The sequence below is a fragment of the Myotis yumanensis genome, unplaced genomic scaffold, assembly GCF_028538775.1.
Source record: "Myotis yumanensis isolate MYYU_CA2020_CCGP unplaced genomic scaffold, mMyoYum1.0.hap1 SCAF_1, whole genome shotgun sequence".
In the NCBI taxonomy this organism is placed as follows: domain Eukaryota; kingdom Metazoa; phylum Chordata; class Mammalia; order Chiroptera; family Vespertilionidae; genus Myotis; species Myotis yumanensis.
This window is the reverse complement of record NW_027223752.1, coordinates 91,217,529-92,333,990: the sequence shown is the minus strand read 5'-3', so window position 1 is coordinate 92,333,990 and position 1,116,462 is coordinate 91,217,529. Positions and strand designations below refer to the sequence as shown.

The 1,116,462-nt window shown below is 40.5% G+C and overlaps 3 protein-coding genes, 3 non-coding genes and 1 pseudogene across 18 annotated transcripts in view; 3 read left to right on the top strand and 4 right to left on the bottom strand.

Annotated features, from left to right (window-relative positions):
* NPAS3 (neuronal PAS domain protein 3) overlaps positions 1–117,081 on the bottom strand; it is a 901,514-nt gene extending 784,433 nt beyond the window's left edge. For 4 of the 7 annotated variants that reach the window (XM_070427774.1, XM_070427793.1, XM_070427783.1 and 1 more), the window contains exon 1: positions 116,924–117,070. In XM_070427774.1, coding sequence (XP_070283875.1) covers positions 116,924–116,994 — 71 coding nt within the window. In that variant the 5' untranslated portion in view covers positions 116,995–117,070. Of the gene's footprint in view, positions 1–112,608; positions 112,757–116,923 lie in introns of those variants that run through there. The other 3 variants (XM_070427757.1, XM_070427766.1, XM_070427801.1) reach the window with 2 other exon arrangements.
* Positions 117,082–137,066: 19,985 nt separating this feature from the next.
* LOC139009178 (large ribosomal subunit protein eL8 pseudogene) lies at positions 137,067–137,775 on the top strand (annotated as a pseudogene).
* A 67,689-nt stretch (positions 137,776–205,464) lies between these two features.
* On the bottom strand, positions 205,465–693,382 carry AKAP6 (A-kinase anchoring protein 6). Of its 3 annotated transcripts, none has more exons than XM_070427710.1 (14): positions 693,287–693,382; positions 579,769–580,126; positions 499,171–499,422; positions 484,594–486,354; positions 453,469–453,591; positions 432,129–432,225; positions 430,835–431,001; positions 350,489–350,637; positions 330,983–331,103; positions 296,320–296,466; positions 293,064–293,288; positions 260,163–260,378; positions 213,465–216,883; positions 205,465–208,719 (listed from the first exon to the last, which is right to left on the bottom strand). In XM_070427710.1, exons 2-13 carry the CDS (start codon positions 580,090–580,092, stop codon positions 213,506–213,508), a joined length of 6,960 nt encoding a protein of 2,319 aa, XP_070283811.1. In that variant the 5' UTR covers positions 580,093–580,126; positions 693,287–693,382; the 3' UTR covers positions 205,465–208,719; positions 213,465–213,505. The 3 variants fall into 3 exon arrangements, with proteins under 3 accessions (XP_070283811.1, XP_070283832.1, XP_070283822.1); XM_070427731.1 differs by having other exon boundaries at positions 430,835–430,998; XM_070427721.1 differs by lacking the exon at positions 693,287–693,382 and adding an exon at positions 585,483–585,558.
* Positions 693,383–790,545: 97,163 nt separating this feature from the next.
* On the top strand, positions 790,546–790,652 carry LOC138999692 (U6 spliceosomal RNA). The gene has a single exon (XR_011469428.1). It is a non-coding gene; the product is annotated as a U6 spliceosomal RNA (small nuclear RNA).
* Positions 790,653–799,523: 8,871 nt separating this feature from the next.
* Positions 799,524–799,630, top strand: LOC138999688 (U6 spliceosomal RNA). Its single transcript, XR_011469427.1, has one exon. It is a non-coding gene; the product is annotated as a U6 spliceosomal RNA (small nuclear RNA).
* Positions 799,631–800,566: 936 nt separating this feature from the next.
* Positions 800,567–800,673, bottom strand: LOC138999681 (U6 spliceosomal RNA). The gene has a single exon (XR_011469426.1). It is a non-coding gene; the product is annotated as a U6 spliceosomal RNA (small nuclear RNA).
* Positions 800,674–817,887: 17,214 nt separating this feature from the next.
* ARHGAP5 (Rho GTPase activating protein 5) lies at positions 817,888–919,907 on the bottom strand. 5 transcript variants are annotated; one of them, XM_070427669.1, is made up of 7 exons: positions 919,840–919,907; positions 903,090–906,971; positions 871,444–871,591; positions 840,467–840,544; positions 828,467–828,598; positions 826,719–826,824; positions 817,888–821,423 (listed from the first exon to the last, which is right to left on the bottom strand). In XM_070427669.1, the coding sequence occupies exons 2-7, from the start codon at positions 906,798–906,800 to the stop codon at positions 821,096–821,098; spliced, it is 4,503 nt and encodes a 1,500-aa protein (XP_070283770.1). In that variant the 5' UTR covers positions 906,801–906,971; positions 919,840–919,907; the 3' UTR covers positions 817,888–821,095. The 5 variants fall into 5 exon arrangements, with proteins under 5 accessions (XP_070283770.1, XP_070283779.1, XP_070283761.1 ...); XM_070427678.1 differs by lacking the exon at positions 919,840–919,907 and adding an exon at positions 919,462–919,689 and having other exon boundaries at positions 871,444–871,588; XM_070427660.1 differs by lacking the exon at positions 919,840–919,907 and adding an exon at positions 919,462–919,688.
* Positions 919,908–1,116,462: the final 196,555 nt, after the last annotated feature.

Below are 1,116,462 nucleotides of genomic sequence, written 5' to 3'. Positions count from 1 at the left end.
GAGAAGAGTATGTCAGCAGAGTGGTGTTTTTTGGCTTTTTATGCCCTTTCTTTCTACATTAATTTGGGGTTCTAATACATAGTTCTGAACCATAATGGCTGAGAAAATTATGCCAGTACCATACCTGGACTAGACAAAGAAACAAAAGACATTAAAATGCATGTTGTACAGGGCTTGAGGCACTGTCTTATTGATGGTGGTGAAAGGGTAGGTAGAGATTAGCAGGCAATTAGGGATTGGAATGGTGGGGGGAGGTGTCCTCCCAAGGTTAAGGCAGCTCCAAAGGCTGCTTTAATGGTTGGAGGGGGGAAAGCTATGCCTGAAGACATGGCCTGACTTCAGGGATCTAAAGAGAAGGAAAGAGCAATTTGTAATGATGCATGCCTGCCATTTGTCCTTAAGGGCTGTGTCATGGTGTGGTCTTGTAGTGCTGGGCCCGCTAGGAGTCCACTTCCAGTAACCAGTCTCCAACGGCAAAAGAATTATGTATGTATTAGGTTAGAATGACCAGGTTTTTTTGAGCAAGAATAACTTTACCATTTATATACAGTTGACCCTTGAACAGCACAGGGGTTAGGGGTGCCCACCTCACACACAGCTGAAAATCCACATATAACTTTTGACTCACCCAAAACTTAGTTGTCTCTTGGTATCCACAGGGGACTGGTTCCAGGACTCCCATGAATACCAATATATGTGGATGCTCAAGTCCCCTGTATAAAATGATTATCTCTAAATGGTCTATTCAGATTTCATAACCTTTATCTTTTTCATTAAAGAAGCATACTCTATACAATGAATCCCAGATGGACAGCTTCCAGAGCTAGAAGAAACAGTTAGCAGATACCTTCCTTTCCAGTGAGGGAACTGAGGCTCAGAAAGGTCAAGAGATATGCCAGGTTGTGCCCAGAGCAGTAATAACAGAGTTGGATAATGACTCAGATACTGAATGATTTCCAAGGCAAAATTTCTTACATTTGATGACACTGCCAAACAGCCTCCAAGGACAACAAAACACTTTTCTGAGTTTAAAAATTTCAGCATTCTTGCCGAAACCGGTTTGGGTCAGTGGATAGAGCGTCGGCCTGCGGACTGAAAGGTCCCAGGTTCCATTCCGGTCAAGGGCATGTACCTGGGTTGCGAGCACATCCCCAGTAGGAGATGTGCAGGAGGCAGCTGGTCGATGTTTCTCTCTCATCAATGTTTCTGACTCTCTATCTCTCTCCCTTCCTCTCTGTAAAAAATCAATAAAATATATTTAAAAAAAAAAAATTTCAGCATTCAGCCCTAGCTGGTTTGGCTCAGTGGATAGAGCGTTGGCCTGCGGACTGAAGGGTCCCGGGTTCGATTCCGGTCAAGGGCATGTACCTTGGTTGTGGACACATACCCAGTAGGGGGTGTGCAGGAGGCAACTGATCGATGTTTCTCTCTCATCGATGTTTCTAACTCTCTATCCCTCTTCCTTCCTCTCTGTAAAAAATCAATAAAATATATTAAAAGAAAAACTTCAGCATTCATGTAGGGAGGTTTTCCCAGTCACCCTTAATGGGGCCTATTTGCATTCTTCAGAATCTGTTTCGAAATGGTTGGAAACTTACATTACTTCCTATCAATGCTTTATTTTATGCTTTTCATCTTATTTTGAAAACAGTCATGTGTCTAAGGCTCATTAGAAACACAGAGTGGGGCAAAAGTAGGTTTACAGCTGTTTGTAAGGAAAATAATACAATTAATAAATAATAATACAAGAATAAACTCTGTGTTTTGTGTACTCACAACTGTAAACCTACTTTTGTCCCACCCTATAGGTATAAATCACTAAACAGTTCCAAATGCATAAGCTAAGATTCACCCAAATTCTATTCCCTGATATTAGGGCCTCTGGCTTCCATCTGATTTCTTATAGCTCTTGTTCTGGGTAGAAGGCCAACAACATGCCCAAGGGGGATATGAGTTTTAGGGGGGTGATTGTCACATTTCAAGTGTTTTACTGATTACCAAGCAATTTACCGTTACTGATTAACCTTGCACATTCAAGAAAAAGTTTAGACAACAGCAGTTTTTGACTTATTAGAATTATTAAAGTATTAGTAGAAAGATAATACATTGTAAGAGTGACAGGAATTATTTTAACTAATAACCACTTTACCATTTCTCAGGCTAATTTTATTCTACATTTAACTTCAACTTTCACCTACATGCTAATGACTCCCAAATCTCTATCCTCGGCTTTCATCTCAATCTCAAACCTAAGGTCTGTATATCTACTGGACATTTCTACTTGGAGCTTCTACTTGATCTTTTAAAAATATAAGCCATTACCTTTCCTCACTAACTGGCTCTTAGATTCCCTTCTGGACTCACCTCAGATCTCAGCCCCACACCTTATCCCAGGTCCACCTCCAGAACCGGTCCTTTATTCTTCCCTTCTCCATCCTCCTTTTGCAAACAAATAGTCAAAAGGCCCCTTTGCATTGGTCTCCTGTACATTGGTGCAAAGTCACTTCTTTCACTGTGCCCTATTTTTAGTTTAGGTAGGTTACCTCATATGAATCATTGCAATCTCCTCTTCCAAGTTCTCCTGGCTTAGACTCACCGTCCTTCACTCCATCAATCACACTGTCAGAAATGGGCTTTCTAAATGCAAGTGTGATTACTAGTAGCTCACTCGCTGTCCTGAAAAGTTTCTCCAGCATCACAGCTTGGCATACAAAGTGTATCTGCATCTGGCCCTGCCTACCACTGCAGCTTTACCCACAGCCATTCTCCCATATCAATCCTTTGCTTATCACTGCCTACACCACTTGTGGCTTCCACACTCTACATGTGCCTAAATGCCTTCTCATGGGCTGTTTTCTCTCTTCCAATGGCCTTGCTTCTTCCCTGGCTGACTTGTGTGTATTTTTCCAGACTTACCTAGTTCTTGACTTTCACTTGACCAGCATCGAAAACAGAGCACATCTTGTATCTACTATAAAATTTCTTCTAGTAAAGCTTTTGTTCTTGATTTTTTTATTGTTGAATTGTGACCTCTAATTAAGAATATGTTTTACATTTTAGAATTCTAATTCTAAAAACTGTTGTAAAGCCAAAAGCCAATGAGTATGGACAGGGCAGTGGTTCTGTGTTAGTATCCTGATTTTCAGGTCCTCTCTATCTATACCTCAGGAAAGACTCATAAGAGGATTAAAACCAACCATAGCTATAGGCTGTGAATATCCATACCAAACAAATGTTCCTGCTCATGGTAGGATATATACCATATCTGCAGGTTTTGTTGACATCTAGTATACATGAGGCTGGTTCAACCAACTCAGCCCAGTTTCCCTATTGCATAGTCTAAAGGCTCTAGAAATAAATGTTTCTTCTTTAAAAGGCACTTACTCTTTTTTCTACTCAGCCTGAAGATCTAACTGGAGACTCTTTGTTAAGCCTTACCCCAAACTATTTTTAGCTGAAAGAATCCATCAGTTCCCATAAGAACTGGCCATTGGACCCTGCTTTATAGCCTTCTTGCCCAACCGAACTAAGCTTAACAACTTTCTTCACTAGAACAAAAAACCTGAGGCTAGCGTGAACCAGCCTCATCTATATTAGATGTCAACAAAACCTCGGTTATGGTATATATCCTACCATTAGCAGGAATACTTGTTTGGTATCTGGCATGGTTAAAAGGCACATGGTATCTAGACTCTTTTGGTCACTTGCCCAATGAACTGAATCAACTTGTGATAGTGACCAAAAATAAACTCACAAATGTAAAGTCCTCTATGATTAACGTAAAAGAAGATACCTCACAGCAGAGCACAACTTAGAGTTTAAAATTTAGAAGGTGGAGAGAGGCTGCAAAATACTAAGATTTCTCCAGCAAATGTAAATAGTAAATATTCACATGGAAAAAGGTAACTTACAAAGTTCTTTTCTTAGTTTAGGCTGACATATGGGGCCCTTGGTGGTCTGGCCTCTATCTACTAATGACCATAGTAACATAGTTATAACTAGATACCCAGCCTCCCTTGCAGCTTGGTATGGTCATATGACTATATTCTCACCAAAGAAATGGGAGAGGAGGGAGTGAGGACCACTTCCAAGCCTGGGCCCTAAGATAGTGGGCATGTGCTTTTCCATACCCTTTCCTTCCCTCAAGCTGGACTGAGGTAACTACAATACAACTTTGACCATGCAGACAAGAATAATGCTGATGGTAGAGCAATAAAAGAGAAGGGCCTACACCATGGAAGAGCCTGTGGAGCAGAGCTACCTCTTCAACTGGGCCACTCACTTGGGCTAGTAAATGAAAGAGATTAATCTTCAGCATTCTTCTATTACTGTATTTTATAGTCTCTTTGTTACAATCGCTTAGCTTTTATTTAACCAATAATAATACCTATTCACTTTTTTCCACTTCTCCTCATCCTTCAAAAACGAGCTCTTCTGTGGAGTCTCTCTGCCATCCATTGCATATCTACCTTTCTCCTGAGTCACCAAAGTCCTCTGTCCTTGTTTCTATTACAGTTCCCATCACAGTTCATTTCAATGGTTTGTTTACCCTATTGCCTCCCCTAAACTACTCAGAATTCTAAAGGCAAGAATTCATTATATGCTCTGTTTTGCACAATGCTGGGCACAAGTTTGTGGCTTAAAAACCCTACATGAATAAATCAAGCTGGGAACAACACAGACTTTCCTAGATTGACTGAAAGTAAAGATCAGTTGTTAATACACACATTTGTCTGTTCACGCTCAACAGTAATAATGCTGCTAAGCGTTACAAGAAATATTTAAATCTTCCAAGGCAAATGGCCATTCTCTCTAATAGAAATATGAGTAAAAATATATTGGTTGCCTTATCTAGAAACCATGGTTCAAATATTTATGAGTAATGAAGATAATAAAATAACTATAATTAAATGGAGGAAAGAAATAGCAAAAAATAACCTTTGATAAGTTCATCTACATTAGCAACAGTTATTTAAGATTGATAATTTTTATTTTAAATTAATATGATTATCCATGGTAAAAAGTTAGAGTAGCTTTGGCCTCCTTCCCAATCAATTACCTTTTCAGTTTTTTTAAATAAGTGGCAAAAAGAAGTAATATGAACTTTACCTCTGTCTGACTTCTGGCATGAATGCCACTGATACCAATATTGGTTTGATCCAAGTACCACACTGGATTTCATTATCTATAAAAAATACTGCACAAAAGTCAAATATAAGAAAAATATGTTTCAGACATTACAGAAAGAGAGGAAACTGAAGATGAAGCAATATGACTAAATACTATGAAGTCAAGAATTAGAAGACATTTCTTTGCATATATAAATATTTTTATCTGATTATTTTGAACCCTGTAGATAAATACTGGTGGAGTTCTTTTTTTCCATCCATCTGTTTTATTGTGATATAACAATAGATTTTTAAAATTTGAACTGTTCTGAAATTAAATAGAATTGGACCTTTAAAATTAGCTTGTGTTTCATTATCATGTGTTGTGCTCAGTGCATTTATTATTTTTTTACACTCCAATAAGAGTTAACAGTCTTTGTCATGTTGCTAGTTTTGTCTTAGGAAGAGAAGTAAACAGGTAAAATCGCAAGTAATCTTGACACATGTATTCTATTCATTATAACAATTAAATTTACCGAGTTAGAGAAATGCTCTGGAGAATCTGCTTCCTCAAGTTTGATTTGGGTTGAAGCCAAAACATTTCAGCTTTAGTACTCAGGAGTATTATTTAGAAGATAAATTGCCTGATATCAGATTTTGGAAAAGGTAGAATTACCATCAAGTCTTGTTACACAACAATTCATTGGAGGGAACATACCCTGTATTGTTCGGTTTTGCTTATCATAAAAAAGGATTAGTACTAGGAGAATTTAATTGGAATAAAATATCACTGAATTATAGTTTAGTGTAGCATTTCAATAATAAATAGACCACCTTCTTTTCCTGGAAAAAAAAGGAAAAGGTTTTATTTTGAGGTTTTACTGTACCACTGGTATGTAATATATATTTAGAAATATGTTCTTACCATAAATCTTCTAACAGTAACATAGACTGTATGAATAGTAGAGTTTCAGTATTGATCTTCTACTTCTTTTGAATGACAAAAATGGTTTCAACTTTCAGTGTGGCAACTTCTCAAATATAAATTTGAGTGGAAGAGATTACATTAAACTAAAACTACATTAGGAAGCAGCAGCAGCAAGGTAATATAAAGTACTTTTCTTGGGTATATTTGAGATCTGTACATATTTTTCAGTTTCTTTCAAGGTCTTGATTCAACAAGATTTATTAGCACTGTCTTCTTTAAAGGAAAAAAATGGCTCTGTATAAAAGTTTGTGTCTTTCTGTCTCTAGAACCCTATTTCTGTGCTCAAAATAACCACTGTGAATAAAAGCCTTTTCTTAACATGGTTAAACTGAATTACCACAGAATTCTGGCCAACATTTGCTCTTTTCATGGAAAAACTCTTAATAGAAATAGCAGGCTTTCCAATCAGAACTTTAAAAATGAAATGCTAAAGTGTGATCAAGGATAATATTAATGCTGAGATGTGGTTCACAATGGTTGAGTGAAGTGGCATGTTGAAAAGTAAAGAAAATAATGCATATCATTAAATAGGATGGGGGAGAACAAAAATTTATCTCAGTTCTATTAATATTTTGGCAAATGGTGGTTTTATTTTGGCAGGGATTTTCCACATCACTTTGAATAGTTTTATGTTAGTAAGATTTTTACAAATGACCTGGAAATATATAAGGGTATGAATGGTGGATGTGCAAGTCCTTGTTGAACACATTTGTCTTTCTCGTGATGTAATATATCCATGTATGCATAGGTGCTTTGAAATAGAGAATTCTACATCCAGGATACAAGCATCCATTTTAGCACTACTCTCTTCTCCTCACTATGTGTGATTTCTAATTACTTAGGCAATCCACGTAGTAGGAATGTCCCCACAGGTGCCATGTACAGCCCTAGAATAAGAGTAATTGTCCTGCATGGAGGAATAGTGGTATACTACCATAGTCAAAAGTGGCCCAGGACACAGGACCCAAAATTTTCCTTTTGAAGATGTGGAAATATGATAGGACCTTTCCTATGATTGGTATTTCTTTCTCTTTGGCTGATATATAGACTCAGTACCCTGCCATTTTTACTTACTCTTTTAAAGAGCAGGGTTTTTATGTATCCACAAGAAGAAAATGTGACATGTTTGGAAAGAAAACATGAGAAGTTGTTGATGACTTTCAATTTGCTAATTTCAATGATCCAAGTTATATTCCGTGTGAAGAAGTAATCATCATCACAAAATCATGGGGTCTTAGAAGATTCGTACCCATGTTTTGATTGTACATCACTATGTTCATAAATATCTCTCTGAATAGGGAGAGCTTGGCAGCGTAGGTAAAAGGGGTACTCACATCCTCCCACTACCACATCAAAATTACAACTAAACTACAGAACAATCATCATTCAAAATCACCTAAAACCTAGCTGAACAACAGTCCTACAACTAAGGATATAAAGACAAAGCCACATCGAGACTGGTAAGAAGGGCAGAGATGCAGAACGTGCTAGTCCCACGCCTGCATGTGGCAGAGAAGTGGAGGTTCCTCCTGAGGAATCAGGGATCCCATCCCACACCAAGACCCCCTGCCCAGCGTTCTAGTAACGGGAAGAGAAGTCCCCATAACTTTTAGATATAAAAACCAGTGGGAATTGTGGCTAAGTGAGAAGGAGGGCTGCTGGAGTCCCAGGTGTTCCTCTCAAAGGGCCTGCGCATAGATTTACTCAGACACACTCCTTCTGAGCTCCAGTACTGGGGCAGCAGCTCTAAAGGTACCAGGGACATAAAGGGAGGCACTGCATTGTGAGGCATCAGGGTGAGAGCTGAGGGGCGGCTTTCTTCCACATAGAAGTGCTGGAAGGGCCACTGCTACTTTTCTGAGCCCTCTCCCCACAGAGCCAGCAGGTGGGCACCATATCTGAGTCTCCATCAACCTGGCTATCACTGTTTGACCCACCCTGGTCATTCCCTGAGATAAACACCGCCCCCCTCCCCCAATTTGCAACCCCGCCCAAGCTGCTTCCAGTGTCTTTTCCATACTAATGCCCTGTCTTGGTTTAAGCTTCATATTTTCCTAAATTCTCTCAAACAAGCAGCATCTAGCCTCTGCATACCCCATACTACTGGCCTCTCCCAGGCATCTCCAAGCCCAGCACAAGTAGAAGCCATCTGCAGATCGCTTCATTGCTTATGCTGGGTGGCCCTGGGCAGAATACAGGTGGCAGCTAACTTGAACCTATACCTCCCAGAAAGCCTCAGATCCAGCACACCCAGTGGACAGCTTCAGGCCACATCAAAGCATGAACCAACCACTTCTACAAGTGACACTCTCAATGGGTGGCTAGTAGACAGCAGAGCTCCACTGAAGTAAGTCCTGATTTGTGGGTTGGGCCCCTGCACAGCTGATCCTCCACAGTAGTTGCAATCACTCTTTGCAGCTGATCAGCCTGGGGGTAAATCCCTCCCACTGAGGTGTCAACAGCAATCAAGGCTCAACTACAAGGGGAGGGTGTACACAGCCCATAGGGGTTCAGTGGCCACCCTTAGTGCCCGACTTGGATGAATGGAGAGGCTGTGCCACTATACCCTTCAGAACACCCACTACATTAGCCATTCTACCAAGCCTGGGAGATGTAGCAGCTCTATCTGATACATAGAAACAAACACAGGGAGGCTGCCAAAATGTGGAGACAAAGAAATATGCCCAAGGGAAAGAATAGAACAAAACTCCAGAAAAAGAACTAAACAAAATGGAGTCAAGCAATCTTCTACATGCAGGGTTCAAAACACTGGTTACAAGGATGCTCAATAAATGTAGAAGAAAAGTAGATAAACTTAGAGAGACCTTCAACAGCATTAAAAAAAGACATGGAAAAGAGAACCAGTTAGAAATGAAGGAAACACTAATTGAAATGAAGAATAATTTACAAGGAATCAACAGTAGAGTAGATGAAGCCCAGAATCAAATCAGTGATTTAGAATAACATGAAGCAAAAAGCAACCAATTAAACAGTCTAAAAAAAATAATCCCCCCAAATGAGGATAGTGTAAGGAGCCTCTAGGACAACTTCAAACGTACCAACATTCATATCATGGGGGTGCCTGAAATGAGAGGAGAGAGAGCAAGAAATTGGAAATCTAACTGAAAAAACGACAAAAAATTTCCCTCACCTGGTGAAGGAAATAGACACACAAGTTGAGGATGTGCAGAGGGTCCCAAACAAGGTGAAATCAAAAGGTTAAAATACAAAAGGTTAAGGACAAAGAGAGAATCTTAAAAGCAGCAAGAGAAAATCAGTTACCTGCAAGGGAGCTTCCTTAAGACTGTCAGCAGATTTCTCAATAGGAACTGTGCAGGACAGATGGATTGAGAAGAAATATGCAAAGTGATTAAAAGCAAGGACCTACAAAACCAAAATTACTCTACCCAGCAAATCTGTCATTTAGAATCAAAGGACAGATAAAGAGCTTCCCAGACAAGAAAAAGTCAAAGGAGTTTATCACCACTAAACCAGTATTACATGAAATGTTAAAGGGTCTTCTTTAAAAAGAAGGAAAAAAAAATATGAACAAAATAGCAATAAATACATATCTATCAACAATTGAATGTAAAAAACAAAATAAATAAACACGCAGAACAGAAACAGGCTCATAAATACAGATAATATTTTGATGGCTACCAGATGGGAAGGATAGTTGGAGGAATGGGTGAAAAAGGTGAAGGGATTAAGGAGTACAAACTGGGCATGAACTACAGCATGGGAAATATCTATTCTAATAAAAGAGAAAGACGCAAATTGACCATACCTCTGTGTTGCCAGCAGTCAATCAGGAGTGACTATGCAAATTAACCTGACAAATATGGCGGTGGCCCCACCACCCAGCCGCTCTGGGCCTCTGGGCAGCATGCATGCAGGCGCAGAGTGGCCAGGCGGGGCGGGACGCCTGCTATGAGAGGGAGGGCGGGGTGCAGAGGGAGCTACAGGAGCAGTGCTCCGGCTGGAGCGAAGACTGAAGGCTCCATCCACAGCGAAGGCTCTGGCCACAGCAAAGACTCTGGCCGGAGCGAAGATGGAAGGCGGTGGCCAGAGCGAAGGCCTGGTTCCAAGGTGCCGGCAGAAAACCAGTGCTGGCAGCCAGGTTAAGGAAGGCCTATTGCACAAATCTTTGTGCCATGGGCCTGTAGTAGTTCATAATATTCTAATAACTATGTATGGTGTCAAGTGGGTATTAAATTTATCAGGATGGTCACTTAGTAAGTTATGTAATATCTAATCACTGGGGTGCACACCTGAAACTAATATAATATGGTATGTCAATTATAACTATAATTGAAAAATAAAAATGATTTAACATTTAAAAATAAATAAATATCTTCCTGTGTTCAGTACTGGTGCATTTAAGTACATATGTTCCTGCATAAATAATCTATAATAATAAAAGTGTAATATGCTAGTTAGACTGCACGACCTTCCCGACGAAGCCAAGGCTGCAAGGGCCAAGGCAAGCTGCTGCAGCTGTGAGGGTCAAGCCCCTTGTGGGAATTTCATGCATAGGGCCTCTAGTTAGTCTTATAAATAACAAACATGGAGCTGTCCCAGACAGCACACTATTATCATGAGATATTCAGTTAAAGCAGTGAACAAATCACTAGAGATTGCCTTGTTAATAAGTATTAAATTTCAAAGAAATTACTTCACTTGAACAATTTAAAAATATGGAGTATCAGTGATAGCAAGACTCTACCTTTCAAGTTCTGATATTAATAAAAGATACCCCTTCTCCTACTCCAAGAAGCCCTTGACTAGCATTCATCTGATGATTCCAATTTTATTTCTGCCACTTACTACCAGTGCAGCCTTGGCAAACTCAAACTATTTTGTGTCTTGGTTTCTAGTCCGAGAAACTGGGAACAGTAACAAGCCCTGGCTGTCTGACAGGATGCTTGAGAAGCTCAAAAGCATGGGGGGAAATCACTGGAAAACAAAAGTTCTATGCAAAGCTGAAGGGTTATTATAACTGTTATAATTACCTAAGTTTGCTAGTGGAAAGGGTGTTAAAGATAACCTCATTCACTAACCACTTTGGCAGGTGAGGAAACCAAAATGACAAGAGGTTAGAAGACTTAGGTAAAGCAGCTTTGTTTAGAACACCACCTTAGAATTCTAATGTTCTTTCCATGGTTCCACTCAACTCATGGGATAAAGTAACAAACAAAATCATGTATACATAGGGGTGTGTGTGTGTGTGCGTGCGCGCGCGCGCTCGTGCATGCGTATTGTTACAGTATCATTGAAAATGCAATTGACATTATACTCTACAATATTCGGTGGAGAGTATATGGACATTCATTATTAAACAAAAATCATTTCAATAGCACTAACCATATACACATAAGAATGACTAGTTTTATATATAACTGTTTCAGAAGAATCACCCAAATCTCTTATTTCATACTATGATTTTTGGAAAAACTCCACTCCCACCCAGAGCTTCGCTCATCCACTGAATTTCTAGTTTGGCAAAACCAAGCAAAGCAATTCCATTAATTACACATTCATTTTCCTAGTACACATGACAATTTTTGTTATTTCCTTGATACAATAAATTCCTCCATTCAAGAGCCTCCTGAAAATGGCTAAAACGCCAACATAAGATACTTCTCCTTCCTCCAATACAATTATAAAATAATCAAAAGAATAAATTTTCCTGCAAGTTACTGCTACTCTTTCCTGTCTGTTGGAATCCTAACTGTTTAACTCTGAAATTTCATTAATAAAATCCACTTTATTAAAAAGCAAATATTTTTCAACTAGTAATTTCTTGTGCAATATCTTATATCTGTATTCAAAAATCTTTTTTTTTAAGTAAAGCCTCATATAGAAAAAAAAATTAATGTGTCACCAGAGTTCTACCAAGAAAATGACCAAAATGTGTAAATATACTTTGTTTCTCTCCTCCCTTCTCTATAAATCCAAACTTAGCCACCGAAATGTAAAGGCTTGCCGCCCAGGCCCCAGCGCCCTGCATGTAGCCTGCACATGTACTGTGCCTACCATTGAAAGTGTTTAATAGAGGAGCTTGCACTTTCATGTAATTCATAATTAGAAGACGACTACAAGTGCATTATTTAAAATCAAGCCTTTGTTATCAGCACCAGTTTTAGACAGAAGCTGAGAATCATTTGTGAGCTGTGGCAGACCCAGACTGTTCAAAGCAATTGCTGTTCAGCATGAAAGCTGCAATGGAGGTCACAGAACAGGTCAGGAGGAAAGATAGTGTATCGATTTCACACCAGGAATAGAGGCAAAGGAGGGCCCACTGTTGCTGCATGTGATGTATTTCACTTCAGTTTAAGGCACATTTCATTCCAGTCCGAGAGGGGGTGGGGAGCAAAGGGCAGTGGATTTCACACTGAATCATGATGAATTCTGGACTCATGGATTCCAGTAAATACCTTCTTCCTGGCATAAAGTAGTTCTGTAGTAGAGTGAATATAATAGCAATTAGACTCCCATTGGTAGCAAAAATGTACCTTAATAAAGGTAACCTTGTTGTGGGAAGTACATTTCCTCCACTTATTTAAAAGGCAATAAAAGCAAACATGAATATATACGTATAAAAGGTATGCAAATGACACGCTCTGAAAAATGACCTCACAATGAGCATCATTTATGTAATCAAAATGATGCTACCGATCACCCAATGAAGAAAGTCGATTTATAGAAATAAACCTCTCAGAAAGAATTTTCGGTCATGGCCTCGTGGGTAAATCTTTGAAATTACAGATGGGATATTGACGAAATCCAAAAATGTCATTTTGTTTTCCCATAGTGCACATGCACCCTTCTTCCTCATGTCTGAAAAGCCATTCATACTCAGTAAAACCAGGAATCAGTTTATACCAAACTTCATTCTGCCTCAAGTTGTCCTTGGATAACTAGTTAACTCCCATGTTTGTTTCCAATAAATGCCATTAGTTTACAACAACCTCATATACTGCCTTGGCTATGACTGTCAGCATTTTTCTAACTTCATATTTCGATCAGTTGGGTAAGCTTAGGTAAATGAAATAGCCGCTGGGAATGTTTATGACTCAAAACAATTGGGAACAAGGCAGGCTTGTTACCTGTCTTCTTTTGGAGAAAACTGATTTATCCCATGCGAATTCAACATATAGTACAACTAACCCCAAACACGACCCAGCTAGTGTGGAAAATAATTTGCTTGTAATGATAATATCAGTATCCCTTATAAAACATACTAATTCCACTCCACACAGTGTGTGGTGTGTGTGTGTGTGTGTGTGTGTGTGTGTGTGTGTGTGTGTGTAAACATCATTTAGGAAACATTTGTTTTTTTCTGTTTAGAAACATAAGTATTTTTTCTTTTCATGGAACCAAGATTATATTAGGAAGAGCACAAGGACACCCTCAATGTACTTATATCTTTTCTCCAGTTAATCATCATTCTGTTAAGTTGATCCCAGACATCCATGTAGGCCTTCCTATTGTCCTTCCTGCATGCCTCTTGTTTGTTATTTTATAATTGAGGAGAAATATGCTATCTGCCACAGAAATAAAGATATGACAATTAAGGCATACATCTTGATAGATTTTTTTGTTTAAACATTTCATTCCTTCCCAAGCCTCCTTCCCTAAGGAGTTTAAAAACTAAGAGGGAATTGGCACATTTTCTCTTCATCCTACAAAGGAAAACTAAAAAGCTCAGATCTGGAGAAATACTAAAATAGATACAAGGAACAAATGAATAGTTGAGGGGTTTTTTCCACACAAGTGAAGCTAATAAACAAGAAACTGCACAGTGTAGAGGAATGTTTGATAGAAGTCAAGTGGCATGATGCTCCTCTAGACCTAACTGCCTCTAATCTGAATCCAAAGTATCAAAGAAGTCTAAACATCCACAGGAATCAATAAGGATAATCAATCTAAGAGTCATCCTGGACAATCAGTTTAACAGAGTAAAATAATTGAAGTAAAGAGTTACATAGAAACTTCCTGTTAGACTGTTTCTGCAATTATGTTTGGCTGGCATGTCACCATTCCTTTGAATGGTTTCAAGGCATCAAACCAACTTCTCTAGGCATTTCACAAAAACTTTTGTTGTTAGAAATATGTCTTTTGAGGATTTTAAATATGTACATTTCTTCAACAAATACTTTGGTAATTTTCAAAAGTTTGGCAAAGTCCCAACCACCTATCTTAATATGCAATATGAATTTAGAAAGGATTAATGGTACTCCAGTATACATTCAAACTCACAAAGACAGTAAGTTCCCTCTTAATGTCATTGATAGAATCTGTAACTTTAAGCAAAGCAACATATAACAAAACCAATTTTACCACAGGCTAATTGATATAAACAAGTTAAGTTTCTATGGCACCTCATCAATGTTATAAACAAAATGATGTTGTATATAACAATGTTATTTGAGGACCTGCTGTATTTGATAACATTTTTGAACCTAATTAAGGCACCTAGTTCTCATATTCATTCCTGAATAATCATTCTTGGGTTCTGTCTTGACAGTCTCCCCACTCTATGCACACTCTCAATCAAGAGGCATGGTATGGAAGGGCAATCTAAGCAAAAGCACAGCCGTTCAATCTCCACACAAGAACCTCCAAAGCTAAAAAGATGGTGCTTAGTCAGAAGTACAGCATTAAGTTGCATCTCCCATTCATAAGATATCTAAGGCTTTTCTGCTACCTAATCAGAATGATGCCTTGAGTAAGACGCCTAGATGTGTGTGCAGGTAATCAAGCCCTTGATGGGTCTGAAACAGAGCCAGTTAATAGCATATTCCCACGTAATTTGTTCAAGTCAGTTACCCGAAAACATCCATTCTTTCTACATCCTTCTGAGAGTCTCTTCTGGTTTCTCAGTAAAGGCTTGTTTGTTTGTGCTTTTAATCTGGGAGTAGACAAAATGATTTCATTCCATGACAATTAATCCTCGGAGTGTATTTGCTATACAGAAAGCTTTATTTCACTTTACAAATCTTCAGGTTACCTTTAAGAAAACTATCTACTTCAGGTATTATGTACCACAGTACTAAATGCTATGCCACCACATTGTCACATGCTTTATTCTAGCCTGGGAAAATTACAGAGTCCAGGGATTTGGCTTCCTGTACTACCCTGTTGGCTTTCCTCCTTATGTCCCCTTTAGGCATCCAGTACCCCGTTTTTGGCCAAAGGTCTTTATAGTATCAACCCTGCATTGGCCCAAGCAGGAATACTGCCCTTCCCCTTCTGGGGGGACCTCCTCCATCACCGTGATCACTGCTCCCCGTGAGCGCCTCGTTCTTACCGAGCTGTCACCAGTCATTAAATGCTTTAATAATGTAACACCCCGCCTCTTCAGAGAACTGGCCCAGAGCTCGTGGCCCATGGGCTCCCTATCATCACTGAAGCCATGGCTAGAAACTCAAATAAGGATTATAGCCCTCTGCCCTTCCCACCCTCACACTCACTCCCAAATTCTCGGAGTTCTGCTTTCCAGAGCGGTTGCCTTAGAAGCAGACTTGAGAAAAGAAGAAGAAGAAGAAGGATGTGGCACAGCATCCTTTCCTTTCCAACCCAAGGGCTATAGGTTGTGCATAAGCTCCACAGATTAAAAAGGAAGTGGCTCCCAGGGCAGTTTCAAAATTAATTAGGAAAGCACAGGGTGCTTTTGCTTTTGTTATCCTTTGCCTCCCTTCTTCCTTCACACAATGAAATTAGCCTCCCATCTGGCAATTGTATGAAAACCACGTATCTACTAGGAAATAATCAAAGATCCCTGGGGGACTTCCATAGAGGTAAAAGTGTCCCCCTTTACCTGAAGCCCAGGAGTGTAGGGGTGCTAAGAAGGGTTAAAACACAACTGGTGCAAAGAGAAGAGCTCATGTCAATGAAAAGTCTGTTTATTCACAAAGCCATTGTGGTAGCCCAGACAATTCTAAGACGTCCCTTGGCGTCTCTTTTGCAAAGTAGTTGGAAAATGCTGCACCAACTGATAAAAAGCATTTCAAGATTCTGCCTAATATCTGTTATATATTTTCAAACCCCTGATTGACAACAAAGATTAAAACTAGCTCTAAAATAAACAACAGATATTTATTGAGTAGCAACTCTGAGGCACTCTGCTGCGACTTCAGGGGATTTGAAGATGTATAAGACTGAGCTTACAATTTAGTTGGGAAGATCAGACATGTGCACAGTAGAGGTTAAGCTCTAACACAACATGAAAATACTTGAAATGTCAAAAAATACCAGCAAGTGTTTCCATGTCAGGGTGTGAGACTGTTATTCTCCTTCAGCAAGTCCTAGCTAGCTCCACCAAAAAAAAAAATCTGCCTTCCAGTAATAATAACGCAGATGGAAATAAGTCAAAGAGATCACTGCCAGTTTAGAAAATGTCCTCTAAAAAACCCTTGATTTTTGCTTGGCCATTTAGCAAATGTTATGTATGTATGAAATAGTTTGCTGGCTTAATTTATATGTAAAATTCACTAAATACATTCAGAAAATAAGACTAACTTTTTAAATGATGCTCTTTCATTAGGTGTCTGCAAACCATCAAAATAACTGATCAGTTCAGTCATTAAGTAAAAGAAATCACCCCGCTCAATGTGATTGGCATTGATTACCAAAGCAGCCTGCCTGACTGATTTTTTTTCACTTTTCTATAAAATTGGCTTCTTATAAACTGACAGATGATCTTGAGAAAAGTAACTATGTCTAAACAACACTTTCCCCAGGAATCAGAAGGGCTGTACTAGGGTTAGAAGACAGTGAGCAAAGTGTCCCAAGGTGTAGTCTGTCACCAGTCCTGTGACTCTTTAGTCAAACCATGGTCCTCATTCATGAAATGAGATCACTGAGCAAGAGGTCTTCTGAGGGCCCAATATTCTGCAATTGCTCCAGGAAAGAAATATCTGGAATTATCAAATTATATATAATTACTTTTTATAATTTTCTAGCTGAATATATACACCAAGTATACCAGCACTTATAGATGAAGTTAATCACATTTTAACAGAATGAGCATAAAAGACTCAAGGTTTTATTTATAATATTACATAACTTTTTTGCAATGTTTTAAGATAAAATGTTTTTGAAATTCAAACTATTAATCCTACTTTAGAAACACTATCATAATTTGGCTCCTGATTTCATGTAATAATGCATATTTTCATAGCTAAATTCTATAATGATATACTTCAAGTAAAAAAAGTAAATAAAAAATAAGCCTGAACACTTTCATTCAAATTAGAAGGAAAACTTCCCTTTACCTAGCACAAAAAAATGCAGCAATTAAAAAACATATTTTTTTATCCTGAGTAGCTGATTATCCAATTTGCATAATCATCATTACTTCAATTTATAATAAATTATTTGTGCTATTTTGCTTTTTATATAAGGTCCCTAAATATCATTAAATAAATGTAGTTGTACAGTATGCATAAGGTTCAAAGGTTAAGGGCCAGTGAATAATTGTTCCTACAATGGTAATTTGGTTTTAATTTAACAGTTTACTACATATTCTTAACACATGAATGGAATGTCAATATACCAACTATGGAGACAAAGGAGTAAATATAAGCAAGGCTTGACATTTGCCCTGTACTAGAATGTGATTAGAGGTAACTGGTATAGCTCTGGACTGCAAATATGGAAGGTATCATTACTATATGATATATGATAGCTCTTAATGGGAAAGAGTGGTCATCAGTTAAGCAAATGAACCATTGGGCAGAGAATAGATGTGATACCATGGGCATGATCTACTAATTTTCTAATAGGCTATGGATATTAACTGGTTCACAGATTTTAATGAGGACATATACAATATGGAGTACATATAGCTCTATATATTTATTTGAATGAAATGAAGGTATTAATATACCACAATTGAAGGCTTAATTTTATTTCTACTTTCCATTAAAATGTTTTCAAATCTACATTTGTGTGGCTCCACAAAGAGATTGGATTAAGTCACTGCTTACAGATCCTTTTAATCTGATAACCTGACTTAGGTATCAAGAGATTACAGATACACTGAAACTATTTTGGGATCATGAATGAAACAAATTATAATTTCTAGTAGGAATCAAAGTTCAAATTTAATGCCACTGAAAGTTTCTAGCTCAGAATATATACATACTCATAAGATAAAATGGGGACTTAGGTTTATATTTGTTTAGGATCCCCAGAAGCAGACCATGAGGTAGAGATTTGAATGTGAAAAATTTGGTTGAAGGGAAAGGACATATTAGAAGGGTTAAAGAGAAGTCACAGAGAAAAAGGAAAGCAGTCAAGAAGGACAAAGACCAGCATGGGCCACTGGATCTTGACTGCACATAGAAACTCTGAGAGCCATGTAAACTTTACCTCAGAATTATACCATTTGAGGGACAGAGAAGCTGATTATACTCATACTAGGGTCCCAGTGCACAAATTCATGCACCTTGAAAGAAACTGTGGGCCACGGGGCTGTGGTGGGCACAGGGCTGGGGGGAGGGGGTCTCGGCCCATCCTCCAACCCCTGCCTGGCCCCTCCTGCCCTGGCCCCTAGGCCCGTGTCTGCAAGCAGCCCCTCTCATTCCGCCACCGCTCCCACCCCATGCATTGATGGCACTGGCCCCACTCGCACCTGCTAAAGATGCAGAGTGATTGGGGCCAGAGCCAGCAGTGGGTGCGAGCAGCGGCTGCTGCCCCGATTGCCCCTGAGGAGCAGGGAGAGGTGGAGATGCTCTCAGGGGTGATTGGGGCCGGCAGCCGCCACTCGCACCACTGATGGTGCCAAGCGATCGGGAACCGTGCCAGGTGCCGGCAGTGGGTGTGAGCAGGGCTGGCACCGGCAGTGGGTGCGAGTGGAGGCTCCAGCACCAGCAGCAGGTGCCAGTGGGGCCATCGCCAGCAGTGGGTGCGAGTGGTGGCTGCCAGCCCTGATCGCCCCTCTGGAGCAGGGGGAAGTGGAGAAGCCCTGAGGGGTGATCGGGGCTGGCAGCCGCTGCTTGCACCCGCTGATGGCACCAAGAAATCGGGGCCGGTGCCCGGTGCCGGCAGTGGGTGTGAGCGGGGCCAGCGCCAGCAGCAGGTGCGATAGCCGGGCGGGACTGTGGGGCGCGAGAGCAAAGAATTTTCAGTAACCATCAGAGGCTCACCCTGATGACAGCGACTGGCACTCCACCTTGTTCTGGCACCCCTGCTCACCTGCTCCACCATCCCGCCGTGGCTGATACCTGCCATGTTACGCATGCGTCCCCTGGTGGTCAGCGCACATTATAGCGCCCAGTTGTTGGGTTGTTCCGCCATTCAGTCTATTTGCATATTAGGGTTTTATATCTATAGATGCCATCTCCACCAGGGGACAAGGATACTGGCAGTTGAAGCCAAGTCCTGGGCACTGGTCTCGTGTGCCATGGTGTTCTAATGCACTCAGAAGCTCCACATAGAAGGCCACAGATGCGCTGCCACCCTAGTGGAGGCCTTCATTTTCTTCTCCCTGGAATATGGTAAGCATCTTCTAACTGGTCTTCTGTCTCCATTTCAATCTCTCCAGCACCACTGCCAAGTAAGTTCCTAAAGCATGGTTCCAATCTGTCGTGGCATTGCTGAGAACCTCCGAAGGTTCCCCTTTTTCTCCAGAATTAAGTCTGTCTTTTTCCAGTCATATTATGCACTATTCTCCTGCACTTATCTTGTATTCTGGTCACTGTGAGCAGTCTCTAATCATCTGAATATACTTTTGTCCTTGCTCTCATCTTACTCTTTACCTGGGAAAATCTAGATTTTATTGGCCTATTTCAAGAGGTGCCTACAGTCATCTGAGGAGATGAATGTCCTTCCTGTGCACTTTCCTTACACATGTTCCCTTCTGTGCTTTCACGACATCTGATTTCCTTCTCGACTCTGGCATTTATTGGGCTTGAATTATGGCTATTTGCATACAATATAAATTGCCTTTACTCTTCTTCTATAGTCTCAGCTCCATGAGGTCAAAATCTTTATTTTACTCACTTGTATCACCTACCATATCTAGAACAATGCTTGGCTTGCAACAGATGCTTACAAAATATGTGTTGAGTTGAAACTATGAATGTAGGAAGATGCCACTGCATCATAAAAAGGGAACTGAACGTGCAGTCTGACATCTAAGCTGCAGTCATAACGAGGCATGTGACATTCATTTAATCATTCTGCATCTCAGTTGCTTCACCCATAAAACTGGGAAATCAAAAGCCTCTGCTATACATTACACACAACTAACTCAAGAATTAAATAAACTAATGTCAATGAAGTTGCTTTGAATTTTATAGTAACAGAACATCACAAGTTATTGGTGTTATCATACTGAGGTACGAGGGAGATGAACTCAGTCTATTGCTGTGATGCTGTGGGTAGTTTTACCAATAATTACGTTTGTCTCTACTTCAGCTATCCTTAAAACCAGTGCCTATAAATGAGTTGACTAGCTCAGGAGAGGGATGAGCATTTGAATTTAGTTCGGAACAGGGTTAACCAGCCTCACATGAAGACTGATTGAAAGTCTCTGACCTCAAGCTTAACCAACAGAGGCAAAGAGGCATTTCTGTGTGTGTGTGTGTGTGTGTGCGCGCGCGTGTGTGTGTGTGTGTGCACGTGCTTAAGTATTTTTGTAGGTACTCAATAAACAAAAGGTCTATTAAAAGAAAGAAGAAATGTTTAAGGCTCCTTTGCTTGTCTATATAGTACATACATAGATGATTCTCATAGGATATGCTTGAATAAGTGTGCAGATAAAATACATGCATGTCCTCATCCTCCTCTTTTCTAAATGGCACATCCCAACTTTATAGCACACACTCATACACTGGCATTGACACACCTTCTAAATATTACTAAAAGGCTGTCTTTCCACAGTGTATTAAGCAGCTGCTTGCATATGAGTATCTTGTTGTCCAGAGTGACAGCTGTATTTTCGCCTGTTTTGACATTGAGTCTGATCTGGGTGAATAGCTCATATCCATTAAAGTGCTATTACAACACTGAATGACTGCCAGAATACTTCCTGATCAATTTTAAAAGCCAGCTAGCTGTCATCATCTAATCGCAACAGCAAAAAACAAATCTTTGGGGAATAAAATGAGATTTTAAACATTTCTAAGGCAGTGTATTAAATAGAATCCCTAAAAACTGTTTGAATAAGGATAATAAGCCACAGAAATGGGGAGGTGGAAATAATATTTTCTGCACTCTGAAACCCCTTGTACTTGAATATTGGCAGGCAATCTCAAATAATCCTTAAATTTACCATTTCGACAATCACTGAATTTGAACTCCTGCCATTACATAACTTAATAAAGCAGCACTGAAAACAATCACCACAGAGTGCGACTGTGCTCACCATTAAATTTAGTTCTATAAAATTTAAGACTAAATTCAATCATCTTTCTGTCTTTGCTTCAATGGTTGAAATCCAAGCATTCAGGTTTACTTTCTCCTTTTCTCAACAGCTAGAAAATATGCATATTTTTAAAGCTACCATGCGGCATTTTAGATTTGCATTTATTAAGCATTGCCAAAGGGAGGCAGAACTCACTGATACAGTTAAGACCACTTGAATCATCAGTTTAATTGGGTAAGTCTGATTCAAAGTTGTAATTTCACCACCATTATACTGACAATATCAACAAATACATAATGTATAAATTGGCATAATCCATTTGGAGGGCAAATATTTAAAGAATATCATTTTTGTTCAGCACAATTAATCATCTGGGCAGCACTCGGTTCTCCTTTGGGTTTTGGCACCAGTATTTCCATGCCATGATTATCCCCAGTTACACTCCCTCACAATTTGGAGTGGGCTTTCCCAGCTGCAGAAATGAACGGACCCAGTTCCATTCCAGCAAGACGTTCAGTTGTCCTCAATTCCTCCCCAGGCCACAGTGTCAGAGGGTCTGGACAAAAAGCCAGAAATGCTGCCCTTTCAACTCATATTTTACGTAGTGTGATAAATAGTGAATAATGTGTCATATTTTTAACTCCTTCCCAATACGAGTCCCCTTGATAAAAAGAAAACCATTAATGCAAATACTGAGCTGACAAAAATCGTTTTTTGGACATTCAAGAGTTCTCCTAAGAAACTGGACCTATGTAACAAATAGTTTTCTCCAGAATATTAGATGAGCTCCTTCAGTTTAATTAAGGTCTCCCTTCATTTTTACTTCAAGACTCTCCTTATCTTTCAATTCCTTTTTAAATATTAAAATCAATGTTACTCTAAGAAACTGTCTCCTTCATAATATGTTCCCCATTGCTTATCAAAGAAAGTCCCACTCACTTCACCTGGCATACCAGCATCTCAAGTTCTGCTTTGCGAAACTCATGTCTGCCCCTCAGTCCTAAGCAATTCTAGCCCCACCAAGCGATCCCTATTCTTCCAACACTAAGACCCTTCCCCAGTTTGATCTTTCCACAGGGGGTGTGCTCCCTGGCTAGATGATTTTCTAATCACTTCCACCTAGTCAAGCTCTTATTTCTTCAAAGTATCTCCCCCATCACCTCGTCTGTGATGTCTTCTGTGATTTTCCCATCTAAATGTATTTATTCTTTCCCTGGTGTTCCCACAGGATCTGCATACAACTCTAAGCCAAAATAAATGACTATTTTAGTTATTTCTTTATCTGCCTATATTCACTATCATAGATACTAGGTTCTGATGGGGGGAAATACAGTTCCAGACGCCAGATATATCCTAAATGACAAAAGTTATCTTACACTAAGACCCTAGCATGAAAAGAAGAAAGCAGAAGAATGGTGTTTCTAGTATTAAGTTTACTCACTTGTTCCTTTTTATTGTATCATCCCCACCACTGTGAAAGCTTTCCTCTTGTAAAGTAGAATTATCAAAATCCCTCCATCCCAGTTTAAAAATAGGCAATAGCTGGAGTTTAGTCACAAAACACATCCCATAAATGACAAAGTAAAAATGTCAATGCATTTGAGGTAAACTTCAGAAAATATCACAATTTTTTTCAAAACTGTATGTTCTCCTCACATTTGTGAGATATAAATGGATTTTGCCCTTGGAGGTAAAGACTAACTGTTCACAGAACATCACAACTAAGATTCACTGTAGAGACTGCTGTGTGACCTACACGATGGCCAGAGGCATGAGCCAATGACCTTCACCCCCAATAAACGTCTTAAATTTGTAAAAGAACAAGTGCATTTTATTAGCAACTACGCATTGAGTGAAAGTGGCCTAGTTATACTAAACTGAAAACTCACTAACATATATGTGATCTTTTCTATTTTATAGGTTTGACTATAGTTTGGACATAGTACCAGGTGGCATAAAAGAGAAGGTTCAGAAAAAGGTTATAACTGAGGTCAGCTATTTGCGACGATCCCCATTTCCTTCATATCCAGTCCATTACTCTCAGTACAAGTTAGTTCAGCCTCCCTACATACTGTTAAAAATATGTATATTGCTTCTGGGAGATCTACTGCCCCTTGTAAATCCACATATTAAAGGGTAGCATAGAAGGGAAAGGAATCTGTAATAGAGTCATTTATAGCTAAGCACTAAATCATAGAATACAGAAAACAAATGTAGATGGCTTGGAGGGTGGGGGCATATATTTTACCTCTCCTCAATGAACATGCATAAAATAAAATGGGATCTCCAAGCTGCCAAAATTAAGTGGAAGCTGGGCTATATAATATTAAAGACAAAGAAATAAAAAAAATAGAGAATGAGATAGAGAAAAACCAACTCAACCTAATCTGAATAAGTAGTTAACCATGTGTTAAGCATTTGCAAGTTTAAAAGTAAAATTCTTTTTAACAATCCTGAAATTCATTGCACCAATATATATCTCCAGGAAGAGAAAGAAGCTTAAGTGGGGAGGGAGGGCGGCTGGAAAATCAGGGGGAAAATGAATAGACGACAGCTTTTCCAACGATTCCTATTCCTTCTGACTCAGTGCCCAAACACGTCTTTCCCTAAAATGCCTTGCCATTTTGCCAAAAGAGAAAACTTATTTTCCATCTATGTAAACTCCTAGAAGAGGAGGGAGGAGGAAGACTACTCAATTCAGCCCAAGAAAAACAGAGCCTTGTGCGTATCTCCAAGTGTCTGGCTGTGACCCAACCCCCAACCCCCTCTGCCAACGTTGGTGGTCCAGGCTGGAGGCTATGATCTGACCTAGGAATTAGAAGCGTTTTCGTAACCTTCCTTCCCTGGGTCACACGGAGAAAATGATACACTTAACAGGCATGAAGTACATCGCATTTAACACCTCCCCCTTCCCTGAGCTGGCAGGTCCTGGGGAGTCCCTGGAATTCAGCCTTGCTAGACTCTATGATGAGAGGAGCAGCTTCAGTGGTACAGAGGGGAAAGAGGAAGAGAGGCAGAGGGGAGGGGTAAGGAACTCTGAGGTTTGGAATCAAGAAGCCAAATCTATTTTCATTTACATGGAGTATGAACAAAATCAATCAAAATGATATGAGAGAGACTAAAAATATATTTGAACTAGCTGTCTGATGAACTGGTACACTACAGCTAAGAAGATTGCAAAGTAGAAGTGAGTGAACTGGAAGTGGGAGTATAAAAATAGTGAACCCACGATAAGGAAGAACTAAGATGGGGACAGATTAAGGTTATAGATTAGAGTCCTACCAGCTCTTCAGAAAAAATGTGGCGGGGGGGGGGGGGGGGGGGGGGCGGGGACAACAGCAAGAAGAGCACAGCGAGCAGAAAGGAAGCAACAAGAAGGAAAACATTTAAACCATTGCTGGTATGTAGGCTGTATTAAGATACAAGTGAATTGTGCCCAAACAAAGCACATAAAAAGATGTTAACTGGCCCTGGATGGTGCAGCTCAATTGGTTGAGCATTGTCCCAGGCACCAGGAGATGGCCGGTTCCATTCCAGGTTAGGGCACGGGCCACAGTTGTGGGCTCATTCCCCAGCAGGAGGTGTGCAGAAGGCAGCTGATTGATGGTTCTCTCATGGGTGTTTCTCTCTCTCTCTCTACTTCTCCCTTCCCCTCTGTCTCTAAAAATCAATAAAAACATATTTTTTAAAAAATTTGTTAACAGAATAGCTACTAGGAGTTAAAACTGTGTTAAAGAATGCAGATACAATAAGGACCCACACAGAGTCCTTGCCCTCTGAAAGCTTACGTGCTAGTGGGGGAGGGAGATTAACATATACTGACAACTAAGCAAGATAAGGGGAACACGGAAGGGTCACAGTCAAATTTGAGGTACCCGAGAAGCTGTACTGGAAAGTATCATCTTCTAGACTGAGATCTGGCAATTGAATAGGAACCAGCCAGATGATAAGTAAGGGGGAAGTGCTCTGTGTTTCCTTAAAATAAGAGTCATCTGATATAAATGAACTTATTTCTATTTGACAAATACATCTTCTTATCTAAAGTCAAGACTTGATCTGGAATGTTGTTACTTCTGGAGTGGACAAGAGTCTAGTCTGATATTAGCAGATAAAGCCTACAATGAGGACAGGATTAAGGGTTGAAATTTTTTTTTCTAGTATTTTGTCACTTCCCAGTGGAACCCACTTGAAAACTCAGAGAGTTTGAAAGGGTTCATTCGTGCCTTCTCACCCGGCAGACTTGAACTTACCAATTTTTCTTGCAGGGATACCATTCAGTCAATGCCTGGACTGGATCTATGGTTGGGGTGGAGGAGGTTAGACAGAACAACTAACATCTATTGATCACCCGCTGTATGTGTCATTCCTGGTGTGTTACAGTTATTATATGTTGAAATCTGGCAACAACCCAACAAGGTACATCTTGATATCCTCCTTTTTCAGATGAGAAAACAAGACGCAGAAACTTAAAGTGCGTCACTCAAGGTCTCATAGGCAAACCTGGCAAAGCCAAAATCCAAAACCAGGTTTGTCTGATCCCCAAAAGTCTATGCACAAAACCAATTAAGCTAGCTGCCCTCTACTTTCCAAAATCTCAGTGATCACTGCAGAGGCAGCAGCCTCCTCTATGGAGACATGCGTTTTTGTTAGTGGGCATGAAGGCCCATTTCAAGTGTGCCTTAGCAAATTCAGAAGTGCACCAATAAGTTAAGAATAAAATGGTGTTGTGAGCATAGCTATAGGGTATATATATATATATATATATATATTTATTTATCTTTAAATTTTATTTTTCAATTACAGTTTACATTCAATATTATTTTGTATTGGTCTCAGGTGTACAGCTTAATAGTTAGACAATCATATGCTTAAAATGTGTTTCCCCCCCAATATTTTCATACCCACCAGGCATAGTATAGTTATCACAGTATTGCCGACTATATTCACTATGCTGTACTTTACATCCCCATGACTATGTTGTAACTACCAATTTGTAGTTCTTAATCCCATCACATCGTTCACCCAGTCCCCTAAACCATCCTCCCTCTGGCAAACACCACATAAGGTGTATTTCAAGGGTAAAATTATATCTGATTTACAATTTAGATTTGAAAAAGTTTTTATAAGGGTATTGTGTTCTATAAAATTGAATTAATTTTCTCAATGTTGGGTGTTTGCTGCTTATAAAAGTAATATATGCTTATTGTGAAGAGTTTGAGAACTACAGATAAATATAAACAAAGATCAATCTCAACATTCAGAATTAGTCCATTTTGATATATTTCCATATTCCTATGTATGTGTATCAATATATGTGTATGTATTTTTTAACTAAAACCAGAATTGTGAATAATATTTTATAACTGCCTTTTTTTAAATTTGACACTATATGGTATTTTCCATAGTATCCAATAACAAGACTTCCAATGAATGAAAGGTATTTTTATCCTATTGATTTGTGCTGTCCAATAGGTAACTACTTAAAATATAAGAACTAGAATGTGTGTTACTATATTGTCCTGTCCAAAAGATGTTCCAGGCTACTCTCCTCCAAAAGTATGTTAAAATATCGTGTTTTCCCTGAAACTTATTCACATTGTGAACATCTAAGAGCAAAACCAGTGTCTTATTCATCTTTTCACCCCTGCTAAATGCTTGCTGATCTGAACTGAATGCATGTCTGTCTGAGACGTACTCCATAAATATACTTATAATAAATGAACAAATCTAACCTCCCAACTTTCAGATAAGTACTATAAATAAATAAAAATAGTAGACAAGACAAAAGCTGATATTTGCCAACATTTTATATCACGACCAGGAAAGGATGTTTCCCTACAACCTCAAACCTACCAAAGGATTTAAATGTCTAATGTAGAAAGGACATGTTCTGAATACTCTTCCATCCCCTTTCCCAGTGCCACATTCGGGCTATTATACAACTACAGAATCAATCCACCCTCATAATGCATTTTTAGAATGTATTAGGAATGAGAATAATTGTTAACAGCATAGAGATCTATTTCCAGCGGCAGAAAGCATCAACACATGTATGAAAAAGGTGATTCTGACTCAAAGTCAAATTAGGAAATAAGATACATAGAAGAAATATGGAGATTAGGTCACACCTTCCAATGAAAAGATATATTCATTCCAAAAGTGATGTCATGGGTCAGCTTTGAATCCAAGTGTAAGGTTAACATTTTGCCTCACTGGAAAAAAATGAATTTGACCTTGTAATATTTATATCACACACAAACTACCACAGACGGATTTCTTTCTGAAAGCCTTCAGATTGCATCTTGTCAAACCATCTGTGTCAGAGATGTGAAATGGGCAGCCATACTGGATGGTGCCAACCAGAAGACAGAGCTGGGGAGGCTTTGCAGTGTGGCCTCTTTTTTTAAACTTGCGTTTGCCACTAATTTTGTTATGTCTGCCTGGGAGAGTATACATGTCACTGACGGCCCTCCTCAGATAGAGTTGTTTCTTTTCACAAAACTGTTAACAGTCTTGGATTAAAAATGTAAAGGCAATGGATTCTGTCAGCACTGAGAAAGGCAAAGTCACATACCCCAACTTTTGATCGAAACATGGTTAACTCGCTGCAAAGCACGCACAGAACAAACGATGCTGAACACAACAATGACAAATAAAATAAGCGATCATATGTCTTTGATGAATATTAATGATAGTAAAATTTATTCTTTACATCTTTAAAAATTTGTAATTAACTAGGGATAGGAAATCACTGCAAATCTTGTAGATATGAGTAGGTTTTCTTATACAAACCAATATTTTTAAATCTCTGAAAATGTGTACTTTCTAACACCTTTAGTGGCAATGTGTAATCCTTATAGATGATATTTAAGTGGCTTGTAGTAGTATACAATTTTGTTTCACCCTCAAAACATATGCTCCAATGTATCAAGTTATTTTGGATTGATTCATAATCTCTATCTTCAACATTTTTATAGACATTTCAAAGTTTATACCTTGTATATTGTAATGTAAATATACCTATTTAAAGGCCAAACATGTGATTCCTCTGACTAAAAATTTAGTAAGGGATCAGGAGGCTATTAAAAAAAAAAAAAGAGGGATTCTGGTAGGTAAGATAGAAAAAAAATATGGGGTTCGTGTCTGACAGACCCCCTCGTTTGCACGTTAGTCCAGCCTTTTGTAGCGTTGGGCACATTACCTGCCTCTGTGAGTAATCGTGCTGTCCGCACCGGTCCACGGGGGATGATGATACCTCCCTTGGCACGTGGTTTCGTGGACAGCCTTTGTATGTGGAAAATATGTGTACTCACTAAGTAGTAACAAATTTGTGCACTACCACTCCTACTCTAATTAGAATATCAACCCTCACTATAAGAACTAGTGGATAAAGCATGTGACACAGTCTTTATCACAAAATATTACATATTGTATGTTTACATAATTTAATGTTAAATTGTATGTAAAGACTAAGTACTGAAGGAGCTCAGAGAAGAAAATATAACACTAGGATGCAAATAATTAGGATGACTTCAGTGAAAAAGGTCTTGACTTTTAAAAAAAATAGGTAGAATTTGGGAAGATTAGAAGGGTGAGAAGGTGGGAACACGTGTGGAGGGATTTTTAAATGACATTTTTATTTTTATGTTCCTAAAACCCTGTATCTATGTCTGGAGGCTGGTTTTACCCCTTGGGGTATAATTTGTCACTCTTGAAATGTATATATTTGGAGAAAACTAGAGACTTTTCAGACACTTAATTGAAGGTAATAGTAGAAATAACCACCACTTTCTGAGCAACTACTATGTGCCAATTACCCGCTATGTCTTGATTTCCTCTTCTGTAAAATGGGGATAACAGTTCTCAATTCAGGAAAGCACAGAGAATATTGCCTCTGACTAGTAAAAACCCAAACATTGGCTTTGGTTTAAATGATGATGAGCCCTGGCTAGTGTGGCTAAGTGGATAGAGCCTTGGGCCACGGTTCAATTCCCAGTCGAGGGCACATGCCTGGGTTGCAGGTTCAATTCCCAGCCCTAGTCGGGACACATACAGGAGGCAACCAATCCACCATGTGTCTCTTTCAAATCAATGTTTCTGTCTCCCTCCCTCTTTCCTTCCTTCCCTCCCTCCCTCTCTCCCTTCCATTCTCTCTAAATAATCAATGGAAAAAATATCCTAGGGTAAGGATGAACAAAAAATAAAATAAATAAGTGATGAAGACGATGATGCTGTACAGGCCCTGGTGATGTGGTTTTCTTTCAGGACATCATCTACTCCTCACAATAGTCCTGCAAACTACAGGGCAACACATTGAAAATGGTGGGTAGGATAGTGATGAATTAAAAAATGTTGGACTTGTTATAGTAAAAGTAACCATGCTGAACAGTTTCAGGCAGGGAAGCAAAATGGGCACTGAGATGAGATTCTCCTTTTCTAGGCAGTGAGAGGCTAGAGACACTTTCAAGGTGGTAGAAACGGAGTAAAAGAAAGGATTGCTGATCCCACTCCCCAAAATGGGCATGATTATCGTCAGTTACTTAGAGTGTGCCAAGTAATGTGTTGTGTTTTTCATATCTAATTATTTCTTTTTATGTATTTATTTGTTTGTTTATTCATTTATTTTTTGTTAATCCTCACCCGAGGATATTTTTCCATTGATATTTTTATTTTTTTTAGAGACAGTGGAAGAGAGAGGGGAAAGACAGAGAGAAACATCGATGTGAAAGAAACACATCAACTGGTTGCCTCCTGCACACGCCCCATCCAGGGTCTGGGCCAGGAAGGAGCCTGCAACCAAGGTACATGCTTTTGATCAGAATTGAAACCGGGACCCTTTGGTCCGCAGGTCGACGCTCTATCCACTGAGCAAAACTGGCTAGGGCTCATATCTCATTATTTCATTTAATTTTCCCAGCATTACTCTGGGGGAGTAACAAGCATCATTTGCATTTTGAAGAAGAGTAAGCCCAGGCTGAAGTTTACACCACTTGCTCAAGGTCAACAGTGGGGTCGGGATTTTCACTCAGATGTTTCTGACCCCTGAACCAGCACTCATGGCCTCTAGACTATGCCAGCTCTCACATAACGTGCTATCTGAGTGTAAGAATTAATTGATATTGATTTCTTTATTCTCCAAAATGCATCTCCTTGGTATCTGAAGTTTTACTCTGTACTAGATATCATCAGGCATATCCATTTTTAACCAAGAATGCAAATCCAATTGCCAATCATCAATACTTTGAAAGGGATAACACTAACAAAAGGAGATTTCATAAACCTGTCAAGGTATATAAAACATCTTTGCTGTTAATCATGAAAATCAACTTATTTATTAAAATAATTACTCCTTCTTCCCATGGGGTCCAGGTTTGTAATCAGATAGAAGACAGACTCATATAAAGGAAAAGTAAAGAAGCTTCTATACAGCAACATCAAAAAGTTAATTTCATGAAACCAGCTGTTTTAAACAGGGTTGTTTTGCAGACATTGTTCTTATCTATTCAAATAGACCCCAGCCCAACCATAATCTGTCACTCCGAACTGATCCTTTACAAAGCCTTAGACCACTGCTTACAAAAGCAATGCAGTTTATTACAGTTGTTGCACTCCAAATGAATATTGATTTCAATCTCAGAAGGCTATGAAAGGACTTGCATCAATTACACAGTACATCAGAGTCATAATGCAAGTTACCTAGTCCCAATGATGCACACAGCAAATCAATCATTCACTTTCACACACCTTTGAAGAGACACCAGCCACCATGAGCTTCCTTTATCTAAACCTTAAAGTAATCCATGCAGTACAAAGTGGTGATAGAAAAGGAAACCATCTCCAGTTTTTAAAAGGATAGGCTACAAATTACTGCTTTTCAAGTGGGCTGTGTGTTAATACAAATACAAATGAGAGGGTGAAAAAAATGAAGCGTTAATGACAGCATTATGAGGGGAGGTTTCTCCTTTACATTATTTATTTATTCAATGGTAAATTATTTGGCAATTATGATAAAGCAACTAGATGACAATGACTTTCCTTTGAGTCACTAATTAAAATGCTGATTGCCTGTGGAGTGAGATGTGCAGCTATGGTCAAACAAGAACTTTCATTGTGCTGAACAGCTTGGCTGGCCCGACACCTGGGTGGGAGGGAAGGCGGTTAACCAAGCACAGTTTGCCACTGAAGTCAGACTCATTTTTATCAGCAAAATTCTAGCATAATGTTATGAATCTGGGCAAGATAATACCATAGCCAGTCATCTTGAGAGATTTTTTTTAAAGAAAGGAAGAAAATATAGGTTCCAAAATGAATAACCTTATTAAGTATATCTGATACATATCAAATGGCTTTTCATGTGGAAGTTATATTTTATGAGTTTGCACTTCTTATGTTCTTAAATTTTTCTACAAGCTACCCTTATGTACACACAGCATCAAAGAAATGTCATCTTTTAACTCAACATAAATGTTCTTTAAACACAAATGATTTCTCTTCAATGATGGAAGAAAGGTCTTACAAGTAATCATGATGAGGAAATTGTCTTTCTGGTAATGTAATGAATTCAGTGGTTTGAATTTTACTAACTGAAATTATGGTTTTCTCAATAACAGTGAAGTAGTCATCATTTTCCAAAATGAAACATATATTTCTTACATTTGCAACTTGTTTATGATCTAAAAAAATCAATTAAATCCATAAAGTTAAAGAATAGGTGCCTTAAACCAGTAGCATTCATCATTAGAAAATGCATTATTTCAATAGATTCAGTTTCTTACAAAATGATAAATTCTTAACTTTAAAAGAAAATTGAAAAGTCATCTTCCTCCATCCAATATGGCAATTCCCTCCACAGCATCTCAGAGAAGGCTGCCCGTGCCGCAACTTAAAGAAGATGATGTTTACCGAACTGAAAGGCAGACAGACCATCCCACTTCTGGATAGTTCTGAAGGTCAGCAAAATCTAACGGTCAAGTTGGCCTCCCCATAACTTCTGCCCCTGAAACCCATTCTGGAGTATCGCAGAATAAACCAATCCTTCTTCCAAATGATTTCTTCCAAATATTTTAAGACAGCCATCATGCTTCCTTCAAAGTTCCCGCTTTTCAAACTTATTAACTCTGGGTCTTGCAGCTGGTCCCCGCGTGCCTTGTGTTCATCCTCCAAAATCTGTTCCTTTTAGCAAATGCTTAGGTGGAAAAAAACATATTCCAGATGTGGTCAAATTACCCACGTGTAGTAGGACCATTTTTTTTTTCTGTTTCTAAAGCCATAACAATGGATCGTATCTATAGCCAACTAAAACCTCTAGATCAATTTTATCTAAATTATTTTAACAAAAGTAAAAATGTTATGAACTTTACAGTTATTGCTCTTGGATTTCATTTCTTAATCTATTATTAACCTTGAGGAAATTTATTCCTGTCCATTTGATGCTATTTAATTTCTCTAAGCCTTAGTTTCCTTGTGTATAAAATGCTTTAGCACAATACATTCTAAGCAGGCACTAGCCACCATTTATGAAATATTTGTCAAGTGCCAGGCATAGTGCTAAGGGCCCTGTGTGCAACCCATACAAGTAAGTACTATTATATCCATTTCACAGATGAAAAAACTAAGGCACAATCAGCTGGTGACAGGGCCAGGGTTTGAGTTCAGGCCACCCTTAACCACCACACTATCAATGATGGTTCTTAATTTTCTAACTTGCAGAACATTAATAAATGGGCCTATGATGAAAATTGTTGAACAGAACCCAATTAAAACAGTGTCTCTTAAAAGATTAGCCTCTGGTTTAATTATCTTTTGGGGACCATTTACTAAATCCCATGACTTCCTCACCACACAATGTGTATATCCACAAAAAGCCCACAACTATAACATGTTACTTTCTCAAATACTTGCATAAATTAATGTACACTATGTCTTGAGAATTTCTCTAACCTACAGACTCTGTAGTCCTATTTTTTGAAAAGGAAATGAGGCTAACTTGGCACCCTGGCTGTTACCTAATGACTATTATCTTCCAAAGTGCTGCCAATTCATTGATCCATTTAATAGTTCCCATCCCAGGGCAGGTCTAAGTTCAGGCATCCACTGTACTCAGGATATAAGCACTTCTCTCCTTTTCCTAGCTTTTCCAAAGATTTCCAAAAGTGGTTCCATAATTCCAACTGAAAATTCTTTTAGTGCAATGTCTAAATCTGTACCAATTTAAAGTGACTATGAGCTAATACAGGGTTTCTACACCTACTTGTGGTTTTCAGGTTCTTTTAGCTATGGTTGTGTTGCCCTTTACAATTTGAAAAATCATTATCCTTTATAGAGAATTTAGCATTGTTTCTACTCTTTAGTCATCTTTTAACATTATACCATCTGTTCCAAACAATGCTAATCAGTAAATATTTATGAAACAGCTAGAATGTGCAAGTATGTTTTTTAATCCCAAGGCTATTTTTTATCATCACAAGGCTATTTTTTCTTTCTTTATTGATTAAGGTATTACATATGTGTCCTTACCCCCCTTTGCCCCCCAAAGAGCCGCATGTGGCTCGCGAGCCGCGGTTTGCCAACCACGGATCTAAGTAATAGAAGTTTACTGTTGAAACATTTGAAAATATAGAAAACCAGAAAAACAAAACAATTATTCAATCTTACTACCCAGAGGAAATTTCTGTAATATTTTGGTGTATTTCTTTCCTGAATAGATGTCTCTGTATGCATATAAATCATGTGTGTGTGTGTGTGTGTGCACTGTATGTATATGCCCATGTAATATACAGGAGTTCTATCTGTATGTTTTTAAATCTGTTTCTTGGAGAAAGCCCTTTCATTGCAGCTGTTCCATTGTTAGTCCTAGGGTTAAGATTTGCTTAGATCCCTTACATCATAATTAAATCTTCTCCTTAAAATCTATACTTTATACCTGTCAGACAGATATCTGGCCATATTGAACCCCTCCCCATTATTATGCCTTGCTATGGCTTCTAGAGTATTTCCAGGGTCTTCAATCACTCTTCCTCATTAGTCAAATATTAATTCTATGTTTTGCCTATTTTTTTTTATTTCCTTCTTTCCTTTACCAGCCCCAAATTTGAATGTAAAACTCTCCTGGCTCTACTAATGAGACCCTTATCAAACCCAGTCTTTCCAGTCCTGAAAACTGGAAAAATACATGAAGACATAACCTGTATTTCAGGCCTTATAAGTTTCCATCTAGACCTTTAGAGATACCCTCTCAGGCCCTTCTAGCCATCTTCCCTCTATATCAGTGGTTCTCAACCTTGGCTGCACATTAGAATCACCTGGGAATATTTTTAAAATCCTGATTCCTGGGCCTCATCCTCCGGAAATTCTGTTTCTTTGTTATGAGGTGGGGCTACAACATTAGTAACAAAGAAACAGAATTTCCGGAGGATGAGGCCCAGAAATCAGGATTTTAAAAAGATTCCCAGGTGATTCTAATGTGCAGCCAAGGTTGAGAACCACTGCTCTATATGCACTGAACAGCCACTGGGTTTAATGAGATTCAACACACCAGCCATCAATTCTAAGAGAGAAATATTGACCAGTTGCCTCCTATATGCACCCCAACCAGAGAGCAAACCCACAAGCTAGGTATGACTGGGAATCAAACCTGAAACCTTTTTGGTTTACAGGATGACACTCAACCAACTTGAGCCTCCTGGCCAGGGCTAACTTTGTCTTTATATGTCTGTACATTGTATCACATTCAATAAGCACGTTTTAGATTTATACTAACAAAAGGAATACAATAAAACTACCCAGAATATAAATTTTACTTATAAACTCATTAATTTAAATCTAAACTAGTTAAATGAGCCAAAACACATGATTCTGAATTCCATTTCAGGCATTTTTTCTATAAGAATGTCAAGTCTGGCTAACATTAAAACATTTGTTGGTAACCTACAGTAAATATTTAATATCTAGAGAAATATGCAAGACAATCTTGAGGAATAAAGTATTTATATTCTAACAGTAAACAATTTCATTAGTTGTAGGAAGAAATCAACTAATCTAATATCCATGTATTCTTTAGATATGCAGAATTTGACTGAAGAATATGATGGTTTTTCTGACTTCTTTTCCTCATTTAATCAGTGTATCTTATCAGTAAGGGAACAGAAATCCAATGAGGTAGACTGTTAGAATTTGCTACCTCTCAAGGGTATTGAATGAACATTTTCGTCATAGCCCATTCATCCCCACTGCTTTCTCAGTCTCCAGAACACTAAGATGGATACTATCACTTATGATACTAATCAACAAATTCAGACTCTGAGTTATGTCATGATTTGCCACTGTCTTTATATAAACATGTTGATGAAAAGATATGGCTTTAACTCTAACATACATTTTTTCCTGATAGAGTTTGAAGGTTCTCATAGGGTCTGAATCTGAAAAGTGAAACTATCACTTAAAAGACAGATTTTATGATCTTCTAAGACAGTGATGGCGAACCTATGACACGCGTGTCAGAGGTGACACACAAACTCATTTTTTGGTTGATTTTTCTTTGTTAAATGGCATTTAAATATATAAAATAAATATCAAAAATATAAATCTTTGTTTCACTATGGTTGCAAATATCAAAAAATTTCTATATGTGACATGGCACCAGAGTTAAGTTAGGTTTTTCAAAATGCTGACACGCCGAGCTCAAAAGGTTCGCCATCACTGTTCTAAGAAGCATGATTCATTATATTTAGTGAGTTATTACTTCTCATTAAACTTCAGTTACCTTCTAGGAATAGAACATGCCAGTCAGTACTGAAGTAGTGATGCAATATTAGAAATTAAATATTTAGAGTGGATAGCAATTAAAGATTTGTTTTGTGTAAGAATATATCTCAATTCTCTTCCATTCTCTACCCCTACTGAAGTTACTACTGAGAAGATAAAAATATTAAGCCCTATAGCAGGTCTTAAAATGCACAGTGCCCCTGTATCATCAATGAAAGTGTAAGGGACAGGACAGTGTTCATATAACTGTCCTGTGTAGAAACTTTGATGGTAGATGGAGGACCAAGGGATGGAGAGGAAAAGGTAGGGAAATGCAGGCATGGCCTCAGGCCCCACTCAACCTTAGCAGGGCCACTCCTGTCTGATGTACATAGTGGGGTCCCAAATAAAAGTTAATTTGGAGAAATCAGACTACTGCTTACAGGGAAAAGGAGAGAGGGAAAAATGAAAAAAATGTTGAATATTTGAAGCGGGGGGAAGCACATGACCCCAGGCCTTTCTAATTTAGAAACCTGTATTCTTGATTCATCCCTGCCACAAACCAGGAATGCACTCTGGGCAGGCTGCCTCACTGTCACAGCCTACAGTAAAACTAACATTAAACTGAAGAAAAGATACCAAAAACAAAAAGAGGAAGCAAAGAAGAGCACAACCGGTTTACAATTTAATGATTTCCCATGCATAAGTAAGATACAAAGGTTAAAAGCTACTGGAAGAAGTAGGAAAAGCAGAAGTCTGGTTTGTTGTCATTTATAAACTTACACCTTCTTACATAAATTGGCTTGTTCACGTCAGGCTCCTGAAAATCCACAGATGTTTTTACTTTTAGAAAACCACTTCCACTTAGCCAAATACAATATATGCAACTAGATTTCAATAAATTTAATAGGATCTCTCACAAGCTCTCTCCCTGGTTATAACCCACAACTTCAGGGCAGTTCTCCCTCTTAATGTAAATACGGAGAGAGAAGTTCATGCTAACCCTGCTACATCTCTCTCATCCACAGGTTAGGACATATCCAGTAGAACAAATGATGAAGCAATTATCTTGACTAACTGTTGACGATTAGAGGATGATAACAATGTTTATTTATTGGACTCTAACTTTTTATTGAGTGTCTGCTATTTGCCTGACACTGTGCCATGTATTCTCTCATTGTCTTATCTAACCTGCACACTGCAATTATTAGCCCCATTTTCTGATGAGGTAAGTAACCACAGGGTGAGCATTATAAGTCATAGAGATTGTGCTATCCGGTGCCTTTATTTTGTGCTGGGGGAAATGAGTATGGGGTCACCTGGTGTGAGAGCCAACAGTAGAGTATGGTTATCTTCTGGGTCAGTTTGGCCTTGGGCGGTTCAGGGCTTGGGAGTCAGGCAGCCAGTATTTACATATTGACTTTGGCTCTCACAGCTAAATATTCTTGGGGAAGTTGCATTCTCTCTCTAACCCTCAACTCTTTGCCTGTGTGATGGGGGGAAAGAGTTGTACTATGGGGCTTAGTGAGGAATTGAAAAAGTGAAACACTTATGACCTTATCTAGCATAAAACTCTTGGTCAAAATATAACCTCGTATTATTACTGCTATTGATGCTCCTACTGACACTGCCATGACACTGATGCCGCCATTATCATCATTACACCTCATAAGTCTTTTCAGAAGAGATGCCACAAGTTGCTCTCTGACTCAGTCATTTCTCACAAGCTTCCTCCTTAGAATCTGCCTTTCCATTTCCTCTATCTATCCAAACTTTACATTGAGGCCTAAAGCAAGACACAATTCTCTTAAACTGACCCTCAACTCTTTCAGCCCACATTGATCCCCTGATCTTCTATAGGTGTTCCTGGAGTCTCAAGTTAGCATTTAAGATGTGATGTCTTTTGATATTACCTAATTTCTTCTTATTCCCCAACAAGAAATAGGCCATCATTCACATTTTTTTTAATACCACCTACTTTTCCAATACAGTGAAGAGTTCATAGTAGGTCTACAACACTTGCCAGAGTGAAAATACAGCCTCTTCTCAACAATAAATAAGCATCCTTTTGCTTTATATCATCCATCCTAAGTCTGGACTCACATACAATATTAGTTGGTAACAGCCACATTTTAGAGCAATGTGACTGTACTAAAGTGAGGTACATTGTCATCAAAACCGCACAGATTTCACTTGAGAAGGTAGCATGCTGCAAAATAAGACTCCCTACCCAAGTGTGGCACCAGCACGGGTGTAAATTCCTAAGGCCAGACTGACCATAACATTGACACACAGCTCATAAACTGCTGACCACTTTTGCAAAGTTATTGAGTTTCTCAAATTTCATAATGTTCAAAGATCTTCTGTAATCCAAGGCCAAATGTAATAAATGATATGGCCATTCTACTGGAAGTAAAAGTCTTACCTAACATTCATTTCCCATAGAGCCCTCAAAATTATAAAGACTATCAATGTCATGCCTATAATTATAAACTTAAAAATTACAGCCCTCATTCTTTATACTGTTTCAAAACAAAAGCACCTGTCCAGCATTTTTTGCATTTCATTATTTAATGTCTTTTGTGGTTTCGCATTCTCCTTTATCTCTAACACCCCTAAACCCAGTTCTCCCTGTGTTATCCCCACTGTCACCAGATTAGAGCCTTTTTTTCTATAAATTCATGAACATGCATCTGTATCCACAGAGAATATGCAGCATTCTTTGTGACTTGTTTGTTTAGCATAAATGGTGTCATATTGTATATATCATTCTATAGCTTGCTTTTTTTGATCTCAAGATAATGGTGTTAGGGAGAAATTTCCTTGTCAGTAAAAATACTTGTAGCTCAATCTTTTTAACTGTGCAAATTTCTGTTGAACCAGTTCTTTACACGTGAACATTTAGGTTGTTTCTTTTTTTTTGCTATTACAAATAATGTTGCGGTAATAATCTCTGCCAGTGCTTCTCTTTTGCTCTACATGACATTTATGAGAAATTATTTCAATTAAGCAGTCATCCTAATCATATGTAATTCTTCAATAAATGGTAAGATACATGGTTTCTTCTTTACTATGTAACTCGAATAAATTTACAATATAGTTTTCATCTCTGTTAATATTAAGTTTAGGGACCTATCATCACAAAATAAAAGGAGTCGGCAAGCTATGGCCCACAGAACATTCCCATTCACGGCCTGTTTTTGTAAATTCAGTTTGAATGGAGCACGGCCTGCTCACTCTTTTACACACTGTCTATAATGGCTCATGCTCTATGACAACTGGGTAGTCATAGAGACCACATGGCCCCAAAAGCCAGAAATATCTACTATCTGTCCTTTCACCAAAAAAGTTTGTTGACCTCCACTCTGGAATATCAAATATCCTTCCTCTGGGAAGCTTTTTGTATTTCTAAAAAGTGAAAGTGAAAGGGTCAGTATCATTATGTTTTAAGTATAAGACATTTCTAGTGGTACCTGCTACGAAAAAACAAAGAAAAGGGCCATGTCTGCTGAATAAAACAACCTCTTGAATTCCACAACTGAAAATATGCTATATAAAACCATATCTAGCCCTAGCCAGTTTGAGTCAGTGGATAGAGCATTGGCCTGGGGACTGAAGGGTCCTGGGTTCGATTCTGATCAAGGGCACATGCCTGGGTTGCAGGCTTGAACCCCAGTAGGGGTCATGCAGAAGGCAGCCGATCAATGATTCTCTCTCGTCATTGATGTTTCTCTCTCTCTCTCCCTCTCCCTTCCTCTCTGAAATCAATAAAAATATTTAAAAAAACATATCTACTTCAGGTCCTTCATTACTTTTGAAGATATTAAGTGAATAAATTCAATTAGAGATTCCACTAAAAAAAAAAAAAAAGCAGGTTGTTCCTAAGCATGACTACTAAATTTTGAGATAAGGACAAGATTATAGAATGAGGCAAGTAGGGATTCAAGCTACATGACACAGGCTTCTGGACTCCCTGCACCCTCTGGCACTAGTTACTGTCTAAGATCCTTCCCAGTTTTCACATTCTGAGGCATCTATAGCAGGCACTCTTAAAAGGAGGTACTCATACTAGGAACTCCATTTATTTAAATTAGTATATACTTAAAATTACTACAACATTCACTGACACACACTATTATTTTATGTTGTTGCTGACTGTGAATATTGGAAAATAGGTCTTAATAGATAACAAAAAAGTCATAATTTGAGTTTAGTTTATTTACTCTATGCTCACGCACAATGAACTGGTGTTTACAGAGTTCATTGCTAATAGACTCTATCATTTATTTAAACAATATGGGGAGTCTCATAGAATGCACAGATGAATCTGCTCTTATTAGAAATATAAATGTTTTCATTAATTTCCCCTCAACTTTCCAGGTTATGTCACAGTTGTGGAGAGAGGGAACTGTGCTTCCAACCACTGTCCTATATTGGTAAATGTTAAAGGTTTTTTCAGCATTTCTCATTATGAAACTTTATAGAAGCTATAAAGAGGGGCAACAATTGTACAAATGACTGAATTCCCATGCTGTTCTCCCCTACTAAGAGAAAAAGATGAAGAAAGAAGTCTACTGGTTTCATTTAATCAGAAATAATCTCTATATATAAAAAGCTAATATGCAAAGTGTCCCCATGGGTGTCCGACCTGGGAGACCTATTGCTCACTATGATGTGTGCTGACCACCAGGGGGCGGTGCAGAATGAAGGAAGGCCCCGGCCAGCCGGCAGCTGGAAGGAAGGCCCTGGCCGGCAGCCAGGAGGCCCTGATTGGCCCTGATCGCTGGCCAGGCTTAGGGACCCTATCCGTGCATGAATTTTGTGCACCAGGCCTCTAACAGTAATAATAATTGCGTCATGATTTGCTGATTGACCATTGGCAGACATTTGAGAGACCTGGAGACTTCGCTGCTTAGCCTCTAAGATGACCAGGTTGTAGTAAGTCACAGTTGATCCTCCCCCAGCAATTACTTTAGGCTTTAATTTGTTGGTGGTACTATTATGGGGGAAAAACAAGGAAAAGGGATAGTGAAATAATTGCTTTTCCCTCAGCGTTAGGCCCAAGGTAGACCCTGAACCCAGTTTTTCAGGACATCCAGGTTTATATCAGATCTCTCTAGTGTAATTATTAGTAGCCCTACTTTTTCCTCAAAATGTCCCAGGTTGAAACATAAATTATGTGGTTGCCCTCTTTAGACCCAGGCTTTCTCTCTCATCCTTTCCTGTCTTTTTTGAGTTCTGATTAGGAAAGTTCCGAAGGAAGAAAGAGGAAGCACAGGAAACAGCAATGGGAAGAGTTGCAGACAAGCAGGGCTCCTGAAAGCCAGAGGGAAAGAGGAGATGTGGAAAGTGGTCAACGACACAGAGTCAAGGGAGAAGTCTGAGGTCAAGGTCCGTGGCTCCCTGCCTTCAGGTCAGCCAGCCAGGTCAAGGGGAAGGAATTGCATGTTTCCAAGGTTAGGGCAGGGTAGGGTTTCTGTTGGAAGACTACTGTTAGGGATATAGCTCAGAACCATGAGGCAGATTACAGGAATAAATTGAAAGGGCTTTTTCAAATGACTGACTTGACTATAAAAAAATGGTGCAAAACTCTCTGAATCCTAAAAATCCAAAATCCAATAGCCAATCCAAGGAGCAGTTGCTTTACCAATTTTGAGAAGATTCCCAATGTCTTAAAAGCTAAAACAATTAATCCCCCCCTTCAACTCTAGTCTGCTGTTCCTCCCATCTAGATTAGAGGTTCTAGTTTCTGACAGAGATTATTTCAGAGTGAGTTTCCTCTTAGGAGTGCCTTCCCCAGGAGGGAAACATTGTCTGGTAGGGGTTCCAACTCTTTCAGGGACTGGTGACCGAACTCTCAAACCTACCTCTCATACAGGGTGGGGCAAAGCAGGTTTACAGTTGTTCATAAGAAAAATAACACAATCCTATATAATAAAAGCCTAATATGCTAAGTGTCCGGTCGTCCATTCAACCAATCAAAGCGTATATGCTAAGGCCGCTATGACGTGCACTGACCACTAGGGGGCAAACAGTCGACATGTCAACCAGTCGCTATGATGTGCACTAACTACCAGGGGGCAGACGCTCTGACCAGTAGGTTAGCTTGCTGCTGGGATCCAGATGATCAGGACTGAGCAAGAAGGGCCGAACACGCCCTGGAGCCCTCCTGCAGTCCCTCCCTGGCCCCATGCACCGGTGGGGTCCTTCGGCCTGTCCTGCACCCTCTCACAATCTGGGACCCCTCAGGGGATACTGGAGAGCAGGTTTCCACCCAATATCGCAGGCCAGGCCAAGGGACCCCACTGGTGCACAAATTTGTGCACCAGTACTCTAGTAAATAATCCTATATAATAAAGATGTAATATGCAAATGGTCGTTACATAACAACCAACCGCATAATGACCAGATCACGGATCAGCAGGAGGGTGGGGCAGCGAGCTACAAGTGGGCAGTGGAGAGCTACAGGAGTGGGCAGGGCAGCAAGCTATAAGGGGTGGTATGGGGGGAAGGAGGGCAAGGGGAACTACAGGAGGGCAGGGCAGAGGGCGGAGAGCTAAAGGAGGGCAGCAATGAGCTACTGGCGCATGGATTTGTGTGCAGGGCTACTAGTAAATAATAATATAAGAATAAACTCTGTGTTTTGTGTACTCACAACTGTAAATCAACTTTTGCCCCACCTTCTATTGACCATCATGGGCTGAGTCCTGGGCAGCTGAAGGACTGGGACGCTGCATGACTCCTGCTCCCGAGAAACTGCAATATATTTTCGGAGTGATCACTGAAGAATAATACCCAAAAGTATTATTACAGTCATTGATGTTAGATAGGTGGCACTTACTGAGTGCTATGAGTCAAGAACTATCCTAAGTGCTTCATATTGATTAATTCATTTAATCTTCAAACAACCCAAAACTGATTATATTATTCCCATTTTAAAAATTAAAAAAGTGAGGTGGACTAATTTGCCCTGATTCATATGTTAATAGGTGGTGTACCTGGGATTCAAACCAAGGTAATCGGGCTCTAGATCCAAACTACCCAACCACTTTACTACAGTAACTTTCTTACACCAAAATGTTCTGAAATTCTGGGGCCAGTGGGATCGTCAATGTTAAGAGACCACAAAATCAAATTGCCATACCCAAAGTAATTCCAAAAAAATACATACACTATTCTTGAATTTTCTTCTTGAAATTTAAATTAAAATCTAAGGAAAAAAGTGCTTTGTATTTCCCATATTCCTATGAAGCAAATCATAATCTAAAATTTTTCAACTGTTACAAAGCTTACCCTGTGTAAATCTTACTTGAATTCCTTCTAAACCAAAATAGCTCACCAACATATTCAGGAAAGAGAGTTCATGATGGTGTTATATTCCTCTCTGAAAGCTTCATTTAGATACCTACCAGAGATCCCTTCATGGACACAGAAAAATCTTAAACTGTCTCTATTTGATTGTGCTTGCCTAAGGCATTAAGTCCAATCCACCATGTCGCACCTCAGTAACTTGACACAGACTAGAAAATTCTTACAGTCAGCTTCCCTGAGGGATTTGTTAAGTTTCACATGCATTTAGTTGTGCAGTTGGCCTGCTCAAATTGATAAACTTGTAGCTAAATTCTTTCTGCAGCTATAGGCTATTGGGCTTATATATATATATTTTATCACCAAGAGAATAAATATTGCAAAAGAAGCTGTTACTATGTGTTAGTGTTACCCATTAGTTTTTAACATAATGGAGCTTACATTCCAATTTCTCAGTAACTGATAAGTATTTATTCTGTGGATGTGGTTAAAAGGTGAAAGGGATTAAAAGGGGCTAATACTGAAATATATTTATAGCAAAAACAGGAAGGAAATTTTTAGGTATTAAATTGAGCAAAGAAATAATACAAAATTTATGAGTAAAGTTAATATTTTAATTAGAATCCCCATGTTGCTATGATACAGGCCTGTACAGGAGAACTCTTGCATCTATGCTCAATAAAGTCAATAACTGAATGCAAAGGGCTTCTCTTAAAAAAAAACACGCTAAGTAAGACTACTTGGGACTCAAATTGTCAATTACTGACTTAGAAAAATAAGGTTTGGGGGCTCTCCCTCTCTGGTGCCTTTCCCTTCCCCCTCGTCTTCCCTCCAGGCCTATTCCCTTTACCTTTCTCTCTGCTAAGCTCCAAGGGCCCTTCTTTGGCCTCTATAACTTGTTTCCTGGCTCACTTCTACTACCTCTGTGACTTTCTAAATAAACTTTCTCTTATAATTTGAAAAAAAAAAAAGAAAATGAAAATATACTGTAGAATCTCAAAGGAAAGGTGGGGGTTGGGGGAGGGGAGGGAAGAGATCAACCAAAGAACTTATATGCATATATGCATAACCCATGGACACAGAAAATAGGGTGGTAAAGGGGGTGGGGGCAGGCTAGAAGGGGTCAATGGGGGAAAAGTGGGACATATGTAATACTTTCAACAATAAAGATTTTAAAATAAGTACATAAATACATAAATAATAAAACATAATATGTCCAATTACAAAAAAAAAGAAACTACGTGTTTGTTTTTTTCTCCCAAATGCTAACCCTCCTCTTACTGTGTTTCTCAACTTCTACACTTGAGCATCAGCTCACTTCATATCAGCTCTCACCAGCATGTGACTTTCCATCTCACTTGAAGAAGGCTTGCCCATACCACCTTCTTCTTCACAGATGAACACAAATGGGTAAAAACCAAAAGTGGAAGTAAAGGACCCAGGTATCCATTAGGGGGAATGGTGGCTTGGCACAGGGTAATAGAGAAGGTGATGAGAAATAAACAGTTTGGGAATATATTTTGAAAGTAGAGCTGAAGAGATGAACTAAATGCAGAGTATCAAATAGATGATTGAAGAATGAAGCTGATGAACTAGATGTGGGATATAAGACAATGTTCAAAGATAACTGTAAGGATTTAGATGTAAGCACTTCTGTAACCCTACATTTCATTACTACTATGCTTTCTCTTCTTGACCAGAATTATATATAATAATGATGAATAGGAGGAGGAAGAAACAAAATGATGAATGGATAAAGAAGTAGCCAGGTAGACAGATATATAATAAAGTAAGCATAGTAACATGTTCAAGTGATGGGTGTCTGAGTGTTTACTATAAAAGTCATTCAAATATTCTGTATATTTGAAGTGCTTATTTAAAATGTTGAAAAATATACAGCATTTCTAAAAGTTATTGATTATGAAATTCTTTTGTAAGGATCTACCCCATGAAAATGCTCTCACCTAACCCACTAGTAATATTACAAAAAGTCTGAATGATTGCACAAGGTCACAAACCTCAATGACAACAAAGCTAGGACTAGATCATTGGTCTCCTACCTCTGCAATCAAAGCTCTTTCAAACATCTGGTGCTGCTAATGTCTGTAGAATATCTGTATCTGAGAGTCTCGCTGTAACCTGAAACCAACCTTGCATCAAATCAACACATCACATTCATTCACATCAACACTCATTCCCAAGTTGTTATCCTCAAGATTGCATTGCTATTGGGTTCCTGGGAGCCATCTCTCTCCTTTGCTCTTGGTGTCAGTAAGTCCTATCATTTACTTTTATGTCTTGTGTTTCACAATTAGAAAGCTTACCAGGAATCCACTCTTGCTTCAGATTTCCCCTTTTCCAGGGCTCCTACATTGCTTGCATGAACAAAGCAGACACTTTGCTCTAATTCCATCTCTAACATTTTGTACTTGTCTATTTTCAACTTGACAGGACCTTACATACAACTATAAGAATCCTCTTCCATGAGTAATTTTTGATTCCTGTTCTCAGAAGCCTTCAATGGCTCCCAACTGCCTCTTGAATCACATAAAAAGTCCTATCCAAATGATTATCTTCACACCTAAGTGCCTTCATCTCCATTCAACTCCTTCATTCAGCAAGCAGTTGTTGAGTAATCACTTTGTGTCTAGTTGTAAGGTAGGCTCTGTGGGAAATTGTAAGATACTAGTGGCCTGGTGCACAAAATTCGTGCACATTAAAAGAGAATTAATGAGAAAAAATATTTTAATATTGCTATTTGCCCATTCTCTATAATAGAAGTGTCAGAGATGAAAGAAAATTAGTAAAATGTATATAAAATCTCCTTCCTGTCAGAGTCTGGGGCGCACTGCAGGACCTAGAGTTAAGTCCCCACCCACCCTCAAGGGCTTCGAAAAAACGCAGGAGACCCAGACCCGGCTGGCCCCACCCCCATTGGGTGAGACCTAGACCCAGCCATCCCCACCCCCATCAAGCCCCTCTGGGCGGGGGGCACAGCCTCAGGTCCCCCGGCCCAGTGCTGGGGCGGGGGTTGCAGCCTGAAGTCTCCTGTCAAGCCCTGCCAGGCAGGGGCTATGGCCTGAGGTCCCCCATCAAGCCCCACTGGGCAGGTGGCACAGCCTGAGGTCCCCCAGCCCGGCGCTGGGGCAGGGGGGCGCTCAGTCTGAGGTCTCCTGGCCTGGCACCAAGGTGGGGGGCATGGTCTGAGGTCTCCCGGCCCGGAGCTGGGGCAGGGGGCGCAGTCTGAGGTCTCCAGGCCGGGAGTCAGGGTGGGGGTCCCCCATCAAGCCCTGCTGAGCGAGGGGCATGGCCTAAGGTCTCCAGTCAAGACCCGCTGGGCGGAGGGTGTGACCTGAGGTCCCCCATCAAGTCGTGCCGGTGGGGGGCACAGCCTGAGATCCCCCGTCAAGCCCAGCCAGCCCCTCCAGCATCATACCAGTGCTGAAGGGAAGCACGCAGGCAGCATTACGTTAGCGCTGGGGGCAGAAGTCCCCGCCCCTGGCCCTGTCCACAGACTGGTTGTGACTGGGACATCGTAATGGACAAATTAGCAATTACCTCTTTATTATATAGATAGGACATAATCCCTACCCTTATGGATCTTACCAATCAATGTAGAGAGGCAAAACATGCACACATAAAGCATTTTTATAACAAAACGATGCTGTCCATAACTAAGTCCCCACAAGAGTGAGTGGAACATGCAACACAAAGATTACCAGGAGGCAGTGTGTTTGTGTGGGACACATGACATGCACTGGGGCTTGCTCCAAAGAGGTGTGGAGAGCACCTTCTCCAGGGGAATCCCATGTCTGCAGCGTGGGGATCAGCACCCTGCAATACAGAGAAGTGACCAGCCTGCCTGGCGCAGAAGTGGGGCCTTCAGCCCTCAGTAGGCGGAAAGGAAGCTGGATGCGGGTGGAGGCAGGATAACAGTGATTAGTGTAACTGAGGAATTTGGAATTCATAGTCAGAGTAAAAGCATCACTGACTGAGATGTAGCAAGATGAAAGGATTTTTCTAGTAGCAATATCCAGGTGTGATTCTAGGTGGGAAATTGTGATACCAGCCAATCCTTGGGAGATGAGGCCACTGACAAGTGTCCAGAAGTGGACAAAAAAAAAGAAAAAAGAACATGCCGAAACCGGTTTGGCTCAGTGGATTGAGCGTCGGCCTGCGGACTGAAGGGTCCCGGGTTCGATTCCGGTGAAGGGCATGTGCCTGGGTTGCGGGCACATCCCCAGTAGGAGATGTGCAGGAGGCAGCTGATTGATGTTTCTCTCTCATCGATGTTTCTGACTCTCTATCTCTCTCTCCCTTCCTCTCTGTAAAAAAATCAATAAAATATATAAAAAAAAAAAAAGAAAAAAGAACAGACTGAATAGGCATTCTGAAGGAACATTGTTAAATATATGAAGCAAAGGAGAGGAAGAGGTTAACAGTGACTCTGAAGTATGCTAAGGCGAGAAAAGAATGAAGAAATTGTTGATAAAAAGTAATGAAGCTAGGAAAGGAGGGGTGGTGAGTTTGAGGCAGCTAAACTCACTAGGCAAATTGGACAGAACAAACTACTAGTAAATTTCAGGTGAAAAATAAGGATGTGATCTAGATTCAGGAGATACTAGCATAAAGGTGATAGCAAGGGGCTACTATGTGTTTCCCAAAACTCATGCCATTTTCCTCCTGGGCACTTTCCCAGCCTCGTGCACAGAGGTGCTCTGAGTTCTGTTCAGTGGAATGCATGCAGGGTTACTTCAAGCTGGGCCCTCATAGCCTTCCCTTTGACTAGCCTTTGACTAGCATTTTCTGTCCCTTCCACCAGCTGAATAAAAGGCTCTTAGAACCTAGAGGTTAGCTGGAGGGAGCCTGGAACCCTGAAGAACTACACAGAACAGAGACCCCCACTAATACAGATTCCCATTGGTCTGATAGAAAATGTAGCCTCTGGCCCCAGTAGCATGGCTCAGTGGTTGAGCTTCAACCTATGAACCAGGAGGTCATGGTTCTATTCCCGGTTGGGGCACATGCCCAGGTTGCAGGCTCAATCCCCTGTGTGAGGCATGCAGGAGGCAGCCGATCAATGATTCTCTCTTATCATTGATGTTTCTATCTCTCTCTCTCTCTCCCTTCCTCTCTGAAATCAATAAAAAATATTTTTAAATAAAATAAAATGTAGCCTCTGATTGTATTAAATCACTGATATTCTGAACTGTTTTTTATATAGCAGTGAGCCTACTCTAAGGTTTTCCAAAATAAATCCATGTGCTACAAAACCTCAGCTGTTCAAACAAACCTTACCACCATCTACAAATAGCCCACGAACTCTCTGTGTTTTCATCCATTTTATTCATTTTCATTTGTACTTCCTAGGATATTTTCCCCCACACTAATTCTTGTCCTTCCTGTCCTTAAGATATGTGCCTAAGTTTCACATCCTGTATTAAAACAATTCCTGACTCCTCTAGCTGACAACAGTCACTGCACAACAGTCATTTATCCAACCCCACAGCACTGTGCAAATATCTCTATCCATCTGTAACTGGTTATGACTATGTTTTTATGTTTATTTTATCTGTTATCATGTATCTCCATTTATATTTGTTCCATTAGATTATAAACTCAATATGAACAAAGATTGTGCTTCCTATTTCCTTTGTAATTTCCTACATGCCTCATATATTGCCCTACACTGTCAGTGCTTCATAAACTCAACTAATTGAAGTTCGAACTTCTACTCACATACTTGCACCAGATGTGAAACAACTCACAAAATCTGCATGTATGACATAAATGCGCGCGCACACACACACACACACACACACACACACACACCACCCTGCAGTGGCACCCTGGTTTATCGGGCATCATCAGGGAATGAGCTGGCCCACAGAGTTAATCCTGGCAACCAATTATCATGCAGCACGGAGGAACATAGAGGCAAAACAGCATAGCACATTTGCTGGCATCTGAGCCGAAAGGCTCCCTAGTAAATCGCATTTTGGCAACAGTCATTAAGATAGGTCTAACTATACCTTGGTAGCAAATAAGTTCAAATTGATCAAAATTGGTTTACACATGTCTGACCTGGGCAACAACTGGTAAGTATAGTTTAAGTCAGGCTGTTGACACTCTCCAGACACATCTGTCCCGGTTGCCACCAGCTCCTGACCCTGCACCTGTGCCGCCTCCTCTGTTCCCCGCAGCAGAAGGCGGGGCTCCCTCCTTAGAGATGCCAGGTCTTTTAGTATAAATGCCAATGACAGCATTCATCACACTGGGTGTTGACTGTGGGCTTTCCTGTCTGTTTCACCCCAACCCACTGCAAACACTTGGGATAAAGGACTGAATCTTACTCCTGGTCAAAGTCTCCAGAGTCCAGATAGCACTTGTAGCAAACTAAGTGACCTTATTCAGGATATTTTTACAAGCAAAAAAGCCCACGGATCTAAACAAGTTTAAAGAAAAAATAGAAAAGAAACCAAGTAACAGTAGGATAACTGGGCTTAGAAAAATATATCAGTAACAGAATTTTTCCCCAAGTATTGGGGGGAGTGGGGGAAGATCTTTACCAAAGGTAAGAAACATGTTAAAATTGTTTCTTCTCTAAAATAGAAAGGAAAAATTTTAATGTACCTATAATTAATGGAAATGAAATAAAAATACTTCAGGATGGCCCTGGACAGTGTAGTTCGGTTGGTTGGGCATCATCCATGCACCAAAAGGTTGCTGGTTCTATTCCTGCTCAGGGCACATGCCTGGGTTGCAGGCTTGATCCCAGGTAGGAGGCGTGCAGGAGGAAGCCGATAGATGTGTCCCTCTCATATCAATGTTTCTCTCTCTCCCTCTCCCTTCCTCTCTCTTTAAAATATATACATATATATATTCTTATTGATTTCAGAGAGGAAGGGAAAGGGAGAGATAGAAACATGAATGATGAGAGAGAATCATTGATCATCTGCCTCCTGCATGCCCCCACTGACGGCTGAGCCTGCAATCTGGGCATGTGCCCTGACTGGGGATGAAACTGTGACCTCCTGGTTCATAAGTTGACACTCAACATTGAGCAACACCAGCTAGGATCCCTTCCTCTCTCTTAAAAAAAATCAATAAAAATTGTTTAAAAATATTTCAGGATGGAAATATACACTGGATAATCATTCACAAAATGCAACTGTGTTTAACAAGTAATATAACATTTGTAATGATCCCCATCTAATTCCTGACAGTATTACTATTATAAATCAAGAGGGGGGGACTTCAACTGGAATTTTCTACCACAGTCAACAACTAAAGTCAAAGAAGCAAAAATTACTCTTTAATAATAAAACTTAAAAGCCAACTTTGAGTACTCACTGTGTCCCTCTCACTATACTGGGAAGGGGGAATACAGACTTGAATCTTATGTAGTGCCAGCCCAATGATGGACCGACGTCTAGTGATGGAAAGAGGCAGGAACACTGCAAACCTCAATCCAGCATGGTGCAGGGTGTGAGAGGGTCCTATGAGAACAGGAACCGGGAGGAAGAATTACTATCACCTGAATAGGCGGCAAGAGTAGGGAGTATTAGAGAGAGGACTTTCTGATATTTCTGTTCTTCCTCAAAGTATGCAGTTGGGCTTTACCAAGAAAGGAGACAGGGAGAACAGCATAAGCCAAGGTAGAACATGACAAAAGAATACAAAGTATTTAGGGAACAGCATCTGTTCCCTGATGGGTGGGAATGCGAGCTTCATTCTGGACACAAGGGGGCGCCAGTGGAAGTTTGTGGGGGTTTTCTAAATTGAGGGGAAATGCACATAATAGATATTTAATCATTCGATGGCATTTACTGAATGAGACTTGCAACCAGCAGCTCTGTCTAGCTCCAAATTATTTTTCTCACCCATTACATAGTTGCTCCCCATTCCCTAATTCCCCTTTGCCCTGGAAACTATCAATCTGTGTTCTGTCTTTATGAATTTACCTCTTCATATAAATGAAGTCATACAATATGTGACCTTTTGTGTCTGGCTTCTTTCACTTAGCCCAACATTTATGAGATTTATCCACATTTATACATATATCACCACCTCATTCCTTTTAATGGCTGAATAATATTCCATTGTGTGTGTGTATACCACAATTTCCTTATCCATTCACCTGTTGATGGGCATTGGGGCTGTTTCCATCTTTTGACGATTGTGAATAGTGCTGCTATGAACATGACCATAACTGTAATTGTTTGAGGACTCATTGTGAAATATTTCAGGTAGGCACCTAGGAATGGAACTGCTGGGTAACTTTGTGATGAAAAACCAACCTGTTTTCCACAGAGGCTGATACATCAGTGAGAGTTTTAGATAGGTCACGACATGGAAAGAATGAAGGCAGTTAAGAGGCTATTCCAGTTGTCCGGCTGAAAAATGGCAGTGCCTGAGCAGTGATGGGAAACAGAAGAATCTGGGAGAATGAACTGCAAAGGGGAGGTAGAAATACCACGGAAGGAAGGCACAGCTGTGACTCAGAGGTTTCTAAGTTGAGTAACTGGAGGGATAGTACAAATATTAACTAAATTACAGGACAAGAAGAAGAAAGCACTTAGCAAAGGGAAAGAACTAGGAGGGCTGATTTAGAAGAGTTGAACATCAACCAAATATGTATAATTGTCATCAGGAATTCTGGTCAAGGAATGCAGTTGAGTTTCATTGTGATTAAGACACAGAGGATAGTTGAAGGAGACACACAGGACAAAGGAGCTCAAGGAGAAATTTAGAACAAGAAGAGAAGAGTGCCAAGGAAAGCAGTTTGGAAAAATGCTCACATTTGAATGCAAGGTGAGCCAAGACCATGGGAGTGTAAAGAAAGCAGACACAAGAAAAAAAAAAAAAAAAAAGAAGAAGTTCCTCATTGGTATCTCTTCCAGAAAGCTTGGTCCTAATTCCATGAGCAAAAATGCTCAGCATGGCTCCTCATATGCAGAATCATCATATACTCAATGCCTCCCATGTCTGGCATATTTATGTATATCATTTTGTTTTTCTAAAGAAGCCCTGTATGGCTATTATTTTAAGTTTGCAAATAATAACCTAAAGCTTGGATGAGTGAAATTATTTATCCAAAACCACAAAGCTAGTGTCAGAATCAGGATTTGAAACTGTATTCCTTCTACTGTGCTGAGCTGCCCCTGCTTCAGTTTCATAGTAAAATAGTTTTCTTTATTTTCTGTCTTCTTTATAATTTTCCCAAGGATTATTTGCTTCTTTAGTGAGTGATAATCGTGCCAAGTAGATAATCTTGATTCAAGAAACTCAAAGTTCTTAAATATCCAAAACATAAATACTAGAATGGCTATCCAAAATTTTTTAAATATAAGGCCCTAATAGCAAATAATTATCTTACAAACTTCATCAAAGATTATCTTCTCTTTTTATGAAATCATTGTTATACATTTAAGTTAATATTCTTCAAGGAGAAAATATTATGTGCTGTACTCTACAATTTGCAGTTTTAATGCATTATTTTTTGTATTTGCTGAAAGAGAGGTATGGGCAGTATTAGCCTCTCTTTACTCTTGGATAATCAGGTATTAATTTAATATCCAAAGAGTCAGTTTGCAAGTATCTTTTCTAACAAGTAGAAGAATGAGGTATCATGGAATCCCAAAAGTCTTTAAATTTTTCCTCAGAAGTTTATATTTAAGTACAAATATAAGTACTTGCAAATTTATGGTATTCATGGAACTTATAATATCATGTTTCAAATAAAATAATATGAGCTACCTTAGTCCATCATCCATACCTCTTCTCTCTCTCCCCCATGGAGCACCTATCCTTTCTATCTCCTCTTTAACTTGGAAAATTCAAAGGATGATATCTCTGCAAACTTGCTGGTTCTCTTTCCCCAGGGCAGAATGTAATTAATTTGACTTAAAAATCCTCCTCTTCAAACTCCATCTGGGCTACGATAAGCTGAGATCCTGTTTATATAAACAAAAGTGCTTAATTAAACAGAGTATCTGATAATATCAAAACTAGAAAGATTCTCATACCACCATTTTAATAATCAAAATTTGACTAGCCCTAGCCAGTTTGGCTCAGCGGTTAGAGAGTAGGCCCAGGGACTGAGGGGTCACAGGTTTGATTCCTGTCAAGGGCACATACCTAGGTTGCAGGCTCGATCCCTGGCTCCTGTTGGGGCATGTACAGGAGGCAACCAATTGATATGACTCTTTCACATCTATGTTTCTTTCTCTGTGTCTCTCCCCCTCTACTCTCTCTAAAAATCAGTGAGTGAAAAAAAGTATCCTCAGGTGAGGATTAACTAAAATTTTTTTTTAATTTGACTATGTCTATGAAACTATGAAGATATATCAGTCCTTAAAAAGATAAAAATATTCTTATTTTCTAATGCTTTTATTTCTTTTTTACTAACTTCATCTCCATTCAAAATTTAAATCAAGTTAATTGAAAATTAATTAGAGAGAATGATTAATTTGCAGTGGGAAATAAAGGCCACAATCTGTCAGTGAATTCCAGCACTTCTGCCTGGCAAATAGAAAATAACCTATAGTTGAACTAATAAAAAAATACAAAATGGGTAATAAGTAGATCTTTTGTTACATATGACATTGTTATCAAATTCAGTGGCCCTTTCTAGGTCTAAAATCTTCTTTCTCCTTTGTGCATGTGCTTATAATTTCCTCCTAATTCATCACCTCCTAGATCCCACCAAGCAGAGAGTTTGATTACATTCAATTGCATTTCCCTCTAGAATTTCTCAAGTCCTTGTTCTACTCTTGAGCAACCTTCTTGAAAGTTGTTTTTTTTTCCCCCTTTGGAGTGTCTTTGTTCTTCCTACTCTCAAACCTCCAAAACTGTCCCTCACAAACCTACATCTGTATCTCTATCCTCTCACGCAAGCCTTTTTTAAGGGCCAAGGGGTATTTTTAGTTTAATACAGCAACATCAATTCATACACAGCATAGGACCACCAGAATTATTTCTTTGCCAAACCACTCCATAGCTCAATCTTCCTCTCTTGATTATTATCATCATTCTTTTCTAGTCATGCAAAATTTCAAAGTCATCTTTGATTCCATTCCTTCCTTCTCCCTGCAATCATGATATTATGTATATTTCATATAATTCAATAATAAAAGTTCATTAATGTTTAGTGCCTTCATATGAAAGCATAAAATGGCCCATGTGCCTTGATATTGGGCCAGAAAAATGTGGTCACTTCACTCCCTGGCTCCATATTTTCTGCTCTACCTCTAAAACCTCAGTAACTACAGAACTTACTTTCTAGGCAGCTTCCTGGCAGGCTCTATGATAGGTGTGGTTCTAAGACCAGGCCCAGGGAGGGAGGCAGCCCAGCTGGTCATCTCCCACTACCTCCGTTCTAGACACTGCCTGTGCCTGGGAGCTGAATGGTAACAGCCTCCCAACACCTGGAAGCGAAACTGACCTGTGAAATTTCCACTATAACGATAACTAATAAATAAGAAAAAGCAATGTCATCATAAAGAGAAAGAATAATTTTGTGCAACATCAAGATTTAATTACTACCTGATGACCTAAAGAAAGAATATGACACTCAGAATGGGATTCCTTAACCACAAAGAGAAATGCTGGATGTGCCCTTCTACGCACTGTACACAGAGGTGCAACCTCGGTTAACAGACTTTGTGAAGTCCTGTCCCACTGAGTCCACAGTCCACCTGCACATGGCGGCACCGAGCTCTAAGCCCGATCCTCCTCCTCCTCCATTCTGATTCCATGCTCACAGGCCCCATCTGAGTGTGATCTACTCTCCATGTCAGAAAAGAGCGTTGTCTTGCTAAGACTAGCATTCCATCGGTGTGACTATTTCTCAGTGCAAATAAATAATTTGGCAATCTGGTTTTATTAGCTTCATGAATGTGGTTAATGTGAGTCCATCTGAGATGGATGTGCCCTCTGAGTGCTGACAACATCAGACTCCAAGTTGACGAAGCTGAGTGACAGGCTCGCCCCAGACACAGTCAAATAAACAAGGCACAGAAGGCCTGACTGTGAAGTCCAAAGAGGGATGCAATAGTATTTTTTAACTAACCCTGAAGGATATCTTGTAATGTTGAATATAGGGGATAGCATTTACAATTCACGTAAATTGCTTTGAACTAACTAGTCATGCGTTAGGAGCTGCATGATGCAATATAAGGTAAGTAAATATCATTGAAATTTTTGTCGTCTAGTCATTAAATAAATGATGTGTGTTATTTTAATAGCGTTTAAGGGCCAGAGGAAAGAATTCTACCTGCAATCAGTCCCCACTGCCCTTTCAAGGATATAAGCCAGCACCTTGTACCGCTCCAAAGGAAGATGCTATTAAGATTGTTGGGAAACTATGGCAGATGGACAGAAAGCTAGGAACCAAGTCTATGTTTTGCCAAAAGCCAGGTATCCCTCAACCTGCTTGTCTTCATTCTGCCAGAGGGAAGAACGCCCCAGAAGTCTAGAAGGGGATATTGCCCCTCCTGTTGAGATGACATCTTATATGGGATTTGATTCTCCTGGAATTATAGCCCCATTAACAAGGTTGGCTTTCCAAAGGGAACATGAAGAATATCAATCCTTATCACAAAATAATCACAAATCAATAGGGCCATTTATAGCCATCCTGAACCTATCTCATTGATTCTGACAAGCTCCTGTAATAAATCTCACCAAGAATCCAAATGGATTAATCTTCCACTAACTTTTTAAAAATAATACTCACTCCTAGTTGTTGAGTTTTTTATAGGTCACTTCTTTTGAAGTTTATTCCTCTTCTTACTGAATTTGCCTACTAGTAGCCTTCCATTGCTATTTTAAAAAATTCCAAAAATGGGCAATCAGTGAAAGGGAAAATGGTAGTGCTCAGAGTAACCAACTTCAGGTTACAGACAGCCATTTTATCCTCTTTGGAAATTTTTACACAGCGCAAAGATTTGTTTCTGCTACTTATTCTTTTGCTTTTATAATTATTAGAGTGCTTCCCATTGTGCTCGGTGGTTTTAAAATAATTACAGCAAGTCAATAACAGTCATTTAAAATGTAATGGATAGATGGCTAATCTACACATCTATTCAGTCATTCCACAAGCATTTACTTAACGCATACATTCAATTATTTTCATACTTTGAATTAGTCTACACATTTTGAGTTTCTGCCATTTCACTTTCTAATGGAAGTCCTCAGTCTCAAATATCCAATAGGAGCCTCCTCATCTTCTGGCAAAATATGCTCCTTCTCCTATTTCCTGTTCTGAGAATAAAAACACAGTCCACTGAGCCAGAAACCTTTGCTTATCATGACTCTCCTTCCCCCTCACAGCCATTCCGTTACTAATTCTGTAAACTTTGCCTCTTATCACTTATCTAGCCCTGCTTTATTCCACTGCTTTGGATCAGAGTGCCATCTCTTGCTGAGAGTACCGTACAGCCTCACATTGGCATCTCCTTCCTCTGAGCTCCCTCCCACCTCTCTCCACATCACCACCAGAGTTTGCCAGCTCACTCCCAAACTGAGCCTTTGCAGCTCTTTCAGGCACTGTGAAAGGAAGTATAAAATAAAGTTCAAAATCCATTGCACAAATTACAAGTTTTAATGATTTCCCAAATCATAGCTTTCCAGTCTGTTTCCTGGCGTATAACTACATGTGCTCAATAACAGCAGCCTATATGGATTTCCTGGTGGCTTTTCTGCCTCTGTGCCTAGAATGTCCTTCCCCACTTCATTAACCTGCCCAGTTCTTTCTCATAGTCCAAGATTTAAAGGGTTCCAGTGCTCTTAACATTCACTCCTGAGCCCCCACAATGAGTCTGGTGTCGCAACTCTATGGCACCAGACCATTCTGCATTTGCCTCTTCCACAGCATACGTCACCCTAGTTGCAACCGTTGCTCTGCACATATGTCTGGCTCCACTCCTGCTCCTCTCCACATGCAGACTAGGATCCTAGAAGGTAGGTACCAACAGTACTATCATCTGTGTTCTCTAGTGCTCAGGAGCAATTACATAGTAGATGCTCGATAGATAAGGGCTGAGTGACCAGATGGGACAATTTTCTATTGTTGTGCCATGGATTCCACAATTAGAAATATAAAAAAAAATAATCTAGAAGAAAATATGAACTGAAAGGTTTTCTTAAAGGGTACTAATTAGATATTTGATAAGTTAAAAGAACCCTAGAGAAGTGTGAGAATACAAGCCAAGTAACATCACTGGTCCAACAATGAAGATAACAAAAGGGACATGTGTCCAATCCACTTAATTGTTGGCGGTGCTGTTGTACTTGGTGAGATCCCCAAAGAGGATACACCTCACTAGTGACATAAAACCAAATTCAGCCTCCAGAGTTCTCACATGAATGATTTTATATAAATACAAGATTTTATCATTCTTCACATACAATAATAGATCACTTAAAAGCTTGAAACCTGAACATGTTTATGGAGTATTCAGGTTGTTAGTCATCATATCTTAATGAATCATGGTTAACATAGGGGATGTGTGTGTTTCTATACCACTGACACAAACAATAAGGAATTACCTTTTATAAATGAAAATAAAATATTAAAGAAAACTCTATTTTCTTTGACAAAAGTTTACTATGAGCATGCAGAAAAGTCAGTCTTATAGAATAAAATCTTGGGTGGGTTTTTTTTCTCTTCAATTAAATGGTCACCAAATTAACTATAACAAATGCTCAACTGAAAAATTTTTCTGTTGTTCCCAAAGTATCCTGAATGCTATAAATGGCTATGAAATCCCCAAATGCTTTATAATGTACCTATAAAAATTACATGTACATATGTATTATAGGGAAATTACCAGAAAAACATATTAGAAGAAGGAAAGTCAAAGATGCAGCAACTATTAAGGAGTAAATGTGTTCAATCCATAGTTTAATTGGAAAAAATATCCAGAAAAATTTGCTTTATCTACTATGTGTATAAACTTCCCCCACTTTGTTTTAATATGAAGGTAGCTATGTTCTTACCCCAGGAAAAAGCCATATTGAGGATGTGGCCAAGAAGTGGAGCACTAAGTGAAAGGTCTGTCTGGCGCCATCATTTTCTTGTCATTTCTAATGGCTCAACTTCTAAGAAAGCACATATAAAAAGTAGACAGAAGTTGCCTTTTGTCAGCCTCAGTCCACTCTAAGACCTCAAGGCCTAGTTAAGTGAACAAACTCTCCCTTCCCACAAACCCCTGTTTTCCACTCAAGAGGCACACACATCTGAACTGCCATTGGATAGTCCAGGCACTCACCGGCCTGGCTGGCCATGGTAAGCCTACAGGACCCAGTCATCTCCCTCCTCAGTTTTCCCTTTCCCTAATGTTTGTTTTATTCCTTTCTATGAAATAGAAATCATTTGATCCCTGAATACTTTTCTTGTGTAAACAGCTTTAGCATCTTTTACGTAATGATTGTTAAAGGAATTAAGCAAGGAGACCATTAGCCTGGGGTGGCTCTAATGCCTTGGTAGCTACTTAAGCAAACCTAAACTAAGCCAGAGTCAATGCACTTGAATCCCAGGAAATGAAACTTCAGGACAACCAATTATAAACAGGCTTTCCCAAATAAGGCAACTGGTTAAGCTACAGCCAATCAAATAATGTCCTTGTTTCAGTGTCTTTTCTATAATAGCCTAGTCCCTAGCTCCTTACAGGGAAGGACCCTGTCCACCTTCAGTGGCACTGACCAATTAGAATCAATGTGTGTCCAAATAAATTCTTGAAAATTTGAATGTGATTCACTTTACCTTTTAACATGATTAATAATTTAAGCCATAATTCCAATACTTAGAGATTATAATTCTTGAATATACAGGCAATAAATCACCAAACTAATAACTTCTTCAATCTGATTTGAATATTTTACATATTGACATTTTGATATATTTTTTTGAAATAGTACTTGTTGAAAATTTTTCCAGAACTTTCATTTCTTCTACTGATGTAGATGGAACCAAGAGTGGAAATTAATAACAATAATTTCCTTTTTCTATAAGGATATTGATAATTTCAAAAAAATGAAACATTTCTTTTGTATGTTAAACCATGACAAAATGTTTAGCTTTTACTTCAATTAATATGCACTTTACCCAACTATAGAAAATTTCATGAAATTCCAAATTAAGTCATGGTAACACCTAAGAAGAACAAGAAGAAATTAAAATTACCTGTAATATAATCATTTAATTATTAGTCTTATAAATTCATAAAACTAAAAAAGTAATGATTCGGTACTTAAAATTTACAATTTTAAATTTGACATTTTTACAAAATGTAAAACATGCCCTGTCCTATTATTATTGTTATTACTTGTTTTATAAAGACTATGGGGCATCTTCTGTTTGAGGAAAAACACTATTTTACAAATGTTCAAAATCTAAGTCTAATTTTACTATGTCTCTGATCACTGGAAATAATAATGCCTGTAAAAGTCTACACTTTAGTCTCCTCTCTCATGGATCATCATAATGTTTAATCCGTCCTGAAAAATGTAACATCTTTTCAAGCAGCTGATGCTTTTAAACATGCTGGACCCGGCGAAGCATTCCTTCGTCCTGGTGTCATGCACCAGCATTTGTCTCAGAAGACATCTTTTGTACTGGTAACCAAAAGGCAAAAGAAATCAGAGCTGTGAACAGGGAGAGGAGGGGGAGAGAAGGAAAACTGCTTAGACAAATTCACTAAAAAAAATTCTGACACAAACCTGTAATTTCTTCAGTCACTCACATGCATGCGTACCTTAAAATAAGGCCCTCTGACTTTTATGAGTTATTGTGCTAATTTTCACACTATTGGTTTTAAAAATACTCTCTGCTTTATGGGAATGCGTCTCAGGGAAGTTAGCTATAGTTTCATGAAAGGCGTTTTCATCCCTGACTGGCATCTCCTCAATAGCTGGGGCCCAGGCACACGCTCTCTTCCCGGCAAGGCCCTGCGCGCTGAAACAGTGCGGCATTCATAACTTATTCTCAGCTCCGCGGGGCAGCGCCACAGAAAAGCTTCTCCAACCGAACGCGTTACATCACTGAAAAGTCTTCCATTTGGCGTAGGTGAAAAACATGAATGCATGCCTCATTCATTTCTCCACCTCAAAAAAAAATAATAACGTAAAACCATACCCACCCTCTGCCAAAGACCTGTGTGCCCACAGCCCGCTCAATCAAAGCTGCTCTGACTGGATCTTACGCACTGGTAACTGCTAACTTTTTAAACTACCACCTTCAAAATAATTTTTACAGCTAGTGCCACTATTCAAAATGCCCCAAAAGATACGAAAAAGGTAACTTTAAATTTTAATGATCAAGTCTTTGATGCATGCTAGCATTGCCTTTCTTTAGGTTTAGGTCACATTTTAAAAATATACTTTGACATATAGTAATAAAACCAAAAACCTCACCCTTCCCACTGACATCAACACACATAAACTGATGCACACAGTTTTCCCTTTCTCCACACTTTCCCTGATGGTCACAGGAAATCAGCTGCATCCAAATCTTTTCAGAGTGTGTCAAATATCCATGAATCCTTGGAAGGTAGGCTGGTAGTCTATCCAAAACGTTTTATGTTGAAGAGAGTACACTTTCCTGTCTCCTCTTTAGAATATGCCTTTTAAGGCTTAACCATAGGAATTGCATGAGAACATTTCCCTCTTATTCTCAAAACCCAGGTATATGTTCGCACTTGGGGGAAGAAAACCATTGCTCATATGCTCCTCTCTAAGTCCCGCAAATGAGCCCCGTGATGTAAAGCTGGTGCTCCAGCCACGCCTTTTCAAATGATGCAAGGCATTCCCAAACCACAGCTGCACACAGACTGTCCCAGAGGCAGGCAGCGCGCCCTTGCACAGAGTGCAGTCCTGGCCGCGGCGTCCGCACGGGCTCTCAGGGCTGCTGTGACAACAGCACATCCCCATGATGTCTGTCTGATGACAGGGGAAAGCCATGTCAGTTATGAAGAATCCTGGACCTTATGACTAACGACTCACTCAAAGCCATTTATATCCTTGATCTTGTAAATCCATCCTCGCTCACCAACCCATGACATGCTAGAACTTTATAGCTTCTTCCAGCCTATGCCTGTGCACTATGGAGAAGCCAGCTGTTACCATCCATGTTCAGAATCTGAATTCTAAACATCCTTGTGGAATGCTCACAGAAATCAACTATGCATACTACGATAAGCCTGGGATCTTTTTTCTGCCTTCTATTCCATTCCATGATGTGTCCTTTCTCACGAGTCTGTGTTTTGTTCTGTTTGTTTTTCCAACAATCCCTAATTGACATACATGGGGGGAAAAAGACATCTTCCCCATAAAGTGTACACTGAGAATTCTAAAAGATATTCAATTCCCTTATTAAATATAAAAGATATTTAGGGATTTGGACAACTCTTTATTAAAAAGTATAGCCTGCCCAGTGTGGCTCAGTGTCTGAGGGTCATCCCATGCTCCAGGGGTCACTGGTTTGATTCCAATTAGGGCACCTCATGCTGTACTTCCTTCCATTTGGAAGATCTGTTGGACCATTAAGGTTATATTAAAATAATCATATGTGTGCTTTAAAAAGTATAAATATTAATTCTTGAAACACTAAAAGTCCAAATTTATAAAGGAACAGCCTAACATCAGCAAGGTAGATTCTTCTAATAAGCAAATACTCCTCACTGTGTTATTTGTGTACTCTAGATTCTTTTCTTTTCAAAAAATTTCAGTGGCCTCTAGACTGCATAGATCAGTGATGGTGAACCTTTTGAGCTCGGCGTGTCAGCATTTTGAAAAACCCTAACTTAACTCTGGTGCCGTGTCACATATAGAAATTTTTTGATATTTGCAACCATAGTGAAACAAAGATTTATATTTTTGATATTTATTTTATATATTTAAATTCCATTTAACAAAGAAAAATCAACCAAAAAATGAGTTCACGTGTCACCTCTGACACGCGTGTCATAGGTTCGCCATCACTGGCCTAGATGTTCCTCTCTCCGCCAAGACATCTCACTGAAGGCCTTCCTACACTAAGTAAAAATTGGACACTGGCATATATAAAAACCACATTATCGGGCCCATCTACAGGATTTATTTCCCATTTTCTTTATCAATATATATTCTTTGCTTGTTAGTCTAAGTCTGACTATAAGCATAGCTTGCTGAGACAGTGTTCTGGCATGTCATGCCCAGATGGCCCTCATTAACTATCAAGTAATAATCATTACCATCATTTAAGAAACTCCCTTTATGAGAGAATAGATATCATTTGGCCCTCAAATTCTTTTACATCTTTGTGCACATTGCACCAGGACTTAACTGGTTGACAAGGACACATCAGTGTAATCAGACGCTGTGCTTTTAGAAGACCGAGATGACTAAATTGGACCTGAAGACTTGGTGGCCATTCCTCCAGAAACTGGTTGAGAAGATAGGGCAAAAATTCACAAAATATTCACATGACTAAGGATAATTAACGTCAGCCATTTCCACTCTACAAAAGAAAACAGAGCTTCTGTTAAGAATGAACAATAAAGACATTATTTTGATTCCACCATGTGTGTGTTTTTTAAGCAGTTTCCATCTCTAAAAAATACATGCAAGCACAACAGTACTCCAGCTACCTCAGTGCTATCCAGTTTGGCTGATAATGTCTTTGGAGGAAATTCTGTAAATACGAGAAGAGCATTTAAAACTGCTTTAAATATTACTTACGTGCAAAATGCAGCACAAGGCGGGCTTATAGAGGACTGAAACGTAAGTATTTAGGTAGTTACTGAACGTATATGGTCACATCTCTAATGGATGAAAACCAAATACTGATAAAAGAACACCAGATCTCTGTTATTATTCATCTCTTTTCTTTTTTGCATCTACTTAACTCTGAGCATTTTTGCCTTATATAAGCACTAAAAAAGTGGCAGTATTATATAAAGACCTTATTCCAGTTTAAGTGGAAGGTCTCTGAAGAGCAGTATGATAAAGATCCTCCTTCTGCTTCAAACTCCATACAAAATTCTAAGATAGAGGAGGGATTAAAAACAAACCCAACTAAGCCATTAAAACCCAGGTCAGGGTTATATATAAACAACAAGCAACTCACTCTCAGCACATGGGACAACATACAATGTGTTACATCTACTGAATCTGGTCAGTTAGGCTTCATTTTAAACCATATTATATTAAACAATTTTTCTTTGGAATGAGATTTTGCTGGATAATACTTAATTCTATTTAGTTCAATAAGCTTTGCTAAATTACATAAATATAGCACAACATAACTAATTTATAGCCATTACTGGCAAAGAAGGAAACCCAAGATATATAGTTTCAACCAAAGATTTAAATTTATAGTGTTTGGCAAAGATTTTTGGAATGATTACTGGTGTATGTTATTTTTTCATTTATAATGGGAAATTTTGTATTTAAGATTATTGTTGGAAGAATAAAGTTAAGTGAAAACTTACAATGCCAGATGAAAATGTTCATCTCAAAAATGAATGATTCAATATAAATGAATGTCCGACCCCTTGAATACTGGAAATATAAACATATAATTTATTCTAATTAATCATTCCATCAACATGAAGCATTCACACACACAACACATACACACATACAACACATCCACACAATATTAGTGAAATAGGAAGTGAGAGAATTTCCATTGTCTAAAGAAAAATACAAAATTTCACAAGCAAAAGATTTTTATATATGTTCACCATTCAAAATATTCTTAAAACGACAGAACTTGAGGAATTTCTTTGTTCTTGATGGAAAATAAATTCACTATAATTACTAGTTAAGGACAACAAAAGTGCTATCCAATACCTTCGTAATAACATTATGCTATTCAAGCATCTACCATTCTGTATGTTGAAATTTGTTGTTCTTCTTTAATTACACCTTTAAAGAAGTGTCCTTTCATATTTACTTAAAATAACTTATAATTACATACCATGCTACAAACTATTACAAATAGCCAAACTAGACATACATTATTTCTAGTAGAGTCTCAAAATGTTAAATTGTTCCTGTCACTACAGAAAAATAAATGAAAGCTGCAAGTTACCCACAAGCTTTATCTTAGCCAATAGTTTTAACTCTGCCTCCACCATCTGTTTGATATTAGTGGGTGGGAAACTGATTGATTTTGGTTTCACTTTTTTTTTTAACCCTTCAGTTAGAAATAAAATGCCCAATGACTGGATCATACAATGGAGTGGACAGATGTAAGGGACCATGCAAAAGGAAAGTGTACAGGATTTAGGAACTAATTGGATTTGTCTTAAAAACTTCCAAGTCTTGAACATATATAAGAGTAAAGGCATGAGGTGAAAGGTTAACTACTCAAGGAGTACATACAGAGAGAGCCAAGGCATTATTTTAAGGGATATCCTACTTTGGTATTTGAGGTGCTGGGTTGATTCCTTGAGAGAGGAGAAAGTTGGGAAAATGAAGCAGAAACTGAGGCAAGGCATAGGAAGCAGAGATAAAATGCAACGGGCCATGAGCACAGAGCTGCTATGTGATAGCCTGGAGAATGGATGAGATCACAGGGAGAAAATATGAACAGAAGATAAACTGGCCTGGGATTATTTGCATCTGTGCAATTAAGAGTCGAGTGTGCTTTGGTTGTGCCCATCGAGACAGTATATGGATGGAGCTCTTACTACTTCCCCAAGCAAGATGGTGCAATAAGACACATGCTACTGCCCTAGCTGGTTTGGATCAATGGATAGAGCATCGGCCTGCTGACTGAAGGGTCCTGGATTCAATTCTGGTCAAGGGCACATGCCTGGGTTGTGGGTTTGATCCCCAGTAGGGGGTGAGCAGGAGGCAGCCGATCAATGATTCTCATCATTGATTTTTCTCTCCCTTCCTCTCTGAAATCAATAAAAATATATATTTTTTAAAAAGACACGTGCTACTGTAAGAAAACCTGAGAAACATTTGTTGATACCTTAAGGGATTCATTTATGGCTTGGAAAAAATATCTCAACAGAAATTTACGTTTAAATAGTCAACTTCTGAGTATTTTCCTAATCAAAAGAACATGTTATTTTTTAGTAAAAATAAAAATAGTTTGAAATTTTTAATGTGACAAATAATTTATATAGTTTCTCAACAAAACACTTACTGCACAGAGACATAACAGTGCTTAGTATGTACCCTGTTAAAGGTAATTAAATGGCTGCCATATTTCACTTCAGAGGCGGATTCATTTCCATACTGGACTCAAAAGATCACTTTCTATAAAGTAGTCTCAAGATGCATGTTCCGTTTACAAAAGCTCTTCAGATGAAAGATGTTTTTGCAAATGCAAAATATGAATTATTGTCATCATCATCATTTTTATTGTGCTAGGCATGTGAATGGATTTTGCATCTGGTGACTCTACGGTTTTACCACAGCAGGGTGGCTGGGTTAAAATCTAAATTCCTAAAGCAATACTGTAACACTTTGAACCACAGTGACATCCAAGAGGGATAATGACTTTCTGATGAAGTGAGCAGCTCCTCTGTGGTAAGAGGAGAAACACCAAACCTGGAACCTGGTGCCAACTCACTGCTAACTCCCGGCTGAAAGTGGATAATAAATGGCTGCAGGCATTTCTTGGTTCTCCTGTGTGAGCCTCGAACAGCAAGAGCCACTACAGGCCACAATGCTGAGGAGCCCAACACTCTGAAAGATGTGTGTGTGTGTGTGTATGCGTGTGCGTGTTGCTAAAAAATTAAATTGAAATACTTTTTTTTTCTAAATACCTTCCACAACCTAAGTGGCCTGTATCTTCTTTCAAGACAGAGTATCAGTTTATTTCAAATTTAGAGATACTGGCCTCGATTCAAATTCATGGCAGTTATAGAAACCAATGTTCCGTGCCTTGATTCAGGTGGCAAGCATTAAATCTTTTTCTGGCTGTCATGCAACAACAACTTTAATACAAATTAGCACTGCCAAACTCAGTTTCCTGAGCTCAGAGGTCCTTGATGCTACTCCGTGAATTTTATTCAGACTTTCGCATGAACTGTGCTCTTTGGAAATGGTAGCATCCAGAGAGGAAAACCGAAACAAAAATGCAATTTAATTATTTCCAATTCAGTATTCTCATTTACAACTCACCACTAGGAAATTCAATATCCCCCTTTTGGTTATTTTGACTAATGTGAAACTTAATCATTATGTCATACAGGAGAATGTTGTTAAATGCAAATTCCATTTCCGTAGCAGCAGCTCTCCCTTCAAGCTGTTTACATTGAATAGAGTCCTGTCAATCAATACTAAGTCAAATACAGTGCTTCTGTTGGTATCTCCTGGTTTCTGAGTCAAGCCTTCCCAAATCTTTTTCATAACTATGGGGACAACAGACAGAAATAAAAGAACTACTTCTTCTCACTAAGTAGGAAAACTCAATTAACTCCAAACCTGACACTCCAAACAATTTTGGAATGACTTCCAGCAAGGAAAGATCGGTCAGAGAAACAATATTTCAAGCTAGGAATGGATTTTTTTCTTGTTTCTCAAACTAACTTTTACTTAATGCACCCAGAGAAAAACATAGAGATAAAGTAGTTACTTTTAGCTTCTAGGTCTCTGGATATGTGATAAGTTCAAAATCATGATCCTCCAGCAAAATTTTAACACTTATAACTGACACAATATTATGTCATTTCTTTACTTTAGAAAGTTTCTGGCAAGTCAATGGGCACAATTCTAAAACTAAACTGACCTCCTAGGCTAACAAGCTGTTTTTACTTAATAACCACTTCAAAACACACAAAAAGACCTCATTCCAAATTTGGTTATCTAGCTTTACTCTTTATTAACCTGAGAAATCCAGGAGCCTGTATTTTTAGACTGAAAAAAAAAAGTCTAAAAATTTTAAAATCAAAGAGAAATCTGGAAAAAAGGCAAATTCCTCAACTGTTCGTTCCACCATGATGCCTTTGGTAAATATCTCAACAGAGCAAATTATGGGAGGGTGCCTTGCTCTATTACAGCGCTTAGGCCCACCAAGAGAGATGTCACAAATAATGCTCCACAAATGGCTATGACCCTTTTAAATGACCCTAAGGATTGTTAACCACAGGATAGTGGCATCAGACAGACACTGGCTACTTACAACTTATGTGACCTTCCACTGAAACCTGTACTCTCTGAACGCCAGTCCTGGATTGCAAAATGAAAACAATGGTGCCTGCCTCCAGAGACTTTTGCAAGGATTAAACAAGAACATGTATCTAATTCAGGGATGCAGATAACATGCACTAAATAACTGTTAGTTCTGGGTCTTATTTAACCTTCACAACAATCAGTGAAATGGGCATTAGGATCCCCATTTTGCAGAATGAGAAACTGGGACTCAGCTCAACTAGTTTGTTCCCAGGCACACGGGTTTTATGTGGCAGAGCCAGGGGTGATGTTTTAGAGATGAGCAGCAATAAGCAGAACAATAATGATGGTAACAATAAACATTTGTTGTGTGCCTGCCTGTCATGTGGCAGGGACTACCAAACTCTTGAAGATGTTATCCAATGTAATAATTTTCTTAAGCACCTTATGTGATTCACACTATTGTCCCTACTTTATAGATAAGGAAAACTGAGGCTCACAATAGTTGAGACATTTTAACTCACTCAGCAATTATTTGTTGAGTTCTTGTGATGAGCCGGGTATGAAGAATAAAAGCACAACAGGACAGACAAGAATCCTGACCTCTCAACTTTACAAAAATCACACCTAAACAATCTTGAAAGGCTGTCACCTTAGAGACCGAGGAGAATAACAATCTAAACCTAAACATAGTCATTACCTGACACTTTGTGTTTGAGGGACAAAATACCACCAACCACTTGAAGATCTTTTCTCACCAATCCATCCAACATTTCCCCAATATGCAAACAATTATCATTTCCATTTCACAGAGGAGGCAACTGAAATACAGAAATATCAAGTCTTCAATCTGTGGATTAAAAACCGATTTGAAAAGTGAAAACAGAACGTATCTGAGAGATTGGAACCTAGACACCCTGTGAGCCCCTTCAATACTAGAAGCCCAGTCTTCTCCTCGGAGCCTGGGAGGCCCTCCTTCCCCCAGCATCCTACACACACTGTTCAGGTTTATATACACACAAACTCCATCACCCGCTCCCAACTTCCTGGGCCTGAGACAGAGCTCCTGCACAACTTTAGGGGGCACCATTCATTCAAATACAAGGGAAATCGTGTCTGTGAGTTGTGCAAGGCTGTGTATTTGGGATTTTCCTTTGGGGCAGAGTAGGATGTTTGTTTTCCCCAAAGCCGTCTGTTCCTATCCTAACTCCCAATTCTCAATCTTCCAAAAGAGTAAAGCAGAATATACACACCCTGTTAAAGAACAGAGCCTTGCAGCCCTGACTGGTTTGGCTCAGTGGATAGAGTGCCGGCCTGTGGACTGAAAGGTCCCAGGTTTGATTCCGGTCAAGGGCATGTACCTTGGTTGCGGGCACATCCCCAGTAGGGAATGTGCAGGAGGTAGCTGATCAATGTTTCTCTCTCATTGATGTTTCTAACTCTTTTTCACTCTCCCTTTCTCTCTTTAAAAAATTCAATAAAATATATATTTTTTAAAAAAGAACAGAGCCTTGCACATCTGGAATCCAGCCTCACTTTCAACTGACTCCTGGCAATTTTTATCACCTCCCCAAATCTCCATCTCCTCATCTGTAAATGAAATAATAACAATAGTGCCCAAATCATGTGTTATTGTAAAGATTAAATGAGATCATAAAGTATCTAGCATAGTGTCTGGCACATGTGGGCTCAATAAATACCATTAGTGGTGAGTTATATTTATTATCATTTTTAACTCTAATTTTGCCATTCCTCTCCAATTTACCCAGACCCATCCAATAATAATTCTGAGAAATATCAGGGAAAAATAGCCACAAAAGAAGAAACAATTTTTTAAATGAGACTCCAAAGCAGATTTCTAATCTTCAGACACTGCCTGTTCTGTGTGACTATTAAAAGAATGACAATATTGACAAACTGCTCAAATTTTTCAAGCCAGGAATTTTGTGTTTTTTGTCCCCTATTGACAATTGAATTGAATAAATATATTAGGTCAGTGTGTATGGAGAGAGAGAGAGAGAGAGAGAGAGAGAGAGAGAGAGAGAGAAAGAGAGAGAAACTTATAAGAAAGTAATAATGATCTTATGTCTAGAAATACCCACTAGAGCAGTGGTTCTCAACCTTCTGGCCCTTTAAATACAGTTCCTCATGTTGTGACCCAACCATAAAATTATTTTCATTGCTACGTCATAACTGTAATGTTGCTACTGTTATGAATCATAATGTAAATATTTGATATGCAGGATGGTCTTAGGCGGCCCCTGTGAAAGGGTCGTTCACTCACCAAAGGGGTCGCGACCCACAGGTTGAGAACCGCTGCACTAGAGGACCTGGGATAGGAAATCATGGCATCTTGGGATCCACAGTCTGTTTAAAGCATAGAAATTATGAGGAGGCAAAATCTTGATGCCAGTTCCAGATAAGGGAAATGAAAAGTTTGCCTAATGTACTATATTCATAATAATGGTGACAATAGGTAGGTTTAATGTTTTAATCTAAAAATATATTTAAAATATAATTTTATGCAGTGTAACAGTGCCTTTTATTCAACCTCGAAGAGACATACTTGATAGGAAAGAGTCCTCTGAGAACAGAAGAGAAGGGGCTAACTCAAAGTTAAAGATAAAGAATGAATTAAGTCTGTAAAAAATCCAAATTAACATTTACCCTCTTCTTGGTCTCTGAGTGTCTATGAAGAGCCAGCAAGTCTGCAAATGGGGGAAGCGATGGCCATAACATGATGGACTAAGGTTACCTTGGATCTTCTGATTCCTCAGTAGAGGTCTGCTTAAATAAAGGTGTCAGGTCAGATGATTAACCTTAGTGCACAGATATTTCTACCTGACACAAAGTGCAAAGTCCTTTCCTCCTCTCAATCTTCAGCTACACTCTCTGTATCTATAATAATAAAAGCTTAACATGCTAATTAGACCAGGTGTCCTTCTGGACAAAGCCGGGTCGTGGGTGCCGGAGGGAAGCCGGTGCTGGCAGCTGGGGGAAGGAAGGCCTACTCTTGCACAAATTTCGTGCATCGGGCCTCTAGTATATATATACTAATTAAAGAACCACTGACTAATGTTGATATTTAAATAAAAAACAATTAAGAAATCTTGCAAAAAGCAGAAAAGATGTGCGCATTTTGGTCTTGTAAATCTTTTAAGCAGCAATCTCTCAACTTCTTTGGTTATGCACCTCTATCAGTAAAACATTTTCTAGAATAGGTCTTTAAAACTCATCTACCTATCTATTTCTAAATTATAAATATGCACAACTCTACTAATATAGCATGTATATTACAAAACAAGAAAAAAAATTTAAAAGGCAAAGTTAAAAAACGAATCTAGCCCAGCCAGTGTGGCTCAGTGGTTAAATGCTGACCCATACACCAGGAGGTACCAGTTTGATTCTTGGTCAGGGTACATGCCCTGGTTTCCCACTCGATTCCCAGCAGGAAGCATGCAGGAGGCAGCCAATCTATGTTGATGTTTCTCTCTCATCGAGTTTCTATCTCTCTCTCCCTCTCCTTTCCTCTTTCTCTAAAATCAATAAAAAATATTTTTTTTAAAATGAATATAAATGGGAGTTTCCTTATTTATTTCCTGAATCAAAACAAGTCCTGCACACCACCTGGAGTTCACACACCACCACCAACACCACAACCTCAACTACAGCAACAAAAATCTTCCAGAAAAGAAAATCACTTTTAAGTGGTGTAGATGCTGCTAAAAATGAGGCCCGGGTGTTGTTTTGTTCTATTAACTAGAGGAGCTGTCATCCTCCATAAGCTGTTGCAATGTTAGCCTTCCTTCCCTACAAAGGACTTCACATTCCTCTACTAAAAAATGTATTCAAAAATTAAAAAAGCAGAAGCTAATATATCAGTATAATAAGAAATGGTGAACACCTTTTGCTTCATCACCTGGTTCCAGTGTTTTAAAGACAGCAAAGATGCTTCCTTATAATCCTCTTCTGTCAATAACATCAGCAAAGGTGGCCATTTGAAATAATTAATGAAAACAAGTCCCTTCTAGAAACAAAAGGAAAAAAAAAAATATTTTCTCAAAGGCAAGGAATCACCCAACTGTTAATACAAGTTCTCTAAGCTGCTGGTATTAAGAGGGAGTCTGATGGCAAAAGGTTCTTTATTCAAATACACTAAATCTTCACATCATTGAGGTTCTTGAAAACGGCCACTTTAAGTTAAATAATGAAACCAACTTTACTATAGGCTAATTGATATAAACTGATATAAACAAGAGTTAAGTTCTTGTGGTATAGCTGTGGTCACAAAACATAAAACTTCTCAATAAAATCCAAATACTTCTAATATTTAACATTGAAATAAATGTGAGCTAGATATACACTTAGGAAAGATGAATAAAAATAAGTTAATTCTTTTCCAAACTGCTTATTCCAGTTCAGGGTCACGGGTGGCTGGAGCCTGTCCCAGCAGCTGCAGGGTGCTGGGCGGGCACCCACCCAGGCACCCACCCTGCACCAGACACCCTCCCATCACAGGGCCACTCACTCACACACCCACACTCACTCAGACTTGGACAATCTAGACACACCAATTCACCTGTTGTGCACATTTTGGGATGTGGGAGGACACAGACAGTGACCCTGGCCAGAATAAAATATCTTTCCTCATCAACAATAGTATGAAAGAATGTTGAACAAAACAACATTATTCCATCTATTCAAAGTCTTTAATTATTCAAATGCTTATTGCAGAACAGTATGTCAAGTTTTTGCTACTACGATACAACAGAAAACTATTCTACCAATATCATCCTCTAACCATAAAAGAATCCTGAGATCATGATTGATTAAGTACTAAATTCTGACAGATTACCTTCCTCATCAGGCATCTTTCTATATTTATTCTCATTAGAAACATTGAATAAGGTTCTTCTGTGTTCACCTTCTTTGTTTTGGTTTGTTTTTGACCTTTTTAAATAGTGTTCTGGTACAGTCTGGATGAGTCCATGATAATTAAGGGTGGCCATGTAGTAGTGACCTAACCAATCAGATGGAAGCAGAAGTCAGCGTGGGATTCTGGAAACACTTGTGCTGTTCTGACAGAGAATGGAAGTGGCCGTACCTGCACCTGCCCCACCCTCCTGCCTGAAGAGCAGACAGGAGAGTTGGAGCAGCTGCGTTCTCACCATGCAGCGGAAGCCAGGAGGCCAAGGGAGGCACCAGCCCTGTCTTTACTTGTTACGCCCACCGTGGCAATGGCCACTGCCTCTGTACTTCTCATTACTGTTTTAAGTGAATCTTTGTTCACGCCACTATTCATCAATTTTTCTGCTGTCAGCAATGGAAAACATCTCTGATATTTACCTTCTTCCTCTTCATCACACCTCCAAATTTGAATTCAAATTTCACCAAACATCTGAATTCTTCTTACTCTCCCAAGCCTCTCCCACACGTTCTCTGTGTTTTAGTTGAGGCTCTCGTCATGTTTCCATGTGTTGTTATTATGATTATTTCCCCACTGGAAAGTAAACTCCTTGAGGGCAGAGGTCCTGTTTCATTCATCTTGGCTTCCCAGAATGCACTTAGCACAGTGACTAGCAACCCTAAGTGTTCAGTTTAATGCTTACTGAATAAATTCATTGGTAATAAAGGATAACCTCCCGTGTCACTTAGACGACAATAATCAAACTCACAAATCTCCTCATGTGAATGGCTCCTGTGTACATTTTAGTTACACGTTTTGTCTCTATATAACCATTCACTCATTCATTCTTCAACATTAATCTATGTACAAAGCAATATACTATGTGCCAAAGCAGCAGAAATCCATTTGGTAAAGTTCTAGACTTCAAATAAAGTAATTTATTGTAGAAACTAAAAATATGCTCACCTATGTCCTATAGTCTATTTCAGATGATAGTACGTCAAAGGGTTACTTAATCTAGGTAGCCCTACTATAGAAATGACATTCAAAATTCAAATATACTTGCAGGGCTATAAACATATTTTCATTTACAAGCAATTACAAACTTATGAACAAATTAAATTCTAAAGTCGTACTTATAGGAAACTAAGAACATTGTTTTATCAAACAACAAGTAACTTTTTAGATTGCGGTTAGCTGTCTGATCAGCCCCAGATGTCTCCTTAACCTTAAGGTGGCAAAATTATGGACCAAATATTCCCAGCATAAACAATAAGTTAGTGAAAAGGAAATTTTAAATTTTAGAAAGAGACATCAACCCCACTCTACTCCACTTCTTGCTTGGGTTTGGAGTTAGCTCAAGGCAAAAACTTCAAAACAGATGGATGTGCTCTTAGCATCTTTTATTTCTTCACTTTTTCCTAGATACTAGGCTGAAAATGCCTTGATTCAAATCTTAACAACCACTCTCATTCCTATAGCACAGAAGGGTCCCCTCCCCACCACCGAAACCATTTCTCTTCCCACCCGAATACCCCAAGCAAAATGCTTTTTACTTCAGATATAAGACAGAAGGGAATGTGGTCAGAGTAATTTTCAAGGGTGCCTTCTGGGACCATCTACCTAATAAAGAGACCGTGTGCTAACCTAATGTATCTAACTGTGGAGCTCCAGTCCCACCAACGTGGAGTGAGTATTTCCAGGTAAGGAGAATCCCAGTTTTCTATTTTATTGAGGAGGCTCTCTTGTGAGCAAACAGGTTTGAAATAAGTCGATTTGGGGGATAAACTACCCTATCCTAATCCTTCTATCACTTTAACATTACCCATCCCTAAAATCACAAGTCTCACAGATTCTTCTAAAAATGCATTCTGCTCAACCAAAAAAAATATGAAGGATATACTATGTGGCAAAGCATTGTTTTTTATCCCTTTTCCTACAGTTGGCACAGCAGAGATTTTAATAAAGGAGAGAGCAATGGGTGAACAGGGGCAACCTGCTGGATTTATTATGGGTCATTTGAAATTTGGCAACCATCTGTGCTTACGGGTTTGAAGACTTTAATTAAAACAAAAAAATGTGATTACAAGGGATTTAATTGAACTGTTCCTTCATGCTGCAGACTTCAGCAAAGGCTATGCATTCATGCAGGCGTGTGCACACGTGTATATGCACACGCACTTCACTGAAACTTTGATCTTTAGGAGTCTTCCGAGGTAATGATGACCATAAACTACTTTCAACATTTTTAAAAAAGCTAAGAAAAGTCTCACATTTGTTCCTAAATAAGGCTTAATAAGATAACTAAAACATTAAGTTCCTTTGGTTTGAACTACTGGTATACTGGTACTTTTTTACTAAATGGGATATCTCAGGCAGACCAAGTGTCCCACTGGGAGAAGTATCACTAACCAAGACCTGAATATATCTTCATAAGTGCTGTTCACAAGATTAAAATATTTCAAAGTTGGTTTAGAAAGAACATAACTTGAGTTTTTTACTAATGAAAAGTTTGGAAACCATGATCATGAATTTCATTATAATATGAACAAATTGGGGAAGTAAAAGATGATCAAGAAAAGCTTACATAGATATCAGTCATCAACTAAGGAGGCAGTCTGTATTTAAAAAAAGAAAAAGTGATCTGAAATGGAACGCATAGAATATTACCTTTATTTTGTCCACTAAAAGTTGTAAGTATTATCTCTAGGTTATTCACTTTTACCCTTCCAGATGGCATTTTTAACAATCATGGCCCCCAGAGAATTGATGTTATTAAACATGGTATATAATTGCATCAGGGTTGGCCCTAATCCAGTATGACCAGTATACTTATGAAAAGGAAAAAAACTGGGAGAAGAGCCTATGAAGATGAAGGCAGAGACTTGGGTGATCCATTAACAAGCCAAGGAATGCCCACGATTTCCAGCAAATGAGCAGAAGCCAGGAGAGAGGAGGAACAGATTCTCCCTCACAGCAGAAGGAACCAACCTTGTGGACACCTTATCTTAGACTTCCATCCTCTGAAATGGTGAGACAATAAAACTCTGTTGTTTAAGCCATTCAGTTTGTGATACTTCGTTACACAGCCCTAAAACCTAGGAAATGATTACAGTGGGTAATTATTTTTTATAATTATTTTTAAACTGCATGTATATGTTGTGTGGACTTTCTGAATATGTGTTCTAATTAACAATAAAAAGTAAAAGAAAACCCATTCCTTTTGCAGAGGTAAGAAAAAACCATGAACCTCTGCACAAGAATCAAAATGGACATATTAAGGTAAGTCTCTAGGTTGGAAAATCAATGAAGTCACAGAGCTTGAGGGTAATAGAAGCAACTGGATATAGCAACCACAAAACTGTGACACCCAGCACTTCACTTTTCCTCAAAATCTGAGAATTTTTAGATGTCAATTTAGCCTATTTCTAACTTAGGATAAATTAATAGAAAAAAAATCAAGTTCAGTTTCTTTACCATTTATGACTTTTGATTTTATCCCATGTTTAGAAACCTTCTCCCTGGGTTTATAAAATCATTTTTATTAATGGCCAGGTATCTGAATGTGTTTTAAATTTTTAGCCTCCACTATTGAAAATAAGTTTTAAATTCTTCTCTTTCAGCCTACATGCTGAATAAGCCTCATTATATTATTAGTAACATGGGTTTCTTTTTACTTATCTATATATATAAAAGCCTAAGCAACTGTTACGACTGGTCGACTGAACAACAGGTCGACTGGTCGCTATGACACACACTGAACACCAGGGGGCAGATGGTCAATGCAGGGACTGCCCCCTGGTGGTCAGTGTGCTCCCACAGTCAACCTCCCATGGCCGGCCAACCTCCCGCGGTCTCTCTCCCCTGCTGGCTGGCCCTTATTGGCCCCCATCGGGACTGGGTGAGATGGCCCCGATTGCCCCCGATTGCGGGCCAGGCCAAGGGAACCCACCCGTGTATGAATTCGTGCACCAGGACTCTAGTCTATATACACTGAGTGGCCAGATTATTATGACCACCTGACGTTTGTAGGCAAATTAGCTATAATTTTGCACTAAAGTTGCTAGAAGGCCAGACCATTATAAATAGGGAAGCAGGTTGTTTACCACGAGAGTAGAAGTGATTTTTTTTCTGAAGATATGGGTAAACAATGTGATTTAACAGCCTTTGAATGTGGGATAATTGTTGGCGCTCGGAGCCATGGAGCGAGTATCAGCAAAACAGCAGAAGGCCTGTTCGAACACCTTTACTGTCTGCAGTTACCAAGATAAAATGTCTCCAATTCACACAGAAACACAAGGATTGGACAGTCGAGCATTGGAAAAAAGTTATGTGGTCCAATGAATCACGTTTCCAGTTGCATCATGCAGATGACAGAGTGAGAATTTGGCGGAAACAGCATGAAAGCATGCACCCCACATGCATGAGTACAACCCTTCAAGCTGGTGGGGGCAGTGTTATGGTTTGGGGCATGTTTTCCTAACATGATTTGAGCCCTTTAATTTGTGTGGAACAACGTCTGAATAGCACAACAAACCTAGGTATCATTGCTGATCAAGTTCATCCTATCATGTTGATGGTATATCCCATGGAGATGGCTTCTTCCAACAAGACAATGCACCATGCCATGGTGCTCATATTGTGCAGGAGTGGTTTCAAAAACATGAGGGAGACTTTACCTTGCTTAGGTGGCCCCCACAATCACCAGATCTCAATCCAATTGAGCATTTGTGGGACGAAGTTAAAAGAGCCATCAGGCAGCTGGTTCCACAACCATCAAATCTCACAGAACTGGACAGTGCTATTCATCAGACATGGTGTCAGATTCCTCGCATCACCTTTCAACATCTCGTGGAGTCAATGCCAAAAAGAATCGCCACAGTATTAAAGGCAAAAGGTGGCCCAAGGAAGTACTGATGGGGTGGTCATAATAATCTGGCCACTCAGTGTATATAAAAGCTTAAGCGACTGTTACAACAGAATGACCTGAACAACCAGAATGACCAGAATGACTGGTCCGGTCGCTATGATGAGCACTGACCACCAGGGGGCATACACTCAACGCAGGAGCTGCCCCCAGCCCACAGGCCCAATGGGCCTGCTGGCCAACCTCCCGGTCCCTCCCACTGGCCAGCAGGCCCTGGTCGCCCAACTGGGGCTGGGCCCCCGGGCTGGGACAGGAAACCAGGGGTGGGTGGCAGCAGATGTGGCTCCTTTCCCAGGGGGGCCGAGGGTCGGCTCCCTCCTTGGGGCCATTGGCCAACCTCTTGGGTCCCTCCCCCTTGTCCCTCCCCATGGCCGGCAGGCCCTGATCAGTCTATGGCCCACCCACCGCAGTGGCCCTTGGCTTCTCCCCCCTGCTGGCAGGCCCCAATCGCCTGATCAGGGCCTGCTGGCCAACTTCCCAGTCCCTCCTTTGGCCAGCAGGTCCCGATCCGGGGTCAGGCCCTGAGTTGGGACAGGGAACCAGGGGTGGGTGGTGGCGGATGCAGGCAGCAAGGGAAGGGGGAGGGGGAGGCAGGGAGGTGGAGATGGTAAGAACCACGTGGGCAGCAAGGGAAGGAGGAGGCGGGGAGGTGGGGAGGCAGGGAATTTGCCTAGGGACCCCACCTGCGCATGAATTTCATTCACTGGGCCTCTAGTTTCATTATAAGAGGCAATCCCACCTGTCATTCTTTTCTAAATTATGGCATAGCACTAAAAATTAAATAATGTTTAATGTATCTTTTCTTTAAAGATATTTCTGAATATTAACATGTTTTGTCTACTCATCTACTAATTCTACTACCTACCATTTATTTTTCAACACCTGATTAGAGTTATTACAAGTAGAATCTGCAGGTCTACAGGCTAAAATTAATCTTACTTTACAGATAAGAAAGCTGAGCTTTTGCCTTTCCGTGCTACCCAGAGACGTGTCCCTGTGGTGTTGTTCCCCATTTCCATGTAACTTAAAGGGAAACTTCCACAATGTCCGGAGCCCTTGATGTTCTGCAAATGAAGGAGGTGGATGTCCTCAGATTCCTTGTGGGAGGAACCCACTAAGTGGCACCAACCTTGACTTCCAAATGGAACAGTCCATCTACCAAAGGAAGAGTGTTGGCATCTACATCATCAATCTGAAGAGAATCTGGCAGCTTGTGCCACTGTTGCCACTGAAAACCCTGCTGAGGTCAGTGCCATATTGTCCAGGAATACCGGCCAGTGAGCTGCGCTGAAGTTTGCTGCTGCCACTGGAGCCACTGCTATAGCCGCTTCACTCCTGGAACCTTCACTACCCAGATCCAGGCAGCCTTCTGGGAGCTGGGACTTCTGTGGTTACTGACCCCAGAGCTGACAACTACACATATGAGACACCAAACTGGATCACCTTGAAATTTTCAATACTAATGGTTCAAACTAAAATATTTTATGTAGTATATGGCACATACATTAAGAACTTTGTTAATATCTGCTTTTTTAGACTTTCACAACTTCCATTTCTTTATGCTTCTCTAGTTTCACCTCTTAGAATATGCAATCTGACAGAATAAATAGGCTACCTGATTTATAATAGATGCTTCCATTAAATCTTCAGAATTTCTTCTGCTCATATGGAATTGTAAATGTCTTAAGAAACTTCTTCGGAGAAGCAAGATGGCGGCGATATAGGCAGACGCGTCCCAGGTCTTGTCCCGGAGCAAACGGAGTAAGCAGCTGAAACTAATAACACCCACCCCGAATTGGCAAATTTACTCAGCTGGTGAGACGGCTTGCAGCCTGGAAGGGCAGACCTCCCCTGGAAAGGTTAAAAACCAGGGATCTGGGCAGGAAAGTTTGCCAGACCTGAGCCCAGAGGGTCGGAGGGAGACCGCATGGCAGACAGCCGCGTCTCTTGGGACAGACACAGACCCTGACCAGGGTAAGGAGTTCCGCGGGTTTGCTGGCGCCAGGAGATTTGAGATTTGGATTTTGTGATTGCGGAGAACTGAGACTAAAGGGGGCATCCTGAGGAACTGATCAGACCGTGCAGTGCCCATAAGAGAGGAGCGTTTCCCAGACCATGCAGTGCTGGTAAGAGGAGCGTTTCCCAGACCGGTAAGAGGAGCGTTTCCGCGGCCGGCTGGCGTTTGTTTGTTTCTTTGTTTTCACTGAACCCTGCTCATAGGACAGTTCGGATACAGACACTCACCTGTGCTGAAGAGAGGGTGAAGGTGCAGACGAGGGGAATCTGGGGAGAGGCTGAGGAAAGAGGGGGAGCCGGAGGAGGTGGCAGCGAATTGAGTGCTGAGACCCCCCTGGGCCCAGGACTGGGGCAGCCATTCCTCCAGAGGGTGGAATTCCTCCCCCCAGCCCCCCAGGCAAGGAGCACAGCCACACCCAGATTCCACCCTGTATGAGATAAAGGACTAAAACAAGCTGATTAGTCCCTGGGAGTTACCAGGGTCTGGCCTATAGAGGGATTTTCAGTCCCACCAACAACACAGAGCAGGGTAAGGATTAAAAAAAGGATAGAGAAGCTGTATAGCCTCAGAGGCCAACCCAAAAACACTGCCACCCAGAGGTTGAGCCACAAACTGACTCTTAGGGGAATACAAATTAAGGCAGACTGGATCACAAATACGGCCTGCTTTAAAATCAGGACTGTGATTTACAACACGGAGGAACAGTGTAATGCAGGCAACACTCTCCTAAATACCTGGCAGGACCAAGGCGAACCAGGCTGAAGAGTAGAAGAACCGAAAGACCATCACTACTGCAAATTTTTTCTTTTTCTTTTTCTTTTTAATTTTTTCACCTTTTTACTAAGAAACCAATTTTTTTTTCTCTTTTTCTTCTTTTTCCATCACCTGATTTTACCCTTTCAATTACCACATTTTTATTTTTAACCAGTATTATTACTCCTACCATTTTACCATTTTTTAAAGTGCCATTTTATTTTCTCTTTATTTTCTTTTGGGATTAGTGTTCTCCATTCTATTTTCATCGTTCCTTTAGCATTAATTTTCCCTATCTCAATTCCACCTCTTTGCTAAAACCCTCTTCCTTACTTTTCCCCTTTTGGTGTCCTGTTTCTCTTACCCTATTCCTGCTCCAGACTTTCCCAATTCCCTCTTTTTACCCCCTGTCTAATTCCACCCTACTTATATATCCTATTTCCAATCTACTGCTCTAAATCCTTATACACCTATTCTTTATCCTTCTTCACTTTCCAACCATGTTTTTTTCTCTCTTATCTTTCTATTGTTTTCTTGATTGTTGAATATATTGGGCTTTTTTTTTTTTTTTTTTTTTTTAATTTGTTTGTTTGTTTTGCTTTGTGTTTTTTCTTCTTTTTTAGGACTGGTTGTGAGGTTGTTTTTCTTTTTCTTTTTCTTTTTCTTTTTTTTTTCTGCTGGTTTTTCCCTTCCCTCCCCCACCCCACCCCAGCTATTTTTGTGCTTCTGTTTTCCCTTACCCCTCTGGATATTATTGGTGGTTTGTAGTTTGCATTCATCTCCAGGGATCTGTTGCTGGAATTTGTTGAGATTAGTGGCAGTTCTATTGGAGTTTGCTCCTCATACGGGGAGTCTCTTCCCCACTTCTACTTCATTCTCTTTTTTCGCTCTCTTTTTTTCCCCCCTCTTTTTTCCCAATTCTATTTTTGCACTCCTTTTTTGTTTGTTTTTTTCTTATTTTTCTTTTCTGTTCTCTCTTTTATCTTCTTCTCTTCTTTCTCCCTTATCCCCTAATTCTCTTAATTCGGGTGGTCACCTTTATTTGGAGTTATTAATATTGTGAATATACTTGTGTTCAGTGCCTGGTACGTTGTGCCTTGCTCTGTTGTATTTTGTGCCTTTAAATCAACGCAGCAGATCCAAGCAACAGCAGCCCCCTGACCACCGCAGCCTCCTGATCACCACAGCCCCCTGATCACCACACCCTCTGTCTGTGGAACAGCAACTGTACGTGAAGCCTCCCCCCACCAGCCAGAAGAGCCAACACAGCTGTGAACAACACCCACCAGAGGAGCTGCTGCCAACTGGAAAGCAGCTGCTACCGCAACCGTCTGAGCAGCAACCACAACCCAAGGAGCCCCTGCCACCCAGGGAGCAGCCACTGAACACCTCAACACCTACATATGTCAGCGAGATCAAACATGGGTAGGCAAAGAAACCCCCAAAGGAAAGAAAAGGAGGACTCGCCAGAAAAGCAGCTAAGTGAGACAGAGATATGCAACATGACGGAAAAAGAATTCAGAATAAGGTTCCTAGAGTACATGCACCACATGTTCAAGAAGCAAGAAGAAACAGATGAAAAACTCAACTACTTATGCAAGAAGCTAGAAGAAACAGATGAAAAAATCAACAACTTAAGTAAGTCCCAAGAAGAAATGAAGAGTGACATAGCTTCAATAAAAAACTCCATTGAAAGTATCAACAGTAGACTGGGAGAAGCGGAGGACCGAATTAGTGAATTAGAAGACAAGGAAGCAAAACACACTCAAACTGTACGGCAAATGGAGAAAAAAATTAAAAGACAGGAGGAGAGCCTAAGGGAGCTTTGGGACAACATGAAACGAAACAACATACGAATAATAGGGGTGCCAGAACAACAGAAAGATGAACATGGATTAGAAAACCTATTCGAAGAAATAATATCAGAAAACTTCCCTGAGGTGGGGAAGAAAAAAGTCACACAAGCCCAGAGAGTCCCAAACAAGGTGAACCCGAAAAGACCCACACCAAGACACATCATAATTACCATGGCAAATGTTCAGGATAAAGAGAGAATCTTACAGGCTGCAAGAGAGAGACGGAAAGTAACATACAAGGGATCTCCCATTAGATTATCAAATGATTTCTCAACAGAAACACATCAGGCCAGAAAAGAATGGACGGAAATCTACAAAGTGATGCAAAGCAAAGGACTGAATCCAAGAATACTCTATCCAGCAAGGCTATCATTCAAAATTGAAGGGGAAATAAGAAGCTTCACAGACAAAAAAGGGCTAAGGGAGTTTATCACCACCAAGCCAGCCATGCAAGAAATGCTAAAGGGACTGGTGTAAAAAGAAGAAATATCAAGCTCAGAAAGAAAACAGCCACACACACACACACAAAAAGAAATGGCTACAAACAAATACCTTTCAATAATAACTTTAAATGTAAATGGACTAAATGCTCCAACCAAAAGACATCGAGTGGCTGAATGGATAAAAAAACATGACCCATACATCTGCTGTCTACAAGAGACCCACCTCTTAGAAGGGACTCACACAGACTGAAAGTGAAGGGATGGAAAAATATCTTTCACGCAAATGGAAAGGAAAAGAAAGCTGGGGTAGCAATACTTATATCTGACAAAGTACATCTCAAAGTGAAGGCCATAACCAGAGATAAGGAAGGCCACTTCATAATACTAAAGGGATCAATACAACAAGAAGATATAACCCTGGTAAACATATATGCACCCAATGCAGGAGCACCCACATACATAAGAAAACTTCTGGAAGATATCAGGGGAGAGATCGACAACAATACAATCATAGTAGGGGACTTTAATACACCACTGACATCACTGGATAAATCCGCTAGACAAAAACTCAGCAAAGAAACAGCAATCCTAAATGACTCACTAGATCAGATGGACTTAATTGACATCTTCAGAACACTTCACCCCACAGCTGCGGAATATACATTCCTCTCAGGTGCTCATGGGACATATTCAAAAATAGACCACATATTGGGTCACAAGCAAAGTCTCCACAAATTCAAGAAGATTGAAATCATAAAAAGCTTCTTCACAGACCACGATGGCATAATGTTAGAAATAAACTACAATAAAAACAACCCAAAATACTCAAACACTTGGAAGCTGAATAGCATGTTATTAAATATTGATTGGGTTACCGATGACATCAAAGAAGAAATTAAAAACATCCTGGACACTAATGACAATGAAAACACAACAATCCAAAACCTCTGGGACACAATGAAAGCAGTCCTGAGAGGGAAGTTTATAGCTCTACAGGCCTATCTCAAAAAACAAGAAAAAATGGTAGTCAATCATCTAACTCTACAACTCAAAGAATTAGAAAGAGAGCAACAAGAACACCCCAGAGTGAGCAGAAGGAAGGAGATAATAAAGATTAGAGCAGAAATCAATGAAATAGAGACCAAAAAAACAATACAGAAAATCAATGAAACCAAGAGCTGGTTCTTTGAAAGGATAAACAAGATTGACAAACCCCTAGCCAGGCTCACCAAGAAGCAAAGAGAGAGGTCCCAAATAAACCAAATCAGAAATGATAGAGGCGAAATAACAACAGACCCCACAGAAATACAAATGATTGTTAAACAATACTACGAGCAACTCTACTCCAACAAACTGGACAACCTGGAGGAAATGGACAAATTCCTAGAAAAATACAACATTCCAAAACTCAATCAGGAAGAATCTAAAAACCTCAATAGGCCAATAACTATGGAAGAAATTGAAGCAGTCATCAGAAAGCTTCCAGCAAACAAAAGCCCAGGGCCAGACGGCTTCACAGGGGAGTTCTACCAAACATTCAAGGAAGAACTAAAACCTACCCTCCTCAGACTACTACAAAAAATTCAAGAGGAAGGAACGCTTCCAAGCTCATTCTATGAAGCCAGCATCACCCTAATACCAAAACCAGGTAAAGACATCACAATGAAAGAGAATTACAGGCCAATATCCCTCATGAACATAGATGCCAAAATCCTCAACAAAATCTTAGCAAATCGGATCCAGCAGTACATCAGAAGGATCATACACCATGACCAAGTAGGATTCATCCCAGAGATGCAAGGATGGTACAACATCCGTAAATCAATAAATGTGATACATCACATAAACAAATTGAAAGAAAAAAACCACATGGTCATATCAATTGATGCAGAAAAAGCATTCGACAAAATCCAACACCCATTTTTGATAAAAACTCTCAGAAAGGTGGGAATAGAAGGATCATACCTCAACATAATAAAAGCCATATATGACAGGCCCACTGCCAACATCATACTCAATGGACAAAAACTAACACCATTTGCCCTAAGAACAGGAACAAGACAGGGATGCCCACTCTCACCACTCCTGTTCAACATAGTACTGGAAGTATTAGCCATTGCAATTAGGCAAGAAGAAGAAATAAAAGGCATCCAAATTGGAAAAGAGGAAGTAAAACTGTCCTTATTTGCAGATGACATGATATTATACATACAAAACCCTAGAGACTCCATCAAAAAGCTACTAGACTTAATACATGAATTTGGCAATGTAGCAGGATACAAAATTAACCCCAAGAAATCTGAGGCATTTCTATACACCAACAGTGAACTTTCAGAAAGGGAGATCAGAAAAACAATCCCATTTACCATCGCACCAAAAAAATTAAGATACCTAGGAATAAACTTAACTAAAGAGGTTAAAGACCTCTACTCAGAAAACTACAGGACGTTGAAAAAAGAGATAGAGGAAGACATAAACAGATGGAAGAACATACCATGTTCTTGGATTGGTAGAATCAACATCATTAAAATGTCCATACTACCCAAAGCAATCTATACATTCAACGCACTTCCCATTAAAATACCAATGGCCTTCTTCAAAGATCTAGAACGAACTCTCCAAAAATTCATCTGGAATAAAAAAAGACCCCGAATAGCTGCAACGATCCTGAGAAAGAACAAAGTAGGTGGGATCTCAATGCCAGATATCAAGCTGTATTACAAAGCCACTGTTCTCAAAACTGCCTGGTACTGGCACAAGAACAGACATATAGATCAGTGGAATAGAATAGAGAGTCCAGAAATTAGCCCGAACCAATATGCTCAATTAATTTTTGACAAAGGAGGCATGAACATACAATGGAGCCAAGATAGTCTCTTCAATAAATGGTGTTGGGAAAATTGGACAGACATATGCAAGAAAATGAAACTAGACCACCAACTTACACCATACACAAGAATAAACTCAAAATGGATAAAGGACTTAAATGTACGACAGGAAACCATAAAAATTCTAGAAGAATACAAAGGCAACAAAATCTCAGACATATGCCAAAACAATTTCTTCACTGATACAGCTCCTAGGGCAGTTGAAACTAAAGAGAAACTGAACAAATGGGACTACATCAAAATAAAAAGCTTCTGCACAGCAAAAGAAACCATCAACAAAACAACAAGAAAACCCACCTCGTGGGAAAACATATTTGCCAACGTCATATCGGATAAGGGCTTAATCTCCAAAATTTATAGGGAACTCTTACAACTTAACAAAAAGAAGATAAACAATCCAATCAAAAAATGGGCAAAGGATCTAAATAGACACCTTTCAAAAGAGGACATTCAGAAAGCCAAGAGACATATGAAAACATGCTCAAAGTCACTAATCATCCGAGAGATGCAAATCAAAACAACAATGAGGTACCATCTCACACCTGTCAGAATGGCCATCATCAACAAATCAACAAACGACAAGTGCTGGAGAGGATGTGGAGAAAAAGGAACACTTGTGCACTGCTGGTGGGAATGCAGACTGGTGCAGCCACTATGGAAGGCAGTATGGAGGTTCCTCAAAAAATTGGAAATGGAACTCCCATTTGACCCTGTGATCCCACTACTAGGAATATATCCCAAGAAACCAGAAACACCTATCAGAAAGGATATATGCACCCAGATGTTCATAGCAGCACAATTCACCATAGCTAAGATCTGGAAACAGCCTAAGTGCCCATCAGTAGATGAATGGATTAGAAAACTGTGGTACATCTACACGATGGAATACTATGCTGCTGTTAAAAAGAAGGAACTCCTACCATTTGCAACATCATGGATGGAACTGGAGAGCATTATGCTAAGTGAAACAAGCCAGTCAATGAAGGAAAAATACCACATGATCTCACTCATTCATGGATAATAAAGACCATTACAAACTTTTGAACAATAATAGATACAGAGGCAGAGCTGCCTCAAACTGATTGTCAAACTGCAGTGGGAAGGCCAGAGAGAGTTGGGGGGCAGGAGGGAGGGGAGTAAGAGATCAACCGAAGGACTTGTATGCATGCATATAAGCATAACTAATGGACATAAGACACTGGGGGGTAAGGGAGGGTAGTGGTTTGTCAAGGGCGGGGGGGGGAAAAAGGATACTTATGTAATACCCTTTGTAATACTTTAAGAGGAAAATAAAAAAAAAAAAAAAAAAAAGAAACTTCTTCACCTCCTCTTTTTTTTTTTTTTATATTTTATTGATTTTTTTACAGAGAGGAAGGGAGAGGGATAGAGAGTTAGAAACATCGATGAGAGAGAAACACCGATCAGCTGCCTCCTGCACACCTTCCACTAGGGATGTGCCCGCAACCAAGGTACATGCCCTTGACCGGAATCGAACCTGGGACCTTTCAGTCCGCAGGCTGACGCTCTATCCACTGAGCCAAACCAGTGAGGGCACCTCCTCTTTATAGTATACTGCATGTACATATGTAACAATAAGATTTTTTTAAAAAACTTAAGAAATGGTCAAAACAAGGAAGGGATTACAGCACATTTGCTGAATATGCGGTATTTCAAGTAGGAATCTGGGATCTAAAGTCCAGGAGACCTGAGCTGGAACCCTGGCTATGAAATTTACTAGCTACGTGACCTCAGGCAATTTACTTAACCTCTCTGTCCTGCTGCATCCTCATTTACAAAATAGCAACAATCACACCTATCCCATAGGGTTGAATGGAAAATGACTAATACATGAAACATTCTTAGCACAGAGTTTAGCATACAGCAAGCCCTAAATCAATGAATGTTTTTCGCTTTTTAGTGTAATAAAAAATAAAACAAAGAGCTGCAGAATACTCCCCAGTTGCGGACAATATTGTTTTGGATAGTATCAGTCATTCTGTCCATATTTGATCATTATTTTTATTAAGTGTGATTACTTTGGAACTTACATTTTAGTGAAGGTAGAATGATTATTCTTTGACTACAGTTTTCAGGTATATCAGGGAAGAACAAACCATGAACAACTGAATCTTTCATTAATTAATGGCATCTCTGACCTCCCAAACTATAGCTTCTCCCCGGTCTATTTTTCTTTTTTTGCCACAATAACAAAAGTCCTAAATACTGAACATCCGCTTTATTTATGCCATGCAATTGTCATATTACTTAGTATTTATAGAGAACTTCAGAATCAATAAGGCATTTTCCCATGCATTATCTCACTGAATCATCCACTAGTTCTAGTTGGATACTGAATATTAATTCCAAATGTGAAATTAATGTAAACATTAAAATGGGAAGCCTAACTCTAATGTTAAAGTTAATCATAGCACTAACAACCGCTTCTGTCTCTTGAATGATTCTTCCAGGGGAAGAAGGAGAGGGGTGGGCTGGAAGCTGCAGGCCACTAGATCAGTAAGAGTGTGTAAAGACTCAGCCCACCCTCCTCAGTGGTAACTGTGCAAGCCAGACCCACGCGCCCCCTCCCCTTGCAGCCAGCACTTCACTGAGGTAAGAGGAGAGCATTCTTTGAAAAAGCTGGAGGACCCAGTTTCAAAGTTTCTTCTCTCCCTGCCCCCTACAAGTTGCTTTGGAACAGCCTGATCCATTATCTTTTTTAGCAGCTCATTATTTCAATTTAATGTTCTTATCTGCTGTTTTCTTTCCACTTGGCAAATCTCCTCTTATCAAATGTTACTCTGTATTTAAATTGTGAAAGATAGCTAATTTAGGACTTATTGCCACAAAACACAGAAAAAACCTCTATCGCCACTACTTATTTGCATTCAGAACTGCTTGCATTTTTAAAGTAACTTCTTTAGCCCCAGAAAGTATAATTTCTATCACTCAAGTTTATCTAGACTTTCTTCCGGAACATCACCTATCTCCACTAACAATGAAAAAAGCCACTCAATAGTACCCATTTAAACAATAAATCTCTTTCAGAGGGGAAGGAGATGAATGGATCTGGAATAAGAAGGAAATATATACTTTAAAATTGTGACATAATTCCTCAATTTAGTACACTCTTAGATTTCATATAATATTAGTAATCTATCTTGTTAATGTTTTCACTTAAAACAGTTCCATTTAGTAGCAAAAACTCTTATACTAAGATAACATTTTTCACTATTTATTAATGATTTATTGAATGCTTTATCTAGTTTGACCTTTATGCTGATGCTATTACTTGCAGTTTGAAATAAATCAGTAGTGCTTAATAGTTTCAAATTTCATTTTTAATAACTTAAAGATTAAAACTCCAGTCTCTATATTTTTCGATTCAAATGAATATGAATCAACCAATTCATTTTTGGTTGGTCTCCTCCTCCACAGGTAGAAGGCTCTTCAAAGCATCTGAGCAGCATCATGCCCTGGCTTCCTTTAACACACTGAGCCCTACATCCACAGGAGACACAGTTTCTCACTGACATCAAGAAGCAACACACCCTGTACAAATTTGTGTTTAAAAGCATCCTTTTTTTCCCTAATTGCTTCTTTTGACTCTGTAACTTTGAATGAAAATTGTTTGAGGGATTTTATATTTGTGTTTGGTTACTAACCTCAGAGGATTTTAACTTATGTCACACTTAGGTAACTGTCAAATGCTATTCTGCATGTGAACATCTAAGCCACTTCCTTTACTCTTTGACTTTTTATTTACCCCTGAAAAATAGCTTTCTCAAAGAATTTAAATAAGACCACACTGATTAACAGAGGAGACTTAGTTCCTCACCCATAAAATGGGCATATAAGCTCTTCCTCATAGGGTTTCTGTTGGAATTAGATGCAATAATGTGTGTAAAGCTTTTAGCACACTGCCTGAGACACAGAGAGAGTTCAACCCCTGTTGCCTTCATCATGAGGGTGATGATGAAGATGGAGCCTGTGGCCATATAGGATATCAGACAATACTCACCCTATGAATAACCAAGAGGCATCCTCAGTTTGAGAGAGGGAGTAATTTATCACAACATGGTATTCAGATTAAGTGTGAAAGAGAGCAGAACCAATATAAGACGGCAGCACTACAATCAGATATGAATTCGTATTTTTCAGAGAAATGTTATTAGGTTTCAAATTACTAGTAAAATATTACTTTGAGTTTTAAATATTTGCTTCTGTAATGGAAATAGTCACAAAGTATTTTCAAGTTTAAAAATGTTTATTTCAAGAACTGCCATGAAATTGCCATTTATGTGGGGAATTAAGCAGCACAAACATTTCTCTAAATACTTCCAGCAGTTGGGAGGCACACTGCAGCACACAAGCTGGGGAAACACAACAAACTGAAACATAAGACACTGCTGTTTGGGGTCTCGTGACTCAATGGAACTGTCTTACTGAAGCTTTTCATCTCCTACTGTTTGTTAAATGATCACTAAGTTTTATATGTGTTCTTTGCCTTTTCTAATTCCACATTAAACACATAAGTTTACATATGGTATGAATAAAACTCATAGATAAGAAAAGATTTTATGATTGAGAGGGAGGAGTCTGGAGGTGGAATAGAGTATGGGAGAATAAATGGTGATGGGGGAAATAAAATATAAAACTATATGTATATATAATATATAATAAATAAATAAAATATATAAAAAATAAACAATTTTTAAAATATATATAATAAATATATAAAATATATTAAAAAATAAAATATATAAAATAAATAAACAATTCAAAAGTTTGTTAAAAGTAAAAAATAAGTATGACTACATTTGACTGACAGAGTAATGAGGAAAGTCCATTTTTATTATGTATGACTGAATATATTATAATTTAAGGTATAATATAACTCCTCCTAATAAGGCATGGCTTCTATAATAAATATTATCTTTCCTGGGTCTCTTACAAACTCCTGTAATGAATTTGGTAATGACTGTAAAGATATTTAAGTCAATGAGAAAAAACTATATAAATTAAAAGAAAACATAAAAGTAGGCAACCCTCTTGGATAATCTCCCTTTTAAAGTTTTTACATGTGTTTGATTACTTCCGTATAACCAATATATCCCCTTTCATGCCAAAGTTCCCTGATACATATTTGGAAGGACAGAAAGAGCTACAGAGTCTGCCTAATTCAACAATTAATCATCATTCACACACACACACACAAAAACCTAAATGGAAACTTCACATGACACATTAAGACATGATGTGCCTCATATGTAATGTTCCTAAAATGTTCTGATAGTTTACAGAAGATATCTGACTCAGTCAGTATATCCCCTTTGTGGAGTATACTTGAGCTGAGAAAAACTCAGCTTATAGCACTAAATTCATACTCACAACTTGACAATTTCAGAAAATAGGGTTTTCTCCTCAGTAAACCTGAAAATACCCAGGATTTTGATACACCATGGTGTTGCTGTGTGTCCAACGCTTCTAAAACCAGCATTACGTGCATATTCATGGGCTCTCACTGGACGGGTTCACTTCTTCACTATCATAGTCATAATTAAGGCTGTGTCTACCAGAAACCTGGACACATTCATGCAAATTGCAGATTCCATGAAAGAAAAGAAGTCTGAAATGACAACAGAATCAAAGTACATGAAGCATTTACTCATGTAAAAGTAACCATGGCTTTCTGAAGGGTTAGCTTATTTCAGCTGTCCACCTTAACTTTGCTAGACTCAAGGTCATTACTCATCCTTGGAGTCTTTATTTTAACTACAGTTAAAGCATGTGTACACACACACACACACACACACACACACACACGCATACACCCCCTACTAAATACGAGGCATCACCTGTCAAAAAGCAGGCCATGTCTGGGAATAAAGGATTTGTGGTTTATGGGGAATAAGAAGCAAAGTAAACTTTAGGAACAAAAGAATTAAGGCACAAGTACAGAAGTTCAAGAATCAGTCAAAATAAGTAATGCATCTGGAAACCAAGAAGTCAAAAGAGAGATAAGAAAGACAGGACAGATTTCCAAGGTCAAGGCAGAAAAGAGTATACTAGTATGTATACTCTTTTGGCAGAGAAATAACTATTACCATCAACAGGTTGGTGTGAACCTGCACTGAGGCTACATTTCATGCCCAGTTATTTACTTATTTACCACTCACGCATTTGACATACAATATACTAAGCATATTTTATGTGCCAAGCACTATACAGAAGTTTTGGGTCCTTTTGAGTTGAGGTGCCCAAGGGATATCTGTCTGGCTGTGGCCAATACACAACTGTCTACACAGATTTGGAAATAGGAGAGATCTCTAAATGGATAACTGTGGTATTGTCAGCATCTTTACTATTTCCTTTTATAAAGCCATGGGGATGGAATAGCAGATTCCTGTAGGGAGTCGAGAAGGAAAGAGTAGAAAACCAGTCTAGAATGCTGATCAATGAACAGAGAGCTGGGAGGAATACCAGAAAGGCGTGGCACCCCAGAAGTCAAGGGAACAGAGTGTCTTTAAAACAAGGAGTGATCAATAGTGTCAAATGCCGCCAAAAGAATATGCAGATAAAAAATGAAAGTGTCTCTTGGTAGCAGCAGGTCACCTCAGTTTGGAGGTAGACAAGGAAGCTGAATATAGTTGGTGAAGGAAAGCTGAAGATACTGCTGGATTCACAGGGTGAGGTAGAGGGCATTAACACTTCTGGAAGCTTTGTGTTACTTCAGGGAAAGAGAACTGTTTTTAAAGAATGTATAAGACAATAAAAAATAAAAATAAAAGTAGAAAATAAGGGTCACAGATTGTTTTCAAAAAAAGAAACCTTTAGTTTGCACTTCAAAATGGAAATCCCCAACTTTAAGGGAACTGATGAAGTATATGTATTTAAGGAAATCTGAGATAAAGGAACGTAGCAAAGAAGAGTGGCCAGAACTGAGGTGAAATCTAAACTGAAGGGTTCCTGTACTGAGTTGGGCTGGGGAGCAGCAAATGTAACTACAGTGACCCAAAAGCTATAGTTTCTACATTTAGGCTACAAAATGCTCTGACTAATAAAACTCAGATAAAACCAGAACTCCCTAAGCCTATAATGCTTACCCTGCACTTAGCACTGTATTTGGGATTAAGAAGTGCACATTTCCCAAACTGGGAGACTGATATCAGCACAAACAATAAGTGAGTGACTCAGTTAAACAAGCCTAAAATTTTTGCACCTTTTAAAATTTCTAAGAAAAGAGAGAAAGGAATAAGTATATTTGAACTATTGACCTATTCTTTCCCTAGAGTTATCAATTATTTTGTTTCTTTATATATATTTAGTTCAAGCAAGTGTATCAAGTTTTATCCTGCTTCTGGTTTGTCTGAAAATAACAATTTTCACCACTTTTAATCACTTGTTAAAAAAGAGCTAAATTAACCATGGTTAATCTCATGGTTACATGAGATTTTCTGTGCAAAGATGTGTACACAAGGCCATGTGATGGTTGACCCATGCTACCAGAGGGGAGATCCCTAGAAAAATGTCAGCCCTCTTTGTAACCTGTTCTATTTTACATAATTTTTTTAAATTTTGGTCTAGTCAACTTAAATGATATGGGTACAATTTTGTGAAATACAAAATTAGTAAAATTCAAATTTTATGTAACTACAGTTGAGTACAACATGAGTTAAATATAATTCTAATTGGAAATGTCCCATTGTTCCAGTTAATCTATTTGGTGGTATCATTTCAAGGTAACGAAACTATCAATGGTATATTTGGTTCTAATTGGTTCCTTGCTTAATAGAGAATTGTGACACATCTTGAACCTAAAACTATTCTCTATAGAATTACAGGAGTATAATCTCCAGAGAATCCAGGACAGACAATGTAAATAATTACGCTTTGAAACCCGGGATACACTAGAAATTTCTAAGCATTGGTAAAAATATAGGGTGTCCCAAAAAATGTATAGACACTTTGAATAATTATTAATTCCAATATGTTAAGTGTGAAAAGAAAGAAACATCAATTGAGCTACCAGTTTTTAAGTGTGTATACATTTTTTGGGTCACCCTATATTTTCAATTAGAAAATGCCTTTTCCCCCTATTAATTTATGTTGTAGATCAGAGTCCTGAGATATGCAAAACGTGGTTGTAAGTTTTGAATAGATGTAGGGAATCATGGGATGAAACATAAATATGTAATAGGCATAATTAGGACTAGAATTCATGCATTTCTTGATTCAACAACTCTGTTCCAGAATGTGTTTCACCACTGAGCATGCAAAGTGAAGGAAACTGATTTCTTCCCTTTCAAAGATGTCACATCTATCTAGAAAGACAAGTACGAAAAAACTATAAATTATTTCTTCATCATCCATCACATTGGTTAGGTTCTTTCATACTGTTATAAATATTTAGAATTTTAACAATAGATTCTGATGATGAACTATGATCTGCTTTTCAACAGAAAGATTTCTACAAGCCACCATTACCTCCTTAAGAGCATCTTCTAATTTGATATTTTAGCATGACCTCCAGATATTTGATTGACATTTACATAAATATTACCATTACATAGAATAATTATAAAATATATCCAATAGGGGAGAAACCAAGATGGCGGCATAGGTAAACACCGGAGTTTGCTGCCTCGAACAACCACTTCAAAAATACAACTAAAAGACGGAACGGACATCACCCAGAACCACAGGAAGGCTGGCTGAGGAGAGACTCTTCAACTAGAAGGAAAAACAACAGCATTACGAGGCTTAGAGGAGGCGCAGTGTGGAAAATTTAAAGGTACGGTGGTGCGGCGGTGCGCGCGCAAAGCGGGCTGGTGGCTGAGGGCGCGGTTGTCCTTTTCAATCAGGAGTGAGTCTCAGACTCTGGGCTACAGATCCAGGCGAGTCTCTAGGGACCCTGACTCAAACGGGAGAAGCGGGACTGTCTGGCTACGGTCCCTCCGAGGTTTGCAGCGGTCGCGGGGACAGAGAGGCAGAGCCCCTGGAGACTGACTGAGAGCAGCCATAGCTGCTCCCTCCCCCCGCCCTGTTGAGCCCGCCCCGCCCAGGCCCTGCGCAGAGCCATTTGCCGATCGCCTCAGGCAAAGGCTGGACTAGCGCCTCCCCAGAGGACTGAAGTTTTCCACACAGCTGATTCCTACAGCCAGTCGGCCTGGTGGTCAAATCCCTCTAGTGTTAACTACAACAATTAAGGCTTGGCTAGAACAAGACTGCGCACAAAGACCACAAGGGGGTGCACCAAGAAAGCATAAAAGATGCGGAGACAAAAAAACATGACAGAAATGGAGGATATGGAGCTAAAAATCGCAATTTTGAGGGCTTGCTATAAACTTGAGCAGAGCCTCACGAAAACTAATGAGACCCTCGATGCTACGATAAAGAAATTAGAAAGTAAGCATACACGGACTGAAATAAAGAATATTATACCCAATAGCAGACCAGAGGAGCACAAGAATCAAACCGAAGAAGCAAAAAACACCCAACCGGAAAAGCAAAATGAAAAAAGAATCCGAAAATACGAAGATAGTGTAAGGAGCCTCTGGGACAGTTTCAAACGTACCAACATCAGAATTATAGGGGTACCAGAAGATGTGAGACAGCAAGATATTGAAAACCTATTTGAAGAAATAATGGCAAAGAACTTCCCCCACCTGGTGAAAGAAATGGACTTACAGGTCCAAGAAGCGCAGAGAACCCCAAACAAAAGGAATCCAAAGAGGACCACACCAAGACATATCATAATTAAAATGCCAAGAGCAAAAGACAAAGAGAGAATCTTAAAAGCAGCAAGAGAAAGAGACTCAATTACCTACAAGGGAATACCCATACGACTGTCAGCTGATTTCTCAACAGAAACTTTGCAGGCCAGAAGGGAATGGCAAGAAATATTCAAAGTGCTGAATACCAAGAACCTACAACCAAGACTACTTTATCCAGCAAAGCTATCATTCAGAATTGAAGGTCAGATAAAGAGCTTCACAGACAAGGAAAAGCTAAAGGAGTTCATCACCACTAAACCAGTATTATACGAAATACTGAAAGGTATCCTTTAAGAAGAGGAAGAAGAAAAAGGTAAAGATACAAATTGTGAACAACAAACATGCATCTATCAACAAGTGAATCTAAGAATCAAGTGAATAAATAATCTGATGTACAGAATGAACTGGTGATTATAATGAATCAGGGACATAGAAAGGGAATGGACTGACTATTCTTGGGGGGGAAAGGGGAGTGGGAGATGCAGGAAGAGACTGGACAAAAATCGTGCACCTATGGATGAGGACAGTGGGTGGGGAGTGAGGGCGGAGGGTGGGGCGGGAACTGGAAGGAGGGGAGTTATGAGGGGGGGGAAGAGGAACAAATGTAATCTGAACAATAAAAATTTAATAAAAAAAAATATATCCAATAAAGAATATTTGGTTCTGAGTGGTCTTATTTGTTATTAAATGATGTTTTGATAATTAATTTGTATTAAATTATATCAATATGGTATTCTTAAATCTTACTGGAATAAAAATTGGGCTAAAAGACTGGAAAAGGAGAAAGCAAAGTACCAAATCATTAGTCACTGATTGGAGGTAAATGCCTAATCACAGTAGGATCTGAATGGACCATGGGTTATTTTAACCAAGCCTTTTAAATGAGCTACATCAAACAAATTATAGTATATACAAAAATGAAATGCCATGCAAAAGGCAGGAATATATTATGACCCATGTCACCATAACTGACAAAATGTAAATCTATTCACAGTTAAATGTTATAAAAACTAGGTAGGAAGTAGAACTACAGTGTATGACTCTCTAAACAAAATCATCCTACATAATAAAAGGGTAATATGCAAATTGACCCTAACAGCAGAAAGACTGGGAATGACTGGTCACTGTGACACACACTGACCACCACGGGGCAGACAATTGATGCAGGAACTGCCTCCTGGTGGTCAGTGCGCTCCCACAGGGGGAGCTCTGCTCAGCCACAAGCCAGACTACCAGCTGCCAGCACAGCGGTGGTGGCAGGAGCCTCTCCCGCCTCCTCAGCAGCGCTAAGGATGTCCGACTGCAGCTTAGGCCTGCTCCCCACTGGCAAGTAGACATCCCCCGAGGGCTCCCAGGCTGCCAGAGGGATGTCTGACTGCCAGCTTAGGCCCGATCCCCCAGGAAGTGGGCCTACGCCAGCAGGTGGACATCCCCAGAGGGGTCCCAGACTGTGAGAGGGCACAGGCCAGGTTGAGAAACTCCCCCCAAGGGCACAAATTTTTGTGCACCGGACCTCTAGTAAGGTAATATATATGAAAGAACCTATAGCATCAGCTAGGCCCATATGGGGTGAGGAGCAGAGAATGGGAAAAGGAAAACATTATGATGTAGGAAGGTGATGTGGGAAAATGGAGAAGCCCCAAAAGAATGAAATATAAAATAAATCTATAGCCTCTGAGACAACTTCAAGAGTACCAACATTTGCATCATGGGGGTGGTGGAAGGAGAAGAGAGTGAGCAAGAAATTGAGAACTTATTTGAAAAAACTAGTGACAGAAATTTAATGAAGGAAATATACACACAAGTCCAGGAAGCACAGAGAGTTCTAAACAAGACAGACCCAAAGAGACCCACACCAAAACTAAAATGCAAAAGATTAAAGACAAAGAGAGACTCAAAAGTTCAAGAGAAAAGCAGTCAGTTACCTACAGGGGAGCTCCCACAAAATTATCAGTTGTTTTCTCAACTGAAACTTTGCAGGCCAGAAGGGATTGGCAAGAAATATTCAAAGTGATGAAAAGTGGGGACCTACATCCAAGATTACTCTACCCAGAAAAGCTATCATTTATAATCAAAGGACAGATAAAGAACTTCCCAGACCCTGAAAAAGCTAAAGGGTCTTTTTAAGAAGAAAAAAAAATCAACAATATGAACAATAAAATGGCAATAAATACATATCTACCAACAACTGAATCCAAAAACCAAAATAAGCAAACAAGCAGAACAGAAAAAGACTCAGATTCAGAGAATATTTTGTTGTTTGCCAGCTAGGAGAGGGAGTTGGAGGGACAGGTGAAAAGGGTGAAGGGATTAAGAAGTACAAATTGGTATTTACAGAATAGTCCTGGGGATATAAAGTTCAGCATAGGGAACATAGTCAATAGTATACTAAGAATTATGTATGGTGTCAGATGGGTGCAAGGTTTATCAGGATAATCACTTAGTAAGTTATGTAATATCTAATCACTGGGTTGTTCACCTGAAATTAATATACTGTAACTGTAACTGACAAGTAAAAATATAATTTAAAATAAAAGTTATACAATTAAAAGAAAAAAATAAAATCTACAAGAGTCAGAAGGAAGCTAATATCCTCTTTCCTATGATAAGTCAAAACAGATCAAGGCTTGAGCCCAATTTCAAATCCTTAATAACTGTGCCTTTATCTATACTAGTAAAGTGGGGATATTGACAGAACTATCCTACTGAGTTATGGAGAAACTTAAATGATCTAATGCAAAGACACAAAGTGAACTCTCAACAATACAAAATTTATGGATAAAAAGAGCAAACCAGAAAGAGAATGCACTTACAAAATAGGAAAAACATCTACTCTGATAAAACATAAATCATGAGAATATGAATATATTAATATCATAAGGACTCACCCACTACTGAGTCAGCTAAAACTACGTATCACATACAATTTTGGAAAAATTACATATTCAAAACCTCTGTTATTTTCTGTTTTAATAGTTGATTTCATGTTGCAAAAAGCTCAATAAAGTTCTAAACTACAGGACGATTTCACCACTAGCTCCTCTCATCCCTTTTATAATAATCTCCACAACAGTGGTTCAGACTATTGAGAGACAAGTCTGTATGAGTCTTGCAATTCTGCACATCTTGCATGTAAGGCAATAACTGCCCTTTGTTCTGGACTATATATCCCAGTTTATCTGTAAAGAGAACAGCCTTGGAAGGACAGAGCTAGTGTTTCTCCTTCCAGCAGAAAGGAAAGACATATTTACTACCCATTCTAAAAGATTCAGGTTCCCTAAGCTCAGAATCCTCTGTACACAGCCAACTGCATGTGGAGGTGCCATCTGGCCCTCTTTGCATCACCTGTAGGAACTGGGGCTCAGAGAATTGCCTTAAATACTGCTACTCTGGCTACTGCTAATGCCATATTAAACTTTTCTTTACCTCTGACCCAAGGGTTTTGCATCCTCTACCAGCATCCAATAAACTGCTACAGGCTAATTCACTAGCTTGCAAGTAAGGTAAAATGTAGGCTCTTCACAACGCTTGACACAGATTTTGGGGGAATACATATCCCCTTGAGTAATTGATAAAAAAAAAGTATGAATATGTCATGTCAGGATATTCTCAGATCCCCTAAAGCCTATTCACCAACTGCTATAACAATTATAGATCCTGGGTTAAAAATCCCTGTTTAAGTCAAAAGAGGCCACACTCAATCAGGACCTATCAAAAGGCTCTGTGGCCGGTATGGAGCCAGTACAACTGACAAATAACAGCAAAATGTAGCTAGATGGCAGAGCCTGCCCCTGGAACAAGACCTGGTAAGTAAACCCGACTGCGGAAGTGGGAGAGGGGCCAGACTGAAGCCTACTGTGGTTTGGTCCAACCCAAGTCTAAACATCTGCCTGATCCCTTTCTACAGAGAACGCTACAGCCACCTATAAATTCCACGTTTAAATTCCATTTCAGCACTGAGTAAACACAGCCACCTTGGTGTCACAACATACCACCCAATTATAAATTTCCTCATTGATGGTAGCTCTTTACCACAGAGAGAGACTTTTAACTAGATAGAAAAGAAAAACAAACATGCTCACCAATGAAAATATGTACAACACATGGATTTAACCAAACTGATGCTATGTCCCCATTTTATACAATAATGTGCGAAAGTTAGCATATTTCTAAAACAATGTCACTGTGAGATGTTGAATTTTCAGCAGAGCTATGTCAAAGCCCTGACTAGCATGTCTCTGGGGAGGGGATACACATGTGCCGTGAAGAGACAGGCAAGGGCACACTGAGGGTCCTCCATGTTCTAGTAACTGAAATTTGGTTTGTTATCATTGGCTCCTTTTATAAAATTAAAATAAGCTTCTCTCCTAACTATAACATGTTCTAATGAGATTATCTTCTAACACCCACCCAAAATTAGCTTTGAGAAAACAGGGTTTTGATGAGTGAAGAGGGAAAGAAAGGAGCTACAGAAATCCACTATACCGTGCTTTTAAATTTTTTCCTGAGTGTTTTCATAGTAGAAAAATGGAAAATTACCTTTCTGAGGAACAGAGTTTATTAGGGAAAAATATGTTTATTAGTGGTATTAAACTGTCACTGATAATTAAGCATAAAATACAGATATAGGGGATAAAATATTCTTAATCTACAGGAAATATATGGAATATAGGTATAAATAATCTACATATATAGAAATTAAGCAAAAAATTAATTATCTCATAGTAATACACTTGCATTAGCTGTTAATATCATTAATTGTAAATATTCTAAAACAATAAAAAGTGACTAAATTATAACAATAACTGACTAAATGATACATCTATTTTAAAAGTTATTAAATTTTTAGAAGCAAGAAATCTTACCCAATCATAAATATGTATATCTGTCTATACTACAAACACTGAATCAGTTCACCTTTACAAGTAAGGGAGAGAAAGTAGAAGAAAGCTCCTTTAAAAATCAAAGTTAAAAAAAAATAAGCACTGTAGTTTGGGCAAATGTCTCACTGTAGAAATTTATTATGTTATAAATGTTTTAGAAACACACAAATTTTTCAGAGATTAGTTATTCCCCTAAGCTCTCGCCTGTCCATCAAATATTACATTGTTAACTTCCTCCTTTATGGTATATCATCTAATTTTCAAATATTTCCAGAGTTGTTCTACTGTCTCAATTGAATTTAACCAACAAATGTATTTATCACTAAACACTTTTAGTGTTGTTCTTTAGTGTTACATTGAATCATGTGCATAATATGTCACTTTAAAAAAATAACTTAATCCAGTCTATTGCTTCCACTGCAATGTCCCTCTGGGCATTCTTGCAATAAGAAGTTTCCTTCCAAAGATGTTTTCATAGGAGAAAAATATTTTAATATCCTATATTTTATTGATTGAGATTTGCATGGCAAGCATCACATTTGGTCTAAAAACTTAGTTTATTTAGTCGTTTTCTAATAAAGAATGTTTGTAAATGCCAATACCATTACATTAAAAAATCCATCATATATTTTAATTCATTATTTCATATCATATAACCACATCACCATGTAGTCATAAATTTTTGTAGCTGGAAAAAATGTTAGCAATTCAATACTATACAAATGAAGAAACGGGCTCTAAACGGTTTAAAGACCTGTGTAGAGTACACCTTCCTATAAAGATAATGGACAACTCACACAGGTGACCAGGATTCATGCCATTACCTACTGTTCTACAAGGAATCAAAGAGCAAGTCCCCGGTGGTAATTCATAATGTACTGCCCTGATAATCTCCATACCCGAGGACCACTATCTAAAGGACACATCTATTACTGAGTAATGGACACTTCTTGCTTCTTGCTTGCCCTTTGTTGTACACAAAAATTGACACCCTTTGGTACAGCTTGACTTTTAGGGCTCTCTACTGACTAACACCCTAGTGTATTTTAGTAGCACTTTAAACATCCCCTGATCCAGGGACATTACAACATTTCTATTACAATTATCTTTTACAATATGCAAAACCGCATTAGAGGATGGTGCTACTGTCATAAAAAGGGCACGCCCCAATCATTTGTTCAAAATGCTATGCCGCCACATAATACTGCATGGAAACAGGCCTTTGGAAATTCTTGACTTTCTAAAGACTAATACAAAGACGTGGAACAGTTCTTTCTTTTTGCTAAGAATGTTCTATCTTGTTAGTAGTTATTTGTATCAAAGCTAAAATGACTGCTAAGAGGCATAGCTAACTTTTTATAGCTATAAGCTTCCCCACATTAATGGAAGGAAACCCATTGTATTTTTTAAATGATCTTGATTTTCTTATCCTAAATACAAAAAATAATCTATGTGATTAAACTTGATGGATGAAACCACATGCAAGAACGATACAGGTTATGGAAAAATGTGCCCTCATAATGTCTTCTGCTAGCTGCATTACTATCTATAACTCTTGCATATATAATTCCATTATACTTTTATAATTCAGGATTTTGAAAATGCTTTTTAACCATTAATATATTTTCCTGGTTAAAATTCTTTGAGATGTTCTTAACAAGAATCTTAGATAATGAATTTGGGCAAACTCTGGAACAGTCTTTACAGTATTATCATTCTCATTAATTTTCAGAACTACCCACTGTGTTGAGATGATTGTCATGGGCCTAAGACTTCAATTTGACTAAATATTTTTGCATATATTTCAACGTATAAGTAGCTAACAAATGTTTAAATGTTAAGTTCATATGGAAGAAATGGTTAAATGTGTTTACTCTGATCTCAAGATTTCTTTGCAACACTAAATCTTATTTATTTATTATTCTTATTATTTATTTATGTATTTCACAATTTCGTCTATGCTTTGGTCTATAGTGGACCAACGATTCCAAAATCTATTCAAAGATAACAAAACAATCCTTTCAAGCATTCTGGAATTTAAGCCATCTGTGCATTTATAATTATTTAACATAGGTAGCATCCATAGTCTTAAAAGAGAAACACTTAAATAGTAAGTCAAACATTACTTTATAAAATATACAGAGTTCCTATAAAGCATAGGGCTGCACTTTTTTATAGATTTTTTTTTTTTTACAGAAGGAGAGTTTTCCATTTATATTCTTATTTGGCTGTAGCAAGCTGATATATGATACTGCCCTAACCTGCCAGAAAAAAGATGGGTAGGAGGCTAAAAACAATATTACTTTTAAGAGAGTTAATGCAATACACAGTTCCATACTTTCATCCAGTTTATTATTTTTTCTTTACCTTTTTTGTTATCTCTTACGACTGCTTCTGTTTCCATTGTTTCATCCGTTAGCACTCACATATCAGAGCAATAAGTATTTCATTACTGGTTTATCTGTCCAGAGGCTTGAGAAGCGGTAACAATTAACCCTCCCTTCACAGTGATTGATACAGGCTTTGCTTTCAATTTGTTCCACTACACAGATCATGAAATTCTGAATGCAATCATCCTCATTGACCTACACTTTCAAACACACGGCTACAATGAGACCAAAGTAATTATTAAAAGGATCACAGGACTACTGAGATCTGCACCAAAGTCTTTTAAAAATCTGTTAGGTGACCTCCTGGTAAAATTGGCAAATTCGGATGTTAAGGAAAACGATAGCTTCATGTCCCTATCTGGAAATATTCAATGTAAACTGATCAATGTATATTATGGTGGTTGCACGGACTACAGTATGTACTTGAAAAATACAGAGAGCCATTTTAGAACTGTTATGAACAAGAGTTCAACTGTTAACATTGTAGCTTAGCCTGTCTAAAAGGAAACGACGTTACCTGATCTGTGTATAAAGAACAAACCTTGACCATAGCAACGAATGCAGGTGGGAAATGTCGTAGCTTTTCTCTGTGAGAAGAGTTGCACACCTGAGTCCCTCATTGTTCCTCTCCCCTTCCTTTAGATGAAGAGTCACAGGAAGAAATGAATACATTTTTCACAAAGTCTGAAAAATAGCTTCAAATAAATATTAATCTAGTGCAATCGATATATATGAGGATGGAGGGGGCTAGCGGGGGAGTGGTGACTACAGAACTATATTAAAACAAGGACTGCAGTTAAAGGAAATCAGGGCGGAAAGCGAGGCAGCAGGCCTGAGGCGCTAATCACAGTACAGAGTGATGGAGATGGACCAATACTGCATGGATTAGCAATGAATTATTTTGAACCGTAATCATATGCCTGCACAGAAGAGAGGCAAAAACTAGCCATTACTCATAAACTGATCTGCTGATTGAGGGAGAGAGCGAGAAGAGAGAGAGAGTGAGAGAGAGAGAGAAGAGAGAGGAAATGAGAATAAATTTATATGCTAAACTAATTCAGAATAACGAAAACCTAAAGATGTGGTTATACTTCAACTAACATTCTATTTTTAATATATGCCAGATAACATAATACAGGGTGTTTAGAGTATAAACTGTAAAGTGCTTGGATTCAAGTAGGATTAAACCAACCATTTCTTCTAAGATTAGGATGTGATCATTCCTCCACCCTCCAGTCTTCCTTGTCCAAAAGAACACATTTCTGAATAACTGTAACACCCCCAAATACAAAAATTTTAAGTATTTAGTTATAAAGAAGAAACAGCATTCAAGGAATTAACTTCGTTGGATAATCTGAAAAATTCATACCAGATGAAGATTCAATTGTTAGCACTAATTCTGTTAGGAAGAAAAAAAAATCAAAACTGCTGGTAGCCAAAGATTCCTGAGATTCTTATGAACAGACTGTTTAAATGAAGAGCACTTTAATCAGTAGAGGAATCCTCACGTTTCTAATGTCTTGCTGTGCATTCTGCAGGTTATAGTAGCAGCTGGAAGAGGTCGTATATCTTTTGTGAGCATCCCAAAAAGGCTCACTGCCAGACTGTTAAATTATGAATAAGCAATGAACAAAAGAATGCAGATACGGTGGTGACAAGATAATCCAAGCAAATTTATCTATGACAAATTTCACAGGATTAACAAATTACATTTACACAGAACAATAAAAATGTGCAAAAAAAATGATGAGCCTACTTTTCTTTACAGCATTAGGAAAACAAAAAAGTCACCAATCCACAGCCTATATTTAAATTTAACTTGCTCTAAAATAAGACATTTATAACATGTTCAAGACATTTTTGTAATATTTTCCCATTTTAGGTAGATATGCACAAACATGGTATATCTGGTTTATACAAATACACACACACACACACACACACACATATATATATATATATATATATGTATATATATTGTATATATAAACCATGTATATCATATATAGAAATTGTGTGCAGTAAATAAAACCATCCCATTCATATATATGAATAGAAGGTATGTTTTTCAGTAATAGATCCTGAGGAATAAATTGTTTTTGTAGGAAAAAATGTTCCTTCATAAGTGCAATACATATTAATTACTAAAATATCTCTTTTCACTGATATCTCCATTTTCTAGAACAAGAGACAGAGATAGGCTTTACAAAGTTTCAATATTTTCATTTGCCCCTACCATAATACTACAATCTTTCTAAGTAAAGTTCTTCTGAATGAAGTTTAGAGCTAATATCATTTTCTGCAGTGTTACAATAGCAGAAAGGAAAATTCACAGATTGGGGGAGGGTGTTAATTTTAGTTATATTCTCATAAAAATGGCCCTCAATCCAATATTAATTTTTTCATAATAAAATATTTTTATAAATCTTACAAATAAAATGGCCCCAGTCTACCAGCATGAGATATTACTGAAATGACCTATGATTCCATAAAGTAGTTTTAAAATGCTACACTGCAATACTTTCCAAAAGATGTGATAAAGATTTGATAAGTTACAACCTAGACACCCAAGTCAGAGACCTTTAATTCTGCATTAGCATAGTATATAAAATACTATAATCAACTGTGATTTCTTTTAAGATTTTCTGAATTCTGTTATAAATTTTGCAGCCCATTTTTTACTTATACTTTCTACTGACTGCTGCTTTTTATCTTCAATATCTTAGCAGACCAACCCTCTAAATGAGCCATTCCCAACATTTTATATAGCAACCTATTCTTTATGTAAACAAAAAATTTATGAATATAAAAGTGAGTAATTAAGATACACAGCAAAATGCTCAGCTCATCCAACCACAAATATTCAAGCACTGCTTATCTCGTCCTTTCAAACTCTGAAATGTCTACTATGCACATTTTTAAATAAGCTATTTGGTTAACAGTATTACATCCAAAAACGTTAAGCTAAATATGGCATGCTTGTCTGCTACATCAAATCTAGTGTACATGCTACAATGAGCAGAGATGGAGTCAAATGCTACAAAGTTTCCTAAAGTATAGTTTTGTCAAGAAATTGCTATACCAAACCAACCCCTTTCATTCCTGGCATTAAAGAAATAAAAATATTACCAAAGACTTTCTGTTCTTCAAAATGCAGGAGGTGGGAAGGAGGGGCACTAAATAATAACATAATTTATGTATTTATTGTGATCCATTTTTAACATGTTATGTTTTTAATTAAATAAGGCCTATACTATATACAAAACCCTTAGAAAAGTACCTGGCACCTAGTGCTATACAAATGCTTGCTGCCATTATTAATATGCCAGATAAGTTGGCAAGAAGCCAACTTGTACAAGTCCTTATCCTGTAATAGCCCAATATCCAGAAATACAGTTAGACACTAAAGTGTGTTACTCAGAAAGCTCTATGAGGCTGTTTCTAACCATTTCGTGGCAAAACTATCACAAAATTAAAATTCCTTAACTGTAAACTTCAGACAAACTGAGGCATAGACTCAGGATCAGAGGAGGTCCTGGTGTACTTGCAAGGCTATGACCAAATAGGCTTATGTACGTGGCAAAATGATTCTTCTCTAACCATTCAGTAAAAAGCTCTGCCCTGAAACATATGTAAGTCATGGATATTGCTCACAAAACTACTCAAATGTTAAACAATAGAGTGAAAATAATTTGAACATTGATTCTTCCTCTAACTTCATAAACGCTATATTTCTGAAATTCTCCAAACATCTGATGAAGGACCAAGAAGCTGAGGTCTTGATTACTGTCCATAATGTGCTTGGTCTTTCTGTTGTCGGAACTCTCTCCAGCATCTCTTCAGAAATCCCTGACTTCAAAAATTGCAGGCCCTTCCACACTTCTGCCCAAACCTGAATTCAATCTCTAACTCTACCACCCTTGAGAACAGAGAAGCCTCTACTTGCTCATCCATTAATGGGATATTAGCACTTCCCTCATATGGCAATGGGGAAACTAATGAGAAAATTACTGTGAAGTAACAGGACTTGAAACATAGTAGTGTCCAGTAATGTTCATCCTCATATGTGATCTCTCTTTTTTTTATTTATTTATTTATTTATTTATTTATTTATTTATTTAAATATATTTTTATTGATTTCAAAGAGGAAGTAGGAGGGGGAGAGAGAAACATAAATGATGAGAGAGAATCATCGATCAGCTGCCTCCTGCACACCCCCCACTGGGGATCAAGCCCACAACTCAGGCATGTGCCCTTGACCAGAATCTAACCGGGACCCTTCAGTCCACAAGCTGGTGCTCTATCCCCTGAGCCAAATCAGCCAGGGCCTTTTTTTGTTTTTACATACCATCAGACATCTTCTTTAAAATTTCCAATAATATATTATTTGTATAGCATCTTTTTTTCTTGTTTACCTAGAACTAATCATTTCATAATCGTTAATTCCAATATTTTACAAGCTGAATGTCTGTCCCCCAGAATACTAAGCTAACAGAAGTCAAAAGCAATAGAGAGCCTTATGTATACTTCCATGAATTCTGCACCTCTTCCTCTTTCAGAAAAGGTGTTTTCTGGATCTCTGTAATATTTTGCATGTCCAAAACAGGGATAAATCTATGACCAGAGCAACAGCTCCTACAGGATATATTATTCACTACTAACCCATGGTCCATAGGAGAGGTTCAATAAACAAAGCTGAGTGTGCGAACCAGTCAATAATGACCGGCAAGGGCCACAAGCACTTTGGGCCATACTAATATGGGATTTTCAGTTTGCATCTCATGATGTTGTGCAAAAGGCCACAACTATTCCAATTAATTCACCAAAACATTACGCTTTAGAAATATATACAGACAATAACTTCAAGTGTTGTTTAATTTTGTCACTACACTAGTCATTTCAGATATAGTAGCGATCACTTCCCTCTTACCAAGCCATATCCTACTTGTACCCTGTAGTATTATTAATATTACTACAAATTATTCTAACTATGTAAGGTTCTATCAAACTTAATAGTGCAAACATCCTACCTATTCACACTAAAGTGGCCCAGCACAGGAAAAATAACATTTGGTTACAGTTGGTTTATTACAATGCCCAATAAGGGAGGGGGCGGGGGGGCACTATTTACTGTGAAAATACTAACATCATTTCATGCAAAGCAAACATAAATATATTTTCCCATAAATTTTAGTAGGTCTTACTTAATCATAATACAGATTTAAATAAAGTTTTACACATTCTGTTATGTGCAACTTTCATAGCATTTAAATTTTAAAATCAGTATTTTAATCAATTAAAATTTTCAACACACAAACTCTTCCACTAGGTTTCAGCATTACCCATTGTAAACAATTAAGGAATGTCTATAAAACGCCTGAAGTTAGATTCTAAGCCAATGGCAATGCAAATGTTTTTAAAAATTATTTCAAGTATGAAATGCTACAATGTAGAATAAGTGGCCAAGTATCCACCAAGGGAGAGGCTACTTCCTCCCTCCTGTGTGCTGAATTTTCTTTAAATTTAGAGATGGCATTATCCATAGGAAAAAGGGTCACAAGAACTGCAGGAAAAATAAGAAAACATAAATAGACTAAGGTTTACATTGGGGTCATTGTTACTAATCTTCATGACATATGTTCCATAAATATCCCACCAAATATAAAGCTCTACAGCTTAAAAAAGAACTAAATAAAAGCTGCACTGCCTACACACACACAAAGTGCTGCTTTACAAAAGCTTGTATATACATATATGCATACACACACACACACACACACACACACACACACACACACACTGTTGTAGAAAACTTCACCATAGAGCAGGGGATTCTGAACTTCAGGTCCTGTTTTAAACATATACAATCTGAACAAGCCAGTGGATTGCAAACTAAGATCTGGGACAGAGCAAAAGGGGCGAGGGGTTCATGAAAATTCTGGCATTCCTATAAAATAGCTCTATGGTAGAGCAACCATCATGTAGAAGAATTTCAGGGGAAATAAAAACTTCATATAACTAATAACATCAAGCTGTTCCAATCTGTAGATCCTATATAAGCTGCAATGTAATTCTTATCAATTCGTTGCTGAGAGATTTTTTTCACCTACCTTTAAGTAAATATAAAAGTTATATTTTCAAGAATGTGAAGACAGGGGGACCAAAATGTTACTCATGACACCACTAGGTGCTGAAAATACCTTACGTAACTTCCCCGCGCCCCCCCCCCCCCCCAAAAGCATCAAATAATGTTACAGTCAAGTTTGCTCATTGTAACAAATCAAACCTAGTAATTGGTATGTTACAGATTTGGAGTAGCTATACATCTCTGCATTCAGAAATTAGAAACTGGGAATATGGAAGGATGTTGTAATGTGGGAGGGTGCTACATAATAAAGGTCATTATAACTCCTGGCTCTGGAGTTATACGATCTAATATCCTCTCAGTGGTTCTATGATATGCCCATGCATTACAGTTCTTGTTGACAGTCTGTTGCCTTGGAAATATTTCATTATTTCAGTTTTTCCATTTGTAGACCCTTGGCCTTGTGATATGAAGGCCATCCTATTTCATATTTTCGATTATCATTTAAGCAATCTTGTGGAGCTATTTATATATAAGCAAGTGCTAGACAACGCATATCATCATTTATCACTCTGTGTTTAAGCTTACACTGTAGCAAGAAATACCTCCCCAAAAGTCACTACCACCACCTTTACTTTTTGAACCAAAAGCCCTAGACTACAGGAATGTGCTTTGCAAACGAGCATGAGCAGATCACATGCTTGACACTTCTGTCAGTCTAATTTTCCTGGTTATACATCCACATAGTGGAAAAACTCTGCGGTCATGCTACATAATTTGCAGCCTACTGGAGTTTAAAGAAAAATCAAACACGTTTAAATATATAAGGTTTTCAGCTTGTATTTTTAAGGCTCTAAAGAGGCATTTTCTCTGTGTATGATTCAGAGAAATTTAAAGAATACTAAGTAGCAATGAAAGACATTATCAAGAAAGACCTTATTTTTCCAAAATTTACTCTGTAAACAAAATTAGAAGGAAATGAATGTTTACTTTACTATTATATGCAGGTCAGATATTTCATAAATATTTGGAGTCATCCACAAATATCCCACCAAATATAAATATACTTTTTCTATATGTTTTTGATTACTGATGTATTTGAAAAGCAGTAAAGAATAGTGTCCATAAATGTCTTTATGATATTAATTATTTGAAATTAATTGAAAAGATATCACTTAAAGCAGCAATTTTCAACAGGTGTGCCATGGCACACTGGTTTGCCACAAGAATTTTTAAAACATGCAATACCTGACTATTTAGTCAGGGGCACTGACCTCTTTTCCCTTAGATTGTCAAATAAAAAAAATGACAACAGTCAACACAACAATAGCTGTCTGGTGTGAATGAATCAAAATCATACCTATTTTATTGTTAGAGCAGCAAAAAATATTTATTTTTAACATGTCTCAGAATTTTAATAATTAGTTAATGTGTGCCATGAGAGAAAGAAGCCTGAAAGTCACGATCTTAAAGCATGTCCACAGAAAGTTACCTTTTATAAACCTACTTGTGTTCAACCATTACTAAGAAATGATACTACTAACCAACAAGTTCCAGGCACAGAGTGAACATCAAGGTGAAATGACTCTACTTAGCAAGTAACTATGAAAACCCCCTCCTGAACCAACCACCCTACTTCCCATTTCCCATTACAAAACCAAAACAACTGGCATGTGTAATGTTTACACTTAAAGTGTTAAGAGCATTTAAAACCCTATAAACAAAGTTAACCCTCAGTGTGTAAAACAACCGTTTGGATACCAGAGACAAGTTTGTAGTTATTATTGTTTGAAACATTTGGTTTATAACTCCTCCATCCCTTCCTCTACATCGCTCCTCCGGCCCCTGCCTCCTTATTACTCCTCCCTCTCCCTACAGGTTAAACCTTCTCAGATCCAACCTTTAAAATGACAGCATCCGAGCTGAACAAGAAGATGCTATTAAAGGGCATTAAATTAAATACAGTATATCCTCCTACAACTTCAATCAGAATTTCAGACCAAGTGTTATTTAGTTCAGCTCTCAAGTGGAGCAGAATAACAAATCGCGCACTTTGATTTACCTTCTCCGAATGCCAAATGGAGACAGGTGATAAAGAAAGCGCTCATGCACAGGCTATGAAGTTTCCTCCACAAATTAATTCTATCTTCAAGATTCCTATCTCAGAGAAATTCCCAAAATGGCACACAAATAGGCCTCTGCTAGAGAGATTACTGGGGCCATCCCAGTAAATACATTTACTACCCCATAGAACCTGGGAAAAGGGGGGAAGAAGGAAGGGAGGAAGGAAATTATAATCTTCTGATTTCAAAAGTGTTCATCACCATGTTGATACAATTTTTCTATCTAAAAAAGTAAAATAGTTAATATGTGAATTCTTCATAAAACGCTAATACTAAATATTCATTTTAGCTATATGAGTTACCAGATAGTAAATTCTATACACATTTAACATCTCTAAGAACTGGTTTACTCTCAGGAATGTGACTTATATAGAAACTACCTAGAGTTTAGAATTAGTATGTATCTACTTAACAAAATTAATCCTGAAGTCCTTATTGTATGAAGGAGACAAGCAACAATGCAACTGAAGCTTTTTAAATGAATATCTTGTCTAAATACCTCTCTGCTTTCTCTAGCTATAAGCTATAGGTTAAATGTTATGTTGTATCAAAAATTAAACCGCCCATGTAATAATAATTAAATTTTGTAGCTAAGGACTCCCCTCATCTTCAAGATCAATTAAACATTTGAAGAAAGTAAACATCTCTGCTGGGGACGGGGTGGGGGGGGGGGCGGGGTGCCTACATCTCACTCCCATTTGTTTTCCTCAGGAATCAATGGGTAACATTTCATACTTCCTATGGAGCATTTCCTCTTCAGAGACAGAAAGAGATATTCACTTTGCTCAAACAAATATGCTATATGCAATCAATGTCATTGACACTGCCAATTAATAGCAAAAAAAGATTCCAAACAAAGTAGGCTGTGTGGACAGCAGGAGGGAAAACCACTGGGGGGTGTGGAGGGGGCGGGGAAGGGGGGGTAGTTACTCTGAAACCTAACAATGCCATTCACGTAGGAAGGACGGTGAAGGATATTTGAATACAAATTCCCTTTCCCTTTGGCTTTAGTTTAACTAACTTCAAACAGACATGCTCCGCTGAGCCCCTGCCTGGATATGCAATTCTCACCAGGAACTTTTTATAACACAGGTCCCGGAACAGTAACTAACGGGGCATAGATGCTCCAACTGTTGGCACATTTCACATCTCGCTGTTTGGTGGCTTCTTTGAAATGTGGGGTTTCCCCGTTTATCTTTTTTCTCTTTCTGCGGAGGTTGGGGGGTGGAGAGGAGGGAAAGGGAGAGCGGAGGGCAAAGCAAGAGACCCACAAGTTGCCGTGGTCGAGGGCACAGCCCGGGCGGGAGGCGGCGGCCGCGCGCCCGCTGGGCTCCGCTCCTCGCCCGGCCTAGCAGCTCCTCGGACACGGCGGCTCCGACTCAGCCCGGCCCGGCGCGAGCTCGCTCCCCGCCCCCGGCCGCCTCCTCCGCCTCCTCCTCCTCCTCCTCCTCCTCCCGCCGCCCCCCTCCCCAGCCTCATTCCTTCCTAGAGAGCAGCTGCCAGGGGACCTGCGGCGCCCCGGGGAGGCCGGCCCCACCTCCCGCTGCTCCCCTCCCGCAGCAGCCCCTTCTCTTTTGTGTTTGTTTTTCTTTTTTCTTTTTTTTTTTCTTTTTCTTTTCCTTTTTTTTCTTTCCTTTTTTTTTTTTTTTTTTTTTTCCTCTGGCAGCGAGTCACTCTATTCGCCGAGCCCAGCTGGTGCGACTGCTCGGGAAGCCCGGCGCGGCCGCCGCGGGAGCCCGCTCGCCGCAGCCGCGGGGGGACAATGCGCGGGGAGCGGCGGGCGCGCCGCCCGCACCGGCAGCCGGGGTCCCGCGGGCTCGCGGCCCAGGAGGCGGGCTGGGAGCCGGCCCAGCGCCTCGGCGGCGGCGGCGGCGTTGGAGCAACCGCCCTGGCGGCAGGTTCAATAAACAGAAAAGTGTTACCGTTCTCGCCTGGAAGGATCCTGCTGAAAGCTGGGCTTGGTGGGCGCCATCTTCCTGCTATTTTTTTTCCTCTCTTACTTTTTGCCTCTCTCCCCCCCTCCCCGGGTGGGGGTGTGGGAGGGCGGGGGGGTGTGCGTGTGCGCGGGGTGGCGGGAGTGAGTGCGGGCGTGCGCGGCGCTCGGCGGGGCCCGGCGGGCAGCGGCCGTGGCCGTGGCCGTGGCCGTGGCCGTGCTGGCGGCGGCGGCCGCGCTGCCGAGGCGGGGAGGCTACGGAAAAGTAGTGGCGCTGGAGCCTCGCCGGCGGCCGGCCGGCCCCTCGCGCCGCCGGTGCCTCTCGCTGCAGGTCGCCGCCTCCTCCGCCGCCTGCGCCTTCTCCTCCCCCTGCTCGCCGGGCGCCGCCGCCGTCCATGCGCCGCAGAGCCCCCGCGGCCCGGGCCGCTCCGGCTCCCGAGACATGCCCAGCGGAGACAGGCGACCGGCGGCGGGGAGGAGGGGGAGGCGGCGACGGCGGGGGGGAGGCTGCCGCACGGCCCGCGGGCAGCCGGGCACAGGGCCCCGCCGCCTCCGGGTTCTCACCGCGCGCGCCGCCACACCCCCTCCGCCGCCCCCCGGAGCCGCGGGTGGCAGGTGGGCGCACACCCTCCCCGCGGGGGGCGGTCGGGGCCGAGGCCCCGAGGGGCGGGGGAGGAGGACTCCCGGGGGCTTCCCCGCTTGACCGCTGTGAAAGTATTTCTGGGCATTTTCCAGCTACTTTGCTCCAAAGCGCTCCCTCGCAGGCAAACACACACCCCCCTGCACCCCTTCTCCCCTCCACCCCCCACCCCCATCCCTCTCTCCCTCTCTCCCTCTCTTTCCTAGGGGACTGGGATGCTCGGCTGCTGGCGCAACAACGCCACTCAGTTGCAGTTTTGAACACTTCCCTTCTCTGGAGAATCACAGCCAGGGGGGAAGGAACCGGGGAACCGGGAGGCCCCGGGAGCCGGCTCAGGCAGGACACCGTCCCGCGCGCCTTCGGGGGCAGAGGAAATACGCGGGTGGGGAGGGCGCCGGCCAAGCCAGCGGCCCAGAGCCCTGTGGGCGGGCCCGGCAGCTGCACCGGCACCTCGTGGTCCTGGTGCTCTCAGCCCTGTTCCCCCAGCTGCAGCGTCTGCATTACTCGCACACATACATTTCTGCAGACCCCAGGTTCACAGGCGAACCCCCAGGACTTCAAACGCAGTTATGCACAAACGCCGCTCACGGCTGGGCTCCCGGTACCTGGGACAGGACCGGACCAAACTACGGGCCTCTGGTTCTGTCTAGCCTAGCTGCCTCCCCATCTTGCAGCCCAACGAGGCCTAAGGAAAGCTCCACTCGGTGCAGGGCCAGTGCTGGAATCCTGTTACCTGGGTAGACCCTGCTCAGAGTGTTCTCTCCACTAAAGCACTCTGCTGGGTGTGGGCAGCTTTGGGGGCAGACACTTGGGTCAGTCATGTGTCAACCGAGAAAGTGGAAGGGGCTCCCAAAGCACTTGAATAAACGAAAAAGCCAGGAGGAAAACGGTCCTATGTGAAGCTTTGCACTGTACTTTAAATTTAAGAAAAAATAGACCTGCAAAGGGGTCCCATTCAGTCCTACAATTCTATTCCAGTAAAGTGAGGTTGAGAGTTGGAAACTGAAAACATATGTTTTTCATCGCAGAGGTGTTTAATCTGCATGATGGTGTTCGAATTCTCTTTGGAGTACACTCGACAGGTAGGAGAAGATGAGAGTGATTGAAAAATGAACTTAAGAGTGTTGAGTCCAAGATATATGGGCTGGGAGAGAGGAGGGAAAGTTGCCAGTTGGACAACTCCAGGGCAGCCAGAGGAGGGTGTTTCTGCCCAAAGATGACAAATGAGAAAAGCTTGTGTTCTCCCAACAGGCCACTCTGCATGAACCCCTCCACACCCACATCACCACCACCCAAGTCACTCCCTCATCAGACTTGCCAAAAGATTTTAATAAAAAACTTTTTTCTTTTTTTTTTTTGCTTTAGAGATCATATCCAGGTCTTGAGGTGGAAACTAAGTCTGCCCCTCATAGCCCCTAAAGCCTAACATGTTGGTGGCCTACATTCCTGATGAAGTGCCAGAGGACAGGGGATTTAACTGCTGACTCAGACCCTCCCTTAAACACCTGCCAATAATCTTGCCCCACATGACTCACTCTCCTGTCTCCAAATTCACTGAAACTCAAAGGAGTAACAGGTGTCATCAAATCGGAGTAAAGAAACCAAAGGCGGCTACATTTTTCATAGCTAACACCTTCTCTTCTGTCAATGTGACAGGACGTAAAAAGAGAGGAAGGGAATAATACCTCCCAAAGGCTAAATTTTAGAGTTGATTGTTTTCAGAGCTTTAGTCTTTAGAACAAGTGGTGGGATTATGTGACTTGATGAAGTGGCCTGATTGCAAAGGTGACTGTGGAAGGCATCATTGAGCTGTCAGTGTTGGAGTGGGGGACCATGGAGAGCAACCCCAGGATGCTCCTGACTTACAGGAAAATTGGACATGGGAATCTCTTCATGGTAAAAGACACCAACACTCTGAGAACAAATCTACAGACTGAATCCACCACCTCCCTTTACGCCCAATTTATATTTTATGGGCTAGTTGAAGTTGCCCAGAATTCCCTGAAATGGTCCAAAAGCTATCTGACATCTCTGACCCTTGATCCCTACTTCACAGACCATACTATTGTGACAATTGCTTCCACTTCCTGGTTAAAGTGACCGCCTGAGTCTATTGTCATTTAAATGTTTTATAAGTGACAAAAAACCATACCTGAACCATGAAAAAAAATCTAATTCTTTTATAAATCGAATTCTTTTCTAAGTCCTTTATGTTTGAAAGATTCCCAGATCTTTTGTATTAAAGGTTCTTGTAATCACTGAAGTAAAACAAGACTAGAATAACTTAAACAACAACAACAAAAAAATCTCTGTGACAAGGAACAGCCTCTTTTTGAGTTATTTTCAAGACTTTTTTGAAAACTTCCAACAGTACTCAAAGCATATAATGAAGTCTTCCACAGAATATTTGCAGCATTGGGCATCAACTTGGAAAACAGTGTGTTATGCAAAATCTGCTCTGGCCGCTGAGCCATTGGTTAGAAGGCACAAAATATGGCAGTGATAGATTATCTTAACCTTTTCAGTTTAAACACTGTTGGTTCAAATCAAAGGTTCTCAAATCAATGAAGTTTGAAATACAAGGTAAAAATAGGAACTGTTGTTTGAATTATGCATTGTGTATATTTTAAGTTAAATGCCATTGGCAAATCTCTCAGATGTTTAATCGTGTGCAATCTGGGAAACACAAATATTTAATTTCACATTTTCATGTGTTCTTGTTTTCTCTCCATCTTCTAAAAGAACTGAGCCCCACAAATGGGGGGGGGCTTACCTTTCATACTACATTGTTAGTTTTCCTCAGCACATTTTTGTGGATTACATTTTCCATACAATCTTGGGACATCACAAGTTGTCCCTAAGGAAAAACTTTAGGGTTCTAGGGCATTGGTGGTGGTAATTTTTTTTTCCTTTCTTTCCTTACTGATTCAAAGAACGTTTACTATTTCAACGTCACAGTCATATTTTTTAAATTTTTAAATATCTGGGAGAAAATGCAAACAAGTCATACTTTAAAACTTGCTTCTTTCTCACCACCTAGACTAACTTTGTAAAATTTGCTTCCTAACTCGCATCTCTGAATCTTAGGCATTTGCATTATAATGCGTTTAAGATGAATACTTAACAGCGCCTAGGAGACTCGGATTTCATGCTGTATTTCCCTGTAGTAACAGGTGACACGATAACACTATTATGTAGAATTGCAAGTCTACAGCTACACGTGAAAATCGTTCCTATTCTGTTTGGAAACAAATGATCAATCAGCCTCGGGTGATCAATTGCCGCCCTGGCTGCCCGTCAGCGAGAGTCGGCACCCGGCGGAGGCACTGAGAGAGCACCGCTGAAGGGGACGGGATCCAAACTTTGCCAAAGCACCTTGTGCGGTGTCTCAGACTTCTCTGCAACTCTTTGGCTAGCGGGACTGAGGCTCTGGCTTCGGGGCCAGGCAGAGAGCAAAGGACGATTTCACTTTGTCAGCACATCGGAGTGCCTTTCGATCCGAATTGTGAATTATTCTTTTCTTTCTCCTCCGTGGAACGAGGGGCGAGCAAAGTGCGCTCTAGCGATGTGCATGTGTCGTAACACAGAAAACAGGAGGTAAAGTGCGTCCCACCCCGGCACCCCGGGACGGGGGCACGCTCCCAGCCCGGGCGGGACTACTCACCGCTGCTGATAGGAGGTGATGCCCTGGACGTTCTGCGGGGTGCCGTTGGCCGCGGCGCTGGCCCTCCCCATGCCGGCGCCCGCCGGCACCCCCGCGGCCGCCCCGCCAGCCGCCGCGGCCGTCACCTGCACGCTGAAATCCGGAAAGATTCGGATCATCGCCGCGGCTTCGGCCCCCGGGTGCGGCGGCTCTGGGCTCCGGCTGGCGGGGGCTCGGGCTGGGGCTCCGGCGGCGGCGGCAGCAGCAGCAGCGCGAGCAGCGGCGGCGGCAGCAGCGGAGCCAGGCACCAGCCTGCAATCCCATTAGTGAGCCGCGGCCACTGTGCGCGGCGGAGAGGAGCTTTGATGTGCGCGCAGCGGGCTGGGGGGGCCGCGAGCGCGAGGAGGAGGTGCGGGGGTGGCGGGGTGCGAGGGACTTGCAAACAGCAAAACGTGTCAGGGTGGGGCCTTTTTTCCCTTTTGGGGGGTGGTGATGCTCCCCCCCTCTTTCCAGGATGTTGCTCTCACTGGCTGCTCCGGCTGCGCCGCGCGAGCCCAGCTGAGGGAAGAAGGGGAGGGGGTGGCGGAGGAAGGATGCACCGGGAGGCTTGGCGAGGACTTGGCCGGTGCAAGGGAATGACGGGCAGGGAGGGTGCTTTTCTTTCCCGCCCCTACACACACACACACACACACACACACACACACACACAGCGCACTTCCGACCCAAAGTGCAGGACAAGCGCGCTCTATTCCCTCTTTTCTCTAGAGAAACACCCTCCACAGTCCAGGCAGGCTCGAGCCTCCCGTGGCTTCCAGCAACCTGGATTCCAGCCTGCGTGTGCAGGAACGGGGGCCCCCGCAGAGCTTCCCCTCACCGCCCGGACCCCTCTCGGTCCGTCTTCTGCACACCAGGCAGCGCTAAGGCTGCCAACTTGGAGTTGGACTGCTGGAGAACTTGATGCTTGTCGGGGAGCGGTAGTGTGCAAAGGAGGAGGGGAGGGAAACCCGCTTTTGTGCAATGGAGAGTTTGTTCCCTTTAGGAGAAGGGACTCTCCTCGCTCCTCGTGGGAGGGCGGGTTGGTCTTGGACAAACTTGCGAGGTGGGGACTATAGGTCTAGAGGGATCGGGTGTGCCCCCCCCCCCGCAAACCCCACCCCATCCATCTCTAAAGCCCCTTTCGAACGATGGAACCAATAACTTAGTAGCCACAACTGAAGAGAACTCTGCAAATTCCAACCACCAGGGAAACAAAAAGAGAGAACACGTGCGTTTATTTCCTCGGGTCTCCCAGTTAGTGCTCCAGATCGTCACATCGCTGTTTCCTTAGGGGGCGATGAGCGATGCTTGGCGTGGGCGCGCCTTTTAAGTGATAACTTGCACTTCTCGGCTGGCTGACTGGGTGGGGGCGCTGGGAATGGTTCCTCCACCCCTGCCCGGACCCCATGTCATCCCACCTCCTGCTTCTATCCTAGGCTCTCCGGCCGGACCGGCGGTACAGTCACAGGGCGCAGTCTCGGCGCGAAGCGGGGCTCGGGCTCCCCTCCTCTAGCGCTCCCGCACCCCGGACCCACTTTGCTGGTGCCGCTGCTGGTTTCTCCACCTCGTTCATCCCTCGTCTCCCGCGCTCCGAGGCGCTGGACCGGCAGCCGGGGGACAAGTGGCCGCCGCGCCCGCCGCGCGAGCCCAAGTTGGGCTGGTGGAGCGAGGTGGCCACAGGTCCCGCAGCCCCCGACCTCCGGCAACAGCGCCTAGCCGGGCGGGGCACCTGCTCAACCCCTTGAACCTGGGCGGTGCCGGCAGGACCCATTGGCCAGAAGTTGCCAAGGCCAAGAGCGGCAGGGACCGACCAGCCCAGCAGCCCCGCGCAGGGCCCAGGGGCCAGACGCCTGCGCTAGCCACAGACCTGGGAGTCCCCTTCCATCCTCGTGGCTCTCGGAAAACGGCCAACCCGCACAAAGGCCCGTCTGCGGCCCGGCCCGCGGCCCGCTCTGGCCCGGGCCACATCTGCGCTCCCCTGACTGGGGTTCAGTTCCGGAGGAGCCTCCGCCCCGCAGCGGCGGGAGACAGAGGGAGGGAGCCCCAGCTCTGGCTGGCGGGGCCCACGGCGCAGCTGCGTTTCCATTCTCCTCTCAATGAAAATGCTGTGGACGGCAGATAATATCAGAAGATATGACACTACTTCGTCCCCCACGTGTTGCACGTAAAGAGAATCCTAATGAGCATCTGTGGCCTGCGCTGGGGTCCCCACTAGTTAGACCTAACCGAGGTTTGACTCCCTTCTTCCTGGGATGGGGTTATTTTCTAACTTAAGGCATTTCATTGGCCTAGCACAAGGCCTTTGAATGAGGGAGGGGTGAAAGGGCTGGAGGGCCTGGATAGGTGGAAGGCCACCCTGTGAGGTTCGGGTCACAGATGTGGGTCCTCTTCCCACTCGGTGGACAGAGGCCAGAGGATGCAGGTTAACTTACCTCTCTGCACTCTTCCCCTCACCCACAGGGCCGGAATGGAAGAAGAAATCTCAAATATCCCTCCGCTCTGCGCAGGCTTTCCTGTTGAAAGTTCATGCCAATTCTAGAGAGATCAGGACTATTTTAGGGGTGGGGAAAAGTTCTCCTCTGACTGCACAGGTCAAGGATGGCATACTGTAGGCCAAAGGAAGCCTAGTAAACTGACTAAAGATGAACACAGACGCAGGCAGTGGCTTTCCATAGAATAGCATTTGTCAGAACTATTGGTCCATTGTGGAGTGCTACTGTGCCTGCCAGCTGGTATCTTGGCCAACCAGTTGATGGAGGCTTGGAGCAAGTGGCTCCTGCTTCCAGGTGCCCTTGGACTCCAGTGCACTACACATCCCAAGCTCCATCCTGTTGACCCTGAGGCAGCCCTCATGTGCCGACTGATGCCAAGGGGTGGGAAACCCTCTTTGGCCAAAAGAGCAGATTTTTTTTTGTAAATTACTTTCCCTGGTAAAGGCCTTCTGTACCATCAACAATGATGGTACATCATTTGTGGATAATATCACCATTATTTGTTCATTGTCTCAATACTGATTCTATGGATAAAAATGATGATATTTTATTAACTACTTATTTTATTGAATAGTTGGTATAGAAATATGTGGTCCTGCTTCCCTTCCCTTTTGGCGGGCAATATTTTCTTGGAAGCCCAAAGAGCAGAATTGTCCCAGTTGAAAGAATAGTGAGATCTGTTGCTAGATATTTAAAAGTAGATATGCTGAAGCTACTTCAATTATACTATATAACATTAAAATACAGTTTAATGAGCACATTCAACTTCAAAGTCCCAAGCTTTCAACTACCCATATTTGAGAATTACTGTCTCCTGCCCTCCAGAAACTTTCTTCTCTATAATAAAAATACACAGAATACTCAAAGAAGACTTGCACAGTAGGCTACCTTAGAATGCATGTAAGTCTGTTTCAGAATTTTGCCCTTACATGGATAATTTGGGAATTTTGGTCTGCGTGTATGAGACAAATTCTTTATTGGATCTGCTTAGCTCCATGTCATTACAGACCTTAAGCAAAATATGAGTTTATTCGCTCATTAGTAATTCAGATTTCATTATTCTGCTCCTTCAGTTAAAATCTTTACATGCTGGCAGCTGTTTTGAAATATTTTGAAAGTTGCTTTGGCACTCATCCAACCAAAAGGGCTGCAGTTAGCATTTAACTTTCTCATTTTGTGTTGTCCCCACCTCTTAAATCTATGTATCAGTGTACTAGTATGTAGAGATGTAGATATTTTATGATGTTTTAACCCTGATTACATATATCTGATATATAAACAGCTATCACAATCACATATTTACATCTTCATCCTTGTGTCAGTGTACAACTGTGTCTTTTGTTTATATGACAAAATTACCTATTCTGTAAAAATATATTTCCATCTACTTAAGAGTTAAATGGCTTGACTTTGAATTTTCACAATTGGCTGTCAGAAGCTGCCAATACAGGTAGGAGAGAGGAGCTAAAATATGATTATACTAATTTTTGCTTTGCTTTGGTCAGATATTTAAAGAAAAATAAAATAGTATGTGGAGATCAAGATAAGTTAAAGCAAAACAAAATGAATAGAATGAAAATGCTATCTATCTATCTATATCTATATATCTATATCTATATCTATTATATATATATATATATATATATATATAAAATAAGGTAAGAAATGCTTTACACTGAAATGTTATTGAAGTGATCATGCTACAATAAGAGATTTTTTTAGTAGAAATTATTCCATGTGATAATTTACAACAATGAGAGATGAGTCTTTATTGTAAAAAGAGCCATGAGCTAAGATTAAGGTCTCTCCATATCCTGGGACGGAGATTTTTCCCTTGTGTAGAGGGGTTAAATATTTGATTTAAACAATTTTCATCTTTGTTCCTAAATCCAAATTGAATTCAAGCTCTTACTGCTAAATTTGCCATGCTATTAATATGTCCTCTAGTCCATTCAAAAGCAAAACAATATCAGAAGAGAAAAAAATAACATAAACTTAGCATTATAATCTTTCTTGATATTCAAGAAGAGAAACTAAGAAATTAAGAGAGACTATGTAATAAATAACTATTTATAATATTTATGCCCATAATGCATAAGGAGACTACTGAGGATTTTTTCATATTAATACTACCTATATCAAAGACTGACCATCTCAAGCTATTATGCTAAACTAATTCTCAGATAACTTTATAAATATATCTAGAAAGAGAAGAGGTTTAGTTCAAAGAGAGGAGAATCCTTAGCTATTTTTTAAGTCAGCAGTAGGCAGTAGAAGAGGAGAAATTATTTTGTAAAAAAAAAAAAAAAAAATGGTGAGTGGGAAAGGGGCTGAAATCCATGGTTTTATTTTTAGTTAAAATATTCACACATCACAACACATAATTATTCCAAAATATGTGCAAATCAATAGAATCTAACTAAAGCTCATCTTAGACTTGAATGCAAAATAACTAATACTCTCAACATATTCAAAACACTGGTTTGTCTTTAAACATCAATCTTAAAATTGCTTTTGCTTATTTTTTTTTTCATGATAGTGGATTTAATTTTGGAGTTGAAATATTTCTTATTTTTAGGAGACAATTTTAAATCTACCTGTGATTATGAAGGAGTCCCAGATGTTGGCTCTAGTTCGCTTCTTCTGTTACTGTCCGCATACTCAGAGCTCCCACAGAGTCACTGACATGTGAGTAGGCACTTGCCTGCACCTCAGGTCCAGCAGCCATACTACTTATTGTTTCAATGAAAATTATACCCGGTGCTAAGTGGAAGTTTTATTCGTTTGACTTGGTTCCTCCAGGTAGGCATACTTATGTGGCCAATGGACTCTTTTCTTCACTGAATTTTCTTACCAATTGTAAATTATCAATTCAGGGCCTGGTTGATTGAAGGAGTGAACAATTACTTTGAACTGATTTTTCCCCCAAAATGAAATCAACCATATTAGATGAGTTTTTACTTGAATTTTTCATTTTCAGTAGGATGTGATAATCACACAGCAAGTCAAACAAATGGTTTTATTACCCTACATGCTGAGTCAACCATTCTGTTTTTATTGAACTATTATGTCTCTTCAGCTAGAGAAGGGATTTTCAAACTTTAGTGTACATTCGAATCATAAAAAGGGCTAATTAAAACACAGATTTCTGGGCCTTACCTTTACAGGATTCCATTCTGAACAAATTCCTGGTTAATACTAACCCAGTTGGCCCAGGCACCATATTTGAGAACCACAGTGTTCATGATAAAGGGTTCAGATGGGAGCTCTAGATTCAGATCCTGACTTGGCAGCACACTGACTGAGTGGTCAAGGGCAAGTGATTTAATTGTGGGTATTCTTTTTCACTATTACATCAACATTCAACAAGAAGTAATTTCTTAAAAGTTGGCTATAATGTGGACTCAGGGTAGTTCAGCTTACAACTTCAATAATGGCACAATTTTTTGGTGTGCTTTTTTAAAGATAGTTATAGCTAAGTAACAAAAGTGATGTATATGTATTTCTCATGTTATCAGAAAGAAAATTTAAATGATATGTGGTCCAGATTTAATAATGTTAATAATGTTTACGGTTTCATTAAGGACATTCTGAAATGAAACTGGCAGCTTTTTAACCTGAATGTGGCAGGGGCAAACACAATGACTTCTAGTACAGTTTGGTGCCACTGCCTTGATCCACCCTAATGCCCGAGCAGTTTCACTCACCATTGCTTTTACACAATCAGTTTCAACCATCAACAATGAAAAAGTAAAATAATCTTATTATAAAATAGTTTTGACCTTATGAACACTCTGAAAATGTTGTCAGCCCACACTTTGAGAACCCTTGTCTTAATAGTGTGTGGCTATCAATTGTCAGTATGACCAATCAGGAAAAGGAAAAGTTTAAACCTTCCTTTTGCTGCATTATTTTGAAAACTAAAGAAGTACTTTTCAATTTTGTGTTGCTTACTATTAAATTATTAATTATTATTAATGGTGTACTTAGGATTTTGATTTAATGAGAACACAGAAATAGGTACTGTGTTTTCTTATACTGCCATCCAAGAAATGTGTATAATTTTGAGCAAAAACATGTAAATACTTAATGTTGAAGGCCTGGGCCCAGGAACTCAATTTTCCTTCTGTACTCCAAAGAAAGTGATGAGAATATAAAAATCAGAGTGATACTCCAGAAGGATGGAACAATCAGACACATAGGGAGCTAGATTGAGTTCAGTAGCAGAAAGAAGAACCTGAAGAAAGAACCCCTAAAGGTGCTGAGCCTCCCTTGCTTGAGACATAATTTAACAGAGCAAGATGACCACCTTCTAGGAATTCACATGAATAAAGTTTTCAGTAGGGTTCTGTTGGAGTCAATATCCTTCAAGTTCATAATTTATATAGACATAATTTCAATCATATTATTCCATCAGCAAAACATCATAACACTGTTTTCAAAGTGTTGTACAACCTTTCTGACATGGCTTACCACAGATATTTTCTTTATTATCATTCTTCTCATGCTGGAGGATTTCAAAGTCTTATTCAAAAAAATACAAACTGAGTTATTGTGCAAAGCATCTTCACTTTCCCCAAACCCAGAATCCAAAAGTAAAAGGGAATATAAGTATATTGAGTAATTAATTTTATTTAAGTACCTTGGACAGCTGCTCAAGATATGGACCAAATAGGAGGAGTAACTCAACCTTTTGCAGTTTAATAATTGTTTTTAGTGATTCACAATCAGAGGCATATCTCAGAGAGATTAAAAACTACTGAAGAATTAATCCTGTAAAATAAAACTTAAAATAATCTTTTCCAACTGTCAGGCACATTTTGATGAAATTTCTAGAAGCAGCAGCTTCTTAGCTGACTTATTTATAGGGACAATCTTGCAGTGTTTGTATCTCAGGGGAATAAAGAAAGTATGTACATCTGATAAATGTTATCTGTGTATCAATTAACAATGCTGACACCAACATGACTTTTGCTTTTATTTATTTTGACTGAGAAATGATTTCTCCTAAAAAAAAATGATCTGTGTGGTCACAGTCAAAGCAAGCTATAAATGTGAGGAAGAATGATAACTTATCATATACAAGGGAAAACATTTAAATCAATTGTTCAAATGTCAACGTTTTGTCAATCTTATTTTGTGGAATGATACAAAATATTTTCACTTGGAAATTTCCTTGTTGCCAAAGATCTTGGCTTATGATGACTTCCTCATTTTTAACTTTTCTAAACAGAAGTATTGAACATTATAGAAGTAAAATGCACTGTATATGAAGTCACTTAAGCTTTGTTTAACAAAAACAAATTAGTAATTGTTTTTATAATATAGAAGTTCATTTATCTCTCATGTAAATGTTTCAAAGTAGATGGTCTAAGGCAGATGTACTCTATATTATCATGCATAGACCTGGACTCCTTCTACCGTGATGCTCCACCATGCCAAGGGTGTCGAACTAATATAGTCAGAGATGATAAGCTACCACATTTGTACTATAGGCAGCAAGATAAAGTACCAGGAGTGAGAGAGGAGGGCATGGTCGTCCCCTTAAGAATATGTTTGGGAAGTAGCACATACTACCCTCACATCTCAGTTAGCAAAACTTAGTTACTTAGCCATGAATGGCTGCAAGATAATCTGGCTAATGAAGTCCACATTTCAAAGAGTCATGTGGCCAGATAAAAATCAGGAGTTCTATTATTATAGAAGGAGGGGACAGTTCAATTCAAAATCCACTTGAAATTAAGAGACAAAAATTAATCCACTTAATCTGAAACTAAAATATTAGTAGTAACTCTCCTCATTGAAGTTAATGAGGATTAGCATCCAACAGTATATATTTGAAATATAATAACCATATTCTGAAGTATGCACCATTGAATTTGGTAAAGATGCCTTTCTGATTGCCATCAAAGGCAAAAGGAAAGGGATATAGGAGTAAAATGTGATGACATTTTCCCTTTTGTTAAAAGGAAGATGACATTTTTTTAAGAATTTCAGTATAAGAATTTTTGTATTGAGAAGTATAAAATTCATTTGACTAATGACAGAAAAATTAAACCCAGGCAAAGATGCAGATATTATTTATTAATAGTAATGTGGTCAACTATTGTTCCTTTGGCCAATATTCAGAATATGAGGGAGGGGATTAAGGTGATCCCATCACTATGTTTATACTTTGTGGGATATAGAATGAACATGGACTCTAGGAAGCCTCAACACACCTTTCACTGAGGGAATGACTGCAGGTATTCAACAGTTTGAGAATGAAGAGAACCTCCTATTGGTGATCTCAGTTGTCTTACCATTTACCACCTGATTCTGCACAAAGACAAGATATACCCATAAAATAACCTGCTCCCTCCAACCATTTTCTACCAAAGACCCTCAACCTTCCATTTGAACTTATTTTAAACTTCTATCTGAACTCCAGGTTTCTTTCCAGCACATTTCAATGCCATATACCACTGTTACCATTTGGAAGTTAGAGAGAAACTCAGATATTCTAATAATAGTTTCGAAAGGCCTGTTTCTGCAGAGCATGTTAGGGGTCAGGAGAGGGAAAACGAGTCAGTGCCCCTAGATTTCAACCTGGACAGGACTCAAGGCAAAGTACTTAACCTTTCAGGGAAGAATTCATTTCATTTATTTCCTTTCATTGGTGCATGAATTTGTTTCAAAAAATACTCCTTGAGCAACTACTTTATGCCAAATGTTGTTTTTGTAAGCCATGGGGCTACAGCAGGATAGAAACAAAGATGCTGCTCACGTGGAGTTTTCGTCACAGATAAGAGGAAACAGCATCAAACAAATGTCTGTAAAAATCAGAAAAGACAACTTCACAGGGTCGTTATAGGAATGAAATAAGGTAAGCAACGAAGTGTTCATCCTAGTGCCTGACATGCAAACGCACCTCCAGGTAGAATCTATTACTGATGCTATTACATGGATCTGGGAATAGTATGAATACAAAAATTTGAGTTGACAATAATAGTCTAAAATAGCATGCCTAGTCTGCATTGAAGGTATTATTTCTACTTTTTAATAATTTTTATAAAATTTTCTTTATTGTTGAAAGTATTCTTATTTTGTAAAAAAAAAATCCCCATTTCCATAATATCTAATGAAAAATAATCACATATTAAAATAATTTGTACCTCCCTCCCTCTCTTGTTTCTCGTATTTCTCAGCATGCAATTTATATTTCCCAAAAAATGTATACACACTTTAACAGCTGATAGCTCAATTTTGATAATGAAATATATTTTAATAAACATTACCTTTACAATTATTCAACGTTTGTGAATACATTTTTTGAACACCCTATTATTTAAAAATACCCACAAAGAATTAATGGCATTAACATGGGTAAAGAAATGAAAATAAAAAATTAGTATTTCTGATAATCTGCTACTAGTCAGGCAGTATGTTAGGTGTTCTGTACATACTTTTTTAACCCTCATAACAACCCTATAAAGTACGTTATTAGCCACATTTTTACAGATGGAAAAACTTTATAAATTACACAGTCTCGAGTACATATTTGAGACAACTAAAGAAAAATGAAGACAACTAAAACAGCCTATATTTGTAGTTGCCAGTTACTGTTTTTTAAATAGATGGCTGTGTGTATTTTTCCTGTAAGAAACAAAAGAATGTATTGCCACCAATCAGCTTGAGAAGATAAATGACAGTTCTCATATCTTAATTATTTGTCCTAAAATACATCAGGCTTTTTTATTTTCCCTATTAAATTAATTAAGTTATTATATAAATGTTCATGACACTCTACTTCAATTAGGAATGCTCATAGAAATTTTAGATTTTTTTAAAAAAAATTCCATTGGGTATTGATAGTAACAGTATCGCTCAATGGTTCTCAGAGCATATTAGCCCCCAGACCAGCACCATCACCAACGTGGAAACCTGTTAGAAATGCAGAGTCCTCACCCCACCACTGAATAAATAACAGAGTGCAGCCGGGAAAGCTGAGTTTCAACATGCTCTTCAGGGGATTATGAGGGACCCTAAAGTGGGAGGGGCACTGGTAACCAACAATGTTATAGATCATTATAATTCTATCTTTTTTTCTGAGACAAGAGTCTCTCCTGATTAGTCTAAAAAAGTTATGTTATTGATTTCTCCCTATGAAAAGAAAAAACAAGATATTTTTTAAAGACTCAAAATTTCAAAGCATTTTGATATATTACCAATGTGGGTGCTGTGCAGATGGTAAAGCCAAATCAAATATTTCAAAGGCAACCAAAGTTTGATTCCCTTTCTAAATTCTTCTTCTAAAAAGAGTAGAGACTACCTTACAAAGACTCAAGATCCCGGAAGTACAGAAGAGAAACCGAAAGCAAGCGAGCACACACACGTGCTTCAGAGGCTCTTTCCCGGCTGCAGGGCCAGAGGCAGGTCCAGTTCAAGGCGGAGGCGGCCAGAGCAGTGGGTTGTTAAAGCTGTCACTGAGATTAGAGCTTCCTGAAGCTCCTGTCCTAACATCAAGTCAATTTCTTACTAAACTCTTTCTCATTTTAAATGGGAAAAGATTAGACTGTTGAGTGCTTGGGGGAAAATAGAAAACTGGCTGGTAGGCAAGCTTTCTTTTTTAAAAGAAAAATTCTCTCAGCCTTCTGAACTCACAGATGGCTTAATAAAAGTTAAGGAAAAGACTAGAACTAGTAGAAAAATAAAGAGGGAGGGAAGAAAAAGGAAACCAAATCCCTCTCTTAAAATCAGGGTTTCTTCAATATCAGTGAGAACAAATCTTCGAAGTTCTAACAGAGGTACTGTTGAGACAGAGGAAGAGACTAACATATTATTTGAAATAATATTTGGAAACTTTAACTTCAGAATAACACGGGGAACACATGATCTGAGGATGCAAATCTATGCTTAGCATTCAGTGTAGCCATACTCCTCAGGTGCACACCCTTCTGTGCTACGGATGCCCTCTTCACCACTCATTCAGAAACTCCTTTGACAGAGACCAGTTTTGATAAAACAGGAAGGGAGCAGGGACACCAAGCTTTATTTTCACACAGAGCTATGGCTCTCACACTATAGTTTCGAGAAATGAGGCTAAACTGAGAGTCACTGCAGCAAACTTCTAGTGTTACTGAAAGGGGCCACTGGTGAGCCATTTCCCTACATCAAGCTGGAGGAAAGTTCAAGGGCTCTGGAAGCAGGTGGGCCATGTGGACGTTAACCAAAACCAGAGGTGATTTATGAGAGAGAGAGAGAGAGAGAGAGAAACATTGATTTGTTGTTCAACTTATTTATGCATTCATTGTGCCCTGACCAAGGAGATCAACCCCATAACCTTGGTGTACTGGGACTATGCTCTAACTAACAGAACTACCCAGCCAGGGCTCAAATCAGAATTTGTATCAAGTTACTTGGTTATTATGACTTGGAATTACATGCTAAGATGAAGATGGGAGTGAAAAGGGTTTGGGGCGGTGTGGGATGGGGAGAGATGGTCATGCCTGGGAAAGATAAAGAGAGGAAGCAGGATTGGGCAAGGAAAGGCTTTAGACCAGGATATAAATCTGGGATTTGTGAATGGAGAGTGAAGGGAAGCCAAATTAAACAGGGAGAGGATTCAGACTGTGAAACACAGGGGTTGGGGGTTGGCGGGGTGTTAGATTTGTGTGCCAGAGGGATCCACACTGGGCAGAAGTGTTCAGTCCTGGCGGCCGCACCATGCTTCGTTGTTTTTTGAGGACCACCAGGGAAGGGTGTGGCCTTGGTTCAAACCTGTGACACACTCTGAAGGCACTGCCACTGCAGGCTCTCAGCTTTCCACGTTCCTCGCAGCTGATGGGCGACTGAGCAGACCTCCAGGACACCAGTGGGTCTTTCTTCCTAAAACGAAAAATAGTCTTCCTTGCAGCTGGTATTTATCGTTCCCTTCTCTACTCTCCACTCCACATTCCCCTGGCCCCCAGTCCTCACCTCCACTGGTCTTGACGGTTCATCAAAGTGTATGTTTCTCTGCTGCAGATGGCTTGGACTTCTTTCAGAACCCCAGGGGCCTGCACTGAGATTTTCCAACTGGGGTTTGCATAAGCTCCACTATATCTTGTCCACCACTGACATCTTCAAAATCATAGAGCCTGCCTGATCATATGGTCCGAGCAGCAGGGCTGCTTGCAAATGCAGTCTGGACTGCAGAGCCCTATCCTGGTATTTGGGCCAAAGCAGCATTTCTAGGTATGAATGTGTTGCCTCCAGAATCCATAGAAGCTTACCAGGCTTTGCGTTTCTTTCTTTGTTGTAGAGTGTACAGGATGCAGCGATTTGCTTTTGTGTTACTTTGGAGGGGATGTCACAGTGGGTCTCTGACTGTTGGGTCCCTAAAACTTTACTTATGTGACAGGCTCCTGAATCTTCATATGGTTTGTTTCCCATCCTCTGGTGCATGTGTCTTAACAAGGCTGGCAGTATGCTAGTCACTTCTTACTCAACATGCCTGAGCCACATAGTGTTCAATGAAATGAATAAATGTGGTATCTGGAGGATTCTGGATGGTCCAGATCTCTTAGGGCTATATTATGATAGAATTTACATAGCCCTGGGGCAAAACTGTGAATGTATATTTTGCCAAATCAAAGGCTGCATGTAACCTTGCCAAGGTGAAATCCTATATTCCAAGAGCATGTCCCAAGTCAACAAATCTTCTTCAAGTCTTATGTTCTGGCCCCCTTTAAGCACCCTGAAAATCTAATCCCAAAGGTACTCCTCCAGCTTCTGTTGGATATGCTGGGTACTTTTTGTAACAAAATTAGGATGTGATTGCTTTCTCTATTATCAAACTCAGTACATGCCTAGTTGGGCTATGCTGAGACTTGATCCTAGTTATGAACATGGCATCCAGATGTGGTAGAAGCAGTGTCTTCCCACCTGGAGAGAGTTCTAGCTCTTAATGGGGATGAGCACCCCCCTACACAGGCTCTGAAGATTCGAAGAAGTATGGAGAGCCACATCTTTGGGGATATCTATTCTATGCCCCATCCCTTCTATCCGGACCTTCCTAACTAGCACCTGATCATTGGACCTGCCTCTGCTGAGCACTCAGTGATTTCAAGTCCGGAGTTTGGTTTGGGGCTTTTTCTGCTTTCCCACTGCAGAAGATGAAGACTGCCTTTTTAAGCTGCCCAAGAGGTCCTGTGGACTTCTCAGGTTTCAGTTTGTTAATTGCCCTTGGTCTTTCATTATTCTTCTCTAATGTTACAGTGCAATCTAATTACAACAAATATATAAATGCATTATCCTTGTGCCCATCTCCCACTCAGCACTTTTCGAAGTCCTGAATGACTTCTTGAAGACCTGAATGACCGGCCATCAGGGTGTTCCCCTCCACTGCAACACCGTCCTAGGTAAGGGGAAGGAAGCAGAACTGGACTTGGACGGGGAAAGCTTTCAGACAAGATGCAGACCTGGAAGTATGAAGGGAAGGTGGGAGGAAGCAAATTGGGAGAGCCTTAGACTTCATGCACATCTAATAGAGTGTTGGCCAACCCAAGGGGAAGCTTCCAATCAAAAGCCGCCCCTTAGGGGAGGACAGTGTTGGGCAGAAAGAGCCAGGCCCTAAAGCCCTGCTGTACGCAGTCATTGGCAAAGGGCAGCCAGGGAAGAGCCTGGCCTGGGCTCAAATGTCGTGGTGGATCCTGCAGTCCCTGCAGCTGACAGCTGGCTGCAATATCTACTCTGCCTCACCTCAAACAGTGATAGCTCTGAGTGGGAACACAGCATGAATAAACACAGTTCTTGCTATCGGAGGGGCTGGCAGTGTGCAAAGGCAAAAAGACATAAAGAAGCCACCCAAATTGCATAGTGGCAGGGGACATTGGTTGATATTTGTCTGCTCAGCATCCATTTCCCTTGTTATGCAAACTCTAACTCCAACTTGGGGAACCACCTCTCTGTACTCAGGTGGAAATGCCCCACCTCACTCACGCGCTTCAGCCCCAGGGGAGGCTCAGGATTTGGGTTGGAAATATGCTTCCCCCCTCTCCCCCCACTGGTGTTGCTTGTAAAGGGGACAAGTCTGGAACCACCAGAGAATACCACTGCCTCAGAGTGAAGCCAGGTCCAAGTGCTGAGAAAAACACCGTCAGAAACTGGATTTCGATGACACATTAGGGGCACTTGGACCCCCCAGACTTTGACACCTAGATACACTCCTAGACTTTTCAGGTTTGTGACCAATAAAGTATCTATTGGGTTTCAGGCTGTTTGAGATACATTCAGTCACTGTCAACTAGAAGAATCTTAATGCAAAAATGGTAGAGAAAGGACTAAGTCTGCAACAGCACCATGCTATAAGGCAGGGGTCCTCAAACTACGGCCCGAGGGCCACATGCGGCTCGCCGAAAACATTTATCCAGCCTGCCAGGTGTTTTTCCCGCCGCTGTGTGCATAGGAATTTGTTCATAGTTTTTTTTAAAACTATAGTCCGGCTCTCCAACGGTCTGAGGGACAGTGAACTGGCCCCCTGTTTAAAAAGTTTGAGGACCCCTACATAATCCTCGTTCATAGGGGCCCAAGAAATCAACTACTGTTAGAATTAGAAAAGACCTCACACATCACCTAGTTCCATCTCCTTTAAGGAGGGTCAGCAGAAGTTGAGTGACTCACCGAAGGTCATAGCCACTTCCTGGCAAATCACATTTTTTTCCTAAGTCTTCAGTTTCTAGGGCACAGTTAATTTCACTGTAACACCCAACCCCCATCCCGCAGGAGAAGGGAGATTACACAATTTAATCCATGGAACTCACAGGAACAGAAAAAAATTAATTTATAAACAATAACAGTCAGCTAATGCTAATTTAGAATTTAATGCCAATAATCCTGGATAATGTGGCTATGGAAAGTAGTTACCAATGTGGGCTTCATACAATAATTTAGCATGACTTAAGTGAGGACTTTTGGACACAGTGTAAAAAATGTTTAATCCTTGTTAATTTTTCCTTTTTTGGTGTGCCCCAAAATGTTCCTTTTCTTTGTTCTGTACATGACTATTCTTTAGAACTGATTTGTAAAATCTGGAATATTGGAAGAGGAAAACCATTTTGGAAAATTTCAATGAACTTTTTCTAGTGCATTGTTGTTTACCTGATTATTGTAAAGATTTTCAAGATTCTTTTTACTTGCCCTGGCCGGGTGGCTCAGTTGGTTGGAGTATCATCCCATACACCAAAAGCTTGTGCCTTCAATTCCTGGTCAGGGCCCAGGCCTAGGTTTTGGGTTCAGTCCCTGGTGGAGGCACATACAGAAGGCAACTGATTGATGTCTGTCTGTCTGTCTGTCACTCTCTCTCTTTCTCTCTCTCTCCTCTATTTCTAAAAATCAATGAAAACTTATCCTTTGGTGAGGATTTGAAAAAAAAAAAGACTCATCTCTCTTGAGAGTGCCACCACCTAGTTTTTATAATGTATTTGTATAGCACCGTATTTAAAAATCAGCATTCTCAAGTTTTAAAGGTTACATTAAAAGCTAATTTTTTACATGATGACTGTGTCCACATAAAATACTTTAAGGAAAGGGTGAAGCATGTATACATTTGTGACTAATTGATTTTTTTATAATTTTTTTCATTTTCTAGAAAAATGGTTAACAACCATCGGGGGCTTTATATTTCAGAGAAGGTTTACTTGTGGGTTTTGGTTTGTTTTGCCTAGGCATATATTATTTCTAATTTTAACATGTATTTGGTTTCCTATGCAAGATTTGGGGGTATTTTCCAGATTTTTCTAAAAGCAACAGTATGATCAGTCACGTGCTCATCATTACACAATTAGTTGAGTGGATCAGTTTACACACTGCAAAATGGAAAGAGGTGCAGACCATGATTGAAGAGGGCAATGAGGAGAGTACACTATCCTGGGTTATAGACACTACCCTGGCTACTCTCTGGGCCTTTGTTTTTTTAAGATAAATTAGATTTCAGGATATTCATCTATAATAGCCAATTTAAAGTTTTAAGGAGTTTCACACAAACTTCAGATTTTTTATATCATAATTGCAAATAGATAACACAAAGTGTATACAAAAATGCCATTATCGCAAACACCTAGTTAAGAAATATTGATGACAAGAAAGCAAAGAAACAAAACAAGCATATTAATAACAAAGGAGGAAGGTAGCATCTCGGTATTTCACTAGTAAAAAAGCCTTTTTTTTACCTCTTCAAATTTAATAAATTCATGTATACATTTAAGAAATAGTCGCTGAGTATCTGTGTTCATTCAACACAGGAGACAGGGCGGTGGATGGATCCAGCCCTGATGCTTGAGGAGCTTGAAGCAGAGAAGACAGATGCACAAACAGGTGACTAGGGTCCCACCTGAGAAATGCTGCAGTAGAACTGTGTGGGGATTGATGTGAAAGCAGAGATGAGATGACGAAGAAGACCTGGGCCAATGGAAGGAAGGATAAGAGAAGGCTTTCATGGATGAGGAAATCAGTAGGAATTTAACAGGTGTAGATGGAAAGGGTTTTCTGGATCTGCAGTTTCTGAGGTGAATGGGAGCATGTATGTTTAATGCAGGGAATGGAGCATGGTTAGGGAGCAGACAGGGTCTGTAGGGGACAGGGAGGGGAAGCAGCAAAGCAAAATGATCATCAGGAAATTAAACTCAGATTCTAAAGACCTTGAATGCCAAGCCCTGGAATTTGGATTTCATCTCAGTATCCATAGACCAGGGGTCCTCAAACTACGGCCCGTGGGCCACATGCAAATACAAATATTGTATTTGTTCCCGTTTTGTTTTTTTACTTCAAAATAAGATATGTGCAGTGTGCATAGGAATTCGTTCATAGTTTTTTGTTTTGTTTTTAAACTATACTCCAACCGTCTGAGGGACAGTGAACTGGCCCCCTGTTTAAAAAGTTTGAGGACCCCTGCCATAGACAGTCATCAAATATGTCCTTTTCTATGTCTAAGAGAAATATGTCTAATCTTTTAGCAAGATTATGGCATGATCATATCAGAATACAGAAAGATAAAGACTTCAAGATAGCCGAGGATAGATTAGTGGGGAAAGAGACTGGAGCATGGACCCTGTTAGAAAAAACTTCCAGTAGAAGGTGGCATGGTGATGATTAATGATGCAATGATGTATAGAGTAATGCGTGGAGTAAAGAAGACATAAATGCAGAGGATATTAACTAAGGTTAGGAAAGGAAGAGAAACAGGTTTATAAGTAGGACTGGGCTCAAGAGTTGGTGAGGTGGAGAGACGTGGGTTTGGGTCATGTAGAGTTGAGGTGCTATGGGTTTCCAGGTGGAGCTATCTACCCGGTAGATCAATGAATTATGAGTCATAAAATGAGAACAGCGTCCAGCTGCTGAGCCTCGCTAGAGACCAGCCTTCCTGGCACAGAAGGAGGACAGGCAGTTGGAGACCACTCAAGTCTGTGTCAGCTATAAGCCACAGAAAGTTGCACTTTTTATCATAATTGTCTTCTGGGTGGTTACAAACACATAAGAAAATATTTTTAGTAGATAATAGCTGTCATTAAAGAATAGATGCCCAGAGAAAGCAGGTGACTTGATTCAACCACACAGCTGGTAGGTGGTAGAACCCAGAATTGAATCCAGATGTTTAGGCCAGTGTATTCCACCAGACAAAACCAAAAGAAATGTGACCTAGTGCCTGCTGTGATTAACACAGCCAATTCTCTGGGTCTCAGCTTCATCTGTGAGAAGCTTTTGGATGGCATGATCTCAAAACTACTCTCTGACTCTAAAATTCTATTATTATGTGCCCCATTAATGAGAAAAACCTATCATTTCTAATGCTGGTTTACCACGTCCAATCTGAGTGAATGTGAGTAAATTGCAAATCCACTAAAGCCCAGTGTCCTCATTGATATAAATTATTATGAGGATCTGACGATTGTGGCAGTGCTTTCACATTCATCACAGTGGTCATCAGGAAAATGCAAATTAAAACAATGAGAAGCTACTATATATTCTCTGGAATGGCTAAAATGCAAAGGACAGAAAGGACCAAGTGCCCGCAGCTTTGTGGACCAGCTCTCAGTTCGGCCAGTGAATGAAGACTGGTCCAGCCATGCTAAAAACTGGCACCGTCCAGTAAATCCTAACAAGTGTGCCTTTGAGCCAACATCTCCTCCTTCAGGAAGGAGCCAATAGAAACACGTACATATATTAACCTAAAAACATGCACAAGAATGTTCACACATCACTATTGTATGAATCCCAAACTAAAAGTTTCCCCAAACAACAGAATGCATACATAAATCAAGGCATATTAAAGATCAAATGACAATGAAAGAACTACAACTAACTACAACGGGCTAAATCTCACCAACGAAATGGTAAGTGACAAAAAATGGTACACACAGAATGTTTCGATTTATGTAAAGTTCCGAAACAGGCAGAGCTATGCAATGCTGTTAGACCATAGAAAGGGGACTTATCCTCAAGGTGGAAGAAGTAGCTTTAGGAGTGCTGATAAGATTCTGTTTTCTTGATCTGGCACTGATTATATAAGTAGTTTTAAAAAATTCATGGAGTTCTACACCTACAATTTTTGCATGTATATTATACTTCAATAAAACTTCCCAGTATCTAACAATTACTAGCATTCTCTACATGTAAATATTTGTTTCTAGATAGACCTATGTGTTTACCTTGTAAATATCCACCCACCTCTCTATAGGAGTGTATCTTCCTGATTAGATCAGTCCTTTCTGCGCAAGAAATGGTTGTTACCATGTGGAAAGGCATCCAGGCTTCCCCCACTGGCTGTGACTGGCAGTGTTTCCTAGTGGGCATCTGCCGAACTCCATACTCCATTTCCAGGGAACTATTCAAACACACTTGGCTCAGGGTCTTGCATGTGGAACTTGCTTAATAAAGACCAGCTAAGAGAACATCACAACATAAAAACCATATCAATAGGTTCTTGAATGAATTGGCAAGTAAATCATTTTTTAAGTGTTGATTTTAAGGCACTATATAAAAGCATCCCATGCTTTGATCTCCTTGTATATACTCTATTCCATTTTTATCATGATTTATTACATTATAAAAAATTAATGTTGATTCTACTATAAAAGATGCTTTATAATTATTGTAACCTGGTAGAAGTATGCCCTGTTGATTAGATTACCATGCTAAAAATAGCACATCTTATCTAATAAAGAGTGAATATGCTAATTGACCCTCACACCATCGCAAAGATGGAGGCGCTCACAGCCAATAAGGAGGGAATATGCTAATTGACTGCCCTACCCTCAAAGATGGTGGTGCCCACAGCCACAAGATGGCAATACCCAGTCCCCTCAGTCCCCCGGCCAGCCCGAGGTGCAGGCAAGCCTCGGATGGCAGCTGCCCAGCCTCCCAGGGCCGCTCGAGGCTCAGGTAACCAGGACCGGCAGAGGCTTGCACTGCCAGCAGTGGCAGCAGCAGAGGTGTGATGGAGTGTCTCCTTCCCCTGACTGCCAGGTTGCCTCCCACTTCTGAGGGCTCCCGGATTGTGAGAGGGAGCAGGCCGGGCTGAGGGACCGCCCCCTCCAGTGCATGAATTTTCATGCACCAGGCCTCTAGCAGTTTTATAAATTAAAACACTGAGGCAGGGTTCTCTCCTCCCCCCACCCAAGATGCCGAAGGGAAGACAGGCTCAGGGGAAGAAGGTGGCCCCGGCACCTGCTGTCGTGAAGAAGCAGGTGGCCAAGGAGGTGGTCAACCCCCTGTTTGAGAAAAGGCCCAAGAATTTTGGACAGGACTTCCAGCCCAAGAGGGACCTCACCCACGTTGCCAAAAGGCCCTGCTACTTTTGGCTGCAGCGGCAAAGGGCTGTTCTCGACAAGCATCTGAAAGTGCCTCGTGCATTAACCAGTTTTCCCAGGCCTTGGACCCCAAAGGGCTATGCAACTGCTATAGCTGCCCCACAAGGACAGCCCCGAGGCAAAGCAAGAGAAGCAGAGGTGGTTGGGCTGGGCTGCGAAAACAGCTGCCGGCCAAGGGAATGTCCCCACCCAGAGCCTCCCTGTCCTTGGAGCAGGGATCTCAGGATCAGCACCCTGGTAGAGAACACATGGCCAGCTGGTGGTGATAGCACACAGCATGAACCCCATCGGGCTGGGGCTCTTCCTGCTTGCCCTGTACCAGAAAATGGGGTCCCCTACCGCATTAGCAGGGGAAGGCCAGGCTGGGGCGGCTCGTCCACAGAAAGACCCGCACCACCGTGGCCTTCACACAGGTTATCTGGGAAGAGGGAGCTCTGGCTAAGCTGGTGGAGGCATCGGGACCAATTACAAGGACAAATGCAATGAGATCCAATGCCACTGGGGAGGCAGCGGACCCTAAGCTGGGCTAAGTGCGCACTGTTGAGTTTTCTGTACATAAAAGTAATAAAAATTACCCTTCAGCCAGTGTCTTGGGTATTTGGGGTTGAAGGTGATTTATTGCCAGTAAAAAACCAACAAAAACCAAACCAAACAAACAAACAAGAACATTGAGGCACGAAAACCAATATGTAGAATGAGATAATTTTTAAATGTTAACACTGTCAGAGGTTTAAAGGCATGGAAACTAGGAGAATAAAAGTTGAGACAATTGTGTTTCAAATACTGGATATCTGCAATAGCATTTAAAAATCCAGGTTTTTAACTGAAAATTTCAGAGATATTTGACTTTTTTTTTCAACTGTTGTTTGTGTAAAATTAGAGAATTCAGATTAGAACTATAATAGGTCAAGCTTGACCGAATGCTTAGAAAGTGTTCAATGAAACAAGATTTGTAGATTGGATATAATAGCACCTAAATCTAACTCCTGCCTAGCCCATTTTTTTTTTGTCCAAATTAAAGTAAATAAGGATTTAGATTTGAAATTCCATATGACTTATTTCCTTACATTGCTTTATATTTATAAACCATCTCTAGGTGAGGGGAAACTTCCTCAGAAGTATTTTTTAAGGTTCTTGCTAAAGATAAACAGTTTAGCTACAATACATATTTTAAAAGCAGACAATTGATGGTGACAAAGCTCCACAGTTAGCCTTTCCCTTCTCCAAATGTCTATTGTACCTACAGTCTGTAGTATATGTGGTTATACACTAATTTTATCACTTTTAATTATTTCTACTGTTTAGAACTTGTCTTTAATGAGGGACTATGCTCCCAAGGACTTGATCTTATACATCTTTTGTCGGACAATGGTGGCCACTCATTAAGCACTTCGTACAAATACCCGTTGACTTCATTTATGAGTCAGAGCTTTCCATTTGAAAGAAGAACCTACATGTATGTACCTGAATCTCAAATAGTATATACCAGCTCTTCAAAATTCATAATTGGAATGAATTGGCACAATTAGGATCATATCGTTGTTTTCCTTTAAATGTTGGTTGTGAATGACTTAGTTTCATGGGAATCTTGGACCAAGGGAATCATCCCTAAATTTAGAGTTCCAACTAAGCACAGTGCTAAGTGTTGATCCAAAACTATGTAGCTGATGAGATATAAATATAGCCTGTGTCTTCACATCATAAACACTCAAAATATGACAATATAAAAACAAAGATTTGATTCTTTTTTACAATTTTTTATGGAGATGTTGGCAGCAACAAGTTTAGGATTTAATTTTATAATATCTTTGGAATTTATACAAATCAGAGGTAAAACATAAGACTTTAACTAGTAAGCATGATTTTCATGGATGTTTAAGAGCCATTAGAATAAAAATAAGTTAAGCAAACAGCACTGCAATCTCTTAAAAAAAAAAAAAAAAGAAAGAAATTTATAAACATCAACCTACCCTCACTTCCAGTGCCATGCAAGAACCTTCTCTGGAACAGTCATGCTTCAGCCGTGCTGCCTTCCTTGATAGGAAGGAAGCTCAACATTTCTTAAGGCACACCTCCTACTTTTGGAGATGGAGTCCATTTTTTCAGAATTTCTTCATCACTTTCTTTTACAGGAATCACACAGATTGAGATAGCAAGGGCCAGGTACCTACATACAGTGAATACAGCAGGCTAGGTGTGACACAATAGGGGGTGGTGGGGACGGTGGGGACTGCATGAAGCCAGAAGATCCTGTGATTCAAGAGAAGCTGATAATCCAGATATTTATGTTAAATCTTGTGTCTTTTCAATGCTCGCAACTAATCCAAAAGGTTAGATAAAGCACACTGGAAGAGGGTGGTAAGTAAAACAAACAAACCTGGCTTGAGACAATTTATTTGTTTTAACTTCTGAGTTAAATCCTGCCTTACATTTTTTAAGAATATTTTTTTATTGATTTCAGAGAGGAAGGGAAAGGAAGAGAGAGATAGAAACATCAGTGATGAGAGGGAATCATTGATTGGCTTCCTCCTGCATGCTCCCTACTGAGGACTGAGCTCATAACCCAGGCATGTGCCCTTGACCGGAATCCAACCTGTGACCCTTGAGTCCTCAGGCCGATGTTCTATACACTGAGCCAAACCGGCTAGGGCCTGCCTTGCATTTTTACCTCTGGAAAAGAGAGTATTAAACCTACACTCTTCTACTTTAAAAAAGAAAAAATAAGTAGGTTATTTAAGAATAACTACTGTTCTCCATACTTATCCCAGTCTTTTTGAAATTCCTTCAGTCTTTCTCACCCAAAATACATTCTGTTCAAGAATCAATTACGAGTATCAATATTAAGAGAGTCATGAGGGTTCCTTAATGCAAAAGACTGATTTCTATTATGATTGTTTTGCTTAGTTTTGGTCTGTTGTTAAAATTTTTTATTTGGAAACTATGCCAAAAATCCTCTAGGCCTTCCAACTTTATGTCATAAGCAAATTTGATAAGCATAGCATCCATGTTCTCATTTTGATCATAAATTAAAATTAGGTTGAGCTTTTCTGGACTAAGATAACTGCCTCATGGTAAGCCGCTAGTCCTACTGCCCTGGGCCCCCAACCCACTGGCAGCAATCAGTCTACCATGTGTAATCCTTGGAAAAAATACTCAACCTTTTAAAACTCTGTTAACCATCTAAACTATATTTCTCTTTCTTCACAAGAAAGTACCAGGGGGAAGTTTGTCAAATAGTCTGTCAAAATAAAAATACATTGTGTAAGTTATTTTTCTTATTTACCAACTTAAATTCCACTTACAAAGGAACTTGAGTGAGGACCATCATGCTGCAAAATGCAGGGGGCTTCATTCCTATTGTCTTTTGCTCAAAAGGCAACTCCACAGCCTAACTCATACTCATAGAACCCAACGTGGCTGGTGTCCCCCAAAGTTGTGCATCTACCCAGCCCTGAATGAGGTTAGTTTGGCAATAACATACTTGAGGCATCTGTGTATAGGTGCTTGGTCCTGGTGATCATCCTCTTAGGCCAGGCTTAAAAACAAAAGCAAAAAATCCCGATTAACAATTTGCTGGCATCAAATATCAGATATACCTCATTGATATATATTTTAGTAACATTTCAATTTATATAAGAAATTATAATTTGGTTATATAATAACATTTTAATCTTAGTAAATGCTATATAACCCCAGGGAAAATCTAAATATCTCTGACACTCCACATATATTATTCACTTACACTTTGCTAAACATATCTATTGTAGTCAAGATTATCTGTTAGAACAGAGATTTCCAAATACTTTTGTAAAGGACTAGATAGTAAATATTTTTAGGATTTGTAGGCCATATATGGTCTTACTCACATATTCTTTTTTTTTTAATTTTTATTGTTGATAGTATTTCAGATGTCCCACTTTTCCCCCCATTGCTCCCCTCCACCCTGTTCCCGCCTCATCCCAGGCTTTCACCACCCTATTGTCTGTGTCCATAGGTAATGCATATATGCATATAAGCTCTTTGTTTAATCTCTTCCTGCCCCATTTCTCTCTCTGAGATTCATCAGTCTGTTCCATATTTCTGTGTCTCTGGTTCTATTTTATTTATTAGTTTATTTTGTTCATTAGATTCCTTGTTCATTTATTTTGGTTTTTAGATTTACTTATTGATAGCTATTTATTTATTGTCATTTTATTATTCATATTTTTTATCTTTCCTCCTTCTCCTTCTTCCTTTTCTTAAAGAATACCCTTCAACATTTCATGTAATACTGGCCTGGTGATGATGAACTCCTTTAGCTTTTTCTTGTCTGTGAAGCTCTTTATCTGACCTTCAATTCTAAATGATAGCTGTGCTGGGTAGAGTAATCTTGGTTGTTGGTTCTTGCTCCTCATCACTTTGGAGATTTCTTGCCTCTCCTTTTGGGCCTGCAAAGTTTCTGTTGAGAAACCAGCTGACAGTCATATGGGCACTCCCTTATAGGTAACTAACTGCTTTTGTCTTGCTGACTTTAAGATTCTCTCTTTGTCTTCAGTCCTTGGCATTTTAATCATGATGTGTCTTGGTGTAGGCCTCTTTGGGTTCCTCTTGCTTGGCATTCTCTGTGATTCCTAGGCTTATAAGTCTATTTCTTTCACCATATAGGGGAAGTTTTATGTCATTATTTCTTCAAATAGGTTTTCAATATCTTGCTCTCTCTCTTCTCCTTCTGGCACCCCCATAATGCAAATGTTGGTACCCTTGAAATTGTCCCAGAACCAAGATGGCAGCATAAGTAAATCCATCTTGCCACCCCCCACAACAACATCAAAATTACAGCTAAAATACAGAATAACCATCATTCAGAACCACCTGAATTATGGCTGAATGGAAGTCCTACAACTAGAGAAGTAAAAAGAAAGTACATTGAGGCTGGTTGGAGGGGCGAAGGTAGGAAACAGTCTGGTCAGGCACCCAAGGTGTGTTTGTTTGTTTGTTTGTTTTTAATCAGGAGGGATATCTTGGCTGCAGAGACTCCTTTGAAGAGAAGGGGTCCCAGTCCCACATAGACCCCCAAGCCCAGTGTTCCAGAGCTGGGAAGAGAAGTCCCTATAACTTTAGGCTGTAAAAACCAGCAGGGATTCTGGCTGAGTGACATAGAGGTTGCTGGAGGCCCAGGCAGTTTCTCTTAAAGGGCCAGCATATAGACTTACTCAGACTCGATTCCTCTGAGCTCCAGTGCTGGGGCAATGGTGAAGGGAGAATCCAGGGACATACGCGAGGACTTGGATTGTCTGGCATCAGAGTAAGTAGTTGGGGATGGCTTTCTCCCAGACAGGGGTGCTCACAGGGGTCATTGTTCTTGTGCTGAGACCTCCCCATCGTAGAGCTGACTGGTAGTTTTCATCAACCTGGCTCACACTGTTTGCTCCACTCAGGTTTACTTAACCCCGAGACCCAACCCCATCCAATTTGCAGCCCCACCCAAGCTGTTTGCAGCTGCTTTTTCATATGAATGGCCTGTCCTGGCTCAGGCTTTAGATTTTGCTAAAATTTCTCAAACAAGCAGCAGCTGGTATCAGTATACCCCATACCTATCAGTAAAAGGCCCAAGACCCAGCACTAGCACCAGCCTGCCTTGCTTCACAGCTGGTCCTTGCCTGGGAATTTCCAAGCCCAATACAAGTAACACCTATTGCAGATTGTTCTGTAGCTCCTGCCAGTAGCCCCAGGCAGTGGCTGACTTTGCAACTTCTGGGAAGCCACAGAGCCAGTGCACCCAGTAGACAGCTTCAGACCATACCAGGTTACAACTCTACACATCCAAAAGTGACACACTCAAGGGCAGACTCAGTGAGCACCAAAGCCCCACTGAGGCAGCTCTTCCACTGTAGTTGCAGCTGGTCCTCACAGCCAATTGGCCTAGAGATAAATTTCTCCCAGTGACACCAAGAGCATTCAAGGCTCAACTATTAACAAGACTGTGCCCACAGCCTACACAGGGCGCACCTAGAGTGCCCAGTTCAGGTAACTGAGGAGGCTGAACCCCTGGGCCCTATAGGACACCTACTACACAAGGCCACTCTACCAATTCCAGGAGACATAGCAGCTCTACCTAATATGTAGCAACAAACACAAGGAAACAGGACCAAAAAAAATCTCACAATGAAAGAACAGAAGAAATCTCCAGGAAAAAAAAACAAAACACTAAATGAAATGGAAGAAAGCAAACTACTTGATACAGAGTTTTAAACAATAGTTATAGGTTGCTCAAGGACCTTAATAAGAGTTTCAAGGGACTTAGTGAGACTTTCAAGGATCTTAGTGAGAATTTCAACAACCTCAGTCAGAACATCAAAGACATGAAAAAGGACCAGTCAGAAATTAAGCATACACTAATTGAAATAAAGAATAATTTTCCAGGATTCAACAGTAGAGGATTCCAAGAATCAAATCAATGATTTGGAATATGAGGAAGCAAAAAACAACCAATCAGAAGAGCAAAAAGAAAAAATAATCTCACATATTCTTTTAATTGTTTTTCTAGCAGTTATAAATGTTTTAATTGCTGGTGACTTAATAAATGGTAAGTGTTGCCTCACTGCCTTATTTTTTTCTCTTTATTTTTGGTACCATGTTCGTACACTCTCCTAAGTAGTTTTTAGGAAGCATTTATTAGATCCTCACAATAAGCTGGGGAGTAGGTTGTGTTATTGTCTTTGGATGTTTAGATTGGGAAACTGAAGCACAGTGAGGGTTAAGCAACTTGCCTAAATTTTTGCAACAATTTTGCTCTTACAAAGAATTCCTTGAAATTGTATCTTACTTACATTCAAGGTTGAAAATAAGTGCAAAATGGATACAGGGAATTGATCTTTATTTTTATATAAGGTAAAGTGGCCTCAGCCCTTTCATTTTTTTTTCTTTTTACCACAGGGTGCAGCTGCAGATGTGTATGTTTTCACTATATTTTGAGAGATAAACTGATATGAAAATATTTTAAATAGCATGCCAAAACTGTCTTCACTGTGCACAAAATGGACAAAGTCCAAATGTTAGTTTAAATTTCACATTATCTACCAATCTTCCCAGAAGAATCCGAAAGATGTTATTGCTTAAGTCACGTAGCTCTTCTGAATCATCTTTTCTGTGTAAACAGTTGGAATTCCAAACTCTAGATTTTTCCATTTAATGTTCAAAGGAAACTCATTTTTAAGATCATTTTTAATCAGCAGATCTGTCACCTCTTTTTTTAACCTTTTTTTTGCCATTACTTTCTGGTACTGGTGGGTATTTGACTTGCAACTTTAAACTGCTATTCATTTTCTTGAGTTACACTGTAATTTCCTATTCACCAAGATTTGCATCCCCCCACCCTGCCCCTGTGTTTTTTCTAAACTAAAATATTAGTGCTCGTTTTTATAAAAGTTGTAATTTTTACATTAACCTTGTTTCTTCTTTTAATTGATTTCTTTCTTGTCAGACAATTGTAGGGGGCTGGTCATGGGCGTTACCTATTTTGAGAACCCTGCTTCAGTGGAGCTGTTGTGAAATAAATTCTTGGTATGAACATGCTCCTGAAGGCCTCTGACTGGTGGGAATAAAAAGGCTGGAGAAGGGACAGAGGAAGACAAATGGGAGGAGCAGAAATACCACTGGAATGTCCTCATCAAGTCAGAAATTAGAGACCAGTTAGAAGCAGGCCACTGAAGATTTTCTTCAAAGTTAAATATAAATCCATGTCCGGGTCCCCATAAATCCAAATTGCTAAAAATACACCCCTCTCCCCCACCCACTGGTCACTAAATAACAGAATGTTTCCTTTAAAATATGTATGATACACATTTAAGGGAAAAGTCTACAGCTATGAGAAAGTGACCTAGAAAACCCTTTTTAGGCCAACAAGTAAGTATTCACATCTTTTATCTTTTGTTGGAGAATGAATAGAACGTGAATAGTACAAAGAAGGGGAAAAGATCTCCTACATTAGGGAGAAGCATGAAGCATGTGTGGGCATGTGAGAAGTGGATCATAGAGGCCCTGAACACCACTTCAGGCTGGAACCTAATGCTCCCATTAGTAATCAATGAAAACATCCCAAAGCCGGGCCAGGAAACTAGTGCTCTGATCCAGGTGCGGGGTGGAGAGGACTCCTCCAGGAGGCAACTGTAGGAAAATGGTTGGTTTCAAAAGATGATTGCATTGCAGTTGGCTGTGGATTGGCATAGCAGAATGGTGACAAATCAAAGAGAAATGCCATTTAAAATTCGGAGGGCTTCTAGCACACTCATGGAAATAAGAGAAATTGTGGGGGTTTGAGTTGTAATGTCCCTTTTAAACATTTTCAGTGAAGTAGGAAGCAAGGACACCTACTGAGAGTAAGTACATAAGATTAGGAGTGGAAGCATGGGTGATGTGGAAAAGGCATGTAAGGAATGCACTAGTCTAGGGGTTCAAAATACATAAATAAAACAAGATTACTATTTAAGCAGAGATGAAATAGTGTGGATTTGTAGCTGTACTGGTATCATGGCTTTTGGAATTTTCTCCAGTAAACTTTGGTAAGAACGAAGGATATAGATTAAGAAAGTAGACAGTAGGCAAAAGGTGCTATCTCACATATTATTGACATTATTCATTTCAAGAAATCCAGTCTAAGTAAGGAAGCACATACTCCAGAATTGCTTGGATATGGGTTGGGAAGCAGGGACGCATTAGAAGGCACACAGGGAACAAAGAGGAGAGCAGAAAGGATGAGGAAGCCAATTGGTTGTGTATTGGGGGGAAATTCCTGTATTCAGGATGTACGGGTGTGGAAGGCCTGGGTGACCGTGCAGCCACAGGTGAGGCTGTGCTGGGGTAAGTGAGGTTGAGTGATACCTGAAGATGAGTTTCGAGGCCAGGGAGTTAAAGCGCCATCACCATGTTTACTGACACCATGGAAATGGAGACAGACACAGGCCGTAGAGGAAGATGGAGGTTCCAGTGCCACCATCACTGAGGAGACTGGAAGAGCATCTTCGGGCTGGAAGTTGAAGTGAGGGAGATGCCGTGGATTCCAGAAGCCAGGCTGAAGTCAGGAAACAATGGACTAGATGCAGCAGAGATGAGGAACTAGCTACCCCTTGTATGGAACACGCCATGTACCTCTCATCATTCCCTGGGCCACGGCTCACTTCAGGAACTGCTGCCCCAATCAGCTTCCCACAGATGTAACCTGACAGCATCTCAGCTCAGCTCCGCCTCTCAGCTCTTGCTTTCTGCCCTGTGGCCTTTTTTACACTAAAATGTGGTGATCACTTGTGTGCGATCTGAAAATGGAGGGAGTTAATATTCATTAGGACAAAACTTCACCAACACTTAGCTGGTAGTACATGCTCCCCTCTTCTATCTCCTGGTACTCAGAGTGCCATGGATGGATTGATCTCCCATTGTCACAGGCAGTGATTAATTTGAAACATATCTTTAAACTGGCTTTTCCTGCTTCCTGGATTTACTCTTCTACTTCCCCCCACCCTGTTCCCTATGATTGCTTTTAAAAATACTAACTGGCCCTGGCTGGTGTGGCTCAGTTGGTAGGAGTGTCATCCCATACACCAAAAGGTGGCAGATTGATTCCCGGTTAGGTTGTAGGTTTGATCCCCAGTCTGGAGCCAACCAATCTCTCTCTCTCTCTCTCTCTCTCTCTCTCTCTCTCTCTCTTTCCTTCCTCTATAGCAGTGGTCAGCAAACTCATTAGTCAACAGAGCCAAATATCAACAGTACAACGATTGAAATTTCTTTTGAGAGCCAAGTTTTTTAAACTTAAACTATATAGGTAGGTACATTGTTATTAACTTAATTAGGGTACTCCTAAGGCTTAGGAAGAGCCACACTCAAGGGGCCGAAGAGCCGCATGTGGCTCGCGAGCCGCAGTTTGCCAACCACTGTTCTATAGAATCCATTTTTAAAATGTACTAACTGAATGCAAGTCCTTGTTGCAGACCTACTATTAGAGAAAACTGAGGCCTTTATCTGTAAGTAGAGCTGTTAAGTGAGCAATAGGAAGGTTTTATGGTCAAGTGAAAGTCCCTTTTCAGTTAGCCTGAGGAGGAAGGAGTCCTGAAAGACAAAGGGGGAGATTATTACAGAACACAGGTTTCAAAGGAATCTTCTTGGAGTGGGTGGCAGGTCAGAGCTACAGCACGGCTGATAGAGACGAAGGCATGGGAGGAAAAAAGAGGGAGGTGAAATGTGAATTGTATATGTTAAATAATATCCTCTACACTAGAAAATAAATATACTAATAACTATGAAGGGCACATTTTCGACAGTTGTATTTATTGCTATAGCTTTGCATTTGCCTTCATCTTCATTTGTTCCACCCTGAACAGAACATCAGACAGTCTAGCCTCACTGTGTATCTCGATTTCTTGCCAACATGCTGATGTCATCCTATATCCAGCCCTTAAAGTCACTTCAATTTACATTCATGTCTTTTGTCTTTTTCTTGGTATCTAATTTACTATAGTTTCATTGAACTTCCTTTACCCTAAGTAGGATACATGGCCAATTCATCTAAGAGAAAATGTCAAGGAATAAGCCACATATATACATAATATCATGCAGTGTCCATTGGGGAAAGTTTTAAAAGTATACATGTATATAGTTACATATTTAAAGTACACAATTCTGACAGATTACTAGATCCTGAAGAAATTTTTGAAATTACTACCAAACTTTGCCACATCACTTGGACTTTTGAAATTTGAAACAGTAAATCATAAAATGTTTTGAATTTATTCTGAGCTGAATCTTAGTCATTTTTAAAAATTTGGCTTCTAATTTTAGATATATAGACATTTTTAGGCCATTTGGTTTAAAATTTTAGATTATAAGAAGTATTGGTCATGAGTTTTAACAGAGAGAAGACATCTGTTGCTACTCCTGAACCTGCTGAGTCATAAGCCATTAAGACTCCCCAGACCCAAGTCAGATAGCCTGGGACAGGGGCCGACATGTTTGACATTCAACTGAAGCTCAAATTGTTATTGCTTAGAAAAAATTCACAAAATTCACAAAGGAGACACATTTGTTTTGGAATCATAGAAAACTGAGATCAAAAGAGATCTTTCAGGTCATGGGCTCCCTAATTCCTACTGGGTTTTTTTTTTTTGCCACTGTGTTGTTTTATTTTCCCTTTCGTGTACTGCTCACCCTAGTCTTAGATTTGTTCACAATCCTACATGAAATTCTTTCACAGTATAATATTACTGATAAAACTCTGTACATTTGTTGGTCTCTGTCCATATCAATTCTGGGTCTGGTCTTTCTGAACACAGAGCAATCTCCTCTCCTGTGCCCGCCCACATTTGTGCCCATCAGAATCATTCCCTCTCAGAATCACGGCTTAGTTTGTACTCACAGTTTTTAGAATTCATCATCTTCATCCAGGCTCATTCAATTATTTCTGCTATTTGTTTTTTAATTCCTCCAGTTTACCTCTCACCTCTCAATGATGAGGTAGTTTTAGCAGACATTTTTTTCTTAAACACACTTCCTTACCCCATCATCATAGTTAGTGATGGCAGTTTAAGTTATGGATTTCAATGTACAATTAAAAAATAATACAAATCATCCAAAATATTCAAATCTACTGAAACTGTCTACTTAGTCATAGCAATGCTAATGATCAAGATTAAAATATAGTTATTAAGCATGTATTGACAGGCACTTATTAAGTTAGTGTTAGTACTTTGTCATTAGGAGTTTGAAATATAAGATTATCTATTTGTACAGATAGTCAGAGGAAAATATAATATTTTACTAGCATCTATTTATGTGAGGGTGTAATGTCGTAGACTCGAGCTGCTTCCATCACTAACATGTTATTTTGTTGTTATTGATGGGGAAGGAGAAAATCATCCCTGCCCCCATAATCAACTCATAGGGTTTAATTGGAGCTGATCCCTGCCCTCCATTTTTCAACATACATGAACTTCTGTTTATACCCACTCACACACACACTTACTCACTCACTCTGGAGGGGTAAGTGGGCACCCAAATCTGGCCTGGTCACTCAGCACATTCCCAATGTTTTGGGGATGGGAATGTGATAAAACTCAGTACAACGAGACTCAATCATGAGACTTTTGTCTTTCTAATGAAGTTGTTGAGAAGATGGCATAAAAATTTAGAACTACTATTGGTGGCCATCTTGCCAACTCTTAAAAAGAGTTTTCCTGAAGAAATCAACATAAAGGAAAACAAATCCAAAAGATGGAGAGAGAAATCAAGTCATGTTGACATCCCCTGAAAGCCAGAGAGGGTCACATCTCTACTAAAGCCAGTTCTACTCCCATGCCTTCCTATTATATGAGTATATATATATATACCTGTTTTGTGTAAACCAGCCTGGTTTGTGTTCCTGTCACAACTGAGAGTCTCTACTAATGTACGTAGTTTGCTGAACAACCAGTTTGACCAGCCTTTGGTATCTGATCTGTTGCATTCCTGCGCTTGTCAAAATGAGATCTACATACCACTTGCTTTAGAGTCAGATGGAATGCTTAAAAAAAAATTCAGATTCTTAGACTGTACCCCAAACTTCTCCATCAGAACTATAAAAGCAAGACTTAGGAACCTCTTGCTTGTCAAGCTACCTCTGGTGATTTTATGCACATTAGTCATAACTTTAGATATCAACTCAGATCAACCAGTTTTTATCAGATTAACTGGGGAGTTCAGTAAATAGCAATTATTTTAAAATAATTGGTCATCGAATTTTAAAATGCCAGTATTGATGTTGGTAGTAAAAGGTAACTACGTAAGGGTACTTGTGAAGGAACTGTCATGGGACTTACATGTTTAAATAACTTCAGAAACTCCTTATCACATTTTACCTGTAATCTAAGTGGCCATTAAAAGAAACAAAAAGGTCGGAGGTAAAGGCTGACATTAAGTCACGTTGCCTTGAAGAAGTGCAGGAATCAAGGCAGACCACAGCAGGAACATGACTATTCAGTGTCTTTGTTCTTTTAGATGTTGAGATACTAGTAACTTTATACTTCTCCAATGGGGCACTAATTTCCTACACTTGAACAATTCCTCATTTCCCAGAGAGCATTGGTACAATGAAATACTCTTCATTTGTGAGGACCCTATTGGTCCCTCTGCATTTCTGGATCTTTTCTATTACATTCAAATGTACATGTGTTTCATTAGTGTTCGTTTTTAGGGCAGACACCTTGAAACTCAAGGAATTCACTTTCAAATCAGTGTCAGAGGAGACTGAAGATGTGGGAGCAAAATCAATATGAATCTGTCAATTAGTCAATAAACATATTGTGGTATATTCTTAGCAAAATTAAAAAATGGAAAGAAATATTAACACACATAACTATACTGATTAGTCTAAAAAAAACATTAGGCTAAGTGGAATAGTTCAAGTAGATTGCATATATAGATTGCATATTGTATGATTGCTTTATGAAATTCTAGGAAAGACAGCTACAATGAGAGAATGTAGACCAGTGATTCGCTAGGGCTGGAACCGGAAGGCATCTGCCACAAAGAGGCACACGAGAACCTCCTTAGGGTGATGGAATTGTCCTATATCTTGCTTGTGCCAGAGGCTACATGATGTATATAATTGCCAAGTTCTATTTAAAAGTGAACTTGCTGTGGGTAGGAACAGGTTTTATCAGAGCCGAGGTGGTAGGGGCCAAAGAACAGTTCAGGGTGTATGGTCTGGAGAGGCAGGCATGTTCCGCAGAGGGGCGGGGGCTTGGTGGTCTGATGGCTAGAGAGGGAACCTCTTATTTCCCAGTGGCAGCTTCCTCATGTGCCCTTGTTTATGTTGCTAGTTGGCTTCAATGCCGCCCGTCCTCAGAAACACAGGAGACTCAAAGCTCTACCTAAGGGTGACTTTAGGAGGAAGGAGACCTTTGAATGAGCTGACTGAGAGGAACGTAGCCACAGTGGCGGCCTGGACAGGAAGGGCTGTGGTGGGCGAGAGCAGCACACAGAGTCCAGTGTGGCACCTGTGGTGGGCAGCTGCGTGAAGGGAAGGACGGGGACACCTCCCACGCTAGTTTGTCCAGAGACCAACGACCTTGTGTTGCAGGCCAGTCTTCTGAAAAACGATTTTAAAGATGTCACCAGGTTATTTGCCCTAGAAACAAGTTCTAAACCACTCACATGTGAAAAACTAAAGGACACTAGTAAATAGCCATTGAGTTAAAAAGCTCTCCTCTGGGAGAAAATGTGTGTGAAAAATTGAGGGCATTTAGCAAGCAAGCTGGATTATGGCAGCTTTACCCCAGAGCTTCCCAATGGGAGTGAAAGGTTTTGCTTTTTTTTTTTTTTTTTTCCAGAGTGCTTTTCCATAAATATCCTGTCTGCATGCTGAAAGAACAGAAGAGAACAATTGAATTCTGTCCATTTCATGAACCCCTTAAAAATAATAGGGTGCCCTCATCAGGAGTGTTTTATGAGCCAAAGGATGGGTTTGGGCTGCCAAGTAGGATAACTGTTTATTTAAACCGTAATTTTCTCTTCCATTCGTTTGCTGTCATAAAGCAAATGAAATTTGGCTTTTAAAAAAAGTGGGAACTCATGTAAAGAAACAATTAGAGGGATTATTAAAAATCCATAAATTACATGAATATTATAAAAAGCTCTTAGTGCCAATAAATAAGTCATGTCCTTATCTAGACACATTCAAACTGGGCATCCATAAAAAAGCACAAGGAAATGAAAAGTTCAAATGGAAGAAGAATCACTAGATGAATTACTTCATCCTAAATGTTGCAATTGGCTTCTCTTACAGGAACATTTTTTTTCCCAGAGGTGATAAACGCAGAACCTCATCAATCTAGCTCTTTACCCTTGGCGGATACTTGTCTTTCTATATGCATATTTTTTTCTTTTTGGCTCCAGACACAAAACAGAGTATCTTTGTGATCCAGGATTTGTTTGAAGAGATTTCATCTGGAAAGAAGTCAAGCAGGGCACTAGCAGGGGAGCTTTTACAGATTATGACCTGTAATCTGGTTAATACTCTGAAACACAAAGATCCGAATGTTGGGATAAGACCGCTTCATATGTGGCCATGTGCCCTACCTCCCCCGCCCCCTGGGAGTCATCCCAGAAACAGAACCCAGCTCGCACATGCCGGCGGGCTAAGAGGGACGACAACGTAGATATACTGGCATATATTCCAAATCTGGCACGGCGTAGTTATCTATGAATAAGATTTACTTATTCTGCTATTATTGCCATTGGAATTAATTTCCTTTTTAGTTTAGAACATCATATCCATGGTCTTTTATAAAGATAGGGTGTTGGGGTATATGTAAGGCTTTATTTTCACGCACATATTTGAGCTAATCCTCCAAGTTCATTTATTTTTACCAAAAGATTACATGAAACCAATGTTTTCCTTTACATTTGGAGACCATTAAATTTTAATTTGTCCTCTTTTAGGAACCATCTGCTAAAAGTAAATCTTCTTAGCATGTAGGTTATACAAAGAAGTTTCTAGAAGATGCCAAGTGATATACTTTTTCTATTCAAAATGAAAGATTACAGTTCATTTCCCAACTCAAATCTGGTGCTTTTTAGGTTGCATAGCTTACATATTTTTAATGGTCATTTTCAAGTCCAAAGACATTATTTTTGTTTTGAAAACAACAATTGTTCCTTTGGCATTAAATCTCTAGAACCCTGGCTTTGGGCAGATTAGTCTTCCAATGCATTCATTCACTTGCTAACCCTGCCCTGAGAGTGTGGGGCTAAGGCATCCCAACAGTGAGCTCCCAAGTAATGAACGCTTGGCTAAAGAACAATGTACATGCAGGAGAAGTTATTGGAGGAAGCAAACCCTAAACCCTTTGTTCCCCAGTCACTTATAGGGAGTATGTTAGAGAAATACTGTGTCTAACAAACCGTAGGAGATAAGTCACTGGACCTGGAAAATACCCATCCGCCTGCTCTTGGAAGGAGCCATTGTCCCCTGAATCTTTTCCCTCCCAGGCTGATGCGCCAGGGCAGAGAGGTGTGTGAGGAGCCAGAGTGCTAGTTGCTGCTTGAATCGCATTAGACCCTGATTGTCTGTGGGGAAGGGTTTTGCAGACTGCTTGAGGAATCAAATTGCATTTCTAAAATTACTGCCAGGGAAAAAGTAAATTTCAAATTTCAGACAATTGGCTTATATACTAACCCATTCATACATTGAGAGCTTCTAGGATTATTCTCCCAAGGTCAGTTATTTGCCTTATTGGCTGAGAAACTGACATTAGGCTAAGCAACTTCCTGAAAAGGTTCAGAGACCGAAATAACTAGAAATTCCAAGACACATCTACCGATTTCCATCTCATTCACCCTGTACATTGTTATTTTGCTCAGACATAAACCCACTTGTCAGAAAATGAAGCAGAGCATTGTTCCAAGTGAAATTTTTACTGTGAATATTTTTTTTTAAATCCTTGTGGGTAGGAAAGACAATAGATTTCACTCTCAATTCTCCCGTGACTCAATGGCAATGATCAGTTCACCATCACAGTGTTTGTATGAACCTCATTAAAGGCCTATAGTTTACACATTTTACACGTGTGGAGTACAGAAGGAGAAAATGGAAAAAGGAAGCTTTCAACTTGAAGATGTACGGCTGATGTAGGCACTTAGGAAGTTTCTCTGCCCCATTTTCTCTATTTATTAACCCTGCTTCTAATTGCATCTTTACAATGAGATTTTTAAAAGCAGATTTATTTCAATCGGGAAACAGAACAAAATTAAGGTAAAGTTAATACAATTCTGGGCTGGCGCAAAGTGTTAATGCAAAGTGAGTCTCATTAGAGAACATGCGCCCTTTCCCCAGATGAGCTTCCCACACAAACCCCTCCTTCTCATGGAGGCTGAGACAATCCAGGCCGTCAAAACTGGGAAGCTTTTGGCTCCAAGTAAAAACGAGGCCTGGGCAAGTGCATACTTTTTTATGCCATTGTGTTCGTTTGTAAAAGACAACACCTTCTTATTCTACAACACTTTGAAAACTAAAAAAAAAAAATAAAAAATTAAAGTTTCCATTGTGTAGAGATACGCTCTAAAACAGTAGTTCTCAACCTTCTGGCCCTTTAAATACAGTTCCTCATGTTGTGACCCAACCATAAAATTATTTTCGTTGCTACTTCATAACTGTAATGTTGCTACTGTTATGAATCGTAATGTAAATATCTGATATGCAGGATGGTCTTAGGTGACTCCTGTGAAAGGGTCGTTCGACCGCCAAAGAGGTCGCGACCCACAGGTTGAGAACTGCTGCTCTAAAACATCTCTCTTTAAATTAAAAGATCACGGGCCCTTGGTGACTTAAATGCCTGAGCAGGTGAGTGCTAGCGCTTTTGCAGAGCCAAGCCTTTTCCCCCTTCCTTTCAAGCAACTCGCTTTTTAAGTTTGAGTATTTATTGTGCGACCCAAGTTTAGGACACCCTTCCACAAACATCATTTCGTCTGCTCCTCGCAGCAGCGCTGGGGGACAGATGTGATGCTTCCGGTGAGCAGCCTAGAGGACGGAGAAGCGAGTGTCTTGCCTGAACCCCTCGGCCTGGAAGCAGAGCGTTCAGCCTGGGCCTGGGCCTGCGGGTCAGGCTGCCATGCAGTCCTGCAGGTGCCAGGGGGACCAAGCCGGGTCCTCATCAGGGAGGAGAAGGCCCTGCTTTTCCTTCTCCCTTCTTGTTCTCAGAGCTCCTGTAAAACCCACCAGAATAATGGGGTGAGTCCGGAGGAAGCCATATGTATACACAGCACACGGAATGCAGACTTTCTATGCTCCCCAGAGTTTTATAGAACTCAGCTAAGCATTGCTCATCATTCGTGCTTTTCCTTATTTGTTCCAAATATTTTTTCTTACAATCAAATGGGGGATGGGAGTAGAAGGGAACGAGCAAGAAAGAAACGCCAGTAATCACAGTGAGTAACAGTCTGAGGGGTAAAGTGACAGCTCAAGGCTTTACTGTTGTCATAAAAGTGGTGCCGTTTTAGAGCTTTAAGATGAGCAAATCTCTGGGGTCTCTGTCCGCCGTGGTTCTAATAGCATTAGAAAGGGTGAGTTGGTATAAACAATAACAAGATTTATGTTGGCACAAACTGCTGACTATTGACTTTGATTTTGAAGAGAGAAAAGAGAAAGAGAAACTAGACGGACTCCTGTTGTTATGTCCCTATTTATGGGAAAGTGAGAAACTTGTCCCATCCTAGTGGCCATTACCAGTGGGAAGGCAAGCGACTGATTCTGATGTCTTAAGATTATAGTCAATAGAAATAAAACGGGGAGAAGACAATTAAAAAAGAGCTGCAGCATGGCTGTTTCGCACTGAAGTTTTCTAACCACGGAAAGGGACTGGCGGAGTTAGCTGGAGGACAATTGTATACACATGGGAACAAAGACTTAGAAATCCTACTTTTTGTAGAACATAGTATCTAACCTAAAGTGGCTACCAGTAGAAAAGAAAACATTCTTTCACCCATGACTTGTCTTTCAGTGGGTAAAATTTATCTGAAGGAAAAAACCAGGATCTAGGTTTTTTCTACTTGGACCTAACTTTTATGCCATATTGATGAATGGATGCGGGATCCCACTCCCTACCATCTTCCCCTCTTTGTCAATAAAAGACTGAAGCAGACTCTTCTCGTTTCCGATTATTATCAGGTAGAAGAGGCACTTTTCTGCACTGTGGAAACTTCCTGTTAGCTTTATGATTTTTTTTTTTTTGAGCTATCACCAATCTTTGGGCCTCATCAGTTTATATTAACAATCTCATTAACTCAGCCAGATCTCTTCAGCAACAAAAGAATGCTCCTTAGTATAGTCTCATAGACAGGAAGTTCAACTTCTTAAAACCACATGATTATAAAAACAAATATGTAGGAAAGGAGTCTTTGGCCACAAGAGAGAACGTAACCAAAGTACCATTGGCAGATCTTGATAAAAGAAAAAAAAATCAAGCTTCAAATAGAGAATTGAAAACTTGAGCACAAGATCTGCTCCTATAATCTGGGAATTTTATGGCCTCCCTAAAGAAAAGAGTATGTAGTCTGTTAAATCTTATCATAAAGTATCTCCTTGAGACCTTAAAATGTAATGTGTCAGATGTTCAATCCATTTGGTGTGGCCCAATTGTATAGCTGAGATGACAGCCCACCAATTTCAAGACGGCCCTTCTGAGGTTACTGCCATAGTCTATAGCCCTCCGAAAAAAGATAGGAACTATAAAACTGAGGACATATTACAAATATTAGGATAGAAATACACTGCCATAATATATTTATTAAATGTATTTGAACATCATATCTATACATCCACTTTTCTATGAAAGACATGGAATTACACAAATTAAACTCTTAAGTGGTTATCTATGGAGACTGAGTTTGGTAAGAAGCAGCTTTCTTCTTCTTTTTTTAATCCTCAACGAGGATATTTTTCCATTGATTTTTAGAGAGAGAGTGGAAGGGAGAGGGAAAATCAGAGAGAAATAGCCATGCGAGAGAAACACATGGATTGGTTGCTTCCTGCACAAACCCTAACAAGGGCCCAAGCTGGGGAGGAGCCTGCAACCGAGGTACGTGCCCTGGACCAGAATCGAACTTGGGACCCTCTGATCCTCAGGCTGATGCTCTATCCACTGAGCCTAACTGGCTAAGGGAGAAGCAGCTTTTACTTTTCATGTTGTACATTATGGTACTTGGTTTTTCTTTACAATGAGAATTTGTTAATTTAGCAACTAAAAATAAAGTCAATACAGTTTTTCCTAAAGTATGTATGAAGTGATAGGAGACATTGAGAACAATATCTGGCAGTCTCGGGCAAGTTCAGTGCACAGTTAAAACCAAATATTTTAGAGTGATCTTGTGGCTAAAACAGAAATCAGGATGTTGGGAGGATTATGTTTATATTTACTAGAGTGGCTCTGTAAATTCACTAATTCATCCTAATTTTTTATTGCCCCTGAGAAGCACTTAGAATCAAATATTCAGCAATTATTTCTGCCTCAGGAGAATGGATGATTACCTGAGGTAAGCCACTGATCCATTACTAAGAGTTCATTCCAGCAAAAAAATATTGTAGAGTACCGACTTAGGGGCCCATGTCATAAAAGGACATACTCCGATGGTGTGGAATTGAGAGCTCCTGCGCAAGCAGTGGACTATCCGCCAGATGTTAGCGGTTGAGCAGGGTCGCTGGCAAGCCTATGCTGCTCAAAACGTTGAAATGCTCAGGGCACAGGCCGCTCTGTGCCTTGCCATGTGCTGTCTCAAGCTGCACAGAGCACGTGTTTAAACAGACATGCTTCCTGTGAGGACGGAGGCTAGTAACCAGGCTGTCGTTAGATGCATTTGTCTGCAAATATTTTCAAAATGTGTAGTAGAAACAAAGGGCCTCATGCTGGGTGCTCAGGCGGGGAAGGCGACAGTGGTGAGTAGAGGTCTGGGGGTTGGGACCTTAGAGTTGTTCCAACCAATTTTAAAAGTCAAGTCACTTGTGATAGAGTCAGAAGTATAAGACCAAGTTCACAAGAGCCCAGAAATTGTGCATTTGCAGAAGAGATGTCCTCTCTACAGCAATTGAACAAGGAGAAAAGGGCAAGAAAGAGATGCTTCATAGAGCCAGGCCTAAACTAATGCTTTTTGCCCTACACCTTCACATTTACACTTAACCTAAAAAGATTAGAATATCATAATAATTCTGAGATTTCTGGCTCTCAAGATTTCCATTATGACACATCAATAAAGCAAGGCAAGGTGACTGAGAAAGGCCGGCCAGCTTTCATTTCCTGCTCATCTGAAGGTCACTTTGGGAGATAAAGATTATATTTTTGCAGAACCAGAGGATGCATGAACATTTCTAGAAACTTGTAACATCAGATGTTCTGAACGAGCGAAGGAAAATGAATGATCCTATTAAGATACTTCTGACCATAAATCAGAGGTGTTAAGCTCTGACTGGCTAACTTCAGCTTCCCATTTGACTAATTTGAAAGTGGAACTGATGTGAATGTAGATTGAGGAAAGATGCTCAGTACCATTACAGGTGGCTCATAAGCTACTACTCGCAGGCCTTAGATTGAAATACAGTGTGCCTAGTGCCCGGGAGACAAATATTTGCATCATTTTGCTGTTAAGTGACTCCATACAAGTACCAGAAGAATGGGTGTCATGCTTGTAATACAAAAGAACTGCTTGTGTTAACACTCACAGGCTCCCAGGGAAACGTGCTGAGCAATTTGCCAATGTGGAACACTGGGGCAGGGCGAGCTCCCTTTCAAGCTCACCCCTGCCGTTCGCAAAAGCCTCTATTTCTCCCCTCCCGCCGCTGCTGCGACCTCCCTCCCTCTAATATTCTCAGTGATATTTCGCTTTGATCTTCTAAAGAACAATCTTTCAGCAAGAGAGACATGGACCCATCTCCTACCATTTCTTCTGAGTTCTTAGTTTCCAGAGACTTTTTTTTTCCCAGACAGCAGGGTGACATTCTGCCACTCGCTCCTGGGCAAGTGATTCAGCCTTCTGAGCCTCAGTTTTCCCATCTGCAAAATGAGACTCAAATAACTTATCCCAGAGGGACATGAGGCATAGAATTGGAGTTGTTAATGTGCATGAAACCCCTGGCACTTAAAAGGTGACCAACCAATGTCATCAGCTGCCTCCTACTAAAAAGGTTCACGTAGGTAAAGAGCAACTCCTTGGACACAAATAATCCAACAAGTAAGTGATGCAAATAACTTTTCTGAAAATATCGAATGCATTTACCTTTGTTTTTCCAGGGCTCCACCCGGTGTCTCTCTCACACAATAGACCCTCAATGGTATTTGCTTCGTAAGTATCGCTTAAAATGCCCTCTAAAAATGCAAGTTTCAAAGATCAACTGAGGGGAGAAAAAGCCACCGGAATTGTTGAAGCAATGTTATCAGTGAGCTTCCTTGACTGAAGCAAGTGTTCCTGAGCCCAGAGAGAGCCTGGCTGCCTCCCTCCAAACAGGGTGTGACTGCCCGGCCACGTGCCACTCATCAGCACAATCCACAGAGCAGAACATTAGCGGCAGCTGTCTAAGGGCTTTGTAAATATCACTTATCCTTAAATGTGAAACAGCGACATGGAACTGGTATCTGCAACGCAGAGAGCAGAGATACCCAGACATGATCTTTAAAAGAAACAAAATTAGTATCTTATATATTCTAATCTACCATAGGCATTCCAGTTAGAGAAGTCACATATGAAGGCAATTATATGGCTAATTATTTTTTTAAAGCACCCCAAGAACTAACTACTCATCCTATAAATTGTAATTTCATCATCTAGGCTTTAAAAAAAAAAACAATTACAAAACAAAAATTGAGTTGTTGAGAAATAGAGCTAAGTATTTTTTCATACTTAGAGTTTAAATGATAAACTGTAGTCCTTTAATAATACGATTTTTAAAGAAGAAAAAATATTGTAGTAAAAACTTCATAATTTTTTCAGTAAAGAAATTTTTTTGGACAAGTCTATAAATTTCTAAAAGAAATACAGTGCTTCAAATTAACCAGACTTCACTGAAAATCCACAGTGCATCTGAGCTTTTTTTTTTTTTTTAATAAATAAATGATCAAACGCTGTCAGATAGAACCCAGAATCTGCTTCTATCTCCTATAGAATTCCTGGAAAGGATATTCTACTTTTGTTTTGACACGCATTTGGTGCTTGTAGGATGACTTTTGCACCTTGGTACAAATATTGTAGTTTGTAAAACTTTCAAAGTTGTTTGTTCATTCAGTGATATGCCAAGACTCAGTTTTCTTTATTCAACTTGGAAAATTAAATTCTCAAATATTTCTCAGAAACTCTAACACTATTTACTAATGCTGTTGGATGTAGATTTAGAATCACAAACAATTTTAAAACTAGGCTGTTAACATACCATCTATGAAAGATTTTCAAGGTCTTTCCAAACTTCATTAAACAAAAAGAGTATCGCCTGGCTGGTGTGGCTCAGTGGTTGATCATCATCCCATGTACCAGGAGGTCGCTGGTTTGATTCCTGGTCAGGGCACATGCTCAGCTGCGGGCTCCATCCCCAGTAGGGGTTGTGCAGGAGGCAGATGATTTATGTTTCTCTGTCATTGATGTTTCTCTCTCTCTCTGTCTCCCTCTCCCTTCCTCTCTCTGAAATCAATAAAAAAGAGTATCATTTCTTATCTTTATCATATATTATATATTCCCAGTATAATGTTCACAGGCTACCACATGTATGCATTCATTCATTCAAGTATTCATTCCACAAATTATTGTTATTTTCCTTTAATAATGTAAGCTCTGAATATAATTATGAACAATTTCCACAATATTCCCTGTCCTCATGGGCCTTACAATCTAATATGGGAGACATACAGTTTTTAAAAAGTAACACAAGAGAACAATTACAAACTATGACAGGTGCTCTAAAGAGCATGTATTGAGTGCCATGAAGCATAGAAGATGTGCCCTGACCAGGTTTGGTGGCTCAGGGAAGACTTCCCTAAGGAGAATAGCTGGATTGAAAGATGAAGATTACAGGCCAGTCATTCATTATGTAAACAGCTAGAAGTGAAAGCCAGTCTGATGACCTAGTTTAAAATATTGAGAAAAATCATTCTACTTTTCAGTCTGTAGAAAAACGACCAGTGTAGCTGGAGATTTTGAAGAAATGCCAGAGACTCAGACTCATTTTGGGATGCGATCTGTATGGTATTTAAAGTTACCCAGCAGATTTTAATGCATAGCCCAAATCCAGAAATACTGTCCCGAGTTAGAGAGCATGTGGCTGGAGAAAAAGCCTGGGCTTAGATCACCAAGGGCCACAATAATGGCACATTATTAGCTTCAGTCACCTGAATACATTCATTCATTTAGTCGTTTTTCTCCCCCTGTGGAAAAAACTCATTTTTGAGATGTCTATTAAGATGTGTGCTTTTTCCTCCTACATTTCTTTCTCCATTAGGTTCCTCCCTAGCCTTGGGGAAGAATGTGAGGTAAAGCTCTTACAGTCTTTTGCAAAGTTTCTCATCATTGAAGAAATCATTTGAGGTGACTTAGAGTAGAAGGGAAAAGATGGCAGTGACTGCCAAGACCAGCATTGGATGGGGCCAGCGGAAGTAGAAGACTTTGTGCGAGTGGATTGGGGTCACAAGTGGTGATTTGGGGACCCAGGCTGAGGGTTTGGGGGGATGGTGAGGAGTTGGTGAGCACACCCTCCCCTACTCCAACTGTCAGTGTGGATTAACATTGTGTTTCCCACCATCACACAGGGTTTGGGCTTTAGGCTGAGTGTAACTTGATTTAAAGAAAATGAAGATATGTGACATATCTAAGATACTAATGTTACCGTTGTAGATTCACAATCTTTATATTACACTAGAGGCCTGGTGCACCAAAATTTGTGCACTCGAGGGGCGGGGGGAGAGGGGTCCCCCAGCCCGGCCTGTGCCCTCTCACAGTCTGGGACCCCTCGGGAGATAACGACCTGCTGGCTTAGGCCTGCTCCCAGGTGGCAGAGGGCAAGCCCAATCCCTAGGTGCAGCCCCTGGTCAGGCTCAGAGCAGGGCCGATTGGGGAGTTGGGGCGCCGCCCCCTGTCATGCACAGAGCAGGGCGGATCTGGAGGTTGCGATGCCACCCTCAGTCACGCTCAGGGTAGGGCCGATTGGGGGGTTGGGGCACCGCCCCCTGTCACACTCAAGGCAGGGTTGATGGGGAGGTTGCGGCGCCACCCCCTGTCACGCACAGAGCAGGGCCGATCAGGGGGTTGGGGCGCTGCCCCCTGTCACTCACAGAGCAGGGCCCATCAGGGGTGTTGGGGCTCCGTACCCTGTCACGCACAGAGCAGGGCCAATCAGGGGGTTGAGGAGCTCCCCCCGTCACTCACATAGTAGGGCCAATAGGGGAGTTGGGGCACCACCCCCTGTCACACACAGAGCAGGGCGGATCAGGGGGTTGGGGCACTGCACCCTGTCACACTCAGGGCAGGGCCAATGGGGAGGTTATGGCTCTACCCTGTCACACACATAGCAAGGCCCGTGGAGGGGGGTTGGGGCGCCACCCTCTATCACCCACAGAGCAGGGCCGATCAGGGGGTTGGGGCGCCACCACTGTCACACTCGGGGCAGGGCCGATGGAGAGGTTATGGCTCTACCCTGTCACACACAGAGCAGGGCCCATGGGGGGGGGGGGCGTGAGTTGGGGCGCCGCACCCTGTCACACACAGAGCAGGGCCGATCAGGGGGTTGAGGAGCTCCCCCCTGTCAAACACAGAGCCACAGGACAATCAGGGGATTGGGGAGCTCCCCCCTATCAGGCACAGAGCAGGGCTGATCAGGGGGTTGGGGTGCCTTCCCCTGTCACACACAGAGCCGCAGGGTGATCATGGGGTTTGGGCGCTGCCCTCTGTCATGCTGATCCCGGTGCCGGGAGCCTTGCTGCTCCACTGATCCCGGTGCTGGGAGGCATATTATCCTTTTACTTTATAGAATAGAGGCCTGGTGCATGGGTAGAGGCTGGCTGGTTTGCCCTGAAGGGTGTCCTGGATCAGGGTGGGGGTCCCCACTGGGGTGCCTGGCCAGTCTGGGTGAGGGGCTGAGGGCTGTTTTCCGGAAGCAAGTGACTGATGCTTCCAACAGCTCCTTGTTTTCTTCTTTTTTTTTTTTATTCTGGGCCAGCTTTAGCTCTGAGGCCTCGCTGCTGAAAACATGGATACAATGTTTCGGTCCGGCTGGGTTTCAGTCCGGCTGGTTTCTGGGCTTTTGTTTAGCTTCTTATTTGCAACATAGTACATAGTTGCTTAGAGTTACAGCTGAGAGGCCAGCAAGTGAGGCGGGGAACGTTGGAGTCCGCAGCAAGCAAGCCTCATGCTTGCTTCAGTGCCTGGCTGCAGGCCGCCATCTTGCCTGACAGTTAATTTGCATATACTCACTGATTAGCCAATGAAAAGGGTAGCGGTCGTATGCTAATTACCATGTTTCTCTTTTATCACTTGGATTGCGGGAAACGAGTTAAGTCGGCTCGCGTGAATTGCGCGTACTCCGCGGGAGCCGTCTTAACTCGGTTCATATAGATTTGCGGTGGAGTGCGGGAAACGTGTAAACTCGGGCCGATTGTAACTGCGTATTACCAAATATTTGTTTGTTTGCCGTTCACAAAGATACCTACCTGCGTATGCAAACCGTTTCATACCCATTGGGGTAATAGGTATCATAAAAATCCCTTGTAAGTAGAGAACACCATGCAGGCTATCGATGGACATGAGAAAGCATACGTTACAGGCAATTGTCGGAAGTGGAAAAAAGAAAAACATTTTGAGAAGGTGTCGCGTATGTTCCGTTCATAAATTGCGCAGTGAGACACGCTACATGTGCAAATTTTGCAATATACCTCTACATAAAGGGGCGTGTTTTGAAAAATATCATACGCTAAAAAACTATTAATTTCTATTTGTTTTGATTTATTATGAAAATTTTATTTTAAACTTTAAAAATATGTGTATATTTTTAGGTAATAAGTATTTTTTGGGTTTTTCGTATTTAGTTTATATATATCGAATTATTTATGTACTGAATAGATAAAAAAATGTCTGTGATTGAATAAATTTTCATTTTTTACACAAGAAACCGAAAATTTCATTTCAATCGAACCCATACTTCAAAAGATATAGGCATTTTAAACTAACTCTGATTTTGCGCGGGAAACCTAAATAATTGCCCGCGCCATCTTATATTTTGGCGGGAAATTCACCCGACACCGTAGTGTTATTAGTGTAGACTAGAGGCTCGATGCACAAATTCATGCACAGGTGGGGTTCCTCGGGGTGGCCTGTGGGAATTGAGCCCCCGCTCGTGCCCCCAGCCTCACAGACCCAGCTCGTACCCACAGCCTCTCAGCCCCGCAGCCCTGCCTGGCACCCTGCCTTGGCTTGGTGCTACCCCCACACCTGCTCCACCATCCTGCCTCCAGGGTGATTGATTGGGACTGGGCCCTCCCACCCCCTGCCTGGCTCCCTCAGTGCCTAGGAGCCAGGAGGCAGCCCCACCCCACCCTGCCGCCACTGCTGGTTGCCGTCTGTGGAGCGATTGGCAGGGCGATCGGGCCCCCACTTGCACCTGCCTTAGCCTGGTACTGCCCGCTCACCTGCTCCACCACCCCACCATGGTCCCACTCTCATTGGGGCCCATGGGGACTGGCAGTGCCTCCACTGCCGCCCACTGCCAGCACCGCATCATGGACACCCACCATGTTCTGTACCACCCCCTGGTGGTCAGCGCACATCATAGTGAGTGGTCGAACTCCCAGTGGAACAACTGTCCAAGGAGACAATTTACATAATAGGCTTTTATTATATAGGATTGGACCATATAAGTGAGTACAGTATATGACAGTCATTGTCTTAGAGCAGTGGTTCTCAACCTGTGGGTCGCGACCCCTTTGGCGGTCGAACAACCCTTTCACAGGGGTCGCCTAAGACCATCCGGCATATCAGATATTTAAATTACGATTCATAACGGTAGCAATATTATAGTTATGAAGTAGCAACGAAAATAATTCTATGGTTGGGTCACAACATGAGGAACTGTATTTAAAGGGCCAGAAGGTTGAGAACCACTGTCTTAGAGGCTAGGAATACTTCAGTGTCCCTGGCTAGCGCTCAAAGCACAGTGAGGAAGACAAAGAGACATAAAATTAAAGTCATTCTGGAAAGAGACACACTAAAAAGACATTTGCAGGGACGATGAAAGTGTGAGGACATTACTGATATCGAGTGATCGGAGATGGCTGCACTAAGATAGCATTTCCACTGAAAGCTGAGGAGCCAGAAGTGTCCAGGAGAGAGGGGGACTGAGGAAGCTGAGTTGGAAAACTATGGCCAGCAACGAGGAGAACAACATAAGGTGTGGCTTTGGCAGTTAGAGTCAGATCATGCAGGGCCTGAGGTGGGGAATCTGAATTTTATTAAGTGTACCAGGATGGCACTGAATAGTTTTAAGCAAAGGAATAACATGATCTAGTTTTAAAATTAATCGTAAAATATTTCTAAAATACATAAAGGTAGAGAGAATAAGATAATTTCATCTTATTTACCACTTCTATTTAGCAAATGTTATAAGTGTCTTTTTCAAGACCTAAACTTCTTGCTTTTGAATCACCCATTCTTCTTATTTTCCCAGAGGAAACCAGTATTCTGAAGTTTTTTGGACTTTAAGAGGCAGCATTACCCTGACATCAAACCGAGATAAAGATATCGTAAGATAAGAAAACTGTAGACCAGTATATTTTATATATGTACAAAAATCCTCAACAAAATACTATCAAACCGCTGAAACCGGTTTGGCTCAGTGGATAGAGCGTCAGCCTGCGGACTGAAGGGTCCCAGGTTCGATTCCGGTCAAGGGCATGTACCTGGGTTGCGGGCACATCCCCAGTGGGAGATGTGCAGGAGGCAGCTGATTGATGTTTCTAACTCTCTATCTCTCTCCCTTCCTCTCTGTAAAAAATCAATAAAATATATTTTTTTTAAAAAAATACTATCAAACTGAACCCAGCAGCATATAAAAAGGATTATAAACCATGATCAAGTAGATTTATCTTAGAAGTGCAAGATTGGTTTAATGTATAAAAACCAATCGATATAATAAACTATATTAATAGAATCAAAGGCAAAAATTATATGATCATCTCAATAAACTCAGAATAGGCATTTGACAAAATCCAGCTCCTTTTCCTGATAAAAACATTCAACAAACTGGGAATAAAAAAGAGAACTTCCTCAGCCTGACAAACGACATCTATGAAAAAAATCCACAGATAACATCTTACTTAATGGTGAAAGACTATTTTCCCAAGATCAGAAGCAAGGCAAGGATATCTACCCTTTCCAACTTCTATTCAATATTATACTGGAGGTTCCAGCCAGGACAATTAGTCAAGGAAGAAAGAAAGAAAGAAAGAAAGAAAGAGAGAAAGAGAGAGAGAGAGAGAGAGAGAGAGAAGGAGAGAGAGCGAAGGAGAGAAAGCGAGAGAAGGAGAGAGGTGGGAGGAGGAAGAAAGGGAGGGAGGAAGATCATCTATATTGAAAAAGGAAGAGGTAACAATCTCTATTCAGAGATGACATCATAATATATAGATAATCCTAAAGAATACACACAAACACACACACAACCATTGGAACTAATAAAAGAGCTCAACAATGTTGCAGAATACAAGATCATTATATAAAAATCAATATTTATATGTATTGGCAATGAAAATTTTTTAAATTAAATAAGAAAATAATTCAATTTACAATAGCACCAAAAAGGTTAAAATACTTAGGAATAAATTTAATAGAAGAAGTGCAAGATGTATTCATTGAAAACTATGAGATATTTTAGCAATATTCCCAGAATTCATTTACAGATTCAGTGTAATTTCTATCTAAATTCAGCTGCCTTTATTATTTTTGAGAAACTGCCAATGATATTAACATTCACATAAAAATGCAAGGGACTACTAGCCCAAAACAATTTTTTTGGGGGAAAAACAAAAGTAAAAGACTCACACTGATTTAAACCTTACTACCAAACTACCATAATCAGAACAGAATAGCACTGGCATAAAGATAGATATATAGCTCACTGGGATGGGATTGAGAGTCCAGAAATGAACTCTTATGTTTATGATCAATTGATTTTTTTTTAAAAATATATCTTTATTGATCTCAGAGAGGAAGGGAGAAGGAGAGAGATAGAAATATCAATGATGAGAGAGAATCATCGACAGGCTGCCTCCTGTACAACCCCTACCAGGGATGGAGCCTGCAACCCACATGCGCCCTTGACCGGAATTGAACCCCAAACTCTTTAGTCTGCAGGCCGGCACTCTATCCACTGAGCCAAACAGGCTAGGGTTAGTCAATTGATTTTTGACAGCATATCCAGACAATTTAATGGGGAAACAATAGTCTTTTCCACAAATATTGGAATAGTGTTACACCGTCTTGCTGCTGCAAAGCAGGCCCAACAGCCTCTTTAACCTTTGTTTTGATTGGATGCAGGCACCCCCGGAAGGGAGTGGCCTTGGACATCAGGCCTTTCCTGAGGGACAGCACCACCCAGGGCCACCAGAAGAATCATTCAGAGGCTCTTCCACAGGACTCTTACCAGTCAATTCTCAACCCCACGAGGGCCTGCTTTAGGTATTAATCAGCTTGAATTCGTTTTGTTAATCTTAACTGCCCACAAACAGTCAGTCTATGACTAACTTTTAATTTTCTTAACTATCTTTGGAAGAGTAAAGGTTTTTAATTTTGATGAAATTCATTTTATCAATTTTTTCTTTTATAGTTCCTGCACTTTATGTATTTTTTTATTTAAAAAATCTTTGCATAAGCAAAAGTCAATAATATTTTCTTCTAGATGTTTTATAGTTAGCACTTACATTTGGTTCTGTGGTTCATTTCAAGTTAAGATTCTTTTCTTTTTTTGAAGCAGTTATAAGCCCACTCATGTTTGAGTGGAGATGACATAGACACCCCCCATCTTAAAATGGGGAATAGTATTTACCAATGTGTATATATAACTATGTGGCATATTTGTGTACCAAGTAGTTAAATGGAAATATGCATTGATGCTTAAACATTTTAGGTTGCTGATTGCACTTTATATTACAAGTTTAAAATAATATAATTTGAAATTTTCTTGGAAAACAGGTTAGGATATCCAAATTTGCACACACACAAAAATTTCCCATAGAAGTGTATAAATAAACTTTTATAAAATTCCAAAATAAGCGTTTTATCTTGAACAGAGGGAACTTCATAAAGTATATGAAGCGCAGTTGGAGAGTATGAAGTCTGTCTATTTTCCATCAGTTATTGAGCACATGCCGTGTGCTGGGCTGAGTTGAGTGTGAGTACTCAAAGGCCAGGCTGACAGTTCCTGCCCCCAGTGACCTTACAGTCTAGTAGGGAAGATCATCACGCACAAGTAACACCCCGAGCATCACTGCTCTAATGGAGACATGTGCTGAGTGGTGTGCAATGTAAGACTTCCTACACAGTACTTAGGGGTGACATCTAGTCTGATAGGATGAGCAGCAGCTTACCACAGAAACAGCAGGGCTCTGTGCTCTAGGCCAGTTGTCGGCAAACTGCGGCTTGGCAAACCATGGCTCGCGAGCCCCTTCAGTGTGGCTCTTCCACAAAATACCGACTTCTGCACATGGGCCATGAAGTTTCTATCGCACTGTATGTGCGCACCCGCACGTGGTATTTTGTGGAAGAGCCACACTGCAGGGGCCAAAGAGCCACATGTGGCTCGAAAGCCGTGGTTTGCTGACCACGGCTCTAGGCAAAGGAAGAGTTACCCATGCAAAAGAGAAGATTAGAAAGTTGTGAGACAGCATGGCACGTTTGGAGAAGTACAGGGGTTCTTTCTGTGTAAAGTCTGGTTTAGGCACCTTTTCCCGCCCACAGAGGTAAGAAGAAAATTGCTTCTGGCAGGTTCTGCTGTCCTTTGTTTTGGCACTTTATCCTGAGGACATTAAGGAAACTCCTCCCACCCTCTTGTCCTAATTGCCAAGGACCAGAAGGAATCAGACACCTTGCAATGTGGAATTATTTCAGAAAATGTGGAATTTTTTAAACCAATTTACAGAATATTGGTGGCTAAATGTTAGGGTTTTTTAAAAAAAGCTTTCAAAGGAGAGTATTAAATCTGCATTTACTGCTATTTACCCTGCCATTTTCCAAATGTATTTCTAGAGAAATTACAGAAATTATGCAAAGTAACAGTTAAATATTGCTATAGTATAGTTAGTCCAGGGCATATGTCTTAATCTTCAATTTGAGGAGGAATCTAATATCTTAAAGTTTGGCTTTCTTTACTATCTGCTAAGTACATTTTAGAGAGCATACAAATATAAATTTATATATACTTATGTATGAACAATGCTAGGAAATTTTGAAGAAATATGGGTTTGAGTTATATTCATTTAGAAATGGCCAGAAAAGTAAATCGTGCTGGAGGTAAGCAGAAAAGAAAAAGCCTGGAGCCTTTAGAAAACATCATTCCTATCTGTGGAGGGAAGGCTGTGATGAAGACATTCTGCTCAACAAAAACCCAAATTCAAAAGGGAAACTTAAGTATTTTCATTCAGTACTTTCCTTGAAGAAGCAACACCTTTAATTTGATGAATATTTTTCTTCTTGTCAGAAAAAAAGGAAAGAAAGAAAAAAGAGAAAAGGAAAGAAAAAAGACACTGAGTTTCCCGTTAGGCAGCTTCCATTTCTGAGGCTCTGAGAGAAGCGCCCCTTCCCACACTGTGCATTCATCACTGTCACGTCGCCTGGTCATCACTCACAGTTTCAAATATCCTCTTTTTTTCCTACTCAAGCAATGTAAATAGCACTTGTAGTATTATCTGCTGTGAACATGGCAATGATAATAATGTGTCCCCAATAAATGTCAGAATGGCTCTCGAGAGATGCCACCCAAAGACAGTCAAGTCAAAGTCCATGTTCAGAAAGGAGCAGCAAGGCCAGCTTCCCAGCTTCAGTGGCCTGTGCAGTGGCTGCCCCTGACAGGTGTGCTGATATAGTGGTTCCTCCCTCTGTCCAGTCTCTGTTTGCCAAGCATTACTTTTTCACAGAATTACACTTTCATAGTTTCATTTTACTGAATTCTGGGGGATACTATACTGCTAAGGTAAGGTAGAGTAATTGGTAAAAGGAAGATAAAAATTCTTCCTGCTTCATTCAAGTATCTTGGCACTGCTGGTTTTATAGCACCCCTCCCAGATATGAGTCAAGCTGTAAGAGTATTTCAGGATAAAAAAATTGTTTCAAAGCATCCAAAATTTCAAAAAGTTCAGATTATCCTATATAATAAAAGGCTAATATACAAATTGACCAAATGGTGAAATGACCAGTCTCTGTGATGTGCACTGACCACCAGGGGGCAGACGCTCAATGCAGGAGCTGCCCCCTGGTGGTCAGTACGCTCCCACAGGGGGAGCACCGCTCAGCCAGAAGCTGAGCTCATGGCTGGCCAGTGCAGTAGCGGTGGTGGGAGCCTCTCCCGCTTCTTTGGCAGTGCTAAGGATGTCCGACGGACAGCTTAGGCCCACTTGGAGCGGGCCTAAGCCATCAATCAGACATCCACTGAGGGCTCCCAGACTGCAAGAGGGTGCAGGACAGGCTAAGGGACGCTCCCCCCCCCCCCCCGAGTGCACCAATTTCATGCACCGGGCCTCTAGTCAGCTATAAATTAGTATTTTGAGATGTATAAAGTTTTTTTTTCAGACTGTGTTTGAGTTTGCTTGCGACTAGATATATTCTATGTGGTACTAAATTCAGAGTTACTGCCAGTGGGCACCCTGACAATGTTGGATCTTTCCTATTCCTAGCTAATCATTCTATATGCAAGAGGAATAACAAACACAATACACAGCAATAGCCATGTTGTTAATGAGTCTAGCACAGGGGTGGGCAAACTTTTTGACTCGAGGGCCACAATGGGTTCTTAAACTGGACAAGAGGGTCGGAACAAAAGCATGGATGGAGTGTTTGTGTGAACTAATATAAATTCAAAGTAAACATCATTACATAAAAGGGTACGGTCTTTTTTTTTTTTTTTAGTTTTATTCATTTCAAACGGGCCGGATCCAGGGCCGTAGTTTGCCCACAGCTGTTCTAGCACCTGATCTCAGCCAGGGTAAGCCAGGCTCCTTTTCTTCTTAGAAACTCCAGATAATTTATAATAAAAACTCCAGGGAGAAAACAGGAAGATGAGGCCTGATATCTATTTCATTTATTTCTTATTTTAACTTTTTAATAGGCATGGGGACTGCAAGAAGAGAGCATGCCAGGAGTTACAAATATGAGGCTTTCAGATTAAAATCTAAGTGTGTTCTTGAGCAGGTGGTCAGGGACAGGTGGGGGGAGTGGTGATGGAGTGAGCTCATTGCATAGTGAGAATGAGAACTTAAAACAGAGAGCAGGGAGGGCTTTCCTGGTGCTCACTTCAAAGATTGTTCGGTGATTTGTTTCAGATGTCGATTCATGCTCAGGAAAGGTGGACATACAAGCTCTGAATCAGATTGGCTTAGTCTGAGTTCAGTGTGTACAGCTAATTTATACAGTTCACTAATGAGGTGCTAATTAATAGATAGAACAGTTAATTGTGGATTAGTTCAGGTTGACCTTTGAAATCTTTGGTTGCCAGCCTCTAAGATGCCCCTGTGATGTTTGCCTCCTAGTGTTCAGGCCTCTATGTTGCATCCTCCCACACTCCATAGCAGCTGGCCTGTGAGACCAATACAGCACGGCAGAGGTGATTTCCAGACCAGGTCATAAAGGGCGGTGATGTTTCCCCCTTGTTCTCTCAGGCCACTCCTTCTGGAAGAAGCCTGTGACAATGTCATGAAGACACACTCAAGGGGCCAAGGTAGGGCCCTCCCACCAATAGCCAGCACCAACTTCTCAGCCGTGTGAGTGGGCCAGCTTCGAAGTGAATCCTCCAACCTCAGTCAAGCCTTCAGAGGACCCGGAGCAGAACTGCTCAGCCAAGGTGCCCCAGAATTCCCGATCCTCAGAAACAAAAAACCAATTTTACTGTTGTTTCAAGTCATTAAGTTTTGTAGTAATTTGTTTCAGAACAATAGATACTAATACTGAACTTCACCTTCCATTCTTTCCATCTGATTCCTCCAGGTTACTCACGTTGCCTCAAAAATACCTAACCTTGGGAACCAAGCCCCGCTCAGGCCTTGTCTCCTTGTGGATTGCTCATTGTTTACCAAAACCTATTCCTCCCACTCTCTGAGCACACAGCTAGATGACATTGTCCAGCCTCTGGGGAGGGGAGGGGGCCATGTGATCAGTTCTGGCCAATGGAGTGTGGTGTAACTTAAAACCTGGCCCATACAGTCTCCCAAATGTTTCCTTTCTGCCTGACTGGGATGCAACCCTGTGGGTGGCATTTGTTGAACATGGCATTGCCGCTGTCAGCCCAGGTCCCTGGAGACTGTGTGGAGCAATGGGGACAGTTTTGTGAGCAAGAAATGACCTTTGTTCTGATGCCGCTAAGCTTGGGGGTAGGGGTCTGTTACACCAACCTCGTCTATTCTAACCTACTCAGTGCCTGCCCATTTCCAGACCCTTTCTGGAATCTATCAAATCTTTTTCCCAGAACATTTTCCTTTCCTATGTACTATTTCCTCATAAACTGGCAAACAAATCTATTCTAGTACCTCGACAAGTGGGTCTGGATTACAGTTTGATAACATATTACAATTTAACAATGTGTGCTGGCTGATATAGCGTAAACTGAAGAAACAACTCCAAAGAATTTTAAGTTAGCAAGCCAAGGAACTAGATTTTGGAGGACAGACAGATTTTGAGCAACTCTAGTCACAACACGCAGGAAGCTTCCAACATTTGTAGGACGTGGGTGCTGAATTACAATCCATTCTCTGAGTTTTCCTCTGGCCTGACTAGGGGAAGACGAAGGTTTATCTATAAACTAGGCGTGACACCACACCATTAGATTGGTTGCTTCATAAACAGGCATTTGCGCTCATTTCTTGTATATGGAGGTGGCTGAGCATTTTTATTTTTATTTTTTATTTAAATTCTTTATTGTTTAAAGTATTACATGAGTCTCCTTTCCCCTCATTGACTTCCCCTGGCCTCTTCCACCCCACAGCACATGGCCTCACCCCCCTACTGTCTGTGTCCATTGGCTGTACTCATACGCATGCATACAAGTCTTTTGGTTGATCTCTTACCCCCTGATCCCCTGCCTACTCTCACAGGTTGGACAGTCTGCTCAATGCTTCTATGTCTCTGGTTCTATTTTTGTTCATTAGTTTATATTGTTCATTATATTCCATAAATGAGTAAGATCATGTGATATTTATCTTTCTCTGACTGGCTTATTTCACTTAGCATAATGCTCTCCAGGTCCATCCATGCTGTTGCAAATGGTAAGAATTCCTTCTTTTTTACAGCAGCATAGTATTCCATTGTGTAGATGTACCACAGTTTTCTAATCCATTCATCTACTGATGGGCACTTAGGCTGTTTCCAAATCTTAGCTATTGTAAATTGTGCTGCTATGAACATAGGGGTGCATATATCCTTTCTGATTGGTGATTCTGGTTTCTTGGGATATATTCCTAGAAGTGGGATTACTGGGTCAAATGGGAGTTCCATTTTTAGTTTTTGGGGAAACTCCATACTGTTCTCCACAGTGGCTGCACCAGTCTGCATTCCCACCAGCAGTGCACGAGGATTTCTTGTTCTCTGCATCCTCGCCAGCACTTGTTGTTTGTTGACTTGTTGATGATAGCCATTCTGACAGGTGTGAGATGGTACCTCATGGTCGTTTTGATTTGCATCTCTCGGATGATTTCATGGCTGAGCATTTTTAATCCTTGAATATTTTCCATGTCCTTTAGGCATCTGCAAGAGAGAAGGCCAAATATGGCTATCTGAGGACTTGTGATGTCCAGGGACATTGAGGAAGATCCCGCTGTGTCTGATGAAAGCATGTTAGTTTTAGCTTAGTTTTTGTTTGTTTTATGAGAAGGGGATAAGAAAGGAGAAAGAAAGAAAAAACAATATCCCCCCCCACATAGTGCTGGCCACACCTGGAAGGTTATGCCAGCTAAGACATACCAGCGACAGATCTTACTTCCCTTCGTGCTATCTTCCACTTATTTCCCATCCCTTCTCCATGCAACCAGAAAGGGGTGACTAAAGAGTGTGCCACATTCTAGCTTATTAACATCTACAAGAGGTCAAAGAGCAGTTTAAGAATGTTTTTATGTGGGTAATAATATGAAAACATTTTCTTTCTCATAGTGTCTTAGCCTGGGTCCCCCAGAGCAGAGCCCCAGGCAGAAAGCCTCCGTGAAATTCCTTTATTAAGAAATGTAGTCGTGCTTGGCGAGCGTGGCTCAGTGGTTGAGCATTGGACCATGAACCAGGGGGTCATGGTTCGATTCCAGGTCAGGGCACATGCCCGGGTTGTGGGCTGGATCTTTGGTGGGGGTGCGCAGGAGGCAGCCAATCCATGTTTCTCTCTCCTCATTGATGTTTCTATCTCTCCATCTCTCTACTTGATCATAGCCGGGGTAAGCCAGGCTCCTTAGGTGTCAGTTTTCTTCTTAGAAACTCCAGATAATTTGTAATAAATACTCCAGGGAGAAAACAGGAAGATGAGGCCTAGTATCTATTTCCTTTATTTCCTCTCTTATCTTTTTAATAGGCATGGGGATTGCAAGAAGAGAGAATGTAGGGAGTTACATTTGAGGATTAAAAATGCTCAGTATATGAGAAATGAGCACAAATGCCAGTTTACGAAGCAACCAATCTATAGATAAACCTTCACCTTCTCTCCCTTCATCTCTCTCTAAAAAAAAAAAAAAAAAAAAAAAAAAAGGAATGCAGTCCTGCAGTCCTGGGAGCGGAGGTGAGGGATGAGTGGAATGATGCTGCTGAAGGAGGTACATTTATCCAGTGTTCCATCGCCTGCTGGCCAAAGTCCCTCCCCACAGGTGTTAACTCCCTTGAATGTTCAGGTTGTGCTTGGGGAGAGACACATCACCATAGGTTAATTTGCATTTTCTATCATTTATGTAAATGAAATCAAAGCATGTGTTCTCCTTTGTCTATACTTTTTTGCACAATGACCTTGGGATTCATCTATGTTGTAGCAATAGTCATGGTGGACACACCCTAACGTGACCTCCTCTGCTGAGCCACAGCATTTTAAATCCCCTTCCTCGGAGTGTGGACTCGCTCCTAACCAACAGAACCTGGCACAGGTAATGGGATGCCATGGCCCTGTTCATGTCACTTTTGCTCCATTGTTAAATTTAGATCTTTAATTAACCTAAAACTTATTTTGAAATATGATGTAAAATAAGATTCTAAATTTTAAAATTGCTTGTAGTTAGTCCCCACATAATTTATTGATTTCTGTTTCCCATCATTTTTTGGTACCAGTGGTATCATATGCAACATTCTTATTATAGAGCAGATTTTGGATAAGGAAGGACTTTACAAAACTGCAAACCCCTGAGGGGAAACCACAAAGGGAATATAAAGAGAAAAATTAATAAGGTAAAAAGCTATCATAGGGTAATAACTTGGCAATGAAAAATGGAGAAAAATAGTTTGTCTCTTGATTATAAAGTTCATAAAATTTTGTATGTAAAGGAATTTATAAAAGAATAAATATCTTTCTGATAAACACAGTCATAAAAGTTGGCATGTAGTGAACAGTGAATGTCCAATCACCAGACTAATTGCTTTCCCTGGGTCTCAATCCTCACTTCAGCCCTATGAAGCAATAGAGTCTGAATATATTTTAATTTCAGAAAAATACCAAGATATTATTCATTTTTACTTAGTAAATAGCAAAATTTATTGAAATGATGTTGGTAAGAAAACTTATTGGAGAAGACACAAAAAGTGTGCATCATAAAAGAAAAATTTTATAAATTAAACTTCATCAAATTTGAAACTTTTGATGTTCAAAATATACTATTAAGAAATGAAAAGACAAATTAAAGATTAGAAGAAAATATTTGCATTAAATATATCTGTTAAAATGACTTTTATCCAGGGTATATAAAGAAGTTTCAAAACACATTAAGAAGAATACAAACAATTTATTTAAAAAATGAATTTTTTAAAACAAACAGGCTAAAGGTTGGAAGAGTCTGTTCACTGAAGGAGAAATACAGATGGCAAATGAGCATATGAAAAAACTCAACATCATGAGCCACTAAGGAAATGCAAATCCAAAACCAGAGTGAGATGCTACTACATATAGCAGTAGCCATGCCAAGTGTTGGTAAGGATTTGAAGCAAATGAAACTCTGATACCAGGTTGGTAAGAACACTCACTGGGATACCAGTTAGGAAAACCAGTTTGGTGCTTTCTTTAAAAGTTAAGCATTTACATACCATATAACCCAGAAATCCCCCTCCTGAGCAGTACTTGCCCAACAGAAATGAAAGCATCTTCCCAGGAACACTTGTACACAAATGTTCATAGCAGTTTTCTCCAAAGTAGCCCAAACTAAAGCAACCACAATACCTCAATGGGAGAAAGAATAAATAAACTATAATACATCCATACACTTCACTACTCCTCAGCAATAAAACACCATGAATTTCTGTCACACATAACAACATGGATGAATATCAAAAACATTATGCTGAGTGAAAAAAACCAGATCAAAAAGCATGCATCCTGTGGAGCCTATTCATGTGGAAGTCTAGAACAGGCACAACGTATCTAGAATGACAGGTCAATGGCTGCCTTGGCCATGAGAGCGGGAGGCAAACGCCCTCTGATTAAATATTCTATATCTTAACTGTAACAATGGTTGCATGGATATATATGTTTTCAAAACTCCTTGAAATATAAACTTAAAATGGGTGTATTTCATTGTAAGTCAATTGCACCTTAATAAAGCTGATTATGAAAAAGATTTTCATCCCAGTGGGATATTTTTACATTATAAAAACTGAAAAAATCTTGAAAAAAAGTTTTGCTACACAAAAGGAAGCTTTGTTAAAGAAATAATGACATAGCCTCATGTTGAAGAATTATACAGTTATTATACAAAATGTGAAGACTATTTAATGGCATATAAAAATGATCAGAATAGACTTTTAAGAGAAAAGAGTCACATAACTGTATATGAATTGCACCTCTCTAAAATTTTCAAATCAGCCCTTACAGCGTGAAATTTAATTTCCTTTGTGTTTGCATGCTCCGTTATTTTTTTTAAGACTTGGCAAAATGCTTATTTAACTGCAAATTATTGTGTTGCCCAAGGATACATTTTTTTTTTGTCCCAGACTTTATATTCATAATTGAGAAGAAAGAAGAGCATAAGTACATAATCAGTTTCCTCACAACCTGGAATTCTACGCAGCCACATGGAGAAATGCATTTTGGAGGGTTTTTGTTTGTTTGTTTAACAGGATTGAACCAAACCAGGCACACTGAAAATATTTCATATTAAAAATGTGGTATAAATAATGATGTGTATAAAAACACATTTAGGAGGGGCTTATGGTGATTGTGCTATTTTCTTTCCTGAAAATTAAAGTTCATGAATTTTTGCACAGTGCATGATTTTATGTCTAAATATAATTATATACATTCAGAAGAAATTATATTTTCCTTTATTTCACATTTAGTCTAAGATTTTATCATGTTAATCGTCCTTGTGGGTATTTGTGTGTCAGAGGAGCATTTCGCATTTTAGAGCTAACCAGTTCTCTCTAATTGAGGGAATGGGATCGGAAATGGAGTCCTCAGGCAAGCTGTCTGGGAGGGAAATTGACTATCAGCTCCATTTAAGTTTCACAGAGTTAAAATTACAAATGATCTATTATAATTCCTGGAATGAATACTCTACCAATAAAATATTTTAAGAATCATTTTACTTTTCTCAAAGCATCTTTACTGCCTCCCAGAGGTCAACTAAATAAAGGATTGGAGCCCTGACTGGGTGGCTCAGTTGGTCTGAGCATCATCCCTTACACCAAAAGCTTGTGGATTCAATTTTCAATCAGGGCACATACCCAGGTTGTGGTTCAGGGTGGGTACGGGAGGTAACCGTTTGATGTTTCTCTCTCACATTGCTGCTTCTCTCTCTCTCTATAAAAGCAATAAAAACATATCCTCAGGTGAGCATTAGAAAGAAAGGAAGGAAAGGAGGCAGTGGAGGAGACAGGGAGGGAGTAAAGGAGAGGGAGGGAGAGAGGAAGGGAGCCAGGGATGAAGGAAGGAAGGAAGGAAGGAAGAAAGGAAGGAAGGAAGGAAGGGAGGGAGGGAGGGAGGGAGGGAGGGAGGGAGGGAGGGAGGGAGGAAGGAAGGAAGGAAGGGAAGGAAGTCTTCATTCTGAGTATGGAATTCAAGTCCTTCCCCTGATTCTACCACTTATCAAGTACAACTTTGGGCAAGGTACTTCTTCTGTCTAAGCTTCTGGTTTCTTTTTTTTAAAAAAAATATTTTATTGATTTTTTACAGAGAGGAAGGGAGAGGGATAGACAGAAACATCAATGAGAGAGAAACATCAATCAGCTGCCTCCTGCACACCTCTCACTGGGGATGTGCCCGCAACCAAGGTACATGCCCTTGACCGGAATAGAACCTGGGACCTTTCAGTCTGCAGGCCGATGCTTTATCCACTGAGCCAAACCAGTTAGGGCAAACCTTCCAGTTTCTTTGTTGTTTAAGAAATACACTGGGAGAGTAATGTCTTGCCTATAGATGTGTTATGGGCAATAAATGAAATAAACCATTGAGCACACTGTATGGCATATAGTGAATAGTTAGTAGTGAAAGCTATTCATTTTATGTGTTACTATTATATGATTTATTTGTTTATTCCCCTATTGGGTTTTAACTTAAAGGGTTACTGTTGTTTTTATTTTTCTATTTCCTATTCAATGGATATTTATTGAAGGCCCACCATTGCCAGGCATCTTGCTGGGTGTTGAGGCTATTAATGGTAAAGAAAATGAATTTGGCAGCAGCCTTCAGGTTAGCTGTCAGTCTGATGGGGAAGACAGTTAATAAACAAGAAAAGAACAAATCAACAAATGACAAGTGCTGTAAGGATGCAGAGAAAAAGGAACCCTCGTGCACTGCTGGTGGGAATGCAGACTGGTGCAGCCACTGTGGAGAACAGTATGGAGTTCCCTCAAAAAATTAAAAATGGAACTCCCATTTGACCCAGTGATCCCACTTCTAGGAATATACCCCAAGAAATCAGAAACACCAATCAGAAAGGATATATGCACCCCTATGTTCATAGCAGCACAATTCACCATAGCTAAGATTTGGAAACAGCCCAAGTGCCCATCAGCAGATGAGTGGATTAAAAAACTGTAGTACATCTACACAATGGAATACTAAGCTGCTGTAAAAAAGAAGGAATTCTTACAGCATGGATGGAACTGGAGAGCATTATGCTAAGTGAAATAAGCCAGTTGGAGAAAGATAAATATCACATGATCTCACTCATCTGTGGAATATAATGAACAACACAAACTAATGAATAAAAATAGAACCAGGGACATAGAAGCATCGAACAGATTGTCCAACCTATGAGGGAAGGTAGGGAGTAAGGGGATAAGAGATCAACCAAAGGACTTGATTGCATGCATATGAGCATAGCCAATGGACACAGACAGTAGGGGGGTGAGGGCATATGCTGGGGGGTAGGAGTGGTTGGGGAGAGGTCAATGGGAAGAAAAGGAGACTCATGTAACACTTCAAACAATAAGGCACTTAAATTAAAAAACAACAACAAAACAAAACAAAAACAGAAATCTTAAAAGTAAAAAGAAATTCAAGGGGGAAAATAGCTGATGAGGGATATTAGCATGGGGTAGGGGGAGGGAGATTCCATTTTGGTAATTACTAGAGAAGGCCCTAAATGGTGAGGTTGAACCCGGAGAAAGGAGTTGGGCATCATGCAAAGGGCTGAAGGGAAGGGGCCCTAGCAGAGGGAACAGCATGGGTAACAGTCCAGATGAGCAGAGCTTGTGTGTGAGTGAGCAGAGAAGAGGCTGGACATTAGTCAGTGGAGGGGAGAGAGTCCTGAAGGGGAGACAGTCCAGGGAAGTTGGGGTAGGGGGCAGGCCTCTGCATCATGGCAAGGAGTTTGGGTGGCATTCTGTGCTAAGGAAACCATGGAAGGATGTTAAGCAGGGGAGTGATAACATGAAATTTCACTGTAAAGAGACCATTGTGCAGGGTGCGGAGGGTGGAATGAAGGGGCCAGGGAGGCGGGATGGTAGAGGAAGGGCACGAGAATGGGCGAGGAGGCCTAGCACCTGGCTCCCCCTGTCTCTCAGTCCTCATCTGAGACCCTTTCCCTCTCACCTCCTGTGCTGCAGCCACATCTGTCTCCCTTTCCAATGTGGTCCACTGGCTGCTTCCTGGGGGCCTCTGCACTGTCTCCCCGTGTGCTGGATGCTCCTCCCCAGACCACTGCCTGAGAAGCCCATTCTTTATTTCAGGTCTCAGCTTGAAGCCACCTTCTCAGAGAGGCCTCTCTTGCTTCCTGCTAGGTGCATCCCTAATGCCTTCTCTGGATCAGTGCTGAATTGTTAAATTTAATATTTAGTTCATTATAAAAAGAACATCTGCATTAAAAAAGTAAATCTAATGTTTGAATAAATCAGTTTAATTATTTCTACTGTTTTGTCGTGGAAAATTTTAGTAGTTGCTTTGGGAAGTTTGAAACCACAGTAAAGAAACAATTTTGCAGCCCTGTTGGCCACTAGACAGTCCCGCTGTGACGGCAAGGCTACTTCCTTCAGCACAGGAGCGAGATGGGCCGGCTCTCCTGCTTTTTCTCCCGTAGCCTCTCCTTGTCTTCATGCTCTTTGTAGGCTGTGGTATGATCGGACCAAAGGTGGCTTATCATGGGTGTTATTAATCATGCCTTTTGAAGTTTTGCCTCATTAGAAATTTTCAAGGTATGAAATTTGGCTTTCTCCTTTCAATTCATCTTGAAACGATACAAACAATTCAAAAAGAGAATATTTTCTCAAAATTATAACCTCAATGGGGTTTAACTAAAATTTAAATACACATTCTAAAGGCTTCTTTTGTTTGTTTACCTGCCAGTCCTTATTTATTTAAATGGTTGAGAGTTCTTCACAGTGGCATTTATACATAATAAGATGAACAGCTTTCATAATGATCAGATACTGTAGCAGTTATTCTTGTGATGATATATATTTTTATTTTAACTGACTGTAGAATTTAAAGCATAAAGTAGATTTTCATGCCAAATTACATCTAGAATCCTTAGCTATAGTTCAGTGGTTCTCAACCTTCTGGCCCTTTAAATACAGTTCCTCATGTTGTGACCCAACCATAAAATTATTTTCATTGCTACTTCATAACTGTAATGTTGCTACTGTTATGAATCGTAATGTAAATATCTGATATGCAGGATGGTCTTAGACGACCCCTGTGAAAGGATTGTTCGACTGCCAAAGGGGTCATGACCCACAGGTTGAGAACCGCTGCTATAGTTGAAAATGAATACTTAGATATTAACAGTAAATTTCAATAATATATTTTGTTGTATCACTAATGTTACTTTGACTAGGAATGCTGGAAACCTACATGATTACCCAATCATTAATTATTAGCAAGTTTAGGGATGAAAAAAATGACCTTGAAGTAGGCATTTAACTATTTTGCCTTCTGAAGTCTGACAGTAGAGGTATACTAATTACTAGCGGATTTTCCTGATTTTTAAAATTATCTATATTCTTTCTTTAGAATGCTACTCCATAGGGACCCTATCTTATTTATATCCTTTATTTAAATATTTATATTCATTTTAACATCAACCAGTTTGTTGAACACTACTATTTTGGAACATATGGTGTTAGCATTAGAAGAACAAAATACAGATCACTAGGAATTTGGAATCTAATAGCTGATGCCGCTGTAGGCAAAGTATTTCAAACAAGCAATTTAATAAACACTTTTCACAACTTAGATCTAAAGTATTATGGTTTATTTTTTTTATTGATTGATTTTAGAGAAAGGAAGAGAGAGAACATTGATTTGTTGTTCCACTTATTTGTGCATTCATTGGTTGCTTCTTGTATGTGCCCTGACCAGACGTCGAACCTGCAACCTTGTTGTATCTGTACGACACTCTAACCAACTGAGCTGCTGATGTACCAGTTAGTAATGCGGATTTTTTTCAATAGATGGAGTTACACATATGTTGATATATACGCAATTTGATATGTATGCTATTTTGTTGTATTGACAGCAAGCTTCAAACCTTCATATGTCAAATTTTCTGAAGGTATTAACATCATAGATATTTTTACACTTAAAAATGTCGAATTTCGTGCCAAAAAAGAACATTTGCGGGAAGCTTTAACTCATTACTTTATTTTGAAGAAAAAGTTATTGTATACTTCAGGAAGCTTATGGTGAACATCCACCATCTCAAGATACTTGTGAACACTGGTTTAAAAACTTTAAAAGTGACGATTTCGATGTGAAAGACAAAGAATGTCCAGGTCAACCGAAAAAGTTTGAAGACCAACAATTACAAGCATTATTGGATGAAGATGCATGTCAAGCTCAAAAACAACTTGCAGACAGATTAAACTTTGTTCAGCAAACAATTTCCAATCATTTACAAGCAATGGGAAGGATTTTAAAGGAAGGAAAATGGGTGCCACATCAACTGAACAAAAAGACAAATGAAAAACCGAAGTCATCAGTAAAATGTTGCTTCAATGGCACGAAAGGAAGTCTTTTTTGAATTGAATTGTGACTGGCGATGAAAAGTGGATTTATTTTGAGCATCCCAAACCCACAAAATCATGGGTTGATCCAGGTCAACCATCAACATCAACTGCAAGGCCAAATTGCTTCGGAAAGAAGACAATGCTCTGCATTTGGTGGGATCAGGAAGGTGTGGTGTATTATGAGCTTCTAAAACCAGGTGAAACCATTAATACTGATCGCTACCGACAACAAAGAATCAATTTGAACCATGCTTTGATCATGAAACGACCAGAATGTGCCAGAAGACACGGCAAAGTGATTTTGCTTCATGATGACACACCATCACACACTTCAAAACCAGTTAAAGACACGTTAAAAGATCTTGCCTGGGAAGTATTAACCCATCCGCCATATTCACCAGACCTTGCTCCTTCAGATTACCACTTGTACCGATCCATGGCACACGCACTTTCTGAGCAACTCTTCAAAACGTACGAAGAAGTGGAAAATTGGGTTTCTGAACGGTTTGCCTCAAAACAAGAAAAGTTCTATTGGGACGGTATCCACAAATTACCTGAAAGATGAGGAAATGTGTAGCTAGTGATGGACATTACTTTAAATAAAGCACTTTTGATGTTTCTCTTGAAATTATCCTGTTTTTTTTTATTGCAAAATCTGCATTATTAACCTGTACACCTGGTAGTTTATCATTTCCATCCCGAGAGGGCATGTAAGATTGGAGGGATCATCGAGAAAAAGCTGTATGTCCTTCACTTATGTAAGTTTACATCTTCCTAGACATACAAAATAAACAATTATCTGCTCAGTTACATCTAGAAATAAAGGCCCCATTTTCACATGAGACTTAGTTTTTATGTTGTCTCTTAATCTCTAACCTGGTTGGGTCATAAGGAGGTTTTGTCATCACGAATATTCTGGAAAGAGATAAAGCCCGTGCTGGCATCGCTGGGGAGTTCTGAGACAGAGCATGGATAACTGGAACCTGCGAGTAACAGATCAAATCTCATGTTCGTCAAAAGTTTAAAAAGTTTCCTCTGCTGAACTTTTAGCCAGAGCTCCTGACAAGTAGCAAAGTGGATGTAGAAGGCTAGTAAGTACAAGCCACAGGCTGTGAACACAACTGCTGGGGCCACGTGAGTGTGGGAAAGTGAGGGAGGATCCAATGCTGAGCCGCCCACAGGGAAGCCAGGCCTTGGCCAGGAGCGGTGGGGGTGCCTGGTCACAAGCAGGACTGCAGGGCAGAGCGGGAGCAGGGCTGACTGCAGGGCCTGGAAACTCAGGCCCGGAAAATCCCTGCCTGCGCTGTGAGGGTTACGACCCCACCCAGTCTTCCAAATGCTCAGAATGTTACATGGAAAATTCCCAGAAAGGGTTATTCATTTCAGAATAATTCAGTGCTTACGATGTACAAAAGTGCTATGCATGCAGCTGTAATCTGGTGTTTTACATGACCTTGATTCTGCTTTTATTCTCTGCAAGAGAGTCCACCAGCAAAACCTTGTTGTAAGCGAGAGAAAAGTGCTCTATTTGTCATTTCTGAATTCAAATGCTTCCATCATTATTCCAGGCTCCGGGAGTGCTTCTTTTAATGCCAACTGTGATTTGCACATTCATAGAAGGTTTGAAGTTTCAGAAATTAAATGTCGGGGTGTAAAATTTTCTTGAAGGAAGAAAGTATGATTGCATCGAACTTTCCAAGTAAAATCAAAGTCTAAAGGAAATATAATTATTATTGTCAGTTTATCACCTCAAACATGTTGTTGTAAATGTCATTATATCAGATGAGTTTGGTAACAGGTTTTCCATTTTGCACTTTATTTGACAAGGTGATTCATTGTTTAGTGCAGTTTAAGATGTCAGTCCTTCTGGAAGGAAGTGAGCTGAGCTGATGTGCATAAGAACATTCTCCCATCAGAATATATGATTAAAGAAGGGTTAGAGATATTGTTTCCGAGCTTGCTTTAAATAAGAGCAATTTTTGTTGCGATATAATTAATCGCAGTCTGCTACATCTGGAAAGGTGCACAGACTATACATGCTCCTACGACACCTTGCACAGCTCCATGATCCCAGTTTGGATAAGTTTTCTGCATCCTGGAAGCGCAGGTAGTACCTGAAGTTGCGTGTCTTGTTTTTGTTTCAAATAAAACACCTCACACTGAACCAGGGCGTTATAGCCAACATGTGACCTGACATTATTGCATGTAGTGTGTCGGGTTAGTACGTTTGGTCACCCAACATGAGGCTCCATCTTCTGAGCACAGAATGGGCGCCAGAGCCTTCTTTTGAAGATGCCAAAAATATGTCCTTTTTCTCTTTAACTTCCCACCACAACATTGTAAATAGGAACATGGACCTTCATAATAAAAAAATAGCATTTTAATATATGTACTTACAAAGAGCCAGGCTAATTGCTTTGCTATATCTCATATTTAAAGCAACCTTGCCAATTATTTGCCTCTCCATTATCCAACGGAGGGACCTGAGGCTCTGAAGGGATAAGTAATACAGATCACAGGCGGCAGAGCTGGGATTTGAACCGAGGCCCTGTGCCTCGGATGCCCAGAGCTCTTCCTCGACTGTGGTGGGCGTGTGTCCAAAACACACCAAGTACCCCTTCTTAGCAGTGTTGCCTGTGCTTCCCCAGGCATACCTGCATTCACATGTAGTACCTTTAAATTACACTTGGCATCTGCCTGGAGTGCCTTGTTTTAGGTGCTTTCAGAAGCTGAAAGAAGGAACACTCCTTTTCTTTCCCCAAATTGAGATATATTCTGATTTCAGCAAAGGTCAAAATGTCCCGGGCCTCTTTTAGGGAAATTAGATAGGAAGGAACTTCCAAATATCTTTCAAATTACATTATTGAAAGTTAATCAGGTAGAGGGTGTCTGTCATGGATAATATTCTTTGTTTAAATTGAACTGAACAGTCTTTTCATGAGAGATGCCATGACCAACAGTTGAGAATGTAAAGTAATGGTGATGTGTTTACGCAGTTGCCATAAAAAATGACAGATATGTCGTGGCTGAATAATATCCCCTCCAGTGATGAAGGCAGAGGCAGATGATGTGTTACTACGAGTGGCTTGGTGCACGAAATTCATGCACAGTGTGTGGAGAAGTGTCCCTCAGCCTGGCCTGCACCCTCTCCAATCTGGGACCCCTCTCACAACCCGGGACTGCTGGCTCCTAACCACTCACCTGCCTGCCTGCCTGATTTCCCCTAACCACTCTGCCTGCTGGCCTGCTTGCCCCCAACTGCCCCCCCCCCCAACCGACCTGATCACCCACAACTGCCATCCCATCCTGGCCTGATCACCCACAACTGCCCTCCCCCCTTGGCCCTTAACCGCCTGTACCTCAGCCCCGCCACCATGGCTTTGTCCAGAAGAACATCTGGAAGGTCTCCCAGTCTAATTAGCATATTAACCTTTTATTAGTATAGATAGAAGCCTGGTGCACGGGTGGGGGGCTGGCTGGTTTGCCCTGAAGGGTGTCCTGAATCAGGGTGGGGGTCCTGCTGGGGTGCCTGGCCAGCCTGGGTGAGGGGCGGAGGGCCATTTTCAGGTGACCCAAGCTTCCCACTTGCTCTGGCTGGCTCCGTGGCTGCTGCCATCTTTGTCCTGCTAATTTGCATACTCACTCCTGATTGGCTGGTGGACTTCACAAAGGTACGGTCAATTTGCATCTTTCTCTTTTATTAGTGTAGATGAATAAGCCATCTCTGGGTTAGAGGGTGTGTTTTCATTTCCATTTAAATTTTTAAAAGGTGTATCAAGGCATATGTCTACCTACACACACCTACACACACCTGCCAACAAACACACACATTACAGTTTTAAATTCAGTAACAGAGTTAAAATAGTCACCCTACATTTTATAAATAACACATTGCTTAGCAAGCAAAGGAGGACTGTAGAGTGGTTAAGGGATTGGTCTCAGGTTCAAGTCTCAGTCCTACTTCCATACTATTTCTGGGACTTTGGGCAATTATTTAACTTATTTGACCTCAGTTTCTCCACATTTTGAAAGTAGTGCTTACTTTAGAGGCTTATATATGTTATATTTTAAAAGCACCTAGATGAGTATTTGGACACATAGTAAGTGTTATGTAAACATTTGTTTAATAAATAAGATTTGTCCTAGAAGTAAGATGTCCATATATTACCTCATATCTGCTAGAATGGCTATTATGAAAAAGACAAGATATACCAGTAAATATTGGTGAGGATCTAGAGAAAAGAGAATGCTCATGCACTGTGAGGGTAATTGGTGGGAATGCAAATTGGTGCAGCCACTATGGGATACAGAATGGAGATTCCTCAACAACAAAAAAAGGAAAAGTAGAGCTATATATGATTCAGCAATTCTACATCTATGTATTTATCTGAGGAAAATGAAAACACTAACTCAAAAGATATCTGCACCCCATGCTCATGGCATCACTATTTACAATAGTGTGCGGAAGCAACCTAAGTGTCCATCAGTGGATAAATGGATAAAGAAGTAGTGGCACATATTTACAATAAAACATTATTCAGCCAGTAAAAAAATGAAATATTGCTATTTGTGACAACATAGATGGACTTTGAGGGCATTATGTTAAGTGAAATAGGCAGAGAAAGACAAATACATACTGTGTAATCTCATTTAGATGTGGAATTTAAAAAAAACACCCTCAAAATAAAAAAAGGGTTAAAGACAGAAAGAGAATCTTAAAAGCAGCAAGACAAAAGCAGTTTGTTACCTACAAGGGAGCGCCCATATGACTGTCTGATTTCTCAACAGAAACTTTGCAGGTTAGAAGGAAGTGGCAAGAAATATTCAAAACGATGTGGAGCAAGGACCTACAACCAAGATTACTCTACCCAGCAAAGCTCTCATTTAGAATTGAGGATCAGATAAAGAGCTTCACCAATAAGAAAAAGTTAAAGGAGTTTATCACCACCAAACCAGTATTACATGAAATGTTGAAGGGTATTCTTTAAGAAGAGGAAGAAGATGAAGAAGAAGGAGGAGGAGGAGAAAGAAGAGGAGGAGGAGGAGGAGGAGGAGGAGGAGGAGGAGGAAAAATAAAAAATATGAATAATAAAATGGCAATAAATACATATCCATCAACAACTGAATCTAAGAACAAAAATAAATGAACAAGTAATCTAATGAGCAAAATAAACTGATAAATAAAATAGAACCAGAGGCATGGAAACATGAAACAGACTGATGAAACTCAGAAGGAAGGAGGTAGGAGGGGGCGAGGAGAGATAAACCAAATAACTTATATGCATATATGCATTAGCTCTGGTCACAGACAATAGAAGGTTGAAGGCCTGGGATGGAGCAGGAGCTGGGTGGAGGGAGGCAATAAGGGAGGGGGGCATCTACAGCATGGTAGCTATCTACACTAATAAAAGAGAAACATGGTAATTAGCGTACGACCGCTACCCTTTACATTGGCTAATCAGTGAGCATATGCAAATTAACTGTCAGCCAAGATGGCGGCCGGCAGCCAGGCAGCTGGAAGCGAACATGAGGCTTGCTTGCTGCAGTGAAGGAGGACTCCAACGTTCCCTGCCTGCACTGCCGGCCTCTGAGCTGGCAGTTTGAAACTTTGTAACAAATATAGAAGCTAAACAAAACCACAGGGATCTCAGAGCTGGAGTTATACATTGTTTCGATTATAGAACGCAAACAAACCAGCAGCGGAAGCCTCAGAGCTAGAGCCAGAGCTAAAGCTGGCCCAGAATAAAAAAAAAAAAAAAAGAAAAGGAGCGGTTGGGAGCTTCAGTCAGCCTTAAGGCAGCTCTCAGCCCCTCACCCAGACTGGCCAGGCACCCCAGTGGGGACCCCCACCCTGAAGGGTGTGTGACCAGCTACAAACAGCCATCATCCCCTCATCCAGGCTGGCCAGGCACCCCAGTGGGGACCCCAACCCTGATCCAGGACACCCTTCAGGGCAAACCAGCCAGCCCCTATCCATGCACCAGGCCTCTATTCTATATAGTAATAGGGTAATATGCCTCCCAGCACCGGGATCAGTGGAGCAGCGAGGCCTCCAGGCACCGGATCAGCGTGACAGGGGGCAGCGCCCAAACCCACTGATCGCCCTGCGGCTCTGTGTGTGACAGGGTGCGGCGCCCCAAGCCCCTGATCGGCCCTGCTCTGTGTGTGACAGGGGGCGGTGCCCCAACTCCCCTATCGGCCCTACTCTGTGAGTGACAGGGGGGAGCTCCTCAACCCCCTGATGGGCCCTGCTCTGTGAGTGACAGGGGGGAGCTCCCCAACCCCCTGATGGGCCCTGCTCTGTGCATGACAGGGGGTGGCGCCGCAACCTCCCCATCGACCCTGCCTTGAGTGTGACAGGGGGCAGTGCCCCAACCCCCAATCAGCCCCACCCTGAGCATGACTGAGGTGGCATCGCAACCTCCCAATCCGCCCTGCTCTGTGCATGACAGGGGGTGGTGCCCCAACTCCCCAATTGGCCCTGCTCTGAGCCTGACCAGGGGCTGCACCTAGGGATTGGGTCTGCCCTCTGCCACCCGGGAGCAGGCCTAAGCCAGCATGTCGTTATCTCCCGAGGGGTCCCAGACTGCGAGAGGGCACAGGTCGGGCTGAGGGACCCCCTCCTTCACCCCCGAGTGCACAAATTTTTGTGCACCAGGCCTCTAGTAGTTAATAATACTGTATTACATATTTGAAACCTGCGAAGAGAGAAAATATTAAAAGTTCTCATCACAGGAAAGGAAATCGTAACTTTGTATGGTGATACATATTAACAGGGCTTATTATGGTGATCATTTTGCAATATATACAAATTAGAGATCCAGTATATGAAAGTCATGCAAGAGGCTTAGCCCCCGCCGCTGCAGTGGCCCTCTGCCTTGGCGCGGTGGCCAGGGGCCTCTGCCTGGGGCCCCGCCACCGCGGCTTCGTCCAGAAGGTCATCCAGAAGGATGTCTGGTCTAATTAGCATCTTACATTTTTATTATTATAGATATTGAGCCATTATGTTGTACACTTGAAACCAAAATAATGTTATATGTCAAGTATAACTCAATTAAAAATGACTGTAATTGATTAGGAAAAATATGTTTAGAAGCATATTTTGAGGAGCATTAACTCTTTTGGAGTTGTACTGGTCCTCTTAAGGAGGTACTGGTCCTCTTAAGGAGGTAATGGACAAAATTTGAGGTAGACATCACCTTTTAAGATGATTTTGCTTCTACATCAGGGTAAGTAGTAAAAGAACCAGAATAATATACAGTGCAAATTGGTCTGGCCATTATTCTGAACTACTATTCTAGGAGAGAGTAAGGGATAGTGGTCAGAGAACGAATCTGCTTAAATCCAAGACCAGCCCTGTACAGGTAACCTAATGCCCTTGGGTCAGTTTCCTCATCTATAAAGTGGGAATACTAATAATATGTATCTACCTGTTAGGTGTTGTGAGGATCAAATGAGAAAATGTGTCAAGCCCAATTAAATGCAATGTTTTATTCAATGACAGCTATGATTGTTATTAATATTTATAGTTTTATTATTTGAGTTCCTCATTCACATTTTCTCATCCATTAAGAATAAGTGTAAATGATATCAATCAACTACATTTACAATGGAATAACACTTGTGAATGTTCGTAGATGACAGTAAGAGGTAAGTAAGCCCATATGAACATATAATGTGATGGCTAGATTTCTATAGAATAATTTGTGAAGTTTTGATTTCTGCATTTTAAAGAATATGTGGAGGAATTACAGTAAAGTACCCAAAATAAAATAGAGTAAGATAAAATAAAATATTGATGAAATAAGAAACCAGCCCTGAGAAAAATGGTAGAAAGGATTGGCCTTATTTACATGAAAATAGACTGAGAAGTGACTTACTCAAAGTTTCAAGGATAGCTTTTATAAGAACTTGATTTTTACTTAAGAGAAGATAAAGGAGCTGACTATAAACAGTGGAGAGCAAGGTGGATGACAAAGGATTTCTGGACACAGTGTTTCTTCCACAGGACATAGGTTAAACAACCACTGTTTTGGATGTTTAGAGTAATTAAATCTAATTCCTGGGAATGAAAAACTGGACCTGATAACTACTTTTCTAGTTCAAAATTTTATTGTGTAAAATAAAAGCTTTAAAGCCTAGAGCTTCCCCAACTTCTTTCTGTCAGATCCCAGAATGCAGTGTTACCATTGTGCTGAGGTTGGACCGCTTTCAGCCCCCACGGTGGCTCATATAGCCCATAAACATAAATAGCTTTCTCCATTTTTTTTCAGAGTATGATATCATCACTCTGTATGTATGCCATGAGGTAGAAAATATTGACTTGGCTGTGTAATGTACTGAAAGAGAGCTGGCATCTAAATATAATACATTATTAGTTAACTGAAAACCTTTTGAAGCTAAATACAACGCCTAGATACATACATTGGAACCAGGACAGAAATGAGAAAATTAAGGAATTCATGGCCTTTAGTATTCATGGTCTAGGTGTTCTTTGGCTATTCTGCAAGAAGAGAACATTAGAGGAACCCAACTGAAATATTACAATGGCTTGGCCAAGGTGACAAAGTCAGAAACTTTATGACAAGTGCTGATGAAGCCCATTCATTTTTAAAAATATGCACCTAGAAAATCTGGAGTGATTATGGTTCTAACTTTTCTTTACAAAAATCCAAAACATCCTCTTAAGCTAAAGGGCACAGATCACACTCATCATGTTCTTTCACCTTTAGTTTTTTTTTATTTTTATTTCTATGTCTCTAAACTGAATGGTTAGAAACTATATTTGATCATAACCAAAGTAGAAAATACTTAATCCATTTATCCATTTACCCACCATTCATTAACAATTTTATTTAGCAAATCTTTAGAACATTCACATATTTATAGAATGTAAGATTTGGTTGATCCAATAAAGCAGAAAGCTACTTTAGGCTATAAGACATATGTTAAAATAACTATAAGATAATATAGAAAAAGAGAAATGAGAGTAGATTGGGAAAATGGGTTTGGACAAGTAAAAGAGAGATGAGAAATCAGTATGCAGCATATATTTCTGGAGATGAACTGCATCTTTCAATCACTTAGGAGTGTTTTTAGACTTTTCATGAAACTTATTGATTTATCATTGGTCATTGAATCCATAAAGAGTCCTAAGTGTATGACCTCAACATAGATTCAAGGCTTATAATTCTCTCTCAGAGCCATTACTGCTAGACAATATGGCACAAATTAACGTGGATAAGAAAGGCCTTCTTTTTGACAGATGAAATATCTATTTTAAATGGCATGAAACAAGGCTATATCCCAAGTGATCTCCTTTTAATTTTATAACTGAACAAACTGGTTGTCTTGAGATGACCTAGCCACAGCAAGACAAGCACCTCTCATGTGTTGATGACATGCCTTCTATATGGTCATATAAGTGGCTTTGACAAGCAATTCAACCTATTGATCAATTTATGTCAAGAAAAGCTACTAAATATTAATTCTCCTAAAACCAAAATGATCAATTTTGGCAGGCACACTTTGACATCTAAATGTATAACATTAAACTAGTCTGCTTAACTGATTGCCATATTTAGTTCCTTAGGGTCACAATTTGTGATTTACCTAATTAACCCTTAATAGGCAGATGATCTCAAAATTGAACTTTACAGGGATCATGACAAGGATCTTCTGTGGTTGACAGACACCTTTGGTACCTCTTATCCTCATAACCTTTGATAATAGGTATGCCCTTTTTGCCTTATGGAACTGAGTTCTGGCATTTCCATCAATTTGTGCCAACACTGAATTGCTTTCTGAGAATTGCTCTTGATATGTTTATTAAAACTGCTCACTTAGTTCACTGTTGTACACAGGTGAAGTGACTCTTCGTTAAGGTAAAAATATTAGAAAAGTCCTCTTATTTTACAATGAAACATCTTTGTCATCTACACAGCAGATCTTTTCTTCAGTAAAAAAAATGTGGAATATCTGTGAGTGGAACTGGATAGAAAGCTCAATTTTGAATAGTCTAGTGTTCATCTCCTGCTAAAAGCCTGGCCAAGACTATTGATACAAGAAGGGTATATTGAAGGGATCCTCCAATCACTCATTTTTAAAATTTTCCAAAATGCCTCGTTTTCATCTAAGCTTATTGTAAGAAGTAACTCTATGCAAAGTTCTTTTTTTAAGAACTTAAATTAGATAATTTTTTTCAAAACCTTTATTAACATTTGAACAGCTTTAGGTATTATTGAAACTATTATTACTTTTTATTTGAAGATGTTATGGCTGAAAACCTGCATAATTTGAGGAAGAAAACAGTAATCCAGATCCAGGAAGCCCAGGGAGATCCAAGTAAGAGGAACCCAAAGAGAGCCACAACAAATCACATTATAATTAAATTTTCAAAAGTCAAAGACAAGGAGAGAATATGAAAAGCAACAGGGGAAAAAAAAAACTGGTCACATAAAAGGGAACTCCATAAGACAATCAGTAGATTTTTCAGCAGAAAGTTTATAGGTCTGAAGGGAGTAGCAAAATACATTCAATGTGGTGAAAAAAAAACAACTTCCAACCAAGAATATTGTACCAGGTAAAATTATTCAGCTGTCAAAGGGAGATGTAGAGATTTCCAGAAAAGCAAAAGCTAAAGAAGGTCATCACCACTAATTTGGTCTTACAAAAAATGTTAAAGGGACTTCTGTAAGCTGAACAGAAAGAGGGCACTAAGTAAGCGGAACACATAAAATAACAAATCTCACTGAAAAGGTAAAGACATAGTAAAGGTAGTTGCTTAATCATTTATAAAGTTCATATAAGGTTAAAAGGCAAAAGTAGTAAAAATAACAGTGGTTACAATAATTAAGAGATACACAAGATAAAAATATGTAAATTATGACATCAAAAATATAAAACATGGGGAGAGAGGAATAATACTGAGTTTGATAATGAGATCAAACTTAAGTTGTTATCAACTTAAAATAGATTGTTATAAATATATTATATGTAAGTCTCCTAGAAATCACAAAGCAAAAGCCTACAGTAAATACATAAAGAGAAAGGAATACAAGCATACTACTAGAGAAAGTCATCAAATCACAAAGAAAGAGAGCAATAGAAAAAGAAAGAAACAGAGACGAACTATGAAAACAGCCATAAAGCAATTAACAAAATAGCAACATCCCTATCAATAATTACTTTAAATTTAAATGAACTAAATTCTCCAATCAAAAGGCATAGAGTCATTGAATGGATTAAAATTTTTTAAAAAACAACCAAACCAATCTATATGCAAATGGAACTCAGATTAAAGCTGGAGTAGCTATGTCAGACAAAATAGATTCTAAAACAAAGACTTTAATAAGGGACAAAGAAGGGAGTTATATAATAAAGGAGTCAATCCAACAAGAAGATGTAACATTTATAATATTTATGCACCAAACACAGGAGCACCAAAATATAAAAAGCAAATATGAACAGATCTAAAGGTAGAAATAAAAGTGTTATAATAATAGTATGGGATTTAGTACCCCACTTACATCAATGAATAGATCATCCAGAAAGAAAATCAATAAGGACATACTGACCTTTAATGACACTTCAGCCCAGATGGACTTAACAGATATTTATAAAACATTTCATCCAAAAGCAAAAGAAAACACATTCTTCTCAAGTGCACATGAAATATTTTCTAAATTAGATTATATATTAGTACACAAAACAAGTCTTAATAAATTTAAGAAGATTGAAATCATATCAAGCATCTTTTCTTACAATGATATAAAACTAAAAATTAATTACATGAAGAAAACTGGAAATTTCGAAAATATGTGGAGATTAAACAATATGCCATTGAACAACCAATTAATCATAGAAGACATAAAAAGAAAATGAAAAATACCAGGAGACAAATGAAAATGAAAATGTGACATACCAAAATATATGGAATGCAGCAAAAGCAGTTCTAAAAGGGAAACTCATAGCAATAAATGCCTACCTTAAGAAACAAGAAAAGTCTCAAATAAACAGCCTCACTTTACACTTCAAGTAACTAGAAAAAGAAAAAGAAAATGAAGCCCAAATTTAGTAGAAGGAAAGCAATAGAAAAGATTAGAACAGAAATAAATAAAATAGAGCCCAAAAAGACAGTAGAAAAGATCAATAAAAGTAAGAGCTGCTTCTTTGAAAAGATAAACAAAATGGACATTTTTTTTTTACTAAGAAAAAAGAGAGAGAACACAAATAAATAAGAAATGAAAAAGATATTACAATTGATACCACAGAAATACCAAAGTATATATGAAACTACTATGATCAATTATTCCTAAACTAGAGGCCCAATGCATGACAATTTGTGCAAGAGTAGGCCTTCCTTCCCCTGGCTGCTGGCACTGGCTTTCCTCTGGCACCTGGGACCCAAACTTCCCTCCTCCGGCCAGCCACAGGCACCCGAGATCCAGGTGGCTTTGCCCAGGCCCTGACTTCCTCAGGAAGGACGTCCGGAATGACATCCAGACGATGTATGGTCTATCTGGTCAAATTAGCATATTATCCTATTATTAGTATAGATAGCATCATCAATAGTTTCTGTAACTTTAAGCAAATCAATGAATAATGAAACCAATTTTACCATAGGCAAATTTATATAAACATAAGTTAAATTCCTAAGGCATCTCATTAACATTATAATAAAACAATGTTGAATGAAATAACATTATTTGAAGACGTGCTGTATATGCCAACAAATTGAACAATATAAAAAATTGATGTTACTTCCTAGAAATATACAACATTTGAGACTGAATCATGGCAAAATAGAAAATCTTAGCAAACTGAATGCTAATAAGGAGATTGATTCAGTAATCAAAAACCTCCAACCAACAAAAGTCCAGGAACAGATGCCTCAACTGGTGAATTCAACTAAACATTCAAAGAATTAATACCAATCCTTCTCAAACTCTTCCCCAAAACAGAAAAGGAGGGAATCTTCCAAACATTTTATGAGGCCAGTATTACCCTAATACCAAAACCAAACAAAGATATTGCAAGAAAAGATAATCTCAGGTCAATATCTCTGATGAATATAGATGCAAACATCTCAACAAAACATTAGCAAATCAAATTTAACAATACATTAATCCAGGGATGCAAGGATGGTTTAAAGTCTGAATTCAGTCAATGTGATACACAATATTAACAAAATGAAGAATAAAAATCACATGATCGTCTCAACAGATGCAGGGAAACACTTAACAAACTTCAACATCCATTTATGATAAAAAGTCTCAGCAAAGTGGATATAGAGGGAACATCCCTCAACATAATGAAGGCCATATATGACAAGCCCAGAGCTCACATCACAGTCAGTGATGAAAAGGTAAAAGCTTTTTCTCCAAGATCAGAAACAAGACAAGAATGCCCACTCTGGACACTTCTATTCAACATAGTATAGAAAGTATCAGCCAAGCAATTAATCAATAAAATAAATAAAAGGCATCCATATTGGAAAGGAAAAAATAAAATTGTCAGTATTTACAAATGACATGATATTTTACATAGAAAACCTTAAAGTCTATTAAAAAACTGTTAGAGTAAATGAATTCAGAATAATTATAGGATACAAAATTAATACAAAAATGTTACATTTATATACACTAATAATGAGGTATCAAAGAGAAATTAATAAAATAATTTCAGTTACAATAGCATAAAAATAATAAAATGCCTAGGAATAAATGTAACCAAGAAGGGAAACACCTGTATATTAAAAACTATAAGACAATGAAGAAAGAAATGAAAGAAGATATAAATAAAAGGAAAGATACCCTGTGCAATGAATTGTAAGAATTAATACTGTTTAAATGTTCCTATTACCCAACGCAATCACCAGATTCAAATGCAATCCCTACCAAAATTCCAATGGCAATTTTCAAAGAAATAGAACAAACAATCTTAACATTTATATGGAACCACAAAAGACCCCAAATAGCCAAAGCAATCTTGAGAAAGAAAAACAAATTTAAAGGCATCACACTTTCTGATTTGAAACTATATTACAACTCTACAGTAGAAAAACAATATGGTGTTGGCATAAAAACAGACACATAGGACAATGGAACAGAATAGAGAGTCCAGACACAAACTCTCACATATTTGGTCAATTAATTTATGACAAAGGAGCCAAAAATACACAATGAAGAAAAGACAGTCTCTTCAATAAGTGGTATTGAGAAAATTGGATAACCAAATGCAAAAGAATTATACTGGACCACTATCTTAAACCATATACAAAAATTACTCAAAATGGATTAAATATTTGAACCTAAGACCTGAAACAATAAAACTTCTAGAAGAAAACATAGTAAGTTCCTTGACATAGGTCTTGGCAATGATTTTTTAAATCTAACTCTAAAAGCAAAAGAAGCAACCAAAGCAAAAATAAACAAGTAGGACTACATCATACTAAAAAGTTTCTGCACAGCAAAGGAAACCATCAACAAAATGAAAGGAAACCTACTGAATGGAAATATTTGCAAATAATATTATCTGATAAGGGGCTGATCAGATAATCCAAAATAAATTAAAAACTCATATAACCCAATAGCAATAAAAAAATCCATCCAATTAAAAATGGAAAAAAAACATTTTTTCAAAGAAGACATACAGATAACCTAGAATTACATGACACAATGCTCACTGTTACTAATCATCAGGGAAATACAAATCAAAACCACAATGAGATATCACCTCACACCTATTAGGATGGCTATTATAAAAAAAGACTAGAAATAGTAAGTGTTGGTGAGGATGTGGAGAAAATGGAACCCATGTCCACTTTGGTGGGAATGTAAATTGCTACAGCCATTATGGAAAATATTATGGCGTTTCATTTAAAAAAATTAAAAATAGAACTACCATATGAACTAGCAATTCCATTTCTGGGTATATATGCAAAACACACACACACACACACACACACACACACACACACAAAACCCCCACTAATTTAAAAAGATACATGCACTTGGTGTAGAATGGAGAGGTATTATGGTAACATGGTAGGAATGAAGGACTGAGGAAGGGCTGCTTCTATACTCTAAGTGCCTGTTTGAAAATTAGGAAAATATGACCCTTGCTCTGGGTAGACATATTTCCATTCGTATAATGCCATGACTTGGCCAGTAAAATATTAGATGGATTTCGTCCTGACTGGCCCCTCTAGTTGGGAGTCTCTGTACAGTGTACTGAGGCAACACTCTTGAGAGAAAGGTTTTTTTGTTTATCTGTTTTTTATGACAGCTGATATTTAAGCAAGATTTTAGATCCAGAAGTTTCCAGTTGTTGGTAGGGGTGAGGGTGGCATGGAGTGTAATGCAGAGACAGGTGAACAGGGATAATTGCCACAGGAAAATCAAAAAGGGAGGGAAGGAGGTAGGGAGGGGAGAGGAGGAGAAGGAGCCAATAGCTTAGTACGAAAGTAACTTAGAACTTTGAAAGAGTATTTGATCACACACCCACAATCTTGAGCAGGGTGGAGTGTATGGGAAGGGGAATCAATTCTGAAACAATTTTAAATGTATTATTCAGCAAATGAATAATTGTATTGATGTTGTTGGTATCCAGGGTTCTTATGGTGGAAGGAGGGAAATACAAATATGGAATCATAGAAGTCAAAAAAGAATCTTGTGGGTTGGGTTAAATTGGAGGAAACTGTGTGAACTCTTGATTTCTAAAACAAGTGCATGTTTATGTGTACATACGTGCATATTCACACACATGTATGTATGAATATGTCTTTCTGCATATATAATTGTATGTATATATACATGTATGTATGGACATATTCATGTATTTTCTAGCTTTGTTGGCTGAAAAGATTGGGTCAAGAAGCAAAGATACCCCACTTGCTACAAGCACACCTAGCACTCAGATCTTGATCTTTCATGCCAATCCCTACTAAAAAGAGCCAAAACTCTCCAGAGAAATGGCTGAGTCAAGGGTCAGGGCAGATAGGCAAAAAATAAGTCTGAAACTCCTTGTCATACCACAAAGTAAGGGATAGCTTGAAAGATGTCATAAGAATACAAGAGCCAGGTTGAAGAGACTCTCACTAGACAAATCTGGGACAATGTAAGCACTAAAATAATTAAAGTACAGTAATGAATTTTAAATAATTTGGGGAAAGGAATTTATACTTATGACAAACAGACTAATAAGAAAGTGCGAAGGGAGAGATCTTACTTGAAGCAGAATAGCAAGGAGCAACTGGGAAATGTGGAGAGAGTGGTAGAGTTGAAAAACCCTGCATGATATACAACAATAATAATCTGCTTCATGTTGATATTTACTGCTGTGTTGCTGACAATTACCTGAAAGAGATGTTGGGGTGCTTCACTGGGCTGGAAAAAGTTTAGCTAAATCAGAAAGTAATTACGCAAGTTTATTCTATATATATACAAAGGCTAAGTTGACTCACGCATGTGCAATACATATAAAGCTCTTGCTGGTGCCAATTATACACATGTGTTTCGATCTGTCATTGTCGATCGTGAATTTGGTTGACACTTCTAATATAGAGAAAGGGTGAATAGTGATATTAAAATATTTCTTCTAATTAATTTCCTTTCAATGTGCACAAATCCATGCACCAGGTCACTAGTACAAAACAATATTAAATGTAAACTTTAATTGAAAAAGAAATTAAATGAATATATCATAGAAAGTATTGTTTTGCGAAAAAAGAATAATAATATGCATGTGCAAGTGTTAGAGACTATATAGTATGCATGTGTACTATTTTATATTTTGTTACTAATATTGGGTTTTACTTTTTCTTATAATTTCCCATATTAGGCATTTTTAAAAACTCTACATAGTTCTTTCAAACAAGTATGGAAAAGTGCTATCAAAAACAAAATTTTAAAATACAAAAAAAACAAAAACAACCAAGTATGTTTCTATTAGGGCATTAATCTTGTCCTTCATAATTAACTATTGCATTTTTCTTTCATCAGACTCTGACCTTTAAGGTGTTCCTGCTGTGTGTATTTTTAATGCCTAACTTCTCTGGAAAATGTGCAGAGGTCATAATGAGGCATAATTATATAGAGTATACAATTTTCTTTGGCCTTTTTCAAGTGCTAATTTAGCTATCATTTTTTCCTATAGAATTACTATGAGAAATGCTTTTAAAAATTAAAGTCCTTTCTTCAGTTTTGGCATGATTTAAATGTTCAGGTAGGGAATTTAGCAACATATGTGAACAGTAAAATAATCCTTATTTATCTAGATAGAAAATGAGTTTCTGAAACAGCTTTTATTCCGCCACACTCTGCTTGTATGAAAAGGAAGCAATTAATAACCAGCTACCTCTCTAGCCCATTGGTAAAATGGGTATCACCAATTATAGAGTATTGAATCATGATTCATTTTATTATTTATATGGATTTTAAAAATAATATCCAAAGTGTGTTTACTGATTTAGCCTGATTTTCTATAACTTACTTATTTATCATACAATAATTGATAATTACTATAGTGAGGCCACATCATCAAAGATTCAATTTTGTTTAAAAATGTTTGAGTTGCCATTAAGTCACAGGTGACTTAAATAATGAGATTCTTAGGGGAACAAGAATATTCTGGTATTCAATCATTCTGAATCAATGAGAGTTTGTTCTTTTCATTTAAAAAACAATTACTCATTAAATATTATCTCATTCCTATAAAAATAACTCTTCACCTGTAAATAATCAGTAATTTTACTTTCTAAAAAATTATTTTTATATATAGTTTGCATGGAAAGACATCATTGGTAAGAGAATAAGCCTGAACTTAAAACACTAATAAAAAATATTTAGGAGAGAGGCAAATCTGTCCATGTACAAAAATTGCTTCCTGAACAGTTAAGGAATTTTCATTTTACAAAACCTTGTTGTAAGCATCATCAGTCATTTGAGATCAGCAGGGATAAGAGCACCAATATGAAGACTGATTTGATTTTCACACTATTTTAATGACAAGATAAATTTCAGCAAGTTGGATTTTTTATATAAAAAGACACTTTAAAATAAATGAAACATATTTGTAAGTGAGCAAACATGCAGACACAGAGGGACTTATTTGTTTTGAATTAAAGTGTAAGTAACTTGATCAACTAATAGAACCAGACTAATTCTATAAATCTTAGAGAATTTTTTATAAACCAGTGATTAGAAAATATTGGGGTTTAAAGAGGATTGTTTGCATTTTTATATTCCTTCAATCATTTTAGTCCTTGAATAAAATTTGCCGAATAATACTGAATTTATGCCTGTAAAGGCCCACTTGTTTATAGGGAGTTGGTGGGTTTTTTTAATGGTAGGTTAAGTGTGAGGACAAAGAAATGTTTTAATAATTTTAGTGTCATTTCTTATCAAATTGTATATTTATTAATTTTTAAAAAATTAAATATAAAAATTAAGAAAGAAACATATTATTATATCTTGATGGTGTGAAAAAAAATACCAAATTTCACATCTGTTAACCCTAGTCCAAATTCCCCATAAATAAATGAAGAAGGGGGAAAGAGCAGTGCCACAGTACCTGGTAGAGAGACGCAAGAAGGCTCTGCATCCATTTGGGAAAACCTGATGTTCCATATATTATGCCTCTTTGGTCAGCAGGGGGTGAAGTCACCTGGGCCAGATCATCAAAATCAGCCTTTCCTCCACTGTTAATGTGAGGCCAAGTTCGGCTGAATTTTACATTCGCTTCCCTTGAGTTTACTATTTTTTCTGAAGAATGTACTCACCAGAAAGATGGAGCTCTTCCTGGTTGTGGAACGTCTGGGCTGTCCCTCCGTGCCCGCGGTGTTGGTTCTCCTGTTCTCTGGAAGAGCTTTCCAGGTTCGGGGCGCTTCAATTCACTACAAGCCTCAATGTCGGTGCCGTAAAACCTCGACATAACAGACTAATTCAGGCGAGGGTGTGTGTTAAAGCTGAAAGTCCATTATATTATAAAGTAGGTTTTCTGAATGTGTACTTTAAATTAGTTAATTTACCTGTTTGTACTTATGTAGACATGTTTGTGTAATTTAAAATATGTATAAAAAATTTAATTTCTACATGTATTACTGTAATTTTAAATTTATACTGAATTTATACTGAATAGGCTTAGTAAATGCATACACTCACCAGTCATGGTGAGCAGACAAATGCACACGGCTGGGGCGGGGTTAGCACGTGTCCTGGGAAAATTGCTGGCACAGGTTAAAACTACTGCAGAAAGCCATGCCTTGTGACAACAGAACTAATTACCTTGCACTGGGATGTGATCACGTGCTAATCATGTGCCGAACATTGTTTACGAGTGGTGATTCTTTGATTTAAATATGTAGACTCTAGTTGTCAATATTTGTTAATGTCGGGGAAATTACTATAATATTTTTTCCAACATATGGCCTATTTGCTAAAATTTGTTAAAAATAGCAGTGAGTTAATAACAAAACAGAAAATAATCTGTTACTTTAACTATTAGAAAATCTTGGTTTAAAGCATTTTAAAGTTAACAGGGTGTTAATTTTCACATATGGCATATGACCCGGAAATCTTGTCCATTAAATCCAAAGTCCGTTAAATCAAGGTCTGCAAAATCGAGGGTTTATTGTGGTTCTAAAATATGATGTCACAAGTGATGTGTAACCAATAATAAAGTGCCAGTATTCAGGAAAGATTTTTTGTTTAAGTATGAATTAGATTGGCATCAAAGTTACCCATGGAGTAATGCCACTCCATCCGGTGCATTAAGATCCCCTCCATGAGTCTTCCCTCACTGGAAATTGTTATTGATGTCTGGCAAAGCTTGGAAATGTCTCACACATGTGAACATCTTCCAAGTTGCTTGTGTTGAAACAGAAAAGAGACAGAAAGGTTGCTTTATGCAGGCCCAGGTTTACTGTAAGACACAGGTAGGAACACTCTGCATATTGTGTCCCTTGGTGAGGGCCCATTAATCAAGGGCACTGGCAGAAGGATCTCAAGACGCTGGCAAAATGCCTTTCCCACCGAAACCTCAGTATTGTGGGGATGACTTGCACACATCATTTTGTTATTTTACTCTGAAAGCGCAAACACATGAAAAGTCTCATATTAATAGGCATTGTTATATGGAAGGTGTGTTGTTGCTCTTTAAGGAGGTGGAAGTGGCTAAATGCCTTCTTGGAGTGTCCCCTCTCTAGGCATGTGGCCGGGGGCGTGCTAGTGCTGTCCAAGATAAACTCTGGAAAAAGGTAGAAGCCTGTTACCTTCTGAACATCTGCTCAGTAAGAGGGCCCACCCGTGGCCACGGCAGGGTCTGTGAGAATTACTGATTTCCTTGGCAAATTCAGATTATTTGTGACAAAGACTTACAAAATGAAAGTGTATCTTAAACAATCTTTGATCAAGGTTTTTGCCTTTGTTTGGGTTGAAAAATACATTTGAAAAACTGGCTTTGAAATGGCCTGAATTTAAATTTCATTGGACTGCTTGAGAAAAACATTTAGAGAAAGGATTCCAGTTTATTGGTGAATTGAAGTGAAGTTAGGTTGTGTCAATTTTCCTGATGGTTTTGATTGAACAAATGACTTAGTCTGTAATTGACTAACCCTCAAAATCAATCAAAGCCATGCTGTACTAAGTAAACTAAATTTAGATCCTTAAACCAATTGTGGTTGGGGAACAATCTTTAAGTTTATCAAACAAAGCACACTTTATTTTACTAAGGTAACATGAAACAGAAATTGCCAACTCATATATAGAAAGCAAAATATAGTCATTACAAGTGCTAATATGTTACATTGATTTTGCAAATAGAAACCTATCTACCTCTAAGAAAACGGTGTCAGAATTTAGAATACCATAAACCAGATATGGGAAAACTCTTTTTGTCACGGGCAAAATAGAAATATTTTAGGCTTTGCAGGCTATATGGTCTCTGTCACAATTATTTAACTCTGCAGTTACAGTGCAAAGCAGCCATAGACAATATGTAAACAAATAGGTGTGGCTATGTTCCAATAAAACTTTATTAATGACACTGAAATTTGAATATTACATAATTTTTATGTTATGAAATATTCCTTTGATTTTTTCAATGATTTAAAAATGTAGCCGAAACCGGTTTGGCTCAGTGGGTAGAGCGTCGGCCTGCGGACTGAAAGGTCCCAGGTTCGATTCCGGTCAAGGGCATGTACCTGAGTTGCGGGCACATCCCCGGTGGGGGATGTGCAGAAGGCGGCTGATCGATGTTTCTCTCTCATCGATTTTTCTGACTCTCTATCTCTCTCCTTTCCTCTCTGTAAAAAATCAATAAAATATATTTAAATAAATAAATAAATAAATAAATAAAAATGTAAAAACCATTCTTAGCTCAGAGCCCAAACAAAAATAAGCAGTAGGCTAGATTTGAATGACAAACTGTAGTTTGCTGACCCTGCCTTCGATTGATGAAGCATGAGCTATAAGAGTAAGTTGTGAACCTCAAGACACATCAAGAGTGTCAATGAGTCATTCACTCTTCATTAAAGTGTAGCCATTGAACACAATATCACTTATGTGCTATACTTGACAAAAAAGTTTATACCCTGAGTTGAATAATGAGAAAACAACTAGACATAGCCTGATTGTGGCTCATTCTATAAACCTGGCCTGGACGCTTCAGAAATGTCAGTTATGAAGGACCAAAAAAAAAAAAAATTAAAGTGCAGAGAAACTGTTCAGGAATAAGAAGACAAAACCTAAAAGCAATGTGTGGTCTTTGCTTGAATCATAGATTAAAACAAAACAACTTTAAAAGGGTATTATTAAGGTATCTGAATAAGAATTATCAGATGTTATTGTATCAAAGTTACATTTCTTGGCCATGAGGATGGTACTGTGGACTTAACAATAATGTTCTTAGATGATATATGCTGAAGTATTTACAGATGAAGTGTTCTGATTTGCGATATAATTTCAAATAGTTCAATCACATAAAAAAGTGTGTATGTGAGAGTGTGTGTGTATAGAGATGAAGCAAACGTGGTAAAATAGTAGCAATAAATGACTGATGAGTATGCAAATATCATTTTACTACTCATTCAACCTTTATATAGGTCTAAAATTATTCAAAATAAAAAATGGAAAAGTATATATGGGAAAAAAGACACAGTTGTAAATTTAGTTGGTTTAAGTTAAAATAAATTTGAAATATAAAATTATAGACTATTCAGTAAAATTCTAAATACCAATTCCTTTGGAAATGAAAATAATTTGACTTATAAAAAATAGCCAAATCATTTCAGTCTGTTTTCTAATTTTGTTAATTTATTTCCTGGAATTATAGCATGGGTAAAACTTCTAAGCTAGACAAACCAAACACAACAAAATCATCAAACTTAACGTCTCAAAAGCACTGAATTTAGATTGTTCTGTTGTTGCATAAGACATATTTATTAAGTGACCAGAAACCTGAAATATTTTTCTGTTATTCAAACTTTCAAATACAAAAGCACTAATTCTAGCAGTCAGAGCCACATAATTCTGCATACCGTTTTGCTCACTAGAGTTCTTAAAATGTAGAGAAACTAGATAGGAAACAAAATTAATGGGCCATCATTTAATTTGGAGAAATCACTCTATTCGAGGACATGAAAGGCACTTTCACAAGAAAAACTGTAAACCTCTGTAGGCAGCGACCGCGTTTCAGGAGCCTTTGTCTCTCTAATGCCAAACACAGTGCCTCACACAAGTAGCCACTCAATGAATGTTTGTTGAATGACTGACTGAATGAATGAATAAATGGAAAGGAGACCCTGCTTTATAAGGAAACAGGTTAGGTTTGGATTTGATGTAAGGTAAGCATTCAAGATAACTCTGGCACTTGACTGGGCCACTGAAGGAAGTAATGGATTCTTATTTATTTGCTTATTTATTTATTTATTTTACAATAATAGAATAGACATATCTTAATATATTTTTCGAGAAAACTTACCACTTAAAATGTTCAGATACTTTTCTACATGTATGATGATGAAGACAGTTCCTCAGTTTCAAGGATTCTGTCTGTTAACATTAGGTTGAAATAGATGAAAATCGTGGCATATGAAGGGCTGTTGAGGGAATTATAGAACAGAAATCATAGCAGCTGGGAGAGGGTGAGTAACTGGTCTCAATTATCTCCAGGTTTACCATGAAAAATAAAGGGTAGAAATTCTAGGGCAGCTTAGCAGGAAAGAATTAAGACCAGTGAACAAAATTAAAGGTGGGTAGGGGGTCACTATGCAGATTTTAGCAACCCAAGAAATAGCTTCTTAATAGAGACACACGCTTGCCTTAGCAGATGATAAACCACTGGAAGTGCGTAGGCAGAGTTGGTGTGACCATTCAAGGGTAACTAAGAAGGTAGCACCTAAATAGAGCAAGAAATTGAGGCTATTCCGTCCTTTCCAACCTGAAAAAGCATTGTACCATAAACCTGAAAGTCATGCTACATATCCAGTGTTAACCCTAAACAGGTTATTAATAAACAAATATTTTCAATACCTCAATGTCTTCAATGAGCATATCACAGGTAAGTAAAACATCATGGCCTGTTTGTTCTTTGAATGTTTTACTAAGAGATGCAGACTTGGCAATAGTTAGTACCCAAGGAAAATTTAGGTTGTCTCAGTATGTAAAATTATAGCACACCTCAAGGGAAATCCAGAATGCTCTTAGGGATTTTGGACACTAGGACTTTTTTCTCTACATCCCAGGCCACTCTCCCTGTGATCTTCTGTTATCCTCTCAAGACTAGCTTATTTTCTACAGCTACCTCCTAATGAGAGACTTATCTCTAATATCTTCCCCTGTAATCACCTTGAACTCTGCAACTAAATGTCTGCCTAAAACCCCTTGTGAATGAATGACTATCCATTCAAAAGGCTAGAATGATTCATCACTTTAGAAATATGCATGGAAAAGATTAGAAGGGGCATAAAAATACAAGTAGTTATTAAAGTGTTAGAATTATAGGTTACTATTTTTAAATGTTCTTGGTGTGCTACTAATAGTTTTAATGATAAGCAATATCAGGTGCAAAGCAAAGACAATGAAATTTCCTTACTGCCTAGCATAGCACATACAAAGGTCCATCATAACTTTTTAAAAGTCTCCCAACTTACCTTTTCTCCTACTACCCTGCAATAAGCTTCACTAATTTTCTACTATCTAACGTTCTGCTCTCTTCTAGACCTTTTCTTCCTCCTTGTCCATTGCTGCTTCCGTCTTTGTACCTCTTCATCACTTTGCTCTTTTCCTCACCTGCAGGACCACTACTGAATCTAGTTTGTGTGCTCACTTCATCCATGTGTAGGTAAGCCTCCCAAGGGCAGAGCCTTTGTTCAGTTAGCATTGCACCCCCTGCATCTAGAATAGTGCCTTGCAGATAAACAGTGTTAACGAACTATCAATTGAATGAATGATTGTCATTTCTTTGACTATATGAATCCATACATTATTTCTTTTTGAAATTTGATGTAAATTAATCATATATTACATGTGATTTTGTAACTGCATTAGATTTTTTTCTAGTTTACATGTCTTAGTGTACCTCTCTCAAAATGAAAAGATAAATGTCATCATATTACCTAATTCAATATTTCAATTCAACAAATTTTTATTGAATACCTACTGTGTCAGGCACTTGAGTAGGTGTTAGAATAAAACTAGAAACTGCCTTTCACAAGAGCAGTAAAGACCAAACAATATTTTTAGCTAATTTCTTTTACACAAAATAAATACACTTGAAATCTATAATTTAAATAAAAAGACTAGTCAAATTTTCTATACTTTTCTACTATCTTTCTATCAAACCCACTCAAAAAATTATATAAAATAAATATAAGATGTACTAAGTATTCTGAAATCCAACATTAAAACCATTAATGATAAGTAGAAATAAAAAAAATCTAGGATATATTTTTACTGGTTTAGGGGAACTGGAAGTAAATCATTAGTGTTCCAAGATCTTTATAGTAATCAGAAGAATCTTGAAAATTGTGATGGCTTCATTGTGTAGTTTCTAGTTTAAGTAATTTTAAGCCTCTTATGCAATATAAATATTTTGGAAGCTGCTATATGTAATATTTGTTCCAGAACCAGATGCAATAATTTGGTAAAGAACACAGGTAGAAGAGATCACTAATTTTTCCTTTTTCCCTAATAATCTATGTTTATTATGCCAATTTTAATTACCATGCAATCTAATAGATTTAAGGCTTATATTTTCCACATCACTAGACATCACAAACATGAAAGTATTTTATACTGTCATTATACATCAATGTTTGTACTTGGTTATACATATGTACAGAAATTATTCACACATCTTAACCTTGCTATTTCCTCCTTTTAAAACAACCTAATTTTACCGTGAAAGCAGCTCTCTAATAAATGGTATAAGAAATACAGCAAGGCACACTTTTTTAAAAAACTTTTTTTTCTCATTACCACCTCAAGAAGCATTAAGAAAAGCAAAAATGTTGTACATAATTTAATAGAATGTCACCAGTCTATAATATACAACACTATTTAGTTGTTTCTTGAAGTGCTGCATAGATTATTATTTTTAAAATAAAATAAATAAAATGGAGCTTTTAACAATTGCTTAATTTTGAAAGAAAAGCCAGCGTTTCTTCTCTATGCTGCAGTCAAATCAAATGTTGCCCCTTTAGGTAAAATTCTTTCAATAAACATAGGCATCGTACCATTACAAAGAAATTTCCTATTGAAACATGAACTTGGTCAAGTACTGGCAGGGGCTCATTCCAGACAGGTGAATTTAATGGACCATCAAATTGGTGAGCTGCAGAGCTTTAAAGAGCAGATGGGGAGGGGACAAGGCAAACCAAAGTCTTGCTGGAGAGGGGGGTGGTAGAGGTAGCTTGGGACAGGAATCCATGGGAGAACAAGCAGCTCGCTGAGCTTCAGAGAGTCACCTAAAGAGAGCCAGCGCACGCGTCAGGGTCACAAGGCCATGTGGACAAACCGCACTCGGAAGGAAGCGTCGTTGTGGGAGAGGTCAGTGTAACAGACAGCAGTGATGGGATGGAACGGAGACCCGTCGGGGTGGGAGTGTGAGGCCACCCCTGAGTTGCAGCCGGGCTTATCTACAAGAAACAAAAACAGGTTTCAGAAATGTCTGCTTCATCTGTAAAACCCAGACCTTCGAGGAATCATTGAAGGCTGCCATTTTGGGACTGTTAATGCTCTGAAATAAAAGGATACATAAATTAGAGTGATTTTAATAGTCCCCGTTTCACATGACTGATAAAAATGTTTCGGAATCAATGTGAAAAATACATTGATTTTTTAAAGACATGGTTTTAAAGAAAAATCAAGTTTGACTTTTCTGCTGGATCTCATCTACTCTTTTGCTTGTGATCTTGGTTTCAAACACTCCGGGAAGCCTCAACTCTCCAAGAAAATCTGAGGCTGCCAATGCCAAGTGAACCAGCAAAGTATCGACAGCCATTCATCCTTCCTCCAGTGAGACTGTATGTGTGACAATGGATTTGAACAATTCCACTATTATGTAGTGGTGAAATATTCATAACATTGTGATAATTCCAAATGTTTCAGCCCCTTCCTATGAGGAAAGGATATAAGTGGGGCTTCTGGTTCAAATACGAATGCATTTCATTTAAGGTGCAGACAGCACTGTACAAATGAGAATGACTCGATTATTTCTGTGCATCTCATGGCTCTGATACACTTTCAAACTCAATTGGTTCTGCCTATTTTTAAGTGGCTCAAAGCAACCTATCGAATGTGAGGAACAAATAAATTCCAGGTTTAGGCAATGCAGGATGCAATTACTTAAGGTCGTCGGATCAAATAAAGCAGGCTTTTGCTTGTCTGGGTTTGAATTCTGAATTCTGATGTCAGGTTGCTTTATTGTTCTTTTAGAACTACACATTCTCTTTCTTTGTCTTGCTCTTTCTCGAAAACCTTACAACCTGTTTATGAGCCAGAAAAGCTCTAGCTAATATAGTTTGACTGGAGCCACAGGAAATCTGGAAGAGTAGGCAAGTTTAAGAACAGGGAGAGACAGACAAGAACAGATGGGATGAAATTTGGTAGAGTAAAATAATGCAGTAACTCAAGAAAGAGCATAGTGCATTGTTCAAATGCTGAGGACATGAGTCATTTGAAATCTGGTCACTGAGTAGTGAATCCATAGGTGAGGCAAATCTGATCATACTACCATAAGTGCTGGTATTTAAATTCTCTCTGGATAATCAATTCTTTTAACTTGGCCCGCTTAGAAAGGGACAGGCCAAATTGGCTGAGACACAGATCTGGTGTGTGTGTGTGTGTGTGTGTGTGTGTGTGTGTGTGAGTGATGGGTGATGCCCAATAAAATCTTCATTATTTATCGTGACAAACCTAATTATTCAGAAGTGCTGGATAATTTTTATCTTTTTTATTATTTAAAGCATTACAAATAGTAGTACATATGTCTCCTTTTTTGGATAATTTTAAAAAATACTTCACATATACCAGAACCTTGATTTATTGAAGTGATTTCTAAGGTAAATTTGATAAGATTACACCTGTACTGTTTAGTGAAAAATGAATGTACTGTCACCAAGAGTAGTCTCTTAAACCTGCTTGGCCAGCTTCGGATCACATTAAACACTTATGTCAATCCGATTAATAGAATGAAAATGTGTGGTGCATACATGAGAAAAGTTTGCTCTTACAGCTTCCTCAGTTTGTAAAAACTGAGCAGCAGCACTTTTTACTGCACATGTTCACACTTGAGCAAACTGACTGCATGTGATGGTTTAAAATTTTATACCACAGGATTTATCCTGCATAAAGTTTAGGCTTAAATCACTCACCAAATATCAGAGGCTTATAATGAGGATTATGAAGAAATAACTGTCAGAATGCAGCAAAAAGATTAGTGCAAAGTACAACCCTCAGGCAGGTCCTGGGAGCACGCCACACATACAGTATTTCTTTCTCCAAATTAGGCAGGAATATCTGGATCTATTCAGTTACCTTTCTTTTGATTTGATGTAACTTATCTATTTTTATAGAAACATGACATATAAATGAAAATAGTGAAAAGCACAGCAGTGTGCCTGAAAATTGGTGCAAATGCCTACTGTGTTAGATCATGTTAAAACTTCTCCCATAGTTTCAGTGGGTTTTAATTAGAACACAGCAAATGAGAAAACTCTTCAAAAAATTTTGGAAAGAAATGTTACAGTTGCAAATTGTATTGCTATTATTCTTAGTTATAGCTCTTCCAGATGCCATAATAATTTCAGCATCTGAGAACTTATTTCTAAAAAAAACAAACACAAAAAACCGCAAGTTAAATTTGGTAAATTTTAGTATCCTGATAGTGTCCAACTGATAGTGTTCAAATGGCTTAAAAAGTAGAGCTTTTTCTTTTGCTCTTTTGAATCTTGTAGGAAGAACAATGACAACAGTTAAGCCTTTATAGGCATGAAACCCCATGTTTACCAAATAATTTTACTATTCATTCCTGACATTGAACACTGAAATCATGTCAAGATTTTGAGATTAACTTGTCCTGATTGGTAGTATTCTAACAATAAGTAAATCTTTATACCCAGGTACACATGCTAATGACTAGTGAAAAATGTAAGTATCCAGATGTTCTGTGTACATGCTTCTGAAAAAACTGCATAGGACTTGTAAATATGGCCATTTGAATGGGCCTAGGCTGATAACGAGTCACTTGGGGGGCGATGTGAGTTCTGGAGAGTAAAATCTGGCTGCTTCCGCATTTCTTGGGACAGGGCCAGGCAGTGCGTCGCCGGGGCTCAACAAAATATTGTTGACTGGCAGGCGGGCTGGCTGATTGTTTTGCACGGTCCCAGCCTGTAGAATATGACGGTCACACAGACCCATCAGCACATTCACTTCCCCGGGTCTAAAGATGGAGCTGCTTATCATTCACATTTCATGTCAATTCTGTGTCCAGGTCAGGGAGAGAAGCAAGGCCCAGGGTGTCAAAAGGGAGGATGCATCCTGGAGTTTCTCCAGTGCCAGAGCTCCTCCCGCTCTGGATCAGCATGACTGGGGACTTGAGGGTCACAGTCACATGATGTCAGACTCAAAGGGGTGTTGCTTCCCAGCCTTTATGCCCTCTCGGAGAATAAAAGTCAGCCAGGCTCTACCAGCCCTTCTGCGGAGGTTGGCTGAGCCAGCAGCACAACTAATTCTCACAGAACTTGTTTGGAAGTAGCTGATGGCATAGCGGTTACTCTCCTGCAGTGTCAGTTGTGCTGCACACTGATGGAGAATGTGATCATAGGGTGAACCTCTTTCACAGAAATACATTTATTTCTCTCGCTCCCACTTTTGTTCTCATTTGCAACCAATTGTAAAGAGTCTGAAACATGGAAAATTAGTTGAGCTATATTAGTAAGTAGGATGCCTTTTTCCAATTTTGCATACCGAGTTTATTTTTAGGGTGTATATATGGTATAGATTCCCCCTCGCACTCCTCATTTCTAGCAGCTCTCCACAGAATCACACATTTTAATGAGCCTAGGGCACAGGTGTTGCAGGAAAAAAAATAATGATGTTTGCCATTCATCTTTCAAATTAAATAATGTGTTTTTAAATAGTAACTTTTTTCATAATACATTATGGGAACAACATTTATCTGTCACATTTTAAAAGATGTATTTGTAATAAATGTAAATTACTTTTTGAAAATCAGTAATTAGGCTCATCAAAAAATAAACAATCTGCCACAAAAAAGATAATCTTTAGCATAGTTAAGTATAATAACTGTTATTTGAATAAGTTAACAAATTAGGGTAGATTGCTTCTGTAATTCATTTCCTATAGCACAAGTTTAGGTTACGACATTAAGCTGCAGGAGTGGGGGTAGCGATGGCACTTGGCACCTCACATTGGTAAAACACAACTCTCATATTCAAAAGCTCAAATTTTCTTGAAACTTGACTGAGATAGTATATTCATCATTGGGGCTTAAAAATGGGAAACGACAGTGTTTTTGTGTTACTTTTAGAACTGTATCACCATCTCAGAATTATCAATCAATAGCTGTCTTATTAAACATAAAGAGTGAATGACTTTCTTTAAAAATTTGATGGAAATTAGTCTGTCACCTTCAGGCAAAATTCAAAAATTCTGTTTTTTATCCAAACACCATTAACTTGTCGCTTATTCTTTCTGCATTTGCTTTCTGGGCCTGTTCTCAGTCTGTGTGGATAAATAAAAGCCACTTCTTTCACATCAACCTTCCCCTCCTGTGTGAGTCCTCAGACCTGACTGTGAGTAGGAGCTGTGACAGCACAGCCTTCCCCGGGGGAAGCAAATGTGATGACAGTTACTTTAGACAGAAGCATAAAAGGGAGGCCCAGATCAGGAGACACAGCCTTTAGCCTAATCATGGCTCATCTTCAGGCCCTGAAGGAAGCTGGCAGCTCTGGTGCAGGAACCTGAGAGAGGGCGTGGTCACTGGGCATGGGTTTGGGTCAGAGGGTATAATTGCAATTTGGAGAACCATTTTTCCTCACCTCAATGGAAGAATTCAAGGCCCCAAATTATTCAGCTACTTCCTCAAATTTTGTCTTCTTCTTGCCAGAATGATGTAACAAGTTAATGTCCCTAAAAATGTCATTTGTGACTGTTTGCCCCTCTTTGGCTTCACAGTTGCTTGCATTGTGGGGAGTATTTCTTCCACCTAAATGTCCTCTTCAGATAAATATCTGCCATGACCATTCTAACTTGTATTTTCTCCTATCATGGACTTGATGACTCAAACTCATTATATATATATGTATATATATGCTAAAATATATTAAATATGCATTAAAAACATGAGAACTATACATACCTTTCAATGAGATGATTTTCATGCTTGGAGAAGGTTACATTCTACCTATGCATATTTCTATGTCGTTCTTCATCAAGGTTTAGGAGATCTTCACAGGTTAAAGTTTTGGGGTTGGGAAGCAATGCAGCCTTGTCTTTGGACTGCTGTGCCTTTGAGGAGAGCCCTGGGACTCTCGAGTCGGCCGAGGCAGCCTGATGTTCTTCTGGCATCCCAGACTCGCCTGGGTTTTCTGAACATTCTTTTTCACCGCCCAGCCTTGGAGGAGTAGCTGACTGTGAGCTTTCTCCGCAGACATTGGAAGCTTGGGGTAAAATATCCACTTCCTTCCCAATGTCAGATCCTTTCTGAGGGGGAGGACATGCAAGAGCCACCATGTCTGCATCGTGGGCTGAGAGAGAAATGTCACTGCACCTAGGAGAGCCCGCTGCTGCTTGTGATGGCCCTGCAGCCTCCCTGTGACCTGCAGGCTCATCTGGAGGAGGGCCGGAGGCACAGGGCTCGTCTCCATCAGGGTCATCCTCAGCACAGGCCTCAAAGAAGCACTCAATGTCATCCCTGTCTTCCAGGCCAGAGTCAGTCATGTCCAGAGGCAAAGGAGTGTTGCTCTTCTCTTCTATGTAATTGGTGACCTCCCCACAGTCACTGTCATGCGATGAGAGAGATAAGTAGGAATAAAAGTCCCCTTTTCTCAGCTGGATGGGCCGGTGAGAATGTTCTAACACCTTCTCCTTGATCTGAGTTAATGAAGTAGGAGCGGCTGCCTCAGTTTCGGGTTGAGATTTACTTTTCAGGGCAGTGGAAGCCATGCCAATGATTTCCTTAACAAAGTCATGTACTGAACCATCCTCGGCATCTTTCGGATGGAAAACACCTGACTCACAGCCACAACAGGAAACGTGGTCACCAACAGAGGCATTTCCCTCTGTTTCATTTTGTTCGAGTTCTAGGCAGCAACCAGCAGATTTTCCAGCCAGACTTAGTGCACCATCACATGAGGATTGCAGTACCTCAGAGTCCTGTCTATTGGTGACTCTGCTTTCTGGAGGCAGTTCTGGGCAAGACTTCTCAGTGGGAGTAGAAGCAGCTGTTTGATTTTCAAAATGGTGGTGGTTTTGACATTTCTTTGGAAGATGTCTAACCGCCTGGGAGACAGATTCTCTTCCAGCAATGTTTGAATCGTCTGAGCTATCCATAGCTGCTTCGCACTTACCATGCTCACTCTCTGAAATCCTCTTCCTGGCTGAACCAAGATTCTCCGGTTCCTGTGAAATCTCATCAAGTTTGTCCTGCTGTCTCTCTGGAGTACTTTCGACATTGCCATTTTCCACGTCAGCCACATATGGATCTTTAGTGACTTTGAAAATATTTTTCTTATTTTCACCCTGTGTTCCTAACTCATGGGTGTGGGGTAAATTCTTACTGTTTCCATTATTTTCAGAGAGATGTTTTATGGAGCCGTTTAGAAGGGCCTTAATGCTGAGAGTGTCAGAGGAATTGGTCATCTCAGTACTACTTATATCCTTACCGCCCCTTATTTCGTCACTGGGATGACACCTTCTCTTATCTCTAGTCAAGGAAAGCTTTGGCCTAATCCAGGTGTGCAGCTCATTCTTTATATAGTCCAGCCCTGACATCAAGTTGCACTCTTCATAGATCTCATCGTCTGTTGCAATACTGGAGTCATCATCCTCATCTTTGAGGCACAGCTCTTCTTCTGTCAAGGTGAGGGTAGAGCTGGAGAGGAGGTCACTGTCATCTTCATCATCAGTGCAAGCAGAGGTGCAAGAGACGTTAACGATCATGCTGACATTGACGTCGCTTTCATCAGCCACTGAATGAGTCAGGCGCTTCCTGAATGATGCATTTGATTCTGGGATCTTGTTCTTGTGTAACACAATATCCTCTGAGCAAAGAGAGAGCTCATCACTGCTGCTAAGTTCTGTAAGAGATGCTGGCGAGTCTTCATTGATGGAAGATGCTATGTCCAGTGACAGCTGGCCAGTAAAAGACATCTTTTGGGAACTGCTTTGAAGAGTGATATCGGAAACACTCCGCTTTATCTTTTGCTCTGAGGGACTCTGGATATTCTCCAAACGATTCAGAAGATCTAATGTCCTTTTACTCAATTCTCCAACTGAGCCACTGCTCACGCTTATGTCCCCAGAGCTGTGACAGCTGAAAAGATCTTCATTGCTTTTATAGGATGTCAACCAACTTTCTAGAGAAGTGCTTCGCTGGAGGCTGTCACTGCCATTTTTAAAGATACCCAGTCCAAATAAATCACCCACTGGAGAAAGGGACTCAACAGATGAACTATGAGATAGAAGGGAGAGCTGTTTGGCATTCTGCATGCCAGTGAGTGTCTTCTCCATATCACCAGTTTTATATGAATTGTGATCCATTTCATGGGATGCACTTGCCAAAATCCTTTCATGGGGAGGTGTATCCGGTTGTAATTCTGTAGCTTGATGTTTAGATTTGCAGGACTTTTTATCAAAATAAAAGCCATGAAGCAGGGGATCCTCTACATATGCCTTTTCACTTTGTGACTGTTTCATTATCATTGGTAATTTGAGTTTTGAGCCTTGGAGGTATGAGTAATCATAAAATGTAAACACATCATGCTTTCCTTGTAATTCTTCTCCCAAACAATCAGGGGTATGTTTGGTAACACTGTTTAAATCTCCAGCTTTTCCATTTACACAACCCACTGGTGAAATGGATGACTGAGAGCCATTTGGAAGCTTAATGGCTTCCTCCTCATCTTTAAATTTTTGCTTTAACATGTTAATGGCATCTCCCATTTGTGGTTCCAGATGTTCAGGTTCAGGGTTACTAGGGGACCCATCTACCATATTGAACAAACACATTTCAGAGTTGGTAGTGGTGTCAGTGTCTCCTTCACTGACTATTCCACTCTCACTGCCTGAATTCTGGCTCATGTCTCCTCCGTGGCACGGGCAGGGCTTCACCAAATTGGAACCCCCTAGTAGATCTGGCAAAGATTTGGTGGATGAGAATGAGGAGTCTTTACTAAGACTCTTAGTCAAAACACTAGGCTGTGTCATGCTGGTGAGCATTGGATTGTTTTTCAGGAATGGCATGTGGTTGTCATCATAGAGTTCCACGTTGTGGAGGCTGTATACTTGGTAAATGTGGGGACTAGAAGGGGCAGTAATACTTGAGGCATACTGAGATCCCCCACGGTCACCTGCCTCTTCTTCATAGCCAGGGTCCTCACTACCTGTCTCTTCAGGTTTTGAGGCAGGCATGACAGGTTGGGGTTCTTGATTGAGGTCATTTGAGTCTTCATTCAAACTAATTAACTTGTTACTTATATCAGTTTCATCCCATTCCAGGGCATCCTCGCTGGTCCCAGTTAGGTCCATCAAGCCAGGATCAATCACATTCAGAGTCTCCTGTGTAGGGAGAGGAAGGGAAGAAGAATTAGGAAACATAAACATGAACATTTTATCCATTCAAAATCTCTTAGAAGAGTCACGAAAGAAATTTGCTCCAAGCATAGATTTGAAAGATAGCATAATTATCAGCTCTATTTCTCTCTGGAATAACATCCAAAATTATTGAAATAGGCTGTTCTATCAATAGTAATTTGTCACTGGAGGCAATAACATAGATTAAAATGTAAGATTATTATAGTCAAGTTGTAGTTTATGGAATTAACCATTCCCTATCGATTCTTCTTCATTTTTAACCTTGGATTGTGTGAGGATAAAACTGTTGGGTAAAAGAAGGTTAAAATGAGTAGAGCCTCTGATATGGCCTCAGAAGGCGTGCTCGCTCTGATGCTGTCTCAGTTCTGCAGCCACACAGGGTGCAGCCCTCTGGCCTCTGCTCCTGGGTTCTCCACTGGAAGCAGGTTTTGCCTGGGAAATAGAATCAAGTCGTAGCCACCTGTGGAGCCATTCATGTTCCAGAGGCTCTGGCGTGTCTTCCTCCCCGCCAACCTTCCCTTTCGGGGCAACACCTCCTTAGAATTTGGCCCTGCTCCCAATCAGACCTAAGATGAGCAACACTGGGCTGGTTTCCTCACCCCCATCTTCCTGGATCCTGAGTCTCGGGCACCAGGAATCCAGGGCAGTGCCTTAATCACAGTTCTCTCAGTCCTCTCTTCCCTGCCTCTCTCTCTGGCAGAGATTCTGCTTTGGTCCTTGTTGACTTGTTTCCCTATGTTCAGTCCCGTTCCTATTTCTTACAGACAGGAACCTCCCCCTCCAGCCCTCCTCCAGCCCTAGAATAACAACCACCTGGAGACTTTCCTGATTCCCAAGGATGCAGTTGCCCAGATTCTCTTATGCTGCTCTCTGCCTGCACAGCTGGACCCTGCATCTTGGCTTGGACTTCCTGGTTTTAACCCTGTTTAGGTAGAACCTGACACATTCTGGGACACAGTAGTCCCTGAACTGGCTCTTAGACTCTGTCCTGAAGCCATCACCATCCTCACTTTCTGTCCAGCTGTCTGGATTCATGCCAGAGCCAAGGGAGGTGAGACAGGTGCTTCAGGCCCTGACAGGTTCAATGACAGACAGAAACTCAAACAGAACTTGGCAGTTCAGCTTGTGCTTGCGCAGGTAGCCAGGCAGGTGAGCGTGGCTCTGGCACTGTGCGGAGAGGCCGAGGTGCTGATTTTGTTGCAGATCTGCATGGCCATGGGCAGGTTGCTAACCTATTATCTGAGCACCAGTCTCCACACATCACTTTTTAAAGGGGGCTGGCACCTTCTTTCAAGATATAGTTCTGAGCACCAAATGAGCTACTGCATGTGAAGGGCTGAGGGGGAGTCAGTACAGGTAGTTATAATTCTCAGTGCGCACACACTTGCTCTGGAGTGGCCTTGAGTCAATTCATAAAGGGTACTCCCTGCCTACCTCCTTCTCTCCTCCTCATGCTCCTTTCCATTTGCTCTTAAAACCACAGGGGATTCATGACAGGGTAGGTCAGTGGTCGGCAAACCACGGCTCACGAGCCACATGCGGCTCTTTGGCCCCTTGAGTGTGGCTCTTCCACAAAATACCACATGTGGGCGCGCACGTACAGTGCGATTGAAACTTCGTGGCCCATGCGCAGAAGTCGGTTTTCGGCCTGGGCGAGTCTATTTTGAAGAAGTGGCGTTAGAAGAAGTGGGGGGTGTAGGTCCGTCTGGCCGTCTGGCTGGTGACAGGAGACGCGGGATGGGGGGGGGGGAGGCCACGGGATAAGCAGCGCGGGGGGGACACACCAAATATCAATAGTACTTAAACTATGTAGGTAGGTTAATAACAGTGTACCTACCTATATAGTTTAAGTTTAAAAAATTTGGCTCTCAAAAGAAATGTCAATCGCTGTACTATTGATATTTGGCTCTGTTGACTAATGAGTTATCCGACCACTGGGGTAGGTAAAGGGAGGTGTCAGGCAGTATAACAGGTCAGCATATTTGCATTACAATTCAGATTTACTCTACCAACCTGGTTGAAAAAAATGGGCCGAATGCTCTGCTCCTCAGAGTGGGAAAAGGCCTCACAGCAAAACATTAGCAGATCTTTCCTAAGTCCTCAATCCTCTTGAAACTAATAGTTAGGGGATACCACACAGACACATGAAGTATAAAACACCCATTAGCACTTTATTATACTGGATATGTAAGAGATTATCTGTATAGCCTACTTAAGTTTAAAAGAGTCCAGTTACAAAGTAAACATTAATTAAGGGATATTTTTAAATTTTATTACAGAAATCTTTCCCGCTGCCAATGCTACAGCAGTTAATCTAGCCCACCGCACTCATCACACTCACTTAGGTATGGAGTCCATTCGCTGTGATGAATTTTTATTAGAATTTCTGTTTATTCTTCGCTTGCTGATAACGGCAATACTAATGACTGGCTAGGATGGCTAATGAATGTTAAAATCTTCAGCTGCAGGAACAATCAATCAGTCTAATCAAATAGTATATTAATTTCAAATACTATCTTGGCTGACACTATACTCTGAGAGTGCTAATAAATAACTGAACTAGTCTTTCAAAGGAGCTCTCCTTGTAAGTCTCTGGTTGACTCGAAGGAACATTTAGCAGCACAGATTTTCCATGCGAGTCCCACACCCAGGGGGCTCACACGGCTGCAGGAATTGTGCCACCTGGACGCGTGCCAGGAGCTCAGCCCAAGTGGTGCTGGAGACTCGGACTCATCTTCCATGACACAGTCATTTTCTGACAAATGCTGCCTTATTGGCTTTACAAATGCAAACCTAAGAAAGTATAAAACTTACAGCAGTGCCTAAAAGAACAAGTCCTTTGTTCAATAAAGTGATTGGAGTGGAAAATTTTCACAGAAAATAATTAAACTTTTGGATATAATATTTTCTTTTCCCGTTCTTAATTTTCTTCTATAAATCTCATAAATTTACTATAATTTCTGAATTTTTTTTGTATGTCAATTCCAGTGATATCTGACAAGCTCTGTTCATAAATCGTTCACTTTAGACTTTAAACTTTCCATATTAAAAAAGCACTACTCACTCTGCTCTCATTCATTCTTTTCTCTTGTGGATTAAATTATGTCAACATTTTCAATAAAGATCTCCATTTCCTCAAGATTTAATCCTCAAACATAAAACATACCCTGGGGGCAAAACCATGGGGAATGTTTCCAAGAGGAAAGACATTAGAATATTTATATAACTAAAAAGTTGTATTTGAAAAAGGGACATATGAATCGAGTACTATAACTGGTAGGAAAATTATTTAGTTAAATGTTCTCTTTGAAGCTAGCCCAAACACAGTCAATAATGTTCAAGTTAATTAAGCATTTGTGTTATTTTTCTAGAGGAATTGTCTGATACTTAAACACACATACATACACACACACACACACACACACACACACACACACGTGTGTTCCTATCTTGGTAAAGTGATAAATCAAAATTGGATGAGCTGGGGAGCTGTGCAGTCAGGCTGCCTGGGTTCCCAAGGAATGGGGGGTGGAGTGAGGGTAACTCACCTCCCTTTTCTTATCCCCACATAGAAAAAAAAATGGATGTAGACAAAATCTGAGAATATCTGACTGAATCCAAAAGACTGGTAAGGTAAGTAGTACATGCAGTTTCAATATAGAGTCTGCAATTCCAGAGGTAATTCTGAATTAAATTAATTTGTGCAAGGGTCTTTCATTCATAACCTTGTTTCACTGGTGCAGAATTTTGGCCTAGCCCAAGGGCTTTATATAAGTAATTACACACACACACACACACACACACACTCACAGATCTGCTCAAGAAATGACTAGAATTATTCTTGGAAGCAGGTTATTTATATTAGCACAATATATACTAAAGAAAGTAACTAAAAGTGGCTGGAGAAATGATGATGACGAAGAAGAAGAAGAAGAGGAGGAGGACAAGGAGGAAAGAATCAAGATTCCAACTGCAGCAAGTAATACATATCCAAATTAACTTCCTTCTGTACTTGTATGTTTTTAATTGAGTTAGGTCTCCCAGGATTGCATTTCTAGTATTTTCTTAAAATTTTAGGTTAAAAGGTGAACTTTTATAAGAGACTAGAGGCCCAGTGCACAAAAATTTGTGCACTCAGGGGGAGGGGGGGGGGGGTCCTCAGCCCGGCCTGTGCCCTCTCGCAGTCTGGGACCCCTCGGGAGATAACGACCTGCTGGCTTAGGCCCGCTCCCGGGTGGTAGAGGGCAGCCCCTGGTCGGGCTCAGAGCAGGGCCGATTGGGGAGTTGGGGCGCGGCCCCCTGTCATGCACAGAGCAGGGCGGATTGGGAGGTTGCGATGCCACCCTCAGTCACGCTCAGGGTAGGGCCGATTGGGGGATTGGGGCACTGCCCCCTGTCACACTCAAGGCAGGGTCGATGGGGAGGTTGCAGCACCACCCCCTGTCACACACAGAGCAGGGCCCATCAGGGGTGTTGGGGTTCCGTACCCTGTCACACACAGAGCAGGGCCGATCAGGGGGTTGAGGAGCTCCCCCCTGTCACTCACAGAGTAGGGCCGATAGGGGAGTTGGGGCACCGCCCCCTGCCACACACAGAGCAGGGCGGATCAGGGGGTTGGGGCGCCGCACCCTGTCACACTCAGGGTAGGGCCGATGGGGAGATTATGGCTCTACCCTGTCACACACAGAGCAGGGCCCATGGGGGGGGGGGGCACCGCACCCTGTCACACACAGAGCAGGGCCGATCAGGGGGTTGGGGAGCTCCCCCCTATCAGGCACAGAGCAGGGCTGATCAGGGGGTTGGGGTGCCTTCCCCTATCACGAACAGAGCAGGGCAGATAGGGAGGTTGTGGCCCTGCCCCCTGTCACACACAGAGCCGCAGGGTGATCAGGGGGTTTGGGCGCTGCCCCCTGTCACGCTGATCCCAGTGCTGGGAGGCATATTACCCTTTTACTATATAGGATAGAGGCCTGGTGCACGGGTGGGGGCAGGGTTGGTTTGCCCTGAAGGGTGTGCTGGATCAGGGTGGGGGTCCCCACTGGGGTGCCTGGCCAGCCTGGATGAGGGGATGATGGCTGTTTGCAGCTGGTCACACCCCCTTCAGGGTGGGGGTCCCCACTGGGGTGCCTGGCCAGTCTGGGTGAGGGGCTGGGGGCTGTTTTCAGGCTGGCGGGTGACTGAAGCTCCCAACCTGTCCTTTTTTTCTTTTTTTTTTTTATTCTGGGCCAGCTTTACCTCTGAGGCTTGGCTCCAACTCTTAGGCCTCGGCTGCTGAAAGCAGGTATCTGGTTTGTTTGGGTTCTATAATTGAAACACTGTTTCAACTCCAGCTCTGAGATCCCAGCTGGCTGAAAGCAGGTTTCTGGGGTTTTGTTTAGCTTCTATATTTGTAACAATGTTTCAAACTGCAAGCTCAGAGGCCGGCAGCGGCAGGCGGGGAATGTTGGAGTCCTCCTTCACTGAAGCAAGCAAGCCTCATGTTCGCTTCAAGCTGCCTGGCTGCCGGCCGCCATCTTGGCTGGCAGTTAATTTGCATATCGCCCTGATTAGCCAATGGGAAGGGTAGTGGTGTGACACCAATTTGCATGTTTCTCTTTTATTAGTGTAGATAAAACATACATTGGCAGCTAAACAGTGGAGATGAAGGAAGCTGGCATTCTATAAAACAACTCAACTGAGATTTGATACAACTACATCCAGATTCCTTTAATTTTCTTTAAAAAGTTGCATCTTTTGAAAATCTAAAGAATCACAAAATGAGCAGGATGTTCTTTTTGTGACTCCACTCAAATGTTTGGTGCTCAGAATGAAAGAACCATAGGAGGACTTGCAATTTGCATTCCTGTTTATTCTAAATCCAGGAGTTTATTGAGTAATATCACTTGCAAAGCTCTGGGAGAAGAGATTTATCTGTAGAAAAGCAGAATACAACAAAAACACATAATAATAATAAAAACATAAACAGTTTGAATGTAACTGAATAAAGATATGTATAGTTACCCTAAGGAATAAAGCAGACCCACAGTTAGAGGGGGCGAAGAGCAGGAGGGAGAAAATCATGTATATATCAAAGTCAGGAAATCAATGGGAATGAGGGGAGATTCCAACCTTCGTATATTCACTCTAATTTTTTGATGCAATATTTTCCCTAGCACCCACCTCCAAACCTAAAACCAAAGTGCCTGAATATTAGATGCATACTTACTTTCCTAAATTAGACTTACGTAGAAATTTAAAAAACCAAACAACCCATCAACAACCATAACAACCAGCTGGTTTTCAGAAAATGGAAATATAACTTTTATGAAAATTTTGAGTTTATATTACTCTGCCTCTTGTTGAGCAAAGAATTGACTCAGATTTAGCAAGAAAAAAATATATAGGTTAAAAAATAAATAGGGTAAAGAGCAATGATCACTACCAACTATTTGGGAATTTGGGCCCAAAACGCAAACAGATCTGGGTTTGAATCCTGGATCCCCCCTCTCACATGCTAGCTCTGTGATCCTGGACAAGTTATTTACCATCTACTAGTATATGTTTCAGTTCCATCTAATCACAGGACATTGTGTCTACCAGAGACCGTTGGGAGCTTTAAATTAGAAAATGTTTGTAAAGTCCTGTGAGGAGGGCCTGGCACCCAGCAGGGGTATGATGGCTGGCAGCTATCAGCATATATTTCCTGTGCTGAAGTGAGAGGACGATGGTACAATAGTATGGCTAACAGTTAGATAACCGTAACAATGTTTGCATTACAACTGTTGGTTGGTTGACTAATCTCTTTCATACCCTTACTTTCTCCCATTGTACTACAAGTGGGGTGTAGGTTTGTCTTTGCCTGTTTTGACTCGGCTTATCCCTCAGGAATAACCAGATGAGAAAGGACACCTGCCCAGTCCTCAGGAAGGCCCATGGCACAAGGCCTTTCTATTTCCTGAAAATAATCTTTTTTTTTTAAAGGCAAGTCTATTACCTGTGAAATTCTATCACAACGGACTCATTACAGAAAATACTGCTCACTACCTATCAGATTGATAATAATGTTAAAATTACTTGTATCCACCCAGAAAACCCTTTAAAAGTCTATCTCACATCAATGATCAAAAATTCTTCCAATGAACGCTCTTTTTCAATAATGAAGCTGATCAGAAACTCAAAACAGACTAAATCCCAAGTTATCTCACAAATATCACTAAAATGATTACCAATGAGGACATATTTCCTAGTCTTGATTACACAGATATTTCTGAAATAGTCAAAAATAAAAAATCCATGAGATGTTATGTGAAGGCAGCTTGAAACCACATACCCCCAAACCTGCATTCTGACGCATATGCCTGCTAGCCCCAACCCCCTTTCAGCTTGTGTCCTAGCTAGCCTTGCAAAACCTGTTTCCCTGAATGCTTATCTTAACAGGAGCTGTAAACCATACACAGCCCCACAACTGGGTCTGACTGCCAGCGCCAGATAGGGTCTTGGTCGCTGTCTCACTTCCCCTCTTACTACCATTACAAGGGCTGCAAAAGCTTGTGAAAAGTCCAGAATCCTGGTCCATATTTGGAAGACAAAGAAACTAAGGGGATAAAAGGGAAACTCCCTCCACCCCCCCACTACCCCCCCCGCGCCCCCCCTTCCTCCCCGCCCTGCATTCAGTGCTCAGATTTGGGAAACTGATTCCCCTGAGTCATAGCACTGGTGCCCCTGCAATTAAAGTGCATTTCCTGATCTTCCCAGTGCCTGGCTTTTTTATTTTTTTATTTTTTGTATTCCTGCCATCTGGTAACTTCTATAACAATTTTAAAGGTAAGTCTTACAATAGCAAAAATTGCCTTAATTCTCAACAGGGACCAGAGACAAAAGAGAGTCATATTGGGAAGTAGGGGTTTTCCTCCCAGATCTATACTCCACGGGGCCCTTTCTGTCCTATCTCCAATAGAGCTCAGCACCTAAAATAGTGTCTGGCAGAAAGAATGTTCTCAACAAATCTGAACTGGGTAAATTGAAGGAATACAGAGCGTTCATGGTCTTGTGAGCTGTTGGAGAAATCTGGGGAAGGCCTGGAGGTTAAACTCTGCCATAGCAAAGCCACCCAGAGAATTTCTGACTTTCTAGCTGGTGCTACCTCTCAATTATAACAGATAGTAGCCTCAGAAACATCACTCAGTGAAAGAAGCCAGACACACAAAAAAAATCATATACAGTTGACTTTTGAACAGCCAAAAATCATATGACATTTTACTCCCCCCAAACTTTACTAATAACCTACTATTGATAGGAGGCCTTAATAATAACATATAGAGTGAATTAACACTATATATATATATATATATATATATATATATATCTGTATTCTTAAAATAAAGTAAGCTAGAGAAAAGAAAACATTATTAAGAAATTATAAGAAAGGAAAAATACATTTATAGTATTTACTGAAAAAAATCCATGTATAGGTAGACCCATGCAGTTCAAATATGTGTATTTAAGAGTCAACCTTATTGTATGGTTCCATTTATATAAAATATCCAGACTAGATAAATTCACAGAGACAGAATGAAAATTGGTGGTCACAGGGGCTTGGGGAAGGGAGAGTAGGAAAAAAATTGCTTAATAGGTGTGGAGTTTCCTTTTGGAGTGATAAAATTGTTTTCACACTACATAGAAGTGATAGTTTTACAACATTGTAAATGTACTAAATGCCACTAAATTGCTCACTTTAAAATGATTAATTTTATGTTATGTTAATTTCATATCAATTAAAAAAGAATACACCAGGTTAACAGGAGTCCTCAGTCCTGCTGAGTTTCAGAGCTTGTAACACCATCAAACATCTATTGGAAACCTTGCTTAATAAAAATATTACAACAGATAACATTTCTAAATTTATTTATATTATTTTGCATATATTATCAATAAAGATAATTTTTTTATTACAGGCTTCTTTGTTTGGTCTGAATGCATGCTCACATTCTCAGAAATGCTAAAGAAAAGCATATTTCTTCTCTTAGTTCAACTTCATTCATTTTGATGCAATGGTCTCTTCTAAGGAGAAACAAGGAGTGTGATTAATAGAACCCTTTTTGCTGAACCCTCTGATAGGATCACCAGTGTGACTTTCTGATAGCCCAATCCAATTGAGTCTATTTTGGGTTTTTGAGTTGTTAATCCTCACCTGAGGATATTTTTTCCCTTGACGTTTTAGAGAAAGTATAAGGAAGATGTAGAGACACAGAGAGAAACATCGATGTGAGTGAGACATATCGATTGGTTGCCTCCCATAAAAGCTGGACAAGGGCTAGGAACTAAGCCTGCAACCAAGGTATGTGCCCTTGACAAGACTCAAACCCAGGACCCTTCAGTCTGTGGGCCGACACTCTATCCATTGAGCTAAACCAACTAGTTCTACTTTGGTCTTATTTTACTTGACTCATCTGTAGCATTTAAGTCCATTTTTCTTGACATTTTCTCTGACTTTGATTACCTTGATTCCAAGCCTCCTTATGGGATCCATTTCAGCTGACTGTTCAGTGACAGGATGTCCCACAGTTTTGCTTTGCCTCTCCTCATCCTACAGACTTTCCTGCCCTGAGTTTAGCCACATGAGGTCTAATTGTCTATTATTTTGAAGGGTATGTAGGCAACACAGAGGGAAGAAAGAAATTCAGAGAAAGTGTTCAGGAAGGGGAACATTGCAAGAAGAGGGAACAGTAAAAAGAAATGGTCAATGGGATAGAGCCTTGTGGGTGCCTTCCAAGGAGGGCTGAGCAACCGGCAAAGGTAAGAGGAAAACCCAGGTAGAACTACTGGTATAATATTCTGGAAGCTGAGAGAAGGAAACCTTTAAGTGGTGGGTGGTTCAGAGTGTTGTAGTCAGAGAAGATAAGAAGAATGAGAGGTGAGGGAAAGCCACTAAATTAGCAAGAATCATCATTTGTAACCATAGAGAGGGCAGTCCTAGAGAGGCTGGCGGGTAAGGAAACCAGCACAGGACATGCTAGAGAGTAGCCTGAAGAAATCAGGTTCCACAGTAAAGAGGCTGTTGACATTGGGTGCCTGTTCCTCTCAGGTGCTTTTCACCACCTTCCTTATCCTCTAGCGCCAGTTTTGGAAGGAGAACAGGAGTGGAGGAACTGTGGGAGCCACAGAATCTATAGGAAACTCTTCAATTGTTCTAACACCTCTGCCCTCAACTCCAGACACTGCAGTCCATTCTGACTCTGTATCTATTTAAAACCAAAATAAAATAAAACAATTTTTAGTACTTTTAAATTTGATTTTGTGTGTATGCCAACAACTTTAAGGCTCTATAAAGAGGGTGATTGTGAAGCTGTAAGAAGGAATTCTGTAGAAGAAAGGATACATAAAATATAAGCCCTTCTTTCTCCCCTCACTATAATTTCAGTTTCACTAGAAGTTCTGACCCAAAGAAGTCAGATATTTTGATTAAGAGCTAATATGTTTGGGACAATAAATTAAATACATTTAGATCCTGTCATAGTTTCTAAATAACTCTTAGGTGTATTCACCTCCTTGTTTGCCATATTAAAGCTAGGTGGCAACAGATGAATGCCTCCTGTCAAGCTATGTTTTCCTTAAACAAGTTAATTATTGTACACATCATTATTTGTCTTTCTTAAGCATCCACCATGGGAAAAGTTACTTTCTCACCCAACTCTGAATGTTTTACTAGAAGTAACTAGAAAAATACTCTACTTCCATTGGTGAACAAATTATTTTATCTTGACCACTGCTTTATATGCAAACATATTGAAATTTATATTATACTCAGAATAGACCGAATAGGAAAATTGGTTTATTTTTCTCATCTTAGTCACTATTCTGTTTCCCTGAAATTTTCCCTCATAGATTCGAAATACATAACCTTAGTATTATTTAGAATGAATTGTTTAAAAAAAAAACTTTGGAAGAGATTTTAAACAAACGTAATTTCTTTATCTGACCTCTTCATTATTTTGTAGAACTGAAACAAAAAAAAAGTACAAAAAATAACCTCAATAAAGATGTAAAAGCCCAATGGAAATAAAATGGTGGCATTTTCTGCATTCTACCACATGGTAAACCTATTTAGATGACATGAACAGACCCATATGCCGAGTTACATAAATAATTTTCCCCCTAATGATAACAGCTGGCCCCATTTTTCTGGCATTATTCTAGCTGTTTGGTGTTTGCCTTTTGACTGTCAGGAGTTGACATAACATTTAAATTTTGTGCCTCAGGATGTAATTTTTGCCTCATCTTTGCCAGGGGGGAAAGTACACTACTGTCCCTGCTTTATGATAAGACTCTTCCATTAATAAAAACCTATCATTTTAAAACCTACACACTATAGAGGAGGTGAACAGTCCCATAAACAAGTGAAGTTTACTAACACATAGGCTACTCTGTGACATAGACATGGGTTCCCAATTTTCAGACAGAATTTTATGAACACAAGATTTGTGGCATGATCCTGAGGTAGCCTCATGCCCAGGGGGAGCTTTGCCAGCAAGCTGAGGTCTGCCTGCCAAGCCCAGCATCCTGTAACAGACTTCACCATATTCCGGATCCATGCCCTTCACACAGTACTTGTTATTTGGGAGAATTGTGCATCTTTTCACTTTCAACAAGGTACACATTAAAAGCCAACATTATGTTCTTATGTTTGGTCCTCTCAGATAATGGGGATTTTGGTTTTTAATTCTAAGAATCTGATTATAACTCACCATTCCAACAAAAAAATAAATAAATAGATATTGGCCAACTTGGATAAGCAAATTAAGAATCACCCAAAATGGCAGGTATCACTTCAATCTCTTTTCCATCTTATCTATGCCACTCAAACAAACTTGTCTCACTTTTCTCAGTTTATCGTCTGATTGACACAAGGTTTAAGATGATTAGCAGGGAGATCAGCTATGATTTGTTTTCTTAAGATGACTTAGCCCTTGTTTCTACATCTGATTTTATTTAGTTTGATTTGCATTTTTGTCTTAATAACCTTCTTTAAATGATAACTACTTTTAGACTTAGGGAGGACTGGTAAGTCTCAAAATTTTGATCACATCTCCCTTGAGCTGTCACTGCTGTCTCCATAAAAATAACTGGCAAATATACTTGCTGGTAAGTTACTTGAAATTTCAGGATTATTTCCTAGAAGGCAATAAATGTCTTTGAAGTAAGTTTCCAAGAGATTTTATACTTCTGATTCCTAGAGTCCTTAGACGTGTTAAAAATGTAGAATCCCTGGGGGGGAGGTTCTTTATGAGATCTCAAGGGAAAACACGAAGGATCCTGAGATCCCATTAGATTTAGCACCTCAGTCTTGACTGGAATAGAAGCTCTGTGGTCCTGGGCTCTCATGAAGGGGCCTCTTAATTGTTTTAAATGTCAGGACCTTAAAACAATCTAAGGTTCCCAAATCAAAGAAATATAAAGTACATTCTAGAAGATTTCGAGCTCAAAATGTGAATTCGTTTTAAATTTTAAAAAGCAATATTAGAACCTGAGAATCACCTAATCCTTTAAAATCCTTTTGCAAAGTAAACTAACCAAAAATAACTAGGAACACCAAACTATTTAGATATGGGTCCGTGTGCCGGCAACCAAGAGAATATGCTGTTTATAGTCCAGGGAAGCAGGACATTGCCTGGCCAGCAGAGCTAGTAACTTGGGCCAAACCTGCTGAATTTCCTACGCCAGGCACTAGACACTGGCAGCGTGTGACTCACCTCGGCTTTTCTTACAGTCAGTGCAGAGTGTAGCATAGTGTGATTACATACAGCTCGGCTGCTTCTTTTTCTTAACGAACAGCAATAATCCGGGAAATAAAATGCCAAGTGACCTCACCTCCTACCAATCAACAGGATTTTTCAAGCCCACTCCTTGTGCAACATTCTCCATCCCCGCTGCTGTTCGGGAGCGTGAGGAATACTTGGGTAAATAGAGATCCCTTATGCTTGTCTGCAGATAGGTTCCAAACCCAGGCAACAAAGCCTTCATTTTTTTTTCTTCAAAATTAAAGTCCCCCCTCCCACCAGATTAATCATTTTTCCTCATTATTCAGTAAAATCACTAGATGAGCTGTGACTCCATAAACTTTAGGAACTCATTTATTATGTTGACTGATCAGACTTGTGTTTATTTACACAGGGCACCCATAAAACTCAGCTTTCATTAGTGCTGGGGAGGAAGGGTCCCTCCCCTCGCTGGGAAGGTGAGGCTGGAGAAGATAATTAACCATGAAACAATAAGGAGGCTTGCTGGGTAAGCAGCAGTGTGAAAACAGTTACTCCTCACAAAAGAGGGGAAATTAGCTTGCTGGATAAAAAAGGAAGTGTCAGATTGAAGACTGAAAGGCCTGCCAACAGAAGTAGATAGCTCTATGCATCATTAATGAAATTTTTTAACACTTAAACGCCACAGCTGTCCACATTTAAATACATGTAAATGCCATGTGTTTCCAGAGATGAATATGCATGTTAAAATATTTCTTTTCCTCTTAAACTTCTAGATTGTGTCTTTCATTTCACCTACTTTCTTTGCAAGGGAAAAAAAAAACAACGCACCAGCTTTCTCAGGATTGTGTCCTCATTTCCAACACCCTGGTACACCCAGCATCCTGGAGATGGGCAGCCTGCTCATTATATTTTAACAAACACAGTATTTTGCATTCATAATACCGATATTTTAGTAAACAGAAAGTTTGTTTTGATTTTGCTGCTTCACAGAGTGAAGACTTACGATGTGCACTTCCTTTCAAAACTTCCTCCTGGAGCAGGAGTGCTCCCTGAAGCAGCCCCATTTTGGCAGAAATTCAGTTCTGTGCAGTGCCAAAGGAAACAGAATAAACAAACACTGCTCCATGCAGCTGGCGGGGTGATTTACATATTACTGCGCACCAAACATGAAGACCTGAATATGGATTAGAGCTACGGTGATGACACAAATGTCATATAGACAAAGAGAAACAAAATCCAACACATCGTTGTTTATTTTACCACTGCTACCGTACGAGTGCCACTCAGAAAGGAAAAAGAAGGGAGGAATTGCTTTTTTGAAAATTGGAATTGCTTATTTGAAGTGCGTTCTTTCAGAATGTAAAACAAGAAAAAAAGAGAGCAAACTGGCACAGGCTATTTTTGGGTCCCCTAATATTCTGTGCTGTTGTCTAGTGAATTAAACTAATTTTAATGTGCATCAACTTGGATGAGGTGAGTTAGTGACCTCACAGAAATAACTAATATACAAGACACCTGAATTCCTAACTAGCCCTTTCTAACTCATTGATAATTTCAGCTGAGAATTTACCATGAATGGGACCCTTATAAGGGAGGTCCAGCAGGCCATCTGACCCCATGAAAGCTCCATTAGGAAACATCTCCCAGTGGCAGAGCTTGCCTAGAGTCCTTAGCTAACTTATCCTCTTTCCTTATTCCTGCACATGCTAATTGCCAAAAATCGATTGACCTTTCTTGTCCAAAGGTAGATGCAATGGTATCTTGGGGAGGATCGGACATATTTCTGAGTATTTATTGCTGTAACTCCTTTTCTAGTCTTTGGGGATGACAAGAGCTATATGAAAAGCTAAGAAAGTAACACTTAGCAAATGATGATGGTGATAGGAGAGACTGCAAGATATTTTATCTTCCACCAAATCAAAAATTATTTATTCTGCCTTGGACAAGTTTGGCTTTTCTTTACATGCAAAAATAAGTACTGTTGATTGGTACGAAGCAATGGTTAATGGGATAGAGCAATGTGGGTGCCTTCAAAGGAGGGCTGAGCAACCAGCAAAGGTAACAGAGGAAAACCCAGGTAGAACTACTGGTATAATATTCTGGAAGCTGAGAGAAGGAAACTTTTAAGTGGTGGATGGTTAAGAGTGTCATAGTCAGAGAAGATAAGAAGAATGAGAGGTGAGGGAAAGCCACTGAGTTAGCAAGAAGAATCATTTGTAACCACAGAGCGGGCAAGTCCTAAAGAAGCTGGTGGGTAAGGAAACCAGCACAGGACATGCTAGGGAGTAGCTTGAAGAAACCAAGTTCCACAGTAAAGTGGCTGTTGACATTGGGTGCCTGTTCCTCTCAGGTGCTATTCACCACCTTCCTTATCCTCTAGCACCAGTTTTGGAAGGAGAACAGGAGTGGAGGAACTGTGGGGGCCACAGAATCTATAGGAAACTCTTCAATTGTTCTAACACCTCTGCCCTCAACTCCAGACACTGTAGCCCATCCTGACTATCTATTTAAAACCAAAATAAAATAATTTTAGTACTTTTAAATTTGATTTTGTGTATGTGCCAACAACTTTAAGGTTCTATAAATGGAATTATCTTGGGAGCTTCTAGCACTTAATTTTTATAATTGTCATTATGCCTACTCTTGCATAAGTATAAAAACAAAGGAAGAAATCAAGGCCATATGGGAGAATCTAGTTAGTTCGATATCATTAAAGTTTAATAGTCAAGGCATGTTCCTTACAATGAAGAAACAAACTATTTGCAAAAGATCAAGGGAGTTGGAGTTATTTTACCAGGTGAGGAGAAGTCTATATAGGGACTTATTTTCTATAGCATTTGTAAAGTTATGATGACTGGGATAATGAAAGAGTTCTCTGTTTCCACAACTTCAAACTCAAAAAAATGAAATTACAGTGCAGCAAGACAAGTAGATGAGATACACTAGAAATCTTTATTATTAAAAGGGCAACTAAACATTCTCATAGACCCCCATGAAAGTTTATAAAAAAATCTATCCCTAGACTTTTTTAAAAACAGAGGGGACAGTGGGTTCAGGATAATCCTACACACCACTATTAAACCAAGTTTCCTAAAATAAATCCTTTCATTGTATTATTCCTCTCATTAAACAAAACAAACAATAAAAGCAACTTTCAGTGGCTATTTTCTCTTCTATATTATTCTGACTTTTAAGGCATTCTATAATCTAGTAACATAAAAATGACAGAAATTTAATTGAATGCTCCCCCAAAGCTGACCTTCACTATAGTAACTGCTTCATGAATATTCCCTGCTCACTTAGGTCACCATGCCTCTGTTCACAGTAGGAAATATATATATATGCATATATATGTGTGTATATATAATATATATGATTTTTTATTTTTAGGAAGCTGGGGAGAGAGAGAGAGAGAGAAGAAAAACAGAGAGAGAGAGAGAGAGAGAGAGAGAGAGAGAGAGAGAGAGAAACCTTGATTGGCTTCATCCTGCATGCTCCCTGCCAGGGATCAAGCCTATACCTGGGGATATGCCCTGACTGGGAATTGAACCAGCAACCTTTGGGTATATAGGATTATGTCAAACCAATTGAGCCAACTGGCCAAGGCTCAATAAATATTTTTTGAATGAATAAATGCATTTGGTGTCTATTGACTTCACCAAAAGTCTCAAAATTCTATCTTAAATTCCTCTATAAATATTTCTCTGAATAATTAGCCCTCAGTGATTTCCCTCTCATTTGATTATTACAATAGCGATGGAACTACACAATGTAGTATTTACGTTTGTTGATTGATTAGTTCATTAATTCATTCATTCCTTATTTACTACATCATTCTGCCCAGGACTTGGTCAGACATAAAGGTAAATTGAGCGCAGACTCACCTCTCAACTCTCTTGCAGCTTTTTATTTAGTTTTGTCATTGGTGCTGTCATTTTCAGCCCACACCTCGTTTGGAGTAATTATTGTCTCATCTATGTCAATATTCTCTTATTCTCACTCCATACAGTTTGCAAATTCTTTGAGAGTGAAGATCATGTTCTGCACTACCTCTGTGTAGACAAACCTCAGAACAATGCTGTCCATATAGCAGGTGTTCAAGGGTGCTCAGTTCCTTCCAATTCCATGACCCGTTGAAATCAGACAACACACTGTCTTTGCAAATAGGTTAACTATTCAGAACCCAATACTTCTACAATTAACAGTAATACACAGATAGTATTATGGCTATGGGAAGCATATTTAAGCTAAGTTAAAATAGATTTAACCCTAGTTGGTTTGGGTCAGTGGATAGAGCATCAGCCTGCAGACTGAAGGGTCTCAGGTACATTTCTGGTCAAAGGCACGTATACCTCAGTTGCAGGCTCGCCCAGGTCCCTGCGGAGCAGGAGGCAACCAATCGATGTGTGTCTTTCACATCAATGTTTCTCTCTCTTTGTCTCTTCCCCTTCCTTCCACTCTCTCTCTGAAAATCAATGGAAAAATATCCTTGGGTGAGCATTAACAAACAAACAAAAAAATACATTTACTTTATGACACTTTAGACCTATACTCCTTCATGTAAAAAAATTAGCTTTTACAATATTGGTATTTCAATTTTAACCCCTTGTATGACTAAACATAGAATATTTTCTTTGACATTCAGCAAACTTAGTCACTTATATGTTTTAAAAAATCACAAATACAATCCAAGTTAAAAAAAATAGACCTAAAATATTAGACCTGAATGAAAAAGAAAATTAGAGTTAATGTCATCTTCCTAAAAGATAAGAAAATTATTTGACCTCATTGGCATTTCTACTTAAATATTTTCCCTTCAATCAAAATTTAAATGTAACTATTGTTTCATGATCAGAGGTTTAATATTACTGTTATTTCTAGACCAGTGTTTCCCAAACATTTTCAAGTGACATATAGAAAATGCTAATATAGACTTGCATACTGGGAAGGAAGGAGGAGGTTACTCACTTCAGAGGCAAAGGCCTGGACTCCTCACAGGCCCTGCCCTGCATTCCCCTTCCTCCCCTCCCACCACAGACTCCACAAGGGATAAGGGTTTTTAATATCTCAATTCACCTCTAACTGATTCAGAGTTCCTGGCTGGTCAGCTATACACAACATGAATGTAACTAGAGGTTTCTGTGGTTGTGAAAACCATGAACATATGAAAAGATAGAAAAGTGGGTCAATGAAGATTGCATTCATGGCAGTCTGATATAAAAAGAAATATAAATGAGCAGACAAAAAGCAAGTAGCTATAAGCTTTTTAGACAACCTCATTAATTAATTAATTAATTAATTATGTATTCAGCAAATTTATTCAACACATATTTACTGAATGAGACAGACAACATTTAGTTTTAGAACCTGGCAGGTTAGATTACTACCTATATAATCCTATATAATAAAAGGGTAATATGCAAATTGACCCTAACAGTGGAACAACAGGGAATGACCAGTCGCTATGACACGCACTGACCACAAGGGGACAAATGCTCAATGCAGGAGCTGCCCCCTGGTGGTCAGTGCGCTTCCACAGGGGTAGCGCCGCTCAGCCAGAAGCCGGCTCATGGCTGGCCAGTGCAACGGCAGCGGTGGGAGCCTCTCTGGCCTCTGTGGCAGCACTAAGGATGTTCAACTAACGGAGTGGGCCTAAGCCAGCAGGTGGACATCCTTCAAGGGCTCCTGGGCTGCCAGAGGGATGTCTGACTGTCAGCTTAGGCCCAATCCCCTCGGGAGCAGGCCTAAGCCATCAGTCGGACATCCCCGAGGGGTCCTGCTCTGCGAGAGGGCACCAGCCAGGCTAAGGGACCTCCTAGAGTGCACAAATTTTCATGCACGGGGCCTCTAGTAAGATATAAGAGATAAACTTGATCTACTCCAGAAGGTCAAGAAAAGCTTGTCTGAGGAAGTAGCTCTTGAGCTGATTTCTGAAGGATTAGAATTTGGGGGCAGGAACTCAAGGTATGGGCGAGTAGGGAAGGCAGAAGGAACAGGTCCTTAGGCAGGATGGAGTGTGCTGCAGGTGAGGGCCTGGCAGCAGGCAGTGGGTCTGGCCTGCAGAAGGAGGACATGTGATGGAAATAAGGCTGGAGAAGCAGGCAAGATCACATAATCAGATTAGTGATTTTAAAAGATTACTCAGGCTACAGGGTAGAGAATGGACTGGGAAGGGAGCAAAAGTTGATGTGGGAAGGCAATGTTAGAGGCTACTGCAGCAGATAAGAATAAGAATAATAACAGCAAATATTTATTAAAGACTTTCTTTGTGCTGGGTAATATCCTAAACACTTTATGAAAGATGCTGGTAGGTTAGATTTGGTGGTGTACAGTTATGGAAAACTGAATGAACTTTAGAGTTATTTAGAAAGTAAAACCAATAGGACCTGAAAAACATGATTTTTTTAAATTGTCTAAAGTTTTACATCTGTCTCCTTTTTCCCCGATTGACCTCCCCCCAAAAAATATGGTTTTTATAATGATTTTAAATGTTTCATCATTTTATTTAAATGTTTACTTAAACTAAATGTTATTAGAAATTCCTACTGTTTCCAATTATATTTGGTTTTATAACTAAAACATGACCAACATCTTCATATAAATAGCTGAGATTATTTTCTGAGAGTAAATTGGAGGATAACTACTAGGCCAGAGGATATGAACACTTTTTAAGTTATTGAGAAATAGCTAAAAGTTATGACAGTTTGCAACATAGTCTCACCTTTCTAACACTGGGATTTGTTGCTAATTTTCTCTCTTATTGATAGGTAAAAAAAAAATAGCAACTGACAAACTGTTACTTTACATTTCTTTCATTACTAGCTAGATTGGACATTTATTCATAAGTTTCGTAACCGTTTGGATATATTACTTTATAAATCACTTGATTACATCCTTTGCCTATTTTATGGATATTTAGAACTGGATAAACAACTATTGAGGCAAAAGGTTTAGGTAGTGTGAAAGAATTTCAATCAAAAATAAAACTGAAAAAGATATGAAATTGAGAATCATGCTCCCTCAGTAGAGAGCTTAAGAACTGAAACACTGATTTCTTATAAATGCCTGATTTACAGAAGACCAGGACTTATCTCCTGACCAATGAACATTTGCTAAGAACCTCTCCCCATCCTCAAGAAAATGAACTTACTGCTTGGACTCTGAGTGGACTTCTCCCTCTTTGCAATCCTTGCTCATAAATATAGTCCATTCCAAACCCTCAACAAACTCACTTGTAGCTTGTTAGAGCATGCATTTCCAAATTGCAATTCCTCTGCTATTCCAAAATAAACTCAATTTCTGGTCATTTGAGCTTGCCTCAGTTTACCTCCTTATTTAGGTTGACAGTAGTCATATGGAGCCAGCCTATGGAGGCTTGGAGAGTTATTAGCTTTGATTTATAAGCAAAAGGGAGCTACAATATATCCTTGTTCAGTGGGATAATATCATTAAAACAATATTTCAGTCATTGAAGCCCAACAGGGAGTGGCATGCTGGGTAGACTGGAGGGGATACTTGGAAATAAGCCCACTAGCAAGAAGTCTACTCTAGCTATCAGTCTGTGGCAATTGGAGTAGACTAGAATTAGGATAGTGAGAACAGAAAGAGGAGAGTGTGACTTTTCATCAATTTTTCACACAAAAATTACTTGTACCATTAACACTTCCATTTCTTCAAATTCTCTATTTAAAAGGACTTAACTTTTTCAGGAATCAGTCGGGTCCAGCCCTTCTGGTTCAGTCTGGGTTTCAAACTATTGCCCAGGCCTTTTGGATTGATGCTTCCTAAAAATTGGTTTCTTAGCCCTGCTTGACCCTGGTCCTACATCTTTGATTTTTCCTGGATTTATATCCTACAGTCTTGGATGAGGTATGCCGTCTTCTGCACCTAGTACTAAGTGCTGGAGCCCTAGCTCGGGTTATAGTCCTTCATTTCAACCAGTGCTGAGAACTTGTGATTTTAGCTCTGACAGGTAAAGCACTTTGGAAGTTGCTGCTCCTGTTTTGAAAAGAAGAAAAAGCTAACCAAACTGAGTATCTATGACTTTTCTTGGACACATGGGAGAACTAAGCTGCAGGGCAAACTGAAATCTGTAGTCATAAGTCAGTACAGATAATCGCAGATGAGATCTACTTACCTGAAGCAGAAGCCACTGGAGCCATAAACCGGTAGCAACTCTTAAATAATAAATTTAATAAATTGCTGAAGGCTGTGTGTGGACAGTTTGAGAGTGAAAAACTTCTAGGGACCATAGTCTTAGGGAGATCCCACATTTTCCTGGATTTTACTACCCAGGATACCAGCAGGTTCTTACAGTAAAATACTAAGAAAAATTCCCTATGATTCTGATAGTGGAAAGGAAAGTGTAACCACTGTGAAATATACACAGACAGTTTCCATAACAAAAACCTACTTTTTAGGGAAAAAAATTTCTTGAGAGCCTACCCCACCTGGGAGAAGGGTATTTCTCTGACTTCACACCCTCTAGACTTCTTATCTCATCTAATGGGCTGGAATAACTAAGAAACATTTCTGAAGGTCACAGCCCAAGGGCAAAGGCCCACTAAAACTGAGAGTCAATCTTAAAATATCAGATATTTATCCTCCCTTACTTATTACCACTATACTAATAGGGTTCCAGTATAATAACAGTGTATTTAAGCTAAAAGATAACTTGCAGGTATCTGAGGAAGAATTCTTAGGAAATCGCAAAGGTAATGGAAGAGACAAAAACAAGGACACTAAAGGAATTTGAAGTTCTGCATAAAAGAATTACAGTAATGGCAAACATTAAATACAATTCAACTCCTAGATAGATTAACATAAAAATTTCACACTAATGTCCTATTTATCTCAATTCTGATTACCTGAAACATCATGTCCAGCTTTCAACAACGACAAAAAAATACAAGGCATGCTAAAATGCAAGAGAAACACAGTCTGAAGAGACAAAACAAGCAAGAATCAGACTCAGATATGACACAAATTTGGGGATTAAAAGACAGAAATTTTAAGTAACTATAATTAATATATTAGGGGCTCTAGTGAAAAAAGTAAACAACATGTAAGAATAGATGGGTAATGTAAGCAGAGAGATGATGACTCTAAGAATGATTCAAAACGAAATGTTAGAAAATGTTAAAATCTATAAAATAAGTGAAGAATGCCTTTGCTGTATTTAGCAATAGACTGGAAATGGCCAAGGAAATAGTTGATCAACTTAAAGATAGGTCAATAAAAATTTTCAAACTAAAATGCAGATAGAAAAAAGGTGGTGATAAACAAGAAGGAAACATCCAGGAACATTGAGATAATATCAAAAGGTACAATATATGTGTAATTGGAATACCAGAAAGGAAAGAGAGAATTGAGGACAAGAAATATTTAAAGTGGAATGGCTGAGAATATTCTAAAATTAATGACAGACACAAAGTCTCTGAGCCAGGAAGCAGGATAAACACCAACAAATTCTACATCTGCATATGCCCTATCAATGATTCTCTCTCAACATTGATGTTCCTACCTCCCTCTCCCTCTCCCCTTCTCTTTGAAATTAATAAAAATATGTTTTATTTTGCTTTTAAAAAGCATGAGGATAATTTAGGTCAGCGGTCACCAACCTTTTGAACCTCACAGACTACCAGTGGTCCACGGACCACGGGTTGGCTACTGCTGGTTTAGGGAACATTGGGCCAATATGTAACAACATCCACATCATAGGGATACTAAAAGGAGAAGAAAGTGAGCAAAGGATAGAGAACTTATTTGAGGAAACAATGACAGAAAAATTCCCTAACCTGGTGTAGGAAAAAGTCACACAAGTTCAGGAAGCACAGAGAGTCCCAATCAAGATAAACCCAAAGTGGCCCACACCAAACCAGATCATAATTAAAATGGCAAATGTTAACGTCAAAGAGAGAATCTTTAAGGCAGCAAGAGAGAGACAGTCAATTATCTAAATGAGTTTCCATATGGCTGTCAGCTGATTTCACAACAGAAACCATATAGGCCAGAAAGAAATGGCATGAAGTTTTCAAATTAATGAAAAGTATTACCACCAAACCAGCATTGCAAGAAATGTTAAAGTAACTGCTGAATGAAGATGAAATATATAGAGAGAGGAACATAAAGAATAAAAATGGTGATAAATAATTATCTATCAATATCCTCATATGTAAATGGATTCAATGCTCCAATCAAAAGATATAGGGTAGCTGAATGGATAAGAAAACATAACCCATATATATGCTATCTGACTCACACAGGGTGAAAGTGAAGGGATGGAAAAGAATTTTCCATGCAAATGAAAACAAACAAACAAACAAAAAGCTGGGGTAGCAATACTCATATCTGACAAAATAGACTTCAAAGCAAAGGCTATAACAAGAGACAAAGAAAGTTACTATATAATAATAAAGAGATCAATCCAACAAGAGGATATAGCCTTGATAAACATAATGCACCCAATATAAAAGCATCTAAATGTATTTTTTTTAAAGTCTTGGAGGAGAGGTTGACAGCAATACAGTGATAGTAGGAGACTTTAACACCCCACTGACCATTGGATAGATTGTCTAACCTCCCCCCCCCCGCCACCGCACCCAAAAAAATCAACAAGGAAACAGTGACCTTAAACAATACAATAGATCAGATGGATTTAATTGATATTTACAGAACATTTCATCTCAAAGCTTTAGAATATACATTCTTCTCAAGTGCACATGGAACATTCTCAAAGATACACAACATGTTGGAACACAAAATAACTCTTAAGAAATTCAATAAAATTGAAATCATAGCAAGCATCTTCTTGGATCACAATGGCATGAAACTAGAAATCGACTACAATACAAACACTCAAAAACATTCAAACACATAGAGGCTAAATCATATGTTATTAAACAATCAATAGGATACCAATGAGATGAAGGGAAAAAATCAAATTCGTCCTGAAAACAAATGTAAATGAACACAAAACAACCAAAAATCAATGGGACACAGGAAAAACAGTCCTGAGGGGGAAGTTCATAGCATTATGGGCCTAACTCAAGAAACAAGGAAAGGCTCAAATAACAACCTAACCCTACAACTAAAAGAATTAGAAAGAGAACAACAAGAAAAGCCCAGAGTAAGGAGAAAGAAGGAAATGATAAAGATAAGAATAGAAATAAATGACATATAGATTAAAAAAAAAACAAAAAAACAACTAACAAAGATCAATGAAACAAAGATTGGTTCTTTGAAAAGAAAAACAAGATTGATAAACTTTTAACAAGACTCACCAGGAAACAAAGAGAGAGGACCCAAATTAATAAAATCAGAAGTGAAAAAGGGCAAGTACAAATTGATATCACAGAAATACAAAGGATTGTAAGAAAATACTATGAACAACTACATGGTGACAATCTGGACAACCTGGGAAAAATTGAAAAATTCCTAGAAATACAGCCAAATAAACCATCAACAAAATGAAAGGGGAATTCACTGAATGGGAGAACATATTCACCAATAATACATATGATGAAAGGTTAATTTCCAAAATATATAAAGAACTTATATAACTTAACACTAGGAAGACAAACAATCCAATTTAAAAAATGGACAAAGGACCTGAATAGACATTTCTCTAAAGAGTACATAAAAATGGCCAATAGACATATGAAAAAATGCTCAAAGTTACTAATTATCAGTAAATTAAAACTATAATGAGGTATCACCTGACAGTTGTCAGAATGGCTACCACCAATAAATCAACAAACAACAACTGCTGGTGAGGATGTAGAGGAAAGGGAACCCTCATACACTGTTGGTGAGAATGCAGAATGGTGTAGAAAACAGTATGGAGTTTCCTCAAAAAATTAAATATGGAACTTCCTTTTGAACCAAAGAACCCACTTCTGGGAATATATCCTAAGAATCCCAAAACACCAATCAGAAAAAATATATCCCTATGTTTATAGCAGTGTTGTTAACAATAACCAAGATCTGGAAACAGCCCAAGTACCCATCAGTAGATGAGTTGATAAAAAAGCTGTGGAATTTACACAATGGAATATTACCCAGCTGTAAAAAAGCAGAAACTATTACTTTTTAGGATAGCATGTATGTGCCTAGAGATTATTAAGCTAAGCAAAATAAGTCAGACAGAGACAGACAAATACCATATGATCTCACTTATATGTGAAATCTAATGAAGAAAATATACTGCTGAACAAAATAGATCCAGAGTCATGGATACATGGAACAGACTGACAGATCTCAGGGGGCGGGGGCGAGGGGGGAGAAACTGGAAGAAATTAAACAAAGAAAATACATACATATTAGAGGCCTGGTACACGAATTCATGCACCGGTGGGGTCCCTTGGCTTGGCCTGCAGGATTGGGCCAAAACTGGCTCCCTGACATCCCGCAAGGGGTCCCAGATTGCAAGAGGGCACAGGCCAGGCCTAGGGACCCCACCGGTGCACGATCGGGGCCAGGGAGGGATGTGGGAGGTTGACCAGCTGGGGAGGGACCACAGGAGAGCTCCAGGGCATGTCTGGCCTGTCTTGCTCAATCCCGATTGGCTGGATCTCAGGAGCAAGCTAACCTACCAGTTGGAGCGTCTGCCCCCTGGTGGTCAGTGCACATCATAGCAACTGGTCTACCAGTTAACTGTCTGCCCCCTGGTGGTCAGTGAACATCATAGGGAGCGGTTGAGTGGCCTTAGCATATCATTAGCATATTATGCTTTGATTGGTTGAATGTCTGACCAGACAACTGGACACTTAGCATATTAGGCTTTTATTATATAGTATACTAGAGGCCCAGTGCACGAAGAGATTCGTGCAATAGGCCTTCCTTCCCCTGGCTGCCAGCACCAGTTTTCCTCTGGCACCCGGGACCCAGGCCTTTGCTCCGGCCTCAGCAGAGAAGCGAAGCCTCTTCAGCCTTCAGTCTTCTCTGCTCCGGCCGGAGCCTTCAGTCTTTGCTCCATGCCTGCATATGCAAATTAGCCACCATCTTTGTTGGGTTAATTTGCATACTCTCCTGATTGGCTGGTGAGCATAGTGGAGGGATGGCCAATTTACATGTTTGTCTATTATTAGGTAAGATACTAGAGGCCCAGTGCACGAATTCATGCATTGGTGGGGTCTGGCTGGCCCGTCCCCAATCAGGGCGGATCAGGGTTGGGCCTGTCAGGAGGAGGAGATGGCAGGAGGTTGGCCTTCTGGCCCAGCCCGATTGGGGCTGATCAGGGCTGGGCTGGCTGGGGGAAGGGGCCATGGGCAATTGCCTGGTGGGCTTCACCCCCAATTGGGGTTGGGGGGGCGATTTGGGGCAGGGCTGGCCATAGGGAGGGCTGTGGGCAGTGGGCCAGCAGGCCCCACCCCTGAATGGGGTGGGGGGTTCCGATCGGGGGCCAGCGGCCTGAGGGAGGGACCATGGGTTGTTGGCCAGCTGGCCCTGCCCCTGATGGAGTGGGGGAGCCAATCTGGGGTGGAGCCAGGCAGGGGGAGGGGCTGCAGGAGGTTGGTGGGCAGGCCCCACCCCCTATTGGGGTGGAGGGGTGCGATCTGTGGCGGGCTGGCCTATAGTGGTGGCACGGGCTGATTGGGGGCATTTGGCCGGTGGCCAGCTCTTAATCGGGGTGGGAGAGTCTGATCGGGGGCAGGCCGGCAGGGAAGAGGGGCCATGAGGTTGGCTGGCCGGGCCCAACCCCTGATCGGACTGGTTCGCTGGCCACAGTGGTCATCATAGTGACCGGGTCATTATGGTTTTTATGGCTGTTATGGTCGCTGGCTTTTTATATATATAGTTGCATAGCCCATGGACACAAACAATAATGTGGTGAAGGCTTGGGGTGGGATGGATACGGGCTGGGTGGCAGTGGGCCAAAGGGTTGGGGGATCGGGCACATCTGTAATACTGTCAACAATTTAAAAATAAATAAAGTGATTGTTAATAGGTAAAAATAAATGCAATAAATAGAAAATAGTCACAAACATAACAGATACTATTCCAACTATATTAGTAATCACTTTAAATGTGGATGGTTGGTGTAATTACTGCAGTTAAGAGTAGATATTTCCAGAATAGAAAGTAGAGCAAGAACCAACTACATGTTGTCAGAACCCCACTTTAAATACAAAGACTCAGGTTAAAGAAAGTGGGAGTAGCTGTGTAAATTTCAGACAAAGCAGACTCAAAAACAAGGAAAATTATCAGGAATAAAGAGGGGCATTAATAAAATGGGATCAAATCTCCAAGGAGACTTAACAATCCCAAATGTGTATTGATCTAACAAGTGGGCATCAAAATAGTGAAGCAAAAATGAATAGAATTGCAAGAAGGAATACAAAAATCAATTATTATAGCTGGATTTCAACCTTTGCTGAGGACTTCTGGTTTTAGCTCTATTCTGTCAGTAATTGATATATCAATCATACAGAAACCTACTAAGAATAAGTTGACCTGAACAGCACTGTCAATCAGCTGGATCTAATTGACATTTATAAAATATTTCATTCAACAACAGCAGAATACATATTCTTCTCAAACTCATATGGAACATTCACCAAGATAAGACCACCTTTGCCCAGCCAGAGTAGCTCAGTGGTTGAGCTTTTACCTATGAACCAGGAGGTCATGGTTCAATTCCCAATCAGATTCCCTGGTCACATGCCCAGGATGTGGGCTCAATCCCTGGTGGGGTGTGTGCAGGAGTCAGCCAATCAATGATTCTTTCTCATCATTGATATTTCTATCTCCCTCTCCCTTCCTCTCTGAAATCAATAAAAATATGTATTTTTTAAAAAGATAAGACCACCTTCTGAGCCACAAAACACACCTTAGAATATTTAAAATAATAGAAATTATATAATGTATGCTCTCAGACCACTATGGAATTATATTAGAAACCATTCACACAAAGATAGCTGAAAAATACCAAAATATTTGGAGATAAAATAGCATATTTCTAAGTAATACGTAGGTTAAAGAAAAAAACCAACAGAAAATATAAAATATTTGAAACTAATTAAAAATGAAAATACAATTCATTGAGATTTATTTTATGCAGCAAAAGTAGTGCTTAGGGAAACTTACAGCACAAAATGTGTATATTAGAAACAAAGAGAGATCTACAAAATCCTAAACTCCTACATTAGGAAACTGAGAAAAAAAGTAGCAATTTAAGCCTAAAATAAGCAGAAGAAAACAAATAATAAAAATAGAATCAAAATCAATAAAATTAAAATACTAGTAGAAGATGAATAAAATCAACCCGTACTGAGAGGGTTGTTTCTAGAGTTCATTTAGTTGATTCAGTTTTCACCAATTCCGGTTGGAAAGGAAGATGTAAAGATGCATAGTTATGTCCACCATGGAACCTATCACTTAGGACAGGATTTCCTCAATGATTAACTTCTCTATCATTTGTTCATGAGTTTATTAAGTAAAAATATATTAATTGCTTAGTATGCCAGGCAATGCATTAATTTCTAGATAATTACAAAACAAATAAGACTTGGTCCCTGCAATAACATAAATAATAGCAGTTAAGGTTTACTCATTCTGTAGCAGCAGCTGTTCAAAGAACTTTTCATTTAAGCCTCACATAACCTGAGGTAGGTATTATTGTTATCTCCATCTTACAGATGAAGAAACCGAGGCATAGAAGAATTAAATAGGAGGAGAAACCAAGATGGCGGCATAGTTAAACACCAAAAATTGCTGCCTCCGACAACAACTTCAAAAATACAACTAAAAGACAGAACGGTCATCATCCAGAACCACAGGAAGGCTGTGGAAATTCTACAACTAGAAGGAAAGAGAAGAGCACACAGACTCAGAGGAGCTACGAAAGTAAAGTGCAGCGGTACGGAGGCTCTGGCGCGCGGGGAAAGGGGCAGGTACCTGAGGATGCGGCTGTCTTTTTGAATCGGGAGGGAGTCACAAGCTCCCGACTGCTCTGAACTCCGGTTCTGGGAAGTCTCTGGGGTCCCAGGGCTCATACAGGGAGAAAGTGGACGGTCTGGCAGCGGGCAGAACTCAGAACTTGAGGACTGCTTTCCCTCAGAGGTGCTGGCAGCAATTACCGGTACATATGAATGCCTGGGTCCTTTGCAACCTGAAAATTACCTAACAAATTGCAGCTGGGCCAGACAGACCCAGAACATCCAAGAGAAGGCCCAAGGCCCCACAGCAGCTTGCATTGCTTCACAGCTGGGCCTCATCTGGTCACCCCCAAACCCCCAAAAAAGGAAGGGAAATCTGCATATCTCTTCGTAGCTCCTGCTGGGTAACCTCAGGAAGAGGCTTAATTAGCACCTCCTTAGATCCAAGAGCCAGTGTACCCAGTGGTCAGAGTGGGACCATACAGATTACAACTCCTCAGATGCATAAGGAACACACTCAGGGGGCAGACTCAGTGAACACCAAAGCCCCACTGAAGCAAGTCTTGCCCCAGAAGGGTGTCTTCAGCACAGAAGTTCTCCCACTGCAGACACAGCTGATTCTCACTGCCAATTGGCCTGGAGGTCAATTCCTCCCAGTGACACCTACAACAATTAAGGCTTAACTACAACAAGACTGCGCACAAAGACCACAAGGGGGTGCACCAAGAAAGCATAAAAAATGCGGAGACAAAAAAACATGACAGAAATGAAGGATATAGAGCTAAAAAACGCACTTTTGAGGGCTTTCAATAATTTGCTAGAAACTGCCGATAAACTTGATGAGAGCCTCAAGAAATCTAATGAGACCCTCGATGTTGTGATAAAGAACCAACTAGAAATTAAGCATTCACTGACTGAAATAAAGAATATCATACAGACACCCAACAGCAGACCAGAGGAGTGCAAGAATCAAGTCAAATATTTGAAATGCGAAGAACCGAGAAACACCCAACCGGAAAAGCAAAATGAAAAAAAAAATACAAAGATAATGTAAGGAGCCTCTGGGACAGTTTCAAATGCACCAACATCAGAATTATAGGGGTACCAGAAGATGAGAGACAGCAAGATATTGAAAACCTATTTGAAGAAATAATGGCAGAAAACTTCCCCCACCTCGTGAAAGAAATGGACTTACAGGTCCAAGAAGCGCAGAGAACCCCAAACAAAAGGAATCCAAAGAGGACCACACCAAGACACATCATAATTAAAATGCCAAGAGCAAAAGACAAAGAGAGAATCTTAAAAGCAGCAAGAGAAAGAGACTCAATTACCTACAAGGGAATACCCATACGACTGTCAGCTGATTTCTCAACAGAAACTTTGCAGGCCAGAAGGGAATGGCAAGAAATATTCAAAGTGATGAATACCAAGAACCTACAACCAAGATTACTTTATCCAGCAAAGCTATCATTCAGAATTGAAGGTCAGATAAAGAGCTTCACAGATAAGGAAAAGCTAAAGGAGTTCATCACCACTAAACCAGTATTATACGAAATGCTGAAAGGTATCCTTTAAGAAGAGGAAGGTAAAGATACAAATTGTGAACAACAAACATGCATCTATCAACAAGTGAATCTAAGAATCAAGTGAATAAATAATCTGATGTACAGAATGAACTGGTGATTATAATAGAATCAGGGACATAGAAAGGGAATGGACTGACTATTCTTGGGGGGGGGAAAGGGGAGTGGGAGATGCAGGAAGAGACGGGACAAAAATCGTGCACCTATGGATGAGGACAGTAGGTGGGGAGCGAGGGCGGAGGGTGGGGCGGGAACTGGGAGGAGGGGAGTTATGGGGGAAAAAAAAGAGGAACAAATGTAATCTGAACAATATGAACAATAAAGATTTAATTAAAAAAAAAGGATTAAATAATTTGCCACAATCACATGGCTACTAAGTAGCGCAGTCTGGCCCAAACTCTTAGTCACCACATTCTATTCTAACACTCAAGGAAAGGATATTCCTCACCTTCCCTTGAAAATCTACTCTGTCTCCTGGAAATCTTCACATTAAGGACACATGTCATATTTGAAATCAAGCCCTTCGCCCTAGCCAGTTTGGTTTGTTGGCCGGCTGACCAAAGGGTCCTGGATTCTGGTTCTGGTACAGGGCACATACCTCAGTTGCAGGCTCCTCCTTGGCCCAGGCCCGCAGGGCATGTGCAGGAGGCAACCAATCCATGTGTTTCTCTCACATCGCTATTTCTCTCTGTCTTTCCCTCTCTCTTCCACTCTCTCTAAAAATCAATGGAAAATATCCTCAGATGAGGATTGAAAAAATAACAATGATAAAATAACATAAAGCCCTTCCACTGTAATTTAAAATCATTTCTTTCTTTTCTTCTCCCTCCCTTCCTGCCTTCCTCCTTCCCTTCCTTCTTTCCTTCTTTTCTTCTTTGGAAACAGTAGCTAAGGCATGAAGACCTGTGTATAATGCACTTTCATATATTTGAAGAAAAATAGTAACAGATTTACAAAAGAAAAATAAATTTATCAGAAATTACTTTTAAAAGAGCTTTTTTTTTTTTTCTATTTGAAGCTTGGCTAGAAATACTCTAAAAAGAAATCTGTTCTTGACACGTATAAAGATTTTTTAACAACCATCTCTCTTGTAAGTAATTAAGTACAAGTAATTACATAATTACTTGATTATGTAGCAGCAGTAAAATTTTACAGGAGGTTTTTCACTTAAACTCGAACCTTATAAAAATAATTGCCACAAGTCAAAATTATTTTCTAAATGCAGTAATTCTTTCTGCTTTTAATTTTTTTAGGGGGGTGGAATCTAGGTCTATTTTTGTTTAGCAACCAGAGGCAGAGTAATAAGTAATTTAATAATGTGTCACTGCGCTCAGACACTGACTGAAAACTTAGAATGAATCCCCGAGTTATGATGGTGAGAAACACTTAGCTGGGAAATGAAATTATAAGCCAAGGCTACGATCTAGAAAATTTTTTAGTCATAAATTTCTAAAGTCATCAGTCCTATCAGGATGAGAATGCTATTGCTCTTGTAACAAACCAGCATTTTAAATATACTTGTTTTCTCAAAATGCACCACCAGATAATAAGATTGAGAGGTAGAAAAATAAAGACTCACAAAACATATTTTATGTAACCTCTGGTTGTGAGAAACAAGGTTGGGTAATGTAATGTGTGGGGTTTTTTCACCCTTTTCTTTCATTCTTTCTACCTTTCTTTTCTTTTTTTCTTTTAAAAAGTGAGCTGTCTCATCACTGCAAATTTTCTCAAGTTCTTAGAACTCTAATTAAAATGTGGTAATTGGTTATGTTACCTCAATTACCATGATGCATGGACATTGATGCAAAGTGACACCAATTGAATCCCTTGGGTGTTTTACCCTGGGGCCATCCCATTTATCGTGGCCTTATTATTTTCAATTATGTGGCTAGATGTGTTGCATACTTTCAAGGCCAATAAATGTTCAGGGATTTTCTGAACACAAGGATCTTTTTTCAATGCTATAGCTCCAAAGTGGCTAAAGGAAAAATGTATATTCTTGTGAAGAATAGAAACTTAGAATTCTAAATCTGCTAAGGATTCAAAGGCACACTTGCTGAAATAAAGGCATTTCAAAAGAATCCAGATCATTCATGTTTAAAACATTTGTTTGAAAAGCAAGTACCGTTCAGTGTGACAAGTTAGACAGGGGAGGAAACTGAGATGGGAAAGACAAAAGTTGTCTTCCCCTTTAGGTAAAGATTTGGGTTTGGAAAGGGGCTAAGCTAAGCTGCACCAAGTATTTCACCAACTGTATTTATGAGCATAATAGTTTTTCTAGAGATCTGTCCCCAGCATCAGTGTGAAGATAGGAACAAAATGGGTACAGCATACAGTGTTTCCCGATGGGGACATAACGGGTGTTTGTGGGAAACAAGCCATAGATTGTTCTCTGCACTTCTGTCATCTCCCCACACCTGTCTGTTCAATGTTAGTGGTGTCCTCAGTCATTATGAATGACTTCTGGACATTTCTCCACACACACAAAAAATCTAGGAGTGAAGTAGGACATTATTTGGGGACATCATGAATAAGTATAAGACACTTTGTCAAACCAGTTTCATTTTCTGAGTATGACCCCTGTGGCTTCACCAGGTTTTCTTTCTTTTTTTAAAAAATCACATTTGCCCTGATCGGTTTGGCTCAGTGGATAGACTCTAGAGCGTTGGCCTGCGGACTGAAGGGACCTCGGTCCGATTGCAGTCAAGGGCATGTACCTTGGTTGCGGGCACATCCCCTTGTGCAGGAGGCAGCTGATCGATGTTTCTCTCTCATTGATGTTTCTAACTCTCTGTCCCTCTCCCTTCCTCTCTGTAAAAAATCAATAAAATGTATTTTTTTTAAAAATCACATTTGCAGATTTCAGAAAACTATAAAAAATTTTCTGTCCTTTTACTTATGTGTTTATATCCTGATTTAGTTTGGGTATTTCCAAATAGGCACAGCATTCGTTCATGTGCTGCAGATGCCAGACGAAACTGAATTGGGAAAGTTGTGAAAGAAAGGAGAAGTTGTAATGTACAAAGATATTTTTAAGGCTAGCAGAGCAGGGATATTTGTAGTAGAATCCTAGACTTTAGGTCGAAATCAACACCCAAAGAACCTTATATTTGCAACCCTTTGAAAGTACCTTTCCATCTAAGCTTCACAGATACATTAACTGCCAGGTCATTTTTTTCCTTTATTTTTTGTCAAACAAGTTTTATATAGAACTCATCACTTTAGAAATACTTTTGAAGTAAAAACTATTGAGTTATGATATATGATGATCTTATCCAAATCATTTCATTCATTCATAAGAATACATGCTAAAATCTAAACTTTCATTTATTATTCAAACTTTTCAATTTCTCAAAAGAAACTTTTTATTCTCTCAAGTTTTGTTTTGTTTTTATTCAGTGATTGCTCATTGTTTGGTGTGTTTACTTTTTCCAAATAAGTCCAATACTTCATTCCATCCATGTATTTATCCCAATGATTCCAACTCTTTATTCACATAAGAGCCAACAGATGAGAGTGGAGGGAAGCATTGGGGTTAGTTCCAGATGGAATTCTCTAACTAAATCCAAATTAGCTTGAGTCTTTAATCCTAACATGCAAACCTTCTTAGGACTGACCAACTTATAGAAAATAGTGTATTAGCAGAAATCACTGTGTTGTCAGCTGTTTTTATGATACTTCTCCCATTCAATTCAAATAGGAATTTCAGGCAATTTCCAATAAAAAGGAAGAACAAGAGTATAAATCATTAATACAGAATGATAACCAATCAAAGTAGTCTTGGAGGGGGAAAAGGTAAGGAATTACATCAATAAACCCTTTAATCACTGAAAGAGCTTAAAGTCCTGGAGTCAGACATGCATGGATCCAGATCTTCTTCCTCTACTTACTAGCTCTATGATCTTGGATAATTCACTTAATCTTAAAAAAATTTAATTTCTTGATCTATAGTTGTTGTGAAGATTAACTGAGATGATGCATGAAAAATTGTAACTCCGTGGCTTAAGAAATAGTACATGTTCAAAACTGCTAGCAAGTAACCCAACTGCCCCATCTTCTTATGATTCACACTTATACCACTTGGCTCTTTATAGGGATCTTTGCCAGACAGTCAAACAAACAAAATTAACACTAGAAAATAAAATAAACTGAAATACATTTTCTCACAATGTATGACAAATGTTGTGTTAGCATCTTCGTGGATTCACTTGAGGGAACTGGTCTTAATTAGCCTGAACCTGTCCAGTAAAGAGGTTTTTTTGAGATGGCATTTGAAAAATTCTAATTTGTGATATACACAAATCACTACTGGAAAACTTGTCTTCTTAGTACAAATTCCATTAAAGTCAGGGGTTTCTGTGAAGCATGTGTAATTTTAGTAAGAAGCCCCAAGTACTTACAGAAAATCCTTACCTGTCAATAAGCTATCAGTGGTCAACCAATTCCCATGGCAGCCCCACTTCTCTCTTCTCTACTTTTTCTAATGCTTTAAAGGGGAAAATGCTTGCTTACCCCTCTTTTTTACAAAATTACTGCTTTTCCTAGCCCACTTAGGTATGGCTAATTTGGGGTAATTAATATGTCACCTGTGATAACAAAATATTTAATCCATATTTTTCTAAAATATACTGGAAAATGAGATTACCTATTTTCAATATCTAACAGGCTTAATTTGCATTTACAAAAGTCCTGTTAATCTACCAAATTTTTAAAAAAGTGGTTGCAGATGCACCATTATTATCATTAAAGAAGGCTTCATCTTGGACAACTTAGGATATTGATTCAGGACACTGACTCTGGAGACGACTTGCTTAGGTGTGAATGGCAGATCAGTTACAAACTAACTGGGTAACTTTGGACTAGTCGTTGAAACTTTCCTTTGCTTCATTTTTTTTCTTCTTAAAATTGAGAGGAGAATACTACATATACCATGTGGTTGTTAGAAATCTTGCATGACTTAACATGCAAATCACTTAGGACAGTGCCTGATACATGTTAGTGTTATGTGTTAGCTATTACTACTAGTAGTAGTGGTAGTAGTATTTCCTTCACAAAGGAAAGCCCATTTTTATCCCAAGGCAAGGTTACTCACTGCCAGGTTTCAGGATAATCTATCAACCCATTCAAAATTAAGTAAAATTCTGTATATGTTCATGTCTTTTTAAAACAGTTTTACTGATATATAATTGGCATAAAATAAACTTCACAACTTAAAATGTACAATTTTAGGTACATTGACATATGAATACACTCACAAAAACATCACTATAATCAAGATAATGAATCTATAATAATAAAAGCATAGTATGCTAATTAGACCAGACAGCCAAACGTCCCTCTGGACATCCTTTGCGACAAAACCACGGTGGCTGCTAGGGCCGAGGGCAGGCAGCCGTAGCGACTGGTAGCACCAGCGCGGTGGGGTGATAGGAGCAGTGCCTTCCCCTGATTGGCCCGGTCAACTCCCACAGAGGGAGGACAGACTACAGGGAGCGGGATACACATATACACATATACATATATATACACTAATAAACGACAAACATGCAAATTGACCGTACCTTCATTATGCCTTAAGCCACACCCACCAGCCATTCTGAGCAACTGTATGCAAATTAACCCAACCAAGATGGCGGCCGGCGGCCACACAGCTGGAGCAACCAGGAGGTTTGGTTGCCCCAATGATGGAGGAAGCCAAGCTTCCCGCCTGCCATGGCCTGGGTCTGAGCTCCACTCAAAGCAACAAAGTTTCAATTATAGAAGGTAAATAAACCCCAGATACCTGCTTTCAGCTGGCTGTGGCCATGGAGCTGGAGCAAGTAGGAGGCTGGGTTGCCCCTGGCCATGGAGGAAGCCAAGCTTCCCTCCCACCTGCCCTGGCCAGCTCTGAGCTCCTCTCAAGGCTACAAAGTTTCAATTATAGAAGGTAAATAAATCCCAGAATAAAAAATAAAAGAAAAAATGGTGAGGCTGGGAGCTTCCATCGATGGGGGGGCTTGACCAGCCTGAAAACAGCCCTCAGCCCCTCACCCAGACTGGCCAGGCAACCCAGTGGGGACCCCCACCCTGAAGGGGGTGTGACCAGCCTTCAAACACCCATCAGCCCCTCACCAAGGCTGGCCTGGCACCCCAGCGGGACCCCCCACCCTGATATGGGACACCCTTCAGGGCAAACCAGCTGGCCCCCACCCATGCACCAGGCCTCTATCCTATATAATAAAATGGTAATATGCAAATTGACCCTAACAGCAGAACGACTGGGAATGACTGGTCACTATCACACACACTGACCACCAGGGGGAAGACGCTCAATGCAGGAGATGCCCCCTGGTGGTCAGTGCACTCCCACAGGGGGAGCTCTGCTTAGCCACAAGCCAGGCTGACGGCTGCCAGTACAGCGGTGGTGGTGGGAGCCTCTCCCGCCTCCTCAGCAACACTAAGGATGTCCCACTGCAGCTTAGGCCTGCTCCCTGCTGACAAGTGGACATCCCCCAGGGCTCCCGAGCTGCCAGAGGGATGTCTGTCTGCCAGCTTAGGCCCAATCCCCTGGGGAGTGGGCCTAAGCCAGCAGGTGGTCATCCCCCGAGGGGTCCCAGACTGCGAGAGGTCACAGGACAGGCTGAGGGACCCCCACTCCCCAGTGCACAAATTTTTGTGCACCAGGCCTCTAGTATATATATATATATATATATATATATATATATATATATCCCCAAAAATCTTCCTCCTTACCCTTTATAATCCCTCTGATGGTCACAAAGATTTCACCCTATAAATCTTTTCTAAATGGTTTTTACATTTTACATTTAGGTCTATGATCCATTTTGACTCCTTTTTGTATATCCTGCAATATATACCTCAATTTCATATTTGTGCATATGGATATTCATTTGTTCTAGGATCATTTGTTGAAAGATTATCCTTGGTATTGCCTTTGCACTTTTATCAAAATCAATGGGCCATTTATGTGCAGCTCTATTTCTGAAATAGCTATCTTATTCTATTGATATATTTTTGGCCTTCATACTAATGTCATACTCTCTTGATATCTATACCTTCATTATAAGTCTTGAAATCAGTAGCTGTAAGTCCTCCAACTTTATTCATCTTTTAAAAATTATTTTGGCTATTCTAGCTCCTTTGCATTTCCATATGAATTTTATTTAAAATCAGCTTATAAATTTGTACTAAAAACATTACTGAGATTTTCATTTGGATTACATTAACTCTATAGATAAATCTGGGAAGAATTGATATCTTAACAATACTGTGTCTTCTGATCTATGAACACAATATAGTTCATCACTCATTTAATTATTTAGTTTCTCTCAGCAATATTTTGTAGTTTTCAGAGCATATGTCATACATATTTTTATTAAATATATCCCTAAGCATTTCATGTTTTTGCCACTATTATAAATGATTTTAATTTTTATTTCAATTTCTGATTGTTCATTGATAGTACATAAAAACACAATTGGTGTCTGTATATTGATCTTGTATCCTATAGCCTTGTTAAATTCCCTTTTTTAGTTATAGGATCCTCTTTGAAGATTATATAGCATTTTCTACATATATGATCATGGAGTCTATGAGTAAAGATAATTTTTTCCCTTAACTTCCAAGTGGCATGTCTTTAATTCCTTTTTCTTGCTTTATTGCACTGGTTAAAACTTCCAGTGCAATGTTAATAGAAATGGCAAAGAGACATCTTTGCCTTCTTTCTGATATTAGGAGAAAAGCAATGTCTTTAACAATATGTGTAATGTTAGCTGTGGATTATTTGTATGTGCCCTTTATTAAGTTGAGGAAGTTCTTATTTTATTCCTAGGTTTCTGAGTTTTTATCAGGAAAGGTGTTGGATTTTGACAAATGCGTTTTCTAAACCCACTGGGATAATCATATAGTTTTCCTTTCCTGTAAACATGATTAATTAATTACACTGACCTTTTGTTACAAATGTTAAACTAACTTTGCATTTTTTGGAAAACCTCATATGCTATAATATATATCTATCTAATAAAAGAATAATATGCAAATTAACCATCACTTCATGATAAAGATGGTGGCGCTCACAGCCAATTGGAGGGAATATGCAAATTGATGTGACAAGGCAAGCGGGGGAAGGCGGCTCTGGCCAGAGGGAGGGCGGAGAGGCAGCTCCGGGCCGGAGCGAAGGTGGTGCCAGCAGCCAGGGGAAGGAAGGCCTATTCTTGCACGAATCTTCATGCATCGGGCCTCTAGTATATATATATAATATGTTGCTAATATAATTTGATAAAATTTGTTAAGAATATTTTTATCTATATTCATGAGGGATACTGGTCTGTAGTTTTCTGAACAGTCTTGCTATAGGTATATCAATTTCATTGATCTTCTAAAAAAACAGCTTTTGTTTAATTGATTTTTCTGTTTTCAATTTCAATAATTTCTGTTCTGATCTTTATTATTCATAATATTTCCTTTTAATATTCACAGAATCTCTAGGGATGTCTGTCTCTTGTTTGTGTAACTGATCATTTGTTTCAGAGAAAGAAATCAAAGGAACAAAGTTCAAGCTTATTTGCTCACAAAGAAATAAGGAAGGAGACTAGAAATTAAAACAATCAAACAAACAAACATGAGTCAAATTAAAATTAGAATTAAAGCTTAAAAAGTATAGACAGAGATCAGTTCTAAACAAAATAAAAGTAAATCTGAGCAAAGAGATCGAGTGTTGGAAGAACAAAGCATAGTGTCAATTATGCTGTTTCAAATCTTGATGATAAAGGAGAAAGATGCTTTTGGGCTTTGTCTGTTTTGATCTCCAGAATTTAATACAAGACCTCTTGCTTTCTTGCAATTTTTAGAGACAAGATAAATATATTCATTATTTACCCAGTTAGGAGTAATAAAGAAGGTTGTAATGAAAAGAATCCTATAACATAGTGAGAACCAGAGCCTCTACTTCTAACCTAACCCACATTTTTAGAACCACCTTATCCAATACCTCATACAGAATTTCCTTCAGAAATTACGTTTGAAGAACAGAGAGTATACCATGGGATACTTTACACCATATTTTAGAACTTGGAACAGTGTCACTATCAGAAAAGAAAGGTTAAAAGGCATCTTCATGGTGGTCTCATGAAAGTAAAATAGTCTTATAGAAACATAACACTGAAAGCCATTTTGTGAGAATATAAACATTGAGAATTAATGTAGATATAGTAACTCAAATCAAATACCAGTTTGAAACAAAATATATTAAATGAAAGCAAGTATTCATTCATTTAGCAAGTATCTATCAAATATCCATTACACGTAAGTACGTCCCTCGCCCTAGAAATATAGCAGTGCAAATCCCTGTGCACAAAAGGGGATGACATAGAGGTGGGACATATGATGAACAAACGAAAGACCACTTAGAAACATCTGTTTTTCTGGAAAGGCAGCCTCCCATATTGGTGAAATATGTGTCTGCCCATCAAAGCAACTTAGACTCATTAGACAACCAACAGAGATCAGAAGCAAGCAAGAAATATTTCCAAATTAATGAGGTACACTATGCTCATTGTATTATTGCATTAGTGCCACTCTCTACTCTTCTATTTCTTTCTCGACAGTGATTCCTTTTTCAACACTGTTTACAGTGGACCTCATTTGCTATCTTCATCTTTCCAAACAATCTACACATTCAGCAGCCAACGCAAAGAACGGGGAGACTTTTATCTATCTGCAATTTACATCTACTCCTATGTAGTAGCTTGAACCTCTAAGACAGGGGTCCTCAAACTATGGCCCGTGGGCCACACACAAATACAAATATTGTATTTGTTCCCATTTTGTTTTTTTACTTCAAAATAAGATATGTGCAGTGTGCATAGGAATTTGTTCATAGTTTTTTTTTAAACTATAGTCTGGCCCTCCAACTGTCTGAGGGACAGTGAACTGGCCCCCTGTTTAAAAAGTTTGAGGACCCCTACTCTAGGAAGCAGCCAGGGTTTCAAAGCAAAAGAAGTAGGATGAAAATCTCTACATCTAGTCTGAAGAGATCTAGTCCAGCATCCCTGATCATCTGATTTCAAGTAAATCCCCAAAGAAACCCACTTTTTGTTCTCCTCAAAGCAGTTGTAATGCTCCCAAAATGTCAGTTTCTCAAGGTGCAGTAGGTTTTTGTGTAAGTTTTATTATGGCCACTACCATGCTTAGAGACTTCAAACTATAGCATAAAAAATAACCTCTTCTGCCCTTCCAAACACATAAAGAAGATTCCAGGTAAATAGCTTCACAACAAACAGGTCATTTAAAAATAAAAGGCATCCAATTATATGGATTCTAATTACTGGTAATAACTTGGAAGTCTTAAGAAATTTAACAACTTCAGCTTAAAACAATTAAACTGAACTGTTGATAAAATCATCCCCTAGACTCAACATAGCTATAAATGCAAAAAGAGTGAGAAGGCTCGCCCAGCCAGCATGGCTCAGTGGTTGAGTGTTGACCTACGAACCAGGAAGTCACAGTTCGATTCCTGGTGGGGGGCATGCAGGAGGTGGCCAATCAATGATTCTCTGTCATCATTGATGTTTCTATCTCCCTGCCCCTCTCCCTTCTTTTCTGAAATATCCTATCTAAAAAAAAAAAAGAAAAAAGGAGTAATATGCAAATTAACCATCACTCCCTCACTCCGTCACTCCATCACAAAGATGGTGACGGCCAAGGAGCTGGAGTGAGCAGGAGGCGTGAGTTGCCCCGGCGATGGAGGAAGCCAAGCTTCCTGCCTTCTCTGGCCTACCTGAGCTCTGCTCAAGGCTACAAAGTTTCAATTATAGAAGATAAATAAATCCCAGATACCTGCTTCCAGCTCACAGGCGTGGCCAGCCTGAAAACAGCCATCAGCTACTCACCAAGGCTGGCCAGGCACCCCAGTAGGGACTCCCACCCTGAAGGGGGTGATCAGCCTGCAAACAGCCCTCAGCCCCTCACCGAGGCTGGCCACACCCCCATGGGGTGAGGGTCCCCAATGGGGGGCTTGACCAGCCTGAAAATGGCCCTCAGCCCCTCACCCAGGCTGGCCAGGAACCACAGTGGGACCCCCACACTGATCCAGGACACCCTTCAGGGCAAACCAGCCAGCCCCCACCCATGTACCAGGCCTCTATCCTATATAATAAAATGGTAATTTTCAAATTGACCCTAACAGCAGAACAACTGGGAATGACTGATCACTATGACACACACTGACCACCAGGGGGTAGACGCTCAATGCAGGAGATGCCCCCTGGTGGTCAGTGTGCTCCCACAGGGGGAACTCTGCTCAGCCACAAGCCAGGCCGACAGCTGCCAGCACAGCGGTGGTGGCGGGAGCCTCTCCCACCTCTTCAGCAGTGCTAAGGATGTCCAACTGAAGCTTAGGCCTGCTCCCCACTGGCAAGTGAACATCCCCCAAGGGCTCCCGGGCTGCCAGAGGGATGTCTGTCTGCCAGCTTAGGCCCAATCCCCTGGGAAGCAGGCCTAAGCCAGCAGGTAGACATCCCCCGAGGGGTCCTGGACTGCGAGAGGGCACAGGCCGGGCTGAGGGACCTCCCCTGAGTGCACAAACTTTTGTGCACTGGGCCTCTAGTACTTTATAAATATATTTTTTTTAAAAAAAGAGCGAGAAGGCTTACTGATTCATTGTCTCTTCTGTTCCCAGTCCCCAATGCCAGAGACATCAGACTATAAATTAAGACTTTGTTGAAATTATAATTCATAGGAGAGGCATTTTTCAGAAAAGATTATTACATTTGATTTTCAATTTTGAATACTGAACTTTCCAAACACATAGAACTGATGATATACACATTCAAGAAACACCTTCCATTCTATCATTCTATGTATGCATGTATATTTGTATTTCATGTACATAGGCCAAACATAACAATTGGGTCTTCAAGTAATAGATATTGACTTCAAGGTCATTTGGGGAATGCAATCTTTTTATCACAAAACCCTTTACCTTAAGGATATAAAGGTTTTCTGGACAAGTACATATTCTATATTGTAATAAAACAATTCTAGTTATATATATTTTCTTCATCTAGCAACAGCTTGAATCATAGCAAATTTGGAAAATTCTTAAAATTTTCCTTACCATAAGCACTGCATGAAAACTCTTAAGAGGAAACATGCTACTTCTCAGCAACACAACTCTATTGGGAGAAGCTCCAAGCAGGAACAATGGAGATTGTTGTACAAATATTAACATATCACATAAAAAAAAGGTAGACAGTACATGTTATTACATGGCCTTATCTGCAGAACATACACATTGCTCCATATGCTCTGAGAATGGTAAGCCACCTTTTAGGAAAATTTTCACGTGTATTTTATGACCCTATATAATAAAAGCCTAATATGTTAAGTGTTCAGTTGTCCAGTCATCTGTTCAACCAATCAAAGTATAATATGCTAATGATATGCTAAGGTCACTCAACCACTCACTATGATGTGCACTGACCACCAGGGGGCAGACTCTCCAACTGGTAGATTAGCTTGCTACTAGGGTCCGGCCTATTCGGACTGAGAGAGATGGGTGGAACACGCCCTGGAGCCCTCCATTGATCCCTCCCTGGCCCCGATTGTGCACCGGTGGGTCCCTCGGCCTGGCCTGCCCCTCAGAGACCCCTCTCACAATCAGGGACCCCTCAGAGGATGTTGGAGAGCTGGTTTCGGCCTGATCCCACAGGCCAGGCTGAGAGAACCCACTGGTGCACAAATTCGTGCACCGGGCCTCTAGTTAAGTAATATTGTTGGTGAAGAAATGATGAAAAGATTTGATGGCTTTGTTTGGTAAGGTTAAGCAAAACATCCATGTGATTTTAAAAAAAATACCACAAGATACACTAAAATGCATCTTATTAGTAGGTGAATAAATCTGTGTTATGATAAATGGAGTTTACTTTAGTGGTTGGAGATAGCTATCCCTTTAATTAGCAAAATGAACACATATTCTAAGCCCTGAAAGAATATTTTCTGAGAAAAATGAGAGATCATTATATTTAAAAAAAAAAAATTCACTCACCGACTCCGTTCCCATCTTCTTTTGTAGCCGTGTTTGCCACTGGACGGCTTGCATAACGATGGCTTCCCACCTTCTCTCGAGATTCACGATGATCAGCTGCATGGGCTGGTGGTCCGCGCTCAGGTTGCAGGTCTCCCCACCATCCAGAAGGTGCTGGCATAACCGCAGGATGGAGGCCACTCCACGCCGCCGCTGCTTGATTTCACCACAGAGCGACTGCAACACAGAGGGGGCCGAGCCATGAGTGCTCACAGGGCAGAGTCTTCTAAGACATGAAACCCACTCTTACACCATCATTGTAGTGATATGCTTAGCTATGAACAAGTGAACAAGAAGGACTCTGGAGTCGCTTTTAGATGGAGGTCTCTTATAGACAGTCAACTAATGCCAAGCAATTTAGCTGCATCGAAATCCCCTTCCCTTTTTTACTGATTTCTTCATCTAAAATGTTGGGTCCCACCTTAACAGCTAGGTGATTTATAATTTAATAAAATAAATCATTGGGTTAGATGATTGCCAAACAGATTAAATGTTTTGATTCAAAGTCCCAGGAAACACAAAATCAGAAGTTCTCCAAATAGAAAATTTTTTCCAAATTTACTCTCAGATATTTTTGGGGCCAAAAGTTTAGTTTCCTGCTGGCTGGGTATAAGTTAAATAAGATTTTAAAGAATTTTATATATATAACATCTATTATTTGACAAAAGAAGATAAGCAACATTGCTCTTCAGAAGCTTGACTAACAAAGCAGTAATGTTCTGAAAACAGAAATTAGAATACTGGATTATTACTGCACTATTTGTTGGCTCTGTTTCCTTTTAATAAATATTCACACTATTTAAGAAGGATATGCATGCATCAAAATAGCATTTTGCCCCCAGAAGCATTTGTATTGCTGTAGTGACCCTAAGCTGAACGATTCAAGCAAAATAGTGCATACATATGTCTAAAAATATTATATCTTTTTGTTGCCTACGGATAGTATATAAGTGATATTCTAATTCAAAGCCTTTAGGAGAAATGATGATTATATCAAACATTGCTGCATTACTAATCTCCTGCTACTGCCACAATCGGACTGTTCTAATAGTTAACAGATTGCTTATTAATCAACAAGGGTAAACAAGACAATGCAATTTCATTTAGTGTGAGACTTTTAATGCCTGAAAGTATTTGTGCTTAAAATGTTAATCTAGATAAGGCTTCATTAGAAGTCCTAAAATGATTCAGTGCGGCTCACTGAAATGTGCATAGAGTGGTAGTAGATCAGCAGGTGGACATTTCATACAGATGTTCCACTTATTGGTATAGTACATGCTATAGCCATTTAAATGACCCTAACTCAGTAATAGCTGGAATTCTATTATTTCTATAATGAGAGAACCCTGTACCCTTAATATTTCTGAATTTTAAATGAGGTGAGTGACAATTTCTCAAACCTCTATTTATGGCAAAATATGACTAGGAATTTTATTATTCAATTTATACCAATGTGGCATTTTTAGTTATGTTTCCTGAACTTACCCTTATTTCTTTTCCTAGGGTTCATTACTATTTTCCTATATAACTCCTGACAGTAACCACAGGGTCTGACAAAATTCTTTACTGATGCTATTCATTAGCTCAATGCTGAATGAGGAGAAACCTCCAGACATTCAACATAAACCTAAGGTCTACTAAAGCAACAGGCATTGCTTCCATAGCTCCAATCCTGCTAATTGTCCCACCCCCACACATATTCTCTCTCTCTCTTTCTCTATCTCTCTCTCAACTGTTTTAAAAATTGTTCATATTCAATATTTGATTTTTGGGTCTTCACAATTGTAAATTTTTTTCTTTAAATATCCGAAGAACGCCAAAACCGGTTTGGCTCAGTGGATAGAGCGTCGGCCTGCGGACTGAAGGGTCCCGGGTTCGATTCTGGTCAAGGGCATGTGCCTGGGTTGCGGGCACATCCGCCGTGGGAGATGTGCAGGAGGCAGCTGGTAGATGTTTCTCTCCCATTGATGTTTCTAACTATCTATCTCTCTCCCTTCCTCTCTGTAAAAAATCAATAAAATATATTTAAAAAAAAAATATCCGAAGAACTTAGTCTATATTCTAAATAAAAAATTTATCTTATATGCACACTTGAGGAGTCATAGTACTATAAAAAGGAGGGTTAAATTGGGAATTTTACTTGACCAATGTATTTTTCAGTACTTTTTATATCTAGGAGATATAATTGATAAAATACATTCTTTTACATAAATGGGTTACCGTGACAACCATTAAAATATACGTATTTATTTATAATCACAAACACATACTAAATGAAATCAGTGCATTCTCTAGCAGTGTTTCTTAGACTCTGTAGTATATATTCTTTCCATGATAAACTATGCATAGAGAAATGTGAAATATAACTACATAGGAACAAATGATTATAACCCTTTTTGTCTTCCATTTTCAGGGAAATGTACTTTTAAACAGAAACCCAAACTAAGCAATCTAGTTAAGGCACAGAAATAAGACAAATGTACTAGTATTCCTGTCTCCCAGACCTCCTCAAATGTATATTGCACCTTCCATCAGCTAGGCACTGTTTCAGGCACACAGGCTTCAAAAAGAAGCAGGTTACTGCTCCTTCTCTCCAGGAGCTGAGAGTCTACTAGAGGTGGACTATACAAATAAGAACAATAGCTGGAAGCTTTTTTATGACTGCTTCAATTTCTTCCATAGTTATCGGCCTATTGAGATTTTTAGAATCTTCCTGATTGAGTTTGGAAGGTTGTATTTTTCTAGAAATATGTCCATTTCCTCCAGGTTGTCTAGTTTGTTGGAATAGAGTTGTTCATAGTATATTTTTTAACTTTTTAAACAATCCTTTGTATTTCTGTGGGGTCTGGTGTTATTTCACCTCTTTCATTTCTGACTTTGTTTATTTGGGTCCTCTCTCTTTGCTTCTTGGTGAGTGAGCCTGGCTAGAGGTTCATCAATCTTGTTTATCCTTTCAAAGAACCAGCTCTTGGTTTCATTGATATTTTTTATTAGTTTTTTTTTTTTTTTGTCTCTATGTCATTCATTTCTGCTCTGATCTTTATTATCTCCTTTCTTCTGATCACTCTGGGCTTTTCTTGTTGCTCTCTTTCTAATTCTTTGAGTTGTAGAGTTAGATGATTTATTGCCATTTTTTCTTTTTTCTTTTTTTTTTTTATTTTGAGGTAGGCCTGTAGAGCTATAAACTTCCCTCTTAGGACTGCTTTCATTGTGTCTCATAGATTTTGGATTGTTGTGTTTTTATTGTCATTCATTTCCAGGATATTTTAAATTTCTTCTTTGATCTCTTTTAGTAACCCAATCATTGTTTAATAGCATGCTATTCAGCTTCCAAGTGTTTGAATTTTTTGGATTGTTTTTATTGTAGTTTATTTCTAATATTATGCCATTGTTGTCTGAGAAAATTCTTGATATGATTTAAATCTTGAATTTGGGGAGACTTTGCTTGTGACCCATTATGTGGTCTATTTTTGAAAATGTCCCATGTGCACTTGATAAGAACGTATATTCCATGGTTTTGGGGTGAAATGCTCTGAAGATGTCAATTAAATCCATCTGATCTAGTGAGTCATTTAGGATTGCTGTTTCTTTGCTGATTTTTTGTCTAGAGGATTTATCCAGTGATGTCAATGGTATAGTAAGTCCCCTACTATGATTGTAAAACCTATCCTCCTCATACAATTCCAAAAAAATTCAAGAGGAAGGACCACTTCCAAGCTCATTCTATGAAGCCAGCATCACCCTAATACCAAAACCAGATAAAGACAATACAATGAAAGGGAATTACAGGTCAATATCCCTCATGAACATAGATGCCAAAATCCTCAACAAAATCCAACAAAATCCCAGCAGTACATCAGAAAGATCATACACCATGACTAAGTGGGATTTATCCCAGGGATGCAAGGATGGTACAATGTCCACAAATCAATAAACGTGATATATCACATAAACAAATTGAGAGATAAAAAATCACATAGTCATATCAATTGATGCAGAAAAAGTATTTGACAAAATCCAACACCCTTTCTTGATAAAAACTCTCAGCAAGGTAGGAATAGAAGGATCATACCTCAACATAATAAAAGCCATATATGACAAACCCACAGCCAACATCATACTCAATGGACTAAAACTAAAATCATTTCCCCTAAGAACAGGAACAAGACAGGGATGTCCACTTTCACCACTCCTGTTTGACATAATACTGGAAGTATTAGCCATTGCAATTAGACAAGAAGAAGAAATAAAAGGCATCCAAATTGGAAAAGAAGAAGTAAAACTGTCCTTATTTGCAGATGACATGATATTATACTTAAAAAACCCTAAAGACTCCATCAAAAAACTATTAGATTTAGTAAATGAATTTGGCAATGTAGCAGGATACAAAATTAATGCCAAGAAATCTATGGCATTTCTATACACCAAAAATGAACTTACAGAAAGAGAGACTAAAAAAGCAATCCCATTTACCATCGCACCAAAAAAATTAAGATACCTAGGAATAAACTTAACTAAGGAGGTAAAAGACCTATATGTGGAAAACTACAGGACACTGAAAAAAGAGATAGAGGAAGACATATACAGATGGAAGAACATACTGTGTTCATGGATTGATAGAATCAACATCATCAAAATGTCCATACTACCCAAAGCAATCTATCGATTCAATGCAATCCCCATTAAAATACCAACGGCATATTTCACAGACCTAGAATGAACTTGCCAAAAATTCATCTGGAATAAAAAGAAACCCCGAATAGCTGCAGCAATCCTGAGAAAGAAGAACAAAGTAGGTGGGATCTCAATACCAGATATCAAGCTGCATTACAAAGCCACTGTTCTCAAAACTGCCTGGTACTGGCACAAGAACAGATATATAGATCAACGGAATACAATGGAGAACCCAGGAATTTACCCAAACCACTATGCTCAATTAATATTAGACAAAGGAGGCATGAACATACAATGGAGTCAAGACAGTCTCTTCAATAAATGGTGCTGGGAAAATTGAACAAATACATGCAAAGAAAATGAAACTAGACCACCAACTTACACCATACACAAAAATAAACTCAAAATGGAAAAAAGACTTAAACCTAAGATGGGAAACCATAAAAATACTAGAGGAATCCACAGGCAGCAAAATCTCAGAGAGATGCCGAAGCAATTTCTTCACTGATACTGCTCCTAGAGGAATGGAAACTAAAGAGAAAATAAACAAATTGGACTACATCAAAATAAAAAGCTTTTGCACAGCAAAAGAAACCATCAACAAAACAACAAGAAAGCCCACTGCATGAGAGAACATATTTGCCAATGTTATCACTGATAAAGGTTTAATCTCCAACATTTACAGGGAACTCATACAACTTAACAAAAGGAAGATAAACAATCCAATAAAAAAAATGGGCAATGGACCTAAATAGATATTTTTCTAAAGAAGACAGAAGGAAGGCCAAGAGACATATGAAAATATGCTCAGTCACTAATCATCCGAGAGATGCAAATCAAAACAACAATGAGGTACCATCTCACACCTGTCAGAATGGCTATCATCAACAAATCAACAAACGACAAGTGCTAGTGAGGATGTGGAGAAAAAGGAACCCTTGTGCACTGCTGGTGGAAATGCAGACTGGTCCAACCACTGTGGAGAACAGTGTGAAGTTTCCTCAAAAAACTCAAAATGGAACTGCCATTTGACCCAGTGATCCCACTTCTAGGAATATACCCCAAGAAACTAGAAACACCACTTAGAAAGGATATATGCACCCCTATGTTCATAGCAGCACAATTCACCATAGCTAAGATTTGTAAACAGCCTAAGTGCCCATCAGCAGATGAGTGGATTAAAAAACTGTGGTACATCTACACAATGGAATACTATGCTACAGTAAAAAAGAAGTTCTTGCCATTTGCAACAGCATGGATGGAACTGGAGAGCATCATGCTAAGTGAAATAAGCCAGTCAGAGAAAGATAAATATCACATGATCTCACTCATTTATGGAATATAATGAGCAACATAAACTGATGTACAAAAACAGATCCAGAGACAGAGAATCATCGATCAGAACATCAAACCTCAGAGGGAAGGTAGGGGAGGGTGGGAGTAAGGGGGAGAGATCAACCAAAGGACTTGTATTCAAGCATATAAGCCTAACTAATGGACACAGACAACAGGGAGGTGAGTGCATGAGTGGCGGGGGGTAATGGGAGGATAAGGACACATATGTAATACCTTAATCAATAAAGAAATTTTAAAAATTAAAAAAGAATAAGAGAATAATGCAGAAAGGGAAGTGCTGACAGGAGTTTATGCAAGTTGCTGTTTGAAGAGTTGGTGAAATTGTCAAGGAAACAGTGTGGTCCAAGTTGGATGGTGGTGGTTATAAGGATAGAAGGTCTGAGGGTAGTGAACACCTGGGGGTTGGGTAGGTACTAAGGGGAGGGGGGAAAGGGGGGGGAATGGAAGATATCTGTAACACTATCAATAATAAAAAATACATTTAAAAAGAAAAAAATGTATAAGAAAAATAAATAAATAAATAATAGACGGACTAGAAGCAAGTGGCCTGGGGCAGTGAGAGTACCAAGTGTGTTGGGGGCCAGGGCTAACTGGAAAAGGAAGTAAGGAACATAAAATGTTGGAATGCTGTTCATTGCCAATTTTGAAGCATTTTCCTTGACATCTAATTAAATTATGTTGGTTCCCAAACACAGTTTTATTGCCTTCCCAGAAAAGTTCAAAGACAAAAGAGGGCAAGAAAATTTAAAAAGAAAAACAATAATTATTAATATGCATAAGAAAGAGATTCCAGGTGCTTTTGTATTTTGTTATTCTTATTATTCGGTAATATTTAGGCAATTTTCTCTTACAAGGCTTTCTCAGTTAGTATGAAGGTAACTGGCTTAGTGTCATCTCAGAATCCAATTGTTGGACTATAGGTTGGTGTGCTACTTTTAAATTTCTGACAACCTACTTTATTCACTTATTTTTACATTTCCAGTTAGTTTCCTCATGTTACTAAACAGGCAGATTTGCTGTAAAAAAATGAGAAGTATAAAAAAGTAAAAATAAGAATTTATAAATTGCTTTTTCCTTTACAATGATCATATCTCCAACCCTCAAGCATGTCAAACCCACCAGCCGCGAGTTTGACATGCTTGCACCACACATCTTTTGGGACATGTTAACAAGAGAGTTACCAACAGGCCGAAGGTTTTTGTTTTACACTTACAGACTGTCAATTTGATTTTCAATTCACCAATGATGGTGCAAAGGGATGTTTTTGGTTAATTGTTTTTTTCCCTCTCTGGTCTTCCTCTGTCAACTTTTTTGACTATTTAAATCATTCATATTATCAAGCCAAAGGTAAGACACCGAATATCAGTATTTTATTTTCATTATATATTAAATATGTGTAGAAGGTACACATATTGCATAGAATGAGTATATTTGCTTGTGTAGTCATATAAATGACATTAAACAATAGTGTCATCTCTTACAAAAGCTTTTAAGTAAGCTTAAAATAAAAAAATAAAACTATAATTAGACTGAGGACCAAAATGTGCAATAAGTTAAATGTAAGAACCAAATAGGGAAATGAGATATGAGAAGGAAAATAATACTTTAAAAAATACCCAAACCAAGTACATGTTAAAAACAGAGAGAAAAATAAATAAATCTAGCTGAGAAACTACAAAGCAATTTGTCTCCATATCTCTTACATAATTTTATTCAGCAGGTTATTGTAACATCATTAGGTAATAAAGTGGTGAGACTCTGGCTGATCTGTCAAATAGAAAAAAAAACTATTTATGAAGCAATTCCATTTATAAAGTCAAACATGACTTTACCCTCTAGATTGATCAATTGTTTAATGATATTTACTGAGTATGCCTTCTGTGTGGCAAAAACAACAAAGAAGATTAGATCATCACATATGACACATGCTGCCTTCGATCTGGTTGGAGTGTGGAAATATGCGGAGAGAGAAAGGAAAAGTGAAAAAGGACAAGTGAGGTCTTCTAGTTCACAGAGTGTCAGGTGGTTAGCCCTATCTCCCTGCTGCAAGGGTAACTTACACTCTTTCTTCTTTTTTTCTTTTTTGCATTTTCTGTATTTTACCATTTTAATTTCATGAGGTGGATAACTGTCTTCTCTTGATCTGCTAGGTTTTCCAGAGCAAAGTTCTTAGAGTGTGTTCCCCAGGTCACGCAGCATTAGTAACACCTGGGAACTTGTTGGAAATGCAAATACTCTGGTGGGACTCCACATCTGAACCAGCAACTCTGAGGCAGGCCCCAGTGAAACATAGTTTAATGAACCCTACAGGTGATAACCATGCATGTACACTTTTTTTATGTTGGATGTTGTCATTTTTTTTTTAATTTGAAAATCTAAGGGGAAAGAGGTCAGTGTTCCCGACTAAATAGACTGGTATTGCATGTTTTAAAAAATTCTTGCAGTACATTGGTTGAAAACCAAGGCCTTAGCATAATGTTAATCCTTACTGTAGCATGTATCTATACTATGCATGCTACATTTTGAGACCACTGGTCTAAAGAAAACAGAGGGACTTAGCTTTTCAGATAGGAGAATTAATCTAGTTAGACCAGATTTTTAAAAGAAGTTACAAGTTATAATTTCATAATCAAATGACTGAAAAAATGGAATCCACAATCAATGAATAGATCTTTTTGACTAGTGATACCTTTACATTAGTAGTATTGACATGGTAATCTCCAGAATTTTCAATATAATTATTAAGAATGCTGATATGTTGACCTAACTGGTTTGGCTCAGTGGATAGAGCGTCGGCCTGTGGACTGAAGGGTCCCAGGTTCGATTCCGGTCAAGGGCGTGTACCTTGGTTGTGGGCACATCCCCAGTGGGGGTGTGCAGGAGGCAGCTGATCGATGTTTCTCTCGCATTGATGTTTCTAACTCTATCCCTCTCCCTTCCTCTCTGTAAAAAATCAATAAAATATATTTTTAAAAAAAGAATGCTGATATGTTAGGTTGTTTGAATACCATATTTTGGGATATTTGTCTTTTAGTCATGTTGTCAAATAAATCATTTAGCAATGAACAACTCTAACACATATGGCATTGTGCTAAATTACATAGAAGCTTTGCTCTCAGAAAGCTTACATAGTAAAACAAAGCCACAAGGATTGTTTGAAAGGTATAAGGCATCAGATATGGATAATGTTAATACCTACAGCCACTGTGTAATAAAAATGTACAGTAGGTTGGAAATACAAGAGGCTATATTGGTACCTCTATAATTTTTCAGAAGATGCCTTTGGTTGGTCTGGGATTATTATTTTGGGACAAGGTTAACAAAGATCACATTAAGAATATTTCTTACAGCAATAAATATTTATTGGTATAAATTATGTGCCAAACACCATACTTTTCATTATAGGATTGTCATTGATGGTTAAGAGGCATATAATAAGATGTGGTACCTGTTCCTAAGTGCTTATAATTTGGCTATGAAGTGAAGACACTGGCTCCTCAAAGTGAGAGAAATCAAAGCAGAGCAAAGGTTTTTGATATGACCTAACCCATCAGGTTGTTGTAGGCTTTGAATGAGGCAAGGGAGGTGGATGTGCTTGGTGAATACTGAAGATGTGACCCGAATGTACTGTGGAATGGACATACATGCTGAGTGATGGGCATTGACTTGGGGGATGAGGAAGAGCATTCCTAGCTGGAGGAGAAAGACTGATATTCATGGATTAGAAGTAGGCTGTGAAAGTTGCTGAAAATCAAAAAGGTGAATGAGGAGAAGGGAGGACAGGCATTACATTTGCAGGATTCACATAAGGAAAGGTCCAGAAACCACAACCTTTGTAACATTTTAAAACAGAATGGAAGTTCAAGTGAAATATCATGAAAGTCATAATTCCATTATCCATCAATCCACCTAAATGTACTTATTGAGTGCTTCCTGGGTGCCAGGCACTATTCTCAGTGGTGGGGATATAACAGTGAGCAACAAGATTTCTGCTTGCATAGAACTTACATTCAAATTTGTGGTGGTTAGGAAGATGTGGTGAGAAGTTGGAAATAAAACAAATAAATATACAAGAAAATATCAGATAGTGATAGCAGCTATAAAATAAAATAGGGTGATATGATAGAAAGTGGTGGTGGTTGGGGGAGTACTTTAGATTGACATCACATAATATCAAGTTCAGATGTACAAACAAAATATAACATGTAATAATTTAGACAAGGTAATGTTTATTAAAGCAAGGCTAATTTATGCTATAAAGGCTTGTTTATGCTAAGTATAGAGTATTAATTATTAAATATTGAATGCTTACTAAAAAATAAATGGAATTTAATAAGCTCTTGGTACATTTAAGTCAGGAAAAAATAGTCTTTTCAACAAATGGTGCTGGGACAATTGGATATCCACATGTAAAAGAATGAATTGGACTCCTACCTCACACCATATGCAAAAGTAACTCAAAGTGGATCTTGGACCTAAATATAAGAGCTACAGCTAAAACAATCTTAAAAGAAAACATAGGTGTAAATCCTCATGACATTGGGCTAGGCAATGTTTTTTTAGATAACACACCAAAAGTGCAAGTGACTTTTGGACAAATTAATTTTGATTAAAATTAATTTGTCCAAAAGTAAACACTTTTGGTCTTTAAATGACACCATAAAAAAGTAAAAAAAGCCCTAACCAGTTTGACTCAGTGGATAGAATGTCGACCTACAGACCAGAGGACCCTAGGTTTGATTTCCGTCAAGGGCCCTGGTTGGGACTCGTACAGGAGGCAACCAGGGCCCAATCGTTATTTCTCTCTGTCTTTCCCTCTCTCTTCCACTCTCTCTAAAAATCAATGGAAAATATCCTCAGGTGAGGATTAAAAAAAAAAAAAGAAAGTAAAAAGATAAGCTACAGAATGGGAGAAAATATCTGAAAATTATGTGTTTGATAAAGGACTTGAATCCAGAATATATAAAGAACTCTTAAAACTCAACAATATAAAGACAAGTAACTCAACTTTTAAGATGGGCAGAATATTTGAATGAACATTTCTACAAAGAAGACATACAAGTGGCCAATAAATATATGAAAAGACATTCAGCATTATTAGTCATCAAGGAAATGTGAATCTAAATCACAATATTAGATACTACTTCACCCCTACTAGGATGCCCTCACCAGAAAAAACACACACAAACTAACCCAGAAATAATGTTGGTGGGGATGTAGAGAAACCCATATTATATTTCCTTAAATAGTTAAACATAGGATTACCATATGATCCAACAATTTCTCTCCTAAGTATATGCCTCCAAAATTGAAAACATGAAAAACACACAAAAACCTGTAGACAACTATGCATAACTGCATTATTCATAATAGCCAAAAAGTGGAAAAACACAAATACTCATCAATGGATGAATGGATAATAAATGTACATCCATACAACAAAATATTATTTGGCAATAAAAATGAATGAAGTCCTAATACATACCAATACATACTACAACATGGATGAACCTTGAAAAATTATGCTAAGTGAAAGAAACTAGTCACAAAAGACCACATATTGTACGATTCTATTTTATATAAAATGCCCAGAATAGGCAAACGTACAGAAACAGAAAGTATATTAGTGGTTACCAGGAACTGCAGTCCTGGGGGAATAGGGAGTGCTAATGCATAGGGGATTTCTTTTGGGGGTGATGAAAACATTCTGAAATTAGATGTTATGGTATGTGAATTAAATTTCAGTAAAGATGTTATTTTTAAAAATCACTTGGTAAGTCCAGGTATATATTATCAATCACATAACTGATTATATAACCAGAGAATTTACCATTCTTTTAGAATGTGTCATAACAACAGACCCTATAATATTATTAATACCATACAGCCATCATGGTTTTGCAACCCTGGATCAATACACAGACTAACACATCCACAAAAGCAAACTTAGAGCTTTAATTTTTTTTTAAAAAGTAATGACTATATAGTTTCCTGGAATAGAGTCATAACCACAAACCTATAAATCTCAGATAAGACATTCTTCTATATAATAAAAAATAATGCAGTACCTTTTTAAAATATAGCTATCATACTTCTAGAAATAGCATAAAACCTAAACAGAAAAGTAGACCATGGATCTGGAAAAGAAGCTGAAGAAAATGTGAAAGTTAAAAATGTTAGTTATGTCTAAGTATTTCAGTGATGAGTTTCATATATAGTCATATACATCTTATGAAATTTTAATCTATTGTGTTGTTGGTGCCAATACAAAGTATATGAGAGATCTGACATATCAAATATACTTCATATACTTTACCAAAGATCATTCTGAGTTGACTACATATACCTGAAACAGTACAAAATAAAAATGTTGTTTTCTTTAAATTTTTAATCAAGATTTACTTCAATGCAAAGTAATAACCAACAATCATTGTCTTATTAATTGCGAAAGCACTGTTTTTAGCTATTTTATTAGCTATTTTCACTAATCTCCTAATGACAAACATTTTTGTATTTCTGTATGCTATGAATTTTTAAGTATATTATATGTATTGACTCATTTAATCCTCACAACAGTACTATGAAATATATATTGCTGTCATCTCCTATTTTATAAGTGAAGAAATGGAGACACAGAGAGATTAAGTATCTGACCAGAGATAACACAGCTAACAATGCCAAAAGCAGAATTGTAAACCATGCAACCAGAATTCAGAGCCAATTCGCAAAAACACTTTGCTACACTGCCTTTCATAAGAGAGCTGAAAAACTTATAAGATTTCCACATTATCAGACTATCTCTGCCCCTGACTCCTAAGCAGAAGTGGCAACAGCCATAAATAAAATTATTGTTATTAAGAGCGCCAACAACTTTTGTACACCATTCAGGTTCTATCTTCTACCCATTCATCATCCTGCAAATATGTTAATAATTAGTAATCTATGCAACTCTTAAGGGTAGCTATGATAGCAGAAATGTAAAAAATACTAATCCGTTCATTAAACAAATATTTATTAAACATCGACTATAACGGGCACTCTTCTGAGTGTTTGAGATACATCAGTGAACAAAATAGACAAAACTTTCTGCCCTCAAGAACCTCATATTATAGCAGACAGTGGGAGATAATCTCTTTTCTGAGAAAGCTATAATTTATATAAAAAATAAAGAAGAGACTGAACAAAAGTAGGAAACATTCATTAGACAAATGATTATCAAAGTTTCCAACAAGGGGTCAGCAGATCTTTTGGTCCTTATAGCTTCATTCTTGAACCAATTATGTGCTTAACTTAATACCTAGTAAGTTGCAAATAAAAATTTCCATCCTGAAATTGTAAAGGAGTAATCCTTCAAGACAGCCAAAAATTAAAATACCTAAGTGAAGTATGAATGATGTCTTGCATATTTTAAAGAAAATGTGGGCAAATGACATCTATGTGTTTTAACTGATTCCAAACTTAAAAGAAAATGTCAGGCAATACAGGAACTCAGCTCCATTGCAAACCCTGGGACTTAATCTATATTGAAACTAAATATTCTATAAGCATGCAGTGAAGTGCAAAAAATAGCAATTGAAAAATGACATGATTAAATGGCACGACATGCAATCATTTGCTCTCAATTATATCAATGTATCTTCTTCATTTCTAGAAGTCAGGCAGAAATATTGTTTTTTAAATGCCTCTATTAAATTGGTCACCAATAATAAAATAGATGAGAGTCCTAATAAGCTCATTTACATAACATATATCATACACTACAAAACTATTCTCTCCAAACAGTTTTGCTCATAGATTTGTCTCCTGGTTGTCATGAGTCTTTGCTACGTTAGCAGATTTTAAAAGCGTAGTACTGCCATCAGGACCATTTGCAGAAAAATGTTTATGAAACTTTTCTAGTTAACCCTTGTCAGGATCCTTATTGCTAATTATGGAAAAGGTATTGATATAATATCTTGGCTGTCACATTTTATTATGATGATGATAGAAGCAGAATCTAGGTCTGACATTTTGGAAATACCATCTAATTGCAAGTCAGAAACAGAGAATGACAGTTTTAAGTAGATTATAACTTCTATCAAAATAACAAACTGCCTTATTTAATGTAAAAACTAGATTTTAAAAATAGTATTAAAGCTCCTGAATTGGATTGCCAAGCACATCTCTATTGGCTCCTTGAAGAGGATCTAGGATTTGTGCCAAAATAATTTTAAAATTGTACATGATAATACAGGTCTAGATTCCAACACTAAATGATTTCTTATAACCATTTAAAATAAAATATTTTCAGTGAATACTTTCATATGTAAGAAAAATCATCTCCCCTCTGTTCATCTAGGTAGCAGTGAGGTCCAAAGGTCAGTCACCTTTACCTCTGTGGCCTAATTAGCCTGACCTTTGACCTAGAAAAAAATCTTACTTTTTCTTGCAATATAGTGTCCTCACCAATTAAGTTGAATCATTAAGTACCAGGACTATTCATTAATACTGAATGGTGTCATCAAGAAAAAAAAGGTCATTATTCGTCTATAAATACTCTTTTTTGGTTTTGGTTTTGTTTGTACCTTTATGTATTGAAAAAATATTAATTATATTTGGAAAGGAGTATTTCTAGTCCCCTCAGCTATTTTTTTTTTTTTTTTAGCTGTGAACCAAAATATAATAACCATTCTAAAAATGCAGACCCTCATGTGGTATTCCATGGAAGCTGATGATATCCCTGTGTGGCATTCTTTAATTTCTCTGTGACTTTCCCTATACTAGGTTAAGTACTTTTAAATATGTTTGTTTTTAAGAATCAAGCTCAGTGGTCCTGTGCTTAGTTCATATTCACATGCAATTAGTAATATGTTATATATTTCCTTTTCTAAATTAAAAACACTATTAAAATTCCAGACATACAAAACAATATGAAGATTAAGTTACTCCGAAGAAAACTGTAATAGCTTACAGATTGCTTGTATCATTACTAAAATGCTGGTATCTATTACAGAGTCTCCCTGGAATAAGGAATGCACTTTTGGCAATAATCTTTTAAAAACATGCCCATTATTGTAAAGATGCTAAACCAGTTTGCAATTATAGAAAGGTACTTTTAGCAATAAAGGGGAAAGGCTGCTGGGTATAAATGCAACTTAGCCATTCGACCACAAAATACCTTTACTTAAAATCCTACCATCACTCCTTTCCTGAGCAGATAAGGCATTAATTGCCATTTATTTTTCATTATTATATTTTGAAATCTATTTACACTATTGTACTTTTTATCTCGTATTGATTCCATGGGAACCATTTCAAAGTAATTCTGGGGACCGGATGAAGGTGATTTTCTTCTCCAGGTAACCTGTCCATCCCGGTACCTAAACTCATCTGTGCTTAATGGGTTTTGCGTGTTTACTGGCCAGGCCAAAGGAAGAGCCAGTGCAGTCCTGAGGAGAGGGGGAAAAGAATTCTTTATGACAAGGTGTAGCGCCATACACCCTGGAGGCTCAATACGAGAAAAGGATCAGAATAAAGACCACACCTGGAGAATGAAAGACTATTAGGAAGGAAAGCAAGAGAACACAGGAGCAAGGATGACCCATGAGGAATTCCCAGGGATAACGTGAAACACCCAGGAGAGGACAGAGTCTTAGCATAATTAGTTTCATGACTCACTTGACTCTAATGCATGGTATTTCTCTAGCTCTCTCGTCCATACACAGTTAGCTACTCTTCACCCTTCTCTTCTAAACAAACAAACAAACCCTATTTTTTCCAGACCTATCTCTGGCGAAATTGCTTCTTATTTCCTATGAAGCCATTCCTGGAACTCATCACAAAGTTCAGAGTGTTACTTCAAGGATAACAGCTAGGAATTGGTATTGTGGGGAAGTATTCCTGTAATTCCACAATCCTACAGATGGAAAATAAATGAATTCAAGAATGCTAGGGACACAGTTAGAATGCAGGAAGAGAGTTAGGGCTGTGGGTATAGCACCACTTAAAAAGGCAGAAAATGGTACTAGGGGCAAAAAGTCAGTATTAGAAAGACCCTTCTGTTCATTCATATACTCCTCCCTAACCTAGAAGAAGCTGAGGTACAGGCAGCTCTATAAACTTCATTTTTCTGATTTTATTTTCATAGCATATAAAAGAAATAGGATATTTTCCTATGAGCTTGGACCACTGGGAATTTGCATCTTAGCTTTTCCCTTTGTGTTTGTTGTGGAAGCCCAGGGAAACCCAACTCTTTCCTACCAGTTGTCAGTATTCCCAGATGTGCAGTAATACTAACCACACTCTAGGATCATTTAGAAGTTTAACTAATATATAAAGGCCAAACACTTTCCAACTCTTATATTAGGTAGCAGAGAGATGCTAAATATTAGCTAACTGGCAAATTGCTATAATGATTATTTAGCTCAAAGCAATATTCTGGACCCTTGTGAAAAGGAAATGTAATAAGAACTTCTTTCTTTAAACACCCCCATAGCTAAATCAAAACAGAGGTCCAGGAGAATTTTTTGAGAACATTTTCTTGAATAGTGCTAATTTTCCTTTTAGAGGGATATATATATTTTTTTCTTCTGAGAAGAGACACCATATCTTTCTCCTGCCTGCTCCCCCAAAGAATAATGAACACGTGGCATGGGGGGGGGGGGCGGGGGGTGGTAGTCCTCTCATTCGTTCCATCTAATATTTTGGCAACAAGACAGAAGAGAAGTCATCTGAGCACAAAGGTGTTTTAGTTGAACATTTGAGAAGCAATTTAGATTGAGTGAAAAATCATAGTTTAGTCTTCCGCTAGTTTGAGTAACTAGTTGTGTGATCTCAAGTAAATTATGTAACTCTTATATGTCCTCCAAACCCTTTCTCTGAAAAACAATACTCCTTTGGCCTTTACCATCTCCTGGTGTCAGATTATTACATAACCTAATTCTATTATGAGACAGGAAAAATATCATATGGTGGTCTGAGATAGACTTTTCAAAAAATAGTAAAACACAACCTTGAACATCTCTCAGTTGTAAGTGGACTCTCATCTCCTCTGATGAACTTCCAGGGATGATGGAATATTAATTTTATTTTGTCTTTATCATTTTATTTGTTTTCCTAACCAGAATTGTAGGCAACTGCTTTAATTGGACAAGTGTGTTGTTGCTATTATTTGCAAGAATTAATCTTACTTGGTCTCAGATTCTGCTCATGTCTTGGTCATATTCTAACATCTTGAAAATCTAATTCCAAATATTTTTATAGTGAGAACCACATGCCTAACCCATATAGATGAGGTTGAAATTTTAACTTCCATTGTTGTTTTCATAAAACTTAGGAGTCTGTTGCACCAGTGTTTTATTGAAAATTAGGATAGAATGATTGAATGAATAGCCATTGGTTCTCTTGCTGGTTGGTCTTGACTAACAGATAAAGGAATGAATGAGTCTTGAAACATCCCTTTAATTCTAAAAGTCATTTCTCCTGTAATGACTGAAGGGCAATAAAGAACATTTTGATAAAAGGAGGAGAGCATGAGAGGAACCGGTTACTCTCTATCCTATGTTTCTCAAAGAAGCTTCTAACATCAGACCTGTCAATCTATTTTTACACTTATCCTGATGACATTAAATTCAAAAAGAAAGAAAAATATCCTTGGGGAAGAGCATTTGATATTCTAAATGTACAGGGTATAAATTAGGATTTAATCAACAGTTTAGAGCATCAGTGAAATTAAGAGAAATGAGTTAGGCTATTTTTTTTCCAGATGGGAATAATGATTTATGCTTCTGCCCTGTCTTAGAGAGGTTTTGGGAGGATTAAGAAGCTAATGTCTGTAAAGCTCTTTAAGCTCCTCATATGGAGGTGCAACATAAATACAAGGTGAAAAATGATAGCAAACTCTATACTGAGTTGAACTCCTGAGAGTAAAATCCTTGGAAATGAGTTGTTGCAGACAAGTCTCTGAGTTTCAAGGCCACAGGAACCTTGCCTTATTGTTATATGTGTTTTTAATACTGTTTATAACAGTACTCAAAGTATTAATAAGCATTTCTACATTTCTAATTAATCAAAAAATCCCTTATGATAATCATTTTTTATTTCTACTCATCTGATGAGATAGCTATTATCTCTTTTTATACAAGAAAAAAAAGAGATGTGAAAATTGCAAAGACATCAGTGATGACTCACATAAAATCACTGGTTCAGAGTTACTGGACTGAGCCTGGATTAGGATTCAGTGGATGCGGGCTGCCATCTGGCTCAGGCTCTGGTTCTGTCCTGGGTGGGTCATTTAATTTATCGGAGATGTTGTTTTCTTTCCTTTAGAATAGGAGGTTGAGCCGGCTGAATGATCTCAGGTCTCACCTCATGATGACATTTTACAACCTGCTAAGTACTTCACGAGTATAATGACTCGAAGGCATTGTCTACCATTCAATGAAGAGCATGCAAAACAAATGCAACTTCAAGATAGCTCCTACTTTAAAATGTTTTATACTCTTAAAACAACAATGAAATACCACCACATACCTATTAGAATGGCCAGAATTTGGAACACTGACAATACCAAATGCTAGCAAGGATGTGGAAAAACAGAACCTCTCATTCATTGCTAGTGGGAATGCAAAATGGTACTGGCACTTTGGAAGCTTGTTAGTTTCTTATAAAATAAACATACTCTATGGTAAGATCCAGCAAACGTGATCCCCGGTACTTCCCCAAGGAGGCTAAACACTTATGTTCACACAAGAATCTGCACATGAATGTTTATAGCAGCTTCATTCATAACTCCCAAAACTTGGAAGCAACCAAGTTGTCCTTTAGTAGGTGAATGGTTCAATAAGCTATGGTACATCTAGAAAATGGAATATTATTTAGTGCTAAAAAGAAATAAGCTATCAAGTCATAAAAAGACATGGAGGAACCTTAAATGCATATTACTAAGTGAAAGAAATCAATCTGAAAAAGCTAAATATTGAATGGTCCCAACCAGACAACAGTTTAGAAAAGGCAAAACTATGGAGAGTAAAAAGATTAGTTGCGGATGTCAGGGGTTGGTGCAGGGGTGTAGGAGGAGAAATGAATAAGTGGAACATAGAGGATTTTGGGGGCAGTGAAAATACTCGGTATGATGCCATAATGGTGGATACATGTCGTTATACATTTGTCTAGACTCATAGAATGTACAACACCAAGAATGAACCAAAGTATAAACTATGGACTTTGTGCCATTATAGTGTGTCAGTGAAGGTTCAGCAATTGTAACAAATGTACCACTCTAGGGAGGATGTTGATAATGGGGGGCAGACAATATGTATGTGTGGGAGCAGGGAGTGTGTGAGAAATCTTCCCCTCAATTGTGCTGTTTAGAACCTAAAACTGCTCTAAAAAATTAAAAATTTTTTTAAAAAGTTTACATGATAGCTTGTTAACAAGAGACATGGATTCATACACATTCACATTTAAACAAAATTTAAATAAGCACGTAAAACAACACAGAAATTTCTTTGATCACTTATTCCCAGGCTTCCCCCTCCTTCATTTCAGATCTGAATTTAGAATCACTCACTCTAGGAGCGTCCTTGCCTCTGCGCACAAGACCCTGCCCTCCCAGGAAGGCCCCATGTCCTTCCACAGCTCACTATCAAAGCACACTCCACCTTCTATTTCACTTGCCTGTTGACTTGTCTATATCTCCCTTTAGACTGCGTGTTCCTTGGAAGAGCACAATGGATGACTCACCACAGGATCTCCAGTGCCCAGCACAGCACTTGACATACATATTTGCTTAAGAGAATACTGTTGAATGAATTAAAAATACCTCTTTAGTTTACATTATCCTAAGAGCGGTATCGGTGAAGAAATTGCTTCGGCATATGTCTGATCAGTAAAGATTGTACAAAGATGAACTTTTGTTGAATTAAAAATGGCAATGAAGACAATAAACTGCAAACTTAGGTCCCGCAGAAAAATCAAGCCACCTTGGGAATTCTACCAGAAGTCCGTAGATAGAGACATGAAAATAAGAATTGATTTCTTTAAGTGAAAGAAACATCCAGGGGACTCAACGTACACAGAATAGGACCTCCAAAAGGAGGGAACTAAACATATGAGAACTCGCAATAGTCAAAAGGTAGGTAAAACTTTCTAATCTAAAGCAGGATTTAAATTTCCAAAATCAGGTAGGACACACTAAGTTACCAGCAAAAGAAATGAAAAGAGGCCAACACCCAGTCACATGAAAGTGAAAAACGAAGTTACTGTGGGAACAAAAATCAGACTTCTCCTTTATGACTATGAATGCCAAAAGCTGTTTTGGTGGCAAAAGATTATACTCCCCTGAGCAAAAATTTATATTCGGCCTAGCTACTGTTCATATGTAAAGTCAAGGAAAACACATTTCAGCCATGCAAGGGTTTGTGAAATATACAAGGAATATATTTTTCCTATAAGAACTATTAGAAGACAGTCCAGTAGTCAATACAAGGATAATTATTTTTTAAAAAGAGAAAAACCACAGTACATTAAAAATACCGATTTTGAGCAACTAAATGAGTATTATAAAGAATTCTGAATCATTTTTCATATTCTTTTAAAATATAATGCAAATGTCAGAAGACATTATTGAAAGTATGAGGAAAATATAATTATGTTAGTAAAATAATAATATTAACTAATAATTAAATTCAGATATCAACAAAAATGCAGAAATTGGGTGGAGAATGCAGAAAAAAATAAGTCAATTTTCATTTTAAAAGTGGCATCAATGAGAGGCTGATTTATACTTGTTATTAAAAGTAAAGAAAAGTTTGTTAAAAAAAACTTTCCAACTTACTAGAATAAAAATGAACAAAATAACATGCCTTATAGCAAAATACTTAAAGAAGACCACAGTATAAGCTTTATGCATTGCTAACACCCGGACCAGTGCCTGCCACATGGTAGTTCTCCAATAATATTTATTGAATGACTAAGTGAATGAATGTGATAAGATTAAAGTTCAGCAATCTTAATCAAGAAGATAAATGTAGCTGAAACCGGTTTGGCTCAGTGGATAGAGCGTCGACCTGCGGACTCAAGGGTCCTAGGTTCGATTCCGGTCAAGGGCATGTACCTGGGTTGCGGGCACATCCCCAGTAGGAGATGTGCAGGAGGCAGCTGATCGATGTTTCACTCTCATCAATGTTTCTGACTATCTCTCTCCCTTCCTCTCTGTAAAAAATCAATAATATATATATATATAAAAAAGAAGATAAATGTATGGCCCCTCATTCACTGCTGGTGGGAATGTAAACTGGTACAGCCACTAGGAAAACAGTAAATAAAGGTTCCTCAAAAAAGTAAGAATAGAGTCACTATATGACCCAGCAGCCTCTTGTCTGGGTATCTACCCAAAAAATTTGAAAACATTTATTTGTAAATACATATGCACTCCTATGTTCATTGCAGCATCATTCCCAGTGGCTAAGACAGGGAAAAAACTGAAGTGTGGAAACAAGATGTGGTACATATATACAATGGAATATTACTCAGCTATAAGAAAAGATGAAATACTGCCATTTGTGACAACATGGATGGATCTTGAGAATATCATGCTAAGCAAAATAAATCAGACAGAAAAAGGCATGAACCATATGCTTTCATTCACATCTGAGATATAAAACTGAAAGCAATAAATGAACAAACAAGAAAAACAAATAAAAACTCACTGACACAAACAATAGTACTGTGATTACCAGAGGGAAGTAGGGTGGAGGGTGGTAAAGGGGGTCAAATATACGGTGATGGAAAAAATTTGACTTTGGGTGGTGGGCACACAATGCAATATACAAATGATGTATCATAGAATTGTACACTTGAAACCTATATAATCTTATTAAACAATGTCACCCCAATAAATTTAATTTAAAAAATATATAAAGAAAATAAATGTGAATTGGCTTAATGTTCTTATTAAAAGATAGACTTTCTGATTAGATTAGAATGCAATTCATAAATCACTTAAAATAATTGCTAAAAATTGATAACAAAAGGACAGGCGAGGTTATGGTAAGCCTTTAGATACAGTGTGAAGGACTTCAAGGTACCTTCACACTGAGATGAGAAAGGAATAAGTTTAGGCCTCTGATTGCAGGGTTTCTATTTAGTTATGCTTGATTCAAATCCTCCACCTTTTCAACTTGGTTTGGTTATGAAATTCTACCCAAAGTTTTCCATCTTTCATTTCTTATAAACCTGTATATTTGATTGTCATTACTGCACCAGGATCTTATTGGTATATATTTTTTTCTACTTTTAAATCAACCAAGTCTTGATGATTTATAAAATCAAAATATATATAATTTATGTTACTTTTGCCATCATTCTCACTGAAATTCATAACTAGAAAAGATATTTTCTTTTCCATTTTAGATCAGCATCTCTATTAAAATTATAAAGATACAGGTAGAAAGAGATAGTTGGCTACCATGGTGCCAAAGGCCATAGCATTGCAACTTTGGTTCCAAGAATTCCTTTGTCCTTCTCAAGCATCCTTTTCAACGATGAAACGTGAATCCTGGTACACAGAGAGTTGGCTACATAACCAGGAGTTCTGTGCCAAATTGAAAATGGTATTTAGAGGATTTAAATGGCACCTATAATTGAATAGATTTACCAATGGAAAAAGATGGCTATTACAGAATCACAAAATGCTAAAGTTGAAGGGAATCCTTACAATCCAAACCCAAAAACCTAAATTTACAAATAAAAAATATCAGGCAAAGATAAATTATTTATAGAGTTTACACAATTGAAAATTGTAGATCATAATGTTGCCAACTAACAACCTACCAAGGGTACTCAATAAATATGATCAATTAGTAAATTATAAAAGAATGATGTGGTAGTAAAGCTACAGAAGATGACTGACAATTCAATATGAACACTAAAAAAATCAATTTTGTATATCTCCTTACATGAAGGTCTAATTGTGTGTGGTGTGTGTATGCTCGCACTAATCCGGGATAAATGTGATGAAGATACAGAAGTAGTGTTTACAAAAAAAGTCAGGAAAACAGAATGTAAGAAAATGGACTCTGCCATCTTGCTCAAACCTGCAAAGTAGCCTAATGTGGAGACCTTTCCTTTGATAATCTGGGACCTGGTTTTCTGTAACTCCCTTTCTACAAGTGAGAGGGCAAATGTGGGAAGTGTATGACTAACTTATTTTATTCTAGTCTTGAGAGGAAAACAATTGTCTTGTTGTTGCTGGGGCACTGTTGGCCCCAAATCTAGTTTACTGCACACTTGCATTTGCGTTCCACACCCTGTATGACAGCAACTTTGCAGAGTGCCCTCTCATACTCCAGGACCCCTGGGGGGATGTTGGAGAGCTGATTTCGGCCCGATCCTCACAGGCCAGGCTGAGGGACCCCATCTGCTGGAGGGACCCCGCACACTCTGCAGATGCCGGGGAGGGACCACGGGAGGTTGGCTCCAGGATGTGTCTGGCTAGTTTCTCCCAGTCCTGCCCTGCCGGCCACCTTCTAGTTAATTTCCTTTCAATGTGTATGAATCTGTGCACCGGGTCACCGGTCTGTATACATAAAAGCCTAAGCGACCATTTGACTGTTCAACCATTTGACCGTTTGACTGGTAGCTATGATGTGCACTGGCCACCAGGGGGCAGACACTCAACGCACAGGCATGGAAACATGGAACAGACTGATGAATCTCAGAGGGAAGGGGGGAAGGGGCAGGGCGGGAAGAGATTAACCAAAGACCATATATGCTTACTAGAGGCCTGGTGCACAGATTTGTGCACTGATGGGGTCCCTCGGCCTGGCCTGTGGGGATCGGGCCGAAACTGGCAGTCTGACATCCCCCAAGAGGTCCCAGATTGCAAGATGGCATGGGCCAGGCCAAGGAACCCCATCGGTGCACGAATCTGTGCACCGGACCTCTTAGTAGGCAGGCTCTATTTTAAGTAGCTTTTGTATACATTATCTCATTTAACACTCATAGCCACTCTCTGAGGTAAGTGCCATTATTATCTCCATTTTTAAGATGAGAAACCTGAAGCATTAAGGAAACCATGGATTACATATAGGTAGAGCCAGGATAAACCCAAGCATCTTGAAGCCACAAGCTTATGCCCCTACACTGTGGTGGATCATATTCACTGCTTTAACCCTACATTTACCTAAATGGAAAACATGGAAACTCCTTTGCAATTCTGTTCTCCCGTTCCTTCCTAACTTGAGTTTATTAACAGTGAAAACATTTAAGTAATGTTAACAAATCAGCTAAGAATAGAAACACTTGTCACAGTGGTTTCAGAGTGTAATGCAGTTCTGTCTGGTTTTCCAGGCAGGATGGGTGAGATCTTCTCTAGACCAGCACTGCACTCTCTACCTTCCATGAGTCTGTTTTACCCGATAGCAGTAAAACAAACATCACATGTGAAAGGAGCACATGGCTATATCTTTGCATCCTCAACTCAGGGGCAGAACCCCTCATTTGACAGGAATCATTCAGCGTCTTATTCTAGTAAAAGGTGTACTCAGGAAGAATTATGGCTTTGTTGTTCAATTTTCTTTACTTTAGAAGTCTGCACTGGGACTGCCTATAAACATTTCTTGTGGGTCTCCCCCACCCCCAGATGGTAGTGTGAATAACATTTATTTAAATCTATCTTTGAATTTCAACCTTAACCCAGCCAATTATTTTTACAAGGCAGTTCTGGATTGTGTCCAATTCCTTAAATTACTTCCAAAGAAGTGTTAGATGATGGGTTTTTTTATATATGGTAGGGAAAAATATGTGATAAAAGCTGAATTTGGTATGTTCTTTTGATGAACATGTATGATTAATATAATAGTGTTTTTAAAAATGTATCTAAGACATATAGAAAGGATTACATCCTGCGTGACATCTGATGATTTTGAAAGCATTTTGCATGCTTTTGTTACAGGCAGATTGAATTACTGTAATTCTTTGTTTGCAGCTTTGCCCATAGCATCATTGTGAACCTTGTAATGGCTCCAGGATGCGGCCGCAGGGATGGTCTCAGACCTGTAGAAACCATGGCCTCCTTTCTCGGATCTCAAAACTTCCAAAATGTTTCCTCCTGTCTTCCATCCTAATCTCCTTAAAATGTGGGTTTTGGGAGATACAGAAAATGTGATTATGTATAATGCCATTTGAGATTGGTTATAGTGGACATGGGGAATTCCCTCAAAATGTTTTGACTAGATTGGTCCTATTTTTGTTCCTGGAAATGACACATTTGGAAAATATTTATTAGAGCACATGCACTGTGTTTAGCTCTTTCATTTATGTCTTTATTTTGTAAAAGTTCGTTAGTGATGTTCCTTTTCAGAGTAATTAGCAATGTTCCAGGTTTCATAGTTAATTTGAAATCCTTTTAAAGACCCTACTCTAAAATTTTTAATTGCCAAAACTTAAAACAGTGACTTGCCGATTTCTTCCAGCTGTAAAATTTTAGAAATGGGATGAGAAACAACCGAGTAAGCTACCAGTTACAGTAGCCCCCCCTTATCTGCAGAGGGATATGTTCCAAGTCCCCCAGTGGATGTCTCAACCCCTATATACTCTATGGTTTCCTATACATACATACCTTTGATAAAGCTTAATTTCTAAAACAGGCACAGAAAGAGATTAACAACAATAACTAATAATAAAATAGAACAATTATAACAATATACTGTAATAAAAGTTACGTGAATGTGGTCTCTCTCAAAATATCTTATTGAACTGTATTCACCTTTTTACTTAAAGTGCTTGCCTTTGGCATATCTGAATTGCCAGCACCACCACTCCTGCACTTTGAGGCTTTTATTACGTAAAATAAGGGTTACAAGCACTGTGATACCCCGACCAGGGATCCGATAACCCGGAGAGCTGTTTAGTGACTAACGGGCTGGTAACTTACCCGGTGTGGATACACTGGACAAAGGGATGACTCCCGTCCCAGTCCCAGGCAGGACAGAGAGGATGGCAGGAGATCTCATCCGATACTCAAAACAGTGCGTAGTTTAAAATGTATGAATTGTTTAAAACTTATAAAGTTCTCATTTAATGTTTTTGGTGGGTAACCAAAAGTGCAGAAAGCAAAACAGTGGATAAGGGAGGACTATGGTAATGTGCTTTTCCCTTTGGAGAAAGAGAGCTTTGACCTGAGGACGTTGAGTCTACAAAGTAGTGGCAGATTAAGGAACAGACTTTCTAGGCCTGACTATTGGCTCAATCACTAACTGTGGCCTTGAGTAACTTACTTCAATTTTCCCCTGCCTCCGTTTCTCATTTTACGGCGGGGATAACAAACCCCTGTTTCAGGATGATGATGAGGATGAAAGAAGCAAGTGCCAGTAAAACCTTTAGAAACGGTGACTCGGGTGCTGTGAACGGTGTATAACTATCGGTTGTCATTGCTAAAATTATGAAAAGAACACTTTGCAATTCTAGTATAGCCTCCTTTCCTTAAGGAAGTGCGTGTTTAGGGTAATCTTTGTAATCCGGAGTAGGGTCAGGAAACTAAGGCCCATGGACCTAATCCTGCCCACTGCCCGCTTCTGTAAAGAGTTTCGTAAGTTAGTTTTATTAAACACACTGCATTTATTCATTTACATATTGTCTGTGGCTGCTTTTACACCACAGCAGCAGAGTTGAGTGTTGCAACAGAAGACTGTATTATCTGGCCTTTTACAGAATATGTCTGCCAATACTTGATTTAGAGTAAAACGAGTGTGTGTTTTTTTTGGAGGTCAGTGAATGGTGGGATGGGAGAATATTAGAACTTGAACCCAGCGGCTGTTGCTTTTGCTCTGTCTCTGCTGCTGGTTTCTGTGGGCTTCAAACAAGTTGCATTAACTTTCCACACCCCAAGTTCTCTATCATAAAAATAAGTAAAAATACACATAAGGAGGGTGCACAATTTTCAACTTATATAATTAGTGTAAGGTTTAAGTATAGTGATATGCATAAAAGTTCTTGGTCAAATTTAAATTGCTTAGCAAATTTGGGGTATTAATCATTGACGAGGTTACCAAACCTTTCCTCTTATTCACCTCCTGATGAGAAGGTTTCTTAGATCTAACCTGCCCTTCCCAGGGGGTTCTGGGTCCAGGTCAGTGTGGCAACTCCTGTAGCTGGTAATGGACCATGTCTCCTGATTTGAGTTTTTAAAATAATGAATTTGGTTATGGGATACAAAGAATATATAACTAAGTAATTATTTATTCCCTTTTCTCTCTGACGGGTCACTGGTAAAAAGTTGTGCTTTCCAACCAATGGCACCGAAGCTGCACACACACAGCTCTCAGGGCCTTGCCAGCCGCCTCGGTCACCCTCCCATGTGCTCTCTGCACTTTGCTGTCAGGGGGCGCTCACTCCCTGACAATTTTGCATTTTTGTCCCAGGGCTCTTGGGGTTCCGTCTTCATGTCTCTCCCGGTGCTGGGCTGTGATGTTCCCAGTCCTGGGTAGACTTTTGCCTTGTGACTAATTCCACATTTATCACACTTACTGCCTTCAAGAAAAATACACTCCACAATTGTTTTTTCTCTTTGTCTGAAAACTCAAGATCCAGATCCTTTCTCTCATCCCAAACCAAGCTCTGAGATGGAAACTGTGTCTACAGGGCGAAGGGTCTTCCTGTTTATATGCAGCACCCTCCCCCGGCTCTCCTGGGCAGTGCACTGTGGCTTATCTATCATTACTCTGGGTGATATATAAAGGAATTGATTCTGTTAAAAGTCTGAGATTTTAGAGAATGGAGAATCATAAAGCTGAACCCGGTAGATAAAGCCTGTCTTCTGTGTGACCTATAATGGCAGGAACACTTAGGAACTCTCAAGAATAGGCAGAACATGGCAAACATTTCCCCACACATAAACATCCTTAAAGACTCTCCTACCTGAGTGGCTTTGTCACTTAGAAAGGCAGAGGGTATCTGTTCTTTGAATTTGTAGTAAGTAAAAAGTTTTTATTCTACATAAGCTTGCCAATTACAATTTTGAGAGTTTATAAACATTACATTATTATTGTGTTACAAACATTTGGTTTCATTCTTCCAATGAAAGTGGTAATATACGGAACACTTGATTAATCACACTAAGTGCTAAAGGGTAAACAGCTCAGAAATATTTAAAATGCTGGGTCAGAAAGACATTTATTCCAACAGACGTGCATAAAGCTTTCTTTAAAAGAAGTGTTATCATGTTAGATCCACTTAGCTTATCTGATCAAATGTTTCAAGGTCAACATGTTAGAAGGGACTAGAGTTTCTGGCCACAAAGAAAATTCGTCAGAGCTCTAATCTCAAAGAAAGATTGCAAAGTTTCAATTTTTAAAAGTGACATATGACAAGAAAATTTACACTGACCTAGTACAAAAATGTAAAACAAAACACAAATCTTTTCAACTCCCCGAATCGTCAGTAGCTAAAGCTATTTACAAGTCTGGCTAAATTGCTGAAGACTATGACTGATAAACCTCCCAGAAAGAAACAATGACATTTAATTGTGTCCTGTTCTTCTTTTTGAGTCACCGTGCAGGGAAGGGCATTCCGTAAATATCAGTAAATATCAGTTTTGCATAGTAGTTCAGAGACTGAGCTGTAGAGTCAGACGGCCCTGGATTTAAAACCTAATTCTGTCACTCACTATAAGTGACCTTGGACACACGAAACTTAACGTCCATCCATGTGCCTCTTTCCATATCTGCAAAATCAGGATCCTCATACCGACTTGAGAGGTTGCTATGAGCCTTAGGTGAGATGCATGTATTTACACAATGGAATATTATACAATTGTCAAATTAAGTGAATGATAGCCATACTTGGGGACATAAATAAATATTGGCATTACAATATTAAATTTAAAAGGAAATCCTAAAAGTAACACAGCATGATATCTTTTAATAAAGTTAAAAACAACTAAAATTAAAATATCATTCCCTGTCAAAGGAAAGCAAGTGAAATCAAGACTCTGGGTCCAGGAACATGATTACCTTAGGTGAGAAGAGCAGAGGATGGACTTGGGTTGGGAAACCATATGGTGAGGCGTCCCTTACAGCTATAGGCAGTTAGACAGACATGAGCAGAGCAAGGACCATGGGCCAGGTTCAGGTCAGCAGGGCAGAAAGCCCTGTGTGCCTAGTAAGGGGCAAAACTGGGAAAACAAGAACCTTGTCCCTAGTGCAGTGATGGCGAACCTTTTGAGCTCGGCATGTCAGCATTTTGAAAAACCCTAACTTAACTCTGGTGCCGTGTCACATATAGAAATTTTTTGATATTTGCAACCATAATAAAACAAAGATTTATATTTTTGATATTTATTTTATATATTTAAATGCCATTTAACACAGAAAAATCAACCAAAACAATGAGTTCGCGTGTCACCTCTGACACGCATGTCATAGGTTCGCCATCACTGCCCTAGTGGGACCTTTCCTATCCTAGCATATCGCTGGTCATGAGGTGTAGACACCCTGACCTTTTCCTCCCTAGAGATAACATCGAGGCCTCATTTGTATTTCAGCTCCAGGCCCAGAAAAGCAGCAAAACCAGACAAGTGACACCTTGGCTGCCTCAGGAACAGCTGTATTAACTAATGACTTCCTGCTCTAGAGCCGACCAACCAGTAGAGGCCATGGCCCTGAAAGAGCACACCTGGAAAGCTGATGACTATTCCATTGAGACCTCCCTAAGATTCTCACCTGCAAGAGAGAGATAAATACCCTCAACACCAAGGACCCAGCTCGATTTCTCTCCCAGGGGAGCACACTCCTTCCCCTTCTTCTTCCCCCACAGACACTATATCCCCTAAACTCTAAGGGACCCCAGGAGACTTGCAACCAGGGGAGCAGTGGGCAGTGGCAGCTCCTCCTGAGCTAACCCCCTGGACCTGTCTCCAAGGCCCCTGTTCTCTGACTTCCCAGTGAGCTAAAGCAGCCCCACCTCGGCTCTCCTGTTGCTTTTTCTAAACGCTTGCTTGTTTCACTGTCCTGAGTGTGGTTTTGTTGCAGCCAATAAATTCTTGCTTCCTTTGCTGCCCTTTGCCTCTTGACTGAAATCTTTCCTTCAAGGAGATAAGTACCCAGGACTTAGCATCTTGCCAGTAACCTTACCCTCATGGTCTTACCTTTTGTTTGGGGTAGGAAAGAATCTGAATTTATTATATTATTTTTTAAATAGCTAAATAAATAAGAGTGGGGTATAAGAGCAGTTAGTTTAATAAATAGTGACACTAGCAACATAAAAATGCTCTAAGGAAAAATATCTTTGAAGAAAAGAAGTAAAATAGCAAAAAGCATGTGATAGTCTCTGGTACTTTTGAAATTAAAATTCTATGATTATTTTCAGGCCCTAAGAAGCACATGGTAAATAATGAATTAAGTGTAGTGAATATTCCCCTTATGGTTAGAAAGTGTTAGCAAATCATTAGGACTCCTAGGAGCTATCTAATGATCTAGAAGTCTAGCATGGCTTCCCTCTGTCTCTCTTTCCATCTTTTAAACTCTTTCACATTTCTTACTAGGACCTAGCTGAGAATGATGTCGATGACACTATACAAAGCTAAAACATAAATCTAATGTCCTTTGGAAGCATTAGCTAAATTAATGCAGAACTGCTTATGTTTTCATCTATATATATAAAAGACCAGTGACCAAAAAGTGGAATAACTGGAATGACTGGTTGACCAGTTGCTATGATGCACACTGACCCCCAGGGGGCAGATGCTCAAAGCAGGAGCTTCCCCCTGGTGGTCAGTGTGCCCCCCACAGTGGGAGCGCTGCTTGGCTGACCAGGATAAGCAGCTGCTCAGAGGGTGGGTCCACAGCCTCTTGGTTGACCATCCATGCCTCCCACCAGTGCACGAATCCATGCACTGGGCCTCTAGTTTATAATAATAGCAAATGTAAAAAAAAAAAAGTTGATTTCAAATATCTATGTATGAGATATGTGGGTAGAAAGGTAGATATAGAAATATCTATAATAACAAATGTCCTGTTACTGTTTCTAATTATTATGTGACATTTTTGAGCTTATGTTAAGATATTTTGACCCCTTGCAAATGCACCATTACAAAAGTAGAAATGATAGTTTACATATGTAAACTCGTTATCCTGTGAGATAAATACTAGCAGCATCCTATTTTATAGATGAAGAAACTGATGCACCAAGCGATCATACAAGAAACATGGCCAAGATTACACAACTGGCTGGGGCCATTAACCAGTTCACTAAAGCTACAATATAGATACCATACAGAAAATACAGTGGGGCCTTGACTTACGAGTTTAATTCGTTCCGTGACGGAGCTCGTAACTTAAAGTGAACGAGTGAGACACGTGATGCTGGGCTGATGTTGTGGCGTTCACTGTGACATTCGCTGCGCCAACTAGCAGTGGGGTATCTGAAGCTGGCTCATAACCCGAAAAAAATCGACCGAGAGACGGCTCATATCTCGAAAAACTCGTTAGTTGGGACACTCGTAAGTCAAGGCCCCACTGTAATGTTATTTCACAACATCCTGCCTACTAATAACCAGGATGCTTTATAAGGTACATGTTAAGTTCAATCAACACAGAGGGAAATATCTGAAGATTCCACCTCCCTGTAACAGGAGTTAGTTAGGGTAAGACAAGTAGAGATGAAATAACAAATCATCTGGATATTGGATTTTAGACAGTAAAACCCATCTGCCTTGACAAGAGGCTATCTTTTAACTGCCAGTTTGGTCTTGCCAATTCAATGGCAGAAGAGGAGGTTTTCAACCAAAATAAGCTGTAGGTATCAGTTTCGTGGGAAGCACTGTGGTCTCACCTTTGAGGGTGGTTTCTCTTGGACTCTGCTGGTGAGCAAGGTGGCCCTGCCTGTCTGGCAGAGGGAAGGTGAGCCAATGTGACTATTTCTAAATTCCCTAATAGATTGCTGGAAGACTGCAGGGCACAGGGTGTGAAATGAATAAAACCTGGTCCTGGAAGGCCTTGTGAAGAAACAGTTGCTTGGTCCCAAGAGATTCTTTCTTCCTTAGTTTTCCCCTTTCTCCTCTTTAAGAACTTCCATGTCACAAGGTTTCTTGCTACCAAACTCATATTCTACAATCCCAAAGCTTCAGGCTGACACCACCAAGAGCCCAGACAATGACTGCCTTACGAGAGGGTTCAAGCAGTCCAGGCCAGCCTGGGCAGCAAGGGAAAACATCTGAATTTTAAACTGTTTTTGAAAAATTATTGTGTAGACCACGGAAACAAACAGGGGGACATGCTCTTCTTCATGAACATCCATACAGTGAACACACACACAGCTGCATTACTAGGGTTGGCATTTGTCTACGATGGAATATGCCTATCATGTAGGAACCTCTTTCACTTGATTTCTTCCCTCCATGAGTAGTTGATGCTTTCATATGTAAAAAGTAGGTTTCCTTTTGTTAGCATTAATGGTCATCAGTTAAATCATGTGCTTTTATCGTATCAATGTACAGAAGTAATTTTAGCCACATTATTTATAGAACATTTAGGTCTGCCTTTCAAAATTATCATGTTTAGTGTTTTCTGGTCTGCTTTTAATTTATCAAAGCCGCCCCTCCACAAGCACTGCACAAAACACACCAGCAGCAGCAGAGCTCCCCCCATCCAATGAGTATTTGATACGCTTAACGTTCATCTTTATACACACAGGCGCTGGCACATAAGAAATGTGGAGGGTGTCTATAAATTCAAGGAAACATTTAAGTGCACAGTGATACATAGATACATGGGTATAATACTTTATGTACTTGATAAATATTTCATCCCTACCATAAAGAAAGCTTTTTATCAACTCTGATTGTTTTTTTATTACCTGAAAGTATTGCAGTTGTTTCTCAGCACTCATTGTTCCTTCCTTTTCTTGTCTCAGACAGGAATTGAAGATGAAAAGCTCTGTATCTCTCAGCCACCCTTTCAGCTCTTTGATCCTGACCTCCAGCTGCCTTACCAGGCTTCCGCTTTCAGGAGAGAGCAGGTCACGTGGCCCCGACCCACGGGGCCCTGCCATTGTGTCCTGGATCTTCTCTCCCAGCGTTTTCTAATGCATCAAATTATAAACAAATACAAAAATAAAAAACACCAACAAAAGTAAAAACACAGATTAGCTTGGGCACCAAAACCGTATCACAGTTTGGCTGGTGACACAAACCCCTGGAGGGTGTCCAGCCACACCTGTCATCTCACCACTAACATTCATTCAGATTAGTTCCCTGTTCCATTTAGGATTTGAATTCTTGCGCAGTGTGTGTTGTTCTGACTACCACTAGTGGCTTAAGAAGACCTCAGTCACTTAGAGTTTCCTTTAACAGAAAGGAGATTTGACCCAAAAGTTCACCATGGTCACTGATAAAAATTCATTTGAATTCTCATAATGCAAGTTTGTAGTAAAAAATTCTCTGCATAAAATTTTCAGGAGATAGAAGTCTGAGTTTAATCAATGTACTAAAGAGGCCAAGAGAGGATTGTGCATGAAGAATTAAATTTCTTTTTTTGGTTTTGTTTAGTACAATTCACCAAACCATATGATGGAGGGCTGTTAGGAAGGGGTAGGCTCCTTGGTGCTGTTGTTCATTTTAGCTGACGTGGAAATTGGACAGGCCCACAATTTTCCCCACTTTGCATTTGTGGGTGCTAGACTTTCCAATATATGTATTAAAATCAGTCCCAATCCACGATGCTAGTGCCTTCTTCGATTAACTACTCTGTCATGAAGGTGGAGTCAGGGAGGGCTTTTTTGTGTTGTTTTTGTGGAAAACACTCCCTTTGGAGAATCAGCAGGAGTTAATCTATATTGACGAATTAAACCTAAAAAATAACCTTTAAAACACAAATAAAATTAAGTCAACAAACATTCAACTGCTGTGTAGTGTTCTGTAAATACCATCTTTAGGAGATCATAACAGAAAAATAACCTTTCTTGCCAACACACTTATATTTTCATGGTGCAAATATTGATAATTTGAAGACCCTCAGTAGAATCCAGATTTAGCTATTGTTTTTATGCTGTAACAAAAGTAGCAGCAGGAGGTGAAATCAATGCCCTTGGAGGGTAGGGTCACAAAAAAGAATTTATTGCCACTTTTTTGTTCTGGAACAGTTTGCAATCATAAATTCTTCATAAACAGAATACTTCAGAGAATGGTCCGTCTTCATAAATATACGACAGAGGACATCAATTTCATTTAATTCACAATTTGTGTCAGCACAGCAGATGCCAATGCCTGCCTTGATAGGGTTGTTTAATATGCAATTGAGACAGAGTAATATGCAGCACAGGGGACAAAATTTCACAGATTAAACTGTACGCACCACTGACATTTCATTCTAATGTATTTCCATTCCACACTGTTCACCTTAGATGAAAGTAATATTAAAAACCATATCCCTCTATTTTACTATTGTTAGAAGTTAAAATCCTTGTCTTTAAATTTTTTTTCATGCCAATTAAAATGTAATCATGCCAATTAGAGTGGCAGGCCTGGTGGTGTTAGTGTGGCACAGGTTTTATTCAAACCTTCCCTCCATCCTTCTCGCTCCCTAAATCATTACACAACTCTGCATATTGTATTCAAATGGTGTTATTGTCAAAATGGCAACCATTTTTAAGGTCTCTGACTCATAAAGAATAACTAAATATTCTGTATTTAATGTTATGTTGATTTAAATTTTTGTCGAGAAAGCAATATACATGACATGCTTTAAACAATTTTCAAAGAAAGATTATTGCTAGTTATTGATCAAATTAGAAAAAGATGTAGTTCTATTTCTATATAACCAAACTATTTCTTTATCAGGCACCTAAAGTTGCTGTCCTTATTTAGGAAACAATGTTTTAAAATGTCCCATATTTCCTCTGTAGGAGATCAAGGAATTCTGTAGAATTTAGAAGGTTCTGATTTAAATCACCATATGACAATGTGAAAGCCATTAATTACTATTAAAAAGTAATGTAACAATAGGTCAGAGTAAAAACTTTTAACATTTTAAGTTACTTTGCACACTCGCAGAGTGTAGTGAATTTAGATGAGAAAGCGGGGATTAAACTCTCAGCTTTTTAATCACCTAGATTAAGCTCAGCAGAAACTGAGCACTGGCACTCCTCCAAGTCATCAAGGTACACGGAGAGCTTTTAATTCAAAATATTTTTGGAGCATTATTTCTTTAAAAATTAAAAAAAAAGACAGGAAATGGAAGGCATGCAAAATTAGGCTCCATAACTGACACCACCCATACTTAGCTATTATAATTAATCATTTAAGTAATTGACAAATTTAGCTTACCCTTGATTTGAAGTGAAGGCAATTTAGGAGAGAAGTTGATGAAAAAATACTGTTTAACCTCTCTCTCTCAGCTGTCTTCCACAAAAGGACAGCACTGCCTCCTGCACAGCCATCCTGGCCTCTGGCTAACGGAGCCTCTATATTGCCTTTTTGCCAGATTCTTGCATCTCAGTCTTTGGCTGAGACCCAGCCCATCATTGCGTGAAATGAATTACATGAAACTTTTTTTTTTGGCTTTTGTTAAAAGGGAGCTGGAAATTGAGGCACAAAACAGAGACCAATTTAATTCTGCAATTCAGATCTGGGTCAAATTTGCATCTTTGTTTTAGTGGCTTTCGGGCGACTTGAAGGTTGTAGTGACAACTGCACTTTCCACCGGAAGGGTCCAGGAAAGAGTTAAACAGTGATGTCTCTAACATGTACCTTCAGAATAAATTCTATTAACGTGCATTCAAGCATGACAGGCAGTGTATATCAGATATACTGTATTATCGTTGACTTGGTGCATACCCATAATACATGGCATATTTTACTTACTTTTTTATGTATTAAAGAACCAAAATTATTAAAATCTGAGAGGAGACAAGCTGAGAGTAAAAAAAAAAAAATCAACAGAAGAGGAAAAGCAGTGTTTTTCAGCCATAATAGCATGATAGCTTGTTTGAAATGTAGGTAGTGAATTGAAAGAGAGAGATATTTGTGCCTCAAATTAGAAATCAGACAGATAGAGTACTTTACTACACAAAAAATGTACACATAACCTACAAACAGTAATAAAAATGCAAATACCCCAAGCAGTTCCCATTTTTCATTAATTGAATCCACTTTTTCAAGGAGATCATTTGGTAGTAAAACGCCACCTTTCTTCAAAGATTCCACCTTACTCAGCAGCTCTGTCTTTTTCAGGCCCCGGATGGACATTTCCACGCTGTATCGCTACAACAAGAAGAGAGAGGGTCTTAGATAGTCTTTGAGCACAGCACTAGTGATGCTCATGGGGGTTAAAAGTTTTTGTTTCCAAGAATATTTGTGAGGAGACTAAACTTAAATAACTTGAGTAGTGGAGGAACATTGCTGAAGATAGTTACAAATATATATATTACTCACACATACACGAACATCCAAGTTATTCATTCCATGTAGTTGACTAAGATTTATGTATTTTTAAACTAAAGTTCACACACACATTTGATCTCCAATTTAAAATATTCTGAATAGGAAAATACATGGTCTAAGTAAGGGGAGCTAATTTTCAGCTAATTTTGGTCAACATTTGGCTCCAGAGTGCTGCCCATCTGCCATCTCTGCCTCCAAAGGTACAAATAAAATCATCCCTCAAGATTGTGTGACTTCCTCCTTATCCTATAAGTTCTCTGAATTCGCAGTTAAGATTTTGTTTTCATTTTTCTTTTACTTAAAAACTCTGTGTCGGCTTGGAGATGGGGTACATCTAGAGAGGAAAAAGAAAACCAGTGATTTAAGAATGGTTACAAATCTATGCTTCCTTATTGAATACTGTAAAATGTTCTCAAACATCCCAATTGACTACAGAACCCTCTCCCCCAACATACCTTGTATTCCACCACACTGCCAAGTGAGTCTCTCCTAAAAGATGTTTGCTACAGATAACGTAGGTGCTACTTAATATGACAGTTACCATGGTGATTCTCTTCAAATAACTACTTGGATAACTTCATAGTGAGAAAGTCCTATATGATGAACAGCTATAGATGACTATGGCTGTAGTTGTTAAATATATACATAAAGACATCTCTAAGAAGAAAAACTAAATTCTGGTTAAAATATTAAACAAATTCCACAATTTTGGCACATTTCAAAAATATAATGATAATCCCAAAATTTATTTCATTGAGGCATAAAGTCAGGCCACTGACAGTGTTACTCCATTGCCCTGACTGAGCTGAGATGAGGCTTTATCAGATCTAATAAGAAAAGCATTTGTCTGAGCAAAGTAGCAAATCAGCAAGTTCAAAACTTGCCCAAGCAGTTGGTTGATTTTATTTACCTTGAAAACATGATATTGTGTCAGATCCCAAATTAAATACAATTGGAAACAGCTTAAAGAAAAAGAAGGTGTGAAATCCTTGTTTCGGTTAATAGATCCTCAGCATTTGCATGCAAATGTTTGCATATTTTCTGGTTCATATTTTAATCTTTCATTTGCACTAAGCATGCACATTATTTGTATTATGTAAACTTCTCCAAATGTTAGTCATTTGTGGCGCACAGAACAAAATATTTTAAATAATGTGATTGGAAGCATTTCATGGTATTAACGAATGTTGATCAGGGTGTCAGAGTATCCAAAATTACATGAATATGCATGATGAAAAAAATTAAGGTTTGCTTTAGAGCGCTTTCATCATTTGGCCTGTGATACCTGGGACATTCTGATTGTGCTTTCTAACAGCAGACAATTACCAGGAGCACGTTACTTCAACACAGAAAAACCAATGTCCACTCGAGCATGCTGGACCCAACATTGAACAAGTATTCTAGAAAGCTACATAGTGTTTTATTTGTTAGAGCAACGATTGGAGGAGAGGGCAATCTGCTTTCTGTAGTCAGATACCCATCCAAAGATGATGCTGCTAACAAAGATTTACATGATAATATGGGGAACCAGCATTCCAGGCAGGCAGAAGAATCCTAGTCAGATCTTTAGCTTATGCCACGCGCACTAACTGGCAGAGGGAGTGCTCCAGCTGTGTCTCCCGGGAGCGGCCTGGACTAGTTATCACATTCACCTATGACAAGCTCACCCCCAGCTTTACCCCAACTTGGAACAGCTCCTACACAGCAGATCAATCAAGAAAGAAAACAGTTTAGATGTGTCCCATAAACATGACAGTCTTGTAATAATAAAACTACAAAAAGCAATTAATTTCATTTTAGACATAAAATAATTTTCTCTGTGAAATGTAGTAAAAGTAGTCACTGCAACAGCTATTATAGAAGGTTATTACATTTAAAAAATAAACAAGTGTCTTATGTATGCTCTCTGTTTTGTCACCATGTAACCTACTGTATAAACAGCCTGATGAAAGATGTGATTGATGGACAAAGCCTTCAAACTATAAAAGCTAGGAGAATCCAGCTAATTGTTAGATGTATGGGTAAATGGGCATGAAAGGTACTAGAATGTCCTGTAATTTAAGGTGAAAATGCTTACTATCTGAAGCGCTCTGAAAGCTGAATCAGATATGATTTAGGGCCTTAAGCTGTATATGTAATGATGCCAGAAGGGTTACATTTGTGTTGATGTTGGTATGGCTTTGCTCTTCTCTCTCCATCTCCTCAGAAGCATTAGACAGGGGGAATCAACCACCAGCTCTCTCAGTTCTTGATCATCCTATCAAGTAGGGCTACTTTCTCCTGTGGTGAGAAGATCATTTAATCTTCATATTAATTTCACCCACAGCAGTAAGTGAGTGAAGGCTGCCCCACTGTGTCCTGTAGTCTGTGGATGTTGTGATCTAGACTACTCTTCAATAGCCAAAAATGAGCAGCAAAGCTAAAGTTAGATGGCTTTTCTTGAGTGCTAAGGTAAATAAGCATCCAGTATTTAATTTCCCCACAGCACCTGTGCTGGGCTTCTCTGTCTAGTCAAAAATAAAATATACTCTATTGAAAGGGCATATTTACATTATTAAGTGTATTTGCTTGGCCAATTTAATTTTGACTGCCGAAGCCTCCTAATAGATATGTGAATGATCTAAATTAAAGACACAGGCCACTCCCATTCCAAATGCCACTTCTGTGTGTATACAGGATATATAAAGAAAACTTTAAAAAACAGTTCAAAATAACCACAAACACTAGATTGCTGTTTTAACTAAGTACTAAAGAAGTTTTTAGAAAATTTGTACTCCGTACTTACTTTTTAAAAGCACAAATGCCAAAATTAAATTATAAAACAAAGCCAGCAAAAATGGGGATTTCTGAAGTAAATATAATTAGCAATGCACGAAGACTTGATTGAGATAACTTTTTTGACAGTTCTGCTAAAGGCTTTTTTCCCTCTTAAAACCCTTTTTTTTTGTTGTTGTTAAAAATCACATCGCAAATTCTGCCCAAATGGAGACTGGAACAATGCCTTGAAACAGTGTTAATTGTCACCATGGAAACCAGAAGAATAAGCCATTTTGAAACTGGTATAGAAGGCACACATTGAGCAACTCAAGCATTTTCCTGCCTCCCTCAATGTTAAAGAACAAGATGCCTTGTCACTGTGAGGTCAGAGAAAGAAAGCATCATGAAAGGGTTATAGATGCTCACTGTCTAGTAAATAAAAAAATAAAAAATAAACTGCATCCAGCTAATGCTGTAAGATGCTACCCAGTGAATCTTTTTGAAATAGAAAGATCATCAAAAGATGGCCAAGATTGGGGGATAGATTCCACCTAAGCAAAACTTCAGGGCTATATTATGTGAACCTTGCCCCCAAAGCTCCCTGGGAATTCTACTGTTGTAATAAAACTTCAGAAGAGGAAAGAAAAAAGGCAGCATGATGGAATTCAAAATAATGCTCTAAAAGCACACAGAGAGATTAAGACATCCATTGTAAGACTTTTGTATGGTGCTTCTGTTGGTTATGCTGAAAAGAGACCAGACATTGCTGAGTGGAGAGTGAAGTTTTGGCTACAAGAAACACAAGAATTAAACCAAAGAATTTTCTCCATTATTAGAACAGGGCTCTCAGATTCTGTGTCTTCCGGATTTGAGTATTTACATCGTATAGTATATTTTAACTGGGCTTTATGTGACTTTATATCAGGAAGCGTTAAAGCAAAGAAAATGATCTAGTTATTACAGTGACAGATATAATAAAAAAGATACTTGAATATCTTTCCCAGTACAAAATAATACCACAAACACCTATATATTCAACGTAATCCCATAAGCACACAATGGATAGATAGATAGGCAGACAGACAGAGAAAATACACTGAGAAAACAAAATGTATTTTGGTCTATCAACTAGAAAGCATATGCTAGGAACACACCAAAACACCAAACTACTGGCAAAATTATGCGTCAAAAAATATGCATTTTTGCACAAAATGCAGGGATGTCTCTGTCTATGACTCTGATATTGTGTTTTCTGGCTAGTGTTTGCCCTCCTCATGTGAGGCTTCATGGTGGCCCCTCAGCAAGTCCATGCCTAATGCCATTCAGTGGTGAACAAAGAGTCTTTTTATATGAAAGTCCAGACCCACAGCTCAGCTGTAATGCCGAGTGCGGGATCTGCTTTGCAGCAGCTCCTGTGCTGCCCCCTTTTTCAGAACACAGTCCTGCGCTTCCCTTGCAAGTGCTGCTTCGCGGGAGCTCACCTCCCCAACACTTCGGGAAGGTGTTCAAGCCTGAAGAAGAGGGTTCAAGCTCAAGACAAATAATAGTCCTTATTTCTTGCAAACTCCTTGTGTTTTACCATTAGCGATTTAGGGCGAATAATTGCAGAGAGAAATTATAGAGACTCCTACAATTGTCCTTGTAAATTAATAATAGGCTTTCTTGATTGGGATAAATTTGCTGCTGAGCCTTTGGAAAAATTAAAAAGTGCAATGTCATTTAAAATTGCCAGAACTCGCACAGCAAATTACATCTGAGGTTAAGAATTGAGTTTTCCCCCCTCTTCTAGCTTATTCCATTTGCATGATCTGGAAATCACATTACATTGGCCATGTATTGTTAATTGGACATAGATTGCATTATCTTTAATATAAATCAAACTACAAATATTAAAATGAATTGCAAATTCCCTAATAGAAGATCATAAAACAATCTTTCTAAAAGTATCTCCCATTAATAATTTAATTCCAATTATATCACTCAGAAAACTTAAGTAGGAAACCTGGCAACTTATTTCTCCAATCATTTATTTCACATAACAAATACCCAACCCTTTTAAAATAAATACCCAGCACAGAATTCATTGTTATAGAACAAAAATAAAAACACCAATAACTGCAATCTTCTCATGCTGACTTTGTGCAAAATACTGCATAAAACACCAAAGCTTTCCTGTCTTGTCCCTTCTCTACCCAAGTCAAGAGCAAGAAAAAAGTGTCCTAAACAGGGGATTTACTAAGTTTAAGAACTATTGTAATTATACTCTTTAAAATTATAAAATTGATTATTATTCTTCTATTTAAGTTTTAAAAGGTTCTCTGGTTCCTTTGATTTTTTTTCTATAAATTTGAGATATTTCTGAAGCCTTTGCATGGCCTTTAATGAGTTTATATTAAATATTTAATACTGTTTAGAGCATACCTACTACTACCAAAAACAGTTATATTCCCAGCAGTCCCACTGTTTCAGGCAGAGGACTTGATTGATCCTCCTAGCCTGAATTGAGGAGAATGAAAAGAAGCAGTTGGAAAATAGCTGCAATCATTTAATGCAGATGACCTCTGACAGCCTCACAGCTCTTCTATCTGAACAGAAATTTGCATGGGGTCTCTGTGCAGAGGAACAATGTAACCTAAATGGTAGACAATCTTTATTCTAATGAAGTGGGTGTCAAGGTCAATGTAAAACTGCAATGATAAATGGTGCACCACTAGGCAAGAGAAGTTGCATAGGCATTGTAGTGCTTTCACATTAATTGAAGACTGAAATGCACTGCGTGAAAAGCACAAGCCCCTCTTTTCACCATAATGTGCTAATACGCCAATGCAGAGATGATTTCTTCAAGATGCTTGCTGTTGACACATGTCTTATTGCAAAAATAACGCAAATACGAAATTATGGTACAAAATGGGCATTTTTAGAATTTAGCTTTTTCCTGGAATAGAATTACAAAAATCTAAATAAAACTTCCCCAAACAACATCCTGACACCTAATGTAATTCCTTTGATCCCCTCTTCTTTTCTTTTTAGACCTGTCTTTAATTAGTTTCAACCAAGCAACCTTTTAGAGAACTCTTTGCTGGATACTCACATACTGAACTGAGGAAAGAAAAATCATCCACATATTATTTCCTCCCTCACTTCTAAGTTTTCTGTTTAGTCTGTAGTTAAGATCTTCAAGTATTGTAATGAAAAGCTTATGTTTGTTAAAGAAAATAACTATTTTCTAGTGCAAGAACTAAAAACTATAGTTCGCCATTGCCAAAATAATGGCACAGCAATAATTACATCATTACTTCAGTTGTTCTAGCAATTGGTGGCAGACGATATTTTTCATTATATAAAAATAAGGATAGTAAGCTGCTTAAAAAATCCTGATCTACTTATGCCTTATAAAGGGGACATTGTTTGCTAATCTACTCATTAGCAACCAACCATTTTCACTTCATCAATTAAACAGGAAATGGAGTTGCACCATTAGTTTCACAATTTGCTAAAACACTGATAAGAGCATATTACTAACCATTTGAGAAACATTTCCAGGCTCAGGGTATTATATATGATAAACTTGATGCGTTTTTATGATGACTTATAAAATTTATTCCGGTAAACTCTGTGATGTAGCTACCTTTTCAAATATAAGCTTTCTGCTACAAATAGACTTTAATAACAGAATTACAGTTATACTAGTCAGGAATGGTAGTTATCTTGGTCTGTAATCCTGGTGACTGACTATATGCTATTGGTATGATTTACTATAAAATAGATGATATTTCTAGTTTGCAACTCTGATGTAAAAACAAACTGTCTCAAATAGAAACCAACATTCCTGAAATGGTAATTCAGAGGAAAAAAAATCTCAACTCGAAGGGAGATAGTGAAAAAGAAAAAAAAAGTTACTGATGAAACTGTTTAAAAAACTGTACAGCTTCATCTGTGTGTGATTTGTCAGGTCTGAAGCTTTGACGTGCCCAAGGGGCAGACCCCAGCGGGGAGTAGGCTGCCGAGCTAAATAGCTGTGAAAGAAGTCTTAATGTAGGATGGAATTCAAACTAACCTTGACATGACCTCAGGAAAAATATGCAAAAAGTAAAATGAATGCACTCTGCAAGATACATCCTAATTTTGTGGTGGAGCTGGTTAGTTTTACAAACATAACTGAGACCTTAAAAGAAAAACAGAAAGCTAGTAAAGGGGGAAAACTTTGAATTCAGGCAAAAATGTAAGCAGGCATGATGTGTTACTGTGAAGGCATGTGAACCATTTGGAAAGAATCCAAATAAAAACCCACACCGAACAATATTATTGTCAGCCTGTCTATTCAAGAAAATTGTTGGGTTTTTTTTAGGTTGAATATAAATGACACAAAGCCAAGATTACATCATTGCATTACAAAGTCTGTGTGGCTTTTAGCTGAACAAGTCCCATGGATCTGTTGGTTTAGGACAGTAATTCAGTAAGGAGGTTTTAATGTGTTATTTTTCCTCCAGGGTCAATAAAAAATAGAGGAATTTAAGCAGGAAATATCAAGGGTGCTCTCTAGTCTAGTTCTTGCTTTTGATCTGTATTTGCTAAGCCAAACTCAAATTTCAGTTGATGCACTGAGTCTTGATTTGACTTCATTATAAATTTTGCATGTTTTGAAGTGATCAACTTAGGAAGCAGGCATTCATTGTAACTCCCTGGCCAAGAACTGGCTAACTCATTGGATATATGGAAATTTTAATTGAGTGTCAACTTGTGTAAAAATTCAATCCTATTACCTTCTCAATGCAATTTTGTAGCAATACCAGTTATTTACTACACTACTAACCAGATTTTAAACATAATTAAATTGCTTAGAACATACACCCAAAATCTAATGACTTAAATCCCTACAGCAAAGATGTGAATTTCTGGACCCGGTATATGTGCTTCTATTAGATTTTCATAAGCCTAAAGTGAGTAGAAATACTCAATCATTTAGAAGCACAGAAGCACACGGAGTTCTGCTGAGAACCTGTTGAACAAATATCAAGATCACTGCTTAATGGCTATGTTATGCTAAGGGCTTCTCTCTGGTCTACTCTTAATATTTTTATTAGTGACATACATAAGTAAAATACGAATACAGCATGTTGATCAGAATGCCAGATTACACTAAAGTCACTGATCAATAAAAAATAATATTTTAGCTCAGAGATCATAAACTCAAATATCTACTGGTAGTAGTATACCAGTAAACTGGCTGGGGGGTGGGAGGAGCCCTGATTTGTAGTGTTTGCTGATTTCCCAGGTGGAAATACTCCCACCATGGCACGTTCCAAGTTACCAAGATTCCAAGCTACCAATAGTTGCTACTACTGGCAAAATTCTTGAATATTTAGTAATCAGCTCTCAAAAGCAAGTATTAGCCAGCTCCAGCACCCCACTACCTAGATCAGGGGTCCTAAAACTACAGCCCGCGGGCCACATGCAAATACAAATATTGTATTTGTTCCTGTTTTGATTTTTTACTTCAAAATAAGATATGTGCAGTGTGCATAGGAATTTGTTCATAGTTTTTTTTTAAACTATAGTCCGGCCCTCCAATGGTCTGAGGGACAGTGAACTGGCCCCCTGTTTAAAAAGTTTGAGGACCCCTGACTTAGATGCTAATGTAAAGTAGTTGAACAGAGCATAGATATACTGTCTTTAATTTTTCATCTTCGAACTATTGCTAGTGTCATCGAAAAAGACAACTATTTTTTCTACTAAAAAAATAAATAAATGTGATGATTACCAACATTTGATCCCAGTGAAGGGGAAATAAGCAGAAGAAGTATGGACTGTTGAGGATAAGAAAACTCAATTTTCATCTAAATGGGGCAACCACTAGCTCTGCTGACTAGAACTGGAAACAGTTATTTACAGAGTCAATGACTGTTCCCTCCTCACCCTCCCACCGCCCCCACCCCCCAAAAAATATACAAAAACTGCATAAAGAATGGATTCAATTATCTTTAGGTTCAATGAACAGACAGTGAAAGGTAAATGTAAAAAAAAGAAAAGAAATATGATTGGGAGCTTGAATGAGAAAAACATAATAGGGTCAAGAATAAGAACGGTAACAGGTAGATCAGCTTGATTATGGTTTACTAGACCCAAACCTGCAGTCCTGGTTCTGATTGGGTTCCATTTTTCAAGAGGGAGCTAGACCATGGATCAAATGTACAAAGGAGAGCACTCAAGGGAGGGAGAAGATTCAACACTTCCCCGAGGAGCAAGATGTGAAAGAAGCTGAGGTATTCAGCAACGGGGTAAATAGGAGTTGAAGATGAGAGAAGAAAAGAAAGGCTATGTTAGCAGACTTTAAATGTTTAGAGGACTTTTACACAGAAAATATTAACCTGTTTTGTCTGACCTCAGAGGTCAGGCATAGGATCAACAACTGAATAGAGGAATGTAGCTTGGGCAACAATGAATTCCCATTCACCAGCAGTATTTAGGCAGAGACCAGAAGTCAACCTGATTGGGTATTTTATGGGTTAATGAGGCATTGAATTAGGATTGGCCTAGAACCCTGGTCGGCAAACTGCGGCTCGCGAGCCACATGCAGCTCTTTGGCCCCTTGAGTGTGGCTCTTCCACAAAATACCACATGCGGGCGCGCATGTACAGTGCGATTGAAACTTCGTGGCCCATGTGCAGAAGTCGGTATTTTGTGGAAGAGCCACACTCAAGGGGCCAAAGAGCCGCATGTGGCTCGTGAGCCACAGTTTGCCGACCACTAGGATAGGATCTAAAGTTCTCTGCTTCAGAGAGTTGAGCTTCTTTGTGCCCACATTCACCATAACAAACACATTATTATGTGTGAAATAAATGCCAAGACCAAAAAACACAAAGTTAAGGAGAAGCTGTCTCTTGCTGGAAGAACAGACTCAGATATAAGATTCTCATGCAGAGAAACCTAAGAGAACAACAATGGAGCAAAGACACAACCATGTAAAATGTAAGCTATATAATCTAATCTCAAGATAGGACACAGAATGAAAAGAAAAGCCAAGGTTAACTGAAACTCTTCAAATCATCTTTAATCTGTCCTACTTTAGATAAATATTTCATTGAATTTGGGGGTATTAAATGAAACCTTTTGGATTCTTTTTTTGATAAATACTTTATAGGAAACTTCCAATTTAGAATTCATGTAGTTCAGTCTATATTTCAACATGATACTTCATGTAGATTTTTTTTTAAGATGTAAGCTTCACAAATGCTACTCTCAAAATTTTTCTGCTATCAACATAGAACTTTTGCTCACAGATATCTAAGAAATGTGTTATAACCCTTCCTGCCAGCAGTGTGGGCATAATGGCAATTTCTTCTTCATGCTATGAGACTCCATGGTTGTGCTGTATTATGTCAAAATCTGCACATCTCAATGGTTTTTCTGTGCATTCCAATGCACTTCAGTGACGATGTGCATCATTGCCATAATATATCATGACTGTTCTAATTACGATTTCATTATGATGCACCATATCTGAGCTGTTGTAATGTCATGTCAGCACATAGTAAGAATAGTTATGCAATTATATGATATCTGTTAGAGTATGCAATGTAGAATGGAAAAAAAGACATGAGAAGCAGCAATTAATGTAACGAAACTGTTTTCTCCTTTAAGAAGTTTCCTGTTTAAAAGTACTATCACTTCTCTTGTTTTCCATCTCCCAAGATAAACAAATGCCTCCAAAAACATTTATTTTTGTTTACTTGGATATTACTATATAATTTAATGGATTTTTGAAAATAAAGAAAAATGAGAAAAAAAGGGAAATCTCTGACTTCAGCTGTTCTCCATGCCACAAAAGAAGGAGATTCACCTAATACAGTGGTTCTCAACCTGTGGGTCGCCACCCCTTTGGGGGTCAAACGAGCCTTTCACAGGGGTCGCCTAAGACCATCGGAAACCACATATATAATTACATATTGTTTTTGTGATTAATCACTATGCTTTAATTATGTTCAATTTGTAACAATGAAATTGGGGGTCACCACAACATGAGGAACTGTATTAAAGGGTCGAGGCATTAGGGAGGTTGAGAACCACTGACCTAATATATGCTACAAGAAATCCAGTAAAAATTTAAGTGTAGTAAATTAAACTCCACTGTAAACTTATGTAAACTTCAAATACAATGTCACATTCTTCTATTTTCTTTGATCTCTGTATAACCATAGAACTTCTTGCCTCACCCCCTAAAACTCTATTGATCAAGCTGTATCTTAAATAAACAAACTATGATAATGAGATAAAGCAGTGATTTTCAACTGGTGTGCCAGGAGAATTTTTAGAACATGACTATTTAGTCAGGGGCACTGACCTCTTTTCCCCTAGATTTTCAAATAAAGTAATAACAACAGCCAACACAATAGCTACCTGGTGAGAATGAATCAAAATTATACCTTTATTTTTGTCATATCGGCAAAAAATATATTTTTTGGTGTGCCGCACAATTTTAGCAATTAGTTTATGCATGCAGTGAGATGAAAAGGGTTGAAAGTCACTGAGATAAAGCATAATACCATATTCACTTCCCTAAATTATGACCATAAATATTCACTTGCCTTTAGTCTATCTGCCAAAATATAGCCAAATATCTATAAAAATATAAATCTTATTATTTGTCATAAATTTGAAGAAAGGCTTTCAAAGGATGAGGGCTATGCCTTTTTTTTGGTCACCATGGAGTAGGTTGAATATTTGAGGTCTTCATAAAACACTAAGTCAATGAATAGCTTCTCAAACTAAGTGATACAGGGATTGCTATTTGTTGTTTTAATATACAATCATAGGAGAATTTATACATAAAAGCTTACCCATATCTCTATAGCTGAATTACAGAACTGTTCAATGCAAGTATTTATAATAGAAATGCTGATGAAGCCTAAACTATGGATGTATATGATTGTGCAGCAGCAGCCATCTCAAATACAGATATATTTTTAGCATTAGGAGGCACCAAGTTTGTTTAAATCTAGACTTTTTTTTACAATTGCAAGTAATGTTAATAGCACACTGTAAATGTTAAGGCTAAGTGTGCAATGTCAAAATAGATTGAATCTCTCTGAAAATTGAAAATTCAGGCTTTTCAAACGTAATCCAGATGTTTGGCTTTTATTCAGATTTCAAGAAAGAAGGAACTAATATGATATAAAATTCATACATGCATATTTCATTAGTGCCTTTTGTATCGCTGAATTAAACATTCTGAAACGTGCTTTTCCCAAATCACATAGAGTTTTAAATCAAAGCAGTTGCCAAGATGTTGCGCACCTCAAAAATAATGCCAAATTAATTTCGTAAGGAAGAGACTATATATTTCTTAAGTTAATTCTGTTGGTACTGTTTCTTCAAAGAGAATATTTTGCTTTCTCTTTGAGGATGACAAGAAAAATGAGAGGTAGAGCACTGTAGCCATTGCAGTTTATCAAAAAGATATTGCTGCAGAACATGGTCACTGTGGAAACCTATGAGAATCAGTGGATTCAATGACAGCTGAAAGCACTAGCCCCCCTATTGTCATCATCAAAAACCACCTTTTCAAGTTTTGTGCAAATGGTCATTCCTTGGGGACTGTGGACTTCAGCACTGAGAAGGATATCAGAACTCAACATGTGATCGTAGGTGTTAAGACAGAGCCAATCAAAGCATACCCACGGTTGTCTGCTCCCAAAACACAATGGAAATGCCATCATACATTTATGCATTTGTAGGGTGTTTTTAAATTTTCAAAAGGTTTTCACATCTACAACCTTAATAGATTCATTATGCCATGAGTTTTTCTTGGTGACTACCCAAATCCCCGTGTAGTAAAGTGCTTGATACCGTAGGCCATTTTTTGAGGGTATTCTGGTGTCTTCACATCAGATGAGGATGAATGTGGTTTCAGAATTAGATTAATGGTATGCTCCTACAACGGAGTGCTTAAGGTCAGGGGCCATGTGCTGTTCACCCTTCATCCACTTTAACATAGCATTATGGCTTAGACTTAGAAGGTAGTTGGGAAATATTTATTCATTTGAATTCTTCCAAAAGAAAGACCAGAGGAGTGTGTATCAGCTATAGAACTATATGCTGGGAATAGTTTTAATACACAGAAATGAGTAGTATGTGACTGTCTTCCTTATCTTTGAATTTTATTCTCAGTTGATGAAAATATCAATACAGAAATATTACTCTCAATTTTTACATAGAAAGAATGAACAAAGTTAATTGTTTGCCATGGCCAGAAATGGTTAACATAAGAAAAGCTTCTATAAAATGTATCAAAGAAAAGAGGAAGGTGACAGCAGCTCTTTAAATATTTCAGGACACCTTTTATGAGTTCAGTGTTTTCTCACAGTAATAACATTGGATCAGAATGCAAGAAGCTGGGTCCAATTTCCAACTCCAACACCAGTCTGCTATGGACTTTAAAACCTTTCTGTTCCAGCCTCCCTTTTTTTTCCCCTTTGGGGTACATGTTCATATTTACCAGAGAAAGACTTTAAGAAAATAAATTTTAGAGGTTTCAGGCTTTAAGCACTGTTTGTTGCTCCAACCTCAGAAAGCCTGTCATTTCAATGGATTGTTCTCTTTTTTGTTCTCCTACGGCAAGCCCATAGGGAAAGTTAGTATTATCATTTCTGTCTTGCAGATTAAAAATTGATACATAGAAACTAAGTGACTTGCCCAAGGTCAGTAAGATAGTACTAAAACCCAGAAATGAACTTTTCAGGAGGAATTTCAGTTTAGTTTGCTAGGCCATGCTGCTGTTCTAAAAAAAAAAAAAAAACCTTTAGATATCAGTACAGAAGTCTGAGGAAATCGGTGGCCTCTGGGAGTATAATAAATAAGATCAAGAGTGCCATTCAAAATGACTCTGGAGTGGTCAAAACACACTTAAAAAACAACACTCTGTGGCTTCAGCGGTGTATACTCATCCTGCAAACCTCAGGAGATTTTTAATAGCTTGAGGTTGAGGCTAAAAGAGCTGATAGAAGAGTTCTCACTCATAGTGATACCTGTCATCCAGAAGAACAATAGCCCACAGTTTAAAGAAGCTTTAGGGTTAAGGTGAAAATATATTAGTATTAACTAAGACTATAAAGAGCAAGTCTGAGTCATGATAACTGCTTTTGAGCACACTTTTCAAGCGATGTAAAGGAGTTTGCTATAATCATTCAAGAAAGTGTATGAGAAGAGCTTCATTAAAGAGGAACGTGTGTGTGTGTGTGTGTGTGTTTGTGTGTGTTTCCAAAATAAGGAAGAGGAAGAAGTGAAAATGTAGATAACAAAATGAAGGAATGCATAGAGTGATGGAGAGAAAGTAATCCTATATAATAAAAGGGTAATATGCAAATTGACCCAAACAGCAAAATGACTGGGAATGACTAGTCACTATGACATACACTGACCACCAGGGGGCAGACGCTCAATGCAGGACCTGCCCCCTGGTGGTCAGTGCATGCCCAAAGGGGGAGCCCTGCTCAGCCACAATCCAGGCTGACGGCTGCAAGCACAGGGGTGGTGGCCGGAGCCTCTCTGCCTCCTCAGCAGCACTAAGGATGTCCCACTGCAGCTTAGGCCTGCTCCCCGCTGGCAAGTAGACACCCCCCGAGGGCTCCCGGGCTGCCAGAGGGATGTCTGACTGCCAGCTTAGGTCTGATCCCCCGGGGAGCAGGCCTCATCCAGCAGGTGGACATTCTCCGAGGGGTCCCAGACTGCGAGAGGGCACAGGCCAGGCTGAGCCCCCACCCCCCGGGTGCACAAATTTTTGTGCACCAGGCCTCTAGTAAGTAAAAAAAGAAAATTGCAAGGGTTTAACCAGATATGGGAAACCATATCTAGTCTACAGAAAATAAATCACAAAAATTATGTAAAAATAAAGAATATTGAAGAAGAGGAAGGAAATCACACCTATAGAGGTCTTCAGTTAATGACATTCCTGAAACAATGAAATGAGAGAATATCATAATGATGACTTAAAAATTTGTGTCAGGTCTGCAAAAATTTACTAGGAGGAATGAAAAGAGGCAGAAGAACCAGGATGTGGCCATTTAGCATAGCTTACAGCAAAAACAACAAAAATAGGTACTAATATTTTGACTTCCTAGATTTTCCCTGAGCATCACTGATAGGGAGCCCTTCACTGTACACCATCTTCCCTTTGACCGCTACCTCTGCCTCTCCTCTGTGGGTGGCTTGCTCAAGATCTAAGAGAAGTCATTTCATATTTCTGTGGTCATCTGATCCATAACATAGTGACAATGATATACTCACCACTTATCCACCACAGAACTATATATATAAAACCCTAATACGTAAATAGACTGAACAGTGAAACAAACGAACAACCAAACAACCAGTTGCTATGACATGCACTGACTACCAGGGGTGCACATGGAACATGGCGGGCGTCTGCAGCAAGTGGCAGAGCACAGAACATGGAAGGCATTAGCTGTGGTGGTATGGTGGAGCAGGGGGGGGCCACACCAAGGCAGGGTGTTGGTCACTGTCATTGGAGCGAGCCTCTGGTGGTTACTGAAAATTCTTTGCTCCCCTGCGCCGTGGTCCCGCCGGGCACTCGCACCTGCTGCTGGCGCCGACCATGCTTGCACCTGTTGCCGGCACCAGAGCTGCTGCTCACACCTGCTGCCTGCGCCTGGCACTGGTCCCAATTGCCCCTGAGGGCTTCTCCTCCTCCCCTTGCTCCTGAGGGGCAATCGGGGCAGCAGCTGCTGCTCACACCCGCTGACTGTGCTGGCCCCGCTTGCACCCACTGCTGGCACCAGCCCCAATTGCTCCATACCATCAGCAAGTGGGGGTGGTGGCAGTGGGAGCGGGGCTGCTGGCAGACTGGGGGTCACAGCAGGAGGGGCCAGTCAGGGGTGCGGAGGCTGGGCCAATCCCACCCATGTGCCCACAGTAGCCTTGCAGCCCATAGTTCCTGTCAAGGTGCACAAATTCGTGCACTGGCCCCTAGTATTTTAATAAGTAATTAGATTATGTATGTACAAGGTTTCTGATCTCTATATAAATGCACCATTTTTTTTAAAAAAGCCTTCAATTTTAAAACACTTGACTTTCATAATAAAATATTTTGGTCTTTTATTCATTTGCAAGTAAACCTGGAAATGTCTCCTTTGTTTTTATTATCTATCTTAGAAATAAGGTATTGTAACAGAGTAAAATAAATCACATCTGAGTGGAGCCACTAGAAAGGTAAGCAGTATATGTATAGCCATGGACACAGACAATAGTGTGGTGGAGGCCTAGGAGAGGCAGGTAGGTGTGGGTGAAGGGGGTCAATGGAAAAAACAAAAACAAAGGGGACGTCTGTAATTCTTTCAACAATAAAGATGAATGTAAAAAAATAAAGTTCTCCAGAGAAGAAAACAGTAGACATACATATAATACATATTATATACAGGTATATTTTTCCATCTTTTAGAAAATTTATCAAGTAGGTGTTATTTTCTCCACCCTTAACAAAGGGAGAAAGGAATATATTGGTATTACCTGGTAATACTAATAACTATATCTCAAAACTTATATACACATAACCATTTAATCACTAAGTTTTATAAACATGATGACAGAAAAGGATTCATGCTAAACATTGTAATCTGTGAACCAATGAGATTGGCAAAATAACTAACAAACTAAATAAATAAATAAATAAAAATTTAAAAAATGAAATGGAAAATACATGCCCGGAATCAGCTTGCCCATTTTAAAACTTTGCTTGCATTGTTTACTTAGCTGCACAATTCTCTGTGCCTTAATTGCTCATCTGGGGATCACAGTAAGACTTCTTTCACTGAACACCTGGATGAAAGCCATTAGGATTTGCCATTGCTTTTCTACTCTTCCCCCAGTGCGTCTTCCTTGGTAAACTCCTAGGAGCATGTCGAACTAATTCCCAGATCTGAGGGTTTTCCCCCATATTGCATTCTTCTGCAATTCTATTTCCATTCTACTTATTTATATTCTATGTAGCAAGACCCAATTAAAATCTCATTTCTTCTATGAAGATGTTCTAAGAAGACCAGCAGTTATTTTCTTGTACTACACAATGTGATCTTTGCTATCATTTCATGTTTTGTTTTTTTCTAAATGAATTACGTTACTTAAGGAAAAAGATAACCTTCCTTTTATTTTGTTCTCTAAAACTCATAGTAATACCTAACAAATACTCATTGTCTCATCTTCATAGTCACTAATGCCAGACATAATCATTCCTTACTCTTTCTTACTTCTGAAGCAAAGATTGAATCATTAGGCCATTAACCCTTTGTACGCCATAAGCATCTATAGACACAAGCGAGATGAAAGCATCTTTGGACACGTGGCAGTTAACTGGTTAATTCCTAATATATGTGTCAGGGCAGATGGACACACATAATTTTAAAAAATAGGTGAGAAAAGAGAACTAAGGTAGGGAATGTCCCTGTGTTTAGGCACACAGGAAGTGATGCGAATTTTATAAATTGTTAGTTGGGTTTGACCGTAATTAGTGCAGTTTGTGAAGTGGAAAAAGCTTGCAGTCAATTTCCCCAGACATATATGAATTTGCCTTTAACCAGATAGCTCCCAGAGAAGCAGCCCCAGAGGGAACTGGGAATCAGTGTGATTGCCTGTCATCAGTCTCCCAGGATAGACTTTGAATTCAAAGGTAAGCCTGTTCCTCACCAAAATACCCGAGAGACCTTTATGGTCTTTTCCTCCTAGACGGCTAAAGGCCTTTAGCCGTATTTGCCATGACATCCAATGTGACAATTCAAATAGAAGCCAGTCAGGTACACATACTGCAACACAAGCAGAAGGTAAGCACAGGTTGTCCATATGATATGAAATGACTGCTTTTTGATGGAAGTGTAAGTGACTATATCTGTTCGATGCTGTAAAGAAATGTGAAGAGCATTTGGCAATTCTGCCTAAAGAAAAAAAGGCAGGAAAATTAAAATCTGTGGGAAATAAGACGTTGCAGAGAAAGCTGAACTCCCCTGACAGATTCAGCAAAAGACACTGTTGAGAATTCAAATGAATAGTCATCTACCACTGAATCAAAGTAAAACGGAAAAGAAAGGGTCTAAAAGGGCTCATCAAATACATATTTAGAACTACGACCTAAAATGAACCAAAAACAACGTGGCATTTAGAAATTACCTACTTTTCATGGCAGTTTTCCATATATATATATATATATATATATATATTTACTCATAAGTTTGTTTCTTTAGGCTTTGAAATTGAATTCCTAAAATTCTGATTTTGCCAGATTGCAAACTCAATTACTAATAAGAACAATCTTTTCTTTTTCACCAAAGAGAGAACCCTGAAGTGGAATGGGCCTGAGCCACTCGGTGCATCCCCCTCACTCTACAGATGCAGAAAGTGACCCTGCCCAGAAGGATGGCAGCCTCATCCAGTGCTTTGTCACAAGGATTCCCATCTCTTTCCTAACTCAGGTCTGTAGGAAGCTTAAAAATAAAAGAAAACTCAAAAGTGGATCTAGAGAATAAAATAACATAAAGACGCTGGGGCCCTGAGGTGAAGTCCATCCGTGCTTTTCAAGGGAAATTAACATGTGGAGATGTGAGTGGCAGTGGCCTTTGTCTTTTCCCGAGGAAGCTTCCGGGTCAGTTAATCCTGCTGGTACACCTGTGAGAGTGGGACTGAGTCATGGTAAAGCTCTAAGAGTGATAGTCAAGCTTCTTTTTTAAAATAAATCTACTTTGATATGTAAGTGTATGCATTTAAATATTTTAATTTTGTTTTTACTGCTTTAACTGCTTTTCTGATTTTGCAATTTATTTTCTAAGAGGGTTACTGTGAATTCATGCTTCAAAGCCAAACACAAAATGCAGGGTTCATAGCCTGATTTCAGAGCAGACAAGCCAGCAGAGCAGTGCTCAGAGCAGAATAACAGCCAAAGTGGAAAGAAGTGAATTAGATCCATTTTCTGCTTCCCTTTGGGTCCCACAAGCACAATAGAGGATAGGAGGCCACCTGGTGGTGAGATGAACCTATTAAGCATTTATGCTGCACTGGAAAGCAAGCAAGCAGGCCAACTTTGGGTTATTACAACAAACAAACAAACAAACAAAACAACAACAAAAAACCCGGAGAGCCTTGGGCAAAAGAATGATAGTCAACGGGTATTATGATAATACAACAGACATAAAACTGAATTGGAAAATCACTCAAATCTGTAGAATACTACATATTCCTAAAGTGTTGCCATAATAGTAATTATTAATACCAGGGACTAGCAAACATTTTCTCTGAAGAACCAGCTAGTAAATAGTTTAGGCATGTAGCTCATATGGCCACTATTGAAAGCACTAACCTCTGCTATCCTATATAATAAAAGGCTAATATGCAAATCAACCAAACGGCGGAACAACTGGTCTCTCTGACATGCACTGACCACCAGAGGGCAGATGCTCAATGCAGGAACTGCCCCCTGATGGTCAGTGCGCTCCCAAATGGGAGTGCCACTCAGCCAGAAGCCGGATTCACGGCTGGCGAGCGCAGAGGCGGCGGGAGCCTTTCCCACCTCCACGGCAGTGCTAAGGATGTCCGACTGACGGCTTAGGCCCACTAGGGAGCAGGCCTAAGCCGTCAGTTCAACATCCACCTAGGGCTCCCGGACTGTAAAAGGGCACAGGCTGGGCTGAGAGACACCTCCTCCAGTGCACGAATTTTTGTGCACCAAGCCTCTAGTTGTAGTATAAAACAACCATAGTCAATACACAAATGAATGCTGCTGGCTGTGTTCCAATAAAACTTTATTTAAAAAAAAACAGGCTATCATTTGTCAACCTCTGGTTCTGTATTATATATTTAGCTCATACTCTTTACCAAACATGGGACTGAACCCCTTACATACAGCACCTCACTGAATTCCAGCAACCTTTGGAGGTGGATGTTGTCCTCATTCCACAAGTTTGAAAACTCCAGCTTAAAAAGTTTAAATATTTGGTGGACAATGTGCTAAGCTCCTTCTAACGTAGAAATGCTTTATGCAGCCGTAGGGGTTTTCCCTCTGTGACTGCAGACCCTTTGCCTGCAGAGGCTGCTTTTGGTTTCCTTCCACAGAGACTTTGCTCCTGTTTCTCCACCTCACGTTCCTCTGAAATACTGTCCCTTACCATCACTTTCTCCATCACTTCTTTTGTGTTTAAAAACTTTATGTCAGTTTTCATAACAACAGATGGAAGCAAGCATGAAAAAGGACAAAAGCAATGTATTAAAAATAGATAGCCACATATACAACAATAAGCCAAGGAAGCTGTCATACTGTATATGTTCCAAGTGGAATGTGAGCCAAAAGCATACTGCTCATTCTTACATAAATAATATATTATGCATCCAAAGGGAGAAAAAGCAGTTCAGCGCCTAAATGGGAAGAAGATTTTTTGGTTCATTTTTATGTCATTTCCTTTTTCTTTTTAAACTTTGTTTTCCCTAGGTATACAGTGTAAGTCATACCATTTCAGACAGGCCACATTCCTCTACTAAACCATCCATGAACTATGTTATTAACTTTTAATAAAAGAGAGTTGAAAAACCTGATGGGGAAATCTATGTGCTTGTGAAAGCCCTTCAAATATATAGATTTACCAGCAATCTTTCAATATTAGCATATTTTCTCCTACAAAAGAAGATGGACGTGGTTTCAGTTAGATGGAGTGTAGACAAAACTGAAATAAAGGATTTTAAAAAGATTTTTAACTTGAAAAGAAAACTGCAAAAGCTTGAGAAATAAGACTATATAGAAAACAGAAGAGGTCTAATTATTACAGAGCATGGATTTTGGTGGATCTGGCAGGGATTTACACCAGATATAAGAAGACTTTCAGGGCAGTGGGAGTTGCTAAACGTTTTAATGGGTGGTTGTGAATACCCTCTGGAAAGTTCTTCAATGGAGGACAAAGTCTCTCCTCTCCAGAATGTACAAAAAACAATCCTTGAAAGAGAGTAAATGAAATAAAGTTTCTTTCTAGGTGACCTGCAGTCCTGAAACTCCAGGTAAAATTCTCACTTCCCGTGGAAATTAATAACTGTACAAAATCTCTAAGAGACTTACTTTTTATGATTCAAGAGAAAACACTCATTAAACAAGTAATTCAATTCACAAATTATTTATTGAGTGCTAAATATTACCAGCCCTGGAAAGATGTCCACCCCAGTGGGGCATGGGTCTGAGCAGTAGTCTGGACAATGGGTAGGGAACACAATTATTTATTTAAGTTAATTTAAAAAAAAATCTTTGAGCTCCAATCAGCTTCCTGGAACTATTTCCTGAAATTGGTGAGCTAAAAAATGACACAAGAACTGGCTGTCACGTGAGATTTCTGGCATTACTCATGGTATCCCTGGAAATTTTTGCAAATAAAAAGACTTCGGGCAGTGTTTTCATACTTTATTTCTTTTTCTAACCCAAATTTGGACGGGCAGAGCCTCTTAAACTATCATCAAAACATGGATTACAAAATTCTAGCCAAATTTGAGTTCTTTTGCTATACTCGCATGGTGCCGAAAAAGAATTCCATGAGCTCAACTCTAGAGATTCATTTATACTTAAGTTTTAATGAACATGAGGATTTTTGTTCGAGGCTTATAAGAAAATCATGGATTCACAGAATCAGGCCTTAGCATCACCAGGCAGAAGAGAGTGAGGAAAAGAAGAGAAAAAATTATCCAGAGAGGATAGTTCTTTATGCATATTTTCAAATCTCAGCATGCCCAGTGAAGGAATGCTGAGGAGGAAGGATAAAGTTCAATGGGAAGGCATAAACCCAAAGTATATCAAATTGGGGCAAGAAGTGAATTCATCACAAATCTTTATCAAATTCTAATTTTAAATGGTACATCTTTTAACCTTTTCTTAATTGCTTAAAATCATTAACAATTACTATTAATCTCTAAGTTTAAATAATCACATATGAGCATTATTTTTTAAGTTATAAAGAGTAAAGTTTTGTTTAATGAAAGTGGGAGAAAGCTTCAAAATGTTAACCTTCCCTTGATATTATAGATGTGAAATTTAATATTTACATTTTTATATTCTGAACTAGGTAACTATAGCTTTGGAAAAATTAGTCAGTCTTTTAGAGTCTCCCCCTTCATTATTGCATCTTTAGATGTACACATTTATCTGAACTCAAACCTAATTCCCTACAACAAATGTGTCAATAAACTGTCCTGTTAACTATGATACAAGAACAAATTATGCTGATATACTTACCCTTCCTAATGATTGTTGGTATTTACCTACAGCTATTTTCTGTTTTTAGGTATCACACTTGAATGGCACATGTTATCCTCGGATGTATAAATAATTATATTGGGATTGTCTACAAAGTCAAGAATATACCAGTGAATACCATGGTTTGAGACTAGTTGTAAATTTTGGTGATTATTGACTCAATAACCACAGCATGAAAATAGGACTATTTTCTTGAAAAAGTAATGAATTGATAGCACAGTCCTGATTAATAGAATTTAATTAATAGATCATTGAATAAGCCTTATTGGAAAAATGTTTCTCAACATATACTGAGTTTCTATTCTGTGGCAGGTACTGTGCTTGGCACTGGAGATATATAATAAACAAGACAGATATGACCCCTTCCCTCCTGGAGTGTGAAGTCTAACAAAAACTACACTCATTCATTCTCAGATTTGGTCCACAAAGTCCAAACCTTTCATCATTAAAATATGCATTTAATTAATAAGAAAGAACTCACGGCTAAATTACTCTCCAGGAGGGCCCTCTCAGGGAGGCACCTGTGAGTATCAAAAGGGATAGTGCTGTTGTAATGAAGGCAACAAAATCCAATATGCTGAGATTTATAACATAGAAATGAGCTCCAGACTGAAACTTGGCATATCGAAGGGAGTTTATATAGCTATTTATATATGCATGATTTAAATGTCTTGGGACTACAAGTGTATCTGGTCCAAGGAATCTTTCATTCAAATTCAATCCTGATGATAGATTTTTAAAAAAATTAAACAAGTCAATACTTTGCATACATGTGTGTATATGTGTAAACACGTAAGTGTGTGTGCATGACTATGTTTAAGTGTACCTCTTCCACAAACTTCCTAGTTTTCATGGCTAAAATGAGATGGCAGGGGGAATATCACAAATCACCAATTTTCTTTATGCAAATGTCTATGAGCATATGGAATCAACTACTTAGGAAAGCAGCTGAAATAGTACGTGCAGATGACTTTCCGGGATGTATAGATATCCTTCTGGAGAAAGGCTGTAGCTCTCTGGTCAGAGAAAATTTGAAAGAAAAATTAAAATCAGCCATAAAAGTAATAAGGGTATGAATCTGGTTGACTCTTCTTTAGCTTTAGAAAAGTGTGTGTGTGTGTGTGTGTGTGTGTGTGTGTGTGTGTGTCTTATGTAAATGAATCAGGGTTCAGCAGGAAGACCACTACTTCCCTCTTAGCTTACCCCAGTGTGCCTCATTAGGGACACAGTGTAGCAGAGGTGCCTAGTTTAAGAATATATAAGTTCACAAATGTCCACATTATTCAGAATGTGCTTGGGGATGCCCTTAATTCTGAGAACTGTATTTGCTTCCTTGAGAGGACTGAAAAGTGGTTTTTCTGCAAATGATATTCCTCTAGAGCAGTGGTCCTCAACCTTGGCTGCACATTAGAATCACCTGGGAATCTTTAAAAATCCTGATTTCTGGGCCTCATCCTCCGGAAATTCTGTTTCTTTGTTATGGGGTGAGGCCACAACATTAGTAACAAAGAAAAAGAATTTCCGGAGGATGAGGCCCAGAAATCAGGATTTTTAAAGATTCCCAGGTGATTCTAATGTGCAGCCAAGGTTGAGAACCACTGCTCTGGAGCATCTCTCCATGGGACCTTTCTTCAGTAAACTCCCTTTGACAATAGCAGGTCCATGAGGTTGAATTCTCCCAGGGCAATGCTGCCTTTAGTGCATCTCCCCCCAAAACAAAAATATTTTCACTCTTAGCATCCCTGAATCTGAAAGTATATAGGAGGGTCCTGTGAGGCTCAAGATGGCAACCTTCCCCAAGGTGCTGAAGTGCTTAAGACAGTCTGGGGGCTTTTACAGAATAGCCTGATGATTAGCTAAAGAGCTAACCCAAGTTCATCATGGTTTCTCTGCAGATGTACTGTCTAAAAGTAAGATCTTTTTTTCTACCTTAGCATCAAAAGCTCACGTAGAGGAGGGAAATCATCTTCTTGCAAGAATTTTGCCTATTGTAGGCAAAGGATATGAGGTAACAGTGAGTAGGCAGCAACATGTAAAAGAATGACTTGGTATGAGAGCCAAACAGATTGGGTTCAAAGCCTGATTTATTTACTCAATTTTTGTGGTAGTTACTGGCAGAGCTCAAGAAATATCTCTAGTTTTCTTCCTTTCAGACATATAGTGGGGGTGCCTTTCCCCATCCAGCCTGGGGTAGAGTGGAGCCATGTGATCAGTTCTGGCCAAGGATCTTGAGAGACAGTGACATGTATATCTTTCAGGTAGGTAGTGTAATGGCCAGAGGGAGACCCTCCAGAAGTCTCTTTTATTTTTGCCACATTGAAGAGGGTGGCTGGTCCAGTAGTCTGAGTTCTGGAGAAAGAACATGCCAATCCGTATGTATGATAAGTAAACATTTGTAGCTTTAAACCTTTGAGATTTGGGGTGGTTATATCAGTAAAACCTAGCCTAACTTGACTGAGAAGCTAGTTTTTTGTCTTTTAGGCTAGTCATCTGAGTGTTTCCGGCTTAGAGTCTGGTGAAATGGGGAAAATAATGCTTGATTATTGTGAACATTAAATAAGATAATATGCATGGGGCATGGACAGAGTCAAATAGTCAGATATGGCCAATGTTCATTTTTCCCCTCTATCCTATTTCTATCTCATAACACACACACACTCACACACTCACACACGTGCGCGTGCGCACACACACACACACACACACAAACATACATGCACACACTTCTCTTTTTATAAAACGATGCAGTAGATAACATCTGTTCTTGGTTCCTTATCTGGATTTGTTCCCTCTATTCACTCCATCTTCCCTTCCCAGTGCCCTTCTATTTAAATTAGATGTTAAAATTGGCATTTACTCCTACCCCCTATAGAATATCTGCATCTGGTATAGTGTATTGTATTCTTTTTTTACCCCCAAAGAAATAAATCCTAAGGATAGGGTTTAAGACAGTATGAACATTTACCAATAAGGATAGTTGAGTTGGGGAATTCCTAATACTCCAAAAATGATGTCCCTTGGACAAAAACAAATCTACCTCCCTCTAAAGTTAGACACGTGGTAGTGAAATAAGGACAAGAAGGAAGGAGGTTAGAGTTTATCTGTGAAAGCACCATAGTTGAGCTCCACTCTCCAACCCCTACCCCAGGGCTCAACAGCCTACTCTGAACAGGCGCCAGGACTTCTTTTGAAATTACTAAAACATTTTCTAGGTACCCTTCTAGCCCTACCTTTCTGCTTTAGAAATATATGCATGAAGTGCTAATAAAACTGGAATGATTAATAAAGACAAAATATTTGGATTCAGTTGCATATGTATCTTATACACTTCCTCGTGGTTACCGCTATAATAACCAATGCCTTCCTGATGTAATTGCATGGAACATTAAACCTAGCATTTATCCTTTTTACATTAAGACCTTTTTGTCGGTGATAATACTTGGATTTCACCTTTAAGTTTTGCTGCTTCAAAACAACAACAACAAAACAAATAAACCTTGGTTTATATCATGGTTGTCTGTAAAGTTTAATCACATATCATATAATTTTTTTTTTAGTTTCATACCAGATTATTCCAAATACGAAAATAACCACTAAACATAAGTAATTTAAAACTAGGAAATGCTAAGAAGTAGGTGAGGGACATTTCCATTAACTCACTGACCTGAAACACATACATAGTTTGAGCAGTTCAGGAGCCAAAGGTGGTAGTGAACCAAGCACCCTTTCTTACAAGGAATTTAAATGTTCCTCTAATTTAATTTATAAAACCAGAAAGAAATTTACAATAATGTGGGGTTAAAGCCAAATCTCTTAGCTCAACACAGGAGGAAACACTGCATATTCACATCTAATTAAGTAAAAGTCATTTTTTAAAAGTTAAAGGTTGAAATTTTTGCAATTTAATCCAAAATTTTATTAGCAAACTCTAATGATTATCCTGATTGCAATTAATAAAAGCTCCCAAACAGGTCAGCTCATTGCAGTGCTATCTGTAATCATTTGGATTTTAACATGATGGTTATTACTTATTACCCTGAAACCAAGCAGCCCAATGAGATATTGATTACTTTTAACCTTTAGATCCAAGGATTCAAGAAAGGTCAGAGGAGGGGAGCGCTCTTCCTTGGCTGGTAAACATATAGCCTTCAGGAGAATTCAAATGATGCCCATTGGTCAGATAGATCCAAGATTAGTTTATTCTCTTGGCTGACAAGAAATGATGATGCTTTTAAAAATAACACCCAGCACGCATTAGGTGAAGTGTTATATTTATGTAACCGATGGCCTCAAGATGTGCTCACATCTCAGCAAGTCTCAGGCTCTTAACTCTTTACCAAGTTTTGTCTGTGAAAGCATCTTATTTGGGATGAGATATTAAATGTAGTAGCTTTCATTGGAATAAACTCATCCCGTTAAAGTAAGTTCTTTTGTAGATTCCAAAAGGCTGAATGCAATCATTGGTTCACAGTTGGCCACTAGCATTTCTTTTGGTTTTCTTTTTCCATGACAACATTGAGAAATATTTTCGCATTTGTGCCACTGAAAAGCAGTGAGTTCTAGGTCGGGTCCAGCAGAATTACGGGCAAGGGAAACATAACTATTATGTGTTAGATTAATTTGCAGAACACTTGGCATCATTATTGCCAAGTCGTCAAATTGTTCCAAGTTGTTCCGGAAGGTTGTTATTAATAGTATGTTTTCTGAGGAAAGTTCTGTCTACTTTTGGAACTGCATTTCTGTTGCCAAGGAAACTCCTCTAAGCACAGTTTTCTAGGAGCACACTGCCGCTTTTGTTTGCCAGTGTCCTATTCATATCATCTAAGTAAGCGGTTTACATGCTCCAGAGTCCCAAATGTTGAAGTTTTAGCCTATTTAAAGTTGCTTTTTCAAACACAGTTAATGCTTGCTACGCTTTCCCTCTGCCTTTCTCTCACCCTCCCATCCAAAGCCCCGCTCTCTTGCCTTCTTCCTTCTCCCAACTCTTACTGTTCAAGGTTTTTATTTTTTTAAACAGTTGCATTGGGGGCGATAGATAGTTTTCACAAGTTTTTGATAAATTAACTTCAATTTGAATAATAATTCCATAGGTTGTAGCATTAGTCCTTCAAGTGTTAATTATCTTTTCACTCTGAAATGAATGTAGTCATTTCCCCCTGACTCCTCTACCCCGTTCAGTGCTGTCATTGAGTCCAGCCGGCCTGTTGTGAGGAAATGTGGTCACATGGCCCATCGCTGCCAAAAGGAGGGCCCTGAGAAAAGGTGACAAAGACAGTGATTTCCTGTCAGCGAAGAGTACGACAGGGCTGTCTAGAAGTGATGCAAATGAGGGGAACTTTCCCCACGGCTTGTTTGATCCACTCTAGGCCAGAGCTGCCTGCCAGGGAGAGGGAGAAGCAAGGAGAATACAGCAGAGGCTGCCCCAAGAGCCAACGCACCTTCCGGACAGTAGCTTGCCCGTCAGGGACAAAAACTGTTGGCGGGGCTTCCCTTCCTTGCCCCTCTGCACACACAGCCAACTATTACTGGGTGTACTATTCTCTTCACATCACACCCTCCCCCACCTCCGATTTTTTAAGTGATTCAAATAGAAATTATAAGCTCCAGCATGAGCAATGTCTCATATATTGTTCAGAAGCCATATCCATATACTTTTTCTTCTCCTAAACATTTTCAAGGTAAGTGTTACCCTCTCTCTCAAAAAAAAAAAAAAGAAAAGAAAAGAAAAAAATATATATTCAAATATTCATAGCAAACACTGATTCATCAAAGCTCAGATTAATATGACGGCTGATCTAAGGACTTTTTGAACTTTAATAAAAACGGAACAACAAATTTACTTCTAGATAGCAGTGGAGACAGCCTAGGTTTTTCCATTCTGATCCCTTTAAAAATGACTAGATAATGTTATTTGAAATACAATGATTTTAAGCATATTCTTCTTATCTTAATGGAGTTTTAATCTAACATACAATTAGGCTCTACAATTAATCTACTGGGAAAGAGGTAAAAAATTATCATTAGGTTCTTGTGCCTGATATATCTGTAATATTTTTACCTTGACTGCTTCCATAGCTAGTACTTTGTTTCATTTTGAACAATTAAGGTAGGAAATTTTGGTACTGAAACATAAGGCCTAATTAACAGAATTTAATTTTTTGATGTATACTACTTCTACTCTAGATACCAACATGTGAAATTATTTTTTTAAGTTAGTGGATTTCCTTCTGTTTCAAGCCTAGCCACTGTAACCTGGACTATGAGCGAGCCTAGCTTTACACTTTTAGGAGTGCAAGTTCAATCATAAAGGTATCAAGCCACATCTGAAACTACTTAGAACTGTCCCGAACAAAATGCAAGGAACTATTCTAGAAGGTTGAAATTTGCAAATTTATAAAATATAGGGATAGCACGATTAATCTGTTTTCTATGATTGGTTCATAACTGTGACAACATTATTTTGGCATCAATAGTTATAAAATAACAAGTCGACTAGATCACATTTTTCTTCTCTTACGCTACATTTCTTATTCCCCAGAATTTCTAATCCTATTCCATGCATATGTTTCTTTTAAAAGTCATAATGCTTGTCTTTAAATACACACCCAAATTCTCCAAAGTACCATTTTCTCCTTTAACACTTATCCCTTGCTCTTGTTTATTTTTCTGAAACAATTCTTTCATTGTTTACTTTCTTTTTATTTGTTTGTGTTTTAGTGTTTTCTTATCTATTCATTCATCTACCTATCCATGATTTTCACTTACTCCTTTACCCTTCTTTTGTTTGGTTAACTTTGTATTAACTAATTTCAACAGCTTTCCATTCTCTTTGATGCTTGTAATTCTCTCTCACTTTCCTAATATCCTCGTATATCCCAATATGTAATACTGGTATCCTCTCTTATTATCCCCCCTGGCCAAGCTATCATCAAGAGGAGCCACCCTTGGGTGAGAGCTGTGCTCCAAGTCTTTAAACATACCTGGCAACACAGTCAGAGAAAAATAACTATTCATTTGTTAGAAACATTATATTTAAAATTTACTTGTACTAAAGCGAGCTCTTTCTCAAAATAAAAAGAAAGAAAGAAATACTGTGGTTAGACATTTCTCTACCATACCATCCTAACCCCTTATTAAAAAATCCTAAAAGAAAATGTTTTTGTATCTAAGTATCAAAATAAACTTAATTTCTTCAGAGGCGTGTGAATTTTCTTTGTGGAAAACGAAAATTTTGCAATTAAGCACATTTCCCTCTTTGTTTTTACTACTGGAAAAGCCAGAATAAAATGCTGAGGTTATCTTTAGTAACTATGTAGAACCTTACAGTGTATGTGCCTACATATTAACTCTTCTCACAGAAACAGACTCTAACCTCTGTGTATTTTCCCCGGTTTTAATTTATATTTACACTTTAAAGTATTTGTGTTATTTTCCTGTGAATTCTCATAAACAACCTCAAATTCACAGCAGCGTAAATATGTAAGTAATCTATAGAGAGCACTGTATTATGCGAAATGAGTAGTTCTTTTCCTTTTATACACAGGACACATTTGTATAATACTGATATCAATGGAGAAAGATAAAGGATATTTGCATTTTCCCCATGAAAACAGAATTATATGAATAACTAACTCTCAAAATTAAATATAAAATCCTCAGTGCAAGTTCCTTGAAAGTATACAGGTATTATTAGTTAAGGTGGCTACTAATTTTATATTACTTTTAAGCTGAAAGAGTTCTTTTTAACCCCTTAAAAAATCCTATAACCCAATATTTCATTCACGAGGAAGAGCTAAGCCATTCACTCAAGAAACAAATCCATGAATATGCTACGTCAGTGAACTTCGCACTGTCTGAAAACAGCTCTTGTTCATTTAGAACAATAACCAGCAGACTGCAACTTCTAAATTTGGCCCTTGAAATTAATTCTTGGACTCTGGAACCCCACACCCACCCAGATGGCTAGGGGCATTGTCATCTATGCTGGTAGGTGACAGAGACGGGCAGTGCTTTGTGGCAGGTGCGGAGCCCTGACGGGGCAGCCTTCCCAGCCGCCAGAGTCTGCATGTCAGCCAGGAGGGCAGTGTGGCAGCAGCAGCCTAAGGAAATGCTTCCAGGCCCCTCCGCCTATGACATGTACAGGATGGGGAGGAAGCGTCTTGAGCTTCCCTGAGCCCAAGAATAATGCCACCTTTGATCTGTAGAAATGAAAAAAAAAAAAAAAACCACACGGAGCTTTTCTTTTGCAAGTGGGTTTTAAATATTGCTCCATTAATAGTTAATGCACATAAAGACCAGTAGAGTGACAGCTCCCTGTGATTATGAATTCTGGCTTCGTAACTCTAGTACAAATAGGAGCTGAACTTTCAAAATCACGGTGGTTACTTTTGACAAATTAAATTGTCCTACTTAAAAAGGTAGGAGGAATGAAGAGAAGGAAAGCGAGGGAGCGGGAGCAAATTCTCCTTGGAGATGATTTTCATATCAAGGAAGGAAAAAAAAGGAGAAAAAACTACACTTGTGTTTCCCAGGCTGGCAATACTGCCAATGTTTATTAAAAATAGGTCCAGAAGGTCCCAATTCAGAGGTTGGACAAGATAGAAAAGGGGAAGGAAAGATACTGGGAGTATGGCTCACTGTCTCTAAAAAGGAAAGTATATTTAAGAGACTGACTAGTTTTTAATAAAAACCAGGTTGCTCTTAGGACCCTGCAGTTTAAAATTAATTAGAAAGAAAATGGTCCTAAATTTCTCACAATCTGAAACTAAGAAAAATGGTTTAAACAAAAAGTCCACTTTAGCCGAAACCGGTTTGGCTCAGTGGATAGAGCGTCGGCCTGCGGACTGAAAGGTCCCAGGTTCGATTCCGGTCAAGGGCATGTACCTGGGTTGCGGGCACATCCCCAGTAGGAGATGTGCAGGAGGCAGCTGATCGATGTTTCTCTCTCATTGATGTTTCTAACTATCTCTCTCCCTTCCTCTCTGTGGAAAATCAATAAAAATATATTAAAAAAAAAAAAAGTCCACTTTAGAGCCCATTGTGATATTAAGGTTCTAAATTATGTCAGGTTGTATGAATGTGATCTTTGCTGGTTAAATCTAATTCTTTTCCTGCATGAATTCCTTGGATAGTTTGCTTGTTTAGGGTAACCAAGATATCATAGCAGGTGCCCTACTCAGGAGGTCTGCTGAATGAATAGTCAGGGTACTTATTTGACGTTCCATGTCTAGGAGTTATGGTCAGATGGTTTTCCAGCAGAGACCAGAACATAAAACAAGTAGGTCAAGCCAGAACGTTAGTACCTAAAGTTAAGAAGGTAGTGCCTAACAATCTTCACTTTCACTGAGCACCATCTTATGATATTTTCTCAAACCCAACATTTCTAAATGTGGACTTTGGGGATCAACCTGGATGGTACAATGCATAAATTGTGTTTGGGCATGACTATCTTTGCTAGGTAAGGAGTTGAGTGATGAAATATGAAAACCCCTTAGAGAGAGGAAAACAAAGGTTTCAAATTCTATGATAAAAGGAATAATGATTCTGCCTAATCTTAGTTCCTGGATTCTACCAACACTCAGCTGAAGGTCTCCCTCATTCTTTGCCATAATATAATATCCGGAGTCATAAACTTCATTCCCATCCTTAATTTATTAACTCAATACTGTTAGCTCAATAACTGTATAAGGTGCTTTACTTAACAACATAGAGAATACAAATGCAAGGCATTGTTCTTGGTATTATACCATTGTTTTAAGAAATAAAGATGATGTAGATAGGTTTGAGATGGATTGGAAATGCTGTGAAATGGGTTGAGTGTCCTGTTGAGTTGCCATAATGATGGGGAAAATAAAGAGTAAATGTCCAGTAGCAAAAGAGATAATCTCACAAACTAACAAAAACTTGTTTTGTCCCAAATGCCAATAGTTCCCTTGATGAGAAATAATAATAAAAGACTGGCATCTTTCAGGGCCAATAAATCCAAAGATTAAAATGACTAAGGTAGTCTCAACAGTACTGAAAGCCTCGAAAGCCCAGGGGAAAAATTGAAAGCTTTGCGCTTTCAGGAGTCTCTCTGAGCAACAGGCTCCATCTCCCTCCCCTGAGGCTTCAGTTCAGTTGATTCCTGAAAAAGCAGATAGAACAGGGGGATGGGACATTGAAATGGGAATTCTTGGCAAAGACCTGAAATTAATTGTCCTTCATCAGTTTTTCTCATGCAGAAGCCACCCCAAGTTCTAAATTAGTCCTTAGTCAATATCCTCAGGATTGCTTTGCAAGTTTCCAAACCTTTGGAATCTATACAGAGAAACTCCACAAACCTGTATCATTTGCCCTTGGTTTCCAATTCAACCTTTAATATTGCTTATAAGCCAAATGCAAAATTAGTGCTAGCCTCATAAACTTAGATATGTTGAACACCTAAAATGCAAAAAAAAAAAAAAAAAAAAAAAAAAATATGACAAGACATGAGTCACAAATAAAGAACTCCAGTAGGAAAATGTTTGGAAAAATACTACAACCCAGAAGTACTGAGTGGGTGGAACAATGGCCTTCAATATGCCAAAATGAGAATTCTCAGGCAGAACACTTAGAAGGAAACCACAAGAAAAAGAAGACTGCACTTTTTGTTCAGTGATTTCCTATTAATTGTGATGTAAATTATATGGATGTGATTTTGACAAAGAATAGCACTGTTTCTGAAATAAATAGTGGTTTATATGCAAAATACGAAATGCATCAGGAAGAAAAAAAATGTTATTTGGCAGCATGAGTATAATAAAATATGAGATAACAGCTTACGATTAGGTAACTTTTATATTATCTTTTCCTGTTTGACTCGATTTTTAATCTTAAGCCTTAGGAATAAAACAAATATTTTTGCATCACAAATTAACATAGGTTTATAGGCATTTTTCATATGTAATTCTTGATCTTGACATAAAATATAAAATCATCTAGCTTTGGCTTACTAGGTCAAGATTGTTATTTTAATAATATGTTATGCCAGAAGATATATTGGGTAGTTTTGTTGTTAATGTGGACAGCTATCCATACAGGAAATAGCTGATAGTCTACAAACTCTATTAATGTTGGACAGAATTCTTCAGGGAGTAAAATATCATCATTTGCTTAGTCCCTGAAAAGCTATATCTTCTCTTAACCAAGATGATTCCCAGGGGACGTTAATTAAAGTGGGCCAGGCCCTCAAAAAATACAAATAAATACTTATCTTTAGAAGAGAAAAAAGTTAAAATAATACATTAAATAAAGGTAATTTCAAATGATAAAGATTGAAGAAGAAAGAAGACAACTTTTATTTGACCTTGAATGTACTTCTTATTCTATAAGAAATTTTAAAAAGCTAGAGGGTAGTTGTTTCTTGTCATTATACTGTTGCTGATTCTGTGGTTAGTTATTAATTTTATTTTTTATGATTCACAATCTGCTCTTTGAAATATGCCATATGCTCAAAGCAATTCAAGGATGACAACTGTCAGAATTACTCCAATAAAAATTGCCTAAATGAGGAAGATTTACTACAGTCTGATATTTCCGTGGAAAGTCCCTCTACCCTCCCCAACAGCTTTTCAGACACCGTGAATCTTGCAACCATTTCTTCAGTCAAAATCACAGGGTTGTTTTGTAAGAACGTCTAAGACCATTTAAGTGGAATTGGTAAAACACACTAGGCTAAGGGTGAATTAGCAGACATGGAAAACAATATAGATAGTTATTAGATGGATTGCCGCAATCAATATGTGAGTTCCAAGCCAGTTTTCTTAAATCACACGCAAATGTATTGACTTAATATGACAACGTCTGCTCTATGTATCACTAACAAACATTAAATTGGACATGCCCTGCACCCTGAAAGCAGCAAGCCAAACTAAAGGCACATTTTTTCCCCTCTGGGAAGATCTGAGGGGTGGATAGAATCTACCTGAGTGCTCCAATCAAAACACATTTTGTTAAATGTGAGCAGTCCATTTACCCTTCATTTTGTTTCAGTCTATTTATTAATGCAGTTTCATTTATTGTTATTCATCCTGAAGATAAATCTTTGTCCTTCTATAGAATTACACCAAATAGAATGTGATAAAGGGAACTTTCCTGCAATTATGATGTCGGTGCAGCCTGTCAGCACACAAGGGATGGAAATGAGTTTGGGGACAGGGAAGAGAATTCTAATAGACACCATGATACATACAATGAACGCAAAGATATCCTGAGAGAGAGAGACTTGTCAGGCTAATCAGATCTTCCCCAGCAAGGTAAAAGCAAGAAGAGAGCGCTAACCTTGTAAAGGTGCTGCTGCTGCTCCTCTGACATCATCAGGTCGTGGCTGTCCATCACGAGGGACTCCATGTCAATCAGCCAATCCCAGAGCTCCTGATATTCTGAATCAAAGTCCAGAAGCCTGAAGATAAGACACAACATGTATTATGCATAAATACAGAGTAGTTGTTAAAATCTTGTATTAGAATAATATATTCTTGAAAATCCATGATGTTCCTGGGTGATACCTATAAAAAGAGCAGGAAAGAATTCTCTCTATGGTTACACAGTGGGTAAAAGAGGAACTCAAGCTTGTGACATAGCCACTTCTTAGATTTTGAAACATGTAATTTCGATGTTCATACCTGAGACATATTATCATGGCGATTTCCATTTGCTCACCCTTCCTGAAGATTTGCAGCACTTGAACGAAATGACTACTACCTTGAAAAAGAGCACCAGCATATTTAACAGGCTCAGGAATGGTGGGTCAGTGCCATTTGAAGGTTACATGGTCCAGAATTTTGGTTAAGAGCAGTACCCTCAAAATTCAAACCCCTTTCTCATCTACTAGATTTTCCATGGATACTACAACCCAATAGATTTATGATTAAGAACACTAATTTAATGAATTTATAATAATAATTCACTATCATATCCAAAATATAACGTTCACTGGGAAGTGGCTCAATCATTTATCTGTCCCTCTGCTGTCTATCTGCCCATCTCTGCAAACATATATCCTACATTTAGTGTCATGGATGAGTAGCCAGCATTTCAGCTTAACACTCAGAGTTAGGCTTGAGTGACTCTGGTAAGCCAGTGAGAACCAGGGGCAGATCCAGTATTAGACAGGTGTTCCCCACAGACATGTAGGAAACCAAGGTAAGGACAGGAAGTCAAAACAATGAATCTTTGAATAGGCAGCAATCATTAAAATTCAAAGGAGGATCACTATGGTTTTCAACAAAATAAATCATTAGAATAAGGAGCTTAAAAGGATTAATGTGATTCTCTATTGAAAGCCTGGTGAATAAGTAAAGCCCAGATTCTTCTAAAACACTGTGATCAGAAAATGAAAGTGCAGATGAAAAACTATCACTTTGTCTTTCCGCAAAATATCATCACCCTGAAAGAAATCCTAAGGTCTTGTCAAACTGTAACTGAACAAAACCTTATCTGGGCTTCTGGTCAAGATGGTGGCGTAGGTAAATGTGGTACTCACGTCCTCCCATAGCCACATCAAAATTACGATTAAACTACAGGACAACCAACATTCAGAACTGCCTGAAATCCTCCTGAACAGAAGTCCTACAACTAAGGATATAAAGAAGAAGCCACATTGAAACTGGGATGAGGGGCAGAGGCGTGGAATAGACTGGTCCCACACCCACATGTGGTGGATAAAAATTGGGAAGGATATCTCAGCTGCAGAGGTCCCTGCTGAGGAGCCAGGGGTGTCAGCCTCACATCAGGCCCTCCAGCTCAAGGTTCTAGTGCCAGGAAGAGAGGTCCTCATAACTTCTGGCTATAAAAACCAGTGGCAATTATGGATGGGTGAAACAGAGGCTGCTGGAATCCCAGGAGTTCCTCTTTAAGGGCCTGTGCACAGACTTACTCAAACTCATTTTTCTGAGATTCAGCTCTGGGGCAGCAGCTCAAAAAGCACCAGAGCCATATGGGGAAGGATTGAATTGCTAGGCACCAGGGCAAGAGATGAAGGGGCAGCTTTCTTCCAGACAGAAGTGCTGACAGAGGCCATTGTTCCTCTTCAGAGCTCTTCCTCCACAGAGCCAGCAGGCGGTGCCATATCTGAGTCCCCATCCACCTGGCTCACACTGTTTTGCCCTACCCTGGTGATTCCTTGAGACTCAAATCCACCAACTTGTGGGCCCACCTAAACTGTTTCCAGTGGCTTTTCCATATTAATGGCCTGTCATGGCTCATGCCTCAGACTTTCCTAAAATCTCTCAAACAAGCAGCATCTGGCCTCTATGTGCCCCATACCTCTCTCTAAGATGCCCCCGGCCAGGAACTAGTGGCAGCTGGCCTTGCTTCACAGCTTGGCCTCTTCTGGGCATCTCCAAGCACAGCACAAGTAGCAACCATCTGCAGATCATTTTGTAGATCATGCTTGGTGGCCTGGGGTAGAACACAGGCAGCTGCTGACCTTTGCCTATAACTCCCTTAGGCCCCAGAGCTAGTGCACCCACTGAACAGCTTCAGACCATGTTGAAGCACCATGCAACCACTTCCACAAATGACACACGCAAGGGCACCAGAGCCCCACTGAAGTAAATCCTGCTCCATGGGGTCAGCCTCTGCACAGCTGATCTTTCATGGAGGTACAGCCAGCCCTTGCTGCCATTTGGCCTGGGGATAAAGCCCTCCTATTGACATACCAACAGCAATAGAGGCTCAACAACAAAAGGAGGGTGTATAGAGCCCCCAAGAGGCTGTGCTTTGATTTTCCAGCTTGTGGGGCGGGGGGGGGGGGGGGAGGCTGTGCCATTGGGCCCTACAGGACACCTAATACATAAGGCCACTCTACCAAGCCTGGGAGACATAGCAGCTCCACCTAATATATAGGAACAAACCCAGGCAGGCCACCAAAATAAGAAGACAAAGAAACATGTCCCAAATGAAAGAAGAGAACAAAACTCTAGAAAAAGAACTAAACAAAATAGAGACAAGCAATCTACTAAATACAGAGTTTAAAACACTGGTTGTAAGGATGCTTAGTGAACTTAGGGGATGAACTAAGGGGATGAAAGGTAGATGAATTTAGTGAGAACTTCAACAAAGAAATAGGAAGCATAAAAATGGACTTAGGAAACATAAAAAAGAATGAGTCAGATATGAATAATGTATTACAGGGAATCAACAGTAGAGTACATAAAGCAGTGGATCAAATCAGAGATTTGGAAGATAAGGAAGCAGAAAACACCTGATCAGAATAGCAAATAGAAACAATAATTTTTTTAAAAATGAAGAAAAATAAAAAACCTCTGGGACAACTTCAAGTGTACCAGCATTCTCATCATGGGAATGTCTGAAGGAGAAGAGAGAGAAAAATGAATTTAAAACTTATTTGAATAAATAATGACAGAAAACTTTCTTAACCTGCTGAAAGAAGTAGATATACAAGTCCAGGAAGCACAGATACTCCAAACAAGAGGAACCCAAAGAGGCCCACACCCAAGACACATCATAATTAAAATGCCAAAGGATAAAGACAAAGAGAATCTTAAAAGCAGCAAGAAAAAAGCAGTTAGTTACCTATAAGGGAACTTCCATAAGACTGCCAGCTGATTTCTCAGCAGAAATTTTGCAGGCCAGAGGGATTGGCAAGAAATGTTCAAAGTGATGTAAAACAAGAACCCTACAACCAAGATTACTTTACCCAGCAAACCTATTATTTAGAATTAAAGGACATATAAAGAGCTTCCCAGACCAAAAAAAACGTGCTAAAGGGTTTCATCATCACCAAACCAGGTATTACATGAAATGTTAAAATGTCTTCTTTTTGAGGAAGAAAACAGATAAAAAATATGAATGATAAGATGGTAATAAATATGTATCTATGAACAACTGAATCTAAAAAACAAAATAAATGAACTGAACAGAAATAGACTCATAGATACAGAAAAAAAATTGATGGTTGCCACATGGGAGGAGGTATTTGGGGACTAGGTGAAAAAGGTGAAGGGATTAAGAAGTACAAATTGGCAGTTAAGAATAATCATGGGGATGTAAAATACAGCATAGGAAATATAATCAATAATATTATAATACTATGTATAGTGTCAGATGGGTATGAGAGTTATCCAGATGATCACTTAGTAAGTTATATAATGTCTCATCACTGGGTTGAACACCTGAAACAAATATGCTCTGATATGTCACCTGCAATTAAAAAGTAGAAGAAAATAATAATAAAATAATTAATTGAAAAGAAAAAAAAACACACCTATCTTTACTAGTGAAGTAGCAGCTTCAGGTATGAATCTGCATTTATCTAGTGAGTATCTTATTACTACCTTGTTCCTGTCTCTATATATTAAACGACTCCTTTCCAAGAAAATAAACATCCACTTTTCATAACTTACAACTTAATCTTAAGAGGTCTGCCAAAAATTAAGGTGTGTTTGATGATGGAGGAGTAGACTTAGAGTTGCCTATTTTATTTGAATTACTTTACCGTAATTATATAGATCCTTGATTAGGACTATAAGTACCCAAGGGCAGGAATCATCTGTTATTAGCTAACACGCAGAACTGACTAATAAATGTTTACTTAATGCTGATGATGGGTACAGCTGATATAGCCAAAATCTTCAGTAAGGCTAAGGTGTCCTAGAGCAGTGCTTCTCAAATTTTAATGTGCATATGGCATAGCTGAAGAGCTTGTTGAAATGCTGGTACTGATACAGTTCCAGGGTGGGGCCTGAGAGTCTGCATTTCTAACAAATGTTGACAACTGGCAACACTGCTGGTCATAGACCTCACTTTGAATAGCAAGGACTTGCAGCATAAATGTGAAATCTGCAAATATACATTTCAAAATACCAAAAAAACCATCAGGCTTTCTTCCTTAGCTTTGTGAGTGACTAATAATGAATGGCTAATAAGCATTTGTTCATATGACAGGTACAATAATTTAGAAATTCCTCCTGAACTATGGTCATCATTTCTTTCTCCTTGTACCCTCCCATATTTTAACCATAAAAACAAGGGAAAGATGGAATGCCACCCCCCACCCTCCAAAATTGGGAGATTATGATTCATGGTCAGGGGAATATTAAAAGGAAAGGGGAAAGGAAGGCTAAAGCTCAACCCTTCCATCTCAGTGGGCTTTGGGAATAAGAAGGAAATAAAGGCAAGAAAAGTATGTGTCTCCCCACATCCCTTGGACTAAGACCTATCGAAAAGGCCTATGAGACAGGTTGAAGGGAAAGCCAAAAGTGCAAGGATGTCAGCACCATTTCCACTAGGAAGTCTGGGAAGAGATCACCTTAATCAGTGTCCTCACAATAGCCTGGGGTGGGAATGTTGCAGTCAGAGAGAGATCTTTAGTCAGGACTCCCTTTGCTACGGGGTTCTCTCATCCCTCTCTGCCCCATCCCCACCCCCCACCATGAGATTTCTGGAACTTCAGCTGGTGAACTTGGCAGAGGCATTACACAATGACCTTCAAGGAGGGAGAGGGGCGAGGAATTCTGGAGCCAGACCTTGAGTTGGCAGAACCAGTGAGGGTTGAGATGAGGCTTTAGTCAGGAAATACCTCCTGACCAAGCCAAGAGATAATGCAGCATTATGTGGGATGCAACCTCATAATGTCCAGGGCAAGACCCATTTCCATAAGTCCAGCCAGCCTGCACTCATGGATCACATTAAGACAGGGGTCCTTATTTGCATCCCAGAATCACAAGGTCATATAAGCCCCCTATATGTTTGTTTGTTTTTTATAATATGATAGGAAATCTGAAAAACAGCATTTATCCCAAGAGTTTTTCTTTAAAGAGAATGTTAATTTATGAGGGGAGAATATAACAAGCACTGGGTTTAAGAGCCTGAACACTGATCTTAAAGCAAGCTTTTTTTTTTCTTTTCTTGCTTTACCAGAAAAGCATGTGTCTTATAAAAATGATCAGTCAGTAAGAGAAAAGGACCTGGAGATTATTACGCTAAGTGAAATAAGCCAGTTAGAGAAAGACAAATATCACATGGTCTCACTTATATGTGGAATCTAATGAACAAAATAAACTGACAAACAAAATAGGTCCAGAGGTATGGATGCATGGAACAGATCTCAGTGTGTGTGTGTATGGGGCGGGGGGTTGGGGGTGAAGGGGGACAGGAAGAGATTTAACCAAAGAACATATATGCATATATGCATTGTTCATGGACACAGACAATTAGTATGGGGAAGGCCTGGGGTGGGGTGGGGGTTGGGTGGAGGGGGACATAAAGGGAGAAAATGAGAGACATCTGTAATACCGTCAACAATTTTTTAAAAAGCCTGGTTCATTTTTCACACATGGATGATAAAAAAGAAACTTTGATTATGACCAAACAATTCAGGGGCAAAGGATGAATTTATTTTTTCCATCCCCAGTGCTTACCATAGTACCTGGAGAAAAATGATGACTGAACATAGATAATAAAACCAAAATCCTTTAGTAGGGCAAGAATGATTTCAGAGGAGCCAGTATATGAAAGAGATGGTAGTATCTCATTCCCAAATGCCAATACCACAGCAACAAGTGCACCATTGACAGACTCCTTCACTCATTCTGAAGGTGAGATTTCACCTTCAGTATATGATAACGGCACATTTGCTTACTTAGAATGGTTAGATGCAATAGATTCTCAGTCTGAGTTGCCTTCCCATTCCTTTCACATCCTCCTCTTTTCTCTAGTGAAAATTAAAGATTTAAAAATAGATTTTAAATGAAATAGATTTTAAACAAAATAGATTTTAAATGAAAAATATACACATGATGATAAAATGTTCAGAACAATAGAGAATTGTTCACTGTCTCTTTTCCATGTCTTTATATTCATTTAGCTGTTCCCTCCTATTACTCTCCTTACAGAACAAAAGCCATTTCTTCCAATTAAATGCACTTCAGGCTCCTTCTCAGATAGTCTACACTGGAGACCTGCAAATGGGGAATAAGCGAAACACATATCCTGTCCTCATTCTTTTCCACTTGAGTCTATCTTCATCCTAGCTGAGAATATGTAGGCTTGAGTTTGTTGGATACAGTAAATGCTTTGGTTCCATGATTTTGTTTCACCAGAGTAGAATCAGCACCGGTGTTTTCCAAACAACAAATTCTCATAAGGTCCAAATACAAAAGACAAGAACATTTTTTAAAGCATTTGTGCCTGATTTCAGATTCTTGGCCATACATTCATTCACAGCTTAGAAAAGACCTGAAAGTTTTTCAAATGTAGTGAAATAAAATATATAACTTTATAGCAAATCAGCAATTAATTCCTAGAATTTCTTTGTTGGTTCTTTTGAAACCTTCTGAAATGACTACAACTTCATGTGCTAATTATATCAGGAAAATTCTTACATAAGAGTGATTTGCTTTCTTATATTTACATTACCTGCAAAGGTATGCTAAGTGTTTCTCAAGTGACTTTATAAAAGACAATGTCTTCCAGGAAAAGTGACAGCTACTATAAAAAGCAGCAAAAAAGATCATAGATGAGTGAATGTATCAAGGGTATCATGAAACTAGTTAACAGTTCTGCTGTATATCCCTTTGAAGAATATGTCGATTCTACCAGCTGAATTCCAACTAGGTTCTTTTCTTGAATTTCTGGTGATTCTAGGATCTCTTTTAAGAAGGGAGAAAGAGGAGATTGAAATTGTGGCAATAGCTCAGAACTTTATAAGGGATATGACAATGGGAACTAGTCTTTTGGAGGGATTTTCCTCATAAAATTTCTTTGTAATTGTGCTTGGGTTTATGTCAACTCTTTCACTCAAATATATAATCTCCTTCATGTTAAAATGTCTCAAAACATACCTTTCAGTACTCTATGAATATGTTATGTTCTCTACGAAATTGTACAAAGCAAACTCATCTTGACTCTATGAAAGTGTTATAAAGCAGACACATAACAAAAAAAAAATGTATTCTTTTGCATACTTTTCCTTTAAATTGCCATGTACCTGAAGGGCTCACAATAAAAGAGTTGGACATTCTCTTGTGGGTATAATATTCCCATTTTAGAAGGTTTAAAAGCTTAATCGTGTTATGAGGAAAAAATACTTTAACTCAAAGTCAGTTTTTGTTAGACAAACATAAAATTATAATGTATTTATCCCATCGTCTGAGAATCTAATAGAGACCAGGACAAGGCTATGGAAAAATCAGTGTGTAAATTTTCTCGTGTTCATTTCTAAGGATGGGTCAACTATTATGGGTAATTGCCAAAAGTATTTCCCAACATCTTGTCTACAGTTTTCTCTACCTTTTCAAGGTTAAAAAAAATTCTAGGTCCTTTCACCACAGAAATAAAATATTAACAAGCTTATTTAGTATCATTTTTCTGCATATTGGATAGCAATATATTATTTGTGAGGCTGGTATAGTTTAAGAAATAATCCTTTATCTAAACCCCAATGGGAGCTATGTGTGACTAGCTAAGTATTTGAATACATAAATGCATTCAGCCTTTGGTATTTAAAGTGAGCATCATTAACTGAACATTTCAACTTAAACTTTGCTTAAAAGATAAAGTTTCACCCAAGTGAAATCAATGGGAGATGTGTGTGAATATATGAGGTTTCAGCTTGGCCCACTAAGGAATTTTCACTAAAGCAGACAATCAAATGAAGAAATAATCAAAATAGAGCAATTATTGGTTAAAGAAGGGATAATACTAAAAAGTCCTGGCAGGTATTTTTTTTTAACCTAAATCCCAGTAATACATATTTTGGAACATTTAAGGATGTGTCTTTTGTATGCTTACTGGTTCATTTCACACCAACACATCCAAAAACACAAGACCGGTTCCTGAAATACCAGCTTGTCTATACTGGGACTTCTATCAAATGATCCAATTTTCCTAGCTTCTTTAGCATATTGATTCTTTCCTCAAATATTCACTAAGTAGTCACTGTTCACAGTATTTGCTCAAGGAAGTTTGCCTCTGGTTTTCAAAAATGACACTAAAGGAAGTGGTAACAAAATCTTGTAAAAATATAGTTTAATAATTTTACTGAAGTGAAATACTAATAATAGATTAGAATTTCCCGTCATTCTCTATTCCATGTGGCATGAAAGCACAGAAGGGAGATACAATAGTGGCACCTTGCTCAATCATCATATCATTAAAGAATAAAATTTAGCTTTCCAGACGTGGACTCGGATATGCACAGTTGCATGTAAAATCCCTTTCCACTCTAAACATATTAAAGTGTGGACACTAATTTATTATTTTGAATGAAAATTCATGAGCAACTTCCTCATGAGAAAAACAGGCTGCCTTTGCCATTAATAAATAAAAAGGAATATGGAGTTCTTTCTAGCAGTAATTTTGTCAGTTCTCATATATACCCACATACATGTGAAAATGTCTAAGAAAAATCAAATCAACCCTACAAATGTGTTAATGACTGGCCCCACTTTCTAATGAACCCGTGGACCATCTGTTCATAAACATTTGTTATTGAAATAAAAGTCATGAATCAAAAAAATTCTAACCTCCAAGACTAGCCATAAAATTAGAAATAACAATGTTGATTCCTGAATGTATTTAGAGGATTCTGTTAGGCTGTCAGGGAGTCAAACCCTCGTCTAAATGTTCAGCTAATAAGCTGGATTCAGTTCTAGCCAAAGAGCTAGAAACCTTCTGAAGAATTGAAAATAGGTAGTGATTCTAACACAAATGGAGAAACTGTACTTCAGAAGACAAACGAGAGCTACGTTTGAAAACAAAACAAAACGTAAACCCTCCTATGTCATTGTAGGTGTTCAAGGTGACTGGGTCCAGACTTGCTCTCGATGCACTAGTGCGGGTTGGGCAGCTCACCCTTTGTAAAAGGACTACCCACCTGAGTCCCACTGGTTTTCAAGGATTTCATAGGCAATAGAGAATCCTTACCCTCAGGGTTAGGACAGAAGGTAAATAACCTGGAAATAATTCCTGCTGCCCAACCCCTAACAAAATCCTGGTAACAGAATTAATATGGAGACCTCTCCCCCAAGATGCCTTTGTCTGTTTCATCCATCAATGCTGACCCTGCCCAGAGAGCACTATGCTCAAACTCTAAGGTTTTATTACTTGTAGAAATGCTCTTACTGAATTATGTTTTAACATCCCTTCTGCAGCCTACATAAAATAATGCCTTGGGAATTGGGTTTGTCTTGTAGAGATATGCTATCACAAATGCCGGTCTTCTCTTTAAAGAACTACAAGAGAAATTCCTCTCAGGACTCAATGGCATTAGAAGCTGACCTCCCACCAATATGTATGACTTTAATCTTGGGTGTGGAAAGTTTAGAGCCAAAGATAGTGTTCTTGAGGATATGCATAGAATATGGGTTGCTTTCTTACATATATTTTACTCTTGCCTAACTTCAGTCATAATTTATTCCATTTTATCATAAACATTTTTATAATTTGATTCAAATCATTTGCAAATGAGATGGGGAAATTAATAAATAGATTTTAAAGAAAAGTAAGCTCTGTTCATTAAAATGAGGTAGATTAGATTTGTCTTGGGTACCGTTCCTGATTTTAAGCTGTATTACAAAGTTATAGTAATTAAAACAGTATGGCATAAATACAGAAACATAAGTCAATGGAATAGAATAGAGAGACCAGAAATAAACCCATGCATATATGGTCAATTACTTTATGACAAAGGAGCCAAGAATATACAGTGGGAAAGGATAGTCTCTTCAATAACTGGTGTTGGAAAATTGGACAGACACATGTGAAACAATAAAACTTGATGACTCTCTTACACCATAAAAAGATCAACTCAAAATTGATTAAAGAATTGAACAGAAGACTTGAAACTGTAAAATTCTAGACGAAAACATAGGCAGTAAGCTCCTCGACATAGGCTTGGTGATGATTTTTTGAAACTAACACCAAAAACAAAAGCAGCAAAAGTAATTAAGTGGGACTTCATTATACTAAATGCTTCTGCATAGCAAAGGAAACCATCAAGAAAATGAAAAAAAACCTACTAGATGAAAGAAAATATGTGCAAATCATATATCTGATAAGGAGCTAATATCCAAAATATCTAAAGAATTTATATAGCAGAAAAACAAATGTTTTCACTTAAAAATGTGCAGAAGATCTAAATAGAGACTTTTCCAAAGAAGACATACATATAGCCAATAGGTACATGAAAAGATGCTCAATGTCACAGATCATCAGGGAGATTCAAATCAAAACCACAATGAAATATCACTTCACACCTGTTAGAATAATTATTATCAAAAGGACTAGAAACAACAAGTGTTGGTGAGGATGTAGAGAAAAGGAAACCATGTCCAATGTTGGTGGGGATATAAATTCATGCAGCAACTATAGAAAACAGTATAGAGGTTCCTCAAAAAATTTAAAAAAGAACTGCCATTTGATCCAGCAATTTCACATTGGGGTATTTATCTGAAGGAAACAAAAACACTAACTTGAAATGATATATGCACCCCCATGTTCATCTACACTAATAAAAGACAAACATGCAAATTGACTGTATCTTCGCTATGCCTTAAGCCATGCCCACCAGCCAATCAGAGAGACTATATGCAAATTAACCCAACCAAGCTATTCCCATTTTATAGACTGAAACATTGTACATTGGGGAGATGAATTGTTCCAATTACACAGCTAACAAGTAGCAGAGTGCCAACTTCATTTCCAGTCTTTAATTTTTAATCTCTCTCTTCCTTTAAGAAGTTAGACTACAGTGAGTGCATGACTATCCCTAAAGACAAATGTTATTTTTGTAGTTAGAAGCAATCTGGGCAGACCTAATATCGTTTATTAGGGATCAGAAGCTTTTACCTACAGCTACAAGATAGCAAATAATAGTCAACGGTAGTCCTTAAGTCCTGCCAGTCAAGATACCACCTGAGATTCTCAATGATGCAGTGTTTTATTTTGGAAGACTTATGTAATACTGCAGGAAAGATTCTAAATGAAATAAAAAAGTTCTGATTAGCCAGACTTTTAAAAACAAACTAACATTCTTTACTTCTTTATTTTTAAACATTTTTATTCAAAATTTATATGCCTCTTTTACATCAACTGCACTTTCTTCTTTTTACCTTCACCCATTTCTTCATCCCTCCAACCCCCACCTCTGGCAATCATCAATCTGTTTCTCTGTATTTATCAGTTTACTTTTTGTTGATAGTGATTTCATTGAAACTATAGATTTCTTTGGATAATATGAACATTTTAACAATATTAATCCTTCTAATCCATGAGCATGGAATGCTTTCCATTTATTTGTGATTTCTTCAATTTATTTCATTAATGCCTTGTAGTTTTCAATATACAGGTCTTTCACCTCTTTGGGTAAATTTATTCCTAGTTATCTTATTCTTTATGATGCAATTGTTAATGAGATTATTTTCTTTATTTTTTCTGATAGCTCACTAATAGTGTTTAAAAACACAACATTTTTGTTTATTTATTTTGTATTTTGCAACATCAGTGAATTTGCTTATTCTAAACGTTTTTTTAATGACGTCTTTAGGGTTTTCGATATACATTATCATGTCGTCTGAAAATAGTGCCAGTTTTATTTTTTCTTTTCCAATTTAGATGCCTTTTATTTCCTTTTCTTCACCAACTGCTTGGCTAGAACTTTCTATACTGTATTGAATAGAAGTGGCAAGAGTGAGCATCTTGTCTTATTCCTGATGTTGGAGAGAAAGCTTTTAGCCTTTCACCATTGAGTGTGATGTTAGCTATGGGCTTATTATATGGCCATTATTATGTTGAGGGATGTTCCCTCTGCAACCACTTGTTGAAACTTTTTATCATAAATGGATTTTGAAGTTTATCAAATGCTTTTTCTGCATCTATTGATATGATCATATAATTTCTATCCTTCATTTTGTTAATATCGTGCATCAAATTGACTGATTTATGAATGTTGAACCATCCTTACATCCCTGAAATAAATTCCACTTGATCATGGTATATGAATCTTTTAATATACTAGAGGCCCGATGCATGAAATTTATGCAAGGGGCTTGGCCCTCGCAGCTGCAGTGGCTTGCCTTGGTTCTCGCAGCCCTGGCTTCATCCAGAAGGTTGTCCAGTCCAATTAGCATATTATGCTTTTATTATTATAGATTATGGAATTTTATTTGCTAACTAGAGGCCCGGTGCACGAATTCATACATCGGTGGGGACCCTCAGCCTGGCCTGCACTCTCTTGCAATCCGAGACCCCTTGGGAAATGTTGGACTGCCATTTTCAGCCCGATCCCATTAGGCCAGGCTGAGGGACCCCACCGGTGCATGAATCCATGCACCAGGACTCTACTATGCATATAAGTTCTTTGGTTAATCTCTCCCTGTCCTCCCCTTCCCCTTTTCCCTCTGAGATTAATCAGTCTGTCCCATGTTTTTATGCCTGTGCACTGAGCATCTACCCCCTGGTGGTCAATGTGCATCATAGCTACTGGTCGAATGGTAGAAGGTCACTTAGGCTTTTATATATAGATAGATACTAGAGGCCTGGTGCACAAAATTCATGCACTGGAGGGGGGCCCTCAGCCCAGCCTGCACCCTCTTGCAGTCTGGGACCCCTCGGGGGATGTCTAGGCCCACTCTCCTAAGCCGGCAGGTGGACATCCCTCTCACAATCCGGGAGCCCTCACTCCTTACCACCTGCCTGCTTACTGCTCCTTACCGCTCAGCTTGCTGTTCCTTAGCGCTGCCGCGCTCGCCAGCCATGAGCCCGGCTTCTGGCTGAGCAGCGCTCCCCCTGTGGGAGTGGACTGGCCACCAGGGGGCAGCTCCTGCATTGAGCGTCTGCCCCCTGGTGGTCACTGCATGTCATAGCAACTGGTCGTTCTGCTGGTTGTTCTGCCGTTCAGTTGATTTGCATATTAGGCTTTTATTATATAGGATTTTGTTGAAGATTTTGCATGTATGTTCATTAGGGATATTAGCCTGTACTTTTCTCTTCTTTTAGCATCCTTGTCTGGTTTTGGTGTCAGGGTAATGCTGGCTTCATAAAATAAGTTTGAAAGAATTCCCTCCTGTCCTATTTTTTGGAAGAGCTTGAGAAGGGTTGGTATTAATTCTTCACTGGTAAAATTCACTAGTGAAGCCATCTGGTCCTAGGCTTATTTGTTGGAAGATTTTTGATTACTGATTCAATATCCTTACTAGTAATCAATCTGTTCAGATTTTCTACTTTTCTTTAAACATTCTTAAAGATAATTTTATGTCCACTTGAGAGGGGTGAAGAGACTACCAAAACGTAAGCTCCTACCTCTCTGAGCCTCTGCTACCCATAGTCACCATACTGCCCTTGTTGCTGGTTGAGAAGCCCCAAACACTGGAGATCTGCTTCCTGGGTGTTTCCACTCAGATGTTCCACAGACCATTAAAAGAACTACAAGTAGCTTCTTTCCCCCTTCAGCTCCTCGCCTGAATTCCTCATCTCAGTGAGTGACAAGTCCATCTGCCAGAGTGTATGAGCCTGAAACATTCTTAAATACTGGTGACCAAGTCTTATCAGTTCAACTTCCTTCTTCCCATTTCCATTGCTGCTATCTTAGCTCGGGTCCTATTTCTCACTTGGATGACTAGAATAGCCTATTAAAGAAGCACTGTGTAGTCTTGTCCTTGCCAAGCTATTCTCCACACTGATGCCAGAATATTGTTTAAAAACTGCCAATCTAGTCATGCTGGGTATCCTTTAGTGGTTCCAGCTGTTTGTACACCCTGCCTCCTCTGTGAGAAACATTCTTATTGTCACTTCTGACCCTGAGCCAGTCTCACTGAGACTTTTCCTGGAAGGCTCTCCTGATTTACATACATCTGTCACCCTCTGTCTCCCACTGTCTCTACATCACAATGCCTACTTCAGCCAGCACTTAATAGTAGAAATCAATAAATATTAGATGTTGAATGACACCAAAGTCAGTTGAATCCAAAGCCTCCTCTATTCTTTCTCCTCCATGAACCAGAAAATGTAGTATCATTCCCCTCATCCAATGTTTATGGATTTTTTTTCAGGCTTTAGTTTCTAATTCAGTCTCCCCATTCTCCATTAATTTATTTTAAAAATTTTCTTACTTTTCAACTACAGTTGACATATAATTATTAGTTTCAGGTATATAACCCAGTGGTTGGACATTATATAACGTATTAATTAATTACCTCGATAAATCTAACACCATACATAATTGTTACAATATTATTGACTATATTCCCTATGCTATACTTTATATCCCCTCTATGACTATCTGTATCCTTCTCCATTCATTTCCAACCTAAAGTCTTTAAGACGAAAGCAGTGTTTCTCAAACTGCATCTGAATCACCTGAATGACTTGTTAAATGACGTTGGACTCCATACATTCCCATTTAGCAGATCTGGAGTGGGGCCCAGAATTGGCACTTCTAACAAATTCACAGGAGATATTGATGCTGCTGGTCCAGAAACTATATTTTGAAAACCACTAGAGCAATGGCTCACAGCTGGAAGTAAGCATTAGGACATAATCATATCTTGGCCCACTCTACCTACTGAATCCGAATTTTCATTGGGTGGGGGTAGACAGGCTTTTTTTTTTCAGCTTAAAAGCTCCACACGTGACCCTGATGCACTATCCTGGCTAAGAACCATGAATTCAATGATTAACTCCAGGAACTGGGCTTCCCCTTCTCCCCAAGCCTTATTTTTCACACCCCCTCCAACTTTCAACCCTGCTCTCCAGTCATATGGAAAAGCAGGCAATCTGATGATTCCAGACCTCCGCTCTCTCTCTCTGAGCCCGGGATTAGTTTTAGTTATTCATTCATGCATCTATTCATTCACTGAGCTCTAGCATTTGCCAGGCACTGCACCAGATTCAGAGCAGTGTGGTAAACACAAAAGACGTAGCTCTATCTCATGGAGCCCACCCCATTGCTCTGAGTTCCCCATCTCTCTCATTGCTTTCTCTTCTCTCTTATTGCACAGACAAATACTGGCTTAACATGCACTGCACTGTCTTGCTAGACTGTAAATTTCATGAAAGCAGAGGCTGTGGTCTGTCTTTGTAGATGCTCAATAAACGTTTATTCATATTAAGCTGAAAAGCTCTGCCCCTGACCTTGCCCTCTTTCAAAATTCATCTCCAGAGTCCTCTGACTGTGATGTCTTTCCTGACCTGCTCTGACTCACTCCCACCAGTCAGAACAGCTCTGCCTTCCATGAACCCCACCCTTAACCTCATGCAGATTTTAACTCAGCATTTGTCATCTTTTATTCCATATTGTTTACAGATCTGGCTCCTCCTACCAAACTCTGGGCCTCTCAAAGTCAGGGACCATTTTATTTTGCCTTTTAATTTCTGTACTTCATATAGCAGGTACATATAATACTATTTGCCAAATCAATGATGAAGTCAATTTTGTTTTCACTGAAGCCTACTTTGCTAAGTTTTGCCCAAACTTCCTTGTGGCTTTAATAAATATTCTTAAGATTCTTTGCAGTTCTCCATAGTAGAAGAGACCATAATTTAAATTTCATAAAGTATGGAATATGCACAACATGGAATTTAAGGGGAAAATGTTTATCAATGGTCCGAATAAAATCCTTCAGAGAGAGAGCAAAGCATGACTTACGGATTGCCCACTGCATTCTGACCCAGGTTTCTGAGTTGAGGTCTTAGCTCCATCTTACACCATCATCCTGGACAAGCCAGTCTCCCAGCCTTTTTGCTTACCAGTTCCATCATTTATAAGCTGAATAAAAGACATGGTTTGTAATCTAAGTCTTGCCAGCAGGTAGGATGCCAATTAACGAATTCAACAGAATCTTTGAAATTCATGTAAAAAATGAATTTTTTGCAGTAGAAAGAAGTGTTGGGAAAAAAGAGGGTTATACTTTACAAAATCTATAAAACGTAGGTGTTCTTAACAAACTCTGCTCAGGGCATCATGCCATGAACATAGTAGGTCTTCAATGAATATTTATGGAATGAAAGGAAACAACCCATCTATAAATGCTTTCATTTAAATTGGCGGGAATCAAAAAGCACCAACCTGCTCTCAGAGGAAAACTTGTTGGGTGACTCAGACATTGCATATCCCCCAGGAAGCCACAGTTTCCCACTTCGCAATGCTGGAACCAGTGCCAAATGTCCCCCACAGGCAAACACACTCTATGACTAAAGCTTACATAGCCTCACAAGCATTCGGGGACATCTTCCAGCCAAACCTATTCATGGCTGCTAAACACACGTTCATAGTTGTGCACCTTGGTACACACCTGTCTGTCAAGCCAGAGTGGTAATTTCATTTCTAAATGATATTTTGGTTGTGTAAAATTCTTAGAAATGTAATATCATTATTCGATCTAGAATCTGAGTCCTCCGTTGGGTAGTCTAGTGCATTTTTTCAACTACATGCTCTTTTTAGCATGGGTGTAGACATGGGAAGGAAATAAAAAAAATATATGAATTGTACCACCAACTTAATTTTCTCTTCAGTAGATTGGAGATCTGCATATGGAATGAAGACCCTAGAAAGCCCACACTATTCCCACAATTGCTTATCAGAAACAATGATCAGTCTATGCAACAAAAGAAAAAGTTAATGAAGTTTGTGTGTCATGGAGCAGATAATTTTACAAGGCAATGTTCTTAAGGTTTCAGAATTAAGGATTTGACTGTGGGAGCAAAGAGTCTTGGGGGCAGAACAACCCAGATAACCTCACCCACATGCATTTCTCACACAATGCTTTTCTGTGTGTAAACAGAAAGTAGAAAATAGTATATGGTTTTTGTCCTTAGTATTAAATAGCTGCTTTTTCTTCAGCACACTCTTAAATTTCTGCACAATGCACAGCCTTCAGTACCCCAAGGAGCATAAACAAAAGATATCAGGCAAGTTCACCTACTCCCACGTCCCTGAACAATGCTTGTTGTTAACTAAGCAATTCCCAGGGCAGATTTATGATTTGTGGAGCCCAGAGTAAGTACTCAGGTTGGGTCCTTGGAATCTGAGGTCAGAAGCACGTGGTGCCCGTTCAGTCTCCAGGGCTTTAGAAAACATGAAAATGTGACCTAAAGTTTGTGCTTGCGTGTACACCAGAGATCACTTAGGCATTTAGGGAAATTAAAGCACATTGAGGCTTCAAAACAGCTTATTGTTTATGCTCCAAGTTTTAACCTTTTCTTTCTTATTTGCTTCTATGCTTTTCTTCTTGTGAATAAATGTCTACTGAATTAAATGCGTAATCAAATATATATGTAAAACGTCTATGGATAAAAGAAATCCTGACAGAGCAACAAAATATATAGAAAAGTAAATTTAAAAATGTATTTCTCAATTCTTAAACAGAATTATGACTTTGATCCTTTTTCTGTATTCTTAGATCCTGGATCATAGCACAAGACAGAATCTGTAGTCAGCATACTTAATTTATCCCAAAAATTTATATGGGGATGTAAAGTCCAATAAAAACTCTAAGTACTTAAAAGATAACTGCAAACAAGTACCTAAAAAGATTTCTTTTCCACCTGCCTTTCAGGAAATATTTTAGCTAGCGTTACACCTCATAGGGTAATAAGATGCTCTTAATATGTAACAGACTTGGGGGAACAGTGCCTCTCCTTAGTTGTCTGGCTCAAGTATAAAAGTAAAATAGGTTACTGCTTCCATTTTTATGAGTATAATTACTATCAAGTCATTAAAACTATGAAATAATTAAACTTCATTACTACTCTTTTACTGTTTAATTTTTACCTACTAAATATTAGCATTAAGCTAGAAGAGACAAAAAAGAAAAAAAATATATATATATATATACAATGTTTGCATAACTTTAGAGCCATTGGAAATATCTGAATGCATGGTAATTATTTAGAAGATGGGTAGTTAATATAATGTAAATACGGCCATATGTCTCAGGCCAAATAAAACTGCCCATGGGTTACTGATGTTGCTGGGTCCTTTCACTCACCCTAGACCCGTGATTGGCAAACTGCGGCTCACGAGCCACATGCGGCTCTTTGGCCCCTTGAGTGTGGCTCTTCCTAACCTTAGGAGTACCCTAACTAAGTTAATAACAATGTACCTACCTATATAGTTTAAGTTTAAAAAATTTGGCTCTCAAAAGAAATTTCAATCGTTGTACTGTTGATATTTGGCTCTGTTGACTAATGAGTTTGCCGGCCACTGCCCTAGACAATTCAGATGCTAGTCTATTCTTCCAGTTGACTTTACAATGAAGCAAACCGGCCAGCCATGGTCTCTAAACAGTTATTAAATATCTACATTTTTCAGGAAAATTATGTTCTACAAAGGTTCTGGTGTTTAAAAGATCCATAGACAAGCTTTAAAAGAATGGTTACGCCTAAAAAGGGGGAAATACACTGAAAAATAAATTTATAAAGAAAAACCACCAATACTATAGGCACAATATAGTCACACAAAGACTGGTAAAATCACAAGGCTGTTTTTCAATAAATCATAACAAAGTGAGGAAGTTCTGGGTTAGGTGACAGAGGCTGGTAAAATCCACAGTCTTCAATTCTATGGATGTTGACTTAATGCAGACTCATCACTATTATGAAAAAATAATTGGAGTTTATCTCTTTTAGATCCCAAGCCATTTCTATATAGAAAGGGAAACATCTCTCAAGGCACGAATGAAAAAGAACATAAATGCCTACCTACTCTAGTGAGCTGCTTCTTATCTGTTACCGAGGGAGGAAATGCCTGCCTCACGCCTACCAGTGCAAAATCACCGAAAAAGTGGAGATTATGAGGATAAAACAACACAAAGAGTAGTTCCCTACCCTGTGCCTCCCACTGCATGAACTTTTGACATATCAGCAAACTCTTCCTTTCTCTTGCTGCCGCTGGTGTACTGCTCGCTGTACAGCTTGAGGGACATCTGCTCAACAGCATCTCTTTGTGCTTCCAGGTAGCATAGCTGAACCTCGGCCTAGAGAGAGAAACAAAGAGGAATTGCTGTTTTAATCCAGAAGGAATGCATTTCAAGTGAGGTGTAACAACTCAAAGAATGCGAATTGTTCGTATCATTATACTGCTCCTTTTCAGGTTGGATTTAATGGGATCAGCTGGGCATATTCCAGAATTATATTTTAGCTCTGAATCTTATAAGTTCCTCCTTAAAGTAGAGCCTGAATAAATGAACTCTCAGAAGACTTGGTAAATATCACAAAATATCCCTGAGATCATAATACTGTATGATAAGACTTTACATAAAAATTCTGTGAAATTCCTTAAGAATATTCTTCTTCATATTTGCCACATATGTAACATTTATTTTTTAAAGACCCCCCTCTAACCCATACATTTGCATGGACACATATTCTGAATGCTTCTCATTATCTTTCCTGAGGAGAATAAAAAAGCCTAGTACTAATTCTAATACCTTTTCAATAATGATAACAGACTTCCTTTATTACATTTTTTTGTTCTCTGTATTATTGTCTTAATAATTTTAAAATAGAGGGAATGGTGGTTTTGCCTATGTGCAGGTTTGAACTGTTAAATCTTTCATAGTTATGTGGGCTCACTGCAGTAAGGAGAGGTAGTAAGTTCACCATGCTGTTTTCTATCAAACTGAGGACAAAAGAATGCTGAATAATATTTGGCATGGAAATGTATTAAATAGATGCTTTATATATTACAGCTGTTGTGATCTCTGTGGCTGCAGGGTTCCCTAGTACACCAGATGAGACCAGGAATGAAGTGTTCTCGGTGGCATGCTTGCCCCTGCATGCATGCATAGCAAAAGGGGGAGGCAATGCTGAGTTCATGTGCTCTACAGACCAGTGGAACTCTTATTTTCTTTTGACACACTTTACTAAATCCAAGAACATCCACTGACATTTCTTATAAGCCTTAAAACTGCTACTTCTTTATATTTTAAACCACCAATACTATAGGCACGATATAGTCACACAAAGACTGGTAAAATAACAATTCATGCATGGGTGGGGTCTCCCAGTCTGGCCAGCGATCAGGACCAATCGGGATCATCTTGCCCAGTCCCTGTTGGGACGATCAGGGCCAGCCAGCCGGGGGGAAGGACCATGGGAGATTGGCTGGCGGGGGGGAGTGACTAGGAGAGGTTGGCCAGCTGGGCGGAGTGGTCATGGAGGTTGGCTGTGGGAGTGCACTGACCACCAGGGGGCAGCTCCTGTGTTGAGCATCTGCCCCCTGGTGGTCAGTGGATGTCATAGTGACTGGTCGACCAGTCATTGGATCATTGGGTCGTTTGGTCACTGAGGCTTTTATATATATAGATTACATATTCTCCTAGAAAAGTAGTTCTGGGTAGTTGCCAGAATTCTATAATATGTAAGGAAGGTCAAATCAGACACAACCTTCTACAATTTGTATCCAGAGCCAACTGTGGCCTTTTGCCTAGTCTCTAGTTTTATAGACTCAACCTGGGAGTAGAGGGGAGTGTTATTATAAAGTGTCAGCTTCTTAAAAGTGCAACTCAGGACTCAGTAAAGGAAATGGGGAGCATATGAAATCTAAGATATCAGTCCATTCTAGAGTTCCTACGTTGTTGCTGTCACAAGCAGCTAATCATTACTGCTCTGCACTGCCAAGGAAGAGCTTTTGAAAAATACTAAAACTACTTTATTCACATAATTGAAGTTTCAGAAATCAGTTAAAAAGGTCATGTGAACTTGCCCAAACTAATTGGCTTGAGTAAGAATGGACTCAACTGGATTAAGAATTATGTCAAACACTAGAAACAAAAGATAATGTTTTATGGAGCATATTCAGTTTGGGGGAGAAGGGTGTGGCTGGTGAGAAGACACAAAGGAATTTAGCACCTTTATTAAGGATGACAAATAGGAGGAATGGAGCATGTTAATGGCATTACAAGACAAGTCTCAACCAAGAGACATGCAGATATCATAGAACTTGGAGGAATAATACCTAGAGACCTAAGAATGGTTTTTAAAGGGGGGAAGGTATAAAATTGAATATAGGAAGTCAATAATTAGAAAAAAACAATAAAACATAGTTCTCAAAAGAGCACACACCATATTATGTGATTAAATCAATGTGAGATAACTGAGCGATGTTGAACAATAGCCAAAGAGCTTAAAAACAATAATTTTCCCAAATGCCATCCCCACTCCACTCCTCCCCTCATCAAAGCTATAGGGATAATGAGGAGGTCATCCCACACCAAGAATTCTATTGGGAACCCCATGAGAATAATGCTTCTGCACCATAAGGTGCCAAGGGGCATGTTTGATTCTGAGAGGTTCTTGTTCGTTTTTAACCATCCTCTGGTAACAAGCTTGTTCTGGGTAATGATCTCACAAATGTGTGTTACTGGTCACAAAAAGGATCATAAGGAGGGATGTTGACTTAATGCAGACTCATCACTATTATGAAAAAATAATTGGAGTTTAGCCCTTTTAGGTCCCAGGCCATTTCTGTATAGAAAGGGAAACATCTCTCATATAACAGGGATACATGAAAAGGACTTCAGAGAACAATGCTGAAAGCAACTTGAAAGATAATTAGTCGCCCAACAAAAATGATTGAAATGTTGCAATCTAAGGCTTTTATTGCACAATATCTCACTGGCATTTGACATAAAAAAAAAACCTTCCCGGCACAACAAGGAGATGAATTAGATGGCCCAAGACTTTCCTATCCATCTCTATTTCTATCTCTGTTTTCAGTGATTCATTCCTAAACGTGATGATAAAGATAGAACCAAAGTAGCTGCTTCTGCTAAGGTTGAATAGCTTTGCAGTCTAAATATCTCTGTAAGCTGGCTTCACTTTTCTTCATACTATATCTTAGTCCAAAGGTAAATCTTTAGGTGGAAGATTTGAAGAAAATGCAGTTCTTACAAAAATAACATTGCATCTTTGATTAAAAGAATTTTATTTATTAGCATTTATGATAACAGTGGATACTTTTTAAAGTTAATATATTTTACAAATGAAAACTTAGCCTGATTAAATAATATTACTGATGTGTAACCAACAAGATTTGGCAACTTACTCATTAAGGAAAATAAGAAGAAACAAGGGGGAAGACCCACCTCACATTTCCTGGGAGTAGGAGTATCAAAAGAGCAATGCTATGGTAGATGGAGCAAATAAGCTGGATTTGACCAAGTATTTTGTTTGAGGTACTGAGGGAAACCCAAAATGAGATATTTAGCAAGCAAGTAAAAATGTTAAGACTGAAATATAAACCTAGAGGTAACAGTCGGCATTGGGAGATGAAATCAGAGTGCCCTGGAAGAGAAGAGATGATAGGACGAAAAAAAGGATCAGTTCTCATTTACTCTGGTCTAAGCCTGTGTTACAGCTTGGCTGACCTAATGAGATGGATTCTCAATCGCTCTTCCTCCATCCTTCTTCGCCATCCCCATACCCACGTTATAGATGGTTCATTAACTAAATTTTTGCATCACATCTGGGATTACTGCTTGTTGAATGGCTTAATTCTGGACATCTTTTCTTTATTATACTCTCTTCTGTGGCTTCCAATGCCATCAACATAGTAATGGCTTCCAAGCCTCTCCTCTGAGCTCCACACTATGTACCTAACCAACCACCTGACATCGCTACTTGGATTTACTTTAGGTATAACTGTTCAAAACAGAACTCTCAATTCTCATCCTCCCCTCTTTCCCCAAGACATTCCCTACTTAGGCCTTTCCTTTTAGAGAATTGGCCCATCTGTTGCCCAGGTCAGGAACCTAAAAGTAACCTTGGACTCCTCCTTGCCTTCATTTACCACAGCCAGGTACTCCCTCAAATCGGTTGAATCCTCTTCCAAAATGTCTCTCCAGTCTGTTTTCCAGTCTGCAATGCTGCCAGCCTGATCCAAGCCTGCGTACAGCAATTATCTCCTAACATGTATTTCCCCTCACCCATTGCTGCCTGGTCTCTTCCCTTACAGTGGCTAGAGGTTTCATACTGCAATTAGGCCTAAAAAACACACTTCTCCCATGACCCATAAGTTTTGATTCCTGTCTACCTCAGACCTCATGTCTCCCTCTCAGAACTACTTACCTCACTCTTGATCACCATGCCCCTGTCATCCTTGCCTTCTTTCTGCTCTTTCCTGTCTCAGGGCCTTTGCGCATACTGTTGCCCTTCTCTAGAACATTCTTTTGCTAATGTCTTCTCATCCTTCAGCTCTCAGCTGACATGTTACTTCTCAGAAAGGCCTTCCCTGACCACCCTATCAAAAGCAGATCCACTTTATCTTTATTTTGGAACCGTGGTAATTTCCTTAACAGCACATATCACAGCTTAAATGTTTGTGTTTGTCTCAACTTTTTCTGTCTCTGTCTCAAGACTCCACGCTCTACAAAGGAACTTTGTTCTCCATGTCTCCTTTGTCGTTTTATAGTCCCAGTTATTTGCAGAGCCCCTGTATGTTCCAACTATTGCCAAACCTTTAACATAATGTATGGATTCAACTGTGGCCCCTCCCCTACCCCTTTGTATGTTCAAGCCATAAACCCCAAGTGACTGTATTTGGAGATTGGGTCGTTAAGGAGGTAATTAAGGTTAAATGAAGTAACAAGGGTTGGGCCCTAATCTAATAGGAATGGTGTCCTATGAAGATGAAGAGTAGGACACATAAAGAAAGGGTCCTCTAAGACAGAGTAAGAAGGTGGTCACTCACAAGCTAGAAACCAAACCTGACAACATCTATATCTTGGCCTTCCAGCTTCCAGAACTGTGAGAAACCAATTTCTGTTCTTTAAGTCGCCCATCTATAGTATTTTGTTATTGCCACTCTAGCAGGCTAATCCATATAGTAAAGTTAGGAACACTGCCGTTTCATCTGATGTTTAATACAATTGCTTTGCTGCTTATCATTAGTAGCATGTCTTCCCCTTTATTTTGTATGCACCTGGAGCCCAAATCACTAGAGATATACCTCTTCAAATTTAGATTACAAATTAATAATTTAGTCAGAACACAAGACACAGTGTTCTAAAATATTTTATTTAAATTTGGGTTGGTGTGCGGTGATCCAAATTCAATGATCTTTGGAGCCTGAATAATTATTCAACTGTCTACTTCCCTCTAATATTGTGTCTAATAACAAAGTAGCTAGCCCATGATAAATTTTGGGGAGTAAGTTTTAGTCATTCTAATAATCTTTAAGGATTAAACACATAATCACTTTTATAAGCACATACAGATATATGCCTTACCTTTACCCTAAAAAGCACTAATTTAGTAAGAAATATCAATTATCTATAATAATAAAAGTGGAATATGCTAATTAGACCAGACATCCTTCCGGATGACCTTCTGGATGAAGCCGGGGCTGCAAGGTGCCTGCCGGCGGCTGAAGGGAAGCCTGGGTCCCGGGTCCCAGAGGGAAGCTGGTGCCGGCAGATGGGGGAAGGAAGGCCTACTCTTGCACGAATTTCATACATTGGGCCTCTAGTTTCATTATAACTGCACATCCCAGCATCCTTTGTTAAGTGTCCCAATAATGTTAGAGTTAATTTTACTTTCTTAACTCATGCCTCTGTAGGTGTGCCTGGTCACTTATACACAGACTATACTTCATAGCTTCCAAACACATCTTCCCTCCTGCTTGCATCTGGGCCCATGTTCTCAGCCTCCCCTCCTGTTTCAGTGGAAATCGTCCAGGCTTCTAAGACCAGTCCCCTGCATATGTGCACCAGACCCCCTCTAAACTGCACAAAGATGATCCCTCCCACAGCAAATTGCTCCTCTCTCCTAAATCATTTTCTGCTCTACTGTATTAGTCACATTAGTACATTAGCCCCACCCCTCCCACCTCCCTACAAAATGTTTTTCCCATGTAAGAAAAAAAAGAAAAACTAATCTCTAGATGGCAATTGACGTCAACCTTCCTCTGGCTTTATCTATACTCAATATGTCTAATTCTTCTCCTATTTTTTCTTGAACACACTCCAATCAAGCTTTCGTCCACATCCCCCATGCTAGCATTCAGTCCACATCTCCTATGCGAGCAGTCAGCCCCAGCAGGGCTGGTAGACACTTTCTAGGGGCATTTGGTCTTGTTTGCAGACAGCTCAGTCCCTCACCTCTCTCAGGTCTTTGCTGAAATGTCATCTTCACATTCAGATCTTCTACTTAAGACTTTAACTCACCCCTACCTGAAGCGACCCCTATCCTCCTTCATACTTACTCACCACATCTAGCTTTAGCCAAAATTTACTTTGCATTGTCCATCTTCCCCAACCCCCATGGACTGGAAGCCCCATGAGGGCAGCAACTTGTATCTATGTGTTCATTGCTATATCTCCAGCACTGAGCACAGCACATGGTATGTGACAGCCACTCAACAAATTGTCTGAATAAATTTTACCGAGTTAAAAAATCTGAAGTGGTTTAAAATGTACAAAGAAATAAAACAGAGTTGGAGTCTGTAGCCTCAGCTTGCTTTTTAAAATCATTGGCTTCATTCTCCCTCAGAAAGAAGATTATTTTTGACACAAATAAAAATTATTTAAAAGATATATATTTTTTCTAGGGTATATATTAAAATATATACTTTCCTCTAGGAAAAAAAAGAAGGAAGAAAAGAAAAGCTTCTTTAATTGAAGAATCATTTGGTAATGTGTTGTTCTGCTAACAAAGTGATCTTACCTACTGAACATTATATTAGAAACTAACCATGGTGATCACATACATACAGAATGAAACTTCAGCTATTGTCCTGTGTGGCAACCTTCACAATCCATTTCAAAACACAGTTTTAAGTCTTCAGGGCAGGGGCTTGTTTTAGTTTCATAAAATCTGATTTTCCGTTTAAAAAAAATAGTCATTTGAACTTTTGGAAAAGACATTAACAATGCCACAGGTTGTGTGTGTGTGTGTGTGTGTGTGTGTGTGTGTGTGTTGTTTAACCCCTAGAGTGCCGGGAGCACTATCGCGCTCCTCCTGCGGTGTCACTATTACATGCTAGTAGTTCACTCTTTATGTGGGAAAACAAATTTAAAAACCTTAGCTCAAAATGCCTTGGCAGTTTTAGCACAGTTCCTAGGATATTGGTTGGCACTCAAAGGGTTAATTAGGAAATTGAACCCAGAAAGAAGGATTTATTTAAAAAGTTAAAGATATTTATACTTTAGGAAATATTTTAATATAAGTTATTTGAAACAGTCCACACTAACTCAGGACAATCACAGGATCCTTCAATATAATAGGTGAGAACTGTACTTTTTCTGGCAATGATTTGTCATTGGGGAATGATTTCCTACTTTTACTACACAGTTTTGTTTTTTTTAACCTTTGATGTAGTATCTCTAAGCACATGCCTTTTTCTCTTCTTGTACAAATATGTAATACTAGAGGCCCAGTGCACAAAATTCATGCATGGGTAGGGTCCCTAGGCCTGGCTGGCGATCAGGGCTGATCAATCGGGGGGCCCCTGCTGGCACCCACCTTGGCTGGCCTCGTGCCACCTGCTCACCAGCCCCCCCCCCCCCAATCCCCCCCCAACCCCCGCTGCTGCTGCTGGTCCAGGCCTGCTGGTTGGGGGCAGCTCCTGCATTGAGCATCTGCCCCCTGGTGGTCAGTGCACATCATAGCGACCAGTTGGTCCACCAGTTGTTCCGCTGTTTGGTAGATTTGCATATTAGACTTTATTATATAGATACTTTCTCTCTTTCCTCCCCAAAGTATCCCTCTTGCAACTGGCCCAGATTGCTTCCTTCTGGAAACACCTTTAGGCCTCAAGGCCTTGACAAGCTCTTTCAGGTTTGATTAGAATCTTCACTTGGAAATCTCCATTCTTTTACTTATCAGTTTCCCATACTCATTCTAGGATTTAGAGTTGTCACCTTTATGGTGTTGGTGTAAGAATGAAATCATAATATGCAAATTGACCAAATGGCCAAACAGCAGAATGACCGTCCCGACGACCTTCCGGAGGAAGCCGGGGCTGCGAGGGCCGAGGCAGCTGGGGCTGCGGGGCCTACCCTTTCAGGAATTTCATGCATCAGGCCTCTAGTTTTGTATATTTTTGCCTTTGTCATCATTGCTGGTGATTCATAATTTCCTGAAATAACTCATCTTAGGGATTGAATTCAAAGTGGATTTCTTTTGTCCAGAAATGAACCCTGTAAGACATTTTTTTCACATACTTATGATCAGCTACATTCTGGTTAAATACAAATAACATTTGGTATTACAACGGATGAGAATTTCATGTTGTTCTTTAGTCCCTCGTGCATGACTGAGTGGGATACTGTGCTTTAGCCCTGTATTTCTTCGGAGTAAAGTTGATTAAGAGCCTCCATTTATTCATTTAACAAGTTTGTCCCAAGAATCTCTTACGTGTCAAATGTTCAGTAAGATACACATCTGGGCCAGACATGGTGCCTGCCCTCAGGGAACATATAACTTAGAATTATAGAAAAATTATACTGAATAATAGGAGCTAAAATATGAATTCAATATTATACTTCAAAAATGTTGCCAAAGAAACAATTCGTTTGTTGGAATGTTCTTTTTACCATTGGATAAGAGAGTCATAAAAGTATTTAAAAACATAAATATTTTCCCATTGTTAAAAATTAAATATATATAAAAATTTTAACAAGAATCTCAAAGCTATTTCAATATTACACTCAACAAAGACTACTGTAGATACTAATCTCTGTACATTAGGATACAAAATTTCTACAAACATATTGGCAGCCCCAGAAGAACTAACTTAGGTTCTCAAGGTTTTTTTTATATTTATATTCATGGATAACTAACTCAGGACAAATGCAAAAGATAACTGATTTAAGTAAAAAATATTGTATTTATATCTTTAAAAAGTAATCTTTATTTCTATTGACTTGATGCTACTTACAAACCATTAAGAACATTCACTATAATGTTTAGAAAATTCAATTTTAAAAGTATGTCCTTCAATATATTTGTTAAATAGTAAGTAAGCATCTTTACACAAATCAGAAAAATTAACATCAACGTTATTTTCATTATTTCTTCTGCATTGATTTGTGTTAAAGAAAAATGTCCTCTTCCATTTTAATGATAGAGGAGATATTTATTAACAGCAATACATCCACCTAACTAATATAAAGAACAAATACATCACACAAGTGCATCTGTGGAAAGCCTGATCCACCACTGTCCTCCTCGTCTTTGTAATGCAAGTAGTTAGAGTCATTAAAAATTCAGCATTTTATGTCATGAGCCAGGGTGGGAAGAGAGGATGATTACACTGTGCCGACTGGAGGGGATGATTAGAATTCCAATGTTTCTCCATTACTGTTTCCTTAGCAGATTTCTGTACAATGACACAGGCATCAAGTCTGTGTTTGTGTTCTATGACTGTGTTCTTATTCCCATCTTCCAAATTTCACTATAGCAAATCCTTACTTACTTTCTGGCAGAAACAAAAAAATTAAAGATGTATAATGTGAAGATATAATCTTAGCTTCTCTTGCCCTGCAGGACTGGCGGTTCCTTCCCACATACAATTATGCTGGCAAACACAGCTATTAACTCTATCTGACTATAGCATGCACTCCAGCTCCTTTGAAATTCTATAGAATACTGGTCCTTAGATGGTGATAGAAAGGAAGGAATGAAATAGGAACAACAAGAATTATTTTACATACTAATAATAACAATTTAGTTATCAAAACAGAACTGAACAAGTGTGTCTTTATACTGTTCTTTTAAGAACTTAGCCTCCTAGGGTTCTAATAATCACGGCCCCTGGTTCAGGAATGCACAGCAGCACTCAGCCCAGTGCTATATCCTCATTTCAAAGAGAATCATTCAAACCGACATCCATCCTGTCAAGAATCTCGACTTTGAGCTGCTAATGTAGAATAAAAATCAATATAAATTTTGATCATTTGATGAATATTTACTTCTTGCTTTAGTGTTTGGGGATTTAGAATTGAAAAGTGCTGAATCAAGTCATTTTATTTTTTTGTGTTTGTGCCAACACCAATTTACTACCCTCCAGAAAGTTCCGGAACAAGATGTCTCAGGTGGCATAAACGTGGGTTTTTCCTGTCAATCATAATGGTGTGTCAGTAGGGAACCCTAATCATTTCCCTTTCATACTCTCAGTGTTCCAAAAAGGAATATTTTGATTACTTCCCAGGAAAAAGTAAACTTCCTCATTTAGACACACTACTGTAAGCCTGGGTGCCTGTTGTTTTTGGCATTCGGCTGAGCCTAAAGTGATATGATCTATTAAAAGTTAAACACTTTATCTTTGGCTCTAAGGGTAGTGCACAAAAATAAATAAATAAATAAATAAGAGTTTCCATATGGAGTCCTCTATAAGCAGCAGTGAGTGTCACCCCCAAGGCAAAGAGCTTTTATAAAAGTGCCATCTTTCTTCATGCAGTTTTTGTTAAAAAAAAACAAACAAACAAAAAAAAAACAAGAAAATATCAACTAACTGCTCTAATCAACAGAACAACTTCATAATAAAAAAGACTTTAGATTTTTTATTATAAATTAAAAGAAAATGCACTATAGACAAGTAACTCTAAAAGAACTTGGAAATTGAAATGTGATTCCTGTGTAAGGCCAGTTACATGAGTAAAGCAGCATGCCATCATCTCTATTATGATACTTTGATATCTATCTGTCTATCTATCTATCTATCTATCTATCATCTATCTATCGAGAAAGAGAGAGAGAACAGAACAAGAGTATTATTCTTACAAAATGCTTCCATTGTGATTTTTTAGAGAATGGTCTTTCCCAATTTGAAAAAAAAACTAAACTAATTGCAAGCACCAAAGAGGTAAGCTATCCTCATTTAAAAAATACAATAAAATCTCACATAAGACAGAGTGGCAGAAGATTCAATATGAAGGAGAAATTTTTGTTGTTTCCTTATAAATTAAATAAAAATAGCAGCTGCCTTTCCCAAAGATGATATAGCCCTGGACAATCACTAAATATTATGTAGACAGATGTTTTAAATAAAATAAGTATTTAGATCACTAGATACCTTGCTAGATATGAAGGCAATTATAGGATGTCTTTGTTAAATTACATTTTTCATTTTTGTGAGGGAAAAAAGAATTGTCCTGGAAACAGCACCGACAGGAAATGATCCTATATCTAAAACAGCTGGAGACTGTAACTAATATAAATTTACTTGAAAATAAAAATGCTGTGTGCCTCTGGAGACATGCAGTAACATGCCATAAAAACAGATGGGAATATAAAAGTATTTAAAAGGAGGGAAATATATTTTATCTAGATATTATACTGAGAGGTGATTCACGGATAAATAAGAAATATTTAAAGATGAAAACAGAAAGAAAATCAAAAGTCGTTTTAAAACTTAGATATTTTATTTAAAATTATATTTGTAGGAAATATCAAAATACTTTTTTTAGGAAAAACCCTTTGCTTTTCAACATACTGGTTATTATCAATTTACTAAAGTCAATGAAAATGTAAAGGTGAGAATTATGTTTAATTGGGAAATTCTAATGTTAGTGGAGGATACTTACTATGAGTAAGGGAAGGACCCCTGATGTTAGGTAAGAATATTCCAGTAAATCTCAATGCCATATGTAACAGCCTCCGCATAAAGCTCCCACTACCTTTGTGCATCCTCGCTCAGCTCTACTCTTGCTAACTGTTGAAATAGAAAGATATACTGATAAAGTATATACCTGATATACTAATCCATACCAAATATTCACAGGCATTGACACGTTAACATGATGCCCATCTTCAAGTCCATGAATTTCATTATTCTTCACTGAAATATTGAAATGCACGAATCTGCAATATTAAGTTTACGAAAGGTTATGGGTGAAAATCTATTTTCACAGCAGGGGTGAGAAGAGCCTGGAAAAGACCCCAAGTCTTGGGTGTTCACCTCCCTCATCTATTCCTAAAACCCATCATGGCCTAGTTCCTAGGAATCTAAGGCAGGAGGAGACTGTGCGAGGCTGGGATTTCCTGTGGGGCCCTAATCTGCACAGCCAGGGAAGACACAAAGCTTCAGAAGTTAGTTTACACATGTCAGTGGGAAAGGAGACCCAACAAGGAGGAGAGAGAAATGAGGATACAGGCAGAGGGAAGAGCAAGGAGAAGAGGCTAGTGTATATTATAAGTGTGAAGAGCATTTATCGCAATAGTGCCCACAGAACCCAAACTGAAATATTCTTAAATGAAATTTTGACTTAAACAGAATTCTTTTGTAGGTTGAAGGTGCAATATCTTCAAAAATAAAGCTCTAAACCAGCCGTGGGCAAACTACGGCCCGCGGGCCAGATCCGGCCTGTTTGAAATGAATAAAACTAAAAAAAAAAAAAGACCGTACCCTTTTATGTAATGATGTTTACTTTGAATTTATATTAGTTCACACAAACACTCCATCCATGCTTTTGTTCCGGCCCTCCGGTCCAGTTTAAGAACCCATTGTGGCCCTCAAGTAAAAAAGTTTGCCCACCCCTGCTCTAAACCCAAATTAAAACTCATAAATTTGCTATAGGTTAAATGTTTGTGTCCCCCCAAAAATTTGTATGTTGAAACCTAACCCCCAATGTGATGGTTTTAGGAGGTAAGGTCTTTGGTTAATGGTTAGATCAGAAAGGTGGAGCCCACTTACATGGGATTAGTGCCCTTACAAGAGGCCCCTTTAGAGCTCTCTCCCCCTTCTGCCATGTGAGGACACAATGAAGCAGGAAGCAGGCTCTCACCACACAGGGGACCTGCCAGCATCTTGATCTTGGAATTCTCAGCCTTCAGAACTGTGAGAAATAAATTTCTGTTGCTTATAAGTCACCCAGTCTATGGTATCCTGTTATAAAAGCCCAAACAGACTAAGATAATATCCAATAACACTCACCTCCTTTTAAAAGTTCACCATATAGCCCTAACCGGTTTGGCTCAGTGGATTGAGTGTCGGCCTGTGGACTGAAAGGTCCCAGGTTCGATTCCGGTCAAGGGCATGTACCTTGATTGCGGGCACATCCCTAGTGGGGGGTGTGCAGGAGGCAGCTGATCTATGTTTCTCTCTCATCGATGTTTCTAACTCTCTATCCCTCTCGATCAGTTGCCTCATGCCTGTACCCCGACTGGAGCTGGATCAAACCTGCAAGCCAGGTACATGCTCTTGACCAGGAATCAAATCTGGGACTCTTTGGTGGGAGTGCTGACACTCTAACAACTGAGCTACACTGGCCAGGGCTGCTTAGAGTTTATAAAGTTTGGCTTATGGCTTAGTTTGTTCCTGAAAACGCTTAGTAGCTCACTGCTATTATATCTGGAGAAGACTTCAAAAAAATACAAATACACATTCGTTTTCCTCTTTGATGGCTTCATTCCTACCCATCAGGCATACTGCTATTCTAAGTAAGTGATAGGTTAAACACAATTATATCCTCCTGCTTCCTCCTCACTTCTGTTTACCTCAATTATATATTTTCCTATTCTTTATTTTAGTAGCAGAATGAAAAAGTGAACTAGTTGTATCTCCTAAGTCAAAAGATTAATTATAAAAGAATCCCTAAACATCACTGTCCAAAGCAAACAAATTTTAACAGATTGCTCCATTATTATTCTATATTTCCAGTATTCTATAGGCTCCCTTCTTGACAACACAATGGAAGGTATTGGATACTATGCTCACAATCTCCTTAAAGGAAATATCAGACCTCAGCCACAACCAGTATATTGTAACATATCTCCCCTTGGGCACCAGAGTCTTACGGGGCCTGCCTTCTCTGGCCTTCATTGTCCATCACTACTCCTGAGTTGCTCTCACCCTTCCACACACATTCTAACTATGCTAGGCTTTCTCAATTCCTTGAATGACCCAGCTCCTTCCCATCATGGAAATGCTGTCCTGTCTGCTTGGTATATTCCTCCTTTCTTCTTCACATGGTTATCAATTTCATAGCCTTTAGGTCTCATACCCAAAAAATTTGAAAACATTTATTCACAAAAATATATGAACCCCTGTGTTCATTGTATCATTATTCATAGTGCCCAAAGCATGGGAACAACTGAAGTGTCATTCAATAGATGATAGGATAAAGAAGATGTGGTACATATATACAATGGAATACTATTCAGTCATAAGGAAAGATGAAATACTGCCATTTGTGACAACATGGATAGATCATGAAAATATCATGCTAAGCGAAATAAGTCAGAAAGAAAAAGTCAAGCACCATATGCTTTCACTCATATGTGAGATATAAAACTGAAAGCAACAAATGAACAAACAAGAAAAACAAACAAAAACTCATTGACACAGACAACAGTATGGTGGTTACCAGAGAGAAGTAGGGTGGGGGTTGGCAAAGGAGGTCAGATATATGGTGATGGAAGAAGATCTGATTTGGGGTGGTGGGCACACAATTCAATGTACAAATAATGTACCATAGGATTGTATACTTGAAACCTATATAATTTCATTAACCAATGTTACCTCAATCTATTTAATATAAATTAATTAATTAATTAATTAATTAAATTTACCTTACTTGGTCATCTTACCTAAGATATGTATCTCCTATTATTCTCTCTCTCAGGTCTTATTTATTTTCTTTCTAATATTTACTATATCTTACAATTATATTTGCTTGATTGAATGATTCTTTTGCTTATTTACATGTTTATTTGAATGTGTGTATGTTTTGCTTATTTGCTTTTTCTGATCCACATCCCACTAAAATGTAAATTCCACAGGAACCATCATGAAGAGGCTCCCTTTTGGCAAATTTGGGACAATCTAAGCAGCAAAAAGAATTATTGTAGTTGATTGTAGCATTTTGAATAAATAGTAACCAACCAATCTGTAGTATACTTAAAAGAGAGAAAGAAAAAAACATCACTATGGAAGGTGGCTAACTCCTTACCCCAAACATTGGGAAGTAAAGAGGAAAACCTAGGTATTTCACTTGTGGTTTTAAAAAGGAACTGTAGTTCATATGAACTGGACAGCAGGAAGCTTTATAGAAAAAAATATATATGCCAGTTAAAAAATGTGAAAGAAAAAATAGAATTAGAAAACTACCACTTTACAGCCCCTCCAAAAATAAACGATTCCAGCAAAAATCATCAATGGAGTCTAAAACCATTAAGCAAAACTTTAACGGAGAACTAAATATTAACATGTCAAAGAATTGCCCCACAGATGTCCTGCTAATTACAAGGGAAATCTTATCTCTATGGAGAATGCATCTGGCTGTCACCACTTTAGCATCCCAAACAGCAGACAACCTGACACGATAAGATACCTCATGAAACACACACGCCAACAATGTTTAGCCTGTAGGCAAGCAGGCCTCTAGACCAAATTTCCAGTTTATAGGAAATAGGGGATAGAGGGAAAAGTTACAGAACACCACGAAGAAACAGACAAATCTGGAATGTAAGACCAAGATGTCTTGGATCCTGGGTCGACTCTCAACCACTAAGCCACACCAGTTGGGCAAAATAACTGTATTTTTAAAATATGATAAACAACTTGCTTTTTAGTCAGAATCTATGCTCAAAATGAAACTCCCTATCATTTAATTGGACATTTAAAAAGAACTATAAGATTTCATATTTTACATAATTAGATGTATATATTTTATAGTTCCATCCCAAATAATCTATTCTCCTATGAAACAAGTATTGATTTAGTCCTGTTACTTGAATCAGTTTGCAAATTAACAGGTTAATTGGATGTGATAATCCTAGTTTCCCTATCTCTCACCTAAATCAGCTCACTATTCAGTGGGTACCTGGATAAATGCCTACATCATCATTGAGAATAACATTCTGCTTGATCAGGAATCACTTGGTTATAGGATATTGATAATTTGATAATAAATTACATTTATACTTTTATGGCTTGTGTGATTTCACATACATTTTCTCATTTGATCATTAGAACAACCTTGAATTGTGCTCAGGCAGATGAGGTATTATTATTCCCTCTGAACAGATGCAAAAGCCAGAGATCAAATAAATTAGTTTATCCAAAGTCACATAGCTAATGAGAGGAAGAGCCAGGTCCAGTGCTTCTACTAACCATCCCAGGTACCTCTCTGGCCAGCAGTCCAGCAGCCATGACGTCCAGTCCCTAGCCAGTCACTGACTAAGGCAACTGCAAGAGTTGGGGTGTGGCACGAAGTCTCTGTGGAAGGTACCCACATCAGTCACTTTCTGCAAGGCTCAATGTTCCTTGTCCTGTTTTTCTTGGACTCAATCAAAACTCTCTACTATGTTTAAATATCACTCATGATTTAGTGATGAACCAAACATGTTCCTAAAGTGGGTTCCAGGTTCACGTAAACCTCACAGACACCTTTTAAAAGTTTATTCTTATTTAGCACTTGGGGAAAAGCAATTTAACTTTGTATAATTTTTTTCCCTATAATATTTCCCAAGCTTCAAAGCCTCTTATTTTCAGAATTCCCTCAAATGCCTCAGCTAGAATGTAGTGCTCCATCGACTCCTTCCTCCAAGCACCAAAACATCAAAGTTTCTTTCCAGGCTTTTTGAGCGATTCCCCCACAATTAGAAAAGGCCCAGAACACCCATTAGGTTGTCACTTCCTAGCAGATGTTTTCCAGCTGTTCCCAATGTCTTTCTGTTAATGCTCTGCCATCTGCCGTCTTAATGGTGCCACAGTGGGGAACGGATGCTTTGGTGACTTTGCTCTCGAGTTGTAAAACCTGGACCATTGTCTCATCCGGGGAAAGTCCAATCTGCATATCTGTCACATTTCTACAACTAGTTGTTGCACTTATTCCACCTACTAACTAATCAGCATTGAGCCAATTGTGTCATAAAGAATGTAAGCTCTCACTATCACATCTAAGCCTGCATGGCCCTTGGTTAATGGACACACTCACATCTCATTTCCACAATCATACCTCCTGTTATCGATGTCAGCTGACATCTTCTTGCTCAATCAATACTATCCCTTTTTACCTTAACTTTTTAAAACCAGTATGCCAGTACCACATCAGCACAGTAAGCAAGTATGTGCCTTTTGTGTCACCTTGATGATCACACCTTGACCATGGAAATGTCATGTTCATTTGATACTCTTTACAGCTGAATGAAGACAAAGCTGGTCCTCCGAGATGGACAGTCAATGGAGTCGAAGTCTGGCAAGGAAAAGCAGTAACTGGTGCTGATTTCCAGGGGCTGTAAGTCAGTCTGTGACCTAGCTGTGTATGCTTATCGAGGAGATTACCTCTCCCTTCAATTGTGTAGAGTAATGGAACTATTTTTCTGAAACCGTGATTTTATTAGATGTCAAAAAGGTTAGCGCCATTAGCTCCTAATCCTTCCCAAAGACCCAAAGGGAAAAGTTGTTATTGGGACTTCAGCAAATATGACAGTGAATTCAGGAGAGTGGTTATGCATACTAATGGCAATACATGTCTTCAGACATGTATTGATATCTCTAATTCATTATATTAAGATTCTAGCCCACCATATGATAACCCCATGTGCTATCTTCCAAGATAAAGCAAGCTTTCTATGGCTCTCTTCAGTGAGTAGCTGATTTAAAGTATGTGTACTTATGGTCACAAGCCGGATCTGCGTGCAGAATGGTAAACTTATAAACCTGGGACTGAAATAGGATATTAACATCATCCCTGCCAGCATAAACACGTCCTCTGCTCTCATAACACTGACTGTTTTATCTTGAACAAGCAGCCTCTTGCCCATCCCAGCTCATTTTTAACTGAAATTAACAAAAATATCTATCTTTTATTGGACAAAGCTATAAGATCCCAAGCAGTAACTTCACGCTTTACGTGGAGCAGTCATAAAGGTAGCGACAGTGCAACTGTCATGCACTGAAAGGGTAAAGTTCATTCATCTCCACTTTAGTCAGTAAATGTATTTAGTTGTTTTGCAAACACTTAAAGAGTGTTTTCAGCTACAAAACATGCTAGAATTTGATCAGGTGTGCTGATCCTTGTAAGGGATGAAGCCAAGGCCTTTCAGGAGCTTCTATTTAGCAAGGGACACAGAAGTAACAAGGAGTTATAATATAAGGCAGAGTAGTGTAAGAGAAGCAACAAACAGACGCTGATAGTCCCTTGGGAACTGGAAAATACTTCACAGAAGAGGGGTCTTGATGGGTGAACAGAATTTTGACCAGTAGACAAGAAATAAATACAGTTAGGCTGAAAAAAGTGTCTCTAAATGAACCTACCAAACTCTACCATACTTCATATAATCACTGATATTTTGCACCCTTGAGAGTGTTATTTAAGTTTTCAATGCAGTTAATTGAAACCCTACTAGATGCAAATCAAAAGTTTCAGCCTTAATTGAGATATTTTGAAAATTGAACCCATTGCTTCAGGCAGGTGCTACATGAGATTCCATTAATATAGGTAATTAACATTAGCCTCTGCTTTAATTAACATGCACACTTTAATTAGCAAAGCATTAACCAACATTAAAAAATCTGATCTTCATGCATCACAAAAAACTGCAAAGTTATGACTACTATGTTATTTTTCTCCAAGGTTGTAAATCACAAAACAGCCATCACTTTTGAAGTACACACCATATGTAAAATATTAAACAGGGAGATATATACAATATGAGTGAAAACCCCATCAAAATAAAAAAGAATATTCTTTAGAAAGTACAGAGCTAACTGTCTTCAGATATTAAACATTATAATCTTTCAATAATCTTTTGGAGAGCAAATAACTTTGGTAAAAATCACCATAGACTATCACCTTCCTAATACATAATAAACAAATGACTATAATTGAGTTAGCATTATCAGTATGACTACTCACCTCCCAACCTCATCTTATCCTTCCCACGGGACCAAAGAAAGCATCAGTCGCAATGCCATTTAATACCTGAGGTCTCAAACTAGCAGAAACTTAGTTTTAAAAATGGTCTATGTTGTCTTGTTTTATCTTAAGGATTTAAATGTGTTAAAATAGTTCTCTATTGTCAACCTACCATGTGGCTGGTCTACCAACAATTAATTACTAAGGACTCATTTTTGTTAAAAACAAAATTGACTTTCATGTTTTTTCCTTACTATGATCAATTTGATGTGCCAATTTTCAAGTGTCATTAATATTCTGTAAATTGCCTATTTTTAATCATTTTAATGAAAACAGTTTTATTATTATGTGGAATAAATGGTACCCATGTAGCATACCTTTGAATTCTTTTTTCCCAAGACATGCTAAAATTATAGTAAACAATATTGCAAGCCTTTTAAAACACACATTTACAGAAAAAGTGATCATATCCTGATTAAGCATTAAAAACATTCATAGCCCTGGCTGGTGTGGCTCAGTTGGTTGGGCATTGTCCCGTGCACTGAAATGTGGTGAGGTTCAATGCCGGGTTGGGGCACATGCCTGGCCTGGGTTGTGGGCTCGATCCCCAGTAGGAGTGTGCAGGAGGCAACCGATCAATGCTTCTCTCTCATCGATGTTTGTATCTCTTCCTCTCTCTTCCTCTTTCTTTAAAATCAATAAAAATATATTTATTGAAAGCATTGATAATATTTCACAAAATTAAAACAACTAAGTCCCTACTGATCCCCTACTATATGTAAGGCAGTATTTTAGACAGAGAAGCCCACGTGACCATGACAAAAAGTGTTCCTCAAATCTGAAACTGAAAATCACAGAAATCGCAGCCATTGTGGTAAATATTGGTGCAATACGAGAAAAAGAGCCAGCGGGCTGCACTCAGATTTGTAGGCTCATTTGCTGTTTTAAGCAGTTACCAACATTGAAGCTGCTTGTTCCCAGTGACTTCAAAGAGAGCTGGCTTCTCTCCGGTTCTCACCACCCACTGGCCACTTCACTACAGCCTATCCACGGTCAGCATGAGTCAGTAACTTTACTCTTCACTGTCTGAAAAATTAGGCTGAAAAATTGGGACATGAGTGTTCCTTGGCTTTGCAAAACCATTCTCCAAGCCGTTGCAGTGAACTCCTTGGCCCTTTCTCCCATGGCTAATCAGGGCCTGGCCTCCCAGGAAACCAGGTGGGTGCCAGGCATTCTTCCTGGATCAGGGCTGAGGTCAATGCCCTGAAACAGGTGCAAGGGCATGTCTCAATTCTGTTTAAGTGAATTTGAGGAGCATTTATCAAATTTATCTCTATCCTAGACTCCATATTATGACTAAATTCCTTATATAGGGTTGCCATATCTCAGTATTACCCATGCTCTGTCCATTAAATTCACTTGGGTTTTCATTCAGGAAAGGTATAAGCAAGAGGGATAGAGAGAAGCACAGAACCTCAATGTAGAAATGTGGCACCTACCCTCACAGACATCCTTCCAGGTTTTAAGTCCCAAGGCTCTTCCTTAGAGAAGTCTTTCAAGGACGCAAAAGTAGACCCACAACACCAAGTACTGAGCCATTTGCTTAACTGCATATAAATATTTAAGATAAATGCCTTAGAGTGAGAGTTTGTTCTCTACTAACCTGATTTATTTCCCTTCATGCTACAGTAATATTTCTCGGACCACCTGCTTCAAAATCAGCCTGGGTCAGGGGTACTAAAATTCATATACCAAGGCCCAGCTATAACCAAATGAATCCTAGTTTCTGGAGGTCGGTCAGTTTTGACCAGCAATTTCAGATGATGCTCACTCAGAGTAATTCTGGAGAACCTCTGAGGGAAAGAAACCACGACCCCCTATTTATATTACAAGAAATAGTCATAAAAATAAGCAAAATATTCCACACCTAACCTCCTAACTTCCATATAGAGTAATATTGGAGAAAAAAACAGTTTGGGGAGGGAGAAAGATTTATTAAAATAGAGTCTCTTTTGATAATTAAAATTTGATGGGCAGATAAAACTCACATGAAAATAGAAAGATTTATGTGTACTTTGAATATATTTTTATAGTTATCCCTGCTATAAATATTGCTTCAAAATGCATTTTAAGCTTGGAGTTTTCAAACACATTTATTTTTTTTAATTCTATTTTAGAGGAAGAGAGAGAGAGAGAGAGAGAGAGAGAGAGGAAATTGATCTGTTGCTCTACTTTTTTATGTATTCACTAGAGGCCTGGTGCACGAAATTCGTGCACTTGGGCAGGGAGCTCCCTCAGCCCAGATTGCAAGAGGGCACAGGGCAGGCCGAGGAACCCCACCAGTGCATGATCAGGGCCAGGGAGGGATGCAGGAGGTTGGCCACCTGGGGAGGGATGCGGGAGGGCTCCAGGGCATGTCCTGCTTGTCTCACTCAGTCCTCAGCAGCAAGCTAACCTACCAGTGCCCCCTGGTGATTGGTGCACGTCATAGTAACTGGTCGACCAGTCAACTCTCTGCTCCCTGGTTGTCAGTGCACATCATAGTGAGTGGTTGAGCAGCCTTAGCATATCATTAGCATATTATGCTTTGATTGGTTGAATGGCCGACCTGACAACTGGACACTTATCATATTAGGCTTTTATTATATTGCTCTAACCAACTAAGCTACCCTGCCAGAGCCTCAAACACATTTCCTTTTTTAAAAAAGTTAGCTCCGCTGATAGATTGCTCTACTATCATTACTTGTTTTCACCAATAGATAGCGGAATCTTTATTATGTTTCACATCAACCAACTCCTTGTGATTTTTAACTGAAATAACTACGAGAGAGAAACTTACCTTCAGAGAAACAGATTTATCTTAGGGGAGACAGATGTAACATACATAGACTTTCTTTACATTTGTGATTATATTCCATATGACATGATCACTAGCAATCTGAAAAAAATATGGTTCAACTCACTTACCTAGATAAAAAGGTTAGACTGGCAAAAGGTTTCCCCAGTCTGACCAAATCCCCCTTTTCAATCTTGTCTTCCTTTACACCACCTTCTTCCCAGGCTGTTTGTCTTACTCCTTGCTGGCTCCTAAATAGAAGCAATTCCTACCCCTGAGTCTTTGCAAGCAACATTTATCCTGCATAAAACACTTTCTCTAACCTGTTCTCTAATTTAGATAAAACCAAAAAGCCCGCTAGGGGCCAAGACAAACACCTCTTTCATCTCCCCAATTCCAACACTTACACCTCTATTCTTCCACTGCGTGTCATTGACCACCGTGCACTGGTAGAGATCTATCTGCTCAGGTATTTAAGACTTATCTTTCTAACTAAATCATGAACTCCTTATAGTAGAGGAATCTCCCAAAGTATTTAGAACCTTGCCTCACACATTGGAGTTACTTGAAAACTAACTGCCATTTTATAGATTTTACTGCAGGTACAGAGAGGGTTGTGAGGGGATTGAGTGGAGGTGCTCAAAAGGTACAAATTCCAATTATAAGATAAATAAGTCCTGGTAAGGTAATGTACAGCATGATGACTATAGTTAACAATATTGTACTATATATTTGAAAGTTGCTAAAGAAGTAGTCTTAAAAGGTGATGCAATGTTAAGTAATCTTACTGTGGCAATCATTTTTCAATACATACATATATCAAATCATTATGTTGTATTCCTTAAGCTTAGACAATGATATGTCAATTATGTCTCAATAAAACTGAAAAAAGAAATAATAGCTTTAAAAATCAAACAGATAAATTTACTTAATGATTCAATAATAAATTATTCAAATATACTATAGGCTTTAGTCCTTAGCTTGAGTTACAGTTAACATCTTTCACCTATAATCCAGCCTGAGAATCAGATATAGGTTCATATATTTCACAGATGTCAAGAAGGCAGAAGGTGAATGGAGTGTTAGTGACTAGGTAAGTATTGAAGGTAAAAGGAGTTCAATTAGCAGAATTATAAACCGGCACAGTTAGAGTTGACTTCAATTTTTAATTAATATTCAATTTCTGAAAAGAAATTTGGATAATAGTCACTATTAAGGAAAACTGCACAAAAATTTAAAAGCACTTTACTATCTACCCCTAACTCTAAGTAGTAATGAAACTTTTGTTGTGTTGAGGAGGAAAATTTTTCCCTTCTTCTAGGTTCTTTGGCTGGTCTAATAATTAAATTAACATACAATAATACAAAGGCCAAAAGAATACTAACTGGATTTGTTTCACTTACAAGAACAAGAGAGAAAAAATACCCCAAACAATACTCGATTTCAATACACCAAGCCAAACAGCTAATAGACTGCCCATAAAGAATGAAAGAACCAAATGAATAAATTGACATAAAACAGATTAACAAAAAAAAACCCACAAATTAATTACATACATACAAGAGCACCACAAAGACATGAGTCTCAAAAGCAATTGGTTAATTGAGGCTTATATACCACCCTGAGCTAAGGAGAAGGGGTTAAGGAAGTGGGGCTTCAAAGGGGAAGAAGGCAATTCACAGGAAAGTGAGAAGAGTAAATGTTTGGTACACAAATGTTCTCCATGCCATGAAGAGAGGTCTCTGGTAATAGCTCTCTCTCTCTGGTACAGGCTTCTATCTAAATTCTTTTTTAAAGTTAATGGAGAGGCCAGCCACTTTTCCTAAAGATCTGCTGGGTCTTAATTGCCTTCTGCTCAAAATAATCCACATGCCAAAGAAACACATTTTGGGGTGGCATACACTGCTCCCCCTCAGTTGCAATCTGCAGTACCTTATTGGGTAAAATGGTGTACACATGTACAATGTATACAGTCCTCAAAGTGTCAACTCTATTTACCACCCCTCAAAAGTAACCAAGAAATGCCAATATACTCTAAACTAGAAATAACTTAAAGACAAACAGGAAAGGGTACAAATAAAAAATGTGATTATTTCACACATATACACATCCAGGTGGCATAAAGTAATGTAGCTGAAGCACCCTGGATTTTAAAACTATGTATTACCTTGTTTTGATCTCCCACACATTTCAGAATGATTGATTTTTACTTTTTTTTGGTTAATCCTCACCAGAGGATATTTCTCCTTTTATTTCTAAAGAGAGTGGAAGGGGTGGGGGGGAGAGAGAGAAACACTGATGTGAGAGAGACACATCGAACATGCCCTGACAGGGGCCTGGGATCGAACCTGCAGCCCAACTGCACAGGCCAAAGCTCTAAACATGGAGCCACAGCCACACTGGCCAGGGCAACAAGTTTTACTTTTATTGCCTGTTTTTCTGTGTTTCCTTCTCTTCTATCTTTTCTCTTTCCTCTAAAAGAAATTAATGAATAAGTGATACCTGTTTAATTGACTAGTATGATCCTATTAATAAAAGGCTAATATGCAAATCAACTGAACGGCGGAACAACCAGTAGCTATGACACACACTGACCACCAAGAGCAGATGCTCAATGCAGGAGATGCCCCCTGGTGGTCAGTGCACTCCCACAGGGGGAGTGCCACTCAGCCAGAAGCTGGGGTCACAGCTGACAAGCACAGCGTCAGTGGCAGTGGTGGCAGCGCTAAGGGTGTCCGACTGCCAGCTTAGGCTCCCCACAGGGAGCGGGCCTAAGCTGTCAGTCAGACATCTTTTGAGGGCTCCCGGGCTAAGGGACCTCCCGGAATGCATGAATTTCATGCACCAGGCCTCTAGTCCTATATAATAAAAGCTTAATATGCTAAGTGTCCAGTTGTCCAGTTGTCTGTTTACCAATCAAAGTGTAATATTCTAATGATATGCTAAGGCTGCTCAACTGCTTGTTATGATGTGCACAGACCACCAGGGGGCAGACAGTTGACCTGTCAACCAGTCACTATGATGTGCACTGACCACCAGGGGGCAGATACTCTGACCAGTAAGTTAGCTTGCTGCTGGGGTCCAGTTGATCAGAACTGAGCGAGATGGGCCGGACATGCCCTTGAGCACTCCTGTGGTCCCTCCCTGGCTGGCCAACTTCCTGCGTCCCTCCCCAGCCCCAATCGTGCACCGGTGGGGTCCCTTGGCCTGGCCTGTGCCCTCTCACAATCCGGGACCCCTCAGGGGATGTTGGAGAGCCAGTTTTGGCCCAATCACACAGGCCAGGCCAAGGGACCCCACTGGTGCATGAATTGATTCACCGGACCTCTAGTCCATATATAAAAGCCTAAACAACCGTTAGACTGGTCGACCATCCGACCGGTAGCTATGATGCACACTGACCACCAGGGGGCAGATGCTCAATGCAGGAGCTGCTGAGCTGCGGTGATTTGGCAGCTGTGGTTCTTGGGTGACACAACTGGAACCAGAGAGGAGGAAGCTTGATTCCAGGGTGTGTCATCCAATAATCAGCCTCTTGCAATCTGGGACCCCTCAGGGGATGTCAGAGAGACAGTTTCGGCCAGATCTCTGCAGGCCAGGCAGCAGGACCCACCAGTGCACGAATCCGTGCTTCTAGTCATCATATAAAGTAATTAATAGGAAAATAAAGGATGATAATAAAATATTTCCCCCAATTACAACCATTCACATGCTCTCACACATGCTCTCTCACTCCCTTTCTCCCCCATCTCCCTCTCTCCTACTATCTTCCCTAAGATACTGAATCTAACATTACTCAAATAGAGTATGTGATCCTGTGGCAAAACATGGCAGAATCAGTAGGATACTTTGTTCCTTCAAAGAATTTGTAGGAATCTTCTAAAAATTAAGAAGAACCACAGGTGAGTGTTTTATAATGGATGAAATAAACTGAAACTTGAACTCTGTTCTTAATAGAACATTAAATAGTAAGGTTTATGGTAAAACATAGTGATTTCTGTTTACCAATTCATGAACTATTTTTTTTTTTTTACAAAAGAGCACTTATATCTTAATTCAAACTAATTTTTCAAATAAAACTCATTTTTCTGGTGAGATAGTAATCTTTGACAGTCAACTGTTTTTTAATCTGCTGCATATTCATGCTTTTCTTGAGAGTTATATCTATTTCAATAATCAATTCTACCCATTGCTACAGTATTTCTATTGATAATTTTTTAAATTCAACTCCTCAGTTTGTATATTCCTCAACAAAGTAATTTATAACCAAAAGTTAAGTACTAAACAAGATTGAGTTTGCAAATTCTACAAACTCAGCAGATGCGAGCACCCGGTGGGACTGTATTGCACGGGAGCAAAGAATTTTCAGTAACCACCAGAGGCTCGTGGGGTTTTTTTTTGCCCTTTAACATATTTTAATGGCTCCCACTGTAGATGCCAGTGCCCAGGGACCCCCCTACCCGAGTGCACAAATTTTGTGCACCAGGCCTCTAGTGAATGCAATATGAATTCATTATTTTATGAATTTATAAAGTCAGAACATAATTATTTTGTATCCTTTATATATTTTGTAAAAATACCCACTTAAAAAAATTTCTAATTGTATATAATGTATCTCCCTAAAAGATTATCAATGTGGTATATCTCACTTTTAACTAATAAGCACACAGAATTGTGTGTTTTGTTTTCGTTTAATTCGTTAGTTGCATTTGCGATTGGGTTCTTCTCAATCCACTTTCTCACAGAAAAGAAAATTATCATTTTAATCAATGCCATTTTATTCAATGACAGAACATCCCCTAGGGGATCCCTCAGGCTATGAAAAATATGCTATGGACTGTGTTAGGAAAACAGACCCAGAATGTCAGTGGTGCAGACCTCAGAGTCTACCTCATGAAACCACAGTTTGCAATGGCCTCAAAAAGTCCCCTAGCCACTTGTAAATAACATACCAGTATTAAATTGAGCATGGCCTTTTTTGAAAGAGGAAATTACATAGCAGATATATAGTTGCTAAAATTATGGGCATTTTATAGGGCAAGTTCTGATTTTTTAATAATGATCTGAAATAATGACTTTAAGTTATAGCAATTAGTAAGAGTTTAAGGTACAATGGTTTCAAATTAGACTTGTGCACATGGCAGAAGAACCCAAATGGCCCAAGAAACCTAAAAACTACCACCCATGCAATTTTCATGAATGGGAATGATAGAAATAAATTATTGTATTTTTCTGTTGAACATATCAATTCATGACCATAGACAAAAATGAGGCAATCTTTTGTTTGCTCTAGTTTTATTATGACAGAGACAAGAGTAGGCAAATGAACAACTACAAACTTGTTACTTACTTTCTTTAACAAGTTCAGTAAGTTCTTCAAAATAAATAATATCATCCACATTTTATAGATAAGGAAATATACACAATCCTTACTTGTAGATTAATAAAAGAAAAAGAGGAGGAAATTGTAACTTTCAGTGGTAGAATATCTAAATTGAGACCAAACATGTACCAATAAATAGAGTGACTCTTTTGCACTTTAAATGTTAGGACACCTAAAGTTGTTTGGGAATAAATCAGGAATGGATTTAAAAGTTTGAGAGGTATGTATGCAGTGAGAGGAATGAGGAGAACATATCAACTAAGGAGAAAGGTGAACCAGCTCAGAGGAGAGCAGTAGAGTTGTACCTTGAATGGAGAGCAGTTTCCTTCAAGTCAAATGAAAAATTAATTTGGTGTAATGGCTGGAAGTATCTTTAAAGAAAAGGCAAATACCTTGGATCTGATCCAACAGAGAATGATTATAATGCATGGAATTTCCTCTTAGGGAAAAAAATGTTTTATAAGAATAAGAAGGCAAAAGAATACTTAAAATTAATCCAGCTCCATGATGTTCTGGGTTTCTATGAGAAGAAAAGACAATTGGGTAAGGGGCTCATGGAGTAATCTAGACATAAACAGATTTAGGCTCAGGCTACCAGGGAAATAGAAAAGCATGATTCCAAGAGGCCTTGTCAAGGAAGACTGAGCAGGACATGTTGGCTGGTGGTTCCCATTGGGAAATAGAGGAGATAACAGTGAAAACAACTTCTGATGTCTGCTGCTGAGGAGCCTGGCAAGTACTGGCAGGGTAACGACAGGAAAGTGATTTATTTAGTTATTATGGAAAGTTGTCGATGTCAACCACATATTGAAGATGAAACAGGATGCAAAGTAGGCAAAGACTGAAGTGAAGATGTAGGTCTGAGCACCACTGCTTATGGTAGTGGTTAAATCATACTAAATGATAACATTTCTAAGAAAATATTTATATAGAGAAAAGATCTAGAATGAACTTTGAATACAGTCAAAGGGTGAGGGGAAAAAGAGTAATCAATAAGAAAAAATCTAAGATGTAAGTGAACCAAAAGGAAATTACAGTGATTTGTTGTTAATCTCTACAGGAAGATCTGCCACATGTGGTTCACAGAACTACAATTGATCCCACGGAGCACTGACGACCCTATCTGCAACAGTTAGACCATACCACCACCATGATGACAAGGAGCCATTCTGACAATTAAAGGTGTGATGAATCTCTTAAGCCCAAGATCCTTGGCTGCTATAATGCACACGATGAACATGGACAGGTTGCCTAAAGCCGTGGTTGGCAAACCGCAGCTTGCGAGCCACATGTGGCTCTTTGGCCCCTTGAGTGTGGCTCTTCCACAAAATACCACGTGCAGGCGCGCATGTACAATGCAATTGAAACTTCGTGGCCCATGCACAGAAGTCAGTATTTTGTGGAAGAGCCAGTATTTTGTGGAAGAGCCACACTCAAGGGGCCAAAGAGCCGCATGTGGCTCGCGAGCCTCAGTTTGCCGAGCCACAGTTTGCCGACCACTGGCCTAAAGAATAGAAAGTGGTTGGTAACATGGAAGAATGGACAAGGCAGACACTATCTATATATATAAAAGCATAAGCAACCAGAACAACCGAATGACCAGTTGACCAGTTGCTATGATGTGCACTGAACACCAGGGGCAGACACTCAAGGCAGGAGCTGCTCCCTGGTGGTCAGTGTGCTCCCACAGGGGGAGCACTGCTCAGCCAGAAGCTGGGCTTATGGCTGGCGAGTGCAGCTGTGGCAGCGGGAGCCTCTCCTGACTCCACAGCAGCACTACTGAGTGGTGGCAGCAGGCGCAGCAGGCTGGGATGAGCACAAGCAGCACCATGCCCAGCCCTAGTTCTGGCTCCTCCCTGGCTGTCTGCCGGTTGGTGCATTGCTTCATCCCTCGGTGGATGTCTGACTGCCAGTTTAGGCCCGATCCCCACAGGGGATTGGAGATTCCAGCAGTCGGAGATTCCCCAAGGGGTCCCAGATTGTGAGAGGGCATAGGCTGGGCTGAAGAACACCCCCTCCCCCAGTGCATGAATTATGTGCACCAGGCCTCTAGTCTACATATCTAAAACCCTAATATGCAAATAGACCGAACAGTGGAACAACCGAACAATCGGTCACTATGGCATGCGCTAACCACCAGGAGGCGCTCGTGGAACATGGTGGGTGTCGGCAGCAGGTGGCAGAGCATGGAACATGGCAGGCATTGGCTGCAGCAGGATGGTGGAGCAGGTGAGAGTGGGTGCCAGACCAAGGTGGGGCACCGGTCTCTGTCATTGGGGCGAGCCTCTGGTCGTTACTGAAAATTCTTTGCTCCCGTGCACTACAGTCCTGCTGGGTGCTCGCACCTGTTGCCAGCACCGGCCCCACTCGCACCGCTGCCGGCACCTGAGCCACTGCTTGCATCTGCTGCCAGCGCCATCAGCAGGTACGAGCAGCAGCTGCGGGCCCCGATCACCCCTCAGGGCTTCTCCACCTCCCCCTGTTCCTGAGGGGTGATTGGGGCCAGCAGATACCCTTTGCACCCACTTCCAGCGCAGGCCCCACTTGCACTCACTGCCGGCGCTGGCCCCGCTCGCACCTGCAGCTGGCACTGAAGCTGCTGCTCACACCCACTGCCAACACTGGCCCCAATAGCTCCGCGCTGTCAGCGGGTGTGAGCCGGGCCAGTGCTGGCAGCATGTGGGAGCAGCAGCGGCAGGAGCAGGGCTGCCAGCAGACAAGGGACCGGGGACTGCAGCGGGAGGTGCCAGGCAGGTGCGTAGAGAATGGGCTGAGACCCACCCCTGTGCCCACGGTAGCCTCTTGGCCCACAGTTCCTTTCAAGGTGCACAAATTAGTGCACTGGGCCCCTAGTATAGTTTATAAATATGGGCACTGGGCATCTATAGTGGGAGCCATTAAAATATGTTAAAGAGCAAAGAGAGGTTACTGGGCCAATTTCAATGACTAGTCAATATGAACAGCATAAAAAATACAAGTGTCAAGGCCCTCTGTGTCCTCATAGGTATCATAAATAATATTTTTCTTTATACGCCTCACCTTATAGCTTAGAACAAGCAAATTTTACAATCCTCTTTGGCAAGTCACAAGGATTACATTTTAAGAAATATAAAACAGAGACAGAGAGCTCTTGGAACTATTCAACCTAAACCAGTCTTCCTAATAGTTTTATTTTCTCAAAGTATTAAAAAGCCACGCACACTCTAGATGAATGCTAAGCAGAGCATAATAATGCTGCTTTCACTTTTTAAAAATCTTCATGGGGAACCTCAGTGTGATTAAAATACATTTGCGCAAATAACTGTTTTAGTTTTATTTTGGGGGTGATATGGGTTTTTCTAAATTAATTATACTTAGTATTTAGAAGTTAGAATGGATCACCAGTATGTCTTTCAAAGGCAAACTACTACAAGGTACTTGGGTTTCTTACACTGGACACAGCTAAGATGCCTCAGGATGAAATACCACAGAGGAACTTTATATATAGTTGGCCCTCTACCATCTGTGGGTTCCACATCCACAAGTTCCACCAACCATCAGATCAAAAATATTCAGAAAAAAATTGTTACATTGTTGTTGTCATGTACTACAAGTAAAACATACAATGATGTGTCTGTACTGAACACGTACAAACTTTTTTCCTTGTCATTATTCCCTAAACAGTACAGTATACAACTATTTACATAGCATTTGCACTACTATAAGTCATCTCAAGATGATTTAAAGTACACAGGAGGATGTGGGTAGGTTATATGAAAACCATTTTATGTAAGGGACTTGAACATCTGCAGATTTTGCTATCTATGGGGTCCTGGACCAGCTCCTGCAATTTCAACACATTTCTGGACTTGTTTGTATTGTGTAGGACTTAACATTTAGGAAGTTTCATTCTAGAAAAACCGAGTGAGACCCCAATAGCAAGTTACCTTTTTTAACTTTGAAATTTATGACCATAAGGCAAACTCAAATCTACAAAATTAAAAAATCCCAAACCCTGGATAATTAATCATAACATCAATGCTAAAGAAAGAAAAAAAAGGAGCTCTTCTTAGGCTCTATTTTAAAAAGTGATCTAGATAAAATGTGAACAGTGTGCTGCATAGAGAAATCCTAACAAATACCGAGTATACTTTCCAAATGTGTTGGATTTCATAGTGTTTCCATCGAAGACAAGGAACTTGTCACTACCACACACTTCCTGCCTTCTCTCCATTTGTTAAACTTACTTAAAGCCATTTATCAAACCAATTTGCAAAGCTAGCTTAGTAACCAACCAGCTCTTAATTTTTTATATTATTCTTATAAAATACAGGTCACTTCAAAGGAGTTTATATAAAATTAACCATAAATTATTTTAAATGAGTTATTTACTATTACGTATTTGTTCTGTATTTGCATCTTAAATTTTCAGATTGCTAAAACTTATATTTAATTAATTCAGGTTTGTTTAAAAAAAAATAAGGCATTTGACTTTCAGTAAGAAAAAAAACAAAATGTCTCCCTCACTTTATAAGATGCAAGTGCTAGATAAAAAGGAAAATACGCTGGACTCTCTTGTAGCCTCTCAGTTCATGCCTTAGAAATAAGATGATAGTTGTAGAAATTTAATGAAAAGTTTGCAGCACAATTAAATGTAAAATAAGTTTTAAGATGCATTTCTTCTACCGGTTGGCATACATAATAGAAAAATGGTAGAGAACAGGTTAAACAGTCTAAGAGGATTTTAACCTTAAATTTGACAGAAGTTAAATGGCTGTGACATTGGGTTCTTCTGCTTTATTCCAGCTAGTAATCCACCCTCAAAGTTCCTGTCAGGTAAATGACCTTGTATTTCATTAACTGATAATTAAATGGATTTATTCCACTAACGGTTTTAATTAAAATGCTAGAAATATTGATTACCCCTCTCATCCTTATTCCCCCAGATGAAAAAAAGGTTTTAGGAATGTTTATTTAGAGAAGACAGAGAATTAAATTAGATTGAATCTCTATGAGACCCAAAGACTGGTTCTTTCATTTCTGCTGCTCAAGCAGAAAAAGGTTTCAATTTTTTGATGTTTGATTAATTATTTTGAAATCCATTTATGCTTACCTTGGTGTTTAATTAAAAATGTCATTTTTAGCATAATTAAATTGGCTATCTGTGGAAGACTAACTTCAAACTTATATTTTAAAAATGCAATGCTATATTTTTGGTAAAAAAAAAAAAAACACACACACACACAACACAAACAAAACTTTTTCCTTATTTGCTTTTTCAGTAGAGCTACTGCCTCATGAATGAAAAACTAAGGAGAGCTGGAGCTTAATTGAATTTCCTACATTTGAATATTAGGCCACATATGCTTATGACTAGTCTAGGTTTACTTGCTGTGCTCCTTAATCCATTAGTGATTCATTTATCCTAACAAATACAGAGTATACTTTCCAAATGTGTTGGATTTCATAGTGTTTACACTGACAGAATGTACCTCATAAAAGCTGTCTCCAGCATGCCTGGGTGCTTTTCCACAGCCCTGATTCAAGGAAGTGAAGATACAGTTTCTTCCCTCAGCTCTGTCACCGCACATCCAGGCAACGGGAGGCCGCTTTGCTAAACATCGGACCTGATCATGACAGCGTGGCATGTGGAATAAACAGGAAGACCCAATCCTTCTTGCTTAAGGCACTTGACCAAAAAGGAATGCACATATACGCTTCTCAAAAATGCAATTCTAAATGATTGCCAGTGTTATTTATGAAACAGTGTTAAAAAACTAATTTCTGCACAGGCGAACAATGGTTCATAAGAAAATCACAACCTGAGAGGTGATTAATGCAAACCAAATCTTATTCAAGAATGAGACATTTTATTGTAGGCTTTAGCCCAAATCACCTCAAATCAACATATTTCCTAAAATGTCTGCTTTTTAAACAACTCCCTAAATTCTCCTCCAGCAAAGTTTGAGACTTAGTGCATAGTTGAATTACTGGAGTCACAGAAACGGGAACGGATGCAATTCCAAGTCTAAGACTACTGAGGCTGCAGGAACTGATGGTGGCCATTTACATTATTTTATTTCTTTATTATTTTTCTATTGAACTTATTGGGGTGACATTGGCTCACAAAACCATACAGGTTCAAGTGTATAACTCAATAAAACATCATCTGCACACCGCATTGCGCATCCATTGCACCAAGAAAACTCTCTTCCCATCTCCACTTCCTCCCCTTTTGCCCACCTCCATCTATCCCCACCTGCTTTTCTCACTGGCTAGCACCACATCTTGTCTATGTGTTATTTTATGATTTTTTTGCTTAATCCCTTCACCTTCTTTCATCCAGTTTCCCAAACCCCCTCCCCAGTTTTCAGTCTGTTCCATGTATCCATGCCTCTTGCTATTTTGTTCACTAGATTCCACATATCTTGAGTCACATATTTGTTTTCTCTGACTGGCTTATTTCACTTAGCATCATAATCTCCAGGTCTATCCGTGCTGTCACAAAAGGTACAATATCCTTTTGTTGTTTTTTGTTTGTTTGTTTGTTTATGGCCGAGGAGTATTCCATTGTTTAAATGTACCACAGTTTTTTTATCCACTCATCTACTGATGGGCACTTGAGCTGCTTCCAGATCTTTGCTATTGTAAATAGCGCTGCTATGAACATAAGGGTGTATAAACTCTTTTGAATTAGTGTTTCGTGTTTCTTTGGATATATTCCCAGAAGTAGGATTGTTGGGTTTAATTTTTTGAGGAAACTCCATACCGTTTCCCACAGTTGCTGCAACAGTCTACATTCCTACCAACAGTGCACAAGGGTTCCTTTTTCTCCACATCTTCACCAGCACTCGTTTGTTATTTATTGATGATAGCCATTCTGATAGGTGTGAGGTGATATCTCATTGTAGTTTTAATTTTGCATTTATCTGATGTTTAGTGACATTGAGGATATTTTCATATGTTTATTGGCTATCTGTAGGTCCTCTTTGGAGAAGTGTCTATTCAGGTCCTCTGTCCACTTTTAATTGGGTTGCTTGTCTTGCGTTATTTTTAAATGGAAAGATAATAACAACAGAAGTACTGATCTAAAGACTCTACATAAATTCCTATGTTGGTGCACTTCCATATATCACAATTTGGGTGTTTTATTTATTTACTTAATTTTATAGCTTAAAGGTATACCTTTTCCAGGAACACTTACATACATACTTACTCTATGGATAAAGAAAGGCAACTAAAAAGTCATGCATATAATATAATTCTTTGAATTCTTCAATTAATTCCAGAAGAGCTTTTGAATATGTTTGTGCTCTTAATAAAAGGCGTTATTTCATAGAGCTAAGCAGTGAATTCATGGTGGCCCAATGCTCCATAGACATGCAGTTCTGAGCTTCAATTGCTAAAAAGAATAATAAGTCTTAGCACTCATATTCCTCAATTACATTACTTGTGCCAACATCCATTGGCTAGATTTTAGCAGTCTAATTTCAACTGAGTGGATTTTCCCGAAGATTGCTATCAATCATTGATACATCTTTATCTTGTCTTATTATCAGAAGAAAATCTTGGCTGAAGGTTTTACTAGACAACTTCATTCAAAAAGTGAAAATACCACTTAAAGACTATCCAGGCGCCCTAAGCAAAAGGTAAGGAAAACAGGCTATACATTTTTATTGGCAAAAAAATAATAATAATAATAAAGGACCAGAAAAAGTGAAAGTGAGCAGAATTTCAAGAGCCGATTTATTTATTTATTTTTACCAATACAAGGAAACATATTTGGTCATATACCTCAGTTTTCTCATATAGCAAATGGGAATAATGCCTATGGAGAAGGATCATTCCTTTCTGAGAGTACTGACAACTCTGGATGTAAAGACTGATAAACACCATTTGCAAAATGATATTTGCATCAGTGGTTCAAATTTGCATAGAACAAAGACACAGAGATAGGGGAAGTTGGCCTGAACTACTGTACTTGAAAAATGTCACATTTCATTTTCATAATAATAGACGCAGGGTTTTTCATAACACCTACCATTTCTGGTATTTAAACAACAACCACTTGTCAAGATTATTGATAGTCCTACTTTCTTGCCTATTGTTTGGGAAACAGTGAATTAGTGTACCTTTAGAGACATATGGAAATATTTTCAAGTTACCAATATAGTTTTAGTGCCTTTCCCATGAACTTTAAGAAACTAGCCACGATGAATAACTTTATTTTTATCACTGATACATGACATATTTTAACCTGTCTACATACAAAAGTAGTGCTGTTAACAATTGCAACTTTCTTCAAGTATGCTATGAATCACTGTATTCCTTTTCCCTTTTTTTCATGCACCATTGCCACTATCTTACCTTCAGCGGTTTTGCTAGATTTCAATGAAGATGGAACTAGAGGGCACACATTACAATTTTATATCAGTTCAAGAAGGGGAGAGAAGAAAGACATATGAAGCCAGAATGACATTCGCTGAAGGTTCCCTAGGGAAGATAACACATGTTTTTGTCTCTCACCTGCTAGGCATGCTAAATCAGTGCAATGATAAGCTAATTTATAAAATATATTTCATAGAAACCTGGACATCTTTATTGTTGCTAGTTCAGCCATTAGAATTTCAGAAATAACGGCAGCCTAATTTTTAAAACATAGAAGACTTGGATTTTTGTGACAGGTCCTGAATGCAGCTTCAGATTTTTAAAATAATTTTTATCGTGCAGGTGCTTAGCCTCAACTCAGAATCTCTATCTATGTGTCTCTAAATTTGTCACACTAGTGTTGAGTGCCATTATTTTTCATTCCAATGTCAAAGTGATTGAGTTTTGGGAAATCCAAATATATGTAAATATATCTATTATCTACTACTATGTGTTCTTAGAGGTACAACTGCCACTTAGCTATTCCAATAAATCTTTACAGCACTTTAAAACTCTAATATCTAAACTTGTCTTTTCCCCTGTTTTTTTAAGACCCAATCTTGACCCATTTTTCTTCAGCACTATGACTTTAATAAGGCTTTTAGGCAATCACAACCAGAAGAATGGTCTAGAAGTGATGGAGCTGATTCCAGGGGTGTGTGCTCCCTGGTTTCCAGGTGGGCACTGCTAAAATATGATGCCACCACAGCAGTTCCCTGAAACCAGTCCTGTGCTGCTAGCAATGGAGCAGATAGTTTTTCATATAATCAATGCCTTCTCCAAGGAATGGCAAATTAAATGTGGATCAAATTAAAAGCATCTAAGCATAAAATTGGAGTCAAAACAAGAATTTCCTATTAAAAAGTGCTGTTCAGCCCTGTGTATAATTTTGAAGACTCCTTCTCTCTGCTGTGCTCTGATCCTCCTCCAGGTTCCCAAGAATCATGTTTTAAACAGCGTCTGCCTCCCCTACCACCCGCCTGCTCCTCTTCCAGATGCCCCTGAATACAGCACAGCACTGCCTGGGCACAGGAGGGGCTCAAGGACAAGGAGAGAGCACCTCTGCCACCCACGCCACACAGTCCCATCAAGAAGCGCACAGGCAGGAGGAGGCCAGTTATAACAGAGATTGTTGTTTTCCCATAAACATACTGGCAATCAGCAATGGTGGTAAAGGACGTGCAGCAAATATTACTGAAAGCTTAATGGCATTTAAATAAAATATTCAAGGTTGAAAATTTCCTCAGTGCTACCTCGCTCATTGTGCACCCTGTATGATGAAATAGCTTGCCTTTATTCTGTGTATACAAATAAATAATTGGGGTTTTATTTAACGACCTAATTTTCCTGTGCACAGAGTTAGTATTTAAGTAGTGTATAACCTTTCAAGATTAGGTCACGGTCAAAAGTAAATATTCTTGTTCTTTAGCTGAATAACAGCACCATTCTAAGCAATATCCCAGGTACTGATGAATGTTTTACAGTGAAGATGGTAACAAAAGATTTAGGTTTGTTACAGAAGTGAATCCATAACTGAGAGGTGATTGGCTTGTACCTTCTATGCTTGAATGATCCATTAATTACAGTAAACACACCTGTTAATCTGTCAAATACCAGAAGCTTCATAGCATGGCAGCTTTTTAGAAAAAACGAGGCCTCTCTTGGGTAATCATATGAAGAACTTTTGAGCTCTTTGTGTAAGAAATCAGGGAAATTAGGTAAGAAGAATAAAAAATTATTTAAATAGTTAGGTAAATATGAATGTTTCAGGGAGAGTTGGTGAGTAGAAAGAACGGAGAAAAGAAAACAGAGACAGAGAGAAACAAAGCTACAAGATTAAAAAAAAAATCTTGGTCCCCAGCATACAACAGCTAACTAAAGCAATCTATGGCCTTGTTACATAGACTCTGTGCCATTTTAAAGCAAACTAGAAGAGAAATTTCAAGTACTTAAAACCCTCTTTACTTCCTAGGCCAGTGGAACGCTCAGCAACATCCTGGAAACAAAACCCCTTGGGCAGTATTTACAGAGAGATCAAATGAATGTCTCACAACCAGCACTCTGTTAGAGTTTCTTTGCTGTGAGGTCACCAGATAAAACCCAGCAGGTTAGAAATTACTGACAGCTTTCCTCTCTATGCTGGCCTGGAAACACTGACAGGAGGGAGAAGTGACCTTCATAGGAAGAACCACTTCCCTGGACATTATGTAACAGCCTTTGGAAGGTAGCAATGTCCCATCCCTACCACCTCTTCAGATTCCTAAAGTGAAATCCCAACTCACACTAGAGTGAGACCCATGTGGATGTTGGCTTACAATGCCTCTGTATCATTCTGTGGCAAATAGAAGATCACCGGATGAAATCACACCACTTAACATCCAATGACCTGTTGGAAATGGTCTACTTCAATTCATGTTTCATACTCTGGGGTCTGCAACTGAGTGGCTTTCGTAAGTCAGTATTATGCATCTCTCTCTCTCTCTCTCTCTCTCCATAGATAATCATCTACTAATGTAGGATTTATTAATATTTAAGTATGTCAGGTGAATAAATCTATGAGAAATAGGGGAAAGAGATAAATAACCAAAGTCAGCATTATGAGTATATGTAAGCCTACAGATGGAATTCTAACTAAAAAAGAAGAACCATACATTTTTCATTTCTATTTCAGATTGCTTTGATCTGGGAAGAGAATCAAGACTACGTATCAAGTTCATTATAGCTCAAAAGTCCATTTATGTAAAGACAGGTCCCTTGTCCCTCTGCTCCCCTTGATGATGCCTAGTTGGCAGAAGGCAACACTGTAAACCTTTTCAACAGCACGAATGTTTTTAAAATACATGCCCATGAATCAGGAGGAAGAAAAGGGAGGGAGAAAGGAGAAAAGCAGGAGATAGGAAGAGAATGTATAAAGAAAATGCAAAAGGAAAGACAAAGAAAAGAAGATAGAGAGGCAAACAGGAACACCCTTTTCAATATAATGTCCTTCCTTGAAGATGTGTTTTACCACTGACTCCTACTTTCTACTTTCAGGGCCAGAAGATTTCAAACGCTTGTTAGGACAACACAATGGTTAGAGAGTTCCTTTCAAGAGATCCACAGCATTAATCTTCCATATTATATTTGCTTCACAAGAGCTATACTAAAATGTACACATTTGTTCTAGCTGTACTAGTAAGTCTCGATTTATCCTCTTACATTGTCATGAAAACTTCTTTTATCCTAATTTAAAAAACTCTAATACTAGGTGAACTTTAATTGTATTGCCAATTTTTTCATCATATTGTATTCCCACGGCACAGTATTAACACTGATATACTTTAACTGTGCTTCATGTATAAATTTATACACACAGAAGCATATGCATTTTTTAATGGGATTACCTGAGTAAAGCTAATAGGCAGCCGCACATGGAATCCTTGTGCATCACAATGAAAATATACCTCTACATATTCTCAAATAAGGTTTCCTGAGGGTTCATTTAATGTTTGTGGGGGATTCATTTATACTTGTTACCAATTCTAATTATCTGAAGGTCACAGCGTTTGGAGTGTTTTTTAAATGCTCCTTTCTGTAGTGAAAGAATGGAATAGACTGTTGAAATTTGTTGCTTTCCCCAAAGCCCTTTTAAAAACAAGATGCCTAATTTTAAAGACATTTCCATCATTTTTAAAAAATGAAATCAACTTTGTAAAAGAAAAAAGTATGCAGCTGCCAAGTATATATAAGTTCAAAAGTTTTCCAATTGTCTGAAATAGAGATGCAAGAAATTACATTAAATTTTTAAACAGAAACAGAAGTTTTCAGTCGATGCAGATAAAAATCTATTAGAGATAAAATTGTTTTGACCAAAACTGTGTAAATACAATGCCACTGGCTGCAAGCCTATTATTGAATGCAAGCGGAAAATAAGAATAGCACTCCTGAAGGGGCATTGCTAAAGTGACACAACATAAACACAACCATTTCAGTATAATTTTTCACATTAATTATGTTCTCTTATCATAGATGTATAACTAGCCAAGTATAACAACAATAACAAGATAGCACTGAAGCTATTTTGCAAACAGGAAAAAGCAAATAAAATAATACTGATATGCTAGTTATTAGATTACTAGCCTTTTATCTTGTGGAATAGCTTCCCTGAACAAAAAGATTATATTAATCATTTCTGTTCCTCCAAGTAAATGATATTGCATTTCTGGAAAAATAATGTTAACAGCCTTTTTCTTTAAAGATACCTTCATTTATTTGCTGATTTGCCATTTCCAAGTCTCCAACTATTAAGAACATTTTCAAAAACAACCTCTAGCATAAAAAGGTTGGCTTTTTTCTCTCTCACTCTCTCTCACCAGGTTAAAATATAATAGCCTAAAAACAAAATGTTCCCCACTTTCTTTAATGGAATCCGTGAGCCCACTTATTTACAATTTTATCAAGGATGTACCTATAGATTGCACCATTTTTAGTCTCATAAAAGAAGTCCCATTTATTCAATTTTTCATTGTAGCTCTCTGTTATTTCTCACGGAGTGGAAGTTGGGGATCATACTGAATTCAGCTGATCTCCATCAGTAATCTTTAAAAGTTGTCCTCTAGAGGCCATTGTTTTTGCCCATTAATCTTAGAAATAACCCCAAAGTTCAAGTCCAATAGGTTTAGTTAACATAATTCCTTCAGTTTTTCACCTGGAAGACAGAAATAAGTTCTCTTTCTCTTTGCCTGAAAGGTCCTGACTTTTAATTTTCTTTATTGTACTGCATATTATTGTATTTTCCACTTCTTCCATTTATATAATTTGTATTCTTCTCCTGTGTCCAGATCAGTCCTTCTGTACACTGAGCATGCCAGGTTTAATCAAGTGCACACCTGATTACTCATTACCATCACGGAGAGGAGAAGGGCATATTTTTCTTTATTAGTCCCAAACAGTTTTTTACATTTTATACATGTGCAGTTTATTTTTTTAATTTTCTATTACAGTTTACATACAATATTATTTTGTATTAGTTTCAGGTGTACGGCATAGTTGATAGAAAATCAGATACTTTACGAAGTGTTTCCCCTGATATTTCCAGTACCCACCTGGCACTATACATAGTTATTACAATATTATTGACTACATTTCCTATGCTCTACTTTATATCCTCATGACTATTTTGTCACTGCCAATCTGTATTTCTAAGTTTCCTTACCTTTTTCATCCTGTCCCTCAACCCTCCTCCCCTCTCCAAAACATTATTTTTAGTGAAGGAAAAATTCAAAGAACCTCTCAGAGAGTAGAAGAGCAGTCATCTATTGCTCCTGCATCCCCACTGAAAATGGCATCCACAATGGGACTTGGAGGAAATCCGGGGATTTTCCAGGTGCTCCATCCAGTGGCAGTAGTGTATGAAAACACGCCAGCAAAAGGTCTTCAAAGACAATGGCAGCAGCGATTGGTTCCTTACAGTTTCACATCTTTGGATGTTTGTTTGCACATCCTGTTTGTATATTTCAGTAAAAAAAGTACCATGCCATTACTACATAGATTCTCTGAGGTAGTATTTCTGTGTTGTTTCTAAATCACATTCTTTGAAACTCAGCATTCCTAAGGTCTAAAACTTTTATTTCTTTGGGGGTAATAGGATGTTAAAATATACCACGACATGTGCCTAAGATTTTTTTTTTATTCTTCGAGGATATGTTTATTAATTTTTAGAGAGAGGGAGAGAGAGAAAACAAAACATTGGTTCCCTCCCGTATGCACACAACTGGGGATCGAACCCACGACCTAGGTATGTGCCCTAACTAGGAATCAAACCTGCAACCTTCTGGTGCACAGAACAAAACTCCAACCAACGGAACCACTTGGCCAGGGCTGTGCCTAAGATTCTTAATCAGGGGTCCTCAAACTTTTTAAACAGGGGGCCAGTTCACTGTCCCTCAGACCGTTGGAGGGCCGGACTATAGTTTTAAAAAAAAAAACTATGAACAAATTCCTATGCACACTGAGCATATCTTATTTTGAAGTAAAAAAAACAAAACAGGAACAAATACAATATTTGTATTTGCATGTGGCCCGCGGGCCGTAGTTTGAGGACCCCTGTTCTTAATCAATTGAGGGTTACCTGTCAGGGCTAATGTGAGCACAGGTAAGGAAAGAGTTGTCTTGATTCACAGTGTGAAGCATATTGAATAACTGACTTATTTTAAGGATGATTAAAACAGATGTTTGTGTTTGCATTTTATTTATGTAGATATTTATAAACTGTTACAAAAGAAAAATTATTTTTCATCTGCCTAGATGAGATAGGAGGAAAATAGGGAAGAAATGTTGAGGAGAAACTGGGAGGTCATGGACCCCAAAAAGAAATGGAAAGGCTCACTCCTCTCTAAAGCCTAAGTCAGAGCTCTGGAGTGATTTTAAAATGTTTTTAAAATGTTTTTAAAAAAATGATTTAATATAGTGAGTTGAGATACATTACATTAGATATAATTAGACCTAGACAGGAAAGGTGGTTCTGAGAAGCTAATGAAATATCATTAAGGTTGAATATAAGATTGTTGATTAGGATAAAGCTAATCCTGATTAGGATAAACAAGAGAGGAGCTAGAGATCTTATTTTTCCTCTTATTTATATATTTATTTTGTGGGTTGAAGAAGAGGTTTGCTATCTTGCCGTTACTGGAAAGAAAAATGAAGAATGTTACCATTTTTACATTTCATTAAGATATTCTATCATGACAATAATGTCTTCTCCACTTTATTCTTGGAGAAGACATTTGCCTTGAGATGTATCTATATTAGAGTAAAAGATATGAATAAAAATTGAATTTACCTGCTATATATTTTGCCTTCACAGCAAAGAAGAATGATAAGGCCCCAAGCAGTCTGGCTACTGCTTCCTCCCAAATCTTGCCCCACACCATGGCCCTCTTTGTACTCTCTGCTCCCACCACCAGGAGCATAATCACCAACACCCGCTCAGCTAGAAAAGATTCTCAGTGCCTCACTCCCCCGCCCCTGTGCCTATGTGACACCTCGTCATTAGAGCTCCACTCCATTTTACCTCCTTAGTGAACATCTGCCCAACCTCCCTGACTAGATTAAATCAACTATTAAGTTCTCCTAACACCCTGGATTTCTACCTTGTGGTATTTTTCACAGGTGTAATTTTACTTCCATCTATGCAAAAATTTTATTAGATTCCATCTTCCTCAATCTCCTGAGGGAACAAAGCCTATCTGGTTTTGCTCACTGTTATTTCCCCAAAGTTGAGGGCGGATCCTAGCACATAGAGGGCACTCGGTGAACGTTTGACAACTGAAAGGATGAATGAACAAATGAATGATTTTCATTTTTATTGAAATGACTGGTGTTGTATAGATAGTTAATTTAGTTCTAATTTTGAGATATATGAAGATAGCTGCCTCATTTTCTCTGTAAAAATTTTATATAAGCTTAACTTAAACATTTTCTCCAAGAGTAAATATCTCTATTCACTGAGTACATCAATGATTAGCCACAAACCATTAGTCCATGTACACTCATGCAAAAACACCTTAGATATTTCTGGGCCATCTATAGTTGCTTTAAGCTTCTTCCGGTCTTATTCATAAGTGTCAGTGGATCATAAACTTCATATACTTTGAACTGTTCAACAGTAATAGCATTTAAACGTTATGTATTGTATGTATGTCAGTTATCCATGCTGATGGTAGAGAGTCAAAATAAATCCTACATATATGAAGCCATCTAGATTTTGAAATTTAAAAAGTGTTATTGGCATATCAGGACCAAAATTTCCACTGAGGCATATAAATTCATAAAGCATTTCTTATTCTTTAGTTGCTCCTTCCTCTTTACTTTCATACAGTATCACTTATTCCCTGGTTTTAGTCCATGGGTTGTTTTTTCTGTTTTTTTTTTGTTTTGTTTTGTTTTTTTGCTGGTTTTACAGTTATAACTATGTATTCTGTCATTTACTTATGACCTTAAGAGTAGGGACCTAGTGACCTCCAACACGTTATCTCACCAACAGCGAAGCACAGTACTTTGGTAGTTAAAAAACACTACACATATATACAGTTTAAGTAGAAAGGAGGAGAAAAAAATAAAGAGAGGGAAGGAAGAAGAAAGAAAAAAGAAGATAGATACAAAACGTGGTCTTGCAAATGATGATACCATTTTGCTTGGATCAGACCATGAGATAACATCAACTATTTTCAGAAATTATTTCACAAAAAATCAACAATTTTTAAGATTGTATCATATTATGCAATCATCTACTGGTTAGATTCTCATTTCTGCTATCTCTCTCCCTCAATTATCTGGCCAAAATGCTAATAGTGAAATAGTCAAAATGTTAGATCCAAAAGAGAAAAATAAACTAAGCAGAGGCATATAATGCACAGAGTAGAATATATTGTCTATTAGGCCACGGGCTGCTGCCCCCCTTGAAGGCCTCCGCCTCCATCAGAATGGAAGTTGGGAACCAGTGGACCCTAGCATGCTTCTCATCTTTGCCATTCTTTACCACTCCTCCAAAGACAGGCCCCTTTTCTGCCCTTTCACTTACTCTCCTACCAATTCTGCCCCAGCTCATCTCCCTCTTGTCATCCCCACCAGCTCTTTCCACAGGAGTAGGGAAGGGCTCATTTTGCCCCTCTTTGCTGACCATAATGTATGCAAGAGAGACAGCCTTTTCTAAACCATTGCTCCTTTACCCTAATTTAAAAATGTGTCCTTGAAATTCATTCTGAACCTCTCTGTGTGGCTCATTACTACTGGATTCCCCCCATTTATTTGTTAAGAATGATGGCACCTGCTTCGAGATCTTTGTCTCCACCCCACCCCCAGCTTCTTTGGACAATTCCAATGGGTTACTCTTCTCATAGTTCCTTGACTTCTGCAATTCTAATAAAGTAACCATTCTGTAACCCATCCTATAACCATATTCTTGCCATATCTAGGATGTGAACATAAATTCCAATGCTCCACTCTCTGACCACAACCTCTCTGAGTCTCCCAGCACTTTTTCTCTTCCCTTCCGTTTCCTTCCTTCCCCTTCCCTTCCCTCCTCTTCCTCTCTCTCTCCCCTCCTTACCCATCCCCTCCTTTCTTCTTACCACCCGCTCCTTTCCTTACCACCACCCCCCTCTCATTGTTAATACATTTACTCTTTCCAGAGGCAACTTGACTAATTCTAATCCCTGCACATATATCAGCTCTCTTCTGTCTTCTCTTTTTTTCTTCAACCTGATCTCAGGGTTCATTATACCAATTATTCCCTTGCCACTATTTCCTGACTCTCAACTCAATTAAGCTATGCTACAAACAACCCAAAATAAAGACCAAAACAAAAAACAAACAAGCAAAAAAAAAAACCTTTAACTATCACCTCTCTTCTGCTATGATTTTGTTTTTCTCCTTTCATTCACAGTCAAATATCTTGTTAAAGTGGTGAATCATTTCTATAATTCACCCTTTGTGTTCTTAAACCAACTGCAATCCGGCTACCGTCCTCTAGAATGGGCCCCTCTTCCATGAGTAACTGTCTCGGAATATACTGCGGTTCACCTCTTGTATCATTGAAAGCCAGGAGTTGCTTACATTCCCCCTAACTTCCCATCAGCTACCAAGTTATGCTGATATATTGAGGCAGGCTAGTAAGAAGCCAAGAAAATTCCTTGGCAAGTGGAATGGGAAAACTGAGACAGCTGATTCAAACTGGCCTCATCCAGCACCCTGACTCACCTGCCTCCTTCTCCCTTGCAGGACCACTCCCTTAAGCATGAAGCCCTCAGGACAGTGAGGTTCTGATCAGCATCAAACAATCTTAGAAACAAAGCCTCTGGTCTCTTGATCACAGAGACAGAGTGTGGTCTAACGAGAGATGATATCTACACTTCAGTTGTGTTTCAGCTCCAGATGCAGAAAAGCAACAAAATCAGATGAAGTGACACCATGGCTGACATCAGGACAAGAAACAATGACCTGTGACCCCCTACCTTACACCAACCAGTCAGTAGACATCACAATCCTGACCCTGTATGCTCATTTTGATGAACGAGCATATTAAAGGACATACCTGGAGAGCTGATGAATATTCTACTGAGATCCTCCCCTGAGACCTCCCCTAAAATTCCTGCCTTTAGAAAACATACAAAACCCTTAAGACAATGGTCCCAGTGTGTGTGTACTCTCTCTCTAATGCAGCGGTTCTCAACCTGTGGGTCGCGACCCCTTTGGGGGTCGAATGACCCTTTCACAGGGGTCGCCTAAGACCATTGGAAAACACGTATATAATTACATATTGTTTTTGTGATTAATCACTATGCTTTAATTATGTTCAATTTGTAACAATGAAATTGGGGGTCACCACAACATGAGGACCTGTATTAAAGGGTCGTGGCATTAGGAAGTTGAGATCCACTGCTCTAGAGCATGTCTGTGCCTTCTTTCTTCAGATGTGTATCTTTGTTTTCATTCTCTTAAGCTCTAAGGGTCCCCAGAGACTTGCAACCAGTGGAGCAGCTGGTAGTGGCAGCTCGTCCCAGGCTAACCCCCTGAACCTGTCTCCAGAGGCCCTTGTTTTGCTTCTGTAACTCGTTTCCTGAGTCCACGCAGTCCAGCTGGCTCACTTCTGCTTCTGTGATTTTCTTTCTAAAAGGCCAAGGCAGCTCTCTGAGCAGCCCACTCAAATCTACTCTTTGAGTATATGTTTGCTTTACATGCTAAATAAACTTTCTCTTGTACTAGAGTTGTTGGCTCTGAATTCTTTGCCAAACTCAATAAAGGAGAGCCAACATCGCAGGTAACTGTATCATAAGCTCACATTCACTGAACTTCTGCTGTGTCAGGCCCTGTGCTAAGTGCTTTTTGTTTAATCCTCTCAACAATCCTCTGGAGTATACTAGTCTAGTATTAGTATCATTCTCATTTTATAGACATGGAAAGTAAAACTGGAGATCCTACTGCCTCCTTAATATCTCTTGGAGCCATCCTCTCCTCTTTTCCTGTACCAGCTTGTGCCTCCTCTCCTGCCTGTACCAGCTCATCAAGAGGTTCTCTTCCTCACTGCTTTCCCTGGATCCATTTTATGTATCCCATTCATGCTCTCCATTGCTGTTAAGGACCCTCTAAATTTCACAGCTGATCATGTCACCCTCTTGCTAAAACACTTGCACAGGTTCCTCTCAACTATCAGACTAAAGCTTAGTGGTCATACTTATAGCACAAATCTGTTCACAGTCTGCCCCTTGCCTGCCTCCCTGGCCTCAACTCATGCTACTTTTTCTGTGACCAAGGCCTGAAATATACTTTCATACAACTAATTTTTATTCATTCTTTAAAAATCAGTTCCCACCATAACTGGGTGGCTCAGTTGGGGCTGGAGCATCATCCTGTACACCAAAAGGTTGTGGGTTTAATTCCCAGTCAGGGCACATACCTAGGTTTCAGGTTTGATCCCCAGTCGGGTGCCTACAGGAGGCAACCAACCGATGTTTCTCTCTCACATGGATGTTTCTCTTTCTCTCGTATCAATAAAGATATCCTTGGGTGAGGATTAAAAATAATAATAATCAGTTCCAGTATAGTTCACCCAAAACACCTTGTGATGGCTGGTGTAGGTGCCCTTCTCTAACCACTGTGATTACTGCATTGTACTCACAGGACAAAGCTAAGTGCCACTCTCACACTCTAGCATGATCTCCTGTAGGACTAGTAGTACTGTGGTTCTCTCAGCTTTGAAACCCAGTTCTACTCATAGTGCCTGTCAATATAGAACTCAGATGTTTACTTCTCAATCTCTTCTTTCTAATTTAGCTGTACTGATTTGAACTCACTCATCAAAAGTATGTTTTTCAAAATCTCTCATACACCTAGGGAAATTTTATTATGATTTTCCTAGAGCAACAATGATGTTTTGATAAGTTAACACTCCTAATGAAGATAGCACCCATGAATTTAAAGTAAACAGACACCATTTGCTTGTTTTGATGGGCGTCATTTGATTGCCAGCAATTATGTTATATGTGTACCACTTACTGCATTTCAAAGTCTGTTATTTTTAAAGGTATATAGATTTGGAGTTTAAAATGTCTGACAGATACTGGGACACTTTTATTTTAAACAATTTTTTTAAGTGAGTGCACAACATTTTTGGACAAAATATTAAGCCCTTACAAATACCAGTCTATATTTGTAAGTTCTTACAAATACTGAGCAACACTATTATTTGCATGTCAATCAGTAAGCTTAATGGTGGATTTCTGGGTCTTGAGAACTTTCTAACATATAACAAGGAATAAATTCAATAGTGCCACATTGTTATCACAAAGCTAATAAGCATAGCTGTATAACACCCTGTCCTTTGAAGTAATCTCCTCATCTACCATTGTTTCGCTTAATATACATATACCTACAATTTTCACATATGTATTCATACTTTTTAAAAATTAGGTAATCACTCATTTTCAACATTCTTTATGTGTTTAGTAAACCATGTTCAGTGAAACACAATCATTTTCCCATAAAAATATTTGAAATTCTTTTCCCCTCCTATAATTATCAATACCTTGAATGTAACCATTGTATATTTCTACCAATGTTCTTCAATCAGATTTTGTTTTAATTCATTTATCTAACCTAAGCTGTAACACTAGGTCCCAGCTCCAAGCCAGCATCTTCGCCACAGCTAAATTAATAAAAAAGTTCTCTATTGAGGGTAGTACCTTCTAAAATTACTTTCAATTTAATAATCACAGATAGATCTGTGATGTGTTTGCTTCATGTGATTCTTTCTTTAGTGAATGATACAAACTAAAATGGACAATAAAACATTAAAACATAGAGCCCCAGTTACTTGTTTTGTACATAACTTACGTACGTGTTAAGCCTCAAGGCAAAGATTTTTACTCTTACCAATGACTCACACATCTAGCTTTCCACAGTCCCTTGCTTTTCACAGTTGTTTAGAACTGGCAAGCTGCTTTTTCCATGCCCCCATTTCCTCACTAAAATAAACTAACTCCCAGAGTTTCCTAGAAAGGCTGTAACTTTATTTTCCAATTTGAAAATAACTGATGAAGTACTTAGCAGTGAGTCCCAAACAACATAAGACAACTTGACCTTTGCAGAACATTCACTTTATTGAGATAGGGATGACCTTCCCTTTCAAAATCCCCCAAGAAACTGAGTAACACTGAGGTCACTCTGGAACTCTACACTGAACACCAACCCTAGTGTCTGGGCCTCACTTGCTTTAGCTTTGAATTCTTAACTTGTTTTCATTTTAACACAAACTCCATTATTATGGCTACACGGTTCTTCCAAGTTTCAGGTGCATTTAGGAAGAAAGGGCGATGACATGCCAGATGTCAATCCTGTTCAGAGTGGCTGGAAGTAGTAGTCTGCTAAAGCGGTAGCCATTGCTGCACTGATTCTATCTCTCTCTCCCCACAAAATAACTAGCTCTCAAAATTAATAACTTCAACAAGAAAATTACAATCAATTAGGCTGGATAACCATGATATCCTCAACCTATAGAAGGATACAGAGTAGCTTTAAGTCATCACTGTTTTCAAAAAGCTTAAAGCGAGGAGGAAACCATAAAGAGCAAGTAAAGGCAGTACTCAAAAATTGTAAGGGAAGACTTCACAGAAAAAGTGGGTTTTAGACTCAAACCTGAAGTTTGGTTAGAATGGATATAAATGAGAAGGAAGAGAAGCATTCCAGGTGAAGGCAACAACATAATGCTAGTTAATGCTTATTGAGTATTTACTATGTGGCAGGTCCACACTGAACTTAACATTAGCTAGTATTACAGCTCTGTGAGTTGGGAACTTTTATTACCTCCACTTTGCAGATAAGGAAACTGAAGCTGATATGGCCTGAGGAACTTGTTCAAGGTCACCCAACTAGTTGGTGATGGGAGCGAGGTTCACTCCTGGGCTGTCTGAATGCAGAAACCACACTTGACCACTATACTCTAATGACCGAACCATATGTGTGGAGCTTGGAGGACAATGAGGAAACAGGGCCAATTAGTGACAGAGACTGTGTGGAGTAAAAACTAAGAATAAGTTTGACATGAGAATTAAACTGTAGGCTGCCTTAGAAATAGAAAAGGTTTGAATTTGCAATAAGGAACCATGGAAGGTTTGTGAGCAAGAAAGTAGTACTGGAGGGAGACAGAATTGAGGAGATATGCGGAGTGTAGACTGGTTTGATGAGGATGGGAAAAATACCTGGTCAGGGCTTTGGTAATGGTATTGGGTAAGCTTTGCTGCAGTTACAACCCCCAAATGTTAGAGGCTTAAAAAATGAATGTTTGCTTCTCACTTACATTACAGTCTGCTAAGGATGGCTGTGAGTGAGCTGGGAGTTTTCTCCATCTGTCTTCTTCATTCCTGGATCCAAGCTTAAGGCGCAGCCCCTATTTGGACATGCTATTCTTGTGGCAGAGGCAAGAGCCAGAGAGCTGACAGAGACACGCAATGGCTCTTAAAACATCTGCTCATTTACCATTGTCAACAGCAAGTTACACAGCCAAGATCTAGCTCAACGCTGATGGGGCAGCGGTACATCCTCCTCCACAGGAGGCCTGCAAGTCACATGGTGGTAGGCAGGGGTGTGTAATCCTTTTACAGGAAAGGGGAGTGAATTGTGGGAACAATAATGCAATCTACCAGAGAAAGCCATGCTTTTTGCAGATGCTGTCACTATATATGAAAGCAACAGACTGAAATGAGTGAACTTCATAGGAGGGGTACAATCTCTTGTTCTCCCTGATAAAGGGTTCTGTCCTAAGGAGAATAACTGCTGTTCTACTTTCGTATTTTCTGCTGTAAAGACCTATGCTGTCTGATTTTATTGTCCTGTGCCTAAAATCTGTCTAAAAAGTGAGTCAAAGACAGTTTTATGAATTGATGGGGTAAATATAAATTTTTATACTCTGTTTCATTACAATTAAAATAAAATAAAATTATAAAAGTAAACAGAGAAAGGACCCAGTTAACATGTGTTCATACTTTGTTTATTTTCTATTCTAGATGTAATTATAATTAAAGTGATTTTGTTGAATCTTTGTCGCCACCAACCTAATAAAATATTCCAGTCACATACAATATATATGTGAAACAATAACTGATAGTTAAGAATAAACGAGTCTAAATACATTTGGTGCTAAACAAGTCACCCCCAAATATGCACATCATTACATCAAATAAAAGTGATATAATGGTTTTCTTAGAATGAGTCACTTGCAAGCCTGTAATTAGAATGGTTAAACCTATAAAGCTAAAGTCTGAACCTTATTTTGCACCGTCTTGTTCTTGCTCAAGTCTCTTGTTCTTACTGGTCATTGAGAGCTCCCATGGTCTTTCCAAAAGGTCATTGTTTCTCTGGTTCAAAGCCTGGTTCTTTGATCCCCTTCCCAACTCCCCATCCAGCTCTCTCGTTTGGATTCTTAGACATACTGTAGATGCATATCTCTGCACATTTACCACTTCATAAGAGCACAGTTTGCTGATACTAGAACATTCCCATTAAAGATAAATTCTGCCTGACATTCAATTAAAAAATGGTCTGTCTCTCTTTCTTGCAATCCTACCATATCTTCTAGGGGAAGCCTAAGTTTCCCCAGAACACAAAACTGCAGAGTCTGGGGAAGAAAACATATTGGAATGTGTGGTAGATATTAAGTACTTAATAAATATTTGGAGAATATTTATTAAGTACTTAATAAATGAACTGACTGATCATTCTAGTAATTAAGTCCCTTCTATAAAACAAAAGCTCCTAAGCATTTACTTAAAGGTGTTTAAAAAGAATTCAATATATTTTCTACATAAGATGCTCAAGAAATATTTCTTTTCGTTTACCTGAGCAAGGAGGAAAAAGTATGGTTAATGGTTTACAGCAAAATAGACGTCCAGTCATATCACTTCCCACCTCAAAGCATCTTCCATTTAAAACAACAACAACAAAAAAAAACAAAACAAATGTTTTTAAGCCCTGGGGAAAAGGAATAAATATAATGCTGAAAATTCTAACATTAGGAGGAGAAAGTTATCTCACTCCCCATCCTCTACAATGCCATTTCCATAAATATTACAGAATGCTATTAGTATGCCATTAGGGTCTAAGAAGGCTTCTTTTGTATTATAATGATCTACTCATGTAACTATGCTTATAAAGGAACACTGACAACTCACAGCATAACCATATCTAGACAATATTGTATTTGCTTTCTAAAAACCTTTATCTAAATTGACAATCAAAATGCTGCTGTAAATTTTTAAAATAATCTTAAACATCTCACTTAGGTGGCAACTTTAGCAGCTTATTCTAAGACTATTTTCAATAGAGCAGCTCAAATAGTCTTATGAGCTCTATCTTATTGGGGATGCTGGAGTGCTGGGTTCAATCACAGCAACGACGCTGAAGCAGTGAAAGAATGTGAACAGAATCCCATCTCTTCATGCTGCAATTACTGCTCTCATGAGATCAATAAATGTATTTCTCCTAGTTTTGTACAACTGCACAACTGTAATATATAGTGTTTACCAACTCTGTTTTGCTACATTTGTAAAACCTATTTAAAATCTAACCAATCTCAATCTTAAAAAATCATAAACTATTCAATCATGAAATCCAATCATGAAATCATAAACTATCCAAGAAGGCATTCTGAAAAGTGGAAAATTGGTAAATATAAAACCTGTCATTATAACATCATGAGTTTATTTGCATAAGCACAGAAGTGGTGCTAATCTTAATCTTATACACAAACATAGGGTGCTCAAAGAATAATTTTCTAAAAATAACATGGTAAACAATAAATGGGGTATTTAAAATACAATGTAAGATTTTAGTAGAATAAATATGAGAACAAAACTCCCAAACAAAATGAAATCCTACTTGTGGAAAATGAGGCATGGAAAGCATATTTCTTAATAAAAAATATAAAGTATAAAGTATCTTGATCTAATTTAAATCTCTATAATCTGTGGATTTTTTAATTCACAAAAATTATTGGCAGTAGAAAAGAGACTAGAAAGAAATATCATACATAAGAATGTTAGCCATTCTTACCACTCAGTGGTGATATACTAGTAGTTGTGATTTTATTATTTTTATCATTTTCTGTAATTTCCAGGTTATTTTCAATAAACATCTATTACTATTAATATTAGAAGGAATAATGAATCATTTAAATTATGAAAGAACTAACCCCTTTGTATCTGAAAAGGGTTACACTAGTAAGCAAATTTCATGTCTTCTATGTAAAAGGTCTTACATTTTACCTCAAATTTAAAAGAACATTGGCAGCTCACATTATCAGGTTATAATTTCACTCCTGCTGGGGTTATTGCTTGCATCTACATCCTAGCAAGTGACATTAGCTTTGAAAGAAATATTTTCCCTCTGGTCCTAAGCATCTCTTGCCTTTTCCCCTGAACAATTATAAAAACTATTACAAAAATGTCTTGGAGCCCTAGCCAGTGTGTCTCAGTTGGTTGAGTGTAGTCCAGTGCACCAAAAGGTTGCAAGTTCAAGTCCTGGTCAGGGCATATAACCTGGTTGCAAGCTCAATCCCCAGTCCGGATGCGTAAGGGAGGAAAACAATGGATGTTTCTCTCTCCCATTGATGTTTCTCGCTCCCTCTACCTTCCTCTCTCTCTACAATCATTAAAAATATGTATTTCTTAAATGTCTTGGAAAATAAAATCAATGCTGATACCCAACTCCATTGCACTAACAGGTTTTTCATTAAAGTCTGCAAGTAATGCATTATATTGCTTTGCTTTTCCATAATTGCAACATGAGGCAATTTCAATTATACTCTTTTTATACTTGGAAAAAATCCTTCATTTACTAAATGTTGAACTGGCTGCTCGCTTATAGTGTCATCTTGGACCTTATTTCTAATTGCAATTTAAAAATGGTTTGAAGTAAATTAAACCAGCCTATAAAACAAGATCTTCTCAAAATCCAAGTTTAAAATGAGATCCTCAATTAAAAAATTTACATGTTAAATTGTTTAATGGGGACAGGAAGAGGCACTTGAGCACTGCAGTCTCGGTTTGCACACAGAAGAGAATTCTACATAATGGAATGAAAATTTCCGGTTATCACACAGAACTGGTCATGTTCTCCTAGCTTTTGGAAATCAGTTTTCTTTTTATCTCACATCAACATTATTCCAAACTAATATTTTGCTTAGCCAATATAATATAGCAGAGTATTATAATTCTTACAAAATATATGTCAAATCTCTGAAAGAACTTTAAGTTGTGTTTAAAAATCTGGAATCTAGGTCTTCCAGTTTCTTGATAAAGGAATGTTCACATGCAACTAGCTGCACTGGAACATGTCATCACCAAGTATGTATGTTCTCTGACTAGAAAGGAAGCTTGAGGTTGATTTCTCCCATTTACAGAAGCTCATACTGGGCATCCAGAGACGTGGGCTAGTTCTACTAGTTCTTGGGGGAGAAGAGGGAGGGAATATGCTGAATGGCTTTTACATTGAAAAAAAAAAAAAAGCCCACCTTTCTTCATTTTTTTCCTCTCCCCTTTTTTTCAAGAAACTAGTCTTCAGCAAGTCACACAGTTATGCTGTGTTTTGATGCATAATGTTTTCATAGTAACGTTGACATGTCTAAATGACAAAATGCTGGCTATCTACCAAAAATGTAAAGTAGGTTGAATCCTTTTCCAAAGGAAAATAGGCCATTAGCAATTCCTTCAGCAAATTTCTTCTCTGTAAAATGGCAGCCAACCAACTTAACACCAAACCTTCACTAAGTTTATGCTTTCGAGAAACAAAGGGTTTTAGGTGTGGAATGATCTTGCTTATGAAATTGTTCACTCCCCACAGCTCTTTCCTTCTTGGCTCAAAGAGGTGAAATTACGAACCTTGAAATTGCCTCATCTCTCTTTTGTTCCCCGAGAAGGAGGAACAGGAGATCCCCTCCCAAGGCAGAGATCTGAACTGCACATGGTTGCAGGCTTCTATTTAGAAAACAGCTTATTCATAAATCATGGCTGGCGAGGTTGTGGCATTGACTCACTAAACTTAAATATTTTAATGAAGTGTTTAGTTTAGTCTTCTTCTCATAGGTTCTACGCTCCTGATCGAATCGGTGACACACAGTTGTGTGGAATTATTCAGAGGATGAGCTTCCTTAAAACTTAGAAAGAAAAAAAAAAACACCCTCTTTTGGGGGGATGTTTTTTGATTCCCCTTTAATTGGAGATAAAAAAGGAACAAAGAAGGAAGGAAAGAATGGAAACGTATATTGTGTTTTAAAGGCCTGGCAAATGGATCAAAAACTGGCCATATAAATGGACCTTTTCACCTTAAAAAGCAAAAAGGCAAAAAGGAAATAAAAACTTTGTTTTTATTATTCCCTCCTTTTTTATCTTTTTCAGGTTGAAATCATTTCCTGAATCATCCACCCAGCTGTAATTCAAATAGAGACTTCAGGGCACTTCGTGCCTAATGACAGCTCTGTGGAGGCCCTGAAATTCTAATAAAGACCCATCAACCTATCAGAAGAACATGTAATTTTACGTTCATTACTTCTTGGTGCCCAGCTATAGAATGTGGATGGTTGCACCTCAATTAAAAGTTGAACTGAAGTTAATATCATTTAAATAAAAACTTCAATAGAAAGTTAAATTTCTATTCTTAATAATATTAATACCCTCTAATGACCGCTATGGTCATTACCACCAGATAACTGACCTCCTTGATCCTTTCCTGACTGAGAAACCTTCTTGTAACACAGTCAATTACTTAACAGTAATGAGCACTCTATGGTAGACTATTTTGTGACCAAGCATCTTGACTTACTATTTTCTGTTATCTCCACCTTTTAACAAATATTGCATTTTTCCATTAGAGGCTTTTCTATTTTAAAAGAGAAAGCTCTCAAACTCCATACCAACTTCCCTCCATTGCCCCTACTCCCCCACCATCTCCTCTTGCCTTGCAGAAAGACGTTGACCATATAATTGGTAAAAAATAAAATAAAAAAATTCAAGTATAATTAAAATGGTGTAAATTTGAGGAGATCTATTCGTAAGCAGTAACTGCTGCCTGTTAAAAACCTTAATCCCCACCATTTCAGACCACTCTAAGAAGAAATATAAATAAGTAAAGGCTTAAAAGCGAGTTAAATGTGGCTTTCTAAGTATATTTCCAACTGGGCTTTGCATATTGCTATTAAACTGGGAAGTGTGGGAGCTAAAAAGAAGAAAAGTCCAAAGAGATGTTTTGAAGAGGAGAGACTTCCACAAATCCTTTAAGAACTTCATTTCCTGTTTTCCTTTCTTGGAGACCACCATCAACCTGGAGTAGCACCAGAGAAGAAAGAGAAGGCACACTACCCGATTTCTGTTAAACTAACATCCTAGTAGGCTCAGCTCCGAGAGACTGGGAAATTCACATTCCATAGTATGTTACTTAAGGGGCATCATTTAAGGAAAAAAGAATAAAGCCCTTATAATGCTCTGACATTTTATGTCTTAATTAATAATGGATCAAGTTGGTAGAAAACAAATTTCAATATTAGTGGCAACTCAAACTCACAATCTGGAAAAACAAAAGAATACCAAATACTGGTAATAAATAGCTAATTTTCTCACAAGTCAAATAGGGCTGTAAACTAAGGTTAAGCAGTGCTGACAAATGCAGTACTCCTACCTCAAAATCCATTTATTTTGTTTCTCTAATTTTCACATTGAGGTTTTACTTCTGTAGGAGATTATTCCAAGAATGAAGGCCAGATCATCTTTGATTCCTCAGAGGACAGGTACAAAAGGGACTGAGCATTTGATGGTACTTTCAGATGTAAGCAAAAAAAATTATTAACAATGTTATTTTCCACTAACAACATGTTGCTCTGAGGAGATGTATAACCTCCTTTCCTATAAGTCTGTCAGATGTGCTTTAGGTCTCTATTCCTATACAGAAAACCTGAACAAAAGCAGGGAGATTGGATAAAACTCTGTTGATGTCAGCCTAATAGTGAGTGATTCCCAAGTATTTCAAGGTTTAAGAAAGGAAAAATAAATATTGTTCATTCAATCATCAATAAAGCAGTACCTATTACATACTGTGCAAGGCATTGGTAAGAAAACAAACATGAAAGAGGTATAGTTCCTGCCCTCAAGGAGCTTATTGTCGTGAACAAGACAAAATGAAACACATAAGAAACCACACAGAAGCAAGTTTTGTAGAAATGTAGCAGTCTTAAATGGGACGGAAAGAGACTTAACTGGGGCAATGGGCACGCAGTGTGCAGGGGATGTTTTGTTGAGTTGTACACTTGAAACCTGTATTTGAACACCTTATTCAGGAACTCGGGTTTAGTTGTGGCAAAGCTTTTGCGCTAGAGTTTGATGTGATTCAACATGTATTTTAGGAAGATTACAATAGACGTAGTGTGATTGGTATACAGAGGTAAAATGGAAGTTAAGACTCAATTACTCGGCCCTGGCACTTTATAGAGAAAGAGTTGGAGTGGAGTGGGCACTGCCAACATTAACTATTGGATTATAGGCAGACAAGTCAAGATACCCTTAGAACTGCAACTGTGAAATACAAATTATTTGCAACTTACAGATTCTATCCATGAGAAATTAGATTTCAAGATTAGTCTACAACACGCTCTGGTTAGAACAGCGAGGTCCAGACCAAGCTCAGTGACTGTGTATAGAAAGGAGAGGAGCTATAACAGAAAAGCATGCCCACAGCTTAGAAAATCATAGTTGCCACTGATTTGTAAATAAAATCATCTTTGACCCAAGGTGGGAAAACAAACTAGTTAGCAACATGTTTGTAATAACAATGGACTTCTCATTGGGTCCCTGTTGGTCTCTGTCCACATTAGACCAAAGCCAGGCCCAAGTGGAGTCAACTAAATAGCATCTGGAATGACCCCGAATGGCTGGTAAAAAATCATCCTTTTGGTTAAAAGGGTGCTTAACTCATGTCTTTCCAGCAGATGTCAGGAATGGGAAGAGCAATGTTCTGCATGCAGCTGGTGCTCAGGTATGACCACAGGTGACACTTCCATAGACCAAAAAGAAAAACTGTCAAGCCAACGCTTTTACTACAATGAAATAAAATGGAGCAAGATTTTTTTTATTTGTATAAAATATATTGTTCTTTCAGGCTGCAGTGAAATAGTTTCTATTTAATTGCACAGAAATCCTAAGAAGGTTATAGCAGTGAAACATTAAAATTCTAAGGGCAACTAATAACATTAAAACTTTATAGCCCCAGATAGAATAATTTAGACAAAAACAACATGAACATATGTTTTGTGTAATAATAACAAACATTTATAGCTGTCAAGAGAGAAAAACACAGGTTTATGCACACCTTAATGGTGTGCATGGGTGAGCATGAGTATATTTAAAACATAATATATTACAGAAATGACAGCAGGCATGGCTCTTCTGGGTACTATGTTAAATCAATGAATAAATTACCAAAAGTGAGCTGTGGCTGTTTGGATGTGTAATTGAGCTTAACGTATGTAGTGTTATTTCAAAAGAAATTGTTCAAGGAGTTTTGAGCCCAATCCACTCTGCATCTATCCCAGGCAGTTTACAAATAGCAATAAATGAAACCGTTTCACAGTAGGAAGGAAGTTTAGTCATACACATTACTTAAATGGAGGAAAAGTTAATTTTAATATGCTTTGCAGGAATTGAAAACAAACTTATAATAATTTGCTTATGTTCACCAAACTGGAAATTGAAATGTTAATATTTGAATTTAAATTTATTTTAATTATTTACTGTTCGACTTACAAAATCACTAGAAGTTATTTGTTCAACTTAAAACAAATATATTCACAACCCTTCATAAATATATGTTTATTATTCTACTTGTTTTAATTACGCCACTTGAATGCCACGCTTTTTCAAAAAAATTATTAGGACGAGAGAATTTGAAATAAATTTTAAGCTTGTTTGTGCCAACAAGTTAATGGCAATTGGTAATAACTGTGCGGCAGACAAAGCCATTAATGTGATTTTTAGAATAAAAATAACTTCTCATAATTTTCTTTCTAATTATAAAGTTGTTTGTCTTACTTAGTACTCACAGTTTTATGAAACAGGGAAAGAGGTATGTTTTCTTATTTCTCCCTGCCTATTTTTTTCTGGCCTTAATCATTTCAGAGTTTTCTGTACTATATAAAATGCCATGACCCTTTTACAAAGGAAAAGTGAAGCAAAATTCCTTAAGAATGAAATCCTGAATTACGGATCTTGCCAAGTAGCCAAAAGGGCCACTCAACAACTGTAACATCTTTTTAGGAGACTGCAACTTTAAGCAATTTAAAATGTTATGACAGGCTTAGGTAACAACTGTGCTGACTCCTTATTTTTCATTTCTTTTCTGTTAATAGGGTCATTATATCATGGCAGATGCAGGATGCAGGAATTTCATGTGTTTTATTAAAAGGAGACTATTTTTCTTGAACAGCATTTTTCATCTGTCCTATTAGTCCAGCATGCTGTCGTAATTTACGGCCACCTAACACAACTATCTTCCCATACTCTCCCAACTGTGTGGAGCCCTGGCTTCATAAACCCAAAAACTTGCTTTTCATTTGCACTAGATGAATAGCTTCTTACTGCCAAACTGAAAATAACTAAAATAAGCTTGTAGGGGACAAAGATCTCTTTGATTGTTCAAAATCACAGCACAATTAGATAGGAAAGGCTGTCCCTCTGCCTTTTCACCACCACTTTTACTCATGTTGCCAGTGTCAGCTCACTTTACCACTCTCCTCTCTTCCCCCAAACTTTTGCACAAACCAACCACTTTACTGACTCCGTTATACACTAATCCCCAGGGTTTCTAGCCCTCCATGAGCCTACGATGATTAACACGGAGCAGTCAGATGCAACAGACAGCGGAGCCCACTTAGTGCTCAATGCTTGTTAGGAGACCAAGATATGGAAATTATCATGGGAAATACTGCTTTATGGGCTGGGAGTTGCAAGACCAGGCCATATGTGCTGAAAAGCTATTTAGAAAAAGTTTCCTATTTTTTCATCGTTTGAGTCTTCTCTGTTGGCAACTGTGGCACAGATCTCTTATCTCTAGGCATCATTGGTAGTTAAGGAGCAAGCGTCAAATTCTTTGAGAAAGGAATTTACTAAGACTCCTATGGGTAAGGCCGTCAGAGGCAGAGCCTTTCCTTGACCATGCTCATGTTAAGCAACCCATTTTCCTTTCCTAACTTAAACTGAGTCCTACAAAATTAATGGGCAAGGAGAGGGGAAATGTGGGAAGTAAAAAGGAATCAGCAGCTTAGTGTTCAATCACCAGCCAATTGACAAATTTTAAATGTTACCCCATGAATACCAGACCTACCAAGAGTAAATAATGAATGCACAGTCATAGAAGCAATTTACTGTACATCTCTAGATAAATGTGAATAAAATCTTAACATACAAGGCCCTTGAAAAGGTATCATAATAACTATTTCCAATAGCAATTACAAGCATTAAAATCGTAATTTAAGCTGAAGCCATTTTGGCTCAGTGGATAGAGCGTCGGCCTGTGGACTGAAAGGTCCCAGGTTCGATTCCAGTCAAGGGCATGTACCTTGGTTGCGGGCACATCCCCAGTAGGAGATGTGCAGGAGGTGGCTGATCGATGTTTCTCTCTCATCGATGTTTCTAACTCTCTATCTCTATCCCTTCCTCTCTGTAAAATATCAATGAAATATATTTTTAAAAAAAGTTTAACTCTAAAAAAAAAAATCATAATTTAAGAATTCAGATCCTATATCTGTTAAATATCTGGATCTAATCACCTAGGGGAGAATGCTAGAGCTCAAAACATATGAAGATGTCATACCCTGAATCTATGGGGTGCATAGGGCCAGTATTTTTGCACGGAAGAGGAACCCGGGGACTCACAGGTGGTGTGTAGAAGGCATGGCCTAAGCTGGGACTGATTCTATTTTTTCCGGCACCTTAACAGCTCCAACCACCACCATCTCAGTATCACCCAAGGTCCCTATTGTGAAGCATCTGGCTCTATGTATTGGTGCTTCAAAGTGGATCTTTTCAGGTTCGACTTCCTGTTTTCCTTTTCACACCCATTCCCTCTGCCTCCAGTTGTAGACTCAGTCCCTGCTTCAGACTGTGTCTTGCTTCTCATGCCCTCCTTCTCCTTGGATGCAGTGATTCTCCTTCATTCCATGTCCCACTCAAAGGTCCTCATTGTAGACCAGACCATGGCCCCAGCCCCCCCAACCACTCTTACATGGGAACAGGGAGTCAAATTCCTACTCTGGCAGCAACTACAGGAGTTTAGGAATGTATGAACTATCCATCTCTGGTCTTCTTGGTAACCACATATGAATTTGTAACTATCCAACTCTGAGAATACTTCCATGTACATCATCTACTTTCTTCAACAACCCTGTGAGGGAGGGAGGTAGCATTATCATTCCTCCTTTGCAGGTGACCAGACAGGTGTAAGGAAGGAATCCTAAGACTTACTGATCCCTAGGGACAGTATCTAATGTTTGCCCATGGCTATGGATATGTGGACTTATTTTAAGCTCAGTTATCTAATTCTGGAATATATCTTATTTGTCTGTATCATTATTACTATCTCAAAGTCAGTTCCTCTCCAGTTATGAAAACAATTGATAACATTTAGTCTTGGAAAAAACTTACTAAACTTATTTGTATGTTTTTTCCTTTCAAATCATGTCAAGCACTATACTATCACTACTATATCATATGATATATTCTTATTACCATTTATTTGAAATATTAACCTTACCAAATCAATATACTTTTTCTTTACCATCAAAACTATTTAAATATATTAATAAAATGAAGCACTAAGCAACTAAAATGAAATAGTAGAAACTAAATAGTACAGTGGTACATCCTTTCCTTCACCAACTTTTATAACTTTTATTAAACTTAGTAGAATTTTCAAACACATTCTATTAGGAATTATAACGTTATAGCAATTATAGGAAATGGGAAAACAAATACAAAAATTATGTATTTTCTTGAAATTACACATTTGATTGTCCTGTTTGGGAACTCAATAACAACTGCTGTTAAATGTTTAAAAATCTTAGTATTAACCCAGCTGTTAATCACACTTATTAATTCACAACTGGCATATCTATGATGTCAGTGAGCTAACTAACTCATAAATAACCTTGTTTAAAATGTCAAGAAAGCCAAATTTCCAAATAAGAACAATAATACGTTGCTTTGTTTTTCTTTTTTTTTTTAATTATAAAGCACTTTGCATTAAAATACTTTATCTTAGTTTTACTGGCCTAGATTCTATCATATCAATTAAATTTACTTAATTAAGTCAATTTAATCTCCATAACCTCAGAGAGTATAGATCAATTTAAAAACTGACATAACCCTAGCCAGTTTGGCTCAGTGGATAGAGCATTGGCCTGTGGACTCAAGGGTCCCATGTTCGATTCTGGACAAGGGCACATGCCCAGGTTTCAGGCTTGATCCCCACTAGGGGGCGTGCAGGAGGCAGCCAATCAATGATTCTCATCATTGATGTTTCTATCTTTCTCTCCCTTCCTCTCTGACATCAATAAAAATATATTTTAAAAAATAAGTAATAATGATAAATAAAAACTGACACAAATATTTAAAAACTAATATAAATAACCTAAAGAATACCTATATAATTTAAGAATTTTTATTTCTGTTGTAAATTTGTTGTTCATTAACAAGTATTATTTAACAGTAGTATTTGAGGAATATATGCTGAGCACTGCTGGGTACAGAACAACTAACAAGAAATAGTTCCCCACCTTCAGAGAGCATGCAACCTGAAGAATATCTTTAATACAAAATTCAAAGAGAGAATGTGATATGTGCTATAATTAAGGTACAAATATTATAGGAACATTGAGAAAATTGAGAGTAATTTGATGGGTACTGGGTGGGAACTGAAAGGCTTGAACAGGTGAAGATGGGCAAAGAAATAAAAAGCAAAATGAGAAGAGCATACAAAAAAAGGACAAATTGGTCAGTTTTGGAGAATAGAAGTAGCCCCATGTGGCTGTAGCAAAGGAAGACAAAAGAGACTCAAAGGAACAAAGCTCAAAAGAAAGGAACTTTATTGGTAGGTGATGGAAAATGACTAAAGCATTCTGGGTAGTTACAGTGCAAATGAAAAAGAGGCAGGAGAGGCACTGACAAGAATGTCAAAGTAGGAGGCTAGTTTTTTAACTATGTCCTGTGGAACCTGCAAACTCTGCACAGGCTGGGGACGGGGAGTGCTATCGAAGGCCCAGGTGGCAGTATGCAGGGCACAAAGCCTCCAGGTTCTGAGTCAACCAAGAAATTCTACTTTGGTTTGTTTGACATATCAGGGCTACATGTAACATTTTGTATGAAAACAATTATTGTTAAATAATTTTAATAATTTTTAAATTAAAACCACCAATAAGGATCAAATGTTTTATTTATAGATTAAGGATGTGAGGCTCAGAGACTGTTTGATTTGGTAACCAAGAAGTCATGAGTAAACACTGATGAGAATAATTTCAATAGAGTGACTGTGGCCAAAGGTACCATGTAGCAATAAATTGAAAAGCAAGAGGAAAAAAATGACAGTTCAGCATTGGGGGTGGGGGGAGTAAAAGAAGGTGTTTGAGATAATACCTAGCAGTCTATAATAATTCACTAAAACAGTGAATTTGTTGCATAGATGCTTGTGTCCCCTATAACAAAAAATCCAACTTCACTAATAGAATAAGGCTAAACAAAGAGGGAAATTATTTCAAATGCTGAAGGATTAGTTAACTCAACTGCTCAATAATATAAAGAATGTATCTTTGCCTTCTATCATCTTTGGCATAGAAGCTTTTTCTTCAACCTAGCTCTATTCACAGTGATGAAACAGCTATAGCAGTTTAGCTTCAGCTCCTTGTGAAAGTACCCAGGATTTGAAAGGGAACCTTCCCTCATGTTTATCTCTCTATATAAGAAAGGAAACCTTATCCAAAGCCCTGCAAGAGACTTCTTTCATATCTCACTGGTCAGAAGTGCATCAATCGGCTGTGCCTAAACCAATCATTAACATAGTAGGGGGAGGGGGCAGGTGGTTGTGATCACTGCATGGGCTGGGGAATCAGATCCATCTCACCTGAACTACATGGTATGAAAGCTGGTAGTTATGTGGACAAAATAGGTTATTATGTTAGAAAAAAGAAAAAGGAGGAGGAAAATGGCTATTGGTTAGGCAGACCACAAGCCTGCACTAAGCTTAATAACAACTGTTTGCTGCTGCTGTTGATGATTATATCATTAGTGCAACATCTCTAATCCATTTCTCTTTTATGAGGAAAAGTGTGCCTATACTTTCTAATATCCAATTTTACCATTTATGGAAAGAAATGAAACTATTGATTGCCTAGGAAAAGTACACACGACGGGAGTTTCTATTTTGAGGTATTCATTGAAAGAGGCTATTGTGAAACAACATCTGCTTAAAATGCAGGATTTCCAAAGATTCTATCTTCAAACTCTTTTACCAATTTCCTTTTTGGGTATTAGTCAATGAAGAACATTCATTAAGCTTTTTGTGTACAACTGAGACTGCAAGAATCTGCAGATAGTGATAGAAAATGCTATTTGTTAAAGGCCGGAAGCAGAAATACAACTCAAAACTACAATACAATTGGAAAAAAATACAAAAGTAATTACAAAGGAAGAAAAACACTCCAAACACCAACTTTACCTTTATCCAGTGATATCTTTGTTCACATCACTCTTGCTTTTGTCCTATAATATACAGTTAATAATTCTTAGATTTTAACCAAAAGTAAAGGGGGAGGAATTTTCAATTACTGGTTAATAGTAATAGCATCATAGTTTTCACTTATTAGGAAATGAGATAATTTCACTTCATCTAAAATGCAATGAAAATAAATAGCACAATTTAATAATAACTCTGAAAAAAATACATTCTGTGTTCTGTTGAGTCATATTAGTCTAATTTATTTGAGAGAGAAAAAAAACATCGTGACACAGAACTTCATTAATAAGCATGGCAGTGGGGCCCAGAAAGATGCCATTTTATAAATATGTAATTCTTAGAAGAGTTTGTGAAGAGGAGAAACAATGTGTGATCAAAAAAGGAGGCCGGTGTAAAGCAGCCCAGGCTCTGGACCCTCCTAAGCCTTGAGTAGTGGGAAAAGTGCCAACACACTAAGCTGGTCGGCACCATCCTACAATAGTCAAGATCACTGATACTACTGAGTCTGCTTAGCATCAGCATCATGAGTTTATATCATGCAGCTATTTGTTTACTTTCCACTAGGAAAGAAATAAAAGCTTTGGCCATGAGGGGCTGAAAAGTAGAAAAGAGGTGAGACAAAAAGTTTTTCAAAATTCCTCATAATTCAAAATGCACAGCCCTCAGATTATGAAAAACCTATAAAAGGTTCAGATAAGTACTGAAGTCTAAATATGTTGATGAAAATTTACTAATTTATTTCTGGCATCACAATTAGGCCAGAATTCCTAACAAAAATTATTGGTTTTTCTGGTGTTAGACAAATGAAACTATCCAGTGAAATTCATTTATCGAATTTGACCAAGCTGGTTTGGAAAAACACATGAGTGTGTGTTTTATGGAGACAGACTCTGTTCCAGAGAAGTGATGCTCTGGGTCATTTGACAGAGCAGAACTATATTTCTTACAAAGTTCTAGTATTGTAAACTATATTATATTAACTAAACCGCATCCATCATTTACTAGAAGGATGTGCGCTTGTACACAGATTATAGTGCACCAAATATAATATGTCAGAGATTAGGCTTTGTTAGAGATTCAAATAGCGGTGTGATTCAGTTCTGCCCAATGGGTTTATGTCAATTTAGAGACCTTTACTTTCTCGGGTTCAATCTCGCCTAATCTTGTTAGAGAGCTTTGGAGCAAAGACTCGGAATCTCATCAACCAGTGTGCTAGTCAGCTGCTCAGTCATAGTAGATGCTTCCACTCTTTTCCAAAGGAGCAACTCAGTATATTATTTTAGTAAATCCATTTAAATAAAGACTTAAAAAATTTACAACCTATTAAAATAATTGACCAACTGACCTGACTCAAGGAAGTACAAAAATAATAATAAAATCACATTTTTTCCTTTTTATAGTAAACTGCTAGCTATTTGGGGGAAAATAGTTGAAATGGCTCTTTGAAAGATTGTGCGGCAAAGGAGAGAGAATGGTAGAAAGAAAGAGCAGATGGTAAGAAGATTATGCCATTATTTACACAGCTACGATAAAGTGTCATGAAAGATGAGAAGATAAAGTGAAGCTCTGTCTTTAGCTTTAATAATAATATAAATCAACCATCAATATTATATGTCAATTTAATTATAAAATTAAATAAAACCTATTTTTCAGCTCAATGTGTAAAATCCATGAAACAAAAATGTTTAGGATGCAGTTGCTGCTCTGGGCCATGGATTGTAATCACCTTCAATGTTAACTATAGAAGATATAAATGGAAGTCCAAGATAACAATGGAAGTGGTATCACAAGGCTGTGTGTGAGTAATCACCAAATGTGTGGTACAAATAATAAATGCAGTGTAGTTTAGACGGACTAGCAGTCACTTAGTACTGGGAATTGTAGGAAACTTTTATTGAGAGGGTGGGATTTGAATCCTACTTTTTTTTTTTTTTAATTTATTTTTTTTTCAATCATCACTAACTTGAATCCTACTTTTGTTCTCTAGTCCCTCCTCACCCTCAACCCTCCTCTTAGTCCCGTGGTCGGCAAACTGCGGCTCGTGAGCCACATGCGGCTTTTTGGCCCCTTGAGTGTGGCTCTTCCTAAGCCTTAGGAGTACCCTAATTAAGTTAATAACAATGTACCTACCTATATAGTTTAAGTTTAAAAAATTTGGCTCTCAAAAGAAATTTCAATCGTTGTACTGTTGATATTTGGCTCTGTTGACTAATGAGTTTGCCGACCACTGTAGTCAAATAATTGCCCCACAGACTAATTCCAGTGAATTTCCCTTCATTCTAAATCCTTTGGCTTTCCTCCCTCTTTACTATTGCTTACCTCCCAATATTCGTTCTTTTTCTTTGTCTCACAAGATACATCCTCCCTTCCTGAAACTCAGAGCTCCACCTGACTCACTCCCTGTCCCTCTTCTTCATCATTGTGCTAATTCATCTTTTTTTCTCATCCTTCTTGAAACTATCTTCTTCAATGGTCCCTTTTTAAGTATCTTTATCCTATGAACATGCTCAGGTTAGCCCTATGCCATGAAAAGTTCCTTTGACCCACATTCCTACTATCTGCTGGCTGCCAGCATCCTGGGAGGCAGGGGCTGGGAGCTTCACTGTTGAGTGTGGATTCTCACTTAATGCCCAGTTTTAATGTGGCATTCTTGCTCTTAGTTACTCTAGACTTTCCTCAAGGTTCTATCAAACCTCTTCTTTGTTCTCACACAACAGTTCTTTCTTGAGAATATCAGCTTCCAAGGCTATTATTTCTATGTGGACTGACAAACCTATATCCTTAGCACTGATCCCCACTGCAAGAAGCTTCAGGCCTGCATTTGCATCTGAGTATTGCACATAAATACATAGATGATTTTCAGGCTTTTTCTATTCCTAAATCATCATTTTCAAATTTGCCTACACTATAGAATCACCTGCAGAAGTTGCAGAAATATCTATGCCCAGGTTACCCATTAAGATATCATCATTAATTGGAATCAAGGTCACTGTACTCCACTTTCAAAACTGCTCTTTATCAAAATGTGTCCAACCTCAATCAATGGTAACACCATTCACCTAACTGCTCATGTTCAATTCTTTTGAGTTGGCATTAACTCTTCTCTCATCCCTCCATTCCCTAGATACCAAATCCCAATATATCCTCTTCCATAATATAATTAATATAATATAATATAATATAATCTACACTAATAAAAGAGAAACATGGTAATTGGCGTACGACCGCTACCCTTCCCATTGGCTAATCAGCGTATCCTTATGCAAATTAACTGTCAGCCAAGATGGCGGCCAGCAGCCATGCACTGAAGCAAGCAGGGAGACTTGCTTCCTCCAGGAACTGCAGACTCCAACGTTCCCCGCCTCACTTGCCAGACTCTGAACTGCAACTCTAAGCAACTATTACTATGTTGCAAATAAGAAGCTAAACAAAACCGGCTTTCAGTCAGCCCCGGACCGCAACATTGTATCCATGTTTTCAGCAGCGAGACCTCAGAGCTAAAGCTGGCCCAGAATAAAAAAAAAGAAAGAAAACAAGGAGTGGTTGGGAGCTTTTAGTCAACTGCCAGTGGGAAAACAGCCCTCAGCCCCTCACCCAGACTGGCCAGGCACCCCAGTGGGGACCCCCACCCTGATCCAGGACACCCTTCAGGGCAAACCAGCCGGCCCCCACCCATGCACCAGGCCTCTATCCTATATAGTAAAAGGGTAATATGCCTCCCAGCACCGGGATCAGCGGAGCAGCAAGGCTCCCGGCACCGGGATCAGCATGACAGGGGGCAGCGCCCAAACGTCCTGATCAGCCCTGCTCTGTGCCTGATGGGGGGGAGCTCCCCAATCCCCTAATTGCCCTGCGGCTCTGTGACAGGGTGCAGCGCACCAACCCCCTGATCGGCCCTGCTCTGTGTGTGACAGGGTAGAACCGTAACCTCTCCATCGGCCCTGCCCTGAGTGTGACAGTGGTGGCGCCCCAACCCCCTGATCAGCCCTGTTCTGTGGGTAATAGAGGGTGGCGCCCCAATCCCCCTCCACGGGCCTTGCTCTGTGTGTGACAGGGTAGAGCCATAGCCTCCCCATTGGCCCTGCCCTGAGTGTGACAGGGTGCAGCGCCCCAACCCCTTGATCCGCCCTGCTCTGTGTGTGACAGGGGGCAGTGTCCCAGCTCCCCTATCGACCCTGCTCTGTGAGTGACAGCGGGGAGCTCCTCAACCCCGATGGGCCCTGCTCTGTGAGTGACAGGGGGCAGAGCCTCAACCCCCTGATCGGCCCTGCTCTGTGCATGACAGGGGGTGGCGCCGCAACCTCCCCATTGACCCTGCCTTGAGTGTAACAGGGGGCAGTGCCCCAATCCCCCAATCAGTCTATCCTGAGCGTGACTAATGGTGGCATTGCAACCTCCCAATCCTCCCTGCTCTGTGTATGACGGGGCGGCGCCCCAACTCCCCAATCGGCCCTGCTCTGAGCCTGACCAGGGGCTGCACCTAGGGATTGGGCCTGCCCTCTGCCACCCGGAAGCAGGACTAAACCAGCAGGTTGTTATCTCCCGAGGGGTCCCAGACTGCGAGAGGGCACAGGCCGGGCTGGGTGACCCCCCCCCCCCGCCCCCCGAGTGCACAAATTTTTGTGCACCGGGCCTCTAGTATAATATAATATAATATAATCTACACTAATAAAAGAGAAACATGGTAATTAGCATATGACCCCTACCCTTTTTATTGGCTAATCAGTGAGTATATGCAAATTAACTGTCAGCCAAGATGGCGGACGGCAGCCATGCACTGAAGTGAGGAGGGAGGCTTGCTTGCTTCAGTGACTGTGGACTCCAACGTTCCCCGCCTCACTTGCCGGCCTCTCAGCTGAAACTCTAAGCAACTATGTACTATGTTGCAAATAAGAAGCTAAACAAAACCCCAGAAACCGGCTTTCATTCAGCCGGGCTTTAGCAACATTGAATCAATGTTTTCAGCAGCCGAGGCCTCAGAGCTAAAGCTGGCCCAGAATAAAAAAAAAAAAAAAAAAAAAGAAAACAAGGAGCGGTTGGAAGCTTCAGTCACTCGCTTCCGGAAAACAGCCCTCAGCCCCTCACCCAGACTGGCCAGGCATCCCAGTGGGGACCCCCACCCTGATCCAGGACACCCTTCAGGGCAAACCAGCCAGCCCCCACCCATGCACCAGGCCTCTATCCTATATAGTAAAAGGGTAATATGCCTCCCGGCACCGGGATCAGCGGAGCAGCGGGGCTCCCGGCACCAGGATCAGCGTGACAGGGGACAGCGCCCAAACCCCGATTGCCCTGCGACTCTGTGTGTGACAGGGGGCGGGGCCACAACCTCCCTATCTGCTCTGCTCTGTGCCTGATAGCGGGGAGCTCCCCAATCCCCTGATTGCCCTGCGGCTCTGTGTTTGACAGGGTGCAGCAAACCAACCCCCTGATCGGCCCTGCTCTGTGTGTGACAGGGGGCGGCACCCCAACCCCTCCCCCCCACGGGCCCTGCTCTGTGTGTGACAGGGTAGAGCCATAACCTCTCCATCGGCCCTGCCCCGAGTGTGACAGTGGCGGCGCCCCAACCCCCTGATCGGCCCTGCTCTGTGGGTGATAGAAGGTGGCGCCCCAACCCCCCTCCACGGGCCTTGCTCTGTGTGTGACAGAGTAGAGCCATAACCTCCCCATCGACCCTGCCTTGAGTGTGATAGGGGGCGGTGCCCCAACCCCCCAATCGGCCCTACCCTGAGGGTGACTGAGGGTGGCATCGCAACCTCCCAATCCGCCCTGCTCTGTGCATGATGGGGCGGTGCCCCAACTCCCCAATTGGCCCTGCTCTGAGCCTGACCAGGGGCTGCACTTAGGAATTGGGCCTGCCCTCTGCCACCCGGGAGCAGGCTTAAGCCAGCAGGTCGTTATCTCCCGAGGGGTCCCAGACTGCGAGAGGGCACAGGCCGGGCTGGGGGACCCCCCCCCCCCGCCCCCCCTGCACCGAGTGCACAAATTTTTGTGCAGCGGGCCTCTAGTATAATATAATATAACATAATATAATATAATATATGTGTGTGTGTGTGTGTGTATATATATATATATATATATATATATATATATATATATATATATATATAATCACAGCCACTGCTTTACTTTAGTTGCCTTTAGTTACTGTACTAGTTTCCCAATTCATTGTCAGTTCTTCCTCTCTCATCCCACTTTTCCATCTGCTTTCTATGGCTAAATCCAATAGTTAAAAACACTCACGGCACACTAGTAAAACATAAACGCTTCAGCTGATATTCAAAGCTCTCCAGTATATAGCTCAAAGCTTTTCGGGCTTTGTTTTTCAGTAGGTCCTCACCTTTCCCACAAACTCATGAACACTCCATGATCAAAAGACACCAAGTATTCACTGTTCACCATTTTCTAGATGTGTCTCCTAGTTTCCCTTTTCCATATTTCTAACCATGTTATTCCTCTGCCTGGAATGCTCTTCCTCTCATATCTTCCTACAATCGATCAGAACATTAGAGACCTCCACAAAATCCATCTACTCTGGGGCAGGGGGGCGGAGCCTTCCCAGACTCCATCAGATTGAAAGAAAGTCCCCTCCCTCAAGATCCCTGTCTCTGATGTACGTTATTATAGTATTTATCACACAGTCTACCTTAATTTAGGATTAAGTATGTATATCTGTGTCCCTCCTGGGCAATGAGCAAGGAGAGGTACAGTATTCTCTCCAGAGCTATGAAATCAGTGTACTTACATATTCAATATTTATTGATTTTAAGATAGATGAGACCAGTATGGATAAATAGAATGGAAAAATCCAGAGCAACAGCAAAGAGAAAAGAAAGGGGAAAATGCATTTGGAAGATGATGAATTAATTGGAACATTTATGAAAGGAAACAGTGACATGAATCTTGACTAAGCAGGTGGAGTCATATGATAGAGTAAGGAGTTCAGCATTTACCCTGTTAAGTAAGGTTTTTAAAAAGACTCTGAATAAGCCTGAGTATCTAACATGTGTTTGAAGCCCAAGTTTTGCAATCAGTGAAGTGAAAATAATAACAGGAGCTATGACTGCTAGTAAGATCAACTGGCTCTTGAACAACTCAGGGGCATGGACACCGCTCCACCCCTGCACAGTGAAAAACCCACGTATAACTGTCTCCTACTTAACTAATAATAGTCTACTTGGACCAGAAGCCTTACTGATAACATAAACAGTCAATTAGCATACTATATTTTGTATGTTATATGTATTACATACTGTATTCTTATAATAAAGTAAGCTAGAGGAAAGAATATGGTAATAAGAAAACCATCAGGAAGCCCTGGCCAGTGTGGTTCAGTTGGTTGGGCATTGTCTGGTGCACCAGGAGGTTGCCGGTTTGATTCTGGTCAAGGGCACATGCCTTGGTTGTGGGCTCAATCCCAGGTGCGGGGGGGGGGGGGGGGGGGGGTGTGCAGGACGCAGCCGATTGGAGTTGAGCTCTCATCTCTCTCTCTCTCTCTCTCTCTCTCTCTCCCCCTCTCTTTCTCCCTCACTTTCTCCCTCTCCTCTCTCTCTCTCAAAAAACAACAAACTATTCTTTAAAAAAGAAAGAAAACCATAAGGAAGAGAAAATACATTTATAGCAGTGTACTATTTATTGAAAAAATCTGCATGTATGTGAACCTACACAGTTCAAACCCATGTTGTTCAAGGGTCAGTTGTATAACAGTGAGAAGCCAACACCCCAACCCAATGCAAAATGGCCTGCAAGGTGCAGTGAGGCACGTCCTGTCCCTGGGCTCTGTCCCAGCGGGACCTCCAATCTGATGTTTCCTGAGAGGCATTAGCCTCACTGAGGCACAGTACAAGGCAATACTGACAATGTTCTGTGATCCTGGTGGCCAAGAGCACTACAGTTCATTAAAAAAATAACTCCATCTCTGTTAGCATCAGAACCACATAAATGGCTATATGCCAATTTAAAAGGAAAAAGCAGAATGTGGACATCTCAATGCTTTTTTACCTCACTGGAGGGAGAGATACTAAGGGTATGAGAACAGTTAAACAAGCATTGGGAGTATTCAGGGTGCTGAGTGCAGGTGTGTGGACATTTGAAAGCTGCTGCTTTATGAGAAGTCCTAGGTGACTCAATAAACACGAGAGCCAGAGCAAAGTAATCCCTTTAGCAGGGCTGTCCCTAGCTTGGCCCATTCTCCTGCCAGAAACAACACATTCCAGGGAAAAATGTGTAAATCACACACTGAGGTAATTGTTTCACACTTTCAAAAATTTTACTTATTAAATTCAAAGTGTTTTTAAGAAGCAGTTTTGTAACTTGCCTTCTGTTTTGTACTTAAACACTTACAGACTTTTTTTTAATGTTGACTTCCACTACATATCAAAAAGTCCCTCTGATGTGTTAACGATATATCATCTTTAAAATAGGTGTGAGTTTAAAATGTGAATTCTAATGAAAGAGAATGTACCTTTGTATCCAAAACAGTGCATCTTCGCAACTCTAGGCATTATAGATTCAGAGGTCAGGCACTCTTTGACTAAATAAGGAAAATAAATAGGCTACATACCTATTAAGGTCAATGCCATTTCTGTGTTGATTAGAGACACCAAAGAGTTTCACTCCCAGATTCTTGCTGAGCCAAATATTTCTACCTACCCTCAAGGCCACCAGCAATGGAAGAACAGTGTGAAAACTCAAGATAAGCTCTGATCTTATACATCATATAAACCACGAAAGGGCTAACCATTAAGTGTCCTTTGACCTAATAATATTTTTATCATCTCAATCACTTTTTCAGTCACTTCATTAGAGTGTCAGACTATTAAAATGATTCCTCATCTTGGATTCACCCATATATCTGATAATATGCAAATTTAAGTGCCTCAAGGAGAGTAGAGAAACTATTTTTTATTCCATTCTATCATGAATTTCGTAACCACAACTGATCTTCAGAGAAATAACTCACTTTTGTTTCTTCTTTCAAAAACACTTTTGAAGAAAAGTTGCCCTTCTGATAAAAAAAAAAGAATCCACAGTTGAAGAAAGGGCTCTCCCTAGGTACTGAATCTCAGGACTATTTTTATATAGTTCAACAGGAACGGAACTGGGTCGAATACTGCCTTTCCGTTAGAATTCTGCACAGAAGAGGTGGAATTGGTAATGCATTTACTACTCATTTGCTTGCATCAAGAACCCCATTCCATTTCAATCTGCCAACATCCTAATTAAGATGATCAGAATCTTACGTGATCTATTATTCCAGATCTAAGATAGCCCAATCTACATTAGACAAGATGTTACACTGTGTGCTTACACCGAGATGATAAGACCACTGAGCAGAAAAGCATGTCTTCCCTCATGTCTGACCCAGCGCTAGGCTGAGCTCTCTGTCAGCACTCGATAAATAATGGCCAGGCCGTTGCCTGTTGTCTTTCTTTCTATGACTTTAGGCATGATTTAATCTTACTATATCATTTCTGGTTCCTTTGACAACATATACCTGTGGTCTTTTCTTTTTTACATGAGAAAGAGAGTAAAGTAAAATATTTCTTTATACATATATGGGTCTATGTATGTGAGACTAAGAACACATAGGTATGATTCCTATTCACCTTAATGCTGTTTCTGAAGATCCTATATTAAAGAATATGCTAACTATATTAGCTTTTGAACCAGTAAAGAAAAGAATGCTGAGACAGTGCCTTGTCTCACCAGAGTTTTGGAAGAATCAGAATCAAATTCTATTGCAGGATAATAATATCCAGCTGTACTATTATCCAAGAGGTACTATATAAAACAGATAAAATACCTTACAAAGCTGCTCCCCAAATTGGCTTCTTTCTCTCCCTTCAGTTAAAGAAAGCTACCTGTAATTCTTTATATATATATATATATATATATATATATATATATATATATATACACACACACACACACTAAAGGCCCAGTGCACGAATTCCTGCATGGTTGGGGTCCCTCAGCCTGGTCAGTGATCGGGGCCAATTGGAGAGAGGGACCAAGGGAGGTTGGCTGGCAGCAGGAGGTCGGCTGTGGGAGCGCACCGACCACCAGGGGGCAGCTCCTGCATTGAGTGTCTGCCCCCTGGTAGTCAGTGCATGTCATAGCTACAGGCTGGTCATCCGGTTGTCTGGTCATAAGGGTCGCTTAGGCTTTTATATATATATATATATAGATAGATAGATAGATAGATAGATAGATAGATATAGATAGATATAGATATATAGATATGTAATTTTATTGATTTCAGAGAAAAAGGGAGAGGGAGAGAGAGATATCAATGATGGGAGAGAATCATTAATTGGCTACCTCCTACACACCCCACATTGGGGATTGAGCCCGCAACCCAGGCATATGCCGTACCAGGAATCAAGCCATGACCTCCTGGTTCATAAGTCGATGCTCTACCACTGAGCCATTCTGGCCGGGCTACTTGTAATTCTTTAGCATAAAAACTAGTAACCCATGGCTTGGCTGTCTGCTTAATAAAAATGTTCCTTAAGCCCTAACCGGTTTGGCTCAGTGGATAGAGCATCGGCCTGCGGACTCAAGGGTCCCAGGTCAAGGGCATGTACCTTGGTTGCAGGCACATCACCAGTAGGGGGCGTGCAGGAGGCAGCTGATCAATGTTTCTAACTCTCTATCCCTTTCCCTTCCTCTCTGTAAAAAATCAATAAAATATATATATTTTTTAAATGTACCTTAACATTAGACTGGCCCTGTCCTGACATCTCAACAGAGGCCAGGTGGTCAGCAACATACCCAAGTTGGAGGACATGCATGCATCCCTTGGTAGGGCTGAGCAAACACGTTTAAGAAATGTCCTTAAACTTGCTCTTGTTCTATTGTTGAACAGATAACGCTGATGACCTTCAGAGTCTGATGTCCATTTCCAAAGGGGTGAGAACTTCAGTCTAAGAATCTCAAAGAAGGCAGATAAAATAAACACAACTCTAGAGTTCAAACCAGCTAACCCTCTGTCTCCTTTCACTGAAGATGTTGATTGGAACCTAGGCTATGTTACCCTCTAGTAACTGTAAAGTTCTCTGAATTTACAATAAAATTTAAAAATAGCCTTTGCTTTGGAAATGCATCTGTTCCTTTAAAGAGGACAAAGGTACCACTGCCCTGGGCTTCCAGTGACGTCATGTGGGGAAATCCCGGCCTCGATTCTAAGGTATCTGTAATGAGGTGTGCTGCACAGGTGAAAAGTAAAGATAGAAAGGAAAGAGCAATATAAAGAACCAATGTGCAAAATCTAAGAAAGCTTCTTGCTTTCAGGATTTTTGTTTTTTTCCTTGGAAGGTCACAAAGAGCATGTAGGCTTTGCTAGGAGTTATTCGCTGAGTTTTAAAATCCCTTTGTCTATATGTATTTCAAATCTAACATACTGAAAACCTAGTTTAAGGTGATAAACTTTCATCAATATAAAGTAAAATGTACAATTACAAGCACATTTTCAATTCTTGGATAGAGTGCTAAAGCTCTATTTCTAGAATTGGTGAGTTCTGTTCTCTATTTCCATGTATAAAAGATCTCACAGTCTTGGGGAAACACTTTTTTAAAAAAATGAAATACAACAAATAAGGTATGCTGCCGATTCCTGGGGGAGAAGTTTCCCAGAGTCTTTGAATTTCCTCCTATCTTCCTTCTTTACAAGATTTCTAAGACCAAGTCCTTTACTACAGTCTCTCAAACAAGGTAAAAAAGAAAAATACCCCCTAGATATATTCCTTAGATTTTCTATTATGCTTCTCAAGTTCCCAGTAGCTTCTGAAGTAAACCTAAGATGAATCTGGAGTTATTTTTTATTATGTTTTAATTTTAGTTCCTCTTTAAGGTCTAAGATGAAATAGAGGATCATAACTGCTATGCTTGAGGATGCATTTCATGGCACAATTCATACATGACCTGTGCAAGGTCAGTCATGGAAAAAGGACTGACATGATAGATGACAAGTGGAATCCAGCTTTCAGCCTGGGAGGACTTTAGGGAAACCTATTTAAGCTTGCTCTACTAGTATTTAGTGCAAAATGGCAAAAACATTTCTGTTTAAGCAGTACCTATTTGATGTATTTTGTACAGGGATCTCACTCTGGCTTGGCTAGTGTCATTTAGAGATATAGGAGAAATTATTGCTCAAATCACTGATCATTAAGGGTCATTTTTTGTCACATTGTGAGCCTTGGTGATTGTTGAAAGACAGCCTAAACATCGCCCACAGGATCCCGGGTTCTAGCCACATCACGTTTTTTTACACCTCGAATCCTTTCATTTCACTCTGGCCCCTCGCACCTCCCTGCTGCCACCATTTAAAACATAACTCTCCTGCAAATCCTTGATACCCCCAAGTCAGGTTGGTTATTTCCTTCTCTGTGTACTCATAGAGCTTTGTACCTACCTCTACTAGAGCACTGATCAGATTATATTATAATTATTTGTCTGTTGTCTCCACAACTAAATATGAAGGCTTGTACATTTACCCCGGACTGGCTGTGTGCTGGGCACTGTTCTAAGCACTTCAGATACGTCAGCTCTTTCATGTACATCACAACCCTTTGAGGTAGACATTAGCATTACCTCCACTTTACAAATGAGGAAACTGAGGCACCAGGAAGGAAGTCATTTTCCCACAGACACATAACTAGTGAGCGTGGGAGGTTGAACTCAGGCAGCCTGGCTTCAGAGTCTGAGCTTCTTCTATTATTCCTTGTGTTTGCCTAAGGGACTAAGGGAGGTGGTTCATAAACATTAAACAAATAAAAAGAATGATCATTCTGATTTCTCCATAGTTTCCTAAGCTTAAATTTAGAAACACATTTTCTTTGTCCTAAAATTGCTTTCACCTTCTCCCTGGACTGTGGATGAGTTCACTTGTCCAGAGAAAACTCGCGCAGACTGGGGACGAAAAAACAGTTGGGAGGGAGCAGGCCTGGGGTTTGCTGGCTCTGCCGTGTCCATGTCTTAAGTCCTCAGCACCTCCCTCAGGTCCTGCATCCGTGACACCTACAACAGCCGCTCCCCATAGCTGCTTTGAGATGTACTGTGTACACCGAGTGACATGAGATGCTTCGGAATAGAAATACCATTAACAAGAAAAACACGAGTCATTCTTTATAAACTGACCTGACTTGAGGAAGACACTTTCACTCTGGGGACATTTCAGATAGAGAAGGTTTTCATTGTTGTTGTTTGTTTAGTACCCAAATCATTAGAAACTGGATGCGTTTATTTTTCCTCTTAATGTTTAAATTGCTACCTCTTTCGTGTTGTGTGAAAATCCGGGTTGTGGGAGAATCAGGCACTCCTGCAGGAACAGTGGTTCCCAGGAGCTGTGGAAGGCGATTCTGGGGCCCCACCCAGGAGGTGCTGGCCCACCTGAGGCAGGGCCCGGGCAGGCGGTCCTCTTTCTGAGAAATGCTGGTATTGTCTCGCTGTTGATAATACATACTTTCTCCTCATTGGGTTATCGTCTTTATTCCATCTCAGTACTCCCCTCCAAAAGGAGCTAATTTTAAAGTGTCAGATTCAAATTGGCCCTGGTGGACAGAGCTAATCATTTCAACCCGGGTCCTTTACAAATTTAGGTGCTTGCATCACCTCCGCAGTTCCACTTCAGCGCCCCCTCGCTGCACTCTACACCACAGCCAAGAACGCGTTTTCTTATGCTGGAAATCAGTGATGTCATTCCCCCCAAAAGCCCTTGCCCTCTGCAGACCCTGCACCTCCTCCCTCTCCTAATCACACTGGCCTGCTCACACTGGGCTGTCTCTGACAGAAGCCTTCCCTGGCGTCCTCATCAAAATCACTGCTCCCAGCCCAAGGTCTGGGTGCTCCCTTTTCCCTCACAGCACATCACAGTCTCATAAGGCAGGATTATTGGATTTAAGTCTGTATCACCACTTCACCCTAAGCCCCACGAGACCAGCACTGAGGCTGCCCATCACCATGCCCTGCCCTGTGCAAGGCCCGCGAGAGGCAGTGCTCCAGGAGGCGATGGAAACGGACTCTGTAGCCAAAGCCTTCCGATCCAAATCCCAGCCCTGCTACTTAGCACCTGTGTGACCTTAGGCAGGTTACTCAACTTCTCTGGGCCTCTGTTTTCTCCATAAAAGGTCTACCTTAGAGGCTTGTGTGAGAATTAAACAAGAGAATGCACAGAAGTGCTATAGAACAGTGTTTGGCATGCAGAAGGATTTTAAAAAGTAAGCACTCAGTATATTTTTGTTAAATAAGTAAAACATAATAGAGTTTTGCCCTAGCTGGTTTGGCTCAGTGGGATAGAGCTTTGGCCTGTGGAAGGGTGCCGGTTCTATTCCAGTCAAGGGCACATGCCCGGGTTGTGGGCTTGATCCCCAGGAGGGGGCGTGCAGGAGACAGCCAATCAATGATTCTCTCTCATCATTGATGTTTCTATCTCTCTCGCCCTGTCCCTTCCTCTCTGAAATCAATAAAAATATATTAAAAACATAATGGAGTTTTTCGTTGTGCCCTCTCTCCTCACCACTGCCCAGTGGAAGCATCCGTCCAGTCGAGTTCTCCCTGCAGTCTGTGCCCTGAAGGAGCTCCTCCCCTTCTGCCCGAGGAGTCCGAAGACTCCACTCTCCCGGCCGCATGATTAGCTCCAGCTTTGATGCTTTCATCACATCACTTCCTAGAAATGTGTGCTCATGAACCACACCACCCCTCTTCCTTCCTTCAAGTATTTCCTGAAATGTGACCTCCTCCGTGGAACCTTCTTCAAGAGGAACTGAGCTCATCATTCTATCTGTTTCCAACAAATAAGTTAAAGGTTGTTGTTTGAGGTTCCAAAGCTATAAATTGTCTGAACTTTCCACTGGACAAATGGTCTCACCGTCTCGGGGCAGGCTGGGCTTCTCCTCTGCCTGCACTTAAGAATGAGAGTCTAAGAGGGCAAAGGGTTTGTTTAACCCGCCCGGTACGCATTTAGCACAGTGCCAACCGGCATGGATGCTGAGTAAATGATTGGATGACGATTTAATTAATGACTTTGTCCATGCCAGGAATAAAACCCTGAACCCTTAAATCTGTTTCCCCTGTGTTACAATATGTTCTGATGCTGAGTCTGTTATGAAACTGGTTTTCTGCATTTACTTTCACAAAAGAACAAATACAAAAGAAGAGAGAAATTACATGAAAATGTCAAATTAATAAAATTACTTTCTACATCGAGTCAAAAATATCTTTAGAACATGGTATTAAAAGGTGCCTCATAAAAATAAAACAAAACAAAATAAAGTTTAATTGCATATGCTTGAAGAGTTATTTTGTAATTCTGAAATGGATAACCAAAACATGTCAATACTCGATTTTAAAGTACTTGTTGTATTCGGTGCATGTGCCATTATGGAGAACTTACACTCAGAGCAGAAAGATTTGTAGCAAAGCATATGACCTTCTTCCCACTACAATGACCATCCCCTAATTAGGCAATGCATCTGATAGTCATTAACAGGAATGAGATAATGAATCACTTTCTCTCTTCTTTGTTAATTTGCTGTAACCAAGCGGCTAATGGATGTCAGAGCTGAGTGATTGCACTGATTATAGTGATTTATAGTTGCAACAAAACAATTTAAAACCGTTCTGATTATTCATGTTTAAGATGCTTTATGTTTTGTTTACTAAATGTTTTATGTCCCCCTTCCTCCTACCCCGAAAGTGCTGTCTCCCTCCTACCCTGGCACTTTCCACAAAAAGACCTGCTCCTAGAAAACCTGGAAGTTGGGGGCTTTTTTTTTTTTACTGTTTAAAGCCATTTCATTTTGTTTACATACATCGCTCTCTATATATAGATATATAAAGTGTACACAATAGGAAAGAAAAGCCTTAGGGCTGGAGAGAAAACTTCAGTGGTGCCTCGTTCAAAAGAAGACAGAAATAAGAGGAAATAAGGCAGACTTCAAGCTACTTACCTTGGGGCTTCCAGTCCCTTCCGCACCCTCCACAGACACATCAGTGGCCAGAATCTCGGCTTTGATGGTATCCAGAGCCCTGAGAATCCAGCTGTGCTGCCGTTTGATTTGCCTCTGCAGCTCCTTCCACTGACTCGCAATCATCCGCAGCATGTCCTTTAGTCCTTCTCCAAAGGAAGGGGAGAGCACAAGTCACGGACTTGACTGCACTTGTACCCTATTCTTCTTTATTTAGTAAATTAGGTGGTTTAACAATAAACGTCATTTTTAATGACCATTACCCTCACCTGCCATATTAGCATTTGTCACTCAGAATAGAGACTGGGAATTTTTGACTTGACATAAGGCATAAGGACACAAAAACTGTAATACCATATTGATTCATGGTTTGGGATTGACTGGGATTCAGTACATTGACTAAAAAATTGCATGTGGAAGAAAAATCACAATATATAACAATTATTAACTATAGCTTCACATTCCTAATAAAAGGTCCTGAGTGTATCTGTGTGGAGATGTAATAATGATCAGAAAGATATATGGAAATAGGTAAAGTTAATTCGATGAGAAATACAGTAAATGGGCCAGAATTAAGAAAGCAGTCTTTAGCATTAGCACATCCGATTAATGCTGCTCTTTTCTTATTTAGCTGTGGTAAGCTCAAAGCCAGAGCCAAATTGTAATTCATCCTGTCTTATGGTCTTTTACTACCAGGATAAGTACAACCAAATGACAAAACTATTTTTTATTTATAATCTGTTCCTCATGAATACATTAAAACCGGGGTAAGAATTGGTATAAGGCCAAAACTCTGCTAATACAATGACCAACAAGGAACATGCAAGACGTTCCTGTGTGTGAATTGGCAGGGAAATAATCAGATATCTCTAGCCTGCCAGCTTTGTATCTGTAATGATATCTATGAGTATCTCAGTGCATATGCATCATAACTAAATGCACAATTCTCATTCATTATCTTAAAGTTATTTCCAGAGCACCTACATCAAAAAGCATGTGAATGTGAAGTTTTCAGGAATGTGATTTCAACTGAAACTCAGGCGAACAGCGAGCCCAAAATACAATGAACAGACCATTTGGAGGCAGTATTTCATCTTGTAAGTATCACCGCATTGTGTGCAGTATATGAAACATTTATAAATCCTGAAGGTCAATCTGATAATGTAAATATTAATAATACATAAGGAGGTGAATATATGCAGTAATTTACAGCAATGCTTCTTCATTCTTAATAGTCCGGAGACATAAAGACTTGCCATATTTCAGGAGGATTTACCTGCTTTGTGAGATGCAATGAGCTCGAGAAGCTGGTGTCCTTCCTCCTCCACAGCTTCCTTGAGAGCACAATGACTGTCTACATTCAACTTAAAACTCTGTAAGGACAGAGATGAGCATCAGATCTTGGCAGGGCAGTTTACATGAAACATCCCTACATAATGACTTGCTGCTTTTTATCAGCAACTACAGAGTCCAAGTTACTCAATAGACAAACTAATTTGCAATACTAAAAGCTATTGATATTTGGGACCTGGGCTCAGACTGTTTCCATTAGATTAGCAGAGTGCATCTGTTTGGAAACAGCTGACAAATCTAGAAGTTCATTGGGTCTTTACGAAAAGTCACATCCCATAGGCTATATCAAGGGTGGCAGTATTCTACAAAATACACTGAATTCCTACTAGCACATATGAATTCCTTTTTTCACTTATTACAAATGTTAGTAATAGCACTACTTATGAAACCATAAAAATTTGGCAGCATAAATTTATTAGCCTTCTGTGCACATATATAACTCCATTAATATAGTAGATATTCAGCTCTGTTTCTCAGATATCATGCAAACCATAGAGTATGGGGGTGGGTTTGGGTGCTACAGTGAGGAGTAGAACGCTTTTCATATCTTTGATTTTTAAATGTTTATTTCTTACAATGTGATACTGCTTTATAAATGAATAAATCAGGTATATCAGGGGCATGATAGTCATCCAAACAAGAAAACCTGATGTCATGGCTGAATTCCAACTCAGAGCCACTTCGTTCAGGAAGCCTTCCCTAACCCTTACACGGAGATAATTACCCCCTCTCTCTGTTACCTCTGCTCTTTATACCTGCTTCTATTGTAGACTTTATCAGACTGCATTCTGTTTTATTTCTGTACTTGGCTACCAAATTATAAGCAATTTGAAATACTTGCCAGTTTCACATTTATCTCCAACTCATGTCACATATGAAATGTTTGATAAATGTTTGAGGGAATAATGGGTATCTGTTGACCTGGGTGAGTAGCACTCTGTGAAGGTGAAAGTTTCCATTGCAATATTTCGAGAAACACAGATGGTTTTCCAAATATTTTTCCATCTCTGGAACGTTATAAGAGGTTCCAACCACAGGAGGTCCAATAGAGAGTAATTATAGTAACCAATCTGTTCAACCAATGGTTAGTCTTCAGGATAAAAATGTACTCCTTCACTTGACTAATTGGAATGAGCGGGGATTCTGAAATATTGCATGCCAAATTTTGGCTTCTCTGTGATAGGGCTCCAAATTATACAACATATTTTGCTCCCACTAAACACTGAGCCATAGCTGTGTGCATTGCACCGAACTTAGTATTAAGAATATTTGCAGAAGTTCAAGATGGTACAGTCCCAGTTGGAATAAAATTTGGACAAAAGAGGTTAAACAACCATAAATTGTGAAATTGGGTATTCATTCATTTATAAACTATGTATTGCTCCTATTCTTTATACCGTGGCGGCGAGTAATAGCAATTGAGCAGATATAAAACATGGCCTCTGGCATCAAAGGGCACCTGCCGTGTTACAGGAGAAGGATGTGTAGTGGTGAATCTGGGCTCTCCTGTTTTTAGTGGGAAAAGAGGGTCTTTTCAAAGCTCAGAAGAAAAAGAGCATCAAAAATCAACCCTAACCGGTTTGGCTCAGTGGATAGAGCGTCATCCTGCGGACTGAAGGGTCCCAGATTCTATTCTGGTCAAGGGCATGTACCTTGGTTGCGGGCACATCCCCAGTGGGGGGATGTGCAAGAGGCAGCTGATCAATGTTTCTCTCTCATGAATTTTTCTAACTCTTTATCCCTCTCCCTTCCTCTCTGTAAAATCAATAAAATATATTTTTTTAAAAAATCAAAAGAAATTGCACATGAAGGAGATAGGGCCAGGTAGATCAGGCCTTGAAGTATAAAAATAAAAATTTTGGCTAAAATAAAACTGACTCAAAAATTCATCTGACTAGAGGCATCAGAAATAGCAAAGTTTCAGACAAATATGACAGAAAGAGACAATTTTGGGTTTCCCCAAGGGTTGTTCACTATTTCTTGTATTTTCCTCTTTCAGTTACAGGTACTTGGTTGAAGAAAATAAAGTATGGCAATGTATGGGGAGCCTTATGCTTCTGGTCAATCCATAGCATATAATACCTATGAAAAATGAAGTATCTATTGTTTTATCACTAAAGCATGGCTGCATTTACTTTTTGTCCCTGCAGTGGAAAGACCCAACTCTGAAGAAAGGCCATGCAGAATGAGGTGCACGTGCATCTCAGGGAGAAGGGACAGGAAAAAGAAAAACCCTGGAGACCCACTCCATAGTGCCAAAATCTAGGAAGAAACCTATTCTACATATTTCCTCATGACTGTAAAGTTAGCTCGTGCTGGTGATCATGAGCTTGGGAAGGGGTGTGTCAGGCCCTTGTCTCAGAGGAGAACAGAACATAAGGACCTGTGAGATGGTTGGATAATTTTACATAATCCAGGCCAAGAGTATAGACTATTTGCAGCTGGATCTGATTCTGCCTCAAGATCATATGGAAGTGCTTGATTAAGAAATTGGAAAAGATGAGGTATTCATTATTAGAAAAAGATAAGCTGATAAGCTTGATGCTGTAGAAAAGAACCATTTAATATAACTATTACCCAAATGGTACAATATTGCTTGATTTTCAGGTGCACCCATTAACTATTAATGTTATCAGCTAAGGAATTCACAATGGGCCTCTGAGAAGGCAGCCTAGCAGGCACATTAACAAAATTGTCAATGAAATTTCTGGCAGCTAAAGGATTCTATGATAAGCTCTCCCTATTCTACCCCCACCTCTTCCCTAGGGAAGGAAGCTTAGACAAAAGGGTTTTCTTTTTATTTGCCTTGAACTTGACACTTGGACATATTTCCATTCTTGTGCTTCTAACACATTTCCTCATCGATGCCTCATGGCATATAGTCCCTCTGAAACACCCGTAGCACTCCCCGAGAATGCAGGCCATCTTCTGGAGATTTAATTTACAGCAACAACATTGCCGTAGACAGAAACCACAGACCTATGTCACTGATGATGTGAAATTCCATAAATATGAGTAAACTGGGTCCTGTGGGACACCACATCTTTTTTGGTATCTTTACAGCAGCATGTAAGTGAATGTCTAGAAGAGAATGATAAGGAGATGGAAAATACAGTGACTGAGACAAAGGACTAGATTATCAACAAGATGGCCCATCTGTGGTTGACCAATGGATATTTCCATGACTGCAGCCTAGCCTCGCTAGCTTGTCCAGATCTGGCTACTTACTCCTTGGCAGGATCCAAATTGTGGTAGGCATACTGATGGTACTTGGATCATGATCAAACCTTACAAAGCAGATAAATCCTATTCCATTCAAATCTCTGCAGAGCCCAGTTTATGGAAGGGTGGAGGTCATGTGGAGATGAAATGAAACCAAGGACATGCATGTCTTGATGGACAAAACTATGACAAATGTGAAGAATAATTCTCATGAGGGATCATAACAGATACGGATATCCTGGCACAGGAAGTAGTGGGGCTGAGCATAATCACATTCAGAGGCTTAAAGATTCAAAGTGGTCCAGTCTTAGCAGCGTCATATCACAAACACAGACTTTCAGCCATCCTCATGGAACACTGCTAGTATCTGCTGGCTCCATTGAGGTCCCTGTGCTTTATAATGTTTGTGAACAGAAAGGCTAAAAAGAGTTATTGAGGCTTCTTAAGCTTTTTATTTAAAAAAAGCATGGATTAATACCATAGCTATTTTGTGAGCAGTCTCTGCCAGGCCTATAGATACAAAGTTAATACAAAACCTTGGTACATGCAGCCTGTAGTCTGTTGGGTAAAATAAGAGAGCAAGTAGCCTCATAGGACCCAGCAAAGAGTAAATGTGTCCTTAGAGTTTGGTGTATAATAGAGAGCGGTGGGGCCTTAAGCAAACTGAACAATGATATGCCCTGCCTAATGAGATTTAATTTTTTTTTTTAAATTAAAGCATGATGCTGGCCAAGTAAAAACAGGACTGTGGGCTACATGTGAGTGTGGTAAGTGCTGGGCAGGTGCTGTGGGAGCCCATTGGCATGCAGGCCCGGAGGCGGCCTTCGGTGTAGCAGGAGTCAGGGGCCACCAGCAGCTCAGTGCGACTGGGACAGGTGCAAGCAGGGCAGGTGGAGCTGCGGCTACTCAACTCAAAGAGCCATGAAGGAAGCAGTATGGGTGAGTGACTGATGCAGGTCTGTATTCTAGAAAAATCTCTCCGTGTAGAGTTAGAGTTGATTTTTAAAGGCAGACTGGAGACAAGGAGGCCGGTTAGGAGAGTGCTATGGTAATATAGGCCAGATGTTTCTGCACGCTCATATTTTTTTTTAATTAAAAAAAGATATGCTTTCTCTTCTAAATGAATGGAAGAAGGAAAAATGGAGACAATCTTTTGTCTTTTTAAGCTTTCTTCAGTGCATGAGAGCAGCATGTGCCAGATCTTAGCTCTTTGGCTGTTCTGATGATAAATACCAGAGGTTATTAGTCAGGAGTCTCCAAAAGTGAAAGACATATTGAACTGATGAACTTTTACTCCCACTGTCATTTTACAGAGACAGTATATATGCTGATGAATAAGGCACTTGATGACACTTCTTCTTCGCACAAAAGATTTTTACTACCCCAGGAAAATGAAAACTTGCTTTTTTACATGGGGGGGGGAGGAAGAATGTATGTTTGATCAGAAAAGCACAGGATTGAAGTCACCTGCTACCTGTCTCAGGCCACCTCCGCGGAGACTCCCCTCTGAGCTGCGCCCTGCACCCTCCTGCATTCCCAGGGGCTCCGGATGGGAAAGGAAGTCATGAACCCAGGTCCCCATGCCACACCTGGCAGTCTCTCCCTCCTCTCCCCAATGCCATCTGTAGAGGATGGTCAGAGGGTACTCAAAATATGAAATGCCACCTTACAAATGCCATATGTGCCAGGAATTGAAAGATTTTTTATTAGTAAAGATTTCTTTGTTTACTAAAACTTGATAAGACATATAGCCATTAAAATGCAGACTATAAAAGCACATGAGAAATACATAGAATATATTAAAAGCCAAAAAAATGAAGTCTCAGTTGTATCTCTGATAAAATTATAGCTATGCAAATGAATGGTCCCAGTGTGTTAAAAAAAAAAAAAAAGAAAACTGTAGGGAAATACAACAAAATGTTAACTTTAATTGTGCATGGTAGGCTTGGAGTTAACAAAGTCTGGTCTGATGGAGTGAGTTCTCAGTGCTTTAACTTTCTGAAACATAAAATGAAAAGAATACTGTCTACCTCCCAGGTTGTTGTAAGAATTAGAGACAATGATTGTAAAGCATTAAGCAGTGCCTGGCAATGAGTTGGCCTAAACAAAAATCATTACGAACTTTTCAATTCATTTTCTCCATTTTCCAAATGTTCTATGTAGCATATGGGACTACATGGCATTTTTAGGTGACAAGTAACACTTATGGTGGAGGCTCCCTGAACTCCCCAATGCGGATACAAGGTCCTCTTTGGCTCTGTGGCACTGCCCAGCTCCGGGGCCTGCCCACAGGAGGCGCCCAAACATGGAAGCTATTATCGGAGATTTAGGGGAGAGGCAGCACGGACTGAGATGCTGATGATCGGGGTCTTCCTTTTGCTTTAAGTGTGTGCCCTGGACGCATCCTCTAGCCTTTCTAGGCTTCTGTTTCCTCACCTACAACCCAGGCATTTGGACTCAATCTTTAGCAGTCCTTGGATGCTTTGATTTTCTCTTAAGCCAGGCAATTAAGGATAGGTGGCTTGGGAAAATTTTTATTTATTCTGAACCAGAAAATTTTCAAAGGAAGAATAATCCCAAAGGCCATCTCACCATTCATCTACCCCAGGGCAGCTCTGTCTCTCAACAATCCCAGGCAGATGTGTTCATTCTATTTTTAACTATCTCCACATAAGTGTTTTCTGACTTCTCATCCTAAATCCACAACATTTCTCCCCAGGAATGTAAGAGCTCTGTGAAGAGCAGTATGAGCTTCCCTCTGCTTCTGATTCTTTTGCCAAGTCATCTCTCCAGCGTAGGAGTTGGAAGTCAGAAGCAGTGTAAGACTATACCAACAAAATCCACACATCTGATCAATCAATCACCAAGCCCTGCCAATGTATCTCTCCATTCTCGCCCCTCCATACTGACTAACATTGCCACAGATTTAGAACCTCATCCCTTGCCAGGTTGACTTTGGCAGCCTCAAGTCATGACCCCTCAAACTACATTTACTCCTTATTTGTGACAAGCCTATGACAGTACAGATATTGTCCTTGGTTGGCAGAATGTAGCATGAACATGATAAATACAGTCCCTGGCCTCACAGGACTCACAGGCCAATGGGTAGGTGAGGGGTGTTCATTTTATAAACAGGGAGTTCCAGTGGACTGTGTCAAGGGGCTACGGCATGGTGCAGGGCGATGGTGACAAGCATGGGCTCTGGAGATGGAGAGCCTGGATTCAAATCCTGGCTCCTCCATCACCCATTGTGCAACTTTGAGAAACTGCTGAATATTCAGTTTTTTCCTCTATAGAAGGGGGAAATGCTAGTATCAGCTTCATAGGGCTGCTGTGAGGATGAATGCCTTGATATTTGTAGAACAGTCTGTCATATCGTAATAGCCCAATAAAGACAGTTAGTACACAGAATGGTCTGGCTATAGAACAACTCTGAAAAGTATGCTCCTCTTCTTAAAGTCTCCCGGGGCTTCCCAAGGATGAAGAATAAGGTCCAGCCTCTAGCATGACCTATAGGGCCCTCTACAACCCCAGCCAAGTCTGCTCCTCAGGCCCCATGTCTGCCTTGAAGTGTGTCTGAACTGCTTCGAGCTTCTGGCTCACACCAGCCGTCCTGCTCCTCCAAGATTCTGTTCCACCAGCACCTCTGCCTGCAAAGCCCTTCTCCCCTACCCGTGGCTCAGCCCTACTTTTTCTCTTTCTTTCTTTTTTTATCCTCACCTGAGGGTATGTTTTTCTTGATTTTTAGAGAAAGAGAGAGAGAGAGAGAGAGAAACATAGATGTGAGAAACATCAATTACTTGTCTCTCATATGCACCCCAATTAGGGATCAAACCTGCAAAGTAAGTATGTGCCCTGGCAGGGAATCGAACCTGCCACTTTTTGGTGTATGGGACGAAGCTCCAACCAACTGAGCAACCCAGCCAGGGCAACCCTGCTTCGTTCTTTAAAATTCATCTCAGGTGTCAGCCACTCTAGCAGGTTTTCCCTGACCGTCTTCTATCACCCAAGTTTCCCCTCCTCAGCATCCACAATACCTGCATAGAGCTCACACCTCTACCTTCGACACTGTTGTGTCACTATTGATGATGTGTCTGCATGCCACCCATGGGTTCCTTGAGAGTAGAACTATTCACTCATTATTGTATTCTTAGTGCCTTGGACAGTCCCTGGTGCACAGAACACACCTAACAAACATTTAGGGAACAAATGAACAGAGATTCATTCCCAAAACCTTCCATGGGGCTTTCAAACTGCCCATGGTGCAATCACTGTTCACTTGGAGGCAGCTGATAAATGTCCCCAAATTTTACTCAGTGAACACCATGTAAATGAGCTGTCATGTTCCTTCACTTACAAAATTACTTGCCAATTACACTTAGATGATCCTGGTGTAATTGCCATATAAACTGTACCCTGGCTGAGATAGCCCAAATCATCAATTTAACTTTACTCTCTCATATGGTACTTACCACATAATTAAATAAATGGTCAGCCACCATCACAATTTTGTATCTCCCCAACAAGATGAAGTGGCTACATTTGTCATTGATTTATTAATTATGACAATACACAATACACCTCTGGGTACAATATCAGAAGCTTTAAAAAATTAAAAGTACTATGTACTCTTGAGAAAGAAGTTCCAAGTTTATTATAAAAACATAAGCACTAGCCCTGGCCAGTGCAGCTTAGTTGGTTGAGCATTATTCCATGCACAAAAAGGTCACAAGTTCAATTCCTGGCCAGGACACATACCAGGTTGTGGGTTTCATCCCTGGTCAGGATGGGTACAGGGGGCAACTGACCAATGTTTCTCTCTCTCTCTCCTCTGTTCTTCTCTCTATAAAATCAATAAAAACATTCTTTTTTAAAAAAAAAAAAGATAAGCATTAAGAGAACCAAGATGGCTGTGTAGGCAAATGACTGTACTCATTGCCTCCCACAATCACATCAAAATTACAACTGAAATACAGAAGAACCATCATCCAGAATCAGTGGAAGTCCTATAACTAGAGAAGTAAAGAAGAAAGCACACTGAGACTGGTAGGAGGTGCAGAGGCGCAGAACAGGCTGGTCTGGCACCCACATGTGCCGCTTTTTTAATCAAGAGGGAGATTGCCTCTGCAGGGGCCGCCTGGAGGAGTGAAGGGTCCCAGCCCCACACCAGACCCCCAGCCCAGGGTTCCAGAGCTGGGGAAAGAAGTCCCTATGGGCAATAAGAACTACGGGCTGTAAAAACCAGTGCAGATTGGGGCTGAGTGACACACAGGCTGCTGGAGACCCAGCTGCTCCTCTTAAAAGGCCGGCACCACGAACTGAACTTACAAGCTCCCGCTTCCTCTAAGCTTCAGTGCCGGGCAAGGCTCTGGGGGGACCCAGACACATACAAGGAGAAACTGAACTGTCTGGCATCTGGGTAGGAACTCAGGGGCGGCTTTCTTCCAGATGGAGGTGCTCACAGTGGTCATTGTTCCCGTGCTGGGACCACCCCATTGCAGGGCTGACTGGCAGCCATTTCTGTCTGCTCCACCCTGGTGATTTCCTGAGACCTTGCCCTACCCAATATACAACCCCACCCGAATTGTATACAGTGGCTTTTGCATATGAATGGCCTATCCTTCCTCAGGCTAAAAACCTGTCAAACAAGCTGCAGCTGGGTCAGGGAGCCCCAAACTTATCAATAAAAGCCCCAAGACCCAGCACCAGCACCAGCACCAGCACCAGCCTGGAATCCAAAGAGGACCACACCAAGACACATCACAATTAAAATGCCAAGAGCAAAAGACAAAGAGAGAATCTTAAAAGCAGCAAGAGAAAAGCAGTTAGTTACCTACAAGGGAGTGCCCATACAACTGTCAGCTGATTTTTCAACAGAAGCTATGTAGGCCAAAGGGAGTGGCAAGAAATATTCAAAGTGATGAATAACAAGAACCTACAACCAAGATTACTCTACTCAGCAAAGCTATCATTTAGAATTGAAAGTTAGATAAAGAGCTTCACAGACAAGAAAAAACTAAAGGAGTTCATCACCACCAAACCAGTATTATATAAAATGCTGAAGGGCATTCTTTAAGAAGAGGAAGATGAAGAGAAAGGTAAAGATTAAAAATATGAACAACAAAGTGGCAACAAATACATATCTGTCAACAATTGAATCTAAAATTCAAACGAATACAAAATCTGATGAACAGAATAAACTGGTGTATGGAATAGAATCAGGGGCATGGAAATGGAACAGTCTGAGGATTCTCAGAGGGAAGGGGCTGTGGGGGGTGTGGGAAGAGATTAGACAAAGATCTTATATGCATGTATGCATTACCTATGGACACGGACAATAGGGTGGTGAGAGCCTGGGGCGGGGTGGGAACTGGGTGGAGGGGACCTATGGGGGCGGACATCTGTAATAATCTCAACAATAAAATTTAATAAAAAAGGAAAAGAAAAGATAAGCATTATAAAAACTTTGTTTTCTTGGGGGGAAAAAGGTATTAAGATAAAAAGACAAAAATCTCCATTCTTCTGAGTAGACTTTCTTTCTGAAACCTAAAATAATAGAAACATTTCCAAGTATTTGAAAGTTAATTTAAATCTTTCAACAAACCATAATTTCTTTCAAACAAATGAGCTTTATCATAAGGAAGGTAAATGTATGCTACTAAACTTGACTTTGCTAATATTTTATGAAATAATTAGATAGAGGGGAGAGATGCTGAATGTTGACGGTGCCCCTTAGTGAGCAAATTTTCATTTGTATTTCTGAATGCTGCCCCCACACCTGGCACAGGTAATCACACTGACTTCCCAGCATGGCCACATCGGGCCCAATGGATTCTCAGAGGTTTTGTCTAAAGGGACCATTCGACTTCCAGAACACACTGCCCTGAGGCCTGATTGAAAGGAGGTCAGTGCTGGCCAGAATCTCTCTGGACCCCCTGTGGTGGGATAATTGATGTGCAACAGCCCCTACAGAGGTGGAGTCACCAAGGTGATGGATGAATACAAGCATATTATTCACACGTACATCTGCTAATCTAAAGGTCCCAGTGCATAAACCAGCACTTAAGAATATTATGTGGATTTAGGACAATCCCAGAAGGACTCCAATTCCATTAAAAATTTGTTTGGCAGCCTGGGGCAGATCTATTCCAACTCACATACTTCATGCATTTGAAAGGAGGAACCAAACTGCTTTTAAAGTAAATTTAATAAATTTTCTAATATCAAGTCATTAACATCCTGTCTAATCATATAGTCTTCATATTTGAAATGGTAATGTTAACCTGTGGAATTTTTTTAACCTTTCTAATATCTGAGTTAGCATTTTTATTTTCCCTGTGTTTTGGCCATAGGAGATGAATTACTTCCTGCCAACAGAAGAAAGCATTTCTTTCTGTCCCTTCTATAGGTGTTTTTCTTGTTACAAACATACCATACAAGACCCAGAAAGCTCTGTGAACCAGAGTCCAGTTTGGTTTGAAATAGGAGAGGAAATAATTTTTTAAAATATGTTTTCTTGATTTTTAGAGAGAGAAAAATGGAAAGGGATAGAGAGATAGAAATATCGATGAGAGAGGAACATCAATCATCTGCCTTCCACATGCACCCCTACTGGGGATGGAGCCTGCAACCCGGGCATGTGCCCTGACCAGGAATTGGTTCCTGGGTCGATGCTCAACCGGGCCACACTGGCCAGGCTAGAGGAAATAATTTAATTTTCAGACATTCTCAGTTACTGTTTAATGAGTTATAATATAATTTTCTGTCTGTAATGGTTGTAACACTGCTTTTACAAATGCATTTGTTCATTTAGCAGATATCTTTAGTAACTATTGTCATGAACAAGGCTGAGTATCATAGGAGACACCCAAGAGACACAAGCTGTCCCTCAAGTAGGTGACAGTCACAGGTAAATTGTTCAGTGAAAGGTGGATGGGGAGAAATTCAACATCTCTAGAACCACCTGAGCTTCTTATACCACATGTTCTCAGGTCTCAAAGGAAGATGTGTATGACTCCCCACAAATGAACAAACCATCCTCACATATAATGTGTTTCTTTGATCTTCACAACAAGCTTCAGTAGATATGACAGGCATCTTTCTGGCTAATGTAAAGATCTGTTTCAGGCCTAACTCTTTTACCTTAATATCATTTATATCAGATAAATTGTTTCAAGATTCCAAAATTCCATGTAACACTATGGATAAGTAGGATCTGCACTGGGGTTCACACAGGGAGAGAGTTGGTAGGTGACAGCCCCTGGCTCATGTGAGTGCACTTTAGCCTGAGCATGAACCCTCAGAGTGCAAAGCCAGTCTGCAAACTCTGTCAGTGCTTAGCATAGCACCGCCCTTAATGGGAAGTATTTAATAAATACAATGTTTCCCTGGCATTCTAATTTAAAACATTCATTACATCCTAAAAAGAATACTAAATAAAGTGTGATAAGTTAGTCCAAATTAATAAATTAGCACCAACAATTTGCAAAATTATCAGAATTGCTGAATATTATGGCCTAGGAGTCCATAAACTGAATCAGGCATAAAGCATATTCCCCGGTGCTTTGAATAGTATAGGGATCCTTTTTTTTTTTTTTTTTTTCGCTAAAAGTATTACAAAGGGTATTACATAAGTGTCCTTTTTAATAGGGATCCTTTTTAAATGAAAAGGGAAGACTACACTAAGCGCCTCCTAGAGACACAGAAGTAGAGCTATATGCGTAAGAAATCTGGTCCGGGACTTCTCACATGTCCAAAACAAGCCTCCTGTCCCCACACATCCACCTCTCAAAATGCCTGCCTGCTTTAGATTCCCAACAGATCTTTCATTCCCAAGCCACCAAAGCGGGTTAGGCAAGGCTAGGAGCTGAGTATTTCTAAACCCCCAAAGAGAAGTAATGCTTCCTACTGAACTCTCAGCTACTTTCCTTAAACTAATGGGAACTAAGAGGGCCAAGCAAAGGGAACCTCACGGCTCCGAGGTCCCGCCCTGCTTACTGAGGCTGGGGAGGCCGCAGCCAGACTCACACAGCTCAGGGGTTTTTTTTAATTTAAATTCTTTATTGTTTAAAGTATTACATGAGTCTCCTTTTTTCCCCCATTGACCTCTCCCCAGCCGCCCCCACCCCCCAGCACGTGCCCTCACCACCACTATCTCCCCTCCCCCCGTCAGTGTCCATTGGTTATGCTCATATGCATGCATACAAGTCCTTTGGCTGATCTCTTACCCCTCACCTACGCCTTCCCTCATAGGTTGGAAAGTCTGCTCGATGCTTCTATGACTCTGGTTCTATTTTGGTTCCTTAGTTTATGTTGTTCATTATATTCCACAAATGAGTGAGATCATGTGATATTTATCTTTCTCTGACTGGCTTATTTCGCTTAGCATAATACTCTGGTTTCTCTTCAGACCTTATAAATCTTTCGCCTTTTACAGCTCAGGCTTTTGAAGTCTGACAAGGGCCTCCCTTTCACAGAGTGGTACAGCCTCATGGCAGCTGCTGGTCTTGTGAGACAACCTGTTTGGGCCAAACTTGCCTATCATCTCAGTCGAGAAAGAGAAGCAGGAAGAGGTGGGTAGCAGGACGTAGGAGAAAGGAAAACCTGTTTTAACTCCAAGGAATGAAAAATGGAGCAGAGTTGGAGATAGGAGGGCAAGCAAAATAAAAACAGATGAATGTATTTGAGGAACCTTACTTGTATGGCTAAATACTGTGAGAAGTACAGTGTTTTTCTTTTAATACAAATGAAAGCTATTTAATAAAAAATATGATATAACATGAAGATCTAAATGCATGAAAATATCTGTCCTGAGATTTTGTTAACTAGGCACATTGTCAGTTTAATCCAATCTGCTTTTGTAATGAAAATAGGGGGAAATTTTCAAGCCCTTCAAGGGTACCAAACCCTTCAAGGGTACCAAGCACTGACTGCAGGATTTTGGTGCTTTCTGGCCCCTTGTGCTACCCACCTCAAATTGCAGGTGCCAATCCTAAAATGAACAACAAAATTTTGGAAGATGGTCTTAAAAGTTGCCCCGATAAACACAAACTCAAACCTCTGTACACACACATACATGGACCTTACATCGCTTTTTAGGACAGCAAAAGCTGTCCCTGAAGTATGACAGACTCTCATTACATGCAAGCTTTAAGTAGCTGCTGTAGATAAGACACAATTGGGCCCAAGAAAAGACTTTCACTCAGCTAGTGTTAAAATAACCTGGATGCTCATTGCAGTATTATTTACAAAAGCGTAAATAAGGAGACAGCTTAAATGGCCATCATCATGGGAATGATTAAATAAACTGTGGCACATCCACCCAATAAAATATTAAGAAGATTCTAAAATGTGCAGATCATCGTTTACTAACAGAAGGATATCTGAGATATGTTTAGATACGAAGACAAGTCATTGAAAAGTATATATAATATGAATTAAAAATCCTTAAATTTATGCACTTTTACATAAAAAGATCCAAAAGGATATAGAACAACTGGTTTATGTTGGTTACACAAGGGAGGGTACGCTTTTCACTTTGAATTTTATGCTCTTTTATACAGTTTGAATTTTTTCCAGTGAAAAAATTTTGTTTTTCTTTAACTAAGTCCCATAATTACAGAAGCAGTGTGTAAAGTTTGCTCTACCTTCAGCACAAGCCCCCATGGTCACTAAGCTCTTGTAACATCTGCTGCGTCTTTTTTATGTAAATACTGCTTGCATGGTTCCCATTCCCTGGTTTCACACACCCCTAGAAGGGCCCTGGAGCATCAGTCCCACTCCACACACAGGCAGAGAAGCTTCCAGCCCATTTCTACACCCTCAGATACATTCAAGTCTTGGTCAGATCTGCCAGCTATGGGACAGCAGGTCTTCCTGTGCTGTTCTCAAGGACATTAGCAGCCTCGGTGGAAGCCAGGGAAGGTGAAACAGAAGTTGGTAGTGCATCAAAAAGAGAACTAGCCCTAACTGGATTGGCCTGTGGACTGAAGGGCCCCAGGTTCAATTCCAGTCAAGGGCATGTACCTTGGTTGTGGGCACATCCCCAGTAGGAGGTGTGCAGGAGGCGGCTGATTGATGTTTCTCTCTCATTGATGTTTCTAGCTCTCTATCCCTCTCCCTTCTTCTCTGTAAAAAATTAATAAAATATATTTTTTTAAAAAGAGAACTAACCAAAGAACTTGTATGCATATATGCATAGCCCATGGACAAAAACAACAGTCTGGTGAAAACCTGGGGAGCGGGGAAGGGAGTCAATGGGGAAAAAAGGGGGATATCTGTAATACTTTCAACAATAAAGATAAATTTAAAAAGGGAAACTTGTTGCTAAGTCTCTCCAATCTATGCCTCTCTATCTCATCTATTTCCTCTACTCTGTTCTTATCTACCGCCCACCTACCTGTGACACACACCCTCTCCATTTCTTACACTGCTCAGAGATCAAATCCACTCATTCAACAGTAGCTTCCCCAATCTTAGGCTTGTGGCACCCCTGACTAAGTAAGCAAACTCCCGAGAACATCCTGGTCTTTGCAGTACTGAAATCCAGGATGCTTTTGCCAGGGGCAGAGACCTGTTACATGCTAATCAGGCTGGCCTTCAGGTCTGCCTAACCTTAGATTCCTCAAAGCACTAAGATATCCATGTTCTTTTGGAACCAAATCCCCAAAATAGTTTCTCTTAAAAGCATTTTTTATTCACACCATAGACAAGGAAGTCATTTCCTTAATATATAAAAAGAAGCTCCGATAAATCCTGAAGTAAAATGCCAACAACCCAACAGAAAAATAGGCTAAGAATATGAGCAGGTGGTTCTCAGAAAATACAAATGACTCCTAAAAATATGAAGAGGTGTTCAACTCCCCTTAAAACACACGAAATACAAACTAAACTACAATGAGATGCCATTTGTAACTATCACGAGAACAAATTTCAATCAGTGTGATAACAATCTCCAATGGCAAGGATGTACAGTAATTCACGTTCTCGTGCATGCTGAGTATAAACTGGTACAATCTCTCTTAAGGACAATTTGGCAATACATGGAAATGTTAAATGTGTATAATCTTTCACCCAGAATCTTCATATGTAAGGTATTTATTCTAAGGATATAATTCTACTATGCAAGATGGTGAATATCCAAGGATATTCACTGGAACACTGTTTGTAATTGAAAAAGATGCAAACAACCTAAGTTTTTCTCAATAGAGGACTGGTTAAATAAGTTATGGCATATCCATAAACAGAACACTCTGCAGCCACTCAAAAGAATGATGCAGTTCAGAATTACTGAATACACTGGTTCAGAATTACTGATAGTGTAAATAGAGGAAACAAAGTTAAGTACAATATGCATTTGTTTTTAAATACTCAAAATAGCTCTGAAAGGATATAAAGAAACAAGGAACTGTGGTTGCCTGCGGAGAGGAGAATTTGTAACTGAGGGGATAAAGGTGGAAGGCTTACTTTTGACTTTCTACATTTTTATACTCTCCTTATTTACCTTTATAATTTTGTATTATAGTTAGTAAATAATAGTAAAAAAAAATACATTTAAAGAAACTCATATCCTTCCAATGCCATACTGAGACCATTTTCCATTGTGTCCATAGTTATTCTCTCATGGACTTCACCTAGTTAATCTATGCTGAGTTGACCCTAACCTCATGGAATTGGTGACTGATTCATGTCACTCTCCTGTTTTAAAATCAAATCAAACCTTCAGTGAGTTTCCATTGCCCCCAGGGAACAGTTCAGTTCATTACAAAAACAATCTCCTTTACCACCCAGTCCCAACCTGCCAAACTCCGACTCAGTCTCAGCCACACCAGATGGCTCTCCACACCCCCTCACTTGCTCATACAATTTCCTTCCATCTCCTCTCCTTCCCTGTCTATCCAACACATCATATATGGCCTGTGAGGTGTACATCAAATTACCTCTATGAGCCTTCCCTACCCTCCAAGAAGAACCAGTAAAACTTTTTCTCTATGCTCTGAACAGTACTTTGCTTATCCTACAAGAAGTTTACTGCTCAGAATTGCATTACATTAATCATTTATGTGTCTATAGATAAATACATTTAATTTATGGTCATCTTTCCTAGATCGGAAATCCTTGGAAGATAGAAACCCAACTCATTCATCATGTATTCCTGGCACCGAAATAACTCATGGGTGCTTAATATACATGAACTCATTGTCACCATTTCCCCCACATTTTCTCATTTATCAAATTGAATTAAGAATGTTGTTTTACCAAGGCTATTTCTGTGTGTTCGGTGAATGGTTGCCCAACATGACCTATGCAGATTTATCTCCCACATTTAAGCCCAGCACTGTGGTTGGTTCCTGTTCCTAATCCTTGCATAGCTCTCTGGTGTCCATTTGGCTTTGGTTTCTCCTACCGGATACTTTCATTAGCTATAGATTTAAGAAAACCCTTTTGGTTTGATTTCCTACAATTGATTGCATATGATGTGGTGCCCATTTGGTGGGTTGAACATATGTAAGAACTATTTGGAAAATCAGAGTTATCTTCTCAGGAGCAAAGGGACATGAACTGAAATCTCAACTGGGAGAAGTTGCTGTCCTGCTCTGCTGGGATGTGAGGGTGATCTGGATGTGACATCACCCCATTGATCACCAGGGTTGATTCAGCTGATCTGGCTGGGTAGGCAGGTGTCCCCCTCCTCCCTCACCGATCCATGTGCCATGTGCACCCCTCCCAAAGCTGTGCCCTGATTGAAGAAGACAACCTTCCCCGCAGAAGAGAAGACTGGTCTTTGGTCAAGGGTATATGAGTAGCTACACTCCCCTGCTAGAACCTCCAAACAAGCTCTTAAGTCCTCTAACTCTGAAGACTATAAATCCTCTTAAAGGGAAATAATATCTAAATAGTCTGCCAAGAACTACTTACGATGTTTCTACTCAAATTCAGTTCTTGCTGACTTTTGCCTCTTTAGTCAATAAAAACAGGTGTGAGGGAAACTTTTAAAATTTCTATCAACAGGTAAGTGTATAAACATATTGTGGTATATCTATGCAATGGAATATTACTCGGCAATAAAAATGAATGAATTAAAATATGAAATAAGTGTGCTGGGTTAAAGAAACCAGACTCCCCCCACACCCCCCTGCTAAAAATAGAGAGTACATATTGTTTGGGTCCATTTGTGTAAAGTCCTAGAAAGTACAAACGAATATAATAGTAACAGAAAGCAGATCTGATTGCTCAGGGATGGGAGAAAGGCCAGCAGGAAGGGAGGGAAGAATTTCAAAGGATCATGGGAAGTTTTTGGAGGTGATGGACATGTTCATGGTCTTGATTGTGGTGATGGTTTTGTGGGGCTATACATTTGTCAGTTTGTGGGAATATGTAAAATGGTATACTTTAAATTATACCTTAATATGGCTATTTTTAAAAGGTGGACAGAGGTGAGGAAGAAGGGAGTCCATAAGAACATATATACACAATGCTATTTGAAAAGTGGTTTTCAAAGGAGAGGAATGTTCAATAAGTTCAATACTCACAAAATACCTTTCTAGAATGACATTTTCCTGAAAATGTCATTTTCTAGGAAGATAGGAATTGTATCTTTGAAAGGAGCAGCCAGGTTGCAGGCAGATGATTAATTATCATGGAAAATCATTGGTGTATCATCACAATTTCACAGTACTTCTTACAGTTAAAATAAAGCTCCTTCACATCTCTCATACAGGTATTGTGAAGCTTTAATTGATTTGTATTGGTAAAAACCCTTGGTTACTGTCATGGAAAATAACTGAATTAAGTATCAAAATATAAATGTACAACTTTGGTATTGTTTTTATTTTTTATTTTTCTTTATAATGAACATTGCAGGGTGTCAACTATTCTAACACATTACTAAGCCGAAGAAAATGCTGAACTCAGGGGCTGGTACATGTTTTGGTTTAATGTAAATTATAGAATCTATAGAGATGTTGAAATAAACTCAGGTAGCTATCTGTGAATGCTGAATACTCTTGCAAATACCCCTTGCCCACTCATTAAGGAGCAGTAATGACTTAAGCAGGGTGAAGTAAGAAATATAAATACGTAGGCTTAGTTCTATACATACTTTCTTTATGGTAATGTAGGTACTCTTTTTGTCTTCCTTTGAGAAGGATAACTTAATATTAACTCAGCAACATAGTAAGGAAATACAATAAAAAATATAAATGACAATATTAATCAGAAGACAATGTAGGGACACAGAGTAACTCGGAGTCTAAAGATGTTTAAACCACAGGTTGTATCTCGAGTAACGGACACAGCATGCAGCATAGCAATGACTCAGTCATTGTTCTTAAGTATTGCTCAGTGGCAATCCACGCCCACTAGGTCTTCAGTACTGTTAGCACCATTCATAACTTCAGAAGTGAAATTCGAGACTATGGCCAACCTTGGTGCACAGACCTGGACACCGTCCTCCCTCACAGTGGAGATAGAGCAGCTGTTTCTATGTTGTCTATAGTCAAACCAGTACAATCAGACATGACCATGGAGAAAACTGGTTCAAGAAAGTGTTGATCTTAAGGCAGAAACTAGTTTATTCTTTAAGAGACAGATAGTTTAAGAAGGACTCTTTGCTGTGAATCTAATGGAGAGATCCAGAGCACAGAAGATAATGGTTTCCATATTTTGGATGAGAATATCACTATGAGGCCAGGAAGAATGTCTGCAAGCCATTATGGGCAGCTGTAAAGAGTGCTGCTATTTATAGGACTAGAATACGGTAGTTACAAGCCACGTGTAGAAATTTAAATGTAAGTTAATTAGAATTAAAAATTCATTTCCCCAGTTGCTGTAGCCACATTTCATGTGCTCAGGAGATAAATGTGGGTAGTGGCTCCCATATTGAACGATGCAATATAAAATATCCATCACTGCAGAAAGTTCTAGGGGATAGTGTTGGGCTAGAATGAGACAGAGGCCAACACAGGGATGCCAAGAAGGAATAGAAATTTGTAATACAGACTTGAGAACAGAACATTGGTTATAAAGAGGCCATGTCACTCAATTCCCAAAGAGAAGGGAGAGCTTGGTTCCCGCACTCTTAACCTGGCTTTCAATGAAAAGAGTTGAGGCACTCTTTATGTCCCCATGCCCTCTGGGACCTCAAAAACTAAACCTGTGTTTCCCATAAAATATTAAGTCAAGAGAAATTAAGACAGCACACTTAATGTGAAATAAAGTTCATATACTCCTGTTTAAACACAGATTAGAATTTCTGTCAGAACAATGCCAGTGAAAAGTTGACATTCTAATTAATATAATTTACATTATAAAGCACTGAATATCTTTATCTTGCTATTATGAAATGCCCTCTTTAAAAAAAAATCAATGCTCAACTCAACAGGGAATTGAGTACTAAGGGCAGTATTTTAAAATCCATGTACAAGAGGGGTATTTAAGGTTACTGGCATTTTTTTTCTTTTCTTTTTTTTCTTTTTTGCTCAATCCCTCCACACACCTCAACATCCCCTCCCCCGCCAGTGCTGTCTGCCTGCTCTCTATCTATGAGTCTGTCTCTATTTAGCTTGTTAGTTCAGTTTGTTCATTAAATTCCACATGAGTGAAATCATATGGTACTTGTCTTTCTCTCACTGGCTTATTTCACTGAGCATAATAATCTCCAGGTCCGTCCATGCTGTCGCAAAGGGTAAAAGTTTCTTCCTTTTTATGGACAAGTAGCATTTCATTGTATAAATGTACCATGGCTGTGTTAGCCACTCATCTACTGATGGACAGGTTACTGGCATTTTTACATGCCATCAACCCAGGTCTCTAAAAAGGGAAACAATACACTCAACCTCTGTCACACAGTCTTGTCTTTCTTTATCATCCACAATACTGTTTGCATGCAGCAATAGGATTTTGAGACTGTTTTTTCTTGGAATGATATAAAACACTACAAAATGCAAGCACCAAAAACCTAAAGCATTCTCTCTCTCTCTCTCTCTCTCTCTCTCTCTCTCTCTCTCTATATATATATATATATATATATATATATATATATATGTATGTATCACCGTCTTCTTCTCCCTCTTTCTCATTCTCTCACTAACACAGGGAGCAGTCCTGAAACCCTGCGACCTGTCACACATATAGGACTCTCACACAATGCCTATTCAATCCATATTCTGAGTGTGTAAGAGGGGCAGAAAATCTACCCCACAGTTGGGTACCCAAGGATTTGTGTTCATTGCCTTTGTCAATTTTATGCTATCAGTGAAAGGAATAAAGATGAGATCCTTAAAGCTTGAATTTTCATTTCCTATGACAACGTGCTTTTTCTTCATGCTTTATCACACTCCACTACTTGGTATCCACCCCTTCATAATTGATATCGGCCATTTGAAGCATTCAGTAAAAACCTCATGAGGTTCATCAAATGTCCCCCAGTCTATAATTCTTGCTCCTAACATATTCAGAAGCATATTCATCCAAGTGTTTCCCACTTCCCCTCCATGCTTTTCCCTCTGCACAGGGACGAGTGTAATGACAGTTGTATTAATTATATGCTGAAAACCCACATAGCAGCAAAAATGATGGAGATCATCGTTTTAAATATTTTATTAAAATAACCCAGTGTAGAACAGATAAAGTAGACCCTCTTGATAATGAGAGGTTCATTAATTTTAAAAGAATTCTAGAAAGCTTAGAATGGTCATCAAAATTATCTCTTTCATTTATGTTTTTTTAAGAAGGGGAAAACCTTCAATCATTGTTTTAAAGAGTGAGGGCCTATTAAAATTTTCTAAGGTATTTTTAAAGTAATTACTTATCTTTCTGGAAAATGTTTTTTTAAAATAGCTTGAAATATGGAGGGTTTAGATTTTATAGGTTTATTTGAAATGCCTATAAATTTTCAGTTGCTGCAGTTTACCCCATTAAAACTTGGTTTCATTAGCATATAATGACTTCTGATAAATAAAACTGATATCCTCCATAAACAAACAAGCAGTGCCTCAAAATCCTTTGATTACTAGCAGCAAAAGCAACACAATCTTGCCTACCAGGTGTGTCTCCAGGTACAGTTTAAGGCCATCCGTCTCTGCTTTAGGGGGTGTCCAATTCTCAGTGGTTTCCATGGCTTCATTTAACCACTGAATGAATTCATCCAGCTTGTCTACAAACCCCTTGTGACAAAAGAGAAAAAAAGAAAGAAAGAAAGGAAAGAACAAGAAAAGCGTTAGTTCGTTATATTTTAAAGCCAATCTTAAATATTCCAAACCTTACTGATGGTAAAATTGGTAGCACTGCATTCCCATCCTAGTTCCACACTGTAGAACAGATTTTTCAGTATTCCTAGCACTAAAATCTACCAAAATGGAAAGAAGGTGTCCCTTGCTCCCTCTCAGTTTTTTCCTAGGAAAACTTTTCTGAGAAATTTGGATTGGTCTCCAGGATGTCATTGTAAAGATGAGCTAAAATTATCAAAACATTTCTGGTGTCCGACAAGCTCCCCTCATCAAAAAATAAGCCATGTCTGCTAGGAACACTCATGGGCTTTGGGGGATAAAAACATTTCTGTGAAGATGGTATTCTTTACTCAGAAGCCTATAGAGTTGAGTTACCTTAACTAAATTAGAAATCTATTTTTAAGTCACATAGGTGTTTTAAGGGGCTTTGGATGAGTTCTAATGACAGCCCGAATGTCTGTGACTGAGTCTGAGTTCTAAGAAACAAGGAAGAGTAGAAAAGGAGGGACCAATGAACAAATGTAAACATCTGCTCTGGGTGTGTCCCAGACAGCACAAATCACAATAATCTTGCAATTTTTAAAAGAGTGGTTATAAAAATTTATTGACCATTTAAAAGAACACATCTGTAGAAATGGAAATTATTTTGAAAGCCCAGCCATGAACCTAAGGCAAGGAAATGAGGTTGGGTGCTTGCTTCCCATGTCTAAGTAAACAGCACCACCTGGAGGTGTAAAAGAGCAAAGACAGGTTTTGACATTTGTGCTCATGGAAATGATTTGGGATGCTTACTTCCCTATTAAACTTAACCTGCTTTTCTGTGTTTTTCTGTGGTGTTTTTTTGTGTGGGGTTTTTTTTTTCAGAATTGCCTTTTGATTAATTTTGAATAATATTTTTAATGCTTAACAGGATATCCTGATACTGAACTAATAGTTGAAGATTCATTTTTTTATCACAGTTCTCAGAAGCCACATTTTGTTATTAAGGTTTCTTCTAGATATAGTTTAAGGTTCATAATCCTTTAATTAAAACAATTGATTGGCCTCAAAGTAATTGTTAGAAAAGAGCAAATAGCATTGAGAAGAGTAGTAAAGATAAAGGTAGACTAATAACACTCAGAAACACATCCCTGTCTGTCAAAGGGGGACACAGCAGAGATGTGGACATGGTGGCCCAGGGAGTCAGATCTGACTGTCCAGCCACTCTCTGGTGTGGTGTGTTGTCAGCCTGTTAGGTCCATCATTCCATGTGATAGTGTACCATGTGTTTTCCCATGATCCTAAATGCTATCCAAAGTTTTCCAAGTGTCACAGGACAATCACACCCATCCTTTTAATAAATCTCTAATTTTCTCATATTGCAGCTTGTTCTAAGTGTTAGGAATCCATGCCAAGTAATTAGTTTTGCCCTTTCTCATATACTTAGTTTGTTAAAAATTAAGTTCTAATTATTGATACTCTCGTAATTAAATTCTGATAAAAAATAAGATTGCCTTTGCTGGCCAAATGGACTTATAGCAATATCATCTGCAAGATTTTCCTAAAATCTCTCAAGCAAGCAGCATCTGGTCTCAGTGTGCCCCATACCTCTCTCTGAGTGGACCCAGGCCTGGCACTAGCAACAGCCAGCCTTGGTTCACAGCTTAGCATCTCCTGGCACCTCCAAGTCCAGCACAAGTAGCAGCCATCTACAGATTGCTTTGTAGCTCATGCCAGGTGGTCTCGGGGAGAAACAGGTCATGATTCACCTTGTCCTGTACCTCACAGGAGAACCCAGAGACAGCACACCCAGTGGACAGCTTCAGATCACATCAAATCATCTCCATAAGTGACACACTCAAGGGGTGGACTCAGGCACCAGAGCTACGCTGAAGTAAGTCCTGCTCTGTGGGGTGGGACCCTGCACAGCTGATCCTCCACGGTGGTTGGAGGTCTGAGGTTGGTGGTCACAGATGATCTGCCTGAGGGTAAATCCCTATCATTGATGTGCCAACAGCAATCAAGGTTCAACTACAAAAGGAGGGTATACATGTGGGGTGCGCCTTGAGTGCCCAGCTTGGGTGATCGGGGAGACTATGCTACTAGATGCTACAGAACACCTACTACATTAGGCCACTCTACCAACCCTGTGAGACATAGCACCCTACCCAAAGGAAATGAACATAAGGAGGCTGCCAAAATGAGAAGACAAAGAAACATGTTCCAAATGAAAGAACAGAACAAAACTCCAGACAGAGAATTAAAGAAAATGGAGTTCAGCAATCTACTACATGCAAAGTTCAAGGTGCTGGTTATAAGGATACCCAATGAGCTTAGTGAGAACCTCAACACTATAAAAACACAGTCAGAAGTAAAGGCTACAATAATGGAAATAATGACTATTGTACAGATGGTGGGGGTAAGTGGGTGGGTGGGAAGAGATCAACCAAAGAACTTGTATGTCTATATGCATAACTCATGGACACAGACAATAGGGTGATGAAGGCCTGGGACAGTGGGTGGGGCAGGCTACAAGAGGTCAATGGGGGAGGAGGAGGGGGATATATGTAATAGTTTCAACAATAAATATTTCAAAAATGATAATTTACAGAGAATCAACAGTAGATGGATGAAACCAAGAATCAAATCAGTGATTTGGAATATAAGGAGACAAAATATACCCAACCAGAAAGAAAAAAGAATTTTTTAAAAACGAGTATAGTATAAAGAGCCTCTGGGACAACTTCAAGCATTTGCATCATGTACGTGTGGAAGGAGAAGACAGAGAGCAAGAAATTGAAAACCTATTTGAAATAATGACAGAAAACTTCCCTAACCTGATGAAGAAAATAGACATATAAGTCCAGGAAGTACAGAGAGTCCCAAATAAGGTGAACCCAAAGAGGCTCACACCAAGACACATCATAATAAAAATGACAAAGGTTAAAGACAAAGAGAATCTTAAAAGCACCAAGAGAAAAACAGTTAGCTACCTACAAAAAAGCTCTCATAAGACTGTCAGTTGATTTCTCAACAGAAACTTTGCAGGACAGAAGGGATTAACAAGAAATATTCAAAGTGATAAAAAAGCAAAGACTTACAACGAAGTTTACTCTACCCACCAAAGCTATCATTTAGAACCAAAGGACAGATAAAGAGTTTCCCAGAGAAGAAAAAGCTAAAGGAGTTCATCCCCCCCAAACCAGTATTACATGAAATATGAAAGGGTCTTCTGGAAGAAGAAAGGAGAAGGAGAAGGAGAAGGAGAAGGAGAAGGAGAAGGAGGAGGAGGAGGAGGAGGAGGAGAACAACAACAACAACAACAGCAGCAGCAACAAATATGAATAATAACATGGCTATAAATACATATCTATCAACAACTGAATCCAAAAAAACCCAAATAAACAAATAGGCAAGACAATAACAGACTCATAGATACAGAGAACATTTTGAAGGTTGCCAGATGGGAGGGGCATTGCAGGGATGGGTGAAAAAGTTGAAGGGATTAAGAAGCACAAATTGGTTATTACAGAATAGTCAAGGGATGGAAAGTATGCATAGGGAATATAGTTAATAATAATTATGTATGTTGTCAGATAGGTATGAGATTTATCACTTAGTAAGTTAGATAATGTCTAATCACTGAGATATACATCTGAAACTAATATAATAATGTATGTCAACTGTAATTTAAAAATAAAAATATTTAAAAGTGAAAAAAAGAAATATCATCTATCATCTGCAGAATCTCATCAGAATATCAGAGTCTAGATGGTTGATAATTGTGAGTTGAAATAGTTTTTTATAGTATTAAACTAGAGGCCCGGTGCACAAAAATTTGTGCACTCGGGGGTGGGGGGTCCCCCAGCCTGGCCTGTGCCCTCTCACAGTCTGGGACCCCTCGGGAGATAATGACCTGCTGGCTTAGGCCTGCTCCCGGGTGGCAGAGGGCAAGCCCAATCCCTAAGTGCAACCCCTGGTCAGGCTCAGAGCAGGGCCGATTGGGGAGTTGGGGCGCCGCCCCGTCATGCACAGAGCAGGGCGGATCGGGAGGTTGCAATGCCACCCTCAGTCACACTCAGGGTAGACTGATTGGGGGGTTGGGGCACCACCCCCTGTTACACTCAAGGCAGGGTAAATGGGGAGGTTGCGGCGCCACCCTCTGTCACGCACAGAGCAGGGCCGATCAGGGGGTTGGGGCGCTGCTCCCTGTCACTCACAGAGCAGGGTCGATCAGGGGGTTGGGGCGCTGCCCCCTGTCACTAACAGAGCAGAGTCCATCAGGGGGTTGGGGCGCTGCCCCCTGTCACTCACAGAGCAGGGCCCATCAGGGGGTTGAGGAGCTCCCCGCTGTCACTCACAGAGTAGGGCCGATAGGGGAGCTGGGGCACCGCCCCCTGTCACACACAGAGCAGGGCGGATCAAGGGGTTGGGGCGCTGCACCCTGTTACACTCAGGGCAGGGCCAATGGGGAGGTTATGGCTCTACCCTGTCACACACAGAGCAGGGCCCATGGGAGGGCGGGGGGTTGGGGCGCCGCACCCTGTCACACACAGAGCAGGGCCGATCAGGGGGTTGGTGCGCTGCACCCTGTCACACACAGAGCCGCAGGGCAATCGGGGGATTGGGGAGCTCCCCCCTATCAGGCATAGAGCAGGGCTGATCAGGGGGTTTGGGCGCTGCCCCCTGTCAGGCTGATCCTGGTGCCGGGAGCCTCACTGCTCTGCTGATCCCGGTGCCGGGAGGCATATTACCCTTTTACTATATAGAATAGAGGCCTGGTGCACGGGTAGGGGCCGGCTGGTTTGCCCTGAAGGGTGTCCTGGATCAGGGTTGGGGTCCCCACTGGGTTGCCTGGCCAGGCTGGCTGAGGGGCTGAGGGCTGTTTTCCCGCTGGCAGTTGACTAAAAGCTCCCAACCGCTCCTTGTTTTCTTTTTTTTTTTATTCTGGGCCAGCTTTAGCTCTGAGGCCTCGCTGCTGAAAACATGGATACAATGTTGCGGTCCAGGGCTGACTGAAAGCTGGTTTTGTTTAGCTTCTTATTTGCAACATAGTAATAGTTGCTTAGAGTTGCAGTTGAGAGGCCGGCAAGTGAGGAGGGGAACGTTGGAGTCTGCAGTTCCTGGAGGAAGCAAGCCTCCCTGCTCGCTTCAGTGCATGGCTGCCGGCCGCCATCTTGGCTGACAGTTAATTTGCATAAGGATACGCTGATTAGCCAATGGGAAGGGTAGCGGTCATACGCCAATTACCATGTTTCTCTTTTATTAGTGTAGATAGCATTTACTATTGAATTTAGCCTTGAGTTGTTATATCTGTATATATAAATTGGTTTGGGGGAAAATTAAGTCAGGAAGTAAATTATTTTGGAAACAACTGGTTAAATTCAAAAAAGACAAATAGTCAAAGATGTTATTTGAAATATAACTATTCACAGCTTCTCTTCCTCAAAAAAACAACAACAAGGAAACAAAATAATGTGTGTGTACGTGATTACATGGGTACCTCATCAAAAGTTAGTCTTAGCCAAAGAGTATTAAACAATGGGTTTCAGATTTCCTAACAGAATTATGATTAAATAGCTAGCTGAAATCTGTGAGATGTAGATTAGGCAAAAGCCATGGGACCCAGGCGAACCTTTCTGGATGATCTCTCTGCATAGCCTGGTCAGACCACAAAACCAAGGCTGTCTGGTCGAGAGAAACAGAGGCTCTTTGAAGGCCTCACTCTGCGTTTCCTCTGAATTATATCCCATCCTCACCAGTTCATTTGTTGCACATTTTCTCAACTCTGTTCTTGCCAGTGCTAAAGAGTTTCATCAATCACAATAAAACTGAGAAATCCCTGTTCTTAACTTGCAATGAGAAGCTACACACTCCTCCTCTTAAGGAGATCTTAGCTTTCCACTTCCTCTCCTGCTTATATGTGTGACCACAAGACTATAAGCAGAAATCATGAAAGCAAAGGAAATTGGAGTCCATCTGATTCTGGATACCTTTGCCACTGCTATTTCTCCACCCCTCCTAGACCCTGAATGTGTGTACCATCACTCATGCTCTGTGTAGTGAACAGTGCACTGTCTACTATCCTCATGTCATGAGATGCTCTTCATAGAAAGACCAAGTAAGTGACACTCAGTACATGCGATGTGCAGGAGAATTCACACTTGGGCACATACAGAGAATAGATGATGCTCATTTTCAGAAGCTCTGCTAGTCTTTGTGGTGTGAATGAAAGAAAATGAGGCTGGTGTACGTAACCACATAGGAAAACGGGGGAAAGTACTAAGTTTCATTCTGTAATACAGAGCAAATCCTAGTACAACAAACAGTGGTTACTCATTCATTCTTTTAAGTGCCTACTCTGTCTAAAGCACTGCTGCACAAAACTGGGAATAAAAAAATAAATACCACTGCAGCAAAAAAAAAAATCTCCGCAGAACATAAAGCATATCTAAGTACTCCCCTACTGAATTCAAGTGATTTTAATCATTTTGAGAAAATTTTTACAATAAATAAAGAGTTGGGACACTCTAGATTTTCTTATGAAATGTATTCTGTCTGTATCAGAATTCTATCTGTACCCAATTTTGTTTCTATTCTTAGTATTTGACCTATCTGTGTTTGTTTCTCCAATGTTCTGGGTTACCTGGAGAGTCAAAGATGATTACAAAATTAATGTCCTTCATGACACAATCCAATGTTGCCATCACACTACACAAAAAGCACATTTTATGCACATTCAACTCATTGCTGTGGGCTGAATCGCACACCTTTGAAAGGCCGTATTTTAGCCTTCATTGTTCAAACCCCTGCTGATGCATCCTCTTCCCTCTGGCTCTCCCCTGACATTTCCTACCACCAGCTTGCTTATGTGCCCTTTCTACGCCTCTTCCATTGACATTGTCTGTCTCCGTGCCAGGCCCTCCAGGGGTACACTGAGGGTGACCCAGTCCACAGGCCCCAATCCTTGCAGGCCACCCCCTTAATTGTTTCCTTCTCATGGGTCCCTTGCCATATTCATATTTGATACATATTCCAAGAGTCTGTAAACTCTTGATTGGAGCCAAAACAGGATTTGACCCCTAAAGACACCCTGGTTATCCGACGTGGGAGAAAATGGAACAGCTTTTAGCTCTGCTACCACCATTTGGCAGTACACTTCCCACTTGCAAATCATTTGCATGTTGAAAGTTCCCTATTGAGGTGCTTTAAAAAGATCTTACTTTTACACTTCTTAAAGCATCAATCTACTTAAAGACCAAGCAACACAGTCACAGTGCATGCACATGTACACTTGGAGGTTTGCGAAAAATAATTTGCTAGAGCCCTCAGCTGGTTAACATACATTTGAGGATTAGATTATATTAAATTTACATGTGAGTCTTGGAAATAGCCACACTCTCATGGCAGGTTAAGAATACCCATTATTTTATCCTGGCCAGTATGGCTCAGTGGTAGAGTGCCTGTCTGTGTACTGGAAGGTTGCAGTTTAAATTCCCAGCCAGAGGCAGGTACCTGGGTTGCGGGCCCTGTTTGTGGGAGGCAACCAATTGATGTTTCTCTCTCTCTTTTTCCCCCTCCCTCTATTCTACTCTTTCTAAAAATCAATGGAAAAAATATCCTGGGTGAGGATTAATAAAACAAAACAAAACAAGAATACCCATTATTTCACTTATTTTCCTACCTAGTTCTCTCCTACAACAAAGCTCACGTGAATAAATATAGATCGTGGGGAGATTCTTATTCTTAACCTGCCATGAGAGTGTGGCTATTTCCAAGACTCAGATGTAAATTTAATATAATCTAATCCTCAAATGTATGTTAACCAGCTGAGGGCTGGCAAGGCGGTCATGTGTAGCAGGAATAAAAGAAGAGCCTTCTTGCACCAGATAGAAGACCAGGTAACAACGATATAGTACAAAAGGAGATCTGATCTCTGACTTATAGAGTTGAAAGCCTAGGCATAGTTTTTTATAGAATTACATAATTTTCAGGCCAAACTGAAATTAAATACTATTTCTCTAACAGGGGAATGGGGACACATACAACAGGAAGTAGACACTGTGTTGCCACCACAAGTCTGTGAAGTGGTACTGATTATGGTCCTTTTACAGAGTAGGCCTTCCTTTCCCCGGCTGCCGGCACCGGCTTCCCTCTGGCACCCGGGACCTGGACTTCCCTCCGGCCCCAGCTTTGTCTGGAATGACATCTGAAAAGATGTCTGGTCTAATTAGCATTTTACCCTTTCATTATTATAGATATACCAACATATATTTAATCTCCCATTTTTGCTTAATTCTTAGGCACAGAGTTCCTATACAGAATGATCCATCTGGAGTTTTACACAATAGCTCCTTAGGGCACTCTACATTTCCTGACCACATATCTATGTGCTTCATGTGCCACCAAGACCCAGGGCCTCTACCACCTCACACATTTACTGACATTCCTACAGACAAAATCCAATCCAATACAACTAACAGAAGAAAGGATATGGACATGTGTGAGGTGGTAAGAAATTTTGAATAAAGACTGAAGAGAAAATGAAATGTTTTAAAACAGTTTTAATTCTGATTCCACAAAAAAACTCAAAAAAGACTGAAATGTTTTCTGAAATACTTAGCTCTTTTCTAAAGGTTGAGTGGGATGTCTTTAGAATATAAAAATATATAAGGTGACAGGAGAAGATTTGACTTTGGGTGGTGGGCACACTGTGCAATATACAGAACTTGTAACATAGGAACACACACCAGAAACCTATATGTTCATGTTAACCAATGTCACACCAATCAATTTAATAATTAATAAATAAATAATTGTTCCAGAATAAAGGCTGTCAGTTGGAAAGAGAAAGCAAAAAGGGCAGAGGATGGTATTATCTAAAGCTGACCAGGAGGGAAATTCTTTTCTGAACTCAGTGTCATATAGAATGGATAAATTGAGCTGAGTCTCCTACAACCTTATTGGGGATAACAATCACTTTTAATAAACATTTCCCAACCTGCCCATAACACTGACTCCTTAACACTGAAGGGCAGAGCTGAAATGTTGTTAGAGTCTTGTGTTTAGATTACATCTAAATACTTTCCTGTTTAGTAAGACCTCCTTGTAAATCAAATACCTAAAACAAGAATGCATGTGGTTAGATGGGATTTGTAGAATGCTAAGGTTATTAAAAAGGTTATCTGGGATTGCTGAGTTGTTTACCTAAACATTCTAAATTATTTCTAGGGACCATATAGTTTCTTAGTTATACCAAGTTAATATTTTTAGAAAAAATTGGAATTCCATGTAGAGAGTTTATCATGCTGAATGAGCAATAAAATAGCCAGCTTTCTACCAGAGTACTTCAGGGCAAAGTCAGTAAAGGCCAAGAACAACACAGCTGCTGTCCTATCATTAGAGCCAAGAAGACAGGAAATAGTATTGAAATACATCTGCCTGTGAAAGAGAAAAGAAGAAGAGTTCCCATGCAGATTAGAAGGCCCTTAGAGCCTATCTCCTTCAATGCCCGCCCCCCCATTTTACAGATAAGGAAACTGAGGCTCAGAAAGACTACTTCACAGATAAAACAAAACCAATAGGCAGCTGAGCCAAAAGATCTCAGGTGTTTTGTCCTCAAGTATAGAGCTCTAAATGTTCACTTTAAAGTACTCTTGGGCATCCTTTGGACAAAATTTCTATAATTCAAAAAGATATAGTTTTTAAGAGCAATATAAAATTTAAGAGTACTATTAGTTTAGTTAATTATATATACTACCTAGGTTGGATAGCATTAGGCTAGCTGAAGTAAAGATGAAATTGTCTTTTTTGTTCAAACTCCATGGGTGTATACATATGCACACATGTATATTAGGTCCTTTATTCATAAATTATTTATTGAGAGCTTGCTTCATATCAGATAGTGTATTATGGCCTGGAACTCAGATATAAATGACCTAAATTCTTCATTTACAGAGTTCAGAGCATGGTGATATCATCAAACTGTGACATGTTATTATGTTCTCAAAATGTGTGTTAAGATTCCTATAGACTATTAAGAATTATTAAGGGCCCCACAGAATTTTTGTTTCTATGAATTATAACTATGAATACTCATTTTAGCAATTTAAAAAATATTTGTTAAGTTATTTATATATAACAGTAATAATCTATTAAATCTTAACATATCACACACTATTATAAAAATAACTATTTTTTTAAAAAATAGTGAAAAACCTGGCATTCTTTCAGCTGCAGCAAATCAACTGTATACTTCCCTCCCAACAGATCACCCAACCCACAATGTGCTGCCTTTCTAACCCACTTTTTAAATGTTTCCATCTTTAGCAGTCAGGGGTTTAAAGGACAATTCTAAACTTATAGGAGACCCTTCCTTTTACTTCCCAGAATACTTAGAAATGACCTTCACTCTGGTTAAAGAGTGCTGTGGGATTATTATTTATAAGTACACTAGAGGCCCGGTGCACAAAATTCGTACACTTGGATGGGGGGGTGTCCCTCAGCCCAGCCTGCACCCTCTCGCAGTCTGGGAGCCCTCAGGGGATGTCCGAGTGCAGAGGTGGGAGAGGCTCCCACCACCACTGCTGCACTTGCCAGCCATGAGCCAGCTCAGGGCTTCTGGCTGAGCTGTGCTCCCCCTGTGGGAGTGCACTGACCACCAAGGGGCAGCTCCTGTGTTGAGCATCTGCCCCCTGGTGGTCAGTGTGCATCATAGCGACCTGTCATTCCGCCATTCATTTGCATATTAGCCTTTTATTATATAGGATAATTATAAATATAATAATAAAAGTAAATACAAATTATAAATAAGTACATATTATTTATAAGGTTGTTGTATGACAATATTATAAACTTGAAGGTTGCTTGTAATTTTTTTTTGAACAGACATTTGTAGCCTAAATTCCCTTATATAAATACTTTCTAAATGTCAAAAAAGTGCCTTAACTAAACTATTGGGCCGATTAGAGAATTATCTCTAAACCAACATTAGAATCATCAGTCAGGGCAGGAGGCCCAGAGTCTCACAGAGAAGAGGATGCAGGGATGTAGGGCAACCACCACAGGGCCCATGAAATGGGAAAGGTGATCTTAACTATTGTGGGTCATGGAGGAGGCTGAGGCTTCATACTGACCAAGGTGGCTGTAGGTGGGAGGAGAAAACAGGGTGATGGCATTTGATTCCAAAATGCCAGAGACATGTATACAGATATAAGGAGCTGCTATGGCCCAGCCCCTCTGCTCCCAGGTTAGTAATAATGCCAACAATGATAACTGGAGCTAAAGGTTTGGTACCTTGAACAAACCTTTACTAAATGCTTACCACATGCCAGGTACTATTCTAAGCACTTTACATGTTTTAACACATTTAATCATCACAACAACTCTATGTGGAAGATACGCTTTTAACCCTATTTTGCAGGGGAGGAAACTGGGGCACACAGAGGTTGAGTCACTTGCTCAGGATAACATATGATAATTGGTGAAGGGCACTAGGGCTTAGGCAATATGGCTTGGAAAGCTGCATGCTCCACCACCATTCAGCTCCATAAAAGCCCCTCACCCATTAATACATTTGTCTCCAAAAATCTGTTCCTGTCACTTGTACCTTCTCCTTTGTGGTAGAGTTCCATCCACTACTTTTCTGAATATTCCTATTTTTGGTACCTTGAACAAAGCTAGTCTTAGAGTTCTTTCTGGCCGTATTTCCCTTATAGAAAAGTGTGTCTGGAGACAAGAGGGGGCACAATATGACTTTTCATGGACCCTGTATCCCATTAAGGAGACCAGTTAATACAGTTGACCTTTGAGCAATGTGAGGGTTAGGGGTGCTGACCTCCATGCAGTCAAAAATCCACATCCGCATCCACAGATTTCCAACCACAGATCAAAAATACTGTTGAAAACAGTATTTTCCACAGTTTGTTGAATCTTAAGATACAAAGCCTGGGGTACAGAGGGCTGACTGTATGTTTGTAGAAAAAATATCTGGCCATGGCCATGTGCTCAGTGGTTAGAGCATCAGCTGGCACACCAAAGGGTTGCAGGTTTGATTCCCACCTGGGAGGCAGGCAACCAGTCAATGTGTCTCTCTCACATCAATGCCTCTCTCTCTCTCTCTCTCTCTCTCTCTCTCTCTCTCTCTCTCTTCCCCCCTCCTACTCTCCCTCTCTCCCTTCCACCCTCTCTGAAAAGCAATGGAAAAAAACTCCTTTGGTGAGGATTAACAACAACAAATCTGCATGTAAGTGTGCCCATGTATTTCAAACCTGTATTGTTCAGGGGTCAACTGTAGTCTCTTAAACACAATGGCATGCATCAAGCAACAGAACCAGAGATGCAATAAGGATAGGATAAGGAAAAAGTATGTAAAGAAACTTTATTTTGGAAGGTACAAATAGTCTTCTCTACGCTATAAAAAATAAAACAAAAATATTTTTATTAATGCAAGTTATCAGATTTATTTGTATAAGGTAATGGGCTCAGGTAGCACAAAATAAGAAGAGTACTAGACTGCCAATTGTGACTACACCTTTCTCTCCTCCTGCTGTCTCTCTCTCTCTCTTTCTCTCTCTCTCTCTCTCTCTCTCTCTCTCACCTTTCTCAAGTGAGTAGTACTGAATAGTCTATAGACAAATCCAGAAATATCAGAGCACCACCTACAAGTGACACCTTTCCAGTTTGATTATCTTAAAAGCATTAAAAAAGAAAATAGCTTCCTTTATTCCTAGATAACTAAGGAAGACAAATGATAGAGCCATTAGCTTCCTAAAAAGTAAGGCTTGAAGCCTCATCTATCTGAAAGATGGAAAGCACTGGGCCTCAGATCACAGGCAGCACCTTTCCTGGTGAAGTTGCTTATTCACCAGGCAGACTCCAGGCCAACGATCGTTCTATGGTAAGATCCACAGCCTCAGGCATGGTCTGACATCATGAGTGACCTTGATGCAGAACCTACTCTCTTGGAATGATTTTTGCCCTGCTATCTGAACAGAGCACAAACAGCAGTGCTGACAGGTAATTTCAAGACATCACAATGGCAAATCTGCCAACAAGAATGCTTCGGATCTGCTTCATTTAGCAGGCCATATTTGCTATAAATCCAGGCTAAACCATATATAATTCTTACTTGGCTACTCATTTGTTTACTGTCACCATTATCTTTGGTCTCCTGGCATCTTACAAACACCAGCCAGGCTACACATTCCTCTAGGATGCCTGGTTCTCCTCATGTTACAGTGCTACAATGCAGCATGAATAGTTTCATACCTGCAGGCTCACTGATGTCACAGCTTCACACTCACCATTAGGATCTTCTAAGAGGAATTCACCCAGAATTCCATAGGACAGAAAGCCAACCACATTGAAGTGATATATTCCAGTGAATATTTTATAGAAAAAAAAATGGTTCTTTTCTTAGCTATGCCACAAAGTCTCTTACAAAACTTCAGAACTGAAAAGTGTCTTAGAGGTCATCCAATTCAGTTTCTTCATTAATTTTTCTTTTTAAAAGCATAGGTTTGGGAAGTTAAGTTTCCAAGGTCACAATGCTACCTAGAGGCAGATTTAACGTTCTTATTCTAGTTATTTCTACTATTGTTGACACTAAGACCCTGGATTCATAGAAAAAGTCACCAAAAAACTAGTACTTACATAGTCTTTTGTTCTTTGTAATTTCATACAACAATCTCTGCATTGGCATAACAAACATAATTAATATTCCATTTAAAGACTGGGAGATTTAAACAGTAACCTTTGAGGGACTTATTCAAGTTTTCACAACTAAAAAATGGGGGATTGTGAACTGAGCCCAAAGTTCCTGTCTTCAAGACCTGTACTCTTGAATAAATTACTAACTGCCTTATGAATCTTTGTCCTCAATGGTAAAATGGGGATAAAATAAGAGGGTCTGAATCAAAGAGGAATTTTTTTCTTGATAATGTGTTAAGTAAAGAAACCTCTTAGCATCTTGCTTATTGACATATACTTAAAAGCGAGCAATAAATGTCAAAGTTTTGTTTTTTTAATTGTTATCTTTTCAAAATATCCTACCACTAATGCAAAGTCATTACTTTAGACTTAAGTATAAAGGAGAATTCACTAATGATCTAAACATTATTTTTTAATTAAATTTGAAAATGCAACACTGAGTTGAGTCCTCTTTTGGTTTTCATTACAGAAATATTTGCTGTCATATGTGGTTAGGCACAGTCATCATCCTGATGCAACAAAACATTATTTAATTGTATAGCCCTTCCATCCCAATAAAATAACATAACAAACAACTATTTTCATCTTAATGTTTAAACCTGCCAACTAAAGAATGCAGCTTCCCTATATATTTCAGAAGCCAAAAACTGGATGCAGTAACAGGATGCAGCCTCAAGGTGGTGGTAAATCATCATTGATAAAGTCTCAAGACCCAGCTGAGACTACAGACCAATCTGATGCAGGACAGACATTCCTAGTGTGTTAACCAGGAAGGAATTTGCTTTGGATTCCTATGGTTCTTCTCCCTCAACCCTGAGCAATGACCTTGTCACACTGTATAAACAAATCTATTAGTAATGTTAATTCACAGGTTTTTTCCTGGCTTGCAACAAATAAAATATACACAAAAGATTATCCTTTTAAAATAATTGTGTAGCCTTATTTTTTTTTTTTTAATGTTATGTGGCTTTAAAATTCTCAACTTGGATATGGCCACAGCATTTGCATATAAGATAACATTTATTTTTCCCCTGTTCATCATCATATTAAATTCCTTACATTTCCCAGCCCCCAAATCTCAGCTTGAAATCTCAACTCTTTTGACACCCTTCTTCCACTCTGATTTTTAAAAAGCCGCAACTTTTCATCAATTTGTCTTTAAAAAGTCTTTCACCTCTGTCTCTTTCTTTGCTCGGTCCGCTTCTAAAACCACAGTTGAGACCCTTTTACCACATGTGCAGGCATTGCAATAACCTTCAAAATTAGCCTCAGAGCATTAGCTCCCAACCTTGACAGCACATCACAATTGCCTGAGCAGCTTTATAAAATGCCCGCCTGTCTAGAGCCTGACTGAACTGGTCTGCAGTGGAGCCCGAGGTGAGGATTTTTCAAATCCTCCCCGTGATTGTAATGTGCAGCCACCATCCAGAACCACTTGGCTGGGGGTGTATCCAGCACCGCATGGCCAGATTAACCTCCTTTCAACGACCAGCTCTCTGGGCCAAGATCTGAAGTAGTTTCTCATGTTCACTAAGATTGCAACTTAGTGACTTGGAGGCCAAATCTACCTTATAGCTGTGTTTTATTTGGCCGGTTTTTCAAAATTATTCAGACCAAACATTAAAGATTTGGGAAATGTCACATAAAACCAAGATTTCCTACTTCTTTTTAAAAACTGCAAGATCTTGCCACACAGGGCCCACATTCTGTGCAGCAGTCACCTGGCGCTGAATAGTGGCTATTAGACATGGCGCTTACTCTCCAGTTGTTCAGCCCCTCCCACTCCCCACTTACACCTGGCTGTACCATGTGACATTTATATTACCTGTCGGACCCTCTTAGAGTCATTTTAGTTTGTAACTCTTAGTCTAGGGCAGTGGTCGGCAAACTCATTAGTCAAGAGAGCCAAATATCAACAGTACAACGATTGAAATTTCTTTTGAGAGCCAAATTTTTTAAATTTAAACTATATAGGTAGGTACATTGTTATTAACTTAATTAGGGTACTCCTAAGGCTTAGGAAGAGCCACATTCAAGGGGCCAAAGAGCCACATGTGGCTCGCGAGCCACTGTTTGCCAACCACGGCCCTAGACCCACAAAATACCACGTGCGGGCATGCACGTACAGTGCGACTGAAACTTCGTGGTCCATGCACAGAAGTCGGTATTTTGTGGAAGAGCCGGTATTTTGTGGAAGGGCCACAGAGCCGCATGTGGCTCGCGAGCCGCGGTTTGCCGAGCTGCAGTTTGCCGACCACTGGTCTAGGGGATAAAGTTCAAACTGGATGATAACATTTCACTCACTCATTTATTCATGCATTCATTAGATAGGTATTTATTCTGTGTTTGTGTTGTGCAAATACTTGAAATTCAAAAGCCATCATATTTTGGCCCTATTCTTTCTTTCTAAGTTTATATGCCCCTTCCCTTCAACAAACTCCATTCTAACTACCAGGTGGCTTAAGAGACATCTCCCTCCCAATGTTCATGCCTAGGAGTTCATTTCCCAAACTCCTTTTACCATGAGGTGATGCCATATGACAAAGCCTGGGCCAATGGGATACAAGCAGGAGTGCTGTGGACAATGTCCAAGCCCTATCTTTAAGGAGAAAGCTGGGTACTCCCTCTTCCCTCTCTGAGTGAGCTGGAACAAAGACGAGTATTGGTGAGCCACACTGTAAGAGTAACAGGCAGAAGGTACCTGGATCCCTAGATGGCCTCCACCTTCCCCAGGCTGTCTGCCTAGCCCTTGTTATGTGAGAGAGAAAAAGTCTTCTATCTTATGGTATTTTAAGTTTTTTTTTGTTTATACAGGTTAAGCCTATATGCCAAATGCCCAGCATCTCTTTACTATTTCCCAAATATACCTTGAATATTCTTGCCCTCAACCTTAGCTCATGCTAAAGCTTCTGTTGTTAACATTCTACCTCCTCATTTCTGCTATCTAAATTCTCCTTAAAGGCTCAGTTCAAATAGTCCCTCCTCTGGGATTCTTGGTCTAGCTACATTTGCTATTCTCTTCCTTCCTCTGTTCTCCCACTGTATGACTTTCCACTGGGCACTTACAGAATATTATTTAGTAAGCACAGAGCCTAGAATTGTGTTGTTATCTCTTTCATAATCTCTACATTGTACATAGCATAAATAAAGAAAGTATTCTGAGTTCCTACAGCATTCTGCTATTATATCTCTTCTTGAATAATCATCTGCACTATCAACTCATGCTCAATGTGTGATCCTTTAGGACTGGATCTTTGACTTTTAATTACAAAGTTAAGCTTGCCCAATTCTTTAAGAATCTGCTTTTTCTATATATTTAAACTAAATTCTTGTTTTTTTTTATTCTTACTTCTAAACAATTCCTCAACTCTCTGAATACATATTTCTAAGTCTAAGAAATCCACCAAAAGATCAATAGTTCAAGTTTGAATGGAGATGGAGAGCCAACTTATGGCGTTCTCATATCTGGAATCTGCGATCCTCTAGGACAACATTAGAGGGAGAAAGTGGAAGATACTCTTGGGGAAGGGTGTTTTAAAAAGAAAATAGAGTGAAAACTATATCATCCAGAAGAAAAGTAAAGGAGAATGAATGGGAGAGAAAATGTAAAGAAGAGAAGTCAGAGATAAGAGGAAGTTACAGCTGTGAAAGAAAAGGTAAGCATAAGGCAAAAGCATGTACGAAATGAAATGCCAGTGAGAACAGTGGTATCTAATAACCTTAAAATGCTTCCTATCTGACTGGATGCTCTTAAGAGATCATTATCAACGCCGAGATGCAGACCACCACTCCACCAACACTAGAAAGATTGGCACATGGTTGGTAGAAAAGAAATATCAAAGGCAAGTGAGAACTGAATTAATAGCAGACCTTGATTGTAAGTTAGTTTGGGGTGAATAAAAAAAAGATACAGCTGTGTTTCAATGGGACTTATTCAAATCACAAATCAAGTAAAGAATTGCCAAGTGTTTTCTGTTTGTTTGTTTGTTTGTTTGTTTTAAGAGACAAATTCTATAAAGCTGTATCCTATCCTACAAAAAGCCTGGAGGGAGATCTTTAACACATAAAAGGTAATCACCCTGAGATAAAATAAAATGTAATTTACAGACCTAAAACTATAAAACTCCTAGAAGAAAACACAGAGGAAACGCTCCATGACTTTGGACATGACACCAATCACAGGAAACAAAAGCAAAAATAGGCAAGTGGTACTAGATCATGCTTTAAAATTTTTGTGCATCAAAAGACACAATAAGCAGAATGAAAAGGTAACCTGTGGGATGGGAGAAAATATTTGCAAATCATATATATATATATATATATATATATATATATATATATATATATTTAATATACAGATATAAAAACAACTCCTACAACTCAACAATAAAAACTCAAATAACCCAATTTTAAAATAACTTGAATAGTCATTTATCCAAAGATTATATCAAATGGCCAATAAGCATATAAAAAGATGCTCCACATCACTAATCACGATTATCAGTGAAATTCAAATGGAAACCACAATGAGATATCTATCACTCATTAGGATGGCTACTATCAAAAAGAAAGAAAGAAACCCAAACAGAAAATAACAAATGTTGGTAAGGATGTGGAGAAATGGGAATGTTTATACACTCTTGATGGAATTGTAAAATGGAAGAACCACTATGGAAAACAGTATGGAGATTCCTCAAACAATTAAAAAGAAAACTACCATAGGATCCAGCAATCCCATTTCTGAGTATTTAACCAAAATAATTTAAAACAGGGTCTTGAAGAGATATTTGCACATCCATGTTCAGAGTAGCAGTATTTACAATAGCCAAGAGGGAAGCAAGCCAAATATTCATCCACAGATGAATGGATAAACAAAATGTGGTATATACATACAGTGGAATATTATTCAGCCTTAAAGAGAAAGGCAATCTTGTCATATGCTAAAACATGGATAAGCATGAAGACATTATGCTAAGTAAAATAAGCCAGTCACAAAAAGACAAATACTACATGATTCCACCTATTTGAGGCATGTGAAGCAGTCAAACAGAAAGTAGAATGGTTTCCAGGGGTGGGGCAGAGGAGGGGAGAGCAGTTGTGTTTAATGGGTATAGAGTTTCAGATTTGCAAGATGAAAATGTTCTAGAGAACAGTTTCACAGTGATGTGACTATAGTTAACATTACTAAACTGTATGCTTTAAAATGGTTAAAATGGCAAATTTCATGTTATATGTTTGTTTGTTTGTTACCACAATGAAAAAATGAAAAGAAAAGAGAACTCAGGACAACATGGTATTTCTTTAATGACTGCCACCATCAATGTGGTATTATCGACGTGTCAACATGAGGGCAAAAGATAGGATGGGTCCTGTCTGGAAAAGAAGTACAGAAATCAGTGCTAAATTAATCCCAGACCACACCTCTGCTGCATGCATGTTGCCCTAGTGTTACAACCACTTCCCAGCTCCACCGCGAGGTAGCAGCGATGGTGGCTGCCCTGGGGCTGTCACCACAGATTTGAATGGAATTTTATATAGCCTACTTACAAAGAACAAGCAATTAGCTAAGCATTTGCTGCACTGAATCTGAAATAACTTATGTGACAGGACATCCTTAGCTGGCTCCAAAGAAGTTTTTAAAATTGGGTTATAGATGTCTCTGAGATAAAATTCTAACAACAGCTGAGTCATTGAACTATAAATTGAAATGCCGTAATCTGGCATTTAAAGAGATTTATATCACTGGGGAGAAAAGGGATCAGCTGTGTCATGCATCCATCAACTGGGTACCAATGAGTCCAGCCTGAGGGAGTCATGTCTTACAGGATGAATTTTCAGAACTTAGTGTCAGCAGGAAGCCCATGTTATGAGAAATAAACCTTGCACTATATCTCAAAGGACAGATCTCTTGAAATGCTTCACTGAGGTGGCACTGTACTGCACTGCACTCTGCCGGCCCCCTTTAGGAATCATACAGCTGTCAACTTGTCAAAAATAATTACCCACCTCAGACAAGTGGCTACTTTCCAGGCAGCTCATGTCTGTGTCAGGTCATGAGGAAGCAGTTGACTGTTCATCTACTAATCTAGCAGTGGTTTCTGGGTTTTCTAAATAGACTTTGTCTACATATGGGATTGTTATCTAAATTCCCTGGCATTTGGCTATATCTCTAGGAGACAACCAAGTCAGCTCTGATATCCCAGGTGGAATTCCAGCTCTCATGTTTAACCCAGAGTGACCCTGTGCAAGTCATTAGCATTGGAGCCTTAGATTCAACTTCTGTAAAACAGGACCAGTAGTAGCTCTTCCATAGGGTTGTCATATAAATTGGATGCAAGAACCTACTTCAGAACTTGGTACATAGTATATGCTGAGCAGAAATTATTTCCCTTCCTTCCTCCTCACCCTAGAGCGAGATCAGCAAATTTGTTCTATAGAGGACCAGACAGTAAATATATTGGGCTTTGCAAGTCATTGGTCTCTGTCACAACCACTCAGCTTCGTCATTGCAGCACAAAAGCAGCCATAGGTGATGAGCACAGCTGTGTTCCAATAAAACACTATTTAAGAAATTAGACATCTGGGCCAGATTTGGCCCTAATCTATAGTTTGCCAACCCATTACATATATCACATGTATCCAGATATCACCCTAACTGAATTTTTCATCATTCTCTTTAATTCCATCTGATCCAAATGTCTTTCCCTTTCTTTTCATTGCTTTTATTTTATTTTTTATGATTTATTTTATTTTTCCATTACAGTTGACATACAATATTATGTTAGTTTCAGGATACAACATAATGATTAGACATTTATATAACTTATGAAGTGATCACCCTGACACATCTAGCGCCCATCTGACACCATACTACATAGTTATTACAATATTATTGACTATACTAGAGGCCCAGTGCATAAAATTTGTGCACTCAGGGGGTGGGAGTGTCCCTCAGCCTGGATTGTGAGAGGGCACAGGCCAGGCTGAGGGACCCCACTGGTACATGATCAGGGCTGGGGAGGGAAGTGGGAGGTTGGCCAGCCAGGCAGGGATCGAGGGAGGGCTCTAAGGTGTGTCCGGCCCATCTCACTCAGTCCCGATTGGCCAGACCCCAGCAGCAAGCTAACCTACCGTTTGGAGCGTCTGCCCCCTGGTAGTCAGTGCACATCATAGCGAGTGGTCTACTGTCTGCCCCCTGGTGGTAAGTGCATGTCATAGCGAGCAGTTGAGCAGCCTTAGCATATCATTAGCATATTACACTTTGATTGGTTGAACAGACGACCAGATACTTAGCATATTAGGCTTTTATTATATTCCCAACTCAGAGGTTGGTTGAACTGAGAGTTTTTTGGCCCCAATTTTATAGGTGAGGAAACTGAGGCTTGGAGATGTGAAGTGACTTACCCATGATGCTACAGGGAATTCATGATAGAGGGAGACCTGTGATGGAATAAGACCTGGAGTCCAAGATTCTCTTCCAAGACAGCTAAGCATTCCATTTTAAAGGCGGTCATGGGTTTCTGACAAGGTTTGGTCCTGACTGGTAAAATATTTATTGTGGTTGAAATCATTTAAGATTTCCCATCTTCTGGGAAACAGACCTCTGGCCAGGGTCCTCTGCTTTCTTCTGACTATGCTGACTAGCTTGGTGACTTTCACAAATGTTTAAATGAAATTGTGTCTCAGATATGCTGTTTCTTCACTCTTTCCCCAGCTGCTCTAGAAGCTAGTGTTTCCAGGTTTTGGAAGAAAGAGGGAAGGGCTGAGGAGGGGTGTTTGACGGGTAACCACCACTGCACTTCTGCTGTCCTCATTAATGCAAATGTATTTTTCTCGGCACCATTCGCTCAACCTGTGTGTGTGTGTGTGTGTGTGTGTGTGTGTGTGTGTGTGTGTGTATTTCTGCCATTATTAAACTGGCCTGATTCTCATCAGCATGGTATGGAGCCTTGCCTAGCTGAGGAACTGGAATACATGGGTTCTAGGCCAAGGTTTGTGCTTTCTAAAAAAGGATATTTGCTACAAGTAATTACTGTGAAAGGGGAGCTTTCCTAGTTTCAAAGATTTTTAATCATAAAGTGGTATTTGACAATGTAATTATTTCCACAGGCTGGAAAACAAACTTGTCACCGAACTATACTAGTAACTGGATTCGACCAGTTACATGGATTCTAGGCCAAGGTTTTACATACAGGAGGATGTCATAGAGCAGGGTTGTTATAGAGGATGGGTGTCATAGAGGATGGGTGTCATAGAGGAGGGTGTCATAGAGGAGGGTGTCATAGAGGAGGGTGTCAGTGCCCATATTACTGTCCATCTCTGCACCTCAGATCCTTATCCCTAAGCTGACGAAGTTAAACTAGAAACCCTCTAAGGCAGTGGTTCTCAACCTTCTGGCCCTTTAAATACAGTTCCTCATGTTGTGACCCAACCATAAAATTATTTTTGTTGCTACTTCATAACTGTAATGTTGCTACTGTTATGAATTGTAATATAAATATCTGATATGCAGGATGGTCTTAGGCGACCCCTGTGAAAGGGTCGTTCGACCGCCAAAGGGGTCGCGACCCACAGGTTGAAAAGCGCTGCTCTAAGGAATTTTTCTGTGATTCATTTTCCTCCCTGGGTAGAATTACTGTTCACCATCATTGACTACTTTTGGCTCAAAATTACTGTGGTTTAGTAGTAGAAGAGGAACTTATTGCAAATTTATCTTTAAAATGTTTTGAGATCATTAAGAGAAAATTGAGCTCATCATTGCCTCCAGAACATTTGGGGTGACCAGCCTTGTAAGCAGAAGGAGGCTTGAGTAAAGTGGAATTTGGACTCAGAAGTGCACCAAGATCCAAGACTTCTTCCCCCACCTTCTGTGAAGGGGAGACCACAGCCCGGGCCCAAGGTCACCCACCTCTGAGAACAAAAGTGAGCATAAAATTGTGTCTCCTACGTTATGTTTCAGTGCCTCTCATAGAATGGCACATCATTATTAATATATACGTTGGTGTTATTCCAATAAAATTAGTGACCACGAGTATCAGCAATGCATACCATTTTCTTTGTGGTCGAATCCAGTTACTAGTATAGTTCGGTGACAAGTCTGTTTTCCAGCCTGTGGAAATAATTACATTGTCCAATACCACTTCATGATTAAAAACCTTTGAAACCAGGAAAGCTCCCCTTTCACAGTAATTACTTGTGGCAAATATCCTTTTTTAGAAAGCACATGCTCAATAAATTGAAGTCAGATCATTGTTTCCTTTCCTGCTTCATCTCAAAATATTTCTTTTTCTCAGAGTGCGAGCTCTGAGGTGGTATCTATCTTCTTTTAAAATCAACTTTCTTTAATTCTCCCTTCTTGGGCGATATTAGCCCCTCAATTTTACACATTTTCTTTAGAAGCTATAGTTAGTGTCCCCCTCTTTCCTAATTTGGGGTTCCAATTCCAGTTGTGTGACTTTGGAAAAGTTAAATCCCCTGAGGTCCAGTTAAAAAATGGGCAATAAGGAGCTTACTCCACAGGGCAGTTGTTGTGGGGATTGTATGTGAAAGTTACATTTTAGGATAGTCCCTGGTACATAATTAGCTCCTAATAAGTGTTCATTTTTCCCAACTATTTATTGTTTTTCCATTTTGGCCTAGGGCATGCAGGTGTGACTCACATCTTACAGAAACCTTCATTGGAACCAGCCGTCTGTCTCCCTGATGCCCAGTTTCTTTTCTGATTTTGTTTTTATCCCCCACCCCCCCCCCACCCCCCCCCCCCCCCCCCCCCCCCCCGCCACCTCCACTCTTTCCTGTATCTTTGTAAACATTTTAGGAATCGTTTTTGAAAGTCTGTGTCAGATTGGCCTCTTATCTGATGTTTTGGGTGTGGACTCCTTTGGTGTGAGTGCTGGCACTGGCTAAAGGTGAGGCATTTCTCCCACGCTTTGCAATTTTGGAGTGCGAGTTAGTTTAGCAGGAGTTCTTTCATTGGAGAGACCCACTTGCCCTGGGTTCAAGAGTACTTAGGGGAAAATTGTGAATTTGCCTTTTCGGGATCCTACAGATTTCCCCAGTGTTTGACCACGTTTTATGTTAACATTTCAGTTTTTTAAGACACCACCAATTGAGTAGCTCCTCACCAGTTCGTAAAGCTTCCAGCTTTATGCTGAGAAAACCCCTCAGGTCCAGCTCCCTTTCAGCTGGGGACGGGATGGCTGTAGTCTCAATTGTAGACTGTATTAAAATTGCATTCAGATCTCACCCCAGCAGGATTTATTAGGGACTGGTACCTCTTTAAGAAATTCAGCGTTATGCCAACACAACATTCTGACTTTACATTTCCTCTTTATGATGCCTCAGGATTTCCTTTTCTTGTTCTGAATTTGGCTATGTGTGTGTGTGTGTGTGTGTGTGTGTGTGTGTGTACATGTATTTTATCCAGTTTATCTATGTGTTTGGAGCAGGAGATGAATTTTTCTATCAGTTCAGCTTCCTGTAATTAGACGAGAAATTCTGTTGCTTTCTTTTGGCACCGAAATGAGTGGCTTTTGTTAAGACATGCAGACTAGTTTTTAGCCTCCCTACTCTATGGAATCTGCTTTCTCAAAGATCCGTAGTAATGTCTTTGTTGCTAAATACAGTTGCCTTTTCCGAGTCTCAGTATACATAGATTTTTTTTTGGAGTATTTTAATAGCTGTAAACACAAATTATCAACCAGATCATGAGGTCCCAAGCAACATGGTCTAGGGCAAGTTTTGTTTGACTTATGTTTGCAGTCTTCCTAAAGCCCAGCACAGAATCTTGGATGTAGATATCTGTCTCATTCTAAGAGGGAAAAACTGTTAATGCTTATATTAAGATCATGTTAAATATATACAATTCAAGAACACAGTATGCCTTTTCATTTGCTCAGGTTTTCTTTGGAAACATTTTAAAGAGTTTTATAAGTGACTTTCACATTTCTTAAATTGATTAGTGTTTATTTTATTATTTTTATTGCTATTGTAAATGGGATATGTTTTTCCATTATATCTTCAAATTATATCTTCAATCTGGCTATTGTTTGTAAATTTGAGTTACTGAAGTCTGTATAATTTTTCTACTTTATCTTCTAAATTCATTATTTCAGTAGTTTTTAGTTATTTTTCCTTTTGAGTATGTACCATATCATCTACAAGTATTTTTAGTCCTAGTTTCTTTTTCTAATCTAATTATATAGGCTACTACTTCTAGTGCAAAGTTAAATAAGAGTTAAATCTTTGTATCTTTGTCTTGTTCTTGACAACTGAAGATGCTACTTGTACTTATTTCTCTCTTCAGCATAATGCAAACTCTTGGAAAGGGTAGGTCAACTGTTATATGTGAAGGAAGTATTCTTATATCACTGAATTTTTAAAAATATATTCTTATTGATTTCAGAGAGGAAGGGAGAGGGATAGAGAGATAGAAATATCAATGATGAGAGAGAATCATTGATCGGCTGCCTCCTGCACACCCCCTACTGGGGATTGAACCTGCAACCCTGGCATGTGCCCTTGACTGGAATCAAACCCCGGACCCTTCAATCCATAGTTCGATGCTCTATCCATTGAGCCAAACCAGCGAGAGCTATCACTGAATTTTTTTTATCAAGAATGGATGTTGTGTTATGATTTCTCTTCTTAAATTTATTAATATGGTAAATTATATTCATGTGTCTCCGCATGTTGAACTGTCTCTATTCCTAGCATAAACTCCACGTGATTGGGATGCATTGTTTTTTGATGTCTTGGGTTCTGTGTATGTTATGAATTCATGAAATTAACTTTTGTTCAGTGGAGCACAGATGCTAGATGATGAGCCACAGTTCAACAAGAGACCACAAGAGGAAGTGAAATAGAGATGTTTGTTATTCAGAGGTCCTGGAGGAAGGACACAACATACCTCGAGGAGCCACATGTGGAGTTGAAGGCAGAGTACAGACCGTGAGAGGCAGAACCTGGGCATATGCCTTCTTTAGGGTCCATGGGTGGAGTGCTTTCTGGTTCCCAAGCTGTGGCCTGATTGATCAATTCAAACCAAAGAGTAGGGTTTTACCAATGGGGTTTTACCTAAAGCATAAGGCACACAGGTGCTGGGAGGCAGAAGAGACTGCTAATCACAAGGGCTGTTGGGGGCCTTATATCAGAAAATTCCCTTTGCATGTGACCTTGAGGCTATCTTGCTACCTAGGGCATGAGCTTCCATGAAGAGGCTAGTGTCCATTTAAAATCGCTGAAGGCCACTAGGCCAAACAAAGGGATGCCAAGACAAATATACCATGGAATAGTTTAGCTAAACTCTCAACAGTCTATTAGTATTTAATTTAGGATTTTTACTTCAATGTTCATAAGTGATGGTTTGTGACTTTAGTTTTGAAGCCTTGGTTGTATTTGTTATTGCGCACATCAGAAAGCTTGGAAGATTTCATTCTATTTTGACATTCTGGCATAGCTTACATTACATTGGGATTTTCTGTTCTTTGAAATTTGGTGGAAACCCTATATGGAAAACCAGTGGGACCTGGTACTTTTTAGGAGATGAGGCTCTTTGTCAACTTTCCTCATTTTTCTCCTATAGAACATTTCTCTTTTGCTGGGGTCTTGGTATATTTATTTTAAATTATATATAATTTAGGTATACTTTCCTCAAAAAATTGTCCATTCATTTACGTTTTCAAATGCATTTGTTTGAGTTTAGCAAAGTAGTCTTTTATGGTTCTTTTAGTTTGCTTATATTTGGTAGTTTTTTACTTATAATATTTCTTACTTGTATTTTTACAATTTCCTCCCTTTTTCTAGATTAAGTTAGTTAGCAATTAATTCTTTTTCCACAAAAAAAGCATTTAGTTCTTTTTATTCTATTATTTTCTAACTCAATATATCCATTCTATTTTCATTAATTTCTTCCCTCTGCTTCTCTTTGGTTTATAATTTTCTTTTCCAACATAACAGTCAAGTCTGCTGTGATTTCATATTTACAGTGATATGCATTCAGAGCACCCACCAGGTCCTTTGCAATGGCCGCCCCAACATGGTGTGGTAGCCTGACTTTTTCAGGAAATTCCCACCACCTCATGGGAACAATATTTCCTAGATCTTTGATATTAAAAATTACTGTTCTATGAGAAAGTGATCAAGCATAATGTACCAAATAATATAAGGAAAGAAGATATTTTGAGGTGGGGTATGATAGAGGAGTGGTACAAAGAGGAGTGTCATAGAGGAGTAGTGTCATAGAGCATGGGTGTCAAGAGGCCGTCATAGAGGAGGGTGTTATAGAGGAGGGGTATCATAGAGGAGGGTGTCATAGAGGACGGTTGTCATAGAGAATATTTGTTATAGAGGAAGGCTGTCATGGAGGAGGGTTTCAGAGGAGGGCATCATAGAGGAGGGTGTCATAGAGGACGGTTGTCATAGAGAGTATTTGTTATAGAGGAAGGCTGTCATAGAGGAGGGTTTCAGAGGAGGGCATCATAGAGGAGGGTGTCATAGAGGAAAAGTGTCATAGAGGAGGGTTTCATAGAGGAGGATGTCATAGAGAAGGGTTGTGATAGAGGAGGGTGTCATAGAAGAGTGTCATAGAGGACAGTGTCATAGAGGAGGGAGTGATAGAGGAGGGGTGTCATAGAGGAGGATGTCATAGAGCAAGGTTGTTATAGAGGAAGGGTTTCATAGAGGAAGGTGTCAGAGGTGGGTGTCATAGAGCAGGATGGTTATAGAGTTATGGTGTCATACAGGAGGAGTGTCATAGAGGAGAGTGTCATAGAGAAGGGTGTCATAGAGGAGGGTGTCATAGACGAGGGTGTCATAGAGGAGGGTGTCTTAGAGGAGGGCGTCATATAGGAGGGTGTCATATAGCAGGGTTGTTATACAGGAAGGGTTTCATAGAGGAGGGTGTCATAGAGGAATTTGTCATAGAGGAAGGGGGTCATAGAGGAGGAGTCTCAAAAAGGATGGTGTCATAGAGCACAGTGTCACAGAGGAGGGTGTGATAGAGTTGGGTGTGATAGAGGAGGAGTGTCATAGAGGTGGGTTGTCATAGGGGAGGGTTGTTATAGAGGAGGTTGTCATAGAGGAGGAGTGTCATAGAGGAGGGTGTCATAAAGTAGGGTGTCATAGAGGAGGTCGTCATAGAGGAGGGTGTCGTAGAGCAGGGTTGTTATAGAGGAAGGGTGTCCTAGAGGAGGGTGTCATAGAGGAAGGGTGTCATAGAGGAAGGGGTTCATAGAGGAGGGTGTCATAGAGGTGGGTGTCATAGAGCAGGATTGTTATAGTGGAATGATGTCATAGAGGAGGAGTGTCATAGAGGAAGGTGTCATAGAGGAGGGTGTCATAGTGGAATGTGTCATAGAGAAGGTTGTCATAGAGGAGGGTGTCAGAGAGTTGGGTGTCATACAGCAGGGTTGTTATAGAGGAATGGTGTCATAAAGGAGGAGTGTCATAGAGGAGGGTGTCATAGAGGAAGGTTTCATAGAGGAGGATGTCATAGAGCAGCGTTGTTATAGAGGAATGGTGTCATAGAGGAGAAGTGTCATAGCCAATCAGACAGGCTATGGCAGGCCATGGCCTACGCTGCTTGAAGTATGCTGGCTCTGGGTTCAAATCCAGGCTCTGCACTTACTAGCTGTGAGGCCATCAGCAGGTTTCCTATGTTCTGCCTAAGCTTCTTTGTCTGAAAAATGCCTACTTCCCAGGACTTAAGTAGCATATCTATATATATAAAAGCCTAAGTGACCATTATGACTGGATGACCAGACGGTAGCTATGATGCGTACTGACCACCAGGGGGCAGACGCTCAATGCAGGAGCTACCCCCTGGTGGTCAGTGTGCTCCCATAGCCGACCAACCTCCTGTGGTCCCTCCCCCTGGCGATCAGCCCCAATCAGGACTGGGAGAGATAGCCCCGATCAGCCCCTGATAGCCGGCCAGGCTGAGGGACCCTACCCGTGCATGAATTCATGCACCGGGCTTCTAGTGACATATAAAGCTCTTAGCACAGATTCAAGCACAAAATAAGAGTCCAAGAAGCATTAGTTATTTGTGGGTTATATTACTACTCTCAGTGCCTTTCAAAGAAGTTGCCCTGGATGCCCACCCACTGAACAAATTCTAATTGCCTTAGTTTGGCCACCGGGGCCTTGCAGCAACTGGATCTATCAAATGTATGGAAACTTCCATTGCTTTCTGATCACAGCCTTCCAGTCAGAACAGCTTGCTATGTTCCCCCATATCATGCTCATTCCCAATTCTTACCTCTGTGTTTCAGTTTATACTCTCCCTACCTGAAATACCCACCTTCCTTCTCTCTAACTTCCCAGCTCCACTGATATTATTTCTTCTCTACAATATTGTAGTATATATATGCAGCACGTATTGATCACTTCCTTAAGGAGGGCATGGGAGCATTTAATTATACCATGGGTTCCAGAGCAGACTGCCTGATCTCTCATCCATAAAATGGTGTTAATATTAGGGTTGTTGTGAGGATTTGACAAATAAATACTTTGTAAAAACAATTATTAATATGCTATTATTATATATTGCTATTAACTTCCCCTCTTTTTTAAATGTACCTTCATTTTCTTTCTACAGGTTTTTCTGTCCATATGTACTACAGCAGTCCCCCCTTACCCACGATTTTACTCTCCATGGTTTCAGTTATCCACAGTCAAATGTAGTCCCAAAATATTAAATGGAAAATTCCAGAAATAAACAATTCATAAGCTTTAGATTGCACACTGTTCTGAGTAGCATAATGAAATCTCACTCCATCATGCCCAGGATGTGAATCATCCCTTTGTCCAGTGTATCTACCTTGTAATGCGCTACTCGTCCATTAGTCACATAGTAGCTGTCTAGGTCATCAAATTGACTGTCATGGTATCACAGTGCCCCTATTTTACTTAATAATGGCCCCAAAGCACAAGAGTAGTGATGCTGGCAATCCAGATATGCCAAAGAGAAACCCTAAACTTCTTTCTTTAGGTAAAAAGGTAAAAGTTCTCTACTTAATAATAAAGGTAGAAAAATCATATGCTGGGTTACTGAAATTTATAGTAAGAACACATCTTCTATCCATGAGATTGGGGAGAAGGAAAAAGAAACCCATGCTTGTTTTGCTGTTGCACCTTCAACTGCAAAAGTTATGGCTCCAGTGTGTGATAAGTGCTTAGTTAATATGGAAAAAAATATGAAATTTGTGGGTAGGAGATATGAACAAAAAGCATTTTCCAATTGACAGCAATGTGTTGCAGTAGAAAACGTTGAGCCTATACCAACACGCCAGCAAGAGGCCCCCTAATATGAGTGACACTAAGCCATTTACTGCAAGTAAGAGATAGTTATAATAAGATAGTTTAAGAGAAAAAGTCCACATTCATATAGCTTTTAGAACAGTATACTGTTATAATTTTTCTATTTTATTGTTAGTTATTATTTACTGTGCCTAAGTTATAAATTAAACTTTATCATAGGTATGTATGTATGTATGTAGAGAAAAAATGTAGTATATAGATAGGTTCAATACTGTCTCTGGTTTCATGTATCCACTAGGTGTCTTGGAATGGATCCTCTGTGGATAAGGGGAATTACTCTATACTTTTATCCAGTCTTAAATCACATCCTATAGTATAAAGCTCAGTCCTGAGGATTTTGATGTACCTATTTACCGAAAATATCAAGTCCCCGTCTCAGAGCCCATGGGTGGTACAGAGTATAGGTAGCATGGTTATTAGCCAAGGGCCTCAAAGAGGAGAAAGACTGAAGCAAAACAAAGTTTCCAAAAAATATCTGGTCTATTTCTACAGGAAGTTAACAATGGAGTTGTGGAAGCTATTCTGGAGTTAGAACAAACAAGTGAAAAAGCACTGAGGGCAACTGGAATATTCTATTCACATATTCCTGAGACATGGGTGTTTGCACAGCTACTGCTCTACTTTATTCTGTATTCCATCCACAGGGTCCCACCATTCATCAGGAGCTGTGTTAGGCTTGGGCACTACAAACAAGAATTCTATACCAGGTAGGGGTACATCAAGCTAATACATTGACAAGGGCTGTTCTCAATGACACATACTCTGTCACAGTGCAGTGATCATGTGCTTTTTCTGTCTTTGGGGAATCAGTTATGTTTACCAAAAATAGCAACACATTTTATATGAGTGGAGAGAGTTGAACTTTTTCCAGCATTACTTTCAAAAATCAGGTAAGGTAAGAAATCACTCAGATTAATTAGACTAACTTACCTCTATTTTTTCCCATATGGCTTCATAGTTGTCTTGGTGTTGAATATCTTGCATAAGTTTCTGAATTAAAGCAGATTTTTTGGCAGAATGGCTGTCATTTTTCTCAGAAGATGAAGCTCTCTCTGACTTCTCATCCATGTATTTTTTCATGCCAGAGAGAGGCATACACAGCTCCTCGTCAGAAAGAATGTCACTCAGGGGCCCAGACTCAATGCTCTCCCCCAGCGAAGAGGCTATGTCACTGGATGAACTGGGAGACACCCTGCCTAGCCTTGTACGCTTCTTCTTGACATGGTACGTTGGATAGATCTCAGAATCTGAATTCATTTCAGACAGTTCCCAGTCATCGATATTCTGAATGGTTTCCCCTCTGGGTTTTGGAGGCAGAAGCTTCGTTAAGTTTTCCAACTTCAAAGCTAATACTTCTGTCTGCTTAAGGTGAGAGGGCAGTGCCAGGTACTCGTCAGAGCCATACCAGGCCTCCACAACCTGACCATTCCTTGAGACGTGACTTGGGGAGGAGGAGTAACTTTTTTTGCTTTTGTGTTTTAAAAGAAGGGGTACCGGAGACATGACACTGTCCGAGCCAACAGGAGATCCGCTGCTTTGAGTAAACGGTGGGGAACTGGATGTTTCTGACTGCGCTGGTAATTTGGCATTCCAACTGCTCTGAGGACACGGCTCAAGGGAGGATGTAGAAGCAGAATCGGTTTCTGGCCCCTCCACGGCCTTGGAAGTACAAGAGGGAATTCCGTTCGGCACTCTGGAGCTCCTGGTGATTTCGGTTTGCTTGCCCGAACCAGTTCCCGCTTTAGGGGTTTGGCACGGAGGCACCTCTTCTGGGCTCTTATGTGGCTTTTTAAGTCGAGGTTTCTCTTTGTGGCAGTTGTTGAGCCTTCCCAGGCTGGAGGAGATTTCTTTAATGTGACTTTTGACTGTGTTTTCAAGATTCCCACCCCCCATCTTGTGCAGACACTCGTAGGACTGGCTGGCGGCCGAAGGGCTGCTGGGGTAGGACGCCTGCAACACCAGGCAGAGCTTGGATCTGTCAGGAGGATCCACCAGGGAAGGGGTGCTTCTGCTCATCTCGGGCTTGAGATCAACCATCGGCCTCTTTCCGTCAGCACCTCTCAGGTTATTCTTAAAAGCGTCCTCTTTAAGGAAAAGCCCTCTTTTTGGCAATGTGGGCTGTGTTGGGGAGTCCTCGTTATAATTAAAGCAATCTCTGATGGATCGCTTGGGAGTTGTGTTCTCACAGGGAAGAGGCTGTTGGTTCTTTGCTCCAGGTTGGGAGGGAGAATTGGATTCTTGCTTCGAGGTCTTAGAAAAGGACTGGGCAGTATTTGTCAGAGCTTCCACTGGAGATGACATGCCCTGCTTTGAGCCTGGTTGCTCCTCGACTGCGGGAGCCTTGTTTTCTTCACACCCACCTTTGTCATCTGCTGAGAGAGAACCTTGAGATGCCCCCTCACTCACTGCTTCGCTGCAGTTGGAAGCGATGGGGTCAGTGGCCACCGTCAGTAACCCCACACTTCGGATAAGCTCAGGGAACTCCTTCTCCATCTCACCGTAGCTCCAAGAGTCAAAGGGTTTGCTTTTGACCTGGCTCACGTCACCCAGGCCACCGAGCAAATCCTCACTTGGACTATAGTCAGACAGTTCAAATGCAGTAATTCCACAATCCAGAGACAAGTAATTTTGAGAGCATTTGATAGTTAGCTGTCCTGAGTCATCCACTTCCGTTAGAGAATCGAGCCGGCCCTGAAACAGACAACGGCAGTGGTTTCAGTAAATGGAACATCAATTACACTCAGCTGCTGTTCAAATGAAATCTCAGCAGAGGCTGCTAAGGTCAAAATGCATCAGTCTCCGTTACTTCTGGTTTGGCATACAGAATGGCATATTAATCAATTATCGCATTACTTTATATAATATCCTGTTCTTAAATATTCAAAGATCTTTCTTTAATCTAGAGAATAAAGCTTTGATAGAAATGGTCAAGGTCAACCCCAAAATATCCATTCTTGCCTTAATGTTCTATCTTAAAATATTGTATTATTCAGTTAATAAACATTTTTTAAATGATGTAATAAAATTCCTGGGAACAAATCAATGTAGGAATAACGTCTCCATGAATGTCTCTTTTGCTTATTGCTATCACTCCATCACCTACCACAACTGGCTAACTCATAGTAGATGCTCAATAAGTATTTCTAAAGTGTACTAAGTCTGTCATGTTAAATATATATTCACAAATCCCAGGAAGGTGAAACATGAATTTGCATATAACAAAAGCAGTTCAAGACTAGCTTCTATTTCTCCCCACCCTTTCTCAGGTAAACACACAAACTCCTGGAGAAAATTATTCAGTATCAAAACTTTATCATCTTAGTTCCCATCACTCTGCATGCATTTCTCCCCTCACCTCCTCACCTCCACCCCTGCTACCCTTTGTTTATATTAGATACAACCTCCACTGTTATTTATAATTTGGAGTAGGCCAGTTTGAAACTTCTCTATGCTAAAAAATAGTAGTACAAGCAAGTATTTTAAATTTTTTAATCTTTAATTATGCAATTAAGGTTTTGTCTCATTACTAATGCAGTTTCTAGCATCATACAGCCAACAATTTTTCACTGATGATTTGTTCAGGATGAAAGGAATCCCATTATGTGAAGCAGGCTGAAGGACAGCCTGGTCTAATCTAGTCCCTTAGGAGACGAAGGATGGATGGAAACGAAACTGTTACATCCACAGACCTCCGTTCTCCTGAAGGAGAAACCAGGTGAGCAAACTGAAGCTGGACCTCATGTAGCTGCTGCACCCTGTGTCCCTTCAACCAAGTTACCCCGAGTTCTGACCTCTCTATAGGTTTTTCTGTTCATTTGCTTGCTGTGTTTTGGCAATGTTCTCTTCCTTCAGACCTTCAACTTACCTTTATCTCCTACTCCCCTCACTCTCACCCTGTATCATCCAGATAAATAATAATGATGAAAGGCCTCATTTCACCTTTGTAAACCTCAGTTTCCTCCTCTCTAAATGGGGATGGTTTATTACTACTATTTCTTTTTCATTTAAATCTCCCAACAACTTTCTTCCGGTGTTGGGTCTATATTATTGTTCTATATAACCAGAGCCTGAGCCAAAAGAAGGTGCATAACTAGCAAATGTCCATACTCTGACCTTGGTACCATAATTTTCTGTGGTTCATTAGATATTATTTTAAACGGACATACCCCCTACTCCAGTTTGTTCTCCACATTCCTACCAGAGTAAGCTTTACAAATCTGTTACTGTTAATTCTCTGTTTAAAGTTCTTTATTAGTGTCCTGCTAAGTAAACCCAAACCCTTCCAAGAACAAACATGGCTTCACTGAACCACAGTGTCTGCCTGCCTCGGGCCTTTGCACATGCTATTTCCTCTGTCAGGAAAGTTTCCCACCTATAATACCCTGTAACATATGGATTCTTACCCCCTCAGACCTCAGATTAAGTTATATTTCTTCAAAAGTCCAAACCCTCACCTAAGTCAGAATCTTTCCTTAGAGACTCTTGTAAAACTATGTTGTTTTTCCTTTAAGAATTTGTCTCAATCTTTCAATAAATACTCTGTGGTTATTTCATTACCTTGTTTCTCCCACTAGTGTGTATGCACCACAACAGTATAAATCACATAGAAAATAGCTGACTCACCAGGATACCCGCAACACTTAGCATAGCGATCTGCATCGAACAAGCACTCAAGACATATCTGTTGAATAAAATTTCAGGGTGGGGGACCTTTTCTCTGCCAAGGGCCATTTGGATATTTATAACATCATTCAAGGGCCATATCAAATTATCAACTTAAAAATTAGCCTGCTATATTTAGCCAAATATTTAATTAACTCACTGCTAACGCCTTGGCAGGGCCAAACCAAATGATTTCGCGGGACTTCTAAGGCCTGGAGGCCGGATGTTCCCCACCCCTGCAATACATGAATGAATGATGGCATGTTGGAACGTATCTCTACGCCTTCATGTAACTTCTTCCTCTGATTATGTAGTTTCAGTTGACTCCAGTGATGAAAAGCCCAAGCTTCAGAATCAAATTCTGCCTCTAGCACTAGTTAGTCATGTGACCATGATCCAGCAACTTGATGTTGCTAAGCCTCGTTTCCTTCATCTGTAAAAAGGGGATAATGATAAGCCATGTCATAGCGCTGTTGTGAGAGTCAAAAGAGGTAATATATGTAAAACACAAGCCTGACACATGGATAGGTATTTAATGAATGTTCACTCATATTATTATTTTACTATTCAAGTATATTTAGGAAGAAACTTTTATCAAAATGAGAAAGATCCTTATGGCAATTATACTGCACAAAGTGAGAAAACAGTATTAACTGCCAAAATGATCTAAATGGAATTGTGTGGCTTTAATGCTGCATACCTGGACCAGGATCTTTAAAAAACAAAGTCAGAAGCCAAAAATCACCAAGGAATGAGACAGCCAAATAAAGTCACACTTTATACAATTTTTAAAGAAAGTACCATATTTTTCCGTGTATAAGACGCCCCCCCACTTTTCCAACCCCAAATTAAGAAATCAATATTTTAAACATTTTGCTGGTTTTCCTCTTAAGGTCTTCTTCTTTTTTGGCATCTTAAGGAGTTGTTCTTCCTGTTTTCTCCACTGTTTGATCATACACTCAGTGGGAGGAGGTCCAAATTGTCTCTCTGCAGCTCTATTTCCATGCTTTCTTGCATAGCTGGTTACATTCAGTTTGAATTTTGCAGAGTAAGACAATCGCTTACCAGTATTTATCTTTTTATTTTTTGACATCTTTATGGGCTCAGAATGCTCTGGTCCCTGCTGCATCTGTGCACTCTCCACCTCCACCTCCAATTACGGCATCAGCTGACATCAGTAACAATAAGGCTCATGATTGGAGGAAGCCTGTTTGACAAGATAAGGGCAGCTACGCACCCACCAGGCTCCCTCCTCGTCTGACTTCTGTGTATAAGACGCCCCTCGATTTTCAGTCTAATGATTTTAGAAAAAAATAACGTCTTGTACATGAAAAAATAAGGTAATGTTGGGGATTCCAATTTAAAGGCAGGTTGTGTTTTTATTTTTTTAATTTAGTGGCTTAGTATTCAGAAATTACTCCTTTTTGAAAATGTATTATAGCCAAGATGGACGGCATGGCTCAGTGGTTGAGCATCGACCCATGAACCAGGAGGTCATGGTTTGATTCCCGGTCAGGGCACATGCCTGAGTTTTGAGCTCGATCCCCAGTGTGGGGCATGCAGGAGGCAGCTGATCAATGATCCTCTCTCATCATTGATGTTTCTGTCTCTCTCCCTCTCCCCTCCTCTCTGAAATCAACAAAAATATATTTTTAAAAGTGTATTATAAGTGATGGGTAAGTTCCAAGCTATCCCATTAGTTGATACTTAAATTACTAACTAGTTGAAATTTGCATTATTTTCTACCCGATTTCTCATAAAGGCGCAGCACTGTGGCTACTTGAGTGAGGTTAGAGAAGCATTAAGAAAAAGTGTTTCTATGATGGGTAGAGAAATAGGAATTTGAGAGTTCGAGTAAAACTTAGACACTGAAAGTGTCAGCCACCTGTTTCTGGACAGGCTTGGGACACAGTAGCCCTGGGAAAGCTTTGGTCCCCATTTTCATGGTCATAGAACTTAAAGATCAGGCATACTGTCTAGCTAGAAAATAAGGGGTACTCATGAGACTACATATCAGAATAGGACATGGCTCCCTTTTCCTAGGTCTTCCCCTGAAGACCCCTTCCCTACCCAGTCCTTTGTTTGGAAAACAAAATACTGCACTCAAAAAACACTTAATGCTCCAAGGTAAACCCTCTCCCACCCTGTTCCCGCCCAGGCCAACTATTTCTGTGCATGGTGGATTGGCACTCATGGGTAACTATTTTTAATTCAGACTGCATTTTTAATGTGAAAAAAATCCCTCGCTGAAAAACAAAACAAACAAAAAAACAGCACATGGCATATCTATTTCATATCCTAAAGACCAAGTGACAACCATCTACCTATATTTTTTTAACCCAGTTGGTTATTAAAGAGCATTTTTCAAAAGTGTTGTTATAGATTTCATCATGCAGAAGCAACTTTTTTAAAAAAACAAAGTCCTCAGAAGTTTCTGAGAGCAGATCAATAATTAATAAGTTTCATTTCTTAAAATATTGCTTAGTTATACCAATGTATGTAGTCCTATTGCTTTCTTCTGGACCACATTCCTAGATAGTTTTCTAAAGCATGTAAGTAATGAAGTTTCAGGTGGATATGGAGGTAGGGTAACAGTGCCCGTTGTTTTTACTATTCTTTTTTATTTCAGAAACATCACATATAATTGTGTAGTGTCATTAGCTTTCCATGGCTGCCTAGCAATGTCTAAATTCAAATATACCTCCATTTAATATGTCATGAAGCAGTTTCTCAGATAAAGGTTATGTTTTATGCAGACAGTAACTTATTCACTTTATTGATGGGTAATTTATTCACTTTATTGTTGTTAATAATTAGCACTACCTGTGTGACTTTATCTCTCTCAATCTCAGTCCTCTCATCTGTAAGATGGATGCAATAATATCACCTACTAAATAAGAATAACAGCACCTGTCATCCCATGAATCTCATGAAATTTTGAATGTGATTCCTAACATGTGTTATTCTTCTTTGAATGATTAGTGCCTTATATGTAATAGAAAATTGATAAATATTTAGGGAAAATAGAAAGGAAAGCAGGAAGAAAAGAAGGGAGGGAAGACAGGATAGAGGGGGAGAAGAATTATTATTACAACAGAGAACAGTTAAAAGCTGGTTTTGTTTGTTTTATTTAATTATTCCTAAATTTATATCCTATTTCCCTACAAAGCATTCACTTAACCTCTGTTAAACTCAGCTTTTCCATCTACAAACTGCAACTATTTTTCATATCCCTTACCCTTAATAAATTTTAAAAAATGCTTATCACAGTAACTAAAATACAGAACATTTCAGTATAACACATTATTACACAACTAGAGGCCCGATGCACGAAATTCATGCAAGAGTAGGCCTTCCTTCCCTTGGCTGCCGGCACCAGCTTCCCCTGGCACCTGGGACCCTGGCTTCCCTCGCAGCCCAGGCATCATCCAGAAGGTCGTCTGGAAGGACATCCATAAGGATGCCCAGTCTAATTAGTATATTGTGCTTTTATTGTTATAGACTAGAGGCCCGATGCACGAAATTCATGCAAGGGGCTCGGCCCTCGCAGCCACAGCTTCATCCTGAAGGCTGTCGGATGGTTGGTCAGCTCTTCGGTCTAATTAGCTTACTAGAGGCCCGGTGCATGAAATTCATGCATGGGTAGGGTCCTTAGGCCTGGCCAGCGATCAAGGCCAATCTGTGGGGTGACTGGTGGGGCTATCGGAGGGCTGGCCTGGAGCTGCCCACTCGCTGGCCCTGCTTGGGCTGGGGGCAGCTCCTGCATTGAGCGTCTGTCCCCTGGTGGTCAGTCACATCATAGAGACCGGTTGTTTCACCGGTTGTTCCACTGTTTGGTCAATTTGCAAATTAGTCTTTTATTATCTAGGATTACCTCTTTATTATATAGGAAGGTGATTTTTACCCTAAAGTGTTTTTCATTTGTTTGGCTGGTTTTGTTTTAGTAAGGTGTTTGCCAATTTGCTTACAAGATATGGTCTGCTCTATATTTAAGTTAAAAAATCATATATTTTGTTTTAGCCAGGACAGGAAGAGAGAGAACTTGCCACTTTCTTCTCGACTTTCAAATTTACTCTTTAATGTAGTTTGAAACTCAACCAATTTCCAAGAAGGGCAAATGCATTTGCCTTTATTGGAAGGACATCTACTATTCTAGTTTATCAGCATGTTTTATGCTATTTCCCTCTTCATTCTATAAATCCTTCACAGCTGAATTTATTCTGATAAATTCAAGAATTTTATTCTAATTCCCTTCCAGTTTCCCACAATTCCGGTATGCTGACAGAAACAAATAAAACTAAACAGTCTTTGAAATGTTCTCATGGAGTCACACTAAAAACACAAACAAATAGGATCAGGAATCCACAGCTTCGGGAAAGATGACAATGGAGACAGTGTTTTAATTCATAGAAAAATATCCACAAAGCAGATGGCTAAGAATTCACTGCTCCTTTATCCATCATATAGCATGTTGTTACAAGACTAAACACTGACTTTAAACATCCAAATGTATGAAATTGCTTCCAATTAAATCTGTAAAAAATTGCAGAGCTCACATTGTGAAAACCTTAATACTACTTACTTGCAACATAACTGTGAAAATAGCAGCCTGTACCTGTACCTCAATAGCTTTTCATCATTCTTGGAATACTACTTCACTAATGATATGCATTCAAATATATGCATGGTAAATGTATTCCACAAAACTAACAACAATATAACAATATATCCACAGCTCCACAGCAAGGGTTGGCAATCAGTAAATAGTTATTAAATGAGTAAACAAATATGTAACATAAACTCGTTTGACTCAGTGATTTCTAATGTCCCTCTAGTAGTAGCAAGTGGGCAGATCTGATGACTGTTCAATGGATGCTGGGCAGAGCCAGCAGAACACATGGGGAAGAACAAAAAAAGAATGCATAGGTCAGGGATGCCAGGTAGATATCTAAGGAAAGATCTCTTCAGCATTTAGACAAACCTTTCCCTCATTATCTTCACCTCATTATCATTCATCTCATAGGTACCAGATTTAGGGCAGAGTGGGCCAGTAGGAATTCTTCATAGTCTCCCATAAGCACAAGAGTACCTACTTCAGAGGGATGGCATCTGGGAACTGACACCCCATCTACACTAATAAAAGAGAAACATGGTAATTAGCATATGACCGCTACCCTTCCCATTGGCTAATCAGCATATCCTTATGCAAATTAACTGTCAGCCAAGATGGCGGCCGGCAGCCATGCACTGAAGCGAGCAGGGAGGCTTGCTTACTCCAGTGACGGCGGACTCCAACGTTCCCCACCTCACTTGCCGGCCTCTCAGCTGCAACTCTAAGCAACTATGTACTATGTTGCAAATATAGAAGCTAAACAAAACCCCAGAAACCGGCTTTCATTCAGCCGGGCTTCAGCCAGCCAGACTGCAACATTGTATCGATGTTTTCAGCAGCGAGGCCTCAGAGCTAAAGCTGGCCCAGAATAGGAAAAAAAAAAAGAAAAAAAGGAGCAGTTGGGAGCTTCAGTCACCCGCTTCCGGAAAACAGCCCTCAGCCCCTCACCCAGACTGGCCAGGCACCCCAGTGGGGACCCCCACCCTGATCCAGGACACCCTTCAGGGCAAACCAGCCAGCCCCTACCCATGCACCAGGCCTCTATCCTATATAGTAAAAGGGTAATATGCCTCCCAGCACCAGGATCAGCGGAGCAGCGAGGCTCCCGGCACCAGGATCAGCGTGACAAGGGGTAGTGCCCAAACCTCCGGATCGCCCTGCGGCTCTGTGTGTGACAGGGGGCGGGCCACAACCTCCCTATCCACCCTGCTCTGTGCCTGATAGGGGGGAGCTCCCCAATCCCCTGATTGCCCTGAGGCTCTGTGTGTGACAGAGTGCGGCGCCCCAACCCCTCGCCCCTCACGGGCCCTGCTCTGTGTGTGACAGGGTAGAGCCATAACCTCTCCATCAGCCCTGCCCTGAGTGTGACAGTGGCGGTGCCCCAACCCCCTGATCGGCCCTGCTCTGTGGGTGATAGAGGGTGGCGCCCCAACCCCCCTCCATGGGCCTTGCTCTGTGTGTGACAGGGTAGAGCCATAACCTCCCCATTGGCCCTGCCCTGAGTGTGACAGGGTGCAGTGCCCCAACCCCCTGATCCACCCTGCTCTGTGTGTGACAGGGGGCGGTGCCCCAACTCCCCTATCGGCCCTACTCTGTGAGTAACGGGGGGAGCTCCTCAAGCCCCTGATCGGCCCTGCTCTGTGCATGACAGGGGGTGGCGCCGCAACCTCCCCATCAACCCTGCCTTGAGTGTGACAGGGGGCGGTGCCCCAACCCCCCAATCGGCCCTACCCTGAGCATGACTGAGCGTCCTGTTCTGTGCATGACAGGGGGCAGTGCCCCAACTCCCCAATCGGCCCTGCTCTGAGCCTGACCAGGGGCTGCACCTAGGGATTGGGCGTGCCCTCTGCCACCCGGGAGCAGGCCTAAGCCAGCAGGTTGTTATCTCCCGAGGGGTCCCAGACTGCGAGAGGGCACAGGCCGGGCTGGGAGACCCCCCTCCCCCCCCTCCGAGTGCACAAATTTTTGTGCACCAGGCCTCTAGTCTACACTAATAAAAGAGAAACATGGTAATTAGCGTACGACCGCTACCCTTCCCATTGGCTAATCAGCATATCCTTATGCAAATTAACTGTCAGCCAAGATGGCGGCCGGCAGCCATGCACTGAAGCGAAACAGGGAGGCTTGCTTGCTCCAGTGACTGCAGACTCCAACGTTCCCCGCCTAACCTGCCGGCCTCTCAGCTGCAACTCTAAGCAACTATGTAACAAATATAGAAGCTAAACAAAACCCCAGAAACCCGCTTTCAGTCAGCGGAGCTTCAGCCAGCTGGACCGAAACATTGTATCAAATACAGAAGGTAAAGGCCAGAAACCTGCTTTCAGCAGCGAGGCCTCAGAGCTAAAGCTGGCCCAGAATAGGAAAAAAAGAAAAGAAAAAAAGGAGCAGTTGGGAGCTTCGGCCACCCGCCAATCTGAAAACGGCCCTCAGCCCCTCAGCCAGGCTGGCCAGGCACCCCAGTGGGGACCCCCACCCTGATCCAGGACACCCTTCAGGGCAAACCAGCCGGCCCCCACCCGTGCACCAGGCCTCTATTCTATATAGTAAAAGGGTAATATGCCTCCCGGCACTGGAATCAGCGTGACAGGGGGCAGCGCCCAAACCCCCGGTCGCCCTGCAGCTCTGTGTGTGACAGGGGGGAGCTCCCCAATCCCCTGATCGCCCTCTGGCTCTGTGTGTGACAGGGTGCAGCGCCCTAACCCCCTGATCAGCCCTGCTCTGTGTGTGACAGTGTGCAGCGCCCCAACCCCCTGATCGGCCCTGCTCTGTGAGTGACAGGGGGCAGCACCCCAACCCCTATTGGCCCTGCTCTGTGCGTGACAGGGGGTGGCGCCGCAACCGCCCCATCGACCCTGCCTTGAGTGTGACAGGAAGCGGTGCCCCAACCCACCAATTGGCCCTACCCTGAGCGTGACTGAGGGTGGCATCGCAACCTCCCGATCTGCCCTGCTCTGTGCATGACAGGGGGCGGCGCCCCAACTCCCCAATCGGCCCTGCTCTGTGCATGACGGGGCAGTGCCCCAACTCCCCAGTCGGCCCTGCTCTGAGCCTGACCAGGGGCTGCACCTAGGGATTGGGCGTGCCCTCTGCCACCTGGGAGCAGGCCTAAGCCAGCAGGTTGTTATCTCCCGAGGGGTCCCAGACTGCGAGAGGGAACAGGCCAGGCTGGGGGACCCCCCTCCCCCCCCCCCCAAGTGCACAAATTTTTGTGCACTGGGCTCTAGTCTATATATATAAAAAGCCAGCAACCAGAACGTCGTAACGACCAGAACGACCAGCCACCATGATGTCCATTGTGGCCAGCGAACCTTCCAAGACCCTCCTCCCAGTTGGCCCCGCCCCTGATCAGCCTCTCCCACCCCAATTGAGGGTGGGGCCACCGGCCAACCCCCCCACCTGGCCCCACCCCAGATCAGCCCCCCACCCAAATCAGGGGCAGGGCCGGCTGGCCAACTGCCTGCAGCCCCTCCCCATGGCCGGCCCCACCCCTGATCAGCCCCCACCACCCTGATCAGCCCACAGCCCCTCCCCCAGCCAGCTCTGCCCCCAATCACCCCCCCTCACCAATGGGGGGTGGGGCTGGCTGGCCAACTTCCCATGGCCCCTCCCCCAGCCACTGACCCCTGATCACCCCCCCACCCCATTCGGGGGCAGGGCTTGCTGGCGCACCGCCCAAAGCCCCTCTCCATGGCTGGCCCCACCCTTAATTGGCTCCCCACCCCAATTGGGGGAGAAGCCCACCTGCCAATCACCTGTGGCCCCTCCCCCCAGCCAGCCTGGCCCTGGCCAGCCAATCTCCCTCCATCTCCTCCTCCCAACAGGCCCAGCCCCAATCCGCCATTGGGGCCAGGCTGGCCAGACCACCCATGCACAAATTCATGCACTGGGCCTGTAGTATGAATATGAATACACAAGCACTCTGCCAAAATCAGTATTACCTCAGTCACTGTCACAATAAAAGGGAAAGCTAAATGAAAATGAAGGTCATGACTTAATGCTAGAAGTGAGCCTAATAGATTTTGATTCCCATTAACTTCCAGGATCTTTGCCACAGAAAGATCATCACTGTTATGAAAATAACTAGGGGCACAGTGTGCAAATTCATGCACCTTGAAAGGAACTGTGGGCCTCAAGGCTGCAGTGGGCACAGGGGTGGATCTCAGGCCATCCACTGTGCTCTGGCCCAGCCTTTCCTGTCATAGCCCCCAGTCCCCTGTCTGCCAGCAGCCCCACTCCACGCTGATGGCGCCTGCCCCACTTGCACCCGCTGACGGCTCGGAGAGATTGGGGCTGGCGCCAGCAGCATGTGCGAGTGGTGGCTGCTACCCCAATCACTTCTCAGGAGCAGGGGGAGGTGGAGAAGCCCTCAGGGGTGACCAGGGCTAGCAGCCACCACTTGCATCCGTTGATGGCACCAAGTGATTGGGACTGGCAGTGGGTGCTGGCAGCGGGTGCAAGTGGCAGCTCCGGGCGCCGGCTGCGGGTGTGAGCAGTGCCTGCACCGGCAGTGGGTGCAAGAGGTGGCTGCTTGCCCTAATTGCCCCTCAGGAGCAGGGGGAGGCGGAAAAGCCCTGAGGCACAATTGGGGCCAGCAACCGCTGCTCGCACCTGCTAATGGTGCTGAGTGATCAGGGCCAGTGCCGGGTGCAAGCAGCGACTCTGGTACTGGCAGCAGGTGCGAGTTGGGCCAGCGTAAAGAAGCAAAGAATTTTCAGTAACCACCAGAGGCTCACCTAGATGACAGTGACCAGCACCCCGCCTTGGTCTGGTGCCCCCGCTCACCTGCTCCACCATCCCACCACGGCCAACACCCGCCATGTTCTGCACACATCATAGCAACCAGTTGTTTGGTTGTTTTGGCATTTGGTCTATTTGCATATTAGGGTTTTATACATATAGATAATCAACAAGTATAAATTATTTATGAGGCTAGACACAGATCTGTTTTGCTTATTGGTAATGTTGGAGCCAGTAAAACATTAATAAATTAATGAACTATGCAACGCTCTTTATAAGGCCTTTTAAACTTATATATTCATATAAGTTCCTAATAAACTTGTATAATACATATCTTCCACAAAACCAACAGTGGAGCTCTCAACTGGGTGTTGAGAGACAAGGGACTATATACATACATACACACTCTATGTATCTATATATGGTATATATGTGTGTATGTATCTATCTATCTACCTACGTACTTATTTATCTCCCTACACACACAGCCCCTGCTTAATTAGCTAGCACAATGCTTTGCTCTGTAATATGTGTCTATTTTATTGGGGAATAATAGAATTTGTTTAGGTTCAAATTTACAGTATTCATTCTTAAGCCATGCATCAAGAATAACAACAACAAATTCGTTAAAGTGCACTTAATATGACTACAAAAAATTTAAATATGTTGATTGTATAAAATTCTAAAGTTCATTGATTCACTACATCCATAATGATTTTTCTAAAGCATGAATTTAATCATGTCTATTCCCTGAACAAACTGTCTTAAAACTAAAGTCCAGTTCTCTCAATATGGCTTTTTAATATGGCTTTTTAACTTCACGATCTGACCTTCCCTTACCTATTAGTTTAAAGCCTGTTTCCTGGTCCCTTGAACTTTTTGCTCCATTTTTAGCTCCTTGAGCCTGTCATTCTCTGTCTTACATCTGCACCTTTGAACATGACATTCTCTCTGTCTAGACATTTTCCACCTCAGTTCACCAGTTTGATCCCAATGCTCCTGTAGGTCTCAGATTAGACTCACTCCTGGGAAGGCTTCCTGTCTGAATTAGGTGCTCCTTCTCTGTCCTCCAGTGCATCAGATAGACCTATCACCATATGGCCTTAATGTCTGTTCATGTGCCTACATCCCCCGCTAGGCTCTAAACTGCTCGAAAGCAAAGACTATGTTTTGTTCACTATTATATTCTTAGCACCTAATGCTTGGCCCATAGTAAGTGCTCAATAAGTATAAATTAAATAGGGAACAAGGAGCCAAATTAATACAAGTATGGGTGGTTTCTGGGCAAACTATTAGGTAGGTGTGAGTTAATTCTGATCTAAAGCTTCATTCACATTAAAAGTGCCCGAGCTTCTGTCACTATACCTCGGTTCAAAGCCCAGCTCAGGACCTGCTTATCTACCTACAAAGAATTCCTACCCCACAGCTCTGTGATTAAAACATTCTCAAAAGGTCACACTTGACAACACATGGTATGGCTTCAAAAAAATACCCACCTCAGCTGTCTCCTCGGAGAAAGCTTGCAGAATGTCCGTCTGCCTGGTGTAGTTGCCATTGGCGTCCTGCAGACCTTGCAGGATGCGCTCCCGCAGAACCAGCACCGAGACCCGGAGCTGGTGCCAGAGGAGCTGCACCGCGTGGATGTCCACAATCACATTGACAGAGTAGGACAGCAGCTTCAGGGAGAACTCAGTCTCAAGGAGGGCATGGATTTGCTCAACATGATCAGAAATATCTTCACAAATGTCCTGCAGTGGGGAAAAAAAAAAAAAAAGCAAAGATAGGATGACTTCTTTGCCAAAAGGTCACTTCTTCACCTGACACCAATCATCAGGGCCAACAGGTCAGGTGAGCACATGTTAGAGAGTGGGCCTTTGTTAGCTGCAGGCCATGTTCCTGGGCACCGGGCCTTTTGCGCATACAGGTAAGTTGATCTTTTCCTAACCCACAAAAATTCTTATTCTTTCAGATACCAAAATCCTTTCAGGTGCCAAGCTGAGAGGTCACCTCACAAATCCACTCTCTGTTCTCTTTATTTACAGTTTGTGATTCTGGCAAGTGAGCCAACAGCTATTCTTTTTGCTGGTGGCGAGCTCCATGGAACACACAATGTTTCAGGATGAGGCTTCATCCAGACACCAAGCATGAAGAAAGATGGGCTAGAATCTGTGTTCCATAGGAATTACCACCTATTGTCAATGAACCGCGGGGTCTTCAATGTAAAGAACAATTGTCACATTCCCGCAGGGAATGTTAATCCCTAAATTCATGATGGATATCTAAATTTCATCCCACACTTTGCAAGTAGAATCACTCTAAAGAAGGAAAGCCAGAGAAACCCCAAGGATGAAGAAAGACAAAATAGTTTGTTCTGTAAGACAGAGACAATATAAATAGAAACATTACTAACTCAAGGTTTCAATCTCTCCCACACATACTATTAGGCGTGCAGATTTGGTGTCTGATATGGCACTTACCCTTACAAGTTGCCAAACTCCACTGTGCCATCAGAGGCAGCTACATGGAAAGAGCAGCATCAATATTTACGTGAGCATTTGAAACAATTAAGCATTAAAATGATACTGATGTCAGATGAACCTGCTCAGTCACCCATTTTTAGTGATGATCAGTGTTTGTTTGTTTTTTAAGTGGATGATTTTTGGTGAGGCTAACATTTTAAGATAGCATTTGAGTTCTGAAGCCCTATCATGAGTGTTAAAACAGTCATTCTATGCTGGAAACATAGCCTGCTGATTCCACATAATTCAATTACTTGTTTTTAAAGAAAAACTAAAATGTAACCTTATTTAAATATGTGTAAAAATAGGCCCCAAAAAATCTATTGAAGAATGATAGAGAGTTGTTCTGAATTTTGAATATTAAGTACTGTGCAACTCCAATAAATGCTCCAATATTAGTTCTTGAAACCCAAGAACCAGTGGATGACAGTGATACAAACTGGTGACAACAACAACTTGAAAGAGATGAAAAGTTTAAACTAAATAGACTTTGGAGTCCTAATTAAGTGAAGTTCTTACAAATGTGGCCCATGAGCACATGCAGTCCGAAAGAGCTTCAGGGCAAATACTCCATGACCCTATTAACCAGCACTTGGGAACCAATCATATGCATATTAGTTATCTCTGCTGCTTTCAGCCTCTAACTGCTATCATCAGATATTCCATACTGCCTGGGGTCTCAGCTAATGCTTGCTTTGAGCATCTACTCCATTTATCCCTCACACTTCCTATTCCTGATATTCAACCACCTCAAAGCACAGGTCCTGCTTCCTTTGCCCTCTTAGGATACTCAGTATTGTGTTGCCTTGGAAAACTCCCTTCCACCCACTGCTGACCACTTCCAAATTCTCTGTACTTTTCTGGCTAATAACCCCATCCCATGGTAAAAACACTCCTTTACCTCTTCACAGAAGAATTATGTGAATACTTGTATTATCTACCTCCTGGTCATACCAAACCCTGACTCTGTCCAAGGACCTTGCTTCCCTGTTGTCCTCCCAAGGGATGCTACCTATTAGCCCAGGCCTCACCTGAGAGATGGAGGGGTAGGGTTGATGGGGAAGGACAGGCCTCAGAGCTTCTTTGCCACTTTCTGATCATTACTCTTTTGCCCTCATTCGAGCTCCCTTCTTCTCTAGTAGGTACCTACAGTCTACTAAAGCTTTAACTACTTAAAATTTCCCATAATTCTACATGGATGTCATTCATTGTCTTATAGTTTTTCTTCTGAGAAAAAAATGTTCCCCAGCAAGCTCATTCAGATGACTAAATCAAGAGATGTCTCAAAGACTAAGAAACCTATAATTACAAACTGAAGATAATTTTTAAATGCCCTCCAGCAATAACATTTTTATAGATACTCAAATTGTCCTTAGCCTATCCCATAATTATAAAGCATAGAAGGATAATTGTTTCTGTTGTGTTTTTTTTTTTTGTTTTTTTTTTTGCAGCAAATGCCTTAAGTACCTGCTATGTACTAACCCATGTGCTGGGGCACACAAAGGTTATAGTTCCAGAGCCGGCTCCCTAGAGTTCCCTGATTGGTAGGAGGTGGGGATGGAAATAAAAATTACAACCAGGAAGGTAAGTGTTCACAGAGGGCACACAGGGAAGGAAATAATTGTGCCCAGGGGGGGCAAAGAGGAAGGGGGAAGAACTCTCTTCTAAGGAAGTAATGTTTGGGTCTTGAAGGAGACAACCAAGGGGATGAGAAGAGCATTCTGGGGAGTAGCCAGTATCAGAGAGGTCTCCATAACTACAGACCTAGGATTTGGTACCAACTTCCTACATACAGTATATTACACAGAATCCATAAAAGAAAAACATTTGACTTCATCAACATTTAAAACTCTTGCTGTGCAAAAGTTATTTTTCAAGAAAAGGAAAATATAAGCTACAGACCAGGAAAACCTATTTTCAGATCATATATCTACCAACGGATTTATATCTAGAATATATAAAGAACTCTCAAAACAACAATAAGAAAACAACCAACCCAATTATCAAATAGGCAAAAGACTTGAACAAAAATTTTAAGTGGATATAATGATGGCAAATAAGCACATAAAAAAATGTTCATCCTCACTAACCATTAGAGAAATGCAAATTAAAACCACAATGAGATACCACTGTGGTCCAATAGGTGCAAGCCTAGTGGAATGACTAGAACAAACAATTACCAAGTGCTGAGGAGTTCCGGAGCAGCTGGAACTTTGCTGCACTGCTGGTGGGAATGCAAAATGACAGTCACTGTGGAAAACAGTTTAGCAGTTTCTTATGAAGTTGGAGATGCACTTACAATATGACCCAGTAATTTCATGCCTGGGGGTTTATACTAAAGAAATGAAAGCTTAGGTATACACAAAAATGAAAGGAAGGTCTACTCATAAACACCAAAACCAAAATGACCTGCAGTGGGAAAATGGATCAACAAACTATGGAACATCTATACACTACACAGTCTCAAAAGGTGACACAGTGTATATTTCCACTTATATGACATTCTCAAGAGACAAACGGTGTTGATGAAGAATAGCTGAGTGGCTGCCAGGGGTGGAGGTGGGGGGAGCATGAATACAGGTTGACAGCTTGAGGGAGTTTTTGAGGTGATGGCACTGTTCTGCATACTGAGTGTGGAGATAGTTACACAAATCTACACATGAGTTAAATTTGTAGGCATGTACACCAAAGAAGAAAGTTAATCTGTCTGTTTCATAAATTGTTAAATAACAACAGAAAAGAAAACCAATTTATAGTCTCTTATTAAATGCATATAAACATTTGTTTTGGGTCCCACACTCCCTTCAGGTTGTTGGAAATTATAAGGAGCACAGCTCTGAAGGTCATGGCACTACAGTCATCAGCCCGAATTCCATAGCTTCCACAGGATTTTCAGACAAATATAAAAGGAAACAAGGTTAAACTGGAGTCCATCTCAAACCATCTGCCTTCAAAGTTGAGTAAGATTTTTTCCCATAGATATTACTGTAATGTGGGTAAGTTAGACTCTCCATTTTCTTGATTAATTCTCATACTCCACAGTAGCTCCGATAGCAGCGGTTCTCAACCTGTGGTTCTTGACCCCTTTCACAGGGGTCACCTAAGACCATCGGAAAACACATATATAATTACATATTGTTTTGTGATTAATCACTATGCTTTAATTGTATTCAATTTGTAACAATGAAATTGGAGGTCACCACAACATGAGGAACTGTATTAAAGGGTCGTGGCATTAGGAAGGTTGAGAACCACTGTCCTATAGCCTTCAGAATTACTCACACCATAAATTCATGAAGACATTATGTTGCCAACTGCCCGCTTCACTCAAACTTCTAGATATGTTGTGGTCTCAACTGCAGCTGCTGCTGCCTGTCACTGAAATGGAATCTTCGGTGGTTTCTGAAGTAGTCGACACAACACTGACTTGACCTGAGACTGTTTACAAATAAACTCCAGTCGGATGAGTCAGTATTTTTCTTTACAGTTCGGTATTTATGTGGGAGAGGTGCCTTTTTTTAGTAAGATTGTTGTATATTTTGTAGTTGTATTGTTTCTTTCAGAAAGATAGGGCGGTTAAGATAACTGTTATGTATTTAACCAGAATGTCCAGTTGTCACTTACACAGGAGAGAAATGAGGATGCCCTTCCTGTGATTTCTCTAATCGCTTAGGGTACTAATGCTAACTGTGACCTCCTCGGCTCTGTTAATTGTCCCTGGGAGGAGATCTGGTTGCTGCCTCATCATGAGGCCGCCGTGCCTATTTCCAACAATTTATTTTTCAAAACATCTTGAAGATTTCCTCGTGAAATTCTGTGTCTGTGGCTTGACATTCTGTAAAACTACCCATCTCTAAGGCTCCTTGTGCATTTGGAAGGAAACCTACCCTTCCAGCAACTTTCTCACCAGGTACTGAAGCAAAGCGTGGCATCCCAGTTTCATGAACTCCCACAAATGCAGCCCCAACCACTTTTCTCCTCTTCTTCCTTCCCAACATGCATCCCCAAATGAGAAAACATAGCAAATCCCCCCAACCCCTACAACCTGACTCTCCACAGGCACAAACAGTAATTGCTTGGCATTTCTTCATTTATCTACAGCCCTTTTTTCTATCTCTACCCATAAAAATAGGTACACTGTCTCAAAACACTCTTGCCTTAACATTTGTCTTACTGCAGGACACATTCAGATGGTATTCCAAAACACACACACACACACACACACACACACAAAGTAAGGCCTACTTTTAAAAGATAGGTCTCCTCGCTCCTTTTTTTCACTTCCATCTTTTTCCTGTCATAGTTTCAGAAATCTTGAACCCCTGTCTATCCAAAGCATACCACTACATTGAGAATGAAAAGTTTTCATGCTCTAAAGATAGTAAGCAAAAGAGAAGTAAATATAAGATTTATTTCGCGTACATATTTAAGTCTCACTGAAAAATGCCATGTCATCATGACTGCTCATTTTGTTTACTGGCAATTATAGAAATGAATAAAGAAAAGTGTCTTTGCCTGTCCATATGCTCACCATATGTGTGTGTATTCATTAGAAAAAGCTGAGAGGAGAGTCTTACCTAATACATGTACTTTATAATTTAAAATACAGATCAAGGGAACACCAGTCACTTGTTAAAAACAAAACACCTAATAAATGAACCTTTTGAACTGAAACTTGCAACTTTATACAAAAGCATCCTATTGCAGACTATTAATGTCATCTTCAGTTGGTTATCAAAACTGTACTTTCTCCGAAAGACAGACTGATGGATGTTCCTATGACAAAGTATTTTTATTTTCCCAAAAGTAGACTGCCCCCTTTCTTTCCCTTCCTCTAACACAGTGATTTTCAATGTTTTCCATCTCATGGCACACATAAACTACTTACTAAAATTCGATGGCACACCAAAAAATATGATATATTTTTTGCAGATCTGACAAAAACTAGCTATAATTTTTATTCATTCATACCAGACAGCTAATGTTGTGTGGGCTGTTGTCCTTTTTTTTTCAACTTAAGGGAAAAGAGGTCAGTGCCCCTGACTAAATAGTCTGGTATTGCATGTTTTAAAAAATTCTTGTGGCATGCCAGTTGAAAGTCGCTGCTCTAGCAAATACTAGTACACTTTCTAATGGTCCTAGTTTCTTGTTTGTCATACTGAGAATGACAGGACGAAGGGTGGTGGGAGGGAGGCTGAGACTTTTTAAGATCATGACATTACTTCTCTTCAAAGTTTCAAGAATTCTATGGTTGTAAACAGTGGTTATCCTTTTAAATTGCTAAAACTCTGAAAGTGTGAGATGAGAGCTGAAATGACATTATTTACGTGGAAATGACTTTGCTGAAACCATTAGCTATTACCTGCCCATCTCCCTGATGAAAGAGTAGCTTTCTGGAAGCAGGAAATCATGTCACTCGCTGGGACACTACCATGCATGTGGGCCGTGTCCAGATGATGTTTTTGGAATTAGAGTCAACAGATAAAATATTATATTTCACAAGTCAAAGTGAAATGCCTAAAACGCAAGTCCTAGTTTAGTTTCCCAAGTGTATCCTCGTTAATCAGCACTCAATCAGCAAAAGTCACTGAAATCGTATCATCTGTTTTGATTAGGATTGGTGCCGAAAAGCATGTGGATTTGGGAGAGTGACGATGGTAGAAAGAGGAGGATGAAAATGCTGACTACAGACGTGGCAGGCCTCACACATCTGCTTTCACACTCTGAAAGAAAGGAACGAGTCCAAATTCGGTCTGGCCATGCCTGGCCACATCCAAATCTGGATTGTTCTGTTTTCCATGATTTGAATTTGTTAGTATAGAATTGTCATTTTAAAAGCTTCAGATGATTCACTGACTGAGATATCACTTTGAATTCCTAATCCCAGGTTTTGCCGTGGGAGGGGAAGAACCCTGAGCAAAAAGATGAGAGAAAGTCTGACAATTGCTATTGTGCACTGGAGAAAATGTTTTTCTAATTGAGCTGTTGCCTAGTCACAGTCACGTTTAGTGTCCTACCTGACAACAAGGCAAGAGTTCATTCACTAATGAAAATCACACCGATGGCACCAACTCTCTGAAATTCCTCTGAGCTGTAATTCCCCTCAGATATCGTCATAAAACTGACTTTGTGTAGAAACAGGTAGAGAAGTCATGATGCCTCTCACTCCACAGTGTGCTTGCCAGCCATGCAGGTTCCAGGGCTGCTCCTTTTGAAGAGAGGGGACCAAGGAACTTGAATTTTTGAAAACTGCATCACCATGAGGCTGGTGTTCTAGACACCACACGCTGAGCCAGAAATGGGCCATCTAGTCTGACTCTACCTGAAACGAAGCCTCCACGCAAGCCTGCTGCTACACAACTGTAAGAACAAAGCCGCCCGGCAACCTGAAAGGGAGCCCACTGCTAACAGTATACAGATGTCTTTGCAGGAGGATTTACTAGTACATTCTTTGTACCCAGAACACAATTTCCCACAACTTCATTTACCCACCGCACCGCTGACAGTGCTGTGATCAGCTCTAGGCAGCATCAGCTTTGTGAGTTTCTCTAATGGGCTTTCTTCTTTCCTGTGTGGTTTTGTTTTGTTTTTTTACACTTTTATTATAGAATGAAACAGATACAAAATATCACACAAAAACCCATAGCTTAGTAAATTATAGATAAGGTAAGCAGCCTTGCAGCAGCTACCCATGTCAAAAACTAGAACTTGGCCAGCCACCCCCGCAGTGCCTCCATGTGCCCCTCCCCTTCACAGACCCTCCATCCCTCCGAAAGTGACCACCATCTTGACCTGCAGAGCAATCACTTTCTTGTATCTCTTTTGTTTCATCACCCAAGTAAGCATGCCTGGATACTATAATTTACCTTTGGCCAGTTTTTCACTCAATATGTCTTTTAAGTCTTTTTTAATCTACAGATTCCTTCTCTATTCCTTTCTTTTTAGTATAATTTATCCATTAAAGATCCTGGGGCATTAGACCTGCAGAGTTTCCCACAATTTGGATGTGTTCATTGCAGCTGCATGGAGCAGTCAGTGTGCTGGTTCCTCGGATCTCTTTACTTTCTTCAAATTGGCAGCCAGATCCTGAGGCCTGATTCGTCTCAGGTTCAATTTCTTTGACAAAACTGTAAGTAGCATTGTGTTGTTGTTTTTTGATTTTTATATCTTATTTTTAAATATGTCTTTATTTATTTTAGAGAGAGGAAGGGAGAGGGAGAGAGAAATAGAAACATTGGTCATACCCCCTACCGGGGATCGAGCCTCCAACCCGAATGGGTGATCTCATAGTGCATGTGCTGATGTTCAGCCACTGAGCCACACCGACCGGGCAGTAGTATGTTCTTTTGTCAAGAGGCATTTAGCTTTGGTTTTTGCTCCTTCTTGAAAGCTGCTATTAACTATTGCGGTAGTTGCTGCTCTGTGCCTAAAACTGTTAATAAATATATGGGGGTTACAAAGTGATGATACACTCATTCCATCATTTTGCTTTCATTCATTAGCTGGAATAACTTTATCAGAAGAGGCTTTGCTTTATCAACTATTTGTTACAGTGATATAATTCATAAAGGAAAATCACGACAAATTCTTTTCTTTACACAGTGTTCAAGATAATGACTTGGTTCTCTGTCACATTCAGAAGGTAACCAGCCAGCTGGTTTACTTAATATCAATGTGTACTCATAGATTTAAACATACTTGATGGGTTTTGATCCACTGCAATTCTTAACCTTATTGAAGTTCAAACTGTCCATCTTTGGTCACTGGGATGGCCTTCAGTCTGAGTAGGCTGGCTAGCCTAGTAGCCTTTGAAAGCTTCTTTGCCATCTTACACATTGTCAAGCCTGAAATCAGCCACTTTTCTAAGAAGTTTGGTTTCCTTTAATGGAAAAAAATTTCCAAACTACCATCTGGGAAGTAGGGATGCTCATTACTACTGGGTTAGTAATTATTTCTATGATTTTATAATTAACAGAGCTAGGAAGTATGCATATTTAAAAATGAAACAACTTATGAATTCATAACTGATATTTCCAACTCAAATTCATGACTATAAGGTTTTCACCTAACGTCCTTCTATACAATATCTGTAGCCCCTTTCTTCTGTGCCAGAATCCTGGTTCCCAAGAACACAGGGGGTGATAGAATTAGAAGACCCCATAGCGACTCATTTGTTTTATCTCACATTATACATATGATGCTTTCATCATAATAATACTAATACTACCCTAAAACTACTACTAATACTATCTCTGAAGCAAATGACTAGGAACAGGCCTTTACAAGATACCTGCTCGAGGTGCCTTTTGTTATCACAGAAGAGAGCAAGGTTACCTTTGGTTTGTCTTTAAGTGGTTTTTGAGAGAATAGAATACCATAGTCTCCCGTTTACTAGTTCATATGACAATTTAAACACTTGGGGGTGTTGTAAGTTCATTTATCATCTGCAAAGTCCTTGGAGAAGGAAATCAAACAGAAGCCTTAAGAAAAATAGGACTGTGAACCACATGACCACTCGTTTTCTTCCAGGGAGGGAAAGAAGGCTTCCTGCCTCAGCAGACCCTCCTAGTCTTTGCAGACCTCACAGAATATGCAGAAGAACAAATCCCAATGAAGGTGCTACCAACAATATACCAAGGAAACTGCACCTTGCACGTGAGACTGAGTGTGCCAGGTAAAGCACTCGTTTTCTTTCCAATACAGCAACTAAGGGGATAAGATGACTCCTACTACCTATTAGCTAAGGGCTGTCCCATGATGAACATGGATTTCCTCTTTTAAAGAAATGGAAAGTGATGATCTCTTCATTTGCCATCTCATATGGAAAAGTTATACAATTACATATTTGCTGTGTTTGTTCAGTGGCCTACCTGTCATTTCTGCCTACTTCTCTGAGGTCTGTCTGCCTTAGGAAATTCCTGTCTGGCAAGCACTGCATTTTTAGATGTTGCTTCATAGAGTATTAATACATGCTGAGTTTGCTGAGACTGAATTCACAAATCATGAAAATAGAAGTTTGAGGATGATCATGAGAAAGAATAAATGAATCACAAGATGTATCTAGATTAATCTGCACCAGGCTGAGTGTCAGAAAGTCTGAGTTCTTGGCCCTGGTGGGCACTGGTTATCACTCCCAATAGATCACCAAACCTGTTTCCTCATCTACAAAGACAGTGCTGGATGAATGATCTCTATCCTCAAGTGCTAAGATTTTTTGGTGTCCTTTCCTCTTTTATTTTGTATACCCTTCATATAAAGCATACCCAGAGCTTCAGTTACCCAGAAGCTTTTGTGTGTCTCTGAAAATCCTTGTAATATGACTGTTATTTCCAACCTGTAGTAGAATGAGTACTAGATTGTGAATCAGGAGACCTGAGACCAGTCCTGGGGATATTGAAAGTATTTCTCTGGCTCCTGCAAGTGACCCTGCCAAAAGATCTAAAATAACAGCACAGATCCACATCAACAGACTGAGAAGGGAAGATCATTGCAAATGAGGGCCAAGACCCCATCCTCCCACCCCAGGATTAATGCCTGAGGAGCCCCTTTGGTGGTGTTTTCCTTAGTAACCATGGTAGAGTCAACCCATTACTCTTCCACCTCTTATTTCCTAGCTGCTGGCAATCTCTCTCTCTTTCTCTCTCTCTCTCTCTCTCTCTCTCTCTCTCTCTCTCTCTCTCTCTCTTTCTCTTTCTCTTTCTCCTATGAGGCTCATTTTCATCTGCCTATACCACTCACTACTCTCTCTTCATTTCAGTTATTTAAGATTTTATTTTCTAAAATATTATAAAATACCTTTTAGCAATTTAGATTTATTTCTGGGAGAGGAAAATTTTCCAGTAACTCTCTTGAAATTTTTTGGAGCATTTCAAATTATAAATAATCTTATGACTCATTTACAAATGTTTTCTCTTGACCTATTCATAAATATGTATTATATTGGGGGAAAAAACTTTTAAAAATGAAAGCTCTATTTTGGATTTCATTGCTGACTCATGGTGTGACCTTGGAAAGGTCAACCTCTTTCTTAGATGTACTCTTCATATATTTAGATCACTAAGATCATGACATAGCTTCTAAGGATATGTTTCTATGTCTTCCTCCCCCACATAAATACCAACAGTAGCTTGGCTGTTGATTTGTATTTAAACACCTACAACATGCTTGTGGGAAGCTTACATTATAGACACAAGCTTTTAGTCTCACATCCAGGAGTCCAGAAGAGGAAATGGGACCTCAAAGGATCAAGGCCTGTGAAGAACTAATTTCAGAGGCTATGGTTAAGACACTGTAAATGAGATCATAACAAATTCAGATTCTGAAGCCAGTGCTCCCCTTTCACGTAAGGCAGATGGGGATGCATGTCATCAGTTAACCTTCTAGAAAGCTCCTGTTGCCTTTCAGTGACCCAATAATTTCACTCCTAATAATATCTAATGAGGCAATAATGGATTTACCTATTGAAATGCTATCACAGAGTTGTATATAATGATGAAAGTTTTTAATAACGAAAAGATCAAAAAAGAGGAGATTGGTTTAACAAGATGTGGTAATCCATATAATGAAAATTACACAGATGCTAAAAATGATGTTGCAAAATATAATGAATGGCATTGGATATTCAAGACATGTTGTTAATTGAGAAAAAGTAAGTTAAAGAGTTACTAGTATATTAAAAATTACAGAAAGAACTAAAAAATATGTGAAAGCTGTTCATAGTATTTTCTCTAGATCGCAGATTACAGTGACTTTTTTAAAAAATTAAATCCTCACCCAAGGATATTTTCCATATTTTCCACTGATTTTTAGAGCGTGGAAGGGAGGAGGAGAGACAGAAAGAATAGAAACATCAGTGTGAGAGGGTCACATAATTGTTAGCCTCCTGCACACGCCACAACCAGGGCTGGAGATGGAGCCTGCAACCAAGGTATGTGCCTTTGACCGGAATCAACCCCAGGACCCTTCAGTCTGCAAGCGATGTTCTATCAACTGAGTCAAACCGGCTAGGGCACAGTGATTTTTAATGTACTGTTTGCATTGTTTTAAATTTTTTCACTAGAAATTTTCTTTTGTGAAAAATGTAAAAGTTAAACAATAACAAAAAAATAAAGTTATTTCCCATGGTGAAACGACAGTCAAGGAATGTAGGTCAAACTGTGCACAGTACAATATCGAGGTGATTGATTATCACTGTCAAAGCAACAGGATCCTCAGACTCCCAGCATTCTTTCTGTGTAGGGAGAGACTGGTCACTTCATTCACAGCCATACTATCATCATTCTCTTACGGCTCTGTCAGGTGGCCAGGTGCTATTAGCCAGGTACCAACAGATGAATAATGTATCATTATCAGCTGGGTATTAAGACATTTAACTCTGCTTTGCTTTCATTTTTTAAGTTTATCACACTTGAAATAAAGACATAGGTAAGGGAAAGATATTAAACAACTGAAATGAATAGAAATGTAAATATCACTCGTCTTCTCTCCTTTTTAATGTGATTGATTGATTTGTCCAAGAGTATGACTGACTAGATCATCAATATCCTTCTACATTTTCACACAAACCCAAAAGGGAGGGGGTGTTTCTCAGGGCAGATTCAATGTCTTGAAAAAATAAGACATTGTTTATCTCTGGGAGTGACCTCAATACCCTAGGATTTAGAATCTTCCACTTTCAAGCTGCTATGGCCTGTATGTAATTACCAGAGAAGTGAAGACATCTAAAAAGAACTCAGCCCAGCCAGTATGCCTTAATTGGTTGAGTGTCATCCCATATACCAGGAGGTCGCCTTCGATTCCCAGTCAAGGCACATGCCCAGGTTGCAGGTTTAATCTCTAGTATGGGGTGTGCAGGAGGCAGCCAATCGATGTTTCTCTCTCACTGATGTTCCTATCTCTCTCTCCATCTCCCTTCCTCTCTGAAATCAATAAAAATATATTAAAAATAAAATTAAAAATAAAGAGGACTCAGTGTTCCCTTGGGGATATACCTTACACAACTAAAATTTCAGTCCTTCACAACCGCTTAGGAATTACTGAAACATATAACTTTTGCTAATTGACTTATATGAACTTTTTTGTTTGCTTCCATCAACCAAATACTTTATACTGGTGAATTTGTTTTATTTTTGTGCTCATCCCTTCATCTTCAGAATCAAAAAGAGCACAATGCATACATCTAACATGTTAATGCTGAGCAACAGGGCCTAAATTAAAACATAGAATTCAGCTTATATCTTAGTTATAAAAATCCATTTTGGTATTTTGCCTCCTCCATGCTTGACTGACTCTCCATATTAGAACTACTCTTTAGCAAGCACGACGCATACAGAGCACGACGAAAGTTATTGAATTCCAATAATGTGGTTTTAAATCTACCCTCATTGCCCTTTTCCAGAGGCCCCTTTGGGAAATAAAAATAGATCAAAGTAATGTATCTGACTACCAAGTGCAGCAACCATCCATTATTAATGCCCCAATGACACACCACAATGGAGGATGAAGGATCCATTCAAACAGTTTCTGTAACACTGATTCGGCTCTTATAAAGAACATGGTACTTTACTTTTGAAATCAGCAACCAGCAAAGAAAGAAATTCAATTTCAATGCACTTTTCAAACCTCCAGATTAATTTTACCTATAAAATCATTTTTAACCTTATTGCTTACTTAGATTGACTATAAACTTAGCAAGGAAGAACTTTTTTCCTCTGATTACACACACAGAATTCCATTCATCTCAAATAATGAGAAGGGTTTCAGAAAGATCACAAAAGGAAAAGCAGAACCAATAAATGAGCTCTGAGCAAGTCCAAATATCAACTGAGCCTCAGGTCATTCCTTTCAATATTTAATCTGTGACTAATAAGCTCCATCTGACAGTATCCTAAGTCTTATGCCTCTGTACCGAATTTAACCTCAGACAGAAAATACCTTGTAAATTTCTAGTGAAAATTCAGACATGTACAAGTAAGTTGATAATGACTAATAAAATTAAAGAAACAGTGAAAGGGGTGAATGAGCTGGAGATGCAGAAAATAAGAGTAAGAAAATACTACAAGAGAAATTTACAAGGATAACACAGCATATTATATCTCTACTAGAGAGTCCTGTGCATGGGGGGTGGGCTGGGATGGGGGTGGTGTCCCTCAGCCTGGCCTGCACTCTCTCACAATCCGGGACCCCTCTGGGGATGTCCAACATCCCTCTGGCAACCGGACATGCCTCTCACAATCTGGGACCCCTCGCTCTTAACCTCTCGCCTGCTCACTCCTTACTTCTTGGCTCACTGCTTCTTAGCACCAAGAGGCTCCCGCCACCGCACTTGCCAGCCATGAGACCTGCTTCTGGCTGAGCAGCGCTCCCGCTGTGAGAATGCACTGACCACCAGGGAGCAGCTCCTACATTGAGCGTCTGCCCCCAGGTGGTCAGTGTGCGTCATAGCGACTGGTTGTTCTGATTGTCTGGTCGTTCCACCTAACAGTCTTTTATATATATCTCTATATATAGACTAGAGGCCCGGTGCACAAAAATTTGTGCACTGGGGGGGAGGGGGCGGTCCCTCAGCCCGGCCTGTACCCTCTCGCAGTCTAGGACCCCTCGGGGGATGACCACCTGCTAGCTTAGGCCCGCTCCTCGGGGAATTGGGCCTAAGCTGGCAGTCAGACATCCCTCTGGCAGCCCAGGAGCCCTCGGGGGATGTCCACTTGCCAGCGGGGAGCAGGTCTAAGCTGCAGTCGGACATCCTTAGCGCTGCTGAGGAGGTGGGAGAGGCTCCCACCACCACCACTGTGCTGGCAGCCAACAGCCTGGCTTGTGGCTGAGCAGAGCTCCCCCTGTGGGAGCGCACTGACCACCAGAGGGGCAGCTACTGTATTGAGCGTCTGCTCCCTGGTGGTCAGTGTGTGTTATAGTGACCAGTCATTCCCAGTCGTTCTGCTGTTAGGGTCAATTTGCATGGGGGCCGGCTGGTTTGCCCTGAAGGGTGTCTCAGATCAGGGTGGGGGTCTCACTGGGGTGCCTGGCCAGCCTGGCTGAGGGGCTGAGGGCCATTTTCAGACTGGCCACACACCCTTCAGGGTGGGGGTCCCTGCTGGAATGCCTGGCCAGCTGGGTGAGGGGCTGATGGCTGTTTGCAGGATGGCCAAGCCCCCCAGTGGGGACCCTCACCCCATGAGGGTGTGGCCAGCCTGGGTGAGTGGCTGATGGCTGTTTGCAGGCTGGCCAAGCCCCCGCAGCAGGGACCCTCACTCCATGAGGGTGTGGCCATCCTGGGTGAGGGGCTGATGGCTGTTCGCAGGCTGGCCATGGCCCCACCCACCCAAGCTCCCAGTGGAGGCCGGCTGGAAGCAGGTATCTGGGATTTATTTGTCTTCTATAATTGAAACTTTGTTGCCTTTAGCAGAACACACAGCCGCTGGCGGGAAGCTTGGCTTCCTCCATCGCCCGGGCAACCAAGCCTCCTGCTTGCTCCAGCTCCGTGGCTGCTGCCTGCCATCTTGGTTGGGTTAATTTGCATATAGTCGCTCTGATTGGCTGGTGGACGTGGCTTGGGGTGTAGCAAAGGTATGGTCAATTAGCATCTTTGTCTTTTATTAGTGTAGATAATTTACACCTTACCTACTTTCCAAAAGGGGTGAGGGGGTAGGGTTTTAAGGTGGCTTTTAAATAGTATACTATTAAGAGTTTTTTAAAAAAATGACAGAAGGAAAAATGATGAATAAGAGACTTAAAATGAGATAGTTGCTGCACTCAAGCACTCACTTTACCACTGTAGAAGGAGAAAATATGTGGCCAGAAATAAATGGTTAAAGGAAAAGACCTGTTTTAGGAAATTAGAGACACAGGGAATTATCAATAGTTAATACAAGAGGATAGCAGTAGATGATTTCTGAGTAGAACAAACTAAAACCCTGGTACATGCAAACAGGAAGATCTTGTTTCTTTAGAATTGCATAACATCTTTGTAAAAATAATTCAGACTCTGAGTGGAAGGCAAAAGCAAGGTTCAGCTGAAAGAAACAGATACAGAGAGGCCTACTTTGGAAAGAGCTAAATTCAATTTAAAAAAAAAAAAAAAGGTAGACAACAGGGAAATTCCTAAAGAAAATGTATCTCTGGAACCAGCAAAAAGTGAAGTCTATAATTAAACTTTGTCCAGGTTGCTTGTCCATTTATACTATATGGAGGATTTGTGTTCCAGGATGGGTCACACAAAGGTCTAGAAGATTCTCACACTCCAAGCAGAGAGTAGAAGGTATGTGCAGGATGATATGGTCCAGAGGGACTGCTTTCCTCCCTTCTCCTTTAGGTTGGTGGAAAGGTCAAGACCATCAGTGACCCTGAGGAGCCCTCTGTATTAAAAAGGCCCTTAAGGTTTCATCAAAGAGCAACAAAGGATGAGGATTTGATTGGCTAGCTTGACTCCAGTGATTTCCCTCAGCTGGAGTGGACATGAAAGAATAAGTGGGTGCTGCTTTGAAATAACATTCTGTCATTAATGTTCACAGCCAAGAGACCATTCTTGATATTGGAAAAAGCAGCTCAGCACCTAATTATAACAGCATTTGTTCATTATAGAAAGAATAGGCCTATCTTAGAGGAAACTATTGATACAGACACAGCTTAAGATCTATGATTAGGCTACCAGTGGTAGAACACAAGCTGAAAACAACTGTGTGAGTAGAAAGTAAAGCACATAAATAAAATACACCAAAACATTTCTGAAGAATGGGATTGTAGGTCATTTTTTCCTCATGTATGTTTCTGTATGTTTATTTGCATATTATAATTTATTCTAAGAAATATGAAATACTTTTTCAAAAAATAATTTGTTGGGTTTTGCTTGCTTATTTGTTCTTCAGCACATACACAAAGCTCCTGCCTTTTTTAAAAAATATATTTTATTGATTTCTTTTTCTTTTTTTTAACTTTTTTTAAAGTATTTTTTTTATTGATTTTTTACAGAGAGGAAGGGAGAGGGATAGAGAGTCCGAAACATCAATGAGAGAGAAACATCCATCAGCTGCCTCCTGCACACTCCCCACTGGGTATGTGCCTACAACCAAGGTACATGCCCCCGACCAGAATCGAACCTGGGACCCTTGAGTCTGCAGGCTGACACTCTATCCATTGAGCCAAACCGGTCAGGGCAAAGCTCCTGCCTTTTAAAAATTGGAGGCAATGCTGAAGCAAAAAGGCTTGGTCAGTAGTAGTCATAGAAGAGCTGGGCAGAGAGAGGGAAAAAAAACACAAAGGCTTTTGTGTAAGGGCCCTGGAATCTAGGTGGTCACCAGCGCCAGATCCCTCTGTAGGTGCTCTGCCCACAAAGGTATCACAGCCAAGTCCTTACCCACAAACTCACCCCAAACTTCCTTTAAATGCAGCCAGAATACATTTTGTTTTCCAAACTGTGGGAGGTCAGCTGCTCTGCAGGGCAGTTGCCAGGGTTTATGGAATGACAGAGATTTCCGGGAGAGGCAACTTCAATAAAGGAGTGTCAAGTAACATACAGCCAAGGCTGGAATAACCAACCCTCAGAAGGACTATAAAAAGCCAGCAGAGTCGCATGTCTAATCAGCGGAACTCTATTTGCCTTGGGGCCAGAGGAGTCTGGGAGTTCTGACTATTCTGACTGCCAAAGAGTAGGCAGTGCCCTGACCCACCCCAAGCAGGAAGCTGGTGTCCTGGAGCCACCTCCTCTCTTGCATAAGCACCAGGACTAGACAGGCCAGGACAGCGTCATTATAACAGTGCATTCTCTCCTTCACTTGTACAAGAGTCATAAAACATACTTACACACCTTGTAAAACATACTTAGTCACCATGCCAGTGGGAGGATTTTTTAAAAAGTTGGGTTTTTTAAAAATATTTTTTGCCCGGCCAATATGGCTCAGTGGTTGAGCGTCGACCTATGAACCAGGAGGTCACAGTTTGATTCCCTGTCAGGGCACAGGCCCAGGTGGTGGGCTCAATCCCCACTAGGGGGCATGCAGGAGGCAGCCAATCAATGATTCACATTGGAGTTTCTATTTCTCCCTCTCCCTTCTTTCTGAAATCAATAAAAATATATTTTTAAAATTATTTTTCACAGAAAGTAGTGAGTTCATTACAAAAATAATTAGAAAACATAAGACAAAAAATTAATCAGGGACCATGTCTTCCTTATTTACCACTTATCCTTGGAGTCCAAAACAATGCCTGGCACATAGTAAGCACTCAATAAATAATCACTGAATGATGAGTCATTAAGTAAATCACCAATAATCCTACTCTTCATACAAAGTGGTGCATAATTTTTTATTTTTTATTGTTTTTCATTCACTTAAATATCATGAATATCCTTTTATGCCAATAAATATGTCTCATAATTCTTTATGGCCACATAGTATTCCATTTTTTAAAAGTACAATATTTTTTAACAAGACTTTGTAGCTGGATGTTTGGCCTTGGAGTGTCATTCTCTTAAAGACACAAATACCCTGTTGGTTAATCAACAAATTCTGCTAGTTTTTCCTTTTGTTAGAATTTAAGTTCTATGAGAATAGAGACATTTTCTGTCTTATTACTGGGTCCCCAGACCTTATTGCAGTTTCTTATGATCAATAAAAATTGAATAAACAACCAGTCTTGTCTGTTTCCTTCTTTTGATTTCTATTTCAACCACACTGCTTCTGCTTCTTCTGAACTCCTGGCATAGCCTCTACGTTAGTTTTCTTCCTCAATATGTCAATCACCTTCACTGAATTTAATACCCATAAATGCCTCTTTACTTATGTGACGAATCCCCCTTTCCTTAAGTTATTCCCTTGCTCAGAACCTAAAGGCTCCACAATGTTAAGAGAAATTCAAGTCTTTATTCTAATGCATCAAAGACCACAATAAAAGAATCACAGAATCCCTTAAAATAGGAAGCTACTTTAGAGATTTTCAGTCTGAAACCATCATTTCACATCTGAGTAATTGAAGCTTAGAAGATTCAATGACTTGCCAAGGACACCTGAATGGCTAGTGGCAGAACCCAGGTCTGGCCTGCAGGCCAAGGCTTGTTCCTTCAGGTCATACCGGCTGCCTCCCAGTCTACCTTACCAGCTTCATCTCCTATCCAGACTCAGAGACAGTTCCCAGACCGTCCCTGAAATAAGTCTGACTCATAGGACTCTTGACATTTGCTCACAGCTTTAGTGCTGCCTACACTGTCCTTCTGTACTCAATCAATTCCTTTTCAAGGTCCTCTTTAAGCCCTTCCTCCTCTTCAATGCCTTTCCCAAACCCAACTGAATGCTTTGTCCGCTGATCTCTGGCAGCACTCGCCTGCCATATCATTCCCGCACTTAATTATATGTTGCCTTGCAATGGTAAATATTTCACAGCTGAGTGCAGTAGCTTGCTGCATGTCTAAGAAGGAAAAAAAAGGGGGGTGGAAATGGGGAAAGACACACACACACACACACACACACACACACACACACCACTACATGTGCTAAGCCAGCTAAATACATTCTGATACTGGAACACAGCACTTAATAAGCACAGATCCCCAGCATTGTGTCTTAATGTTCCATTTTTACCCTCCCTTATTTTTAACATACTAGTAGAACTCAATTTGAGGCCAAAGTTTCTGGTTTGCTAATCATAAAGACTTACACCTAAAAAGCAAGACTATCTTTTACACGCTGAGACACTGGTTATAAGGCCTCTCAGAGGAAGGATTGTGCCTTATTTATTTTAGTATTCACAAGACTACAAATTTTGGAACAAGTCTGATTACTTTTCTATAAGCAATTCTACAAATGCCCAAATTGAGAGTTTGCTGTGCTATGATTTCATAACAACTGACAATAAATATACTTTGTTGTTGTAGGTCACAAATATCTAGGAATTGTTTGTTGAAAAAAAAAAAAAAACAAACAAACAGTGAAAGCAAACCAAACCAGAGGAGTGACTATTGGGAAAGAGAAGGTAAGCCTACAATTCAAAGATGATATGACTGTGTACGTGGAAAACTCTAACAAAGAAAAAAAATTAATCAGATAGTGAAGTAAAAATTTATTATCAATAGTTATCATGAGTACAAATAATAAGCTCTTGGGAACTATAATTGAAGATTTTGTTAATGATATAGCATCAACAAAGATAAAATACCTTATAATAAACTTAAAAGAAATGTGGAAGAAAAAATTAAAACACTACCGAGAATTTTTTTTAAATAATAATAAAAAAATGGAATAACAGCCCTAACTGGTTTGGCTCAGTGGGTAGAGCATCAGCCTGCAGACTGGAAGGTCCCAGGTTCGATTCCAGTCAAGGGCATGTACCTTGGTTGCGGACACATCCCCAATAGGAGGTGTGCAGGAAACAGCTAATCAATGCTTCTCTCCCATTGATGTTTCTAACTCTCTATCCCTCTCCCTTCCTCTCTGTAAAAACTCAATAAAATATATTTTTTAAATGGATTAACAAAAGATTTTCTTGGATAGAAAGAGTACACATCATTAAAAGAGCAGCCCTCCCTAAGTTATTTTGTAAATGTAATGTGATTCCTAATACAAATAACAACAGGTTTTTATTGGGGTTAGTGGTTGAAGGATGGGGACAAGAATAGTCTCATTCTAACATATAAATGGACAAACAAGACTAGTCTGGCAAATATTAAAATATAAAGTCTCAGTCATTAAAACTGTGCAATACTGAAACATAAATGCAGACAGACAATTGAAAATAATAAGTCCAGAAGTATATTTAAAGACACATGGGTATTTGAGCATGTGATAAATGATGCACCTCATTTATCACATATAATATCTAGATAATAACTAGATAAATATCTGGAAAAAAATAAGTTGAATCCACAATGTACCTGGATAAATCCCAAATGGCTCAAAGACTTAAATGCAAAAAAAGAAAATATAAAATTTACTATAAAAATAGGTACATTTTTTATTTAAACCCCATAGTGGGAATGCATTCTGGATTCTAAATCCAGAGCCATAAACACACACACACACACACACACACACACACACACACACACAAAACCTTGACTATAATAGAAAAAAAATGGAAAGAAAAGAAAACTGTGTAGTGAAGAAAAATATACACCTTAAGCAAAGTCAAAAGACAACTGACCACCCAGGAAAAAAGTATATATATTGCAGTTGATTCCTGGGGCTAACCTCCTAATCAACACAAAGCTCCTACAAATCAATATAGAAAAGACGAACAACACAATAGAAAAAAATAAGCAAAGGAAATTAATACAGTTCACAGAAAAATAATACAAATGGTCCTTAAACAAGTTAAAAGCTGCTCAACCTTGCTCATAGTAAGATAAATATAAATTTAAATTATACAAAAATATCATCTTGAAGTTATAAATTCAAAAATTTGATAACACAAACTATTGGCAAAAGTGTAGTAAAAAGGCACATTTACGAATTTCTAGTCAGAGGGTAAATTAGTACAACCCCTGGGAGAGCAACTTGGCCATTTCTATCAAATTCCAAATGCACATACACATTGATTGCAATCCTACTTCTGAGAATTTATATCGCCAATATATTTACAGTTTTTGTGACATTACTTATGTCCAAGCCTATTTGTTGCAATTTGTAATATCCAAAGATTGGAAACAGACTTGCTGTCCATCAATGAGGGACTAGTTAAGTAAATTATGGCACACTCACTCAGAATACTTCATGGTTATAAAAACAAATGATGATCATTAAAAATGCTCTCTACATTCTGACATAGTAAGATCCTCACTAAGTTTAAAAAGCAAAGTGTGGAACCATGTATATAGAATAGCATGGGAGGAAAAATGAGTAAATTCATATTTACTTATAAATATGAATGCAAACTCGAGAAAGATGGTCAAGAAACAAGTAAGATTAAGTACCTACCTAGTTGGGGTAAGGAAGGAAGAAGCCGAGCAGAAGGGTTAACCCTCTGCACCGGAGGATGGAAGGGGCACCTTGCACTGTTCTTTAATATTTTTACATTTTTGAACTCTGTGAATCTATTTCATATTCAAAAATTTTAAATAACAAAACCCCAGACCAGTCTGCTGTGGGTAATACAAAGCTATAGGGCTGTGTGTCAATTATATTGTCTTCAATGAAACCTGCCCTTACAGACCCTTGTGTTATAATCAGTGGTTCATGGAGAGCCATCATTCTTTACCACTAGTCTGCTTTGAAGAATATTATCTTATTTCTCCATATAAAATATCCCTTTCCGTCTACGAAATAAAGCAGCTTATCCAAGCACTTCAACTCAATAATTTCACCATTAAGAGTACTTCTGTCACTATTCTTCTAAGCACTTTTAAAAAGCTGAAAACTTCAATTGAACAGACTGCTCATTATAAGATAAAATGCAATTTATACATTGATTGAAATGGCTTGATGAGGACCTTAATAATCCTTTGCTTTGAAAGAGGAGCTTCAGTGTGTTTGGAAGGAAAAAGCCCACTCAATGATAATGCAATGCTCAGATTAGTACTATTAGTTGAACCATTCAGTAATAAGGCATATTTGCTTCATTATATTGGGCTGCCTGTCAATCCAGAACAGCAGTAAAAGGATTCTGTCATTAGTCATAGAGCATCCTAGAAGAGCTGATGAGATAAAATATTGAAGACAACAGGTTTTTTGCAACTATTGTATTTACATGGACAGAATTAAAGGGGAGGTTGAGGGACAAATAAAGAGGAAGAGACAGGACAGTCTAAGGGAAGAAACATCACCCTCGAGAGTGAAGACCTGAAGTCTACTTACATTTTCCCATTAATTAGCCCATCATTTAATTGGCTTGGCCATCAGTTTCCTGATTTATAAAATGTGGATAATAATACCTTACCTGCTATGGTACAGACTCTGCTATGTACTCACCAAATCCATTTCCTTTTCTTCCTTGGCAGAGGGCTAAACTACATTTCCCAGGTATACCAGGAAGTTAGGTGGGGTGATCTGACTGCATATTGGCCAATGAAATGTGGATGGAAGTGATACCTCACTGCCAGGACCCCTAAAGCCTACTTTGGGATCCTCTATTCACTCTCTCCTTCCTTGTCTGCTGCTGGATTTAGAAGATTCAGTGGAAGAATCTGAGGTTTTGGAAAGGTGGCTCTGCTGTGTTCAATATGGTAGCACCTGAAATGTGGCTAGTTTATATTGAGCTATGCTGTAAGTGGAAAATGCACACCAGATTTCAAAGACTTAGGATGAAGAAAATATTTTTTAAAGTGTATTAATGTTTGTATTACTTGCATGTTAAAATGGAAAATAATGGGTTAAATGGAATATATTATTAAAATTTATTTGACCTGTTTACCTTTTTTAATGTGGCTACTAAAACTTACGTGATTCACACCCATGGCTCATATTAGGTTTTATTGGACAGAGCTACTGGAGGTGGGAGAAGGCTTGATGCCTTAGTGGCTGCAGAGGGCAGAACTGTCCTGCTGCAATGCCATGCTGTCCCGATTCCAGAGCACACTGGCCAGGGGAAACTGCAGAGCTCAACCCTGTTCCTTCAGGCGGCCATTCTACATCCCCCACGTGTGCACCTAGGTGAGATCAAGAAAAAGAGATCTGTGCACACCGAGGGTAAAGGAGATAAGGGAAAAGTATATTATAACATGATCTTGGCTATGACCATCATCACTTTAGACTCCAGAAACATTTGGCAAAACTGACAGAGAACAGGATAAAGTTAGAGGATATACTGGTAAAGACTTCTCACCACAGGTAGTCATTAGCATTTAAGTATGGAATTGCTCAGTTCTATCTGCCCACCCAAAGCTTCACTATCATAACTAGTACTAGCACCACACTCACAACATCATACAACTCTGAATAGATACTCTAATCAAAACAATTTAAACAGCAGGCACCTGTGCATCCTGAATGGTGAGAGTGCCCTGCATCCAAACAGAGACTTGGGAGAAGTATTTTTAGAGTCACAGAGTATGTTAATTGTCACAAGTTTAGGAAAAGGCAATTGGTTGGATAGTATGTTTTCCTTCTTTCTTTGTAATAAGAATCCTTCAGGCACATTGCAATATTCATTTTCATACAATATCAATAAGTAATCTTATCACAATATTCATTTGTGTATAAACCTGCCAAATGATCAGGTCATAGGATGCATGTGGGTACCTACTTCTCCACAAAGCTCACTCAAGTCCTCTGTAAGCGCCGAAACCGGTTTGGCTCAGTGGATAGAGCATCGGCCTGCAGACTGAAAGGTCCCAGGTTCGATTCTGGTCAAGGGCATGTACTTGGGTTGCGGGCACATCCCCGGTGGGAGATGTGCAGGAGGCGGCTGATCAATGTTTCTCTCTCATCGATGTTTCTGGCTCTCTGTCTCTCTCCCTTCCTCTCTGTAAAAAATCAATAAAGTATATTTAAAAAAAAGAAAAGTCCTCTGTAAGCAAGATCATTGCTAAGAATAATCTGTTCATATTTCCTGTTGATAATTCCATGGATCAAGCTAATAAAACATGTTAAGAAGTTTTCCTTCCCTCTTTCTCACCTCTTTTTTCTTGAAAGTAAAGATCTTGTCTAAGAGTGTTGATCACAAAGGTACTAAAGAAAAGAAGCAAAGTCTGAGCCTTAGGTATTTCTTGGACATATTGATTACAGTTAAACTTCTATAGATAAGAGCAAAATATACTGTTTTGGTTCACACAAATGCAAATTCTTACTGAAAAACATTGAATTTTTATCAGGTACATATGTACTTATGCCATAAGCTCTACTTTTAATAATAGATATATATTATAAATTAGAATTAATCAACTGTAATTGTGATATTTTTTAAGTTAAGAAACTTGTAACAAATGAATATTGTGTCTAGTCTCTCTGTTTCACTTCCTTTTTAAGTGATTAATGCTTGAAAACAATTAAAATGTGAAATATGCAATACTCATCATTTTTTGTTTGATAATAACTATGTAATAATATCCAATATACAATAATGATATATTGATATTATACAAAATCTCAGACATCATCTACACTAATAAAAGAGAAACATGGTAATTGGCGTACGACCGCTACCCTTTTCATTGGCTAATCAGTGAGTATATGCAAATTAACTCTCAGCCAAGATGGCGGCCGGCAGCCAGGCAGCTGGAAGCGAACATGAGGCTTGCTTGCTGCAGACTCCAACGTTCCCCGCCTCACTAGCCGCCTCTGAGCTACAACTCTAAGCAACTATGTACTATGTTGCAAATAAGAAGATAAACAAAACACCAGAAACCGGCTTTCATTCAGCCGGGCTTTAGCAACATTGTATCGATGTTTTCAGCAGCAAGGCCTCAGAGCTAAAGCTGGCCCAGAATAAAAAAAAAAAAAAAAAGAAAACAAGGAGCGGTTGGAAGCTTCAGTCACTCGCTTCGGGAAAACAGCCCTCAGCCCCTCACCCAGACTGGCCAGGCACCCCAGTGGGGACCCCCACCCTGATCCAGGACACCCTTCAGGGCAAACCAGCCAGCCCCCACCTGTGCACCAGGCCTCTATTCTATATAGTAAAAGGGTAATATGCCTCCTGGCACCGGGATCAGCGGAGCAGTGAGGCTCCCAGCACCAGGATCAGCGTGACAGGGGGCAGCACCCAAACCCCCTGATCGCCCTGCGGCTCTGTGTGTGACAGGGGGCGGGGCCACAACCTCCTATCTGCCCTGCTCTGTTCGTGACAGGGGAAGGCGCCCCAACCTCCTGATCAGCCCTGCTCTGTGCCTGATAGGGGGGAGCTCCACAATCCCCTGATCGCCCTGCGACTCTGTGTTTGACAGGGTGCGGCGCCCCAACCCCCCCTCCCCAACGGGCCCTGCTCTGTGTGTGACAGGGTAGAGCCATAACCTCTCCATCGGCCCTGCCCCGAGTGTGACAGTGGTGGCGCCCGAACCCCCTGATCGGCCCTGATCTGTGGGTGATAGAGAGTGGCGCCCCAATCCCCCTCCACGGGCCTTGCTCTGTGTGTGACAGGGTAGAGCCATAACCTCCCCACTGGCCCTGCCCTGAGTGTGACAGGGTGCAGCGCCCCAACCCCCTGATCCGCCCTGCTCTGTGTGTGACAGATGGTGGTGCCCCAACTCCCCTATCGGCCCTACTCTGTGAGTGACAGGGGGGAACTCCTCAACCCCCTGATCGACCCTGCTCTGTGTGTGACAGGGTACGGAGCCCCAACCCCCGTGATGGGCCCTGCTCTGTGTGTGACAGGGGGCAGTGCCCCAACCCCCGTGATGGACCCTGCTCTGTGTGTGACGGGGGCAGCGCCCCAACCCCCTGATCGGCTCTGCTCTGTGGGTGATAGAGGGTGGCGCCCCAATCCCCCTCCACGGGCCTTGCTCTGTGTGTGACAGGGTAGAGCCATAACCTCCCTATTGGCCCTGCCCTGAGTGTGACAGGGTGCAGTGCCCCAACCCCCTGATCCACCCTGCTCTGTGTGTGACAGATGGTGGTGCCCCAACTCCCCTATCGGCCCTACTCTGTGAGTGACAGGGGAGAGCTCCTCAACCCCCTGATCGACCCTGCTCTGTGTGTGACAGGGTACGGAGCCCCAACCCCCCTGATGGGCCCTGCTCTGTGAGTGACAGGGGAAAGCACACCAACCCCCTGATCGGCCCTGCTCTGTGCGTGACAGGGGGTGGCGCCGCAACCTCCCCATCGACCCTGCCTTGAGTGTGACAGGGGGCGGTGTCCCAACCCCCCAATCAGCCCTACCCTGAGCGTGACTGAGGGTGGCATCGCAACCTCCCTATCCACCCTGCTCTGTGCACGACGGGGCGGCGCCCCAACTCCCCAATTGGCCCTGCTCTGAGCCTGACCAGGGGCTGCACTTAGGGATTGGGCCTGCCCTCTGCCCCCCGGAAGCAGGCCTAAGCCAGCAGGTCGTTATCTCCTGAGGCGTCCCAGACTGCGAGAGGGCACAGGCCGGGCTGGGGGACCCCCCGCCCCCTGCCCCCCAAGTGCACAAATTTTTGTGCACCGGGCCTCTAGTCCTATATAATAAAAGGGTAATATGCAAATTGACCCTAACAGCAGAAAGACTGGGAATGACTGGTCACTATGACACACACTGACCACCAGGGGGCAGACGCTCAATGCAGGAGCTGCCCCCTGGTGGTCAGTGCGCTCCCACAGAGGGAGCTCTGCTCAGCCACAAGCCAGGCTGACAGCTGCCAGTACAGCAGTGGAGGCAGGAGCCTCTCCCGTCTCCTCAGCAGCACTGAGGATGTCTGACTGCAGCTTAGGTCTGCTCAACGCTGACAAATGGACATCCCCCGAGGGCTCCTGGGCTGCCAGAGGGATGTCTGACTGCCAGCTTAGGCCCAATCCCCCAGGTAGCGGGCCTAAGCCAGCAGGTGGACATCCCCAAGGGGTCCCAGACTGCAAGAGGGCACAGGCCAGGCTGAGGGACACCCCCCACCCCCCGAGTGCACAAATTTTTGTGCACCGGGCCTCTAGTATATTAATAATGATACTGGTTGTGCCCTGACCAGTTTGGCTCAGTGTATAGAGTGTCGGCCTGCGGACTCAAGGGTCCCGGGTTCGATTCTGGTCAGGGGCATGTACCTTGGTTGCGGGCACATCCCCAATGGGGGGCGTGCAGGAGGCAGCTGATCGATGTTTCTCTCTCATCAATGTTTCTAACTCTCTATCCCTCTCACTTCCTCTCTGCAAAAAATCAATAAAATATATTTTTTAAAATAATGATACTGGTTTAAATTACTATTATTGTGTCAAATATATATGTATATTCTATACATATGAAAATAGAATTTCTTATTCTTCTCCTTGAGTCATGAGGTCAGGGACTTTGTTCTATTCACCACTGAATCTACAGCACCTGTAACAGTGCTTTATATGCATCAGAAACTCAATAAATATTTGTTAAATAAAAATAGGACAGCCTTAAACAAGTGAATAAAAATGAAAATCAATCTCTCTCTCTCTCTCTCTCTCCCCCCCACTACTTTTATTTTTCTCATGTGTTTTAAACTTTTGTGTTGTAAAATAAGGTTTGCATAGATAAAAGTTTATACATCATAAATTTACATCTTAAGTAATCATAAAGTGTATGAGTGTAACCACCACAGTGTTGAAGAATTGAACATTGCTGATAGCCAAGATACTTCCATTTGCCCTTTTGCCTAGAATGATCAAGCCTATTGCTTTATGCTTCTCTTTTTTATCATTTTACTTCCTTAGTATGCATCTCATTTTGTTTTCCCTGTTTCTGAACTTCATATAAATGGATTCAGACAGTATATATTCTCTTTTTAAAAACACTTTAAAAGTATACTAGTATATTCTTTTGTCTTGCCTCTTTAAACTAACAAATGACTGAATAACAATATTTAACAATGTTTAACCTAACAATATTCTCTCTTATCCTGTGTGTTTTCTATCATAAGAAATGTTCTAAGATACAGAATGTTTAATTTGTGTGTAAAGTAGTATAAAGCATAATAATAAAGTAAACACTCATGTAACCCATCATCCAGCTCTAGACGCTTCCCTCACTTCTAATCTGGGTTTCCAAACTGTTCCTAACAGTTTCCAAACTATTTTAAAATGGGGAAAGATGCATAGAACTAGTTAACTAACAACTAGTTAACTTGGTAGTTCAGATCCTCTAAACATCTTTGCCACTGTGCAGCCAAACCAGCCTGATCTCCTAACCCCACTCCCTTGGAGCTTCCCTGGTCTAGACGGTGACTGACTCGAATTTATTCCCATGGCCAAGCCACTGAGATTACACTGCATCAAAGGAACAGAGGCATGTAACTCCCACCTGGGCCTGAAGTGCTATAAGCTGTTTCTCTCTGCACTCTGTTCTCAGCATGCAGATGGCTCTCCACACACACTTATTTTGTTGCTCTGATTTAGTTTCTATAGCACATTATGACAGCTCATTCCTAATCCCTGAAGATGCCTTCCCAGAGTGCTGACACAGAGTATTTTCTGGCAATAGTCACCTCCTTTGGGTATTATCCAGCTCATAACAGGGCTGAACAAAAGCTGCAATTTCTGGCATAGAGGCAAATATTTATTCATTCATTCAATAAATATTTGTTGAGCTTCAAGAGTGGAAGGCACCCCATGAGGTAATATATGCTCCATGGAGCTTGGGTAAGCAGAGTGAGAGGTCTAGTAAAACCCCAGACATGGACAAAAGTAAATGGTAAGAATCTCTCGAAGAATGAAACAGGATTTATATTATAAAACTAGAGGCCCAGTGCATGAAATTCGTGCACAGGTAGGGTCCCTAGGCATGGCCGGTGATCAGGGATGATCAGGTTCCCTGCCTCTCCGCTTCCCCACTTTCTCCTTCCCTTGCCACCAGCGTGCTGCCACCTGCAGTTCCCCCCATTTCCCTGCCTCCCTGTCTCTCCGCCTCCTCCTTCCCTCGCTCCCTCAGAGCCTGCCATGTTCTGTACCTCTGGTCGCCACTGGTCACCCCCCATGTTCTGTGCCTCCCTCTGGTGGTCAGCACACATCATAGCGAGTGAGTGAACTCCCATTCTCCCAGTTGAACTCCCAAAGGGACACTTTGCAATATTAGCCCTTTATATAGATAGATAGATAGAGAGATGATAGATAGATAGATAGATAGATAGATAGATAGATAGATAGTTGCTGCCTTTTTGAAATAGAATAATTAAGTCAGTGGTTCTCAACCTTCTGGCCCTTTAAATATAGTTACTCATGTTGTGACCCAACCAAAAAATTATTTTTGTTGCTACTTTATAACTGTAATGTTGCTACTGTTATGAATCGTAATGCAAATATCTTATATGCAGGATGGTCTTAGGCGACCACTGTGAAAGGGTCATTTGACCTCCAAAGGGGTCGTGACCCACAGGTTGAGAACCGCTGAATTAAGTTATTTGGGACTCTTACATCCTGAAAGATTCTGTAAGGCCAGAGATACCCTCTTTAACTCCACTGCTAACACACCCTATACCTCATCCATGTGCTAGAACCACAATAGGCCTCTCTTCCTGACTACAGTAGCTTCCTAAGAGCGAGACCAGGTGGTGTCATTCATCTTTGAATTTCCAATGACTGACATTTGCTAGTATAAACAAATCACTAGTAAATTAATGAACAAACGTTTGCTACCTGAAATTTCAACCAAAATCTAAGATTAAAAGGTTAAAAATAAGTGTCCTGTGGAATTTTCCCATAATATAAAGAAGCCACGCCTTAATATCTTGATATACATGTTAATTTGATTATTGAAGCGCTCTAGGGATTCTAAGAAGATACATCCGTTAAAAAAAAATAAAAAGTGCGCTGGCTGGACGGCACAATTGGTGGAAGTGTTGTCCTGTACACCAAAAGGTTGCGGGTTTGATACCTGGTCCTGTCACATAGCTGGGTTTCAAGTTCGGTTCCGATTGGAGCGTGTATAGGAGGCAATAAATTGGCCTCTCTCTCTCTCTCTCTCTCCCTTTCTCTCTTCCTCTCTCTCTAAAATCAATTTTTTAATAAAAAACAACAACAAAATAAAACATATCCTTGTGTGAAGATTGAATAAATAAATAGTATCTACAGAAGGTGGAGCATTGTAGGCATAACTGAAAAAATGCTTCCTGCGCCTAACTAGGAGTCATCCGTTGTTACATGCAGGACAGATATTCAGCTAGCAGGCCACAGGGAGGCCACCCCTGATATTTATAGCTGGCATCCATTCTAACTGGCCAGTGCTTACTTCATGCTAAGTGTTAAATAAAAGAGTATCATGCATTATGCAGAAAGAAGAATACTTACTATAAAATGACAATCACATAACAATAGAGGAATTTTTTACTGTTAAAATTGAATTATGGAAAGAAATCTGAAAACAATCAGTGAATTCTATTTACACCTTAACTATACAGTTTATTTTTGTATAAACACTTTAGATAGAAACTCCCTAAAAAAGAAAGCCTTTATAAGAAAGCTGGAGTGGTGACTATATTAATATCAGAAAAAGTAAATTTCAAAGCAAAAAAAAATATTACCTGGAATAAATAGAATCAATTCATAATGATAAGAGGAAAAGTTTATCAAGGGGACATAAGAATCCTAAATGCATCTAATGAGAGAGCTTCAAAATACATAAAGCAAAAACCAATAGAACTGCAAGGAGAAATAAACAAATTCAGTTATAACTGGCTATTTAAATACCCCTCTCTCAATAATCGATAGAACGAATAGACATACAATCAATAAAAATGAATAAAGAGAGAAAATTTGAACACTAGTAATGAATATGGCCTAAGAATTCTCTCTCAAACAACAGAATATTCATTATTTTCTAGTGCCCATGGAACATCTACCATGATATGTCATAATTATAAAGCAAGTCTCAAAAACTTTTAAAAAATTCAAGTCATGCCGAAACTGGTTTGGCTCAGTGGATAGAGCGTCAGCCTGCGGACTGAGAGGTCCCGGGTTCGATTCCGGTCAAGGGCATGTACCTGGGTTGCGGGCACATCCCCGGTGGGGGATGTGCAAGAGGCAGCTGATCGATGTTTCTCTTTCATCGATGTTTCTAACTCTCTCTATCTCTCTCCCTTCCTCTCTGTGAAAAAATCAATAAAATATATTTAAAAAAAAAAAAATTCAAGTCATAAAAAATACGCTATTTGGCTACAATGAAATTAAATTAGAATAAAAAAAAACAATAACAAAAAGACCTCTGAAAAGTTCCCAAATATTTGAAAAATAAATAATACACTTCTAAATAATTCAAAGAGAAATAAAAAGGTAAATTAGAAAACATTTTAAATGAATAAATATACAAGACAAAAAAAAATTGCCTCTGCTAAAGTAGTACTTTAGGAGAAAATTTATAGCATCAAACCCTTCTATTAAAAATGAAAAAAAAGTCTCAAATCAATGACATCTGATTCCACTGTAGGAAACAGAAAAAGAATAGCACTGAGATAGGCTACACAGAGAAACCCTAAAAGCATAATATACATTTGGTCATTAGTAAGTGATCCAGGGATGAACCTTCTCAAAGACCCTGCTAAGTAGCAATCTTAACCACTGAGGATGAATGCCTGGTCACCAGATACACTGTAGGAAGCACTTGGCAGAAACAGTAAGTTCTCCCTAAAAGGCCACAGAAGTTAAGAATTGAAAGAAGGACACATTCAAACTGTATTTATTCACAGGAAGTAACCCTTGATGATCATATGTTTAATGAGTTATCTCATACTTTATGAGGATATTTAACTCTTGCTACTTTTGTTGGGGGTAAAAGGCTAAACTTTTATTAAAATGAGTTAATATTTAGTAAACAATTATAAGGAGTCATACAAAATTGTCATTCTTATAGGTCCCAAATTATCAAATATTGGCAATTTCGTACTGTTCAAGGTAATGATTCCTGGTACTGCAATAGATATAAATGTTAGAGGAGCAATAATTTGGAAGCTTTTCAGGTTTATTAAATTGACATAATACACAAAGAATAGGACAATATTCTTTTTAACTTTTATTTTTTAATTTTTTAAGTCTCAGATCATGACTTTTCCCCCAGAAAATTTTTTCTCACCAAAGGCACAATTTAATATCCAATTGGCCACCCCCAACTCCTCCACACAGACATCCTTCTAGGGACACCCAAAAGGCTTCATGTGATCACATACATATACATGTATGTTGCTTTTAATTAAATTTCTCCTGAGAAATTTATCCAAGGTTATGCAACATTGATGTGTTTCTATTTAAGAAACTGATATGCAAAGAAGAACCATCAAAGCATAATTTAAGTCATGACTTCCCATTCCTTTTACACATAGGTTCCTTAAAAGTGGTCAACTTTCAAAATAACTTTTAAATAATCTCAATTACAAAACCCAGTTTGCATGCATGTTTCAGAAATGTGCTTGTAATATGATATGAAGTATATGTATAAATTTGAATAAATGCTGGATTAAATAACACACTCAGGCGGAAATTCCAAAGGCCCATTTATAGCATTTACATACTTTCATTATGTGCCAGATACTTAGAAACCAAAACTAAATTTGATACTTTATAATGTAGGTCAACACAGGAATAAGAAAAACAATAACACTGCAGCATTTTATGTTAATTACACTGATATGGGGCATAAAGATAAGGTTAAGTGAGGTTATTTGGAAAAAGTATGTTGATTTCCATTTTAGCCTAAAGATAAAGCCCAGACCCTATTACATGATTTTAAAATATATGAATACTACACTATGAGGTTTAGTATCTTCCCTATTGTTTCCCACAAGTACGAAAGTCTGCCTTTTGGAGCTAGAATAAGGGAAATAAAACAGAAAAGAGGAAGGTCCATTTTAAAGAGGCATTTCACCACATGCAGATAAATCCCACTCCGTGTCAACTCCATCGTCCCCCTGATGCCCTAGAATTTTAGTGCACTTGAGCAAGAGCATGAAGACTTCATTTAGCCTAATGTCAAGGGGAAGGGGGCGGAGAGATAGTGCCCACCGATACAGGCATGCTGTGTGCAGGAGAGACCCTTGAGACTCTCATGTCCAACCCTCGAATTGAACAGTTTTATGATCTTTGCCCATCTTATAAAGGATTTCATGTAAACAACATCCTACCTGAAGTGTGAAGCAAGAAGAAGTCCAAAGTACTGTGGGGTCCTACACAGGCTGCCGACGTTTCATGTCCCTCAGCCAAGTCATCCGCTTCTGTCTGTTACTCTACTATCGACCAACAGGTTAAAGCAGGGCACGGACAGCCCAGCTCTTGTGACCCAAGTCCATTTGTTTTTACCAGCTGTCACTGGTTAGCCAGCTTTACAAATAGAGGGTATAAAACACAACATGCAACTTTCTTCCCATACCTAAACACTTACGGCTTCGGGTCTAACTGCCTAGCAGCTTGTTAAGAACTGTAACTATAGTAAGGTTTCAGATCCTCACTCCCTGGCTCCCCAGACTGCTAACTGGAATTTCAGTCCACATGTGCCCCTCACAATTAGCAGGGTTATTTTAGGGCCTGACCTAAGTTCTCAGAGAATGTAAGCTGATGGCAAAGAGGTGTCTAATGTGTCAGTTGCTTGGTTACAATAGAAAGCTCATTCGAGAAGCTTGTAACCTGTGTACAGCATTTCCTTACCCACTACATTTTACTTTAGCTGAGGAGAAACATTGACATTATACACCTATCTTTTAATAATCACAGAGAGCTTAGACCCCATCGTGAATAATAATTCAACAGAAGCATGCAAGGGACTTGGACAGCTGTTTTATAAAATAATTGTAAGTTCTGACTGGCAGTACTCAATGTATACTAGTGTATTGCTCCCCTAGTAAAAACAAAGGAATTTCCCAGGTTCTTGTCAAGATGATTCATTCCCTTCCAGGTTCTTATAAAGAAAGCTATAAATACAAAAATACTCTAAATGCTTTTCATAGTTATGAATGTTAGTTCCCCTCTATAAACTGCTACAAGTCTACTGAGGCCTGCTGTTTCTACTGGAGCACTCCACCTACTGGCTAATATGGCTGCTTTGTAGACATGCCGTCATGTCATGAGAGAAATAACCTAAAAAGAAACCGCAGACAGAGATTGTTGTGCCTCCTTACCTGTGAGCACCTCCACGCAGCACTGAACATTCTGACTCCCGGAGGCAACAGAGGATAAACCCACAAACCTTTCAACTTCCTCATCAACACCCTTTCTCATGGTTTCTAGAAAAGTCAGAACTCAGGGAGAAATCATGCATTCCCAGGAGGGGGTGGGAATAAATTAGATATAAGGAAGAATTTCCTGGGTTGGGGATTTGTCGAGAACCTACTTGTGGAAAGAATTAGTCAAACTTCGTTCTGAGAGAAGTTTAAATAAAAGTGTTGATGAATCTGTTAGGAATGGTTAGCCATGATCTCCTTAAAAAGAAAGCACCAAAGTGGGTGAAGTCTGAGAGTCTCTTCTCTTTCCTTGGCTGCTGTTCACAAGCTTCCTGACAGTCAGCTCCTGGCTCCCAGCTCTGCCCACTGCCTGATGTCTTTCTTAATGGTTGTTACCTCCTCCCTCACTCCCCACATGGGGACTCTCACAGCAGTTGCTGTGTCAGGTTCATCTTTGCAGAGCTGGTTTAAAACAGCACTGGGCCCTTAGCACATGTCAACAAATGTTTGCTGAATAAATTAAGTCTGGGATGTTATAGAATCACCAGAGCACACGTGGTCTGCTCCTGGGTTCAAGCTCCTCCCACCCTATTCCCACTCCTGAGACACTTAGTGCAGGGTGACCAGCAGCTCTGAGGTAGCACTATGGGTGGCATGTACAAAATTCATTATCAAACATGACTATCTGTTGAAAGCACAAACAAATGAGTACCTCATGTGCACTCTTTAGTAAGAGGATACTTAGAGCCCGTTGCCAGCTTAAATCTTCAGCCAGGCCTGCTCCAGTCAGTCGGTCCAATGATAAATTTGAATCTGCCTTCCCAAAGCCAAAAGGCTTTCACACAGATCCCTCTCCAGCATGCAATTTCCCCATGTCTCTAGCACACCAGCTCCCACTTCCCACAAGCTGGGGTTCTTCCATTTGTGATGAAAATACCGACAGGAAAGACATATGCAGCAGTCACAGCCAACTCACTACACAGATGAATCACAGACTATAGTGGCTACAAGCTAGTGGAATTTTAACCTTCAAATTCTTTGAATATCTTTCAACATTAAGAAAAAAACATATTTTCTATGAGCAGAGGTAAAAGTATTTGGACTACTGGAATATCTCATTAGAGTTATTTTTTCATCACTGGTTTTTATCTAAAATTTGATAGCATACTCTCATCACTGATGTTTCTCTCTCTCCCTCTCCCTTCCTCTCTGAAAAATTAATAGCATAGCCTCTGACATCTTTCTAAAGAGAGAGAGCTATAACCCCAGTTCTGTGGTCAGTTATATCCTGGCAGGAAAAAAAAAGGAACATGTACTTCACTGACTCCTATTTTTAATTCTCATTTAAATAGCTGTCAGCTCTTGCCAGCACAAAAGAAGAAAGGTGACCAGAGCCAAGTATTAACATCAATCTCAGAAGCTATGCTTATTTGAGAATTTACATATTCCTCCGAAAATTTAAGAAGCATCCAAATATAATTTTCCATAAGTCAACGGCACACCAAAAGTTTATTGTGTGTGTGTGTGTGTGTGTGTGTGTGTGTGTATCATCCAAATAAAGGTATCTGACAGAGTTAGCTGCAAGAGAGATCCTTCTAATATTCCTATGAGGGAAATGCATTTAATGGCTCTCATTGTAAAATAATTTATTCATTTAAATATAAATTATTTATCCATTATCCATTATATAGTAAGCTCTGTGCTCAGCTCTCAGAATTTTAAAAATGAAAAGAACATGACCCCATTCTCAAGAACCTTTGGCACTAAAAGGATAGACAGGTAAGTAAATAATTATGATGCAGTTGGAGAAGCACAGTGATAGTATCTACAGCAGGAATGATGAGAATAGGAAGGAGGGGGACACCTAACTCAGGATAAGACAGAGAAGTCAATTACAGGACATGAGATGAAGCCAAGTTCTAAAAGACAAGTAAGAGCGCCAGACTTGTATTTGGGGGAAAGCACTGAGAAAGAAAAAAAATCCTGCAATATGTTAATTGATGCCTTTCACAGTGTATATGTGTATCAAGTCATCACATTGTAGCTTACATAGTATGAGAAGAGCCCAGCATGCAAGGGTGGGAGTGAGCAGAGGGTCAAGAAATGGAACCAGAGAATAAAATAATTCCTCACACCTCAGGCCAGCCCAGAGGAGGGCATGTCTAGGACCACAGCTTATAGTACACCTCGATCCTATGGGACTACTGCGGGCCTCTAGTGGGGGAGCACTTCCATTAAAACAATTCGATTAAGATTTCGTTTCTCATTTGACTCATGAATCAGCACAGATAAAATCAATGGTTGATATGTTAAAAATTATATGTTGATGTTTAATATTACTCTCTATACAGAACTTACAACCTAGATATGGGTTTAACTATAAACATAAGCTTCATTTTTAAAGGCAATGATTCAGAATCACAAAGTCATCAGAGTAGGAAATCTTCTAATTCAATTTCCTCTTATTGTGGAGGAGAAAACCAGGGCCCAAAGAGGTTGTCATTTGCTCCAGTCACATGCCAGGAAGGGGCAGCCCCTACAAGGACAGAGTATCTGTATATGTTACAACACACAGTGCCTGCCTTCAATATTTGCAGGGGGACAGAGGTAATCTATAATAATAAAAGCATAATATGCAAATTGACCAAAAGGCCGAATAGTGGAATGACCCTCCAGACGTCCTTCTGGACAACCTTCCGGACAACCTTCCGGACAACCTTCCAGATGAAGCCAGGGCTGTGAGGGCCAAGGCAGCCAGGGCTGCGAAGGCATACTCTTGCACAAATTTCGTGCATAGGACCTCTAGTATAAAATATATATAATTTTATCCTATGATTTATAAAGGCTCATGTTGGATTTTAAGTACAATAGTGAAAGCTTGGGTGAGATTTATTTTTATAAGGATCATTCCTTGTTTTGAGAGGAAATGAGTATTGGGGTCTTTTCAATAACTCAACAAAGGATGATCTTTGGACCTAAGCAGAGGCTGTGGGGATGGAAAAGAAAAGAGTGAACAAACTTTAGAAACAATGGGGAGCTATAATAAGCATGAGTTGGTAACTAGTTGGACATGGTGGGTGAGGAAACAGAGAAGCTGAGCATGGTCAACTCATTTCCTGGGATGGGTAACTGAGTAATAGTGAGTATCTGTAGTGAGCCATAGATGATTTTTATTTTTCTCCTCATTTTTATAAGAATACTAGAGGTCCAGCGCACAAAATCTGTGTGTGGGTACAGTCCCTATGCCTGGCCTGCGATCAGGGCCATCTTCCCCGGCTGCCAGCAGCTGGCTCTTTCCCCCACCACCACCCACCCCCGGTTCCCCGTTCACCCATCAGGCGATGGGAGCCTGCTGACCAGGGGAAAGAGACCAAGAGGCGGTCAGTGCACCTCATAGTGACTGGTTGAGTGGTCATTCTGCCATTAGGGTCAATTTGCATATTACCCTTTTATTATATAGGATGTATTATACATACAATTAGGGGGAAATAATAGAAGTGATTTTTAAAAGCAATTTTATGCAATGCTAAAAATTGATCAAAGAAGTAGATATTATCTTAATATAAGCCACATGCTCCTAAGTCTAACCCAGTGGAATACTTTTTTTTAATAAATTTTATTGATTTTTTAGAGAGGAAGGTAGAGGACTAGAGAGTTAGAAACATCGATGAGAGAGAAACATCAATCAGCTGCCTCCTGCACACCCCCTACTTAGGATGTGCCCGCAACCAAGATACATGCCCTTGACCAGAATTGAACCTGGGACCTTTCAGTCTGAAGGCCGACGCTCCATCCACTGAGCCAAACAGGTTAGGGCATGGAATACTTTTTCAGAAAGCATTCTTCCCAAATCCCTGGGGGTCCTTTAACATGTCAAATTTTCATAGAAAAAGGACTGGACAAATCTATCCTCTCCTCTCCTCCCAATATATTTTTTCTCAAAGCCCTCTAACTTGAGACTAGCTCAGGGGTGGGCAAACTTTTTGACTCGAGGGCCACAATGGGTTCTTAAACTGGACCAGAGGGCCGGAACAAAAGCATGGATGGAGTGTTTGTGTGAACTAATATAAATTCAAAGTAAACATCATTACATAAAAGGGTACGGTCTTTTTTTTTTTTAGTTTTATTCATTTCAAATGGGCCGGATCCGGCCCGCGGGCCATAGTTTGCCCACAGCTGGACTAGCTCCTTCCCCTGGATACTAATTGTATTCTGAGCCAAAACAGACAATGTAGTGGAAATCAGGAATTGTCATGGTGAATGAAATTCCATTATACCAAGGAGCCTATTTATGCATATCTTCCAGACCCTATATTAATCCAACCATTCTCTCTCCCTCTCCATGCAGCCAGGCTCTATACATCCTCATCTCCTGCCTAAAAGAGCCATACTCATCTTTCTTCATAGACAGTCATCACAATGTAGTTTGTGTGTTCTGGGAGCTCCCCATAAAGTCTTCCCTGGTATTCACCTTCTTTCCCTGACCTGTGCCTTGAACCGCAAAAAATGTATACACACAATGTCTATGGAGTCTATTACATTTTGAAAATAAAATGTATTTTAATACAAGTAAACACTGCCTTTATAATTATCTAAGTGTGTATACGTTTTTTGGAACACCCTATATTTCAGGCCAAATCAAGTTTCTCCACATACTAGTTATCTCTTTCTGACACCAAGTCACACTTTTGTGTTTTCTGATGGTGAGGTTTCCTCTGATGTGCCTTCAACCTCATTTGGCTTCCCCCCTGAGGCCATGCAGTCCACCTGTAACCTTGTCACCCGGGCTGCTGGCTCAGCTGCTGCTGCTTCACATCTTGACTCCAGTGGGAGCAGAATTTTCCTCCTCACTGTTCACTTACTTAATCACTTGGTCATCTGTTTAGCAGAAGGACCCTTAGGTCCCTGACATCTATCCCTTGGTTTCATAGATCTGAGCATGGTGTCTTCCCGACACATTTGATGGCAATCACACAGGGACTTGGCCTGCGGGCATGTATGTGTGCGTGTGCATGTGCATGTGTGTGTGCCTGCTTGAGTGCATGATGCTTCTGGGCAATCACATTCACTGATATTGGCTCTTAATCGCTGCATATGAAAACTCAGAACTCCACACGTGGCCATGCTCAGCACTGGCCTTTGCTCTGAGTCGTAGAGTTTGCCTTTGGCATTTAGGGTGATGCCCACCAGGCCTATCAAGCTATGTGAAAGATTCATTGTGGATGATAAAGCCCAGCCAGGCAGTACCCATTGACAGGAGAATCTAAGACTCTCCTCATACTAGCTACATTTACTAGACCAGGAGTCCTCAAACTACGGCCCGTGGGCCACACGCAAATACAAATATTGTATTTGTTCCCGTTTTGTTTTTTTACTTCAAAATAAGATATGTGCAGTGTGCATAGGAATTTGTTCATAGTTTTTTTTAAAACTATAGTCCGGCCCTCCAATGGTCTGAGGGACAGTGAACTGGCCCTCTGTTTAAAAAGTTTGAGGACCCCTGTACTAGGGTATATAGTGCTCCGTATGGCCAGGCATCATTCTGAGCATTTCACAGACACCACTTAATGTAATGCTCATGACAATCTTACGAGGTAGAGGCTATTATTACAACCATCATTTTACAGAGAAGGAAAACGAGGCCCAGTGAGCTGCCTTGTGTAGCCATATAAGAGGCGGGGCTGAAATTTGAAGCCAGATAGTTGGGCTCTAAGAATTAACTCCCTTAACTCCCTTATTGCCTCTCATTTGTAGCAAAATCTCTAGAAATAAAAATTCTTCATCAGTAAGAAAATCTGGCTAAAATGATTTTGGGAACCAAAGTAGCAAATATACCGCAAGGCATTTCCTAAAGTCTGTGACACACACTGGTCTTGACATTATGGCACTAAATTAGTTTGTCCAGACAGACACTCACACACATATGGAAGCCAAGTGCCTCAGAGCCGAGTCTCCACCAGCCAGTCTCAGCCACTCCTTAGGGGAACTATGAACCTTATCCTCAGCTTCCCTCTTCAGCTGCTTCTACTTACCGAACTCTTCTATTATTTTTAACTCCGTGATCCAGAGAGATCCTCAACTTGGGGCCCGATGTCTGAGGGTTTTCATCTTTATCTGACACAATTAGAACATGGCAACATAAAATTCTATGTGTTGAAAATAAAACTAAAATACAGTAGGAGACTTAGCTATATAAATATCTTAATTCAATGCATATTTAATGTAATTCACACGAGGAAAGCTCAAATTACAAGTAAACCTCCACCAACGCCATTTTGCTATTTGCTCTTGTCTGAGTGGATTCCGAGCTGGCTTGGGGGCTCCTGAATTAAGAAGGCACCATGCATTTTCCCTCAGGCCTCTTAATCCTATCCAGAAGTTGCTTTTAAGAGATCCACTCTTCCTTTCTGGCTTTCTGTTGGCAACTCTTTTAAAAATTAATCACTCTGAGAATGAGAAGTGCTTGAGGTCAGAATTTTTGTCAGTTTTGTTCATTGCTATGTTAAGAAGAATGTCTGACATGTGGTGGGCTCTCAATAAAGATTTGTTGAAATTATAAATATAAGATACTAGAAAACAAGCAGATAAATATGTTAAGGAACAATATATTGAATTTTTGTTTCAGCATGAAAATAGTAAAATTTTAAGACACTAGGTAGATAATAATTACAATATTGTATAATTAAAAGTGGGCTTAAGACATTTTTATAGGTAATTAGAGCTGAAAATGATTTTTGGCTGCAGCCTGGGCTCAGATTAAGAGGTAAGGGTTCAGGTATGTGGATTGTTTGTATGCTAGTGCTGCAAAGAGAAGCTGGTCTGCTTGAATCTCCACGCTGAGAAAATTCATCAAGACGCCTCTTTTGAAGCTTTGCTCTTCATAGAACAGTCAATATACACTTACCATCAGTCCTTCAAGACACCTTGCCCAAATGTCACCTTCAAAATAACTAAGATCATCACTAAAAATAATGAATTGGGGGATGTCTGAATTAGCTGCAGTCAGCATGAAGGCAAAATGTCACAGTGAATGGAGAGAGCAGGCCTGGCAGGAGCCTGCATGTCAGTCTTAGCACTGCACCTTGCAACTCGGATTCCTTGGGAGAGAAACTTAACCTTTGTGCTCTCTTGCTAAGTGAGTTAGGACCAGACCCACGTCATAGGATAAGAATTAAATGTGATAGTATGTGCATAGTATGTGATAGTACCTGACATATCGTAAGTGTTGAATTCACGTTCACTATGATTATTATATATCCATAAACCATTCCATTCCACTGTACAATGTTCATCAGACTGTAACTCTGGATTCATTTTCAGAGAGTAAGTTTAAGCAAATATACTTCCTGTGTCTCAAATTAAAGTATAAAATTGAGAACAAATGTTCTAGAGCTATGGAAGTGAACAAATGCACTTTTCTTTCCCAAATGAGTGGAAAGGTAGTTTTCATCTAAAAAGAGTTTATACACTTTCTATCTTTCAAAAGCAAAGAAAACATCAACAAATTTATACAAATGTAATACAGAGTTCTGGAATCAGAACAAATGTTGGAAAATGAATGAAGTGCAAATATCAAAAAGAATTTGCAAGATAAATGCAAGACCAAGTGAACTGGAAACATGTCCCATAAAGGGAACTTAAATCCTCATCTCCTTAGGGAGAAATGCTAGTTTCCTGCAAGATGCAATTTTTTTTCTGTCTGTGAACTATAAGCCAGCCATCTGGAATTTAGTTTGGTTACAAATAAGTTTGTCAGTCTGTTTACTTGAAGTATTTTTTCCTATCCTTAGAGAATTCTAAAGATTGTCCCCTTTGTCACTCAATTTTATTTTGTTTTTATCAGAGAACTTGTTTGTATATGTAGAAGTTGAACCATGTGAAATTACCTTATATTTAACTGCCATGAAAGCAATTTCATATGGTTCTGCTTCATTTGTTGAAAATTGGATGGATGTGGTCTTATGGGAGTTGGGAGGTAAGGAAGTGGATGGATAAGAAGAATTACAGTTCTCAATCAATTTTTCCTTCACCACTTCAGTGTGTCATAAAAGCATTTGTTGAGGAATTGGAAGGTTTGGCATTCTCTTAGCATTGATGGAAAAAGGAAGGGATGCTCATGTTGACAGTAGTAGTAGACCCATGAGCCAACAGTATGAGAAGTGGCAAGAAGTGAACCACTAACCAAGCAAAGAAAACAATGGCCCACTGTGCTGGGACGAAGGCTGCATGTATGGTGGATGAAAAGTTATTCTGAGAAACAAGACCGGGCAGTCACCTACCACGTAAAACTCTAGATTTTTAGCCCCCTCCCCTGTAATCCATATCCCTTCAAATGAACTTTGTCTAGGCACGTTTACTACACAATTGCAAAATGCTTAGATTATGAGTCTACAGGAATGCAAGCAGCAAGCAGCCTGCCCCACTAATTAAACATTTAAAGCTCTTCTTCCCCATTCCCTCTTTCTTGCCTTCTCTCTTCCTGCTTTGGAATTTTCATTAGAGTATGACATTTGATTCATTCTGAAAGCAAACACTCTGTTTTCTGGATTTTCTCATTTGCAAACCAGATGGCCTCTTCACTGGTTCCAGGGAAGAGGGAAAACAACTTGTTATCAACAATTCCACTTGGCTTTTCCTTTTCTAGTTTCCAACATGCAATTCCATTATTACCAGTTGTACGTGCACCCAGGGGACAGTGTGGGCAGCCTAGGAAGCAGGCTTCCAGCTTATCACTGTCTCTGAGGACGACCCCTCATTTTCTCCAATCTTCAACTCTGGTCCCCTTCCCTATCGCACACCCAAAGCAAAATAAACCATATGCTAAACTTTCACCTATGTTATATGAGAATTATTGTTTCAAAACTGTGGTAAGAAAGCAGTAGGTCAATCTTAGAGAAAATAAATGCAGAATACAGAAATTATTTTTCACTGCAGTTCAACCATTCCACAGGAATTTGTATTTAGGCAAATGTATGTGTTTGGGAGTGCTTCTGGATTCAACTTTAATCATTCTGAGAGAGGAAGAGTCCACCCAGTTTAAATCAGATTTTTACTCTTTGTAACCCATGTAGCATTCTACACATTTCTAAGCATTAGAGTTACATCATTTTCTCTTTGATTTTTCTTTAACACAAACAGCTATTCTATTCTATTTTCACAACGTTTAAATTCCCAATATCAAATTACCCAGCTGTTGTTTCAATCTTTCTCAGTTGCTAAGAGATGGAAGTGGTGGCAGACCAGACCAATCTTCTTCCACATAGAATTCCAAGTTGACATAAGAGGGAACTAAATTCAGCCAAAGCACAGTGAGCCCAACAGTTGGCTGCCAGGCTGTGTGTCTTTTCACAGCTGCAGGAGACAGTTGGTTGGAGAGCCTCATTGCCATCTCCCTGCCAACATCACTGCCATGTCTTCATGCATTCTCTGCAATGCCTCTCAGCAAAGGGAGGCATTTTCATTTGCATTAAGGGGATCAGTCTGCTGTTACATCGCCTCTCCTACATTAAGTCCCATGGCTAAAGGCCATGATCTTCTCTGTGCCAAGAGAGAAAACACTAGTGAATGCTATGGGAAGCATTTATACTCCCTACGACTTCTGATTGACACACTTATGTCCTTACCACCACCACCCACCCCCACCCACCCCTCAGCCCCCAAGCTGGCAGGAGTATTGGCAACTTTCTCATCGGAGACCCTCTCTGGGAATTGCCCTCAGCTGCCTCACCCAAGGTCACAGCCTTCCCTGGGGGCTTTCCATATCCAATGCCCGCTCAATTGCAGGGGGCGGGGCGAGGGGGGGGCGGGCGGGGGGAGGAGCACAACTCCATGGAGCTCCCTGTAGGAATGACTGAGACCTCTATGGCAGCTGCACTGGAATTCAATTCCTCCTCCTACTTGGTTTGACATCACTCACTTCTCACAGGTGTGTTCCCAATGGCTCATCCCAATAAGCCTCCAGCATGCAAATCTCAGAACCTCAGCATCTGCTGCCTAGGAACCCAATCTATGACAAGTGCACCCTCAAACTTCTGGTTTCTTTTAAATAACAAGCCACTCGGCTTCCATGTATTGAAGTCTGCAAGAAGTCTCATAGAGACTATTGTTCTTGATTTACTCACAATGCCAGCACAAAAGTCATAACCCACAATGCTTTACACACTGCAATATCTGTGCTTACTGGAGCGGGGTGGGGGGGCGGTCTGGTAACACCATGCACAGTTTCATTCATAGCCAAACTCCGAGTAAAAGGCAGTGTCAATGGAATGACAATAAAATGGAGGCAGATGAAACAGGTAATAAACTACAAAGACCGTTTATATTCTGGATGGGGCTATAGGTTTCCATTAATGCTAATTAAGATGCAGCCCTGGTGGAGGGTACAGAATTCCATCTACCCAAATTGAGGGAGAGAACATTAAGAGAGTTTCCAATTAAAACAGAATAAATGTAGAATACACCCCGGGGACAAGAGAGGCATTGGGTTGTGTAGCTAAGTCCCACATGAAAGCCATGGACTGGGACTGCCCATTGGCAGGGAAGACTTAAAAACATATATAAGAAGGTTCAGCCTGGTAATCATTTTTGGAAATAAGGCCCAGGTCTGGCACTCTGGTCCACAGTACCTTTTACTATACACCTGTCCCCCAAGGGATTGAAACACTGGTCATGGATCAAATAACTTCTGCTTCCTTTAGTTGTATATGAGACTATGAAACACTAGGCAAACGCAGAAATAAGTAAAAAACTGTAACCTAAGCCATGGTACGTTGTTCTAAATTTAGCAGTCAGTTTTGTAATTGTGCAGATAATCTGTGTTAATTACTTAACTTTTGAGATGTTTTAAAGAATCTGAAATATAATAGTGCCTTCAAGTTTTAATTTGAAGTGCATAATTGATATAAGCTATGGTTTTTTAAATAAAAGAACTGTATTACTTTTAATGTTAAAACATCTAGTTTATCATACTTATGAGTTTGGTTTATTACATTTTCTAATTTATCTAAGTGCATAGAAAGAGCACCTTTTACGTTTATCCTATTATTCATCTAAGATGTTTGAGGTCATTATATAGGTTAAAATGTTTTAGGAAATGTAACTAAATTTGTGAATGATATTAATTTGTTAAAACTTAGGAGCCAATGTAGATTAACCAAAAAACAAAAGGCAGTAACTGCTCTTATTCTTATATTAAACTTACTAGATGTATACATAGAAGAAGGAGATAAAATTAAGGCTTTAAAAAATTCAATCTTTAAAATTTCCAACTATAATAATAATACAGTTTCTAAGTGTTCCTTCCTATCTCAATTGTCAGGAATTAGGTAGGCCTCAATTTCTACACCCTGTTCAAACTGAGTTTATCACAGCAAACCTAAATATTTTGTTAGCGTCTGCATGCTCTAAAATTTCAGAGTTGGCCATTCTCCTCTGGGCGTCTTTAATTGGCTCTCTGACTATGTCTCCCAAGAGATGAAGCTGACAGACCCAGTAGAAAAGGACTGTGACTTCTTTGTTTGCTGATATAAGTCCCAACAGCAGCAGCGATACAATTTATATAAAATAAGTCAGGAGTTAGACAAAATTTATGTAACTTTTTCCAAGAATAAAATGAAAATCCAAAATTATAATGAGTCTAGTCTTGGTTTGATTGATGTTCAATCTTTGGTAGGGGAGGGGTGAGAATAAGTCCTAAAACAGTGCTTCTCAAATTTTAATGGGCATTTCAGTCACCTGGGGATCTTACTAAAGTTCGGGCTCTGATTCAGTAGATGTGGGGGAGGGGCAGAGATTCTGCATTCCTAATAGGTTTCCAGGTGTTGCCTAAGCTTCCAGTCCTTGGGCCATACTTTAGATCAGTGATGGCGAACCTATGACACGCGTGTCAGAGGTGACACCCGAACTCATTCTTTTGGTTGATTTTTCTTTGTTAAATGGCATTTAAATATATAAAATAAATATCAAAAATATAAGTCTTTGTTTTACTATGGTTGCAAATATCAAAAAATTTCTATATGTGACACGGCACCAGAGTTAAGTTAGGGTTTTTCAAAATGCTGGCACGCCGAGCTCAAAAGGTTTGCCATCACTGCTTAGATAGTGAACTTCTAAAAGTCAATACCCCAGCTGATGTTCTCTGTCAGGAGTGGCAGGAAGGGAGTTGGAGCAAAAGTAATAACCATGGACCTAATATGGTAACAGCAGAGGAATTGATGTTTCACCATTTAAAGATTTATTTGTTGAAAGAGCAACTAAAGTTAAAAATCATCAGTAATTTCTCAGCCCCTACAGGTTGTTTTTTTAGGAAATAAAAAGACATTAGACCTAAAAACGATAAAATATGACATATATGGCCCTAGCTGGTTTGGCTCAGTGGACAGAGCATTGGCCTGCAGACAAAAGGGTCCAGGGTTCAATTCCCGGCAAGGGCATATGCCCAAGTTGCGGGCTCGATCCCCAGGATGGGGCATGCAGGAGGCAGCCAATCAATGATTCTCTCTCATCATTGTTGTTTCCACCTCTCCCTCTCTCTTCCTCTCTGAAATCAGTAAAAATACATTTTTTAAAACGTCATATACGTATGTCAATAAATATGTACATTCTAATCATTACCTAATTGAAGGCATAATACTTCATTTATCTGAATTTTATAACTTAGAAACATTTTTGAGCAGCATTGTTTTGGCTGACAGGCCAAGAGTACCAGTATACTGTAGGTATCTTTCAGTTGGGAGGTAAGAAAGCTAGGAAAGCTGTGGAGAACTCATTTCTCTGTCAACACTAGGTGGTGCTACAATACAAGTAAACAGTAAATGTACAGCAAATGCCTTCCCTTGTTAGGTCTCAATTCTTAATGATCTAATTTATCACTAAATCTTGCCTACTTTCTTAAAGATCAATATCAAAACTTATCTTGAGTTTAAATATTACTGGATCTGTCTTAAAAGTTTTCTACTTCTAGGAAACACTATAGAAAACTGACAGTTTAAAGTCACATAACATTTTCTTTAATGTATGAACATTTGTGTGCATCTGCATTTTTTAATTCTCTTTAAATTACACCGCAGAATCATAATGGTCATAAAGTTTGTGATACATTGGCATACCAAGGAGGTGGTGAAAACCTCTTCCCTTAGAGATGCAGACAAAGCCTAGAAATTATTTCCTGGCACATGGGCTCACGGCAGGACAGCAAAGTACTTCCCCAAAGCTAGGTCAGCCTCACAGTAAGCTCCATGAGTCAGGGAGGAGTGACAAAGCAGAGGAGGGATCAACATACTTTCTAGTGGGATGCCTAATTAATACCTCTTCCAATAGGGAGTCCCATTATAGAATTTAGGACAATCTCTTTACACATTCCACTAAGCAGAAATTAATTTGGACAAAGCCTGCCTACTATTCATATTTTATAAAGACTCACTTTAAACAAATGCTCCATCTTAGATCAGTGACCTAGAAATAACAATGGTGAAGGTGGTGTCGGATTGTTAGTGCAAAGGAAGCCAATCCAATTAGAATGCAGGACATTTGGGGATTGGCAAGTCTTTAGAGGTTGTGGTGATGCGGGGCTTCCATCAGGGGAAAACATGAGGGTGTAGAGCACTTGGAAAAGAGCAGAGACAAAGGTGGGAGGTGGGAAGACAACAAAATATTCCAGGAACAAAAGTCCTGTTAAGTAGTAGTAGCAGAGGTGTGTGGCCTAGCAGAGAACCTTCCTAACATTTGATCTGAGCAAGAGAAATGACATGCTGCAATACCCCAAAATTACATGGTGCCTAACCACAGAGGTTTAAACTTGAATCAACAAGGTCTCACCATCAAGAAACTCCCAATCTAGTGTTTCTATGCTACACTGACCAGGTGGGCCGACTGCACTCCATGAAAGAACAAGGCCTTATCTCACATGTCTATGGTGTAGTCATTTCCTGGGTATAGAAAGCAAGGCTTAAAGGAATGAAAACTGACTCCAACACCTCAAAAGGCATAGAGGAAGAAATATTTTTGTCATGAAATGAGCTCTTCTGAGTACATCGTTTCATTTCCTGTTCATTGATGTCATTTGTAAATATTAATGGAATACCTACTTTGTTCAAGTTGCCAGGGTTCCTCTCATACTAATGTTTAACTAAAAAAAATCACAAGCCTTCCTAGATTCGGATGACTATTATTTGGGTTCCTTTCCATATGAGCTGCCTCGTGAGAGCTCTCTTTGCTGGTTCTGTTTCTCAAACTCACCTGAAGCCAAGTCTTTGAAAGAGAGGTGGTCATCAGGGCGAGAATGAAGAAGAAGGAATATCTATAGCATAGCTGGGAATAGAAGGGCCATAACCACTTGAAAAGTCACTTGATAGATGGAGAAAGACTAGGGGGAAAAGGAGACCACAGAAGGCGGGGGAAAGGAGAAAATAGAAATTAAAAGCAAATAAAACAGGGAAGAGTTAACATGTAGTGAGAAAGAAAGAGAAAGAGAAAGAGAAAGGTGAGCCTGTCACAAAGAGGTCATTCCTGAAGGTAAGCGGGAGGAACAAACTATGAGCTTGTCATTGAAGAGTGAGAGGTGTGTGCTGCTGCGGGAATCACAGTCCACACTGAAGGTCAGACTGCTAGGAAGACTTACCCAAACAGCCAAAGAAAAGAGCCACCTCTGCTTTTAAGACAGCAAGGCTTAGACAGTCTATGGCCAGACAGCCTCAGAGGACCAGGATTGGATGTGTGATTCGAACGTTACTCACATGTCTTGGGGCAAATGATCACCTCTCAGGTCCTGGAGAACAATAATGGTCTCACTTCAGGTTAGTGAAAAATATTATATAAAAAGTCAGTCATTCGCCCTAAATGGTTTGGCTCAGTGGATAGAGCATCAGCTTGCGGACTGAAGGGTCCCAGGTTTGATTCCGGTCAAGGGCACATGCCTGGGTTGCAGGCTTGATCCCCAGTAGGGGACGTGCAGGAGGCAGCCAATCAATAATTCTCTCTCATCATTGATGTCTCTATCTCTCTTTCCCTCTCCCTTTCTCTCTGAAATCAATAAAGATATATTTTTAAAAATCAATAAAGTCAGTCATTCTATTTTTAATCTTTTATTATGTAAATTTCCTAGAAAAAAAAAATCAGCGAGGACAGGATAGTGAACCCCTATCACCCAGCAGTAGCAGTTATCCATCTTGACCAGTCCTGCTTCATTTATGGTCCCATCCATTCCCACCAACTTCAAATTATTTTGAAGCAAATCCTAGACATACTGTCATTTAATTTAAATATTTCAGTATGTATTACTGAAGGACAAGGACTCCTCTTTTTAAACATAGCCATAATACCATTATTATAACCCTTCAAAAAGTAATTCCTTAGTATTATTAAATAAATCAGTGTCAGTTCCTCAACAAGGTCCATATACTGGTTAGTTAATTTGATTCTTAGATCCCTATTAATCTACAGCAGCGGTTCTCAACCTGTGGGTCGCGACCCCTTTGGCGGCCAAATGACCTTTTCACAGGGGTCGCCTAAGACCATTCTGCATATCAGATATTTACATTATGATTCATAACAGTAGCAACATTACAGTTATGAAGTAGCAACGAAAATAATTTTATGGTTTGGTCACAACATGAGGAACTGTATTAAAAGGGCCAGAAGGTTGAGAACCACTGATCTATAGGCTTTCTTTCTCTCTCCCTCTCTGTCTTGGAAATTTTGTTGAAGAAGTAAGATGGTCTATCCTGTAGTTTCACATTTCACACAGTCTGGGTTTTGCTGATTGCAACCCGGTAGTATTATTTAACATACCCCATTCCCCTAAGTTTCCTGGAAACTGATCTAAAGGCTTGATTGTATTCAGGTTTCTGTTTACTTTTTCCTTTTTTTTTTTTTTTTTTGGTCAAGACTAGTTCATAACAGTGTTGTACAGTTTTGTCAAGAGTTGCATATGGTTGTCTTTCTTTGTGTGGTTTTTATCAGTCAATGAAATCACTGCCAGCAGTCCTTCCACAACATGTCTCCGGTCATTCTACCTAACATATATTCAGGCATTCCTTAGCAACAGCTCAGGAAACAACATTCCCAGATTTCTTGCAAGTTTGCCTGTGAACTTCACACTTGAAGTACTATTTGGCAAAATCCTTAACTCCCATTTTCTTTCCCCAAGTTTCTTAAATATGTTACTCCAGTTTGTTCTGGCAAAAATAAATACTTTTCATCAGCTGACAGAAATCTAGTGACAAGCTCATATTCTTTCTCTCATTAATGACTTGGTTGTTTAGCCTAGATGACTATAGAATATTTTTTCTTCTTTTTATAGTTTAATAGTTTTTAGTTTTCTTGGTAGATTTTCTTTGCCTCATATTTATAGTTCCTTTCCAATATATAATTTTAAAACATTTAAAAATTTATTTCAAGATAGTTTTTATGAAGTATAGATGTTAATATTGATTGTATCCCACTGTTTTAGTTTTCTTTCTTGGGGATTCCTATTATGTATATGCTAGAGGCCCAGTGCACAAAATTCGTGCATGTGTAGGGTCCCTAGGCCTGGCTGGCGATCAGGGCCAATCAGGTTCCCCACCTCCCCACCTCCTTCTTCCCTAGCTCCCTCAGTGCCCCACTGCCATTGCTGGTCGCCTGCCATGTTCCGCGCCACCCCCTGGAGGTCAGTGCATGTCATAGCGAGCAATTGAACTCCTGGTCTCATGGTCAAACTCCTGAGGGGACACTGTGCATATTAGCCTTTTATATATATAGATGTTTAATCTTCTTCAAAATCTACTTGCATCTACTTTTCTTAAATCCCTTTTATTTTATTTTTTTACTTCTTTATTTTTACTGAAGTATAATTTACAAACAAAATTAATTCTTTTAAAGTATACAGTTTGGTAAGCTTTGGCAAATGGAGGCAGGAGTGTAACCAAAATAAAGAACATTTCCATTAACCCAAAAAGTTTTCTCATGATTCTTTGCAGTTAATTGCCTGCCCCTTCCTTACAAACATATACTCTCAGCCTCTAACAAATCAATGATCCATTAACTGATCCTATATTTTCCTTTCCTAGAATATAATTTAAATGGAATCACAAAGCATATAGCACTTTTAGTGTCTGACATTTCATGTAGCATAATGTTTTTGGGATGTATTCGTGTTGATGCATGTATAATTAGTTCAGTCTTTTTATTGGTAAGCAGTATTAATTTCGGGATAAATGAAAATTTCTTTATCTATTCACCAGTTAATGGATATTTGGCTGTTTTTATTTGAGGGCTATTATGAATGTTTCCTCTTTTTCACATTTTATATTTCTTAAGGTATTAGCTGTTATGATTATTTGCCTTGGTTTCCCTTTCTTAAAGCCTTCATTCCTGAGGAGAGGAACCAAGATAGCAGCATAGGTAAACACCTGTACTTGCTGCCTCCCACAACCACATCAAAATTACAACTAAAACACAGAACAACTATCATCCAGAACCATGGGAAAGCTGGCTGAGTGAAAGTACTACAACTAGAGAGGTAAAGAAGAAAGTGCATTGAGACTAGTAGGAGGTGTGGAGGCACAGAACGGGCTGGGCTGGCACCCAGGTGTACCGATTTTTTAATTGGGAAGGAGATCGCCTCTTTGGAGGCTGCCTGGAGCAGCAAGGAGTCCCAGCCCCACACCAGACCCTCTGCCCAGGGTTCCAGAGCTGGGGAAAGAAGTCACTACAGGCCGTAAGAACTACAGACTGTAAAAACCAGTGCAGATTGAAGCTGAGTGACACACAGGCTGCTAGAGACCCAGTTGCTCCTCTTAAAGACCAGCACTGCGAACTGAATTTACAAGCTCCCGCTTGCTCTGAGCCTAGCGCTGGGCAAGGCTCTGGGGCAGTGGTTCTCAACCTGTGGGTTGCAACCCCTTTGGCGGTCGAACGACCCTTTCACAGGGGTCGCCTAAGACCATCCTGCATATCAAATATTTACATTACAATTCATAACAGTAGCAACATTACAGTTATGAAGTAGCAACAAAAACAATTTTATGGTTGGGTCACAACATGATGAACTGTATTTAAAGGGCCAGAAGGTTGAAAACCACTGCTCTGGGGGACCCAGACAAATACGGGGAGAAACTGGACTGTCTGGTATCAGGGCAGGAACTCAGGGGAGGCTTTCTTCCAGATGGAGGTGCTCGCAGCAGTCATTGTTCCTGTTCTGGGACCTCCCCAGAGTGGGGCTGACTGGCAGCCATTTCTGTTCCCTCTGCCCTGGAGATTCCCTGAGACCCCACCTCAACCAATTTACAATCCCACCCAAGCTATGCACAGAGGCTTTTGTATATGAATGCCCTGTCCTTTCTCAGCCTAAAACATGTCAAACAAGCAGCAGCTGGGTCAGAGAGCCCCAAAGCTATCAATAAAAGGCCCAAGGCTGGCACCAGCACCAGCCTGCCTTGCTTCAGAGCTGGGTCTCATCTAGGCACTTCTAAACCTGATACAAAGAGGAGAAATCTGAAGATGTCTCTGTAGCTCCTGCTGGGTTGCCCCAGGCAGTGGCTGACTTTGTACCTCCTTGGAGATCCAAGAGCCAGTGTACCCAGTGGTCAGTGTCAGACCATAGCAGATTACAATTCTTCACATCCATAAGCGACACACTCAAGGGGAAGACTCAGTGAGCACCAAAGCCCCACTGAAGCAAGTCCTGCTCTATAAGGGTGTCTCCTGCACAGCAGCTCTCCCACTGTAGTCACAGGTGGTCCCCACAGCCAATTGGCCTGGAGGTCAATTCCTCCCAGTGATACCAACAGCAATCAAGGCTCAACTATAACAAGACTATGCACACAGCCCACAAAGGGGTGCATCAAGAGTGTCCACCTCAGGTGATTGGGGAGGATGAGCCACTGGGCCCTATAGAATACCTACTACATAAGGCCACTCTATCAACTCAAGGAGGCTTAGCAGCTACCAAATACATAGAAATAAACACATGGAAGCAGCCAAAATGCGGACAAAGAAACATGTCACAAATGAAAGAAATGGAAGAATAATGACTGAAATAAAGAATAATGACTGAAATAAAGAATAATATACAGAGTTTCAACAGTAGACTAGAGGATCCCAAGAATCAAGTCAATGATTTGAAATACAAGGAAGCAAAAAACACCCAACCAGAAGAGCAAAAAGAAAAAAGAATCCAAAAATATGAAGATAGTGTAAGGAGCCTCTGGGACAGTGGTTCTCAACCTTGGCTGCACATTAGAATCACCCGGGAATCTTTTTAAAATCCTGATTTCTGGGCCTCATCCTCCGGACATTCTGTTTCTTTGTTATGGGGTGGGGGCACAACATTAGTAACAAAGAAACAGAATTTCCGAAGGATGAGGCCCAGAAATCAGGATCTTAAAAAGATTCCCAGGTGATTCTAATGTGCAGCCAAAGTTGAGAACCACTGCTCTGGGACAACTTCAAGCATACCAACATCTGAATTATGGGGGTGCCAGAAGAAGAAGAGAGAGCAAGATGTTGAAAACCTATTTGAAGAAAAAATGACAGAAAACTTCCCCTGCCTTGTGAAAGAAATAGACTTACAAGTCCAGGAAGCACAGAGAACCCCAAACAAGAGGAATCCAAAGAGGACCACACCAAGACACATCATAATTAAAATGCCAAGGGCAAAAGACAAAGAGAGAATCTTAAAAGCAGCAAGAAAAAAAAAACAGTTTCCTACAAGGGAGTACCCATACAACTGTCAGCTGATTTCTCAACAGAAACTATGCAGGCCAGAAAGGAGTGGCAAGAAATATTCAAAGTGATGAATAGCAAGAACCTACAACCAAGATTACTCTACTCAGCAAAGCTATCATTTAGAATTGAAGGTCAGATAAAGAGCTTCACAGATAAGAAAAAGCTAAAGGAGTTCATCACCACCAAACCAGTATTATATGAAATGCTGAAGGGTATTCTCTAAGAAGAGGAAGAAAAAGGTAAAGATAAAAAATTACGAACAAAGTGACAACAAATACATATCTATCAACAAGTGAATCTAAAAATCAAATGAATAAAAAATCTGATGAACAGATCAAACTGGTGAATGGAATAGAATCAGGGGCATGGAAATGGAACAGTCTGACGATTCTCAGAGGGAAGGGCCTTGGGAGGTACGGGAAGAGATTACTAGTAGACAAAGGTCTTATGTGCATGTATGCAGTACCTATGGTCACAGACAATAGGGTGTCAAGGGCCTGGAGTGGGGTGGGAACCAGGTAGTGGGAAGCTATGGGGCGGGGGAGGGACATCTCAATAATCTCAACAATAAAGATTTTATTTTTAAGTCTTCATTCCTGACATTATTTTTCCTTTTATTTCCAATTCTTTCCTGAGTTTTTCACCTCTCTTAAAATCTTCCTTCTCTTCAATCATCATGCTTGTGAGTTTTTCTAATTCTGATTCATGTTTTTATTTCAGAATTTCTATCATTTTCTTCATTGCTTTGGGCTCATTTGGAAATATGTTTAATATCTTTCTGGCATGTTTTCATTGTCTGTAAAGATGTTATTCTGCTCCTTATTCTTTTTTTTAATGTAATTTTGTATGGTGATTATTTATTTGCTCATTTTCTTTATTTTTATTATGGTTACTAATACCCTTTTAAGGGCATTTTCAATTACATATAATATGGGAAAACTTCCTAAGAAATGAATGCAAAACTAAGTATAGCATCAGCAGCACACATAAGTATATAGCTTCTAATATCTATGGGAAGCAGGTAACATTATTACTTTCCATGAATTTTATGAAGTCAATATTAATCCTTACTTTACTGATGAAGAAACTTATACAACTGAAATTTAAAAGCTTCAAGTTAACAGTAGAGAAATATTATAACTCTAAGGTCCTAGTTATCAGATCACATATAAAGATGTACATAATTGTAATAAAGATTCATTATCCTAACCTGAAGAATCATGTTTTCTAAATAGATTTTTCTCTGCTTTGAATTCCTTTTAGAAAATAAAAGCAAATCTGATATACCTTTAACTACTAACAGCCTTAGTGTAGTAAAAGACTTGCCATCTTGAACAGTTAACTTTCTTTCTTTTACTTACATGTATTTGCCAAAACTTTTCATTCACACTAACTTGCTATCAAGTAAGCAAATTGAATAAGATGTGAATATCTGTAGCAAAACTGATGGAATCCCTAAATAGCACAGCAAATTATTGTGAGTTGCTAAAAAGAGAACCAAGTCAGTCTTGCAAACTGGGGGAGGGAGCTTTCAGGCAAGTGAGCAGAAATGTTTAAATTTTCTATTTTGGCATAACTTGGGTCCCAATTGTAGAAGTAAGGTTTATGGCCTGTGAACAGAGATAAATGCCAACAGGAATAATTCACAAATGTCATGCTTATGCCATAGATGAGAAGCATGTGGTCCAGAGACTGGGCCCCATCTGTGCAGCTTCACCGGCGCCTGAATGTTATCAGGATGTCAGCCCCAGCAGCACACAAGGACACATTCTCATGTGGTCACAACACAAGTGTCTTTCTGTTTGGCTTCTCTCGTCTAGCTCTGTGTTAAAGCCCTAAAGTTGATCCTAGATTAACAAGAAGCTTGGGATTTCAGAGTTTTGCCTGCCCCACCCAGTGCTAAGAAGGAGGGGGGACAGGTCCTCTTACCATACTTGCTGTATTACAGAACTCTCAGCCAAGGCAAGTTTCTAATTTTGAGCTGCCAGGGTCAAATGACTCCAGGGTCATTGGGAGGCCAAACTGTGACACTGATAAAATCATCATGACCTCACCTGATATTGCTAAACACGCCCATTCCCAGGGAGACTTCAGGCCCTTCCCCTCCCCACTGGATCAAAACACCCCTTTTTTATACTGAGTTTCCTCAGGCTCTATTAGTAGATGATAAAGCCCTATTCAGTGTATTAATTCAGTGGTTCTTCAACCTTGCCTTCTCCAAGAGACCTCTTTTGTTAGCTCTCTCACTATATCCAACCCTTTCTTACCATAAGCCCCATGTTTTGAAAGACTGTGCTATTGAGCAAGCTAAATTTATTTGGAAATGATTATTTTTCCATTTTCCCATTTGCTCAATGATAATGCAACTGCTTCTCAGAGTTCCCTAACCAATATGAGATAATAGCTGTTAGTTACCTCATGGGCTTGATAGAATTTCAGACAGAAGGCAATATGTCAGTCTGTGAAAACATATCATAGATAAATATTTTCTATTAGGCTTTTTAAAATTTCCAAAGTAGTTTGAAGACTATCATTTTTTTGGATATCACAAGTTGACGACCATTGATTTTTTTTTTCATATTAAATTATCTCCTCTTGGGTAAGATAATATCTTTCTTTGATTAAAATGCACATAATTATTAGCCCTAAAGAAGTACCAAGTCCACTAAGAGTTGTATTTGAGGCCCATGGAAATGATCCAGTTCTCTGACTCGGGTAATGACCAGCCCTGCCTGCCACCCACAGATACATGATAATTTAAGGTACCTATTTTGAAACAGATATTTTGACCCAACCATTTGACAAACCATTATAAAGCCATAATCTAAGTTTCATTCATTTAGATTTCACATTCACCAAAATTGTTTTTTTTTTTCAATTTGAAAGCATAATTATTTTTATAAGGCTTGGTATCAGCTACATATTTTTGTTATTTGATAATAAAAAAAAATCTTGCATGTTTACTTCTGAAAACAAATGTATTTGGTGATTTATTTACATAGTATTATAGCTTTTTACTCTGTATTTTGGGTTTGTAAAAAGAAATTTTATCTCTACTTTTTGTCCTTTTTGAAGTCAAAATTGATTTTCATTTCTATGAAGTGAAGACAATATTTCTACTCTTTTCTTCATTTGGAAAGATTTACTACATTAAATACTATGGCACTGTATGCCAGTCAAAGACTGCTCAGCATTAAAATGAAACTATGATGAATGTTCCTTTTCATATAAGGTATTGTGATAATGTTTAGACCAATTTCCATATCCTTTCAGCCTTAGTACTATTACTGTACATACTTTTTAATAAAATATTCTCATGCATTTATCACATCTTGAAATGTTAATTCTTAGACACTTTTATATTTGAAATTTATGTATATCTGTTCTTTTCTACATCTGCTTCTCCACCACTAAAAAAAACAGAAACAATACCATACTACACAAACAAACAAAACGAAGGACCAACTTTAGCCCTTAAAATTAATGAGGTAAAGATTACAACAAAATCCCTTTATTGTCCCTCACTGTCATTGAAGTGGCCACTCCACAACATTGACCAATCAATCATCTTCCCGCACCACCTCATTTTATCTAAGCAGATGGACAGTCAGTCATTTATTTGGGATTTATACTTCCTTCATGTATTTCCAAAGTAGGTTTCAGGCAGTTACAAATATTATACATTAAAAAATAAGACAGCACTGATAAAAACAGACCAGTTGCTCTGAAGGAGATAAGGGGATAGGGACTATAAGGCTCACCATTTCCCACCCTGGCATCACCATCACAAAGGCAAATTTTGGAATAAACCAATTTTGCTTCAACAAAAAGGGAAAGGCAAGCAAATTTATTTTCAAGGAAGAACTTCTTGGGATTTTGAGTAAACCATGCTTGATAACAACTTGGCAAATACACGGAGACGTTATTCCAATGGATAATTCTCATATCCACAACATTCAACTGCTACATGTTCAAGAAAAACACACTATTCAATTGTTATATATTCAATAAATACATACAAACGCATTTTTAAATGAATAAAAAAAAGAAAATGAGTCAACATAAGGGAGCATTGATGTTGGGAAAAATAAACCTATTCAAAATGTATAATTATATGCATTTTTTAAACTACATATATAGCAAAAGAGAAATGTGAAATAAAAAATAATTCTTTAAACACCTAAAAATGTATGTTACCCACATCTTTTCATCTCATGTAAAAATTAAGTTTTCACTATAATTTATCTCCCTATTGGTCTGCTCCAACAAACCACTGGTCCTTACATTGTCACCTCTCTCTCTATTGCTTTATATCAGCAGGTGCAAGATTAAGTGTTGCCATGTTGAGAGCCCTGTAATATAGGGATCTGGCATGGCCACGCAAGAAGCTGTGCTTTACTAGAAATCTTTCAGGGCTTTGGTTCCTGCAGGACAAGCATTTTCATTGTGTTGAAATCCAGCACTGGACTCTGTGGAGAGGGGTCTGTCCTTTCTAAAGTTAAGAGTTCTTATAGTTTCTTAGAACACCCAGATGCAAATAGGAGGAGGGCCATCAACCATAATTTCTCTAAGTTACTTATTGCCAGCAGCTATTAAACATTCAAAAATGCCAGTAAAAAGAGAGATCTTGAGGGAGGCAATGGCACAGATACAGAGAGAAAGCACTTTGAAGGCATGTATAGACGGAACAGGGAGGAAGTGGCCACCAGGTTGGTTTTGCAGGCTGATTACAATCTTCTGGAAAACTTGAAGCTGTCCTGGAAAACTTGAAGAAAGGGTTTCTTATGTAAATTCGAACAGTAAATTAGGGTAATAAGTTCAAGTTTCAGAAATGAGCTAATGACAGAAATTATGAGAGCTTCAACAAACAATTCATTTCTAAGGAATGCCATCTAACTTAGATGCCATGCATGAAAAACAAATGTGATTTTTAATTTGGCTTAAAGAGTCAGTCTGAAAAATTCTATTATCACTACTGGAAGTTCAAATAGCTAATAAGCATTTGCCAGCTTGCCTTTCAAATGGCTCAGTTAGCCTATATAACCATTTATTTCAAGAATAAACTTCTAGATAAACACTAGTTATCAAACCGAATTGCGACACTGGCTTGAACTCTACCTGAGGGACAGTACAGATCCTGCCACATCCTGATTGTGTCACTTAGAGCTGTGGGATGTAGAGGAAAGGATGCTGGATGGCCATCAGAAGGTGTGTGCGTCTGAGAACTCGTTTAACTTCTCTGGACCTCTGCTTTCTCATTTGTAGAGTAAGGGGTGGGGCTGAATGATCTCTCAGGTTTCACTCCATTCTAATTTTAAAACAAAATTATCCCACTTCTCTAAATGTCCTTGTATAAAAAGTCCTATCTTTATATTGGTTTATTTATACCTACAACAATAAATGATGTTTCTGAAGCCAGGGGTTCCTTTCCCATGATGAAATCTTCAAAGTCATGTTCTTTCCACAACTACCACCACCTTTACTCCTTATTTTGGGTATTAAACTAAATCACAGAGGATTAACGGTCTCTAACATCTATCCTTACAACCAACAGGTAGTTTAATATGAATATCACACATGACAGCAGCAACTTTCCTTTCATTTGTTTAAAGTATTGCCCTAACCAGTTTGGCTCAGTGGATAGAGTGACGGCCTGCAGACTGAAGGGTCCCAGGTTCTATTCTGGTCAAGGGCATGTACCTTGGTTGCAGGCACATCCCCAGTAGGGGGCGTGCAGGAGGCAGCTGATCGATGTTTCTCTCTCATCGATGTTTCTAACTCTCTATCCCTCTCCCTTCCTCTCTGTAAAAAATCAATAAAATATATTTTAAAAAAATAAAGTATTCACAGTTATTACTTAATTTCTAATAACTACTCAGTAAGGTAAGTAGTAGTATTATTACTATTTTGAATAGAAAAATTAAATGAGAATTAAAGAGGCTCCAGATATGAATGCCCTTTCACAATCAACCAAGGAAATGTTTATTGACACAGTATCTGGAAGGCAGCTCTGAAACATGTACCAAAATGTAAGACATGCATAGTCTTGGACCAAACAATTCCAATATTAAATAATTTAGATTAGACAATTCCAATATTAAATAATTTAGATTAGACAAGTACTATATATATATATATATATATATATATATATATGCTCAAAGATAATAATCACCATCTATATATATAAAAGCCTAAGTGACCAGCCGACCAGTCAACCATCTGGTAGCTATGACATGCACTGACCACCAGGGGGCAGATGCTCAATGCAGGAGTGGAAACCACAGGCATGGAAACATGGGACAGACTGCTGAATCTCAAAGGGAAGAGGGGGAGGGCAGGAAGAGATTAACCAAAGATCTCATATGCATACTAGAGGCCTGGTGCATGGATTCATGCACTGGTGGGGTCCCTCGGCCTGGCCTGTACCCTCTCGCAATCCGGGACCCCTTGGGGGATATCAGAGAGATGGTTTCAGCCCAACTCCCGCAGGCCAGGTCGAGGGACCCCACCAGTGCACGGATTCGTACTTTTTATAATAGAAAAAAAAAAAAAATAGAAGCAACCTATATGTCCATCATTAGCAGACTGACTAGGCAAATAAATTAAGGCACATTCAGGTGGTGGATTACTCAGAGCTATAGTTAATTTACTGGAAATATAGATATAAGAAGAGGGGTGGAGGATGTACAGGCTAAAACAACAATCAGCACTGTCCAATAGAACTTCTGCAGTTATGGAAGTGTTCTTCTGTGCTGTCAAATACAGTTGCCACTAACTACACTTAAAATGTGACTAGTGAAACTAAGGAACTGAACTTTTTTTTTAGTTTTATTTAATTTTAATTAATTTAATCCATAAATATCTATATGTGGCCAGTGGGTACCATACTGGACAGCACAATAGACATCAATATTTATTTTATGACCGTGTGTTACTCTGTCATCATAAAATGTATTGAATGTTTTGTTTAAATATCAACACAACAGAAAATCAACCCTCTTGTGCTTAGGAGACAACCAGAAGATACAGGAATAAATTAGTCAAAAATAGGTTCCTCTAAGGAGCTGCTATGCCTACAGCCTGGTTTCCTTACCTGGGCATGATCATGCTAATTTCACAAGTTTCCTAAATGCTGGTTCACACACTAGCCAATAAATAGCTTTATGCCAAGAAAGCTATATCCTTTGTGCTAGTTCTGCAGAATCGACCAGAAAGAAACTGATAAATGGAAGGAAGCAGAAAATAGAAACTGGAGTATTGAAAGCAGGGCCAGATTTTTTGAAAGGTAAGTTACTCAGCTCACTGAATGGATTTGTAAGAGATTAGGAAGCTCATATTTTCTACTTAAAAGTTTTGATTATATTAACATACCCTGAAGCTACAAAATATCTTATTTTCTTATATCCAGCCAGTATAAAATTTAGGCTTAGGGGATCAGGCAAATTAGCAAAAGGCTAATTTGACTTTTAGACCTGCACAAAGCAGAAGGGATTTTGGTTCACAGGTATTTCCAAACTCCAATCTATTTGCAAATCTAAAAAAACATTTTCCCCAAGTCAAGTAACTTTTTCCACTACCAGATTATTAGATAGATGAAATATAATAATGAAGCCACTTTCCCACTTGTGTTTTTCTTAATATTTTGCTATTTTAAACCAGATATAATAAACAAATTCATATAAAAGACTTGTTTCTATATTTGGGATCTAAAGAGGCCTTCTTAAAGACAGAACTGGCCCAAACTGGAGCGCTCTTCACCGTAAAACTACAATTAACCAAGATCATCAATTAACTGGATCCTCCCCTTACTCCACTTTTTAGGAGAAAAACAAATCCCAAAAAAAGGGTATTTAAGAAAGAGGAAACATGAACATAACTCTCTTACGACATCTAAATCTACATTGCTCTATTTTGTGAAAATGTTTTAAGTGATGATGTCAACAGCTGCAGTACCCTTAATCCAAGAAAGATTTAGGTATATTCAATGCTATGCACTTGAAATGGGGAGAAAGTATAGTAACACACAGTAGAATATTTTTTGCATGATATAAAATCAAATTTGTTTATTTCATTCTTTTAAGTAAAAATATCCTACTCCTTGCAGGCCTCGTCAATTAAGGCTATATTTTATTGTGTTTTAATGGCCAAAAGCAAATCATAGAAGAGTGTATTATGATTGGCAGTATATACAGTTGCCACAAATCTAATACATATACATACACACACTTGGCAACTCACTCTGCCATAGTCACTAAAATAGCAAGCAGTGTGTGGACTGAGAACTTATAATCAAAAGCAGAACTACTAACATTTATGTAGCACCTGAAAGATTTACAGTTTTTCTAAAGAATGATCTGACTTTATTTTTGCAACAGACTTTAGATGTAAATATTTCAGCTAAGGAGAGTAAGACTTGTAGAAATTACTGAATTTTGCTTGGTATCTAACTTCTAGTAAGAGACAGGATCAGAACCAGGCCTGCTGTCTTCACATCCTGGGGGCTTTCCACGTTGCCTCACTGCTGGCACTGGGCCAGCAGGAATGTGGGGGGGGCAGGGGGGGGAGGGGAAGGCAGAGGAACAGGATGACAACTGACTGTCACTGATTTGAAGAACTCCCATCCCATAATTATACGCTGGCTGATACTAATGAAGCATCAATCTTTCATTATTCCCAACGTGCTTCTGAAATCTGAGGCACTAAATGAGCCACCATCAAAAAAGAGGTGATTGAAAATGCAACTTTTGAAAATGCAGCTTCCCTTTCTTTACAATGCATTCCATAGTGAACGTGTTCGCCAAATATTGGTCAGGTTATTTATTTTCATTGGCGAAGAGGAGAGAGATTCTTTACCAATAAACATTTTTCATTACCAGGTTAAAAGCATGATTTCCATGAAATTGTAGTATTATCAACCCTTTAAAATAAGTTGTCAATCTTTTTTTTTTAATTCTAAAGGATTATCTATGCTTTGTTGCAGGAATATTATTTTCTTTAAAAGAACTTTTCAATAATGAAGATAAGTTCAATAGCTGGTACTCCTGTACTCACATGCTTTTTACTTTCTTTCCTCATGTAATATCCAATCTCACTTACAATGGATTTTATTTGTACCTCATGTAAATAATGCCATGTTCTTTTTGTTTGTCAAAGATGAATAAGCAAACCATTCCTACGTTACAAGACTAGTTTTTGCCAAATCTGTTAAAGGATTTTATGTTCTAATTTATAAATGATTGTCAATACTTCTTTAAAAAAAAAAAAACGAAAAGAAAAGGGACTGGGACATTCCCATATGCCCTATAAACTCTAGGAGACAGCCTTACCCAGTTTTAAGAATACCTCTAAGTGTTTTAGCAGTTATGACCAACGTGCTTAGAATCTAGTTTCTTCTGCTTGAATTAGATCAGCAGTCCGCAGCCTTGAAGTAAAAAACTGGGGTTTATGGGCAGGGCCTCTTTCTGAAGCCTTTCCCTTCCCTCTACCTTTCATGGGCCCAGAGCCCTCTCTTCCACCAGAAACCCTTTTGTAAGAAAGCCTCTGGGATTCTTGATATGAATGTAAGCCCATGCATTACTTCTCCCAATGACGTGTTTTTGTAATGCTTTATCTCTAATTATAGAAAGAAAACCCTTGTGGAGGAGAGAGAAATTCAGGTATTAAAGAGCAGACTGGAAAGTTAATTTTTCAAGGTGAAGATCTCTCCTGCAATCCCACCATCTACCTGAGACTGGGAAACTCCCCAAAACCTCTGACATTCACAAATGTGAAGAAACCAAACACAAACTAGAATCCAGGTAACTATTTTCTACTAAACATAAGACTGTGGAATAAGGTATGCATTTCCAATCTCTCTCTCTCTCTCTCTCTCTCTCTCTCTCTCTCTCTGTTTCTCTCTCTCTCTCTCTCTTAGGATTTTCCCATTTTGAAATCAGAAAAAAAAATAAACTGAAAAAGCAGTATAATATAGGGTATACTACAAGAGTTAACTTGGAATCTAAGAGAATGGGTTTCAAAGGATCTCTTGAAACAGTATGCAAAAGAGATCAAACAGGAGTACCAGCTATTGAACTTATCTTCATTATTGAAAAGTTCTTTTAAAGAAAATAATATTCCTGCAACAAAGCATAGATAATCCTTTAGAATTAAAAAAAAAAGATTGACAACTTATTTTAAAGGGTTGATAATACTACAATTTCATGGAAATCATGCTTTTAACCTGGTAAAAAAGTAAAAAAGGGCATGTGTGTACAATACCTTGAGAAGATTGTTTACAGTTTTCATCATATTCTCAAAGAAATGTCTAATCTAAAAAAGGTTAGCACAGACTTGAGGATTAGAAAGACCTAGTTTTTCTCCTAGCTCCACCGCTTTCTAGTTATGTGCCCATAATCGAGTCAATTAACCTCTCCGTGACTCAAGTCCCTCAACAGATGTCTAGGTATAGATTAACTGGGATAATGCATGCGAACCACTCAGAGGAAAGCCAGCAGAAATACTAGGTAGCTGGTTAGTATTATTATTAGCAGAGTACAGACTTGAGCTTTAAGAGGAAGGAAGGGTCCTCATTCAGATGCAGAAAGAGCCACCCACTTGGCAGAATTTACAGTTTGCTTAGGGTGTGCCTGGTTATCTTCACAAAATGTTAGGGCTGGAAGGAACCCCGTAGATCCCTCATTTTACAAATGAGAAAGCTGAGACCCAGAAAAGGGAGGTGTTGCCACATCATAAGGTTAATGACAGAACTTGGACACCGGATTTTGGTCCCATTCCAAGCAGTTAAGAACAAAGAGAAGCTGCCACTGAGGTACTGTTGTTATCCAACTACAGAGAAAAAGCTCAGCTTCGCCTGATTTATAGATGTTTTTTCCTCCCTTGCAAGAGGGCCTTCGGTCCCAAGCATCATTAATCAAAGTGTGAGTGTATTTCATTTCTGGTTCTTCCCCTGTGCTCTCCTACCACAGAAAAGGCAGTGTGCATGGATGGATTTATGACTTACTTAAATATATTGGTGTACCTGTTTTAACCTTTGAAATCAAGACTCCTACCAGAGAAGCTGTTAGAATGTCATGGGTGAGCACATTTCCATACCAGCTCTCACTTGGGCAGAGAATGAATGTAAATTGATATTAAGCTGCCAAGTAGTCCAAGATGGAGTTGGATTCATAATTCCACTTCTCTCAAACATAAATATGTGTTACACTAACAATTTAGAAGAATTGAAGTGATTTTAAAAAGTTCATAGAACTTAGAGATTTAATTTGGCCCAAACTTTGGGTTATATTAACTGGAGTCTGTTGTCTTAAAAGGAACTTAATTAAGGTTACTCATCACCTCATTCTTATTAGGAAAATGTCAAATTTTGCTCTGAGTTAATTCCAGCAAAAATCTGCTTGTTTTGGCCAAGCCCTAACACCAAACTTCTGTGAACAATTATATTAATTTTAAAAATGCTTGTAAATACATTTTATTATTTCACTGAAATATCCTTGGGAAGTTATGGTTTCCCTGGCATGCTAATGTCACTTAGAGCAGAAGGAAAAGTTAAAAATGGCAATGTGAGGATTCAGTCAATCAGCTGACCAAAAATGTTTTATAAAAAAAGAAGTGGGAAAAATCCCTTGAAAAGCTCTTAGACTTCTTTGAGGAATTTAGAAAACAACATAGGAAAAGGCAAAGAAGAATGCAAGATAGCAAACAATGGTGCTAAATTATGGGTCAGGAGAGTGGGTGCTATCTCAGAGTGTGGGGAAGAGCGTCCAGGACGGCTCTACAGCAGAGAGAGGAGCCGTGTGCTGAGCCTTGGTTAATAGCTTTAAGTTAGATGTGGACGAGAAGAGTAGTGAGTCTAGAATTTGTGCTGTAATGTCTATCTGGGGTCATAATGTAAGAAAAACATCATCATCTTCTTAATCATCATCAGCTTCAATTTGGAATAAGACTTTTGTTCATTATCTTTGACTAATAAGTATACAAAAATATCAATAAAAGACCAAAGTAAAATAAACAAAAGAACCTAATTTTTATAAGGAACACAATATACTACATTTGCTTTTTAAGATAAAAGCAGAGACCATAAAATTCTATTAAATAAGTGCATATTCTTTAGAACGCCTTGTGCTGTGAGCTCTAATAAATTTGTTCTGGAAACCTGCAACACATTTATGGAGCTGCATTGTAAAGGATGTACTGAATTTTAGGATAACCACATTAAACAGTCATGAAATATTTATTCTTATTTATGATCCTGTGACTTAAAAAATAATTGCTTGTAGATTATAGGGCAAGCTCATCCCAACAATTTTTAAAACCTAAGAAAATTTACCACTTTTCTAACATAATATATTTTTACACATCTAAAACTTTATTTATGAAAGTTTAAAAAGAAATATTTTAAAAACAGATACCTCAGGTTTATAACTAATTTAGAAGAGTTACATATAGATCATAAACAGAAAAGAGAAAAAATGGAAAGTATATCATCATAAGCACAAAAAATAATGTAGCTACTATACTAATCCATGCAGAGTTTAGATTAATTTTGATTTATCGAGCTCATTACTCAATGTACAAGACCAGAATCCAAAAATATATATAAACTCTAGGGAGAACTACTAGAGTTAACAACACATTTAAATAGAACCCAGAAAATCATCAAGTCCACATGGGTGTTTAATAAATAGTTTTTGCAACAATAATGAGTTATCTATATATCCTCTTATACAAATCCTACATTTATCTATAAAATATAGTACATAAAAACTCAAATAAGTAAATTAAAATACTTCATCATCTTTGAATATATCTCCTTGCAATAACAGTTCTTTAATGACGTCAAGTTTTCATTATCAATATGAGTTACCTCTGAATGTTCATTAGTGCATTATTTTTGAAATTGCAGAGTTTTGAGGTGAGGATCCGCCCAAGTCATATCTCTAAAGTGCAAAGTATCCAGGATGTCCTGTCAAAGGTCAAACAAAGTGAAAAAATGCATGCCCTCAGATTTCCAGCAGAGGTGTGGGAACTAACATTACCTAGGGAAGACCTACTAATTATTCACAGGTCTAGGTATAGGCTTGTATTTGTCCAACAAAATAATCAGAGGAAATGTTTTGTATGCTGATTGTTTTCTTCTGTCCTGATTTTGAAATCATACAAATGTATCAATAGAGATATACAGTTATGGAACAGAAAAAATAAACAAGATTCCTCATTATAGCTAGAGTAATAATAACTCAGATTGAATGCTGTTTCCACCACCATGCTACAGTAAGGGGTGAACCCATAGAAGGATTGATCAGATTGGTCTTAAAGATGGTTTCACCAGGTAGGTGACATTTTTTGCTATGATTCAGGGATGCGTAGCAATTTTCTGAGAAAGAAGTTTGGGGTAAGGAGTGAGGTGATTTCCCAGGGAGAGGGAAACCATGTTCCAAGGAATGGATTTCTGAAAGGACCTACTATTTAGAGGTACAGGAAAGGAAATGTCAGAAGAAACAATAAGCCAGACTATGAAGGTAATTACAGGCTGTGCCCAGGCATTTAGACTTTATCTGGGCGGGCAGCTGGAAGCTAAGGGAGGTAAACACTGAGTTAAAATGTTTTTTAAAACAACATTTCACTCCTAGTTATTTCCAGGATGGGGCATAGACCTACGCATAAAGGAAGTATCTTTTTACATGGTTATTTGAAGGACTCATTCCCCATCTTGTTACTAATGTCTGACTCCCACAATTAGAGAGATTTCCAGGATGAGACATATACCTATGCATAAAGGAGGCAGCTTTCTATACAGGTATTTGCAGGACTCTCTCCCCATCTTTTTTTTTTAAAAACTTTTTAAAAAATATATTTCTTTATTGATTTCAGAGAGGAAGGGAGAAGGAGAGAGAGACAGAAACATCAATGATGAGAGAGAATCATGGATTGGCTGCCTCCTGCACACGCCCTACTGGGGATTGAGCCCAAAACCCAGGCATGTGCCCTTGGCCAGAATCAAACCTGGGACCCTTCAGCCTGCAGGTTGATGTTCTATCCACTGAGCCAAACTGGCTAGGGCTCTCCCCACCTTCTTACTAATACATGACTCCCTCAATTACAGAGATGATCGGTGTGATGACATTAATTCCCCGCAGAGGCAAAGTTTGAGCTACAGCCATTGTTACAACTATTTTCTGAATTACTTGATCGGGTCTTTTGATAGAAATTAGGTTTCTGGAAAGAGGGAAAACTGCAAGAAACACTGAAGACTTTCTTCCTAATTTGCCTCCGAAGGCCAGTGTCCCTCCATGTGAACCGATTCTCCAGCGGACCCTCCCCCCTTCCCTCTTCCTCGGGAAAGGAGCAGATTACTTTCCATGTTCATCTCACACGTTCCTTTTCCATTTAGTGATGCATTTGGCATATTTGCCTCATTCGAATAATGAGGAAAATTTGTGCATTACAGTGTCACAGAACAACAGAAGCAGACTACACGGAAAACCCACACTGCTAAAATGAGCACAGGAGCAATTTCTATTCTGTTCCTTTTTACTCTATTCACATTTATAAAAAAGAAAAAATACAGCCCTCAGACCTCACACCGAGTGACAATAGACATATCAGTTCAGCTTGAGCCTGATGACGGCAAATGAAGCCACAGAGAACCATGGGCTCTGACTTCCCTGCTGCCTCTCTGGGGTTGCATCAGTTCCTTGGTCTGATGGGCTTTTCCTTTCTTCCCACATCCACCACCAAAGCCCAGACACTTCATTCCATTTATTGAACATCCATCCTCATTACTATCTCACTCTCTCCCTTCCCCAGATCACGTGCATATGCCTGCAAACTCATCCCAAGACACAGGTTTTTACCATGTGTTTCTTTGTTTGCAGATGTCTTTATGATCACTGGATCAAGCCCAGACTCCTCTGAGGCATTCAAAGTATTTATGATCCTTCAAAATGTCTCCACTAAGCTCAGTGATAATGTCATTCATCATTCCTGGGCTCCAGGGAAAGAGGCCCTCTGTCTTTCATACTCAAAGCACTCCCTCTCAGGCTCTCTCCCTGCCTGGGCAGGCGGCCTTAGAAAGCTGTGCAGGTGGTGCACTGCACAACCTCAAGAGGGGCTATTCGTATACAACCACTACAGGGAGGCAGCCCTGTGCCTGGACCCCTCTGTCAAATAATTTCCAGTTCAAAACGTTGTGGGAATTAAGTGAGACGGAAACATTTATTCTATCTGGATTTGGTTTATCTTTTGTGTATAAAAAATTTTAAGAGAACAAGATAAGATAGTACATTAAAATGTATGATCTAGTGACTGGCATGGACTCATCTCCCTCCCTCCCATTGTTTTTACTGACTTTATGAGGTCACTTGAGAAACTGAAGAGTTCAGAATCATGGAGGAGTCTTTACTCCTAAATAAAGATATCCATGGCTGTCTTTTTGGAGATAAGGGAGAATGCATGAAACAAGCAAGATGTATCCAAAAGCCCTCTGCTCAAAAACATCTCCGCCAGAGGTTGTCAGCTCTACCTGCATTGGAATCACGCGAGGAGTCTTTAAAAGTCCTGATGCCTTAGGTCCAAGCCCAGATTCTGATGTAGCTAGTCTGGAGCATGGCCTGGGAAATGGTTTTTTAAAGCTTCCCTGGAGATTTTACTGTGCAGCCAAAGATGAGTGCTACAACTGTCGCTATATGTATACCATATCTAGAAATCAGTTATTTGTTAACATTTCTTCATTAAAGTTGTTCATCTCTTGCTCTACCCACTTCCATGTTGGGATACTAGTAATTCACACATCAGTACCATTTTACTTTAATTATATCCCGTTTTCCCTCTTTTAGATGTAAAATTTTGAAGGGGGGGAGAGTGGACAAAGTAGCAGCAAATAATGAAGAGACAGAAAAAAAAAGTTCTCTCCCCAGATTTCATTCACATCCCCTCTTCAAAAGCCTTGCATTCCTACTTGTGACGAAATAAACAAAAAGCAATGATGCTGCAAAATGTTGCACCAGGCTACATTTACTTCCATAACATTTTCCAAAGTTTAAGTACATATCAAAAATATTGAGGAAAGTCAGTAACTATCAAACTATTCTGTATTCTGGCCTTGACTCAGAGAAAGGCATAAATTTTACACAATGACCATATATATAGATATATAGATAGATAGATAGATAGATAGATAGATAGATAGATAGATAGATATCTGAGTTTCACAAAGTAGTATTTATCCTTACTTCAATTCTATTTCATTGCTTTAGCTCTTTAATTCACTAAATTGATTTCACAACTTACTGATTGGTTGAGATGTACTTCTTGAAAAATAACAGTCTAAAGCAGTGATGGCGAACCTTTTGAGCTCAGCGTGTCAGCATTTTGAAAAACCCTAACTTAACTCTGGTGCCGTGTCGCATATAGAAATTTTTTGATATTTGCAACCATAGTAAAACAAAGACTTACATTTTTGATATTTATTTTAGATATTTAAATGCCATTTAACAAAGAAAAATCAACCAAAAAAATGAGTTCGCTTGTCACCTCTGAGACGCGTGTCATAGGTTCACCATCACTGGTCTAAAGGGTAGAAAGAAAAATATTTTTATACTTCTCCCCCAAACAAAGATATTTTGTCTTCAAGCTTAAACTGGTGCTTACTTAGCTTAAGATGCTAAGCTAAGAAACCACTCAAAAATGGTATATACTGAATGTTTCAGGCTCAGAATTCTTCACTCCCCAAACTACTGATGTTAGGAGTTTAGTTCCACACAGAATTCCCTTTATCAAGAATTTCTCAGACTCCTAGGGCAGTGGTCAGCAAACTCATTAGTCAACAGAGCCAAATATCAACAGTACAACGATTGAAATTTCTTCTGAGAGCCAAATTTTTTAAATTTAAACTATATAGGTAGGTACATTGTTATTAACTTAATTAGGGTACTCCTAAGCTGGCCTTTGCTAAAAACGTCCTCAATCTGATTGAGGTATGTTCGCTGAGGTCGACCCCTTCCAACTCTCCCTTCCACATTCGTCTTGTATACTTGTTTCAGATAGACGAGTGTGGGAGAGTTGGAAGGGGTCGACCTCAGCAAACGTACCTCAAAACAATGTACCTCCCCCGCACTGTGTATCCCCTGGCCCACCTGCGCCGCATCTCCCATCGCCCAACCAACCAACACCCCCCACTTCTTCTAACACCACTTCTTCAAAATAGACTCGCCCAGGCCGAAAACCGACTTCTGTGCATGGGCCATGAAGTTTCAATCGCACTGTAAGTGCATGCCTGCACGTGGTTTTTTGTGGTATTTTGTGGAAGAGCCACACTCAAGGGGCCAAAGAGCTGCATGTGGTTCTCGAGCCGCAGTTTGCCAACCACTGTCCTAGGGCATTGTAGATGTGCCCAAGAATCAGCCCTGACTTGCGCACCGTCACAGCCATGGCTGGGCTCCATGGCTGTCCCTTTGGTAGCATCTCTGCTGCCTCAGGCAGAGCTCAGCTATAACACTGCAACAGTGGGAGGCAGAGTACACTTCCCCTACACCCGCTGAACAAGGGGAGGGGAGAAGCCCAGGTGGAGAGTCAGCTGGGACAGGTCCTCCCAGTCACACCCACAGCCCTCTCCCCTCACTGCATTCCCACGCTGCCCTGGGGGTGGCTGCTCAGGATGGGCTCCAGGGCTGGGAACACTTTACCACAAACCACCATGCCCTCTCCTCCCTCCTGAGCAGGGGCAGACTCCTCGCCGCATGGTGAGGGTGAATCCTCTCCTAAGAGCTCCATCATCCCAAGACTTCCACCATCTTCAGTCCGGCAGGCACCTCTGAAGTGCCAGCCCCAGCTGTGGAGAGAATTCAAGCCTTTTTCCAGCAAACCATCCAGACCCCATGTGAGCCACTGGGTTCTAATTTTGAGAATCAGGCCAAAATCAAAGAACCAACACCAATTTCACCTGGAGGCGGCTGAGAATAAAATGTATCTAAAGGGGATTGTTTGGGGAGCTGATTCCAGCTGACTCACTTCTCTTTGCCATCCAGCCACATCATTTAACTTATGCAACTAGCCTACGCATCACCTCTTTCTTGCTATTATGTTTCCAGGATACAGATAATATTTTCTCCATGAAGACTATTAATCAGTAAGCAGAGGTGCCTAATTTGCTTATTTAAAACCTAAATACATTCATCCAGATCAGAAGTCTCAGTTAAAGTAAAAATCTTTTAAGGGTCCTGGTCTGACTTTCCTGCCCAGCACAGAGTCTGAATCTGAAGGACAGGGAGGAGGAGAGGCGGAGTTTCTAAAAATGGCTCAGCTGGCTTCTCGTACTTCTTACTAAAGAATATCTGGGAGCATAAGCAAAGTATGTGGATTACATTTTCAGTTTTAAAAAATGGAAAAAATGACAGAGTATAATATATTGCATTGTTTCCACATTTTAATCTTAAGGTTAGATGTTTTTATTCACTCTCTAGAACAATCACTCCTCTCCTCCCCTAACATGGGAATATTATAATAGTGGTTTGTAGTTCATCCTGGGGGTTACAATAAAACTTCCCCTAAGAACCTGGAAATAAGGCTGATAAGAGCAGTCTCTGATAAATAAATTTTAAGATCAGCACAATGACCAAGAAGATAAAGTTACCTTTAAAGACAAAGAGTGGCTCCAGGTCTAGAAGACCTAAGAGTACACTTACTGACTGCAATGCTTACTAAAGAAGGAGTCACACAGAAATGGGGAGAGCGGGGAGGAGAACCAGGCACAGCCACCTACAGAAAGAAGAACAGATTCTCCCAGGCAGACTCCCCAGGCAAGCTCTCCAAGACTTCTGAAACAGACACTCCCAGATGGACAGTAATGCTCCCAAGCACTTGGGTTTTAATTCATCCAATGCCTTTGTCCTAATTCAGTCCTCACCAAGCAGCCTTCCCCATGTGACATCAGGTGCAAGCCTGTATATGGGAGGGAAGGCACTGACCATACAAACTTGGACTCTTCTATCCAACAGGTGAACTGAGCCCACACCAAGTAAGGTCCTTGTCCTAAGCAACAGAGATACAGTGGAGAATTAAACATTTGAGGTCCTTGAGGCTAACACAGATAAGCAAACAAGAGAACTGCAGCTAGTGATACGAACCATCATACAAAATAAGCTGAAAAATGGGCTAGGTAATTGCAGGAAAGGGGGATGCATGTTTTAAGAAGAGGTATCAGGAATAGCTACATTGAGATATAAAACATCTACACTAATAAAAGAGAAAGATGTAAATTAACCATCACTCTGCCACTCTGCTACACCCACCAGCCAATCAGGAGCGAGTATGCAAATTAACCCAACTAAGATGGTGGCGGCCACGGAGATGGAGTGAGCAGGAGGCTTGGGTTGCCGCCGGCAATGGAGGAAGCCAAGCTTCCCGCCTGCCCTGGCCGGCCTTGGTCTCTGCTCAAGGCTACAAAGTTTTAATTATAGAAGATAAATAAATCCCAGATACCTGCTTCCAGCCCGCCTTGGCCTCCACTCAAGGAGGTGTTAAAAAAGAAAAAAAGAAAAAAAGGAGAGGCTAGGAGCTTGGGTCACTGGGGGGGCGTGGCCAGCCTGAAAACGGCCCTCAGCCCCTCACCCAGGCTGGCCAGGCACCCCAGTGGGGACCCCCATCCTGAAGGGGGTGTGGCCAGCCTGAAAACGGCCCTCAGCCCCTCACCCAGGCTGGCCAGGCATCCCAGCAGGACCCCCACCCTAATCCGGGACACCCTTCAGGGCAAACCAGCTGGCCCCCACCCGTGCACCAGGCCTCTATCCTATATAGTAAAAGGGTAATATGCAAATTGACCCTAACAGCCGAACAACTGGGAATGACTGGTCATTATGACAGACACTGACCACCAGGGGGCAGATGCTCAATGCAGGAGCTGCCACCTGGTGGTCAGTGTGCTCCCACAGGGGGAGCTCTGCTCAGCCACAAGCCAGGCAGACAGCTGCCAGTACAGCAGTGGTGGCAGGAGCCTCTCCCGCCTCCTCAGCAGCACTAAGGATGTCCGACTGCAGCTTAGACCTGCTCCCCGCTGGCAAGTGGACATCCCCTAAGGGCTCCTGGGCTTCCAGAGGATGTCTGACTGCCAGCTTAGGCCCGATCCCCCGGGGAGTGGGCCTAAGCCAGCAGGTGGACATCCCCTGAGGAGTCCCAGACTGTGAGAGGGCACAGGCCGGGCTGAGGGACACCCCCCTCCCCAGTGCACAAATTTTGTGCACCGGACCTCTAGTTTAATATAAAACCAGAGGCTGACTCTACTCTAGGCATTTTCCAAAAGTATTGTTCAATAAAAAAGATACAACTGGCCAAAATGGAGTCATTTGTGCTAAGTCCCATGTCACCAAACTGAGACCTAACCTAACTGCAGTTGTAGCTTCTCAGGAATGTAACCTTAGTCAGTCAGTCTGGAATTTCCTGATCAGCACTAGTGAGGTAACCCACCTGGTTAGACCCCTTTTACCCCCTAAAATGAGATGCCCTTGCCTGAAACAAGCCACTCTTTCCCTGTCCCTCCTCCCTTTCTGCCTATAAAAGCCTTCCGTTCTTTCTGCTAGAGGGGATGCTGCTTGATTCATGAATTATTGAATAAAGGCAAATAGATCTTCAAATTTACTCAGTTGAACTTTGGGGTTTCTTTAACAGCATTTTTCAAGTAACTTTTTTTACGTTATACATCAACACAATGGTAGAGAAGACTATAATGATTTAGAGCAAGCAATGTGAAAGGGCGTGTGAGGAATGTAGACAAGTTAGGTAGGGGTAGGTTTTTTTTGTTCTTGCTCTTCACCAAACACAGCAAAGGCCCCACCTTCCTCCTAAACTTCTCCAAGGCTTGTGTCTCTACATGTTAGAACTTGTCTGCACCTCTGGCTGACTGTTTGATGAGGATCCAGAATCTGCCAGGCCAAGACAGAGGAAGAGAGTGTCTAGGCAGAGGGAACAGGAAAAGCTATGAGGCAAGAAGAAGCCTAACATTTCTTTGGAATTTCCAATATGCCTGGAGCTTTATGAATAATGGGAAAGTAACAGGAAACATGGCCAGAGAAGCTGGCAGAGGCAGAGCCACAGAATGAGATTTTTGTTTTATTGTAAGCTAATAGGAAGCAAGGGCCTAACATGACCTGATTTACATCTTTAATAGATCCGTTGGCTACTGTGTGGAGAATGAACTGCAGGGTGGCAGAGGGGCTCCAGAAGAAGCCCAAGCAGCAGTGACCTTTCGCGGGGGAGGGGGGATTTCTCAGAAGAGAAGGCAGGGGCAGCAGCAGTAGTGCTGGGGAGAAGGAATGGCTTCAGGGCACATTTTGGAGATGGATACCCAGAAATTGTTAATAGACATAAACATATACATAGTGGGGGGCGGGGGAGGATCATGCAAAGAGTGGTAACTTTTACTGAAATTGGGAAGACTAGGGGGGGCATGGGGAGGGGAGATTAAGAGCTTGTTGATGGGCATATCAGGTTTGAGATGCTCACTAGAGACATAAGCAGAAATATCAATTAGGCAGTTGGGTGGGGCTCATGAGAAAATACTGGAGTGAATCTACATATTCAGAAATTATCTGCACCTAAATGGACCCTTAAAGTCATGATATTTCCATCCCTGTGACAGTTGTTTTTTATTGTAAACCAAAGGCCCGGTGCACAAAAATTGTGCACTGGGAAGGGGCTGTCCCTCAGCCTGGCCTGCACCCTCTCCAATCTGGGATCCTTCAGGGGATGTCTGACTGCCCACAGGGATCAGGCCTAAACCGGCAGTTGGACATCCCTCTCACAATCCAGGACTGCTGGCTCCCAACCACTCGCCTGCCTGCCTGATTGCCCCTAACTGCTTCTGCCTGCCAGCCTGATCACCCCCTAACCACTCCCCTGCCAGCCTGATCGATGCCTAACTGCTCTCCTGCCAGCCTGATTGCCCCCAACTGCCCTCCCCTGCTGGCCTGGTTGCCCTCAACTGCCCTCCCCTGCAGGCCTGGTCACCCCCAACTGCCCTCCCCTGCTGGCCATCTTGTGGCGGCCATCTTGTGACCACATGGGGGTGGCCATCTTGTGCAAGGGCATGATGGTCAATTTGCATATTACCTCTTTATTATATAGGATCATTATATAGGACTAGAGGCCCGGTGCACAAAAATTTGTGCACTCGCGGGGTGGGGGGGGGGGGTCCCCCAGCCCGGCCTGTGCCCTCTCGCAGTCTGGGACCCCTCGGGAGATAACGACATGCTGGCTTAGGCCTGCTCCCGGGTGGCAGAGGGCAGCCCAATCCCTAGGTGCAGCCCCTGGTCAGGCTCAGAGCAGGGCCGATTGGGAAGTTGGGGCGCCACCCCGTCATGCACAGAGCAGGGTGAATTGGGAGGTTGCGATGCCACCCTCAGTCACGCTCAGGGTAGGGCCAATTGGGGGATTGGAGCACCGCCCCCTGTCACACTCAAGGCAGGGTCAATGGGGAGGTTGCGGCGCCACCCCCTGTCACGCACAGAGCAGGGCCAATCAGGGGGTTGGGGCGCTGCCCCCTGTCACTCACAGAGTAGGGCCCATCAGGGGGTTGGGGCGCTGCCCCCGTCACTCACAGAGTAGGGCCGATAGGGGAGTTGGGGAACCGCCCCCTGTCACACACAGAGCAGGGTGGATCAGGGGGTTTGGGGCGCTGCACCCTGTCACACTCAGGGCAGGGCCAATGGGGAGGTTATGGCTCTACCCTGTCACACACAGAGCAAGGCCCGTGGAGGGGGGTTGGGGCGCCACCCTCTATCACCCACAGAGCAGGGCCGATCAGGGGGTTGGGGCGCCACCACTGTCACACTCGGGGCAGGGCCAATGGAGAGGTTATGGCTCTACCCTGTCACACACAGAGCAGGGCCCGTGGGGGGGTGGGGGGGGGTTGGGACGCTGCACCCTGTCACACACAGAGCAGGGCCAATCAGGGGGTTGAGGAGCTCCCCCCTGTCAAACACAGAGCCGCAGGGCAATCAGGGGATTGGGGAGCTTCCCCCTATGAGGCACAGAGCAGGGCTGATCAGGGGGTTGGGGTGCCTTCCCCTGTCACACACAGAGCCGCAGGGCGATCAGGGGGTTTGGGCGCTGCCCCCTGTCACACTGATCCCGGTGCGGGAGCCTCGCTGTTCCGCTGATCCCGGTGCTGGGAGGCATATTATCCTTTTACTTTATAGAATAGAGGCCTGGTGCACGGGTAGGGGCTGGCTGGTTTGCCCTGAAGGGTGTCCTGGATCAGGGTGGGGGTCCCCACTGGGGTGCCTGGCCAGTCTGGGTGAGGGGCTGAGGGCTGTTTTCCGGAAGCAAGTGACTGACGCTTCCAACCACTCCTTGTTTTCTTCTTTTTTTTTTTATTCTGGGCCAGCTTTAGCTCTGAGGCCTTGCTGCTGAAAACATCGATACATTGTTTCAGTCCGGCTAGCTTTCAGTCCGGCTGGTTTCTCGGGTTTTGTTTAGCTTCTTATTTGCAACATAGTACATAGTTGCTTAGAGTTGCAGCTGAGAGGCCGGCAAGTGAGGCGGGGAACGTTGGAGTCCGCAGTCACTGGAGCAATCCTCATGCTCGCTTCAGTGCCTGGCTGCCGGCCGCCATCTTGGCTGACAGTTAATTTGCATATACTCACTGATTAGCCAATGAAAAGGGTAGCGGTCGTACGATAATTACCATGTTTCTCTTTTATTAATGTAGATTAGTAAATTGAGTAATTCACGAAGGCAGAGGGAGCCAAGTTGGGCCTGCCCCTCTGCTTTGCCTATGAACCAGGAGGTCACAATTTGATTCCCCTCCAGGGCACATGCCCAGGTTGCTCCTCAATCCCCAGTAGGGGGCATGCATGAGGCAGCTGATCAATCATTTTTCTTTCTCATCCATGTTTCTCTCTGTCTCTCCCTCTCCCTTCCTCTCTGAAATCAATAAAAATACTTTTTTTAAAAAATGCATCGCAGTGCTTATTTGGTTGAATAAGGAAATATCACACAAGGGGAAACGTGAAGCAGATTAGGAGGCCAAAACTAAACCCTAGTTTAGAGGTGGCCACAACTCAGTGGCCAGAGTTGATGACTTTGTACTCTATTATTACAGAATATTTGAGAACATTATAAGAGAAAGATGGTTGTAAAAATCACTTGATGAAATAAACATCAAAAAAAGTATTAATAGAAACTCTAGAATTAAATTAACATTAAATGATTTCAATTCATCCCTTTAAGTCATTGATTAACTACCACTATGTGATTGTTGTCTTGACTTCCTACATTGCTGGGGCTTTTTTCTCAGCAGAGGAGACAGACATACTGTGGGACAGAGCTGGATAGAGGCAGGTGTAAGATGCTTTCTACTGAGGCAGGAAGATGATAGGTAATTCCAATGTGAAAAGATAAGCAAATCACCTCAGAGGTGATTGCTCAAACACTGAACATAACCTTGGTTGATTTTACAAAGACTTTACATTCCTACTTGGAATAAAAGTTTTCATTTTCACTTCAGTGTTATTGAAGTAATTAAATGAAATAAATCGACACATTAATGTTTCTAGGAGCCCTTAACAGCATTTTTAGTGGAGTCTTTTAAAGAGATTTCCATTTTCTCCCCATTCTCCTTTATCATTTACCACTTTTTCTGTGTAAATCTGAAAGATTTTGGAGAGCAACAGTCAACTTTTCTTAAAAACCCAACCCTGTATTTACTTATGGGAGCTACATGGAAGGGTAGCATTAGAGGAAACAGAGGAGAGGGGTGAAGTGGAGCCCCTGACCTCCATTTCACTCCACCCCACATTGCCGCAGAGCTGCCCCTTTAACTAAAGGAGCTGTGTTCCCGGGCTGAGACACATTCTTCCCTGCTGCCAGAGCAGGAAACCAGCCAGGCCTGCATTCCATTGAAGCTGGTTCCTAGCCATTTCTGTTACCCTTTAGTGCTGTCTCTTTTTCAAGAACCGGTGAGAGCCCAGTCAGCTTGGCATTCTGGCTTTTTTGTTTTCTCTTTCTCCTCAACCCCTCTTTTCCTCTCTTGGACACTCTTTCCTGTGGCAGCGGGGTCCCGAATCCCCTGAACCAGCCTGAGAAAGCGGAGCCAGCTCTGCTTGCTTTCTCTTAACTGCGCATCTTTCCTCTCACCCTGATGGCTGCACAAGACATTTGAGTGTTAAGAGTCAAGAATCTGTTTGGTCTTTGGTTTTCTCTTTTAAATACATTTTTATTGATTTCAGAGAGGAAAGGAGAGGGAAAGAGAGAGAGAAACATCAATGATGAGAGAGAATCTCTGATCTGCTGCCTCCTGCATGCCCCACACTGGGGATCGAGCCCACAACCCAGGCATGTGCCCTGACTGGGAACTGAACTGTGGCCTCCTCGTTCATAGGTCAAGGCTCAACCACCGAGCCATGCTGGCCAGCTGGTCTTTGATTTCAAAATTATTTAGGATTAACTGTCTTAAGTAAAAGAATTCTCCTTAAGATCTCATGTAACTGACTAGAAATGCACATTGGGGTTTGGGTCCATTGTCCTGATTAGTTATAAACCTGCCTTGCTTTGCTAGTCATTGACCTGAACATGCATTTTTCTCAGGGACCTGGAATAGAGGAATGGCTATGGCAGGGCAAGACTCACTGTATTTTGGGGTTCCTAGGTCAAAATCTCTATTATAGCACTCTTTACTCGCACCTGCATTTCATTATTATCACCAGTCAGGCTTGCTAAGGCCTCTAAAAGCCCCAGACATTTTTCAATGTCTGAACTTTAGATTAGTTGTTAAAAAGGAACTTTTGCCCTACACGATGAACTGTGCCTGGATGAAATGACTCATTCCAAAAAGAGAGCAATGCCCTTCCCTATGGCGCCAGGACCCACTGTGCGCCACAGCGGTAGCATCCCTCCAACAGGAGATAATCACAGACACATACATACTCACAGCCACAGCTCAGTTTGAGGTTTTACCTATGAGTCTATTTATTAAAACTTTTGTAATACTTTATTCTGCCCACTTTTCTGCATTATCCCCTACGGCCAGTTTTATTCTAGACACTCAGCCCATGAAGTCAAATCAGGAGAGAGTTCTGTCCATGTTCATCTACAAAGATAATGTTTTCACACCGGTTATTGGTTATTCTAGTTTCTTTCTGAGACTTTTCTCACTGATAATGACAGAACTCGGGCTCTATGTGCCACAGCCTTTTCAGTCTTCCGTCTGGAACGGACCTGAGCCCAGAAACCTTCCTTACCTTTAGTTGAACTAGATGCACATCCACATGCTTGCTGTCTGAATCCTGCTGGACTGAGTGGGTTAGGTCCCGGACTCTCTCGGAGGTCATCCGGAGCCAGGTCTCAATTTCAGGTAAGTGAAGGACAATCTTCCAGTCGGCCCCTGTATGCAATGGGGGTGGCTTTTCATACTGCTGGTCAGAATCCATATCCTTCACCGCCTCTTCTCCCTCGCCCTGCTCCACGGTGGGTGTCAAGTTGATGGCCATGGGTGAAGCGTCAGTAGCCATGGGATCCAGGTCCTGTGACCTCAGGGGGGAAAGTGTCACACTCATGGTTAACATGGAGAAGTCTAAGCCTTACTTCTTTCCAAAACAGCTGAAAGGCAAGAGGAAAGAAGAAAGCAAGAGTCAGACAAGATTGCCAAATAAAGAAATGATACTTCACAGAAGAAACAGGATTTCTAAATTAAGCCAGATTTCTAAATTAAGAAACCATAGCTCGTAGCAAAAACAGAAAGAGGTGTTTTGAGTTTCTACATAGTAGCCCCAAGACCCAGCATGTAATAGGAACACAAAACCATGTGGTATTGCCTACCCCAACATCGATTCTCTCCTCACTCCTTAGTAACAACATCCTGATTTTCAGCTGTGCCTATTCCTGCCAAGAATTTAAAAGTGCATTCCCTATCTCCATCATAGCTAGGTGTGGCCAAGTGGCTAAGTTTTGACCAATGAGATGGAAGTAGAACTCCTGTGTGGAAAGTGTTGGAAAGCTGCTTAAAGGGAGCTGACTCAATTAGGAGGGGCCCCCTTTTTGCCCTTCTGCTTTCCCCCTTCTCCTAGCCTGTAACGTGGACTTCCAGTTGCCGTCTCAGCCCAGAAGATGCCTCTGAGTATGTCAGACAGAGGATGGTAGAGCAAAGTGGTAGGAACATGGATCCCACACGATAACGAGCAACTACTGGACTGCTGCCCTGGACTTCTTTTATTTTGAGAAAGACAAACTTCTGTCTTGTTTAAGCCACACGAGTGTTTGGGGCTTCTCTACAAGCATCCAAGCATCATTTTGATTACTGAAACCAATATATTCAATACATGGATAACAAGAGAGGGAACATGTTTGAGTTGGTGAAAACAGTGTGCTGAATTCAGGGAAGGCTGCTCCTTTCTATGATTTGTTAGATAAATAAATATCATGTAGTAATTCCAAACCTTTACTTTCCTGAAAAGTATAAATCATGGCCTATATAGAATATATCTATAATTAATTAACTCTCAACCTAAATGAAATTAGTATTTGGTCATGCTGAAATTTTGAGACTCTGGAATTTCAAGAGTAATAAATTGCTCTTAAACACATAACATTAAAATGTTAATCAAATACATGAAAAATAATATAAGTGTAGGTCATAATAAGGTAAGGTTACTTTTTAAGATAAAGTTGATAAGATAAATTATCTAGCTATGTAAAAGATAAATTACCAGTGTACTATAAAATAACTTTTTGGCCTTGTACACTGAACATTTTAAATAGACATTATTTTTAATTTCAGGAGTTTCTTTTACTCAAGACAATGGGTTTTATATACTTTTAAAAGACTTTTTCTGGTTCTATACATTCAAGTCACTTTATAGCTCCTTTCATCTAAGATGAAATATAAAATTAAATGTGATTATTAGAAAGTAGCCCATATGTCTTTAGATTCTGAATATTCACTTAGTATCAACAAAAAATTCTTTTTTTTTTTTAATATATTTTTTATTGATTTTTTTTTTTTACAGAGAGGATAGAGAGTTAGAAACATCGATGAGAGAGAAACATCGATCAGCTGCCTCCTGCACGCCCCCCAGTGGGGATGTGCCCGCAACCAAGGTACATGCCCTTGACCGGAATTGAACCCGGGACCCTTGAGTCCGCAGGCCGACGCTCTATCCACTGAGCCAAACCGGTTCTGGCAACAAAAAATTCTTTAACGGCTCTGGCTGGTGTGGCTCAGTTGGTTGGGCATTGTCCTGGGCATGAAGGGGTTGCCGGTTCAATTCTGGGTGAGGGCACATTCCCAGGTTGCAGACTCGATCCCGGGTAAGCGGATAAATGTTTTTCTCACATCAATGTTTCTCTCTCACACACACACACACTTTTACTCTCTCTCTCCCCCACTCCCTTCCTCTCTATTTAAAAATCAACAAACATCCTTTGTAAAATATTTTACCTACAAAAATGGGAGAAGGAGGTCAAGAAAGATCCCAATTTGACTAGGAACATGTAATTTTCCATACAGGAATGGGCACAGGTAATTAAAAGACTTGTTGAATTAACAAAAGCCTTAAAAATAAGTTACTCCTGCCCTGGCCAGTGTGGCTCAGTTGGTTGATCATCATCCTGTGCACCAGAAGGATGCTGGTTCGATTCCCAGTCAGGGCACATACCCCCATGATCAAACCTGGGTTGCAGGTTTGATCATGGGGGTATGCAGGAAGCATCCAATTGATGTTTCTCTCTCACATAGATGTTTCTCTCTCTAAAATCAATAAAAAATATTTTTAAAATAAACAAAATAAAAAATAAGTTATTCCTATGACATGTTTCCGAAACCTTCCAATGCTACACCATGCTGCCCCTACCCAACTTATTGAGCATCATATTTTTAAGTTAAATGATAAGGAGGTTCACAGATAAATTTTTGAAAGCAAAGTTATTTGCTAAAGATAAAATATTATGTCATAAAATAGGTTTATCGCTTTGGTACCTGCTGCCTTTGAGAATGGTACCTGCCTTTTAGGCTTCAATTCAACAGCTTCCTCTGCCTGAGTATAAGAGGAAGAATCTACACCCTGCATTTTTAAGTGCCTTTCTAAAATAACAATACTACTATACCTATTTTTAATTAGAAGATGTCAAAATTTCACTGGGAGGGACAAAACTTCAGGAAGAATAAGCTACCACACTACTTCTTATAAAACTATACCCTAGCCAAAACCGGTTTGGCTCAGTGGATAGAGCGTCGGCCTGCGGACTGAGGGGTCCCAGGTTCGATTCCGGTCAAGGGCATGTACCTGGGTTGCGGGCACATCCCCAGTAGGAGATGTGCAGGAGGCAGCTGATCGATGTTTCTCTCTCATCGATGTTTCTAACTGTCTATCTCTCTCCCTTCCTCTCTGTAAAAAATCAATAAAGTATATTTAAAAAAAAAAAAAAAAAAAAAAAAAAAAAAAAACTATACCCTAGCCCAGTAATGGCGAACCTATGACATGCGTGTCAGAGGTGACACGCGAACTCATTTTTTTGGTTGATTTTTCTTTGTTAAATGGCATTTAAATATATAAAATAAATATCAAAAATATAAGTCTTTGTTTTACTATGGTTGCAAATATCAAAAAATTTCCATATGTGACATGGCACCAGAGTTAAGTTAGGGTTTTTCAAAATGCTTACACGCCAAGCTCAAAAGGTTCGCCATCACTGCCCTAGCCTAAGACAGATTCTGATTCCCAAAAGCAATTTTTAATTTTTAATCAATTCCTGCCCTCTGGGGGATCTGCTTAGAATCACAATCCCAGAGAAAGAACCTGATACACAAAGGTTAATAAAGGTTTCTAGTGCAAGGTCACAGAACTGGGGGTAAGTAGCGGGGACACTGGTGTCACAGTGGTTCCCTTTTCTAAGAAACCAGACTCATCCAAACAAGAAAACTAAATGGCAGGGCGGTGTACAATGAACTCTTTAAGTTACTCCCACACCCACTAGCCCCTAGACGCCTTCCCAAGAGCCCTGCATAGCTGATAAATGATGCCTGGTCACTGTGTTTTCTCTGAAACTCCTAAATCAACGCTGTGCCTTCTCTGGAATATACATCATACTGTAAACTAAAGAACATGACAAAGAATTGGCTCAGTGCAATTTATGTCCCAACATACATTTCTATAAATACCATCAGGCTGTGCACCAAGCAAGCACAGTGCAGTTTTGTGTGATTTAGGGTAAGATGCTCCACATTTCTGGGTCCCAGTTTCCTTGTTTATAAAATGACAAACTTGGCCTCCATGATCTGTAAGATCCCATCTGTCACTAAAAATCTGTGATTACCTATTCATCCAGAAATAACAAAACTACTAGAAGTATCCTGCCTGTACTGAGAGCTGTGTAGCTACTAAGCAATGGCCTTCCATTTTACCAAAGCACACAAACAGCATCAATAGAATTGTCCTACTTAGTGGGAAGAAAGAAATTATCACCGTGCAAACACATTTTGTAAATCATTATTTACACGTTATGTGTTGCTAATTCTTTCCGGAGGAGCAAATATGGGAGATTATCCCCTCTGAGAGCTTACAATTTAAGACTGACAACACAAACAGATGTGGTTATATAGATAACAATAAAAAATAATGTTAAATAAAACCATAGCTGTGCGCATCACAAATGAGTAAATGACAAATAAACCTTACATTCAAGCTGCCAAAACAAAATTTTCCTGCATTAAAAAATTTCAACCTGAATGTCATGTTTCTATATTTAACTCATCAAACTGTAAACAAGAAAATCTCCTTAACCCAGAGAAGTAAAGCACTTTACTCAAGTTTTATTTTAACTTCTGTCTACTTACTTTCCATAACATATAACTTTGCCACTGAAAAAGAAATACCATATGTGTCATAATAGCATAGCAAACCTGGGAAGTGGCATAAATTTGATTAGCTACCAATTTTCATGGAAAATAATTACTATAAAAATTTAATTATTAATTCTAGTAGTTCACATTTAAATGACCACCCTCAGGTAAACAAACTTTATTTCTGATTTTTACAAAGTCACATCTGATTTAAAAGATAAAGTTTATAATTTAAAGGAAAGCTGTTTCACATTTTGAAGACTTATAGTAATATCTTTGTGTATATTTTCCCTGCCCTTCTCATAACTATTCAAGCTTGCTTTCCTATCAAATTAATTCTCCCAATTGAATGCAAATAAATAGTAGGAAATTCAGCACAAGTCTATGTGTTCTTCTAAGTACTATACATTTTGTATTCTTCCTTTACCAGGCATCTTGCAATAAGATTCCTTGCTAGTCACCGAGAAATTTAAAAAGAAGAAAAGGTCAGTAGACAACAACTCCTGAAAGTGCAAATGAAAGCACTGATTCTAGTGCTTACAGGGACCCACCCAGTTACAACTCTGACTCCAGAGCCATGAGAGGACAGATCAACCAGCACCCGTGACCTCTGCCCCCCTCATCAAACGCTTATCTGTGGCCACCTTTCCAGCATTAGAGATAATACCACCTTCATCCCAGCTACTGTTAAAAATAACATAGATCAGATTCTTCCCTTTCTACAAATCCAAAGAAGATTCAACATTTAAAGTGTAAAAGCTGAAAGCAGTAAAGATTTTAAAGAGTATTATTTTGTTTTACTCTATGGAAAAGATTTTCCAATCACACTCTATTATCTTATAGAAACAGAAGAAACATACCATGGATTGCTTCCTAACAAGGACTGGTTCTGCTAGCTCCCTGACAGTCCACAGGTGGTAAGTCGAAACCTGACATTAGCAGAATACATTCTATTTGAATACAACATGTTTAAATCAGGAGAATGTTCCTCTACCAAACTAGCAGGCAGAAACTGCAGCTACACAGCCATCAGAGCTGCCCACCCTTTCTCCCTTCTCTTGTGGTTTTCTCTCTTAAATAAAAGAACAGGAAAGCCGGGAATCTGCCGACTGTACTCACTGTAAATGCTTTTGTCCCTAAAAGTCCTTCAGGATTAAACGCCTGGCTCCTCCTTCTCTCCCCCCTCCGGTTCTCCTCTCGTGGCCAAACAAGCTAGAGACCAGCGCAGGTCTGTAGGGCAGCAGCTTCAAACACCCTCAGTGGCCTAAATCGCTTACAAAGAGAGGGCTGCTATGCTGTCCCTTTTTGGAAGCGAATGTATAAGCTCCAGGCCTGTGCAGTTACAGCCAGGCTTTTGTGAACAAGCAGTGATAAGTGAGCCGAGGAAAAGGAGACAGTTGCCAAAACAAGGATCACTACGGAAAAGAATGGGTGGACGGAGCACATCCAGTCACTGTTTAGAACAGTGGTTCTCAACCTTCCTAATGCCGCGACCCTTTAATACAGTTCCTCATGTTGTGGTGACCCCCAACCATAAAATTATTTTTGTTGCTACTTCATAACTGTAATTTTGCTACTGTTATGAATCGTAATGTAAATATCTGATATGCAGGATGTATTTGCATTGTTACAAATTGAACATAATTAAAGCATAGTGATTACTCACAAAAACAATATGTAATTATATATGTGTTTTCCGATGGTCTTAGGCGACCCCTGTGAAAGGGTCATTCAACCCCCAAAGGGGTCGCGATCCACAGGTTGAGAACCGCTGGTTTAGAAGAATCAAGACTGTATACCCCAAAAACTGAACAATCCTAACACAGGATAAGTAACTCTGGATATAAATTAATAGTACTATATTAACATAGCCAGCTGACAAAGCCAATCAGCGTTAAACAGCTTCAAGCTCTCTCTCTTTACTTGAGAAGAAATTGTTCTTGCCAAGCAAGAACATCATAGTGTGTATAGTTTGAGAGGCAGTCTTATCAATAAGCAAATCAAACCCAAGCCTACATGTAGTCTTTCCATGCTCTGCTTACTTCTTCGAAAGCAAGTGAGAAATGAAAGCATAATTCTAGCCAAAATGAACAAACCTGCTTTCTATAAAGCACATGTTGTAAAACCGAGGTGGAGAGAATTGTTAGGCATCACTAAGTCTCCATTTTTCTCCCTCTTCATTTTTTCTTTTCTATGCTCGTAATCATACTTCACAGAAGCTATTCATAGAGACACTGAATTTTGAAAGAAAAGAAGAGTTACACTGGAATGTTTTTGTTTTTTTTGTCTGAGGTTAGTGCTCATGTTGACTGCAATAAGGAAAAAGAAATGAGCTTGAGACATGCATCCTGTACCTGATTCCAGGAGTCTAGAATCAGGCTCTGCGAAGATAACACAAAAACACATTCAGTAAATCACTTAATTAAATGTCCTGGTTTACCTAGATGAATGAGGCCCTAATTCATCACCTAATTTTATGTTTTACTGTATACCTACCTTCCTGGTCTCTTGTAAGGCTGAGAGTTAGGAAATTTTAAGCTCTTAAAGAAGAGGGCCAAAGACCTCCTGCCAGATATTAAGTTAAATTTGTACTTAGGGGGTAAAAAGGAGAGTGGCTTTTGTAAGATGCTCCTAAAGAAGTTTGCACAAACACAGTCTGTTTCCTCCTTCTCCTTGGCCCTCGTCTCCTCCCCACCCCACACCCTCTAGAACTCAGCTGTAGTAACACGGGCTAGAGAGATCCCTTGAGGAAACCCCCGATCAGTCTCACTTTCTAATCCTCCCACATAACAGGACAGCCTGCAAGAGGATATCAGTGAGAAGGACTTTAAGCTCTAAGTGAGAGGAGGCAGCATGAAAATAGTGAACAGTGGGGCCCAGACATTTCTCAATTTAAAAGATCTTTTCAGTGATATCACTGATGTTACCTTTCTCTCATTTCTCTCCCTTTCCCCCTTTAATGTCTTTTGTGTGTGCTGTGCCCCCAGGTGGGTGCTGACCACATCCTCCTAATCACACAAAGCCCAGGACTTTCTCCCAGGTCCCCCTCAATCACCACTAATTTCATGCCCAGAGCACAGAGTCTTCTGTCAGCCATAACACACTTCATCAATCATCTTCCTTGCTTAAACCCTCCACCTACCCCCGTGCCCCCAACCCACCACCCCAATTATTCAGGTCCTTCTCCTGTGGCAGGGACCCCCAGGTTGACTCAGTGAGTCATCGTACCGTCTGTGTTTTCTTTCCCTCATTACAGCAGCCAGTTCCTGTCACTCAGATTCATTTGGCTGCATCAGTCAGTCAGCTGCGAACAGTGCCCATGGTCATGAGTATGTGGACCTGGACTCAGTGAACACTAATGAGTGTTCCTATTTCTCACCCCCACCCCAACTTGCTAACAATCACCTTTGAGCATTAGGCAGCCTCTTGAGAAGAAATGGGTCTGTAAAACTCTAAAACATAGTAGATGCAGTGGTTGCTTTTGTCAATGCTATTAACACAAATTTAAAACACACATATGTGTGGGAACCTCACATAAATGAGAGAGTCAGAGACCCCCAACCTCTGGAGAAGAGATAGGCTGGAGGTTCAATCAATTGGCAGTGGCCAATGATCTAATCAATCATGCCTATGTAATAAAGCCTTCATAAAAACTCAAAGCACAGGGTTCAGAGAGCCTCCTGGCTGGTGAACAAAAATGCATCCACATGCTGGGAGGTGGTACACCCCAAACTCCATGGGAATGGAAGTCCTGTGCTCAGGACCCTTCCAGGCCTCACCAGATGTATCTCTTCAGATGGATGTTCATTTGTACCCTAATATTCTTTGTAATAAGTGGTGGTCTAGTGAGTAAACTGTTTTTCTGCCTTCTGTGAGTGGTTCTACAAATTAATCCAAGCTGAGGAGGGGTCGTGGGAACCTGAGGAGGGTCCAATTTGCAGCCAGTCAGTCAATCAGACCCATGGGTAACCATGTGGACTGGCCGTTGGCATCTGAAGTAAAATGAGGGAGGGAGACAGTCTTGTGTGACTAAGCACTTAAACTGGGGGATTTGACACTGTCTTCAGGTAGATAGTGTCAGAATTGAGTTAAATTATAGGACAACCATCCACTATCAGAGAGTTGTGGGGAAAACTACCACCCACTTGGCGATCTGAAGTGCCAGAGGTGTAGTATTGAGAGCAAAGGAGACACAGAGGAGTGTCTTTTTCCAAAATGGCAACACTGGATGCTAGAGAACAATTGTATCCTTTAGGAAGGAAAAAGAAACCTAGCATAGAATTGTATACCAAGAATAATACAGAATTACTAGAGGCCTGGTGCACGACATTCGTGCACTGGGGGGGAAGGGCCCCTCAGCCCAGCCTGTGCCCTCTTGCAGTTTGGGAGCCCTCAGGGGATGTCCAACTGCCACAGAGGTGGGAGAGTGCTCGCCAGCCATCAGCCCGGCTTGTGTCTGAGCGGCGCTCCCCCAGTGAGAGCGCACTGACCACCAGGGGGCAGCTCCTGCATTGAGCACCTGCCCCCTGGTGGTCAGTGTGCGTCATAGTGACCGGTCATTCTGCTATTTGATCAATTTGCATATTACCCTTTTATTATATAGGATAATCAAATGTTAGGACAGAATAAAAGTGTTTTCAGATATTTAAGCTCACAAAAAGAAAAATCACACACACTTTTTCATGAGATAACAGAATCTCTCTAGATACTCTCCCAAAAAAAGAGAAAGAGACATTGAGAGAGAGAGAGAGAGAGAGAGAAGAAAAAGAAAGACATGGTATGTAGAAAGCAGAAGACCTAACACCCCAGGGTGATAAAAAAGGGGAAACTCACCCAGAGTAAGTAGAAGGAAGGAAAAAATAAAGATCAGAGTGGAAATAAATGACATAGAGATAAAAAAAAATTTACAAAAGATCAATAGAACCAAGAGCTAGATCTTTGAAAGGATTAACAAGATTGATGAGCCTCTAGCCAGGCTCACCATGAAACAAAGAAAGAGGACCCAAGTAAACAAAATCAGAAATGAAAGAGGTGAAGTAATTAAAAAATACTATGAACAACTCTACTCCAACAAACTGGACAACTGAGATGAAATGGACATATCCCTAGAAAAATACAATTTTCCAAAACTCAATCAGGAAGAATCAGAAAATCTGAATAGGCCAATAACTACCAATTAAATTGAAGCAGTAATAAAAAAAAAAAAACTTTCAGCAAACAAAAGCCCTGGTCTGAACCGCTTCACAGGAGAGTTTTACCAAACATCCAAAGAAGAACTAACACCAATCCCCCTCAGACTATTCCAAAAAATTCAAGAGGAAGGAACACTTTCAAGCTTTTTCTATGAAGCCAGCATTACCCTAATCCCAAAATCAGATAAAGACATTATAAAAAAAGAGAATTATAGGCCAATATCCCTCATGACATAGATGCTAAAATCCTCAACAAAATATTAACAAATCTCATTCAGCAATACATCAAAAAGATCATACACCATGACCAAGTGGGATTTATTCTGGGGATGCAAGGATGATACAATAGCCACAAATCAATAAATGTGATACATCACATAAACAAACTGAAAGACAAAAACCACATGATCATATCAATTGATGCAGAAAAATTATTTGACAAAATCCACCACCCTTTTTTGATAAAAACTCTCAGCAACATGGGAATAGAGGGGTCATACATCAACATAATAAAAGTCTTGTATGACAAACCTATACCCAACATCATACTCAATGGGAAAATACTAAAACCATTTCCCCTAAGAACAGAAACAAGGCAGGGATGCTCACTTTCACCACTCCTATTCGACATAGTATTGGAAGTGCCAGCCATAGCAATCAGACAATAAGAAGAAATAAAAAGTATCCAAATTGGAAAAAAATCAGTGAAACTGTCATTATTTCCAGATGATATGATATTGCACATAGAAAACCCTAAAGACTCCATCAAAAAACTACTGGATATAATAAATGAATTTGGCAATGTAGCAGGGTACAAAATTAACACCCAGAAGTCTAGGTTGTTTTTATACACCAATAATGAACTCACAGAAAGAGAAATTTAAAAAACAACCCCATTTACCATTGCAACAAAAAAAATTAAGATACCTAGGAAAAAAATTTAACTAAGGAGGCAAAATACTGTACTCAGAAAACTACAGGATATTTTAAAAAGAGATAAAGATATAAACAAGTGGAAGAATATATTGTGTTCATTGTTAAAATGTCCATACTACCCAAAGCAATCTATAGATTCAATGCAATCCCCATTAAAATACCAACGGCATATTTCACAGACCTAGAACAAACTCTCCAAAAATTCATATGGAATAAAAAAAAGATCCCAAAATAGCCTCAGCAATCCTGAGAAAGAAGAACAAAGTTAGAGGGATCAAAATACCAGATATCAACCTATATTACAAAGCCACTGATCTCAAAACTACCTGGTACTGGCACAAGAACAAACATATAGACCAATGGAACAGCACAGAGAACCCAGAAATCGACCCAAGACATTATGCTCAATTAATATTTGACAAAGGAGGCAAGAGCATACAATAGAGTCAAGACAGTCTCTTCAATAAATGGTGTTCGGAAAATTGGACAGATACATACAAAAAAAGAAATTAGAGCACCAACTTATATCATACAGAAAAATAAACTCAAAATGTATAAAGGACTTAAATATAAACCGGGAAACCATAAAAATCTTAGAAGAATCCATAGGCAGCAAAATATCAGACGTATCTCTTAGCAATATGTTTACCAATACATCTCCTAGGACAATGGAAACTAAGGAGAAAATAAACAAATGGGACTACATCAAAGTAAAAAACATTTTCAACGCAAAAAAGAAACTATCAACAAAACAACAAGAAAACCCACTGTATGAGAAAACATATTTGCCAATGTTACATCTGATAAGGGCTTAATCTCCAAATTTTATAGGGAATTCATACAGCTTAACAAAAGGAAGATAAACAATCCAATCAAAAAATGGGCAAAGAACCTAAATAGACACTCTTCGAAAGAGGACATTCAGAAAGCCAAGAGACATATGAAAACATGCTCAAAGTCACTAATCATCTGAGAGATGCAACTCAAAACAACAATGAGGTACCATCTCACACCTGTCAGAAAGGCTATCATCAACAAATCAACAACAAATGCTGTCAAGGATGTGGAGAAAAAGGAACCCTCGTACATTGCTGGTGGGAATGCAGACTGGTGCAGCCACTGTGGAGAACAGTATGGAGTTCCCTAAAGAAACTAAAAATGGAACTGCCATTTGACCCAGTAATCCCACTTCTAGGAATATATCGCAAGAACTCAGAAACACCAATCAGAAAGAATATATGCACCCCTATGTTCATAGCAGCACAATTTACAATAGCTAAGATTTGGAAACAGCCTAAGTGCCCATCAGCAGATGAGTGGATTAAAAAACTGTGGTACATATACACAGTGGAATACTATGCTGCTTAAAAAAGAAAGAACTCTTACCATTTGCAATAGCATGGATGGACTGGAAAGCATTATGCTAAGCGAAATATGCCAGTAGGAGAAAGATAAATGTCACATGATCTCACCCATTTGTGGACTATAATGAACAACATAAACTGATGAACTAAAATAGATCCAGAGACATAGAAGCATCAAACAGATTGTCAAGCCTCCTACAGAAGGCAGGGGAGGGTGGGAGGTGAGGGGGTGGGGGGGGGGGCGGTAAGTGATCAACAAAAGGACTTGTATGCATGCATATAAGCATAACCAAAGGACACAGACAGTAGGGGGGTGGGGACATGTGCTGGTGGGGGGGCGGGAGGAGCAGCAGGGAGAGGTCAATGGGAGAAAAAGGAGACATATGTAATACTTTCAACAATAAATAAATAAATAAATAAATAAATAAATAAATAAATAAATGCAAGCGAAAATTCCGGGTGGAAACTGTATACCAAGTAAGGAAAGCATTCAGTCCAAATTGGAACAGGTCACAAGGCTCTCATAAAAACTGTGTCAGACAACTTTGAGAGAGAAAACCTGATGTGAATAAACATATCTACCTAGAAGTGTTTTATTCAACTGGTGGAGAATTAGGGAGTTAAGTGAGAGATAAATACATAGAAAACTGAGCAAATAATAATTATAAACTCCAGGAAAAAATACAAAGTTATACAAAAATAGAACAGAAAAAAATGTGATTTAGCTAAAATTGCAGTTACTTGTTCTTAATAATAAATGATAAATGTTGATATAATCCAAATCTCACATACTTTTACAGGAAGAATGGGGTGAGGGATTGTGTGTATGTGCACATGTGTACACAATGGACCCTTGTGAGAGATAGTGTGAGAGAGATTTTACAGGAGGATTTGGGGGAAGGGGATTGTGTGTGTGTGTGTGTGTGTGTGTGTGTGTGTGTGTGTGCCCGCGCGCACATGTACACTTGCATCCGTGTGTGAGAGAGAAATGTGGTGGGGGAACAAGCTAAATACTCATCTTTCATAATGAGAAGTCAATAAATAAAGATAAGAGAAAAAATACTGAGGAAGTAGCCCCTGAGTTTGATCATATTAAGAAAAAAATGATCTGTGAGTTGAAGGTAGAAGCATATATTGTATTGTTTCAAAATGAAGGTAGTTACCAAAAGAATCAACTAAAAGATGAAAAGTAGTTGCCTCTAAAGAAGAGGAAATGTAAAAGAAGAGGGTGTGGGAACTGTTGTTTTTTAAACCTCAGAACTACTTGATTCTTAATATTTTGTGTACAAACATAAAAATTAAAATTGACTATATTAAAAAATGAAAGAGCTTCTTAATTTCAGGACGGGGCTTTAATACTCTCAGGTACATTGAATATCTCAAAATAAGAAATAGGAACATAAGGTACATTAGTTCTAAAACTTAATGAAAATGATTATTTTTATTTGTTTTGGTAAAGTATTGCAGAAAACTGAGTGGGTACACTTGGGTAAAACATTAAGTTCAAAAATGTACCTACAATCTTCCTAAAACACATTTTTTAATATAAAATATTCACTGTGATTTAATTCAATGTTTGTTTCACTCAAATAATCCCTTTAAGAAAGAACTGCTTCCTATGAACTAAATCTGATCTCATTAAGAAAGCCAGAGGTGATTAAGTGATCAAGTTGAAGGTCAGGCTATTTCATTATTTATCCCACAAATAGATATACTCTGGATTGAATAACTTTTATTTTTGAAGACAACTAAGTCAGGCTGAAACAAATCATGAACTTAAGCCAAATCTTTCAACTAACCTTACATCTGATTTTGCTTTTGATGCTGCAACATGAGAACACATCAAATAACTAGCATACTGCTGTTCTCACATAAACAGCAGGCATTTTATGGGGGATACACTCTCATAAAGACCAGGATTTTCAAAAGCATTATTTCCTATTCACTATTATTGCCTATTCACCCCAACATCCCAGACGTGTAAAAGGGATTTTCTTTAGTAGATTCTGATATGAGATTGCAAATACTCATGGGAGACAGCAAAGGCTCTTAACTATCAAAGGTCTGATGTGATCAGAGATCCTCCCTCTGAATGTTGTTTATTACAGAAAAAATAATTGAAGGTCTGGTATTATGTCTGCTTTTTAAAGAAATAATTTCAGCAAGGTACAATCTATTTATTTCAAATATTACACAACAATTATGCCTAAAATGCGTCAAATTTATTAAATACTGTTCAAGCACTTCTGCCCAGTCAGCCATCTAAGTTGAAGGCAAGTGTCTGATAAAGTATGACTTGTTCTGACATGAATTGGTGTTTTAAAAAATAATTCCTAGAATAAAAGTTAAATATCATGAACCTTCAAAGAAAAATAAAATACATGTTTTCTAGTGAAAAGTAGATAGATAGTACAGCCCATAAATATTTTGTTCTGTGTATGCTGGTAGACAATAAAAGCATGAGGCATAAATCATCTTAGCATAACTTCATCTTCATCTTCATTGAATTTTTGTCTTTTTCTCAATAAATTATTTATTATCTTGCTTAATGAAATAAACAGCAATAATAGAAACTGCTGAGTCAGAGCTAATGACATAAAAGCCTTTAAAATAAACCTTCAAAAAATTAGATTGAATATCACAAAATGTTTTGCCAGATTTTCCTTTCAGCAAAGATGGAAAAACCGATTTAAAAAAATGTAGGGGCCCCTCTAAATCACAGAAGTATAAAGGACAAAAGATACTGACCACTATAACAGGCCAGTCCATACACTCTCCCTTCTGCCATAGAGTGCGAAAGCCTAAGTTGAAACTCCCTAGACACTTGGTCTTATCACTTACCACTAACCAAGCTGTGGTCATCATCCAAGCATATGAATATTATCCAAGAGTGGCTGTCATCCAAAAGTCAGTCAGATCTTTGAAAGCTTTTTAATTTTTATATCTTGCTTTGTTAGCAATAGTTGCAATTGATGTGACACTCAGACACAATTGGTCCTTCTCCAACAGGCTCTAAAAGTCACCCATTTATAATTTTTCAATTAATGCTTCACAATCATATGACACAACTATTTTGGTCTTACTTAGTCATTGCAGCCAAATACAATGAATCTCAGACAAATTCTGCTTTCAGAGCTTCTATCCATTGTGCCCTTTGCCCTGATCCATCATCATTGGTAACAGTCCTGTCGGATTCAAACATTAATTTGGAAGGACCTTTGAATGAGTTTCCTCAACAAGAAATGTTACTTCCTATGCCTGAAAATGAACAATCCAGAATATTGCATTCATGTACAGCTGACTCAGTTTTTAGAGTAAGTGCATTCTGAATGACCTTTAATTAATCTAGAGTTTATAAGGAGAGAGTTTTGTTCTATTTCATTTTTTAACAAAATATAAAACACAAACAGCTGAGAGAATATGATTTTTTTCTCTGCTTCCACCAAAATGTGTGAAATAACATGAAAATTTAAAAGAAGACAGATTTATAAGGAAGAGGAATATATTACTCCTGCTCTCTTTTGGTTACCATTTGCATGGAGTATCTTTTTTCATCCCTTCATTTTCCACCTATATGTGTCCTTAAAGCTAAAATGGGCCTCTTACATGCAGCATATTGTTAGATCTTTTGTTTTTAAATCCAGTCAGCTACTTTGCATCTTTTGATGAGAGAATTTAATCTATTTATGTTTAAAGTAATTACTGGTATGTAAGGACTTGCTATTGCTATTTTGTTGTTTTTTGACTGTTATTTTAGTTCCTTTGTTGCTTTCTTCCTCTCTTATTGTCTTTCTTTTTTAAAAAATACATTTTATTGATTTTTTTTTTTTTTACAGATAGGAAGGGAGAGGGATAGAAAGTTAGAAACATTGATGAGAGAGAAACATCAATCAGCTGCCTCCTGCCTCCTCCAACTAGGGATGTTCCCACAACCAAGGTACATGCCCTTGACCAGAATCAATCCTGGGACCCTTCAGTCTGCAGGCTGACGCTCTATCCACTGAGCCAAACCCGTTAGGGCTCTTATTGTCTTTCTTCATGATTTATATTTTCAGTGTAACTACTAAAAGTTTTTTTGTGGTCGTTACTATGAGGCTTAATAAAACATTTTATAGATGTTTACAAGGTTTCAAAGTCTATTTTAAGCTGATAATAACTTAATTTCAACCTCATTTTAAAAAACTCCACGCTTTCCTCTTCTCGCCACATTGTATGGTATTGATGTCACACTTTATCTTTTTTATATTGTGCATCCATTATCAAATTATTGTAGCTATAGTTATTTTTAATATTATTCTTTCAGCTTTTATACTAAAAATAAAAGTGATTTACACACCACCATCACATTATTAGGATTCTAAATTTGGCTATATATTTACCTTTACCAGTGAGTTTTGTTTTCATGCGGTTAGTGTTCTTTCATTTGAACTTGAAGGACTTTCTGGAATTTCTTGTAAGGCGGGGCTAGTGGTAATGAACTCCCTTAGCTTTTGTTTGTCTGGGAATATCTTTATCTCCCCTTTATTTCTGAATGACAGTTTTGCCTTTAAGGCATATTTCTGTTTGGTTCTTATGATTTCTATTTCTTTATTAAACTCATTTTGTTCATGCCTTGTTTTCCTGATTTTGTTTAGTTGTCTGTGTTTGCTTGCATTTCATTCACTGTCTTTACAATGATTATTTTGAATTCTTTGTCAGGCAAATTGTAGATCTCTACTTCTATGAGACTGGTTCCTGGAGCTATATTAGTTTCCTTAGTGTTGTCACATTTGCCTGATTCTTCATGATCCATGTAGCCTTGCACTTTTGTCTGTGCATTTGCAGGAGCGAACACCTCCTCCAGTCATTTCAAGTAAAAACCTCCTCTCTATTCCTTGGTTGATAGGATGACCTCCAGAATCATGGTTGTGCTGGATTGGAGCTGATTATGAGGCTGTGGCAGGGGATACAGTGAGATCGGTGGTTGGCAGTCTTGTTACCAGGGCCTCATGAGGATGTCACTACATGGATAAGGCTGCCTCAAGTACCTTGTTCAGTAAAGTGGTGCTGGAACAAGTATCCACTTCAGGGTCTACAGTTGTGTCCTCAGACAGTGGGCCTATTACCAGACGTGCAGCAGGTGCAGCTCCCACCAGGACCCTGGGACCCTCATCACTAAATGGGTTCCTGGGTGGGAAGGTCTGGCCCTGGAACATGGTTATTTCAGGCTCCACAACCAAGACTGAAGTCTGCCACCTGGCCCTGAAGCCATGGATAAGCATGTCTCCTACCAGGTGCCTGAGCAGGCTGGACTGGTCCCTGACTGTGACTAGAGGAGCTAGAGCCAACTAAAGCGCCCTTTTGGGATCTTCAGGGGTGCAGACAAGAGAGTCTGCTGCTTGGTCTCTGTGCCAGCAGAACTGCTGGCCGACTGAGGGTATGAGGGGACGGGTTCAGAGCCCTTTCAGGATCCCCCAGCGCACACATGGGAGTGTCTCCCACTAGGACCCTGGACCCTCAGAACTGCTGGCAGGCTGACAGGCCGTGGCTGTGAAGAAGCTGGAGCCACATATACAGTCCTTTCAGGGACTCCAGGGATGCAGTGAGAGTTTCTCCTGCCTAACCCCTGTGCCAACAAGCCTGTTCATGGACTGTGGCTGGCAAGGGGTTAATGCAGTGGTTCTCAACCTTGGCTGCACATTAGAATCACCTGGGAATCTTTTTAAAATCCTGATTTCTGGGCCTCAACCTCCGGGAATTCTGTTTCTTTGTTATGGGGTGGGGCCACAACTTTAGTAACAAAGAAACAGAATTTCCGGAGGATGAGGCCCAGAAATCAGGATTTTAAAAAGATTCCCACGTGATTCTAATGTGCAGCCACGGTTGAGAACTACTGGGCTAATGCCTAGTATGAGGCTCTCTCAGGATCTCAAGGGACACAGACAAGAAAATATCTTTATGAGGGAAGAACATTTAAACTATCTATCTTCATGAGGAAAGAACATTTTAAAATAGCATCTTGGGTTCAGAATATGAAGCAGTCACTTGAATTAAATAACACTTATTTTTATTATTCAAAAAGTAATCAAAAGTCTTAAAATAACAAAGGCAATTCTTAAATACCTACTGAGCATTTGTTTAGTTAAGGCACTGGGGTACACACAGTGGGGTACACACAGTTCACACAGAAATCACTACACTAATAACCTTGGGAAATGCATAGGCATCACATGCAGGATGACATCCAATAGCTAAAGAGGGTCTTCCTCACCCGTATATTGCATTATAACTCTCAAAGGATTCATCTTCATGCAGATTTAACCCCTTCTTCTTGTTGTCTCTTACTTATCACCACTTATTTCTGTGTCCATGAAATATTTAAAGATAAAAATCTCATTCCAAAATCTCATTCTTAGATTGTAATTGGATCAATTCTATTTAAAACTGAACTGGGCTAAGGGGTTTAAAAATAAATAAAGTATTTACTTCTGCTTCAAACTAAACATACATCCAATTTTAGTTATCTGAACAAAGATGAGTTTAACTCAGTGAATGGATTAGTCTGGTAAACTATTTGAGATCATTTGCTCCCTAGGGCAAAACAGAGATCTGAACAGCCCAAAAATTTCACTGTGGTCACTCTCTCCTTGTAACTTGTCTATAAAGTGAAAGAACTTCAAATTTTTTCTCCTTGCTTCATGTCATCTTAATGAACTATGCCTGGAGAATATTGATAAAATATATCAGTGTATTCATTCAGCTGAAAAACTTCACAAGGTGATCTGTGTCAGCCAGCAGAACAAAATGTTCATAGCAGAAGATATGGAGATTCTACGTAAGCATAGATAGTAGCCAGAGCATCATTTCCCAAAATGTGGCCCACATCATGCTGGTCCTATGAAGTCCTTATACACAACACACATTACCTCCTAGGAGTCTTCAGAAATAAATTTTTAATTTTGTTTAATCCAACATTTTCCAAATATGTTTCTGCATTAACAGAACTAATGCTCCCTGAGACACTTTGGGGAACACTGCTCTAGAAAACTCCAGGTTTTCTTTGTATATAAAAGGAGTGTGGATTCCAGACCTCACATAGCCAAAAGCAAGAAGCCTTTCCTACCCTGCCTCCTGGCCCTTTGACTTCGGCAGTGCCCAGGCCACCCAACCTCAATCTACCAGCATTAAGAGGAGAAAAGACTGCAAGTCATGCCTATTTTCCCATTTTAATTTACCTTTTAATTTCAAATCTGTATCTCTCGTTCTGTTTTTGATAAGCTTATGACCCTTTCAATATTTTCCTTTTTTAAATTTATTGATTTGAGAGAAAGAAGAAGGGAGGGAGAGAGAGAGGGGGAGAGAGAGAGAGACATCAATTTGTTGTTCCACTTATTTAGGCATACATTGGTTGCTTCATGTGTGTGCCCTGATCAGAGATCAAACCCACAATCTTGGTGTATTGGGACGAATTTCTAAACAACTGCTTCCCCACCAGGGCCCCTTTCAAGATTTTCTTAGTTTCAGGCTGGGACCCTTCATCTAGTCTTCTAGATATTGGCTACCCAAATCTCTGACTAATTTCTGACACTGGCAGTGTTGGTGCTCAATGTCTATGTTTTCCCTTTGATGTTCTGCATAGACCTGTTAATTTAGGTCTCTACTTCGGGCTCATCCTTCTTCCATGGAGACCTAGAAATCCAACAATGTTCATTGCAGCTTGGATTCATCCATCAGTCAGTGAAGAAATGCTTGAGGTGCTTCCTCTATCATGGAGACATTGTGCTAAAAGCTGTGGTGAATTCAATGGAAAGCATTTTGGCAGGGACCTTTACTCTGAGTTATTATTTTGGGGATAAGTTGGAGTAGAAAGCAATGGAGAAATTTGCGGTTCAATAATTGTGAGGTTCCCCTATCCCACTGATGTATTTAACAAGAATTTAAGAATGGCTTGCCCTAAAAACTTTTGCTTTAATCCCTATGACTATCCCTCACATGTTCAATACTATCCTGTATAATAAAAGCATAATATGCAAATTGACCAAATGGCGGAACAACCAGTCAGTGGGACGGGACCAGCAAGCAGGAGGCGCCAGGCCAGCCAAGGCGCATGCCAGCAGGCAGAGGAAGGGGTCGGTGATGGGGGGGGGGGGGGGAGAGGACAGAGATGGCAGCAACCAGCAGCAAAGGGGTGATGAGGGTGGCGGCATCCCCTGATCAGCTGACCTGGTTGCCTCCCGCAGAGGGAGGCCAGACTGTGGCTTAGGCACGCTCCCCACAGGGAGCGTGCCTAAGCCACCAGTAGGACATCCCCTGAGGGCTCCTGGATGAGGGACCCCCCCTCCCCCAAGTGCACAAGTTTTCGCGCACCAGGCCTTTAGTTCTTATATATTAGCTTTGGGTGATCAGGACAAGCTATTAAAAAGAAAGACAGACAATTCAAAGCAGTTCACTCATAAGGACCTGGATAGCCTTCACAGTAGAAATCTAGAGACACTGTATATAGAATGGCAAGTGTAGGATTGATTGCCTTGTTTACAATGAAAACCTCCAAGTGTAGGAGAAACCAAGATGGCGGCATAGGTAAACACCAGAAATTGCTGCCTCACACAACCACTTCAAAAATCCAACTAAAAGACAAAACAGACATCATCCAGAACCACAGGAAGGCTGGCTGAGTGGAAATTCTACAACTGGAAGGAAAGAGAAAAGCACACTGAGACTCAGAGGAGGTACAGTGTGGAAGTAAAGTGCAGAGGTACAGAGGTGGAGGAGCACGCGGAAAGGGCTGACAACAGAGGACGCCGGTGTCTTTTTCAATTGGGAGGGAGTCTCAAGCTCCCGATGGCTCTGAACTCCAGTTCCGGGCGAGTCTCTTGGAGATCCAGACTCATACAGGGAGAAACTGGACTGTCTGGCAGTGGGGGCCGAACTCGAGGGTGGCTTTCTCTCAGAGGTGCTTGCAGCGATTACCGCGGGACACTGAGACGGGACACTGAGACCCAGGGGCCTCTTAGGGCAGGGCTGAGGATCAGCCATAGCTTTTTGCTCTGCACCTGGTGATTCCCTGAGACCCCACCCCACCCAAGCTTCTAGCAGAGGCTTTTGCATATGAATGGGCTGGCCCTTTGAGATCTAAAATTACCTAACAAACTGCAGCTGGGTCAGAGAGACTCAGAACATCCAAAAGAAGGGCCAAGGCCCCACAGCAGCTTGCATTGCTTCACAGTTGGGCCTCATCTGGGCACCTCCAAATCCCAAACAAGGAAGAGGAACCTGCAGATCTCTCCGTACCTCCTGCTGGGTAGCCTCAGGCAGAGGCTAAATTAGCACCTCCTTAGAGATCCAAGAGCCCGTGTACCCAGTGGTCAGAGTGGGACCATCCAGATTACAACTCCTCAGATCCATAAGGGACGCACTCAGAGGGCAGACTCAGTGAGCACCAAAGCCCCACTGAAGCAAGTCTTGCCCCATAAGGGTGTCTTCAGCACAGAAGTTCTTCCACTGTAGACACAGCTGATTCTCACAGACAATTGGCCTGGAGGTTAATTCCTCCCACTGATACCAACAACAATCGAAGCTTAACTACAACAAGACTGTGCACAAAGCCCACAAAGGGGTGCACCAAGAGTGTCCACCTCAGGTAATTGGGGAGGCTGAGCCACTGGGCCCTATAGGACACCTAGCACAAAAAGCCACTCTATCAATATAGGGAAGCAGCCAAAATGCGGACACAAAGAAACAGTTCACAAATGACAGAAATGGAGGAAAGCAAACCACTGGATATAGAGTTCAAAACCACGGTTATAAGGTTTTTCAAGAATTTTCTAGAAACCACCAATAAATTTAGTGAGACCCTCGAGGATATGAAAAAGGACCAACTAGAAATTAAGCATACACTGACTGAAATAAAGAATAATATACAGAGATCCAACAGCAGACAAGAGGATCCCAAGAATCAAGTCAAAGATTTTAAATACGAAGAACTAAAAAATACCCAACCGGAAAAGCAAAAAGAAAAAAGAACCCAAAGATATCAAGATAGTGTAAGGAGCCTCTGGGACAACTTCAAACGTACCAACATCCAAATTATGGGGGTGCCAGAAGGAAAGAGAGAGCAAGATATTGAAAACCTATTTGAAGAAATAATGACAGAAAACTTCCCCTACCTGGTGAAAGAAATAGACTTACAAGTCCAGGAAGCACAGAGAACCCCAAACAAAAGGAATCCAAAGAGGACCACACTAAGACACATCGTAATTAAAATGCCAAGGGCAAAAGACAAAGAGAGAATCTTAAAAGCAGCAAGAGAAAAAAAGTCAGTAACCTACAAGGGAGTACCCATTCGACTGTCAGCTGATTTCTTTTTTTTTTTTTTTTTTTTTTTTAATATTTTATTTTATTTTATTTTTTTAAATTAAATCTTTATTGTTCAGATTATTACATTTGTTCCTCTTTTTTCCCCCCATAACTCCCCTCCTTCCAGCTCCCACCCCACCCTCCACCCTCACTCCCCACCCACTGTGTTCATCCATAGGTGCATGATTTTTGTCCAGTCACTTCCTGCATCTCCCACACCCCTTTTTCCCCCAAGAATAGTCAGTCTATTCCCTTTCTATGTCCCTGATTCTATTATAATCACCAGTTCATTCTGTACATCAGGTTATTTATTCACTTGATTCTTAGATTCATTTGTTGATAGATGCATGTTTGTTGTTCATAGTTTGTATCTTTACCTTTTTCTTCTTCTTCCTCTTCTTAAAGGATACCTTTCAGCATTTCATATAATACTGGTTTGGCGGTGATGAACTCCTTTAGCTTTTCCTTATCTGTGAAGCTCTTTATCTGACCTTCAATTCTGAATGATAGCTTTGCTGGATAAAGTAATCTTGGTTGTAGGTTCTTGGTATTCAGCACTTTGAATATTTCTTGCCATTCCCTTCTGGCCTGCAAAGTTTCTGTTGAGAAATCAGCTGACAGTCGTATGGGTATTCCCTTGTAGGTAATTGAGCCTCTTTCTCTTGCTGCTTTTAAGATTTTCTCTCTGTCTTTTGCTCTTGGCATTTTAATGATGATGTGTCTTGGTGTGGTCCTCTTTGGATTCCTTTTGTTTGGGGTTCTCTGCGCTTCTTGGACCTGTAAGTCCATTTCTTTCTCCAGGTGGGGGAAGTTTTCTGCCATTATTTCTTGAAATAGGTTTTCAATATCTTGCTGTCTCTCATCTTCTGGCACTCCAATGACTCTGATATTAGACCGCTTAAAGCTGTCCCAGAGGCTCCTTACACTATCTTCACACTTTCGGATTCTTTTTTCATTTTGCTTTTCCAATTGGGTGTTTTTTGTCGAATCTTTGGTTTGATTATTGTACTCCTCTGGTCTGCTATTGGGTATAATATTCTTTATTTCAGTCCGTGTATGCTTACTTTCTAATTTCTTTATCGTAGCATCGAGGGTCTCATTAGTTTTCGTGAGGCTCTGCACAAATTTATGGCAAGCCCTCAAAATTGCGATTCTTAGCTCCATATCCTCCATTTCTGTCATGTTTTTTTGTCTCCGCATCTTTTATGCTTTCTTGGTGCACCCCCTTGTGGTCTCTGTCTGTCAGCTGATTTCTCAACAGAAACCATGCAGGCCAGAAGAGAGTGGCAAGAAATATTCAAAGTGATGAATAGCAAGAACTTACAACCAAGATTACTTTATCCAGCAAAGCTATCATTCAGAATTGAAGGTCAGATAAAGAGCTTCACAGATAAGAAAAAGCTAAAGGAGTTCATCACCACCAAACCAGTATTATATGAAATGCTGAAAGGTATCCTTTAAGAAGAGGAAGAAGAAGAAAAAGGTAAAGATAAAAATTATGAACAACAAATACATATTTATCAACAAGTGAATCTAAAAATCAAGTGAATAAAAAATCTGATGAACAGAGTAAACTGGTGAATATAATAGAATCAGGGGCATAGAAAGGGAGTGGACTGACAATTCTCGGCGGGGGTGGGGGGGCGGGAAGGGGTGTGGGAAGAGACTGGACAAAAATCGTACACCTATGGATGAGGACAGTGGGGGAGTAAGGGCAGAGAGTTGGGTGGGAACTGGGTGGAGGGGAGCTATGGGGGGGAAAAAGAGGAACAACTGTAATAATCTGAACAATAAAGATTTATTTTTAAAAAAAAAACACCTCCAAGTGTAAAATTAAGATATACAAAAGTGCATTGTCTACACCTACCCTCAGCCCTTCTTACCATCTTTTTCCTTTAACCAAAGGCATTTGCATTTCTTAAGAAATATAAGACTAGACCAAGGCATGTTGCTGACACCATCATCCCTGCCATGTATCACTGAAGATCTACTGTGCATATGGACACATTGGCATATGCTGATTCATTTTAGAGAAAACATTTCCTGGTGACTTGAAGAGCATGACCACCAGAAGCTCCTTTGTGGTCTTTAGCAATGAGTTTTTAGCTTCACCGCCTAAGGATTCAATACAGCCACAAAGGGAAGTAAGCAGTAATTTTCCTTTGATTACAGCATCTCTCTCTCTCTCTCTCTCTCTCTCTCTCTCTCTCTCTCTCTTTCTCTCTCCACTCTCTCTTTCTCTTTCTCTCCCTCCCTCCATCCTTCCCACTTTCTCAAAAAATCAATGGAACAAATATCCTTGGGTGAGGATTAACTATGGATATGCAGATTATGATATATATGTCACATTACCATGGATATATGTCATGCAATTTAATTTACTTCCAAAAGGTTCAAAAAAGATTGCAAACTACTTAAAAGCAGGAATTATGTGACAAATTCATATCCTATAAGTCTCACTCAGACCCTTATGCATAGCATGGATTAACATGTACTGAATATGTTAATGAGTCAGGGAATGAGTGAGAGTGTGAATACATGAATGATTCAATTAGTGAGGAAATAAGGCTTATATCAATAAGCTGGTAGACAATTGTATGCTACTTTTAAATAAGTGGCTATGAAATAGTTAAAGAAAAAAATACAGAGAGGTTAAAAGCAATACTGGGAAATGTTTTATTTTGTTTTGTTTTTAGTAACAATGGAAACTTTGGAGGTAACACTCAATCTGGGCCTTATCTCACAAAAAAATAAGATTCCCAATAAATCCATTCCCTTAACAATTAAAAGAAAAGCCATTTCCTGGTATTAGCAGGCAAATGGAGCAACCATTATTACAAAAACATACTGGAGAAGCAAAATTTATTTTATATTTCTGGTGAAGATAGAAAATCAAATGCCCTCATTAGCCTCTGCTCCCTCTCAAAATCCCACATAAATATCACTAAAAATTGTAAATAAATAAAAAACACAGAGTAAGAGAGATAATAATGGCAAGAGAATTTGGGAAACCAAAATACAAATACAAATGGGCAAAAAATAACTGATTTAGCAGATCTGAGAAAGCTAAACCTGGCAGTGGGAAAACTAAGGACTAACTCAGTTTAAATATGGAGCACCCCAAATGCCTCTGGAAGTGGGGTGAGGCAGGCCTAAAAATAGGATAGTTGCCTGAAAGTCCATGTACAAAGCTGCTAGAAGCCCCGATTCCCTATGCTGGAAGTTTGCCTCTCTAGAGAGAGAAATGGAGAGTCTCTGGACTAGAAAATACCAAACACAATTGAAGGCAAGGGCACTTTACCCTAAACTGGGAAACTAGGTCAAATATAACTATTGAATGTTTAGATCTCATCTCTTCTTCCATTCAGATCAAAAAATGTTATCAGCATAACTTTAACCCTCTAGTCAGGAGGTTAGAATCTGATCAGACCTAAAGGAAAGACCTAAAGATACTGTTGGGGGGTGGATATTCCATCAGTAAATTGCCCATATCACCTTACAGCAGGATTTCTCAACCTTGACACTATTGACATCTTAGGCCAGATCATGCTTCGTTGTGAGGATCTGCCCCGTGCATTACAGGGCATTTAGCAGCATTTGTGGTTTTTACCCTCCAAATGCCAGTAGTACTCCCACCTTTCCAGTCATGACAATCAGAAATGTCTTTAGATATTGTCAAATGTCCCTTGGGAGCAAAAAATCACTCCTGGTGAAAATCACATTGACATGCCTCTCCCACATACTCAGAGCTTCAAATCAACATCTTAGACATTAATTGAAATCTATGGGTGACGCCCTGGCTGGGTAGCTTAGTTGGTTAAAGCATATTCTTGATACACCAAGGTTGCAGATTCGATCCCCGGTCAGGGGACACGTAAGAATCAACCAATGAATAAGTAAATACATGTACCAACAAACTGATCTCTCTCTCGCTCTCTCTCTTTCTCTCCCGTCCTCCCTCCTTTTTTTCCTTCCCTCCCTCCCTCTTTCTCTCTCTAAAAAAAAAAATCAATAAATCAATTTTTTAAAAAGAGGGTGAATATAGATACACTTTCAAGTTATGCTTGAATTAATCATTTACAAATCATATATAGTTTAGTTCTTCTCAATTAAAATTATTTTATACTTTATAAAACCTAAACTTAAAAAAAAACTTCCTAAAAACACCATCTAACGCTTAAAAATTCCAAAAGAATTACAAAAAAAATTTTTTTTGAGAATTACAAAATTAAAAAAAACAACTATTAACATTGTCTACCTATTTGAAATAAATTTGGGCTTTCTTTATAAAGTTCTAAATAGTTTGCTGTTTTTCACTCAAGGAAGATGTATCATCATCATCTTTTAAAAATTCTCATCAAACATGATCAAGAGAAATAGGTAAGCCAGGTGGATGCTCCTGAGGCTATCTCTGAGGTTTTGGCTTTTAAGAGATGAGCATCTACAGTTTGAACATGTGAAATTTTATCACCTTTCACTCTGTTTACTAGTTTTAATGTCAGTTTCAAATTAGAGGAGGAAGAAAACCTTTGCTAATGCTGTATCAACATGTGAAGTACATTTTGCAAATAAGAAAAACCCTTTTATGGGAACCACGCAATTTCAGAGTATAAAGGAATCTCAAGAGCCATCTGTCAACTGCCCATCCCAGGAAGAAATCACCGCTGCAAGCAAGATTCCATAACATGTTCAAGGATAAAAGGCTGCTAATTTTTTTAATAAAATGGATCTGTTGTGAATCAAGTAGAAAGCTAGCCAAATCTGCGTTTATAACTTTTGTCCATTGGTCTAGACCAGTGGTCGGCAAACTCATTAGTCAACAGAGCCAAATATCAACAGTACAACGATTGAAATTTCTTTTGAGAGCCAAATTTTTTAGACTTAAACTATATAGGTAGGTACATTGTTATTAACTTAATTAGGGTACTCCTAAGGCTTAGGAAGAGCCACACTCAAGGGGCCAAAGAGCCGCATGTGGCTCGCGAGCCGCCGTTTGCCGACCATGGGCTAGTCTAGCCTATAAAGAAAAAAATGTTTTTCTTTCAAATCTATCAGTTTCAGTTCAAGAGTTCTGGGGTCCTCCCTCAACCATGTCATTTAGCAGCCCCCAAATAGGCGTAAGGCTTAGCACCATTAGGAAATGAGGAAGCAGAATAAGCTTCCTGAGACACCTGACAAGGCATCCGTGCCACCAAAATCCTTCCCACCTGCACCCAACTCCTTTCAAAACACATTAGGTAGTTAGCATTTTCAAAAGGAAAGAAAATCTTTGTACAAGATCGGTTTATGAACTGATCTTAATTGGCTACATCAACTAATTATCCCACACATGCAGTCTGTCACCAGCATCACCCTCTCCATGGATATGAGCCTCACCCTTCACCAATATCCACCCACCCAGCAGGGATCCTCACTTCTACTCCAAGGCCAGGAGAGTAGAGGCACAAAGATGATCTTCCTCTCTTACTTATACCTACAAGGAGATAATTTAAAACTACCTCAGAGTATAATCAATAGTCCTGATTATGAAAAGAGGCTAAAATCAAGTCACATGCAATTTACTTGTATTCTTAAGGAAAACTCTGCAACAGATACCTGCGTTTTCATTCTTATCTTCAGAAAGAGTCCTCATCCACCCAAGTGAAAATCAACTGCACTGCTGACAGCTAAAACCATCACCAAAAAAATCCTGTCTGTTACTCTGAACACTGAATACATTTTAATATAAATATTGGTATCTTTTCTTTACTGTAATCGTTTTTAAGATTCTAGCCCGATTCAAGTCAATCATTTCAAAGTTTAATTTGCAAATTATTCAAGGACCAATTTTACCAGATAATGCAACATTTGAAGACCCTTTAAAATGTTTATTATGCCCTCTTTTCCTCTCCTTCCCTGTTCATTTCCACTTAAATAATCCTGGCTCCCAGACAGTTAGTCTTGAAGAAGATCCTGGTCCCCGACTCCTCTCCACCCCCAGCTTGGTGTTCCAAACACTAATTTTTATTCATGCTGTGGCAGCTCCTCTGGTCTTAGAAGCTTTTCCATCTCCACTGTGTTACAGTTTGGGGGAGTTACAAGGCTGAGGAGTTGTGCAGGTAAGAGAGGATCTGACACTGCCCGGAAGGAGCCTACTTTTATGGCACTTTTCTGTACATCACCAGGCAGTACATGCCATCTGCAGTCCAGCAAGGAACTCTTTGCAGGACCTTGGGGTGTTTCTGGAGCTCCAGCTCCTAACAGGCATTAAAACCAAATATTTTACCCAGACTCATCCTACCATCAACATGGAAGCCTTGTTTCCTCCAGGTTGGTATCTTCCAACCCAGAATCTGAAGAGATTTTGTTTGGTTGGTCCTTGTGTGTTTGTGGTGATTAATAAGAGTAAGTTCTATGCCATTGCTCTGAGGTTACCTGGCACCATTTTTTCGAGTCTGAGTCCAAGACTATGGGTTTCCTGAAAACTATTAGGAAAAGAAGTGAGAATGAGAGAGAGATCATAAGGTAGAACAAAGGAAGAAATAGAGAAACTTCCAACCATTTCACCAACATGCAGTGATTATTCAGTTAATGTTGCTCTGAAAAAGTGCCTGCACCTCTGAGCAAGCCAGTGTCCCCAGGTGCCTCCTCAGGCCTGGCGAGGTGGGCAGCCTCTGCCCCATCCTCGACGCTCTGTGGAAGCTAAGCCTCCTCTCTCTCCTGTGTGGGCATCTCCTCAGACATAGTTGAGCTGGGGAACTGATACTGTCCAGGACTGAAGACAGTGGGGACTGGATATTTTGTCTAATTCTCTGAACATAAACCTGGTAGTACGTTCTTTGAGTTACCAAGCAACTGAACATCTGACATAAAGCCTTTAACAACTTTTTCCATAGATTAGTAAAAGTTCCCAGAAGAAATGTATGTCTAGTCCAGTGAAGAAAAAAGAAAAAAACAGATGGAGCCAAGAAGGGGGTGAGAAGAAGGCCAAGAGGACAAAAGGAAGCAGCATGTCCTTGAAACTTATAGAAGTGGAAGGCAGATAAACAGGAAACTCCTAGGTGAGGGGTGTGGACTCCAGAGGAGGAAAATATATGTATAGGATGCTACAAAATGTTCCCAGATGGCATTTCCTGAAAGCTCTAGGGAGCATTTTTTTTAATGGACACATACCAAATTTTATTACATTGGAGATTACTGATGCATTAACTTGGGCTTCCCAATCAAGAATTTTTGTGCAAATTTCATGCCATGTCTGTGCATTTAAATGCACTTTTTATTAATGCATCATTGTTGAGTTGTTGTTTTTTTTGGGGGGGAGGGGGTACATTGATTTATTTTTCAATTACACTTGATATGCAATCTTATATTAGTTTCAGGTGTACAACATAGTGATTAGACATTCATATATTTTATGAAGTAATCACCCGTCTAGTAGCCGTCTGACACCATACATAGTTATTACAATATCATTACCTATATTCCCTATGCTGTACTTTATATCCCCATGACTCTTTACAACTGGCAGTTTATACTTCTTAATCCTTCACCTTTTTCACCCATCCCCCCTCATCTGGCAACCATTAATTTGTTCTCTGTATCTATGAGTTTGTTTCTATTTTGTTTGTTCATTTATTTTGTTTTAGATTCCACATAAAAGTAAAATAATATGGTATTTGTCATTCTCTGTCTGACTTATTTCACTTAGCATAATTTCCTCTAGGCTCATCATGCTGTTGTGGGAAGACTTCATTCCTTTTTATGGCTGAGTAATATGCCATTGTATACACGTACCACTTCCTTATCTATTCATCTATCGATGGATACTTAGGTTGCCTCCAGATCTCAGCTATTGTAAATATCACTGCAATGAACATGGGGGAGAGGGGGTGCATATATTTTTTCAAATTAGTGTTTTGGATTTCTTCAGATAAATACCCAGAATTAGAATTGTTGGGTCATATGGTAGTACTATTTTTATTTTTTTTAGGAACCTCCATACTGGTTTCCATAGTGGCTGTGTCAATTTACAATCCCAACAATGCAGACTTCTCTTCCACATCCTTGCCAACACCTGTTTATTGATTCATTATTTATTGACTAGAGGCCTGTTGCAGGAAGATTCCTGCAAGAATAGGGCTTCCTTGGGCCTATTCCTGCAAGAATAGGGCTTCCTGTGGCCGGAGCGAAGCAGAGAGGGTAGCAAAGCCCACCTCAGCAGGCTACACTCCCTTCTCCGCTGCCTTGCTCCCTCCTGTCTCCGCTGCCTTGGCTCCGCTCCTTTGTCCGCTGCCTCAGCTCCCTCCCTTCTCTGCTGCTTCGCTCCCTTCTACAGTGCTTGGCTTCCTTCCAGGCCAGCAGTTCTCAACCAGTGGGTCACGACCCCTTTGGAGGTCGAACGACCCTTCACAGGGGTAGCCTAAGACCATCAGAAAACACATATATAATTACATATTGTTTTTGTGATTAATCACTATGCTTTAATTATGTTCAATTTGTAACAATGAAATTGGGGAATCTTCCTGCAACAGGCCTCTGCAACAGGAGGAACTGTATTAAAGGGTCTCAGCATTAGGAAGGTTGAGAACCTCTGTAGGCTGTCTTCAGTCTTCACTCCTTGCCTGCATATGCAAATATTAACCGCCATCTTTGTTGGGTTCATTTGCATACTCATCCTGATTGGCTGGTGGGCATAGCGAGTGACACCAATTTGCATGTTTCTCTTTTATTAGTGTAGATAGCCATCTGACAGGTGTGAGTTGATAACTCATTGTGGTTTTAATTACATTTCCCTGATGATTAGTGTTGTTGAGCATCTTTTCATAAGTCTATTGGCCATCTGTGTGTCCTCTTTGGAGAAGTGTCTATTCAGGTTCTTTGCCCATTTTTAATTGCATTGTTTGTTTCCTTTGGTGTTGAGTTGTATGAGTTCCTTGTATATTTTGGATATTAACCCCTTATTGATGTATCATTAGTGAATATGTTCTCTCATTCAGTGGATTGTCTTTCTGTTTTGTTGATGGTTCTTTTTGCTGTGCCAATACTTTGAGTTTTATGTACTCCCATTTGTTTATTTTTTCTTTTGTTTCCCTTACCTGAGCAATGTCAAAGAGTTTACTACCTATATTTTCTTCTTGGAGCTTTATTATATCAGGTCTCACATTTAAATCTGTAATTCATTATGATTTTATTTTATATATGATGTAAGAAAGTGGTCTAATTCCATTTTATCTGCATGCATCATTCCAGTTTATTGATTAGACTATCTTTACCACATGTATATTCTTACCTCTTTTGTCATAGATTAATTGACCAAATAGGTTTGGGTTTATTTTTTGGCTCTCTATTCTATTCCATTGATCTGTGTCTTTTTTTTTATATCAGTACCATGGTATTTTGATTACTATCACCTTGTAGTATAGTTTGATATAAGGTAGTGTAATACCTCCAACTTTGTTCTTCCTTCTCAATATTGCTTTCACTATTCAGGGTCTTTTGTGGTTCCATATAAATTTTAGGATTATTTATTCTAGTTCTGTAAAAACAATTCCATTGGTATTTTAATAGAGGTTGCATTTAATCTGTAGATAATATCAACATTTTAATGATGTTAATTGTTCTTACTAATGAGCACAGAATATGACCCCTTTATTTGTGCCTTCTTCAATTTCTTTCCTCAATGTGTTATAGCTTTCCAAGTACAGGTCTTTTACTTCCTTGGTTCAGTTTATTCCAAGTATTTTATTATTTTTGATGCAATTCTAAATGGCATTGTTTTCTTAATTTCTCTTTCAAATATTTCACTATCCTATATAATAAAAGGCTAATATGCAAATCAACCAAACGGCAGAACCACTGATTGTTATGACGTGCACTGACCACCAAGGGGCAGATGCTCTGACTGGTAGGTTAGCTTGATGGTGGAGTCCAGCCAACTGGGACTGAGCAAGATGGGCTAGACCAGCTGTGGGCAAACTACGGCCCGCAGGCCGGATCCGGCCCGTTTGAAATGAATAAAACTAAAAAAAAAAAAAAAAAAAAGACCCTACCCTTTTATGTAATGATATTTACTTTGAATTTATATTAGTTCACACAAACACTCCATCCATGCTTTTGTTCCGGCCCTCTGGTCCAGTTTAAGAACCCATTGTGGCCCTCGAGTCAAAAAGTTTGCCCACCCCTGGGCTAGACACACCCTGGAGCCCTCCCTCGGTCCCTCCCCAGCCCTGATCGTGCACTGGTGTGGTCCTTCAGCCTGGCCTGTGCCCTCTTGCAATCCAGGACCCTCGGGGGATATCGGAGAGCCAGTTTCAGCCCAATCTCGCAGGCCACTCCCCTCGGGAGGTCATCAGACACAGGGCTCATGGCTGGCGAACACTGCTGGGGCAGCATGAGACTCACCCGATGGGGACTAATTGGGTGCAAGCCAGTGGCACAAGCAGTGGGGCCGAGATGAGCAGGAGCGGCACGTAGGAGCTGCAGGCGATGTTGGACTGCGGGTTTTGGCCTGATCCTCGCAGGCCACCCAGAGGGACCCCACCCATGCACGAATTCGTGCACCGGAACTCTCATTCTATATATTTAAGGTACACAAATAAGCATTGTATATATGTAAGGTGCATGAATAAACACTGTATATATTTAAGGTGCACATCAGGACCTGATGTTTTCATTTACATATACATTGTGAAATGATTCTTCCAGTCAGCCAATTAATCTATCTATCACCTCATATATTTTCCTTTTGTTTGTGTGTGTGGTGAGAACACTTAAGATCTATTCTCTTACCAACTTTTGAGTACATAATATGGTATTAATAACTATAGTCACCATGCTGTCCATTAGATCTTAAAAATGTATTCATCTTGCACAGCTGAAACTTTGTACCCTCTGACTAATATCTCCCCATTCCCCCACCTCTCTGCCCTTGGAAACTGTTCTGCTCTCTTTTTCTGACTTAGGTTTTTTAGCTATTTACATATAAATGATATCAAATAATATTTGCCTTTGTCTGGCTTATTTCACTTAGCATAATGTCCTCCGGGATCATCCATGTTATCACAGATGACAAGATTTCCTTTCTTATGGCTGAACAATGTTCCATTACATGACATTCCATTCCGATATACTACATTTTTTATCCTTTCATCTGTAGCAGACATTTAGATTGTTTCCATATCTTTGCTATTGTGACTAATGATGCAATGAACATGGGGGTGCAGATATCTCTACCGGATAGTGATGTGAGCTCCTTTGGATATATACACAAAATGGGATTGCCCGGTCATATGGTAATTCTATTTTTAGTTTTTTGTGGGTGTTTTTTTTTAGGAATCTATATACTGTTTTCCATAATGGCTGTAGCAGTTTACATTTCCACCATCCTGTGACTTTAGCCAGTGTTCAGAGTTCCTAGCAGAGACCCTCTCCACAGAGCTGATTCTCAACATCCTCTCACTTGCTCTCTGTTCCTGGCTTATGATTATTGGTAGCTCCTCTCACTAGTTCAGACCCAGGGATGGACAGGCACCACCCTTTCCCTTAGGAGACTAAGAATATAGCACTATCCTTGTCATTTCTCTATACTCTGCCAGCACCTTTATAAATTTAGCTTTATTTAAACTCTCTGAAAATTACCCAATTTGTATGTATCAACTATTTTCTGCTAAGACATTGACTAATATGTATTCTTACTTCCTTGTAACCTCAATTTCTATCACAACTCTTCATTATCCTAGACTCAAATGGAAAATTTTCTCTTCCTTAAACATATATTCTAGTTCCATGGATTCTTAGGCTCCTAGGAATGGAGTAGTTGGTATTAATTGTAATTGCAGATTCAGTATTCAGGGGGAATATCACAGCATGTGCACTTAGCTGAGGAATCTCTGCAGCACAGTCTCAATACATTATTAACCTTCTCAATGTTTGCCAGTCACCTCATAAAAGTAATAGTGGACAAATTGCCTCATTTGGCACAATCCTTCCCTCCACCAAAAAACCCTTCATTATTTTTCTTCTTATCTCAAAAGTGGAAACTAAATACTCACTGGTCATATAATCTCTGCAAATTAAATTTATACATTCTGTGATTAATCAAAGATTTTCATCATTTTAAAAGGGCTAATCATAAAGCTAATGGAAAGAATTAATTCAAGGTGGTACTGGATCTGTGCACATACTCTGCAATTCATTTCATCCTTCTAAGTTAACAGCAACTACTAAAAATAATCTACTAAGTTTTTCTTAGAATAAAGAATATTATTGTTAATATTTTTCAAAAAAATATTTTCTAGGAGAAAAAGGCACATTCATTGAAATTCAAAATATCTTGATTCTCTGCCCTTGTAAAATGATTGAAATAGTCCCATAGTGTGAGAACTTTACCTCAGAATACCAAGTAAACTCAAGCAATAACACAGAATTATCTATATATATAAAAACCTAAGCAACCGAATGACTGAACGACTGGTTGCTATGATGCGCACTGACCACTAGGGGACAGATGCTCAATGCACAGGATCGAGTTCCCTCCTGTCTGGATTGGGCCTGCGGGGTTCGGGTTCCCTCCTGTTTGGATCAGGTCTGTGGGGATTGGGCCAAAACCAGCTATCCAACACTCCCCAAGAGGTCCCAAATTGCAGGAGGGCACAGATCAGGCCGAGGGACCCCCACCAGTGCATGAATCCATACACTAGGCCTCTAGTATCTAATAAAGAGTAAAACTGCATAATTTCTGCCAATCAATTAATCACTCTGATCTGACCTTAATGTGATTACCCAGGAAAGAATATGATGGTGAAAAGGGCCACTGAGGATACACTTACTGTGTCTAATCTGTATTAGTGAAAATAAGAGGTAGAGTTTAATAACAAAAACAATAATAATAGCTAACACATTGTGCTTATGATATGTGCAAAGCATTATTTTATTTTTTAAATGTTTATTGTTGAGAGTATTACAGATGTCCCCCTTTTTTTCTCCCCATTGCTCCCCTCCACCCAGATCCCTCCCCGACTCAGGCCATGACCACCCTATTGTCTGTGTCCATGGGTAATGCATGTATGCATATGAGTTCTCTGGTTAATCTCTCTCTCCCCGCTTCCCTGTGAGATTCATAAGTCTGTTCCATGTTTCATGCCTTTGGTTCTATTTTATTCATCAGTTTATTTTGTTCATTAGATTTCTTATTCATTTATTTTGAATTTTAGATTCAATTTTTGATAGATATGTATTTATTACCATTTTATTGTTCATATTTTTATCTTTTTTTTCTTCTTCTTAAAGAATACCCTTTAATGTTTCATGTAATATAGCTTTGGTGGTGATGAACTCCTTTAGCTTTTTCTTGTCTGTGAAGCTCTTTATCTTATCTTCAATTCTAAATGACAGCTTTGATGGATAGAGTAATCTTGGTTGTAGGTTCTTGCTTTTCATCACTTGGAATATTTCTTGCCACTCCCTTCTGGCCTGTAAAATTTCTGTTGGTAAATTAGCTGACAGTCATATGGAAGCTCCCTTGCAGATAACTAACTGCTTTTCTCTTGCTGCTTTTAATATTCTCTCTTTGTTTTTAACCTTTGGCATTTTAAATATGATGTGTCTTGGTGTGGGCCTCTTTGGGTCATGTTTGGGACTCTCTGTGCTTCCTGGATTTGTAAGTCTATTTATTTCACCAGGTAGGGGAAGTTTTCTGTCATTATTTTTTAAATAGGTTTCAATTTCTTGCTCCCTCTCTTCTTCCAGCACCCCCATGATGCAAATGTTGGTACACGTGAAGTTGTCCAGAGGATCCTTACACTTTCTTATTTTTGGATTTTTTTGCTGTTCTGGTTGGGTGTGTTTTGCTTCCTCCTAATCCAAACTGCTGATTTGATTCTTGACATCTTCTTCTCTACTGTTGATTCCCTGTAAATTATTCTTCATTTCAATTAGTGTATCCTTTATTGCTGACTGGTCCTTTTTATGTTCTCACTAGGTTCCTTGAAGTTCTCACTAAGTTCCTTGAAGTTCTCATTAAGTTCCTTGAGCGTCCTCATAACCATTGTTTTGAACTCTGTATCTGGTAGTTTGCATTTCAATGATAGAGTATTCTTGGATCCAGTCCCTTGCTTTGCCTCACTTTGTATACTTCATTCCATTCCCTTCTGACCTAATGTATTTCTGTTGAGAAATCATTTGATAATCTGATGGGAGATCTTTTGTAAGTAACTCTCTGTCTCTCTCTTGCAGCCTTTAAGATTCTCTCTTTGTTGTTAATGTTTGCCACTGTAATTATGACGTGGGTCTTTTGAGTTCATATTGTTTGGGACTCTCTGTGCTTGTGTGACTTTTTCTTCCCCAAATCAGGGAAGTTTTCTGTCATTATTTCTTCAAATAGGTTTTCTAATCCTTGCTCCTTTTCTTGTCCTTCTGGCACCCCTATTATCCATATGTTACTTCATTTCATCTTGTCCCAAAGCTCCCTTAGACTCTCCTCCTGCTTTCTAGTTTCCATTTCATTTAGTTCTTTTTCTGGAGATTTCTTCTGTTCTTTCATTTGCAACATGTTCTTTTGTCTCCACATTTTGTCTGTTTCACTTTGTTTGTTTCTATGTATTAGATAGAGCTGCTATGTCTGCTGGAATTGGTAAAGTGGCCTTGTGTAGTAGGTGTCCTGTAGGACCCAGTGGCTCAGCCTCCCCTGGCACTCTAGGTACACCCCTGTGTGGACTGTGTACATTATCCTATTGTAATTGAGCCTTGATTGCTGTTGGCGTCACTGAGAGGGATTGACCCCCAGGCCAATTGACTGTGAAAACAATCTGTGACTAAAGCAGAAGAGTTGCTGTGCAGGAGACACCCCTCTGGAGCAGGACTTACTTCAGTGGGGCTTTGTTGCTCACCAAGTCTGCCTCTTCAGTGTGTCACTCATGGATTTGATAAGGTTGTAATCTGGTGTGGTCTGAAGCTGACCACCAGGTACACTGGCTCTGCGGCCTCCTGGGAGGTGTGAATGCAGTTACTGCTTGTGACCTGCCTAGGGCCACCCAGCACAAGCTACACAGCAATCTGAAGATGGCTGCTACTTGTGTTGGGCTTGGAGGTGCCCAGGAGAGGCCAATCTGTGAACCTTGGCAGGCTGCTGAGCCTGGGGCCTCTTATTGAGAGGTATGGGGCATGCTGAGGCCAACTGCTGCATGTTTGAGAGATTTTAGGAAAATCTGAAGCCTGAGCCAGAACAGGACATTCATATGGAAAAGCTGCTGCAGTTTGGATGTGGCAGGGCTTCAGGGAATCATCAGGAAAGAGCAAACAGTGTGATCCAGGTTGATGGAGACTCAAATATGGCAACTGCCTATCAGCACTGTGGTGGTAAAGTCTCAGCATAGGAACAATGACCTCTGCCAGCACTTTTGTCTAGGAGAAAGCTGCCAGACAATTTAGTTCCCCATCATATGTCTCTGGATCCTTTCAAGCTGCTGCCCCAGTGCTGGAGCTCAGTGAGGGAGTAATTCTGAGTAAGTCCATGTGCCTGGGACTCCAGCAACCCTCCATGTCACTCAGCTACAATCCCTGCTGGTTTTTATAGCCCAAAGTTACAGGGACTTCTCTTCCTGTCACTGGATCCCTGGGCTGAGGGGTCTGGTGTGGGCCTGGGACTCCTTGTTCCTCACAGGGGACCTCTGTAGTCAATATATCCCTCCTGATTAAAAAAAAATATATGCCACACATGGGTGTCAGACCAGCCTATTCTGCACTTCTGCCCTCCTACCAGTCTCAATGTGGCTTCTTCTTTAATTCTCTAATTGTAGGACTTCCATTCAGCCAGATTTCAGGCAGTTCTGAATGATAGTTTAGTTGTAATTTTAATGTGGTTGTGTGAGAAGGCAAGTACTGCACTTACCTACACCACCATCTTGACTCTTCTTCTAATTAATGTTTGCGTGGCACTATTTTAAGTGCTTTACATGCATTAACTCATTTAACCCTCTGAGAAATCCTAGGAATTAATCACTATTACTATTCCCATTTACAGATGAAGAAATAGATTCAGAGATTTTGAGTAATTGGTTGAACATCAGACAGCTAGTATGAAAAGTTTATATTAGTGGAGCCATTTCAAAACAGAGCTAGATCAGCCATTCCAGAGGAACTGCCTTGCACGTCTTACCCCTTGGAACTTTGCAATGTTTGAACTAGGCAAAATAACCTTTGGACTAGCCCGTGGTTGGCAAACTGCGGCTCACGAGCCACATGCAGCTCTTTGGCTCCTTGAGTGTGGCTCTTCCTAAGCCTTAGGAGTACTCTAATTAAGTTAATAACAATGTACCTACCTATATAGTTTAAGTTTAAAAAATTTGGCTCTCAAAAGAAATTTCAATCGTTGTACTGTTGATATTTGGCTCTGTTGACTAATGAGTTTGCCAACCACTGGACTAGACCAAACCAACCTTTTCATAAAAATAGTTGTTTATAAAGCTAACAGAAAGCAGAAATCCTGAACACCTGAACTGATGATTATGGACAGTCTTTAGAATCAGTAACTAGCCATGTATAGCTTAAAGGTAACTGGTTAACACTAATATAAATTCCTTTCTTCTATTCATGAAATGATTTCCCTTCCCTTTCTCATAAAATTCCTTGCCTTAACCCCATAATTTGGTTTTGTGCCTGAATCTAAACCCAGGATTACAATTCTTTTTTATCTCAAAAAAATGTTTGTTGCCTCTCATTTTGGATTTTTATTTTTAGGTTAACACTAGTAAGTGACAGAGCTGTGATTAAAGTGCAGGTCATCTGGCTTCGAGCACACATCTCTAATCACCAAGATACACCATCTCTGTTGGAACTTGGAGACACAGTCCTTTTAATAGTGTATAATTAAAAAATACAATCAGCTTAGCACTGTACATGAATTCCATGTAATCTCAGTGTCTCTTTTAGGAACAACTAAAAAATGGGAACTGAGGCATCCCAAGAGAACTCTCACTACCAACCCATTTGAGAGAGCATGGACATGGTGTTATGACCTAGTTTTGTCAGGAAGAAAAGAAAATGAATAAATTTGTTCAGTAATTCTTACCATTTAGGAAGTAATCAAGAGCTCCTTTGTGAATTTGTTGACAGCTATGGTCCTTCTCCCCATAAAATGTTTACTTTGCATTCAATTTCAGGGAGTTTGCAAAAGCCCTGATGCCCATTCTTAGGCCCTATGAGTGAAATCTCTCTTCATAGCTTATTTCTGAGTCTACAGTGCTGTATACTTTATTTTAAAAAATAATCAACCCATGAACTACTATTTATTGAGTGGCTACTACATGCAAAAGCATACTATGTTGAATCCTGTATGGAGAGTATAAGGAAAGATATTCTATAGTCCTGCCTTCCAAGAGCTGCATTGTCAAGTTTGCAAAATAAGAAAGGATAAGATAAGGGTCATTAACATCTCCAGGGACTCAGAGGGAAAAAATATTACTTCTAGCTTGAATTATCAGGCAAGACTTCAAAAGAAGACTTAGAATATGACCTGGTCTAGAAAAATGATTAGGACTGGAGAGGGAGTGAGAAAATGCATTTAATATCAAGAAATAATAGAATTCTTCATGTTATGGTAAGAGTAAAACTTCTCAGCCTACTAAGCAAATAGAGGCTTGAGCTAAGTTCAGTAATAGGAATATAAAGAATCATTTCTGTACACCTGAGTTATGACTGTAAAGCTTTAAACCTACTATGTTGTCTTATCAATTATATATTTCCATGTAAGACAGAAAAAAATCTTCATTTTAGTACTTGCCTGAATTTGTGCGCTGAAAATTTTAATTTTGTGATAAATGTTAGCTATACAGTGGGGCCTTGACTTACAAGTGTCCTGACTAATGAGGTTTTTGAGATACCAGCTGTCTCTCCACTGATTTTTTGCATTGAGTTGATAGAGTAATTTGAGTTAACGAGCTCCTTAACGAGCTCGGTCTCAGAACGAATTAAACTCGTAAGTCAAGGCCCCACTGTAATTACTAAGAACCTTATTTTCCTACCAGATAGTGTGCTTTATGCTACATCAGTACCAATCTGCTCACTTCATCCCAGCTCCCTGATAGGAGGACAGCACACAACTGGAGGCCCTTGGCCTTCCCCCTCAGAAGCCAACTAGAACATGTGCCGCACTGTTAACCATGATAAGGATACCTGTCAGTAGAAATTGGCTTGAGGCTCTTAACTCATTTCCCCATGGTCAGGGGAGCCAACAGACAGAAATTTATCTTGATTCCAAGGTCATTTTGTATCTCATTAGCAATCCCATGAGCCTCTACTCTTTTTATTCAACTGTCAACAGTCCTTGATGTTTTGAATAAAGAAGCTGTCCAAACTAAGATTAAAAGAAAGGGATGGGGGGAATCACTGCCCCCTTCCTCAGACTCCATGTGGAGGTGCTGAGCTGGCTCAGCTCCCTAGAGAGCTCCTTATTTATTGACTTACTTACTTATTTATTTATTTAGCAATCCTAGTCATGATTTGGGATTCAGGAATTTGCATCATGCAGTCTTAATTGTTGCTGCAGTTCTTTTCAGCAAAAATTCAACACAGAAGGCCTGGGTATATTTGAAATTATGGTAGAATTAATGTTGATGTGATTGGGAAATTCTAGAATTTGAAATTAAAGTCTGAAAGGAGACAGATTAAGCTACTAATTAGCTAAGGTTGCAAGAAAATAACAATGCATAGAAACAGAATGTAAGAGGAAGAAGACATCCAGTAAAACTGTAATCATGCATTCAACCAGAAATGCATTCTACAGCCCCACATGTGTAAATGAGATGCAGGTTTGGAGCAGTTACCTCCTTTCAATGTTGACAGAGTTATAGCATATCCCCAGAGGACTGGGTGAGATGTGGGAGTGAGGATGGTAAATGGAGAAGAAAGTATCAAAGAAAATGACCAGTTTAAAAAAAGACATGAAAGCACAATTTTAAATGAACTCAAATACTTTCCCACTCTATAGCTTAGGGTTGCAGAGAATAAGATTTAACATATCAATACAATGGCTTCATCACTTAGAATATTTAAGGCTGTAAACCAGACAACTCTGACTCAAACTGTGTTTAAAATTTGTATTCATTTTTTGCTTACACAATAGCTCACATAATTAAATAGGGTAGTGCATAGTCACGGGGGCACTATAGGGTTGCAGTTCTGCTGCCTGGGATTCTCTTGGCTCTGCTCTCTACCTTAGACCAGCTTCATCCTCAGGATGAAGGCAAGATGCCTATGACAGTTCTAAGGCATCATGTCCTGACACCATGTCCAGAAGAAAAACAGGACCAGCTTTTCCTGTTTCTTTCTCAGGACTGAGGTAACCTTTCTTGGAAGCTCTCATCAGACTTCCTCTCACATCTCTTCTGGCAGATTCAGATCACATGCCCCTTCCTAAATCAATCACCAATGGGAAGAATAGGATTATCATAAGTGCTTGTCAAAGTGTGGCCCCTAGATTATCAGCAGTACTTGGGGGACAATGCAAACTACTGGGACCAGTTCCAGACTTACTGATCAGAATCTCCAGACTTTGTTTATTTATTTATTTTTATCTTTATTGTTGAAAGTATTATAGATGTACCTTTTTCCCCCACTGACCCCTTCCACTCCTTTCCTGTCCGTTCCCCCGCCTTCACCACACTATTGTCTATATCCATGGGCTATGTATATAAGATCTTTGGTTTATCTCTTCCTGCTCACCCTCCCCCTTTCCCTCTGAGATCTGTTAGTCTGTTCCATGCTTTGATATCTCTGGATCTATTTTGTTTATCAGCTTATTTTATTAATTAGATTCCACATAAAAGTGAGATGGTGTGATACTTGTCATTCTCTGTGACTGGCTTATTTTGCTTAGCAAAATATTCTCCAGATCCTCCATGCTGTCTCAAAGGGTGAGAGATTCTTCTTTTCTACATCTGTGTAGTATTCTATTGTGTAAATGTACCAAAGTGTTTTTTTAAATTATTTTCTTCTTCTTTTTTTTTTAATCCTCACCCAAGAATATTTTTCCATTGATTTTTAGAGAGAGTAGAAGAGAGAGGGAAAGACAGAGAGAAACATCGATGTGAGAGAAGCACATTGATTGGTTGCCTCCTGCATGAGCCTTGACCAGGGCCCGGACCGGGAAGAAACCTGCAACTGAGGTACGTGCCCTTGACCAGAATCAAACCCGGGACCCTTTGGTCCGCAGGCTGACACTCTATCAACTGAGCCAAACAGGCTAGGGCTACCAGATCTTTTTTAACTACTCATCTACTGATAGGCACTTGGACTGTTAAAAACCAATTTAAAAATGGGCAAAGGACCTAAATAGACATTTCTCTAAAGAGGACATACAGATGGCCAAGAGACATATGAAAAAAAAAATGATCAAAGTCATTGATCATCAGAGATATGCAAATTAAAACAACAATGTGTTTAGCACCTCACACCTGCCAGAATGGCCACTATCAACAAATCAACAATTGACAAGTGCTGGAGAGAATGCAGAGAAAAGGGTACCCTAGTACACTGCTGGTGGGAATGCAGACTGGTGCAGCCACTATGGAAAACAGTATGGAGTTTCCTCAAAAAATTAAAAATGGAACTGCCTTTTGATCCAGTGATCCCATTTCTAGGAATATCCTATATACTGGTAATAAAGAGCTAATATGATAATTAGACCAGCCGGTGGAACTACCTTCTGGAATGACCTTCCAGAACAACCTTCCAGAATGACCAGTGGGTGGGGAGTGGGGCCGCGGGGCCACAAGGTAGCTGGGGCTGCGAGGCCCTACGCTTGCACGAATTTCAGGCATTGGGCCTCTAGTATCCTAATAATCCTGAAACACTAATCAGAAAGAATATATGCACCCCTATGTTCATAGTAACTTGTGTTTTAACAAGAATTCCAGGTGATTTGGATGCACTTAAGTTTGTGAACCACTGGTTTAGACTAGAGTGGAATGGGTGTTGGATTTGCAACCCCAGTGACCAGGACACTGGTCAAGGAATCAGCAATTGAGGCAGACCACAACTATTAAGGTGACCAGGAGTTATATTCACTAGCATTTTTGAATGCTTGCTCTGTTCCAACTTTTTTTTTTTTAACTTCACTATACCCTTTAACTTTTCATAGCAACTCTGGCAGGTGTTATTGTCTCCATTTTACAGATGAGGAAATGGAAGCTCAGACTATTTAAGTTAACACACCCAATTTTACATAGCAAAGTCAAGGTTTGAACTTAGATGTTCTGATTCTAAATCTAGTTTTCATTTTATTATGCCAGAGCTAAAGGACGTAGGCTGCCCTCACCCATACCTCTATATTCTATGGAGGCTCTACACTCCTCGGTATTCACATTTAAATGGAAATTAACCAGAGAAATAGCCTCAAGTCCACAGTCTGTCTTGGGTTCTGGAATTCTAAGAAATTTCCAGGTTCTGACCTCCCTGAGGGTTCTTAATGGCTTTGTAGAGTCTGGAGTTAACCAGATTTCAAGAGATAGCCCAGAAATACACGGAGACTTTTTTTCCTTTCAGGGATGGCAGAGAAACTCCACCCACTGGTCATTCTGGAAGGTTGTTCTGGAACACAGAGAAATCTGAAAAACTGCTACTCAAGTTACTGATACTCTGGTGGTTATTGCCATTCTGAATAACAAAGGGGCTTGTATGTAAATGACATATAGGGGACCCACACACTAGGGCAACAGAACTGAGATTTTTATGTTGAGCCACGCAGGACCCTAGAAAGGCTACACTCTCTGATCACAGGTGAACTAGAAAAAAATTCTACATACAGAGGAAGGCAACAAGGAACCTTCTCTATTTAAGGCAGAACTCTAAGGGAAAAGCATCTCCCCTGATAAAGTGTAACCACAGGCTTGCCTCGTGTGGATTTGAAATATGGATTTATACTACCTGCAAGGGCAGGTAAATTCCAAACAGAAATTAACATAAAAGTTGGTTCCCAGATTGTCACTGCCCCTGAGGCCCTGGCTGAAGAAAACAGAAAGCCTCTTTGTAAAGATGCATCCTCAACTCAACACAGGCTTCTCACAGATAACAAGAGTTTGCACCCTAAATCACAAATCCTGAAGAACATGTCTCATCATGGCCAAAGTCAGCACACATGACAAATATGAACTTTACCCAACAGAATTATCAGGAAAACCAGCTTTATATTATTTTTTAAAATTTAAATAAAGGAATTTAAAATATGAGAAAGAAACAAAATACTATTTAAAAACCATGCAGATTTTTAAAAGACATACAGAAGGGAACATTTAAACTTCTCTCTTCCTCAACAAGAAATATATGACCGCCATGAGATATCAGCCTGGGCTGGAACAAAAGTTGTCAGAGAAGCTAGGGAAATGCAAGATTAATATAATTGCTCCATAAAGCATTTTGTAATTTGTGTGTCTAAGCAGGGAATCCCCAAATGCCCTGCTTTCAATGGTATCCAATGTCCACCCCTACCCCGACATGGAGAGATTTGCCCCTCTCCCCTGCTGTAACACAGTGAAACCTGGACAAGTTAACTGACTGGTGATGGTATTTTTGGTATTTTATGGGGGGAACATTTCATGAAAAGTTTTGTGAAATGTCTTGCTCTGCAGAACCTCTTTATCAAGGTTCAGCTTTCAGCTAAATATTTATATTTTACAGTATTTCACAATAAAGGCCAACAGTTCAGAAATTACCACAGTAAACTCAAACCTCTGATTATCTGAGTCTTGTCTATCATTCTTATAGCTTTTTTGCTCTGACTCCCTAAGTGAAGAGTGTTTCCTTGAAGATTTATTTCTAATAACTTGTAGAAATATAAAAGGAAAAATGCAAGGTACAGAGTGTCATCATTTTTCACCAAATAAAAATTCAATTCTCATCCTGACCGGCGTGGCTAAATTAGTTGGGAGTCAACCCATGAACAAAAATGTTGCCAGTTTGATTACCAGTCAGGGCACATGCCTCTGTTACGGGCTCCATCCCAGGCACAGGACGTGCAAGAGGCAGCCAGTCCATGTTTCTCTCTCGAAAACAATCAATTAAAACAATCTTTAAAACAAAAATGCAATTCTCATGTTGGAGAAATGCCGCTGTGAAGGCCTACAGTTTAGTAATCATCATAAATTTACTTATTGACAGAGACTGCCCCGCCTCTTCTGCTGGCTAAAACTAGCAGAGGCCTGAATACATCATGTGGACGGCTGAAAAGCACAGGGATTGTGTCAAATTTGTTGTCTCTGAATAATCCTTCTTGGTTAAGAGAAAGGCTGCTCCCTCAGGCTCCTCGCTGTGTTTCCAGCCTGGGTGAATCACTTGGCCAAGCCTGACACCAAAAGAAATGCAAAGGGTGACTTAACGCCAAGAAGCCCTTGCCTGACCCTGCCTCAGGGTGAACAAACACCTGGTTTAAACAGAAGTTTGGAGGAAGCCGCGACTCCATGCCAGGGGAAGTCCTCACATCTGCCAGCTGCCAACTTCCTCCCATCACAGGTCAGAGACAAAGCCTCTCTGCCTTTGGAAGCACCATTTGCTGCTTGGGAAGAAAGTGTGGAAGCACTTCTGACCCTGGTACAAACAGCAATTATCTTCCTTACTTATGAAATAGTTGTCATTTGTCTGAATGAAAGCTACATACAGGCAAGAAGGTGCTCTTCTCTTAGAGAGTGAGAGTTTATCTACCCATAACACAAAGGTCTCCTTTAGTATAAACTAGAGGCCCGGTGCACAAAATTCATGCACGGGAGGGGGGGTCCCTCAGCCCAGCCTGCACCCTCTCCAATCCGGGACCCCTCAGGACTGCTGGCTCCTAACTGCTCACCTGCCTGCCGGCCTGATCCCCCTAACTCAGTGGTTCTCAACCTTCCTAATGCCACGACCCTTTAATAGAGTTCCTTATGTTGTGGTGACCCCCAATTTCATCATTACAAATTGAATATAATTAAAGCATAGTGATTAATCACTAAAACAATATGTAATTATATATGTGTTTTCCGATGGTCTTAGGCGACCCCTGTGAAAGGGTGGTTCACCCCCAAAGGGGTCACGACCCATAGGTTCAGAACCGCTGCCCTAACTGCTCTCCCCTGTCAGCCTGATCCTCCTAACTGCTCTCCCCTGCCTGCCTGATCTCCTCTAACCACCTCTGCCTCAGCCCTGCCACCATGGTTTTGTCCAGAACGACGTCCCGAAGGTCGCCCAGAAGATTTCCTGAGATAGAATTATGGAGGAGGAAAAATAGTTTTCCTCTACCCTTCTGAGTTCTTAGCAGAGGCCCTTGTAATGAAAGACAGATTACCAAGAGAAAAACAAAAGTTCATTAACATGTGTACCTCATGTATATGTGGGAGATCCCAGGGAAAAATGAATAACTCCCCACGGTGGCTTAGAATCCAGATTTAAATACCTTCTTCCTAGGGAAAGGGGATGGGAGATGTAGGCCTCTTAGAGGAGAGTACATGATTTTTAGGAAAGATGAATGGGGGTAACAAAGTTTGGGTGTGATGTCAACTTCTAGTCTCCTGTCCTGTGACAGGAGTCAGTCTTCGCTGGCTGATGACACTTTTCCCATCGAGGGGACCTATGACATTTAAGCTCCTTTTGGGGGGTCCGATTTTAAGCAGATCAGGAGACTTCAGTGAAAGCCTCTCCTTGCATTTGCTGTTTTTCAAGCATCTGCAGCTCAAGATCATCAATATAACAACACGGCATATGTTGGGGTGGCCTGTTCTCTGACCTTCAGAATAAACCCAACAAAAACTTGTTTCCTCTCTTAGATTATTTGCCACAGTAGCCTTATTCCCTGGAGACAGTATTCTGACCAGACCTTCCTGGGAGTGGTCATAACATACCCTGTGCTTGTAGAAAGGTGTGGGCCATATCACTAAATAAATCAGGGTCAGTTTTCTCATCTTGTGGAAAGGGAGATAAAGTTATGATAGTTTATCTCCCTTTCCGCAGGTTTCCTGCAGGTTTGTATCTCTGCTGCAGCCCCAGTGGCCCCAGTGTCACCGTGGCCGTGGGACTTGGGGCTGCTGGGTGCTGGGCCCCCTTGAAGGTTTGTATCTCTGCTCCTCCAGCCCCTGTGGCAGCAGTGACAAAGCAGGCCCAGAGGCCCTCCTTGGGCGGGTTGGGGCAGAACACCTGCGTCATCGCCATGGCGACACGTAAGCGTCCTGGCCCAGCCACCGCCATCTTTGTCAAGGAGTGACAGTCAATTTGCATATTCCCGCCTTATTGGCTGTGGCTGCCACCATCTTTGCTGCAGAGTGATGACTAATTTGCATATTACTCTTTTATTAGATAGGATTTGGAGTTAATGTGTCTATAGAGGGAGTAAATACTTAAAGGCAAAAGCAACATTGCCAAATTAGTACAGCAGTATCAGAGATTTACTCTGTGGTTGGCATGAAAAGTAGAAAGTGAGGGGTGATTAGCTTTCCTATTCAGAAGCCAAAGGATTCAAAGAGGAAACTTTAGTGCTGCCATTTCCCTAAAGGACAAGTTGCCGACGTTTCTTTGCAACTAGGTGAGCTCTTATTTACATAATCATCATCCTGAGTCAGTTTTAGCCTTCCTTGTATTGTACCCACCCTTATCTTAAAACATCTAACGACAAAAAAGTTGGCAAAAAACTTTATCCTTCCAGTAAATTAATCAGGTATTATTGAGTGCCTATAGTGTGCTTAGAGATGTGTGTTCAGTCCTAAGAGGAACAAAGATTTCAAGTCATAAACACTCTCATCATCAAGTATATGGTCCACTTAAGAACAAAATTGTGTGTTTTTTCAATTATAGTTTACATTCAGTATTATTTTGTATTAGTTTCAGGTGTACAGCATAGTGGTTAGATAATCATATACTTTACAAAGTGGTTCCCCCGATATTTCAAGTACCCACCTGGCCCCATACATAATTATTACAATATTATTGACAGTATTCCCTATGCTGTACTTTACATCCCTGTGACTATTTTGTAATTACTTATTTGGTTTTGCTACCTTGTTCTAATATGTGGTTTTCCTGCCCCACCTGCTTTGAGGTGCTCAATGGCTCCTCCAGGAACAGCCAGAGTTCCTTTCTTGGCACCATGGCCCTGCCCAACACCCTTGGCCAGCCTGGCAGAAAAGGCAGAATATCTGGAAGTCTAAGGTAGTGGTTTTCCAGAGGTAGTCCCTGGACCAGCAGCATCAGAATCATTGTGGAACTTGCTAGAAATGCAAATTTTCAGACTCTCCCAAAGCTATAGAATCAGAAGATCTGGGACTCAGGCTCAGCAATTTGTGTTTTAACAATTTCTTCAGGCCATTATAATATACTAGAAGCCCAGCATGCAAAATCATACGGTCCCATCCACCCCCGCATGCCTCGCCCACCTGCCAGACGCCCCGCCCACCACGCCAGTCTTTGGTCATTACGGCATTAGGGACACAGGCCTTTTATAATATAGATGCTCAAGTTTGAAAAGCACTGGCCTTAAAATCTGCTTTTGTAAAGCTCTCCTACCTGCCAACTATCTTATCTTGTTTCCACTTTCCACCCATTCAAAACTAAAGAAGTTTTTGTTGTTTTGTTAATGAGTTATGACACTTTGGGCTGCAAGTCACAGCAGACACTTATCAAACTAGCTGAAACAATGAGAAAACTTATTGGCTCATGTAACTGGAAAACTAGCATAAGAGTAAGTTCCATGGTTGACCTAACCCACCAGCCCTGACTGGGATTCTTAATAATCCTATTAATTCTGCCCTCAGCTGAAGGGTAACTTCACCCTCAGGCTGCTGGTGAGATGGCAACAGAAGTTCAGCCTCACTTCTGCACACAAAGGCCTCTAGTGGAAGAGAAAGGGCTCACTTCTGGAAAATCTCCCAAAAGAGTGAGGGAAAATTTTCACAGAAGTATCTAGCACATCTTTCCTCTCTTATCATCATCCAAATTGCAGCACAAATTCATTCCTGGCAGGAAGGATGGGATGACCAGTCAGGCCCATTCCTTCATCTGGGTTATGTTATTCATGCGTAATCGATAGGTTCAATTGTTACTATTGGTATTCTATTTTGGATGTTTATTGTTTTTTGAGTAAGTGAAACATTAACATGGTTCCAAAAGACAGCGCTATACAAAAAGGCATATTCAGAGAAGAGTCACTCCCCTTTATTTCTTCTGTTCCATTTTCATTCTCTCCCCAACCACACACATCTTTTTCCCTCCCACCATCTATATGTAACCATCTCATTTGTTTCTGGTTTATCCAAACAGTATTTCTTTTTCATAAATAAATATTTTACCATTTGCTTGTCTTTCTTATATGAAAGGTACAGATAGTCATTTACACCTTGCCTTTTTCTCTTATTATGTCAGAGAAACCACTCTATATCGACTCATAGATATTATAGTTCATTTTTGTCTTTTGTTGTGAGGATGACATTTTCTTCAGAAGAATAGAGGAAAATGATATGACAGCTCGTTCAAATTCTAGAGTAATTGAACTAATATTTCCTAGAGGAAAATGTCTCTTAAAATACCCATTGCACAAATAATTATGCCTAAACCTGGCAGGATGCCTCCTTTTATTACATAAAACAGCTCCTCACTCATCTGCAATAAAGTATCTCATTTAGAAAAAAATCCACATAGAGTTTAACTTTACCATTTCCGGCATCTCTCTTTGAAACTATATTTTAACTATCTGATAAATTAATAAAGTATTAATAAGTATTTATTGTGCACTTTCTGAATGCCAGGAACTATAGATTAGAACTCTCTGCAGCTGGAAAAATAGGAACTACTGTAAAGGAGAACTAAGGAAAAGATTACAAAGCCAAGCTATCTGCCAGGAAAGTGGTATAAAAAGTGCCCTGGAAATTCAAAAGAGAGAGTACTGTACAAGAGAATGATTAAGGACACTAGAAAATGTGTGTTTGTTACTGATATTACTTAACCAATGGTTCTGGTTTTTATATTTTGTTCTGTTTTTAAACTAATGACATATTATGGACTCAAGAAATAAGCTAAAAGGAGAAAGCACTCATTTGTGGTGGAGTGTAAAACAATGCATAATTATAAACTCCAAACTTTACTCCAACCACTCAATGGACCCCGACTCTGATCCTGTTAATATATAATTAAACTAGAGGCTCGGTGCATGAAATTCATGCATGGGTGGGGCAATCAGGGATGATCGGGGCCTTCCGGCTGCTGGCCGGGGGACTGCTGGCTGACGGGGGGGGGGGGGGGGGGGGGGGGGGTTGGCCAGCCATGGGGAAGGAACAGGGGAAGTTGGCCAGCTGTGGGAGGTTGGCTGTGGGAGCACTCTGACCACCAGGGGGAAGTTCCTGCATTAAGCGTCTGCCCCCAGGTGGTCAGTGCGCATCATAGCAACTGATCTTTCTGGTTGTTTCGGCGTTCAGGTGGATTAAGCTTTTATATATATAGACTGTCACTGGAAAACAATGAAAAATAACCACAAGAACCAACAATGTTTCTCAACTTTTTTTCATTATCACACCGCACCCTTCAGATGCTATTTTAGACTCTTTTTTTTGTAATCACCCCTCATAAAATTGTACTACCACAGATATACTATACAACTACTATATGTATATCTGTGCACTCTATATTAAGAGAAAGATTTTCTTATCCTTCAAGAACCAATTTCTACCCTCTGGAGGGTAGGGTGATACTATCTCTGTTCAGAACATAGGCTCAATATTCTCCAGATGCCATTTTCCTATTTAAAAGTCTTCCATCTCCAAAATGAAAATGAAAAGACAGAAATAACCAAATGAGTACCAAAATAGTGAGCAACACATAAAAAAATAGTGAAGGAAAGAAAATAGCTAACCATTGAAAATTAAGACAATAATTCAAAGAATATATATAAACCCCTATGTTCACTGCAGTGTTATTTACAAGATCTGGAAGCAAAACAAGTGATCATCAATAGACAGCTGATAAAAAAAACTGTGGTATATCCCTGGCCTGTTTCTCAGTGGTTAGAGTGTCGGCCTGTGCACTGAAGGGTCATAGGTTCAATTCCCGATCAAGGGCATGTACCTCTGTTACGGGTTCACTCCTTGCCCCAGGTCGAAGCATGTGCAGGAGGCAACCAGTCAATGTATCTCTCTCACATCGATGTCTCTCTCTCCCCCCCTCTCTCTCTCCCTGTCTTCCCCACCCTCCCACCCTCCTTCCCTTCTACTCTCTCTGAAAAGCAATGGGAAAAATATCCTCAAGTGAGGATTTAAAAAATAAAGCTGTGGTACATTTACACAATGGAATACTACTCAGCCATAAAAAAGAATGAAATCTTACCATTTGCAACAACATGGATGAACCTAGAGGGTGTTATGCTAAATGAAATAAGTCAGAAAAAGAGAAATACATATCATTTCTAAATAAATGGGAATCTAAAGAAGAAGAAAAACAAATAAAACCGACTAATAGACACAAAGAAAAGACTATGGTTGCCAGATTTGCCAGAGGGGAGGGTGTCAGGGGCTTGGTGAAAAGGTGAAGAGACTAAGAGATACAAATTGGTAGCTACAAAATAGTCACAGGGATATAAAGTATAGCATAGAGAAATCTATATACTAGTATATATAACCCAAGTGACCAGAATGACGGAACGACTGGAATGACTTGTAGCTATGATGCGCACTGCGGCGGCCAACCGGCCCAATTAGGGCCCCAATCACCTCCCCCCTGCCCCAACCTCCCACGCCCCCTCCCCCTCTCCAGCCTGGCCCCAATCGGCCTCCCTCAGGGTGGCGGGCTGGACCCTGCCTGTGCATGAATTCGTGCACCGGGCCTCTAGCACTGTAATAACTACATATTGTGCCATGAGGGTACTGGCAATATCGGGGGGAATACTTTGTAAAGTATATGATTGTCTAATCACTATGCTACACACCTGAAACTAATACAAATAATATTGAATGGAAACTGTAATGAAAAAAGAAAAACTATTATCAATAACAAAAAAGAAATACTATATAATGCAAATATAAATCAAGGATAAATGAAAACAGATTTTATGCATTAATAAGACTCCACAGCAGTTGGAAATGGCTACCTAGTAAAGTTATCTGTCTTTGACAATCCTGAACCTCATGCTCAATTGGTAAGGAAAAGTATCTTCACTGATGATAAAACCGAAGTTGCACTTTCCAAGGGCAGTAAAGCACCAAATGCTATAGCACTGAGTCATACTCAGCTAGTCTGTTACTCATAGCCTTACCTGCAGCTAAGGAAGTCACCTTTTTGATAAAATGCAAAAATATCATCAGAGACTGTAAAAGTGGACCTAAAGAAAGTACAGTAGGTCCTCGGGTTATGTCGGAGATCTGTGTTGGAACCCACCTACATAAGCACCTACGTCACTCACATGGAGCCCATACACAGCAGTAATGAAGTGAAACAGTAAAAAAAAATTTAAAAGAAAGATAACAATTCCTGACCTTTACTTGTGGTAAATAAATAATAAAAAACATAAAGCACATATGTACATACGTCGAAATGACGGAACTTTTTTTTCATATAAATAAATGGGAGATGATGACGTAACCACGAAACAACGTACATCGAGTCCAATGTAACCCGAGGACTGTCTGCAATCTGAGAATGAATGACCTGTTTTTCAAAACAAGACACGTTGGTCTTTTTTAATTCTATAAAATGGCAAAAATGAGGAGATTTCCCCTCTAGCCATGCTGAGTACAGATGATGCTATGGGGAATTTAAATTTATTGGCTCATTTCCCAATAAAGTTAGAGAACAACAATGAGTCTTTCCCTCTCGAATGTCCCAATTTGGAAGAACTGGCATGATAGGCTTTTACGAAATTAAAATAAGATAACAGAATTAGAATAGAGGAAAGAAATGTACATTGAGCACTAAGAATTTCATTACGTTAATACATTTATTTTTCAAAACTACACTATGGAAGTGATATTTCATTTCATTTTCAGAGTTGGGGAAAATATGGCTTAGAAAGGTGATTTAACTTCCCCCAGGATGACAACTACTACATTATGGAACATGCATTTCGATCCAGGTCTAACTCTAAAATTAATGTCCTTGTTCTATCATGGATTCAGGATATATATATATATATATATATATATAATTGATTTTTTACAGAGAGGAAGGGAGAGGGATAGAGAGTTAGAAACATCGATGAGAGAGAAACATCGATCAGCTGCCTCCTGCATACCTCCCATTGGGGATGTGCCCGCAACCAAGGTACATGCCCTTGACCGCAGGCCAACGCTCTATCCACTAAACCAAACCCATTAGAGAAGATTCAGGATCTTAACACAGTCGGCTACTGCCCTTCCTGACTTTTCCTTTTTAAACTGATTTCAGAGAGGGAGAAGGAGAGAGAGAGAGAGAGAGAGAGAGAGAGAGAGAGAGAGAGAGAGAGAGAGAAACATCAATGACTGGCGGCCTCCTGCACATCCCCTTTTGGGGATGGAGCCCACAACCCGAGCCTGTGCCCTGACCGGGAATTGAACCATGACCTCCTGGTTCATAGGTCGATGTTCAACCACTGAGCCAGACTGGTCAGGCCCTTTCTGACTTTTGATGCTACTGTCATGTCTTCCTACATTTGCCTCACTCTTTCTTTCCTGATGCACCGGAACACAAAATCTGCATGTCTTCCTTTCCCTTAACTACCTCCATTTTACTTTCTCTTGGTTAGTGTCCTACTGGCACTGGGTTGCTCCTCCACTTTCCGATTCTGTGGAATACCTGAAGGTGGGGATCTTTTTTGCAACTCTTTCAGAGGGGTCTTCAAGGACACCTGCCTACTGAGTGAACTGTTTCTCATTGTTAAGTGCTAGCAAATATAATAATGCTTTACAACACATATCTTGGTATTTTTCCTTGCTTCATTTCCCTTTTACTCTCAATCCTTACCATTTAGATTTGCATCTTCAAATAAAGCATCTGAATTCTTGCCTTGGGCTCTGCTTTCTAGAAAAACTAAGCAAAGACTCTTAACTTCGCCTTACAATATTAAATATGCAGTGTTGCATTGATTTTTAATAGACTTTATTTTCGAGCTTTTAGGTTCACAGCTTTATAGAGCTAAAGGTACAGAGGTTTCCTGTGTACTCCCTGCCCCCACATGTGCACAATCTCCCCACTATCAAAATCTTGCATCAGAGTGGCACATTTATTACAATCAATGAATCTACATTGCCACATTATCACCCAACATCCATAATTTACATTAGGGTTCACTCTTGATGGTGTACATTCTTTGGGCTTTGACAACTGTATAATGACATGTATCCACCATTATAGTATCTATCATAAAGTTTCACTGCCCTAAAAATCCCCTGTGCTCCACTGATGTATCCCTCTCCCCCTCCTAACCCTTGATAACCACTGATCCCTGTATTGTCTCCATAGTTTTGCCTTGTCCAGAATGTCATATATATGAAATCATACAGCATGAGTCTTTTCAGATTGACTTCTTTCACTTTGTAATTTAAGTTTCCTCATGACTTTTCATGGTTTGATAGCTCATTTCTTTTTGGTACATCTGGATGTATCAGTTTATTTATCCATTCACCTACTGAAGCATATCTCTGTTGCTTCCAAGCTTTGGCAGTTATGAATAAAGTTGTTATAATCATTCATGTGCAGGTTTTTGTATGGAAATAAGTTTTCAGCTTACTTGAGTAAACACTAAGGAGTGCAATTTGCTGGATCATATGTTAAGAGTACATTTAGTTTTGTAACAAACTTCCAAACTATCTCCCAAAGTGCTGTACCTCTTTGCATTCCCACCAACAATGAATGAGCGTTTCTGTTGCTCTATATCCTCACCAGTATTTAGTGTTGTCAGTATTTGGGATTTTGACCATTCTAATATATGTATAGCGATATCTCATTGTTGTTTTTTGTAATTCCATAGTTACGTATGATTTGGGCATCTTTTCATATGCTTATTTGCCATCTGTATATCTTCTTTTGTGACATGTCTGGTCACTAAGTATTTTGTCCATTTTTTAATTGGGTGGTTCATTTTCTTATTGCTGAGTTTTAAGAGTTCTTTGTACATTTTTGATATAAGTCCTTTATCAGATATGTGTTTTGCAAATATTTCTCCCAGTCTGTGGCTTATCTTATTCTGTTGGCAATGTCTTCTGCAGAACAAATGCTTTTAATTTTAATAAAATTCAGCTTACCAATTCCTTCTTTCATGAACTGTTGTTGCATCTTTTGTGTTGTATCTAAAAATCCATCACTATATCCAAGATCATCTACATGTTCTCCTATATCATTTCCTGGGAATTTTATAGTTTTGAATTTTACATTTAGATCTATTATCCATTTTGAGTTAATTTTCGTGAAGAGTGTAAGGTCTATGTCTAGATTCATATTTTTTGCAAGTGGATGTCCAGTTTTTTCAGTACTACTTGTTGAAGAGATTATTTTTGCTCTGCTGTATTATATTTGCTCCTTTGTCAAAGATCAGTTAACTACATTTGTGTGTGTCTATTTTTATTTCACTCCATTGATTCTATTTGTCTTTTCTTTCACCAATTACCACACTATCTTGATTACTGAAGCGTTATAATAACTCTTGAACTAGAATAGTGTCAGTCCTCTAACTTTGCTTTTCTCCTTCGATATTGTTTGAACTTTAGAATCAGTTTGTCAATATCTACAAAATAACTTGCTGGGATTTTGTTTGGGATTATGTTGAATCTATAGATCAAGTTGAGAAGAACTGTCATCTTGACAATATTGGGTCTTCCTATCTATGAACATGGAATACCCCTCCATTTATTGAATTCTTCTTTGGTTTCTTTCATCAGTGTTTTGTGCTTTTTTCCCCTATAGATCATACACATATTTTGTTATATAAGCAAGTATTTTATATTTGCGATGCTTAACGTAAACAGTACCATGTTTTTAATTTCAAATTCCACTTGTTCATTACTAATTTATAGGAAAATTATTGACTCTTAAATAACCTTGTATTTTACAATGTTGCTATAACCACTTATTAAATCCAATAATTTCAGATTTTCTACATAGACAATAGTGTCATCATAAACAAAGACAGTTTTCTTTCTTTCTTCCCAATTAGCATATCTCTTTTTTAATCCCTACCAGGGAATATGTTTATTGATTTTAGAGAGAAAGGAAGAGAGAGAGAGAGAGAGAGAGAGAGAGAAAGAGAGAGAGAGAGAGAGAGATTGCTTCCCATATGCACCCTGAATAGGGATCAAACCCACTACCTTTTTGGTGTACAGGATGATGCTCCAACCAACTGAGCCAACCAGCCAAGGCAGCATATCTCTTATATCCTATTCTTGTCTTACTCATTAGCTAGGACTTTTAGTACAATGTTGAAAAGGAGTCGTGAGAGAAGACATCATTGTTTTCTTCCTGATCTTAGCAGGAAAGCTTCCAGTACATCACTATAAGTATGTTGCGGATATAGTTTTTTTTTGCAGATGTTCTTTACCAAATTGAGGAAGTCCCTATCTATTCCTAGTTTGCTAAGAGTTGTGTGTGTGTGTGTGTGCGCGTGTCTGTGTGTGAATGAGTGTTAAATTTTGCCAAATACTTTTTTGCATCTAATATGATCGTGTGATTTTTCTTCTTTAGCCTGTAGATATGATGGATTACATTAATTGATCTACTAATGCTGAACCAGCCTTGCATACCTGGGATAAATCCCATTTGCTCATGGTGTATAGTTCTTTCATACATTGTTAGATTTTATTTGCTAATATTTTGTTAATATATTGAATTTTTAATATAGAAAAGCACTTTTCTAGTCTAAAAGTGTGTTAACTACATTTAAAAACAATGGATAAAATGGGGGGATAGAGAAATACTACCTCAAATCCTATCACTTATACAAATCAATGTTTTATCATTTTCCTGTATATCCTTCTGGTATTTTTATTGCTTTTACCTAATATCTAATAATAAAATGACAGAATTTATATATCTGCTTCAGAAATGAAAAAGGCACCATAGCCCTAGCCGGTTTGGCTCAGTGGATAGAGTGTTGGCCTGAGGACTGAAGGGTCCCAGGTTCGATTCCGGTCAAGGGCATGTACCTTGGTTGCGGGCACATCCCCAGCAGGAGGTGTGCAGGAGGCAGCTGATCGATGTTTCTAGCTCTCTATCCCTCTCCCTTCCTCTCTGTAAAAAATCAATAAAATATATATTTTTTTAAAGGCACCATAAAAGTTCCAAATGACAGAGTTGGTGTGGCTCAGGGGTTGAGCGTCAATCTATGAACCAGTAGATCATGGTTCGATTCCTGATCAGGGCATATGCCTGGATTGGTGGCTCGATCCCCAGTGTGGGGCATGCAGGAGACAGCTGATCAATGATTCTTTCTCATCATTGATGTTTCTATCTCTCTCTCCCTCTCCCTACCTCTCTGAAATCAATAAAAAAAAAATTTTAAGTTCCAAATGATAGTTAAAAGAGAATAATATTTAGGTAGTTTAAAATGTTATTAAAACAGTAAGCTTTTTGGATACCTAGTTTGTAGGTAAACTAAAAAGAAGACAATATATGTCAGACAGTCTATTCTCCATTTATATTTGCTTTAAATCATAAATAGACCTTAACTTTAATAATTTTATTTCATTTTTATCTCTGTCCTAAAATTATTTAATGAGGAAAAATAGCAGAATAAAATCCTAAAAATAGTAATTTTTTTATTTTTCCAGTCTTTTAAAACTCTGGTTTTGATTCATCGTAAAGGGTATCTCAAGCTTTAGAATGTAATGCTGAACACTGCCACAGTGACAGGTTTAATTTCTAGGCCACTCTTCCAGATTAACAAACACATCCAGGTAACAAATCAAGAAGCGTACAGAAAAGCCATCTATTTTTGCATCTTAATTAATATATTCAATGCAAAGCATATTTCTAAATGAAATTTTTAATATATGCTCACATATTTTATTTTCAGTGATACATTAATGTCACATCTGAGAATGAGGAGACTTTTTAAGAAATGAGTTTACATTCAATAATTTCTCAGATCAATCCACACAATTGAATATTGGGCAATCATTTTAAAAGGTGGTGAATAGCTAAATTCTCTGATTTATAATGATGTCTATAACATATTGTTGAGTTAAACATGCAGATAACAGGGGACTTGCTCTTTGGGCAATGAGGGTGATTAGCAAAGTCCATAATTTTCCTCACACCATAAACAAGAATATGGATAAAATATATAAAACAACTATTTTCATCAGAGCTGGGACTAAGGTGAGGCAAGCTTAGGGTACAAAGAAAGGTGCTTAGGGTACAAAAGTTAAGAATGCACTCCTTTTTTAAGGCTGATCCTGCACTTGCATGACCCTGAGACTGAGTTCAGCCTTCTTAAATTTTGTACTCTTGTACCTCTCCTCACCCTAGCCTCAGCCCTGGGTTTTTAGCCAGTGAACCACAGACAGCAACATGACTCTGACTCCTGGAAAAAGTGAGGGAAATGATATCAGTCCCATGGTAGATACCGCAGGGCAAGGGATGCAAAGAGAGCTAGTAGTCTTGATGAATTAAGGAGAGAGAAATTGGAGTTTGAAGAGGGTATGGAAGCTTAAATTGATAGGGCAGAATATCAGAGAGGAGGAAGCTAGACAGAGGAAAAGTTCAAGAAATATATGTAGTAGCTTAGCCTCCTTGAGTTTTTGGCTGAATACAATCTGTGCATACACAAAATGAAATATTTCAAGGCCAGAAAACTTCCTAGGAAATAGCAATTAAAGAGAGATGTAAGCTGAACAATTCCCAAAGCTCATACAAAACTGGGAATCCTAACTCCCACTAGTCAGAGTAGAGAAACTTCCTTGAATATATAGGGTATTCAGTAGAGACTCCAGACTAGCCTGACCCAAGTAGTGGGACTAAATTCTTTTTAGAGTAAAAGCTGTTCTATAATAGTTTATGAATAAAACTCTAACATGTTCAAATAGTTTGCAAGATATCTACCTTTTGCTACAAGACATTCAACTCTCTTTAAAAAAAAATACAACAAAATCCAGCACACACAGTGTAAAATTCACAATGGCTGGTATCCTATCAAAAATGTGACAGAAAATGTTCTCTCTTGTGGAAAATATATACCCACAAATCCCAGCTATTTAATGAACTCCAAGCAGGATAAACACAAAGAAAATCACACAAAGGTACACTACAATCAAATTGCTCAAAATCTGTGTTAAGAATAATCTTAAAAGCAATCAGAGGAAAGATAGACACTTTATGTAACAAGAAACAAATAAAAAATGATCTTAGGCTTCTTGTCAGAAACTATGCAAGGCAAAAGACAACTAAATAACAATTGTAGTGTGCTAAAAGAAAAACACTGTCAATCTAAAATTCTATCACCAATGAAAATATCTTTCAAAAATAAATTTTTTCTTAGACAAAAAAAAAAAATAGCTGAAAAAATCTATCACCAGCAACCTTGTACTATAAAGAATGTTAAAGGAAGTTCTTTATGGAAAGGTAAATAACACAATAGAAATCTAGAACTACACAAAGAAATGAAGAGCATTAAAAATGGCAATTATGTGAATATATAACTACATATAAAACATTTTCTTATTTAAAATGTCTTTAAGACATAACTATTTAAATCAAATTAATAACAATGTATTGTGGGATTCACAATATATATGGAAGTAAATATATGAAAATAATAGCACAAAGGCCAGGAGGGGAGAAATTAAAGGTTGTTGGATTCTTACATTATACATAAAGTAATAAAATATTATTTGAAGATAAACTGTGATGATAAAGCTGCATATTGCAAACTTTATATCAATAAAGCAGTATAAAAATATAGATAACTTAAAATAATAAACATTCAATACTAAATAAAATATAATAATAAAAGCGTAATATGGTAATCAGACTGGACAGTAGAACAACCTTCTGGACGTCCTCCTGGACAACCTTTCAGACAAAGTCTGGGCTGCAAAGGCTGAGGCAAGCCACCACAGCTGTGAGGGCTGAGCCCCTTGCACAGATTTTGTGCAACGGGCCTCTAGTACTAAATAATAATAGTAAAATAAATACCCTACCCAGAAGAAAGCAGAAAAGTAGGAAAAAGGTAAAAAAGACTAGACAGAACAAATAGAAAGCAAATAGGAAGCTAGTAGGTTTAAATTCAAACACATTAATAATTATATTAAATATATATTTAACTAAATATTTCAATTTAAAAGTCTAGAATTATAAAACAAGACCCAATTACATGCTATCTATAAAAAACTCAATTTAAATATGGAGACAAATAGTTTTAAAGTAAAAAAATGGAAAATAAAGATATACCATAAGAAATCTAGAAATTCTTTTTCAAAATCAAAGTAGACTTCAAAACAAGGAATAATACCAAGGAGCAAAAGGGACATATGATAATGATATAGAGGTCAAGTCATCAAGAGGATATAACAAGCCTATCAAGTTTCAAACTCATAATAGAGTTTCAAAGTACAAGAAGCCAAAATTGATGGAACCAAATGGAAAAATATCTTCTATTGCAAGTTATCTATTCAAATCTTGTGCCTATTTTATTGGGTTGTTTGTTTTCTTATTATTTAATTGTATGAGTCTCTTTTTTTAAAGATAAACTTTAGGATTTCTTTTCTTATTTTTCAATTATAGTTTACATTCAATATTATTCTGTATTAGTTTCAGATGTATAGCATAGTGTTAGCCAATCATGTACACAGTGGTCCCCTTTATATTTCAAGCACCCACCTGACCCCATACATAGTCATTATGATATTACTAGAGGCCCGGGGCATGAAATTTGTGCACGTGGCGGGGGGATCCCTCAGCCCAGCCTGTGCCCTCTCACAATTCAGGACCCCTCGGGGGATGTCCAACTGCTGGTTTAGGTCCGATCCCTGCAGTTGGACATCCAGCAGTCAGGCATCCCTCTCGAAATCTGGGAATCCCTCTCCCAATCTGGATCACTCGCCCCTAACCGCTCGCCTGCCTGCCTGCTCACCCCTAACTGCTCACCTGCCTGCCTGCCTGCTCGCTCCTAACCGTTTGCCTGCCTGCCTACTCAGTGCACGTCATAGCAACCAGTCATTCTGGTCGTCGTTCTGCTGTAATGGTCGCTTAGGCTTTTATATATATAGATTGGCTATCTTCCCTATGCTATAATCCACATCTCTGTGACTATTCTGTAACTACCAATTTGTTATTTTTAATTCCTTCACCTTTTTCACCCAGCCCCTCAAACACCCTCCCTTCTTTCAGTCTGTTCTCTGTATCTATGAGTCTGTTTCTATTTAGTTTGTTTACCTTGTTTTTAACACATTGCGCACCAGTAGTTTTATTCCTAGCTTTACCCAGTGGCCAGATAAGTTTCTATTGAATGAGTATCATACTTTAAAAAGATATTAGCTTATAAGAATGTAATAAATAACTTCAAAATGCAATGGGTATTTAATTTTAAGGCATGCCTTTAACATTTATGTAAAATACTGTGTAATATGAAAACACAAGAATGCTCGTGATCTGCCTGCAATGTGTTAAGATTCCACATATAAGTGAAATCATATGGTGTTTGTCTTTCTCTGTCTGAATTATTTCACTTAGCATAATACCTTCTAGGTCCATCCAATTCTTTATGTTTGTCAAAACTCATTGAATTGTACATTTAAAATAAGGGTATTTCAGGTGTTTATCCAAAGAAAACGAAAACACTAACTCAAAAAGATATATGCATATAATCCTCCATGTCTCTGGATCTATTTTGTGCCCATGAACACAGATAATAGTGGAGTAAAGGCCTGGGGAGGGGAAGAGAGTGGGGAGGAAGGGGGTCATTGGGGGGAAAAGAGAGGATATCTGTAATATTTTCAACAATAAAGATAAATTAAATGGAAAAAAGATATATGTACCCCCATGTTCATCACAGCATTATTTTCAATAGTCAAAATATGAAAACAACCTAAATGTCTGTCTGTGGATGAACAGATTAAAAAATTGTGACATACACATACACACACATACACACACACAATGGAATATTATTATTCAGCCAAAAAATAATGGAATCTTTCCATTTGCTACAACATGGATGGACCTCAAGGGCATATGCTAAGTGAAGTAAGTCAGACAGAGAAAGACGAATACCATATGATCTCTCTTATATGTGGAATCTAACAACAGCAAAAAAAAAAAAAAAAAGTTCATAGATATAGAGAACAGACTAGACTGGTGGTTGCCAGAGGCAGGGGCAGGAGGGTTGAAGAAATGAAATACTTAATAATAAAAAGCAAAAACACCGGAGTTTGCTGCCTCGAACAACCACTTCAAAAATACAACTAAAAGACTGAACGGACATCACCCAGAACCACAGAAAGGCTGGCTGAGGAGAGACTCTTCAACTAGAAGGAAAAACAACAGCATTACGAGGCCCAGAGGAGGCGCAGTGTGGAAAATTTAAAGGTACGGTGGTGCGGCCGTGCCCGCGCAAAGCGGGCTGGTGGCTGAGGGCGCGGTTGTCGTTTTCAATCAGGAGTGAGTCTCAGACTCTGGGCTACAGATCCGGGCGAGTCTCTAGGGACCCAGACTCAAACGGGAGAAGCGGGACTGTCTGGCTACGGTCCCTCTGAGGTTTGCAGCGGTTGTGGGGACAGAGAGGCAGAGCCCCTGGAGACGGACTGAGAGCAGCCATAGCTGCTCCCTCCCCCCGCCCTGTTGAGCCCGCCCCGCCCAGGCCCTGCGCAGAGCCATTTGCCGATCGCCTCAGGCAAAGGCTGGACTAGCGCCTCCCCAGAGGACTGAAGTTTTCCACACAGCTGATTCCAACAGCCAGTCGGCCTGGTGGTCAAATCCCTCTAGTGTTAACTACAACAATTAAGGCTTGGCTAGAACAAGACTGCACACAAAGACCACAAGGGGGTGCACCAAGAAAGCATAAAAGATGCGGAGACAAAAAAACATGACAGAAATGGAGGATATGGAGCTAAGAATCGCAATTTTGAGGGCTTGCTATAAACTTGTGCAGAGCCTCACGAAAACTAATGAGACCCTCGATGCTACGATAAAGAAATTAGAAAGTAAGCATACACGGACTGAAATAAAGAATATTATACCCAATAGCAGACCAGAGGAGCACAAGAATCAAACCAAAGATTTGACAAAAAACACCCAACTGGAAAAGCAAAATGAAAAAAGAATCCGAAAGTGTGAAGATAGTGTAAGGAGCCTCTGGGACAGTTTCAAGCGTACCAACATCAGAATAATAGGGGTGCCAGAAGATGAAAGACAGCAAGATATTGAAAACCTATTTCAAGAAATAATGGCAGAAAACTTCCCCCACCTGGTGAAAGAAATGGACTTACAGGTCCAAGAAGCGCAGAGAACCCCAAACAAAAGGAATCCAAAGAGGACCACACCAAGACACATCATAATTAAAATGCCAAGAGCAAAAGACAAAGAGAGAATCTTAAAAGCAGCAAGAGAAAGAGACTCAATTACCTACAAGGGAATACCCATACGACTGTCAGCTGATTTCTCAACAGAAACTTTGCAGGCCAGAAGGGAATGGCAAGAAATATTCAAAGTGCTGAATACCAAGAACCTACAACCAAGATTACTTTATCCAGCAAAGCTATCATTCAGAACTGAAGGTCAGATAAAGAGCTTCACAGACAAGGAAAAGTTAAAGGAGTTCATCACCACTAAACCAGTATTATACGAAATACTGAAAGGTATCCTTTAAGAAGAGGAAGAAGAAAAAGGTAAAGATACAAATTGTAAACAACAAACATGCATCTATCAACAAGTGAATCTAAGAATCAAGTGAATAAATAATCTGATGTACAGAATGAACTGGTGATTATAATGAATCAGGGACATAGAAAGGGAATGGACTGACTATTCTTGGGGGGGTAAGGGGAATGGGAGATTCGGGAAGAGACTGGACAAAAATCGTGCACCTATGGATGAGGACAGTGGGTGGGGAGTGAGGGCGGAGGGTGGGGCGGGAACTGGAAGGAGGGGAGTTATGGGGGGGGGGGGGAAGAGGAACAAATGTAATCTGAACAATAAAAATTTAATAAAAAAAATAAAAATAAAATAAAAAATTTAAAAAAAATGTGGGGGAAAGGAATACACATACATACAGGCTTGTACATTGTAATAGATTGCTAGTTATTTATTCAGTATCCATTCTTCCTTTATTTTTATTTATTTTTTATTTATTTATTTTTTTTTACCAACAGAACCCCTATGTTTACCCGCTCAGACAAGGCTAGTCAATTAGATGTGATGTGGGGCTTTCAAGAAAGTGCTTCAAAGGGAACTGACTGCTGGGATTTTACATTAGGGTCATTATCCTACATTCCTTCTTCTTGGCTGGAATGTTGATGTGATAGATTTCAATCTAGTCACCATATTATGATCACAAGGTGACTTTAAGAATGAAAACTGCATCCCAAGACTGATGAGGAAGAAAGATGAAAAGAGCCTGAGTCTCATAGAGAACCCAGAAATTGACCCAAACCACTATGCTCAATTAATATTCGACAAAGGAGGCATGAACATACAATGGAGTCAAGACAGCCTCTTCAATAAATGGTGTTGGGAAAATTGGACAGATACATGCAAAAAAATGAAACTAGACCACCAACTTACACCATACACAAATAATAATAATAATAATAATAATAATAAGCATATAATAATATAACCCATAAATACAATTAACTTGGCCATGTAAATAGCAGTAAGTTACAATGAGAAAAGATAATTCAAAGCTTTATTGCCAACCTTGCTCCATAGTGGAATTCTCTTTCTTCCATCAGCTTAACCTGCACATAATGCATGTGATGAGGGATTTTCCAACATAAAAACTGAGTAAGGGAATCTGTGTCAATCTATACATAAAATACTAACAAAGCTTTGTTTTCTCCTTATTTAGAAAAATAATAACTATGCATAGAGGTTCTGACATTTTCTTTCCACAACAAATGGAAGTTTGCATGCCCCTTGGGGTATATACACTCTATTCTGTAGACATTGGGAAACCAGGGAAAATATTTGTGTAGTGGTATGATCAGGCCTGACCTAAAGGATGAATCTCATCTGGTGTAGAATAGGATGAAGGGAGACAAACTGAATTACAGTGGCTCTTCGTTCAAGCCCTACCCACATACTATTGCATTGTCACCAAGTGCTAAGAATTCTGATCTAAACTTCAAGTGAGCTTAGCTTTGAAGCAGTGAAACAGATGTCATTCAAAGCCTCTGATATTCTGGGAAAATGAGGCTAACCATTAAAAATGTAGGAATAGAGAAAGAATACCAGCTATAAAGAGATGAAAGTATTAGCACTAGACTGGACCCTTCCATAACACGGAAACCAAGCATGGATGCTTATGGATCCATAATTTTTTGTTTCCTCTTAATATTGACTGAAAGCCTAGCCTATAAAAACACACAACTTATAAAACACTGGATTTAACTAAGTCCAGGATTGAGGATGGAGAATTGTTACCTGCTAATTCCCTAGAACTACTCCAGTATCAAAAAGAAAATAAAAATAAAATCAGTATATTATATTTATATAAATTATACATTAATAAAATTGATTTTAAAAAATAAAACTAAAGCTTAAGTTGGAGGGAGGATTAAGTTGTCATCTGCTTCTTTGAGTCTTGGATTTAATAACAGTGACTTAAAATTTAAATAAAGCATACTATAAAACAAGATGTATAATAGTGTCACATTTGCATAAAAATAAGTGTGTGTATAAACATGTAAATAGACATAGACAGATACCAGGAAGGAAGTTCCCCAAATATTTACATGGGTTGTTCTCAGGACTGAAACATGATTGAATTTTACTTTTTAAATCATACTTTTGTTGATGTCAATCAATGACAACACTCCTAGTAAGGTCTTTATGTGGGAGCTTCTGCCCTACAAACATATTTGCCCAAAAATCTACTTACCTATATACAGGTGGCAGGCAAAGAACCAACACTAGATGAGACTTGAGAGTCAACATAAATAACAAATCTTAGGCACCTCTAACATTTCCTTTCCCTGTAGCTCCTTCTCAACCAGCCTCATCAAGATGCCTTGTGCTCTCCAGTCCTCTCTTCTCTTAGTCAAATGAGTCAAGATATGAAGTATATCAGCCATGTACACTTATCATTCCTTTGATCACCACAAGCTAAAGGCCAGCCTACAGGTCTATTCCCTGCAGAAGACAGCATCACTTATCACCAGGTTCCTCTTCCAGGAAGACCCCACCCTGCTCCATCACAGGCTAACTGAGGAAGCCCCCTCGCTCGAAATCTTTACCTCTACCTTATTCTTACTGCAGATCATATCTGCCTCTCCTGCATTCACCTCAAACTCAATTCCAACCAATCCTTTTTTTTTCTCCTAGAGTCTGTCAGATATTGTCAGTTCTCTGGCATATGCCTTTTTTGACTAGAGTAGGAAATGACATAGTGCCTTTATGTATATACATACACAGACCTATCTTGTTTCCTTTTTAAAAGATCTATTTCTATGGCCAGATGTAAAATAATATTATTTTTGACAATTAAGTAACAGATATTCTTTTCAAGTTGCTTTAAGGCATTTCTTTTTTTTTTTTTTTTTTTTGCACACCTAAATATTTTGCTGATCCTTGAAAGTAGTTATTAATTCCTGAAGTCAACTCCTAACATGTGGTAACCACGGCCCCTGGAAAGGAAACCAAGGTGGCCTGACTTGCACCAGGATCCACTCTGTAATGAATGATGCTATTTAGCAGACACCTCACTTTTTACATGTACAATCTGTTTCACCCCACAATTTTTCAGAGACCAGGGCCTTGTTCCTTTACTTTCTAAGAATGGCAAATATAGAGCCTTTAATATAATCTAAAAATAAATAAAGCTGTATCTACAGGTCAGGAACTGCTTCTCTAACTAAATGATAGAACCCAAAGTAAGAAACACACATGTTTCAGTCGACTAGGAAAGGATGGTCCATCTTACCCCATGGAAACACAAGACCAGAGGCCATACTCGACTCCCCCCATGGTTCAGTTTGGGACCTTTGTCTCTCTCGTGTTTTAACACATACTTACCAGACTCCTTGGGAATCCTAAATCTGTGGACCATGATCTTTCTAAGGCATATTTTCTTGTGTGATTTTTTATTTTAAGCAGGAGTTGTAGGGCTCTAGTATTATTATGGAACTTCTGAGTTGAATGTGAGAGGCCAATGCAGATACCAAAAAAACGGTCAGGTGATGGCAGCAGCACCCACTGTTGGTCCCCTCTCCTTAGCTCAGCTACCCACCTCTCCTGTCCCAGACAACCACATCCAAGTCCCTGCATCCTTCCCTGTGGGCACAGCTTCCTTTCCACACAAAATAAAGCTGGTGCACCCTTCCACACTCCCCTCCCACCACAGGCAGGGAACCCAGCGAGTTTCTATCAAAGGCCTGCTCTGGAAACACCCCTGTAACTGGCTCCTGAATCCTGACAAACTTTCTTTCTGAGAGATGATGATACTGGGGCACTGAGAACATAGTTCCATTGGTCATAAGACACTTAGCAAATTTTCTAAATTGAGGTACCTATAACATTTATTGAGCACTTAGAATGTGCTACGCACTGCATTAACACTTTACATTAAGTAGCTTATTTAATCCTTACTATAAAATAGAAATAAATATTATCCCCAAACTATAGATGAGGAAACTAGGTCAACAACAGCTTACGGAATCTGCTCAAAGCTCCCACAGCCAGTACATGGTGGGACCAGGACACGCACTGTGATGTCTGACTCTGAAGCTGGTACAAGGTGTCCTCACTTCAGAACCTTCTGGGAAACCCTACTCTCAGACACACAGGGCAAACTCCAGGCAGAATTCCAGAGGCAAATTCCCAGCCGCTGGCTTAGCTGGTGAGAGAAATAGAGAACACTGGTATCAACAGAGCGAAAGTGAGGCCATGGGAACAGCAGCAAACAGCAGAGGGAGGAATGTTTGCTGAGGACCTGCTGGGTGACTCAGTCTCGTGAGGTATGTACTACTCATTCTCTTTTCACAGATGGGAATACTGAGCCTCAGAGGGTTCAATAATACACCAAAGGTAAGTTAGACCTGCACTGAACTGGGGATGAGCAGGCAGAAATTCCACTCATCTAGGAAAAGAGAGGAGGAGATGAGATCCACAGCGAGTGGGACCCTAGGCAGATGAAGGTCTAGGGGCAGAGGCTGACGAGAGAGACCATTAGACACCAAGGGCTGAACCTGAAGTGCCTAAGGTAGACATGCCATTGAAGGATAGTTTGGGGCCAGATTAGGTAAGTTAGAAAGGAGGGAGGGACAATGAAGCACAGACCTCAAGGAGAAGGTTATGGAGCAGTGGGAGGAACTAAGGGAATAACTTCCTCTTCTCCTGGGCTTGCTCTCCCCTCCCAGCCTTCCCTCTAACCCAAACTTTGCTCTGCCTCCTACTTATCCCACTGCTCTGCCTCCAGATCTCAGTCTTGTATTTTTTTTTCTCTACTTTAATTTCCCAAACAATGGAGCTGGAGCATCTTTTATATATTTGTTGAATAAAGTTGAGATGCTCTTACTCAATTTTTAAATGCTCTAAGCAGTTCATTTTATGTTTTTTCTATGGCCCAGAAACATCACTGAAATGAAAACCTCTTCATAAATAATGGGATCTTATTGATACTTTCTACATTTCTTTTTTTTTAAAAGGTTTGCATTCTTATCATAGATCAGCACTTTGGCTGTGTGTTTCTCTAACAGTATTACCATTTTTAAAAATAAGGCTTTAGGGATTTGTATGTTTGATGTATAGGCCCTGCTAAAACACTAAGGGAAAAAATTCTTTGTAAGAGGCTCTTAGCTGAAATCCTCTCAGAAATCTTGAGAAGTAGAAGCTTGGAAGCAGATGATGCCCTCTGTACTCAAATAAAAGTGGCTTTATGATAGGTGTCACTTTTCTCGTTTGATAAGGATGCTAACAGCAGATGATTCTGAAGGTGGTGCAAGGGTTTGTGACAGAACTAAGGAGCAACACTTTCTGTCCCCCTGCTGGACCACGCTCAGTGTGTAGGCACTGTTTTCCCTTAAAAAGATTAAAAATATTATACCTTTTCTACATGCCTCTTGAAGGGAGAATCTATGGAAATCTTTTATTATTTTAATGTCTGAGCCACCATCTTTTTTTAAATATGTCTATTCATATCAGAGAGGAAGGGAAAGGGAGAGAGAGAAACATCAATGATGAGAGAGAATAATTGATGGGCTGCCTCCTGCATGCCTCACACTGAGGATGAAGCCCACAACCCGGGCATGTGACCTTGACCAGAATCAAACCCAGGACCCTTCAGTCTGCTGGCCAACACTCTATCCACTGAGCCAAACTGGCCAGGACTAAGCCACAATCTTTAATAACATAAAATACAACTTCAAGCCCAAATGTAAGTGAAAAATACCTCTCAAGATCTCCATTAATTAATTCATCAAACTTTATTGATTTGTAGCAGATGTGAGGTAGGCAGTGGAATGGGGATTAAGAGAAAAATAGACTATAAACTGCACTCTCCAGGAGACACACAAAGAACAGCTCATCTCAGATCACCTCACCACGTACTGCAAGTGAGGAAAGAACAGAGGGCGGGAGCCCAGAAGGAGCAGGTGACCGCCTAAGGGCACTGGGGAAGGCTTCAAAGAAATCATTCCATCCAGTTTGAAAGCTACACTGACATTTGCCAAGTGAATTAAGCAGCTTTTTTAGAAGTAGGAGCAATGGGTTTATGGCATAGAGAAGTTCTGGAAATTATAAATTGCTTTAGATGCTCAACTGAAGCAATCAGTCTGAGAATGACATGGTTAGCATAAAATTTTAGGAAGAAAACGTGCAACTGTGTGAAGACAAGTCTGTACATGGAAGTGATCAGAGAGGAGGTAGCTGTGGTCATCAGCAAGATGTGATCCAGGATCAGATCAGACCGGGACAGGGAGGAATGAAGAGATGGGCATATCATGGATTTCCCATGTGAACATGACAGGGTTTTTTAAATGATTAGAGGTGGAAAGATAGGAGGAAGTGCTATCAAGGACAATTCACAGATTTTCAGGCTAGATAGAAGATGATGCCACTCATAGATTAAAATAAAGATTTTGGCAGGAGCTGCTAAGCTCAGCACTCAAGTGTTGAGTTTGAGACCCTGAGAACCATCCAGGTCAAGATCGATCATAGATGCAGAGCTCAAGCCTGCAACCAAAATCCATGAGCCAGACATAATGGAGACCCCTCTACTCATAGGAGGGGCTGACATCATGGGAGTGAACCACAGGGAAAAAGAAAAGAAACGGGTCATCCAAGGAGAGAAGGAACAGGAAGTGAGAAACAGGACAAGATGAGAGAAGAGGAAAAGGAAATGAGAGAAAGGACAGTCTTTATGCCCTACCCTACGGGGAAAGGCATAAAGCTACCTCAGGGCTTCCCACTCCTCTTTAGGCAACGGTATAAAATAAGAGCTCAACAATCAGAGGACAACTGGCAGCGGGCTAGGAAGAGGCAAGAAGAATGAGAAATAATTTACTTGCTACCTTTCTACAAAGTATTTAATAAAAATTTTTTTAAAGAGCTAAGCAGTTCGAAGTAATTTCATATAGGAGAAAATAATGCTATACTCTTCAATTTCCCTAGAAGAAATTACTTTATTAGATAATTATTAGTTTCAGTTATCTGGAAAATTCACTTAGGTGAAACATAGCATTTCTGAGAATTGGGGTCAAGATAAAAGAATTATTTCCATTTATAAATATTCATTTTTTTTCTAGTCATTTGACATGAAAACAGTGTCCTAAAAAGAAGCAACCAGTTTGGGTCATCTTAATAGCTTTATAATACTAGGAAATGAATGAGACCAATTTGAAAGTCACTTTGATGTGGAGCCTAATAGACCATGCACATGAGGATAATCAATAAATGTTATTTTCTGGTGATGATTAAGCTGGTCCCTCTTCCCTAGCAGGCACCCAATCTCCAACCACTTTCCTCTTTTCCAGGCACAAGATCCCATGACTTCAAAGGACACTTTAAAAATGGATTAAAGCAAAGATCATATATTGACTTCAAAGGGAATGCTGAAAACACAGAAGATATTTCGTAGGGGAGGGGACGGAGATGGAAATTTTGTTCCTCTTATTATTTCATGCTTAATGAATACCATCAGCATTCCCTGTGTACTCAGCCAAAAGTGTGTTTTCTTCCCTTTGCAACACTTTCCATTTTGATGACATCATAATAGTTGTTCATACTAAAAATATCTACACTAATAAAAGAGAAACATGCAAATTGGTGTCACTCCACTACGCCCACCAGCCAATCAGAGTGACTATGCAAATTAACCCAACAAAGATGGTGGTTAATTTGCATACATAGGCACGGGAGCCAAGACTGAAGGCTCTGGCCAGAGTGAAGACTGAAGACAGACTGAAGACTGAAGACTGAAGACTGAAGACTGAAGACTGAAGAGGCTTGGCTTCTCTGCTGCAGCCAGACCAAAGGTCTGGGTCCCGGGTGCCGGAGGAAAACCGGTGCCAGCAGCCAGGGGAAGGAAGGCCTATTGTGCAAATCTTCATGCAACGGGGTTCTAGTATATACAAAATGCTTAAGATATTTCAGTATTATTACATTGGTACTAAATGTTACTTTTCTCCTTATTTATGTGGTGGCCATAACAATACAATTTTGTCACACCATACAGAATATTGCCATTTTAATTGCATGCTATAATGTCACTATGGAAAAACTATAAGAATTATTCTTTTTTTCAAATTATAAGAGAAAGTTTATTTAGAAAGTTACAGAAGTAGAAGTGAGCCAGCAGGGAGGGGCTGCGCAGACTCAGGAAACAAGTTACAGAGGCAGAAGGGCCCTTGGAGCTCTGGAGAGAGAAAGGTAAAGGGAATAGGCCTGAAGGGAAGGCCAGGGGGGAGGGAAAGGTGCAGGCCTGATCCACAGAGGGAGAGCCCACCAAGAATTATTCTTGATAGTATATGATAGTATAATGTTCTTTTATTTTACACAGCCAGATCTGAAGCTCAGGACTTTCTTCCTCTCCCAAACTGCAAATCATCCTATATAACAAAAGCCTAATATGCAAATTGTCCCCTTGACCGGGAGTTCGACCACTTGCTATGATGTACACTAACCACCAGGGGGCGGCACAGAACATGGCAGGAATTAGTGACACGTCACTGGCCGTGGGCAGCAGTGGAGGCACTGCAGGCCCCAATGGGCCCCGACGAGAGCAGGACTGAAACAGGATGGTGGAGCAGGTGAGTGGGCAGCGCCAGGCCAAGGCGGGTGGGAGCCACTGGTCACCAGGCAGGGGGCTGATCGCCCTGCCTATCCAATCGCAGGGCGACCAGCGGTGGCATCAGGGGGCAGGGCCACTGCCTGGCTCCCTAAGTGCCTGGGAGCTAGGCGGCGGCAGTGAGGCAATCAACAGGGTGATTGGGCCCTGCAGACTGTAACCAGTGGCAGCGGGTGGGGGAGCAGGCAGCCAGGGGAAAGGAGGGAGTGCCCAGCCGGTAGCTGGCAACTGCTAGGGACCCTACCAGTGCACGAATTTCGTGCACTGGGCCTCCAGTTTAATATAAGTCTGGAACTTTCAGTAGAAGTGGCCACTGTGATTGTTGCCTCTCTGAATGAATTATCAATGTACAATTACCACATAACATATGCAAATTCAAATAGCTCACTCTTCATGGCATTGAAGAGACTCTGAAAATGAAAATTATATATATATGTCCCAAGTAGGATTCTCCTTTTCCATAAAAAAACTTACACTCTTTCTAAAACAATAATTATGATTAAATAATATTGTGAGCTAATAAAACTCCTATAGAGCTCTCTAAACTCGCAAGGATTCTGGTGTTCTGCTCTAGAGGTGGGACATCCAGCTAACAAATAAAAGCTGTACTGCAGGTGACGTTACTGTGTAGGAGGAAAGCAGCCCTTTTGCCCAAATATTCAGGCCTTTCCTGGGGATCTCCAGGCTCCTGTGACTGTGGTACTTAGGACTAGCCTATCTCCCTCAGCATGACTCACACTGGCTTATACACACACACACACACACACACACACACATCCTCTCTCTCTCTCTCTTTTTCTCTCTCTCTCTCTCTCTCTCTCTCACACACACACACACACACACACACACAATTCTATATGACTTATCCATATGTGGGAGTTAAGAGTCACATGAAGCAGAAAAGAATGTGGGAGTCAGAGAAATATCTCGCCTAACCCCAGAGGGAAAACAGAGGATGACATAGTTGAATGTGTTATACAGTTTAAAGGATTGAAAGATCAGACACAGCATTACATTTGTTTAAATTACATATAAGGATTCACAAATGAAATAATAAAACCAAAGGGACTACTGACAACAGTAAGTCAGAATGAACATGAGAAATAATTGCATCAAACCAGTAAGAAACATTCAAAAGGTATAGACATGAACTGATTTGGAAAAAAAAAAAATCAAGTCTGACTTTAAATTATATGACAATAACAGACACTGCTCAATAAAAGTGATGTCTTCAAGACTACGGTATATCCTATATGCAGTTAGGACTGAAATTACCAAAATGTTAATTTTCTTCCTCAGTTTACTCTTCAGCTGAACCCAAAAACAAACAGTTCAAATGGGGAAAAAAAAAACACCTGAAACCATAGGTTATCCTTATTATCAAATAAAAGCCTGGTTTGGGTCTAAATTTTTATTCACATTTTGAACTAGATAAGCCCTTTTAATAGAGAACACTTATTTGAGAGGAAAAGCACTCATTTCCTCTGTGTTTTGTGCATATTATTTACCCACAGACTCTGATGAAATATTATGTATATGAGAGGCACTGTGCCAGGCCTATGTAAGACACCAAATGAAATAGACATGACTCCATTCTCCTGGAGCACAGGAGCGATGGTAAATAGCACAAATAACAATATCACAGAAGAATGTATTCTACAGCCATGAAGAGTGAGAGGCAGATAAAGCCATATCTGTCTCACTTAAAACCACCTGAGGAAAAAATAAAGTCATGTTTCACTTGGAGTATTCAGAACCCTAGTTTTGAGAGAAGTTTATTTTCTATGAGGGAAAAGAGATGTGTCCCAAGGTCAAATAAATTAGTTTTAAATTAGTTTAGTGAACACTTGATAGACAAAGTTAGAATAGGTTTTTCACTGCAGAGTTTCCCAATACCTTTGATGGGCTTGCAAATTTAACTTGCAAGTTTCCAAGAAGAAGAGAGTTGGAAGCATTTCTCAAACTTACTTGACCGCAGCACACTTTTTTTCACAGAGCATCTCATGTAACTAGTGACCCACAAAACACTCTTAATAGAGTTTGAACTTATGTAAAGACTTGGAGCACTTCGAATTGACCAATACCAAGTAATTAGAAGACAAAGCTGGAAAGGTAGGTTAGGGTTAAATCGTGGAAGGACTGTAACCTGCTGACTACTCTCTCCTGGAAATCCCCTTTTTCCTTAGCCACCATGATAAAGTAAATCTGAATAACTTCAATCTAAAAACTGGTTCTGCCACTTACTAACTACAAAACCTTCGGCCAATACGTGACTTTTCTGTCCCTGAGTTTATTTCCTTATCGATAAAATAGAGTTGGCTCAACAAGTCCATGAATATAAACCGCTTATGATACCTAGCAAACACATAATATCTATCTATCTATTTATCTATCTATCTATCTATGGCTTGGTTTCCTTTTTAGCCTTCCAACTGTTCTTCTCTATCTCCTTTATTACGTCAGCATTTTCTTCTTGTTCCTTAAATATTGGCTTTCCCCAGAGTTTTCCCCTTGGCCCCCTTTTTCCTAAATGTTCTCCTTGAGAGATGGCTTCAACTTACCAGTCTGATACATCCCATATCCACAATCCAAGCTCTGATATTTCTCCATAACTCCTGAGAACAGCTCCAAATACCACCTGAACATACCATCTGAAATGTCCTACAACTACCTTGAGCTCAACATGTCCTTAATTGTATTTACTATATCTTCCATTCTACTTCCAAACCTCTTTTAGCCCCTGAATTCCATTTACCATCATCAAACACCCAGTTGTCTAGGCTAGAAAATCAATTTTTCACTTTTTATACTTCCCTAACCCTGCCTATGCCCTCCACTACTCTTCCCTCCATACATTGGTGAACTGATCCATTAAGTCCACTTCTGGATTATCTCTTTTTTTTTTTTTTTTCTAGTTGTGGAAAAGGTAATCCCCCTTTTATTGAATTTATTGGAGTGACATTGGTTAATAAAATTTTATAGGTTTTAGGTGTACAGTTCTATAATACATCGTCTGTATATTGTATTGTGTGTTCACCACCCCAAGTCAGGTCTTCTTCCTTCACCATTTATCCCCCCCGTACCTTCTTCTGCCTCTCCCACGCCCACAGCCCGGGCATATGCCCTGACGGGGACTAGAACTGTGACCTCCTGGTTTATAGGTCGATGCTCAACCACTGAGCCACATAGTCCAGGCTATACCACAGCTTTTTTTGTTTTGTTTTGTTTTCATCAGTGTACATTTTATTTTATTTATTTATTTATTTTTTTCGCTTAAAGTATTACAAAGGGTATTACATAAGTGTCCTTTTTTCCCCCCCACCCTTGACAAACCCCTACCCTCCCTTACCCCCCAGTGTCTTATGTCCATTAGTTATGCTTATATGCATGCATACAAGTCCTTCGGTTGATCTCTTACTCCCCTCCCTCCTGCCCCCCAACTCTCTCTGGCCTTCCCACTGCAGTTTGACAATCAGTTTGAGGCAGCTCTGCCTCTGTATCTATTATTGTTCAAAAGTTTGTAATGGTCTTTATTATCCATGAATGAGTGAGATCATGTGGTATTTTTCCTTCATTGACTGGCTTGTTTCACTTAGCATAATGCTCTCCAGTTCCATCCATGATGTTGCAAATGGTAGGAGTTCCTTCTTTTTAACAGCAGCATAGTATTCCATCGTGTAGATGTACCAGTTTTCTAATCCATTCATCTACTGATGGGCACTTAGGCTGTTTCCAGATCTTAGCTATGGTGAATTGTGCTGCTATGAACATCTGGGTGCATATATCCTTTCTGATTGGTGTTTCTGGTTTCTTGGGATATATTCCTAGAAGTGGGATCACAGGGTCAAATGGGAGTTCCATTTCCAATTTTTTGAGGAACCTCCATACTGCCTTCCATAGTGGCTGCATGGATTATCTCTTGAATTAATTGGTACTTCTCCATTCCTACCACAAGCTATCATCACATTCTTATCTCTCTCATTTAGACTGAAGAAGCTGGTTTCTAATTTGTTTTCCTCTCTCAACTGATCCTCCACACTATCATATTTCCTAAACATAAAATTGATCATTGCCTGACCGGCGTGGCTCAGTGGTTGAACATTGATCTATGAACCAGGAGATCATGGTTCAATACTCGGGCAGAGCACATGCCTAGGTTGCAGGCTCCATCTCCAGTGGGAGGTGTGCAGGAGGCAGCCAATCAATGATTTCCTCTTATTATTGATGTTTCTCTCTCTCTCTCTCTTCCTCTCCCTTCCTCTCTGAAATTTAAAAAAATAACTAAATAAATAAAATTGATAATCTTATTCTCATACTTTATAACCTATAAAGATTATAATCCTATATAATAAAAGTATAGTATGCAAATTGTCCCCTCGACCGGGAGGTCATCCAAGAGTTCAACCAGGGGGTGGGGCTGGCTGGGGGGAAGGGAGGGAGGCCCCAGGCGAAGGGAGGGAGTGCCCGGCCAGCAGCCACAGCCGCTAGGGACCCTACCAGTGCATGAATTTCGTGCATTGGGCCTCTAGTATTATATAAAATACCTTAAACAGTGAACTCTGATTAATGACATTCATGGTGAAGTATTTAGAGATACATGTACTGAAATCTGTAATTTGTTTTGAAATGCAGAAACATGGGTTGATAGATTATAAAGGGATCAATAAATGGATAGACAGGTGATTAAACAAGTATAGTAAAATGTTAATAGTACTATCTCAATGACAGCTATACAAGTGCTCATTGGAGAATTCTTTCAGCTTTGCTATATGTTTAAAAACTGTTCATAATAAAATGTTGGTGGAGGGAGGACTATGAAGGCTCCCCGTTATCTACAGAATAGCATCCAAACATCTTAGGTGAGTCTTTTGCAATTTGGCTCCAATCTACCACTCCAGGATCCCATTATCTCCTCCCAATTTGCACCCTATGTTCTAGCCAAATGGAATGAGTCAACATCCCCTAGTAATGTCTTATATACTCTTCTATTGTTCAGGTTTTGTCATCCTTTTCTCTTTGCTTAGAAGACCCTTCCATTATTTCCCTATCTGGCACTTATCTAATTGTTCTTAATAGTAGCATCTCCTCTGAGACGATTTCCTGGACAAAATTAACTGATTGATATATCAGTTATTGTTGAGCTATAGTTGGTGCTTATGTATGTGTTTTTCCCAGTTGCACTAGGAGCTCCTTGATGAACTTTATCTCTCAATATCTGCATACAAAATATCCAGCACAGTCCCAACACATCCTAGGCCCTCAAATCTTGTCTGTGAATTAAACTGAACACCAGACTAAGTGGGCTATTTCTTGTACAAAGTTGTAAGTTGCTCTCCCTTTTACTTCACTCTATAGCAATCTGCCTGTCCTCTGTTCCACATGAGGAGTTTTTCCATTACCCTCATCTTTAACCAGGGATAACTGTGACATCAGGATGTACAGCTGTTATGTGTTAATCCAAATGGGTTGCACGCATTTCAAGTCTGTTTTCTGTAATTATGTAGTAAGGTTTTTTTTCCCCAAAAAGACTTTTACATCAACATATAAAAGAGAAGAAACTCATTTCAGACTAGCTGATGCTTGGTCTATTTCTGGAAGGGCTAAAAATGACTTTATATTTTAAAAAGTAAGTTTTAAAATAAAATTTTATATTATAAAGAAGAACCATTAGACTCTGAAACACTAAAATGTCCCTCGAATTTTTTTATCAAAGTTTACATCTAACCTTCCCATCTTTCCCTAAAACTTCATAGGTAACAATTAGCGGTAACATTTCCACCTCTCACTTCACTTCCTTCTAATCATGTGTGTTCTCATGAGAAACATCCTCCAAAACTACCCAAATCTTGCTTTTGGAGTTCCTAATCCCTGCTCACACCATATTCAGAAAAATTCTGGTAAATTAGTTAGTCAATGCTTGGTTCCAAAATCTAAGTCTTGCCATTCATTCCCTCTACTTTGTCTCCAGTGTCCAAAAATCAAAAATGTAATTTTTTTTACATTTGTATTTATAGTAAAGAAGTTTTCTCTAGTAAAAAAAAAAAGTGACTGTTTCTGGGTTCTTTGTGATGGCATTTGATTTGGATGACTAGTATTTCTTATCCAATTACAAACACTATATTTGATCCAATAAATTTGCATCAGTCCCAGGTTCACTAAACTAATACATCCCCTCCTTTGCCTGCTAATAGTTTTGTTTTCTTTACAAAAATCTCTGATGGTGATTCAGAAATCTTCTACAGCACAAAACTCTACAAAAAGCCCATAAAAGTAAAAGTAAATTGTTAAATTAATAAACAGCATTTACAAAGTGGTTATCATTTTGATTTGAAAGGCTTGATAACAAGCCTTTCCTTACTTGCAACCTGCTAGCCATTCCCTCAGCATGCTGGCCTCCTCAGATGTACTTGTGTCCTTTACTATGGCAATTTGATTGTTTATCTCTTCTATAAGGGATAGGGGAAGTCTATGTTCACAGAACATAGTACAATACCAGGAGTAAAGTAGGTACTCAGTAAACTTGGAAGGAAGGAAGGAAGGAAGGAAGGAAGGAAGGAAGGAAGGAAGGAAGGAAGGAAGGAAGGAAGGAAGGAAGGAAGGGAGGAAGGAAGGAAGGAAGGAAGGAGAGAGGTTATGGTTCATCTGTCTTAATTATGACATCTTTTAGGTCAGAGAAAACCAGGTCAGCATTTATTTTAACAGTTAATTTTCATGTTGCTAGAGTCCTCTTTCCATGGTTTAATAGATAATCTTCGAATTCTCAGTATTATTGCTTAAATTACAAAATTGCTTCCCTTTAAAGATAGAAAGATATCAACCAGAGTGAGTTTAAATAAGATGATTTGTTGACTCAGTTTTGCACCTTCAGGAACCAACTGAAACTAAAACCAGGAGTCATCATGAGTCACTCCTCTTCCTCTTACACAAGGAAGGAGGGCCCAATTATGGATAGATTACACAAAGAACGAGGCAGGTCCCTCCAGAACCCAAACCTGCCCATCTCTACTTGCCAGTAAACCTAGAAAATACAAACCCCAAACAGATCCCTACCTGCTTACTCATTTGTTTGCTTTTTTACAGCTTGTATAAATCTATTTTAGCTTTAAGGAGCTATCTTCTCTTCTCCCCATCATTTAACAGTGAAGTAAAAGATTTATTTTATGCAGGTTACTCGGTCCTTCTTCCATTTCTCCAGCACTGACTGAGCCACTGCGTTCCTCTTTGATCAATAAGTAACTGATGTATGGCCAAGCCTCAGGACTGTGCAATCAGAAACAGCAGAACTCTGCTAATGGCCCTGCATCGGGAACAGTTCTAGTCCGCAAGAACCAAACAGTCATTATTTGAGTTCACTTCTGGTAATTAAGCATTTAAATAATTAAGCATGTCTAGCATGTTCAACAACAATTTTTATAAGCTTTCCTCAGAAGAACCTAGAATAACAGATTGATAGTATCATCTCTATGAGATTCAAAATGATGGTGGCCAGGGACCAAGAAGTCCTCTCCCTTCTGTGTGAAGGTGATTCTCCTCCCCTGGGGGCCAGCACCAAGTTGCTTTTCCAACTGTAGTTTCTGATTTGTGCTGATTTGTCCACAGTGTTTTCGTCTTACTAGGCCCCCTCCTGACAGATGGCAGATATTTCAGAACCTCTGACCCTGTCCTGAAAATGCCATGCATCATACACTCTGTGGCCAAAGTGGAACACAACAAGCTGGCTTACAAATAATGGGCATGTACTGGCCCATGGTAAGCTGCTCTAGGTGATTATGATTTAGAGGGAACGTACACACTTAAAGAAAAAGAAAAAAATCATTGAGAATATTGAGATTCATTATTTACATTATTGGAAAAGGTCAACCACTTAAGGGATAAACTCAATGCTTAAAGTGGATAGTTCTCTCCCTCACCTGCTGAGAAAGATTCTTTAATTCAATATAATACTAGTAAATATATTGTGCATGTGATGATTAATTTTATGTGTCAACTTGACTGGCCTAAGGGATGCCCAGATAGCTGAGAAAAAATTATTTCTCGGTGTATCTGCGAGGGTGTCTCTGGAAGATATCAGCATTTAAATTAGCGGACAGAGTAAAGAACATCACCCTCCCCAATGTGGGAGGGCATAATCCAATCCACTGAGAGTCTGAATAGAACAAAAAAGTGGGGAAAGGGCAAATTCACTCTCTCTACTGGAGCAGGACATTCATCTCCTACAAACAGGCATCAGTGCTCCTGGATCAAGGACATTTGGACTCAGATTGGCACTTAAACCTTTGGCTCCCCGATTCTCAGGCCTTCAGACTTGGACTGCATTATACCACCAGTTTCCTGGTTCTCCAGCTTGCAGACAACAGATTGTGGGACTTCTTGGCTTCCATAACTGCATGAGCCAATTCCTATAATAAATCTCCTCAAATACACAGTTGGCCCTTGAACAACATGGGTTTGAACTGCACAGGTCCACTTACATGCAGATTTGTTTTCAATAAATATACAGCAGTTCTCTGTATTTCTGGGTTTTGCATCTGTAAATTCAACCAATTGCTGATCAAAAACAAAATTTTCAACCCGTGGCTGGGAATCCATGAAAGTTCAATTGTGTTACATTGTTTTGTACCATTTTTTTTTTTTAATGAACTTGAGCATCCATGGATTTTGTATCTGCAGGGAGTCCTGGAGCCAATCCCCCATGTGAATACCAAGGGACAACTGAAGTTTTAGAGGAGTCAAAAATCAGTATGCTTCACCTCCATATTATTCAACGGTCAACTATATTTACTAATATATACCCTGTCGTTCTGTTTCTCTGAAGAACCCTGACTAATATAGTGCACTAACCATAAGACAACACCTGAAAGGAAAGGAAGCAACAATATCAGAATCAAAATGATGTTGACTCTGAATAAGTCCTGTCAGGCTAACCTCCCCCTACTTCTCTATTTTTAAACAGATTCTGGACAAACAGTTCAGAAAAATGTAATAGATGTGTATACTAGTATCTATCTAGATCTCATCAAAAGTTTTTACTTAATCAACCATGATGTGGACAAGATAGGACAACAGGAAATAAATAACAGAGCTAACGACCTTATCTAACTGTTACTGATTATTGGCTCCCTATCAGTCTGGAAGAAGGTTTTTGTGCTACGCTGCATTCACTGTCCCAATAGGTCTCTCCCTAGAAGTGATTCTCACGCCCATCCACTTCCTTCCCCTTCACTGCACATCTTGTCCCAGCTGGCTATCTTCGCCTGCGTTTCTTCAATGGCCAGTCTCTTCCTCCAGTCTTGCTTCCATTCAGTCTTTTTTCCACAGTTTAAAAGGGTGCCCATCTTTCCTGCATTGCCAAGTCTATGCCTATTGTGCCAAGCTGATGATGATGATGAATAATAATTCATAGTAGTAATTTTTATTAATAATTACTTTCATTCTCAAAAGTTTCCCCTTGTGGGTGGAATTATATGCCGAACTTTAAACAGCACGATTCTAACCACATCACTCCCCACGCTGAACTCTTTGGGTGGCTTCCTCCTGCCCTTAGAACAAAGCCTAAACTTCTTTGACAAGGCTTTTTTTATTTCTGAATATCCACTAAATTATAAATATCATGAGGGCAGAATGTTTTCTGCTTTGGATTTTTTTTTTATCTGTTTTGTTAACTGCCATAACCCCAGATCCTGAAATGGCACCTGGCACATTAATAGGTGTTCAAACATGTTTCGAATGATTAGCTTTTAAGGGGCTTGCAGTTTGGGCACTGCCCACAATTCCTACTTCAGCTCTGCCTTCTCTTCTTCACAGGCCAATCCTCAGTCAGACTGTGCTATGCTCAGTTCCTTTCTCTCCTTTCTCTCCTCTAGGCCTTTGCATATGTTCTTCCTCCTGCTTGATACATTGTCCTCCTCCCTGAACCTCTAACTCTCTTATTTCCCTAATTTCTTGCGTAATTCCTTTAGGGGCCAGCTTTAAAGTCATATCCTCTGGAAGGTCTTCCCCTACCCTCCAGTTAGGAAATGTCCCCCCACTATTTATTTATGCCTGCACCACTGTGCTTCTCCTAGGCTAATATTCATTGTACTTTCCAGTTAACTATATGCATCCTCCTCTCTCCATTTCCCTCTCCTGGTTTGTTTGTTCTCTAATAGCACTTATACATATTCCTAGCACCCAGATACCTACTACAATGTCTATCACGGTAGGCAATTAATAAATTACTGATGAATAAATGAAAATAAACTCATATGATCTTAAAGGTACAGTATAAAGAAGAAATGGTATGACAGTCTGCCATACTCTGAAATGGATTATGTTTAATCTTGAGTTCTATATGTTCATGGAAACAGCCCAGCCTTCTCAGAGAAAAGCAATCAGGAGGGTTAACGGACTACAAAACAGAAACTGAAATAGCTTAGCTTAGAAAAGAGAGAAAAGAAGGGTGGCAGGGAAGGAAGGAAGGAATAAAGAACATGAGAACTGCCTTAAAATTTCTAGAAGAAGATTAAGCATGTTTCATATGGTCTTGGTGGGATCAATGGAAGGAAATTGAAGGCAACAGGTTTGAACTTTTTAGTAGTCAAAGCTACCTGAAAATAAATGTGTTGTCTATAAAGCATTGAGTTTCCTGTCTCCAGAGGCATTCATGGTAGGCCTAATTGTGAGTTGGTGGGAATGTAAGGTTGGACTAGATTATTTTTAATAATAAGTAGCAAAGAAAAGTAGTAGAGATTGAAGTAGTTGAGCAGCTTGGTCAGATTAGATGGGAAGTACAAAAACTTCACCTACACATATCTCACTGACCTAGCTGGGAATTCATCCCTATCCCCATTCCACATTCCTGTGAAGAAAATTAGTCTTAATCAAGTAGCACAAGAAATAAGGTTTAATAAATAGGATCCTAAAGGTGATACAGTCACTGAGGAAAAAATTAAAATCATAAAAATATGGTTGATGATATGCCATTCCTGTTTTAAAATACAATAAAAATTTAAAAATACATATGGGAAATGGTAGTCAACTTTTAATGAAAACAGAGAAAAAAATCTGTTCACTTTAATTCAAGATAAAGAGAAAGATCTGATTTTTTCATAATAAATGATATCTAGTAACGTTTATGTTCATAATCTTAGCTCCTGAGCAATTCATCATTTTAAAAAAAAAAACAAGCAAGGAAATGGACTTTTCAACCACTTCAATCCAGGAGCATATCACTTCTGACCACTTCATATGCTTAACCCACCCTTCTAGTCACTGGTGTAGAAGTGCATGTCATATTGGGCTCTGATATGAGATTGCGGATGACAAACTGATGGCGCTGATCTATATTTTGGACGCCCTATTGTTTTGTGGACTTAGTGGAGCAGGAACTAAATTACTGGCTACAGGTGTGAGGAAGTGGCTGGGACTCTCTCATTCAAAAGAGCCTGTCTCAGCTGTTCCCAGGAAGGCTTCCAAAAGATCTTCTGGATAATTCAGTTTTAGGTGAAGCAACCCACCACAGGAAGTGGTATCCTGCCTTCATGTGTGGCTATGATACAGCTCCTTTCAAGAACCTATTCTAGAGTTTCATGAAGAGGGAGGTCAGGATGGTTCGTAAAGTACCCTGGTGGGTTTCTTGGAACTTCTTTCCCCCAGCCTCCTCTGAGTTACACTAGGACCTTGCACAAACCTTTCTTTCTCCTAGAAGACAAATTTGAGATTTGAACACCTCAATTTTCATAGCATTTTGACTAAACAGACTAAACATAAATGGAAATGCTTATTACACTTTTAATGAACACAACCACTTTCCATTGCTACTCCCCAACACACACACACACACACACACACACACACACTCACAGCACTTTCTAAAACAAATTAAAGAGAGAAAGATTTCACATTCTACTTAGAAAGGAAACACAGCAAGAGATAAAACATGCAATGCCAGTTAAAGTCAACATTCTAAAATTTAGAGGGTTTGATTTTCAGGACAGATGGTCTTGCTCTCACAGTAGTTTTCTGAAGACCTTGGACTGAAGTCAGAAAGTATCTGCCTAGGATCTCAGTCATCCCCTCTTCCTACTCACGGTCACTTCTGGCCACTGGGTGGTACAGGAGATAAGCTATCAGCTCACAGTCTGACAATCCAACCAGAGGGGACTTTGACCCCAGAAGGAACCACCCCACAAAGAATTAACTCTGGGGATTCCTGGAATCAAGTTTAGTTCAAGTGTTGAGTCCTAAGTGAAGGAGAACTTTTACAAAGTAAAAAAAATGTAGTCTGCTGATTAGGCATCAGTTCACTACAAATGGATGGGGAGCGATGGCATGAGGCCTGAGCAGCGGTGGCTCTTCATGGAAGGGGACGAATCAGGAAGAGTGGAATAGGGGAAGATGGACCAATGGATGGCTGTTTGATGTGTGTGGGTTTATTTATATGTTTGGTTATTTTAATGGGAGAGATTTTGAGGGTATTTATATCATAAGGGGAAGGGTCAATGAAGACAAAGATTTGAAGATTCAGAGAGTAGAGAGGAGCTGACCAATGGACCACAGTGGGCAAGGGCCCCAAGAAGGGGAGAGGGGTGCTACCTGCAGATAGGACTAAGACACCTCTCCCCTGAGAAAGGAGGAAATGGTGAGTGCAAATTGCATGGCAATAAGCATGCCTGGGCCACAGAAGCTGGGGAGTGCTCATCCTATGTCAACAGTTTCTTAAAGTCAAGGGAGTAGTCTTCCCTCAAAGACACTCTGGGTTCTAATCTGATTCTCCTAATTATTGAGTACCTACAATGGGCCAACCTCTGTACTAGGTGATTTTTAAAACTCAATCATCTTATTCATTTTTCACAACAGACCTATGAGGTAGGCAAACTCTTTCCTTTTCAGTGCTGAGGAAAGAGAAGTTCAGAAAAGAGAAAAGACTTGCCCAAGTTCCTGCAGCCGGCTGTCAGCAGAGCCCCCCACTGACTACACAACCGGAAGTGAGCCTTCTTTAAACACTGAAGCACAGCAGCACCCTACTGACCTTAGTGAATGGGAAACAGCAATCAAAGGATATAAATGAACAAACAGAAATCAAACTAATTTTCCTGTAGTCTAAGTGAGTTCTGGTCTCTGTTGAGATTGAGCTTAATATAAACCAATAAAAATCCAATCTTTATTGCAACTGCAGTTGGAAATATCTCCTGCAGGAAGGAGAAAGATTTCAGAGGCAATGAAGAAAACTCTAATTAGTCCCCGACATCACGCTTCACTCAGCAGAATCCAAAACAAAACTCTAGATGGCATCCCTTTAAACGGTCCAGTGATTCACTGGCTACTGCGCTTTGAAACAGCTGCCAACTGGGATGTTTGCTGCCTCCTTTCCAGTGCTGGCCTCACTGGCCTCCTGGCTGGTGTTTGCCACCCCTATTCCTTTCATCCTGTAACATTTTCGGTAGAGCCCAACCTCAATTCCCTGATCCCACCAAATTCCTCCTCTACCAGTTCATTGCTCACACTGTGTTCTCAGCCTATGATGACCTTCCCTAGCTTCTCAAAATATATACTCAATAGCCAAAGGTGAAGCAATCTGAGCAATGTAATAAATAACCATAGTACTGAATTATAACCTAAATATAAAATTAATATTCATGAGTCTATATTGATTAAATAATATAAATAAATGCAGGAGTGACATTCCTTACCAAAAAAAAAATTCCAATTAATAAATGTAGATGAATGGGGGGGGAGGGAAAGAAGGGGAACATCTGTAATACTTCCAACATTAAAGATAAATTTAATAAATAAACAAATGTAGAGGAATGAGGAAAATAGAAAGTCGCATTACAACACTACAGTAATAACTGCTACAGGAAAGATCCATTGATGAATGCCATAACCAGTGACAAATATAGGATATCCCCCCAAAAATGTATATGCACACTTTGAATAGTTATAAAGGCAGTGTTTATTAAAATACATTTCATTTTCAAAATTGAGCTATCAGCTGTTAAAGTGTGTATATAATTTTGGGATACTGTGTATGTTGAGGAGAAAGAGGATATTTGCATAGGCTCAGAATACCTCCCTCAAATTTGCTAATGACTGGGGTGCTTTTACCATATGCGCACAGATTCTTTAATAGACTTCCCTCCAACAGGGAAAGCTCAGTCCCCGTCTGAGTGTGTATGGACTCAGAAATAGAGCATGGGAAGGGGAAAATGGTAGCTTTACTGGCAGCTCTACCTTAACCATGTGATTAATGTTAAACTCACCAGCAATCAGTGTGTGGATATCACAAGCCCTCTGATATGATGTGATGAGAAAGGCATATCGCTTATATGGTATTCTCCACAAAATCCATAATCTCAGTTTATGCAGGAGAAAATACCAGACTTACTCAAGTTGGGGGATATTTGAAAAAATACCTGACTAGTCTTCAAAGGTATCAAAGTTATAAAAAGTAAGGAACAACAGAGAAATTGTCATAGACTGGAGGAGACTAAAGTGCTATGATGACTAAGTGCAATGTGGGATCCTGGACAGGATCTGGAAAAGAAAAGAAGTATCAATGGAAAGATTTGAGAAATGGGGGGGGGGGGGGGGGGGTAAGGAGACAGCATCTATAGTTTAGTTAACAGTAGTGTTACAATGCTAATCTCTTAATGTTGATAAATACATCATGGTTATTTCAGATGATAACATGGGAGAAAGTTAGTTAAAAAGGGGATATATGGGGACATTCACTGTTATCTTTGCAACTCGTAAGTCTAAAACTATTTCAAAATAAATAGCTTTTAAAAGTATTCCTTCTTTTTCTGCTTCTTCTATGTATTATGTACTTCCATTTTTCTAAAATGAGCTTATTTCCTTGAAAAATCAGGAACAAATGTTCATATTTAGAGACCACCTTGGAGAAAGCCCCTCCTCTCAAGAGGGTGAATGGCTCCTTGTGCTGCACTCTCTCGGGATTTTGTCTGTGCAGAAACTCTGCTGCAGCACACTGTTCATCCTGCTTTACCTTCGGTTTTTATGTGTCTCTCTTTTTGGCAGCTCTACTGAAGCAAGGGCTCTTTAATCCCACCCGGGACCTGCAATCCAATGAGTGTCAGCTGAGTTATTGTCATGGAAGGAAGCCCCCATCCATCCAAGACCAGTCCCTGAGCCAACCCGAGCTTGGAGACCAGCTTGCCAGCTGCTGTTTCTCCAGGCCTCATATGCACCTGGGGCCTCAGCAGGTGTCTGCTCTGATGCAACTTTATATTAGAGCCCTGAGGCCAATTAGTCCTGTGACAATTCACATCTCTACCATTCCTGGTCACCATGGAAAATAGAGCTTGTGTGATCATTGATCCTTATCAGAGGGCTTCTTGTACTGATCAAGACATCTTCCTATCTGGCCCACATACCACAACTTTTCTCCCTTTGCACTATTCCCACCCACCACTTCAGCTCCAAAATAAGCCCACCTACAACCTATACCTACTCTCAGAATATTACAGACATAGGTATACCAGCTTTATTAGGATCATGGCTCTCTTGCTATGATGCTCCTGTTGAGAGTTTAAAAAACAGAATACACCTAGAGTAAATTGCTATGGCTCACTGCATACGTGGCCCCCCACCCAACACACAGGTTAGACACCAAGCCTAGAGGGGAAAACAAGAGGAACAAGGTATATCCAAATGTATTAGATCCAAAACTTCATTCTTTATGAGAAAATAAGCAATGATTTCTTTTTATTTGGGGAACAAATAGTTTCCTGGCTTCTTATGTTGAGCATAAACCACAGGATTTGCACAAGAACAAGGAATCCAGCTCTGGCCAGTGTGGCTCAATTGGTTGAGTGTCGTCCCCGTGCATCTGAACGGTTGCTGGTTCCATTCCTGGTCAGGGCATATGCCCAGGTTGCAGGCTTGATCCCCAGTAGAGGGCATGTAGGAGGCAGGCAGCCGATGTTCCACTCTCACATCAAGTTTCTCTCTCTCTCTCTCTCTCTCTCTCTCTAAAAATTAATTTTAAAAGTCTTTTTTAAGAAGAAGAAGGAGGAGGGAGAGGAAGAGGAGGAAGAGGAGGAGGAGGGGGAGGAGAAATGGAGATTCCAAATTCTGGACCAACAAAGTTTAAGAACTGGCAAAGATCATATGCCAACCTCAACTTTTGGTGCTTTACAATAAACCTGAAATCTGTACTTGGAAATCTGTCCCGGAGTTCTAGAATGAAAAGTTGGGAAATGAAGGGGCATGCTTTTGGAGCCAGAGCTACTGCAAGTGTTTCAGAACCCTTGAAAGCTGTATTTCTTAAGGTAGGTAAGCAACAGCCTAACGGTGCTTTTTGGTTCCCTGTTTCAATTCTGTGGGAGACAATGGTCGGGATGTGGCCTGAGAGTCACTTAGATGTACCCAAAGTCAGCTTCTTCTCTCGTTCAGTAAAGTGCAGCCGATACGTTTTGTTTCCTCTGCAAACTTTCACCCTCTTTTATTTTTTTTATAGAACACATTTTAATTAAGCCTTTATTGTTGAAAGTATTACATATGTCCCCTCTTTCCCCCCACTGACCCCTTCTAGCCTGTCCCTGTCCCCCATTCACCCTCTTTTAAACAGCAAGTAATTGATAGCAAAACCACATACAAGGAGAGAGCGCTAAATACAATCCCATAGCGAAGGCAAGCCATACATGTCACAGTGCAAGCTGTACATTACACAAGGGCACTCTTGCTGGGCTTCGCATCATAGATATCACAGGTTTACATACTTAGTGTGGCTTTCCAGATGTCAGGAAAGTACACTGTTCTAACAAAATCAGTCTATGATGACAATCTCCTAAAGGTGGATGTAAAGTGTTTTGAGGAGGAATGCCTGTTGCTAATTTATGTGAAGGTGTCCTATGGGCTAGCAGCAGCCATGATGTTATTGCATGTTGTAAGAATGCTTTCCATTCAGTAATTCTGCCTCTGAATTCTTAAACATCAGTCCACAGCAAGAGCCCACAAAGATTCATGACTTTTTGTCTATTTCTCTAAATTACCACTTGCAGTAAATCTAACCTCAACTCAGATAAACATTTATAAATATGGGGAAAAATAATTTTAGACAAAATAATACCTCGTTGAAACAGTACCTTAAAACAGACATATCTGGCTGAGCTTTTAAGTACAGCAACTCATACCAGATTTTAAAATGTCTACAATTGTGTTTTCCCTGCACTAGAATACTTCCTTGACCTAGTTTCTCCATTGGAGAGGTCCAATTATGTTGCACCATGAGGCTAAAATTTTGACCTAAATTTATAAAGAAAGAGACTAATTCATTTGCTTTCATCTCCCGCCCCCCGCCCCCCGCCCCCGCAAAAAAAAAAAAAAAAAAAAAAACCACAAAACTACTCTCTGTGTGAATGACATAATAGTGATTTTTAATAACACTGAATATGTCAACAAATATTTGTTGGGAACAATAACTATAGGGAAAGAGCTCCTACCTACCATGCTAGGAGCTGGAAATAAATAAATGAATAAAATATGGTCCTTTTCCTCAAGAATTTTAGTGGAAAAGAGTAATATATGAAAACATGATTATAATTCATATATTCTGAACTAGCAAAGTAAAATGAACTTTACTAGAGACATATGCTAGGTTCAAGGATTTATAAAAGGGGGGAGGCATCAATTATATGTGAGGCATGGAAGAAGCTTCAGAGAATTTGTGTCACTTGGTGATTTTTTGTTGTGCCAGCTAAGCAATAGAGTCAACTATCTAATGTAAGCAAAAAAAGAAAAAAAAATGGAGCAGATCACTGACTCCAAGGAAAAACTGAAGATTCATCCACAGAAAACACAGGAAAAGAGTGTCCAGGGCAATCAGGGTAGTGGGAAGGAAATGCCACCATCCATCATTGCCCTTAATTGCTTGTCTGCTTGGTTTGTCTTGTAGTCTGGTGTCCACCCCTTGGGCTGGGAGAGAGCGGGGCACCTGACCTGACACTTAACCCAACATCCAGAGGCAGCTCCCGAGATGGCACACTGGTACCAGTGGGGGACGGATGTGAGGCAAGCAAAAGCAGATGTCCACCTCAGGGGGTCTTACTGGCAACCTGAGCGAGAGCAGTTTCCAAGTAAGGAGCTTGGAATCCAGATTGCTTTAGGCTAACAGCTGACATAAATTAAAGCAGGGCATCTACTCTGTTTAGAAGCTTGACTGTGAGAAAAGAGAAATGGAACAACAGTAGGAATAAAGGTGGGATCTAGGGAGGGTTTTGGATTATTTGAGCATATTTATGGGTAGAGGAACTAGCCAGAGCAATAGGAGAAATTTAATCTTAACAGAAAGAAGTTACTGATGCCACTTACCATGCGAGGCACTTATTGTATGAGATACCATGCACAGACTTCACCTGCATTATCTTCTAACTAGAGGCCCAGTGCATGAAATTCATGCATGGGGGAGGCGGTCTCCTCAGCCCAGCTTGCACCCTCTTCAATCTGGGACCCCTCAGGGGATGTCCGACTGCTGGTTTAGGCCCGATCCTGGCAGTCGGGCATCCCTCTCACAATCCTGGACCGCTGGCTCCTAATCACTCACCTGCCTGCCGGTCTGGTCACCCCCAACTGCCCCCCTGCCGGTCTGGTCACCCCTCATGCCCCCCCCCTACTGGCCTGGTTGCCCCACGTAGCCTGCTTGTTCAGTCGTTTGGTCGTCCCTCACTAAGCCCCCTGCCGGCCTGGTTGTAGACAGCCATCTTGTGAGGGTGTGGGGGTTAATTTGCATATTACCTCTTTATTATATAGGATACTACCAAGTAGGTATTATAGTTATGTGCATTTCACAGAATGGAAAATTGAGTATTAGAAAGTTTTGAGTAATTGCCCTAGGTCACGCAGCCAAAATGGCAAAGTGGGGGAACAGATACATTTGTTCCTGACACCAAACTCAATGCTTTTAACAAGATTTTGCCTCTTTCTTTAAAACTCAGAGAAAGTAGGTAAAGAGGGAGTAACAACTTACAGATTTGTATCAGGGAGGTAGGATATGGGTGAGATTCCTATCATTTGCTCCACTGTTTTCACACATTGATTGAGAAATGGGAGGTTGGGGATGATATAGTGAGGTTGACCACTGAAAGACTGTCACAATGTGACTGGGAATGGGAGAGGACTGGCGATGATAGGAGAAATGATCTCAGGAGCATGCTGAAGACACACACACACACACACACACACACACACACAGTCCCTGATACTGCAGAGGAATAAGTGCCCTCCGCTGTATTGTTCTATGACTTCTACTTGAGGGCTACCCAGTGGGAGTAAAAGGCAGTGCAGCATAATACTAAGACAGACCTAAGCTCAAGTCCCAGCTCTGCTGTGTTACAGGAGGGGTGAATATAAAGAAAATCTTATTCATATTAGTAATTTTTCTGGGTCTGAACTCAGATAATCAGAGGTTACTAGTCTTATCTTAGTGTCAGGAAAAATTTCTATCAATAACAACTTCAATTAGCATCTATCTACAAAGTTATGACCTAAATGTGATCAACTAGCAACACCTTTTCTACTTCTACAGTGGGGCCTTGACTTACGAGTGTCCCGACTAATGAGTTTTTAGAGATACGAGCCGTCTCTCGGCCGACTTTTTGCTTTGAGTTGCAAGCTAAAATTCAGGTTACGAGCCAGCTTCAGGTACCCCACCGCTAGTGGTGCAGTGAACATCACAGTGAACGCCACAACATTAGCCCAGCATCACGTGTCTCACTCGTTCACTTTTTGATTTGACATAGGAGTAATTTGAGTTATAAGCTCCGTCACGGAACAAATTAAACTCGTAAGTCAAGGCCCCACTGTATATTTTTTAATGATTAGTAACTTTATTTTCTTAATCTTTGTTTCTTAAAATTCCATGATTATATCCCTGGCCAGATAGCTCAGTTGGTTAGAGTATCATCCTAATATGCCAAGGTTGTGGGTTTGATACCCAGTCAGGGCACACACAAGAATCAACCAATGAATGCACAAATAAGTGGAACAACAAATCAACCTCTCTCTCTCTCTCTCTCTCTCTCTCTCTCTCTGTCTCTTTCTCTCTCTCCACCCTTCCTCTCTCTTTCTAAAAAAAACAAATTTAAAGCCATGATTACTAAATACTATTTTTAGAGCACAGCAGGTAAAAATCCTATATAATAAAAGGTTAATATGCAAATTGACCAAACAGCAGAACGACCAGTCACTATGACATGCACTGACCACCAGGGGGCAAACGCTCAACACAGGAGCTGCCCCCTGGTGGTCAGTGCCCTCCCACATGGGGAGCACCACTAACCAGAAGCCAGGCTCACAGCTGGCAAGTGTAGTGGTGGTGGTGGGAGCCTTTCCTGCCTCCACAGCAGCGCTAAGGATGTCCGACTGCTGGCTTAGGCCCATCAACCAGATATCCCCTGAGGGCTCCTGGACTGCAACAAGGTGCAGACCGGGCTGAGGGACCCCCTGAGTGCATGAATTTTGTGCAACAGGCCTCTAGTCTTGAATAATATGACAAAAATTTGAAATGCCTAAGAAATACCTGTAAAAAGTATTTCTAAAAGGCTTAAAAATTAAGTAGACTTGATAGTCCTCTGTGAAAGCAATACTTTCTAACATTTAAAAATCACCTGAAAAATTATTACATTCTGTCTTGAAACCAAGTCCATAGTTTAGTGTTTAGTAGAGAAAAAAAGAAGTCACAGGACAAAATAATAAGCAAGCTTCTAGTTACATTTTTAAAGTATGTACATATAGATCATAGCAAATATCTGAGAAAATTTATACTAAATGTTAAATTATATTTACCTCTGGGATTGGATGGGATGGGCTTGAAGTTCCTACTCAGAGAAAAGGGGAATTTTTATTTTTCCTTTTCTACAATACTCTGGTTTTTTTAAAGTAAGCCTGTGATACTTCTTTTTAATTTTTTTTAAAAGTCAGTACTTCATGTTTCCTTCTCATCTTTTTTTTTAATATATTTTATTGATTTTTACAGAGAGGAAGGGAGAGGGATACAGCGTTAGAAACATCGATGTGAGAGAAACATCGATCAGCTGCCTCCTGCACACCTCCCACTGGGGATGTGCCCACAACCAAGGTACATGCCCTTGACCGGAATCGAACCCAGGACCCCTCAGTCCTCAGGCTGATGCTCTATCCACTGAGCAAAACCAGTTAGGGTTATACTTCTTTTTTAACTTTCAACTATTTTATTTATTTATTTATGTATTTATGTATTTATTCATATATCTGTTTTAATAAACTTTTTATTTTGGAATAATTTTAGATTTACAGAAAAGCTGCAAAGATAGTACAGAGTTCCCGTAACACCCCCACCCTGTTTCCTCCATTGTTAACATCTATAAAGCTGAACTTGGTACATTACTGTTAATTAAAATCCAGTTCTTCCATTAATGTCCCCTTTTGTTCCAGAGCCCAGTCTAGAGCACCATATTGCATTTAGCTGTCATATCTCCTTGGTCTCTGGTCTGTAACAGTTTCTTGGGCTTTCCTTGTTTCTCATGACCTTGACAGTCTTGAGAAAGACAGGCCAGCCATTCTGTAAAATGTTCCTGAATCTGGGTTTGTCTGATATTTCCTCATGATTAGAATGGGATTGTTTTTTGGAAAGAACACCATAGAGATGATATCATCATATCACATCAGGGGTACATATCAGCATGATATCACTGATGATGCTAACCATCATCACTTGGCTAAGGTAGTAGGTATTTGCCTGATTGCTCCACTGTAAACTTGTTATTTTTCCCTTTCCATACTCTGTTCCTTGGAAGTAAGTCACTATGTGTAACCCACACTCCAGGGGACGGAGAGGTGGGTTAAGCTCTTACTCCTAGAGAAAGTAGTACTTATATGCATTTTTTGGAATTCTTCTATAAAAAAGATTTGTCTCCTCTCCCCCATTTATATATTCAATCATTTATTTATATTAATATGCACTCATGTATATTTATTTATTGCTCAAATTGTTTCCAATTTGGCATTATGAGCTCTTTCTGCTTGGCTCCTGTGTCACTCGTCATGTCCCATCCTTTTGTTTCCTTACTTTCTCACACTATACTGATGTTCATACTCATCTAAATTTTCCCTACCCTAGTCCTACAACTAGCCATTTCTCCAAAAAGTCCTTATTCTTTTTATTGAAGAATACTGTTGAGAAACCAAGATCAGAACATTGAGTGTGTCCCTTCAACTAGTTTTGAATACATGTGTTTAAGATTTAATTAGTGTGTGTGAAGCACTTCTTAACATAGAGCCTGACATATAGTAAGCACTCAATAAATGGAAGAAAGCCATTACTGTTGTTGTCATTGTTAGTATTATGCATATTTTTAGTAAATTTGGAACTTCTAAATCCTAAACCAAAATTCTTAGTCATTATATCCAGCCCTAATAGGCCCACGAAGCTTTCTATATTTCTGAGGCTCAGAACCATATAAGGCCAATAAATAATTGTTCTTCCACCTCTGACCCAGGATTCTGCATTCTCCAGCCACTAAATACTTTTTCTCCTTTCTTAGCATCTACAAAAAAAAACATAAAATCAAAGCACTTCTGTGGGAAAAGATGTCACTTGATTTTCAAGTTTTTAAGTTTAAATGAAATATTTGAAGGGCATTTAAAAATAATCTCATATACCAAAGTCACTTTGGATCTATAAAGTGCAGTTTTGAATTTCTGCCTAAAATAGCTGTTGTTTTGAAATACTGCAATGTCATCAGTATGGGAATGGCAATTGTCCAATAGATCTGTAAAAGTCCCTTCAAACAATTCCTGTTCTGTCAAACTTCAATGCCATGTTCTTACTGAGTAACTAGAGGCCCGGTACACGAAATTCATGCACAGGGGAGGGGGGGTCCCTTAGCCTGGCCTGCAATGACACAAGCATTCCATGCCCCACCTGGCCAGAGGCCCTCTGCGGCTGGGCACAGAATGCTTGCCTCATTGCCGGATCAATGATACAAGCCTTTCCCCTGCACCCAGCCACTCCGTGCCCAGTGCCCAGAGGCCCTCCACAGCTGGGGTGGAATGCTTGCCTCGTTGCCGCAGCGATGAAGCAAGCATTCCATCAGGCTGCTCACGCTGTCCACTCTCAGTGGCTGCCCCGCCCCCCCAACTGGGGGACTCTGGCGGTGCTGAGAGGATTGGTAAGAATAATGTGGATACCAATCCATCTTGTGGCTATGGGTGCTGCCATCTTTGTTACAGAGTGATGGTTAATTTGCATATTACCCTTTTATTAGATAAGATAGATACTAGAGAGTCCATTTTATGAATCAGATAACCAATAGCAAGGGTCCTAGTAAGTGACTTAAAGGGGTCCTCTTCCTCAAGTATTCTCGCCAGTTAGAGTGACCATCAAGAATCCTCTGGGCATGAGAATTAGAGATGTATACTGGGCGGTTCTAAAAAGGACCCTGGGACCAATGGATAGGCTCAGGACACCAGAACAGGAATGAGTACGAGGTATAGGGTCACTCACACCTTTCAGGGCATTACTTGAGCCCTACAGAGGTGTTGGGTGAAGAGCACTGTTGAGGGTACAGGGTAAAAGTGCTGCAGGAGGCCCTGGCCAGTGTTGTCAGTGGGTTGGAGCACCAGCACTGAAAGGTCATGATTTCGATTCCTGGTCAGGGCACATACCCAAGTTACAGAAGGCAACTGATTGATGTAGCTCTCACATCTCTCTCTCTCTCTCTCTCTCTCTCTCTCTCTCTCTCAATAAAAACATATCCTCGGATGATGAATTAAAAAATAAAAAGCACTACAGGAGGAATGCTAAGAGATGAAAGGGAGAGAAGTTCCCCGATCTGACAAAACTCTTCTGCGTTTCTCAGTATCCACATTCTTCTTACCAAACATTCTGGGTTTGTATTTGTTTTTGAATCACTGCATTTTGCTCTTGGTGTTTCATAATGTACTGATTTTATTTTTGGTTATTCTTCCTTTGTCCCAGTCCTGCATCCGTCTGGGCAAAGCCAGTTGATCCCTACTATGGGCTGCAACTTCTAAAATCTCCTGGCACCTGTATAGCATATTTCTGGTCTAGCCCACCTTGAACTTTTTTACTTTTGCACCCAGCATGATCCCACCCAGCTCTCTCCTCTAGATCCTTCACCTGCATAGACCTTCATCTCTATCTCACTGTCCAGAACAGTCCCTTGCCTTTACTGATGGCCCTTCAGGGGTCATGTGGCTTTACAAAAATATCCCCCAGGCCCTGGAATACAATCCCAATTTCCTTAAGAAAAAAAAATTATAAGAAACAAAGTAATCAAAGCCACCTTTTGAGTATTTAAGAAAAGTCTCATAATTCTGATGGGGATTGTCTTTTCTCTCCTCAGGAAGAGGTACAGGAGGGCCCAAGTCAGCAGAATAAGCAGATTCTTTACTTTATAACATTGAAATATTCCTATTAACTAAACTTTAGACTTTATTAAAAGGTGGTCAATGGGCAGAGGGATTCAAACCTGGAGGCCAGGACCAGAAGTTCATATAACCAGGTGCATTGATTTTACAAAGGAAGCATGGGATTGAGAGTCATTTATGCCTAGGTTCATATTTTATTCGTTCCTCACCAACTAATACACTTTACAAATCACAGATCATAAATTTTAACATAAAATGGTAATGCAATATTGCAAGATCTGTAATTTACTTTAAAATACTTTAATCTGTGATATGTATTACAATTAATTTAAACTCCATTTCTAGACATAGTCAGCTAAAGTGATATCTGGAATATACAGTCCAGTGGGGGGGAGTACGTGCCAGCCAGTATTATATCAGAAATGAGATGTCCTCACTCTTACTTTATCAATAACCATTGCTTTACCATACCACTTAGCAAGCTTAAAGTTAGGAATGGATTTTCCTTGGAGATATTAAAGGTATTCACAGCATGTGAGTTAGCTAAAAAATTATGGAAACACTTTCAAGAAGAAAGGATAAGAATCCTCGGAGGAGATGTATTCCTTAGTAATGATATCTAAAGCTTGATCCCTACTATGTCCTGGTCTGCAATCACTGATGTAAAATAATTTCTAATTGCATGCTTACTAAATGACGCAGAATCCTACCTCCAGCAAAACTTTTACTCAATATATAGTTGGAGCACCTAAAATGAAATAGAGCTGAGCCTCTATCAAATCTATAGATTGTATGAAATATGCTGTGCCAACTTTACTAATGAATGTTAGACTAATAAATATCTCAATGTATGGTAAATGTTGGTCTGAGGCTTGCTTTTATTACAACTTGATAATCAGTTTGTGGAAGAGCAGCTGTCATCATCTCAAACTTCCTGGGTGGCTAGTATAACATCAAAAGGAACCTGAGAATTGGGTGTGATGAAATTGGCTTACAGGAATTCTCAATTTTTATACCCTATAGAGTTGTTGGGGAGTTACACATGAAAGCTAATGGTAAACTCTAGAGTCCAGTACAAACATACTATCTCAGAAATATTTTTTATTTGTATTACCCAAGTTTTCTCAGGGCTCACCACTCTGGAAGTACAAATGAAGTGACATTATTGGTAATATATTATAGTTTTCTGTTTCTTAACCTTTCTTCCTTTATTACCTACCTCACCAAAGTCAGCTACCTAAAAGAGGGCCCACGGTAGAATTTCATGAAGTTTCAGCATGGGTCTCATGTGTGCACACACCCATGACAGTGTAGGCAGGAAGAGCTGCCCACACTCATTGCAGCATTTGCCAGGAAGAGCTGCTATTTCCTGCTACCAGCAGGCACCTCCCACTCAAGCGCTAGAGCAGTGGTCTGCAGGGTGGGGGCTCACTCCATGAGAGATGTCAGGCAAGCCTTTGAGAGTGTGAGGAAAATATTTGAGTTTCTGTTTAATTTTTGTTCATTCTTTTTAATTTTTACTTTTGTGTATGTTTTATAAAATATATAATATATTAATACAAGAGAGAGTTTAGAAATTTTTTAGTCCTGACCAGTGTCAACCCAGGAACCAAAAGGTCACTGGTTTGATTCTGGTCAGGGCACATGCCCGGATTACAGGCTCGATCCCAAGTAGGGGACATGCAGGAGGCAACCAATCAATGATGTTTCTCTTTCATCTCACCAATGTTTCTATCTCTTTATCCTTTTCCCTTCCTCTCTAAATATCAGTAAAAACATTTTTTAAAAAAGAATTTGGAAACCTCTGATTACAGCATCTGTGGATAGAGGGAAACATGCCTTTCTCCCTCTTGTACAATACACTCTGCTGAAGGCTGCTAAAGCAGTGCTCTTGTGCGCAAATGAGGTACAGATTCCTTAGTGGAGGAGCTCACATGTTCAGCCCACTGGCCCCTCCCTTTTATAGGACTCAGTCCTGACTCCAGGGAATGACCAAGAGAGAATGCTTCCTTGTGATCCACAGCATACTGGGCTCAGAATCACTCCGCCTCTCTTAGGATGAGTTCTCTCCAGAAATGTCTTCTGATTCTGGTGCCACTGATGGGGCAGACCATCAACTCATCACAGACACAGGGCAGATGGTCAGCTGATGGGCTTAGACATGTCTGGAGCTCAGTGAGGAAGGCGATTCAAGCTGAGAGGCACCAGACTACACCGCAGCTGACAGAGTAAGGAATAGTAACCTTTCATTGCTAAATCACATAATCATTTCCAAGGCAAAACTTTACCTGTACTGGGAAAACCCCTCTAGGCAATTTTGTCCCCTGAGCATGGATGCATAACCCCTGTGTCTGCTTACATATTCAACACCTGTGTGGAAAATATGAAGTTGACTGTATAGAGCATTTTAATTCCTGGGTGTTCATCACATCATGTGAATTAAATCTGTTTAAAGAAGTAAATGCACATTTTTAAAATGTGGAATTCCCCTTGACAAGATTATGAGTTTTAACAGTAAGTTATTATTCACTGAGCTCAAAATAATTTTCTATGGAAACTTTTCCCCAAATTAGAAAAGAAGCTTAAGAAAGATAAAATATTATATATAAACTAGAGGCCCAGTGCACAAAATTTGTGTGTGGGCGGGGGGCGGGGGGGGGTCCCTCAGTCCAGCCTGAACCATCTCCAATCTGGGACCCCTCAGGGGATGGATCAGGTCTAAACTGGCAGTCGGACATCCCTCTCACAATCCGGGACCGCTGGCTCCTAACCACTCAACCTGCCTGCCTGCCTGATTGCCCCTAACCGCTTCTGCCTGCCAGCCTGATCACCCCCTAACTGCTCCCCTGCTGGCCCAATCGCCCCCAACTGCCCTCCCCTGCTAGCCTGATCGCCCCCAGCTGCCCTCCCCTGCCGGCCTGATCACCCCCATGCACGCAGCTATCTTGTGGTGGCCATCTTTGTTGTGGCCATCTTGTGGTAGCCATCTTGTGACAACGTCACACGCAAGGGTGCAAGGACCACCTAGGCTTTTATTAGTATTGATGTTGATCATGTGATGTGATTGTTCCTGTCCAATTTAGGGAACAATCACATTGTTGGACAAGATCCTCGTACAAGACTAAAGTGACCACTGAAATCCCACAGGTCTGGGAGTGGAACAGAAATTCTCCTACAACAAGGCCAGGCAGTGAAGCTGGCCCCAGGTAGTCCTCCTTTTACATTATGAATAGCCCCAGCTTCCACTGACCACTCCTGAGAATTCATTTCCTGCATCCCAGGAACTGTGCTACGTGCTTTACACACATTGTGTCTAAACTACACAACGCTTAGCACGGCAGGTACTATGAAGAAAAGCAGAGCCCAGAAAGGTTAGGCAACTTTCCCTAGGCATAGAGCTGGTGTGTGACTGGGATTTGAACTCAGAAGATCTAATTGACCCCAAGCCCAGCTCAAAAACATGCCACCTGCCTTCTTCATGGGAACCAGTCGTCTTACTCCTTCAAGGAGAAAAAAAGGCTGCTGCGTTGCTCTCTTGTGAACATTACTGTGAACAATGCCACTGTTGTGGGCCACAGAGTTAAAACTGGCTCCTGTCCATTGGAATTAATTCAAAAGACAAATGAGAATCATGCCTACAAAAAAGAAATACATTCTGGTGCTGAAATCAGCAGTATGTAATCCTCTTGAGTCAGGATGTAGTAACTTTATATATCAACTTTGGAACTCTCTGATCAGATAAACTTTTACTTCAAAGTGAAAAAAATAACAAACTCTTTTCATCTAGGATAACACATCTCTTGTTCGTTACAGTCCCCAGTTCAGTGCTCACCCGCATTTTCTCCCCTCCTCACCACAGTACACCAGCCACACTGGATACCTGACGTTGCCCTGGACACAGGCTTGAACAGAGCTCGAAAAGGTTCAGAGCACAGCTAGAAAGATCGTGAGGATGTAAGGGCCTGCCATGAGAAAATCTCTAATAATATCAAGTCTATGGTTTAGAAAAGGGGAAGCCCGGAGGTGAAGAGCATACCCTGGATCTATATTACACAACAAAAAGTTATTTGGGGTGATCCTAAGCTCATTTTCACCAAATCCCAGAGAGTTAGAAACTCTACAGGACTTGGTGACTCAGCAGGACTTGGGTGAGGGGAAAGATGGAATAGAAGGCTGAGGATGACAGCCAGTCTCTACCCTGAAGGATGGGATTGAAGATAAGGCTGTACTCCAGTCAGAGAGTTCAGAGAGATACAGGGATCCTTATAAGTGAGCCACAAAATACTAGAGCTAAAAGGAAACAAAAAATCATTTAAATTTAACCTTCTTGGTTTATTCTGAAAGAAATTAAAGTTCAGGAAGATCATGACAGCAGATACTAAAACTCAGGTTCCTTACTTCCAGTTCAGAGTTCTTTAAAATATCAGAATAACATGCTATTTAAACACAATAATGTCCTTGTGTATTATAACAGCCATGGGATGCATTGCAGATGTAAGAAAATTTTCATGAGGCATAATTTTTATCTTGTAGTATGATGAGGTTGCTCAAAGTAAATGTATTAAATATGTTTCATACCATAAAGTAAAGTTTTTAATTTTAACAGCATTACATTTTTTTTATTCAGCCTGTTATTATTATGGTATAACCAGAACACTGCCTTCTCCCAGGATGTTTTTCTAATTGCTTTTGGATATTGTTATACCCTTTTAAAGAGGAAGGCATTCTAAAAATAGGATACTGTCAAAATGGTTTGAATTTCAAGGAAAAATATCTCACACCTGCTCACTGAAAAATAGTTCAAAAGTATGACATTTAAAATATGTCTTGCTTTTGAACTAAGTATTTCTCAGTGAGCAGGTAGGAAATTTTTTTCTTGAAAATCAAACCATTTTGACTGCATCCTATCAGCTTTCTTAATTATTTCCTTCACTTGTGAGGCTGTATGTCCTTCTGGCCAAACAACTGTATTGTTGTGTGCCTGTGCTTTGCTTTATTTCTCATTAGAGCATTTTAATAGCAAGAATGGTTGACTGTTATAGCATATCATTCTCCCTATCTGGTGCTTTTCTTGACGATTCTTTTAAAATCCACCAATTCATCTATCAATCCGAGATTTACAGCTAAGATTCATGATTTAAAGGAGAATAAATAATTGTTCCTGAAGGAGACTCAACTACACTAAAGAAATGCAAAGAAAGAGACAGCTAGAAGAACCAATGTATCTTTCAAATGACCTGTGAAACCCCAGGTCCCTCACAGAAACCTCGTAGAGAAGAGGAGCCCAGCAGAACTGCCAAGGCAACATCCCTACTTTCAGTGGAAGAATGTAGAAAAATTGGGCGGTGCAGGATGCTTTAACCATCAGCCACAAGGGTTTCTGGGCATGCTATATGGAATAGCAAGAATCACTCAAGGGTGTTTAGAATCTTGGAAAGCAACACTGCAAAAGAGAATTCATTTTCTACATATGGAATGCAATCATGCTTCCTTCCTCACAGGGCTATGTGAATTCATTCACTCTTGGAACAAATATCTGTGAGCACCTACCATGTGCCTGGCACTATTCTAAGAGCTAAGGAAACATCAATGAATAAAATAGACAAAAATCTCTACCTTCATGCAACATGCTTTATACTTCAGGGTGACAAATAATACATAAATGAAATGTGTAGTTTGCAGATGGTAATAAGTGCTATGGAGAAAAATTAAGCAAGGAAATGAAATTAAGTAATATAATATATGTGACTAACACAGCATAAGCATTTAAAATGTATTAAAGGGGTTTTCTTGCCATTAACAAAAGCTCTAAAAATTATTTTCTTGGTTTTGGGATTGGAGTTGAGGAAAAATTACATTTCTTTTGCAGGGAGTAATAATTTTATCTCACTACTTCTGAGTAGTAAAATGATAACTTGTATTTATCAAATACTACCTTTGTGCCAATAACTTTATGTAAAAACTAGAGGCCCGATGCACAAAAATTTGTGCACTGGGGGGGGGGGGCGTCCCCTAGCCCAGCCTGTGCCCTCTCGCAGTCTGGGACCCCTCGGGAGATAACAACCTGCTGGCTTAGGCCTGCTTCTGGGTGGCAGAGGGCAGGCCCAATCCCTAGGTGCAGCCCCTGGTCAGGCTCAGAGCAGGGCCAATTGGGGAGTTGGGGCGCTGCCCCATCATGCACAGAGCAGGGCGGATCTGGAGGTTGCGATGCCACCCTCAGTCACGCTCAGGGTAGGGCCGATTGGGGGGTTGGGGAACAGCCCTCTGTCACACTCAAGGCAGGGTTGATGGGGAAGTTGTGGCACCACCCTCTGTGACGCACAGAGCAGGGCCAATCAGGGGGTTGGGGCACTGCCCCCTGTCACGCACAGAGCAGGGCCCATCAGGGGTGTTGGGGCTCCGTACCCTGTCACTCACAGAGCAGGGCCGATAGGGGAGTTGGGGCACGGCCCCCTGTCACACACAGAGCAGGGCAGATAAGGGGGTTGGGGTGCTGCACCCTGTCACACTCAGGGCAGGGCCAATGGGGAGGTTATGGCTCCACCCTGTCACACACAGAGCAAGGCCCGTGTAGGGGGGTTGGGGCACCACCCTCTATCACCCACAGAGCAGGGCCGATCAGGGGGTTGGTGCGCCACACCCTGTCACACACAGAGCAGGGCCGATCAGGGGGTTGGTGCGCTGTACCCTGTCAAACACAGAGCCACAGGGCAATCAGGGGATTGGGGGGCTCCCCCCTATCAGGCACAGAGCAGGGCAGATAGGGAGGTTGTGGCCCCGCCCCCTGTAACACACAGAGCCGCAGGGCGATCAGGGGGTTTGGGCACTGCCCCTGTCACGCTGATCCCGGTGCCAGGAGGCATATTACCCTTTTACTATATAGGATAGAGGCCTGGTGCATGGGTGGGAGCCGGCTGGTTTGCCCTGAAGGGTGTCCTGGATCAGGGTGGGGGTCCCCACTGGGGTGCCTGGCCAGGCTGGGTGAGGGGCTGAGGGCTGTTTTCCGAAAGCGAGTGACTGAAGCTTCCAACCGCTCCTTGTTTTCTTTTTTTTTTTTTTTATTCTGGGCCAGCTTTAGCTCTGAGGCCTCGCCACTGAAAACATCGATACAATGTTGCTAAAGCCCGGCTGAATGAAAGCCGGTTTCTGGGGGTTTGTTTATCTTCTTATTTGCAACAAGTACATAGTTTCTTAGAGTTGTAGTTCAGAGGCCGGCAAGTCAGGCGGGGAATGTTGGAGCAGCAAGCAAGCCTCATGTTCGCTTCCAGCTGCCTGGCTGCCGGCCGCCATCTTGGCTGACAGTTAATTTGCATATACTCACTGATTAGCCAATGAAAAGGGTAGCGGTCGTACGCTAATTACCATGTTTCTCTTTTATTAGTGTAGATACTTCATTTCATCCTGCAAAATGAATATTTTCCCCATTTTATACATGGGGAAAATGACACTTTAAGAAACTCAAGATCACTGATCTAATAATTTTCTGTTAAAGCAAAGATTCAAAGGTAAATACACCTAACTCCAAAACCCACCTACCGGGTTAAGAGGCAGAGGACCAGGGAAAAGGCAACATAGCCAGCTGAAGAAGAGACATGTTTCTCCATATTATTTTTAACTTCTTAGAGGGTTTTTCTTTTTGTTCTTTCCTCTGGTTTATATTATTAGGTTAATTGGCTCTAAAGGTGAGCAAAATGAGCACTGTATAACAGCTGGAAATAAAAACAAATGATCCTTCTCAAAGATACTCTAGAACAGGGGTCCTCAAACTTTTTAAACAGGGGGCCAGTTCACTGTCCCTCAGACCGTTGGAGGGCCAGACCTTAGTTTAAAAAAAAAAAAACTATGAACAAATTCCTATGCACACTGCACATATTTTATTTTGAAGTAAAAAAACAAAACGGGAACAAATACAATATTTGTATTTGCATGTGGCCCGCGGGCCATAGTTTGAGGACCCCTGGTCTAGAACCTCAAATGGCAATGGAAAGGTCACATTACCAAACCTGAAGTGTTGTTGCTTTGTTTTTTGTTTTGTTTTGTTTTTTACAATAGCTTGCCCCAAATCAGAAGTTTCTATTTTAGATTTTTGAATCTGAAAATCCAGCAATTTACACATGTATATGTTTATTGACTGATATTCTCCATGCGGGAGATTAGTGGTGAGAGAGGTGGTCCCAGGAGAGCAATGGCCATGTTTCCCTTCTTACTCACTCCCTCTCCTGATGCCCTAAACCTAAACACCTTTTCAGTTTGGTTAGTCAAAATTCAAATGTTTGAAAATCATGTTACCAATTATTTATTAGTGAAAACAATAATACCTTAACTCACCACTTTGATTATTAGTTCTCTAAGCAATCACGCCTGGTTTTGTGGTTGTTTTTATTTTTACCTTTATTTCCAGAACTGTTCTTTCTCTTCAGGCAGCTGCTTTTCTGAGACAGGTATTTCCTGATAGTGTTCTAGAAGCTGCATGCCACTCCTAGCCAAAGCTGAAGAAATGTGCATCTCTCGGGTACCTTGCATGCTGCCCACCTTCCCAACACCCCCTCCCCTCATTTTTACTTATTTTTAATTGAAAATGCAATGTAATAATAACACTAAAGGAAAAATTATTGTAAAACTACATTTGCACACCTATTTTCATGTCTACATATAGTTTCCTAGCAATATGGCTGCTGTTTTAGTTATTTCTAGTTGATGTTCCACACAGACTACTTACAAGAGTGACTAATTTGAGTTTTAAAGAGTCATTCCCTTTTAATTCACACAAAACAAAAAACAGTTTAAATACAGTACAATATTTGAATTAACTATTAAAAGCTAAATGTGAGCGGATTACTTACAAGCTGCAGTTATTTGGTTTTGGATGGGCTATGTTTATGCTGATGTAATGGGAATTAACAGTGGCAGGAGAGACGGAGGCCTGGGGGGCTGCTGATGGGAAGGGTGATGCTGGGTTCAGAGCTATCCCAGGTGACAGTGAAGGAGACTGGTGGGGTAGAAGCAATGAGCACTATGAATTGAAAAAGCTGAGGTGGGAGAGGGCAATAATTTTGAGTGGGCCAGAAAAAGTAATGAGTTATTAAAAGAAAACAAACAGTTAAATCAAGCAACTGAATGAAAAAAACAGAAGACAAGAGGGTAGCCCTGAATGTGCCTGGAGCTCCACCTCGATGCCTACAGAACAAGGGAAAAGCTAATCAGGTCCTTCCACAGCGGATCCCAAGCAACCTGGTGTTAAATCTATGACAAGCTGTCCAGGTAACATACCTGTGCATGCCTTTCTTTGGTCATCCTAATTTGAAAGTGTATGTTCCTTCAGCACATGATCTTGGACATGGTAGACATTTCACACATTTGTTGATTGTTGACTACTGGTGTAGTTATCTGAAACAGCTGGTTCTACAGCTTATACAATGGTGAATATGGTGGCCATTAGGATTATTTCAGGGTACAGAGTACCCTGTGAGTTCTATTCCACCTGTCTTCTAAGAGATAACAAGAGACCCTTTTAGTTTTTTTTAGGTCCTTGTTTACACTCAACCCCTCCCCCCACCCCACCCCCCAAAAAATGTCCTTTTGCCCTGGCTGGTTTGGCTCAGTGGATAGAGCATCGCCCTGTGGACTGAAGCATCCTGGGTTCAATTCCGGTCAAGAACACATGCCTGGGTTGTGAGCCCGGTCCCCAGTGGGGGGCATGCAGGAGGTGGCTGGTCGATGATTCTCTTTCATCATTGATGTTTCTATCTCTCTCTCCCTCTCCCTTCCATCTCTGAAATCAATAAAAATATATATGTTTTTAAATGTCCTTTTTCCTGTATGGCAGGTATGGTCATTCATATTAATTCTCTAACAATTTTCTGCACATCTGTAGATTAATATAGCCACTTCTCATTGTAGTATGATGGGTGAGAATGCTTCACTACTATAAGGTCCAGGAGTCTGTCTCCAGCTTCTCATTAGTATAAGCAGTAATGGCAGATCTGGAATTACCAACATCAGCATGGCTAGAACTGCCCTACTGGAGAGGGTTCATTATAAATATTGACTGTAATTCCCTTTTTAATTAAAAAAAAATGTGAACTCCTCCTGTAATAATATAACCTCCAATTATAGGCCCCCAGCATCCAGGAAAGGGAATAAAATAAAAGGATAATACTAAAAAGGCAAAAATACCCAGCCAGCCTGCATAAAAATGTTGTGTAATTTAAATGAGAGTTAAACAAAGAAGGTGATAAAAGTAATCAAGTAGTAAAACAAAGGGCAGGAGAAATAATATAAACAATGAACCATCAGGATGGTTAATTAGCTTGCTTTGCAGAGAAGATTTAATTTCTCCCCTGAAAGCAATGGTGGTGACAAATAAGCCTGACTTCCAAATATCTTCAAGTGTAATGTAGTATGTCCCCCACTGCCTATAAAAGAAGTGCCATTGAATTACTGTGCGTGGCACTGATTGCCATGGATGCCTCCAAATTACCATGCACGGGGCCTTTGCTCTGGATTGTTTTGACAATGGTCCTTTAGTTTTTTTAGCGCTACAATTTCTATTAGAATTGTTCCAGGACCCAAGCAGCAGCAGTGGGATAAATGGATGAGGTTGTGGAGACCACTAAGATTGGGAGAATACTGCTCCATTTAAGGCAGTCAAGTCTTGCCAAGTGAGCCACATCATCTAATCTTAATGATTAGCCTAAAACTCAGATGTCTTTGTGTCATTTATTTTTATATCAAAAGTATCATATGGGACTAGCTACATGGGTCCAGTGTAAAATGAAAATGCAGAATTCCGGGCTCAAAAATTATTAAGAATTTCAAGATGCATTAAGCCAAGTGTGCATCCTGCTAAGCACAGGGCCCTATGAAGCCTGTCCAGGAGCCACACAAAACAAGCTGCAGGCCAGGTTCAGCTCATGAGCCTGTTCTAGAGGTTCCACATTCCCTCCCCATTTCCCCTGTGACTCAAAGCAGCTGCAAGATGACGGGAGGAGTTTGGAGCATGAGTTCGGAAGAACAGAATAAAACATGGCGGGTGGCTCACAAAGGAAACGAAGTATCTCATTTGTCCACTGCAAGTCTTAAAACCAACCGGGGGAAGAAATCTGCCTTATTAATTCAAAATACCTAAAAAGTCTGTAGCTATTGCCAACGTCCTATGAAAAGTTATATTCCCCTGGAAAGCCTTCCCACCCACATCCCATTTATAGAGTTGGGTGTGTGCAATTGCCATAAAAGAGAAATAGTCAATCTGCAAGTGACTGTCACAAGTCAAACATACCCTGTACACGAGTGAATGAGCACCTGAAAAGTTTCATGAAAATACAATGATAGTTTTCAATACATTCATTAAAATGATAATTTAGAGAAATGCTTCCCATTTAAAGTGATATTTGTAAGGCACACCAGGGTGAATGGACAGGCTGCTCATGGCGGGAGGTGACTGGCACACTTACCCCAATGTGGCACATACCCTCACTGGCATGCTGGCTAGAACTTTAGATTTATAGGGCTGTCTGGACAAATAGTTTTTTTGTTTTGTTGTTTTGTTTTGTTTTGTTTTAATCATTTCTATTTTCAATTACAGTTGACATACATAATTATATTGGTTCCAGGTATATACTCCAGTGATTATAGTGATCACCCAAATAAATCCTGCACCCATTCAATACCATGCATAGTTATTACAATATTATTGACTATATTCCCTGTGCTGTACGTTATACCTCTATGACTATTCTGTAACAACCACCTGGACAAACAGTTTTTAAAGCTGAGAAATATCTTTTATAAAAATAAAAAATATCTCTTTAACTAATCTGTCACAAACTTTCATATTTACTTATGTCAACTGAAATAGACATGTACTTTTTTACAGTTGATTACAGTTATAGTGTTTAGGATAGCTTATGTCAACAAAATGCTAATGCCATATTGGCTTTGTCCACACCCAGCAATATTCTAATCCAAACACAAAGCTGGCCCAGCTGGTGTGGCTCAGCAGTTGAGCATCCATCCAGGAACCAGGAGGTCACAGTTCAACTCCTAGTTAGGTTGCATGCTTGGTTTGCAGGCTCAATGCCCAGTAGGGGGCGTGCAAGAGGCAGCTGATCGATGATGTTTCTCATGGATGTTTCTATCTTTCTATCCCTCTCCCTTCCTCTCACTTTAAAAAAATCAATAAAAACATTTTTTTCAAAAAGCTATTAGTTAATGCATATATGGGCCATATATGCATCTGCAGAGATATGTGCAGAGATAATGGGTTTATTTATTAGCACATAGAAGTAAATAGAAATAATATTACAGTATCAGAGAGAATAAATTATTCCACTACAAACATAACTGTTTATTTTTGTCTCGCCCTCTAGAATGTGGTGGGGGAAGAGATTTACATCAGCCTTATTCACTGTCACTCCTGGAACATAGTAATAAATACTTGTTGAATTGAATTGAATCTATAGGATCAAAACAAGTTATTATTCACTAATTCTAGGGTTGGAAAGAGAAGGAAATGAGACATGTAGCAGGACAACTAAATTCCTTAACATCCACTTGCTTTTTTACTCTCTAATTGGAACCTAATTCCCATAGTCACTGCACTTCATAACTCTGTTGCTTTCTGATCAGCTTCTCATTCCTGTAGCTCATGCAGATAAGAGCTGGGGCCTCCTTGGAGCAGGCTAGGACAAAGGTTAACTTCTTCCCAGAAGCTAGAAAAGGCGAATGAGCTCTGTGGAATATTATTTCTAAGTATTCACCACACTGGAATCAATATCAATATGCCATCAGTGCGTGCATTAGCCCCACAAACAAAGAACATCCCTTAGAGCCCAATAATGATGCTGGGCGTGGGTAGCTGGGGATGGGCAAGATGATGCACAGATGACTGTATCAGCTCTGCTTAAACACAAGGCTTCCAGGATGTTACACAAGACTGTCATTCTTGTATTTTGTCAGAGATAGGCAGTGTCTGGATTTAGCCACTGAAACATTCAGCAAAATAACTCTCTTATCTTCTTGACCCAAGAGGTGGATTCAGAGTACACCTTCCTGGCTGTGAGATAAGTTTTCTCTTCTGTCCTTGCCTAGTGTTGCCAAGGAATGCGAATGTCATGACGCCTGAAGTTGATAAAACAGGTAGACAGGTGGAACAAATTTGAATCATTACTGACTCAGGTAAGACCTGCTTTTAGTGCAACTCTATTATGCCCACGCTCATTTGTGTAGCTTTTCCCACATGCAAGTTCTGCTAGAAAAATATGTCAAGCAAGGGTAGTGGCAAAAAATCTAAGCATCAATTCTGCATTATTTAAATCTCTGGGATCAAATTAGGATATGACCAAGAGTCAAGCTCATCCCTGCAGTAAAACTGATCTTAGTGTTGTAAATGGGATTTCATTCTACATGTGAAATCTGATTTTCCAATTAGACTGAGGAGTGGGGTGAGTGTGGTAGAGTAAAGATGACTGATCTGCATAGTGTACACAGTTAAGATGTTATAAAACCAAGGTGACTGGGTAAGCATGAGGATGCCCTAGTCAAATCACATTGGTTTGAAATCCTGGGCCAATAAATGTTTAACTATGTGCCCTTAGCCAACTCTGTTAACCTGGCTAAGAAATGTGAATAAAAGCACCTAATCCTATAAAGTAACATGGTTAACTCTCTACCTCATGATGCCATTTAAGAATTAGATAAGATACATGCAATACTTAGTCCAGTGTCTGATACATAATAAGAACTGAATAAAGGATAGCTGTGGTTCTTACAATTATTATTTTTAGACTCCCACCATGGCCTAGTTAACTATAAAGAAATAACTTCTCTGTAACTGTATAATTCAGTAAAAAAAAAAAAAAAAAAAAAAAGTAAAACTAAAAAGTCATGACCAAAGGCAAGGAGGAGGTTAGCTCCTTATGAGGCTTCCATCATCTTAATTGTGGCCACACAGTCAATATGGTCATGCTGACCTTTCACTCATCAGTGTGAAACAAAATTCTTTAAATTCTAGGAAGTTCCGGTGAAACGCCACTCAATGCAGCCATACAGCAATCTCTCCCTTCCCCCATACTCACTTGTCCCATCCACCCCTTGGGGATATATTAAAAATAAAACTAAGGCAACTGAAATAGCCTAAGCCAGTAATTAAGACACACAGCTAATCAAAGAGCAGCAAGGCTGTGTCCCTCTGCAAAGAAACTGAACACCAAGATGACAGCTCCGATTACCAGGGCTTTGTTCTCCGGGAGCAAAACGAACACAAAAAGCATAAAGTTGGGGAACTGTAACTGCATTTTCAACATTTGCAGGGGCAGGGGGAGATTGCAGGCGCCTCTGAGTTAGAAGCATATTCCACAGATAACTGCGGCAGCCCACACCCACCAGCACCTTCTCTACTCTCAAAGCATGACTCCACTTTTTCTAACACTGCCCTGAAGGAACCTGGCTTTGAGACTTCCAGTAATTGTACAAATCACCCATGATGAAGCAGCTGAGAGTACTGTTAGACAAAAGAAATAAAAATTAAGCAAATAAAAACCTCATTAAAATGCTGCTTTTGGTCATGTTTACTCCTAGCAATCCATGTTACCAAACAAGTCTTTCTTCATTGCTTTTCCTTGGAAGTAATACTTTAAACTAATTTTAATGGGCACTGAGTGATTCTCTCCAGACTCATAATCCAGTCACCAAACACACTTTCCCTTCCCCCATCACCATCTAGCACTCCTCCCTGTCACCTTAGAGCTTCTGCCTTAGCTGTGTTCACACCCAGCAGTCCCAGCAGAGCTTTCTGTTCACATTACATGACAAAAAAAGCAGGCAGTGAACAATCCATGCTCCTAAGTGCTTGCCATAAAGCCAGGCTGAGCTGACCTCTCCCATCCCAGCAGCTGCATGTCAGCCACATAAGCTTAAAGGACCGAGAGTAGCATGTGTGTGATGGGTATAAACAAACTAATTAAAATCTGAGCTCTTTCATTCCAGCTAGTGCCTAATGGGACCAATACACTTGACTCTAGGCAAAATAAATAAATAAATAATACATATATATATATTTTTTATCACTCCAAGCTGGCTAGAGTTATTGCCCTTCCTGCTTCCTATGATACATCTCTTTTAGGCTCAGCAAGCAGCCTAAAAGAGGAGGAACTCAGGCTTGCTATTCTTTCCTGTGAGACTTTTCAAATAAAAACTATCAACTCACAGCACTGAGCCAAAAGACCACTCCCTGATTCCAAGTGGACATATTGATCAATTGAACTGACATGTGCCTCCTTCTTTCTCTCCCTTAGTAGCAATCAGCTGCACCAGGGAAATCAATTTCATTTCCCAAAACAAAAGGCAACAGACTGCTCCTTATCTGACACTGTCAGACCACGTTTTTTAGGGGGGAAAGAATACAATGAAGATGCCCAAAGAGAGAGAGCTAGGAGTTGAAATGAAGACGAGGCATGTTTATCTGGAGTTTCAGAATTGAGTTGAGGTTATAACGGAGCCAGAGATCTGTATTCACCACAATCGCTGAGGAGCCTGCTGTTTTTGCATCTTACCAGATTCTGGATAAAGTTAAACAAGAGTAGCAACACGGCCACTTCCAGGGGCTCTCCTCAGGGTTACCCTTCATTGCAACTGCCGCAGAGAGGAGACTTGTTACAAGTCAGCCTGCAAACAATTCCAGCGATTTTAGAGACTAGCTACTGATGGAAAAACATCGTGCCAGTCCTTCCACTAACTATGAAGGACAGGAGCCGAAGGATTAGCAGATAAATCAAAAGGCTCTAGTAATTTTATTTGTTTGGGGTCCTCATGTTTTTAATAAATTCTCTCTTGAACATGCGAGAGATCCCCTTTCACAGCAGGGTTATGTCAAATGCTTATTCAGCAGTCATTCCTTGCCATGAAGAAACTGAAACCAAACCGAGGTAAATACTGAATTTCATACTGCAAATCACTAAATATTTCATAAATCACAAGAGCAAATAGGGGACCAATTAGCTCTGCCCCATAAAAAAGAAATATATACCTTTACAATATTGAAAGACCATGAGCTGCTCATTTTAGAGCCTATTTGGGGTTTTGCCCCAAATTACCTTATATTTATTAAAAATTCCATCAGAACACTAAACATAACAGGCAAGGATGAAGCAAGAATAATTTTATGTATTTTGATTCCTTTAGGAGTCTTACAGCCTTTGTCTTATTAACCCAGCAGCCTGAAAAACAGATTTAGGCAAAACAGCTCTTCTTTCCCTAGTCCATTTTAAGCAGACAACATCTCCCCCATCTCCACCTTAGCAGACACAGACTAACCAACAAAACAGCCATGCAATTAATGCCCACACACTTAATGCTCACCATCTCCTGCTCCCACCGTCTTCTTTTGATGTTTACAGCACATCTGTAGGTTGCAATACTAGGAGATGCCTTGTTTGACCTGCTGCATGATGCTGTGACATCAGTTCAGATGATGCAGCTCATTATGGGAAAGGCTGCTGTTGCTATGGCAACTGGGATGTGCCAGGAATCCTTGCTGCATTTCCAGTGGCGCCTGAGACAATACGGAAGCCCTGTAAGAAACAGACGATATGCAAAATTTAGACCAAAGGAAGAGGATCCCTCATTGGACTAAAATCCATAGATTTAAAATGGATTTCCCTGAAGGCACTTTGGAAAAAATAAAAATTACCTCCTACTTTGTTGTAATACATTTAGAAAAGATAAGGGGAAATACAGATTTAGTACTGAGCAAATATAAACTCAGATGGACAGTGTTTCTCTGTTAGGCAATTTGATTACTTTTTCTTCTCTGGACAACATTACAATACCTTTTTAGAAGTTATCAAAAGAATTTTTGCTCATTTGCCAAAGACAACCATACACACACACACAGCAGGGAGCAAAAAAAGAAAAAGAATTAAAAATAGAATGTAAACAGCTGAGAAAGTGATTCTAATTGTAAAGTAAATCAGACACCAATCCACAGGACCTTCTCATGCAGAATAGCCCCAGCACTCCCTTAGCATCAAATAGGCATGTGGAAGGAGTTTAGAATCCAGGGGTATATAGCACACAACCCTTAACTTGTAGGGCCCCTTTCCTTGGCCAGCAGAACCCTTCCCACTACAGCCTAAATGGATGTGTCTTTTCTGGGACCAAACCTCATGGTTAGAACAAGTGGCAGACCTGCTAGAAACTTCCTATATCACTGGCATTCCAAACATTGGGGCTCTGTTTTCCTCTCTTTGGGGCAATAAGACACCCAGGAGGAAATTACTCATGCCCTTCCCCCACAAAAGCTTGAACTGTGTGAAAAGCCACATTTAAACAGGACACAGTGAGATATTTCTCTAGTTGGTAAAAGAAAAGCAAATCTAAAGCAATCACTCCTTTTCAGTTCTGAGCAAAAACAAATATTAAGTGGTGAGAACTAGGGGGAAAGGAGACATGGACAGATCAACCATCTTTTGCAGATTTAATACTCTCATAACATGGACAGAGACAGAATCAAGCTGACCTCCATCCACTCCATCTTCACATCTGGGTAAGGATGACATTCTAAAAGCCAAAAGTCTAATGAGATGATTATGCTGTTCCCTCCTACTGGAGATTTTAAATGGCACTGTTCGCCAACTGCATGGGGGGTGGGGAATGGAAAGGCAGAAGGAACTCAGGCAGTGCCTCTGTCAAATAGGGGCTGATAAAATGCATGAGAGGTGCCAAGATACTAGCAGGGTGCACCATCAGCCACGCACAGAGCAGCTCTGCCCTGGATGAGAAGCCAGGATTGTTCCTGCTTCACTTAAGTAGGAACTGGGGGACCAAGAGCAAGAAGTGAAGCTTTCTGCACAAGTCACCCATGCTCTCAGTCATGGTCAGACCCAGACTCCTGCCCTCTATCTTATACCACATGCCACACCCAGGGAAGTAACAAAAAGCCACTCCAGTGCAAAAAGCATTTGTTTGGGATTCAGAAAACCCACGTGTTAACGCCAGTTCCTCCGGTGAGCACCTGTGTGACATCCAGCCAATCAATTAACCTCTCTGGGCCTCCAGCTTTTCATCTGCAGAGATGATGGATTTAGTTATTAACCATGGTTTTCAATGGCTTTTTGTTCTGCCCTGATTGAGGGGGGAGAAGAACCCATGAGCGAAGAATAATGAATCCTTCTCAACCCCAACCCCTACCTTATCCACCCTGAAGGCACCTCTGACGAACACTCAGCCTCTAGAGACGATGGAGTGAAAGTCATGGGTCCAGAAAAATATTGCAGCCTTTTCAGAGCTGAAGTTCCATGGTTCTGTAGAGAGGGGAGAGCAGGGTGGAACCAGGTGTTCCAGACTTGATTTGGCTTCTCCGAATGAGAGGAATCTTCTCAGCCTCTTTTGCCAAAGCAAGTCATTTGGTAGGAAGAGATGGATGACTCAACAAATGTGAAGCCTGGTCAGACTTCTGACAACCTGAACTGCCTGAATGGCCCGGATTGGGTGAAAAAGGAGACCCATAAAGTAGAAGCAAGTCATGAAGTGTTGTCTTGCCTTGTGAATGGGCCAATATTAATGCACTGCGGACTTTGCAGTGGCCTTTCTCACTGTCCTCCCTGTCCTCACATTCCTACCTCATGAGGTTGTTTTGAGCATACAATAATGTATATAAAAGCATTTGAAAACCAGTACATCATAGAAATGTCAAACCTTGTAATATTGTTCTTAGTAACCCACTCACCCCAATCAGTGGAGGTTCTTTAGCTCTCACCTGTAGCTCTAGCCAGATTCTGGACTCTGAAATAAGATGGTTAGGAAGTGGCTTGCAAAGTCTGCACAGCTACCAAGGAGGCCTTACTCCTCACCACTCACTTCAGATAAGTTCAGGGAATGAACAGGGGATCTTCTCGATCTTCTCGGAGCACAGGGCCAGGGCCAGTGGTTCTCAACCTTCCTTATGCCGCGACCCTTTAATACAGTTCTTCATGTTGTGGTAACTTCCAACCATAAAATTATTTTCGTTGCTATTTCATAACTGTAATTTTGCTACTGTTATGAATCGTAATGTAAATATCTGATATGCAGGATGTATTTAGGCGACCCCTGTGAAAGGGTCGTTCGACCCCCAAAGGGGTCGAGACCTACAGATTGAGAACCGCTGGCCAGGGCCATGGCAACAATGAACAAATAAGTTTCTCCTGGATCATGTGCAGAATCACGTGCAGATGAATGAACTGAGGCAGAGAGATTCAGACCTCAATGACTGCAGGTATACCTTGTTTTATTGCGCTTCACAGATGTTATGTGTTTTACAAATGATGTAAAAAATCATTTTATTACAGTGGTCTGGAACTGAACCAACAGGAAATGCCTGTAGTAGGACTTCAGAAAATCGCTGGGGTTCAGAGCCCATGCATCTCCCATTTGGCCTCTGACGGAGGCCACTCTGCATCACCAACAAATCCTGGCCTTTTGGCTGAATGTGGAGTTGACATGGGACTTTGAGAAGCTCCCCTGGCATAGGAATATGTATGTTGTAAGGGGAAAGGGAGCAAAAGATATTTGGGGGACAGCAGGAAACTTGTGACAGCTACTGGGATTGTTCACCAATATCCATGTTCTCCTTTTTCTCCTAGGCACATTCCCCGTATCCTTAACTCTAAGTGGACCTCGGGACTAGTTCTCACCAATGGAATGTGAGTGAAAATGGGTAGTGACACCCCCAAAAGTGGTTAGGAACACGTGTGCCTTCTCCATATTTCCTCCCCTGCTAGTTGGATGAAAAAAATCTAATGGAGCCCTAACCAGTTTGGCTCAGTCAGCCTGCGGACTCAAGGTCCCAGGTTCGATTCTGGTCAAGGGCATGTACCTTGGTTGTAGGCACATCCCCAGTACGAAGTGTGCAGGAGGCAGCTGATTGATGTTTCTCTCTCATCGATGTTTCTAACTCTCTATCCCTCTCCCTTCCTCTCTGTAAAAAAATCAATAAAATATATATTTTTAAAAAATCTAATGGAGCCCTGGCTGGGTGGCTCAGTTGGTTGGAGCATCATCCTGTACACCAAAAGGTTTGATCCCTGGTCAGGGCATGTATGGGAGGCAACTGATCAATGTCTTTCACCTCTCTCTCTCTCTCTCTCTCTCTCTCTCTCCCTTCCTCTCTCTTTACTTCCTCTCTCTTTAAAAGTCAATTTTAAAAAACATATCCTCAGGTGAGAATTAATTTAAAAAAAAAATCTAGTGAAGAACTCAAGCCCCGGAAGATAATGGCCCCATGCTGTGAATGGAGTCTGGGTTCCTAAGTGACCACATGAGGCGCAGCTTTTCTCTCCCAACTACTCACTGAGCCACAGAACACTGCAATGAGTGAAAAATAAACCTGTACTGTATTAAGTTGCTGAGATGTTGGGGTAGTTTATTACAGATAATTATCTATTTATAAATTATAATAATACAATAAATTTATAATATTATTTACTAGAGGCCCAGCGCATGAAATTCATGCACTGGGGCGAGGAGGGGGGTGGTTGTCCCTCAGCCCAGCCTGCACCCTCTCCAATCTGGGACCCCTGTGGGATCGGGCCTAAACCGGCAGTCGGACATCCCTCTCACAATCCGGGACTGCTGGCTCCCAACCGCTTGCCTGCCTGCCTGCCTGATTGTCCCTAAGTGCTTCTGCCTGCCAGCCTGATCACCCCCTAACCACTCCCCTACCAGCCTGACTGATGCCTAACTACTCCCCTGCCAGCCCGATCTCCCTCAACTGCCCTTCCCTGCAGGCCTGGTCGCCCCCAACTGCCCTCCCTGCCGGCCATCTTGTGGCTGTGGGCGCCGCCATCTTTGAGGGCAGGGCAGTCAATTAGCATATTCCCTCCTTATTAGATAGGATTACTATTTGTTATAAACTGACAATGTTACAAATAGGTTCCCTTATTACAGACTTTTTCAGTGACTGATATGTTAATATGCATTGAGACTCTCCCATGGGTAAAATATAGTATATAGTACTTGCCTAATTTCTTTAATCATAAAGTCCTTTCTTTCACAGACTAATGTTCCATTGGCTGTAGACTAACAGTATGGGAAACATGACTGCAAACAATAATGTATTAGAACCACTCCCTCCTCTCCCCCTCCCCCCAGCTCCTGATGCAGCCTGGAGGCTAGAAGAGAGGAAAAAGTGTACTCTCATTGCCAGTAAACCCAGTCTGCCTCCAATCTTTCTCTGCATCCTGAACTGGCAAGGCAGAAATTTGGCGATGTTATTATGTTTCCCCAATTACAATTAGGAGTTGTGACCCAATCCTGAACATTTCAGCAGCAAATGAGTTTTGTTTCCAAATCAACAGCTTGTGGTATATATATATATATATATATATATATATATATATATATATATATATATATATATATATATATATATATATCTTGCATTTATATTTTAGGAGTTTAAAATCTGAAAGCCATTCCTGGAAATATGGCAGGCTTGCATCCCTTAGTATACCATGTGAAAATGTCTAAATCTGAGGAATGTTTGTTGTTAGTTAACAACTGTTGGAATACTAGCTGATTTCACAGGTAAGCCTCCAAATTATCCTGACTAAATACTATAATTGTGTATTTCTGTCCACTTGAAGTCTAAATGATGTTCCCAAGTGCAAGTGACCTTATATGTGGTCATTCAGGGACTCTTGAGGTTTCATCTTCCTCTAGAGCAGTGGTTTTCAACCTTCTGGCCCTTTAAATACAGTTCCTCATGTTGTGACCCAACCATAAAATTATTTTTGTTGCTACTTCATAACTGTAATGTTGCTACTGTTATGAATCGTAATGTAAATCTCTGATATGCAGGATGGTCTTAGGTGGCCCCTGTGAAAGGGTCGTTCAACCGCCAAAGGGGTCACGACCCACAGGTTGAGAACCACTGCTCTAGAGCCCTAGAGTCGTTGGCATTCATTGAACAATTAGAGAAGGCAAAGGGAAGGTTTTTATGGGCCAGATCGAGAAGTACTCTACTTCCACCCACTTTCCACAGTTAGAACTCAGTCAAATGGCCACCAATATTTCAAGGGGCTGGGAAATGAAGTCTAGCTTTGTTCCGAGGAAGAAAAAAAAAAAAAACAGGTGTAATGCACAATTATCCAGTCTCTGCCACTTCATGAGATCAGGAATCTGAGCCTTGTTTCAGGCTGCATTTTACATATGTGTCTGCAACACCACCAGTGGGCCCTCTTAAGCTCAGCTGAACATTCAGACACACTAGACTGTCACAGCCAACATTTGGCACTGGTCTGCTCAGAGCGTCTGCCAGCAGGGCAACAGCAAGCTCTACCTTGTGCAGCAGTCCTGCAGCAATCCACAGTGTCCAGGAGCTACTCTATCTGCCCCCTACGTGACAGCTCAAGAGCAATGAGAACACATTAAGCAAGTTCAAGAGCACAGTCTTAAAAGCATTGTTCCATACGGAGCCAATATCTTGTAACAATTTCATAGGCATAGCGTCCAGAGTCCCCACAAAAGATATGCCCAGTTACAATAGTGACTGCACTCAGAGAAGCCCAAATTACGGCTTCTTCTTAAGGTTTATAGTTATCTCAATCCAGAACAACAAGGCTTACCCCTCATCATCCACTTCAGATGTGCCCAGAGAATAAAATGGATAGATCTCTATGGGGTTCCCTAGAGCCAGGCCCATAGGCAGAATGGGCAAACAGCTCCTCTTGGAGAGCTGAGTCAAGGCCAGACCAGAAAAATTCCTCGACTTCCAGGTAGCCATTTTTATTAGCCAAGGGTAAGTTTTACCCTATGCAATGTTGCCTTGCATTGTTGACATTTTATTATTTTCAGGTTTCCAGGGGAACAGATCTACAAAGTTAACCAAAGGACAGACTCTCGTGCAGAAGGAGAAAGGCTTTAGTTAATCCTCTACCAACAATGCCCAATTCTGGCTTCAAAATGGACCTTTGTTTACAAAGTATTCAAACATTTCAACCACATGCCTATATGACCACATACTGTGAATGCTGCTTAAATTGGTACACTTTATATACTTTCTGAGAATATTTGGAAGCCAAAACTATTTGGACACCAAACTAAAGTGGACATTTGTGGCTCTTATTGTTGTTGAATGCTCAGCATCCCTTACACTTTCTTTAGCTAACCATGCAAAGTAGAAATTATTGCCTAAAAATTATTAATCATTGGTGACCAGAATAGAACTTGCAGCCATAATAATGACATATAGCCTCAATTATTATTGGTGTTACCTGATGTTTGGATTTATTATTCTCTCTCAGACAATTTCATCAGTTGTTATTGGCCTTCTACAGTCTAACATATATGCTTTGGGTGAGACTCCAACTAAAGGAATAAAACATATGGCTCAGTTTTAAGCCAATCAGCTTGTTACATTCCTCTGACCTACAGAAATTAGTTCAGAAATGGGTATGGGGTCCCACTAAAGCCAATAAGATGCAATGAGACATTTTAATGGAAATCAGTGTTGCCTCCTGATTTCAAATGTAAAAGAATGTCAAATCTGAACCTGCTCACCCATTTTGCATTCTTTTTTTTTATAGTATTACAGATATCTCCCATTTTCCTCCTTTTCCCCCCTTCCTCTCACCATCTACCTTCCCACCCTCCCCCCCCCCCCCAGGTCTTCACTACCCTATTGGCCATGTCCATGGACTATGCATAGCTATATATATAAAAGTCTAAGCAACCAAATGACTGAATGACCAGTCAACTGGTTGCTATGACATGCACTGACCACCGGGGGCAGATGCTCAACACAGGAGCTGCCTCCTGGTGGTCAGTGTGCTCCCACAGCCAACCTCCCATGGTCCCTCCCCCTGGCCAGCCATACTCCCGCGGTCCTGCCCCCCCCCACCCCCCTGCCAGACAACCTCCCGCGGGCCCTCCCCTCGGCTGGCTGCCCCCCTGCCCATCAGCCCCAATCATCGGCCAGGCCAAGGGACCCCACCTATGCACAAATTCGTGCACTGGGCCTCTAGTTAGTGTATAAGTTTTTTGGTTTATCTCTTCTCATCCCCACATCGAGGTATGTCAGTCTGTTCCATGCCTCCATGCTTCAGGTTTTATTTTGTTGGTCAATTCATTTTGTTTGTTAGATTCCACAAATAAGTGAGATCATGTGATATTTGTCTTTCTCAGATTGGCTTATTTCACTTAGCATTATATTTTCCAGGTTCCTCCAGGCTGTCCCAAAGGATAAGAGATTCCTCATTTTTTAGCTGCATAGTATTCATAGTGTAAATGTCTCACAGGTTTTTTATCCACTCGTCTACTGATGGGCTCTTGGGCTATTTCCAAATCTTAGCTATTGAAAATAATGCTACTATGAACATAGGGGTGCATATATTCTTTCTGATTGGTATTTTGGGGGTTTTAGGATATATTTCCAGAAGTGGGATCACTGGGTCAAATGGAAATTACATTTTTAATTTTTTGAGGAAACTCCATACCGTTTTCCATAATAGCTGCACCAGTCTGCATTGCCACCAGCAGTCAACTAGTGTTCCCTTTTCTCCACATCCTTACCAGCACTTGTTGTTTGTTGATTTTTTTATAATAGCCATTCTGACAGGTGTGAGGTGATATCTCATTGTGGTTTTAATTTGCATCTCTCTGATGCTTAGTGACTTTGAGCATTTTTTTCATGTGTCTCTTGGCCATTTGTATGTCCTCTTTGGAGAAATGCCTATTCAGGTCTTCTGCTAATTTTTTAATTGGATCATTTGTCTTCCTTTTTTGAATTGTAAGAGTACTTTATATATTTTGGATATTAACCCCCTATCAAATGTATCATTGGCAAATATGTTCTCCAATACAGTAGATTCCCTTTTCTTTTTGATGGTGGTTTCTTTGGCTGTGCAGACATATTTTATTTTGATGTAGTCCCATTTGTTTATTTTCTCCTTAGTTTCCTTTGCCCTAGGAGATCTATCTGTAAACATATTGCTAGGTGACATGTCTAAGATTTTACTGCCTATGTTCTCCTGTAAGATTTTTATGGTTTCATGCCTTACATTTAAGTCTTTTATCCATCTTGAGTTTATTCTTATGTATGGTATAAATTGGTGGTCTAGTTTCATCATTTTGCATGTGTCTGTCCAATTTTCTCAGCACAATTTGTTGAAGAGACTGTCTTTACTCCCTTGTATGTTCTTGCCTCCTTTGTCAAATATTAATTGACCATAATGGTGTGGGTCAATTTCTGGGGTCTCTGTTCTGATCCATTGGTCTATATGCCTGTTCTTGTGCCAGTACCAGGCTGTTTTGGTTATAATGGCTTTGTAGTATAAATTATGATCTCTCCTACTTTGTTCTTCTTTCTCGAGATTGCTGTAGCTATTCAGGGTCTTTTATGGTTCCATATAAATTTTTGGAGTATATTTTCTAGCTCTGTGAAGTATCCCATTGGCATTTTAATAGGAATTGTGTTGAATCTATAGATTGCTTTTGGTAGTATAGACATTTTAATGATGTTAATTCTTCCAATCCATGAACATGGTATACACTTCTATTTGTTTGCGTATTCCTCTATTTCTTTATTCAATGTCCAATAGATTTCTAAGTATAGGTCTTTTACCTCCTTAGTTAAGTTTATTTCTAGGTATCTTTTGTTGTTGTTACTGTTGTAATGGTAAATAGGATTGCTTTTTTAGTATCTCTTTCTGAGAGCTCATTATCCTATATAATAAAATCCTGATATGCAAATCGACCAAATGGCGGTATGACGCACACTGATCACCAAGGGGCAGACACTCAATGTAGGAGCTGCCCCCTGATGGTCAGTGTGCTCCCACAGGGAGAGTGCCGCTCAGCCAGAAGCCGGGCTCATGGCTAGTGAGCGCAGCAGTGGTAGCAGGTGTCTCTCCCACCTCGGCTGCAGGTAGGTGGTAAGGAGCAAGGAGTCCCGGACTGCGAGAGCCCTGAACTGTGAGAGGGATGTCTGACTGCCAGCAGGTGGACATCCTCCAAGGGGTCCCAGATTGCAAGAGGGTGCAGGCTGGGTTGAGGGACACCCTCCCACCCAGTGCATGACATTCACTAGTTGGTATATAAAAATGCCATTGATTTCTGGATGTTGATTTTAGTATCCTGCTACCTTGCCAAATTCATTTATTAAGTCTAGTAGTTTCCTGGTGAAGTTTTTAGGGTTTTCTATATACAATGTCATGTCATCTGAGAATGACAGTTTTACTTCCTCCTTTCCAATTTTAATGCCCTTTATCTCTTCTTCTTGTCTGATTGCTGTAGCTAGGACTTCCAGTACTATGTTGAATAAGAGTAGTGAAAGTGGACATCCTTGTCTTGTTCCTGTTCTTAAAAAAAAACACTTAGTTTTTGCCCATTGAGTATGATATTAGCTATAGGTTTGTCATATATGGCCTTTATTATGTTGAGGTATGATCCCTCTATTCCCACTTTATTGAGAGTTTTTATCAAAAAAGTGTGCTGGATTTTTTTCAAATGCTTTTTCTGCATCTAGTGATATGATCATATGGTTTTTATCTTTTAATTTATGTGATGTGTCACATTTATTGATTTGTGAATATTGTGCCAGCCTTGCATCCCCCAAATAAATCCCACTTGGTCATAGTGTATGGTCTCTTTTAATAAATTGCTGGATCCGATTTGCTAATATTTTATTGAGGATTTTGGCATCTGTGTTTTTCAGGGATATTGGCCTGTAATTCTCTTTCTTTTTAATGTCTTTATCTAGTTTTGGAATTAGGATAATACTGGCTTCATAAAAAGAACCTGGAAGTGTTCCTTCCTCTTGAATTTTTTGGAATAGTTTGAGGAGGATAGGTATTATTTCTCCTTTGAATGTTTGGTGAAATTCACCTATACATCCATCCGATCCAGGTCTTTTGTTTGCTGGAAGTTTTTTAATTACTGCTTCAATTTCATCAGTTGTTACTGGCCTATTCAGGTTTTCTGATTCTTCCTGACTGAGTTTTGGAAGATTGTATGTTTCTAGGAATTCTTTTTTAAATCTTTATTGTTCATATATTACAGTTGTTCCTCTTTTTCCCCCCATAGCTCCCCTCCACTCGGTTCCCACCCCACCCTCTGCCCTTACCCCCCACCACCACTGTCCTCATCCATACGTGTACAATTTTTGTCCAGTCTCTTCCCGTACCCCCCACATCCCTTTCCCAGGAATTTTTCCATTTTGCTAGGTTGTCCAGTTTGTTGGCATATAGTTGTTCATACCATTTTGCATTCTTGAGTGAAGAACCTATCTAAGAATAAAGCCAATAAGGAGGAAAGCAGAGCTGTGTTGAGAGACAAGAAACTGAGTTCTGGTGACACTGCTTGAGCCAAAAATCAGCCCTACTCTGGTTCTAAAGGTTATAAGAGCCAAAAAGTCCCTTTTTTTTTTAAGCCCGTGTGTTTTGGAATTTCCAACACAGCAAACAGAGACCTAAGTGATCCACAAAGCCATCAGAGAAATTGGGTAATGTGTAAGTTGTCAGCAATAGTATGCAACTTCCTTGGAAGGGAAAAGGAAAGCTTGGGTTCTGGAAGTTCATGAGCCTCAGCAATGAGATCCCTCAAAAAGCCAGAACTAGCAAACCATCCTCACAAAGAAGAGGCAAGGCATTATCCATCATTTCTCCTGGACATTCCTGGATTTATGACAATGACCTTATGCCCTAATCAGCCTGAGACCTAATCCTTTGTCCTTTCACAGACAAAATTCACATCAGCGAAGACCAAAAGCCTCAAAAAGCCCAGGGAGGGTGGATTATATCTTGAACGACAATCTAGATTTGGAGCCTGAAACAGACATTAGGGTGATTTTTCCACAGAAACTGGCCCCAACCAGTTCAGCAATTTCCCTGCCATCCTTCTGAATTTGAGGTTTTCCTCTTGACTGATTTCATAGAATTAATTTCTTTTTGCTGCTTCACTTAGATTTAACTCCAAACACAAACATTTGACACGCAACCAAGTGACTTCAACATGTTGGTGGAAGCACAGTTGTGCTGCCTTATATAGGAGAGGAAAACACTCAGGACCAACATAGGAAGCAGGGGTTCTGAGCTGGTTAAGCTCCACACTAGTATTTCTGTGGCTTTCCTGTTTTAGTATTGTGTGTGTGTGTGTGTGTGTGTGTGTGAATTTTCACTTATTTATTCTTCCAGGTGAATTTGTTTGTTTGTTTGTTTGTTTGTTTGTTTAAAGTATTACATATGTATCCTTTTTTCCCCATCAACCTCTATCCAGCCACTCCCAGCCCCCAGGACAAGCCCCCGCCACCCCAGTGTCCGTGTCCATTGGTTATGCTAATATGCATGCATACATGTTTTTTGGTTGATCTCTTACCCACCCCCCTCCCCTGCCTTCCCTTTGAGGTTTGACAGTCTGTTCGGTGTTTCTGTGTCTCTGAGTCTATTTTTGTTCATCAGCTTATGTTGTTCATTATATTCCACAAATGAGTGAGATCATGTGATATTTATCTTTCTCCAACTGGTGTATTTTGCTTAGCATAATGCTCTCCAGGCCCATCCATGCTGTTGCAAATGGTAAGAGTTCCTTTTTTTTTACAGCAGGATAGTATTCCATTGTGTAGATGTACCACTCTTTTTTAATCTATTCATCTGCTGATGGGCACTTAGGCTGTTTCCAAATCTTAGCTATGGTAAATTGTGCTGCTATGAACATAGGGGTGCATATATCCTTTCTGATTGGCGTTTCTGGTTTGTTGGGATATATTCCTAGAAGTGGGATTACTGGGTCAAATAGGAGTTCCATTTTTAACTTTTTGAGGAAACGCCATACTGTTCTCCACAGTGGCTGCACCAGTCTGCATTCCTACCAGCAGTGCACAAAGGTTCCTTTTTCTCCACATTCTCGCCAGCACTTGTCATTTGTTGATTTGTTGATGATAGCCATTCTGACAGGTGTGAGATGGTACCTCATTGTCATTTTGATTTGCATCTCTCAGATGATTAGTGACTTTGAGCATGTTTTCATATGTCTCTTGGCCTTCTGTATGTCCTCTTTCAAAGTGTCTATTTAGGTCCTTTGCCCATTTTTTGATTGGATTATTTATCTTCCTTTTGTTAAGTTGTATGAGTTCCCTGTAAATTTTGGAAATTAAACCCTTATCAAAAATAACATTGGCAAATATGTTCTCCCATGCAGTGGGCTTTCTTGTTGCTTTGTTGATGGTTTCTTTTGCTGTGCAGAAGCTTTTTATTTTGATGTAGTCCCATTTGTTTTTTTTTTTCTCCTTGGTTTCCATTGCCCTAGGAGTTGTATCAGTAAAGATATTGCTACAATATATGTCTACTATTTTGCTACCTATAAATTCTTCTAAGATTTTTATGGTTTCCCATCTTACGTTTAGGTCTTTTATCCATTTTGAGTTTATTTTTATGTATGGTGTAAGTTGGTGATCTAGTTTCATTATTTTGTATGTATCTGACCAATTTTCCCAACACCATTTATTGAAAAGACTATCTTGACTCCATTGTATGCTCTTACCTCCTTTGTCAAATATTAATTGAGCATACTGTTTTAATATTTCTTTTTCATAGGTCTTAATCTTTTCTACTCAAGTAGATAATGCTTTAGGGTACTAACTATGTCTTGTGCTACTTTTGATTTCCCTCTAATCTTTAGCACACTCCTAGGCATAAGTAATTCTTTAATAAAACCCTCTTAAATTCTTTCTTTTTAAGTAACATTGGTTCCATTCCAGTCTAAGACAAATTTCTTAGCAGCTTTCTTCTTATCACCCCAAAGTTTGAAATGTTATAAGATTTAACTAAGGCTTATATGTGTAAATATTTATACCTCCCTTTGACCAAAAATGATAAAGCAAGTAAGTAAGCAAATACCTTCTATGTGTCATCGGAGATAGAGGGAATAGTGGTCAGGATGTCTGTTTTTAAATTATTTACAACTGAGTCTTATAACTAATAGCATTTTCAATTCACACCGTCATTTAAATTAGACCCCTCCCCTTATTAGAGAAAAATTATTAATAAAATAACCCTCATTTATAAACAAATTATATCTTATTTTCTTATGTAAAATTCCTTCAGTAAATAATACATTAAAAAGTTTACTATAACAAAGTCAAAGAAGCTATAATAAAAGATTTGTTTATGGGTACAAAGATATTTTAGTAATTAATCCAATTTAATAAATACATTCTTAAAAGTCAGTTCTATATAAAGCACAGAGTTACATACCATTAGTGAAGTAATCTTTAGTTGCTAGGATGCCATGAAACAAATGAGAGAGCTGAAATCCTGCAATCTGTTATAAGCATGTTTTATTTTAACTCTACCTGAGTCTTTACATTGGCCTGCTTTATATTCCACTAGAGGCCTGGTGCACGAAAATCATGCACAGTGGGGGTGGCCTGCACTCTCTCCAATCCGAGAACCCTGCCTGCCTGATCTCCCCTAACTGCCTCTGCCTGACAGTCTGATCCCCCTAACTGCCCTAACCGCTCTCCCCTGCTGGCCTGATCGCCCCTAACTGCCTCCCCGCCACCGTGGCTTTGTCCAGAAGGACGTCTGGAAGGATGTCCGGAAGATGTCCAGTCTAATTAGCATATTATCCTTTTATTTGTATAGATTAACTGAATGCATGTCTGTAATGAAAATATCTTCAAGCTTTTTTAAATGTATTGATTTGAGAGAGAAGAAGGGGGAGGGAGAGAGAAATATTGATTTGTTCTTCCACTTATTTATGTATTCATTGGTTGTTTCTTATATGTGCCCTGTTCAGAGATCTAAGCTACAACCTTGGCATATCGGGATAATGCTCTAACAAACTGAGCTACCTGACCAGGGCTTCAAGCTTCCTCAGGGAAAAGACTAGTCTTCCAAAGCAGAATAGGTTGTGTAGCAAACACTGTTCCGCACATCGCCTAGTAAATGTTTCTTTACCTGAGTTTATCAATCTCAGAGACTTAATTCTTCCTCCCATTCTCCTTGACCAGCTAAAGACATACAATCAAAAACTCCCAAACCACCCATCATACATAAATATATGTGTATATGTACACACACACATAAACTTAAAAACATGGGTGAGAATGAATTTTTGCACATAACACCAATCTTTCCCTCTCGGTGACATCATTTTACTTTTAAATTTACTAATTTACTGCTGGAGTAAACATTCTATCAATGTACTTATTACAAAAACATTCCACCATAATACAAAATATTATTGCTTCCTGGAAGTCTTTTGAAAAGGATTATACACACAAAATGAAATTAAATCTAGAATATGCATAAGTATACCTGTCAAAAAAGAACATATACCATAATATACACATTGAGATATCATGTAAAAACAATTTTAATGCCCAATATGCTCCAGACACTGTGCTATGCAAGGGAAAACAATAACAAATAAGATAGGTATAGTCGCAACCTATATGAATAGTCTAAAGAGAAAGATATTAAACCAATAAATATATAGATAATTCATGAAAATTGTGATGAGTACTATCCTGCATATATGAGAGCACATACAGCCTCTGCCATGCTGGGCAGCATTAAAGGGAGATCTTACTCCCTGTGTGGCACAGCATAATAAAAAACCAGGGCAAGGCCAGGGCGGTAATGGAGGCAGCCATAGCCTGAAGGAGATCAGAGGTTTCTGAGTCACGTGGCATCATGGACAAGCACAAGAATGGCAGCTTGATGAGGAGACGAGACTACAACATCCCCAGCATCTAGCATCCCTTGGCATGTAGTAGATGCTCAATAAGTATTCTTTTAATGGATGGGCACAAATTATAAGACCGTGGGGGAAATCTCAGCTATAAATGAGAGATAGTATGAGGTGACTATAGTCTTATACTTCAGCATAGAAAAACATAAAGTTGCTATAACAGAGTACAAAAAGAAAGTGACACCTTGTTACAATTTTCAGGGTCATTCCAGTAACATTGACTGGAGATTTGTTTTGGGGACCATGTCAGAAATGCTCTATTATAAATACATATTGCTTCTGTCCAATAGCTACTTCCAAGACTTTTAGAGAGATCCAAAGTTTACTTTGGAAAAGAAGGTCCAAAATTTCCTATGGGAAACCACCTTCCACTATTCTCTAGTCACGTGGTTTCCATGGAATTGACTCCAACCCTAGCTACAGGGGAAACCCTGTTTGCTTTAAGATAACATATCCCGGAGTCGACCAAGATGGCGGCGTAGGTAAACACCGGAGACCGCTGCCGCAAACAACCATTTCAAAAATACAACTAAAAGACTGAACGGACATCACCCAGAACCACAGGAAGGCTGGCTGAAGAGAGACTCTACAACTAGAAGGAAAGAGAACAGCAAATCGAGGCTCAGAGGCGGCGCAGTGTGGAAAATACAAAGGTACCGAGGTGCGCGCGAAAGCGGGCTGGTGGCTGAGGGCGTGGTTGTCGTTTTCTGTCGGGACTGAGTCTCAGACTCTGGGCTCCAGATCCGGGCGAGTCTCTAGGGACCCAGACTCAAACGGGAGAAGCGGGATTACCCGGCATCAGTTGGAACCTGAGGGCAGCTTTCTCTCCGAGGTTTGCAGCGGCTGCCGGGGTTCTGAGAAGCAGAGCCTCTGGGAACGGGACTGAGCGCGGCCATAACTGCTCCCTCCGCCCGCCCTGTTGAGCCCGCCCCGCCCAAACCCTGCGCACAGCCATTTGCTGATCGCCTCAGGCAAAGGCTGGATTAGCGCCTCCCCAGAAGACAGAGTTTTCCGCACAGCTGATTACTATAGCCAGCCGGCCTGAGGGTCAAATCCCCCTAGTGTTAACTACAACAATTAAGGCTTGGCTAGAACAAGACTGCGCACAGAGACCACAAGGGGGTGCACCAAGAAAGCATAAAAGATGCGGAGACAAAAAAACATGACAGAAATGGAGGATATGGAGCTAAGAATCGCAATTTTGAGGGCTTGCCATAAATTTGTGCAGAACCTCACGAAAACTAATGAGACCCTCGATGCTACGATAAAGAAATTAGAAAGTAAGCATACACGGACTGAAATAAAGAATATTATACCCAATAGCAGACCAGAGGAGTACAATAATCAAACCAAAGATTCGACAAAAAACACCCAATTGGAAAAGCAAAATGAAAAAAGAATCCGAAAGTGTGAAGATAGTGTAAGGAGCCTCTGGGACAGCTTTAAGTGGTCTAATATCAGAGTCATTGGAGTGCCAGAAGATGAGAGACAGCAAGATATTGAAAACCTATTTCAAGAAATAATGGCAGAAAACTTCCCCCACCTGGTGAAAGAAATGGACTTACAGGTCCAAGAAGCGCAGAGAACCCCAAACAAAAGGAATCCAAAGAGGACCACACCAAGACACATCATCATTAAAATGCCAAGAGCAAAAGACAAAGAGAAAATCTTAAAAGCAGCAAGAGAAAGAGGCTCAATTACCTACAAGGGAATACCCATACGACTGTCAGCTGATTTCTCAACAGAAACTTTGCAGGCCAGAAGGGAATGGCAAGAAATTTTCAAAGTGCTGAATACCAAGAACCTACAACCAAGATTACTTTATCCAGCAAAGCTATCATTCAGAATTGAAGGTCAGATAAAGAGCTTCACAGATAAGGAAAAGCTAAAGGAGTTCATCACCGCCAAACCAGTATTATATGAAATGCTGAAAGGTATCCTTTAAGAAGAGGAAGAAGAAGAAAAAGGTAAAGATACAAATTATGAACAACAAACATGCATCTATCAACAAATGAATCTAAGAATCAAGTGAATAAATAACCTGATGTACAGAATGAACTGGTGATTATAATAGAATCAGGGACATAGAAAGGGAATGGACTGACTATTCTTGGGGGAAAAAGGGGTGTGGGAGATGCGGGAAGTGACTGGACAAAAATCATGCACCTATGGATGAACACAGTGGGTGGGGAGTGAGGGTGGAGGGTGGGGTGGGAGCTGGAAGGAGGGGAGTTATGGGGGGAAAAAAGAGGAACAAATGTAATAATCTGAACAATAAAGATTTAATTAAAAAAAAAATAAAATAAAAAAAAAAAAAAAAAAAAAAAAAAAAAAAAGATAACATATCCCATCCTTGTGGCGACACTGATTAGTTTCAGAATGGCACATAAACCAGCCAGAGCCAAGGAAACATATTTAGTCTTCCTCTGGAATTGGCAGTGCAATGATATGAAGACACAAAGCAGGCCTGTAAAGCTGAAACCTAGATGAAACCAGCTTAGAGACAGATCCCCGTGATAATATATGAGTATTAGACCAATCCACACTGGAAGCTCAGCATGCCTGGGGACTTCATGTGAACCAATACATTCCAATCTTACTTAAGGTACTTTACGTTGGGTTTTCTAGCCCTTGCAGTCTAGAGAATCCTAATGGACCCGTGGCTTGGTTGCCCTGTCCTCACTCTCTTCTGGGCTGAAGGAGGCTGGGACGCAGGAGCAATGGGTCTCCCTTAGTTCAGCCTCTCTGCAAGGACTGCTGGGGTTTCTCTGGCAGGTCTCCGCAGTCATCCTGCCAGCACTGAAGGTCCTGGGAGAGCTCCCTTGGCCCTTCTGATTCAGGGCTGCAGCTTACAACCTGTCCTCCCTGCATCTGTTTCCTATGGCAGGAAGGCAAAACGCCCAACAGGAGATAGATGGGGGAATCCCTGTGCTTGAAGCTCCAAGTTATTGATGCAATAACAGATTTCAGCTGTCTCCCTTTCTTGCCTCACCTTGTCAGTATCACAGCTACTCAAAACCAAGAAAGGGGAACCTCGGGGGCTGAAATGAGGCAGGATTATATAGACAAGCAGCACTGCCCCTGAAGGCAGAGGGCAAGTTTTGACTCTTTTCACACTGCCCTGCAGCCCAAGATTAAGTGGCTATGGCTCTTCCCTTTGGTTCTTCATCACAAATCTCTAGCACCCAATCACACCCCTATGGTCATTGGATGCTGGAGACTGAATGGTGTCTGCCAAAATTCACATGTTAAAGCCCTAATCCCCAATAAGACACTGTTTGGGCCCATAAAGAGGTAACAAAGGTTAAGTGAGGCCATAGAGTGGGTCCTAATCTGATGGTACTAGTGTCCTTATAAAAGACAAAAGATATCAGAGCTCTCCCCCCAACCCCCAACCCCGACCCCAACACAGCAAGAAGAAAACTGCAAACCAGGAAGAGAGTTCTCACCAGAACATTGATCTTAGACCTCTAGACTCCAGGACTGTGAGAAAATAAATTTCTGTTGGTTAAGCCACCTAGTCTATGGTATTTTGCTATGTCAGCCTGAGCAGATTAATAAACAGGAGTATATAATACAATTTCTAATCTTCCAAAAACCAGAAAAATAGGCATTACAATTCCCATTTAAAATGACAAAACCAAAAATTATAAGATAAAATAATTTATAGCTTAGCTACAAGGTTATCACTGTAGGATTCAAATCCACCTTTATTAGGCTTCAAAAGGTAGGCTTTTATTCTAGCAGCCATTTCAAAACTAGTCTCTTTCTGTTACCTAATTTTATCTTTGCCACACCCTTTGAGGTAAATATGGTTGATAGTGTGGTGGGAGTTGAATATATATGTTCTGGAGTCAGGTGACCCGGGACCCAGAGTCAAATGTTCATGTACCAGCTGTATGACATTTAGCAACTCAGCTCCTTCATTATAAAATGAAGAGAATGATAATATTACCTATATAAAGAAAGTACCTGGCCCATGGCTAATCATAATGAGGTGTCAGCTAGTATTATCATTCCCCTTAGTATATAAAGAAACTGAGGCACCCTAGCCAGTTTGGCTCGGTAGACAGAGCCTTGGCCCGCAGACTGAAGGGTCTTGGGTTCAATTCCAGTCAAGGACCTGTACCTTGGTTGCAGGCTTGACCCCTGGCCCCGGTCAGGGCACGTGCAAGAGGCAGCCCGTTGATGTGTCTCTCTCACATGGATGTTTCTCTTTCTCTGTTTCTCTCCCTCCCTTCCATTCTCTCTAAATATCAATGGAAAAATATCCTCGGGTGAGGATTAACAAAACAAAACCAAAAAAGTCACCCTGTTGCCCAGCAATTCCTCTGTTAGGAATATATCCTAAAGAAAGAAAAAAATACATAAAAATTTAACTGAGGCAAATCAGCCAAAGAATTTAGACTATAAATCAGGTTTTTTTGTTTCTCAACCATTTTTCTGCTGGGCCATATATAGAGTGTCCCAAAAAAATGTATACACACACTTTGAATAATTATAAAATGAGTGTTTATTAAAATACATCTCATTTTCAAAATTGAACTACCAGTTATTAAAGCTTGTATACATTTAGGGGGGATACCCTGTAGTTGTACTGATATGAAACATTAGTGTTTCTATTCTAAAATAAAAGACTACATATCTTACTTTCACAAACTTGAATATTCCTAACACTGATTCTATTTCTGCCACCTCTGCAAACCTCAGATATCTAATATATGTTCATGCTACTGACTCCATCTTTAACCATAATAAATCAGGTCCCTGATCATCCCTTTGCCCACCCTTCCCGTATCGCTCAGGAAAAGAAGGCGCCTTCTGGTCCTGGGAGCCAGCCACAGCCACCACAGGCAAGGACACGGCCAGGCGTCAGCCCCATGCTTCCTGCCTTGCTACAAACCTGGGTGTGTAGCTGTTAAGGAAATGCTGCTTTCCTCACAGGTGGCTTACCCTTTCTTTCCCAGTGGGCATGTTTTCACTTTGTGACCCTCCCAATGACCCTTGCTGCACTTCCTAACAAACCCAGCCCCACCACGGGCAAGCATTTCCTCTTGGTGAAACTCCTTGCCAGCCCAACCCTGATTGCTGTTTTTCCCTTATTATACTTCCTCATGGTGACAAACTAACACTCCCTCCCCTCTCCTACGGTAGCTTGGAGACCAGAATAAGAGTCCTTGCATTAAATGTTTTTAGAGAGGCAATTAGAGATTGACAGTGCCTCTTCACTCTCAAATTAGGCCTCTGACCCACACTCTCACATGGATGACGGGTTTCCACTAGTCTGCAGATCCCAATTCAATGACAAATATGGCTCCCCCATATGGCAAAAAGGGCTGCTGCCATGGGACAGCTGCTGAGCTGAGGCAAGATTCTATCTGGAGCACTTACGGCCCAGAGGGTGTCACGTCCAAGATGTTCAGGGCTCCATCTCCCCCTCCCAGCCTGCCCATTAGGCTCAGAAGCAAGCATGCAGCATAATCACCAGTGCCTCTCCTGGGTCCCTGAGGGGACCCCTCCTCAGGGTGGAGCGTCTGTCATATGGCTACCAGGCATCTGGTTTTAAGCAGATTTTTGCTGAGAGGTGAAACAGTGCCAGTATTGTATTGTTTCCCTTCCCTGTGGACATTTATCAGAGTAAATGACGAGAGTAGATTAGCCCATCAAGGATTTGAGTCCCACTTGGCCAAAATGGATTATTTGGATCTGGGGTCTTGAACTTCATGTACTAGGAATCCCTCCCAGGGTTAAAGTACAGAGGGGCTTGAGTTGTTTTTCAGGGTTTATATCCTTGTCTGGTGACTGCCCTCCACACACGCACACACCACTCATTCTACAGTCTACAGTTGGTTTCATTTTCTTCCTCAGAATTTTTCCAAGTTCTTGCTATTGATATGGGAACACTCTGCACTTCAAATTCAGGTCCGTAAATATTAAGGCTAATCCAGCAAGAGGCTGAACATTACTAAGGTCAAAAAGGTCATCTCTTCCTTCAACATCAGAAAATGCCAGAACTGAAGGGCTTAGAAGGCAATCTGGCTGGGGACAAACACAAAAGCAGAAACCAAATTTCAGAATCAAAGTGGCATTATCCAATAACATGAAGAGAGAAAGGAGAGGAAGGGATAGAGGAGGCACTAAGAGAGTGGTAAGAGAAGGAGGGGGAAGGAAAAAAATGAATATTTATTTACCATTTATTGTGTGTCAAAACTTTACCAGATGATTCCATTTTTATGGAATGTTTAATGCCGACAAGGACCCTGGAAGAGAGATAGTACGCCATTTCTACCAAGAAGTAATTTGACATTTTCTTATAGGTAGTATGATATGTTACCTAATCCAAATTTATCAGAATCCAAAACTCCATGTTTTCCAATGCATCAATCTGTCTCTCTCAAGTCTAAAGACTGTTCATGCTCAACCACTAAAAAATGACTGTAACTATAGATACATAGGATGTTAACATTAGAGGAAGCTAGGTATAGGAGTATATGGGAACTCTCTGTACTGTCTTTGCAACTTATCTACACTAATAAAAGAGAAACATGGTAATTGGCGTACAACCGCTACCCTTCCCATTGGCTAATTAGCGAGATATGCAAATTAACCACCAGCCAAGATGGCGGCTAATTTGCATACTACAGGCGGGGCGACAGTGCCAACCGCCAGCTCCCCTCCATCCAGGGCTGGCGGCAGAGGTCCCTGCCCTCATCCGGGCCTCCCGCGGGGGACCCAGGGCTGGCGGGTGGGACCGAACCCGCTCCACCCTCATCCGGGCCTCCGCAGGGGACCTGGGGCTGGCGGGTGGGACCTCGGTGTTCAGCACCGATCCGCCCTCCCGAGGGGGACCTGGGGCTGGCGGGTGGGACCGAGGTGTTTGGCACCGGCTCCACCCTCATCCGGGCCTCCCGCGGGGAACCCAGGGCTGGCGGGTGGGACCGCGGTGTTTGGCACCCGCTCCACCCTCATCCGGGCCTCCCGCGGGGAACCCAGGGCTGGCGGGTGGGACAATGGTAATCGGGCACCCGCCCTGCCCTCATCGGGCCTCCCACGGGGGACCCAGGGCTGGCGGGTGGGACCAAGGTGTTTGGCACCCGCTCTGCCCTCATCCGGGCCTCCCGCGGGGAACCTGGGGCTGGCGGGTGGGACCCCAGTGTTTGGCACCTGATCCGCCCTCATCCGGGCCTCCCGCAGGGGACCTGGGGCTGGCGGGTGGGACCGCAGTGTTCGGCACCGATCCGCCCACATCCGGGCCTCCTGCGGGGGACCTGGGGCTGGCGGGTGGGACCGCAGTGTTCGGCACCGATCCGCCCACATCCGGGCCTCCTGTGGGGGACCCAGGGCTGGCAGGTGGGACCAGGGTGTTCGGCACCTGCTCTGCCCTCATCTGGGCCTCCCGCCGGGTCCTGGGGTTGGCGGTGGGGCCGCAGCTATCGGGTACCCACCCGGGTATCCGCTATGCTACGAGCCGGGCAGCAGCAGTGATCTGCCCGCTGGCGCATCCCATGTGCTACCCAACTCGGGCGGGCAGGTCACGGGCATGCCTGGCAGCCTCAGTCAGTGCCTCAAGCCGCAGCAGCAGCAGCAGCAGCAGCAGTGGCAGTGGCAATAGCAGTGGCGGCAGTGCCCCCGACTGCCCACCCAGGTTTGAGCGGCCCCAAGCGGGCAGTGCTTTCCATCAGCCAACGGTTGGCGAACACGCATGCAGGTGAAATCACCAGCGCCTGATTTCCCACAGGCCTGAGCCCCTCAGGCCTGTGGGAAAGCAGGCGCCCTGAGCTGGTGATCCCAAAGGCCTGATAGCCGGGCAGTGGAGGCCGTGTTGGGACTGGGGAGTGGTGAGCAGGCAGAACATGGCCCTGATTGGGCCAGTCGCTATGACGCCCACTGTAGCCAGCACACCGCCTGATCAGGGGGCCAGCAGCCAACCTTGCAGCCCCTCCCCCCTGCAGGCCTTCCCCTGATCAGACTCTTCCATCCACATGGAGAGCAGGGTGCTCAGAGCCTGGACCCTTCCTGGCAGCCCCGAGTCCCTGGGGTTAAGAATTCTGATGGCCCTGCCCAGAGAGTAGAGGTGCCTGAGGGGCAGGGACAGGGACCACAGGCCTCCAGGGAGCACTGCAGAGTTGGCAATGAGAGGAAAGGGCCTGTGAAGGGGGAGAAGGTGAAGCCAGTGGACATCAGCCCAGAATCCAGCTCTTCCCCTCCAGAGGCAGCAGGACCTAAACCCCAAACCCCAGCCAAAATTGGAAGAGCCTGGGGGAGCTTCAGGAAACTCTACGCAAAGCTGCACATTGAGAATGAGAGATTTCGTGAGGCCCTGACCCAGACCACGCTGCGGCTGGAGCAGCTCAAGGTGGAGCTGGAGCGCACCATGCAGAGGCAAGAGCACTTTGCAGAGAGGCGGCCATCCTGGAGCTGGCGAGATTTGAGTGCAGGGCCCTGGAGTGCAAGGCCGCTGAGCTGGAAGAGGAGCTGAAGGGCCTGTCCAATCTCCGAGCTGACAACCAGCGCCTCAAGGATGAAAATGTGGCCCTGATCTGCGTCATCAGCAAACTGTCCAAGTGACCCCGGAGGACTTGCTCCTGCACCCGCATTTATACAGCTGCTTTTGCCACATGCACCCCTTCCCTGTGTGAACATGAATGATAGGGCTGTCAAGGAGTCTCTGAGAAGCCATAACCTTCCTTGAGATCTCCAGGTTAGGAGGGGAGGACAGAGCCCCCAGGAGCCAAGGGGGCCCTCTGAGGCCAGGTAGGGGGACCAAGGCTGCAGGCAGGACCAGAAAGGAACTGGGGACCAGGAAGTGCCAAGACCAGTAGCCAGGACCAGAGTGGTCACCCAGAGGTTCCCTCTCATGTGTGCTGCCACCAGTCACCCCTCCAGGCCCTGAGCAGGGATCCTAGAATGTGCCAAGCATCCCGCCGGCCTGGGCCAGGTGAGCCTATATATAGGGTCTGTGTGCAATAGGGAGGGATGTCTTCTATTTTTTGCTGCCCCCTCCCCATCGCTCTCCTGGGCAGGGGAAGAAGGTCTTTTTCAGACATAGCATAGGCACCACAAATTGAAATTGTGGAGTTGCCAAAAAAAAAAAAAGAAGAGCAGGCCGGCTGGCCAAATACCCCCTCTCTTCCCACCCCCACCCCCCCGCCAGCCACATCCTTGACCAACCTTCCCCACCACAATAGGCCTACAGCCCCTCCCCGTGGCTATCTGCCCCTGATTGCACCCCCCCACCCCAAGAGGGGGCAGGGCTGGGCGGCCAATGTCCTGCAGCCCCTCCCCAGGTTGGCCCCACCCTTGATCCCCCCACTCCAATAGGGGGCAGGGCTGGCCAGCCAATCTCCTGCAGCCTCTCCCCTTGCCCAGCCCCACCCCAGATTGCCCCCCCACCCCCACCGCAATCAGGGGCAGGGCTGGCTGGCCAACCACCCATGGCTCTTCCCCCAGGCCACTGGCCCTGATCGCCACCCCCCTACCCATTTGGGGGGGTGGTTGCCCAGCCCACCAACCACAGCCCCTCCCCATGGCCAGCCCCACCCCCAATCGGCCCCCCAACCCCAATCAGGCTGGTGAGGGGGGGGCAGTTGGGAGCAATCAGGCTGGTGGCAGGGGGTAGTTGGGGGCAAACAGGCTGGCAGGGGAGGCAGTTGGGGGTGATCAGGCCAGCAGTTGGGGGTGATCAGGCTGGCAAACAGAGTGGTTAGGGGCAATCAGGCAGGCACGCAGGCAGATAAGTGGTTAAGAGCCAGCGGTCCTGAGTTGCGAGAGGGATGTCCGACTGCTGGTAAAGGATCGGGCCTAAACAGGCAGTCTGACATCCCCCAAGGAGTCCCAGATTGGAGAGGGTGCAGGCCAAGCTGAGGGGCCCCCTCCCCCCAGTGCACGAATTTCGTGCACCGGGCCTCTAGTAGTTCTATAAGTCTAAAGTTATTTCAAAATAGCCCTAGCCTATTTGGCTCAGTGGATAGAGCATCGGCCTGTGGACTGAAAGGTCCTGGGTTCAATTCTAGTCAAAGGTACATGCCTGGGCTGCGGGCTCGATCCCCAGTAGGGGACGTGCAGGAGGCAGCCGATCAGTGACTTTCATCATTGATGTTTCTATCTCTTTCCCTCTCCCTTCCTCTCTGAAATCAATAAAAATATATTTTAAAAATAGAGTTTTAAAAAGTGAATGTAACTATTTCACAGGGCACATGCAACCCAGACAAGGAGCTGGTGATACTGTGGATTAAGAACCCAGTGACTCAAGGATCAACAAACAGGCTTCAAATGATTTGCACACTGTCCTTTTGACCTCAGATACTAATAAGCCCAAACATTGCTTCTTACTAAAATAAAGTAATTACTTTAAAAATTGCTATCAATTTGAAGGTTTTTCCCAGCTAAACCTGTTAATGTTGCTAATTTAAGCATAGTATTAAAAACTGCAGCTGTAACCAGTTTGGCTCAGTGGATAGAGTGTCAGCCTGCGGACTCAAGGGTCCCAGGTTCAATTCCGGTCAAGGGCATGTACCTTGGTTGCGGGCACATCCCCAGTGGGGGGTGTGCAGGAGGCAGCTGATCCATGTTTCTCTCTCATCGATGTTTCTAACTCTCTATCCCTCTTCCTTCCTCTCTGTAAAAAATCAATAAAATATATTTTTTAAAAACTACAATTACCTACAATACCACATGTTTATAATGATTGTACCTTACCTCTTTGGAATACTTACCCAGGAATCTCATTCATATTATAAGAAACTAAACATAGTAAAATATTTTAAGCTTTTGGTGAGAAGGCTTACTACTAGTCTAATGATTGGTCAATCAATCACTTAGTTATAAATGATGCCTTTAGTTATAAAAGTTCTATGTATTGACCTGGCATCATCTTTTCAGATATTTATTAGACAAGAAAAAGGACACATCATAAGACACATGAAGAAAAGAAGGTGACAGCCATCTAATTTTGCTTCTGTTTTTTCTGGTACCACCTTTGTGGTTCTTGTTTGAGAATTCTGCCTTTCTTTTGGGGAGTTCTTCTTTCACCCTCCTTGTAGTGCTCCCGGGTCTCCCAGCCTGGACACCCTATCATGGCCAAAAGGTAGGCATGCAAACAACCTACGTCTGACCCTCTCCCCTAAGAAATGAAATGTTGGGAAATCAAGGAACGGATGGAACATAATGGAGCTGAGTCATTCTGATGGCAACTAAAGGGACTTTCCATGAGCTCCTCTAACTGAGTTCCATGGCTTCTACACTTGTGAGATCTTATTTTCTGTTACTGTGTGAGCTTGCACAAATCTATTCAATTTCTTCTCTCTCTCTCTCTCTCTCTCTCTTAATAAAATTTAGTCAGTCAGTTTCGGTTATAAGCATACTTAGAGGATCAGAACATTGTATCTGGAAGGCATCTTAGAAATGTTCTAATGATAATGCCCCTTTACCCCTGACCATTATGTTGCAATTAAAGAAACTGGATATTTTGTGTTTAGTCTTATTACATAGAAAGTCAAATTTTTTTGTCCTTGATAATAACAACACTCTAGTGTAAATAGCCTCTGACGGCTTGCCCATAAGTATTCCACAGGATATTGCTATTAAAGAAAAACACAAACCCGGCCAATGTAGCTGAGTTTCTACTGAGTAAACATTCTATCAATGTACTTATTATAAAAACATTCTACCATGCTCACTGGAGGTTCTGCAAGCATTTCATAAGGGAAGTAAAATCCTGATGTTTATATTGAACTGTAACTGTTCTTTTTTAAAAAAGAAAAACACAAACTTGCCTTAAAGAGTTATTGATGTCATGAACTAGCTCCTTCTCTGAATAAAGATCTAACATATAGTATATCAATATTTTTACAGTATTTCCTATCAATGAAATTAGTTAAAATAGAAAGAAAGCACCTCTGAACTCCAATTTAAAATCGCTCTTTTAAATTAGGACTCACTGCTGTAGCTAAGAACCCCAAATCTTAGTGGCTTAGAACATTAAAAGTTTGCTTCTTGTTCAGATCACAGTCCAATGAGGATCATTAGATGGGCTCTGCTCCACAAAGTTATTCAGCACTCAGGTTCCTCCTCCTTATAACTCTGATCTCTTTCAAGTCTTTGAATCTCTCCATTCAACCGAGAAATAGAGTGGGATTTTCCCACAGGAGATTGTTATGAGTCAGGCCCAGCAGAGGAGCACGTCACATTCACTCATACTCCATTGACAAAACTCAGACAAGGCCACACAGAGCAGCAAGAGAAGCTGAAAAATGAGGTCTAGGTTTGTTCTCAGAACGAAAAAAATGCAGATATTAGTGAGTTCAAGTGGGCTGTATTACAAGCAGAAAATTCCTTGATTTGAAAGAAAGAAGAAAAAAACATCTGAGATTAATTTCTTCAGTGTAATGTATCTCTATAATCTCAGATTTTTTGTTATTTAGTATATTTTACATATACCTAAATATAGAGGCTGCCCTATTTGAATTATCTATACACAGATATTTTGAAAAATACTCCATTTTGCCCTGACCAGTAGTTCAATGGTTAGAGCGTCTGCCTGAGCACCAAAGGGTCATTGGTTCTAGTCCAGTCAAGTACCTGTGTTGCAGGTTGGATCCCTGTGTGCAGGAGGCAACCAATCGATGTGTCTCTGTCACATAGATGTTTCTCTCTCTTCCCCACTCCCTTCCATTCTCTCTAAAAGCCAATGGAAAAAAAAAATCCTCAGGTGAGGATTAACAAAAAAAATAAAGATTACTTCAGCTTACAATGACACAATAAAAGCACTAAAATTATATAAGAAATCAAGATATGCAAGATTTAACCGAAGGACTTGTATGCATGCATATAAGCATAACTAATGGACATAAGACACTGGGGGGTAAGGGAGGGCAGGGGATTGTCAAGGGCGGGGGCGGGGAAGGACACATATGTAATACCCTTTGTAATACTTTTAGCAAAAATAAAAAAATTAAAATTAGAAAAAAATAAAATAAATGTTAAAAAAAAGATATGCAAGATTTATTTCTTATTAAATAATGAAAGCAAAAAATTTACTAGGATATAAGTAAAGTTGAATGATTAGGGCTTGAATGGAGAACGGGGCTATCTTCACAGAACTAGCTTGGTTTTGCCTGTGCCATCTGTTTTGATGTCAATATAATCATACTAGAGGCCCAGTGTACAAAATTTGTGCACAGGTAGGGTCCCTAGTGGTTGCTGGCTGCCTGCCTGGGCCTCCCTTCCCCGGCTGCCTGTTGCCACTGCCAGCCGGGGCCTCCCTTCACACCCACCTTGGCCTGGCGCCACCCGCTTACCCACTCCACCATCCTGCCACGGTCCCACTCTCTTCGGGGCCCATCAGGGCTGGCAGCACCTCCACTGCCGCCCACTGACAGCACCGCATTGCCAATGCCCGCCATGTTCCACGCCACCCCCTGGTGGTCAGCGCACATCTAACTCCCGGTCAGTCGAACCCCCCACCCGTGGGGACAATTTGCATATTAGCCTTTTATTATATAGGATCAGCAGAATGAGTGGGGGGAGAAAGGGCTATAGAAACTCTAGTGTAATGATCAGGAAATGACCAAAGTAAACTGTGATTTTTTTCACTGTGATGAAACATGGTTATGGGAGCACAGTTCTGGAGTTAAGGAGCAGAAAAGGACTCTTTTGAGCAGAACTTCCTATCTTCTTGCTGGACTCTCCCAATTTCTCCTCCACTTCCACGGCCAGGTGGGCTACCACCATACCACACCCTATCCAGGTATTCCTTATGTGATTAATTGCTATGCAACTCATCCTGCCCTGCCATGGGCAAACTGATAAGATCCTTGTTCTCAGTCTTGTGTCCCTCTTTGTGCTTCTCATGGGTCATGGCAAGGCAGAGCATCCTCACAAAGGGAACCTCAGAGTCACAGGGAAGAGCGGCAAAGAGCAGTTCTCTTCATAAACCTAAACACCACTGGAGCATAGAGTACAACTGCCAGGGGGGACATGATGTTTCTCCCCGAAAGGCCATTGGCTCTGGTCATTTCTAAACCCTCAGGGCTGAGATATGCCTCACTCCTGGAATATCCCGCCCTGAAGAATAAAGCCCCTCAATCCCCATGTTTGCATAGCACTTGGCTTGGAGAGGGAGGAGGGGAAAGATTGAGGGAGGGTGGGCCCAGCCAGCAGACCTGCTTTGGAGGCAGACAGCGGGCTGGGCTGGCAGGCCGCTCAGAGCCTGCTGCTTTCCATCAGGGGCTTTGCTGACCAGATCAGAGCTGTACTTGAGAAGGCAGCAGCTGTGGCCGGAGACATTTCCTCTAACTGCTTCTTAGCTAATGAGCTGGAAGAATCCAGAGGGAGCCAGGGAAGAATGGCTCCCATGGGGTGTGCAGGGAGGCCTCTCCTTCTATGAATTTTCCATTTTTAATTTGGCCAGATGGTTTGGTCGGGGTAAGACGTTTTAGATAAAATATACTGAACGGGGATGTCCAAGGCTTAATTCATCAGATCCCTCAGGGTCTCAGACACAATACTTCCCCTGATTGGGCCTCCTGACTTGTTTTGAAGGAGCAAAGAAGAAAGAAATAGGGGTACTTTTTAAGTATGTTTTTTATTTGAAAAGGGACACATGGTAATTATTAAAAATTGAAACATTTTGAAACACATAATAGAAAATGTGTCTCATAGACCTACCTTCCCAGAGATAATAATTCAGTGTTTTTGTTGAGCTTGTTTTATAGGCATACAAAGATGCCTGAGTGTGTTATTTACATATATGTAGATATTTAAGACAAAAATTTGATCATAATATACTCTTTTGCTACTTGCTTTTTCCAGTTATTGTAATTACTTATAGATCTAGCTCATTCACTTTAACAGCTGAATAGTGTTCCATTTAAGTTTTTATTTAACCAGTCTTTTACAGACTAGTATCACTGCATACTCTTCAGAGTTTTTAGTAGAATAAATTCCTGACATAGGGATTCCTAGATATAGGATATATGTTTATATTAGAATGTATACAAAGAGAATATAAAAAGATTCTATTTTAATAGACATTTCCAATTTTAATCCTTTGATATGTCTTGTTCATTATAAATATGCTTCCAAAACAAATTTAGGGCAAGTTATTTGAATTATTTGGCCTACCAGAGAAGTCCCTGCTTAGAAAATCTAGGCATGTGGCTATAGAAATAGTTGGCATGACCATAATAGGCAAAGAATCCATCCAAAATAGACAAAGCCATGAATAAACAAATTATTTGCACAATTACATTCAATTTATGATCCTGGAAATTATTCACAATTGCAAGATGTTAACTTCATTTAAGGTAAAAATTCTGCCTCTCCACGTTTCTATAGGAAATTCAGTTCTGGGTCGCTTGGAAGCTAGAAATGGAACAGGATCTATAAGGAAAGAAGCTAATATCCAGTGCCCAGTCCGTGTGACACGAAGGGGTAGGAAGGAGGAGGGTCCCCAGCCTGACAAACAAGTCTCTGATGCAGATGCTAGATGCCCCTGCCCTAGGCACTGGCCCTGGGCGGGTGTCCGCAGGGCCTCCGTTCTTGCAAATGACATATGAAGAGGATAAACCAAGAAAGCTAGCCTCAAACTGTCACTTCTTGGGCCACAATTCTGCAACTTCCACAAAACTCAGCCCTTATTGCCTATGCAGCTTTCCTCACTCCATAAGCAATGGGGCAGGTCTGTATCCTTACTTTCCTAAGTGACTATTGAGCTCTACTCCCCAGTACACCGTAGCCTGGATCCAATCCCAAATTAGCGTGTGTGACTAGTGGAGATTGGCATGGCAGCTTTTGACATCACTGGAGCCAAGTGTAACATGAAAGAAGAAATGAGCTTGTCCATTCTCATCCAAGCTGTTTCAGTCTTCATGGGCCATAAAAAGTGCTAGCTGGTGTTTTAATAAGAGGGAAGCATTATAAGGTAATATGTTTTATGGACACATTTGGGAAATAGCAATATGAATTCATGTGGCCTTAAATATTTACTTCCATTCACAAGTTAAAATTTGTAAAGCGTGGTTCAACAGTAATGGCTACTGATTGTATTAAAGCTCAGTGAAAATTGAAAATAATAGTACAAAAAGCCGAAGAGAAGGAGAGGTAAAGGAAACTTCAAAAAATGGATAGTCTGGTTTGGAATAAAATGATTTGGTAGTCAGCTCCTTTGTTCATTTTCAAGTTAGAAATATGATGCAAAGAGTTAAGTAACTTCTTGGAGTTGATATAGAATTATATGAGAGAAGCAGGGGTGGGCTAGAAGGTGTCAATGCAGGGGGGAAAGGATACATCTGTATTACTTTCAATAATAAAAAAAGATAAAATAAAAAAATTTAAAAATGAATTATATGAGGATGCTGATAATCATGGTTTGTTGCTATAGTCAAGTTTAATATGGAGATTAATAAAGAAAAGGGTATGTTGAATGCCACCAATAGATATCAATATTAGCATATAATACTATAGTTTATATATATAAGCATACACCTTATAAATAATTCCCTTTTTAAAAAAAGGATAAAACACTGTTTTACTACCATGCCTTTTTCATGTAGAGTTATTATTTTTAACATGGAGATAGATTAGATAATCCCTCTCCCTAACAGACAAGTGTGTGTCCATGGGTTAGTATATATGCATATAAATTCTTTGGTTAATCTCTTCCTACCCACCCACCCATCCCCACCTTCCCTCTGAGATTCAACATCTGTTCCATGTCTCTGGATCTATTTTATTCATCAGTTTATTTTGTTCTTTATATTCCACATATTAGTGAGATCATGTGATACTTAACTTTCTCTGACTGGTTAATTCGCCTAGCATAATGCTCTCCAGGTCCCTCCATGCTGTCGCAAAGGATACGAGATCCTCCTTTTTCACTGCTGCATAGTATTCCATGGTATAAATGTATCACAGCTCTTTTTATCCACTCATATACTGATGGACACTTGGGCTATTTCTAGACCTTAGCTATTGTAAATTGTGCTGCTATGAACATAGGGGTGCATATATTCTTTCTGATTGGTGTTTTGGATTTCTTAGGATATATTCCTAGAAGCGGGATCACTGGGCCAAATGGGAGTTCCATTTTTAATTGAGGAAACTCCATACTGTTTTTCATAATGGCCGCACCAGTCTGCATTCCCATCAGCAGTGCACTAGGGTCCCTTTTCGTCACAACCTTGCCAGCACTTGTCATTTGTTGATCTGTTGATGGTAGCCATTCTGACAGGTATGAGGTGATACCTCATTTTAGCTTTTATTTGCATCTCTCTAATGATCAGTGACTCTGAACATTTTTTCATATGTCTCTTGGCCATCTGTATGTCCACTTTGGAGAAGTGTCTATTTAGGTCCTTTGTCCATTTTTTAATTAGATTGTTTGTCTTCCTTTTAAGGTGTATGAGTTCTTTATATATTTTTAATATTAACCCCTTATCAGATGTATCATTGTCAAATATGTTCTCCCATAAAGTGGGTTCCCTTTTCATTTTGTTGATGGTTTCTTTTGCTGTGCATAAGTATTTTATTTTGATGTAGTCCCATTTGTTTATTTTCTTTGTTTCCCTTGCCCTAGGACAGTGGTCGGCAAACTGCGGCCCCTTGAGTGTGGCTCTTCCACAAAATACCACATGCTGGCACGCACGTACAGTGCGATTGAAACTTCGTGGCCACACTCAAGGGGCCAAAGAGCCGCATGTGGCTCGCGAGCCGCAGTTTGCCGACCACTGCCCTAGGAGATGTATCTGTAAATATATTGCCACAAGAGATGTCTGAGATTTTTCTGCCTATGGTTTCTTCTAGAATTTTTATAGTTCCACAACTTACATTTGAATCTTTCATCCATTTTGAGTTTATTCTTGTGTGATGTAAGGTGGTGGTCTAGTTTCACTCATAAGCCTTAGATAGCACAGGAAAATAAAGGTGAATAAAGGGACCACCTGACATAACACCTGATATAAATTGTTAAACTAACCCTTTTCCTTATTCTGCTGCCAGAAAATGAAGCCCTTAAGTTACAGGCCAATGCACATTGTCAATTCTAATATTTAAATTTGCCAGGGTTCCTAAATGGAAAAAAAGTTCTAATGCAGGGAAGGAAAGCCAGGAATAGCAATACATCCTGAGTAGATTAAAACTGGAATCCAAATAAGACTCAATCAACTTTAAAGAAAGACCAGAGGCAACAAAAATTTCCACATGTTCAGCCCATCCTGTGGGATCTTGCTTGTGCTGTGGTGCCAGCTGATTCTTGCTCTCCTGTACTTTGCACTTTATAGCCTTCTTCCCTTCCCTGCCTGCTGTGTCCACAGCTCCAGCATCAGATGTGAAGGCAGCCTTCCAGAGATGGCTGGACCAGCTCCCACAATTACATAAGGTCATATCCCTGAAACAAATCTCTTAATATATATTGTATATGTGTATGTAAATGCACACACACACACACACACACACACACACACACGAAGGGATCTGTTACAGGGATGTGACCTTATATAATTGTAGGATCTGTGTATATATATTTGTACATATGTTTCTCTAATTGAGCCCTGACTGATACAACACCCATATTCTTAAAATGTATTGAGCCCTGGCAGGTTTGGCTCAGTGGACAGAGAGTCGGCCTGCGGACTGGAGGGTCCTGGGTTTGATTCTGGTCAAGGGCATGTACCTCGGTTGCAGGCTCAATGCCTGTCCCTGATCACATGTGTGGTGTGTCTCTCTCATATCAATGTTTCTCTGTCTCTCCCCCTCCCTTCCACTGTATCTAAAAATCAATGGAAAAAATATCTTCAGGTGAAGATTAACAACAACAAAAATGTATTGATATTTTTCTTTCTTTTCTCTAGGTATACCAAATCTCTTTGCTCTCTTCAACACAGAAAGGGAAAAGACAAAAGTAATTTTAAAATACCTCTCTCCTTCAAGTTATTAGGTCATAACTAGAAGCCATTTTCATGGTGACATTATGGAATAAAGTATTCCCAAAGGCAATTTTCCATGTCTTTCTTGCTATCAGAAACTCAATTTAATCCAGGTGTCAGAGGCCTACTTGCCTCCTGGAAGGCTGTGCCTTCCTCATCCTTAGAAAATACATTTTGGTTAGACTAAGCCAATCATGGTCATTTATTTGCCTCCCCAGTGATTGGGTTGGGAATGGGCATATGACATGATTTTAGCCAGTAAGATGATCAGGGAAGTCTGTTGGGAGCAAGGAGGCCTTAAGAAATTTTTCTGCCTCCTTCTAAAAAGAGGGCATGAAGCAGATGTGGTCCCCTTCCCAGCCTTTAGATGTTGTTGTATGAGGAGATGGTATCTGGAGCTGCTGTGGCCCTATGATAGGCAGAATAATGGCCCCCAAAGATGTCCACATACTGACCCTCAGAACCTGTACAGATGTGAGGTTACATGGTGCAGGGGAATTAAGGTTGCAGATGGAGTTAAGATTGCTAATCAGCTGATCTTAGAGGGATTAACCTGGTTTATCCAGATGGGCCCAATGTAGAATCCTTAAAAATGAAAGAATGAGGCAGAAGAGGTACATCAGAGGGCGATGTAGTTACGGAAGAAAGGGCACAGAGAGATGCAATGTTGCTGGCTTTGAAGAGGGAGGAATGGGGGCACAAGCCAAGAAATGCGGGCAGCCGATAGCTGCTAGTAATCCAGGGAAATGGATTCTCCCCTAGAGCCTCCAGAAGGGAATACAACCCTGCTGACAACTTGATTTTAGTCAAGGGAGATGCATGTGGGACACCTGACCTCTAGAACTGTAAGGTAATAAATGTGTGTTGTTTTAAGTCACAAAATTTGTACTAATTTGTTTCAGCAGCAATAAGAAAATAACATAGCCCTTTTTGACAATAATGCTGATATACTGAATTCAAGAAATCAATGGTAGGAGAGGAGGGTAGGAGAGATCTTGCTCCACCCTGGAGTCCTAGTTTACCCAAACTCAGTATGTTCAAATTAAAGCAAATGTAGACCACATTGTCTTCCCAGTGTAACACTCCCACTAAACTCTGCACTTAATAGATTGCTGTGTCCGGTTCTGGACATCATATTGAAGAGGTACACTTGCAGCTGGACTGCTCATGTGATACTGCAGGAACAACCAAGAGGATGTTCAGCCTGGAGGGGACTTGAAGGGTGGTAACACCAGCAAACCTCATGAGGCTGTTGTGTGTAAGTCGGAATGAGATGTGTTTAAATGGGACAGATTAGAATCCATGGTAGAAACAAAGGAATCAAGTTTCATCACAACATGTGGAAGAGCTTTTGATCACTCAGAGGATGACCATTGTTGGAGGGTGCTGCCTTTGAACGTAAAGCACTTGACGTCCCTAGAAGACATTCCTAGAAAGAGAAGGTATCAATTCTCTTCTAAATCTAAGGCTTTATTGATTTATTTTTTTAAATAAGAGTTTAGAGAGTAGCACAGTGCCTATCATATAGTAGGCATTCACTAATTATTTGTTCAATGATTGAATGAGATGGGCTTAGAGGCACAGGTCACAGACTGCTAATTCATCTACTTCAGAGCTTATCTATGAGGGTGATGCTTTGATAGGCATTTCTGGACTTTAGAAGCAGACCTGACAACACTATTAGCCCAATTATCACCAACAAGTATAGTATCCAGGCAATACAATTGCTTCTTCTCTCCCTAGGTTTTCATAATTAACAGAGAACAACAGAATTTATTTTGTTTATTCCTCAGGTGGTTTCACCAGTGGTAACATTGTTTCTATCTATTCATCATTCCAAGCAATCCTTCAGTAAAGACAAAACAAAGGATTGCTTAACAAAGAGTATTTGGTGGTGATGAGGTTGAATAGTATCTTTGTATTTGCCCAAATGTTAGGACCCTTTTCAAGACTACCATCTGGGCTACCCCAATGACAATGCTTATTTCTTGGCTGGCTCAGTCTTCATGCTTACTTGGACCTTTTGGTTGCTCCAAAATCCAGAATTTATCTGACTTAGAACCTAAACAAATAGTTACTTACCACAAAGGCTTTTGAGATTTGGTTAGTTGGTTGGTTGGGTTTTGTTGCTGTTTTTGGTCTAGGCATTACCTTTAATTCCCTTAGATTAAATACGACATTGCCCTTTCCTCTCTCTTTTAAAAAGACAGTTCTAGTTCAGAGTGAAGATAATAAGGTCTTACATTAATAGCTTTCTTAGTCCTAGAGGGACTGGGGCATCAGAGCTCTGAGCACTGGAAGGAGGAAGAGGGAAAAGATCAGGAAGTGGGAAAACAAGGACACAATGCACTACTCAGAACCACAGGGAAGTATAGGTGTCTCCTGTGGTGTCACAGCTTTCTAACAAATTTTAGAACATTTGGCTGATGAATAAAATCTAGAAACTCACTAAGTGAACTCTCCTTAACTGTCTGCTTCCCTGATAATGGAGGTCTTGGTCCTAAAGCCACAGGCACTCCCAGGCTGGGCAGGCATCCTGCGCGGAGCCCACACCATCTTGAAAGGGTAGCAGTGGAGTCCAGGAGCACAGCCACACCAACACCCAGACTGCCCTCAGACACCACCTCGAACCCGAGCAGTGAGCTACTCCCCAGCCATAACTCGCAAGGCACCACCGCCGTGCCCCTGCAGTGAGTGGCAGCCCACCTTGCCACCAGCTCCAAGATGTCCACAGTGACCGCAGGCCAGAGAGACCTCCTGCTCTGCACCTCCCGACCTGGTTTCCCAGACCCTGCACTCCCAGACCCTAGCTGTGAGTGCAAGCCAGAGGGACCCTGCACCCCTCACCGCCCAGACCCCAGGACCACACCAACTGTGAGCCAGGGACAACAAGCCCGGCACCCCACCCAGCCCCCAGGACCAGGTTGATGGGGCAAGCCAGAGGGTCCTAGGGCACCACCCTGTTATGGGTGCTAGGGCCGCACAGTGAATTGCATGCCAGAAGGCTCTGGGACCTCACAGGGAGTTGCACCCCAGGGGAAGTGTGCATGTGCCCCCATCAACCCCAGCACCTGCAACAGGCAATTGAGGGACCAGATGCATGGAGGAAGGAACTACAACTCAGAGCAGAGACAATAAAGGCGTGAGACTCAAAGACATACCCAGCCTCTGGGCTAAGGAGTCCCAGACCATTGGACCACTAGGGGCTTCAACTTATTGGACCTCAAGCAGGTTGTCCAGGGCCAAAAAGTGACAGCAACTCACATTACATAGAAACAAATACAAAGCAACAGCAAAAATGGGGAGACAAAGAAACAATCCCCAAAGGAAAGAAAAGGAGGCATCGTCAGAAAGGGAACTATATGAAATGGAGACAAGCAATTTGTCAGAGTAAAAATTCAGAGTATTGGTGATAAGGATGCTCAAACATCTGGATGAGAAATTCACCAACATGTATAAGAATCAAGAGGAAATGAAGAATGGCATTGCTTCAATATAGAACACAATGGAAGGTTTTAACAGTAGACTAGAACAAGCTGAGGACCAAATCAGTGAGTTAGAAGACAGGGTAGAAAAAACACCCAATATGAATAGCAATTGGGAAAAAAAAATTTAAAATAAACAGTAGGAGAGTTTAAGGGAGCTTTGGGACAACAAGAAACAAAGCAACATCTGCATTATAGAGGTGCTAGAAGGAGTGGAAGCTGAGCAAGAAATGGAAAACCTATTTGAAGAAATAATGACAGAAGACTTCCCTAACTTGGGGAGTCACACAAGCACAAAAAGTCCCAAACAAAATGAACCCAAAAAGACCACACCAAGAAACATCATAAATAAAATGGCAAACATTAACAAAAAAGAAAGAATCTTAAAAGCTACAAGAGCTGTAGGTAACAAAAAGTTACCTACAAGGGATCTCCCATTAGACTATAAAATGATTTCTCAATAGAATCACATCAGGCCAGAAGGGAATGGAATTAAATATACAAAGTAATAAAAAGCAAGGGACTGAATCCAAGAATACTCTATCCAGCAAGGCTATCATTCAAAATTGAAGGTGAAATCAGGAGCTTCACAGACAAAAATAGGCTAAGGGCATTTATTACCACCAAAGCAGCAATGCAAGAAATCCTAAAGGGACTGGTGTAAGAAATAGGAATATAAAGAGAAGGAGAAACACATACATAAAGGATAAAAATGGCAACAAACAAGTACCTATCAATAATAACCTTAAACATAAATGGATTAAATGCTCCAATCAAAAGACAGGGTGGCTGAATGGGTAAGAAAACATGACCCATATATATGCTGTCTACAGGAGACCCACCTCAGAACAAAGGACTCATACAGACTGAAAGTAAAGGGATGGGAAAAAATTTTCAGGCAAATGGAAATGAAAAAAAAAAAAGCTGTGGTAACAATAGTTATATCTGACAAAATAGACCTCAAAATGAAGGCTATAACAAGTGATAAGGAAGGTCACTTCATAACACTAAAGGGATCAATACAATAAGAGGCTATAAAGCTGGTAAAAATATATACACCCAATATAGGAGCACCAATATACATTAAAAAAAAACTTCTGGAAGATATCAAGGGAGAGATTGACAGCAATACTATCATAGTAGGGGACTTTAACAGCCCATTTACATCACTGGACAAATCTTCTAGACAAAAAAATCAACATAGAAACAGCAATCCTAAATGACTCACTAGATCAGATGGAACCAAATGACATCTCCAGAACATTTCACCCCAAAGCCACGGAATATACATTTTTCTCAAGTGCACATGGGACATTTTCGAAGGTAGACCACATATTAGGACACAGACTAAGTCTCTACAAATTCAAGATTGAAATCATTTCAAGTATCTTCTCAGATCACAGTGGCATAAAATTAGAAATCAACTACAATAAAAACAAACTAACACTTGGAGGCTAAATAGCATGCTATTAAACAATGATTGGGTTACAAAAGAGATCAAAGAAGAAATCAGAAATATCTTGGAAACAAATGACAATAAAAACACAACAATCCAAAATCTATGGCACACAGTGAAAGCAGTCTTAAGAGGGAAGTTCATAGCACTACAGGCCTATCTCAAGAAAAACTGGTAATAAGTCATCTAACCATACAACTTAATGAACTAGAAAGAGGGCAACAAGAAAAGCCCAGAGTAAGTAGAAGGAAGAAAATAATAAAGATCAGAGTGGAAATAAATGACATAAATAAAATGAAATGAGATAAATTTTAAAAATACAAAAGATCAACAAAACCAAGAGCTGATTCTTTGAAAGGATAAACAAGATTGATGAACCTCTAACCAGGCTCACCAAGAAGCAAAGAGAGAGGATCCAAGTAAACAAAATCAGAAATGAAGTGAAGTAACAAACGACCCCATAGAAATACAAAGGATTGCAAAAAAAAAAATACTATGAACAACTATATTCCAACAAACTCGACAACCTAGATGAAATGAACATATTCCTAGAAAAATACAATCTTCTAAAACTCAACCAGGAAGAATCAGAAAACCTGAATAGGCCAATAACTACTGATGAAACTGAAGTAGTCATCAAAAAAACTTCCAGCAAACAAAAGCCCTGGTCCGGACGGCTTCACAAGAGCGTTTTACCAAACATTTAAAGAAGAACTAAAACCTACCCTCTTCAGACTACTACAAAAAATTCAAGAGGAAGGAATACTTCTAAGTCCCTTATATGAAGCCAGCATTACCCTAATCCCAAAACCAGATAAAGACACTACAAAGAAAGAGAATTACAAGCTAATATCCCTGATGAACACAGATGCTAAAATCCTCAATAAAATATTAGCAAATTGGATCCAGCAATATATTAAAAAAATAAAACACCATGGCCAAGTGGGATTTATTCCGGGGATGTAAGGCTGGTACAATTTTCACAAATCAAAAAATGTAATACATCACATAAACAAATTAAAAGATAAAAACCACATGATCATATCGCTAGATGTAGAAAAAGCATTCAACAAAATCCAGCACCATTTTTTTATAAAAACTCTCAGCAAAGTAGGAACAGAAGGATCATACCTCAACATAATAAAAGCCATATATTACAAACCTATAGCCACAACAATACTCAATGGGCAAATACTAAAACCATTTCCCCTAAGAATGGGAACAAGGCAGTGATGCCCACTTTCACCACTCCTGTTCAACATAGTACTGGAAGTGTTAGCCATAGCAATCAGACAAGAAGAAGAAATAAAAGGCATCCAAATTGGAAAAGAAGAAGTAAAACTCATTATTTGCAGATGACATGATATTGCATATAGAAAACCCTAAAGACTCCATCAAAAAACTACTAGATTTAATAAATGAATTCGGCAGCGTAGCAGGATACAAAATCAACACCCAGAAATCTATGGCATTTTTATACACCAACTAGAGGCCCAGTGCATGAAATTGGTGCACGAGTAAGGTCCCTAGGCCTGGCCAGTGATCAGGGCCAATTGGGGCCTTCAGACTGCTGACTAGGGCCTTCCTTCATTCCACACCGCCCCCTGGTGGTCAGTGCACATCATAGCAAGCGATTGAATTCCCGGTCTGCCAGTCGAACTCCCAAGGGGACACTTTGCATATTAGCCTTTTATATACATAGATAATGAACTCACAGAAAGAGAAACTAAAAAAAAATCCCATTTACCATTGGAACAAAAAAAATTAAGATACCTAGGAATAAACTTAACTAAGGAGATAAAAGACCTGTTCTTGGAGAACTATAGGACATTGAAAAAAGAGATAGAGGAAGATATAAACAAGTGAAAGAATATATTGTGTTCATGGATTGGTAGAATCAACATCATTAAAATGTCCATACTACCCAAGGCAATCTATAGATTCAACGCAATCCCCATTAAAATACCAATGGCATATTTCACAGACCTAGAACAAACTCTCTAAATTTTATATGGAATAAAAAAAAAGAACCCAAATAGCCACAGCAATCCTCAGAAAGAAGAACAAAGTTTGGGGGGGGGCGTCCCAATACCAGATATCAAGCTATATGACAAAGCCACTGTTCTCAAAACACTCTGGTACTGGCATAAGAACAGACATATAGATCAATGGAACAGAACAGAGAACCCAGAAATCGACCCAAGCCACTACTCTCAATTAATATTTGACAAGGAGGCAAGAGCATATCATGAAGTCAAGACAGTCTCTTCAACAAATGGTGTTTGGAAAATTGGACAGATACATGCAAAAAAATGAAACTAGACCACCAATTTACACCATACATAAAAATAAACTCAAAATGGATAAAAGACTTAAACATACGATGGGAAACCATAAAAATCTTAGAAGAATCCATAGGCAGCAAAATATCAGATATATCTTGTAGCAATATGTTTACCGATATGTCTCCTAGGACAAAGGAAACTAAGGAGAAAATAAACAAATGGGACTATATCAAAATAAAAAGCTTCTGCACAGCAAAAGAAACCACCAACAAAACAACAAGAAAGCCCACTGCATGGGAGAACATATTTGCCAATGTTATCCCCAATAAGGGTTTAACCTCCAAAATTTATAGGGAACTCATACAACTTAACAAAAGGAAGATAAACAATCCAATCAAAAAATGGGCAAAGGTCCTAAATAGATACTTTTCAAAAGAGGAAATACAGAAAGCCAAGAGACATGAAAACATGTTCAAAGTCACTAATCATCTGAGAGATGCAAATCAAAACAACGAGGTACCATCTCACACCTGTTAGACTGGCTATCATCAACAAATCAACAAACGACAAGTGCTATAAGAATGCGGAGAAAAAGGAACTCTCTTGCACTGCTGGTGGGAATGCAGACTGGTGCAGCCACTGTGGAAAACCATATGGAGTTTCCTCAAAAAATTAAAAAGGGAACTCCCATTTGACCCAGTGATCCCACTTCTAGGAATATATCTCAACAAATCAGAAACACCAATCAGAAAGAATATATGCACCCCTATGTTCATAGCAGCACAATTTACAATAGCTAAGATTTAGAAACAGCCTAAGTGCCCATCAGCAGATGAGTGGATTAAAAAACAGTAGTACATCTACAGGAAGGAAAACTACGCTGCTATAAAAGAGAAAGAACTCTTACCATTTGCAGCCGTATGGATGGATCTGGAGAGCATCATGCTAAGTAAAATAAGCCAGTCAGAGAAAGGTAAATATCACATGATCTCACTCGTTTGTGGAATATAATGAACATACACTGATGAACTAAAATAGATCCAAAGACATAGAATAGACTGTCAAACCTCTGAGGGAAGGCAGGGGAGGATCAACCAAAGAACGTGTGTGCATATAAGCATAACCAATGGACACAGACAATAGTGGGGTGAAGGCCTAGGCTGGGGTATGGGGGCAGGCTAGGAGAGGACAATGGGGGAAAAGGGGGAAATATGTAATACTTTCAACAATAAATAATTTTAAAAAAATACACACCTGTGGTTGCTTTTTAATGTGTCTAAGTTAAACTGTATCTTCCAGAATTCCCTATCTTGTAAATTTCAGATGAGTGCTGGCTATAAGAAAGATTCCTGTGGGAGGTTTGATAAGCAGAAATGATGAAGCAGCAATTTGTAACTCACACAGGTTGCTACTTGTCTCTGCTGGCTCATCTCATTGTCATGAGGCAGCAGCTGGGCCTGCAACCTGTTGTACTTTCACCTGGATCTTCTTCCAGCGTCTCCAACTCCTGGGCCAGGTGTGTGTGTTTAGCTCTTTGATGAAGAATTCTAAATGTTATCTTTACCCATGTAGTATGTTATCCTGTTGAAACTAGGCCCATCTTCCCAACCTATGGAGATCATTTGAATTATCTGTCATTCTGTACGACAGCTACCTGAGTGTCATTATAGCTACAATCTGACCCTGCTGTCCTCCCCATACCTTCCTTATTAATATTCCTCTGGGTCCTTCCATCTTCTAGAAACCTATTAAATGCCTTGGATAAAAATGGAACAAGATCTAATATATTAATGAGCTGCTACTTCCGGGTACATTTAAACAAGTGTTTATGAAGATATAGACCAAAGAATGACTTTGGCAGAAATGGAAACTTCAGTCCCCAAATCAGACTTAGGAGGGAGATATTCTAAGGTCAAGGGGGGCCTTAAGAGAAGTGCTACCTAATATGGCTACTCCTATGGCAGGGTCTGGCTACCACACCAGAAAATAGGAAATCTCAGCTTCTCCCATCTTTTACATATGGCAAACATTCCTCACCCTTTTCTGAGGGAACTGTACAGTTGTGAGATCAGAGAAAGTATCTGACTTGTTCCCAGCCTTATCCCCCCTATCTTGCATGTGTCTGGCACAAGTAGATACTCAATAATTGCTATTCTTTGTAGCATTAGCTTGCACTAGGTACACTTTGACACTGAGGACTCAGGAAATCCTAGCCAATTCTAAACTGCAGCACAAGCACCACCAACGCCCACGTCCACAGCAGTGGACTCATGTCCAGCACTGACTCAACAACATTTGGGAATAATAAAGGAAAGATGGTGATGTATTTATTCTTTTTATCAAACCCAAAATTTCTATTTAATACTAGAGATTAGTCAAATATGTTAATATCTTTAAGCCCTTTCAATTCTGAGTCCTTGAAAGTGATTTAAAGTAAAATGTACCACCCGAGAAAAGTGTGTATGTTAACTGTTTAAGAAGGGAGAGGGAGATATGCAATAGGTAGTCAGACAGATATTTAAAGATAGATATCAAAATATAGAAAATGGCTATCTACAGAGGGAGGAAGGGAATAAAGTGGAAAGGACAAGAATACAAGCTACATTTTTTGCATAAACCTTTGTTGATTTGACTGTGGAATCATAAATATTTTATATTATTTAACAAAATTAAATTTTAAAAAGCAATCCTTTTATGCTGAGTCCATACTAAAAAACCTATATACTGAATGATTCCATTTATGTGACATTCTGGATAAAAGCAAAACTACAATGACAGAAAACAGATTGTGACTGCTAGGAACTAGAGTGGGAGTTGACTACAAAGGGGCTCAGGCAATTTTGGGGGGATGGAACTGTTCCAGATCTTGGTTTTAGTGCAGAGTATATGATTTTATGCTTTTGTCAAAACCCAAAGAACTATACATTTAAAAGGATGACTTTTACAGTATGTAAATTATACCTTAATTTTTAAAGGATTTTTTTAATCTAAGAAACTAAATATATGTCCAATTGGCAATATAACCCACCAGAAACTTCAAAGCATAATAATGAGTCTGGCCATTCTATTGGGTATATACCCTCATTTTAAAAAGCAATGCAAACCGTTTTAAACTTTTCAACTAATTATATTATTGAGAGTAGCATTAGTAATGCTCCTCTTGGACTACTATGTGTAGTGTGGGATAAGGAAAATGAGTTATACTGATGTTAAGAACAGAGATTTTGATATAGAAGAAAGGAGGCGTGGATGTACAATCAATGAAATTAAGTTAAAGTCCTGTTTTTGAATTAAAAGTATGAATTATCAGCATGAATTCATAATTTAACTTAAAAAAATATTTCCTATACCTGTCCCCTGAAAAAACCTAGAAATAATGACCAAACCAGAAACAATAAGCAGCCATAGCATCCACATAGTAGTCTCAGAAAACAAACAAACAAACAAAATCTCAGGGCTTCTTGGAATGATGGCAAATTCAGGTGTGGAGCAGGAAATGTAAAAGACATCGCTACCCTGACTGGTTGGCTCAATCGGTTGGAGCGTCGTCCCATACACCAGAAAGGGTTGTGGGTTCGATTCTGGTCAGGGCACTTATAGGAGGCAACCAATCGATGTTTCTCTTAAAAATAAAAATAAAAAATGGTACCAACGGCCTTGGCCTTTATTGGTTGCAACGGGAAGTGGAAAAGGAGGGGATCCTGTGGTGGCTTCAGGCTCCATAGCCGATCCGGAAAAGCGATGTTTCTCTTTCACAATGATCTTCTCTCTCTCTCTCTCTCTCTCTCTCTCTCTCTCATCCTCCTTCCCTCGCTCTCTCCCTCCCTCTCAAAAAAATCAATAAAAACATATTTTTGGGTGAATATAAAAAAAAAAGATGAGCCCATAACAACTGGTTACATTAAAGTAAAGAAGTCATCAGGAGGAAGCAAGATGGCGGCGATATAGGCAGACGCGTCCCAGGTCTTGTCCCGGAGCAAACGGAGTAAGCAGCTGAAACTAATAACACCCACCCCGAATTGGCAAATTTACTCAGCTGGTGAGACGGCTTGCAGCCTGGAAGGGCAGACCTCCCCTGGAAAGGTTAAAAACCAGGGATCTGGGCAGGAAAGTTTGCCAGACCTGAGCCCAGAGGGTCGGAGGGAGACCGCATGGCAGACAGCCGCGTCTCTTGGGACAGACACAGACCCTGACCAGGGTAAGGAGTTCCGCGGGTTTGCTGGCGCCAGGAGATTTGAGATTTGGATTTTGTGATTGCGGAGAACTGAGACTAAAGGGGGCATCCTGAGGAACTGATCAGACCGTGCAGTGCCCATAAGAGAGGAGCGTTTCCCAGACCATGCAGTGCTGGTAAGAGGAGCGTTTCCCAGACCGGTAAGAGGAGCGTTTCCGCGGCCGGCCGGCGTTTGTCTGTTTCTTTGTTTTCACTGAACCCTGCTCATAGGACAGTTCGGATACAGACACTCACCTGTGCTGAAGAGAGGGTGAAGGTGCAGACGAGGGGAATCTGGGGAGAGGCTGAGGAAAGAGGGGGAGCCGGAGGAGGTGGCAGCGAATTGAGTGCTGAGACCCCCCTGGGCCCAGGACTGGGGCAGCCATTCCTCCAGAGGGTGGAATTCCTCCCCCCAGCCCCCCAGGCAAGGAGCACAGCCACACCCAGATTCCACCCTGTATGAGATAAAGGACTAAAACAAGCTGATTAGTCCCTGGGAGTTACCAGGGTCTGGCCTATAGAGGGATTTTCAGTCCCACCAACAACACAGAGCAGGGTAAGGATTAAAAAAGGATAGAGAAGCTGTATAGCCTCAGAGGCCAACCCAAAAACACTGCCACCCAGAGGTTGAGCCACAAACTGACTCTTAGGGGAATACAAATTAAGGCAGACTGGATCACAAATACGGCCTGCTTTAAAATCAGGACTGTGATTTACAACACGGAGGAACAGTGTAATGCAGGCAACACTCTCCTAAATACCTGGCAGGACCAAGGCGAACCAGGCTGAAGAGTAGAAGAACCGAAAGACCATCACTACTGCAAATTTTTTCTTTTTCTTTTTCTTTTTAATTTTTTCACCTTTTTACTAAGAAACCAATTTTTTTTTCTCTTTTTCTTCTTTTTCCATCACCTGATTTTACCCTTTCAATTACCACATTTTTATTTTTAACCAGTATTATTACTCCTACCATTTTACCATTTTTTAAAGTGCCATTTTATTTTCTCTTTATTTTCTTTTGGGATTAGTGTTCTCCATTCTATTTTCATCGTTCCTTTAGCATTAATTTTCCCTATCTCAATTCCACCTCTTTGCTAAAACCCTCTTCCTTACTTTTCCCCTTTTGGTGTCCTGTTTCTCTTACCCTATTCCTGCTCCAGACCTTCCCAATTCCCTCTTTTTACCCCCTGTCTAATTCCACCCTACTTATATGTCCTATTTCCAATCTACTGCTCTAAATCCTTATACACCTATTCTTTATCCTTCTTCACTTTCCAACCATTTTTTTTTCTCTCTTATCTTTCTATTGTTTTCTTGATTGTAGAATATATTGGGCTTTTTTTTTTTTTTTTTTTTTTTTTTTTTTTTTTTTTAAATTTGTTTGTTTTGTTTTGTGTTTTTTCTTCTTTTTTAGGACTGGTTGTGAGGTTGTTTTTCTTTTTCTTTTTCTTTTTCTTTTTTTTTTTCTGCTGGTTTTTCCCTTCCCTCCCCCACCCCACCCCAGCTATTTTTGTGCTTCTGTTTTCCCTTACCCCTCTGGATATTATTGGTGGTTTGTAGTTTGCATTCATCTCCAGGGATCTGTTGCTGGAATTTGTTGAGATTAGTGGCAGTTCTATTGGAGTTTGCTCCTCATACGGGGAGTCTCTTCCCCACTTCTACTTCATTCTCTTTTTTCGCTCTCTTTTTTCCCCCCTCTTTTTTCCCAATTCTATTTTTGCACTCCTTTTTTGTTTGTTTTTTTCTTATTTTTCTTTTCTGTTCTCTCTTTTATCTTCTTCTCTTCTTTCTCCCTTATCCCCTAATTCTCTTAATTCGGTTGGTCACCTTTATTTGGAGTTATTAATATTGTGAATATACTTGTGTTCAGTGCCTGGTACGTTGTGCCTTGCTCTGTTGTATTTTGTGCCTTTAAATCAACGCAGCAGATCCAAGCAACAGCAGCCCCCTGATCACCGCAGCCTCCTGATCACCACAGCCTCCTGATCACCACACCCTCTGTCTGTGGAACAGCAACTGTACGTGAAGCCTCCCCCCACCAGCCAGAAGAGCCAACACAGCTGTGAACAACACCCACCAGAGGAGCTGCTGCCAACTGGAAAGCAGCTGCTACCGCAACCGTCTGAGCAGCAACCACAACCCAAGGAGCCCCTGCCACCCAGGGAGCAGCCACTGAACACCTCAACATCTACATATGTCAGCGAGATCAAACATGGGTAGGCAAAGAAACCCCCAAAGGAAAGAAAAGGAGGACTCGCCAGAAAAGCAGCTAAGTGAGACAGAGATATGCAACATGACGGAAAAAGAATTCAGAATAAGGTTCCTAGAGTACATGCACCACATGTTCAAGAAGCAAGAAGAAACAGATGAAAAACTCAACTACTTATGCAAGAAGCTAGAAGAAACAGATGAAAAAATCAACAACTTAAGTAAGTCCCAAGAAGAAATGAAGAGTGACATAGCTTCAATAAAAAACTCCATTGAAAGTATCAACAGTAGACTGGGAGAAGCGGAGGACCGAATTAGTGAATTAGAAGACAAGGAAGCAAAACACACTCAAACTGTACGGCAAATGGAGAAAAAAATTAAAAGACAGGAGGAGAGCCTAAGGGAGCTTTGGGACAACATGAAACGAAACAACATACGAATAATAGGGGTGCCAGAACAACAGAAAGATGAACATGGATTAGAAAACCTATTCGAAGAAATAATATCAGAAAACTTCCCTGAGGTGGGGAAGAAAAAAGTCACACAAGCCCAGAGAGTCCCAAACAAGGTGAACCCGAAAAGACCCACACCAAGACACATCATAATTACCATGGCAAATGTTCAGGATAAAGAGAGAATCTTACAGGCTGCAAGAGAGAGACGGAAAGTAACATACAAGGGATCTCCCATTAGATTATCAAATGATTTCTCAACAGAAACACATCAGGCCAGAAAAGAATGGACGGAAATCTACAAAGTGATGCAAAGCAAAGGACTGAATCCAAGAATACTCTATCCAGCAAGGCTATCATTCAAAATTGAAGGGGAAATAAGAAGCTTCACAGACAAAAAAGGGCTAAGGGAGTTTATCACCACCAAGCCAGCCATGCAAGAAATGCTAAAGGGACTGGTGTAAAAAGAAGAAATATCAAGCTCAGAAAGAAAACAGCCACACACACACACAAAAAAAGAAATGGCTACAAACAAGTACCTTTCAATAATAACTTTAAATGTAAATGGACTAAATGCTCCAACCAAAAGACATCGAGTGGCTGAATGGATAAAAAAACATGACCCATACATCTGCTGTCTACAAGAGACCCACCTCATTAGAAGGGACTCACACAGACTGAAAGTGAAGGGATGGAAAAATATCTTTCACGCAAATGGAAAGGAAAAGAAAGCTGGGGTAGCAATACTTATATCTGACAAAATACATCTCAAAGTGAAGGCCATAACCAGAGATAAGGAAGGCCACTTCATAATACTAAAGGGATCAATACAACAAGAAGATATAACCCTGGTAAACATATATGCACCCAATGCAGGAGCACCCACATACATAAGAAAACTTCTGGAAGATATCAGGGGAGAGATCGACAACAATACAATCATAGTAGGGGACTTTAATACACCACTGACATCACTGGATAAATCCGCTAGACAAAAACTCAGCAAAGAAACAGCAATCCTAAATGACTCACTAGATCAGATGGACTTAATTGACATCTTCAGAACACTTCACCCCACAGCTGCGGAATATACATTCCTCTCAGGTGCTCATGGGACATATTCAAAAATAGACCACATATTGGGTCACAAGCAAAGTCTCCACAAATTCAAGAAGATTGAAATCATAAAAAGCTTCTTCACAGACCACGATGGCATAATGTTAGAAATAAACTACAATAAAAACAACCCAAAATACTCAAACACTTGGAAGCTGAATAGCATGTTATTAAATATTGATTGGGTTACCGATGACATCAAAGAAGAAATTAAAAACATCCTGGACACTAATGACAATGAAAACACAACAATCCAAAACCTCTGGGACACAATGAAAGCAGTCCTGAGAGGGAAGTTTATAGCTCTACAGGCCTATCTCAAAAAACAAGAAAAAATGGTAGTCAATCATCTAACTCTACAACTCAAAGAATTAGAAAGAGAGCAACAAGAAAACCCCAGAGTGAGCAGAAGGAAGGAGATAATAAAGATTAGAGCAGAAATCAATGAAATAGAGACCAAAAAAACAATACAGAAAATCAATGAAACCAAGAGCTGGTTCTTTGAAAGGATAAACAAGATTGACAAACCCCTAGCCAGGCTCACCAAGAAGCAAAGAGAGAGGTCCCAAATAAACCAAATCAGAAATGATAGAGGCGAAATAACAACAGACCCCACAGAAATACAAATGATTGTTAAACAATACTACGAGCAACTCTACTCCAACAAACTGGACAACCTGGAGGAAATGGACAAATTCCTAGAAAAATACAACATTCCAAAACTCAATCAGGAAGAATCTAAAAACCTCAATAGGCCAATAACTATGGAAGAAATTGAAGCAGTCATCAGAAAGCTTCCAGCAAACAAAAGCCCAGGGCCAGACGGCTTCACAGGGGAGTTCTACCAAACATTCAAGGAAGAACTAAAACCTACCCTCCTCAGACTACTACAAAAAATTCAAGAGGAAGGAACGCTTCCAAGCTCATTCTATGAAGCCAGCATCACCCTAATACCAAAACCAGGTAAAGACATCACAATGAAAGAGAATTACAGGCCAATATCCCTCATGAACATAGATGCCAAAATCCTCAACAAAATCTTAGCAAATCGGATCCAGCAGTACATCAGAAGGATCATACACCATGACCAAGTAGGATTCATCCCAGAGATGCAAGGATGGTACAACATCCGTAAATCAATAAATGTGATACATCACATAAACAAATTGAAAGAAAAAAACCACATGGTCATATCAATTGATGCAGAAAAAGCATTCGACAAAATCCAACACCCATTTTTGATAAAAACTCTCAGAAAGGTGGGAATAGAAGGATCATACCTCAACATAATAAAAGCCATATATGACAGGCCCACTGCCAACATCATACTCAATGGACAAAAACTAACACCATTTCCCCTAAGAACAGGAACAAGACAGGGATGCCCACTCTCACCACTCCTGTTCAACATAGTACTGGAAGTATTAGCCATTGCAATTAGGCAAGAAGAAGGAATAAAAGGCATCCAAATTGGAAAAGAGGAAGTAAAACTGTCCTTATTTGCAGATGACATGATATTATACATACAAAACCCTAGAGACTCCATCCAAAAGCTACTAGACTTAATACATGAATTTGGCAATGTAGCAGGATACAAAATTAACCCCAAGAAATCTGAGGCATTTCTATACACCAACAGTGAACTTTCAGAAAGGGAGATCAGAAAAACAATCCCATTTACCATCGCACCAAAAAAATTAAGATACCTAGGAATAAACTTAACTAAAGAGGTTAAAGACCTCTACTCAGAAAACTACAGGACGTTGAAAAAAGAGATAGAGGAAGACATAAACAGATGGAAGAACATACCATGTTCTTGGATTGGTAGAATCAACATCATTAAAATGTCCATACTACCCAAAGCAATCTATACATTCAACGCACTTCCCATTAAAATACCAATGGCCTTCTTCAAAGATCTAGAACGAACTCTCCAAAAATTCATCTGGAATAAAAAAAGACCCCGAATAGCTGCAACGATCCTGAGAAAGAACAAAGTAGGTGGGATCTCAATGCCAGATATCAAGCTGTATTACAAAGCCACTGTTCTCAAAACTGCCTGGTACTGGCACAAGAACAGACATATAGATCAGTGGAATAGAATAGAGAGTCCAGAAATTAGCCCGAACCAATATGCTCAATTAATTTTTGACAAAGGAGGCATGAACATACAATGGAGCCAAGATAGTCTCTTCAATAAATGGTGTTGGGAAAATTGGACAGACATATGCAAGAAAATGAAACTAGACCACCAACTTACACCATACACAAGAATAAACTCAAAATGGATAAAGGACTTAAATGTACGACAGGAAACCATAAAAATTCTAGAAGAATACAAAGGCAACAAAATCTCAGACATATGCCAAAACAATTTCTTCACTGATACAGCTCCTAGGGCAGTTGAAACTAAAGAGAAAATGAACAAATGGGACTACATCAAAATAAAAAGCTTCTGCACAGCAAAAGAAACCATCAACAAAACAACAAGAAAACCCACCTCGTGGGAAAACATATTTGCCAACGTCATATCGGATAAGGGCTTAATCTCCAAAATTTATAGGGAACTCATACAACTTAACAAAAAGAAGATAAACAATCCAATCAAAAAATGGGCAAAGGATCTAAATAGACACCTTTCAAAAGAGGACATTCAGAAAGCCAAGAGACATATGAAAACATGCTCAAAGTCACTAATTATCCGAGAGATGCAAATCAAAACAACAATGAGGTACCATCTCACACCTGTCAGAATGGCCATCATCAACAAATCAACAAACGACAAGTGCTGGAGAGGATGTGGAGAAAAAGGAACACTTGTGCACTGCTGGTGGGAATGCAGACTGGTGCAGCCACTATGGAAGGCAGTATGGAGGTTCCTCAAAAAATTGGAAATGGAACTCCCATTTGACCCTGTGATCCCACTACTAGGAATATATCCCAAGAAACCAGAAACACCTATCAGAAAGGATATATGCACCCAGATGTTCATAGCAGCACAATTCACCATAGCTAAGATCTGGAAACAGCCTAAGTGCCCATCAGTAGATGAATGGATTAGAAAACTGTGGTACATCTACACGATGGAATACTATGCTGCTGTTAAAAAGAAGGAACTCCTACCATTTGCAACATCATGGATGGAACTGGAGAGCATTATGCTAAGCGAAACAAGCCAGTCAATGAAGGAAAAATACCACATGATCTCACTCATTCATGGATAATAAAGACCATTACAAACTTTTGAACAATAATAGATACAGAGGCAGAGCTGCCTCAAACTGATTGTCAAACTGCAGTGGGAAGGCCAGAGAGAGTTGGGGGGCAGGAGGGAGGGGAGTAAGAGATCAACCGAAGGACTTGTATGCATGCATATAAGCATAACTAATGGACATAAGACACTGGGGGGTAAGGGAGGGTAGTGGTTTGTCAAGGGCGGGGGGGGGGGGGAAAAAGGATACTTATGTAATACCCTTTGTAATACTTTAAGAGGAAAATAAAAAAAATAAATAAATAAATAAATAAATAAATAAATAAAAAAAAAAAAAAAAAAAGAAGTCATCAAACACTCCTAGAGTTGAATCTAGGGGACCCAGGAACCAACTTGAATGTTCCTGCTGGCCAAATATGGAAAAATTTAGGCACCAATAAGGATAATACCTGCAATGTATTAGAATATGTCACATGTGTTTAAATCACTTCATGTTTTTAAAGCTGACCAATGAAGAGAAAGAAGCAGGCACCTTTCTTGCCTTTCCTTTATGAACTGGACCTCAGAGAACCTTAATGGTTGTTGAGGGGAAGGCTTTCTGTAAGATGAAAGTATTCCAGCTAATAAAGAAAAATTAAAAACAGAATGCCACACTTTGGAATGCCTTATGAATTAATGGGTCTAGAAAATAGTCATCAGTGGTTGCTAACATCCCCAAAAAGAAGAATACCAGACATTTATGCACCTCCGGGTAGAGCACTCAACACAACAACCTATGAAGTATTTAATCTGATCAACCACTAAATTTAACTACTAATTTATAGGAAAAACAGGGTGCAGAGAAGCATATTCATCAACACCATGAAGAGGCAATCAGCAAACTACAGACTGTGTGGAAACCTCCCAATTATTTCAAGAGCAAAAAATAGATTTAAACGGAGAGAAAAGAAAAGGAAGCGAAACCACAGATTAAAAGATAAGAAATGCAGTCTCAATGATTAAACCTTACTTGCACCCTAACAAAGTGCTATTATAATCAATCATTCAAGGAAATGGGCAAAATGTATTTATTTATTTATTTTTAATACTCCCCTGAGGGTATGTTTATATGTGAGAGAGAAAGAGAAACATCGATGTGAGAAACATTGATAGGCTGTCTCCTGTAGACACCCCAATCAGTGATCAAACCCACACCCTAGGTAAGTGCTCTGACCAAGAATTGAACCACTAAACTTTTTGGTGTATAGAACAATGCTCCAACCAACTGAGCCACCTGGCTGGACCCAAAATGCATGGAATTTAGATATTAGATAATATTTAATACTACTGTCAGTTTTATTGTTTAATTATTGTAACATTAATTTTTAGGTATGATCATGGTGTTGTGGTTATGTTTACAAAAATAAAGTTTATCTTTTAATATGGAAATCTTTACAGATGAAAGGAATATCTAAGATTTGCTTCATAAAACTGTTGGAGGACAGGAAAGAAAGTAGGTAGAGTCTAGATCAGCTGTGGGCAAACTACGGCCCGCGGGCCGGATCCGGCCTGTTTGAAATGAATAAAACTAAAAAAAAAAAAAAAAGACCATACTCTTTTATGTAATGATGTTTACTTTGAATTTATATTAGTTCACACAAACACTCCATCCATGCTTTTGTTCTGGCCCTCCAGTCCAGTTTAAGAACCCATTGTGGCCCTCGAGTCAAAAAGTTTGCCCACCCCTGGTCTAGATGAAACAAGATAGCACATGAGCTGGTAATTATTAAAGCTAGGTAATAGGTAAACGGGGCTTCATTAAACGTATAATTTTGCATATATTTGAAATACATAGCTCAAAATCATAAATTTAACCAAGCACTATAAAATTTATGTCCCTAAACTTACAATGTTTACTGTTTCAAAAATGGTAAAGGCTTAGCCTTATCCCTCATAAAGAAGAAGCACAATCTGGATTTATTTTGGAACTTAAAGGAAGCAGAACATAGTCTCTCAGAACAAGATGCAATTATTAATCAGAGGAATGAGCCTGACTTCAGAGGTAAAGGGAAAAAATTTACAACAAGAAGATACAAGAACATTGCTCATAAATACACATTTCATGAGGAAATAAACATTTCAAACAGTCATTGGAAAGTAAATGTGTTTTAAAAATTATTTTTATTTCTTTTTTAAAAAGCTTTACTGAAATATAATTCACATACCTATAATTAACCCATCTAAAATATACAAATCAATGGTTTTTAGCATATTCAAATATGTACAACTATCACCACAGTTTTAGGACACTTTAGTCACCCCAAAAAATAAGCCCTATTCCCATTAGAAGTTATCACCCATCCTGGTGCAGCCCCCTACCACCAGCCCAGCCCTAGGCAGGTTTGGGGTCCCCTGTACATCTGCTTCCACCACTATTTTATAAAATGATTAAGGCACGAAAGGATTATCCTCTGGTTCATGTGTATGCTGCTCACAAAACTGCCAAATTACTTAAAACTACCTTCCTCAAGGGCTACTTCTAGTAAAAGTCCCAGTTTAGTAAGAGATCAGAAGAACCACCTGCTGCCTGGGGCCAGGGCTGAGTTGGTTGATGAGTCACAGTTTATCTATTTAACACTTTCCCATTTGCCAGATGTGACACTACCTCCCTCTCTGAAAGCAGAAGAGGAAACCATAGTATAAGGAACACCTGAGACCAGAAACTTAACATAATGCATTTTTGCTGTAATGAATGACAGGTTAGAAATTAGGCATTTAAGGCAAATTCCCTTAAAGTGAAATTTATACAAACATGGTCCGGAATATGAGTTCTACAAAATTATTCCCTCTAGAAAATGCATAATCAACAAAGTAACAAAGACAGCTATTAGGATCAAACGCAGTGGCAGTCCAATAAGCACCCTCTCTTTAGAATAAACTTTATACCCAAATAGAATTTCATTTGTACAGGCCTAGGGTCTGAAAGAGAAGGGTTGGGTTTCTAAATCTAAATATATTAAAGACTGGGGAGTCCAGACAGTATCCCCAGAGTTGCTATTTACTTGATATCAGGTACATTCAGTTTTTCGGTCAAAACTATACTAGGGCATGAAGGAGATACTTGGTTTTAAGGTCTTTCTGTGGAGTCTGAGTTTCCTGGAATGCCAATGGAGGAAAGTTTAGTGCAACCCAGCCTATCTTTGCTGAGAGATGGCCAAACCTCTGTGATGATATGATGTGAGCAGCCAAGAAGTCTTACTTTTGATCTTTTGTAAGGAAAAGTTGGGACTCTGCCCAAGTCAACAGAAAAGGGAAGAGGCCGGGATGGAATAAAACCTGTAATATGTTTCCTGCCTACCCTCTGAGTGAGCATGCCCAGTTTGAGGTTTCCTGCTTGGCTGCTTAAGCCTTGGGAAATTACTGAGCTACTGTTTACTGAGCCTTTTGTAGAGTGTGTATTTACTTGCTGTGTCTCTGTCACGCTGTTTAAAACATCTTCGAGGGAGTCTTACATGTGACATTTGACGCTAAGCTAGAGAGCAGGACCCTGTTGTCTCTCCAGAACCCTTTCCCGGGAGGTCTAAATCAACTCTCTGCTTCTCTGGATGCTGGACATGGAGGAGGGTAACTGGGCTGGGAGCCCAGTAATAGATAGCTGGGTTCAACTGGCCTGTGGAAGTCGCTTTCTCTGTAGCATATTACTGGAGAGGCAGTACGGTGTAATGGTTTCAAACATGGGTCATGAAATCACAGTTGGGTCAGTTCCCAGTTCTACCACTTACTAGCTGTATAAATTCTGGCAAGTTTTTTAAATCTCAATAAGCCACTGTTTCCTAATCTGAAAAAAAGTGGGAATATACCTACTCACACACACACACACACACACACACAAAATGAGATAATGCATGTAAAGTGCTTGGCATATAGAAGTACTAGTTGACATCTGTGTTATCTTTATGACCAACTAGAGGCCCAGTGCATGAAATTCGTGCACTGGAGGGGGGTGTCCCTCAGCCCAGCCTGCACCCTCTCCAATCTGGGACCCTTTGGGGGATGTCTGACTGCCCACAGGGATCAGGCCTAAACCGGCACTGGGACATCCCTCTCACAATCCGGGACTGCTGGCTCCCAACTGCTCGCCTGCCTGCCTGTCTGCCTGATTGCCCCTAACTGCTTCTGCCTGCCAGCCTGATCACCCTCTAACCACTCCCCTGCCAGCCTGATCAACGCCTAACTGCTCCCCTGCTAGCCCGATTGCCCCCAACTGCCCTCCCCTGCCAGCCCGGTCACCCCAACTGCCCTCCCCTGCCAGCCGGTCGCCCACAACTGCCCTCCCCTGACAGCCCGGTTGCCCCCAACTGCCCTCCCCTGCAGGCCAGATCCCACCCACCTACCCTCCCCTGCAGGCCTGGTCGCCCCTAACTGCCCTCCCCTGCCGGCCCTCTTGTGGCTGTGGGCGCCACCATCTTTGAGGGTGGGACAGTCAATTAGCATATTCCCTCTTTATTAGATAGAATAGAACAATGACTTGAGTAAAGAGAGACAGGAAAGTAATTCCTCACCTGTGACTGTTTCCCAAGTTGTATAATAGGTGCATAATTACTATACCCACTTACCTTAATGGATATTTGAAAGACAAATGAGATGACAGATGTGAAGCTAATTGGGAAAGAAATATAAGACCGTCATTAATAGAAGGCTATGACCTGAGGAAACCACGACATGGCCTTGACTTTTGATGGCTCACTCTTGGGAGTATTATTTCGGAACTCTGCCTTTCTGCTTTACAATTCTCCTAAGACATAGGAGAATTCACATTTCAATTGCCATTGAGTTACACACTAAAGTTTCAAGATGCAGGTAAGAGTGAAATCTCATAAACTCCTTCAAACAAGAAAATTTTTTTTAAAACTACCAGGTGATGAAAAATGAAGCTGCTACCATATGTCCAGACTTTGCTGAGTTAATTAGCAAATCATAGCAAACTTTGATCCAGTCACCTGCAATGAAAGATAATTTAAATTGACCTAATTCTATGTGAAATAATAGTTCTTTCCACCGCCACCCCCCCGCCCCCAGGGGTGGATCATTCTTTTACCAAAATTCTGATTCAAAAGCTAACAATCCTGCAATGTTTTGTTTTTGTTGAAAATTTTTTTCTACAGTTTTGCCTTTCCTTGAAAATAATATACACAAACTCCTAAATATTTACCAGATGATTCAGATCTGCCAGGGTTTCCAGCCAAATTTCAAAAGTTTTATGAAATCACTTATTGGATATATTTCTAATAATCTAGCCGATGAAAATGTAACTGGGGAGGATTTTTCCACTTTCTTCACATGACCTTTAGGTCACAAGCCTCTGTGTGTGTCCATATGAAACTCATACCCTGCAATCCTGAATGTCCTTGTTCAGTTCAGAAGCAGTTGTTACCAACAGATAAATATACAAAAAAAATGTTTATTCTCTGGGAACATCTATTTCCAATGAAGAGACCATGTGTTCTGGCTTCAGTTACAAACTTATTTTCCCAGCCTCCACCTACTCATATCTCAACTATCTGCCCTCTTAACAAAACATCTTCCCAAAATCAATTTTAATTTAGTTTTTCTACATTAGCAATTTTCAACTCACGTTCCATAGACCCAGGTGTCAAACCTGCCTCAATCAGAGTAGCTTCACTTTTATTTTTCTTTAATCTTTATAATTTTATTTGAATTAGTCTTTTAAACATGGGAGGGATCATACTCTTCAGTAATTATAATCCTAAATAAAGAAGTCAGTGTCATTATTTCAGTTACTAGAAATAATGTTATATTCCCGTTTTAAAATCTTTCAGAAGTACTGTATGACTCTGAGAAAATTTAAAGAAGAAACAGGGAGGCTAGACCTCCATATCCTGTCCCAGTTGCCTTGAGGCTCTGACTGCCAAATATCTAAGGCTTCCCCATGGGAGGGCCACATACACATGCAGCCAAGGAAGGTCACATTCCATCAGACTCCACAGGAAGAAAATGATCCACAGGGGTGTGAAACCAGGCCAAGCATTTACTACAAACCAAAATTCATCTATAAAGCAGCGACCCAGTTAGTGAAGAGTTATTATCCTTATTCTACCACACTATTATCTTTGTGTTTCTATGTGGGTCACAGCAAGAAATATCCACAGAGAATTTGCCAGGGAAAATGTGGAAGTTACAATTGAGGATGTTGGCCCCACTTTTCCACTCACGTTGTCATATGAAGAGAAAGGTGGGACCACAGAGAGTAGCAAACCACTTCTGCCCGGATTTTAGAATTTCACAGACAAGAAAATATTTTTAAAGAATTAGGAAACTGACAGTTGTGAATTTTTCCTTTTGCTAAGTGAATATATGCTTAAAGTGATAACTCTCATCTATTAACATCATTTTGTAAAAGGGCAGTTTAACGCCAAAAAGTAGGAAGATTATAACCTCAGAAAAGAAGGGCATTCCTTTCCTGAATAGGTCAGTTGGCCCTCTTATACTGACATCACAACAAAGGCAGCCACCCTGCCTCCTACTTTGGATTTAATGTGTTTTTGTTTGCTCCACTTTAAACCAGTGAAAAGTACTTCAAGGCAATTCCAGTTAACATACTGGGTTCAGGAATGAGACCAGAGGATGTGATGCGGGCTCTCAAAGCAACCTGGGCCTGAGGTGGCTAGCCCTGAGCTCAGCAGACAGAGTAAATTGGGTAAATTCCTGTGGGATAACTCTAGTAGTAAAGTAAGGTGATCCGACAGAAAACCAAGTGCATCGTGACATTTTACGAGCTTTGCGGTACTCTGCCCAGCTTGGCAAAAGGGACAGTGGGGCCAGGAGTACACACACGCCTCCACTTAGCCGGTCAGCTTTCCAAGCTTGGTGATCCTTTTCCAGCAGATGGCAGAACACACACATTGAAAACTCCAAAGTCACCCAAGGTTTCTGCTTCTCTTTTGGTCCTTTGTGTTATTTCTTTAAAAGTCAGCCATGTGTAAAAATAAATTTTGCAAATAAAAATCGCCACCCACATTCCATCCACGAGTCCTGTTTACACAGTACTTTGGTCTTCGTGGAGAGGATGAAATTCTTTGCAAAGAGGACCACAAAGTAAAGAAATCCTGAACAATAAACTGCAAAGAACAAAATCAACATCTTCTAGCTGTTAGAGACCCTAGCAAATAACTCATGCATTTTTTTTTTATTTCTAAACCAAATCAAAGCTTTCATTAATCTTCATCACATGCACATAGAAAGGTATAATCATGGATTGCCCTTTCTAAAGAAGCTCATGGATTTTACTTGCCTCTTTCCAAGGAGAGAAGTCATATAATACCCAACGTTACAGAGTGGATCAAAAGAACAACCAAGAAAACCAATCAGGTGTCTCTCTACTGGAGTGTGTTTTCACAAAAGGAAAATCATGTTTCAAGCTGAAAAAGTATTTTCCAAAACATACTCTAATTGAATATTTCAGGCACAATAGTAAGTAAGTAAGTAGGTCATGTGCTTTCTAGGATTCAAAGAATATTGGCATGTGGTGCTCCATTTTTATCTTGAACAGGAAAGTTAAAGGGAAAACACTCCACACAACAACAAAATCCACACCACAAAGCCCTTTTCAGCAGCAGCTGCAGCTGCAGCTCACAGGTCAAATCTATGCTCATGAATTTTACAATTTTCAAGACTCGTTTGACCTGCAAAAGTATAAGTAATTGGGCTTCCCAAGAAATCTGCAACAACCATATCCACACTAACACCCTCCCTTCTAGGCAATTTCCACTCATAAATGGGATCCAGGAATAAATGCCCTAGAAACATTTTTTCAGTAACCCAAATTTTATTGTCAAATCATGCTCCTTCTCCATGCTCCCTTCTTTTTTTTTGTTTTCATTGTTAATCTGGTCCTGACCCGACCCCCAAACAATTATCCAGTGCTTCCCAGGGTGCCTCATGTTCTGTGCTTTCCTGGATGCTATCTGCCATACAACATAGTATGTGAGAGCAAGAAAGGGCCTGACAGAGGATTTAATACAGCTTCTTCTACCGATGAGGAAACCTGGGTTCTGAAAAATAAACTCTCCGTGGCCACAACCTGACAGTGCCAGAGTTATGACTCTACCCCTAGTATCCTCATCCCTCTAGGTCAGTGGTTCTCAACCTTCTGGCCCTTTAAATACAGTTCCTCATGCTGTGACCCAACCAAAAAATTATTTTCGTTGCTACTTCATAACTGTAATGTTGCTACTGTTATGAATCGTAATGTAAATATCTGATATGCAGGATGGTCTTGGGCGACCCCTGTGAAAGGGTCGTTCGACCGCCAAAGAAGTCGCGACCCACAGGTTGAGAACCGTTGCTCTAGGTCTTGTCAGACTGTTCATTTTCACCAGACAATAAGTGTGGGGCCAAAGTATCTGACTTCATTATTACTTCTCTCAGAAAATGGATCTTTAATGAACAAGGGGTTTGGGTTTAGAAATTTCAGAAAAGACTGGTTGGAGCAGACACAATTTTGAGCAGTGGGTACTTTCCATGTCCTCAAATCACATTCTGCCTATAAATAAACTACTCTTTGAAAACATAAACGTGGAGGACTGAGCTGTGTGACCTGCCCTTGGCAACTATAAAGAACGTAAGCCCCATGAGAGCAGGGTCTCTGTTTTATTCACATCTATATCCCAGCTTTTTGAAGCTGGCACTGATCACAGTTCTACAATAAATATTTGTTAGATGAACAAAATGAAGGAAGTATCCCTCTTCCCTTCTCTTTATAGTCCATCTCTACCCTCTTTTTGCTCCCTGCTGTAGTAAAGTTGAGTTCCTTTAATCAATAGTCTATTTTTAGGTAATATCTATCCATCATTTATATTTTAGTAGCCTGTAAGCCACTGCGTGGAGTGTTTGAAATTTCTCTTTTATCTCTTTAAGAAAAAGCTTTGCTGGCCCAGTCTCAGTCAACAATGGAAGGTCCTGTGGCCAAGCCCTGCCCATCTTCCTCTCCAAGTGTATGCCTAAGCTTTAAATTATTTGGAAGAATGGCAAATTATTCATAGGAACAACCCCATTCCCCAGTGACCTTCTGACCCCTTCCTGTGGCTCTCCTCAGCTTTCACATCTTTGCAAAATAATCTAAAACCCTATCTTCCTGCTATCTCTATTTTCCTTTCTCAGGTGTCAAAACCTAGAAGACAGGCTGCTGTTGTGCATTTACATTCAGCTGCACTGTTCAATAGATGCCAACCTGGGCATTTCCCACACCGCATTCTGGGAAGACAGAACACCTCTCCATACTGAGACCACGAGGAGCCCATCCGCACCTTGTTACACACTAGGGGGTGCTGTTGTTATATGGAGACCCAAGGAGTTTAGTGACATGGAGAAAAGGGAAGTGATAGCTTTCAGGGCCCTGGAAGACTTTTCTCGCTGGCCTCTGCACAGTTTCTCAGAATCAAAGACCATCACACCTCACCCAGCAGCACAATTCCAAGGTGAAGCTTACACACGATGCAATAAAAAGGGAGGGCTGATGAATTCCTATTGTAAGACTCTTTTAGGTACACAGGCTTACATAATAGTACTTATGACGACTGCTGGACATGATAATTAATCTCCACTCACCACCGGAAAAGAAAATTTCTGTTTAGACAACCAAGTGGCAAACACTGTTGGGCAAAACTAGATGTATCAAAAGCAACCAGACAGCCGGGAAACACTTGAGTTAGACCCTGCTTTTCATAATCATCTTTCCTGGTATGTGATGTCTAAGACTTTGGGAATGAAAGCTTCATACACAAACAAACGAATATCAGCATCTCTCAGCCTCCAGCCTGGACTGCACAAAGCTTGCAGGCTGCCAGAGAGGCCTCCCAGGCCTCTGTTAACTCTTTCCTTGAATGACTGGTGGACCTGAACTGCAGGAAAAGATCTCATGCAGCAGAAGGCCTTTTCAAATTTCTAGACAAGTCATGACAAAGAAAGGATTTTGTTGGGTCTGTGGGCTTTTTAAAGATAAATTGAGAAAAATGTGTATTTTTTTAAAAGTTCTCTGAATGAAACTCTCACTTAACAGTATGCACATTTAACATTCCCACACATAGAAGAATGGATCTGCACCAAGGGAAATAACGCTGGTATTAATCCAAGTAGAAACAATACCGCTGGCCCTCCTCCCCACCACAAGCTAGGGTTTCATACCCTTTGTTAGTGTGATTTGGGTACTCCACACAAATGCTAATGAGCAACAACTCACTAATGCTAATGATTAGAATTCTCTTTGGCTTCAAAAGCCACCCAGCCAAGCTAGAAACTTGAAGAATTCCAAATGGTTCAAGAGGGACTCAGCCAGCCGGAGGTGCCATGTGAGGGAACATTTTACACAAAATGGTTTCCATTTTGCTCTAACTCCCATCAATAAAAGGGACAGAATCTCAATTATAGTACATCAAACTTTCAGATAAAATGCAAGGAATTTCCAGTCCCAGGTTTGTTGCAACAACTAGCTTGACATTTCCACATATACCATACTTAATAGAGTGCTGGGTAAACTTTTTGAAAGTGGTTGTTAACCTAATTTCTGCCCTCACATACCTAAAAGATACACTCCCATCAGTTACCAAGGCTGACTGACTACAGTAGTATTACTTAATTGGGGCCCCAAGGGAGCTCATCAGAAAGAGAACATTGGAGGATGTGATGTGGGGTGTAGTTTGAAAATGCAACTCTGAAAAGCTCCCTCCCCCCACCCCCCCACCCCCGCCCTGCCTCCCCAGAGGCACTCTGCTCAACCTCATTGGAAATCAGTAAGGTTACATGGTATTATGCCAAAGACAATACACAGGTAGGTAACACCAATATTTCATGATTTAGGGTATTGATAGGGAGTGAGCCTTTCTAGTCCTAACACCCTGAAGTTTCAGTCTTTAAAATGAAAAACACAAAGACAAAGCCTTGGACCTGTTACTATCCAAAAACCTTCACATGTAAAATGCAATAGCAACTGGTTTTAAAAAGTAATAGCAGTAACAAGCTTTGATTTAACATTATTAAAATATTTTAAAAATATTTTTACAGTCATTCCTGTGATTTCCTAATCCAAACAGTGAAAATGAAGTCTTGCCTCCTTAGTAAATTCAGCAGTGATATCAACCATGTTTACCCAGTATATTCACCTGAAAAGATTAAAATACCCTTGCCTTGACACCACCCCAATGGACTGTCATTTTTAATTGAATTGGGTGGGACCTAGGCATCATACTTTTGAAACTCCTCAGGTATACAGCCAGGTTGAGTACCACTGCCTGGTGTTTCCAGGCCCACCCTCTGAACATAACTAACTGCCTTCTTTGAACTTCCCCATATCTGAATTCCATGCTGCAAAATAAAGTTAATCAAGAGACCTCCCAGCTGAATATAGTGAAAATAAGACTATATTCATTAAAAAAAAAAAATCTTTGAGATAATGAGGGGAAAGTGGGAAGTGGGTACTTTTATCTTGATATTTGAAACCAATTGTTGGCACTGCTAACAGTGAAGCCACAAGATGTTGACGAGATGGTGAGATGAGATAGCAAATATGTAGCAAATCTATAATCTATAGATTTCTATGTTTTATATCTCTCGCCAAAGAATTTACTGTATTACAGAATTTAGCATAAAATTCAAATAAAGATGCAGTAGAAGGACAGAGAAAAGAAAGGAATGTGAGAAGCTTACATCATGAAAACTCTAAACTCAGATCCAGTTGATAGTGAAAGAGAGATCCAAATCCCTGGTCCTGTGGTACGAACATAACAAAGTCACCTGGGGAAGAAGAAATCAGTGCATGCCTCTCCTTTGCTTTCCTCCCCCTCTCACATCTCCTTGCCATTCAGATCCCCTCTGCCCTGAGCAGTAGAGAGTAGTCACCCCTTCATGCTGACAGAAGTTAAAGGGACACAGACCCCCACATCACTGAGCACCAAATCAGACCTGGGGAGTAAGAATCAATAGACTGAACAATAGAAATTAGAACTAGCTGAGCCCCAACTTGGCTTAAGAAGAGGCCAAGTAGCACCCCTCATATACACAAGCTCTGAACTAGCAAATGTCAATTTCTCAGAAAACACAAGAATCATAGACCCGCTTGGCCGGCAGAAGATGACACATCTCCACTAACCCACACCTGCAGCATCACCATGAAACACCTTATATAATCAAAGATATGCAGTAAGGTGACATGCATGGACCTGTGTTGGAATTTCACACAGGCAAAAGTTTCTAACTCCTTCCAAATATATATTTTTTTTTTTCTTTTTTTTTTTTTTTTTTTTTTTTCAAATATATTTTTAATGACCTAATTTGGTTAGGATTTTGGTGATACAGCTTAGCAACCAGCACAAAGTAAATTCCCTATCCCTTCCTGCAATGTACCCACAAGCCCTGTTTTGACTCTTTTCTCAACCCTTCCTAGTCAGAGCAAGCCCTGGGTTTTCAGTTTCCTAAACAGGACTAGGGTCACCACAGTGGTTCTTCATGGAGTCACCTAAAATTTTTGCTTCTGGAATACTGAAGCAGGCTTCTAATAGCCACCATTCATTAAGCACACACTGTGTTCTAGGCTCTAATCTCAAATTGGTCTTCAAGACAATTTATAATCTATATATATAAAAGCCAAGTGACCAGAACAACGGAACGACCAGAATGACAGGAATGACTGGTAGCTATGGTGCGCAATGCAGCAGCCAACCAGCCTGATCAGGCCCCAATCGGCCTCCCCCAACCTCCTGCGGCCCCTCCCCCAGCTGGCCTGGCCCCTATGGGGGCAGGCTGGGACCCCACCCATGCACAAATTCGTGCACTGGGCCTCTAGTACAGTCATATAATCCCTATTTTACAGATAAGAAAATTGGAGCACAGAGAAGTTAAATAACTTCTGTATAAAGTCACATAATTATTAAGCAGTAGAGCAGGCTTTAACTCACGTGTATCTATCCTAAACTCATATTCTTTAAAATAATAATGGTGGGCTTTTATACAGCACCATGTGTCAGGCACCAATCTAAACACTCTTCAAATCTAACTTATTTAATCTTCACAACAACCCTAGAAGAGAGACATTATTTTTACCACTGCCATCATGCAGATGAGAAAACTGGGGGATAGAGATTCAACAACACTTAAAGTAGCATAGCTCATTTGATAATACCAGGATTCCAACTCAGGAAAGCTAGTTCTATCATCCAGGCCTTAACCACTGCACACACTGCTCCCAATTCTCCCTGTAACTTAGTTTTTTCTGTACTCATTCATTCAAATATTGTTTAGGTCCCCTCTATGTACCTAACATCTTCCTAGGTATTGTAGGAAATACCAGTATTTGATGGATTCCTTCCCTTAGAGAGCAGCACTCTAGATAAGCAAAATTAACAAAACAATATTTAAGAAAAAAAAGCAGCCTGGCCAGCATGGCTTAGTGGTTGAACATCAACTTATGAACCAGGAGGTCATGATTTGATTCCCAATCAGGGCACATGCCCGGTTGCAGTCTTGATCCCCAATGTGGGGCATGCAGGAGACAGCCGATCAATGATTCTCTCTTATCATTGATGTCTCTATCTCTCTCTTCCTTTCCCTTCCTCTCTGAAATCAATAAACATATATTTGAAAAAAAGACAGGACGAGAGAAAGGAAGGGAGGGAGGGAGGGAGGGAAGAAAGGAAGAAAGAAAAGTTACTATACTATGAAGCCAGGTAACGCATGCTTGGGCAGCAGGAAGACTCCTGCATTGGGACAGGCAGGAGGACCTCATTGAGCCCTGAAAGTTAGCTGAATGTAGAGAGGTGGAGAGAATGGTCTAGGTAGGGGAAATATGTGAACAAAGGTAAAAGTAAAGATAAAAACTGGGTATGGAGGAAGATAAACCCCCATGCCAACTCTGCACTGCTGTTTTATACGTGTAATCTCATTTAATCCTCACACAGGCCTACAGGCATCCTCATTCAACAGATAAAGAAAATGAGGTGCAGGAGGAACAGAGCCAGGTTTGTCTGGCTCTGACACCCTTTCTCTAAACAAGGGGTCTCTCTCTTTACACAAGTGAACACAAAGTGAGGAGGCCAAAGAACCAGCAAACCATAGGCAGCGCCAGGCAGAATCTAATGTTCCTGATTTCTAGACCTCTTAGAGCAACAGGACTCTTTGTCTTCCTCCCATCCTCCAGAGGGGTATGAGCATTTTCAACTTAGAAGTTTCTTCCTGTGGAGCTCCCACTCCAAACAAGCTCCTTCTCTGCACACTGACATATCGTGACTTGTCTTGTCCAAATATAGAGCAGTCCTCTCACCAGGGAAGGGCCTGGCTGAGGACAAGCTCTCTGCTGGAAAGGCCAGCTTGTGGTGACACAGGCTAGGCCTGGGGGACTTTAAGGATCCCCTGACCCAGACCCCTCTGTTAAGAGGAAAATACTGATGCCCCAAGAGGAGAGGAAAGTGAGTCACTGAAGGCATCCCCTCACCCCACCAAAAAAAAAAAAAAAAAAAATCTGAGCTTCATAAAAGTGCTTTGGCAAGCAGAGGTCTCAAATTCCTGCAACAGCTTGGGAGGAGGTAACTAGGGATCTGCCTTCCCACAGAGTCTGTCTTTAGATTCCAGTGTTGCTAAGACTAAAAAGAGCAAATCTGTTTTCTTAGCAAGGTTCAAGCTTGACTCAGATTTTATTGTTGTTAGGAGGGGACTGGAGTAGAGGGGCATCTAATTGTGAATCATCAGCTTTTAATCAACACCCTGGGGAGTTGGAAGTTTTGGGAAAGTATGCCTTCTTGAGACCTTGAGTTTACTCTCTTTCCTCGGCAGGGTAAGCAGGCCCTGGTGTTACAGCACCCACTTATGGCCCCTTACAGCATGCCTCTTACAGCACCCACGTCCTAGAACAGAAATACAGGTGTTGTGCCATTGTACCCTTAGGTGGCCCTCTACACAGACCTGAAGTAGTAGACCAATACGCAGCAATGGAGAATCTGCTGTCCAGAGATAAAAGCAGCACTATTACATCATTGTCGGAATGTTAAAATGTATATCAAGACCATTACTCATCAAATTTTCCCTCTGGGGACAGAGAGAAAGCATTGCTCTTTCTAAGGCCAAATACTGTATTACTTCCCATTAATATTTCCTGTCACTATTCAGTTCCATTTCCACCAATCATCACATTAGACCACAGCCAAAAGACATACATTTTTTTAAAATGTACTTACCTTAATGTGTTCAGAGTATTTATAGGTCAATTTCCCTGCTGGCTACTTTAACTGTAGATGTACAATGTATAAATAGGATTTCTTCTCATTCTATTTAGCATTAGGTAAAATCCTCAGAGGGAGCAGAACCTAGATATGTTTCAATAAAATAGACCAATGACCTTGGGCCATATCATTCACAGAGTAGTGGTTAGATATGCCTTTTTTTCCTAATCTAGGATTTATTAACCAAAGGTAATTTGAAATATTTGGAAACCTAGAAATTGGATGACTTAAATATGAGGAGGTTGGACCATTCCCTCGTTCCTTAAATTCTCTCTTCCCTTATGCACACCTCTCTGTTTGCCTTCTATCTTTCTGACCACTCATGGTTGGGTTTCGTTATGCTCCCCTCTCCCTCTTCCAAGCCCTTAAATGTTAGTATTTCCTGCAAAAACTCATCTACTCCCATGTCTACATCATATAGTCCCACATCGGTACTTCAACTGATATCTCTCTTCAGAACTTCAGACCCACTAATCCAGTTGCCAACTACACAAGCTCTTCAAACTCAACATGTAGAAAATTTAATTCATCATCTTCTCTCTCTACCACTTCCCCATAACCCAGTGGTTCTCAACCTTCCTAATGCCGCGACCCTTTAATACAGTTCCTCATGTTGTGGTGACCCCCAACCATAAAATTATTTTCGTTGCTACTTCATAACTGTAATTTTGCTACTGTTATGAATCATAATGTAAATATCTGATATGTAGGATGTATTTTCATTGTTACAAATTGAACATAATTAAAGCATAGTGATTAATCACAAAAACAATATGTAATTATATATGTGTTTTCTGATGGTCTTAGGAGACCCCTATGAAAGGGTCGTTCGACCCCCAAAGGGGTCGCAACCCACAGGTTGAGAACCGCTGCCATAACCCATATCTCTTTCTGTTCTCTATTTTGTCAATGGCACCACCTTTTATCATTGCCCAAATCAGAGACCTGGGAGTCATCCTCCACTCTGCTCCACTTCAACCAAGTTCCCTCACATCCAATCAATATCAAGGACTGTAAATTCCTTCTCTGTAATCCATTCACTTTTCTCCACTCTCACTGCCATTAGCCTAGTTCAGGTAAAAATCATCATTTCTCAACTGTGAGATGTCTCCCAACTGGTTCTCCTGCCCCTACTTGAGCTCTTCCAATCTATTCTTTATGTTGCACCCAATGATCTTTCTAACATGTATATCTAAGTTTGTCATAACCCTCGCTAAAAGTCCTTCTCTAGTTCCTCTGCTTTTAGGGTTAAGTCCAAATGTCTTAACCCACTGAAGAGTCCCTGTGCAACTTGGCCTTCACATATTCTCCAGCCTCATCTCTCATCAGAATTCCTTTGCATTTCGTGGTCCAGCCATACTAAATCCTTTTCAGATTTTCAAGCCTGCTACTTTCTCTCTTGCCTCCTGGCTTTCTTAGAATCACAGAACTGCACAGAGAAAAGGGACTCAAAAAACCTCCCAAATCAGACCTTTCAATCCAATTCATTGAATATTTATTGAGTACCCACCAAGGGCACCACTTTAGCAGTTGAAATGACACCTAAAAAGACATATCCATGTTTATTAAATTTGCAATTTCATTGCTTCTCTTAATTCTGTGTATAAAAATTCAAGTTCCTTTCATGAAACTTACCTTCTAGCCAAACTAAGAAACTATCTGTCCCTGACACAACTGGCTTTTGCCTATGTTCACTTTTACCAGAATATTTCACTGCCTTCTCTACCAATCCAGGGCCCACATATTTTCTCCCAATTTATAGATTTCAAAGAAGCCCCAACTGGCTATTTATGCCTAGATTAGAAAACTTTAAGTTTCTATTGGCTTTCTCAGCTATTGCTTAAGGCATTCCAATTGGTATTGATCCCCAAGGATTCCCAGGAGCCAAAAGCCCCGCATTTAGTAACTGTGTGTAGTGTTGCATCAGTCAGTGCTGGGTAGAATCTTTAAGTTTAAAATACTGGAACTGAGGAAAGGGGTAGAAGGAAGAGCCATCCTAAGGAATTTAATAGCCTGTTCACACACATAGCAAAATGATGGAGCTTGGCAAAGAACGCCTATCTAGAATCAAAAGACTATCTTCTAAAGGGTGTCCCAAAATTCACGCAAGAAGTAATTTTGATAGAAAATACAGGTTTATAATTAAAAATTTGTACATTTTTTATTGATTCATAAAATATACAGTATAGGGTTATGTATGGAATAGCATATAGGGTAAATTGCCTACACATCTTTGCTGGCACATACGCACTCTTTTGTTGAAATTTTCCATGACCGTTTTGCATAAATGTGGCTGAATTTCAATGAGGCTCATGTTCATCTTGATGGCTTGGTTAATCGACAAAATTGTCACATTTGGGGTTCAGAAAATCCACGAGTGGTTGTTGAAAAACAAATGCTTCCACAACGTGTCACTGTTTGGTGCAGATTTTGGGCTGGAGGCATCATCGGACCATTCTTCTTCGAAAATGCAGCTGCTCAGGCAATAACAAAAGAGTGCGTATGTGCCAGCAAAGCCGTGGAGGCCATTTACCCGACATGCTATTCCATACATAACCCTATACTGTATACTTTATGAATCAATAAAAAATTAACAATTTTTAATTGTAAACCTGTATTTTCTATCAAAATTACTTCTTGCGTGAATTTTGGGACACCCTTTATGTCTTCGCTGGATTAGGAATGTTGTTTGATGACAAAGATATGATCTTTGTGATAGTGTTCCTTCTTCTTGGTAGGTAGATGACTAAAAGGTGTAGTGTTACTAGTATTGCAGAAAAGCATCCCCCTCTGGGCATAGAGAGGACAGGAGATAGTATCGCAGGTTTCTCACTTCCCAGCCCTGAGGGGGTCTAGTTTATAAGCAAAGAAAATTACTATATTTTGCATTTTTATTTTCTACTTGAAAATTCATGGGAAGTTTCCTAATGCCTTGAACTTCCATCATCTGTTCATAGGGCCAATACACACACACACACACACACACACACACACACTGTTGCACTCAGTGAGGCAGAAATTTGGATTGTTCTCAAATACAACACAAATAGAATTCCTGGCAACTAGAGTGTTAACCAGAGGTGGTAATGAAGCATAATCATCTCTGGCTAACCAGAAGCCAAATGACTATTAATAGAGAGAAGCAACATGAAAGGGTCAAATATGGGAGCGTGCATGTATGCTACAGCTGAGTTGCAACACTAAATAAATAGGAATAGGATGTAGAGAATCAAGTGGTCACTTGTCCAATATCTTACTCCCTTTGCTGTTATTTTTTTAAGGCTGGATTGATTCCTGTCTAGTTCAGGTGGGGCACATACTAGCCTACTTGGTTTGGGAGCGAACCAAGGATTCTGGGTGCTCCTTTTAAGGCAGGCCCTGGGCCTTAGGTTGGTTGAGTGTTCTTAGGTGAAAGACACCTTTTCTTCCATCTATGGCAAAATATGTTGGTATGTCAGACAGCAACAGCAATAAGCAGAAGAATCAAAAGATTGAATGTGGCATCAACCCTACATTTCACCTGCATTGCTAGGGACTTGAAGATTCTGCATCTGAAATAGCAAAACCTCCCCATAGGACTGCACACAGAGTGACTTTCATATTTTCCACATCTTTGGCATGGCCTTATTATTCAAAGAACATTAATGCCTGCACTCCATCTAAGAGTCTTTCAGTGTACAGGAAGCAGCAAATAAGCAAATCACTTATTTCTAGGCCAAAACCTATTTAATTTTGTTAACCAGTGTCACCCCAATAAATACAATTTTAAAAAATGAAAAAAAAGATTTGAGTTTGAAAACCGTGTATCAATTACCTTCTCTGTGGAAAACAATAGATTTAACACTAGGGTGGAGTAGGGTAGGGTAAGGGAGGGTTTGAAAGATGAGAAACACAAGAAACCTCCCCTCACAAGACCTTAAAAATGGAGGAAACTGACACAGACATGAAGTAAATAATACAAAAAAGAGGGGCAGAGCCCAGGTGCCTGGGGTTGTGCTTGCTGAAAGAGAACCAAATTTGGAACTTGCCATACCATCAACACCTTTTAAATTTTTTCCATTTCTCCAGAGTAAAGCCTATCATACCTGCCAGGAGAGAAACTCCAATAAACAGAAATATACTCCTTGGGAAGATTTGTCTGTACCCTTTTGCTATTCCGGGATAGAGGCCCTGAGGTCTCTTTTCAAGTTGAGTTGGTTTTGATGTGTATGAATGATTTGGTCCGTAAGATAATAAAATAATCAAACCGATCAAAAGAAGTAGGAAGGCCCACTGAAGCAAAATTATGATCCATCCACCAGAAGGTATTTGGGCTCCGCAGCGGGGCTGGGACACAGACCTACTGATTCTAGCAGAAGACACCATAACTGTGAGCCCCAAGGGTCTTTTACACTCTAGGGAGCCAGTAATTGCAGTCCTAGCAGGAAAGTCTGTAAAACCAACTGCAGAGCCCCACAGCACACTGCATTAAACGCCATCCAAAGTGGAGGCTTTGCTGATAAGAGAAGTGGAGTGTTAGAGAAGGTAACTCAGGACACTGAGAACTCTCAGTTACACCCACTCCAGCTGGACTGTATTTCTTGACTCCAGGCCTATTTCTGAAAGACATCAAACACAAAAAGAAAAAAAAAGAGTCTGAGAAAAAGCAAAGCTTACTCTATTTGGAGGATAGAGAATGAGACATGTAACAGATGGAATGTGGATGGGCAAAGGGCTTAATAAGATCCACTACAGGATTAGGTGTTCATTTGATTAAAATCAGCATATGCAGGTCAGAGGCAGAACAAAATCACACCACTCTGATTCAGCATGCTTTTGGCTATGCAGCCACCACTGTGCAGGTAGACCAGGTGGAAGCCGCCATATACACAAGCCCTGCTAAGAAGCAGCGTAATTTTTGAACTGGCCTGTGAAGGTTTTGCCTTGCTCTTTAATGCCATGAAAGCCTCAGCCATAGAAAGAACACTCATCTGGTACAGAACAGAAGAGCTCAGCTTTGAATGTTTAGTACCAAGCACAATGCCAGGTACATCGGTGCTTAATAACTATGCTTTGAATGAATGTAACTCTAACTTCTTAGTTATGTCTGTGAGATCTAGAAAGGGTATAGCTAGTCTGTGACCATACGTCCAGATTTGCCTGATGATACCAGTTTGTATCTGTTGTATCAGTATATTCAGTAATGCCGCCTTTCACTTACAGAGAGGCATCAGTTTGGACAGCAAATTCTATTTTTCCTTAGGTATATAGTCTATCACCAAAACAAATGGTCTCACTGATTAGATGATCACAGATATACATGGGGCCCTTTACTTTTTCCATCAAGTAACTCCTCAGTCCTCACAGAGCCTGTTTTTGGCAAACTTTGTGAGGCCCTTTTCTCTCTGATCTCCCTTTTTATCTCTTCGTCCATGTCTTTGTTATTTCTTCCATCCCTGTCTTTCCCTCAAGGTCCTGACTCTACCCCTGGGGAGGGGACTGGGAATCAGCTTCTCCGTGTCCTGTGAGTCTGATTATTTTAAGTCCTTCAGAGTCTAGGAGAGATACCACTTCTAACACACTTTTCCTTGCTAATATTGACCACCTTTCATTGCACAACTTCAATATACTCTTGTGCTGACAAAGTCCCTCATTTTTCCTGTCTTGCGAAAGACTCCTCCCAAGAATGAGTGACAATGGAGAGAAGGAAAGGAAGCAAGAAAACCCCATCATGCTATAAATGAACAGAGCTTGAGTGAGGTCCTACATATGGGGAAGGAGATGGATTTTTTAGCCCTGTGGATTTTTCTTACCTACCAGAAAGAAAGAACTGAAGTATATGCTTGATTTCTAAGCAAGGAGGCCAATTGATTCCTGGGACTTATATATCTATTTCCATTTATTTAGCTCAGCATTTCACCAGCAGAATGCAAGAACAAATTCTATTTTGTGCAAGATAAATTATCATTCACTCCAGGTAGCCCCAAACCATCACAAAAATAAAAAGAAGTAGAAGGGAAAAGGAATGTTAGTAAGAATTGGATCCATGAATGTGTTTGGGATTTTGATGTTTTTAATGTAAAATTTTTCCATCTTTCTCTCAGACTATGAGTAGGAGGAGTTTATTATCTGCTATGTAAAATTCTTATGAGCTTCTGGCATTGTTGTTAATAAGGAAATAATTGCAAATCTGTAGTCTCTGTCTTCATAAAAGGAAGCAAGAGACTTATTTGGCCATATCAAGTACAGGACTAAATTAGAAACCTTAAAAAATAATTTATACGCCATGTAGTGTGTTGTAAATAAAGTTAAAGTCTGAAGACATGGATTGGAATCTCATTCTAGCAGTTCCTTAATGTGTGGCCTTGTATAAATCTCTTTGGGGCCAGTCTCTTATTTGCACAATGAGAGGCATGTTTGCTTAAGCCCTACCCATCACTCAAGCTCTATGAATCTATGACTTGATCATTGTGGCAGGGAGAATTTCTTTCTCCCATCAGCCCCATGTGAAGGGCACCAAATGCTCACTCCATCTCCTACTCCCACATCCCACTAGTTAGCTTCTAAAGACTCTAACAGAAGCCTCTGGGTCTCTATGCTCCCTCACTGACCCCATTTTTCCCTCAGTCAGACATTCTGATGACATAACTTCATCAGGGTGGTTTCTGTTAAAGAAAAACTGTCTCTGTTCACAGTGCCCAGCTATGCTTTAGCTATGAGCTCTCTGAGCAGAGCAAAACATCTCAGATTCAAAGGTCCATCTACTTTACTGAAGAACAGAGTGGGAATAACCAAGTTTGCTACAAATTAGCCCGCTCAGGCCCACCACCGAGAAATCAATTTCTCAGCCTTCCATGTCTCTCCTGAACCAGTGTATGTTCAGTGGTTACCACAATACAATTTCAACCCCTACTCCTCCTTGGAAAGGTATGTTTTTTCATTCCCTCCCCCACCCCCTGAAAGGTACCAACATTCCCTGACTGACTATTGACACTCACTAATTCAAACCCGACTTCCAGACATGTTTGATTATTAAAAAGAGCCTAAGCAAAGCATGTATTATTCATTTTCCCTTCATTAGAGAAGATTTTGCGGGATCTTCTTGTAGCAACCCTTGTTAGTCTGGTTTAAAAACAGTGGTCACACGCTGGCCGGTGTTGCTCAGTTGCTTGGGCATCGTCCCATGCACTAAAATGTTGCTGGTTTAATTCCTGGTCAGAGCACATGCCTGGGTTGCGCCTGGTTGGGGAGGTGGGGGTGAAGGAGGCAGCCAATGGACATGATCGCACATCATGTTTCTCTCTCCCTTTCTCTTCCTCTCTCTCTAAAAATCAATAAAGAAAAGAAAAAAAAACACAAATCTTAAAAAAAAAAAAAGCAGTGATCACAATTCACTAGTACTTTCTGTTCCTATGAGATGAAAACACCTTTACATAATCAGGCCCAGGGATCTTAAACCTCATTTGGAGATTTCCTGAAAGTTCCCTCATAACTACTTGCTGGAATTGTGGGGACCATGAAATGAGATGATGCATGTGAAGTACACAAAGCCTAGCATGTTACAGAAACTCATTTTTTTCATAATAGAGCATTGTGAAAAGGTTGAAAAGGATGACTGTAAGTGTTAAATGGTGGGGGCAGAAGAGAAGGAACAGAGGGGCAGTAGACAGAAAAGTGAAACAGACGTGGAATAAACCATGAGCACAATGTGGGAAAGTTCTCCTGGACTCTGGCTTCTCAGCATCCCAAATGGCCACATTCACGGAAACCTGTTTTTCTGGTGCGTCTCAAGTTCCATCCCCATTACAGACTCCATAATCCACCTACAAACTTCCCTTCCTGCTCCCTGAAGGCTGCAATCATAAGAACACACTCGCTGCTCCCTCGTTCTTATGGGTGATACCTACATCTCCTCCATGGGACTAATGACATTCAAAATTCTACTTTTGATTTCTTTGATCTGAATGTTAACAGCCACCTGACATACTGTTTTACAGGTAATTTGATAATTCCATGGCCATTCAATTCTCTAGGAATTTTATCTACCACTGCGCTATTGTGTTCCAGGGCCCATGGTTGACATTTTCTTTACAGTAACCATGGAAGGCATATATAGACTTCTAAATGTGTTCATTGCCTAACTGAAAGTAGCTTCCCACATGAGGAAGAAAGTTCCTGCTCCAAACATCAATGCTGCCCTCCCACCCCCTGCACTGGTAAACTCTGTCTAGCCTAGTAAAATACTTCCTAGAAGAGAAGTTCATCAAAAGCCTCCATATCCTAAGAAGAACAAAGTTGGAGGGATCACAATACCAGATACAAATGGCACGGGAGGTGGTGGTGAGGCGGAGGGGGCGGAGAGGAGAAGGGGTTAGAGATCAACCAAAGGACTTATAAGCGTGCATATTAGCATAACCAATGGACACAGACACTGGGGCAGTGGGGGCTTGCCCTCAGGGGTGGGAATGGCTGGAGAGTGGGTTGTCAATGAGGAAAAAGGAGACATATGTAAAACTTTAGACAATAAAAAAAAAGCCTCCATTGTCTAAATATTAGGTTAGGCTGACTCCCCCATTCCTACACCTGGCTGTATGTGACACAGACTCCTCATTGTCCCTGAGTCTCATTTCCTTGTCACTACTAACTGGGTTCAGGTATAGTGGCTGGCACATGACATGCTTGAGAATGAGACTTCCAACAATTTTCTACCAACCACAACGTGAAACCCTCAGATTGGATTTGTTCCCAGTCTCTTTTCCTTGATTTTCTTTCTCTAGCATCCTCTGTCTTTTTTATAAGTATTGCTTTTCCTATTACCAATGAGCCTATCTCTCTTTCTGTTCATCTCCTAAACCTCCCTGAAGGAATCCTGGCAAGTTCTGGGTATATAAAAAGTATCAAGGCTGCTGAAAACCAGTCAAACAACAACAACAAAGGAAGCATGCATTTGGTCTGGACACCACATGTTTCTATGCTGCCTTAGGCACTAGTACAGAAGGGTCCCTAGAGAAGTCAGGCTATGATATTACTTTATATTGAGTATCTTGGCAGCTCTAAAAGGTGATATTTACCATGACTTTCCTGTGTAGTAAGGGCTGTATTTCCAGCAACTACTTCCCTGTGGCCAATTTTTAATGGCTTTATGGCCAGAAATTGCTATACCGCTAGGAGATGAGGCAGGAATCAATCCAGGCCCAAGGTGTCAGTGGCACTGTACACAAAAAGTTGGTCTCTGGAGGGAATAAAGACCCAAAACTGCTCTGGCTACTTGGCAATTTGAGGGTATCACTAGTTGCAGAAAATGTTTGAGGTCTAAGCCAGAAAAAGGGTAAGTTGGAACCCTGTCTGCCAACTCTACACTGAAACAGGGAAGGAAGAAGCCCAGTCTCCAAAGCTTCTTCCAGCAGCTAGTCAGGTGGCACATCCACCTGGCAGCCGGCCCTGACCCTGCCTTCACCATACCCCAGGAGGAAAGCATTCCCAATAGGGAGGTCAGCAGCACTCTGACTATAAGGATGACTAAAAGGGGGTGTAGCCCTGACGGGTGTGGCTCAGTTGGTCGGAGCATCATCTGGTACACCAAAAGGTGGTGGGTTCGATTTCCAGCCAAGGCTCATACACAGGTTGTGGGTTCAACCCCTGGTTGGGGTTCATGCAGGAGGCAACAGATAGATGTTTCTCTCTTCTCTTCTCTTCTCTTCTCTTCTCTTCTCTCTCTCTCTCTCCCCTCTTCCTCCTCTCTCCCCAAAAATGAACTAAAAAAATAAAAGTTTTATGTTTTAAAAAAAAGAAAAGAGGGGTTTACAGGTGATGAGAAACCTAGAAAGAGGCATCCTTGTCTGGCCACCACAGTCTAACTCACATCTTTGTGTGTAGAAGGGCCGCACTCTGGGCCCTCACACAGCCCTGTGGGTGCACAGCGTGGGTGGAACACTGGCATGATTTCTGTCCCCACTGCTTCCAGTCCTCAGAAACAGTGCGCAACTCACAACCACACAGAGCTGCCCCCTTCCACAGTCCAGAGGCTGGAAATAATTAGGCTCAAGGAAGAGTGTCAGAAATGACAGCAGGCGTCACATCTGGATCAGCCCAAACCAAAGGCAACATTCTCACCCTCTGCTGTGTGCTGGGGCATCAGTCTGCGCCAGACTAGCTGAGGACAGAAGCGATAGGAGGAGCAAAAGTAGAAGGAACATGATGTCAGGACTCACACTCAAGCCAGCCATGTCCTAACCTCACTTGACACAGCCTACTGAAATCCAACCCACTCCTGTCATCAGGCTCACACTACTATCTGTCTCTGAGGAAAATCATCAAGAACAATTCATGCTCTCTTGCTCTGAGTGCATCTGGGGATCCAACAGTGATTAGAAGTGTGAAAAATTGGCTGAGCAGTATGGTCACCAATGAAGGAATCAAAAGGAATAGGGGGATTGGTTCCTAATAAAAGAGGACTGGGCCCTGATGAGAGCGGGACCAGGGCAGGATGGTGGAGCAGGTGAGCAGGCAGCACCAGGCCAAGGCGGCTGTGGGTGGGGACCCGATCACCCCGCTGGTCGCCCCACAGATGGTGACCAGCGGGCGGGGGGGGGGGGGGGGGGGGGGGGGGGCAGGACCGGTGAGCAGGCAGCACCAAGCCAAGGCAGGTATGAGTGGGGGCCTTGATCACCCTGCCAGTCACCTTGCAGACGGTAACCAGGGGCAGCAGCAGGGGGCAGGGCAAGCGGGCGGCACCAGGCCAAGGCAGGGTGCCAGGTGGGGCTGCAGGGCTATGAGGCTGGGGGTGCAACCTGGGGTTGGAAGGCTGGGGGCACAAGCTAGAGCCCAATCTCCGCAGGTCACCCCAAAGGACCCCACCTATGCACGAATTTCGTGCACCGAGCCTCTAGCTCAGATATAATAGACTAAGGGAGCTCACCACCCATAGACTCTCACTGAAAACAAAAACCTAAAGAATGTACTTGAGCAATAAAGAATAGAGTTCAATAAAAATACAAACTGGTAAAAACTAATCATGGTATATTTAATCCTTAACCATAAAAATAATAACTATTTTTGTGTTACTTTAAAAGTTGAAATAAAACCCTGGACAACAAGAAGAAGAAAGATGTGTGAGATGACTGTATAAGGGGAGGGGAAGAACGAAGAGATTCTTCTCTTATCCAGAAGAGAGGAGATACTGAATAAACATAAGCTTCATAGAAAAAAATTAAATTAAGTATATATGTTAAAACTAAGGATAACCACTAAAATAAGAAAAATGCATCATATGTATCCCAAGCCAACAAGGTGAATAAAGGCAAATAGAAAAATATTTTTCAATCCCACAGGAGACAGAAAAGGGGGAAAAAAGAAAAAGAAAGAGGAGGGTGGCTGTGTCAGAGTGTCCAGATGTCTACCAAAGATTTATGTTCCTCTAACATAGCGAGGAATTGTTGCTGGGAAGTGGCTATCACACCATGAACTACATTTCCCAGGCCCATTCTGCTTCTAGGTAAGACCATGTGACTAGTTCTCATGAACAAAATGTGAGCAGTAGTGATATAAATGGCTTTCAGACTGATGTGGTTAAGGAGCAGGTGTGCCTTTTCTACTCTGTGTTTCCCTTTCTATGGTGATGTTGGAACCCACATGTTGGGAGTAACAGAGCCACAAAATGGAAGGAGCCTGGATTCCTGAATGACTGTGTGGGGCAGACCATCCCTCTGTACCACTGATTGGATTTTACATGACAAAATATATACTTGAATTGTGTTAAGTCACTGAAGTTTCTGGGTCTATCTGCAACCTCAGCTAGCACTGCCCTAAGTAATACAGATGGTAAACAGAAAACACAAAATAAGACAGTAGAAATAAGTTCAGATATATTACCAACCACAAAAATATAAATGAATTAAGCCCAGTGGTTGACAAACTATACCTGGCAGGCCAAATCTGGCCATGCACATTCATTTATGTATTGTCAGTGACTATTTATGAATGAGTAATTACATGAGAGACTATGTGGCCCACAGAGCTAAACATATTAAATCATCTATCTTGTCTTTTATAGGAAAAGGTTGCTGACCCCTGGATTAAACCCACTTATCAAAAAGTGGGATAAGAGAGTGGGTCAACATTTTTAAGAAATGCAAACTGTTATTTACAAGAAAAGAATTTTTTAAAATGACTCCAAAGGGTTGAAAATAAAGATATGGCTAGAAAATATTGACAAAAAGAAAGCATACTTAGCAAGAGTAATATCAGACAATATAGAAGTTAATGCAGTTAATTACACTATATATAGACAGAAACATCCCAAGAAGATATAACAATCTTGAATTTATAAGCATCGAATTATATAAAGCAAGTAATAGAATTACAATGAAAACTTTTGCAGAACTAAAAATACAAAGGTACATTTTATCACAAATCTTTCAGAGCCTGATAAATCAACGCAATAAATTGTAATTCTATTTTAAAAGGAGCAAATTAGGAGATATGAAAGCTATGACTCCCAGTGGAAAATGGGTGGGCATTTCAGAACCACCTCAGGAACTTTTTCAAATAACACATACACTGCCCATCTTACCCAGAGAGGAGAAAAGGGAGAAATCCTTTGAGAACCAATTTAGTACACCTCTGTTATCGTCAGAAAGAGGGGTTATGCTGTGGTGAAAAGAGGCTGAGAATTGTCTTTCTCAAAGTGGTAGACAGTGGTCAACCTCAATGATAAGTGCTCTGAAAAGAAACATGCTAACTTATTAAGTACTTAAGCCATTTCCAACGAGACCATCTCCTTAGCTACCAGAGACATCAAAGAACTGGAATAAGAACAAAAGAGCTGCTATGATTGTTACCAGCTATCTTTCCTGAATTTCTGGATAATAGTTTCTTAATTTTCAAAACATGTCTGAGCTTTGTCTTAGTAGATTCAGTTTAACTAAGTATACAACTGCTCAGGACAGGAGATATTTTTGTTGTTGTTGCTAATCCTCACCAGAGGATCTTTTTTCCATTGACTTTTTTAGAGAAAGTAGAAGGGAGGGAGGGAAGAGAGAAAGAGAGAGAGATTGATTGGTTGCCTCCTGAATGCACCCCAACTGGGGCCAGGGATGAACCTGCAGCCCAGGTATGTGCCCTTGACCAGGAATTGAACTCATGACCCTTCAGTGCACAGGTTGACGTTCTAACTACTGAGAAACACCGGCATGGACAGGAAATATTTTTTTATATTGACTTTAAATTTTGGCTGTCTGTCTTTAGAAAAATTTTACCAATAAACATATTAAAAGGTACTCCTTCTAAAAGTTCAAGGTCGAAAAATAAATAAATAAAAGTTCAAGGTCAAAGTTCATTGAATAAAAGAATTCCAATATATGCCGAAACCGGTTTGGCTCGGTGGATAGAGCGTCGGCCTGCGGACTGAAAGGTCCCAGGTTCGATTCCGGTCAAGGGCATGTACCTGGGTTGCGGGCACATCCCCAGTGGGGGGTGTGCAGGAGGCAGCTGATCGATGTTTCTCTCCCATCGATGTTTCTAACTATCTATCTCTTTCCCTTCCTCTCTGTAAAAAATCAATAAAATATATTTAAAAAAAAAAAAAGAATTCCAATATAATATAAGAAAACCACCTGATAGTTTAACTCTGATAAAATAGAAGAATGTAAGTCCTCATCCAATCAGTCCATCCATCCACTTGGTTTCCTCTCTAGTCCTTGCCTGTGGAAAGGGGTTAATAATAATGTAGTCAATGTATCAAAATTCCCTCTCCGAAACCACTGAATCACAAAATCACAATCCCGGGAATCTGGATTAAATGAGTTCAGGGGAGGTAAGTACTGAGCACACTGAAGTGTGTCCTCCACTGAACCAAAGAGATAAGATGTGCACACTCGAAGAACAAACCCCAAGTGGTAGAATTTACCCAAAGTTACTGAAGAGGAAAGCAGGATCCAAGCACTAAGGCTGTGGGGTGGGGGTGGGAGTGGGGCAGGTGAGAGGGTACTGGGGGGGACAGGCAAGAGGATGGTAGGGGTTGGGGGGTCGTTCAACAGTTATGGATCATAGACAAAGAGGAGTCAATGTAGGATACAGAAAAAAATGTAGTTTGTGAGCTTAGCATGAACCAGAATTATATATTACTAGGGGCCCGGTGCACAAAATTCGTGCACTGGGTGGAGGGGGGGGGAGTGTCCCTCAGCCCAGCCTGCCCCCTCTCACATACTGGGAGCCCTCAGGCGTTGACCCCCATCACCCTCCAATCGCAGGATCGGCCCCTTGCCCAGGCCTGACGCCTCTGCCAGAGGTGTCAGGCCTGGGCAGGGGACCCTCATTTCCCCCTGATCACTGGTTCTGCCCCCCGCCCAGGCTTGATGCCTCTGGCCCAGGCGTCAGGCCTGGGCAGGGGACCCCACCTCTCCCCCCGATCACCGGCTCTGCCCTCGCCCAGGCCTGATGCCTCGGCCAGAAGCGTCGACCTCCATCACCATCCGATCGCCTGATCGGCCCCTTGCCCAGGCCTGACGCCTCTGCCAGAGGTGTCAGGCTTGGACAGGGGACCCCCATTTCCCCCCGATCATTGGCTCTGACCACAGCCCAGGCCTGATGCCTCTGGCCCAGGAATCATGCCTGGACAGGGAACCCCCATCTCCCTCTGATCGCTTGCTCCACCCCCTGCCCAAGCCTGACGCCTCTGACCCAGGCTTCAGGCCTGGGCAAGAGGACCCTCATATCCCCCCAATCACCGGCTCCGCCCCCCAGCCCCCTCTGATTGCTGGCTCCGCCCCCCGCCCAGGCCTGGCCTGATGCCTCGGCCAGAGGAGTTGACCCTCATCACCCTCCGATCGCCGATCACCGGATCGGCCCCTTGCCCAGGCCTGAGGCCTCCAGCAGAGGTGTCAGGCCTGGGCAGGGGACCCCCAGCTCCCACCATTCCTGGCTCTGCCCCTGCTACCCACGATCTCTGGCACCACCCCTGCCAAGACCTAAGGCCTCTGGTGGAGGCATTAGTCCTGGGCAGGAGACCCCCAGCTGCTCACAATTGCTGACTCCGCCCCTGCCCATGCCTAACGCCTCTGGCCGAGGCCTTAGGCCTGGGCAGGGGACCCCCAGCTCCCTGTGGTTGCAGGCTCCGCCCCTGCCTAGACCTAACGCCTCTGGCCAAGGCATTAGGCCTGGGCAGGGGACCCCCAGCTCCCCAGGATTGCAGGTTCCACCCCTGCCCAGGCCTAACGTCTTTGGCCAAGGCTTTAGGCCTGGGCAAGGGATCCCTAGCTCCCCGGACTGCCGACTCGGTCCCTGCCCAGTTCCCATTGCTGGCTCCACCCCGGCTTCCTGCTATCACTGGCCGGGGCAGCAAAGGCGCCCAGTTCTCTGATCACAGCTGGGGGGCAGGGCAAAGGCGGCCCCCAGGGCTGCCTTTGCCCTGCCCCCGGCTCTTAGCTCCCCCCTGGGTTTCCGATCACCGTCAGTGGTAGGGGGCTTCTTCCGTCCTTTCCCTTTCGCCTCCCAGCATTGTGCCTACATATGCAAATTAACCGCCATCTTTGTTGGCGGTTAACCGCCATCTTAGTTGGCAGTTAATTTGCATATTGCCCTGATTAGCCAATGGGAAGGGTAGCGGTCGTACGCTAATTACCATGTTTCTCTTTTATTAGATAGGATAACAAGGATGAGGAAGTTTCTGGTGAAATACTATTGGTTGCTTGGATTTTTCTTTTTTTCTTTTTTACCCTCTGAAGTCCTGGATAATTACATTGGGACTCTTAATGGCTGCTGAAGCATGCTAGACAAAACCAATAGGCCAATAGCGGGTACAAAGTAGATACAAGTAGTATGACTTGTAAGTCTTAACTTCCCCAAAGTGACAACAGATCTTATCTCTCTCCTTTTTATCGTGTATTTAATAAGGGTGACCCTAACGTAGATATCTTTGGGGTTTCAGGGGGGAAAAATGACTAGGAAATATTTAAACAGGTAGGTGCCTACTATTTTAAGCCTTTGGGGGAGGGGGGAAGGTGATTGGCCTTAAGTGTGCTTTTCCTCCCAGTTACATTATTTCCTTTCCAGTGTTTTTAAATGCTCCTAGTTTCCAAGGTAACAGCCAATGGATACTGAGTTGTATTCTTCCCAATTTAAGAGTCATAGGCAGATGCTCTTCAGGATGTAGTGAAGGCCTCTGATGCAAAAACCCAAATGCTCTTCTTGAATTAATGAGTAAAAATATTCAATCGCTGCAAAACTTAAAGCTAAAAAGTGTCTCATGGCAACAGCTACCTACACACCCGCAGAGCTCTGCAATGCACAAGGTACTTTCCCAAGCATTTCTCATAGAACCTTCTGTCAACCCGCAAAAGTGAGCAAGGAAGACATCTATAATAATAAAAGCATAATATGCAAATCAACCGAACGGCCAAACAGCAGAATGACTGTCCGGACAACCATGCTATGATACGCATAGGCCACCGGCTGGCAGGGTGATCGATCAGGGGGGCTCCACAATCGATTGCCGCAAAGAGCTACCCGGCCGGCGGCGCTGTGGCAGGTGGGCAGGGCCTCCATCTGTGGGGCAATCAATCGTGGAGCCCCGGCCAGGTGGGCAGGGCCTACCTCCTTAGGGCAATCGATCGTGGGGCTCCCAGACTGCAAGAGGGCACAAGCCAGGCTGAGAGACACCACCCCCCAGTACACAAGTTTCATGCACCGGGCCTCTAGTTATTAATATTATCCCTATTTCACAAGAGGGTGTGGGTTGTCCAAGAGGTGGAGCTGGGATTTGAATTCTGACCATAAGACCCTAGGGTCTACCCAGGACACCCAAAACCCATGATTAATTTTTTTTAAAAAAGATGTTTTCTCCCTTCAGAAATAAATCTGAGAGGAAGATTTGATTGATAAATGTTTTACTTGCAGTATACATTATAAAATATTTCAATAGGGTAGCCTCAGTTTTTCTGGTGAACTTGCAGTTAAATTTCCTGGGAAAACAAACACCTTCAGCTATGTGAATGAAGAGAGTTGGTGAAGGAAGTGAAACTGCAGTGTGGATAAGGAGATGTTAAATATGAACACTTTATGAAGCTGGGTCTGAGTCTTGGTATAAGAACCTAACTCCTACTTACCTTACAATCCAGAAATATATAGAGCCATCCCTAGAAGCAGCGAGGCTGGCCCAAAGAGTCCATTTTATACGAGGGCCTGAAAGGTTTCCTGAAGGAGTGCAATTCAAATTATAGGGGCCATAGTGAGGGGCCAGGGTGTTAGTGACTGTCACTCAAACTCACTATTCTGGAATGACTCAGTATTAAATCCTAGCTAGAATAGAAGTGGCTGAAATACAAAGAGCAAGTTAAAACAAAGAATTCTCTCTCTCTCTCCGCCTCCTTCCTCTCTAAACTCAACCAATAAGTAATTTCATTATCTTACTAATATCTTCTTGAGAACCTGAGAAGCCATGGCAACACTGTAGCGCTAGTTGTGCTAAAGGGCTACATGAAAGCACACTGAGATGTAGAAGTTATTTCTAGAACAGCCCCAGTGTAAGCAAAGGCCACCTTACCACGGTATAAGTGGGGTAAAGTAATGGAAATAGTATGTTCTTACAATTCTTGCAGCATTTTTATACATTAGTTCATTCAGGAAGTATTTATTGAGGTCAGACTTTGTGACAGGTAGTTGGGATGTAGCAGTGAAAAAACAGATGAAGTCTTACTCTGTGTAAGTTTTATTCAAACAAACAAACAAAAAAGTTATGTTGTGGAGATAGTTGCCATAAGAAAAAAAGTGAAGCGGGACTAAAGGATGTGGCTTTGGCAAAACACAAGGTGTGTTTCTATTTTAAATAATTTTATAAATCATCCAAAGTCCATTTGATTAATTTAGTAGTTGTGATAGTTGAAAAACATTTCATAATGATAATGGGGTCAATTCATAACAATCCTAAATGTGTATGTATCTAACAACAGAGCATCAATTACATAAAGCATAAACTTGGAACTGAGAGGCCAAATAGAACGCCATAATTACAGGTAGAGATTTCAACAATCATCTCTCACAAATGGATTAAAGAAGTACAAAAATTCAGCAAGAATATACATGATTTGAACAACATTATCAACTAACTTGACCAATTAACATTTATAGAACATTCCAGCCAACAAATGCACATTCTTTTTCTGTACACATGGAACATTCACTAGCCACACCACATCTGGCTATAAAACAAGTCTCAATAAATTTAAAATAATTGAAATCAGGGTGTGGGTGCAAGGTGAAGGGGGGGGGGTCAGTGAGTGGTGGGGGAAGGGGGACATCTGTAATACTTTCCAACAATAAAGATAAAATTAAAATAAATTTTAAAATAAAATAATTGAAATCATACCACAAGGTAATTAAATTAGAAAGAATACAAATATACCTAGAAAATTCTCCAAATATTTGGAAACTAAATAGTATAAGCACCTAAATAATCCATGTGACACAGAAAAAGGAAAGTAAATATTTTTAACTAAATATAAATATAGGACATTAAAATTTGTGGGGTAGCTAAAATTACCTAGAGGCAAATTTATGGCTTTATATGCTCCTATTAGAAAAAAAAAGAAAGCTCTGAATAATCAACGGAAAACTCACAGGAGAGAACCCTGATACCCGAGGACCCAAAGTGGAGACCACATAGAGACTGGGGGAAGACAGTTGACACACCCTATTAGAAAACACCTTGCCCTGAGGCCACTAAAGAGATTGAAAATAACAATTAGCCCCCACGCAGAAGCAACTGCCCGACTCTGTTGAAAAAACTCTCGCCACACCTGAGGATGATTGCCTGGGGGCAATTCAAGTCAGAATCCTATCAGTCTGTAGGCAGAGGTGGTTTCTGGAGGCTTTGGGTCTATGCCTGATCTAATTAGTCAGAAACAGCCTTTAACACTGTCCTGCACTAGAAATTGAGAGGTATAGAGGATCTACCTAACACATAATCACAAACCCAAACAGAAAGCCAAAATGAGAAGACAAAGAAACCACCCTCAAATGAAAGAACTAAAGAATTCTCGAGAAGCAGAGATAAGAAATTTATCTAAATCAGAGTTCAGAATAATGATGGTAAAAATGCTCCACAGCATGAAAAAAGATACAGTAACTATGAAAAAAAGAACATTCTGAGATAAAGAATGATATAACACAAACAAAGAAAACATTGGAAGGAATACATAGCAGATTAGGGGAAGCTGAGGATCAAATTAGTGAATTAAAAGACAGGATTGAAAATATCACTCAATCAGAGAACCAAAAAAAGAAAAAACAATTAAAAAACAGGAGGACAGCTTAAGGGAGCTGTGGGACAATGTGAAACGTAACAATATTAGAATAGCAGGTGGGCCAGAAGAGGCAGAAAGGGAGAAAGGCATAGAGAAGGTGTTTGAAGAAATAATGGCAGAAAACTTCCCTAACCTGGTAAAGGAAAAACGTCACACAGGTGAAGGAGGCACAGAGAACCCCAAACAAAGAGAACCCAAACAGGCCCAGACACATCAGAATTAAAATACCAAAAATTAAAGACAAAGAGAGAATCTTAAAGGCAGCAAGAAAAAAGAAAACTATTACCTACAAAGGAGTTCCCATAAGGCTGACACCTGATTTCTCATCAGAAACTCTACAGGCCAGAAGGGAATGGCATGAAGTATTCAAGGTAATGGAAAGCAAGGATCTGAGACCAAAATTACTATATCCAGCAAGGCTACCATTCAAAACAGATGGTCAACAGGTGAGGTTGAAACGGCCCTGGTGAGGCTCAGACGGCCCTGGTGAGGTTGAGACTACTCCAGTGAGGTTGGGACAAATAAAGGGGACCAGTATGGACTGATGAACAGGGGTAGATACAGAAGCAGAGCAACATTGAACAGAATGTTAAACTACAATGGGGAGCCTGGGGAGGGTTGGGGGGGGATTAAGAGACCAACTGAAGGACTTATATGCATGCATATAAGATTAACCAATAGACACAAGACACGGGGGGGGGGGGGGCGGGGGGTAGGGGCCGGGGGAATGTCATGGGGGGGGAAAAAGGAGACATATGTAATACTCTTTGTAATACTTTAAGAAATAAAAATTATTATTAAAAAAAAAAAATAAAATAAAATAAAATAAAATAAAATAAAACAGATGGTCAAATAAAGAGCTTCCCAGACCCACCCCCCTCCCAAAAAAAGGTTAAAGGAGTACATCACCACCAAGCCAGCATTACAAGAAATGCTAAAGGGATTGGTGTAATGAGAAGAAGAAACAGAGAGAAACCTAGGCATACAGAATTAAAATGGCTATAAATAAGTACCTCTCAATAATAATCCTAAATGTAAATGGATTAAATGCTCCAATAAAAAGGCATAGGGTAGCTGAATGGATACAAAAACATGACCCAACTATATGCTTTCTACAAGAGACCCACCTCAAAACAAAAGACACACACAGGATGAGAGTGGAGAGTTGGAAAAAATTTTCCATGCAAACGGAAAAGAAAAAAAACCTGGGGCCCTCACCAGTTTGGCTCAGTGGATAGAGCGTTGGCCTGCGGACTGAAGGGTTCCAGGTTCAATTCCAGCCAAGGCATGTACCTTGGTTGCAGGCACATCCCCAATAGGAGGTATGCAGGAAGCAGCTGATCGATGCTTCTCTCTCATCGATGTTTCTAGCTCTCGATCCCTCTCCCTTCCTGTCTGTAAAAAATCAATAAAATATATATTTACCAAAAAAAATATGGGGTAGCAATACTTATATCTGACAAAATAGACTTTAAAATAAAGGCCATCAACAAAGGTCACTACATAATACTAAAGGAATTAATTCAACAAGAGGATATAACCCTGATAAACATATATGCACCCAATATAAAAGCACCTAAATATATTATTAAAAAAATTTCTAGAGGACTTTAACGGAGAGATCGACAACAATACATTAATAGTTGGGGACTTTAACACCCCTCTGACTTCACTGGATAGACCTTCCAGACAAAAACTTAACAAGGAAACAGAGCCTCTAAAGGACACACTGAATCAGATGGATTTAATCGACATTTATAGAACACTAGAGGCCCAATGTACAAAATTCACTCAAGAGTAGGCCTTCGCAGCTAAGGCCATCACAGCCTCTGCGGCTGCAGCCCCAAATGTTTAGCCATTTGGTCGATTTGCATATTATGCTTTTATTATTATAGATTTCACCCCAATGCAGCAGAATATACATTCTACTCAAGTGCACATGGATCATTCACAAAGATAGACCACATGTTAGGACACAAAACAAGTCTCTACAAGTTCAAGAAGATTGAAATCATATCAAGCATCTTCTCAGACCACAGTGGAATGAAATTAGAAATCAACTACAGTATAGTTAGCATGAACATTGTTCCTGCAGGTTTAGAAGGAGAAAACATTGCATAACTGTATGTTCACCCATCTGATGGGACAGAAGAGTAGGGAATAAAAACAGTAGTTCTGTTTTTTGTCAATAGTGCAAAGAGCCAAGCAAAATCTTCTACACTGGCCAGTTTAAATTATTTTCTTAAGGCAGACTTTAAGAGTGATTTGTTTTGTGCCCTGGCTGGTTTCGCTCCGTGGTTTGAGTGTCAGCCTGCAGACTGAAAGATCATGGGTTCGATTCCTGCAAGGGCATGTACCTCAGTTGCAGGTTTGATCCCCAGCCCCAGTTTGGGCATGAGTGGGAGGCAACCAAATTCTCTCTCTCTCTCTCTCTCTCTCTCTCTTCCACTCTCTCTTAAAAAATCAATGGAAAAAATATCCTCGGGTGAGGATTAAAAAAAAAAAAGGAGTGATTTGATTCCTGAGCTGTGCTAGCAAAAGTCCACCTTCGTACTTCAGGTATTTTATTTACATTTTTGCATTTAAACTCATCCACACACATCCACCCAATTTCACACACATAGGTCCCACACAAAACATATGTGGAATAAGATTTTTCCAGGTCCCATCACAAATTGCGCGCTCTCTCTCTTTTCTCTTCTCTCTCTCCAGAAAGTAGGGTCGCATGCCAGAATCCAGAAAAGGAAGCTGGAATATGAACCACAGTGCCTTGTAGCCAAGACAAAGTATCAGGTGGAGTCTAGCAATCTTCACAGCCTCCATAGGTACAGCTGCTTAAGTAGTCTACTACCTTTTGTGAGGTGTCCCTGAGCCTGAACAGAACTTACTGGGGTGTCCTATTACTCAACTCCCTTTACTAATTTGCAGAAATGTATGTGGGTATATTAACCAGTATATAATAAATCTAACTATTTCTAAATGGAAATAAATAATACAGGTTTAATAGGAGATGTCCAGGCATTGTGATAAGCCTGTTTAGAATGATATTTATCTTAAAATCCTCTAATCAGACTGTATACCAACTGGTCTTCTTAATCAAATGCTTGACACTGTAGAGTACTCATCAAGTCCTCTTCATTAGCTCTTCATTAACATGGTAAACAGAATTAATTTGTAATATACATATTAGTTAAATTATTTGATTATCATTTTGATGTCATCTGGGGTTAAACAAAAAGTCAGAGGAAGTTGAATTTGATGTTAAATGGAGCATATAGGCATGGTACTCAATAAGTCAAATTCACTAAATGGAACCACCAGCAAGAACTCAGAAAAAGAGTAAAACTTTATGAATTTGATATGTGTAGTAAAAACAAATAAATATGCAAGAAAATAAATTTTTAAAAATTGATATGGGCATAAGGAATATAATTACATTTGTAACCTCTTCTTTTCCCCTTTAATATAGAATAATTGTGCATGACAACAGGATAAAATTGTGAGAATATTATTATAAACAGAGTGTTTTTAAAACCTGAATTATCTTCCCTCTGACTAAAATATATTAATACTTCTGGACAATGAAAAGTTACTAAATTAAAATATAATGTTCAGAGTATTACTATTATTAAAAACTCATTAAAATTGATAAGAAAAAAAGCTCTAAAATTAATAATCTAGATTTACACTACAAGATACTAGAGAAAGAAGAACAAATTAAACTAAAGTAAACAGAAGGAAAGAAATAGTAAATCAATGACATAGGAATAAACAAACAATAGAGAAAAAAAAGGAAACCAAAACTGTTTTGGGGTTTTTTTGCAAAATAGAAAAAAATTTATCAAATTCTAGTCAGAGAGTTCAAGAAAATAAAAGAAACACAAATTACCAACATCAGGAATGAATGAGGAGAACTAATTACAGATACAAGGAAGATTAAAAGAAAAATAAAGTATTATTATGAAAAACTTCATGCTGCTGCTTTAGGACAAAACTAATCTTTCACCTGAAAAAAAAAAAAAAAGAAGTATATACACAGTTACATGTCTCTAAAACTAATGCTTCTCAATGTAGTCTCAATCATTTATAATAATTATAACTTTTAACCAAAGTAACTTTTATTTTTCAGAGAAAACGGGGGCAGGGGTAGATAAATAAGAATGCAGACATTCATATAACACAACTTTCTACAGTTGCTAATATCCCATATACAACTTCTCAAAACAGTGAAAATGTAAATGCTCATTAACAAGACCTAAAGATATAGTCTTTCTACAGTGTACAGAAGAAGCAAAGGTATACAAAGTCAACATTGTACTTAATAATTAATACTTTAGTATTAGATCTTACTTAGAAACGATCTAGGTATCCAATTATTTTTTTCCATTAATTAACCTAATTTAAGACAAATCCAAGACATACTACAGAACATAATTACTAAGGAAATAAAGTTCATCAGAATAAGGATACAATTTGATTAAAGACAGATGTAAATATGTCATAAGCAAGCATTAAGTAGAAGTGATGCTAGCTTATTTGATCAGTAAAACTGTATAAGTTTAGAAAAACGTACACAAGTATAGTAAATATGTACACTTGTTTTCTATATAACATTGGTAATTCAGAGAAGTCAGAGCTGTTTTCATTAAACCAAATAATGAAATGAGTCTAGTTTGCCAAAGATTTGTCTAAATTATGTGAACTTAAATTCTTAAAATGTTTCTGGGCTGTTTTCTTTTTAAATGCCTTTTAAATCTAGCATATTTTATATCTTCGAAGTTCCAATTCTTCATTTTCTGAGAATTATAGAAATGTTATATTTATGCTAGAGGCCCGGTGCACAAAATGTGTTCACAGATGCAGTCCCTAGGCCTGGCCGGCAATCAAAGCACGAGCGTCTGGCATGCAAGGGCAGGTCCCAGCTGACCTCTGGGCCTGGGAACCTGGGCCCCAGGCCCCCTCTGCCTGAGTCATGGTGCCCGAGTCCCCATGCGGAGATGCAGTGAGCACAGCTGTACGACATGACCCAGGGCACAGCGTAAGCCTCTGGGCCGCCCAGAGGCACCGCATGGAAGCCAGGCAGGCAGCGCACTCTCTCCCAGCTGGCCTCGCAGACCAGCTGCTCCTACACAAATCCATGGGAACCCAACCAGCCCCTGAGGTCCCAGCAGCTGCAGGGCAGGCTCCTCGCGGTTGCCCAGAACCTGAGCGTGGGGGCTTCCCCAGTGCGTGAGCCCTGGCATCCCGGGGGAGGGTAGCAGGGGGTGAGAGCAAGCTTGGCGGACACCCTGCAGTCTCATCACACCTCCATCCCCATCACCCCACCCCCAGGTAGCTGGTGAGAGGTTGCAGCCCCCTGCCCAGGCGTCACGGGAGGTTGATCGCTGCCACCCACCCCCAGTTCCCTGTCCCAGCCCGGGGTCCAGCCCCTATCGGGCAATCAGGACTTGCTGGCCACTGCCTATGGTCTGCAGGGTGATCAATGGGGGCCAGGCCCCCGCCCGTATCCCTCAGTGCTGGTCGCCATCTGCAGGGTGATTCGTGGGGTGATCAGGCCCCTGCTCACATCCGCCTTGGCCTGGCACCACTCACTCACCTGCTCCACCATCCCGCCTTGGTCCTGCTCTTGTTGGGGCCCATCAGGGCCAGCAGCGCCTCCACTGCTGCCCACTGCCAGCGCAACGTTGCTGACACCTGCTGTGTTCTGCGTCGCCCCCTGGTGGTCAGCGCACGTAGTAGCGAGCGGTCGAACTCCCAGGTCGAACTCCTGGTCGAACAATTTGCATATTAGGCTTTTATTATATAGGATAAGCACTTAGATATCTCATAAAATAGATCAGGGCTCCTTTAATTTAGTAGATTTTACAATCTAATTTCTTAATGCCATCGGGTTTTAGGAAAACATTACACATTCATAAAATGAGAGGTAAAGACCTTCTGAATTACATACATATAGACATGGAATTTATAAATTTAATTTATTCTAAAATTCCAGTCATCAAACAGAGAAGTATAAAAAATTTACTGGTTCAGATATCAAAAGAGCTGTACTCCTTCTTAGTGGTACATGACATTCTTAATTGATTTGAACCGAAATAGATGAATAGGCAAACAAGCAAGACAAACAAACTAGTTTCTCTGTTGTCTCTCATGAAAGACTAGATCTCTACAAATCACTAATCCATTCACAGAGCTCATCAAATGGTCACACCTTAATACCATATACCCAATTATTGCTACCAACAGTGGGCAATGACTATTGCTGTCAACAAAACAAGGACAACCTGCAAAATAAATAGGGAACAATATTAAAATTAGTAAAGCAGATAGTCAGCAAAGCTCTATTGTCATTTTGAGCCCAAAACAGATGTGTCTGGGCTTGAAGCAGCCAATGAGCTGCACCTCTCCGGTAAAAAGGATACCTGGTTTTGTTAAGTGAACTCCCAAACTATTAAAAGACAACAACAAAATTAAAAATCATGTCTCTCTCATACAGATTAAAAACAAGCATGTTTTAAAGATATTACTGATTGTTTTAATCAATGAAGGGGCAAGGTAGATGTTGTAATCAGCTCCAAGGAGAAATCAAAAATCACAAACTTGTATGAAGTAAAGGAATGTTGAAATGAATGTGTAAATGGAAGCAAAACTAACTTCTTCCACAGTGATAGAGGGAAATCAACTAGGCAAATTTAGAAAATAGTGCTCTAGCACATTTTAGTTTATAAGGTTACCTAGCAGAGCCTTGAAGAAGTAAAACCCAGCACTGGTGAGTTTTGTAAGATCTTTGGAGTTCTTTCTATGTGGGGCATTTAGAAGTCCTGGGGAGTCAATGGGTGCAACGTGAGGGAAGGGGTTATGGCTATAAAAGGAAGGGAATAGCCCTAACTGGTTTGGCTCAGTGGCTAGAGCCTCAGCATGGGGACTCAAGGGTCCCAGGTTCGATTCCGGTCAAGGGCATGTACCGTGGTTGGGGGCACATACCCAGAAGGGAGTGTGCAGGAGGCAGCTGATCCATGTTTCTCTCTCATCGATGTTGATGTTTCTAATGCGCTCTCTCCCTTCCTCTCTGTAAAAAACCAATAAAATTTATTAAAAGGAAGGGAATAGCAAAGGAAGGGGCCTCATGGGGAATTTAGATCAGCTTCATCTAATGGACAGTGTGTCCCATGGAAAAAAAACAGGGGCAAAGAGGGAAGAAGGAAGGCTGTTGACAAGCCTGAAGCAGATTTATGAAGACTGAGCTCACAGCAAAGACAGAAAAACAATTATGTCAGAACTTTCATTATGGGTGGGCCTGGACACTGGTATTGTTAAAAGCTTCCCAGGAGATTACAACCTGAAGCCCAGTTGTAACCTGTCCCCTAGCTGGAGTTCACCACTTTCATACCAGGTAAAGCTGGGTCATTGATGCTGTGGTTCTAAGTGACTCATCTGTTCCCTGTTTGAGAGGATGTGGAAATGTGGGTTGTTTCTTCTTCTTTTTAATTAGAGCAAAATTCCTGAAGAGGAAATGACTTGTGGTTTTTGCCTGTTTCACTTGAGTCATATCACTGAATGTTCCCTTTATGTGAATTAAAATAATAATAATAATAATAAGGTAGACTTTCCACTTCTTGGTGCGTGCTCTTCTGTTGCTGCAGAACTCAGAAATGTTGTAAAATGGCAGGCTTGACATCCTCCTTCTTTTCCTTGTAACATAGTGCAAACAGTATGACCTAGTAATACTACAAGGTACAGTGTAACGAGCAATGTATTTGATCCCCAAAGATGGTAGGACCCGTGCCAGCCCTGCCCTGGAAAATTACCTACACTTCGCCTCGGTTCCCTTCTCTGAAAAATGAGGTACTACAACCTCTTTGGATCTAAAATGTCATTGATTGTAAGATGCACCACAGTTTTTTATACTACTAAGAAAAAACAGATAACTGAATTATTCCACTGCCAATGTAAATAGTTGGAATTATTATGACAACATTTATTGGTAATAGAGTCCAAATGTTCCAGAATATGAAAAAAAAAAACATTTTTGTTAAAAAATCAGATAAGCTAAGAAAAATCCTTTAAATCAATCTCGCCTAAAGTCAATTGTTAACAATGCCTATTAAGACTCTTCTCATTTGAGTCCAATCTTAACTCCGAATACAAAAGATTAATTGAAAAGCCAACTAACATAACTTTTGCATATGACTTCCAAATGAATTCATACACTATCTCCCTCTAAACAATGACTGGAGATTTACATATAATTAAGCAGTGATAAGACCAAGAATTGTTTTTGTCAAAGTGCTAATATGTAATCCTAAATATTGTTTAGTTTAGCAGAAGTCAATAGTGTTTTAATGATGCAAATGTGTGGTGGGAAGACATGAGCTTAGTGACAAAGGCATAAAGTGAGCTGGGTAAATGTGTTCAGTTAGTGAAGTATGCAACGTACATGGGGGATGTGCAGATTGGGGGAAGAAGAAACTGGAGGAAAAGACAACTGTGCAATAGCAAGGAGAGAACAGAATAAGGAAATCCAAGATGTTACATTTTAATGCCTCTAGCACATTGTCCTAGTTGGGGCTTTCAATACCTGGCTAGCCCGACAAGACAACATTCAGAAAATACCCGGAAAAGAAACACCAGCCTACATGCGGAGGTGAGGGTAGGTGGAGCTATCTTCTTACCCAATTTGATTCGACACAAATAAATGCAGCTGAAGGGTAGCCCCGTGAGAGGGGTGGGTGGAGAGCCAGCACTCAGGGCCAACATGCAGTGGCTGCATAAGAACCTCTTACAGGAAGGAGACACATGTTAGCTCCTGTGACCAAACTGTGGACTGGAACGAATGCTCCAGCGACTCAAATCGCCATCAGCACTCTTCCCTCATTTCTTTGCCTGGTTTTGTTTTCTCGGTTTTCTTCCTCCGGGCACAGAACTCGGACACCAGGTGCCTCTAGTTTGCATCGTTAAAGCGCAGGAGCCAAGGGTTAAAAGTCAACCAGCTCTACCTGCACCGTCCATCCGTGCACTCTAAACTCATTAAGTGACACACTTATGAGAAGCTTTGTAGAGGAGGGGTCAAGCGGGGGACCTCCCCTGATCCCCCCGGTTCAGCCGGACATCGCCAGCGTCACGCTGGGACGCGCCCCAGCAATGAACCGCAGGCCGACAACACTCACCCAGGCTGTCGCTGGGCACTTAGACCTATGGCTTCCCAGGGAACATGTAAGGTGGAGAGATAGACATTATCAGTAAGAAATGGGCCAAATGCAAGAACTGTGACGCTCCAAATGCAAGAACTGTGACGCCCCACGGGGCAAATATCCAGCTTCCCCACCAGGGCAGGAAGAGATGTGGGGAAGGTGCCGTGGGAGAATGAGAGACCTAAAGGACGAAGTCACCACATACAATGCGGTAAACAGGACTGCGCTTGGATCCTTGGCAAACCAACAATAAAAGCCATCTTTGAAACAAAGAAATTTGAACGTACAGTGAATATTAGGTGATATTCAGGAATTACCTTAACTTTTCAAGGTGTGATAATGGCTGAGTCATTACTTCTTTTTTTAAAGATACTCATCAGAGGACATTTAAGTGGGAAACAACTTGCTTTGGAAGTATGGCGTTGTCCTGGCCCAGCCCTCCCGCACCGCGGACGCCTCCAGGACCGAGCCTCTCCCGCTCGCTGGGCCCTCGAAAGCGTCCCGCGCGCACAGGCCCGCCTGCTCCGCCGACCCAGCGCCACCGCCTGACGACTCTCAGCCCCGCCTCGCGCTATTACCCAAGGTGCCCCGGGCGCTCATTTGCATGTCCCGCGCGGCAGGTGAACCCCGAAGCTCAATCGCAGCCTAGCTATCACCGCGACCAACACGCGAGCCTCGGGAGGGGATCCCGTGGCATCAAGTTCCCCTAACCGCTCCGAGGTCACCGCCAAAGGACGCGACCCACTCACCGGGACTTAAAAGGAGGAAACTCGCCGGGCCTGAAATACCTGTCGGTGCGGGAACAACACCGTGCTCGCTTCGGCAGCACATATACTAAAATTGGAACGATACAGAGAAGATTAGCATGGCCCCTGCGCAAGGATGACACGCAAATTCGTGAAGCGTTCCATATTTTGCACCCTTCTCTGGTGCAAAATATGGAACTTAGGTCTTCTTGTGTGTGCTTGTCTTGAATTTAACCATTTTAACCAAATACCTTAATTCTTAGGTTGAACAATTTCTGATTTGTTTCAATACTTATGGGACATGCTTAATTTCTTATTGTATTTGAACTGAAGTTCCCGGTAGCCTTTTCAATTTACCAATCTCTGAAAATAAAATTTTCTAAGATTTAATAAGGGAAGGACCTACTCATAAAAATTCATTTCTTATGGTTAGTAACATCTGTGAGTAGTTGTGAAGACTGTAAGCATTATTAGCTCATACCCAATATTCAGTTATTGGATAATGATATTGGATATGAGATACTAATATGATCTTATAATGTGATAATGGATTATTAATTTGATCCAAGTACCATGATTCAGTCATTACCACGTTTAATATAAAATTATAAGCCTTGGAATTACTGCAGTGCTGGCAGTGCTGGTTTTTGTCATTGTTACCATAGTAAGGAATACTAAATCTTGCAGTGTATGAACTTTGAGTAGTTGTCAAGGAATTTGTATTTAGAAACAGCTTGCTTATTCCCACAGTGGAGATTTTCTATCAGTTTTATTTGTCTTAAGTGGTAAAAATTATTATGAATAAATTAATAATGGCTCTCCTAATAGTTTGCCCAATTTTTAGTTAAGAATTTCTTTGTATTATAACCTATTTTTTCAAATTTCTATTTTGCTTTGTCCTTTTTTTTTTCCTCAGAGAAGACAGGGGGTACGCAGACGCTCTATCTACTGAGCCAAACCAGATAGGGATGTCTTTTTCTTTCTTTTCTTCTGCTTTTTTTTAATTTTAGAAGATGTTTATTAAAACTGGGGAAGTGAAACAGGAAAGGGCTGGGAACATGAGCCTAGACTGTGCTGTTTTGGCTCACTAAGAAGTCTGAGTACAGGGTCCTGGGGTACAGGTTCAGGGAGTTTGCCTGGGATGAACTGCCAATGCCCATAGCTGCCCTGGTTGCAAGCCTTGTGGGGTCTTAACAGAGTTTAGGAGATGCCTGCCTTTGAGGAAAGAGGGGGAGGAGGGTGGCGCAGGCATGCTCGTGGGAGGGAGAGTATATCTGCATCAATTCTTATTCCAGTATAAGTGATGTAGGTTTAGCAATTAACCTATTTAATCACCACTTTACTAATTTATTCAAATTAGTTTTAATTTTTGTATTTGTGTTCACGTCATTTTCTTGTGACCTTGAAATGAATATTTTGTCCTAATTCTTTAGTACTTTTAGGTACTTGACAGTTTTTTTTTTTAATTAAATCTTTATTGTTCAGATTATTACATTTGTTCCTCTTTTTTCCCCCCATAACTCCCCTCCTTCCAGCTCCAACCCCACCCTCCACCCTCACTCCCCACCCACTGTGTTCATCCATAGGTGCATGATTTTTGTCCAGTCACTTCCCGCATCTCCCACACCCCTTTTTCCCCCAAGAATAGTCAGTCTATTCCCTTTCTATGTCCCTGATTCTATTATAATCACCAGTTCATTCTGTACATCAGGTTATTTATTCACTTGATTCTTAGATTCATTTGTTGATAGATGCATGTTTGTTGTTCATAATTTGTATCTTTACCTTTTTCTTCTTCTTCCTCTTCTTAAAGGATACCTTTCAGCATTTCATATAATACTGGTTTGGCGGTGATGAACTCCTTTAGCTTTTCCTTATCTGTGAAGCTCTTTATCTGACCTTCAATTCTGAATGATAGCTTTGCTGGATAAAGTAATCTTGGTTGTAGGTTCTTGGTATTCAGCACTTTGAATATTTCTTGCCATTCCCTTCTGGCCTGCAAAGTTTCTGTTGAGAAATCAGCTGACAGTCGTATGGGTATTCCCTTGTAGGTAATTAAGCCTCTTTCTCTTGCTGCTTTTAAGATTTTCTCTTTGTCTTTTGCTCTTGGCATTTTAATGATGATGTGTCTTGGTGTGGTCCTCTTTGGATTCCTTTTGTTTGGGGTTCTCTGCGCTTCTTGGACCTGTAAGTCCATTTCTTTCTCCAGGTGGGGGAAGTTTTCTGCCATTATTTCTTGAAATAGGTTTTCAATATCTTGCTGTCTCTCATCTTCTGGCACTCCAATGACTCTGATATTAGACCGCTTAAAGCTGTCCCAGAGGCTCCTTACACTATCTTCACACTTTTGGATTCTTTTTTCATTTTGCTTTTCCAATTGGGTGTTTTTTGTCGAATCTTTGGTTTGATTATTGTACTCCTCTGGTCTGCTATTGGGTATAATATTCTTTATTTCAGTCCGTGTATGCTTACTTTCTAATTTCTTTATCGTAGCATCGAGGGTCTCATTAGTTTTCGTGAGGCTCTGCACAAATTTATGGCAAGCCCTCAAAATTGCGATTCTTAGCTCCATATCCTCCATTTCTGTCATGTTTCTTTGTCTCCGCATCTTTTATGCTTTCTTGGTGCACCCCCTTGTGGTCTCTGTGCGCAGTCTTGTTCTAGCCAAGCCTTAATTGTTGTAGTTACCACTAGAGGGATTTGACCCCCAGGCCGGCTGGCTATAGGAATCAGCTGTACGGAAAACGTCTGCCTTCTGGGGAGGCGCTAATCCAGCCTTTGCCTGAGGCGATCGGCAAATGGCTGTGCGCAGGCTTTGGGCGGGGCGGGATCAACAGGGCGGGTGGAGGGAGCAGTTATGGCCACGCTCAGTCCCGTTCCCAGAGGCTCTGCTTCTCAGAACCCCGGCAGCCGCTGCAAACCTCGGAGAGAAAGTTGCCCTCAGGTTCCAACTGATGCCGGATAATCCCGCTTCTCCCGTTTGAGTCTGGGTCCCTAGAGACTCGCCCGGATCTGGAGCCCAGAGTCTGAGACTCACTCCCGACAGAAAACGACAACCGAGCCCTCAGCCACCAGCCTGCTTTGCGCGCGCACCTCGGTACCTTTGTATTTTCCACACTGCGCCACCTCTGAGCCTCGATTTGCTGTTCTCTTTCCTTCTAGTTGTAGAGTCTCTCTTCAGCCAGCCTTCCTGTGGTTCTGGGTGATGTCCGTTCAGTCTTTTAGTTGTATTTTTGAAATGGTTGTTTGCGGCAGCGGTCTCCGGTGTTTACCTACGCCGCCATCTTGGTCTCGCCCCCTAGTTTTCAGATGCATATTTGTTGTTCATAATTTGTATCTTTACCTTTTTCTTCTTCTTCCTCTTCTTACAGGATACCTTTCAGCATTTCATATAATACTGGTTTGGTGGTGATGAACTCCTTTAGCTTTTTCTTATCTGTGAAGCTCTTTATCTGGCCTTCACTTCTGAATGATAGCTTTGCTGGATAAAGTAGTCTTGGTTGTAGGTTCTTGGTATTCATCACTTTGAATATTTCTTGCCATTCCCTTCTGGCCTGCAAAGTTTCTGTTGAGAAATCAGCTGACAGTCGTATGGGTACTCCCTTGTAGGTAACTGATTTTCTTTCTCTTGCTGCTTTTAGGATTCTCTCTTTGTCTTTTGCTCTTGGCATTTTAATGATGATGTGTCTTGGTGTGGTCCTCTTTGGATTCCTTTTGTTTGGGGTTCTCTGCGCTTCCTGGACTTGGAAGTCTATTCCTTTCACCAGGTAGGGGAAGTTTTCTGTCATTATTTCTTCAAATAGGTTTTCAATATCTTGCTCTCTCTCATCTTCTGGCACCCCTATAATTTGGATGTTGGTACGCTTGAAGCTGTCCCAGAGGCTCCTTACACTATCTTCATATTTTCGGATTCATTTTTCATTTTGCTTTTCCGGTTGGGTGTTTTTTGCTTCTTCGTATTTCAGATCTTTGACTTGATCCTTGCGACCCTCTGGTCTGCTGTTGGGGGTCTGTATAATATTCTTTATTTCAGTCAGTGTATGCTTAATTTCTAGTTGGTCCTTTATCACAACATCGAGGGTCTCATTAGATTTCTTGAGGATCTCACTACATTTATCGGCGGTCTTACCAGTCTTTTCGAGGGCTTCTAAACAGTTCTTTAAAGACCTTAAAAGTGTGGTTTTGAACTCTATATCCAACAGTTTGCTTTCCTCCAATTCTGTCGTTTGTGTCCTGTTTCTTTGTCTCGGCATTTTTTTATGCTTCGCTGTGTCGATAGAGTGCCTTTCTGTGCTAAGTGTCCCAATTACCTAAGGTAGACACTCTTGGTGCACCCCCTTGTGGGCTTTGTGCACAGTCTTGTTGTGGTTAAGCCTTGATTGTTGTAGTTATCACTGTGAGGAATTGACCTCCAGGTCAATTGGCTGTGAGAATCAGCTGTGTCTGCGGTGGGAGAACTTCTGTGCTGGAGACACCCCTCTGGGGCTAGACTTGCTTCGATGGGGCTTTGGTGCTCACTGAGTCTGCCTCCTGAGTGTGTCTTTTATGGTTCCACGGAGCTTAAAGCTGGATGGTCCCACTCTGACCTCTGGGCTTCCTGGCTCCTGGATCTCTAGGGAGGTGCTAATCTAGCCTTTGCCTGAGGCTATCCAGCAAAAGCCTCCCTGCAGGGCTTGGGCGGGGCGGGTCCCACGGGATCAACAGGGCGGGGTTAGCAATTATGGCTGCTCTCAGTCTTGCCCTCAGAGGCTCTGCTTCTCAGTGTCCCAGTAGTCGCTGCAAGCCCCACGGAGAGAAAGCTGCCCTAGGGTTCTGAGCGATGCCAGACAGTCCCGCTTCTCCCGTATGAGTCTGGGTCCTTAGAGACTCGCCCGGAACTGGAGCTCAGAGCCTGAGACTCCCTCCCGATTGAAAACAACCGTGCCCTCAGCCTCCAGCCCGCTCCACATGCACTCCGAACCTTAGTATTTTACTTCAGCACTGTGCCTCCTCTGAGCCTCGGTATGCTTTTCTCTTTCCTCCTAGTTGTAGAACATCCACTCAGCCAGCTTTCCTGTGGTTCTGGATGATGTCCGTTCCGTCTTTTAGTTGTATTTTTGAAGTGGTTGTTCGAGGCAGCAAACTCCCGTGTTTACCTATGCCGCCATCTTGGTTTCTCCTCGGTACTTGACAGTTTTTTAAATATCTTAACCATTTTTAGATTTGGAGCTCTTAGTTTCCCTTTTCTCTAAATTCTTTGTATTTCATTTTATTCAAATGTCTTTGTAGGTGCTCAGTGAAACCAATGTATATTTAGCACCCTAAAATGATAAGTAAAATTTGAAGCAATGCACATTATCCTCACTGTTACTATTTTTGTGGGACTTGGTTTATTTTAAATGTGTCAAAGATTTTTTTAAAAAAAATCTAGCTATCCGAGGGAATGTAGTATTTAATACCCCCTAGATTTACTTCTTAGAAATTTCATTTCCAGATTTTTCATCTTTGTTGGCACTTGGTATATATAGAGAAAACATTACCAGCAATGTACTTTTCAAATAAAAACTAAAATCAATCCAATTCTTTAATTACAAAATAGTTGACTGATCCCTGGCTTAGGGTGTTAGTAAAATTAAATCTTATAAGTTTTATCCATTTGGAATAATTTATGAAAGATTAAGTCAAAATAAGATATGTAAAAAATCTTACAAAGGATGATGATAGTTGTTCTCTATTTTTACCACCTTTTCCCCCAAAGGTAATGAATAAATGCATAGAATGATGTAGAATAGTTGATAGTTTTAAAATACAAAAAAATTAATAAAACATTTCGAACATAGGACTGGGATATATCAGAATGGAATTGCTTTCCATCTTAATTTGTGTTCTTAAGGATCATTTAAAGTAGTGTGTTTGGGTTTTTTTTGAGGGCCTTGATTACATCTCCGCACAGAGAGGTTAATATTGATCACTATAGGTAATAGATCAATAAATTGTGACAGATTAATGAAGTAATGTTTCTAAACTAGTCCAAAAATATCAAAATCATGTCCATAATGGATCTAGAAGAATGTAACCGATCATTATTTAATGGATGGTCTCTTCAAAGTGTAGGTTTCTGCTTTTGAAATCTTTTTGGCTATTTTGAGATTATATTTAAGTGCTATATGAGGCAAATCCTAACTGGTTCAGATTTAAGTTTAAACAAGTTCCTTCAGCTAAGAATAACCTTAGAAGTTTTAATGTGTAGGCTTTTGAGTGTTTTTCTGTTTAAAGCAGTGGTTTCCAAACATCAGAATCACTTGTGGGAAAGATCAAACTATCCAGAAGGCAGCCGACTACAATATATAAATCTCTGAGGTGCAAGAATAAGATATTTCTTTCCAGTTACATGCTTATAAATTGTATCTGGGGAGGACATGAGTTTTTGAAAGAAATAGTTTGTATGGTAAGGGCAATCAATTTTAAACTCATATCAATATGTAGACTTGATAGTTACTAAGCAATTTTATAATAAACTAGAGGTCCAGTGCACAATTTTGTACACCTGTGGGGTCCCTCTGCCTGGCCCGTGGGATCGGGCGAAACCAGCTCTCCAACATCCCCCGAGGGGTCCCAGATTACAAAAGGGCTCAGGCCAAGCCAAGGAACCCCACTGGTGCATGATTGGGGCCAGGGAGGGACATGGGAGGTTGGCCAGCTGGGGAGGGACAGCAGGAGGGCTGCAGGGCATGTCCGGCCGAATCGCTCAGGCCCAACCAGCCGGACCCCAGTAGCAAGCTAACCTAGTTTTAGCCAAACACATCATCAACTGCAATAAATTATGTGATGTTAATTTGAATTGTATTGATAATGTCGTTCGTTTGCAACACAAATCAATAGAACACAAAGCTAATGTAGTTAGTTTAATTTGTTTTTAGTTTATAACAGCTATAAGAATAAGTTTATACACAGTTTTATGTTTATACATATTTAAGTAACAATATTTTGAAGCAATTTTAGGACTACTGGAGGTCGAGATAATTTATTGTTTTAAAAGGAGTCACAAATAAATTACCTGTGAGAAATTCTGCTGTAGCTCTTTAACACCACATGGTTCAGTGTGCCAATGGCTCTGAAAGTATGCTTTTCTGCTCTTCTGCTGTTCATATCTGATAATTTAGAGGCATTATAAAGGTGCCACACCTCCGCCTCCCGCCAAGGATTTGATCTGTTATCGACCTTTTTGTTTTCCCTTTTTTCTTTTTTTTCTGTATGTGGTAAACATTTTCTGGTTTTCAGAATATACAGAGTTTAAACGTGGTTATCCAGGAGTGCAGCTTGACAAGGGGGAGAGGAATCAAGTTCCTGACCCTGGAGCTCTGACATCCTTCCAACTATCTCGACTCCTCTAACCTTGTACCCTTTTATAAACTGTTTGGTTGTAACGTTTCTAAAGGAAACATGAAAGGTCTTTTTATAGATATTTCTTCAAATCATAAAATTGAACATCAATTTTACGACTTCTTCATAGCTGTGAAGTCAGTAATGGCTTATTAGAGAAACAGGCCATTAGAAGAAATATATCAAAGCAGACTGTAATTTGACAATTTACTCAATAGGTGTGACATTTTTGCAGAATTTTTTATTTTGGGTGGGGGAGAATACAGTGTTTTTATTACCTTTTCAGAGTTTCAAAAGAGAATTAAAACCATAAACAGGTTTAGCAATAAGTCCCGCAGATTTTCTGTTCCTTTTCTATGTTTGTCTCTGCAATACCAGAAACTCATATAGTTTCACACTATTTTCTTTTTGTACATCATAAAATTGTGTACTAATTTAAAAATTCAAAATTGTCTTTCGCAGGTTTTTATTTCAAAATATTCTGTCAGTTTTGGAGAGAAGTAGGACGACCAAATGAAGGAGAAAAAAGCAAAACTCCACTTATTCTATAAATATACTGTATTCCTTATTAAGGTGCCAGCATAACGCAGGCAAACCTATGCTTTCCACTTTACTTCCCATAGATGGAGCGGGGCAACCACCTCAATACTTGACCCTCATTTCTTCCACCTTTGGGCCTCATCTCGCAACGCGCGAGGCTGTTACTTGAGCCATATGGTTTTTGCAATAAAATCAGAATCTTGAACACTAACTGCGGTATTTCCTTCAAGTTGGTCTGTTCTGCATGTGTACCTAACAGGGCGAGGGGCAGAGTGCGGGAAGCATACGGAACTGCAAGAATGACTCCCCAGTTCAACCCTAATCGTGTAATTCCTCGAATCCACCCCTCAGGCCAAAAATGTGGGCTTCAGTGTGTTCTCCAGTGTTCCGGCCGGTCCGGAACCTGGCTTCTGGGTCTCCCAGAAGAAACACCTGGGAGAGGCGTGGCCATCCTTCCGGGCTCTCCCAGCCCCGGGCGCCTGGGCTTAATGGCCTCAGGTCCGAGACACCAGGGCGAAAGTTCGCTGAGCCCGGGGAAGCCAGCGAGTGCCGCCGACCGTCCAGAACTGAGCGGGCGAGGACTTGGGAGGAAGTTCACGGAGGGCTGGACGCCGGGCTCCTTTTGCAATCGGCACAAGGTCCCTGTGCCACGGGTGAAATATCCATCGCACCTTCCATATTTCACTGAGAGGACCCGTGCTCCACCCCGATGCCTAGCTACCCAGCAGGCAGGCCGCCTGCTCCAGGCTGGACGCTGGGGCCGCCTCGATCACGCCAACTCGGGTGCCTGCTCCCCGCAGACCTCGGGAGCACCGCGCGCACAGCTGTGGGCCGTGCTCGCCGCTGCCCGCCTGCTCCGCCCACCCAGCGCCACGGCCTGACGACTCTCAGCCCCGCCTCGCGCTATTACCCAAGGTGCCCCGGGCGCTCATTTGCATGTCCCACGCGACAGGTGAACCCCGCAGCTCAATCGCAGCCTAGCTATCACCGCGACCAACACGCGAGCCTCGGGAGGGGTTCCATGGCATCACGTTCCCCTAACCGTTCCGAGATCACCGCCGAAGGACGCGACCCAGTCACCGGAACTTAAAAGGAGAAAGCTCGCCGGGCCTCAAATACCTGGCGGGCGGGTGCAGTAGCGTGCTCGCTTCGGCAGCACATATACTAAAATTGGAACGATACAGAGAAGATTAGCATGGCCCCTGCGCAAGGATGACACGCAAATTCGTGAAGCGTTCCATATTTTGCTTCCCGCTCTGCTGGGGTGGGAAAAGATATGAGTCAAAGCACAATCGTCGTCTGACACTCAAAGAAATCGTTACTTTTGCGCAAAAAAGGTATCCGTGTAAGGCACTCTGTAAAATGAAAACAGTGCTAAAGTGTTTGCAGTGGGGTGTTTGTGCTAATATGTTAACTTGCGTTTCCTTCATAAACCTCAGACTTTATGAAGTCGATTTATTTATGGTTTGTCTCCCTCAACAACACAAACTCCAGAGGCCCAGGTAGGTTGGTAGTTGTCCTCTAGAATGTAAGAATTCACCTAAGGTGTTCGGTGAATTCTTATCAAATCATTTCTGAATTATTGAGTTACTAAATTATTGCTAAAATAAAGAATCCTTACTATAAGAAGTAAGCAACATCAGTGCTCATTTGTTGTGTCTAGTTTGACATTGTTCAGCCGCGTTAAGGCCTGAGTCCTATGCCCTGTCTCAGACTGCGGGCCGTGCAAAGGCTGAGGCTGCTGTCAAGGGGTGGTTACAGCGGGTGAGAGCAATATTGGCCGGTGCCCCTGGACCCTAGAGTTTCAGGACAATTGGAAACTGGCTGGAAGCAGCAAGCCCATTTGGATCTGCTTTCTCAAGTATTTCTAAGACCGGTTGTGTGGGCCTGTTTTCACTGGCCTTTAAGGAGCTCTCAGAAATGCCGGTTTGCCTAAAACGGACGGATTCTGTGATGGAAAATTTGATCAGAAAGTTCACTGCCCATTCAAGGATTCAGAAGCAAGTACCAGGATCATTTGGTAACTAAAATCTATCTTGGAGGCCATGAAGATGGCAGAAGGCGGTTAAGGTTTGCTAGCCCCTCAAAGAGGAAAATATTAGGTGGGAGTCTCGGAAGGCCTGGGCGCAGGCCCGGAGCAGGTCTCCAGAGCCCAAATCCCCGCAGTCCTGCAGAGCGGGGTGCAAAATATGGAACGCTTCACGAATTTGCGTGTCATCCTTGCGCAGGGGCCATGCTAATCTTCTCTGTATCGTTCCAATTTTAGTATATGTGCTGCCGAAGCGAGCACGCTACTGCACCCGCCCGCCAGGTATTTGAGGCCCGGCGAGCTTTCTCCTTTTAAGTTCCGGTGACTGGGTCGCGTCCTTCGGCGGTGATCTCGGAACGGTTAGGGGAACGTGATGCCATGGAACCCCTCCCGAGGCTCGCGTGTTGGTCGCGGTGATAGCTAGGCTGCGATTGAGCTGCGGGGTTCACCTGTCGCGTGGGACATGCAAATGAGCGCCCGGGGCACCTTGGGTAATAGCGCGAGGCGGGGCTGAGAGTCGTCAGGCCGTGGCGCTGGGTGGGCGGAGCAGGCGGGCAGCGGCGAGCACGGCCCACAGCTGTGCGCGCGGTGCTCCCGAGGTCTGCGGGGAGCAGGCACCCGAGTTGGCGTGATCGAGGCGGCCCCAGCGTCCAGCCTGGAGCAGGCGGCCTGCCTGCTGGGTAGCTAGGCATCGGGGTGGAGCACGGGTCCTCTCAGTGAAATATGGAAGGTGCGATGGATATTTCACCCGTGGCACAGGGACCTTGTGCCGATTGCAAAAGGAGCCCGGCGTCCAGCCCTCCGTGAACTTCCTCCCAAGTCCTCGCCCGCTCAGTTCTGGACGGTCGGCGGCACTCGCTGGCTTCCCCGGGCTCAGCGAACTTTCGCCCTGGTGTCTCGGACCTGAGGCCATTAAGCCCAGGCGCCCGGGGCTGGGAGAGCCCGGAAGGATGGCCACGCCTCTCCCAGGTGTTTCTTCTGGGAGACCCAGAAGCCAGGTTCCGGACCGGCCGGAACACTGGAGAACACACTGAAGCCCACATTTTTGGCCTGAGGGGTGGATTCGAGGAATTACACGATTAGGGTTGAACTGGGGAGTCATTCTTGCAGTTCCGTATGCTTCCCGCACTCTGCCCCTCGCCCTGTTAGGTACACATGCAGAACAGACCAACTTGAAGGAAATACCGCAGTTAGTGTTCAAGATTCTGATTTTATTGCAAAAACCATATGGCTCAAGTAACAGCCTCGCGCGTTGCGAGATGAGGCCCAAAGGTGAAAGAAATGAGGGTCAAGTATTTTTTTTTTATTTTAATCTTTTTATTTTTAATTTTATTAAATCTTTATTGTTCAGATTACATTTGTTCCTCTTTTTTTCCCCCATAACTCCCCTCCTCCCAGTTCCCGCCCCACCCTCTGCCCTCACTCCCCACCCACTGTCCTCATCCATAGGTGCACGATTTTTGTCCAGTCTCTTCCCGCATCTCCCATTCCCCTTTTTCCCCCAAGAATAGTCAGTCCATTCCCTTTCTATGTCCCTGAGTCATTGTAATCACCAGTTCATTCTGTACATCAGATTATTTATTCACTTGATTCTTAGATTCACTTGTTGATAGATGCATGTTTGTTGTTCACAATTTGTATCTTTACCTTTTTCTTCTTCCTCTTCTTAAAGGATACCTTTCAGCATTTCGTATAATACTGGTTTAGTGGTGATGAACTCCTTTAGCTTTTCCTTATCTGTGAAGCTCTTTATCTGACCTTCACTTCTGAATGATAGCTTTGCTGGATAAAGTAGTCTTGGTTGTAGGTTCTTGGTATTCAGTACTTTGAATATTTCTTGCCATTCCCTTCTGGCCTGCAAAGTTTCTGTTGAGAAATCAGCTGACAGTCACATGGGTATTCCCTTGTAGGTAATTGAGTCTCTTTCTCTTGCTGCTTTTAAGATTCTCTCTTTGTCTTTTGCTCTTGGCATTTTAATGATGATGTGTCTTGGTGTGGTCCTCTTTGGATTCCTTTTGTTTGGGGTTCTCTGTGCTTCTTGGACCTGTAAGTCCATTTCTTTCACCAGGTGGGGGAAGTTTTCTGCCATTATTTCTTCAAATAGGTTTTCAATATCTTGCTGTCTCTCATCTTCTGGCACCCCTATTATTCTGATATTAGTGCGCTTGAAGGTGTCCCAGAGGCTCCTTACACTATCTTCGTATTTTCGGATTCTTTTTTCATTTTGCTTTTCCGGTTGGGTGTTTTTTGCTTCTTCGCATTTCAAATCTTTGACTTGATTCTTGCGCTCCTCTGGTCTGCTATTGGGTATAATATTCTTTATTTCAGTCCGTGTATGCTTAATTTCTAGTTTCTTTATCGTAGCATCGAGGGTCTCATTAGTTTTTGTGAGGCTCTCAACAAGTTTATTGCAAGCCCTCAAAATTGCGTTTTTTAGCTCCATATCCTCCATTTCTGTCATGTTTTTTTGTCTCCGCATTTTTTATGCTTTCTTGGTGCACCCCCTTGTGGTCTTTGTGCGCAGTCTTGTTCTAGTTAAGCCTTGATTGTTGTAGTTAATACTAGAGGGATTTGCCCACCAGGCTGACTGGCTGTGAGAATCACCTGTGTCTGCCCGGGAAAACTTCTGTCCTCTGGGGAGGTGCTAATCTAGCCTTTGCCTGAGGCGATCCAGCAAATGGCTCTGTGCAGGGCTTGGGTGGGGCAGGTTGCACGGGATCAGCAGGGTGGGCGGAGGGAGCAGTTATGGCTGCTCTCAGTCCCGTTCCCAGCTGCTGCAAACTTCGGAGAGAAAGCTGCCCTTAGGTTCCAACTGATGCCGGACAATCCCGCTTCTCCCGTCTGAGTCTGAGTCCCTAGAGACTTGCCCGGATCTGGAGCCCAAAGTCTGAGACTCACTCCCGACCGAAAACGACAACCGCGCCTCAGCCACCAGCCTGCTTTTCGCGTGCACCTCCACACCTTTAAATTTTCCACACTGCACCTCCTCTGAGCCTCGGGACGCTGCTGTCTTTCCTTCTAGTTGAAGAGTCTCTCCTCAGCCAGCTTTCCTGTGGTTCTGGGTGATGTCCATTCATCTTTTAGTTGTATTTTTGAAGTGGTTCGAGGGTCAAGTATTGAGGTGGTTGCCCCGCTCCATCTATGGGAAGTAAAGTGGAAAGCATAGGTTTGCCTGCGTTATGCTGGCACCTTAGTAAGGAATACAGTATATTTACAGAATAAGTGGAGTTTTGCTTTTTTCTCCTTCATTTGGTCGTCCTACTGCTCTCCAAAACTGACAGAATATTTTGAAATAAAAACCTGCGAAAGACAATTTTGAATTTTTAAATTAGTACACAATTTTATGATGTACAAAAAGAAAATAGTGTGAAACTATATGAGTTTCTGGTATTGCAGAGACAAACATAGAAAAGGAACAGAAAATCTGCGGGACTTATTGCTAAACCTGTTTATGGTTTTAATTCTCTTTTGAAACTCTGAAAAGGTAATAAAAACACTGTATTCTCCCCCACCCAAAATAAAAAATTCTGCAAAAATGTCACACCTATTGAGTAAATTGTCAAATTACAGTCTGCTTTGATATATTTCTTCTAATGGCCTGTTTCTCTAATAAGCCATTACTGACTTCACAGCTATGAAGAAGTCGTAAAATTGATGTTCAATTTTATGATTTGAAGAAATATCTATAAAAAGACCTTTCATGTTTCCTTTAGAAACGTTACAACCAAACAGTTTATAAAAGGGTACAAGGTTAGAGGAGTCGAGATAGTTGGAAGGATGTCAGAGCTCCAGGGTCAGGAACTTGATTCCTCTCCCCCTTGTCAAGCTGCACTCCTGGATAACCACGTTTAAACTCTGTATATTCTGAAAACCAGAAAATGTTTACCACATACAGAAAAAAAAGAAAAAAGGGAAAACAAAAAGGTCGATAACAGATCAAATCCTTGGCGGGAGGCGGAGGTGTGGCACCTTTATAATGCCTCTAAATTATCAGATATGAACAGCAGAAGAGCAGAAAAGCATACTTTCAGAGCCATTGGCACACTGAACCATGTGGTGTTAAAGAGCTACCGCAGAATTTCTCACAGGTAATTTATTTGTGACTCCTTTTAAAACAATAAATTATCTCGACCTCCAGTAGTCCTAAAATTGCTTCAAAATATTGTTACTTAAATATGTATAAACATAAAACTGTGTATAAACTTATTCTTATAGCTGTTATAAACTAAAAACAAATTAAACTAACTACATTAGCTTTGTGTTCTATTGATTTGTGTTGCAAACGAACGACATTATCAATACAATTCAAATTAACATCACATAATTTATTGCAGTTGATGATGTGTTTGGCTAAAACTAAATCACCATTTTGGTTTTTTTTTTTTGTTTTCAATTGATTTCAGAGGAAGGGAGAGAGAGAGAGAGAGAGAGAGAGAGAGAGAGAGAAATATCAATGATGATGACAGAGAATCATTGATCGGCTGCCTCTGCCCCCTACTAGGAATCAAGCCTGCAACCTAGGAATCTAACCATGACCTGCTTCATAGGTCAACACTCAACCACTGAGCCATGCCCACCAGCCAGGTCCTTTGTTGGGTTTGATATTTGAAAGATGTAGCCTTAAGTTCAGTTCTATAGTTAATCTGCTTCTGTGTTTTGACTAATGCAGAGACGACTACCAATTCATGTAAGTAGGTTCTGAAAAAACTGAACCTTTGTTTACATAAGTACTTGAACATAAATTTTTTCAAAGTTAACATTTTATTTTATTTTTTAAAATAAATCTTTATTGTTCAAATTATTACAGCTGTTCCTCTTTTCCCCCCCATAGCTCCTTCCCACCACACCCTCTGCCCTTACCCCCCCCCCCCCACTGTCCTCATCCATAGGTGTATGATTTTTGTCCAGTCTCTTCCTGCACTCCCCACACCCCTTTCCCCCCCAAGAATAGTCAGTCCACTCCCTTCCTATGCCCCTGATTCTATTATATTCACCAGTTTACTCTGTTCACCAGATTATTAATTCACTTGATTTTTAGATTCACTTGTTGGTAGATGTGTATTTGTTGTTCATAATTTGTATCTTTATCTTTTTCTTCTTCTTCCTCTTCTTAAAGGATACCTCTCAGCATTTCGTATAATACTGGTTTGGTGGTGATGAACTCCTTTAGCTTTTTCTTATCTGTGAAGCTCTTTATCTGACCTTCACTTCTGAATGATAGCTTTGCTGGATAAAGTAATCTTGGTTGTAGGTTCTTGCTATTCATCACTTTGAATATTTCTTGCCACTCCCTTCTGGCCTGCATGGTTTCTGTTGAGAAATCAGCTGACAGTCACATGGGTACTCCCTTGTAGGTAACTAACTGTTTTTCTCTTGCTGCTTTTAAGATTCTCTCTTTGTCTTTTGCTCTTGGCATTTTAATTATGATGTGTCTTGGTGTGGTCCTCTTTGGATTCCTTTTGTTTGGGGTTCTCTGCACTTCCTGGACCTGTAAGTCTATTTCTTTCACCAGGTAAGGAAAGTTTTCTGTCATTATTTCTTCAAATAGGTTTTCAATATCTTGCTCTCTCTCTTCTTCTGGCACCCCCATAATTCGGATGTTGGTATGCTTGAAGCTGTCCCAGAGGCTCCTTACACTATCTTCATATTTTTGGATTCTTTTTTCTTTTTTCTTTTCCGGTTGGGTATTTTTTCGTTCTTCGTATTTCAAATCTTTGACTTGATTCTTGGGATCTTCTTGTCTGCTGTTGGAACTCTGTATATTATTCTTTATTTCAGTCAGTGTATGCTTAATTTCTAGTTGGTCCTTTTTCATATCCTCGAGGGTCTCACTAAATTTATTGGCAGTTTCTAGAAAATTCTTGAAAAACCTTATAATCGTGGTTTTGAACTCTATGTCCAGTCATTTGCTTTCCTCCATTTCTGTCATTTGTGATCTGTTTCTTTGTCTCCGCATTTTGGCTGCTCCCCTGTGTTGATAGAGTGGCTTTGTGTGCTAGGTGTCCTATAGGGCCCAGTGGCTCAGCCTCCCCAATTACCTGAGGTGGACACTCTTGGTGCACCCCTTTGTGGCTGTGTGCACAGTCTTGTTGTAGTTAAGCCTATTGTTGTAGGTATCACTGGGAGGAATTAACCTCCAGGCCAATTGTCTGTGAGAATCAGCTGTGTCTTCAGTGGGAGAACTTCTGTGCTGAAGACACCCTTATGGGGCAAGACTTGCTTCAGTGGGGCTTTGGTGCTCACTGAGTCTGCCCCCTGAGTGTGTCCCTTATGGATCTGAGGAGTTGTAATCTGGATGGTCCCACTCTGACCACTGGGTACACTGGCTCTTGGGTCTCTAAGGAAGTGCTAATTTAGCCTCTGCCTGAGGCTACCCAGCAGGAGGTATGGAGAGATCTGCAGATTCCTCTTCCTTGTTTGGGGTTTGGAGGTGCCCAGATGAGGCCCAGCTGTGAAACAATACAAGCTGCTGTGGGGCCTTGAGCCTTCTTTTGGATGTTCTGTGTCTCTCTGACCCAGCTGCAGTTTGTTAGGTAATTTTAGATCTCAAAGGGCCAGGCCTTTCATATGCAAAAGCCTCTGTGCACAGCTTGGGTGGGGCAGGGTCTCAGGGAATCAACAGGACGGAGCAAACAGCTATTGGCTGATCCTCAGTCCTGCCCTAAGAGGCTCAGGGTCTCAGTGTCTCGGTAATCGCTGCAAGCACCTCTTAGAGAAAGCTGTCCTCAAGTTCCTCCCACTGCCAAACAGTTCAGTTTCTCCCCGTATGAGTCTGGGTCCCCAGAGACTCGCCCGGCACTGGAGTTCAGAGCCATCGGGAGCTTGAGACTCCCTCCCGATTGAAAAAGACACCGGCGTCCTCAGTTGCCAGCCCTTTCTGCACGCGCCTCCGTACCTCTGCACTTTACTTCCGCACCTCCTCAGTCTCAGTGTGCTTTTCTCTTTCCTTCTAGTTGTAGACTTTCCACTCAGCCAGCCTTCCTGTGGTTCTGGATGATGTCTTTTTTGTCTTTTAGTTGTATTTTTGAAGTGGTTGTGCGAGGCAGCAATTTCAGGTGTTTATCTATGCCGCCATCTTGGTTTCTCCCAAAGTTAACATTTTTGAAATCAGGACACAGCACCCATTAAATGGGAACCAAGAGTATAAAATCGGCAGTTTAGTAAAATCAGGCCTCATACTTAACACTCTGCCACTGAGCAATCCTTGAATACCTGATGACTCTGTAAAGCTGTATTATTTATTTCAACATGGCGTTAGAGTAACAGTATAATTGAAATCAGCAATAAATATATAAAATAATATTGCTGAAATTTGCAACAAGATTATCTGATACTACTTTTAAATTCTTAGAAACATTTTTTAAACTTTTTTTTTAAGTTTCAGCTCTGAGCTCATAGACTATTGAAGGTACAGAAGGAATGAGGGTTCTGATAGTGTTTTATTTATGTATATTCATATATTTTCAGGGCTATATAAAGTCTGCAATGTGCAATTTCATGATTCTGTGAGCAGCTTTCTCACTTTGAAGAAACAGATTTTCTTCATGAATTCTCTGATATATACTGGGAGCTGATTCAAAGGCTTTTCGCACAGTCAGTGTATTAATGGTGACTCAAGTATGACTACTCTGGTTATATTCCAAGGGCTTTCCTACACATACATACACAGAACTTTTCTCCTCTTTGAAACTGCTGCTACTGCTGCTGTGGTCTTTCCTAAAGTAATTACCACAGTCAGTACATTCATAAGGTTTCTCTCTAGTATAGGTTCTCTGATATATATTTAAAACAGATTTATCCATGAAGACCCACTCTTATTTTAGTTTTTCACTAAATAGAGTTTTCTGATATGTATATGGAGATTTAATCTAACACTTAAGTGTTTTCCCACTCAGTACATATGTATGGTTTCAGTTTCACTGTGAATTTTCTGATACTCTTGGGAGTTGTGATTTGGAAGTGAAGGAAATGTACAATCATCACATTCACAAAGTAGCTACCTCCCCAATATGAACTTTGATGTACAATTGTACTAGTTATCTATTGCTGCATAAAATACCCCCAAACTCAGCATTTCAAAACAACACTCATCACATTTCTGAGGGAAAGGAATCTTGGAATGCCTTAGCTAGGAAGGTAGGTCTGCTCAGGTTCTCCAATGATATATCATTCAAACCGTAAGTAGGGGAAGGAGAATCAGCTTCTATGCTCATTCGAATTATTGGTAGACCTTAGTTCCTCTAGTTGTTAACCAGACTTCAGTTCCTCACCATGTGAGACTTTCCATAGGATCACTAACAATCTGACAATTTCCTTCACTCAAAGAGAGAGAGATCATAGATATAGTGGATGCCCAAGAAGGAAAACCAGTCTTTTATAATCTGATCTTGGACCTAACATACCATCACTTCTGCAATTTGCTATTCGTCACACAAGATCAGTCTTGGTGAAAATCAAGTAGGAGACCATGCGAAAGTGGGAATACCATGAGCCAATACAGTGGGGGCCATCTTGGAGGCTGGCTGCCATTCAAGAAGCACGTCTGACTTGTGGTTGATGGCCTCTCCAGTATGAAATTCTGGGGTACTGAGTTGTGACTTGTGGGTGAAGGTTTTCCCATGAGCAGCACTGCATTCAAATGACTTCTTGCCAGTGTGAATCTTCTGAACTTCAATCAAAACTGACTTACAGGCGAAGGGCTTCTCAAATTCAACACATCTATAGGCCCCTCTCCAGTGTGAGCACTACAGTGTACGGAGATAAGTGATCTTTTCGTGAATGCCTTCCCATATTTAATGCATGTGTAAGATTTCTCTCCTGAATGTTTGAAGACATTCACTGAGGTGTTACTTGAATTTTCCAGTTACTATATTCTTTCCAGTATGAATTTTCTGATATCCAAATGTGTCTTTCTGAATGAAGGCCTGTTCATGAATTCTTCACAGGGACTTGAATACTGACTGGTAAGCAAAGTCTTTCCTACTTTATCCACCTTAGCCATTATGTTCTCAACTCCACTTTCCATAGTAGCCTATAGGTGGTTGGGCTGTCTTGAAATTTCAGAGCTGCTGGAAGAGGCAGGCTAGTCTCCAGGATCTCAAAGGGTCTACTTGGTGTTTTTACCTGATATCCAAAACTCCAAACCTGGTGGGTTTTAGAGGGAACTAAAATGATTTAATGCTCAGATTCCCTCAGAAATGAAACTATTGGACCTCTCAATGACAACAGTAAATTGAGGACCTCTTCTGCTTTCCTTAGTGTGTAGTTACTGAAGGCCTCCTGTGTTGAAGTACCTTTTGTCTGGACCGTCTTTATCCCACCAACACCTTTCATTGATATCTCCCCCCACTGTCTGCTCAAAACTTTAAGGGTGTCACTCCATCATTATCTTCTGTTCTTGATAATTTCTATTAAGGTATCAATTCAGTCTTATTGGTGCTCAACTGAAGGTATTGTGTCTTTTCTCCTGTCCTTTTCAGCATTTTTCCCATGGGTACCTAGGTGTAGTTTCTTTCAATTTTGGAAAGTTGTTAGCCATAGTCTCATTGTTCCTGCCCCATTCTCTCTCTCTCTTCTCCAAGACTCCAAATACATGTTAAGACATTTTGAACCTATCCTCTTTCATTATTATTATTACCTATTGATAATTTTGTTTTCCAATTCACTAATCTTGGTTTCTGGTGCAATCTGTTAAGATTTTGGTAAGATTTAGCCCAATTCAGCCTCCCTGTTCCTAGGGTATGGACCTAGAAAATTTCCAGTTAACCTGGGCTTTTGTCTCCTCAGGTATGAAAGACTACAAGGGATTCAGCTCTGCCTCTCAGAAATGTTCAGCTTAGTTTTTCAGCTTCACTAAGCTTCAACATTTGACAAATATCTTGACAGAGACTGGTTATTCTTTCAGACTTTCGAAACTCCAAATGTATCACTCTGACCCTAATCATTAAAAACAAAGGTTGATTTCTTTCCCTTAACATGGTTCTCTGCCTGGATCAAATCCAGATTCCCCAGATCGAGCCAAGATTCTGCAAAGGAAATTGGAGGGAAAAAAAGGTTTCTGATCTTCCACTAACCTTTGAATAGTTCTACCCACTGTGAGACCGAATCTATTTTAGACTTTATTTCCACATCACATTGATGCCTTTAAAAATACAGCTTTTGAAAGTTATACTGCTTTTCTATAGTTACATGGTGTGACCTACATTTCATAGGAAAACTGAACCTCTATAATGTTTTTAAAGCAAATATTAAAGGACAGAAAAAAGTGAAAATGGTAACTTTGGAAAATTCAGGATGCACAATTATATTAGAACTAGAGGCTTGGTGCACAAAAATTTGTGCACTCAGGGGGTGTCCCTCAGCCCGGCCTGCGCCCATTGCAGTCCAGGACCCCTTGGGGGATGTCCACCTGTTGACTTAGGCCCACTCCCCGGGGGATCAGGCCTAAGCTTACAGTCAGACATCCTTCTGGCAGCCAGGGAGCCCTCGGGGGATGTCCGACTAAAGGCTTAGGCCCCCAAGGGATTGGGCCTAAACTGTTAGTTGGACATTCTTAGTGCTGCCACGGAGGTGAGAGAGGCTCCTGTCACCACCTCTGCGCTGGCCAGCCATGAGCCAGCTTCTGGTTGAGTGGAACTCCCCATATGGAAGTGCACTGACCACCAGGGGGCAGCTCCTGCATTGAGCATCTGCCCCCTGGTGGCTAGTGTGCATCATAGCAACCGGTCATTCTGTTGTTCAGTCAATTTGCCTATTAGCCTTTTATTATTATTATATAGGATGTCCCTATTTCTTCCTTTTGCCCCCTCTACCCAGCTCTTACCCCCCACTTCCCTCTGGCCATCACCATACTGTTGTCTGTGTCCATGGGTTATGCATATATTTTCTTTGGCTAATCCCCTCTTTAAATTCAAGTTTTTAAATTTTTATTTTTAGATAAGTGCTTATAACTGCACTATTATATATTTTCTATTATATCATTTAGAATTAAGATATTTTTTAATTGAACCCTTGTAAATTTTAGCACAATTTAATAAATTATGCTAGAAGCAATTAGATTTTTCATGTAATGCAGATACATTTCAATTAATATTTTATTAATTTTTAATTTTTTAATATTTTAATTTGAAATAATCTCATACATGTAAAAAAAAACTATGAAATACTACAGCATATTATATGTACCCTTCACCCAATTTCTTACGTGTTAATAATTTAAACATAACCATTATACAACTAACAAAATTTGGAATATATTTTTCTTATAATCTCTTTAATGTTACTTAATCCATTTACTTTGTTTTTGTTAATCTTCACCCAAGGATATGTTTCCATTGAATTTTAGAGAGAGTGAAGAAAAAGGGAGAGACACATTGATTGGTTGCCTCCTGCACATGCTCTGATAGGGATTGGGGATCAAGCCAGCAACTGAGGTACATGCCCTTGATTGGAATCGAACCAGTCCACGGGCTAATGCTCTATCCGCTGAGCAAAACAGGCTGCAGCTTAATTCATTTACTTTTAATCTATATGTGTCTTTATATTTAAAGTGGGTTTTCTTTTTGATTCACCCTCATAATCTGTCTTTTAATTGGTGCATTTATGCCACTGACTTTCAGAGTGCTTACTGATAGAGTTACTGCCATATCAGGTGGCTTCTGGGGCCGGCCTGTGGCCCGGGACCAGATCCGATCACGGGCGGCAGGCAGGCGGCTTCTGGGGTCGCCCACGGGGGCCTGGATGGCAGCTCGCGCTGTCCCACCCTGCCTGCAGTATGCAAATTAGCCGCCATCTTTGTTGATGGTTAATTTGTAGATCTCACTGATTAGCCAATGGGAGGCGTAGCAAAGGTATGGTCAATTACCATGTTTGTCTAATATTAGATAGGATGCTAAAAACATTTTGCCACGCAAATTACTCTCCTCCTCCAATTCCTTGCCCTATTTCTTTTATCACTATTTCCCCCTCCTCTCTTTCTACTTCTTTGGTAGAACCCTTTTAATCAGTAAGGGGGAGAGAGAATTTTAAACAGTTGAGCTTCTTAGAAAATAACATTAAAAAATTACTTACTGCCTTAGCTGGTTTGGCTCAGTGAATGGAGTGTCAGCCTGTGGACCAAAGGGTCCTGGGTTTGATTCTGGCCATTGGCACTTACCTCAGTTGCAGGCTCCTCCCCGGCCCGCGAGTGCAGGAGGCAACCAATCAATATGTTCCTCTCACATTGTTTGTCTTTCCCTCTCTCTAAAACCAATGGAAAAATATCGAGTGAGGATTAAAACAAAGAAAAACCAAACAAACTTCCTTACTAATATGCCCTAGTTCTGCTATGAAAACTTAGTTTTTATTATACTACAATCTCTCTATATAAAAACCTAACTGGAGGGAACAACCAGTTGCTATGATGCACACTGACCACCAGGGGGCAGGCGCTCAATGCAGGAGCTGCCCCCTGGTGGTCAGTGTGCTTTCACAGCCAACCTCCCCCAGTTGGCCAACCTTCCACAGTCCCTCCCTCCCGGCTGGTCAACCTCCTGTGGTCCCACCCCTAACCCCCAGGCTGGGACAGGGAACGGGGTGGGTGGTGGTAGATGCGGCCCTTTTCCCGGGGGCCAAGGGCTGGCTCTCTCCTAGGGGCTGGCAGCCAATCTCTCATGCTGTCCCTCCCCCTGGCCTGCAGGCCCCAATTGGCCTGCTGCGGTGGCAGCGCAGTGGTGAGGGGAGGAGAAGGGGGGAGGTGAGGAACCGCACGGTGGCAGAGTGCCAACGATGGTGGTGTCAGAGTCTGGTGTTCATTTCTTCCGCACCCGGCCCAGCAACTGTTGCCTCCTCTCTGGCCCAGCCCTGATTGCCCTTGATCACCGGCCAGGCCTAGGAACTCCACCCATGCATGAATTTTATGCACTGGGTTACTAGTCCTATATAATAAAAGTGTTATATGTTAAGTGTCCAGTCATCCATTCAATCAAAGCGCAATATGCTGATATGCTAAGGCCACTCAACCGCTTGCTATAATGTGAACTGACCACCAGGGTACAGATGCTCCGACTGGTAGGTTAGCTTGCTACTGGGGTCCGGCTGGTTGGGCCTGAGCGATTCGGCCGGACATGCCCTGCAGCCCGCCTGCTGTCCCTCCCCCGCTGGCCAACCTCCCATGTCCCTCCCTGGCCCCAATCATGCACCAGTGGGGTTCCTTGGCTTGGCCTGTGCCCTTTTGTAATCTGGGACCCCTCGGGGGATGTTGGAGAGCTGGTTTCGCCTGATCCCACAGGCCAGGCTGAGGGACCCCACAGGTGCACAAAATTGTGCACTGGACCTCTAGTTTATTATAAAATTGCTTAGTAACTATCAAGTCTACATATTGATATGAGTTTAAAATTGATTGCCCTTACCAGACAAGCTATTTCTCTCAAAAACTCAGGTCGTCCCCAGATACAATTTATAAGCATGTAACTGGAAAGTAATATCTTATTCTTGCACCTCAGAGATTTATATATTGTAGTCGGCTGCCTTCTGGATAGCTTGATCTTTCCCACAAGTGATTCTGATGTCTGGAAACCACTGCTTTAAACAGAAAAACACTCAAAAGCCTACACATTAAAACTTCTAAGGTTATTCTTAGCTGAAGGAACTTGTTTAAACTTAAATCTGAATCAGTTAGGATTTGCCTCATATAGCACTTAAATATAGTCTCAAAATAGCCAAAAAGATTTCAAAAGCAGAAACCTACACTTTGAAGAGACCATCCATTAACACCTTTCGCACCACTCACGAGCTTTCTCGTGTTTCTAGCGCCATCTGTTAAGGACCACTAACGAGTTTTCTCGTTTTTCACGTGCCATCTGTTACAGACCTTAGATGTCAAGACATTGTCTTGTCCACATCGAATGAAGCGATCTCATTCGATGAGATCGAATGAGAAACTATATAATTGCACGAACCCATAAAGCATTGCAGTTACATTGTATTTTGGTCATTCGAATAGTCTTTATCTTCAAGTTCCTGGCGCTTTTAGAGAATGTTTTACGCAGTACCATACGTTAAAAAAGTACTAGGAACTTTGTTTTTGTAAACAAAAATGTTATAATTATTGAAAAACAACACCTAAAGTGCATTATGATCTGTAGTTACGACTTAAATAACGTGCAGTTTGCCCAGGCATGTATGTCTTAGAGATTTCTATGTGGTACGAAATGTGTTAAATAATGATCGGTTACATTCTTCTAGATCCATTATGGACATGATTTGGTATTTTTGGACTAGTTTAGAAACATTACTTCATTAATCTGTCACAATTTATTGATCTATTACCTATAGTGATCATGATTAACCTCTCTGTGCGGAGATGTAATCAAGGCCCTCAAAAAAAAAAAAAAAAAAACACACTACTTTAAATGATCCTTAAGAACACTAATTAAGATGGAAAGCAGTTCCATTCTGATATATCCCAGTCCTACCTTCCAAATGTTTTATTAATTTTTTGTATTTTAAAACTATCAACTATTCTACATAGCTCTATGCATTTAATCATTACCTTTGGGGAAAAAGGTGGTAAAAATAGAGAAAAACTATCATCATCCTCTGTAAGATTTTTTACATATCTTATTTTGACTTAATCTTTCATAAATTATTCCAAATGGATAAAACTTATAAGATTTAATTTTACTAACACCCTAAGCCAGGGATCAGTCAACTATTTTATAATTAAAGAAGTGGATTGATTTTAGTTTTTATTTGAAAAGTACATTGCTGGTAATGTTTTCTCTATATATACCAAGTGCCAACAAAGATGAAAAATCTGGAAATGAAATTTCTAAGAAGTAAATCTAGGGGGTATCTAAATACTACATTCCCTCAGATAGCTAGATTTTTTAAAAAAAAATCTTTGACACATTTAAAATAAACCAAGTCCCACAAAAATAGTAACAGTGAGGATAATGTGCATTGCTTCAAATTTTACTTATCATTTTAGGATGTTAAATATACGTTGGTGTCATTGAGCACCTACAAAGACATTTGAATAAAATGAAATACAAAGAATTTAGAGAAAAGGGAAACTAAGGGCTCTAAATCTAAAACTGGTGAAGGTCAAGGTCACAAGAAAATGATGTGAACACAAATACAAAACTAAAACTAATTTGAATAAATTAGTAAAGTGGTGATTAAATAGGTTAATTGCTAAAACTACATCACTTATACTGGAATAAGAATTGATGCAGATATACTCTCCCTCCCACGAGCATGCCTGCGCCACCCTCCTCCCCCTCTTTCCTCAAAGGCAGGCATCTCCTAAACTCTGTTAAGACCCCACAAGGCTTGCAACCAGGGCAGCTATGGGCATTGGCAGTTCATCCCAGGCAAACTCCCTGAACCTGTACCCCAGGACCCCTGTACTCAGACTTCTTAGTGAGCCAAAACAGCACAGTCTAGGCTCATGTTCCCAGCCCTTTCCTGTTTCACTTCCCCAGTTTTAATAAACATCTTCTAAAATTAAAAAAAGAAGGGAAGGAAGGAAGGAAGGAAGGAAGGAAGGAAGGAAGGAAGGAAGGAAGGAAGGAAGGGAGGGAGGGAGGGAGGGAAGAAGGGAGGGAGGGAGGAAAGAAGGAAGGAAGGAAAAAGACAGCCCTAGCTGGTTTGGCTCAGTAGATAGAGCGTCTGCCTGTAGACTGAAGGGTCACAGGTTCGAACCCAGTCAAGGGCACATGCCAGGGTTGCAGGCTCAATCCCCAGGGTGGAGACAGCTGATCAATGATTCTCTCTAGTCGGGGTCCACCCCCAACAAGTCCTGAGGTTCCCAAAGGTGTAGACGGAGTCAGCGAAGAAGGAATGACATGGAGGCAGCATTCAGTTGATCATCATAGCCAGGTTCGGTCTTTATTGTCCTGTTACATCTGTATTTATACCAGTTGATTTTAATCCTATCCATTCCATTCCAAAGGTTAGGGCGTTTATCTCCAAGGTTACTCTATTGTTCTATTAAGCTACAAGGAAGTAACTGAAGGAGATTATTCTAAGTAAAGATTATGTAGCTTAAGCGTGATTGTTCGTAAAGTGATTAACTACCCGCCTTGTACTTAGTTAAGGGGTTTTATGGATTTATTCCCTTCCATAGTCCTGTTAATCCCTAACTCCAGGGAAAAAATCCCACCTGGGGAAACAACCTTTCTCGGAGAGGTGACCTTGGTTAAAACACATAGTGCTAAGAAAGGGGAGCAAACATATTAAGAACAGTATGCCATATACACCAGGTCCCTTGAAACACATGCTGTGCAGATGTTTCTTCCCTGCAGCGACTGTGTCAAGCAGCAAGGATGGACCGGCTTCCGGCACTCTCTCATCATTGATGTTTCTCTCCCTCTCCCTTCTTCTCTGAGAGGGAAATTAAAAAAGGACAAGGCAAAATAGAAATTTGAAAAAATAGGTTATAATACAAAGAAATTCTTAATTGGGCAAACTATTAGGAGAACCATTATTAATTTGTTCATAATAATTTTTACCACTTAAGACAAATAAAACTGATAGAAAATCTCCACTGTGGGAATAAGCAAGCTGTTTCTAAATACAAATTCCTTGACAACTACTCAGAGTTCATACACTGCAAGATTTAGTATTCCTTACTATGGTAACAATGACAAAAACCAGCACTGCAAGCACTGCAGTAATTCCAAGGCTTATAATTTTATATTAAATGTGGTAATAACTGAATCATGGTACTTGGATCAAAATTAATAATCCATTATCACATTATAAGATCATATTAATATCTCATATCCAATATCATTATCCAATAACTGAATATTGGGTATGAGCTAATAATGCTTACAGTTTTCACAACTACTCACAGACATTACTTACCATAAGAAATTAATTTTTATGAGTAGTTCCTTCCCTTATTAAATCTTAGAAAATTTTATTTTCAGAGATTGGTAAATTGAAAAGCTACTGAGAACTTCAGTTCAAATACAATAAAAAATTAAACATGTCCCATAAGTACTGAAACAAGTCAAATTGTTCAACCTAAGAATTAAGGTATTTGGTTAAAATGATTAAATTCAAGACAAGCACACACAAAAAGACCCAAGTCAAAGAGACCTCACTAGATCCATAGAATCTAACATACACTCATGAAATTTAGCTCAATATTCATAAATCATGAATATTGAAGGGATTACTTTAAATGATCCTTATGAATACAAAAAATACTGTGAAAGCAATTTTATTCTGAGTCTTAGAAATCTGTGTAATTTTGTTTACCTGAATACTTTATAAAAATGAATTTTCATCTGTATGTATATATCCAGAATGAATTTTTAAACTCCTCTCATGGTACAGAGTAAAAGCTCAGTACTACACTTTCCTAATAAAACTTGCATCATATTGACATCAATTTATTTTTTTCCTATTTTATTCACAAAAAGGTTAGTTGATTTTACCAATGTGAACTGGTAAAATCAGAAGCAACTAGAACTTAAAATCACACAGCTTCTTAATATTTTATTCACAGCATTCTTTATACAGAAGCTTCACTGATACTAAAGCATCCTGTGGGTAAAGCACAAAATGATATTAATTATAAACAAAAAACAAAGCACTTTTGACTTTTTAGAAATTATATACATATGTATTTATATTGTTGACAAAAAGCATCACAATTATTACTGTATAAAAAAAACCTAAAATCACCATGTAAAGCTAAGGCCTAAGTTGTTATTCTAATTTTCCCCTTTCATTTATATCTAAGAAATATTAGAAATTAAATTCCAGTACCTCAAATAAAATGTCTACATTATTTACAAACAGTATGGAAAATAAAAGCTGCTATTCAGGTTAGACTGCTATTACCTACAGTTTTTACATTGCAAATATTGGGAGGGGGGAGGGAGAAGCACTACTAGCAAATTCCATTTCAAATAGAAATATTTTGTGCCTGAAATTTTGTTCTAAATTTAATTATATATTCTAATTGTTTGTTGAACAGCATTTGACTTCCAATAAATCTGAAAATTTGAAAGAGTACCACTATTACTAATATAGATACTATTAAGTACAATATTGTAATAACTACAAGCTTAAATGAAACAATGGCAACATGGGTGTAGATGGAATTTTATTTAAAATTGTAAAATATAATGCCTTAATGTTTACCCATAATTATGAGACTAATAGTCTTTCCATCCTTTAAAAAGTCTCATATATATGTTCCTAAATGATGAAACCTTCCAGTAACTTATCAGAAAAAAGTTTAATTATATTATTCTGTTCTTAAAATTATTTTTCTAATATTTAAAAACATTTTCTAAACCCTTGGTAAAACAAACACAATCAATTCAGTGTAACAGACTGAGGTTTAAACTGTACTTTAATTTTCAATTAACTGTAATCTTCTGATTGGTTGAACCAAATGTATACTTTCAAATGACTCACCCTGAAGATTTTCAAATCAATTAGAGTATGCATAGAAAAGTGAAGATAAGTTTTAGGGAAGGTATAAGGTAGTTAATGTAGAAAATGATAAATGATAGTTTTAATAACAAAGATGATTCTAAATAAACATGAAAGTTAAATTAACACAGTATAAAAGAGAATAGCTTAAATAAACTGGGATTCACACATTAACAACAGCCAAGTTATGAGAAAGTGAACTGAAGACACAAACAGTTCTGAAAATTCTCTTTTCAGCCTACTTCCAAAGAAATGGTCAGGCTTTTTTCCTGTACATAGTTTTGAGCTTTGTCTATACCATATATAGTAGAAAAATAAATTTTTTAGCAACCTAGAAACAGTTTATAAAACTCTTAAAGTTTACTTTTCTTTGCCAAACATGCCAATGTTAAACAAACTGACAGCTATAAATTAAAGCTATATAGACAACAGGTATAAGTAATATATAACAAGTTAAGAATACTACATTTACCGGATTTTTCTTTTTAAAAATTACTGTACTTTCTTAATTCCTGTGTGCTCTGCAATAGGAATAATAGGGACTTTGTTTTCTTAGAAAAGATAATAACATGTAAGAGTATAACACAAATAATTTATAATATACATGTACTTTAACAGCAGCCTGGTTCATGTCGACATCTTGATTCTGAAGTTGAAATTAGAAGTACATACCTAGGACATAACAGTTGGGAAAGACAACATTTATTTTAGGAAAAAATGGAGCAAATCAAACTCTTAGGAGCCTGGAATCTCAAAATCGTCTGTTTACTATAATACACATAAGACAACCTTAAAATTGTAGTATGAATAAAGATTACAACATGGACCAAAGAATTTTCTCTTTAGTACACAAAACAATGAAAAACAAATGCTTTCTTCCTTTCCAGAAAAAAAAAAAAATAATGGCATGGTATGATAATGAACAAATTTTGAATAAAGCCTAACAAAATTTACCTATGCCACCTATGCTAAAAATTTTATCCATAATTAGTGTTCTGGTGTATCTTCACTAACAAAATATTTAACCCCAGAAGCAGCAGTCACTTATAGCAAATCTGGTACCAACATTAAAGAAAAAAAATGGTTAAAAAAAGGTGCAAAAGACACTTTAGGTTTTAGTACAACATACCACAGAAAACAATATGAATACAAGGTTGCAATTATACATATACACACTCCAAAGAGGCTGTCAGTACCCAAAGTATTTTTATTGCTATATTAGCAATGGATTTTTGGATGTTTTTAAGGGCCACATAAAAATAGATTCAAGAAACAGATTAAATTGAAGTCCTAGATTAAAATGTTTGGTTTAATGAATTTTCTACAACAAATTTCATGTTTATGTATGAAAAGTTATATAACCTTATATGAAAATGTCATGAAGTATTTTCTACACTATACTAAATGTATTTCCCAAGAGGGAAAAAATTAAAATATCTAAAATATATTAGATTAAGATTACAAGACCATCATAGATCTTTTAAACATGCATCTGTTTATAGAATTAACAGTATACAAGATGTTTATTTTATATGTACCATATAAAGAAATGAGTTGGTGACAACTATCCTTTGCACATTATCAACTCACTTTAGCCACAAGTGTGTCCTTGGTATGTGTGTACAAGAAATATGCTCATTTTACCCCTCATCGTATCATCCACAGGTTTACTTAGCAGTAAAGATGAAGGTGCAGAAAAATGTTAAGTGTATTCTTCTTCCTTTCAAAAAACATCCCAAGCATGGCATAAGTAGCCTGAAATTAAAAAATACTTAACTGGGCTTTTAATTATCTACACTGACTGCTAAAATGTAAAGTAAATTAGGTTGCCCAAATTAGCACATCAAATAACAAAACCAGCCATAAAGTAGGCTGAAAAGCATTAAATGTTTCATATATGTGAGCTTTTAAATCATTTAATTTCTATAGAAAAATTTTATTCACAATATAATGTGACAGAAAATGCCACAGGAATGATACACTGATTGCAATGAGGTTGCATGCAACAGCAGTTTTTGTATTTTATAGCTATTTTTGTTTATAAAAATTAAACCTCTCCAGTCATGCTTAGCACATGGTCTTAAATTTGTAATGTAAATGAATAAAGAATACCATATAGTTCAAAGAGAAAATGTCTCATCATTTTCAATCTGTAAGAAACATGAAGTATACTACTGAACCCTGAAACATGCATGTCTAGGTTTGCTTTCTGTCCATTTTCAGGCTGTCTGCAATCACTTCCTACTCATATAATTCCAAGAGGATCAGTCTGTAACTGTGGTTGTATTAGCTGAGGTTGCAGTGGAGGTGGTAACTGAAGCGGTACCATTGGTTCAACCAACTGTCCTGGATTTGAAGGTGGTGGAGGAGCAACAGTATTCACAATTTCTACAATTTCTCCATTGTAAAAGAAAAACTGACACTGTTGAATGAATGTTTCTACAACAGACTGATGGATCTTAGTGGTAGACAGAAATTCTCGTTTTTCAAAATCAGGTCTCATCAAGGTTGGCCAAAAACAGATGGATAAGTTGTCTGCTGTCATTAGGTTGATTTTATTTTGCTGACTAACCCTGAAATTATAATAGGAAAAAACAATTAGAAAACCAATTAAAATTCATGACAATTAAAAAAATCTTGGATCTGGAATTGATCTTAGATATTTAGTTTTACCTTTTTTAAAAAATATTTTTTATTGATTTTTTACAGAGAGAAAGGGAGAGGGATAGAGAGTTAGAAACATCGATGAGAGAGAAACATTGATCAGCTGCCTCCTGCACACCCCACACTGGGGATGTGCCTGCAACCAAGGTACATGCCCTTGACTGGAATCGAACGTGGGACCTTTCAGTCTGCGGCTGACACTCTATCCACTGAGCCAAACCAGTCAGGCTAGTTTCACCTCTTAACTTTAAATTTAAAATGATTTTTTGTGCATTCTATGTTCAACTACATTTTTATAACAGGAGACAGAAGTAGTAAAATCCATTCCTTACCACCTTATTTATGTGAAAAAACTTTTTCTCAGGGTAAGGACAGGTGACAAATTTCAATGAGTTTCTAGCAACAGAAACAAAAAATGCATATCCAAATTTCCTGACTACTGTGAGATGAAAGGACAAACCATAATATGCCATCTCTTTGAACCTTGAAAAGTAAGACTTTGAACTTTGGAGAAATTACTTTATCATATCTTCCAACCTAGATTTGCAACTTCTAAAAAAAATTAGTTTCCAGTATTTAAAAAAAATCAATATTTTCAATCATTAAATATCTTGTACATTGCTACAAACTTAATTTTAAAGCTAGTACTGTTAATAGAAACATATTCCACCTTAAAATGAACATATCCTATATAATAAAAGCGTAATATGCCAAGTGTCCAACTGATCAGCTGTTTGGCCAACCGCTGGATCAGTTGCTATGACGCGCACTGACCACCAGAGGGGAGACACTCTGACCCGTAGGTTAGACTGCTGCTGGGGCCACAGTCCATCAGGACTAGGTGAGAGGGCTGAACACACCCTGGAGCCCTCCTATGGTCCCTCCCCAGTGGGCTGGCCACCTTTGGCCTCAATCAAGACTGGGCGAGACAGCCCTGATCGACCTCAATTGCTAGCCAGGCCGAGGGACTCCACCTGTGCACAAATTCGTGCACTGGGCCTCTAGTATTAATATAAAAGTATAAATAAACATTAATTAATTTGCATTCAGTCCTTTGAATATGTAGATAAGCACTCCTACCATCATCTATAACAAATAAGAAATATGAGGCAAATCCTGAATTATAACTCAAAATTGTTAAACTGAGATGGAATCTTGGGTATTTATCCAACCCTCTCATTTTACACATAAAGAAACAATCCAGCCCTAACCGGTTTGGCTCAGTGGATAGAGCATCAGCCTGAGGACTGAGGAGTCCCAGGTTCGATTCCAGTCAGGGGTGTGGAGGAGGCAGCTGATCGATGTTTCTAACTCTCTATATAAAATCAATAAAATATATTTAAAAAAAAAGAAACAATCCAGTATGCAAGGTAGTAGGAAAATGTTATACTTAAATTTATACGACAAAAAAAAGTTAAAACCAAAGGAAACCCCCAACATAGGAGTTGCTCATCTAAGGTAAACATGCCCGAAAAACATGTGTGCTGTGGTAAAAGTTATTGCTCTTTGTTAAGATATTGAATGACAATATTCAGAATAAATACAGTGGGCCCAGTCAGGTGTTTTTATGCAGCAGGCAATTGTAGATTCTGAAAATATCTATAAAGTTGAAAAACATAAATAAGAGTACAGGCATCAGGTATAATTGTGAATCAAAAAGTACAAAGAGCCCTGGTCGGTGTGGCTTAGTTGGTTGAGTATTGTCCCATGCATCAAATGATCGTCAGTTTGATTCCAGGTCAGGGCATATGCCTGAGTTGGAGCTCAATCCCAAGTGGGGGGCATGGAGGAGGTAGCTGATGATCCAAGTTTCTCTCTCTTCCTCTTTCTCAAAAATTAATAAAAACATATTTTTTTTAAAAAAAAGTAGAAAGAAAAGGTATCAAATCAGAGATGAGGGTGGCCAACGAAGGCTTCCTTGAAGAGGTAATGTTTGAGTTGAGTCCAGGGTGATGAGCCTTATAATGGTAGAAAGAGTAATTTAGTAAAAACTGTGTGTATGGGTACCTCCTGGAGGGCTTGTTGAAACAGAAAGTGAAGGCTATGCATGAGGTGGGGCCTGATCATTTGTATTCCTAACAAGTTCCCAGGTAGTGCTGCTGCTTTGAAGACTGTGTTTTGAGAAAGACTGAAGTCATGTTAAGATGTTATAAGGACAGCCAAAAATCGATACTTTTTGGTTTAAAACAGTGGCATTTACTTGGGAGAGAGTTCAATTACAAAGAAATGAGTTCCCTAAACGAGAAATGATAACCTAAACTAAAGCAGTGGAGAGGAACAAAAAGGAAAAATAATTAGGAGAAAACAACTGACTTCAAGTAATAACTCACTAATATTGAGGGTGAGAGAATATAATCAAATAACCTCATGGATTAATTTTTGTAATTTGTCAATCATCCATTGTATATTTATTTATTACTAGAAGCCCGGTGCACAAAATTTGTGCACAGGTAGGGTCCCTAGGCCTGGCTGACTATCAGGGCCGATGAGGATGAGGATCCCCGCCTCCCAGCCTCCCTGCCTCCTCCTTTCTTCACTCCCTCAGCGTCCCGCCGCTGCCTGCTGGTCCCCTGCCATGTTTCTCGCTGCCCCCTTGTTGGTCAGCGCACGTCATAGCGAGCGATCGAACTCCTGAGGGGACAATTTGCATATTAGCCTTTTATTATATAGGATTTCTTTCTTATACCAGAATGTAAGTTCCATGAAATAGGTGACTGCTTTATTCACTGCTACGCCATCCATAGCACTTACAAGAGTATCTGGCCACCTGGGCACAAACAGCAGCCATTATAATCTAGGTGAGTATTCCTTTTAAAGTCGCCTGACCCTAGCCAGGTGGCTCAGTGGGTTGGAGCGTAATCCTGTGTGCCAGCGCACATACCTAGGTTGCAGGCTTGATTCCTAGTTGGGTTGTGTATGGAGGGCAACGGATGGATGTTTCTCTCTCTCCCTTTCTCTCTCTAAACATATCCTTCGGTGAAGATTAAAAAAAAAAATTTAAGTCTGATCTTATTTCTCTGTTCTATTCTCCGGTGGCTCCCCATAACCTTTCTTTTTAAAAAAAATTCTTTATTGTTTAAAGTATTACATATAGTATTACGTATGTCTCCTTTTCCCCTCATTGACCTCTCCCCAGCCACCCCACCCCCCAGCACATGCCCTCACCCCGCTAGTGTCCGTGTCCATTAGTTATGCTTATATGCATGCATACAAGTCCTTTGGTTGATTTTTTAGCCCGCCCCCGGCCCCTCTCCCGCCTTCCCCCTGAAGTTTGATGGACTGTTTGATGCTTCTGTCTCTGGATCTATTTTTGTTCATCCCATAACCTTTCAAAATAACAAGATGCAATGCCATTTTCGTTGAGAAAGTCTTGTCCCTCCTCCTAATAAATGTCAGTTGAACTCCACAGTGTGCCTAGTGACATACATACATGAAGCATCCTTCTTATTTTGTCACTAAAACATTGTGAGGACTAAAGCTAGTTAGTTGTATTACTGCCCTATATAATCTGCCACTGTCCTTCTTCCCTTTTTTACCTTATCTCTTACTCTGTCCTTCCTTCACTCTGCTTAAATCACATAGGCCTCTTTGCTGTTCCTCAACAAATCACGTACACTTTTGCCTGTGTAGTTATATCACTAGAGTCAAACACAGTGTGTAAAATAAGACTGGTGGTGGATTAGCACTGTCATTCTATGAACATGCTCTTCCCTTTGACCCTTTTCCCTATACTTTTTAATGAAGTATAATTCTTATTTCAGCACTTTGATCAGGCCAGACAATAATATGGTCACAAACCATCCCTATATTCGTTATAGTACCCCATAGTACCCTGTGCACATCTGTTTTACCACAAACCACTTGTATGGTAATTTTCTTTCTTTTTTAAAAAAATATATTTTATTGATTTTTTTACAGAGAGGAAGGGTGAGGGATAGAGAGTTAGAAACATCGATGAGGGAGAAACATCGATCAGCTGTCTCCTGCACGCCCTCTACTGGCGATGTGCCCGCAGCCAACGTACATGCCCTTGACCGGAATCGAACCTGGGACCCTTGAGTCTGCTGAGACAAACTGGTTAGGGCTTGTATGGTAATTTTCAAAAGAGGAAATTCCACTAATTATACTGCAATACTGTGTATACTGGTATTTTCTCAGGGAAGGAGACTTCAGAGAATAGATACTAGAAATGCTAATTTAATTTTATTCTATAATGATAGCAATAACTTAAACATTGGTTAATATTCTCTTCTAAGAGGTAGAGGCTGAAATTGACCTGGTTTGAGCATTGACATTATTAGTTAAAAAAAACAAACTTCAGTTCATAAAAATGTTAGTAGAAAGTATTATGAGTAGATTATTAAAAAAATTAATACAAATGTAGATAATTCTATTTAGTACCACAACTTTGTGAATCTCATTCTTCTCATAGGTGAGAAAAATCAAGACTTAGTGAGGGTAATTTGCACAAGGTCACAGAACTAGATATGTTTCAAAACCAAGCCTGCTTGATTCCACAGTCTGAGATTTAAGCTGTTATATAATACTGTCTTTTCACTTAATGTATGGCATTGGGAGGACTATCTTTAAACAAAAGTATAAGCTTGAAGTTTAGTATATTTAGGGTTGTTAATAATATGATTAATGTCCTGCATTTTAAGTAATAGTCATAAGTAACATGAATTCAAGTTTCTGATAAAACTTCATTGTGTCAAATATTCCAACAAAACAAGCTTAATACAAAAAGCAACACAATGTGATAGGAAAAGCAAATGGACTCTTAAAAGACTTGGATTCTGGTCATGTGTCATTTATTAATTACGTGATATTTCCTTCTTTAAACCTCAATTTTTCAACTTCAAATAGGTTGATTTGGTTAATTATCTGTCATTTTATACTTAAAATTCTAAGATTCTATAAAAGAGAACTGCCAAAGAATAAAAGTGACAATAAAGTACATGTACCTTACCACACTTTCTATTTAAATAATCATTACATGTATTAAGAGTCATACACCTTTCTTTAAACAAGTTGATGAAAAATCTATTTTAATAATCCATAAAAAATAATTTAGAAACTAAAATTGAACTGTAGGCTTAAATAAGTTGGTGTCTCTTTTTCTACTTTAAAATTAGCAATTTATAGTTACATGTTTGAAATTTGTTCTGCATTTTATTTGCAAAAAAACAAAAAAATAAAAATACCTGTTTAGATGTGTTATTACATATCTGAATACATCATAGTTTACAGGATGAAACTTCTTAACAATTTCTTTCAATGCATGAAGACGTTCTGTTTTATCTGGGATTTCTGTAAAGTTAAAGCAGTAAGGAATTTGTGTGAAACTCATACATTTAAAAATATCTGATAAAGCTTCCTACTATGCTTATTGTAAAGAAACAATCAGGAATGTGTTTGAATCATTTTAGGATAGGTAAACAAAAACAAAGAAAATGTTCTCAAGAAACTGCTAAAAACACATTATCACCTACTGCATTAGCCTTTTTGCAAGTAAAGCTAATCACTACAGAGCAAAGTTGACTCAAGATGGTAAAATGGGAAAGAGTACAGCAATTTATATTAATTTAGAATCAATCAATTACTTATGAAGCCGTTAGGCTCTTAAATGTCACCAAATTCCTTTTCCTTTTCATTTTGTTTAACCATTCTCAGCTTGCAAGCACCTATAAAAATTTGATGGCAAGCTGAATTTGGCCTGTAGGTCATAGTTTGCCCATACCTGATTTAAAAGCACCACCCTATACTTATTTATAATCCACTTTGCTTACTGAAAATCTTTCTTCACAAGCAGTACAAACATTTAGCTCAGTTATTCTCCAAATTTATGCAAATTATGAAACAGGATAATAGAAATGTGGTTCTGCAGTAAGTAAGAGATAAGGGAGTGCTTTACTGCTCTTCCTCATTCGATTCTTCCAAAAAGTAACAACGGGTTCTTCTGGAGACCAATCTGCATACCAACTCACAAGTAGGTAGTATAACCAAGTACTAACAAATCTGATTTGCCACAGATTACTTCTAAATCAGTAGTCAAAAATTTCCTAAGTAGGAAAATTCTGAGGCTGCTGTTTATTGAGAAAATGTAAGCTATCAAGTGAACCATTTTCCAATTTACATATGAAAGTCTGTGTAAGGCAACTATACCATATATTGTGTTTTTTATAGTGATTTTTAATGAAAAGTCTTTTTAACCAAGAACTTTAACACAATCAAAATTATAAGAAAGTAGTTTCACTTTAAAGAGCCTTAACATTTGTAAACAAAAGGAAATAAAAAGAAATACTTAAAACACTCATTATTTTGAGGAGAAAATGTGGAGTAAGCACTAAGTTACCCAATACTTGAACAGATCTTCTATGTCATTTTTTCAGGCAACAAATGAATATTTGTTTAATAGAAATAGCAGGATGAATGATGCCAAAGCAGGAATAAGTACTGAATAAGTATTCTTTCTTCCTGCCTTCTTTTAAATAAAACGACTTTAGACATGAGGCCAAAGTTAATTTGACTTAAAAAAAATTTAAATACACATGTGTACCAGTTAATGTTTTACTGAAGTACATTATACATACATTCAATTGAAAAGTTTATTTAATTTTCCTACAATGCCTCTGAGTTTGAATTAAAAACATAACTCTCAAAGTTCTAGTACAATGAACTTCAAACTTCTAGGAGCATCCAGTCACCTGGAAAACTAAAAAAACCTAAATATTTCTGGGGACCAACTCCAGGGATCTTGATGTTTTATCTATCTATCTTGATGTTATAGAAAAATACCTTCATTAGCTACACATTCCAGTGCATGGCTGATTTAAACACATAGCAATCAATATACAAAAACCCATCATCCCTCTCCAAAAAGGAAGGAAGGAAGGAAGGGAGGGAGGGAGGGAGGGAGGGAGGGAGGAAGAGAGAGGAGGCTTGTACTTACTTGCTGCTTCCAATAACTCTGGATGAAGAGAATATGGAATTAAAGGATCTGGCAGATCTGCAAAGAAAGCTTTAAGAGCTCCAGCTACAGCATTTACTGTTACTTCCATTGATACTAGACTGATATTATGATCTAGAAGACAAAAATTAAAATATTAATTTATAATTTATGTAATAAGTTTAAGTTATTATAGAAGTACTTAAGCATTCTCATTAGCTGAAAGGGCGAGGGCTACGCCCTCCATCTTGCCCCGAATCCTCCATTTTTGGGGAGCAGCCATGTGCTCAGCAAGAAGCTTCCTCCCGGAAGTCCAAGCTTCTGCTAGCCACACCTAGGATTTCTTTAAACTAACCAATGATAATCAAGGGAAGTGTGCACCATAGATACGACCACATCCTGTGTAACGAGACACCGACTTGCGCCTGGCCAATCGGCAGGGCCCACAGTCCTCTCTCCTCCCCTTACTATAAAACTTCTCTCCCCACAGGGCTGGCTCTCTCTCTCTCTACCACTTGCTGCTGCGTCAGTAAGGAGGGTAGGGGAGCCAAGCCCGGGTTTGAATAAAAGACTCTTTGCTTTTGCATCGGACATGGCTGGTCTCTTGGGGATCCTGAAATCTGGGCATAACATTAGCCACCTTTCTTTACAAGCTGATTCATCTCTCCTTCATTGTGTTAACATAGATAAACTATAAGGATAAGGGAACAGAATCAAGCAAGATTTATTAGTATACTAAAGAACATTAGCTTTTACTAATATCTACGTTTAACCTTTTGAGTCCCAAGCAGCGCGATTGCGCTGCTGAGATTTTATGTCGAGAAAACATATGATTCGTTTGAGTCCCAGGGGGTATTGAAAAAACACTGTCGAAGAATCCCAAACAGCACAACCGCGCTTTCTCTAAATGAGTACGAAAAGACCCAAACAGCGTGATAGCGCTTGTTTTATTTTATGTGGAGAAATACCGATTGCGCTGCTTGGGACTCAAACAGTTAAAATAATTTGTTTATATAAGCTATTTAAAAGAGGCCCTAAGGGAACATAAAAACAACAGAAATTATGAATACAAATTCAAATTTACACCTTTTCAATAATACTTAAAACTTTATCCTATATAATAAAAGGCTAATATGCAAATAGACCAAATGGCTGAACAACTGGAACAACCGGTTGCTATGATGTGCCCTGACCATCAGGGGTGTGTGCGGAACATGGCAGGTGTTGGCCATGGCAGAATGGTGGAGCAGGTGAGCGGGGGCGTTAGACCAAGGCAGGATGCAGGTCGCTGTCATCGGGGCGAGCCTCCAGTGGTTATTGAAAATTCTTTGCTCCTGTACACCGCAGTCCAGCACAGCGCTTGCACCCGCTGCCGGCCCAAATTGCCTCTGAGGGCTTCTCCACCTTCCCCTGCTCCTGAGAGGCAATCAGGTCAGCAGCTGCCACCTGCACCCGCTGATGGTGTCAGCCCCAATTGCTCTCAGCGCATGAGGGCGGCGGCGGCGGGAGCGGGGCTGCTGACAGACAGGTGACCAGGGGCTGCGGTGAAAGGGACCGGGTGGGGGTGCGGAGGATGGTCTGAGACCAAGCCCAGTGCCTACAGCAGCCTTGCAGCCCACAGTTCCTTTCAAGGTGCACGAATTCGTACACTGGGCCCTTAGTATATATAAAAAAGCCAAGTGACTGGAACGCCCAAACAACCTGAACAACCGGTCGCTATGACGTACACCTGGCCAGATTGGGGGTGGGGGGCAGCCCCTCGGCCTGGCCCGATTGGCCCCCATCTAGGCAGGCCAGCCGGACTCCACCCATGCATGAATTTGTGCACTGGGCCTCTAGTTTTTATATAAAATTTTACATTTAAACACAGTGAAATTCTGACCTAAAAAACAAGATTGGCCCTAGCCTGTTTGACTCAGTGGATAGAGTGTCAGCCTACAGACTGAAGGGTCCTGGGTTCGATTCTGGTCAGGGGCACATGCCTGGGTTGCAGGCTCAATCCCCAGTGGGGGTGTGTAGGAGGCAGCCAATCAATGATTCTCTCTGATCATTAATGTTTCTAACTCTCCCTCCCTCTCCCTTCCTCTCCGAAATAAAAATATATTAAAAAAAACCCCACCACAACACAAGAATGGAACATACTAAATGTATCATAAGGTTATTTATATATAATGAATACTTATGATAGAAAATATACAAATATAGACCACAAAAAGGAAAAAAATTATTCCATCACACAGAGACAATCACTGTTTATATTTTAATGTTTCTTTTCAGCCCCTTTCTGATTACTAATAATTCAAAAGACAAGACAAAAACAAATCAGATGTGTATTTCCTAACTGATTTCATCTTTAATGCACTGTCCAAAGTTATTAAAATTTCACAAGCAACTTTCCAAAACTGTTTTGGGATCTGCGTAACATTTAATTGTAATTTCAAACTTGCAGATAATTTGCAAGAATAGTACTAAGGACTCACACAGATCCTTAATGAATAATCACTAATCATTAATATTTTGCCCTACATAAATAATTTTAATGGCTACACAATATTCTCCAGTTTTAATAATTAACATAATATTCTATCACTGAACATTTCAATTTATTTCATTTAAAAACATAAAGATGCTATGATAAATATATGTATGTACTAAAGATTATTTCCTTAAGGTTACAGTCCTTGCAAAAACAGCTACCCAGCAAACATTTAATATGGTGCCTGGCACAACAAACTTTTCATATGCATCATCTCATTATTCCTCATAATTATTCTTATCACTCCCATACTAGATATGAAAAAGTTGCGATATAGAAAGATTAACTTCCCTAGGGCACTAAGACAGTTAAGTGGAAGAACCAGAAAACAAAACCAGGAAGTCTAATTCAAGAGGCCCTGGTATTGACTACTACCGTTCCTTTATTTTATTTATTTTTTAATATATTTTATTGATTTTTTACAGAGAGGAAGGGAGAGGGATAGAGAGTTAGAAACATCGATGAGAGAGAAACATCGATCAGCTGCCTCCTGCACACCCCCCCACTGGGGATGTGCCCGCAACCAAGGTACATGCCCTTGACCGGAATTGAACCTGGGACTCTTCAGTCTGCAGGCCAACGCTCTATCCACTGAGCCAAACCAGCTAGAGCTATCCTTCCTTTATTATTGGAAGCAAAACTCTACCAATATTATAAAGGTTAAACAGATTTTCTAACAAAATGTTTTTTAACAATGAGATAACATACTATCCACAATACTCTTTCAAAACAAGGCAAACACATACCACTCAATAACAGGAATTTTACCATTTCAACACACAGAAATATGATTTTATATGGATATCTAGTATTTTACTTATAAACATGTAAACACATGGGAAGTTCCCCTTCATTTTATTTTATTTTTTTAAATTTAGGTGGCATTCTTTGTTTTTTTTTTTTTTTTTTTTTTTTTTTTTAGTTGACATTCTTATGTCAATGGGTGCATGTAGTTAAACGGGCACAAAATTTTCAAAAAATATTTTTTAAATTGACTTTTAGAAAGAAAGGAAGAGAGAGAAAGAAACATTGATATGAGAACAAATCATCAGCTGCCTCCCACATACTCCCTGACCAGGTATCCAGCCCACAACCCAGGCAACGTGTCCTGATGGTGAATTGAATTGGCAAACTTTCGATGCACAGGACGCTGCCAAACCAACTGAACCATACCAGCCAAGGTTCCCCTTCCTTTTTAAAAAAATTACAAAAAGGCTGCAATGTATGCCCTTGTTAAGTAGTGCTATGCCTACACAAAGATTATTGTAACAAGTATTTACAAGCTGACTTTCTCTAGCAAAGATACCTGAATTTTAATAGATATTCAAAAGGCACCTACAACCAACAGTATACAAAATACTGGCTTGTCTACACTTTACCAACAATCTTCACTCTGACAATAAAACAAACAAATACAATCTTGTTGTTTTAATTTTTATTTCAATATAACTGATAGAAGGATCACATTTTCATATATATGTTGACTACTTTCTTCTGATATGAATTCCTTAATCTAACACAGATATTACATATCTTCCCCAAATTTATAGTGTGTCTTCTAATTTTATGTTTAATCCACTGTCTCATACAGAATTTTTACATTTTTAGGTAGTCCAGTTTATCCTCTTGCTCATACTTTCCAGATTTGATATCAAGTTTAGTCCTTTCTCTACTCCAAGACTATAACTTTTAAAAACATAGCATGAAACTTTTACTCATTTTTCTTCCCAGTATAGTATTCATTTTTTTACATTTAAACCTTTGATCTCATATGGAATTTACTTTAATATGAGTAGAGAATTCAGCTCTGTTTTTATTACTAATAATTAGTTGGCCCGATATCATGGAAAATTTTTTTAGATCGCATTTTTAAGTAAGTACTATCTGTGATATACAAAGATGCCGATGTGTCATAAATCAATTTACTATTTTTCCAATTTTGTTGATAGATTTATAGCTCTCCTGTTTCCTGCCTCTGCGGTCTCTTCTATTAAACTAGTGGCCTGGTGCATGAATTTGTGCACACTGAAAGGAAATTAATTAGAAGAAATATTTTAATGTCACTATTTGCCCTTTCTCTATAATAGAAGTGCCAACCAAATTCACAATCGACAATGACAGGTGGAAACACACACACATGTGCAACTGGTGCCAGAGAGAGCTTTACAGTAGGTCCTCAGGTTATGTTGGAGATCCGTTCCTATGGTGTGACATACGCGATTTTTGCCATAAGTCGGAACCCACATACATAAGCACCTATGTCACACACATGGAGCACATACATAGCAGTAATGAAGTGAAACAGTAAAAACAAATTAAAAGAAAGATAATAATTCCTGACCTTTACTTGTGGTAAATAAATAATAAAAAACATAAAGAACATATGTACATACGTCAAAATGACGGAACTTTTTTTTAAAAAAATAAATGGGAGATGGCGATGTAACCACGAAACGACGTACGTTGAGTCCAACGTAACCCAAGGACTGTCTTTATATGTATCGCGCATGCGTGAGTCAACTTAGCCTTTTACATATATATATATATGGAATAAACTTGCTTGATTAGGGCTTTCTGATTTAGCTAAACTTTTTCCAGCCCAGTGAAGCACTTCAATTGCTCTTTCAGGTAATTGTCAGCAACACAGCAGTAAATATCAATACGAAGCAGATTATTATTATAGATCAGGGGTGGGCAAACTTTTTGACTTGAGGGCCACAATGGGTTCTTAAACTGGACCGGAGGGCCAGAAGAAAAGCATGGATGGAGTGTTTGTGTGAACTAATATAAATTCAAAGTAAACATCATTACATAAAAGGGTATGGTCTTTTTTTTTTTTTAGTTTTATTCATTTCAAACGGGCCGTAGTTTGCCCACAGCTGTTATAGATCATACAGGGAGAACAAAGGGTAAAATATTTAACTGTAGCAGTGTTTGACTATATTCTGCACAGTGAGAAAACCTGAAGTCATTTTCTTTTTTAAAAAAATATATTTGTTTGAAACGGCCCCGGTGTGGTAGGGATGACCCTGGTCAGGTTGAAACGGCCCCCATGAGGTCGGGACGGCCCCGGTGAGGTTGAAACGGCCCTGGTGAGGCTCAGACGGCCCTGGTGAGGTGGAGACTACTCCAGTGAGGTTGGGAAAAATAAAGGGGACCAATATAGACTGATGAACAGGGGTAGATACAGAAGCAGAGCAACATTGAACAGAATGTCAAACTACAGTGGGAAGCCTGGGGAGGGTTTGGGGGCGGGGATTAAGAGATCAACTGAAGGACTTATATGCATGCATATAAGATTAACCAATGGACACAAGACATGGGGCGGGGGGGGGGGGGGGCGGGGGGTAGGGGCCAGGGGAATGTCAAGGGGGGGGAAAAAGGAGATATATGTAATACTCTTTGTAATACTTTAAGAAATAAAAATTATTAAAATATTAAAAAAATAAAATAAAATGAGGGAGAAAAATAAAAAAAATGAATAAGCAAAAAAACCCAAACAAACAAATAATTAGCTCTTAGTTTCACAGATCTTTTTGTTTCTTTTCTATTATTTTTGAGTCTCTAATTCATTTACTTCTGCTCTGATCTTTATTATTTCCTTCTTTCTACTCATTTAGAATTTTGTTTTTTCTTTTTCTAGTCCCTATAGATGTAAATTTATATTGAGATTTTACTTATTTCTTATTACCTGTATCTCTATGAATTTCTGTCTTAGAACTACTTTTACTGGGTCCCAAAGATTTGGAATAATTTTGTTTCCATTTTCATTTGTCTCACGATATTTTAAAATTTTCTTCTTGATTTTTTTCACTAACCCATTATTGTACAGTACCATGTTTAATAATGAATAACATCTAAAAATTAAGTCCAATAAAGTTTCAGGTTGCAAAATGAAAAAAAAAAAATATTTGTATTGATTTCAGAGAGGAAGGGAGAGGGAGAAAGAGAGAGAAACATTAACGATGAGAGAGAATCACCTATTGGCTGCCTCCTGCACACCCCTCACTTGGGATCGAGCCCACAATCCAGGCATGTGCCCTGACCAGGAATCAAATTGTGACCTCCTAGTTCAGCCGTGGGCAAACTATGGCCCGTGGGCCGGATTCGGCCCGCGGAGCGGATTCTCCTCTTGCTCTCCCCTCCGCTCCTTCACCAGCAGCAGTGTTAACATGACAACGTCGGGAAACACGGCCGCAGCTCCTTCTTCTGAGTGGGTGGATTTATATCCGCCCATTCAGTAGAAGGAACAACCTCTCAATCTTCCAGAGGCTCCTTGTAATGCCTGCGGACGCGTCTCCGGACATCACCCTGGGAATGCGTGGACACGTTATCGTGGTGATGTAGGGAGACACGCCCCTGGAGAGCACAGTATCAGAGCCTTTCTGAGGTAAGATTAAGAGCTCTACTCAAACACAATTTTTTCCTGTTCCCACATTCTGTACATCACAATGACTTGTTAATAAAACAACAAAGACTTTCAGCTTTTGGGGCTTGTATCCACTGCAGTTTTTTTTCCCACTGCGGACTCGCGCAGCAGGGAAAAAGACACCAAGAGGACATGTCACACTAGCCATGCTGCGGCTGCATTTTTTTGCTGATACGGATGTGGTATCAGTAACGCTACTGTGGCCACTAACCGCATGTGTTAGCGGCAAAACAAATGCATTTTGCGCTGCGTTTGCTTCTCCCCCTTGCGCCTGTAAAAATGTGTGCTACAGGTCATTTGTGTTAACATGCACCACTGCACATTAGCATCAACGCAAACATGATGGAAACCTGTGTACCCTGCATTAACCCTAGCTGCGCTGCATTGCAGTACTGCACCACACTGCAACGGCAGCACGGCTAGTGTGAACGAACCCTAATTCCGTGGGTTGAACAAAAAGAGTGTATAGAAATGTGATGAACTAAAGATTTTATTACAAAGTTGCTTAATTTCAGGGTTTCAGAAGTAATTGGACAAGTGAAAAACTGAAAATCAAATGTTCATATCTAATACTTGGATGAAACCCTTTCCTGGTAATGACAGCCTGAAGTCTTGTACTTACGGACATCACCAGATGCTGGGTTTTCTCCTTTGTAATGCTCTGCCAGGCTGTCACAGTAGGGGTATATATATAAATATCCTGCCATTTCCAGCTTTTTTTTTTTTTTTTTTTTTAAATATATTTTATTGATTTTTTACAGAGAGGAAGGGAGAGAGATAGAGAGTTAGAAACATCAATGAGAGAGAAACATCGATCAGCTGCCTCCTGCACATCTACTGGGGATGTGCCCGCAACCCAGGTACATGCCCTTGACCGGAATCGAACCTGGGACCTTTCAGTCCGAAGGCCGACGCTCTATCCACTGAGCCAAACCGGTTTCGGCCATTTCCAGCTTTTAATAAGAAAAACTGTTGCAATGGGCATTTATTTTTTTAAATTTTTTTTAAGGCTTTCTCAGTAAAATATTATATTTTTTCCAATCACCATAAACAGGATTGCTGGGGTCCAGCACCAGCTGGTCCAGGGGTCCCCAAAGGTGTGGACGGAGTCGGCGAAGAAGGACGGACACAGAGACAGCCTTCAGTTGATCAGCAGCCTAGCCAGGATCTCTAGCCAGGAACTCCAGCCAAGTTCTGGTCAGGATCTCCAGCCAGGTTCTGTGTCCATGTTCTCTCCAGGATCTTTTGCCATATTCTCTCCCTAGGTTCTGTCTCTAGGTTCTTCAGCCAGGTTCTCTCACTAGGTTCTGTCTCTAGGTTCTGTCCAGGTTCTCCAGCCAGGTTTGGTTGCCAGGTTCTCCAGTCAAGTTCTGTAGCCAGGTTCTGTCCAGGATCTTTTGCCATGTCCTCTCCCTAGGTTCTGTCTCTAGGTTCTGTCTTTGGGTTCTGTCCAAGTTCTGTGTCTGCAATGGGCATTTAAAAGTGGCACTTGGTTGTTTTTATAGAGTCCAGTGGATGCAATTTGACATTGATAATGGGCTCTTTCACACTATGTGCACTGCAGCTGTTTTTTGCCAGTAATGGAAGTGCTAGTGGTAACTACTGGTTACCCATGTTTTGCACTGCCCTAGCACCTCCCATACAAGTGTGTCTGGAAGACACAGCAATGTGCAGCTGTGTGTTACCATAAACAAAGGGCCTGTGTGAAAGATACACAGGTTTCCTATGGAGGAAAGGGGTTGTTCTCTATGGTCAGGGTGTGCCTCTGTCCCATGTCTGAACTTTTTCAGATGATTTTGTTATATATATATTTTTTAGAAGACCAAAAATGTTATAGTAGAGCAAATTTAATCACTTGTTTTTATACTTTACTGTCTTATTTTAGTAAAGAATTTAATAAGAGAACGGTACTGTTGGTTTTAGCCCAATATTAAACATGAGTGGACCAAAGAAAAGGAAAGTGGACAGTGAATGCCGAGTGTTTAAGAGGGAGTGGACAACAAAATATTTTTTCACCGAAGTCCGATCAATGCCGGTATGTCTGATATGCCAGGAAACACTTGCAGTCTTCAAAGAGTACAATCTCAGCCGTCACTTTGCCACAAAGCATGGCAACTATGCTAGCAAGCAGTCACCTCAAGAACGGGAGGCTACTGCAGAGGTTGATGGCTAAATTACAGGCTCAGCAAAATGTCTTTCACAGACAAACTGCAATTCAAGAGACAACTACCAAAGCAAGTTTTATGCTATCATTCAAATTAGCAAAAGCTAGCAAACCTCTCTCTGAAGGCGAGTTTTTGAAAGGATGTATGATAGAGACAGCAGGTCTCTTGTGTCCAGAGAGCAAAGGCAAGTTTGAAAAACTCAGCTTATCGTGCAGGACCGTGACTCGTCGAGTGGAACTGATTGATGAAGACTTGGCCAGCAAGTTAAATAGTAAGGCAGAGTTCTTTAAGTTTTATTCACTAGCATTGGATGAAAGTAATGACGTAAAGGACACTGCTCAGCTCTTAATTTTTATCCGAGGGATTAGTGACAATTTTGAAATTACGGAGGAGTTTTTAGCCATGGAGCCACTGAAAGGAAAAACACGGGGAGAGGACTTGTATGACCGGGTGTCTACTGTTATCGAGAAAATGAAGCTACCATGGAGTAAACTTGCTAATGTCACAACAGATGGATCTCCAAATTTAACTGGAAAAAATGCTGGACTGCTAAAAAGAATTCAGGATAAAGTGAAAGGGGAGAACCCTAACCAAGATGTTATTTTTCTTCACTATATTATTCACCAGGAATCATTGTGCAAGTCTATATTACAACTTAATCATGTTGTTAATCCAGTCTTAAGGCTTGTTAATTTCATTCGAACAAAGGGACTTCAGCACCATCAGTTTATTAAGTTTCTGGAGGAAACTGATGCGGATCACCACGACTTAATTTACCACTCTCGTGTCCGCTGGTTGAGTTTGGGCAAAGTTTTCCAATGAGTGTGGGAGCTCAAAGAGGAGATTGGTGCATTTTTGAAATTAAAGGGGAAGTCTGACGAATTTACTGAGCTGAGTGACAAGAATTGGCTGTGTGACTTTGCATTTGCTGTAAATATATTTTCACATTTGAATGAGCTAAATGTGAAGCTACAGGGAAAAGATCAGTATTTACATGACATGTACACTAATGTGAAAGCCTTTAAATCAAAGCTGATTTTCTTTTCCAGACAAATTTCAGACAAAGTCTTCACTCATTTTGCCACACTAGCCACACAGAAGGAGACCATCCAAAACGTGAAGAAATACAGCAAAACACTGGATGACCTGCATGCAGAATTCTGTCGTCGGTTTTCTGATGTTGAAAAAATTGACCAGTCACTTCAACTGGTGGCCTGTCCTTTATCACAAAACCCTGAAACAGCACCAGAAGAGGTGCAACTGGAACTCATCGATCTTCAGTCTGACTTAGTCCTAAAGGAGAAATTCAGCTCTCTTGAACTAAGAGACTTTTATGCTTCATTTAATGAAGCCACTTTTCCAAACATCTGGAGGATGGCACAGAAGATACTGGTGCTGTTTGGGTCAACCTATGTTTGTGAGCAGACATTTAGCGTCATGAACATCAACAAAGCCCCTCACAGATCCAGCTTAACTGACGAACACCTCAGATCTATCCTGAGAATAGCCACAACAAAACTAACTCCAGGCTTTGATGCATTAGCTGAAAAAGGAGACCAACAACACTGTTCCCACTGAAGTTGATGTTTTAAAGACCAAAAACCTTTCAACCCAATCTACATCTACGTCCCAGGCATAATTTGGAAGTTGCACTAAAGAAAATGTTTAATTTACTGTTTACACATTTTGTTCTTTTCTATTTGTTTTAGTTTTAAATTATTTTTTTTTAAATTTTTTATTTTATTATTTTTTTAAAAATATATATTTTATTGATTTTTTACAGAGAGGAAGGGAGAAAGATAGAGAGTTAGAAACATCGATGAGAGAGAAACATCGATCAGCTGCCTCCTGCACATCTACTGGGGATGTGCCCGCAACCCAGGTACATGCCCTTGACCAGAATCAAACCTGGGACCTTTCAGTCCGAAGGCCGACGCTCTATCCACTGAGCCAAACCGGTTTCGGCAGTTTTAAATTATTTTATTATATTTAAGTTTAATTTGAAAGGCTTTTGTACCTTTCCTTTGTTAGGCAATTTTATTTTGCATTTGCCATCTTCAATATAAGGTATGTTATTGTGCTATGATTCCTCCATTTTTTGAAGTTTCAAATTATAATAATTAGTGTTTACATTCTTCTTGTTAAAATGTTTGAAATGAATAAAACTATTGAAATAAAATAAAAAAAAAAGACCGTACCCTTTTATGTAATGATGTTTACTTTGAATTTATATTAGTTCACACAAACACTCCATCCATGCTTTTGTTCCGGCCCTCCGGTCCAGTTTAAGAACCCATTGTGGCCCTCGAGTCAAAAAGTTTGCCCACCCCTGTCCTAGTTCATAGATTGACGCATAACCACTGAGCCACGCTGGTCAGGCCTGAAGTAATTTTCAAGGTCCATCATTTCTCATTTCTTCTCAGTGGTGTCAAGTTTCTAAGCTTTCTAAATCTCTGTTTTCCAGCTAATGGAAAGAAAATAGGATTCCACCAAGTCTCCTATCTACCTACTCCAGGACTTCTGTGAGGATCAAATGAGATGAGGCACAGGAAAACGCTTCACAGACATTTGGTTGAAGTGTAAAATGGTTCCACCTGGCTATCAAGCAAGTCGTGTTCCTGGGTTGAAGAAAATGCAAGGAGGCTAGTCGCTAGGGAGAGGAAGCTGGGTGGCGTTGCTATGTGACGTCATTACCCAGACAGACACTTAGCATATTAGCCTTTTATATATATAGATATTTCTAATTCCACTTCAAAGCTCTTTCCCTTCAACATCTATATCCTTAGAAGGTTTTCATCTGAAAATCAATCTTCCCACCATGAAATTTTAATAAGGAAAAGGAAACAATTTATTTTATATAATTATTATCTTACCTTGATCAAACTGCTTTTGAATATTGTCTTGATCAGTTTTGTTCCCACTAACACGGTAGAGTCCTTCAGTACATAACCCTAAAAAAAATAAAGAGATATACATAACCTTATGTACATTTTAGCTACTTACAAAGATATTTTAAAGAATAAGTATTTTTTGAGTATTTCACTTAAAATAAGTTGTTAATAGACTTCTTTTTATTTTAAACTATTTAGGATATCCAATTCCACACAAATGAAAAGACACATTTCTCCCTATTTCTTCCACTAAACACACCCCTGAATCCAATATATAAAAAACAAACATCAAAAGCCTCTGAATGGTGGAGAGATGAAGGTATGCTGGCTACTGACCCTGGATCTTGAAGAACAACATGACAATGAGTTCCCTGGGTTTTATTTTTGCCTCTTATATATCCTGGACCTGGCAATAGAGGAACCCGCAACCCAGAAACTCCAATGAGCACAGGCAAAAATAAAAACAAAACAACACACAGAAAACCAACGGCAACAAAAGCCTGCTCTCTCTGGTGAACAAATTAGAAAAGGTACAGCATAGGAATTAAAAACAAATATTTTTTTATTTTAATCATCCTAACGCCAGTCAAGTGCCCTGATCCCACCACTCCTCAAATACATCACTGGTGACCAAGTAAGGAAATTAGAATTCCACCTCTACCGAACAGTAGCTAAGGTGCCTCCTAACACCCCTGGAGTGTCAGAAGGGGCTGAGAAGATAGCCTAAATTTCCACCCTCCTTCAAGTTAAGGGGGTCCTCCCCACTGTATAGTGTCAACAGAGGTTAGCAGAGACCAAACTGAGTCTGGACTTCTACCCCACCTTGCAGTAGCAAGGCAGCCTTTCTTCCCTGATGGTGCACGGCCAGAAGAGGCCAGCTAAAATAGAATACTTAAAATATATTTTATTGATTTTTTACAGAGAGGAAGGGAGAGGGATAGAGAGTTAGAAACATCGATGAGAGAGAAACATCGATCAGCTGCCTCCTGCACACCCCCTACTGGGGATGTGCCCGCAACCAAGGTACATGCCCTTGACCGGAATCGAACCTGGGACTCTTCAGTCCACAGGCCGATGCTCTAGCCACTGAGCCAAACTGGTCAGGGCTAAAATAGAATATTTAAATACAATCCAAATACTCATAGCATAATATCCCAAGTCAGAGCTCTTTGAAGAAAAGGCTGACTCCAAGGCTGGATCAGGAAAGTATAAGCCAAGCCTGGTACATCTTGTGACAGATAGTAAAGAAGTACTTAAAGAATTATGGGGACAGATCTAAAAAGGATATATGTGGATTATAACCCACCAAGTATAATAAGAACACATGAGACCATACCACATAAATAAACAGTAAATTATTAAATCCATAGTTTAACTCCAATAAAGAAATATGGCAGACATGATCATTTGGTGAAATTAATATCACCTATATTGAGACAAACTGACATCCTATCTCAGTAAATATGATGCATGTCTAAGAATAGAATATCACTGGCAGTATTTGTAACAAAAATGCATAATTCCAATCCAATAATAAGGAAACATGGGACAAACTCAAATTGAGGTAGAAAGAAAAGTTCATCCATACAGTAAAATGCCAACCAATAAACACAGGGAAAATAGTAGAGATTTAAAAAAAATCATTAACGGAGACTAAAACTTACAGCTGAAAGTATGATGACAGTCTCAATGTCAAGAAAGAGAAGTTGAGAAACTCTTCCAAATTAAAGGTGTTGGAAAACACATGATCACTAAATGCAATGCACCTAGATCAGATCAGGGGCTGCCCTGCTAATACAATTAAATAGCCCCAAATGTTAATAGTTCTGAGGCTGGGAAATCCTGACATAGTGATAAGCTTTTAGTATTATTTGCTAAGTGAAAATTATAAGGTCCTTAATAATCTATGCCAAAAATCTTGCCTTCTATTCACTAATAATTGAATGATGTGAAAAAAATTAACAAAAACATTAACTCAATTACCTAAATGTAAATTATCCAATTTTTACTTAGACTTCAATCACTTAAATCCCAAAGATTCTATTCAGGGCCTACAAACAACAAAGGCATTAGAAATCTATCCCAACATTCCAGAATTAAAAATAAAAATTTAGAAATTTAAAATGGTAACTTTTAACCATGTATCACCATCTTTTTTCTTTTAGTAGGTAACTAAGCATTGCACCACACAGAATTCTTGATAGCTAAAGTTCTAAAATGGTCTTGAGTTCTTTTGAGTTGCTAACATATACAATTCAAGGGTTTCACTTTTGTTTCTCTATACCTTCAGGTTGAAATAATTATGTCATAAAATAAAAAGGGTAAAGAAGTAAGGTATGTAGATAGTCCATAAATTAAATATGTCCATGGGGAATGGCATCAGCAAAAGAAATGGAAATGGCAATTTCACGGTTTGGTTCCTTCATAAAAGCCACAAATTAGCTACCAAAAAGTGTCAGAATCAACTTTTGCAGAACTCTAGAATCTAGTAAAAAAAAACAAAACAAAACAAAACAAAAAAAACAAAGTCACAACTATCAGAACAAGGTTTGGTGAAGAAAGAAGCCTTAAATTGCTCATCTACCGTCCCACCACACCCTAGACTAGCAACTCTGGGTGCAGGCTGCAAGTGTCAGAGGGGGCAATACAGATCTTATTGTCAAAGAATTGTTGTCTTGGCCTGTCCAGTGTGGTGCAGAGGTTGACTGTCAACCCATGAACCAAGAGGTCACCACTTCAATTCCCATCAGGGCACATGCCCGGTTTGCAGGCTCAATTCCCAGTAGGGGGGCATGCAATAGGCAGCCGATCAATGATTCTCTGTCATCATTGATGTTTCTATCTCTCCCTCTCCATTCTGCTCTGAAATAAGAATATATTTAAAATATATACATATATAATTTAGAAAAGTCATAGAACAAGCAAACATAGCCAATAAACAGCAACAGCAACAGCAAACCCTGGTGATGGGGAACAATCTGATTTTCAGATATGCTATATTATAATATGTAAGACCTATTATTTTCTTTTTTATCTTACACTTATTTTTATTTAATTATTTATCCTCACTCAAGGATATTTTTCCATTGATTTTTTAGAGAGAGTAGAAGGGAGGGGGAGAGACACAGAGAGAGAAACATTGATATGAGAGAGACACATTGACTGGTTGCCTCCCGCATGCGCCCTAACAGGGCTGAGGATCAAGCCTGCAACCACGGTATGTTCCCTTGACCAGAACAAACCTGGGACTATTCACTCTGTGAGCCAAGATAAGACATCCAAATATTCAATAGGCAGTCAGAAATATAAGAAAACATTGGGGTGTGGTAAAAAGAAGTGGGAGTCATTCTCATAGATGTGATGTCATTCTCATAGCTGGTGTTGCTCCATGGCTGAGGATTGACCACTGGAACCAGGAGATCACGGTTTGAATCCCGGTCAGAGCACATGCCTGAGTTGCTGACTTGATCTCCAATAGGTAGTGTGCAGGAGGCAGCCATCAATGATTCTCTCTCAATGATGTTTCTATCTCTCTGTACCTCTCCCTTCCTCTCTGAATTCAATAAAAATATCCTATATAATAAAAGGCTAATATGCAAATCGACCGAATGGTGGAACGACGAGTTGCTATGACACACACTGGCCACCAGGGGGCAGACGCTCAATGCAGGAGCTGTCCCCTGGTGGTCAGTGTGCTCCCACAGGGGGAGTGCCGCTCAGCCAGAAGCCAGGCTCATGGCAATTGGACAGTCCCTGAGGGCTCCCAGAATGCAAGAGGGCGCAGGTCTGGTTTGGGACCCCTCCACTTGAGTGCACAAATTTCATGCACTGGGCCTCTAGCATTAAAAAAAAAAAAAGTATGCATGAATGAAGTCAACACTAAATGAGATGGCTCTAACTTGCTGAAATTAATTAAAGGTGCACTTAGTTGGTGCAAAAGATATATGAACAGATAGAGATATATTATGATGTGTTTTGATTTGAAACAAGGTATGTTTCTTAATAAAATGCCTATGTGCTAAATTAGAATTTGCATGTGTGATATAAGGCAATATACTGTCCATGATATAACATAGTTTATTATATTTTTTAATCCTCATCTGAGGATATTTTCCCACTAATTTTTAGAGAGAGAGTGGTAGAGAGAGGGAAAGACAGAAAGAAATACCAATGTGAGAGAAACACATCAATTGGTTGCCTCCTGCACTTGATCTTGACCAGAATTGAACCTGGGACCCTTCAGTCCGTAGGCCAACACTCTATCCACTGAGCAAACTGGCTAGGTGATATAACATAGTTTATACAGTTTAGTAAGTCAGGTATTTTGAGTCTTAAAACAAAGGTTGATGTAGAACATGTTCACAAATCTCAAACTGAATGAAATGAGATTTTTCACATGCTAAAATCAAAAGCTCTAAGTCTTGAGAAAGACATTACTGAAAAACTATAGACCTGCATCTCTCATGAACATAGATGGAAAAATGCTCAAGGTATTAGCAAATTGAATCAAAAAAGCATAAAAGGAACTATACACTATTATCAAGTAAGACTCATCCCATGTATGCAGGGCTGGTTTAATATTTGGAAATCAATTAATGTAATCCATCACATCATTAGACTAAAAAAGAAAAATCACACAATCATATCAATAGATGCAAAAAAAATCCTATCTAATAAAAGACAAATAGGGTAATTAACCGTACCTCCGTTACGCTTCCCATTGGCTAGTCAGGACGTTATGCAAATCAACTGCCAACCAAGATGGCGGTTAACCGCCAACAAATATGGCGGCTAATTTGCATATTGCAGGCAGGGTGGGCCTGCTATTTGCGACCCAGGCGGCAGGCGGCCCGTATGGGACCCGACCCAGGGCTGGTGGGCAGGACCACAGCAATCCGCCACCGGCCTCGCCCACAAAGGGCTCTCCCGAGGGGACCCGAGGCTAGCAGGTACTAATGCACCGATCGGCCACCAGCCACGCCCACAAACGGCCCTCCTGTGGGGATCCCAGATTGGTGGGTGCTAATGCACTGATCCGACACTGGCCACGCCCACAAACAGCCCTCCCCGGGGATCCGAGGCTGGCAGGTGCTAATGCACCAATCTACCAACACGCACACCCGGGCCACCTTTGCCCTGTGCGAACTATGCAGCTGGGAGAGGGGAGTGGGGCCACTGGGAGCAGGGCGGGAACTGCCCGGGGTTTGTGTCAGGCAGCCCAGAGCAGAGTGCGAACTATCCCGACCGGTAGCTGCTTGCTCATTCACTTACTTGCTCCTTCATTCACTCATTCACTCACTCAGCAAACCCTCTCAGGTCCCTGGCACCAGGCCAGGCACTGAAGGTGAAGCAGGATAAGACAGAGCTATGTCCTCAAGATGTTAGTAATTCAGTAGGGCGAAGCAGGCACATGAACGAGGCAGTTGTATGCACAGATGCAGTGTACTGGGTTCGGTGAGGGCTGTAACTAATGCCGACTTTGTTCTCTTGATAAAATGGGGCTTCGGGAGCCAGGCCGCCCCAAGCCTGTAGGCCTGTGCCTAGGCCAGGAGTGGCCGGGGTCCTGGAACATGACAGAGGGTGCAGGTCGGGCTGGGGGTCTGGCCCTACCCCTCACCCTCACCCCCGAGTGCATAAATTTTTGTGCACTGGGCTACTAGTATTTTGATAAAATCTAAAACTCTTTCATGATAAAAACTATTAATTAAGTAGAAATAGAAGGTAACTTTTTTACACTATCTACAAAAAAACCTATGCGTAGCCCTGACTGGTGTGGCTCAGTTGGTTGGGTGTCATCCCATGTGTGCACCAGGAGGTTGCCAGTTTGACTGTTGGTCAAGGGCACATGCCTGGGTTGTAGGATCAATTCCCAGTAGGGGGCACACAGGAGGCAGCCAATTGAGGTTCTGTTCTCATATTAATGTTTCTCTCTTTTCTTCTCCCAAAAAATCAATAAACAACAAAATCATCCATGTGTCACATCATACTTAATAGTGAGAAACTCAAAGCTTTCCCACTAAGATAAAGTACAATCCAAGAATATCCCATTACCACATCTTTCTTTCAACATTGTACTAGAAGTTTCCTGCTAAAATAATAAAGCAAGAAAAGGAAATCAGAGGATACAGATGGGGAAGAAAGACATAAAACTGTAATTCTTCACAGATGACATGATCATCTATGTAGAATATTAACAAGCAAAATGGCTCCTGAAAGTAGTAATTATAACAAGATTGCAGGACACAAGGTTAATATACAAAAACCAACTGTTTTGTTTACATACCAATGAACAAGCAGAATTTGAAATTAAAAACACAGTTTTACATTAATATCCCCCAAAATGAAATTCTTGAGCATAAATCTAACATATTATATATACAAGATTTATATGAGGAAAACTTCAAAACTGATGAATAAATAAATGGAGAGATATTCCATGTTCATGGATAAGGCACTATATTGTCAAAATGTCAGTTCTTCCCTTTTGACCTATATTCAATGCAGTATCAAATTCCCAAAAAGTCATTTTATGGATGTCAACAAACTGATTCTAAAGTTTATATATTCAAAGAGAAGAAGAATATTCAAAGAGAAGAACAAAGTTGGAGGTTGTCACTACCCAACTTGAAGGTTTACTATAAACCTACAATAATCAAGACAATGTAGTGTTGAGGAAGGCATAGGCAAATAGGTCAATGGAAAAGAATAGCAAGTCCAGAAATTGACACCCATTAATAGTCAAAGGTTCTTTGAAAAAGGAGCAAAGGCAATAAATACGACGGAATGAAGTATCTTCAAGAAATAATGCTATAAACACTGAGCATCCACATGCAAAAAAAAAAGCGAAACTAGACATATACCATATACCCTTGAAAATATGAACTCAAAATGGATTATGAACTTAAATGTAAAATGCAGAACTATGAAATTTGTAGAAGATAACATAGTAGAAAACCTAGATGAAGTTGGATATGGTGATGCCTTTTTTGATATAATACCAAGGATACAATATTATCTTTTGTCTCTTTTCTTAAAAATATTGAGAAAAAAATATTGATTAGCTGGAATTCACTAAAGTTAAAAACTTCTGTTCTGTGAAATATAATATCAAGATAATTAGAAGACAAGCCACAGAGGGAGAGAAAATACTTAAAAAACACATATCTGATGAAGGACTGTTACCCAAAACATACAAAGAACTCTTAAAACTCAGTAATAAGACAACAATTAACTCCATTACAAAAGGGGTGAAAGACCTTAGCAGACATCCTTATCAAGAAAGGTATACAAATGGCAAATAAACGTATGAAAAGATGCTCTGGAAAGACATGGAGGAACCTTAAATGCACATTACAAAGGGGAAAAAAAAACCAATATGAAAAGGCTACATGCACTATGATTCCAACTATATGATACTATGGAAAAGACAAAACTATACTATAGAAAAAAAGTCAGTGGTTGTCGGTGCGGGAGAAGGAGACAGAAATGAATAGACAAAGCACAGAGGATTTTTAGGGCAGTGAAAAATACTGTATGTTATTATAACAATGGATATATGTCACTTTACATTTGTCTGGAAGGACATCCATAGAATGTACAACACCAAGAGTGAAGCCTAATATACACTACTAGAGGCCCGATGCATGGATTCGTGCACTGGTGGGGAGGTGTGGCCTGCGGGGATTGGCCCGCTGTGGAAGCACCGCTCATCCTGGTCAGCTGAGCGGAGCTCCCACTGTAGGAGTGCACTGACCACCAGAGGGCAGCTCCTGCGTTGAGTGTCTGGCCCCTGGTGGTCAGTGCGTGTCATAGAGACTGGTCGACCGGTTGTCCTGGTCATTCCACTGTTTGGTTGCTGGGCTTTTATATATACACTAGAGGCCCGGTGCACAAAAATTTGTGCACACAGGGGAGGGGGGTCCCCCAGCCCAGCCTGTGCCCTCTCACAGTCTGGGACCCCTCAGGAGATAACGACCTGCTGGCTTAGGCCTGCTCCTGGGTGGCAGAGGGCACGCCCAATCCCTAGGTGCAGCCCCTGGTCAGGCTCAGAGAAGGGCCAATTGGGGAGTTGGGGCGCCGCCCCGTCATGCACAGAGCAGGGTGGATTGGGAGGTTGCGATGCCACCCTCAGTCACGCTCAGGGTAGGGCCGTTTGGGGGGTTGGGGCACCGCCCCCTGTAACACTCAAGGCAGGGTCGATGGGGAGGTTGCGGCGCCACCTCGTCACTCACAGAGCAGGGCCGATCAGGGGGTTGGGGCGCCGCCCCCTGTCACTCACAGAGCAGGGCCAATCATGGGGTTGGGGCGCTGCCCCCTGTCACTCACAGAGCAGGGCCGATCAGGGGGTTGGGGCGCCGTACCTTGTCACACACAGAGCAGGGTCGATCAGGGGGTTGGGGAGCTCCCCCCTGTTATGCACAGAGCAAGGCCGATCAGGGGGTTGAGGAGCTCCCCTCTGTTACTCACAGAGTAGGGCCGATAGGGGAGCTGGGGCACCGCCCCCTGTCACACTCAGGGCAGGGCCGATGGAGAGGTTATGGCTCTACCCTGTCACACACAGAGCAGGGCCCGTGGGGCGGGGGGGGGGTTGGGGCGCCGCACCCTGTCACACACAGAGCAGGGCCGATCAGGGGGTGGTGCGCCGCACCCTGTCAAACACAGAGATGCAGGGCAATCAGGGGATTGGGGAGCTCCCCCCTATCAGGCACAGAGTAGGGCTGATCAGGGGGTTGGGGCGCCTTCCCCTGTCACGAACAGAGCAGGGCAGATAGGGAGGTTGTGGCCCCGCCCCCTGTCACACACAGAGCCGCAGGGCGATCAGGGGGTTGGGGAGCTCCCCCCTGTCACACACAGAGCCACAGGGTCATCAGGGGGTTGGGGAGCTCCCCCCTGTCACACACAGAGCCGCAGGGCAATCAGGAGATTGGGGAGCTCCCCCCTATCAGGCACAGAGCAGGGCTGATCAGGGGGTTGGGGTGCCTTCCCCTGTCACAAACAGAGCAGGGCGGATAGGGAGGTTGTGGCCCCGCCCCCTGTCACACACAGAGCTGCAGGGCGATCAGGGGGTTTGGGCACTGCCCCCTGTCACGCTGATCCCGGTGCTGGGGGCCTCGCTGCTCCGCTGATCCCGGTGCTGGGAGGCATATTACCCTTTTACTATATAGAATAGAGGCCTGGTGCATGGGTAGGGGCTGGCTGGTTTGCCCTGAAGGGTGTCCTGGATCAGGGTGGGGGTCCCCACTGGGGTGCCTGGCCAGTCTGGGTGAGGGGCTGAGGGCTGTTTTCCGGCAGGAGGGTGACTAAAAGCTCCCAACCGCTCCTTTTTTTCTTTTTTTTTTTTTATTCTGGGCCAGTTTTAGCTCTGAGGTGTCACTGCTGAAAACATTCATACAATGTTGCGGTCTGGCTGGCTGGCTTTCAGGGGTTTTGTTTAGCTTCTATATTTGCAACATAGTACATAGTTGCTTAGAGTTGCACCTGAGAGGCCGCCAAGGCAGGCGGGGAACGTTGGAGTCTGCAGTCACTGGAGCAAGCAAGCCTCATGTTCGCTTCCAGCTGCCTGGCTGCCGGCCGCCATCTTGGCTGACAGCTAATTTGCATAAGGATATGCTGATTAGCCAATGGGAAGGGTAGCGGTTGTACGCTAATTACCATGTTTCTCTTTTATTAGTGTAGATATATGAATTTTAGGTAATTATGATGGGTTAAGTTCATCCTTGATAAAAATGTACCATTTTAGTGGGTGATGATGGTAATAAGGGATAGGGGCAGGGCTGACTCATGTATGGCAGCAGAGGATATATGAAAAGTCTCTGTACCTCCCTCTCAGTTTTGTTGTAAACCTAAAATTGCTCTAAAGAAAGATATATAAATAGCTGTATCAACACACCAAGTTTATAAGGACAAAGTAACATCAATGGAGCAGGAATCTTTTGGCAGTGGTAAATGACGCTTTGAGTATAATGCCACTACAGGGATAGTAAGGCTAAAGGCAGTATTCTCTTTTCTCAATCAAAACAGTATTTTCAAATTCTACTGGGGGAGGGAAGGTGTTGGATATGCATATTATACAACTTGAATTTACTGATTTACTGAATGAAAACATGTCACTATTTTCCAGCCACTAAATACTTGTTTGAGAAAAAGCAACAATAGCTTTCCAATCTTTCATTCTATTACTTCCTTTACATTTAATGATTAAACATTCATAATGTAAATATTACGTTTCATCTTCATTCCATCTTCAAAATAAGGCAAGAGGCCTTATTTAAAGATAAAAAAAGAAGCTTAGAAAAATGAAGTGACTTCCTACAGGTCACACATTGAGTAAGCTAGGGACATTAGTTTGTTCTTTTTATTACATAAGAAATCTATAATAAGATATACCGGCTGGGAGCAAAGACTGAAGACAACTAGAAGGAAGCCAAGCGCTGCAGAAGGGAGCAAAGTAGAGGCGGCGGAGACAGGAACGGAGCCAAGGTGGCAGAGGCGGGAGTGGAGCTGGGGTGCGGCGGGCGGCGGCGGGAGGAGGTGGTGGGCGGCAGGAGACGGGAGGGAGCCGAGGTGGCAGAGGCGGGAGTGAAGCCCTATTCTTGCAGGAATCTTCCTGCAATGGACCTCTAGTTTATCTATATATATAAAAGCCCAGAGACCAGAACAGTGGAACGACCAGAAAAACCAGAACGATGGGTGGCTATGACGCACACTGCAGCAGCCAACCAGCCTGATCCGGGCCCCGCCCGCGTCCCCGTCCCCGCCCCCGCCCCCTGGCGGGTCTCCCCAACCCCAATCAGGGGCGGGGCTGGCTGGACCCCACCCATGCACAAATTCATGCACTGGGCCTCTAGTAATAAATAAAAATATACTTAAAAAACAACAACACAACACAGAACTTGTTCATAAGAGTGCTCTAAAAAAAAAAAAAAGGAATCTATAATAAAAGCATACAGTGGGGCTTTGACTTACGAGTGTCCCGACTAACGAGTTTTTCGAGATACGAGCCGTCTCTCAGCTGATTTTTTGCTTTGAGTTGCTAGATAAAATTCGGGTTACGAGCCAGCTTCAAATACCCCACCGCTAGTTGGAGCAGCGAACATCACAGTGAATGCCACAACATCACGTGTCTCATTCGTTCACTTTTTGATTTGACATACGAGTAATTGGAGTTACGAGCTCCGTCACGGAACGAATTAAACTCGTAAGTCAAGGCCCCACTGTAATACACTAATTAGACCAGACAACTGAATAACCTTCCAGATGTCATTCAGGACGTCCTTCCAGACGAAGCTGCGGCAGCAGGGGCCAAGGCATAGGCGGTTAGGGGCAATCAGGCAGGCAGGCAGGCAGGCAGGCAGGCAGTTAGGGGTGATTAGGCAAAATGGTTAAGGGCGATCAGGTAGGCAGGTGAGCAGTTAGGGGCATCAGGGAGGCAGGCAGAGTTGTTAGGGGCAATCAGGCATAGGCGATTAGGGGCGATCAGGGCAGCAGGCAGAGGGGTTAGGGGCGATCAGGCAGGCGAGCAGTTAAGAGCCAGCAGTCCTGGATTGCGAGAGGGATGTCCAACTGCCGGTTATCCCCCGAGGGGTCCCGGATTGTGAGAGGGTGCAGGCGGGGCTGAGGGACACCACCCCCTGTGCACAAATTTCGGGCACCGGGACTCTAGTATATTTATAATATATTTTTATTGATTTCAGAGAGGAAGGAAGAAGAGAGATAGAAACATCAATAATGAGAGATAATCATTGATCGGCTGCCTCCTGCACACCCCACACTGGGGATCAAGCCCACAACTCGGGCATATACCCTGACCGAGTATCAAACCGTGACCTCCTGGTGGATAGGTGGATGCTCAACCACTGAGCTACTACGACTGGGCAAGAAATGTATTTTTTAAATGCCTCCCCATTTGTTTTATAATGAGTGGTTTTCTCTCAGTGCATGCTTTCTATCATTGGGGTTGGGTATGGCAATTTCCAGTTGTAGACACTATTTCTCCTAGGAAATAAAAATATAAGCATATATAGATGACTTAGGTTCAGAACTAGGAGACTACTAAAAAATTATGATTACCAGTATGTTAGAATATAATAGATAAATCGCAAAAAGTAATTCCAAAGGTAAGTTTCTTATCTCATGAAATGAAGATATTCATGTATTAAAAATATTTCAGGAGAGAAACCAAGATGGCGGCATAGGTAAACACGGGAGTTTGCTGCCTCGAACAACCACTTCAAAAATACAACTAAAAGACGGAACGGACATCATCCAGAACCACAGGAAAGCTGGCTGAGTGGATGTTCTACAACTAGGAGGAAAGAGAAAAGCATACTGAGGCTCAGAGGAGGCGCAGTGCTGAAGTAAAATACTAAGGTTCGGAGTGCATGTGGAGCGGGCTGGAGGCTGAGGGCGCGGTTGTTTTCAATCGGGAGGGAGTCTCAGGCTCTGAGCTCCAGTTCCGGGCGAGTCTCTAAGGACCCAGACTCATACGGGAGAAGCGGGACTGTCTGGCATCGCTCAGAACCCTAGGGCAGCTTTCTCTCCGTGGGGCTTGCAGCGACTACTGGGACACTGAGAAGCAGAGCCTCTGAGGGCAAGACTGAGAGCAGCCATAATTGCTAACCCCGCCCTGTTGATCCCGTGGGACCCGCCCCGCCCAAGCCCTGCAGGGAGGCTTTTGCTGGATAGCCTCAGGCAAAGGCTAGATTAGCACCTCCCTAGAGATCCAGGAGCCAGGAAGCCCAGAGGTCAGAGTGGGACCATCCAGCTTTAAGCTCCATGGAACCATAAAAGACACACTCAGGAGGCAGACTCAGTGAGCACCAAAGCCCCATCGAAGCAAGTCTAGCCCCAGAGGGGTGTCTCCAGCACAGAAGTTCTCCCACCGCAGACACAGCTGATTCTCACAGCCAATTGACCTGGAGGTCAATTCCTCACAGTGATAACTACAACAATCAAGGCTTAACCACAATAAGACTGTGCACAAAGCCCACAAGGGGGTGCACCAAGAGTGTCTACCTTAGGTAATTGGGACACTTAGCACAGAAAGGCACTCTATCGACACAGCGAAGCATAAAAAAATGCCGAGACAAAGAAACAGGACACAAACGACAGAATTGGAGGAAAGCAAACTGTTGGATATAGAGTTCAAAACCACACTTTTAAGGTCTTTAAAGAACTGTTTAGAAGCCCTCGAAAAGACTGGTAAGACCGCCGATAAATGTAGTGAGATCCTCAAGAAATCTAATGAGACCCTCGATGTTGTGATAAAGGACCAACTAGAAATTAAGCATACATTGACTGAAATAAAGAATATTATACAGACTCCCAACAGCAGACCAGAGGGTCGCAAGGATCAAGTCAAAGATTTGAAATACGAAGAAGCAAAAAACACCCAACTGGAAAAGCAAAATGAAAAAAGAATCCGAAAATATGAAGATAGTGTAAGGAGCCTCTGGGACAGCTTCAAGCGTACCAACATCCGAATCATGGGGGAGCTAGAAGAGAGAGCAAGATATTGAAAACCTATTTGAAGAAATAATGGCAGAAAACTTCCCCTACCTGGTGAAAGGAATAGACTTCCAAGTCCAGGAAGCGCAGAGAACCCCAAACAAAAGGAATCCAAAGAGGACCACACCAAGACACATCATAATTAAAATGCCAAGAGCAAAAGACAAAGAGAGAATCCTAAAAGCAGCAAGAGAAAGAAAATCAGTTACCTACAAGGGAGTACCCATACGACTGTCAGCTGATTTCTCAACAGAAACTTTGCAGGCCAGAAGGGAATGGCAAGAAATATTCAAAGTGATGAATACCAAGAACCTACAACCAAGACTACTTTATCCAGCAAAGCTATCATTCAGAAGTGAAGGCCAGATAAAGAGCTTCACAGATAAGAAAAAGCTAAAGGAGTTCATCACCACCAAACCAGTATTATATGAAATGCTGAAAGGTATCCTGTAAGAAGAGGAAGAAGAAGAAAAAGGTAAAGATACAAATTATGAACAACAAATACACATCTATCAACAAGTGAATCTAAAAATCAAGTGAATAAATAATCTGATGAACTGGTGATTGTAATAGAATCAGGGACATAGAAAGGGAATGGACTGACTATTCTTGGGGGGGGGGGAGAAAGGGGTGTGGGGGTGAGTGAAGAGATTAGACAACAATCGTGCACCTATGGATGAGGACAGTGGGTGGGGAGTGAGGGCAGAGGGTGGGGTTGGAACTGGGTGGAGGGGAGTTATGGTGGGAAAAAAGAGTAACTAATGTAATAATCTGAACAATAAAGATTTAATTAAAAAAAAAATATTTCAAAGACCATGTTAATGTTCCCCTTTTGAAAAAGCTATAAGTTTAAATGTATATTGCATGTGGTATAAATATATGGAAAAAGAAAACATTTTTTGTTCAAGAAATCTCAGGGGATTTTTCCGTTCTTTTCCTTAATGGACCTTTATCGGTGTGTGTGTGTGTGTGTGTGTGTTTCCTGCTATATGAAATAGCTCCCTTTCCTAAAAGAGAAACAACAACCTTGGTTATAAAAAATCAAGTGTAAGTAGTAATGGTTAAGTGGAGTCTGAGCAAAACTATAATTGTGTGATCTCACACAAGTTACTTAATTTCTCTGGGTCTCAGTTTCTTCCTCTAAAAAATGGAAATGGTAACTCCCATATACACGCCATAGAGATCTAAAAATTAAATGAATAAACAATATACTTATTTATAGTAAACATGCAGTAAAAGCTGATTATTATATTAGGAAAGTAACTATTTCACCCGAGAAATAAAAAAAGGCAAAGTGTTTCTTCAGTCTTCCACAACATTCATTTTTTGGCATACATCATCTGGTTGCCAACCACAAAAATTACAATATAACAGGTTTTAATTTAAGAAACAAAGCATTTAAGACAGCTTTTACTTAAGAGTAGTTTTTGTTTCCTTGTCATAACCATAGAGAATCTTGCATGTTGTATATCACTTTCATCATCCATTAGTATAGTACAAAATCCATATACTTATATTACAACTTAGTGGCTCAGCATAATCCAAATTATTCAGTTGGCATATAAAATTTGAAAAGTCTTACTGTAGCATAAATGCTGCTATTTTCTCATCTTTAGCAATCAATGATCACGCATTCTTTGTATTTGTAGGAAAAAAATGTTAATTCTAGTTTGGAATATAAAGACTTAAATATTATTAATATATAACTAATATCACAAGAACAAAGACTCACGATTCTCAAAAAAATTGAGCACCTTTTAAAAAATGTATTAAGTAAGAATTTAATTATACTGTTTTAGAAGCAAGGGGTGTCTACTCTTACGGAGATTATGATCTAAAGGCTGTGGTGTAAAAAAGAAAGTTTTTAAAGCTTTAAGCTAAAGCCCAATGACCAGCAACTTCAAGAAGGCAATGTTTTGACCTGGGGGTGTGGGTGGGGGTAGGAGCTAGAAAGAGGGGGGTAATGGGGAGTAAAATGGGAGATATATCTGTAATACTATCAACAACAACAAATATTGAAAAAGAAGGCAATGTTCTTGCTAACAAATAAAAACATACTTCAAAAAGCTACCAGAAACCATAAAAGGTAATATTAATATACCAGAAAACTTTATGGAATTTCTGCCAGACATAGGCACTATCTAAACAATGCTTTAAGGGCTAATATATAATTCCTCATTGTTAGATCAAGAATAAACAGGTCATACTTGAATCATTACATTCAGATGTCAATGATATCAACTTTTAGCACATATCTGAATGACACTGTTAAGGTTATTAAAAGTCCAGAATTTCAAAAGCAACATAAAAAGTCCTTTAGGAAATGACATCATTTGTCTCCTAAAGGACTGTGAAGTAATAAGAAGGATACATTAGTCCTGTCCTATGCAGAATTCCAGAGAAAAATCTTTTACTAGCGTCTGACTAGGAGTTAGACAATAAATTTAGAAATGTTCAGGGGGGAAAAGGGGGCTTAAAATCTTCTAAAGATATATCATGAAAACACAAACAAAAAGTTAGGAAACTATTCTAAATTAAAGAAAACCAAAGAGGCATAACAAGTAATGTAATTAATGATCCTTGACTGGATCCTAAACTGAAAGAATGAAAGTTTTAAGAAGAGATTATTATTGGGACAATGGAGGGAATTTGAATATACACAGAATCTTATATAATAAAAGCCTAACATGCAAATTGACTGAACAGTGGAACAACAGGTGGAACAACTGGTTGCTATGATGCACACTGACCACCAGGGGGCAGATGCTCAATGCAGGAGCTGCCCCCAGCCCACAGGCCCCAGGCCAGCCAAGGCAGGTGCCAGCAGGGGCCCCTGACCATCCCACCAGTTGCCCTATAGGTAAGTCCTGATCGCCAGCCAAGCTCAGGGACCCTACCCATGCACGAATTTTGTGCACCGGCCTCTAGTAATAGATAATGTAATTTTATCAAAGTTAAATTTCCTGAAGGTGATATTTACATTGTGATGTGGAGAAAATGTCCTTGTTCTTGGGTAATATAAGCTAAAAGATTTAGAAGTGAAGTGTCATGTTATCTATAATTTACTCCCAAACTGAGAAAAAAAAGTTGAAGAAATGTGGCAACAAGTAAATAACTAGTGAATCTAGGTGAAAGGTATATATGGCTGCTTAATCATATTGTTCTTGCAACATTTCTGAAAGTTCAAAACTTTTTCCAAATTTAAGAAAAAAAATGGTTATTTTAAAAAAGAAATAATCTTTTATAAAAGCAAGAAAATAAATTGACTAGGGAATTATGGGATGATTATTTCAGATTTGTGGTCATATATTTAAAGTGAAATACACAGTTTTTGTTTTTCTACAACCATGATCCACATTTTGGTCCAACCACAGAGTAGGCAGGGAGTTAGTTTAACCAAAGTTGAAGTTTTGCCAAATGAAAAGCATGGTACGGGTTGAAGAGGTATGCAAAAGAGTGAACATAAAAATGGATTTAGAAATATAGCCAATTCTTCAAAACATCAAGTGGAAGTGATAAAGTTTAGATTAACAGGCTTTATTTCTTTAAAAACATATATTTACTTTAGTAATAACACCAAGATTCATTCATTCAGCTCACCTCAATTATTTCATCATCATTGGTGTTGGAGCAACACACAATTTTTAGACCTATATTTAAAAAACCTCATTGGCATTTGCCCTAACTCAGTTTTATAAGAAATATAACCTGAAAGCTTTAGAGACAGTCTCTATTTCTTTATAATTCATTTGCGATAGTGGGGGCATTCCAGATTAACTATATTTACATGCAAATATAAATTGTGGCAAACAGAGGTGAAAAAAAAAATTCCTCATGTATCTGGAACTTGGTCATCTGATCACCTAATCTAACATAACTGTGTGTGTGTGTGTGTGGGGGGGGGGGGGGGGGGGGGAGGATTTAAGAGAAATAAAAAGGTTAAAAAATAGCCAAAAGATGTCACAAAGCCCTTGCACTAAAATATTATTTCATTTACAGGAGCACCACTTCCCGTTTTTTCCAGATTCCATTTAATCTAATCAAATGCACAATTTAAGGGAATTCTGCCATGTTTTCCTGAATTGCAGCAGATTAGAAGTTACAAGTTGCAAAAGCAAAATAATATTGTCAGCAGGAGATACAGTGACAAAAAGCCCAAAATTGAAAAAGTATAAAATGAAGAAAAAAATTTAGAAAGTCTCTAACATAGGAATACCTAAATGGATTCTGAAGTTAGCACACTTTTAGAACCAGAGAAAACTCTCATTAAAATACTACTCTAAAGGAAGAAACGCTTCCAAACTCTTTCTATGAGGTATTACCCTGATACTATGGCCCAAAAGAAAGACACCAAAAGAAAACCTTAGACCTATATCCCATATGAATACAGATGCAAAAATCTTCAACAAAACACTAACAAACTGAATCCAATAGCATATTAACAGGATTATATACCATGATCAAGTGGGATTTATCCCAGGAATGTAAGGGTGGTTCAACATAAGAAAAAAAAAATCAATGTAACACATTACAGAATGAAAGAAAAAAAATCACGTGATCATTTCAGTTGACACAGAAAAATCATTTAACAGAATCCAACACCCTTTCATAATAAAAAATACTCAACAAACTAGAAGTTGACTTATTTTGGAAACAGGGCCACTTCGATATAATTAGTTAAGCTAGGATGACGTCATACAGATGTAAGGTGAGTTCTTAACTCAATGACTGGTATACTTATAAGACAGAGACACACAGGAAGAGCAGAGCCTAAGAGGCAGAGATTGGAGTATCACAGCTGACAGAAGCATGGAAGAGGCAAGGAAGGATTCTACCAGTCTCCAAGAAAGTGTGACTCAGCTGGCACCTTGATTTCACACTTCTAGCCTCCAGACTGTAAGTGAATAAATTTTGGTTGGTTTAAGCTTCTCAGTTTGTGGGACTTTGTTATGGCAGCCCCAGGAAACTAATACAGAAGGGAATTTCTTCAACATACTAAAGAATATCTATGAAAAACTCATAGGTAACATTATATGGTGAAAGAATCAAAGCTTTCCTCTAAAATAAAGACTAAGCTAAGGATGCCTGCTTTTACTATAGCTATTGCTGCAGTAAAAATTGCAAAAGTGTTAGAGCAACTAGGCAAGAAAAAGAAATAAAAGGAAGAAGTAATACTATCTCTCTTCATAGAGGACATGACCTTAAATCCCAAAGAATACACACACACAAAATAGAGCTATAAAAATTTTTAACCAAGTTGCAAAAATGAAATTAAGAAAAAAAATCTATATGGTAACAGGAGAAGATTTGACTTTGAGTGGCGGGCACACAGTGCAATATATAGATCTTCTGACATGGAAACCCACACCTGAAACCTATATGGTCATATTAACCAATGTCACCCCAATAAATTTACTTAATAATAAAAAACCTAAAAAAAGGAAAAAATTTGTTTACAACATAATTCAAAAGAATACTAAATACCTAGGGAAAACTTAACCAAGGAGTTGCAAGACTTGTACAATGAGAACTATAAAACAGTAATGAGAAAAACTAAAGTATACCTAAATAAATGGAAAGGCCTCCAGTGGTCATGAAGTGGAAGGCTTAATACTGTTAAGACGGCAATATTACCAATAATCTCTATCAAAAGAGATAGGATCGCTAAAATTAAAACACACACACAATCACACAGAATATAACAAGTGTTGGCAAGAATGTGGACAAATATGAATTCTTGTACATTGCTGATAGAAATGTAAAATGGTGCATCCACTGTAGGAAACAATTTGACAGTGCCTCAACAAGTTAAACATAGAGTTACTATGTGACCCACCATTCCACTCCTAGGTTATGTACCTAAAAGAATTGAAAACAAATACTCAAACTGACTTATTTCGCTCAGCATGATGCTCTCCAGGTAAACTGATGAACAAAAACAGATCCAGAGACAGAGAAGCATTGATCAGACCATCAAACCTCAGAGGGAAGGCGGGGGGGGGGGGGGGGGGGGGGGGGGGAAGAGGTCAACCAAAGGACTTGTATGCATGCATATAAGCATAACCAATGGACAGACACTAGGGAAGGTGAGGGCACAAGCAAGGGGGTAGGGGGACAATGGAGGGATAAGATCACATATGTAATACCTTAATCAATAAAGAAAAAAAACAAAAAACAGGTACTCAAATATTTGTACATGAAGTTCATAGCAGCATTGTTCACAATAGCCAAAAGGTGGAAACAAACTAAATGTCTACCCACTGATAATGAATACATAACAAGTGGTATATGTCCACACAATGACACATGCTACGAGATAAATGAACCTCAAAAACATTATGTGAAATGACAGAAGCCAGACAAAAGGTCACATATGGTATGATTCCATATATATGAAATATCTAGAATAAGTAAAACCATAGAAACATAAAGCAGGTTGGTGGGTACAAGAGACTGGGGCAAGAGGGGACTAGAGAAGAGTAACTGCACAATGAGTATAGAGTTTTATCTGGGGTGATGAAAATCTCTGGAATTAGAGGTGGTAGTTGTACAATACTGTACATGCACTACACACCAGTTAATTGTCGTATATTTTAAAATAGTTACTTTTTTGTCATACTAGAGGCCCAGTGCATGAATTCGTGCATAGGTAAAGTCCAGCTGCCCTGGCCCTAATCAGGGCGGATTGGGGATGGGCCTGTTGGGAGGAGAGACGGCAGGAGGTTGGCTGGCTGACTGCCCCAATTGGGGCCCAATCAGGGCCGGGCTGACTGGGGGAAGGGGTTGCAGGCGATTGGGGTGAGGGAGCCAATTGGGGACAGGGTGGCCATGGGGAGGGGCTGTGGGTCGGCCGGCCCAGTCCCAGAATGGGGTGGGGGGGTCCGATTGGGGGCCAGTGGCCTGGGGGAGGGACCATGGGTGGTTGGCTGGCTGGCCCTGCCCCTGATCAGAGTGTGGAGGGGGGTGATCGGGAGCAGAGCTGGTGGGGGGAGGGGCTGCGGGAGGTTGGCCAACCAGTTCCACCCCCGATGGGCTGATTCTCTGGCCGCAATGGGCATCATAGCAACCGGTCATTCTGGTCGTTACAGCGTTCCGGTTGCTGGCTTTTTTATATACATAGACTAGAGGCCCACTGCACAAAATTCGTGCATGGCAGGGGTTCCCTCAGCCCAGCCTGAACCCTCTCCAATCGGGGACCCCTCAGGGATCGGGCCTAAACTGGCAGTCGGACATCCCTCTCGAAATCTGGGACCTAACTGCTCACTTGCCTGCCTGCCTGATCGCCCCTAACCACTCTGACTGCGTGTATGATCGCCCCTAACCTCTCTGCCTGCCTGCCTGGTCGCTGCTAACTGCTCCCCTGCCAGCCTTATCGCCCCCAACTGCTCTCCCCTGCTAGCCTGGTCGCTCCTAACTGCCCCCCGCCGCCGGCCTGGTCGCCCCCAACTGCCCTCTCCTGCTAGCCCCTAACTGCCTCTGCCTCGGCCTCCACCACCATGGCTTTGTCCAGAAGGAAGTCGGACAACCAGAAGATGGCTGGTTGACCGGGTCTAATTAGCATATTACCCTTTTATTAGTATAGATAAATTATATAGGATAGGATTGCTTAAATGGGGTGGGGGGAGCCTTTTTTCAGCAAGAGGAGATGCTCTTTGCAGACAAAAATACATAATCCCTATATCTGGACTGATAGCCAGTCATATGTACTATACTGCCAAACCGGTTATTAAAAAACTAGAGGCCTGGTGCACAAAAATTTGTGCACTCGCGGGGGGGGGGGGGGTCCCCTCAGTCTGGCCTGTGCCCCCTCGCAGTCTGGGACCCCTTGGGGGATGACCACCTGCTGGCTTAGGCCTGCTCCCTGGGGGATTGACCTAATCTGGCAGTCAGACATCCTTCTGGCAGCCCAGGAGCCCTCAGGGGATGTCCACTTGCCAGCGGGAAGCAGGCCTAAGCTGCAGTCGGACGTCGTTAGCGCTGCTGAGGAGGCAAGAGAGGCTCCCACCACCACCGCTGTACTGGCAGCCATCAGCCTGGCTTGTGGCTGAGCAGAGCTCCCCCTGTGGGAGCGCACTGACCACCAGATGCTCCTGCATTGAGCGTATGCCCCCTGGTGGTCAGTGTGTGTCATAGTGACCAGTCATTCCCAGTTGTTCTGCTGTTAGGGTCAATCTGTATATTACCCTTTTATTACATAAGATTGAACTGCTTTCTTACACCTTACACCAAACAGCTGTTGCCCTTAAAACCCCTCCTCAGCCCCCAACTTAGGTTCTGCCTTCATAGTTCACCCAGATTAGGTTCTGCTTGGTCAGTTTCTATGCCAGTCAGCGTCAAAAGCTCCACCTCCTAGGCAGCCATGGGCTCCTCGCAGTTCACCCAGATTTGTTTCTGATTGGTCGGTTTCCATGCCAGTCAGCATCAAAAACTCCGCAGCCTAGGCAGCCATTGGCTCTTCTGGGAAATCCAGAACGGCCCGCTGACAGCTGTCTCTCTTTCCAGACCTATCTCAGGGCCTGATTAACAGCCTCCGCAGCAGCTGTGGATCAAGCCCCCCCCCCCCCCCCCCGCCTTGCCAGCAGCCAAAGTGGCTGCTGATCAGGCCCCGCTTCTCTCTTTTGGTCGTCCGCCTGGTCATTTAGGTCGTGATGGCCCTAGACCAGTGATCGGCAAACTGTGGCTCGCGAGCCACATGTGGCTCTTGGGCCCCTTGAGTGTGGCTCTTCCTAAGCTTTAGGAGTAGCCTAATTAAATTAATAACAATGTACCTACCTATATAGTTTAAGTTTTAAAAATTTGGCTCTCAAAATAAATTTCAATCGTTGTACTGTTGATATTTGGCTCTGTTGACTAATGAGTTGGCCGACCACTGCCCTAGGCTCTTATTAGTATAGATGATTATGACTCAATAAAAATGTAAAAAAAGTATCATTTTAAGTCACCTGACCTGTATATATTCAATGCTGATAACATGCTTCTTTCTTATTAAAAACCAGAGGCCCAGTGCACAAATTCGTGCACCAGTGGGGTCCCTTGGCCTGGCCTGCAGGATCGGGCCGAAACTGGCTCTCCAACATCCCCTGAGGGGTCCCAGATTGAGAGAGGGTGCAGGCCAGGCCAAGGGACCGCACTGGTGCATGATTGGGGCCGGGGAGGGAAAAGGGAGATAGGCCAGCTGGGGAGGGAACGCAGGTGGGCTCCAGGGTGTGTCTGGCCCGTCTCGCTCAGTCCCAATCAGCTGGACCCCAGCAGCAAGCTAACCTACTGGTTGGAGCTTCTGCCCTCTGGTGGTCAGTGCATGTCATAGCAATTGGTGTATCTTAACCCTTTTCGGTCCAACGTGGAGGCTGACTCAACAGACCAGGTGCTAAGAGCAGGTCCAACGTCGAGCTGAGGTCTAGTGAGATAGATAACTTCAACATTGAATCCCGTCAATTAATTTGGACCAGACTGTTTGAATTCCAAAAATAAAATTGGACCGCAAAGGGTTAAGATTTAACATGCACATAACAGAAATCCATTATGAAATGGCAAATCTACTTTTCATACTATAAATTCTATTTTCATCAATGATAAATACCTACAGTCACCCTAATATAGCAATCTGAGAGGCATTTTTTTTTTTTCGCTAAAAGTATTACAAAGGGTATTACATAAGTGTCCTTTTTCCCCCCCCACCCTTGACAAGCCCCTGCCCTCCCTTACCCCCCAGTGTCTTATGTCCATTAGTTATGGTTATATGGATGCATACAAGTCCTTCGGTTGATCTCTTACTCCCCTCCCTCCTGTCCCCCAACCCTCCCTGGCCTTCCCACTGCAGTCCGACAATCAGTTTGAGGTAGCTCTGCCTCTGTATCTATTATTGTTCAAAAGTTTGTAATGGTCTTAATTATCCATGAAAGAGTGAGATCATGTGGTATTTTTCCTTCATTGACTGGCTTGTTTCACTTAGCATAATGCTCTCCAGTTCCATCCATGCTGTTGCAAATGGTATGAGTTCCTTCTTTTTAACAGCAGCATAGTATTCCATCGTGTAGATGTACCACAGTTTTCTAATCCATTCATCTACTGATGGGCACTTAGGCTGTTTCCAGATCTTAGCTATGGTGAATTGTGCTGCTATGAACATCGGGGTGCATAGATCCTTTCTGACTGGTGTTTCTGGTTTCTTGGGATATATTCCTAGAAGTGGGATCACAGGGTCAAATGGGAGTTCCATTTCCAATTTTTTGAGGAACCTCCATACTGCCTTCCATAGTGGCTGCACCAGTCTGCATTCCCACCAGCAGTGCACAAGTGTTCCTTTTTCTCCACATCCCTGAGAGGCATTTTTGAGTCCTCTTTTAACCCCTATCTATCAGGTTTATCATCCTAATTCTTGAGAGAGTCCTTTTGTTCTTATGCTTTTCAGTCTCTCTCCTCTGCACTACCCCTTTTTGCCTACTTTGAATTTATAATAATATTTCCAGGGCCATTTCCCAACAGGAATAACGTAACACAACTTATTATATAATACCTATTATAAAAACTGCTATAGATCTGACTCTATCATTAAGGATTAACTGCTATGGCAATTGCCCTACTATAGAAAAAAACTAAAACCTAGGAAATTGTATGAAACAGCTTTCAGAAAACAGGCAGCTCAAAACTGTGATCAGCGAGGAAAAAGAATTAAATAAGTTAAACTGTCTGAATGTCCCAAATTAATGTCTGGAGACAATTTTTTGATAGTAGTGCAGAGAGGTAGAATCCAACCAGAGGTAGAATGGTCTATCAGAGTTGAGAAAATGTAAAAAGGAGTTCAGAAATAATAAGACTAGAATTTGAAGGGTACAGTACTAAAAAAGAGGAAGAGATATATGGAGAAAGAGCCTCAGAGATGTTCAGAAAAGTCCCCAGAGCATTTGGTTGAATACTGCACATGTACAAAAGAAAACTTCTTTAGGCCAGGGACTAAGAATAGTTCAAGTTCTATTCTCAAAAGATCTTTTTTTTTTTTAAAATATATTTTATTGATTTTTTACAGAGAGGAAGGGAGAGAGATAGAGAGTTAGAGACATCGATGAGAGAGAAACATCGATCAGCTGCCTCCTGCACATCTCCCACTGGGGATGTGCCCGCAACCCAGGTACATGCCCCTGACCGGAATCGAACCTGGGACCTCTCAGTCCGCAGGTCGACACTCTATCCACCGAGCCAAACCGGTTTTGGCTCAAAAGATCTTTTTAATAGGCAGAGCACACTGGGTCAAGTCTTCATGCCATATTGTAGGTCTAAATAAATATTAGACTAAAAGTTGCTCTGGATCCACCCCGTGAAAAACTAGCAAGCCTAAAAAGGATCAAATTGCTTCACATAATATTTAACACATGACAAAACAAACCCAATACTTTTAAAAGAACACCAGAAAATTAATCACCCAATAATGTAAAATTCAAAATATTTGATATCAAATCAAAAACCACCAAAGCAGCAAAAAACAAACGAACTATAATCAGGAGAAATCAACAGAAAGAGACCCAGAAATGAAATATGACAGAATTAGTAACACAGGATCTTAAAACAGCTATTATAAATTGTTTTAGTATACTCAAAGATGTAAAGGAAAATATCAACACAATGGGTAGAAAAATGAAACACATAAAAAGAAACTTAAATGAAACATCTAAATCTGAACCAAAAAAAAAAAAAAAAAAAAAAAAAATCAGTGAACTACAACATATACCAATAGATATATAGCTTAATCAAAATGAACAATGAGCCCTGGCTGGGTGGCTCGGTTGGAGCATTGTCCCGTACACCAAAAAGGTTGCAGGTTTGATGCATTGTCATTTTTTAACTAAAACTGCTGAAAACCAAAGAGAATAATATTAAGAGTAGCTGGGAATTGAGGGAGAAAGGAGAACATATCACATACAGGATCACAAAATAAGACTAACAAGCAGACCATTTGTTAGATATCATGCAGAAGACAAGAGTCTTTACAAAACTGAATGGAAAAAACACACACAGTTTTAAAAATTCATCAGCATAGAACTATATTCCCAGAAGAATAAAGTTGGAAGACTCAATACTTCTTGATTTCAAAACTTACTACAAAGCTACAGTAATGCTATAGAGTGCTACCAGCATAAATGGATAGGCATACAGATCAATTAAATTAAGTCCAGACACATTCATGATCATGGTCAACCGATTTTCAAAAAGAATGCCAAGGGAATTAAATAAGGTACTTTGACAATGTATACCTACATGCAAAAAAATCAAGCTGAAAACCTTCCCTAAACCACCTATAAAAAATTAACTCAAAATGGATAAATAGCTAATATAAAACTTAGAAGAATATCCTATATAATAAAAACCTAATATGCTAAGTGTCCGACCATTCGACCAGTCGCTATGACGTGCACTGACCACCAGGGGACAGATGCTCCAGAGGGTAGGTTAGCTTGCTGCTGGGGTCTGGCAGATCGGGACTGGGCGAGATGGGCTGGACACACCCTGGAGCCCTCCTGCGGTCCCTCCCCAGCCTGGCCTGCACCCTCTCTCAATCCGCTATCCCTCAGGGGATGTTGGAGAGCCCATTTCGGCCTAATCCCCGCAGGCCAGGCCTAGGGACCCCACTGGTGCACGAATCAGTGGCAAACCTTCTTAGATATGTTACCATGCACAGTGTCAAAATTTTTAAAAATTAATTGAGTGTCAAAATTTACAACTTTTGTGCTTGAAACGATACCATCAAGGAATTTTGAAAGACAACTCACAGATGGGAAAAATTTTGCAAACTAAACAGGAAGACAAACAGCTCAATTTAAAAATAGGTGAAGGATCTGAATAGGTATTTCTCCAAAGAAAATATACAATAGCTAATAAGCACCTGAAAATATGCTCATATCATTTGTCATCAGGGGAAATGCAAATCAAAATTATATGAGATAGCACTTCACACCTGCTCAGAATGGCTATAATCTAAAAAGAGGAAAATAAGTTTAAGTGAAGACATGAAGAAATTGGACATCTTGTATACTGTTGGTGGGAATGTAAAATAATGCAGCCACTTTGTAAGACAGACTGGTCTTCCTCAAAAGGTTAAATAAAGAGTTACCATATGATTTACTCAAGAGAAGTAAAAAACACATCCATTCAAAAACTTATATAGGACTATTCACAGCAGCACTATTATCAATAGCCAGAAAATGGAAACAACCCCAAATGTCCATTAATGAAAAAATTGTTAGCAATAAAAATGAAATACTGATAGATGCTATAATATGGATGAACCTTGAAAACATGTTAACTGAAAGAAGGCAGTCACAAAAGATCAGAACAAGTAAATCTATAGAGTCAGAAAGTTAAGGGTGGGTTGGTGGGTGTGAGGAATAGGGAGTGATTACTTAATGGGTATGGGGTTTCTTTTTGGGATGATAAAAATGTTCTAAAATTGTTTGTGCTGATGGCTACATAACTGAATACACCACTGGACTGTACACTTTAAGTCAGGGCTGGGGAACCGTTTTCTTCCAAGGGCCATTTGGATATTTATAACATCATTAGTAGGCCTTACAAAAATTATCAACTTAAAAATTAGCCTGCTATCTTTAGTCAAACATTTAATTAACCCACCCCTAATGCCTTGGCAGGGCCAGACCAAAGGATTTCTCGGGCCTTATATGGCCCAAGGACCGGGCATTCCCCAACTCTGCTAAACAGATGAATTGTAGAGTATGTGAATTATATTCAATAAAGTTGTTACAAAGACTTATAACCTAAGAAACTATCTTTCAAAAATGAGGATAATTACCTATTTAAAGCAAAAATTATAAACATGCATGTACTGTGATGTTTAAAATGTTGTAGAATTAATTAAAATGTATAACAATAAAACAAGAGATAGGAGGGTTAAATATACTGTTACAATGTTCTTAAACTACACATTATGGTAATGTAATATTATTTGAAGACTAGAAGCCCATTGCACGAAGATTCACACAATAGGCCTTCCTTCCCCTGGCTGCGGGCACCTGGGACCCAAGCCTTTGGTATGGCCACAGCGAGACTTGGCTTCTCCATTGTAGCCACAGCAGAGAAGCCAAGCCTCTTTAGTCTTCACTCCGGCCAGAGCCTTTAGTCTTCAATCCACGCCTGCGTATGCAAATTAACCACCATCTTTATTGGGTTAATTTGCATAGTCACTCTGATTGGCTGCTGGGTGTAGCAGAGTGACACCAATTTGCACGTTTCTCTTTTATTAGTGTAGATTAATGTAGATGAACTGTGACTGGATATATTTCAAAACTTAAGAGTAGCACTAAAAATCTGAGATAGATAATAATAATCTGATATTGGAGTTAAAATAGAATTAAAGATATTCAATTAATCCAAAAGAAGGCAGGAAAAGAAAAAGGGAATGAACACATGGGACAAATAGAAAAAAACAAGATGGGAGATTTAAAATCAATTATACTGATAACTACATTAAAAACTAATGAATGACATAATAAACACTCCAATAAAAACAAGTGGATTGCCACCCCACATCGGCCAGAGGCGAACAGAGACCAGGAGTGACTGGCAAGTCCGGGACGAAAAGTGAAGGACAGCGGGGCACCCGATAGCAGGTTTTCGGGAAGGAGACAGAGCCGTGCCGGGATCCTGTCTCCTGGGGGCGCTCCAGCGCCGCGAGCTTAGACTCGGACAACACAAGCAAGCACCCCAGGCTTTAAGGCCTCACTGGGTGCTTGAGCTATTCTTTTCAGCCAAGTTGGGCTCCTGGGAAGCAGGGCCGGGCGCGGAGCCCACCCAGCATCCAAGGCACTCCTGGGCGCCCCTTCCTGCTCGCAGCAGAGCCTGAGGAATCTGCAAGCGTCCTACCAGCCTTCCAAGGACTGCAAAGGGAACAATTCTCCCGGTGAGAACATGCAGGCAGGCGCCTCCTGCCAAGGCGGCCAAGTTTGACAAACAGCGCCTCCTGGGGTGGGGAAAGCAGAGTGCCTTGGAGCAGCGCTGGCTCCCAGCTACCCCGGGGGCAGGTGGCCACTGCGGCTCCCTGCTGGCCCCAACAGCTGGGCGGCAGCCCCTGTGTGTCCGGTGCACCTAGGCCTCGCTGACCTTGTGACCCCCAGAGCACACACCTGCCTCCTGGTCCTAATTGCCTCTCCCCCCTCCACACACACACACACACACACACACACACACACACACACACGCATCTGCAAAGGCGGGAACAAAGGCCCAGGCGGCCGCATCCACGCCCTTGCTGGCGAAAATCACACTTCAAGTGGCCGGCTGTGTGAGGGGCAGTGGACACACATGCAACTCACTCACTCTCTCCCTGGAAAATCCAGGGCACAACTTGGCTCCTGCAACGTGTGGAATTAGAAATCGAACCGTTTATTGTCTCCTAACTTTCTCTGGTTTCTTTGGTCACTCACTGTGGCTGCCCCCACTGTTCTGAGTGGGCCCTGGGGGCTCCTCAGCCAGACCACAAATCCCCAAATCAAACACTCGCTTTCAGAAAGCCAGGCTTCTCTCAACGCACCCCACAACCTAAAAGGTTGCCCCTCCGTGAAAAGCTCGGAGGAGCACCGAGCTGGGAAAGGACAGCTAGTGTGTGGCGGGGTCCCTGGGACCCGAAAAGGTGCAGAAAAAAAAAAAAATTTTTTTTTTAACACATTTCAATTTCAAGAAGTAAAAACAAAACCAAGAAAGAAAAACTACGCTTTCGGAGCCTGAACATCCACACAGGGACCTCAGCGCGATCCTGAGCCGCCACCCGCCCCAGCTCGGGATCCGCGGGATCCAGGCCTGCCATCTGTGACTGGGGGAGATGGGGCAGACACCGCGGACTGGGCGTGCCATCTGCCACCAGGGGAGCGGGCCTAAGCCAGCAGGTGGTTATCTCCCAAGGGGTCCCAGACTGTGAGAGGGCACAGGTTGGGCTGAAGGACGCCCCCGGCCAGTGCACACATTTTTGTGCACGGGGCTTCTAGTTGTTTATAAGAAACTACATTAAATATAAAGATACAGAAAGGTTGAAAGTAGAAGGATAGAAAAGACATACCAATAAATACTACTAAAAAGAAAATACCATTGACTATTTTAATATTAGACAAAGTAGACTCCAGGACAAAGAATATTACAAAGCATAAAGAGAATGCTTCATAATAATAGGTCAGTTCATAAAGAAACATAATCATAAATGCATGTGCAACTAAAACAATTTCAAAACACATGAAGCAAAACAAGAGAATTTAAAGGAGGAACAAATTTACAATCATGACTTCAGATTTCAGTAATACTATTTAACACTCCGGTGTGGGGTGAATTTCCCGCCAAAATATAAGATGGCGCGGGCAATTATTTAGGTTTCCCGCGCAAAATCAGGGATTTTTATGATACCTATTACCCCAATGGGTATGAAACGGTTCGCATACGCAGGTAGGTATCTTTGTGAATGGCAAACAAACAAATATTTGGTAATACGCAGTTACAATCGGCCCGAGTTTACACGTTTCCCGCACTCCACCGCAAATCTATATGAACCGAGTTAAGACGGCTCCCGCGCAATTCACGCGAGCCGACTTAACTCGTTTCCCCCACTCCAAGTGTTAAGTAATTAAAAAAGTCAACAAGAAAATCAGTAAGGCTATATGACTTGACCAAGACTCTATTTTTTTATCCTCACCCAAGAATGTGTTTTCATATGTTTTAGAAAGAGAGGAAGAGCAAAATGAACATTGATGTGAGAGAAAAACATTGACTAGCAACTGGGTATCAAACCCACAACCTGGGTATGTGCCCTGACCAGGAACTGAACCCATCACTTTTCTGTGTACAGACAACCTGCGAGCCACACTGGCCAGTAAGCTTGATTTTTTTAGATAGAATATGGGTATCCAGTTTTCTGGGGGTTTTTGTTTAGGACTTTTTAAATTGATTTTTAAAGAGAGAAGGAAAAGGGGGAGAGAGAGAGAGAGAGAGAGAGAGAAACATCAATGCGAGAGCAGAACACTGATCAAACATTCTTAATTATTACTAATTTTTAACGGAAAAATTCATGTGTAAAATAAGTAATAAAAATCAAGTGTTGCTTTAGAATATTAAAAACTTTCAAATTATAGATTTAAATCATAACTACCTATGAATAAATAGCACGATTTAACAATCAAGTTATTCTAAATTCCAGAATAAGGTGAGTTTATTAACATTTTAGCATTCAACTTAGCCATTTATTAAAGAGAAGTCCAACAAAAACATTACTGGCCAATAACAAAGCTTCTTTCAGATGTCAGATGGTTATATCTAGAGTTAATACTCAAGACAATCCTAATAATGAGAACTATACACCTCTTTCAAAACTTAGCTTTAATGAATCATGAACATTTAAAAAAACTGTTGGTGCAGCAAAAGTGAAAATTTAAATCAAACCTCTTTCAATGATATTTATATCCTACCTGTATCTTCAATGAATTCCACACATTTTTCAACAAATAGTGGTATGGGCTTCTCAGCTGTAACCAGATCCTGGAGGGGCATCCCAAAGTAATTACTTTCCCAATTTCTACGTGTTGGTGGATTGAAGTTCTTAGTTTTCTTCTTCTGCTGTAAGAAAACATATTCAAGCTAAAACTATTAAATTTCCTTTAGAATAACATTAGTATTAAGCATTGTAAATACACATTTTGTATCAAAAGAAATATTTAAAAGCCACATCCAGCCCTAGCCAGTTTGGCTCACTGGATAGAGAGCTTCAGCCCTCAGATATTCGAAGGGTCCCAGCTTCGATTCAGGTCAAGGGCACACAGCTTGGTTGTAGGCTGGTGGGAACACGTGTGGGAGGCAACCAATTAATGTGATTCTCTCACATCCATGTTTCTGTGTTTCTCCCTGTCCCTTCCACTCTTTCTAACAATCCATGGAAATATCCTCAGGTGAGGACTAACAACAACAAAATAAAAGCAGTGAAAAATAAATGAATAAATTAAAGCCACATCCAACCATGCCCATCAAAATGGTACTCATTAAATAAATTCTGCTAAAAGCAGCAACTTAAGCAATGGTGAGATAAAAGTAAACAGAAAAAATAGGTGAGTAGAAAAAAAAATGTTTCCTTTGAAAATAATGGAAAACTGGATAGGTAGGGAGATTAGAAAAAAACATTTTTCAATGCCAACACAAAGGAGAAACTAGGATTAAGCAATGCTCAATTCAGTTTAGGGGTGGTCTGTTAATTTTATTTGGTCTTTACGACATGCATGTGAGGTTTTGGGGCATGGCTGTATTTGTAAGAACGCAACTTTAATTACCAATTATACAGTGAACCTATGTAACTCCATAAATTTTTAGTCCCATCATTTGTGCCTTCTTTTCCCATTTGCCCCAACCAAAAATCGAACAATCTCCTGGTTCATAGGTCAATGCTCAACCACTAAGCCACACCAGCAGGGCTATCCTATCTAATAATAGACAAAGATTCAAATTGACCATACCTTCCCTACACCCACCATTGGCTAATCAGAGCGATATGCAAATTAATCACCAACAAAGATGGTGGTTAATTTGCATATGTAGGCGCAAAGTAGTGGAGCAAAGACTGAAGGCGGCTCCGGCCGGAGGGGCACCGGTTTTCCTCTGGCACCCGAGACCCAGGCCTATTGCATGAATCTTTTCGTGCAACAGGCCTCTAGTTTCTTTATATTTTTAAAATATGTTTTGACTGATTTTAGAGAGGAAAGGAGAGGGAGAAAAACATGATCAGCTGTCTCCTACACACGCCTTACTGGGGATTGAGCCCACCACCTCAGCATGTGCCCCAAGCAACCTTTGTGCATAGGATGACGTTCAACCAACTGAGCCAAGAAATAGAGTCAGGGCCTGACTCTATTTCTTAAAGATAATTTGCACAATAAACAAGGCATTTTCACAATAAAAAAAATTAAGGAAGTTACAGAGTTTTAACTTCAATCTAGCATTAGGAGAAAGTAGGTTTTAACCCAGGGAGAGAACATCTCAAAAACTTAAGGAAGTATTGCCTGGAATTCAACCACTGAGGAAATTGAGTCAGTCTTTTTAGAGCAGGGTATAGTAACCATCTCCACAGATGATTCTATTATGCACTCCCAATTGAGAATCTCTAAAATATAGAAAGAAGAGGAAGTTTTCAGTAACTTATACATATTAGAGCACCTTTATTGACAGCCATTATTGCTTTTTAGTCTAATTTTATCTGCAAATTTTTATTTTTTCTGGTATAACCAACCTATTCATATTTCTCAAAAATATCATTACTGATTTACCAACAGGATAAAAACATAATTTCTTGCCCCAAACCGGCTCACACCAGGGGGCGAGTGGGGCGGAGGGGCCGGGCCGGGGCTGTGGCTAAGTTTGGGGCTGGGGTTGGTGATGCTGCGGCTGGGCCGGCTTGCCAGGCTTGGGCGGAGGCCGAGGGATGGTGAACATGCGGGTGGCCGTGAGGGTGCAGCCCCTCAGCAAGACAAAGACCAAAGGAGGAGGAAGAATTATTGTGGAAATTGACAGCAAAGTGGCAAAAATCAGGAATTTAAAGGTGGACAATCGACCAGATGGCTTTGGCGACACCTGGGAGAAGGTTGTGGCATTCGGCTTTGATTACTGCTACTGGTCAGTCAACCAGAGGACCCCCAATATGCATCTCAGGATGTGAATCATCCACAGCAACATTCGAGACCATGAAGTTAAAAGAAACCCAGAGACCTTTATCAATTAATTATACTGTTTGTATAAATAACAAAGATCCTCTTAAAACGTTCATATTCTTACAGTAAAAGATTAAACTGATATTTCTATAATAAAAAACAAAACAAAACAAAACAAATGCCCACATAATTTCTAATCAGAAAAGTGTGGGTGGGTCGGGGAGGGAGCACAGGTAAAGCTTTCAATGCCTAAAGCAGTGGTGGTGAACCTATGACATGTGTGTCAGAGGTGACACACGAACTCATTTTTTTGGTTGATTTTTCTTTGTTAAATGGCATTTAAATATATATAATAAATATCAAAAATATAAATCTTTGTTTTACTATGGTTGGAAATATCAAAAAATTTCTATATGTGACATGGCACCAGAGTTAAGTTAGGGTTTTTCAAAATGCTGACACGCCGAGCTCAAAAGGTTCTCCATCACTGGCCTAAAGCAACAATTCTCATCTTAATTTCCAATTCTTTCTGGAAGAGTCTCTCCTTTGGATGGATCCCCCAATATATTCTTCTAAGTCTCTGGATATCTTGGAAAAATTAACTAAGTCCTTTCTTACTTTCAATTTCAGGTTGCTCCACCTAGCAAACCTCCAGAGCTCATAAAATCCCACTTCTAAATCCTCATATACTATCACTCTTTGGTGATACAGATTACATGCAATATAATTACATGTCTGGGATGTTGTCATCAAAGCATTGGCATGTTTGCTCTGGCTCTAGAACTAACCCACCAAATCAATAGTATGTGGACACTTACTCCTTAAATGACCCTTCCACTACCACCACCACCAAAACAGTACAATGTGGAAGGTAGTAAAAATGAACAGACTATAATTTCAAAGCTGAGAGAGGAATACATTGACTGAGTCCTCTCTCAGGAGCACTAAGATACTTTCTAGCCTGCAAACTACTAGCTGCTCCCATTTGACTCAGTAATCCCACTTCTAGGAATGTATCCCAAGAAATCAGAAATACCAATCAGAAAGGATATATGCACCCCTATGTTGATAGCAGCACAATTTACAATAGTTGATTTGGAAACAGCCTAAGTGCCCATCAGCAGATGAGTGGATTAGAAAACTGTGGTATATCTACACAATGGAATAATACACTGTTGTAAAAAAAGAAGTAATTCTTACCATTTGCAAAAACATGGATGGAACTGGAGAGCATTATGCTAAGCGAAATAAACCTTTCTTTCAGATAGATAAATATCACATGATCTCACTCATTTGTGAAATATAATGAACATAAACTGATGAACAAAAACAGAACCAGAGTCATAGAAGCATTGATTAGACTGTCCAACCTATGAGGGAAGGCGGGGGGGGAAGAGGAGGTAAAGGTTAACCAAAGGACTTTTATGCATGCATATGAGCATAACCAATGGACACAGATGGGTGGCGAGGAGAGGAGGGGTGAGGGCAAGTGCTGGGGATTGGGGGCGGTCAGGGAGAGGTCAATGGGGGAAAAAGGAGACTTGTGTAATACATCTACACTAATAAAAGAGAAACATGGTAATTGGCGTACGACCGCTACCTTTTTCATTGGCTAATCAGTGAGTATATGCAAATTAACTGTCAGCCAAGATGGCGGACGGCAGCCAGGCACTGAAGCGAGCATGAGGCTTCCTTGCTGCGAACTCCAACGTTCCCCGCCTCACTTGCTGGCCTCTCAACGGCAACTCTAAGCAACTATGTACTATGTTGCAAATAAGAAGCTAAACAAAACACCAGAATCCAGCCGGACTGAAATCCAGCCTGACCGCAACATTGTATCCATGTTTTCAGCAGTGAGGCCTCAGAGCTAAAGCTGGCCCAGAAAAAAAAAAAGAAAAGAAAACAAGGAGCGGTTGGAAGCTTTAGTCACTCGCTTCCGGAAAACAGCCCTCAGCCCCTCACCCAGACTGGCCAGGCACCCCAGTGGGGACTCCCACCCTGATCCAGGACACCCTTCAGGGCAAACCAGCCGGCCCCCACCCGTGCACCAGGCCTCTATTCTGTATAGTAAAAGGGTAATATGCCTCCCAGCACCAGGATCAGCGGAGCAGTGAGGCTCCCAGCACCAGGATCAGCGTGACAGGCGGCAGTGCCCAAACCCCCTGATCGCCCTGCGGCTCTGTGTGTGACAGGGGGCGGGGCCACAACCTCCCTATCCGCCCTGCTCTGTTCGTGACAGGGGAAGGCACCCCCAACCCCCTGATCAGCCCTGCTCTGTGCCTGATAGGGGGGAGCTCCCCAACCCCCTGATTGCCCTGCGGCTCTGTGTTTGACAGGGTGCGGCGCACCACCCCCTGATCGGCCCTGCTCTGTGTGTGACAGGGTGCAGCACCCCAACCCCCTGATCCGCCCTGCTCTGTGTGTGACAGGGGGGAGCTCCCCAACCCCCTGATCGGCCCTGCTCTGTGTGTGACAGAGGGTGGCGCCGCAACCTCCCCATCGACCCTGCCTTGAGTGTAACAGGGGGCGGTGCCCCAACCCCCCAATCAGCCCTACCCTGAGGGTGACTGAGGGTGGCATCGCAACCTCCCAATCCGCCCTGCTCTGTGCATGACGGGGCGGCGCCCCAACTCCCCAATCGGCCCTGCTCTGAGCCCGACCAGGGGCTGCACCTAGGGATTGGGCCTGCCCTCTGCCACCCAGGAGCAGGCCTAAGCCAGCAGGTCGTTATCTCCCGAGGGGTCCCAGACTGTGAGAGGGCACAGGCCGGGCTGGGGAACCCCCCTCCCCCCGCCCCCTGAGTGCACAAATTTTTGTGCACTGGGCCTCTAGTTAAACAATAAAGAACTTAAAAAATATGTATATCCTCGGGTGAGGATTAAAAAATAAAATGAATGGAAGTACAGTTAAATGCCCTCACCAAACAGATAATCTATTATGAAGAAAAAACCTCACTACCCGTCATTTAATTAGTAACACGTATAAAACAATGTATGATTATGTGTCAAAATAATTAGACATAGGCTTAAACCCAGACTTTAAAAGACAGAAGTTATAAAGGTAGAGATGAGGTTGGGGACATTTCAGGATTTAGAAAGAATCTAGTCTATCTATAGTTCATTCACTCTTCTATACATACCATATGCCAACATAAGCTCTCAGAAATTACTAGAAACTGCCATTTTTTTATTGCTTGGTATACTCAGTGGAGTAAAAGTAGGTTTACAGTGTTGTGAATACTCAAAACACAGAGTTTATTCTGGTATTATTATTTATTAATTATTGTATTATTTTTCCATACAAACAACTGTAAACCTACTTTTGCCCCACCCTGTGTACCAGGTATTTGGTAATATTATATGTATAATCTAATCATTACAAGAGATAGCTACTATTTCAACACACCTGGAACTAAAAAGTATGTATAGGAATTAATGAAGGTAGGCAAGGGCCACACTGCAAACAGTTTTAGTGCCTAAGTGAAGAATCTGAATTTTATACAGAGGCTACAGACATATATTTTGCAGGGAGAGAGATTAGGCATGTTTATTAACAGTATTGCCAAGAAGCAATATCCACTGTGGCTTGGTAGGTTGGGTGTCATCCTGTGCACTGAAAGGTTGCTAGTTTGATTCCTGGTCAGAGCTCATGCCTGGGTTGTGGGCTCGATCCCCGGTAGGGGGTGTGCAGGAGGCAGCCGGTTCTCTCTCACGTTATGTGTCTCTCTCTCTCCTTAAAAATTTAATAAAAAAAAGTTACTGAACCAACAATGCTGGTGAGAATATGGAGAAACAGTATCCATTATACATTGCTGGTGGGAATTTAAAATAGTACACCCACTCTAGAAAAGTTTCTTGTAAAAATAAATATAAAATTACCATATGACCCAGAAACTGCACTCGTGGGGATTTATCCCAGAGAAATGAAAATTTATATTTATATAAAAATCTGTACTTGATTGTTCATAGTAATTTTATTCATAATAGCCCAAAACTAGAAATAATACAGATGTCCTACAACAGGTTAAAAAGCTGTGCTATATACATACATGGAATATTACTCAGCAATAAAAAGAGACAAACTATTGATTTATGCAACAACTTGTCTGAATCTCAAGGGAATTATACTGAATTTCTAAAAAATCAGTCCCAGAAAGCTACATGCTCTATGATCCCATTTATATAACATCCTGGAACTGGCAAAATTATAAAATGATAAAAAGGAAAACCAATCAGTGGTTGGGTTGCTAGGGATGGGTTATGTATGGAGGGGAATTAGAAGGGAAGGTATGGTTATAAAAGGACTACAGGAAAGATATGTGACAGATACAGAAATCTACATGTGAAAATTGCATAGAATGAAATACAAACACACAAATGAGTATAAGTAAAACTGGGGAAATCTAAATAAGATCTGTGGATCACATTAATATCAACACCCTTGTTGTAATATTACTCCATACTTTTAGAAGATGTTATTTTTGTGGGAAACTGGGCAAAGGATGCATGGGATCTCTGCATTATCTTACAATTGCATGTTAACCTGCAATTATCTCAAATTTAAATGATTTTTTAAGAAAGGTCATTACAATGATCTAAATAAGAAGTTATGGCAATCTCAAGTAAGACTGTGACAAGGAAATGAAAACATATTTTACAGCAGAATAAAGATGAGCGAAGTGGGGCACATAGCAATAGCATGTGGCTTTGTACCACAGTAGCTCCTTCTTCAAAATATATTTTACCCAATCATGGTGAGGATAGGGAAGTAAAATCTACCACCTATGAGGAAAAACCTGCCTTTCCTAATGAGCAGGTACAAACATAATTTGTATGAATGACTTCTAGAATCTCACAGGAATTTCCTTAAAGACCACATTCTTATATATAGTATTATTGACACTTTGGATTGTATAATCTTTTGTTGTGGAGCATCACTTATTGCAGAAGGTTTAGCAGCATTGCTTGCCTCTACCCAATAAATACAGTAGCAATTCCCCATCCCAGTTGTAATAGCCAAAATTGTCTCCAGACATTGCCAGATGATCCCTGGAGGGCAAAATTGACCTAGTTGAGAACCATTGTGCTAGGCCAGTGGTCGGCAAACTGCAGCTTGTGAGCCACATGCGGCTCTTTGGCCCCTTGAGTGTGGCTCTTCCACAAAATACCGACTTCTGCACATGGACCACGAAGTTTCAATTGCACTGTACATGCGCGCCCGCATGTGGTATTTTGTGGAAGAGACACACTCAAGGGGCCAAAGAGCTGCACGTGGCTCGTGAGCGCAGTTTGCCGGCCACTGTCTAGGCTAATAAAAACAAGGTTGACCAAGAACTCAAGTATGGGAGATGGCCACAGACATATTTTGGAAAACTCAAAATTTTAACTTTAAAAATAGGTCAATATTGAACTCAAGATTGAGAAACACTACTGTAGGGTACACAAAGATGAATGATAATCATAACTGCCCCCCAAAAGCTTACAATGTAGTAAGAAAAACAAAACATCCTATATAGTAAAAGCCTAACGTGCAAACTGTCCCCTCAGGCAGTTGTTCAACCGCTCACTATGACATGCGCTGACCACCAAGGGGTGGCGCAAAACATGGCAGGTGTTGGTGACGCGGCGCTGGCAGCACAGGAGGTGCTGCGGGCCCCGTCGAGAGTGGGACCAGGGCAGGATAGCAGAGCAGGTGAGTGGGTGGCACCAGACCAAGGCGGGTGCGAGAGGGGGCCCGATTGCCCCGCATATGGTGACCAGCAGCAGCGGCGGGGGGCTGGGGGGCACCACCCAGTTCCCAGGCGCTAAGGGAGCCAGGCAGGGGGCCCAGCCCAGATTGATCTCCCCACAGGGAGGATAGTGGAGCAGGTGAAGTGGCAGCGCCAGGCCAAGGTGGGGTGCCAGGTGGGGCTGCGGGGCTGGGGGCATGAGCTGGGGCCCGACCCCCGCAGGCCACCCCAAGAGACCCCACCCGTACACGAATTCATGCACCGGGCCTCTAGTTAAAGTATAAAATGATAAAACTACAATAAAGCAATTACTTTAGGTGGGAGGAATAAGTATTACACTACAGCATAACACGTTAGTATAAGAAAGAGGTCTTTAGTGGGAACCAGGGCTCCATAAAGGTTTACTTAAACTCCCCCCACCTTTTTAATCCTCACCGGAGGATATTTTTTCCATTGATTTCTTGAGAGGGTGAAAGAGAGGGAGGAGGGGGGAAGAGAGAAATATATGTGAGAGAGACACATTGATTGGTGGCTTCCTGCCCTTACTGGGGCTGGGGACTTGCAACCACGGTACATACCATTGACCGGGAATTGAACCTGGAGCCCTTTGGTCCACAGGACAACACTGTAAACATTGAACAAATAGGCCAGGCTAGCTAATCCCTTTTTAAAAAGTCTATAAAAGCTGTAGGTGCTAGATGGAAATCCAAACACACTTTGAAAATCAGGGTTGTTGTGAAGGCTCTTTCACACCCTTTAAGGCAAGCATGTCAAACTTGCGGCCCAGCCAATATAACGCATGTAAGAAACGTGCTGATAAAAATTTCGTAACTAAATTTTTACAATATCCTGTTATACATAACTAGAGGACGGGTGCAGGGCACCATGGGGTCCCTTGGCCTGGCCTGCGCCCTCTTGTAATCTGGGACTTCTCAGGGGATGTTGAAGAGCCCGTTTCCGTGCACTGGTCTGGTTTCGAGACAATCCCCGCAGGCCAGGCTGAGGGAACCCACCATGCACCAGGCCACTAGTATGCATATAAGATCTTTGGTTAATCTCCTCCCGCCCTTCCCCCTCCCCCCTGAGATTCATCCATCTGTTCTATGATTCCATGCCTGTGGTTTCTGCTCCTGCGTTGAGCGTCTGCCCCCCTGGTGGTCAGTGCGCATCATAGCTACCAGACGGTCGAACGGTTGCCTGGTTGCTTAGGCTTATATATATATATATGTAGCTTATTAATAACGAACTACAACGTTCGTTAATGACTGACTACTATAACCGTGTTGCATTCATTTCCCTTATGTGCCTTACGCACAGGCTCACCATTTCTCTCCACTAATACTAGCAGCAAATATTTTAGAAGCCCATTGCTACATCATTAGTCTTGAACTGACTTGTTTGGTGTGCGCAACAGGAAATATTTCGCTTTCAGAGAACAAGAAAAATAGGTTTATTTGAGTTATGATTATTAATTTGTGCAGTTATTCAGTGTCTGGTAAGTTAATGTTCAAGAAAAAATATTTTTATTAAAACGTTCTGTTGTTTTATGTTAACGATTACTCATTTATTTCAGTCTTTTGTATTCAGCATGTCTCTATCAAAATAAACCTACGTTTCTATGAAAATTGAAGCTTTTGTTTTTTTTGTGGCCCACATAAACTTAAACCTTGTTTATTTGGTCTATGTTAGCCTTAGAGTTTGAAATGCTTGCTTTAAGCTAACACTAGGTGAAAAAGTGAAGAGAAAATAACTGTGGGTAAATAAATGTGGTCTGGATTCTTGTATATACTAACACACAAACTAGTTCTAGCATTAACTCATCTCTAAGACAGCATGTTCCTATTAAGCATTTCAACACATATCATCTAACTGGTAGGTATTTTATTACTGCCATTAACAACTCTACAAACAAAAAATGCACCTGGAATCACCTAGCAAAACACCTAGCTATTCAAGTGAATAATGGGTGGAATTCTTCCCAACTTTCCTAAATATATATTTTAAAAGTATATTCAAATTAAAGTAAGTTTTATGTTATACCCAGCATTTCATTCTTAAAAACTATTGTTTCTCCCTTTGCTTCCCAACTTATCTTTTAGGTACTTTCTGTTACTCTAATGGCTGCCAATCAGAGCATCGGTGAAGAATGAAGAAAAATTTCAGTGTGTCTTCCTTCTCCCTAACATCAACAGAGGTTCTTCTTATGTTGGAGTCCACAGCTTTAGCAAATATATGAAACCCTTAAAATGCCAATAAAATTTTGTGCACGTGCATTTTTCCAGGGAAAATACCGAAACCTGTGCTGAGATTTTTAAAGGCTAAGAACAATTTCAAAAAAGATCAAAACAAACACTCTATACAAAGTATGCAAAGTATACTTTCTATTGAACAAAGTTAGATAAATCACAAGACCACTTTGGTCATACCCTTTAGTTTTGCTTTAAGAATTGAAAATATGCCCTCTCTGGTTTAGTTCAGTGGATAGAGCATTGGCCTGCAGACTGAAGGGTTCCCAGGTTCGATTCCGATCGAGAGCACAGGTTACGTAGGGCTCGACCCCCAGAAGGGGGCGTGCAGGAGGCAGCCAATCAATGATTCTCTCTCATCACTGATGTTTCTATCTCTCTCTCCGTCTCCCTTCCTCTCTGAAATAAAAAAAAAATTTAAAAAAAATAATTGGAAATATTAAAAATTACTGCTTTAAAAAGCAGTTCTCCTTCTACTGGAGTTTCTCTTTATACATTCATAGATTAAGCCCTATTTACTTGAGGACTCTTTCACAATATTAGTTGAAATGAAAAGAAAACATTACAGAGCTAGAAATCATAAAGCTAACTATAAAACTAATTTTAATTATTACAAAATTATAAAAATAAATCTTCTTGGATTGAGTGGGAAAATATGTACTATACCAAATATTGTAGCACATAAAATTGACAACCCTATACACTTTCCTATAAGTCTTGCAATAAAAATTGTCCATTGATATAAAATTATAATTACTAAAATTCTGCAGCACACCAAAAAATATATTCTTTGCTGATCTGACAAAGAAAAGCCATTAATTTTTATTTATTCACATCAGATAGCTATTGTTTGTTGGCTGTTGTCACTTTTTTGACAATCTAAGGCAAGCATGTCAAACTCAAAGGCTAACACAGGCCAAATAAACAAGGTTTAAGTTTACATGGGTCGCAAAAAAAAACAAAAGCTTCAATTTTCATAGAAAAAATTATTTTATTTTGATAGATACATGCTGAATACAAAAGGCTGAAATAAATGAGTAATCGTTAACATAAAACAATAGAATGTTTTAATAAAAAATTATTTTTCTGAAACATTAACTTACCAGATACCGAGTAACTGCACAAATTAATAAGAGTAATGCAAATAAACCTATTGTTCTTGTTCTCCGAAAGCAAAGTATTTCCTGTTACGTACATCAAACAAGTCAGTCCAAGACTAATGACATGGCAATCAGCTGCTAAAATATTCACTGATGGTGTGCCTGCGCTTAAGGCGCATAAGGGAAATGAATGCAATATGATTATAGTAATTAGTCATTAGTGAACGTTGTAGTTCACTATTAATAATTATGTCTAACAGAATATTGTAAAAATTAAGTTACAAAATTTTTATTAAAACGCTTTTTACATACCGTTATATTGCCTGGGCCACAAAAATATTTGTTGTGAGCCACATGTGGCCCATGGGCCGTGAGTTTGACATGCTTGATCTAAGGGTCAGTGTCCATAACTAACTAGTCAGGCACTGCATGTTTTAAAAATTCTTGTGGCACACCAGTTGAAAATTGCCGCTCTATGTTATAGGAGTATATGCCTCCTTGATATGTGAAAATATTCTAAGAATTATAATTAATATACTGTAGAAATAAGAGTAATTTCAATAATTTGCGTCATGCCCGTTTTTGCCAAACATTCAATGCTATGAAAGCTAAGAAAAAAATTAAATTTGAATAGAAAGTCACACTTAAAAAACTTACATTTGCTTTTAGATTAGTAAAAACAAGCATACCACTGACACAATCATTTATATTAAGTCTCAATGGAACACATGAATCAGAAATGTACTTAAAAACTGACCACCTACTTACATTTCAATACGAATTTGAAAAGTAATAAATCATGGTCAAACTGACAGCACAGAAGACATAGCAAATACCAAAATATGGGCAGAAATACTCACATTATATATCCATACTTATATAATACTATAAATTGATGTATCCAGCACTAGAAATGCTACTGAAGAAATCAACTTTAAATTGATGAGAAATTTTGGAAACAACACAGAACTATTCCAATCAGAGGTAGACTAGTTTAGCCAATTAGCCAGTAAAAAAGCAATGGAAATGGTTACTTTAAAAACACCTCACTAAATGCTTTCCAAATGAGATGAGAGATGTGAAAGAACTAGAAGTTTAGCTAACTTTAATAAAAATATAAAAAAATGTTTAATTTTCAGTAAAATCAATTTTACTAGTAGACTGAATTTCTTGAGAGCAGAATGCATAAATAACTAAGTCATCCCTGTAGTCTTAGCTTCAGACAGTGATTTGATATAGTGGGCATTCAGTAAGATGTTTGACGAATTGAGTTTCCTTTAATCAAAATAAATTCTAATTACTAAAACAAATACATAAACCACTCTTATTACAACTACAAACACAAAACCATATACTGACTTCAACTGATCACAATACAATATACTGTGCTAGGCTATGGATATCAATTATGAACAAGATATATATACCTTGCTTGTAGTAGACATTGCGATTTTCATCCTTTAGAAAATTAATCCCAATTTTGGGGAAAGCCAAGTTCACAGAGAGCCCTAGGAATAAACGCTTGGGCCTACAGTCAATAGCGTAATTCTATTCCTCTGGTCAGAATTTACTGGTTAGGAATGGATGGATACAGGAGCCAACTCAAGGCAAAAGATGCTAGTTGAGGGGTCTGGGAAAGCAGCTTTCTCATTCCTCTGAACATACTTCCTTTACAAAAGTAACCCTCACTCTCCCACAACCCCTGAAGGAAATGTCTGCAGGTAGTAATGGATTATAATGGAAACCCTATATCAACTGCCAAAAAAATCTAACCAAGGTATTCCCCCAAAATAAGTAAAAAAAGAAAATCTGGTATCAATTCACTATTTACTAACATTAAGTAAATTAATATCTGTGACTCAATATATACATGTTTCCTGGAGGCAAAGACTAGCGGTAGTTAACATATAAATGCAAGAAGTCCTTAGAAGGCTAATGGACTTTGATATTCAGCAGGGCTGAAAATCAGCAGTGTATTACTCTGCTGCTGGCTGAATGGCTGAAGGCAGTGGTCCCTAACCCAGTGGTCGGCAAACTGTGGCTCGCGAGCCACATGCGGCTCTTTGGCCCCTAGTGTGCGGCTCTTCCACAAAATACCACGTGTGGGCATGCATGTAACAGTGCGATTGGAACTTCGTGGCCCATGCGCAGAAGTCGGTATTTTGTGGAAGAGCCACACCCAAGGGGCCAAAGAGCCACATGTGGCTCCTGAGCCGCAGTTTGCCGACCACTGCCCTAACCTGATAATCCTTTATTGTTTACCAAACCTTACCATTGATATGTCTGTTTGCTTTGCTAAAGGGAAAATGTGTATTCTAGTAAATAAAAAGCTAATGGGTCCATTTGGGGAATCTCTCCTCTAGAGAGTAAGGCCTCCGCCTGGCTCCCCCCATGCCTTCTAAATTTGTATTTCTTGTCTAGTATATCCATTTGTGCGTCAGCCCCTTCTATAGACCTCGAACCCTAGCCATGCCAGTAGCAGCTTCACACATGTTGATATCTATCCAGTTTTTTTAAAAGAAAACATACCTATTTTGGTGTTCTTCACCAAACATTCTCCAAACCCTATTACAATGGCTAAAGCAGCAGAATCTAAGACACTATCCAATAGTGGGGTTTAGTGAGAAGGGAACAGTAAGCTCTAGCCCAGGGGTCTTCAAACTTTTTAAACAGGGGGCCAGTTCACTGTCCCTCAGACCGGTGGAGGGCCGGACTACAGTTTAAAAAAAAACTATGAACAAATTCCTATGCACACTGCACATATCTTATTTTGAAGTAAAAAAACAAAACGGGAACAAATACAATATTTGTATTTGCATGTGGCCTGCGGGCTGTAGTTTGAGGACCCCTGCTCTAGCCGGTGTGGCTCAGTTGGGCGTCATCCAAGGCACTGAATGAAGGGTTGTGGGTTTGATTACTAGTCAGGGCACATGACCAGGTTGTGGGCTCAATCCCTGTTAGGGTGTGTGTGCAGGAGACAGCTGATGGATGTTTCATTCTCACATCAATGTTTCTCTCTCTCTCTCTCTCTCCTCTTTCCTCACTCTCTAAGAAGATGAATAAAAACAAACAAAAAAACAACTCTTAAAACAAAAAAGCCCAAATGGGATGGCTCAGTGGTTGAGTGTCGACCTATGAACCAGGAGCTCATGGTTTGATTCCGAGTGAGGGCATATGCCTGGATTACGGGCTAGATTTAGAATCCTAGTGGGGGGTGTGCAGGAGGCAGCCCATCTATGATTTTCTCTCATCGCCAATGTTTCTATCTGTCTTTCCCTCTCCCTTCCTCTCTGAAATCAATACAAATATATTTTTTAAAGAAATGTCTTAGAGGGCTTCTTCCCATAACTAAAACTAAACTCATTTGGGGGTATAGAATCAAAGATAATCAAGCATAAAGCTGACAACTAAGCTCAGTTTAAAAGAAATAGATCTCTGAGCCTTCCTTAGATGTCACTAATGCCCAAAAGTTATGATTTCCTACATCTGCAAAAAGATTCCTAGACTATGGCTCCTGTCTTAGAATCTAAGAATGAAGGTAAACATAAAGAACTTTTTTCTTAGAGGAGAAAAAAAAAATGCTAAGAAACTAACAAGTGCATAAACTCAGGATCAGAAATCATACATAGGATTATTCAATTTAAAAACAAGTCCGGAACCTAATCCAGCAAATAGGACAAAGGGCTGTTCTGAAATACAGACAGAGTATACTGGAATATTTCAGGCCTGATGCACACCATAATAGTATTTATTGAGCACTGCTGTATGCCAGGCACTTGAAACACATAGTTCCAATTTCTAGCACAATTCCAAGAGAAGTATTACACAGATGCTCCTCAACTTATGAGGTATGTCCAAATAAGCCTATCATGAGTTGAAAATATCATGCAATAATCTACTGAACATCATAGTTTAGCCCAGTCTACCTTAAACATGCTCAGAACACAGTATCGACAAAATGCTGGCAGTATAATACACTGCAGAGTATCAACCTTATGATGGCATGCCTGAATGGGAGTAGTGGCTCACTGCCCCTGCCCAGCATCATAAGAGAATACTGTACTGCTTATTGCTATCCTGGGAAATGATCAAAATTCAAAGTATGGTGTCCACTGAATGTGTACGGCTTCATAAAGTAAAAAAAAAAAAAAAAAAATCACAAGTTGAACCATTATAAGTCTGGGACAATCTGTTATTCCTATTTTACAAATGAAGGAATCAGCTAAGAAAGGGTAACTGGTTTATTCTTAGTTATTCTCTACCTATCTTTCTTAACCGTTTGAGTCCCAAGCAGCGCAACTGCGCTGCTTGGTATTTCTCGACATAAAATAAAACAAGCGCTATCACGCTGTTTGGGTCTTTTCGTACTCATTTAGAGAAAGCGCGGTTGCGCTGTTTGGGATTCTTTGACAGTGTTTTTTCAATAACCCCTGGGACTCAAACGAATCATATGTTTTCTCGACATAAAATCTCAGCAGCGCTATCGCGCTGCTTGGGACTCAAACAGTTAAGAATCATCTCTCCTATCTGGCCATTCAACATTGGCAGTTCCTCAAGGCTCTGATAGGCACTGCTTTGTATTTACTCCCTAGGGTCATTTTACCTATTGCCACCACTACTTCACTGTCTCCTAAATATGTACCTCTAACTCAGAACTCTCCTCTGAGAACTCATAATTGCCCAATTGACATCTCTACTTAAACTCTAAAACCAAAATTACAATTTCCACACCCCAACTCCAAACCAGGTAAATTTCCAACGTTCTACATGAAGAACAGCATCAACTGATGAAGCTGCACAAGCTAGAAATCAATGAGCTATATTTCCTATTTTGTTCATCATCATCAGCCTTCCCCCACATATACAAAACATCACCAAATCTTACGGATTTTAAGTATCTCAAATCAATTCTATTCATTGCCACCATTCTCCCTCCCCATTCCAACTACTCAAAGTTTTTATCACGGTTCATTTAGAGTATTATAATATGCCAACTGGTTTTCCATCTTACTCAACCCATTCTCCACACTAAAACCATGCTATCTCAAATCCACTCACTGTCTAATTTCAAATTACTCTTAGGCTAAATAACAAAAATTCCTAACACTGCTTAAAAGGTCCCAGTCTAGTCCCCACTCCTTCAAGTCTTTCCTTGTTCTATTCTCTCCCATAGATCATGGGTCAGCAAAACTATGGCCTGGGGGCTCAATCCAGCCTGCTGCCTGTATTTGAAAATAGCCATAATTCACCCATTTACATATTTTCTATGGCACATTTATACTGCAACAGCAGATTTTACTAGTTATAAAGGCTGTATTACCCTCAAAGCCTAAAATATTTATTATTTGGCTCTTTACAGAAAATATGCCAACACTGCCTTAGATCAATGACCAGCTGCAGTGACCTTTGAGAACACGTATCATGTTCCCTCTCACCACAAAAACATTCTATTCATTCAGCATTATATATTCTTCCAGCCACCCAACTAGTCCCCTATCAGGTCTAACTTAAAATGACACTTCTCAGGGAAGCCTTTTCTCATCCCCTAGACCAGCACATCTCGATTCATACCAGCCACATTTCAAGTGTTCAATGGCCTCATGTGGCTACCATGTGGAAGGATAGCTTCAAGTCAGAGGTCTGTAGTTTGGCAGCTCTCTATTCTATTTTTTTGGTCAGTGCCTATCCCAGTGCCAATACCACATTCTCTTAAATACTAAATTTTATATCTGATAGAATAAGCATACACACTTCATTACCATACCATCTCTGCCTTTCTTATTCATAAGTCTCCTGGCTATTCTAGGTTCTTTGCTCTTCCATATATGGATTACAATCAGTGAGTGAAATTTCTTGAAAACCCTTGATACTTTAAACCAGCAGTTGCCAATCGGTATGTCTTCTTTAATGTCTTTCAAAAGTTTTATACTTTTCTTATTTTCTTTTTTTTTTTTAAGTTTTATACTTTTCCACAGAGGAACATGATGTTGTAATTACTCCCAGGCACTTGGTAATTTGCCTTGCTTTTGTAAATGGTATCAAGTTGCTTATTGCTGATGCATAGCAATATAACCAACTTTGATTACTGGTCTTATATGGAGATATTTTGTTAACTCTTTTTATAATATATGTTTCTATTGATTTCAGAGAGAGTAAGGGAGAGGGAGAGAAATGGGAACATCAAGGAGAGAGAAACATCTATCAGCTGCTTTCTACTGGGGATTGAGCCAGCAACCTGGGCACGTGCCCTCACCAGGAATCGAACTAGTGACCTCTTGGTGCATGGAATGATGCTCAACTAACTTAGGCACATCAGCTGGGCTATTTTGTTAACTCTTTTACCAATACTAATAATTTATCTGTAGATCCTTTATGGCTTTTACACAGACAATCATATCAGCCAATATGACCATTTTTGTTTCCTCCATCCGATACTCATGCTTTTAACTTTTTTTTTCTTACAGCTTTGACTAAGATCTAGATACAAATACTGAACAGAAGTGGTGACAGTGTATTTTGTATTGTTCCTGATTGAAAGGGGAATCCATTTCCTCATTTAGGATGATGTTTATTGTGGATTTCACTTGTTTGTGAATTTGTAGATACCTTATTTGAAGTTAAGAAAGTTCTCATCTGTTCATAACAACTTTCACGTGAATTTAAATTTTGTCAAGTGCCTTTTAAATACTGTTGGATGTTTTTGCTATTATATGTTCAAAATCCCTTATCTAAAACCCTTGGGTCAAGATATGTTTTAGAATTCAGAAATTTCTAGTTGTTAGCCAGCATGTACAGTACAAAAAATATCTTATATAACAACCTCAGCAAATTGAGGGTCAGTACCCTACTCAAATACATGAATAGTTCTGCAGTGAACTGTATGGATATTCAATCTAAACAAGATAAACAATGATTTTAAGTAGTCTCACATTAGTTTGAATCAGGTTTTGCCAACAAGAACAGGTCAAATCAGGTTGTGCTGCCAATTTCTGAAAAAACTTTTGATTTTCAGGTTACTGGACATCAAAATTGCAGCTAATAGTCTATGGACCCGTAAATTATGATTATTGCATGTATACGCATAATTAAAATGGAACTATCATTTTCCTTTCTAATACCATCCTTGTCTGTTCTAGAAGGATAGATGACTTCAGAGAATAAATTAAGGAATGTATTTTCTACATTCTATTTTCTAAAACAGTTTGTAGAACACTGAAATGATTTGTTCCTTGAAAATTCTCCTGTAAAATTATCTGGGCCTGGTATTCTTATGACAAAATGTAACTAATGCTTCACAATTTATTTAATAGTTACAGGATTATTCAAAGCTTTCTAATCGAGGTAAATTATATTTTTCTACAAGTTTATGTTTTATAAACTTTCAAATTTGTTGACATAAAATTGTTGATAGTATTATCTTTTTAATCTGATCTATCTGTAATTATGTTCCCCTTTTCATTCACAATGTTTATGTATGCCTTTTCTTTTCTTTTTCTGATCAGTCTTGCCAGACATTTGTCTGCTTTTTCTAGTCTTCTTAAAGAATCAACTTCTAGCTTTGCTGATTTCTCATTTGGTCTCTGTATCCCTATCACTTTAAAACTGAATGCGTAAACCAGCCTTTGACAATCTCTTCCCACCTTGCAACCTGAAGTCCAACACAACTTCCCTTACTGTTCAGGACCTGTTTAACTATACTGCTTTTGGATTTAATCTAGCTCTTGAGTCTAGCAGACTCATAAATGCAATGCTGTTTCACAATACCCTGCCTTAGGATGGTGTCCTATCATATCTCACCTTGCTTAGTCATAATTTTATGCCTTGTACAAGTGATTTTTCCCATCTAAAATATATTTTCTCCTTCTTAAAAGGCAACTGACACACTTCCTGAAATTTTATGAAACCAACTCCAATTTTGTGAAACTAACCACTCTATGGTTTTCTCACCCTGTATTCCATTAATACTTATATTTCAACAATACTACCACCAAATCGTATACATACTTTTTTACTTAACATATTTACCATGGTCCAAATACACTAAATCAATATGAACTTACTTCTCATAACAGCTCTAAGAAGTAGGGTTGTCTTGTTTTTTCTAGATGAAAGTACAAAAAAGTTACAAACTTGCACAACTAGTAAGTTCCCAAAATCTGGCTCTAGAACATGTGCTCTTAACTATTATATTACGCTTCCTTAAATTGCTCTAGTAGTACTTCCTAACCCTGTCCCAACCACAGGGTATTGTCTCTCAAACTAACATTTAAGCTCTTTTAACTTTTTATACCCATCAACAGCTTTTTTACAGATTTAAGCATGTTTTTAGTGAATGCTTATTGAACTGAAACATAAAACATGTTTAATTACTCAAGTCCAACTTATACTATAAAAATAATTTTTAGGCAAACTAAGCTGCACTAAAGTGTTCTAGCCTTTCTGTAATGCTTTAAAATATATATTATGAATAATTGTTACCCATAGAGAGATACAAGGCATTTCACTGTGCATATATAAATACAAAGCCCTAAAATATAACCATGGCACAAAAATGTGTCTATGAAGTTGCTTTGTAATATACTGGTATGTTTATCTTTTTAAGACCATAGGTCCAGAAAACATTAAAGTGACACCAGATTTTTAAAATTACCTATAGATCTAAAAGCTCCTAAAATATAACTTCTCCAATTTTTCTTAGGAGTTCCAATATCATAACACATGAATTCAAAAATTAAAACAATCCTATATAATAAAAGGCTAATGTGCAAATAGACTGAAGAGTGAAACAACTGGAACAACCAAACAACCGGTTGCTATGACGTGTGTTAACCATGAGGGGGTGTGCGTGGAACATGGCAGGCGTTGGCCATGGCAGGATGGTGGAGCAGGTGAGCAGGGGCACCAGACCAAGGCGGGGCGCCAGTCATTGTCATCAGGGCGAGCCTCTGGTGGATACTGAAAATTCTTTGCTCCCACATGCCGTGGTCCTGCCCGGTGCTCACACCTGCTGCTGGCGCTGGCCCCACTCGCACCCACTGCCAGCGCTGGCCCTGCTAGCACCCGCTGCTGGCGCTGGTCCCAATTGCTTCGCGTCGTCAGCAGGTGTGAGTGGGACTGGTGCGGTCAGCACGTGGGAGCGGGGCTGCTGGCAGATAGGAAACTGGGGGGCACAGAGGATGGGCTGAGACCAACCCCTGTGCCTACCACAGCCTTGCAGCCCACAGTTCCTTTCAAGGTGCATGAATTCGTGCAGTAGGTCCCTAGAGTTATTATAAAAGTGTAAGGAGCCCTAGCCTGTTTGGCTCAGTGGATAGAGCATCGGCCTGTGGACTAAAGGGTCCTGGGTTCGATTCTGGTCAAGGACACATATCTTGGTTACCGGCTCCTCCCTGGCCCAGGCCCCGGTCAGGGCTCATGCAGGAGACAATCAATCAATGTGTTTCTCTCACATTGATGTTTCTCTGTCTTTCCCTCTCTCTTCCCCTCTCCCTAAAAGTCAATGGAAAAATAATTTTGGGTGAGGATTAACATAAAATAAAAAATAAAAGTGCAAGGAAATTCTGTAACAGCTCTAAAAGTTAAGAGAGCCAAGTAAAATAAACAGAAAACAGATTATAAGTAGAACTCAAAGCTAACTCATCATTTCAATACAAGTAAGGAAAAACACGGGCTGATACCGAATGAAAAGGGATATATTATATAAAGCACTGAATCAAATATATGAACCATTTGCAAGTGTGGAGAAAAAGAATCTAGGTCTGATATTAATTCCCATTTGTATCTGTGGCTAGGAATAAAAATTAAAGACAAATTACTACAATAAATGAACTTAAGGTGCCAATGACGAAAAACAGCACCATTATTCGATGTACTTCTAAAAAAGAAAACACCAAAACAACCTTGCGTTACTTAAATTATGACATGCCATCAATTGTTAGACACATGCAGATTTAACAGATTTTAAAAGTTAAAAAAAGAAAAGTATTTTGGAATCAATAAAATATCCTATCTAATAAAAGAGAAACATGGTAATTAGCTGTACATCCGTTACCCTACCCATTGGCTAATCAGGGCGATATGCAAATTAACTGCCAGCCAAGATGGCGGCCGGCAGCCATGCACTGAAGCAAACAGGGAGGCTTGCTTGCTCCAGTGACGGCAGACTCCAACGTTCCCCGCCTATCTTGCCGGCCTCTCAGCTGCAACTCTAAGCAACTATGTTGCAAATATAGAAGCTAAACAAAACCCCAGAAACCAGCTTTAGCCAGCCAGGCTTCAGTCAGCCGGACCACAACATTGTATCAAATACAGAAGGTAAACAAAGGCCAGAAACCTGCTTTCAGCAGCCGAGGACTCAGCGCTAAAGCTGGCCCACAATAAAAAAGAAAAAAAAAAGAAAAAAAGGAGCAGTTGGGAGCTTCAGTCACCCGCCAGCCTGAAAATGGCCCTCAGCCCCTCAGCCAGACTGGTCAGGCACCCCAGTGGGGACCCCCACCCTGATCCAGGACACCCTTCAGGGCAAACCAGCCGGCCCCCACCCATGCACCAGGCCTCTATTCTATATAGTAAAAGGGTAATATGCCTCCCAGCACCGGGATCAGCGGAGCCGCGAGGCCTCCCAGCACCGGGATCAGCGTGACAGGGGGCAGCGCCCAAACCCCCTGATCAGCCCTGCTATGTGCCTGATAAGGGGGAGCTCCCCAACCCCCTAATCGCCCCACGGCTCTGTGTGTTACAGGGTGCAGTGCCCTAACCCCCTGATCGGCCCTGCTCTGTGTATGACAGGGTGCAGTGCCCCAACCCCCTGATCGGCCCCGCTCTGTGGGTGATAGAGGGCGGCGCCCCAACCCCTCCCCCCCGCCCCACGGGCCCTGCTCTGTGTGTGACGGGGTAGAGCCATAACCTCCCCATCGGCCCTGCCCTGAGTGTGACAGTGGCGGCACCCCAACCCCCTGATCCGCCCTGCTCTGTGTGTGACAGGGTACGGAGCCCCAACCGCCTGATGGGCCCTGCTCTGTGTGTGACAGGGTACGGAGCCCCAACCTCCCTGATGGGCCCTGTTCTGTGTGTGACAGGGTAGGGAGCCCCAACCCCCATATTGGCTCTGCTCTGTGCATGACAGGGGGCAGTGCCCCAACCCCCTTATTGGCCCTGCTCTGTGCATGACAGGGGGTGGCGCCGCAACCTTCCCATCGACCCTGCCTTGAGTGTGACAGGGGGCAGTGCCCCAACCCCCCAATCGGCCCTACCCTGAGCGTGACTAGGGGTGGCATCGCAACCTCCTGATCCACCATGCTCTGTGCATGACAGGGGGCGGCGCCCCAACTCCCCAATCGGCCGTGCTCTGAGCCCGACCAGGGGCTGCACCTAGGGATTGGGCCTGCCCTCTGCCACCCGGGAGCAGGCCTAAGCCAGCAGGTCGTTATCTCCCGAGGGGTCCCAGACTGCAAGAGGGCACAGGCTGGGCTGAAGGACCCCCTCTTCCCCCCCGCCGAGTGCACAAATTTTTGTGCACCGGACCTCTAGTAGTTAAATAATTAGGTAGGGCAAATCAGATGTGAAGAGATTTAATTCAATTCAAGGAACATTATCATTAATAAACTAACTGAAATTAGGGACCATGCTAAAATTTCAGAGTATTTGGCACATTCCTTTCCCTCACAATACTCAGAGTTAAGAAATTAACACTTGAAAGAGCTATAGTAATAATATCAAGCCACTGAAATATTCAAGCCTTTTGTACATTTATCCCAAAGAAATAATCCAAAAGCAAATTATCTAGCCACTGCAATAAAAGACAGCAAAATTTAAAACTTGGAAGCCTACTTATTTAGCTTTGGTACAATTTTCTAAATAGAAAACTATATAATAGCAAAAAGTATAATTTGAAAGACCAAGGAGCAATATGGAAAAATATAACTAAGTAAAAAAAATGTGTGTACACTGATTCCAGCTAAATAAAAATTATTTATACTGGAAAGAAGATAAAAAAACATAGGTTGTAGGTTAAATAATATAGTACTTTCCCCCCTCCTCAGTTTCAATTACCTTCATAAATCTTGGTCCAGAAATATAAAATGGAAAACTCCAGAAATAAACCATTCATAAGTTTTAAATTAGGTGCTGACTAGCATAATTCAGGAAGCACAGAGAGTCCCAAACAAGATAAACACAAAGAGATTCACACCAAGACACATTATAATTAAAAAGGCCAAGATTATAAATAAAAGAATCTTAAAGGCCGAAGGAGAGAAACAGCCAGATACTTACAAGGGAGTTCCCATAAGGCTCTCAGCTGATCTCAACAGAAACACTCAGGCCAGAGGCATTGGCCTCAAGTATTTAAAGTAATGAAAAGCAAGAATCTGCAACCAAAACTGCTCTATCCAGCAAGGCTATCATTTAAAATTAAATGTGAAGTAAAGGGCCTCCCAGACAAAAGAAGACTAAAGGAGTTCCATTATCACCAAACCAGCACTGCATGAAATGCTACAAGGATTGCTTAAAGAAAAAGAGAGAGGAACATAGCATTTTAAAAATGACAATAAGTAAGTACCTATCAATAATAACCTTAAATGTAAATGGATTAAATGCTCCAATCAAAAGACATAGGGTAGTCGAATGGATAAGAAAACACAACCCAATACATGCTGTCTACAAGAGACCCATCTCAGAAGAAAGATACACACAGGCTGAAAGTGAAGGGATGGAAAAAATATTCCATGTAAAAAAAGCTGACAGCTCAATTTTGAAAATGAGATGTCTTTTAATAAACACTGCCTTTAAGTATTCAAAGTGTGTGTATACATTTATATATGCATCCAATATAGGAGCACCTTATATACGGTATTAAAAAAATTTTTTTTGTAGACTTTAAGGGTGAAATCAACAGCAAAACAGTCATAGTAGGGGACTTTAATATCTCAATGTCATTAATGAATAAACCTTCCAGACAAAATATCAACAAGGAAACAGAGATCTTAAACAACACACTAGGTCAGATGGATCTGATTGATATCTACAGAACATTTCATCCCAAAGAAGCAAAATATGCATTATCAATGCAAGTGGAACATTCTCAAAAACAGACCACATGTTAGGACACAAAAAAAGTCTCAATAAATTTAAGAAGATTAAAATCATATCAAACATCTCTGATCACAACGGCATGAAATCAGAAACCAACCATGATAAAAAACTCAAAAAGTATTCAAACACATGGAGGCTAAATAGCATGTTATTAACCGTTTGAGTCCCAAGCAGCGCGATTGCGCTGCTGAGATTTTATGTCGAGAAAACCCAGAACATTTCGAACATTGTGGACAACTGACGGTGCGTTATCAATTGTCGAAGTCGCGTGCTCAGATTTACTGACGCAAGTACATCACACAGCTCCTTTTAATATCCGTTTGAGTCCCAAGCAGCGCAATTGCGCTGCTTGGTATTTCTCGACATAAAATAAAACAAGCGCTATCACGCTGTTTGGGTCTTTTCGTACTCATTTAGAGAAAGCGCGGTTGCGCTGTTTGGGATTCTTTGACAGTGTTTTTTCAATACCCCCTGGGACTCAAACGATTAAACAAGGAATGAATTACCAATTAGATCAAAGAAGAAATAAAAAATTACCTGGAAACAAACAAACATGAACACACAACCACCCAAAATCTATGGGACAAAGCCAAAACAGTACTGAGAGGGAAGTTCATAGCATTACAGGCCTACCTCAAGAAGCAAAAAAGATCTCTAGTAAATAATCTAACCCTATACCTAAAAGAATTGAAAATAGAACAGCAGGAAAAGGCCAGAGTAAGTAAAAGGAAGGAAATAAGAAGATTAGAGCAGAAATAAAAACAAAAAACAACAACAAAGAAACAAATACAAAAGATCAATGAAACCAAAAGTTGGTTCTTCTTTGAAAAGAAAAACAAGATTGATGAACCTTTAACCAGACACATCAAGAAATAAAGAGAGCAGACCTAAATAAATATAACCAGAAATGAAAGAAGAGTGATAACAACAGACATCATAGAAATACAAATGATTGTAAGAAAATATTAGAAACCATTATGCCAACAAAGTAAACAATCTGGGCAAAATGGAAAAATTCCTAGAAAAAGACAATCTTCCAAAATGGAATCAGGAAGAAGCAGGATACCTGAATAGATCAATAACAATTAATGAAATTGAAGAAGTAATAAAAAATACTTCCAAGCAAACAAAAGTCCTGGACCAGATGGCTTCACAGGCAAATTTTACCAAACATTCAAAGAACTAACACCCATCCTCCTCAAAATATAAATTCAATAGGAGGGGAGACTTCCAAACCCTTATTATGAGGCCAAAATTATCCTAATACCAAAATCAGAAAAAGACACAAGAATGAAAAAATTATAGGCCAATATCCCTAATGAACCTAGATGCTAACATCCTCAACAGATTATTAGCAAATTGGATCAAGCAATAAATTTTTAAAAATCACACACTATGATCAAGTGGGATTTATTCCTGGGATGCAAGGATGGTACAATATTCGCAAATCAAAAAATGTGACATTAATCACATAAACAAAATGAAAGATAAAAATCACATGATCATAGCAACTGATGCAGAAAAAGCATTCAATAAAATTCAGCATCCATTTATAATAAACTCTCAGCAAAGTGGGAATAGAGGGATCATACTTCAACATAACAAAGGCCATATATGAAAAACCTACAGCCAACATCATATTCAATGGGCAAAAACTGAAAGTGTTTTCCTTAAGATCAGGAACAAGACAGTGATGTCCGCTTTCACCACTCTTATTCCACATAGTACTGGAAGTTGCAGCCATAGCGATCAGACAAGAAGAAATAAAAAGCATCCAAATTGGGAAGGAGGAAGTATAACTGTCATTGTTTGCAGATGACATATTGTATACAGAAAACCCTAAAGACCACCGAAAAACTAGTAGATGTAATAAATGAATTCAGCAAAGTTGCAGGATATAAAATTAACAACCAGAAATCAACAGTGTTTTTACAAACTAATAATGAACTATCAGAAACAGAAACAAAGGAAACAATCCCACTTACTATTGCCAACAACAAATAAGGTACCTAGGAACAAATTTAACAAAGGAGATAAAACCTGTAACTTGGACAACTATATGATATTAAAGGAAGAAATTAAGGAAGATACAAATAAATGGAAGCATATACCGTTGTTCATACTACCTAAAGCAATCTGTAGATTCAAAGCAATTCCTATTAAAACACCAATGGCATATTTCACAGAACTAGAAAAAATATTCCAAAAATTTACATGGAACCAAAAATTAACCCCAAATAGCTTCAGCAATCTTGAAGAAAGAACAACAAAGTTGAAAGTATCACAATACAGGATATCAAACTATACTACAAACCCATTTTAAAACAGCCTGCTACTAGTATAAGAACAGGTATATAGACAAATGGAACACAACAGAGATCCCAGAAATTAACCCATGCCTCTATGGTCAATTAATATTTGATGAAGGAGGCAAGAGCATACAATGGAATAAAGATAGTCTCTCCAATAAATGGTATTGGGAAAATTGGACAGACACATGCAAAAATAAATGAAACTAGACCACCAACTTACACCATACACAAGACTGAACTAAAAAAGGATAAAATTTTAGCATTTAAATTTAAGTCATGAAACAGAACTTATAATACAATTGAACACCAGGAAGACAAACAATCCAATTAAAAAATGGGCAAAGGACCTGAATAGACACTTCTCCAAAGAAGACATATGGATGGCCAATAGACATCTGAAAAAATGTTCAAGGTGACTAATCATCAAAGAGATGCAAATAAAAACTACAATGAGGTATCACCTCACACCTGTCAGAATGGATACTAACAATAAAACAACAAACAACAAGTGCTAGGGAGGATATGGATTGTGCATTATTGGTGGGAATGCAGACCGATACAGCCACTGTGAAAAACAGTATGGAGTTTCCTCAAAAAATTTAAAATGGAACTGCCTTTGACTCAACGATCCCATTTCCGGGAATATATCCTAAGAATCTCGAAACGATATACGTACCCCTTTGTTCACAGCAGCATTATCTATACATATAAAAAGGTAATATGCAAATTAGCCAGGATGCCACAATGTGTCACGACCGGACCATTAGCATATTAACTCTTTATTAGCTCCTATCATCAGAAGGCTGCCTGCGCGTGCCTCGGGCATTGCTCTGGAGATGGGAGACGGGGCAGAAGCGGGTAGGCAGGAGCAGGGAAGCGGGAGAGGGGAAGCGGGAGACGGGGCAGAAGCAGGGAGGCAGGAGCAGGGAAGCGGGAGAGGGGAAGCGGGAGCGGAGAAGCGGGGAGGTGGGACCAGCCCGAGGCAACTCGAGGGTGGGCGGCACCATGCGAATTTGCGTGCTTGTCTCCTAGTCTATATATATAAAAGCCTAAGTGACCGGCCGACTGGCCGAACATCCAGTAGCTATGATGCGCACTGACCACCAGGGGGCAGACGCTCAACGCAGGAGCAGAAACCACAGGCAGGGAAACATGGAACAGACTGATGAATCTCAGAGGAAAGGGGGAAGCGGGGAGGGCGGGAAGAGATTACCAAAAATCTTATATGCATACTAGAGACCTGGTGCACGGATTCATGCACCGGTGGGGTCCCTCTGCCTGGCCTGCAGGGATCAGGCCTAAACAGGCTCTCTGACATCCCCCAAGGGGTCCCAAACTGTGAGAGGGTGCAGGTCAGGCTGAGGGACCCCACGAGTGCACGAATCCATGCATCGGGCCTCTAGTTTACAAATATCCAAGATCTGGAAACAGCCCAAGTGCCCATCAGCAGGTAAATGGATAAAAAAGCTATGGTATATTTTCACAATGGAATATTATGCCACTGTAAAAAAAGAGGAACTTTTACCCTTTGCAATAGCATGGATGGATCTGGAGAGTATTATGCTAAGTGAAATAAGCCAGTTAAAGAAAGACAAATACCATATATATATTCTCATATGTGGAATCTAATAAACAAAAGGAACTGATAAACAAAATGGAACTGGAAGCAATGGATACACGGAACAGACTGGCCAGTACCTGAGGAGTGAGAAGTGGGGGTACCTGGACAAAGGTGAAGGGATTAGCTAAAGAACGTATATGCATACCCTACAGGCACAAACAATAGTTTGGTGAAGGCCAAGGAAGGGGCAGATGGGGGTAGATGGAGATGGGCAAAGGATTCCAGGGAAAAAGGGGCACACCAGCAATAATGTCAACATTAAAATTTTTAAGTAAAAATAAAGTGTGGAATGAATAAAAAAGAATAATAAAATAATAAAAAGTTAGTAAAACAATTAAGTAGACTTGTGATAAAAAATAGTAAAATAGCCCTGGCTGGTTTGCTTGGTGGTTAGAGTATAAGGCTGCAGAATAAAGGGTTGAGGGTTCGATCCCTAGCCCCAGACAGGGTGAGTGCAGGAGGCAAACAATCAATGTGTCTCTCTCACATTAATGTCTCTCTCCCTCCCACTCCACTCTCAAACAAAATAAAATCAATGGAAAAAATATCCTGAGGTGAGGATCTAAAAAAATAAAAATAAAAGGAAAAATAACCCAAAAATATAAACAATTTGAAATGGAAAGACTGTGTATGCTTATTTTTGTTAATAAGCATTCAGTAGTTTTAATAACAAGCAAATTAAAAGGAAAATACTAAAGTCTTTTGGCAGTGATAAAATATGTAGTGAGGACTAGTGATAATAGGGTGACTGTGAAAAGATGCCAGAGGTATTTAGTTAGTAGTGTGTTGTGAGTTGAGTCTGTTATAGATCTAGATGAGCCTTACTGTTTACATGTCTAATCTGAAAAACAATAATAAATTTAAAAATATTGCAGCTTAAACTTAGAAAATAAAATGGAGGCTACCAACTATAGGGAAGCAATTACTATATGTAGGTAATCTATCTAGAACAGTGGTTCTCAACCTGGGGGTCGCGACCCCTTTGGGGGTCGAATGACCCTTTCACAGGGGTCGCCTAAGACCATCGGAAAACACATATATAATTACATATTGTTTTTGTGATTAATCACTATGCTTTAATTATCTTCAATTTGTAACAATGAAAATACATCCTGCATATCAAATATTTACATTACGATTCATAACAGTAGCAAAATTACAGTTATGAAGTAGCAACGAAAATAATTTTATGGTTGGGGTCACCACAACATGAGGAACTGTATTAAAGGGTCGCGGCATTAGGAAGGTTGAGAACCGCTGATCTAGAATAAGGTTACTCAAAATATCTGTTATCTTTAATTGGGTTTAATAAAAAGTAGTTGGCTGCAGTAAATTAAATATTAAGACTATGGATTTACTGGATGAAGAAATTACCAATATGCAGTATAAAAACCTATTGAATACTATCTGAAAACCATAAAAACCTTGAATAAAAGTTTATGAACACTCATGTCAGATAGCATTAGAAATAACGGTGCTTAAATACTACTGTGAAAGATCTAATAAAAATAGAAATTATTAAATACAACTTTAATAGTATACATATTTAGGTTTCTAATAAACTTAATACCATCAGATAAATTAGTAACTATCTACACTAATAAAAGACAAACATGCAAATTGACCGTACCTTCGCTACACCTTAGGTGACGCCCACCAGCCAATCAGAGCGTATATGCAAATTAACTTAACCAAGATGGCGGCCAGCAGCCATGGAGCTGGAGCAAACAGGAGGCTGGGTTGCCCTAATGATGGAGGAAGCCAAGCTTCCCGCCTGCTGCGGCCGGCTCTGAGATCCGCAACAAAGTTTCAATTATAGAAGATAAATAAACCCCGATACCTGCTTTCAGCTGGCCGTAGCCACGGAGCTGGAGCCTTGGGTTGCCCCTGGCGATGGAGGAAGCCAAGCTTCCCTCCTGCCCGCCCTGGCCGGTTCTGAGCTCCATTCCAGGCTACAAAGTTTCAATTGTAGAAGGTAAATAAATCCCAGAATAAAAAGAAAAAAGAAAAAAAGGAGAGGCTGGGACCTTGCGTCACCGGGGGGGGGGGGGGGGGGGGGGGGCCTTGGACAGCCTGAAAATCGCCTTCAGCCCCTCACCCAGACTGGCCAAACCTCCATGGGGTGAGGGTCCCCACTGTGGGGGGCTTGACCAGCCTGCAAACACCCATTAGCCCCTCACCCAGGCTGGCCAGGCACCCCAGCGGGACTCCCACCCTGATCCAGGACACCCTTCAGGGCAAACCAGCCAGCCCCCACCCGTGCACCAGGCCTCTATCCTATATAATAAAAGGGTAATATGCAAACTGACCCTAACAGCAGAACAACTGGGAATGACTGGTCACTATGACACACACTGACCACCAGGGGCCAGACGCTCAATGCAGGAGCTGCCCCCTGGTGGTCAGTGCACTCCCACAGGGGGAGTTCGGCTCAGCCACAAGCCAGGCTGATGGCTGCCAGTACAGTGGTGGTGGTGGGAGCCTCTCCCGACTCCTCAGCAGTGCTAAGGATGTCCGACTGCAGCTTAGGCCTGCTCCCTGCTGGCAAGTGGACATCCCCCGAGGGCTCCCGGGGTGCCAGAGGGATGACTGACTGCCAGCTTAGGCCCAATTCCCCAGGGAGCGGGCCTAAGCCAGCAGGTGGTCATCCCCTGAGGGGTCCCAGACTGCGAGAGGGCACAGGCCGGGCTGAGGGGGACACCCCCCCGAGTGCACAAATTTTTGTGCACCGGGCCTCTAGTTTAAAATATAATAGACAAAAACTTGCTATTTGAACAGAATTCTATTAATTCATATTTAAGAAATCTTTCCGCAAGGCTATAGGCAGTATACTACTACCCACAAAAGTTGCCTGAAAAGTTAATAAATTTAAAAGACTACAAATTACTAGTTTTATTGTACTGTTAATATGCTTGAGTAAGATAGGTATATCAAATTAATTCTGCAAAACTGATAGCTCAGAAGGAAAAACCAGACAAATGGGATGCTTACTAAACAGAAAAACAAAACAAAACACAAAGTCACTTTATATCTGGGTTTTTATAGAGAATATATTCACCCAGAATTTCCATGCTGAATATGAAATACAATTACCCAAAGAAGATAAAGCACAAATAAGTGAAATTCAATACAATCAGTAAAAAAAAGAAAAAAAAAATTGCTCTCACAAAATATTCTGAAAATTTTAAGAAGCTGGTCATTTTATGTATTGAATGACATAAGGCAGCTTAAGTTCTCACTGATGTCAAATCCATTAAACTGATAAAAAAAATTTGTGTTAAAGGTAAAAACAAGCATCTTTATAAACATTAGTGGTGATAAATTTACCTTTTTATCTTCTTTTACTTTGTGGATTTTCTTCTTCATTTTCTTATCATCTAATTCCTGGTCTGAAGTGATTGCAGGATTATCAATACCACCTTTCCAAGTTTCAACAGGAGAAAGAAGTGGATCTTCTTCACTTCCACGATGTCTTCCTTTTCTTTTTGTTTTAGAAGTAGTGAAAGCCTCATCATCACTTGCATCTGAATGTGTTCGTCGATAGTATGACTTGGCTTTACTAAACAGGGTTTTAGATTTATATTTGTATTTTGAAGGCCTTCGTTCCCCGTGACTTTTTGAGGTTCTATCAGAAAATCCATTTTCTTCATCTCCTTGGGTGTTATTTACAAATGAATTTCGAATTTTAATACGATTCTGGCTATCATCTGGGACAACATATATCTCATCAGAACAGCCCTTCTGTTTGAAAATTGTATCAATGGGTTCCGCATAGTTATCTGAAGGATCCATATCTTCAGGATGTGCCAAAGGCACCCGGGAAGTCTGTTTTCTTGGATTTTTACCAATACCAGCTTCTATTGTTTTTAAGAGGTTTGGATCCAGTTTCTTCACATTAGTCTTAGGTACAACTGGTTTAGGTTTAATAGGTGGAGGCACTTTATGGTTGCGTTCATGGTCATGACAGTTGGGGGTGCTATGAATAGGATATTCATTTCCTTCCAAATCTAATCTATATCTGGAACGGTCACTAGGTGTTGGAAGCAACTGCACATCATCCCCAATTGGACTATAAGGAGGCGGTGCTTCTGTATCATCATCTGAATCAGGGTAGTTATAGGGAAAATCTCTGGGAGATGGTAGAAAAACATCCTCACTTTGATGGGTTGATTCTCTTGTATTATCAGATAAATAGGAATTTTCTATCATATTTTTTTTCTCTAGGACATCACTGAAAAACAGAGTAAAGACCTCGGTTTGCCGATGATACTGAGATAAAGAATACAATGCTGTAAATTTAGCAGTGATCTCAGTTGCAATGTGTTCTCCTTCAGTCATTAACTCCTTGATGGCCTCATTTTCAAAAAAATCTGCTTGGCTGTCAGTAACTGCCACCAGTTGTACAGGAATGGTGTCCTGAACTTCTGATAGAAATGCTCGAAGCATTCCCATTGATGCTTTCCGCTTGGCAGAATAAACTAATATATATCCATGAACAAGTTCATCTTTCCTTACTCCAATTGAGGAATGATATGATAATATTGTGATCTGTATTCGCCTCCTTTTTTCACCAATGATTTTATCAAGCATTAGGGAATTATTCTGTCCAGCTTGAGCAGCGCTGCAAGAATGAGAATCAAGGAAGGGTGAAAGAATAAGATCCACACTAAATGGATCACCACACATGGCACACATGACAATTCTCAGGTCAGCTTCTGATACATCCTTATTGGTGGGTACTGGGCTCACCACATCTAAATTGTGTTTAACTGATTCTAATACTCCTCTTAGAGCTTGTTTTATTTGGGTTTCATTAAACTTCCGAGGATATGTACCAGCAGGTACATCTACAAAAGGACATTGTAACTTGTTTGCCAACTGTTGCCCTTGATGCCTAAGAATTGGTAGATTCTTAGTAATAGAATCTCTCTGATTAGCCAGAATTAACGTAAATGGAAGATTAGCCATATATTTATCTTTTCTGATCTGAGAAGCTTCAGTTCTTATTTTTCCAATAAATTCCCCAATAAAATTCAGTGACTCGATGGAATTAAATACACAGAAGCACCCATGTGGTTTAAAGGCGGCAGTCCATAACTGACTTAAAAAGTAAGGCAAATTGGCATCAACTGGTCGAAGATCAAGTTCATAAATTTTTCCATCTAAGGCATACTCATCATCAGTGGATTGTGTCCTTATCTCATTTGCTAGTTCTTGGGCAAGGCCATCCTTCCCTAAAATAAAAAGGTTAACTTTATCTATATTGGTACTATCATGATACAATCTTAAGCGACCATGATCTAACTGCAAAAGACTACTGGCAAGTAACTGCTCTACTCTAATGTCCATACAATTTTGGCCACTAAGACATGTTTCTTTAGTAGGATGATAAACAAAACCTATATGCTTAAGTAGAAGAGACTCCCTATCAGGTGCAAGTTTCTGTAAAGCTTTATATCTAGGTTCTTCACTCAAAACTGTATGAATTTCACTCATTTTATCTGAACTAGGTGTTGCATTAAGATCTAAATCATAAAAAAGTTCCGAATGCTCAAAAAGCATTTCCTGAAACTCTTCTTTGGCTTTTTCAACTATTTCTCGCTGATGCCTACTATACACCTCTTTGCTGTCAGCCTCTGTAATATACTTGAAGGCTTCATCCTCCATAACAAAGCACATGACTTCCTCCCATGGCTGTCCAGGTGAAATAAACTGAATTTTTTCCAAAGTCTTTTTGAATTTTTCCTTCATTTCTACCCTCCTTTTCTCTGATATTAGATGTTGTACATGGTTCTGATAGACTTTTTCAGCTTCTAAAGTGCTCAGGAGGTCAAATGGGATTCGCCTATCATTAATTTTGTCTATATGGTCAGTTTCATCCCAAGGTGTTTTTTCTAGCACCACAAAACATAACTGAAAATCTGCTCTCTTTTCCATTAACTTCAAAGCTTCTGACCAATTCAAATGTTCAATCTCTTCTAGATTTGGCAAAAGAGTGTTAAAAGCTCTTGGTAAGGTATTTATATATTCTTCTCTCCTTTTTCTTATATGTTCCTGTTTAAGTTGTTCTATATGTTTTGAGAAAGTATTTCGGGCCTTTTTTGTTCCCTCTAAATTGATGTATTCTTCATAATCAGGATGATTTTTTAATTTATTACTAACAGTTTTCCAAGTTGCATGATAATCTCTCACAGTCTGCACAAGTTTTTCAAACTTATCTGTTGCTGTGACAGCAAGTTGTCTCTGTGTTTTAAAAGCATCCAGATAGGGAATAATTTTAGGTTTGCCACGAGTTTTATCCAACATTTGTACCAGTGCAGTGAAACATGTTTCAATGTTGACATTCAATCGTGCTGATGTTTCCACTACAAGAAGGTTCTTTTTGTTTGAAGCAAATGCCTGAACTTCTCTAAGATAGTGATCCACGCATTCATCACATTTAGTTGCTGCTATTATTACAGGTTTTTTTGATTTTGATAGTTGGACAAAAAGGTTATTCACAAATTTAAGTTGATCATCAAACTTTCTATTACATCCCTGACTTACATCAATGCACAATAAAAATCCATCTACATTGAGCTTTCCTTCAGGCATTTGCTTCTGTTCAAAGTCTTGCTCCAAGCCTAGTTGATCAGTGCAAATGTACATTAGTTTTTCTGCTGACTGCAATTTAGAAGCAGCTGCACGTTTTATATACGGTTGTAAATTTGTACTCCGATGAGGCAAGAAAGTCTGGTCATCAATGAATTCTGTTTGTTCAATGACATGAATTTTGCATTCTACTCCATCTTCACCATTTAGTGTTATGTCACCCCAGTACAAAAAGTGATCATTATTTACTACTCGTCCTCCAAAGTCAATGGTGCTGAGCACAGAAGTATGCTCTGGATAATATTCATCTGCTTTTGAGCGTACAAATCTATTGCACAAACAAGACTTTCCAACTCCACAGTTACCTTTGTCCTTTTCAGTCCCAGAGAGTCCAACTATACTGATAGTATAGGATGGGGGGCGCGGCTCTTTGTTTTTTGCCATCATAACTCTCTTCTCATGTCTCTACATTCATAAAGATAACCAGATATACTTCTCATTCCGAAAATAAAAAATCATCTCAAAATATAGATCCTGAATTTCAGAACTATATTTGGTTCTTTGTATTTCCCTCATTTTTGTGCAAAGGTCTTCAAGCTCATCAAATGGATCATCTGCCTAGAAAGAGGAGAAAAAGAACAAATCTTAATCGTGAATTATACATTAAATTATATACGTATTAAAGATATTCATAACAAAGCACCACACAAGTTAACAATGTTACATATATTTTTAAAAAACACCATAAAATGTCTATGGTTTATTGTTATAAATGTGAAATGACTTCAAAATGTAAGGCAATTCTAACAACTAACATTTAAACTAATACAAAATTTATTATCTCACAAATTTTAAAATAAGCCCTTATTAACCAAATGATCATTCTGTCTCTACTCTTTTCTATGAGTTTAAGGAAACAACCAGTCCTTTCCTTTCCCCTCAATTTTCCTGCCTTCTATGAGTGGAGGCTATGTTTTGTGATAAATAAATTATACTAGCTGCTTTAAAAACTCCCTCACAAACTTTACAAACCTGCTTTCTAATCTTGTTCCTTAAAATGAAATTTCATATGAATTTATTAGTAAGATTTTAGAATGAAAAAAATTTAAGAAGTTTTAGCACACTGTGAAATCTATAAAATATTATGCCCAAAGATAATTAAGATATAATGACATTATTTAACTAGATACATGTTTCTCAAATTATCTAAGGTGAAGAACTAATTTTTATTCCATATCTACAAGCCCACTTTTGTAAAATAAAAATTTTTTAAAGTCTAAGCCCCAATTTCTTATTAGATTCAAGAGACATAAAATTGTCAACTTGTTTCTAAATGTTCTTGATTTCTGCATATATTTCCTCTCAGAGGAGTTACGAAGTGCACCACATTTTGAGCAGCACCAAGCTAAAGAATTTTAAGATTATATAGACAATCTTTTAGCAATATAGCACTAGCTGGTTTGGCTCAGTGGATAGAGCGTCGGCCTGTGGACTGAAGGATCCTGGGTTAGATTCCGGTCAGGGGCACATGCCCAGGTTGCTGGCTGGATCCCCAGTAGGAGGCGTGCAGGAGGCAGCTGATCAATGATTCTCTCTCATCATTGATGTTCTCCCTTCCCCTCTGAAATCAATAAAAATATAAAAAGAAGTATCTTATATACCAGCAACATTAAATAACTTTGAAAAATTCCATGTAATTTAACTTAGGTTACTTATGTGGAAGCAATCAATCAGTCTCTTATAAATTTTATTTGGAGATTCTTCACATTCTTTTGAGATTGAATTAAAAGCAATACAGGCCAGGCGTGGCTCAATGGTTGAGCTTCGACCTATGAACCTGGAGGTCACAGTTTGATTCCCGGTCAGGGAACATGCCCAGGTTTCGGGCTCGATCCCCGATCCCTGGTGTAGGGTGTGCAGGAGGCAGCCAATCAATGATTCTCTCTCATCACTGATGTTTCTCTCCCCCCCTCCCCACCTTGCCTCTCTGAAATCAATAAAAATTTATTAAAAAAGAAAAAAAAGGCAATATAGGCTGGCCAGCGTGGCTCAGTGATTGAGCATTGACCTATGGATCAGGAGGTCACAGTTCGATTACCTGTCAGGCCATATGCTGGGGGTGCAGGCTCAAGCCCCAGTGTGGGGCATGCAATAGGCAGCCAATCAGTGATTCTCTCTCATCACTAATGTTTCTATATTTCTCTCTCTTCCTCTCTGAAATCGGTAGAAATATATTTAAAAATAAAAGCAATATATCATTTCCACCACATCAAAATTTTACAAGATAGGGAAAATATTCAGTTATGCCCACTAACATACAGAATAACCCTGGTAAACTAAAGAATATAAAGAAGATGAAGAAAAAAATTAAGGTAAGGAAAAAACTAACACCTGGCTCCCAGTAGCTGGCTTCTCCAATGACCTCAATTTCAAGTAAACATCTATTCAGATTATACTATTTGCTATGCTAGCAACTAATGGTAAAGAGAAACTGTCCTTATAATTTAAATTTTTGACTAACATTTCAGGCAAAATATTTAAAAATAAAATGTCAGTCTTATTCTTGTGTTTAAAAGTTTATCCTATTAGCCTCAACTAAATATTAATTTTAAAAGCATCAGCCATGTGATATTCAAACAAAATGTTTATTAGGTTCACTTTTGTAAAAAATAAAATATGACTATGTTGAAGGAGTAACAAAAGAATTAGGAAACAACAAGTAGAACTGATTTCTAGTAGGACTATTATTTCCTAGTTTATAACAGTTAAGCCCCAACCCTCTTGAGACATGGTTCCCCCATCTATAAAATGGGGCCACATTATCTATATAAATTTAAGAAAAAAATTTTTCTCAAATATTAAGTGCCTAGCAAACAAAGGGTGCTTACTAAATATTAGTTCAGTTTCCTAATTTGATTCTTAGAACCTGGGAGGCTGTTGAAGATTTATAAAAATGATGTGATTAGACTTGTGACTTAGAAATATTTATCTGGCAGCAAATTACACAATAACTGTAAGTAAAAGAGATTAGGACAGAACCATCCAATCCCATTAACTTGTTTTTTGGTTTTAGTTAAAATTGTTTAAAAATCTTAACCTATGATAAAAAGGAAAATTAGTTTGCGATTCTATAGCTAACAATCAATCAAGGGGAAAAAAATAAAAAGGTAGAATATGAGGTGTGTTTTTCCTTATTTAGAACAAAAAAAATGCAGACAACATACTTTAAAATGTACATCAAAAGAAAACATCTAGTGATTACGTCGAATTTTTATGTTAAATAGTACAAACACTAGAACTACATAAGTCCTTTATTAAACAAATATCTATTCTGAAAACGAAGAGCAATTCAAAGACAGTACCCTGCCTTCCACAGTTTAAGAGATAAAGTTATTAACAGAGAAGTTAAGAATGCAATGTCATATGGACCCGAGTATTGTAGAAATTTTCAACTATAAATCAAATCCTTGCCAGTCATACCTTTATTAATATTTCTCATGTTTATTCAAACACATTAAACTTCATTTCTGCTCTCCTATAAAATAATCCTCAAAATACCAAGATACTTTAGTATCTCAAGTTATAGAGTAAGAGAGCAGAAACAAAACACTACCACAAAATGTATTTTTAAATACTCAGAAATAAAAGGGCCTTAAAATTAAAAGAAGATAAGTGGAGTCATGAAGTCATCACCCTGTCATTGATTACTGAAAACTGGAAGGTTTTTTATATAATAGAGAAATAAAACTCTATATATTGAGGATAAATTTTAATACTGAAGCTTTAACACACTGCAATTAATTTGATTGCAGTAGTCTCTGAATCATGAATATTAAAGTTTAAATTAGAATTGTTAGGCTTGTGTGACATTTATGGTTTTCACAGCAAATTCACAACAAACTACCAATTAGATACAGCAAGTAACATCTATATCCTTCTTTCTAACAATACTATTGGGCAGGCTACCTGCTATTAAGTCAGCCTCAAAGCTTATGTCATCAATCATCATATAGTGATTTTCGAATTGTGGTAGAAAAATTCTTTCACCTAGAGGTAGGAAATAATAATACTGGGCAAATAGAGTTGTTCTCTTTTCAAATCTCTCAACAGAGTAGTGCTTTTTTTAAAAAAATCTGGTTTACAGTTTTACTTAACTCAGAAGCTTTAGTTTAAAAAAGTGTTTTCAGGTTTTAAAAAATGTTTGAAAAACCCTCGACTAGAAAAAAAATTGCCATCACCCTGCCCTCAAGAATATTTTGCCATTTGTTTAGGTGAGTATGTTATTACCACCTCATGAGAGAAAGAAAGCTTTCATGAGGTTGGCTCTAATAGGTTATAAGGGTATTTAATTTCAAACACCTGAATTATAAATACATGAATTATCCCCTGGCCTTCAACATCCAAGTCAAAATTGCCCTCCACTGACTAGCCAAGGTAGTTTTTCTTCTGTGCTTGAGAAAGAATCCATTGTTTTTTTTGTGCTCTCCACTAATAAACTAATGGCCAATGTCTACATGCTGGATGTTTATTTGGAAAATTCCTTTCAAATATATCTAATGGTAATATTTATGTCAATCTATTCATAACTTTCTACATTTAATGTAACTTTAATATAACTTGCTCTCATTTTCTTATAACTTCTAGCATCATTGCTTATTTTTACTCTTGAAGAAACCAAGACAAAAGTAGCAGTCTCTTGATGACCAATCTTTAAGCATTAGAACAGTTATTAAGCTTTTAATATTTTGCAATGCAGTTTCTCATTTTGCCTTTAGATAACCTTATTTCAAGGAAAAGATTAACTATCCTTACAGAAATTAAGACAATAAGAAATTTAAGTAAAACTGTCCTACAATTGTCTGCTGAAATGAAGCTATCTCTACAACTTAGTTTTCCAAGATATTTTTACTAAGCCATTCAAACATAACATGCCCCTTTTAATGGAGTTTTAATAACATGAAGTGGCTTTCCGGAAAAAAAAAAAAATGTTTTTTTAAGTTCTACAAGGAATCTAGGAAACTGAAAAAAATATTCTTAGTAATTTTGGTTTAAACTAAAATTTTGTTTGTACCTTTCCACAAAACTGTTGCATTCATTAATAAACAGTATGATTTCATAAAATATTTTTAATGTTGAAGTTATCATACTATCAGGAAATTCCTACTGGCTCTCCAAAATATAGCCAGAATCTATCACTTTTCACTACATTTACTGCTATTACTCTGACCATCATCTCTGGTCCTAGATTATTCCAAGGCTTCTAAACGAATTTACCTGGTTTCTGCCCACCCACTTCCCTAGTTTATTCATTATCAGAGCAACCATATGTCAAAGCCTCTCATTCTTCTGCTCAAACTCTCCAGTGGCTCCTAAAAGTGAAAAACACGTCCTTTCAACTGCCTTCTCCAACCCTCTTTCTCTGACCTACTCTCATTCTATTTGCCTCACTCTCATTCTGCTCCAGTCACAATAAGAAACACTGAACTGTTCTTTGACATGTTAAGCATGTTCCTGCTGTTGCACTTACTTTTCCCAATACCCTCCACCAAAATCCCCCTTGCTTAACTCCTTATCTCCTAACATACTATACAACTTATCTCTTTATTACTTCTCATAAACTCTATCCCTTTCCCCACCCCACTTCAGGTTTAATAAAGATCCATAAAGGCACACATCTTTATTTCATCAATATATCCCAAGAGCCTAGAACAGTGTCTCTCACATAGCAACTACTCAATAAATGCATGAGTCCTAATAAATATTAAAATAAAAATGTTCTTTAAGTCTTTGGCAAACAAAAAAGTAAAGTATGTTTACAAAAGAAGTGCTGTAATTTATCAATCTAAAAGGTTTTCTAAAGGTATTTGTGGAGGGAATATACACATATTTTAAGGTTCCAAAAATTAAGTAAAAAATTAGACCACTAGAATGAAGACTATGATCTGTAACAATGTATTCAGCCAGAACAACCATCTAATTTTTATTTTCCACACAAACATTTTTTTAAAAAAATGTATTTTATTGATTTTTTTACAGAGAGGAAGGGAGAGAGATAGAGAGTTAGAAACATCGATGAGAGAGAAACATCGATCAGCTGCCTCCTGCACATCTCCCACTGGGGATGTGCCCGCAACCAAGGTACATGCCCTTGACCGGAATCGAACCTGGGACCTTTCAGTCCACAGGCCGACGCTCTATCCACTGAGCCAAACTGGTTTCGGCCACACAAACATTTTTTAAAATCACATTTTATTATAGGAAATTACATTTTCATGACCCTAATTACACAGAAATTTTTAATTACACACTCCATCTTCTTTAAGTCAAATAAATAAAATATCCCTTATATAAACAGATATTCAAAAGAGAAGACTCAAACCCATATATCCCACAATCTCAGGTAAACTTATCTAGAATAGTTTAAGAATAAAAATGTCAACTGGTACTGAAAGATGAATATGGTATAATACCACTATACTGTTATTTTTCTTAATGTTCATTGACAAATTTATTAATGCTGTGAAAAATTAGAAAAGAAAATGAAAAAACAATTTTAACATATATAAGATAGCTAAGTAATTAAACAATGCAATACCTGTAGGAGTCAGTCAGATTCTATAATATATCCTTCGACTCAAAGCATATAAGCACACAATCTTAAGGTTGAAAGGAACATTAAAAAAGTCATCATTCCTATGAATTAGTCTTTAGACAAGATTACAATCAGATGAATTGAAAAGAAAATCTATTAAAAATTTCACCCATTTATGTAGTAACTAAATAACTTGGAAGCATATCTTGGTAGGATTTAGGATTAAACTGTTAAGAGGAAGATTTTGTTTGTTGTGTTTTTTAACCATATTCCTAGCACCCAGAACAGTGCCTGACACACAGCAGGTGCTCAAATATTTGATGATTAAATGAATCAATCTCCAGACTGAGATCCTAAACCACCAGGCAATCTTGAAGTCACATTTATAGTCACAATTTAAAAAAAAATCACATACTGCTATGGGCCTATAAAATTTACCACAGAATATTCTTATAAAAAGTATATTTTTTTCCCCAAGAACTATAGGCTACTCATTAACACAAATTATGGATTTATAAACAGTAAGCCTGAAGCTCAATAGAAGTATTTCCAAATAGGAAGGTCCAAATAGGCAGTCCTCTGGAAGCTCCACAAGCCCTACTCACCAAAGGTAATTCTGCTTTTACCCATTTTTATCTTTTAACATTTCAAGTATTTACTACATGCAAAGTTTCCCTTAATAAAATATTTGAAAACCAATGACCTCCTAAACCAGGGGTCCTCAAACTACGGCCCGCGGGCCACATACAAATACAAATATTGTATTTGTTCCCGTTTTGTTTTTTTACTTCAAAATAAGATATCTGCAGTGTGCATAGGAATTTGTTCATAGTTTTTTTTTAAATCTATAGTCCGGCCCTCCAACGGTCTGAGGGACAGTGAACGGGCCCTCTGTTTAAAAAGTTTGAGGACCCCTGTGACCTAAACCATTCACAAACACATTAACTGCCTTCCCTAATATTTAATCAACACTTTCTTCTAACACATTGGTTCTCAACCTTGGCTGCACATTAGAATCACCTAGGAATCTTTTTAAAATTCTGATTTCTGGGCCTCATCCTCCGGAAACTGTTTCTTTGTTATGGGGTGGGGCCACAACATTAGTAACAAAGAGACAGAATTTCCGGAGGACGAGGCCCAGAAATCAGGATTTTAAAAAGATTCCCAGGTGATTCTAATGTGCAGCCAAGGTTGAGAACCACTGTTCTAAACTCTTCCTAGACCATTTCCATATTCCGTGGTGAAAACAGAAGAACCAAAGGTCATTTCATTTTTATCAACCTATGTAAACAACTCATTAGGTATTTACTGGGCTTAGCCACTATCTTCTTAGCTTCATGTCAGAGGTTTTGCGGGTACAAAGGTATGTATAGAGAAGCCCACTAAACCAGTGCTATGAATATGCTCATCTCCCTTCCAGGGTCTGAGTCCTTTCACCTTACTTTGGAGAACTTGAGAAGTAGGGGAAAGGATGTAATCTGATATTCAATACTGCAATGCTGTAGAGGAGGGAAATCATTATTTTCATTATACAAACTACATTAGGTAAGGTTTAACAATTTTCTTAATGATGGAAACATTAAGAGGTCAAGTAAGAATCTCAGGAAGGGGTATAGACTAACAACCAGACAGTATATTTTAGGTTTTGTGTTCCATACAGTGTGTTACAACTATTCTAACCTGCAGTCATACTGCAAAAAAAGCCATACACAATACTTTAAAATTTGGATTTAAAACAGAAGTAATTCCAGGTGTGTGATTAGGGTAGAGTGGTAGAGCACAGTTGCCATTTTGAAAAATAAGAGTTGTGTTTTGTTTTTTTTAAATTTCTGAAGATCTGGCAATAAAGGGTCTTCAAAGCAAAAAGGAATTAGATAGACCTTGTTATAAGCAATAAGAAGACATTTTAAAGATTGGAAGTGGAACTCAAAATTAGATTTGGTGGGGCACAAAACACAAGAGATGGACCAATACTGAAAACTTTTAAGCTCTTGAACTATCACATAACTGAAACGAGTAAACCAAGACAAAGAGAGTTTGGTGATTAGCTGCTAGATGTAAGAAATAAAGACAAATAAGTCAGTGTTTCTTTATGAAAAACTCATTGGTTTTAGCAATAAATGGTGGTATCACTTGACTTTCAGCTAACGTATGTCTAAAGACAAATGAAAATACAGAAATGAAATGAAGCTCATAAACTTTAGAAAATTATTTAAGAGAACATTTGATTTAATACTCAAAAGAAACATCCAAAGGGTTATATACTTAGTTAATAAAGAACAGACAGTTGGACCTTTTAATTCCCCAGATCATTGGAATGTTAATTTTCCACTAGTCTCTAGTCAACCAAAATAAAAAATAAATAAGTAAACTAAGGTATTATCTTGGCTCTGAAAAAGTAAGTATAAAAATAAACATAAAATTTTGGGTCAACAGGAAAACAATGAACTACACTATATAAGCCAAAGTAGTTTTTCCTAGGCTATTTAACAATGCTAAATATAGCAAAGTGGCTATAGTAATGCAAGCATTATTTATTTCTTGATCATGCCTTCTATTAACCTTGTGTTAATACTTTCCCCCAAATCTCTCAATTTGATTCATAAAGGCACAAAGTGATGCTCTTACATTTTAACCTTATATTTTTGCCTCATCTGCCAATCTATCCTGCACTTCCCTGTGTTTTTGGGCCAATGTCTCTAACCTACTTACATGTCTTTTTTCTCTCACTTATCCCAACCCTACGAAACTTCCAAATGAAATAAAGTTAATAAACTTCCTCCTTTATCTAAATTCCTTAACACCATTTTTAAATCAGTATGTAGTGCCTTAAATATGGTTTTTTACTATGCCCTGAACTGGCATCTAACTATTCCTAAACTGTCTAACTCCCCAACAAAGCTATAAGCTCTTTTAAGGTAGCGATAGTTAATATTTCCTTGTATCACAGTGCCCAGCTTCTTACTAAAATATTGGTCAGGGGTATAATAAACTAGGCTAAATCTAATATGAAACTAGAAATATGAAAATTCACTTTTTACCGCTAATTCTTCATAATGAAAAGCTTAAGTATCTAACCATGTGACACATACCAGTGATATTTAAGGAGCAAAACATTAACAGCCTATTTTGGCTGTAGGTATTGTGGACAGTCAACTTCCAAAATACAATGAAAGAAGACCAACCTTGTTGACTGTCTCTCTTACATTCAAACTTCTGCAGTTAAAACATCCAAATTCCATTCTCTTCTGCATCTCTTAGTACTTGTAACTATTTACTCCTATAATTATAGTTAACTACCTCTTCAACTAAAGTCTGAGCTAGCCATCCCTAATTTATAAAGGCCAGGCACAGAGTAAATGCTAAATAAAGGTAGTCTGAATTAATGAATAACAAATCAGAGGCTTTCAAATTTTTTAATGAAGATGATTTCATTTTTCAAAGGAGATCTTATATTTAATTACATACATTTAACGGACAAAAATAGAAGCTGCTTTTGTCTGGGAGGGTGGGTTGTTAGAGAAAGTCTCAAGACACCCAGGAAAAATCCCTAAGGGGTCCAATGAACAGTCAGAAAACCAATGAAAGTTGAATTTAAAATTCTTACCATTATAGCCCTAGCTGGTTTGGCTCAGTGGTTAAGAGTGTCAGCCCTCAACCTACGAGTCTCAGGTTTGATTCCCTGTCAAGGGCAAGTCGGGGTACATGCAGGAGGCAACCAAGCAATGTGAAGATGTCTCTCTCACATCAATGTTTCTCTCTCTCTCCCTCCTCTCTCCTTCCACTCTCTAAAAATCAAGGGAAAAATATCCTTGGGTGAGAATTAACAAAAATTTTTTAAAATTCTTACCATTATAACTATTTTCCTTAATTTCGAATATGGCTTTTCCTGGCTTGATAAAATTATATACAACAACCTTCACTTAAACAGTGTGATTACCCAGATCGCCAAATGATGGATCTCTTTACCAAAGTTTCTGTCCAGTTCTTTTAAAACTAAATCCCCCTGGTGTACTTTAGATGTATTCACACGCATCTTTTAGGAAAATAGACATTAGTGAAACAGAACACTACACAATGCTTCTTCAATCAATTATAGTATCTGCATAATTGCTTGGTGTATAAAGAAAAAAATCATGGATATTACAGCCCAAATAGATGACTTAAAATAATATCTATGAAAACTGAAATCGTGACAATTAAAACTTATTCTGTAGCTACCAAGAAAATCTCTATTATGCCATTTCATATTTAAAAAGTGAATACCAAAGGCAACACTTTAAGTCCTGCTAATGGTGAAAGAGTAAATTTAGTATGGTCTTCATGAGACATAATTTTTTCTTCAATTAAAAAAAGTGAGTTACAAAACTATTATTGTAACCTGTTCCACAACTTCAATTCCAAAATAGGAATGCAAATACAACATTTTATTCCTTAAAAACTCTTGCAGGTCAAAATAATTTATTTTCTCCAAAAGAGTAAGGGTACTAAATCTGCCTTTCAAACAGAAATGGGGAAGGAGGAGAGAGGAGCTGGGGAAAACATTTAGGATAAGTACCATGTGACACAATTAAGATAGTAGTTTTGCAATACATTTTTTAAATTGCCAGAATAATTTAAATGGGAGAAGTGGTGCTAAAAATCTGATAAAACAATTATAATTCTGTGATAATGCTCTTATAATGTACACAGAATGACAAAATAAGACCTGCTGAGGTGCGTTAAAAAAATGTAGCTTACACATGACAAATTGATTGTTACCTAGTGTCATCTGTGTCATTCTAATTTCAGCCTTAAGTCAAACAGATCAATAGTGCTATTTCTTGAGTTACATGCATAGGCATAACTCATATGTTTAGTTATGCATACTCCAAGGCCTATGTAAGTTTTTGGCCATCTACACTTCTCTCTTTCTCTGATGTACTATAGATACAAGAAACGTGGGTCAATTACAAAGAATAGGTAGAGAAAAAAACTGTAAATGAGAAAGCAATTTAAAATGGAAGCAAAAACCTTAATCTAGAAACTGTCTAGTTAGTTTACCTATATGGTCAGTATGTACATTAAAAGTAAAGCAGTTTTACCATATTAAAGTCAAACACATTGGAATTGACAGTGAAACATTTCCAAACACATTTTACTAATATCTTACTTAACCAAATGTTTTTCCGAATAGTTGCACCTAGATCAAATTTTTGTTAAAAGAACCATTTTAAGTGGGTACCTAGAGAAATATTCCCTGTCCTGAATAAGATAAGATCCTCGATGTCAATAAACACCCTCTACTATTCTTTCTGTCCAAATGAATATCGGTTTTGGACTTAAGTGGAGCAGGCACCCCCCTGCCCCCAACACCTGTGGGAAGCAGCGTAAGCAAAGATCAGTAAATACACCCAAGTATGTATTTCACCGTTTCACAGCTGGACATTCTTTTCATGATACGATCCCTTACCGACCACAAAGGGGAAAAGCCAATTACCGGTGGGAATTTAAACTTAAAACGCGCGTACACACCATCTGCACGCCCATTTCGGTCTAGTTTTAAAACACTGAAATTCCCATATATCAAGCGCGGGCCCACACTGGGTCTGTCAGACGGTACAACTAGAACCGTCTCCCCTTACAACTTTTCTCTCGAATTTTTTGCTAACCGTCCTGGTGGTTCGCCTTGACTCCCCGAGCACCTGGCAGCTTCAGCTGCACCGGGAGCCGAGCCTCCACCTCCCTCGCATGTCTAATAGCGCGGAGGGAGGGAGGGGGCGCGGGAGGGAGGGTGCTTCTCGGTGGGTAAGTGCGCGCGCGCACCCGCGCGGCGCCCCACCCCCACCCCGAGACTTTTCTTTAGTGGAAAACGGGGAGATTCTCAAGATGCTTCTTTCGGCGAAAACTCAGCATCAAAGCCTCGCACCGGCGAGTCTACCACGACAGGATTCGGTGTTTTGTGGCCGCGCGGTGCAACTTCGCACGCCGCGCCCCGAGTTCCCGCAGCAGCGGGTGGAGGGGACCCAGGACGGAGCGGCGAGGGCCGGGAAAAGTGAAAGGGCCGAGTCCCCGGGAAGGCGCTGAAGTTTGCCGCGGAGATCGTGTTTCCGCGGAGATCGGCGTCCGCTCCCGCTCCCCCCGCTGGCTTCCAGGTGGAACTCGTTCGCGGCCACCCGGCCCACGGACGCCGCAACCTTCCTTTCCCCCGCGCGCCCTCCGAGGCCGGGGCACGGCTGGCGGGGACGGCGCGGTCGGGCCACCGCCAGGCCTCCGCCGACCCCGGCCCGTCACCTGTGGAGAAAGCGCCCCTTCCCCCGGCCTCGCTGCCCTTCACGCCGACCGTCCCCCTCCCGCGCCGCCTGCGAGGACGGAGCGCGGCGCCCGCTTCCCTCCGCGGCCGCGGGGCCCCAGCCCCTTGAACTGGTTACAACCGGCGGCGGCGGAGGCTGAGCCGGGCAGCCGGCGGCGGCGGGGTCCCAGGCGGGGAGGGGGCGAGCGGGCAGGCCCAGAGGGGCGGGGGTCGCGAGGTCCTACCTAACAGCGTCGGTCTCCTCCGTCTCCGCAACCGCAGCGGCCCCGGCGGTGGCGGCGGCAGCGACATTCCTGGGGAGCGCTCCGCCGCCGCCGCCTCCTCCTCCTCCACTCTCGGCTCGCCTCTCTCCGCCGGCGCGCTCACCGAGCGCCGCGTCCCTCCGGCCACCTCCCCGGCGCTCCCCCAACGCACACGCCCCGAAACCTGGCGCCCTACGGCTCCCGCGGCCGGGTCGCCCACCCTCCCTCCCTCCCCGCCACCGGCGGCAGCCCCGTCCCTCCCCCCTTCCCCGGCGCCGGCCGCCGCGCGGGGCTCAGTAATGGCGGCCACTCGGGCTCCCTCACGCTGACGGATCGCTCTCCCTCTCTCCCGAACTTTACCTCAGCATCTCCTCGGCGCGCACCGCCGGAACGCACGCGCGCGCGGAGCCACACACCCGGCGGGGGCGGAGCGGCGGCGCGGCCTCGACGGGGCGCGCGCGCGCACCCGCGCTGCCCTCTCCCCCCCCCCCCGCCCCCTCCCCCCCTCAAACCCCCACCCCCGCCGCCCTCACCTCGCAACGCCTCCCCGGCCGCACGCTGGGCCGGGCCCCGCCCCGCCCCTCGTCTCCCGGGAGCCGGGAAAGGCGCGAGCTCCGGAGCCGGGGCGGGCGGGAGCGGGCGCGGGGCCGCGTCCTCGCTCGCGGCCCGGCTCCCTCATTGGCTTCCGCCCCTCCCCCCCTCCCTCCATTGGTTCCCTCGCATCCATTGGTTCCCTCTCTACTCCATTCCTGCTCACCTTTTCCCTTGTACCCACTGGCGTGAGTGTTTTTCCCGATTTCTCCGGATTCCGCTCCTTCTCGCTCCCATCCTCCACGCTTTCCCAGCGGCGGGTTGTGCGGCCCGGCGCGCGGGTGTCTCCGGCCTGCCCTGCTGTCTCCCTTTCCTTCCGTCCCGGCCGGGGCCGGCCCGGGGCTGCCCCGGAGCCCGACTCTGCCAGCCGCTGCGAGACATCGCCGGGGCGCCGAGTGGTCCTGGATACCCCCCTCCCCCTTCGGTCTCTGAGCCTCGCAGAGTTGGAGGGAGGAGAACCTGCGCCCGCTCCTTCGCCGGGACTCGCTCGCAAGGTCGCTCCTGCGATTGCGGCCGGCCTTCCGCCCGGGGATCGCTCGCCAGCTGCGGACCTCCCCGCCCGGGACCCGGCGGCGTCCGCGGCCGGGAGCAAACTCCCCGGGAGCCGGGGAAGCCTGTCTCCGGCGCCCGGGCCCTCGGTTCAGCCTGGAAACGGAGCGCAGTGCCAGGCTGGGGTGGGCTTCAGGGTCGCCCCGAAGACCCGGGTTCACACCAGCAGCCCAAACTGGATTTTGTTACACTGCCTTACATAGATTATATATATATATATTTCAGACTTCACAAGTTTGGGGGTTACCCTGGGCTTTCGGTGTGTTTCTCATCTGGGCATTGGCATTGAGTGGTGGAGAAAGAAAGGACAGTAGGAAAATGCCTTTCCTTTTACCGTTGAAACTGAGGCTTGTGATTTCCCCCCAAGGTCATCAGAATCTGTTTTATTTAGAGGTCTTAAGACAGTTGCCAGCAGATGAAAGAATAAGCAAAAACACAAATCTACCCCGATTCGTTACTCGGTCTAAAAGAAGAAGTAATTTGGGCTAGAATTGTCTCTGTGAGGAAGGATTCGTTTCCCACACTGAAAACAGTTCCTCAGTAAACATTTAAAAAGTCCTTTAAATTCAGGTTATTCTTCATTTCTTGTGTTACATAAGGTACTGTGAAGTTAGCCAAGATTTCTTTTCAGTGTTATAAAGATGCAGCTGCTGCCAACCACGTCCCTTTACCGTCTTTGAGTGAAGGAAAACAAAACTGCCTTTGGTTAAAATCTGTTAGAAAGTTATTTGTTGGTAAATCTGTCACGCAATTCCAGCAGAAGTTCTGTTCGTTTGTTCCCCACCCTGCTCTTCTCTCCGTGTTTCTCTAAAGGTAAACATAATAGACCAAAGCAGGAGAGAGGTGTTTAATTTCTCGGCATCTCTTACTCTCTAATTTTGGAAAGGCATGCCTAAGATTCCTTACTCCCGCCACTGCCTTGCATCTGAATGGTACCTAATAGGTTCAGTAAGGTCTGCAGGTGCTTCTTTCCGTTACAAGCCATAGGCAGGGAAGAGGGCGCTGAAGAAAACTTGCAATGAAAGTAAAGGTAGAGGGGAGGAAAGGGGAAAAAGAAGAGAGGAGGAAATTGGGGAGAGAGAGTGGAGACCCCCAAGTGCAGTACTAATTCTCATACTGCTGGTGTAGATGGGAAAGTTCATGCATTTAAATGCATTTCTTGACCTTTCTACTAAAAGTCCTTGAAAATACAAGAAGCCAATTCAAACTCATAACTTTGATTTTGAAATGTTACGTACTCTAGCCTATCTGCCCTACAATATTTTAAAAATTATTTCCTAGATCAGAAATTTCATAACCATGGACATGTATCGACCTAAAGCAAAGTCAAATAAGTCAGGGCTTTTTAAAGGAAACAACATATAAAGAAAGTGAAAATTACACCTTCTTTATACATTAATATTTCTCTGAAACAAACATGATACCAAGAATCAGGACATGATAGTAGAGGGGGAAAAATACTTGAAATCATTTTCTCTTCATTAAGACACCAGAAACTAAAAAAAAAAAAAAAAGCCATGGTTTTTAAGCAATAATTTGCATAACTCATTATTTTTAGTCAGCCTACATCATTTTGATTCAAGGAACCTGAAACTTTGGGACTTTGTTCCTTATTAATACTGTTAGTCTAAACCTACTTACCAGTACAAATAAGCTAACAAATTTTTATTGTTTTTATGAGACTTGGTCTTCTCAAAAAAAAAAAATGAAGCATACAGTTTTCAATACAAATAAAAATCTGAGAATGGAAATTGGGGCCAAAGTTCTATGGTTGAAAATGGTCAGATATCTACGATAAAAGTGTAATATGCAAATCGACTGAATGGCCGAACAAGGGGGCTGCGAAGGCCTACTCTTGCATGAATTTTTTGCATCGGGCCTCTAGTCTACAAACAAAAGAAAATAAAGAGCAGAAAATAAAACAAAAATGAAAGGATAAGGTGGCATCTTTTAAAATTGACAGAAGCCATGCCTTCAAAGAAATAGCTTTAAACACCCTCCCTACCATCCAAAAGGAGAAATTTTGAGACAAATAATTTAGTCTACACACACACACACACACACACACACACACACACACGGGAGAGATAGAGTAAATATTACCAGCCCTCTTAGATCAACTATTCATCTTATCTAAAATAAAAAATTTAAACACTTGTTCTACTATAGTGGATAAGTAAAATCACTTGAAACTTTGTTCTTCATTTGCTTTGAAAAAAAATGGTAGAATAGGATTTTAGTCAGACATTTTAGATTTTTGATTTAAATATTTACACATTTCTAGTTCTTTAACACATTCTATTAAAGTATTAATATCCATGGCCATTTTAGGATCAAAAGAGATGAAAGCCATAAAACAATGTTATCAAAATTCCAGCTTTGAACCATCAGTGTTAACACAACAAGATGCAGATGTTTGACATGATTTAGCCTCAAAAGAATTTACCCTACAGAAGCAACTACACCCCCTGCTGGAAATTTCTGATCATAACTGCTTTGAATTTTATAGCCTCAACCAAGAACATATAAAAAGCCAAATAAAGAGACTTTCCATTCATGACAAAATTGACCATTACATTTTGTCTGTCTGATACAAAACATACTTTGTGGGAACAAACTACTTCAGAATATCACCTTGATTACAGACAAAATACACAAAGTTGGAAATAATGAAGGCAATAACCAAAGCACTGAAAGATTGTCTAATTTCCCATTCATTGACTTTCACAACTAATTTCTACCCCACCCCACCCCACTTCACCTGCCTCGACTTCTGTCTTTCTCCCTATCTCTTACAGTTAGGACTATCAGGACAAGAGCAGGCAGGGTAAGATATGTCATTCTCACTACTATGCAAATAATGATACACTAATAACCATAGTAGCCATTTGCTGAGTTAAGGTGCTGAAAGATTTTCTCCAAATTTGTTTTATGACTACCAATGATATTTTCAGCATGAAGAAAAGGTGCTAATTATGTCTTGTATTTGTAGAAAATATTTTGACAAGAGTTAGGTGATTGTGAGCATGGGACTGGAACAGTAGGAAAGTAATGCATTGACCTTCCTGGCATTTTGTTCCACAGGGCCTTGTTCTGTTGATTTTCCAGAACTGTATTTCCAGACTGAAATCCCAAAGATGGTATCAGAGACGAACTTCAAAATGTCATGTTCATGCCCCTCTGGTCCTAGGGCATAACTGAAACCGTGAAAGCAGAACTCTATTTTTTGAATAATTAGTCTTTTATAAAGATTATTTGTAATGCACAGTCTGTTTAAAGGAATAACAATTCATTCAGGTCCCACCAGCTCAATAGTTTAATTAGACAAAAATCTTCAAGTTATTTCCTTTCACAAAAGGAGGTATGGTTGGGCCATCTGGACCCTCCATTGAGTTTTTATGAAAGATCGCAGCTTGAATTTAATCAACCCCAATAAGGTTAACCCCATAAAGCTAAAAAATAATTGCAAAGGTTGCTAACTGAATTCTCTGAGATTGTTACCAGTGTCGTTTGTAAATCATTACAATGGGAAGCAGGAACGTGTATTGTTTGACTACTTAACTACAGAACATAATTTTTGTGAATATCTCTTATTCCTCCTCTCTTCAGGTCAAATTTGGATTGTGAGCCCCTCTAGATAGGGATCACAAATTAATGTTTGGCCCTACACAATAACTAGAATGTTATTAGTAGAAAGCTCAATAAATGTTTGATAATAAACTAATATGAAAAACTAAGTTTTATGGATTTCTGTGGATTTCTTGATAACAGAAGGTTTTTGAATATATTTTAAGTACCAGCTGAGATACTCACTTTGGAAAATACAAATCATTTAAAGAAATTGCTGAGCATTGGCTGGTGTGGCTCAGTTGGCTGAGCATCATCCCGTTTACCAAAAGGTCGCCAATTTGATTCCTGGTCAGGGCACATACCCAGTTTGGGGTTTGATCCTCAGTCCGGGTCCGTGCAGGAGGCAGCCAATCAATGTTTCTCTCTTGCATAGATGTTTTTCTCTCTCCCTCTCCCTTCCTCTCTTTCTAAAGTCAATAACAACATATTTTTTAAAAAATTGCTGAATTAGCCCATGAAAGTTGAGTCAGATGTTCTTCCCCAAGTACAATCCACACTTTTCTACATAACATCTCTTTAGTAGGTAAATGTGAATCACTAGCAACAAAAAACTGTGGATCCAAAACATCAGGGAACATTTTAAAGAACTGGTGCAGCATAAGAATTTCTGAAATCAATAATAAGGTGTCTAATCACTTCACAATGAAGGCTTTGTCATTTTTCACTATTACTATAAGCTGCAGTAGGTGGTAAATGTTTGAATTGCCACATCATGCTTCTGCATTGTCTTCAAAAAGCTTTCAAATAATGTCATTTTTCTGATGGATGCATAGCTTCTTTCAACACATTTACTACATAGTGAGAAATAATAATAGTCATCTTTTCCCAAATAGGCTTCTCATCTCTCTTCAAGCTATAACACATACTTTTTTATTTCTAGCTTTGGTTCCCATAGGAATATACATTGAATAATTGTTTTTTATTGTTCCCCCCCAAAAAAATATTTACATTAAGAATTCTGAGATTTTACAAGTATGATAACAGAGTATAAGTAAAATAGCAGAAAACCATAAAGAGCTACATGTGTCCCATAAATAAAATTCTTATAAAATTGAATGGAAACAATATTTAAAATATTTTAAGTATACATTTATTGAGGTAGAAAAATGCCCATAATATTTTACGTGAAAAAAAAATTAGGCTACAAAGCAATAAAAGGTATATGATTCCATTTTTGTGAAAAGAAAATATTTCAGCGTGGCCGGCTCAGTGGTTGAGCATCAACCTATGAACCAGGAGGTCACAGTTCGATTCCTGGTCAGGGCATATACCTGGGTTGCAGGCTCAATCCCCGGTGTTGGGTGTGCAAGAGGCAGTCAATCAATGATTCCCTCTCATCACTGATGTTTCTATCTCTCTCCCTCTCCCCCTCTGAAATCAATAAAGACATATTTTTTAAAAATAAAAGAAAATATTTTAAAATCAAGATGACAATATTAATGGCCTACATGTTTACCAAGATTTAATCTAGATGGTGGGATTATAGCTAACGTTTATTTTCTTTTTGCTTTTTAAATTTTTTTTGCAGTGAATATATTTATTGTGCAATAAAATTTGGATTATAGGTGTTGAAAGAGATTGTATAAAACAGGATGAGGCAAACTGTCTTGAAGCAATTGAACTGTCTGCTACATATATCCCTTTATTTTCTCTTTTATTTTTTCCTTTTCTTCTCTCTTTTTTCTTTTTTGATTTTTCTTGTTCTTTTCTTTTTCTCTTAATTATATCTTGGGCCTTTTACAGGCCACCTTGGTTCTGTCTGCCGCAACCTCTGATGTAATGGAATGAAGTAGTCCAGGCAAACATATTACTGCTACCTTGTATTGTCTTTGATTTTTTTTAAAAGTTCTTACAGACCAAAACAAATCAAGCAAAGAACGTTTTATTATATTTAATGACTATTTAAAATGATATAATTTTACCTATAATATTACCTATATTCCTGATGGTCTCATGGCACAGATTCTATTTTTAAACTTTTCTACACTAAGATTCTTTTAAAAAGTGTTCCAGTATGGACAATAAATAGTTTCTTTAATACTGATAAACCTGAGCTGATGTTTCCACATGGCCTGGTATTTCCTCTTGTACCGTAAGGTTTATGATTAAATGTCTTCCATCACCCCAGGGAACTAACTAGGGTTTGCTTTTCCAAGTTGTGGCATTTGTCTTGTAGTGCTCCTCCTCCACTCTATCCTCCTTAGCACAGTACAATCAATTACCAGTTTAAAGAAAAGATAAAAATGGTCTTATTACAGTGCAAAGGAATGCTGGGGCACAAATTAGTGTGAGGTAGAAAGACCACCAAACTGGGACTCCAGGGACCTGAATTTGTGTCTCAGGTTCTGCTTATTGTATGAGATTCAGAAATCTTTGGATCTCACTGAGCTGACATTTCCACGTCCACAAAAATGATTCCTTTGTTACTCTAACATTATTTGGTTTGAAATTATTTTACAGAGTTAGCCCATAGACCAGGCTTCACTCTTTCCTGGTTCACAATTTAACACCCACTGATACATACCTTCACACCCAGGACAAAGCTGTTACTCTCTTCCCTGTTGATTTTGTTTGGGGCCCTTACTTCATCCTCCTCCCCATTCCCCAAGTGGGGGTGGAGAAAAACACTTTATCCGGATGAAACCAAGTTAACTTGTATTTCTCCAAAACCCATCCCTAAAATCTATTTCATTAGGTTTGGACCTCCAGATTTTCCAGAACAAGCCTGCCCCATCCCTGTTATAGGTTAGCTGCTCTGAACCTTCTTTGCCAAAAGGTTGCCTTGTAGTTTCTAAACCCTCAGTTTTTTATACTTCCACAATTTACTCATCACCCGCCCCCCACTTCCCCACCCCCATCCCCAACGGTACAATCCAGAGCATCCAGGTAACCAATCCTGGGTTCCCACAATCCTATTCAGCGGTCCATTCCGGCTGCTCATGGTCTCACCCATGTCTTTATCTGCCTTGTACCCATTGAGTCAGTCCTGTTTCCATCTTCAGCCTCAGACTGTCTATCTCTAAGGATTTGCTTATTCTGAACATTAACATAAATAGAATCATACAATATATGGTCTGTGTATCTGGCTTCTTTTTCTCATCATAAAATTTTTGAGGTTCACCCATATTTTAGCATGCACAATAATTTTCTTCTTTTCATTACCGAGTAGTATTTTATTGTATGGATAAACCACATTTTATCTATTCACCAGTTAGTTGACATTTAGATTTTTTCCACTTTGGGGCTATTATGGATAATAGTGCTATAAACATATACATTTTGCATGAATATATGTTTCCATTTCTTTTGGATAGACGCCTTTAGGTAAAATTGATAGATCAAATAGTAAATTTATGTTTAACGTTATAAGAAATGCCAAACATTTTCCAAAGTGGTTGTACCATTTACATTCCCATCAGCAATGTATGAGGATTCTAGTTTCTCTGCAACCTAGCCAATATTTGTTATTGTCTGTCTTTTTTTTTTTTTTTATAGCCATTCTATGGGTCTGAAGTGAAACACTTTCTTTTCTAGGGCATTCTTATAGGCAGTTTACTTAATTGGCAATACAAAGTCATTATGTAGACTTTCTTTCCCTATTTCTTCTTTTTCAAACAGAATAGCTTCATGCCAGTTTTCTATTTGATTTTTGTTGTTAGAAATAATATACTCATTCTATCAGAACATCTGGGTGAAGGATGATTAAATAGTGAGCAATGTACTCCCTGATCCAGGGCAGTTGGGATCTTTATCTCAATAACATGAGCCCTGGAGCAGGACTTTTGAAGCATTTCAATAAAAAGTAACTACAACTAATCTTTGGGGGTTTTGTTTGCTTGTTTTTTTTTTAAAAAAAAATATTTTTATTGATTTAAAAGAGGAAGGGAGAGGGAGTGAGAAATAAAAAGATCAATCATGAGAGAGAATCATTGATTGCCTGGGGATCAAGCCAACCCGGGCATGTTCCTGTGACCTCCTGGTTCATAGGTCAACGCTCAACCACTGAGCCACACTGACCAGGCTACAACTAACCTTCTTGGTGCCTGATTAATTTTCATTTAACTCGTATTTTTGAGAGTGAGTTAACTCTTTTAAGTGAAGAAAGTATAAGTTTAGAGCACTTCAAAGTGATCTTTTCATTTTATACCTGGAAACACTGTCATGCCTTTTAATATTTTGCAGTGCTAGGCAACTACTTGGCCCCAAAGAAATCATGTGCCACACTGATTTAGGGATTAGAAAGTAAAGAGGCTATTGCAGTTTGGATACTCAGTTCTGATTTACTCTATGTACATCCACAGTGTGGCCTGCGGGTTCATGTTACTGTGGTATGCATTCCAAGTGCCATCCTAATTCTAATAAAAGACCTCTGGCTTTGACAGTGTTCTGTATGTTTGCTTTGTATTAGGACTGGCTGCTAACAATTTTTTTAAATTTACCTGTGGGTAAAACGCTTTACCTTCCCCAATCATCTCATCATTAACTTGCTGTAATCAGCTGCCACAACCCACCATTCAGGTAAATATTTTTAGCTAAATCCTCACAATAGGTACTTGCAAAGGTGTTTCCCAGATCAAATGCCACTATGTATACCTGAAGCTTAGAGGGAATGCTTCCCTAACAAACCCCCTAAGACATAAAGACAAACACTCTGTGACATTGCTAGGCTGAAATGTCCTCATTTGAAAATGGTAAAGTCTTCATACAAAGTGGAAACACTTTACAAATGCTGACAACCTGGAGACCTGGGAAATCTCTTGAGTCCTATTACCTTGATCCAAATCTTATTCAGTTTTAGGTTCTAGATTAATTTTGTTGAGAGCTCTTATTGTTTTAAAGAGTTATATAGTAAGTGTAAGCTGGTTATAGAGTAATATTTTTTGTTTACTCTGGATTATTTTATATATGAAAAATATTTGGAGTTTGATATATATGATCCCAAATTTGTTCAAATATAAAAAAATATGAATATTTAAATAGCCTGGAAGGAAATATGTAAAATATTAACAGTGACTATCCTGGGTAATTTTCTTTTTTAAAAAAATTTCTGAAAAATATTTATCATATATACTTTCTTACATATTCATCTTATATACTTTCTCATATATGCTTTCTTACAATTTAAAAAAGAGGATATTTCTCAATGCTGCACATAGTAGTCATACCTTCTCATTCACAACATTCCTTAAAATTACACTGACTGACAGAATACAATGAGCAAGAGCTTTGAAACTGAAATAGATCATCTCTTTGGAATACCATTTTGATATACTCTCTCATTCAGCAATTATCAATTTGTACCCTCTATGCGCCAAAGGCTGTGCTCAAATCAGAAATATAAATATGAAAGACATGGATCATGCCTGAAGTTATCGCATTTTCATGTCCTGAGATTGAATCTTAACTGAGAAGTAAGCCCATAGATTACATCTTTTAATAAAGAAAAAATAAGTCTTTTAATTTCTATTATTCTATAAGAGCTTCATCATTTACAATTTCTAATTTCAAACATGTTAAACCAAATAGATAGATAGATAAAATCTTCTGAAATGACAAACTTAAATGGACAATAATTTTTTCTTAATCAAACTAACCAACTAACTTGTTCAAAGTAATTTTGTGATTAGGGTATTTTCATATTCATATTCTGAATATTGGAGGCACTTTGAATCAACTCATTTTCCTCCTGTCTTGTCACATTTGTAGTATTGTGGCTTTGTTTTTTTGCAATCTTTAGGTTAGTGCCATACCACCAAATGACATAGAGGCCATTCCAAGACTGAGTGAAGTCTTGTTTTAACTGGCACATAACTGTTTTCATTTGGGTTTCTGAGGAATTTGGAAGTCTGCAACTCATCCAAAATAAGGGCATTCCACAAATTCCATTTCATAAAAGCCATCCCTTTTTCATATACTGTTTCTATTTCCTCCAATAGCAGGACATTCCAAGAAAAGTGATAAAGGGAAGTGCTTTAGACAAGCAAATACAGAATTCTTACTCAGTAAGTCCTATTGGTGGATTATTAGTAGCAGCAGGAACAGTAATAATAGTATGGAAAAATAATAATCATAATATAGTTAAATGCAAAACATAAACACTTTTAAACAAATTTAGAAAAATCTGATAATTAAAAATACCAATATTTGGGCCCCGGCCAGGTTGCTCAGTTGATTGGAGCGTCCTCCTTTATCCCAGTCAGAGCACATACCTAGGTTGCAGGTTTGATCCCAGGTCGGGGTGCATATAGGAGGCGCAATTAGGAGGCAATCAATCGATGTTCCTCTCTCTCTCTCTCTCTCAAATCAATAAAATCACATCCTTGGGTAAGAATTAAAATAAATAAATATAAATATTTGGTGCATGTATTAGTGCAATATAAGTAATAGTTACAATTCTTTAGCGATGTGTGTTATTTCTCAATTGTTTAAACAAAAACTAAGTTTTTCTGGGTTGCCAAACTTTTAGCCTAAAGATCTTAGTTTTTCTTTCAAATGAAAAGTTTATTTGGATTTGAAGCACTGCAAATGCAAAGAGAAACAAATAGATTCTGCTATGGAAAGGAGGTGTTAAGGAAGACCTTGGCTATATTCCCAATGTAAGATTACTCCTGTGGCATCTTGTTTCCTGAGAAAGACAGCATATGGAAGCTCCCCACATATGTGGGTCAGCCTCTTTTGATGTGTGGGTAAAACTCATTAAAGTTAATGTGGATGAGGCGTGTACATCAAGGCGAGCATGGGATCCACAGAATATAATAGCTGAGAAAGTCTTTGAGAACATTCTGTGAATGAGCAGTTGGTTTGTTGAATTGTAATAAGGGTTGTGTTCCAGGTCCTCATTTCATCTGGGAGAGCCTTGGAATGTTTTCTTGAACCCTTCCTTTGTGCAAACTCATGGCAGAGTGTTTTGTTTCAGTGATGTGCTGCGCATGGTCTGCTCACGGACCACAATTTAATACAAATACATCTGAGTGCACTAACTTGTGGGAAATATGCTCCATGAGAGCGGAAGTAACTTGGATTCTTTTACTTGAGAAAAGAAAAACTATTTTAAAGCATATAAAGGATGCAGTGACAAATGAACAAAAGGAAATGAGCTGATACTGCCATAAGGCTAAAAAAGAAGGAATACCTGACAGTGCTGATTTTAAAAATAAGATACTATAAGGTTTTGCAGCTTCTCTAGTGAGATTTAAAAACCAGAGTCAGGAGTGCCACTAGGTAAGTCAAGATAAAGGACCAGAATCATATTCCTATGATACTACTCTTGTCAAGTAAAAAATGCCATTAAAATAAGATGTTCTGTGTGTCTTAACACTCCTATAAAACAAGAAGATTACCTTTCACTTGGTATGAGAGCACAGAGTAAATAATGTTCCAGTGGCACGGGGTACATACCAGAGTTATTATCATCTTGTTTTGTCTCACTGGATTACTTGCCGGAGCCCGCTCATCTTTGCGTCAGGAGTCCTAGTCCTCTATTCCAACAGCTACTACTACTACTACTACTACTACTACAATGAATAATAATAATAAAGTAACTAATAAAAAATCATTATCCCTTTAATATTTGTGGCATTTTAAATCATTCCAAATTAATAGTTAGAAGAAGGAATATTGTGTCATGGTTCCCAAAGTTTTCATATTCACTTCAAAAAATTTCAATGGTTTCCATGTGATAGTATTTTGTGAGTCTACTGATGAGAAAAATACAAAAGGACAACCAAAAAAACTACATAAATTTTCTTATTTTAAAATGTGTGCATTTTGTTAATCCCTGTAGTATTTCTGTACATTTGAAAATTGTATCTGTGAGACACTATATGTAAAATTTCCAGACAACATTTGGCATGCATATTCAAAGGTCCCAACAAAAGTCAGCCCTCTAAGGGAAGTAATGACCAACCTGAGTTGAGGAGATCTGGGTCTGCAGTAGCTGTTTGAACACATGAGCAAATGTCTTCTCTTTTATGAATCTTAATTTTCTCATCTATGAAATAAGGTAGTTGGACTAGCTGCTCTTTAAGAATCCTTTGAGCTCTAAAACTCCTTTGATTGTATTAGGTCCTTATTTAGCAACCATACAAAATTGGATTTAAATGTCACATGTGGTTGTAAATGTCAATATGTGGCAATATTAATATGTTCTTCATGGTAGGGAAGTTGGTCTTATAAAAATTTATCAATATTTTTATACATTTATGTTTAGTTAATCTAATATAAATATCCAGCATGCTTATTATTAAATACTATTTAATATTTAATATTTCCTTTAGATCTTAAAAATCAGGTTTTAACATACTTGCCTTTATATTATAGATTGAAACAGTGAAGTCTGTCCAAGGAATCACAAAGTCAGTCAATTAAATAGTTTAAAATGGAGCTGTCATTAGAAGATAATTTCTGAAAAGAATGCTAAAAGAATTTGTTTATGCTCTCTTCATAGTAATGAATAAGTTATTGAAATAATCACTGTAGGTGACTTTCTTCTCTAAAATTATCACTGTCCTAATTACTGAAGACTATTAACTCAGTATTTTGATTGCAATTGATTAAAAGATTATAATGCTGCTGTACCAGAGTTTGTGTGCCTTTTTAAATGCTGAAGTTGAACTATACCTTAAAATGTTTAATATTAATATTATTATTGCTTATGTAAATAGCATTTGCAGGAAAATTTTGAGAGTGATTGAGTTAGTGGAATTCTAAGAAGTGCTGTTCTTAGTAAGTTTCAATAAATTATTATTAAACTCAAAAACTTTTAAATTAAAAATATCAATTTGCATTTTAATTAATTAATTACTAAAGAGAGAGAAACATCAATGTGAGAATGAAACATAGATTGGCTGCCTCCTGCATGCCTCCTACCAGAGATCAAGCCCAACCCAGGCATGTACCCTGACCGGCAATTGAACCAACAACCTTTTGGTGCACAGGACTCCGCCCATCAACTGAGCCACACCAGCCAGGCCACATTTTAATTTTTTAAAAATATATTTTTATTTATTTCAGAGAGGAAGGAAGAGGGATAGAGAGATAGCAACATCAATGATGAGAGAGAATCATTAATCAGCTATCTCCTGCATCCCCCACACTGGGGGTTGAACCCGCCACCCAGGCATGTGCCCAACCGGGAATTGAACCATGACTTCCTGGTTCCTAGGTCAAGCCTCAATCACTGAGCTACGCCAGCCAGGCATATTTTGACTATTTTTAAAAAGTAAGTTTATATACAAAGCTAATATTACTTTTTACACAAATACATTTATATAATACTTAAACACCATGCTCACATCTCTTCGTTTTTTGTTTTTTGTTTTTAATCATTTTGAACTCTCAGTGGGTATTTTAAGTAGCCATAGGAATAACTTTCATTAACAGTACCATTATGTTAAAGCCTAATCACAGGAAAACATTTTTTTTTTTTTTTTTTTAAATACTGGGAGCCTAGAAATAGAGTTCTACTCCAAGAAACTTGGGATAGCCAATGTTTAAAGAGCTATTAAGCATTTAAGGTACTTAGAAGAAGGGTAGCTATTAATTTGGAGCAATAGAATTGTCGTCCAGAATAAACTGGTACTAGTTTAACAAGGGTTTAGTATGTTTACATTTCACCTAGGTATAAAAGTTATATTGAGTAAAAGTCTAAGCAGTCATGTCAAGGTAAGCATGATAAAAGTGCAGGGATTTAGCTGGCAATGAAAAGGAAAAGTTAAAGCCCAAATCATAAAGATATTAAACCCAAAAACTTTTATAGAACCAGGGATTATGGCATTGTGACTTTTCTCAACTCAACTTTTCCTTCTTTTTATACTTCTCAGCCCTGAATGAATTGGGATGACGAGGCACATTGAAGGCCCCTAGAAGGAGTTGCCCTCCTTCATAGTCACTCATCTGTGTGGATATAGTTGCATTCATGGAAACTGACTGCAAGCTGGAGCAGGCTTTGCACCCTGATTAAGCACTTGCAAATGCAAGGCTGCTGAGCAGTCTCTTGATGAAGCTTTCCCAGGATTTCTTGGTGGGGTAAAGATCTTTTTAAAAAAATATTCTGATTAAGGAATGGTTCACATACAATCTGGAAAGTGCTGCATGAGATAAGTAGGGTCAAAAGCAACTAGTCAGAAATGTACAAGGGTATAAATAGGCCCTTGGCTGGGCACTGCATGATGGGAGGACAAAAAATGGGAATCTAGACACAGACAAAAATAAAAACTTGAGCCTTGGTTGGTTTGCTCAGTAGTCAGAGCATTGGCCTATAGACCAAAGGGTCACAGGTTTGATTCCCAGTTGTGGCAAGTGGGGCAACCAATTGATGTGTCTCTCTTGCGTCGATGTTTCTCTCTCTACCCTCCTCCTTCCTCCTTTTACTATCTCTAGAAATCAATGGAAAAAAAGAAAACATTAAAAAAAAACCTTGAGAAACACTACTATAGTTTTAATGCTTTAAAAAAGTTCAGAAATTAATTTCAGCTTTACATAATCACACAGGGAGCAATTAAATAAAACAAGACAACCTGCTTGTTTAGAAATTAATTTCTATGCTAATCTTGAACCCTAAATTTTTGCTAATCCTGTTTTAGTTTAATCACTTTTACAAAAGCACACACATTTAACCATTTCCCAAATGCAACTATTAAGTAGTTTTCATAGCATATTTTGTTTTGATAAAGGTCTTATCATTCTTGCCCTCATCTGAAAAAGAAGAAGAAGAAGACAATCAAACCTAAACACAACCCCACACAAATGTGGGAATGTTTCTTGGTACAAATGCCCTTGAGAAATCCACATTTTTATAAATCAGTTTGGTCCAATCCAATTGATCCAAGGTCTCTACAACACACTTCTTTAATCACTTCCATGTGCTAAGATCAAGTAAATTACCAAATAATGGGTGGACTTAATGTCTTTTTGTGTCACGATGCCTTTTGGCATATTAACAAACACCAAATCATACAGTAGTCACTTTTTAAAGTAAGTAGTTATCCCTCCTATACAAAGACTGAGTACCTGATATTGCACTTGGTGCTGGAGATATGAAGATAAAGGCAAATCCCCTATCTTCACTGTTTAATGGGAGAGACAGGAGAACAATATTAAGTTATAGATAAGCATGCTAGGACGCTCTCCATTGGAAGTGGGGGTGTACCAGGGAAGGCTTCCATCACCAAGGAGTTGATGACCTTGAAAAAGTCTGAAAAAGGAAAAGGAGCTACAATAGTGAAGAGAGTAGGGAAGGGCCAAGGAATGGGCACATGTGCAGGGAGAGGGAGGAGTTTGATTTGATTATTGTGTTTTCCTTAGTCATAAACTTTTTTTAATTTTTTAAAAAAAGAGATGACAGAAACTTGGTAGAAGCCATTTGGAAAGACAGATGACCTGTGATTACACTAGAATGCAGCTCACAGTTTTATTGCTTCAGGGCAAGAGAAAGGAGTCAATGATCTCCAAGGACTCTTCTACTTTAAAAATTTTTTATTTTTGTTTGAAGCCATGACACAAGTTTCGTAGTAAAGTGATAAGAAGATTACCTTTCTTCGCGACGAAAGCAGTCAGGATAGGTGGGGGAGGTACTGGGAGAAAATACAGGAGTGAGTCCAGGAGGCATGGCCAAACAACCCATAAAAACCATCATCTGATAGTCTCCCCAAACTGTATGGTCCTAGTTCCTCAATCCACCTTGAACATTATTTATAACTTTCCATTTGAGCGGCTGTGATATATCTCATTCTTAGAAATCTTTATGATCTTTTTAGAAAAGATAGCTCAAAGCATGACCCATATAGTTGTACCTTACATCTCTCGTTTTTAACACTTAAAAATTCAGGATTCTTAGATGTTTCCCTTTCAGTGATACAAAGGAAATAATGAAAGCATTTGTCTTCCCCAACCCCTCACCCCCAAAACCCAAAGAACGTACATTCAATTTCTCAGTAATCATTTTGTAGGGCTTCAATAGAACTGGATTGCAATTGTCTAATCTACTGAGAAGCACTTCATTCCATATTTGCTAGCCCCCCTAAAATTCATTCTGTAGGACAATTTGTTTTAATTTTATGTTTATTTTTGTTAATCCTCACCCAAGGATTTTTTTTCCCATTGATTTTTAGAGAGTGGAAAGGAAGGAAGGAGAGACACAAAGAGAGAAACATCTATGTGAGAAAGACACATTGAGTGGTTGCCTCCTGCACACGCCTTAATGGGGGCCTGGGATGGAACCTGCAACCCAGGTATGTGCCCTTGACCAGGAATGGAACCTGAGACCCTTCAGTGTGCGACCGATGATCTATCTACTGAGCCACACTGGGCAGGGCTGTAGAATAATTTTTAAGTGATGACCCATTTAAGTACCAGTAGTTAAACGTCCCTTGGATGTGGTACAAGATAAAAGAAATATAAAACTTAAACTGAATTCAACTTTAAAATGAATCTTATGGTGAAAATAAAATATTACAACATCATTAAGATTTTCTGATTACATTAACATAAGTAGCACAATCTTTCATTTCCCCTTTCTGTTTGAGAACCTAAAGCTTCTATAGCCCTGGCCAGGTAGCTCCGTTGGTTAGAGCATCACCAGGATACGCCAAGATTCTGGGTTTGATTCCAAGTCAGGGCATATACGAGAATCAACAAATGAATGCAAAAGTAAGGGGAACAACAAATCAATGTTTCTCTCTCTAAAAATCATAAATAAAAAATTAAAAAAGAAGTTAAAGCTTCTTTATGCTGACATCTCAATGTATTCAAAGAATCAGTTAAGCCAGAGTAGAAGCCAACCTTGTGTAAAATGGGGAAGGATAACCAAATAGCAATGATTACTAAATATTGCAATAGACTGTGGCATTCAAAAACTGTGTGCCCGTTAACACAGAAATTCCACTTCTAGGATTCTATCCTGTGGAAAGGTGAATAGACAAGAATGTCCATTGCTGTACTATTTATATTGTATGAAAAGGAAAACAAATTTATTCTGATTAAAAGAGGAATGGATAAATCAATTATGTTAGAACCATAGTATGGAATACTAGGCAACCATTAGAAAGAATAAGATTAATTTATATTTACAAACATAAAAATATCTCCAAGACATATTAAGTGAAAAAGATAAAAGCATGTTGCTTAATAAAATATACATAGCTGGATCCTATTTATCTAGAAAATATATGTATCTGTATATATATCTATACATTTAATAGATGAGAAAGGTTTGGAAGGATACTCATGGAAGAAAGTGGATGGAGAGCAAGAAAAGTAGGTAAGGATATGTCAAAGATTAATTTCTTACTTGTTATGATTTCATATTGTTTACATTTTTATGATTAAATGTTTTAAAAAATTAAAAAACAGTATTAATCAACTGTTAACTAAGAGAAGAGAATAGTAACAGCAACAAAGAGCCTAAGATAAAAGAAAGTTAGGGCCAAAGCATGTGTTAGAGGGGTACTGGAAGTCTATTTGAGAAGACTGAAAAAAAATCCTATATTGGTAGCAGCTTCTTGTTCTTTTCTTGATATCAGATAAGGTATTTTCAAACAGTGAATTATGCAACCAAAGAGTATAACATGTCTGATTGGTATGCACTCCAACTTTATACTCTACAGATTATGTCATTTTGTATTATGTGTCAAGCATGTCATTAAAAAGGCATGAAACATATGCTTTTTCCCTGTGATAAGTCACCTTGACTAGGTCACAGAACGAGTAGATTGCAGACTACAGAGTTTTCCAAGTGTCACATAAGAGCCCTAAAACATAGTGATACTCTTCTCATTTTGATGGCATGAATAACACATGCCATCAAAATCATAGCCCCATCTCACATTAGTTACACTTTTTTTTTTTTTTTTTTTTTTTTTTATAGTAAACTTAAAGAGTTTTTTTTTTTTTTTTTTTAATTAAATCTTTATTGTTCAGATTATTACATTTGTTCCTCTTTTTTCCCCCCATAACTCCCCTCCTTCCAGCTCCCACCCCACCCTCCACCCTCACTCCCCACCCACTGTGTTCATCCATAGGTGCATGATTTTTGTCCAGTCACTTCCCGCATCTCCCACACCCCTTTTTCCCCCAAGAATAGTCAGTCCATTCCCTTTCTATGTCCCTGATTCTATTATAATCACCAGTTCATTCTGTACATCAGGTTATTTATTCACTTGATTCTTAGATTCATTTGTTGATAGATGCATGTTTGTTGTTCATAATTTGTATCTTTACCTTTTTCTTCTTCTTCCTCTTCTTAAAGGATACCTTTCAGCATTTCATATAATACTGGTTTGGCGGTGATGAACTCCTTTAGCTTTTCCTTATCTGTGAAGCTCTTTATCTGACCTTCAATTCTGAATGATAGCTTTGCTGGATAAAGTAATCTTGGTTGTAGGTTCTTGGTATTCAGCACTTTGAAAATTTCTTGCCATTCCCTTCTGGCCTGCAAAGTTTCTGTTGAGAAATCAGCTGACAGTCGTATGGGTATTCCCTTGTAGGTAATTGAGCCTCTTTCTCTTGCTGCTTTTAAGATTTTCTCTTTGTCTTTTGCTCTTGGCATTTTAATGATGATGTGTCTTGGTGTGGTCCTCTTTGGATTCCTTTTGTTTGGGGTTCTCTGCGCTTCTTGGACCTGTAAGTCCATTTCTTTCACCAGGTGGGGGAAGTTTTCTGCCATTATTTCTTGAAATAGGTTTTCAATATCTTGCTGTCTCTCATCTTCTGGCACTCCAATGACTCTGATATTAGACCGCTTAAAGCTGTCCCAGAGGCTCCTTACACTATCTTCACACTTTCGGATTCTTTTTTCATTTTGCTTTTCCAATTGGGTGTTTTTTGTCGAATCTTTGGTTTGATTATTGTAATCCTCTGGTCTGCTATTGGGTATAATATTCTTTATTTCAGTCCGTGTATGCTTACTTTCTAATTTCTTTATCGTAGCATCGAGGGTCTCATTAGTTTTCGTGAGGTTCTGCACAAATTTATGGCAAGCCCTCAAAATTGCGATTCTTAGCTCCATATCCTCCATTTCTGTCATGTTTTTTTGTCTCCGCATCTTTTATGCTTTCTTGGTGCACCCCCTTGTGGTCTCTGTGCGCAGTCTTGTTCTAGCCAAGCCTTAATTGTTGTAGTTAACACTAGGGGGATTTGACCCTCAGGCCGGCTGGCTATAGTAATCAGCTGTGCGGAAAACTCTGTCTTCTGGGGAGGCGCTAATCCAGCCTTTGCCTGAGGCGATCGGCAAATGGCTGTGCGCAGGCTTTGGGCGGGGCGGGATCAACAGGGCGGGCGGAGGGAGCAGTTATGGCCACGCTCAGTCCCGTTCCCAGAGGCTCTGCTTCTCAGAACCCCGGCAGCCGCTGCAAACCTCGGAGAGAAAGCTGCCCTCAGGTTCCAACTGATGCCGGGTAATCCCGCTTCTCCCGTTTGAGTCTGGGTCCCTAGAGACTCGCCCGGATCTGGAGCCCAGAGTCTGAGACTCAGTCCCGACAGAAAACGACAACCGCGCCCTCAGCCACCAGCCCGCTTTCGCGCGCACCTCGGTACCTTTGTATTTTCCACACTGCGCCGCCTCTGAGCCTCGATTTGCTGTTCTCTTTCCTTCTAGTTGTAGAGTCTCTCTTCAGCCAGCCTTCCTGTGGTTCTGGGTGATGTCCGTTCAGTCTTTTAGTTGTATTTTTGAAATGGTTGTTTGCGGCAGCGGTCTCCGGTGTTTACCTACGCCGCCATCTTGGTCGACTCCCCCTAGTTACACTTTTGACAAGCAATTTTCATTCAGTAATGCTTGTTTATGAATATTGGCATAAAACAAAAGGAGACATATATCAGGGTTGTTTTTGTTTTCATTTCAAAAGTATGAAGGAGTATTCAACTATATTTTATAATATTAGTCATTTCCTATAATTATTAGAATTAATGTTTAAACAAATATTTAAAATACAATAACTTGAGTAATTATATAGATTTTTGTCCTATGGTACTCAACTTTACCTAGTATTTCGTTCCCTTTGTCTTTCCCTTTCTCCTTCCTTTCTTTTTTCTTTTTTCTCTCCCATCCTTTCTTCCTGCCTTCCATAACTATGTATTAAACACATGTTTTGTGTCAAGCAGTTTACTGATTGTTAGGAATCCAAAGATGAGTATGAGAGAATTCCTGCCTTGGATGAGCTTTCAGTACAGTGAGGTAGACCCATATGTAAACATGTTCATCTGACTAAAACATGGTGTCATAAACAAAATCCTGATGAGAAAGAAAATAATATTTATTGGGTATCTATTACATGAAAAGCACTATGTTAGATGTTTTATATACATTACTCATTGAACATTCACATTTAATCTTCATACCTAAGATTAAATGTAAATGTTAGGTATTTTTACCCTCTTTTTGCAAATGAGAAACTTGAATTGCAAAAAAAAAAAAAAATAATGCTTAAAATTTTCAAAGCATCTAAGAACTAATCAGCAGTACTATTGAGGTGGTAAAATTATAAAGTTGGCTGGATTAATTGACTTGCCAATAACTGCTCCTGAACTAGAACCTCCAAATTTTGCTACCTACTGCCAAAGCTCATTTTTAGACAGAAAGAAATGGGCTGCTATAGTTCATTATAGTGAAACACAGTGTTTGTCTTTAAAAATTTGGTTTTGAATTTTAAGTATAAGAAGACAACAGTATCAGTTTTATTAACAACTAGAGGCCCAGTGCACAAAATTTGTGCGGGGGGGGGGGGCGGGGAGCCCAGCCTGCACCCTCTCCAATCTGTGACCCCTTGAGGGACGTCCAACTGCCCGTTTAGGTCCGATCCCACTGGGCCTAAACAAGCAGCTGGACATCCCTCTCACAATCCAGGACTGTTGGCTCCCAACCGTCGCCTGCCTGCCTGCCTGATTGCCCCTAACCGCTTCTGTCTGCCAGCCCGATCACCCCCCAATCATTCCCCTGCTGGCCTGGTCAACGCCTAACTGCTCCCCTGCTGGCCTGATTGCCCCTAACTGCTCTACCCTGCAGGCCTGGTCACCCTCAACTTCCCTCCCCTGCCGGCCTGGTCCCCTGCCACTGCCCTCCCCTGCTGGCCTGATTGCCCCTAACTTCCCTCCCCTGCTGGCCTGGTCACCCACAACTGCCCTCCCCTGCTGGCCTGATCACCCACAACTGCCCTCCCTTGCTGGCCATCTTGTGTCCACATGGGGGCGGCCATCTTGTGTGTTGGAGTGATGGTCAATTTGCATATTACCTCTTTATTATGCAAATAGGATTATTATATAGGATTAACGAGAAGAGAAAAGAACAGATAATTGGGCAAGTGAACTTTCCTGAAAACAAAAGTATTGACACCATATGCAGAAAATGGAGGACTCTAGAAATGCTATTGAGTGTGTTATCTGATCTCCATTTTACCAAATGTCTTTCATTTCATAGTTTATATGCATTCTTAATATAGGAGATAGTTTTCTTCCCTTTTCTGGGGGACAGTGTTGGTTCAGTTTCTGTAGCTAAGAATTGCCTAGAGGACTTAAGGCTGTGTAATTTTTACATATTATTTCTTGTCAGCTTTTCTGGAGGGAGGAGAGGAGCAGACATTTTTATAGCTGAAGATCCAAGAGTGTTAACTAAAGTGTGAAAGGACAGTTAATGAGCCTTCCTCATAAATACAGTTTAACATTTTCTGTTTTCTTTGTTAATATAGATGAACAGTAGCTTGTTTGCTTCCTCCTTTTCTTCCAACAAACATATATTAAATACCTCCTGTGTTCCAGGCTTTGTGCTAGGTATTGGGGATACAAAAATGAAGTAGCTCATAGTCTAGCAAAGATAGACCCACAGAGACCATGTTCTAGGTGTTGTACTATATGTTTTACATGAATTATCTTATTTAATACCTAAATAATTCTCAGACAGGTTCTAATATTGTCTCCATTTAGCAAATGAAGACAAGGCTAATCGAGGTTAAGTACTTGCCCAAGGTTAGACATCCAGAAAGTGGCATTACTAGGTGTGTTTGAATTTTAATTACTACATAAGCCAGCTATAATAGAGATATAAACAAAGAGCTATGGGAACCAGAAAGGCGTAAAGGGTGTAAATAACTGCCTTGGTTTCAGGCAGCCTGGAGATGCTTTACAGAGGAGACAGCACTGAGCTTCACCTTGAAAAAAGAAATAGCGGATGTACACTGGGTGGAGAGGAGTGGAAGGGCACTGGAGGCTGGAAAAAAACAAAACCATATGCAAAGGCACAGAAGTGTAAAAGGGCATGTCAAGGTTGAAGAAACAGTTCAGGATCAGCAAGAAATGAGTCAACAGACCTAAAGCTAGATGAGGAAGGTTTGTATGCTTCAACAAGGAGCTTAGTTTTTATCCTGTGGGCAGCAGAAAACAAAAAAAGGAGTAGAATAAAAGATGGGGTGTGTGTGTGTGTGTGTGTGTGTGTGTGTGTGTGTTTAGGATAATGCTTGTGGCAATTCAGAAAGTGGGCTGGAGAACAATTCTACCTCTAACTGCAACAGTCTGTGAGAGAATGAAGGGACTGCCCTGAGGCTCTATGTGATAATGTGATTTATAATAAGAAAAATATTTGACCCCTGTCCCCAGTCCCTGACACAGGGGTCCTAAAACCCTTATAAATTTCTAAGTGATAAGAGCACTAGGAGCATTTTTCATTCTAAAACGGTGACTCCGTGGGTTCCCAGATGACTCCTGGATGGGGGCTGGTCAGCAGTAAGACCAACCTTGATTAGAAGCTTAGTATTTTCAGCCTTACCCCCACTCCACTTTTCTAGAGAGGAGAGAGGGGCTAGAAATGGAGTTAATACCTGATCATGCTTATGTGATAAAGCCTCCATAAAATTCCAATAGTTAGGGGTTTGGAGAGCTTCCAGGAAGGCAAATACATCCATACTAGGAGGTGACACACTCCAACTCCCTGGGGACAGAAGCCCTGCACGTGGGACCTCCCAGACCTCACCTTACATATTTCTTCATCTAGCTGTTCATCTGTATTCCTTACCATATCCTTTAATAAACTGGTCAACATGTGAGTTCTGTGAGCTGCTCTAGCAAAGCAATCAAGCTCAAGGAGTGGGTACTGGGAACCTCTGATTTGTGGCCAAGTCAGACAGTAGTTGGGAATTCACTGGAGACCTACTACTGGTGATGGCATCTAAAGAGGGATGGGAGCTGTCCTTTGGGCCTGAGCCCTTAACCTGTGGTGTCTGACACTATCTTCAAGTAGATGGTACCACAGGTGAGTTAAATTGTAGAATATCCAGCTAATGTCACGGAGAATTGCTTGTTGGAGGGGGGTGGCGGGGGGAGGGAAATCTACACATTTGCTGATGAGAAGTGTCAGAAGTGAAGTGTTCTGTGTGAAAGTAAAGGAGAAAGACAAAGAAAGCATAACACACCTTATACATGCCATGTCATTGTGCTAAGCATTTTTATATATATTATCCATTATATATATTATCCATTATATATTATTTACATACATTATTCATTTTATATATATTATTGTCACAACAACGCTTAGAGGTTATTTCTTTCTCTCTTTTGCAGAAGAGAACTCTAGTAAGAAAGTTCATATAGATGATCACTGGAACCCAAACCTCCCAAGTATGTCTTCCTTCAAAGCCCATGGCCTTTCACAGAGGACACACTCAAGGACACTACAGTTTATTTAATAGTTCCACTCATTCCAGTTTGTCTTCATTGAATTTAAATGAAGTGTCTACAAGAGCCAAAGTGTTAAAGAAGCAAAAAGAGAGGACAAAATAAGGGTAAAAAAAAGCAGATCTATAAAATACAGGCCTAGTTAGGGGCTCTTTTTTAAAAGTATGCTCTATGCTTCACCTTTGTTGGCATACTGCCATTCTCCTAAAAGGGAAATTTCTAGAGATGCACATGTCATTTGCATTTGTGGTTTTGGAAACTTCCCAGAGAACTATGATCTGAAGAAAAGGATGTGATATTAAGGTAAAAATCACACTTAGCTTTACTTAGTAACCCAACTGCCGGCATCAAGGTTATTACTAAGATGATTTTGGGTAGGCTTTGTGCATTTAGATGGACACACTCACACACACAAGCATAAACACGCACACACATTGTCTTTTTAGAGAAACCAGGCGAGCCTGCTTCCCTCAGGACTTGTTTATAACATTGCATTCCAGTGACTCAATGGCAGTGAGACTATATTATATCAAATTTTACATCACTGTGGCAAATTGCAATTATACGTGTATTATCATTCATTAAGTTTTACAAATGGATTGGTAAAGATAATCCACACAGTGTAAGTGCTGCTACTGTTATTCACCATAATCATTATTTTTCCATCCAACCAGTCACTAGAATTAGCACTCACAGAGATAGACTCTAAAACTCTTGAAGGGTCTAGCAGTAGCAGAAATCATATATGCCTTTGGCCAAAGAAATATCTCCTTTTACCCAAAAAGGGCATTTTCAGATAATCAGATTGACTCAACCATGCCAAGCATCATCTCATGATTTTCCTCTTTCATTCTCTCCCCTCCCGCCTTCTTCTTCAACAAGCATTTATAAACCCTGATGATTAATTCATCCATTTATTCAACAAATATTTATTGAGTATGTACTCTATTCCAGACCTCGTTCTAGGTGCTGGGGTTAGAGCAATGAATAAAGTAGACAATAATGCCTACCCTCAAGAGATGCCATTCTAGTGGACTGGTCATGTCACATATCTCAACCAGACCATCAGTCCACCTGAGGGCCTATATCAGACACCCTGTCAGGACTCAGGACTGGCAATAGGTGAAGAGTGAGGAGAAGAAAAGACCAGGCCTTCGTACGGCTACCGCCCTCCACTCTCACCCACACCCCTAACCTCCTGCCAGAGTCTGACTACACACCAGCAGGTTAAGAAAAATTTTCCCTGTTGCTGCACTCACTTTTGTATGATGCTTTGGGTTGCACCACCTCTGGAGTCTCACAGTTCTTGCAGCTGAGGCTGTGGCTCTCTGTCCCAAGCAGCAGACCCCAAACACCAAGTACTTGGGAGCTTTTCATGAGGAAAAATCTGAAGATCTGAAAAAACTGAGGGTATTTTACTGGTACATGAAAATCAAGATTCCTGATCTCATTAAGTCCAAACCTGTACCTACCCAGGAGCTGTGCAATCCAGGAATCCATCCACACACAGTCCACCTCTGCCAAGCTAGAAAAGCACGTCAGCAATGCCTACAGGGCATGACTGGGGTGACAGAATTTGACCTACTTCATACTCGGGCTCCTTCTCTGTAGGATCTTAATGAGTTTTCTTAAACCAAATCTTCTCAGTTTCCCTAAAAAGTAAGGAAGGAAACAAGATTCAAAAGGATTCATTTAGAAGTATCCTTTCATCATGCAATGTTGATTAAAATCACTGATTCCAATGTGAGCATGTAAGTAGAGGACTACCACTTAACCATTATAAGAGCAGAAAGAGAAACTACCTAAAAAAACTATCTAAATTCTCAGAAAACTGAAAACAAAAATGCTATTTTGGCCAGTGATTCAGCCTCTTTCCCTCAAACCATATCTTTTACTGAAAGTAATAAGGGATAAGGAAAATAGATGTTTTGAGTTGATTTCTTATTTTCTCTTTCCTCTTGCAGGAGGTGACTAATGAATAGTGAAATAGCCAAAGGTAGGCTGGAAGCTGCAGAGGAGAGAAGAAGGAGCAAAAGACAGAAATACTCCACAAAGTGGGAGCTAGGTCTGAAATAATATAGAATTCAGTGTATTTCTATTTCAAAAGGTAAGAGAAAAGATATGGAACATAATAGTTATATTAGCTTAAGTAATGACAGTAATGAATAGTTGCGTGCCTCTACTATGCTAGGCCCAGTGCCTGCCAGGTATTTTATATCCATTACCTCTCAGCAATCCTGCAAGGGCAGCATTATTTTTCTTTAAAGAAGAAAAACTGGAGTCTGAGAGAGTTAAGTAACTTGCCCAGATCCTCATAGCAAAGTGGTAGAGCCTGAATTGGAACCCAAACTTAGTGCCCTGCCCTCTGCACCACTTCTTAGAATCCACTGCAAAGCACTACACATTTTTCAAATGGGAATATAGTATGTTATTATGTAATTTAAAACGTATTAAATAACATTATAGTGAAACACGTAGGATATCATTGGCCTCTAGAATACAAACCTTATTGTACAGAAAAGTTACCTACAGAGGTTGTTTAAATTGCATATTCCTGGCTTCCACCCCTAGACGATTGAGATTCAGTAGGTCTGGGGTAGGGTCCAGGAATCTACATTTTAAACAGGCATCTGGGTAAGTAATATAGGTGATCTTCACACCACACTTTCAAAAACAATGTTGTAGACCTAAACCCAAATTGCCAATTTTCAATTTACTATTCCCTTATCTTGTCACCTGCTTTATTCTGAGATACTGTATATGGAGCTATGCCAATAAGATAGTAATCTGGTATAGCAGGAGAAAAAATAGAATAAAATACTGGCGGGCAGAGGCCACTAATCAGTTGGGTAAACTCAAACAATTTGTTTAAATGTTGCGGGCCTTTGTTTCCTCATTTGTAAAATGAAGAGTTTATAAAATCACACATCTATGATTTTATTTCCTTTTTAAAGAAAGCCACTTTTTAAAGTGATAATGATATATATACAGCCAAACATTTCAATGGTTAAATGTAAGAAGCAGAGTCTATCTTCATAAATTGTATCATGTTAACACAATGCCTCCAAATACCATGAATTGGGGGAAGGGAATGAGAATCTAAAGATGAAAGCAGGTATAACTTAAGTTATATTTTTAAAACAATTCAATTCAGTTGTTTGCTTAGCAACCAATTTCTTCAACCAGGTAGTTACATCTATACTAAGAATTCTTCAAGTATATAGTATTTCAAATCTTAGAAAGCATGTTGTTACACAATCATTCATTCTAATTTTCCAAAGCATCTTGAAGTTCGAAGCTACTTTCAGTTTGTTTTTAAAGAACTAAAGATAGCCTTTGATTTATATCAACACACCCTTGGAAACTGAAAACACAGGTTGAGAATTGCTGATTTATATCTTGTTTTAAAATGCCTAAAGTACAGCTTATTGAATAGATAGTGTCAGTGGTGGCAAGTGTAACAAGTGAAATGAATCACACAAATGAAGTCACAAGTTACAAACGAGAAGGAAGACCACTGGTAAAAGCTGTAGTTCTAGCTCAATGAGGAAAATAATAAAGCAAACTTGCTGCACTTTCAGAAAATTGTGTGTATATTTACCTCCTTTGAAATATTCCTTTTTGCTCTGTGACTTATTAACACCTTCCTGGAAGGCACTAATTTGCTCATGCAGACAGCCTAGTCTAGAGAATTCGGTTACAGGAAGAGACAAGTAAAAGATATATTATGATGTGGGAAATCTGAATCATCAGAAACAAAAGAAACAATTAACTAAGAACTAAGTTGAGATGCACTAAGAGCCATGTTGAGGGAGACATTAATTTCACACTTAGATAGTATGTATTATTTTCTCCAGCATTTTGCAATATAATTTAACAGCTTTTATTTAAAAAGAAACTTTTCAACTCAATCGATGCTAGTTTTATCTCCAAAGCTTTCAATTAAACCATGTTCCCAAAAGGATCATATTAAGTAAACTCAATGCATTCATAATCTTACATAGTCTGTATAACATAGTAATAGACTCACTTAGGGAGGTGCTCTGAAATTATTTTGCATGTTTCATAAAATAAATATACTTTTCTATGTATTTTCTAGCTATTTCCTTAGCAAGATCTTGGAGAGCTCATAAATTGACTTTGACTTCTTCAGTTTATGATTTTGCAGCATCTAAAAAAGATAAAATGTTTTCTGCTGCAGCTCAGGAGTATAATATTGCTACAGTGTATTTACTTGTATTGCAAGGTAGGCTCAGAAGTTAAAATGAAAAGGTTACTTTTTTAGGTCAAGAATTCTGAGGAAAACAATTTTTTATATTCCACACTAATCTTTAATAACATTCATAAATGCTATGACCTAAAAAAAATCAAAGTAACTTTTTTTTCTGGCTTAAAAAATTCTAGCCAATAACTTCTAATTCATACATTAACCCAAAATATGAACTTCAGAACCAAACCACTGGTGAGCTTTCAAAGAACAGATGGGCACCGGGCTATGTAGGTGCTCAAGCACCTTCTCCTTTCCCATTTTACTCCACCTTCTAAAATGAAAAACAGTTCAGTGAGACTGCAAGGGGCTGATGGAACTACAGAGCTCCCTCTACCAAGACCAATGAGAAGAGTACGGCCCACGGGCTAGGAACATCTATCATTAGGACTTTCAGAAATCATTGGAACACAATTTGGCCTGCAAATTTTGCATTTACCTAATTTCTTTGAGGCACTGGGCCCATTTAAATAATTTTGGCTATAATTATGGTCTAAGGATATCCTATCAATGCTGAGGAGAACACAGAGATAGGCTTTGTTGGGAATGTGTCTATTTAGTAGCTAAGAGAAGTTTTTCTAGAATTATTGTTGCCAGGGGTCCTCAAACTACGGCCTGCGGGCCACATGCAAATACAAATATTGTATTTGTTCCCGTTTTGTTTTTTTACTTCAAAATAAGATATGTGCAGTGTGCATAGGAATTTGTTCATAGTTATTTTTAAAAAATATAGTCCGGCCCTCCAACGGTCTGAGGGACAGTAAACTGGCCCCCTGTTTAAAAAGTTTGAGGACTCCTGGTTTAGGCATTCAGAATTTGGATAGGCAAAATAATTCTCAATAATAATTCTGAATAATCCTGGTGTCTAAAAGGCCAGAAAAAGGAATATCAAAGTAGATGAAGTGAATTAATAATAATGACAGCTAAAAAATTATCAAGTACTTGGCATGAGTGATCTTGGTTAAACCCCACAATAATCCTTTGAGTTAGATATAATTATATATTTCATTTCACAAATGTGGAAACTGAGATCTAAAGAAGTTAAGCAACTTGCTTAAGGATTCATAGCTGGTAATGGAAGAATCAGAATTTAACCAGGCAGCAGGGTTCCAGATTGGACATGTGTAAACAGTATGATACACCACCTTTGAGAAGGGCTCTTTTGTTTCCATAAAGTCCAGCTCTACCACAGTCAGCTTGTCTCTGCCTACCTGTCATTAACTGCCAAGGAAGTGAGACAATCTCTAAGGTGAGAAGCATCAAATATTCATATGAGATTTAAATAAGGAGCTTACTTTTTTTTTTTTTTTTTGCTGCATTGTGTTGTACTAAAGGCAATTTATTTCATTTGGTACTATAGAAGCCATACTATTAATTTTGGAATGTGATACTAGCATGGAAGATTTGCCTTATACAACCTGTTGTTCTTTTCTATAAAATATTCTTGGGCATCAAGGATACAACATTTAGGGCCCTGGATTTATGGCTTCTGTGAACACTTTTAAATAAAGCTTCTTGAGAGGGGTTGGGAAAGATGGGGCAACTCTACCTAGAATTTGTGGACGTGACTGTAAGACGGATTGAATTCTCACTCTTGTTGCTTTGGCTGGAAAATCTCACTGCCTTGAGGCTCTTGAAAGAAGCTTGTTGCCAACTCTGAACCTGGGATGTCCCAGGAGCACCTCCTCAGAAGTGAACTCTTACAGCTCACCCCTCACCTCTAGGGACCAGTGGGTTCCTCAGCCTTAGTAGAGATACAAAGGAATCCCAAGAGCCCTGTGCAGTTCCTAACATATTAGAATGCACAGCTAAATAGTGCACACTATTTTCTTCCCTAACCTTTCTATTCTGAATTGTGGGGTTGGTTATCTGCACTCACATTGATCTCTATGCCTTTGGAAATTGACAATGACCAAGTTCTCTTTTTATCCATTTATTCAAAGCTTGTGGTCAAAATAGACCAAGAAATTACTAGAAAAGATGAAAAGGCCAAGAAGGTTTTAGTAAATTATGTAGTATATTAAATTGCCTTAGAGTACAAGTGTCTTTTAAAAAGGTAGCATTCATTGTTTTTTTTAAAACAGGAGAAAATCAGTTTTAATACATGCTCATGGGGAATTAACATAGGCATGAAACTTCCACTCTCTTATTGTTTATACACAAGTTCCTCCTATATTTCACAAAACATTTAATTATTTCCTTATCTGGCAATGGTTTTTCTTGACCCTGTGGTCAGATAAGAAGGTTGGGCAGATGTTACTTCAATTTAAATGGATTTTTATGTCATTAAAAGGAATGTTTGCTCTGTCTAAGAAGAGTATTGACTATAAAAGTCACAGGCTCCTGACCATTTCCTGTGGGATTTTTCCACTGTCCTTCCAATTAGCCAGCCAATGTGATGTTTCACTAAACATGATCATTTATTTTTCTCTGGAGAGTTGCCTTTTATTCTGTTCTAGAAAGATGATCCTGGAAAAGAAAGCTTCCTATACCTCTCAGTGCAATATTTATGATTACTTGCAGCCCATCATAATGAATGACAAAAAAAAACGCATTCAGTCTCCTTGCTCTTCTCATATAAAAAAGCATTGGTTTCAGTTTGAGTCCCAGCCAACTTCCATTGTTTAGGCAATAATTAGTCAAATTATACCAATCACCAACAATCATAACAGAAATTATGTCATTGTAATTTAGACCAACGACCTTGAACTTATGAAAATAGAATGTGTGGTATTTAATTGCATGATGTGACACTACAATTCTATACCTATAAACTCAAGGTTTTTATGTTAATTAATTTACAATACCCTATACACTTTTATTTCTGAAAGTGACAAAATTATGTAAGTTCCACAAAAGATCCAAATAGCGTATTATCTCAAATAAACGAATCCATATTAAAAATAAAACAAGATTTCTCACTCTCATAAAAATAATGAATCCATACACATTTCAGAAATCTGAATGGACTTTGCAGCAAACATGTTTAAATTGAACTGTTTTGGGGAATTGGTCTAATATAAATTATTGAATGATTAAAACAAATTGACATTTTTTCTAATCAAAGAAATGCTGAATCTGTTCAATACTCACTGTCAGCAGAGTTCCTCTTTAGACACAGAATGGGCAATGCACACAAAAACAAACAAGCTGGATGCTTCATTCACATCAACAGAGCGATGAATAAGAGACTCTTCCAGCACAGTAGGCAAATTTTCCCTTTAATAAGCAGCCAGGAAAAAGCAATATTTCAATGTTTGCTTTCCTTCCTCTGAGAGAGGAGGTTTCACTATGACTTATTTTACTTCCTTTTCATCCTGTCCTATTTTCTTGGCTCTCACAGACAGCTCCAGTAGCAACATGACAATACCACTTTGCACTTGCCGAAAGCGCCTTTTCTCTAAAACTCTAAGCTGTGGTCTATGCGAGGAGAGTATAAAACAGGGGAAACGATGCAAACATTGAAGTTCATCCTCTCGTGCAAACATTTTGAGAGACCAAGACCCTTCTTAACCCTAGACTGGGAATGAGAGACACTAAAACAAACCTTATTCCTCCAAAAGTTCATGTTTAGTATCCTTGAGGGCCTTGGCAAGATCTGCCATTATCTCAAGTTCTTTCTCACACATGCAATAAAGCAATGCCATTTTAATTATGAGGATGTGAAAAGTAACTAGATTGCATTTTCTAAAAGAAAACTTGGAAAACAGCAGATTCTTAAAATTCTAAAAATAAGCCTAAAATGGGTGTCTACAGCATATCAGTCTTGAAAGTATTTTTCTAGAGAAGAAAACACTCACATTTCTTTCTATTTTTTTTTAATGAAAAAACTTACTTGGCCAGGGATGAAACATCTCAAAATAAATTTAAAAAATGGTTCCGAATAAAATTTATCAAAGGTTTGTTGATATATATATGCGTATATCTACATCTATATCTATCTACACAACAGTTTTTTAAATTTATCTTTATTGTTGGAAGTATTACAGATGTCTCCTTTCAAATATTTTTTAAGGAAAGAAAAAAAATTTCTTTACAAACATCAGAGATCTGTTATATTTTAAGGTTACTACTGTAAGTCAGAGATTTTAGACTCCCCAGAACCTTGTTAATCATATGGTTATCTCAATATTCACGCAAAAGCATTTCAAAAAATTCTACATCTATTCATGATACTTTTAGCAAGTTAGGAAATGAAGGGACATTCCTTAACCTAATAATGGGCATCTATAATAAAACAAAAACTAACATCAAAGCCAGCAGTGAAAGAATTCACTAAGAAAGGAGCAAGATATGTTCTCATCACTCCTATTCAACATCATACTGAAGGTCCTGGCTAATGCAATAAGGCAAGAAAAAAAAAAGGGGCATAGAGATCGGAAAAGAAGAAATAAATGTCCTCTATTTAAAGATTTTAAAAAACACAACTAAAGATACTCAACAACATTATTCATTAGGGAAATTCAAATTAAAACCACCTTTATATACCACTATATACATATTAAAAAGAAAACTCTAGAACAGTACATCAACAGTGTGAATTTTACTGTAGTTAAATATGGTAAACTTAAAACATGAATTAACACTTACAAATACAAAAATAAAAAGGATATGTAGCCCTAGCTGGTTTGGCGTAGTGGATAGAGCGTCGGTCTGGGGACTGAAGGGTCCCAGGTTCGATTCCAGTCAAGGGCACATGCCTGGGTTGTGGGCTCGATCCCCAGTTGGGGGTGTGCAGGAGGCAGCCAATCAATGATTCTCTCTCATCATTGATGTTTCTATCTCTCTCTCCCTCTCCCTTTCTCTCTGAAATCAATAAAAATATATTTTAAAAGAAAGGATATGTAACAAAATACTGACGGTAATTATTTCTTAGATGTGCTATCATGGGTAATTTTAATTTTCTTCTTTGTCTTTTTCTGAAATTTAAAAATTATCCCCAATCAATATATCTCAATTTTGTTTCTGGGAGGAAATAAAATAGCATTTCTTTCATCTGTTGAATGTGAGCCTCCAGACCTAGTTAAGGCTGCAGCTGCCTCTTGGAGGCCTCTGTGAGTCCAGTCGTCCTTCTTTTCTGTCCTTTGTTCTTTATGAGAGTTTCAACATGTCAATCCTCACTTCAAGAAGCTGCAGTAGTTGCCTAGTACCTACTCAAGCAAGCCCTAACTTCTTGTCTGCCTTCCGAGTCTACTTCTGGTCTAATAAGATTAGGCAAAGATTTTTTGAGCCTTTATTATGTGCCAGGCACTGCTAGGTGCTCCAAAGGATTATCTTATATAATCCTTAAATGATATACCTTTTCTCTCCTCAATTTATAGATGCCCATAGTCATAAGCTCAGAAGACTCAGAAGAGCAATGACTACAGAGTCCAAATTCTCAATCACTGTGATGAAGGGAGGTGGTTAAGGAGCATAGCATCTGGAGGAAAGCAGCCTGGCTTCTAAAGCTTCTAGCTTGTGACTTTGAGGGAAATTACTTTCCTGAGCATAAGATAAGGACAATAGCAGTAACTATTCATCGGTTGGTTGTGAGGATTAAATTATATTATAAATGTGAAGTGCCTGGTACACCTACCCCTCTCCCCTACACTCATCTTATTTCCCCTTCAGCTCTAGCAGGAACCTTCAGCTCCCATCAAGGCGGCCTGCTACCTTTTCAGGTATCACACTGGGATCTTCCTGTCTTTAGGTCATTGGTTTCTTATTCTCTCAGCCCAGAACATTCGCTGTTCTTTTTTCCACTTTCTGTTTTACCCTAGCCTACCAGACTCAGTTCAAGTTCCCCTCTGTCCAAGACAACATTTCTTTATATAGCTCCTTGTGGATGGTCATTAATGCTTTTTATGGGCATTAATTTTGTCTTCAATTAAAGTGGACATCCAATGAGGTAGTCATTAGCCTTATGTGAGTATTTAAATTTAAATTCATTAAAATTAAGTGAAGTTAAAAATTTTAGTTCCTCAGTTATACTAACCACATTTCAAGTGCTCAATAGCCATAAGTGGCTGGTATCAGCTATATTGGATAACACCAATACCGAGCATTTCCATCACCATAGAGAGCTCTGTTGAAGAGTGCTGGTGTAAAATGTAAACCTTTTTTGGAGGGGGGAGCCGGGGGGCGGCAAGGACAATAGCTAAGGTTCTAGAAACTTAGGAGTGCATGGCACAATGATTACATAAGACCAACTCAGTTAAGTACTTCTGTTTTGCTTTATTGATTCACCAATGGACGGAAATACTAATATAAACATGATCATTTGAGCTAGGCAACAAAACACTGATTGATTAAATTATGTGTACAATTTCAACTGTAGTTTCAAAAGACCAAATTTCCAAAGAGCTCGAACTGTCTTTCCTTTTTTTTAGGGAAATGAAATAATTATTCTACCAATGACCCCTTCAGTTAGGAGCTGATGTCCGCTATGACATGCAATTTTCACAAATCTTACATTGACGCTGCTTGTGTTAAGTAATCTTTTGCAAAACATTATCTAAATAATTATCTTACAATGAGAAGATTTCCTTGTGCTTGGCAAATACTGCCCTGATAATTCACAGCATTTCAATAAAAGGAGAATTCATATATTCACTTTATTTTAAGGTGGGTAAAGAATTAAGGTCAAGTGATTCACCCAGGGTCACATTTCAGCGCTACTACTGGATCCCATTTCCTCAGACACCTGAGCCCCTATCCTACTCTCTCCTCATTGAATCCTGGAGTTTTAAATCACCCCCAGGCCTTCAGGGCATTTTACACCTACTAATGATGCCACTTAGATTCCGAGTGCCTACAGTTTGTAAACTCTCTGCCAAAGCAGCAAAAGCAGAGGCTGATGCAAACCCCCAGCCCAATCACGTCAACATCTTGGCTCCATCCCAGCTGAGTCACTGCCACATAGTAAAGGACTCTCAAAAAGTCAGATTGAGCTTAAACCATTCCACTAAAGCTGCTGCAGAGAAGTAGGTCATTAAGAAGTAAAATATAAAATTAGCAAAACAGCAATTTTTTCCACCATATGCTAAGAGGTTTTTTCAAATGATAACACACACCCACAAATCCATACATCAGACGGGAAGGCAGAATGAGAAAGTGGCTTCAGGGATGCGTTGATTGAAATGCTCAAGCAAGATGAATTGCTTTTTGATAATTAGATTTGAGGAAATCATTTTTTTTCCTTCTGTGTGAATCCACTGTTTTGTGTATTGCAGAAAGACTTAAAATTCCAGAGAGATAAAGGTCTTTCTCCACATGCTTCATCTCTGTGCTTATACCCAAGACACAATGAGAACTTTCATAAAATTCCTCTTATCAGGCTTATTTGCCAAATATTTTCAATGTTAAAATGGTTCAGTATTTCACCCAAACTATAATTAAAGCTTGAAGAAGAAAGTCTTATTCTAGGAAACGTGATCATTAACATTCAAAAGAATAAAAGGGGGAAAGATGTGACTTTCAACAAATGAAATTAGCAAATGAACCTGATTTTACATTTCAAGCATTCTCTGATAGCATAGCTCCTGGAATCATGGCATAAATAATGGCTCCCATGATTAAAACTGAGAAATTTAACAAGGCACAAGATCAAAGTGCACACACACTGGGTTAACCTCACACTCATTCAGTCACAATTATTAAAAAATGTTCTCTGTTGGGCTTGTACTGTGAATTTGAGAGGAATTCTTAAGTGACAGTAAATTTACAGCCTCTCCTTATTGCAGCAAATTTGCTTTACTTTTTTTTTTTTGGCTGACATTTTGATAAACTAGTACTCTAATCCCATTGAGAAATAGCATGATTATAATCTATGGCAAACACTTGCAAATTATTATTGTTTTTATTAAATTTATTGGGATGACATTAGTCAATATGAATATATAGGTTTCAGGTGTGGGTTTCTGTGTTACAAGATCTGTATATTGCACTGTGTGCCCAACACTTGCAAATTAAAAGAAAAAAAGAAAGAAGGAAGAAGAAAAAGAAGAGTAAGAAACAGAGATATCAGGATAACATGCAACTCTCCAATATCAGAAAAAGTAAGCAACAGTACCAACAAAAACCTTATTTACAGCATCTTTGCTTTTGTCCATATTGAAATCCACCCCCCTCCCCAACCTGGGAGATATGCTAAGTCTGTTCATTAAAGAGGTGGGATAGGAAGGTAGGAAAAGTCAGAGACATAAGAACATAGACTGTGATGAAGAGATACGCAGAGAGGAAGACACAGGGGAAGAAAGAGGAACAGAGAGCCCAAAACAGATGCCATAGAGAGGGGCTGAGAGGGAAACAAACCCTCTCATTTAGAGCTGGTTGGTATTAGGTTAGGCGGTGAGTATAATGATCTATTGAAAAGTTCAAACAAGACTGAAACAAAGGTGGATATATTCAGCTTAAATTGACTTGCTCAGTGGAACAGTCATATTTCCCCTGACCTTTCTAGCACAGTTCACATTCAGGGGCTCTCTTGAGCATCATCTAACCTTGATATTTTCACTCAGGCTGTTCCAGTCAGGTCAGTCACCAGAAAATGGAGAACACTAATTTGTAACCTCCAAGGTACTTGGATTAGGAAGTTATTTTTCATTTGAAACTCAACTGTCTGAACCACAGCACGGCTGCCCAGGTTGCTCTCAAATCCTGGCATTTCATTAATTACCGCAAGAGATGATTGCCTCCGACACTTGCATTAGTCAGAGCATCCTCTTCACTAGTTAAACAGGAGGTAGGAGAGAGTGTAGGATTGACCGACACAAAGCAAGAGCATGTGTGATCTGTGCTATATCAGTTACACACAACAGAAGATACTGGGTATTCTGGTGAACTTCATTTTCAAATGCAGGCCAATAACATCAACTATGCCAGTGGTTCTCGAACTTTAGCTTACATCAGAATCACCTGACTGGAGAGCTTGTTAGAACACACTCTGCTGGGACCTGCCCCCAGAGTTTCTGACTCAGTAGATGTGGGGACCCACCCTGAGAGCCCACCACTCCCAGGTAAGTTAGGAGGGGAAGGCTGTGGGGAAAACAAATAGGTTCATTCAGGTAAAGAGGGGAGATGCCTCCTCTAGACCAGTGCTTTTTAAACTTGAATGTGTCTATGAATCACCTGGGGATTTGTAAAAATGCAGATTCTGATTGAGTAGGCCTGGTGTTGGTACTGAGATTCTGCGTTTCTTTCTTCTTCTTCTTTTTAATCTTCACCAGAGGATATGTTTTCCATTGAGTTTTTAGAGAGAGTGGAAGGGAGGGATGGATGGATGGAGGGAGGGAGGGAGAGAGAGAGAGAGCGAGAGATGTGAGAGAGAAACATCAATCGGTTGCCTGCCGCATAAGCCTGACTGGGCCCAGGGATCGAACCTGCAACCCAGGTGCACGCCCTTGATTGAGAATCGAACCCATGACCCTCCTGTGTTCGGGTGCTAACCACCGAGAACATCCGCCTGGGTGTGATTCTGCATTTCTAATGAACTTCCAGGTGATGTTGATGCTACTGGCTCAGGAACTACACTGAGTTTCAAGGCTCTGCATTACCCAGGCCAGTGTTTTTCAATGTATATCCTGAGGACCATCCATATCAGAATCACGGATTGATGGGGGAGGGAGGATATTGTTATGAGTGCAGATTCCTAGGCCTATCCCTAGATATACTGTATAAAAAACTCTGGAAGTGGGGCCACATGGATCTGCAGGTCAAGTAGGAGTTACTATGATTTTTATATAGAGTGAGAACAGTGGCTGGGGGCTTAGGGAAGGGAGGAAGACAGGAAGATTAAATAATCACTGTCAACAGGTGGTTATTCAGTGATTAATGTTTCAAGGTACTGACTACCAGAGCCCCTAATTATTTTCTCTCTCTTATGTATTCTATTGTCCATCTTATGTTGCCTGTTGGTGACATCATCAGAAAAAGTAACTAGAATCCTAAAAGAAAGGGTGAAACTTCTAATGGTCCAATTTGCTCTGTATTAGCAGAAACTTAGTAAGGCAAAATGGAAACTATAGGCCATATTTAAATTTTTTTTCTATAAATTTAAATTATTCCTGCTTTACCTATCCTCTGTTTCTATAGACAACCACAAATTGTTGTCTAGACTTCTTTTGTTAGTAGTAAGTGAAAAAATTGTTTCTGTAATGATTACTTAATATGTTGCTAACTCCAGGAGACAGCAACTGTCTGCCAGCAAGTGCCATATTGAAGTTTCCTAAACACTACAAAAAATAGAAATTATTTACACTTAGCATTCAACATTGGCAAACAAGTCATGCTATTAAAGATGTATTTGCATATGTTATATTAAAAGGCATGAAAATGTATGTGCAAAACTGGGCATAATTAATCATTTCCACCAGTGATGAATATCCCATTTCCAATCTTGCCATCCAATCCCTCCTCTCTTTTGAGCACAGATGTTTCTAACCTCCTGGGATCCCAGCATTATGTGCAATACCCCTTCTCCCAGCCCCAACTCCTACACCTACATTGAAGGGACTGAACCATGGAAAATGATTCCAAGTTCTTAGACTAAGAGTGTAAAGCTTGAACAGCAGTAAATATGGAAAGTTGCTTCCAATTTTAGTTCTTATTGTCAGGAACCTCTAGGGAGCTTTTCAAAAGTTCAAATTCCCCATCCACCTCAAGATTCATATTCATTGGGGTAAGCCAGGAAATGTATAACTGTCTAAAACACCCCAGGTGATTCAGATGATCAGCCAGGATTGGCATATATATATATATATATATATATATGCATTGAGCAGAATCAGAGAACTTTGATAATATTGTAATTATTATTTTTGTTGTTGATAATAATTTTATTAATATTAATTGAGTTCTTCCTACCTATCAGGCATGTTACTAAGCATTTTACATATATTATCACTGAATCATTTCAACGACCATCAATTTTATGGATGAGGAAACTAAGACGGAGAAGGAAAGTTAAGTCATTTGCCTAAACCCAGAGATAGTTGGAAGCAAAGCAGGAAGTTGGTTTTATCACTACTAGTAAGTAGGACATGAGTCACTTGAGTAGTTATGTGAGTCATTTAAGATATTAAGTTTTCCCATTTGGAGATGAGGGCTGTTGGGCCGGACACTAGATTACTTCTAACCTTCCTTTAAACTTTAATGGTTACTTGTGGAATTGAGTTGAACTAGAAGACATGATTTTTGGCCTTCTGGAGCTCAAGATGTGTTGTCAGACTTCTTTACCCTCCTTCCAATTTTAGGTTTAAAGCGCCACTTCATCTATGGCTTCTTATTTTCAACAGAGCAAAAACTCCTTCACCATCAGCCCTAATCCTTCTCTTGAGCTTCCTCTCTCAGCACCTTAGGGCAGAACCCCAACCCGCCAGCCCCACTGATCACAGGCTTACTCAGTCTGCACCCTTGCTCACAGGGTTCTGTCTCAATGCTTTTCTCTGCTAGTTTGATTGATGGAATAATCCTGCTCACCCTTCACAGCCAACCTACATATTAACTCCTTTGTGTTGACATCCCTATTTTCCTGGTCAGAATTAATTTGTTCTTTTAAGATTTTATTTAGTCTTGTGTTATAGGTAGAATGAACTTAAATACTAGCTCTCTGGAAATCTCAGTTTCAAATATCCACATAAACATGCCAGTGCTTGGCAGTCTTGGTTTAGACAACATGGCAGCTGCGGTTATGGCCCATATTCCACTAGGTGTGTAAACTGTTTTCCTTTTATGAGATTCTAGAGGACAGAGGTACCTGCCTTGACTGACTGTTTTTCCATCCATTCACTCATCTATTCATTCTTTCATTTAAGTTGCCTATACTTGGCACATAATAGACACATTTTTTGTTGAAATTATATTAATCGATTCTATGCAAATCTTTGCTTAAATAAATCTTTTGCAATCAGTTTCTTCTCCACCTCTACTCCTGCCACTTTGGATAAACACTATTTCTTCTGAAAAAATAAGTAATATAGTAGCAAAGGAATGATAGCTATAGAAAATGAATAGAAGGACAAAAATGTTAAATTTGGTTAGTGCAGGCTATCTGCATAATAAAAGAGACAAAGCTGACATTGTGCTTTGATTAAAGACAATGATGAAGGCCAGCTTCTCTACTGGATCTGAGCCCAACACTGCCTTTGTACCAAGCCTGGACAAGAATTCAGACAGCATGGAACCAATAAGACTAAGAATAATAAGATAGTAAGACCAATAAGACTAAGTGAAGGTAGTCAAGGGGCCATGTCTTAGCTTGGACAGCTATAACAAAATACCATACACTCGGTGCCTTATAAACAACAGAACTGTATTTCTCACAATTCTGGAAGCTGGAAGTCCAAGATCAGGGTGCAAGCATGATCATTTTCTGGCTGCAGACTTCTGATTTCTCATGGTATCCTCATGTGGCAGAGAGTAGAGAGAGGAGAAGCAATCTCTCTCTGATAAGGGCACCAATCTCATTCATGAGGGCTCCATTTTTATGACCTCACCTAATTCAAATAATCTTTCAAGGACCCCACTTCCTAATACCATTGCAGCCTGGGGTATGGTTTCAACATATGAATTTTAGGGGGGAAACAAACATTCATTCCTTAATAAGCCATCAACAGGTCTTTGGGGCCAGAATCATTCAACCTACCACAGCATAGGGTGGCAGCATTCAGGGGAAAAATATTTTAGGTTTCTAGAAGTATTAAAAGAACAACATACATAAACAGAAATTTTTACTCAAATATGAATCCCTTCTCAAAGTCATTGTGTTTTGGAAACTAGTAAAAGATTCACTGACTTTCCAAAGTCTTCTTAAGCATCTGTCGTCTGTGTTCGCAGACCATGATCTTCTGTGTTCCCATACCACTGATTGTTATGAATTTATCTATCACTTTGAATTGAAAGCTCTACAAAGACAAGGTGTCATTCACTTTGGTGTTCCCAAGGCCTAGTAGAGACATGGAAATTACTCAATATCTGTGTCATGAATCAATGAAAACAAAATTAGCCGCCTGTACCCATCACTTATAGTTCCTATTAATGACCACGTTTGGGCTTCAGAGTAGAAGGTATTCAGGTATTCTGTTTGAGTCATCCTGATGAAAAAGTAGGCTGTCTCAGACTAGAAGGAGGGTTTGGACCCTGGGGAGGACTAAGCTTGATGACAATGAGTTAGAAAGAATAAAAGCATATGGGGCCTAGTTGGGCTGAATCACCTCTAAATCAGAACACCAAACCTTTACTATCCCAGTAATTGCTAGAAAGCAGTTTTAATTCTGGTTTTATTCTAGTAGGATGGTAAATGCTTTCTTTGCAAGGGCTTTTCCTTTTCTTTCTGATTTTGCATGATTATTCAAGAATTCTCATAGAGGTAGCAAATGGTCTCCTCCTTGTGCAAGATGGGAATTATAGCTTTAACATTCACTTCCTCTTAACCAGGTCACAGGAATCCCGAAGCAGTAATTTCAAAGACCAAATGAGATGGCCTTTGCTTCATAGTGTTTTTTTTTTTTTTTTGTCTCATTCTTCAAACACTTTACCTTTGTTTTTTTGCAAACGTTGGCAATTAGTTTTCCGTTATGACCTGTTTAGAACAGGGGATAAATTTCCTTTGATCATCTACTTGATTATTGAATAGTTACTCCACAGTTGATGAAACCTTGGTTATTCAAAAAGGGTTACTTACAGGGGACAATATTTTCTTGTAGAGAAGCAAAGAACTAGTTTTGAGGCGTGCCTTAGGGATTAGTAGCAAGTTATAAAAGCGTTGGGGCATTCAACATTCTCCCTGCACAGACGCCAACACATTACATTCTAAGTCACTTTGACTTGGGTCTTAGTCAGAAATCAAAGATGATTCCTGCCTCAACCCTATTAACTAAAATGATACATTAAAACAAACTAACAAACACATGGTCTATGATGAATGATCAACATGTTGCCTCTTTTGTCCCTTTTCACTTCCTATTCCTTTCCCTAGTTACTGGAGGTAGAAGGGACTATGCTGCTACATCCAAATGTTACCCTCTCTAATCCTCAGTCTCATTATTTGAAGGGACTAGTCTGCTACAATTTCCTGATATTCTTTCCTAGATTGAACACTAGTGGGGATGTGTTTCTAAGATTACCTTGTATTATTTTATTGTTTATGACCCTTTACTGTAAAAACATCCAGGAAGAACAATGTTTCATCCCCCCCCCCCCATTTTTCAAATCTAATAAATTAGTTATTTAAACAGAATAGTGTGTGTGAGTGTGTGTTTGTGTGTGTGTATGTGTGTGTGTGTGTGTGTGTGTGTGTGTGTGAGAGAGAGAGAGAGAGAGAGAGAGAGAGCGAGAGAGATGTTTCCAACTACCATGGGGATTTTATATAAACTACTAGAGACCTGATGCACAAAATCTGTGCAAGAGTAGGCTTTCCTTCTCCCAGCTGCCGGGACCAGCTTCCCTCCAGCACCCAGACCCGGGCTTCCCTGGAAGCCCCAGTTTCTTCCGGAAGGACATCTGGTCTAGCTAGCATATTATGCTTTTATTGTTATAGATCATTCTCTCAAGTTCCTTTTGGCTGGGAAGTTTTAAAGTCAGATTAGATCTAGGTTGAGTTTTAAGAGGAATCTTTCAGTGGTAAAAATAGCAAAGCATTTAAGAGAGTGCTATGCACATACAAATAGTTCAAACCTTCAAAGGATATTTTACTGTTTCTAATATTCAACAATCCTAACCATTTCAATAGAACATACACAGAAAGTATAATTCTCCCTCTTCTACTTTATTATTTCTGATACTGATATCACAGACCAAAGGATCATTAAAATTGGGCCCAGGATTTTAAATTTCCTTCAAAGGAAGGAGTCAGGATAAACTATATGCTTTTTAAATCAGCTTACCAATGACAAGTTACTCCTTAGATTATTAAAGTTGCAAGAACTTCCACAAACATCATTTACTTTTTATAGAGAAAAATATTTAATTATTATGAAAAGAAGAGAATAATGTAAGTCTATTCAGAATTGTTGAGAGGCATAACTCACAGGACTTTATGCAATACTTTGTAATTCTGTTACTTCTCAATCACTTTAGTTCCAAATCTCTGCTATGCGAATGAGCAAAATTTTTTGCTATTGCTTGTGACATTAGGGCTGGAAGATCCCTCCTCCAGACTATGTGGTATATTGTTTCTCAAACTGGTATTTTGCAAAGCACGGACGTTCAGGATGGTGGAGGAGATAATAGAGCAGAGTGGTTGGGACCATAGAGGTTATGGACATGAGCTGAATATGGATCAATGTCAAGGTATGTAATTGACCTAAGATATTGATTAATCCAACTCTGTGGACCTGATGTCAACAACATTTTAAAAGTAGACTTTAATACAGAAAGGTCTTAGCTCTGGCATTTCCACCTCTATCATTTTATTTTTAAATCATATTTGTCACCTGTATCATTTTAAATGTTACCCTCTCTAATCCTCAATCTCATTATTTGAAAGATGGGCATGGCAAAAATAGTCCCGGTTTCACTGGTTGTGAGACTAACATGAGATCATATGTGCCATTTTTTTTGTTCATGTGTTTGTTTACCTGTTTATTGTCTGTCTGTCTTCTCTCTACCTCACCTCCAAGGGAAAATCAGGGACTTTGTCTTGTTCATGGAGGTATCCCCAGAGGCACAGACAATGTGGTACACATAGCAAGTGCTCAACAAACACTTTTTTGAAAAAAATGACTGACTGAAATAACATATGAGAAGTTCTTGGCATGATGCCTGGCAAATGGTAAGGGCTCAATATATATTAGCATAAAAACCTAGTCCTGTGAGCTGTTTCTCAAATGAAAAATCTTGTATAAGATACATTATAAAGACTGAGATATCCTTCAGTGAAGAAAGTTATATAACTTTACTCCATTTGCCAATCTTATTTGGCCACAAAACCCTTATTCCCAGCTACACCTCTTAATTAATATTATGTAATATGCTTGTATATTTAAATATCATTTAGGAAAGAAGGGACTTGTCCAGTATCCCTATTTTAGAGCTAAGGAAACCGAGGTCCAGGCAGTAAATGGTCTGCCTACATCAAGTAGCCAGCAGCAGCTATTCTAAGACTAGAGGCAATGCTCCACCACTCCAGGCCTGCACTCCTTCCCCCAGGCCAGGTGACCGGTGGCAGGTGGGCAGCGACATTGTGCTTCAGCTTCAGAAGGTATTGCATTTAGATCCCACCTGCATTTTCTAGCACTGAGGTCTGTATCACACACTGCTGGTGCCCCTCCTCATATCCTCTCTTCCCTGAGGCGTCCTCTTTGACACAGAACATGGTATACCTGCTGGAACCGGCCCTCAGGAAGTGCAACCTGGAAGTTCAGGCGTCTCAACGTCCTACAGGCAACTCTTGACCAATAGAGGACGGTTGATCATGAGTGAACACGTTCCCCCTCTATCCCTCAGGCAGATAAGTCTGAGGTGGATCCTGTATGTCTCCCTTAGGGGTCCCTGTGGGATTGATCCCCGTTGCCCACATCAGTCATGGTCCACAGCTAGGTCACAGTGTAGGCAAACTCGCAGGATTCCTAGGCTTTCCCCTTCCAGGCTCTCTGCCTTTTCCCAGGTGTGTTACTCTTTTGCTTATTATTGAAAACAGCTGTGTCATCTCTTGCGCACCCATTAAACAGGTGCCAGATTTCACACCAAAGGTGGCTGCGACTTGGCAGGTGGAGGTGTAAAATAGGAAGTGACATCTAAATATGTGGGACTAGAATGGAGGCCTCTAACAAATGAGAGGCGCTACTAGGCTCAGAGCTCTGTTGTTTATTTTCCCTCCTGAGTGTTCATGGATTTTTAAAAGGCATAAGAACAATGTGTTTATAAACATACTCTTGTGTTTATGACACCTTCTGGTTTTTCTGTTAGGCTGAATAAAAAGAGGGAGCTACTCTTGGTGTGGGAAAACAGTGCAATCTGAGATAGTTACCGCAATCCTTTAGCATGTTGGGCAACCTACCCGGCACCAGAGGTCCAAGCTTTAAGCTTACTGTTCTGCTCTCAATCCCCAACGCAGGAAAGAGAGGCAGCACAGCTGTACTAGACTATTTGTGTGAAAACAAATAGACCCAAAATTTCAGGTTATTTCCTGCTCATGTAATAATACAATACAGGTATTCCAGTTCAACAGCTTTCTCCCATGTTAGGATTCAGGGACATGGGCTCTTCCACGCTGTGGCTCTGTTGTTCTCCGGAGCCTTGTTCACATCATATGCATTTACTAGTAGCCGAAGGCACTCTGTCCACAGGTGACACTCAAAACCAAAGCTCATATTTTACCGGCAAAAATTAGTCTTCTCCTAGAAGACTAAAACATGGCTTCCCCATTGCACAGATGATGAGAAGGGCTGTCCCTGGGGGACAATAGTCCTGGAAGCTCAGGAGGGATGCTCCATTTACCAATGGAGGGATGCTGGCTGCCCCGCCCGCAGGACTAAGATTCTCACTGGCTTAGCATCTCTCTTTTCTGCTGCTTCTGACTGGCCTCTCTGGTCTTCTCAGCATCCCTGGTTTCTTTTTACTCGAGCTTCTGTGAGCATTTCTCTGTGCATCTATCTTGGCCTCTTTGCCATTGTGTTTCTGCACTTCTCTGTCTATATCTTGAGCTCAGACACCCTGAGAGGATATTACTGTTAGGTAGCCTTTATCTAATAAAGGGCACCTGTCCCTGGCCAGACGTCAGGCTGTCGATAACTGTTTTCAGAAAGGTTGACTCAATCAACTGTGCCTATGGCAGCGGGAATATATCATACAGATGTGGTAACAGTGTAAGAGAATGCTTCATGTTTCCTTGTGTAGAAAGGAACAGTGGTTGGAGCCGCCACTCAGAATATCAGGAACAGGGCAGATCATTAACATTTTCCCTGGTGAAAACCCCCAAGTTTATTATCTGCCTTTAATTTGCTATGAATTAACTTGGTTTTCAAATCTTATGAATGAGTGCTTAGAAGTGAAGTTTTTTGTGTGTGTTTTGTTTTGTTTTGGTTAATCCTCACCTGAGTATTTTTTTTGTCATTGATTTTTTTTTTTTTAGAGAGAGTGAAAGTGAGGGAGGAGGAGAGAAAAAAAACAAAACATGGATGTGAGAGAGATACATTGGTTGGTTGTCTCCTGTACCCACCCCTACTAGGACCGGAGATCAAACCTGCAACCCAACACTCTAACCACTGAGCAACACTGGCCAGGGCAGAAGGGAAGTTTTAAGGTCAATTCTCTTAATATCCCTGGTTGAAGTTTGTCTACATTCACCTATATTCCATATTGCCATCAGAGTTCTTGTCTCCATATAAATGTGATTATTTTACTTTCCTGATTAAAAATCCAAATTGCTTCCTTTCTACTTATAAGGTAAATTCCAACTTCTTAGTCCAGCATGTAAGGGCCTCTAGATGCTGCCACCCCCAACTCACCTTCTACCCTCCCCATGCACCACTCTCCCAGCAATGCCCTCCCACACTAGATTTTCTCCATTCTCTTTCACACTTTTGCACATGTTCTTTTCTACTAAGAAATCCATTCCTTAGCCCACCATCACTGCCAAACACCTACTTATCCGCCAAGGTCCGACTCACTTGATACCTTCTCTCTGATGCTTTCCCTGGATTGGCCAGCCTCTGCTTTCCCCCATCACTCCCCTTCATCCGGGTGAATTCAGCTCTCCCTGTTGCTGAATCCCATAGCATGGAAACATACCTCTGTGGTGGTGGTTATTATTTTATATCTTGCTTATCCAAGAGTCAGTCCCCCAGGCACAACAGTGAGCCTCAAAAGCAGAGAATATGTCTTATACATTTTGTACACTCCCAGGGCCTAAGAGAGCATCTCTCTCACTTAGCACCCAACATCCAGAGGAGCCTGGAACATAGACATGAAATCCACTCATTCTCCTGTGTATGCTTCTGATTATGCAGGATCTTTGCTTCTCAAGGGTTATGTTATAGAATATGAAAGAGAAATAAGACACTTCCTATAAAGCTGCATAATGAAACTTCAATTCTTATGTGTAAGACCTGGGGAAAGTGTATGATTTTTGAATGTCATTCAATTCTCAAACATTTTCTGTTCATATAATTGTCCATCATTGGGGAGCAATGGCGTCACCAAGGGATATTAACTTGAGACATGGGCTGGAGTGATTAAAGCCACATTTCTCCACATGTGGACACAGACCCTCTTTGAAAACAAATCTGTTATTACCAGACCTCCTTTCTGCAGGGGTTCACTTCCGCTTTGGACCCTTTCAGGAAGGTTGGCATTTGGAAATGTGTGTGGGGCTGGGATGGTTGTCACAATGAGAAGGTGCTTCTGGTATTTAGTGAGTGAGACCCTGGAAGGCCAAACACCTTGCAATGCACAGTTATGCAAACTGAATGTTGTCCCACCCAATGCCAATAACCCTTCAGATGAGAACTACTGAGTTAACAATTAATCTTAAAGTCTCGTTCTTTTTAAATAAGATGAGAGCAAACCATAGGAATCCAAAAGGAAGCTCCTGCCTCAGTTTAAAGATCTCCAATTTAAAGAAATCCAATATTTTTTCTTTTGTGTGAAAAATGTGGGCTTATATCACATTCATTGGAAACAAGAGATTCCTGAAAAAGAATCAACAAGAGAAGGCATTTAGCATATCCCCTTGCTTGTGACCATAAGACAGATAGTGGAGTAAAGTGGCCCTCCTTTGAAATGCATTTAATTTAATAAGACACCAAATTAAAGTCTCATCCTTATTACAAAATAACGTGCAGAGTGAAAACTGAAACATGCACAATTTCATTAACCTTCTATTCATAAAGCATAATGTAGGGAGAATGCCATTTTAACATCCAACTGAACAAGGCTATTTCCATGCCTTGAGAAAGCTTCACATATTAACATTATTTGTCACTGTGGATACAGGAAACAGTGTAGCAGAAAAAATCATGCAATGCATTTAGAAATATTTACCTTTTTAATCAGCCATTTTTTGAATAAAGATATTTCCTTTTCATATAGTGTTTTGTCGACTTTGTTAAATATTCTTAGGGGCCTATGGATAAGCATGGCATTGGGACTTACTGACATTTATAATGTGGGGAGTCTGTTAAAATCCTGACCCAAGGTGTGTAGAATCATAGACCTTTAAAACATCAACCCTCTGGAGACCACGGAGTCCAGTTCTCTATTTTGCAGATGTGAACACTGAAGCTCCAGAAAGATTAGGGACAGTGCAGGTGACAGCTCTCTCCAAGGCCAGGGAGACAGAACAGCAGATCTGGTAGTTTGCTCTGTGAGTGCTCAGCATCTGCCAGTTACAGACTGTTTTTAGCAAACCTTTAATTATTTTCTGAATAGATAATGGCAACTCACATCCCCGCTCATTTTACAGTATCCCATAGCTGTTAGTATTAATACAATGAACTCCTGACAAAAAAGGGCAAACCCAACAATCATGCAATTTATAAAACTGCAAAACATAAGTAGCTAACATTTGAAAAACATGTCATGTTTCATTAAGATATTGTGTTGTATTCAGCTACAGTCCCTGCAGAAGGGTGTAGCACCCTTTACCTTCTCTGGCTCTAATCCTTTGGCACAAGATAAGCACATTGGTTGGCATGACCTCTTCCTCCCTCCCCCCAAGTCATTTACAAATGAATTGCACACCTAACATTTGCTTTGTGCAAGTGAATTTTAAACCCAGGGAACAATGCAGTATATTTTATTTTAAATATATTTTATTGATTTTTTTACCGAGAGGAAGGGAGAGGGGCAGAGAGCCAGAAACATCGATGAGAGAGAAACATCGATCAGCTGCCTCCTGCACACCCCCAACTGGGGATGTGCCCACAACCCAGGTACATGCCCTTGACCGGAATCGAACCTGGGACCTTTCAGTCTGCAGGCTGATGCTCTATCCACTGAGCCAAACCGGTTAGGGCCAATGCAGTATATTTTAGTATGTCATAGCAATAGGCTTCAAATTAAATGGGGTTTGGATATAATGTAGCAATTTGGAAGTCTCTTTAAGCTTATTAAAATGAGATTCTACTCAAGTTTACTTGGAATGTGACCTTGTCTTGCATCCGAGACGCTCTTTTGGAGAATATGTAAAGCAAATTGCTATGTACTACTCTCCTTTCCTTCCCAGACTCCCACTCTGTGACCGCCAACACTAGAACAACATGTCCCCATTCGACAGACATTGTAGTATTTTGGTAATTAGCTTAAAATACCGTTGATTTGTTCTGCTGCTGCTTTCGCCGAGGAGACCAGTAGCTGAAAGCTTGTTTTAAAGCCATTCCGCAAGCAGGAAGAACCGCACCTGTTGCATCTGATTTCCTCCCCATTACATCAGGATGAATAATTTAATAAGACCTGCGTAGGCCCCGTCACTCCAGTGACGAGTTGAAAGATAAGACTGTCAGGATGCTGGCTTTGTTTTTGCTATTTCTGGTTGGTCTTGAGTGGAAGCTTGTTTTTTCCCTCAGTGGCCCTGTGACCTCAAACTCTCACCCAAGCCCTTAGTGCACCAGGATTGTTCCCCTGTGACAAAGGCCAGTGTTTCTTTGGTACCTGTGACAGACACGGTTGGTTGGCTACTCAGTTGGCTTCACAGCCCCCATCTTCCTAAAGGCTGAAATAGGCAGATACTTGTATTCCTAGCCTCCTTACAGCCAGGGTGGTCATGTGACCCAGGTCTAAACAGTGAAGTGTGAGGGGAAGAAAGTCTGCTGAGGGGCTTCCAGGAAATCCCTTCTGTCCTGGCTGAGAGCTGGTTTGGCGCTGTAAGGGCTCTGGAGACAAACTGCCGGAGTCGGAGTAAGCTCTGCCATTGCTTGTCTATGACCCTGATAAAGTTAATTACACTCTCTGTGCTGCTGTGGAATTGAGTTATCACATATGAAGTGCTAATGATACTCCTGACATAGAGTAAATGCTCAAAATATGTTAGTGATGATTATCCTATATAATAAAGAGGTGATATGCAAATTGACCATCACGCCCTCGCACAAGATGGCTGTCCCATGTGGTCACAAGATGGCCACCACAAGATGGCCAGCAGGGGAGGGCAGTTGTGGGCAATCAGGCCAGCAGAGGAGGGCAGTTGGGGGTGACCGGGCCTGCAGGGGAGGGAGGGCAGTTGGGGGGGATGAGGCCGGCAGGGGAGGGCAGTTGGGGGCAACCAGGCTGACAGGGGAGAGCAGTTGGGGGTGATCAGGCTGGCAGGGAGCAGTTAGGTGTCAATCAGGCTGGCAGGGGAGGGGTTAGGGGGCAATCAGGCAGGCAGGCAGGCGAGCGGTTGGGAGCCAGCAGTCCCAGATTGTGAGAGGGATGTCCGACTGCTGGTTTAGGCCCAATCCCTGTGGGCAGTCAGACATCCCCCGAAGGGTCCCAGATTGGAGAGAGTGCAGGCTGGGCTGAGGGACACTCCCCCCCCCTCCAGTGCACAAATTTCATGCACTGGGCCTCTAGTAATTAATAAAAGATGGAAGGCACATGATGAGCATTTCTGCTAATTGCCTTTAGAAATGGTTTGGTGAGGCCACGATGCCTGGAGTTATGCAACCATTTTGTGGCCATGCTGGCACTGCATCCAAACATTTTTTAAAAAATATATTTTATTGATTATTCACAGAGAGGAAGGGACTGGGATAGAGAGTTAGAAACATCGATCAGCTGCCTCCTGCACACCCCCAACTGGGGATGTGACAGCAACCAAGGTACATGCCCTTGACCGGAATCGAACCTAGGACCTTTCAGCCCACAGACCGACGCTCTATCCACTGTCCACTGAGCCAAATCGGTTAGGGCTGCATCCAAACATTTTAATAAGCCGCAGGGGTTCCAACCTGGCAGCCCACAGGCTGTGTCTGAGGTGGCTGCAGGGATCTCTCCAATATCCAGGCGTCAAAGTATGTGAGCTCTGATGGGAATCCAAGGCCACCGCGTGGATGTAGAGGGGAGAACTGAGTGGCCCCTGAATGTCAGATGGCACAAATTGCCAAGGTCACTGTAAAGCGGCCCCAGCGCACTTAAATTTGTTCTCCACGCTTTTTTGTTTCCCAGAGCACGCCTGGGAAGGCAGTTCTGAGGAATATTGAAGGCAGTGATCTTGCAGAATGAGGGAGGAAGAAATACAAAACTGGAAGCTCTGGGACTCACTTATCTCTAGACAATTGGCTCCTTGCTGGGTGCCTTATATCTCTGCTTCTATATCCAACTTTGATGATAAGCCCCTGAGGATTCCTTCCTGTCTGTTCTTCACTGAAACCACTACAAAATCACTGTAAAAATAAGGCTAATGAAGAAAGGGTCAGTTTGTAGCCCACCAGGGTTCTGGAATTAAATCCAGCTCAGGTCAGGAACAGGCCAGGAGACCCATCTGTTGTCACCTATCATCAGACTTCAATGAAATTGTTTTCAATATTTCCGGTTCATTTGTAGATGATTTCTTTATTATACAAAATTCAGAATGAGAAGGAAGTTTCTCTGGGGAAATTTAGAAGAAAGAAAGGCACATTCATCTATTGCTTATATCTGTCCTCATTTTTACAGCATATCAGTCTATTTATTATTTAGCTAAACACCCACAAGGTGTCACATATGAGAATCAGCACACGGCCATGAACGACATTCTTAGAAAAGAGTGGACCCTCTGAAAGCCGACATAAACAATTTAGGTAATTAGGGTTATGTCCTGCTAACTGTCAGAATGCGTTCACCTGAGGGAATACTAGTAGTTTGACTCGGTGTATATAACCGACCTACCACCTACACCTAAGCACTTCGCTGTGGGATGATCCAGGGTCGGACAAGGACCTAGGTTTGTAGAACCACCAGAAACAGCGATGGGAGCTCCTTCGTGGCTTTTGTAGCCCTCAGTGTCAGACTTGCCTAAGCCCCCTCTCCAGCTAAGCAAGCCATTCCCTGCCCCCCACCCCAGGCTTCCTGAGTCCTAAATCCTTTGACTGAGAAGCTAGGAAAACAGGTCAGTGCAAACGGGTATTGGAAAGAAAAGCCCTGGGTCTCTTTTACCCAAGAAAAGCAGAGCGTTTCTGAATTCTGCTCTGATACAGCAAAGCCCTGTCTCTAAGTCCCTGCTCATGATCAGGCCTGCGGACTTGTTGGAAAGCATCCTGGCTGACAGGAACTGCCGCCATCACATGTCCTGGGAGAAGCACTTTAAAAGTAGCCAGAGCCAGTTTTGTGGGGAGCAAATTTACCAGTCTTCTACTATACATTACATTTAAATAGGGAAATATATATATGGAGGGTTTAAGATCTGTAGAGCCGTAGGTGTGTACCTACCACTGAAGGTAGAAGACTCAGAAGACAGGCTTACCTTCCAAGGACTCCAGAAGGGTGACAGCACTGTTCTATACAAAATAATTAAACAGTTCAGTGCTCAACTGTGTGAGCGTGAACAGAGCTGTGTTGGGTGGGCATGAGAGAGCCCTGGGGCTGAAATCGTCAAGGCCATTTGGTGGAGAAGCCACAAGCCCAGTGGCTGGCGCTGTGCCCGGGAGATATGAATTTAGAAAGGATTGAGATGGGGCAATTTCTCTGTCTGAGTCAGGAATGCAATCAGACAGCTTATGTTGGTCTGATGCAAACTTTGTACTTAGTTCGAGGTAAGATTTATAGCTTCAAAGACTTACCCATATACATGAAAGCCCTGTGAAATGATTTGAGTATTTAAAATAAACAGCTGAGAGCTGGTTTTACTATAATATGTGGCTACATAAGAACCAATATGTTTGATGGCTCTTTCTTACTATGAAGATGACAAGTCAGGACTTTAGTTTTCAGGAAGCAAATATTCATAACTTTAGTCACCTCCTTGACATTCTAGACAATAGAAGGAGGAACTGAATTCATTCCATCCATGTGTTTAACTTTGCCTTAATTCCCAAAGTAATGAATGATTTTTTAAGCAGCAGTTGCTGAATTTTTTATTTTTGCTTGTCTTGACATGCAGACTACCTGAGAGGAAAATCAAGCCCGGGAAGTATTTAGGGGGAAGAGTAGTGAAACCTGCAATTTACTTTGAAATGCATCAAAAAATAAGATGGATTACTGGGTAGCTAGAGGGATGGAGAGATATGTAGCTATGTGATAAGGAAAGTATAGTAAACTATTAATTAAAAAAGCTGGATGGTAGGTGAAAGGGTGTTCATGTAAAATTACTCAGATTTTCAACTATTGTTGAAAATTTTATAATAATGTGGTGGAGGGAAAACTGAGTCAGGCGTTTTTTCTTTCTTTTTAAAAATTTATTTAAATTCCTTATTATTTAAAGTATTACATATGTCTCCTTTCCTCCCCCCCTCCCCGTCCCCCCTCCCGTTGACCTCTCCCGGGCCACTCCCACCCTCCCCCAGCACATGCCCTCACCCCCCTACTGGTGGTTGTTTTTTCTTGCCCTTTCTTCTCATAGTTAAAGATCATTTCTTGAAAAGACACAGAAAGAAAATAGCTTGGACTAAGCCCTAGACATAAGTGAAATGTAAGACTTAGGTATGTGATTTTTAAATAAAAACCCTTAAATCTATCTCTGCCAGTCAATGGTTGATGGCAGAAATTCCACTAGAAGCATGGTTGTTGAGTTAGAGGTTAGTCTACAAAAGCCTCCTGGGATTCTTGGAGGACTAGCGGATTAAAGTCAATCAGTCATTAACACACAATTGCAAATTGCAAACCTTAAGTGACCACTTTCAAATAATGTGTAGCTAAAAAGGTTGGGATAAGAGGGAAGGAAGAGAGGATTTAAGTACTGGATGTCTTGGGGGCGGGGGCGGGAGTGCAAAATACAGAAAGGATATCTGGAAAGGCATTAAAGATTACCCTCACCTTCTTACAAGGTTACCCTGGGCCAACCCAAATCTTGATACTAGTGTTTGCTGCTCTTGAATTCTATATAAAATTTTCTGAAACTCTAATGGAGCTGTCCTGTGGCAATTTTTTTTTATTGCTTAAAGTATTACAAAGAGTATTACATATGTCTCCTGCCCCCCCCCCCCCCCCCCCCGCCTTCCTGTCCTGTGGCAATTTAATAAGGCTATGAACTACTCTTCAATAGTTCTTGCTACTTGATACCCAGTACTCAAGCCCAAATCTTATCCCCATAGAGGACACTTTTTACCATGGGCTGTTCACCTGTGATTAGGCTTAAACTTTGATTTATCTTTCCTCTGTGGAGGGGAATTTTTCATTTTTTTCCATTTATCTATTTTTCTGTCTTCAGAGATACCCCTTTTCTTAGCCTGACTTGATTAGAGTACAGAGCCTGAGACAAGGGTTCATATGGTACTATTTAAAGAGGGGAGGGTACACCAAGGATCCAGAATGAAGGACAAGGGAAGTGAGACAGGAAAGGAGGTACAATCGATACAAGGAAGCGTACTGAGCTGCCACCACTGAGCATAACTGATTGTTTGATATCACAGAAGCATCTTCCATGAGCCCCTGTGAACCATGTCTCAGAAATTCCCGTCTTGGGGGAGGAAAGTGGAAGTATTTATCCCCTGCTCCCATATCCTATTGGTCAAAGTTTCACTCTACAGATTAATTCTCCTGCACACCCAGGATGTACATGTGTTAGGGTTGCTGTAAATTTCTCTGTTTATTAAAGAAATCTCAGAGTAACAGGCGAGTAGCACACAGCATGGGTATGAGGCAAAGCGCTGTCAGGTGTGTCTTTGTGAAGCTGCTTGCTGCAGTGACAGCTGGAACAAGAGACAAGGGAAGCCGAGAGATCTGAAGAGGTGGGTGAGAACAGTCTAACATGGTCCTTCCCTTGCATCGAGCAGCCTGCTTGAGCCTGGCTCACTTAGTCTACTCGGGAGCCTCTACTTTTCTCAGAACAAGATGCCCTCACTTTTCTCTGAAGGAGGAGGTCTGAGTCTAACCAGTCACAGAGTCTTCCTCAAGGTGATGGCAGTGGAAATTTCCATAAAGATCCAAGGCAAGATTGTTAGTGAAATAAGATGCAGGTCCACAGTTGCATCTGGTCCCAAGGCCATAACTGACATTTGCCACCCCCTCCCTCCACCGCCCATTTAAATTTCTATCACTTTGACCAGCACTTTCCCTCTGATCTGCACTGCTTGCCTGGTGGTGGAGGGCAACATCTACATCCCAAAGGGTCTGAGGTCTTTCTTACTTTGCCTTTGGTTTGTGAGTTCTATAATTACCCATTTTCTATGGATGAACCAAAATACCTCCTCACGAATCCTGTGGCTTTCAGACGGACCCTTCCCTGCTCACACTGTGCAGAGCCACCACGGCTCCTCGTGGTATCCAGCACAGTAACTCTTTCTTTGCTTGTTGATCCATCAGCGTGAGGAGCCCAGAGTGACTCGGTGGTAGCTGCAATTTCAAATTCAGTGTAAACCTTTCTGTGACCTCTGAACATCAGGCCTCGAAACCTGAAAAATCCTGTTTGTGGGGATGGGAAACGCCATAAGAAGGCTGCTAAGAGTGATCCTGAGGGGGGCATGCCTCCTTCCCAACAGCTCTCCTACTGGGGACAGAACACCCTCTTCTGGCTGCTTTGCACACATATATCGCATATTCGAATACTCGGGAGAAAGTGCTCCAACTCTGCGGTGTATTTCCCCCCAAGGTGGAAACCTAGCTTACCCTTTAACAGCCCAGTGCACCATTCTGTCAGACTGGCTGCTTCTGGATGGTGGGCGCAGGGTGGACCCTGGAGCTATGTGCCTTCTGGCACACCTCTTTTGCCTTTGCTGTAAAATGGATCTCTGGGTCTTATGTAATGTTGCAAGGGTTACCACAGCCTGTATCAGGTATTCTGAAAGGCCTAGTGGAGGCACCATGGGAAGGGAAAACAAACCCATATGCACAGCAGGTCTCAATTCTGGTAAAGATGAATTGCTGCCCGCCAGGGTAGAAAGAACCAATGTAACTGCCCTGCCATGAAGTGGCTGGCTGGTCTCACTAAAGGATGGTGTCATGTCAAGGAATCAATATCAGTCTCTGTTTCTGGCAGTGCCGTAGTCAGAGCAGCCTTGGGAAGGGCAGCCCATATTTTGAGCCCTGCTTCCCACTGGTCAAAGATTAAACCACGGGATTGTTAGCTCTCTTGCATTTCCAGGTTGTTGCTCATGCATGGGTACCTGGTGGGGTCACATGACTTTGTGTCAACAGGAAAGTGCCAGGAGGAAGGTGAAAGGCTTGCAGTGCGGTTATGAGGCTAGACAGTGCCAGGTGGCACCTGCGTGAAGTCCTCTGGACCCCATGCAGAGCTGGTGACTGCCGCAGCCACCGGCACAAGACAGGTGAGGCCGAGGAACTGGAGTAGAACAAAAGTGTTTGAAACACCTCTCAAAAGCACCTTTCCAAAGAAATGTGACCCAGCTGTCCCCAGGCAATAGGAATCATCGAGGCAATGTTGTTCCTAATACATACGGAGCTTTACTGGTCCACAGGACTCCATCTGCTTTACTCCCTCCCCACAGCCCCTCTCCCTGGAGGTATTGCTGTTTGAGACTCCCTCTGGGCCCATGCTCACCCAGATAGGGTCTCTGTGTGCGTCCTTTCCCCAACACCGCCAGCCTCTGCCCCGCAGGCTGACAGCTCTGCCGGGCTGATGCGATGCTCCGGAGGCAGAGCCTTGCCAAGTGCCTGACCACCCGGCACCCTGCCACACAGAAAGGAAAGGGTGTTCTTCCTTGTGTTGTGCTTTGCTGGGGAGAGGCCTCACCTGCAGGAGAGTTGCTCAGGCTCCATGCTACTGCAGAGTTTGGTGGTTCTGCTTTTCCAGTTGTATTTATTCTTCTCTCGAGGGCAAGCGTACAGCACCAGGATAATTGGGCCAGGGTGCCTCCAAGTCACAGCCTCTGTGCGGAACCAAGAGTCATTACTCCTTTTGAACCTGAAGTCCTACTGCCAAGCCCAGATCGCTGTGCCAGAATTTTTCTTCCCCTAAGGATAAACTTTTTCCTGGGGCCTGCACAGCTCTTACAATTTAGTATTTGATACATCTCTCTTCTCTAAATCCCTACGCAGTTTTCTAGAGGACTCAGTCCAGGAGGTTCCTGAGGACTCTTCTAAACCAGGACAACTGATGCTGGGGGTGCTATTTGCCAAATGTCTCCCACCAGTCATATCTGACCCTCAGCTGGGGCCAACCGCAGGGCACCCTAATCCTTAGGAAAGGAGAACACAGAAAACATCTCTCTCTCTCTCTCCCTCTCTCTCTCTCTCACACACACACACAAAATCAGGTTAGTCATTTGAAGGTTTGAGTTGGAAGCCATTTTTTAGAAACCCCTGTTGAATGTTTATAAGCCTCAGACGTGCACTCACTCTGACGATCACGTCCTCGTTGGGTTTTGGTGCCCTCAAGTCTGCACTACGCAGAGACCAGGAAGCCTGATGGCGGCTTCAGGACCCAGAGCGGTGTTTACAGGAAAACGTGCAGTGGACACGCTCCGTGCCCAGGCTCTAGTCATCGCCCACGTCACCCCTGCTCAGGAGATGGAACTCAGCGGGTGACCCCGACACAAGGGGATGCCCATCATCCTCTGTGAAGGTTATCAGGATGCCAGACTGTCTTTTCAGACTTTGGGTGGGAACTTGCCCTTTATATTTGCATTGTTCCTTGGACAAAGGAAATAAAATGTTATGCCAGCCATGAGTCAGGTTAGTCAATACAAATGTGGATGACACAGTACAGTGGGGCCTTGACTTATGAGTGTCCTAACGAGTTTTTCGAGATACGAGCTGTCTCTCGGCGGATTTTTTGCTTTGAGTTGCGAGCTAAAATTCGGGTTACGAGCCAGATTCAGATACCCCACCGCTAGTTGGCGCAGCGAACATCTCAGTGAAGGCCACAACATCAGCCCAGCATCACGTGTCTCACTCGTTCACTTTAAGATTTGACATACGAGTAATTTGAGTTATGAGCTCTGTCACAGAAAGAATTAAACTCGTAAGTCAAGGCCCCACTGTATTGAAAAAAGCATTTTCTGTGATGCTGCAGGTAGACATACTAGGGATGAGCTGCCTTGAGCTGAAATGGGCATGTAAATGCACACTTCACAATGGACGTGCGGGTCAGAGCCTCAGACAGAGTCCAGGGTTCTACTCCGTGTTTCACTGGCCTGTCATTTGTGGTGGCTTCTTAAGTGTAGCAGTCTTGTTGTTCTCTTCCCTTGGACAGCACTGGGCACACAGGTGCTAACGGTGCTTATTAAATAAGTGGATGAAAGAATTCAGTGTAGAAATGATTACTTGAATTAAATGTCATGAACTGAGGATCTATATTTTTTATGATACAGCAATTTTTATTGAGGGAAACTTTTTAAAAAGAGAATTAAGCTATAACCCATTTGAATATTTGTCCAGACATTAATAAACATGGAGTAATGCAGGAAAGGTAAAGAGTATAGCTATGTCTTATTTGCTATTTCATTTATATACAATCCTGTGCTTTAAAAAGTTACAATGTTAGAGCCGGAGGTGATCCAGATGTAAAAACTGAGGCCTGAGGAAATGAAGTACTTGCCCAAGGTCAAGCATTAGTTGGTAGCAGACCCTGGACGAGGGCCCAGATTCCCAACTCCCGCTCTATTCCCTGCTCACTAATGAGAACTTCTCCTTAGCTGTATTTTTCCTACCATGTCACACGACTGTCTCCCACTGTAATTCTGAAGTCCACTGTGCCAGGGCTGAGCCAGTCTCATTCCTTGACAAAAGGCTGCCGAAAGCAGTATTTATATCACCAGGTTTTAGGCATTCTCTTTCTCAAATGACATTTCTGAGGAACTGGTGGAAATACTGCTGTCTGAAATATTTCCACATCAGTAGCCACATCTTCATTTCACTAGCTATGCTAATTTCAAGAAAGGCAATATTGTGGAAACTATTTGGTTAGAAATGCCATGATTTTCTCTTTTCTCCCTCGGATCTCTCTCTCTCTCTCTCTCTCTCTCTCTCTCCCTCCCTCTCTCTCACCCTCTCCATCTCCCTCTCCCTTTCCCTCTCTCTCTCTCACCAACAACAGTGGTTTCCTGCACTCAAAGTGCTGCAAAGGAGCTTGAGTCCATATTCTTCTCCTTAGACATGGCCACACCCTCACTTCTCAGATGCACACTAATCTGGCTTCCTACAGAGCACTCCTCCCTCAGAAGTGCTCTTTAGTTTCTAATAACTCTCACTAAGAGCAAACCCCATATGAGTGCTCACCACACGCAGGCCCAGTGTGGACAGCCTGGGGAGCCCGAGAACCCCCACTGCTCCTGAAGGCCCATGAAAGGCAGCGCTGATGGACAAGGGTACAGTTTCCCACAGCTCCATGCTCTACGCCCATTATGCTGGGCTTTTTTATCAGGGACCTTTCTCCAGGCTAAATTACCATCCCATGAGAGGCACATCTAGCCTCTTACTAGATGCTGGAAGCTACTCTTTTGAAATTCATTGAACAGATTTTTATTGAGAGCATCCTATCTGCTGAGCTCTTAGTATATATAAACCCTGGATATGAGGCACTTAGGATCAAGGGAGAAAGATGATATTATTGATAATGATAGTGATCATCATTAGCTATGTCAATCTCCACATCAACCCTCTCATAAGCATTATTATCTCTAATATCTCAGAGAGGTTATGAACTTGCCCAAGGTCACACAGCTAATTAGCGACGGAACCAAGTGACCTTTCTTTAAAGTCCATGGTGCGAGGCTGTGAAAAAGTAGACAATTCAGTAAAAGGTGATGAGAACTATAAAGGAGTGCACACAGGATACCTGGGAGCACAGAGATGTCACTAACTTAGTGCGAGGAATTAGAGAAGGCTTCCTGCAGGAGGTGCTCACAGGGTGGCCCTCACTCCCGAGGCCAGAGGCAGGGCCACTAACGCAATCACAAAGGTTGGTCACTACCTCCACCTTTGGACACGACCTGCCCAAACTGTTGTTGGTCCTGATACAAGATTCTTATTCAGAGGGTATTTATCCTTCTTATGCATCTTCCCCAACCCCCAACTTGGGTTGCTCAATTCCCGTACAGTCTAAAGAAAGTAGGAGAATTGGTAGCTGCCTCCCTTTCACCACTAAGTGAACCCGGTGGCCGGCGAGGAGAATTAATGCATTGAATCCGAATAGATCTGGGATGGAGTGACTCCATTACAAACTCATTGTGTCATATTTGAACAATATGAGGATTCTTTCCTTCCCTCTGAGAGCCCACAGCTGCAATATTTCTGAGCTGCTCTGCAGACTCTTATCAGAGTTTTAATGAAGTACAGTTGGTTTGAAGTAAAGTCTGTCAGTTCTCATGAAAAAAATTAAATTTTGGGCTTGCTCTGTGTATTCAGCTCTACCGTGGGACTCGGGGCTTATTATTCAGAAAACAGTAACTTATTTTCATCTCCAAATATTAATTTGCTGCTGTATTTTCACCTGATAGGATGATGAGCTCATTATTGGGAAAAGTTTGCCTATACGAATGATTGATTACAATGATCTAGAAACTGGTTGCTCAGAAAGAATCTAAAAGAGCCTGACTGCCATGCTGAAGGCGTGTTTGGCTGGAAAAAAGGAAACTAATTACCACACACAATCCTAGTGACATTCCCAGGCAAACCAGTGAGGCCACTGGGATGTTTGCAGCATTTGTAAAATATTTCTGGCTCCACTTTTTTTTTTTTTGGTAGCAATAATCACTGAGTATGAACACAGGGTTTGGGAATAGCACAAGGTCTTTTAGTCCATCCTCTAATCTTCAATTAAGCCTATAGGTCAGATGTGCAAGACTATCTCTCAGTTTAGAAATTGTCAATAGTTTTCATCTCTGGAGAATGACACCTAGTACTAGTAGCTACTCAATAAATATTTGTTGAACAAATAAATCTGAACTTCTGTTCTGGCTTTCCTGGACCTCCCAGGAGTGATTTTCAGCCGAACTTTTTATTATAGACTAGAGGCCCAGTGCACAGATTCATGCACTGGTGGGGTCCCTCGGCCTGGCCTGTGTCCTCTTGTAATCCAGGACCCCGCAGGGGATGTCAGAGAGCTGGTTTCATCCTGATCCCCACAGGCCAGGCTAAGGGACCCCACTGGTGCATGAATCTGTGCATCGGGCTACTAGTATGCATATAAGATCTTTGGTTGATCTCTTCCCACTCCCCCCCTTCCCCCTTCTCTCTGAGATTTATCAGTCTGTTCAATGTTTCCATGCCTGTGGTTTTGGCTCCTGCTTGAGTGTCTGCCCTCTGGTCATCAGTGGGTGTCATAGCTACCAGCCAGTAGGTCACTTAGGCTTATATATATATGAATTTCAAGAAGCAATCTAATTTTTTGAACCATGGCTCTGGAAGGTGCAATGAGCATGGCTTAGAAGAAGAAACAAAGGAAGGAAGAAGGGAAGAAAGGGAGGAAGGGGATGAAATAAAGAAGGAAAGAAGGAAAGAAGGAAGGAAGGAAGGAAGGACCCCTCCCAAGTTAAAAAAAAATCTATTCTCTTCCTTGAATGGTCAGTAAGTTCACTGTTACAGTGATGAGAAAGGCTCCAGTTTCCAAAAGCAACTTTTCTAGGAAGAGACCCTAAAATTGCCAGCACAGGTTAGAGTGTTGGTTTTGGGGAAATTAAGCCTGCTCATACCAGAAAGCAAACCTAACTAATTCAGATAATATAGACTCTTTCCTTGTAGGAAATTTGGCTCATGTCATTGCTTTCTATATTGGCCAAAGCCAAGGTTATGGTTTTACTTGCCCTTCTCAGCACCTTAAAATGCTCCTTATCAGCAAGTTCTTCCTAACTGTATCTCTTTTGCTTTAGTACAGATTTCTTTTTTCCTCTTTCTCCAGCCTCAACAGAGATTAATGAGTGCCTGTCTTCTGTACAGGACATTCCTTCATAGTCCTTACTCTTATGTCATTCATTAGCCATCTCTCCCCAAGGAAGGCTTTTGAAAAAGTAACTAAATAGATCACGAGACCCAGTCTTGCTGTCCTTTCCTAACACACCCTAGTACACAGCATCACGGACCTGCCCTGGGGAAGAGACACACAGTAAACAATTCAGATTGGGAATTAACTGCACATTTCTTTAGCATTTAGCCCAGATATCACCCAAAGATTAACCACATCATCTTCCACACATTTTTAGAAGATTCCTATGGGACAAGAATGATCACCTCTTTTTACATGAGGGGAGAAACTGACATGTGCCTTTCCCCTGCAGGTTATCAGTGTCTGCAAAAATTTCCATTGGCATCAGCTGCTCTTTAAGTTAGCATGAAGAGAAAGGTCAACGTCTTCCTTGCTGCTTAAACTGGAGCATGACTCAGAAGAACAAACAGGGAAGAGATGGCATTAGTCCCCACATTAATTTTTAATGCCCCACGTGGCACTGCAGGCCCCACACAGCCAGATCCAGGACTAAAGTAAGTCTATCTTTCCTTACGTAACTGTTTACCTTTGCATAGACACCCTAGTCTCCCAGGACGGGTGAGTGGCTCCAGAAAAGGCACTACTTTCCTTTCCCCATACTGGACAGAATCACACCGGGCAAGATTGGCTTCCTCCGGGGTCAGGGAAACAGATGGCCAACCCCACTTCAGAACAGAGGTTGTGGAGCTGAGAGTGGGCAGACCTCCTCAAGAAAGCTGTCAGAAGAAGGTGGTGGGACCGAGAGGAGATGAAAAGGCCTTATTCTCAGCCAACACTCCCTCCCAGGCTCAACAACATCTGTGAATGAGGACACATTTGTAATTCCTTAACTAATAAAGAATTTAAAGATTTTAAAAAAAAATTCCATCATTAGCGATTCCTTGCCCTTGTCTCCCGGGAGAAGGCAACAAACCTCACACTGAATCATTAACAAACCAGTGGGAATTTGTTCATCAGATTACTCCCTGTGGAAGCTGGGCTGGCGGCTGTAAAAGCATCCAGGTGCGCAGGCAGACTCTTTCATTAGCACCATGCCCTAGCCCAAGCATGTCAAACTCGCGGCCCGCAGGCCACATGCCTCATTTATTTGGCCCGTGTTAGCCTTTGAGTTTAACATGTTTGCCCTAGCTCCATCTGAGAGGATGCAAGCTGGAACTGTGCAAGGAGACGGAGCAGGCAGCCCAGTCCTCTCGCTGGTGCGGCCAGTGGCTTTAAGACTCCATGACCAGTTTGAACTCACTGGCCTGCCGCGCTGGCACGCCTTTTGCACACACACTCAGAACAGTGCTGCTCTCACAATGTCTCTTGCCATCTTGACCCACAGCCCTAGGTTTTCAGCCCAGACTTTTACTGGGAATAAGGTCAAATTAGGTCAATAGAATCTCAACTTTGGTACCTTGGCAATTGTCTCTGAGAGTAAAGGCTTGGTGTTCAAGAAGAAAAAATGAAAAGGGAAAGTTGATAGCTGTCTGGCTACATTTTGGGTGAGTGCTGGTAAAGCTACCTTTACCATGTTAAGTGTTAGGAGGTTCTACTCAGCCTCCTTTATACCCCAGCTCCGGATAACACACGTCCCATTGGCAACTGCCAAAACACAGGGTGTGATCTCTCTTCCCTTGGTTTTAAGGCTGGAGTTTCAGAAGGATTTCAAGTTTGATTACCCAGTTCTCATTTTTTTTAAAATGGATTTTGGCAAGCCAGCTGTCCATGACAGCATTCATCTACCCTTGTTGGTCTGCATTTTGGATTGAAGTAATCCCACCCTGCACCATGAGATCTCTTGCTTCATTTAGAAGTGCTGAAAGCCAATTCCAGCATGTCAGCAGGGCTCAATCATCTGGAGATGGCTAAGGGCATTTTCCCAAACCTGAAAAGGATGCATAAAATGATTGCTTACTGCCAGACAGCTGAGGGCATTTCAATCTACATGTTATTGCCTCCTACTGGCCAAACACCTGAACAGCCATAGGCAGTTTTTCCCCAATCTGACAATGGATTCTGTACCTAACCCTACACTTTGATGTGTATATCTACCTCGCCTTAGGACAAATTGTATTTATAAAGAGCAAGGGGTCCTGAGATGAGAAGAACTTAGTTCCTTTAGCTAAGTCTTCTCTGACTCCCCAAATGCCTTCCAAAATTATGTTTCATCTCTGGACTCTTGATTAATTTACACACAGCGCTTCTCCAGATTCCTGAACCCTTCTAGATGCTGGATTGAGACCACCGGCATTATAGAAGAGCAAGTCTCCCAGCACTCAGGGGTAGGCAAACCTCTAGGTTAAAGAGTAGCCCTTTCCCTCAGCTTTGGCAGGTACTGTGATTCTCCCCAGGACATTTCCCACATGAAAATATATCCTTGGTCTCTGGGTGGAATGCCTCCCAGATTTTGCTGAGTGGCTCAAGTGACATTCCCAAGGAGAGAGGAGAAGAGTAATGGATTGAGAAACACATACATGATTCTTTTCTTCTGCAACCAGGTTTTCCAAGGAACTGGCCAATTATTCTTCTGGCCATGGTATGTCTCAAACAGCTGTACTCACATTCTTCATTTGGGTTAACTCTCAGTTGCTGTGGGACATTATGGAATTATCTGGGCCATGCAGGCAAAATCCCACTTGTATGTGAATCATCCAGGTTAATTTCAGAACGGGCTAGAGTTCTCCCTGGATACTTGTCTCCACATTCTGTTTTACTCTAGAGACCTGTCTTTTTAGATGTAATGGAGTCTCCCGTATCTCTCTCATGTGGAATATGTGTGCCAAGGTGGTCATATTATGAAGTTGGGAAGGGTTTAGAGTTTTGGTTCTTTTATTTTACTTTCTTCCCAGTTTCTATCCTATTTTAGGAAAGATGTACGTTACACATCTTCTTTTTTGCCTGTTATTTCCACTCCAAAGTGAAAGAGGAAGAAGTTAATGCTCAAACACGTTTGATCATCTCTGTTTCAGGAAATCCCTTATAGGTCTATCCAGAGAGAACAGGGGCTGTGTTGATTCTGTGAAAGACCGAGACAAGTGGGTTTAAATAATGTACAGCTTTCCAATCTATTAGGAGGTGGCTCTGTGGCTGTTTATCATTCTAAATGACTGAGAATTGGCAGGAAGTGGAAGCCAAACGAGGGCACAGGATGGAAAGGAGGAACAGGGGTGGTGGTGGCAGAGCCGAAATGATGTCTCATTAAACAACCGCAGCCTCTCCAACATATGCAACACTTCTTTTGGCATCGCCACTCATTCCCACTATGCTCTATTTCCCAAACCAGAACACACACCTTCCCCACCCAGGGAAAACGCAGCCATGTGCCTGGTCCTGGTAGTCAAGGGATAAACATGTCCATCTTCCTGCAATATACATTTCCTCCCAAAGATTTGGGGGTTGGGACATACAAAACAATTTAACTAATAACTTAAATAATTTTATATTAAAAAAACACACAATATATTGTGGAGTAAAGTATTAATATTCTACTATATTTTTGACATAAAAGAGGAAAGCGCAAACCAATGTTTCCAACTTCTGCGAGTAGTCTTCCAATGGCAGGCTTGGTGGGGGGGTACGGGGGGGGGTGGGTCGCATTCCTCACTCCTGCAGGTAGGGTAGCTGGGCAGGAACGTTTGGGAAGCACAGCCTGCTGCATCTGACAAAGTCTACCTGCCACATCAGAGTCCCGAGGCTGGCCAGCGCTGGGGTTCTGCTGGACAAGGCTGCGCCCGGCACGCTGCTGTAGGGGCTAGTTGCATGATGTCTGGACTGAAATGAGCCCTTCCAACCCTCTTGTTCTAAATAAATCTCCACTGTCTGCCTGTTGCTGTTGCTTCTCACTCGACAGTAGTTACGAGGCCATTAGTAGAAAACAGGAATCTGCTCCTTCCCCATCTGCATATTGGACAAGTCCTGCACTATTTAGCGTGTGAGGCCTGATAAGAAGCCAGCACAATCTGCCCATTGACGGCTGGCCTTCTTTCCAGTCCCAAGTACCAGAGTCTCCTGGCTTAGACTCTTATTTTGCATGTCTCTGGCTGTCCCCAATTGAATGCTTTTCTGCTGCACCTGCACAGCACTTGTAAGAGAAGAGAAAGGGCTCCCTTTGTGCTAATTCAAACTCCTCGCCCCTCACGCTTGTTCCACTCTTGTGTGTCCTGGGGATCTCTAATTTGAGGTCTGAACATGTTTAAAGAATGCTGTTTTCATGTGTCCACAGTGCACTGTTTGTTTTGACTCACACTCCTAGGAACGTGCTGGGTACTTCTCTGATACTTTTTCCAAAGAAGAAGGCCAGGCAGCGATGACAGGGGTCTTTCTCCATGATGGCCCTGAGGTCAGCTATGCCTGTGCCCAGGCCTCCAGGGAAGGTTCATAACAATCTGCTCTGGAATTGCTCAGCATCTTAACTATCTCTGGTTCTCCCGTGTGGATTTAAAGTACAGAAACTTACTTGGGACATGAATAGCCCAATGCCATATTTTTGTGAGGGTTTAACACATTTGAAAATTATTATCATCATGACAGAATATCGGATGCCATGGTGAACTAGGAAGTTCAGGTGCCGATTTATAATATATGAGATTTAAAAAGAACTACTAGCATAACTGTTGCTGCCAGAATTACTTTTGTCAAGAGAACTGACTTCTAAGTTCCACGAGGATAGGAAATGTATCTCTTTTACTCTCTTTGAATATCCAGTGCCTAGGTCAGTGGTGAGCACATAGTACGTGCTCAATAAGTACCAGTGAGAAAAAATAAAGGCATAAAAATAGATAGACTAAATCCAGCATCTGGAAGAACAAGGCAGCGCAAAAGAAAATGAATCGATATGCATAAGAATATGGAAGAAATTAGCCCTTAAGAGTGGAGAGAAAGGGGTGGGTGTGAGGGCTGAACAATATCTCAGGAGGCAGGAGCAGAAGTATTTAGCTGGGGCATATTAAATTTAGTTTTGTTTTTTTTAATTAAATCTTTATTGTTCAGATTATTACAGTTGTTCCTCTTTTTTCCCCCCATAGCTCCCCTCCACCCGGTTCCTACCCCACCTTCAGCCCTTACCCTACCCCGCCCCTGCCACTGTCCTCATCCATAGGTGTACGATTTTTGTCCAGTCTCTTCCCGCACCCCCCACACTTCTTCCTCCCCCGCCCCCCTCCGAGAATAGTCAGTCCACTCCCTTTCTATGCCCCTGATTCTATTATATTCACCAGTTTATTCTGTTCTTCAGATTATTTATTCACTTGATTTTTAGATTCACTTGTTGATAGATGTGTATTTGTAGTTCATAATTTGTGTCTTTACCTTTTTCTTCTTCTTCCTCTTCTTACAGGATACCTTTCAGCATTTCATATAATACTGGTTTGGTGGTGATGAACTCCTTTAGCTTTTTCTTATCTGTGAAGCTCTTTATCTGACCTTCACTTCTGAATGATAGCTTTGCTGGATAAAGTAATCTTGGTTGTAGGTTCTTGCTATTCATCACTTTGAATATTTCTTGCCACTCCCTTCTGGCCTGCATACTTTCTGTTGAGAAATCAGCTGACAGTCGTATGGGTACTCCCTTGTAGGTAACTGACTGTCTTTCTCTTGCTGCTTTTAAAATTCTTTCTTTGTCTTTTGCTCTTGGCATTTTAATTATGATGTGTCTTGGTATGGATTCTTTTTGTTTGGGGTTCTCTGCACTTCCTGGACTTGTAAGTCTATTTCTTTCACCAGGTAGGGGAAGTTTTCTGTCATTATTTCTTCAAATAGGTTTTCAATATCTTGCTCTCTCTCTTCTTCTGGCACCCCCATAATTTGGATGTTGGTACGCTTGAAGTTGTCCCAGAGGCTCCTTACACTATCTTCATATTTTTGGATTCTTTTTTCTTTTTGTTTTTCCGGTTGGGTGTTTTTTACTTCTTCATATTTCAAATCTTTGACTTGATTCTTGCGATCCTCTAGTCTGCTGTTGGAACTTTGTATAATATTGTTTATTTTAGCCAGTGCATGCTTAATTTCTAGTTGGTCCTTTTTCATATTCTCGAGGGTCTCACTAGATTTCTTGAGGGCCTCACTAAATTTATTGGCGGTTTCTAGAAAATTCTTGAAAAACCTTATAAGTGTGGTTTTGAACTCTATATCCAGTAGTTTGCTTTCCTCCATTTCTGTCATTTGTGACTTGTTTCTTTGTCTCCACATTTTTTTATGCTTCCCTGTGTTGATAGAGTGGTTTTCTGTGCTAGGTGTCCTATAGGGCCCAGTGGCTCAACCTCCCCAATTACCTGAGGTGGACACTCTTGGTGCACCCCTTTGTGGGCTTTGTGCACAGTCTTGTTGTAGATAAGCCTTGATTGTTGTAGGTATCACTGGAGGAATTGACTTCCAGGCCAATTGGCTGTGAGAATCAGCTGTGTCTACAGTGGGAGAACTTCTGTGCTGGAGACACCCTTCTGGGGCAAGACTTGCTTCAGTGGGGCTTTGGTACTCACTGAGTCTGCCCCCTGAGTGTGTCCCTTATGGATCTGAGGAGTTGTAATCTAGATGGTCCCACTCTGACCACTGGGTACACTGGCTCTTGGATCTCTAAGGAGGTGCTAATTTAGCCTCTGCCTGAGGCTACCCAGCAGGAGCTATGGAGAGATCTACAGATTCCTTGTCTTTGTTTGGGGTTTGGAGGTGCCCAGATGAGGCCCAGCTGTGAAGCAATGCAAGCTGCTGTGGGGCCTTGGACCTTCTTTTGGAAGTTCTGGGTCTCTCTGACCCAGCTGCAGTTTGTTAGGTAATTTTCAGATTGCAAAGGGCCAGGCCTTTCATATGCAAAAGCCTCTGTGCACAGCTTGGGTGGGGCGGGGTCTCAGGGAATCAACAGGGTGGAGCAAACAGCTATGGCTGATCCTCAGCCCTACCCTAAGAGGCCCCGAGTCTCAGAGTCTCAATGTCCCAGTAATCGCTGCAAGCACCTCTGAGAGAAAGCCGCCCTCGAGTTCCAACCGATGCCAGACAGTCCAGTTTTTCCCCGTATGAGTCTGGGTCCCCAGAGACTCGCCCTGAACTGGAGTTCAGAGCAGTCGAGAGCTTGAGACTCCCTCCCAATTGAAAAAGACAACCATGTCCTCAGTTGCCAGCCCTTTCCACATGCGACTCCGTACCTCTGCACTTTACTTCCGCACCTCCTCTCAGTCTCAGTGTGCTTTTCTTTTTCCTTCTAGTTGTAGAATTTCTACTCAGCCAGCCTTCCTGTGGTTCTGGATGATGTTTGTTTTATCTTTTAGTTGTATTTTTGAAGTGGTTGTACGAGGCAGCAATTTCAGGTGTTTATCTATGCCGCCATCTTGGTTTCCTCTCTCTGGTGCTAGGATGTTATCACTGCTTTATAATCTGTGCATTCTTGGGTTCAGGTGGTCCTCCAACCCTGAAGAGAAAACGAACGAGTTGAGAAAGTCCAAGATTTTCTTGATGCTGCTGGTGATGATTTCAATGTACTCCCGGTTCGCCCAGTCCTGGTGAATTTCCCGCTGCACAGGATCCTCTTGTCCCGCCATGGCCGCCGCCTAAGGAAGTGCGACTGCGCAGGCGCCCCGATCCTCCAGGACCTTAAATTTAGTTTTAAGTTATGTTTCAGGTTTACAAAATCCTCCATCTCTACATATTTATATAAAGTCTGCTCTACACACAAAGGTCTCAAGTGAGGACTTATAGTTGTTTTACTTACTTTGTGGTAAGCAGTGTAAGGCGTTGAGTTTCACATGTGGGAAAGTACCAAGAAAACAAGACTGCACACCTGGGGTGACCAGTTGATCTATAAACTATTTCACTGGAAGTAGGAATCAAGAGTCAGGGGTGCCACCCCCTCCTTCCTCCTCTACCCCAACTCCAGGAAAGTTCGGGTAATGTGGCGTTCACTCTGTACAAGAGGGATGGGTTTCATTTTGGCCTCCACTGACATCTAATCCTGATAAGAAATGACCATCAGGCTACCTACTTCATTGGTATCTAATATTGCTCATCTTGTGTTTTCTTTCAACCCTTCCCATTATTCTCCTCTCTCATTCTATATAATACCTTGAATAATTTTCATTATCATGAAATATGATAAAAAGATTCTGCTGAGAAGAGAAAAAGAAGCAACAAAATGAGAAATATGTTTATTCCCATAATATTTCAGGGACATGTAGGCCAGGAATGAGCGCCTATGAATTCTATTATTGCTCTCTATAAGACCCAACTTAGTATAAGCAGAATGGCCTTTGAAAAATGCTTGTTGTCCTAAATTCAAAGTAATAATTAATTCTTGTGAATCCAAAGTAATAACTCATTAAATATAAGAAATTATGATAAAATCTAAAACTCCACATGACATTTGTTAAAGAAAAACAATCTTTTAACATCACTGAAGAAATGTGCTTCTCCCATCTCCAACATCTCAACTACAATGATGCATTAGTGAGTTTAAAACAATAACTCTCTAGCACTGACTATAATAATAGTTGCGCTTTATCATATCTCTTTATTTATTTATTTATTTATTTATTTATTTTATTTTTCGCTTAAAGTATTACAAAGGGTATTACATAAGTGTCCTTTTTTCCCCCCCACCCTTGACAAACCCCTACCCTCCCTCACCCCCCAGTGTCTTATGTCCATTAGTTATGCTTATATGCATGCATACAAGTCCTTCGGTTGATCTCTTACTCCCCTCCCTCCTGCCCCCCAACTCTCTCTGGCCTTCCCACTGCAGTTTGACAATCAGTTTGAGGCAGCTCTGCCTCTGTATCTATTATTGTTCAAAAGTTTGTAATGGTCTTTATTATCCATGAATGAGTGAGATCATGTGGTATTTTTCCTTCATTGACTGGCTTGTTTCACTTAGCATAATGCTCTCCAGTTCCATCCATGATGTTGCAAATGGTAGGAGTTCCTTCTTTTTAACAGCAGCATAGTATTCCATCGTGTAGATGTACCACAGTTTTCTAATCCATTCATCTACTGATGGGCACTTAGGCTGTTTCCAAATCTTAGCTATGGTGAATTGTGCTGCTATGAACATCTGGGTGCATATATCCTTTCTGATTGGTGTTTCTGGTTTCTTGGGATATATTCCTAGAAGTGGGATCACAGGGTCAAATGGGAGTTCCATTTCCAATTTTTTGAGGAACCTCCATACTGCCTTCCATAGTGGCTGCACCAGTCTGCATTCCCACCAGCAGTGCACAAGTGTTCCTTTTTCTCCACATCCTCTCCAGCACTTGTCGTTTGTTGATTTGTTGATGATGGCCATTCTGACAGGTGTGAGATGGTACCTCATTGTTGTTTTGATTTGCATCTCTCGGATGATTAGTGACTTTGAGCATGTTTTCATATGTCTCTTGGCTTTCTGAATGTCCTCTTTTGAAAGGTGTCTATTTAGATCCTTTGCCCATTTTTTGATTGGATTGTTTATCTTCTTTTTGTTAAGTTGTATGAGTTCCCTATAAATTTTGGAGATTAAGCCCTTATCAGATATATCATATCTCTTTATTTAAACTTTAAAAAATGAATTTGATTACATTTAAACTTCTAGAAAACTTGCATACCAAGAAACAGTTTAAGGTTAATGTTCTTTGAAATTATTTCAGGCTTTCCTCCAAATTCCCCAAAGATATTTTTAAAACCAATATCCTGAGAAATGAATGGGGAGGACAGACCCCTGGCATCTGAGGATTTCATACAGGCATATTTATAATCTGCAATCTCTGCTATTTGTAAGTGATCCTGGAGTTCTGTAATATATAGGAATTTGTCATTTTGAATCTATTTCAATTTGGCTCTGTTGTTCTCTACTGCTTTGGTACTCAATAGCTTTCCAGAAATGATAAACTCTCTCTATAAAAAATGACCAATGAATTTATTGAAAATTGAAAAGGTGATTAATTTATGATGTGAAGGATGGGACAAAAAACAGACTTTTGCTTGAAAAGTGGTTCTAGAAACACCTCGATTCTCCAAAGTAAGGCAAAGCAACCTTTTCAGATGTTAAGAAGTTGTCTGCCGGTGCCGAGTGAAAGAAATTAAGATTTAGGAAGACAATTTTCATTATCAGTTCTTAGATCATACTTTAACATAAAGACATAGTATAGAATTGTCATTATACTCAATTTCTATTCCCCACTCATCCACTAGCCAACTGTACAAATTTGGGATAGTTATTTCACCTCTCTAGTTATTGTCATAATTATACTGTTATCATGGCTAACATTTATTGAACCCTTACTATGAGTTAGTCACTGTGCTAAGCTCTGTCCCTGGGATTATATCATTGCAACAACCTGATACAGTAGGCATTATTATTATCTGTAGAAGCAATTAATACTGGATAACAACAGCTATCAGTGATTGAATGCTTATTATGGGGGATATTATGCCAAGCACTATATATGCATCATCACATAGAATCCCCATAATAGTGAGCTGGGTACCATTAAACTTCTATTTAACAGGTAAGAAGTTGAGGCTTACAGAGGTTCATTAATTTGTCCACGATAACACAGCTAGTAAGAGATATAGAAGGATTTTATATTAAAAATTGACTCTGGAGCTCAAGATCTTAACAACTAGGCTCTACTGGGTATATAAAGAAGCTAATAATACTGCAAAAATAAATATCCATGTACAGATGTTGAGTTCTTTATATTAAATAAGCAGAAAATGTTGGCAGTATACTGTCAGTCCTTATGTCATATGGAGGGTATTTCCCATTGGCAGGGCCAGCCTTCTGAGCCTTTTCCTCTGTAGTAATTTTCATGGAGCCATACTCATTTCATGTGGCTTCCTAGATGTGGCCAAGATTGAACACTGAAAGGACAACTGGTTGAGGTTCAAGTGGTGGAAAACTGACTATGAAGCCAGGTTTCATCTGTGTGCACCTCTAAGTGGTCCATAAGGGATTGAACCTGTGTCCTGGTTGCATTAGCACTGCACTTCATCCCAAGAAACCAGCTGCCCTCATCAAATCCTAAGTGTTCTCCTGAGCAATTTCATTTTCTTGTATCCTAGCAAGCAGATGTCAAGAATCTGTGTTTCTGACAATTGAGCAAACTTTCTTTTTGCCTTTCTTGGCATGTAAGAATGAAAGACTAGAAAATGAAAATTCACTGGGACACACAGAAGGCAGATTTCTAATGTAGATTCTCCAAATCCTACACACACACACACACACACACACACACACACACACACAGCCAATAACAACAGAACAGCAGAGGCAAGGGTGACCAGTGATTTGTCAATCAAGAGAGCAGAGTGGGAGATTTGATAATACTTCATTTTCTTGCGTTTTCTTGAAGGGATCATGGGTCAGCATTCAGACTTTTCATAGAAGACACAGAAACAAATACAATCTCTTAGATTGATTGTAAATCTGAGGAGCATTTGTATCCAAATTATAGTTATTAATGTTATTTCTGTCTCTGAAAGATAAATTACATTCAAGTCCATTACTTAGCAGAGTAATTATGCTTTTAGGAACTTAATTTGGGGACAGTTTTGATTTTCCCTGGAAGAGAAAAGGCAGATTCATCTCTTGGCTGAAGCATGACTATTTTGGGATCTAGTCAGATTTCATCTTCTTGAGAGAGAGAGAGACCGGCCAAGTTTGGCTCTTGTCCTCCATGGGTGGTGCAGATGAAAAGAGGAGGCATATACGGGGGATTTGTTCTCTGCTTCATAATGATACTCTTCCTTCATCTGACAGTCACTAAAAATAGCAGTTGAATGAAGGAATTGGGTCACCTGGTGACATTTTTGGTAGTAGCAGCACACTTTAGGGAAAGCCTTTATGTTTTCATGCAGAATTGCACAAGTTCAGTGGTTGGATTTATCGAAGGCATTTCCAAAGGGAGCTATGAAATTCCTCATTTGGATCTCCTCAAAGCACAGGAGAGAGGGCTGCAGTTCTGGGGCAACTTGAGGGAACTCCCTCAGAGAGGCAGTGGCCAAAGTAGAGAAGTAAAACTTTAAAGTCTAGTTTCAATCCTGCAACTCTGTGTCTTTTTCCATGTGATATACTGGTCCTAAGCAAATTACCCAATCGCTTCCCCTCGCCCACGACATTGGCTTCATTTTCTGGGTGTGGAAAATACAGGCTGCAGGTTATTTTGGTGTCAGATGGCTGAGTGAAATTTGGAGTCTTTAAAGACAAAAGACACTTGTATCCTGATTCCTGATTCCAGGACTTTCAAGAGACCCAGCACACAGTAGAGTTCAATACAGATACTGAATGAATAGTAATAATGGAAACCTCTTGCAGCATCTCTGACTCACCTTCTGCTGCTTTCTCCCTCATCACTGAGCCCAGCCACACAGGTTCCCTGGCTGGTGGCCAGACACACCAAGTGTGTGCCTCCCTCTACCCTCAGCCTGGAAAGTTTCCCCATGTATTTGTGGGACTAGCTCTCCCATCTCCTAAGGTCTCTACTCAAATGTCAGTGAGGACTTCTGTCATTTCTTCTTCCCACCTCCATATCTCACATTTTCCCATTGTGCCTACCCGCACCTGATATAGTATATATTCACTTGACTATCTGTCTAGCGTCTTTATCCTCCCATTAGAATGTGAGAACCATAAGACCAGAGGTTTTGTCTTGTTTATTGCTGAATCCCCAGAGCTTGAAAATAAATATTGCTTGAATGAATGAATGTGTGTTTTAGTTATCCTTCCTCTGGTTAATAAAAACAGATGCCCATTCAAGGAATCTCACGTAAAGGAGATTTACCTTAATTAGAAGGAATCTTACAAAAATCCAAGAATAGGAATGTTGGTAGGCGAGAACCAGAGAGAGCCGCCAGGAGTCAGTGGCAGGGCTGGGAGGATCTTGACTCCAGCACTGCATCATTGCCACACTTCACCTCTTCTCCTCTCCTTGATTTGTGATTTCCACGTAACTTCAGTTTGTATCATGCCATGTGACAGCTCCAGCCTGGAGTTTACTGCTTCACCTCCTTCAGCTGTCTTAATCTCTGTTTACCCACAACGTTTTAAAGTCTTTTCAAGCCAGGACAATAGTACCTAAGTCTCTAGCTTCTTGACTGGTTGAGCCAGTGTCCTCCCCAGGTCTGCTCACTTATGATGTAATGCAGGCATCATGTGATCTGCTCCCCATTCAACAGAAGTCAATCAAGAGTCAACCTCCAAAAGGACCAGGCTATTGGCCTCCCAAGCACTATCTTCCTCCTTCTCCAAGAATGCTCTTTTCTCTATTACAGTTCCCTTTAAAGGCAGTAGGAGATTCATTGCACCTTTTTATTTGTTTGATATTTTTAATCAATGAGTTTTACCCAAAAAACCTTAAAAATTATGGCATGTGTTAGTGTAGAGACTTATGGTTAATGTGGCACCAAAAGTCACATAAGTTTTTTTTTTGTCTTGGGCCTCATGGGCAGAATCTAGGAGGAATCTGACAAGTGCAGCTGGTGTGGCGGGTCCTGCACCATTCCCTGGCGGAGAAGCTCTCACACACAGCTGATCAGAAACGTTCTATCCGGAGGGTTGCTTCTCTTACCAGTTAGGAGGACTGCTTGAGCGTAGGAGAGAGTATACTGAAATGGCTAAATTCAAAGTGAAGGGACTGGCAAAGATAATTATTTTGTTTGGCTCAGATGCTGGAATCAAAGGAGCTTGAAAGGTATGTAATTAATCCCTCACATTGTCCTCTTTAACTTTCTTCTCAAGCCCAGGTATTGTTTTCCTTTCTGGTCTCAAGGTTTTTCTCAAGAACCCTAAGCTAAGTGGCCTGAGACCCAGCATGGACCCTGGTGATGTTCCTGGAAGACCGTTGTCCTCAGCATTCTACTGAAAGCAGGCTGCCATGCTGGTGGGGAATAAGCCTTATTGAAGCCTTACTGAAGCCTATCAATGCATTTGGCCCACCTGGGGCCAGCCACCACCGCTCAATGGACCTCAACAAGTAACAGCCCCTGTGGGCCTCAGTTTCCTCAGCTTTAAATCTCGGTTATTAGAGGATTGAAATCTAAATGACACATTGTGTATGGAAAATTCCTAGGTTAAGATCATCAGTTAAGCCCTGGCCAGTGTGGTTCAGTTGGTTGGAGTGTCATCCTGTAGACCAGTGGTTCTCAACCTTCCTAATGCCACGACCCTTTAATACAGTTCCTCATGTTGTGGTGACTCCCAATTTCATTGTTACAAATTGAACATAATTAAAGCATAGTGATTAATCACAAAAACAATATGTAATTATATATGTGTTTTCCGATGGTCTTAGGCGACCCCTGTGAAAGGGTCGTTCGACCCCCAAAGGGGTCGCGACCCACAGGTTGAGAACCGCTGCTGTAGACCGAAAGGTCATGGTTCAATCCCTGGTAAGGTGTGTGCGGGAGGCAACCAATCAATGTTTCACTCTCACATTGATGTTTTTTTCTCTCTCTCCCCCTACCTTCCTCGCTAAAATTCTTTTATTTTAAAAGTAGCATTTTATTAAAAAAATGGAAGTGATTTAGAGAAATATTCCAAGGTGTATTGTTTCTGGTACGTGTTAATGCTATTTAGACCTTTACCCCATTTATGAAGCCATTTCAAGTAACTTCAAGTTTATAGATATACAATGAGGTGTTGAGCGGATGCTAGTCTCTTATCCTCAGCATCTGGCACCGTGACTGGAACAAATCCAGTGCTAAATACATAAATAAACTGAGGAGTGTAAATTTAATATTATTTTGGAGTTTCTCCCTGATGGTGTCTGGGGCTGTGTAGCCAATGAGAGAAATGAAAATGACAAATCAGAAGTTCAGGAGGGGCAGGACCAAGCAGAGCCAGCCCAGACTTGAGTTGTTGCTGTTTCTACTGCTGCTCCTGCTCCCTCAGGGCCAACCAGGTCACAGGGTGGCTCTTCTGGGCACTGAGATTTTTTCTTTTACTCAGGTTTGTCATAGTACCTACTCCCGGAACTATAGGCCATTCACTCATTCACTCGATCATTGATTCACCTAGTTCACCTAGCCATTAGGAAATCTTTTTGCCTTTACCTTTAACATATATCTAGCACTCTCCCTTGCTCTCCCTCTCTTCCCTCCGCCATTCCCACTGCTCTGGGCTGAGCCACCGTCGTCTCTCACCTTGATTATTGCAACGGTTACCTCCTGACTGGTCTCTGCTTCATCCTTCATCCTCCTACAGCCTGTTCTTAGTACAGCAGCCAGAGCAATCTTTTTAAATGGTCTGATCATGCCACTCCTCTGCTTAAACTAGTGGCTGCCCATCTCATAAAGACTAAAAGCCCAAGTCCTTACAAAGGCCTGTGACTCTCTAGCTCTGTCCCACCCCATTACCTTTGACCTCCTCTCCTGTCCCTCTCTCCCTTGCTCATTCTGCTCCAGCTACAGGGCCTTTTGTTGTCCTCAAATGCTCCTACATAAGGGCCTTCATCCAGCTTCTCCCTTTCATCTGGGTGCTCTTCTTCCAGATTTCCCCATGGTAAACTCCCTCACCTTCACTCTTCCCTCAAGTTTCAATTCTCAGTAAGATCTATCCTGGCCTCTGTGGTTAACTAATACTGTTTAAAATCAGAACTGTACCCTTTCATCATTCCCAATCCCTCTTACCTTTACTAGTATTGTTAACTTATTCTATTTCTATTGATTTTATTTCCACTAGAATGTAAGCTCCTTGAGGGCAGGAATTTTTGTCTTTTTTGTTCAGTGATGTATTCCAAGCATCTAGAACAGTGCCTGGCCCAGAGTATGTACTCAATACAATTTGTTGAATAAACCAATTAATAATTGAATGTTTTGTAATCCCACAGTCTTTTCCCTGGTCTCAGAATCTACCTCTAATTGAATGTGCCAGGAATCTGACTACCTCCTTGATGTCTTTTGTGCCAGTATCTTTATTCTATAAAGGAAACTGGGGAAAACTGCTCTCTCCCCAGTGGAATCTGAGGAAGCCCACACCCACTCGAACTTCAGCTGTACCCAGGGCCAGGAATGAACTCACTGAGGATGGATAATCCAGCACTAGCCTGTTCACTCTTTTGCTGTCTCCCTTCCCCTTGCTTTGTTTTGTATTGACAAGATCTGCATAACCTGAGCAAAGGGGTGGGGGAAAACATAACCTAAATAGCACAGATTTTCCAGCTGAAAAAGATCTACCAGGAGAAGAGTTTGAAATACTGGCCAGAACTAGGGGCAGAGTCTGTGTATTGAGTTATCCCAATTACTCCAGAGAATGGTGTGATTATATCATCACCTCTGAGGAGGATGAAAGGAGAATATGAAAAGGCTATGATCTCCCCAGGTTCCATATGCTGCCCAGCACACCAAGGGCACATCCTGCGAATCAAATCCCAAGAAGATTGTTACTCATCGGCACCCGGTCCCCAGGTGCCACGTAGTGAGGACTCTTGTCGATGTTCACAGGAAACGTTCCCAAGCCTCGGTTCCTCTGGCCCATATTCCAGGAGAGATGACTGTGGTCAGAGTCGTTGTAAAGTGTAAGTATATATGAATCATAAATGATGAATAACCACATTATAAATTTTGCAAGGCTTGCTTCACAGAGATGAGATTTATACCTAAAGATACTTGCAGTGAAGCCTCTCTCTACCCTTCGAAGGCCTCAGGATACTTAGCAATGGACAAGGAAAGGAAATGGCCTGAGGAATTTTTTGAGGAAAGTCCTTGACCAGCCACAGCTGGGGCACTCCTGGTGTTGGCTCCCAGAGTGACGCATGGACTCTAGCCTCACCTTCCCCGAGTAGTCTTTCACTGCTCAATGATATCGAAAGGAAAGGGGTAGGAGGAAAATTCTCATGGAACAGCAGAGTATAGGCTACATTTCTGGGCTCCTCTTTAGGGCCTAGAAGTGTGAAGTTTTAACTCTCTTGAATATGGAGCTATTTACTGATGTAGAACAGGCATCTAGGAATTTTTCCCCCCAACTACCAATTTGTGTGTATGTTTAAAAAAATAATAATAAGTTAACCCCTTTCTTCTCTCTACTCCTGCCCACTCAGAACATAAGGAGTAAAATGAGAGAAATCGTGTATTTTACAATGACCCCTCAGGCAGTGCTGCCTGCCCTCACCCTGGCCCAGTGGTTTATTTGCAAAGCTAATTTAAGATGAAAAGCAAAGTGTAGTGAACAAGCTGTACCCTTCTGCCCTGGTGAATATTTTCTGAGCGAAGTTTGACCAGCCTCAGAATTTTTCACAAACTCAAGAGGAAAAAGCATTAGGCTTCTAAATGGCCTGGATCAGGTTTCCATAGTAGCTTGGTTAGACAACAGACCTTTCCCAAGAGTTATGCAGATCTTGTCAATAATTCTGGTGAAAAAACAAGGAAGCCAACAATGGGGTCTTGTTCATTTTAAGCTGAGTCATAAAAATCATGCACTAAAACCATCCTGGAGAATGACCTGGTTGGGAAAGCAATGGCCAGTAAATTTGGAAGGAATTTTTGAAAGGAAATGTTACCCTCCGTTTTCTGAAAGGCATTCAAAGCAATGAGAGAGTGGGGGAAAAAAATTGACATTGCACTTTTCAACCTCATAAAACATTTTAAAAACTAACTCATTATCATAATTTATAGCAGGAACTAGTCTCTTAAGTCTCAATGGACAATGTGTCTGACATCATGGTCCCATTTGTATGATTCATTTTTTCAAAGGCAATCTTGCCAGACCATTAAAAAGTAAAACAATTAATTACTTTTATGATAGCTGGTTGCCTTCTGGCCCTTAGTTTTTCTCTCTGCGGGGAACATTATCCCTCATGCAGTCTTGCTTGATATTTCTACCAGGGCATGTCAGAATGTTGCCTACTCGGTAACATGAACCCCCAAAAACATGCAAAATGGGGCTCTCATTTCATTGGACATTGCAACTTTAATACTGTTTCTGTCTCATGTTGCTTTCAGCTCTGCCTTCTACTCTGGGATCCCTTCACAGCAAAGCAATTATTCAACCTGGCCTGCACTACCGTTACACCAAATGTCACCATTTACCCCAACAAATAGGAAAGCATTCGTTAAGCACAGAGCTGTTTTCACTGGCACTTTCTTGAAGGGGACAGTGAGAAGGCTGTGGCGGTGCAGTATAAAGGACCAGGAGATCACTCCTTCTAAGACTCTCCTTATCTCCACCCACCTCCAAGAGAAAGTTGGGTGCCATCTCAGTCAAAGTGAGGCTATTTCTCTACCCTCTCCTTTTCACTTCCCAGTCCTCCTATTACAGAAAAAGTAGACAACCATTTCTTTCTTTAGATTCTCTATCGCTTACTATAATTATGACGGCAACAATAGCTGGGTGGATTTTCAATTTCTGATGTTTTGCCACAATGAAGATATTAAATCTTCTTATGAACATGATCTCATTAATCTCTTTAATGATACTTTGATATGAAACAAGGACTAAGACCTTCAATACTCATTCACACAGATAAGGCAAGGTGCTGGGAGGCCAAAGGGAGCTAGCTAAGCTGGAAGTAAAATCTAGTGTTCTGATTCTCACTTAGTGCTAGTGCTCACCTAAGTGATTTTACATCTTAGAGGCTCAAAATAAACACATAAGATAAGTCCAGGATGGAGTGAAAATAAAAATAATTCCATGGAGTTTAAATAGCAACTCTGTAAATTTTACCTGTAGTTCTTTGCCTGGAGTAGAGCATTTAAAACTAAAGGAGAGCCCTGACCGGTTTGGCTCAGTGGATAGAGCGTCGGCCTGCGGACTCAAGGGTCCCAGGTTCGATTCCGGTCAAGGGTATGTGCCTTGGTTGCGAGCACATACCCAGTGGGGAGTGTATAGGAGGCGGCTGATCAATGTTTCTCTCTCATTGATGTTTCTGGCTCTCTATCCCTCTCCCTTCCGCTCTGTAAAAAATCAATAAAATATATTTAAAAATAAAAAAATAAAATAAAAATAAAAATAAAGGAGACTAGACACAGGGGATTGAAACCTTGAGACTTCACAAAAAACTAGATGGTTCATCAATTGACATAGAAAGCAAATAGAAGAACAACCATCATGACTGATAAAAACATAAAGCAACGCTTAATCTAGTGATTCATTTTTAAAGATTGTGTAGTATGAACTACAAAGGGAACTTGTGAGGCATGTGAAGGTTACCATTACTCTATTTCATTCAGATATGTTTGTCCTTTGAGATGAACCCTAAGTTTCCTCCTCTCCATGAAGCCTTCTTTGACTGCTATACCCCAGAGTAATCTCTATCTTGGCTGAACATCTACAGCACTTTTCATCTAAACCATGGTTCTAGTTGGAGTACATGTCATTATAAGGGGAAAAATAATAACCACTAAACCCATCTCAAGTAAAAAAGGAGTTAATAAAAAGATACAGTGGACTATTATATACATTATATATACAATAGCTGGAAAATTGTCAAGCAGAGATATATTTTTCTCTCAGCCTTGGAATATTTCTATTTCTCTCTCTTGCATCTATTCTAGTCTCTTTGCAGACTGCTCAGCCATGGTTCTTGCTCCTCCAAATCCACAACTTGGCCATTACTTTGGCTTGCCCTAGTGCTCACTCCATTGCCAACTCCATATGACCTTACTCACCAAACATCCATTACCATCGGACTGCAATCTCTGAATCTCTTAATTTAAATTCTTAAAGGGAAATCTCATGGCTAAGCTCTACTATGGATTGGTACGCTTTGGGTTAGGTGTTCAATTCTGGTCCATCTCCTGTAACTTAGGTGTGGGGAAGGCATCATGTGTGATGCAGAAGTGCCCCTGCAGCTAGAAGGGGAAGTCAATTCAGGTTCATCTCACCTATTTGTTCCAACCAGTCTTAGCATGTAATTGTATTCTGCCTTGCCTTCATATTTAACTAGCTTTGTATGTGTGACTTATATACCCTGGTATAATAAAAGCTTCTTGACATTGGGCTCTGCATAATTTTCCTTCTGCCTCTTGTGCATGGAATATCAAAAATACTGGTTGAACTGATGTTATCCTTCTTTGGTATACACCAAGTACAAAACATAAACACTTTTTAGCTATTTGATGAGTGAATTAATGCTATTAATTTTTTATTGCAATATCTTTTAAACATTCATTAAATAGCCATATTTTTCTTTATAGAAGCTTGGGCTTCTCATTGTCAGGCATCATATACAAACATTTGTTCTTTATATATTTCAAAAATTTTTAAGAGGATGTATTCAGAGACTTCAGTGTCCCACAATGACAGAGTAGCTGATACCTGGCTTGTCTTTCTACTTAAATAAACTATAACAATGAACAAAATATAGGAGGCAAAGAACAGGAAGCATAGGACTGTAATTCTTAAGAGAAGGGAAGAGTGAGATAAGTCCCACAATTGCCCCAGTTTTTCTGCCACGGGTACATTCCTACGTTATGACATAGGAAGGCAGAGCCAAAGTAGAGTAAGCAGATAAGGCAAAGATTACGTTCAGACTGCTAAAATAGTTGGAATTTGTGAGACCAGATGCTAGAGAAGAACCTGTACAGATGGAAAGTTCCAAAAGTCTGTGTGGGGCTTCACCATGGGTCCTTGGCAAGGGCGAGGCTGCACTTCCCAGGCAAGACTCCATGAGGCCTAGTAGAGACTGATTGCTGCAGGGCTGAGAGCTGAACGAGGAAAGCAGCGGTAATGCCAGTGAGTGTGCAGCCCAGGCAGACACTGGAGGTCTGCTTTAGAACTCAGTTGAGATACGAGAAAAATGGTGCTATAGGAATATAGTCCCTATTTCAGAAGTAAAGTAAGAACCACACCAAAGAGTAAGGACTACACCTGGGACTAAACTCAAAACCAAAATAGTCCTGCTGTAACAAAGAACAAAACTGAGCCTGATAGAACGATAAAGGACCTACCAGTGATTTAAATGCCCACAAGAACACAATAACACTCTTTAAACTCAACACTCAACACACAATCCAGAGTCTCTATAATGTATCATCCAGAATGTTCAGGCTACAATAAAAACTTATTAGGCATGCAAGTAAAAAAAATTTTGACCCAAACTAAAGAAACAAAGAAAAAAAGATGGAAACAGAATCCCCAAAGATCCAGAGGATCTTTAAAGAAGGTACAACAAATACAATAAGAACTTGAAGTAAAAGGTGGCTAGAATGAGTGCACAGATGGGAAATATCAGCAGAGAAATGATGGAAATATAGAAAAGAATAAAATAAAACTCTAAAACTGAAAAGTACAATATATGAAATGAAAATTTTACTGGAGGACTTAACTACAGATTAGAGACTGCAGGTTAAATGATAGTAAACTTGAAGAAAGGTAAATAGAAATGATCTAATATGGAGACAAGAGAGATTTTTTTAAATAAAAAAACAATAACTATATATGGTACTAGGTGGGTACTTAAAATATTGGGAGGATCATTTTGTAAAGTATATGATTGCCTAACTGCTATGCTGTACACCTGAAACTAATATTATTTTAGATTGAATGTAAACTATAATTTAAAAATAAAAATTTTAAGTGACTAAACCTCAGTGATCTATGAAACAATCATGTGGTCAAACATACTAAAAAGTATTCCATTCACCCAAAAGAAGTCAGAAAAGGAGGAACAAGAAATAGATGGGTCAACTAGAAAAAAATAATATGATAGACTTAAAACTAATTATATGGCATGTAAATGAATTAAATATTTCAATTAAAAGCAAGAGATTGAAAAGTGAAATGCAAATAAATATTGAGATCCAATTAAAATGTAAAGACAGATATAATAAAGTGAATGGATGGAAAAAGATATACCATATAAACAGTAACATAAGACAACCTTGGTGGTTTATTAATATAAGACAAAGTAATGACTATTACCACAGATAAAATGAGATATTTCTTAAGGAGAAAAAAATGTCAATTCATCAGAAAGACATAAAATTTCTAAATGTATACTCGCTAATCATAGAGCTTCCGACAACTGGCAGAACTAAAGGGAGAAATAGGTAACCATAATTGAAGATTTATCACCTTTCTCTCAGTAATTGATACAAAATAATCAGAATGGATAAGGAAGATTTAAACAAAACTATCAACTAACTTCACTTAATTGCCATTTAGAAAACACTACACTCAACACCTGAAAATACACCATTTCTTCAAGAGCACAAGGAATGTTCACTATGAAAGACCATAAAATAAGTCTCAATACATTCAAAAGATTGAAATCTTACAGAGCATAATATATGTCTGTAATTAAATTAAACACCTACAAAATAATAATATCTGGAAAAATGCCCAAATATTTTGAAATGAAACAACACAATCATAAAGCACTCATAGGCCAAAAAAGAAATCACAAGGAAAATTAGAAAATGTGTTAAACCTTATGATAGTGATATACAACATATCAAATTTGTGATGCAGCTAAAGCAGTGTTCAGGAGAAAATTTGTAACTTTAGATTATTATAGTAGAAAATAAAAATGATTAAAGTAAACCCAAAATAATTTGAAACAAAAAACAAGAAAGATAGCAGAAATAAAGAAAGAAAGAAAACAAAGAAACAACAGAGAAAATTAATAAAGCCAATTTTGGTTCTTAGAAAAGGTTAATAAAATTTGTAATACCTTACCATAATTGATCAAGAAAGAAAATACAAATAACTTACATCAAGTACGTCACTGTAGATATACCACAGACATTAAAAGGATAATAAGACAATATTATGACATTCATGCTAATAAATTTCACAATTCAAAAGTACTAGAAAAATTCCTTGAAAAACTCAAATTGCCAAAACAAAAACAAGAAGAGAAAAATCTGACTATCTCTATGTCTTTAAAGAAATTAAAGTTGTAATTAAAAACTTCCCTACAAAGAAAACTCAAGACCCAAGTAGTTGTTACAGTGAATTCTCTTAAACATTTAAGAAAAACATATTACCACCATCAAGGACTTAAAGCAGCTGTGGGCAAACTACGGCCTGCGGGCCGGATCCAGCCCGTTTGAAATGAATAAAACTAAAAAAAAAAAAAAAAGACCGTACCCTTTTATGTAATGATGTTTACTTTGAATTTATATTAGTTCACACAAACACTCCATCCATGCTTTTGTTCCGGCCCTCTGGTCCAGTTTAAGAACCCATTGTGGCCCTCGAGTCAAAAAGTTTGCCCACCCCTGACTTAAAGGATGCAGGGGAGGCGATTTCCTTCACATCTCCATTCAACTTGCCTGTGCAAGAATCAAATGGATCTTAGAGAATGACAGTTTATTATTGTCAATGTAATTATGTGCTGAATCCAATTGCAGCTGCTGTTCCAGATGTAGTTTCACTGTTTTGAGCAAATAAACACTTCGCCGGGACCTGATATGTAGCTATTATATTATCTATGCATAGTATATATTAATTTCTTTCAAAGCCCATCAGTCAAGACCACCAGAAGTAGTTTATTTTCAGCAGGTGAGGCCAGCAATGTACACTCACTGTCTTACCTAAGGGGTATATGAACTCTCTGGCCCTAATGCCATAGTTTAGTCAACAAAGTCCTTGATCACCTTTCTCTTTCAGAAGACATCACACTGGTTTTACTATGGGCCACCAGTCCATACGTGATTGTTCTGAGTTTCCCATCATAAACTGGTTGTCGTTTGACCCACCGAGCCATAAAGTCAGACATGCACAGGGGCACTCCACTACCAAATGCAAGTGGTTTATGCAACACTGGGCTCAAGTAGGCCCTGAAGGCACGAGTAAGCTACAGGAAGAAGTGGCCTAAATGTCCACGGTCCCAGTCCTTTTTCTCCAAGCCCACACCTATGACCTCATCGGGAGTTTTCTACAATAAGCTGACTGAGAAAGAGAAGACTTGTGCCTGGTTTATGGATGGTTCTGCGCTACGTGCAGGCACCACCCCAAAGTGGACATTTGTAACACTACAGCCCCTTTCTGGGCTATCCCTGAAGGACAGTGGTGAAGGGAAATCCTAGCAGGCAGAGAAGGTCAAGCAGTGCACCTTGTTGTTCGTTTTGCTTGGAAGGAAACATGGTCAGAGGTATGACTCTATTGTGAGTCACGTGCTATGGCCAGTGGTTTGGCCGGATGGGCATGAACTTGGAAATAACATGAATGGAAAATTGAGGACAAGGAAGTCTGAGGAGGAGGCATGTGAACAGACTTCTCTGAATGAGCAAAGAACGTGAAGCTATTTGTGTCCCATGTGAATGCTCACCAAAGGGTGACCTCAGCAAAGCAGAATTTTAATAGTCAAGTGGATAAGATAAACCTTTCTGCGGAATCACGTCAGCCTCTTTCCCCGCCCACTCCTGCCATCCTCCAAAGAGCTCATGAATACAAGTGGCTACAGTAGCAAATACCAGTACACGGAAAGTGCTTTGAACAATACCCAAAACCAAATGTGTCAATAAGTGTTAGCTACTTTTATTATTCTGTTTCACATTTAGAATAATCTCATATTTTTAAAATTGTTCTCCAGGAAGCCACCTTAACAGAAAGGATTTGGAATTCAATCTTGGCGAGAAACATAGTGGAACTTCTCTGGAACCCTAAAGTGATTTGTAGACAAATAAATCTAATCAGATTTAATAAGCAGTTATTGGATACCTACGCTATACCAGGCACTGCTAGGCACATGTACATATTTTAATCCTTAAACAACTTTTGGATGTGTACTGCCTTCATGCCCATTTTATGGGAAACGGAGACACAGATGGTTAAATAATTTGCCCAAAGTCCCACGGCCAGGAATGAACCAGATGAAGCTATCATTTCAAAGCCTCCAAGTTCAAGCATTCCCATCGTGTCTTAGTCAGGCACAACTCAAGCAGCTTCCAACTAACCTCACCAGATTGTGTTTACTCTTTGTATACAGATAAAATTAGTCATGAGCATTTATCCCAAATATCCAAATTAACACTGTAAGTGTGCGTCAAATGAATCCAAACTGTTGGTGGGGGCGGGGAAAGAGGGAGGGAGATGGTTTCTCTCCATCCTCAGTGATTTGGATCAACACCAGCGTTTCTGCCCCAGCTTTCTAGACCTTGCTGCGAGAAGGAGAAAAACAGGGTAAATGGAGTCTTCCCAAACTCCATACCCAATTCTTGCCAGGAGAAAAGCAGCAGCAGCTAAAAATGTAACCTGTGCTGGATCCTTGCACAAAGTCAGCCTTCATTACTTACTGCTACTTGTTGGTCTAGAAGAAATATTTCATTAACTGCACTCTGGCTGTCGATTTTATCTAGTTGCCATAGAAACTTTGGAGGAAAAGCTTGCTTTTAACCCTTGGACTAGGTTTGCTACCCGGTTTTATGGCTCTATTTAAAGAGCCCCCTTGTTATTTTAAACTCTTCCCCTTCTGCTCACCGGTTTGCTCCTCCTGTGAGACAGCTGGACAGGACCTGTTTATGACCTTCAAACTGCCACTTGCGATTTTGGCACCATTCCTGAGAGTAGAGGGCAATAGCCAACAGTGCCTTTCTGTGTATATCTGTGAGATGGGCTCCGGCTGCAACAGAAATTTTTTAAAGCTGAAGTTTCACTTAATCAAAAATAAAAATGAACTGTCTTGCTTCTATCGCCTCTGCCCAGCAAGCTTCCCCACCTCGCCGAAGTCTTTATGGAAGGCACCACCCCACCCAGCTCCCCGGACAGCCTCCAAATTAAAAGTGTCTGGTTTCTTGATGCCCTGAGCCCCCTGCCCTCACACCGGCCCCCTCCTCACTGCTCCTGGAGTTTGCAAATACACCACTAGGGCTATGCTTGCCTTTCCCCCGGGGATACACACATGTTTCAGAGCAGGAATCTAGGCTCAGTGTATAGCCAGTTGGGCTCCCACGTTGGGAACTCCCACCTGTCCCCATACTGTATGACATCTTTCCAACGCTGTCCCTTTGTTCTCTTGTGTGGGAGCTCATCTGACACATGTAGAAATTCTCATCTGGTTACACTTGGTTTTGTTCCACAGGAGAGAGGTGGGTATTGGCCAATGGGTTTAGTAGGGTCAGTCAGGGCCCAGTCTTACTGTGGTATTGAGGGCCAGATGTTAGGTATTTCTGGAAGCTGGCAAATGTTACCTGTGGAGGATAGGAAGATCGCTTCCAAGCTCTTTTAACTTGGGTCATAAATGGAGAGGTAGTTGGATACCATGGCTAAGAACAATTTCACCCACAAAACATACCGACCCTGGCAAGGCAGATAGTCTCTCAGAGACGAGCTGGAGGGAAGGGCCTTACTTGTCTCCAGGACATAACTGCCATCCCATGGACTTAGCCTTTCAGGGTGAGGATGAAAATTGGGTGCAATGGCTTATGCAGAGCTTGAAACCACCAGGCAATTCCACCTTGCAGGAGTGTTGCCCACTCAGGAGAAGGGCTTGTCTTCCCGTTTTCATCACCACATCTCTGATTATGGACCCCAGAGAAAGGCCTGGATGACTCCCACAAGCAAAGGGAAAGAGAAAGATTCATTGCAACGTATTCTGCTCCTGTGATTACTAACTAACGAATGAGATAAGCCAGCGCCTCAGTGAAACACTCCCTGGAGATGAGATGGCTTCAAGGTTGCCAAGAGAGGCAGTCTTCCCCTGGTAGGGAGTCCAAAGGTGAGCACGGTGGCTGGGTGAGTATCTAGGCCAACAAACATTCCAGGTGAGCCCTACGTGTGGGCAAGGACACGTTTCAATGGCATATACAGGTTACGTGGCGCTGCAAGCTCCTTGTCTGTCTCATTTCTCAGTGCCTCTCATATCTCAGACGAAGCCTGTGCAGAGCAGATGCTGATCGAGTTAAATGTATACCAGGCTGGGTTTTTTGTTGTTTTGTTTTTTGTTTGTTTGTTTTTGCTTTTGCTTTTTGCTATAGATCATATATTGATTTTTTTTTTAAATGATAGCTTTATTGAGATATAGTTCACATACCATGAAATTTGCCGTTTTAAAGTATGCAATTCAGTGAATTTTAGGATATTCACGGATTTGTGCAATTATCACCATTACCTAATTTTAGCAGTCTATCGCCTTAACCACTCGGCCACCTCGTCCCTAACCATTACCTAATTTTAGAACATTTTCACCACCTCCTCCCGAAACTCTGTACCCATTAGCAATCACTCCCCACCCCCCAGCCCTCAGCCCCTGACAGCCACTGACTAAATTACTTTCTGTGTCTGACCATAGATTTCTGACCACTGCATCCAACAGTTTTATAGGTCTCTGCATAAGCACACAAAGCAAAATTTCCATGCAGGTCATGCTCTTCAGAAAGCCTTCCTTTACTTATCCTGATTTGAGCCAATCCAGTTTTATCCTTTCTATCACTTAAAAGAACAGATGGCTTCAGCCTTCTCCAGGCCAAGGCTGAGTCTCTGTCTTGCCAAACATGTTGATGAGCACTGAAATTCAGCCCAGAATCACAGTAAGAGCAAATGTGAAATACCTGGATGTCGCCAAAGTAGTTGAGGCATTTCCCCATGCTCCAGCACCATTTAGCAACCACACGAGCGACCCATTCTGGTGCAAGGACTCTAATGGAATTTGGGGCATGCCAGGCCACTGATGGGAAGTCAGGCTTGGTCTGAAAAGGCAGGTGGTATAAGCATGGAAATTCCCATGAGGAAGCACCAACTGCTGTTTTAGGATGAAGCCCCAAATCTGCAGCCCAGGGGTTTGAGGGTGCATTGGGAGTAGGGGCAGAGCCTGAAGATCTGAAGCCCAGGGCTGAGTTGGTTCAGGAGCCAGGATGGGTGCCAAGTACTGAACACAGGAATCTGTGGAGGCTGAACAGGGTGAACAGGGTGGTTCTGAGGACTTTGCCAATAGTTGCTACCTCAGTCCGATTTATTCGCCCCGCTCAGCAGTTTCTGCCTGAGAGCATTTTAAAGGCACCACGGATCTTTAACATTGGAACTGAGAGCCACTGATGGGCAACCGTGTGGAGGAGGTTAGTCCTTGGCCTCTTTACAAAATAAAAGCTGGTGAGAACATCATGGCAGTGTCCCTTAGAGGCAGTGGTGGGGCGTCATGCTATATACTTGGTTGCTAACATGTGGCTTTTCCAGGCTAGAATGTAAGCTTCTTGCAGGGAGAGCCCATGTCACGTTTATTTTTGTATCCCAGTGCCTAGCCGTGTCTGGCACATAATAACCGCTAAATAAAGACTTACTTAGAGACTGAATAAATGTCTAGCACCTGCCTCAAAATAGGTATGTTCTCATTTTTCCCCCTAACTTCTCAAAGAGATAGGATGGCAGTAATAGTAGTAAGATTTTCAGCAGAATTTAGCGGCAAAAAAAAGTACCCTTCCTCCAAAAATTACTGCATTGTAGATGGCAATGATGATAAAATGTAAATGTGTGCTTTTAAATATGCTTCTCTTATCAGGGGAAAAACGGTACTACATATCCAATGGGAAAATATGTGAGCTGAATAAAGATTTTTAAAAACACACACACTAACAGCTGGATGTGAGGCCAGGGAAAGAAGTTCTGATGCTGCTGCAGAGACAGCAAAAAACTCACATGCATCTTGACCTTCTTCCTGCCATGCCCCTGGCAGACACAGCTAACCACGTCGAGGCTAGTCTTTCCCACCAAACTGAGGCTTAACTGTAGAATCCTTGTCAACACTTTATTTCATGCAGTCGTTACTGCATGGTTGGTGTTGATAATGTAATATAAGCCATTAGTCATGGCTGAGCTAGAGCATATGAAGGGCAGGGCCATGGAAGAGAGTGAGGTCATGTGAGGGAGATGAGAAGGAGACCTGGGAAGAGCCCTGATGCGTGGTTGAGAGCCGTGGTCTGGCTCAAGTCTTCTATGCAGGTTATTGGGTGTGTGCAGAGCAGCCTCAGCCTAACTCCAGGAATGCCCTGGGGCTGGACCTGAGACAAAGACAGGAAAGAGTTCTGTTTTGCAAGAGGCCCCAGGAGCTAAGCTGAGGAGTCAGGTGACCTGGCAAAGTCTGTTACCCCAAAGCCTGAGTCTAGAGGAGCAGTCAGTTCACTGGAGGAGTGAAGCAGAATTAATTCTGCACCAGGCTCAGTGAACAATCAAGTCTGCCCAGGAGATTTGCCTCAGCTACAGCTGCCTGTACCCCCAAATCCCCTGCCCATATGAAAGACGCTGGTGTTATACAATTAGATGGAGTGAACCGCATCTGCCCCTGCGTTGGGGTTGACAGGACAAGAAAGGAAGGAGTTGTTTCAGAACTGAAGGGGTCCTTTCTGAATTCCAGTGACCCTCTCTTTTCCTGCCTTCCCAGGAGGTGAAGACAGAAAATTACTTGGAGTATAGCCTTTGTTCGACAGCAGCTTCTTTGTCAACCTGAAATGCTTGCACCTAATCTTCCTAGCATAGCTATGCAGGGCAGAGGTGGAGGACCTGAAACCCAGACAGGCTATGTGACCAGGTCTCTGGCGCACAGTGAGACAGCCGGGTCAGCCTTCAGGCTCTTCTCGTTCAGGACCACTCTTCCCACCGAACAGCACTGACTCATCCGGCCGACAGAGCCGCTTTGTACTGAATTTGAGTTTTCCCTGAGAAGCTAGAAGTATTTTCTTGCCTTACAGTGAAGGGACTCAATAAGTAACAATTTTTTTGATGTCAACAATATCCTTCTAATATGCAGGTTTGATTATGGATCAGAAAAGTCAGTGTATGGTCTAGTCTACCCTTTCTCAGAGGCAAGTGGAATAAGAGAAGCTAGGAAGACCTCAGCACTTCCTAGCCAGGCAGCAGTAGGAACTTATTCTCACTCTCTGAGCAACCATACATTTAGGATACAACTATTCACTTATTTTTAAAAAATTTATCTTTATTGTTGAAAGTATTACAGATGCCCCCTTTGTGTTTTTGTTGTTGTTGCTGTTGTTGTTTTTCCCACTGACCCTCTCCTCCCTGCACCCACCCTTAACCACACTATTGTCTGTGTCCAGGGCCTATGCATATCCTATATAATAAAAGGGTAATATGCAAATTGACCCTAACAGTGGAACAACTGGGAATGACTAGTTGCTATGATGTGCACTGACCACCAGGGGGCAGACACTCAACGCAGGAGCTGACCCCTGGTGGTCAGTGTGCTCCCATAGGGGGAGCTCTGCTCAGCCACAAGCCAGACTGATGGCTGCGAGCACAGCAGCGGTGTCAGGAGCCTCTCCCACCTCCTCGGCAGTGCTAAGTATGTCCGATTGTGGCTTAGGCCGCAGTTGGACATCCCCCAAGGGCTCCGGGATGCCAGAGAGATGTCGGACTGCCAGCTTAGGCCCAATCCCCCAGGGAGCGGGTCTAAGCTGGCAGGTGGACATCCCCTGAGGGGTCCTGGACTGTGAGAGGGCGCAGCCCAGGCCAAGGGACCCCCCCCCCCCCCCCCATGCACAAATTTTTGTGCACCAGGCCTTTAGTTTATATAATAAAAGCCTAAGCAACTGTTACGGCGGAACAACCAGAAAGACTGGTTACTATAATGTGCACTGACCACCAGGGGGCAGATGCTCAACGTGGGAGCTGCCCCCCAGTGGTCAGTGCGCTCCCACAGAAGCTGGGCTCACGGCTGGTGAGTGCAGCGGTGGTGGTGGGAGCCTCTTCTGCCTCTACAGCAGCGCTAGGAGCAGCAAGTCGAGCGGTAAGGAGCAAGTAGGTGGGCGGTAAGGAGCAAGGGATCCTGGTTTGGGAGAGGGATGTCTGACTGCCAGCTTAGGCGGGATTGGGCCTAAGCTGGCAGGCAGACATCCCCCGAGGGGTCCCAGACTGTGAGAGGGCACAGGCAAGGTTGAGGGTCCCCCCCGACCCCCAGTGCACAAATTTCCTGCACCGGGCCTCTAGTATGCATATAATGCCCCAGTTAATCTCTCCTCCCCAACCCCCCTACCTTCACCTTGCCTCTGAAATTGCTTTTGAAGGGCTGTCCTAATGATTAACTGTGTATGTAAATAGCTTAACACTTAATACAAGAGCAATAAGGCTAAATCCACCCCCTTTGGCAAAGATGGAGGCTGGTGGTTTTGCCTTTGGAAGGTAGGCAACATGAGAAAAGTCAGTGTTAGAGACAAGGCTGGACCCCTGGGTGTCCAAATGTCCAGGCCAAAGTCCTTTCTTCTTCTCCATCTCTCTGCCGTCTAGCTGGCCCACAGGCTCAGTTGGGGTGCAGGGGTGGTGGGAAGAAGGCACCCAGCAACTTGGCAGGCTGAGTGGACTCCGGGGATCCCAGGGCTCTCGCTCCAAAATGGGAGCAGGAAGCTGTGCCCCACCCTCGGGAGTGCTTTTGGGCTCATTTCAAATGAAGAACAATTTGCAGAGAACTATAATCATTTTGTTGGGAGGCAACAACACATGAAAGTCTGAGGGGGGAGTTGAAATTAAGGAGAGATGAAGCGGGAGCCCAACCATGATGGCGGCCCCAGCACCGGGAATGCTCCAAAGGGCACCTAGCCGGGTGCTGATGACCCCCCTCCTGGCTCAAGAAGCACAGCGTGTCTCAGACCCCTTCCCGACCTCCTGCCCTTCCTCAGGGCCCAGGCTGCTGTCCTCTGGGTCAGCCTCTGCAGCACCCTCAGCCAAGCCCACAGCCTCTGCAACACTCACAGCTCGCCAGGAGTCAGGTCCAAAACACAGCTGTCGCAGCAACAGTGGAGGCCGAGCAAACAGCCCCAGACTGATGATGAAAAGCTGAACTGGGGCAGCAGGATGCTGCCTGGGAATGACACCAAAATGACAAAGCATGGCAACAGGGCCCCCACTTATCCAGACCAGGAGCTTAGGGGGCGTGGCGCCCCGCTCTCCTCACCCCCTCCCCACCCCCCTCCCCCAGCACATTCTGGAAAAGCAGCACCTTTTCTTTTAAAGTAGCACGTTCACATGACGGTGACCATGATGAAGAGCCGCTGGAGGAAAAGTGTGAAAGCAGGACTGTGGGGCCTCAGAGAAGGCATCAAAGGCTGGCATACATTTAACAAAGAATTCTTCCCCAGCAACCAGCAGTGCAGCCTGCCCCCAGCTGAGCCCTCAGCACAGTCTGTGTGCTTTGCCCTGGAGGGACTCAAAGTGCTGCAAGGCAGCAGGAGGTAACCACCCTTCACCCCACCCCAGCCCCTGGAATATGAAACGGTGGTGCGGAGAGGAAAAGTTTTCCTCGGGGACATGAGCAAAAGACACGCAAGAGCACAGCGCTAGGGAAGGGGAGGTTGGCCCGAAACCCGCACGAGGGGAGTCGGGACAGTGTGAAAACCACAAAGCCATCTCCTCCTCCTCATCAACCATCCAGTCCCTGGCCGCTGGTTCCCAGAGCAGCCACGGTACTTGCAGAGGAATCAGACTTCTCAGGGCTTTGAAGAGCATCAGGTGTCTCTAGCTGAGGCCAGCCTGCCATTTCTTCCTCCAGATGTTTTCCTGTTTCTCTCTTCATTCAAGCATCACCCCGGCCCAGTCTTGGTCATCTCGTTCTTGGATAACTGCAGTGGCTACCATGTGGCCTTCTCAGCACAGCTCTCTCCCCTTGGGTCTACCTTGCCATGATCGTTAAGACTTTCTTCCTAAATGACTTTCTCGTCATGAAATTCTTCCCTCCCAGTTTTACGCTGATATCCTGTGATGCAGTGTCTGAAGCCCAGACTTCTCTGCTGGCTTTCCAAATCCTCCAACTTATATGGCTCATGGGGAATCTGGACTTTTTCATTCCAGCTAAACCAGGTTCTTCCTTGTTCTCTGTCTATGCCAGACTCATCCCATCTCCATTTCTTATCCTCCCTCTGTAGTGTCCTCCCCACCCTCTGTGCCGAATAAAATCCTACCCCTCCTTCAAGCCCAGGCACAGTCTCACGTACCCTTGTCTTACTGGGTTACTCAGGCCCCCATGATCTCTAGTTCCTCTGAATTTCAGCTGACACCAGTGGCTCAACATGGCTCTTGTGCGTTTCTGACTGTCTCATTTGTCCAGCTACTGTGTAAGAAATTTGAGAGCAGGGCCACCGCTTGCATCCTTCAGTGGCCTCAAGAGAACGAGGACAGAGCGTGGTGTTCACAATAAGAGGGTCACAATTTCTACTTGTTACTTCTACAAAGTCCAGGGTGATCTTGAGTTACAGTGAGGACATTCATTCATTCAACAAATGCCTATTGAGTACTGAGTACCTACTATGTGCTATGATCTGTGCTGAAGCTCAAACTGTGAAAAAGACAGGCAGAGTCCTCAAGGAATTTATAGACCAGTTTAACTGTCTTTACAGACAGTTAAACAAGCAATTACAATAGAGACTGGCACGATGACGCTCAGATAGGGAACAAAGAGCATGCTATGGGGGTACCGAAGGAGGGCAACTAACCTGATCTTGAGAGATTATAACAGAATTCCCAGGGTTGATGTTTCTTAAAATAAGACCTTGAGTAAGCTGGTTACGGATGCTAGGGAGAATAGAGACGAGAACTTTAAAAGAACTGAAAGAGATTTAGTGTAGCTTGATCATTTCTAAGAATATCACCCTGGTTTTCCCTGTTTACTTAAAGGACCTCCATGCTATACATAGTTATTAAGTAATAATGTAATTACCTATTGATCTATCCATTAATTAGCCATCTATGTATTCTTAGCCAAGTATATGTCAGTCTTGTGCACTTTCTAGACGTGGTCTGGGTAGAAGCATGAGGATACAATTTTTGTAGCACCTCTGTAGATCTTCATTCTCAGTGCCTGCAGTGTTTGGCGCAGTGTTGCTTGCAAATGGATGGTAGGAGGAAGAGGGAGGAGAGAGGGATGGGTTAGGACTCTCATAGAATACTCTAGTCCAGTGGTCGGCAAACTGTGGCTCACGAGCCACATGCAGCTCTTTGGCCCCTTGAGTGTGGCTCTTCCACAAAATACCACATGTGGGTGCGCACGTACAGTGCGATTGAAACTTCGTGGCCCATGCGCAGAAGTCGGTATTTTGTGGAAGAGCCGGTATTTTGTGGAAGAGCCACACTCAAGGGGTCAAAGAGCCGCATGTGGCTCACGAGCCACAGTTTGCCGGGCCACAGTTTGCTGACCACTGCTCTAGTCCATTGGTTCCATGCACTCCATTGCTACTTATAGCATTTCTTTTCAACTGCAGCATGGGAATAATCTGACTGCCAGCCTATTATGGTTAAAACGAAGAGACTGCCTATGTACAAATCTGTAGTCCCTTTCTATTACAGAGAGCCAGAGGACTAAGGCCTATCTGAGCTGAATCTTCACATGCTCAAAATAGCAGGGTAGTTGCTTGAATAGAAAGAAGGCAAGATTTAAACACCACCCATTTCTCAGGCCAGAGTCACAGTCTGGATGTACTGGCATTTTATTATGCTACTCCTGGATTATTTGTTTAATACCGTTTCATTCCTGTTTAAAGAACACAAGTGGTTTTACAAATAAAACATGAAATGCCAGGGCGCAAAAATGGATGGTTAAATTCAAGTACGACGACTGTGTGTTCATGCAGGAGAATAGATAACATTTTACGATGGAAGATCCTTCCAGTCCCATTGAGACCGCCCTGCCTGTGGGTGGACCTGTGTGCACAGAGGCCTGGTGCTGTCTAGCAAACAGCTCTCCCCCGACGTGTCTGAGTACCCCAGCCTTCCGTTGCTGTGCAGGGTAGTAGCCGACCTCAGCATCTCATGCTCAGTATTCAGGGCACAGACATCAACTCTGCTTTGTCTTCCAGGGGATGGCAAAAGGCTGTGAAACACACTCAAGGCCCCACAGTTCTTCTGACTGGTTTGGAAACAGGAAGGCCCTGGCTGTGACATTCAACCTCATTAAATGACCGGCATTATCCGGAGCCCTGCTACACGAGTTCACTGCCTTGCTGGTCTTTGACGCTGACACACTGGAGAAGGGCTGTGTGCGATTAGGAGCCGCCTGGTGAAAAGGGCTCACTCACACCACACGCCCCGTTTTTGTCCTCGGAGGAGGGTGTCTATCTGAGAAAGGGCGAGCCCCTAGGGAGAAACATTTATAAAGAATTTTGAGGATGTGTGGTTATCTTGTTACGGTGACTTGGGGTTAGGGAGGCGATTCCCAGTCAGAATGTAGATTCAGGCCAGGACACTCGCCAGCGACAGGCTGCGATGGAACTCCCCTGCTGCCCATTGTGCACAGTGAGCTGTGGGTTCCTGTGCTGGGGACTGTGATGTGTTTCTGTAATAAATTCTTCCCAGTCTGTTGTGAATTGTTTCCAGGTACTTAAATGACTCAATGACTTAATATTTCACTTTAAACCATGCTCCGCACAAGAAAGAAGGCTGACATTATTAGGATTTTCAGACTTTAGATATGCCTTATCCAGCCAGGTTGGTTTCAAATGCTGAGGTAGTATTATAGAAATATTTCTTATAAATGTTAATAAATAATCCACATTGTTCTTTAGAAAAGCAGAATCAGTCTTTTCAATGGCATGGAACAGCTTTGAAGTGAGGAGACTATGGAGGTGTTTAGCTCTTTAGACATAAATACAACCTCTCTGAATGGAGGATCTCCCACCCGTTTTGCTTGCTTTCATTTGCTAGACCACAAGGTTCCTATAATTCCTAGACCCTTTAGCTTGTCATTAAAAATATATATTTTTTCATTGATTTTTAGAGAGGAAGGGAGAGGGAGAGAGAGAGAAACAATGATGCCAGAGCAAAACATCCATCTGCTGACCAACCGCCTGGCACGCCCCCCACTGGGGATTGAACCCGCAACCGGGGTACATGCCCTAACTGGCAACCAAACTGGCAACCCCTAGGTACACAGTGATGACACCCAACTAACGGAGCCACACCAGGCAGGGCTAGCTGTAATTTTTAAATAACCTAATACATCCCCTTACCCAGGGATCCCAATAATCTGAACAGCTAACACACTTTGGTCCCCTTCCTTCACTCCTAGTGTGGTTTCCAAGCTGCCTCTGTTACACCTCAGCATTTCTGTCATCCTCCCGCCCCCTGTCTGGCAGGATTGGCTGCGCTGAGACCAGCTGTTGTGATTTAACCATAAGCAAACTCAGGGCCTTAATTCTTGAAGGGAACCTGAAAGTCATTTGGTTCAATGTCCTACCTCAGCGGTTCTCAAACTGTGGGTCGCGACCCCTTTGGCAGTCGAACGACCCTTTCACAGGGGTCGCCTAAGACCATCCTGCATTTCAGATATTTACATTACAATTCATAACAGTAGCAACATCACAGTTATGAAGTAACAATGAAAATAATTTTATGGTTGGGTCATAACATGAGGAACTGTATTTAAAGGGCCAGAAGGTTGAGAACCACTGTCCTACCCCAATGGCCATCTTATCTCTACTTGCAATCCTCACTATTTTATAAGACAGTCTGTGTAACAGTGGGACATAACTAATTCCTATAAAGATCTCCCACCTAACTGGTTTGGTTCAGTGGATAGAGCATTGGCCTACGGACTGAGGGATCTCAGGTTCGATTCCAATCAAGGGCACATGCCTGGGTTGTGGGCTCAGTCCCCGGTGGGGGGCGTGCAGGACACAGCCAATCAATGATTCTCTCTCATCATTGATGTTTCTATCTCTCTTTCCCCTCTCCCTTCCCCTCTGAAATCAATAAAAATATACATTTTTTAAAAAGATCTCCCACCCTTTACCCCAGGGGTTCTACTTCAGTCTCATTTCCCTTGCATACATCTGGTGCAGTCCCCATTATAATGATCATAGCTAGTTGTTTATATATTGTTCTCTCCCCCCACACCCCAACTCTTGAAGGCAGGAGTCCTGTCTTATTCATCTTTGTATCTCCATTGTCCCTGACAAAGAAGAGCTGAAAAGAAATGGGCAATACTAACTTTTCACTTCAGCACCAAATCATCTCACTCTATCAGTCAACCAAACCAACCTATTTAACTATTCCATAGTCCAATCCACATTTCTCCAACTTGTCTGAAAAGATTTAATGAAGAAATACTATGCAGCTGTAAAAAAGAAGGATCTCTTAGCCTTTGTGACAGGGAAATAAGCCAGTAAGAGAAAGACAAGTATCACATGATCTCACTTATATGTGGCATCTATTGAACAAAATAAACTGATGAACAAAATAGGTCCTGAGGCATGGATATATGGAACAGATTGACAGATTTCAGAGGGGAGAGGGTGGGGGAGTCTGGAAGAAATAAACCAAAGAACTTATATACATATATGCATACCCCATGGATACAGACAATAGTGTGGTGAAGGCCTGGGGTAGGGCAGGGGCTGGATGGAGGGGGGTAAAAAGGGGGACATTTGTAATACTGTCAACAATTTAAAATACATAAATAAACAAACAAACAAATAATTTTTAAAAAGGAATCTGTCAAATAGCTTTCAAAAACCCAAATGTATTCCCCTGATCTTTATTTCAATTTTATAAATGGAAATGACTTATTTTTAGTGAATTCAGGTTAGAACCTGGTAATCATGTCTCCCCTTTATACATTTTAACAAACTATTTGTTAGATAACCCATTCTAGAAATTTGCCAGTGGTTAATGTTAACATTACCAATCTCTAGTTTCCAGAATCCACCTCAAAAATGTGAGGTAACAATTTGTCCTTCTCATCTGTAATATTCATTCCTTGGTAACTTGTTCAAAAATTGTTAAGACTTGTTCTTCCATCATATCTTTAAATTGTTTTGGTTCCTGAGAAAGTAATGTATCTGGTCTTAGAGATTAAAATACATTTCAAGTCGTCAGCTGCTCTCAATGTCATTGTCCAGTTGGGGCTTCACCCCACTTCTCACTGATGAAAGGGGACAAAAATCCATTCATTCCGCCCTTTGGGATAGTGTAACTCTGGGATGTGGAGTGGGGGTGGGGAGTCTGGAAGAGCACTGCTGGCGCATTCCTGCCAGGAATTTGTACCAATGAGCTAATGAAGCTTAATCCTCAGAGTCCTTCACTAATTTTGTTTTCTTTTTTCTTAAAATTGTTATGCCAGAAGCATGGACGTATGGATCTATCTACCCTTGGGACTTGTGTGAACTCACAGTTAGCTTCTCCTGGAAGTGTTCTTATGGGTATTGCAAATGACCAGACTATCTAAGCGAGAAACAAAAATATAAGGCTGTTTTATGGGCCAATCAAGAGGCTTGGAATAGTGAGCAATGATACTAGCAAGACTTTAGAAAATTCAATTAACCTCATTGTTCTTTCATTTTCTTACCCACAATATGGGGATAATAATACTTATTTAAGTCTTAGTTGACAATGTAAACCCACTATAGGTATACCCCACCTTAAAATAATTTGATAAATAAAAATACATATTTGTTGACATCATATAATACGTATAAAGCAGAAAAATTAACCTAGAAGAATAAGCATTTACTCTATGAGGGAAGCAATTTAATTAATGAGTACAGAATTTTTTTAAAAAAACTATAAGATTTTCAGGTAGAACTGGCTTCTAAGCATAAGCCAGGAAGCAGTAGAAGGTTTAGTGCATCTCTTGATTCTCACGAGTCTTAATTCCCTCTCCTGGCAAATAAAGATGACACCTCCTGACAAAGAGGTGTGAAAATTGATGTCCTAAAATGCTGTGTAAGCCATGGAAGTGATTTATAGATATATGGTGCTATCATTGCCTTAAATCATCAAAATTAAGATTGATTTACAAAAATTCAACTTACACATTTCCACCAGACTATACATGCTATTGGCAGTCATGAAGGGCATGAGTTAAAATTTAGTGAATGACAATGCACAAATTGAATAATACTATGCATGAATATCAATTTGAAAATCAATAAAGTGTCCTACCTCAAGAGCAAATTTCTCCAATTCAGATCCCACTTTTTCCACTCAGCACAGTAGAAATGCCTGGTGGTGCTGGGAATTATATTGGGAATTCAGGATCAGTAGATTTGTTATCTGACCTTGTTATAGCACAAACATTCCTCAGTCCCTTCTTTTAATGTACCCCAAAGCCTATGATATTTTGTTGATATGCCCCATCCCAGAAAAACATCTCTCTAGATTTCAAAAGTGCCTGCGCCTGAGGCTTCTGTCTTCTTTTGTTCACTCCATAATATCACAAGCTTCTGACCTGAGGACTTGCCTGTATTCAGAGAAACAACCGTGGACAATAGATGCAGGTTGCCCTTGAGATGCGGTACGCCTATGTGGCAGAAGGAGCTTTGCACTTGTTTTTCTGTTTGTTTGTTTTTCCCCCAGAGGTTGCTGGAAGACTTGAGAATCTCAGAGATTCCTGAGCACCTGGCTTGCAGGATTAATCTGTTGAGTTGGAAGGCTCTTGCTTGACTTGGCTTAGCTCAGTTTAACAGCAATTTAAACACAGATCCTGCTCTTCATAAGCTGTTGTTCTACAAGGAAGGCCTCATTTCACAAAGTTCTGTACAGAGTGGAGCTTTTAGGCTCAACAGAGACAACTACATTCATTATCACCAGCCCTGACTTTCAATTCAGAGGAGAATCCTGTTTCAGTTCATTATCTCTCGAGTTCCGACTTCATCAGTCTCCATTAGGAAGTACCTTGCCTTTATGCCAAGAGGCACTAAAGGTATGTGGCCCAGTTCCCTGCCACAGGTGCCAACTACCAGCAGCCTCCCCTCATCAAGCGCTTCTCCTTCCACTGCCCTGGCTCCTGTCAGCCAGAAACCCATTCTGCCGGCTTGGGAAGAATATGTCTTTTCTGAAACCATCCCCTGATATGCAGAGCCCAGACAGCATGCTCTTTCTGTACCTCCCTGTTGCCTGCCACTCCTGTAATTTTTTCTTTCTGCCATTGAGGATTAACTCACCAAGTCTCTTCTCACCTCAAATAAAATCCCGCACCCCATAAGGACATAGACTGGGTGTTCCACCCATCTCTCTCAGCATCTCTCTCCTACCCATGGCTTTCAAAGAAGTAAAAAGGAGATGGCCTGGCTGGCATGGCTCAGTGGTTGAACATCGACCTATGAACCAGGAGGTCATGGTTCAATTCCCAGTCAGGGCACATGTCCAGGTTGTGGGCTCAATCCCCACTGTGTGTGTGTGGGGGGGGGCAGGCGGGGGGCGGTACAACAAGGCATCAGATCAATGATTGTCTCTGATCATTGATGTCTCTCTCCCTCTCTGAAATCAATAAAAAAATATATTTTTAAAAAGGAAATGGAAGTAAAGAAATCAAGGCCAATTTTGGATGGAAGAGGGAAGAAGAAGAAGAAGAAGAAGAAGAAGAAGAAGAAGAAGAAGAAGGAGGAGGAGGAGGAGGAGGAGGAGGAGGAGGAGGAGGAGGAGGAGGAGGAGAAAGGAGGAGGAGGAGAAAGGAGGAGGAGGAGAAAGGAGGAGGAGGAGAAGAAGAAGGAGAAAGATATGGGGTGAAAGCCTTAGGAGGTGGAGGCACCTGACATTGAATCAGGACCCTTCCAAGGAGAGTAGAGACCCCAGGCCCTGGACCTAAAACATGGTTTAATTGGAATAAAAAATTAGTCTCATCAATCATTACTTTCATTTAAAAATCGGTAAGATGGAACTAAAATGTGTTTACATTTGTGGACGGGTGGGGTTTTCTCCCACTTTCACTCTTGTCATTTCTTTCACTTCTCTGACTTTAGTAAAACAAAAAGCCAAATGCTGTGTAGCATAAAACATCAACCCTTTGCCTAAAGCAGCGGTTCTCAACCTGTGGGTCGCGACCCCTTTGGGGGTCGAACAACCCTTTCACAGGCGTCGCCTAAGACCATCGGAAAACACATATATAATTACATATTGTTTTTGTGATTAATCACTATGCTTTAATTATGTTCAATTTGTAACAATGAAAATACATCCTGCATATCAGATATTTACATTACGATTCATAACAGTAACAAAATTATAGTTATGAAGTAGCAACGAAAATAATTTTATGGTTGGGGGTCACCACAACATGAGGAACTGTATTAAAGGGTCGTGGCATTAGGAAGGTTGAGAACCACTGGCCTAAGGAGCAACTGAAATGTGTGTTTGTTTTGTGTCTCTCCACTCTGAAGGGTCTAAAGCTCCCTCACCCTCTCCATGCAGCTTCTTACTTCATGCAGTGGAGTCAGGAGCCGGAACCTCAGGCTCCATCATACCGGGACGGAGCAGCCCCTTCCCCCCAGAGCTCTCCGCCACCTTCCCACACACCAGCTTTAGGGTGCCTTGTTCCCAACAGCCAGCACCTGCTTCTCTCGAGAAGGCCCACCTTCAGGCCTGCACATATGTTGTTGGAAGTGACTGGGGATTTGCATTTTAGGGGGGAAGGTAGGGGTGGGCCTTATAAACCGAGGACTGTTGATTGCAGGGATGTAAGCTATCCAGCTCCATGCCCAACCCTTCCTAATGAAGACTACTCTGAGGTATGACCTCCTCTTCTCCAAGAGCAACTCTGTGGGACTTTGCTGGATACCTTCCTGCACCTCCCTTCCTGACCCCACTTCCCCGCCCCCCACCAATTGTTCCTGGGAAGGCCTCCTAGTAAATCACTTTCACATGATCTGACATCTTGGCAGCAGCCTCTGGGATCTCCACCTAAGACATCCTAAAATGGAGCCAAGAGTCTGCAGAGAAGGGGGGGTGGGAAGAGAACCCGTCTCCAATAGGGGGCAGGGCAGGAGATGTGGGCGGGAGATGGGAGAAGGGCTGGACATGTAAACTGAAAAGAGTCTTGATGGGAAATGTAAAGACACATTTTGTACCACCTTCCAGATCACACATGTCTTCTAATAACGAGAGAGAAAACAGTAGAAATGGGGGCATGCACACAAGGTGTGTAACTTTTCCCCTTTTTGGTAAAGAAGTATGCCTATCATATCCAAAGTGTGCCCTTTGGATATGATAGGCATAACTAAAGAGTTGCATGTTATTTTATCCTAAAATTTATTTTCTTTATACTTTCCTAATTTTGGCAACGACAAAATAGCTTTGACAGGAAATAAATGAAAACCCTGTTTAAAGAAATGGCATTATATGACCCTCCAGCAAAGCAACTCTAGGATGGGACAGGACGCGGGGGTGGGAGTGGGAGGCATCTCCTTTTTGGGTTCACAGAGATACCTCTTTAATCCTCTTTTCTCTGAGCTACGAGGCCCAGCCCAGTTTTATGGCAAGTTTGAGGGCCTTGGCTGAGATTCTTAACCTCTGCATTTCCGTCCTCCCTCTATGCTATGAATGTGAGTGGCAGTAATGAAAGTAGCATCCATTATATCATGCTCGCAGGGTAACCAGAGCTCTCAGGTTATTAGTGCATCTAACCTGAGATACCTGCGACAATACTTTGAGTAGCTATTGCAATCTTCATTTCACAGATGAGAAAACTGAGGCACAAAGAGATACTATAACAAAAATCTCCACAGGTTCCTGAGAAAATGCTCAATGTCACTAATCATCAGAGAAATCCAAATTGAAACCACAATGAGATACCGCCTCATACCTGTTAGAAAGACAAAAAGTAACAAGTGTGGTGAGGATGTGAAGAAAATGGATCCCTGTTCACGGTTGGTGGGAATGTAAATTGGTGCAGCCACTAAGGAAAACAGTATGAAGTTCTCTCAAAAATTAAAAACAGAGCTACCATATGATTCAGCAATTTCACTTCTTGGTATTTACCCAAAGAAAATAAAAACAGTAACTCGAAAAGACATATGCATCCCATGTTCACTGCAGCCTTATTTACAATAGCCAAGACATGGAAGCAATCTAGGTGTCTAGTGATGAAATGGATTCTATTTATCCTTCATGTGTGTATATATATGTGCATACAGATTATTATTTATCCATAAAAAAGAATGAAATCTTGCCATTTGTGACAACATGATTGGACCCTGAGGGCATGCTGTGAAATAAGTCAGACAGATAAAGAGAAATACTGTATGATCTCATTTATATGTGGAATCTAAAAAAAAAAAAAGCTCTTAGATAACAGATTGGTGGTTGCCAGAGGTGGGGGTTGGGTGAAATAGACAAAACCGGTCAAAAGATACAAACTTGCAGCCATAACATAAGTAAGTCATGGGGATATAATGTACAGCGTGGTGATTATAGTTAATAGCACTCTACTGGATATTTGAAAGTTGCTAAGAGAGATCTTAACAATTCTCATTACAAGAAAAAAACATTTGTAACTAACTCTGGTGACCGATGTTATCTAGACTTACTGTGGTGATCATTTTGCCATATATACAATTATCAAATCATTATGTTGTGTACCTAAAACTAATATAATGTTCTATGTCAGTTATTTCTCAATACAAATAATAAAATAAAACAAAATCTGCTTTTCCTACTTCACATAGTTATTGTGAGGATCGAATAAAATAATGTTTATGAAACGTTTGACAATTCTAATGCACCGCACGTGGTGTATCATTAGCGTTACTTTGTAATTGTTATTGACCACATTGACAGTTACTATAGCAGAGCCATGGACCTATCCATGTTATAACTAATCTTTCCCTATAGGATTTATAAAACCAAAAGGCTACATTTCTGACAGGGAAGCAGTGGGGCATTGTATGTGTTTAATTGGAGTTTATAAGGTTCTTTCTGTCTAGTGCAGTGGTTCTCAACCTTGGCTGCACATTAGAATCACCTGGGAATCTTTTTAAAATCCTGATTTCTGGGCCTCACCCTCCGGAAATTCTGTTTCTTTGTTACTAATATTATGGCCCCACCCCATAGCAAAGAAACAGAATTTCCTGAGGATGAGGCCCAGAAATCAGGATTTAAAAAAGATTCCCAGGTGATTCTAAAGTGCGGCCAAGGTTGAGAACCACTGGTCTAGTGGGACCTTGAATGTGAGCCTAACGTCTCTACTCCAGTATCTAGTCCTGTCTAGAGAATTGGCAAAGTGGGCTCTCTAGGATGCTCCTGAGGAGGCCCCAGAGAGGAGCCACACCGAGGCCTGCTGCCTCTGCCCTTAGCCTATCGTGGGTTGAGTTGTGTTCCCTCCAAAGATGTGACCTGATCAAGTTAAGATGAGGTCAGTAGGGTGGGCCCTAACCCAATACACCTAGTGCCCTTATAAAAATGGAAACGCAGACACCGAGACAGACACCTACAGCAGGAAGGTGATCTGAAGACGCGGGGAGAATGCCACCGACAGGCCCAGAAGTGCTGGAGGCGGCAGACGCTAGGAGAAGGCATGGACAGCTCCTGCCCTCAGTTCCTTCTGAGGAGAAGGAACTAGTCCTTCCAATACCTGGGTTTCAGATTCCTAGTCTCCAGAACTGTGAGACAGTACCTTCCTGTTGTTTTAGCCACCCGGTAATGGTTCTTTATTACAACACAGCCTCCTTTGTTGCTTTGTTATGGTACTTTGTTACTAGACAGTTAACTTAATAAACTAATAATACAGCCTCCGATTGATAAGCTGCCTCCATTCCCAGCCCCTGACAGAGAAGGCAGTAATTCCCCCCCCCCCCCCCCCGCCCCGAGGGTCAAAGCCATGGGGAAGAATGAGGGAAAGAGTTCTGGGCAAGGACAGCCAACCCCCAGACTTGCCAGGACCCAGGCCCACGGCGGCCTGGCTCAGAGACGAGGCAGGACCAGCAGGTCCTCGCAGGCCGTAGGAAGTTGTAGTGGGTGCGGGCTGCTCAGTGGGCAGCCCATGGAGATCCTGGCCTGTGGCTGCCGTTTTGGGTTGTGTACATGACGGTAAAACAGAGGAAGCTCGTCGAGAGAAAGTGCGGAGAAGGGGGAGAGGCAGAGCCGATGAAGCTGAGAGAGAGAGAGAGGTAGATTGGTACTGGCTGGGCCCTAGAGCTGTCCTGTTTCTGCCCTTCCTGAAGCCACTTTTCTGGGTTCCCTCATGCATATCCTTTAATAAATCCCCCTCTCCTCCTCTGGTAGCCTGATTGTTCTCTTTCTTGCATCTAAAGTGGCCTGAGTATAACAGCTCAGAAGAGCAACGTCAGTCCCTGGAGAAGGATCACGCTCAGTAAAGCAGTGATTAGACATTTTATTTGGCCCAGGTCTTCATGTTCTCCTGTGTTAATCTGAGAAATAGCAGAAGGAGTTCACAATTTCAAAATTGCTTGACCTAAAAACCCTACGATGTTAGGCACAAGACAGAACTGTTCCGGGGCCCTGTGACAAAGTATAACCCCAAAGAGGGGAGAAGGTGGAGGCGGGGGTAAGGGAATGAGCATCCTGATACTCGAGCTGAAGCCTGGGAGAGTTCTCAGCCTCATCCCGAGTGCCTTAGGCCATCTGAAGCAGAAGGAGAGTGGCCCAAATTGATATGCTTTTCAGAAAGATTAAAACATCAGCAGGGTAGGGGAGGAATTAGAGGGAGACCAGATTGGAGGTAGGGAGTGTGAGTAAGAGGCTGTTGCAGGAATCCAGCCACAAGAGGATGGTGGCCTCAGACAAAGAGAGGACCCTGGAGGAGGAGAGGGGGAGGGATCAAGTTAAGAGACGTGAAGGTGGTTAAGCCGGTGAATGTGGAGCTGAGGGGAGGGAGAAAGGACAGGGCAGACTCAATGAGGTGATGTGGGCAGAGGCGAGCCCCTGGAGCTGAGGACCAGGCCACCACATTCCTAACCCTTATCATTCCAAGAACCATATCCTGACATGAAGGCCTGGGGGGGATGGAAAGCAGATGCCGTCCCAAAGCAGAAAAGCTCCTCTCCAGGCTGCTGCCTACAGCCTCCCGACTCTAGAGCAGCAGCGGTTCTCAACCTGTGGGTCGTGACCCCTTTGGGGGTCGAATGACCCTTTCACAGGGGTCGCCTAAGACCATCGGAAAACACATATATAATTACATATTGTTTTTGTGATTAATCACTATGCTTTAATTATGTTCAATTTGTAACAATGAAAATACATCCTGCATATCAGATATTTACATGACGATTCATAACAGTAGCAAAATTACAGTTATGAAGTAGCAACGAAAATAATTTTATGGCTGGGGGTCACCACAACATGAGGAACTGTATTAAAGGGTCGCGGCATTAGGAAGGTTGAGAACCACTGCTCTAGAGTCTAGAGCTCTGTTTGAGCTCTGTTTACACGTTCAGAAGAATCGCATCTCACATAATCATATACGTGACAAAGCCTCAGCCACGAGCAACATTAATGAAGACAAATGAGTCAGCCAAATGCTGCAGCCTGCACAGCAGCTCCTGGGCCCTGCCTCGCAGGGAGGCCGCCTCCTGGGGAAGCTCATTCTGGCTGTGGCTCTTGCGGGGCCTGATGGAGATGTACAAGAACCCTCCCACCCACCGAACCCACTGAGGGGCGCCGGAGAGCCCAGGTGAGGGGCGGGCATTTCGGGGGGCGTTAAGGGAATTCTAAGAGGTTCCAAGGGCACGTTGACACATTTTTATGAAAGCTATCTTAGGGGAGGTATGCCAGGAGGGATTAGCTGGATTTGGTGGTCTGATTGTGTTAAATAAACAAGCTCCCTGCATCCTGGCAGTTGCTGATTGGAAAAGTAACTGTTAGAATTTTAAGTCCAGCCACCGAGTGACCACACCCCAAAAGGCATCTCACTGAGCGCCGTGAGTCAGTCCTGCATCTCGAAGGGGGGTTGGCTTTGCTGAATTCCCTTCTCCCCATGAAGGCCACTTGTATCTGCCCATCCATTTCTCTTTCTGACAGGACAGAAAGCATTTGACTCTGGGACTTTTGCTCTGACCTCTCCCTCGGGGGTCACAGGGAAACAGAAGGCATTTATAAATCAGGCAGCCTGTGCAGGCTCCGTCCTGGCCCCAGTGGCAGGAATGGATGGCGAGCAGGCCCCATCCTGACGTGATAGGTTTGGATGCTCAGAACCAACAAGACAAACTCCAGAAGTGGAAAGACAGAGTCTCTCGGTGCCTTTGATGAGAGGACATAACAAACTGCCCCCTGAGCAGGCAGCACTGTTTGTGTGAGAGCATCCAGGCCTGGCAGAGGAGGACCCTGCCATGGTCTCAGCATTTGTTCTGGGAATTCAGAAGACTGAAGGGAGGACAACCTCGCTCCCAAGGGAGATGTTAAAAACCATGCCCCTCATCAGAGTCTAAATGAAACATCCTCAGAATTTCCCGACATGAATTAAACAAGCCAATTTCATTAGATCAATATGAAGGGATTTGAAACTAATTAATCAGGGTAGAGATCAGATCAGCCAATGACAGCAAGACAATGGAATAAAAACTTGGCAAGTCAGTAAAAGGCCTCCCTGAATACAGACAGTCCAATAACACAGGGCCTCGACCCCCATGGAAGAAATTTCAATTGTGGAGTAAAAGAAAGTAAGTTGGGTGACAATCCACTGTCACCTGCAATCTTCTTCTGGGAATATCCTCTTAGTGACACTCAGGTTGACTTTCCATTCTTGGAAGGAAGAGAAGAAAGTAGAAGTGATCATAAATATCTTGTAATAAGGCCATGCAGGCTGCTGGAAGAAACATGCGTACAGGAGAAATAAACAATAAATGATGCCCTTGGGAAAATGAGTTTCCAGCAACAACAGAGTGGCTCTGAGTCAATGAAATAGGGATGGGAAAGCGGGGAGCATCTTCCCACCTTGCTCAGTGCAGCCACACCTGGGGGCGGAGGCGGAGGAAACGCTCATGCGGGCGGCAGGCCCATCTCACAGGCTTCCGTTTCCTCTCCTGCAGCAAAGGGTTGGGCCAGATGAACTCTAAGGTCCCTTCTGGCCTAAAGATGCTACTATTTGTTAATCCAGAGCCACCCTGAGAGGGGCCCGGGTCAGCAGTAACTGAGAACTGGCAATAATTGTGTCATGGGAGGGCACAGAGTGGGGACTCCTCAATCAAGGCTACATCTGCCACCACTCTCATCACTTCGTTGATCAGAATCCTCTCAGGACCCAATCAAATTGTATCACATTATTCTATACTTGCCTAACACCCTGCTGGCCATGTGGTGGCTCAAACTGTACATATCCCTTGTGACTCTTGGGACGGTGAAAGTGTTCAGCCTTTGGAACCATAAAGAACTGGGTTCAAATCCCCACCATACCACCAACTGGTGTGTGGTTACAGAGTAGGCACATCTATACAATGAAATATTAGGCAGCCACTAAGAAGGACAAAATAGCTCTATAGCTCACATGGAAAAATGTCCACCATATATTATTTAAAAGAACAGCGCAGACAATAGCCAAAAGGGGGTAGAAACCCAAGATGAATAAATAAACAAAATGTGGTCTATACATATAATGGCATATTATTCAGCTTTAAAATGGAAGGAAATTTTGACACATCCTATTAACAGAGGTGAACCGTGAAGATATGCTAAGTGAAATAAGCCCATCAGAAAAGGACAAATGCTGTATGATTCCACTTATATGAGGAATGCATAAAGATAGAAAGTAGAATGGTGGTTGCTAGAGGTGGGGCAGGGGCAATGGGGAGTTGTTGTTTAATGGGTGTGGTGCTTCCATTTGGGAAGATAATGATCTGGAGATGGATGATGGTGACAGCTGCATAGCAATGTGAATGTACTTAATGCTGCTAAACTGTACAGCTAGAAATGGTTAAAATGGACAATTTTATGGTATGAATATTTTCCACAATAAAAAATGTAAATGGCAGAGCAGTAAGTATGGTATGATCCATATTTGGTTAAAATTTTTAAGTCTCTATTCACAATTTTTAAAACACTATTTGGAAATTTCTTCTTTTCTAAAATGTTGATAACATGTTATAAGATTTTGGAATTGTTTATATATATAGTTAAAATCAATATTACTATTTCTAGTTTTTTTAATGCGGCTAGAAAATATGAAATTGCATTTTTAGTCACATTTGTGGCTTGCATTGTATTCTCACCGGACGGAGCTGATCTAGACCCGCAGACTCTGTTTCGGGCCGTGCCTTATCCAACCAACCGAGGCCCCAGCTGCCTGGACCCAGCTCAACTGCACTTGGGATTTCTGCACAGCATCAGCCATGGTGACCCAGACTCTGGGACTTAGGGGTGTCAATGCCTCTGAAGCCAGCAGTAGAGTTTGAGAATAAGAAACAGCTGGATCTTTGTGCATTCACTCACATTTTCCTCCCCAGCCCATCTCCCTGGCTTTATTTTAGGACGGGGGTTCCAGGGCCAGCAGCATCGCATCACCTGGGGGCTAGTTAGAAATGTTAATTATGGAGCACCATCCAGAGACTTTGGTTCAGAAACTGTGGGGATGGGGCCCAGCAATCAGATTTTTAACAAGCCCACCCTCTGTTATTCTGATGCAGGCTAGTGTTTGCCAACCGCTGTCCTAGGCCACTGTTGCCGAAACTGCTGCATATTAAATCACTTGGGGAGCTTGTAGAACTCCCAATACCCAGATCACACTCCATGTCAAGTAAATCAGAATATCTGGGGTAGGATCCAGGCATCAATTTTTTACCCCCCCAGCCCACCCTCCACCCCTTGATTCCATGGTTGAGCCCCACTGTCTAAGGGTAAAGGCCTAAAGAAAATCTGCCAGCCATTTCCCCCAGAGCTGGGCAGGCCTAGTAAGTAAGTAAGTAAGTAAGTAAGTAAGAAAGTAAGTAAGTAAGGCAGCCTTATTGTGGTGTGAGAAAGAGTGCTTACAATAGAGCAGTGGTTCTCAACCTTGGCTGCACATTAGAATCACCTGGGAATCTTTTTAAAATCCTGATTTCCGGAGGATGAGGCCCACCACTAGATTCCCAGGTGATTCTAATGTGCAGCCAAGGTTGAGAACCACTGCAATAGAGAAAGAGGTTGAAATGTGCATGCCTAAACCAAAAGGCCTCTTTCATTATAGGTCAGTGGCTGTAATTAATTAAGTTGCAGCTTAGATTTTCTGGGTTGAAATGACAATGTGGAAAGGGAACAGTTTTTCCCACAGCCCACCAAGAGGGGTGTGGCCAAAGGGCTACTTGGAGGTAAAGAGAGGCCTGGGACACCTCCATTCTCTGAGGCTGAAGGTATGTTAAAACAAAGAAATGTTTGAATAGGCTTTCAAAAATTGTGATATATTTTATAAATTTACATTTAATAAATTAAGACTTGTAACATGGGTAAAATTTAAAACACACACTTAAGACAGTATCATTTTAAAAATGACATAATTTATTTTTTAAATTCATGGACCTGGTACCAAAGTCTGGCAGAAGTTTAAAGCTGATGATCATTTCCTCCTTTGAGTCTTATCCTTTGGAGATAACATCCAAATTTGAAGCCTTTGGTGAGTGTGAGATTCCTGGATGGAAGACCCTCCTCTGCTGTGCCCAAGAGGACTCCTGGGAAGAGGTCCTAAATGTGACCGGACAGCTGTGCATGGTCGGGCCGTGGCGCTGGCCAGCATCGGGGGCCTTGCAGCAGCCTGCGGTGGGTCCAGGTACACAGGCAGGAAGTTGGGGCTCTGCAGGTGCCCACGAGCAGAATCAGCCCCACCCCCCACCCCACACACACATCTGTGCCTGTGTCACCACCCTCTTGGTCTCTGGTGACCCCTGTCCACAGGCATACTTGGCTGCTGGCAACAGGAAGAGCGATGACAATCACAAGACACCCTTCTTTTGCCTACGGTAGTTCCTCTAGTTTAATGCACAGTTGTTGGGGAAGGGGCCTGGGGAAGCCCTTCCTTGGGCAGCACCTGCACACATTCTTCTGTCCTGGAGGCTAGACCGGGCTCAGGGCTCAGGACTTCCTGTGACATTACGCTTTGGGAAGAAGGGAAAGCAATTCCAGATTGAGTAGTGGGCACCTCCATGAGGAGCATACGCTTTCTCCCCTGGGAGGCGAGTTCAGAGACATACTGGCCGGAGGAGCCACCAGCTGCAAGCCTCAGGAACTCCCTGGCAAGGTCTGGTCCAAGCCGCGCAGGCAGCCTGGGCACATAGGGCAGAGGGGCGGAGTCGGACATGAGGCAGGGAGGAACAGCACTGGCTCTGTCTGAGTCCATGGCTTCCTACTTCCTGGAGATACAACCCCAGGCCTCACACTGTCCTCTCTCCCGAGGAACAAGACTTCCGGGGCAGAAGGGCCACATCCAGGCAGAGGCAGCGGAGGGCTGGTGTTCAAAGTCCAGGGCGGGCCCTTCCATTTCACGGTGTCCCAATCAGAGCAGGTCTGATTCCTTGATCTTACTGTCTCATCCATCTCCTGGGTCCATAGGTTCCTGAGTTTCTCCCGCCTAAGGAAAATATGAGGAGGAGGGGGAAGGAAAGTAAGAGGAGGAGGAGAAGAGGGGGAAATGAGCACGTGGGCTGCCCACAGCCCCATGGCACCAGGGCGGTAAACCAGCCACTTGGAGTGTGGGCCCTGCATCTCCCAGCCAGGATGCAGACCTGTATATCCTGGGCTCTTTCTGCCCCGTTTCGCCCAGGCTTTAAATGACCCAGACCTGGATCTGGGTTATTCTGTCCACAACTTTCCCCTGGAGATCTAGATTGCAGTGCAAGATGCACGTTCTTGGAATCAGATTTCTGAGGCCTAATTGCAGGATAGTGTGGATTTAGTAGTCTGGCTGCATCCCGTTTCCGTCCGCCCATCCGATGAATACACAAGGTGCTCACCACTATGCAGGGCTCAGGACACAGCAATAGTTCTGGTAAACGAACAGCCGAGCAAGAATTCAGCTGGTCCTGGCTGTTTAGGAGAGGAAGGAGGACACCGAAGGTCTGAGATGACTGTGGAATGAATCCCAAGGTTGTCAAATTGCTCCTTCGATGGCTGTTTAACGCTGGTACCAAAATCTACCCCTCAGTTCTAGAAGATGGAAGACCCTTTCTTTTTTTTTTTTTATTTTTTTTTTATTTTCCTCTTAAAGTATTACAAAGGGTATTACATAAGTATCCTTTTTCCCCCCCCCGCCCTTGACAAACCACTACCCTCCCTTACCCCCCAGTGTCTTATGTCCATTAGTTATGCTTATATGCATGCATACAAGTCCTTCGGTTGATCTCTTACTCCCCTCCCTCCTGCCCCCCAACTCTCTCTGGCCTTCCCACTGCAGTTTGACAATCAGTTTGAGGCAGCTCTGCCTCTGTATCTATTATTGTTCAAAAGTTTGTAATGGTCTTTATTATCCATGAATGAGTGAGATCATGTGGTATTTTTCCTTCATTGACTGGCTTGTTTCACTTAGCATAATGCTCTCCAGTTCCATCCATGATGTTGCAAATGGTAGGAGTTCCTTCTTTTTAACAGCAGCATAGTATTCCATCGTGTAGATGTACCACAGTTTTCTAATCCATTCATCTACTGATGGGCACTTAGGCTGTTTCCAGATCTTAGCTATGGTGAATTGTGCTGCTATGAACATCTGGGTGCATATATCCTTTCTGATAGGTGTTTCTGGTTTCTTGGGATATATTCCTAGTAGTGGGATCACAGGGTCAAATGGGAGTTCCATTTCCAATTTTTTGAGGAACCTCCATACTGCCTTCCATAGTGGCTGCACCAGTCTGCATTCCCACCAGCAGTGCACAAGTGTTCCTTTTTCTCCACATCCTCTCCAGCACTTGTCGTTTGTTGATTTGTTGATGATGGCCATTCTGACAGGTGTGAGATGGTACCTCATTGTTGTTTTGATTTGCATCTCTCGGATGATTAGTGACTTTGAGCATGTTTTCATATGTCTCTTGGCTTTCTGAATGTCCTCTTTTGAAAGGTGTCTATTTAGATCCTTTGCCCATTTTTTGATTGGATTGTTTATCTTCTTTTTGTTAAGTTGTATGAGTTCCCTATAAATTTTGGAGATTAAGCCCTTATCCGATATGACGTTGGCAAATATGTTTTCCCACGAGGTGGGTTTTCTTGTTGTTTTGTTGATGGTTTCTTTTGCTGTGCAGAAGCTTTTTATTTTGATGTAGTCCCATTTGTTCAGTTTCTCTTTAGTTTCAACTGCCCTAGGAGCTGTATCAGTGAAGAAATTGTTTTGGCATATGTCTGAGATTTTGTTGCCTTTGTATTCTTCTAGAATTTTTATGGTTTCCTGTCGTACATTTAAGTCCTTTATCCATTTTGAGTTTATTCTTGTGTATGGTGTAAGTTGGTGGTCTAGTTTCATTTTCTTGCATATGTCTGTCCAATTTTCCCAACACCATTTATTGAAGAGACTATCTTGGCTCCATTGTATGTTCATGCCTCCTTTGTCAAAAATTAATTGAGCATATTGGTTCGGGCTAATTTCTGGACTCTCTATTCTATTCCACTGATCTATATGTCTGTTCTTGTGCCAGTACCAGGCAGTTTTGAGAACAGTGGCTTTGTAATACAGCTTGATATCTGGCATTGAGATCCCACCTACTTTGTTCTTTCTCAGGATCGTTGCAGCTATTCGGGGTCTTTTTTTATTCCAGATGAATTTTTGGAGAGTTCGTTCTAGATCTTTGAAGAAGGCCATTGGTATTTTAATGGGAAGTGCGTTGAATGTATAGATTGCTTTGGGTAGTATGGACATTTTAATGATGTTGATTCTACCAATCCAAGAACATGGTATGTTCTTCCATCTGTTTATGTCTTCCTCTATCTCTTTTTTCAACGTCCTGTAGTTTTCTGAGTAGAGGTCTTTAACCTCTTTAGTTAAGTTTATTCCTAGGTATCTTAATTTTTTTGGTGCGATGGTAAATGGGATTGTTTTTCTGATCTCCCTTTCTGAAAGTTCACTGTTGGTGTATAGAAATGCCTCAGATTTCTTGGGGTTAATTTTGTATCCTGCTACATTGCCAAATTCATGTATTAAGTCTAGTAGCTTTTTGATGGAGTCTCTAGGGTTTTGTATGTATAATATCATGTCATCTGCAAATAAGGACAGTTTTACTTCCTCTTTTCCAATTTGGATGCCTTTTATTCCTTCTTCTTGCCTAATTGCAATGGCTAATACTTCCAGTACTATGTTGAACAGGAGTGGTGAGAGTGGGCATCCCTGTCTTGTTCCTGTTCTTAGGGGAAATGGTGTTAGTTTTTGTCCATTGAGTATGATGTTGGCAGTGGGCCTGTCATATATGGCTTTTATGATGTTGAGGTATGATCCTTCTATTCCCACCTTTCTGAGAGTTTTTATCAAAAATGGGTGTTGGATTTTGTCGAATGCTTTTTCTGCATCAATTGATATGACCATGTGGTTTTTTTCTTTCAATTTGTTTATGTGATGTATCACATTTATTGATTTACGGATGTTGTACCATCCTTGCATCTCTGGGATGAATCCTACTTGGTCATGGTGTATGATCCTTCTGATGTACTGCTGGATCCGATTTGCTAAGATTTTGTTGAGGATTTTGGCATCTATGTTCATGAGGGATATTGGCCTGTAATTCTCTTTCATTGTGATGTCTTTACCTGGTTTTGGTATTAGGGTGATGCTGGCTTCATAGAATGAGCTTGGAAGCGTTCCTTCCTCTTGAATTTTTTGTAGTAGTCTGAGGAGGGTAGGTTTTAGTTCTTCCTTGAATGTTTGGTAGAACTCCCCTGTGAAGCCGTCTGGCCCTGGGCTTTTGTTTGCTGGAAGCTTTCTGATGACTGCTTCAATTTCTTCCATAGTTATTGGCCTATTGAGGTTTTTAGATTCTTCCTGATTGAGTTTTGGAATGTTGTATTTTTCTAGGAATTTGTGATGGAAGACCCTTTCGGAAAGACAAACCAAGTCAAACCTGTCTTGCAACAAGCACTATGATAATAACACTGGTGATAAAGACGGTTAGATGCATCACTGACTGTGTGTCAGGCATAATTCCACTGCTTCCCCTGGGCTTACTGGGAATGATTTCCGGAGCGAGGCAAGGCCACCCTCCCCCCAAGGTGGCCTCGGGCAGCTCCCCAGAAGACAGCCCCTTTCCCTCCCCTGTCCTCCAACACAGACCCATCTTGACTCTTCAACTTCAACATTCTAGGTAAGTCTGTGCCAGCTTAGGCCCTGGGCCTGCTTCTGCTTGCCACAGGGAAGGGCAGCAAGCACCTGCCAGCCGCAGCAAAGGAGCAGCCTCTAGGACAGTGGTCCTCAAACATTTTAAACAGGGGGCCAGTTCACTGTCCCTCAGACCGTTGGAGGGCCGGACTATAGTTTAAAAAAAAAACTATGAACAAATTCCTATGCACACTGCACATGTCTTATTTTGAAGTAAAAAAACAAAATGGGAACAAACACAATATTTGTATTTGCATGTGGCCCGCGGGCTGTAGTTTGAGGACCCCTGCTCTAGGAGAAACACCAGGAGGAGTGGCCGAGTGTCTCAGGAGCCAAGCTGTTTGCTCGTTGCTCTTGTTCCTCTAGGACAGCGGTTCTCAACCTGTGGGTCGCGACCCCTTTGGGGGTCGAATGACCCTTTCACAGAGGTCGCCTAAGACCATCGGAAAACACATATATAATTACATATTGTTTTTGTGATTAATCACTATGCTTTAATTATGTTCAATTTGTAACAATGAAAATACATCCTGCATATCAGATATTTACATGACGATTCATAACAGTAGCAAAATTACAGTTATGAAGTAGCAATGAAAATGATTTTATGGTTGGGGGTCACCACAACATGAGGAACTGTATTAAAGGGTCGCGGCATTAGGAAGGTTGAGAACCACTGCTCTAGGGAGTCATGGGTGGGAGGTCCAATTCTGTGAAAATACAATTTCTAAAAAGCCTCAATTAAAATAATTCAGAAAAGTATTGTAGTCTTTATAAAGCAACCTGATATGGGACACCTTTCTGTATCTCCCAAAGTATATTTAAAATCTGATTTTAAAATTAGATTTACTGAAAACTCATCAAACACACATGCACTGCATGGCACACAGCTGTGTAAGGCTCCTAAAATGCTAGTTTGCACGAACCTTATTCTTCTAGAGGAGTGGGCCCTGTATTGATTGGGGAGGGGAAGGAGGGAGTCAAAACAGCACCTGTAGCCACGGTAGAGCACAGACAGCCCGGAGCTTCAGCAGCATCATCTCATGTCCTCAAACACACCAGGAGGGAGGTACTGTTATCCCAATTTACGGATGAGGAAACTGAGGTTTGGGTGGTCAAGTGAAGTTCTCATCACCGCAGAGCCATTAATAGCGCAGCTCGGTTGGAACCCAGGCTTGCCCGACTCCAATGACCAGAACTACAAATAGGTGTGAGCAAAAGAAGGTCCAGATATTCTCCAAAGTTATGCCCATGGCTCTCCAATGACAGAGATTACAGAATCCTGTCATTTCCTTTCTTTTTGGTCTTCTTTGTCTCTCAACCCCGTCAGAATGAACTTCAGATGTATCCCCAGTGGAGTCTGTTTTCAGCTGCAAAGAGCCACTCAGACACTGGAGAGGTCTGTGAATAAACACCCCTCCCAGAGCCATTCTTCTACACGCACAGCTCGCTGGGAGGACTCAGTGCCTGACCTGGTCCAAAGGGCCAGTGCCCGGGCTGCCAGGGTTGTGGAAACGATCTGTCACACTGCTGGTCATACCAAGTCTGAGAGGAGCACAATGGGAGGTTCTTCCAGAAGCTTCTCCAGGTTCAGATGAGTTGATCTCTGTGTGGATGCGGCATCCTGAAGAGCCAACGCCAGTTCCAGGCCTGGCATGTCTAACAAACGCAGCAGTCAAACGCAAGACGCTCAAATTGTTACCTCATGTTAAAAAGGACCTGAAGCTGCAAGCAATTAGCACGGTGTCTGTGAGACTAGGGAAAGGCAATCAAGAGAACAGGAGCTTAGAATGACTATTTTGGCCCATATGGAAAACTGATATGTTGTGCACATGGTAAAATTTTTTCAGGTAAGTTTTTAAACCTTACATTTTAAAAATTCTGGGGAAAGCAGCATGATTTCTATAGCATTAAGAGATCTATAAGTTGCCGAAACCGGTTTGGCTCAGTGGATAGAGCGTCGGCCTGCGGACTGAAGGGTCCCGGGTTCGATTCCGGTCAGGGGCATGTACCTGGGTTGCGGGCACATCCCCAGTGGGAGATGTGCAGGAGGCAGCTGGTTGATGTTTCTCTCTCATCGATGTTTCTGGCTTTCTATCTCTTTCCCTTCCTCTCTGTAAAAAAATCAATAAAATATTTTTTTAAAAAAGAGATCTATAAGTAAACTAAAAGCTGTTGGAACCTTCAGTAAAAGAATTAATGTCACAAATGAATTCAGGCATTAGTGTAAATTAATCAAACTGCATAAATTATAACTTTAATTAGTCATGGAATTTCAATATTCGAAGGGACCTTGGAAATCATCTATTCCAAGAGCAAGAACTATGGGAAAAAATGGTCAGGTGGAGGGAAAACTTCTTACCAGAGAAATGCACAAAAAAAAAAGAGTCAGGAGGCAGCATGCCCAGGGGTTTGAAAGCTCAGGGGTTTGCACACACAGCCTGGGTTTGAAGTTTGGCCCTGCTTCCTGATGGCTGTATGAACCTGACTGAGCTGTTTGACCTTCCTAAGGAGTTTACACCTCGTGAAACAGGCAGGTGTGACATGAGTTACTCTGAGCTTATAGGGGGACCATCCAGAGAAAAGGCTTAGTTTGGTGCCTGGGACATCAGTACTCAGTAAATGTTAGCTTCCTAGAAAAGGGAACTCCACAGACAGAATCTAAGGGAGCCAGACCGACGCATTGTATATTGCTGTGGCCTTTCTCTTATCTGTTTATGAAAGACAAAATAATATCCAGCAGACCTAAGTATTCAGATTCCTGACCATGAGAGGAGGACATGGTACCCAAAATAACTCACAGAGGGGGTCCACATCTCTGCTGAGGAAGAAGCCAGACGTGCTAAGCAGAAGAGGACTCATGCAGATGGCGAATCTCCTCTCTTACCCGGTAAGTGAAAGCTTCCTGCCACGCTCTTGGTGCAAAGCTGTCCCAGAGTTACATAACTCTGGGCAAATTCCCGGCCGAACGAGGTTCAAAATGAGCTTTAATGATGGTGAATTTTAGCTTGGAGATGGAACTAGTGCTGCTTTAAAGGTGATTGATTGAGAAAAGTTAACAAATAAGATACAATATATGTGTCTTTACACCTCAGCATAAACTTAGTTTAGCCATATTAACACTTATTAATTATGCTAAGGGAGGCAGGGTAGAATAGTGGCAGTCACCCGCTGTGGAACAGAACAAATCCTGGAGCTGTTCTCTGGCACCGTGAGGGATGGCCAGACCTGCCGCAGGGGCTGCTGTGAAGTGCCCGCCAGCACGGTGCCTGCCACAGAGTTGGCACCTAATAAGCATTTGTTTCTTCTTCCCATTTCTTTCCCATTTGTTATGGTTAATAAGCAGTTCTATTTTTTAATGGAAAAGAAGGCTCTACTTGCCTGACTCTGTTTCCCACACCAGTAGGAATCCTAGCTGCTCAGACCAAAACTAAGGAATGAGAAAACTTTATTCAGCAACAGCGCAACTGAATTACAGACGCTGTTTTTGTGAGCAGATTGGCTTTGGAATATAACTTCCCAAGCCTGAACCTACCGTGGCCGAAAAACACCTGGATTTGCAGCGAGAGACAAGGACTGTCATCCCATTTCTGCTACTAACTAGTTTTGTGACGTAGGCGAGGAATTAAATATTTAACCTGTGTCTGGTTCCAGCTCTATAAAATGAGGACTTTTTTTTAGACTGGACGACATCTAAAGTTCCGTAGAGCTCTAAAAATTCCATGTTACTACAGTTTGGTTCATGCTATCTATTAAGATGTGTGACTATGTTCTACTCCCAAAGCCACAAAGCCCTGCTCTGGGTCCTCCTACCTGGTTTAAGTTGTGATTTGTCCCCTGAGTTCGTGGCTCCCTATAAACAGTAACTGCACAGACGGAAGTGAACCCGGGTGCCAGCTGTCACTGCTGTACCTTCTGTTTACTCTGGAGATCCGCTAAAGTCATGTGAGCTGTGAGTAAATGGATCTGCCATGAAGACAGGATTTTACTGCCCACAACAAATTACTACTTGTCCCATAAATACCTACATACTTAGATCTACCTGAATACCCACACATCAGGGAAACAGAAAGAACTAAGAGAGTTTTAGAGAGATCTCTTGCCTGATATTTCACTGTGCACACCTGTTTGTTTTAAACCGAACCTGGCCAGTAATTGGTTTCCAGGTTGCCTTAGCACTCTGATTTCACTCGGTGAACTATAGAAATGTCCCTTTAGAATTGTAGGGAACCAGGAAAATGCCCACCAGAGTCCTCAGTGAATCTCTGCTCTGATTCACTTGGTCACTTTCAGTGCTGTGACACCTCTGATGGCATAGAAATTCACAAGCCCACCCTGCACTGACAAAGTTTCTCCTCTATTTTCCCATCTGGCTGTAGAATGGACATAGTCGTATGTGAAACTACCAAGGTGGTTTTAGGTGACTGTCTGGACGGGGTTAACAAAGTCACTGTGCTCCTTGCCCTGCCCTATGATGTCCTGAGTCATGTTGCTGGCTATCAGTCTGACCTGGAACTCCCCCAGTGCCAGCCTCCGTCAGAATGGGATGTGCTGCTAGCGGACACACCTTGTCTTAATAAATGAACTGTCTGTGGCACAGCCAGTGTGGGACTGATTCACTGGTGTTAGGGGACCATGTGCACACTCATTCATTCATTCCTTATCAGCCTTTCCCTACTGGAAATCATGTTCAGCAGCTAGGCCATAGAATCAGCTTCCCTTGAAGCAAATGTGGTAATTTTGAAAGGTTCCACTGTGACTTATACCAATTCTGTGCTTAAAAATAATAGCAGAAAGACAAATGGATAGTGTGAGTTCTGTGTGTGTAACGTGTGAATTAGGTATTAAAGTTTAAAGACAAATTTATTATGGTTCTTTGCCGATGACAATGATGAATTACTCTGGGTATGACCCATGGGCAGACTAGCTACTCTGAATTTAGGTTTAACCCATGCAATTGCTCTTCTGCTGCTTTACCCTGAGGCTTGCTGAGATGAGGAAGCACTAGTGAGTATTTTCATGGACTGTCTCTCTCTTTAAAATGTGTTTTAACTGTCCTGTTTTAGACATGTTTTATTATAAATCATTTCACATTCTTTTTGACGGTAGGTGGCATGTAAATCATAGCTGAAGAAAAACTGTCAAAGTAATATTCCCAGAGTATGAAAATCTCAGTGACGAGGGGATGAGACAGAGGGCCAGCTCCCCGCAGGCCCACCTGGCTGGGTGCACCTGTCACCCCATCATCAGGCCTGCTCTCTGCAGGCTCAGGGGTGATAGAAGAACCATCAGGGGTCTGATAGGAGTCACACTCTGCCAGAAGCAGATCAGCTATTTCCCTTAAGCCTTGCTCTGCTGACCATCCCACGTCACAGAAGGACAAGAATGGAGCGAAGAGAGCTGCTGCTTGGAGCTATTTTTGGCCAATGACGGAGAATTAGATGGATGACAGAGTGGAGGTGACTGGCTCTTGGAGAGAAAAAGGACCTTGTCATCATATGATTTGTAAGAGCCGAAGAAGGGAATATAGCAGTTTGTGTTCCTGGGACTGTGGGAAAATAGAGCTCTACAAGTCCAGGGAAAAGAAGGTGTGATTCATGGTCTTAAACAAATTCCGAGGGCAGCATCACGTGGAGGTTAAAGTGCACACTCCGGAATCTGGACAGGCCCCTGGCTCTGCCCTCACAGCTGTGCAAACGTCACCTCCCTGTATCTCAACTTGCTCACTATAATCATGAAGAACAGGACCTACCTTATACGTTGACTGTGATAATTAAAGGAGATAATGTATGAAAAGCCCCTAGCACAGTGCCTCCATCATGGTAAACACTCAATAAAAATGGACTGTTGTTGTCACCATTATTGCAGGCCTCCTATGTGTAAGGCACTAGGCTAGATGCTCTTTGATCCTATGGTCAGAGGCTCTCATCTAGATTAGATGAATTAGTCTAATTAGATTATACTCCAGTCTAAGCATAAAAATGGATTCTAGAAAAACCAGAGACTCCACATAATATACTTCTGACTACCTACTCACACCTAACTCTGGAGAGGAAGAAGAGAGGCTGTTACCCAAAGAAATCCCTATGTCTCCAGTGAGCTCACATATGACAAGGACACTTACAAAGACAGGAGGGAGGAATCTGTAGCCAAGAGCAGATACAAAGGAATGACATAAGGGAAGGAATCAAGTCAGGGAAGTGGAAGGCTGGGCTTGGGGTTAATGCACACATAGAACAACAATAGGAGTCACTGGAGTATGTTCAGAACAAGAAAAGAACAAGAGGAGGGTTGGCCTATGCTCGGGCAGATGACACAGTTAATTTAGAGATGACACAGTGAAACAGAATTACTCATCTAGTTTGTTTCCATCTGCTCTATCAAGAAGAAGGATCTGTGGGCCAGAAAGGAGAACAAAAACAGGGCCAAGAGGAAATTAAAGTCTGAGATAGTGAAGAGATAGGAGGAGAGCACCTGGCTGCTGCATTTGTCTCGAGGCTCTGATAAATTATATCTCAGCACTGTCTATCCATGCACCCAAATATTCACTGCAACACGGACGGCAAAATGAGTAGCCCTAGGACACTAAGGGACACGAATTCATGATTATAACATCTGAAAGCGTGGCACTCTGATAACACATGAGTTTATGAAGCATGGTAGAACTTCCAGAGACTTGCAGAGGGACAAATGTCTCAATTTTAGTAACAGAGACTTTAGCAAAATTCTATCCCAGATTAGAAGACTGTGTTGAGCCAGAAAAATGAATGCTGGTCAGACCAACCTCATCTCTCTCACTGCATTCTTCAGATGGTAAATTTGTTGCACAGATATTATAGAGTTAGGAAATAGTAAGAAACAAGGCTGCACAATCTCTTTGCGAACCAGGTAGAAAAACACAGGCTCCAAGACTGTACAATTAGGAACACTCAGAGTGGTTCAACTACAACCCCAAAGAGGACTGGAGAACAGGTTAGTATCAGTCTGTGGAGGGATTCCAATGCCTTCGGTGCCCTCAGTCTTCAGTGCCTCTCTATACAGACAGGGGTACTGACTTGCAGGACAAAGGGTGCTTGCTGACATCTGCTGGGAGAAGGACCTGGAGGCCACTGGTGGGGTGAAGGAGGGTTGGAGCACTGCTGTGGAAGCAGAGAGCCCGTGTCTGGACCCAAGCTCCACCTCTTTTTAGTTGTGTGATTTTAAAGTTATTTATACTCTTTGACTCAATTTCTAAATCTAGAAATGGGGACAATAATTGTATCTACCAGGACCCAAGATGGCAGTGGAGTAGATGGAAGTTACACTTACTTCCTCCCAGGACCAAACTAGAATTACATCTAAAATATGGAACAATCAGCTTGAATAACCAACGGAAGGCTTATAACGGAAGTCTTATAACCAAATATTTACAGAAGAAACCACATCAAGACTAGTAAGAAGGGCAGGGACACAAAAAGGGCTGGCCCCACACCCACTTGAGAATCTGGAGGGATTACTCAGCTGCAAAGGTTGCCCCTGAGGAGTGTGGGGTCTCAATCCCATGCTGGGCTCCCAGCACAGCTGGGAAGAGAAGCCCACATAACATCTAGCTATGAAAATCAGTGGGGATTCTGTCTGCCAGGGAGAGACAAGAATCTGCTAGAAACCCAGGCACCCTTTTAAAGGGCCACACACAAAATCTCATTTGCAGCCACTCATCCTGGGCTCCAGGGGAGGGATGGCGGCTCAGAGCCAACTGGAGTCATGGGAAGAAAGTCTGGGTTGTGTGGTTCCAGAGAGAGTTGAAGAGCCAGCTGCCAGGGTCCCTGTGCTGAGTCCCTCTCCCACGCCACTCACAAAAGCCGTCTTTCCTGAGTCAAGCACTCTTCTCCATATGGCATCAGCCTGGGGGGAATGCAATAGCCCCACCCTCCTGACTTCCTGCTGCACCACCCTGCTGAGCCAACGAGTCAGCTGCTTGGCTCTGTGGTATAGATTTTCTTGGAGGGAGCAAGAAGAGGTCTGGGCAGACTTTGGGTGGCAGAGACTGAGTTGTGTGCCTCTGGGGCACGGTCTATTCCCTTCCATCCTGCACCACTAACCTGCACTGCCACCCACCCACCCAGGGAATCCACCGGTCCCATTCTGCTGAGCTCCTGCCCTGCAGCCAGCTTGGCCCCCGAGTGAAACTCTCTTGGAAGGCTCTCTAGGAAGTCTGGGCAGAATCTGAGAGAGACTGAGTTTTGTGGCTCTAGCACAAGGGCCATTTTATCCCTCACACATCCTCCTGGTGTAACCGGTCCTGTGCAGAGCCACCCCCTTCACACAGGCAAATCTCAGTCTGTTTGGTCCCAATGAACTCTGATAGCCTCCCACTCTCCCACTGGCAACTCAAAAACCCGCCTCACCATGAAGATATGCAGGCACCTGTTAAGTGGTGGTTGGCCTTGGTGTAACCTGAGACTTTTACTGACTGGCATCAGCCCCAGCATTGGTGCCAAGTTTGAATTTGTATCAATCTAGTGAACACCACTCGCCCCTACTCATGACTCACTGAGAACCTACCTCATGCAGCTTGTGTACCACCAGAGGCTCTTTCAGTGACTGAGCCTAACAAGTAGTGGGCAAGTGGAAGCAGATCTCAGAGTGCCTTGGGCCTTTTGCTGACCTGCACCTGGGCTAGGTGCTGGTGGAACCTGGCCGTCGTGTGCAGCTTGGCCCCTCCCACACACACCCAGAACCAGCAGAGGCAGCCAAAACCTGTGGGCACTTTGTAGCTCCAAACAGGTAGCTCAGGCCCAGTCACAGGCAATGCCTGACATTGACCTGAACCAGGGTCCCTCCCAAGAGGCAACAGAACCAAAACACCTGGTGGTGGGCTTCAGACCACATCAGAACACAACCCAACCACCTCTACAAGCAGCACACCCAAAGGGAGATATCAGCAGGTATCTGACCCTGCTAGAGTGAATTCCACTTCGTGGGTGAGCCCTTGCACAGCAGCTCGTACACTGTGTTCATGATCAAGCCTCATAGTCAGCAGGCCTGAGGGTCAGCTCCACCCACAGATGGGCCAATAGTAACCAAGACTCAACTACAACAGGAGGGATCACATAACTCACACAAGGGACATTTATGGAGCACCAACTCAGGAGATCAGGGAGACTGCCATTGAGCCCCTCAAGACACCTACTATATAAAACCATCATACCAAGACCTAGAAACATAGAAGATCTACTTAATATTCAGAAACAAATACAGAGAGGTAGCCAAATTGAGAGTCAAAGAAACATGCCACAAATAAGAGAACAGAACCACCCCCCGCACAACTTCCAGAAAAACAACTAAATAAAATAGAGAAAAGCAAAATACCATTTACTTTTTGTTTGTAAAAACAAAAAATAGAGCTGAAAACAATTGTTATAAGCATGCTCAAGGAACTTAGTGAGAACTTCAACAAAAAGATAGCAAGCATTAAAAGAACATAAAAATCATAAAAAAGAACCAGTCAGAAATGCAGACTACAACATCAAAAATGAAGAATACACTGAAGAAACCAACATCAGATTAGATGAAACAGAGGATCTAATCAGCAATTTAGAAGACCAGGTAGCAGAAAACACCCCATAAGAGTAGAAAAAAAATTTAAGTTAGGGTAGTATAAGGAGCCTCTGGGACAACATGAAGTGTGACAACATTCACACCATAGGGGTACCAGAAGGATAAGAAAGAGAACAAGAGATTGAGAGCCTATCTGAAGAAATAATCACTAAAAAATTCCCTAACCTGGTGAAGGAAAAAGACACACAAGTCTAGGACATGCAGAGTCCCAAACATGATGAATCCAAAGAGGCCCATACCAAAACACATCATAATTAAAATGGCAAAGGTTAAAGACAAAGAGAGAATCTTAAAAGCAGCAATAAAAAGACAGGTAGTTACCTACAAGGGAATTGCCATAAAATTGTCAGCTGATTTCTCAACAGAAACATTTCAGGCCAGAAGAGATTGGCATGAAATATTCAAAGTGATGAAAAGCAATGACCTACAACCAAGACTATTCTACCTAGCAAGGCTATCATTTAAAATTGAAGGAGACATAAAGAACTTCCCAAACAAGAGAAAGCTAAAGGAGTTCATCACCCCCCCCACCCCAACACACACACACACACACACACACACACACACACACACACACACACACTGCATGCACGAATCCATGCACCGGGCCTCTAGTATAAAAAATAATACTAAAGATCAATGAAATCAAAAGCTGTTTCTTTGAAAAAATAGTCACTATTGATAAACTTTTAAACAGATTCATCAAGAAAAGAAGAGAGAGGACCCAGATAAATAAAATCAGAAAGAAAGAGGAGAAGTAACAACTAACACCAAAGAAATACAAAGTATTATTTTAAATATTACAAAAAACTACATACCAACAAATTGGACAACTTGGAATTATTAATAAATTTCTATAAACATACAATTTTCCAAAACTAAATCAAGAAGAAACAGAAGATCTGAACAGACTAATTTATACTAACAAAATTAAAGCAATAAGAAAATAAATCTTGACAAACAAAAGTCCTGGACCAAATGGCTTCATGGGTGAATTTCAGCAAACATTCAAAGATGAACTAACACCTATCCTTCTCAAACCATTCCAAAAGTTTCAAGAGAACCACAGACTTCCAAGCTCATTTAATGTGGCAGCATTATCCTAATTCCAAAACCAGATAATTACACTACAAAGAAAGAAAATTATAGGCCTATATCCCTGATGAACATATATGCAAAAATCCTCAACAAAATATTAGCAATACGTTAAAAATATCATAAGCCATGATTAAGTGGGATTTATTCCAGTGATGCAAGGTTGGTACAATATCCACAGATCAATTAACATGATACACCACATAGACAAAATGAAGGATAAAAATCATATGATCAATAGATGTAGAAAAAGCATTAGAAAAAATCTAGTGTCCACTTATGACAAAAACTCTCAGCAAAGTGGGATTAGAGGGAACATACCTTAACATAATAAAGGTCAGGTATGACAAACCCAAAGCTAACATTATACACAATGGAGAAAAACTGAAAGTGTGTCCCTTAAGATCAGGAACAAGATTGGGATGTCCACTTTCACCACTCTTATTCAACACAGTATTGGAAGTCCCAGCCACAGCAATCAGACAAGAAAAAGAAACAAAAGGCATCCTAATTGAAATTAAAGAAGTAAAACTGTCATTATTTGCAGATGACATGATACTGTAAATAGAAAACCCTAAAGATTCCACCAAAACACTACTAGAACTGAGGAATAAATTCAGTAAAGTAGAAAGATACAAAATATTCAGAAATTAGTTGCATTTTTATACACCAACAGGGAACTATCAGAAATGGATACTAAGAAAACAATCCCATTTACAATTGCATAAAAACACACACCTAGGAATAAATTTAACTGAGGAGATATAAAGCCTGTACTTGGAAAATTATATGACACTGAAGAAAGAAACTGAAGAAGATACAAATAAATGGAAGCATATATCATGATCACAGATAAGAAGAATTAACATCATTAAAATGTCCATACTACACAAAGCAATCTACAGATTCAATGCAATCCTATCAAACTACCAATAGCATATTTCACAGAACTAAAATAAAAATTCCAAAAAATTTATATGGAACCACAAAAGACCCCAAGTAGTCACAGCAACATTGACAAAGAAGAACAAAGTTGGAGGTATCATGTTACCTGATACCAACCTATACTACTAGGCTATAGTAATCAAAACAGCATGGTACTAGCATAAAAACAGACACATAGATCAATGGAACAGAATAGAGAACCAAGGAATAAACCCACACCTATATGGTCATTAATATTTGACAAAGAAGGCAAGAACATACAATGGGGTAAAGACAATCTATTTAATAAATGGTATTAGAAAAACTGAAACTAGACCATCTCTTACACCCTTTACAGGAATCAACTCAAAATGGGTTAAAGACTTAAATGTAAGAGTTGGAACCATAAAACTCCTAGAAGAAAAGAGGCAATAAAACCTTGGACATTTCTCATAGCAATATTTTTTCTGAAATATCTCCTCAGGCAAGGGAAAAATAAACAAATGGGACTATATCAAACTAAAAAGTTTTTGCACAGCAAAGGAAACCATCAACAAAATAAAGAGAGAACTCACTGAATGGGAGAACATATTTGCCAATAATACATCCGATAAGGGATTAATATCCAAAATTTATAAAGAACTCATACAACTCAACACCAAAAAAACAAATAATCCAATTAAAAAATGGGCAGAAAACCTGAAAAGACATTTCTCCTAAGAGAACATACAGATGACCAATAGATATGAAAATATGCTCAAGATCACTAATCATCAGAGAAATACAAATTAAAATCACAAGATATTACCTCACACCTGTTATAATGACTATCATTAATAATTCAACAAAAAGCAAGTGTTGGTGAGGATTTGGAGAAAAGGGAACCCTTGTGCACTATTGGTGGAAATGCAGATTGGTGCAGCCACTATGGAAAAGAGAATGGAGAGTCCTCAAAAAATTTATAATGAAATTGCCTTATGACCTAGTGATTCCACTTCGGGGAATACAGCTGAAGAAACCCAAAACACTAATGCAAAAGAATATATCCACCCCTATGTTCATTGTAGCATTATTTACAATAGCCAAGATATGGAAGCAAACCAAGTGCCCATCAATAGAGGAATGGATAAAAAAGTACCACATTTATACAATGGAATGTTACTCCGTCAAAAGAAGAATGAAATCTTATCATTTGTGACAGCATGGATGGACCTAGAGGGTATTATACTAAGTAAAATAAGTCAGAGAAAGACTAATACCATATGATTTCACTTATATATGGAATCTAAAGAAGAAAAAAACAAACAAAAAATTGAAAAGTACTCATAGACACAGAGAACAGACTAATGGTTGCCAGATGAGAGGGTGTTTGAGGGATGGGGTGAAAAAGGAGAAAGGATTAAGAAGTACAAATTGATAGTTAAAAACAGTCACCGGATGTAAAGTACAGCATAGGGAATATAGTCGATAATACTGTAATAACTGTGTATGGTGCCAGGTCAGCACTTGATGTATCGGGGGGAACACTTTGTAAAGCATATGATTGTCTAACCACTGTGCTGTACACCTGAAACTAATACAAATTAATACTGAAGGTAGACTGTAATTAAAAATAAAATTTAAAAACTGTATACCTACCAATAAGCCACAAAAAATGTATCTACCTCACTGGATGAGGTAGATTAAATTAGTATGTATAAAAACATTCAGAACAGTACTGATTACAGAAGCTATCAGGATCCCCACCACCTCTATCAAGCTAAAATGGTAGGATCTTACACAATGAAAGCTATAAAAATAAAGTATTTGCTACACATTATAATACCTAATAAGGAAAACAACCTAAAAGTCAAACCGTAGGGGATTGATAGTGTATAGATATGATGGAATACTACAGCCATCAAAATCATGTTACAGAAGAATAATTAAGGCAATGAAGAATATGAATCAGAGTAGGGAGCGGGGGTGATGGAGACAGAGGTACTCCGTGAGGAAGGTGGTCTCTGAGAGATGGTATTGACCAGTGGACTGAAATGCTGGGAAGAGCTAAGGCCCAACAGCAGGAAAGGACTTGTACTGGAGGAAGCATAGGAGGCTGGAGCACAACACACAATGGGGAGAGGAGGAGGGAATGAGGTTGGAGAGGCCTCAGCACGCACGGCCCTGCCAGCCAGGGGAAGCATGGCGTTTTATGTTATGTGATTTGGGAAGCCATTGGACAGTTGTGAACAGGACGGTTATGATTTTAAAAGATCACACTGGAGAATAGACTGTGGAGAGTTAGAATAGAAACAGGGAAACCAATTTTGGGGTATTAAAACTTTTGCAGCATTTTAAGAGAGAAATGATGGTGGCTTAGGCAGGGAGAAAATGGTGAGAAATAGCAGACTCAGAATATATTTTGAATAGTATGATCCTAATTTTATAAAAAAGAAACACATATATACTGGAAAGATATCTAGATTTAGATATTAATAATTCCTATTTCTAGATCATGCTATTCATTGTGACTTTAATTTCCTTCTTTGTGAAATTCTGCATTTGTCAAAGATTCCACAACAAACATGTGGCACTTAAGAAACCAGAAATAAAAGAAAAGGACATTTTTGAAAAAGAGGAAATCAATTATCCAAGGACAGGCCAAGTGAGGTGGAACAGGAACAGGCTAAGTAAAGAGGTGTTGAGGATTTGACTGACAGTAATTTCAATAACTACAGACAGCGTAAATGACTAAGACAGGATTGACTGCAGGTAACAGGACAGCATTTAGAGATCTTCTAATAGGGACCTCTCTCCCTGTGGGAGGTGATTGTCCCCTTCCACTCTGCTTTATTCAAACCCACCTGGTGTACCATGCACTTTTCTGGGCATCGCAATCCTAAGACCTAAATGAACTAGAGGAGAAAAATCAGAATAGGGAGGGGACTTCAAACCATACCAGGTCATAACAGGAGTAGTTACCACCCACTGAGCACCCACTCTACCTCCCTGTGAAGATGGAAAAGGGGATGAATGCAACGTGGCAATGCTATTGATGGGATCAGAATAGGTGGTTTTGGATTAGAAAACCTGTAAGGTCCTTTCCTGGGCTGCAACCCTTAGGTTCTATGCTTCTTTGCAACCTTAAGAATCTGTGTTTCATTTATCTTTATGGAGTTGCTATCAAAATGAATTGTTTGTTGTAAGTGGGCATAGGAACTATTGCTAAGGAATATAAAGATAAGCTACATCTCAAGACACATCCTAAGTCTGTAGGCCGAATTTCGTGGTAATGACCTTCAGAGTAGTAGTTGATCCCTCAGCAATATTATTACATGCCTTCTATGTGCATTGTTCTGGGCACTTGGTATCTAGCAGTGAAAAAGATGCTTACCTTTTTTTATTTTTTTTAAAATATATTTTATTGATTTCTTACAGAGAGGAAGGGAGAGGGATAGAGGGATGAGAGAGAAACATCAATCAGCTGCCTCCTACACACTCCCTATTGGGTATGTGCCCGCAACCAAGGTACATGCCCTTGACCGAATCAAACCTGGGACCCTTTGAGCCAAACCAGTTAGGGCTATCCATTGAGCCAAACCAGTTAGGGCAAGATGCTTACCTTTGTGGATTTTACAGTCTCATGGGGGGAGAGGAGGGGAGAAAATAAACGGTAAATTATGTGGTACATTAGGAGGCTTTAAGGACTTGATCACAGTTTCGGTTTTAAATTCAGCGAGCAGGGCAGATATTTTGGAGAAGGTGACATTTAAGCAAAGACTTGAAGGAGATGAGTGAGTTAGCCATGTCGGTATGCGGAGAAAAGACATTTCAGGCAGAGGAGACATTCAATCCAAAGGCCTGGGACAAAACCCTCCGTGTTGGAGAAGCTGCAAGGAGGCAGGTGTGGCCGGCGCAAGGGTAGAGAGAGGCTGAGGATTAGGAGGTGAGGTTCCAACAGTGAGGGAGGGTGGCAGGTCTTGCAGGCCATTGTAAAGGCTTTGGCTTTTACACCGAGTGCGATGGGGAACTATTGTGGGGTTTAAAGCAGACAAGTGACATGATCTAACTCACACTGAGTATATTAAATGCAATGTATTTAATACTATTTTTACTTGAAAATATTCTTTATTACTGAGGTCACTGCTCGTGAACAAATGAAGCTTACATCTAAATGAATGTCAGAACCATGAACAGAGAACCCCACTGCTTTGGGGACTGTAGTGGAAGGGGAGGGAGTTGGTGGACTTGAGTAAAAATAGGTCTGTCATAACTCAAAGAGCCACTGGGAGGAATAACCAACAACAATAGCTGTAAAGGTCACTGCAAATATTAAGTGCCATCAAGTGCTAACTACTACTTAACAATAAAAACCTATCATTATCCTTTGGCCCAGGAGGCAGGACCCGTGGCAGCCTGCAGGCCTCAGCCAGCCTGCTAATACTTTGGTGCCTTTAAAGGACTCTTCCTTCAGCCGTGAATCTCCCATCCACAGCTCTGGTGGAAGGAACCGAGCTGTTTACCATATGTGCTCAACAATAAAACACAATCCTGAGAGGAGGGGCCGATGAGCGTTTGTTTTTTTAAAAAGTCATTAATTCTTAAGCTGTGCTTACAAGACTCCACGGAAAGCACTGGGTGTTTAAATGAATGACATGGGGATAGATGGAAAAAGCTCTTGCAGTGAGTTGTTTACACCAATCCACCGGGTCATGGAAATTCTGCCTGAGATTTGTTTGTGTGGGAACGACACTGGAATACTAGCTTGCCAGGGCCAGCTTTGAAAAGGACACAATGCAAAGCTATTGTTCTGACACAGTATCCGGCCGCTCTTGTCTACACACATTGAAGACGACCTTCCTCTTCAGAAATAACTTCCAGCCATTATGTATTTTTAAAACAGTTATTGCTGTACCCAATGTTCCAGATAAGTGGGGAGGAGGGAAATTATATGAGGACATTTTGATTTCTCTCCTAAAAGGATTCCATGGCTTCTCTATTTTGATATGTCAGGTCACCCGTGTTACTGTGTCCCTTTTTTGTTGTTGTTTATTGTGTTTCTAACATAATGAGATATGTTAAAAGAGATATCAGATAAAGGAAAGTAACTTGTTAAGCACCTATTAAGTACCAGATTCTGTGTTATTTCATTTCATTTCATTATGACAACCTGGTAAAAAAAAAAAGATATTATCCTCTGTTTTGCTGGCAACAAAGGTTTAGAGAGATTTACTTAACTTATTAAGTGTCAGGGCTGGGATTTGAACCTAAACTGTTGACTCCAAATCCATGCTCTCCTACCACACAGATCTGCCCTCAAGAAGACTGTCATCTGGTGGTGAGGCACGACGTACACATTGAAATCAATTGGAGACAAATACCAGCAGTACATAATCAAATGCTTAATCCACATGACCAAGACTCCTGACTCAATTCTACAAACAAGTACAAATGCCTACTAAGCAAAGCACTTTCCGGGAGGTTAATGACATGGAAGTGACTACAGGAAGCATGATGTTTCTATCAAGGACATATGTACCTCAGATAACCCAAGATGACTAAGAAGATAGCCATGAGGCTGTAGGCCTGAAATGGCACTGCCCACCTTTGGACCCATTCATGGCTTTCCCCTAAAGTTCCATGGTCTGCAGGATAACAGACCAGGGATGGGGGTGGGGGAGTATCAGAGGAAAAGCAATAAGTCCCAAGAGATTTTAAAAAAAAAAGTGAATTAGAGGCCACAAAGACAGCTAATAGCAACCATTGGTAATTACAAATAAAAGGTTATCAATAACCTGCTAATGTTTTAGGAAATTTCTAGCTCCTAGGATGTCTGCCCCGTTTCTTTCCATCCATTGGCCCATGGTGGGAAGGGCGATGGTGCTAGTTACTAAGCTTGAAAGGCTCTGCCTGGTGGTTCTGGGCTGGGACCCTGTGGCCTGCTGCTCCTCGTAGGCTCTGCCAGGAAGGGGTTAGCTGGATGGAAACAGCCAGGCTGGAGAAGGGAGAGGGGCCTGCCTTTCCTGTGCTTTCTGTTCGCTTCCTAGTTATCGGCGCCTCCCCGGCCTCACGTCTTCACCCTGGCAGCGGCAGTGCAGCACAGTCGCAGCAGTTGACTCTAGCTTGCAGTTCTTCCCATGTTCACCACCCACGCCACCTCCCCAAAACGTTTAAGTTTCAGTGATTCTGACCTCTTCCTTGTTCCTCTAGCCCTCAGGTGGGTAGCTGCTTCCCTCAGTTACTACCAGCATGCCGCCTTAGTGTGCTCTGTCTTTTCCGTTACACTCTGTCTATTAAAATAACTGATGTGGTTGGTTTCTTTCTTTTTCTTTTTCTTTTAGTCTTAATTCTTCATTTTAAATTTTATTTTTCAATTACAGTTTACATTCAATATTATTTTGTATTAGTTTCAGTTGGCGTGGTTGGTTTCTGTCTCTTGGTAGGACTCTGACTTATATCTAATTAATTTTATTGTTAATTTAAAGCAAGTTGGAAAGCCACTTAATATGTGCTGAGGTCCAATACAAATGTTTGGGACAGGAATATTTAGTTCATTCCTCGTACCCACATGAGGCTGATGGTTCTAAAATGCCCGTCTGACCATGTCCATGCTGGGACTAAGGCCCTGCCATGGCTCCCCACTGCTTACTGGGTGAAGCCCTAGCTCCTAGCACCAGACCCTCCACAAGTCTCTGCTCCCCCTCCAGACCCCCCAGGCTGTTTTTCACACCCCATGCCTTTGCCTAGGTTGTTTCCTCTGCTTGGAATTTATCCTTTAGAATCCAGCTCAGATGTCACCTCTTCTACAAAGCTTTCCCCGTTTCTACCTTCCCACCAGCAGCTAAACACTCCCTGCTCTCTATCCCTCGTGCTCCTAAATCCTTATCATGGGCTTCATGAGGCCAGTGTAGACATCCTATTCTATTATTGCTTCAACAACTGGAATTTGGAATTACCTGTTATTTTTCCACTATCCACGTTTCTTGCTACTCACTTAAGGCATATAATTAAAAGAAAAAAACAATAACTCAATGTTTAAATGATTTAAAAACTCATTTCCTCTCCTCTCTGTTTGGATGGAACACTTCTGCAAACACAAAGCTGTTTGTATATCTTTGCATTGGATTATATCCTTAGGAGGTGGGGATGTTATAATTTCCGTAGTTCAGTGCCAAGGAGGGCTGACATCATCACGTGTACAAAAGCTATGGTTGACAAAGGAGTACACATGCTCATCCAGGACCTTGGCTAAAAGAAAGTGGCCCCTCAGCCAGGGCAGGCGACCACCGTGCTGAAGAGTCCTTACAAAAGTCTCTGAAGGCAAATATGATCCCCATCATAAGCAATTTGCCTAGTTGTATCCATTACTCAGCTCTTCCCTGTCACCAGCTGTGGGGATAAGGATGATACTCCTGGGACTAACTGGTTCAGGCATCCTAATGTGGCCAGGGGTCCCTCATAGAGTAGGTAGTGGCAACATTCCCAAGTTGATTATATCAGAGTGATCAGATTTTTTCTGTCCACATCTTGAAAATCATTTCTCCCACTGTTGGCTAACCATGCAAATGCTCTGACATCTCGATGCTCCCTCAAAGTCTGAAGCTGCCGAGGGGTGGATGTGGCCACAGAAAACTGTGGGAACCCAGAGGCAAGGAGGAGGCAGCGCAACTCCAACTCTGACCAAGGCTACTGTAGGCTCAACTTTTCAGAGGTGGAGCTGGAAAGGAACAAAGGCCCAAAAGAGCAGTTCCGCTTCGTCCTGTAATCTATCTTTTCATCTTCCAATCTGTAGGTAATAAGCATCTGTTCTTACATGGGAAGATAACATGAGTCAGTTTGGTCAGAGATAACTGTGACCTCCTTGAGATAGATAGTTTTTTGGTTTTTTTTTAACCTTCTGAGTTGCTAAGAGAGCTGTATTTTCACACTTATAGACATCACAAGGACAATACTGAATCGTGAATCATACTGAGAATAAACAATTATACTGCCCTGCCTCAGGAATAATTACATATGTTGGAGTTTCTATCACTTATTTTCAGGAAGCTTTGCTGAACAATTGCACACCTATTTTTAAAAATCATTCTACTACTGAAATGTAAACCTGATTGATTGTGAAAAATCCATTTGAGAGCTTTGGCTTTGATACAGTACTAATCATAACATGGAGAATGAAATTAGTCAAAAAAGCAGAAAGAGGTACATTTCCTAATGTAATGTAATAAACTTAAAGAAACAAGCTGAATCTTTCACATGTTCTCCTTGTGAAGAGCACTTCATGTGGGATATGAACTATTTTGAAAAATTCCATAGAAGGATGACAATTAGATGGTGGGCTGGCTGTCTTCCCTTCACCCCGCTCTCCATCCACTCCACTCTGAGCACTGCCCCAGGAGGCACAACCTACAGACCTTGTCAATTGGCTGAGTCTCCTGGGTTCACCCTGGGTTTTGCCAATGGGAAACTCGTAGGACGTGGGCCCCATTTCGAGTTGTCTGTGGCTATCAGAATCCCTGCTTCAGACCTACTATGTGCTTGACCTAAGGCCACTCCTTTCAAGGCAGCCTTCTCTATATCATGGCCATTCCTCCAGCCACCAGGGCCCACGATGAGGGCAGTTTTGCCACTCTTAGCCCTGGGTTACTACACTAACCCTGTGATTCCCCACCCACCCCCTTTCGCACCCATATCTTTGTAAATAGTTGCCTTATAAATAATGGGCTCTCAACAGATTATCTTAATTTAGGTGTGCCATCTCTTTCCCGTTAGGACCCCGACTGGATAATGTTATACAACAGTCTTCCCTTACCCACAGTTCTGCTTTCTGCGATTTCAGTGACCTGTGCTCAACCGTAGTTTGAAAATATTAAATGTAAAACTTGAGAAATAAACAATTCATAAGTTTTAAATTTCACACCATTGTGAATATCATGCAGAAACCTTGCACCCTGCACCCCACTCCCTGTGCCCGGAACGTGAATCATCCCTCTGTCCAGTGTATCCACATTGTATACACTACCCACCCGTTAGTACTTAATAGCCATCTCAGTTATCAGATTGATGGTAGCGGTATCACAGTGCTTAGGTTCAAGTGACCCTTATTTTACTTAATAATGGCACCAAAGCACAAGAGTAGTGATGCTGGCAATTCAGATATAACAGAGAAGCCAGAAAGTGCTTCCTTTAAGTGAAAAGGTGAAAGTTCTTGACTTAATAAGAAAAAAAAATCATATGTTGAGTTTGCTAAAATCTATGGTAAGAACGAATTTTTTAATCCATGAAATTACTTTTAAATTAAACTTTATTGTAGGTATGTATGTACAGGAGAAAACAGAATATATAGGGTTCAATCCTATCCACAGTTGCAGGCATCCACTGGGGTCTTGGGATGTATTCTCTGCAGTTAAGGTTGGGTGGGTGGGGGGTGAGGGGGGGAGTGGATGACTACTGTACTGCTCACTATGGAGGGGCAGAAACATCCCAGTCTTTTATTGGAAATCTGCTGTCCAGAGAGTTAGGTGATATGTAGAGGTGTTGTTCAAAATATGTAACATACTGCCCCAGCAGGTCCTGGAGTCCTGCTGAGCCAGGCATTAATTCTTTAGTTGCTGGCTATAGAAAAGTCTAGAGTCCCAGGAGGGGGTAGCTGGACAGCCAGGGCAGATAGCACTGGGAGTCAGGATGGTAGCCATTGACCAACCAACACAAAAGGTTTAGTATTTTAACAGCTGGTGCATTTCAGCTGAACATTAGCCCAGGTGATGTGCCTATCTATCTGTTTTCACTTTTGGGTTAGCAAATCGTAACCACAAAGTTCATTTCTATGGTTATTTAACATACTCTGAAGGCAGAAAGGCAGATGAAAAATGAGCAGGGAACAGATGTTGCCTTGTACGTATAATGAATGAGCAACAAATTTTACATTCCCTGACCCCCCCTCCCCAAGTGAATTAAGAAAAGCCTCTGGCAGAATTGACAAGCTCAACATGAGAACCAAATTTCAAAGGCTGTCCAGCGCTATCAGGCGATTTTTAGAACTGTGACATTTGCATCAAAGATTGTGTCTGTGCTAAGCATTTTGCATCTCTTCTGACAGCCCTTTTAATCCTGGACTTCGGTTTCTGAAGTTGTTTGTTCGAACCCATAAAATAAAGCACTGTTTGATACTTAGCCACACACAAGAAGTTTCTTGATTCTTTTAGAGCTGAGCCCGTGTAATATAATTGGTTATTCCTTCTCTGAAATATAATTATATCATATATTTTTATATTTCCTTCTGCTGCTTCTGTGGTGACACCATTTGCATATCTCAACTAATTAGTCTTGAAAATGGGCCATATGAGTGTAACACAAACTATCTGGGTTTTTAATCCTGTTAGTTTAAGCCATGGACAATTACGTAAATTCCTTTCTTAGTCATGTTGCAAATGCTGAATAACTAAACTATCCTGCTAATGTAGCATCAGGTTTAAGAAAAATGAGACACCTAATGATTCTTCCAGAATTTCAAAGGGAATCATTAGCCACAGAACGATGGTTAGATGCTAAAGAATACCCATCCCAGGAGCTAGCATTTTAAATACTGTTATTTCTCCTTTTCCCCACTAACAACAGAGGAAACAGGGTAACAGAATTAGGAAGCAAACACGGAATGTGCATATATATGTACAAGAGACTAAGGGGTAAAGGGAAGATTTTGCTATAGAAAAAGCATTCCGTGATCAAAAATTGTTCAGTGCTGTAGGCCAGCCCTTTATTTAGTATGAATGTCAAAGTCAGTTCTTATCTATAATATAATTCACAAATTATACTTTGTTTAGTCTCCTGTTCACAAGGCTAAGCGATCAAGGAGGATATGTCTTGATATGAAATCATGTTCTTCGAAGTTTATTTGTTGAGTTTGGTTCCTTATGTGATATATAAAATTTATGAAATTAAACATTTCTTCTTATTAAAGAAAAATAGTATGCCATGAGCCTTTAATTAAACAACCACTTCTGGAAATAGAAAGGTAAAAAGAAGTAAAATTAATTAATTGTGCTAAGCATTCTTCCCTGAAGATATTAGCCAGGACTCCAAGAATTAATTAGAATAACATAAATAAAACAGAACTATCAGGCTACATTTAGTACTTTTCCATCTTATAAAACATTTCTGGAAAGATAGGTATTTGGTTCAGTTAAGCGAGCAAACAAATTATTTCAATGTTTCTAAGTATACTGTGTCAAAATTCCCTGAGAACCCTGGCAGTCCTGGGGTCATTGCTAGTTTTGCTTGCCAATATGTTCCCAAACACACCACACAAAAGATCCCAAGGCCTGGAAATAATAAGTAATCTTCTTGTCTTCCAGTAAAAAGTTAGTTGTTCTGGGAATAAAATGTACCATTACCCAACCTACAAGTGGGGAAACTCAATCAAACTGCAATAAACGTATAATGTGAAATAGCCAGCAAAGTAAACTCTTGACTTCCAATGCTGCTGACAAGTGGCTGCTGACCACCCATAGAGACCATTACAGAATCCCCCACAATCCACCACCTCAGCCAAGTGAATGCCCACTTACTACCAAGGAGCAGAGGCTATAAATTTTCCTCTAAATGTGCTGCCCAGTAAATCTGTGACCAGAAGATGCCAACAGCATTGCTTGGGTAACAGCGTTGGCTCCCCCATCTGACACCCCTTCAGTCCCGGGACTGCCTTTCTAAAGTGGCCTTAGTCGGAAACAGACAGCAACCAATTCCATAATACAAAATATGAAACCAATTAATTTCCAACTAAAAAAAATACTGCTGATATTACAGTCTCGAAAAATCCAGCTACCAAGCCATCTGGGATCTCAGTGGGGACTTGTAATTATAAAAGAAGATGACGGAGGCATAGAAGTCAAAGGGATCTGTGAGCCTTTCAGCGGGATGGCCAGCCCACACTGAGACCACCTGTGTGTCACTCATGGCAGACAATTCCACTGTCAGAGGCTTTTGCAAGGTAGACCTTACTGCTTAGGTCAAATGGACAATTGTTCATAGGGATCTAAAACACCCATCTCTGGAACATTCTCTTTGGTTCTCACTTTTTGTCAAGCAGAAGAAGCCTCTCCCCTCTTCTCTGCATGATGCTGACGTCTACCCCAATGTCTTCTTCAAGCCTTATCTCTTCAGCAAGTTTTTATTGGCTGCTTCTACCAGGTTAAACAAAGGGATTAAAAATGAGCAGGACGCCGTACCAGACACATATGTAATTAAACTTCATTCATTCGGATGACTGCTGTACTCACAGTACAAAGTCCTTTAGCAACTGCCTTTTAAGATATTTTTTTTCTTTTCCCATAGCAATGTAAACTTTTTCTCAATAGTCTACATGAAATATAATACACGAATCAGACTGAGCAGAGCTGCTCTGGCTCACAAGAGACGGGGGCTCAGAGCCTCAGCTGCTCAGCCTCCCTCTCTTGCTTTCGGAGGCCCTAGAAACCCCCCCTGGGAGGCTCCAGGGCCCTGAGCAACACTGTGTGAACACCTCAAACTTCTGAGAGGGATGAATATTGTTTGCTGGTCAGATGTGGAGTGTTGGGGGAGAGGTAATGGGAAAACTCCCTAATATAAGTGGCACCTGAGCTAATGGTGAAGGGTAGACATGATTGTGCAGCTAGAGCAACGGCAAGAGAACTCGGCGTTTGGGCTGCACTGAGGGGTAATTAGCCAACTGATAGTGAGGGAGAGCGTGCTGTGATCATCGCTAGAGACTAGGCTGTGGACAGAGGGAGGAAGACTTGGAATGCTATGCTCAGGAAAGTGTCCTTTTCCTAAAGGAAAAGCCAATGGAAGCTTTTAGGCTGGATATGAGAGGATCTATATTTTAGAAAGTTAAGTGGTGATTTAGAGTTTATACCACAAAATGGAACAAAGTGATAGAAATTCATCATGAGATTGCTACAATAGGTGAGATAATGAGAGCTTGTTGGAAGGACAGAGAATTAATAGGGGCTGCTGGCTCATGGATTAAAGGAGAATTCTAAGATGATGCTAACATTTCTTGTTCATTCATTCATTCATTCATTCATTCATTTAATAAGCATCTACTGAAACCCTACTATGTGCCAGGCACAATTTAGAAGTGAATAAGAAATTGTTTTTGCCTTTGAGAAGGTGACAGTCTATTCAGATGAGACAGATGAGTAATTAGGCAATTAAGTAGAACATGAGAGTTAAGTGTTACTACAGAACAGTTTCCATGATGGTATGAGGGCATGAAGGAGTGAGGGGCAGATACACCCGCCGGCTCCCTTAACTCTTATCCCCTCCTCCTTCTGGCATGCCTTTCTGCACATTAGGGACTGGAAAGCTAAGGACTACATTTCCCAGTTCCCGTGCAGTTCCATTTCCCATGAAACTCGCCTCTGCCAAACAGAAGCGGAGACTGAAAGACTTGGAACCTGGGTGCAAATACCTGAGGTACTTAAAGGCCACTGGTCACTGCTGCCATTGTTTATGCTGACAAGCTCGGCTGTGGAGGCTGTTTTGAGCTTTCAATGGAAGCAGTGCCTGTGTCTAGCCCCCAACTTCCTGGGCACTGTGCTGACATGGACCTTGGCAGAGGCAGTGTAAACCCAGAGCTAAGAATTGTGGCGGCACCTCCCTTATTTTCTGGCTTCCTGACCAAGGCAGAAGCAGCAATCCCTTGGGGGCCAGGTCTGCACTGTTAATCAGGAGTCACTCCTGACACTCAGCCTAGAGCCTGCTCTGTAGCCCTTCGAATAGTGTATGAGCACCTGTTTCTCCTCCGCCTGCCTTTTAAAAAGCTAGCTGAATAGATTTTGAGCTGCAACTAATTTTCCTAACCAAATCAGAGAGATATCTAACCCCGGCTAAATATAATGCTTGGATAAATCTTAAAAGGTGAATAAAATTCAGTCAAATAGAGAGCCAGGAAATACACTCCAAGCAGAGCCAGGAAGGAGGGGAGAGAATGAAGTGTTCGGAGAAGAGCCTAGGACTTGCAAAGGGGAATGCTGGGAGGTGAAGAAAGGGCAGGCAGGGGCACGTTCCCAAGAGCCTTGAGGCAGGCTAAGCAATTGGAGTTTTATTCATAGGAGTTATTGGCAATTGTAAGCAAAAAAATAATATAAGCAGATTTGTGTGCCGAAAAGAGCTCTCTGCAGAACTGTGAAGTATAGATTGGCATAACTGGAGAGTACAGTGGGGGACTCCATTAGGAGGGAACTGCTATAATTTTGGCAGGAAATATTGACTGTTGAGAGCACAGCTCTACTCTCTTTTCAATGCTTTATTTAAATGTTGGGTTTTTTTTTAGTTTTTCTATCAATCACCATTGCACCATTAAATAATATTCAACCCTCATTCATTTTACATAAAAATTGACATCCTAACTTGACTCCCCCCTTTCCCACTCCCTTCCACATTCTACCTTGTTTCAGATACATTATGATTTTTACATTGATAGATACTTCTATGGATAGACCTGCAATGTGTATGCCTCCTGCCCCTCTCCCCACCCCCTCTTGAATTTTTTAGTCCCACTGCTCACACGTGACCTGCTGACTCTCAACCCAAAGCCCCACCCCCTGGGCAGATGGCTCCCTTGTCCCTGCTGCTGGTGGGAGGCTGTCACCTTTCCCTGCCTCTCAGCTGTCAGCTCCCTTGCAGCCTCTTTCTACCTGCCAATCATCTGTGAAGCCTGGGCCCATTTTCTCCCCTGTCCCCGTCTATCCTTTCATTTTGGTTGGATCCTTGGAGTAATGCAAGGCGAACGTGTGCACCTTCGTGACAGTGATTCTAGCATTCATGTTCTAGAACAATGACCTGCGCACTGGTCGTTGTTTTGCATCTCAGTTCCAATTTCCTCTTAATTATGTTTGTTCTGCTCTTTCTCATTTGAACACTATTCTTGATAGAGTATGTGCTAAGCAATTTTTCTTTTCCTTTGTCATCAGTTTATAACAAACATGCTGGTCTTGCATTACAGACTATTACAATCCACCTTACTGCCACTGAAAGCATTTCTTCGCCTATCTCAGCTCACCCTATCTGTAATTAGTAGATGTCTGCCCCACTCTTGGGTATTTTAGCCTTGGCCATATCTTAGCTTCTCCTTCCATTTTAAATCTAACTTTTAAAAAAACAAAGTAAAAGTAAGAACAAAAGGTTATCTATCTCATCTCCAAAGACAGTGATGGCTGCTTTATAAGCCAACACCTAAGGGAGTCAGTTTTTAAACTTTTTTTTTTTACCTCTGTAGTGGAAGGCCTAGCGCTGTGGTTAAAATGTCAGCTTTGGAATACGATTGACTGTTTAGATCCTGCTCTTCCACTTATTTGGTGTGTGATCTCTAGTAAACTATCTCACAGGGCAGAAATTAGAGAGCCATTCTCTAAGCGCAGTTCCCTTTCCTGCTGGAACTCTATTTCCTAGCCTCCCTTGCAGTTAGCAATGACATGATTGAGCCACTAAGATGTGGGTGGGAATTCTGGCCCTCAAAAATGCACAGTCCCCCATTATCTCCATCATCCCTGCTGCTGGTCTGACGTGAATATCCAGGGACACCTAGGAAGCCATCTGTTGAAGACAGCAGGGCCTCCGTCCATGCATGGATTGGAAACTCAACGCCACACCACTCTGGTGCTGCCAATGATTAAGAAAAATACTTTACATGATTAAAGAACCATCTTTTTTGATAATCCTATGAGATTTCAGGTCTGTGTTACAGCAGCTTGTTTTTCCCTAACCGATGTACTTAACTTCTCTACCCTCACTTGCCTCTTTAGAATAATTCTAGTACCTACCTTCAAAGGGCTGTTAAAAGGATTAAAAGAGAAAGAACAAATATAAAGTATGTTAATGCACCCTGGCTGGTGTGACTTAGTGGTTAGAGTGTTGGTCTGTGCACTGAAGGGTTGAGGTTTGATTCCTGGTCAAGAGCTTGTACCTGGGTTGCAGATTCAATCCCCAGCCCCTGTCAGGGCCTGTGTGGGAGGTAACCAATTGATGTGTCCCTCTCACATCAATCTTTTTTTTTTCTCTCTCTCCCTCCCTCCCTTCCTCCCTCTTGCTCACTCTAAAAATCAATGGGAAAAAATATCCTTAAGTGAGCATTAAACAAAACATAATAATAATAATAATAATAATAATAATAATAAATAAAGCATGTTAATGCATAATGGCAAGTATACAATAAAGGTTCATTATTATCATCCTATGAAACTTATTAATTACTGTTGTCTATGATATATGATATAATAGAAGGCTTTCTCACATATTAAAATGTCCATTCCTTGCTGCCTGAAATTCTATCATTTCTTTCTATAAATTAATGTACTTTCTTTTAAAAAGTAATTTTCTTATTTTAATTATAAAATTAACATGTTTATTGCAGGAAAAAATCAATAAAATACAGAACTTATAAAGAACCAAATACTGATCATCTATAATCCTATCATCCAGAAATAATCACTGCTAGCATTGATTATCTCTGTAGAGATAATCATATGTATTAATATAGATGTGTATATATGTGATACATATACATATCTACACTAATAAAAGAGAAACATGGTAATTAGTGTACGACCGCTACCCTTCCCATTGGCTAATCATCATATCCTTATGCAAATTAACTGTCAGCCAAGATGGCGGCCGGCAGCCATGCACTGAAGCGAACAGGGAGGCTTGCTTGCTCCAGTGATGGCAGACTCCAACCTCCCCCGCCTGCCCCTGCCGGCCTCTCAGCTGCAACTCTAAGCAACTATGTTGCAAATATAGAAGCTAAACAAAACACCAGAAACCGGCTTTCAATCAGCCGGGCTTCAGCCAGCCGGACCGCAACATTGTATCAAATACAGAAGGTAAAGGCCAGAAACCTGCTTTCAGCAGTGAGGCCTCAGAGCTAAAGCTTGCCCAGAACAGAAAAAAAGAAAAAGAAAAAAAGGAGCAGTTGGGAGCTTCAGTCACCTGCCAGCCTGAAAACGGCCCTCAGCCCCTCACCCAGACTGGCCAGGCACCCCAGTTGGGAACCCCCACCCTGATCCAGGACACCCTTCAGGGCAAACCAGCCAGCCCCCACCCATGCACCAGGCCTCTATTCTATATAGTAAAAGGGTAATATGCCTCCCAGCACTGGGATCAGTGGAGCCGCGAAGCCTCCCGGCACCGGGATCAGCGTGAGAGGGGGCAAGGCCCAACCCCCTGATCGCCCTGCGGCTCTGTGTGTGACAAGGGCGGGACCATAACCTCCCTATCCGCCCTGCTCTGTGTGTGACAGAGGAAGGCGCCCCAACCCCCTGATCAGCCCTGCTCTGTGCCTGATAGGGGGGAGCTCCCCAATCCCCTGATCGCCCTGCGGCTCTGTGTGTGACGGGGGGAGCTCCCCAACCCCCTGATCGCCCTGTGGCTCTGTGTGTGACAGGGGGCGGGGCCACAACCTCCCTATCTGCCCTGCTCTGTTCGTGACAGGGGAAGGCGCCCCAACCCCTTGATCAGCCCTGCTCTGTGCCTGATAGGGGGGAGCTCTCCAATCCCCTGATCGCCCTGCGGCTCTGTGTGTGACAGGGTGCGGTGCCCCAATTCCCCCCTCCCCCCATGGGCCCTGCTCTGTGTGTGACAGGGTAGAGCCATAACCTCTCCATCAGCCCTGCCCTGAGTGTGACAGGGTGCAGTGCCCCAACCCCCGATCCGCCCTGCTCTGTGTGTGACAGAGGGCGGTACCCCAACTCCCCTATCGGCCCTACTCTGTGAGTGACAGGAGGGAGCTCTTCAACCCCCTGATCGGCCCTGCTCTGTGTGTGACAGGGGGGAGCTCCCCAACCCCCTGATTGACCCTGCTCTGTGTGTGACAGGGTATGGAGCCCCAACCCCCCTGATTGGCCCTGCTCTGTGAGTGACAGGGGGCAGTGCCCAAACCCCCTGATCAGCCCTGCTCTGTGTGTGACAGGGGGCAGCACCCCAACCCCTTGATTGGCCCTGCTTTGTGCGTGACAGGGGGTGGTGCCGCAACCTTCCCATTGACCCTGCCTGGAGTGTGACAGGGGGCAGTGCCCCAACCCCCCAATCGGCCCTACCCTGAGCGTGACTGGGGGTGGCATTGCAACCTCCCGATCCGCCCTGCTCTGTGCATGACAGGGGGCAGCGCCCCAACTCCCCAATTGGCCCTGCTCTGAGCCTGACCAGGGGCTGCACCTAGGGATTGGGCGTGCCCTCTGCCACCCGGGAGCAGGCCTAAGCCAGCAGGTCATTATCTCCTGAGGGGTCCCAGACTGGGAGAGGGCACAGGCCAGGCTGGGGGACTCCCCTCCCCCCCTGAGTGCACAAATTTTTGTGCACCGGGCCTCTAGTCTATATAATAAAAGCCTAAGCAATCATTACAGTGGAACAGCCAGAATGACAGGTCACTATGATGCGCACTGACCACCAGGAGGCAGATGCTCAATGCAGGAGCTGCCCCCTGGTGATCAGTGCCTTCCCACAGGGAGAGCGCTGCTCAGCCAGAAGCCAGGCTCACAGCTGGCGAGCACAGTGGTGATGGTGGGAGCCTCTCCTGCCTCCAAGGCAGTGCTAAGGAGCAGCAAGCTGAGAGGTAAGGAGCAGTGAGCAGGCAGGCAGTAAGGAGCGAGCGGTCCCAGACTGCGAGGGGGCACAGGCCGGCTGAGGGACACCCCCCCGCAGTGCACAAATTTCATGTACTGGGCCTCTAGTATATAATTAAAATGATATATACCCTCCCAACCATATCTGTTAATATAGAGGTGTATATATGTGATATACATACATATATATAATTAAAATGAGAATAACACTAAATATATAGTTTCTTTTTGCATCTAACATTTTATGTTGAATGATTTCCTATGTGTTCAAATATTATTTGGTAATTGATGATGTTTGATGGGTGCTATGGGCATAAAACAACTTATTTAACTATTGTATGGCTATATTATACTGTATCTCACCATTCCTTTATTGTAGTATATCTTTGTTGCTTCTAGAATAAATAATCTTAGAATAAACCTCCTTGTACATAAATCTTTGCCTCTCTGACTATTTGTCCTTCCTGTTTTTCTTTTCCTTTATCTGGGCCCTTAAAAATAATTTTGACCCCCAAATGATATATTACTGATACTTATTTCATCTTGATTTCTGTTTTATCTTTGCTATTTTTTTCTTGCCATTTTAAAAAGCAAAAATGCCCTTGAAAAAGTCCATAATATTTTCTCTAAAGGCTTCATGTTAATACCTTTATCAGATTGTTTTACTTGCAGAAAGAAAAACAGAGCTGTATCTAAGTCCTAGATGTTAGAGGTAAAAGGAGTTCTGAGAGGGGAAAGAGACGGGAAGTGAAAGTGAGAGTAGAAATAAAAGCTCTGTCTAGCTCACAATTCCACATCAAGGGAAGTCTCTTCTGTTGTCCCAATCGTTACCAGTAGAAGAACTACTATGTTTCTTCCTTTTATATTCAATCAGATGTACAAAGAATGTGAAGCATTAACAAGCTAGGATCTTGCTTAATTGAGGGCGTGTTTTTTCTGAGCATATAGGTAGCATTAACAAGAGTAAACAATGGCATCAATGAAACATAATCCTTGCATCAAACGCCCTGTTTATTGAATGGCTTGAGTCAGTGTCTGTAGATAAATTAATAATGATTCCAGCTTCCTCTGTCTCTGGCAGCTAAATCAATGCCTGCTCTTCAGATTAAGGAGATGCAATATATCTCCACTACATGTTTCTTGGCAAATGGTTGGAAATGTGTAGAAATACAGTTTGTGGCCTTTTGGGGAGGTTTCTATGAATCACAATTTTATGTTTCCACAGTGGAGTGGACCACACGAGTCTGTGAGCGACTTGTCTCGTGCAGCAGAGTCATTATCTAAGGCAAACACTCTTATCTCATTCACATTTACTCCCAAATTATCTATCCTCTTGGGTGAAGGTCTGGGCACAGATATTTATTGGAATGACTCTGTGGCTCTGCTTTCCCCTAAGGCATCGGTCAAAGTGCAACATCGAAACAATGGACATGCATCTGTCTTTCTGTCTTCACACAAACGATGGTCACTCTCAATAACACCCTCTTCATACAAAAAGGACAGAGATATAAAGTAAAACCAAGGTCCCAGCAGGAAGCCTGTGGCATATTCATGTTAGGATAATTCATGGAGAGTTTAACGAAAGGACTGTTTACGAAGGTGTGGGCAGGACATAAGGAAACTACAGTGATAGAGAGATTCCCCAAGCCTAGTAAATAGTGGGCAGTGACCAGTCCTAGGCTTCAAGGGACAGAATCAACTGGAGACGTCTGTATCGACTTACACTTGATAGAGGGATGCAGCCAGCCCTGTGTGATCCTGCAACAAAGGAGCCCGAGGGATAAACACCCTGACCTTACTAGTACTCTTGGGTAGATGTGCATTGGTAGAACCCAACCAGAAGCCAGAGATGAAACAGCCCATACTAGTCACTCTCGCAGGGCACAGAATAGGAGAGAAGAGGGGACGTGGAGAGTGAACACGGAGAGACACATAGAAGATAGCTGGAGGAGAGGTAAGGACCAGGCGCTCAGTGTGGATGTGTAGATATAAGGTCTTCCAGACAGCAAGAGGCGACTTCAGGTAGGCAGCTACATCTACGACTGCAGTTCAGTAAGGCCTGAGGTGGGGATGCACACTTGAGACTGAGCACATGGGTGCTTTTTAAAGCCATGAGACCAAAGGCAATCACAAAAGAGCTGAGAGCAGAAATTAGGAACAATGGCGGAGACCTAAATTATCTCCTAGCTAAGAGGCCAGAGAGGAAGGAAAGCTTCAGAGTGTGGAACCTAGAGGGCAGGTGAGCAAAGGGTGAGCGTAGGGGGGAGAAGAGGAGGGACTCACAGGTCAACTTGGAAGAAATATGAGAAATGGGGTCACTGGTGACCTTGCTGTGTTGTGGTGGAGCCCAAGGGGCCTGTGTGGAGCACATCAGAGAGAAGGGGACCCGAGAAATGGAGATTGTGAGTATGAGTAGCCTTTATGAGAAGCTTGTGAGAAGAAAGATTTGGGAAGTGGAGTGAAGAAAAGGTTGACTTTTAAGAAGGTTATGTGCATTAGGTTTGTACACTGATCTAAGAGAAAGTAAAAATGATGGTAGAGGAGAGAGGGGAGTAGGCAACGAGGAGCACCTAGGCCCACGCATTAGGTGCAGCTGCCGCTCAGCTCCAGCCAATTGCTGCCAGGTCTCTGATTTCTTTAGGGAAGCCAGAAATTTACCTTAAAGCAAAACAAAACAAAACAGATAACAAGAAGTCTCCTAATAGTTAAATGTTGGCAACATTCAGAGAATTAAAAAATATATATATTTAACTCTCTGAAGTCTAAAGAAAACTCATCTGCAGGCTCTGACAGGGCAAAGTTTCCCCCTTCTGCTCTTACCTGGTGGAGCCTCCTGTTTTAGGTACTTCTGAAGGACAGTGGAAGTTTAATCTTTCAAATGTTTGAACTTGTAAGTGCTCGGCCAGGGTGGTTAATGATACAGTCATTGTCCCCTCTGTAAAGGGCAGCGGAACTGAGGTTGCCAGAGCTGGCTGCACATCCTATACTTAAGTCCTCACAGTTAATACTTAGGCTTCACATATGCCCTTCACCTCCTCCCACCTCCTCCTTGCTAAGGAAACACAATTTTCTGCAGGCCAATGCAAATAAAGGTCACCAAGAGATACTTTCAAGCCAAACACTGAAAAGCTGGCATGCAGTAGAAGGGCTGATTGTAGGCTCCCAGCTAATAAAAAAAAATGCCAATCAAAGGGGCCTTCAGCCTGGTCTGAAGCTCAAAAGGAGGCTGAGCTGCCAGTGAGGGCCCCGAGCAGGACAGTGCTCGGATTTCCAGGGAGGCCCCGCACCTGCACAGAAGAGCTGGAGAGCCTGGCAAGTTGGCAGCCCTTCCCTGACCCAGGGAGGGCACAGGCCTGCCAGACAGGAGCGAAGCAGTGTTGGCGTCAGTGCTACGACTGCCTTCCCCCAGCAGAAAGCATGGAGAGGAAAGCCGCCTTGGGTGGCTGCATGTTTACATTCACAGGCCTGGTCTTTAGAATAGGGCTAAAACCCCAGCCCTCTCCCATTTCACCACGCGAATACAAACATTACAAATGCTTTTCAGGTCACAGTGCTGGTTTCCCCTGGTGGTTGGTGCCTGCCTCCAGCTGGAAGTGTAATGTCAGCCCCAGAACAACTGTATTTTAAATGATTTCCTCCTGTTAAGAGTGAGTCACTGAAGTTTCAGTTGGAACAGAAACAGCTTTCATCTCTGAAACATTCTGCTCTCACTCACCTTTGCTTTAGTCCTATGGAGAGCAAGACCTGAAAAATGTTCTAAGCATCCGGACACACTGTTACGCTCTAAAGCAGTGGTTCTCAATCTTCCTAATGCTGTGACCCTTTAATACAGTTCCTCATGTTGTGGTGACCCCCAACCATAAAATTATTTTCGTTGCTACTTCATAACTGTAATTTTGCTACTGTTATGAATCGTAATGTAAATATCTGATATGCAGGATGTAGTTTCATTGTTACAAATTGAACATAATTAAAGCATAGTGAATAATCACAAAAACAATATGTAATTATATATGTGTTTTCCGATGGTCTTAGGCGACGCCTGTGAAAGGGTCGTTCAACCCCCAAAGGGGTCGTGACCCACAGGTTGAGAACCGCTGCTCTAAAGCCTACCTGATCTCCCTCCATTTTGCTAAGAACCTGCTTACGGAGAGTAGGGAAGGGTAAAAGGGGCTTGAACAGGCTGAGAGAAGAGAGAGAGTTCTCCATCAAAAAATCACTTTTAAGTGTTTTCTCCAGGAAGGCTAAAATAGTTTTTACTGCTCTAAGTGAGAAGGAAACTGGGGGAACAGTTGTTAAGATTTCCTACTTGGTAGGCTCTCCTGGGAAGACGATTTGGCAAGCATAGTTTTCAATCTCTCCAAATCAACACATAAAAATAGGACAAGATATTGAAACCAAAAACCAATGAAAAACTCTTATAACAAAACTAGATGAACCCCACAATATAAATGGGTGGAGACAAACTAACACTCACAGAACCTGGATGGTAGTCCATCTGTGCAGGAGAAAGAAGAGGAAGCAATGGGGTTTCTGACTTATGGCCTGAGAACATAAAAACCACAATACAGTTGACAGGTCTCACTGGAAAATATGGAGACCGATTTGAGAACAGCAACTGAAACTGGAGGGTCCGCCCTTGTCCACAGGAAGTGAGTGCGAGGGGCCTGCAGTAAGAGGGACTGAGGGGCCCCTGTGAAGTCAAGGCTCCCTTCTATGACGAGGCCTGCACTGGGGAGAAGCTGCTGGGAGTGCAATCAAAACTGAGCAGAATAGGGACAATAGACACACAGGAAAGGGAAAGCTCAAACCAAGGGGGTGTTGTGGGTAGGGGGAGGGATGGAAGCACAGCCAAGAAAGCTGAGAAAGAAAGCTGCTATATATTTGAATACTACATTGAAAGAGGGACTCTATGAAGTAAGAAATGCTTTACTGAACCCCCACCTCACTCTAAAGTTCAGAAAAACTAATTTCACAAAAATGAACGATAGAAAAATATCAAGATAGATACCATACAAAGTTATTATTAAAAATAAAACAAGGAACTGAATCACATCCAACAAGCCAAGAAAGCATGCCAGAGAGACATGGCCACAATACTGAGCAAAACTGTAACCTAATACGTCAAAATGAGATAGAAGACATTACAAAGATAATGGGAGGGTCCAAAATGGCAGTGGAGCAAGTGGAAGTTACACTCACCTCCTCCCAGGACCAAACCGGAATTACTACTAAATCTAGAACAATTAACCAACTGAAGACTAGCTGAACAGAAGTCTTATAACCAAAGATTTGTGGGAGAAGCACATTGAGACTAGTAGGAAGAGCAAAGACCCAGAAAGGGATGGCCCCACACCCACGTGAAAATCTGGAGGGATATCTCAGCTGCAAAGGCTCCCCTCTGAGAAGAGTGGGTCTCAACCCCATGCCAGGTGTCCCAGCCTGGAGCACCAGAGCCGGGAAGAGGAACTCATATAACATCTAGCTGTGAAAATCAGCAGGAATTCTATCTGCCAGGGACAGACAGGAGTCTGCTAGAAACCCAGATGCCCTCTTAAAGAGCCAGCACATAACATTTCATTCCCAGCCACTTACCCACCCTGGGCTCCGGTGGAGGGCAGGTGGCCAGAGGATTGTGTGGCTTCGGGGAGAAGGCTAAAGAAACAACTGCCAAGTTCCCTGTGCTGAGTCTCTCACTCACACCACACAGAGACTCCATCTTTCCTGGGTCAAGCACTCCACTCCATATAACATTAGCCTAAGGCAGCGGTTCTCAACCTGTGGGTTGCGACCCCTTTGGAGGTCGAACGACCCTTTCACAGGGGTCGCCTAAGACCATCCTGCATATCAGATATTTACATTACGATTCATAACAGTAGCAACATTACAGTTATGAAGTAGCAACGAAAATAATTTTATGGTTGGGGTCACAACATGAGGAACTGTATTTAAAGGGCCAGAAGGTTGAGAACCACTGGCCTAAGGGAATGCACTAACCTCACCCCTGGACTCCCTATGACCCTGCCCTGCCAAGCTCATACCCTGTGGAGGAGTCTTCTGGCTGCTGCCAACCTGGGCCCACAGTACAGAATTTCTGGGAAGACTCGGGATATCAGCCAAACAGGGAATAACTGAGTTATATGACTCAAGGAAGAAGACCATTTCCCCACACCCGCCTCATGCCCAACCAGTGTTGCCCATGGAAGACCCTCTAGCTCCATCCTCCCAACTTCCTGTTGCCCTGCTCTGCTGAGCTCTAGCCCTACAGAGGAGTCAGCTGGCTGCTTCCAGCCTGGGCCCATGATGCAGACTTTTTTGGAAGGCTTTCAAAAAGATCCAGGCAGACTCAGGGGGTGGCAGAAACTGAGTTGTGTGGTTCTAAGACAAGGGCCATGTTTCCCTCATACACCAGCAGCACAATTCCTGTGCACAGCCTTCACTCAACATGGCCAAATCTTGGTCTGCTTTAGGCTGCTGAACTCTGCTGGCCTCCCCCCGATGATTCCCTCTGAGACCCCTCCCCCACCACAAAGGTCTGCAGGTGTCTGGTGGATGATGGCTGGCTCTGCTGTACACTGAGACTTTTGCTGAGTAGCCTGAGACTACCACTGGTGCCGAGTTTGAATGGTATCAACCTGGTGAACACAACTCAACCCTACCTGGTGAGTCACTGAGAAACTACCTTACACAATCTGCATACCACCAGAGGCTCACAGGCAGCCAGCAGGTGAAGGCAGATCTCAGGGAGCCTTGGGCCTTTCGCTAACCTGACCCCGGCCTCAGTGCTGGTGGAAGCTGGCCTTGGTGTACAGCTCGGCCCCTCCCCGACACACCCAGGACCAGCAGAGGCAGCCCAAACCTGTGGGTTACTTTGTAGCTCCAAATAGATAGCTCAGGCCCAGTCACAGACAGTGCCTGACATTGACCTCACTGGAATCTCTCCCAAGAGCCCACAGAACAAACCCAGGAGTGAGATTCAGACCACATCAGAGCACAACCTGATAAGCTCCACAAGTACAAACCCAAAGGAAGGTGTGGGTAAGCACCAGACCTTGCTGGGGCAAATTCTGTTTCAGGTGTCAGCCCCCACACAGAAGCTCGTGCACTGTGGTCCCGTCAGCCCTCATAGTAAGACAGCCTGAGGGTCCACCCCACCCATGAATGGGTCAACAGCAACATAGACTCAACTACAATAGGAGGGCTCACATAACCCACATAAGGAGCACCCAGCACAAGTGATCAAGGAGACTGCACCACAGGACACCTACTACATAAGGCCACCATATCAAGATTGGGAGACATAACAGATCTACTTAATACACAGAAACAAATATGGAGAGGCAGCCAAATTGGGGAGACAAAGAAACATGAACCAAATGAAAGAGCAGGAGAATTCTCCAGAAGAAGAACTAAATAAAATGGAGGCAAGCAATGTACTAGATACAGAGTTCAAAAAAATGGTTATAATGATGCTTGAGGAACTTAGGGAAAGAATGGATAAATATAGTGAGAACTAAAATAAAGAAATAGTAAGGATAAAATATGCATAGAAAAAAAGAACCAGTCAGAAATGAAGAGAACAATATCTGAAAGGAAGACTACCATTAAAAGCAATTAACAGCAGATTAGATAAAGCAGAGGACTGAATCAGCAATTAAGAAGACAGGTAGCAGAAAATACCCAATCAGAGCAGCAAGGGAAAAAAATATTTTTAAAAATTGATGATAGCATAAGGAGCCTCTGGGACAACATGAAGCGTAACAACATCCCCATCATAGGGGTACCAGAAGGAGAAGAGAACAAGGGATTGAGAACCTATGTGAAGAAATAATGACTGAAAACTTCCTTAACCTAGTGAAGAAAAAAAAAAGCACACAAATCTAGGAAGCACAGAGAATCCCAAACAAGATAAACTAAAGGAGGCCCACACCAAGACACATCATAATTAAAATGCCAAAGGTTAAAGACAAAGAGAGAAACTTAAAAGCAGCAAGAGAAAGATAGTTATCTACAATGGAATTCCCATAGAATTCAGCTAATTTTTTAATAGAAACATTTCAGACTAGAAGAGACTGGCACAAAATATTCAAAATGATGAGCAGTAAGGATCTATAACCAAGACTACTCTATCCAGCAATGCTATCATTTAAAACTGGGGAGAAATAAAGAGCTTAACAGACAGGAAAAAGCTAAAGGAGTTTATTACCACCAAACTAGTCTTACAAGAAATGTTAAACGAATTTCTTTAAGAAGAAAGAAAAAAAGGGGGATACATAATTATAAATAAAATGACAATAAATATATACCTATCAATTATCATTTTAATTATAAATAGATTAATACTCCAATCAAAAGTCATAGGGTAGCTGAAAAATAAGAAAACAAGACACATATATATGCCATCTATAAGAGACTCACCTCAGAATGAAAGACACAAAAAGATTGAAAAGGATAGAAAAAGATATTTCATGCAAATGGAAACAAAAACAAAGCTAGGGTAGCAATATTTACATCAGACAAAATAGACTATAAAGCATAAACTACAATAAGAGACAAAGAAGGACATTATCTAGTGATAATGGGATCAATCCAACAAGCAGATGTAACTCTTGTAAACATTTATGCACCCAACATAGTTGCATCTAAATATATAAAGCAAATCTTGATGGACATAAAGTAAGAGATAGACAGTAATACAGTCATAGTAGGGATTTTAATACAGCATTGACACCAATGGATAGATCTTCCAGACAAAAATCAATAAGGAAAGAGCAGCCTTAGACCACATGAATTTAATTGATATTTTCAGAGCATTTCACTCCAAAGCAGCAAAATATAAATTCTTTGCAAGTGCACATGGAACATTTTCTAGGAGAGACCACAGGTTAGGACACAAAACAAGTCTCAATAAACTTAAGAAGATTGAAATCATATCAAGCATCTATTCCAACCACAATGGTATGAAACTAGAAATCAATTACAAAAAACAAACAAACAAAACCAACAACCCTGCAAAACATGCAAACACATGGAGGCTAAATAATATGTTACTAAACAATGAATGGGTTAAGAATAAGATCAAAGAAGAACTCAAAAGATACCTTGAGACAAATAGAAATGAAAACACAGCTATCCAAATTCTATGGGACACAGTGAAACAGTCCTAAGAGGGAAAGTCATAGCATTACAGGCCTATCTCAAAAAAACAAGAAATATCTCAAATAAACAATCTAACCTGACACCTACAGGAACAATAAAGAAGAACAACAAAGTCCAAAGTAATTAGAAGAAAGAAAATAATAAAAATTAGAGCATAAATAAATGAAATAGAATCTGAACATTACAAAAGATCAATGTAATCAAGAGCTGATTCTTTGAAAAGATAAATAAGATTGATAAATCTTTAATCAGACTCATCAAGAAAAAAATAAATAAAATCGGAAATGAAAGAAGTAACAACTGACACCACAGAATAAATACAGTCAGAAATAAAAGAAAGGTAAAAACTGACACAGAAATACAAAGGATTATAAGAAAACATTATGAACAACTAAATGCCAACAAAATTGGACAATGTGAAAAAAATGGATAAATTCCTAGAAACATATAATCTTCTAAATCTGAATAAAGAAGAAACAGAAAATCTGAACAGATTAATTATAACTAACAAAATTAAGAAAGTAATAAAAAAAACCACAAAAAAACAAACACCCAACAAACAAAAGTCCTGGACTAGGAGGCTTCACAGTGAATGTAACCAAACATTCAAAGAAGAACTAACACCTATACTTCTCAAACTATTCAAACAAATTCAAGAAGAACAAAGACTTCCAAGCTCATTTTATGAGGCCAGCATTATCCTAATTCCAAAATCAGATAAAGACACTACAAAGAAAGAAAATGATAGGCCAATATCATTGATAAACACAGATGCAAAAATCCCCAACAAAATATTAGCAAACTGGATCTAGCAATACATTAAAAAGATCATACACTATGATCAAGTGGGATTTATTCCAGGGATGCAAGGTTTATATAGTACCCCCAAAATGATTACTGTGATACATCACATAAACAAAATGAAAGAAAAAAATTATACAATCAAATCAGTAGAGGTAGAAAAGAGTATTTGACGAAATCCAATACCCATTTATGATAAAAACTCTCAGCAAAATGGGAATAGAAGGAATATACCTCAACATAATAAATGCCATGTAGGACAAACCCACAGCTCACATCCTACTATCCTACTCAGTAGGGAAAAACTAAAAGTGTTTTCCTTAAGATCAAGAACAAGACAGGAATGTCTACTTTTACCACTCTAATTCAACAGAGTACCAGAAATCCTAGCCACAGCCATCAGATAAGAAGAAATACAAGGCATCCAAAATGAAAATGAAGAAGTAAAATTGTCATTATTTGCAGATAATCTGATACCGTACACAGAGAACCCTAAAGATTCTACCAAAAAACTACTAAAGCTAATAAATGAATTTGGCAAAATAGCAGTATACACAATAAATATTCAGAAATCAGTTGCATTTTTATACACTGATAATGAAGTATCAGAAATGGAAACTAATAAAACAATCCCATTTACAATTGTATCAAAATAAATACCTAGAAATAAATTTAACCAAGGAGGTAAAAGACATGTACTCAGAAAATTATAAGATACTGAAGAAAGAACTTAAAAAGATATAAATAAATGGAAGCATATACTGTCTCATGGATAGGAAGAACTAACACCATTAAAATGTCCATACTATGCAAAGTAATTTATAGATTCAATGCAATGCCTATCAAACTATCAATGGCATATTTCACAGAACTAGAAATATTCCAAAAATTGATATGGAACCAAAAAAGACCCCGAATAGCCACAGCAATTTTGAGAAAGAAGAACAAAGTTGGAGGCATCATGCTTCCTGATATCAAACTATACTACAAGGCCATAGTAGTCAAGCAGCATGGTACTGGCATAAAAATAGGCATATAGATCAATAGAACACAATAGAGAGCCCAGAAATAAACCCATGGCTATTTGGTCATTAATATTTGACAAAGAAGGCAAGACCATACATTGGGGTAAAGACAGTCTATTCAATAAATGGTATTGGTAAAATTGGACAGATAGATGCAAAAAAAAAGAAAAGAAAGAAACTAGACCACCTTCTTACAACATTTACAAGAATAAACTCAAAATGGATTAAAGACTTAACATAGGCAGTAAAATTTTGGACATTTTTCGTAGCAATATTTTTTCTGATATATCTCCTTGGGCAAGGAAAACATAAACAAACAAACCAATGGGACTACATAAAACTAAAAGACAACCTACTGAATGGGAGAAGATATTCATCAATGATACATTTGAAAAGGTGTTAATACCCAAAATTTATAAAGAACGAATACAACTCAACACCAAAACCAAAGCAATCCAATTAAAAAAATGGGCAGCCCAGCGGGGATGGCTCAGTGGTTGAGCATCGACCTATGAACCAGGAGGTCAGGGTTCCATTCCCGGTCAGAGCACATGCCCAGGTTGCAGGCTTGATCCCCAGTAAGGGGCATTCAGGAGTCAGCTGATCAATGATTCTCTCTCATCATTGATGTTTCTCTCTCTCTCGCCCTCTCCCTTCCTCTCTGAAATCAATAAAAAAATATATTTTTTAAAAATGGGCAAAGGACCTGAATAGACACTTATCCCAAGAGGACACACAGATTGTCAGTAGACATATGAGAAGGTGCTTGAAGTCACTAATCATCAGAGAAATGCAAGTTAAAACGACAATGAGGTGTTAGCAAGGATGTGGAGCAAAAGGAAAACTTGTACATTGTTGGTGGGAATGCAAATTAGTGCAGCCACTATAGAAAGCAGTATAGAGAGGCCTTATAATCCAGAAATTCCACTCCTGGGTATAATCTGAAGAAACACAAAACACTAAAGCAAAAGAATATATGCACCCCTATGTTCATTACAGCATTATACACAATAGCCAAGATACGGAAGTGGGCGCACCCATTAATAGACAACTGGATAAAAAAAAAAAGCTGTGGTACATTTACACAATGGGATATTACTTAGCCATAAAAAGAATAAAATCTTACCCTTTGCAATAGCATGGATGGGCCTAGAGGGTATTGTGCTAAGTAAAATAAGCCAGACAGAGAAAGACAAATACCATATGATTTTACTTATATGTGGAATCCAAAGAACAAATAAAAACACAAATAAAGTTAAACTGATTCATAGACACAGAGAACAAACTGATGGTGCCAGAGAGGAGGAGAGTTGGGGAGCTGGGTGAAACATGTGAAGGGGTTAAGAAGTACAAATTGATAGTTATAAAATAGACATATGAATGTAAAGTACAGCATAGGAAATACAGTGAATAATATTGTAATAACTATGTATGGTGCCAAGTGGGTACTGGAAATATCAGGGGGTGGGGGCACTTTGTGAAGTGTATAATTGTTGGACCACTGTACTGTACACCTGAAACTAGTCTATAATAATAAAAGAGTAATATGCTAATTAGACTGGACAGTTGAATGACCTTACGGATGTCCTTCTGGATGAGCTTCTAGATGAAGCCATGATGGCAGGGGCTGAGGCAGAGGCAGTTAGGGGCAATCAGGCAGGCAGAGGGCTTAGGGACAATCAGGCAGGCAGGCGAGTGGTTAGGGGTGATCAGGCAGGCAGACAAGCAGGCAAGCAGTTAGGAGCCAACGGTCCCGGATTGCGAGAGGGATGTCTGACTGCTGGTTTAGGCCCAATCCCTGCAGCAGTCAGACATCCCCCAAGGGGTCCCGGATTGTGAGAGAGTGCAGGCCAAGCTGAGGGACCTCCCCCTTGCCCCTGGTGCACAATTTTTATGCACCGGGTCTCTCGTACAAAATAATATTGAATGTAAACTATAATAAAAAGAGTTTAAGAAATGGAAAAATAATAATAAACAATAATTTAAAAATGATAGGTGACCTAAGAAAGTCAAAATTAGAAAAACTCAGAAGTGAGGTGACAGAACTCATGCAAATTATACATAAAGAACAAATCATTCTAGAAATGAAGAGTGAACTAGAAATAATATAAGAGCAAATATATACAACATGTTCTCAGAGAAATAACACATGCAAAGGAGACCATCTTAAAAACCACAGAGAAATACAGAAAGAATTCAAGAGAAAATGAGGGATATTAAAGATCTGCAAAGGAGCTCAAATGTATTGAAGAGCCTTCATACAAGAAAAGCCAAAGTGAGAGAATAGAACAAATACTAAAAACTATAACTCAAGGAAAACTTTCTAAAATAGAAAAGACATATATTTGAAACTACCTATTGAAAAAACAGTATGTACCTGAGAACAGCAACCCAGAATGACCAATGTGAGGCCATATTCAGAAAGGAATGGAAGGGACAAGAAGGAGGAATTATTTGGACACCCAGAAAGAAAACATATGAATTATAAGGAAAAGAAAATTAGACCAACCTGTTTTTTTCCACACCATGCATATTTAAGAAATTCACAGAAAGTATGAACCAAGGATTTAATATCCAGTGAAACTCATGTCCAAGTACAAAGACAAACTTATCAAATGCAAGTACTCAAGAAATATTATTCCCAAGGACCTTTGTTGTGTAATGAGCTTGGACGACCAAGATGACTAGGGCAACATTGTCATAATGTTGGTGGTGGACATTAAATATGTACTTTACTGTGGAATGAAGGGCTAAGAAACAATGTAGACAACGTACAGCCACTAAAAAGTGGAGAAAGAGCAGATGCAAAACAGATGCAAGTATGTATGTACTAGTATGTTTCTACACACATGCATCTTTCCTAGATCTGTTCACTAAAAAGGCCTAGAAACAAAGACTGATCCAGTAGCAAGGAGCAGCCCCAGCACCAGATATGGTTTTAAAACATAATTTCTCACTAAAAGGATCAGGGGCTTATTAGAGAAATGGTAGATTCCAGGTATGGCACATGCAGTGTACAAGATAAGCCTGGAACATCTTGTCATACCAGCAAGCAAGGACACTGTTGAAGACTCCGTAGTTCATGTCAAAGGGACTTAGGAGTCACTTTGAAGAGGCTCCCACTGGCCAAAGATGTGATAGTTAGAGTTTTAGTAATGATAATAAATGCAACATATTTAAAACTATAAATCCCTGAGTTCTTTTTAAAAAAATCTTTATTGTTGAAAGTATTACATATGTCCCCTTTTTTTTACCTCCCCCCCCCCCCCCAGTCTGTCCTCACCCTCTGCCCCAGGTCTTCCCATCCCTCCCTCTCCTTCCCTCCAAGATTCCCTGAGTTCTATGATCTTTTTATAAAAGGAATTGGTCAGCTTTGAAGTATGACAGAGAAGTAATTCATTAGGATTAGTAAATAAAGGGAAAGAATCAGACACTTATCCTTCTTTCCCTATGTGAATTATACCCCTGATGAATAAGTAGTAAATGAAGTATCTTTATCAATTTATTCCAACTAATAAATAAAAAGTAATAACGGAATTAGAATAGCATCAGCTTGCAACTCTAATGAGTTCATAGATGTAGACATTAAGCATCAAAGCTGCTCCTATCATAAAAAAGAGAGACAAGCAGATATGTGCCTCCTACGATCTTGCCAAACACCACCTAGAATCTTGCCAAAAGGAGTAAACATGAATCTGACTCAGTGTGTAGCCAGTTGCCAATTTTCAGAAAATATAGAGCACAGGGGAATGTGTTGTACTGCATCAAGAGACGACGATCAGTAAATCCAGACTTGGGGAAACTCTAAAGGTCAAATGGCCTGGATTCTTCCACATACATTTTAAGAAAAATAAAGGGATGTGGAGGGAATCTGTAAGTGAAAAGAGACTCAAAGACATATCAAATTTAAAAAATGAGCAAGACTAATGATCGTGCTAGGGATGCACACATGTAGGGAACACTATAAAGTGCTGCAAAGTGATCATGATCAAGTAGGATCTGGTCACTTTGTGGGGAAGGTGGGACTTCTGGACGGGTGCATTAGCCAGGGTTCTCCAGAGAGGCAGCCAATAGAGTACCCATAGATCACACAGAAGGAGATTTACTACGGGAACTGGCTCATGTGACTGTGGGGGAAGAGAAGCCCCATGATCTGCCATCTGCAAGTTGGAGACCCATGAAAGCCGGTGGTGTAGTTCAGTCCAAGTTCGAAGGCCGGGAACCAGGGGACGATGGTGCAAGTCCTGTGAGTCCAAAAGCCTGAGAAACAGGCTTGGCTCAGTGGATAGAGCACTGGCCTCCAGACCGAAGGATCCTGGGTTTGATTCTGATCAAGGACACATACCTCGACTGCAGGCTCCTCTCCGACCTGAGGCCTGGTCTGGGTGTGTGCAGCAGGCAACCAATCGATGTGTTTCTCTCACGTAGATATTTCGCTCTGTCTTTCCCTCTTTCTTCCACTCTCTCTGGAAATCAATGGAAAAATATCCTCAGGTGAAGATTAAAAACAAAACAAAACAAACAAAAAAACGCTGAGAAACAGGAGCACTGATGTCAGAGGGCAGGAGAAGATAACATGTCAGCTCAAGCAGAGAGCAGGTTTGCTCTTCCTCCACCTTTTGTGCTATTCAGTTTCCCAAGGGATTGGATGCTGCTTACCCACCACGATCAGTGTGATCTTTACTCAGTCTACCGATCCACATGCTTATCTCTTCTGAAGCATCCTCACAGTCACACCCAGAAATATCTGGGAATCCCTTAGCCCAGTCAAACTGGCACAAAAATTACCCATCCCAATGGGTAAGAAAGTTCTATTTTTTGACTTGGATGTGATTTCAAGATTATTCAACTCAGAATAATTAATTGAGTCATACAATTGTTTTGTGTTGTTTCTATTTGTGTGCTTTATTTTGTAATATCATCTATACTAATAATAGAGGAATATGTAAATTGGTCAGGACACTATAACGTAACGCCAATCAGGACGGGGGTGGGGCCACGGTGGAGAGCTCTCAGCACACCTGTGCTGGGGGTCCAGACGGTGTGGAAAGGAAGAGAAAGCAGTTAGGCAGTTAGGGGGATCAGGCCAGGAGGGGAGAGCAGTTAGGGAGATCAGGCCAGCAGGGGAGCAGTTAGGGGCATCAGGCAGGCAGGCAGGTGATTGGTTAGGAGCCAGGGGCTTCGGATTGTGAGAGGGATCCCTGATTGGAGTGGGTGCAGGCTGGGCTGAGGGACACCCCCTCCCCCCCCCCCCTGTGCACAAATTTCGTGCACCGGGCCTCTAGTCTATATCAGAAAAGGCCTGTGGTCGTGACACCATAACGGCGTCACAACCAAACAACTGGTCACCAGGAGGTGCATGGAGCACCTCTCGAGGGCCGGGACTCGCGGCTCGCGTGGCAAGGCGGGGCTCGTGTGGGGCTGGTGGGGCTCGCATGGGGCTGGCGGAGGCAGGGCCCGCAGCTCGTACAGGGTAGGTCTGGGGTCCCGCAGCTTGCGCAGGGCGGGTCTGGGGTTTCACGGCTCATGTAGGGCAGGTCTGAGGTCCCACCCGCGCGGCAGGTCAGGGTCTCACATGATTTCATGTGCTGGGCCTCTAGTATTACTATAATAACAGCCCACCTGAAAGGGCTCCCCAGGCCTTGTGGGAGGGAGAGAGCTGGTGCTAGGTCAGGAAAGGAGGGCAACTCCCCAACAGACAATGTCATCTAACTAGGAAGTCAGGTGGCCCTTCCCAGGACGCTGATGAATCCCAGTACATTCTTTGACTCTCCTCATCTTGCATGAATGATCGGTGGATCCTCCTGAGAGAACTGTTAATTAATATACTGGATGACTACTATTCCTATGGCAGGCGATACCTAAAAAGTACTTTAAGTCAGGTAGGTCAGGGAAGCTCAAACTAATTTTGTAGACTCCTTTTGAAACAGTTGTAAATAGAAGGGATTAGGAAGGAGAGGCATGACCTTCTAGAAGCAGTGGCAGACCTTGTTCCTCACAATCAAATCCCATTTCATCTGGAGCAGTGATTTTCAGCCTTTCTCATCTCATGGCACACATAAACTAGTTACTACACTTCTGTGGCACACCAAAAAATATTATATTTTTTGCCGACTGACAAAGAAAAAGTAGGTATATTTTTGATTCATTCACATCAGACAGCTGTTGCTGTGTTGGCTGTTGTCTTTTTTTTTTTTTTTTTTTTTACAATCCAAGGGAAAAGAGGTCAGTCCCCCTGGTGAAATACTCAGGTATTGCATGTTTTATTTTTTTTATAATACTAGAGGCCCAGTGCACGAATTTCGTGCATGGGTAGGGTCCCTAGTGGCTGCCAGCTGCTGGCTGCCGGCCGGGGCCTTCCTTCATTCCGTGCCATCCCTTGGTGGTCAGCACATGTTATAGCGAGTGATCAAACTCCCGGTCTCTCGGTCAAACTCCCGAGGGGACACTTTGCATATTAGCCTTTTAGATATATAGGTGTTGAGTTAAATAAAGTGTTCTTTAAAATTGTCATTTGTTTTCACTTGCTCTTGTTAACATGGCTATGAGAAATTTTTAAGTTATATAAGAGGTTGGCTTTTGAGCCTTGAATTATATTTCTATTGGATGGTGCTTTTCTAAAATCTCCAGGGAGACAAGCCATTAAATAAGTAATTACAACAAAAGGAAATGAGAAATTAGATAAGAAAACTATTAGAATGCATAGGCAGCAGGAGCCCTGAATCATGGTCAGAAAGTAGGATCTTTCTGGTGACCAGATTCACATCCAGGGAGTTCCAGGGTCCAATGGCACCTTGGATAATTTAATAGATTCCTCTTGCTATCCCAGGTATTGCATGTTTTAAAAATTCTTGTGATGTGCTGGTTGAAATTCGCTGATCTAGAGCTGCGGCCTATTCAACTGGGTGCACTGTGCTGCAGTGATCAAATTCTTGACGAGTTAATGGCTTTAAAAAATCTATAAAATGGCGACATTTATCTGATTAAAAAGTAAGTTTCCCATCATAAAAAGCTTATTAGCCATTAGAATAGATTACTAATTACTAAAGGAAGTTCTGCTGTCTCCCCCCCCGCCCCCGAGAACCTGAAGTGCCATCTATTCAGAACCCCCTCGTGCAGGTCCAGGTGGAGGCAGGTCCCACCTGCCTGTGGGCGTCTCCCAGGGAGATTGGGTTGCACTGCTCCATCACCATCCAGGGAGGCAGAAGAGCATGGCAGTGGAACACAGACACGGTCAGAAAGATTGAAGTTCAAATCCTGGCCATTGTCATTTACTCTGTGATATTAGACAAATTAATGAACATCTCCATATGTTTATTTCCTCGCCTGTAGAATGAGGATAGTAATAAAACTATTTCATTAAGTTGTTGTGAAGCTGGAATGTAAGGATGGCTTAAAAGGAAAAATACCTGACATCCACAAGAGCTCACTGGTTTGAGCTATTCTCATCATTACTAACATCATCATCATGAAAAGGAGGGTTATCCTATATAATAAAAGGGTAATATGCAAATTGACCCTAATGGCAGAACGACCACTGGACTAGTCACTATGAGGTGCACTGAACACCTCTTGGTCCCTTCCCCCGGCCGTCAGGCACCGATCACCTGATGGTGAATGGGGAACTGGGGGTGGGTGGCAGCGGGGGGCAGAGCTGGCTGAGGACAGCTGGGGAAGATGGCCCTGATTGCAGGCCAGGCCTAGGGACCATACCTGTGTATGAATTTCGTGCGCCAGGCCTCTAGTTAAGAAATAAAATACTTTAGACCACTGGTTCTCAAAGTGTAGTCCCCAAATCAGCAACATCTGGATCACCTGAGACTTCTTAGAAATGCCCCTCTCCAATGGGGCGATAAGGACACATATGTAATAACTTAATCAATAAAGAAAAAAGAAATGCCCCTCTCCCCTCTAGTCTCCAACCCCAGATTTACCCAACCAGAACCTCTGGTGCAGGACCCATCAATTTGTGTTCTAACAAGCCTTTCAATAATTTCAAGCATACCAGAGTTTGAAAACCACAATCTAATACCATCACTTGTTGAAGCCTCTTGTAAACTTTCATAGGCAGAGAGCTAGAATTTCTCAGGAAGGCTGCTAAAATTTTGCTTTTTTATTTACTGAAAACAATGAACTCACAAGCTAGCTTTAATTCTATCAGCCAGTGATGTTGAAGAGAGAATCCCTGTCTGATGGCCCACTATCCTTGTATGTGGTTTGTTATCAATGTGTTCTCTAGCATCTCACACCCTGCCTGACAGATTGTAGACACTTGATAAATATTCGTTGTCTGAATAATGAAGGAATAGTTAGAAGAAAGGTTTGAGATGATTATTGCATTCAACCAGCAGATAAATTCACAACTAAGGTAACTTCGGATTTTGTTTTTAAATGTTTGCTTTCTGAAACTCAGGGGACATTCATTTGCTTGGCTTAGTCAGCAACGTAAACATATCCATTAAAATGTATGACTTCCAATTGAAATTGGAAAAAAGGATTAACGGTGATTTTAAAACCTCAAATAACTAAATTCCTAATGAAACTGAATTTGGGGCAGTACTCAATTAGCCCTTCGGTTAAAGAGGCAACTGCAAGAAAACAAACAGAAAGGATTTTAGTTTTTTAAAAAAATGCAATTCTGAGGCTAGATCCTGGAAAAAGAGGGATATTACATTCTCCCTCTATATATGCACACATATGTAGTAGAAGCATATATGATTGTTTATATCCTAAAGCACAATAAAATCCAGATTAATTAAAGGAAGATAAATATACTGAATATAATTTATTAAGGAAGGAAATTATAAAAATCTGTTTTAGGAAGATTCAATAATTCTGTATTTCAGTTAATCTGCATATCTGATTAAACATATTCTCATTAATTAAAGTTTATTGTATTCAGAAAGCAGCAGTCATATTATCAAATTGAAGCACCACATCTTCAGATAGAAAAATATCTTTACTTTTAAGAATTAGTACATAAAATCAGCAACTGGAGGCATAGAAAAATTAAATGCAGTTTGGCACCCACCCACACCTACAGACTATAGAAAATATTAAAGTAATAAAAAAAAGTGTCAGAGGCAATAATGCCAGGATCATCCATATTAATTTGTTTCTTATATTTAGCCATCAATCAATGTAAATGGCGCTCAGTAAAAACAAATGATTTCATCAATATTCTTTGCAAAACATGCTTGGTTTCTTCATGTAAGATCTATTGCCACCAACCTTGAAAGTTTGGTCTCCTGCCCAGGGACAACCACCTCTCTTGGAGATGTGACAGAGAATGAATGAAAAGCATGTATTATGTGAAGCAGTTTTGTACCTTAGAAAAAAACAAAAGGAAAACTGGGTGACTGAGAGCAATTCCTTGGTGGTACTTGATGAAAAAAAAAAAGGCAGAGTTAACTTATGAATTAATAGGAATGTTGGACCTATCATTTTTTAACTTTGGGCCTAGGAGTAATGGGAGACCCTCAGGCACTAAAGGAACACCATCCATTAACTTGTAAGTAAGCAGAGGAAGACAAGGGATTCCCAAAGAGCATAACTCTCCCAAGGAGAACTTATTGACTCATTCACTCATTCATTCCTTTAGTTCTCTGTAATTCTGTCACCTTTAGATGTACTTTAGAATTTTAAAATGATGACAATGTCCATTATTTTATGCATTCTATTGACTCTTTTTTGGTGACTGAAAACTCCTCAAGGATTTAATTATTGTAAGACATTTAGAGGACCTCTCTTCACCCTTTAATATTTCTGAAATTAATGAAAATACTTTAAAATGTTCCTCTTTTAAAATTTCACAATGTTCTCTCTCTTTATTTTTTCCACTGTAAAGATTATTTATACCTCATAGCTGTGGTGTTCACAACTGTGAGATAATGGGGGGGGGCGGAAATCACAGAAACCCTTAGTCACATGCCTGCTGAATCTTTGTGCAGTGAAAGAGAAAATAATTTCCAATGCTGAAATTAGGGAATCTAGGAGCTGCAGAATGCAAAAGGTACCTAAGAAAGAGCAAACTGCTTCCACCTCCACCAACATGCAATGACTCTCAGCTCCATCTGCAGCCCACACTCCTTTCTGCACTCCAGGCTGGACACAGAGTCGTCCCGACATTATCACTCTGAGGGCACGGCGGTCTGCAAGGCTTGTTTCAAAGACTCAGATTCAAGTGTGTGTGCATGTGACACACACACACCTGGCATTTGCCATCATGAATTCATGACATAGCCTTTTAAGAGTAGGACTTTGTGTGGGAAATGAGCCAGGTTCTCAGTCTAGAGATAGACTTAGCACACGCTTTCTCCCGTGCCTTCTTCTTATGCTGCAATGTTGCAAATGGTAGCTGACAATTCCAGACCCTCTCAGATGCCTATAGTGCAGTTAAGAGCTGTCCTCTCCCCCCCCTCCACACCACTTGCTGGCTAGCATGTGAAGGAGCAATTATATTACATGCATAGATTTACTGATGAATAAACAGACAGAAGTCTTTTTGAGAAACCATCCTATATAATAAAAGCCTAATATGCTAAGTGTCCAGTCATCTGGTCAGTCATTCAAGCAATCAAAGCTAATGATATGCTAAGGCCGCTCAACTGCTTACTATGACATGCACTGACTACCAGGGGGCAGACGTTCTGACCAGTAGGTTAACTTGCTGCTGGGGTCTGGTCGATCAGGACTGAGCGAGACAGGCTGGACACACCCTTCAGCCTTCCCACAGCCCCTCCCTAGCTGGCCAATCTCCTGCATCCCACCCTGGCCCCGATCGTGCGCCAGTGGGGTCTCTCGGCCTGGCCTGCGCCCTCTTGCAATCCGGAATTCCTTGGGGGATGTTGGAGAGCCACTTTTGGCGCAACAGCAGAACAACTGGTCACTATGACATGCACTGACCACCAGGGGGCAGATGCTCAACGCAGAAGCTGCCCCTTGGTGGTCAGTGCGCTTCCATAGGGGGAGCACTGTTCAGCCAGAAGCTGGGCTCATGGTTGGTGAGCACAGCAGCAGTAGTGGGAGCCTCTCCTGCCTCCCCGGCAACACTAAGGATGTCCGACTGATGGCTTTGGCCACGGGGAGCGGGCCGAAGCCATCAGTCAGACATCCCTTGAGGGCTCCTGGACTGCAAGAGGGTGCAGGCCAGGCTGAGGGATGCCCCCACCCCAGTGCACGAATTTTGTGCACCAGGCCTCTAGTATTAAATAGTTTTGTAGAAGTTATGCTCTTAACCAAACAATAAAACTGGCAGTTGGTAATGTTAAAGGTGTATTCTCCTCACTATTAACTCACTAATGTCTGAGTCTCTTTGCTTGGGATGAACTTCAGACCATCACCAGTTAGGCAGCGATGGTGAGAGGTTACAGTACAGAGACTGATAGGTTGCTGATGCTAACATGCACTAGGGCCTATCTCTGATGTAAGTAAGGTGTTCCTGCTGTAACAAGGGCCTTTTCAGTTACACATAATAAATCCCTTATTGTTAAATGACTGCAATTAGGTGACCGATCACACTGTTCCCTTTGCTTTAGTAACCTATATAATGAAGAGTGAAGTCACATGGCCTGGAGAAGAGAAAATACATCAGGCTGTATGACTGAGGCCTAATACAAACCCCTCAAAGGGTCACAGTTCTTATGCATGCTCCACGGGCATCTGAGACTTAGCATGGCCAATAACGCTTATCCTCTCTCTTCTAGAACACCCTGCTTCTCTTCCTATTGCCATCTCTCCATGACTGGTGCCATCTGCCCTACCACAAACAGACATCATGTCCTGCCATTTCTAAATCCTACTTGGGTACATCATCCTGAGTTATTGGGTCAGATGTAGGAGTTAAAAGTTGGCATTTAGCCAGAGAGGCAAGGTGGAAGATGGAATGGACTCTGATGAAGGGGGCAGGTGAAGCCAGGAGGTAGGAGGTGATGACTTCTGTCCTTCCAAGAGTAGGTTAACCATTTTTGGCCTGGAACATGTGGTCTGGGGGAAATCCAAACCGCATCTCCTACTCCACAGAGACCAGAACTTATTGAAATATTTTTTGTACAGATTCTCAATAATCTAGTATGTCGAAGGGTGTCAGGAGATCCCCGTGGAGATTTGTAACTGTTACAAGCATTTGCTGGCTGCTGAGAGAATAGTAGTAAAAACTATAGAGTGTCACATTAGATGTGGAGTCACCAAAGTCTTAGGACTCTGCAGTTCTGAACAGCCTTGTTATCTAGCTGAGCCACAGGTATAGGAATTAAATGTAGGCCTCCCCTGCCACTACCACCCCCTGAGCAGGGTAGCTACCAGAACATGTGATCTTGAGGAGTGTGAAGGTCAAAGCCAGCATGTTGAGTTCAAACTGGTTAAAGAGACAAGGTGGAAAATGGAAAGTAGAGCATGGGAAAATGGGGTAAGGAATCAAGGCACCAGGAAATTCAGCACTGAGAAGAGACAGAGTTGCTCTGAATGAATTCTGAAGACAAAGTGTAAATGCCTGTTGGGCTCTTTATCTGTTCCCAATATTCTTTTATGTGGGCAAGCCAACATCATTCAAATAGTTCAGACAGACGAATAAGTGGAAGCATATGCCATGTTCATAGATAGGAAGAATTAGCATCATTAAAATGCCCATACTACCCAAAGCAATCTACAAATTCAATTCAATTCCTATCAAGAACCAATGGTGCATTTCACAGAACTAGAACAAATATTTCAAAAATTTATATGGAACCAAAAAATACCCTAAATAGCCACAGCAATCTTGAGAAAGAAGAACAAAATTGAAGGAATCACGCTACCTGATATCAAAATATACTACAAGGCCATAGTAATCCAACAGCAAGGTACTAGCATATAAAACAGACATATAGATCAATGGGGACAGAATAGATAGCCCAGAAATAAACCCACACCTTTATGGTTAATTAATATTTGACAAAGGAGGTAAAATCATACAATGGGGTAAAGATAGTCTATTCAATAAATGGCATTGGGAAAATTGGACAGATACCTGCAAAAAAAAAAAAAATGAAACTAGACCATCTTCTTATACCACACACAAGGATAAACTCAAAATGGATTACTTACAAAATATAAGACTTAAAACCATAAAAATCCTAGAAGAAAACATAGCAGTAAATCTCGAACATTTCTTGTAGCAATATTTTTTCTGATATATCGTCTCTGGCAAGGGAAACAAAAGAAAAATAAACAAATGGGACCGTATTAAACTAAAAAGTTTTGCACAGCAAAAGAAACCATCAACAAAATGAAAAACAATCCACTGAATGAGAGAATATGTTCGCCAATGACATATCTGATAATGGGTTAATATCCAAAATTAATAAAGAACTCATAAAACTCAACACACACAAAAACAATCAAATAAAAAAGGGGCAAAGGACCTGAACAGACACATCTCTGCAGAGCCCATACAGATAACCAACAGACATATGAAAAAAGGCTCAATGTCATTAATCATCAGAGAGATGCAAATTAAAACCACAACGAGATAACACCTCACACCTGTCAGACTGGCTACCTTCAACAAATCAACAAACAAGAAGTTCAGGGGAGCATGTGGAGAAAAGGGAACCATTGTGCAATGTTAGTGGGAATGCAGACTGGTGCAGCCACTGAGGAAAGCAGTATGGAGTTACCCCCCCACCCTGGGCTCCCCCCCAAAAAATTAAAAATGGAACTGCCTTATGATGCAGTAATTCCACTTCTGGCAATTTATCCAAAGAAATCCAAAACAGTAACCTGAAAGAATATATTCACCTCTATGTTCACTGCAGCACTATTTACAATAGCCAAGATCTGAAACAGCCCAAGTGCCCATTAGTAGATGAGTAGATAAAAAAAGCTGTGGTATTGGGGGGATAAGGACACATTTGTAAGATCTTATTCAATAAAGGGGGGGAAATGCTGTGGTACATTTACACAATGGAATACTACTTGGCTATAAAAAAGAATGAAATCTTACCATTTGCAGTAAGTATGGATGGAACTGGAGAGCATTATACTAAGTAAAATAAGCCAGTCAGAGAAAGATAAGTATATGATTTCACTCATATGTGGAATCTAATGAACAAAATAAACTAACAAACAAAATAGCAACAGACTCATAGATAAAACAGACTGACAGCTGTCAGAGGTGAGAGGGTTTGGGGGGCTGGGTGTAAAAGGTGAAGGAATTAAGCAAAAAAAACAAAAAACACAACTCATAGACATAGAACACAGCATGATGATTACCAGAGAGGAAGGGGATGGGAAGAGGTATAAGAGAGCATAGGGGCATGAATGATGATTAAAGGAGACTTGACTTGGGGTGGTGAACAATACAATATACAGATGCTATATTATACAATTGTACACTTGAAACCTGTATAATTTTATTAATCAATGTAACCCTATTAATTTCAATTTAAAAATGGTTTGGACTGGAAGGAAAAGCAACAAGTTGGGGTGGTTCATGGTCAAAGCTTATGATTTTTACTATGTACAAATAGGTAAATTGTCTTCAGAGAGAGAGAGAGAGAGAGAGAGAGAGAGAGAGAGCGCCTGGGACGGGTTGAGGTCTGGAATAGCCTTTGTGGGAACACAGGGTGGGGGTGGGGGGTGACCAGGAACACACCAGCAGTGCCAGCAGCCTGAAGGCCCTGTTGAGGCTGGAGGCCACACATTTGGTCTCCACTTGAGTGTGTGGTTTTCAGTGTTGCTGAGCAGTTTGAGGAGGAGAGGAGACAGACTGCAGGAGTGATACAAGCTCGGCTTTAGTGCAGCAGGCATAGTGGTCACACGACAACGTACGGGAGTGGGGTAGAAGCAAATGAAACCATTTGCTGTGTAAATCTAAGTTGCTTATGAAAGAAAGGGGTGACTGTTAATTTTATGTGTCAACTTGGTTGGCCTGCAGTGCCTAGACATTGGTCAAATGCTGTTCTGGATGTTTCTGTGAGGGTGTTTTGGATGAGAGTCACACTAAATCAGTGACATTGGGTAAAGCAGATTGTCCTCCAAATATGAATGCGCCCCATCCAATCAGCTGAAAGTCTGACTAGAACAAAAGACTGACCTGCCCTGTGTGAGAAGGAATTCTGCCAATCTCTCTCTCTCCCCTCCCCCGTCTCTCTTTACACACACACACACACACACACACACACACACACACACTCCCACAGGTAAGTCTGGAAAGGGGAAGCACTAGGTGAAGGGACATCAAGGCATCAGAAGTCCTGAGAAGCAAGTTCGTGGAGGGTAGCGGCATGTGAAAACAGGAAGGATGGTCACGTGCTCCATTCAGAGTGAGGAGTTTCACATTTCAGGTGTACAGTAGGTCTAAATGAGAACAAGGCCAGCGGGGCGGAGGCTGAGAATGTGGAAACTGAGAAAGGCGTTGAAGTTCAGGTGCTGGTGGCTGTCCGCATGCACACTGCAGCCTGAGCATGGGGCTTGCGGCAGAGAGAGAAGACTGTGAGCCGGAGTGGCAGTAGACAGGGAGGGCTGCCCGCTAACATTCTCCATGGGTTTCTTATCATCCCTGCTCAGCCTCAGCACAGCCCAGCATCAGCCACACCGACTTTTCTGTCTATGGTCTGGAAGCTGACTCAACTCTTGGCCTCCAAGGCTTTGCACATTCCATTCTCCTTGCCCTTCTTGGAAGGACAATCCGCTTCTCCCCGATCCCTCTCTCCATACTGGCAGCTTCAAATGAAACTGAAAAGAAAAGACTCCGCACCTTGACAAGCACTTCTAATAAACCAAAGACCATCTGGGGCAACAGTCTCTTAAAGGGTCAGGAAAACGGCCTCCCATACTCGGTGATTAGCTGTGCCCTGATTGAAACAAACTGCACTTTTCTGTGGAACAGCAGGTTCTGCAAATCCTATAAAAGTCGTAGGCTGCTCAGTGTAAACCACAGCCCACGATGTGAGCCTAGATGTAATTCAGGTCGCATAGAGAACTCTATTAATTACTTGCAAAGATGACAATGAGCCTGCAGCCCGTGGCAACAAGTGGATTTACCTTAAAGCTTTTTTTTTTTTTTTTTTTTTTGCATACCCTTGTCCGTTGCCTTCTCTCTGGCAGATTGCCAATTTTAGTGTTTAGTGCAGATATAAGCTTTTTGCATTGATTTCTTTTCCTATTCTTGATTTTCCCCCTACAGCCTCTCTTGAACTTAGTGCTTTATTTAAAAAGCGGTAAATAAAACATGAGCTTTATTTAACTTTTAGAGCATGAGGTAGTTCAATAATTAGAAGAGTGGATGGATGTTAATCAATTTTATTTGATGTTGGCTTTCCAACTGATAGCTGGATCGCAGGCTCTGGCAGTGAACTTTAAGGAACCGGAGGCTCTGCTTTCTTTCCTTGGTCTGAGAAAAAGTCACCCCTTTGGCTCACTTTCTTCCCTCCATCAAGATTGTACGGGGTGGGGAGAGACATTAGGAGACCAGAGTAACTCCATTCCAAGGGTCTATCCTTGCTTGTTCACTCATTTTCCCAAACACTGTCTCCAAGTTCTCCCCAGTCATGCAGATACCAATGGTCAGCTGGCTGGTCAGTGGCAGAAATGAAGTATGATTCCTTTCCTCCTTACATGAAATGCTCTCCTTCCTTAATAAACTTGTCCTCATTCTCTGTGAAATCGAAAACACAGCCTTTTCCCGGTGACCAGATGGCCCAGCAAATTTAATGGCTTCAGGCACTCACACTTCCTCTCCACTACCTCCACGGTGGCAACTCCTTATTCCTCCAGATGCCAACCTCTCTTGAGTGCTTCCCCCAGTCATTATTTTTTAAAAACACACACAGAGCAATGGAGTTGGGAGAAAGCAAATATTTCTTTAAAGCTATAAAATAAACCTTTCAGAGAAGGGTAATACTAAATGAATAAAATAAATGAGTCAAAATTATATTCTTGATTAATATTTAATCCAATAAGAATGCCACTTACATTTATTCTAATTTATTTGGTACAGTTATTTGATTCAAATTTCCCTTCAAATTCTTATCAAGGACTCCAGAGAGTAAAGCAAGGAAATTCTGATGGATGATGTAGGGCAATGTGAATAGAATCTTACTCACATCCGTCATCCACTTAATACTATGGACTGTTCCAGTTAATAAAAGCTTAGCATGATTCCCGAGTTTCTTTGGGTATATAGTTGGGCCTACATATCTACAGATTTCACATCTGAGAATTCAACCAACTGCAGATGGAAAATAGTATTATGCTAAGCGAAATAAGCCAGACAGAGAAAGACAAGTATTACGTAATCTCACTCATATGTGGAATCCAATGAACAAAATAAACTGATGAACAAAACAGATCCACAGACAGAGAAACATGGAACAGACTAACGAATCTCTGAGAGAAGGTGGCGGTCGGGGGTCGGATGTTGGGGGGTGGAAAGGTGCAAGGGGGTGGAGATGGGGGGTGGGAGGATGGGAAGAGATGAACTAAAGAACTAGTATGCATATATGCATAACCCATGAACACAGACAATAATGTGGTAAAGGCCTGGGGCAGGGGGTGGGGCTGGGCTAGAAGGGGTCAATGGGGGAAAGGAGGGGTATATGTATTACTTGCAACAGTAAAGATAAATTTTAAAAAAAGAAAATACTGCTTTTGATCCACAGTTGGGAATCCGTGGACGCAGAGGGCCAACTCTACGCATTGTTCTACACTAGTTTCTATAAGGAGCATCTATGAACCTTGGTATCTGCGGGAATCCTAGAACCAACCCCCCAAGGACACCTGGCGGTGACTGTATTTTCTTTTGACAGTCTTACCTAGGCAAAGTTATTGACCCTCCCAAATGTGTTTCTTTCACCTGAGAAAATGCACACTTTAGGCTTAGCAATATATGAAAAAATATAGGGAAAGAAATTCATGTTGGTAAGGTACTTTCCAGCACAGATAAAGTGACTACACAAAAGGAGATTATCGCCACCGTTTGGTTTCTCATATCACCAGAAAACGACCCTTTCCTCAAACCAATTTTGGAGATGGTGACCAAGGCTTTATTTACCCGGGAATTGATTACTCCTTCATGTATTGATCAAATGTAATAACATAATAGAGTTGCTATGAATTGTTAAGAAAACTAGTTTGCAACAAAATTTTTACGAACAAAGCTGTGAAGTAAAACCAAAACTGAAGTGGCAGCACCTATTCTGCATTTGGAAGATACACTCTTAGAACATGTGCAAGCAAGTCACATACATACTGTTTGTAAAGCTCAGGACAATAACGCGTTCTAAACAGCATGACCATAAAGCCAGAATTCAGAAACCAAAGTGGATTACACAGGTCCAGTCCAAACGCTTAGAGGGCATAGTTTTCTATCCTTGCAATACTTCAATTCCTAAAGCCTCGTGACTAGATAGCTCCTGTGTCCTAGTCTTTGCTAATAGGAAGTAGTTGTTATAAATGTTTATTTTTTATATTTGTTGTAAGATGTAATTAATTGGAGCCTTAGATAGATACAAAAAGCTTGTTTATATAAAAATTCCTCCCTAAAAAAGATAGGAAATCCTCCTGACTCAACAGAGAACAATTACTTGCTAATTCAACACAGTAAAAACTGTCTCTCCTCACCATAAAAAGACAAAGTAACAAAAGGTTTTGAGTTTTTTTGTTCATTGATGATTTCATGTAAGCAATTCATAAAAATAGGTGAGTGTAGAGGGATCCTAATTAATCTCAACTGTTTCAAGCAATAGTCTGAACCCTAATTAAAGAGTAAGGAGACAGATTCAGAGTAACTTCTTTTTCTCTCCACAAAACACATGAGGCCTGGAATTTGAACAGGGTCACAGAATATTTAACATTTTCTAATCAGTAAAAGAAACATTTCCTTGGTGCAAAGAAGTAAACATCATCCTATACTAATAAGTCCTTCAGCAAGGAAAATAGGGAGTAATAGGGGGAAAGAGCACAGATTTTTGTTCCTAAAATAAACTTTGTGCAATCACAGGAAGCATTGAGATCTCTTTTCTCTTCCCTTTGCAGGAAAATGAAACAATATTTGGGGCACAGGAAATAACACAAGTTTTAGAAAATCCCTGTGGTATGAGATGAAAAACATCAAGTGGATTTCTTCTGAGTCCTATAAATGACGTAAAGGACAACAGATGTTCAAAGACTCAGGTCCTTCAACAAGAGGTAATTGATTTGTACTGGTGGGAGTGATGACTCCATCCCAAGTTTAGGAAAATAGGACAGCAGAGAGTCACACACACAGCACTACAATCGATATGTCTGCATACAGCTAGCTCCTGGCCTCATCTTGGCAAAAAGAGCAACTGCAAGAAGAGTAATGATGGCAATAAGTGTGGAAGAAAGAAGGCATGGGGGGAGAGGAGACAAGAAGAAAAAGTGGATAGAACTGTTTTATTTTAGACTAGAGGCCCAGTGCACAAATTCATGCACCAGTGTGGTCCCTCGGCCAGGCCTGCGGGATCGGGCCGAAACTGGCTCTCTGACATCCCCTGAGGAGTCTTGGATTGCAAGAGGGGGTAGGCCAGGCCGAGGGACCCCACTGGTGCATGATCAGGGCCTGGGAGGGATGCGGGAGGTTGACCAGCTGGGGAGGGACTGTGGGAGGGCTCCAGGGTGTGTCCGGCCCGTCTCACTCACTCCCAATCAGCCGGACCCCAGAGCAAGCTAACCTACCAGTCCGAGCTTCTGCCCCCTGGTGGTCAGTACACATCATAGCGAGCGGTTGAGTGGCCTTAGCATATCACTAACATATTATGCTTTGATTAGTTGACCGGATGACCGGACGACTGGACACTTAGCATATTAGGCTTATATTATATAGGACTAGAGGCCCAGTGCATGAAATTTGTGCATGGGGGGGGGGATCCCTCAGCCCAGCCTGCACCCTCTCCAATCTGGGACATCCCTCTCACAATCCAGGACCACTGGCTCCTAACTGCTCACATGCCTGCTGACCTGATCGCCCCTAACTGCCCCCCCTGCCAGCCTGATTGCTCTCAACTGATCCCCCTGCCAATCTGGTTGCCCACAACTGCCACCCCCCGCCAGCCTAGTCACCCCTAACTGCCCTTCCCTCCCCGCCAGCCTGGTCACCCTTTACTGTCCCCCTTGCTGGCCTGGTCACCCCCAACTGCCCCCACTGCCAGCCTGATTGCCCCCAACTGCCCCCCCCCCACCAGCCTGGTCACCCCTCACTGCCCCCCTCTGCTGACCTGGTCGCCCCTCACTGCCCCCCCCTGCTGACCTGGTTGCCCCACACAGCCTACTGTTCAGTCGTTTGGTCGTTCCTCACTAACCGCCCTGCTGGCCTGGTCACCCCATGCAGTCTGCTGCTCAGTCATTTGGTTGTCCTTCACTAACCCCCCCGCCAGCCTTGTCGCCCCACTCAGCCTGTTCAGTCATCCATTCAGTTGTTTTGGATGCAACGGCCCCTGGCTCTTTATATATATACTAGAGGCCCGGTGCACAAAAATTTGTGCACTCGGGGGGGGGGGGAGGGGGGGTCCCTCACCCTGGCCTGTGCCCTCTCGCAGTCTGGGACCCCTCAGGGGATGACCACCTGCTGGCTTAGGCCTGCTCCCCGGGGAATTGGGCCTAAGATGGCAATCAGCCTGGCAGCCCTCAGGGAATGTCCACTTGCCAGCGGGGAGCAGGCCTAAACTGCAGTCAAACATCCTTAGCGCTGCTGAGGAGGCAGGAGAGGCTCCCACCACCACCACTGTGCTGGCAGCCATCAGCCTGGCTTGTGGCTGAGCAGAGCTCCTCCCATGTGAGAGTGCCCTGACCACCAGAGGGCAGCTCCTGCATTGAGCATCTGCCCCCTGGTGGTCAGTGTGTGTCATAGTGACCAGTCATTCCCAGTGGTTCTGCTCTTAGGGTCAGTTTGCATATTACCCTTTTACTATATAGGATAGAGGCCTGGTGCATGGGTGGGGGCCAGCTGGTTTGCCCTGAAGGGTGACCCGGATCAGGGTGGGGGTCCCGCTGGGGTGCCTGGCCAGCCTGGATGAGGGGATGATGGCTGTTTGCAGCTGGTCACACCCCCTTCAGGGTGGGGGTCCCCACTGGGGTGTCTGGCCAGTCTGGGTGAGGGGCTGAGGGCCGTTTTCAGGCTGGCGGGTGACTGAAGCTCCCAACCTCTCCTTTTTTTCTTTTTTTTTTTTTTTTAATTCTGGGATTTATTTACCTTCTATGGCTGTCACTGGAGCTGAGAGCCGGCTTTAGCTCTGAGGCTCGGCTCCAGCTCTGAGACCTCGTCTGCTGAAAGCAGGTATCTGGGTTTGTTTGGCTTCTATAATTGAAACACTGTTACAGCTCCAGCTCTGAGGCCCAGCAGGCTGAAAGCAGGTTTCTGGGTTTGTTTAGCTTCTATAATTGCAACATTGTTTCTTAGAGTGCAGCTCAGAGGCCAGCAATGGCAGGCGGGGAACCTTGGCTTCCTCCATCACTGGAGCAAGCAAGCCTCCTGTTTTGCTTCAGCTGCCTGGCTGCCGGCTGCCATCTTGGTTGGCAGTTAATTTGCATATCGCCCTGATTAGCCAATGGGAAGAAAAGGGTAGGGAAGTTACGGCTAATTACCATGTTTGTCTTTTATTAGACAAGAGATATATCTATATAGATATCTACATAGATATATCTATATAGATATCTATATAGATATATCTATATAGATATATCTCCTATCTAATAAAAGACAAACATGGTAATTAACTGTACGGCCGCTACCCTTCCCATTGGCTAATCAGGGAGATATGCTCCAGTGATGGCGGACTCCAACGTTCCCCGCCTGCCTTGCTGGCCTCTCAGCTGCAACTCTAAGCAACTATGTTGCAAATATAGAAGCTAAACAAAACACCAGAAACCAACTTTAGTCAGCCAGGCTTCAGCTGGACCGCAACATTGTATCAAATACAGAAGTTAAACAAAGGCCAGAAACCGGCTTCCAGCAGCCGAGGACTCAGAGCTAAAGCTGGCCCAGAATAAAAAAAAAAAAAAGAAAAAAAGGAGTGGTTGGGAACTTCAGTCACCCGCCAGCCTGAAAACGGCCCTCAGCCCCTCACCCAGGCACCCCAGTGGGGACCCCCACCCTGATCCTGGACACCCTTCAGGGCAAACCAGCCAGCCCCCACCCGTGCACCAGGCCTCTATTCTATATAGTAAAAAGGTAATATGCCTCCCAGCACCAGGATCAGCAGAGCAGCGAGGCCTCCCGGCACCGGGATCAGCGTGACAGGGGGCAGTGCCCAAACCCCCTGATCGCCCTGGGGCTCTGTGTGTGACAGGGGGCGGAGCCACAACCTCCCTATCTGCCCTGCTCTGTTCGACAGGGGAAGGCGCCCCAACCCCCTGATCAGCCCTGCTCTGTGCCTGATAGGGGGGAGCTCCCCAACCCCCTGATCACCCTGTGGCTCTGTGTGTGGCAGGGTGTGGCACCCCAACCCCCCCCCCCCCCCACGGGCCCTGCTCTGTGTGTGACGGGATAGAGCCATAACCTCCCCATCGGCCCTGCCCTGAGTGTGACAGTGGTGGCGCCCCAAAGCCCTGATCGGCCCTGCTCTGTGCCTGATAGGGGGGAGCTCCCCAACCCCCTGATCGGCCCTGCTCTGTGTGTGACAGGGTGCAGCGCCCCAACCCCCTGATTGGCCCTGCTCTGTGTGTGACAGGGTACAGCGCCCCAACCCCCTGATCGGCCCTGCTCTGTGGGTGATAGAGGGCAGCGCCCCAACCCCCCTATAGGCCCTACTCTGTGAGTGACACGGGGGAGCTCCTCAACCCCCTGATCGGCCCCGCTCTGTGCGTGACAGGAGGAAGCTCCCCAACCCCCTGATGGGCCCTGCTCTGTGCATGACAGGGGGCAGTGCCCCAACTCCCCAATCGGCCCTGCTCTGAGCCCGACCAGGGGCTGCACCTAGGGATTGGGCCTGTCCTCTGCCACCCGGGAGCAGGCCTAAGCCAGCAGGTCATTATCTCCTGAGGGGTCCCAGACTGCGAGAGGGCACAGGATGGGCTGAGGGACCCCCCCCCCCCCCGAGTGCACAAATATTTGTGCACCGGGCCTCTAGTATATATATATATATATTAGAGGCTTGGTGCATGAATTTCGTGCACTGGGTGGGGGGGGGGGGTGTCCCTCAGCCCAGCCTGCACCCTCTTCAATCTGGGAACGCTTGGGGGATGTACGACTGCCCGTTTAAACCGGCAGTCGTACATCCCTTTCACAATCCAGGACTGCTGGCTCCCAACCGCTCGCCTGCCTGCCTGCCAGCCAGCCTGATCACCCCCTAACCACTCCCCTGCCAACCCGGTAGCCCCTAACTGCCCTCCCCATGCAGGCCTGGTCACCCCCAACTGTCCTCCCCTGCTGGCCTGGTCATCCCTAACTGCCCTCCCCTGCTGGCCTGATCGCCACAACTGCCCTCCCCTGCCAGCCATCTTGTGGCTGTGGGCACTGCCATTTTTGAGGGTGTGGCAGTCAATTAGCATATTCCCTCCTTTTTGGCTGTGGGTGCCACCATCTTTGAAAGCGGCACCAGTCATTTGAATATGCAGTCAATTAACATATTCCCTCCTTATTGGCTGTTGGCGCCACCATCTTTGCGACAGCATGAGGGTCAATTAGCATATTCCCTCATTATTAGATAGGATTGATAGCAGATTCTACCAAAAATTAGTAAAAAATATGGGCATGCCAATAATTGATGGAACAAGTTAAGTAAAATCAATCATTCATAACTGTGGATACAATACTATAAATATACAAAAATTCATGTAATTAATTTATAGAAAAAAGTTTATAACATTTTCATTACATTTTATTGATAATAAGTCCTATAATATTTATTTTCTGCCTTAAAAGTACTTTTTCTTAGAATATGCAATGAGGAGGGTATTTTGACATTGCTACATAGGGCACATCAGTAGGCAAATGCTTTTATAATCCCACCAAAGACCAATTAAGTCCTTCTCAGGGTGAAAGGCAAAAATTAGTTAATATAGAGTAAATCAGGAAGAATTTCAGATTTTTTAGAGATTTCTCCCTTTGTGGCCTGAATGCAAAAGTAGGTTCCACCCTGGTCATGTGGGTCAGTTGGTTGGAGCATCAGCCCATACACCAAAAGGTTGTAGGTTCGATTCCTGGGCACATACCTAGTTTGTGGGTTTGATTCCCCCACTTCCATCCCCCATCAGGGTGTGTATGGGAGGCAACTTATCAAAATTTTAAAAAAAGGAGATTCCACAAAACCTTTTGAAGACCATCTATCTGTGTTGTGACATTTCACAACCATATCTTCAATTTAACAGGTCATAAATAGGATAATAAAATCAATTACATTTAGTAGATTAAAAATGCAGTTTTACATGAATTTTTAAGACTATTGGGTATGGGCAACAGTAACTAAACAGAATGCACTGTTTAATCATTTACAGTGTCAAAATATATATTTCCCTCCCTATGCTCTTCCATCACTCTTCTCCAGCCTGGTTTCCTCATGGCTGCATTCCTGTAGTGGTTTTCCAGCTGGTCTCCCTGTTTTCCCTGATTTTGAATGCCCCCCACCTTGCACCCCACCCCAACACTGCCAGCACCCCATTTCCTACATACAGCTGGATCAATGTTTTTAAAATATGGCTTCCATAAATCACTTCCAAAGTCAAGAACTTATAAGAACCAGCAGTAACCTTACTGAGATAGCTAGCACACACCCATGTGTGTGTGTGTGTGTGTGTGTGTGTGTATTTTCATGTAAATTGTAGCATTGCACACCCACTTTTTCTTTTAGCAATCCAGTGATCTGTCCATTTGAAAAAAAGATGGAGCTGCTTTATTCTCATTTAATAGCTGTATAATATTCATTGTGTGGATGTTCCACAATTTATTTAACAAGCCTCTGTGGAAGGGAAATGAGGGGGTTGAGTGAGGATTAAAAAATACTTTTTTTCTCCAAATGAAGTTATATTTCTCTGAATTAAGATTATATTTCATATACACAAAAGAATATGTACAAGTGAGTTAAGAAACAGAATAATGCCCATGACCCTCACCCTCCCAACTTAAAAAAAACAAACTAGTTTACCAAACTGTATTTACCTTTTTGTCCCTTTCCTGCCTTATCACTATCTCTTACCCTAGAAGTAACCCTTACCTGACTTTAATGTTTATTAGTCCCATAGGTTTTTAACAAATTTATCACGTTTATATAGCTAATCATAGATTCGGTGGCTTTGCTTGTTTTTGATATTTCTAAAATGGTATTTCTATAAACAGTCTTCACAATGACATTGCTGAAATGGCTCTGTACTATAAATAGTCTTCCGTAACTTGCCATTTTCATACATGATGCTCCTAAGATTCACCCATTTTTTTTTAAGTAGCTGTAGTTCACTCATTGTCCCTGCTGCATAATATTCTACTGTATGACTCTACTACATTGAATTTGTCCATTCTTCTGTTGCCAGGCATTAGGATTACTTGCTGCTATGAACATTCTTTTATGTCTTGTGGTGAACATGAGCAAGACGTCCTCTAGAAAATACTCCGAAGAGACTGGTGAGTCACGTGACTGCAATAGTATAAGGATGTGTTCTCCCAAGTGGTTGTTAACCATTTTACCAGCAATGTCTAAGACACATCTCTTCCAACACTTGGTTTGTAAGACTTCTGAATTTTTACAATCTAGTGAGTGTAAATGGCAGCTCATTGGTTTTGATTAGCATTTTCGTTTACTTCTGGGATTGAGCTTCTTCCCTTATGTTTATTGGCCATTCATGTTTCCTCTTCTGTGAAATGCCTGTTTTGTTTCTATTGCTTAGTTTCCAATTAAGTTATCTGTGTGTTTCTTTTTTCTTATTGATCTGTAGGAGTTCTTGAATTATTCAGAATAACTAGTTATAGGTACTATGATATGTTCTCTCAGTTTATGGTTTATCTCCTCAATTTCCATATGATGTATTTTAAAGAAACATTCTTAATATTAATGTAGCTATATTTATCAATCTTTTCTTTTATGGTTAGTGCCTTCAAGATTTCATAATTTTACCTGTACCCTTATTATTATTTTTTAATGTTCTATTGATTTTAGAGAGAGGGGGAGGGAGAGAGATAGAGAAATAGAGACATTGATGAGAGAGAAACATGGTCCAGCTGCCTCCTGCATGCCCCCTACTAGGGATAGAGCTGGCAACCCAGGCATGTGCCCTGACCAGGAATTGAAATGGTGACCTCTAGGTTCATGGGTCGACAATCAACTACTGAGCCACACCAGGCTATAATTTGACCTTTAAAATGGATTTTTTTATATGGCATGAGGTAGGGATCTGTATTTTTTTTTTCATGCAGAGAACCAAATGTCCAGCCTATCTCCCCACTGACCAGCAATACCCATTTTTGTCATAAATCAAGTGTTCAATTACGCACAGACTATTTCTAGGCTCTCTATTTTGTCCATCTTCTATCATTGTATGAACACCAAACTGTCTTAATTACTATAAATTTATAGAAAGTCTTGATATCTGCAAGTTGCCTTCATCTCTCTCCTCCTGGTTTGTATTTCTTCTTCAGTTTTTCAGTCATTATTGGATCTTTGCTCTTCATATAAATTTTTAAATCAGTTTGTTAGACTCTATTAAAAGGGAGGATTATTTTTCAGGGAATGCCTTTTTGTACCTTTAAAATTTTGTCTGGAAGGCATGCACCATAAATTTAAAAAGAATTTTAAAAAATCTTATCACTGCCTGCCTGCTATGCCATGATCAAATTACATTTCATGTCATTCAAGGCTCTTTGTAATCTGATCAGTTTTTTTCCATTCTATTATCCTGTTATCTATCCATTACTCTCAAATATGAAAATACACCTGGAAGTAGGGTAGTTTTCTGATAGCTCCTCCATATAAGCCATATTCAGCCCGCTTATGCCCCCTTATTTCTTTGCTCATAATATTTCATTCTTTTCAACCACCTATTCCTCAAACTGATTCCAGATCTGTCTCTAATCCACTTCCCTAAAACTACTGATGTACTTAAAGTCAGAATTTGGTTGTTATTAGTGTTAAAATTTGCTTTGCGATTGGTGTCCTCAATTTAAATATGAGCTCTGTGGGGGCAAACATGGGCTGGAAAAGAGTTGAAGAAATATTTTTGAACAAATATAAAATTCACGCTAAATGGACTTTAGACTAATCACTATTGCCAACTTTTGGGTCCAGTCATAGTATGCCCTTTTGGCTTGGATATGCTGGCTTTCTATTTACTTGATCTAAGTGAGGAACTACGACTAATGAACTACAAAAGAAAGCCAGTTCTTAATGGAATTCATTTACAAGAGACTTTTACAATATAAATTAGAAAATTTTTTTTCAAAGATATTTTTATTGATTTCAGAGAGGAAGGGAAAGGGAGGGAGGGAGGGTGGGAGAGAGAGAGAGAGAGAGAGAGAGATAGAGAAACATCAATGATGAGAGAGAATCACTGATTGGCTGCCTCCTGCACATCCCACACTGGGGATCGAGCCCACAACCCAGGCATGTGCTCTGACTGGGAATCGAACCATGACCTCCTGGTTCATGGGTGGATGCTCAATCACTGAGCCATGCCAGCCAAGCCAAAAATTTCAATATACCTTTCTCAGCAGAGAAAGCTTAATAACATGTTCTCATGGTGGCTCACTATTTGTATAGTTTTCCATCTGAAGAGAGGATAAAGAAACAAATGTGTGAACCATAATTAAATCTATTAGGCACAGTGTGAGAAATAATGTTTAAACAACAGTTCAACAGCTGTAACACCCATAATCTTCAAAATGTTTTTTAATGCTTGCAGCAGCTATAGTTGAAGATAATTTATTGTTCTTATCTTGTCTCTATTAAAATAACAAAATATCATTATTGCTTGATTATTCAATTTGTAAAACACAATTGATGTTTATTATAAAGGCCCCAACCTACAGTACAATAATTACCAAGGGCATCCTATATAATAAAAGCCTAATATGCTAAGTATCTGGCCAGTAGGCCATTTAACCAATCAAAGCGTAATATGCTAATGATATGCTAATGATATGCTAAGGCCACTCAACCACTCGCTATGACGTGCACTGACCACCAGGGGGTAGGTGCTCCAACTAGGTTAGCTTGCTGCTGGGGTCCCGCCTATCAGGACTGGGTGAGATGGGCCAGACACTCCCTGGAGCCCTCCTGTGGTCCCTCCCTGGCTGGCCAACCTCTTGAGTCCCTCCCCGGCCCTGATCATGCACTGGTGAGGTCCCTCGGCCTGGTCTGTGCCCTCTTGCAATCTGGGCTGAGGTACCCCCCCCTCCAGTACACAAATTTTGTGCACCAAGCCTCCAGTAGAGTATAATGAGCTGAAACAAAAACTAAAATTATAGAACTTTGAAATATCTATAAAATATCCTATATAATAAAGAGGTAATTGCAAATTGACCATCGCACAAGATGGCCACCCCCATGTGGTAACAAGATGGCCGCTGCCATGTGGACACAAGATGGCTGCCCCCATGTGGCCACAAGATGGCCAGCAAGGGAGGGCAGTTGGGGTGACCAGGCAGGCAGGGGAGGGCAGTTGGGGGTGACCAGGCTGGCAGGGGAGGGAAGTTGGGGGCGATTGGGCCAGAAGGGGAGGGAAGTTGGGGATAATCAAACTGGCAGGGAGGGAAGTTGGGGGCAATTGGGCCGGCCAACGATGGCAGTTGGGGGCAATCAGGCTGGCAGGGGAGGGCAGTTGGGGGCAATCGGGCCGGCAGTGGAGGGCAGTTCGGGGGATCGGCTGGCAGGGGAGCAGCTAGATGTTGATTAGGCTGGCAGGGGAGTGGTTGGGGGGTGATCAGGCTGGCAGGCAAAAGCGGTTAGGGGCAATCAGGCAGGCAGGCAGGCAGGCAGGCGACTGGTTGGGAGCCAGAAGTTCCAGATTGTGAGAGGGATCTCTGACTTCCAGTTTAGGCCTGATCCCACAGTCAGACATCCCCCGAGGGGTCCCAGATTGGAGCGGGGGCAAGCTGGGCTGAGGGACACCCTCCCCCCCTCAGTGCACGAATTTTGTGCACCGGGCCTCTAGTTAAAAATAATAAAGAGCATGAAAAAATTTCAATACACAACTTTTTTTAAATTAAAGGATATCCTTTTGTATTAAACATCCTTAGTGTTTTAACCTAGTTATCTGTTGCTACACATCTGATGTTCCTAAGAATAAAAGTCATCTACTTTTTAATTAATAAGTTGAAAGTATGGCAGATTAATATTTATATAGGGCATCCAATTACATAGTTCAACAAGGCTTTCAAAGCACTGATACACTTTAAACTGAAGATTGGATTTAAATATTATTTAAATAAGGGTTTCTGATTATGAAAGTGATCTATGACCAAGTTCTGTTGTCATTATACCTTATGGAAACTTCAAGCCACATTATTTATATATAGTTTTAAATGTGAAAACAATTTGCTGCTTCAGATCACACTACAGGATGTGGCAGAAGAAAAGAAAGCAAATACCTGAATTGATTATCTTTCAAGTTTCAACCTGAACTCCAAATATTAGTAGTCACTCTAACTAGCATGAGAAAGAGAGAATGATCATCTAGTTGTTCAATAGGTATCTTTAGTTTAAAAAATAAATAAATGAAGAGAACCCAGAAATCGACCCAAGGCATTATGTTCAATTTATATTTGACAAAGGAGGCAAGAGCATACAGTGGAGTCAAGACAGTCTCTTCAATAAATGGTGTTGGGAAAATTGGACAGGCACATGCAAAAAAATAAAACTAGAACACTAACTTATACCATACACAAAAATAAACTCAAAATGGATAAAGGACTTAAACATAAGATGGGAAACAAAAAAAATCTTAGGAGAATCCATAGGTAGCAAAATATCAGACATATGTTGTAGCAGTATCTTTACCAATACAGCTCCTTGGACAATGGAAACTAAGGAGAAAATAAACAAATGGGACTACATCAAAATAAAAAGCTTCTGCACAAGAAAGAAACCAGCAAGAAAACAAAGAGAGAGTCCACTGCATGGGAGAACATATTTGCCAATGTTATCTTTGATAAGGGTGTAATCTCCAACATTTACAAGGAATTCATACTACTTAACAAAAGGAAGATAAACCATCAAATTGAAAAGCGGGCAAAGGACCTCAATAGACACTTTTTGAAAGTGGACATACAGAAGGCCAAGAGACATATGAAAACATGCTCAAAGACACTAATCATCCAAAAGATGTAAATCAAAATGACAATGAGGTACCATATCACACCTCTCAGATGGTTATCATCAACAAATCAACAAACGATAAGTGCTGGTGGGGATGTGGAGAAAAAGGAACCCTCATGCACTGCTGGTGGGAATGCAGACTGGTGCAGCCACTGTGGAGAACAGTATGGAGTTTCCTCAAAAAACTAAAAATGGAACTTCCATTTGATTCAGTAATCCCACTTCTAGGAATATATCCCAAGAAATCAGAAACACCAATCAGAAAGGAAATATACACCCCTATGTTCATAGAAGCATGATTTATAATAGCTAAGATTTGGAAATAGCCTAAGTGTCCATCAGCAGATGAGTGGATTAAAAAACTGTGGAACATCTACACAATGGAATCCTATGCTTCTGTAAAAAAGAAAGAACTGTTACCATCCACAATAGCATGGATGGACCTGGAGAGCATTATACTAAGCAAAATAAGCCAGTCAGAGAAAGATCTCACTCATCTGTGGAATATAATCAACAACATAAACTGATGAACAAAATAGATCCTGAGACACAGAAGCATTAAAAAGACCATCAAATCTCAGAGGGAAGGCAGGAGAGGGTGGAGAGGGAGGTGGTAAGAGATCAACCAAAGGACTAGTATGCATGCATATAAGCATAATCAATGGACTCAGGCAGTAGTGGGGTGAGGGCAGTGCTGGGGAGCAGCTGGGGAGAGGTCAATGGGTTAAAAAGGAGACATATGTAATACTTTAAACAATAAATAATTTACATTGAAAATATAAATAAATAAAAAATAAAGGAGGCTTTGAAAAAGGGATTTGAAAACAGCCATATATGGAAACTGCAACATTCCAGACATTAAAAAGGGTTATCATATAAAAATTGCTTTTTGATATTGGATTATTCTGAAAAATATAATCTAATATTGTAAAGCAATTCATTAATGCATTATTCTTTTTACATAACTTTATTGAAGTACTAGCGGCCCAGTGTGTGAAATTTGTGCACAGGTAGGGTACCTAAGCCTGGCCAGCTATCGGGGCCAATCGGGGCCTTCCAGCTGCCGGCCAGGGCCTTCCTTCCCTGGCTGCTGACCGAGACCTTCCTTCGCTCCACACCGCCACCTGGTGGTCAGTGCATGTCATAGCGAGCGATTGAACTCCCGGTCTCCCAGTCGAACTCCCACAGGGACAATACAATTTGCATTTTATATATATATATACACACACACACACACACACACAACATATACATATATATATATACATATATATATAAACTGATGCACAATAAACTTCATATATTTAAAGTGTATAATTTAATGAGATGTGATCTATGTATATACCTGTGAAAGTTTCACCATAACCAAGTAAATGCACATTTCTATCACTTCCCAAAGTTTCATTTCCTTTAAATCCGTCCCCTTCTCCATATCCTTTCTCTTCCAAAACCCATCTCCAGGCAACCACTGATCTACTGTGTCAAATAGTTAAGTAAGCATTTTATAGAATTGTATATTAATAGTTATATAGGTTGCACCTTATTTTGTCTGCCTCTTTCATTCAGCATTATTATAAAATTTATACATATTTTTGTGTCAATTCATTCCATTTTATTGCTAAGAAGTATTCTATTGTGTAGATATAACATATCCATTTACCTTTTAGTCGATATTTGAGTTGTTTCCAGCCTTTAGGTTTTATAAACAAAGCTGCTAGAAATATTTGTACATAAGTCTCCATGTGGATATGTTTTGTTTCTCGTAGGTAAATACTGTCTAGGAGCAGAGTTGTTAGACTGTATGGTGAGTGCATCTTTAACTTTTTTAGAATGTGCCAGACTGTCTCCCAAATGTAAATGCACTATTTTATATTCCCACCAACAGTGTACAAGGGTTCCAGTGGCTCCACATCGTCAACACTTGGTGTGGTCAGTCTCTTTCATTGTAGCTATTTCTGTGGTTGTGTAATGGTATCTCATTGTGGGGTTTTTGTTTTTGTTTTTCTGCATTTCCCTAATGACTAAAGATTAACATTTTTCTTGCTATTTTTTAATTGTATCTCTTCCTTAAAATCTCTAGTAACATCTTTTGCTCATTTTTATTTTTATTTATTTATTTTTAAAATATATTTTATTGATTTTTTACAGAGAGGAAGGGAGAGGGAAGGAACTGTGGGCCGCAAGACTGCGGTGGGCACAGCGATGGGTCTTGGCCCATCCTCTGTACCACCGCCCGGCCCCTCCCGTTGTGGCCCCCTATCTCCCATCTGCCAGTAGCTCCGCCACCACTCCCATCGCCCCTCAGGAGCAGGGGGAGGTGCAGAAGCCCTCAGGAGTGATCAGGGCCAGCAGCCGCCGCTCACACCCACTGACGGTGCTGAGTGATCAGGACTGGCACCGGGTACAAGTGGTGGCTCCAGCACTGGCTGCAGGTGTGAGTGGCGGCTGCGGGCCTGATCACCCCTCAGGAGAAGAGGGAGGTAGAGAAATCCCAAGGGTTGATCAAGGCCAGCAACCGCCACTTGCACCTGCTGACGGCGCCATCAATGGGTATGAGAGTCGGGCAGGACCACAGCGCATGGGAGCAAAGAATTTTCAGTAACCACCAGAGGCTCGTCCTGGTGACAGCGACTGGTGCCCCACCTTGGTCTGGCACCCCCCCCTCACCTGCTCCATCATCCCACAGTGGCCAACGCCCGCTATGTTCTGCGCACACCCCCTTGTGGTCAGCGCACATCATAACGACCAGTTGTTCGGTTGTTCTGACATTCGGTCTATTTGCATATTAGCCTTTAATTATATAGGACTAGAGGCCCGGTGCATGAAATTTGTGCACATGGGGGGGGGTCCCTCAGCCCTGCCTGCACCCTTTTGCAATCCAGGACCCCTTGGGGAATGTCTGTCTGCCAGTTTAGGCCTGATCCTGCAGGCCTAACTGGCAGTAGGACATCCCTCTCGCAATTCGAGACCGTTGGCTCCTAACCGCCTCTGCCTGCCTGCCTGATTGCCCCTAACCGCCTCTGCCTGCCTGCCCGATCGCCCCCAACCCCTCTGCCTGACTGCCTGATAGCCCCTAACTGCTTGCCTGCCTGCCTGATCGCCCCTAACCACCTCTGCCTGCCTGCTTGATTGCCCCTAACCACCTCTGCCTCAGCCCCCACACCCAGGACCCAGGCTTGCAGATTCAATTCCTCTCACTAGGGGCTGGGGGTTAAAGAACAGGCTTATTTCCTTCCTGGGGACTACCACAGTACATCAGCCCACAGAAAAGATTGAAGCCAACATGGAGAAAACAACTGAAAACAAAAGTATGCCTGTGAGTATATGCATGGTATGTGTGTGTGTGTGTGTGTGTGTGTGTGTGTGTATGTGTCCAGGACCCGGGCTGGCTTTGCCTGGGCCAGCCGCAGGCACCTGGGACCCAGGCAGTGCCACCCGGGCCCTGGCTTTGTCAGGAAAGAAGTCTGGAATGATGTCCAGAAGACGTCTGGTCTATCTGGTCTAATTAGCATTATTGCCTTTTTATTAGTATAGATACTAGAGGTCCGATGCACAAAATTCAGGCAAGAGTAGGCCTTCCTTCCCCTGGCTGCCGGCACCGGCTCCCCTCTGACACCAGGGACCCGGGCTTTGCTCTGGCCACGGCTTCTCCCAGAAGGACATCCGGAATGATGTCGAAAAGACATCCAGTCTAATTAGCATATTACCCTTTTATTATTATAGATTCCATGTTTTTGTTAGAAATTACATTATTTGCATTTCAATTTTCAATCATTCAATGCTTGCATATAGGAATGAAGTTCATTTTTGTATGACTTGCATACTGCAACTCTACTAAGTTCACTTATTAGTTCTAGTTACTTTTAAAAATATATTTTGGGGGATTTTCTCCATAAACAATCCTGTTGCATGTGAATAGAGATAGTTTTATTTCCTCCTTTCTAATCTGTATGCATCTCTCTCTTTTTCTATTGCACTAAGACCTCCAGTATGATATTGAATAAAGGTGGTGAGCCTGGACAACCTTCCTTGTTCCCAATTTTAGGAGGAAAACAGTCTTTCACCATTAGTTATGATGTTAGCTGTAGTTTTTTGCAGATGCTTTATACCAGGTTAAAATGTTTGTTTTATTCTTAGTTTGCTAAGAATTTTTATCGTGTTGAATTTTGTCATATTTTTTCCACATCTATTAAGATAAACCAATGGTTTTTCTTTCTTAGTCTGTCCTTCTTCAGTCTGTTTACTGATTTTCAAAGTTTGAACCAACCTTGCATTCCCAGGATAATTCAATAAATGTCAAGGATTTTTATATCTGCTCTCATAAGGAATGTGGGTATGTAGTCTTCTTGTACTGCCTTTGTTCGGTTTGAGTATTTGGGTAATTCTGGCTTTAAAAAATGAGTTAGTAAGTGCTCCTCCCTCTTTTATTTTTTTGAAAAGTTTGTGCAGAACTGGCATTATTTCTTCCTTAAATATTGGCTAGAATTCACCATAATGGCACCTGGGGCTGGAGTTTACTTTGTTGATTCTTAACTACAAATTACATTTCTTAAGTGATTTATGACTATTCAGGTTATCTATTTCTTCTTGAGTGAGTTTTGATAGTGTTTCTTGTTCTGAAGTCTATTGCGCAGCCCTCTACCTTTCTTTTGATTAATCTTTACATTGTGTATCTCTTTTACTTTTAAAAAATTTATCTTTATTGTTAAAAGTAATACAATGTACCCTTTTGTTCCCATTGATCCTTTCTAGACCATCCTCTCCCCCCAGCCCAGACCTTCACCACACTATTGTCTGTGTCCATGGGTTATGCGTATATGCATACAAGTTCTTTAGTTAATCTCTTCCCACCCATCCACCCACCCCTGCCTTCCCTCTGTGATTCATCAATCTGTTCCATACTTCTATGTCTCTGGATCTATTTTGTTCATTAATTTATTTTGTTCTTTAAATTTCACATGAGTGAGATCATGTGATACGTGTCTTTCTCTGACTAGCTTATTTTGTTTAGCATAATACTCTCCATGTCCCTCCATGCTGTCTTGAAGAGTAAGAGATCCCTTTTTACTGCTGCATAGTATTCCATGGTATGAGTGTACCACAGCTTTTTTATCCACTCATCTACTGATGGGCACTTGAGCTGTTTCCAGATTTTAGTTATTGTAAATTGTGTTGCTATGAACATAAGGGTGCATATATTCTTTCTGGTTGGTGTTTCGTGTTTCTTAGGATATAATCCCAGAAGTGGGACCACTAGATCAAATGGCAGTTTCATATTTAATTTTTTGAAGAAACTCCATACTGTTTTCCACAGTGGCTGCACCAGTCTGCATTCCCACCAGCTGTGCACTAGGCTTCCCTTTACTCCACATCCTCGCCAGCACTTGTCATCTGTTGATTTGTTGATAATAGCCATTCTGACAGGAATGAGGTGATACCTCATTGTCGTTTTAATTTGCATCTTTCTGCTGCAAATTGAGTATTTTAAAAATATTTTTTTTTATTGATTTCAGAAAGGAAGGGAGAGGGAGAGAGATATAGAAACATCAGTGATGAGAATCACTGATTGGCTGCCTCCTGCACGGCCCCGACTGGGGATCAAGCCTGCAACCAGGGCATGTGCCCTGACTGGGAATTGAACCTGGGACCTCCTGGTCCAGGGAACAATGCTCAATTCACTGAGCCAACAGAGCTGGGCTTGAGCATTTTTTAAATATGTCTATTGGCCTTCTGCTGTATGTCCACTTTGGAGAAGTGTCTATTGAGGTCCTTTGCCCAATTTTTAATTGGATTGTTTGTCTTTTGTTAAGTTGTATGAGTTCCTTATACATATATTTTGGAAATTAATTCCTTATCAGATGTATCATTGGCAAATATGTTCTCCCATACAATGAGCTCCCTTTTCATTTTGTTGATGATTTCTTTTGCTGTGCAGAACTTTTTATTTTGATGTAGTCGCATTTGTTTATTTTCTCCTTTGTTCCCCTTGCCCTAGAAGATGTATTGGAAAACATATTGCTATGAGAGATATCTGAGAATTTGATGCCTATGGTTTCTTCTAGGATTGTTATGGTTTTGCATCTTACATTTAAGTCTTTTATCCATTTTGAGCTTATTCTTGTGTATAGTGTAAGTTGTTGGTCTAGTTTCAATTTTTTGCATGTGCCTGTCCAATTTTCCCAACACTATTTATTGAATAGACTGTCTTGACTCCATTGTATGCTCTTGCCTCCTTTGTCAAATATTAATTGAGCATAATGGCTTGGGTCAATTTCTGGGTTCTCTGTTCTGTTCCATTGATCTATATGCTTTTTCTTATGCCAGTAGCAGGCTATTTTGATTATAGTAACTTTTTAGTATAATTTGATATCTAGTATTGTGATCACTCCAACTTTTTTCTTCTTTTTTTTTTTTTAATATATTTTATTGATTTTTTACAGAGAGGAAGGGAGAGGGATAGAGAGCTAGAAACATCGATGAGAGAGAAACATCGATCAGCTGCCTGCTGCACATCTCCCACTGGGGATATGCCCGCAACCAAGGCACATGCCCTTGACCGGAATCGAACCTGGGACCTTCAGTCCGCAGGCCGACACTCTATCCACTGAGCCAAACCGGTTTCGGCCAACTTTTTTCTTCTTTCTCAAGATTGCTGTGGCTATTCAAGGTCTTTTTTGGTTCCATATAAATTTTTGGAGTATATGTTCTAGCTCTGTGCTAGCCATTGGTATTTTAATAGGGATTTCATTTCATCTATAGATTACTTTGGATAGTATGGACATTCTAATTATGTCAATTCTACCAATCCATTAACATGGTATATTTTTCCACTTGTTTATATCTTCTTCTACCTATTTTTTTCAACGTCCTGCAGTTTTCTGAGTATAGGTCTTATGCATTCTTGGCTAAGTTTATTCCTAAGTATCTTAATTTTTTTGTTTCAGTGGTAAGTAAGATTGTATTTTTAGTTTCTCCTTCTGGAAATTCATTATTTTACACATTAGTGTATACAAATGCCAGCAACTTCTGAGTGTTAATTGTGTATCCTGCTACATTGCTAAATTCATTTATTAAATCTAGTCATTTTTTGGTGGAATCTTTAAGGTTTTCTACATATAATATCTCATCCATGAATAATGACTGTTTTACTACATCCTTTGCAATTTGAATGCCTTTTATATTTTCTTCTTGTGATTGCTGTGGCCAAGACTTCCCACTACTATATTGAATAAGTGGTGAAAGCAGACATCCCTGTCTTGTTTGTTCTTAGGGGAAATGGTTTTAGTGTTTACCCACTGAGTATAGTGTTGGCTATAGGTTTGTCATATATGGCCTTTATTATGCTGAGGTATGAGTCCTCTATTGCCACTTTGCTAAGAGTTTTTATCAGAAACTCATTTTGTTGAATGCTTTTTCTGCTTCTATTGATATGATCATGTGATTTTTGTCTTTCAATTTGTGTATGTGATGTATCACATTATAGATTTGTGAATATTGTATCCCTGGAATAAATATCACGTGGTCATGGTGTGTGATCTTTTTATTATATTGCTAGATCCGATTTACTAGTTTTTAAGAATTTTAAAATCTACGTTTATCAAGGATATTGGCCTGTAATTCTCTTTCTTTGTATTGTCTTTATCTGGTTTTGGAATTTGGATAAATGCTAGCCTCATAAAAAGAACTTGGAAGTATTCCTTCCTCTTAGATTTTTTTTGAATAGTTTGAGGAATATAGGTGTTAGTTCCTTGAATGTCTTATGACTTACACACAGCAGGTCTGTAAGTCATACAGTAGTTCTGTACTTAAGTCATATTCTTTCTGTTGTCTGTATTTAATGTGATTTCCCCCCACTTACTGCCTTCAAGATTTTCTCATTTTTGTTTTTCCATTGGTTTTATTATGATATATCTAGGTTTTAAAAATCCTGCTGAGGCTTTCTGAGCTTTGTGAATTCCCTGGTTTAATATCTTTTGTTTTATTTAGAGTCTTCTTAGCAGTTATTTTTAAAAATATTTTGCTTCTCCCAGTGGTCCCTCTCTTCTCCTTATGAGATGCCCATTTGTGTGTGTGTTAAATTCTTCACTCTCTTTTGCTTCAATGTGGGTAGTTCTGGTTTACCTGTCTTCATGCTCACCATGCTTCATGCTTCATCTGCGTCAAGTATACTGATGAGCACAAAGGCATTCTTTATCTTTCTCTCTTTAAAAAAAAAAAAAAATTCTAGCATTTCTATTTTA

Excerpts from the sequence above, each read along its gene's own strand:
- ARHGAP5 (XM_070427669.1), bottom strand. The coding sequence starts at position 906,800 with ATGATGGCAAAAAACAAAGAGCCGCGCCCCCCATCCTATACTATCAGT. Across the intron at positions 871,592-903,089 it reads AAGTAAAAGAAGATAAAAAG|CAGAAGAAGAAAACTAAGAA; the intron begins GTAAATTTATCA and ends GTTTTCTTACAG. Across the intron at positions 826,825-828,466 it reads AGAGTTATTGGAAGCAGCAA|AAATCCCAGATAAAACAGAA; the intron begins GTAAGTACAAGC and ends TTAACTTTACAG.
- AKAP6 (XM_070427710.1), bottom strand. The coding sequence starts at position 580,092 with ATGTTAACCATGAGTGTGACACTTTCCCCCCTGAGGTCACAGGACCTG. Across the intron at positions 431,002-432,128 it reads CATTGCATCTCACAAAGCAG|AAGGACTAAAGGACATGCTG; the intron begins GTAAATCCTCCT and ends CTTCCTTTGGAG. Across the intron at positions 216,884-260,162 it reads AGAAGATGGGAACGGAGTCG|GAGACTCTGAATGTGATTGA; the intron begins GTGAGTGAATTT and ends CTCCCTACACAG.